Raw genomic sequence first — 1,086,811 nt, 5'->3', positions numbered from 1 at the left:
GAATTTGTAAATGTACATTGCGACGACGCTACCTTTGAGAAGTTCCTTAACTCCCTTATCCGACTGGTCACTGAGCCCAATCCACACTCCCGTCAGGCCATTTCAGTGTGGCTGCTGGCCGTGGTCAAACACTGCAGCAAACGCCCCGCTGTGCTTCGCAAGAAGGAGCTCCTGCAATTCGCATTCACCGAGCTTCTATCCGACGATAGTGGTATGTAAAACAACATTTTATACTCTTGAATGTATGGTCCGGATCTGAGCACAGCTGTATGCTAAGCTACCATAGATTCGGTTCGTTATTCTTTATTTTAACCTATTATTGCCTTTAATTGCAGAATTTGTGCAGGATGTTGCCTCGCGTGGCCTGGGACTAGTTTACACCCTTTCCGATGCGGGCAGTCAAACCGACTTGGCCAACTCGCTGCTGGATCAGCTTATTGGCGGCAAGCGGAAGGTGAATCAGGTCTCTGCCGATACCGAACTCTTTGCCGAAGGTATGCTGGGTAAGACCCCGACCGGCGGAAACATAACCACCTACAAGGAGCTGTGCTCCCTGGCCTCGGATCTCAACCAGCCGGACATGATCTATCAGTTCATGCAGCTGGCAAATCACAATGCAGCGTGGACCAGTAAGCTGGGAGCTGCTTTCGGACTGAAGACCCTCTCGGCCGAATCCAAGCAGAAGATGCAACCGTATTTGGGCAAAATTATCCCGCGTCTATATCGCTACAAGTACGATCCTACGCCCAAGATACAAAACTCGATGATTTCCATATGGGACACGATTGTCAGCGACTCCAAGGAGGTGACCGAGAAGTATTACTGGGATATCCTGCGCGAGCTGCTAGACAATCTAACCAGCAAGGAGTGGAGAGTGCGTATCGCCTGTTGTTTGGCCGTAAGGGATCTATTAAAGCGTCCCAATGGCCTAAAGCTTCGATCAGAGGAACTGGTGCGGCCCATTGGCAGTCCGAGCCGTGTCACGCCCGACGCCATGCAGGTGGACGAGGCGCCCGAACCGGAGCTAAAGGAACTCTGGTTTCAGCTCTTCCGTGTCATGGATGACATACACGAGGGTACTCGGGTCACTGCGCATGGCACGGCTTCATTCCTGGGCAAGCTCTGTGTGATCGCAGCCTCCTCGGACCATGGCAAGTCAGGCACAGCTGTCGCTGCCTCAATTCTGCCCTACCTTTTGGAGACGGGTGTAGGCCACAAAGTAGTCGAGATACGCAAAGTGAGCATTAAAACCATATCAGACATGATCGACTCCTCCGGTGCGCTCATAGCCCCGCACCTAGTTACTCTGATTCCCTGCCTGCTGCGCGCCACCGGGGAACTTGAAAACACAAAGCTATCCTATGTGTCCACACGTCTTGGCGCCGATAACGAGGCCCAGGAGGTGGTCGACACGTTGCGCGCCGAGGCAGCCAAGTCTCACCACACCATGGAGACGATCAGCAAGTGCGTGCGGTACATCGATTACCCAGTGCTAGAGCGCATGACTCCCGAAGTGCTCGAGCTAATGAAGTCCAGCGTGAATCTCGGCACCAAGATTGGATGTGCCCACTTTGTCTGCCTGGTGAGTCAGCCCAAAAGCTAGATGCACTGTTTCCCCGATTACATCGATTCTTACTCTGTTTTTTCAGATCAGTATCCGCTTGGGCAAGGAGATGACGCCCGTGGTGGGCAAATACCTACGCGCCTGCTTTGTGGGAATCCAGGATCGCAATGTTACTGTGCGGAAGTATAACGCTAGCGCGGTTGGTCATCTCCTGGGACTGGCTAAGGAATCGTCGATCAAGAACTTTTTTGCCAAATTGGATGAGCTGTACTTGGAGCAGCCCAACAACCGCTCGATCGCCCTGACCATACAGTCCATCAACAAGCGTCACCACGAACTGCTCAAGGACTACATGGACAGCATGCTCCCACTGATCTTCTTTGCCATGCACGAGGAGGCCACAGAGGAGTCGAAAGCCAATGTGGAGCTGTGGAAGGATCTATGGAACGACACTAGCCCCGGCGATGCGGGAATTCGTCTCAATTTGAACGTGATTATTCCCAAACTGGAATCGTCGCTAACCGACGCCAGCTGGTCACGCAAGGCGCAGGCGGCCAATGCCATCCAGACTATTGCCACCCGTCTGTGCAGCACCCTCGAGGAACCGGAGCGAGTCCGTCTCATCCGACTGCTGTTGAGTGGTCTACAGGGACGCACGTTCGAGGGAAAGGAGCGACTACTGCAGGCCCTGGCTGCTCTCTGCAAGGGACTGGACCGCAAGAACGAGATCTGTCCGAGCGTTATTGAGGCGGCAATGCGCGAGGCCCGCAAACGGGAGCCAGTTTACCGCACATTGGCCCTGGCTGCCCTGGGCGACATCTTGGATCAATTGGAGGCTGATCGCTTTGAAGATGTTTACGACATGATCTGGAATCTGCTGGAGAAGAAGGATCTCCGCGACCCCCAGTCGGATGATGAGGATGAGCCAAGCAAGGATCTAACGGCCGATGAGCGCAACAAGCGAGCGCAGACACTCAACAAACTGAAGGAGGTTGTCTGGGAGACGCTGGGTAAGTCGTGGCCGCGCCATTCGATCGAGACCCAGCACAGATATCAGCTCTTCTTCGCCGCGAACTGCACCAGCATCCTAAGCGAGAGCACGCGTCCGGTTCAGGTGAGTCTGCTCGCCGCCCTCACCAAGTACATCGAACGGCTGTACATCTTCGATGAGTCGGCCAAGATACCCGATCTCTCGCAGATCAATCAAGAGAAGAAGCTCAAGACAGAGACGCCAATCCTGCAGACGCGTGAGGCCATTGTGGGCAAGATTTGCAGCGATGTCCTGGCCGCAGTCTCTCTGGCCGCTGGTGTCCCGCACACGGGCCTCAAGAAGGAGGCCCTCAACATTGTTCTCATGCTCATCAAACGCCTCAGCATGGCAAAAGATCAGCAGCCGTTGTCCGTTATAAAGCAGAGCTTCGAATCGAATCTAACCAAGTTCCAGCGCGACTCGGCCCCCGAAATCCGTTGTCGTATCAAAGATATTGAGGATAAGCTCAGCCAGTTGGACAGTGTCAATTAGAACTAAGGATCGATCGATATAATTGTGGGTGAAAGAGAAAGATGCCAGCTCGGCGTAGCTTGGGGTTAAGTCTGGAAGTAAATCGTGGCTGAATTTAAAAGAGATTCTCCTTTTGGAGAAATATTTATCTTATATATGTGTCTGTGTATAAAGTATTCAAAATGTAAAGAAAATATACTTCGCTGTCGAGTAAACGATAATCCATATTTTGTGTGTCTGTTGATCCCTAACTACGGTCGCCACTTAAATTACCCAAGAAAACAAAGGCATTTCATCCAAATAAAACAATTCAATTCAAATATAACTTTTTCGAATTCAAAATAATACTTTCCCTTTTCCATACCCAAGTATCACAGCCACGCGGTGAAACATTGCAGTTAATTTATAGCTTATCCCTGTAAAATCGCAAATATATCTCATCCTTTGATTCCAGCATGAACGTTTTCGGATTGAAGCGTATCTGCGGCACCGTTTGCTCGCAGACCTCCACCCGGCACAGCCTCAGTATATGGGCCAGACCCAGTTTCAGCTGCAAAGACCCCAGACGACTGCCGATGCAGCCATGGGGGCCAGCTCCAAAAGGTATATAGGTCATGGGTATGATATCCTTGCTCCTGTCTGGATCAAATCGTTCGGGATCAAAGCGGTTGGGCTCGGGCCAATACTGGAATGGAAATGGAGGGAGAAGAAGGTGTGACGTGAGTTGAGCATGCGGGAGAGCTTCCCTCAGTTTTCAGCCGTACCTTTTCATCGCGGTGCAGTCCCAGGATGGAGATGTAGGCAGGCATCCCATTTGGAACCACAAAGTCCACGTGTGGCTGCAGGGAGAATCCATTGGGATCTGAGCTGGTACACTCCCTGTTGATGAAGGCAGCGGCTGGATATAGACGAAGTGCCTCCAGGCAGACCTTCCGAAGGAAAGGCAGGGTGACCAGCGTCTCATAGGTCAGGGTGGGAGCCAGTGAAAAGGCTTCTGCCAGCTCCTCTCTAAGACGCTTCTGCAGATCAGGTTGCTTGGCCAGCTCGTAGAGGGTGAAGCCCAGCAGAGCCGAGGAAGTCTCGAAACCAGCGAGCAAAATAATGCTCGCTTGAGAGGCGATGAAGTCCGGATGCTGGGCGTAGTGGCTGGAGGGTCGACTGCTCTGAAGATGCAGCAGCTGATCGATGAGATCGCCCTTGCTTCGCTCCCTAGGATGCCCGACTAAGCTTCGCATGAACTGTGCGTATTCCTCGCTGAACACCTTTGCCCGCAGCAGGTTCGTCCACTGGGGCAAGAAGAATATGCTCATGAAATCCAGGACCTTTCGAGGATCGGGGTCAAACAACTGCTTGGTCTTCTTCAGCAGCTGGGATTTGCCTCTGCGCAGTCCGCCCACATCCATGCTGTAGAAGAGGTTTCCCGTCACATCAGTGGTATATAGCTGACACATTTTACTCAGAGGTAGCATCCGCTCGGACCGGTCTCCGAGCTTCCTTTGCAGATATTGCTCCAGGTCGATCACCACTCTCATCATCAGAGGGTACATGGACTCGCGCATCCGGCCGCTGGTGAACAGCTGCGCCATCGACTGACGACTCTCCCTCCAGTTATGGTACTTGGCCAGCGGCAATGTCAGCGATCCCATGGGATCACCAGCAGCATCTGCCGCCTCATAGCGGTTCAGAAAGCTGTTGAAATGTTTGATCAGCACGAGGCGTATCAGCTCCGGATCGCGGACCATCAACGCTGGGGTCTGGAACAGGAAAAAACCCACTACTTTGGCCTGACCACCGCGCGGATCCGCATAGATGTTGTGAAATAGATCGCCAAAGGAGATTCGCAGCAGCAGCAACTTCCTGAGGTGTCCCAGTGGTGTCCACGCGGAGACGGGCAGGTGGACGATATTGTGACGCTCAAAGTAGCTATACCTTTGTCTCAGCCAGAGGTAAATGGAAAGGATGCCGAGCATCAGCAGCCACAATGAAACCATGATGACACTATCAATGAAAAATGATAAAATTTTCTTAAATCATTATCCGATCGAGTTGGTAGTTAGTTTGTTATATCCGCAGTATATCACATACATGCCTTAAACTGTTCAACTTTTATGTTCAATATGGCTGACCTTTTTCTGGGATCGCAATTATATTAATAAACAATAAGAGATCCCCCAGATTTGCGACGATACAACTAACCTTGCTCTTCCCCAAAAAAAAAACTTTACATAACTGGAACAAATAAGAGAATATAATCCAACCTGATCAGCATCACAAAAACTCATTCTTCGTCCATTCACAAACTCTGAGCTTCACAAACTCATTCATAACACAGGGCACCATCTTGATGAACCCCGCGCTGAGTTCCCGCTACCCAAGCAGCTTCAAAGGCAGCTTCCAAGGCAACTTCCAAGGCAGTTTAAACCCGTGCTGAGCTCGCTCACCGCTCGTCAGTAGCTAGAGTAATCTCTCAGGGAAAACATGGTACTTGGACTTCTCCTGCTCGTGGTCATCTTTTTGGCCACTATCTGCCTCCTCCTCCAGCAGCACTATGCCTACTGGCGACGTCGAGGAGTACGAGAACTGCGACCCCACTGGATATTGGGTAACCTGGCGGGACTGCTGAGCATGAGGGACAGTCCGGCGGATTTTATGGGACAGTTGTACAATCATCCGGATGCACTTAACCAGCCCTTTGTGGGCATACACGTGTTCCACCGCCCGGCTCTGCTGCTGCGCGATCCCGATCTGATCAAGCGGATCCTGATCAAGGACTTTGGCAAGTTTTCCAACAGATACTCGAACTCCGACTACAAGGGAGATCCGTTGGGATCGCAAAACATATTCTTCCTGAAAAATCCCGCCTGGAAGGAGGTGCGCTTCAAGCTGTCGCCCTTCTTTACCAGTAACAAGCTGAAGAGCATGTTTCCCCTCATCGTGGAGGTTGGCTCTAATCTGGACGCCTATCTGCGCGAGCAGCCGCTGCACAACGAACGGACCCGCTGCTTCGACCTGGAAGCCAAGGAGCTGTGCGCCCTATTTACCACGGACGTGATTGCCTCGGTGGCCTACGGGGTCCAGGCCAATAGCTTCACCCAGCCCAATGGCGAGTTCCGCAGGCACGGCCGAGCCGTCTTCGAGTTTAGCCTGAAGCGGGCGGCTGAGTTCACGCTGGTCTTCTTCCTGCCGCATCTGGTCCCGCTCTTTGGCTTCAAGGTGGTGCCTTCCCAGGCTACCCGGTTCCTGCGCAACACCATAAACTATGTAATGGCCGAGCGCGAACGGTCCCAGCAGACGCGAAACGATCTTATCGACATCCTCATCGAGTTCCGGCGCTCCACTCAACAGGCCAGGGCTGCCGGGGATCACGGCCAGTTTGTGTTCGAGGGCGACATCCTAGTGGCACAGGCGGTGCTCTTCTTTACCGCCGGCTTCGAGTCCTCCTCTTCCACGATGGCCTTTGCCATGTACGAGCTGGCCAAGGATGCCGATATCCAACTGCGTGTGAGGCATGAAATCAAGGAGGCTTTGATAGCCAGCGGTGGACAGGTGACCCTTCAGCTGATAGATTCCCTTGAGTACATGCAGATGGTCTTGCTAGAGGTTCTGCGCATGTATCCCCCGCTGCCGTTCCTGGACCGAGAGTGCACTGCCGAGGACGAGGATTACTCCCTGACGCCGTATCACGGGTTCCGCGTGCCCAAGGGAATGCCCATCTACATACCCTGTTATGCATTGCACATGGATCCTCAGGTGAGCTTTGTCAGCAAAGCAACTGTTCTTTATAGCTGATATTTTTCTTCGTTTTTAGTACTTTCCACAGCCGCGGAAATTCCAGCCGGAGCGCTTCTCCCCCGCCAATCGAAAACTTCAGACGCCCTACACCTACATGCCCTTTGGCCTGGGTCCGCATGGCTGCATCGGAGAGCGCTTTGGACTGCTACAGGCAAAGGTGGGGCTGGTAAATCTTATGCGCAACCACCAGGTAACCACATCGGAGCGCACTCCGCGGCGCATGAAACTTGATCCTAAGGCTATAATACTGCAGGCCCAGGGCGGGATACACTTGAGGCTCGTGCGCGATCCTTTGGGTATCTGATATATATAAATAGTATGTATGACTCACCTAGTTTTTTTTGGCTCCGGAGCAATGCAGCCAACAGCACCTGAATGAGAACTAAGTCCGAGATTCGCGTGTTCTGTCATTTAAAATTGAACTGGGAAGCCGAGACTGTCACATCTTGGAGTGCATTTTGATTGGGAAATTGCGTGTCTATCGGTGCAATAAGAAACGCATGCGGCTTGCCGGTTAAATCAGATGAGACTACACACATACGAGTATGTACACTCTCTCCACAATATAGAGATATCAATTCAATCTATCCTCCCTCTCTATAGGCTTTTTCATTCACTTATTCCCTGCTCTCAGCCGCCTCTATTTTCGTACTTCCTAATACTCGCCTAATCCCATCAACAATATAGCGTTTCGAAAACGTTTACAAGTGCATTCAACTAAATTTAGATTATATTTATTTATTGGTGGCGCAGTTTTCCATGTTTTCAAGTTCAACGCACAACCACACAAAGTGAGAGATTAAATGCAATTTGATAACTATATTATAATAATTTTGTTTTTCTACTAAAGGCAACTATAGGTCGCTTGTATCCCACGTGCGCCAATCAATAGCACAACATAACCATCTAACAGTTGATATGATTATATGAATTATGTATAATTAGCACACATCACATACCATTCTCTCTGTATATAAAAAATAAGTTCGTACTAGACAAAACTATACTTCGAGCCGATTTAGTGGACCCGAGCTGCACTCTCCTCATAGAGGCGATCGTTGACTATCTCCAGGTAAATGCCTGTCAGGGACTGCAGGACGAATCCCTTGGGATCGAATTTCATTTCCTTTATGGTGTCTGCACACATTTTAACCGAATGATTTTTGAGTATGTGTACCAGTCCTAGCTTGGTTTGCAGAAGCCCAATGCGGCTCCCAATGCAGTTGTGGGGACCGGATCCAAAGGGTTGATAGGCCATGGCCACAATGGATTTTCGGTTCTCTGGAGAAAAGCGCTCCGGATCGAACTGTTCAGGTTTTGGCCAGTACTGCATAAAAGAAAATACATCGAGTTTGCCTAATCACGGATTTATGTAGAACTTCATATTTAAAGTTACCTTCGGATCGTGCTGCAATCCGTAGATTGGTATGAAGACCGGTGTACCGTGCTCGAACGTAAAGTCATAGTAGGGCTTTAGGGACAGGTCCGGCTGGTCCTTGATGCTGTTGTATTCGCGGTCAAGGAACGGAAGCACTGGATACATGCGAAGCACCTCATCCACCACCATGGCAAGGTACTCGAGGGACTGAATCTTCTCGTAGGAGAGATTTCCGCCGCCCTCCACCAGAGCCTCGTTGATCTCCTGGCGCAAGCGGGTCTGCAGATGCGAATTTTTGGCCAGTTCATAGAGGGCGAAGGACATGGTTGAAGACGAGGTTTCAAAGCCGGCCGTAAAGAATACACCGGCCTGGGCTACCAGGAAATCAAAATTGCGGGCATAGTGTGGCTTGGTGGGCTCCTCGGCCGCTTCCTTGCGGAGGCCAACTAGGACATCGATTAAGTCGTTTCGAACGAAGCCGGTACGCTCTCGTTCCTCCATGACATGGCTTATCGTACTTCTCAAGAAATGAGCGAATTCCTGGGTGAAAAACTGTACACGCAGCAGCGACACCAGCTTTGGCAAGAAGAAAGCCACAAAAAAGTCCTTCGCGCGAGAGAGTGTAAAGTTGAACAGCTTGCGTCCATGGTTACGGAACTCCGCATTTGGATTCTGCAGACTGTTCGCACGAATGCCAAAGGCAATGGTGGCTATACTGTCCGTAGAGAACAGCGCACAGACTTCCTTGATTTCGGTGATATACTTCCCTGAATTGCTATTGCTCTGGATATGCTTCTTCAGATGTTCCTCTAGATCGTGAGCTATCTGCATGGAAAAGAGGACGAACTGAAATTGAACTGAATCTTACTTTTAAATACATGAGGTATTTACCTCCAGCATCAAGGTATACATTTGCTTAACCTTTCCACTGGTGAAAACCGGCGTCAACTTCGTTCGGATGTCTTTCCAGTGCGTGTCCCGCACAAAGAATAGATTGTTTGATCCAAGAGGATCGCCATGGGGATCACAACGACCGTATCGATTGTGGAATCGATTGAAGTCCTTGATCATCACTGACTTGATCAACTCCGGGTCGCGTATGATCAAGCAGGGCTTGTTGAGTGCATATACTCCCACCACAGCCTCGTCCTGCATCTTAGGATCGCTGTATATCTCCGACAGATGCAGCCCGAACGAGTTCTTAAGCTTGAAAGCGGGCTCTGTGTTTCCGATAATGGGTGTGGGTGGTATGTAGGGAATGCCTTTGCGCTGCCAGTAGCTATGGTTGCGCTGGAACCATATGTAAACGGCACTTAAAGCACCCACGATTAGGAAGAGAGCCTCGGTCAACGCCATCTTATTGCTAAAAATAATAACGATAATGTCAATCATTTATAATTCTGCTCTTAAGTACCAGGTTGTATGATACGAGTAGGTCAGTACTATTGTTAATCTTATCGCAGTCGTTTCCAAATGGTTGCTTGAGCCCCACGTCAAGTGTTTTGCTATACTTGTTTACTGCAGATTTAAATTAATTAAGTACTTTTCCAGGCATAGATATTTCTGATATCTATTCAGTCCTCAGTATATTTTATAGCACCATTCGGAAAGGACTTGCAAGTCATAATGTGTCTTCATTTTTGTATGGACTTGAATTTTTTAACAAAGTTAAACAGTCTTAAACTTTATTGAAATTAAAAAATCAACTGGTATCAACTTATACACTTATTGTTTTCCTATTTGAAACTGACCAAGTTGGCAACTTGTTTTTTCTCAGTCAAGTATTTTACAAAGTTTTTTGTAAGTCTACGCTTTTAACGAAACGACCGACAATTAAGGCTTTTCGCACAATACTCAACGCAAATTAGAATTGTGCTGCCATATTTATAGATGATTGTGATGATAGCGAGGAACGAGTATGTATGACTGACTGACTTTAAATATATTGCTCAAAAACAAACACAGACACTCGATGTCCGTGGAAATGGAACACTACCAGTACTTAATGGATGGGGCATAACACAATTTTCTGATTACAACCTGTAAAAGTATTGGGACCATTGTACATATTGATAAAATATATAATAAAGATATAGTGTAAGTGGCTTAGTGGCTAACAACAGCATCGATCAATTATTATATATTTAAATTATTGCATGCTTCGGTTTAATTAAATTCTACGCAGAGCCGGTTTTTGACTTTGATGGATTAATCAATGTCAGAGTGTGCATACGATAGTTAAGGCAGCGTCTTGAGAGCCACAATTGCAAAGTGTCTGGGCGATATGACAGGATCGAACAGATCAATCAGATAGCTGCGTTCGTATCCCAGCTCCTTCAGGTAAAGCAGGCGGTCTAGCAGAATGAGGCTCTCCAATACCGGAGCAAATGACATGCGTATGAGGTAGAACATGTCCAATAAGTGCTTGTCCAAGGCGAATTCCTGAAGTACGGATTGAAGCTCCGTAGTATCAATGGCTGCCAACCATGGAGCGTCCAATTTCCTGGCACATTTCTGTATATAGTCCTGGAAGTTGTCAAACTTACGCACTTTGCCCACCTGCAGTTCGTTCTTTAGGTGCGGAGCGTGCCGGCAAACTAAAACCTCCAGCAGGGCACGATAGTAGAGCGTTATATTGGGAAGTTCCTTGCCATTCAAAGTGCGTTCAATGGACTGAGCCGCCAGCATCCTGGCATTGCGGCCCAATCTGATCTGACGCTTGTGGAGATATTGACTAAGCGGAAATCCAAAGTCTGTTTGCATCTCCATCAACGCCTTATTCCCGAAGAACTCCTGCTGCGAGTACCTTTCCTTTAGCAAGTGGTAGCAGCAACCAATGTTGCACAGTATCTGGCAGTCGGGCTGAGCATGGAATACCTGTAGGCAGGTTGCAGCCAGATTTCCACAGGTGTGCAGACCCGTTAGGCATATGCTTAAATTACCCGCCGAAGAAGGTTTCGGGAAGTGCTCGGCTAGCAAATTACCAAAATTAGTTTCGGTGTTTATGAATCTTGCAGTCGTTTTGTAGTTTTCCAGAACGGGTATACTCTTTGCTGTATTTCTTGTTGGTGACTTTTTGCCGCGCCGTTTGGGTGTGATTCCTTGGCTCTGAAGTTCCGCGCGTTCTGTAAGTCCATTCCAGGCGCGCTAAATTAAAAAAAAAAAACAATATTTAAATTCAAATTTTCCCTCTTTACAGCACCGCTGAACGCGTATTTTCGAGCACTAATTAGCTTAAAATGTTATCGATAATTGATCTATATATATTTCATCCCTAATTCTGCTTCTTCACACCTTTTCCACGCGAAAACCCGGCATTTTTACAAGATTTTCTTCTTTTCACTCCAAAACCGTTCAATAATAAAACAAACACAATGTCTGCTGGCATGCCAATCAACCCCAAGCCATTTCTTAATGGGCTTACTGGGAAACCCGTGCTGGTGAAACTCAAATGGGGACAAGAATACAAAGGCTTTTTGGTCTCCGTGGACGGCTATATGAACATGCAATTGGCCAACACAGAGGAAGTCATCGAGGGTTCTGTCACCGGCAATCTGGGAGAGGTGCTGATACGTTGCAACAATGTGCTCTACATAAAGGGCATGGAGGATGACGACGAAGAGGGTGAAATGCGCGACTAGGAACCGCGCTGCAATCCAGCCGTGAGCCGTTCGCAGAGAAAGGAAACTCTACTCTACTTATATTAAGTGTATAAAACTAATGAAATAAAGACGTATTTATTTTGTAGTCGAGTGTTACCTGAAGTTTGCGATTACGGTTCAAAGCGTTTTCCGTGTTGGCCGCATTGGCATCGATGCCGAGCACACGATGCCCATATTGGAGCGCCATTCGAGAGGACAGATACCCTTTGCCATCACCGGCATCCACAATGAAGAAATCATGCTGATGTCCAGTGCTCTGTATCAAATTGTCGACCAGAGCGGCTGTAAGCTCTACCTGGTTATAGGATTACAAAGGACGGACATGAGTCTAGATTTAACCAAAAATGTTTACTTTGTCGTACCTCATGACACTTTTTGGCGCTCATGAATTCCCTGATGTTGAGCTGGGACGCCTTATCCTGCTCCGCTATAAGTTGGTCCACGGTTGTCAGTAGCTCTGGATGTTCAGACAAATGTTCGTGCTCTGCGTTCGTTAAAAAATTTTCCCATTCCGAAAATTCAGTGGTGGAACGCTTCTTCTCCCAAAAAAGATTCTCTATGGCCAGATCTAGATCTTTCTTGCTGTTGATCTCATTTCGCATTGCCTCTGGGAGAAACCTGGTCCAGTGCTGATCGGTTAGGTAGTTAACCATATGACAATTGAGGAAATCCCAATTTGGCTGGAGATATAACAGAAGCGCATCGAGGCGCTTTTCCAGCTGAGTTACACCTTTGGCCATTACGCTAGAAACTATAATCCTTGCGATTAGCAGGGGATGGTTCGGGAGAAGCTGTTCCTTTGGTACCCAAGAGGGCACGAAGGCGCCGATTAGTATTACGGATGGTTTCTACGGCTCCGATAATGTCCGCTTCAGGCTCGTTCTTCCGGGGAAATCCTTCAATGAGGGACCGCAGCTGGTCAAGAGTTCGTCGCACCCTCTCCGTATGGGGCAATTGTTGCTGAGCCACAACTTCACCCAGTATTCTGCCAAGTTCCTCGCCCAACTGAAGGCCCTGCGAGTAGCCCAATTTATAGCCCTCCTCGTTTCCCTGCGATTTACCGTCCTTCAAGCCTTCTTCGTAGCCAAGACGAGCGTGATTCTCTTCGGTGAGTACTATATCATCAAACAAATCGTTGATATCTCGTGACGGAGTGGACATCATAAAAGTTGCTAAATGCTCTGTAGCATTATTTATAAATTATATGTTTGTTGTTATTTTTATCGAACCATGTGAGATTTTTAAGTGTTGAAGAACGTCAGAGCGTAGTAAGGGTATTCGCGCCGCTTTTTATAGCGTATAAGTGGTCTATGGTGATGGGTGAAAAAACTGCTGGTGGTACCTCGGAACTGAATCAAACTACTTTCATTTGTATACCCTTGAAGGGTTATATTTTTGTATTTTATTAAAATTTAAAACTTTACTAATTTGCATGATTGCTCGGGCATTGCCAAAAATTAAATTTAAGAGGTAATTTGATGCTATTTTTTAAAGCCATGGAAGGCACATGAACCTGGTGCTAAGGCATATTCGTCTAGTTTAATTACGTCCACGCATCCACGTCCTCCTCAGAGTGCTCTTCCTCGCTTGATTGAGGGGATTTTTCCGACTCTACAGGTGGCGGTATAACCTTGGATAGCTGGTGCATTAGCGGATTACCAGCGGTAGGATCTCCGGGATTCTGACTGCCCGAGATTCCTTTACGTCTTAGCAGGAGCTTATTGTGGAGATCCGCCATAAGATCACCAGTGGCACTGGTTCCTGCTTTGGATCTCGTCGTGTCCACCACATCGAGGGGTGCAGCCGCAGCCGAGTGGAGACGTCCGCCAAGTGCTCCTCCAGCATTCCGTATGGCAGCCATAAGCTCTGATCGTGGGTCAGCGGGGAGGGGAGGAGGGGGTGGCATGATAAGGGGAGTTTCACGAGAAGGAGAAAGGGGTTTGATGGGACCTCGGGTAGGAAGGGGTGGATGCGTGACCACATTTGGAGGAGTCGGGGGTGGTGGTGGTGGTGGTGGAGGCGGTGGCGGTGGTGGCGTCGATACAGGAACTGATCCAACTGATCTTCGTACTGTCTTCTTATCTGGCACTGGTACGTGCGTTTGCGCTGCCAGAGCCTGCACTGTGATCTCCTGTTCCTCCAATCCGGGTAATTCTGGCAACTCTCCAAACTGCTGGGACGGAGCAATGGGCGTATTCTCTTCAACAGGCTCATATTGCAAGTCGTTGGCTATGCCAGGAAGGTCGGGCAAATCCAAGGGCACATCGATGGCTGGGGCAGCCAAAGCGGCTGGATTGTATCGCAAATCCCCGGCAGGAGTCGCCAACTTTGTGGTGCCATAAGCCAGTGAATGCGGAGCCGGGGCTAGTAGGTTCTCCGTCGTTACCTTGGCTTGGCTGGCTGTACGTCTTGTCCTCTGCGGGGGAAGAGAACGCTTCCAAGCATTCAAATCATCACCGTAAGCAAACTCGTTGGTGTTGAAACGCATCAATGATGGGACCGATTTTACGCCAGTCAAGGGAAGACCACCCAAGCCGGAAGTCCGATTAGTCATCTTTCTCTCGGCGACCAACGGGGCTTCATGTTCCTGCTCGGCTCGCACATGAAAGGAAATAGGATCATCATCTGCCACTGATGCCGACTCTTGCTGTCGACAGTGTGCATTTTCGTGATTCTCTTCCATTAGTTTGCCAGCCACCTGTGGAAAGGTGGAAGCAATGCTGACCAGCACGTCGCCGGCAGGAAATCGGGCCGGAGCGAATATTTGAATGGCTCGTTTGGACCCGACCAGTGCATCTATTTTCGCCTGCGCTCGCCTCACACGTCTGTTTATGTCCTGGACCTTGGCACCATTTCTTTCGAGTCTGGCATCAATCCGCTCGAAAATAGAATTTATTGTTTTGTGTAGGCAATCCAGAGACTGGGCTGCTTTGATTATAGTCGCCTCATGATGTAGATCTGTCGGTACTATCGCAACTTGGTAGGCGCTTTGTAGGTAGTTGTTGGCGTCCATTTTAGGATAAATAATACTTTAATAATTGAATTGCCATTTGCACTTCAATGATAAGCAATTTTCGACTATCGATTACCGCGGAACGTCCTATCACCCTACAAATATATTATCGGCCAAAAATATCGATATAGGTATGACGTTAGGAAACGCTGGACGAATTGCTGTTTGTTGGTTTGTAGAAAAAAAATTGTGTAATTTATTAAAGTCTCGGGCAATTCTAAATTAAACTCTTGTCTGATTAGGGGAATTCTGACCGCTGGTGGAGTATACGCTTTTGTGCTGTCCAAGCAATCCGTTGATAGCCGGCGTTACGAGAGCATGCGAGTGCGTGAACGCATGAGAAAAGCAAATCACGGCGACTACGACTCTTCCTCTTCTGAACGGCGTTTTGACTAAGGTCGAACATATTTAGTTAACCATCAATTAAAAGCAGCACGACAAAACGAACCATGGACATGTCCCAGATCAGCCCGGCCGACCAGGCCAAAGTACAGGTCATGCAAGAAATGGAAATTGAAATGATGTCCGATTTATATAACCGCATGACGACCGCATGCCACAAGAAGTGCATTCCACCGCGCTATTCGGAGTCGGAGTTGGGTGAGTGTTGCGAGAAATACGCTTGAGCTCTCTGGCTAAATATGGCCCGTGTTGTTGCAGGAAAGGGCGAGATGGTCTGCATCGACCGCTGTGTGGCTAAGTACCTGGACATTCATGAGCATATTGGCAAGAAGCTAACGGCCATGTCCATGCAGGACGCAGAGCTCATGAAGAATATGACTAGTTAATGCGTTGGCATACCAAACACCTGTCATATTGGCACCATTTCCTACATAACCAAATCGTATTGTTTCCTGTTCCCCTACCGGCTAGAGCCTGCATTTCAAGCGGTACGATATGTTAAAGGTCCATGTACAAACACACAAATCCAAACAATAAATAACACATTTATGCGTGCTGTGTAATACTGACAAGCTCATACTTCAAACTTCAAAAGGATGTGATATAACGCGACATCGCTGGCAGCATTACGCTCAAATCTTCAAGTCTATTCTCCAACGAGCTCTCGTCTGTGGTGTCCAGCTGGCTGGTTCGCGCGCTGTTAGCCCAGTCTGACGTCTCCGTATCATCAGCACCGGCCTGGTGGTCTTGATGCTGATCTCTATTTGAACATTCAGCGGCAAACTCATCGGCTGCATCCATTAGATGCTCCGGCAGTTCCATGTAGATGTTTGTTTGCCGCTGTAAAATCAAGTTAATCGATGTTCAGTTTGACCTTATAATTATTAACATACCACTGCAAGAACCTGCAAGTCCTGATGAAGACAGATTGGATTCCTTTTCAAGTTGAGCATTTCCAGAAAACGCAGCTCTTGCAATTGGAAGCGTGTAGGCAGTTCGTCGATTATGTTCTCGTTGAGGAATACGAACCGTAACTTATCCATCGCAACTAGCACTCCTGGGATCCGTTTGAGACGATTGCCTCTCAGATTGAGGTGCACCAAGCTGCCCAACAGTGCGAATGATAGGGGCACCTCGCGCAGCTGACAGCCTTCGGCCGTGAACCAGCGCAGTGATGCGAGGGATCCGACCGACGAGGGTAGCTTTGTCAGGCGATTTCCACGCACTCCCAGTATCTCGAGACGCTCGCAGTTTCCGATCTCCGACGGTAGTTCCAGGAGCCCTGTGTTGTTACACCAGAAGGTCTCCAACTGGGTTAGGTAGCCCAGTTCCGGGGGCAGGCGATGGATGTTGTTGCAGCTTATGTTGAGGGACTTCAGTTGCACTAGTTGACAGATGGCCAGTGGAAATTCATCCAGCTTGTTGTAATCCAAGGCCAAAACTTGCAACCGCACGAGATTGGTAATGGTGGAGGGAACCTGTAAGTTTGATAATCAGTACGGTACGTATTGTCACCTAAAGAGTTCAGCAGTTGTGTGCGGCACTTACCTTTGTTAGTTTGTTCTGATTCAGAAAAAGCTTCATCAAACTTTCGCATTTGCCAATTATTTCGGGTGCCTCAGAAATTTGGTAGTGGGAGAGATTCAACGAGAAGGCCTTTTTGATGATGGCATTCTCGCAGTTGGCCAGCACATAATTTTTGCGGAAGAACTTGAAAATCGTCTCCATTACGATACAAATTTATTTTTATCTTAATTTACAGCTATTTTTCAAAACATAATACTGCGTTAACGGTCTGATCGAAAACTCAAACGTAGTGTTCTTTTCGAATCTGCTTTCCTATTGTTTATAGCCAAATCTGAGGACTTGCAGCTCATGATTTTGAGTGTTTATTATATAACGTTTGCCAATTTCTATATACAAATGCATAAATAGCTACATATGTATGTACTGGTATGCACATTTATCGTACTAAAATTAAAAATTACATTGGCTCTCGAAAAGCATGCGCAAAATGATATTTGTGTATTTGTTCCCTTGTAAATATTCGATAGGTTGTTCCTGTATAGTTTGTTAAATGTGAATGGTATAAAGATATTGGAAGTGATGATCATGCATATGTATGTACATACGTCAGATCATATACTATGTAGTCTGACATCTGATTTCACCCATTCTCAAGTTCGGTTCTACTAATTGCCGCTAGATGGGCTCGCTCTCGCGCTCTCTCCCCTTCCGACGTAATTTAATTGCTTCATATATAAATAGATTTTCGCGAAAACTGCACTCAGTTCAAGCTGGGCGTTGTAACTGAAGCTGCTGCATCCACCATGAGATATTTCGTTGTCATCTGTATCGTTGTTGCTAGCATGCTGTTTGCCGGTAAGCTCTGGTGACCTCAGACTTAAAGTGATTGTTTTTTTATTATTCCGATTCCCACGCAGCGGTAAGTGCACAGACTAGTTATGACGGGAATGGCCCGCATCAGTTTGGCAGTCCGGAAAATGGAATTTACATACGCGGTCAGAATGAAGGACCCTACAATGTCCCAGGTGTGGGTGGCACATTCCAGAACTCGCCCTCAAGTGGAAGACATGCATACACAGATGAGAATGGAAATACCTATACTCACTTTCACTCCCAGTCGGGAGGATCAGCCGCAAAAGGTCTGAATTTGGCCATCCCCTCTGTATTGGTATTCATCTCGGTCATTCTTATGCGTTCATTTTAATTAATAACTGATGCTTAAATAAATATTCTCAACTACTCTATCCTACCCTCGTAACTATTTACAAGGTCTTACCATACAATGTATAGATGTGTCAGTTCATTCTGTATTGGCCAACGGAGTTGACTCTTTTTGAAGACGCTTGCCCAAAATTATCAGAAGAACTTTTATTTTACATATGCTTTAGATGCTATTAATAATATACCAATATAATGGCAGTATATACATGACTTCATAATAAAGGTCCACTAGGGTATTCAAGGTGCGAAGTGTTACGGTTAAAAAGTCGCGGTTTTCAATGTATCACAAACAGTGCTGGCTAACTCCGATAACGTTATCGATAGCTAGCCACTCTGTGTAGAAACGTGTAGCAAATGTGTAGTAAACATAGATTGAATTCATCAGTATATTTACGGTATATTTTGGTATATTTCTGAGAGTCTGTCGGTTTTAGCGATAAATCCGTCACACGGTGCCCATCAGAGTGACCGTTTACGGTTTTTTTAATACTTTTCGGTATTTTTTGAGGTCAAAATTCGACCGACGATATATTTACGGTATATCGGTATATAATGGTATATTTTGTCAATTACATCAATCTATTAAATTTCATTTTCGACTTTATATAGAAATGCAATAAGAGCAAGTGTTTAAAATTAACCAGCCAAGTATCAAATATATTCACTAATCGGATAAAACTATGTGGGCATGGCTAAATATTCTATCTAGCTAGTAATATATCACGGAATATAAAAATCGAGGAATATTTATCTTGAATTCGTCAGTATATTTACGGTATATTTTTTTAATGAGACGGTATATTTTGGTATATTTTTGAGGGTCATACCGTATACCTTATCGATGTTAGCATCGATGTTTCTCTAGCTCTATCACACGGTGCCCGTTCCCATTTGCTGTTTTGTTTTTGTTTTATTTTCATTGAAGGATATCTGAAATAATTATTATCAATTAATAATAATTAACACGCGGGATAGAAGTGTAAATATTTGACTTGTAAACCATATTCGTCTATCTGCATCTCAAGTTAATTGTATACGCGTCTCACCGTCTTCAGAAATAGCCAGCAACATGGATCAAATGCTAAGTCCAAACTTCTCGATTCCGAGCATTGGAACGCCAATGCATCAGATGGAGGCTGATCAACAGATTATAGCAAATCCCGTTTATCATCCTCCGGCAATACCACAGCCAGAACCTGCAATATCCGCCCCAGTACCAGTAGCGGGACAACAGCAGCAGCCAGATGCCAGCAACGCTACAACCGGCGGCAGTGGACTTTTTGGCCACGAACCGTCATTGCCCTTGGCCCACAAACAAATGCAGAGCTACCAACCCTCAGCGTCATATCAGCAACAGCAGCAGCAGCAGGGACAACCTGCCGGAGGCACTACACCGCAATCTCTAATGCAGCCACAGACTCCACAGAGCATGATGTCGCACATGATTCCCATGAGTGAGCGCAGTGCGTCAGGCGTGGGGGCAGGCGGAGATTCTCTCAGCAACATACACCAGACCATGGGTCCAGCAACCCCCATGACACCGGCAACGCCTGGCTCAGCAGACCCCGGAATTGTTCCTCAGCTTCAAAATATTGTGTCCACAGTGAATTTGTGCTGCAAGCTGGATCTGAAAAAGATTGCACTACATGCAAGAAACGCCGAGTACAACCCAAAACGTTTTGCTGCCGTCATCATGCGTATCCGTGAGCCTCGCACAACCGCTCTGATTTTCAGCTCCGGCAAAATGGTATGCACCGGCGCCAAAAGTGAAGACGACTCCAGACTGGCGGCGCGGAAATACGCTCGCATCATACAGAAGCTGGGATTCCCGGTAAGTACTAATCCCTTCACAATCTAGAGAACATTTCATAATGCTTTGCCTGCAGGCAAAATTCCTCGATTTCAAGATTCAAAACATGGTTGGCTCGTGCGATGTTAAGTTTCCAATAAGACTGGAGGGCCTGGTGCTGACGCATTGCAATTTCAGCAGCTACGAGCCTGAGCTCTTTCCAGGTCTGATCTATCGTATGGTGCGTCCGCGCATTGTGCTTCTCATCTTCGTTTCGGGGAAAGTGGTGTTGACGGGCGCAAAAGTCCGACAGGAGATCTACGATGCCTTCGACAAAATATTTCCCATATTGAAAAAGTTCAAAAAACAGTCATAACAAGGTTAAGAAATTATTAGTTCTGTAATGTATAGGGAAAATAGTTTTTCTAAGTTAATGTGTTTACTTCGCGCGTATCTCTAAATAAAACTAATTAGTTAGCTGTATGACGGGCCGGGCGTTTATTTTTCTTTTATGTTATGCACTTTCCGCAGAAATTTAGACAAAACTATGAATGTAGAGAGAAACCTAGAGGCACTGTGCCATGAGTGCGCCAACGTTCTCGAACTCGATCTTCTCTGTGATATTCTTCGTCTTAATTTTGTCGTCCTGCATGGCGACGACAATGATATCCTGGCCCTGATGCTTCCATCCGTTGCGCTTGATCCAGCTCTCCAGTGTCGAGTCCTCAATGCCGCCCAGAAGTTCTTTCAGCAAATCCTTCTTGATGGTCTGGAAGGTGATGCTCACAACATGGGAGACAAACTTTCGAATGGAATCATGGAAGCCGCTGATGTGGCGGAACATGGTACGGTTCACCTCGGCGCGCTGCCAGAACAGTGTGAAATCGGCACGCTCCAGTATATCTGCTAGATCGATAATGGTCTGAATGTTTTCGTCTTTCATCTGCTGCGGCAACAGCAGACACTTGGCCATCACGAAGTCCGTGTGTGGCAGATTTGTCAGCGATTTCAGCAGAATCGTGTAGGTGATCTCAAAGTTGAGCATGTGCGGATTGAACTGGTACAGCTTGAGAACGGCCAGGTTGGCCTCTAGGTCGTAGGTGTTATTCTTGGCCTGGTCCTGAATGTACGCCTCCAGAGTCTTCAAATGGTCGGGGTTGTAGCTGTGGCCAGAAAGCGAGGTTATGTGCATATGTTTATTTGTTGAACAAAACTCGGTGGCGGAGGACTAAGCTTACCGTTCAATGCATCCAAGCATCTCCTGTATTGTCTGGCTCTGGCCATTTTCCATCTTCACAAGGTGCGACATCTTTATACAGCCAAAATAGTATAGTTTACAGAATTCGCAAACTGACGTCGTGTTTTTTTAATGAACGCCGTCGAAAAAAGAATCCACCCTGCTTTACCAGAACTGGTATTAAATTGGGTGTTTTGCAGCACTGGCGAAATGTTCGATAGTTTTGCACTCCGATATTTACAGTTATCTACAGAAAATTTTAAGCAAAACGCGCAAAAAAACTCTTGTCATTTTAGTGGAAGTTTAATGATTTTAATACATAGTTAGAGTTAAGTTCTGTTCAAAGGAAGTATTGTTCCACTTTACTTATCATGGAAGTACATTTGGAAGTGCACGTGTCTGTGGAATCTACAGTTTTGTACAAAGGTATGTACACAATTGTATAAAAAATCTCGTCCCGTTAAATGTGTCCTGTTGGACTGGATTACTATGTCTTCGCCGGCTCTGTCTCACCAGCCGCAGTGGCCGCCAGTTGGGCCTGTCGTTGTTCCTCCTCCAGTTCCAAACGTTCCACCTTTTTGATCTTGCTCAGTTTCCCTAAGATTTGGGCGAATCTTTGTTAAAGTATGCTCTCAAAATATTAGACGGTAAATGACCACACTTACTTGCACATTTTAGCATAATAGTACCCCACCAGATGGACCAGCCCCAGCCCACGAAACAGAAGAGTACACAACAGAACTGCGACACTGCCACAATAATGTTGATTATGAAGGATCCGATTCGAGCCCGGGCACTGTCGTACTGCGAGAAACGTGGAATGCCCACACACAAGCAGAGGAGTCCCGACAGGAGTGTGCCTAAGAAATCATAGAAGCTTTAGAAGTCGTATATGTAGGAAATCGCACCTGTGGGAAACCCACCTAAGCCTGGAAAGACCACGTTGCAGAAGGCACAGAACCAAGCCAAATACAGCGGTAGCACAGGAATAGCTCCCTTCATTTTGGATGCGTGTTCCACGAGGTCGTTATGCAGCTTCCGGCGTGTGTCCTAAGTGCGGGAAATATAATTATGGAATGTTGTAACCATAGATCAAAGTGTATCATCACTTGCCTCACTGGGCGGCGGTGCTCTGATGCTCTGTCGGCGAGCATTCGATTCGCGACGCGGTTTCTTGCGACAGCAGAGCATCATTAGCCAGAAACGCTTGCAGCAGCCCCTTTAATGAAAATGGCAAGAGGTTCTTAGCTCCACATCAAGTATAGAGGTATAGTGTCTGTCAGACTTACTCTTTTGGTGTTGTAGCCGGAGCATCCGCAGCTGCCGATGTCATTGAGGCCTCGGACGCACCTTCCAGAACCGATGTATCAGTTGGCTTGATGCCAAGCTCTGGATCTTGATCCCGCCAGGAAACGGAGCTACCTTTCGGCTTGCTGCGGTTCCTCCGATATGGTATACAGAAGCAGCACTTCTTCAGCTCGGTTTCATTCCCCGTGTCGTCCACTTTGTTCACCGAGCGACAGCAAAAAACCTTGCTCAGACAGAGGCCGCATTTGCCCCCACGTTTTGGTCCCGTACTCATACTGGCCTCCTGCTTCACGCTTGGCGGTTCCGGCTTGTCCGTGTTCGCGGGCGGATGTTTCTTCCGGCAGCTCCGGCAGCAGCTCGACTTGAGCCAGTCCGTCACCTTTTTCTTCTTCGACTTGGTCTCATCAATCACTTGGACATTGGTGGCGGTTGTGGCACTACTGTTTGCACTCCATAGCACGGGCTGGTCCTCGGCTGAGGGGTTCCGTTCTCGTCGATAACAGCAGCGGGAGCATCGAGAGCGACGACAGGGCATGAACAATGAGGAACAACAGCGACACAATCCCTTCTTATTGGCATTTTTGTCCTTTTCTTCCAGGAACTCTTGGCTGCTGGTTCTGGTGGGAGAAGAGTAGATTGAAAATAGTCTCATAATAATTTTTAGTTGCTGGAAAGTAGCTCTTGTTCATGGTTTCCGCATGCCATCCTTGACTGGGACCAAGGACCGGATATAAGCTTTTATGGCTTCAGCAAGGCTTGGCAAGGTGCCAAGAGCCGGAAGTTCTGTATGATTGGAAAGTTGTTAGAAGAGCTGCGGAGCCAAAGTTCAAGTTTATGGGATAGTCCTGAATCACTTCCGCCCATCGCTTTACATATATAATCACAGTCGGAGCATTACCACTACTTTATGTGTATAAATTACTCGTATGGAAAACAGCAACATCTAATGGATGGATTATGTAGATTTAAGACTTTGTAATGTACTATTTTCTTGGCTCGTTCATTTGCTTATGAAAGCAGAGACTGTTTTTCTTCCTTAAAGAACCTTTTGTTCAGATTATTCGCTCACCAGAAATGTCAACTCAAAACATGAAAATCCCATTGAGACGCTTACACAATTTTTATAGGCCCAAAGCCCATAAAATGTATAGTCCGTATACTGTACTCATGTAAATGTACTTGTATGTATAGTATATGTATGTTTTTGGGGCTTCGAACGCCTTTAATTTCGTTGTGCACGAGCCAACGACCAAACGCAATTTGGAGGTCGGTAATTTATTTGACCCGCTCTGAGCGGCATGGATCCAATAAACTTCGAGTTGGAGTACTCGTGGAACAGTGACAACAATCGGAATGAAAGAAACTTTCTTGCCAGTTTTGTATTTAAATTAATCCACAAGGTCGTCGCTGGTGCGTTAACTACTCAAACCTATGCCATCTGATGGAGAACGATAAAATATAATAGGAATCCGGAAGCTAATGCTCGTTACCTAAAGAAATACTTATCGCCATCTATGAACGAATCCTGCGTCAGATCAACCGTATATATAACCGAATTTTTGCTCGTTTCGTTCAGCATTTTTGCAAATTATCTGAATTGTTTTCGGATTAATTGTTGGAAGTTCGCAGGCACAGCACTCTCTTTGGGTCTTTGGTACTTTGGTTCTTTTGGAAGATTCGGGAGTCGCCTCACGGGAGCTAGGCTGCGGTTAGCGCGATTGTCCGGCCGAAACTGATTTGTTATTGCGGCAAGAAACTTAAGTCGTGTTGCGAAAATACTTTTACCTCCGTGCGATATGCACGCTATACCATGCCCGTACGGTGGGGGTTCCCTAGAGTGGACAGCGTAGCCCATTTCTCCTAGCGAGTACATGGGGAAGGGTGCGCACTGTAATGGGTCGGTCACACGTTTTCTTGGGGTCTCGCATGGCTAGGGATGTACACAAACACACGCAAACACACGGACCCGCTCATATCGGTTGGCTGGAAAAACAATGCAGTGAAGGACATCGTTACCTTCGCCGACTGCGACCGACCTGACGACGGCGACGACGACGACGACAAGGCAGAGAACGGATTTCCTCAAAGGTGGTCGTCTGGTGTGGGCTCGTGGTCGTGGTCTAGCGTCTAGGGGAGGGACTCTACTCTAGTCGCTCCATAGACCCCACTTCGTGTTTGTATTCAAAATTTATTGACGCACTTATGAGTGGCTTGACGGACCTGTGCCCGCCCGAAACACCACGAGAAAGCCAGCGGCAGCGCCAGCCCACACGGCACTGTAAAGTGTTGTTGCTGCTGCTGTTGTTTGGGTGTTTCCTGTATGCAAATTGACGACTGGCCAGGCGCTGTAAGCCTTGGCGAGCTCTTTATGTGGAGACTCTACGGTCGGGGCAAAAAATTAGTACTCTCCGTTAGCCTTCCCGCCTAAAATGTCCACGTGAAGCAGGACAGATCGTTGTGGGGCTAGCCCATGAATAGTCATGCTTTTTTCATCAATATTAATCAGTTTTTCAAGAGTGTTTCCCTATTACTCACTTTGCCATGCCACCACTTCCCGCTGCGGAGCCGCCCTGTCCGTCTGGAGAGCGTCGCTTGGCGTCCACCTTGAAGTCCACTCCGCTCTCGGGCGTCGGCATCACATGGCCGCCCAGCTCCGACTCGGACACGTCCAGGACTGTGGGCAGGTCAGAGCTCTCGCACTCTACCTCGGGTACACTGGATATCGTTGCTCGCTCGTCCGGGTGCACTACCGAGACCGCGGCCTCTATGGGCTGTGTGGCCGTAAAAGGAGACTTTGCCTGCTCCGCCGAGCTCTGGGGAGCATTCCCACCATCCGCTGTCCCTGTCCGAGACTCAGAGTCGCCTGGCTTGGCCAGCATCGTGCCAGAGGTGGGTGTGGGAGTGGGAGGGCCATCTGCGGTCAGGCCCATGTCGTTCTCCAGAGTCTTCAGATCGGTGAGGTTCTCGCTGATGGTCTTGTGGATCTCATCGGTGGCCTCCGTGACGGTCTTTTGTATGTTTTCGAGCGTTTTCTGTGACTTTTCCAGAATGGCGGCAGGCAGACTCCCAGCATCATTGGACTTCATCAGAGAACCGTGGGTCGCTGCTTCTGGAATTTAATAGAATAAGATTAGTTCATTTATAAAAAAATCTTGTGTCTGGTGGCCCCTTAGACTGAATCTCACCTTCGTGTTCCTGAGCTAACTCTGGCACTGTTGCCACCTTTCGATTCAGCGGCGAATCCGCTCGGTTCTTCTGGCTAAGCATGCTCAGCCGGGAGCTCATCCGCACCAGCTTGGACATGTTCGCTCCTTGGCCTCTGCGTCCTGGAGTTGAGGGGACGGTCACCTCGCTGGTCACTGACGGAATGGCTTCGGCTGCCTGGAGCACCACGTTGCCCACCTGGGCAGCTAGTGGAGTCATGTTTGTTGGAGCATCTCCTCCATTGGCACCTTTTTCGTGAACAATCCCCTGGGCTTTGATGGTCGTGGGTGCAGGAGGTCTTTTGGCCTCCGTTGTCGCCGCTCCCGATGGCTTGGCTTTCATCTGCTGGGATTTGGTGCGCGGGGGCGCTGCTGGTTGTCCCTGTGCACTGCTCTTGGTTGCTGGCTTTCCTTTCTCGGCTTTCGCTTCCTTCGCTGCTGTGGATGATGGCGCTTTGGGGGCTGGCTTCTTCCCTGTTCCCTGTTCCCTTCTGACAACTGGAAGACGCTCCGCGGTTTTAACAGCCTTCACAGATTCTGTCCTGGACTTGGGTTTGGCACTTGCAGGTTGCTTGGATGTGGGCTTTGCCTTGGGGCTTCCCTTTGGCGGGACTTTGCCCGCTCTGGTGCCCTTGGGTGTCATCGCCGGTGTTCCCTTGGTTTTCTCGGGGGACTTTGAACGTTTCTTGGAGGAGGATGGCGGCGACTTGGACTCCATCTTTCCCGACTGTCGCGTGGGGATGCGGGAGCGGGAGTTGCGGCGCGACAATGTCTCCGGGATCTCTGCCTTCCCTCTAATGGACACGGACATCCGTCTTGCCGGTGTGATGGCCCCCGGACTTATGGACTTTCGACGCCCTAGCATGCCGCTGGTTGGACTCAATGATATGGACTTCCTGCGACTGGGCTGCGGTGTGGTTCCCCGTATGGTTCTGTTCCTGGCCATGGTGACGGGCGAGACGCTAGAGGATCGCAGCGAGGAGTTTATGCTCAGTCGGGAGTTGGCCCGCGAGTTGCTTCGGGAGTTGGCCTGCTCTCGTGCCTGTTCCATGCGAGAACTTGCCCTAGAGGGTGGGCCCTTGGACCCAGATCGCGATTCTCCGGGTCGCGCACTCTCCCGTGAGGGCGTCCTGCTGTGAACCATCGCCCGAGAGGGGGAGCGACTCGTGCTTGCCCGCGAGGTGCGCCCAGATGCGGTCGGAATCGTAGCCACAAAGTCCTTCGACGGCGAACTGGAACGAGACTCCACCCGGGATCCCGGACGACTGCGAATCGGAATGCGGGAGAGCGAGTCCCGACGTGTCGACACCTCGGACTGCGTGTCGACAGCGGCTGCACGGTGACCAATCAGCGAGGATTCATGGTGCCCAAACAGCGATGATGCCCGGTGCCCAATTATCGAGGATCCGTGGGTAGGACTCTGCCCTGAGCTGCTGTCCTTGTTCGGGGTGCCGAGAATCGGTGACAAACTGCTGGGCTTGGCGATCTTCCCATGCTTCCCATGCGGCGGTGGCTTCGGATCCCTCTGGTAGATGGACTGTCGTCGCGGGCTACGCCCGGGGATCGGCGCCTGCACCGACTTGCGACGCAGCCGGGATGCTGGCAGTGTTGCGAGCGATGGACGGCGGAAGCTGAAGTCCGAGGTGGTGGCGGTTATGCTGCTCAGGTTGGAGCTGCGTCGGTCCGAGGCTGTTTGCGTGGAGCTCCTTCGCTCGGGCGAGGTGGAACTGGAACGACGACGACCCTGGGCGTGGCCGGCGTCGAAGGATGCACGGGGACTCGGTGCCAGAGCCAGGTCGTCCAGGCTGCACCAGTTGGAGCGGGGCGGGATGTGGGCGAGCGCTTCCTCCCGGTTGATCACCTTCAGGAGTCCGCGCTGCTTTCGCGTGGGGTTGTGGTTTGGCTTCAGTGGGCGTGGCAGTGCGCCCGGCGGAAAGGCTGCCGCTTCCTTGCCCAGGTCCATGGTGGAGTAGTGCAGTCGCGGAATCGCGCTTCGATAGGGATCGGTTATCAGCGGCAGGCTCTCCATGCTCTTGATCCTTTGGCCATACGACATCTGCTGGGGACTACTGGGGGCCATGGACCTTCGTCGCTGCGCCCTCGGCGTGTAGGTGTCTATGGAGGAGGTGAGCGAGTCCCTCTGCTGGAGGATTCCCTTCGAGGGCGTCGCCAGCTTGCTGCGACTGTGCCGTCCACTCATGTTGAACTGCACCGAGGGCCGTGGCGAGTCATCGGTTGTGTGGAGTGGATGCGGCTGTGGCTGCGGCTGCTGCTGGCTGGGGTTCGCCGAGTGGGCCAGATATCCTGGCAGCTCCGGCAGGCGGGAGTCGCTGGGAGTCTTGCGACGCGGCAGGATCGGCGGCTTGGTGGCCATTGATGAGGTAGTCGATGTCGACTGTATGGAAGCGTGCCTCCTGGCGGCGGCTCTCCTGGCTGGGCTGTACGCCGGCGAGGTCTGCGGCGAGCGCACTGTGAGGATGGTAAATGCAGTCTTCTTGTGTGGCCGTGGCTGGTCCACGCTGGATGGGGATTAGCAGAGATTATAACTGGCCAGGAGAGGCAGAGAGTGTTGTTCCCACTTACCGATAGTCTCCGCCCACGGAGATTGAGTCCTTGATGATGATCGGGGACATTTCTCTCTTCATGGTGGGTGGACGTGAGCAGACGCTCTCCTCCGTGTCTCTGCGGTTACTCTGGTGGCAAGAAGGCGGCGGGTCAGCTGGTGGAGGCGACGGCGGGCTGTAGTCCTCAAGCAGCTGCCGCTCGCTGACCGCACTCATCCGTTCCAGCTGCTGCTCCAGGTAATGCTTCGGGGAGAGTATGACGTCCATGTCCTGCATCGGTGACTGCTTCTCCCCATCGGGGGCTACCCGCTCCTCGCCTCCGCTGCTGGAACTGTTCATGTCCTGGATCATCGTGGCCAGCGGTGAGAGCGGCACCTCCTCTTGCTTCATGGACATGATGTTTTTCGAGCTGGGCCGCAGCTTGGGGATGCGCGTGAACTCCGGAAAGTGCTGTGGAGCAGGTCGAAACCAGTCCCTGCCCGAGTAAGAGTCGCTCAGCAAGCTAAAACGGATAAAATACATAATCATTCATTGACTGATGGATGGGATTGGCTCTTACCCGTGGTGATGGTCATCTGAGGTCATGGTGGAGACACTCTGCTTGCCCGCCGTTCGACTGGGAGTCTGCGTTCGCTCCTCCTCCCGATCGAAGTCCAAGCGTGTCATGTACTGCGATTCCTCACTGGGGTTCGCCAAGTCGTACATATCCGGTTTATTAAGGATGTCGTCCGGGGCCAGGAGTCGATAGTTGGGAGAGCCCAGCTGTTCCGAGCTGGAGCCGCCGCTGGAATTGGGCAAGATCTGGATATCGGGCGGCTGCAGGTGCGGGATGAGCGATGCCCGGGGGGTTCTCGTGTAGGGAATATTCGAGAAGATCCTCTGCCTGACCCGAGCCTCGTTGCCCATCAGCGCATTGAGGGCCACAGCGGCCACTAGAGCATCCTCCTCCGAGCTGGGGATTTCCAGCGAAGAAGATCGTAACGTCTCAAAGGCCGCAGTCCCGAAGTATTCCTCCACCTGCGACGGCGGGGGCACGGGGTCCCCAAAGAGACTGCTATAAGGCTGGGAGTCCCGCTCCGAGCCCAGCTCCTGGACTGTGCTGGCCGTCGGCTGGCGGATGAAGCTCTGTGTGGATGTGTACGTCGAGGGGGCCATGGTCGTGTGGCCGTACGAGTGGGAGTGTGGGTGGGAATGGGTGTGGGTGTGGTAGCTGTAGTCAACCGGAATGATGGCCGGCTGAAACCTGTTGTTGGGATCGCTGCCTGTTGAGCCGGGTCGTGGATGGGTGTGGCTGGGGGCATGGGTGGTCGCTGGGGGGTGTGGTGTTCCGGCTGGCGTTGGCATCGGAGAGGGGGATGGCGATGATGATGAGTACGAGAGGGTCTGCTGCATGATTTGACATTGGTACGGTCGCTCGATCGATCCCTCTCTCGTCCACTATGAGTCCTTGTCCATTCTTCTGGCCATAGCAAAGGATTACGCAGGATTACTTTGCTATATTTGTTTGTCCTTCGCTTCGTTTCGTTCGGGTGCAACAGAACCAATGACGCCAAAAGCTGTTTATTCAAAGCAACAGAAATATTCAAAAAAAAAATCACTCGCACACAAACGTATGTACACGTATATGTGTATGTATTCTAGGGACAGACCAGACCTTCCGGCCATTGCAATGTCAGTGAGACGGGACGTACACGCGACGCGGGAGACCGTGGGCAACTGCCTCCCAACTTTCCGATTTGCACAGCCAAACTACGGGCATGGCGAAAACAGTAATTATTATTATTTGTACGAGTATTTTCTAATGCCATTTCTCTCCATTTCGATCCTATAAATAGCTGCGTGTGCCGCGCTGATAAACCCCATGCAATCGGAATACACCTGCTCCAGCAGCACATCTAACTCCAACTCCACAAGCCGTTAAGCCAACGCTAACGAGAGCAGAACTTGATGAGCGCTCAACAGTCTTCAGCCTTATGGATGGGAGATGCATGGTGTGGCATGGCTATGGTATGGCATTGGAACGGATTGGATTGCATGTTGCAAATTGCCGCATTAGTGACTGCACTTGAGGAGTGCATCGCTCGAAGATGTTTGGGGCTGGCTGCCCGACACCAACTATCAGCTGAACATGATGTTTTAATTGCTCTCTCTCTCTCTCTCTCTCTGTCTCTCCTACTGTTTCCATTCAGATACTCCGAGTATTGGATGGGACTGGGGTACGCAAATAGTAGTTATATTTTGCGGCATGACGTAGGCCGCTTGAGGATTGCGGTATTGCGGAACCGAACCGTAGGGACGTGGGGAGGGATGGCAGGTGTGAATGAGTGCCTTTCTTCGCATTGATTTTCCTTTGCCTAATATTTAACCTACATTTTATGGGGCGCTACTCGAATTTCGGTGACACACTTTGGCTCGCAGGAAGTGACTAGACCGGTGTGCTGTGTTATGGCCATGACGCGTGCCGGGCCCGGACCCGGGCCTGTGCCTGTGCCTGTACGTTGGTTTTTCGCAAATTTTTCTTCTCTTCTAAACACTTTTCTGGATTACAGGCACTTTTCCTGCATCTCATTACGGCTGGGGTCACACTTTAAGAACCGTTTTTAATTGGAGTCCCCTCGAGGAAATTGGTATTGGTATACGGTAAGTGATGCCCAGCCTTATGTAATTGTTATTTAAATTAGTTTCAATTGTGCACGAGAGTAACTCTAATACAGTACATTACACAGAAAAGCCGCGAAAAATGAACATTGGAAACGGAGAGCGAGAGCGATAGAGCCCACGATGGGACGTTGGCACTGACTGAAATGGAACTGCCTCCACGGCGACGCGGCGCGGTAAGTGAGCAAAGAAACCTTCAAGAGAAATATTGCCTACACTTCAAATTCAAACAAAGCACAACACCAGGGGAAGCGCCACTATAATAATACTAGTAGTGTGCACACGCAGACACGCTGAGATACTGCTACAAAAGAAACAACCAAGAACACTGTTTTGCAGATGTCGACTATTTGATACCCACTTATATGACAATTTTCTATGAACATTCAACAAACGCTGTGAGATGTGGCTTCCATATCCTTAAAAAGGCAATAATTCTACGAATTTGTTAATTCATACACACTCTCCTGCCTGTCCATCATCACTTGCACGAATACAATACACTCCCCGAGTACAGGGTGTAAAAAGAAAAGCAATCGGGGGAGGGGAGCCCGCCAGCCAGTGCTGCCAATTCGCCGCACTATTTCGCCGCACGGCGGGGCGCTGCAATGTCCGTAGATTCTCTCCGGCCGTGTTTGCATGTTTGTTCATCTGCTTTCTGCTGCTTAGACAACTTTTGATTGTTTCCCAGCGCTGGCTGTGACACCTGTTGGCATGTCTCTGGCACGCGATGTCCTTACACACACATATACAAAATATATCCATATATGTAGGTCTTATATTTTTTTTGATACGCTTGCACACACTTCCCGACTTCCCGTCCTTAAATCATATATTTTGGATGCTCCCACTGCCGGGGATCTTCACGGGTCTGCACGCACGTGAGACACCGCATGAGAGCCACTTCAAGCCACGAGACGGGGCTAGGATGTGGGATGTGGCAGCCAGGACATCGCCGAGCCGAGTACAGGCAGGGTAAAGTGCGGTTTTCCTTGGCTTTGGAATAGGGTCAAAACCGCAACAAATTTCCTTTTGCCTTGTGCAGCGGCAAAGAGTCAACAACACTTGGGCCTCCGGCTCTCCTATGCCACGGCGCACTGTTGCAACATCAAGACAACAGCAACAGCAGCAGAAAAAGCAAAAGCAACAGAAACAGAAACAACGCCTATACTCGTAAACCCTCTCACAAGACCCTCTTGGGTTCGGGCTGGGGGCTGACTTTTAAGTGGCAGTGACGGGGGAAAATCCTTGGCTAATGTCGTGATAGCCCCCGACTACCCCATGGCGACCGACTCCAGCAAAAAGTTGAGTTCGTTTCCCCAGACCAGAGTCCAAAGCCATAGGAATTCCTGGAGACATCTATGAGCTAACTTTGCCGTTGGATGGTTCGGCGTTGTTCCCTTTTCAAGATATTTCCCATTTAGATGGTTTAGTTTTCTTGTTTTTTTTCGAGTTAAGTTTCGGGTTGTCGATCGTTTCGAGGGGGATTTTGGATTGTTCGCGATTTATTGTACTTTAGCAATTTTTGAAAATATTCAAAAAATTAAATTGAACTCAAACGGAATACCCAAAAAATCAACGCGCATTGGCATCGATCCGATGCACTGCACTCGCCGTTCGTAGAAAAACTAATCCGCTAAAGGCAAATACCTTCTTATACGTGGGGCTATCGTCGTCCTGCGCTCTGGGGATGACCAGTCGAGGCGGCCGCCGAAGGAGTCGCCGACCGAGGACGACGATTGTCGAAGCCGCTGTTTGGGCGAACGTACACACGTACGGGTATACGTGGGTCAGTAAACCTACTTCCGGTTGACATAAATACGCCTTGGACATGAAAACTTGGCACTGGCGGCGCGCCGCAAGTTGTTTTTATTGTTTCAAAGTTTTTACCATGACTCAAGCCAAATGGACACCCATAGTCCCTTGGGAGCACAGCACACGACAATGGAGGAGAGGAGTGCAGATCTGGATTTCTGTTTGGGGAAATTGAATTCACGAAATCGTGTCTCCCCAGTGATGGGGCTTCCTATTGCTGCCTTCCTTCCTTCTTTCAAATGAGGAGGAACTCATCAGCTTGATCTGGGCTTGGCTCCTCGTAGGGGGACTAATCATCTCGGCCTTCTGCTGACCCTAATCAGCCATGCCAAACCCAAATGCAACCCGAGAAAGCGAAAAACCCTCTGACTGTGCTTTCACAATAATTCATATAATTTTAAACTGCACCTTTGCGCACAAAACACAAGGAGCGGCTAGTAATTTCGCTGCAATAAGATTTTCCCACGCGATATTTGACTTTGGTTTCTCCGCTTGTCAGTTCATCCCAGTGTGTCCCACACCTGTACTGTATAGAGGCACATCAATGCTTGACCCACATCGTGCCCCAAATTAATATCAATTGCTGGTCCGAGATTGCGTGTGCGAATATACAAATGTACGAATCCCCATGGGGATTGAAAGGCATTTAATTGTAATTGACTGTGACCGAGGATTACACAATGACTAAGTGGCAGTCAGTGGACGCACCTTGGGCGAAATTAAGTAATACTCGTAATTATTATTATGTGTATATACACATATAAATAGTTCTACGCACAACAAATAAAGGTCACAGTTTACTAGGGCACCGGGAATTCCGTGGGCCAATTGTTTGGCCTATTTGGAGGCTAAGGCTAACCAAATGAAGTTTTCGGTAATTGGTTATTAGCTCCCCGTATTTATTGGAAGCTTTTGAGCTGAGATGGCTTGTGTACAGATACATTTTAAAGTAGGAACAATTCCAAATGCTGAAGGTAGCTTCGACTATTGCCGCTTCATACCAATCCTGCATAAATCTCCCTCTCAATAAACATATACAATAGTTTAAAGTTGATCTTGGCCGCCTTGATGCGATGCGCATCGTTGGGCACAGTAAAACCGTCGAACCAGTTGAGCGGAAACCATCGCTTTCAGCTCGAGTAATCATAACTCTTCGATTAGATTTTAAATTAGCAAAGGTTCACAGCTCAGAGGTTCAGCTTAAAATCCAGCATGGTCTTTATTTTGCAATTGTTGTATTGTGATTACTTAGAGCTAGAGTACATATTAATGTATCAATAATTTAAAAGCGCATTCACTTAGATACTATTCAAATATTGTCATAGTCTTCGTCTAATTCGAAAATGGTTTCAGTTGGGGTCGTTGATGCCACAGTGGCCTTTGGAATGATGGGAGCGCTGCTCTTTCCAGCCGTTCCAGCTGCTACAATATTCGTCAGATCGATATTGATAACTGGAGCCGCAATGTCAAAATTGAAGGCGGAGTTGGCATCTGCCTCTGCCTCTGGCGTGCACAGGTTGGTGGTCGGCATCTGCACGTTGCTATAATCGATTTTGACTATTGGTTTATTGAGTTCATAGCTGCAGATCGGAGCAGGTATGGCAGTGTCGTGCGACTGTTTCTTATGGTAGGAGTTTTGGTTGGGCGGTCTGCCCCGCGGTGTGTAGGACGGAGTTGATTCCGAGCGAGCCAACTTGGCGGGCACGTGTCCCATCTGAAGCTGGTGCGTGTGTGCCACAGAAGGCACACTTACCGATGGGATGTGTGTGGGTGGGGGGTACTGCTGCTGCTGCTGCTGACGCTTCAGGCCGGTGCCATTCAAGCTCATTGAGCGCATGTAGGGGCCGATAGCGGATCCGCCTCCATTCGGCAATGACCGCATAGATGTGGATGGCAGGCTAAGATCGTATGGCGTATCTGAGTCCGGATATTGCTCTGGTGAGCTGTCATCGTTGTAGGAGCTTGCCTCCTCGGCCACACTGATGTCTGGTATATTTCTGACGAGCTCCTTCAGGAAATCGAATCGCTGCTCCGACATGATGCACTGCTTCATATGCGAAGTGGACAGTGTCTTGGCATTGCGCGAATTCGTTATACGCATCGTCTTCGTTAGCAGCGACTCCACGAATAGCTCTAGCGTCCGGGAAATGATAACGGGTACCGCCTGTGCAACCTTACCAATCTCCTCATCGCTCTGCATGATCTTCTTGATGCGACCCTGCGGAGTAAAATATTAAAATCGAGTCAACGATAAATCACACCGGGCTCGTGCTGCTCTGCCGCTGCGCCCACAACACGGAGCCTCTGATTATGTGAGTATGTATGTATGTACACATGCATAAAAACTGATAACCATTGTCGGTTCACGCCAGAGCCGAAAATATTGACCACTTCCGCTTCGTCCGTACTCACCGCTGGGAAGCGCGCGTTGTATTTTTTCTTTTTCGATGGCATTTCGGGCTTTGTGAAGTAATATACCAAGTCCTAGCGAAATTAACAAATGTGTGTGTGTTTTTTACACAAGAACAGTTCCGTTTAGTGATGTAAAAACACATCGATGCATCGAGCATCGATGTTTTTTTGCCGATGTTTACCGATGTTGAGCGATGTATCGATGTTTTGCAAAACATTGATCGTTTAATTTCAAATCATTGCGTATTTGTCTTCTGTAAGCAGCAACACAGCAATGCCAAATAAAGTAAACATATTTGACTTAAATGAATCAAATTTACTATAGATGGTATACATTTGTTTAAATATGAAACTGCGAACGCCGTTAACATCATTCAAAGGCAACCCGTTGTGTGTTTGGGAATGTATGAAGAGTAGTGTTCAGTCACAGACATATACCTTAATAAATATTACAGAATATACAGTACAATCTCATACACAAATACTCATAAATACAATTTTCCATGTCACTTCATGTGAATGAATATGATGACACGAAAATTACATTAGCAACTAAGAATAGACAATTGCACTTGTAAACTCGAACCCACCAAAAAGGATGAAGCAAAAAACTATTTACTTTGTTGCTGCCAAGTACCTAAGTAAATGCACTGAAATGTAACCCCCGCACAGAGTAAGTGCACCCTATCTAAAAATACTCACATGGAGCCTGGCGTTCCTTCTCATACAACACCTTATATACACTGCTAGCTATATAAGGAGATGCATTTGTTCAATAAAACTCAGTATCAGAAACAGTACCACAACTGCCTATCACTAATTTTCCCATCGAAATCATCAGAGGCTGTCGCCGTGTCTTCAGATCCTCAAATGGGAAAGTTTTGAAACATCGGTCATACATCGATGCATCGAAGAATAAATCCGATGTATCAATCCAACATCGATGTTTGATTTTGACAACATCGATGGACATCGATATCGATGTCTTCATTAAAATTTACATCACTAAGTTCCCCGTTCCTTGGTGCCCAACAGTGTGACCGCGGATTTATTGACAAAATATACCAACATGCCCTCTGAAATATACCGAAAAATATCTAAAATATTTAGAACAAGTACACTGTTTTGTGACAGTCTGGCAATATTGCGCGAGTGCTCAGTGAATGGCAAGTGCCGCAAGAAGAACTGTGCTGCCAACTTTTCGACAGGATAAAGGCTGTTTTTGACTTGATGAAAAAGAAAAGAAGCTGAACGTTTTCTGAAAAAAAACGCGTAATTAATGCTTTTAACAATTTTTTTTAAAGTTATATTTAATATGTTTTTACAGTATTTCCATTAACCCTTCTAGCTCTACGGGATTAGTTTTAGATTCGAATTTGGACGACATAGTCGTACCAATCATGACTAGCTAATTATTGGACACTTCGTAGTCAACCTGTAGCCGTATATTTAAATAACAATTAGTAATATCCTTTCACTGACAATAAAAAATTACATTATTCATAGAATGGTGATGCCAGTTCATACACCGAACATGTCGCAAAGGAACTTTCTGGATTGGATCCCAGGGTCGTCGGCATTCGGCTAGCGCCGCGTCATCATGAGCCAGCCATGACGCCCATTCGTGCGTCGCCGAATCAAAAGCTGGGATAGCTTCGAGACGAGTAAGTGAATCAGTATACAATTGTGGACACATTTTAAAAATATTTCTTCTTTCACAGAGGACCTATGTATCGTAAGCTTCGCCACAAACGAAGTCGTATCCGATTTCGACCCGCCAGACGGGGTCCTATCAAAGTATCCCAGCCGGACAGAATCGTATCCCAGCAGGACAGAATCGCACCCCGTAGCATCCGAGTCTAACAAGCCATCGACAACAAGGACTTTGACTATGGCAACCAAGCGAGGGGCTACGCGGGCTACTACACTCTAGATATATATCGTTGTTGTTAGGTTTAAGGATATACGCGTTCATACATTTAGATAGTAGATACAAATTTTATCCACTTGTTTATTTATTTATACTAACGTATCCTATACTAAGCTAAGTTCTGATGAATAAAATGATTGAAAACTCATCCTTTCTGTCTTCTGTTTTGGGGACAATATCCCGGTTAAAAAAGGCGTGGCACGCCCAGATCGGTTCACAAATAGCGGAGAAAAATACATATTTTTCATTCGGGAAATTGTCCTTGATCCTTGATAAGGACTCCATCAAATCAGGGACATTTTTTCGACCACAGGAAGCCGTCGCACGCCTAAATCGGCCCACAAATAGCCGGAAAATCTAGATCTGTATGGTTCGTTTGTTGTAGTCCTTAGCGAAGGATCAAGGACAGATCTGATAGCAGAAGCTGGCGTACGTCGCGATCGGGCCACGAAGAAGGGGGAAACCAAGATATATGTGTCTGGAAAAAAAAACCTGAATCCTTGGTCCTTGATAAGGACTGCATTAGATCAAGGAACCTATTCCGAGTACGGGAAGCCGTCTCACGCCTAGATCGGGCCACAAATAACGGAGAAAACAACAAAAGTTGTTGTTGTCAATTGTTGTACAAAATTTGTTCTTGTTGTTGTACAACAACTTTCAAATGCCCAAAAACGGGAATTACAAATCTGGGATACCAGGCGAACAGAAATCAGCAGAAGGTCACTGGTTTTTTTTAACTTTTTATTTTTACCGCCATTTTTCAAATCTTGATTATACGTTATTTCATATTTTCTTTAGCCGCTCAAAATGGTGGAAAACGAGAATATGAAAAACAAACATATGAAAAATGGAAAAATAGAATTAAAAGGAATTTTAAAAAACCAGTGACCTTGCGCTGATTTCTGTTCGCCTGGTATTCCACATTTGAAATTCTAGACCAAAGAAAATATGAGAAAACGTTGCAAAATTTGGGGATTTAAAAAATGGCGGGAAAAATAATAAAATTAAAAAAACCAGTGACCTTCTGCTGATTTCTGTTCGCCTGGTATCCCAGATTTGTAATTCCCGTTTTTGGGCATTTGAAAGTTGTTGTACAACAACAAGAACAAATTTTGTACAACAATTGACAACAACAACTTTTGTTGTTTTCTCCGTTATTTGTGGCCCGATCTAGGCGTGAGACGGCTTCCCGTACTCGGAATAGGTTCCTTGATCTAATGCAGTCCTTATCAAGGACCAAGGATTCAGGTTTTTTTTTCCAGACACATATATCTTGGTTTCCCCCTTCTTCGTGGCCCGATCGCGACGTACGCCAGCTTCTGCTATCAGATCTGTCCTTGATCCTTCGCTAAGGACTACAACAAACGAACCATACAGATCTAGATTTTCCGGCTATTTGTGGGCCGATTTAGGCGTGCGACGGCTTCCTGTGGTCGAAAAAATGTCCCTGATTTGATGGAGTCCTTATCAAGGATCAAGGACAATTTCCCGAATGAAAAATATGTATTTTTCTCCGCTATTTGTGAACCGATCTGGGCGTGCCACGCCTTTTTTAACCGGGATATTGTCCCCAAAACAGAAGACAGAAAGGATGAGTTTTCAATCATTTTATTCATCAGAACTTAGCTTAGTATAGGGTACGTTAGTATAAATAAATAAACAAGTGGATAAAATGTGTATCTACTATCTAAATGTATGAACGCGTATATCCTTAAACCTAACAACAACGATATGTATCTAAAGTGTAGTAGCCCGCGTAGCCCCTCGCTTGGTTGCCATAGTCAAAGTCCTTGTTGTCGATGGCTTGTTAGACTCGGATGCTACGGGATGCGATTCTGTCCTGCTGGGATACGATTCTGTCCGGCTGGGATACTTTGATAGGACCCCGTCTGGCGGGTCGAAATCGGATACGACTTCGTTTGTGGCGAAGCTTACGATACATAGGTCCTCTGTGAAAGAAGAAATATTTTTAAATTGTGTCCACAATTACATACTGATTCACTTACTCGTCTCGAAGCTATCCCAGCTTTTGATTCGGCGATGCATGAATGGGCGTCATGGCTGGCTCATGATGACGCGGCGCTAGCCGAATGCCGACGACCCTGGGTTCCAATCCAGAAAGTTCCTTTGCGACATGTTCGGTGTATGAACTGACATCACCATTCTATGAATAATGTAATTTTTTATTGGCAGTGAAACGATATTACTAATTGTTATTTAAATATACGGCTATGGGTTGACTACGAAGTGTCCAATAATTAGCTAGACATGATTGGTACGACTATGTCGTCCATATTCAAATCTAAAACTAATCCCGTAGAGCTAGAAGGGTCAATGGAAATACTGTAAAGAAATATTAAATATTACTTGAAAAAAAATTGTTAAAAGCATTAATTACGCGCATCAAGCTAAAAACAGCCATTATCCTGTTGAGAGTTGGCAGCACTGTTCTTCTTGCGGCACTTGCCATTCACTGAGCACTCGCGTAATATTGCCAGACTGTCACAGAACAGTGTACTTGTTCTAAATATTTTAGATATTTTCCGGTATATTTCAGCGGGCATGTTGGTATATTTGGTCAATAAATCCGCGGTCACACTGTTGGGCACCAAGGAACGGAACTTAGTGATGTAAGTTTGAATGAAAACATCGATGTTGTCAAAATCAAACATCGATGTTGGATTGATACATCGGATTTATTCTTTATTACATTTCAGTGCATTTACTTAGGTACTTGGCAGCAACAAAGTTAATAGTTTTTTGCTTCATCCTTTTTGGTGGGTTCGAGTTTACAAGTGCAATTGTCTATTCTTAGTTGCTAATGTAATTTTCGTGTCATCATATTCATTCACATGAAGTGACATGGACAATTGTATTTATGAGTATTGTGTATGAGATTGTACTGTATATTCTGTAATATTAATAAGGTATATGTCTGTGACTGAACAGTACTCCTCATACCTTCCCAAACACACAACGGGTTGCCTTCGAATGATGTTAACGGCGTTCGCAGTATCATATTTAAACAAATGTATACCATCTATAATAAATTTGATTCATTTTAAGTCAAATATGTTTACTTTATTTGGCATTGCTGTGTTGCTGCTTACAGACGACAAATACGCAATTATTTGAAATTAAACGATCGATGTTTTGCAAAACATCGGTAGCAGCAAAAACATCGGAAAACATCAGTAAACATCGGCAGAAAAACAACGATGCTCGATGCATCGATGTTATTTTACATCACTAGCAAGAAGACACACATGTCATAAGAAATTTTAGTTTGCGTTTAAAATAGATGAAAATAGCTATATAGTTACATGTCTGCATCTCGCAAGAAGGATCCTTGCAAAGCGAACGCCTGCCGCATACAAGCCTGTTTGAACGGTACGTACCTGAAATGGTTTCCTTTGTTATTATGTAAGCTTGTGCCACTTATCAAGAATCGTCATTGCAGAAAACAATTACCAGGAGGATAAATGTGCTGACGTTCTCGAGGCTATGCGCCAATGTTGTCTAAAGTGGCATAAGGTATCGCTTTGTTGCAGTGGAATCGATTTGGAAAAACCATACTTAACAGAAGCATCCAAAGGTGCCGGCAAGTCGTGAGTTTTCGATGCGCTTGATGCTGTAAGTCACGCTAACTTTCATTACCAACAGAGAAAAATAATGTCCATACCGCAGTACAAGCCACCAAAAGACATTCAAGACTTGTTAGACAAAAAGGAGCAGCAGCAGCCACAACAACAACCTGGTCAGCGCCGTCGTACAGCCGTGCTGCCCAAGCGCACTTGGATACAGCGAAACCCGCGACTGTTTCAGATCAGTTTCCTGACGAGCTCGCTACTCATATTCTTCTCCAAGCCCATTTACGACGCGTTCATAGCAGATCCCTTGCCTCCCAGTGAGATTCGTGTGCCGCCGCACAAACGTTAACGTTGAGGAATGGAATCGGTGCGCAAAGCCAACCAACGTCTCCGCAACTACCCAATTCTGCTTACAAAGTGTGCCGACAAGGCCTCAGCATATGCAATTTGCGTGTCGCGCGACCTGAACGTGCAGCATAAGATCTGCGACGCCGAGTTTAAAGAATTTTTGAGCTGCATTCAAAAGAGCGCAATGGAGCTAAAAACAAAGTTGTAAACGAAGAGCAATAAACAAAATGTTACGAACGAAAGTGGCGAGTACCGGATGGCAACGATTTGGCCGTCAAATCCTGCATATTAGCTTTAGAACCCATCTGCTGATCTCCGCTCTAATTCGCCTTGTTCTGATCTGCTACGGACAAATACACGACAGTAAGTCTGCGGTGCCCTACACGGACATCGACTACAAAGTGGTCACTGATGGAGCCCGTCAAGTGCTGGCGGGAGATACTCCGTTTGCGAGGCACACCTATCGTTACAGCCCTATAATGGCATATCTTCAGACACTAAACATATTGGTACACCCGGCGTGCGGAAAACTACTCTACGCGACTTTCGATTTGCTCATTGCTACTCTTATTTATCACCTGGTGCACATGGAGATCAAGAGTCAGTACCAGAAGACCGTGCAGCATCTGCTCAGCAAGTTCAACAGGCCCCATGAACCAGACCAGTCCCTCGATGCGCTGGACGAACGAAGTCACCCAGAAAACATCGCTCGCGTCTCCGCATGCTGCTGGCTCTACAATCCGCTGACGGCAGTAATATCCACACGCGGGAGCGGAGACTGCTTTTCAAGCTTTTTTGTGATCTTGACCATCTATCTGCTGATTCGATCGGAACACAAATCGTCGCACAAGCATTGGCTCATCTTTGCCGCCGGACTGGCCCACGGACTAGTTATCCATTTACGACTATACCCTTTGCTATTTAGTCTGGCCTACTATCTGTCTTTGTCATCACGTCTAACGCGAACGCCGTTCGATTTCCTGCGCCAAATCATGCGCCCCAACAAGCAACAGTTCTGCCTGGTCCTAGGCACACTTCTCAGTCTAGTGGCCTTCACGTGGACTTTCTATTCACTCTATGGCTGGCAATACATCTACGAAGCCTACCTCTACCACTTTGTGCGCAAGGACTCACGTCACAACTTCTCACTGCAGTTCTTGCTTCAATATCTGGGCAGCGCGGCAACAGTTGAGGAATCTGCGTTGCTGACGAAGCTGCTGTTAGTAGCTCCGCAGTTTTGCCTCATTCTCTACCTGAGCTTGAGCTTTGGCCAGTTTCGTCAGACGCTGCCGTTTTGCATCTTCACCGTGGCCTTTGTAAGCGTTACCTACAACTCCGTGGTGACCTCACAATACTTCATCTGGTACTTGGCGATCCTGCCCCTGTGCCTGAACAACTTCAAACTCCTGTCGTGGAGCCGATCCATATTCCTGTTGGTCCTTTGGCTGCTGGCCCAGGCGCTGTGGCTGCTCCCCGCGTATCTGCTGGAGTTCAAAACCTGGAACAGCTTCAACTGGATTGGACTGCAGGGCGCAGTGTTTTTTGTAACAAACGGATACATACTAGAACAGCTACTGAGCCACTATGGGTTCACACAATTTAAGATTAGTTATAGGAAGTTGCTTTAACCAAGAAACAACCCATACTACAAGTATGTTTAAAGACGAGTTTTAATAAAGATGTAAAAAACAATCACAGCTCAGATATTTAAAGACAGTTTTGGTTCAGCTCTTTGTAATGCTCAAGTACTTTATGTAATTAAATAGTTTTTCCACTTCCTCACTGTGCATCTGATACACTTTATTTTGAACCCCATAGGCGTCACACTCTCCAATCATTTCCATTTCAAAAACATTCCCTTGCTTGTTCCACGAAGCATCGGAAAAGTGTTTCTGAACTCTGCGGTACAGTGATCCTGCACATATTGTGCCCACGCTGAATTGGTGGTCAATTTTGAAGTCTGCTTTATTCCTGTACATAGAATTCACTTTCTCAAAGTCGTTGCCTAGAGGCGTAGACGTCGACAGGAACATATGGTATAAGCGCTTCCGTTCGACTGGTTTTTTTACACACAGGAAACACAGCTTCTGTGTGTAGTCGACTTTGTACGGATCGCTTGGGGGCAGTGGTGGTGGAGAGCTACATTTCAACAGAATTCTACTTAGGATCGTTGGAAATGTTCTAGGGCTGATTTTGGGCTGTCCATGCCCTGCATCTTTAGCATCAGCCGTCTTCTTTTTCCCCCTAATGCGAGGAGTGTCTCGACGTCTCCCAGAAATATTCAGCACTGGACCTTGGGATGACTCAATTTGATCGATGGAGTCATTACTGGCACTGTTGTTTGTTTCGACTTCCATTGCTTTGGGTTTGTTGTTTACTACAATATATGCTTTATTTATGAATATCTGTGCAACAATTAGGCAATAAGCACTGAGGGCCAACCTTTTAAATGGTCGGGTTGTTTAGTGGTAGCTCGAAATCATACAAAATATTTCACAACAAAAAGAAGCTTTTAATGTTAGTGATGGGAATGGTGCTACTATATGGTGCTTTTTAACTTCATTTACGTGGAATGGCACTTATTTGAAGGCACATTAGGGCGGAAGTTTTAAAGCCAAAATTGTTGTCTTTTATAACTAAGCGTTACCTCACTCCTTGTTTCAAAACTCTATACAATTTAACATGATTTTCACAAGCGACCAATACAATATTATAATAAATTTATATACGATTTTGCTGCATAAATTCTCTGAAACTATTGACCTGGTTTCCACGGCATTTCAGACTCAATCACGCTGTCATTAATCCAGTGTTCTTCTAACTTCTTTGTCGTCAACCGTGAATCCTTCTATGATACTTCCTGGTTTGAAATTGTCTGGACCGAACTCATAACAAAGCTTCCCATTTTCTTGACTTATCTTGTTGCAAACCTTTCCACCAAATTTTCCTTTGCGGCTGGCAGTAGTAGTTTCTGTAAAAGTTTCTTGAAATACTGCTCAATGGTTTACTTTTGTAGCATTGGATATTATCTACCGACTAATTTCTGAGTGACGTTAGGTACATTCTAATGCGCATTAGAGGCCGCATATGTAAACAATAATAGGAAGCTAAAGGGCGATTTTGTATTAAACATTTATTTAGGTACATGCACTTAAAACACATCATATATAACGTATACAAATGTTTTACCGCTTACGATTTTCTAGCAAATAACGTAAATAATTATATATACGATTGTCTTGCTCATTTAAACAATCCATAACTATTTTTTGTACCTCTGGCCATCGCATTTTAGACTCAATCACTGATTCATTTACCCAGTGCTTTTTACTGATCCGATTCTTTACTAATAATGTAACACTTTTTGGGTCGAACGTTGGTCCCGATATGACATGCTGATGTCTAGAGTTCTGTAGACCGAATTCATAGTATTGTTTACCATTTTTCTCAACAACTGATCCCACAAATCTTTCGACTTTATCGTGATCAGCTCTAGTTGCCAGGTGAGGAGCATCTGGAAGTAGTAACTTCTGCAAACGGATCTGGAATTCTTCCTTAAATGTGTACTCGTTGTGCGTAAGACCGGTTACTCTTTCTGAAGGTTCGCTGGTCTCGTCCCCAATTGCCAAAACACTTGAATTCGACTCCATCCTGCGATCTGATAGTAAGTTGGTTAAGAATACTGTTCATATATGAAATCCTTACGCTTACCCGGCTGATTTGCAATAGCGTCTTCCTCCATTGAACGCGGGTTTTGTATATATTTACAAATGAAATTTCGAGCGTTTCACAATAAAAAGCTCACAACAAAATTTAATAGGGATGGTATACTTATCGCAAGCAGGCGAATGGCAAGCGAACATATGTTCGCAGCTTTATTTTGTGCGCACTTTGGCGGGCATTTGAAATTGATGAGGTCATCCTACCGGTTCCACACAACAAATATGCATATACATATTCATCGAGCAATTACTATTTCCCATATTTTGCGAAATAACGTGTTAAAAATGTTCACAACTTATCAGATGTCTGTTGGCAAACGACACAATAATGTTGTTTTAGATCCTCAAAAACAACAAACAAAGGTTCGTTCGGTTAATGATCTAAACAACAGATACAATTGTTTGGCATTGGTGATTTTTGCGCCGTTCCATCCGTGAGGGAGCGAGCGTCTGCCACCAGACGCGTGCTAGATAGCGGCTGCAGGTGTCTATGATAGGTCGTGGGGGGGTTTTTCTTTCGGTCGAACCATTTCATTATTCTTTCTGATAGTTTTGTGATGTAAGAGAGCTGCTGGAACCGCGGGCTATCTGATATTATAGAACACGTAGTAGCTGATATAGAATTGAGAAATTTGTACTTAATAATGTTTCGTTTCATTATTTTTTATTTCGACTTTGGCTTTTGTCGAGTGTGACTGAGATAACTCCAGAAAAGTCCCCGTTTACGGCCTTAAAATTGATGAACAGGCAAAATAAATCATTTAATAACTTTTCTAAAAAGATAATGGATTTGTCAACAACTGCACTCGGAAAAGTGCACCACAAAAAAGTACCAGTTGACGCAACCCCCTCGTATTATTGTGGTCCAACCCTTTTATTTATTATGCAGGGCATTTCAAGTGGCCTCGTCGATTGCCGCTATATGGCCCCATTGCGTTGCGGTGCTTTCCCCCCAATAAACAAACATTCGCACAAATGTTTACGCTAAATTTCATATTCGATCCGATGCTACGTCTGATACGCATTTTCAGGTTCTGCTCCGATCCGGCTCGCCGGGCGACTGAAATCGAAATGAAACGTTTAATCTGAACTTGAAACGCATAAATGAACAGCCGGTCTCGAAGCAGAGAGATCTGGAGAAGCGACTCGAAAGAGAGAGAGAGAGAGAGGGAGAGAGAATACTGAGCGCAAGCAAGCGGTAAATTGAACTTTGTCTGGAAATGTTAATTCATTTCTGGTGCGAATATTATTGCGAGTGGGAAGCGAATGCCTTCGATAAATATGCATGTACGAGTATGTACATATGTACATACATAGTAATGGAAGCTACAGTGAAACTATCTTGCCTGGCAACTAACACTTCGGACTATACTTACAAATGCATATCATATCATATGTACATAGATCGGAATCTTTCCCTGCGGACAACTTTATCGTCTAATCTAGGGCTATTACCTTTTGTCGTTCAGGTGTTCTAATTATGCGACTGTTGCTGACAAAATTTATGACCGATACTGGAATCAACAGACTTAACAAACGATAAGAGAAGTTGAAAAAAACCCCACACATTTTTGGTTGCGTTTTATCAGCTGATAGTCGCTAAAATTACTAAGCAATAGGTGTTTTTTCTATGCACCGCATAGAGCACAGGTAATATGAATAAGGTAATCATTTTCGTGAACCCATTCCAAAGCGTCCGCAGGTGAGTATTAATCACTTCCAATAGGTATTATAGACCTATCAGAGGGCTCCCCAAAAGACGAAGCACCCGAAATATGTATTGCCTTGATGATGCCTTCTAAGTGTTCTTCGAGTCAGCCATCGGGTGAAAATAAAAAAGCCCCGATACGGCTGCCAGAGACGATCGGGCCGGTATAAAAGCGGTCGTCGGGCACTGATATCGTTCAAAAGCCCACAAGCTAACATTCAGTCAACATCTGGCACCCAGTCGCGTCGCGAAAGTGAACTCAAATACAAAACAGCGGGAGTTCCCCTTGCGGAAGCAGACGTTACCCGATCATTATCAACGCGCATCGCTGAACGCTATTAGCAACAAAAAACACAATTGGATATTATAACCTTAACAAACCAAAGCCGGGGACCACCGTCCGATTGCTCATCACCTAGCAGCCATTTCCAGAGAGCCGTAGGCCGTGAGCGACCCGAACTGAGCACCACACAACCATACACACAGAGAGATATACGAGTAGAGAAAGAGAAAGAGACAGAGAATGAGCAACTGCTAACCGGACTACAGCAGCGGTGATTTTTGCCTGGGTGATTAGCAGTGGAAAGAAACGACGAAAACTGAGGTAATTCACACAAAATGGGCGTGCGTGTGATAGAGGCTGATTCGGCCAGTGATTCGTATGACGATGACGACTGCTCGAAGTGCAACAAAGAGCAGCATAAAGCACCGAATAAGCCCAAGAGTGGCAATGGCAAGAGGAGCCCTTCGCCACAAGAGGGTGCCAGCTATATCAGCAAGGATCTGGTGGGCAACTGCAAGGAGTACCGCATCGAAAATAATACCCGGGATTTGCGTATCATCGGCAATTGCAACCGGATAAGGATTGTCAGCAACACGGGCTATCTTCAGGTCATCGGCAACGCCACCAGATTGAAAATCCAGAGCAATAGTGGGTCCATCAAGTATACGGGGAATGACGGACGCATCTACTTGGGCAGTGATTCCCAGCAGCAGAGCGTCGACTACACAGGCTGCAACGGCCTCTTGAAGGTGGTGAAATCTCTGGATCTCGAAAGCAGCGGAAAGAAGCCCAGCAAGCGTACCCGCACCCCCAAATCCAAGGAGACGCCCAAGCAGACGCCATCGATGGGTATTGAGATCGACAGCAATCTCATGATCGTGAATGGCGTGGCCGGGAATATTGTGATCAAGAATGCCATCAATGTGAGCATATGAACCTAGGAGGAGAGGAGACAGGGAGCTGTCAAAGTCAACCTGGCCAAAGACTAATAATGTAATTGTTTCTTGCCTCTGTACTAAATGGTTCCTACCGACTGTAGTCATTAGTCTTATCTTATGCAACTTCCGACTGCTACAAACATAACACTCAGCATTGTAAAGTATTATACGCCAAGTAGTTAATGATTAAGTGCACATTGAATAGAGCTACTTTTATAGCCGTAGCATACCCCATAATGAAAAAAGATTTTGCTTCATTCCAAGAATGAATAATCTGATTAAATAAACTAAAATATGAATATAAAAAAAAAATTATACGAGTTCCCCTCTCTATTTTTCATTCCAACGAACGTTTCAAAGAAGCAGACAAGGATATTTTTGTTTCGGAAAAGTCCCCCAACCGATAGCATTGAAGCGCTGGGTAAACTTCCCAGCAACTGTGCAAATAATATAGTTTTCTTCGGCGGGGGCATTGCTCGTACTCTGTTATACTTAGTTGTCTTATTCCCATTCATAACTTCTTAGAATTAATATCTTACTCACTGCGATGCGAGGCTGATGTTTGTGGTTTTCAAGCAATCCCCCGCTCTTAATCTCAATGACCTATTTTCTTTGTCACTGGAAAAATCACCCCGTGTAAATAAGTACCTAAACACGTATGTATGTGATTTTATCAATATCAATATGATGATTATATAAATGAATTTCGCTCTTACTAAAATTTGCCCTTGGAAATTGAGTGCCGAATATCAATTCTGGGGGATTTTTTTTTACACAGGTGACAGCTGAATACAAAGCAACAAAGTGTAGTACCCGAAAAACTGTGTTTACCTTTTTAATGTGTGGACAGGTATGCGGTATAATATACACTGAATTGTTTTTGTTATACTATATTTAAAGTCTGCTTAATAAATATGGGGTTCCCAACGTACCAGATCTACCCATCGGACCTAACTTCCGCACTGACAACATCATTTCATTCCGGGCTTATCTACTGGTACTAATAGGCGGTATAAACAGGATACGATGCCTCAGTATATAAAGATAAAGCGTTTATATCATTCGCTTTTATGTGGGATTCTTTTTAGTGATTTATAACTCTTTTTAGAATCGTCCAAGAACATCCCTAAAATATTTAACAGTGGTGCAGAATTAAACGTATTCTTCGAGTTTCATTAAGATGATGCAGCCCTTCCTCTACTGAGGGATGATGCAATACAAAAGTAACTTAAACCACTTTCATATGTGGCTTTATCATTCGATACAGTAATACTCGGCGATATAAACAGAAACAGGTGAACAGAGGCAGCTGTAAAGCCCGAGTCCTCAGATGCACTTTTATAAAGAAACGATTTACACTCGATCTGGCTATATTTACCAGCCATATAGCTGGTGTGACGTGACTGTAAATAAAATAGGGTATTCGCAGCACGGCCTATGATTTTGCCATAATTTCTAAATAAATCAAACCCCATTACATCATTAAATTGGGCAAAAACCGGCACCATTAAGTAGGTCCTTCACCGTTTTGTCGAGATATAACGAACTGAACTTTTGCTTTTGCAAATAATTAAGATACATGTCTATTTCTGTATGGCCGATCTGTCTGACATGTCTTTTCGTGATCGGGACAGTCCTGCCAATCGATTGGATCCGCTATGCGCGGAATGCCTGTGTCTTATTTTACTCAGAAGAGCATTCCTGATATTTATTTTCCAAGGAAAATGATTGGCACTCTATACAAGAGTGCAACCGGGTTTAGGTAGGAGTTAGAATGTTGGCATACCGTTTCATTGATGTTAACATTTTGCAAACTACTTTCATTTGAATTCACCAGTTCACCAGAGGCAGGTTCCTCTACTGTATACTATTGTATCTAGATGATTTTGTGACTGAAAACCATGATTTTTATCAAATGCCAATCAAACTCGGCTACAGTATTGTTATTTTCAAAATAAAACGCCGATAGGTTCCGCTTATCGCACAAAAATACCGATAATTTTGTGAAGCTAACCTGTGCGTCGATAAGTAGAAATAAAAGTCGGCACATCTTATCTCGCGACGTGAAACAGCACAAAAATAGCGTAAACTATCTCCCAATTGATAATAGATGATAAAAAAAATCCACACAATAATAATTTCGCCAGTCTAAAAAATATTACCCACATATATATTATCGATGTATTGATATATATTTAGCATCTCTAATCTGCTCTCATCTTTAAGCAATACACAATACAACATTCTCGACGAAAACAACAAAAACTCAACAATTTTGCGACATTTAAAGAATAAAATCATGTTTGGGGCCACACAATCATCGAATCGCATGAACGATTTCGAGGTGGCATCGCCGCCCGACGACTCTGTTTCGGCATTGGAGTTCAGCCCAAGCACATTGCCTTCCAAAAACTTCCTGATTGCCGGCAGCTGGGACAGCAGCGTACGTTGTTGGGAGGTGGAACAGAATGGAGCAACAGTGCCAAAATCGATCAAATCAATGGGCGGACCAGTGCTCGATGTGTGCTGGTCTGACGATGGTACGAAAGTGTTTATGGCGTCCTGCGATAAGCAAGTAAAGCTCTGGGACTTGGGATCGGATCAAGTAATGCAAGTGGCGGCTCACGATGGGCCAGTAAAAACATGTCACATGGTAAAGGGGCCGAACTACACGTGTCTGATGACCGGATCCTGGGATAAAACATTGAAGGTAAGCCTCTGCCATTCCTTCAGCTCCAATACACTAAAACCTAATTCCTTTGTTAAATAGTTTTGGGATACCCGATCGCCCAACCCAATGATGGCAATTAACTTACCTGAACGCTGCTATTGTGCGGATGTGGAGTATCCCATGGCCGTTGTGGGCACTGCATCGCGGGGCCTAATCATATACTCGCTGCAGAACACTCCTAGCGAGTACAAGCGGCAGGAGAGTCCATTGAAATATCAGCATCGCACCATATCGATTTTTAGGGATAAGAAAAAAGAGCCCACTGGATACGCTTTGGGCAGTATTGAGGGTCGCGTGGCCATCCAATACGTGAATCCGGCTAATCCCAAAGATAACTTCACGTTCAAGTGTCATCGCTCCACAAGCAGCTCTGGCTTCCAGGACATTTACGCCGTAAACGACATAGCATTCCATCCGGTGCATGGCACTCTGGTCACAGTCGGCTCTGATGGCACATTCAGCTTCTGGGATAAGGACGCCCGTACTAAGCTCAAGTCTAGCGATGCCATGGATCAGTCTATAACCAAGTGCGGATTCAATTCGAATGGCCAAATATTCGCTTACGCGGTTGGATACGATTGGTCAAAGGGCCATGAGTACTTCAATCCAGGAAAGAAGCCACAAATTTTCTTGCGCTCGTGCTACGAGGAATTAAAGCCAAGGATCAATTGATTGGAGGCTTGTTTTAGTTTGGAGTTAATCGACAGTATGAACTGCGAATAAAATTAATTCAGAGTGTAACACATGTTTATTTAATTTCACTAATGGTGGCCTTTGTCGTCGTGACCGTGCCCATGGCCGCCCTGGCCCTTGCCAATGCCCAGACCGTACTCGACGGCGATGGTCGCAAGAAAGGCGCAAAAGCCAACGCCGAGACCGCGGAAGAGAAAGGCGTTCAGACGAGATCTGTGGGTGCCGAAGGCCTTCTTCTCGTAGCGCCAGGCTTCATTCCTAAAAGAATCCAAACAATTAATATCAAATAGGACAGCAAATACATCGCAATTGAATGCAATTACCTCAGCCATGGATCACTCAATCCCTGGCGAGCCAGAGCTTCTTTCACTTCCACCAGCTGTGGTACGTTTTCCACCTTGTAGATCGATGGATTTGGCACCTTGTAGGGTTCTCCGTGATGTCCGCCCATTGTTTGCTGTGCCTTTGCTGGAATTTAAACCAAATCAATTAGATTCTTCGTGTAATTTGCAAGTTTAACCTATCCCTGAACAATTACATAAGAATGTTTATGTTTTGAAAGTTCTTCGGCTTACTGGGCAAAATAAAATGAATAGGAATTAGGCACAAAAAGCTCTAAATGCAACTGTAACTGTAATAACACCCTTCCCCCTGTGAACTTCGGAGAAAATATCAGAAAAATAAAATTAATAAAGTACACACAGTTGTCTAGAGATGATCAATGTGACGATAGGGTTTCCTAGCTGACTTATCGATATATCGCAACAAGGGGCTAAGAAATGACAAAGAGTGTGCCCAAGATAGTGTCTATCGATATTTGAAAAAAGCGTTTGCTAGATTTAATTTTTCGAATATTTCTTTATTATTTAAACGTAAATCCGTAGAACATTTGTAATTTGTAAACGTGCTTAAGTGAAAATATACATGAATTATTTTTCATTTAATTCTCTAGTTACACAATAAGTAATAGTAATATTTGCAGGATTTATATATTAATAGCGATTCTTTTAATTAACTTATATATTGTGATTGTGGTTATTTTAATAGATGAACTCCTTCACTTTAAAACACTGTCACTACCATTGGAAAAAGGAAATCGGTTTAAAGCATATAATAGATACATTCTCGTATAACGAAATACTGTTCCTTACACTCTTGTTGGTTTGTCATTTTGCATTGTATTGTGAAAGCTAGTTACAAAAACGCATGATCCGCATGCCCCTTAATCACTCTTAAAATACAATACATATATAGGTGTATATTCATAAAGAATTCTCACAAACGGTTAAATCATATTCAGTTCTATCGAACACTTTTAAGCTTAATTCTGATCTGGAAATGCAGAAAGCACGAACATTCAATCAATCTATCAATCTATAAACATTTCATCTACTTTTGGAAGCGTTTTTTATGGTTTTTTTTTTTCATTTTTGTAGTGTGTTGGGTTCTTTGCTGGCAAATGCTTTAAAAAATCAAGGGGGACCAAATCTATTCCAATCTCTGCTCTGCTCTTAAGGTTATGCTTGGTTAAAGGTTAAAAGAGGTTCCATTCATTTTGGGGGGCTATATCTGGTTAAATAGGTTTCTTTTGAATCACATTTCGAATTTCTAAAGATTAGTTGATTTTGTTTTATAATTTAACACATGTTGCTACAACAATTTAGGTATTTTGAAATTAAATTGTACTTTTAACTTGTGTTCCTTTCTCCGCTCTAGTTTCCACTCCCTGTTTCTTTTCACTTCTTTTCCCCGAACTCTGTCTAGATCCTGTCCTCTGCCAGTATCTCGTTGAGCAGTCGATTGAGGCTGTCCAGGCCGGTGAGAAAGCCGCCGTCGGGTCCATGGTGAACGGGGGCCACGGGCGGAGTGGGTAGCATGCTGCCATTGCGTGGCACAAACGCTGTGTGAGCAAAGTCAATGAGGCGAACGTCCACAAAGCACTGCGAGTCGTCTGTGGGTGGCGCCGACATGTCCAGCGACTTGGAGCCATGCTGAAGCAGTGCAGAATTACGCTGTTGCGGCTCAATGCCACCGCTGTTGTTGTTCTCCCCCTCAGCACCGGCACCGGCACTCCCACTGCCACTGCCACTGGAACGACGCTCCAGTGAATCCAAGAGTATGCCTGCCATCATGGAGTTCGCAATGTTCTCACAGCTGCGCTGCGGGGCCGTCTTTGCGGGCGACGAGACGGTGGAGACGGGTGTCGAGGTGATCGTAGACTTTTTGGCCTCCCTGGAGTCGCAGTCATCGTGGGCAGCATAGTGTTCGTCGTCGTCTTTGCAGCGCAGACGCTTGACAGCTCCCTTTACCGATTTGAGGGACGAGGCGCTGGAGGAGGCGGGTGAAACCAGAGACCTGACGGTGCCGCCGTTGGAGACACTCGAGTTACCGGCAGTGTGTGGAGGAGAGGTTGGCTCAGTCCCGGTGCCTGCTGATGCCGCATCGAACGATTTGTAGCGCTTAAACATGGCCTCTGTGGATCCAATGACGCTGCCCTCATAGTCGGAACTGGCATCGTCAGAGCTGTTGTTGCCTGTGAAAGAAATGAACTGTTAAACATCTGGCAACATTGGAAGATTGTCTCATCCTTACATGTCTGTCGACCGCTGGCCACGGCCTTGATCTGCTCGGACAGGCCGGAGAAGTCATCGCTGCTGTTGCTGCTGTAGTTCATCCAGGAGTCACCGGAATGTGGCGATGAGGTGGCCACGTTGGGCAAAGCTGGCTCTGGATCCAGGAATACTGTCTCTTCGGAAATTGGAATGAATGCGGGTGCGGGCTGCACACTGCTGCTCTGACCCTTGGCGCCCGCCGATTTGGCAGCCGTGACGCCACAGCTGCGTGGCGGTGGCATAGCAGCCGGGTGCGCCTGCTCCTCATCCTCTTCCTCGTCGGCGGTGGTAATGATGGCCGACGACTGCTTGACCCCTCGGGCCGCTGCTTCCCCAAAACCGCGCTTGTGCAGATGGCGACGAGTGGCCAGATTCAGCAGACCGCTGGAATCGTTCGATGCATCAGCATCGTAATTGCAGGCATCTCCACCCGTGCTGCTATTGGTGGCCGAGGCATTGCCGCTGTCAGCAGCCACCAGGTGCAGGTCCTCATCCGTGTCATGGGACTCCAGTTCGTCGCCTGCCTCATTTCCCGCCTCGTCCTCGTCTTCGATGTCGTCATCATCTATGCTGTTCTCCGGATGATAGTCGAAGGCCGTTGTCGCGATGGTCGCCGACTTGGGGGCCTCCGGCCACTCATCCAGACTGATCGATGGAGGGTAGGCCATCGGATTCTCCTCGAAGCCCTCGTAGACAATGAGCAGGGAGCTGATGTGGACATGGGAAACATGGAAAGTAAGTCACAAAACTCTCGGGAAACCTGAGGAGTGCTCGATCTTACCAGGAGTAGAATCTGTAGCTGGACTGCTTCTCAATAACTCTGCGCATCTGGAGCAGTCGCTGCAGGATCTTGCGGATCACGCGGATCCTCAGCCGGAAGCCGTTGTAGAAGAAATCATGAAGGGCCTTCTTGAAGCCATCCTCTTTCAGTTCGCGGCCCCAGTACTTGTCCCGCTTGGCATACTGCTCGAGATCGGCCTGGTATGTCTGCATGCCGCAGAGTCGTACACCCAGGGAGCCCGATGTGCTGGCCGCGCACTTGGCCATCTGCTTGGAGCGCTTCTCCGCCGAGGCATCGTCCCCGTGCTGGCGGGTGCCCATCTTCAGGTCGAGAATGCAGGGATTGCGGAACTGCGAGGTGATGTTCTCGAGCATAAGGAAGTCTGCAAAGGCGAGGGGTTGAGTAACGATTCCCAAGACAGAGATGGAATACTCACATTGCTTGTTGGAGTTGTCAAGTTGGGAGATGCTCTTGATCACGTCGGCTGCGTTGCCGTTCTTGTGGACCTTCATTCTGTAAATGTATTCCCGTATAGCTGGTTCTCATTCATGGCTAATTGATTGATTGACTTACCTAAGCACTTCGTCCCGCTTCCTCTTGGAGGCGCTCATCTTGCGGACGGGCACGGCGGCCGCGTCATCCCGGAAACTGGGCGAGTATCGCTTGTCCAGCTTAATGCCTCCCATGCTGGTGGCTTGCATGACGCCTGGAATAGATATAGAGTCGGGACCGGGACGGCGATTAGTGGATTGTTGCTGAGCACAGGCGTCGCTTGATCTTGATCTTGTAGTTGTATGTAGTTTAGCATCGAATCGACACGACAGGACAGTGGGGTCGGGTTAGGAGTTACGTTAGGCGAATGTATTATATGGACGCGGAGGCAGCGGAGCAACAGCGGGCTGGCCCCTGACTTATGCAAAAAGTTATCCAAACGAACTAGCAGACAGATGGATAGAGTGGATCGACAGTGAAACAGACAAGGCCACATTCAAGTGAGCAAAACTCATCCTCAGACATTGATGGAATGATTTCTATTAAACATCAGACAAAAACAGCAGTGTTCCCACAGACATTCGTATGATTATGTATCGTAGTTGTAATAATAAAAAAAAGTTATAGCCAATCGTAGACCTAATCTAGGTCCAGTGAGTGCAAACAGTGAGAGACTTAACGAGCCAACGCAAGGACAGGTGCAGGAGGAGCAGGGGGAACAGGAGGCGGTATGGTACTCAAAAATGAATTTCATTCAAATTTCCCTTCGGTGGATGATGGTTTTTGGGTGCCCTAAACTTAAGAGTAAATTAACTTAAAGGAAATTGGAACATCTTAGCTAACATAATCGTATTGTAACTGGATTGTATCGTACTGTAGTTGTAATTGTAATTTTAAATTGTGGAGTGGTAATTAACATAGTATAGTAGGTATGTAAAATAGATAGTAGATAGAGAGTTTTATTCATACAAACCCTTTTCGGCCATTGTCTTGCTTTCGCTTTGGCTCGCTTGCATTTCTAATCGGCTGTGAGAGTCTCGGAGACGTGGAGGTCAGGAGACAGACAGAGCAGGGCCGATCGGATCGGTTAGGATCGGTAGGGAGACCGATACGAAGACGGAGACGGAGACAACGGAGACGACGGCGACGGCGACGGCTACGACAACAACGTTCGAGGGGAAGATGCAGGGGCGGCACGAGCACGAGCACGATGTGCGTTCTGAACAAACACATGAAATAAAACTCGATTTTGTTTGTTGCATTTCGGATAATAAATTGGAAAAATTGCAATTTGTTTTGGTTTTGTTTGTTTTTAAAGATATTACTCTCTCTCTCTCTCTCTCTCTCTCTCTCTCTCTCTCTCTCCGGTTCGGATCAGTTCGGTTCGGTTTGGTTCTGGTTCTGCTTGGATATTGCTTGGGTCAGCCAGCGGCAGATCTCGAGATCGGTTCTGTCAGTCAGGCACCTCGAACCTTTGGATAATACGAGCATAGAGCGTATGTTTATGTAGTGGCAAGGGGCCGACCCACGACCCCCGACCCAGTCACCTATAGAGTGCCCGAATCGAGGGTGTAGTGGCTGCTGGCCTTACTGGTTATTCATTCAATTTCAATTATTGTAGAATTTTTGCAATCAAAAATTGTAAAATTGTACAATCTGAATGGGGGATTTCACAGTTTGCAGGTGGTTTACTTTTACGTTACTTTACTTTTACTTTGGAGTGGCTTGTCTGGAGTTTTTTTTTTTTATTATTTTGCGACTTACCCGACTTGCTGTCTGTTTTTCGGTTACTAACTAAAAGGTTTTGGTTTTTTATCATAATATTCTCTGGTTCTGTGGTGGTTCTGGTTCTGGTACTGGTTCTGGCTTTGGCAGATACAACTTTTTTTTTTTCTCTTTTATTTTCGTATCTCGCTTTTCGTATTACAAATTCGTATTCGTTAAAGCTATGATTTAGCTACATATTTAGATGTATTTAAATGGTTCAGTCTTTTCGTCAGTTTTTCATTTCATTTTTTTTTTTCTTTTTTTGGTTTTCTTTTTTGTGCTCTGTTTTATTGTATTTCCATTTCAGTAAAAAAACTTACAGACTATGGATGTATCACATATTTGTTAGGTTTTTATATGTAAGAGAAAAAAGATACTTAAAATAAAAATGATATTCAAATGCGACTTTGGCTTTATCTAAGGACGATACAAGAGGATATAACGCATATTGTTTTCGTTTTCTTTTTGTTTGCTTTTTCATCGTTTTTTGCTTGCTTGTTTTGTTGTTGCGAGTTAGTACAGAAACAAAAGTTCGATATACATTCTACGATATATAGTATGTATGTATGTGTGTGTGTATAAGTGTGTGTGTATATAGCAAATTGGCGATTTCGAGACTCAAGACACATGACAAATCAATTGCTTGGCGCGATTCAAGCCGTATTCAGACTCGCTGTTCATTCATTCATTTTGTGATTCATTTACTGTTATTATTCGTTTTAATTTCGACTCGATTTCATGGATATACTACATATTGAGTAGAACGATTCGGTTAGTTGTTTCGAAACAAAAGATCAAATGAAGCGCTTCGATTGAATCGATAAGTTGGTAGTTCTTGAACGTGTGATCGCTGCGATCTGATCTGTGATCTGATCTGATTGGGGGGTGGCAATAAAGGCCGGTATCTTACCTTTGTATTTGGGCACAAACTTCAGTATGTCCTGCGGAATGTTCTGGTAGAAGTCCAACTCCCGCAAGTTCAGGGGCTTGATCACCGTCGACTGGTTGAGCAGCAACAGGCGAGTGTGTCCTCCGACCTGCAAGAAAGAAGCACCGAGTCCGACATTAAATACTAACATCCACTGATCCACTTTTCCAAATTGTGGCAATTTTTCAACTATTCCACCGTCCAGGCCCGCCCTGACGCGTGTGCCATAGCCATAACCGATGGAATCTTATCGCCTCCTACGTCATTTCTCGGTCTTAATCTGTGGAAGCTCAAGTGCTCGGACAGCGAAAGTGCGAAAAGTCCATTGGAGCCTCGAGCGAGTGCCGGAGCTTATTTCTCCATAAGCAGCGGGGAAACAGCACAAACAAAAATTCATATCGCTGCGATATGAACACTATCTCCAGATAAGGGGCAGAACGACTGAGATATCAGTCATCTGCAAATGTCATTTGTTTCTATTCATTGTCAGGAAAATCACATTTGGAATACGTCCCTACCCCATAGTGGCGAATGCCCGACAGTCTCCGGTAGAATCTCGCGGATACCGTCACCGGCGTCATGGAGGCGCTGCGGTTTCGCTTTGGGAAGTGGGGCGCCAAGCGCTCGAAATCGACCAGCAAGCAAGGAAGCAGGAACACCACCGCGGCCAGCAGCAGGTCCATCTCCCGGGCTACGAACGCATCACTAACTTCGTTAGCCAGGCGCAGGCGGACCACCAGGCACATAAAAGCCAAGTCCGTGGCCTTCGACCAAAACAATTACATGGTGGCTGGGGGCAAGGCGAAGAAGAGAATGTCTAACGCGAGACCGTCTAACGCGGATCAGGTCATCACAACAAAGCGAGGCATGACAGTTGTTGAGATGATCATGCCAATTAGGGACTCACTGGAGGGTAAATACAACTGTAACGCGCTGCACGAGGGCCGCAAGGTGCTTAATGAAAAAATGCGGGTCCACGTGGACACGCTATTCAACATGCTGTTCTCCGCTACGTCGCCCTTCTTCCAGAAATTCCACGAGAAGCGAAATTCGACGGACCTCAAGCTGGGCGAGTGGCGGAAGAATGCCGCAGGTCTGAACGAGCGCGTCATCACGGTCACCGTCGCCCTCAAGGGCAACGTCGGCCCCAAAGTGGCCAAGGTCACCGAGACGCAGACCCTGCGCGACTGCACCCGCCCCGGCCAGCTGTACTCCATCGATGCGACCAGCGTCAATGCGGATATTCCCTATGCGGACTCCTTCATGGTCGCCATGCACCTGTGCCTGCGCGGCACCCCCGAGGGGCACACCAAGATCCTGGTCCTGGCCCAAGTCAAGATCGTCAAGCCTGTGTGGGCGGTGGTCCAGTCGTTCATCGAAAAGCACACCTACGCCGGAGTCGAGGAGTTCTTTCAGTCCCTCTACAGTGCGCTGCTCAGGGATCAGAGGCGAACCACGACGCTGCCTGCCAGCGGTTCCACTTATTAGAGCGGACAGTTTCCAATAAATACACTTGCAGTTTGCACTAATCATAATCGTAACCGTTTGCGTTTCCTTGGAGGGGGTACTAACCTGATTGGAGAGCGGATGCAGCGCCACTTCATCTTCATTTTCGAGGGAATCCTTGCCGAGCAGAGAGGAGGCTTGCTTTGGCTTGCCGTCGACGGACGCCTCCGAGCTCTGCCTTAGCCACGATGGATGGCCCTTGGAGCCGCCGGATACCCCAGATACTCCGTCTGAAGCAGCGACTGTGTCCAGCAATGGCTGCTGCTGTAGCTGTCTGCTGATGTTGTTGTTGCTGCCACTTCCACTGCCACTGCCACTGCCACTGCCAGTGCTGCTGGAACTGCTGGTGTTGCTGTTGCTCACCGACAGCTGCTGGAGATTGGCGGTTACCAGGCTGCTGCTTGAGCTGGTGCAGGTGCTAGTGCTCCTTGGGTCAACAACATGGTGCTGCTGCAGCTGCTGCTGGGGAAGGTGCTGATGGTGATGGGGTGTTGTGGGAGAGACCGACGTTGCCGTGGAGCCTGGCTGCTGTAGGAAGTTGGAGCCGCTGGCGAACTGCAGCTGAGACTGCAACTGGCTTAGGCTGGTGGAGATTTGGGCAACCAGTTCCTGCTGCTGCTGCTGTTGCTGCTGTTGCTGCTGCTGCTGTTGCTGTTGCTGCTGTTGATGTAGATCACGTCCATGGATGCGCTGTTGCTGCTGTATATTTGGAACATGCTGCTGATATGACGACAAGTCAGAATCTCCCATGCCCCAATCCCCCAAGAAATATACCATTCCCTGCCGCGCGAATCAGTGTAACGAGCTCTGGTTCTTCTCCTTGTGGCTTCTGCTGCTGGTTTGCCCGCTCGACGCAGTTCACTCTGATGCGGCTTTGTTCTTCTGTCTGCAAATATAGATCATAAATTCCGTTACTAAATGGGCCATGTTCGCCGTAATCCCCATGGAATCACCCACAATCTGACCCGCTTGATCGGTTAATCGCTTTGATCGGGCACTGAACCGGTTCCGACACTGCCCCCGGGGGCCTCGGGCTCCCCAGCGACATCGGAACAAGTGCATTCTGACTGCCAGCAGGCGGTAAGCCGGGTTCAATGTCATTTCCGCCACGGAACACGCACGATCCGGAGAAACGAATGGTTCCGAGTCATGCCACACGCGATCACGGCATTTCTGTTCCGGTTACAATTCTGATGCAATTTGCGCGAGGGCATGCGACAGTTGCATGGAGATCTACTGGAAAGCCGTAGGGAACAAGGAACAATGGTCATGAACACCTCCCCACAGATCGAATAGCAAATCAGCTGAGAGATCATTCGCTCTGTGGATGACTGAATCATTCGATCCGAAGCACGCCTATCTCTCCGACAATAGCAATCAAATCGTTTAATGAAGCGTATTTATAATGGAATACAATTGGGATGCGCGAACGGGGGGACTGGGACGGGTAAGGGAACTCAATTTTTCAAGCGTGTGGCACGGGCATAGGTACGGAGCATCTGTAGATCGTTGATAGGATCGCAGACGCAATTGCGTTGCAGACAGGCTCCCACCACTCTCCACTCTCTCCCTCCATCTAATCGGAACTGCAGACGTCATAAAGATAACAAAATCTATCTTTCTCTCTCTGTCTGTGTTTCTGATGCATATTTGCCTGCAATTATTACCTGCACCGTGTTTACCTGGGGCGTCGGGGCCCAGACCTAAGCGGTATAGATAACTTAGATATGGCCACAGATCAGATAGTAACTACTGTGCGGAACGACCCTTCGCCCGACTTCTGGGAACCACAAAGCGATTAAAAACAACTGCGACTACGACTACGACGCCGGCCATTCTGTTAGGTTCAAGCGGCGATGATGAGGTTCATTAACTTGAGTGATTCATGCCGCTGCCGCTGGCGCTGCCGCTGGCGCTGCCGCTGGCGCTGCCGCTGCCGCTGGAGCTGCCGCCACCGACGGGCATTGTCTTGTCTACGCGAAAACAATACGGAGAAATATTATCGCTTTTCAAGAGCTAAGGCTACTACACAAGTTATTTTTAACGAAACCCTTAAAATAAATCATTTATTTACTTGTTTTTTTTTTTTCAATATTTACAGAGTTTCGGGGGAAAATGTCAGTCTAAAGACACACTCTCGCTCTCTCACAGAGCTACACTACTGGCCAAAGTAATAGGTACACGCTTATGAGCTTTCTTTCACGTCCTATAAAACTTTTCTAATAAAAATAATTAAATAATCTAATTTACTTTTAGTTTTCTAATCTACAATAGACTATACAAATATTTTATCATCATTATCAAAATTTTTACACTTTTTTCTTATAATTTATAATCTTTTACTAGTATCTAGTTGCATAATGTCGGCCAACATGTTTTTATACCCGAATTGGATCACAGGATCACTTATGCGATGTACCGGCTCAACGATATGCCAAGAAAAACAGCCTCAGACACCTATACACCGGCCTCCGTTCTTAACCATTTTCTTTGTGTACCGGAAGTCGAATTCTTTGCCTTTGGGTCGTTGTATACAGCTTCTGGAGTGATTATCAAAAAGATTTATTTTTGTTCCGTCTCTCAATAATATATTATTCCACTTTTAAGACCCATCTGTTCCAGACCATACCAAATGATTTTCAACGACTATTTGCCTCATCTTCAAATTTTATACTCGGAGTAAGGGAACTTTTCGGACTATACGTCCTGTTAAGTCTGTATATTGAAGTCTCCGATGAGCCATCAGACCTGATTTTTCTGTGACAATTTGAGCGTATATGGCCTTGGAAGACATGAACTGATCCTTTTTTGCAAGACTGATGATGCCTGTTGTTTGTAAAGATTTCTTCTTCCATCCTCGATTTTCAATAAGAACTTAGATCTTAAAGCATTCTGAACAAAAAATACCGAGCGTCCAAGACTTTTCGAAATTTCAAGGAGAATTTTCCTTTCTTTTTGAAGATTTATGGAAAACTTATTTTCTTCAGCAGTACGGCCTATTTTTTTTACCTCATGTACTTAAATATGAAAGAACTCAATAAAAACCAACAAGCCTTTGACCAAATCCTTATAAAATCCATTAAAATTTATAAATAACACCAGTGTATTTTATAAAGATGGTTCCACACTTTAATTTTTGTTTTAAATATTTGGCAAGACTGTAACCTTTCAAAATATAAACAATTGGCATCCATACATTTACAAAAATTCGAGCTATTCCATAACAAACTAGCACGACACCGATGTACTTTTTTTTTGGCCAGTAGTGTATTTTATGGCCAAGCTAATCGGGCAATTAATTGCATGCGATTAAAGATCGATATTGAAGATCAAGTCGAGGCAGCGCTATACAGATCAAGATGATTCAGCGTAATCTAACCTTATCAGAGAGCGGAAAAAACTGTGGGGAAATGGGAATGGAATGGCATGGAAAAATGGCAATCAAACAGAGCCAGAAATAAACAAAGGAAATAAAAAAGGAGGTGGAAATTCATGCATGTGTACTATATATTGCGACGCAAAAACTATGTGTAGAACTCCCCCAGTCAGTACCCCAGGGGATGCTCCACATTCTCAGCGTGTTGTGTGTAAATATGTACATGTATAGCGGTTGTACATATGTGCATGCATGTATATAAGGTGCCTGAAAGTGGGTCAACGCACAGACCTCGCAGACAAAGACCGACACTGAAACAGAGAGACCCAAAACAGCTGCAATTGCGACGCGGAGCCAGACAGAACAGCGCTCTATCGGAAGATATTGCTGCCCGAAAGCATATTTGCATGGCAAATCAGAGAAGGAAGTAGAACGGAGCCGATTATACATAGCCATCGATTATATAGCTATGACAACACAGCGAAACAATCCAGTTCCCCATTCCCCATTTACGAATTGATTAACTTTGAGGAAATTCCGCAACATTCTCAAAACGTAATGCGAATTAAGCTAGTGTATTCGAAAAGGTCTGGGCACTGAAAACAAAAATAAAATGTGCAAATTGAAAGCTAAACAAACAAGTAGTGATATCAATTAAAAAAACACATTCCCATGTTTTTGTTGACATTTCAGACACTAGACAACGATAGCCAGACAGACATTCAGTGTCGGTCGAAGAACATACTCGAACTCCCCTTGATTTGTTGGCAGCACAAAGAACAGGTAGAGAGAAATAGAAAACGAGATGGTTAAGAAAATTGTAAATGGTGTAGGAACTACGAATCGAGGCGAAGTCGTAAACCTGACCCGCATGCAAATGGGAGAATAAGCACAGAAAAGGAGGCCTGCCTGCCCAGATCTGAAGCGTAGCCCCCTCCCTCGGTCCCTCGGTGGGACCCGAACTCTGCCCCACTGTTCTGATAAGACAACGAAAGGCAGATTAAGCGGAATTCTGCGAACACTTGGCAACAACAAAAGAGCATTCAATGAGGAGCAATTCAAAACGAAAGCCCTGCGATTATAGCTTAAAGGGACTGGTGACTACGACTATGACTAAACGAGAGCTAGAGAGAGAGAGAGAGAGAGAGACAGAGGGAACAGCAACAACAGTTATCATTTGCGAGTGTCTCGTCTCGGCTGCTCGTCGGCAAAACGAAAGCTAAATCTTGCCACAAACAAAAGCGATAAAAACAATAGGCGGAGAGCCACTTGAAACCGGACAAGTACAATGGGTATTTTGTGCAACTTAAACGGCAATTAGTCATACACGTACGATCTACAGGAGCAATAGCAGTTTGAATGGAAAAATTTACCAGCTTTGGACGGGGATTTTATATACGAGTGTTTTTCGATTATACCATACCAGTTTTGGGGCAGGTTGATTATAATATTTCGCATATCAAAACAAAAAGCAGCTGTGAAGTCGATATCTAAGCGAATTACGTGCAAAAAATACGATGACGAGGAGGAAAGAGGCGGCCACTACGACACATCTCGCCAGCATACACGCACACATTCACACAAAAGCAGACGCAGAGATAAAACGTATTCAAAACAAAAGATTAACACAAAACAGATAGCCAAAAGACGGAGAAGAAGAAGCAGTCCAAAAACTCTGCCCCGAACGATGACGTCGCAAGCAGGGAGAGAGAGAGGAAGAGTCTCTCTAGCTATTTTTACAGTGCACATACACGAAAAAAAGTTAAATAAAATTCACACGCACACATACGACTCCCACAAATACACACACAATCGGGGCTAAAATTGCTAATCGTTTTTTGGCTGCGTTTCGTTGCAACAAATTTACCTTTTTCGAGACAACTCTGGTTGTCCCCAATGTCTTAGAATATTTTTCCAATTTCCAATTTGTTGGCTTGATTTTCATTCAGTTTGCATTTTTCACGGAGAAAATCTCTCACAAACACACACGCACACAAACACTTGCGTGGCTCTGGATATGTATACGGTTTTATGCTTCTCAATTAAATTTGATTTCTCACATGCGCGTTTCAGCTTAGTTTGCACTTATCACACACTTTTTCCACCACGATACTTTAGCGCGCACACGTCCGACTCGAACAACTGTAAAGTTTAAACAAAAGGCCCACAAAAATGATTTTTTTCCCTAGCCTTATGGTGACTACAGTGGCGAGACTTGCGCCAGAGCGAGAGCACGATAGATAGTCGCAGCACTTGTTTATCGGGGTTTTTCTGTGAGCGCAAGCGAGCAAGTTATCTGTGCAAGCCTCCCGATACTTTGGTGAGCAGAGAATATTAATGCGAGGGGAGGTTTTGATGCTCTCTTTCGTGATGCATTTGTGTGTTCCGAGTTAAGGTACGTGGGAATGCCGCACCTTGTATTATTATACTATGGCTGCGCAGCGCTCTCTCGCTCTTCCGCGTCCTACCAAGTTGGTAGTGTTGCCATTTAAGATTATTTTCAGCTAGATTTGGCTTATTTTAAAACCAAATTGAAATGCTTATATCTTGAAATCTAGTTTTTAAGCTTATACAAATTTAGGACAAAACAATTTTTGTTTTTGATTGTATTGTAATATTTGATCATTTTTATCGAGAAATCGAACATAAATCATATATCTTGGTCGTGTTTTGGTATATCATCCAATTTTGTGTATAAATGTATGTTAGTTATTCGTTGATAAGTTTCTGTCACACTACAGTATGCTCATGTTTGCACATTACATACAAAAAATTAATTTAAGAAGTGGTTACGCAATGTGCCAACTGACCCCACAAAATCGTACTGCTGCTTTTGTAAGGCAAAAATTGGGGCCATTTTCACTTTTTAGCTTATTCTAGCTTATTTTTTCACCAAACTAACTTATGGTGTCTCTCGAAAATTTGACAGCACTGCTACCAACAGCCAGCTCTTCCATAGTCTGGGAGTTCCCCCTCCCATGACATCAACCGCCTGTCATATCCAGGCGAACCAGATTTTCCATTGAGAAGCCAACACGCTCTTGGGCCACGTTAGGTGGTGACCCCTCTGACAAATCATCGCGGTGCACGCACCAGAGCCCCGGATTCCCTTGCAGAAATGGCCAATTTGTGGGTCAACATTTGGCAAAGGATTGCCAATCCAGACCCAATCTTTCCAGCCAGCTAGAGCGCTGTCCAAGATTCCGAGAAATAAATTCAATTGCAGACTAATTGTGACAGAAAACAATAAACAATAGGAAATCTCTTAGGCAAACTGTTTTTTCCGTTAATCTCCGGCCCATTGTTTGTCCAATAAAAAGTCCGCCGCAAATATTTGTTGACGGAAGCCACTGGGGGCCAAGAGCCGGGCGGGCAGCACCTCTCTGGCACCTCCCTGGTTTCCGGATACCTCTTACGGAACGCAGAACAGAGCGCCCTAATTAAATTACGGGGACGGCACCCAAAAAAACAACGTGAACAGCTGCTCTTGTTGACAAACGACTCGACGTTTGCCATTATCGTTCACATCTTATCGCAAAATATTCCATTAAACATCGGCAATCTATAGGCAGATCGGCCGGTAAGGAGTGGAGTGCGTCGAGGTGATATATTGATACTCATTGTCTGGAAGCTCTTGACAAGGAATCAGCTGTGGATCATGGGGCTTTCAGCCTTTCAAGTGTAGCGATCGATCGGTCGATACCATTAAGAACTTGAGCAATGACATCAGTTATCAAATTTTTCCATACAATTCCCCGTCCGTTTGACCGCGGAACCTAGCCCATCGCCATCGCAAATGTCGGGAAACGCTCGTACATCTACACCGCACCGTACCTCGTACGGGAATTGCAATTGGCTAAGGTTATTATCGAAAGTGTTTACGGGGAATGTCGTAGCTATAAAATAGAGAACACACAGCAGCGAATGAAAGGAAAATCATCGCGTGAGCTTCCGTGGCGTCGTCTCCATTTGGCACATACGAAAATAAAACTCAAAAGGTTTCATTCAGATTGGAAAATGGCAAAAGTGACGCAACACCCGGATATTTTGAACATCAAATACAAGCAGAATAGATTGCAACGAAAAGAGCAGACTTGTCGAGATACTCGTGTACTGTGTCATGCCCCACTCATAACCGATAAGAGCTACATATGATGGGCCCCATCCTCTAAGAGCCGCCTACAACCCATTCCCACCCAGTTTTCTAACTCGGCTCGGAGTGGTGTTGTCAGGCCCAATCCCAAAGACCCTGTGGCGCCCCCATAAATAATTTATTCCAAGCGCTTTATGCTCTGCCCATCTGGAGGAGGACGAGAAGGAGGATGGGAGGAGGCAAGGCCATTCATTGTCAAGGCTCTGGGCAAGTAAGTGGGCGCCACACCGCTTGACGCTTCCATTGTTCGTCGCGCTGCCATCCTTGACATTGACTTTGACTGCAGTCGAGCGAGGCCTGGCCCGACCTTCTCTCTTTGTGGAAGGCAATGCCTGCATATATGCGTTAGTTCCGTCCATAGGGCATCTAGAATGCAGGTCACACTGAAAGCCAGGCCTGGGCATGATCACGACGGACAAACAACAGTACAGTAGCTCTTCAGTAGATTATAACGTAGTTCCAGATTAAGTTTACCTCCTGCACGTGCCTCACTCATGCCTGGCCAAAACCTCATTCCTTACTTGATTACTGTGATCGCCTCACAGATTCTTGAATATTAGAATACTTAATTGACTGTGGAACGCTTTCAAATAATCCTATATGATTGTGGTCTCGGCCAATGTTTTTGGGCGGAATTGTCACTCGGCAAATATATGACTATTCCACATTTTACTTGTGTGTGTTGTCGCGGCCTGTTCCGCTCTTGGGTGGGGTAAATACGATTCAGATGCTTCCCGATGATGCCGGATTACTCATCCGGCAGGGGCTTCTAGTGGGCCAATTTGGCTGACAGGCGGCCGGCAGCTAGAAGCCAGCAAGGGAAGCTGTCACTCAGGCAGCATGTACTACTGATGATGATGTTGATGGTGTCAATCATTTTCAGAAACTTGTACGTTTGTAATAAGACTATGTGTAATTGGCGACAATCAAAACGGAAGCAGATATGTATCCTCGATTGGTGCTGGATGGGAGTCGACCTTGAGCTGGAGGCTGGCGCATCCGCATCCGCAACCGCTCTGCCGCGCCAAGGACACGCGCTGCACCTAAAACTTTTCCCATCATCGATTTTCCTGCCTCTGGGCGAGATAGCAAGGACATAGTGGCTGGTTTGTTTCTGTGGTTGGGCTTGCATTAGAGCCCACTCCTGCGGAATCGCAATTAGACGAAAAGCCATGCGTGCAAGAAGACAGTTTTCTTGGAGCCACAAGAACCAGCCACCACGTCACTCCACAGAAGTAATTCTCGATAAGCGCATGCAGATATATTCGTACCTTACATTCCTATCTACATAGACGAAGTTCCAGTCCGTGCCTGGCCGTCTGCTGCGTTATTGATAACTATTATTGAAAACACGCGCCCGGCGCTCGTGTGATTCCAGCTCAATTGGAAATACTCGGAGACATAAGTGCCACAACAGCTGCGTCAACAGCAGTTGGGCAATTGAAAATTTACAACGACAATCAAATGAGTTATTCATCATTTCTCCAGTTACCTATGATGAAACAGAGTTTGTCAGCTGATTTTCATTTGCCAGCGATCAAAACATTTGAGCTGAGTGGATGGAATGCCTTTCGATAGCAAATAACAGGCTCAAACAGGCTTCGATTAATGATCGATAAAAGTTAAGAAGCCACTCTCTGACATGGTTCGATGAAAGAAGGACAATAACTGAAACCATCACGCCTTCGATAGCAGAAATTTTTCGATTAATGGTCGATCAAAGCTGAAAAGCAAAAAAGAGACAGAACATGTTTCGATTTGATAAAAGATGATCACACAGAATGACTGTCTATGAGAATCTCCTCTCGCTCTCTTTCATTTCATAAGGATATAGAATTCAAATTGAGCCAGCACATTATACAATTCATCCGAAAGCATGCCAAAGGAATTATTTGAGTTTTGTGGCATGCCAAAAAGTGAATTTATTTAATTTCTTTTTAAATCAAGCATTTATATTTTAGGCAGTAAGTCGAAGACATACGTGTGTCATCACAGCATTAAGCATGTTCATACATACATATGTATAGTGTGGATTAACTATACTATGTGGGTACGAGACCATGTGCAGCAGGTAATGTAATTCTGAATCGGACACAGACAACGCGACCCGACCGTGACATTGAAGTCCGCATATAGAAAGGTAAGCAAAAAGGCATTTCATTCGTCGCTCGAGAAGCGAATTCCCCCAATGCTATAAATTTTACTTTTTCGTACTATGCCAGGCATTCGCCAATGGGCGGGAATCCGATTTATCTAGAATCGAGATGCTCTGAGTATCGACGGGTTCTCTTTTATTTTTTGTGGGAAAGACGAGACGTCACCGGTTACCGGAACAATGGCCACGAGCCCCCGCCGTGATCGCTGGCGCTCTGATGACCGAATCTTAGAATACGTTTCCGCGTTGACGGGTGGGTCTGACGGACGGGCGGCCAAGAGAAGGCGTTGCCCAAACAGACTGGCGCAAGGCGAGCCAAGGAATGTTTGCCCCTGACAAAGAAAAAGTTTGCCGGGAGCTTTTCATGGGCAATTCGAAAGAACGTGGTCACTGGCCACTGACCACGTACCACATGCCATCGGTGTTCCAAACGATTCGGCGGCTAGCACTGACCACGCCAAATTGTGGGTCGTGTCTCGTTACCAGCTGTTGCCATCTGACGGGGATGTGGGTTGTGGGATGTGGGCGGTGGGCGGTGGGCGGTGGGCTATGGGTGGGGAAAATATTTTGGCCCATTGCCAAATCAAAAATGCCGGCAAAATGATAAATGCCATCGCACCCTTCATGCCTGCCCCAGCGAAAAGAGTGAAAACCCTTTGGGAATTTCCCATTTACTCATCGATTTAGCGTACAACATGTAACAATAATCTTTTATCCGTATCGCTAACCCAGTTTATTGGGGATCCTTGGAGCCGTTTGTCTACGTTCAGGCAGCACACGCCAGAGAAAGTCATGACCAAACGAATGACCAATGTCAATGGCAGATGCTGAAGTCCGAGAAGAGCAAGAACCCTCTCAGAGATCAGTACGTGTGCCCCACATCAAAATATATGTGGACATGATTTTTTAAATAAAATTCGCTTTTTTCAAGCCTTGGTATCGGAAATGAACTGAAATTGCGCCGCAAGCAGAAAAAGAAAATCGGTCTCTCGCTATAAATATTGCCACGGTCCGTAGCCAGTCTATAATTGTACGAATTATATAAATATTTGAACGGCAAGAGCATTTGCACGGATTTATGTGTGTGCCTCCCGGCGACTGTGTACTCTTTGTACTGGCATTTGTCGCCGGAGGATATGGATATATAGATCAAGTTTAATTTAATGCCAAAGATAAGCGATAGAACGCTTACAGCAATCCAAAGGAACAGAATCGACGAAGTGGGAATTCCCTAACCTGGAAAGACGAACCGCACTTACATTTATGTCCACGAACAGGTTATCCAAGGGCATGTACCCCCTAACCGAAGTTCAATCAAACTCTTTCCACAAATGTGTCAAGAAATGAAAACAAAATGCGATGCGATGCGAAGTGTGAATTGCTAATTCGTGATGTTTCCAAAGCAAAACAAATGGAAGGCAGCCACTGGTCCGGGGATAGCAGAATGCCGTATACCCTATGTACTGTATCTACTCGTATCGGGTCTTGGCAGTCCCTTTTTATGCAGAGAAAGTCTCAGAGTTGATTGCTTACAATCTGAGGAAATGAAAGTGCAATGACTCACTCACTGGTCATGCCATCAAAGATTGAAGGGTAATCACCCACCAGTAATGACAACTTCAGTTTTAACGAGCCCCTTGTATGGGGTATTCCCATATAATTGCCATACAATTTATAAATATTAAACGAATAGTTATTCTGCTAACCAATTTGAAGGGAATTTCAAGCTATAGCACACAGCATCATAGCCCTACGAAAAAGAGTATCTGACTCCAAATACACGAATAATCGGAGCTAAGTATGGGTATTATTTGCAGAGAGTCAGACCACAAAAAGTAAACAATATTGTTATTCTTTTCAATTGCGTCAATGGGCAGATATCTTGGGCTAGGGCGGGGTGTAGGTAGACAACAAGTATTTGCCTGTCTTACTTGGCCCTGTCCGTCCGTCCGTCTGTGTGTTCATGGTCCGGTCTGATGTCTGGGCCACGCCAACACTGGGGGCAACAAATTGCATCGATCATAATCAGCTATAGGATCAGTAAACAGATCAGTGCGGCTCAGGCGTTATTCGCTTTCGGTTTCTTCCGGCAAACGGACGCTGAATACGTATTGTTTCTGTTGATTGTTTACTCTCAGTCGATTTAATGACACAAACTGAGAACTGTTAGCCCGGCAACAATGTTGGGAGAGGGCAGAGGGGTATGCTCTTTGAAGTGGATCTCCATCCTCAGATTTATTTCTGGGAAATGAGTTCTAGCCAATCAGCGGAATATTACGGGCATTATAAACAGGCGTCGCAGCTGAGAACCATAATTCAATCGAATAATAGTGGAATGTTTTCTCAGGCATTCGGACGATAAAAGTGTTCCATTGCGCGTTGGCTTTATAGAATTTCCCCAATTGCGTTCTAATTTCGCCCGTCTCTCGGCAGAAGGATTCGAAAAAGCTACAGTTACCGTTCACAGAAGGTGTGGCACGACATATGTATGTACATATGTATGTATGGTATGCACAATACATACCCGTAAATATCACTAAAAATTAAATATATTTTCTGTGAAATTTCTGCCGTAGCGTGACTAATGTCGCAGGTGACGTGACGTCGAGGGACCTCCGGTCCCCAGATTGGTTCGCCCATGGATGTATGAATTATTAATAGGACAAAAATGTGTGTGGATTCAAAATTCTTTGCAATTATTTCGATTCCCTCTCTCTCTGTCCCTACAGAGAGTCAAATCAATTAAATTTGATATAATTTGCCAACTGTTTTGCTTTTGTGGTTACAAAACAATTTCTATTCGAAATACTTGAGTTTTCAAATATGAAAGACCATTCTAGCGCTGCTCTGCCGGGCATAATCCACATAATTCCCCTTACTTTTTTGGTTCTGGGCCAAGTTTTCCCTCTGCCAGAGACGCTCCAAAGTTCAAGGACGCCTCCAGTCGAGGATGGCAGCAGCAACAACCGAATAATGGAGGAGTAGTTTCTGGGGAAATCAAATCTCATTTGCATAGATAGAAGCTTTGGCATGAGTCTAAGTTTAAGTTATTATCACGAACGAAGGTCGTCATCATCGAATAATCAATATTTACTCTTGCTTAATGCAGGCCAGGGGCTGGGCTTTTTCGCCAGAGGAAATTTATTGGAAAAGCGAAATATGTAGCAGCCGAGCAGCAGAGCAGCGGAGGCTATCTTATCACTCGACACTCGGCGGCGGGCTGGGCCGGGCTGCCATAAATAATCTGAACGAACAAAATGAATTGCCTGGAAGGCGATTTTCGCTGCCCGGGTGCTATTCCGATTTATGACATTCGCCAACTTATTTGCTAATTAATTATCAATTTTATATGACAGCAAGAGACTTGAGATTGCGGGGGGATAACCAATTAGTCGAGGAAATACATTATATTGTTGAAGTTTCGACCTAAACTTCGGAATTGTCGAGTGCTGTGCACTAGATGGCACATGGAGCGCCCCAAACGGAAAGCTGAACCCCCAATCTGCGACTTGGTTCCAGTTTCAATTGCCTCTCATCGGGTTGCATAGCTTTGCTTGATATGTTGTGCTAATTGCCGATACATCTACGACCCTACCAGAGCTGCCACAATCAGACACTGGCACGTGGCACGTGGCACTTTGGAATCAATATACCGTGGACCTTGACTTGATTGTGATTCTCTTTGGATCGGTTTTGTTTTGCTTCTGTCTGTTTGTTCCGGTTAAGGGAACAACAATCGAGCAAAACAAGACCAGACCCACCACAGCAACAGGAGGATTACAAGTTTAAGCAGAAATACTCTGACATTAACGGGTTGCGACCTGAAGAGACCACAGACTCGCGCAATAGTTCGACAATCGATGGGACAAGGAAAGACACACAAGTTTACACAAGTTTTTGTTATTTATTTGTTATGAGGTTTGATAAAACCACTTTCTTCTTATCCGTGTTCAATTAATGCCCAACAATGAAAACCAAAAGCCGACAAAGTTCTAGCCTAAAATGCCAGTCTGATATTCCCGGGAAAACAAAAAAATAATAATACAAATAAAACTAAAAACAAATCAACTGACACAGTCCCCAAAAATTACCTTTACATTCAGTTAGCTTTCATTCAGGAGGGTGGAATAAGTAGGATGGGACGGGACGGGATGGGATGGGATGGGATGGGATATGGAGAATATTTGAGGGATCGAGCTGCTTGCGTGCCTATTAAAATCGATAATTATAGTAAGCCTTCAAACGGAGGTGGGGAACTAGTTTTCATACAGGATCTATAAACCAGTATAGTGCCCATTCTGCGTACCCGGCATGTCACATATGTACATATGTATGTACATTCAATTCAGTTAACTTCGATAGATAGAGTGACCTTTGCACTCAAGTAGTTTGGGTCATACATTCAATTTGATCTCTTCAAGGATGTGGGATGTGGGATGGGATCGATATGTGGGCTGTGGGATCGTTTTGCTTACCTACACTTTTGTTTTCGCTCACAAAATTCGAGTAGTTGTGCTTAAGGGCTACCATACGATGTAAACAAGTTCTACGATAGAAATCTTGGATTGCAATATGTGTTTTTGTGTTTGTGTGTTTGTGTGTGGGGAAGGTTTGGTGTGGTGTGCTATATACTAGTACGACAACTAATTTGGATAGTACAAAAATATATATATATATGTATATGTATATATACGTATAGGCATATGCATAATCTATATGGTCTAGAGGCCGAGCAGACATTCGGACATGCCTACTGCGGCATACTCCGCGGGCTACGCCTGCGTCACAAAATAAACCTCGCCGGAGGATCCGACGACAACAGCATGTGTGTCCCCGGGGGCGCTGGTGCCGAGGCCCCCGGGGGCAGCGGCAATCATGTTGGACATGTCGGTGCCATTGCTAACGATGCTGACAGCGCCACTGAAGGCCGCATTGCTATTGCTGGTGGCGTCGCTTATCTGCGCCTCGCTGTGGTCCGTGCTCTCCACGTGCTGCTGGAGTCCGTCGATGCTGTCGTAGAGGGTGGAGCACTCCCCGCACTTGTAGAAGGGATCGATCACGTCGGGATGCTTGCGCTCCACGTGCCAGCGCAGGTTGGCGGCCGACGAGAAGTTCTTGCGGCAGTTGGAGACGCCGCAGCAGTAGGCCCGCTGTTGGTGCGTCTGCCGGTGCCGGTAGAGGATGGCCTTCGACTTGAACGTGCGATTGCAGATGGTGCAGATGGGGGTGTTGGTCTCGGCGTCGTGGGTCTTCATGTGCATGCGCAGCATGCCGGGACCCTTGAAGCTTTTCAGGCAGATCTGGCACTGCGGCTGCTTCTTGCAGTTGGCCCGAATCCAGTTGGTGTGCGAGTGCATGTGGTTTTGCAGTCCCTTGAACTGCCGGAACTCCGTGCTGCACAGGTGGCAGACGTACCGCCCCGAGCCCAGCGGGGAGGTGTGCTGTTTGATGAACTCCGTCACGAGATTGGCGTCGATCTCGTAGTTGTCGTCCGCCCCGGCAGCAGCTATGACGCTGGCAGTCTGGACCAGCTGTCGGGAATTGGCAGCCGCCAGCTTGCTGCTGATGGCAGGCGGACTGCTCTGATGATTGCACAGCTCCAATGTGACGGCGGTTGCCGATGTGGATGTGGACGTGGACTGGTTACCTCGCTTGGCCCGCTTGGGCGTGGGACTGGGGGAGCTGACGCTCAGGGTGGGGGTGCCCATGTTGTCGTCTGTCGTCGCCTGACTGAACTCGACCACGGCATTCTCCAGAGATATGCTTTGCAGCTCCATCCCCTCCATGTCGTCCTGATGGTGCTGGTGCAGCTCTACGTCATCCGCATCCATGAAGGCTTGCTCCATGTCCGCACTGGCCTCGCCATCTGCTGGTTCCAGGAAGGGTTGCTCGAGGTCCCCAGTGGTCTCGCCGTCTGGTGGCTCCATGATGGCGTAGTGCAGCTCATCGTCCATATCTCCGCTCAGATTATGCTGGTCCGCGTCGTCTGTGATGTATTCACAGTCGGGTGTTATGGTCTCGTCGGCCTCATCCATCAGGTCCTCTTCCTCCAGCTGGATTTCCTCTATGATAAATCTGTCCTCATCATCCTCGGTCTTCAAGTCGCTGTCTTCCAGCTGCTGCTGATCCAATTCATCGAAGTATTCGGGCTCCTGGCCTTCACTTTGGGTCAGGTCGTCGTCCATTAATACCTGATGCTGGTGGTCCTTCAGGAATTCCTGGTGCTGGTCTTCATCCAGGACGATCGTCTCGAACGATTGACCCTTGCTGTCGAGGCTTTCATAGACCTCTTCGAATTCCTCGTCTTCCACATCGCAGCCGTCTTCCAGGAGATGCACGTCGGCATCTGCCAGGGAGCCGGTTCCGTTGCCCATGTTCACCGGTGATGTGGTTGTGGTCACTGTTGTCACGCCCGTGGGCGCCATACTCCTCTGCGGCACCAACTGGACTAGCTGCAGCGTCTGCGTGCCGTTCGGCTGCTGGACTATCTGGAGGGTCTGTCCGTTGGGCGCCTGGAGGAGCTGTGGCAGGAACTGTGCTTGCTGGGCGCCCCCATTTCCGTTTGTCGTTCCGTGCGGCGCAGTGCTGATGATCTGCGCCAGCTGTGGGGCCACGATCTGGGCAGTTGTGATAAATTGACCATTGGGCAGCAGAATCTGCTGGGGCATCGTCCCGGCGGTTGTGGTCGAGAGCAGGTTGTGGGTGGGGGCTTGCTGGAGAGTTGGCAGTTGAATTTGCTGAAGTTGCTGCTGCAGCGTGGCTTGCTGTGGCGGTGGCGGGGCTGGTGCTGGCTCTGGCATGAGCTGCAGCTGGGCAGGAGGCGACGCTGCGGCTGACTCCAGGTGCCGCAGCTTGATCTGGCGCGACCCTTTCTTCAGCAATGGCTTCAGCTTGGGCTTGCTTTGGATGTGCTGTTGCTGGGCCATTTGCTGCTGGAACTGCTCCTCCAGTTGCTGCTGCTTGAGCTGCTTCTGCAGGAGCTTCTGCTGCTTGCGTTCCTGCTGCTGCTGGTTCTTCGCATTGGCCGACGACTGCTCCTCCATCGCCATGCGCATTGTGAGGCCTGTGATGTACTCGCGCAGCTCCTTGTCGCTGCGCTCGACGAGCGTCTTGAAGGCGTGATTCCGACTCACAGAGTGGACGCACTGAACACAGATCTTGTCGGGCCAGCCCTCGGTGGGCACTATTCGCACGCTGGTGCAGTCCATCAGCATCTCTGGAACCTTCTCGCTGAACAATGGACGCATTTCCTTTCGCTCAGATATGCAAAGGCGACAGATTTTGTCCAACTCCAGGGCTTTCTTGCGGTCCATCATTGATTGAGCGATTGAGTGTTCAGTAGGATTCTGCAAAAAAAGATCGATGTGAAAAAAGGCCTACAAGTTGAGCTAATCTTGAAAAAGAGGCACCGAGTACGGGTGCGCCGAGTGCGCCAGCCCAATCGCTTTTGTATTGTCCCTGGTCATTGTTATTGTCTGTACGCCTGTTTCCGCGCCAAATTTCATTAATTAAAAATGTAATCAATGGTCAGCTGCGAAATCAGCCTGCCGCTGTTAGGCAGCTGTTAGGAAACAACAGCACTGTTGAGAGCCGTTTCCTACTGGTCTGGTAGCCCTGCGGCCGCAACTGGGGCGAGACAGAGACAGCCATACTGTTATACACAATTTACCATCTTGGTGTTGGTGTGAGCGAAAAATCCTATTTTCAGGCACAAAAGCGAAACAAATACATAATCTTTGGTTTTGGGGCCCGAATTCAAGAAATATGAAGCAGCGCTTTCATTCACCTGCTACCGTACTCGATGCACACTTCACTGGAGATTTACACACGCGTAAATTGCTGTTCTTATGCACTTACCTGCGTTGTATTTATATAATTTGCGTAGCTCGCACCACATTCAATATAACAATTCCTCAAATATGGCCGCGTCACACAATTTCTGCATTAAGTTCACACATTTCTGTTTGTTTGTCTTTTTTGCACGCACAACACACCGATTTAAAAGAATGCCACACCAGAGGGTTATTCTGAGGCAAGTTAATCAAGCAACTAGATATCCAGGCAGGTATGGAATCTATACAAATTTAATGAATGAATTTCCTATTTCCCCAATCGCGGTGAAGGAGCTGTAAATGTCTCTGCGTTTGTCTTTCTCTGTGTGTAAGTGAGACGATAGGCGTGTTTGATTGCAGAGTTGCCAACTTGCTGATATAAAAAAGCACTAGCGGTAATATACCACTACACTTCAAGTAAAGGCAGTGAGATGATCCAGGTATAAAAACCCGCATGAAAAAAACGTTGAGCGAGAAAAATACAAATATGCTATTTTTAGACTTGTGGTCGATCTGGAATAATAAGTTGGTTAATCGGAATCGCACAAACTTATTGTTGTGTCGTGTTTTTTCAGACTAGATTGGTCTTGAAGTGCAGTGGAATACGACCAAAATTGCCGGTCAAAATATTATCTTTTGTGTAATTGAAAAACATTTCGTTTACCTTTCTTGCAATCCAAAAGCGGCAATGGCCTCCCTTCAGCAACCTTAAGCGGATCCCATGCCTTCTTCACATTTGATTTTCACCTGCCAATACAACTCACTCGAAAATTCGCGTTTTATTCACCGACCAACTAACACTCCTCTCCTCACTCACTCCCAGCAGCACAAATACAGTTAAATTATGATTGGGAAGGGAGGAATCTAGAGCAAAGGATTTGGCAGCTGGGTTGCCAACTAGTTCGGTTCAAGTGACATTGCAAAATAAATTCGGAAATTTGCTTAAATTACTATTAATTAATTCAGGCTGGTGGTGCGCTTGTGTTGGCCAGATCGTACTTCTGCCTTTTCTTGCTCTTTCTGCTCTGGGTGCGGACGATCATGTACACACCTATGATCACAGCCACGGCCACCAGAAGGCAGGTGACCACAAACCAGCTGTAGAAGCCCGGCTCATCCTCATCCTCTGTCGCGTTCTCCCATTCAGTAAAATTGGCCGCAGATCCGTTCAGACTGAGTCTGGATAGTTGGTGCTCCCGGAATAGCGAAGCCTTCACGAGATTGTTCGACTCGGGGGCCTCAAAGGCCGGCTCCGTGTTATCTATTCTAACAAAGGTGAGCCTGGCTCCGCTTATTGGCTGCCTGTAGCGCCGCAAACCGTTTCCATAGTACTCGTAGATGTCCGCACTAAACTCCCGGTGCTGATCCACCCACTGCCCAATCACCTGCACCTTCACTTCGCTCCTGGGATCCATGCTGCGGCCGAAGTAGGCCTTCTGCTCCACGTCCAGGCCGCCCACACCGTCAGCATCAAGCTCCAGGACGGAACCACGATGCTCGAACAACAGGGGGAGCTTTGTCAGGTGCTCATTCTGGTATATGCTGCTCGTGTTCAGGTGGATCTTCTCCACAAACGCATAGTTGATGCTGCCATAGATGGGCTTGCGCTCGCCGCTGGGATTCTTCAGCACGCTGTCGCCCAGATGCATCTTGTAGCTGTTGGTAATATTGCGCCAGGGCATATACGTAATGTTCCGCAATTGGTACATCAGAGGCTCCAGCTCAACCAGCACGTTTATGTTGTCCTCCAGGCCGTACTGCAAAATGAAAGGAAGTTGTTTAAAAGCGGATTGATCACGTCTGCTGGTGCAACTTACAAAGTTATCTCCGAATATCATGACCACACAGGTGAAGAGATTATCCGAGACGGCGTTGACTAGATCCGTGTGTCGGAAGTGGCACAGCTCCGTCTTCTCCCGCTCCACACTCGTTGCCTTGGCTATGTACGTGAGCCGCTCCTTGGGATTCAGTTCGGGGGCATAGAACTTGAGCATCATGGGGTAGGGCACCCAGGCCAGCACGGAGCTGCCATCGTTGCTGCATATTTCCGACTGCGGGCCACGGCCGCTCAGCTCTCCATTGTGCAGCTTAAAGAAGTGATGATTGTCCCTCTTGACCGTCGTGGAGCCGTGGTCTGTGCACATGGTATCGATGAAGCTCTCCTGAGGATTAGCAAGATAAAATGTTGAAGAGGAAACACTTGGGTTGGGTGCTCGTCAAAAAGTTCCCCTTATCTGCCCTGTGCGCATTATCTCCCTATCGTCAAGCTAATTCAATTTGGAATAGCAGGCCGCAGACGCTTGCGCCACTCGAATTTGGCTCGCGACGAATGATCTATTACTCATATTGGCATTGAAAGTGTCATTTAAGGATGTAGCTCCATCAAACCGGTTTCTACCAATGACTGATCGTTTGATTGATCAACTATTTATGGCAGGAATAGAGTGTGAAGCTCATATAAGCTCAGAGTGGTATGAAGAACCGATTACCTTCTTATACATGTATCTAAACCTAAACCTATAGTTCTGTTTTCATTTGCTACTCCCATGGGCTAAATGGTTCACCTTCTCTTTGGTCGTCAATGTTGTGGCCTTAATGTGGCACTTTAGATCCTTTTCAGTGGGTATGACCACATGGCGATCAATATCGGCGAGGAGCAAAGGCTGCGTCTCTATGCAGAAATGGGGGTGCTCCTCGAACGCCGTGCAAAGCGCCAGCAAGGTCACGAGTCCAATTATTGTTTGAATAAACATTTCCGCTGTTCCGTTGGCGAGAGTTCTTGGGACTCCTCCGTCGCGCAATCGATCGAAACGCTCTGTACGGCTGGCAAATCGTAACTAAATTTGCAATTTTAAATTGACAGCTATTCGATTGCCTATTCGAACGCAGCGCAGTCAACTTGACCGCAAAACAGCAGCAGCCCGATAAACGACGAGCCGATCGTCCGAATATAACCATATTTATCTATTGATGAAGGATTTGCCCGAGATTCACTACTACGATTTTTGGAGGTGCGAGAGTTGAACGCGATGCGCTGGCCATAGCCGAATCAAACGTCGAACGAAACACAATTGATTGGCGTCACACCAATGCCAATGAGTAAGGCCTGCCACGGCCCGACCGAAGGGGAGTTCATTTCCCAAACTTGGAGCCCACCGTCGGCGATAAGATAAACGTTAAGCGATGCAGGCATTCGTAGATATCTCCCATTAGGAGGAGGGGAAGTGTCTCTGGTGGCACATTCTATTTATGGCAATGGCTAACCCCTGAGAGGGCTTCACGATGGACAATACGCGTGCGCTTAATGCTAACCAGATTACACATGTGTTTAATAGAAAAAGTATACATCTTTTATAGCTTTGTACAGTTGAAATTGTTGAACAATATTCGGTTGCTTACAATTTACAGATTGGTTTCTCACAGATGGTTTTGTGAAGCAGATTTACGATTACAGTTGAGAGCTTCTTTAACGCTCTTTTTCTTATGCTTTGTATATTTTTCAAACACAACATTCTTTTAAATTTAACAGTCTACAAACTAGATTAAGGTTATTGAAGATTTGGATGTGCATTCCTGTTCGTTTCGTGCACGCTGCGACGAGAATGGGGAAATAAACGACGACACGACACAGGACGAGACGAGACAATGGGAGGAGGAGCAGGGTGGTGGGTAGCTATACTCAATCTAAGGATGGAGAAAAGACAAGCCTTATACGAACAGAATCTAAAGAATACGAGGTATTACCATCACTGCTGCCGTCGTCGAAGGCGACATCGAGACCGGCATCGGATAAGAGCTCCATATCGATATCGTCATCACCGTCACCATCGCCATCGCCATCATCGTCCTCCTCATCATCGTCATCAGAGTCGAGAAGATCGACTATATCAAATCCGTCATTATCTATATCATCCCCGTCATCATCGTTGCTCGAAGCGTTAAAATTGCGAAGCATCGGAAATTGCAGAAAATTCGGACCTAGAGCAAATGCTGAATAAGCGACAGACAGACTTGTTTGTAGTCCCGAATTCATGATATATAGAATTGTGGGAATGAGGACTCACTGTTTTCGGAACCCGTATCGGAGCCGTCCTCATCAGATTCGGGCACCTCCTCATCATCTTCCTGAAAGCATAGACATAATATTTAATTCAATATCATACGCCGCATAAGAGCTCTGAGATCGATGGCAGCGTTGACGCCGCCACCGCCAACTCCAACTCCGTTGCCATTGCCACCCAGTGTACGTGCTCGCCGTCGCACCCCAACAATTGAGCTGTTGGGTGCATGCCGGCGAGAAAGATTCGGACTTGCGTTCGAGACGGGACTGTCCCGGCGTGGCCGTGGGTTGTTCTCCAGTTCGTTGTTGGCACGGAGCAGTGAACTTTCTGGCGCACCGCCCTCGTCAGGTGGGCGCGACACATCATAAAACACACGAAGTAGAGCTTCGTCATCATTGTCAAAAGCGTGTGCGGCATGTGTAGGTGCCTCCGCGCTATTGCGTCCGCCCATCTCGTTGGCTAGATCCTTATACGCACGCACCTCTTCCGATCGCTCGCTCTTTTTCACGCCAACCGCATAGATCTTCACATAAGTCTCCTGCTTCGATTCGTAGCCACTGTAGTCCTCGACCACGGCAATCAGACTCCCGTTCGCACTGACGCTCAGGTCATTGATGTTCCGCTTCACGTCGATGGTGGCTATGCTCGAGTAGTCGTAGGCGTCAAGCACGTTGAAGCTCGTATCATAGGTGGTGGTATCCATGTCGTGGCTCCTGTCCGTTCCCAGGCTGGCCCCATAAATCACATGCATTGGCGAGAACGTCAAATGGCGTTGATCCAGAACTGGCACCGTCTGCAGCAGATGGAAAGTGCGCAGGTCCCACACCTCAGTGTTGGATATAATCTGTGGAAACGAAGCATGTGTCTCAGCATTAAAGCAGATGAGTGGGGTGAAGGTTGTTGCGCGATACGGTACCTCCAGGCAGTTTGGATGGAAGACTCCGGATATACTCTGATTGAATTTGTCAAACTTGTGGATCTCCTTGCCGGAACGCACATCCCAGAGCACACCATCTGAAGCAGAAGGACGAATCAATTATGAATTCAAACAAGGGGCGGCTGGCCATTGACATACCTGACAAAACCAGTTCGTCGGTGCGGCAAAGCGTGGCCCGGTTCTTAGTATACTGGTTGGGTATGGTGGGGGTGAAGGTGGACAGCTTGGAGCCCGTGTTGATGTCGAAGAGCGTGGCACACTGCAAAGAAATAGCGAGTCGAGTCGAGTCACGTTGGGAAAACACCACGGGAGAACCTTTAGCCGCACTCACCTCGTTCTGTGTACCCAAGAGGCGATCCTGCGAGGTCTGACTGAACTCGCAGTAGCCGACATCGGGTAGAGTCAGCTTCAACTTGAACTCGTTGTCCGCAATGGACCATAGGATGCTGGTGGGAGTGCGCCACAAGCTCGATGTGATGACCAGGTCCCCAGCTCGGTTGGCCTTGATCGCATCTATACTGAAGTTGTGACAGTTGGAGTAGAACTGCTCGACGCCGTCGTTCATGTTGAAGACCCGACCATCGCCCTGCTGGGTGCCCACGATGATGTACTTGCCCACGAGGTCGCAGCAGATGAACTCCAGATCCTCGTACTCAGCCGACCGAATGGTGCGCCAGGGAGAGAAGTGCGTGTGCACATACCGCCGGTCAAAGCGTCCCGTGGTGAAGCCTGCCTGGGTGCGGAAGTGTCGACTCGTCAGATTGTAGTTGGAGCTGAGCAGGCGGCTGGGCCTTGGATCGGGGCACTTGTGCGGCTCGTACAGATCAAACTGCGGGCAGGTCGTCACCGGGTTGTTGCACAGCGAGTGCTGGTTGGTTAGATACTCCGTCACGATCGTGTTGAGGGTCACCCGCTTCGGGTTTAGGGGAACCGAGGAGGCGAAGTCTTCCGGCAGACCGACAGCGCTACAGCCGGGCTCGGCAATTTGCTTCTGTATGGAGCGGCCCATAGAGCTGATGGAGCGCTCAGTCCTCCGTATCTTGATCGGCGTTTGGGCGGAGATGCTACTACAGTTGGGTATGCTGGCTGTGGAGGTGCTAGCCCCGCCGTAGGGCGAGTCCTCGTTATAACTCCGAATCATCTCGCCATTCGACATGATTGCCGCATTCACGTCCTGCATGCGGCTTCTCAGGCGACTCCTGGAAATGGAGCTGCCGCTGGAGAGAACTTTGTAGTCGAACGGCGACTGATGGAAACTCCTGGTGATGGGAGTCTGCAGCGGAAGCCCCACCTCGCGCTGCAGCATCTGGGCGGTCTCCGAGAGGCCCTTGCTCTCCAGGTGCTCGAAGATCAGCTGGTAGAGCTGCTGCTCGTTGTACTGGATGCGGGTCTGGGCAATCACGTTTGCCTTGTGCATGTTGGAGAGCGACGGATCCAGCGGATTGTTCAGCGCCTTGGTCTTGCCCGACACGCGCTCGAGCAGCTCGAGGGCGTACTTCTGGAAGATCACATGCTCGGCTCTCTTCTCCTGCAGAATGGGATCCCTCATCAGGCACTGCAGCTGCCCGCCGGCGAACAGGCGAAGCTTGCTGACGATCTGCCTGACGCGGTCTGATCTGGCCAGACCGGCCAGAGCTCGGCAGGCCATTCCTCTGATGCAGTCCGCATCTGTGATGGGGCCCTTGGTCTGAATCAGGGAGAGCAGGACCACAATCCCATTGTTGGAGCAGACCGACTCCCACACCTTCTCGATCAGCTCCTCGGCATACTTGTGGTTGGCCTTGTTCCTTTTAGAGGAGCTGCCAAACTTGATCAGGCTACTGCCGCTGTCCTTGCGTATGATCGGCGAGCAGACGCAGTGGCAGAGCACGGCCAGAGCCGACTTCAGCACCTCGGCGTCGGAGGTGATTTCTCCGGCTGCCGCTCCCAGCACCGAGCAGAAGCCCGAGGTGGTCGTCTTGTCCAGCATCTGTATGCGCTCGCACAGCACCACATAGACACGGGGAATCACACAGCACACGCTTAGCACATCCAATGCGGACCGAACCGTCTCCGAGCGGCCGCTGCTCATCCAGTCGTAGCTCAAGGCTATGATTCGCAGCAGCATTGAGATGCCGCCCAGCTTCATCAGCTGGTCCACGGGCTGCCAGTGGCCGCGGATCGATGTGTGCTCCTGGAGTGTGCGAATCTGCTCGTGCAACTGGTCGAAGGTGAGTTTGGCCGCCACAGTGGGGTTCTGGTTGAAGTAGTGCGCCGACGAGGGAGAGGTGGAGGTCGCATAGTGCTGCGACAGGAAGCTGTTGTACTTGAAGAAGAAATGCGCCTCCATATAGCGCTTGAGGGCCACGCACACGTGACGCACCATCTGGCGGGAGGCGCACTCCACATCATCGTTGATATCCGAATCGTTGTCGCTGTCATTCTGGCTGGGATCGAGTATCTTCAGCACGGATATCTGCAATATCACAACAGAATAGCTCAATCGGCCTCCATTTAGGAGTTCGTTCAAAGTGTCACTTACAACATTGTAGAGTTTACGGAGTCCATCCTGGGCATCGAACTCGTCCAGAATCACCTTGAACTGGAAGCTCAGGCTGAAGAACATGGTGGCATGGCACTTGGAGGAGTCGTGGCAGCGACCCAATATCCACAACGCGTAGCGCACCAGCTCCGAGATGAGGGGACGCTGCATGCTGCATATCCGCTCCATGGCATCCTCGCAGTACGCCAGATAGTAAATGGCAATGGACACGCCCGTGGTGGCCAGACTAGGGCGCGGTACTTTAAGCAGCAGCTAAATGGGACAATGATATGCCGCGACTATGAGATATTTTCCCAGAGTTTCCCCCCGCAGATTCACTTACCTCCAGGCCGCCGTGGGATATAAACTCCAGAGCAAATTTCTTGTGGCAAAGCAAGGAGGCCAAGTACTTGAGCACCTCGTAAGCGAGGCAAGTGTCGCGGCGATCCAGGTTCTCCAGATAGCCGAATATCAGCTGCATCACGTTGTTCTCGAAGGCCATGGCCAGGAATTCCTGGTACTCGCCGAGGCTGGTGAGGAACCGCATGATCAGCTTTTGGCTGGCATCGGCCGTTGGCGGGTGCAGCGGTATGTACATCCGCTTGTAGTAGCGCGACTGGGAGAAAGCATCGCGGCTGTTCTCGAAGAGAATCGACATGTTCGAGGCATCGCCATGGTTTGAGCTCGCAATGCCGCTTCCGTTGTGCTGTGGCGACTGCGGAGCCGACGCTCCGTTGCCGCAGGCCATCCAACAGAGCAGTCCGCCAGAGGCGCTGCTGTCGGCTGAATAGTTTAGCGCCGATGGGTGGTACGCTGAGGCGCTTTTGCTTATGGCTAGAAGCATGTGCAGGCGCTTGATCATCTTGGGTACCAGGCGCATGTTCTGATCGCGATAGTTGATCGCAAAGTCGCTGACCTCCATGGCCTCGGCAAGAAGTCCGGTGGCATAGCTCTGGAGCGGCTCGATGCTGTCCTCCGCCCAGCTGTAGATGCGATTGATGGTGCCATCGTCGTTGGCTGTCTGGAAGACGGCAGTTGTCTCCAGACCTGGCATAATCTCCAGGATGAGGCGGCACGCCAGGATGTTCAGCTCCAGGGAGCTGCGACTGATGGTCTGGCGACTGAAGTAGTTCTCCCGCAGATAGTCGTTTAGCAACTGTATGGGTACAAAACATGATTTAATTCGAAGCCAAATATTGGTTGACAGCTCTTCTCACCTTCCCCATGAACACATCTTTGCGGAAGAGCAACTTGAGGAGCAGCCCATACTGGCAGCTGGGATCGGCGCGATATGGATGCCTCGAGTCCAAGGGATCCGGATCCTTGCGCATGTAGGCGTCCTTTTCGCGCTCAAAAATCTCCGCCAGACTACAATTGGTTCATTAATTAGCCCATCAATTTATCATTCTTCATCGTCACTTCTCGCCTTACCTCTTCAGTGTGGGCACGGGATCGTAGCCACTTTGAGTCTGCTGCTGCTCCCAGCGGTCGATGATTTGCGTCAGCTCTTTCTTGGCGGACGAGCGCCTATCGGCGGCTGTGTCTTCTTCTTGATTGCCAAAGGCATCGTCGGCGGCGGGGCTGCTGTCGCTCTCATTTTCCTCAGCGGCTTCCGCATCACCACCGCTCATGGCATCCTCCTCTGCTCCTGCCTCTTCTGCGGATACCTCATCATCATTATCATCGTCGCTTTCGTATGCAATTGCCACAGCTTCGGCCATCGCTATGATGGCCTCTCTCTCGGCTTCCGCATCAACGTCCTCCTGCGCCGCCCCGGCCAGCGCCTCGTTACCGTTTTCACCGCCCTCTGACATCGTCAAAGTGGACAAAATGTGAAAATACGTTTAACGCGAACCAACAGATTCACAGCAGTCTCACGGTTGGTAAATAATTTAGTCAACTTGCGAAAATAAAGCGTGCGGCATACCACGCGCTCGAACCGATATATCGATGACTTGAGCAATCGATGCTGAAACCATGCAGCCCTGGTCGATAGGTGGGGAAACAATGAAGCCGGGTCGGGTCTGATTTTTGTTATTTTTTCGAATGTTTTTTTTTGTTGCACTTCGCACTTCCCCTTTGGCTTTGATAAATTTGCTGCGAAGAGAGTAGAAAAACGCATAATTAAAGTGCGAAGCCGGCTATTTGAGGCATTACTTTTGACAATATTATGCTTTCCAGCCAGCAAAACGGAACAACTGGATCGCCAACTGAACGTATGTATATACCTGTATGGTTTGTGCAGCTAGTTCCCAAAGTCTAATCTCACACAGCTATTGACATTAAACCAAAAGGTGCTGCCACATCGCAGTCGTCTGGCAGCCTGGTTTGATTTGTGACGACCGACCAGATCGAGAGAAAAACAAAAGCCTATTGTTTTGTTTTGGCGGTGCCATCGGCTTTATATTCATTTGTCAAATCAAAGTATAAAGTGCAGTTTATGTAATGGGTTTCCTGTACATTCTGGGATGGATATCCCTTGGTATCCAGATCACGTTCCTTACTCTGTCCATAGGTGAGCTGCTCGGTTTTGTGTGACGCCCATTGTTTTGTGTCGACGTCTGCAATGTTTTTCCAGTGGCAGGACTTTACTATTTAGCGGAGCTCGCGGAAGAGTACACGACACAGGCGCGGCGGTGCATTCTGTTCATGATCAGCTTCACAATCTTTGTGTACATCATGCTGATGATTTTCGAGGAGTTCCCCTGGAGCATGCTGCTGTGCGGCTTTGTGGCGCAGGGCTTCCACCTATCGATAATGGGGGGTTTTCCATTCATACGCCTGCTGTCTGTGCCCTTCCTGGGCTCCCTCGTCATGCTGGTGGTCAATCATTTCCTAGCATTTCAGTATTTCACCACCGTCTATGTGCCTTTCACTCAGGTGAGTGCCTTGGAGAGTTGGACTGAATTAAACGACTGATCACAATTATTGCTTTTAGGTGCTTGCCTACTTCACCGTATGCATGTGGATCGTGCCCTTCGCCCTGTTCGTCTCGCTCAGTGCCAACGACAGCGTCCTGCCCACGGTGAATGAGCAGAGCAGGCGGAGCCCGGACGTGGTCAGCAATTACTTCTCGCGGAACAAGAAGCAGGGGCTGCTCTCCCTTTTCAACTATATGAAGGAGCAGCTGCTCCCAGCGCGGAGCAAGAAGGCGTTTTAGAACTTACATATTCAGAGATGTGTGCAAATAGGAATGCAAATGATCTAGTATCTAGAGTAGTTCCTTTGATTATTTATTTTTTGTACCTATAAACCAGACAAGCGAGCAAGTATACATACGTAGATAAATGCAAGATGCACATTCCTTTATTAATGGCCAACATTTAATTTTAAACGAATCCCTGTGAAAATAGAAATATAGTACGAGATTTACTTGGACTGAGCCTTAACACTGCCATCGGCCATGCCGAAGTAGCACTTGTGGGCCATGTCAACGAAGAGTCCCGTCTCCAAGACGCCTGGGATCATGGTGATGGCGCGATTCACTTCATCCCAGTTGTACTCCCGCTTGCCAACGAACTTCCAGTCGAGCAGAAAATTGCCATTATCGGTTATAATGGGTCCAGCCTTTACCTTTGCCATGCGCAGTACGACCTCGCCACCAAACATGGCCTCGATCTGCAGCTTTATGGGAACTTGGGCCATGGGCGCAACCTCAATTGGAACGCCCTTGCACCATTGCTCGCCCAGATGCAACGATTTCTTCGTGTAGTCGGCCACCACAATGAACTTTTTGGCGCAGGAGGCAACAACCTTCTCCTGCAGCAGGCAGCCACCGCCGCCTTTGATCAATACCATATTCGAATCCACCTCGTCGGCCCCGTCGATGGCCACATCGATGATGGGATTGCGATCCACCGAGCCTAAGTTGAGATTGTAGTCCAAGATCAGATGCTGGGCCTGGTAGGACGAGGGCACACAGATCAGGTCCGTCAGCTCGCCATCCTTCCAGACACGCTCTGCAATGCGCTGAACCGCGTACACGACCGTCGAGCCGCTTCCAATCCCTAAAATTGTTGTGTCCTCCTTCACCCACTCGTCCACGGCCGTGCGTGCGGCCTTCTTTTTGGCCTCGTCCAATGAAATCTCGTCGCCCATGTTCCTTGTCTGTGCACCCAATAAAAGCTGCTGCGCGTTCAAAAAATGTTGATTGAAATGTGGTTGCGATAAACCCCGACGAAGTAAACCCAACAACATGTGGTGATGTTAGTGGTTTAAAAACTTCAATGTCAAATGTAGTGGGACGATATACCGATGAAACAACGAACTTAGCCTACTCAAGCCCTCGTTTTTTAAACAGAACGACAACTTGAGTTAAGCCGCGGAATATAATACTAATACTAATAATTACTCTTGTAGGTCCATCTTATTCTTCATCTTTAGATACAAATTACCACGACTATCTTTCACCCAAACTTTGCTAAAATTCTTCAAGGCATCATTTTCGTGGAGCGTATTTTAGTACCCACTGGTGGACAATGGGTTAAGCGTCTGTTATGCGCTTCACAGAAATGTTAGCTGTTCTTATTTGAAATTAGGCGCGATTTGTATTGTCATATATTAATTTTCAAGTTAATAACTATCATCTTGGACTGTTGAGAGAGATACTTCCTTGAGATACTGCGAGTAATCATAGGTAACCACCTTGGGGGCAAAGAAGCCACCGGAACCAGGACGACTCTTGTAAAAGATGCCTAGGCCGGCCAGAGGAACAGCCGGATGGGGCACAACCTCCTGCACATCAATGAAGGGCAAAGTGTTCTGGGACGCGTCTTTCACCTTGCTGGAGCTGAAAAAGTTCATACACTGATTCGATGTGGACAGCGGCAACGAGGGCTGATCTGCGGCAGTGGGCACATAAGCCTCTTTGACGATCAGCACTTGACGTGGCTTTTCGATGGTTTTCTCCGTGTTGCTGTTGTTCAACCAGACGCTGTTGCGCTTCGGTTCCACCAGGCGTCCAGTGGGGAAGTCGAAATAGCTGAACCGCACCTCCAGGTTGAGGTGCTTGTGCCAGACGCGAAAGCGGGCCCCAGTCACCACAAGGGAGCGGTTCGAGCCGGAAGTTATCTCGTCCAGGTCCATGGCGCGGCTGTCGACGGTGAGAGTGTGGTAGTCGTAGTCGTTGCGAACATCCACATCGTTAAGGTGGTATGAGTCCAGCGGTAGCCATTCTAGAGAGGACACATTGATTGCTCCACGAGGCAAGAGCTCGCCCTGCTGCAGCTGCAAGTGAAAGACGCGATTACTCTTCACGAAGCGCACACCTGTTACCACCTTGTTCTCCATGAAGTCCGACAGCGAGTCACGCAGGTTGAAGTAGCGATCAGAGAGAGGTCCCTGCTCGTCGCACAGGCAGAAGCAGTAGGAGCAGCGCCAGAGAATATAGTACCACAATGATGAGGCCGTTTTAGTGGCCGACTCGCATCTGCCGTTGGAGCTCTTCCTGCCGAGAGTCGCCCCATCATCAGATTGAATGTATTCATAGCGTCGCGAAGAGTTCCCCTCGGACGGGCAGATCTCCACATCCGAGTCCATGTCGCCGCAGTTATAGAGTCTTCCGTTGCAAGGCGTCTGCTTGCCGCAAAGCTCTTTGTCTCCCTTGTAGCAGCCATTGGAGCGAGTGTCCGGATAGTCGCCACAGGTACCCCAGCATCCCTGGTTCTCGCCCAAGTTGGCCTCGTTCTCCACGTAGCCCTGCAGGAGACGCGTAACCCGATCGTAGGTCTCCCCGGACACGTGCTTATCCTTTCCGGGATCACAGCGCCAGTAGACACGCCCGCTGCGAGCCATCACCTGACTAAGAACCTTCACGGAGGATTCCATACGCCGGGCGTAGTTATTGCGCATCAAAGCTACCTCCTGGGTGAAGTTGCCCTTCCCGAGCTCCCGCTGGATCATCCAGGAGAACTCCATCATACTGTAGGCCTTGAGCTCGGTGAGGGCTACACTTGTGTAGAGCTGAAATGGAAACTGCTGGGCGGAGTGTTTGGCCATGCACATCTGTCCCGGTGACTCCTCGTAGTTAAGCGTCAGTTGAGACAGCAGCGTGTTGACAAAGTCGGTCTTGTTGTCCGCCTGCCCCTCATCCTCAAATAGAACCGAATGTAGCAGCTCCAGCTGAATAGCCAACGAACTGGGGCCTGGGTCTACGTTCCACTCGGCAAATTTTAGAAGCGTGGCCGCCTCTAGAGCATGCTTATGCTGGACATAGTCTCTCAACTGTGCGTACCGCGTTTTTACGATTGTGGTGAGGTCTTTGACCAGATTCAGCTTGTGCTGTAGCTGGGATTGCTGGTGGAGCTCCTGGATCAAGGTTTCGATGGTCAGGGCAGTGCGAAGAGATTCCATTTGCTCCAAATTACGGATGTGGTCATCCACCGCCTCGATGCGGTTCATCAGTTGGCGCTGCTTGTCATGGGTGCCGGTGACCTTATCATCTAGAGACACATCACAGACCTTTAATATTGCGTTGGTCACATCTCTGATCATCTCTATTATATCCACGGCACTGTGAATCGCGCTGTGGGCGGGTGGGATCAATAGGATGGCAAACACCAAAAATAGCTTGAGTCGCATCGTATATTCGCTGTAGAAGTGTTGAAGTTATATGAAAATGAAGTTCTTCAGATTTCCGCTTACTCAGCCGTCGAAAATGTTTATGCAGTCAAGAAAAAAGAAATCCTTCGTTCAGCAGAAAAGCGAATTGGATTTGTCCGCGATCGGGACTGTAGTTTCGGCTTTGAATACAATTATTATACATATTTGAAAACTGCAAATCTGCACATATGTAATATACATAAATATCTTCATATGATCGCTGTCGGAAGAGCGCCGTGCTCAGTATTGCTTTTCATTTATGAGTTAATCCCTCTCTCACACGAGTACCGCAATGTGTCGTTCGCTCTGGCTCTCTCTTCGCTCAGAAAAGACAAGCGCTGGAAGGCAGCGTTGCCAGTTTAGCTTATTTAAGGCAGGATCCGTTCCACTTTACATGGCCTGTTATCCAAAATTGTAGCTAACATTCTCTTTGCAGCGATGTTTCAGCACTAAATGGTTTCCTGGGTGCACTCGTGCGATTCCATTAACAATGGGAATAGCAACAATACAAAACTATTTTTAAAGTTAAGCGCTGGCCACGATAAAGGCAGAAAATGGCAGCAAAAGGAATTGAAAGCATTTAGTTGTGACTTACTGCGGTACGGCGACGACGATGACCGAACGAAAGCCATAAAGGGGAATCCCCACAAAAGGCTGCTAGCCCCGTTGTTGCATTCTGGCTTATGTACGAGTGTGTCTGTATGTGTGTATGCCCGGAATATTTGAGGAAATTTAATACTTTTAGTGCACAAAGCAAAGCTGTTGGCATTGCCATTGCGATAAAGCTGAAAAGCAGCAGAGCACAATTACAAAGGTGATTGCAATTTCTCTCTTTCGTGGGGGGAGAAAAACGGAGAAGAGTTATCCCTGAGTGGGTGCAGCGAGGAAGAGGGAGAGAGAAAAGAATTTGTGTTAATGGATTTCACTTTTTAAGAAATAAATTACTATCTCAGGTCTGCAAAGAAGCCAGTGGCTAGCAAGAGGAAGAACCACCGCAAACAGATTTCCATCCAGCTTGCAAGATTTGATGGGATTTTGATTCATTAGCAAAGGAGCAGACCACATAGTCGGAAAGAAATCGAAAGATCTGCTTATGCACATGCGTTTTCCACCATTACTTCGCTGGAAATGGAGCTCTACTACATATGTACATACATATGTATATTTCGGCAAGTGTTCGTAGTTGCCCAAAGTAAACAGCAATTAAGCAAAACAGAAGCCCGACCGACAGCAAACAGTAATGAATACTCGTATATCAGGGGAAAAACAGCAAGTGCAAATTGTTAATTAAAGAAATGGCACTGTTAAATGCGCCCCATGTGGCATGTTCCGGGCCAACACCTGAACAGCCCACAGTCCTCGGCTGTGCCCAACAATTACGTGCTGAAAAAACAAAAATTTGGCAAAAACGAAGGGGCAAATGGACCTGCGACCCAGATGCAGCCCCACTGACATCCATTATGGCAGCCCCGCAGCAACTCAAATGGGGGAAAAAAAATTCATAGAGGCAGGCCAGGGCGGAATGGGGCTGGACAGGCACTCGCTGCTTCTTTTGTGAGAATTATGATTCTCTGGGCTGATGATGACAATGTCGGGAACTGCAACGAACGACTTTCCAATGGGTGCGATTTATAATTTGATTAGCGCATCGCTGAATGCACACGAAAACGAGGGAGCGGCCCTCGTATAATGCCGTCGAATCGCGCTCAAAAGTCAAACGGGAAGTGCAGCCGAGTGCACTCAGCGCGGGATGGAGACGAGAGCGGAAATCGGCACAGAATCTGAATCGGGCACCATTCTCGTCCTTATCCCTCATCTACTTAGAGGCCCAATGCAAAATGGAGCGGGCCATCACACTCCGTTGGCTGACAATGACAAATGATGATGGAGCAGAGGACCAGAGGACCAGAGGACATGCCTCGCTCCTTGGATAAAAAGTTCTCTCGCTTTTGGCTTTCAATTAATCCGGCCAAGTGGCGCTTTTATTGAGCCTAGGCCTTGTAGGCCCCTGATTATCAGTTGTGTTTTGTCCAACGGAGCGAGGATGCCAGAAAAAAACAGAGACAAATATCTGGGAAACTGCGAAAAAAGCCATTCACAAATCTCCACCGTTCTAAAGGGTTTTACCCGACCACAGGCACAGACACAAAGGCGGCCAAATTTGCCTGCCATTCATTAAACAATGAACAACAAATCCGAGCTGGGGGCGTGGCCGTGGAGCCTGCCTCCACATAGATAGATTAATGGCCGCAAACAAAGCCGACGAAATCAATTTATTATACGGCCGACAGTTGACCGCAGGAAAAACTGGGAAACCGAAACAAAAGCGGAAGGCTTGCGGGGAATATAACGAGCAAAATGGATTTAATTCTCCAGCAGGGAGGGTTCTCGGAAAGATTAGACTTAGAAATTTGGTATCCTTGGAGGGGATATCTGCAGAGCAAGCCTATAGCTTAACCTTGCGCAATCCATCGGGAGTGCAGCAGTTGTAAGTGTCATTGATACGACTCAGTCCCAGGCGAGACAGTTCCTCCTGCTTCCACTCGTACTCCTGGGCGAACAGCTCCTGCATTCGCTGGCGTCGCGTCTTGACGATCAACTGCACGGCGGTGCTCAGCTCCAGGCTCATGGGCTTTACCAGATCATTGATGATGGGATTGTTCGAGGAGATCAGCGACGAGTCGCGGCTGTTGAGCAGCGCAAGACTGTGCACGGAGGTAAGCGACGGATAAGCTGCCCAAATAATGGATAATCCCCTTAAGTCACTTACAAATCAGCAGGCATCTTTGTATTCCGGGTTTTAGCTGGCACTGGAACACGTTTACTCAATATCGAATCGATGAAATACTGTTGTACCCTGTCAGATAATCTTCCCTAAGCCTTCTTGAAGGGGTTTTTTTTTTCAAGTCTGCCAATCAATAAACCACTATCCAACAAATGGTGTAGAGGACTGACACTCGACCGCATTTAGCACTCTAGTGAAGGTCCAGCAAATGAGCTACTTAAGAGGAACAGCCACAGGATGGGGATAAGTGAATAAGCAGGTAAGATATAAGTGAGTCCAGGCCATAGAGAAATGTTAATGAAGAATGAAACGATACTAATAAACATTTACCCCGAAGTTGGGCTACACATTTCGCCTTTTAGGGAAGGAGCTAAAAGCCAGGCACAGCCTCAGTATCCGCTCTAGTAATCCCGAGAGTGGGGCGCACAAGGAGAAGATTGGAAAACGAAATCGTTGCTGGGCCACTTTTGGCACCGGCTACACTGAGACACTATCAAAGTCATGTTCGATGGGGGGAACAGTCAGGTGTGTAATTGCAATCCGAATTGGTCAAGTGTAACAATGTAAAGACGCCTCGCCTGGCCACACTCGGACTCGGAGGGGGGTTGGGGCGGTGCCACACGCCAGTTACCGTCTCACACCTGCTGCCATCCGGGGGAATCAATTTGATCCTTGAACTTATGCAGCCAGCAAACTGAAACTTGGCATCGCAATGCCTTCGATGGGGGGCACTGCAGCCGTTTTGGGGAACAAAATCAGATTGCAAATTGCAACTGAAAATGTCACGTGCATCGACACATTTTTTTGAGGCAACTGTGTCTCCCTGTCTCCCTGTGTTCCTTTGTCCCTCTTCCAAATCCGGGCCAGACCGAGCGGAGACCGAGCGGAGATGTCGTGACATTTGGTCGAGCACAACGCCCGTTTGGGCCCGACATGAAGAAAGGTTATTGCAATAGTCTCCGCCAAAGCAATCAATGGACGCCAGACATGAACTCCCGGGGTGCATGTGTTGGAGCGGATAGCACGGTAAGCACGGATATCACGGAGGGGCAGGACGAACACGGGCATGGGCACCTGCTCTCTTTGCTGCTGCTGCTGCTGCTGCTACTGCTGCTCTTGCTGTTGGTACACTCTTCGCACTGGGTGGCAGGCCCCATTCATTATGTTGACCACGCTGTCGCATTTTGCTACGTGACATTTTGCTAACTGCCCAGAAAATGGAGCGAATGCCGCTGCCGCACTTGGACCATTGTCATGGCATAGTCCACTCCAGCTGCGACTGCGGCTGCTCGTCAGGGATGGCAATGTCTCGATTACACAGCGGTCTGTCAATCCATCGTTCTCTATGGAAGTTGTTTGCAACGGCGATAAATGATCGATTTTCTATAGGTTATTTCGATGTCCCTTCCTCCATCATCTAATGGGTGCCATGGGCTTGGACTTGACTCAGAATCGTCTGTCCTTTTGGGTAGGTAAGTGTTCTCGTTCCCCGGTGATGTGTGCTGCTGAAATTGATCCAATTGCATTGCCATTACAATATACAAAGTTATGGCAATGTCTCTCCAGAGAATGGCGAATCACAGGCGGAACAGTGCAGAATCAGAGCGAAGAAGTTGCTCGGGATTTGTATCGGAATTGCAGTGGAGTCCGTTTCAAATTGCAAGTAAATAAAGCGTCTGGCAGACAGCAGAAACACCTCCCACGCCAGAGTTGAGTTATGGACGTGCTGGGAGCAGGAACCGAAGCGTACACAACACCCGGAACATGCTGGAGGCGGGAAGGGAAGGACCTTGGCAGAGGCGGGGCAAAGTAAATGTGCAAGCATTTATTTATGTGGCCTGCTGTGGTGCACTTTAAGGCGCTGCAATTGCCCTGATTCGGGACAATAGTACAAGTCCCGTTGTACAGGACACCAGGAGGACATCCAGTACAAATGACACTGGTAGTTTGGATCCCCGCAAAGAGTTTGTTGTGAGACTTTCAGTTTGCTTTACAAATTCTAATTTCAAATTGTTCGGAAAACACACAGAATGGCACTTTATCCATCTGCTCTTGAAGTTGCAAAGAAATGTGTGGCAAGCACTTTGGGCATTGGAGAAAACTGGCTAAAAGTTCAATTTTATGGTAAACTTTCGGGTCAAGTGAACACCAAACAAAGGACACGAAATGTATACTTAATAAGTACTCCCTACCCCACCAATCTATCAATTTATCAAGCGAATTGCTGTTGAATCAAGCCGAAACTTTATCCACCTGGTGGCAGGACCTGCAGGAGCCCGACACACCCGAACACGCATTTCAATTTTAATGAGCACTCGACAGAGAGAGAGAGAGAGAGGTCCTGCTCCTTTTTGGCCTAACTTTAATTAACAACAAAAGTCATGGTCCCTGCAAAACAGCAACAAAACGAGAGCTAAACCTGATGAAAAACCTTAATTTGTGGACAACGCTAGCGGAGCAACAAAAGAGATGACATAAAAAGACACATGAGACCAGAAGCGCATTTCGTATGGCAGTGGGCTTCCAAGGAGCGCACAAAAAGTCGCTACCAAGTAGTTTCACTTCCTTTTTTCGTCTTTTGGTCCTTTTCCCCATGCTGCATGCGCGTGCGTGTGTGTGTGTGTGTGTGGCACGTCCCTGGCCATCAACAAGGGGTTTTTTTTGTTTTTTTTTTCTTTTGGAGGATGGAAGTTTCTGCAGTTGGCGTTAAAAAAGCGGAAAATCGCAGCACATTTTTGCTTTTTAATTAAGCCCTCAATTTTTTATGTTCCATTCGAAAGCGACATGCCGTGATTCCACCTCCTCCGCGGCCCCACCATTCCCACTCGAGGCAGAGGAGGAGGGCATAGCTTACTTTTTCAAAGTGCAACAGAAACTGGAATTGTTAATATGCGGGACTGCGTTCTGGAGGGCAGAGCCATAAGAGAGAGAGAGAGAGAGAGAATGACGAATTTGACAAATTTCACACTGAAGGAGGCCCTAATTAAATGGCTCTCGCTTAGCCTTCTTTCAGGGTCTCTTTTTTGTTCTTGAAAAAATACAATTAAAGAAGAAAACTTTCACGCAAGTCTAATTTCAGTTCTATCTTTTTTTTTCGGTGAACTTTGCCCCTGCCATGGCAAAATTAGGAAAGGCTTTTACAGGTTCTTATACACAAATGTCCGACTACTGATCGGTGATCACTGATCATGCCTGAGCCGCTCCAATCGTTCGTTGCAAGAGAGCGCCAACTGACGGCATGGCCATAAATGAAGACGTCTGCCCCGGAGTGCGTTCAGTACGGTGAACATTATTGGAACGTGAAGAACAGACTGCGAACAGTGGAGAGTACATATATGTATACGTGATCGCAGGTAGAATTTTGAGCGGCGTCAACGTTGTGATTATTTGAAGCTGCTGACAGAGGGCGATCGTTGAACTGGGACGTGACTGCAGTCGACCGAAAAACCGGTAACCGGGGTACCAGAGCACTCAGGTCGAATGTCTAATACGGTTTTAAGGCCCGAATGAACCAGCATGTGCCACTTTTGGGGCAGAAGCCCAGCAAAGACATGTATTGAATCTGGAAGAAACTAAAGACCCAATCCTCGTCTTCAGGATCTGTGCCGTCTAGACCGGACAGCTCCCTGCGCAATGCGATCTTATAAGAGGCTACGCGAATCTCTTTGTGGGCAGGCACTTGGAGCCCAGTCTCCACCAGCTCATCCGGCTCATCAAACAGCGCAGCAACAAAATCTCCAGGTGCACGTGCAAGAAGATTCTGCCATCGTCGCATTCTTTCGTCTTCAAATGTACGGGTTTCGATAGCTCCAAGCCCTCTAGTCCCATCAGGTTGGCGCACACACTTTCCCTCTGGGCGATTCCGTACATGGTCAGGGAGAATTCCTCCGTGCAGAAGCTTCGAATGCGCTTCCAGTCTATGCGACGCACTGCCTCCAGCATCGCGAGGGTTGCCTGACACGTTCCCTTCAGGAATTCCTCCGCGCTGAAGTCCGGCCCGAGGAGGTAGCGCTCCTGGAGGTATAGCCGAGCCAGGTTCAGGTGGTCCTTGAGCTGGCTCACCTTTACAGGTGGCTCGTGGCTAAACTGTCGGCAGCACGGGGCCGGGGTTGGGGTAAATGGTTGCTTCCCTGCAACAATAATTTTGGTGGGGGCACGCAGAACATTTAGGAACATTTGGGGACAATTATTAAAGACTATATCAGTGGGAAACCTGTATGTAAGTATGTTTGACTGACTGTATGTTCTCCCAGTTTCATTGCCACAGCATGCTCGGATCTACATCCATTTACTGCCTCCTTTTACTGCTGATGCCTTCTGCCAGCCTGGCTGTCTACGATCACTATCGCCTGCCCACCGCCATGGAGCCACAGCACTATGATATACGCATCCTGACCCACCTGAACGCCACCGACCTGCGCTTCGAGGGGGCTGTGAGGATCGATCTGTTTGTCCTCCAGCCCACCAGAAACATCACGTTGCATGCCCGGAATTTGCGGATAGACAAGTCTGGCATTTCGCTTAGTGGTGGAGGGGAGAGGCAGTGCCTCTCCGGCATGGATATCGAGCTGAATGAGGTGTACGACTACTACACGCTGCACCTGTGTCGGGATCTGGAGTTGGGTCAGACCTACCAGCTGACGATGCACTTTGAATCGTCGCTGAATGCAACAGAATCGGGCTACTACAACAGCTCCTACACGGACGCGGCATCCCAAGACAAACAGTGAGTATTGCGGCTCTTTGACAAACGATGGCCGGTTTCCTGATCACACGTTTCATTCATTAGTTACTTGGCAGTCACACAGTTCTCTCCGACGTTTGCCCGCCAGGCGTTTCCCTGCTTCGATGAACCCCCATGGAAGGCCACTTTTAACGTGACCCTGGGCTACCACAAACGCTACACGGGCCTCAGCAACATGCCGATCCTTCAGTGCCGACAGCAGTAAGTATACGATCATACTGATCCACTAAGCCTCTCTCTTCTTTTCATCGTCTCAGTGAAAGCCTCCTTGACTATGTCTGGTGCGAGCACGAACAACTGTCGAGGACATCCACCTACCTGGTGGCCTTTGCGGTCCACGATCTGACCAACGCGGCCACCGTGCAGAGCGACACCAAGAACAGGGTGATCTTCCGCAATTGGTTGCAGCCCAAGGCGGTGGATCAGGCCAACTTCTCCATCGCCATGGCCCCAAGAGTTATCGGCTACTTTGAGGATCTCTTTCAACTGGACTTTCCGCTGAGAAAGATCGACCAGCTGGCAGCGCCCACCCACAGGTTCTCGGCCATGGAGAACTGGGGACTGGTCACCTTCAAAGAGGCCAGGTTCGTGCACAGCCCGAATGATCTGCAGGTGGCAAGGGATGGCAAGGCCAAGACGTTGGCCCACGAGTATGCGCATCAGTGGTTCGGCAACCTCGTGACCATGAAATGGTGGAACGATCTCTGGCTGAAGGAGGGCCCATCCACGTACTTTGCCTATCTGGCCCTGGATGCCGTGCAGACCGATTGGGGTTGCAGCGAGCGATTTATCGGCGAGGACTTGGAACGTTTCTTTCTTCAGGATTCGGCCAGCTCGGCGCGCGCCATTTCTCGAGAGGTGAAGGATCCTGCGCAGATCCTCGGGCAGTTCTCAGAGTACGTCTATGAGAAGGGCGCCCTGATCATGCGCATGCTGCACAAGATGATCGGCGAGGAGGCCTTCTTGCTGGCCATTCGCTCCTATCTCTCCGTACATTCCTTCGGGAATGTGGAGCAGGCTCATCTGTGGCAGTCCATGCAGGCGGCAGCCGTGGAGGAGAAGGTGCTACCCCCTGACTTCAATCTTGGTCGAGCCATGGACTCGTGGACGCTGCAGGGGGGCTATCCACTGGTCACCGCTGTTCGGGACTACGAAACGGGAAGTGTGAGCCTCAATCAAACGAGATTTTACCTGGAGAAAGGCCTGAGGGAAGGCGCCGCCACAGGCAACTGCTGGTGGGTGCCGCTGAGTTTGGTCTCCCAAAACCATCCCGACTTTGAGCGTACTCGTCCCCAGTCTTGGCTGGAGTGTCCCACCTCTGCACACACAGTGGAACTACCCCTCAGTACAGCACGCAATGAGTGGTTCATTCTGAATCCCCAGGTCAGTGTCATCTATCGGGTGAACTATGACGAGCACAACTGGAGGATGATCATCAGTACTCTGGCGGATGATCCAAGCTTTGGGGGCATTCCCATGTACAACAGAGTCCAGCTAATGGATGATCTGATGGCCTTGGGTGCGGTAAAACTCCTCAGCTACGACTGGGCCTTCGACCTTTTCGAGTATCTGCAGAGAGAGGAGGAGTTCCTGCCCTGGAAGAGAGGTCTGGGCCTCTTAGACCGCCTTGGAACGTTATTGAGTGGTCGGCAGGCAACAGAGTTCAAGGTAGGCTCGAAGGTGGTCCTTTTAGGACTTTATTCTATCACCCTTTCTTCCAGGTTTACATGGCAAAGCTCCTCACAGCGCCGTATAGCCGCCTGCCCAAGCTGGGCACCATCACGAGTATGTCCTCGACCATCAGGGAGGTGTCCTTAATGCGGCAGATCTACGCTCAGGCCTGTCGCTACCGCGTGGACGACTGCGTGCCCCAGGCCAGGCAGGCCTTTTTGCGAGATTCAAATGGTTTCCTGGAGCTTCCCGCCGACTTGCAGGAGGTGGCCTACTGCACCGCCATCGAGCAGGGCGGCGAAGCGGACTTCCAGCATGTGATGCAGCTCTTCAGGAACTCGACGAACGCCCCCCAGCAGGGAATCTATGCGTCTGCTCTTGGATGCAGCCGCAACATCAGTCTGCTTGGGGAGTTCCTCGACTACACGCTCCAGTCCGAGATGGAAGAAGTCAGCGATTGCTACATGCTGGCCGTGAAGACCGCACTGACACGTGAGCACGTGGCCATCGAGGCGGCCGACCACATTCTGTCCCACGCCAAAAGACTCACGTAAGTTGGGGGTAAATTAAGCCCAAAGAAAACCGAATAATTGATGACTTTTTCACAGCGAAAAGTTCAAGAAAAGGCAGCTGACGAGCCTCCTGCAGACCCTGGCTGGAAATCTGCACAGACCCGAAGATTCGGCAAGACTGAAGGAGCAATTGAAGGACCTGAAGCAGTTCGAGGAGCCCCTCCAGAAAGCCCTCGATATGGTCAAGGTGAACCAGCAATGGCAAAGGGATTGCTCCGGCGATTTCAGCCAGGCTCTGGGGAGGCATATCTAAGAACCATACACAGCCCATGTCCAATAAACGGGGAAATCCCCCCCTTTCGCAAGTTCTCGAAGGAACGAACGGAGTCCCAGCCAAATGTCGACACGCGTCAAGTCAGTCTCAGGCTCAGGGCTGTCAGGGCCCCCTTGTTCTTGGTATTAATTAAGGCAATGGTGATGAAATCTTGGAACTAGCATTGAAAGGAGGAGCTGGCCCCACGGGCTGTCAGAAACGGGTCCTGTCCCGGCTTTGACTTGTAAATTGCTTGACACGGGACACACACCGACACTATCCATCTCTCCACCTCTCCAGTCCCTGGACACCGCCTCGGAACACAAACAGACGTTCTGGCATTTGACGTTTACACGGGTACGTCATAACATGTCCTGCCCTGTCCTCCCCCCATGGGTGGAAATCGGAATCGAAATGGAGATGGCAGTGCCAGTGGGCACTGGATCAGGAGATGAACAATGGGAAAAAGTTGTCCCCGCCATTTACTTATCCCTTTTGTTTGGCTTGGAGCTACTCCGAGCTGCTGTCATCTCTGCTCCATCGACGGCAGCCAATTAGTGAAATTAATCGTTTGCAATTGATGTGCCAAAGGGATAAATGGATGGCACTGGCAACAGGAGACGAGACTTAGGGCATCAATCAGTTGAAAGTATCTGTCAGCTTCCACTATTATGAGGGCATTGTGCAATCTTGTATCAATTACACATCACAATGCATTTGACAACGGATCCCGGCTACTACTGCGAGTATAAGCAGGCAATTAGGAACAATTGACTGAACTAAATGGATATAGATTGACATTGAAGGGATTCCTGCCTAAAGAGATAATTGTAGATTGGGTAATCCTAGAGGAGTCCTACTGCTTTCGCTTTAAAGCAAATGCCTTCGAGTACTCATTGGAAAACCATTGATGATGAAACCACAAAGAGAATCGTTGGTCATACATACATATGTAAGCCAATAAAGGTTCGAGTATATGTACAGAGTACACAGCACATGAATATGTGTACATAGTTTCTTCATTGCATTCATAAATGCAAATGAAAAGTGGCGCTGTCCTGTCAGATAAATTAACGCTATTAATGCTTGTTAAAAGCGGTTATTAAATTAATTAAATGTGATGTCAGCTGGACGTGAGTGCGCTCTGTGGCCCAGTGTACGAGCGGGAGTACGGCTCTGAGCACACACGGATGCGAGTACGGACACGGACTATTGTATTTTAAATATTTATGCTGGACATTGGCATTTTAGCGCTACTTTTTGCTTATTTATTTATCACAAATTAATTGAATTGGAGCGTCGCGAGCGTCGCGAGCGTCGCGAGCGGAGTGGCAGCTTAATATCGTTCAACTGTCAAATTAGTTGCCACAGGCACCAGACATCAGACATCAGACATCCATGAAATTGTTATGGAAATAGCCGTCGAAAACGGTCAAAAACCACATCCAAGTCGGGCACAGACCACCCAAGGACATTTCTAGCTGCCCTACTCCTTTGGAGCTCCCATTAACAATCGATATATTTTCATTGGCCCCAGCCCCAGCCTTGGAAGGGGTCATGCAAGCAATTTGTGGGCAAAGTTTTATGTTTGTCTGTTGCCCCAAGGGCAGGAGGAGCTTGAGTGCAGGAGACAGAAGACAGAAGACAGGATTGCAGCTCCTTCGATCCCCCGACTTGCCTGCAGTTTGTGGCTCCTTCCGATGCTGGCTGCAGCTTAGCATAAAATCAAATTACGATGCTTAATTAATATGCATTCAGTGTCGGGGCCAGAACAAGGATCAAATTATGTAATAGCCGCATTAAAATTGAATTTCTCGAATGCGTGCCTCGTGGATAGTTGTAGCTCCCTCCATCTATATCTATATCTATATGTGTGTGTGGGTGGAATTGTATTTCTGTGCACGTGGCACGAATGCAGGCACCACCATCATAACATGGAGAGCATTAGTCCATTGGAAAATGGTCTAATTATCCGTAATTGAATACGACATGGTTAGTCGTTAGTCGGTAGTCGGTAGTCGGCAGTCGGTTGCCCCCCGCCCTGCTCTCTAAGTGGAAGCAATTATTTGTCTGTAGCTTCGATTGCAATTCAATTCAAGTGTTTAGATTATCAATTCCTTCCGTCGATTGTCGATTACGCCGTGCGGTCCTAGTGGCAATCAGTGTTCAAGCAATCGTTGCTCCATAATCCCCAGCAAGTGCCAGTGCACTCCGTCTTATTGATACTTAGTTTTCGATGATATCAGAAATGAGAGTTTTCGGTTTTCATCTGCTATATAAGCGTATTAACAGAGTATCCCTACAGTTATCTGGGATCAAGCTTTAAACAGCTGTTTGCATGCAGCATCATAAATCTTCATGAATATGGAGGCCCTGGATGTCTCTGGATGACTTTCCAGGGACTTGAAATATATTTCAATTACGAGCAGAGCTCCTGGCATTCCTGGCATTCCTGGCACTTTCTGCTTGCCTGCCATTCGATCGGATGTCGATGCTTTTTATTGTCTAACTTGTGTAAGTATTACATTTTGTGTATGCCATAAATTAGGGCATAAGAGGCAATGGTTGGGAAAATGTTCTTTGTTCATTGTTTTAATATCGACAAGAGAAAATAAATTCATTAAAAACTTTTTGGCCAATGCAAAAATCCCTTTTATTGACTTTTCAGTTGCGTGTGGGTTTTATGAGGGGGGGGGAATATGCAAATATTTATGTACGAGTATTTTGGCTAAAACTGCATGTTTCGACCGAATCGATTTGCTGACCAAATGAGTACATCTCTCTCTCTCTGCTTTCCACCGGCCTTTTTCCCTTTATCATAATCAGAATGGAAAACTTTGCCTTACTTTTACATTTATTGCTTCCTGCCCAGGCAGCCCTTTTGCCTGGCTGCAGTTTTCTTTGAATTTTATGAAAAAGAAATAGAACGTGAAAACTATTTCTTGTTTTCCACTTTTCCTGCTGCTTCTGCTCCCTGTGCTCCCTTGGCTCCCTGTGCTCCCTGTGCTGGTGCCGCCAGGCAAGGAGACATTCAAGAAAGTTCTCAGGAATGGCCACAGAAGTAGATGCTATGCTGCACCACCAGAGGCGGGGGACCAGAAACCCAAAAACTTCCACTTGTCCGGCGATTGGGCAGTGGGCAGAGGGCAGAGGAGGAGGCTGCAACTGCCAGGATTTCCAGAGAGATGGCAACTTACAAATTTAGATTACGAGCGAACACAATTGCCACACATGTTTGCACAAATGCTGGCAAGATTGTTTAATTTCGTTTAATTAAATTGCAAATATTTTATTGTTGCAACAGCATTTTCCCCTTGTAGACCTTAAATTTTCTGTGGCAACATATGCACCACCCCATGCCCCGACCACTACCACTGCCACTGCCATTGCCACTGCCACTACCACAGCTGCTGTTGCAGTTGCAATTGCCCTGGGTGTGTGTGTGTTTGGACTTTAAAGAGTTTTCTCACAGATAAAACGTGGCATTTAAAACAGTTTTCAGGCTGCTTGTTAAAGTTGAATTTTGAAAGGCTTTGCCACGGTTGAATGGGTTCGAATCGATTGCGATTTGGGGGGATATATTCAAGGGTTGGGATATCGAGAGCCCAAGTCCAAAGATGTCCAAGAATTTCGGAGGTAGGTCCAATAGAAGTAAAATGAAGGACAAAAGGGAGGATGCCCGCAGGAATTTGATCCACTCGAGTGATTAATAACAGTACTGTTATGGTTATGGTTATGGTTATGGCTAATTCCCACTAAATCGATAAGCAATCATCGAAATGGCACTCCTCGACACCTCTATAAATATTGAGAGTGTCAGGCACTTGATGCTAATGCAAATTCAGTCCGCTGCCAGCCATGTCCGTAACCCCATGCCTCAATAATTCACTTGACCACCTCAACGAGCACTTGATTGGCTCCGCTCCGAGTGGGGCACTGATGGGGGGGGGGGGGGTGGCTGGAATAGCAGAGTCATCTCCCTGGCACGACCTTGGCAGTGCAAAACAAATCCCCCCGGCATCGAGTTTGGATGGAGGTAGATGGCCTCCCTCCTCCCCCCTCTTCCTTGTTGAGTTTCTCCGCCTCTTTCTTCGTGCTTCTTTTAAGTGCCCCTTGTAGTTGTTGCCGTTGTCGTTATTTGTGTTTGCTCTGGCTTCTCTGGCAACAGAACAGAACCAAAAAAGAAAAACACTTTTAGCACGCATCGAGGAGGAAAACCAATAGAGCAGTACAGACCAGACCCCAAAGAGCCATCCAATACATCCCATCTGCCCATCTACCTATCGAACCTTCGTGGTATCTTCTGGCATGGCCTCTAAGGAACTGTCCTGCTCACAATTCGATCACCATATAGGATTACTATTTCTGCTTGCAACATGTTCTGGTAATTACCCATTCCCTCCCTCTGTGTGGAGTGTGGGGGTGGCACTACTTCCACACTCTTCCCATATTCCCATGAATCCGTCATGACTCATGACAACTCATCAAATTTTAAAGCATATTTACGGGCGGCTGCTCATTATTTTGATGCGCTTTGGCAAATGGATGGCCCAAATGGCTGGGTGGTTGGCAGTGGGAGAGTCGGAGTGCCGGAGAATAACATGAAAACTGGAACTGTGTTGCACACACACGAATACAAGGACGAGTACGAGTACGAGTATATGCAAATTAAACAGACCGCTTTTATTCGCCGGCACATTCTGACATCAAATTTGATTGTCTGCACTGTGCTCCCATCCCATCCCATCCCATCCCATCCCATGTATAGTCCCATTCTCTCCATCATTCTATTCCATCCATCCACGGCTTTCCCACAGCCGTATTCAAGCCGAAGTCCCAACCTCTAAGCGAAATCCATACGTGAATGCATATGCATGAAACGGCATTATTTCGATGCTGCAAACAATAGAGGGAAAGATCCGAATCTCTGCTGCCTGGCACCTTCCTGTTCCTACTCCTGGTGCTGCTCCTCCTCCTGCTGGGACATGGACAAAACAACGCGTCATCCTGCCATTGTGCTAAACGCAACGGGTGGTCCACAACCCCATCTCCCCCAGGATGCCTGGGGGGGCGGAGCGGAGTGGAGGATTTGGCCACAATTCATGCGGCTGCATTTGCCTAAGCGCCAAATATTAATGACGATGCGACGGCGTTGACGAAGTCTGAAATATCATCTTTGAATGCGACGTCGGGTGTTGATTTTAATGAGGGACGGACAGACAGACAGAAGCACCAGGGATCTTAGGGAGGAGTATGCCGATGGGGACACGACAGGCGACAGGCGACAGGCGACAGCCGACAGGCGACACGGTAATGCAACCAATTTTTCTTTCTAGTCCTCAAAATTAGGGGTGTTTATTATTTTTGATTGCCGGCACGCGTCTCGTCTGACAATAATAAAGGACGGCGAAAAATAGCCCCTGGAAGGGCTGAAGTGTCCCATTGTTGGGCTTCAAATTGATAGCGCGTGTGCAAATTTCTTGCCTTTTCTTCCTGTGGTACCCTGCCCCCGCCGAGGGTATACTGAAACGGAATAAAGGACGCTGCAAGTAGCCGAAATGCTCTGATGATTGTATCGAAGGGTATCCAAGGTCTCGACCCTTGGCCATCTACGTTCCCTGTCGTTTTTATTGCCTTTGTTTTGTAGGCCTTCGAGGGCTTTGTTTATTGCCTAATGACTCATTTCTTGTCTGCAGAGCCAGTCTTTTGTTTCGCTCACAGACACCTCCTCGCGGAAGCGGACAAGTTGCTGGTGTGAAAAGCCAAACAAACACGCAGCAAATTATTTGGGACCCTGAAAAGCGAACGAGGAGCAAGGGACAGGGAGAGTGCGACTGCGACTGGGTGCATTGTCTGAGAGTGCCCCGAGTATCTGGCCAAATGGCACGTTCTGATTTCTTTCGAGTGGAGTCAGAGCTGACGGTGGAAGTGGACTTCAGTCGACGCATTCACAGATGCTTGCACTCGCAATTAGCGCAAATCATGCGATGCCTGATGGGGCTCTTGGGGCCCCTCAATTTAACACATGTTCTCCGTCCATCTCAGGCAGTGGAGTCAAGAGCACCGCAACGGGACTAATTTCCAAAGATAAACAGATAAACATTGGGAGCGTATCAGGGTGCAAAGTAAAGGCTACTTGGATTTTTAGTTCCCAAGATCCCAAGGGTTCCAGATCCGCGAGTTGATCAAGAATTCCTCAACGAATGAAATCTGTCTGGCCTGGAACTCTACGATTCATATCTGCATCCAGTCTTCCTTGGAGTTTCGCAAATTAAAATTTCGTATGCAAAGATTACGACTCCTTTTTTCTTGGACTCTTTCGTTGTTCTCCTCACATGCCCGGAACCACTCGACTATACGGCTCTTAATGCCTTTTTTCTACTCTTGAGTGTATTACTCTCTCTTTCGCCCATTGTTTGTTTACTTCTTCGTCTTCATCTTCATCTTCATTTTCTCGTGCCTTCTGCTGGGTACCGTAAAGCATTCTTATCGCTGCTGGTAGCATTTCCGTTCCTTCTTACTCGTGCATTTTTCATTTCCGGCTCAGCGTCGCGGCACTTCCCTTCATTTTTCACACATTCAGAGCAGCACCCCAACCCGAGCCCCACCGGCACCCCACCCTTCGCTAAGCAGGGGCTACCCATATATTTCGCATTTATATTATTTCGCAATGTTTATTTCACTCGGAGAACTCTCTCTCTGGGAGGCCTCTGTGTGGGTCTCCCTTCCTGACACTCTCGCTTAAGCCTTTAAGGAATTGACTGTCCGAGTGGGCTTCCCTTTTTCGTCTGCGATGAAACTTAAAGATTAAAGTGCTGGCCATTTCCCTGCGGAGCCGCTGTCCGGTGTCCGATGTCCCCGTCCGTTACATTGCCATTACGGGTATGATTGTCGTGTGGAAAATATTGTCTGGTCGACAATTTTAGGGAACATTTCAGCCGCAGACAACGACCACGACATCGGGAATGGGAATGAAAATGATGCCATTGTCATTAGAGTAGCAGGCCTTCTCGACCAGAAATCTACAACTCCAATCGGACCCGGACCCGGACCCTGACTCTGGCTCTGGCTCCGTTTCCGTCTCTGCCACTGACTATGGCATGGGGCCCATGGCAGCTAAAAGGCAATTCCAGAAATTACTATTTGCATTATTTTCACGACAATGCCACGGCCAATTCATGGCAAATAGAACGGAAACGATTCCGGTGTACTCGTACAAGTGAAAGAAAATCTGGGGAGCAGCTGCTACAATTGACGGCGTCTGGGGAAAGATGAAAATTGATTTTAATGCCAGAAATTATGTTATTTGCGCATGTTATGGACACACCCGTACAGGAAGTGGCAGGACAAGAGCACCGCACAATAAAGGAAGCAAATAAAGGCCCAAAGAACTCGGGGAAGTGCTTGGCAGCCCACATGCCACCACCCCACCCCAGACCATAATAATTATGATTATGAACTCGACTAAATTACAAACGACTTACGTGTGAATGCGTCGAGCAATCATCTCATGAGGGAGACCCTCCCTGGGACTCGCAGATAACGGGGATGCTGGAGTCCTGGAGTTATCGATTGTTAATGGGAATTTGATAAGTCGAAATGATTGGCCGGCAATTGGAGGAAGTACATTGTATATATTGTGGGGATACAGTGATTATAAGAAATCCTTGGCTCTAGGCTAAGAGGAGTATTAATTTTTGGCCTTTACTGCACTTCTAAGTACCTCCCAGATCATATCGCTTACTTGCTTTGTCAACAACAATTTATTTGGCCAATTCCCTGGCCAAACAATCGCCCAGTTTGATGCAATTAAGGGAAATGCATAAAAAATAAGAAGGAGAAAGCCCAGTCGCCGAGGAGAGAACTTTTCCTGGCCGCATCATAAAAGCGACTGGCACAATCTGCTACGTCTTCAGTTCTCGGAGAACCCCCCCCCCCCCCCTCCCCTTCCAGGAGTGGAGTGGAGTCGTGCAGAAGAACTTTGCAACTTTCCGACATCCAATTGCATTGGTCGCTGGCTCTGTGTTTAATTTGTGTGATTTATTTGTTCAGCCTGTGGGCCAACTTTTTGACTTTGCTTGCCTTAATTTTTATTTCCTCTTTTTTTTTGGCTTTTACTTATCTGGCCGAATGACGACGATGACTTTTGATTTCTTGGCAGAAAGAGTCAGAGTCAGAGATGGAGCTGGAGCAGGAGGATTGGCTGTAGAAGTGGCTGGAGCTGGGGAATCGGTGGCGTTCTATGCGTTTTCCTGATTCCGGGCCATAAATCAAAAGAAAACTTTGTCACTTGAGCTTTTTGACTTGTGAAAGTTGTGGCTCCTCTCGCTCCTGTCGCGCTGTCTCCCTCGCTCTCGTTCTCGCCGCTGCACTCGATTCTGTGTGCTGTATGCTGGCTCTCGCTCTAATCGATTTCAAGTTTATGTTGCCGAAACAATAACAATAAAAATTGACAATGCCGAGGCGACGGTGACGGCGACAGGGACGGCGACGGCGGCTCATAAAATTTTATTACAAAAAGGAAACGAACGCCATTGACATACGTAAACTGATTCGCGCCTCTCTCTGGGGGGAAGCCCCCGAGCACGATTCCGAATGCCAAATGCGAAATCAATGTCGTGGTTCCTTTCCCCAGTCCCCCAGTCCCCCACCGCCCCTATCCGCATTTCTGTTTTCGTCCTGCTGCCAGTACCCCATTTCGCCGGTCCTGCTCCATTTATTCTATTTGCATGTTGCATTGTTATACCCTCCCCAAGCGAGGGCTGTGTTGGCTTTGGTCTAAGGGTTCGGCACTGATCGACTCGGTAAATACTGAATACTTGCATGGGTCCGTTTCCTGGACAAATCCTGCCTGGCCAGGCACCAAGCGTACAGTCGCCTCCGAAGGGTATCTCAACTTCGTTTTGAGTAAAACTAATGTAATTTTTTGCTGCCGCTGCCGCACATGATTTGCCTTTCACCCAAGCGGCAGGAGACAGAGAGCATGCCCCAGTCGCGGCTTCAGTCAGGGCTCCAGCTCAAGACCCACTGGCTGCCCTGTTGCCACTCGCCTTCGTTCCAGCCGCAGGGCACATTGCTCCAAAAATGTCAAAGTGCCGCCGCTGACACCGCTGGGCCTTTGTGGCCAGAGACGTGGGAGGTGGGGGAGGGGGGGCTGAGAGGCAGGACAAGGGCGCGAGGATGTTTAACATGTGCGAAGCGGGGCTGGCAGAGGTGTACGTGTGTGCATGTGTGCATGTGTGTGCTTGGCTGTGACACCCGCGAGAAATGCCTCGCATTTTTTCCTCTATTTTTGACCCACTTTGCTTTGTCGTCAGCAATGTTGTCTCCTGCTGCTGCTGCTGCTGCTGCTCCTGATCCCACTGCCGTCTGCCGAATCCTCTGCTTTCGCAGCTCCATCTGCTGTCCCAGACCCTGCCTCCATGTCGCATGTGTCACTCGGCAAGCATTCAAATTGGGCTTCTCCGTGCCCCACATATGGCCATGCCGGTTCCCCTTTGTGCAGTATTTTCATAAATTGAATTGGCCATGTCAAAAATGAAGGGCTTGCAACAGAAGCAGCAGCTACGGGAATTTCTGCATTCAAATTTTTGTCCAAAAATTATTTTAGCTAAAAGTTTTTGCTAGCCAGGATTAGGACTGCCTTCTCTTTGGGGGTGGTGTCCGGTCTTGACCCCGAGCCCGGGCTGGGGCATGGCTCGTCTCTATAATGATATTATTATGCATTCGGGACAAGGCGAATCCGGCGACTAGACTCTGCCACTTGCCACTGGCCGCATCCTCCAGCATGTGTGTCAGTTGGGTGGCTGGGGGGCTGGGTGGAGGGGCCCTTGAAGTGGGCCCTAAAAGTGATGGGGCCCGGACAGCTCCCCGACACATGGCACTTGAGTAAATTTGCATAATAGAAATTAAAATGGATTTTAACATTTCTGTTTTCTGTTCTGGATTATGGGCCGCGTGTGGGGGCACAAATGGAGGCTTAAACATCTGCGAATGGTTTGGCGACATATTCTCTGGGTCCTGGGTTCATCAGGAGCCTGCTGGAAGATAACATATGCTAATCGCAGCCAGATGCTCTGAGCTCTTGCTTAAAGACAAGCGCAGTATTGCTCCTTTGAATTTGTCGATGCATCTGAAGCGAATGCTCATTGGCAGCAGCTGTTGCCAACTATTTTTCACTCAATTACCAAAACTCTTGCCAAATAAACTGTTGGAGTTTCCCCCCCCCCCCCCCCCCCCATTTTTGAGTTGCGCCTCTCCGGCCTCTTCTTTTGATGGCTCGCGTGACCTACTCCCCGAAGTTGCTCCTCTCGAAATTGGGTCTCATTTGCGTAGGCAAGAAAACTTTCCCCATACCCCATACCCATCTCCGTCGTCTCCAGCTGGGGGCCCACTGCTGCTCCAGTTTTTCTGCGGCATGCCGAGGCATAAAGTGGCATTAAAGCAAGTTTTAAGTAAAGCAAAAGGGACAGACACACAGCACATACCCTCTCGAATATGTGGAAATTCCTGCTTAAATACTTTGATTTGGAATGAAACAGAGATAGAGATAGAGCGGTAGAGGGAGAGAGATGGAGTGGGAGTGGCAGTGGCAGTGGCAGTGGCATGTTGCAGCCATGGAGAATGCCAGGCTGGCCAATAGAAACGAAAGGACAGGACAGGCCAGGCCAGGCCAGGACCCTGCTCAGTGGCAAAGATATTTGCTTCAACTTTAACATGTTGTCCTTTCGAATTTTTAGCAATATTTGCTGCAGCTCTTGGCCTTGCAACATTTTGTGGCAGCATATTTCCACCGCTTGGACACTGGCCAAAAGTCCAAAGCCCAGCAGAGAAATATGTAGAATAAATATGCTTCCAAATTGTTTTGTCATACGTGCGGTCGAGTGTGGCAGGGGCAGGGGCAGGGGCAGGGGCAGGAGTGTGCCCCCCTCCCCATGTGTGTCAGCAGTTGCTCGATTTTTGTGTCCGCTCATTGTTGCTGCTTCTGTGTCCGACAATGGCCGGACATCCCTTCTCCTTGAGCGGGTCTATCATTACAGCTGGTTGGACCCCAAAGAACCCAAAAGCCGACTGTTCCCCTCAAAACGTGAATTGTGCTTAACCTTGAACTTCAAAGCTGACCAGCCCTGACCTGAATCGACCCCGCCCTCAATTGCCGTACGGCCAGGACTCCTCCGAGTTGCTGATTTTTCACATGCCTCATGGTCTGTGCCGCTGATGCTGTGCGCCGCTTTTCACAGCCAATTTCAGGCCGTAAATTAGTTTTATGTTACTCGATTTTGCTTTTATTAAATTACCTTTTCATGATTACTTGCAAACTTCGTTTGGAAAAATGCCTGCCAACGGAAATAGCCAGCGAGGCGCTGGGACGGCGCTGCGGACGCCAAGGACGGCTGGCCGCGTCCTTCTATCATTTTACACCATTTTATAATTTCTGTTTTTGCTCCATGGACGCCTCCCCACCGCCACCGCCACCGCCACCGCCACCGCCACCGCCACTCCCCCTTCCGCCGAGAGCGCTGGGTCGTAGACCTAATAAAGACCCCATCCCATCCCCACCCACAGGTTGGTTAATTATCTTTGGTGTAATTTAGTGGCTGGCGAAAAAGGCTTTCCATTTTAATTTATTTGACCACTGAAAGGATTAGATTAGATGCCCTGATAAATGGCCGCCATCTCATCGCTAGTTAAAGAGCAAAATTGTTCACTCAATTCGGCGGCCCGCTAATTTGGTTAGTTCCAGCCCCATCCCCCCATCCCCCCATCCCCCCACCACCACGGGGGACTCTTCCAACGAAAGTTTCTCTCAAGACTGATTATCATATTTTCTGCTTGAAAAGTTGTATATTCCGGGCAGGGTGAAAGGTTGAAATCGAGTTTTGAAAGGAAAAGAACATTTTCGGATGCTAAATGGTGCTATGAGCTTAAAGGAATTCCGTTTTGTGGGGGCTTGCAAACATATTCTTATGGAGGGGGTTCCTTCGGACAGTCACAGGCTTGTGTTAGGCTTAGAAACGATCAGGAAATCCTTTTCGTTCGATCAATGATGGTTTTCATCTATATTTTCCATTAGTTATTTATGGAAAGGAAGGAAAATCTTTTAAAATGAAAATTTAAAGGAGAAATATCTTATTTATAGCCTTGTACATCTCTCAAGTATTCCTCAGGCCAATCCCTCGGATATGTCCTATATATTAGCTCCCAAAAAGCACCCCCCGATCTCACCAAAGCGGAGAGTATGCTCCTACCCAAAAAAGGGACTACGATTGACGATGCGATGTGTCGCAGGCATTCATCATGCATTAGCAAAATTGAATTCAAAGCGATTCATAAGTAAATGCCATGGGGATGCGGATACACACCGACACGCGAGCAGATACAGAAAGAACAAGTGTATGTGTAAATGTATGGGTATAAATCAACTGCGGCAGCAGCAGCAGCAGCAGCATCCATTCCACCGAAATGCGAAATCCGACTGCTGACAAGTGTCACTGGGAGATGCTATGACAAAGTGTCAAAAGAATGTTTGACATGTGACTGTCTCTCTCTCCCTCTCTCCCTCTCTCCCTCTCTCTCTCGCGCTGCCTGTGTCCCGTGTGTAGCCTGTCCAAATGTACATTTCTCATATCTTCTCATTTCTGTGCGGAACCTTCTCTACTGCTGTCTCTTCATTTTTTTGTGCTGGGCTTTCATATTGCCGCTTTTTGTGCAACTCCTCCTGCTCTTTCTTATACAGGGACTACTATCGCCCGATTCCAATGAGATGCGGGCCCAGGTACCAGCACGTATGGAGGCTTCTTTCTGACAGCCTCACACGTTTCTCGTTTTGTTGGGTTTGATGTGTGAGGAGGGCACAGGGCCCCGTGATCCCGTGGCGATCCTTTTAGCACCTGCCCATAGGCCCGAGGTGTATAATTTCATCTGTCAACTGATTGAGTGTGGCGGGAATTCGTATTTGCTGATTTGCCCCACGGCTCGGGGTAGGGGTAGGGGTAGGGGTAGGGGTAGGGGTTGGGGTGTTATCTAGAAACCTCTGACAATGCTGGTAGAAAGGGAAATTGCATCATCGCTGGCTCGCCTGGGTCGCCTGGGAAAACAGGTTCCAGACGTCTCTCAGACAACCAGCTATCAATGAATCGACAGGTTTAAGAGGAATCCCATGTTGGAGCCCAAGTAATTCCTGCGTTTTTTAACCACCGCTTTGGTTCTCCCTCTCCGTTCGGATGTGCTCTCCAATTGTCTGTTATACTCGTGTTGCATGCATAATTTTCAATTGGTGGAGCAGGAACAGGAGGAGCAGGAGCAGCAGCCTGGTAACTCGATTTTAATTGGAGCTACTCGCGCCTTAAGCCCGCTTTGCATATCGTGGCTTCCCTTTGCGGTGCAGTGTCGTCGTCACTTACCCATACAGAGCGATGCGTTTAAGTGCGTGCCAAAGGTCAGCCCCAGGCACGGACCCTCTCCCAGTCATCCCCCCTGCAGCCGCAAGTGGGTCAGTCGTTAGAGCTCGGTTGTAATTGCCATGCGATAAGCAGGAATTTGCCCCATGCCCTACGCTCCAATGCCGTCCACGTAAGACTGAAAAGGTGTTGCCGTAAGATATGATGGCTAACAGCTGCGCCACGCTCTTTATGGAATCCGAGTTAACAGGTAAAGAGAGCGATTGCCTTCGTGCATTGAAAGCTAGCAGCAGGGGAATGTGGAAGTCAAGTTAGCAGGAGGGGAAGCAAAAGCTAACAGCAGGCAAGGCCAACGAATGGTGGAACTCAAGTTTGCGGGATATAGGAATTGTGTTAACAGGGGATTTTATTGTACCTCTGTTAAGCGTTGACTTGTTGACTGTTGAGCCATGCCCACCTCTACTCCTAAATACTAGTCAATGAGTAATGATGGTGGATCCTCCTCTCAGAGCAATGCCTCCACAGTAACCCAGCGCAAGGCTTTCTATGAAACAAAGTTGCATCACAAAAGCTAGATAGATGCCAGAATACCATCTGAAAGGGTATATTTGTATAAACAACAAAATAATATGCAAACTACATATATTTCTGATGGCTGCCCCAAAACTAACAGAGCGCCTAAAATAACTGGCGTCAGCGGTTGACCGATGAAATTTTTGGGCGTAAAATCGGAAAATCTCTGTGGGATGCCTTGCGGCGAGGGGACGGGAGTTGGAGGTCCATCCAATGTTTGCTTCAATACATTTATATTTGCGCCTGTCTTCCGTCTGAAAAAGGGACTGTTGACATTGGGCCTGAATTAGATTAACTTCTGTGGGGGGGAGCGAAGGGGGAGGAATAACTTTCCCGGGGGAAAGGCGGCCTGTGGTCCAGACATGCGCCCACATTCATTATGATAAATGCCGGACAACTTGGAGCACTTGAATAATTAACTATGCGACGAATATGTTTGCCGGAATAACCCTGAATTGGGGCCGTCTCTCGCATCGCAGTAGCCCTGACTTTGGGTGTCCAGGACGAATCTCACAGTCACTTACAATATTCGGAATTGAAATTGAAAATCGGTAGCAACGAAGAGATGTTTCACGGGCTTATACGTAGCGTCAGCCCACTGGCCAAGCCGCGCAAGCCGCTGATGTGCCACCCGATCATCGAGAAACGCTTCGGCATGATGCCGAACAGCTTAAGGAACTCGAGCAAAATGATTGTGAAGGGTACTTTTGTGCCGCACTTGAAGCTCGAGTACAGTCCCCTGAGCTACTGCCTGAGCAAGCTCCAGCTGTGGAGGCTGCGCTGGTACTGGGACCACGACTTCCGGCAGGACGCCTTCCTGGAGCAGACCAAGGCGCTGGCGGTCAAAATGTCGGACATGGGGAAACTGCGGGACCAGCCCGAGATGGTCGACGAGTTCTACACTTCGAATGTGACCTACCAAATGGCCAGGGAGGCCAGCAAGCTGCCCCACGAGTGCTGCGCGGATCTGATGCGTTTCCGCCCGGAGGACATCAAGAAGGCGGTGCCCATAAACGTGGACCTGTGCAACGTATTCGGGCTGCGCTATGCAGTCGTAGATGTGGCTATGCTGGGCCTCCGACATGTGGCCGACTGTGAGTCGAAGGCGGATCTGGACGCCATGAAGCAGGCTCTGATCCAGGTGGATTCCCACTTCGAGAAGCAGCTGTCCAAGCCCGATCACAGTCTGCCGCACGTGTTCGTCGAGCTCTTCATGCGCTTCCGCCGCAACTATTCGACGCCCCACTTGATGTCCGCCGAGGAGCTAATCTCCGATTCGAGCCCCTGGGTCGTCACCACATATAACATACGCAAATTCAATGTTTTCACTGAAAAATAATACTTCCACACTAAAAGTTTAACCGAACGTTCATGAGAACTAGTTCCGGCAGTCAGAGCAACCCTGTGCTGCAGCGTTGCCAACTCATTCGATTTCAGAGTGACGCCGTGAGCTTGATTAGTTTCATACTGCCTTTCAATTCTTATTGCTTTATTTTCACCGAAAAAAAATGTCGAACCGCAACCGTATCCGCAACCGTAACCCGGAGCCTTTTCCGGAGAGCAATGCCTGCAAGGCCATCATCAGAAAGCTGTTCTCCCGCCAATACAAGAAACTGGCCTGGATATTCTACGAGCCGATAGATGCACCATATTTGGGCCTGCACGACTACCACAATATTGTCAAGAAGCCCATGGATCTGAGCTCGATCAGGACTCGCTGCCAGGCCGGACTGTACGCGAATGTCGATGAATTTGTGCGGGACGTGCGCCTGATGTTCGACAACACGTATCTCTACACGACGCCAGACCATTTGTGCCACCAAATGGCCAAGAAACTGCAGGCCATCTTTGAGGCTATGTTTTCCGAGATCGCTTCCACTGACAGGAGCGACACCAAAACCAAGAATGCCGTGAGCAGCATGTTTCCGAGCGCCACGATCCCTGGCGCACCAGTTAATCCGCATGAGGATGGGGGCGTTAAAATGACTAGGGCCCGTCGACAACAGCTCCAGAGCCGTTCGGCGAATGAGGCTGCCGTGCGTCCATGGACTGCCAAGGAGAATAATCATCTTGGCGACAGGCTCAAGAATCTCAGGGGTGAAGTCCTGCACAGGGTTATTCTCATAATCAAGGAAATGGAGAACATCCCGATCATCAACGGCGGCATGCAGTTCAACTTGGAAAGCCTGAAGGCGCAGACGAAGTGCACCATTGTGAGGTACTTGGCCAGCAAGGGTCATAGTTCCGGCCGTCGCACCCGTTCCAAGATCTACCTATAGACTAGTTGTAAATGAAGCCCGAGCCGGGGAATAAAGATTTATTTGTTTTTCTTATCGCCAAATTTCCGGCGGTCTATGTGCTCCCCGTTCCAGGGCTTGACCCGCAACAGATCCTTGTGATTGGAGGCCATGTAGGCGTAGAAGGTCTTCCGCGGCGGTCCGCCCGGACAGAGGTAGTTCCCCATGGCATACCAGCAGGCGGTCATCTGCTCCAAGTACGCATTGTTCAGCCGCGTGAAGTACGCCTTCCTTACTCGATCCGCCTGCAGATGAGATGGGATGAGATGTGCGATAAGTGCGCTCGCATAGTTACCTCTGCCATGGTCTGTTTGTGGTAAGCATAGTTCTGCCTAGATTCGGGCATAGTGGTTAAGCCCATTTTGTCCGGCCTGGGAGGATGGCTCTGCAGCCTCGAGACCATCTCGAAGACCTCCAACGATTCGTTGAGGTTGTCCTGCAGCTCGCGCCAAGAGTAGACCTTGCCGTAACGCCGCTTGATCCACTGCCGGAGCACGGGAATCTTGTGGGAGTCCGGCAGGGTGGCCAGCACAAAGCGGTGGCTCTTCTTCAGCTCTCTCATGCCGTCGGCTCCATGTCGTAGTGCAACACCTCGGGACTGGGGGAGTGTTTCGATTTCGCCCGTTCATTGCGATCCATTTCGGCCCTCTTGATGGCCGCCTTCTTTGTCCAGATGGCCTTGGCACAGCGCACCACAGCATCCACGATTTCCACCTTGTGATCCACGTGACTGCGGGTGCTGTGATCGCTCGATTCGTCCAAGGATTCTGTGGTTTCAGACGAGGGAAAAGTGGAATCTTTCGAGGCTGGGTACTGCTGTCTGTTCGGCTCCTCATTCTTCAGCTCTGGCAGCAGCTTTTTGAAGGGTTGTACGAATGGGCACGTTTCGCCAGTCATTTCCTCGTTCTGCGATTTCTCGAGTGCCTTTACAATCGACTTTGTGATGATTTTCGCCAGGTCGTAGGGCTTTGGTTGGCCCGACTGCAGCACCCGATGGTACCGGAAATTGTACGGCAAGTGGTCGCCAGGTGCTCGGAAGAAGCTCTTCCTGGTGTGCTTGATGGTGCTGTAGAACTTGCAGCCAGAGGGCTTCACTGGCTTGGCCCGGGGCAGGGCCATGTGCTTGATCTTTTTCCCATCCAAGAGAAAGCTGATGTGCGACTTGGGTGCCTCCGAGTGGCCCTCGCAATCGTCCACCTCGATTGGGTTCTTCGGCACCGGCTCCAGGTTGAAGTCGATTTTGTCCATGTGCAGGCCACCGCCGGCCAACCTGAAGGACACCTCCTCCGTCTCTGGGGGATCGCTGTTGAGTCCACCACCGCTCAACCGCCTACCCGTGAATGCCTCAGTGGTGGCTTTTCGCCTTCTGGCCAGGCTTGGGCCAGGCTATCTTCACGAGCGCCTCCTGGCACACCACACAGCTGTCGTCTTTGAGGGCCAGCGCTTTCAGCTGATCAGTGCGAATGGCCTGGTAGTACCGCTCCAAGGACGCTTCGATGTCGTACTCCAGCTGGTCGATGATGCGCTTCCTCCGCACCCTGCTGTTCGGCAGCCTGGGGTCCGCCACCTCCAGGCAACGGTCCCGCGCCTTCACGGTGAGCTCATCCTTGAGCTGCTGAGCCTGTTCGAGCATCGCCTGGTGGTACGAGTACAGTCCCCTGAGCTACTGCCTGAGCAAGCTCCAGCTGTGGAGGCTGCGCTGGTACTGGGACCACGACTTCCGGCAGGACGCCTTCCTGGAGCAGACCAAGGCGCTGGCGGTCAAAATGTCGGACTGCGGGACCAGCCCGAGGTGGTCGACGAGTTCTACACTTCGAATGTGACCTACCAAATGGCCAGGGAGGCCAGCAAGCTGCCCCACGAGTGCTGCGCGGATCTGATGCGTTTCCGCCCGGAGGACATCAAGAAGGCGGTGCCCATAAACGTGGACCTGTGCAACGTATTCGGGCTGCGCTATGCAGTCGTAGATGTGGCTATGCTGGGCCTCCGACATGTGGCCGACTGTGAGTCGAAGGCGGATCTGGACGCCATGAAGCAGGCTCTGATCCAGGTGGATTCCCACTTCGAGAAGCAGCTGTCCAAGCCCGATCACAGTCTGCCGCACGTGTTCGTCGAGCTCTTCATGCGCTTCCGCCGCAACTATTCGACGCCCCACTTGATGTCCGCCGAGGAGCTAATCTCCGATTCGAGCCCCTGGGTCGTCACCACATATAACATACGCAAATTCAATGTTTTCACTGAAAAATAATACTTCCACACTAAAAGTTTAACCGAACGTTCATGAGAACTAGTTCCGGCAGTCAGAGCAACCCTGTGCTGCAGCGTTGCCAACTCATTCGATTTCAGAGTGACGCCGTGAGCTTGATTAGTTTCATACTGCCTTTCAATTCTTATTGCTTTATTTTCACCGAAAAAAAATGTCGAACCGCAACCGTATCCGCAACCGTAACCCGGAGCCTTTTCCGGAGAGCAATGCCTGCAAGGCCATCATCAGAAAGCTGTTCTCCCGCCAATACAAGAAACTGGCCTGGATATTCTACGAGCCGATAGATGCACCATATTTGGGCCTGCACGACTACCACAATATTGTCAAGAAGCCCATGGATCTGAGCTCGATCAGGACTCGCTGCCAGGCCGGACTGTACGCGAATGTCGATGAATTTGTGCGGGACGTGCGCCTGATGTTCGACAACACGTATCTCTACACTACGCCAGACCATTTGTGCCACCAAATGGCCAAGAAACTGCAGGCCATCTTTGAGGCTATGTTTTCCGAGATCGCTTCCACTGACAGGAGCGACACCAAAACCAAGAATGCCGTGAGCGGCACGATCCCTGGCGCACCAGTTAATTCGCATGAGGATGGGGGCGTTAAAATGACTAGGGCCCGTCGACAACAGCTCCAGAGCCGTTCGGCGAATGAGGCTGCCGTGCGTCCATGGACTGCCAAGGAGAATAATCATCTTGGCGACAGGCTCAAGAATCTCAGGGGTGAAGTCCTGCACAGGGTTATTCTCATAATCAAGGAAATGGAGAACATCCCGATCATCAACGGCGGCATGCAGTTCAACTTGGAAAGCCTGAAGGCGCAGACGAAGTGCACCATTGTGAGGTACTTGGCCAGCAAGGGTCATAGTTCCGGCCGTCGCACCCGTTCCAAGATCTACCTATAGACTAGTTGTAAATGAAGCCCGAGCCGGGGAATAAAGATTTATTTGTTTTTCTTATCGCCAAATTTCCGGCGGTCTATGTGCTCCCCGTTCCAGGGCTTGACCCGCAACAGATCCTTGTGATTGGAGGCCATGTAGGCGTAGAAGGTCTTCCGCGGCGGTCCGCCCGGACAGAGGTAGTTCCCCATGGCATACCAGCAGGCGGTCATCTGCTCCAAGTACGCATTGTTCAGCCGCGTGAAGTACGCCTTCCTTACTCGATCCGCCTGCAGATGAGATGGGATGAGATGTGCGATAAGTGCGCTCGCATAGTTACCTCTGCCATGGTCTGTTTGTGGTAAGCATAGTTCTGCCTAGATTCGGGCATAGTGGTTAAGCCCATTTTGTCCGGCCTGGGAGGATGGCTCTGCAGCCTCGAGACCATCTCGAAGACCTCCAACGATTCGTTGAGGTTGTCCTGCAGCTCGCGCCAAGAGTAGACCTTGCCGTAACGCCGCTTGATCCACTGCCGGAGCACGGGAATCTTGTGGGAGTCCGGCAGGGTGGCCAGCACAAAGCGGTGGCTCTTCTTCAGCTCTCTCATGCCGTCGGCTCCATGTCGTAGTGCAACACCTCGGGACTGGGGGAGTGTTTCGATTTCGCCCGTTCATTGCGATCCATTTCGGCCCTCTTGATGGCCGCCTTCTTTGTCCAGATGGCCTTGGCACAGCGCACCACAGCATCCACGATTTCCACCTTGTGATCCACGTGACTGCGGGTGCTGTGATCGCTTGATTCGTCCAAGGATTCTGTGGTTTCAGACGAGGGAAAAGTGGAATCTTTCGAGGCTGGGTACTGCTGTCTGTTCGGCTCCTCATTCTTCAGCTCTGGCAGCAGCTTTTTGAAGGGTTGTACGAATGGGCACGTTTCGCCAGTCATTTCCTCGTTCTGCGATTTCTCGAGTGCCTTTACAATCGACTTTGTGATGATTTTCGCCAGGTCGTAGGGCTTTGGTTGGCCCGACTGCAGCACCCGATGGTACCGGAAATTGTACGGCAAGTGGTCGCCAGGTGCTCGGAAGAAGCTCTTCCTGGTGTGCTTGATGGTGCTGTAGAACTTGCAGCCAGAGGGCTTCACTGGCTTGGCCCGGGGCAGGGCCATGTGCTTGATCTTTTTCCCATCCAAGAGAAAGCTGATGTGCGACTTGGGTGCCTCCGAGTGGCCCTCGCAATCGTCCACCTCGATTGGGTTCTTCGGCACCGGCTCCAGGTTGAAGTCGATTTTGTCCATGTGCAGGCCACCGCCGGCCAACCTGAAGGACACCTCCTCCGTCTCTGGGGGATCGCTGTTGAGTCCACCACCGCTCAACCGCCTACCCGTGAATGCCTCAGTGGTGGCTTCTCGCCTTCTGGCCAGGCTTGGGCCAGGCTATCTTCACGAGCGCCTCCTGGCACACCACACAGCTGTCGTCTTTGAGGGCCAGCGCTTTCAGCTGATCGGTGCGAATGGCCTGGTAGTACCGCTCCAAGGACGCTTCGATGTCGTACTCCAGCTGGTCGATGATGCGCTTCCTCCGCACCCTGCTGTTCGGCAGCCTGGGGTCCGCCATCTCCAGGCAACGGTCCCGCGCCTTCACGGTGAGCTCATCCTTGAGCTGCTGAGCCTGTTCGAGCATCGCCTGGTGGTACGAGTACAGTCCCCTGAGCTACTGCCTGAGCAAGCTCCAGCTGTGCAGGCTGCGCTGGTACTGGGACCACGACTTCCGGCAGGACGCCTTCCTGGAGCAGACCAAGGCGCTGGCGGTCAAAATGTCGGACATGGGGAAACTGCGGGACCAGCCCGAGATGGTCGACGAGTTCTACACTTCGAATGTGACCTACCAAATGGCCAGGGAGGCCAGCAAGCTGCCCCACGAGTGCTGCGCGGATCTGATGCGTTTCCGCCCGGAGGACATCAAGAAGGCGGTGCCCATAAACGTGGACCTGTGCAACGTATTCGGGCTGCGCTATGCAGTCGTAGATGTGGCCATGCTGGGCCTCCGACATGTGGCCGACTGTGAGTCGAAGGCGGATCTGGACGCCATGAAGCAGGCTCTGATCCAGGTGGATTCCCACTTCGAGAAGCAGCTGTCCAAGCCCGATCACAGTCTGCCGCACGTGTTCGTCGAGCTCTTCATGCGCTTCCGCCGCAACTATTCGACGCCCCACTTGATGTCCGCCGAGGAGCTAATCTCCGATTCGAGCCCCTGGGTCGTCACCACATATAACATACGCAAATTCAATGTTTTCACTGAAAAATAATACTTCCACAGTCAGAGCAACCCTGTGCTGCAGCGTTGCCAACTCATTCGATTTCAGAGTGACGTCGTGAGCTTGATTAGTTTCAAACTGCCTTTCAATTCTTATTGCTTTATTTTCACCGAAAAAAAATGTCGAACCGCAACCGTAACCCGGAGCCTTTTCCGGAGAGCAAAGCCTGCAAGGCCATCATCAGAAAGCTGTTCTCCCGCCAATACAAGAAACTGGCCTGGATATTCTACGAGCCGATAGATGCACCATATTTGGGCCTGCACGACTACCACAATATTGTCAAGAAGCCCATGGATCTGAGCTCGATCAGGACTCGCTGCCAGGCCGGACTGTACGCGAATGTCGATGAATTTGTGCGGGACGTGCGCCTGATGTTCGACAACACGTATCTCTACACTACGCCAGACCATTTGTGCCACCAAATGGCCAAGAAACTGCAGGCCATCTTTGAGGCTATGTTTTCCGAGATCGCTTCCACTGACAGGAGCGACACCAAAACCAAGAATGCCGTGAGCAGCATGTTTCCGAGCGCCACGATCCCTGGCGCACCAGTTAATCCGCATGAGGATGGGGGCGTTAAAATGACTAGGGCCCGTCGACAACAGCTCCAGAGCCGTTCGTCGAATGAGGCTGCCGTGCGTCCATGGACTGCCAAGGAGAATAATCATCTTGGCGACAGGCTCAAGAAGCTCAGGGGTGAAGTCCTGCACAGGGTTATTCACATAATCAAGGAGATGGAGAACATCCCGATCATCAAGGGCGGCATGGAGTTCAACTTGGAAAGCCTGAAGACCCAGACGAAGTGCACCATTGTGAGGTACTTGGCCAGCAAGGGTCATAGTTCCGGCCGTCGCACCCGTTCCAAGATCTACCTATAGACTAGTTGTAAATGAAGCCCGAGCCGGAGAATAAAGATTTATTTGTTTTTCTTATCGCCAAATTTCCGGCGGTCTATGTGCTCCCCGTTCCAGGGCTTGACCCGCAACAGATCCTTGTGATTGGAGGCCATGTAGGCGTAGAAGGTCTTCCGCGGCGGTCCGCCCGGACAGAGGTAGTTCCCCATGGCATACCAGCAGGCGGTCATCTGCTCCAAGTACGCATTGTTCAGCCGCGTGAAGTACGCCTTCCTTACTCGATCCGCCTGCAGATGAGATGGGATGAGATGTGCGATAAGTGCGCTCGCATAGTTACCTCTGCCATGGTCTGTTTGTGGTAAGCATAGTTCTGCCTAGATTCGGGCATAGTGGTTAAGCCCATTTTGTCCGGCCTGGGAGGATGGCTCTGCAGCCTTGAGACCATCTCGAAGACCTCCAACGATTCGTTGAGGTTGTCCTGCAGCTCGCGCCAAGAGTAGACCTTGCCGTAACGCCGCTTGATCCACTGCCGGAGCACGGGAATCTTGTGGGAGTCCGGCAGGGTGGCCAGCACAAAGCGGTGGCTCTTCTTCAGCTCTCTCATGCCGTCGGACAGCATGCGATCCATGAGCTCGTCATCATCTGGATTAAAGTGCTCCATGTCGTAGTGCAACACCTCGGGACTGGGGGAGTGTTTCGATTTCTCCCGTTCATTGCGATCCATTTCGGCCCTCTTGATGGCCGCCTTCTTTGTCCAGATGGCCTTGGCACAGCGCACCACAGCATCCACGATTTCCACCTTGTGATCCACGTGACTGCGGGTGCTGTGATCGCTTGATTCGTCCAAGGATTCTGTGGTTTCAGACGAGGGAAAAGTGGAATCTTTCGAGGCTGGGTACTGCTGTCTGTTCGGCTCCTCATTCTTCAGCTCTGGCAGCAGCTTTTTGAAGGGTTGTACGAATGGGCACGTTTCGCCAGTCATTTCCTCGTTCTGCGATTTCTCGAGTGCCTTTACAATCGACTTTGTGATGATTTTCGCCAGGTCGTAGGGCTTTGGTTGGCCCGACTGCAGCACCCGATGGTACCGGAAATTGTACGGCAAGTGGTCGCCAGGTGCTCGGAAGAAGCTCTTCCTGGTGTGCTTGATGGTGCTGTAGAACTTGCAGCCAGAGGGCTTCACTGGCTTGGCCCGGGGCAGGGCCATGTGCTTGATCTTTTTCCCATCCAAGAGAAAGCTGATGTGCGACTTGGGTGCCTCCGAGTGGCCCTCGCAATCGTCCACCTCGATTGGGTTCTTCGGCACCGGCTCCAGGTTGAAGTCGATTTTGTCCATGTGCAGGCCACCGCCGGCCAACCTGAAGGACACCTCCTCCGTCTCTGGGGGATCGCTGTTGAGTCCACCACCGCTCAACCGCCTACCCGTGAATGCCTCTGTGGTGGCCGTGTGCGCCATGGGGCAGTGCTCTCCCACCAGAGCCCTTCCCGCCTTCTGGCCAGGCTTGGGCCAGGCTATCTTCACGAGCGCCTCCTGGCACACCACACAGCTGTCGTCTTTGAGGGCCAGCACTTTCAGCTGATCGGTGCGATTGGCCTGGTAGTACCGCTCCAAGGACGCTTCGATGTCGTACTCCAGCTGGTCGATGATGCGCTTCCTCCGCACCCTGCTGTTCGGCAGCCTGGGGTCCGCCATCTCCAGGCAACGGTCCCGCGCCTTCACGGTGAGCTCATCCTTGAGCTGCTGAGCCTGTTCGAGCATCGCCTGGTGGTACGTGCAGAGGACGGGCTCCTTGAACATCGGCTGCTGCTTGGCCTTCTCGTAGGCCAGTTTCGACTCTTCATTGGTGTCCGCCTGGCTTGACAGCTCCATCAGCTGGAGGTACTTGTCGATGGTCTCGTCGAGGGTGCGCTTGACTACACGCTTCCCCGGATCGAGCTTGTAGACGGAAAACCAGTGGGGATCGCGCGACTTTCCGTAGTCGGGCTGACAACCCCGCGCCCAAAAGGGAAAATTGACCACAAGCTTGGGCTCTTCCTTTGGGGCGTAGCACGTGGGATTGGACACAGGCCGCCGCAAGCGCTGGCTGTACGGATTTCTGGCGTATTTCTTGGTGGCCTTCGACCTTTTGATCAGTGCAGCGGTGGAATTCTTGGGCTGCTTTACCGAATCTGGGTTCATCCGCTGCAGATACTGGGCATCCAGGCGACTCAGCTGCGGCGGTGGCAGGATCCGGTCCAGCTCTTTGAGCGTGGGCAGCAGATCAATCTTGGATATGGCGACCATGAGCAGCTTTTCGTTGATGCTGTAGACGCCGTCCTTGTGGCGTGTCTTGTAGTATCCCTCGAGGACGAAGAAGAGGAAGGCCAGATCGTTGCCCCGACTGAGCCGCACCATGGCGAGGATCTTCCGCATGCCGATCACCGGATGGACGCCGAGCATCTTCAGGCACTTCTCCACCCGGAAGCCGGTCCCCTGCTCAAAGTCGTCCTGCAGTCCGTCGGAGATGCCGCCAATGGCCGCCAGCTGGTACTCGGAAATGCCAGTGTACCACTTGGCAAAATCGAGCTTCTTAAAGAATTCATTCAGTCTCTTCTGATCGCTACTCATTTCCACACAATAATTTTCTTTACTTTTAATTTAAATCCTGTGAAAGCTAACCAAAATACGGATGATTTTTAGACTGGAACTATGGGAACCCTTGATTTTGTATAAAAGGGTCTCTATATGGCCTAGAAATGGGTTACTCTGAATAAAACTTCAAACAAAAATAAACAACAAAAAAAATTGTTTGTTGGGCACCCAAAATTTTCTCATATTCACTCATTGCGTTAAATGTAATTGGCGGTTCCTCCCATATCAAAGAACACTCTGAATGTTGTGTCCCATCCAAGATGCACGGCTACATGTGGAGATGCCCGGCGGGCAATGGCAATGAGCCCCAGAATCCCCCCCAATGTATGTGCCGTTCCGATGCCCAGGCTATGCAGATGGCCCACCGCATCGAGGAGTGTGTGCCCGGTCCTAATTTCTTCTGTATGCGGTTCGGGAACTGCGGCTTAGTGCATCCCCAATGTACCCCGTGCATGTGCCTATGCGGCTGCCAGGGGGAAGGCGGTGGACAGTGGCCGCAGAATCCAGAAGTCGGCCAGTCGGCCCCGAAGAAGAGAAGGTGCCGGAGGAGAGGCAATCGGCAAAGCAGAGAAAGTTACAGCTGCCCCTGCCAAAATGCCTTCACCCAGACAGACATATCCTACGATCCTGAAATATGCTCCGTGGACTCGGGGTCCCAAACGCCCGAAGACGAAGATGGGTCTGAGTACACGGCCGTCACCGACATATTCGGGGAGGAGAAGGCGCTAACGCACCGCACAGGCGAAACGGAGTACATAAATACCGTTCACATGACGGTGACCAAGTACCCGGAGGACGGTTCCAAGCCGGTGGTGGAAACGAAGACGATCAAGAAGACTCAGTCTCTTAACATGTTGGGCGATGTTGACGCAGAAACCATAGAGACCCTGCAATCTCTGTCGGAAACGACCAGAACGACGACGATCAAGAACACTCAGTCTCTTAACATGTTGGGCGATGTTGACGCAGAAACCATAGAGACCGTGCAATCTCTGTCCGATTTGAGTTATTCGGTAGAATCTGGCGAGCATATTACATACAATCCTCAAAGTGATCAAAGAGATCAAAGATACCAGTCGGAGGATCGTCAGTTGTCAAGTTATCGAACCCACGAGTCCAGCGATCCCCAAAGTGCTAGAAGAAACGAATCAAGGGATCTTCAGAGCGATCGAAGAAGCGTATCAAGTGATAGAAAACGCGAGTCACAGGATCGTGAATCGACCAGTGGTCGAACCCGCGAGTCAAAGGATCATCAAAGAGATCAAAGATACCAATTAGAGGACTCTCAAAGACACCAGCCAAAGGATACTCCAAGAGATCGAAGATACTCAGAAGCAGAGGACCCTAGGAGACACGAGCCACAGGATCATCAATCGTCAAGTAATCGAGTCGACCCACAAAGTGATCGAAGAAGCGTATCAAGTGATCGAAAACGAGAGTCACAGGATCGTCGATCGTCCAGGAGTCGAATCCGCGAGTCAAGTGATCGTCAAAGAGATCAAAGATACCAATTAGAGGACTCTCAAAGACACCAGCCAACGGATACTCAAAGAGATCAAAGATACCAATCAGAGAACCATCAGAGACACGAGCCACAGGATCATCAATCGTCAAGGGATCGAAAACGCGAGTCACAGGATAGTCGATCGTCCAGAAGTCGAACCCGCGAGTCAATCGGTCGTCCAAGTGATCGTCCAAGTGATCGTCCAAGTGATCGAAGATCGTCCAACGAACCCCCAAGCAGCTACCGAGATGGCCTCACACCGAACATCAACAATGTAAGATCGGAAGATAGTCGAAAAATCAGCGAGCGATCGGCGATGCGACCAGCGCGATCGATTTCAGCATCTGAACCCAGTGCCAGTGGACATCATTTCAAGTCGGAGCCCAATGTCGTTGTGTACCAGAAGACTGTCAAGGCGGATAACCAAATTCGACTTGATTCGGCGGCCAGCAGAAATACGGATGTGATGTTCGAGAATGTCTCTAAAATGGACCACAAGAATAATATGGCCTCGGCTGGCGGTCCGTCGTTTGCTTCTACGGCAAGGTCGTTTGTCAATGACAAACAATTGCTCAGGCCTGGAGAAAGTACTGACCAAAATGATTATGATAATGTGTCCATGCTGCAAGTAAGGACGGTCTACAGGTCGGAGACGGAAGAAAAATTACTCGATTCGGACGGCAAGGAGATGGTTATCGATGTTCATGAGGAGATAACCGATGAGATAAGAATAAGATCCCCAGAGCTAGAGACAGAGCTAGAGACAGACTTAGAGACAGAGCTAGAGACAGAGCTAGAGCCAGAGCTAGAGCCAGAGCCAGAGAAGAAAAAGGTTTCCCCAAGGACCGACTCGAAGAACAAATATCCCTCAGGCGCCATTATCGAACATATGATCAAAAAGGGGTATGACCGCGTCCAGCCATGCGGCTGCAACTGTTGCACCCCCCGCTGCTATCCCTGCGATTACTGTTGTGGAGGGTTCTGCTACTCGAACTGCTGCGGCTACTGCATGAATCCCTGTTGTCCCTAAGACTCATCAATGAAAACCTCCCATAGCCCAAGCCATCCAGTACTTCAATAGCCCAAACCAACATATTAGTTCCATAATCTGTTAGCTTCCCCAATGAATAAAGCACCCAACAAACAACGAAATCAACAGAAATATTTGCTCCTTTGGGCTTGGGTTTATTCCTTTGCCAAGTGGAAATCCTGGTAAAATAATTTGCGGTCAATCTAGCCACAGGATCGTTAATGATGCAGACGATTAGCACAGTCCCTAGTCCTGGACCCAGCACTCTACCAAATGAGATTTGGCTCCGAACTGCAGCTTATGGTCTTTTGAAATGCAATAGATTGGCCACTTGAGTGCCTTAGGCCAGGGCAATAAAGATAATTACCATTTCGAATAGAATTATAATATTCTGATGGCCGGAATATCTGAAGATACTTCGCTGAAGTTGTTGTAGGGCGGCCGGCTTTCGCTTCGATTTAACAGAGACATTATTCTCGTATCACATCTGCAAGCAGGTAAATATTCTGTCTCTTGACCATTTCCTAGGTTTGTCAGTTTGGAGGAAATTGAATATTTTATTTACGGATATTAAATGCCTTAGTTCTTTGGCATCTATGGCATATTTCGTTCTGCCCCCCCCCCAGAGCTTCGGCGACGGCTCTGTCTGGCTTGAGAGTTTATCAACGAAATGTTTGCCATTTAATTTTTGTTGACCCTTCGATTGGCCGGTTTACGAATAATTTAGCCATTTGCGCCAAAGCAAACAAAACAAAATCCAGAGCCTGGATGTTCGCTCACCAACGGATGTTCACTTTAGGCCACTAAAAGTTTCTTTCTTTCCTTTTTTTTACCTCAACCTCTACCACTGCCTGTGCCTTGGGGCGGCCGTCATTTTATTTCGTTTCATGTTTTATTCACCACTTCCGCCGGAAATAGACATACGAGAGTGTGTGTGTGTGTGCTGCACAGACAGGACAAACGATGAAACCGAGAGAGAGAGAGGAGTCTGGATAGATGGACGACTGATGGACAGATGGACGGATGGATAGATGGTTGGCTGTTTGGCTGGGATAGATTTTTGGTAGAAGACCAGAGACCAACAAAGTAGAAACGCTTTTCGCAAACAAATCCCACATAAATGCTCAATTTATAACAGACCGGAAGTTAAACTTAATCAAGCGTACTTTCTGGCTTATTGTTTAGTTTTGCCCTCCTTTCCCCGTACCCACACTCTTTCCCGTATTTACTTAACATATTTTATTGCAATACTTTGCTCTCTCTCTGGGGTGACCGGGGCTGGGTCGGGCCAGGGCCAGGGCCGGGGCCGGGCCCGGTGTCCGCACCGCTCTGCCGGTGGGATTACATGGGGATTTTGTGTGCCCAAATACTCTGGAATACTCGACTCGCATTTCCATTTCGGCATCAACTCGATTCACAGCAAATCCCTCGGTGCTTTTCCACTTGTTCTCGACCATTCTTCTGCATTTATTCATTCAGTTGCTTTATTGTTGTCCTTTCGTTGCGTTACGTTTCATTTCATATTTCGTTTGATAAATCTCCGGCATGAAACATAGATGGTTTTAGGATTTGTATCCTCTGAATAGTTAAAGAGTTTTCCCGGCATCCATACAGATGGAAATGCTTTCATTGAGGATTAAAAAAGGGGGGTTTTGGAGAGAGAACCATCTCCATTCTATTATCAGTGACATTTTGAGGCAACTAATATCAGTTCCTGCGTTGACAAATATTTTATGAGCTGGCACTCCACTCAATTATCCCTATGAAATTTGCATCAGTCGTCGAGCAATTAAATTGATTTGAATTAAGTTTATAGACACGTCTGTCTGTGGGCAGGAATGCCGCATATTTGAGCTTAATGTGGCATGTGGCATGTGGAATGGGGCGTGTCTGGTGGCATGTCTCCTCCGGATCCCTATTGTTTGTTTATCCTTCAGATGAGCGCCAATCGCACACGCCACTCGTAAGACAAACAATCAAAGGAAGAGGGCGGGGCAGGGCAGGGCAGGGCAGGACAGGGCAGGGCGAGGCGTTGGATGCGTTTCGCATTTGCTAATGCACTCGATAATTGCATGATGTGCCCTGCATCAATGTCTGCTAAATTCCTGCGGGATGCCACCCGAGGAGGTCCCACGTGGAGTCGATTCCCTTCCATGTTGGCGCAATTAGGACTCATTGTTGCTGTCAATATGAGAAATTAGATCTGTCAAGGTTTATGAAATACAAACAATGGTTACCTAAGGGTTACCTAATTGCATTGCGGCCGAGGTTTCCCTGCTCTCCGACTAGCCTTTGACTGTCGCGTCATTTGGAAAATAGGGCTCTGATTTAAGCGATATGTTTCGGCTAACATCTAAGAAAGTTTGATCAAAATTCAACAATGGAAACATGAGGCTCCCGATGAATCTGAGACTCGACCTTCCGCTGATGCGCCGGATATGTCCTCGGGTATACCAGGGCAGTCCGCCAGCGCCCCCTGGCCAGGTGAGGAGAGCGATCCGTGTGCTGGGGACGCAAGCCCCGGCCAAGGCGCGCCAGACGTACGTGAATCCGGTGCCCGATCTGCAGAGGAGCAACGAGACGAATCACCTCAGCATACAGGTGGACGTTGTGCGCGGCGTGGAGACGCCGGGGGAGGTGTCTCTGCCGGCCCTGATCTACTTCTACGGCCCGTGGAGTCTGTTGGTCAGCAAGCTGAGCCTGCTGAAGCTGAAAATTCTGCGCGACTGGGCCTTCTCGGAGGCCAAGTTCGTGGAGAACTCCAGCCATGGGGCGCTCATCATCACCGACTTCATCCGGCGCAAGCGGGCGCGCAATGTCGAGAGGTGCTCCACGCCCATGGGGTACAAGCAGATCAGCCACGACCTGATAGACGGCACCCACGACTGGCGGCTGCAAATGATGCGCTTCGAGCGCCGTCACATCCATCGCGTCATTCCGCTGAAGGTGCAGCTGCTGCAGCACTACGGCCACAAGTTCGCCTTCATCGACGTGGTCTACGTGGCGCTGCGTCGCAGCAACGACTTCAGCTCGTCCAAGGATCTCGAGGAGGTGAACAGTCTGATGCGGCAGAATGCCAACAACTCGTCGCTGGTCGCGGCCCATCCGCTCATCTTTGCCGAGATCTTTGTGCGCTTCCGGCGGGACTACTCCGTCAAACCTACGCGAATGGGCAACGTGCGGGAGAACAGTCGCTGCATGGGCCAGTGGCTGGTGTCCACCTACAAGATTCTGCAGTTCGACCTTATCGACCATCATCCCCAGTTTAATATTCCACTGACTGGTGGGCACACCGTCACTCCTCTGGTTACTCAATAAAACAGTTTGATCGGAGAAGGGCTCCACTTGAAGGAGGACTGCCTTCCGGGAAGCTCTGCTGAAGACGGGTGTCATAATCTGCCACGATAATGAGGCTTATCCTAAGCGGATGCACTCGAGAGTTCAAGGGGAAGTCCTGTCTGTTGTTTCCTTTTTCACCTTTGGCAGTCCTTTGGGGAGCTCTACCTCTACCTCCTCTCCTCTTGGCTTCGCTTGCAACTCATGAATACCTAATGCGAGTGGCAGTCTGGGCGGCATGGAAAACTGCTGAGCATCTGATAGCCCCTGGGGATATTGAAATATTTCTCACTCAAAATTTGTCATAATTTACCCAATTAATATTCGCCCGAAGATTCATGTCCCAACTAATGCCGCAATCACTATTTTTCAACTCGTTTCTGCACATTTCTTCCAAGTATTCCCATCCCGGATTCCCCCACGCTGTTCTGTTCCGCTGTTCCGCTTATCGGAACACGTTCTGGCGTGCACTGCAGCCTGTCAATAAGTAGAATTTAGTATGCGCGTGAGTCCAGGCCAGCAGAAGACTTGGACGTGGACTTTTGTGGGTGCCACCGCCACTGCCACCGTCTTGCATTGAAATTTAAAGCGTGCAAGTTTATGCTTTTAATTTTCCGCTCAATAAAATCCTGTGGCTTTCGCCTGCACAAATTACACTGTTGGGAGCCATTGCCTTCCACCACTTACCCTCATTACGATGCAATAATGAATTTCAGCAACATTTGCTGCAAGGTTATTGTCCCTTAATCAAAAGGGGGGGCCATGGAGACTGCTGGTTCCTCCAAGGACTTTGATAATCGTGAAATGAATCTCTCTTGGGGGAGCATATAATTTTCACTTTTTAATATAAATTGCCCAGACTTTTACACATTTTTCACTCTCCTTGCCCCGTCTGCTGAGCTCCTCCCCCGTCGATATTCAAGTCGAGACCAATCTAGTCTTTGGGACGGGCACAACAAAACTGTTGTGTCAGTGGAAAACGTTTTTACACTCCGCTCTGAGTGATAGTTATTTTCGTTTGAAATGTAACAACAATTACTGCGGAGCGTGTTGGCTGCAAGACTTGAAATTATTTTCAAAATTGCCCTGTCACGTAAGCGGCGAAAACAAAGGCGGCAGCAAGCCACCTCCTAGTTAAAACTTTCCTGACACAAACAAAACCCAACAAGGATGTGCGAGCCGAGGCAACGAACCACGAACTTGGGACACACTTTCCGAAGAGTCCAGCGAATGGCCAGCTAGAGGAGATGCCCGTGGCAAGGACCTGCTGCAATGACAATTTCGTTTTCAACTCGAGATTCGGGACACTGACCGCCGCTGTAATGGGCAACAAAACAAATGACGACGCCATTGACAGGACACGGGCGGAGGGCCAGAGCCAGAGCCACTCTCCAAAGGAAGAAGGATTCGCATGCCGATGACAATGACTTTTTAAATTGTTTCACAAAAGTGTCCGTTTTGGTCAGAAAGTTTAAGTTCGTCGCACCAGCTGCTCCTCCAAATAAATGAGGAAAGATTCTTTCTTCTTTCACAGAGAAAGTGCGATTCCACTTGGTTAACATCATCATTATCGTTATCATTATCATTATCAACAGCGACACGATTACACGGCGACGTTACGTGATAATGAGTATGAACAGGCGAAATCAGACTTTATGACTTTATTCGAGTCCCGCCTCGTCCCATCCCTCTCCATTACCACTATCGCTGGCAAGCAAGCGAATGTTTGACTGTCTGGCTGCCTGGCACCCCCACGCGACACTTCTGCAGGTGTGGCAGCCACACCACAGACTCCGACTCCGCGACTCCATCTCCAGCACAGCATTGACTGCTGGGCGGTTACCCGCCCATCACCTGTGTCTGTGTCGTGTCCGCTAAAGTGCATTTGATGCTGCCGCCATCAGGTACCAGGTTCCAGGTCCAGGCTACGACATCACTGCAGACACAATTAAATAGACATTCGCTGGCTTTGATAGCGCCATTTGGCTGGGTTGGCACCCAAATGGATAGCTCCCCAGCGAGCAATTTGTGGAGCCCTAGAGGAGGTTGACTCTAGCACTCATACTCATAGTGGATCCAGTGGATCCAGACCCCGTATCCCTATCCCTGGCATACACTCGTGTGTATGCATATCTTATCTGTAAGGCAAACACATTTTTCATGCTTCTTGTTTGTTGAAATTTTAGCTGGAAACTAATTTCCCAAGTCGTCATGCAACTCGACTCAATTTGAATTGATAAAGTGCATTTGAATGCCAGAAGTAAACAATTTGGGATGCAAATTGGGGGAAGCAGCATGCGAGTGCGAGATAGCGAGGGTTGCTCCAGCCATAGAGGGGCATCTCAATCGGATATGCGAGACACAACTGATGTTTCACGGATTTATTTGAGTTTCAGTCACAATTCTTAAAAGAAAAGTTACCTGCCCCATCTACCCCCTGGTGAGAACTTTATAATTACACCCCGCTGAGAGCATCCTATCCTCCGCATGCAATGGAGCAGCATCCATAAGGGAGTCCTCCATGCCCCCCCCCATACACCCACCCACCCACTCACCCATCAATGCGTATGCATAAAACTTTTGCCGCACTTCCTTCTGGGATAAGTATGGAAAATATTTAAAAGAAAAGTTTCGACTTGGAAAAACACTCGAACAGCTGACGACAAACGAAGGGAGGAGAAGCAGGAGGAGGAGGAGGAGGAGGAGCGGAAGGGAGCTGGCGCCAGACTCTGGAGGAAATAATTTTCAATTTTCTCGTTAAAAACATTGCAAACATTTCAGTATTCTCCTTTCTTTTCTTCTTTTTTTTATTTTTTTTATTAGAAGAAGTGCGAGCGCTTTTCAAAAACTGCAACGTTTTGAAACATTTTTTAATGAGCACTTCAGCGGCATGTGGACGGAGAAGAAAATTATTTTACTTTTTCCACTCGCTCTGGGGCCGATGAAAAATTACTTTCATTTTAATTAGGAACTGCCTCAAAGAGCAAAGTGCAAAAAGACGAAAAATTAAATTAAAAACACTTTCGTGCATTTAAGCAAATAAAGAGAGCGAACACGGACACACACACCCACACACACACACACACCTTCGCACAGAGGAAAAGCGCGGATGCATGCGGCAGGCATGTGTGTGGGTGGGATTTTCCCTGTGTGCTGCTTGTTTTTTTTGTGTGTGTGTTTTCCCCGTGTACGTGCCGAGCGGAGTTTTATTTTTTAATTAAGCTGTTTACATTTAGTCGTAATGTCCTTGCCGCGTCCCTTTATACGTATACGTACGGGTATGGGTCGTGGGAGCATAGGTGCCAAGAGTAGTTTGTTCTCCCTCTGTGTTCTGTGTTCTGTGCTCTGTGCTCTGTTCTTCCAGCGACTAAGAAAAACAGCAGCCGCACCTTTGTGGGTCAAGTGAGCAGCCGGGCTCTTGCGGCTGTCGGCGCCACAATTAAAAATGTGCAAACTTGCATTATTAAAAAGAATTTCGCGACACTTCTTGGCCAAGCGAAACTGACCCGGCCCAAAAGCGGAGACACATAAAATAAAACCCGAAGGACAGCGATGAAATCTGGCCTTTGGTTTGCACCAACAAAAAAAAAAAAACAGGCAATTAATGGCTCACATTTTCGGAATCCACAAAGTAAATTGGAAACCATTCGACGGCCATTGGCAACCACAGCCATGCGATTTTAATACATTTAAAAACAACTTGATTAATTGGTGGACATGAAACCAAACCAAGCGAAACGAAATGAAAATCGACCTAATTTGAGCGCTAAAAGTTTCGCATCCCTTGGCAAAAATAGAGAGTAAAAAAAAAAGAATTAATTAAAGGAGGGAAAAGTCAATTAATTGCAACGTTTTTGGTTCATTAATGCAATTCGCATATTTTCAGGGATGTTGCCTATGGGGCACAAACAAACACACACACAGACACACAAAATTCAATTAATTAAAATTTTTTTCTGTACCCGTAATTGGCTTCAGGTGCAACAGTGGCTGGTACGAATGAATTTACAACCTCCGCCACTGGCAAAACATGTGCCTCGCGGGCATCGATCAAGGGTCGCTATGGAAATCCTCATTGAAGGCCCATTGCATAGCCCCAATGCCCCCAAAGTGAAAGTGTTCTAGCTCTAACAGATAAATGTTTTAAAATAAAAACATGACCTCCGACCAATAGACCATTGCCAGTGCATGTAAAACTGTACTCGGCTTCCTTTCAGCATCTGGGTGGGTGCCTCCTACTTATCGTGATGTATGAATGCTCTCCATTGATTTCCACATCACGCTGTGAAATGCGGCAAGCGACGATCTGTAATTGAGGCAGCTAGAAGCTTCTGATTAGTGCCGCATGGCTTGCATTGGTGCGCGCTCCTCATCAGCAATGGACAAAGGGCCTGGCCATGTGGCCGAAACAGATTCCCGCGCTTTGTGCAGGAAATTGGCAAAAAGCCTTGGCCAACCAGTGCGTAGGCAAAGCGGCCACGCATCGCTTGCAACGGCAGGAGCAGAAGCAGGAGCAGAAGCAGCCGGGTTGGGGGCAGGCAGACACATTAGCAGTTCCTCTGGTCATTACGACTTTTGTGCTATTTGCCATGGCACACATCCCTCTCTTGTTCAGGTGCGTGCCTGGTGCGTCTCCTGTCGTGTTTGGCCAACAATCAAAGCACATTTTCCATTGTTTGCCGTCGAATGGCAATGCGGCAGCACGTTCCGCTCCGCTCTGCTCCGTTCCGTTTCAGCTACTAATCCTACCAACTTCTCTTGCCTTCTTGCAGAACATGTCGAACTGGACAAAGGAAAGGCAGACCAGATACTGGGTAATTCCATGGTTAAGGGGCGGTGCATCGAGTACAAAGACATTAAGCGGGGGCCAGGTGCCCAGTTCTCTGAAGCCAATAGATCGACGAAACGAGGTGTCAAAAGCATTACGACCATTTCTTTGTGGTAGATCAATCATCAAAATTTACGAGAACCGGTGGTCCCAAAGTGTGTTGGCCATAAAATGGTCCCGGTAGGCGGGGAAACTAATTAGACGGATATCAAATACGGATTAATGGCTTTCCAAGTGCCATAAAATCGAAGGCGCAACAATTAGCCGAGGCGGGCATAGGATATGTGCCAGCGGCAGTGGAATGCGAGCGAATATGTTGTGTCAACCATTAAAACCGAATCCGGAGTCTGGTATCTGGGGGTCCTTCACTGCGGGAGAGTCGTTGCAATGCAAAGTAAAGTCGTTAAAACCTACAAAAGTTGTCTGCTGATGGAAAAGTTTTCCCTCGCTGAAGCTGAAGGACGGATAACTTTGTTTTATGACTGTACATTGGGCGTAGAATTACTTTCCATTTAAAAAATTTTAATCTAGCCCATAAATAAGCAGCCATTTCATTAGATCCGCATCCTCATGTGTTGCCAAGACACTCGTCTCCGTGACGGACAAAGTTTTTAATCTAATGCATCATCATCGTAAAAATCGTAGACTCTGTTGTTGGCTGTTGGCTGTTGCCTGTTGGCTGTGAAAATAGTTGCCCCTGCTTGTGTTTGAGTTTGATTCTCGAGGATTGCCGCCGCGGACTGGCTGGCCGACTTTGATTCTCGAGGATTGCCGCCGCGGACTGGCTGTCAGACCGACACAACTTGACCCCATAAGCAACTGGGGCGCAAAAGTTTTTAAGTTTTCGTTCTGCAGCCCAAACTTTGAACTTTGCCGGGGACCAGGTTCAGGTTCAGGCCCCGGGTCCAGAGCTAATCCGTTTTGCTGGGCTTTTTCAATTAAAATTAATTAAATGCAGAGCGCGCGCGCGGTCGCAAATGTCAAAACAGTTTTCGCGGAGACACGGGCACCGTCAATTAGGTGCCCTGTCAAATTCCGCGTACGGCTTTGAGAGGTCTGGGACAGGTCCGCGACAGATGATGAACAGCTCGATGGAAGGACGTGGTGCATGACAAAAGTTTTCCCCTCAATGCTGGAGGGGGTGCTGGCTCCTTGGGCCGCCTTAAGCAGAGCTTAAAAGTTGTCCTCCTTGAGAGCAGGCAGTAAGCAGTAAAACAACGGATTTGAAGGATTTTAAAACAATAATACCAAACGGCGGCAGTGGAATAAAATGTATGCCGTAAAACGGTTTTGTTCTCTTTTATTTTCGTAATGCAAAAAGCTTAAGAAAATTTGTAAGATTCGGAAACATTCTCAGATGTATTCTGCAGCATGCTTACAAAATGGTTTAGTTTTTATTTCAGAGCTGCCACTTTAAGCACCCTTTGCACGACGAACCCCCCTCCCTGATTATGACTCGAAATTAAATTTAATCCTAATCTGCTCCCCCGCATCGCGGGCACAATTTCCACTCAACAAACTCAAGTTTGTTGCTCCTGCGCGCCAGGAGGGGGCTGGGCGTCATCTTAGTCATTAAAACAGGTTTCGCGCTAAACTCTCAAGTAAATTTCCCCGGCACTCCACTGGCGGGCAGCTAGCTGCTTTAGTTGCCCTCTAATAAACTGGCAACGGGTATTTTTAACAAGTTGTTGCCAGAGTGCACAGCACTGAAACTGGGCTGTAATTAACGAGGAACAGATGATGGCAGAGAGGAGCCGGTGCGGCCCCCCTACCATTGCCAGAGTCTGGGCTAGAACAGATTTTGCATATCAGATTGCTGCTGCCGGCTCCAGTTTGGACCCTGCCTTGTGATTTAATAATCAGCGCAGGCAGCACAAACTATCCAGAACCAACAAACAGAAGGGCAGTTTCGGGGGAACTCCGAAATGGGGAGCACTCTTTCAGGGGAGATTATTCCGCTGTTAGCATTGGGACATGCATGTGCATTCATGAAGGTCTCTAGCCTCCGCTGGTAGATCTTGTGGTCTGGTGTTGCAGCTTCCCTCGAAAGGGTATCCCTTATCCCGTTCCCCCTCCTCCTGCCATTTAAAAGAGCAGAGAATAGAAAACTGCAGGCGCGAATGGAGCCGCGTGCAAAAATGAATTGTGCGAGACGATGCTGCGCTGCGGTGGCAACTCCGAGGCCGAGGCCGAGTCCGAGGCCACTTGCAGCTGGCAATTTGCATAAATTTAGACCAGTGACACATGGCAGTGGAACAGAGATAGAGAGAGAGTGGCGCAGAGCGAGAAAGAAAGCATTGGAAATACTTTGCAAAGGTATCCAGACCCCACACCCGATCTGGGGGACTCAAACAGTTTAGCAAACATTTCCAATTGGCGTTTAATTAGCGGCTAATCCGCTTGCCACAGCCTGGGCACTGGGCAGTAGGTAGTAGGTGTGGGGGCGTGGCGTGGCTGCTTTCTCTTTTTCTCCTCAGTCCGCTTTTGGGTTGATTTGCGAGTCTCCACAGGTGCCAATGCCGTTCCTGATGTGGATGCTGGGCGGAGATGGAGCTCTGGACGGGTAAAAGTCCAATTAAAATGTCGTGTATCTCTGTGGTGGCGCCACGCTGCAGTTGGACTCCCACGCGGAGTCCAATGCCAATGCCTCTGCTCCCTGTGTGAAATGGTAATGTGATTGGCCTTGCCACTGCTGATTGCGCATTAGAGCGGAACATTCAGCGGAATCGGAATAGATGAGGACTTGAACTACTCGCACAAAACGGATACGGATGTCGATCGGATTGGATTGCTGTGGTGGGGGGAAATACTCTACTCTAGAAACCTTTGAATCTCCCATATCCTTGGGATTTCAGTCTTCGAAAATCATTTCCAATACACATATTTTCCCCATATCTATTAGTTTTGATAAAAATTATTTCGTTTACATTCCACATCTATGGCACTGGAGGGAATATGCGGCGTCGATCGATGGCCCTTCATGCGGCGCTTCGACCATTTGCAGACCGAGTGGCAGAAGGAGCTGGTGCGGGAAGCCACCAGCAACTTTGAGAATCCCTACGCCCTGATGGCGCCACCATTCGAAGATGTAAGAGCGCGAGGCAACCAATCCAGAAGACTGACTAATCCATTCCCTGTCCTTCCAGCCGGTGGAGAATTTACCCAAAATTCTGGCCCACTGTGGGGTTAAGATGGACTTTGCCCACGGCACAACCACCCTGGGATTCAAGTACCAGGGCGGGGTGGTGCTCTGCGCGGACTCGAGGGCCACTTCGGGACAGTACATCGGATCGCAGACGATGAAGAAGATCGTCGAGCTGAACGACTACATGCTGGGGACCCTGGCCGGCGGAGCGGCCGACTGTGTCTACTGGGACCGAGTGCTGGCCCGGGACAGTCGGCTGCACGAGCTGCGCTTCAAGCGGCGCCTCTCCGTGGACGCGGCGGCGCGGATGATCGTCAACATCTCCGCCGAATACAAGGGCATGGGCCTGGTCATGGGCATGATGCTGGCCGGCTACGACGACGAGGGCCCCAAGCTAATCTACGTGGACTCGGAGGGGATGCGCTGCCACGGCAATGTCTTTGCGGTGGGTAGCGGCTCGCCCTACGCCCTGGGCGTCCTGGACACGGGGCACCGCTTCACAATGACCGACCAGGAGGCCTTCGATCTGGCCAGGCGTGCCATCTACCATGCCACCAGCAAGGACGCCTACTCGGGCGGAATTGTCCGGCTGTACCACATCAACGAGAAGGGCTGGCGCAACGTGTCCAATACGGACTGCTCGGAGCTCTACAATGTCTACTGCAAGGATGATCACACGTGCGATGATGCCGGGCTGGGTGATGCGGGCTGCTGTATCCACGAAACTCCCTGTGCGAGTGGCTGCCAGCGACAGAAGGAGGTGCCGCAGAACGAGGTCTCGGTGCAGGTGGCAGCCGTCACCCAAGAGGGAAACTAAGCCCATATTTTCCTGTGTACGAGAGCCTTTGTGTATTCCTGATTCTGGATACTTGATTAGATTACCCCATACATGTGTATAGATGGTATTGTTGTTGGTGGTTCTGCGGATGTTGTCTGTTCTCCGAATCCAGTTTCTGTTCCGCCATCAAATGCATGAAGTCATTTCAAAGTTGCTCCTTTAGGCAGGATGTTGCCCCCTCCCCGCCTTCGCACGAGCAACTTTCGCTCGCTAAAGCAACTTTTTCTATAAATCAAAATAATAACTTCTAAGCTCCGAATGACTTCCCCTAAATGGGCGTTCCACACACAGACACACACACACCCATAGATAGACACACACAGATACAGTGCTAGAGCGAGAGAGAGAGAGAGAGTGAACGAAATGTTGCACTCTGTGTCTTTCGGTTGTCATCAACAAATGTTGCAGATGCTAAAAGCAGAAGGACTCTGGTGTGCCCCACCGGAAAGGGCGCCACCGCAGACATTAGCAGGCGTATGGGGGGTGGGGGGTGGGGGGGTAGGTGTCCCCCTGGACGGAAGCATGCGATAAATTTAATAAATTACAAACCAAATCCGCAAATTTGTTGAATTCCAAAAAATATAAACCAAAAAGGCGCCAAATTACTCTCAAAGAGGGAGAGGAGAGAGAAGAGCGAGCGAGAGAGACGGATAGTGGGGTGGCGAAATGGTGGCCACATTTGCACGGCGCTCGGCGCTCGGCGAACATGTGAGCGTCACCAAATGCTGCAGCACGTGTTTGGAGCAGCAGAAGGAGCCGTGGTGGCCACATGAAAAAGGAGGGCCAGCAGCTGAAGAGCCACCAAGGGAAGGACGAGCACGAGGATAAGAACGAGGCGGAGGAGCAGTCGGCCCGGCCAGAAGGCGGTTGTGGGAAAAAGTTTTACTGTAAATTGCTTTTAATCTAATGAACGTCGCCAGCAGCAGCAGCAGTATGGCGGGGACAGGCAGGAATAGTCAGGATAGTGAGGATAGTGGGGATAGTGGGGGGGCAAGGTGACCCCAAAGGCACCGAGACTCATTTTTCCTCTGTGGTGTCATTAGAAAATTACTTAAAGCCAAAGTCGTGCGGCGGCCCATGCAGAGAACTGTGCGAATGCTCTCTGAATTTATAGAGCATTCAACATGGGGACTAGTGGATGGTGAAACCATCGATTACAACGGGATTACTTTTGGATACCCTTTAAAAAGAGGACTATCTATGGGCACGTGTTGATAACTGCCGTTTCTATACCATTCTACACTACTATTTCTCTCTCTCCTTTCTCTCTAAAAATTTGCATTAAATAATATTGTACACACAATGCAAAAATTTGTATTTTCCAGCGTTGTTGGCATATTAATTGCCGCTATTACTTTCCACTAAATTAGCCATTAAAACAGAAATTATATGTCTATCCATCGGCCCAACCATCGAACTGTGGTACTCCCTACTCCATCTTCTAAAATGTACCTTCCACCTAACCGGCTCGCCAGCGATAACAAAACAGCAAAAAACTATAATTTAAATTAATTTGCAAAACAACAAGTGCAATTACAGCAGCAACAACAAATTACAGCACCTGCCCTGCTGATTCACAGAGAGAGAAAAGTGTCACGATCACAGGCAACAAATTCAATGCAAAAATTACATTGAAAATTGGAACATAATGAGCTCATGGGCCCACAGCGACACCTCACATTCCTAGAAGTAGCTTTATGAAGGTGTTTCTTTCAGTGTATCCCAGCGATTGTTGGCGCTGATTTTACGTGTGTTTCTGTTGCCATTCCACTTTTGTCAACGAGCTCAAATTCAATGAAATTTCACACTTTGTCGTTAAAAGCGCGCCGCCAACCAAAGGTAGGCCCAAAGAGTCACGGGGGGGTGTACGGGGGCATGGGGCAGGGCCGTTAACTGTCGGGGCATAAGGATGGAAATATGCAAATGGATTTTGCCAAGCGAATGGAACGCCGGTGCCGGAGGGATCCCAGAGAGGTGCAACGGCCGTCAGAGTCTGCCAGAGTGTTTGACAAGCAAGCGTGACTGTTGCGGCGGGAGCGTCGAGGAGATGCAACTGCTGTTGTTGCATGTACGATGATGATGATGATGATGTTGCTGCTGCAGCTGCTGCGGCTGCTGGCACGGCACGGCGGCAACACTTGGCCAAGGCATCGCTCATGACAGAAGAAGCGGCTGAGGCTGAGGCTGGGGCTGGGGCAGGGATGCCCAGGGACACACTTGGCCACGACACCGCCCATAGAGAGGCATGCTTATGAGACAACGGATGTGGCAGCAGCGTTGCCGGCTCTGGCATTTTCATTAACACAGAGTCGCGGCAATGTGGCAGAAGAAAGATGACAACGGCAACAAGCAAAACAGCAGCAGAGGCAGCATCAGAAACAAATTCAAATGCTGTGCCAGCATCAGCAGCAGCCTTATTAGGAGCAACACGCAACAGCAACAGCAACAGCAACGTGCTACGGGTAACATCTTTTCCGCCATGCGGCTGCCAGAGGAGTTCCAGCGTCAACTGCACTTCCAATTTATCAGCTCTGGGCCTTAACCACTCCCAGCAACATGGGCAACAGCCAAGCACAGATTGCATTGCCATTTATTGCCATCTTTAGTCGCAAATTTACTGAACTTCATGCAAACTTGTTTGCCGTCGAGGAACCAACAAAAAGCAATTGTGGAAATAGGTTATCAAAAGCTGGTCAATCGTTGAACCGTCGATGCCAGCAGGATCCGGGACTTGGAGGATGGCAAAGCCGTGGGTTTAATATGGGAATCGATTAAATATAAGTGCATTATCAAATGCTTCAGAAGCCAAGCCTAAAGTTAAAAACTGTGCATCGAAATACATATAAAGAATTTAGTAGAACCTATTCCATAGTATTCAACAGAAGGGTGAGGATTCCATAGCACTGGTGCAGTATCTAAGAGGATAGATATGAAGGTAGTTTTATTACGAGGACTTCCAGTTCTTCAACCAAACTCACGGCCATGTAGTTTATCATATTGAAGGCAGGAAAGGGAGTGGCTCTCATTATCAGCGGTTTGTGGGATCGCATAATTACAACGCGAAGATCCTTATGGACTGCCTTCGAAGCAATATTCGGGTCGTAAGCCTCGTAGGCAGCCTTGGCCACTTCCAGCGACTCCTGCGACATCACATCACCGAATTTCGTCCACATCGACAGATGACCCAAGGCCAAAATCATTAGAACTATAAACTGGCCTGCCACCTTGGGGTCGTTCCTGGCCATCATTGCCTCGAAGACCGACAGGGAGACCAGCAAGAAGTTGACGATCATTTGCATGATTAAAGGACCGTGGAATACCTCATTGCATCGATCCACCAGACTGAAATAGGGACATCTATAGTAGAGGTCAATTGTATCACTTATTCGTACCTGATAATCTTCTGATGATATTTGACCAGACGATTGATCTCCCATCGCAGTAGATCCTCGTCTCCATCGCAGAACTGGTGGAGATGCCGAAGTTCAACGCACAGGACACTCAACGCAGTTGTCAGCTGGGAATAAATGGCCACCGACATCCCTTCGACGGAGATGAGCCACATGAGAAAGTAGGCAGAGTCGAAAGTTTGGGACAAGTAGATGAGAATGTGCGTGAACGGATGCTTCGAAGGATCATGCCAGTGAAACGGAAAGGCTGCATGGAACGGCAGCGACAGTTCTGTCCAGAGGGGCGTGGTAACCAGTAGCAGGACGAAGACTACCATGAAAGCCACCCAAATTATTTGCATTCCGATGACAATCAGATAATGCAAGCGTTTTGCCGATCGCACTCCTGCAGCCGCCGGACCCGCTCTCTCCAAACGGTAGCACTCCTCGAGGCCATCGATTACCTCGTCCACGTTATCGGCATACAGCAGGAAATATATCAGCTTGAAATATATGAAAAACGTCTGAAAATAAATAACTTTGAGAAGTTCTGTTTTTAAACAGAAAAGACTCCGTTCACACCGCTATTATGAACGCGAGATCCCGACCCCATTCCACAATGTCGTCCAGGGATTCGAAAATGGCATAAGTCACTGAGCCGAAAAATATCGTCGCCTTAATCATAACAAACAGATGCCAGTTCCTACGACCGAGTCGGCTACTTTCTTCGGAGTTCGGGTAATATCCAATAGCTCTACAAAGAGATTATCAGACCTACATCATCATAATGACATTTTATACAGACTTTAGCTGATCTCGGTTTAGGTATGGCACTGTGTGCTCGGGACACTTATCCGGCCTCCGATAAACCATCCTGATCGCGATATACGGCTTCAAGAAACTCTTTCCGTTATCGCTCAGACTGAATCCGACCCGTTCGACCATCTTCAAGTCCGTAGAACCGTACAGTACTAGTTGTTCCCAATGAATGCGACTTTGAAGGCGTACAGATACGAGTACGTTTGATAATTGGCTATGGCAGGGGCCTGGCGAGAATTTCACAGCTGCTTCTTAGGGCGGTGGTCCGACCAGTCTGGAGAAATTAACTTCCAAAGACCTTTGCAATTATTGGCGAAAAGGAATGCCCTGGCAAGCAAGAAACTGAAGATGTTTTAATGCCCGAAGGAAGCGTTTCCGACCCCGTAAAGTATATATATTCTTGATCAGCGTTAATAGCCGAGTCGATATAGCCATATCTGTCTGTCCGTCCGTCCTATAGGAGCTGGAGCAACCAAATTTTGAATCCAGAATCCTGTCATATCACATTAAATAATTTGTTTTCAAAATTATGCCACGCCCCCACGTAAATCTGAGTCATGTACAATTTTAAAGATACAAAAAACGGAGAATCATAGATAATGACCAGATCTACCAGGATGCTAAATCTGAATCAGATCGGATCATTATAGCCGAAAAGAACAAATGAATTTTCAGTGGCTTACTTGTTCTCTCTCTCTCATACACTCTTCCTACTGCAGTGTGCGCCCCCTGGCGAAGTGAAGCGAGATAAATGGCTGGTGTCTGCGCTTTAATCGTTGATAAGTGCCTTGTAAAATTTTCCACTAATATTGCTGATACAATATGGAATTTAACCCAAGTATACCCGTGTGAAGTCCGCATTCAAGGGTATATGCCCTACGTCACGGTAAAGTTAGCTTCCTTCCAGGTTATATTATTCAATATTTAATTTATAAATTACTTTACTTCAAAGTGTACAAGTGTGAAAGAACAATGTGTGTGATATGAGTGTCCATTTAACTCTACGATTGGAACAAACAGCCTAGCGATTATTGGGCTCGGCGGCAGTGCCATATGTAAAATTTCCTTCATTGTCTTGGGCCGTTCTAGTTGGCATTGCTAAGGAAAATTTCCACACCTTCGGGAGGTGTTTTCAAGGGCGTACCCAGGACTTCTCAATGGGGGGTTTTGTTCGTTTCTCTTAAACTGGGTTGTCACCAGTTCGATACAGAAAAAACATACCAAAAACATACATATATCTTTAGCAATCACTGATTTATGATAACTCGTTGTTCATGGCCAAGTCTTCAATCTTCTTAACCAATTAAATAAGCGTCCCACAGTAGCATTTGTCCTCCAAGTAGGGATTTGACTTTGCAACCACAATCCGAACACTCGAACTATCGACTCGAGCGGCCATGTGCCCTGCAGAGACTTCCTCACATCTAAGCGGATCTTTTCGTATCGTTTCTTTTTTTTGGAGATAATTCCTAGCAGTCCATCGGGACTCGCAGTCGGCAGTCCAACTTGGAAAGCCCATTGGTACACCCATATTTTCAAGAGGTCCTTGTGCCAACAGCCATAAAATGCAGCCTCGTTCGATTAAAATTTTTCGAGGGAACCGATTTAGTTGATATCAATCCACTATCGACCAAAAGAAAAGCAAAGATTGCCAGAGAGGGGTATGTTTAATGTGGGAATCGGTGATACACATACGAGCATAAGTGAAATTTAAGCTTGTTTAGAAGTGCAAGATTATTCTAGTCCAAAGTATTCAGCAGAAGCGTGAGGATTCCATAGCACTGGTTGAGTATCTGGAAGAATAGTTATGATGCACTCAGTGCTACCATTCAAGTGTTCTTCCATTAAACTCACGGCCTTGTAGTTAGTCATATTAAAAGTGGGAAAGGGAGTAGCTCTCATGATCAATGGTTCCTGGGCACGCATAATTATAAAGCGAATATTCCAATAGATTTTCTTGGACCCAACACTTGAGTCGTAGGCATCGTATGCAGCCTCGGCCACTTCCAGCGACTCCTGCGACATCATGTCCCCGAATTTCGTCCACATCGACAGGTGACCCAAGGCCAAGATCATTAGAAGTATGAACTGGCCTGCCACCTTGGGGTCGTGCCTGGCCATCATTGCCTCGAAGACCGACAGGGAGACCAGCAAGAAGTTGACGATCATTTGCATGATTAAAGGACCGTGGAATACCTCATTGCATCGATCCACAAGTCTGAAAAAGGGATACTTTAGTGGACGTACAACCCAGGTGTTGCACAGATCCTACCTGATTATCTTCTGATGATATTTGACCAGACGATGGATCTCCCATCGCAGCAGATCCTCGTCTCCATCGCAGAACTGGTGGAGGTGCCGAAGCTCAACGCACAGGACACTCAACGCAGTCGTCAGCTGGGAGTAAATGGACACGGACATGCACTCGGTAACGGTCAGCCACGTGAGGTAGTACAGAATGTCGAAAGATTGTGATAAGTAGATGAGAATGTGTATTCTCGGATGCCTCAAAGGATCGTGCAAGTGAAACGGATAGGCTGCATGGAACGGCAGCTCCTGTTGTGTCAAAAATGGCGTCGAAATTAATAGCACTATAAAAATGATCATGGAAACCACCCAAATTATTTGCATTCCGATGACAATCAGATAATGCAAGCGTTTTGCCGATCGCACTCCTGCAGCGGCCGGGCCCGCTCTCTCCCAACGGTAGCACTCCTCGAGGCCGTCGATTACCTCGTCCACGTTATCGGCATACAGCAGGAAATATATCAGCTTGAAGTATATGAAAAACGACTGAAAATAAAGAATTTTGAGAAGTTATGTTTGTAAACAGAAAAGACTGAGTGCGAACCGCTATTATGAAGGCGAGATCCCGTCCCAATTCCACAATGTCGTCCAGGGATTCAGAAGCGGCGTATAATATTGAGCTGAAAAATATGGTACCCTTGACCAAAAGAAACACATGAAAGAACCTCTGGCCAGGCAGGCTGTTTTGCGTAGAGTTCGGGTAGTATCCCGTGCTTCTGTAATCAGAATCTGGTTAGCATTATGTACAAGATACAGATTTTATACGGACATAAGCTGTTCTCGGTTTAGGTATGGCACTGTGTGCTCGGGACACTTCCCCGGGGTCCTATAAACCCTCCTGAACGGGGCATACGGCTTCATGAATCCCTTCCATTTCTTGCTCAGACGAAATCCGACTCGTTCGCCAGATGGTTCGACCATCTTCAAGTCCGTAAAAACCGTACCGTACTGGCTGTGCAGAATGAATGAGCGACGAAAGGGGCTTCTTGGAGGACGTCAAGGTACGCCCGCTAGAGGGCCATTAAAAATGTTCCCTCTCGCAATTGATTGGCGAGAATTTCACAGCTGCTTGTTAGGGTCTCCAGGGAAAAATACCTCCGAATGCTCTTTAAAAATACAATTATTGGCATACTTGCACGTGTTCCTCTCCACTTAATGATTGGAATAATGAGTCAAGTGATTATCGAGCTCGGAACATTGAAAGGCACACATACTCGTACACACACACTTCTCTTTGAATGTCTGTGTCTCTGCCTTTGGTAGGGGATATGCAACCAAACCGAATTTGTGGGATTGTTAATTTAATCATTTTTTGCGGTATATTTTTCTACAATTTTGGCTTTGAAAACTCGGGAAAAGTCGAAATAAATTCTTTAGGACCAGATGTATTATATCTTAAGATATGAGAAAAAAAAGAGGCACTACCTCTGAGAAAAAACGGAAAAAATTATCAAACATTTTGAAGGCCCCAAATCGATCATAAAAAGTCAAGTGGGTTCACAGTAGGTACATATGTGGTGTTGCATAGTGTTCCCAAATTTGCATCTAAATGCATACGATGTCATGATGTAAACCCAAGATCAGCTGTAGCCCCACAAGTGATGTACATCGCTGCCCTAGCCTCGGCTCACAACGTTCCCTTCCCGCTCGATTGGTATGAGTTTTACATAACTGGAAAATTTCCATTTCGCATTTTTCTTACGCTCTGGATATCTGGGAAAATTTCAATATCTGAAGAAAATTCATCGGGAAATAATATAATCCTTTGGTGAAATATCCAATATATAAAGAAGTGCCTTTGGTGCATTCACTACCAAGGGGCGAACCACACCCTGAGCACTAAACCACAGCGAATAAGCATTTGATCGACTGAAAGTCAGTGCGCAATATGTACATACATAGGATTCACTTTAGGATTGGAGCAACAAGAATAGCGATTATTATGCTCGGCGGCAGTACCATATGTTATGTGCAATTTGCTTCATTGTCTTGGGACGTTTCGATACACTATCGACCAAAAGAAGAGCAAAGATTACCAGGGAGGGGTGTGTTTAATGTGGGAATCGGTGATAGACATACGAGCATAAGTGAAATATAAGCTTGTTCAGAAGTGCAAGATTATTCTAGTCCAAAGTATTCAGCAGAAGCGTGAGGATTCCATAGCACTGGTTGAGTATCTGGAAGAATAGTTATGAGGGTGCTACCAGAGCTACCATTCAAGTGTTCTTCCATTAAACTCACGGCCTTGTAGTTAATCATATTAAAAGTGGGAAAGGGAGTAGCTCTCATGATCAATGGTTCCTGGGCACGCAACATTATAAGGCGAATATTGCCATCGATTTTCTTGGACCCAACACTTGGGTCGTAGGCATCGTATGCAGCCTCGGCCACTTCCAGCGACTCCTGCGACATCATGTCCCCGAATTTCGTCCACATCGACAGGTGACCCAATGCCAAGATCATTAGAAGTATGAACTGGCCTGCCACCTTGGGATCGTGCCTGGCCATCATTGCCTCGAAGACCGACAGGGAGACCAGCAAGAAGTTGACGATCATTTGCATGATTAAAGGACCGTGGAATACCTCATTGCTTCGATCCACCAGACTGAAATAGGGACATCAAAATAGTAGACATCAATTGTCTCACTTATTCGTACCTGATAATCTTCTGATGAGATTTGACCAGACGATTGATCTCCCATCGCAGCAGAGCCTCGTCTCCATCGCAGATCTGGTGGAGTTGCCGAAGCTCAACGCACAGGACAGTCAATCCAGTCGTTAGCTGCGAATAAATACTGATCGATAACCCTTCGGTAGAGACGAGCCCCGTAAGGAAGTACAGAATGCTCCAAGAATGTGATATGTATATGAGGATGTGTGTCACGGGGTGCTTTGATGAATCGTGTAAGTGGAAAGGGTAGGAAACATGCAACGGAAGGTCCTGCTGTGTCCAGAGGGGCGTGGTAACCAATAGCAGGACGAAGACGACCATGGAAACCGCCCAAATTATTTGCATCCCGATGACAATCAGATAATGCAAGCGTTTTGCCGATCGCACTCCTGCAGCCGCCGGACCCGCTCTCTCCCAATGGTAGCACTCCTCGAGGCCATCGATTACCTCGTCCACGTTATCGGCATACAGCAGGAAATATATAAACTTGAAATAGATAAAAAACGACTGAAAATAATGAAGTCTTAAAAGTTTTGTTTTTAAACAGAAAAGTCTAAGTGCGAACCGCTATTATGAATGCGAGATCTCGACCCCATTCCACAAGGTCGTCCAGGGACTCGAATATTCCATAGCATTGGGAGCAGAAAAACATCGTTATCTGAGAGAAAATAAACAGAAACCAGGTCCTGCGGCCGGGAATCCGTTTTTCCTCCGAGTTCGGGTAGTATCCCATGGCTCTAAAAAGCGAATCTGGTTATCATTATGTACAAAATACCGTCTTAATATCGACTTTAGCTGTGCTCGGCACTGGTGTGGCACTGTGTGCTCGGGACTCTCATCCGGACTCCTATAAACCGTCACGACTGTCATGTAAACCTTCATGAAGCTCTTCCATTTCTCGCCCAGGCCAAGTCCGACCCGTTCTCTAGGCAGTTCGACCATCTGTAAGTCCGTGCAAACCGTACCGTACTAGCCGTGGAGACCGAATGCCACTCTGCAGGCAGACATTGCCTTTCACAGGCGTCAAGTATTGTATAAGACAATGTATTCGGATGGGAATGTGCCCTCTGGCGAGAATTTGCCAGCTGCTCCTTGGTGCCGGGGAATAATAACTTTAAATGGGCTTTGGTTTTGTAATTATTGGCGAATAATCCGCTTAAGGATTGCAGAAATGAGCTAAGGCTCGGCGGCAGTGCCCTGTGAAGAATTTTCCTTTAGTGTCTTGGCCGGTTTTCGTTCTAGTTTGCCGGCCAGGCTGTCATTTAAAGGCAAGTCCTCATTAATTTCAATAATTTCAAATCAAATTAAAATTTTATCAAAGGTCTCAATTGAAAGATTCTTGAGAGGGGGTGACTAGATTCCGCAAAAACAAAGACCCTTCTATCCTTCTCCCTTAGCCCGTTTAGTCCTTTTCTTGGCAATTGCATTTCATGTAGCGACAAGAGCTCATCGCAGGCATTTTTGTGCAAATCCTAGCGATTTCAATGAATAATATTATTAATGGATGTAGCCAGGGGGCGGCAAGAGTGGAACGAGAGAGTAGAGTCCTTGGTTGTCAGCGCGGGAGGCACATGACAGTCGCGTTGACAGCCAACAAGAATGGCAAGGAAGAGGACAGCTGTGGAACGACTTCTCCGAGCTCAGAGCCAAGTAAGCCGTACTCTCATTCCCCATTTCCCATTTCCCATGGACCATGGACCGTGGAATCCCCCTCGCGACACACTTCATTCATTTTCTTTTCAATTTCAATTCCCGTCAAGACTGCAGTACCTCCTCCTCCAACATATTACGCCTCCATCAGCAGCGTCATCATCTTTGCAATGGAGCTGCACAGCCACCCATCCACCCATCCACCCATCGTCCGGTAATGAAATTTTACCCATTGTCTTCCCGTTTGGCTCTTTGGCAATTTTCAGATTTCTCTTTGCCAGCGATTCTGGAACTGACAATCGGTTGGGATATCGCTGGCACTTCAGGGAAATGACCGAGAGAGATTGTCGAGAGAGAGAGAGATAATAGCGAATAGATCCTGGATCCCCTTTGGAAAATCTTCCCGGAGTCCCAAGATTTTGCATCCCAGAACGACCCGACAGAATACGAGTGCTTATGCCTCTCTCTCTCTCGCTCTGCTCAATATAAATATCTTTTATGTTCATCGGCTTGTCAACATTGTCATCGTCAACGTCTCGTCCTGCTCTTCCTCCTCATTGTCGTCATCCCTCGCTCCTCCCTGGCATTCATTACAATTGTGCCATAAGAAGATTGGGCACTACTGAGAGGGGGGGCTGGGGCTGGGGCTGGGGCTTGGTAGGGTACTCCAAGGGAACGCTGCACTCTATTATTATTCATAGCAAGTAATTTGTTATCTGTGCTATGGCTCTGGTTCTGGGAATCGTTTTCATTGTTTTTGGCTTTTGGATATTTAATGAAATTGCACTTTTGCATGTGTCGCAATCTGTGGAAAATGTAGGTCAGATTTACATTACACACACAAATTTATTTTAGTTTTCAAAACATTCGACGACATAAGCTCATTTGTACATAGAATTTCCCCGCCCCTCATTTCTCGCTGTTTAATTTATGCAAAACTCGACCCTGTCAAGGTGGAATGGCCATATTTTAGGTATTCAAAAGCATACAGCACACAATTCTGCCCCAAAAGCAGACTAGAGGCCAACAAAACAACATATACCACAAATGTATATGTTTAATGTATATTTATTCCCTATATCTATGTGTAATAACTGGCATATTGTATGCAAATGAATAGACTTTTGCCAGAGGCAAGGCCATTCATCCACCGCCACCAGCCACAAAGGGAACGAAACAGCACACAGAGAACAACAGTTGCTTCAATTAGAAAGACAATAAGTTATAATGGACATAATGCCTGCAAATATGCGAGGGAAAATCAAATGAAAAGCTGCAAATATTCGTATAATCAGCTTAATTGGCACTGAAGCCCAGCAGGATAAGCCTCGGAAAAGTGCTACACGGAAGGTAGAAATATTTTCAAATATTTTCCAGGAATTACAATCATTGAAAACTTTTATTTTAGCTCTCAAACTAATCTCGTATTTAGCAAAAGTTGCCGGGATGAAAACGTACATATATTCAACTTTCATAAAATATGCAGTAGAAAAATAGCTTAACGGGCTTTCGGCTTAAAGAACTTTATTAATTAAAAGCATTATTTACTTTGGCAGGCAACCAGGCCAGGCCTCAATTAAAAAAGCTACAAAATTCCGATTTCAATTGAATAATCGAACAACGCAAGTTCCGTGAAGGCCAGGTCAAAGGGCAGCAATTAAACATGTACAGAGTAGACAACTCTGGCAAAACAAGAGCCCAGATGAAGGCTCTAATGTGGTGGAGACCCCTGGCAGTGGCTCCACGCGGCAGTCTCTTGGGACTTGAACCAGGTTTAGTTTAATTGAATGTCAACCGAGCAGGCACGTGGCAGCAGCTGCCTCTGCCGTCGTACATCCCAAATATCCTTGAATCAGTCCCGGCTTCCGTGTCTCTATGTATCTCCATCTCATCTCCCCTGTGGAATATTTATAGAGCTCTAAATGCACTCCCACACACGCACACATATCCCCATCGATGGGGCCGTGAATGGAAGCACTTCAATGAAATTTATGTAACACAAAAGCGAAATATATTGTTACATACCTTCCAAATGGGGGAAGGGCACAGGGCAGAGGGCAGACTGGCAGAGAGACATGCAAAGCATATGGGAAATATAATAAAGAACTATTTATACAACGACTAAAGGCATCGACTGGTGCATGGGGTATATGCAGAAGAGATCAATAAAGGGTGCAGAAGGCGGGACCGAACCCAGGATATCCCACGATACAACAATAATACTGTACTTGTATATAGGAAAGGAATCTTCATTTGTCTGCAATGCGAGGTATTTTCAGGTCGTTTCCTTTCACGGCACTCTCTCCATCTGGCGCTTGCTCATTTGCCAGGGCTGGCGAATCGACATGCGATACGGGCACGCTCCTGAAGTCTCCCCAGGGATGGGGCCCAGGGCAGGATGGGGCTGGCCCGTGTGTGTGTTTGTGTGTTTGTGCTCCAGGTACATAAACTGCAACAAATTTCATACTATTGAGTGGTTTTTGAGTGCATTTGAAATAAATGTTATCAATGAAGTTGCATACTTTATGGCCCGCAATCCGCAACCTCCACCTCCACCACCTCCACCTCCCCCACCAGAACAGACCCAAACTCCCAATGGGGAAAACAAAAAAACCCAGAGAGGACGAGGGAGACCATACGGTATGGGGTCGAATAAAATGAAACGTTTTAAAGTTAAGTGCAGTCCGGAGAGAGCCCAGACGGCCAGTGACTGAGTGTTTCAATTTGTTTGATGGAAAACCAATTGTAGACACGAGCTCCCAGCCCAACTATCGACCATCGGCCATCGAATATCGTATGTCCATGCTGTTGTTCATCTTGAAATTCATTTAAAAGCATCCTTCAATTCCTGCCCCTCTACGCCACCCATTAAAGGACCATCTACCATGGAGACTGCATTTTGTCAATTTCCGATACCGGACTCTGGCGATTGAATAAAGTTGAGTTTTTTAATTAAAACAAAAAGCAAATAGAAACCAAACATCAAGTGAATTCCACTCTCTGGCAGGCAGCCGACATCAGGCATCGAATAAATCACAAAAGAGAGAGCTAAATGCCCAGAAAAAAACCCCTCAACGGGCCAAGTTGGTGTGAAAACATTTTGTTGTCCAACAGAACAAAAACAACAAAATAGAAATAGAACAGAAACGAAACCGACTAAAGCTCAACCAGAATCCGAATCCGTATCGGAGCTCGAATCAGAATCAGAACCAGAATCAGAACCAGAACCAGAGGCACAACCAGAATCCGGGGCTTTGCAACAAAACCCCGATTCCCCTCGTTATAACCATTCCCATTTCGTTCCCCGACCCGACCCGACCCGACCCAACCCTACACCATTCCCCTTTTCCATTTTCAGTGCAACACTTTTGTTTGTTGATTGAAATGCCGTTTTAGTCCTGATGTTTCGGGACTTTTTGTTGTTGCTGTACTTTTTTTTCGTGCTCGTTCGATTTCATTTATCGATTTCGTTCCTTTGTTCTGTTGCTCCTCTTGTTTATAAATAAATGATTAAATTTTAAAGTAAAACAGCACGGAAGTTTGCAGACCCTTCAAGAGAGTACAGTTATTCAGCAAAGAACCAACCGCATCCGATTGGAACTGGATCGTAACTTGGGTGTGGTTCACTCCGCCATTGATGACCTCCACTATGGGAGGGCCAACGTTTTGAACATAGTTGTCGTTGTCCATCTCAATGTGGCCCATATTCTTAGCGTTTTCCGCCTGCAATAGTAAAATGGTTCTCAGACCTTGGATTTTTTGCTTTTAAGACTTCAAAGAATTCATTGCGTACCTGCTACATTCTGCTCGAAGTCGAAGCGGTCTCTTCCTTGGGTCTTTCACCCTCAATCTCCCCTTGAAGGTGCATGACGGTTGATCTTTTCTTATGTTTTGAGTATCCACGACCACAAATGCCACGACACTCTCAGAGAGCCACAGAATGTGCCTCGGCGACGTCATAAAAGTACGAGAGGTGCCAGTTCTTTGTCTTGGATCACCATTGCTCCTAAATAATGATCGAGTTTATCTTTTTTTTTATTTTATAGCTCAGCCACAGAGTATTCCCCAACGAGATCGACATAAAACGAGGCGGAAAATTGAAGTTTTATACCCGGTATTCAATCAGTAATCATTTGAGCCAATGATTTTTGTAATTTGTAGACGATTTGATTTTTTTGCTGTTAAAGAAATTGCAAAAAAATCGGTCGAACTGTTTGGGAGATTTTTATATATTAGATTTGATCTGTTTCCAAATTTCTTTACTTTTTTTTTGTTATATCTGTATCTTTTTTTTCTATTCTTACAACACCAGCCTTTTTTAATGCGCTCCTTCCCTGAGAGGCCACACACTGCACGACGAAGAGTGTAAGAGAGAGAGAGAGAGAGAGAGAATGACTAAACGCGTGGAAGGCTTTGCTTAACCACTGCAATTTCATTTGTTCCTTCTGGCTATAATAATGATCCGATCCTATACAGATTCGGTAATCTGCTAGACATGGTCATGCTCTATGATTCTGCGTATTAGGTTTTCTTGTATCTTCGATGCTAATCAAAAATATGGGGTCGTAAGCGCTTCCTTCTGGGCGTAACACACATCCAGGTTCACCCAAAAGTCTAATATACCCATATATTCTTCGAGAACCGTTGAGAACTCATGCCCAGCGTATCAGTTTGTTCGGAACGGAACCTAAATTCTTTCAGAAATAAAGCCTTCCTTCCTGAATAATAGAAAACAACTCTCTGTCTCTTGAGGTCGGTGTCCATATACCCCTCTTCAAGGGTATTCAAATGCGTGAAAAATGCAAATACAAAGGGAGGTCTCTCTCCATCTATTCTCCTCTCGGCTTCGTTAGTTGGGAAATTGAAAATTGCACAGAAAAGTGAAACGTATTTCCCATTCAATGGGACGTCATGTCATGATTTTATTAAAGGCTAAAACAGAAATGCGATTGAGGTAATTGATGCCCACTGGTTGAGCACTCTAACAGCCGGATCCTGACACCTGACTTTCGTTTATGTAGCGGGGAAAAAGAGAGAGAAAAATATTGTGCAGATAACAATATATATTATAACTGACGGGCAGAGGATTGCATCTGCCAAACAGTCATTTGGGTTAATAAAAGGAAGCCAATGTGAGGATTTCGATTTCGAAACAAAATTCCTTTATGGCTTCCTTGTTTATCCGCTATTTTTTCCATAACTACCGCTCTTTCAGTCGGGGAATTTCCACTTCCCCATTGTGGGACAACAACAAAAGTGGGAACCATTAATAGCTCTTGAAGGAGCACTCCTAACAGGCATTTGTCGATCCAAGCAGATAACTGGGGCAAACTCAATTAAGTGATGCCCCCAAGGCGCGGTGTCCACTTTTTGCCACTGCAACCGCCGTGGGGCAACTTAATTGAAGGCAATTATGCGCTTATCAATGCCTCGCCTGTCCCTCTCCCCGTCCCCCTCACTCCCTCTCGTACGACTGTGTCTATCACTCGGCAATAATTAAAATGTTTTCTGCCAAGCAAAAAGTGGTAGAACCACAACGCATGAATAAGCACCGCCAAGAGTCAAAGTGAGGCCAATTAAGAGACTCGAATCGAATCGACTCCACCTGTGGCTAGTGGCTGGTGGCTGGTGGCTGGTGGCTGCTGCCTGCTGCTGCAGGGAGACAAAAAAGCATTAAATCAATTCCGTTGTCAGTCGGCCGCCTGTTCAGTGGATCCCCAGCAAGAAGAAAAAAAGCAAAAGAAACGCTGGACAAACCAAAACCCAAGGCCCAGCCATCAGATGGATGGCATGCATCGCTGGCCAGCTCCTGCCCCGAGGAGTCCGAGCTCTTGTCAGGGCGATTTCAGCAATTTAACACAGCGAGACGCCAAGAAATTTCAGCAATTCACCCGACAATGAGAAACGCGTCGAGGTTACGCTCAATCAATCTCGCCAAGCGACAAATGTCCGTCTTCTGTCTGCTGTCTCCCCACTAGAACTGGGGGGGCGGAACACCTGGACAGACGACCGAGGCGCACCGGGAGCACCGGGAGCCCGGGAGCACCGGCAGCACCTGGATGTCGCATCGCTTATGGCTTCATTCATTTCATTTAGCAGCCCATGTCCCATGTCCATGCCCCCTTGATTTATTCATGATAATTACTTCATTTGCTTGCCGTAATTAAGTGACGACTTTTTCGGGGGAATATTCAAGACGAGCGGAAGCGAAAAGTTTGTATCGAAAGCTTTTAGTGTCTGTGCCCTAGCAGACCGTAGTGCCCCTCTTGGCACTCCATTAGCCGTCTCCTTAGAGCTCTCTCCCCCACCGGATGGTCTCCATCTCCTCCATTCGCGGCCTTCATCTCCGCCCAGCTAATTCGCAAAGAAAGTAATTAAGCCAACTTCTTTTGGCTGCACTTCCGATTTGATTCTGATGCGCTTTTAGCCAGTCGGACATCGTTCAGGGCTTTTCGCGCATCACTCGGACACGGGCATTGACTGACATCGGACGGACTGTCATCTAATTAGGATACCATTGGCGGGGCCTCTTCACACTCCTTTTCGCCTCCTTGCAACCACCTGATTACTTTGCGTCTCTCTAATACCGACTCCCTGCCCCCTGTAAGCCATTGTTGCAGCTTCCACCTTCCTCTCAGCGGCTCCAATCCCCATCTAATTAAAACTCGTTTAACAACAATTTCAATTGCGCTCGACGGGATGGTAGGGTGCGGAGTGGTTCATGAACCTGTTGCCAAGACTCCCTGCTGAAATCGCCTCCTCTCCATCCGCTATCCTCCCATCAAGCACCATTGAGAAGCTTTTTTTATCCGTTCGTGCAACGTAACAAGGTTTCCATTACTCCATTTCTCTCCCCCTGCTGCTCACCCTGCTGCTCCTCCTGCTGCTCCCCCTGCTGCTCACCCTGCTGCTCACCCTGCTGCTCCTCCTGCTGCTCCTCCTCCTGCTTTTTGCTGATTGTGTAATTTTAATGTAATTCCCTTTTATTGTTTTTTATTCCACTCTCTTTGTCTCTCTCCCTCTCTGCGCTCTGCTCTGTTCTCCTTCTGTGTGTGTCTGACATTAATTGCAAGTGAAAAACTGTTGGCGGGGAAAACACAATAAATTATAATCGCAAAAGTTTTCTTTTTTTCTGATTGTTTTATATGCAGCCTTTATTGATTCGATTTGGGGGAAAGGCGAGAGGGAGGGGGAACACACTAAGCACCTACAAGCAAGAGGCCATAAATCAATTAAATCGGTTTGAGGAGCGGAATGAGGCCCTCACCCACCCACCCATCGACCCATCCACAAGAAGCAATTAAAGTTTTTCAAGGGCCATCCGCAACTGCAATTATGATTCAACGAGTCTATCCCTTTGGCTCTTCCCCTCCCCCCCCCAACCGAGCCCCCAAATACACCCCAAACCAAAGAAGACAAAAGGTAATTGAGGCTGGTCTCAGGGCCATGGACTGCAGAGTACGGAACGGAACCCTTCTGGCGTCTGGCACAAATCTGCATTACAATGATAATTTATGGCCCAGTATTTTGGGGGGCCGGTTACCAGGTGTGGGTGGCGGAGTCTGTGCCACGTCTGTGGGCGGAAGGAGTTCAACGGAGGCAGTCCTGTGCCACGTCTGTGGGAGGAGGCAAGTCCTGTGCCATGTCTGTAGGAGGAGGCAATCCCTGTGCCATGTCTGTGGGAGGAGGCAAGTCCTGTGCCATGTCTGTGGGAGGAGGCAAGTCCTGTGCCATGTCTGAGGAAGGCAGGAAGGTCATGTCAGGCCTTCTTCACGTGCATTGCCCTGGAGAATGCTGTACGTAATTCCCATTTGAACTTGAAGTCTTTTTCCAGAGATCTCATCAATGGAACACACATTCCGGAGCCCAGGCCGACAGGCAGCCAAAATACACGGCAAAGTGAAATATATTTAGTAATCGCATTACGACAGGCGCAAAGGAGCGACCCGATGGAGTCTGCACCCAGAACCAGAGGCAGGCACAGACACAGACGCAGAGAAATAGAGACAGAGGCAGCAACGGGAGGAGGAACGGGGGGGAGGGGGGCGAACACACATTTTATGTGATGTCTAGGATCGCTTTTCCTCTCTCCGAGGCAAGGGCAAGGATACCGAAGCCAAACAAAACTGCAGACAAACAGGAGAGGCACGGACACGAAAATGTCGAGTTCATCAAAAAGGGATTTCGAAATACAAATGAATTTTCAGCACCCCACCCCACCCCTCCCTCTCGCCACAAATAGGCACCCACAGAGGCAATGAATGCCACTCCCTCGGTGGTGCAAGGTGGGGGTCCAATCAGTCCAAAAATGAAACACTTGCGTCTGTGTGTCGGGAGGTGTCGGCACTCTCTCGCCAAAAACAGAGGAGAAAAAAAAACATGAGCAGAGAAAAGCAAAGAGAAGATTCCGGGTGGAAGAGTGGGAGTGCGGGGAGTGCGGGTGTGCGGGTGGGTGAAAAAACTTTTGCTTACTCTGCGAGAAATGCCAATCAACCCTTTCTTTCTTTCCATCTTTGGCGCCCCTCCTGGCTGCCACCACATCACATTGCCATGCGGAATGTGGAGCAGGGGCTTGGGGGAAACGACTGTCAACAGCAGCATACTTCCGGAGGGTGGGAAGGCCGTAAAATGTCGACTCATTTGTATCTGCTACTCAGATCCCGTTTCATATACCCTCTACAGAGGGTAAACCGAAGAAAAGCACAAGCAGAATGGATCCAACGGGTCGTCTTTCGCTCTGCCAAAGGGTATCCCCAGCCTCGATACCCATCCCTTTTCTTGTGAGCTTCTAGTTGCTTCTGGTTGTTGTCATTTTCCAAATCATTTCAGCGATTCAGTTGGGAAACTTTTCAAACGTTTAACTAGCCTGCAGAACCCACTCCACGACGCCTGCCACAGCAGGACCTACCCCAAAAAGGAAGCAAAAAGCGTGGCATGCCAACAGGCGCTGGAGCTGAAATGATGGAAACGGAGTGAAGTGGAATGGCCATGGAGAGGGTATCCAATGGTTTCGCCATAAAAGGGTGGGACGGGGGGGAAATGGCAGCGAACGCGAAAGTAAAAGGCAGCGACGCGGATTTAAAAGTTTAAATAACTTTTATGTATCTCATTACTCAGAAGTGACAAGGCACCGCGACACCCCAGCACCCCCCAAGCAGCCCCAACCAGTGGCCAAAGGGAGACACTGAGACAGTGAGAGCTTTGAGAATAATCACAATGAAATCGCATAATTCAATTACAAGCCTCGTTAAGCCGGCTCAAGCGATTTTGTCACACTATGCCCCACGGAACTAAAGAAATGAAACACAAAACAAAAGGGGGAACGAAACAGCGACAGAGAGAACAAGTTGCTGCAAAAGATAGTGATTTGTGCAGGGCTTATGCCTAACTATTATCGGCTGTATCGATGGATGAGCTGGGGAATCAGCTGGGGTTCGATAAGCGGCTTTGACAAGGGTTCTTCCCCTATTGTATTGCAGGCATTCAATGGAAATGAAACACAAAATGGAAAACAAACTGGTTTAAATGGAACACAAGGGAACTGGGATTAGTGTGCAAAGAAATCGCAGTTAATTTCCCATCTCTCAATTTTTTGTAGAGTCTTCTCTTCTCTTCTTTTTTGCTTTCAAATCATTTGACTTTCTCTCCGCTCATTGTTACCAGCTTTCCCCTAATTGGGCTTCCAGATGGACTCGTTCCCTCATCAGCAATTAGCAAAGATTGCAAAGCTTTTAGTTGCACTTTCAATTGTGGCATTGCGTTCTGGGGGTGGGGGGGGGGGGGGGGGGAAATACACCGCAAGCACCCCCATTACTACCTACCCCATTACTGGACTTTCCTTCTTTCTTTTTGCACCTTTGGCATTTGATTTCCTTCCGTCATCGCTTTACCTGTCGGTGGAGTGTCGCTGGGGGTCTGGCGCTCGTTTAGCATTTTCTAGTTTTTCTTTTAATGAAAAACTAAATGCTTTCCCTTCCAACTGTTGGCTTTTCCCTGTTTCAGCACTTTTCTTCTCACCGAGAGCCTCTAATTTTCAGTTCTGCAAGGTCCCCCTTGCAGTTCCATCTCCCACCATCTTCTGGGACCCCCATAGACCCCCCATATTCATAGACCACCCCCCAAAATGTCATTATCAATGGAAGCGTTTGACTTGTCTGAATCATTTCCCCTGCACTTTGTTTCGACTCCATTTCTCTACTTTTCTCAGCTTCTTTACCTTTTTTCTCTCCCTTTCTCAGCTCCTTAACCGTTTTTCTCTCCCTTTCTCAGCTCCTTAACCGTTTTTCTCCACTTTTCTCAGCTTCTTGACTTCTTTTCTCTTGTGTTTCAGCTTCTTTGCAGCTCTCCCTCTTGTTTTCCAGCTTCTTTACTGCTTTTCTCTTATTTTTCAGCTTCTTTACCACTTTACTCTCTCCTCCTTTGTCACCTTCTTTGCGCCTTTTGTACCATACTTTTTCTGTAAGAGTATTTTTTTGTGATGTGTAAATAGCAGTTGCTGCTCGGCTTCTCCGGGGGTACTCCATGGGGTTGCTTTCCCTTCGAAGGGGAAGACCATTTAACATTGCAGCGCGTTTCATTTTCGTCGCGTTTCGTTTGCTTTCATTACATGAACTTTCGTTCCCCCCCCCCCCCCCCCCCCCCCCACCCCACGTTTCAGGGCCACGACCCGAACCCATGCTGACCCCGGAACCAGGAACCCGCAGCGACCTGACCGCCACCGTCACCGACTCCCAGCCGACCCATGGGTGATTGTGACCAAGTTAACGAAGTAAGGGAATCCCCCAGAGGGAATTGTAATATTAACCAACCAGGCAGCGAGGCGTCGGCGCCAGTGCTCATTCATTATGGAGTCTACGTCCTCCCTCTCCCCCTCTGTTTCCCCCTCTGCCCCAGCACTTTCCTTTTCGATGCGAGAAATGCGCATAAAATTGTATCTGTCTATTTTTAAATACGAATCCTGCAACGGAATGCTTTCACTTTCGCTTTCCGTTTTGTTTGATTCCTAAGACAATTTCCGGTTTGTTGACTCTTTCGCTCTTTTTGTGTCCCTTTTGCTCTTGTTTGTTGTCTTTTATGGTTTCTTATTTAAAAGCCATAAAATTCAGCACATGTCTTCAATTTGTGCGTCTCGGCTGTCAAATTGGGCATTTCCTCTGGGACGAAGAGAGGCCAGAAGGACCAAAAAGGAGACGAAATGGAAACGGAAGCTTTGCGTAAAGTTTTGCGGCCCATAAAAACGTTGCTATTGCTGCCCAAAAAATCAACTGGCGGCAGGCGCCGAGGGACCACGAACGGACAGGATCGTGAGGGTTGATTGCCCTGTCAATCCTGATTTGAGTGTGTTACTTAGGAGAAAGTTTCTAGGACATTATCTATTATCGCGATGCACGGGATGTCCGTTTTTGTGGGTGGTATTTATGGAGATACTATCATTGGGGGGCTTTTTGTTGTGAAAAGTAATAGATTGAGATGTGAAAACTATGAAAACTTACTCTCTACATGGTATTGTTCACTGGTGTTCCATTCCACCATTCCGCCATATCATTGGGGGGCTTTTTGTTGTGCAAAGTAATAGATTGAGATGTAGAACTTCGTCTCGCCATTGGATTATTCACTGGCGTTCCATTCCACCATTCCGCCATATAATTGGGTTTCTTTTTGTTGTGCAAAGTAATAGATTGAGATGTGAAAACTATGAAAACTTACTCTCTCCATGGGATTATGCACTTGTGTTCCATTCCACCATTCCGCCATATAATGGGTTACGTTTTTGTTGTGAAAAGTTATAGATTGAGATGTGAAACTTAGGCTCTCGATTGGATTGCTCCATTCCATCATTTGCATGTTCCATTTCATTGTTTCATTAAAGGTTGCGCTTGCAGTACATGCCATGCCATTAAAAACCTCTCAGTTGAATGCACTTTATGCGGCCACGCCCCAAAAAAAGCGAACTATACTTTCCAGGGCAAAGGGATGGGACGGGATGGGAAGGGGAGGGGTAATCGGGAGGGTATATGCAAATTTTTCATTAGTTGAAGGAGAGAAGCCTCGACAACGACCACGACTACGACGTCCATGTGGAGTGCCCCTTGGGCCTTCCTTTTTGTGGCTCTCCTCCTTCTCATTGCGATGATTGTGCGATTTTTTAATCAAATCGTCGGCCGATTATGGAGGGACCCCGCAACCGCGTGGCTGGAATGTTGAAACTATAATTCCGTGATGTGCAAAACCCAAAGAGTGCGGCGGCTAGGGTGGGGCGTGGGGCATGGGGCGTGGGGCTTGGGGGGTCAGCAATTTGTTCGCTAAAACAAACTTGCGCTAAAAAAGAGCTCAATTTAACACATTTCATATGTAAATACCTCAAAGTACAGCAACAAAAGTTGGTTTCCCAATGGAGTGGCTCTCCCTTGCCCACTCCCTTCCCTGCCCCCCCCCCCCCCCCCCCCCCCCCCCCCTCCCTGTCAGTAAATTACCACAACACGCAAGGCCCCATGCCCAGGTTCCAGGTTCGAGGTTCCAGGTCCCCGGTGCCAGGTCCCAGACGAGTGCAAACTCGTTCGAACCAGGCCATAATAATCGCCTTTAATAAATTATCGGCTTGCGCGGCGCGAAAAACGCGAGGAGCTCAAACAAGCCCAAAGGGAGTGGAGTGGAGTGGAGTGGAGTGAAGTGGCCGACGACGAGGAGGAGGAGGAGGAGCAGGAGGAGGAGTAGGGCTGCCACAGCAGGCATCACTCAGCGGCCAACAATGCAGAAAACGGGAGCATGTCCCCTACCATACGATACGATATCCATACCCAAGGCCCCTCGTCGAAAGGGAACCCTTTTCGCACTCAGGCGATGGCCGACATTTAAATTGCTTTGCTGCATGTGGCAGCCAGCCCCTGCCACCACTGCCATGCCACCTCCTCTCTGCTTAAGTTGCGTGAAGTTTCAATTCCTGGCACTGGCATTGGCTCTGGCTTCCTGGGAGCGGGCTTCAATGGGGGGCAATTGCTGTAATGAAGTGCTTGAATGCCAATCAGCGGCGCCCTGGCCAGGACATGGGTTAACCTTAACCCATGGTGCCCAAGCCCATGCCCATGCCCAGGCCCTTCCCTGCTGCTGCTGCAATTTTGTCATAATTTTTGATAAGTTGTTAACAAAAAGGTTGCCAAATTGTTGAGTAAATAAAACTTGAAGTTGATGCCTTCGACCTGGTCACGTAAGCGTCGTATAAAAATCGACATGCTCCAGCTCCAGCCCCATCCCTGCCGCTCCTCCTCCCTCGGGCACATAATTGCTGTGCGTTCACGTAGTTGTAAATTTATGAGGTGATTTTTCATAAAAACGTTTTCCCCCAGCACTCAGCACATACTCGTACATATAATATTACGCGCTGTCCAAATTAATTTATGAATTATTTTCTTTAAAATACCAAGAATAAACAACATGGAAGCGAGAGCAATTAACTCCACTTGCAGGGGTCCCCAATGGCGCCTCCAGGCACCACCACTCCGCCACACCACCATCCATCGTATGCCCGCCTGGCCACACTAAATTCGCAACAGTTTTTAATAGTCAAGTGTTGAGAATTGAGCGACGGGGTGTTGACTGATTTATACACGATAATGGGCTGCCTGGCCCCGGGGCCATGTGCGGAGGCCTCTAATTGCCTGTTTCTGTTGGCTTATGTCAAATATGTGGCCGAAAAAAGGTGTTTACGGGTGGATCGGGTGCTTTTACTCGAATAATGTTGGTCGCTAGACTTTTCGGCTTATATTTGTAGGGTGTTATTCGATTCTAGGATCCCACAAAGAGGGCTATCCTTAAACGTATACCAAGCCTTGACTGATCCCCCTTTTTGCAATCATCCAATATTCCCCCCTCTGCTCTTGTCGGATTGGTTTCACTTCATTTGCGGCACTAAATTGCAGCGTAACTCATTTTATCTTCGTGTAATCAATGTGCAAATTACATCTTGGCTAAAAGATTGACGCAGACCGAAGCACCAAGGAGGAGAACGTCCATCCAGCAGCGGTTCGATTTGCTGTGTCAATCAAAGAGAACTTCACTTGACCTCCATTTAAATCATTGACGAGAACGGGCCATGCCATCCGTGTCCGTTGATGGCGTCTGTCGAAGCCAGAGCCAGAGGCAAAGGCAGAGCCACAGCCCCGGACTAAACGAGACAGATGGCAACGGAAAGCTACATCGAGTGTCCAATGGCCAATGGCCAGTGTCCAGTGTCCAGTGCCAGAGAGGAAACGCAAACGCAAACGCAAACGCATTGCAAACGTAATCAAGTAATCAAAAGTCCAAATCACGGCTGTGACAGACCCAAATAATTTGCAATGTGGCCAGAGGAACGCAAGGCAGGCAGAGAGTCCGACAGAGTCCGATTCGGAGTCCGATTCAAATACAGGGTACATGATGTACAGATGGGTAGATGGATAGGGAGTGGGGGGTGGGGGGGAATGTGCATTGCGTGCTATCCTCATGTGACAGGCAGAGACATGCAAAGATGGCACTTAACGAAAGCAGTCAACCGACAACTGATTGAATGGCAACAAACCAGCAAACACTCGGATGGGGCATATCTTGTCCTACACTGCTAAATGCGGATACAGACGATGAACACGTGGACTTAAGTGTGCAACGATATTAGCAGAGGCCCAGGCCAGACACTGGTATCGGAATCAGAGACAAATGCCGAACTCTGACTCATTGAAAGCCCCATGCCTTAACTAAAGGTACGTCTTGCTAGCTTTATAAGTCAAACGGAAATGCATTTGACATTTAAAGCGTCAAAGGTTGAAAGGCAAAGGCTTGAGAATGGGGCATCAGTGTGTGGTGGAAGGAGAACCTTAAATGGGATCATTTCAGTCTACAAATAACATGAATAGTTGTAGTCTTTGAATGAATCGATTTTACTAACGATTTGCATATGCCAGCTCCTCCCCATTCAACAGATTTCTCATCCGATTCGTATCAATTTTTCAATAAACTGCCAATGAGGCGGCCCCCCCTCGCTGTGAACCCCCTTGACCTTGCCGCTGGCCAAATACTTTCAACTTGTAAGGAGATCAGGGCACGTAGGTCCAGGAAGGACCGCTTCTGCAATAGTCAGCAAAACTATTCGTCAAGTCGTGCGGCGAAGGTTCGTTCGTCCGGCATTTTTATGGCTCCTGTTGTTGTTGTTGTAGTTGCTCCTCGAATTGGCGGACGTGACGTTGATTTGCTGGCAACGCCTTAAAGGTGACACTTCCCAAGGATAAAGCAAACAAGACGGACCAGGGACTCCCTCCTGCTGCAGCAGACAGACAGACAGACAGACAGAAGGATGTCATAAAATGTCGCAAGATTTGCCTGGACTGGTGGCAGCTTTTGGCTGGCTTCGATTTCCCACCACTCGGGAGGCAGCTGTCACGGCCATTTAGCTGCTTAGCGCCGCAAAATCACTGCAAATCCTTGACTAAACCGAGACTCTAGGCAGGACCTCCCAGTCCCCAAACTAATTGCAAATGCAGCCAGCTGAGACTGCAGCAGACGGCGCACGTGAGGCGCATTGGCCCTGGTCCTGGTCCATCGATTTGTGGCCAAAACGGAGTTGGCTGGCACGTCCCACACGGATCGCATCATTTGTGCAGCGTTTTTCGTTTTTCTGTTGACTTTTTGTATAGCCATCCGTGATATGCAAAGAACGGGGCAGACAAGTCCCAGGATTAGGGTCGAAACCCGCAGAAAGTCAGACTAATTTGAAGACCCTTGACCCCCGCCCCGTGGGGGGGGGTGTGGCTGTGTGAGCGGGTCTCTGCGGAAATTCGACTTTAATTTTAAACCTTTTGACATTGGCCCCCGTTGAACTTTGCCTTTTTGGCGCCTGGTCTCTTTTCCCCTTGTCGGACTTTTAAATGCCTTTATTCGGGAATTTCGTTCTCTTTTTGGTGTTGTTTTTTGTGGGTTATCAGCCCTCAGGTGCTAATGAATTCATAATGGAAACGGGCACTGGAACAGGCCATAAATTATGGACCAAGGGGCAACGTAGATGTATTTTTAAGATTCAACAGCAAAAACTGAGAAAAGAAAAGAAAGGAAAGGAAACGGCAGCATACTGAATAATTTCCTTGGGGGGGGCGAAGGAAGTGGGGGATTTCTTAACTGGGTTCACCATGAATGGGGCTTAAAGATGGCTAGATTCCATGGAATTAACAGCGATATTTGATCCACTCCAGATGAGAATCTGTCTATCTGTCATCTCCAGCCCTATCATGTCCTCTCTTCATTTAGTTGTCCTTCGGCTAGTACATATGCTAATCCATCGATTAATTGACATTTGATTATTAATTTCGATTCGAAACTGATGCAAAATGACTCTAACCCAATCATCGGCATTCGTTTATGTGCATCTGTCTAACCATCGAATGCCCGGCCATGCATCTACGAGCAGATGCTTCTAGTCACGTATGTATCTGGGCCAATGTAAATGTCAATTGGTTATGGATGTTGGCCATCGCAGGCGGCCCCGAAGCCGTTTCGAATCTTTTATTAATTGAATGAGGGGCAAAACTGCATTTACTAACTGGGCTTAAATCAAATAACTGTACAAATCTATCTATTTATGTGTGTATGTGTATATGTGTGTATGGTGTTCTCGCGCGCACCGCAAAAACCAATTTGATTGGGAAATAAAATTCGAAATAAAATAAACAAAAACTTGGCCAAGGACCAACGAAGAAGCTATGAAATGTTCGCTCTCTCTCTCTCTCTCGCTCCTTCATGCACTGACAAATCCCAATCCCCGTATGGGCAGATGCTGATGCAGCCAGAGCCAGAGCCAGAGCCAGAGCTGGACCTGAAGCTGACTCTGAGACTGAGGCCGATGCTAAAGCTGATCCTGAGATTGTGTTGTAACAAGTTAATTGAATTTGCACTCAGCCAAGCGTCATGCATGGGCTTAGAGCAGGCAGCAGACGGGCGGGCCCCAGGGGGAGTGGAGGGTAGCTGCATCCACCGATACAACCGATACAACCCGATGCTTATTTTATGGCCGACTCTAATGGAGGACTCGGCTCTGATTCCGGCTTCTCTACATACTTCGCTGGGCATTTGGCTGCCTGCAGTCTGTCTGGCTGCAACATTTACTGCCTTCGTCCTTCTGCCGTCTGCCCTGCTGCACTGCTGCCGTCTCTCTAGGTTTTCCAATTTTTGTGATTTGCACAGATTTCTGCTTGACAACCTCCTTGCCAGTCTGTTCTCGGCTCTTATTCTCTGAGCATCCTGGGTTATTTTGTTGCATCTCCATCTCTCTCATTCGTCCCTGATTATCGTTCTCCTTCAGTTCGGTGTGTGCAGCATTGTCGAAGGTGAAGCCTGCACTTGCAAGTGCATTAAGAGCATATGAACAATGGCTGCTCCTCCTTCTCCTCCTCCCCCTCATTCGCCTGCAGAACCTTTGCCGTTGATCCTGACAGACAAATTACTTGCCTGAAGGAAGCCAGAGATTCTGATGGCGAAGCACCACTATAGGTTGTACGTTGCAGGCATGTTACGAGTACGAGTATGTAGGTCGTGGCAGGGCAGTGAGCGCCAGAGGAGCCTGCTTTTAGCAGATTAGTTTCCATCATCTTAACATCCCTAATTAATGAGGGGCGCCTTTGTTTGGCAGCTCTGTTTTTAGGTGTTAAATCAAAGACTTTGCCCCGGCTGCCGGCTGCCTAATAAGCCTGGAGTCGTCTCCTCAAAGCTCCTCCAAGGTGTACAATTCCCACCTACACACCCACATCTCCCTTTTGTAATGAGAGTAAAAAGATTGCCTTCTCGTACACGGTACTCAAAGGGTAGATGGTTTATAATATATTTCACTCGCTAGAGGTGTTTTTAACAACTCCCAAATGGGATTACTCAATTTCCGTCATCTGAAGCAGTTGTCAAATTATAAAAAGTACACAATATACCAAAAATACACCCAAAAACATAATACATATACCAAAAATTGTAGAATTAAGTTCTTAACTTTTCTAAACTCGAGACAAAAAGCGCACAGAAGAACAATGATGATTTTTAATTAGAAAGTGCCTATAAAATATCACAAAATACTAAATATACGAAAAATACTACAACTAAATACTAAACTTGTGAAGTTTTAAGGCACAATTCAGGTTAAGCCATAAACATACTAAAAAAGAATACAAAAAAATACTGCTAATCATAGAAAAAAAATATTAAATATACGAAAAAATACTTCAACTAAATGGTAAACTTCTGGCACAAATCACACAAGAGGTTAAGCCGTCAAAATACTTAAAAATACTACCAAGTGCTAAATTTGTGGAATCTTAAGGCACAAATCAGACAAAAGGTTTAGCCATAAAAATACTTAAAAGACAACCAAAAACTACTTCATATTATATACCAAAAAATATTTAATATACGAAAAATACTTAAACTAAATCCTAAAGGCACAAATCAGAGAAAAAATACTAATATACTACTAATTATAAACCAAAAATATTAAATATACGAAAAAATACTAGCACTAAACGCTAAACTTCTGGAATCTTAAGGTACAAATCAGAGAAAAGATTGAGCCATCAGAATACTAAAATATACTACATATTTTATAACACAAATTTTAAATATTCGAAAAAATACTACATCTAAATGCTAAGCTTCTGGAATCTGGAAACATTCTGTCTGAATGCGCCTTAAAAATACCGAATATACTTAAAATACCCCCCTTTTTGAATACTAAAGTTCATATGGCTATTAAATAGCACCCAATTATGTGGCCGGAAGTTGAGAATTTTTGAGGACTTTTCTCGGAAATGATGTCCCATCAAAGGTTTTCTTACGCCCACCATCACCGGGGAAGAAGGGTATATTCCCGTAGTATTCACTGTATAGACACTCGAACAGAAGTTTTTCTTGTTTTGTTCTGCTTTGTGCAGCTTGGAAAACAAATGAGAGTGTCTAAAAAAAATCTAGAACCGATTAAAATGTTGATTTTAATTCTAAAGCATCCGAGTATTTCCCCCAAAAAAAGTCTCGCCATGAAATACAAATCAAAAGCAATCAAAAATAATCAAATATAATATTAATTCATACAGACTTTTGTAGCACACGTTCATTAGCGAAATTGGCACTTAATTAAGCTTCAAAAATGTAATATCCGTGTGCCGAACAAATGCAACATCAACACTCCATCGGCACTCCATTCCATTGATGAATGGCGTTTCCTCAATTATTTTATGAGGTTCGAGGGCTAATATTAGTAATAATAGCCGCAACACTCGCAATAATAATCATAATGAGTGTTAACAATAAATTCCAAAATTTTAGTTTAAAATTAAAGCGAAATGGGAATGCAAATGCAAAAAGCGATGCCGAAAGTTTGTAAAACTAATTTCCTGCCGAATGATTGCGGGGAAGGTCGGGCGGGAAATGTCAAAAATGTTTTTGACAAGTCCAATTTTCAGCATTTTCAACATTTTCAACATTTTCATCGTAATTAACTTCTGGGAAAGCCAATTAGCGACCGCACACACACAAACAAACTAATTCCTAATTTGTGGACATACAATGCGACTCTGCACACCCTTCAGACATTCCATTTATACATATACACATATATATATATATATGTACAGTGTTTAGTATATTTCTATTGTATATACATATTTATTTATGGCATCCCGGGGCCCCTGTTCAGAAGTCTGCTCACGAAGTGCCAACATATCGTAAATAATGGAGTAAAGTGCATTTTGCATAATAATTACAGTGTAAATATTTAAAAACAGGAGCGGACTTCTCTCCACTCCACTTAGGTGTTCCATGGGGGTCACGGATGAAAAATTAGAAGGAAAACCAGGAAATGCCCCAACAGCCTGGCAGATACAGATACCTTCAGGGCTCCGCTCCTGTTGCCACGGCGAGGCGTCACCAAGTGGCTAAAACAGGGGGGAACGTGGAGCGTGTGGCGTGAGTGATGGAGCGCGTCACATCGACAGCGTCAGCGTCAGCGTCAGCGTCACCGGCAGGCAACTGGTAACTGGCAGTCGGATGGGATGTTGACGATGGCATGCTGGTCGTATCGGATGGGATGCCAATGGGAATGGGAGAATGGCTGACATTACACTTGTCAACGGGTGTAATTGCGTTTACGATGACTCTCCACCGCCATCTCATGCTGCTCCTTGTTAGTGGAGCCAATGATGACGACTACGACCACGACTACGGGTGTGATGAAGTGCTTCTACCCGTGGCAGTGGCTATGGCTGTGTCAAATGCCATTGACTTGAAGCACAATACACAATAATTGCCAAGTGACGGCAGTTTAGGAGGGGCTGGCGGCGCATCAATAACGAGTGCTCCAGCACTCCAGCACTCCAACACTCCCTCCTCCAGTGCCCCCCATTAACAATCCACCAAGTCGAGACCTCTCTGGCTCTCTGCCACGGTGGAAGCCCAAATCACACCCATTTATCAGGCCAGAAGCGAGACACAACGTTGGAAGGAGAGACGGCTAATTGCAGTTCATGCGAAAAACATCGTTAATCAACTCATTGACAGTTTGTTATTTGTTAAACAAAGCTAATGACTTAATGGCATAAATGGTGTGGCAACTGCACCGCCGCCACGACACCGCCATGGCCAAAAGGATATGGCCAAAGACAGCCATCGCAGGAGTTGGGCTGACACGACAGCTCACGGGCACGGGCACTAGCCTCCCAGTGCCTCCTCCCGTCTTTATGTAGATACACCAACAATAAAATGACAAGCCAGAGGTAAAATTAATTGTTCTGGGGCGTCCCCGGGATGGCTGGGAGCCAAGTGGCGCCGCGTGGAGCCCAACCATGTGGGCGAGGCCAATAGCCCGATCACGCTCTACCCTTGGGAGAGAGAAAGGCGAGGAGTGGCATCGCCTACTGGCGTTCACAGAAAAAACCCAAAAGTTCCCTTAAATTTCAACAGTTTTTCCCGATCATGGGAGGCCGTACGTGTGGGGCCTGTCGTTGGTATTGGCCCCGGAACTCCGAAATCCTCAGTCGTAGGCAGTTCATCGTAAGATTCAGATCTCTAGAAAAAAAAAACTACAAAAATTATAAAAAGTAAATTTTATTTCTTATCCAAATTTTTCTGTGAAAATTCTTTTGGTTTTTTAATTTGCTTTTGAAGGAAAAAAGTTCGTTTTAAAATTTTCAAAATGAATTTTTGTTCGGTTCCATACGAAGCGGATTTTGGCATGAGTGAGGCCAATAAGGTACGGTTGCCACCACGCGAGTTGCCACCGCGAGTTGCCACCGCGAGTTGCCACCGCGAGTTGCAAGTGTCGAGAGTGTAACAGTGCTGACCGTCTTCTTCCATCTCCGTTGCAGATGATGAACATGTCCGCTCAAATGGGCATGCAACAGAATGGCCCCCAGGGCCAAGGCCAAGGACAGGGACAGGGCTGCATGCCACCCGGTGGCATGCCCATGTCGATGGCGCAGATGGACATGAACCAGCCCCAGCTGCAGATGCCGCCGATGACCACCGGCCAGATGTCCTATCCGATGCAGGGCAGCGGCATGCAGTCCCTGCCCCTGGGTATGATGCCGGCGGGCAACGGGATGACGCCGCTGGGCACCATGTCCTCGAACCTGCCCATTGGTGCGGTGACACCGCTGAGCAGCATGACCATGCTGCCAATGATGGGCAATTCGATGGGTTCGATCGATGCCCCCGGCGTGAACGCGGTCATATCGGATCTCCAGCCCATGTCCGGCATGCAGCAGATGGGTGGCATGCCCCAGATGGGTGGCATGCCCCAGATGGGGGCCATGCCCCAGATGTCGCCGATGTCGCAGATGTCGCAGATGTCGCAGATGCCGGCAATGCAGCAGTTCACCCAAATGCCGCAGATGCAGCACCAGGGACGTCTCACTGGCGGGGGCGGCGGCGGTGGTAGCCCTGGCACCTGGGGCTGCAGCCACGGCAACGGCCAGCCTATGAGCAACAATATCTGGCAGTACGGCGGTAGTCCCTCCCAGCAGCAGCAGCAGCACCACCAGCAGCAGCACCACCAGCAGCAGCAGCAGCAGATGCAACAGCAACAGCAGCAGCAGCAGCAGCAGGCCCACCAGAACCAGCAGCGGATGAGGTCGCACTACGAAATGATGAACAACAACTACCGGGATGTGCGCAATGGCCTAAAGTGAGTCCCCCTCCCCAATCCCATTTCCCAATTTCCCATTTCCCCATGAATCTAAATATTTTCTTCGACATTTCTTTGACACATTTTCCACAGCTCGCCTGCCATGCTTTCGCTTCGTGACAACAAGGGCAATTCATTCAATTCGAGTGAGTTTTAAACGCTGACATCTTGGCCTACTTTAGTTATCCCTTCCTCCTTTCTCATTCCCTTTTTTTTTCAGGCAAAAATCTGAACAAGGTCTGGCGTTGATGAAACTTTGATTTGCTATCCAATCATTCAGCTCAATCGTTTTCGTTATATTTTCGATTGATTGGATCATCTTAGATGCAACCTGTCTTGTACAGTCCCCTCCGCAAGCATTAACAACAACAACAACAACAACAACATAAAACAACAACAACATAAAGGACAGCAACAACAACAACAACAACAACAACAACAACAACAACAAGAACCACAAAACCACATAGCAATGGATCCAGCACACGCATGTATCTAAAACAACAATGCATTGGAATAAATGGTTTATATGTCTTGATCATCACAACCGCAGGCTGTTTTCCATTCCATTCGGGGCTTTCCTTTGGCGACTTTAAACGCATTGATTTATGGCATTCAGGCATCAAAATTGGCAACAGAAAACGCCCTGGTGGAGGGGGAGGGGGGGGGGGGGGGAAGGAAACGAAACGAATCAGCGCAAAAGACGATAAAAAATTTATGCTGACCGCATGATGAACGCATAAAAAATGTTGCCAACTTATGGCCCAAAATGCAATAGCCCTGCCAGGCCCCTGCCAGGCCCCTCCTGCCCGTTCCCCCCTTCCCCCTGCTGGCTGTATAAACAATGGCTTTATCGAGCCACTGGCATCAGTTGGTTGTGGCTTTCCTTTCCCTGCACCCAGCACCCCGCACCCCGCACCCATGGAGCATGGAGCATGGAGCCCGAGCACTGAAGTCGTTAGATTCTGGCAGCCAGGCGAAGGTGTGAATATTTTATGTGGCACTATTTTGATACCATAAATCTTTTAGTAGTTGATTCTGGAAAAGTTTTTGCGTTCCACCGCATTTCGTTTTGTGGTTTCATTTCGTTTCATTTCATTTCATTTTCGTGCAAATTGCAATCCCAGTGTTGGACAGAAACTCCCTTTGATGTGGCAAGACTGTACTTCTGTGAAAGGGCTTAATCTAATTGTATTTTCGATTAATACTTGGAATTTTCTGTCTACAAAGAATTGTTTTTCTGTGATTGCTGGGCTTTCCAATATATCACATTACCGAGCTGCCTTCCCCCCGCCATTCAGGGCAGTCCTTGCTCTCCGGATGCGCCCACAAAATTTGTTTTGGTCTGCAGCAAGCGAAAACATTTTACATTTTTGCAGAAGGGGCATCATTAAAATTAAAAGATGCAAAAATAGACGTAAACCCCAAGCCACAAAAACAGACCGACAGACGGGCAGATGGACAGACAGACAGTTGAATGGACGTTGAATGCTCGCCGAATGGACATTGGGAAAAGTTTTGCCGCAAGAAGCAGGACGGCTGAAGACCGAAGCGCACAGGACAATGAGCCCGTTGGGGGAGGACGAGAAGTTGTCCGGGAAAGTTTTATGTGTGCTGCGGACGGGGGCGGGTGGCGGGGGGCTACAGCAATGCACAAAATTTTATTCATGACGGAAGCAATACTCAAATTTCGTCTATTAATATCTTGGCAAAGGGATGAGTACGAGGACGAGGAGGAGGACTCCAAACCAACTGTCAGGGTCCCTGGCCGGCTCCAACTTCCAGGGACTATGTCGGAGGAGCGAGCACCCAGCCCCAGCCCCAGTCCCAGCCCCAGCATCTGTCCAACTGTCAGTCCAACTGTCTGTTGGTCTAACTGACACACACACACACACACACACACAAACCCCGTTCTAAACAAATGCGCATACAGATGTGGTCACGGGGGGGGAGGGAGGCCGGATGAGAGTGTTTTCGTGCTTTAGTGGGGTACAGTCGCCCCCCCTGGGTGCACATTGCCAACATAACCTCAAATTGCATTCCTAATTCCTTTTATACGCCACGCCAAGACCCATATTCCAGGGCATTCCTACGTCCCACATCCCATACATCCTTTGCCCTGGGGAACAGTTTCTGCAAAATATGCAATTTACGCTTGAAAGGTTGCCCCAACACATCCCCCACGCTCGCACTCGTTTGTTGTACAATAACCAATTTCTTAGTTTATTCTTTTATTTTGCGGGCAAAACTTTTTGTTGTAGACACATCCGTCATATTATGGTCCAACACCGGAAACGAGCAGAAAGAACAACTCATGCAGTGCGTCTCTCCATGTCTCCATCTCTCCATCAGTCCATCAGTTAGGTGACTGGCCAGAAACACTTTTCACTTGCAGTTATTAGCCCGGTAAAATATGCTAAACACCTGTGCACATTTTCCGAATATTAGGCATGTTTTTCGCATGAAAAGCCAGAAGATTAGGTGCCAGAAAAGCATGCGGGTAATGCAATTCCCATGAAGACTGCAAATACGAGTAGGGCTTGGAGCATTTTAGCACTTTTCCTGTGGTATTTTGTGGTATTTCCCGTAAAACTAAATGATTTCAGCATTTCGTTTAGTAGTTTCTTATATTTTTTTCTCTATTACGAGCTATGTTCCACAAAGATTAATTCTATATTCCCCATTTTCGGTATAAAAAAATGTACCTTCAGATGCACTAGATGGAATTTCCACTGTATATATATGTTTCTATATCGTAAGCTCTTAAAGTTGTAATCTGGGGCATGATGCAATTATACAAGGTGGTCTCGTCGGCAAAAGTTAGTCCCTTAACGTATGCTAGCAATAAGTGCGAGTGAAGGGCACATAGTATAGTGAGTGTGAGTGAGACGGCATATGTTGATGTTGATTAACCCTTAACAGGCCCGTGGGGCTTAAAATTTTAAAATAAAATGATTTTACTGATATATGAATTTTTAAATTTTATGCAGCCATTAAAAATTTGTCTTCAACATTTTTAGTTATATTAAAATTTTCTTTTACATAATATATAAAGATTACTTCTAATTCTGTGGTATTTTTTTTATATGCTTTCTATAATTTTGTTGTTGTCGGGACATAAGGGCTAAGAATATATCAAAAAATTCGTCCGTGAACAACCTTCATCATCAACAAGCAAGCATGCACTGACGATAAGGGACAACACGAACGAACTTCGGCTCCCGACGAGACCACCTTGTATAATTGCATCATGATCTGGGGTATTTTATCTATTTCTCAAAGTATTTTCTAGTATTTTGCAGTATATATTGTATTTTCTCCTCAACTAGATAGATAATGTGAATGAACGGGTATCGAAAGCCAGGATGAATAAAAATCCAAAGCTAACAAAAAAATGCATTTAATTCAATGAAAAATCTGAGACACCTTTCAATCAATATTTAGTACTCATTGCGGTGGGCATTTAGTATTTTAAATATATTTTTCCAACATTTTTCCCTTTCTGCTAACGATCCACTAACAATACTTTAAAAAAAAACAGGCCAGAATGAGTAAAAATCCACTTTCCTAGCCGTAGTTTAAATAAAAACTAATCGAAAATTAATTCAATTAAAAACCTTAGACAATCCTCTACCGCAATTAAAATACTTCGCCTCGTTTGAGGGATTATTTAGAGGTATTTACAATGCATTTAGCATTTGCCAAAGAACCTATGAATAACCCAAGAGGCCTTGGGTTTATAAATATCAATTAAAATTGATAAATGCACATGTGAACGGAGAATCGATTAGTGTGTCAGACGTCAAGAAATAGTGTTGTGTTTGGTAACCTCACAAAAGACAAACTTGTGGCATCTACATGTACTTCATGTGGCATGTACCGCACTCTCCGCCTGCCGTTCCTCTTCGTGGGGCGAGTAATGCAATGAACATGAGTTTTAACTTGTCGTTTGTTGCACTGTCACTCCTGCCCATATTGACAGCGGGGGGAGAGTCCTTCTCTATTTAGGAATATGCCTCTTCCTCTCTCCCTCTCTCTGCTCTGCCTCTGTGAGGCCAAGTTTTTGCCTTGTTTTGGAATTTTTCGACTGCTTTTCGGATTGTTAGGCGCCCCAATAGTTCCCTGTAGACCCCGTGATCCTGTCTCTCGCTCTGCTCTTCTCTATTCTGTTCTGCTCTGCTCTGTTCTGTTCTGTTCTGAATGTTGGCCAACTTTTTGAAACTGTGCCAACTTTTGGCTTGTTTTTGCTGATAACTTCATCATCGTCATGACGTCCTCTCGTCATTCTCATTCAAGTGGAACCCAAGCCGAGCAAAAACACAACAAAAAAACACACAGACAAGAAAACAAGAAAACAAAAACCAAGACAACAACGAAACAAAGAAAATGAAAACTCGTTGGGCAAATGTTTTGTCATGATTTTTCCTCTACTCCTTGGCCTTTATGGACTCGTCTGTCTGTCAATGAAAAGACCTGCTCTGCTGCAATTCGATTGTCGTTCGAGTATGCACATCACTTGGCCCAGATTATCGAACAGAAGAGTTCTGAAGTCCACACGGACTGGCAGGATGGCAGGATGGCAGAATGAGCGCTCTGATCCGATGCGATGCCATGGCTAATGGGTTTTTGTTTTGCACATTTTGGAGCCTTTGAGTAATTAAATTTATGGATGCATAAAATTTCAACCTGTTCGCTGGCTCTCTCTCGCTCTCTCTCTGGCCTGTTCAAATGTTTGACTTTTTTGACCACGTCCCCCGTCTGTGGGTCCGTGTGTGTGTGACCCCTCCTGTCGGTCGGTTTGGTCATTCAATGAGCTTACATTTGCCTGTTTGCTGCCTGCCTGCTGCCCGCCTGGCTGCCTGCTTTGCTGGCTATTAATTTCGAGTGGTTCGAGTGCTGGTTCCGGACTCACATTCGGGACGGGACCCATGTGTACACATGTTTGGGCTTGTAAAAATGTCATGTTAATTTGTGGACTGTGCGACCGAAATGGAGCACCACAGAGTGCGAGAGAGAGAGAGTGAGAGAGAGAGAGCATGCAAATAAATGTCTCGCACATGCCACCCATCCGGAAAAGAGACAGCAATAACACCCACGCATTTGGTCAGCCAGCTAGCGAGAGGGGGAGGAGCGGGAGAGGGAGCATGGCTTTGGAGACGGGGCTTTTTTTGCAGATTTATGAGTGAATCTGATAAGTGCTGCCAATAAATTTTCGGACAACAATTTACAATGTTCATTTCATGTTCCCTGTGCGTTTTCCTTACATTTCGTTCAGCGACTCAACATGGAAATGGGACTGGCCGTGCCACTTGGTGGGGGGGGGGGCAATGTATTTTGGGCTATTTTATGGCCATTTACTGAAGAACTCGTGCAGATCTGGTACGCCCTGAGGCCTCAAGGATCCAGGGCTGGTTTTTGGGCAACGATGAAAGATTAAAGACTCAAAAAAGAACTCGCTTTGAAAGGAAAAGGCAGTAAAAGGCTTATATTTCCATCAGCAAATTTCGCTAGATGGCAATACTTTTTTTTGGGTGTAGATCAAGCGAGAACAGAGAATAGATATCATCTTTCAGAGTTTATACACATTAAAACCAATATAAATAAATTATTATATTATATTAAATTATAAAAATATATAATGTATAATATATGTATATAAAATATAATATAATATAGCATAATATAATATAATATAATATATAAATGCATGATTTGTAGTTGGAAAGCCGCTGCTTTCACGATATACAGTTTGAGCAGCACTAAAACCCTCCTCAAAGATTTTTCTGCTTCATAAAAAATCCGAAAAATCCATGAATTTTCCTATGATTTTGTAAATCGACCATGATGCCTGGAAAGAAGCTCCCGGAAAGCATACACAGCCTTTACCTTTATAAGACACACACCCCAATCTACTGTCTCCATCTGTATTCATTTTGTAATCTCTCTAATTATTCAATTGAAGACTTGCACTCAAGGACTCACCGCAAAGGATTGCCGCAACTGTTCGCCAAATGAACAATGCCTCATGTGCAACATAATCACACAAGTCCTGCGGCAGAAGCAACGAAAGCAACAGCAGCAGCAGCAGCAACAAAATTTCAACAATGGCATAAAGCCACAGAGAAATCAGTGAATTATACAACATTTAAGCAAACATAAGAGGACGAGGACGGAGTACAAGTTCTTGTCGAATGTAGAGAGATGTATAGAAATCTGAGCAGAATTAAGTTAGGACCATGCCCTGCCCCTGCCCCTGCCCCTGCCCCCTGCCCCGTCAAAAAACACAATGACGATGACTCCGATTCCGACTCCGACTCCAACGAGAAGCAGAAGTTGGCCAAAAACTTTACACATCTGTAGATGTGTGTGTGGAGGGGCAGCAGGGGCAACAGGGGGGGGGGGGAGGCCCGGAAGAAAGGAACTATCGCAGCAGAAGTGAAATAAAGTTGAATGTAAGCAAACAAGTTGAGCCAACAAACCAAGTCTCTAATTGTATTTGTGTGCTCGTGTGTGCGTGTGCGTGTGTGCGTGTGTGCGTGTGTGCGTGTGTGTGTGCAGGCGCCGAGGGCGTGGCATTGTGTTTTATGCGGCCAAACGGAACGCACCACTTTTGGGTACACTTCGGACTGCTGAAGAGAGCAGGCGGTGGAAAATATGATGAAGCCAAGCAAAACGGAAGAATTGAGAGACGAGACTCCTTGAGACCCAGCACAGGGCCAGGACCACCACCAGGACGCGTTTCCGATTGCTAGTCCAATGTCCAACAAGACGTGAAATGCAACTTTTTCGGCACAACGCTCGAGCACAAAAGGAGCACCAGAGGAGCGCCAGAGGAGCACCAGAGAAGCACCAGAGGAGCACCAAAGGAGTACCAGAGGAGCCGCCTCCCCATGGAGCTTACAAAAAGCCGAGCAAATGTACAAAAGACAAACAAGGAGTGCAGTGCCGAAAGGATAAACAAGATATGTAAACTACAATGCGAATCCGCACGAATCCCGTATATCCTTGCCACAGAAACCGGTCACGGCACTCACTTGCTGGCAAACTGCAGCCCAAATTTGTGGTACACTGCACGCTGGCACTGCTCGGGAATCCTGGGCTGGATCCCCCGACGGCGAAGATGTTGCATTCACAAAAGCAGGAGACGATGAAAGCACTCCACAAATACACAAAAAAAGAGCGATTGATGGGACAGAGAGTGTTCCGACTTGAATATATCCTCGACTGATCCAAGGACTTCTCTCTTCAGTCAGCCGTGGATAGCATATAACCCGTGTACTCCTGCACAACTCCAGGGTATTTCAAATGACGGAAATATGGCAACAGTTTGCCATTATGTGCTGCCACAAGGTAGTGAGATAGAGAGACGAAGAGAGTGAGCCGCTGGCACAATCGAAGGAGAAAGAAAGAACACGAGTACATTTGTTTATGCGCTCCGGCAAGATGTAAGATTCAGACCCCACCAGAACCGCCTCCCCAGTAGGCAAGCGTTGAAATGGAACAAATGAACCAAGTCGAGAATTGCCAACTGCACACTGGAGTCGGAGGAGCCACAGTGCCACAGTGCCACAGCAAAAGCAAAAGCAACAACAAGATGGCGAGATGGTTCCCATCCAAACAAATGATGCCACAAGAAAAGTTAAACTTGTAAATTCAAATTTCACATTTGTCTGGAATTCGCAATTACACTTCGGCAACAACAATGAAATATGTCCGCATGCTGTACGGTACACCTGCCCCGAGCGGGGGCATGCCTAACCCCCACCCCACCTCGCATTTCATGGCTCATTGTTTGGCTTGGCAAATGGAGGGAGTTAGAGAGGGCCTCCTAAAGCATATTGTAATAATCCAAATGAAATTAAATGTACCGTAAACATTTCGAGTTTCGAGTTACGAGCGAGCCAGACACAGAGAGAGATTCGGCTGGTTGTAGGAGCCCACAGGAGGAGGAGGAGGAGCAGCTTCTGACACAGCAGGAGGATGAAACCAGAAGCCCCTTCAGGAGGCAACACAGCAGCAACAGCAGCAGGTGCAGGCCTTGCCCCAAAACAGCGAGACAATAACATTTTCGGAATTCGTATCCGAAACCAAATGCACGGCTGGCGAATGCACGGCGGAATGGCGGCCAACGGTAGATGGGGGCAAAATCGCCGGCATAATGGTGCACTCTGCAAGAACATACTTTGGTGGAATTAGGCAAACATCGAAGGAGGGTGTGGGTGGGGTTTCCATTGCTGGGATTGGCAGGCATTCCATTAATGGAACATCGGCTCTTGAAGCTGCTTTAAAAGGAGTACCCTTTGAAGGCATAATTCTGAAATGCTGGCTTACTGCTCCTCTTGGTGGAGGCATCATCAGCGAGCCACAAACATTACCGCATCGTAAATCACCAATAACTATATTTCAATCAGTTCGTGTGGATCCCCCACAGACACGAGGCCAAGCCATTCAATTGATAGCCGCTTTTTACCGATGGTAAAGGACCATTAAATTAGCAAAAGAAATAAAGCGAACAACGAATGCGATCGATCGACTTAAGTAAAAGCCGGCCGGCCGACAAAATTGCACATTTTACAAGTTTACGAACCACTAAGGAGAGCCACAGCCACAGCCACAGCCAGAGGATCCCCCTCTTCAGAAGGAGATGCAGGTGGAGGTGGGGTACACCTTTTGGGGAATTTATTTCTAAAACAACTCTATCGCGATCACCGGGCGACGGCAAAGCGGCCCATAAAGCCCACGATTTATTGGCCAAGTCGGCAACAATTTGACAAGCAAATTGCTATAATTTCTGGACATTCCCCAGGCTCTGTTTGTGTGGACATGCAACCAGACGTGGAGCATGGACCAGTGAATTTCTTCGCGCTTTTATCTGTGGAAATTTATGTAAGCGATAAAGCCCCAACGACTACTGGAGCCAGGACAGGCCCCAAGGCTGTTATGTGGCTGCCATCTAATTGCTGGCCATTGCCATGGACCCTGGCTCCCCCCGGATGGATCGCAATCGTCCGTTAAATTGCCATAATTTCGTTAGCTTTACGAGCTGCCAGGGAATCATCTCCTTCTCCCTTTGCCGCACAAAACAGATCTACATATTTCGCATTAGGCTTAAACACTGTCTCTTGCCCACTGATCCATCCGTAATACGTGCATATATTTGGCGATCATTGCGGTTCGGTTATTAAATCGCCATTAATCGCCGGTGTGGTCCACGGAATCAGAGATCATGAAACCAGAAAGATCATAAATCCCCCAGAAAGAACGCAAACAAAAAATGGCAATCATCATTAAAAAAATGCAAGGAGAGCATAAAAAATCAGTAGAGAAACGAGAAAAAGGCACCGGCAAAGCGTGAGGGGTAAGGAAAGAGGGGTAGGGGGAGCTACGCAGCGATGAGCAAATGTTCCGTTCTCCTCTTCTCCTTCACATCCATCGCTCTCTTTCACTCCCTCTTCTTTTCGCTGCCCTTTTCGACGAGTCATAAAGACACTGGGACGAAAAAGTCTGCGCACAGGTCTGTCGTAAAAATTAAAAGAAAATCACAATTTTCTGGTCTCAATTTTGATGGCAAATTTTGAGCTAATTGTTGCTTTTTTTTGTCCATGTTTCGGTGGAAAGGGGTGCCTGTGGGTGGGGAGGGGTACCCGTTTTAATGGCACTTCGAAAGCCGTTAATCCCGAAAAGCCAATTTAATGGTTCATGGAACTGAATCAGGCCGAATGTTGATCTGATTCATAAATTTTAGGTTAGACGCGGAACCAGAAGCAGAAGGAAAAATGAGAACGATGAGTAGTAGAGAGAGAAGTAGAAGTAGAAAGAGAAGTAGTAGTAGATGTAGAAGTAGAAAGAGATGCAGAAGTAGTCGAGGAGGGGAGTTGTAGTGCTGGCAATGTTGAAATTTTACAATGTGGTCCACAAACTCTCTTTTCGGTTATTATTTTACTCAGCACTACTCTCATATTTTATGAGAGAAAGAGAGAGAGAAGAAGCGTTAAATAAGCCCCAAAAAGGTCACGCTTTTTCACACTAAGAACCAGTGTCGAAAGTATCGAAAGTATCTCTTTTCGCATTCTTTTCAGATCTTATTTTGAGCTCTCTCTCATTAAACAGGGCCTCAAAGCGCTCTCCCTAGTGCTGAGCGTAACATAAGCCCCGAAAAGAGAGATTTGCGGGCCACCCTGCATAATTTCAGCTTTCCCACACTAAAAATCAGTATCGATAGTATCGAAAGTATCGATGCACTATCGATACACGCTGCCCAGCCGGTGTCCAGCGGGTGTTTAGCAACACTGTGAATGTGAAGCTCTCTGAAAAAGTTTTTCTGGTGAAAATTGTTCGATTTCTAACTAAGGGAGGACTAAGGACTAAGGGAGATAAAAGTATGCGCTTCCTATCGGTAAGTGGGAACAGGCGTATGCCCTCGAGCATGAATAGAAACTAACAACTGTGCCGCCCCCGAAGCTGAACATCAAAGACTGCCTCGGCTGCAGCGATTTGAGAGTGTCGTTCCCCCAATCGAACAGCGTGCACGTGCTGCTGTACAAGCCGATGGGGCAGGAGCAGGCCCGCGACACCGTCAATGTGGCCGTGACGCCTGTGGCACAGGCCATACAGCTGCTGTGCACTCGGACCTTTCCGGACGCCGAGAGCTTGGAGCGGCTGCCGCTGCTGAAGGTGGGACGCGGCAGCGTTTCCCTGCGCTTCCAGGTGTTGCAGCCCACACCCTCGGAGGAGGACAGCGACAGCGACAGCGACTTGGACCTGGAGCCGTCCACATCGGCGCAGGCAAGAGTGCGTCTCGAGGAGCGGAAGAAACGCCACGAGGCGGCACGTAATCCCAAGAAAATCTTCGTAATCGAAAAGGAGGTGATGGTCGAGCGGCGATTCGACGATCCCCAGAGTCTGGACTGGGTCACCTTTACGGTGAACGGTGGCGAGATCCTCAAATGGCAGCTGGACGAGTTCCACGCTCAGTTCTTCGAGGATCCGCAGTACTCGTCCATCCATCTGTGGGATCTGCAGCACAGGTGCGCCGGCAATTGGCTGCAGATCATCCGGGCGGACGGCAATGGCTACAAAAACTTTCAGTGGGTCTCGCATCTGCTAAAATCATTTGCTTTTAGGGGTTTGCTACATTTCGCGATTCATTCCAGGACCCCGGGCAATCCGTTTGAGATCTTTGCCAAGCTCTTCGTTCGCAAGGAGCTGGGTGAGGAGGATTTGGTGTGCAAATTGGCCGAATCCTGTATTACCGTCAACGAGGCCGTACTCCGCTCGGAGCGTCTGTTCGTGATGCAGGTGTTCAACCATGTGCGCCGCATATTCGAGTACATCACCATGAAGCAGTACACGGTGTGGTTCCTGGTGCCCGGCGCCCAGGGCCCTCAAAGTCTGACCGAAGAGGTATATGCGACCTCTCTGTTTTCCACATGTTTTTCATTGCGTTTTCCTCCGGCAGGATCTCCACTTCGATTTGCGTAATGTGCGCACTTCCATCCGTATTGCTGGCGACAACAGGAACATCTTCTGGACCCAGTCCGATCACAATATCCAGGACTTGCTGATGGTCTCCTTCCAGTTGGCCCTGAGCAGCATTGCCAAGCAATCGGTGCTGATTATCAGCCATTTGGATAAGGTTTGTACTGTGTGCCTTTGAGTCTACGTTTCTCTTGATCCCCCCCCGTCCTGTATCTTATAGTTAGCTGATTTCGTGACCTGGCAGTTTGTCACGGCTTCCTACATGAACAAAATCTATGCCCGTGGACCCACAGATTCGGTAAGATCCCCAGCAGTCGCCCATTCCCGACTTTGGTTTCCTTTAATGTACATTCTGTTACAGAAATGGGTCTGCAAGCGCTACTTGCAACGCATCGTCGAAATGGCCCAGGCCAACTGCATCATTGTCCTCATCGAGTATCCCAGCTTCCTGAGCTTTCTCTTCGACGAGCGGCATGTGATCAAGTGTAAGAGGCAGCCGGACAAAGAATCCTGGGACGTTAAAGTTGCCTCCGCCGAATCGTCCGAGTCCCGCTTGGAAATCCTTAATTCCGCGCTAGGCAGTGTCGCGCCCGCCACCCCTCAAGAATAAGGCATCTATCAAGCGCTCATCCAATTTTAGTTTTACAAATATTTCCTTTGCTCCTCCATTGTTCCATTGCTCGTTTTGTAATTACGCAGCCGCCGCCGCCGCCGCCGCCGCTGCCGCTCACGGAACAACAACAGGAGCTGAATTCTTCAGCTCCATTTCAATTAGGGTTTTGCCGGCTGTCAGTTTGAATGCCACACAGCCAGCAAGCCATCGCCATCACCATCACTGCAACTGCATCTGCAACTACAACTACAACTAAAATGGCTGTCAGGCCCTTAGGCCCTTTTAGACGAAGCCGAAGGAAACAGAACATTTTTTTTTTTTTAGAATTAAAGATATTCAAGATTTGGCATTCAATAAGTGCCTTGGTGGGGCCAAATCTTACATATATAACATATTCCATTCATTCAAAAATAATATCAGAGAACAAGAGATGGATCCCATTTATTTCGAAAAAATACACACTTTTTTTTTTATTGTATCAAGATGAATTGATAAAAAATGGGAAAAAAATACACTATTGAATTGATAATAAAATAAAGCGAGCGAAGGAAATAATCATTAAAAAATCATTAAAATTTCACAAGGAAAACAAAAAAAATAGAATTGGAAAAAATTCTTTCTTTACAAATACATTTTTTTGTTTATATCCAAATAAAATTGATCCACAAAAATTATGGAAAAATATCAGAAAGAAAATGCACTGTTAAGTAACTGAAAAATAAAGCGAGTGAAACAAATAATCTTTAAAAATTCGAGTCTAAAATTAAATCAATGTGCCAAGAGTTTAAGCCACAAAGAAAAATTATAATAACCACAAATAATATCAAAGAACAACAACAAGAAGAATGAATGAATGTGAGATTATGGCAAACAAGTCTCTCTATATTAATTTTTATATTTTTTATTTATCCAATTAAAATTGATCCACAAAAATTATGGAAAAATATCTGAGAGAAAATTCACTCATAATTAATTGAAAAATATGGCTGGCAAAAACCCTCTAGCTGAACCCTCCACGAGGGTGCCGGCTGGGCAATGGACACTGCATTATCCCGGGCGAGGATAATGCACTGTCGCTTGCCCTGCCCGGGGTAATGCAGTGTCTAAGCGAGGGCTATGGTCCATCGTCTTCCCGATCTAAAGTCGGGGGAACTGAACCAAGGCCATGGCTAGAGGTGCCTGGCGGCCAGGCATAAAACGCTAGGGGGTGGTCCCCCCGAAAAACATTAACCGGTATGGACCTTCGGGCCAAATATGGAGGCAGATAAGGAGCAAGTACGGGTTGGGATGTCAACCCAAACGTCGGTCGAAAGCGTGACTGCTACCACCGGCAGGGACGGGGAGGAGCAATCCTCTCTGCGTGTCGCCAGCGGTCACACCTCGGGCATGGCGGGAGCAGGTCATGTCAGTTGTAATACTACTGCCACTAAAACGACGCTCGGACCTGGAGAGCGTGCTATCCATTAGCAAGACCGAAGAGGAAAGCCTTCTCCGCTCGCCGGAACCAGGTACCAGCTCCCTGCGTAGGGAAGGGCCGAGGCGTTCCAGGGAGGGGATGAAGGCAAAAGCTCAGTATAAGGCGGCCCTCAAGTTACTGAGCCGGCTCCGGGGCAAGGCGGATATCTCCCAAGAGGAGAAGTCCAAGCTAGCCTGGGCTGAGCAACGGGTACAGGAGGGCCGCGAACACTACGCGCAGTTGCCCCAGATGAAGGCAACAAACGGTGGATTCGCCAACAAGGTGGAGGAGATGTTCGCCACCAAGAGGCAACGCTCGATCGAGAGTGCTGCCAAAGACACTCCGGCGAGCAAGCGGCAACGCGGGCCCAAGGTGGCCACCCCCCAGCCGAAGACGAGGAAGCCGAGACAGAAGGCCATGAGCGAGGTGTCCAAGAGACATCTCATTGTGGCCTTGATCGACCGCAGCGACGAGAACGGGAAGATGACGGCGGCGCAGTGGAAGTTAGTCCACGCGCAGCTCGTCGAGGCACTGTTCTCGCGAATGGAGGAGGACCCTAGCGCTGCCATGCCCACGTTCGATGGAGCGGGATGGCTGAACGGGGTCAAAATCCTCAAGTGTAGCGACGACCCAACGCGGCAGTGGCTGGTGCAGAAGGTGCCCCTACTGGAAGCTCTGTGGGAGGGGGCCAAGGAGGTGGTAGACAGGGAGCTGATCCCGTCCATACCAAAGGCGAAGGTGCTCTTCCCCATTGGTGTCCAGGGGGAGCGAGCACTGAAGCTGCTGCAGAGGCAAAATCCGGACGTGCCAACGGCTGACTGGAAGGTTCTGCATGCCGGTAGCCCACTACCCAACGAGGGGGCCAGCACGTGATCCTCCAGATCAGCAAGGAGGCGGAGGACATCCTGTATCCCAAGTTCGGGAAGATGGCGTGGGGCGTAGGTAGCGTATACCTACGGCTGAAAAAGCGCCACCCCGAGGACAAAGATGCGCACACCCTCCAGGCAGGCGAGGTCGAGAAGGACCTAGGTCAGGAGACCATAGTGGAGGCCGCCCAGGGTCTTGCGCTGGATGACTCGGAGGAGGAGGAGGACGGTGACCTGACAATCATAGTCAACCCGTCGTGCGAGGTTGAGTTAGCCACCCATGACACTAAGGGTGCTGCAACTCAATCTTCATAAAAGCAAGGTAGCGTCGGCGGAGCTCCTCATTGCCATGGAGCAAGGGCCCGCCGACATAGCTCTAGTCCAGGAGCCGTGGATTGCGTCAGGCAACTCTGTGGCCGGACTAAAGTCCTCAAATTACAGCATTCTCTACTCAACATCGGTAAGCAAGCACAGAACAGCCGTACTCGTACGGAAGGGAATCCATGCTCATCTTATGTCTCATTACAGCACGGATGACCTGACGGTGGTGATGCTGGAGAGCGAGGAAAAGCGCCTAATGGCAGCTTCCTGCTACATGGCACACGACAGGCCCGCCCCACCGGAAGAACTTAGGAGTCTGGTGACAGAAGCCGGCTCCAAAAATCTCCAACTCCTCATCGGTGCAGACGCCAACGCCCATCACAATGTGTGGGGAAGCCCTGACATCAACGATAGAGGTGAGTCACTCCTAGACTTTATCTTATCCACTAACATAGACGTACCAAACGTGGGGGAGGAACACACCTTCGTGGGTCCCACCTCGTCAAACGTGCTAGACCTAACTCTTGTCACGGGAAAGAGTACCTTGGTATCTGACTGGAGAGTCCTCGAAAGACCATCCTTCTCAGACAATAAGTACATTCAGTTCAAGTGCGAATTCAAACACTTTTCGAAGATAACAGTCTATAGAAACCCCCGGAACACAAACTGGGTAAAGTTTAAAAAGACAGTTACTTCGAAGCTCGCGAATCCGGGCTCAGTGAAATCCGCGGAGGATATGGAGAAGTCCCTAAAGACCCTATCCAACGAGTTACTGAACGCCTACCATGCATCGTGCAAACCCTCGAGAACGAAGAGGAGGTCCAAGCCACTCTGGTGGAACCGAGATCTCTCTCTCCAAAGGAACAACCTCAAGGAATTCTTCAAGATCGCCAAACAAGCGAACGAAGAGATTGTCAATGAGGAATATAAAATCCTACTTAGGAGCTACAAGAAGGAAATACGTAAGGCACAAAGGAACTCGTGGAGAAACTTCTGCTCCAACATTGAGAAAGTGCCCGAAACCGCTAGGCTCCGGAAGCTGCTTTCAAAGCAGCCCACAGTACAGAGCCAACTAAAACTAGACAACGGACAGTGGACAGAGGGCAGTAAAGAAGCCCTAACAGCACTAATGGAGGCGCACTTCCCTGGATGCACCGAGGTCACTGACGCCAAGGAGCATCAGGACCTACCAACTGAGGAACAGCACCCCCCAATAGGTCTGTTAACCACTAAGAGAATCCACTGGGCCATAGACTCCTTCGCGGGCATAAAAGCACCAGGACTGGACGGGATATTCCCAGCCATGATGCAGTTGACCAAAGAGGTTATCACCCCATGGCTCTTCGCAATATACTCAGCATGCCTAAGTACGGGCTATATCCCCATCCAATGGAGAACCTCGAGAGCTGTCTTCCTCCCTAAGGCAGGAAAGTGCAGCCACGTGAGTCCCAAGGATTACAGACCGATAAGCCTTACCTCCTTTTTACTAAAAACACTAGAAAAGCTGTTGGATTTACACATCAGGAATGAGGTAGGGGGACTGATGTCAACAAACCAACACGCCTACACCAAGGGGAAATCAGTGGAGACGGCACTACACTCGCTAGTAGCCACCATCGAGAGCGCCCTTCACAACAAAAAGTATGCTTTGGGAGCATTTGTGGACATCTCAGGAGCATTCAACAACGTGGCCACAACCGCAATAACAAGTCGCCTAGAAGCGAATAACATACACCCTGCAATCAACGTCTGGATCAAAAACCTCCTAAGTTGTAGACGGGTGCAATCGGAGTGGGGCACTGCTTCCATGGTAAAGGGGGCACACAGAGGCACACCTCAAGGTGGAGTCCTGTCGCCACTACTGTGGAATTTGGTGGTCGACGACCTCATTAAGAGATTTGAAAGGAAGGCCCCAAAAATAACAGCTTATGCAGACGACATAAGCATACTTATTACGGGTGTATGTCCATCGACCCTCAGCTCCATAATGGAACGTACACTCAGGGAGATACGTGAGTGGGCGGAAGAGGCAGGACTCAGTATCAACGCGGACAAGACGGACCTCATCCTCTTTACCAAGAGGTACAAGGTACCGATATGAACCCCCCCGAAAATTGACCAAACTAGGCTGACTCCAAAATCACAGGTGAAATACCTAGGCACAGTACTGGACAGCAAGCTGGCATGGAGGCCCAATGTAGTGGAAAGGGTGAAGAAGGCTACCATTGCGCTTTATGCATCCAAGAAGATGCTCAGCAGCACATAGGGCCTGTCACCTGCTCTAATGCACTGGATCTACATCTCGGTGGTGCGACCAACTCTGCTGTATGGAGCCTTAGTGTGGTGGCAGGCTACTGAAAAGAAGACATACCATAAGCTTATGGAAAAGACTCAGCGACAGGCTCTGCTCTGTATTACAGGGGCGCTGAGGTCAACCCCAACAAAAGCACTCGAAACTGTACTCGGAATCGACCCCCTGGACATTCACGCTCGCCTGATTGCGGGAAAGGCAGCACAACGCCTTATAGCATCAGGAAACCTATCGATACAAGGATACGGGCACAGTTCAATTGGCAGGGACATGACCAGATCAACTGATTACATGACCCCCAAACTTGCCTTGACGTCAAAACAACCACATCTTTGGGACCTGAAGACTGGAAAATTGGAAGGGACCAAGCTGAGCACCTCAATATATACACAGACGGCTCCAAGATGGACGGAGGAGTAGGAGCGGGCCTATACTGTACAGACCCTGAGATAAGGCTGTCGTATAAGCTACCGGACCAATGCAGCATATTCCAGGCAGAAGTTTTTGCCATCGGGAAAGCAGCGGAGGTCGCTCTCCTCACAGAACGAGCACACGATGCGGTCAACCTATTCGTCGACAGCCAAGCGGCGATAAGATCCATGCAGTCGTCCGCGGTCAGTTCCAGAAGTGTCTTGGCGAGCAGGGAGGCATTAGACATCCTAAGCACGACAAAGACAGTGCGGATCTATTGGGTTCCCAGCCACCAGGGCATCGAAGGAAACGAAGCGGCGGACGTACTAGCTAAGGAAGGCGTCGGGCTGGAGAATAGGAGAACCGAGAACGTGCCTGTCTCCCTTAGAACGCTGCAATGCGAACTAGAGAAGCAGGCTAGAACACAGACTGATAGCAGGTGGAACAGTACCACCACCTGCAGAACCTCGAAGATAATGTGCAAGGAACGCAACGAGAAACTTAGCCACTACCTACTGCACCTACCACGAAAGGACTGTAGATTGCTAGTGGGAATACTTACAGGTCACTGTCTGGCTGCTGCACATGCAGCTAAGCTAGGCATCACCAACAGAGACAGTTGTAGGAAATGTGATGAACCTGGGGCTATCGAAACCCTGGAACATCTCATCTGCTACTGTCCGGCTCTCTCAAGGGCAAGGAGGAGATACCTGGGCGCCCCAGTGCTGGCATCACTGGAAGATGCCTCTAAAAGGACGCCACAGGAACTGCTGGCCTATGCTAAAAACACCTCGATTCTCGGGGACTTTAAAACCACCTAAACACTCCCGCGACGGTTCATACACCCCCCCTATCCGGATAACTAAGGGCCAGATTGGCCTATGCGTGGCCCCGCTGGGGGCCGTCCGGGTTAACCTAACCTAACCTAATTGAAAAATAAAGCGAATGAAACAAATAATCATTTCAAAATTCGAATCTCAACTCAAATCAATGTTCTATGAATTTATTCCACAAAGAAAACGCAAGAAAAATAAATATCAGAGAACAACAAGAAGAATGAAATAATGTGAGATTATAAGAAACAATTTTTTATAGATAAACATTTTTTTTTTTTGTATATCAATATAAAATTGATAAAAAATTTATATCTGAACACAAATCTACTTATAATTAATTGAATAAAGAATGAATGCGAGATTATTGGAAAAAAATTTTTCACACTAATAACCAGTGTCGAAAGTATCGAAAGTATCTCTTTTCGCACTCTTTTCGGATCTTATTTTGAGCTCTCTCTCATTAAACATGGCCTCAAAGCGCTCTCCCTAGTGCTGAGCGTAATATAAGCCCCAAAAAGAGAGAGCGGGCCACCTTGCATAATTTCAGCTTTCCCACACTAAAAATCAGTATCGATAGTATCGAAAGTATCGATGCACTATCGATACACGCTGCCCAGCCGGTGTCCAGCGGGTGATTAGCAACACTGTGAATGTGAAGCTCTCTGAAAAAGTTTTTCTGGTGAATATTGTTCGATTTCTAACTAAGGGAGGACTAAGGACTAAGGGAAATAAAAGTATGCACTTTCTATCGGTAAGTGGGAACAGGCGTATGCCCTCGAGCATGAATAGAAACTAACAACTGTGCCGCCCCCGAAGCTGAACATCAAAGACTGCCTCGGCTGCAGCGATGTGAGCGTGTCGTTCCCCCAATCGAACAGCGTGCATGTGCTGCTGTACAAGCCGATGGGGCAGGAGCAGGCCCGCGACACCGTCAATGTGGCCGTGACGCCTGTGGCACAGGCCATACAGCTGCTGTGCACTCGGACCTTTCCGGACGCCGAGAGCTTGGAGCGGCTGCCGCTGCTGGAGGTGGGACGCGGCAGCGTTTCCCTGCGCTTCCAGGTGTTGCAGCCCACACCCTCGGAGGAGGACAGCGACAGCGACAGCGACTTGGACCTGGAGCCGTCCACATCGGCGCAGGCAAGAGTGCGTCTCGAGGAGCGGAAGAGACGCCACGAGGCGGCACGTAATCCCAAGAAAATTATCGTAGTCGAAACGGAGGTGATGGTCGAGCGGCGATTCGACGATCCCCAGAGTCTGGACTGGGTCACCTTTACGGTGAACGGTGGCGAGATCCTCAAATGGCAGCTGGACGAGTTCCACGCTCAGTTCTTCGAGGATCCCCAGTACTCGTCCATCCATCTGTGGGATCTGCATCACAGATGCGCCGGCAATTGGCTGCAGATCATCCGGGCGGACGGCAATGGCTACAAAAACTTTCAGTGGGTCTCGCATCTGCTAAAATCATTTGCTTTTAGGGGTTTGCTACATTTCGCGATTCATTCCAGGACCCCGGGCAATCCGTTTGAGATCTTTGCCAAGCTCTTCGTTCGCAAGGAGCTGGATGGGGAGGATTTGGTGTGCAAATTGGCCGAATCCTGTATTACCGGCAACAAGGCCGTACTCCGATCGGAGCGTCTGTTCGTGATGCAGGTGTTCAACCATGTGCGCCGCATATTCGAGTACATCACCATGAAGCAGTACACGGTGTGGTTCCTGGTGTCCGGCGCCCAGGGCCCTCAAAGTCTGACCGAAGAGGTATATGCGACCTCTCTGTTTTCCACATGTTTTTCATTGCGTTTTCCTCCGGCAGGATCTCGACTTCGATTTGCGTAATGTGCGCACTTCCATCCGTATTGCTGGCGACAACAGGAACATCTTCTGGAGCCAGTCCGATCACAATGTCCAGAACTTGCTGATGGTCTCCTTCCAGTTGGCCCTGAGCAGCATTGCCAAGCAATCGGTGCTGATTATCAGCCATTTGGATAAGGTTTGCACTGTGTGCCTTTGAGTCTACGTTTCTCTTGATCCCCCCCTCCACCCGTCCTGTATCTTATAGATAGCTGATTTCGTGACCTGGCAGATTATCACGGCTTCCTACATGAACGACATCGATGCCCGTGGACCCACAGATTCGGTAAGATCCCCAGCAGTCGCCCATTCCCGACTTTGGTTTCCTTTAATGTACATTCTGTTTCAGAAATGGGTCTGCATGCGCTACTTGCAACGCATCGTCGAAATGGCCCAGGCCAACTGCATCATTGTCCTCATCGAGTATCCCAGCTTCCTGAGCATTCTCTCCGACGAGCGGCATGTGATCAAGTGTGAGAAGCAGCCGGACAAAGAATCCTGGGACGTTAAAGTTGCGTCCGCCGAATCGTCCGAGTCCCGCTTGGAAATCCTTAAGAATGCCATCGATTTCGCGCTAGGCAGTGTCGCGCCCGCCACCCCTCAAGAATAAGGTATCTATCAAGCGCTCATCCAATTTTAGTTTTACAAATATTTCCTTTGCTCCTCCATTGTTCCATTGCTCGTTTTGTAATTACGCAGCCGCCGCCGCCGCCGCCGCCGCTGCCGCTCACGGAACAACAACAGGAGCTGCATTCTTCAGCTCCATTTCAATTAGGGTTTTGCCGGCTGTCAGTTTGAATGCCACACAGCCAGCAAGCCATCGCCATCACCATCACTGCAACTGCATCTGCAACTACAACTACAACTAAAATGGCTGTCAGGCCCTTAGGCCCTTTTAGACGAAGCCGAAGGAAACAGAACATTTTTTTTTTTTAGAATTAAAGATATTCAAGATTTGGCATTCAATAAGTGCCTTGGTGGGGCCAAATCTTACATACATAACATATTCCATTCATTCAAAAATAATATTAGAGAACAAGAGATGGATCCCATTTATTTCGAAAAAATACACACTTTTTTTTTTATTGTATCAAGATGAATTGATAAAAAATGGGAAAAAAATACACTATTGAATTGATAACAAAATAAAGCGAGCGAAGGAAATAATCATTAAAAAATTAGAATCTCATTTAAAAAAAATGTGCCAAGAATTTATTTCACAAGGAAAACAAAAAAAATAAAATTGGAAAAAATTCGTTCTTTACAAATACATTTTTTTGTTTATATCCAAATAAAATTGATCCACAAAAATTATGGAAAAATATCAGAAAGAAAATGCACTGTTAAGTAACTGAAAAATAAAGCGAGTGAAACAAATAATCTTTAAAAATTCGAGTCTAAAATTAAATCAATGTGCCAAGAGTTTAAGCCACAAAGAAAAATAATAATAACCACAAATAATATCAAAGAACAACAACAAGAAGAATGAATGAATGTGAGATTATGGGAAACAAGTCTCTCTATATTAATTTTTATATTTTTTATTTATCCAATTAAAATTGATCCACAAAAATTATGGAAAAATATCTGAGAGAAAATTCACTCATAATTAATTGAAAAATATGGCTGGCAAAAACCCTCTAGCTGAACCCTCCACGAGGGTGCCGGCTGGGCAATGGACACTGCATTATCCCGGGCGAGGATAATGCACTGTCGCTTGCCCTGCCCGGGGTAATGCAGTGTCTAAGCGAGGGCTATGGTCCATCGTCTTCCCGATCTAAAGTCGGGGGAACTGAACCAAGGCCATGGCTAGAGGTGCCTGGCGGCCAGGCATAAAACGCTAGGGGGTGGTCCCCCCGAAAAACATTAACCGGTATGGACCTTCGGGCCAAATATGGAGGCAGATAAGGAGCAAGTACGGGTTGGGATGTCAACCCAAACGTCGGTCGAAAGCGTGACTGCTACCACCGGCAGGGACGGGGAGGAGCAATCCTCTCTGCGTGTCGCCAGCGGTCACACCTCGGGCATGGCGGGAGCAGGTCATGTCAGTTGTAATACTACTGCCACTAAAACGACGCTCGGACCTGGAGAGCGTGCTATCCATTAGCAAGACCGAAGAGGAAAGCCTTCTCCGCTCGCCGGAACCAGGTACCAGCTCCCTGCGTAGGGAAGGGCCGAAGCGTTCCAGGGAGGGGATGAAGGCAAAAGCTCAGTATAAGGCGGCCCTCAAGTTACTGAGCCGGCTCCGGGGCAAGGCGGATATCTCCCAAGAGGAGAAGTCCAAGCTAGCCTGGGCTGAGCAACGGGTACAGGAGGGCCGCGAACACTACGCGCAGTTGCCCCAGATGAAGGCAACAAACGGTGGATTCGCCAACAAGGTGGAGGAGATGTTCGCCACCAAGAGGCAACGCTCGATCGAGAGTGCTGCCAAAGACACTCCGGCGAGCAAGCGGGCCCACGGTGGTCACCCCCCAGCCGAAGACGAGGAAGCCGAGACAGAAGGCCATGAGCGAGGTGTCCAAGAGACATCTCATTGTGGCCTTGATCGACCGCAGCGACGAGAACGGGAAGATGACGGCGGCGCAGTGGAAGTTAGTCCACGCGCAGCTCGTCGAGGCACTGTTCTCGCGAATGGAGGAGGACCCTAGCGCTGCCATGCCCACGTTCGATGGAGCGGGATGGCTGAACGGAAGGTTCTGCATGCCGGTAGCCCACTACCCAACGAGGGGGGCCAGCACGTGATCCTCCAGATCAGCAAGGAGGCGGAGGACATCCTGTATCCCAAGTTCGGGAAGATGGCGTGGGGCGTAGGTAGCGTATACCTACGGCTGAAAAAGCGCCACCCCGAGGACAAAGATGCGCACACCCTCCAGGCAGGCGAGGTCGAGAAGGACCTAGGTCTGGAGACCATAGTGGAGGCCGCCCAGGGTCTTGCGCTGGATGACTCGGAGGAGGAGGAGGACGGTGACCTGACAATCATAGTCATCCCGTCGTGCGAGGTTGAGTTAGCCACCCATGACACTAAGGGTGCTGCAACTCAATCTTCATAAAAGGAAGGTAGCGTCGGCGGAGCTCCTCATTGCCATGGAGCAAGGGCCCGCCGACATAGCTCTAGTCCAGGAGCCGTGGATTGCGTCAGGCAACTCTGTGGCCGGACTAAAGTCCTCATATTACAGCATTCTCTACTCAACATCGGTAAGCAGGAACAGAACAGCCGTACTCGTACGGAAGGGAATCCATGCTCATCTTATGTCTCATTACAGCACGGATGACCTGACGGTGGTGATGCTGGAGAGCGAGGAAAAGCGCCTAATGGCAGCTTCCTGCTACATGGCACACGACAGGCCCGCCCCACCGGAAGAACTTAGGAGTCTGGTGACAGAAGCCGGCTCCAAAAATCTCCAACTCCTCATCGGTGCAGACGCCAACGCCCATCACAATGTGTGGGGAAGCCCTGACATCAACGATAGAGGTGAGTCACTCCTAGACTTTATCTTATCCACTAACATAGACGTACCAAACGTGGGGGAGGAACACACCTTCGTGGGTCCCACCTCGTCAAACGTGCTAGACCTAACTCTTGTCACGGGAAAGAGTACCTTGGTATCTGACTGGAGAGTCCTCGAAAGACCATCCTTCTCAGACAATAAGTACATTCAGTTCAAGTGCGAATTCAAACACTTTTCGAAGATAACAGTCTATAGAAACCCCCGGAACACAAACTGGGTAAAGTTTAAAAAGACAGTTACTCCGAAGCTCGCGAATCCGGGCTCAGTGAAATCCGCGGAGGATATAGAGAAGTCCCTAAAGACCCTAACCAACGAGTAACTGAACGCCTACCATGCATCGTGCAAACCCTCGAGAACGAAGAGGAGGTCCAAGCCACTCTGGTGGAACCGAGATCTCTCTCTCCAAAGGAACAACCTCAAGGAATTCTTCAAGATCGCCAAACAAGCGAACGAAGAGATTGTCAATGAGGAATATAAAATCCTACTTAGGAGCTACAAGAAGGAAATACGTAAGGCACAAAGGAACTCGTGGAGAAACTTCTGCTCCAACATTGAGAAAGTGCCCGAAGCCGCTAGGCTCCGGAAGCTGCTTTCAAAGCAGCCCACAGTACAGAGCCAACTAAAACTAGACAACGGACAATGGACAGAGGGCAGTAAAGAAGCCCTAACAGCACTAATGGAGGCGCACTTCCCTGGATGCACCGAGGTCACTGACGCCAAGGAGCATCAGGACCTACCAACTGAGGAACAGCACCCCCCAATAGGTCTGTTAACCACTAAGAGAATCCACTGGGCCATAGACTCCTTCGCGGGCATAAAAGCACCAGGACTGGACGGGATATTCCCAGCCATGATGCAGTTGACCAAAGAGGTTATCACCCCATGGCTCTTCGCAATATACTCAGCATGCCTAAGTACGGGCTATATCCCCATCCAATGGAGAACTTCGAGAGTTGTCTTCCTCCCTAAGGCAGGAAAGTGCAGCCACGTGAGTCCCAAGGATTACAGACCGATAAGCCTTACCTCCTTTTTACTAAAAACACTAGAAAAGCTGTTGGATTTACACATCAGGAATGAGGTAGGGGGACTGATGTCAACAAACCAACACGCCTACACCAAGTGGAAATCAGTGGAGACGGCACTACACTCGCTAGTAGCCACCATCGAGAGCGCCCTTCACAACAAAAAGTATGCTTTGGGAGCATTTGTGGGCATCTCAGGAGCATTCAACAACGTGGCCACAACCGCAATAACAAGTCGCCTAGAAGCGAATAACATACACCCTGCAATCAACGTCTGGATCAAAAACCTCCTAAGTTGTAGACGGGTGCAATCGGAGTGGGGCACTGCTTCCATGGTAAAGGGGGCACACAGAGGCACACCTCAAGGTGGAGTCCTGTCGCCACTACTGTGGAATTTGGTGGTCGACGACCTCATTAAGAGATTTGAAAGGAAGGCCCCAAAAATAACAGCTTATGCAGACGACATAAGCATACTTATTACGGGTGTATGTCCATCGACCCTCAGCTCCATAATGGAACGTACACTCAGGGAGATACGTGAGTGGGCGGAAGAGGCAGGACTCAGTATCAACGCGGACAAGACGGACCTCATCCTCTTTACCAAGAGGTACAAGGTACCGATATGGACCCCCCCGAAAATTGACCAAACTAGGCTGACTCCAAAATCACAGGTGAAATACCTAGGCACAGTACTGGACAGCAAGCTGGCATGGAGGCCCAATGTAGTGGAAAGGGTGAAGAAGGCTACCATTGCGCTTTATGCATCCAAGAAGATGCTCAGCAGCACATGGGGCCTGTCACCTGCTCTAATGCACTGGATCTACATCTCGGTGGTGCGACCAACTCTGCTGTATGGAGCCTTAGTGTGGTGGCAGGCTACTGAAAAGAAGACATACCATAAGCTTATGGAAAAGACTCAGCGACAGGCTCTGCTCTGTATTACAGGGGCGCTGAGGTCAACCCCAACAAAAGCACTTGAAACTGTACTCGGAATCGACCCCCTGGACATTCACGCTCGCCTGATTGCGGGAAAGGCAGCACAACGCCTTATAGCATCAGGAAACCTATCGATACAAGGATACGGGCACAGTTCAATTGGCAGGGACATGACCAGATCAACTGATTACATGACCCCCTAAACTTGCCTTGACGTCAAAACAACCACATCTTTGGGACCTGAAGACTGGAAAATTGGAAGGGACCAAGCTGAGCACCTCAATATATACACAGACGGCTCCAAGATGGACGGAGGAGTAGGAGCGGGCCTATACTGTACAGACCCTGAGATAAGGCTGTCGTATAAGCTACCGGACCAATTCAGCATATTCCAGGCAGAAGTTTTTGCCATCGGGAAAGCAGCGGAGGTCGCTCTCCTCACAGAACGAGCACACGATGCGGTCAACCTATTCGTTGACAGCCAAGCGGCGATAAGATCCATGCAGTCGTCCGCGGTCAGTTCCAGAAGTGTCTTGGCGAGCAGGGAGGCATTAGACATCCTAAGCACGACAAAGACAGTGCGGATCTATTGGGTTCCCAGCCACCAGGGCATCGAAGGAAACGAAGCGGCGGACGTACTAGCTAAGGAAGGCGTCGGGCTGGAGAATAGGAGAACCGAGAACGTGCCTGTCTCCCTTAGAACGCTGCAATGCGAACTAGAGAAGCAGGCTAGAACACAGACTGATAGCAGGTGGAACAGTACCACCACCTGCAGAACCTCGAAGATAATGTGCAAGGAACGCAACGAGAAACTTAGCCACTACCTACTGCACCTACCACGAAAGGACTGTAGATTGCTAGTGGGAATACTTACAGGTCACTGTCTGGCTGCTGCACATGCAGCTAAGCTAGGCATCACCAACAGAGACAGTTGTAGGAAATGTGATGAACCTGGGGCTATCGAAACCCTGGAACATCTCATCTGCTACTGTCCGGCTCTCTCAAGGGCAAGGAGGAGATACCTGGGCGCCCCAGTGCTGGCATCACTGGAAGATGCCTCTAAAAGGACGCCACAGGAACTGCTGGCCTATGCTAAAAACACCTCGATTCTCGGGGACTTTAAAACCACCTAAACACTCCCGCGACGGTTCATACACCCCCCCTATCCGGATAACTAAGGGCCAGATTGGCCTATGCGTGGCCCCGCTGGGGGCCGTCCGGGTTAACCTAACCTAACCTAATTGAAAAACGAGGGGGAACGTTGTGAGTTGCTGCGTACACCGCAACTCTACAGTTATACCCGATACTAAGTCAGTATGGCTCTCCTGCGGCAGACGCCGCTAATATTGAACCACACGACAAAGAGTGCGTGCGAGAGAGACAGAAAATCAGTCTGAGCGTGACGTCGGGCGCTGCGTGGCCACTGCAAATTGATTTCTTGCTTTTGGCTACAAAAATGATCCGATCTGATCCAGATTCAGCAATCTGATAGATATAGTCATTATCTATGATTCGGCGTTTTTAGTTTTCTCGAATGTGCAATATTGTGGATGCAACAGATTTTCGTTCTTTGTGGGGGCGGAAGGGGGTGGGGCGAAATTCTGAGATATACGTTTTATAGTGAGATCTAACAGAAGTGCGGATACCAAATTTGGTTACTCTAGCCTTAATAGTCTCTGAGATTTGTGGATGCCCCAGATTTTCGTCCTTTGCGGGGGCGGAAGGGGGTGTGGCGAAATTTGGACACGAAACGGTCAAGGTCAGATATCACAGGAGTGTGGATACCAAATTTGGTTGCTCTGGCTCTTATAGGTTCTGAGATCCTTGAACTCATATTTTGCAATTGGCAAAGCCGACCCTGAAACCTGTGTGTTAGAGAGAGACAGAGCGAGAAAGAATGAAATTGTTTTCTTGATTCTGGCTATAATAATTATACGATCTGGTTGAAAATCTGGCTGAACACTCTAGAACATATAGTCATCCTCTACGATTCTGCGTTTCTAGCTTTATCGTATCTTTAAAAATGTAGATGCCACAGATTTTCGTCCTTTGTGGGGGCGGAAATGGGCGGGGCGAAGTTTTGAAATATTTTTGTAGCAGTGACATATCACAGAAGTCTGGATCCAAAACATCGTTGCTCTAGCTCTTATAGTCTTTGAGCACTAGGCGCTGAAGGGGACGGACGGACGGACGGACGGACGGACGGACGGACGGACGGACAGACGGACAGACAGACAGGGCTCAATCGACTCGGCTATTGATGCTGATCAAGAATATATATACTTTATGGGGTCGGAAACGATTCCTTCTGGACGTTACACACATCCACTTTTACCACAAATCTAATATACCCCAATACTCATTTTGAGTATCGGGTATAAAAATGGAAAAAAAATACACTATTGAATTGATAACAAAATAAAGCGAGCGAAGGAAATAATCATTAAAAAATCATTAAAATTTCACAAGGAAAACAAAAAAAATAAAATTGGAAAAAATTCTTTCTTTACAAATACATTTTTTTGTTTATATCCAAAAAAAATTGATCCACAAAAATTATGGAAAAATATCAGAAAGAAAATGCACTGTTAAGTAACTGAAAAATAAAGCGAGTGAAACAAATAATCTTTAAAAATTCGAGTCTAAAATTAAATCAATGTGCCAAGAGTTTAAGCCACAAAGAAAAATAATAATAACCACAAATAATATCAAAGAACAACAACATGAAGAATGAATGAATGTGCGATTATGGGAAACAAGTCTCTCTATATTAATTTTTATATTTTTTATTTATCCAATTAAAATTGATCCACAAAAATTATGGAAAAATATCTGAGAGAAAATTCACTCATAATTAATTGAAAAATATGGCTGGCAAAAACCCTCTAGCTGAACCCTCCACGAGGGTGCCGGCTGGGCAATGGACACTGCATTATCCCGGGCGAGGATAATGCACTGTCGCTTGCCCTGCCCGGGGTAATGCAGTGTCTAAGCGAGGGCTATGGTCCATCGTCTTCCCGATCTAAAGTCGGGGGAACTGAACCAAGGCCATGGCTAGAGGTGCCTGGCGGCCAGGCATAAAACGCTAGGGGTGGTCCCCCGAAAAACATTAACCGGTATGGACCTTCGGGACAAATATGGAGGCAGATAAGGAGCAAGCACGGGTTGGGATGTCAACCCAAACGTCGGTCGAAAGCGTGACTGCTACCACCGGCAGGGACGGGGAGGAGCAATCCTCTCTGCGTGTCGCCAGCGGTCACACCTCGGGCATGGCCGGAGCAGGTCATGTCAGTTGTAATACTACTGCCACTAAAACGACGCTCGGACCTGGAGAGCGTGCTATCCATTAGCAAGACCGAAGAGGAAAGCCTTCTCCGCTCGCCGGAACCAGGTACCAGCTCCCTGCGTAGGGAAGGGCCGAAGCGTTCCAGGGAGGGGATGAAGGCAAAAGCTCAGTATAAGGCGGCCCTCAAGTTACTGAGCCGGCTCCGGGGCAAGGCGGATATCTCCCAAGAGGAGAAGTCCAAGCTAGCCTGGGCTGAGCAACGGGTACAGGAGGGCCGCGAACACTACGCGCAGTTGCCCCAGATGAAGGCAACAAACGGTGGATTCGCCAACAAGGTGGAGGAGATGTTCGCCACCAAGAGGCAACGCTCGATCGAGAGTGCTGCCAAAGACACTCCGGCGAGCAAGCGGGCCCACGGTGGTCACCCCCCAGCCGAAGACGAGGAAGCCGAGACAGAAGGCCATGAGCGAGGTGTCCAAGAGACATCTCATTGTGGCCTTGATCGACCGCAGCGACGAGAACGGGAAGATGACGGCGGCGCAGTGGAAGTTAGTCCACGCGCAGCTCGTCGAGGCACTGTTCTCGCGAATGGAGGAGGACCCTAGCGCTGCCATGCCCACGTTCGATGGAGCGGGATGGCTGAACGGAAGGTTCTGCATGCCGGTAGCCCACTACCCAACGAGGGGGGCCAGCACGTGATCCTCCAGATCAGCAAGGAGGCGGAGGACATCCTGTATCCCAAGTTCGGGAAGATGGCGTGGGGCGTAGGTAGCGTATACCTACGGTTGAAAAAGCGCCACCCCGAGGACAAAGATGCGCACACCCTCCAGGCAGGCGAGGTCGAGAAGGACCTAGGTCTGGAGACCATAGTGGAGGCCGCCCAGGGTCTTGCGCTGGATGACTCGGAGGAGGAGGAGGACGGTGACCTGACAATCATAGTCATCCCGTCGTGCGAGGTTGAGTTAGCCACCCATGACACTAAGGGTGCTGCAACTCAATCTTCATAAAAGGAAGGTAGCGTCGGCGGAGCTCCTCATTGCCATGGAGCAAGGGCCCGCCGACATAGCTCTAGTCCAGGAGCCGTGGATTGCGTCAGGCAACTCTGTGGCCGGACTAAAGTCCTCAAATTACAGCATTCTCTACTCAACATCGGTAAGCAGGAACAGAACAGCCGTACTCGTACGGAAGGGAATCCATGCTCATCTTATGTCTCATTACAGCACGGATGACCTGACGGTGGTGATGCTGGAGAGCGAGGAAAAGCGCCTAATGGCAGCTTCCTGCTACATGGCACACGACAGGCCCGCCCCACCGGAAGAACTTAGGAGTCTGGTGACAGAAGCCGGCTCCAAAAATCTCCAACTCCTCATCGGTGCAGATGCCAACGCCCATCACAATGTGTGGGGAAGCCCTGACATCAACGATAGAGGTGAGTCACTCCTAGACTTTATCTTATCCACTAACTTAGACGTAGCAAACGTGGGGGAGGAACACACCTTCGTGGGTCCCACCTCGTCAAACGTGCTAGACCTAACTCTTGTCACGGGAAAGAGTACCTTGGTATCTGACTGGAGAGTCCTCGAAAGACCATCCTTCTCAGACAATAAGTACATTCAGTTCAAGTGCGAATTCAAACACTTTTCGAAGATAACAGTCTATAGAAACCCCCGGAACACAAACTGGGTAAAGTTTAAAAAGACAGTTACTTCGAAGCTCGCGAATCCGGGCTCAGTGAAATCCGCGGAGGATATAGAGAAGTCCCTAAAGACCCTATCCAGCGAGTTACTGAACGCCTACCATGCATCGTGCAAACCCTCGAGAACGAAGAGGAGGTCCAAGCCACTCTGGTGGAACCGAGATCTCTCTCTCCAAAGGAACAACCTCAAGGAATTCTTCAAGATCGCCAAACAAGCGAACGAAGAGATTGTCAATGAGGAATATAAAATCCTACTTAGGAGCTACAAGAAGGAAATACGTTAGGCACAAAGGAACTCGTGGAGAAACTTCTGCTCCAACATTGAGAACGTGCCCGAAACCGCTAGGCTCCGGAAGCTGCTTTCAAAGCAGCCCACAGTACAGAGCCAACTAAAACTAGACAACGGACAGTGGACAGAGGGCAGTAAAGAAGCCCTAACAGCACTAATGGAGGCGCACTTCCCTGGATGCACCGAGGTCACTGACGCCAAGGAGCATCAGGACCTAGCAACTGAGGAACAGCACCCCCCAATAGGTCTGTTAACCACTAAGAGAATCCACTGGGCCATAGACTCCTTCGCGGGCATAAAAGCACCAGGACTGGACGGGATATTCCCAGCCATGATGCAGTTGACCAAAGAGGTTATCACCCCATGGCTCTTCGCAATATACTCAGCATGCCTAAGTTCGGGCTATATCCCAATCCAATGGAGAACCTCGAGAGTTGTCTTCCTCCCTAAGGCAGGAAAGTGCAGCCACGTGAGTCCCAAGGATTACAGACCGATAAGCCTTACCTCCTTTTTACTAAAAACACTAGAAAAGCTGTTGGATTTACACATCAGGAATGAGGTAGGGGGACTGATGTCAACAAACCAACACGCCTACACCAAGGGGAAATCAGTGGAGACGGCACTACACTCGCTAGTAGCCACCATCGAGAGCGCCCTTCACAACAAAAAGTATGCTTTGGGAGCATTTGTGGACATCTCAGGAGCATTCAACAACGTGGCCACAACCGCAATAACAAGTCGCCTAGAAGCGAATAACATACACCCTGCAATCAACGTCTGGATCAAAAACCTCCTAAGTTGTTGACGGGTGCAATCGGAGTGGGGCACTGCTTCCATGGTAAAGGGGGCACACAGAGGCACACCTCAAGGTGGAGTCCTGTCGCCACTACTGTGGAATTTGGTGGTCGACGACCTCATTAAGAGATTTGAAAGGAAGGCCCCAAAAATAACAGCTTATGTATGTCCATCGACCCTCAGCTCCATAATGGAACGTACACTCAGGGAGATACGTGAGTGGGCGGAAGAGGCAGGACTCAGTATCAACGCGGACAAGACGGACCTCATCCTCTTTACCAAGAGGTACAAGGTACCGATATGGAACCCCCCGAAAATTGACCAAACTAGGCTGACTCCAAAATCACAGGTGAAATACCTAGGCACAGTACTGGACAGCAAGCTGGCATGGAGGCCCAATGTAGTGGAAAGGGTGAAGAAGGCTACCATTGCGCTTTATGCATCCAAGAAGATGCTCAGCAGCACATAGGGCCTGTCACCTGCTCTAATGCACTGGATCTACATCTCGGTGGTGCGACCAACTCTGCTGTATGGAGCCTTAGTGTGGTGGCAGGCTACTGAAAAGAAGACATACCATAAGCTTATGGAAAAGACTCAGCGACAGGCTCTGCTCTGTATTACAGGGGCGCTGAGGTCAACCCCAACAAAAGCACTCGAAACTGTACTCGGAATCGACCCCCTGGACATTCACGCTCGCCTGATTGCGGGAAAGGCAGCACAACGCCTTATAGCATCAGGAAACCTATCGATACAAGGATACGGGCACAGTTCAATTGGCAGGGACATGACCAGATCAACTGATTACGTGACCCCCCAAACTTGCCTTGACGTCAAAACAACCACATCTTTGGGACCTGAAGACTGGAAAATTGGAAGGGACCAAGCTGAGCACCTCAATATATACACAGACGGCTCCAAGATGGACGGAGGAGTAGGAGCGGGCCTATACTGTACAGACCCTGAGATAAGGCTGTCGTATAAGCTACCGGACCAATGCAGCATATTCCAGGCAGAAGTTTTTGCCATCGGGAAAGCAGCGGAGGTCGCTCTCCTCACAGAACGAGCACACGATGCGGTCAACCTATTCGTCGACAGCCAAGCGGCGATAAGATCCATGCAGTCGTCCGCGGTCAGTTCCAGAAGTGTCTTGGCGAGCAGGGAGGCATTAGACATCCTAAGCACGACAAAGACAGTGCGGATCTATTGGGTTCCCAGCCACCAGGGCATCGAAGGAAACGAAGCGGCGGACGTACTAGCTAAGGAAGGCGTCGGGCTGGAGAATAGGAGAACCGAGAACGTGCCTGTCTCCCTTAGAACGCTGCAATGCGAACTAGAGAAGCAGGCTAGAACACAGACTGATAGCAGGTGGAACAGTACCACCACCTGCAGAACCTCGAAGATAATGTGCAAGGAACGCAACGAGAAACTTAGCCACTACCTACTGCACCTACCACGAAAGGACTGTAGATTGCTAGTGGGAATACTTACAGGTCACTGTCTGGCTGCTGCACATGCAGCTAAGCTAGGCATCACCAACAGAGACAGTTGTAGGAAATGTGATGAGCCTGGGGCTATCGAAACCCTGGAACATCTCATCTGCTACTGTCCGGCTCTCTCAAGGGCAAGGAGGAGATACCTGGGCGCCCCAGTGCTGGCATCACTGGAAGATGCCTCCAAAAGGACGCCACAGGAACTGCTGGCCTATGCTAAAAACACCTCGATTCTCGGGGACTTTAAAACCACCTAAACACTCCCGCGACGGTTCATACACCCCCTCTATCCGGATAACTAAGGGCCAGATTGGCCTATGCGTGGCCCCGCTGAGGGTCGTCCGGGTTAACCTAACCTAACCTAATTGAAAAATAAAGCGAATGAAACAAATAATCATTTCAAAATTCGAATCTCAACTCAAATCAATGTTCTAAGAATTTATTCCACAAAGAAAACGCAAGAAAAATAAATATCAGAGAACAACAAGAAGAATGAAATAATGTGAGATTATAAGAAACAATTTTTTATAGATAAACATTTTTTTTTTTGTATATCAATATAAAATTGATATAAAATTTATATCTGAACACAAATCTACTTATAATTAATTGAATAAAGAATGAATGCGAAATTATTGGAAAAAAATTTTTCACACTAATAACCAGTGTCGAAAGTATCGAAAGTATCTCTTTTCGCACTCTTTTCGGATCTTATTTTGAGCTCTCTCTCATTAAACATGGCCTCAAAGCGCTCTCCCTAGTGCTGAGCGTAACATAAGCCCCAAAAAGAGAGATTTGCGGGCCACCCTGCATAATTTCAGCTTTCCCACACTAAAAATCAGTATCGATAGTATCGAAAGTGTCGATGCACTATCGATACACGCTGCCCAGCCGGTGTCCGGCGGGTGATTAGCAACACTGTGAATGTGAAGCTCTCTGAAAAAGTTTTTCTGGTGAAAATTGTTCGATTTCTGCGAACAAAAAAGAAAACAAGGACGAGACTAAGGGAGATAAAAGTATGCGCTTCCTATCGGTAAGTGGGAACAGGCGTATGCCCTCGAGCATGAATAGAAACTAACAACTGTGCCGCCCCCGAAGCTGAACATCAAAGACTGCCTCGGCTGCAGCGATTTGAGAGTGTCGTTCCCCCAATCGAACAGCGTGCACGTGCTGCTGTACAAGCCGATGGGGCAGGAGCAGGCCCGCGACACCGTCAATGTGGCCGTGACGCCTGTGGCACAGGCCATACAGCTGCTGTGCACTCGGACCTTTCCGGACGCCGAGAGCTTGGAGCGGCTGCCGCTGCTGAAGGTGGGACGCGGCAGCGTTTCCCTGCGCTTCCAGGTGTTGCAGCCCACACCCTCGGAGGAGGACAGCGACAGCGACAGCGACTTGGACCTGGAGCCGTCCACATCGGCGCAGGCAAGAGTGCGTCTCGAGGAGCGGAAGAGACGCCACGAGGCGGCACGTAATCCCAAGAAAATTATCGTAGTCGAAACGGAGGTGATGGTCGAGCGGCGATTCGACGATCCCCAGAGTCTGGACTGGGTCACCTTTACGGCGAACGGTGGCGAGATCCTCAAATGGCAGCTGGACGAGTTCCACGCTCAGTTGTTCGAGGATCCCCAGTACTCGTCCATCCATCTGTGGGATCTGCATCACAGATGCGCCGGCAATTGGCTGCAGATCATCCGGGCGGACGGCAATGGCTACAAAAACTTTCAGTGGGTCTCGCATCTGCTAAAATCATTTGCTTTTAGGGGTTTGCTACAATTCGCGATTCGTTCCAGGACCCCGGGCAATCCGTTTGAGATCTTTGCCAAGCTCTTCGTTCGCAAGGAGCTGGATGGGGAGGATTTGGTGTGCAAATTGGCCGAATCCTGTATTACCGGCCACAAGGCCGTACTCCGCTCGGAGCGTCTGTTCGTGATGCAGGCGTTCAACCATGTGCGCCGCATATTCGAGTACATCACCATGAAGCAGTACACGGTGTGGTTCCTGGTGTCCGGCGCCCAGGGCCCTCAAAGTCTGACCGAAGAGGTATATGCGACCTCTCTGTTTTCCACATGTTTTTCATTGCGTTTTCCTCCGGCAGGATCTCGACTTCGATTTGCGTAATGTGCGCACTTCCATCCGTATTGCTGGCGACAACAGGAACATCTTCTGGAGCCAGTCCGATCACAATGTCCAGAACTTGCTGATGGTCTCCTTCCAGTTGGCCCTGAGCAGCATTGCCAAGCAATCGGTGCTGATTATCAGCCATTTGGATAAGGTTTGCACTGTGTGCCTTTGAGTCTACGTTTCTCTTGATCCCCCCCTCCACCCGTCCTGTATCTTATAGATAGCTGATTTCGTGACCTGGCAGATTATCACGGCTTCCTACATGAACGACATCGATGCCCGTGGACCCACAGATTCGGTAAGATCCCCAGCAGTCGCCCATTCCCGACTTTGGTTTCCTTTAATGTACATTCTGTTTCAGAAATGGGTCTGCATGCGCTACTTGCAACGCATCGTCGAAATGGCCCAGGCCAACTGCATCATTGTCCTCATCGAGTATCCCAGCTTCCTGAGCATTCTCTCCGACGAGCGGCATGTGATCAAGTGTGAGAAGCAGCCGGACAAAGAATCCTGGGACGTTAAAGTTGCGTCCGCCGAATCGTCCGAGTCCCGCTTGGAAATCCTTAAGAATGCCATCGATTTCGCGCTAGGCAGTGTCGCGCCCGCCACCCCTCAAGAATAAGGCATCTATCAAGCGCTCATCCAATTTTAGTTTTACAAATATTTCCTTTGCTCCTCCATTGTTCCATTGCTCGTTTTGTAATTACGCAGCCGCCGCCGCCGCTGCCGCTCACGGAACAACAACAGGAGCTCCATTCTTCAGCTCCATTTCAATTAGGGTTTTGCCGGCTGTCAGTTTGAATGCCACACAGCCAGCAAGCCGATAGAAAGCGCATATTTTTATCTCCCTTAGTCTCGTCCTTGTTTTCTTTTTTTTTCGCAGAAATCGAACAATTTTCACCAAAGGCACGCGTCATTTGCTGGCGAAATGAATTTTACGTAAACCTAAAAGCATTTTAAGCCAAATATTTTCATAAAATAGTTAACATTGTTAGGCCCTTTTAGACGAAGCCGAAGGAAACAGAACACTTTTTTTTTGTAGAATTATATATATAGATATATATATATAGACTTATATATATATATGTATATATATATATATAGATATTCAAGATTTGGCATTCAATAAGTGCCTTGGTGGGGCCAAATCTTACATATATAACATATTCCATTCATTCAAAAATAATATCAGAGAAGAAGAGATGGATCCCATTTATTTCGAAAAAATACACACTTTTTTTTTTATTGTATCAAGATGAATTGATAAAAAATGGAAAAAAAATACACTATTGAATTGAAAACAAAATAAAGCGAGCGAAGGAAATAATCATTAAAAAATCATTAAAATTTCACAAGGAAAACAAAAAAAATAATATTGGAAAAAATTCTTTCTTTACAAATACATTTTTTTGTTTATATCCAAATAAAATTGATCCACAAAAATTATGGAAAAATATCAGAAAGAAAATGCACTGTTAAGTAACTGAAAAATAAAGCGAGTGAAACAAATAATCTTTAAAAATTCGAGTCTAAAATTAAATCAATGTGCCAAGAGTTTAAGCCACAAAGAAAAATAATAATAACCACAAATAATATCAAAGAACAACAACAAGAAGAATGAATGAATGTGAGATTATGGGAAACAAGTCTCTCTATATTAATTTTTATATTTTTTATTTATCCAATTAAAATTGATCCACAAAAATTATGGAAAAATATCTGAGAGAAAATTCACTCATAATTAATTGAAAAATATGGCTGGCAAAAACCCTCTAGCTGAACCCTCCACGAGGGTGCCGGCTGGGCAATGGACACTGCATTATCCCGGGCGAGGATAATGCACTGTCGCTTGCCCTGCCCGGGGTAATGCAGTGTCTAAGCGAGGGCTATGGTCCATCGTCTTCCCGATCTAAAGTCGGGGGAACTGAACCAAGGCCATGGCTAGAGGTGCCTGGCGGCCAGGCATAAAACGCTAGGGGTGGTCCCCCGAAAAACATTAACCGGTATGGACCTTCGGGCCAAATATGGAGGCAGATAAGGAGCAAGTACGGGTTGGGATGTCAACCCAAACGTCGGTCGAAAGCGTGACTGCTACCACCGGCAGGGACGGGGAGGAGCAATCCTCTCTGCGTGTCGCCAGCGGTCACACCTCGGGCATGGCGGGAGAAGGTCATGTCAGTTGTAATACTACTGCCACTAAAACGACGCTCGGACCTGGAGAGCGTGCTATCCATTAGCAAGACCGAAGAGGAAAGCCTTCTCCGCTCGCTGGAACCAGGTACCAGCTCCCTGCGTAGGGAAGGGCCGAGGCGTTCCAGGGAGGGGATGAAGGCAAAAGCTCAGTATAAGGCGGCCCTCAAGTTACTGAGCCGGCTCCGGGCAAGGCGGATATCTCCCAAGAGGAGAAGTCCAAGCTAGCCTGGGCTGAGCAACGGGTACAAGAGGGCCGCGAACACTACGCGCAGTTGCCCCAGATGAAGGCAACAAACGGTGGATTCGCCAACAAGGTGGAGGAGATGTTGGCCACCAAGAGGCAACGCTCGATCGAGAGTGCTGCCAAAGACACTCCGGCGAGCAAGCGGCAACGCGGGCCCAAGGTGGCCACCCCCCAGCCGAAGACGAGGAAGCCGAGACAGAAGGCCATGAGCGAGGTGTCCAAGAGACATCTCATTGTGGCCTTGATCGACCGCAGCGACGAGAACGGGAAGATGACGGCGGCGCAGTGGAAGTTAGTCCACGCGCAGCTCGTCGAGGCACTGTTCTCGCTAATGGAGGAGGACCCTAGCGCTGCCATGCCCACGTTCGATGGAGCGGGATGGCTGAACGGGGTCAAAATCCTCAAGTGTAACGACGACCCAACGCGGCAGTGGCTGGTGCAGAAGGTGCCCCTACTGGAAGCTCTGTGGGAGGGGGCCAAGCTGGAGGTGGTAGACAGGGAGCTGATCCCGTCCATACCAAAGGCGAAGGTGCTCTTCCCCATTGCTGTCCAGGGGGAGCGAGCACTGAAGCTGCTGCAGAGGCAAAATCCGGACGTGCCAACGGCTGACTGGAAGGTTCTGCATGCCGGTAGCCCACTACCCAACGAGGGGGCCAGCACGTGATCCTCCAGATCAGCAAGGAGGCGGAGGACATCCTGTATCCCAAGTTCGGGAAGATGGCGTGGGGCGTAGGTAGCGTATACCTACGGCTGAAAAAGCGCCACCCCGAGGACAAAGATGCGCACACCCTCCAGGCAGGCGAGGTCGAGAAGGACCTAGGTCAGGAGACCATAGTGGAGGCCGCCCAGGGTCTTGCGCTGGACGACTCGGAGGAGGAGGAGGACGGTGACGGTGACCTGACAATCATAGTCAACCCGTCGTGCGAGGTTGAGTTAGCCACCCATGACACTAAGGGTGCTGCAACTCAATCTTCATAAAAGCAAGGTAGCGTCGGCGGAGCTCCTCATTGCCATGGAGCAAGGGCCCGCCGACATAGCTTTAGTCCAGGAGCCGTGGATTGCGTCAGGCAACTCTGTGGCCGGACTAAAGTCCTCAAATTACAGCCTTCTCTACTCAATATCGGTAAGCAGGAACAGAACCGCCGTACTCGTACGGAAGGGAATCCATGCTCATCTTATGTCTCATTACAGCACGGATGACCTGACGGTGGTGATGCTGGAGAGCGAGGAAAAGCGCCTAATGGCAGCTTCCTGCTACATGGCACACGACAGGCCCGCCCCACCGGAAGAACTTAGGAGTCTGGTGACAGAAGCCGGCTCCAAAAATCTCCAACTCCTCATCGGTGCAGATGCCAACGCCCATCACAATGTGTGGGGAAGCCCTGACATCAACGATAGAGGTGAGTCACTCCTAGACTTTATCTTATCCACTAACTTAGACGTAGCAAACGTGGGGAAGGAACACACCTTCGTGGGTCCCACCTCGTCAAACGTGCTAGACCTAAATCTTGTCACGGGAAAGAGTACCTTGGTATCTGACTGGAGAGTCCTCGAAAGACCATCCTTCTCAGACCATAAGTACATTCAGTTCAAGTGCGAATTCAAACACTTTTCGAAGATAACAGTCTATAGAAACCCCCGGAACACAAACTGGGTAAAGTTTAAAAAGACAGTTACTCCGAAGCTCGCGAATCCGGGCTCAGTGAAATCCGCGGAGGATATAGAGAAGTCCCTAAAGACCCTAACCAACGAGTAACTGAACGCCTACCATGCATCGTGCAAACCCTCGAGAACGAAGAGGAGGTCCAAGCCACTCTGGTGGAACCGAGATCTCTCTCTCCAAAGGAACAACCTCAAGGAATTCTTCAAGATCGCCAAACAAGCGAACGAAGAGATTGTCAATGAGGAATATAAAATCCTACTTAGGAGCTACAAGAAGGAAATACGTAAGGCACAAAGGAACTCGTGGAGAAACTTCTGCCCCAACATTGAGAAAGTGCCCGAAACCGCTAGGCTCCGGAAGCTGCTTTCAAAGCAGCCCACAGTACAGAGCCAACTAAAACTAGACAACGGACAGTGGACAGAGGGCAGTAAAGAAGCCCTAACAGCACTAATGGAGGCGCACTTCCCTGGATGCACCGAGGTCACTGACGCCAAGGAGCATCAGGACCTAGCAACTGAAGAACAGCACCCCCCAATAGGTCTGTTAACCACTAAGAGAATCCACTGGGCCATAGACTCCTTCGCGGGCATAAAAGCACCAGGACTGGACGGGATATTCCCAGCCATGATGCAGTTGACCAAAGAGGTTATCACCCCATGGCTCTTCGCAATATACTCAGCATGCCTAAGTTCGGGCTATATCCCAATCCAATGGAGAACCTCGAGAGTTGTCTTCCTCCCTAAGGCAGGAAAGTGCAGCCACGTGAGTCCCAAGGATTACAGACCGATAAGCCTTACCTCCTTTTTACTAAAAACACTAGAAAAGCTGTTGGATTTACACATCAGGAATGAGGTAGGGGGACTGATGTCAACAAACCAACACGCCTACACCAAGGGGAAATCAGTGGAGACGGCACTACACTCGCTAGTAGCCACCATCGAGAGCGCCCTTCACAACAAAAAGTATGCTTTGGGAGCATTTGTGGACATCTCAGGAGCATTCAACAACGTGGCCACAACCGCAATAACAAGTCGCCTAGAAGCGAATAACATACACCCTGCAATCAACGTCTGGATCAAAAACCTCCTAAGTTGTTGACGGGTGCAATCGGAGTGGGGCACTGCTTCCATGGTAAAGGGGGCACACAGAGGCACACCTCAAGGTGGAGTCCTGTCGCCACTACTGTGGAATTTGGTGGTCGACGACCTCATTAAGAGATTTGAAAGGAAGGCCCCAAAAATAACAGCTTATGTATGTCCATCGACCCTCAGCTCCATAATGGAACGTACACTCAGGGAGATACGTGAGTGGGCGGAAGAGGCAGGACTCAGTATCAACGCGGACAAGACGGACCTCATCCTCTTTACCAAGAGGTACAAGGTACCGATATGGAACCCCCCGAAAATTGACCAAACTAGGCTGACTCCAAAATCACAGGTGAAATACCTAGGCACAGTACTGGACAGCAAGCTGGCATGGAGGCCCAATGTAGTGGAAAGGGTGAAGAAGGCTACCATTGCGCTTTATGCATCCAAGAAGATGCTCAGCAGCACATAGGGCCTGTCACCTGCTCTAATGCACTGGATCTACATCTCGGTGGTGCGACCAACTCTGCTGTATGGAGCCTTAGTGTGGTGGCAGGCTACTGAAAAGAAGACATACCATAAGCTTATGGAAAAGACTCAGCGACAGGCTCTGCTCTGTATTACAGGGGCGCTGAGGTCAACCCCAACAAAAGCACTCGAAACTGTACTCGGAATCGACCCCCTGGACATTCACGCTCGCCTGATTGCGGGAAAGGCAGCACAACGCCTTATAGCATCAGGAAACCTATCGATACAAGGATACGGGCACAGTTCAATTGGCAGGGACATGACCAGATCAACTGATTACATGACCCCCAAACTTGCCTTGACGTCAAAACAACCACATCTTTGGGACCTGAAGACTGGAAAATTGGAAGGGACCAAGCTGAGCACCTCAATATATACACAGACGGCTCCAAGATGGACGGAGGAGTAGGAGCGGGCCTATACTGTACAGACCCTGAGATAAGGCTGTCGTATAAGCTACCGGACCAATGCAGCATATTCCAGGCAGAAGTTTTTGCCATCGGGAAAGCAGCGGAGGTCGCTCTCCTCACAGAACGAGCACACGATGCGGTCAACCTATTCGTCGACAGCCAAGCGGCGATAAGATCCATGCAGTCGTCCGCGGTCAGTTCCAGAAGTGTCTTGGCGAGCAGGGACATTAGACATCCTAAGCACGACAAAGACAGTGCGGATCTATTGGGTTCCCAGCCAACGGGGCATCGAAGGAAACGAAGCGGCGGACGTACTAGCTAAGGAAGGCGTCGGGCTGGAGAATAGGAGAACCGAGAACGTGCCTGTCTCCCTTAGAACGCTGCAATGCGAACTAGAGAAGCAGGCTAGAACACAGACTGATAGCAGGTGGAACAGTACCACCACCTGCAGAACCTCGAAGATAATGTGCAGGGAACGCAACGAGAAACTTAGCCACTACCTACTGCACCTACCACGAAAGGACTGTAGATTGCTAGTGGGAATACTTACAGGTCACTGTCTGGCTGCTGCACATGCAGCTAAGCTAGGCATCACCAACAGAGACAGTTGTAGGAAATGTGATGAACCTGGGGCTATCGAAACCCTGGAACATCTCATCTGCTACTGTCCGGCTCTCTCAAGGGCAAGGAGGAGATACCTGGGCGCCCCAGTGCTGGCATCACTGGAAGATGCCTCCAAAAGGACGCCACAGGAACTGCTGGCCTATGCTAAAAACACCTCGATTCTCGGGTACTTTAAAACCACCTAAACACTCCCGCGACGGTTCATACACCCCCTCTATCCGGATAACTAAGGGCCAGATTGGCCTATGCGTGGCCCCGCTGAGGGTCGTCCGGGTTAACCTAACCTAACCTAATTGAAAAATAAAGCGAATGAAACAAATAATCATTTCAAAATTCGAATCTCAACTCAAATCAATGTTCTAAGAATTTATTCCACAAAGAAAACGCAAGAAAAATAAATATCAGAGAACAACAAGAAGAATGAAATAATGTGAGATTATAAGAAACAATTTTTTATAGATAAACATTTTTTTTTTTGTATATCAATATAAAATTGATATAAAATTTATATCTGAACACAAATCTACTTATAATTAATTGAATAAAGAATGAATGCGAAATTATTGGAAAAAAATTGTTCACACTAATAACCAGTGTCGAAAGTATCGAAAGTATCTCTTTTCGCACTCTTTTCGGATCTTATTTTGAGCTCTCTCTCATTAAACATGGCCTCAAAGCGCTCTCCCTAGTGCTGAGCGTAACATAAGCCCCAAAAAGAGAGATTTGCGGGCCACCCTGCATAATTTCAGCTTTCCCACACTAAAAATCAGTATCGATAGTATCGAAAGTGTCGATGCACTATCGATACACGCTGCCCAGCCGGTGTCCAGCGGGTGATTAGCAACACTGTGAATGTGAAGCTCTCTGAAAAAGTTTTTCTGGTGAAAATTGTTCGATTTCTGCGAACAAAAAAGAAAACAAGGACGAGACTAAGGGAGATAAAAGTATGCGCTTCCTATCGGTAAGTGGGAACAGGCGTATGCCCTCGAGCATGAATAGAAACTAACAACTGTGCCGCCCCCGAAGCTGAACATCAAAGACTGCCTCGGCTGCAGCGATGTGAGCGTGTCGTTCCCCCAATCGAACAGCGTGCATGTGCTGCTGTACAAGCCAATGAGGCAGGAGCAGGCCCGCGACACCGTCAATGTGGCCGTGACGCCTGTGGCACAGGCCATACAGCTGCTGTGCACTCGGATCTTTCCGGACGCCGAGAGCTTGGAGCGGCTGCCGCTGCTGGAGGTGGGACGCGGCAGCGTTTCCCTGCGCTTCCAGGTGTTGCAGCCCACACCCTCGGAGGAGGACAGCGACAGCGACAGCGACTGGGACCTGGAGCCGTCCACATCGGCGCACGCAAGAGTGCGTCTCGAGGAGCGGAAGAGACGCCACGAGGCGGCACGTAATCCCAAGAAAATTATCGTAGTCGAAACGGAGGTGATGGTCGAGCGGCGATTCGACGATCCCCAGAGTCTGGACTGGGTCACCTTTACGGCGAACGGTGGCGAGATCCTCAAATGGCAGCTGGACGAGTTCCACGCTCAGTTCTTCGAGGATCCCCAGTACTCGTCCATCCATTTGTGGGATCTGCAGCACAGGTGCGCCGGCAATTGGCTGCAGATCATCCGGGCGGACGGCAATGGCTACAAAAACTTTCAGTGGGTCTCGCATCTGCTAAAATCATTTGCTTTTAGGGGTTTGCTACATTTCGCGATTCATTCCAGGACCCCGGGCAATCCGTTTGAGATCTTTGCCAAGCTCTTCGTTCGCAAGGAGCTGGATGGGGAGGATTTGGTGTGCAAATTGGCCGAATCCTGTATTACCGGCCACAAGGCCGTACTCCGCTCGGAGCGTCTGTTCGTGATGCAGGCGTTCAACCATGTGCGCCGCATATTCGAGTACATCACCATGAAGCAGTACACGGTGTGGTTCCTGGTGCCCGGCGCCCAGGGCCCTCAAAGTCTGACCGAAGAGGTATATGCGACCTCTCTGTTTTCCACATGTTTTTCATTGCGTTTTCCTCCGGCAGGATCTCGACTTCGATTTGCGTAATGTGCGCACTTCCATCCGTATTGCTGGCGACAACAGGAACATCTTCTGGAGCCAGTCCGATCACAATGTCCAGAACTTGCTGATGGTCTCCTTCCAGTTGGCCCTGAGCAGCATTGCCAAGCAATCGGTGCTGATTATCAGCCATTTGGATAAGGTTTGCACTGTGTGCCTTTGAGTCTACGTTTCTCTTGATCCCCCCTCCACCCGTCCTGTATCTTATAGATAGCTGATTTCGTGACCTGGCAGATTATCACGGCTTCCTACATGAACGACATCGATGCCCGTGGACCCACAGATTCGGTAAGATCCCCAGCAGTCGCCCATTCCCGACTTTGGTTTCCTTTAATGTACATTCTGTTCCAGAAATGGGTCTGCATGCGCTACTTGCAACGCATCGTCGAAATGGCCCAGGCCAACTGCATCATTGTCCTCATCGAGTATCCCAGCTTCCTGAGCATTCTCTCCGACGAGCGGCATGTGATCAAGTGTGAGAAGCAGCCGGACAAAGAATCCTGGGACGTTAAAGTTGCGTCCGCCGAATCGTCCGAGTCCCGCTTGGAAATCCTTAAGAATGCCATCGATTTCGCGCTAGGCAGTGTCGCGCCCGCCACCCCTCAAGAATAAGGCATCTATCAAGCGCTCATCCAATTTTAGTTTTACAAATATTTCCTTTGCTCCTCCATTGTTCCATTGCTCGTTTTGTAATTACGCAGCCGCCGCCGCCGCCGCCGCTACCGCTCACGGAACAACAACAGGAGCTCCATTCTTCAGCTCCATTTCAATTAGGGTTTTGCCGGCTGTCAGTTTGAATCCCACACAGCCAGCAAGCCGATAGAAAGCGCATATTTTTATCTCCCTTAGTCTCGTCCTTGTTTTCTTTTTTTTTCGCAGAAATCGAACAATTTTCACCAAAGGCACGCGTCATTTGCTGGCGAAATGCATTTTACGTAAACCTAAAAGCATTTTAAGCCAAATATTTTCATAAAATAGTTAACATTGTTAGGCCCTTTTAGACGAAGCCGAAGGAAACAGAACACTTTTTTTTTGTAGAATTATATATATAGATATATATATATAGACTTATATATATATATGTATATATATATATATATAGATATTCAAGATTTGGCATTCAATAAGTGCCTTGGTGGGGCCAAATCTTACATATATAACATATTCCATTCATTCAAAAATAATATCAGAGAACAAGAGATGGATCCCATTTATTTCGAAAAAATACACACTTTTTTTTTTATTGTATCAAGATGAATTGATAAAAAATGGAAAAAAAATACACTATTGAATTCAAAACAAAATAAAGCGAGCGAAGGAAATAATCATTAAAAAATCATTAAAATTTCACAAGGAAAACAAAAAAAAATATAATTGGAAAAAATTCTTTCTTTACAAATACATTTTTTTGTTTATATCCAAATAAAATTGATCCACAAAAATTATGGAAAAATATCAGAAAGAAAATGCACTGTTAAGTAACTGAAAAATAAAGCGAGTGAAACAAATAATCTTTAAAAATTCGAGTCTAAAATTAAATCAATGTGCCAAGAGTTTAAGCCACAAAGAAAAATAATAATAACCACAAATAATATCAAAGAACAACAACATGAAGAATGAATGAATGTGCGATTATGGGAAACAAGTCTCTCTATATTAATTTTTATATTTTTTATTTATCCAATTAAAATTGATCCACAAAAATTATGGAAAAATATCTGAGAGAAAATTCACTCATAATTAATTGAAAAATATGGCTGGCAAAAACCCTCTAGCTGAACCCTCCACGAGGGTGCCGGCTGGGCAATGGACACTGCATTATCCCGGGCGAGGATAATGCACTGTCGCTTGCCCTGCCCGGGGTAATGCAGTGTCTAAGCGAGGGCTATGGTCCATCGTCTTCCCGATCTAAAGTCGGGGGAACTGAACCAAGGCCATGGCTAGAGGTGCCTGGCGGCCAGGCATAAAACGCTAGGGGGTGGTCCCCCCGAAAAACATTAACCGGTATGGACCTTCGGGACAAATATGGAGGCAGATAAGGAGCAAGCACGGGTTGGGATGTCAACCCAAACGTCGGTCGAAAGCGTGACTGCTACCACCGGCAGGGACGGGGAGGAGCAATCCTCTCTGCGTGTCGCCAGCGGTCACACCTCGGGCATGGCCGGAGCAGGTCATGTCAGTTGTAATACTACTGCCACTAAAACGACGCTCGGACCTGGAGAGCGTGCTATCCATTAGCAAGACCGAAGAGGAAAGCCTTCTCCGCTCGCCGGAACCAGGTACCAGCTCCCTGCGTAGGGAAGGGCCGAAGCGTTCCAGGGAGGGGATGAAGGCAAAAGCTCAGTATAAGGCGGCCCTCAAGTTACTGAGCCGGCTCCGGGGCAAGGCGGATATCTCCCAAGAGGAGAAGTCCAAGCTAGCCTGGGCTGAGCAACGGGTACAGGAGGGCCGCGAACACTACGCGCAGTTGCCCCAGATGAAGGCAACAAACGGTGGATTCGCCAACAAGGTGGAGGAGATGTTCGCCACCAAGAGGCAACGCTCGATCGAGAGTGCTGCCAAAGACACTCCGGCGAGCAAGCGGCAACGCGGGCCCAAGGTGGCCACCCCCCAGCCGAAGACGAGGAAGCCGAGACAGAAGGCCATGAGCGAGGTGTCCAAGAGACATCTCATTGTGGCCTTGATCGACCGCAGCGACGAGAACGGGAAGATGACGGCGGCGCAGTGGAAGTTAGTCCACGCGCAGCTCGTCGAGGCACTGTTCTCGCGAATGGAGGAGGACCCTAGCGCTGCCATGCCCACGTTCGATGGAGCGGGATGGCTGAACGGGGTCAAAATCCTCAAGTGTAACGACGACCCAACGCGGCAGTGGCTGGTGCAGAAGGTGCCCCTACTGGAAGCTCTGTGGGAGGGGGCCAAGCTGGAGGTGGTAGACAGGGAGCTGATCCCGTCCATACCAAAGGCGAAGGTGCACTTCCCCATTGCTGTCCAGGGGGAGCGAGCACTGAAGCTGCTGCAGAGGCAAAATCCGGACGTGCCAACGGCTGACTGGAAGGTTCTGCATGCCGGTAGCCCACTACCCAACGAGGGGGCCAGCACGTGATCCTCCAGATCAGCAAGGAGTTGGAGGACATCCTGTATCCCAAGTTCGGGAAGATGGCGTGGGGCGTAGGTAGCGTATACCTACGGCTGAAAAAGCGCCACCCCGAGGACAAAGATGCGCACACCCTCCAGGCAGGCGAGGTCGAGAAGGACCTAGGTCAGGAGACCATAGTGGAGGCCGCCCAGGGTCTTGCGCTGGACGACTCGGAGGAGGAGGAGAACGGTGACGGCGACCTTACAATCATAGTCAACCCGTCGTGCGAGGTTGAGTTAGCCACCCATGACACTAAGGGTGCTGCAACTCAATCTTCATAAAAGCAAGGTAGCGTCGGCGGAGCTCCTCATTGCCATGGAGCAAGGGCCCGCCGACATAGCTTTAGTCCAGGAGCCGTGGATTGCGTCAGGCAACTCTGTGGCCGGACTAAAGTCCTCAAATTACAGCCTTCTCTACTCAATATCGGTAAGCAGGAACAGAACCGCCGTACTCGTACGGAAGGGAATCCATGCTCATCTTATGTCTCATTACAGCACGGATGACCTGACGGTGGTGATGCTGGAGAGCGAGGAAAAGCGCCTAATGGCAGCTTCCTGCTACATGGCACACGACAGGCCCGCCCCACCGGAAGAACTTAGGAGTCTGGTGACAGAAGCCGGCTCCAAAAATCTCCAACTCCTCATCGGTGCAGACGCCAACGCCCATCACAATGTGTGGGGAAGCCCTGACATCAACGATAGAGGTGAGTCACTCCTAGACTTTATCTTATCCACTAACTTAGACGTAGCAAACGTGGGGAAGGAACACACCTTCGTGGGTCCCACCTCGTCAAACGTGCTAGACCTAAATCTTGTCACGGGAAAGAGTACCTTGGTATCTGACTGGAGAGTCCTCGAAAGACCATCCTTCTCAGACCATAAGTACATTCAGTTCAAGTGCGAATTCAAACACTTTTCGAAGATAACAGTCTATAGAAACCCCCGGAACACAAACTGGGTAAAGTTTAAAAAGACAGTTACTCCGAAGCTCGCGAATCCGGGCTCAGTGAAATCCGCGGAGGATATAGAGAAGTCCCTAAAGACCCTAACCAACGAGTAACTGAACGCCTACCATGCATCGTGCAAACCCTCGAGAACGAAGAGGAGGTCCAAGCCACTCTGGTGGAACCGAGATCTCTCTCTCCAAAGGAACAACCTCAATTAATTCTTCAAGATCGCCAAACAAGCGAACGAAGAGATTGTCAATGAGGAATATAAAATCCTACTTAGGAGCTACAAGAAGGAAATACGTAAGGCACAAAGGAACTCGTGGAGAAACTTCTGCTCCAACATTGAGAAAGTGCCCGAAACCGCTAGGCTCCGGAAGCTGCTTTCAAAGCAGCCCACAGTACAGAGCCAACTAAAACTAGACAACGGACAGTGGACAGAGGGCAGTAAAGAAGCCCTAACAGCACTAATGGAGGCGCACTTCCCTGGATGCACCGAGGTCACTGACGCCAAGGAGCATCAGGACCTAGCAACTGAGGAACAGCACCCCCCAATAGGTCTGTTAACCACTAAGAGAATCCACTGGGCCATAGACTCCTTCGCGGGCATAAAAGCACCAGGACTGGACGGGATATTCCCAGCCATGATGCAGTTGACCAAAGAGGTTATCACCCCATGGCTCTTCGCAATATACTCAGCATGCCTAAGTTCGGGCTATATCCCAATCCAATGGAGAACCTCGAGAGTTGTCTTCCTCCCTAAGGCAGGAAAGTGCAGCCACGTGAGTCCCAAGGATTACTGACCGATAAGCCTTACCTCCTTTTTACTAAAAACACTAGAAAAGCTGTTGGATTTACACATCAGGAATGAGGTAGGGGGACTGATGTCAACAAACCAACACGCCTACACCAAGGGGAAATCAGTGGAGACGGCACTACACTCGCTAGTAGCCACCATCGAGAGCGCCCTTCACAACAAAAAGTATGCTTTGGGAGCATTTGTGGACATCTCAGGAGCATTCAACAACGTGGCCACAACCGCAATAACAAGTCGCCTAGAAGCGAATAACATACACCCTGCAATCAACGTCTGGATCAAAAACCTCCTAAGTTGTAGACGGGTGCAATCGGAGTGGTACTGCTTCCATGGTAAAGGGGGCACACAGAGGCACACCTCAAGGTGGAGTCCTGTCGCCACTACTGTGGAATTTGGTGGTCGACGACCTCATTAAGAGATTTGAAAGGAAGGCCCCAAAAATAACAGCTTATGCAGACGACATAAGCATACTTATTACGGGTGTATGTCCATCGACCTTTAGCTCCATAATGGAACGTACACTCAGGGAGATACGTGAGTGGGCGGAAGAGGCAGGACTCAGTATCAACGCGGACAAGACGGACCTCATCCTCTTTACCAAGAGGTACAAGGTACCGATATGGAACCCCCCGAAAATTGACCAAACTAGGCTGACTCCAAAATCACAGGTGAAATACCTAGGCACAGTACTGGACAGCAAGCTGGCATGGAGGCCCAATGTAGTGGAAAGGGTGAAGAAGGCTACCATTGCGCTTTATGCATCCAAGAAGATGCTCAGCAGCACATGGGGCCTGTCACCTGCTCTAATGCACTGGATCTACATCTCGGTGGTGCGACCAACTCTGCTGTATGGAGCCTTAGTGTGGTGGCAGGCTACTGAAAAGAAGACATACCATAAGCTTATGGAAAAGACTCAGCGACAGGCTCTGCTCTGTATTACAGGGGCGCTGAGGTCAACCCCAACAAAAGCACTCGAAACTGTACTCGGAATCGACCCCCTGGACATTCACGCTCGCCTGATTGCGGGAAAGGCAGCACAACGCCTTATAGCATCAGGAAACCTATCGATACAAGGATACGGGCACAGTTCAATTGGCAGGGACATGACCAGATCAACTGATTACGTGACCCCCCAAACTTGCCTTGACGTCAAAACAACCACATCTTTGGGACCTGAAGACTGGAAAATTGGAAGGGACCAAGCTGAGCACCTCAATATATACACAGACGGCTCCAAGATGGACGGAGGAGTAGGAGCGGGCCTATACTGTACAGACCCTGAGATAAGGCTGTCGTATAAGCTACCGGACCAATGCAGCATATTCCAGGCAGAAGTTTTTGCCATCGGGAAAGCAGCGGAGGTCGCTCTCCTCACAGAACGAGCACACGATGCGGTCAACCTATTCGTCGACAGCCAAGCGGCGATAAGATCCATGCAGTCGTCCGCGGTCAGTTCCAGAAGTGTCTTGGCGAGCAGGGACATTAGACATCCTAAGCACGACAAAGACAGTGCGGATCTATTGGGTTCCCAGCCAACGGGGCATCGAAGGAAACGAAGCGGCGGACGTACTAGCTAAGGAAGGCGTCGGGCTGGAGAATAGGAGAACCGAGAACGTGCCTGTCTCCCTTAGAACGCTGCAATGCGAACTAGAGAAGCAGGCTAGAACACAGACTGATAGCAGGTGGAACAGTACCACCACCTGCAGAACCTCGAAGATAATGTGCAAGGAACGCAACGAGAAACTTAGCCACTACCTACTGCACCTACCACGAAAGGACTGTAGATTGCTAGTGGGAATACTTACAGGTCACTGTCTGGCTGCTGCACATGCAGCTAAGCTAGGCATCACCAACAGAGACAGTTGTAGGAAATGTGATGAACCTGGGGCTATCGAAACCCTGGAACATCTCATCTGCTACTGTCCGGCTCTCTCAAGGGCAAGGAGGAGATACCTGGGCGCCCCAGTGCTGGCATCACTGGAAGATGCCTCCAAAAGGACGCCACAGGAACTGCTGGCCTATGCTAAAAACACCTCGATTCTCGGGGACTTTAAAACCACCTAAACACTCCCGCGACGGTTCATACACCCCCCCTATCCGGATAACTAAGGGCCAGATTGGCCTATGCGTGGCCCCGCTGAGGGCCGTCCGGGTTAACCTAACCTAACCTAATTGAAAAATAAAGCGAATGAAACAAATAATCATTTCAAAATTCGAATCTCAGCTCAAATCAATGTTCTAAGAATTTATTCCACAAAGAAAACGCAAGAAAAATAAATATCAGAGAACAACAAGAAGAATAAAATAATGTGAGATTATGAGAAACAATTTTTTATAGATAAACATTTTTTTTTTTTTGTATATCAATATAAAATTGATAAAAAATTTATATCTGAACACAAATCTACTTATAATTAATTGAATAAAAAATGAATGCGACATTATTGGAAAAAAATTGTTCACACTAATAACCAGTGTCGAAAGTATCGAAAGTATCTCTTTTCGCACTCTTTTCGGATCTTATTTTGAGCTCTCTCTCATTAAACATGGCCTCAAAGCGCTCTCCCTAGTGCTGAGCGTAACATAAGCCCCAAAAAGAGAGATTTGCGGGCCACCCTGCATAATTTCAGCTTTCCCACACTAAAAATCAGTATCGATAGTATCGAAAGTGTCGATGCACTATCGATACACGCTGCCCAGCCGGTGTCCAGCGGGTGATTAGCAACACTGTGAATGTGAAGCTCTCTGAAAATGTTTTTCTGGTGAAAATTGTTCGATTTCTGCGAACAAAAAAGAAAACAAGGACGAGACTAAGGGAGATAAAAGTATGCGCTTCCTATCGGTAAGTGGGAACAGGCGTATGCCCTCGAGCATGAATAGAAACTAACAACTGTGCCGCCCCCGAAGCTGAACATCAAAGACTGCCTCGGCTGCAGCGATGTGAGCGTGTCGTTCCCCCAATCGAACAGCGTGCATGTGCTGCTGTACAAGCCGATGGGGCAGGAGCAGGCCCGCGACACCGTCAATGTGGCCGTGACGCCTGTGGCACAGGCCATACAGCTGCTGTGCACTCGGACCTTTCCGGACGCCGAGAGCTTGGAGCGGCTGCCGCTGCTGGAGGTGGGACGCGGCAGCGTTTCCCTGCGCTTCCAGGTGTTGCAGCCCACACCCTCGGAGGAGGACAGCGACAGCGACAGCGACTTGGACCTGGAGCCGTCCACATCGGCGCAGGCAAGAGTGCGTCTCGAGGAGCGGAAGAGACGCCACGAGGCGGCACGTAATCCCAAGAAAATTATCGTAGTCGAAACGGAGGTGATGGTCGAGCGGCGATTCGACGATCCCCAGAGTCTGGACTGGGTCACCTTTACGGCGAACGGTGGCGAGATCCTCAAATGGCAGCTGGACGAGTTCCACGCTCAGTTGTTCGAGGATCCCCAGTACTCGTCCATCCATCTGTGGGATCTGCATCACAGATGCGCCGGCAATTGGCTGCAGATCATCCGGGCGGACGGCAATGGCTACAAAAACTTTCAGTGGGTCTCGCATCTGCTAAAATCATTTGCTTTTAGGGGTTTGCTACAATTCGCGATTCGTTCCAGGACCCCGGGCAATCCGTTTGAGATCTTTGCCAAGCTCTTCGTTCGCAAGGAGCTGGATGGGGAGGATTTGGTGTGCAAATTGGCCGAATCCTGTATTACCGTCAACGAGGCCGTACTCCGCTCGGAGCGTCTGTTCGTGATGCAGGTGTTCAACCATGTGCGCCGCATATTCGAGTACATCACCATGAAGCAGTACACGGTGTGGTTCCTGGTGCCCGGCGCCCAGGGCCCTCAAAGTCTGACCGAAGAGGTATATGCGACCTCTCTGTTTTCCACATGTTTTTCATTGCGTTTTCCTCCGGCAGGATCTCGACTTCGATTTGCGTAATGTGCGCACTTCCATCCGTATTGCTGGCGACAACAGGAACATCTTCTGGAGCCAGTCCGATCACAATGTCCAGAACTTGCTGATGGTCTCCTTCCAGTTGGCCCTGAGCAGCATTGCCAAGCAATCGGTGCTGATTATCAGCCATTTGGATAAGGTTTGCACTGTGTGCCTTTGAGTCTACGTTTCTCTTGATCCCCCTCCACCCGTCCTGTATCTTATAGATAGCTGATTTCGTGACCTGGCAGATTATCACGGCTTCCTACATGAACGACATCGATGCCCGTGGACCCACAGATTCGGTAAGATCCCCAGCAGTCGCCCATTCCCGACTTTGGTTTCCTTTAATGTACATTCTGTTCCAGAAATGGGTCTGCATGCGCTACTTGCAACGCATCGTCGAAATGGCCCAGGCCAACTGCATCATTGTCCTCATCGAGTATCCCAGCTTCCTGAGCATTCTCTCCGACGAGCGGCATGTGATCAAGTGTGAGAAGCAGCCGGACAAAGAATCCTGGGACGTTAAAGTTGCGTCCGCCGAATCGTCCGAGTCCCGCTTGGAAATCCTTAAGAATGCCATCGATTTCGCGCTAGGCAGTGTCGCGCCCGCCACCCCTCAAGAATAAGGCATCTATGAAGCGCTCATCCAATTTTAGTTTTACAAATATTTCCTTTGCTCCTCCATTGTTCCATTGCTCGTTTTGTAATTACGCAGCCGCCGCCGCCGCCGCCGCTACCGCTCACGGAACAACAACAGGAGCTCCATTCTTCAGCTCCATTTCAATTAGGGTTTTGCCGGCTGTCAGTTTGAATGCCACACAGCCAGCAAGCCGATAGAAAGCGCATATTTTTATCTCCCTTAGTCTCGTCCTTGTTTTCTTTTTTTTTCGCAGAAATCGAACAATTTTCACCAAAGGCACGCGTCATTTGCTGGCGAAATGCATTTTACGTAAACCTAAAAGCATTTTAAGCCAAATATTTTCATAAAATAGTTAACATTGTTAGGCCCTTTTAGACGAAGCCGAAGGAAACAGAACACTTTTTTTTTGTAGAATTATATATATAGATATATATATATAGACTTATATATATATATGTATATATATATATATATAGATATTCAAGATTTGGCATTCAATAAGTGCCTTGGTGGGGCCAAATCTTACATATATAACATATTCCATTCATTCAAAAATAATATCAGAGAACAAGAGATGGATCCCATTTATTTCGAAAAAATACACACTTTTTTTTTTATTGTATCAAGATGAATTGATAAAAAATGGAAAAAAAATACACTATTGAATTGATAACAAAATAAAGCGAGCGAAGGAAATAATCATTAAAAAATCATTAAAATTTCACAAGGAAAACAAAAAATAATAAAATTGGAAAAAATTCTTTCTTTACAAATACATTTTTTTGTTTATATCCAAATAAAATTGATCCACAAAAATTATGGAAAAATATCAGAAAGAAAATGCACTGTTAAGTAACTGAAAAATAAAGCGAATGAAACAAATAATCTTTAAAAATTCGAGTCTAAAATTAAATCAATGTGCCAAGAGTTTAAGCCACAAAGAAAAATAATAATAACCACAAATAATATCAAAGAACAACAACAAGAAGAATGAATGAATGTGAGATTATGGGAAACAAGTCTCTCTATATTAATTTTTATATTTTTTATTTATCCAATTAAAATTGATCCACAAAAATTATGGAAAAATATCTGAGAGAAAATTCACTCATAATTAATTGAAAAATAAAGCGAATGAAACAAATAATCATTTCAAAATTCGAAACTCAAGTCAAATTAATGTTCTAAGAATTTATTCCACAAAGAAAACACGAGAAAAATAAATATCAGAGAACAACAAGAAGAATAAAATAATGTGAGATTATGAGAAACAATTTTTTATAGATAAACATTTTTTTTTTTTGTATATCAATATAAAATTGATAAAAAATTTATATCTGAACAAAAATCTACTTATAATTAATTGAATAAAGAATGAACGCGAGATTATTGGAAAAAATTCTTTTAAAATTTTTTTTGTATATCAATATAAGTTTGATTTAAAAAAAATGTATGCAAAAATAAAGCGTGTTTTTGTGTTTTTTTTTTATACTTTAGGGATAGGTTTATTTTTGATAATAGATATTGTTGTTTGCTATTACTTTTAGAGCAACTTGTACAACAGTCAACAGTCAGGAAAAATTATGTTGATTAAAAAAAAAAAGAAGCGTGTTATTCAGGTTGAAGAATTTGGAGAGGGATATTATTTGGTTCAATTATCTGTTCAGGTTTCTAGGGTAGAGGTCCTCTTAGATCATCCCGTTGGGCAGGTCGACTGGGTGTATTCTCAAATGTTATGCTAACGGAAAAGTAAGTTAATTTTTAGTTAATTTTAATTTAACACATTTAACGCACACACTTTTGGTGCTACCTTTTGATAGAGAAATTAGTTTCTCTTTAGCCTGCGGCTCCACGGCTCCACGGCTCCACGGCTGATGCAGTTTATGCAATTTATTAGTGGAGAAACTGTGGCCGCAGGGTCAAGCGGGCAGCTGTTCGTCTACGCGGATGATCATACGAGTAAATATGTATGTGCAGAAAATGCATTAGCCTTGGGGCGACACCGATGCCGTCTAGACAGGTTTCAGCCACACGATGCGTGCCACATTTCGCACCCCGGCCAGAAGATCGCTTGCCACGGCACTCAGGCAAATGACAGGCGCCCACCCCCCCCTACCGGCCCAAAAGAGCTCCTGTCATCTGTTAATTGCGCAAGGAAATATGTACGTGTAAATGTTGTGAATATTATTTTGGGTAGTCTCTAATGGAGGAGCTTAATGGAGGGTAGCCGTATATTGAGTAAGTACTTTTCGATGAGTAGAACACCTGCGTGTGTGGCTCTGTAGGGTATCTTACAGTCCGAAGGTTCCAGTCTCCTGCCGGTTTTGGAAATGGAAACCCAAGAGCAGCAGAGAGTGAAAACCAAGTGTAAAAGATGTCTAATGAAAAATGAAGTGCAGAAGCGAGAAATGTTATATTTTACATGAACTGAAAATTGGTTTCTGTCGTGAACTGTCTTTCGATGGAACAGTCAAAGGCAGGAAAAACTCAAATAAATGCAAATTTTAATGGCAAATGAAAAGCCAAAAGACTCTATGAAGTATATAGACTCTTATTTGTATAATTTGATGTTGATTTTGCAGTTTCCTTTGATGAGCAAACCGAAAAAGGGGGAAACTGTTGAATGGAGTAAATTATAAATTAATTGGCGGTCCAGGACGCCTGCAACTCCTCTTTTCGTGGCCATTATCGGCGTTTATAGTTATCCAAAAGTCGACTACGGCAGCGGACATATTGGGCCATCTTTTTACCGACCTTTGACCTTATCTCCCCTACCCCTTAACACTTTCGCGGTGGCCGCTCTGGCAGCAAAAAAGCAACGAGTATTTAAAACTCGTTTCAACTAAATATTTAAACAGTTTATTATGCTGGGGGGGGGGGGGGGGCTGGGGTTCCTGCCACATACACAAACAGGGACACACATGTGGGCGTGGCATGCTGCACCCGCACTGGTGCCCCAAACCGCGCCTCTTGTTCGCTGGTTTTGTAAAATGGCGCGTGCAAAAATGTGCTTCCAAAAGGAAATTTAAATTTGAATTAATTATGAAGCCCCGCCTGTCCTGCGTCCTGCGTCCTGCGTCCTGGCAGCTCTTGCAATTTGTTGTTGTCATTGTGGTTCTGCGGGTGTCTATGGACACACACACACACACACACACACACAGAGAGCAGGTCCTGTGGGGTCCCTGGTTGCGGGGGCGTGCGAGCGTGTGTGTGCCTTGATGTGGCATTTGTTGCATTTACCAAATAACAAATAACAGCACTTAGCCGCCCCCCCCAATGAGGTAGAGGGGCGACCCTTAGTGGGTCAAAGTTTCTCCTGAATTTCTGCTGAAATGTTTTTCAATAATTATTTAGCCCAAAAAACAAGGGAATTAACAATCAACGTGTCGGAAAATATGAAAATTAGCAGGAAATAAAGAACCAGTGAATCCATCATTCAAGCAATTCCATTTGTATGGCAACACATATTAACCCTAACCAACCCCATATTAGCCCTTACCGATATTAACCCTAACCGATCCCGATATTATACTGCGATAAGTTTTATGCGATATTATTCTGCGATATGATACTGCGATAAGTCTGAGGCGATGATTTCGACGATCGACAAGAAGAGAGAAAAGACGTGAAATAAAGAAGTTAATAAAAACTAAACGAAGAACTGCGCCACATATTCAAAGTTCTTCCGAGAAGCACTCCACGAATCTCGAAAACATTTCCGATCTGAAATTATTTCCCATATGAAGGGGGAGTTGGGCGTGATGGGCGGTCGGCGGTGGGCGGTGGGCGGTGGGCGGTACAGGTGAAATCATCCATTCAAGTGTCATTAATTAGTCGGGGGTGAAGCGACACCAGAAACAACAATCGATGGTGTCCGCAGGACAAACAACAGTATCCACTAGATGAAGCTTAAATTGATGGGACCAGAGGGGGGATGTGTGTGTAGGTGGAGTAGCGGAGAGTTTCAGCATTTGCGTTTAATTACAAAATATTCCAAAGCGAAGGGAGGATGTGCATTCTATGGAAATCGATTGGATCGGAGCCTATAGCATGCAGCAGGAGAAGGGGGAGGGGGGGTGGGGCAGAATTGGCGGATTCACGCCCACGTCAGTGGCAATGATCCAGTGCAATGGACAGAGGCCGTTGACGTTGCTAACCCAATTAAACTGTCGCCCGGCCACACCAGACGACGAGAGAGATGCCTCATCCGTACGCCCCCCCACCACCACCACCACACACCCCCTCCCTCCGCACACCCCCTTTCAGCCTACTGATTGAAGAAGCAACTGTTTGACCAGGGCTCTGCCCTGTCCCCTCTCCCTTTCTCCCACTGCTCGGCTCCGTCCGGTTCTTTGGTCTGGCACTTTGCCCAAATAAACCGCAAACCGCCCACCCCGTTTTTCACGCGGCTTCAATAGCAATTTGGTGAAATTCCTTTTTAATTTCAACCGCAGTTCCGCCTCCAACACCAACCGCTTGACGCCATTGAATTTTGAGCCTAGAGATGGCACCGTGATGGACGGAATGGAATGGATTGGGCCTAGAGATGGCTGCGGTCTGTTCTTTAAGTAAGATATTTAGGGGCATATTATATCAATATTTTACTCACAATTATTGGCTGGGGAATACGAGTGCGTGTATGGATTGCACTGTGAAGAAAACTCACCTGAAATAAGAAATAAAAGAAAGAAAATACTAGCAAAGGTAAGTCCTTATTAAATTAAAAGCATTTAAGGTCTACGATCTATGAGAATATTCTTAAATATTTAACTTTAAAAGGGTTCTTAAAGGTTCTTAGAGGTTCCCAGAGGTTCTTCTTCTCGCTGGCTATCCTTAATCGGATTCCTAATCGAATCCCTAATAGATTGAATCGAATCGAATGTTTTGTTTTAGTTATCGCCTGCCAGCGCCTGCTGCCTGTCCTTGTGGCAGGACAGGACAATTTTCAGCGCCATAAACGGCTTAAATTTCATTAGCATCACAGGCTAGACATCGTAGAGAAGCCAACAAAAAGCTAGACATCATCGAGAGCCCAACAAAAAGCGTCGAAAAGAAGAGGGAAAATCTCCCAAAAAAAACAGATGAAAATCCCTCCGACACGATGTGCGGCAGACTTTCCCTCTCTCCCCGTGTCTGAGCCCAAATCAAATTTTGTGCTTAATGTTTGCGAACAAAAGAGAGGCGTCACAGAGGCGAGGCGTGGCTCGTTGTTTGAGTTGAAAGAAAACAAAATTTAAGCAAAATTCCGCTCAAAAATTGTAATTGTCTTGTCTTCTCTCTCATATTTGTGATGTGTAAATATGCGAAAAATTGTTTTTCTCACATTTTCTTCTGTTGATTTTGGGATCGGGGGTCCTCCAGTGTTTGGAGCCTTGTTTTTTGTTGAACTTCTTCAAAGTTGGCCCAAACCAAGTCCATGTTTCGTGCATTTCATTTGTGTTTATGCAATTATCTTTCTGTTAACGAAGGAAAATGGAGTGAAAATTCTGTTAGAAAAGGGAAAATTGCCTTTCCTTTGCCCCAAAAAATTATTTGCACAATTGAACAAACTCTCGGTTCATTTTGTTTGGCTTCGTTTTGCTTAGGAATATACATACATATATTTTTTTAAATTAGTTTTTTGTTTTTGCAAGTAATTGATTTTCCACTGTGTGTGTGATTTTCCCTTTAAGGTAAACAGCACCAAAAAGTCAATAAATATTTTCATTTTGTTATCACACGGATAAATGCTTTGCTTTGCCAAATGTTTTGCAAAATATTCAGGATTTCAGCGATTATGTCAATATGGGGATTATGGTGGCCGATATATGTCCGTCTCTGCACCGAAGCAATAGATACTCTAGAGTATCCGTTTTCACCCTTAAATTGTAACTTTTTTGTCCATTTTACACCCGTTTTTAAGTCCGTCTGCGAGCATTTAGCGAGCCTTTTGTCGTCGCTGATCTTTGGATCTAATCTATAATCATTCCTCCCATGGCAATACATTGTATGGTAGAGAATCCACAAAATCATCCAGAAATTTTGGAATTATGGAAGGGTTTTTGCTCCAGGAATCTGCTCGGAATCATGATACCCTCTTTAAGGGCACTCCCTAGACAAAATGTTTAAACAAAAGCTCACACGCACACACACACAAATTCGAGTTTCATAAATACTTAAATTTCCACTAGATTTGCCAATGTGGAAAAAGCAAAATTTCAATTATCATTAGCTGGCAAATGTTTTTCTCTTTTCTGGCATTCAACAATAATACTATAATATTTATAAAGTGTAAATAAGATCGGACTGAATTATGATGTACATTTGGGAATTTAATTATCAAAGGTTTTTTTTCTTTCCGAATAAACAGTGCAATAATTGCCATAAAAAACGGGCACAAATGGAGGAAAATGAGCCATTACAAAGCCCGCAGCCAATTGGCAATTAAAAAAATAACAATTACAGCCAAATGAGTTAAATAAGTTTAGCGTAAAATTGAACAAAAACAAAAACAAAACGAGGGGGAACGTTGTGAGTTGCTGCGGACACCGCAACTCTACAGTTATACCCGATACTAAGTCAGTATGGCTCTCCTCCGGCAGACGCTGCTAATATTAAACGACACGACAAAGAGTGCGTGCGAGAGAGACAGAAAATCAGTCTGAGCGTGACGTCGGTGGCTGCGTAGCCACTGCAAATTGATTTGTTCCTATTGGCTATAAAAATGATCTGATCTGATCCAGATTCAGCAATCTCATAGATATGGTCATTATCTATGATTCTGCGTTTTTAGTTTTCTCGAATATGCAATATTGTGGATGCAACAGATTTTCGTTCTTTGTGTAGGCGGAAGGGGGTGGGGCGAAATTCTGAGATATACGTTTTATAGTAAGATCTAACAGAAGTGCGGATACCAAATTTGGTTACTCTAGCCTTAATAGTCTCTGAGATTTTTGAATATCCCCAGATTTTCATCCTTTGCGGGGGCGGAAGGGGGTGTGGCGAAATTTTGAAACAAACTCGTCTTGGTCCGATATATAAGGAGTGTGGATACCAAATTTGGTTGCTCTAGCTTTTATAGTCTCTGAGATCTAGGCGCTAATGTTTTACTCTAAGCAAAGCCGCCTATGCTACGTGTGTGTTAGAGAGAGACAGGGCGAGAAAAAATGAAATTGTTTTCTTGATGCTGGCTATAATAATAATACGATCCAATTCAGATTCTGGTCATTCTCTACAATTCTACGTTTTTGGTTTTCTCATATCTTTAAAATTGTGGATGCCACAGATTTTCGTCCTTTGTGGGGGCGGAAGTGGGCGGGGCGAAGTTTTGAAATGTTTTGAAAACATATCACAGAAGTCTGGATCCAAAACATCGTTGCTCTAGCTCTTATAGTCTTTGAGCACTAGGCACTGAAGGGGACGGACGGACGGACGGACAGACAGACATGGCTCAATCGACTCGGCTATTGATGCTGATCAAGAATAAATATACTTTATGGGGTCGGAAACGCTTCCTTCTGCACGTTACACACTTCAATTTTCACCACAAATCTAATATACCCCAATACTCATTTTGAGTATCTGAGTATCGGGTATACAAATAAACAGTGGCAGCACACTTGCCTTAAACAAAAAATGGTCTAAAATTTGTCGTCAAAAACTATTGAAAGCGACCATGTTTGCTGTTTTGAATATTTGGTTACTAAACCATTCTCGTACCCTGGAAGTTCCTTAGCCTTTCAGTTGAATGTCTTCCGAATTTTGTCATAATTTTGGTGGCACATCAATCGCTGTGGGGTGCGCCACCCCTTTTGTTGGCGAAGTTGGGGCCCAATGGGTTTCGGCAGCATTGCATTGATGGATGCCCAAGCGTATAATTAGCTAATAAGCTTATGAGTAATAGAGGTGTTGGTGTTCGGAATGGGGGGAGTAGCTGCCTCCGTGCCATAACACAACAATTTCTGCGACCAATGGGGCCTGGGCGACCGTGGCCCGTCTTGGGGGTCAAACTCTTTCTGCCGCATTCTCATTGGGCGTCTATATATAAGCTGGTTGGGGTGCTGAATGGGGTGGCCAGCGGACGGATGCCAATCCAGCAGAGTTGGGTCCTTCTCCTCCAATGTGTCTCGGCATATATTCGTGGCGAAAGATGCATTTATGGATGCTCAAGCGTGTAATTAACTAATAAGCTAATTAGGCGGTTGGGCAGAAGGAGTTGCTGCTTCCGTCCGATAATAATTCGAATTATTTTCAATTGTACAACTATAGCGGCTCATCCTCCTCCCGGCTGTGTTATCACAAGGCGGCAGCATCTGCCCTTTTCAGAGCCCCATCCACCTTAGGTCAGCCTCCCACAGCCTACAGCCTACAGCTTACAGCCACTGCGAATGCAGCAGGAAACAAAAGGATATCTGCAGGAGTTGCACCCATCCGCTGGCCAGCGATGGGGTATAAATAGATGCCCACCAATAAGGACAGGAAGCAGTTTCAAATTAAACTCCGAGGTTTCAAGACGTTCCACATGCACTCGTAACACTCCGTGGCATCTGTAATGCAGTGATTCAAAGTACATAAATATCGACTGATAAAACATTTAGTCGAGTGTCACACCTACACAAGAGAACGGAAAACCTACAGCTTGAACCTAGTAGTTTTTTTGGATGGTCGCACGCTGTCGGCTTATTTTTGGGTATCTATCCATCCTGGAACCGACAGAAAAGCCTCTGGGGCCAATCATCTTTACCGGTTTCTGATTCTAGTACACTCCCCGGACAAATATCTTCTTAAATATAAGTATAATATATAAGTATGTGGAAAGCCCATAGCTAGACTCCAAGAGCTCTTTCCTGATTCTCCTCAGAGGTAAATGTTTGTCCATTCCTTTGACCGGGATCCAGGGAAGATGCTTCTGGCGCCAACTATCATCACGGGCTTCCCCCCGCTCCCTAAGTGAACTGAAATCTCAAATCTCAATCTTAAAGTTACACCAAGGCCAGGGCTTAGTTTGCTCCATCAAAAGCGCTGTGCTCTAATATTAAGATATTTCGAAGGCCAGGTGTTTAAGCAGCCAAACCGACCTTTAAACAAGAAATCAGAGGTGTGGAAAGCCCATAGAGCCCACGAGCTTTTCCTGATTCCCCTTAAAGGCAAATGTTTGTCTATTCCTTTGAGTGGGATTCAGCGAATACGCTTCTGGCGCCAACTCTCCTCAAGGGCTTTCCCTAAGCCTCCCTAAGCGAACTGAAATCTCAAATCGATTAAAGTTACACCAAAGGATCTTCATACAGGTATGTACCCGCGAAAGGGCTTTGCTCTAACATTAAGATATTTCGAAGGCCAGGTGTTCAAGCAGCCATCCGACCGGTGCACTTCAATTTGTTTTCCTACGTTTCTGGCCATGTTTTGGCCACATTCTGTATACAATCTGCATTTTTAGGTATTATTATTATTCAAGTTGAAATGTATTCTGTAAATGGAAGAAACCCACCTTTGGGCCTGTTTAACCATAGAAACCCCTCCCCTCAAGTCCTGCAACTAGTGCTAGAATCTCTTCCTTTGTTGCTCTCTCTTTTGCCGTTGAGGCTGAAAGATGAACATCAGAAATTAGAAGCTTTCGGCGAGACATTCATTCCAACGGCCTCGCAGCGGAAAAGTTCAGAGGCAGAGAATAGACGCTGGCTAATGGGAGGAGATAGCGAGTGTGTGGGCATGGCGCCTGCCTTCAGGCGTCGCGCGCGCCTCGCTGGAGCATCCTTTGTTTGTAATTAATTTCAATATAGCGAGGCATTACACGAGAAACTCGGTAAATTTCAAAGTATGCTCCGAAAGCCAATAAACTCTGGCCCACGTACACACAGAAAGACACACCAACACACACACACACACACCGCACTTCATGTATGTACACACAGTGGAAAATACATTGTGAATATTGCACGCGAGACGACGCGTGAGATGAAAGAAAATTGTTAAATTTAAAGCTCAAACAAGGATCGCAAGACCAGGCGAGAGAAAGAGGGAGAGGGGGGAGCGAGTACAGGGTATCTCTGCAGGTGGCTTAGCCCCCCCCCCCCTCCCCCCTCTCGCACTCTTGAGACCCGACTAGCGGCGGGTATTACTTTGCCCATAAAAGTACTAAAATTATGTTGACTGAAAAACAGCAGCCATGGGTTCGAGCCCTCCTTGAAAGGGGGGGGGGGGGGGGGGGGGGGGGGGGGGGGGGGGGGGGGGGGGGCTGCCATCCTATTCGTATTTTCGCCATTTTAGCTAAAATATCTGCACGTTTTGTACGGTATTTCTATGCTAGAAAAAGAGAGAGGAAGGGGCAGGAAAAGGTAAAGGTATGGCAGGTGGCTGTTCATTTTATTGAAAATTCCCCTATACGAATATTGGGCCGGGAATTGCTTGCAACAGATACAAAACTAGAAAAAAAAAGAAAAAAAAGTGAAGGCAGTCCTGAAGAGGTTATTATTTAACACTGAAATCAACCAGAAAATGTCTACATAATAAAAAATAAATACCTAGAGGAGAAATGTCATAGTTTTTTCCATGGCTTCGATTCTTCAGATATTTTCATGGAGAATATGCGTCAAGGATCGCCTGGGACATTCGCCTTGAGATGGCACCTCTCTGAGGGCCACATCATGGATGTCTAAGCAGGAGGCTTCAGCTCGGATTTCATCTTTGGTTGGGCCAAGGGACACACCCACTTGGATGCCTTGAAAAGGCCAGAGATACTTGATTGAAACAGAAACAGACGCACCGTAAACAGCACAGAACCACACATGAAATATTAATGGATATATCAGTTGTCGTTCTATCCATCTGAAGGCAGAATAATGCTGCTCCTTTACCTTAGAGTTTCGTCTTTGGGCGTTCAGCATTCTGTCACAGAATCCGACTGATTGAAATATGGCACTCGATTTTGCATGCAGCTTTGGGTCCTGTTCCCGTTTCTGTGTCCCTGTGTGCCAGGAACCACAACAATTAGCCAACAGTCGACTAATGCTCATAATGAGCTTGCATGCGATTAATTTTCCACATGAGCAGTTGATTTTCGCACAGAAGCAGGCAAGAAGCAAGAGGCACGAGGCACCATCTCCATCTCAAGTCTCCGCCAAAGAGAGGCGGGCAGGAAGAGAGAGAGAGCTTCATAAATCATATTGCATTGTCATAGAGGGGGTGGGGGGGAGTGGCACCCGGCACTTTGCAGAAGTCTAATCTTCTGCGGAGAATTAGGAGGTGGCAATCGTTGCAGCATGCCCCTGCCTCTGCCTCTGCCACTGCAACAGCCCACTCTATTCCTTGGCCATAGCTATAGCTTTGCCTCTGCATATCAGAGACTCACGTCAGATGTCACTAATCTAAATTTATGCAAATTGCCAACTGTCTGACTTTGGCTCACATGCGATTGCTGCCACACAGCCATACAGCCACCATGCCACTGCCACTGTTGCCTGCAGCGAGAGACACACAGAGAGACAGAGAGAGAGAGGGCGAGGGAGAGCTCTTTGCAACAGTTGTAAAAATGCAGCTAAATTCAAATTTGACATGCAGCGGATTCAGAGTTGGAGACTCCTCCAGCAGCAGTCGTTGTCGGAGGTGCATTTGCAGCATTTTCCGCTGAGTCTCTAGTCTCTTTTTCGCTGTATCTTTTGGTCTTGCTCTCTTCATTCATTTGGGATGCAGAGCAGGCTCTTATTAAATTAAAAACGAAGGCGTTTAAGTGCCGCCCCGGAGCTACCAAGCCAAGAATTCAGACTCAATCTGATATGCAAAACATTTTTGAAATAACTCAGCCGTTAACAGTGGAGTGTGGCACGGCTTGGAGGCTTGGACTGTGCGGCAGCGAGTGTGCCAGTGTGGAGCAACAGCATCACGAACTCAACTCAGAACTTCTCTCAGGCTTAGCCAAATTAATTGAAAAAGTTACACGCATCGGTGGATTCTTCTGGCAGTCAGGCAGGCAGGCCGTAGAGTAGCCAAAGGATTCGCCGGTTGAAAGGGAAACGCCATTCGATGGCCATTTCGATTATGTTTCAGTTCTCTTCGGGTATATTTAAGCTTTCAAAATGGCTTTAACTGCTTTAAACTCAATCAAAAACCCAGTGAACGCTTTTAGCCCCCTTTTAACTTTAAAATTCATTCATTTTTTTAAATCAAACTCAAACTAAAATTCCGCAAAATAAACTCCCGGTTAAACAGGCGATTTCCAGTTTGATTTCGGTTGCGAGAATGCCCCAAATTCTAGTGTCTGCCACTGGCTGGCTGGTGCACATTGCCTTTCGGTTTCATTATCGCGGAAAACGGCACGCGATGTCTAGTTTTTTTTTGTTTTTTTTTCTCGGAGTAGGAGCCATAGCCAGCTGCCAGCAGCTCTACCATTTACAAGTCGGCGCGTTTGTAATCGCTTCAGTGGCCCCCTCTCTCTCTCTCTTGTGCCCCCATATGGAAAGCGACAAAGTGTGAAATTTCAGTGAGCACAAACACAGGGAGAGACGGAAAGAGACGGAGAGAGACGGAGAGAGGGGAAAGGTAATCACACACGTGTGGAGCAGTGGCAGATCTCAGGTGAGCAGCTGGGGCGCTGCTCCGTGTTTGCATAAGCTGCCCAAATACGAGAGAACCTGCCGCTCCAAAGGCAATGAACCAAAGGGCAATGGAACTAATTAAAACAGAGAAAACCTTTGCGCTGGATTAAAGAGGAGGCCCCCGTCAAGGCAGTCCCCCAAAAGGAGTCCAATATAGCTAATGGATACATTTACAATCGTGGGGCTTTGCAGCAACAGTTTTAGTAGCCAAAAAATAAACGCAGATTGAAATAACCCGAAGCCGGGCCCGAGCCCAAGACAATGGTCCGGGCGGTTCGGCCTGGCGCTCGTGCACAAGCGGGCATCATGTTCGATCAAGCGTTCGGAACGAGCAAAAACGAACGCTCAGAAGCGATCGTGTACGATTAGCTTCGTTCGTTTCGAGCTGGGTGCAAGCCAATCGATTCATGTTGCTGAAACGTATTGTTGGTTGGACACATGTTCGGGTTTGTCTAAAATGTTGCAGCCCCCTGATCAACATTCAAATGCAGCTCCTACTCTGTCCCCCTGCCCCTCCGCCGCCCTGCCGCCTTGGCCCCAACTACGCGAAAGCTGTAACAATTTTGAAGCAATAATTTATTCAGCTAAATCCTTTTGCCGCCACGAGCCACAAAAAACAGAAATTCTGGGGGGGAAAGAGCGACGAAGCAGCGAAAATAAATTAAATGGAAATCATTTGTCTTGCTCAACAAAATATTACGCAAATGGGAGCCAAAATGGGAGCTCCAACGGGTTGGAGGTGGGCGGTGGAGGAGGAAGACCCAACAAGTGGAAAATTTGCATAAAGAAATAATATTCATTGCGTGGCAAAAGGAGGGGAAGGCGAAAGAGATTTTCAGCATGTCAAAAATGTCCTTGACGGACTCCAAAGTGGATGAAATGATTCGCTGGATTATGTGGAGTTTTTGCTGGACTTAGAGATGCTTTAAGGACGCCTCCAAGTATGCAACAATTCACTTAACCATTTATCTGTGCACACAAAATCCCTGCCACGCCACTCTTCACTCCATTCCAGGGCCACGCCCATCGCTTCCCGCCCAAAGAGATACATCAACAAGAACAACAAGCAGCCAGGAACGGTCGAAACTATCTGAGAATCTCAGTGTGGCAGAGGGGTGGGTCGAGGGGGGCGATTAACAAGATTAAAAGCGCCATTAAATGCTTTGATTCGGCTACAAGCGAAAGACCACGCAAGACCGCAGATACGCAAATGTGGGGACGTGTGTGTATCCCACAGATACAAAGATATGTGGGATACACTCAAAGGCAGAAGAGGCAGAGCACACCCTATAATTTATCCCCGTATCCGCCTCCAGTTCTCCAGAGGTTCGTGGCCGAAACTTGTTCTGTTGCCAGTCCTCTAGGAAAGGAACACATGTTTGTGGCCAAATGTCGAACGGCTAGAATGCTGTGTATCTGCCGGATACACCCAGCCTGCTCGGAATGCCATCTGTGCTGCTTGGTTCTCTTCTGTTTTGTTGGTTAAGACGTAAATTACGCCGAAAATTTGGCTGTTAAGTAGTTTAGCGCCAGAGGCCAGTACCAGATACGAATGTATCTCAAAGTTCCACCCATACCGTGTGCGTGTGTGTGCTGGCATGTTACTGCCTTGATTGATTTAGGTCTTGGGTTTAGGCCTTGATCCCCCATTGGCCAAAAGTGCAAATCAGTTTTGGTTTTTATTTCAGCCACAAACTAAATTATATATCAGAGAGCAGAAAGGAGGGGAAAAGATTGGGGCATCGAAAAGATACCTTTTCCCCCAGCAAAAAACCTTCATTGAATGCAGATCAGGAAGAAAACAATAATAATTTGTGGGTCAAAGGAAAATTGCATTCGATTCCGAGGCCGAGGCTTAACCTTTTTAATCCTCAAATTAAATTTTCAACAAAATGTTTTCCGCACACAATTTCCATTGTTTTTTGGGAAACAATCGGAGTTTCTATGGCCAACAATTTTAATTGTTAATACACACAACAATTGCTCTTGGCATTTGGAATTTTCCAATTTTCCAAATGCAATATGCAACATGCAACATGCAGCATGCGATATGCGATACGCACGTTGAAGAGTTCAAAAGGTGAAAAATATTTTTAAACTGAAATCCTGGAAATCCAATTTCGAATGCAAGGCAAACAATGCCCACACAAATGACTAGATGGCTATCCAGTGCGTAACAGTGCGTTACGGTAGTGTAAGGCGCGCTAGGGGCAAAATCGAAAGCCAGTTTTCCTCCCAGTCGCCACAGAATTTCTTGCAACTCTTTTTCTTCCATAAATTACACTCGTGAAACGCACTGTTTCGAAAAACAAATATCATATAATTGTTTAAGTATAATTTATGGCGATTTTCATAACAATTGCCGTAGTTTAGCATTAAATGAAATTAAACGAAAGAGAAGCAGCACAAGAGAGAGGGGAGGGGAGAGAGGGGATAGAAGGGGTAAATGAGTGCAGGGTGCCGCAGTGGAAGCCAAATTGCATTTACAGCAAAAGGGCCGCCGCCACGGCCGCCCCATAAATGCGCAAAAATAATTCTATGGCAGGATTGCAGCGGCGTTAAGTTGCAACGAAGAGCAGGGCACCCCCCTGCTTGCCACAAGGCAGTGCCGGGTGGCAGGCAGCAACTAATTTAAATTGAAATTAAAATTGATTGTTTTTTAAACACGCCGCACAGCCAACGCGGCACGTAGGCTGGCCAAGAGGGGACGGGGACGGGGTGGCTGGTGCCACAGAGTGCGGCCAAAGAGTGCGGCCAAAAGGGTGGGTGGCTGCAAGGACTGGCCCAAGTGGGTGACGTGCGTGCCAGACCAAAGCGACAACAGCGGCCACGGCTGGCTATGGGCTTTTTGCCACGTCATTTGCAACAATGGGTGGCAGGCGGCAGAACAATGGAGCGAAAGGAGCGAAAATGTTCAACAAGCAAACAAATTCGTTAACAAATGTTCAAAATTACAGCAGCAGCAGAAACGGAAACAAATACAACAAAAATTCAAACAAAAGCGCAACAAAAATAGCAATTTTTGGACAAAAAAAAAAAAACAAAAGATTAAGGGAGTGAATGAATGGATCGATAGTTGGAGAACGACTGTAGATATATCCTAGAAGTCGCTAGAGATTAGATAGGGCTATAATCTGATGTGATATTGCATCCCACATTCTAGCAACTGCTGTGGAAATCCTATCTAGATATAACCGAGGGAAAGGGCATCCCCACAGCCTGCATCCCATGTACCTCCTGGGCTGCTGCGAGGCCAGAGATCCAGCCTCCCTCTACTTCTAGACACAGCGCGTGCCGTCACACAATCTTTTCGGTGTATCTCTGTCTCTATCTTTCTTGCCTTGCTATCTGCCACACACTCTTGGCATCTCTCCCCCGCCCCCACCGCCCCCAGCGCATACTGGTGGAGTCTCCAGGCCGTCCCTGCCGCACTTTATGCATCCACTCAATTTTATTGCGTGCCTGCCGTCGCTTTTGCTACCCTTTTTTATAGAGTGGGTATATTGAAGCAGCATGAACCAAAGAAGGAAGAATTTTTCGCTAGAAAAAAACAAACCAAAATTCAAGAACAAAACTTTGAATCTTTTAAAGGGTATCCAATGCCTCTCCTTTCCCCCCCCCCCCCCCCCCCATGTATTCTTGTTGGTTATTGTTGCTAATTTGTTGTTGTGCATGGCCAAAATTGAATTTTGCAGCTGCCTCCGATGCCGCATAGTGCCGCACGTGCACCACACACACACACACAGAGAGCACCAATAGCCACCAATCCTTCTCCCCACCGCCATAAGCCATGTATAATTGCCGTCCACTAATATGGCCCGGGCTCTCACTCTACCTCTCCCTCTACCTTTCTCCGTCTCGCTCTGTTGTGTTGGGTAGCTTTGGCCACTGCTGCGGCAATTAACTGACTTGATGATGGTGCTGCCTGCTTTTGTTGGCCGTTTTTTCTGCTGTGTTTAGCAACTAATTTGGCTAAATGTTGCAGCAGCAGTCCAAAACCTATCCTCTATACAAATTTCCTATTTATTTCCCCCGCTAATTGACGGCGGACAGAACGTGCCGCCGTGGCACAACAAAGCGATCAAAGGCCTGTACAAATTATCGATAAAAATCAGCTTTTTAAACTACAAAAGTGGGTGGCAAAAAGGGGGGGGGGGGGGGGTGGTGGGGTGCACTCTACCGACAGCTAAGTGGAAAAGTTATTTCTCCCTTTCAACGTTAATTTGTTGGCTCCTTTCTCTATCGTTCGCTCAACTTTGGGGAGTCGCGTCAATAGTTTTTCCTTCATTTTTTTTTAATAATTAAAATTGCGCCAAAGCAATTAATTTTACATTTTGAAAGGTACTCCACACATATCACCCCCACCCCCACCCCCACCGCACCGCACCCCCCATTGCATCTGCGGTTAGAAAATATGAGACATGGCGGGGCGGGGCAACCCGCAATATCGTCTGGCAAAATGTCACTTGTGAAAATTTAAAACCACCGCAAGCCCTGCAGTCATTGGGGTGGAGGGGGAGGGGGTGATGCCCCAATGGGTGGCATGTATAATTGTGGGTGTACTGGCGCGCAATGGGGCGTATACTCGATGTTGGCAAAAGGCGAAACTTAATTAATTTGAGTAACTTGGCAGTGGTCCGATCTGGTCCTGGTCCTGGTCCTGGTCCTGCTCCTGCCACCTCCTCCTCTGTTCATCTTCGTGGAACTCTGGGTGTGGCATGAATTCTTAATAACTGCCCCCACTGCCCCTCCACAAAAAAAAAAAGAAGAAGCAGAGAAAGAGCAGGAACCCTTCTTCATTTTAATAAAAGGGTTGCAGAGGCAAAAGAAATTACTGAAAACTGACTATGTCAACATAATTAACTTTCAAGTGGGAGACAGAGACAGAGCCAGAGAGAGAGAGAGAGCAATAGAAGGGAAAGGGAGGGCAGTTGGGGGTCCATAAAAAACATTGCACATATGGATTCATTTTCGCCTGCCAAAAAAACATCCAAAAGGTGACCAAAAAAGGCTGCTGGCTAAAAAAAACTGTTGCACATGGCGTCGAGTGTTTCTCATAATTAATTTTAATGGGTTTTTTAGCGCCTCTCCGAGTGGGTTCCCCTGCCCCGCCCCCGCCACCGTCCCCACTGGAGTCGTGGGTCAGCGAAAGCCACTCTTGAAGGACTCCTCTAATTGCCCAAACTTTTGGCAAACGGAATCCGGAATCCGGAATCGGAAATCTGGTTGCTGGCTGCTGCTGCTGGTGGCCCCAAATTACGGTAACCTTTTCCCCCCTGCTTTTTCTGACACTCACGTGAGTGCGAGTGAGTGCGGGTGAGTGCATTCATCAGCCATTCATGACAGCTGCAGTTTCTTCATTCGACAGCATAAACATTTTAAGCATTTGCAACTTAATTAAAGTCATTTATTGATACAACAAAAAATCAAAAAGAATATAAAAAATAAAGGATTTAAAAAAAAAATTATTTTTCACCTAATTAAATTTTTAAAATACTTTCCAATAGCAAAATCGAACAGATCAATATTTAAACTAAATACGTGGTTTTTAAATGCAAAAAATAATATTAAAAATTAAATATAATTTAGATTGATTTAAATTTAAATTTATTGAAATTTTTCTAAAAAGAAAATACTTCAAAATAAATCTATTATATTAAATTTGTAGGAAATATATTTAAATTAAATATGTTAACATTTTATTTAAATATGAAATATATTTAATTTATTTAAATTAAATATGTAAACATTTTATTTAGATATGAAATATATAATAAATAAATAAATAAATTTAAATATAAAACATATTCAGATAAAATATTTGCATTTTATTGTAATACATTATGAAAATAATATCAATTTTAATTTTTTCCCTCTCGGCCCCAAATGAATGCCATAAATATTTAAATCTAAGTGAAAATATTACCATTTTAGGGATTATTTTCTCTGCCATAAATTGTGGGGCCTCGTACTGTTCTCTTTGTCTCTCGTCTGGAGATGAACGAGCACCAATTATGCTTTTCTCAAACTTTTCGATTGGCCATTTTCTCCCAAAAAAATATAAAAGAGAAAACCAAACTTTAAGCCAAACTAAAACCCAAAATTTAAGCAGAGATACATGTCTTCTAAATGGAACGTCATGCGGCTAGATGAGGAGCCACATGTGTCGGTCTGGAGCTTGGCCCCCAAATCTGACTCGCACTCGGACTGCCACTCTGGCCGAGGGAGGAGTCCACTTGGTCGAGGGAGTGGACGGAAGCCTCCTGGAAGCCTGTGTGGAGCGGAGAGCTCTCTATCTATCTGCAGTTAATGTGCAATAAAATAAATGGGGAGACTGACAGCTCACTCGGTCAGCCCAGGAGCTCCCGGACAGCAGGGCAGCCACGCCACAGGCCAGAGGGGGGCTCCAAGGGATCCAAGGAGTAGAATGTTGACGACGATGACTTTTAAATTGTTTTATTGAGGTGCCAGCCAGTGTTTTGCCAGTCAGAAAGTTTAGCAAGTACCGAAATAAATGAGAGAGAGAGAGAGCTCGGAAGTCCATTTTCTGGGGGCATTACAAAGCTGCCATTTACTGCTGTCCGCATGGTCTGTGTGTGTGTGTGTGTGTGTGTGTGTGTGGCATACAAAGTCAAATTTACTTGCACTATTCGACAAAACTGAGGCTGCTTTTGGGCTCGATGGTGACATCTTTAATGCATTTCCTGTGGCACAGTGTTCCTCCCCCCCACCTCCCTCCACCCCCCTCTGGCCAGAGTTTTGTGCTCTGTCACCGAACTGGCGTTCAACTTTTGCCACATGCTCGCATAAGTAGCATCTGCCCCCGTCCAATCCCCAATATTGCTCTGGCTGACAAGTCCGCACAAAAATGCTCATAAAATGTCGCCCAGGACATCGGGCAGGCCAGGATGGAGGACTAGGACTCGGACTCTAAGCCCCTGTCAGTGGGTATTACCAGCTCAGAGCTCACAGGAGGCAGAGGACGGAGTGGCACAGTGGCAGGGACCTCGCCTAGTTGCAACATCATCATCATGGCCTCGGGTATGCAGCAGCAGCAGCAGCAGCAGCTCGAACTCTGAAGCAATTTACGTGTTGGAAAGTTAATGCTGTGTCGCAGATTAAAACCAAAACATGCGAACGGAACGGAACGGCACCTGGCAACAGGCAACAGCCAAGGTGGAAGAGAGTCTTTCCGGTTCGAAAAAAGCTGCGTGGCCGTGTGTCATATTAGCACAACAGATTTAACAGAATCGACCCTTTGGTCGACAGTGACAGCGACAGGAAGGAAGCACAAAGTTCCGATTGGCAGCGCAAAGGATGCTCAGAGCTAATGCAGGGGCCAGGGTGGAGAAGGTGAGGTCAGAACCTCCTGAACCCTCAAAGAGACTATACCTTGCACCACCCGCTTCATTGGCATTGGTTCTAGTGGCAAATGGTCGTGCCCATCCACGTGCTTCCACATCCATCCATCGAGTTTATGTATATAGAAAAACACAATTAAATATTTAGACCTGGGGCATTTCAATTACACGGCCCTGTTTACAAATAGAACTCAAACTCCGACTCAGACTCTAACCAACGAGCGAATGAAACGCAAACCGAAACTGAAACTGAAACAAACAAAAATCGAAATCGATTTGCATGGTGGAGGGGTGGGGTGGGGAGGGAGGGGTGTTCGTGGTCGCGGGAATATTCATTCATTGAGTAGAATTTTTCCAATTAAATTTACAAATTTTTCATCAGTTTTAAGGCAGACAAAGAGACAGAGAGACAGACATCCGCGCAGATTGGTTTCTATCTTTTATTGGCTTAGAGGCAGCCGCCGTCCCCCGCCCCCGCCCCCTCCACGATCCAATAGGAAATGGTTATTGAAATTGTTTCAAACATTTTACGCCTTCGCCAAAGGAGGAGGAGGAGGTCATTGCCATGGGCGTGGGTCGCCGCCCACTGTTTTCGTATCTTATTGGCAGCCTCAACTTTTGTCACGTGTCAATATGGACATGGCCCCCCAGGAGCAGGGGCAGGAGGAGGAGCAGGGGCAGGGGCAGCAGCAGCACGAGAAGAAGCTCATTTAAATTTTAATTTGTATTGGCTTCGAATCCTAGAGAGTGGAGCCTCCTCCAGCCATGACTTTTGTTCCAGCAAGACAAAGTTTTTCGAGGGGGGGTGGGGGAGGGGGTGGGGGGCATTGACAGTTGCTTTTGCTTTGCGTAAAACTTTCTACGGAATTCCCATTATATTTCAAAAGCGTTTCCAGTTGACTTTTTGGCCAGTGCCGATGCCGGTGCCGGTTTGAGCTTTGATTGAATAACTGAATGATTTTCACCAACCGAATAGAGAGAGGGGGATGGGGATGGGGTGGGAGAGAGTTGAAAGTTTGGCCTAATGAAATTCTATGATAGCATTGGGAAAAGAGCAAAGGATGTCAAATGGGGAAATCGTACGGAAATTGTAGAATATTTTGTGGAGACCTTTACTCATGGATTGCAATTATAATGTTGCAAGGAGAACCGTAAGGTCATAGTATTATAAAGGGGGTTCCTTTTATCTATTTTTCGTTTCTACCGAAATAAATGAGAGAGAGAGAGAGCTCGGAAGTCCATTTTCTGGGGGCATTACAAAGCTGCCATTTACTGCTGTATCGTTTCCTTCTCGTTTCTTCATCATTCCTTCATCGTTTCTACCTCATTTCTACATTGTTGTTTCCTCATTTCTTCATCGTTTCTTCCTCGTTTATGTACCCTATTTTCCTCGTTTCTTCACACTTTCTTCCTCGTTTCTCTATCGTTTCTTCATCGTTTTTTCATTATTTCTTCATCGTTCCTTTCTCGTTTCTTTTTATTTTCTTCATCGTTTCTCTATCGTTTCTTCATCGTTGCTTCATAATTTTTTCATTGTTTCTTCCATGTTTTTTCATCGTTTCTTCCGCGCTTTCTTTACCCTTTTTTCATAATTTCTTCATCTTTTCTTCATCGTTTATGTATCGTAACTTCATAGTTTCTTCAACGTTCCTTCTTCGTTCCTTCATAATTTTTTCATCGTTTCTTCCATGTTTTTTCATAGTTTTTTCCTCGTTTCTTTACCCTTTTTCCCCCGTTTCTTCATACTTTCTTCATCGTTTCTGTATCGTTTTTTCATCGTTTCTTCCACGTTTTTTTTTTCTTTTCTTCCACGCTTTCTAATCGTTTCTTTCTCGTTTGATTTACCAATTTCTCCACACTCTCCGTATCCTCGTTTCTGTCTTATAGTTTCCCAAAAACCTCCCAAAACCTTTTCCCTTATATACCTTGCCTCCACTCCCCTTAAGCGAATAGCCCACATCAGTGCTGAGATTTCATGCTGAATAAAAGGCCACAAAACTGTCACACACACACACACACACACACACTCGAGTATGTCGCATTTTTCGTTCTTTTTTTTGTGTGAAAAAAGTGAAACCAAGAAATAAAAGAACCAGACAAAATCTTTAATCGATTTATGAATTGTTCAACATGTCCAGAGCGACGTGCAAAGAGGAAAAAGGAACAGAAAAAAGGGGAAAAGGGGGGCGGGGGAAATACCCTTGCATTGCCCGGCCAGAGAGAGTCCACAAGAAATGCCCAAGACAATGCCAGAAATCTCGAAGGGGAAGAGTTTTCTTTTCTATTATTTGATATATTATTTTCCTTTCTCGACACTTATCCCCTTTAGTCATATATACCCTTTGTTTCCACCAAGTACAGGGTATCGCGCAAAAGTATTGACTGCATTGAGTGATGCCCAGCATCGGCAAACAATGAACCAATTTCATTTAAATCGCATAAATTCAAATAAATAACAGCGAGCCATCGTCGACACAGAAACACGCAAAAAAGATACCTCAAAGGGGGGAGAATCGGCAGAGAGAGAGAGGGTCGAGAGGGGGGCCACTCGAGATGAACCCCAGCCGCGTTCCGGGCAGGAGGCAGGAGGCGGCGCAGGCACACACAAAAGATTTAATAAAATATGACACACAGAGAAAACATACAGAGAGCAAACATAAAAATCAATAAACAATAAAGTTGATTTATGCGTCAAAGTGTCAATTGGCAGTAGCACCGGCAACCCCCGGCCCCCGGCGCCCGGCGCCCGTCCCACCGATTCGCATGTGGCATCCATGGCGTATACGTAATTGCATTTGGCAGTCGACTGGCAGGCAGCGCTTTTGTAGTCGAGAGCGTGGCCTGAAACGCATTTAAGTGCTTCATTCAATATTCTCCAATTCTCTCTCTCGCTCTATCTCTCTCTCTGTCTCTCTCTAACCCCGGTTTTTCTCCTTTGGAAATTTTAAACATTTTATTTCGAAATATTTTCGCTCATTCAATGAATGATGGAAAAATATGCTTTTGATTTTATTCCCGTTGACCGGAATTTATTGTTGCAGCTCGTGTTGCAGTTGCAGAGCTTTGACAGGGGACGGGGGGGGACAGTGGGGACAGTGGGGACAGTAGGGACTCCACAATTCATCTGTCAACCAAATCAATTTTGTGGCTTCAGCCATTTATCTTTGTTAGCGCTCAATTGACGGGGCAGCAGCCGCCGAGGCAGCTGTGGCGCAGAGTCTCTCCACTGTGCCGCATCCCGCGTCTCGTGTGCCGCAGCGATTGGGCGATTGATTTCGATTGGGAGCAGCGACTAATTGAGCAGAAAACCCCGCACTCGCCCCCCTTACCACTCCCCCCCGGGTGTAATGATTGCCATTTAATTGGGTTTCGCCAGCTTTTGTTTGCGCGCAAATTTGCACCGAAATATGAATAAATATTTGATGGGCACGAATATTAGTTGCAAAATGGATTAAAAATTCCAGAGCTAAATGATTGATGAAAGCATAATCCATTCAAGTATTTTCCACATGCAACATGTTGCATAACCGAACATCCTCTAAGCGTTGCATCGCCATGTGGCTTCCTTGTTGGTCCGGTGTCCACGTAATCAGCTCAAAAGAGATTATCTAGGTGCGGGCTCGGGCTCGGGCTGTGGCTCTCTCTATGGTCTCTCCTTGCCTGCCACAGTTGCAATTCATCAACTCAAATCAGAAGAGACACAGACGCCACCCACTGCGGCCACAAGTCAACGAGGTGATTTGCATGCAGCCAAGAGCCCGAGGGTGCGGATTAGAGGCGACACTGATTGGGCCGCAGTCTTGCCGTTAGAGTTGTAAGCGTGATGCACGAGGCACGAGGCACGCACTGCGCACGGATCTGAGTGCCTCAAGTGGTAATCAAACACTCTGTAGACCAAAAGTTATCCACCAGCTGCCAAATACTGCAAATACTTTTAAAAAAGCACTCTACTCCCTTTCAGCCTTAAAAACTGCGTACCCCCCTCCCCCCACTCATGGGGTAGCCCCCCCCTGCCCCACACTCATGGGGTATCCGCATGCGTTACGCAAATTGAATTTGTTGACTGAAAATTTATGCAACGTCGCGTCGTCGTCGTCGTCTGCGAAAGGAGCAACAAAAGTGGGGCAGGAGGGCGGAAGGGGGGGGTGTACAGCCAAGGGCCAGTGCAACACAATATACTTGGCCCCCCCACCGATACGTACATATATCGCGGGGCAGAGTTGCATTCGAAATGCATGTAAAAACTGCCAAATGCGGACAAAAGGGGGGCGGCCAGGGGAGGCTGTGGAGCATCTCGCCTGGATGGAGGGAAAGAGAGAGAGAGGGAGAAATTTATGCTTTGTTTTGCCCTGCCGAAACATGGAACATCAATTCTCGTTAACTTTTCATGCACGACTGGCCCGATGGCACACGGAATACATACCATTCCAGGCCATCCCATTCCGTACCAAGCCATGCCTTACGCCGAATGCATTCCGATTCGATTCGATTCGATCAGATTCTTTGCATAGCCATCGGACCCTCCAAACGGAAAACAAACCAAAAACCAAGTGAAAACCATTGCATACTGAAAGATGTATCTACAATCTTTTGGTGATGCGGGGGCGAGGGGGGGGGGTACCCCATACCCTTTAAATGTTTAATAAGTGTCCTGTGGCTAACGCTTCTGTCCGAAATACACGGCCACGCATATTAATGCTATGAAACAGAGTAAAAATATAATCACAAAGCAGCAATATTTTCGATTTTGGCACCAACAACAGCCGGGCTCTGCGGAGTCCAGGGAGGAGTCCGTCGAGGGCTCCACAATCATTTTGTTGCTAGAAAATATTAGAAATTACAAGCGATATTGATTCGCAATTTGTTCGATTGATAATTACATGCCTGACATTTGACACTTGCCTGTGTCTACGGGAGTGTTCCAGGTACAGTTGTGCTCCCAGCTTCGATCGAAAAACTTTCATCATGTTTCCATTGATTTCCACTAGCCGTCCTTCGTTTCTTTTGCTTTCATTTGCAGCCTGGTCTTTCGATTCATTTTGTCTATAAAACCCGGGGTTTTGCGACCTGTACCGTTTTTTTTTTTGTACCAATCTGGATTTTTAAGAAAGATAATACTTGATTAAAATAATAATTTCAATTTTTAAAAAAATCTCTCAATCTTACAGAGCCAATCGGCCGTCTCTTCGATGATAATATTCCACCACGATCGGTCCAGGGTTGCATTCTTGGCCGTTGCGTTCGGGTTCTGCCAAACCTCCTTCTTCGCCCTCGGATTCCTTTGCTGCAAGTATCGACATTGTAAAGATATACATAGATCAAGATATATCCAGTCTCTGACTAAAGTCAGACTAAATTTTGTTTGATGTTTATGTCCATGAAAACCTTCCATTTCCTTTTGGTTTTTCCTGGCTACAGTTGTGTTCTTTGTTCAATGTTACCTGGATTTTCATTTGGAATCTTTTGTGGCCTTAGTTTTTGCCCCACAATTGACTTTTCCGACTCATTGGCTAACCTCAATCCTCCAATCGTAAGCCTCTTTCATCATGGGAGCAAATGAATCAATTGTTTGCCGTCTTCGCCTCCGACTTTACACACAATTGAGCTTTGGACATGGCCGACATAAACCACACGAATTCCTTTTATTAACTTGGCCAGTGAAAAGCCCATCTATTTTACGCACATTTCCAATTCTCTGCCACTCGAATGTAAATATGCAAAGCACCCACCAGGAGGGTGTCCTGACCTTCGGTGACAACAAAGAGCACAACGTTGGCCATTTAATAAAAATGTAAATTAACTTATCAATTACAATGCCCCCAAAACAAAAACACAACAAATAAACTGCATGGCCATGAAGGCGGCTACGGAAACTCCGGCGGATGTCTAGGCTTCTCCAGGAAGGCAGGACAGCTGTGCGGCCACGAATTTCGTATGCTCTTTGCTCTTTGCCACTTTACAACTATCTTTTCTTGGCTCAGAATATCACTCACTTAGGACTTGGTTCTTATTGAAATATTTCTCATAGTTGCGGCGCCTTAAATCAGCTGTTTTGGCGATGGAACGCACTATCGATAGAATCTTACAATTCAATCGTTCAAAATTAAACACAAACCAAAATTCTTTTGATTTAACATAATTTATATTGAAAAACCCATGATATTGCCTCATCCACTAAGAAAAAGCCCTTCATTTGATGCCCGAATAACCAGATTTTCCTTCAAAGAGAGCCCTTTTCCACACTCTCAAAAGCAACCCTGAGCAAAATAGAATCTCCGATTTCAAGTATTTTTTTTCCCAATCGAAAGATGTTCTAGAACTATCGATAGCCAGCCATCGATATTGTTTCACAAGCTTCCAAGTGGCCATCTTCTTTTTCCATTTTTTCTGCATATAAATTTATTAAGAAAAAAAGCCCAAGAAAATGATTAAACCCAAGGATGATGAACCCGATATTGATTGGTCCCAGCTGGCCTTGGATCTGTTGCTGTACGATACGGTGGAAAGGAACATCACTGTGAGCCCGGAACTGGCCAAAGAATTGCTGAACATGTCCCTTGGTAAGTGAACCATTGCGCGGAGAGGCAAACTCTCTTGAACGACTCTCGTGTTGTGTTGCAGGTGATGCCATGGATGCGGTCCACGGGGCCCTGGCGGTGGCAAAAGCCTGCAACCGCAAGCACATCCTCAAGGCGGATCTGAGAATGTTCAATTACATCTATAGCCGGGAGAGCGACAGTACGAGCAGCCCTTCCACGCGAGGCCTGTGACTGTCAGACCTTTTGCTTCGCAAGGCCTGTGACTGTCAGACCTTTTTCATCGCGACGCCAGTGACTGTAAGACCGAGGCCTGTGATTCTACAACCTTTTACTGGATCTACTTTTAAGGCCCAAAACTGATTAAAACCAGGATTTTAATTCATCTCTCGTCTTTCGAATGATCATCGTGCAGAAAGTGTGAAATTTTTTGGGCTAAAAGATATTCGTAAAACAATTCTTAGAGGTCCCAATATCGTAATAACCTTTCTGTTAGGGTACACAAAAAATGTCTGCCCTCCACGGACTCAAGGTCCAATCTTGTGGCCACTCTCTCCCCCTCCCCCTCTTTCCCCCCGGCAACGTAACGTTTTTCTTATGCAAATTTCCCCCCAGCAATAAAATATTCCTGGCTCATAATTTTTATTTCCGTTATTCGAGTTTCAAGATTGTATTGCATCCCCATGGCCATCCAATCCAGCGTCTTTTGGGAAATTTGCCTTGCTAATATGGCCAAGACAGGAGGTGGTGAGGGGCAAGTGTCTGCCAGGCTGTCTGGCGGCGGCCGGGAAAATAGGTTCCTGGTCCATCCAGATACAGTTACCGTCTCCAAGGGGACGCCATTGTGACGCCTTAAATGACGCAAGTTACGACTGTCACATCGGATAATGTCTTAATTGGCCGGCCAGCGTGGAGGCTTCACTGTAAATGGGGATATGGGGGTGGGGGCTTGGGGGCACAAACGAGATCAACCCTTTCTCTCCTTTCGAATGGCTGTCCATTTTCGTGTCTGTTGTTGGGGCAACTCTACACTTTTGACAGCACCTTGCCACGAGGCAGAGCGAGAGATTTACACATCACTCGAGCGAGCAGCAGCCACCCACAAGCTGATACAGCGACCCCACCTGCCCCCCCCTGCCGTCTTCTTGAAGCTCCTCTTTCTGCTGCCAGAATCGGCTTCTCCTTATGCCTTCTATGGCCGGAGAATCTCCCTCTCGTGCCGCCAGAACCTCCCCCTTTCTTTCACCCACAGAAACTCCTTCTCTTTTTGCCTCATCGGCCACAGAATTGAAGCATCACAACGAGTGTGTTCCAGGCATAATCAGAGGCGAGGCCACTGAAAATGCAGCATAGAGGAGTACATAAGGGGGAGTCCAGGCCGGTTGTCGGCAGTCGGTAGTCGGCTAGCCATGATGACCACGATGATGATGATGGGTTTTGGGCCTGGTCATGCAAGGGGCATGCATTCACACCCGTTCCAAGGGGCCGACGAAAAAAGGCCTTTTCCAGCAAGTCAGACAAATTATGACCACGATTTCAGAGCTGGCTTTCAACGATTGCCGGCCGCTCCTACAGGAGAGTGCTTGCTGCAGAGAGCTCCTAGTGCCTGCTGCTGCTGCTGGAGCCATACGATAAGCATTTGCGTGATTAATGAAATTTGATGCCAAGTCACAGGCTCTCTCCCCCCACCCTGGAGTACCCCACGAGCCCCAGCCAGGCCTCCAGTCCATTCCCAGGGTCCCGCTTTCAGCTCTGACTGGGAAAAAGAGTTGCCAAAAGGCCAACTGCGGAGGTCTTTCCATAAATAAACAATTAGGTCTACCAGTTCCAGTTCCACACCACAATTGGTGTGGGGGGGGGGGAGTAGCGCCCGCCCAATTAGAACACGTAAGCGAGCACGCTTTGCCCATTTGAATTTATATTGAAATTTAATTTAATTAATAGAGCGACTCGCGAGAAGGAGAGTCCAAGACTCGGCCAATCAGCCGCCCACTCACCCACTCACCCACCCACCAGGTGTTTGGCGTCTCCCCCCTCCCTCTGTTATCGCAGCGGGAAGTGTCGAAACAGTCAACTCAATAACTGTTTATTTTAGTTGGCACATTTCCAATTTCGGTTTGGCCCATGTTTGTCGTTGAGTCACCCGTTGAGCAGGGCAACGGGGGGGGCAACGGGGGGGCAAGAGTTTGAGGCTGATTTGCTCTACATACACACACACACACACACACACATGCATACTCGTTTTGTGGAGCTCTTCAACGCTTTTCCGCTGGTCACGCAGTTTATTTTCATTGTTTTTGCATGAATTTTCCATCTCAATTGGCGGTTTTGCCTCAATTTTTCCTAGAAAGTTTTTTAGAGCAAAGAGAGAGCATAAACCAAGATAAATATACAGGGAATCATTGATTGTTTTCCATGGAAATATATATTTATTGCCCAAAAGTACTTTATTTTGTGGATTACAAAGCCTTTGAGCGGTAGTTCCAGCCTAAAAACCCACTACTTTGATAGATCTCCTTCCAATTTCCACTTTTCTGTTACATTTCTGGTCTCCAAAGTGGTTCTGTTTCGTAAAAGATGTTCCCCAAAATTGTATAGTTCTTCAATTGAAGAAAGTATCTTTCTTAGATGTGATTTTAGTGCCTTTAAAAATCTTATAACGCATAAAAATAATTTTCATGGGCTTTGCTTTAAAGCTCCTTCTATGGAAATCATCTTAAGATCCCTAAGATCATGTTCTTATGTTCAAAGATTACATTTCCCCTCCCCTTTGTGGATAGTTCCATTCATAGTTGCAGCTTCCTGCAGGCTTCCTGCAGGTCCCTTCCAAGTGGCAGATCTTTTCCTATGCAAATTTTTGTCTTTGACTTTTCCTTCCATTCACTTTCCAATGGATTCGTTTCGATCTCCGCCCACACACCAGTGGCTGGCAATCCATTCTGTACGCCCATTTGCTACCGTTTAGCCAGATTGATTTTGGGGCCAGCCGCTGCACGGCTGCATGTTGCACGACTCCGCTCCGATCATTTCTCTAACCCGCCCACCGATGCACCAATGCAGCAGTGCACAAAGTTCCCATCAATCAATTTCGAGAGACCAAAGCCGCCCATTCCTGGAGTGGTTTGAAGGCGGTTTAGGCCTCCTCCTTCGCCTCCTGCCACCGCCACCGCTACCGCTTTTAGGTTGTAAAAATTGTTTCGGCATCATTTTTCATATCCACAACCAGAAAAACAAAACAAAAAAAAAAAAAGGGAAAGAGCCAAAACAAGAGAGGACGAGTGCTGTGTCGGAAAACAATATCCAGTCGAGAGGCATCCAAACAGCGGGTGCCTCCATACAGAGCTCCTAAAATGCCAGTTGGGGTACGTGATCGTTGCATTTCGTTCTGGCTTTTGTTTGTGCTGCCATCGACACCACTACCAGTGGGGGCCACCCTCCCCCCTCTACCGACCCTGTTTGCTCTTGGCCATGAAGCGCGAGAGATAGAGAGAAGGTTTTTCGACGGTGTAGCGCGAATTTGTTGCAATTTCTCATTGTCAGCGAACGCGTTCGCCGGTAAATTTTGATTAAACGCTCCACGGGAATTCACTTTGGCTTGCACTTTGTTTTTGCCAACCGCCAAGGAGAGGCAATGGGGGGGGGGGGGGAGGAGGGTATGGAATGGAGCACCCATTACCCAGTTGGTGGCCAAACTCTTTTCATTTGAATTTTGATAAATGGAGCCCGTTGCAAAGCGATATGTTATGCAATTTAGTGATTCGAAATATTGAAAAGATAGTTAAATATTTGTACAACTCTCTCCCCCTCTCTCTCTGGTAATAAATGGATCTGTGTCTGGGTCTATCTGTGAAGTTCATGACTCAACCATTGTCGTGGGAACGAGAAAGGTCTGGTATCGAAGCACACGTCCCATCCTGCTGCCACTCTTTCCACAAGATTAAATCGATTGCTTGGCCCCTTAATAAACCTGATTAAAAGACAACTGCCCGCGAAGAACGACTACAAATTGAGGGCTCTGCCAACAAACAAGCTGTAATAATAATTTCGTGCCAATTAATCAGCGTTAAAGGCCCTGGCGGCAGGAATTTCGATTTCAATGCAACTTCTTTCAACAGAAACATCTCCAAGGCCACGTCACAGCGGCTCAAACGAGGCCAGGCCATGACTTCCATTTGGGAAAGGGACAGGCTGCCCAGCAGGCAGAACCGGAAGCTGCCCCCAAGAGGCCTACTGTGGCCCCTCTCTGACGACCTGCGGACCTGGCAAGCGCTACATCAATGATTGCCCATAAAGGAGGTGAAAGATCTAATGGATCTGAAGAAAGGACTTTTCCAAGATGATCTTCGAGAGAAAAACCAGAAGGCCTTACATTCTTTATACTTGACCGAAAAGTATTCAGCCTTGGGTTTAATGATTCGCTTGACATTTCTGAGGGTCTCCACCGCTCCACCGCTCCACCGCTCGAGGGCTTTTCGTTTTGTTTTCATTCGAGAACCATTGACTCGTTCGGTTCTTGTTTTCTTTAACCTTTTTTTTAAAGCTTTTGTAAATACAGACAGACATACCTCTTTTCGGATTGTCTTCCGATTGCCAGCTTAATTGCTTCGCTGTGGGTCTGTCTGTCTGTCTGTCTGTCGGTCCGAGAGGCTCCCTTCAGAGATGGCCGTAGGTGGTCCATAACAAGCTAATGAAATGCGAATTCAGCATTGAATGTGGGCCCAACAGAACGAGTGAGTCGGGCAACTGTCAAAAATCAACCTGAGGCACAGGGCCAATAAAGAACACAAAAAGCCAGCAAAAAATAAAGAAGAAGAAAAATGAAAAGAAGAAGAAAAATAAACATAAACGTCATGCAAATCGTATGGTAATTGCTGTCATCGCTGGCCCTTGGCTGGCTGGCTCTCTCGAGTGTTTTGTAAATGCCAGAAAAAATTAAATTCCAGACATGCATACAACAATAAATACGGGGAAGGGGCCACAGGAGGGGGCGGGGGGCTGTCTGTCTGTCAGAAGCAAAGCCACAGCAAATGACATTGTTCCACACTTTGGTCTGACAATCGAAAGGATTTTGCACTTGGATCTTGATGGATTAGCCCTCAATTCAGGTGTTAAATGAAGGATCTATCAAAGATTAAAGAGACCACAATTTTGGGATCTCTGGGCTGCAGTTTTAGAGTCGGTAGCATCCACATGGCGGCACATGAGCCGCTCCTTCAGCCACGGGCCGTCTGCATCTCTGCTCTGAAGCAGACGCTGGACGCTGCCTGCATAGACCTCTGTGGGAGATGGTCTAAAGATGGTCTCTCTCTCTCCACACCGAGACTTCTCTTGGCCCGCTTGTGCCTATTCCAACAAGTCGCTGAGCCCGACACTGAAGAGCACGGAATCCAATCCATAAAATCAGCCAGAAAAAAAGCCTTTCTGCCGATGAATGCTGCGGTGGCAGGGTACTCTTAGAAGGCTGGTCTGGCATGGCTCATGGGTCAAAGCTCACCAAACTTATAGGATGCCAAAGATTAAGATTCCACCGAAAAAACCAACGAAAAAAGAGAGCTTTATCGCCGCACAGGAAGAAACTGTGATGCCATCGATAATTAAAACCAAATACAATATTTATTAATTTCGAAACAAAGTTTTTCAAATATTTACCATAAAACCAAATAATTTTCGAGTATTTTTCCCAAAGGAGCACTTTTGTTGGATTTCTCCAGGTATCGATAGCTCCAAGGCATAAACCAACACTGCCGGCAAAGCAAACGTTGCTCAGCACTGTCACTTTCTTATTTTTTGTGCTTGCCATAAGGAAATTTCTGCAGCAAAGTGCACGGCACTCCACCACATTCTTTTTTTTTTTTGAGGTAAGATGATCCGAGCTCCGATTTGGCTAATTAAAACATCGATTACAAGACTGCGCGTTTAATTAATGGATGCTCTCTGCGGCGCTGCATTTGTGTGGACTTCTGGTCTTGATTCTCTGCAAACTGGTTGCGCGTCTAAGAGTCTATTTTTAGGGCCACGTGCAGCCTCCCATCCAATGCAAGGCAGTTGTGCGAACCGCGCAATCATCGTGGCCAACATTACGAGAGCATCATCATCGAGTCGTTGGCGCTGGTGACAGACAGCCTCGGGCTGCCAATATCGCTTACGGCCAGCGTCGCGACCATGATGGCCCGGCCGGAACCAGTGACACGTTTTTTCACGTTAATCTGCTCAGCCATAGGCGCATCAACAACACTCAACACTCGAGTCGGGGTCGTTTTTGGTGGGAGGGGCCTTGGGTATCGCTTACACACACAAACACTCCCTCTACCTCCCTCTCTGTCCCCCTCCCCTCCTGTGGCTAATTGGATTTTAAATTTGAATATTCTTTACAGCTCATTTGCCCGGAGACCTTTCCACTTGATCGCCTTGGAAAAACACTCTTGAAAGATGGCATAGTAAGCAAACAGCAGATCCGATACCACAGATTGAAACCTCGAAATTCTTTGTTTTCGCAGCCCTGGAGACATCAGCCTGGTGGGCATCACCAGCAACAAAGGCATCACCATCGCCATGCGATCCGAGGAGTTTTTTGTGTACCATTTGGGGGCTCACATTTAGTAAGAGACCGTAGCCAAGTCCTTTTCACAGACTTCCTCCTTTACCTCCTTCCCTTTTGCCTTGCAGTTGCTGTGCCTACGATAAGGTATTCGTTCGGAAAATCATGTCCGGGGTCAGAAAACAGTTGGCGGCCAAATATCTGGACCAGGACCAAAAGATACCCGTCAGGAAGGCCCAGCAGCTGCTGTGGCAGAAGTATCCAGCGATTGTCAGTGCTCCGGTGCTTTTCGCTGGCCACGACTACGACACCAACAGACAGTACCTGTTTGCCCCCCAGAAGGATGGAATCGTGACGAACAACCGCTTCGCTGCCTGTGGCAGTGGCAGGGCCCTGGAGCAGGCCAGGAAGTGGGTGGCAACCAAGTGGTATCGCGATCAGAGTCTCATGGAGTCCCAGCAGATGGCCCAGATGGTGCTCAAGAACTGGGATTCACCTCAAAAGCCCTTCAAGGATGTGATCGTGCTGTACAGACGCCTGGAGGATGCTCCCACGGACTCCGATGAGTAGCCAAAGTGAAAATAAATGAAGCAAGGCCCTTTATGCCTTCCTTTCCATGTAATTAGCCACATTTCTTGGCCCTATTTTCCGCTGAAACAGCAATAAATAGATTGGGTATCCTTCTCCTTGCCTCCGCCAATGATTTATACTCCACGGAGTGGCCGCTTGGATAATTAATAATGATTAAAAGAGCTGGCGCTCCAGCCCCATCAACAGGCGGGGTGAGGTGCGGGTTGTGTACTCCCCCACCATCTTGCCAGCACGAGGCATCCAGCTGCGCTTTGGATTAACCTGAATTTGTATGTTGTGCGGCATTTGAATAATTTCATATTGGAGGAGCATCGGGGCAGCTCTGGGGATCAGCTCGGATCTATGTCCCTCGTTTTCTGTGCGCTGTGCGTGACCAGGTTCTCTCTCTTTCTATCTTTTGGAATGGAGGAGGAGTCGCCTCTGCCCCAACCCCTGCTCCTGCCCCTGCCTGGTGTGTGGTCCCTTCTTGTGTGGCATTATGGAGGAGCTCTGCTCTGCTCTGTTCCAGTCATGACAGTTGCTAATTGATTTCCACGTAGATTGGACCTTCAGTTAATCGCTTCTTCTGTGGATCTTCCACTATCCAGCGAGGAGCAGGCCATGCAATCTTCAAGATAGATCTGCAATCAGGGGTTTAATTGAGATTGGGAGAGCATTTAAATATAGATTTGCCTGCTTTAGAGATGGTTCCCATATTGAAAGATGTTAGATCCATTCTCCTTTCCTTTATCCCATTTGAAACCTCCTTCTGAATGTGAACTTTATCTGCCTTTTCGCATCTGTTGCCGGCGGAAGGAGAAACCAACGAATATTTTGGCTCCAGTCTGAGCTTCTCTGTTGATAAGCAAATATCGCCTGTGGCATGTATCCCCCTGCCACACACAGTCCCTGCCACAATCCAAAACTGCAATCTTTGCCAAAAAAAAAATAAATAAAAAAATAAAATGTAAAAGTGTCAATGCCAAGGCGATAACCGAAGGACGAAGAGGAAATCGAACATCAAATATTCGCAATAAATTAAATGCGGCAAGTTCCGAGAAGGTGCCACATTGCTCTACTCTCTCCCTCTCCCCCTCTCTCTGCCTCTGTGGCGGTTTTCAATAATATTTCGCTTTCAATCTGCTGAAAGCTGAGAAGATATTTCTCTCTGGGCTGTGGGGCACATCTGAATACGAAATCGTTGGTGTCCCTGCTGCTACCTTGTGATATCTTACTTTCCCCTACCTTTTGCATGCCCCTGCCACACCAAAAAAAAAAAAAAAAAAAAAAAAATGCAGACAGTGTCAACCTTTCGGCGGCTCGTGGTGAAATATATTTATGTGCATGCAAGTTGCAAGGTGTGACAACAGCAAAATTTATCTGCGGCATCGTTCCAGCAGCAGCAGCAGCAGCAGCGCTTCTTCCCCTCTTGGGTGGGGAGGGTTGGGTCTGGCTACTGCAACTGGATTTATATGCGAATGGAGTCAGGGATTGCCATCTTAATGCGACATTAACTCCACGGAATCTGTATCTGTATCTGCAAGTGTGTATCTGCATCTGTATCTGTTGTTGTTGCTGCATCTCTATTTGTATGTGCCACAGGTCGTACGATGTCCATTATGCATACAAATGGGCCCGGGTTTATGGGTATTATCTATGGTACGTAAATCTCCCACCTGCTGCACAGATAAATCTCATTGAGAACATCCTACAATCTGAACTTTAATCTATCTTTAATATGCTCCCCAATTGAAGGGATATCGATATGTGTATGTGTATATGTTTTTGTTTAAGCTTAAAGTCAGGGACCTTTAACCCTTGCACTGCGACTGCTGTGTTGGCTTTTGTTCCCTTCTTCCGTGTGTGGCAGAGTCGTTGCTGCATAATTATTTATTGTTGCCGCTTCTGTTGTTGCCGTTGCATTGGCAGCTTTAATGAAATTGGAAAGGCAACATAAAGTAATTATTTTTAATTAATTTATAAATGCAGCAACATCAAAAATGGCAAAAAGGGATATGGACTGAGAAACAGAAAGAGAGATGAAACAGAGCGTAAGAGTTCGTACGAGATACATAGATTATCCGCTGGAGCAGTGAACCGTGTATAAAGCTCTCTCTCTCTCCCTCCCTCTATCTGTATCTATTGATACCCTATTTGCAATAGCGATTCCTGGATCTGCAAGGACATGCAACAGTCATGCCTGTAAATACCCCAAAATCCCAGTATCTGTATCGCTGTACTATATTCCATATCTTTAATCGAATCTATAGATATTCAAGAGTATCTCCGCCTTCGACCTGTGCATAAAATCCTTCATTCTTTGGTTTTTTTTATGGGTTTTATTTTTTATATTTAATTTCAGTTTTATATTAATTTTTTTTGTGGCTATTCATGTGTGTGTTGCATGCAACAAGCGGCACGAAGTGTCGCTGACAGCCATGTCATCAGCACTTTGAGGCAGTTATCCCACACACACACACACACACACACACATGCACAGGGGAAGGAGAGGTTATTGCCACGCCCCCTTATACGTACACATCTAGGGGCGTGTGCAATGGCTGCAATTTCATTAAAATTTACTGCGGACTGCAACTGCAAAAGCGACAAAAAAGTGTTGCGGTCAATTAACGTCAACAGCGCAGCGCGTTGTTGCCCCATGCCTCATGGAACATGCCGCCATGCGTGCCATACCTTCTATCTCCTGCCACAGCCGTTCCCCCCCTCACCATCGTGCTCTGCTCATTAACATCCTCGCGATTTTATATGAAAACTTTTGGGTGTTTTATTGTTGTTGCCGGCGTAAATAAATAAATAAATTTCATTGACATATGCTCAGATAAATAATAGAGCGCGCTTTAAATTATTGCCCTGTGGCAGGGTCAGGATAAATGGGCAGCAGAGATACTGCCACACAGTATCCATCGCTGTGGCGTGTGAATTATGATCCGAGACACAACGGGGCGACCACAGAGTGCGGCCCAGAGGCCCCATAACAATGAGCGAAGGATCCAGAGTCCATGCCGCGACGATGGCGATCATTTTTAATTTTTCTCTCAACAAAAGCTTCCACAGATAAATGTTGCAGGGCCACAAAGGCTGCACAGTACAAAGGGGGTACAAAGATAGTTTTTTGGCTTGCAACGAGGCTTCTGATAAGACCTGATACACTGGGATGGTGGGACAATATTAGAAGCCTGGCAAAATTACAATCTAACCAATTTCAAGCCCTACAAAAATAAATCCTAAAACATATGACCTAGGTGGATCCATTGTCTAGATATATCTGGGTTTAATTTTAGACTCTTAATCCACAAATAGCTCAAACCTGAAATGATATCGTGTGCGAAGCAAGGCTCAATTATGCCCCAAAATGATGGGGTTTAATTTCGAAGTAATATTGAGAATTTTTAAAGTCTTGATTAAACAGAAATCTAACCAGTGTCTGGCATATTTCGTGGGAAGTTTCAAGTTTTAGTACAGATCTTGGATGACATTGTCATAAAAAAGCATTAAAATGTTATACAGATCTTTTAGGATTATCAACGTGTGCCATTTATAAAGTTTTCTATACATATTCTTGGATAAACTAAAGATTTCTACATCGTTAGGACTTGTTTTGGGTAGATTTGATTGGATTCCCTTTAAGGAATTTAAGAAATCCCATCTTTTCATACAACTTGTGCCTTAAAACTCTTTTAACAGACATCTGTTTTATTCTATATTTATCTATATTTCGTATTTATTATCTATTATTTTATCTATAAATATTATTCTATATTTTATGTAAATATATTTAGAAAATATTTGCCCAAAAACCAATCAACGAAACCAAATAAATGCTTACCAAAATGTATCTTTTCTCCGAAAATCTGTACGCAGTTCAAATGTTCTTTGAAGTCAGCCTCCCACCTCCCCCTGGATGGACGTTCGTCTCGTGTTTTGCGTGACCCTCAGAGTGGAGAAGGAACAAGAACCCAATCAAATGCAATGGCTGTCTGGATGGTTGTCTGGTTCCTCCATTTAATTGATAAACTTTCTCACTAAACTAATTTCCAAGACGAGAGTGAATTCCCTCAATCAGAGATTTAATTAAGGCTCCCTTCTTCCATCGGAAGCCAAACAAAATTTTCGCCTAAAATCGAACAAAGTGGCCGGAAGGAGGGAGGGAGAGAGTGAGATGCGTGTGTGTGCCGCTGGTCCCAAAAAAAAAATCAGTACTTATTCCCCATACATAAGAATGGGGCGGGGCGGTACGGGGCGTGTGGCACTAACAATAACAAAAAGCTGTCTCGAAAAACGAGAGGAAATTGCACTAACAGAACCGCAAATTAGTTTCGCTTTTCGCCCCTCCAATGGGAATGGGAATGGGAGTCCGAGTCCGAGTCGCAGTTGGAGCCTGTTCCTGTGGCAAGATCTGGCTACCCGAAACGCACAATGCCCCAAAGCGAGGTTGAATAAATATGAAATATTTTCATACTCGCGCACTCCATCCCAAAGAGCCCGAAGGCGTCTTTCCTGGAACTCCAACAACAATCACCCCCATGACACGCAGCAGTGGCTGCCATTGGCTTTGGTTCTGGTTCTTGCAGCGGGAGTGTGGGGCTCTGGATCGGCGTCTGGCTGCGGTCCCTCGTGTGGACCCTTCTCCTCTTCACAAATTGACGCGAGCCGCGCTCCAAAATTGCCATCAACGTTGTCATCGTTGTCGGTTGTTGTCGCTTGTTGCATCTGCATCTGGGCATCTGGGCATCTGGGCATCGGCATCGTCATCTCTGCACTGCACTCCATATCCAGAAGTGCGCGCACACACAGACTCTTGAGGGAAGAAGGAAAGAGATGCCAAAGATGAGATAAACCCTGGGCCCTGGGCCCTGGCCCTTTGCTTTTTCTTGTTCATAAATTATAATTTTATGATCACGAACATATTCGTGGAATATTCACTGTCGTTGCACAGAGTTGTCTCCATTGTCGCTCCGATCTGTGGCTCTGCGGCTCTGCTGCTCCCAGAGGCGTTAAATTTTAAAGTGTCTGGGCAGAGAGGTTTGTGGCCCTGGAAATTGGCTTCACTTCATTCTGGTTCTTTCAAGCAGCTAGAAAGAGTGTCATCGTTTGTGTTTACACTAATTGAAGAAACTCTCCTCCACGCCACATCACATACCCCATTCCATGGCCATGGCCTGCTTCCAGTTTTCCCTCCTTTTTGTTTTTGCGGATCGTTAAAATTCTTTATCGCCTGGGGCTTGGTTCGGTTCTAGGCCTGAAATTAGTTTGTTTTAGCTTTAGCCGACATTGAATAGAGGCGGTGCCGCTTTTTACGATTTTATTGAAGGTCGTAAATCAATTAACTCTCCAGCTCTTGGCAGAGATATTGCCTTATTTATGTTTATGTATCCCTTGTAATTATACCGACTGGAAAGCGCACAAATGGAACAACAAATATTCCAAAATTCCACTGAAAAAAGGGCTGCCACTTGGTCGGAAGCAAAGGTACTGGAGTTGCCGGACTGCGGGAAAGATCAATGGGAGATTGGATTTTTTAGCCATAAATCAAATCCGGGGTTGGAAATACTTGCATATCTCTAAAGTCAAAATTAACAATATTTTCCACCACTTTAAACATTAGAAAATAAACAAATAATTGTTTGGGGATCTAAAAGATACGCAAATATCAAGAAATTTAACTCCTTTTACGAATGTAAACAACAAATGAAAACATACCAAAATCATAGAGAAATATTTTAGTTTATTTTCCCCTTTCCAGCCGAAAAGTAAGACATTCAGACCACTTTTCACTCATCGCTTCTTCGATGGGCAAATATTTACACAAAATTCGTCATCAAAATCGATATTTTCTGTTCGGTTTTCAATTGGTTTCCATTTTCCCATATTTGTATTTATTTGGCAAAAATATTTTGTTGCCTAGCCTATCGATATTTCGAGTATTCTTTTGGTATTTTGTGGCGCCGCGAGAAAGCCCGCGCATTCTATCGATCGTCGGGCCTGCAGTTCCATTGCAAAAAATTCTTTCTTCCGTTGCGGCTGCGGCGTAATTCTCATTTGGAAAACGAGTTTAATTAGAGTTTGTTTTTTCTGTGTGGTGTGTGGTGTGTGTGCTGTGGTGTGGCCCCGCATAATTAACTTTATGCATGCAACAAAGTGAAATTTAATAGCGCAACATTCTCCCTCTCTCTCTCTCTCTCTCTCTCTCTCTCTCTCTCTCTCTCTCTCTCTCTCTCTCTCTCTCTCTCTCTCTCTGGTTGTTTGTGTCGCGTTCCGAGTCCGGTATTTCTCTGAGCATAATTACGAGCCAAGCCGAGCCCGAGCAGCGTTCCTCGGGCAACTGGAAGCCAACCAAATGAATTTATTGTGAAGCCCACGAGGAGCAGAGAACTGCAGCTGGTGAGTGTTTCTCTCTCCCTCTAATCGATCTACGAATTCTTGGAAAACTTAACCCCCCCTCTGTCACCCTTGTGACGGTTTCAGAGACAGTGATGTAATTTGCCAAAAACATGAGCCAAAAAGCAACGACACTGAGAAATTATCTTTGCTCTTGCCGGATCGTAGGAAGGAGGGTGGGTAGGGGGGGGGGGGGGGGGGGGGGGGGGGGGGGGGGGGGGGATGTCTTTGAAATCTTATTTTCTAGAAATTCGAGTTGAAAGTAAATTAGCAGAGAGAAAGCGCGCGTCAAAATTAGAGTTAACCGAGAAGTTTGGCAGCAGAAAAAGAGTTGACAGAAAAGTTTGCAGCAAAAGAGGGAGTGATGGGGAGTGCGACGGGGTAGGGGGGCGGCCCTAATTGGACTGGTGCTCACACAAAATGCAATTATTTCTCTCTGTGTATACTACCATTGTGCGAGTGCATTTTGGTAAAGTTTTCCCCGGGTAATGGATGATTTCCCAGTGATTTCAAGAGGTTCTCCCCCCCGCCCGCCCCTCTCCCTCTTCGATTTGTTCACACTTTCCTCAAGTGCAGACCGCAAGCACTTGTTGGGCACCTCTACCTCTCCCCTCCTCTTCAGAGAAGGTGTTAGTTCCCCTGCTTTTCATGCCTCTTGCGGTTCATATTTGCTTTTTTTTTTTTTTTTGGGCTTAAATATTGTTTTAAAAATTGTTGAAAAATCTGAGCAGAAGAAGCAGGGCAAAGCAGGTCTGGGAAATTAATTAAAAACGCCCACATTTCAGCGATAAATCAGGGACGTTGCAAGAACCGCAAAAAACGGGGCATAAACGACAGCGGCAACAGCAGGCGGCGGCACAAAACACCAGCACACCAGCACACCAACACACCAACACACACATGACTCAGATCCTTGCGGGCTATAGCCCTCGCCCTCCCACACACCTCCCCACCTCCCCCCTACACCGAATCGCGACCCTTGGCCGCGTGTTTGCTTAAGTGCCACTAATAATCCATTGTTGGCTTTTGTCCTTGCCGCTCGCTGCTGTTGTTGCAGCTGCTGTTGCCTCAGACAGACTCCAAACGACTCCCCCCCCGCCCGTCCCCGCCCCATCCTTTTACCGCTCTTATGGTCTGGCCACAGCAATCGAACGCAGCGAAAACCAAAAGAAATTGCATGTTTAACAACCGAACAACAACAAACAGAAACAACAACAACGCAATCACGAAACGAAGGTTAGTGCCGCAGCATTTGATACCCTCGAAAATGATATTCAGATAAAATTTAGCTCGACTTTGAGTGGGTTTTTGCACCTATTTTTCCATGATTTATTCCATGATTTAGTCATCAGTTATACAAAATCCTATATCCTCTTAAGGGCCGTGGCTAATCTTTTGCCTTCGATCCAAACGTCTCTTTAAACCATGCTACCCTCCACGAAAAAGGTTGCATACGAAACGCTCAAGAACTTTTAAAAACAAAAGTTTTTGAGTACCAAAACAGCTTTGCGGGTTGTGTGTGTGTGTGTGTGCCCACTTTTGCCTCTCCTTTCGCTTGTTATTTTTTTTTCCAAGTGCATAAAATGTTGAGATTTATTTATGTTTCAGTTTAGCTTTTCGTTATATTTAATGTTTCTCCATATTTCGCCGCTGCACTGAGAGAAAAAAAGGACACCCCACAAAAAGGTGATATATTCCATAAATTTTAAACACAAGATACAAATATTAATGAATATTTGAACTTTATTTTCGGCAACTGCATTTTGGGTCCGCAGCCACGCCCTTGGGGCCCGGCGAAATGTGTTTTAAATTTACAAAAAAGTTATTATTTTGGTTGAAGTATTTTCGATTTATGCAGATTTTCTTAAATACTGGCAGGGCAGGGAATGGGCAGTGAGAGGCCGAGAATGTAATAAATATTTGGCGCCAAGTGCGCAATTTATTAGCGACAGGCGAAAGCAGCAGGCAGCAGCGCAAAATATAACTGTAATTGTCCGTCTCTTTGTCTGTCGCTCAAACCCCTGCCTCGTGCGTGTTTGTGTGTGTGTGTGTATTGCCACGATCATCGATTGAACGAGCGAGATGAAGCGAGAGGGCGAGAAGCGAATGGAATCAAGCGAGCGAGAAGAAGCGAGAGGGCGAGAAGCGAATGGAATGAAGCGAGCGAGAAGAAGCGAGAGGGCGAGAAGCGAATGAAATCAAGTGGCAGAAGAAACGAGATGGCAATAGGATGAGAAGTATGCGATCAAAGCGTGACAAAAAGGCAAAAAGGAAAGACGATAATAGAAACCACAGGAGGAGAGTGTAAAGAACGAAGAGTAGGGGAGCTACGTTTTTGCGACGGCAAAAGAAGTGCAAAGCAAAGGAAGAATAGAGAGATGGAGAGTGAGAGAGAGAGAGCTGTATTTAGGTTCTCTTCTTGTCAGTATTTTTCTTCTATAACCTCTTTGTCGCGTGATGCAAACCAAAAGATTCGATATTCAAATATCTACATATGAATTAATTAAATCATCAATAAATCGAATACCTAACGGCAGATCATTGATTGGTGGTCTTAAATAAATAAAATATAATATGAAAAACCCTTATAACTTATATCGATCACTTACCATATTGTGTTGGGTTTAATCCATAAAAATCACAAATATTTATGGATTTAACCTACAACCTGGAAAGATGTTTAAATTGTACTTAAATCAGGTATCTAAAATATATTTGCATGCTTAAATTGTGATTTAAGTTGAATAGATTTGAATTTAAGTTGATATTTCATAGATTTAATATCTCTAGATTGCCCACGACTCATTTGATATCAATATAAACATATTTCCTAGGTATTTAGGGTCTTAGCCGTTGATTCATGGTTCCGCTCAACTTCAAAACACTTGCAACTGCAGCTCCACTTTCCCATTTGCAACTGCAACCCCGACTCCCACTGCAAGTCTTGTGTAATATTCGTGCAACGATCAATCCGATCTGACCAGGCCTTTTAAATGTTGTGCTAAATGCCGCTTAATTTACTTGTGGCTTGTTAGCTTTCAAAATTATGGGACAACTCGACTTAAATTGGGTCTTGGGGTCCCGCGCCCAGGGAGGTCTTTGAGCCGCGGGGCCAAGCGCAGCGATAAATATTCAAGTGTAAATGGATACGTTAAGAGAGGAGAGAGAGGGGGGGGGGAGTCTAGGCCAAGCTATGGACTAATAAAGGACAGATAGACAGACGGAGAGAGTGAGTGAGACCTGGCCAGGCGATGCCATGCCGCCGACGCTTTATTAGTCGAGACTTTCTTGTTGTTGTCTGCTTCGTGTGGCGTTATGGCTGTAGGAGCGCGCGCCGCAAATGCGTTGCCATAAATTTAAAGCTTTTGGCCCGAGTCCACAGCCCCACAGCCCCCACCCATTGCCCCCAGTCCGAGGCGAATCCGAGAATGTGTCTATGAAGACATTTACCGGCGGCGACGGCGGCACGGCGGCTCCTCCACTAATGAAGATCAACGAGTCGGTGGCAGGCGATTGTCTAGAGCTGGAACCCGGCATTGGAGGAGGTCTGGCGCGCATTTCTATGCACATCGCGCAAATATTTCATAAATTTCATTCAATTTTATTAAACACAAGAAATATGAGCTGCTCTGTGTGTGTGGGGCGGCCCCCAAGAGAAGGTTACAAATCCCGGGGCCACCGGAAATCCTCTCATTACGCCAGAATTGTAATTAATCTTTTCAGGGGAAAAATTAAAAGAAAAGCGATTCGAAAGGGGGAAATTGGGTAAATGGCAGATGGAAACCGTTGGAGGATACACCTGTTACATCAAGGCTCTTCGTCGCTCTTGCAACATTTTTTTTTGATCCGGTTTTGGGGCTCGACAAAGGGTTCAGCCCGGGATCCCTTCAATTTGTTGTGTGTTTGTGCTGGTAAATATTTGCAAATGAGTTTGAAATTAAGCCGCTTTCCCGGATTGTCTAATTAATTTTTTACCCTTTGAGACGGAAAAAAAAACAGAATTTTTGCATGGTCTTTGGGTTTTTTGGGGTAATTTTTCTATAGATTATAAAGATCCGGCTAGTGTCCCAGGATTCTGTCTTCTTTTGTGGCCACAACCTGGGAGAAAGGTGCAAAAATACCCCAGATACCCAGAGGTTCCTAGAAATTCATCGAAAAACCTAATACTATAGCTTAGACTTCCGTAAGAAGGCGAAGAGAAGCTCCTGCAGTACTCCAAAGGGATCATTTAGGGTATTCGCACAAGCGCCTTTGCCTAGCCGCTTAGTATCTCTTGTATCCGCTTATTTTTTATTTATGGGCCCCAGACTAGAGACCCAACATTTGCCAGCTGACATTTTTAGAAATGGACAACAAATCCCGACAGCCAGAAGAAGCCAGCGTCCTGTCTGACGCCGAGATTGAAGTCTAGGACACTGGACTCCAGCTCCAGCTCCAGAGGCAGTTCCCTTCCAATCCGAACGGAAAAAAGCGTACATAAATTTTTATAATTTCCCTTTTTTTTCCTCGCTGCCGCCTGCCTGTCAGAGTCGCGTCAAGGAGTGGCATGGAATGGAATTGGAATGGAAAGAAGCTGGTGGGACAGCCAGCTGTGTCTCTTCTGTTTCCCTTCTCATAATCCTGCTGCTGGACGTTTTCCTTCATTTTCTTTCGTTGGGGGAGTGGCGCGGGCGTGTGGCGGCAACCTTAAGCTGCGCGCGGGCGACACTTGAGTGGCGCCATCCAGCGGCAGTGGCAGTGGCAGTGGCAGTGGCAGTGGCAGTGCCAGCGTGTTGCATAACTTGCGTTTCATTATAATCAGATTATCCCTTTTCGCTTGTGTACATGTAACTGTCTTAGCGTCTCTATGCTCCCCCTCCTCCCCCCATGGGGCGGGGGGCATGGCATATTTCCATCTTCGGATCGGAAGTGCAACAGCTGTTTCGTGTTTTCTTTATTTAAATTATTTATTTCTCCTTTCGAAGGGGGGCATCTGCCTGCCCCGCTTTGGGGAACATTTCAGGGATTATTTGCACTGGGATTTGGGTCTTATTCGAGTCGAGCAAATAATTGGGAAAGAGAGATAACGATGCGATGCATATACTCGATAATAAGGGTTGCTTGAAGCTCTTACTGGTTGATAGCTTAAATCGTTTTCGATTATTTATCGATAAATAAACTGTTTCCGGCGTTTCTGCTCAACCAAAAGACCGTTTCCGACCGTATTTAATGGCTCAATGTCTTAAAGATCTGGTTTTTACAGCTTATTTTATGCTTTTCTTATCGATAGCTTGCCTTTATCGATTGTTTTCATTCATTTCTGGGTGAGATGCGATGCCTTGGAGTTCTATTAGTAGAATATATTTCAAAGGGCATGGCAGATTGCCTATACTGGATGGTAGCTTTTTGAAGTTCTTATTGGATAACAATTTAAATTGGTTTCGATTATTAATCGATAAATTAAATATTTGTATCGTATCTGCTTAACTCAAAGCCTTATTTAATGGCTCAATGTCTTAAAGATCTGGTTTTTAAAACCTATTTCATGCTTCTCTAATCGATACCTTGCCTTTATCGATTGTTTTCATTCATTTCCGACCTGCCACAACGTGTTAAGTCTCACATCTTTTATTAGATTCCAAGTTCGGGGCTGCTCCAGATGCAATCAGTGCTCGGACATGACTTTTCCATGTTTTCCAGTGCTTCACCCAAGCTTTCACTCGGAAAGCCAACACCTGCATATTTTGTGGCATAAATTCCCAGCTCTTACAACATTTTAATTGTATTTCTAATTCGGATCTGAGCGAGAGACCACCTACCTCCAAAGTAAACATCCAAAAACCATTTAACGTGTGTTCGAATTATGCAAAAATGTGTTAGGCACGACGAGAAAACATTAAATGGCATACACATTTGTTGAAATATTTATATGCGTGTTATTTTCTTCAATGTGTTTCCAATCATTTTGAATATGTTTAAATGGATTGGGTCACGTCAAGGCCAAGCCCCCTCGAGCTGCTCCAAGCCCTGAAGCCCAAGCCGCAAGCCCAAAAAAGCCCTCATATGGCCATGTTTTGAAAATCAATTAGAGCCAAATGACAAATGTAACGACACCGGCAACAGCAACAGCATCAGGCAACAAGATCAAATCGTGTAATATGCCTCATTACGACATCATTTTGTACAGAAATATTTTGTGTATTTGTTGCACTCTCCCGCAGCCTTCTTCTCTCCCAATCTCTCCCAAAAAGGTGTGGTGGAAAGCTCTGTATTAAAGCGCTAGAAAGAGATAGAAAACGTTTGACATGGATGGTCCTCGAAAGAGAGCATCTAGGGTGACGACATGCAAGGGCATGCAAGTCATTTGCAATTGTCGCCCTCGTAGATTATTATGTGGCAAGTTTCTTTGTATAAAAACGAGAGATAATTCCTCATGCTTTACAGAGAATAGCCCCATCAAATATTATCAGAATACCAGGATAATTTAGCATAATTTTCGTACACCGTCCAAATATTATACGAGTATATAAAAAAATACCCGGCTTAGAAGAATTCTCATTATTTTCGAGAAAAAACATTGGCTTTATTCAAACTATATTAAAAGAAATTCTTTGGCGAAAGCCCCTTCCCTGCCAATAGGCTTGAGGCTAGCGTTGTCGACGCTTATGGTCGGGATCATAGTTGACGACATCGAAGGTGAGGATCTTATAGAAGGATACCGACCAGTCGGTATCGCCCGAGCGCGGCACGATGCGGCCCGTTGGGGTCAGCGGCGCTGTGGCCGGATTCTGTGTAGATCTAGCCAGCGCATCAGGTGGTTGTTGGGGCACGAGACTCTTGGAGAGGGCCGCCATAGGCGACTGCGCCATGTGATCCTTTGTCTCAAAGTTGCGCCTGGCATCCTCGGTGTAGTCGCGCTGGAAGCGTATGAAGATCTCGGCAAAGACAATGCGATGCGGCACCGAGACGACATCGCGGGGTGTCCCCAGCTCCCTGTCCATCCGGCGGATGAGCTCGTTCACCTCCACCACCTCCGAGACGGAGTCAAAGTCCTTGGTGTTCCGCAGCCCCACAAAGAGCACATCGATGAAGGCATACCTGCGGCCGAAGCTCTGGCGGCGGGCCACCTTCGTGGGAATGGCGCGACGCAGGTGCTCCCTCTGGAAGCGGATCAACTGCAGCCGGTTGTCGTTGCGGGAGAGCAGCATGTCGCGGGTGATCTGCTGCAAGCCCACCGGCGTGGTGTACGTGCTCATCTTCTCGGGGCTCTGCTGCCGTATGATGTCCGTCACGACGATGGCCGCCTGCTTGGAGCCCTCGATGAATTCCGATTCATTGAATTCCGGATCCCACAGCCACTGGAGCTTCCACAGGTTGCATTTCGTCACCAGATACTTCCACGGATTGTGCTGATACACCAGCCGCGGGATGGCCTTCTTTCGCTGCTCGTGCTCCGCATGCTGGCGGTCCCAGTTGTGCAGGACCCGGTGCGGCACCGCACCCGAGCCGGACGGATATCCGCTCTTCAGACACACATGGCCACAGTTACGTATAATTCTGGTGAACATCTTCTGGGTATTTTGTTCTGCAATTTTAAATGTGTGCGCCCCCAATCCAGTGAAAGTGGCACACGGAACTTTTCAAATGATTTCCGTAATTTTAATTTGAAGTTTCCGACAGCTTTTTGTAGAGTATATCTATCGAGCAAATGTGAAAATGAATTCAAAGCCCACCAACACAGAGATCGATCTCCGCCTCCTCCTCCTTTGTTATTTGTTATTTTTTTTTATTTTGATTTCTTATTTATTTATTTACTATTTATGTAAGATATTATTTAGAGTATTGTTTATTCGTATTATTATCGCGGTGGCCTGGTACATATGTGTGCTTACAAAAGTTCTTAATGTTACGGCTTATTTCTGCTGATTTTCTGCTGCTGCTTGAGTCACGTCCGTATGCTGCTGTTCTCTCCTTTTCACTGCTGTTGCTGCTAATCAGCTGTTCCTCTGCTGCTGTTATTACTGCTGTTGCTTATCTCCGCTACCCCCTCAATAGGCCAGCTGGCCCACTCCTTCTTACACTCGGTCATCCTGATTAGTCATCAGTCCCTGATGACCATGCGTCCTCGTTTTCTACAGAGAAGCTCCATAGTTTCATGTTATCATTGCTTGTATTGGTCGTATTGCTTGGTCCTTCGACGTCTGCTGCCTTCCGAACATTATAGCGTCCGCCTCGTTTCACGTTGGTTATTTCGTATGGTCCTAAGAATTCGCTGGCCATCTTTCTTCCGGTTACAAATTGTGTTCTACGGATGGCTACGAGATCTCCGACCTTGTATCCGTATTCGCATTTCCGCTTTTTATCGAATTGTTCCTTGTATCTGTCCTGGGCCTGCTGAATATTTTCTTTTGCCTCTTGTCGCATCTTTTGCCTCTCGTCTTCAAAATTATCAACCATCTCTTTTTCTATTAGCTGAAGTATGTCGCTATCCGGTCCACAACGCATTTTTACCCCGATCATCAGCTCAAATGGACAACGCTTTGTAGACACATGAACAGTGCTGTTAATAGCCCTCTGAACTCGCGGTACGAACTTATACCATCTTCCAGATTCCTCCGACGACAATTTATCAACCATTGCGTAGATGTACTTGTACTGCTTTGAAGTAGCATCCATAGGCCCAAGGTGATCCGCGTGTATAGTATACAGCGGCTGTGATCCTTTGTCAATTTGATGCAGAAATCCCTCTTTTTTGCCAAGCTTTTTGTTGTAGATTATACATTTCATACAGTTTCCTATGATCTGCATTACTTTTCCTTCCAGATGTGGAATCCAATAGCTCTGCTGTACGGTATGCATTGTTTTTTGAGCGGCAAAGTGTCCTGCGTTGTGAGCGTCGGTTATTATTTATTTTTCTAATGATTTCGGTATTGCCAGCAAGTCCGTGCCTTGCACCACTTTGTATACGAGACCAGCTTTCAACTTAAAGTTGTCATATGGTTTACTTTTCAAAATTTCGGAAACTGCTTTGATCATCGTATCCTCCTGCTGGGCTTTCTTAATTCTTGCTGTGACTTCCGAAGATACCATCATGACATCAATTGGGTACCTACTCAGGCAATCCACATGCTTCAGCCGTTCTCCTGGTCTGTGTTCCACTTCAAAGTCGTAGTCCTGCAAGTACAGGACCCATTGGGCTACCTCCCGCGGAACGTCCTTCTTGCTTAACGTTTGCTTGAAAGCAGCGCAATCCGTTACGAGCTTAAAGTTGGTTCCAAGTATGTACTGACGAAATTTTTTGCACGCTAGGAAAATTGCTTTGGCTTCCTGTATATAGCTATGCTGTCGTGCTTCAGACTCCGAGGTTTTCTTACTCCAGAATAAGATCGGATGCAATTGTCCTTCGTGCCATTGTAACAACGCCGCTGCAAACTCGTCCTTTGACGCATCAGTGTGTATCTCGGTTTTTGCATTCCTGCGATAAAGTTTCAAGACCGGCTCTTTCACCAATGCTTCCTTTAATGTAGCAAACGCCTGCTCCTCCTCCAGACTCATTTTAAATGGGACATCTTTTCGCAGCAGATTGGTCAGTGGTTTGGCGATTAGCGAATAGTTTCTTATGAATTTACGGAAAAACCCAGTTAATCCTAAAAACGACTGCACAGCCTTTATGTTTTTCGGCATCGGGAACTTGCTGACGGCTTTGGTTTTCTCCAATCCAGGCTTGATTTCACCTCCTCCAACTTGATGACCCAAAAATGTAATGGTCGACTGCAGAAATCGGCACTTCTTCCACTTCATCTTCAGCCCGTATTCAGCTGCTGCATCAAAAACCTTCTTCAGCTTTCCCAGGCATTCGTCGGCGGTTTCAGCGTGTATAACGATATCGTCCATGTGCAGGTCAAGAATGTTTTCATTTATAAGGTTTTGAAATACAAAACTTATAAAACGGATGAAAACTGCTGGCGAATTGCAAAAACCGAAAGGCGCACGGTTGAACTCAAAGAGGCCTTCCTTCGTTATGAACGCCGTATATTTTTTGCTGCTTTCTTCCACAGGAACGTGGAAAAACCCATTTTCTAAGTCCATGATGGTGAACACCTTAGCATTTTCCAGTTTTTCCAGCACCTCTTCAACGATTGGAACGGGAAAGCAATCTTTCAAGACCATCTTGTTCAACTGACGATAGTCCACGCAGACCCGGCTGCTCCCATCCTTTTTCTTGACAATTCGACAGTCCGACTGGCGAAATTTGATGATGAGCGTCGTATTATCCCAGCGTTGGCCCATTCATCGATCTGCTGCTTGACAACGTCGGCTTCGCTGATGGCCACTCGACTTGGCGAATGTCGAAACGGCGCTATTTTCTTGTCCGGTACGATCTTCAGCATGATCGGACTTCAGTGTGTCTGCTTCTTTTCAGTAAAGTCCTGAATCATTGATTGTGAATTTGCGCACTGCATAAACGCTCACACTCGAACTCCTGTAAAAGTTGCTGACGCAATTGGCCGTACTCATACACTGCTGTGGACTCGAGAAAAAGAGCGGCTGTACCTGTCATTTTTGCTCGGGCTTGCACGTATTTTTGTTTGTCATTTAGTCCGTATGCTTCAGCGTTTAGCTCGAAGTTAATGAACCACTGCTGTACCGACATACATATTTTCTCCGTTGAATTCTGGAATAATTTTGGCAAAATTTTCCACTACCAGCTTTGCATCATTTTTCTTGTCTATTTCATCAGCATTTACATATTTTCATCGAGAGCAGTTGAACCAGCTGTTGGAGCGTCTGTGTGTTTTCTTCTAGGAGTGTTGACCTCATCGCTTCCTCGTTCGCGTTTTGCTGGCGATTGATCCTGTTTTCTTCTGATCCACTTGGGCCTTCGTTTTGCTGCATATTCCCGGCTGGTGGTTCACTTGTATTTTACATTATAATTCTACTGCGCAATACTCTTGTGGGCAGCCGGCTTGAAACAACCCTTTTTTCTCGGTTCTTCTTTTCACCCACTCGCTGTCTCGCTTCCTCTGCTTGCGGCTTCTGAGAGTCTAATGCGCAGTTTTTTTTGCACCGAATTTTTGCTTTTCCGTCTCGCTTCGTCTGCTGCCGGCTTCTGAGACATGAGACACACAATTTTTGATTTTTTCCACTTTACACAGGCAGTACGCGACTGGTTGAGCCCCCAAATGTAAGATATTATTTAAAGTATTGTTTATTCGTATTATTATCGCGGTGGCCTGGTATGTGTGCTTACAAAAGTTCTTAATGTTACGGCTTATTTCTGCTGATTTTCTGCTGCTGCTTGAGTCACGTCCGTATGCTGCTGTTCTCTCCTTTTCACTGCTGTTGCTGCTAATCAGCTGTTCCTCTGCTGCTGTTATTACTTCTGTTGCTTATCTCCGCTGCCCCCTCAATAGGCCAGCTGGCCCACTCCTTCTTACATTTATTCTAATTTTGTATTTATAATTTTTTAGTTTTGTTAATATTTTGTTTTGTTTACTTATTTTTTTATTTTTATTTATTGATTTTTCGTTATTTATTTATGTTATTATATATTTTTTTTTATTCATTTCTTACTTATTTATTTACTATTTTTTGTTGTTTATTTATTTATTTCTTTTTATTTATTGATTTTTCATTATTTAATTATGTTATTTTTATTCATTGTTTATTTATGTTATTTTTAATTTTTAAACATTTTTTTTTAAGTTTTAAAAAAATTATCGTTGAATAGAATAAACACCAAAGATATTTCCAAGGAATTACTTAAGTTTCGAATAATTAAGTTGGTTTAACGATTGTCCACTCAAACATATTGATTGTCCATACAACATTTTAATTGTATTTCCAGTTCGGATCTGAGCGAGAGACCACCTACATACCTCCAAAGTAAACATCCAAAAACAATTTAACGTGTGTTCGAATTATGCAAAAATGTGTTAGGCACGACGAGAAAACATTAAATGGCATGTGTTCTTCAATGTGTTTCCAATCATTTTGAATATGTTTAAATGGATTGGGTCACGTCAAGGCCAAGCCCCCTCGAGCTGCTCCAAGCCCTGAAGCCCAAGCCGCAAGCCCAAAAAAGCCCTCATATGGCCATGTTTTGAAAATCAATTAGAGCCAAATGACAAATGTAACGACACCGGCAACAGCAACAGCATCAGGCAACAAGATCAAATCGTGTAATATGCCTCATTACAACATCATTTTGTACAGAAATATTTTGTGTATTTGTTGCACTCTCCCGCAGCCTTCTTCTCTCCCAATCCCCCAAAAGAGGTGTGGACTTTGGTTAAACGCTGTGTTTCGTGGCTTAAGGAAAGCTCTGTATTAAAGGTTTAGTTTGGGATCATATCTAATATGTATTCTTCATATCACTCGCTCAATCTCCATGCAAAAACAATTTTGCATAGTTTTCTCCATCTCCATCTCGCTCTTCGCCAGCGAGTCGGCTGTCCCTTCGACTCTCCGAGAGTCAAGCGCTAGAAAGAGATAGCAAACGTTTGACATGGATGGTCCTCGAAAGAGATCATCTGTGGTGACGACATGCAGGGGCATGCAAGGCACTTGCATAGATTATCATGTGGCAAGTTTCTTTGTATAAAAACGAGAGATAATTCCTCATGCTTTACAGAGAATAGCCCCATCAAATATTATCAGAATACCAGGATAATTTAGCATAATTTTCGTACACCGTCCAAATATTATACGAGTATATAAAAAAATACCCGGCTTAGAAGAATTCTCATTATTTTCGAGAAAAAACATTGGCTTTATTCAAACTATATTAAAAGAAATTCTTTGGCGAAAGCCCCTTCCCTGCCAATAGGCTTGAGGCTAGCGTTGTCGACGCTTATGGTCGGGATCATAGTTGAGGACATCGAAGGTGATAATCTTATAGAAGGATACCGACCAGTCGGTATCGCCCGAGCGCGGCACGATGCGGCCCGTTGGGGTCAGCGGCGCTGTGGCCGGATTCTGTGTAGATCTAGCCAGCGCATCAGGTGGTTGTTGGGGCACGAGACTCTTGGAGAGGGCCGCCATGGGCGACTGCGCCATGTGATCCTTTGTCTCAAAGTTTCGCCTGGCATCCTCGGTGTAGTCGCGCTGGAAGCGTATGAAGATCTCGGCAAAGACAATGCGATGCGGCACCGAGACGACATCGCGGGGTGTCCCCAGCTCCCTGTCCATGAGCTCCTTCACCTCCACCACCTCCGAGACGGAGTCAAAGTCTCTGGTGTTCCGCAGCCCCACAAAGAGCACATCGATGAAGGCATACCTGCGGCCGAAGCTCTGGCGGCGGGCCACCTTTATAAAAATGGCGCGACGCAGGTGCTCCCTCTGGAAGCGGATCAACTGCAGCCGGTTGTCGTTGCGGGAGAGCAGCATGTCGCGGGTGATCTGCTGCAAGCCCACCGGCGTGGTGTACGTGCTCATCTTCTCGGGGCTCTGCTGCCGTATGATGTCCGTCACGACGATGGCCGCCTGCTTGGAGCCCTCGATGAATTCCGATTCATTGAATTCCGGATCCCACAGCCACTGGAGCTTCCACAGGTTGCATTTCGTCACCAGATACTTCCACGGATTGTGCTGATACACCAGCCGCGGGATGGCCTTCTTTCGCTGCTCGTGCTCCGCATGCTGGCGGTCCCAGTTGTGCAGGACCCGGTGCGGCACCGCACCCGAGCCGGACGGATATCCGCTCTTCAGACAAACATGGCCACAGTTACGTATAATTCTGGTGAACATCTTCTGGGTATTTTGTTCTGCAATTTTAAATGTGTGCGCCCCCAATCCAGTGAAAGTGGCACACGGAACTTTTCAAATGATTTCCGTAATTTTAATTTGAAGTTTCCGACAGCTTTTTGTAGAGTATATCTATCGAGAAAATGTGAAAATGAATTCAAAGCCCACCCACACAGAGATCGATCTCCGCCTCCTCCTCCTCCTCCTCCTCCTCATTCCCCCTCCCTCTCCCCCCATCCGCCAGCAGTTCCCAGGTAGCCGTCAAGCAGCTGCAAATCACATGTGAAGATCATAAAACATTATTCCACCGATACATAAATTATATTCGAACGAATGAATGCGTGAGTGTGTGAGGGCTGTGTGGGCATTGGGGCTTTTCGACAAGTGGCTGGCCCTTGGCCCCTTGGACCCTTGGACCCTGGGCCACTCTCACGCATACGCAAACGACATAAAAATGAACGGACGGACGGTTGTGGGGGGGAAAATGTACGCACGAGTATAAAGAAATGAAAAACCACGAATGCAATTGTTGTGCCGCCTTTCCGCCGACTGAAGCGAAGCTCTCCGCCGGGAAGATGTGTATTTAAATGGCGCGGCGAATTTAATTATGTGTAAAGGCATTTAATGGAAAATTAAACACCAGTTAAAATCAGACAAAGGCCTACCAACAGCCAGGCGGAAATGTTGGTAATAAAATGGTGAAGAAAATGTTTCTCCAATGAGAAAAAGTACATAATCGAAATGTACGGCATTTTTATAATGTATTTATTTTATTTATTTATTTGTTATATTTTTTTTATTCATTTCTTATTTATTTATTTACTTTTTATTTCTCATTTTTTATTATTTATTATTTTTTTTAATTTTGTTAATATTTTTTTTGTTTATTTATTTATGGATTTTTCGTTATTTATTTATGTTATTATTTTTATATATTTATTATATTTATGTTATTATTTGTATATATTTATTATATTTATGTTATTATATGTATATATTTTTTATTAATTTCTTATTTATTTATTTACTATTTAATTTTAATTTTTTATTATTTATTTTTTTTGGTCGGTTATTTATTTATTTCTTTTTATTTATTGATTTTTCATTATTTAATTATGTTATTTTTATTCATTATTTATTTATGTTATTTTTATTTGTAATTTTGATTTAGTATTTTTTTTTTAAGTTTTTAAATAGTTATCGTTGAATCGAATAAACACCAAAGATATTTCAATGGAATTACTTAAGTTTCGAATAATTAAGTTGAACGATTGTCCATTCAAAATCAATGCACATTCTTTGAAAACATTGAATTCTGGAATACATTTAAGATATTTAAGTGTGGAATCCTATGGTAAAAATATAAATATATTTTTTTTGGGTATTTATTTGGTATTTCCAACATTTCCTTACTGGTGTATACGCACCCAAATACTGAACTGAGACAAAAAAAAGAGAAGAGACTCGCAATGCATATAAAATGTATACCAAAGACTCGGCCACTCCAAGCTCCAACCTCCAGTATTTCTAACGTTTTTGGCTTACGAATTCGATTCACACAAACCGAGAGATACCCCAAGGGAGGGAGGGAGAGAAAGAGGGAAGGAGGGAAGGAGGATCCCTCCCAGAGTTGACACAAAATGCGTGGTCGGCATCGGGCATCGGCATCGGCATCGGGCATCTGCAGCAGCGTCATCGTCAATCGTTGTCGCCATGACAGCGCAAAACAGTTTCCCCCCGCCCCCCCCACCCCACCACCAGAGAAAGAGAGAGAGACAGAGATAAGCATCTTTTATGGACCGCCGCATTACAACTGTAACAATAGAATGTCCGGCAGGCAGGGGGGGGGGGGGTAGGGGGAAAAATAAATTTAAATTCAAATGAAAAATAAGTAATTCATTTCGATGCGGTCTCCGAAGAGAAAGAGAGAGAGAGATAAGCAGGGAGATAGAGACAGAGAAAGAGACAGCGAAAGAGACGCTGGGTGGTGGTGGTGGTCGTTTATCTTGTTGCTCATTAAATCATTCATCTGTCAATCATTCTCTCATTCCATCAACAATCGGTTGCGGTTGTCACGGTCTTGAGATGCTCTTCTCCTTTCGCTTCTTTTTCCCCCTTCTAGCCCTTCTCTCTCTGTCTGCCATAATTATGCGTATCTTTTCTTTAATTTAATGAGCTAGCAGCCAAAACGGTAAAAGTTCTACAATTCAATCTTGAATGATGGATTAGAATCTCTCTCTCTCTCTCTCTCTCTCTCTCTGCCCCTTTGTCTCTCTCTCTCTCGACACACATTCTTATGCAATGCATATTCATGCAGTGTATCTGGTAGATACGAGTACTCTCGGTGTGTACATTCCACATAGCTTTTGTCTTTTGTCGATCGTTTTGAATTTCACACAAAGACCCCCCAACCCCGCCCCCGCCCCTCGTTAGCATAAGCACAAGAGTATCTGGTGCGGTGGATTTCCATACGAGAGCATACATATATTCGTATCTTTTGGATATGCCCCTGCCATAGCCTGTCGTACCTGTCAGTCGATTCAGGTTAAATCAATCATACAAAAGACTTCGAAACGGAGACCTGTCAACACGGTTCATTGTTTGCGGCATTTAAACCCACCCCCCCTTCCCCCCGCCCCCTCTCCCGCATGTGGCATGTGGCATGAGGCATGGGGCATGCTATCCTGTCCCCAGGCCAAGCCATGGCTTGTAAATTTATGCGCGCGTATCCCACAGATACTTCGTGCAGTTATTTGCATTTTTTGCTATTGTCTTTGGCCACATACTACACATGTATCTCATAGATACAGATACCCTCTCGTACGTATTCATACGGGTGGTCATTTAGCATATTTTCCCTGATATTGAGATTTATTGACAAGATTGAAACGTGGCCGATACGACGCTTTGTCGGCACCACCGCACAATCTGGTGTGCTGCCTCCTCCCACCCACGCGGACAGCGGATGTGTTGCCTGCCTTCTTTTGGGGTGCCCCATTATGTCAAAATGTTGTCTCAACTTTGGAATTAATTGAGTTTTTCCCATCCTCCCCCCCGCACCCGCACCCGAAAATATTGGATTACATTAGGCGCCCGTTTAGGAAATTTGACCACAAAAAAAAAAGAACCAAAGAGGTGCTTGCCCAAGAGAGGGGTGGGGTGGGGTGGGGTGCCTGCTTAGCCTAGAGGGGGGTCGGGTGGGGTGCCTGCTTAGCCTAGAGAGGGGTCGGGGTGGCCAAGAGAGCGTGCCATTGGAACAATGCCAAGTGCACGGAATGGTAGGAAATCTATAGGTAGGCGCGGAATGTGGTCGCGTCATTGAAATGCGATACAGTCACCAAGGAAGGACAGGCACAGGTGTGGAGGAGGGGGCACAATGATCGTGAGGAATTGCTCATGATTTCCCTGTACACTTCTAGGGTTTCCACAAGCCGGGCCGGCCGGCCTGTCATTTCCATGTCGCTTTTGCGGTGTTTCTTTAGCCCTGGCGCGCAATTTGTCTGGCAAATCGATCATCGCCACTGGCGGCGGAAACACATCGAGACCCAAGCGAAACGATCCGGTTGAAGTCCGAGGTCAGGTCTTCCTTCCACTTTGATTGACTCGTAATTGAATACTTTCACGAATTCTCTCTCATCATCAGATCCTTTGACTGTGATTGCCCTTCCACGTGAGTCACTTGGAATTCCAGCTCCACCCGCCCCATCCATCTATCGTTTTGTTTCGTTCGACACCTAAAACTGTCAGCGCAGAGTCGATCACGTGATTTGCCTACCATATTGCCACTTGGCCAGGGAACCTGTCAGGCCCTGACAGCTTCTCCTCCACTTGTCGCCGCCTGTGCGGCGTTGGCGTTGGCGATGGCGATGGAGCTGTCGCCCGTCTTCCAAGAACTGTCTGCGGACCTTGCACCCCATCCGAAACGAATCGAACTCCATGAGAAACTGGCCAATTGTCTTTATTTATGGGCCTAGATTCGACGTTCACTCTTCACCGATTCAGTTTGCGTGCCACTCATCAAGTGCCACCCAAAAACAACGGGGCAGGAGACCCCCCCAAAGTCCAAGAGAAAATTACTGAATCTGGAATACTCTTCTTTTTCTCACATGGAAATTTCCCTCATCGAAAATGCCTTAAACTGATCGTAACAGCCCTCATACCCTCTCTTTGTGCACATTTATAGGGTATATCCATGGCTGGACTTGTGGGCGGTCAACTTGGGCTACGAGTCTATAATGCCAATGCGATCCCCCCCCCCGCACCCTCTCTCTCTCCCACGTCATTAAGACATCTTCTTGGGCCATAATTCACCCCAGAGCGGGGCGGATTTTCCAACTGCATTACCCACTAACCCAGATAGAGCGGGAGAGAGAGCAAAGACATCAAAGCAGACCCAAAATAAGCAAAGTTCAGCCAACAGAGGCCTTTTCCAGTGGGGGTTTCCAGGTTTTTGCTTTTTTCAAAGTAAGTCGCACAATCATGAACAATATATAAGAGTATATAAGAGTATATAAGTACTACTATGTCTACCCAAGTGAGAGAGCGAATAAAAACTAAAATGCTCAACACAAAAGGTATATTCCAGGGAGGGTAAGGCCCAAAGGCAATACAAATCGTAACGCCATACAAATGTTTTGTAATTAGAGCTGTCTTCAGAGCTGGCTTCGGAGATGGCTTCAGAGGTGGCTCCAGAGCTGGCTCCAGAGCTGGATCCAGAGCTGGCTCCAGAGCTGGCCCCAGAGCTGACTTCAGAGCTGGATCCAGAGCTGGCTTCAGAGCTGGCTTCAGAAATGGCTCCAGGCTCTATTGAAATTTTGCTCAAAAGCCCGAGAGAGAGAGCGCTCAAGAGCCAGCCGCTCACAGTCAATCATAAAAGGATTTTCAAAGAAGAAAACATTTCATAAACATGTCTTAGGATCTACATGTAGATCTGTCTTTCACCTCAAACCGGGTGGACTTAGTCTCTTCCAAAATACCTCGCTGCCTATGACCATTGAAATGTATGGGCGTTACTCATCTTACTGGTGCCTAGAGCGATGGTTGGAGATGCGCAGAGGCCTTACCCTTCCCTTAGCGTACCCTGCCAGGCCCTTCCGCGCCTCGCGACCACAAGAGGAAGATGCAAACAAAGCCCAGAAATGTCAGAGTGAGCGCGCCCCGACAGTAGCAAAAAAAAACCAACAAAAAATAATAAAATAAAAAAAAAAGAAACGGAATATGTCATAAAGAGAGAGATATGGTCGGCGTCAATATTGACACAAGCAAGGCGGTGTGTGAGCGAAGAGGTGGGGGAGGGGGATAACTGTGCAAAGCTCTGTTGACTTGCAAACAGCCTAAAAGCGGCGAAGGAGAGGGAGACAGAGAGAGAGAAGAGAAGTAAAGACATTTATTCACCTGCAAAAGCAACAACAACAAAAGAGTTGTCGCTTCTCCACTCTCTGGCTCTCATCATCCGGAACATCATCATCATCATAGCTGAAGGTAATTTCCATTGTTGTGCAGGCAATGCCGCAGGGGAATCTGTAAATAACATTTTAGATGTCCTTCATGTGCGGGGTATATGCGATTCGAGTGGCAACAACTTCCTTGGAATGAGCCGAGGTCTTCGTTGAAAGTACCCCCTGGAAAGTACTCCCTTATATCTTAGAGACACAGAGAGAGAGAGCTCCGTCTCGAGGCAGAGCCAAATATGCTACTCGATGGAAGGTGGAAGGCCCGTTCTTATCCTCAGTACTCTCTTTTTATACTCCTTAGAGCCTCTATAGAAGTCTCGATTGGTAGTTGTTCCCCGTTTGGATGATTCCGCCATGCTTCCCAGAAGATCCTGGAGATAGTCCACATTTTCTTGCTAAATATTCTGTCCGCAATAATTGTGACAAAAATAGTTCTGTGCGCCCTCCCCCCAATGCTGTTTCCCCGAAAAACCATACCCTATTTTTTTTCGTTTATCTCTCCGAAAATGCTTTCCCAGAACTTTACTGGCGCATTGTTGGGCTAATATCGAAATGGATGGCCGGGGCAACAAATAGCCAAATGCCAACCTGTTCATTTGCTCCCTTTATATGTCCCTTGACATTTGTGCCCCGTTTGAATATGGAATCCACTGGAATCGTACGTGTGGCACCCCATCCCATCCCTCCCTTGGGAGTCCCTCCCCCCGCTAGTGGGAGTGGCTTTCGGGTTAACCAAAGGGAAATTGTGCTACTTATTTACACCGCAAAAAAACAAGGGAAAAATTCCAAAATTTCTTTTATCGTTGGATAAATATTTACGAGTATGTTCTCGAAGTGGGGGGGGGGGGGGGGGGGGGGGGCGACACGGCCCCAGAGAGGGTTATCCCTTGTTGTGTGGGGTATTCCTTCTCTTGAATTTAAAAGCTCCTAATGTTGCCCCCTAAATCTTTGTTAAATTATTCAATTTATTATGTTTTTTTTTGGGTAAAAATTACATTATTTTCCACATTTCCACAGATCGACAGGTAGTACGTATTTCGATGTATAAATGTGGCAATCTGTTTGTAATTGCGCTAATTGCAATAAATTATTCAGGGCTTTTACTTGTTATCTCAATGCCACACAGTCCTGTGAGTGTCCCTCCCTCTCTTCCTCTTTAAACGTGAGCTGACAAAATGTCGAACAAAATATCCGCAGGATATTCGCTTGAAACTTTCGCAATTTATTTGCACATGTATTTTTTGGAGGCTGGTGGAGGGGCATGCCTGTGTAAATACAGTATATATATGTATATCCACATGAGGATAAATATCCATAGAGAGAAGTGATACAGATACAGATACAGACAATTGTTTATTAATAATGGAAGCCTGGCATACGAATATTCGCCATATATTGACTTTGGCATTGTATGAAAACAGGAAAGAGCAGAGGATATAGGGAACAGATACAGATACAGCGAGAGATACGGGATGGAGCTACAGATACAAATATGAATCCTGGGTAACAGAGACACTGCCTCTGGCTACAGCGGGGGCGTCGCAGAGTCGCAGAGTGGAAAAGAGACAAATAATTTAATATTAAATTTCCCTTTTGTCAGAGCCGTCATCGGAATTAATCAGGCTTTTAATACGACTAAGGAGAATGTCCCTCCTCCTCCTCCTCCTCCTCCTCCTCCTCTCATTGTGAGAGAAAAAGAGTGAAACGTTATGAACAATTTTAATTTCGTTAAGTGCTCGAGTGCCTCGCAATGTTTTCGAAATGGAGAATACTTAAGCCTCCCCCGACCCCTCCCCTCCTCTACCCAGCCCACCCCCCGCCACTCGACAGACAGACGGGAGGGAATAATCCCGCCAGGACTTCCGGCCTCCTTTCACTTATTTTTGTGCTACTCTCCACTCTCCCCCTTTACCACATTCCTCTACTTTAAACACACTTCTCCCATCCAATAATCTTCCTTGTCTCTCCTCCAATAATCCTCCTTGTCTCTCCACCAATAATCTTCCTTGTCTTCCCTTTAATAATCTCTATTGTCTCTGTCCACCATTTATTATAATTTAATATTTTTCATGTTTCTATCATTTTATCGGAACTAATAGAAGGGAAGGGGTCTCTTTTCCTGTAAATATTATTATGGAGGGGTAGAAGAGCGTGGGTTAATTTCTAGAAATTTCCTCCGAGCTTCCCCCTTCCTCCCCTTCCCCCCACATTCAAAGCCGATACGATAACGATTATTTAATCAAGAAGTATCTTCCTCTGCACTCTCCCCACCCCCTGTCTCTCCCATTCAGCAGCTGTGCATCTCGTTCCCACACGTGACCCATTTGCCATTAGCCCCTGACTTTAGCACCAATATATCTTTTTTGGAAAAGTTGCTCTCTATCTCTCTCTCTCTCTCTCTCTCTCCCTGTCTCTCTGTCTGTGTTTGGGGCTTTGGGGTTTGTTTTAAGAACAATAGTTACTCTAACTTAACCTCATTTAAATACGAGTTGTTTTGTTGTGTGTTCTCTCTCTCTCTCTCGCTCTTTCAGTGGCACTTGCTCTTCTCTCCTCAAGCCTTGTTCTCTCGTCTTCCCTCGACCGTGTGCTGCTCCCTTTTTCGGGAATCTCCTTGTTTCTTCTTACCAATTGCATCAGCATGCATAAAGCTCCTCCAAGCACACAATACACCTCTTGCAGGAGCGAGCGAGAGGGAAGAGAGAGCCCTTGGAGAGGCAGCCCTTGGTGTGGGTGTGGGTGTGGGGGCAGAGAGAAAAGGCAACGGTTGCATTTTGTATTCAAGTACAACGAAAATTGTTGTAAATTAGTAAAAATGTACACACATTCAAGAGGTAGCTGCAAGAGCAAGGGGGACCCAAAAGGTGTGCACTGTGCATGGTGGAGGGGTGGGAGGGGGGGAGAGCAAGATAAGCAGACTGCCGGCAGAATGAAGAGCCAAGAGCCAAGAGCCAAGAGGCTGCTGCTGCTCTGCTCTGCTCTGCTCTGCTCTGCTCTGCTGCTCTTCCAACGCAATTAAGCGTCGACCGAGCAGACGAACAGCCAGAACATACCTACATATGTATGTACATGAGTGCAAAAGAGAGAGAGAGAGAGAGAGATAGAGAGAGGGAGAGTTAAGTGAAAGGGCCTCGCTCGCTCTCCCCCTTTTTGGGCGGCTGTTAAGCTTCTCCATTGTTTGCATTAAAGCAGAAACAGCAGCTGACCCCCGGAGAAACCCTTCAGCGAGAGAGAGAGGGCTCTCTTCCACCCTCTTCCTTCCTCTTTTTAGTGGAACAAAAACAAAGGGTATACAAGGGCTATATGCTTGAGAGTATGCGATGCAGTCTTCACCATCAATCGGTCAACTTTTACCATCAATCGATCAATTATTTACATGGGAAATTTATAATAAAATATAATTGATATGGGAAATATATAATAAAATTAAATATCTATGAAAATATATATAATAAATATATCTATAGAAAATATGTAATAAAATAAATAAAATAAAATATGAAAATATATATAATAAATATAATATCTATGGGAAATATGTAATAAAATATAATATCTATGGTAAATATATAATAAAATAAAATATCTATGAAAATAAATATATAGTAAATATAATATCTATGGGAAATATATCATAATATATAATCTCTATAAGAAATATATTATAAACTATAATATCTATGGAAAATATGTAATAAAATATAATATCTATGGGAAAGATATTATAAAATATAATATCTATGAAAATATATATAATAAATATAATATCTATGAAAATATATGTAATAAATATTATATCTATGGGAAAGATATTATAAAATATAATATCTATGGAAAATATGTAAGAAAATAAAATATCTGAAAATATATATAATAAATGGGAAATATTATATCATAAAATATTATAAAATATAATATCTATAAGAAATAAATTATAAAATATAATAGTATCTATGGGAAATGTATAATTTTAAGGCGGTTTTCCATGAATCCGAAAGAATTTTCTTCCCTTTCTTTCCCTTTCTACCCTTTCTGCAGCTTTAATCGAATGTTAAAACCCTTTTATATTTTGCCCTATATTTTGCCGTATTTTTTCCAAAAGATAGAGTATCACAAACATCGGTATGGCTCTCCCTCTCGCTCTGAATCTTCCACTTGCACTTGAGCAACTGCTGCCTGCCTCTGCCTGCCGCTTGCCTCTGCCTGCCGCTTGCTGTGGCCTCTGCCGCCTGCCTGCCGCTGGCTGTGGCTTCTGCTGCTGCTTCCAAAAAGGCTTTCGGTAACTTAGTTTCCGTCGCTTTTTACAATCTTATGTTTGCATTATTTTACCTCAGCGAAACGACGACGACTGCTGCTGAGGCAACTCTACAAGTGGGTTGTCAAGCAGCTACCAAAAACAGTTCTTGTTATTGTTGTTTTTGTTGCTGTAAAATGCTTCCCGTGTTCCCAGAAATAATAACAGCAAGAATTTTGTGTTGTTGTAGCTGCCAGTGGACTTTGTTTGATAAATATTTTTTCTTGTGGTTTTATTTCGTTCCATTTTTAAGCCCCAAATGTTGTAGTAATTCAAAAGAAAAAGCAGAAAGGAAATAATTGAAGCAGGGAAAGAAAAACCATCCATGGAATATTCTGAAAGTATTATCTTCATATTTTTTTGAACAGAAGATTCTGCCTCCATCCAAGAGCTTTTCTTCTGGGCATCTTTGGGTTTTATTTATATGCTAAACGAGGCATTAACTGAAAGATCTTCGGTTATGGCTATGATCGCATGTTTTATGGCATTTCTCACACAAAAAAAATCCAGGCTTAAAGCTCATCGGAAGATCTTTGAATCTTAAGCCGTTTTATGTGCTTCTTTTCTTGCCTTTTTCCCCACTCTCTCTGTCTCTGTCTCCCTCTCTTATCTGGGTTTTTTTATGAAAAACGAAAGTGTATCTGTATCTTCTCTTTTTTATCTGTTTGCGATAATCTCTTGACCCGAGATTTGGTGCCTTCGTCGTAAGCTGTTTTTTTTTTTTTTTTTCTTTTTTTCGGGCCAAAAGCAAAATGCGTGGTCGATTTATGGCCTGGGATTTATGGACTGATCGCCATATAAAAAACACCCGCCCACCCGACCACAAAGGTGTTGAGGCATTCATTACGTAATCTGGAAGATTAAAACGCGGTTTTATTCGTATTTTGGCAATATCTCTCTAAAGATACTTAAACTTTAGACGAAAATCCATCTGTTTATACAATTTAAAGCAGTTTTGGTTGAAATATTTATGGGTATATTCTTTGGAGACGTTTATCAGCTGTTTTGGGGCCAGTTTTTGGGTTTGTATCGATCGAAATACCCCGAAAATGAAAGAAAAACCATCTGTGATTCTATTTCCCGACATTTCATGGAATTATTGATTCGCAAACTCCTTCTATTCATCAATTTTAAAGATGTTACTTCATACCGAAACGTAATCGCATTATTTTGGAGCAAATCTCTGCTGTTTTTTGTTGATAAATCTATAGAAATACGCATCCACCCGATTTATATACACGATAATTGCCCAATTCTCAGAAATATCAAAAGATCTTGCCACATAAAACTCCAATTTGTTATTTACGATCCATTTACAAAATCTAACTTTTTTTTAAAACTATTTTCCAACAGAAAGTGAAGGAAAACTGAAGCTGTTTTCCCATTTATTACTTACTTTGGCTAATCCCCAAAAAATGTTTCCCATATCTTGAGTCCTGCAGGGGTCCTAGCCGTCCCCCTCTGCCGTATTCCATGGCCATAACAATTTTCCGCTCAGCATCAAAATTTGATGCGATTTTAATTTTTGTGCCCGGACAGGGGCCATTTTCCAATTTGATGGCCCCGCCCCACTCTATGTTCCTCTCTCTGTCTCTCACCTGCGGATGGTTCGTGTGCAATCCATAAAATGGCATAAGGGCAAATAAATATTTGAAATAGTCATAAATATTCGTTGATTATATGGGCCGAATGGGTGGGGGGTCAGAGACCAAAAGGAAGACCTTTTAATTAAGGCAATAAAACGGAAATCGACCACGTAACCCAAGGAAAACATAAACTTTACATTAAATCCACTTAATGTTCGAACAAAGTGCCGTGAATGTCTTCTTTATCGCCACGTGCCACAGGGCGGAGAGCACGTTGATTCCACGTTCGTGTCCCTGTCATGGCAACCAATGTGGCACTGCGGCACGGGGCAAGGCATTAGAGTGGGGCATAGAGCAGCAGCGACCTATCAGAAAGGCAGCCTGGGCGCCTTGCCTCCTTCTCTCCTGCTCACCCGCTGAATGACTGGCTAACCTCTGACCCGTCGCTGGTCTTTGCCTTCACTCATATTTGATTTTTATTAGCCTCCATCCGGAGAGAGCATTCTGGTGGCGCCTTTGGCGCTCTGCCACTTTTTTGTCGCTCCATCTTCAGCTGCCAGGATGTGCCTCTCCTCTCGGCCATCATCATTTGGCTCATCATCAGGTGCTGCCTGCCTGCCTGCCTGTCTTTCTGGCCATAAAAACATTTAGACCCCGAAGGTTGTCCACCGTCCACCGTCCGCCGTCCGCCGTCCGCAATGTTGATGTAAGTATAAATTAAATATTTCGTGCATTAACGCTCGAGTGTTTATTTTTGCCTCAGGGACAGACAGAAACACTGCGGTGGCAGGGGCATGGGCAGGGGCAGGGCCAGTGGCAGTGGCAGGGGGGAAAACTAATTAAATTAGCAATGTCGAATGTCGATTTTAATCCCCGCTCCATTCCATTCGTACTCGTGTTTTTCCCATGAATTATTCACCGGCCAACAAGAGTGACAAAAAACCCTGCTGTGGCAGTGTGCCACAAGGACATTCTGCAAACTGCAATCGTCCCCACTCCCATTCCCATTTCCATTCCCATCCATCCATCTAGTCCTCTATTCGAGTCATTGGATGCAACGTTGGCCCCCCCCCTGGCTTGCTGCCTGTCTGGTGTCTGCCCCCTCTGACTTTTCATGACCCAATGACACTCTGACTAATTGAAAACTGTCAAATTGCAACTCAAAATGCTTGCTGGCGCACCTTCCCCTTCCCCCCGACTCATCTTTGGTGTCTTTTCTTAATTGAATTAACTCATTAGCCGTAAATATCTGTAAATCTGTAAATCTATCTATCTATCTTTCTATCTGTCTGTCTGTTTGGTTGTACCTACCTCAAAATATTTCCGGTTTTTGGTCAAAATCTCATTGGGCACACACACAAAATGCCGTGGGGCACTGCTCCTCAGTTTCCAGGGATTTATCAACGAAATTTTGCATTGAGGTTAACAGTTATTTAATTTATTTGAAATCTCTGCCCAAAATCCAGCAGCAATTTGTGCATTCTGACAGAGAGGAGAGGTAGAGAGTGCGACAGATGGAATATCTTTTGGGTTTATTTGTGAATTCAGTTAAAAATCGTAATTAATAGCTAAAAAAATGTTGTTCCAGCTGTCAGGCGATGGCAATTTGAGTGAAATTAAGATTAGCCAAAGCTGAAAATGGTGGCAAAATCACTTGACGTCGGGCCAGGTCAAACCGATGGACTGATAGATTAGCTTCTGGATGGAACGAAAGAAGATATAAATAGAAATAAATCCTCTAAAATGATTACAAAATATTTAAAAAAAATTAGTCATTAATTATTAATCTATACCGGCCTAAAATTATAGGAAAACACTACCTGGAATGTAATGTTCATTAAGAAATTAAAGAAATATACATATATAAACCTAGCATATGACATTTCATGCCACATATAGAAATATTATCCAGAGTATTCCATCGAAAATTCCCTAGATCCACACTTTTTGAAAGGTCAACTCTTCATTAGGAAATTTCCATTAGATTTAATGAATCCCGAACCAAAATAAATCATCGTATTTGACATTTAAAGCCACAAAAAGCAATAAATTCTGAAAGATTTGATCGAAAAACCACAAGATACTTCTTTGGGGAGGGGGGGTGACAGTTTGGAATACTTTTTCACACAATTTTCACTACATTTCAAAAGCACAAATTGAAAGCTTGTTCGCATCTGAGTGATTACAGGGTATAAACCAAAAACCCCCGAAATCCACTTGACATTTCATCAGGCAATAAACGTGCATTTTCCCCATAGAAAAACATGAAAATCTGTTTTCTGTTTCGCATTTTTTTTATTTATGGGCTCCTTCTTTTGATTGCCATTTGTGGATTGGATCGCTCTCTCTCTGTCTCCCTCTGCTCTGATTGAGAGTCCTCCATTCAGTGTGTGTGTGTGTGTGGAGAGAGGGGTGCTGGCCCATAACTGATGATGATGATTCCATTTGCGGTTTGAATAATTTTCATAATTTAAATAACAGCCGAAGACAGACAGACAGACGGATAGTCACTCATTCAGTCGGAGGATTGGCGCCAGGACCAGGACTACCCCTAGTTCATCCTTGGCGAAAGAGAGCGAGAGAGAGTGAGTGAGAAATGATAAATGGTGCAACGACTTGTTACGCATAAATTTTTGGGGCAAACAAGTGGAAGGATTGCTGGTGTGCGTGCGTGTGTGTGTGTGTGTGTGACTTTGACGTCTTCCCGGCCACTTTTCGGCAAACGCGTAGTCCACACAATATTTCATTTACATTTACATATTTTCACTCAATTTTCATATTTTCGCACACACACAGGACACAGGCGGAGGTGTGGCAGGGGATGGGGCGCGCGGGCCTACGTTTCCTGTGCCTTTTGTTTCCATTTTATGGTAATCCCCCCACCCCCCGTCCTCCACTGGATGCCCACACACACACACACATAGTCGAGCCCTCAAGTGTTCGTCCTCGTCCTCGCATTTCGTATGTCAGCATTTTAAATAGGCTTTTCATGTTCGAATTTTATTGTATTTTTTACGCCTTTGCATTTGCTGCGCTCTGCTCTCCCCCACATGTGGCAGTGGCAAGTGGCATTGCCATGGCCGTAGGCTACATTAAATTCCGCAACTTGTATGCAAAAGTAAGGCCACCCAATCCCCCACCCCCACCCCCACCCCTGTCGCTGCCGTTGCTCTTTGGCCTTTGACTTTATTAAATACAAATATTTTCACTGCGGGGGACAATTGTTTGGCCTCTCTGTGTGGCTCCATCTCTTTCGCTGAATCTCTCTCTGGCTCTCACTTCCTTTCATCCTCTCCCTCTCTCCCTCCTTTCTCTGTGCAGATCTTAGTCCTTATGACCGTCGCAGCCCTTGAGCAAAGTCTGTGAAAGTCAAGGACAACATTTGATGTACAGTTTCTTATGGGGGGGGGGGGGGGGGGGGGGGGGGGGGGGGGGGGGGGGGGGGCAAAAGGCAAGTAGATAAAGGAGTTTTTCCTGGTTGCAGGTTTCCAAATTTAGCCCCCAAATATCTCACACAGACAATGTATCTTTAAACGAGGAATTTCCCTTGAAAGTCAGGCAGAAAGAGTCTAGTTCTTTCCTCTAGAAACTATTTTGTATTATTTATTTATATTTTTCGTGAAGTGCATCCAAAGTTCGTTGCTATTCGTGGGCCGTCGCTTCGCTGTTTGCATTTAAAATAAATAATAAAATGCCCAAAGGCTTGAACCAAAATCCAACCATTGCGTTGCAGCGGCAGAGACAATCCACAGGATCCACAATCACAACAAATACAAATACACACTTGGACTCCCTCTCTCTCTTTCGCACTTTAACGCCCTCCACATTCCGCTCCACTTAACCCCTCTGCTTTTCTCGTTCTCAGACACTCGAAAAATATTGCACACAAATAACAGCACAACATTCCATTGGCTGGTAGTCGCCTCTCGCATACCCTACAATGAGACGAGCATCTTGCATTTTGTATATATATTTTAATCAGAATTTATCTTATTATTGTTATTATTAAATTTTATAATACAAATTTAAGAATATTTTTATTATTATGTTTATAATACAAATAAAAGATTTTGTTTATGTTTTAAAATTTGTATTATTAAAAATTAAATAATATTTTTATTAAAAAATGTTATAATGCAAATTTAAAATGAAATTTTTTTTTTTTTAATTAGAATACAAATTGAGGAATATTTTTAGTTAAAATTTAGAATAAAAATTAAAGCATATTTTAATAAAAAAATAAAATAAAAAATTAGGGAATATTTTTATTAAAAATTTAGAATAAAAATTAATGAATATTTTTATTTTTTCAGAATAAAATTAAGGAATATTTTTATTATATATGTATTTTTTGTAAACAAAATTAAAAACAAATTTATTTCACAAAAATGTATAATAAAATTAACCTCTTAAAAAAAAATTTGCAGAAGTTTGATTTTTATAAACCTGTCCTTTTTCTATTTTTATTTTTAAGAAACTCTTATTTGCGATCTCTGTTTTTAATAGTTTAAAGATGATTCTTAGATGTCATTCAACTTTGAAATTTTGATGACGGTAACGAATGTTGGGACTTGTTGGATTTCGGGGACAATTTTCCTGCCTGTGTTGCAAACATCTCCACAGAAATGATACAACTCTTTTTCCAGGGTATCACTGGATCCAGGCATGTCCAAATGCAGGGCAGAAATCGGCGTGGCGTTGGCGTGTATTTCCATTCGTCATGAAAACATTTTGCAATAATTTTTGCCTCTCATTCGAACAGCAGTTCCCTGTCCTTGGCCCTTTGTCGCCCTCTCTCGGCACGGCTTATCTCCACTCTCCCGTATGCGGACAGTCAGGCGGCGTGGCTGAGAGGTTAACTGGTGACAAAAGGCACCAGGAGAGAGCGAGAGAGTGCCGAAAAGGGGTGTGTGGACGTTATGTTTGCTTTTTTGTTGATTTTTCTTTGTGGAACCCCCCCCTTCGCTGCAGCGCTGCCACAATAAACTTTGCCTCCGGGCAGCGCAATCCGCAACCGCACCCGCTGCCACTTCATCCTTCCTGAGGACTTCAATCCTTTAACTCGATTTCGAGCACTCCTTCCCTGAAGCACTTTTGCCCACACCTTGGCCATAGCTGATTTGTTGGTCAGCGTTCAAGGATTTCTTCAAGTGCAGTGCCTTGCGGTGGCCGTTCCTGTTCTGCGGGCTGCGGGTTTAAAGGGCACTTCAGTTGACTTCAGTTTCCCCAGCTCCCAGCCTGATTTCCTTCAACTATCGTAGAGATATGGCGACTATCGAATAGGTAGAACAGGGCCTGCTCACAGAGGCTTTCGATTCCCTTTTCCATTGATCCGAAAATGTCACATCGTTAATGGCTCTGGAAATCCGAAAAACCGAAAAACCAAGCGAAAAAAGATGTGTGTCCTCTCTCCGTGCCGTCCATTTCCACTTCCACTTATCCCTACCCCCCAGTGGTAGCGTTTCCTCTTCTCTTTGTCCCTGGTGTTGCAGAGAGAGAGAGAGAGAGGGAGGGAGACTGGAGATATGATCGGAATTGGCACTCGGACAGTGAAATTTGTGCCTAATTTGAGACCTCAGCGGGAGGCACCGCACCTCCTGTGCCACACACATCCACATCCGCATAGACAACAAGCTCCTTTTATGGCACATCCTATTACCCGCTCTGCCGCTCTGCCGGTCTCCCGTTCATTGCACGACCCTCATTTGATGCCATGTAACATCTAAACAAAAGATTAGCTGCACTCACCAGAGGGACAGGGAGGGACGAGGAGGGACTGCCGCCGCCGCACAATGGAAATGACACGAACTGCAGTCAACGGCAGCGGCATAGAAGAGGGACGACATGTTGCACGCGCTTAATGGCAGCCAGGCAAACGAGGCAAAGAGCAATGCCGCAACGCTGCCGCCGCTGCTGCTGCAAACTGGACAAAAAAAAAACAATTGCCAACAGACGTGGAAAACGTGACCAACGAATTTTACGCACAATTTCACTTTGTGCGAAGTGGTTACCCCCTCCCCCCTTTGACAGAGAACCTTTGACAATCTCTGTCTCCCTCTCTCTCTCTGGCGGTCTCTATTCTTTCCACATTTATGGTTTGGCCTGGGCCCCCGCCGATCCTATCCTTCATATCCATTTGGGAAATCCAATTAGCCATTCGACGTCGACTCTGTGTGGCCCGTTGGACCAGGAAGCGACGATGGAGGGACTTCCTTTCGATCAGCATATGGATGAATCATTCGTGCACCTTTGGCTTTGATTTATGCAACACTTTTCCGTCCATCGTTGCGCTTTTCTGTGGAAGGGATTGGCACTTCCTTTCCTTTGCAGCGATTGTCGATAATTGCCTTCGGTCATCCGCAAAATGGAAAAACAAAAACCTGACCAAGAAAGGGGTCTGGGGGGACGGGCAGAAGGCATGGAAGTCGCTTCCCATCTCCAAGATTCACCCAACATTTCTTAAATATTAAACACTTTTAAAGTCTCCAAGAACTATCCAAAATCCGAGAGAAAAAGTAACTTTGAAGGATATATCTTTCATCTGCCCCTGCCCCAGACCAACACATGTTTCCCATTAGCCAATAGAAGACAAGAAAATGAAAATAAAAAGAGAAAAAGAAAAGTTTCACTTGTCCGTCCGTCCATCCGACCATCCGACCATCCGTTGGGGTCTCGTCTCACATTTCAGACAATGAGATGTTGCTTTTGTGTGTCTCTTGATGTTGCTGATGCTGTGGCCGTTGTTGCTGGAGTTTTTGTTGTTAATGATGATGTTGACACAACTTGTTAACAGAATAATTTATGCGACACCGACTGTCGCACTGCCGCACTGCCGCACTGGCAGGACTGTCACCGGCCCGGCCACCGGCCCTGGTCGAATGCCTTAAAACTTGGCGGCAGGGGAATCTATTGCATATTTAATGTTGCCACACGGCTAGAATGGCATTATATCCTACGTTCCCGGATACGCGTGCTGAAACTGGAGATCAAATTAAGCGCCAGAGCCCCCAAACCCCACCAGAGCCAGAGCCAGATGGACGACTGCCAGCAGACTTTCCGGGCAGTGTTTCCTTTTTTTTTTCTTTCTATCATTTGTCAATGTCGCCTCTTCGCCGATTTTTAGGAAAGCTACAGATTCATGGAGAGACATACTATAGTGCCCCCCTCCTCCCCCCTTTGAGCCACCTCGGATTCCAGAGAGTGTAAAAAATGATAAACGCATTCGCTTATGATGTGTAGAGCCATCATAAATCATACTCTGGCGAGTGTGGTACTGCCACACGGAGGCACTGAAGCACTGAAGCACTGAGGCCACACTGCCGCAAATTTGTGCCTTGGCCAAGAGATCATGAGGTCACACAGCAGCTAGATAGATATTCCTGTTGTACTCGGTGCAGAGGTTGCCACGCGACAGCGTTTAGACAAACAAGTGTCGCTTTTTCGGATGATGGACAGACTGGAGACTGGAGACTGGAGACCGGAGACAAGAGTCCTGTCCAGTCCAGTCCTGTCCAGTCCAGTCCACTCCGCACAGGAGAAACTATCTGCCACACAGACCCTGATGCATGTGCCTGTCTGTTGGCGTTTCCAGGTCAAAGTGGAAGTTCTTTAGCTGAGTGAAAGGGAAAATGTGAGTGAAATTTGATGGATGGCTAGCCCCGCAGCAGCAGTAGAGAGAGACAGAGAGAGACAAAGATCAAACTATTGCAATTTTCTTTGAACTTTAAGAAAGATTTTTTGGGTTTTATTCCTAATCCTTTCAAAGATTTGGTTATATTTACTTAAAGCTTTCGCTAAGCATTTCCAGAAAAATTAAGAAAACTGCAGCGTTGGAGCCCCCCATCGATTCGGTGGGATTCAGGACTCGCTTCGTTCATTATGAATACGGTGTGGATTCATGGAGGGCTCAAAAAAGCTAAAAACTTACTGAATATCTACAATATTTTTGACGTAAATTCTTTACCAAATTCCGTGGTAATAAAATTAAAAAATTCTACCATTAGCCGTGATTCCGTCCAAGCATCTGGGAATTTGTTTAGGATGGCTAAAGCGTCTTTTTGGAAAACATTTTATATCAAGAATCATTTTTCTTACGGGAAAACCTGTCAATAAAAATACCAATAATGGTATTATTATAATACTATAATATATATATATTATAATACCAATAATACTAAAAAGAATACCGAAAAAGTAAACCTTAGCTTTGTTTTAAACAAATTTTCAGATAAAAGTTAATGAAATATATAAATATATATAAAAACGGAAATCTGTTTTTGTTTTTGTTATTTTTATTGTATTTGAATTTTCTTTCAATGCTTTAATTATCTCTACAATTTGAAAAATAATTTAAAAGGATTTCTTGCCACTAAGGATAAGTATTTCTTGCCCCAAGTATCTTATAGAAATATCTTCCCTCAGACCTTAATCTTTATCCCTCAGAATTTCATTTGAGCCCCTAATTAAATTTCTAGAAGAAAAAAAAAATAAAAAATAGTTCCGTTTTGTGGCACAATCGATGGAAATGTCGTCTCAAAAAGGGCGGCTGGGGGTTGGCGAGGGGGGGCTTCTAATAATGTGTTCAGCATGTCACTGAAAAGGGAGGGGGTGCTAAGCTTAAAGTAAACAATGGAAGGGTCAATCCTCCTATTCCTTCTCCCACTCCTTGGCCACCCCCTGATCGGCCGCCACTTATGAAATTGAATGCAAACAAAACGAGTGTTCGACTCGTTGACACTGCTCGTATCGCCACCCCCCATCTCCCCCTGCCATTCTGCATAGCCCCTCCCCCCCTGCCCCCACCGCCTAGCCGTCTGGTATATCGGAGGGGCGCCAGGCAGGCAATTAACGTTGCGATTGTCATAAATTTCACAGCACAACCAATGCACAGAGAGATTATTAAACATTCATTAAATAAATTACACCAGAAAATGCATAAATTCTGAATTGATTTTGAATGCAAGCCCCGTCCCCCCCCTTTCCCCGAAGGCGGAACAAAAGCTAGGGGAATCTGGATGGGCGGCGGGGAAAGGGGAAAGGGGAATGAGGAATGGCCATGGGGCGGAAAAACATAAACATAAATTCCTGCAGTTCAGGGCAAAGCGAGTCTTGCATTGAAATCAATTTCAGAAAAGCGTTCAAGGGTTAAGTCTTGGTCAGTGAAGGGGGGGTGTGGGGGCTGAAGCATTCTAGGGTTAAGTTTAAGACACCAGAAGGGAAGAGGGGTGAAAGACACAGCAAATAAATTTTGTAAATGCAACAAAACTTCGGAGGCGAGACACTGAAGTGGAAAACCCCCAACCAGGGAGGGTGAGGGGCATGTACAGATTTTATGGCATTTGTGGCTTGTCGTCGGACAGGGGTTGCAGCAGCAGTTGCAGCAGAATGTAGCTCTAAGCAAAGCATAACAAGCAAATCGAATAGTTATTGCGGCAGCCATCAAAAGGGGGCAAAGAGAAAGCGATAGAGAGAGAGAAAATCTCTTAATCTCTGAGATTTTTGCTTTGTATTTGAAAAGATAATAGATAATTGATAATACTAACATCAAGGGGAATGCTTTTGACTTTCGAAAGCCTTAAGGAAACGAAAGTGCACGCCCAAGACTATTGTTGAACAAATGAACATTTAGAATGTTGGATCTTCTATCGACCAAGGGCCTTGGAGGCGCTGCTTTAGATGTGATTCGATTACAGCCAACTGCAGCTCTGAAAATCATTAGAAATTCCCTTTTTCCACCCACCAAACGAGAAGGACAGACAGCAAGCAAGTATCTATTCCGAAAAGGCGGAGAGGGAGAGCGCGAGAGTCAGTATTTTTCGTTGGTATTAATTCGGAAACAAAAAAACAAGAAGCACCAAGTGAATGTCAACGTCCTCGCCCACGTCCTCCCACTGTCCTGCCCACTCCTCGCTCCCCCCATAAAAAAAAAAAAAGCCAGACCCAACAGAGTTTATATAAATATATATATACACATATATATAGTGTAGTATATATGTATAAATATTTGATGGCATTGCTGACAATTTATGATGCAAATTCCTCACCCAAAAACTCAAGAATGACAGAGGATGCGACACACACACAGTTGCACGGGGTGGGGGGGTGGGGGTGTAGGGACGACAAATTGTCGAGAAATTGCATAAAAATACAAAAGAAAGAGAGAGAGAGCGAGAGAAAAAAAGAAACTGCACACACAAATTGTAATGCTGAAAAATCTGTAATCTCAAGTAGTTGCGGGTGCACTCGAAAGATATTTATGGATGGTGGGGGGTACCAGGGGACAAGGAATCATACAAAAACAAATAAAACGGGACTGAAGCAATGCAAAAACATGAAAAGATCCTGCGGTTTTTTGGATTCGAAGATGCAATACCCTAGGAAGTGCATTCAAAGCTGGGACAAAAATATCAGGGATTCTTGAAGTATTACAATTTTCCGGAAATAATAAACAGAATTTTTCAAAAAATTATAAAGAATTAAGAATTATATTTAATTAAAAAAGTTATTTAAAAATATTTAATGAATTAAATACAAAATAATTAAATTTTTGTATTTTCGAAACTAATAAAAAATAAATAATTTTTTTATTTTAATAATAATTGTTTAAAAATTTATTTAATAATTTTCAATCATAGAAAAAATATATATTTTTATTTTAAAAATTAGTAGAATGATTTGTTTTATTTTTTTTTTATTTTAAAAATTATTAGAATGATTTATTTTATTTTTTATTTTCAAAATCGTTAAAAAAGAATTTATTTTTTATTTAAAAAACTAATAAAAATTCATAATTTTTATATTTTACTTGTTTTAATTATAAACAAATAATAAAGTCTTTTGATCTAATAATTATTAAAAGGTAATAGATTTTTTTTCAAAATTTTAAAAAGTTTATAAATTGTAAAGCCTTGGTCTTATTATTATTTTATTAATGTATATTTATATTTATAATATATTTTCCCCCAAAAATAGCAATAATTATTGTGCCTAAAGGAGGTCCCTTATACATATGCTGCTTCTTTCCCGCTCTCTTCCTGCCATTCCGCCACATACCCATTTACAGGGTAGCCAAAAAATCAGCTTAAATGCAGGCCAACGGCCACAAAAATTGCATGCAAAAATATTCAGTGTGTGTTATTTTTATTCCCCCCCCCCCCCCCCACATTTATGGGTTTTTGTTTTTGTTTTTATGTATTTTTGTTTTTCTGTTGATGCATCAGAAAATAAATTGAAATATTTCTCTGTTGACAAAAGCAAACGGAGAGCCACAGTTTTTGTTGTTTTAGATGTTTTTTTGTTGCTGCTGCCTGCTGCCATTCGATGATTTATTTAATTTACTAAAACTAACACAAAATATTTGATTGGAGTGGAACAGAACAGAACAGAACAGAATACTCTACGCATTTGATAATAAAATCACGTTCACGCGCTTACGGCCACAAATCAATTGGTGGCTAGTGTTCCCTCCCCTCCCCTCTCTAACGAGTGGGTAACCACCAAAAAGTGAATCAAACCTAAACTTGATTATACAAAATTATTCCTATTTTTTTTCCCATACGACACACGGTCGAATCTTTTTTGGGGACCCAAATTCGTGGAACTCTCTCCCTCTCACTCGTTCATTTTTCACCCCACAAATCAGGGTTTTTAGCCAGCCTCGGGGTTCGTCGGTCAATATCAATCTGTCCCCACAGATTCATTTTGGGACTGTCCGTTCCGTTATGTTCTGTCAATCCCTTTCAACGTGTGCGGTCACATTATCCCCTGCCCCTGCCCCTGCCCCTGCCCCATCCTGACCCATTTATACCCTCCATTCCCCCCCTTATCCTGTGCCCTTTTCCTGTTTAATATGCCACATCATTTCAGCAACGAAAACAAACTGTTTTTGTAGCATAATATTTATGGGCATTCAAAATAAATAAATATTTCCCCACCGCCACGAATTTTTGCAATTTTCAATAGTGGCTGTGGCGCCATCTGTTGGTCAACCGCAACAAAGAGTAGGTCTATATTCCAGGGGCGGTTGGGGGGGGGGGGGGTATATCATTAATGGCACTGAAATACGAGCCATTCAGTCGCCATGAAGTGTGATTCGTGCGAAACGAATGAATCATAGAAATCCTGTCGAGGGTGGATTGGCTGATGGATTGACAGGGGGAGGGGGGGAATGTGTGGCGCTTGATCGCATTTCAACAGATGCAGAATTATATTATATAAACGTATATTAAGGGAATTTAAGGAATTTTCTATACAAAAACATATTTTACAAACGAAAGTGTCAAAATTCCTGCAGAATTCCAGAAATATCTCACAATAGTCAGGAAAATATTTAAGCAAAGTAGTTTCAAAGGGATTTGGTAATCTATAGATTGGCCCTGGCATGGACATACATAAAATATAGCTTTTTTAATATTTTTTTTTCATGGGAAAATTCAATCAACAATGTTACTTACTTTCTTTTAAAGATATATTTAATTTCTTCAAATTGTTCAGAAAGATCTGCTGTAAGAAAGGGGATTCTTATATTAAATATATCCAATAAGAACTAAATATATAATCTCCTTCTATATGTATGAATAGTATGTAAAATCCCATAGGAAAATTTTGTAATAGAGCCAAAAAATTCTTTAAACCCAAGAATCAGATATCGATGCATTTATTCCCATAAAATATTTCAACTTTGGCCTTTGGAAATAGCTCTGGAAAGCTATGGTCACACTTATTCTCAGTGAAAGGTATTTTCAAACTCTTTTAGTGTTGCAAAACTTTCTCCTGCGGTTCGAAGAGAAAGTGCTTGCTCAAAACACTTTCTCTCTAGTGCTGTACAACTTTTCCCAACACTGATCGAGAGAGTTTTTTGCATATACTTTTTCTTTATTATTTTTATTGTTATTTTTGCTGTTTATTATAATTTGTAATATTATTTTTATATATTATAATTTGTATTTGTATTTCTTATTTATATTTATTATTATTATTTATTATTATTTTCTATTATTTTTATTTGTTATTATAATTTATTATTTTTGTTTATTATTTATTATTTTTATTTAATTTTTACTATTATTTTTATTTTATTTTTCCTTTTTGAACTGATTTTCCCTTTCGGTCAAAAACCCCCAACAATCTGCCGCACAATCTGTTATGAATTTTTATTGAGCTGTTGAGAAAAAATAATTTATCGCCCTCGCTGATGGGATGGCTTGTTGCATTCCTCAAATGATGAGAACCGATCGAAAAACGTTCAGAATATTTTTTTTGGGGCATGTGGCTGTAGTAGGGTTACCTCATCATCAGCCTTATGGAATCGAATGGAAGGTGGAAGGTGGAAGGAGGTGGGAGAGCATTCACTGCCTGAATTTAAATGGACAAATTAATTGCGTTTGTCAGTGTCTGCGTGGTGTCTGTGTGTGTGGACAGGTTCTGGCCATTGGCCAACAAAAAGGGCCAGCCAAAATCCAACAAATGAACAACAAATTAATTGGTTTTTGGACACTGGCGATGAAATATATTTAATTTGGAGACTTAATGCCGGACAGAGATTGCATTTGCATGAAGAAGATCCTCCCCGTAGATCGTCTCTGTGTGTGTGTGCGCCATCAAATAACCATTAAACGGTAGACCATTATCCTGAAAGGATCGCAGGCCATTTATCCGTTGAATGGTGATTGAGTATCGCCTTGAGGGACATAAATTATCGCACGGAGGGTGCCTGCCTGGTGGAAGGTAGACAACAACAAAAATCTATAAAGAATTCCCCGATCGATCCCCACTTCATTATGCCAGATCCTGCTTTGGGTTGACAGTTTTATTGTGTCGCCTTTATGGGAATTAATTGAGTCGCTCGAATCGGAGGATCCCAAATGAAGTTGTGTCTTTCCATGGAATGTCGCTGGTGCTCTCCCTTCTGCGCCCCCCTGGGGCAAGATGGACCACACATTGCGACAACCAACATTCGTTCTTTCTCTCTAATAAATTGGCTATTTTCGTGCCACGCCTGCGGGTGAGAGCCGATTGCCAATTAATTATAATTGATTAGCGGATATTAAATGGAATTATGAAAACGATGAAGCGATGAAAACGATGATGAAACACTAATGATGATGATTATTCGATCGAAAAGCACCCGCAGATACGTTTCGGGGATATGCATAGATATTTCCATACCAAAAAAAAAAAGACTTAATTGTCGCCTAAATTGGTCAAAGGTATTTCTTAATCGATTTTCTAGAGAAAAATACCTTAGATTTGGGTTTTAATTAACCCTGCCGGTGCACCTGCCCCCTGCCGCTGTCAGCTACAACTCTAGGGGGCGGCCTGCCCGGTCAGCACTTCGCAACCCTGTCTCCCTGTCTATGGGGGAAAGTGCCAATCATTGTGAAAGCTGTCAACGCGAAAAAATTAACAAGGAAAGTGAACTCTTGCGCTGTTTTAGGAGTAAGACTTTCATCGTTTTTCCCGCACGTATTTCCCCCTTAAAAACAACCCGTGTGTTTTCCAGCGAGAGAGATATCAATGGGTGGTGATCGGAAAATGGAAAAGCGCCTCTCGCACCGCTATCGAAGTGGCAGCAAATCCGGCTACACACGTCCCCGATCCATGAGTCGTTCCCGCTCTAAAGATCGCTCCCGCTCCCACTACCGTTCCCGTTCCCGTTCCCGCTCCCGCTCCCGTTCGCGTGGCACCCGTTCGAGTGGCATGGACAGAAAATCCCTTCGCCGCCACGGCCCCAGCCTGTGGGATGTGCCGCCCAAGGGCTATGCCCACGTGACGCCCATGCAGTACAAGGCCATGCAGGCCAGTGGCCAGATCACGGCGCGCATCCAGTCGGACACGCAGCCGACGGCGGACACGGCGGCCATTGCGATGGTGACGCGCCAGGCGCGTCGCCTCTACGTGGGCAACATACCGTTCGGCGTCACCAAGGACGACATCATGGCCTTCTTCAACCAGCAGTTCCTGCTGCTCGGCGACGACTGCGGCGGCCAGCTCTCCCTCGACGGGAAGGCGGTGCTGTCCTGCCAGGCGAATCTCGAGAAGAACTTCGCCTTCATCGAGTTCCGTTCGATGCGGGAGGCCACCCAGGCGACCAAATTCGATGGCATCTCGTTCCGTGGCCAGGTGCTGAAGATCCGACGGCCCCACGACTACCATTCGGTGGGTTCCATTGGCGCTGCCGCTGGCGCTGGCAGCATCCCAGTTGCCGTCGGAGGCAGTCCTTCATCGGTGGCCGCCAAGGCCCGGTCGTCCTCAGCGGACACTGGGACCCTGGGCAGCCAGGCGATCTCCAATGTCGTTCCGGACTCGCCGAACAAGCTCTACATGGGGGGCCTGCCCACGTGCCTGAACGAGAAGCAGATCAAGGAGCTGCTGCTGTCGTTCGGCCAGCTGCGGGGCTTCAATCTGGTCAAGGACCCGAGCACAACGCTCAGCAAGGGGTACGCCTTCTTCGAGTACGTCGATTCAATGCTCACGGAACAGGTGATGGCCAACCTGAACGGCATGCAGCTCGGGGACCGCCGTCTGGTCGTCCAGCGCTCGATACCCAGCGGCCGGCACGCGGGCACCCAGAAGATCCCCATCCAAGTGCCCGGCCTGGTGGCCACATCCCTCACGGGCTCCACGTCGGGCCTGAACAATGCCACTCAGGTGCTGTGCCTCCTCAATATGGTGCTGCCGGAGGAGCTGCTGGACAACGAGGAGTACGAGGACATTCGCAACGACATCGAGCAGGAGTGCAGAAAGTACGGCAAGGTTCTTAGCCTCAAGATACCACGCCCCCAAGCCAGTGGTTGGAAAGGGGAAGGAGGAGGAGGAGGAGGCGGGGGAGGGGACTCTGCCACTCACCCCAAGGGCTGCGGCAGGGTGTACGTCCACTTCGGGACCATCGAGGACAGCGAGAGGACTCTGGGCGCCCTGAGTGGCCGCAAGTTCAGCGGCCGCATTGTCATTGGTTCCTTCTTCGATCGCGACAAGTATTTGTCGGAGGATTTTTAATGAATTTCCATTGGATTTCCATTTTGAATGCAATTTTTGATCTCAAATAAAGGCTACGGTTCGGCTATGTTCGGTTTGGGGTACGATTTGTGTAATTCAAGGCCTTAATTCCATTCCCATTCCAGTCTTTTCTGCCTTTCTACAGATAAATAAACAAGTTGCCGTAATCTGAAAAGCCTTTAGACCTGTCAGAAATCGTGGTATCTGTGCGAATGTTCGTATCTTTTGCGCTGAAAGTCATGCTTTAAGGGATTTAATCCCCTCAGAGACGATACCAGAGATAAGTCCATACCCCTCTCTCTCTTTCGCTGTGAGCACTCTCCCCTCTCTTTCGCTGTGAGCACTCTCCCCTCTCTTTCGCTGAGAACTCTCATCTGCTGCCCAAGAAATCGCTTCAAAAATATCTCTGGAAGGATACGCCTTTCGTTTTGGGATTCAATTAGGGAAACCGACTTAACGCTGCAATCCTTAAAGCTCTGGGGAGTCACCGCCGCCGCCTCCTTCTGGGCCCGGCTTTTGCTTAATTAAAATTTTAAACCTTGCGCCTTATCGCGTTGGCATTTCTCACAGCAGATTCACACCTACCCAAAGCCCCTCGCCGCCGCCCTCCTCTGCCTCTGCCTTCGATTGGTACCTGAAACCTGAAACTCCAAAGTCAATCTCATTACGGAGTTAAGATCCCACAGAGCCTGGACCCAGGGCCGCCTTCTTCAATGGCAGAAGCTTCTTCATCGTCTTCTTATCTCTCGCTGAACGGCGGTTGCATTTTTCTCAGGTTTCAGACAGACAGACGGACAGACAGACAGAGAGGAGTGCCTTCCGATGTATGTACAATGTACCCTTTGAGGGTTTCTCTTATCTTTTAGCTTTTGGTCATTTGCCGGACACCCGACAGGCGATCATCAATAATGAAATGCTTGCCACAGCCACAGTCCCGGTGGAGAGGAACAACAAACGATTTATCTCAGTGGAGAAACGACTAAACGCTTTATCGAAAGGTACCTCGCCTCGCTCCTCGCTCCTCTCTCCTCTCTCCCTCTCAAATCAATTCAACGCCTTTGGATAATGTCATTTACCAGAGGAGAGGCTGCCACACCACCTCCCCTCCCCTCTAGCTCTAGAAAGAAAAAAAACTTCTTTCGATGCCGCTCTGTCGCTCCGGCTGTCCCATGAAAATCAATGCCCTGCTGCTGCTGCTGCCTCCTCGATGGGTAATTAATAAACGCCCATAAAGATACAGCGGATACAATAAAAATTCCATCGATGGATCAGAGCGAGAGAGAGAGAACCCTGAGAGAGAGAGAGAAGAAAAAGGGTTTCTTTTGATTTTTGTTTGTAAATTTTTATGATCTGTGCCACACAAAAGCGGGGGATTAACTGGATTGAGTGCCCATTCGTCCAGATTCAACATCTTCTATTCCCCCTCCCTTCTCCCCCTCCTGCATCTTCTGGTCAAACAACTTCTCTTTCGATTTGTATCCGAGGTTAGGGTTTAGGGCCCTACCCCCTGCCCCCCGCCCCCCTCGGGATATGTTAGGTAATCGAAATTAAGAAATCAAATCCACAGTTGAGTGAACTCCTCTCTCTGTCTCTCTCTCTATCCGTCCCTTTCCTTTGCTTTGGGGTTACCATTCTCTATGCATTTTTAATTGCATTTCACATCATTTCATTTGATTTCATTTGAATATGATGTAGTAGATAATTATATGGGCAGGCTACCGCCCCGAGGCAACGCCTTCCTCCTCCTCCTCCTCCTCCTCCTCCTCCTCCTCCTCCTCCTCCTCCTCCTCCTCCTCCTCCTCCTCCTCCTCCTCCTCCTCCTCCTCCTCCTCGATGATGTCTCTATTTAAGAGCCCCAGAAGCTTGTTCTCTCCTTATCCATATCCATCAATTGATTTGTGGAAGCCATCTCTGAGAAAGGGTTAGGAGAAGCGGGAGGGAGCGCTATCCGAACTTTAATTAGTAAAATCTTTAGGTGTTTTCCCGGCCCCCACTAATGATAGTTTAGGTGCAGAAGCCGCCTATAAATTGGCCAGAGATCTTGTTCTTCGATTTCTATCGCCCTCTAATGATATCTAGATACAAAATTTGTTCTTCCGCTAATGATATCCCAGAGATATGCATCTGGAAATCTCCCACAATTTGTACACAACTTTTAATGAAGATCTATCCATGAATATATTGGAGATTAAAGACCAACAAAAAATCCTAATGAACTTTATTCAAATACGAGCTCTGCAAAATTTCAATCTTTAAAAACGGGTAAAAAAAACGTTCCGTTGGATGAGCGGGGAATTTCGGGTTTAATTAATAAAACAGAACCCCCCCTCGGGCTACACACACTTCCAAGAACCTGTTGCTTCGCATTTTTATAGCCCAAAATTGAAATCACATTTTCGCATCACAAAATAAAAGAAACAACAACAAAAAAGGCACATGTAAAATACACAAATATTATTCTGCAATTCATGGGAAATTTCGTCTATACCCTCAAGGATGTATTTTTCTTTTGGTATCTACATGATATAGTCATCCCATTCGGAACCAAATTGAAAAATAAATACTATAAACTTATGATTCCGTTATTTGAGAAAACAAAAGAGTTTTCTCGCACAAAGACTGTGTTTATTTATTTTAACTAAATTTTTTTATTTTAATTAATTTTATTTATTTTAATGAAATTACTTTATTTTAATTCATTGTATTTATTATACTTTTATTTATTACACTTACTAATTATTAACATTTTTATTTCATATTAATTTACCTTTTATTTAATTATATATATTTTTTTAATTATCTTTATTTGTATTTAATTTTATTTTTTTTTTAATTTTTTTTTTTTTATTTAATTTGGTTTTATTTGATTTATTTTTATTTTTTTACTTATGTTTTTAATTTAATATATTTTAATTTTATTTTATTTAATTTTATTTATTTTAATTAATTTCATTTATTTTAATTACATTTGTTTATTTTAATTAATTTTATTTATTATCACTAACTAATTATTAAAATTTGTATTTCATATTATTTTACCTTTTATTTTTTTAATTACATATATTTATTTTTGCTTAATATTTCTTTTTTATTCATTTTATTATTTTTATTTAATTTTTCTTTAAATTTGTTTTATTTATTTATATTTTTTTTTATTTGTAATTTTTAATTTTATTATATTTAATATTTTTATATTTATTTTAATCTTATTTTATTAGTGATACGTTTATGTAAAAAATGAATATAAAATATAGATAATTTGTTTCCGCAAGAGCGCCAAGATATTCCCCCAAAAATAATTCTCTATGGCATAGCTCGAAAGATACGTTCGTCCTTCCTCTAATAATCATAACACCCACACACTGCGAAGGAAAAGGGTATGCAAAAACAAATTTCCGCCAAAAATTTCAACTCAATTTAATGTGAAAAAACAGGGTTTTAGGGTTTTAAGGGGGTTAGGACTGTGTGGGGGGGTGGGGTATGCCACTCTTCCTTCCTTCCTTCTTCTCCAATTTCACTGTTCCGCGTCGCTACGTTAATGGCAGTGCAATTAATTCGAGCAAATCGTCTGTGAACCCTTTTTATGGCCTCTAAGAGCATGCCCCACGCCCCCGTCCACCACCACTGGTTCACACAGCCACCACAGTCTTTGTCTTTCTCTGTCTCTATCACTACGTACTGCTGTCTCTTTCTCAAATACAAATTCATTAAACAACATCAATCCCGCTTACCATTCGTCGCCCATCCATCCGCTGAAGAAAGAGCTTTGTTTCGCTTTAAAAACTTTTTTTAAATATAAATTAAAATTAACAAAAAAAAAATCTAAATAAAATAAAGTGTTGAAAATGTGTCAAGGTTAGTTGAAAAAAATAATAAGTGTAGAAAGCTGGTAGAATAGTAAATTGGTAGCCAGATCGTTTGAGCCGACGAACGAGTTGCGTATTACCCATAAGTGAAAGGATACAATCGCATGGAAAGCCTCTGTGCGCCTCACATGCATAGTATATGTAATGTAGATGCCAAATATTCCAATATTATGAGCCAAAACACAACCAGTGGTAGTTGAAACAGTTTTTCTAGTAGTTCATTCCGTTCAAGTATTTTCTCTGGCTGCTAGTTCCAATTGAAAGACACTCTTTTCTATTCATTTCAGCCTTGGCAATGCCCGTTTAATTTATTATCCTCCTTTAAGGGCCCTTAACCCGTGAACTGGTTCTCAATGCATTGAAAGAGCGATAGAAAAGAACCTCAACCCATTAGCGGGATCCGTAGCTCGATTGAACACATTGTTAGATGATTATTCCACTGATCCATTACACAGGCCATTTGTCTTGGCCAAGGAGTCGCCCTTTCGCCTCTCGAGACAATTCTCGAACAAATCCCGGTTCGAAGAACCCATTTCAGGCAGGAGGCACCCTACAGCGGGAACAAAAGGTAAACGAAAGATGGAAAACGAGAGAGAGGCAGGGAAAACTGTGTCCAACTGAATGGAGTTTTTTCCGAGCAGCGAACGCGAAATAACCTGCGACCTGCGACCCGTGAGCGCATTTAATGAGGGTCATAAAATCAAGCGCCAGGCCTGGAAAAACCAGAACCAGAAGCAGATGAACCCAATCCAACTCCAGACAGAAAAAAGTGTGCAACCCGAACAGAATTCTGGGCTCAGGGCGCGTAACAGGTGCGATGTCTGTCTGGCGATGAAATTCGAATGCAGATTATGGCTAGGTAGCCGAAAAAGGACACATTAAGGACGACATTTCTGTTAGAGTTTTACCAGTTTTCCGGCTTTGATATTCCGCCAGAGAACCCAGAGCGCACTCATTGAATCGTTTGTGTTTTTTTGGGAATTAGAGCCTCAAGATTTCGAGATTTCTTTTGTGTTGTGTATTCCTATGCAAATGCCTGGGCGTGTCAACTTCTGACCCCAAAGTAAGGCATAATCCAAGAAAATACAAAAAAAAAAACAAAACAAAAAAACCCTCCTGGAACCCAGAAGCAGCGGACGGACGGATGGACGGACGGATGATGCGGCGGCACAACAATAGGTGGGAGAGAGAGAGAGATGGAAATGCAGAGAGAAAAAAACACACACAATTTAAGCTGCCTGAAATGCTCGACTTTCGACTCCCCTCCCCTACCCTCCCCGCCCCTCTACTCCGCCACAATCCAAACTAAATGTCTGACTTAATTTTGTTGTTCTACTGTCGAGGCGGGCAACTCAGGAGTCAGGACTCGGCACTCAAACTGTTCCACTCTTATGCACTGAGAGAAAGTAGATCGAGGATTATATTCAGATGGAATGGTATTTATTTCACATTTAAATGGCTTATAAAATTATAGAATAATCAGGGAATTAGACTTTATTTTGTATGGCCTAAAATATAATTCTTATTTAATTTAAACAGGGAATTTATGCACCAAATTGTTGCATTTTAAATATTTATTTTATGAAATTTTTGTTCAATTGATAATCTTTTGATTTCAGGCCAGAGATACGATGCCTGGCTGTCCTCTTCTGATCTTATCCTTGCATTCTCTCATATTTCTTTTGTCATTTGCTGCGTTGCCTCTTCCCTCCACAGAGTTCTTGTATATCTCCATTCGCCCATCTATAGAAATGTATATTTTTGTGTATAGTTCGTTGACCTTTCCACCGTCTATTCAGGGGTGTAGCCTCCCCCTGCCCTCAAAAAAATCCTGTTTTGTGCCGTGTAATGGACCCATCCGCCTGCCCACTGATGAATGACCGCCTGCCCTGACGTGCCGTGCCGCGCTGCTGTGTGCCCCATCATGGGGCGTCATTCTCCTCTATTCTCTGTTCAGTGAGCATTTGTCCACCACTCTCTCTCCCTGGACCCTTAATTCTGTCCACAATTCAACTTCAACTTTTTGATACGATACTCATCTGAATTTGCATTATTTTCTCTCTCTCTCACTCTCTCTCTCTCTCGCTCTCTCTGTCTCCTGCCGACTGCTGTTTACGTTGATTCTGATTTTAATCTTTCAACTACGCTGTGATGCTGCCACTGCCACTGCCACTGTTTTTGCATCTTCTTTTCTTTATTTAGTTTTAATTTTGAATACCCTCTGTATATACCCTATATTCAATATCAAAGATTTTCGGAGTAGGAGCCAAAAAGAAAGTGAACAAATTTTGTGTGTGGTGTCCACAATTTTTAAATACATCTCCCAGGGATAAAAGTTGATTATCTAAGCCTGTAGAACCTCTAATTTGTCCCCAAAGCGAACCCAAACAATGGGTATCTTAAAGTCCACTCTATTAAAGGCTCTCTTCTACTCTGCTACCTGTGCCCTCATGCCCTCATGCTCTCATGCTCTCATGCTCTCTGTCCAGGTGAACAGGTTCCTCTTCCTTTTGTTTGGTCCTCTGCACTTCTTCTGCCTTCTACTTGCACTCATTCATTCGCATTCGCATTCGCATGGCATTCTCCTGCACAAAAAAGTATCCTAATTGGTATTAAAATGTGATGTTACGCCGAGTATCTTTTGCCATTTCTCCCTTGAAAGGTAAAACAAAGAAAGAATCCGATCTCTCTGATCTTATCGCTGACCGAACGAGAGATACTTTGGCCAGATTTTCCGATTAAATAAAGAGAGCACTCACTCGCTTTTATCTGCTCCACAGAATTAAATGTTTTCAATGTTTCTGTTTCCATAATTTTTTTGCATTTATTTTTTTATATACAAAGTATAATCTTCTTTTTACAGAATTAATTCCCCAGTTCTTTGGCAGGGGATTACTTATAAATATAGCACTTTTTCCAGTAATTAAATTGATGGCCTTACATTTTCTGCCATTTGCTGCCATTAAAATTTAATCACAAATTGTTTAATACTTGATAAAATCTTTGAATCAGTTTTTCCTTGGTTCTGTTTTGGGGTTTTGGGCTTTGGGGTCTGCGGCTTGTGGTTTCCGTTGAGCGTTTCATTGATTGATGTTCTGTAGGTCAGTTTTGAAGGTTTTTGCTGGCTCTCTTTTCTGATATTTCATTCGCTCTCTTGTGGATCGCTTTAGTCCAAAATTTAACATTTACTTTGGAAATTTACTCAGAAATTTAACAGTTGGGTTCCATTCGATGGTTTCCCCTTTCTGTTAGCGGAACAGCCAGAGAGCGGAGAGCGTACAAATAACAAGCGAGAGAGCGACTTTTGTTTGTGGAACCCATTTGGAATGTGTGCCCAAAAGACCCCCCAATACCGATTCAATCGAAAACCATTTAAATAGGAATTACAGAATATATATCCCAAATTCTCATACATTTCTAGACCATCGAAAAATAATTTGGAATTTTATCAGCGACTCCGAGTCGTTAACAGCACAAATGCGCATGCGCACGCGCTCTCTCTCTCTCTCTCTCATTCGTTCCACACCGCAATGGCATCCACAATCCACAATCCACAAAAACGTTGCATTGATTCGTGCCTCGGAGCACGATTCATGAGTTCAGTCATTCAAACGTTTGCGGTACTTTAAAGCGGTGCGAAGCGCGCGAGAGTTCCGTTCCGTCGTGCCCGAAAACAGCGTCAAAGTCGTCATCGTCGTCGTTGGCGTCGTTCGTTCCGTGCATCGTCGGTGTTTCGTTGCAAGAAAACTGTGGCATAGATTTGCATGTGAATGAGAAAACCATAGATTGACCCCAGAGCACAATTTAAGTTCCATTTAAGGCCCAGTTTCTGATTGACGGTTAAGCGGCAGCTTCGTTGTCCGCCACCTCCTCCACGTCGTCGTCGTCGGTGCCATCGTGTTGCGCCTCCGCGTTCGTCGCGTCGCTCCGTTTGTTCTTCGTGAAGAAAAACAAAAAACCATTTTTTTTTGCGGCACTGCCGTGTTGTGACCCTGCTCCTTGCTGTTCCAAGTGGCGGATGGCTGTGGCTGCAGGCTGAGTGTCAGTGTTTCAAACAGAAAAAAAAACAGAGAGTCGCTACAGTCCCCCTTGGGGCATGCCACAGTGCCCAGGATCAACCAGGATTACAGAAAAGGATTAAATAACAAAGTAATTTGCATACACCCCCCCCACAAACCTCCACAACCACAAAACTAAGCATTAATTTATGTATGAAACCCAGAGCCCAGACCCTGCCCCAAGGATCCCTGCCTCTCGGCCCGGAGCGGATGTCCGCTCATGTCCATGTTGCGAGTCAATGAAATTTTTAATTGTGCACGCGTGTCCAGGGAGAGTCCCTCTCCTGATTAACCCCAAGCCCCAGTCCACCCCCTCACACCTCCAGGAGGCAGGGGTACCGCCTGTCGTGTCCAGTGGGGGTCCGCCCCCGGCCTCATGTTCATGTTTCTCGCATATTTGTCATGCGTTTGGTTCAACGGATGATATGTTGGCCAGTTTCCTGCTGCTGCTGCCTCCTCCTCCTGTGGGCAAGGGACCCCCCAGCAAAGTGCAACCCCTGAACCGAGCCGACCTTTGGTTTGTGGGCGAAATATGGAAAATAATTACGAAAAAAATTACATATAAAAGGAAGTGAAAACTCCACCAAGGGGGAGTATCAGGAATATCCATTGCTCTAGTACATACCTTTCTTTCAGATATTCCCCGAAGAGATTTCCTTCAAGCTTCACATGGAATAAAATTCCATTCCATAATAAACTCTTACTTTAAAGAGGATTTTTTTATAAATTTGAACGAAAACATTAAAAAAAAAAGAAAAATGGGGCATCCGCAAAACCCATTGTAGAACTTAAGAAAGGAAATCTTAAACATAAACCCATTCGGTATCGCCCTCTATAAATGGAATCGTTCCTCTCCCCACCCCACTCCTCTCTCTCTCTCGCTCTACTCCTGGCTAACTTTATTCACCAGAAAGCGGTTTTCTGCTCTTGTTCCAGCCCTTAAGCTCTTCCCAAATCTCGAACTTATTTTCAATTATCATGTCGTCTTCCCTTCAGTTCTCCCCCCTCCCCCCATCACGACTGCACTTGAACTCTGCTACCGACGCTGTACCTATCGCTATCCCCCTCCTGCCAGAACTATCGCCAGCGAGCGACGCCAATTGAACCACTTGTCCACGTTCTCCCACTCCCACTCCCGCTACCAGGGTGCCGGGGTGACTCTCACTCTCCCACTTCCCCACTCCATGACGGGTCCTGCTTGCTCTCTCGTTATGTCGTTGCGGTCAGCGGTCGGTGGGAGGGGGGACGCCGCGTGCCCGTGCTTCCCTTTTGTGTGGATTGTGTTTGTGTTCTCTCTCTCTCTCTCTCTCTCTCTCGTTTTATTTTATTTTATTTTGGTTTGCACGCAAAAAGGAGACAGAGAACTGGTCTCATGCGTGTGTCAAAGAGCAGAGAGGGGGTTGGGGCAGGGGGCGCACAGGCAGAGGCAGTGACTGAAGCAGCCGGGCAGGAGGTGGAGAGAAGCCACCACATTGACCTCGCGCCTGCCGCCTGCAGCGTTAATTTATAATTTACTCTCTCCGCCTAGAACCCAACCCCCGTCCCACCGTCCTCCCTTCCCCCCCTTGCTGCCTTGAGCTTCCACTTTTATTATTATTATTATTATTTCCTTTGCCACCCCTCCCGCGACAACAACAACAGCCACAAAAGGCCAGCTCCAACGTCTCCTCCTCCACCAACCTCTCCTCCTCTTCCTCCTCTTCCTCCTCCCCTGCTGCTCCTGCTCTGGGAGCCATCGTCAACTTTTTGCCACTTTTGAATTTTTTACATTTGCCGACGGGTCCGTCCGGGTCCGTCCGGGTCGCCCCCTGCTACCCTGTGCGCAGAGCGGCTACGAAGCAGGAAGAACCTTCGATCGCATCAGAATCGATAGAATCGATTCTTCATGGCTCTGTTGAAGGCTGCGATGGGCTGGGGCTCTCTGCAAGGGTATCAAAAGTTGCAGCAGCATTCGTGCCTTCCTTATTTTCACTGTTGCGATGCCCGTCCCTTCATTTAGTCCAAAAGGACCAGGACCAGGAGAGGGGAGTCCCATTTACCCACCAAAAAAAAAAAACACCTCCCACACTCTACCATTCCAAATCCCCTTTGTTGTTGCCTTTTCAACTACTGTGTTTTTTTTTGCCTTGACATTTGTTGTTTTTGCGGAGTTTTTGCTTTTGTTAGCTTCTGTTTTTAGTGCCTTAATTTTGTGTTGTTTTTTTTCCCACTGTCTCTCTGTTAGTGTGTGTATGTGTGCGTCTGCCTTTGTGTATGTGTGTTTTTCCCTCTCTCTGTCGTTTTTCTTTCCTTTTTTTTGCTTTCTGCTTTTTTAAATATTTGTGACTTTTGGCCTCGCGACTGTTGCTCATCCTCGTTCTCTTTCCTTACTCCTCTCTCCCTCTCCCTCTCTCTGTTCCTTTTACTTGCCGTTTAACGCGTTTCGGTTTGTTTTTTTGTCCGTTTGTTGTTTTAATTAATTTGTAAATTTACTCGAAAAGATTAAAAGCAAAAGAGAAGCAAATTAGCCTGCGACCCCAGCAGGAGTTCTCCTGCCCCTTCGCCTCGTTGCCGCTAACGAATGCAGATGTATGACAGATGTCAGATGGAGAAGGCGGAAAAGGAGAGGGAATTTCTATAGGGACATGGGCTTTGAAAAATAGAGACCCAGTAGGTCTTCCCCTGAAACTTCCATCAGACATTGATCATCAATCTCTAATCCAAAACAAAACTGAGCCCACAAATATTTCCAATCGAAGCACAAACATTCCTTCTAGACAGTCGATCAAATTTCCCTGCGAATCTCCGCTTACACAAGCAGATCCCCCCCCCCCCCCCCCCCTCGTCACAGCAAAGTCAGACATTACTTTTGCAAAAGAAATTTATTTGCAGCTGTTTTTTGTTTCTAAGTATTTAACTTTTGGATTTCTCAACCGCAATTGAGGCAAAAACTTTGTCATTCTCGGATTTGTGTCTGGAATATTGAGAAATGTGTGGCAACGATTCAGTAAAGGGGGGAGGGAGGAAATAAACAAAAACAAAAACCAAAAAACTCCCAAATGTGCAATTAAAAAATTTTACAGTCATAACTTTTTATTATGGAGCATAATTCCGACTTTTTTATGGAGCACAGCCCTGAAACCTGAAACCTTCAACGAGGAGCTCCTCGTTTCAGTGTTTAATTCCGTTTTCCGTTTTTCGTCCTGTTTTCTGCCCCCCCCACAAATAAATTTTCTTCCCTTTTGGCACGCAATTTTTCCCCACTCGAAATTGGCTTCGACTCGTTTCTGCTGCGATTTCGTAGGAGCAAAATATATACATATATAGAAATAATTGCATTATAGCCCACACCCGACGCCGACGCCGACTTTAATGCGTTTGCGTTTCATCAGATTTTTTGTTTGTTGGTTTTTCGGTTTCAATTTCGGTAGTTTTTGGGGTTTTTCTAATTTTAGATTTTATTGCGACACGATTTCTGGTTTTTATTGCAGCCAAATGTCGGACACGTGGATGGAGTACACCTGTACACTAGACGGTAGTTTTTTTAGGATGCATCTTAATTGGAATTTTGTTTGGGTCTAAAATGTAGAACGCGTGCGGGGTCTGGATTAAATTTCCTTTTTTTATGGAATAGAAATCTGATCAAACAAAAAATATCTGAGCTCGAAAATGTCCTTAAAGTGAGTCAAAACATAGAGAGAAAGGGAGATATACAGTGGTGCTCATACACTTAAGCCACAAGAACTACACCAAGAATTTAAACGAAAATCAAGAAAAGTTTTTATTTTACAGCTCCAATTTGTTGTCTCAAATTAGTTCTATAAGTCAGTGTTCTAATACAACAACAACCAAGTTATGAAAATATATATATTAAAAAATCGGAAACCATCTCCAAAATGTTCTGCTCATATACTTAAGCCACCTGGAAAAAAATGGTTAAAAAAGTTAAAATTTGCTCAGTATTCCTAGTATTTTTAATAAAACTACTTTAATATTGAGTAGGATGACCTTTCTGCTTAAGAAAAGTGGATCAACGCTTTGGTATTGAATCTACAGTGCGAACTGTTGAGGGGTGATTTTCTTCCATTCTTCCTGTAAAATTCGGCACAAATCCTTTTAATTGCTGTTTTTTTTTTGGGCAACGACTTGGTTTAGAATTCCTCACAAGTTCTCTTTACGGAACTCTGCGGAGGCCATTACAAAACATTGATGTTTGGGCTGTTGTCCTGTTAAAATATCCAGGCAAGTGGCAAATTATCGGCATGTTCCTCAGAATATCTCTCTACATTTCGGCGTTCATAATGGCTTGAATCTTTACCAGATATATGATCTGTGATCCCGGAATCCATGAATTGTGGTCACATTTCTTCTTTGGGAAGCCTTCAAATGTGTCCATCTTCAATCTCCTCCCAGTTTTTCCTCTACAAAACTCCGCCTTTCCTTTCGTAATCCTCTGCAGTTCTTTTCCTGGGGCTTTTGTATAAACAACTAAGTTGAGTGCCACGTTAGCCCCCTCTCCCCCCCTCTGTGGCGCCGCTAGAACACCCACGCACCCCTTTTGTGGCTCCCTGCAGAGGGGAGCGGCGACGGCGACGGCGACTAGGCGTGAATTATGACCTATTGAGACCTCAAACAAGGCCCCAGCCAAGACCTAACAACAACTCGCTTTCACACACACACACACACACACACACAGGACGCTCTCCCTGTAGCCCTGCCCCTCCCCTCCCCCTGCCCCCCCTGGGCTGTCGACAATCTTTTACTTTATGACTTTATTCTGTCCTCGTTTTATGCATTTTTTATGCCGCTCCGTTGCGGTTTTCTCACTTTGTTGGTCGACAAATCCACTTTTACCCCTTTGGCAGGCACCGTCCTCCTCCTTCCCCTCCCCCTTAATATACCCCACATTCCACCCCTGGCGTCTTTGTTTCTGCATTATTTATGCATTATTCAGTGGAAGAGACAATTATTGGACGTCCAATGGGTGTGTGGCTTAATGTCTGTTGCAACATGTGGCAGGAAGACGGGTAGGAGGGGGCCACGTTAAGTAGATGCAATGGCAGTGGATTAGGAACTGTTGAACCAGGATATGATCTATGGATCTCTGGTTAAAAAATGGCATCTCTTGATCCCCCCTTGTGTCCTGCCGTCTTGTTTAGGCCTTCCCGTGGCCCATTTTGTATTAGTTGTGGCCTGTCGGTAGGGCTGCTGGTCAACAGTTGGGGAGCAGCAAAAAGGGGGGAACAGCAGAAGGGGGGAACAGCAGAAGGGGGGAGCAAAAGGGGGGTGAATGATGAGGGAGGCGGTTTTTGCGTGCGTTTTTGTCTTCTTTGTGAGGCAACAGCAGCAGCTCCTCCTCTAACGATGAAAAAATGTTTTTGCCCTGTGCGTGTCCCAGAGCCTGCTCTCTGTTGTGCTCTCCTCTCCCCTTGCATACCCCCTCCCCCGCCCGTATGCACGTATGTATGCGTGGCCTCGCTTAGGAGCCCCGCAAACGCACACAAAAACTCAAAAGTAAAAAAAGAAAAGGAAAAAAAAAAATGTTGTTTTGGTTAAAGTTAATCCCCATTAAGGGGGCGGCAAGGTGGGTGTGGCCGTCAGCAGGTGGTCCTTCGGGGAGGGGTTGGCTGCAGCGACACTCAATGGCACTTTCCATTATGGCCATAAAGTGCCCTGCTGGCTGGCTGGCTGGCTGGCCCTTTGCTCCAAAAGTGGTCTATGTCTGCGCTGTCTCCTCCACCCTCCCCCCTCCCCCTCTTCTGGGCTTACGCAATGTTTTTTCGCCCTCCAGAGAGGAGGAGAGACTCTCCCCAATTAAGATCGCGTGCCAAGCTTAGTAAGCTTAACTAACTCTAGATTTTAGTGGAGTGAAATTTACATTTGTCGCCGGACAGCCGGACAGCTCCCAGGGAGCGAGCGAGTGGGAAGGACAGATATCACAGGAATATCTGGCTATATACTAAATATAGCCTCTGATTCACTGAAACTATCAGTGCTCTCATTGGGCGGGGGGAGGAATGAAACAAAAAAGGATTACACACATATAATATATGAAAATTATAATTTTTTGGAATTTGCATTTTGAAATTAATGTTGGCTAAAAGGAAAAAACTTACAGTTCAATGGGCTGGAAATATTTGTTCGGTGGAAAAATTCATTTTTTTTTTAAATGATTCTGATTAATTTCATAAATTAAACGAAATATAAATGCATACAAAATTAAAAAATGTAGAACAATAGTTTTGCTCCAACAGTGGAAAATTGTAAAACGAAAATGTTTTCATTTACATTTTGACATAAATATAAAAATATTTGATTTAAATCAATTTCAATAAATAATAATTTAAATATTTTAAAAAAATTAATAATTTAAACAATTAAATATTTAAAATAAAGTATATATAAAACATTAAAATATTTTTAAACAAAATTTAATTAATTAAAAAACAAAAAAAATAAATGCAAAAAAATTAAATATGTATTTCGCTATTAAAATAAATATATTTCAGTTTTAAATATATTTCACATTTAAAAGACAAATATTTTACATTAATAATAAATGTTTTTCATATTTAAAATAAATATATCTAATACATAAAATTCTCGTTTCATATATAAATTGACTTGATTTCTTATTTCGATTAAATATTTTCATTATTATCGTTTAAATATATATTTTTAAAATATGAATAAATATATTAATTTAATAATATTAGTAGTATTTATTTTCAAGCGGCTTCTATTTATTGGTAGTTGTCTCAAATGAGAGAGCTTTGCAATGAATGAAAAAGTTACACGTTAAAAAATTCGCAACAACTTTTTGTAAAACTTTTCCTTAAGATAAGATGGGAAAATCATTATTTTGTGAAGTTTGACTTTTATGGTAATTAAAAAGGCTAATAAAAAGCATGGAATAAAAATATGCAAAGATAAAGTGCGAAGAAATCCAATTAAATTTGCGGCAAAGCCAATTAACGGGACAGGTGTCTGCCGCGGGGGAGGGGCAGAAGACCTGCCGTCAACCGTCAGCTGTGCAAATACACAGATACATCTGCATAAACGCATAGACCGCCAATTAACGCACACAGAGAGAGAGAGAGAGAGAGAGAGAGAGAGAGAAATGTAGAGAAAAGGGACTACAGAGAGACGCTTCCTATCGTTCTTGCCACCCCCCCACCCCTCTGTCCCTGCTCTCTTTTAACCAAAAGAAAACGCGCCGCATCAAAGTAAACTTCACACCCGCCCTCTTCCACTCTCCCCCCTCCCTTCCATCACTTTGGGCCAATGAAACATGCCTTAACCCTTGCCTGTGCTGCTGTGGCGCTATGCTCCCAATGCCTGAAAGGGAAAGCCATGCACCCAGCCTCTCCCCCTCCCCCTCCACCACCACCACCACCTCCCTCCATTCTCTCTGGCGGCACATTTGAAAATAATTTTCCCGGCATTTGTTATCCCTATGAAATGTGCCAAGGATATGTGTGGCAAAGGGCCGACTGGGACTGGGACTTCCTCTGTGGCTGTGGCTGTATTTTCCCCCTCTCTCTCTCTCACTCTCTCTCTGTGTGTGTGTGTATAGATGTGTCTGTGTTCGTGTTCCTGATGCGCCTTTTGACTCGTTACGCGGCACTGTTCTGCTTTGCTCCGCTCGACAAATATCCCACGAGTTTATCGGCTTCTGTACTGATTTTACCCTGGAAAAAGATGCGAATGCGCGGGAAAGGTATATGCGGCAAGGGATATCTTCGATCTTCAGAGATCAGAGATTCATGGAAGAGTGGCTGCTTCGAAGCTGTTTAGTTTGTGGATACCCCTTATTCATTTTTCTCCCTTTTTTAATCGACTAAAATCCATCTTTATCTGAGCTTCTTTTAGTGTTTTTTTGTATCATCGAAAATCCAGTAAAAGTAGTAAAAAAATAATGGGCTTTCCTTTCAAATTATATGCCCCATTATTTAAAAAAAAATTTATGTATATTTATATAAAATATATATAGGTTGAAAGGCGGCAAAAATTATCATTAAAAAGAAATAAATAATTAAATTAATTATGGATATTTTTTTTTAATGTTTATTTATTTATTTATGTTTATTTTTAATAATATTCAACATTCAAAAATCATGAAAAAATTATGATGATTTATGGGATATTTTTATTTTTTACACGGTACCCGCTATTCTCCATTCCTCTGCCATTAAACCTTTTTACACCTTTTTTCTTTTGTTATTTTTTTAACAACATTAAAAAAAGAAGAAGAATGGGAAAAAGTAAACAAAATCCAGGTTTGTGGTGGGGGCGGGGGTTCCATTAAATAAACAATTTTTTGTCATAGATACAGGATCCCATTTATGTATATGTATCTATTGCATAGAGGTGCAGATGCAGATACATATAGAGGCGTACCCACACGCAAGGGGGGGGGGAGCAAAATTGTTGACATTGAAATTTTACGAGCTTTGGGAAAGGCAGTGTGCCTTTTCCATTTTCCATGCCATACACAGGGGAATCCGTTTACAGCCATATCCAGGCATGCCTCTTCTTTTTTTTGTTTTTTTTTTGTTTTTGACTTTTAATTAAAACAAAACAAAAATCGTAAATGAAAATGAAAAATGTACGGAACAAATGTGAGAGGGAAAACCGGTTTTGTTTTCCTGGCGGTCGGAAAATTGACTTGATTTTATTTGCTTTTGATATTTATTAAGTGAAATAAAAATATGTATATTCATGAAAATATGCCCTAAAGAGTGTCCAAATATTTTGGGAAAATTGTGTGTATGCCACACCCCCATCCAACGGCCCCAGAGATATGCCAGTTTTCCATTCGACAGAATTTTGTAATTGAAGAGTTTTCCCAGCAGGTGAAAGTCAGAGAACAATGCAGCCAATTTCCAATTAGCAGGAAAAACAAAAGAAAACCTGCTGCAGTTTACATCAAATTTAAGAGGAAAAAGGATTGTATTGTACTTTACCTTTAAGGAAAATTTGTGGAGGAAATCAAATATTAAATTCCATTATTTAAATTAGCGACGCCCCCATGGCCACTTCTTGAGGGAAATGTTAAGTTTTCCAGCGAAAAGATGGTGGGAAGAACTCTGTGCTTCAAAGGGAAATTCTCAAGTGGAAGGAAAATAAAGAAGCGAGAAATGAGATTCGTTTGCTGCAGAGAAAGCACAGAGAGAGAGAGAGGGGGGTGTCTGGTGGGTGGCGGGGTACAGAAATAGAAGTAACATTCTATTATTAACAATGCCGTCTCACGTTCCGGGCAGGCTGCAAGGAGGTTCTTGCCACTTCATAAGCAACGTTGGGCGGCAAGGGAAAGCAAGAGCAGGGGCAGTGGCTGGGGCTGTGGCTGGGGCATGGTGGACAAGGACCATGGCTGACAATGAGAAGAGCAACATGAAACAATGGCTGCAACAATGGATGACTGCGACAGTCAGGGGAGGAGGGAGGGACGATGGGAGGGAACGCTACGACGATGTCATCATCTTCAACAAAGTGTTAACATCTTTTTGTCCATTCATTGTGTGGGTGGGTTTTCCAGGAGTCCATCCATCTGCTGCTGCTGGAGGTCCTTGCAGCAGCCAACAATCCTTGACTAACGCTATTCGTCCTTTTTAATTAATTTCACTTACTGCAGTCTTTGTCATTCCCCTCCTCCCCCCATCCCCTGTCTGCCACTCAATCTCTGCCTCGATTCACTTCTGTCAATGTGGCAGGGTGCCTCCCCCCCTTCCCCCTCAATGGCACTTCACGTGGAGTTCTGCTTCTTTTTAAAGTTTTTCTTCATAAATTTATAAGCGTCACGTTGTTGGCAGTCGCACATACACATCTACCACCTGCTTACCGCACACGTGCCTCAACCTGTGTGCCCCAGATAGACACAAGACAGACAGGACACACACCTCTCTCTCTCTCTCTCTCTCTCTCTCTCTCTCTCAGGAAGCAAAATGAAGAGATCAGAGAGTGTGCTGTGGTGCGGTGTAGGAGACGACGACACAGATACAGATACAGATACAAAAGAAAAGACAAGAGACAGCAAATCACTTATGCAAATTGGCTAAGAATTTCCACGCTTTTGCAGACAGACGGAGCAGGGGGAGGCCCCCCCCCCCACCCCCCTGGAATATTCAAAGGAGGAAAATCAATTGAAAAGTAGCGCAAAACTCGGAGAACAGACTTTTGTGGAACCTTTTTCCCCCCATAAATCTGTATCCCTGTTTTTCTCTGCTCCTTAAAGAGTTTGCCACGTGGCCGGATTAAAGCAGGGAAAGCAGTACGAAATGATTCATAACTCTGCCGGAGATTATCTGGGGCACACTTTCACACCTCTTCCTTTCGTTCCAGATAAGCCACACACACACAGACACACACACAGCCCCAGTACCCCCCATAAGATATATCTTATCTGTGGGGGTATGCTTTCCCCCCCCCATCCTCCCCTCTCCACCTGGCAACAATTACTCGTTATTCGTTCACACCTGCAGTGCACTCCACTCCACAGTCCGTGCGGCCATTACTTCGTTTCCCCAAAAATTAAATAACCTTCTGAACTCGAGAATTCCGGGTGCTCCACGTTGCTCCTCTCTCCTCTCATAAGTTATGGGTCTCTCCTTCACCTCCTGTGTGTGTGTGTGTGTGTGTGTGCGTGTGTGGGTGTGCAAATTAGATTTTCCCAAACAACAGGTTTCCATTATTGTTTCCCACTCTCTCGCTCTCTGGGATCTCCTGCCAGCCGCCTCCCATTCATCGGGCAGCGCCTTCTGAATTTTCTATCCCAATTCCATTCCGTTTCGTTTGCATTAATTTCGTTTGACATAATACATAAATATTAATTTATATTTTCTTTTATGTTTCGTTCCACAATTTTCCATTTAATTATTTTCTATTCCATTTAACCTATTTATAACTGTATATTCCCAATACCATATTCCATTCCATTCCCTTGTTGTTTCAGTGTTCCGTTTCACTATTTTCCCTATCGTTATGTGCCTTCAATTAGCTTATTTTCCATTATATTACTCATTTTGTTCCATTCCACTTCGTTCCATTCCATTCCTCGCCTCTAAATTGGAGTCCTGTTATGTTTTGGGGTCGCAGGGCCGGCTCCCATGGCTCCCACGGCTCGAATCTCGAATCTCGAGTCTCGAGTGGCAGCAATAGGCACAGCATAAATAAGCAGGCAACCTGCGCTGTCCGCCTCCTGCCACTCAGGTGGCAACATGCTGCATGAAGGACGGAGGACGGGCGAGGATGGGTGGTGGCAGGTGGCAGGAGTTGCCACTCGTCACTCACCCGTTTCGCCATTTGCCATTCATGCGTCGTGCTCGTGCTCGTCCTCGTCCTCGTCCTGGTCTCTCAGACATCATTCATACAAATGTCTGAGCCTCCTTCTACGACTACTCGTTTCGCCTGTGCTGCTCCGCTCGTGTTCTGCCACTCCTCCTGCCCCTCCTCGTCCTACTCTTGGCTTTTATTATTTATGTTACTCATTCGACTCGTATCCTGCTTGTTGATTGCTTTGCCTACACGTGTAGTTTGCTCCTCTGTTACGCAGTGGCTAGAATGTCTGCTTTTCCATGCTTTTCCTTGCTTTCCCTTATTTACCAATTCTTGTGGCTCCTTCTTCAGTGGCCTCTTCACTCCGCTCTTCCTCTGAGGGGAGTGGCTGGTGGAGGGATCTGCCACGTCTCGCGTAATATTATGAATGGCAGCTCATGCATTGTATCCACTTTATGCCACTGCCTGCTGCCCGCCCCCCCTGCCACTCCTGGCACTGCTTCTGCTGCTCCTATGGAAATATAAAGAAATTTGTGGCCGCCCTCTCACCTTTAACACGCCTTCTAGGGGCTCAACGAAGGGGGGCGTAAAAGTGTCAATGTGCACCCCCCTCTGCCCCCCCTGCCCCTCTTTGTGTTTATATTAGAAGAATAGCCTGTAGGAACCCCTCCACTCCACCGCTTTTGGCCAAAAACAAAATGCGTTCAAGAAAACCGGTAGAGTGGAGGGAAAAATAAAGTAGAGCACATAAAAGTAACACATGAGAGAAAAACGAGAGGGAAAGTGCTTGTCGGAGGGTGAATGGGGGGGGGGGGGGGGGGGGCAGAGAAGTTTCCCAGGGAGGGGGTGGGGTGGGGCCAGGACATGCAGGAAGAGTGATATTACTTAAATCTTTTGCATTTACCTTGGAATTAAGTTGGATATTTCATACCTCAAAGCGAGACAGAGAGAGAGGGAGAGGGAGAGTGAGAGAGGGAGAGAGAGAGAGAGAGAGGGAGAGCCTGGATCTCTATTGTGTGACTGACAGGCCGACGACTTCGTGCCGCCCCTGACTTTTACTTTTACTTAATCCCCACCTCCCCCACCCCACCTACTTTGGGCTAATAATAAATTGAGGTCAATTTGTTTTGGCTGAATTGTTGAAAGGTTGACAACAAATGTACTCCATATTCCATTTCATTCCATTCCATTCCTGCAAACAACAAATTCTCGCACTTTATTTGTTTCCCTTCCTCTCTCTCCCTCTTCTTGCCCAAATTCTTGTTAAATATATAAAATATTTATGCACTTATTATTTACACCGTCATCGAGTTTTTGGTGCCCCTTGAAACCCTGCTCTGCCCAGCCTTTGGTCGAGGCTCTACTGTACTCTATCCGTGATATGGCCCAGGGGCCAAGGCTGTTCCCTGCGGTTCCTTAAATATGCATTTAAATATTGCATTCCCCATTAAAACGGGGCGGTGGAGGTGGAGGGTATACATCAGGACAGAGGGGAGGGTAGGAGGGAAGGATATGGCAAGGAATACGATTCCAAACGATTCCTGCGTATCGAAGGATCTTTTCTGCTTCAAATACACACGTGTGTGTTTTTCTTCTCAGTTGCCAAAAGGGCTAAAAGGAAGGGGGTCCTAACTGCGGAACAATTACACTCCAAGGAGTAATTCCAACCGAAATGTATTCAATTGATTTTATTTTGAAAGTCCTTTAAAATAAAAAACTAATTAAAGTTTTGTTACAGTAATATTTTGATATATATATGTATATTTTATATATATTTTAGATATTCTTTTATCCGATTATATTTCACTTTGATTTGATTTATTTGCCTTATATTTAAAGCACTAATCACAAAAATATTTTAGTGCTATAATTTAATTATGTTTGCAAATGGATTTTCAATATTAAACATTTTTTTAATCGTGATTGATTTATTTTTTTATTGCAATATAACGTTTAAATTTATTTAATTTTAATTTTTAATTCAAAAAAAATACATCAAAAATAAGTAAATAAATAAAAAAGTAAATGATAAAGAACAAAATAAATAAATACATCAAAAATAATTAAATAAATAAATAATAAATGATAAAGAACAAAATAAATACATAAAAAATAATTAAATAAATAAATAATAGATGATAAAGAACAAAATAAATAAATACAAACACTAATAAATAAATATGTACATAAAAAATAGTAAATAAATTAAACATATATATATCTAATTTAATATGTTATTTTACTGTCATTTTATAGTTTATTTAATTTTGAATTATTTATTTTTAATTTATTTAATTTTCAATTATTTAATTTAATACTTAATTTATTAATGATTTATTTATTTTTTATGTATTTATTTATGGATATTTGTATTAATTTTTTTTGGTATCATTGATTATTTATTTATTTTTTATGTATTTATTTATTATTTAATAATTTTTTATGTATTTTTGTATTTACTTATTTATTATGTATTTATTTGGGATTCGATTTTCTTCCATTTTCAATTGGAATTGGAATTACTTCACACAACTTCAACAAAACATAGAATCCACACACATTCCCACATCCATCTCCATCTCCTTCTACCCCCCCATCCTCCCACTGTTCCCGCCTCTCAATTGCATTTCGCATTTGAAATTCTGACGATTCTGGCATGAAAATTCCACTTTGTAATTAAGGAAACTTGATTGAACACGTTCCCGAATGTGTCCGTGTATGTGTCCGTATGTATGTGTATGTAGATGGAGATGCAGATTTCCCCCAAGCATTTCCCCGAATCTGCTCCACTTGATGCACTTTACACCACCAAAATATATATATGGATCGTTGGAGAGGGCGAAGAGGCGAGTCCCCTCTCGTCCTCTCGTCCCTGATTCAATTTGCAATTCGAATATGTTTGCTACATCATGTGGCATGTTCTGTTCCCCTTTGGTTGCATAAATGAAAACTAATTCGTGAAAATGTTTTTCTTGTTTCCCCCCCCCATTTTCCTTTCAGTGGCGTATGTCAGCGAATGGTGGAAAAAATCGAATCCGTATTGAAAAGCCGAGCAAATCCGTGGGGAAAAGATGAGTAAAACAAGCGAAAATAACAACACGAACACAGAACAGCGGACAGCGGATCCTCCATTGGGAAACAACTTATGAGAAACACTGGAAAAACACTGGGAAAACCCTCCCCCCAGAAAAACATAAAAACTGATTGAAAAACCAAACGAAAAGAAAGAAAAGCGAAAGTGCAAATAAAAGACAACAGTTAAAAGGTAATAAAAAAAAGGAGTACAACAGCAAAGTTTGGAAACTGGAAAAATACACCTGGAAAATGGATAGGGATAGTTTTTCCTCTGTTCTTACGGGCCAACGGCAAGCGCCGCTGGCCCTCCTCCTGGCTGTGGCCACTGCCGCTCTGATGCTCTTCCAGGATGCGGTCGAGGCCGAACAGCATCCGGCAACCGCCGATGAAGGTAAGTGCTGTCCCTTTCTTCTCTTTCTATTTTTGTTAGCCTCCCAAAAGTTCTCCTAAATGTACAGTTGCTCTCGCGGTAGCAGCTCAAGTGGAAAAAGAGAAAATAGAAATGAAACCACTATGGGATACCCTGTAAAGGGGCTTCCATCTCCAAAAGACAGTTAGAAAATCACCCAAAGAACGTATCATTTAGATTCCGAGTGTATAATCGATAGATAAAGATAAAGATAAAGATAAAGATCATACAATAATTATTTATAGATCTACAAAGTTTGATTCCCGGAACTTATCGCCTTTATTACGAATATAATGATACCAAAAAGAGGTGTAGAATAAACCCAGAAATAATAAATAAATAAATAATAATAAAATATGAAAATATTTGATTTAATAATATTTAATATTTCATGTTTGAAATAAATATTTTATTAAATTAAATATTTTCACATTTCGGTTAAATTTATTTCCTTGATTTATTCTATTCTTTATATTTTAGTCTTTGGTCTTTATTTAGTCTTATATTTAGTCTTTATTATATATTTTAGAAGATATAAAATATGAAATTATTTGATTTAATAATATTTAATATTTCATGTTTAAAATAAATATTTGATTAAATTAAATATTTTCATATTTCGTTTAAATTTATTACCTTGATTTATTCTATTCTTTATATTTTAGTCTTTAGTCTTTATTATATATTTTAGAAGATTTAAAATATGAAAATATTTGATTTAATAATATTTAATATTTCATGTTTAAAATGAATATTTGATTAAATTAAATATTTTCATATTTCGTTTAAATTTATTACCTTGATTTATTCTATTCTTTATATTTTAGTATTTATTATATATTTTAGAAGATTTAAAATATGACAATTTTGATTTAATAATATTTAATATTTCGTGTTTAAAATAAATATTTATTTAAATTAAATATTTTCACATTTCGGTTAAATTTATTTCCTTGATTTATTCTATTCTTTATATTTTATTCCCTTTATTTTTTCTTTATATATTTCCTACAGCTTGAATTTTTTATATTTATTTTTAAGTATTTTATATTTATTTTCATGTTATTTATGTTTAAATCTATTTAATCTATTTATTTGAAATATGGCTATAGAGAACAAACCCCTTTGCTCGAAAATTACTGGGTATAAAAAAATAAAAACAACAAAAAGAAGAACAAAACTAATTTTGAAATTGCGTGAAAACCTCAATTGAAATATAAACAGCAGCATTAACCGTAACCGCACAAAAATGAGCGGTCGAAAATATTTTGAATTTAATGCAGGGTTGTTGCAACAAAAACAACAGCAGAAGCCACAGCAACAGCAACAAAAACAACAATAATTTAGATATTAACACTTTGGCATGCAAGGGGCATGGAGGTGGTGGGGGGTAGGGGTCTCGATTCTCCAGACTCGGAATTCCAATTAAAGAATTTAATGAAATGAATTTTCATTCGAAACTAAAGGATCAAATATACCACACGAGGGGTTTTATAATTACATTTCATGGACGTTCAAAAGGGGAAATTAGAGAACACATCAGCAAGGGTTTTGTTGTTTCGTTTGTCCCCAAAACCCCGAACCGAACCTCAAGCTATGATTGTGTTTAGTTTTTTTTTTTTACCATTAGAGTTTACCTAATGGAAGGCGTAACCTCTCCAGGGCCAAACATTAACATCTGGCATCCGAAAACTCAAACACATTCGTTCTCCGTCATTCATTCGCTCAGTGATTCCAGGGTTAATTGCAAAGGGAAATGGAAAATAGAAAACAGAAAAACAGAAAAACAGACAGAAATGTTGTTTTCATTTTTTGACTCGGGATGTAATTGAAAACAGGAAAACAGTAAAGGGAAAAGGTTCAAATGTCACTGCTGCTGATGGAAAACCTTGAGAAATGGTTGGAGCACTGGCAACGATAGAAGAGTGACTAAAACTAGTTAATCGAAGACCTTAAAATATCACTAATAAATATGCATATATGTATGTTTTTTTTATAAATAAATACGTTTTATCAAAATAAGAAATAAGTATATTGTTCGTGTAAAACATCCCCTTTAAAAATCTCATAAAAATTGTAGTTCTGCCCATAAAATTGCAGCATGTGGTAATGATGTCACAGTTGAGGGAACTCCCTCTCGCCTCGTCACCCCTCGTCACACCATCCCCCCCCCTCCTCATCGAACAACCAATCATCATTATTGTCATCGTCATCAGAGGGGTGTCGCACAGCCCGAAAATGTGATTTAAATTCGATTATTCTCAATTATTTTGTTAGATTCAATTCATTTTCAGTTTTCGCGGAGTCACTATCCTCCCTCTATCCTCTATCCTATATCCTATACATATATAGAGAAAACAGTTTTTCTGTTCTAATTTTGGTTCATGTTTTTATTGGTTCACTTGAGTGGTTTTCGGTCTCCGCCGTGACTCCCCCGACGGAGAGCAACGCGACGTTGCATTTGTTTGATTGAAATTGATTTTGTCCGCCTGCTGCGGCGGGAGGGGTATGGGCTGGGATCTGTCCCCCCTCCCCGTCCCAAAGGCAGAGCCAGAGTCCGGAGTCCGTATCTAACAGTATTTTCAAGTACTTCTGCCTGTTACGCTCCACTCCCCCACCCTCCCCCCTCTACGCTCACTTGACTCTGTAATAAAGATTAAATTCTCTCAGTGGGAGAATCGAGTATGGCAGGACTGTTCGGTCTCTCATTGGCTCTCATTGAGGGGCAGAGGCAAGGAGTGGGGGGGGGGAAGTCTCTTGCTCGCTAAGTGCTTTCAGATGCTGTTGCCGCCGCTGTTGCCTGTTCTAAGGGTAATCCTCTTTGTAATCCGCCCTCGAAAGTACATCCATTGGGGGGGGAATGGGAATGGGAATGCCAATCCATAAGATTTGACTTATTTATAACACCATTTCGAATGATTACAATCTCAATTGTAAAAGATAGAATGCACTTGTTCCCCCAAGAGGCTCTCCCACACACACACAAAAACTATTCCACCATTCCCTCCCTCTGTCTCCTTTTTCTCCGCTACTGTTCAAAAGAAAAAAGGTCAAAGGGTCCTTAACGAGGTCCTTACATACATATATCTAATCAAATATTCAACGGATAAACGGCAGACCGTGATTTCATGGCTGCGATAAGCAAATATCTGCCATTCCACCAACAAATTACTTGTTAACAAGTGCATTTTAATGTTCCAACGTTTTTGGCCAAATTGTGGCAGTGGCAGTGCCATGTGTGTGTGTGTGTGTGTGCCACAGGGGTTGCCATACCATCGAGTGGCCACAACTGGCATTCATGTGTGAGGCTTATGGCATGAACAAAGCAAAAAAAAAAAAAAAAAAAACCATAACCATCTAAAAACAAGCCTACAAATGACCCAACGCCCCTCCCTCGCTCCCTCGCTGTTGGCCAATTGGCATGGAAAATTGTGAAATGGTTTTTGTGCTTTGTGGCCCTTTCTCCTGCCACCTGCAGCACTGCCACTGCCACAGCTGCCTCTGCCTCTGCCTCTGCCTTTGGCTCAATTTCTATGTAATTTGAACATGCAAACCGTTTGATGGCGCGACTTTTGGCCAAAACAATGCGCTAGTTGCGGCAGCTAGTGAGCGAGGGTGGCTAATACATCTGCTAGATCTATGGATTATAATTATTCCAGGAAAAAATAAGTATATTCCAGAATTAAAAAATTAATTAATAATTAAATTGTTTAAAAAACATATAAATATATAAATTATTTGTATTCACCTTAAAATTCTATAAAAATAATTACGAAACTCCAAAATGTTCCAGGAGTGGCAGACTACCATCGTTTCAATGGGATTTTCAAACAGCAAAAAAATTAAACATTTTCACAAATTTCATATATGTAAAAATGAAGACTTTTCGAGGTTTTCACATAGAAGAAAACTCAATGAAAACCGTTTGACATTTCCCGTCGCCTCGAATCAATTCAATTTGATTCGTTTTGATTTTCCGTCTAATTTGAAAATAATCAAAATCCATTGAAATTTTCCACCCAGATTAAAGTGTTAAAAAAGTTAAAAAAGTGGTTAAAAAAAACATATAAATATTAAAATAATACAAATAAATCCCCTTAAAATTCTATAAAAATAATTACGAAACTCCAAAATGTTCCAGGAGTGGCAGACTACCATCGTTTCAATGGGATTTTCAAACAGCAAAAAAATTAAACATTTTCACAAATTTCATATATGTAAAAATTAAGACTTTTCGAGGTTTTCCCATAGAAGAAAACTTAATGAAAACCGTTTGACATTTCCCGTCGCCTCGGAATTAATTCAATTTGATTTGTTTTGATTTTCCGTTTAATTTGAAAATAATACAAAATACATTCAATTTTTCCACCCATTCAAGATTAAAGTGTTAATTTTCTAATTTCAAATCTAATTGAATGTCGAAATTTCCCAATTTTCAATTGAACGAACAGGGGGGCGGGGGTGGAAGTGATATGAATGCAAAGAAAGGTCAAAAAGTGCTTTGAATAAATTATAATCCCTAAAAGAAAAAACCAGAAAAAAAACGTAAAAAGATGTTGTCGAGGGGATGAGGAGGGGGGGGGGGGGGGGAATCGGGAAGAGGTCTACCGGTCGTTCGGTCGCAGATGTTTTGACGCAGAAATAATCCATTAATTCAATAAATGTATTTCTGGGGATTTTTGTCTGTTTCCCTTCCCTTTCCTCCCTCCCCCATCCACTCAGCACTCCACTCTTTTTTTTTTTGTTTTTGTTTTGTTTGAAAGTCAAATATTTGCACAATAATTTGTGGAAAAATGTAGAAATGCTGGTGTTATAGGAGCCGACCCCGCATTCGTATCTATAGCCGTATCCCTGATCCGTGGGGGCAGCATCTGTTGATGAAATCAAAACCAATGCCCAAAAAAACACCCCCCGCCCCCACCCCCTCCCCTGTCAGGAGAGATGAGGCTAAGCGTTCGGGCAAATACTGGTACGGTACGAGTCCTTTTTCCTATCATTCGGAAAACATCCTACGATGGCCCGCTGCTCATTTTAATCTTTGATTTTTCCCCGAATATATTGGCATGACGCCGACGGAGGGAGGGGGGCAGGGAGGCTAAGCACACAAACATGGAAGCTGCAGGAAAAACATGGAAAATACTTGAAAAATTACTCACCCGCAACGCGGAAGAGCACGGCAGCAGTTGGGATAGAATGAATGAAAATGTGTGCGGAAAAACCAGGCAAAACACAAACACACATACATTTTTAAGCAAATACACATATGCACCGCCGCCGCAGCAGGCAGCAGCAGGCAGCAGGCAGCAGTGGCATCAACAGGGGGCAACAGAAGGCGAGGTGGCAGGCAGCAAAGGCCACAGAAGGCACGAATCAATGGGCTCAAAATATTAAACCGTTCGAGTTTCCCCCCCCGCCCGCACACATGGCAAACAAGGGGGGGGGGGGGGGGGCACGTCCATGTCGAGGTCCACTCGTCCTGCATTCTGTGGATGCTGATTCCGATTTTTACTCGAGATTTTTCCTGTTTTATGTGGCTGTGGCGGCCGCCTTTTCGATTTGTAAATTGGCACTCAATGAATCAATGAATTTCGCTTCGCTTCGATTTCGTTTTAGTTTTTATTCTCCTCTGCGGCCGCAATTGAGAGCGAGGGTAGAGTGAAAAGTTCTAGCAAAAGAGAGAGGCAGAGGGAGAGCGATGTTTGAGTGGATTTTCTGTCCACTCTTCTGCCCAAATCCTTCCATTAAATTCATAATTTTTTCCAGTTTGTCTATTTCCCTGCTCTGAGCCATCTCCAACTTTTCTTTCCGCCCTTTTCCTCATATGCTTTTGGCCTCATTTTCATCACTTTTGACGTTGTAAGCCGTCTGGCCCGCACCGTACCCCACATTCGATCTCGAACCGAATGGATGCTCTCATATTTTGTTTTTGTGGAGATTTTTCAGCGGATTTTTTCCCCTGTAATGTACTTGACCCAGTCCTTTGGGGGGGGGGACTAGTCTCTGTGGTGCATGCCACTCACACTAGTCTCTGCGGCCTGCCTCGCAGACCTTCTGCCACAATAAACTGCTAAAAGTGCAGTCGCCGTGTGTCTCTCGGTCTCCATCTGGGCCTTCGGGTTGTCTGTAGCCCTGACTGTGGATTTGAGAGAAGTGTCCTTTCGTCCTTTTTTTTTTTGTTCAGGGTTGGGGGTGCGGTATGTTTGTGTGTGTGCGCGCCTCTGTGGCATGCTCCATTTATGCGCTGATATACGAAATTATGCTGAAATCACGTTCCCACACAGCAGGGAATGCAAGGAGAAGGGGGTTCCACCACACACACAGCAGGACGGCAGGACGGCAGGAAAAAGAGTGGGGAGGGGGCAAACACAGAAGGGGAGGAGAGCCCTAGAAGTGCGAGTGGGTTAGTGGATAAGAGCTTCACTTTCCGCGCTCTGCTGCATGGGAAAATCTCTGGCAAAGGAGCTCTAAAGAAAAGTGCTTCCTGCATAAGCGATTTTCCGCCTTCCCACATTCTCTCTCTCTCTCTCTCTCTCTCTCTCGCCCTTTCCTTTGATGTTTTTTCCTTGTTTATTTTATACATATGTATATATTATTATTTTCTGGTATTTTTAACCATTTTCATTGTTTTTCCAGCATGGACATGGCCAAGAAAAATCCCTAGTTTCCTTTCCTTTAACTTTGTGGAAAAACAATAATAATCCCTTGATCGATAGCCCTCCCTCTTGTGTTATTTTTTTTGGTAATTTAGGAAAATTATGTGTCATGAAAATCCAAATCGGGAAATGGAAAACTAATTGGATACACACAGTGGGAAACACTTCAATAAATTTTTAGTGCCTTGGCGGGGGTGGTTATTGGTGGGAATCTTTAAGAAGAACATGAAAATATCCTGCAAATAGAGGAGAAATTTATCAGAGATATTCATAGAAATAGCCGAATGATTAAAAAGAGAAATCACTTTCTTCAGCTAAAAACCTAGGAATTGAGCTTCTTTTATTTATAAATATAAACATATATGATAGAAGAATGGTATTCTTGGGGATAGGTAATACAATATATCTAAGGAATATAAAGTTTAAGGATCTCTCATGAGAGATCACAGAATGTGAGAGGGCAAGCCATTCAAATGGCAAATAAATAAAGATTTATTCTTGAAATGTGATAAAATTGTTTGAAGGTTAATATCATCCTCTCTTCTCCCTTCCCAATGAAACACAAAACCAATCGCATTAAAGCGTTGAATTTGATCTAAAATCAATTGGTGAATCTTTATGGATGCCATGCCTCTTCAAAGAGCTCTAAAGAGCTAGAGAGAGAGAGAGAGAGATTCGGAGTCACGTGTCCCCGCATTTCCATCACAATGGTAGCTGTGAATGTGAATGTGAATGTGAGTACCATTCATATCCATTCCCCATCCATTCCATCCATCTATCGAATGATGAGGCCAATCAGTAGACAATTTTATTGCTGTGCCACAATTTCTCTTGGCCTGTCGTTTGGAGTCACTTATGTTCTACCTTCGTTTTGGGCCCAATGATAAATGGTGGGCGTGCTGGTGGAAATCACCAGAGAAATCACCTCTCTGTCTCTCTCTTGCTCCCCACTCTGGGTGAGGGGGAATGACATGGCAAGTGACATGGCCAAAAATCAAATCATTGTCGAGAGTCCTTCGCCGAATCGCTTTTCTCTCAAAATTAACTCGAAAAAAGGAAAAAGGATGCTCTCGAAATAATGGAGATTTATCAATCGCATTATCCAGCCATCAATCTTGTCGAGAAAACTGATAGATGAGCCATTATCTGACAAATTATCTGTCAGAGAAACAGAGCGACACAGATGGAGAGCAAGAGAGAGAGAGTATGATGAGAGAGAGAGAGAGAGAGAGAGAGAGAGCGCACGTGTGTTGGATGAGGTTTACAAATTAGAGACATTTCCTACCCATAAATATGCTCGGTTTTTCCCCAAGGCGATTGATGGGTGGTCTCTAAACAATAAGACTGCTGCTTCCTTTCTCTATCTCTCTGTCTCTCTTTCTCCCCTCCTCCCTCTCTTCATTTATCTCCCGCTTTTGAAGAGTGCATTTTATGAGACGCCAAGCATGAATATGCTTGAATATTCATGAATAACGCTTGACAATATACGAATAATTTACAAATTAGTTGCGCTCCCCCCCTGTCCACTGTCCCCTGTCCCGTGTCCTATCTTTGCCCTGCCCCGCCCCCACCGCCTTAATTTGTTAATGAAGTTATCAACGATTCAAGCTAGTTTTCCGGCCCCCCCTCTCCACAGTTTTCCCCAGTTTTCATTTGCATATCTGCGTTGCCGTTGCCGTCGCCGTCGCCGTTGCAGAGAGACGTTGTTTATGGATCTTTATAATCTGCTTTTATAGTTTGTTTACTTAATTTTTTGTGTTGCTTTTTTGACATTTTGCTCCAAATTAAAAGAAAAAAACCCCGAGACTAAGGCAATATTTTACTAGAAGGAAAGGGAGAGGGAGTTGGGCAGCCACTGGGTGGGGGAGTGGTGGCAGACAGGCGCTGACGTATAAATATACCGCCCCCCCCCCCTCCCCCATCTAGCTCCAAAAGCAACAAAAATTAAAACGAAAAAAAACTTTGGAGCGGAAGTGGCTGTGCGCCGCCAAAAATGGGAGGGAGATGAAAAACCCGAATGCAATAAAAACAAAAATAATAATACGAACCAAAAAGAACAAACAAAAAATTGTGATATTGCTGTTCCAGTTTTTCTAGCGGTTCGAGGAGGAAAATATAAAAGTGAAATGGTGAAAATCCAGCAAAAATATGCACATGAAATTTAGTTTCAATTCCACATAAATCGGTAGGGCTTAAAGCTGTCAACGAGCCAGAGAGATAGAGAGAGGAGGAGGGGGAGGTGGGAGCCTTGAAAATTGCAAAAGGAATTGGCTAGGAGAAAAAGAGAGAGAGAGAGAGAGCGTGTGACAAAGTGTACATATATATATGGGACGAGGTGTTCCAAGAGAGTGCTCTCTCAATAGTTGTTTTGGGAGAAAAATTCTGGCTGGATTTTTAAAATATTGTATGGAAAATGTATGGAACTACGTACATACGTGTGCCAGGAAAAGCTTTTTCTTCATCCAGTTTCGCTTCACTTTTTGCGATGTGTGGCAACAAAATTGTCTTCGTTGTATAACAATGTATTACACCTGAAAAAATGGGAAAAAATCGTTTTTGCATAAAACTTTGTATAAAAATATACATATTCAACAAAAATAAAACAAAATTGTGTGAAACTATTTACATTTTTCGCTTTCGCTTTCGTTTTGGGAAATATGCAGCCTTGCTCCTTTTTGCTCTACTGATCCTCCTTCTTTCCCTTCACTACACTTTTTCCACTTTTTTCGGCTTTGCTTCTCATTCTTTCACTTGTATACTGCTTTCTTTTGCGACGCTTTTCTTCCTTCTCACATATTTCGCTTTCATATACACTCGAAAAAAATTTGGTGAAATTTGATTTTATATAACACTGTATAACACTCGACAAAAAGGTAAAAATGTTTATAATATTCATTTACTGATATTCCAGTATTGCTTTTTCTAGTTCCTACTGTTTTACCATCTCTTCAATTGCACTTGTACTGCACTTCACTTGCACTGCACTTCACTTGCACTTCACTTCTCCCACCCTTGCTTCCTCTCTCATTTTATGCTGCTTCCTTTTCCTTCGCTTTGCTTCCATGATGGCCATATCGCTTTCATATGCATAACACTCGAAAAAAATTGTGCGAAATTTGATTTTATGCAATATTTTGTGTAACATTATATAAAACGCGAAAAAAAAACGTAGAAATTGTTTATATTTTTCATTTCTTGGAATTCGTTACTCATTTTCCAGCCTTGCTTTGTCCAGTTCCTACTGCTCTTCCATCACTTCACTTGCACTGCACTTCACTTGCACTTGCACTGCACTTCACTTCACTTCACCACTGCTTTTCATACTGCTTCCTCTTTCCGCTTTCCTTTTTGCACACACATTTCAGGCTATCTGCGGCTCCGTTCACTTTTTGCGCTCCATCTCTGCATTCCCTCCTTTTTGATCTGCTGCTGATTTGAAAACATTATTATAGGATTATTAATCACTTATATGCAAAAAAGCATTCGCATTATTGATTTAATTGCGCAAATAATTTATTCCGTGTACTGGCCAGGCGTCACAGCTTAAAGCATACAGCAGCTAAGGGCGTCACAGCTTAAAACGTACAGAGGGCAAGCAACTTTTCTTTTGTTTAACGAGAAATGCCGTCGGCGAAAATGTTTCTAATATTTTGTGCAATATTTATTGCATTTTTCTAAAGTTTTCCTTTTTTCACCTTTTTTGCACCAACACTCGCGTGACCGAACCGACCGCTGCCCTCTGAGATTTTTTTTCGCGAACTGAGCGTGAGGCGTCGGCGCTCTGCTTTTAAAAGAATCGGCTCACCTGATCGACTTCCAAAAAGAGCGACTTGTGGAGAGAGTGGGAGTAGCAAGTGCAGAGCACTCATTTACCTATGTTGTCAATCAATTGTTTTAACAGAGCTGTAACGTAAATGTAAATGCTCTGTTTATGTTAATTAATTAATTATATGTGTAAAATCATTAACATTTGCCTTTATTAACAATTAGCAATTATAAAATATTTAAATTACTTGGTAAGTGAATGATCTTTTTGTGTTTGACTGCCAAACTTTTTCTCCCACTCTCCACTCTCCCTTTCTCTACCATTGCTCTCTTCAGAAGTAACTCTTATTGGAATATCATTACGAACGCCGGCAGCAGCAGAGCAGAGATTCGTGGAAGCAGGTGGAAGTGAGGAAATAGGAAGCAAGGCAGCCAGAAATGCATGTGAAAGAAGAACTAGAAAGATGGAGTGTAAAAAAAACAAGCAGGAAAAGCAAATTTAATGCGCGTGACAGTTCGGGGGTGGCTTTGGGCTCAGGGCCTTGGCTTTATTATTATTTCTTTGATGCTGACAAGTGCCGCCCGCTCCCCCGCTCTCTCAACAACAGCAACTGTTGTGGATGATGTTTCTGTGTTTGCTATTTTGTTCTTTTGTGGATCGCGTGGTAGTTGTTTCTCTTGGATTCTGGATGCTGTTTTGACTTTTGCTGTTGCGTTCCCCCGTGCTCTCTCGGGCGTACGCCGCCCATTCATGGGGCCCCTAAGTGGCTGAAATGTTTTTGTGCGACATAATTAATGATCAACAAATTCCCCTGACATTTTGCTTTCATTTGAAGTTGACGCACGCACACAGCGAAAACCGGGAAAACTGAAACCAAAAGTTAAAACTGTCCAAACACGCATACCACGCCCCCGCCTCTCCCCCACACTCCACACTCCTGCTGCCTATTGATCATGAACCACTACATACATATATACATACATACATCCCTCAAGTCATGATCCACTGCGCTGCGGCTGCCGCTGCTGCGTTCCAGGGAATTCCCATTCCTATGCTGCGCTCTCTCTGGTGGCTGCTCTCCTCTCCGCCTCCCGTCTCCCGTCTACTGTTTCGACAGTGAAATGATTTTGAGTAATTTATTTTATAGTCGCGCTGAAGTATTTATTATTTGGAAAAGCGCCGAACAATGCCATGATTAATTTTGTGCTCGCTGCCCCTCACTGCGCGCGTGGATGTGGAGCAAGTGGAAGACCGCACTCCCTCTATTCTGTTCCCCCCCTTCCCAGCTCCCCTCTCCTCTGACAAACTAATCCCTTGGAAATTCCTTGCGGCCACGTCTCTCCCCCGCTCGTTGTCTTCCTTGGTGTGCCATTGATTGCCGAAAATTTGTGGGTTGCGTCTGCTGCTGCTTCTCTTCGCCAGCTGGTATCGGGTATCACGATTTTGAGCAAATGTTTGGCACCGCAGAGAAGAAAGGGTATTGGTATATTTGAACCGTTGCCTGCCATGCAATACCTCTGCTGCTCTCCTGCTCTCCCGCTCTTGTACTCCCACTCTGTTTTGCATTTTTTGTGTGAGTCTCTCTCTTGTAGCTGCGCGTTATTTATTCGATTTGATTTCTCCATCGTTCCTCTCCTTCCAGGCAAAACATATTGCGGCAAAGTGGCCTTTGTATCGGAGCTACTCCTCCCCCTCCCCCTATCCATATCATCCAGTTCTTTTTCGTCCTGCCTTTGGGCTATAATTCAGAATCAATCGTTATGGTTTTGGCAGCTTGCAAATTTTTGCTTTATTATATCATATTAATTTTATGAGTCTTGTTTTTCCTAAACCAAGACCCCCCCACCTTCCTTACTCCCCCTACCACGTGTTTGGTATCGTTTTCTCGTTGGTTTATTGCATTTAAAAGATATTTTTCATATCCCATGTAGCCTCATATTGGGGCATGCCCCATAGCAGCACCACAGAAAAGGAAAGGAAAACAAAGGAAACGAGAAAAAGTTTGCTAAATTTCCTAAAGTCATGCAAACATTTTTTACATATATCGATTTTTTCGCCTCAGAAGAGAATGAAGCCCGCACGGGGGAAAGGCACAGGGAGGCCTTGGTGTGGAGGAGGGTGGGCCAGGACTTGTTATGACAGGCTCAAATTGGGTGCTATCAAAATTATATATTATTTTGCATAATATCTTCTTTGGCTTCGGAGTGGAGTATATCTAGGATAGGTAATTTGATGCGGCATGAATTTCGTGTGGCACAACGATTAGGCTGCCACAGAGCCGCCCCCCTCTCTCCGATGGTTGCACTTCTCTTAAAGCGAATTTAAGTGATGGAAACTTTTTTGGCCCAAGAAGCGGCAGCACTTAAGCACTCCGATAGTCTCCGATAGAGCTTTGTCAGAGGTGAGAGAGCGGGTGGGAGTGCGACTGGCAGTGGATTGGGAGAGCGCGAATGGAAGTATTAGTGGGAGAGCAAGGCAGCAATGGGAGTGCGAGTGGGAGAAGAGCAAAAGAGAGTGCCTGATGGAACAATGCAGTTGTTCTTGGTGGCCCGTCTCCTAATGCAGTCTGAAAGCTTCTCCTTTTGGCAGGGCGCGACCGAGTGCACGAAGTAAAGGCTCCGTCTGCTTCGTGAAAGAGAGGCGAAGGCGGCAGTGATAATAATTCCATTTTGACTTTCTGAGTCTTTGGCTCTTTGAGTGTTTGAACAACAAAAGAGAGCCAGAGCACTTCCTTGCCGTAGAGAGCGAGAGAGCGAGACAGACATTTATGACCCTCCCCATAAACACGTGTAAATCCCTTTCATTATGGAAAAGTCACGATTTCCCGTGTCAATATCGTAAAAAGGAAAGGCAAGAACTACAACTGAAACTAAAACCTGGGAAAAACTGGGAACACTTACCAAAGGGCACACACGGCCACAAACCATAGCATAACCATTCCGTGCATTCCGCCCGACGTTTTACCGACATTTCGACTTCTTCGAACATTCCCTTGGATCTTCATTGAGCAATAAAATCGAAATCTAATTGTTGCTCCCACATAATGGAAAGGTCTGGGATTCCTCTATCTATCCGTCGAGATATCTCTTGTATCTGTCCCGAATATCCGACCTCCCCCACCCCCCTCCCCATTCGGTGCACTCGATTACCCCCGAGGAACGATCTAATCACTTTGAGTGATGGCTTAGGTGAAGGCGACTCCGTCTACGACAACGACAACGACTACGGGTATCTGCATCTGTTGTATCCATCCGTGTCCGAGTCCGGTTATCTATCGCCGTGTGCGTGCGTGTTCTGTTTGCATTTCCACAAATGTCAACAAAGGCGAATGCACTCTGACGTTCTACGAGTGGACTGGACAAGAGGTAGAGGGGAGACGGGATACACCTCAAGGGGGCGCTGCATTTGATGGACAGCGAAGCGAATGCGATAAGTGCAACCGTCTCCAACTCCCACTCCACCTCCGCCTCCTTTCAATTTCTAATTCACTTTCGGGTTAGGTGCATGCCACTGCCTAGGCCCCCCCCTTTACTGGGGGTGGAGCACCCATTACCGTAGCCAAGTAATCCATCATAAAATTAGTTTTGCTGCCACAAATGCAAAGAGTGGGAGATTTTTCAACCAAGATTATGGGAAAAACGTTAAGCCACTCGTCGGGGAAGTGTTTGTTATAAATAATATAACTATATTAGCCCGAGGGCGGGGGGCGGGGGCGCTGAGGAGTCAGGGTTACATAAATATTAATATAGAGAAATATTTAAGGTACCTGTAAGGTTATGCTTTTGGGCAGGCAATGGACGGCCGTCGTGTGGCGGATAGATGATGTGGGTCGGACACGCCATCGAAGCGGCAGGTGAGGGAGGAATTTCGAAGGGAAGTTCTAGAAAAGACTGATTGGGGGATAAAATAGAGCGAGGGAACTTCTCAGACGTCTAAAGTTGGTCAAAATTACAGGGTCTTACTTGAAAATCACTTAAACGAGCTTAATCGACGGTTTTTTCGATAGTATATGATCATTTTAGGGGCACTTTATCAGAACTTCAACATTCATAAAGTATTTTATAATAATTCGTACCATTTTCTGTAGGAAATTCTATTAAAAAAGGCTCCAAAAAGAGACCCTCAAGGGAACACCAGGCACAGACAGAGACAGAGACAAAGATAGGGAGAGCTAATCTAATGAAAATCTAATGAAATTACTCAGAAACAGAGACGTTAATGGCCATATTTTCCATATTTTACAACTTCCTGTGACGAAGAAATAACAAAAGAACTTTATTAGGCAGGCAAAAAGGCAGTTAGGGGCAGAGTGGGAGTGGGAGTGGGATGGATATCGAAAAAGAACATTATGGAAGCTGTCCGGGGCTAATTTCGGACTTAATTTAGGTGAGCCTGTCACAGCCCCCCTACCATACCCCCACACTCTGGGGCCAAAGGCAATCGGCAATCGTATTATTGGCATTATGACTACCTCTCCGCCCCCCATCCCACATTAATATACTCCATGCCCCAACATGGGGCAACATCAGCAGCAGAGGCAACAGCAATTTCAACTTCCGCCTACGACATTTTGATGGAGGCGCCTAAAATTCAACAAAAGCCGCCTGCAGGAAATATTAAAGCACAAATCGACGACAACGACAACGACTAAAGCTGTTGACTTGACCAGCAGGGGCTGAGGAGGGGGCGTGGCGCTAGCCATACTTGAGTCGGGTCATAAATGGACGGTCGCTCGCAAATTGTCATTGGTCACGTGCAGATAGAGAGGGGTGTGGGGGGGAAGAGCCAGTGCCCAAGAGACAAGCGTCAGGCGGTGCGGCGGGGTAACTGGTGGGAGGCAGGGACAGAGACTTTGTTGCTGTTGTTATATTGGAAAATATAGAAATAAAGGGAACACAAAAAGAAACGACACAAAGGAAGTAAATGCTTAGCAAATCGAAGCATTTAATACCCTTGCAGATTGAGAGATACTATGGGATCTGTACGATCTGCGGGATATATGTTAGGGATACGATGCAGAAATTCATGAATATGCATTTTATGTTACTCCGAAATTACTCCGAAAATTACTAAATTACTCAGAATTTCCGAAAGTACTCCGAGGTTTCCGAAATTTCACCTTATAATGTCCGAATGTACTCCGAAATTACTTCGAATTTCCAAAATTACACCTTATTAACTCCGAATATACTCCGAAATTACTCCGAAAGGAGAAATTAATATTTCTAGCATTAGATTATGTTTTCTTCAGATACAATATATATTTTTATTACAAAGATTGGATTTTTTACCAACCATTCCAGCTATACGATATAGAAAAGCTTCTATGCAACGTATAAAACATTTCAAGATCCCTGAAACGATTTAGCCCGATATCCTTAAAATTAAAACCTTTATTGGCAAAAAACTTTGCTCAAAATCGTAATACCCATACCCCAAAAAAGGGTATCCAATATCAAAGAAAAAACATTTTACGACAATTGCCGTTGCTGTTGCTGTTGCTGTACTTTTTGTAGCCACTGTTGTGGAAATTGTTGTTGCTACTGTTGCTGATGGCGTCATTTGAGTCATTGGCAATTTGTCGTCGTCAATTGTTAGCCGAATTGCCGTTTGCCGCTGTCGCCCATCGTTCAGGTGTTGGCCAGGGTCTCCGGCTGTCAGAGCCAGCTCTGCTCTTAGTGAAGAATTGACACACACGCCCGCCACATTTCATTCCATTTATAGATATTGTTGTGCGAGTAGTTCTGCCGCCTCCCTGCTGTTCGAAAGAAAGCATAAACATTTCGGATTTGATTTATTTACTGATGTATAGGCGAGCGTTTTTCTTCGTTTTTTTTCTTCATTCTATTATGCCATTGTTTGGCGCCAGGAAGAAAGCTTCAAAGATGCAGCCCACTGTGTGCTTTCTCCCAGAGCGAGACGCCCCCCCTGCGGCGTCGAACAACAAATGATCTGAATAATTACCTCATCGACATGCAGCTTGGGCATCGCTTGAGGCGATTGTCAAAATATTTTCACAGTTGCAGGCAAAACAAATAAATAAATCAATAACTTCGGAAGGAGATCGATGGCTCGCGTTGGATGCAAATGCAGGGATGACGGATGGACTGGATAATTGTTTGGGTTGGGGGCCGGGCCACTTGGCCTGTTGTTTGTTTTCACAAATCTTCTAAATGAGCTCTCCGAATGGTTGTGCACCCGGGGGGCATGCAACTGGGCTTAATGTGGGTGCGGGGATGGGGCAGAAAATGCAATGGAATTCGGAGTGGGATTCGTATTTCAAGGAAAGAGTTTAAGTGCATTTCGGTTGTGGGTTGAGTAAATATACAAGGAAATATATTCTAAGTTACTCCGAATTTACTCCGAAATTACTCCGAAATTGATCGGATATATTTCCGAAAGCTTGCCGTATTATAATGCTTCAATATATTTGAGTAGCAAAGACATTTGCACAATTTACTCCGAATATCATATAAATAGTGGCTAGAAAGGTCTTAAGATCTACTCCGAATCTATGATTATTACTCTAAAATTCTCCTAAAACTGAAGAACACCCTGGAATTACACACAATATGCTTGGAATCCTCCAAATTCTACTCCGAACCCACTCCTTAATCACTTTTATTCCTTCGAATTGTCAAAATCGAATGGATTTCATCTGGAAGATAACTCCCTCAACAACTTCAAAGATTGAACATTTTATAGAGAATTTCCAAGAACATCGAATGCACTCCGACCCATTGGGCATATGACATATGATTCCCATGTTCCACGAACTTGAATGAAATTTTCGTTGGTTCATAAATTGAGTCCCCGGCCGCCGAGGACTGCAAGAGCCTCGTATCTCTCTCTCTCTCGCTGTGTTTTTGACAGGGAAAAAACGGGAGGGGCGAGAAACAAGCAAACAACTTGGTCATATCATGTTGACGCCCACATTAAGTGGCACAATTATGAGGCGACAACATCGGGGCCACGGAACGAACAACGAACATCTTGCCACGTCGCTTCGTTGCTTCGTTGGTTTCTGGCCAGGCGGTCGCTTGCCTCAATGCGATGTTCCGCTTAATTATAGAATACATGAGCCGGGAAATTTGTTGCATGCACCATTAGCAGCCAAATGTCCATCAGTCAGCCAACAGATCCAACGAAATTTGTCAAAATATTTCCCCGCCAATAAAAATAGAAATCAGAACGGCACTTAAATGCACTTCCCCAGCCAATGGCCCTCTCCTCCCTCTATCTGTCAGAGTCGACGGCGGCGATCATTCAATCAATATCAATCCATCCAATTCGGAGCGTGTGACAATAAATCTCTTGGGAGGGTCAGAGAGGAGCCAAAAAATCAAACAGATCGAAATAGATCACAGCATTCTGATTCAGAATCGATTGCAAAAGTTCAGCGTCATTTGTTGTGCGTCTGTGAACATTTGTTCGGATGATTGCAATTAGTAATTGAACTCTTTCTCTATAGCGAAGGGGGTGATCCATTTGTATCTGTAACTCATTTCGTTGCTCGTCGCCTAATCGCTTTGATCTGTTGACCCAAATCCAAATCGAAATTCCATTTTCATTTTCATTGCGGTGCCATAACAAATTGCATTTGGGGCCCTCAATGAATTATATCATTCATCCGATTACCAATTGCTTCGCGTCGCGTCGGTTTGGGGCTTTATTTTTTTTCTTTTTCTGTGGCGCCTCTCGAAGCCCTCTCGGGGGCCAAGGGCCCTTAATTTGTTTAAGTGTGTTTATGCATATCGCTGGAGGAGGATTGCGATTGCCTAATGGCAAATGTTACTTATGGCTCGGAAATCCGGAAACGCTAACGAACGGGGCAGCGAGGAGTGAGTGGCAGGAACGATCGACATTTTGGGGCATGCCTGGTCTGGGGGTTTCTCATTAAGAAATTCTTGTAATTGTATTGGGCGAGAAACCGCTTATGGGATATTTATGGTTAATCCAATACCATGTCCAATTGCAGGCACACATGTCGAGGCTGTTCCTTCGGATCTAATTTATACTAATATTTATTACTAGCTCTCTATGCTTTCTTGTTTCTACGCTTCGCATTTCATTCCCTTCTAGATATATTCCTGTTACTTCTTTCCATTCCCATTTAAATGTTGGTATAATTCCATTCGGATCACTGTTTCATTGCCATTAAATTGCCTACTGATTATATTTCTACTTTTTTTCAATTTCATTATCGTATCATTGTTGTTTTATTCCCATTCCATTCCCATTTTATACGCATTCTATTCTGATTTTCTTCCCATTTCATTCCCATCTCAATATATGCCTGTTCTTTCCTTCCATTCCCATTTCAATGTTGTCCATTCGTATCCCTGTTTCATTTCCATTGAATTCCCTTCTCGTTAAGTTTCTGTTGCATTCCAACTTTTGTTTCTTTATCATTATTGTATTATTCCAATTCCATTCCCAATTTACATGCTTTCCATTCATATTTTCTTTCCATTTCATTCCCTTTTCAATATTCCCATTGCATTCCAATTCATTTACTATTCCCTTAAACTCTCATTCCGTGCCCTATTCACATTTTAATCCCACTCTACATCCATTTCCCTTCAACAACAACAATTTCAATCCATTTATGTGCCATTCAGTCCATCATTTAATTTACATTAATTAGCTTAAAAAGCCACCATTTCCTATATCCTCTATTTGCCAGATGCCACATATCCCCAAATCGGGTAATAATTTACCCGTCAATCATTAAAAAGTCCCCCCCATTAAAGGAATAAAAATGCATTAAAATAATTGAATTTCGTTGCCAAAAGAGCGGGAAAGAGAGCGCCAGAAAAGGAAGAAGGTTCCACAAGAGCGGGGAGAGCGGAGCAGCTAATCTAGATAAAGTATTGATTAATATTTTGGAAAGGCATTCATTCAACATAAACGTTCATGGGAGCGGAGTGGCTGGCATGCCACATATAGGCACGTACGACAACGCCCTGCTGTTGGTGTTGCAATACGAAATATGGAAAATATAATTTGTATAATTACAATGCCTTTTGGTAGTACCAAATACACATACCAATCGCTCCACGACACCCAGAAAGAGGCAACACCCTGAAGTGGAATGGTGGAAGAGCAGCCAGCGTGAGGTCTCCATGGACGTGTCACGCGCCCATCTCCAGAGGGGGGCTGCACAACTAATTGAAGCTCCAGGTTCCCCCCCCCGCGCTCCCCTGGGCCGAGAGGCACGCACAGCGCCGTGCCATCGCATGGCATGCCATCGATGTTGATGGCTGTGGAGGCGCCACTCGCTGTGAGGTGACACTGCTACGACGTTGTCTGCGATGATGATGTCTCCATGTTGGAATCCGCACAATGCGACTGTTGTCGTCTCCAACAAACCCTTTCAGCGACGACTGTGGGGCTCTTATCATCAAAGGGAAATCAAGCTGTCAGTCAATTTATAGTTTTGTCCGTACACAAAGGTACACGGAGCAAGAGAAGGGGGGTCCAGGGTCAGGTCAGAGTTCACATATTTCAATTAAGTGAAGCCACAACCCCCGAAAACAACACGATAATAGCACATCCAAAAGTCCAGAGAAAGAGGGGATGCTCCACATTAAAAATATATACTTTATTTGTAGATATACGTGCTTGTACCATTTGCTAATATCTATATACATTTTCGTATCTTTTTGCAGGACCCCTATCGGAGGTACTCACTGCCGTGGGCTCGGAGGTGGCGCTACCCTGCGATCTGCTGCCGGGGACAATGATTGCGGACAAGGTCCAATTGGTCATCTGGTATCGTCAGGGCAATGTGAAGCCCATCTATACGTAAGTAGAAGACTTAAGAGAACATCTTAAGAGTTCATCTATTAGGAAGTAGAAAATGTAGGAGTGAAAAATGAATGAATCTCTGGCTTCCCTTGTGAATCTTAATTATACCTTCGCCATGGAATAGACTTTACAATTTCCCTCCCTGTATGTACTTTTATCCAAGAAATAAGCTTCAAAATTCCCCTCCCCGCCGGCCCCCCAAATCTCTTTTAAAATATGCCCCAAATCCCCTTTACTCAATTTCAAGAATTTGAAACACCTTCCCTGTCGGCTCCCCCATGAGATTATTGCACAGTAACACCCCTCTAAAGTGTCAGCTAAATGAATTTCACTTAATATTTTGTTTAGCCAAATACCCAGAAGGAATACGGTTTCGATTCCATTGGGAATTTCAGCCAATTATGAATCGAACGTCTCAGTATTGGATGTAGAGAGGGGCAGAGGTCTCATTATAAATTCTATTAACGTGAGGCATTTATGTTGAATTTGACGATATAAACATTATTTACACAGAAGAACCTACCTACGTGCACCGATGGAAGGGGGGCGAGGGGTGTGGGCTCTCTATACTCGTTCCCCCCCCCCCCCCCCTCCCCCCTTAACCTGGTTCCTAAACAATTTTTAACAAGCTCATCATCAGGGAAGGGAAACGAAAAAGCGAAGAAAATACTCGGTATTTTGTAAGGCAGTGGGCCAGGAAATGTCACAAGGTTGGTGGGCTGAGGGACTGGGGGGGGGTGAAAGGTGATTGTGGGAGAGGGTGAACATGTGAGTGAGTGATGGTATAGGGTGCACAGGCGAAAGGTTAGGGGGTGTGGCAGGAGGCACACAGAATTGGTAGATAGGTAACATTACATATAGCCACTGACTGGCTGACTGGCTGATTGGCAGCGCAGCAATTCGGTTCAAAGGTCGCTCGTTGGCAACTCACTTTTTATATTATTTTTGTGTGTGCTTCCCTTTGCCATTTTCCAGGAAAAGCCAACAAGGCAGAGAGCTTCAACGAAGAAAGCAGACAGATGCGCAATAGACCAGAAATTGATTTTTTTTGTATTTTATTTTCCATTCAATTTATTTCTTTTTTTCTTTGAATGAGTCGCGAGCTTCTAGATGCTTTGAATACCCTTAAAGATGCAGCTTTTCTCTGACAGAATTTTCTAGAATTTTTCCTCGAAAAATCGTTCCTCTTTTGCCTAATAAACACTTGGACTCACAGACAATGCCCTCTTTAAAGGGTATGTACCGAAAAATCGATGGAGGTCGTCAAGTCAAAGTGTCAATGCGCACGCTGGAGGATGTGCATTCATGTGGTCCACAGTGCGACCTCGCTGGCGGCGATTGCAATTACCACAGCCAGTCGAACGTGAGAGGGAAATGGTGGAAAAATGTGCGGCGTTGGGTGGGGAGGTAGCGGTAGCCGCTTTCAGCTTTTATGACGGCATAAAGTTGGGGTTTATGCAGATATCTCCACCTCTCGGTTTGTATACTTTCCACCCGCCCGCATTTCTTTATTGTTTTCCATCAATTTTAATTTGCTTTTTCTACACTTCATAAATTTTCTTCTCTTTCTGTTTCTGTGTCTGTTGTGGTTCTCTTTGCGTGCTGGAAATTTCAATATGGCCAAAAACGCTCTGGCAAAAGGTCGAGAGATTAATTGCATGAGAAATTTGTTTTCCAATTGCCATGGATAACCCATGGGATAACCTTTCGCCTCTTGTCTTTTGCCCCTCATGCAGCAAGGTATGCTTTCTTCTCTCTCTCTCTCTCTCTCGCTCCCACTTCTTGGAACATAATTTAATTATCTTTAAAATCCATTAGCAAATATCCCATCCATCTTGTGCCACTTAATCCCGTGTTCCATTGTTGTCTTTGGCTTTTCGAGTGCATTTCTCAATGTTTTTTTGTGGGCTCCAATGATAAATCATCCCGAGAGAGCCCAGAAATGGGGGACCCCGTGATCTGATCTATTCAAAATGTGAGATAATCTGTGGCGATAATCGTGTAAAGTTTTCACAACTGAACTTTAACTGGATTCTCTTTTTTTTAAAGAACAGATTTTTCCCATTACTCAGTGCGAGGGAATTTCAGAGAGAATTTAAAATGTTTCCATGTGGATGGATTTTTATCACCCAAAAGTCACCAAACGAAATTTTAATGCTAAAGCAACTTAAAGCCACAAAAAAACACCCAACGAAAGCAAAAAAACAACAACAACAACATTTAATTCTCGTGGAAAACAAAGTGAAACAAAAAGTATACAAATGGACATATAAAAAAAAAATGAGAATCCGCTTAAGCCGCAAGGCGAAACAGAACAGAACAAGCGCTAAATTGATCAATTAATTTATCGAATTACAAAACGGAAAATGGAAAATGGAAAAGTGCACTTCTACAGACTTTACGCAATGGCATTAACTATCGGGAAAAAGCAAAATAATTTCCCATGTTTTCACTCAAAGGTTTAAATCCAACCAGAAATAAAGTTTCTTCCAATTAACTCGGAAAATGGTCAACAAAAGTGCTGAAAAAATGAACAAAATAAAGAAGAAATGGGGATAGTCCGACTAAAGGATACCCTGTTTATTGTGATGGCTATAGCTTCAGAAAATATGATGAAATAGATAGTTTGGTTGACATTTATGAAGAGTTTCTTCTTGATTCTTACTCAAAAATTATTTTAATTACGGAAGGGACCACTCCCTCCCTTTCGGGTCTTATTCATACTCTTGAACTGAACACCCAACCAATCACAACGAAGCCAGCTGTTGACTGAGCAAAAATAAGTCCCGAAAAGAGAGCGCGTTGCGTGAGTGGATTTTTTGCCTTTCTCGATTGCCATCCACAAAGACAATACACCCCCACGTTCTGTACACCCAATGGGTATACAAAAATGTATAAAAAAAGAGAATGAAAACCAATTTAGATGTGACCATTTAAAAATTCTAAAAAAAAGTCAGGGAATAAAAAAAAAAACGAAAGCCAAATGGAAATCAAAAGTTCTGTAAATGCATTTAACGATTTAGCTGGCAGATAGAGGGGAGCCTTGGGGGCTCCGTTGACATTTAATGCGGCACTTTGTCAAAATGCATAGAACACAGAGGGCCATAAAACAAAAAAAACGCCCGACTTGGCCATAACAATAAAAACAAAGTTGTCTTTCGGCGGCCATTGGCTGCACTGTATCTGGTCTCTGGAAATACGTATGTAGTTGTTGTCGGCCCCAAGGCGAAAGCTAATTAAGTATTCTATTTTTAGTGGATACCCTGGATTTGACACACATTTCACTGGTTGTCCGTCGCTGTCTCCTCAATTGTTTGAACAATAAAATCAATGAACCAATGGCCCAATGGCCCAACACAATTTTGGCCCGGCCCTTGGAGAACGCAAGGTGTGTTTTTGTCTAAAACGTGTCAAAAGGGCTCTTTTATTGGGGAACTCAATTTTATGTTCAATTAATTGTCGGAGCATGGCGATAGAAGGTTTATTTGAGGGAAGGGAGGAGGCCTTGAGAGGGAATGTTAACAAAGAAATTTATACTGCAATTTATTGGGGTTTTCTTTGCTGAACGATTTGGCCGTTACTCATTCTCCTTTGCACATCATTCCTTGGTTCTATCAGTGATTGGCGAAGCTCTCTTCATTCAATAAATATATTCACTCCTTGTCATAGTTCTCTTAGGTTCTGTCTATGTTTTCCTAGGGTTTTCTCTAGGAACTTCTTTGAGTTAATTTTGAAGATAGATTCCAAGACTCTCCATAGTCCTGCAGTTGTTTTCTTTCCTTCCACTGGTTCTGCATTTGATTAAATTATGTGTTTCCCTTAATTCCGCAGCTTTGATGCCCGCGGACGACCCCTGCATCAGGCCATACCCTGGGCTGATGACACGGTGTTCAACAAGAAGGCCCACTTCCACTACGACACAAATCCGCCCGCACTGCGCATCAAGAATATCCAGACTGTGGACGCGGGTCTCTACAAGTGCCGCGTGGACTTTCACAAGTCACCAACACGGAATTGGCGCATCAATGTGACAGTTCTAGGTGGGTACCCCCGTCCTCTCCCCCCTCCTCAGGAGTGGCATAACTAACTGACATCTTCCCCAATGTAGTGCCACCCACACAGCTAACGATACTGGATCATCACGGGGCCGAGATACGCGACCAGACAGCGGGGCCCTACCTCGAGGGCGATAGCATCGACTTGACGTGTCTGTCGAGCGGTGGAGTGCCACCGCCGAGGGTCTCGTGGTGGCGCGAACATGCCCTCATCGACGACTCCTTTCAGGTGCTGCCCGACGGCTCGGTGCGCAATGTCCTGCGCCTGAAGAACATCCAGCGGAAGGATCTATTGACGGTAAGTGACCTCTTCGGGTCAACTGGCCTTTGTTGCTGGCGGCCTACTCCGAATATCGTAAGCCATATTTACGGCTCTCGCTCTGAATGGAACAAAGCCTTCATTCTCGGCTAGCACAATGCTCTCTCCTGGTCCCAGAGCACCGCTGGCCATTTATTTTCGGTGTGCCACAATGAAAAGCGGCCACCATTAACGACAGCGGTCCGTGTGGCAAGCGGGACCGCCACGACCGCACAATGACTAATAGAAATCAAATGCAACTGCCTGCATTCCCTGGGTGGCTTGTGGTTGCCCTCTCTCTCCTCTCTCCGCTCTGTGTTCTGTTTGGTTCTGTTGATTCTAAGCGGATTTCCCTCGGGGTCCATGTAATGAACATTATTGTTGTGCCGCACTAATCCCACCATTCAGATGCGCTTGCTCCTGCCCCGACCATACATCCAGTAGGCCTGCCCACCATCTTTTGTGTCCAGGGATTGGAATCACTTGAATGCTGGTCATGTAATACCAAAAGTTATTGGCTTAAACCTCGGACGGTTGAATGGACACTGTGAAGAGGTGGAATATCACGAGACATAAAGATAAGTGGAGCATAGAGATGACAAATTCGAATGTATTCTAGTGGCTAAAACCCATTAAAAAAAATCTTAAAACCAGAGAAAATCTATCAATGAACTGAAAACAGTTGGAATATTGATGGACGATGATTGAGTGATGCTGTTTTGGAAATTAAAAGTGGAATAACCTCGGTGAAATATCTTCAAATGAATGTTATAAGTGGAGTATCGTTAATAGAACAATGATATGCTAGTACCGTCATGCATATCTATAAAATGGTAATTAAAGCATAACAATTTGAAAACACTGTATAAACGAACCATAAATCAATTATTAACCATCAAATTTGATTGCTTTCGATTGGGAGTCAATCGATTCAAATGGAAAACAGACAACGCAAGAACCGTTCGAGATTAATAAACACCTAGAGAGGCACTTTGATGACCCTCTGGACCCCCTACCTGCCCCAATACGACTACCCTGACTATCGTACATATTGTGTAACCAAATGGAAATTAATGACCTTATTTTCCAATCGAGAAACGAGACTTGTGCTGCCCCAAAAGTTATGCAAATATTTTGATGGCTCGACAACGTTACAATTTTCGGTTTTGGCCCAATAAACTGGCCGAAATGTATATGGGCCCAAAGAGTATCGGGTTACGGGCAACCACTAATATCCAGAAAATACTCGTAGCTGGAGATGGTCGTACATTTACCAACCGTTTGTACCATTTGAACTCTTTGGTCTCAATTTCTGTGTGTCTGGCCGCAGAGAGAGAGAGAGAGAGAGAGGGAGCTTGGGGCATAATTGATTAGTCTTGGCGAGTGGTCGTGTTGCAGTAATTAGAAATAAATGTTAAGCAGCTTGATTTATCATCTCCTGATCTGTTTTATGGAATATTGTTACTACTAATTGGCAATCATTGCAATAATGTCTGTATAAATCATTGAATTCTCCCTTCAGATGTACACCTGCCAGGCCACCAATGGGCATGTGGTGCCGGCCCTCTCGAAGAAAGTAATCCTCGACTTGAATCGTAAGTTGTGTACTCTTTAAATATAATTCCATTCCTCTTCTTTTTTGGGGCTTGCCAGAGCAGGACAGTTCAAGGACAGTCAGAGGGTGGCTTGGGTGTGGGCGAGTGGGCGTGACATTTCGCATGGAAATTAATGTAATTAAAGTTTTGTGAGGACGCGCAAGGACTCACCTTACATTCATGCACATTTATGGTTATGCGGGCGACGTAGAGGTCTCGCATGATAATCGTATTGTGGGTCCCATGGCGGTTGCGGCCAATGATGGGCATAATAAAATGTGTGTCATAAATAATGAACATTTCCATAAAGGTCGCCCATATGCGCAGATGCGGCGGAAACGAGAAGCCTTGGAATATGCAGATGAATTTTGTGGGCTCTGCTGTCCTTGTGGGGCCATAACTGAATATCGTAAACTTAATCACTCGCCCGATGGCAGACCAATAGCCCAGGGGCTGCATAAAACTAATAGAATCATGTGGTGGTAACCTCTTCTAACTTTAAATATTCTCCTTTCATAGTTCCTCCGCTCAATCTGCTGCTGCAGGGTCTCAATCATGCAGTGGTGGCTGGCACTCGCACCCACGTCACCTGCACTGCCATCGGTGCTCGTCCACCGCCGCACATCATTTGGTCGAAGGCTGGACAGATCCTAAAAGGAGCCACGCAATCTGTAAGTCATCTTCATCATCATCGCTCAGATGATTCCGATAATTATGTGGAACTCTCCGCTTAGACCTCTGCTGATGGGAATACCACAATTTCGGAGCTAATGCTTATACCCGTACCGGAGGACAATGAACGGCAGGTGGTCTGCTCCATCTCCCTGAGTGCGGGCATTACGTCGCAGCAGCTCCAAGAGGGTCACACCACGGTGATGACCACGCTGGGCAATGGCAACACGGGTCTCTACCTCAAGGACTCGCGCATGCTGAACGTGACACGTACGTAGAGGTCATCAGTGCAGTAGAGGGCCCTTTGTATGCTCATTTCTCGAACATTTGCAGATGCACCCATTGTCAACCTGAATCTGGGAGCTCCTCTGGATCCGAATAATCTGCTTAAGGGATCGGATGTCTATTTGGAGTGCGATGTGAAGGCCAATCCGGCGATAACGCGTGTGGAGTGGTATCACAGTGTGAGTAGAAGATACATCTTCGTAGATCCATAGTTGAATATCGTAGATTAGGCGAAGAAAAATTAGAGCGATATCGTAAGTGAAGTGGGGAATTGCTACATGTGTATCGTAAACCGAATATCGTTACTAGAATAGAGTAAAGTTAATATCGTAGAATCAGTATCGAAAAGTTAATTGAATATCGTAAATTTATTTTAGATGTAAAAAATACAAATACGAAATTAAAAGGGAAATTGAATATCGTATGCCGAATATCGTAAATTCAATATCGTAGTTTAATAAAATAAATTTAAAATCGTAGAGCCTGTATCGAAAAGTGCATTTAACATGATTAAATAAAATTGAATATCGTAAATGAAATATTGTAAATTCAATAACGTACATAAATTGAGCATCGTAAGCCGAATATCGTAAATGCAATATCGTAAATTGAATCACGTAGAATGAACATCGTTAAGTTAATTGAATATCGAACATTTCTACTCGAAATATAAAAAACACATCCCACAACATTAACGTTATCCTTTATTCTCTCTTTTGACCTCTGACCCCGCCCGCACACTCCGCCGTCACACAGGACAAGCAACTGCACTCGTCGCGCGGGATAATCATCTCCAACCAGACGCTGGTGCTGCAGGGCATCTCAAAGTCCTCGCACGGCCAGTACTTCTGTCGGGCCAGCAACCTCCAGGGCAGCGTGTCCAGCAACGAGGTTTACTTGGACGTGAAGTGTAAGTACCACACTGCCACTCTCTGTACTCTCTCCACTCCACTCCACACCACCTCTCACTCTAACCTAACTTGACTTAACTTCAACCTGCACTTCTGTTTCGCCCTCCCACAATCTCCCTCTCTCCCTCCACCTCGTAGATCCACCCGTGTGCAAGTCGGACTCCACGATTATACGTGCAGCACTCAAGCAGACAATCAACATCACCTGCGAGGTGGACGCGAATCCACTCGATAATCTAAATTACAAGTGGCACTTCAACAACTCGCTGGAGAGTCTCATCGAGCTGCCGCAGCTCGGACCGGTCCTGCTGTCGCTGAAATCGCCTTCCGGCTCCGGACCTGGCTCCGGCTCGGACCTGGGCGGATATTATCAGCGCAGCAAGAGGAAGCACACACACGGACTGCAACGGGGACTGCTGCATGGCCGGCACGGACGCACGGCCAGCATTGTGGACATGTCGGCCGTTCGCTTCGAGGACGAGGACTATCCGGCGGTGGGGCACGAGATGGACGGCTATCAGGACTATGGCGAGGAGACGCCCTACACGCAAATGGTCTACTCCAACATGGTGCACAAGAACCATGTGGAGAACAAACAGCCCCAGCGGAAACAGCTGCCCCAGCTGCAAGGCCAGTCGTCGAGTGGCCCTGGAGGCAGCAGCGACTCCCACAGCCCTGGCCATCACGCATCCAGCTCTGCCTCGTCCGCCTCCATCCAAATGATGGAGCGCAAGCGGCTGGCCGCACTGCACAAGCAGCAGCATCATCGCCAGGCCATGACCATGCCCACCACAACTACGGCGCCCCCGCTGAACAACGTGTACAGCTACCACGTGGAGAGCTACGAGAGCTTCGGCGCCATTTCCTGCGTGGCCAGCAGCCCGATGGGCCACAGCCAGCCCTGCTGGTACCACATCCAGCCGGCAGGTGAGTTACCTGCCTGCCACTCGTGCAGCGGTTCGTAGTGGAAAGATAAAGGAAAAACCGGAACGGAAAGGCGGGTGGCCTCGGTGGCTGAAACTTTGGATACCCTGGAAGAACTACCGTTCGAATGGGAGCTATGTGGAGTAGCGACTCAGCTTTGATTGAGATTTAAAGGGACACCTATCGTTCCTCTTTGGGAGCCATTATAAGCCATGACTTCTAGATCTATCTTGCCATAGACATGGTGCACCTTTCTGCATCAATCAGAGGGTATCGGAAAGAAGAAAACATATTTAAAAATATTTAATTAATTTCCCATTGAGAGGCACATAACAAAATACCAACGCAACAGCAAACATGTTTACTCAATACGGGTTGTGGCTGTACTGGGCGGTCTGGGGTGGGGCATGCCTCGTTCTCTGGTCAGTAGATAATTGTTGCACGTAGCACGTAGCCTCACTCGTGAGGTGAGTGAATCTCTGCTTGTTATTTACATTTGGCCCACAGACTACTACTCCGCGGCACGGCATGGCACGGCGCACGGCATGGCATGGCCGTGTGGCAATTTAACGCGTTGCAATGTCGTCTCGCACGTTGCAGCATCCGCGGACAGTCCGTGCGGGGCCCGTTCATGTGAATGTCCCTGACAGCAATAAAAGCCATGTTTACCAACGCCATCTGCATGTTTGCTTCCCCTTTCGCGATTGCTGCTGCTGCTGCTGCTGCCTCTGTGTTGCACTATTGCTGCACCGTTGCAGCAAACTGCAATCTGCGCTCGGCGATAATCTGATAATCAAATGCAATAAATTGCCAGCGCACATCATTTATTTATAAAACCACCGCTGGCCATGGCCTGAAAACTAGGGAGAATTTCGGTTTTTGCGACAGCGCAGGTTGAAGGGAAAACATGAATTTCCATTTCAGGGAAACTGTCCACCTGAGGGTCAGGCACCATTTCTCGCTCTCAGCGAACGGTTGGCTGTATTAAAAGGTTTTTTGAAGCTCCATTAAAGAAATATCCTCTGCAGGATGATACAAAATGAAAGAATAAAAGATCATAGACATATTTTCATAACGAAAACAACTTCGGAAAGCTTTGGAGTCTCAAATATTTAGAGGATATGGGAATGAAGAGTATATGGAGTCCTTGGGAACCAATTTATCAAGGAAATATAATCATAACTAACACCTTCCATCGCTCTTTTCTCTTTCATAGACCTACCCGAACCGGTGAAGAACTGCACGGCCTTCAATGCCACTGCCAACTCCTTGCAAATCCAGTGCACACCCGGCTACGATGGCGGCATACCGCAGTACTTCCATGTGCAGATCTACGACGAACTGAATCGCCAGATACTCTACAACGCCTCGTACAAGTATCCGGAGTTCACGGTGAAGCGTTTGCCGAGCGATTCCGTGTTTGTCATTCGAGTGACGGCCGTGAACGCGCAGGGGCCCAGCAAGGTGGCCCACCGATTGAGGGGCCGGACGCTTTCAGCGCCTTTGTTGCGAACAGGTGAGTGTCGGTCGGGTGTCGCCACGTTGCCACATGGCCCGCTGTTGCATTGTTTTTTCAACGTGCGCTTTTTGTCATTCAATTTTTCACAATTTCCCCGTATCTGTTTTCTGTTTTCCGTTTTTCCTGTCCATGCCGCAGCCTCATCGACGGCGGTGCTAGTACAATTGACGCCGCTTCTGGGCGCCTTAGTTGGCGTCATCGCCACGTTGATTCTGGTCGCCATTTGTGTGGTGATCTTTATCAAATTCCGCAGCAAGCGAGGTCGCCGGCACGGCAATGGCGGGGATGCCACCACCACCGAGGCGGACAAGGGCAGCGCCGAGCCGCTATCCCGCAATATGGGTAGCCATTCCAGCCTGGAGGACAAAAATCCGGATGTGGTGCCGCAGGAGGCGACAAGCGAGGATGAGTTCCACCAGGAGGAGAAGGCCTTCGACCGATTGAATATGGAATCACAGCGAATTTTGTATACGCCACCGACGCGCATTAACACCGCCTCGCCGCCGCCACCATCGCTGTCGCCCACCTTCGGGAAGCAGGTGAGAATTCAAATGGGATTCAATTGTTTGGGGATTCCTCTATTCCCTACCGCTCAATCCGCTTCTCGTTTGCATATGGTGGAAGCAGAAGGGGTTTAAAGGGAGGTGGGGCCTCCTGCTAGGGTTAGAAGTTGAGTTAGTTCGAGATCTAGTATCTGTGTTAGGAAATAGATTTGCTGAAGTAAGTGTCATATGTATGTAGATATGCTTAAATACGTAGTTAAGCAGCCGTCTTGACATGACAACTACATAATGACATGTTATGAAAATAATGCAGCATACTTTCAGGCGACCATATAGAAACGTACAGAATTGAGAGTTGGAGATGTCTACCGCCTCCTGAACGGAATTTTCATTCCGTCCGTATAGAATATTCGCCTAACTTTTTCGCCCAGAACTATTACAAGAACAAAACGAACTCTAACCCTTAATCAACGCCTCTCTCCCACCACAGAGTACAAAAAACTTGCCTCCAATTTCCCTAATGAAAGGGTTTGTTTTGCATGTAACGAAACTTATTATTACGCATTAGAGACACTTGACCAAATTGATTTAGGGCTAAGAAAGAGAACCACAAGCCAAAGGGAAAACTTGAAAGGATTTTCTAGTGGAATAAGCCTTTTGATTCGTGCTTGAATACTTCAGAGAACAGGAGCAAAATAAAGAAGACTGATACTAGAGTAAGAACTCCTCTTCCATTGAAGTTTCCCCATCAATAGATCCAGAAGTACCCAAACGTTTGATCAAAAATCTGCAGGGTATTTAAAGCTTCGTTCTGCCACGATCCCTGATTCTCATTCATGTTTCCAATTAGCCGAAATAAATTACACAAATTAGTTTCTTTGTTTTTCCCACACCACCCCTAACAAAGTTGCTGTTGACCCACCACAGTCCCACCACCCCATCAGTCCACTGCAGTACTCTGGAAATTTTTGTATCATTGTCTGGTTTTCCAGGGAGGAGGAAACCATCAAATTTTGATGAGGCAAATGTTTTTGTGTGTCCACTCGCCAGCAAAAGTTGAAAAATGTTTGGCTTTTGTTCAGCTTTTCATGTTTTTCCCTGTTGTTTTCCCCAACTCTCTCTCTCTCGAATGCTTAACAAGCTCATTAGAAGTTGTTGGTGTTTGTGGGTCACTTTCGAAACTTTTCGATCAGAATTTTTGCCGCATGAATGTATGTACTATCAAAGTTTTATTTTTTAATTATTCGGCAGCAGCACTTTGTTCTTATGTTTAATAATTACTAAACACTCTATCAACTCTTTCCCTCCTCTTGTATCCCCTCCCCCCGCAGTACGGTGAACTGTCGCTAACAACGAACCCCGCCTTCAGCCTGTACAACACCCCGCAACGTGCCCCGGCCGCCCAGCGTCCCGTCTACACCGCCCCGCCGCCGCTGCTCTCCACCCGCACCCCGCCGAATATCTACACCCGTATTCCGGGCCGGGGAGTCGGCGGTGGTGGTGGCATGCCCGGAGGAGTGGGTGCCACCAGCTATCATCTGCCGGCCTATGAGACGCGCACCTCTCCCACCTCGCCCTACGGCTCCACGACCACTTGCACCATGCCCCTGCTCGGCGGCCAGTCCAACGGTTCGCTGCAGACCAACAGCAGCGGCGGCGGCGGCGGCGGCGCTGGCGTGGGCGGGGCGAGTGCCTGCAACACGCTGCCCCATCCGGGCAGCCTCCACACGAGCGGCATCTCGGCGGCGCTGACCAGCTCGGTGACCAGCGGCAACATCACCATCGGCGCCGCCCAATCGCTGCTGACGTCGCCCCGCTCCCAGACCGCCTACACCACGCTGGGTGGTGGTGTGGCACCTGCAGTGTGCGTGCAGTCGCCACTGCTGCTGGCCGGCGGGGGGAACTACGAGACGGTGAGCTCCTGAGAGTTACCCAAAGAGGACATCAAATGTCAGATAGTCTGCATAGGGGGGAGCAGTACGTGCACCACCACAGCGCTGGGCGCCGAGCGCACCACCATCGTCTAAGAGGAGCAGCAGCAGCAGCAGCAGCAGGAGGAGGAGTGGAGGAGGAATTGTGGCGAGGAGGTAACTGCATCCCAAAAATCTGTATTATAGGAATAAAACTGCCGCTGGCGTGGGTTTCGCTTTAAATAAAAAAAAAAAATAAATAAGAAATCTCTTTCGAAAGCGAAACGAACAAAACTCTTACAAGACTTTCCGACTTCAAGCAGCAAAACCCCGTATAAGAAAGAACTCTATATAGTTATAGGATACACTATATATATATATGTTCTGGATATAGCAGTGTTTAGCCCCGACCTAAGAAAAAAGAAGCATTTACATACGAGTAATATATGCATAAGTTACTTCTGTACCATAGAAATGAATGTTTGATGCGGCCCACTTCCTTTACCAAATGTGGGGTTAGGCCCGAACGATCTTTGTGCGCAAATACTTCAGTGAACAAAAGAGCTATGCTTGTGAAAATACACGACACGACCCGAAACCCGAACAGAACACAAAAAACTAGTTTAAACTTCAACTAAGATACGAGATACGAGTATAGCGAAATCGTAAATAGATAAGGTGTGTATATAAAGCGTATATGTGTAATTAGGCTAGGAAGCAGGTCAGCTAATACTTAAACTAGCCACTAAAACGTAGCCTAAACTCAATTGAACTTAGTTAGTCACATTGCGAATCTACGAAAAGACTATCCCCCCTGAATATATTATAATAAAATTACAGAATTTAATGGCATATCTCTATATAAATATAATACATAAATAGCACAAAAAAAAACCACAACAGCGGAGGAGACCACATTAAAGGAATCTAAAAATAGGGGCAAACTAGATACATATGTTTGAAAGATACAGCACCATATGATAGTATAGTATGGTACATATGTTTATGTGCATCGAATCATCGTCATATTTTGTTAAATGTGAAATGAAATTTTATAAAAATCTGTTGTCGAACAAAAACCTTTATCAAGTCTATATAGGATATGAATATGAATATATATATGTATGTATGCATGATCGATCTGTATGTATCCATAGCCGGACTGTGCGCAAACTAAAGTTCAATGTGTCTCCACTACAACCACCACCTGCCCCGAAAACAATTTTCAAATTTTCAACTCTATCTAGCGCTCTATCCGTAAGATCTTTCTATATACATATGTATGTATCCCACCCCCCCTCTCAACATGCAAAGTGCTGCTTCAATGACAAAATCAAATTGAATTGTGACTCGAATTATAAATTGGAAAAAAAATAAAACAAAATAAAAAAAAAATAAATTAAATTTTTTTTGTAGATTTAGAAGCTAAGAATATTCGACTCCATATAATATATATTTTCATAATCCTACATCTAGTTTGAGTAAAATTAACCCTTGATTTGTAAGAAAGAATGATATTTATTTTGTGTTTGAGCATGATTATATTTGTGTTAGCTCCCTGCCCCCTTAATGTAAAGCAAATAAAAGTTTAATATAAAAAAAAAACAAAATGTGAGCTGAAAACCAACTGGAAAATGAATAAAGAACATTTATGAACAAAATGTGTATCAAAGCAGCAGAAATTTGTTTAATTATTTAGGGAAAAAAAGAGAGTTCATGTAACTCTTTGCCAATGAGGCTTTGAGGCTCTTCCCAGATTTAGTTGGAAATAATTTTCATAATTTACTGGAGGGGAAAAGATAGAAAGAGGAGCCTTAACAACCGGACCACAGGACATGAGTTCGTGTACGCATATTTGTCCTTTTGGCAGGACACGCAACACACTTTTGGAATTAATTAACGCAATCCCCCCCCCCCCCAGACGAAGTCCAAACTGAACTTGCAACATATGTGTGTGAGTGTGCGTGTGTGTGTGTGTGAGTGTGCGTGTGGCTGGGTGGGGCGGATGGATGGATATATGTTTGTTGTGTCCACATCCTGCGGCGAAACTTGTCACAGACTAATTTCGTGTCTCAGCTCATAAATTGTTATTAATGAGCCTTCGCCCCCCACATGAGGCGCCACACACTCATTCTTTTCGCGTATGTTTAACATTTTGTTTTGGTTCGGTTCGTTACGTTCTCTGACAGTTACAAAGCGGCAAGTATATGGGTAATTTGAGCAGGACACCAGAGTCCTGTGGCTCTGCCGACATGAACATGGGAATGATGAGTGGTCTGCTCCCCAGAGAGACTTTGACACATTTCGTTGTAGGCATAAATTGAATGTATAATTTGTGTGTTCCTTGTTTTGTGGGATCTATCTAGTAACGGTGATCTCTATATAACCAACTCCTTGTTAGGCCCAGATCCAACAGAGCCTCCTGGCAGCGTCAGTTTTCGGCAGGAGTAAGCTCTTGGCAATACTTTTCTCTACATATTTTACGATGAAAAGTATCACTTTCCCATGAAAAATCGGTTAGTTTTTGATCGATTATTGAGTAATCAACGGGATCCAGGCCTTGGGCGTGCTCTCAATCGTTTTCATGAATTTTCACTGTCAATGCCAAAGATTCAATTGCTGATGACGTAAATTACAATGATTTGTTGCCACTTACGCTTTCCGTTCGAGTGTAATTATATTTGTGTGATTCCGCTTTGCCGACACTTTCGTTTAACGCCATTAACAAAGCTCTTTGCTTGTCACCAGACCTGACCCACACACAAACCGACAAACAATCAAGATCTCATTACTGCCTGTCCCTCCGTCCGCCAGTCCGTGGACCCTTGTCAGGGTTGTTGTCTGTGCAAACGAACATTCATTGAGCCGAACAATGCTAATCCATTCGATATGGCATGCCCGGATTAGCTACCACATCCGCATATTGCAGAACTTGTTCTCTGAAAATTCGATCTTCGATTGGGTATAAAAGCCCTGGCCTTTCTGGGGAATGGCATCAGTCAACGCACTTCCTCCAATCTTTGAGAACGTTCGTCCAACACAAACCCAAAACAAATATCAACATGAAGGTGAGTCAGCCTTACAGTTGGGCCTGTTTCAGGAGGATATTTGCAAGAGATTTCTAATCTCATTCATCATTTTGTTCTGTTTAGTTCCTCATCTGCTTGGCTCTCTTCATCGCCGCCGCCCAGGCTCATGTTGTGGCTCCCGCTGTGGCCACCTATGCGGCTGCTCCGGCCCTGACCTACGCCGCAGCCCCAGGCCTGGCCTATGCCGCTCCGGTGACCACCTACTCCGCCGCCTATCCACGTGCCTACTCCGCCTACGCTCCTTCGGTCTACTCCTCCGCATATCTGGGATCGCCCTCAGTCTATTCGGCCTACGCCGCACCCGTCACCACCTATGCCGCTGGCCCCGCTGTGGTCTCCACCTTGCTGAAGAAGTAAGCGCTTTGGATCGATCAAATGAAATGGAATTATGCCAAGGATTTGTGAAATTAAATGAAGTTGAAAGCTAACCCATAAATGTTGGAAAATAATCTTAAATGTGGGGGAATCAGTAGGGGACAATAGATCTCTCAACTATTTTTCCATGGATGGAGAAGAAGATTGGAACTTGGAACCACATCGGACTTTTAATAGTTTACTTCTTTAATCAGTGGACTTTCATTAGAGTATTTTCAAGGTCCTAGAAGTCTTTATTAAGGACTCGTGTCGCAACACACACAACTTCCATGGCCACTCACAGACCTCCTGCTGTTGTGCCTGGCCATATCCTGGCCCACTTTTCATGCCTGCACCTGGCTGTCCTGCAGCTGTCTCCGGCTAACTGCTTACGGTTAATTCGTTTCCATAAATAATTTATTTAAACTCGGCTTAGACGCCCGGCAAGCGGCCCGGCTCGTGCTCCGGCATCCGCCTGCCCGTTAATGTTATGCAAATGAATTATGACTGCCACAGCACAGCCACGTGCCACACACACGTGAGGAGGCAGCCGTCATTGTCGTCGCATAAACCTCAGCATAAGTACCACATACACTTGTACATGGAGCCTGATAGGGGACAAAGTGCTTGGCTAGGCATCTCGGTTCTCAGCGAAGTAATCGCCCAAGTAAATTTATTGATTGCTTCATAATGCACCTATCGTCTGCGGGTAAAAGTATTCCCCCCTTTTTGATCAACTTCCGGCAAACGATTATGCGCAACAACAAAAGTTTTCCTCGCTACATTTCCGGTGAAAAACTTTAGCCTAAATCACTTAGACCGCTCTGTCTTGAGGTCTCTGCTCCTGCCGCCGCCCTCCCCCCGAAAAACAAGTGTCGGCAAGTCGAAAAATCACACAGTGCAGGGGCTGGTTTGAGTGGGTGGCAAAAACTTTAGAAAGTTTGCAGTCAGCAACAAATAGCAGCAAGAGCAACAGTCAACAGTTGCGAAATCTCGATATGATTCCATTTATGGTAAGCGTTCTGTCAGAAGAGGGCCCGAGACCCAGCCTGGCCCAGACTCGGGCTGTGTTTAGATCTGACTTCTGACAGAAGATTTTAAATAATTAATCAACGTTTTACCACTGTTTTGCCAAGTAAATATTTAATTAACCATTTTGGCAATGACAGTTTCAAAAATGTGTACGCACAGACAAATGTATTTGTGGGTAGGATCCAAAAATCTTCCTTCTCTCGTTTTGCTTCAGGCATAAATTATGCAAAAGTCAACAGAGAAAATAGAAATTTTCCTTCGGGTCGAATGGAAATAGATGGAATTGTGATTAAATTATGAATGAAAAAACCTGTCGGCAATTAAGTGACCAAAACAAATCGACTAAAGTGAAAGATTTTGTGTCTAAATTTTATTGGAAAACAAACAAAGAATTATGGCTAAGAACAGTCAGAGGGACGATGATTTTCCGCCCAGCTGCACTTCGGGGGAGACTCTAGACATCAAGGACGTGACATTCCTGAATGGAATCATCAGTACAGCTCTTGCAGTCCCACTTGAGACGCTGCCAAATACCCGGGGAGATGTTTAATATGCACTTCACTTTCCAACAAAGGCTTAATTACAATGGAACAACAAAACATGAATGCAAACATACAATGTACAATATGCCCATCAAATGTACGACTACTCGGCCCGTACATATGTACACATCAAATAGCTTTCAATGGAAATGGTGGCAATGGAAAAGGGAAATGAATATCGGATTATTTCTGCTTACAGAAACAGCTTTCCTCTCTGTCGCCTCTCGACTGTTGTTTGCTGTTCGGTTCACTTCTTGGCTCCGCTCCTACTGGCAATTCCATTTGAATCGACGCATCCTTCGCTGAAGCACGAGTATCCTGTAGTTACAGCGGGGCGCGGGGCAAGGGTCCCTTGTCAAGACATCGATTCCGTTGGCATTATTATTTCATATTTCTTGGCTCTGTCAATGGGGGAAATGAGAACAATTGCCATGGCAGCGCCGACAATTGCCTTATGCCCGGCAACAAAGGGCACAAGCTCCGATCTGATTGATAATTCGCATCAGATAAATGGCTTGCCGGTGCTCCGTTTGAGTTAACAATGCTATTGAGAGGAGAAATCAGTGATTTGAGTATGCAATCGCACGTTGAATACGGTTTTTTATTTTTTAATACTTTGTTGGTAATGTTTCATATTTCCACAAGACGTGCAACTGTTCCCACTAAAAAGAAAAGTATAGTTTTTCATCGCTATTCCCCCTGTTCTCACTTTTCATAATTTTAATAATATAAAACTGTTACCACAAAAACTGATCCCACAAAAACTATTCCCACAACAATTGTATTCACAAAAACTGTTCTCGGAAAAACACTATATTCTTTACAGCGCTATTACATCTGTTCTCACTCTTCGTGTTCTCACAAAATCTGTTTTAAATTCAAAACTTATTCGAAATTTTGAATATATTTTGGTTATTATTTTATTCGAAGTTTACTCGCTTTTATCTCCTGCCTCCTGTACAGTTTTCTTATGCCAAGCTCTGCTAATTTTTAGGCTAATCCGTTGTCACTGCCCTCAGAAAACTGTTCTCACTTTTTGTATATACGTATGAAGAATTTTTCTCCATCTTCCATGCATTATTCGACCCGAATTACTATTTCATGATAGAAATATATTTATAAAATGGAAAAGTTTTGTTTTCTTTTTTAAATTAATAAAACATTCAGCCGGTTTGAGCACACTTTACTGTGCAAACAAACTAAAATTAACTAAAAATTTTGTGGGGGGATGGGAACAGAAGCGGTAGCAGTAGAAACATTAAGCAAACAGCCGAAAAGTATGCTTCAACTTTGGGCATTACATAAATTCCGCACACACACTCAGGCGCACAGGCACACAGAAGCACATAAACACACCATAAGGAAGAGCAGGAAAAGCAGGAAAAGCACATTTAAGCTTAGTTAGAAGAGAGGGACAGAGAGAGAGCGAAAGCAAGTTGTAGGAAAGGATGGAGGGAGGCCAGCAAACAACGATAACATTTATCACGAAGACACTTAAGGCTGGCTAAAAGGGGAGGGGGGAGAAATGGAGGAGGAGCGACAGAGACAGCCATGAGGTTTGTTAAATCAATTTGATAAACTGTCAATAATGAGAAATAATTTAATGCGTAGAGCCAGACTCCAGGTCTAACCAACAACCCCCGACCCACGCCCCGCCACCCACTCTCGTGGCAGAGAAAAGGCAAGCTAGGAAACAGATTTATTCCGACTGTTCGTCATAAGCAATTATGAGGAGCTTGAGCGGCCTTCTGCCACTCATCCGCACTCCGCCCACTGGCGGCTCCGCTCCTATTAGCACTTGGACAAGTTGAGACAAATTTTTGGTTGCTTGGACAAGCGAAAGCCGAGATTTATCAAAGATATCATTGGGATGGACCAGTCAACAGCCAACAATAACGAAAAGTGTCAACAGAAGCTGGAAAAGTGCGAGACGGATGGAGGAGTGGGCCAAGAGCAGGCAAAAGGAATAGCACCACCTAGATAACAATGCCAAAAATGGCTTCGAAGCTGCCTTAAATGGTGGGACAAGTGGTAGGAGCGGGAGCGAGAGCGGGAGCGAGAGCGGGAGTCGACTGAATGGTGACGACAATGACGATGTCTGTGCGTGCGTGCCCCAAATCCTTTTGTGCGGGCTGTTGGAAACGACCTTCATAAAACAAACACGCCGATAATGAGAGAACAGTCGTGGCTTCTCCCACAAGAGATGGGGGAATTCGGGCTCCCCCTTTCGGTGCCAGTCCCCGACCCGTGCCAACATTTTGGCTGCCACTGCCACGGACTCCTCAGGCGTCCATTCCCTTTGAGAGTGCAACTAACTATGCGATAATCGGCATTTGATTTGCTGCCAGCGAAAACTTTTCTCAAGAGTTCCTCCGATTGGGAAGCCACCTCTGGCCTGTGACGAAGGGTTACCAAAGGCCTTCATCAAATCGATTCGGTTTGATGAAATTTTAGAGATTCACAAAGACTGAAAGTCTGCGCAAAGGGAATGGTAATGATGTGTGCCACCGTCAATGGGATACGGAGGATTACATTTAAAGTTTGTTGTAAGAGAAGGCGCTTAAGAGGCTTATAAAGTTCCACTGGATGATTCTGAGTGCTGTCAAATTTATGTCAAAGTTCCAACCAGGAACTTTAGGACTCTTTGGGTATTCAACTAGTGAAAGGAGAATACTTATTAAGCTGGATAGATAGTCTTTAAAGGAGAGCCTCAGCTATGATGGCTTTGTGTGTAAGCTGCTGTCTTCATTTTCCAATTTTCCGGAATGCTTTCAATACAGATCCCTAATCGAAAGCCCGAGTTAAATACAGGAAAAAATCCACAAAGAATGTAAAGTGGAGAAGGGCAGAAGTAAGACAACAAATGTGTCTATTTTCGTATGTACTCGTATGTAAATTCCTTTACTTTGATGCCTTGGCAGTCTTCTGGCATTGCCTCCTCCCATGATATGTCTGTAGAGCTTCGGATATGGTTGGGGCAGCCGCACAGATATCTGTTTACATTCAGCTTTGCTCCGCTTTGCACTCGACTTTAATCAAATAATTTTTACCTTTTTTTAGGAGGGGGTATGCCCAACTCTTGTTTTGCTTTTGCCTTTGCAACATTAAGCCAGTTAAAGAGCGGAAGTCATGTTAGCTCCGGCCTGCCACGCCTGTCTGCCAGCCCCTGCTGACTTCCTGCCCCGCACCCGGCTACCTGCCACCTGCTGACTGCTCCATGGCTCCCTGGCTCCAACTGGTAAATTTGCATAAAAGATGCTTTTCACTTTTCCAGCAAAAGAAATGAAAACTCTTCCAGCAAATATCTCAGGTCTGCTTCCCTTTCGCCTCCCCCCCCTTCTAACGGCTGAAGAAGTGAAATATTATTCAGAGCAACAAGGAAGCGAAACGACGAAATGAAAAACTGAGAGAAATTGTAAACTAAACAAAAAAAAGATGGGAAACAGCAACACATGGAATTTTCCTCTTTTTTGGTTGGGTTTTTTCTTTTCTGTTTTGCTGCTGTCGTGTGGAATTAACTTAACGGAAACGGAAATGGAAAATGGAAATGGAAGCTGCTGCTGCGCACGGCCATATGGCCGGTGCCCAAAAGATGATCGCCGACAGCTGTTGCACTTCTTCTCGCTTCCTTTATTGTGGTTTTCCCCCTTTTGGCAATAATCCTTCGCCCGTGGCTCTTCTAATCATGCTCTTTAGGGCCCTGCTAATTATCCAATGAGAGCAGGGTGTTTTGTTGGACTTCAGATTCCGACTCTCTCTGGTGGCGACGCGGCCTCGACCTGAGCACCTGCCAATAGTTGCAGCAGTAAATGAACAGAGCTGGAGGGAAGAAAGGTAGTAGTTATCAAGGCAGCTCCTCGTTTCGTTTTGGCTCACTTATAATGCTGAGCAGCACCCAGGTCAAGGTGGCAATGATCATCATCAAGTTGTTGTGGGCCCTTTCCTCCTCTGATGCTACAGATATTGGAATGTAAATTGCTTTTGTGGCGGAACTCATTCGTGTCGATGACTACTACCTGCAAGATCTGTGAGACTTTCATTGCTGGCCATCGAACTGGAACGCTTTGCTGTTCCCTCGAACCGTTCGTTGAGGACTGGGCCACTTCCACCCATTCAAGTCCACTTTATTCCAACGTGCAGCCCCGAACAGCTGTCTTTCTATCTATCGTTTAACATTTGTGTGATTTTATCATTAATTGTGGCTTGGAAATTAGCTGTTTCTCTTTGAGTCATTGGAATTCGTATAATCAATTAATGGCCAGCTTTTGGTAAAGGTGGAATTCAAAGATACACATCTTCAGTGCCGTTTAGTAGTAAAAGTAATTAGTAATAGACACCCTCTAGCTCCATTTCAGAGCTTACTTGAGGGATCTCCCTTCTGAATGCCTCTCCTTTATCATTGCTTCAAGCTGTCAAACTTTCTTCCACACTTTATTCACTTTCAATTGCATGTACCGCATTAATTTCATTCGGTTTTCTATTTATACCAACTCTTACCTCATTCGGGGCGTCTGCTGGCCTCTTATTGCCGCCCCCAGCTCGCCTGCCTGCCTGCCTGCCTGCCTCACCTTGCCCAATTGTATCTGTTATTGGAGGCGTTGCTGTTTATCATTTGCCGCATTGCATGACTCCCGCTCGTATATCAATATCGGTCGGGTTGCCATTGACACGCCGAAATAAAGAGGAACAGGAGAACCACTAATAAAAGAAGACTTGCATTTATGGCCAAAACAAACAAATATTATTGACAAAATTATGGCGGTGCGGCAGCCAAAACTACGAGCAAATACAAAGTACATAAAATATTGTTGTAAAAAGTTCGCATTTTGTTGCATACTTCGAGTTTTGGTGGCATGCTTCGTGACTCGTCGGAGGCCCCCCCTAATAGATTTCGACAACCATCCGTTGCGGTTCGAGTATGGAATCCGTGCTCTCCTGTCGGGCTCTTCCGCCTTCGACATGACACCCGGATCCGCCGGATACGATTTGTGTTTGCCTCTTGTGGCACGAGGGAGGGGAGAGGACAGGAGATGGCACTGTCTGTTTAAAGTAGCTTATTGTTTCTTTAGAAGCCTGAAGTTCTGCTAATTGTAAACACAGTACAGACTTAATTCAAAAAGAAAGCGCTTTTCACATGGAGAGCTTCCTCCGCCACACATCATCATACATATTCATCAACATAATTAGTGAATGACTCCCCGTTTTCCCCTCGTTTATCTCCCTCTGGCTGTCTATCGCTTCTTGCCTTTGAGGAGCTCTCTTAGCCGGAAAAAGTGAAGCATTTCAGCATGCGAGCCAAGTCAAAGGAAGGCCCCATCAGGCTTCAGTTAAAAGAAAGCCACATAAATGCCTTCCTTGTCATTATTCTGATGCCGTTTCCCTTTCAATGAATGATGAATGGCTGATGTCTTGCTGTCTCCTTTTCACTCCAGCACTCCTGTGTTTGTGTGTGCGTGTGCCTCTGTGTAATCCCTGACGTAACTAAATTATATGTTTAAGCTGGCAATGGCTGAATGGGCCAGGACGTTGGGGGATTGGCCAAAACGAGTGGAAAAAGGGCACACATATGCATAACTTCGTGCCATATGGTTTCATAACCCTCTACTGCGGTGGCCCCATCATCCCATTGCGTGCATTAGGATTAGGGATGCGACACTGCAACAACTGCTGGCGGATTATCCCAGCACTGGCAGCGTCATCATGCATAGGAGAAAGGCTTTCCCCTTCCCCATCAGCTCGGTTCACTAGGAACGTGCTGACACCTTACACAAAATACTAGTAACCAAAAGTTGGCGCTGCACTGCGCTGCCCTGTCTTTGCCAAATACCGAGTCGAGTACTCGTACTTGCTTGGCTGTCAAATCAGAATTTATTTTGGCAATGCATTCGATTTGCCAATTTGGACCAGTACCAGTGGCAGTCCACGGCCAGTGGCAGGTGTTCCCCAGCGGAGTGGGGCTGGGGCCAGCACATGGCACGTGAGCGGTGGCCACAAATAGATATATACCCGTCGATGTACCGAAATTGTGTTGAAGCTTTTTCGGAGTTGAGCATAAAGTGTTTTATTTGATCTAAAAAAGTTGCAAGTACATCAACACCGAGTTTGGAACTTGGAACAAAGAAAGAACTAAGTGACTAGAGTACTAGTCTTCGCATGACTTTATAGAAATCTAAAATTTTGATAAGGAATAGCCAAAAAAGTAAACGATAAGTAAACGATAGTTAATCAACGATAAACAGTAACGATAACAAGCTGAAAGCACCACTAAAACGCGGAATCCAGCTTAAACAGGAATTAAACAAAGATTAAAATGGTTTCTAGGAAAGAAAATCCTCTTAAAATCCCCCGAATTTGCAAAAAAAATATAAAATACATAAATTTAATCCACTGAACCTTAAACTCGATGGCTATCCATGAAGAAATTACAGAAAGCCCCCAAACTACATAAATAGCGGACGCATTCGAGCGGCAATGCAACAATTTTTAATTACCATTTAGGCGCTTCAACGAGTATCACGAAAAAAAGATACCAAAGAATAAAGAGATGTACGGATGGAGGGGAAGCAGAGGGAAAATTGCTGGCAGCACTTTGGTCTCGACTTTTTCTTCATTTTCTTGCCAGCATTTAAAAAAATTAAAAACCAAACAGAAACGAACAAAATAAAGAATGAAGCGGGTGGGGAGGGGTGGGGAGGGGAGGGATAACGGCATGGAAATTAAGTCAATGTCCTGCGGGTTCCATTGCGTTGTGGATAAATGTAATTAACCTTCAGGATCAGAATCATTGAGTTGGGTCTCCGTCTACCCATCGCCGCACCCATGAGCGACAGGCGAACAGATGGGGCGACAATGATACTGAGATGGACCAAATCTTGATTATTTCGTGTAAATGATGGGTTAACATATTCCCGCCATCGCTCGAAGAGGAGATCCTATCACTAGCCCACAGAACAGGCCCACATAAATGAGCAGACAGTACGAGTGAGATTTACTCCGTGTCTTGAGCTATTCATCACTTTAAATAGACCACGAACCACATCGTTAGGGCAGTCGCCTTGCAAATTAATTACAATCGAAGCGGAAGGTGCAAAACTCAAGGGAACTCTGCACAAATGTGGGAACGAACGGTCCGGGGCGGGACGGGACGGGACGGGACGGGGCGTTGAGCAAACACACACAAGGAGCACAGCCAAGGAGGCAGGAACCCAAAATCGGATGGCAAAAGCTATCCGAATTGGCCAACAATGGAAGCATTTCTGTAATTACCTTTGGTCACACACACACACACACAGATACACAGATACAACCACAGACACACATTCAAACACTCTCAGATAAAGACGGTCACACACACATAATTAACTCGATAATGAGGACAAAACCAGTAGCCGTGTAGCCGTGTGTAGTCAAAGCCAGCAATACCCAGACCCAGACTCAAGCCCGGAACCCCGCCCAAGTTGTCGCAAATGTATGTAATGGTGTGTTACAGTTGTTGTTACTGCGGTTTGCCCGAGGGCTGGGTATGGGTTAGGGAGAGGACAGGCATGTTTAGGGATATATGTATACCATATACCCCCATCTCTATTAGGTTTTGTTTGCCACGATAATGACTTCCGCTTCGACAGAGCCGAGAATGACACAACCGGAATTTGTAATTGCTTCTGAGCGTTTCCCATTCTGGATCTCAATTTCCACTTGCCTTTGATTTTTAGCCAAAGGAAAAAAGCCACTCCATTCACACTCTGGAATGTGGTCCCAAACGTTGCAGCCCTACAAGGAATGTTTCGCCTTAAAATTTATACGCATTTGACCCAAATGTCATTGTGTAACTACAGGGTAAAGAAAATTCCAAGAGTGAACAAAAGGTGTGAAAAACTATGCAGTAGAGCCCGGGAGAGGCGGCAGGCACCGATAAAGACTTGTAAAGTGCGGACACTACAAAGTGTCTGTTATGCTAATACCCCCAATAGTCGCAACAGGGGAGAAGGCAGGATTGATATTTAGTGGTTGCAGTAATTGTTGGAGCCCATTTGCAATCGCATATAACTTTGAAAAGTGCGAATAGCTAATGAAACAAATGGTAAAGCGGAAACTACATTCCAATACCAAACGACCCCAGAAAACTCTCCTCAATCCCCACGAACCTCTGATCATTTCTTATGATTTCTTAGTATTTCATTACCAGCCGAAATATAACAATTCCAGAGAGATTTCCGCCAGGGGATAGGCTTAAATATTTCATGATTAGCAGCAATTGAAAAGCACATTACCCAAGGAAGGCTAATTCCTCGAGAGATGGCCTGGGCACAGCCAACCCGGCTCCACATCTATCGCATTTTACATTCCAATTTGCCATTTGCCAGCCCGGCCACGGGGCCTGGGAGAGCGAACAGAGTGGTGAACCCCGTTTGATTGCGGTAAAATGCTAATTAACAGAGCGTTGGACTCGCTCTGCTCCAGTTTTCCGTGGAAAACTTTAACCCACTGACAAATGACTGAGACCCTGGGGACGATTGAGAGAAGTTGCGCGTTGAACTAAGCGCCGACTTAAGCGCCTTTCTTTAAAGTCTTGTATCGGACAAATCTTTAGCGTGGCCTAAATATTAATGGCCGCATTACGTATACGCCGCGAGAGCCCATGAGCCGACTTGCCCAGGGAATAGCGAAGGCCTTAAATTTATATCAAAATATATATATATATTAAATATTCTCTTGCAGCACAGTCGGCGCACTTTGCTTTAATATTTATAGCAATGTCCCTGGAGTGCCGAACGGCTTTTGTGTGTGCCATCTATTTGTGAAATTTAAGCACGAAAAAGGTTCGCATACCAAATGCCTTGGTCCAAGGAGCGGGTTATCTGCCAGCCCCGATTTGGGAGCTGGCTCTAAACTTGCCAGCTCTATGGGGATTTGGTTTTTTGTAATTTTTGTAGTGCTTCCCGTCGTACCCCAAGGATCCAGCTTTATCAATTGGCTGTAGATGGAACTAATCAAGATTTGTATATAAGAGAGGATTAGTTTTATTATTTTTGGAAAGTAAATACAGCTCCTGCTCTCTATACAGGCTTTCTAGCCTACAAAAGCCGCCATTGCTCTGATCAAATTAATTACATCCTTTGCACATATTTCTAGCCCTCACGGCTCACTCGAATTTAGATGGTATTGATTAGACACACACACACACATCCATGTGGCCCTCCCCCCCCCCTCTTAAACTCAATTGCAGTTGCAACAACAAGCCGCAGTTCGATGTGGCAGGAGCGAGCGAAAGCGGCTTGGGATATTTCATAGTAGCAATGCATAAGTGACACTTGTCAAAACACATTTTCCACACCACCCTGTCCCGCCTGTGGTGGTGCCACAACACCCCCAATTTTCCCCCGCTTGCTTTTCCTTTGGCCAAAGGCAAAAAAAGCATATTTCAAGAGCGGCACTTCATGTGCGTCAAACAGAAAGTCGGAACGGGATGGAGAGACACACACGCACACACACACACACACACACACACACACACACAGTGGAGCACAGATTAAAAGAGGAAAAGAGAGGAGCATACAGCCATATACCATCCTCGTCCTCGTCCTCATCATCAAAAGCAAAACGAACCGAACAGCAAACGGCGAACGGCGAACAGTGAACAGAAAAAGTGCTCAAGTCGAAAGCCCTCGAGTTGTTTTGCAACATTTGAACACGTCAAGTTTTTTAAGGTCAACATGTCGCTGGCAGGCAGGCCAGACATGGCTAACACACAGCCAGGAGCTGCCGCGGGCATTTGAGTGGTGGCGGGGGGGGGGGGCGGGGACGGGCGTGATGAGTGGGCAATAATAGTTGGTCCAACATGTGAGTGGCCTTTTGCATATGTCGCCCATCCAGGCGATTGTCTAGTTTTTAAGCACTGTTTTGCTCTTTCTATTACCCAATCTATTATTATTTCTATATTTTTCTTTCTTTGAGTATGAATTATGGCCTAAGGATAGCACTTCTCATTGATATCCCGCCCCCCCAACCCAGACTCGCTCTTAACCTAAATCCTTACCGTGCTTAACTGAAGTTGAAATATAGCCTAAATCCCACCTAAGAACTCGTTTCTGTCTTGATATCAAAGTCTTGTGAGGACCAAGCGCCACAGGCTCTCGCTGCTCTCTGAAACGTTTATTGTTACTTAGCTTTGGGGCAGATCCAGGGCTGCCCCTTGGCTCTTTGGATGCCTTGTTTACTCTTTAGATGTTCACAGCTTGCTTTAAGCACACATCCATCCATACACACATATGTTCGTTTGTTTATGTGTGGGTGGTCTACTCTCATGTTGGAAAGCAGTTTTTTGCAAAATTGTCTCAAAAAGAATGTTAGACAAACCGCTTTGTTGGCAACAATTTGGGTTAAAACTTAAGTGTTTTGCTTCAAGTTGAGGCCATGCCACCAGCCAGCCCCAATTTCAACCCTTAACGCCCAACCGAGCCCCAAACCCAACCTCGAACCCCCAACCCATTCCCGAACCATGGCATCTCCTTAAATTTCGTTGGCAGTGCACTGCTTTGCGATGGCTTAAACCCCAAAACCCACAAGAGAAGAGGGAATGCTCGCAAGGAAAACTAGAAAAAACGAACAAAGTTGGAAACGTGAAATGTTTTTGTGCTTTTCCCTTTCATGCATTCCCAAGGCAAAGTGCAGAGGCAGAAGCACCACCACAAGCAGCATCAGAAGTGGAAGCACAACCAGAAGGCGAATGAGAAGCCCAAGGAGACGGTAAATTGTCCTTTTAACTTCTTTCCCAGCTGCTCCGCACAAATTTCAGTAACTGCAGACTCCTCCGCACTTTCACTTTCCCGCACAGCAGCTTAAGGAGACAATGGGGCCGAGAGTATCTCCGGGCTTCCTCATTAGACCAACTAAAAATAATTAACATCCATTACCCAGATGAAAACTTTAACAGGATTCCCCCAACCCATTTCTTGGCACCAGAACATGCATGAGCTTGGGCATGCATCGGGGCTAATTTGATTGAAAGTTTCTGATCAAGTTTGTTGCTGCCGAGGAGTCGAGTACGAGTACGAGTCTACCGCAGTCCGAGGCCACATCAAAGCGCACCCAAGCAGGCAAAAGTTGATGCAAATATACGAGTATCCCCCCGCAGCAAAACCATGCCCAAACCCACACTGAATCCCAACCCAGACCAGGACCAATCCATTCAAATGTAAGCACGGAGAGGGTCCCTGTCTCCTCTCGCAGATAAATTTGTTTGTTCACATTTTCGGGGCTGCATTATTGGATATCTGGGCTCCAACTTAACTAATTTTAAAGTTTTCCAAATGAGAGATCTCTGTGTATGCGTGTGGCAAGTTCTGCAAAAGTTTAGAGCGCAACTGATTTGGCTTGGGCCCTGTCTTCGTCGTCCTCCTTCGGCTGCTGCTGCTGCTTCTTCATGGAATTAGTTGCAATTCTCAGCATCTGGGGAAAATTTTACATATACTCGGCGACAAAGAGAGCGAGAGAGATAGAGAGAGAGAGAGAAAGGGAGCAGGAAATTGTCTACAGCTGCTTGCGGTGGGGCATCATCATCAGGGATGACACTTTAAAGTTTACAAGAATTTTCCGAAGCAAGTTCACGGCTTGGTTAACAATTTGTAAGCAATTCCTAATGAAATTTCCAGTAATTGTTATTAGAGTTAAATATTGCACGCTTCCACTAGCAAATCATTCTCATGCACCAACGGAGGTGCTTTCAAATCATATACCTTTGTATTTTGTGTCAAACGTCACATATAAAATAAGCTTAGAAACATCAGATTTCCAACGGCATATTAAAGTAAAGATCCTAGATTTTTAAAGATTTTTATTCTTTTTATCCTGATTTAGTACGACTGCAAAATGGAATACTTTAAACGCATTTCTTCAATGCTGTCTTATTGGTAAGTTTTGCACCAATTACACGTTTCAAGTCATAGTAATCTCAATGGCTTTTGCAGCCTAGATTACATACTGTTCAACGGCTGGCTGGCAGTTTTCGGGAACAAGCTGGAAGACCACCACAAACGTTCGAATTGCAATAAAAGGCACTGCAAGAACTGCCGGGTACTGCGTGTAGTGAAGAGGATTAAGAGGGCCAAGTTCCATGTCATTTTGACAATTCTGACCATCTCGCATAAGACTCTGTGCAAGGCCCTTATGGAGGCTCGTCTTCGGGGCGTTCATGTGCACATCGCAACGCCCAAGCAGATGCTCTCGGCCCGGGACCTGGTGATAAAGCAACTCATGATGTATATCCACTCCAAAGATCACAGTGAGGTTCCCATCATCAAGTGCGCCTTTCTCGACGGCAATCGGCTCATTTTGCGTATGGATGACGAATTTCTATTGATCATGCAGCGCCTGCTGATGCATGAGAGTTTATTCAGTTATTTTTGGTACTTTGGGTATCTGTGGCATGGTGAATACTTCGAAAATATGGATATACCGTCTGCAGCTTAATTTGTGATCAAAGAAATACAACCAAAGATGCTTCCTCCAGGGAACAATTAAATTGAATGAAACTAGAGTCAAATCTCTGTAGAGCATTTCAACTTCGTTAGTCCCCATCCGCCCACCTGATTTCTCTACTCTTCTGTGCTTTATTGCAGTCAAAAGTTGTTCGCAGTTCTTGCGCGTAGTTCGCTGTTTTTCTCGCTGTTCTCACTGGACCTGTTACACATGGTGTCAGGGAATATTGCCAGTTAACCAAGTTAACAAATCCACCCCAAACGGTTTTGTTTCCTTCGTTCGGCGGTTCTTCTTGGCCCGGTTTCACGTTGTTGATTACACTTTGGTCGGTCATAAATTTGTATCAGGTGGAGTGAGGACAGAACGAAACTCAGACAGAAAGTTTGGCCAGGAAAATTCCAGTTTACTCAACCCCTGGGTCTGCAGCCGTACACAAAGAGTGAAGGCGTAGAAGCGGAAGGGCGATTGGGCAATTGAGACTTGGAAGGCAGAAGACACTAGATTCGCTACACTTTATTGAATTTACATTAGCTGCTTGAAATACAAAGCGATACGAAATATAAAACAGCATCAAGGGGGTTTCCGAAACCTTCGGAACTGAATTGGGACTTACCGGCACTCAAACGAGGCTCCCATTGTTCTGGAGTTTTCAAAAGAGGACAGCTAATCCATTAAAACACTTTTTACACGTTTATTTATTAACAGAGTTTGTGTTTATGATTGGAAATATTGTGTTCAAGGCAACTAAATGATGTAGAGGCTTTGGATTCAGTTTCTCCATCGACCAAAGTCTGCCCCCACCTGGCATTGTCCTCTAGCACCAGCCCCTGACAGGCAGACCAATTTTATGGTTTGCATTTTTGGGGTGCTGGGTCGTAAACTCTTTGCGGGATGGGGTTCGAGTTGTGGCCCCATTTGATATATGGACATTGCTTCGCTACGGGCTAGTACTTTTCCAATTTGATTTGGGAACGGTCGTGGCGCTAACCCTTCTCCGCATGTGTCATAAACTCAGGGGGAACCTTTCAATATTTACACAAGCGTATACAAGGCTTCCCCGCACCCCTACCACAAATAAAAAGCTGACACAGGCTCCCCTTTCGTTTCGTTTCGTTTCGTCTAGACATCTCGTCTGATTGGTCCACAATTAAACCCAAGCGAGGAATCCGTTTCCAGGCTGCCTGCTGCCTGTGGATTGAATTAGGGATCAAACAACAAGTTGTCCCCGTGGCATGGCCTCGATTTCAGTCAGGTGGAAAAACTAATTTACAGCTAAACCTTTAAGGACCCAAACCACAGGACAACCTTCGGGTGGAGTCGAGTCTGCAAAGTTTTGGCCCAATCGATGGCTTGGAAAACCTCAGCGACTTTGGTAATGTGAGTGCAATTATAGTAGACGCTCGGTGCACAAGTGACTTTGCGGCGAGCCAACACAAATGTGGGCACATCCTTGGGTATCAGTTACTGGGTCAGCAAACAGCATCATGAGGGAGCAGACCATAAATCTCATGGCAGCCGCAGTCGCTCGTCGCACTACTACTGCAATCAGGAGCGAAATCCCAATCTGAATCAGAAATCAGCAAGCAGTGCCAACTTGTCAGGGCCAATAGATAGATAGTGGGAAACTGGAAATGGCGTCAAGGGCGCCATAAATGAGAATTTCCGTTTCATTTCCGCATTTGTGTGTGGCGGCAGCCCATCTGTGTGCCCCTCTATGTGTGTGTGTGTGTGTGTGGTTCATTTGTGGCGCATAATGAGCAGGGTTTGTATGCCTGCCTCGTGCCCCACAGAAAATGTCCCGCCATTATGTAGGTTATATTGATTTTCATTTAAAGCAGCTCTCGGACCACCTCCTAATGGCATTTTCGGTTTGCCAGCCAAAATGTTGGAAAATTTATGGCAACTTGACCTCGGGCCTTTGCCACTGCCACTGCCACTGCCTCCGTCATTGCTTCCTCTCTCTTACGGTTGCCTTTTCCCCATTTGTCAGCATTAGAACACAATTAGAGCCGAAAATGATGCAGTCAAGGGCAGCTCTACGGGGCTATAGAAATGTGGCTGGAAATATGGGTCATATTGATTTGCCTCAGCTGTAGAGAGAGCCTCGTGGAGCCCCATACAATTCAATTAAATGCAGCTTTAGAGGAACTAAAAGTGGGATTGGGGGGCCATTTATTAGATCCCAAGAAAGTCAGGCAAACAGGATACACATCCAGAAGGAGACGGACATATTTGCATCGTAAATCGCGATAAGCGTGTTGATACAGCGAAAAATGCCAGCCCAGCCGCCTCAATGGAGCCACCGCACAATGGAGGCCAAGATTTATATGAAAATAATCGTTCGTGTCCATAAATTATGGCCAATCTTCATGAAAGGAGACCGATTTTCCTAACAGGCCTTGTGATGTCTGTCAATTTCAATAGCCCTGTGAGACAATCAACACTAAATTCAGTTATAGAACATACAACTATTCATGGAAACAGTATAGAACAGTAATTAGGTACAGAAAACACATTACGGGAGGAACTAAGAAACTTACAAACATGTTCTGGGACAGGCATCGGAAGCAAATCGGCACGCGGAGGCATACGGACGGCATGCCGGTCTCGGGAAGCTCGTAAGCACAGCCAACTCATTGGAATCAACTATATCTTTTACTATTCAAGGGTGGAAGACAATGAGACCGAGTTAATAGAGGAGGGTACCTCAGGCACACAACTGCTACTGCCAACGCTGTCGCGGTAAGGAGGTTCTTGAATAGGTCATAGAGCGTATGACACTTCCTTGAGATTGCCCGCAGGACCGCGATGCTGTTGCTCGACTACACTCATTTCAAGTCTGCACGGACCATCCAGCGACACTGGCGAGGTTTCTTCAGTCGCAAAACACTGAAAAAACGCAACAAGGCAGCCATTACCATTCAGCGTTGGTGGCGAGGCTTTGCAGTGCGAAAGAGCTACTTCAAGACCGTGGAGAAGATGCTGCAGAATCGGCTCGAGATGCACTACACCAAGGCGGCCACCAAGATTCAGGCTTTGTTCCGCGGCTGGTGGATCCGTCACACGGTCCACGATATGCAAAGCCTGCGGCATATGCAAATCTGTGCGGCCGAGGAACTACTCAACTGTGTGGCCTTCAAGCTGCACCATTTGCTGCGCACCTACTCGATACCCGGCGTCTACTCGCTAAAGAACACAACGTGAGTACAGATCCGGTGTGTAGATCGCTTCCGAAACTCTGTCTCCTTCCACAGGTGTTTGTCGCGAGTGGAGAAGCTGCTGGTGAGTCTCAATTTTCGTTTCCACAACGGTCGGGTGCGATCGTACATGGCCAAACGGAGCGCTGATGCCCAGGCGGAGCGGGATAACTTCCGGAATAACAGACACCTGACGGGAGTTCCGTACAAAGGTCCCAACTTTCAGAGTCTCTGTCCGCCGCATTGCGAGGAGGCGTTGCGCCTGAGCAAGGACATGGACCGACGAATGTACAAGATCATTGAGATGTACGACAAGGCACAGAGGTATTCCCACGCCCAAAAGTTCCACAAAAAAAAAGCCGGAAGTGAGTCAATCGGTATCATGAATTAATTTCTTTATTGTAGAAGTATCCCTTTTCGTTTGCAGATAAGCGTCTCAAGGTCTTGCAGGAGAAATTGAAGTTACTCGAGAAGAACAAGCGGGACTTCTGTGGCGATGTCATTGCTAGCATGCGTCGCTGGAAGATATTGGGCGGCAAGCGGCTTTCAGTGGACAGTAATATCTTCCAGAAGCCCGAGAATCTGGAGAAGTTCCTCCACGAAATATCCGACCTTCTCGAAGAGATCGATAGCACGCCTTGCCATTGCAAAACACCCTCTCTAGACGAGATGGTTTGCCACTAAACGCGGCTTGGGTGGCCGAAAGACTTAGGATACCCCAAACAATTTCAAAACAACATATTATAAAATTTAAATATAAAGAGCTTTATAAGCATGGAAAATATATCGGCCAAAGTTGTTTTTTCACAGCATTATCCAGGATTTCTTCACGAATTTGTTCCGTTAGGCGAATATGGCTCTAAAGCAATCAACTAAACAGGGAATGGAATCATTAAATATTGTACTTTTGAGTATGTTAGGAAATACTAACCAAATATATTGCCAAAGAAGCGAAGGAGCACTGATGGAAATGCCGGCCTATCGGGATTGATCAGTCGCTCAGTCATTTCATCTAATTGGAAGATTAATTTCTCTGTTAAGTTTCTACTGAGAGAACTGTCAGTGTGCCTCCTTACCAAGATTCTCGCAATCCAAACGCTCATTGTTCATGTTAAGATTGTTTTCCCCGCCAATGGGTGGCGGTACGGTTTCGGCATCCCGAGCATCTGGATCTGCCATTTTGCTGCACTTTGAATTTAGCTCTCAAAATATTGTTACAAAATACAAAGAATTTTGTTGATTTTTTATTTACTAGAAAATTTGAACAGTCCCGTCTCGTTGAGGTGGATATAATGACTGAATGGGAATGAAAGTAGACGTAATTTTCCTAAGCCTATTTGGATTTACTAAATCTTTTTTTAACATTTACTACGTCACAAGCCCGTTAGGCAATGAACCATCTGGAGACGTAAATTTGTATTTTTTTTTTCAGCAATGCCAAGAAGTGACTGTACCAAAGACCTCTTCAAAGCATATATTTGTCTATGTGTAGGGCTGTCTCTTCCATAAGCTTCACCTCTGGCACAGATGCGAATTACGAGCTTTGGCCACGATTTATGCTGAAAACTTTTCAGTACACGAAAAACATGTAAATCCTGAAAAGAAAAGACAAATGTGAGTGCGCTGTAAGGAGGTTTTCTTTATTTTTCTCAGTGGCTTGTCCCTGAACAGGCATAAATTAAAAGGCCAGTTGCTGTTGCTTTTAATTAGACACTAAGACTTGGAATTCTATACGTGTGTATGCCAGGGACTGCCCAAATAATTCTCTGGCCAGGACATCAAAACAGAGCCCCTACACAATCACAGACACAGCAGGAGACTTTGGTAATTGTATTGCCGCCTCGTCATCATCATCATCATCATCGCAATCATCAGCCTCCTCAGATATGCAATTAGTGGACAAACGAAAAATGTGTCCTGGTCAGGTCCTGTCATCGTCGCCGTGGGACAAATACATACATACAAACTCGTATTCGGATTTATCAGAATATACCAACGAAATTAACCATATTCATCAAGCGTACAACTAAATGCAGCATTTTTGGCCGCTAATGACGAGACGTTGTCGTCGCCTTGAATGATACACTCGTCCTGCCACGTTGCCCCAGGCTCTTTATCACTCGGTTAATTACTTATGCTGACTCCCCCTCTCCCTTTTCTGAACTGTGCCTCTGGATCCTTGGGGCTCCTTCCCGTCCAGCGAATTTGGTTTAGCGTGCGGCTGTCATGTCAGCTCTCTCGCCCGACATGTTTCCCATGGCATAATTATAATGAAGCTCGTTGCTAGCCAGCAGGTAAGATGTCAGTTTCGTTCTTGACTTAAATCTGTAGTATTTTCCCCAAGAGTTTTTCCCACTGACCAACTAACTGGCGGCAACATCTCCGAACTGGTTGAAATCTGCTGAAGAGCACAGAAATCAAAATTAAATGTGGAAAACTGGCAAAACAGAAAACTGCTGACAAGATAAACTTTTTTCAGAGTAAATAGTTTTCCTTGAATAAAAATATATATATGTTTACTACTTTGGAGGTTGTTTCCCTTGCATGAGGTCCATAGATTCAAAGGCATTCCCCACATACTCCATTAAGTTCATATTTAGTACTCCAGTCAGCAGCAAAAGGTTTTCAATCTCATCAATTAGTATTCACTGTTCCGCAGTCATAAATTCCACATTCTTAAATTCAACAGCAGCTCAAACTTTTAATACGCGCCCCGCTATGAAACTATAAGATATATAAAACAAAGACTAAAATGCCGGTAAAATAAAAAAAAAAAAACAAATTTACCAAAAAAAAAATAATAGTTCTACATTGTACATTAAGCTTATTAAAAACTTTGCCAACAAAACTGCACAAACAATTTCCCCAAACTCAAAAAGCGACGAAGAAAGTTTTCAATTTTTTGCCTCTGTTTTCTGTTTTTCAGCTGTGTGCAAGGAGGCTTTTGGCAAATCACAAGCTGATTTGAGGGCCTTGTGGGGAGGGCAGAGAATGCTATAAGCCATTGCAATGATGTAACCAAACGGAAATGGATTGGCCAAAACAAAAGTTGCATGGCCAACAAATTCACTTTCTGCTCAGTTTTAATGCATTGTGTTCGGCTCTTCGGGCCACAAAATCCCTTCTTTTTTCCGCTACTTAATTAAATGTGTTAAGAGTAAAGTTGGCTTAAAAACGGACCAAAACTTTCGGCCGGCCAAGATAGTTTTGACAGCTTTCGAGGAGGTTCTTTTTTTGCAGTCGTACGAGGGACACTGGGGTGGAGGCGGTTAAAGCTGACATTCAGCGTCAGCTTTGCATAACTTATAAACAGTTTCGTTTTCGTCTTTATTTTGTTGGTAAAATGTAGTGAAAAGTGGAGGCTTTTCCATGGTCCATTTAATGGTTTGCCTTCTAATGAGGTTACTTGGGGGCGTTTGCCAATGTCGTGTGTCTATTGCAGGACCCTTTTCATGGACGAACTCGTACGTGAGTGGGTGTGTGGGTGTGTGGCTAAAGCCACAAAACATGCCGTCTCGTCTCGTCTTCAATGTTTCCTTTCAAATTAATTAGAAGTTTGCGGTGGGGCCAAAGGCAATGTGGAAAAGTTGTATCTGCCTCTTCATGGACAACGTCAACATCATCTTTGATGGCAACCGACTAGTCCGCAAAATGGTTTCTGGCCAACAATGAAATCTGAGTTGTAATTGCCGGCACACAAGCTAAACATATAATTAACTAAATAATGAGATGAGCAAAGAGATGTCCTTCGGGATTTTCGTGTTCTCTGCTATTTGGCTGCTGTTAACGGCATCTGTAATTGCCTTTGATATGCTCCTCCGGAACACTTGTTCGAGTCAACCATTTTCAATTAATGTTGGCAAAATGCTGGGGGAAGCGACAGCCCACACACAGACACTGGTACAACACCCACTCCCCTGTTGACTTTTGTTGAGCGGTGTAAAAGTTTTTTAATTTATTGGCCATAAATTCAACAACATTTTGCCATCATTGGCACCTGCCCTAAACAACGAACGTGGAGGAGAAAACATGGGAACAATATTTTTTTTTCTTTCTAGATTGGATTTTACAAAAGTTAATTACTCATGCAAACCCAAGGGACAGTTTTGTTTGGTGGCTAAAAACAGTTTTATGACAGTGCCTGATGGACAGCTCTCTGGCGCAGACAGTATAAAGAGCTAAGGGTAAATAGATTATAGATTGGTTTTCCAATTCCACATGAACAAGGAAACACTTTAAAATCTACGAAAAAATTCCTTTTTAATGCTGCTAGTGCGGCGGAAGTAAGCCCTAAAACATAATCCTCTTATCCCAAAAAGGTTTTTTAGCAAATAATTATTTATAAGACTTTCAAAAATTATAACAAAAAGGCAAACTAAACAAGGCCTTAGGTGGGAATCATAAGAAACCGAGGTTGAAGGAGCTTATAGAGCCAAACAGAAGTAGTATAAGAGAAAAAGGCAGAGCATCTGGGGAGGAGAAGACAAAGAGCAACCGATTAACATTTATTGGTTCTGAACTTTAATTTGCCTTTTTGGCAGAGATCTCAGCTTAGGTTTCAGTTTCGGCTTCGGACTCACCTCGCTGCCCTTTTGGCCGTTTGACATTCGAACTGTTGTTAGATTTATGGGATTGCCTGCGTCGATTAGTTGGTCGTAAATCTTCACCGTTTGCTTATGGTTAGCATCGTGGCCGTTTAGCTGATTTGCCTGGTGACCCCGACATGTGCGTGTGCTTGGGTGTGTGGGCGCATGGATACGCATTGTCCGGCCGGGTTATCTTTCATCTGTTTTGCTAAACCCTGCTCCCGGTCCTGCTCCTACAGCAGCTTACAAATTTACGAGTCATGCCTGGAATATTTGTTCCACCAACCCTGTTTCGTTCTCCATCATTGCACCATTAACAGTTTAACTCATTTTAAATGAAATCTACGTTGAGCGAAATATAAACATCTGAATAGCAGCCAGAGAGGGAAAAACAGTGAAAGAAAGTGAGGTGGAGCTACTGCAGGGCTCCTAATTTGCAAAGTTTTTCCGCTGGCTGAACTTTAACCCTGCCGCAGGTGTTAAAAATGATTTGCGAAATGTAAAACTTTTCGTTATAAATTCGAAGCCATATATAACTAGCAAAAAAAAAAACACCACGTTTCGCCAAAGAAGTTAAAATTGCTTAAGTTTTATATACATTTTTGTTGTTTATTTTGTTGCTGTGAAATATGCAAAAAGTTAAACTAAATTCAAGGGAATCGCCCTGCTCCAAATTGTATTTTGTAGTTTTTAAGGGACTGCTCAAATGATATGCATAAATATATCAAATTAGTAAGAGATTAAAGGGAAAGTAGTTACTAACAACGTTAAAAAGAAATATGATTTAACTAAACTTTGCGATGGATAATCTATTTGTATTTATATTGACCGAATTTTCTGCTTTTCAAACGATATCTTACATTGTAAGACTCTCTGTTGATTCCTTCTGTGGTTTGAATAAATGACCTACCATTCATTCCACCAAATTCTATAAGTATTCGTGCTTACACAAGCGAAAAGAGATTTGACCACTTGACGTTCGCTTTGGGGAAACAGATCAAGCAAACGGTAGGGATATAAAAGAACCATAACCCAACAAAGACGTGCTAAAAATAACGAATGAATGACCGTTTCTTTGACACAGAAATGGATAATTTTGGAAAATTTCTAACAAAAAGCCACACAGATCCCATGCAAAATATTTACATTATTCCTGGGAGTCCCTTTCGCCGTTCGGCATAAATCTTATCTGTCGGGGACCACGTGTCCGCGTTCCACATGACTGTGAATGTGCGAACGCCCACATGATGGCATAGATAAATTTAGTGCCCAAAATATTTAAAGTCTATTTGTTAGAGCAAAAACAAAGGTAAAACCAGCAAAAAAAAGAGCACACACGGCGAATGCTCTCACACAACCGCAGTGCCACCTGCGCGATGAGCACGAAAAAGACTGGTGAAAAAAGGATAGTAAATTTTACTTGCGACTATAAGATACCCCCTTTAATCGGGGGAGGGCGGGGCGCTATGCTGGAGAGTGTGTGCCGCCTTAAGCTATCACAGAGTGTTCTTTAATACTCTCTACGTTAGCTTTCCTTTTATTCAGCACGAATACAATGTACCCAAAATACTAAACGAGTACAGGGCATCAAAAGAAGCTCACTCTTCCATAGATGACGGCGGTGGCAGGGGGCGGGGAGAGCAAACCTCAAAAGCCCCACCAACAATTTAACAACTGACTTCATGGGAACTAAGCAAACATGCAAACGCATGCACGTGGCTACAAAAGAGGAAAGGTAAAGCAAAGAGCTAACAAGTGACTGTGCGCCAGTCGCGTATCCGACCATAAGATACCCGCTACTCGAATTAGATAAAACCTTTTACTGAATAGTACTTATAGGCATATTTTCTAGATATTATGGTCCCCCTATTATACAAGTACCCCTTTATTCCGCCTGTTACATACATCCCGAAGAGTCAAGCAGGCTCTGCTCCTCTATGAGGTAGGTACCTTGTATACAAAAACGAGGGGAACGTTGTAAGTTGCTGCGGCGACCGCAACTCTACATTTATACCCGATACTTAGTCAGTATGGCTCTCCTCCGGCAGACGCCGCTAATATTAAACAAAGACAAAGTGTGAAAATCTGATAGATATGGTCATTCTCTATGATTGTGCGTTTTCTCGTATCTTCAATATTGTGGATGTAACAGATTTTCGTCCTTTGTGGGGCCGGAAGGGGGTTAGGCGAAATTTTGAAATATACGTTTACTATTGAGATCTAACAGGAGCGTGAATACCAAATTTGGTTGCTCTAGCTTTTATAGTCTCTGAGATCTAGGAACTGACTTTTTGCAATAGGCAAAACCGACCATGAAACCTGTGTGTTAGAGAGAGACAGAGCGAGAGAGAATGAAATTGTTTTCTTGATTTTGCCTGCAGTCTAGAAGATATAGTCATTCTCTACGATTCTGCGTCTGGATACAAAATGTCGTTGCTCTAACTCTTATAGCCTATGAGCACTAGGCGCTCATAGGGACGGACATACGGACGGACGGACAGACAGACCTGGCTCAATCGACTCGGTTATTGATGCTGATCAAGAATATATACATATACTTTATGGGGTCGGAAACGCTTCATTCTGGACGTTACACACATCCATTTTCACCACAAATCTAATATACCCCTCTACTCATTTTGAGTATCAGGTAAAAAAAGAGCACAGTGCTGCTTTTCATTCTTTGTGCTTTGTGCTTTGTGCTTTTGCTGCTGTTCATTTCTCTTTCTCTCCTTTCATATGTACATTGTGCCTTTGGTGTTTTTTTTTTGTATTAAACAATTTATATTTTGCAGTAATATGTTTGCTCATTCAAACATTTAGCGAATTGAACAATTTCCAAAGAGCAGGGCGGGGTAATGGGTTAAAGAGTTGTCTGTGGCTTTGATTGATTAACATTTGCTTAGCTCAATATGCAAATGGAGCTGTCCGAGCCGTGCAATTGGACCGCTATGAAAACAGTGCCTGCAAAAAGTTAGTGGATGAAATACTTTGTGCACAGTGCGAAGCCAAAGAGGCAGCTACAATCGGATTAATGGAACTCTGCTTATATAAAATTGTAACATTATGATCCGTTTGACATCGACGCGTACCACTTCTTTTTTCTCAGTGTGTCATACCAAAATGTATTTTTCAGGTTCTCTCTGGCGCGCACACAAAAAACAGGCATATTTATCCTCTCATGCAGTATTGACATTTTCCCTGGCTCAGGTCGAAGATTAACTGCAGACACTGTCGCCAAACCATTTCCAGGCGGTTCCGCTCTACGGCCATATGCACGGCACGTATTCGAATTTGAATTATGGGTGCTGTGCACACACACACACATGCCACACGTCAGACGATGTCGGAGAGGGAAAAAAATAAATAGATACATATACGGACAAATCCCGACACATTCGCCCCCTCCGCCATCAGCGCACACAGTCATTCGTTTCAAGTGTCGCGGCTAAGAAATCCGCTTTGTGGAATCCTCCTTTTGCACAGATATACAAATTAGACAGACACGGCCACGCCCACTAATCATGGAGCTAAGGCGTGCGTCAAGGCGGAAATTGCGAGCCGATTAAATTGGCAATCAACTGAAAAGGCATCAGCAGAGAGGGGGAGCAGTGCTCCAGCAGTGCTCCAGTGCTCTCTCATCTTTTCTGCCAGCAAAATGGCATAATTACATGTAACTAGCCGAAAAAGTTTACATTTATGAGCCAGGCGGCTGTTACCTGGATATTTCCACCGTTTAGGGTGGCGTGTGGGACTAAGCCATCAACATCAACCAAGCGGGAGCTATTTATGTCGCCATCAACGTTGCGGAAAAAAGGCGGCCCACAGAGAAGCAGGAAAGAAAGAGACGGCAAAAGCAGGAAAGGATGAGTGAGATTGAGAGCGGAGAAAGGGTGGGGGACTGGAGGTGAGTTTTGGAAACCAAATGGCTGCGTTGACACAGTTTCCCTGGTCCCCCAGCTGGGTTCTGAATACCGACTCCCTGCTTTATGCAAAATTTATGACTAAAAACTGGCGGTGAAGTCCTTGAAACGATAGAATGGAGAAAGTAGTGAGACTTTCTGGAGACGTTTTGAAAAATGGTCAAGATTTTACAGAGAAGTTGCAAAAGTGTTGAATGAGTAAAGGAGTAAATATAGAAATAAATAAATACATGAAGGGCTCTCAATGACCACAGAGCAATCAGAGGAGTAACCAGACCCAGAACCAATTTAAGTTCTTTGTGGTTACGTCTCTCTGTCTGTCTGTTAGTCTCTTACTCCTGAGAAGGAGGATGAACAGAAAAAGTAGCAATTGAAGATGACCTTTTCGCACTTTGACCGGTCCTGCCAACTGCCACAAAGTACGGGTACGAGAGGCAGAGCTGGCTCTGTGATTGAAATTGACCTCGAGAGTCCCGACTCGCCTACTCGTTTGCCCCCAGCTCCCAGCTAACGGACAGACCGACGGTGGAACGGCAGAGCTCATCCAGACACCATCTGGGCATATTTTAATTACCATTTAGGCAAACATTAAAAAAACCAGAGAGAGAGAGCAACCAAAAAGAACATTAAAAGCATACTGCAGAGGCCCCGCCTTTCCTGCCCACTGCCCTGATCCTTGACCCTGGCCTGTCTGCTTTCAACTTCCCCTCACAAATGGGGGAATGCGGCAAATGTTGTCGGAATATTAATTCGACTTTGGTCCATATTTAAGCAGCTTAATGAACTCGAATCGTGGAGAAAGAGACTACAGTTGCAAGAAACGAACTTAATTCGCCTCAAAGACTATTCCCAATCAATAGGGGGATTGGGGCAGGTAAAGCAGAGAAAACAAAACTTTTTTAGTGCCGCATCTCTTTCGCTTTCCGTTTCTCTCCCTTGATATTTGTTTATTCTTTGAACTTCTCCAATTAAAAGTAAATATTGTGAGTGCTTTATCTCGATTTCAGTCGGGCCAGGCCCAAGCGAAGCCCCAACCCGTCAATGCCATGACGTGCCCGTGCAGTCTCAGGACACAGTTCTACTACCCGTTTGCATAGTTGGCCGTGTATCCACCTCCTCGACCAACTTTCTGCCATCGGACGACCGAGGACTCCTCCTCGCTTGCATTCCGCACGCAATCGGGCCATAGCCAAGGCTTCGTCATTTCCACTCTGTGAAGCTTTCGCTTTGTATCCGCATCTGTATCTGATTTCCACTTGAATCCAGCCAACTCCTCCGGCTACAACTTTTGGCCGAAACTTTGCATTGCGCGTAATTTAATGCCTTTCAAAGCGGCGACGAGACCCCAAACAGCATGCCTTCTATCTCTCCAGAACAGAGCGTTATTTTCCTCCTTCTGGAGTAGCAGCGAGGTGGCTTTACTTCAATTTGGTGGAAGTATTTAGACGTACATAAGTCCTGCAAAATGGTAAACTTCTAAGGAAAAAGGTTGCTCTGACTGTGTGGAGTTTTTATATACGAATATCCTTCGATTTCGGTATACTAACAGGGCCATGCAGCTTGCTCTACTTCCAGCTAATTGGGTTATCTCAAGGAAATGGAAGTTATTTTAAAGTTGAAGCAAAGTGAGAGTGAAAACATTGGCTAAGCAAAAGTTTAGCTACTATTTCAGCATATCATCCGCACAGACACTTGCACAATTCCCGCACAGACACTCGGAATCACGTTTACAGCTAGCAAAAATATGGAATAATTTTATTTACGCCTCAACTTTGTAGCCACAAAATCATATGAGTAACTGCCACGTAAAGCAGGAAGGAAGGTGGGGAAGAGAGCCGTCGCCGTGAGGTGCAGAAACTGGAGAAGCATAAAAACTCGTGGCAAAAACTTTTATGTGCGTATCCCAGAGACGATTCCAGACAACTGCCGGAATTAAGTTTACCTTATTTGGCAGCACAAAAAAAGAGGCAGAAAACTCCAGCGGGAACGAAATAATAAAAACTGAAATTAATGCTGAATGGGAAATATTTCCGTATATGCATCTATTCCTTCCCTCCAGTGAGCTCTGCCTCGATTTGCTCCAGGGACTTGCCCTTGGTTTCGGGCACAAAGAAGATGACAAATAGCATGCCTATAATGCAGCACACACAATATACGGAAAAGGCGCCATAGCTATTGATCAGAGCTGAGGGAGAACACATTATACAAAAGATGTAATGCCAAACTTGTGATTGAACAAAACTCACAGATCATGTCCATATACGTTTTGGTGACTATGAAAGTGCACAGCCAGTTGAAAGCGGTGGCCACAGAGGCAGCCGGAGCACGGACACTGGCCGGCATTATCTCGCCCATCATTAGCCAGGGAATGGGTCCGAAGCCCACGGAGAAGCCCAGCACATAAAAACCGGCGGCCACCAGCGGCAGCCATCCCACACCCGAGAGATCCCAGTCCTTGTGCTTGCCAAAAAAGAATATGGCCAGCGTGAACAGGGTGATAATCATGGTCGTGTCGGAGATGTATAGCAGGACCTGGATACCAGCAGACAGATTAAAGCAGATCACGTATCTAGGATCTCACCTTGCGTCCCACTCGATCGATGACAGCGGTGGCTATTAGAGTGGCCACAAAGTTGACCACGCCCACAATGACCGTGGCAATGGCCGGCTTAATGGTGGAGCCGGCGTCCAAAAAGATCTGATGGGTGTAGAAGATCACCACATTGATGCCGCTCATCTGCTGGAACAGCATCAGGCCGAGGGATATAAGAATGGGCTTACGGTTGCGCTTCTTGAACATGTCCCCATACGTGCTCTTGGCATTGGCCGTCTCGCCCTGTGTGCTGGCCAGCTCCTTCATCTCTGCCTCGACATCGCCGGTCTTGCCACGCAGCCAGGCGAGCGACTTTTGGGCCTTCTCGGTCTTGCCGCGCGACAAAAGGTAGCGCGGTGTCTCCGGCACGAACAGGGTCAGAATGATAAAGGGAATGCAGAAAATGGCCCCAGCGAAGGCCAGTAAGTACCAGTTGAGAAAGGAACCAAAGGCGTAGCAGAGCAACAGGCCCCCGTTGCCCAGCAGGGTGGGCATTAATCCCAGGGTCCCGCGCACATTCGGATGCAACGTCTCGCCCAGGTAGACGGGCAGGACCAAGGTGGCCAGGCCCACGGCCAGACCGCAGAACACGCGACCAGCCAGCACCATGCCGATAGCTGTGGCAAAGCCGATCAGCAGCCAGCCGATAATGAACGGAGGAGCCGTGATCATAATTGTCCACTTCCTGCCAATATACATGATCAGTAGGCCGCCGAGAATGCCGCCCACAAGACAGGCCAGTGGCATAAGGCCACCCACCCAGGACTCTTCCTGTGATGTGATCGAGAACTTGCCATCATCGCCCTTCATGGAGGGCAAGGCCGGAGAGGTGTAAGCACCGCAGAAGCCCGTGCAGAAGGAGCACAAGGACACGGACACGGCCACGAGCAGCTGCAGAAGAAGACTGATAAGGTTTCCCAGAAAATGTATTATCGAAGAGGCGCATACCTGTGTCCATGTAAAGTAGTTTGGATTTTCTTCCTTGGCATTTTCCTTGGGCGGCATGTTGTAAGTCTGTCCAGTGTGTGTGTTTTAATACGACGACTGTGTATATACGAGTTAACACTTATCTGTCGGGATTTGAAAGGAGTGATTTAAATTTCTTTGAAAGTATATCCAAGAAAATAAATAAATAAATAATAAAATAAATAATTCCCTATAAAAGAACATAGTATTTCCGATCGTGAAATAGTCCCTCAGTTTTACCACAAGAGAAATACAGCTTAAGATATGGCCAGCAAAAGGCGCTACTAAATTTCTGAACCCCTCTGATGGTGCTATTTAAAGTGTTGCCGGCCATTTCCATTGCGACGGCCCACTTGAATGCAACAACCTTGGTCCACACCATTCGCATCCAGGGACGAATTTCCATTGTTTTGTCTCCTCGCCATTGTTTTTAGCCCGGGCCCTGGTTTGGCCTTTGCCTCGGCGGCAGCTCATTAAAAATTCCATTTTCATTTTGCCCATCATCCATTTTGATTTCATAGTCGAGTGGATGGCGCTGGGTGGGCTTGGATTGGATTGGGTGGGACTCGTACTCGTTTTTGTAGTATTTGGGATTGCGTTGGGAGCCAGGACCATGAACTACGGTTACCAGACGGCCGACTGAGCGTCGCACACAATTTTCAAGTGTTTACTTTCTTGCACATTGATTTCGTTGAAACTTTCACTATGGCTTTCGCCCATTTTTGTACTTTAAAGCTGGCAATTTGATATTTTATTTATATTTCTCTTAGCCCCCTCTCTGGTAGCTCCTCTTGCCACAGAGAACTTTTCAACGCCAGCGTAATTAAAAAATAAATACGGGAATTATGAACATTTTCCGGCATCAGCTCAATATATATTTCGCCGCAAACATGAATGAACCGAAACCCATGAATCCGCATGGATCCGGATGGGCCAACGAATTGGCCGCAGTGGATGAGGCCTACCTACGTAGTGCTGGAGGGTGGATGGTGGCTGAAACAGTTGCCACAGTTAATTATTTGCCCGACCAGTTTGGCGAACGTGACGTATACGTAATTTTTCGCCCCACGCCCGGTTCGCTGATGAATTGTTTGCCCAGCACTCAATCAATATATGCATACCATACATGTAGATGTGTGCCTTCATATTTGCTCTCGTTTATCCATAAATATATTCATTCACTTTTAAGGTCAACAAAGTTAACGCTTCGTTCCTCATGGGTTTTGAAAGCACAGAACCGCTAAAATTGTACTTTAAACTTGAATGAGAGGACAACTATACAATGAGGCAGCATATTTCTTTCTATCTATGCATACTGCCGAATCATAGGTGCTTTAGTCTTTATAATCAATTCAATAATAAAATCTCTCGGATTAATACACTTTCCAGACTATAAGATGGCCGATAAGATATCGACATGCATCATTGGATCTGGCAATTGGGCCACGACCATAGCCCGAAATGTGGGCAGGAATGTGGCCGCAATGGCCAACACAATGGAGCCGAAGGTCTACATGTATGTGTACGAGGAAATGGTTGACGGTCGAAAGCTTACCGAAATCATCAATACAACCCACATCAATGTAAAGTACATGCCGGACTTTGTGTTGCCTGAAAATATTGTAAGCGAATCGATCCATTAGAGTCTTCGTCCAGCACAGTGTAGCACTGATTTTCAGGTGGCTGTGGATGATATTGTGACTGCTGCCAGGGACTCCGACATCCTGATATTTGCCATACCCCCGACCTTCGTCAGCAGCTGCTGCAAGACCCTGTTGGGCAAGGTAAAGCCCACGGCCCATGCCGTCTCCCTGATCAAAGGATTCGAGCGGGGAGACGATGGACAGATCATACTGATCTCTCAGATTATCATGCGACAGCTGAAGGTTTCATGCTCCGTTATGGTGGGTTGCAATTTGGCCCACGAGTTGGCCAATGATAACTTTGCCGAGGGCACTGTGGGTTGTCGTGATCAGAAGTACTACCGCGTGCTTCGGGACATCTTCAAGTCGGAAACATTCCGAGTGGTGGTCACCGAAGATGCTGACTGCGTGGAGATCTGTTCTACTCTAAGGGTAAATATCTGTGCTAACTCAATTTGCTCTGACGTTGAACTATCACGAAGAACATCATTGCCTTTGCTGCCGGCTGCTCTGATGGCATGGAACTGAACGAGAACACCAAGGCGGGCATTATTCGTAGGGGTTTCCTGGAGATGCTGCAGTTTGTGGATGTCTTCTATCCGGGCTGCCGCATGGGCACCTTCTTTGAGGCCTGCGGCATATCCGATTTGGTCACCAGCTGTTATGGCAAGCGGTTTCTTTATACAGATCCATAAGTCCAGTTTAGGAATTGTTCTTTTTAGCCAATCGTAATCGGAAGCTGGCCGAGGCCTTTGTAAAGACTGGGAAGCCTCTGTGCGAACTGGAGCATATACTCATATCAGGCCATGAGCCCTTGGGTCCAGTCACTGCCGAACTGGTTCACATTTTACTCAAGAAAAAAGGATTGGTGGACAAGTGCGCTCGAGAGACTTTTACTGGCATTTTCTGATACGTTACCTCTTTTTGTTTTTTACAGATTTCCACTGTTTACAACGGTCTATAAAATCTGCATGGGAGATCTACCGCTTACACGCCTCGTGGAGGCCTTGTGTAATGCCAGCGAGGACATGTAAGGCCTTCATTCCTATTGGTATCACAGGAAAATCTAACTTTTTTCGTTGCAGCTTCCATCCGCAACACACTTTCCAGCTTTGAAGGCTGGTCCCCAGTTTAAAATAAATCAGAACCGAACAGAACAGAACAGAACAGAACAGAACAGAAAAACAGCAATTTGGTTTATTCTTTTTATTATTCTGTGAAATGGGGCATATAAAGCCTTGGTTATATTTGCCCGGCAAGTCCCGGCAAACGCAGGACTCAATATTCAAACAAAGCCCCTCGACATCTGCATTGTATTGTGCGTCTTTTCCTTCTGCAGTTCAAGTGTTCCTTTGCGGAGAGTGCACTCCATTGAATGCACCAACGCTCCGAGCACTTGTTGGACTGTTCTGATGACTCGAACAACGGAAATCACTTCAACCAGGCGCTTGGTGGGGGCTTTGTGTGGTTCCTGACTGAATGGGACGGAAAGCCGCATTGCTTTCTTATTGTTTCTCGTTTCTCTACTATACAACATACACTAGTTGTTCCATTCTTCGTCTCGATATGGTATTGTACTGCAGTTGAAGTACTCCCCAATCGAAATTGAGGAAATGGGAGCATCCACTGGAGGACTTGTCAAGCCTCCCTCCTCAAAACTGAACCTCAAAACCCTCCGGACAGGGTTCAATCAACTACATCACGATCTCCTTTTGAATTTGAATCAAACTATCATACAGAATTCTGTTGAGAGTTCAGTTCGTATTCATTCACAAAAGAGAGACGAGAGCTACAACCAGTAACAAAATTTGAGTTTTTGCTTTTTCTCCGATTTTTGATCGAATTTAAATCAATCTATCATAGCGTTCAGTGCTAAAGGGAGTCTTTTAAAAATGTTATCAAATATTTTACTGAAGGTCGCTGCTGTGATTTTTTTTTCCATCGTTTTGGACATTATCGATCAGGAAAATGAAAGCGTACTTGGGGCAAGCATGAGCAAAGTCAATAATATTCTGGATGAGACTATATACTACTTTTGGGAGGATCTGCGTCCAAAGCCACAGGAGAATTGGTTCCAGCGCTACATCGTTCGTAACTTTCAAATGCTGTTCTAAAAGGAACTCAAATCAATTCGCAAATTCCCGAAAAACCAACAATGAGTATTACACAAGGCCGATTAAATCAAACCAAAGCGTGATGCACAACTCAAAAAAGTCATCGTATATATCCCCAAATTAATCCACTGTTCGATGGTTATTTAATAAATTATTTACGCAATTCATTTAGTTTCTAGCATTTCCGATTTCTGGCGGCATAATTAAATGAAAATGAAAATGGCAAAGGGCTTAACGCTTGGGCTGATTGAATGTAAGGGGGGATCATGTAAGGGGATTAGTTGGAATGTCAAAATTGCTCTATTTGATTATACCACCAAATACCATTTAATCCATTCTGATGGCTAACTATTTTATTTGATTAGAATGTTGTCAGTCCTGGCTATGATACTTTTTTTTGGAATGATGCATCATATATAACTTAATAATAAAATAAAAAGAGGCTCATAGATGGAGGGCTAAAAACGCAGAAATCCCCAAAACTATTAGCCGCCTTACACAGCACTGTATTTTTGCTGAATTTCTGACTTTCGTTCAGAGGGAATTATATATCTCACAAGTCAAATTTTAATTTAAACCCACTGAACATTTTCTGCGGTTAAAATAATATGCCAACAGCAATTAAAATGTGTCACATTATGCGAAGCCACTGAATGTTCAAATGTACCATTTCAATGCAAAAGCAATTTTGTCCAGATTTATTTGAAATTTAATTTTTTTGTAAAATCCTGCAAATATTCCACCATTCCAATTGCTTTATTATTAGTTCGTTTTGCATTTTCAGTTTAGGCGGACACGGTGCAAATATGGAGCTTACGTGCGGCAGATGCAAGTCCAAAATTGGTAGCTAAAAATGGAAATGAAAATTCCACAACTGTCTGGCGGAAGAGGGCCGGTACGGGCCTGTACGCCGCTGGCTAAACAAATATGCCATTCCATGGGGGAAGGCAAATAGAACTGGCCCGGGGTGCAGTGCAGTCAGTCGGACATGGAAAACCGATGAAAATTTGCATATCAGGCGGCAGCCAGTGGTACTACTCGTACTTTATTTGCCCAATTCTTGTTGCATTTTTGGTTGGGGATTGGGCTTAAAGCCCTTTGGCTCGTTCTTCGCTCTTCGCTCTTCGTTCTTCGTTCGTTTTTGCTGATAATTACACGGTAAATTTGCCAAAATGTGACGCCAAATAGCAAACAAGATGCCAGTGAAGACTGAAACAAGTTGCACGTATCTGTGCGCTACGCACACAGGCAGTAACGTAACCGTAACAGATACGAGTACTCGCACGCTTTGTGCCACAGTTACACCTTTCCCGAAATGAGAGAGAGGGAGACAGAGAGAGAGAGAGAGAGAGGGAATAGAAAGAGCGATGTGCAAGCACTTCAAAAAATAAATAACAATTTGGTACGTTACACACGTCTCGGCTTATGCAAACGTATCTGTGTCTTGTTCCCTCTCTATTTCTACTATATACGTGTGGGTGTGTGTGTGTGTGTGTGTGTGCCTAAAAGAATACTTCATTTCATTTCGTGTTGAACATGGCCAAAAGCCACCCCACCCACTGGGCAAACACCACCGAGAAATGGCAGCAGTGGTGGCGCTTTGTTGATTTGGTTATTGTGGCTGCCAGTTGTCTTGTTTGCCCTCAAATTGAACAAATAGCTAAAACAATCTCGGTAGAGAAGGCTCCACCACTTACCATATTTCCTGCCTTACACATGTATTTGCTGTTGTTTTACCAGGTCTTAAGTTATAGAATGTCCTAATCAGCCTTGAGTCTTTGGTCACTTTATCGGGAACTTAATTGAACAGGGCCATCCGGACACTGCGGATCCGTGGGTGAATCACGAAAAAAGAACATTGAAGGTGAAGAAGGAGTATACCAAACTCTAGAAGCTTTAATCGAATCTAATCATACACTATCCTATGATCCTCACTCAAGTACTCCAACAACTCTGTTTAGTAGAAACTAAAAACATTTTCGTTTCATCAGTAGTCACTCGAAATGTTTGTCGTATCCGTTTTTACATATTATATTCGAAGCACCTCCATTCCTAAAAATTTAAGTGTCCCATAGTTTTAGTCAAATTCGCAGTCGCATAAATTGTTGTTGTAGAAACCAAAACCAAGCCAAAAATATCGTGTTTCGTTGTGCATCTGCGGCTATATGGATCTGCTCTCGATAACGCAGAAAGTGCTCATACGCCGCACGGATGGACGGGTCCAGCTGGCGAGTATCATCAAGCTGGATGGCGGGCCCAATAGCTCCGTGACCGTGGAATGGCCCGAGGGCGATTGCACGCGTGGCAAGGAGATTACGCTGTCCCAGATCATTGAAATGAATCCGCAAATTTTCGCGGTACAGCGAAGAGGGAGCGTGGCAGGAATGGCCTCCATTCCACCCAGAGCCTCCACACTGAGCGCCAGTAAAATGGTGAACACCCTGATGCAACGTCTGCCGGCTGGCAATGCACCCTACACATTGCGGCGCCTGAAGGTGGGCAGTGCCGCGCCCAGGCAGCGGTCGGCCAGCCGGCAGGAGCGGCATCAGCAGAGGGACGTTCTCGGTGGATCTGATCGGTGCGACTCCAACTGGGACACTGCCAGGATGATCCGCTTTTATCGGATGCAGATGGAGTGCCGACCGCTGGAGAACATGGGCTTGCCGGGCCCCCTGAAGAGGCACGGTATTATGGTGTGTGTGCGGAAGCGCCCCCTCAACCGGCAGGAGCTGGCCGAGCACGAGCTGGACGTGATCACCATGCCCCGGGCGGATATGCTGGTGGCGCACGCGCCGCGCCGGCACGTGAACCTTGTGCGATTCCTTGAGAACCACAACTTCCGCTTCGACTATACCTTCGACGAGGCCTGCTCGAACGCCACCGTCTACAATTATACTACCCGTCCCCTGATCCGGCACATATTTGATGGCGGAATGGCCACGTGCTTCGCTTACGGGCAGACCGGGAGCGGCAAGACGCACACAATGGGAGGAGAATTCACGGGAAAGCAGCAGAACGTGATGGACGGCATCTATGCGATGGCGGCCAACGATGTCTTCAGCACTTTGGCGGAGCCGGCGAACGCCGGCCTAGGACTGAGGGTGACCTGCAGCTTTTACGAGATCTACGGATCGCGGATCTACGACCTCTTGACTCCGGGCAGAGCGCAGTTGCGCGTCCTCGAGGATAGCCACCAGCAGATCCAGGTGGTGGGTCTCACCGAAAGGCCAGCGCGCTGCACCACCGATGTCCTGTTACTCCTGGAGCAGGGCAACTGTGCCCGCACCTCAGGCCATACCTCGGCCAACTGCAAGTCTTCTCGCTCCCATGCCATTTTCCAGATTATTCTGCGAACCGCGAACACGTACCGTCTCCATGGAAAGCTCTCGCTGATCGATCTGGCCGGAAACGAGCGGGGGGCGGACAACTCCAGTTCCGATCGAAGGACACGCCTGGAAGGCGCCGAGATCAACAAGTCCCTGCTGGTACTGAAGGAGTGCATCCGGGCTCTGGGTCGTCAAGCGGGCCACATTCCATTCCGCGGCTGCAAGCTCACCCAGGTGCTGCGCGACTCCTTCATCGGAAAGAAGGTAAAGACCTGCATGATAGCGACGATCTCGCCGGGTCTGCGCTGCGTGGAGCACACACTGAACACCCTCCGATATGCGGATCGCGTCAAGGAGCTTACGGCACATACTATGTCCCCAAAGCGTTTCTGTCGGTCCACTTCCGTGGTAGCAGCCCCGTCCGTATCGGGAAGCAGCCTGGTTGAAACCAATTCCCTTCCGGATATCATCAGTCCAACCCAGACTTCACAATCCCTGACCAACTTGCAATGGTTCGTCTCCTCCACATCCCTACCGGTCGTGGAAAACCACTCGAACAGAACGACCAGAACCCGTCGATCTTTGGAAATGGACACTCTGACCTACTGCTCAAATCCGAACGAGAACAGAAGACCCGAACGGGAGCAGTTTAATCCTCCCAATTTACATAAGCCCGTACCGCAGATGTGCTCACGGCATTCGGAGGTGAGCTCAAGACATTCGGAGATGAGCTCAAGGCATTCGGAGATGAACTCGAGGCATGCGGAGATGAACTCAAGGCATGCGGAGGTGAACTCAAGGCATTCGGAGGTGAACTCAAGACATTCGGAGGTGAGCTCACGGCATTCGGAGGTGAACTCAAGACATTCGGAGGTGAGCTCACGACATTCGGAGGGGAACTCACGGAGCACGGAGGGGAACTCACGACACACGGAGGGGAACTCACGAAACACGGAGGTGTTCCAAGATGCCTCGCTGCTGCTGTCCAAAGCCTTGGACCTGGTAAAAAGATCCCGTGAGAACGAGTTCTAAATCATGATTTCTACAACACACACATTATCTACTATATAAAATAAGTCTTGGATCTAAATAAAAAGAATCAGAGGAAGTAAAATCTTTTAGCTAGTTCAAAACGTGGACATTCATTCACCATTCGAACAGCTTTACCTATTACCTTAAAGCAGACTCCGTATTACCCACACTGCTGGCCTCATTCCTAGTTCATTTGTGTGCCAACCTGTGCGCCTGGGCTTAGGCCCTCAGCCTATACTCAAAACATTTCCATCTCTAGACTGTGGCCCGTTTTCCCATGCCCAACTCGAACTAAGAGCAAATATTTTCCGCATAGTTGCGTACTAAGCCAAAAACTTACTTCTTTCTTTCAGTTTTTCTCTTGGCTTTTTTTTCTGCGTACTGCTGGGAGGAGACGGGAAGTGGCGTGGCTCCTTTGACAGCTGTCAATATACAATATTGGGGATTATGATGGTGCAAAGACACGTCTTACGACAAAGCTTTGTGTCAATATATTAAATTATGGCTTACGGCGGCTTTGCCCTAACTCCCAGCTCCCTCTCTCCCTCTCCCACTTTCACTTTCACTCTCTGGTTCTTTTTATCTTTATCTGGCTTGACTTTTTGGCTTTTTTTCGCGTAAATCCCCTCCATAAATGCCCAAGGCAGAATAAATATGGTTGAAGCAGGCAAATTTTATGTTATTCCAAAACGTTTCACATTAATTGAAATCGAACTAAGAAGAGTATCAGTATTAACCAGGAATTTCATTTCAAATCGAAATCGAAGCTAAGAGCTCCACTTAAACCTCACTTGAAATATATTACGAGTAATTAAAAGGGAAATTAATATTGTGGCTCGAATGTTTGCCGTCTTCTACGGCTGTCAACGATTTAATGTTTGCCATTTCATGTTCAAGTCCCTGCCGTCACCCGCGTCGTTAATCAAAAGCGTCTTTAATCTTATGTCAAGTAATGTAAATAAACAATTACGAGCATTTATGTGTGCACACTTGCCCTCGCACCCACACGGCACACCACCTGGCACACACAAGAGCACAAATTTTGCGGCTTAAAGTTAATTCGTTTCCCAAGTGTTTACCTAACCTGGCATTAAACCAGCTAGTGAGATGCACCCGCACGGTTCCCCCGCGCCTTCATATCCATCCTTTCTAATATGCCATTAGCATTGCTACCTAAATAAGTAAGTGAGTAAATTTGATAGGCACATGAACACATACATACATACATACTATGTACATATGTACACCGACAAGAAAGGAGACAGAGCAAACAAAACCGGAAGGCAGCGCGTACGGAATCAGTCAAGTGCAAACATTTCAATTTTGAAGAAACTGATAAGTCGCATTAATGTAAACTTAACGTTGGATAAACAAATTTCTAAAGAGCGACCGATACGACCCCCGAAAAGGAACGAAACACATCAAACACATTTCTTGATTGAAAGCTGAAAGCAGTCTTCAGACGCTGGCATCGTTCCCCCGCCAAGCCCCCGCCGCCCTCCTATATATCGATTACTTTGCGTCTAATGCACTTTGCAACTCCAGGACTCCAACAAGAAGAGCTCCCTCTCTATCAAATGGTTCAACTTTAGCCGAAAGTCCTTGCCACGAAAGTGTTTTGGATAAAACTTTGCTCGTGGCGTGGCAGCGCAGCCCCAAAGAAAGAAATATAATACTCGTAGCAGAGATTCAGCTGGCGAGTAGGTGGAAATCTAGATGCTCCGCTAGTGGGCGAAATATCAATGAGCTAGTATAGCAAAAGCATATCCCACCAATGGTACATTCGTTATACTTTAAAATACCTCAAAAGACCTCCACTTAGAGCTTGATTTCCATGTGGTAATCGTGTAAACCGATCACATATGCATGTACGTTATTCCAACAAATAAAAATGTGATCGAATGAGTGGTTTAAGCAGTCCTTTGGCACTTCCCTTCCACTTCCGCCAATCCCTCATTTTGCTGGATGCATGTTGGCAATGATAATTGTCCTGCTCGGACTTTGTCGTTGTCATTGTCCGGCCAATAAATTGTTGGCAGCTGCATGTTTGTTAAGCCCCACCCGAGGGCCCCCAATAAGCCATGTCGGTTGCGTTTGCCTACAGGCTATTGGTTGAGTGGGCAGCGGATACTGGACAACACTGAGTCGTGTCCGTATCCTGTCTGGTGCTGTCCCTTCTGTCGACGCTTCAACTGTTGTGCCAGGCCTGGGGCGAGTTATTTATGTTGCGAATTACGGGCTCAGTTAAAATAATTCTCCTTCGAAGCGAGCAAATAAATAAGATCTGCCATCTTTTCGAATGCAAACCGATTACGGCATGCATTTGCAGCAGTTTTAAATTTGAATTAAAATTTCCATAACTTGCTGAGCCACAAAGGCCTCGCTTAAAGCCTCTTACAATAATTGAAATGTCCTTATTTAAGCTCTCCCAGTGACCGCTTCCGCCTTCGCCTCCTCATCGTCCCTTAATCCAGGGCAGGCCCAGACGGCAAGAGCCGTCGTCCAGCTGAGTCGGCAAGGGGCGTTGCCTTTTGTCTTAACCCAAATTGTTCGCCATTAAGCCGTCAAGTGCTAAACATGCAAGCGATTCTCAATTCAGTTCTCCTTCTCTCGCCTCGCCTCGCCTTTCCTTGCCCCAGCTCTCTTTTTCTCCCATTCTCCATTCGCGTGCCACCGTATGGAAAACGTCAGAGAGAAATTTGCAAAGATAAAAACGAACTTTGCATATTTACAAACACTGTCAGACGTAGGTTAAAGTCCATTAAAAAATGGTGTGAGATGAACAGGGCAACAAGAGGGACCAAGTGTGCAGGGAAGGGAAAGGGTTTCATTTCAATTTTCACTTGCCCACCTTTTCAATGCCCTCAGAGAGGGTATAGAGGCAAGTTTATCCAATGGGCTGCAAGCAGTTTGGGTTCCTTACTAGACTTCAAAACACTGAAGAAGCTAACAATCTGGGGCTATACTTTTCGAAGCTATTCGAAGGAATATTTTAATAGAAAAATATGTTTCAAAATGCAGTGGAAGGATTTTCTCAGATGAGAGACTCTTTACTCATTTCTTTCTTATAGAATATAAGCTTTTACCATCCTTTAAATAACGAAATTCAATTTGTTTCATTTTGATATCCTTGAGCATCCTAGAGTACATCCTTAGATATCAAACAAGCGTATATTCTTGATCTGATTATATGGCAATGGCCATCCTGTATGAGGACATTATCATTCCTCTGGCCACACAGCAGAGTGGAAATGTGTGAAAAATGAGAAACGAAAGAGCAGCAAACTGTGACTGCCGAGCCACGGGGCATGGAATGCCTGCAACAGCCACTATAGTCGCATACTCGTATCGCCCCGAAGAACTTGACAAACATCAAGTTGGCTGCACTGCCACATGTCCTTGCAAGCCACGGTACATGTACATACATGTCTGTGCATGCGTGCGCGCTGCGCTGGTGTGCTTGTGTTTGTCACGCTAACCTCAAAATTGCCGCCAACAATTTAACAAGCAGACGTTGTGTGAAAAATATGTCAAACAGAAGGCGAAGGCGGTGGCGGTGGCGATGGCGGTGGCATTTCGTTCTTCTCTTTTTTGGCCAGCTTTCATACGAAAATTGCGTTAGCACACAACACACACACCCACACACAGAGACACACGAGGACGAGAGGACACTCAGACATGTCCCCATAGTCGAATTACTAACATAAAAAGTGGCTAACACACACACACACACACACACACAGACGCATACAGAAACGCCGACACCCACATGCCAGGGCAGGGCAAACATTTTCCCAGCCACGTTTTGAATTATGCATGTCTGCCACACATGACTCGGAATCCCTCGCTCCACTTGTCTCTCCTCTCTCTTTTCGCCTCGTTCTGGGCCACGAAGAAAAATATACATATTCACCAAAAAATAAAATTACAAAATATGCAAACGGTTGAAGGCACAAACTATTCGTGGCACCAGCTCCAGGAGTTGAACCAGAATGCGGCTCAGCGAAGCAGGAAGGATGTGTTTGGATATTATGGTTCCCCCAACCTCATAATGACTGAATTCAGTGTCGAGCAGCATTTAAGTGTTCCTGAATTCCCATTTCCAGACTCCTTTTCTGCATCCGAATCCGAGTCCACCTTTGATTACTCATGTGTCCAGAGGTCCAGAGGTAAGCGGATCATGGAGCCTACTATGGGCACAAATAAAGCCTAAAAGGAAGCTAATTTCAAAGTCAACTAGGAGCACAGCTTATCAAGAGTCTCTCGAACTGAAAATCTCATTTGCCTGGCATCATTAATGGGACCTAAATGAGGAAGTAGGTCCAAGGAAATGAATTTTCCAACAGACCAAGGACCCTGTAATACGACCAAGTGCATAAATGATTCAAATAGGTTCCCAATCAATAGACAGTGCGGCTGTAACAAGCCCATTATGTCACATTCAACTGCCTGAGTCCGCCGCCAGTTGCAAATACACTCCTTCACAGAGTGGGAGGACAGGGCAGTGAAAAAGCAGCAGTCAGAAAACAGTAATTAAATGGAAAACGCACTCGAAAAGCCAGCCGAGTCAAGGCACTCCTCTCCTGGCTTTGGGGCACAATCGCGTGACTTCGAGGCCGACCCTCGCGCACTCACCAAATACCCACACAAACAGCTGTACTCGAGTGCTGCTCAAGTATGAATTTTTGTATACGAGTATATTCTTGTACTTGTACATGATTTCTTTTTATAATTTTAATTTGCGACAACCTTGGCTCAAACGATGGCCTTGAGAGGGTCCTGGGCCTGGAGCTCAAGTTAATTTCGACTTTCTTGTTTGCTGTTGAATAATAAATTCGGTTATTGATTTCTTCCTGAAAAATGAGCACACAAAATAAGCCAGAAAATTAAACTCAAACCGGAACCGGATGATGGGATGATGGAACGATTGGATGACGACGCCCACAGACTGTGAAAGTTTATGGAGTCGTTTGGGGTGCTACAAATGTACTGCTCATCTGGGGGCCGCTAGAGTAAAGTTGTTTGGTTTACTTTATGATCTTGGCACTTGTTGTTTTCACTCCCAAAGAACAACATAATTTTGGCCAGTCAACAATCAACTGCTGGCCACCGCCTTCCCCTTCAAAGGGATATTCATGTGTCAGTTGAAAGCGGATGAAGGAAAAGTGTTGGCAGGAAGGAAAACTTCTTGTCCGTTTGTCAAAATGTAATAAAGTGCAAACAGCAGCAAAAAATAATGTGAACACATAAAAATAACCAAAAGTTTTTCCTCTTTATACCAACACACACACACACACACACACGTACACATGTATGGGGGTGTTGGCTCTCTCCAGACCTATTGTTTTATTATTGTTCACCCTTTTTGGATGGTACGAGTTAGAAGGGGATGACTACTTGAACTTGGCATTGACATGGCGTGGACAGCACAAGTCCATGGGGGAAACTCTGTCTTATCCACGGAAGAGCATACAACTTTTCCTTCCGCCCTACTGACCGCCCCCCCCACTCTTGTCTTGTCAAAGTCTACAAAGTCCCCTCAAGCACAAGCACAATTCAAGCCATTATTATATGTTTAATTAAGCCAAAAGTTTTGTATCAGATTCGGCTTAGGGATACATCTGGGATAGGGTGGCGGATATAAATGCTGTTAAAAAAATGACTGTCTACGGTAAACAGACGCTAAGTGTCCGTAATAGGCATCTTTTTCCGGATATCTATATTTTTTTTTCGAACATCACACTCGAGAGGTAATAAATCGCGGACTCTTAGGCTCCTTTGACATGGACATCTGATCTAATCCTTAAAAGACAATTATTTCTACTACACTCTCTCACTGGCAAATTTTTGTTAAATTTTCCACCAAACTATGTATTTCCCCAGCAACTCAATTGGGGCTTTAATTTGGGCTTTAATTTTTTCCACGCCCTTCTAGACATACGCTTTGGTAATGGTGGGCGTGGCAGTGCATGGCTGCCGGCACTCGGCACCACAGATATATAATATATACGATACAACGCCAGACAAAAAGTATATTTCCTCAATTGATTTTGATTGTTTTTGCCCCCGGGGGAAGGACACGCAAAAAGGCTAAAAGGCACCGAAAATTGTATTGATTTATTTGTCGTGCTTTTGTCTCTCTTTGGGGAAATCTGAAACATTCAAATATCGTATCTTTTAACTTTAGTTTCGCTATTTTATTGGTGCGGAGCGGCCGCCAAGTTCAAAACTAAATATTTTTCCACCAAAAAGTTATCCATTTTCCATTTTATTTCATTTCATTTTCCACTGACGGTGGTCTTTTTCACCACGAAATGAGAAAACAAAGAGGAGGCAAACTTTTGCGGATATCATGACTACAAGATACCTCTGGTTCTCAGGCCCAGGATATCCAGCTGTTGCGGGCCACGCGAATGCAATATACCCCTCTATTCCCCATATAGGGGGCATAACAATTTCACTCAGAGCCGAATGGAGGCAAGTGGGTTGGAAAAGGTTAACAGCAACTTATGCAAATGCCTTATGCAACGGAGGATCTCCCCCAATTCACGCAGTCCCCCACGCACCGCTTCTATCCTTTATAGTTTTCCCATTCTCCCTCAGAGAAAGAGAGAAGCCAAGTCAAATAGAAGGGAAAAATAAAGCGAACTTTTTGTTAGTTTGGTTTAAGTACCGTGGAAATGGTTGAAGGAGACTTTTGGTGGGGCCCGAGGTCAGTTCTGCATGACTCTCCTCTCGGGCTGCCCTTTGTTTCCAGGGAAATACACACAGAATGGCGTTTTAGTTGGTTCAAATAACTCAAATGGCAGCAGACGAAGAGGAGCAAAATATTTCCCTCATTTGCATTTTACAAGAACTTTTCCCAACGGCTGTTAAATGGTAAGGGGATGGTTCTTTGGGTATGGGAAAAGATTGCCAACAGTTAACCACACATTCCTTAATCTTCCATCTGCTGCAATGAATCTTTGCCGCCCCCCACTCTCCACTGCCCTTGGCTCTTTTGAATGCGAGAGGCGGGCCAATTTGTGGCCACTAATTCGGCATCTGAATAGTCACTTGAAAATGAGAAAGAAAGGGAAGTCTTTCGGGGAGAAGTGGAGACCAAAGAGAGGCAGACGAAGAACAGGAGAAGTGTACTCGTACTTTGGTAGACTTTTAACGATGTCATTGCAATAAACTTGAGGCTTCTCAACCTCAAACTTCTTCGCATTCCTTTGCCTACACTCCCCCCCCCCCTTCCGCCCCGTTCCACCATTTTCCAGACAACCATCCCACCCGCATTTCCTTTATCAATTACGCGAACATTTTTTTAATGATTTCGACTGCAGTTTTGTTTGGTTTGGGTCCAGCAGAAATCTCCGTTTCGTTTCGTTTCGTTCCGTTCCGTTGGCTTGATTTTCTTTCCTTTCTTTCGTGCTTTTGCGCTTTTCTTTTGCTGACAAGTGCACATTTTTCTTGGCTCTAACCAGCCCCCGTCTCGCCTCTGCCGATACCAAGAAAAGCGCAAACTTTATGCAGAAGCACAGGACTCAAAGAAGTAAAAATAAAACTTTGAAGAAACAGGAAGCGGAAGAGGAATAAATATTTGTATTTTTTTTCCATATAGAAGAAGTTGGAAGAATGCACTTTTTTGCTGTAAAATCTTCCCCGCCAGTTTTTCCCCTATTCCTTTCTTTATTGGTTCGTCAAGTAACTTACTTGAAGTTGAGAATTTTCCTAATAATTAGTTGGCAAATATTATTAATTATCTTCGTTTCTCTGATAATTTAAGGATAAACCCCCCCGGTATTCCTTTAAAGAGGATTTCTTTTGGAATCTCTTGAAGTTCCCTTTTGTCTAGAAAACTTTCGACTGTGTGTTTAGAGCCATGAGCTCTGTTTCCTTTGATGAAGTCTTTCTATGAATCCTTTTCTGTTTTCCCCCAATTGCTTTCTGTTTTCTCTCTTCTCCCCCCAATTTCATTCGCTTTTACGTTTATGTTCTAGTTTTTTCTCAAAGTCCTCACGGGGCTTATCGCATGGCGATGATCTGATATGATAAATCCTACCTCAAATATGAAACGTATTCAGGCTGGAGGTCTGTGCGCAGAGTCTGACTTGAATACACATTGGTTGACTGTTAGTCTGTGTGACTGTATGCTCGTGTGGGTGTATTCGTGTGTGTGTGTGTACAGTATGGCTACTGTAGGCTTGTGTGTATGTATGGATGTATAACTTGTTGCAAATGCTTATCAATTAATACAAATCATTGCCTACTTTTCTGCGTGTTGGCTTCGTCCGCATTGCCCGGCCTTCCTCGAGGGAGTTTTTCTCCTTGGGTGTGTGAATACTCTAATTGAAAAAGGGTATAATGGCGTAAGAATAGTCCGTTACAGACATTTCCTTTCAAAATTTAAGACCTTTGACTATCCCAATCGTGACCTTGGGTTATTGAAAACATTCCCAACTATGTTGGAGGTAAGCTTATCCAGAAGTATACTAGTACTTCTGACAGGGTATAGTCCGAATCGGTTAGTGTCTTCTTCCTTCATTAACCATTCCCTCTACATTTGGAATTCTTATTTATGGTGAGCATTTGGCTTAATCCACCATCATTTATACCAATTTGCGGCCAAATAGTTGCCACATGTGAGCCATCTGGGAGGCGCTTAGGCAGCGAGGAGGCGGCCTCTGAGGACCAGAAACAGAGCTTAAGCAACAGTCGGTGGTATTTGATGAGGCGCCGGCTCTGAAGTGGAGCTGTCAGTGATTTATTCCGAGATATTTACTGATTTCCATCTAAGGACTCCTTTCAGTGCCGCCCAAAAGGTATGTCAACAGAACTTGATACATTTTCCACTCATCTTTAATGCGAGTATATCCCTTTAAAACGTTTACTCATCTTTCATTGATGAATTTGACTTTTAGCCTGATTGCTTTTCAATTAAGGCAAGCGGAAAAAACAATAATTCAACTCATAAATCATATAGCAGCGAAACAAACGTGAGGAATTTAATACTTTTGCCCATTACATTATTTACATATTAAATAATTTCCGATTGTAAACTGTTGGCAAACACCAAATACCTAAAACACACAAAGGCCATAAATTATGCTCCGAAATTAAACATTGCCGCATAACTGCATATCACACCACGTTTCGATATAGATAGTACTTTCCCACAGCCTCATGGCTAATCGAAATTAGTAATGGTAATCGTATCAAAGGAAAAAGTGATTGGAAAACAATTAGCCAAACTATTAAAATCACCACATTTCATTTAAGCAGTTTATTTTGTAGTAAAAAATGCTACAGCAGGTAGATAAAGTATCCAAGTGCTCAAAAGATACTGAAAAAAGCTGGGTCAACCTATTCCGCTTGGCATTCAAGTACTTCGAAGTATTTCCACCAAGTATTTGTGGCCCCATAGTTGTTTTTGTTGTAGATGTAGACCGTGCCGTGAAAGAAAGCTGACAAAAGATACGCTAAACAAAAGACGAGCCGAAACGTTAAAGGCTGAAGGAAAAAATACACTTTAAATTTCCGTGGCGGTTCTGAAATGCAAATAAAGCGGCAGGGAAAGTGCTTAAAGGACTTTCAGCAACTAATTCACTTGGAGGGGTCGTAAAAAGGGGAAATGGAATAAATTAATAAGGCGCACACACACACAAAAACACCAGAGCTGACCAGCTGTTGCCCGGACTTGAGACCTTCCAGGCATTTCCTTTCCTTTCCTTTCCGAGTGTCCCACTTGGTGTCCGGAGGCGTAATTAATAAAGTTATTACCAGGAGCAAAGGGACCAGGACCAGGACCAGGACCGTACTGGATACAGGATACAGCTTACATGTGGACACCATTAACTTGTAATTATGGTCGACTCACGCTTCCCGGTTCCCTCAAAGGCCTGCTGGATGTGGGGTCCGAGTGTATTACCAAACTTATTAGTGCCAGTGGTTTTTCGGCTATTGGCAACTGCATTCGGCGCTCCAAAACTCACACACGGACGAGAAGTGATTGCAATTTGTCAGAGCGTGCACTTAATGGCAAACTATGTTGGGCTGTTCATGGAAACGTTTTCGATGGGAAAACTCTTGGGTTTCTACATAATTTTCATATTTTTCCGAGAAGATTCCGAGAAAATATAAAAAATGGAATCAAGAAAAGGGTAAGAGACCCTTTTTACTTCTTCCATCTTCCAACATGGACTAAGAAGAAGCTCAAGGTAACCAGTTCACTGAATGCAAAGGAATCTATTAATGATGGACTCCCATTTGGAAAATACATATATTCCAACACGGAATCAATAAGTTTATTCAAATTTTATATACTGGCTCCATCAATGTCTGAGAAGCCAATGCCAGAACGCCCCGCCACGAAATTGTATTCCAATAGCAGTCCAATGGTCATATTACTCGTGCAAGGGATCCCTCCCACAGAAACACCCGCAGGCCTTGCCATACTAGACAGAATATTCGAATGTTTTTGCTGTTGAAAGCAATGGAGCTACCCACACAAGGACCCACGCAAAAACACGGATATGCACATGTGCCTCGTAACAAGCCTACGCGAGAGCCAAATGTTGGCTGACAAGCTAATCGAGCTTATTGAAAAATGATTGCATACTTTTCGGCGACACCAAACAGAACCACAAAGTGGAATGAGGCGCACCGCACACCCATCTGCAGAGACAGACAGAAGCTACATATATCTGCTATAATGATTTATTCTGCCACATTCCATTTATTGCACATAATTCGTGGTAAGCTCCCACTACCCTGCGCACAGGACCGGGCCGAGCCCCCTGGGGCATACATTTATCTTAGCATTTGGTGAATAATCGAATACAATTTTTTAGTGTCGCTTAAATAATATTTATTTACAGTGAGCGTCAAAAGTATAGCATGGCACGTAGTTCACCTAGCCCAAAGCCGACACCTAGCCCGCCCCCATCAAAGTGCTAATGTGAACGGTAGCGGGGTGTTGCCGCACAGAGAGGCAAGCCAGGGGCCAGGGCAGACTTGTCGTTAACATATTGTGGCATATTTATTTTCTTTCATGCCGTCGACATTCACGTTGCACGTCAAATTCGCCAAGCTAGTCGACACAGGAAAAAAATCCCCCCAGAGGAAGAGAGAGGGGAATAGGGAGAAAAAGAGAACGAATGAGAGGAAAAGGAAGGAAAACAGTCGAAGTAAACGAATTCCTTTCGTACGTGCCTGACATTTCATTGTTTTCGTTGCGGAAGAGAGAGCTCCGTTGGAATGTGGTGCCAGGAGAGGACAGAGCCAAAAGGCAGGTGGGCATGGGCGGAGGAGAGGCAGGAGAGTGGAGGGAAAGTGCGGATCGGAGGTGGATTCCGGATGGCGGGACCCACGCACCATCATTGCCGGAGCAACCTTCAAATGTCGCCTCCAAACTGTCTCGATGTCGATACAAGTTTCTATATTGTTGCTGTTCTTTGCAGTTTCCGATACCCTAACCGACGGTGAGGTACACTCGCATTTGATTGTTTCTGAACCTATGGAAAGGTCTGAAGAAGTTCCAAATGATAGAAGATCTAGAATAGCTTCTATCGTAACCACATGTTTTCGTTCTACAAGAGACGAGTACTAGAGTGCGAGCTGTCTATAGCCCACCCAGAGATCGTTGCAAGTTTCTTCTTCCATTAAAGATCAACTAATTTCCAGTAAGGGTATGCAAACATTAAGGAATTTACCATTCAACCCTAGAATTCCGACGCCTTTCTCCATATACGAGTATATGTTTCTTGTGTTAGTGCGCTTCAATGTGTGCTAGTATGCTACTCAATGTGTGCGTGTGTATCCGTGTGTATGCTCTACGTCGCTATCGCAATGTGGCATGTCAATTTATTTGTCAAAGAGAAAAATAAGGCAGGTAAAAGTGTAAGCAGAGCAAAGGAGAAATAGCAATAGCCAAAACATAAAACCGTCAAAGATACGAGACGATGACGAGGCTGGAGAAAGGGGAAGAAGCGACAGAGGCAGAAGAAAAAGACGAAGGCACAGAAGGAGGTAGAAAACAATGACAGCCTCAAGTTAGTTGTATCCCATTGAGGTGCTGTACGAGTATGTGTGAGTGTGTCTCTGCGTATCTATGTTCATGTATGTATTTGTGTGGGAGTCTATGCTTCGTTATGTCTGTGCGGCAACTTTAAGCACTCGGGGGCGATGCCTGGCAGCAAAGGTAATCGATATTTATAGTTATGGAAATCGCAACCAGGCTGCCCAGAGAAAAACATGGCAAGTGAGGACGAAAGGCAACAGAATAGAGTGAAACGGGAGCCAGAGAGAATGAGAAACGAAAGAGAATGTTGCGGGAAATCGACCATTGGTTGAACATCACGTTTGTCCCAAGATAAGAAATAATATCGTACGTTGCCATGAAAATTTACACACTTTCACCCATAAACTGTTGCCTGTTACCTTCCCTCTAGCTCTTTCTCTCTCTCTCTCTCTCTCTCTCTCTTGGTATTTCCATCTCTGAAATACTTTTTAAAGCACAGCTTAAATCCAATACACAATACACTCGTATGGCTGAGATACAGATGGAGGAAGAGTGTGGTTGTGCCCTGAAATTAATTGTGGGAGCAAAAGTTGTGGCATGTCATAAACATGTTAGACAGTTCTATTAATAGCTTTGCTCGGGATATACACAGTAGATACACTCGTATATCTGCAAGTGAGACATAAAACAGAATAATTGACGCTTAACCTTCAGTGAGCTCAACAAACGAAGGAGGTGTCTGTGATGAACCCCTCTCGAAAGAATACATATTTCCAACAACTTTTGATGCCTGTCAAGAGAAGCATCCGAGGGTAACGACCAATGGGTATAGCTTTTACGGAAGGAAATAGTAGAGGAGGAGAGAGAGCTTAGGTCTACTCAACTTGAAGTACAACTCTTCCTACATATTCTCCTCTATATTCATTCCACTAGCGACAACTTATTGGCACTCCGTTTATTTGAATCATTTTCCGTTCCATTGAGTGGATCTCTCAGTGAACAGTCTCCCTAAACGCATTTTTCCTTTCCCTCATACTTCTCTACACTATTGACAGCTTATTAAATTGATTTCATTTGGGACTTGGCAAACATGTCATGCTGCATCGTCATCATCAGCAGGAGCATCATCATCAGAAGCATCATTAGAAGCATCGTCAGGAGCATCGTCAGGAGAAGAATCAGCCAGTAGCAGAGCACGAACCAGTTTTGTCTTCACAAAGGCTCCCACGAATAGGAGCCAAGCCCCATCCTGCCACCACACTCCTGTCAAGCAGTTGTTGACTTTTTATTGCGTGTCTCCCCATATGCCCACACTACCCATCCAACATCCTCATCCCCCCCCCCCCCTCCCCCCCCCCCCCCCCCCCCCCCCCCCCCCCCCCCCCCCCCCCCCCCCCCCCCTCCTCGGCTGCGTGTGTGAGGGAGCCCCAAGTTAAGTGCTCATAAAATATTTGTAAATGTTTGAGCTGAAGCCAGAGAACGGGAGAAGAAAAACTAACCGAGAACATTTTAAAGCATACTTATGAGCCCCGTCGACTCGGGGGCCTGTCAATTTTCCTCAATCCTAATTCTGTCAATTAGGGCCTTCTAAATTGTTAAGTACTTCCCCCCATGCCGTTCCCCGAAAAACAATGATCCCATGAGCCGGCACAAAACTCACTTTCAAAACCAACTTGGCCACAAAAACCGTAAAATTGTTTCTCGTTTTTATTCATTCTGGCTCATGGTTGAGGTGGTGTGTGGTGCGTGTGTGCTGGTTGGTATATAAGCAATATTTATATGATATATATACTCGTACTCGCAGAGCGGGGAAAGCTCTAGAGCAGAACTTTTACTTTTTTGGGGCAAAGTTTTAAACAAATTCATTAGCCCGAAAGAGCACATCATCTATTTTTTTGGTCTCCTGTCAAATGTCACATCACAAAAGTTGCGCCCCAAAGGAAATAGTTAGAAATGTGCATCAAAGAGTGGGTCGATTATTGTTTCGAGTGTGTATGGTACGGGAGTGGAAATTGGGTTCATATTGGAGGATATTACAGATTGAAAACCAACTATCAGGGAGGGGGAAAACTTTGTGGATAAACTGGAATTAAAATATAAGGACTCTAAACTAAAATTATAATCTACTCTAGGTTCTGCGTTTGATTCTGCTCAAGAACTACTCTGAACCGCACATAAAATTGAAATCGGAGCAAATCTTCCAACACAAGCACCGCTGCCAATCAAATATTCGATGACCTACGGTCAATCGCACTGTCCAAAAAAACGAGCTGACAACTGCAGAAGATTGCCTCTAATAAGCTTCCCATTACGCTAACCCTGTTGACACAGAAACCCATCAGAGCAAACCCTAGGCCAATGCAATTCCAGGGCCATCACCTGCTGCTGCTCCTGGCTGGCTGGCCGGATTGAAGGATCTGCTCGAGCTTGTGCCCGGTCCACAACTATTCAATCGGTACGCCAGACAAGCAAATTTCGTTAAAATCCCATCATAAAAACACACGAAACGCTCCACAAATCCAAATACTGTAAAAATACAACATTTGGGTCACTTTTCTTTTCTCCTCGTTTATGTTTTTTTCACTATACCAGTACTTTTTTTTGGTCCATCGTTGGATTTTGGTCTCAGTTTATTTTATGGCAGCTTTCAAAGTTTTTACTCATTGCCATGGCTGTCGAGACTCGAAGCGTTTCGGGATGGAAGGGTATGGAAAGGGATGGGACAGCTGGAGCCAGAAGCAAGTCTCTGCGAGGAGTTTCAGCTCTTGAGGTGGCAATAAAATAAATGGCAGCACTTTCGGTTTTACACACACACACACAGACCCGTACCCATCTCTTCCCGAAACCTCGAAAAAAAGGCAATTTGGAAAGGTAGAAACGTGGAAAAGCGGAGCCTGCAATGGCCATATATCAAAAGGCGAAAGAGTAAAGCACATAAAACCAGCAGAACTAAACGAACGTGAGATGTAGAGAGATCGGACAGACCCTGAGAGCAAGGTTGGAGTTGGGAGTTGGGAGATTTGAGATGGAGAGAGATTTGCTGGCAAGTTGGTTAGCGGCAAATATTTGTGGTATTTTCAGCTGGCCACTGAGTGGTTTATGACTTGTCCGCTGGCCTCCGCTGCTCGGCTGCCAAATCAGACCCCACTCTGGGATATTTTGCACAAGCTTTTCACCTTGGGTGGGACGTTCAGGTGAAACGCTTAAGATGAATGCTCCAGCTCCATTGTTCAGAGTGTATTGACAATGTTGTTTAGTCAGTGAAAAGCGGGGCAAGGAGAAAATGTAATTTCTGAAAGGATTACCGAAAGCTTTAAAGCAAAGCCCAGCGAAAGAGGACTCTAAAGAAGCTGGTGACATGAAAAATGAATTGCAAGCCACCAAAAAAAAAAAAAAAAAGCAAGTTTTCATTTTCCCAAGCACACAGACACACACACGTGTGGAGTCATCGTCTCGCCAGCGTAAAAATATGTGAAAAATGAACGGAAATGCCGCAACGACAAGGCGGAAATGAAAAATGCACACATGTATGTACGTATGGCTGTGTGCATGAATGAATGCCAGGAAAATGGCGGCCGCAACACCCGACGAACTCAAATCAAAAAGCAATGCGAAAGAGGGTGCGAAGCCAAGTCAGTCAATGGGAAAGTCAGCCCCGAAAGTACATTGTAATTAATGATGAGGCAGAAAACGAATAATCGAGAATCCGCTCCCCAAAAAGATGGCATTTAAATGTGAATATATAATAGCATATGGCAAAAGGGAAGGGAAGGAAGGAAGTAAATAAGACTCTTCCGAAAAGACCCAAAACCATGTCGAAGCACTTTAAGTCACTCACAGAAAACCCACATACTCGTACACATGAGCGGAGACAAGCCTCGAGGCATTGGCTCTTTGCTACACCTTCCACTCAAGTCAATGGCCAGCAGAACATTTTCAACGTTTTCCGCATTCAATTTAATTGAAAATCCATGTTCACACATAGTTTATGGCTAAACAAAGCCGATTACATTAATTTCACACCACCACAAACCATACGGCAAGGTCAGAGCTCAAACACAATGGGTTCCGAGCGACAAAAGGGTGCCAATCCAATCCCCAGGCAAGACTGACAGACAAAGTGGCCCGGAAACTTGTTGAGAGAATGCGATTCGAAGGCAGACCCGGGCAGACATCCGCCCACACATACACAGACACTCGAAAGCCACTCAGTCAGGTGTTAAAACTAATTTACGACAATTTGACCAACAAACAACAAAAGTTTCCAGAAGGACCAGGAATAGAAAGAGTTGTCCGAGTGCTCCGCATATTTCACACGATTCCTGAAAAGGGTCCACAGAGCCACATCCTTCACACTGACCACAAAAGCATCGCAAATCGAACAGAAGCCATGTCCGGACAAGAACTCGAGGACAACTCGAGCCCAAGTCCAACCACAACTTGATCCCATTTTTGGCTGTGAATTTTACTTACTGCCAACAGCTTTTGCTTTTCCCCACAAAATATATGGACTTGAATCAGCTCTATAGCTTTCGTTTTTCTATAGGAAAGGAAGAGATGTTTGTGGGGGTTTTTAAAAGGGAAATTAATCAGGCACACACACAGAGGGATTAGGTCCACAAAAATTATACAACAAGAAGTGCAATTCATTCAGCTGGATTCTCGCGAGTCATTTTTTGATAATTAGCATGTAATTAAAGCAGACACGCCCCCAGGGGCGTCTCTAGTGCTCGTAGTAGGGTATCGGTAGGGTGTCGGCTAATGATGATGAAGTAACAGTAACAGCTAATGCATATAAAATTGCGCAAATACGAGAATCGTTAACAGTGTTTTGAAGTCGGAACTTTTTGGTCGAATTCACAAAACCCACTGAAAACTTCCAGTACGTGTATGTGCCTACATTTCTAAAATACCCATTTAAAGGTAATTCTACTCAAAGCAAAAGCAAACTCTTCAATAACCTCCCAAGCAAAAGCTCTAATCTCGAGTCAATGATTAACTAACGAAATCTATCCCCATTCCCATTCCCATTCCTATGCCGATGCCCATTCCCATATTCATTCATTTACCTGGCCCTAATGAATTACCAAACCCAATTCAAACATTGCAAAGGAAAAAAAAGAGGGACCATCTCAGAAGAGAAGAGAAGGAGCCTTGGCAAAGGCAAATGGAAAGTCATTATGATACACATTTGGCCTAATGAGATTTTTTTATGGTGATGCCGGGGGGAAAACCATCAGCAGAAGGGATAGCCACACGCAAACGTCTTCTTAATTATTCACAATGAACGAATATGCCTGGAAGGTGAGAAGAGTAGACATTTTGACACCTTTATAGCTCAATAAATTGGACCAGAGGCAAAGAACTAAGAACCTCTGGCACGCCAGTTCATTAGAAACTCACACGGGAGACTTTGATATCGCTCTTGATTACATTCAGAGCCACTCAAGACGTCGAAGCCACTCGAACCCACAGAGCGGTGGAAGCTCGAGGGAGAGAGCCCCAGCCGACTAACCTGATGGCACGTAAAGTTTACAGTTACCAAAGCTTTGGACTCGTTAGTGCCTGAATAGTACTAAAAGCAACGACCAGACGGAGGTCCCGCCACTGCATCCACCTAGACAGGGGATTCGGGTCGGGTAGCATGCCATTAGTGGGTAGGTATCCTTGGCTCCCGCCATCGTAGTAGTCCCCGTCGATGTCGACGTCTGCTTATGAATAATGTTTTAATTTTCAGCCAGGCGAATTTGCCAACGTTCTTCCTTGGCTCTCGGTCGTTCTTCGTCCTTCATTCTTGGCGAGGCGAGGGGACCCTCGGCACGCAATTGCATGTCAAGTGCATATGATTCCCGCACATAGTCTACTGCCAGTCCCCTCTACGCGACTGCTTACTGCCGACTAATATGCGAAAATTATGGGTTGTAATGTAAGAGGCACTTTTGCTTCATTTTTTTTAATGACATCCAACAAACGCGACATGTTTCTTTACCCACACAAGCGGGACATGCTTCCTTGCCACCCAAAAACGCTGATGTAAATGTGGTTGTCCCTCACCCTCAACAACCCATATGAGGATGTGAATGTAGAGGCGGCTGATGGTGATTAGATGGTAGTTTGGAGCACCAGCGCGAGGACAAACATTAGAAACTGTCGTCATTTATATTAATTAATGGCGTCTGCACTTGAGTTGCAGGGAATACGAGTATCTACAACTTTCGAGATGACTTCGGCAACTTTAAACGAATGTCAGAAGCTAGAGTAGCAGCAAACTTTGATGAATGTCAAGAAGAAACCAGAAACTTGCGGCAAAAATGTCATAACTGTATACTCATTGAACTTATAATGCCTGATAAAGGCTAAAATTTCTAGTTAGACGGGTCTATAGCCTAGGTTCAATGATTAAAATTGTATCTGTCCATCATCTGTATCTCGCATCATGTTGCAATGTTTGCTGGCATAAAAACGGAACAATCCTTAATCTACTGATGTATACATTCTCATTAGGTCCCCAGCGAGGACCTGTCCTCTACATTTTCCCATGTCATGCGATGGCTGACGCTCCCCGCAAGTATGCAACACTTTTTGGTCGAGTGCTGCATTGGATTTCCATGCAATCAGAAACCATTTTGAATCCGCATCCGTTTCCTGTTTTTGCATGACGGTCGCATTTGTGAGATGCGAGCGTGTATGGTTTTTTTGGAATTTGATTTGTCGGCTAAATTCACAACATTTTTGACACCCGCCATGCGCGAAATTGCATTGTTGTTGCAGTTGCCGTTGCCACATTTTTTCCTCTGCTGCCATTTGACAGCATGACAAATGCAAAACTATAAAAATTCATTTGAATTTCCCAGCATAGAGATGTGACCATAATAAATTGAATTTAAAGACACAGTTGGGGCATGTTTTTGGTGGTATTTAAAGCAAGAGCTGAGCATCCTTGCATTTTGTGGTTGGGTGGCCTTTGGCACTTTGGCACAACTCTTGAGACATCGCTGACATCAGCCACAGATGGCGACCTGAGGGGCTTCCTCTCGCTTTCTTACGCTGTGTTTAATATGCACTTCAAAACGGGGAGTGACGAGGCCACGTCGAAGTTTCAGTTTCAGTTATGTATGCTTTTCAGTGGGTTATACCTATACCTCCCTGCCAAGCTGCTTGACTGCTGCTTCTGCGGGCTTTTCACTAAAAATAAGTGTTGAGCAAACAATCTACGGGCATAGAATTTCGCTGGTGCAACGTCAGCAGCCTCATCCTTATCCTCCCTCTCATCCTCGATGTCATCTTTGTGCTCTCGAAACAGGGCCATGTTTGTCAAGCTATGAACTATGGAATCCAACTGCAAACAAGAATGCAGCACAAGATGTTTAACACTTTCCACAGACGTTCGCCCAGGGGTAGGTCATGTGGCTACGCAGCACAGTCCATCTACAGTTCACGAAGAGCCATGAGGGGGGAGTATAATGGAACCTATGGACAAATTGTTTTTGAATGAAATTGTTTTAGAACTGAATGTCGGAGTCACCATTTGTGAAGAGGGGCATCAAGACGACAATTACCAAAGAGGGGGCTCACCATTCAGATAATATCACTATCCTGATAGTTTGGACTCCCCCGAACCATCGGCGCTGATAAGTTCCCCCATTTGCCCACCTATTCGTGGCACAAACTCATTCAACAAATTGACCGATTCTAGATAGTCTCCTTTCATCGCTTTCCCTAATGCATCACAGGCAAAGTTACAGTTACTTTTTAGTGTTTCACAATGCCAGACCTGGTCAAATGGTGTGTGCGCATGAGCTACCTGTATGGCCGTGTAACCGGTACGCTCAACTTTGAGATCGATTTAAGGACGGGTAGAACGCGGGTCACAAAGAAAACCACCATCTATTCCGCGTTGGCACACTTGTGCTTGATAACTATCCTGGCGTACCATCTTTGGCAAACCAAACCAATGTCTGACCTATTGGCAAATGCCAATGCGCTGCATGAAAATGTCTTCATGATCGTCGCTTGCATGCGCGTCTCATGTGCTTTGGCGGCCATAGCCGGTCGCTGGTATCATCGCCGCCGATATATGGGACTAATCAGCTCCTTTCGCCGTTTGTACCTGAAGAACACCGAGGTGATGCAGCACTGTCGCCGTGGCTTCGTCTCTAAATGCTTTATAGCCACCGTGGCCGAGAGTTTGCAGTTTCTGATGGCCGTTTTCGCGGTGTGGGATCGCCTAACCTTCTCTTTGCTCATTGGCACCTGGAGTGTCATGACCGTGACCGCGGTCATGAATGTAATAATTACGCAGTATTACTTTGCCCTGGGGAATGCCCGGGGCCACTACAAACTGCTCAATCGGGATCTTCGAGAGGTGCTCGCCGAGGCTCGGTCCCTTGGACCCAAGCGAAAGCGTCAGAACGGGGTCTTTATCACAAAATGCTGTTTCCTGGCCGATCGAGTGGATGAAATCGCGCAAACCCAATCCGAATTGCAGGCGCTGATCGAGCGCATGTCGCGGATCTATGAACTGCAGGTGCTATGCCTGTTCTGCACCTATTATCTGACCACCGTGGGAAACGCCTACTTGTTGTTTAGCATCTACAAGTACAATAACATGACACAGGGTTTGTCGAAGCTTGGCTTGCTGGCGGGTGCTATTTTCTTAGTATTTTACTATGCCGATTACTTACTAAACTCGTACAATCTTTTCTACCTGCTGGAAGCCCATCAGGAGATGCACAAGCTTCTTGAGCAGCGAAACCTCTTACCGTGGGTTCTGGATGAGCGACTGGAGTCAGCCGTAAGTCCTGCCAATATTCCTGGCACTAACCACCCTGCCCTGACCTTCATTTGCTTTCAGTTTGATAGCCTCGAGCTGAGCCTGGCCCGCAATCCATTAAATCTAGACTGTTTTGGCCTATTTAAGTTGGATCGTTTCTCTGCATTTGACGTGGGTAATTCTTTACTAATCAACTCCGTACTTCTAATACAATATGATATGCAGAATTATTGAATAAACCACTTGTGTGCCCGCTGATGTAATTTGTCGTGAGCCAATTAGCCTGCCCTGCTCCCACAGGTCATATCATATTGATTGGATTGCCTGCCAGGGCACCTCAACTGTGACTCCTCCATCGAGTCCCCTTTAGTTGTGCGGTATGGCTGACTTCGTTTGGATTATTCAACGCTTTGTCTACCTCTATGGTCGATTGGTAGGAGTGGTTAACTTTACAGTGGACTGGCGAACAGGCCGAGCGATGATCACCCGCTGGGCCACGATCCAGGCGGCGGTACAAAATATCTGCCTGATCGGTCTGCTGACGTTCCAGCTCCTTCACGGCGATACGTTACTATTTACCTTTAAACACGCCAGATACCTGCACGAGTACGTGTTCCTGATGGTGACTGCGGTGCGCCATTGGGCAGTTCTGCTCACGTTGGTCAGTCGATGGCGATACCGTGGGGACATCGTACTCATTTGGAACCGATTATTCCGTGCGACTCAGCAAAGGCCTGATGAGATACCTCTATATCGTCGAAGGCTTATTTTGAAGTTTATATTCGCCGTCCTGTCAGACAATCTTCATATGGTATTGGACCTGAGCGCGCTCCGCCAGAAATTCAGTCTGGAACTGGCCCTGAAGCTGATAGTCTGGTACATGTTCACAACCATATTCAATATGATCGTGGCCCAGTATTACCTGGCCATGCTGCAAGTCAATGTGAACTATACACTGATCAAGCGGGATCTCCGTGAACTGCTGAAGGAGACCCAGGCCCTCTGTGGGAGCACCAACCGTCGGGGCGGCGTGTTTGTTACCAAATGCTGCGCCCTGTCCGATCGGCTGGATAGGATAGCGGAGACACAGTCAAAGCTGCAGGCACTGGTCGACGGCATGTCGAAGATATTCCAGATACAGAGCTTCAGCATGACCATCGTCTACTACCTCTCCACCATCGGCACCATTTACTTCGCCTTCTGCACGATCAAGTACAGCTCCACCGGACTGGGCGCCTCAAACTGGGGACTGCTGCTGATCGTCCTCTCCACCACATTCTTCTACGCGGACAACTTTGTCACCATCAATATTGGATTTATTATCATGGATTCCAATCCAGAGCTGATGAAAATACTTGAAGAGCGAACGCTACTATGCGAGGAACTGGATGAACGCTTGAAGAGCTCGGTGGGTTTTGGTTTCTTTTTCTTATCCGAAATCACCTTTGAAGTGTACTTTTCCCATTGCAGTTTGAGAGCTTTCAACTGCAGTTGGCACGAAATCCACTGGAGTTCTATGTAATGGGTCTCTTTAAGATTGATCGCGGCCGCATTATGTCCATGGCAAACTCTCTTATAACCCATTCCATTATATTGATACAATGGGAATTGCAGAACAATTAAACCTAGCTAAAATCAAAACGAATAAAGAGAGCTTGTTGCGAACAATGTCAGACAGGGGGAGGCCCGAGTGTCCACCTACAGGTTGGGCATTTTATCTGCATCTGAGAGAGTGCTTGTACCAATGGAATGTGTAATTGTGGCCAAGCAAAACCGATAATGGCCGTTTCATGCACTGCCCGTGGGGATATCGCACTCGCAGTTGTGGGTAATGGAAATTGGCTGGCCGGGATTCCTTTGTATCGCCAATTGCCAGGCATTTATAAGCCTGGAAACTTCGACACGACAAGAACGATTCGAACGACAGTGACAAATCCACTGACAGCGGCAATGCTTTGCCGCAAGACGAGCAAAATAAACGAGCTTCGATTCAATTTGCCCTCGCAGCCCCATCCGCTTAGCATAAGTCGCAATTTAATCCGTCTCCCGACAGCCGGGGCACAATATGCATTGCCAACACCCGGACAGACAGACAGACAGACAGACAGATAGTCAGATAAATGGAGCAACGGATGGAACTAGAGACATTTTAGCATAATGCATTGCCAGTTGCTGCTGCTGTTGCTGTTGCTGCTACTCCTCTCGAAGCTCGACAGCTAAAACTAACAGCATCGGCGAGGAAACACTTGAAGTAGGAGTGGGAGTGGAAATGGAAATGGAAATGGGAAGGATGGTTAAGTTAACAATGAAACATTCTTAGCATCAATGGAGTTTATCGATTGGACAAGAATCAAATTGCCATATTGAATGCACAGAAGATGGCTGTGGCAATTGAAGTACATGCTTACATACGCGTAGATACTATCTTTTGCTTTACTCTGTCCAATATACAGATCTGTAGCAGTGCACACTTTTTGTGGATCCAGAGAACCTAGCACCCTGTTAGGCTATAAAATCCACATCTAAGGACTGCTCAGATGTGGTCTCTTGTGCAGATAATTTCGGGGGAGAAAAAAATAACATTTTCGCGGCTCAGAGAAATCTGTACCCTGCCACAGCTAACACAATTCTCGGCTAACCATAACTTACGAAATATGCAAAGGAGGAGAGGCTCAAAAATGCATAGGAAATCCCAAAGCAGCAGAGCAGAGAGACAGCGGCAGCAGCGGAGGCACGGAAAAAATGAAAATTAAATTGAATTTTCAAACGCCACGCTCATAAATCCAAATGCCAAGGCGAACGGAAATGCAGCCGAAAAAGAAAATTTTTTGTAGTTTACTTTTGCCGCAGGCTCCTCAACAGCTACAACAGCAGCGAAATTGTGCTCAAACATACTCGGAATCATAAATATTTGATTTTCTTACATTTTTACAACATCTCTGCGAATGCCTGTCTGGAAGCTGAATCTGTGGCCTGGCACCCGGGACCCGGGGAAAATTGATAAGTTTTCAATGATTACGCTTCGAGATTGATATAATTTGTGTGCAATTTCGCAGCAATTGGCAAATGTCGCGTACGTGAGCCAAAGGATGACATTTCGTTTGGCTTGAGACGAACTAAATTGAAAATCAGAATTGAACTGGGAAACATTTAGCTTTCCGCGTAAATATTAGATATCAGTACCACTGTATATCAGCCTACCACACCTCCAAATCAAAAAGCCTTCACTCAGGGCTCTTAGAACTAAAGAAAGGCCACATAACTTTCGTAAGGGCTTTAATAAGGTGGCTCATGGCTAGTTCTTAATCTGTAATGATGTGCTCTCTGAGGTAAGTAAGGGCTGGGTTTCGAGCTTACATGCAGATGTTCTCACATGTGTGCGGGGTCTCGTAAACACTCTTTATGGACTTTAAAATTTATGTTTTGTGTACACTCTGCTGGTTGGATGCTTTCCTCGTACAGTAATCGTATGTATTTGTGGATATGTTGCGGTCTTTTTGGTTTTTGGCGTGCGAACTGCATTTTATGAATTTTTTATGGCTTTTAATGTACACACACCTGGCGCCATCTAACGCTCACATCGGGCGGCCCAACGACACTCGGGCGCATGGACATTCCGGACAGGACGGTGGTACGCAGGGCCATAAAAAGAAACAAGAACATATAGGTGGAGAACAACACACCTTTTATATGGTCGCCCATAAAGCGGTGCGCCCCGAAATCTGCTCACGCTTCTGGACCGTATTTCATCTCGACCTGGTCTAATCCATCGCCGTGTGGCTTTTCGCCAAGGAATCCATGGAATCCTCGCATGAAATACGAGGTATCCCAAGGATCGCAGCAAAAACTTTTCCCTTGATTTATCTCTTTCACTCTCTGTGGAACTTCAGGCCATGAGAGCACACCCACTCATTAATTTTTGGGCCTGCATCAGAGGCGGTTATTGTGCGAGTACTTGTACGAGTATGGATGCTTTCATTCTGGACGGAGCTCGGAGTGAATTTTAAAATAATGAGCATGTCTGCCTCTGTCCACCACAACTGCTAAAGATTGCGATTTATTAATGTGACAGCTGCAGCTTCAATGCAGTTCTGAAGTGCAACTCAGGCGTGGGACAGGATAGGACGGAGTCCGGGAAAAAGATAAGTACAATTCCACTTATATTTCCATGGGATACTCTTTATATACAAGAGTATTCATTGATATACGGATAAGTAGAGCGGCTTGGTCAGAACAAAATTTGAGGAGTCTCTTCAAATCGTTTTTCCTTTTCTGACGTTAAACTATGGCTTTTCTAAAGAACTCTCTTTTCTTCATAAGAAAAGACTTATTTCCCTTTAAGACTCGTACAAACCCTTCAAAAAAGATACATATTTGTGAGTTGCTCTTATGGTAATGTCATTTCAAGGCATTGTATCGACACTCCTCCACACAAAACTTGGCCCAAATTGTATCGAATAGAAAGCTAGGAGGCCTTACAGCCGACATGTTTGACAAGGACAACAGTGACATCCACTAATGGGCGCAGAGAGGGAGAGAGGAACGGATTCACTTTCGTTTTTTTTGTTTTCAATTTCCCTTCGATTCCATTTGCCGAACTCCGTCTCGTCTGTCCTTGTGATAAGGCACTGGAAGCTCTAATTGCATCTGATTGCAGTGACAGTTTTTCCTACCAACTGACAGCTGCAGAAGACGGATGCGGAGGAGGATACATATATAAGGATGGGTAGCCCGTTCTGTCCTTGCTCTGAGTACCCGTACATCCGTTTCGCATCCGTTGATTTTCGATTCGCGTAATTCCTTTCTTGCTTGTTTGCTTGGAAGCACTGCACAGTGCAGTGCTCATCCGGGTAAAATCGTGAGTGAAATTTAAATGGCGCTGACTGTGCAGCTCACTGAGCGACAACTGTACAACGATAATACAATACAGCGGAGTGCTCGATTGAAAATGTTCAATCAACAAAATGTCATTCCTCACGAACAAACTGTCGACAGCGATTCGCAAGGAATTATTCAAATTTGATGAGAGTTATAATATCTCTCTCTCTCTCTCTCTCTCTCTTAATATCTCATTAAGAACGGCTGCAACATTACATTATGGAACATATTGCGCAAGCGGTCTGCAATGGTGATAATTAAGCCCATCCTTTTTACCCTCTTACCTTACACCTTAGACCCCCTCCGTTCCCATCCAATTAGAGTCGTACGAAGTAATCCATTTCTCAGTTTTCCATAAATTCAGACCGAAAGGTAGAGCACGTTCGGATTATAATGCAGAGGGGGGCATGTGGTATGGTGTGTGGTGCGGTAACTACATTTTGTGGTATTTTTCGTGTTCTGTGGTTGGCTTTTTGATCCCTCTCTCCATCTATTTCTCTATTCCCGCGCACAAAGTACATACGTATGTAAATTTGTATGAACTTCCTGATGAGCGAACGGAGATACGAATTGGCAAGGAATGTGCCTCAGCGGCATCCATTAGGTCAAACGCCCCAGACAGAAAATACTAATTAAAATGCATTAACAATTGTCATGCCATTTCGGAGCCATTAATCTGTTTCAATCTCAACTGGATAAATATTAAATGGAGGCTTCTTCGATAAGTGAGTGAAGTGTGGACGAGAGACCAGAAAAAACGCAAATGTTTGGCATAAAAAATGCATGAATTATGCAAACCATTTAGAAGGGAAACAAGAAGGAAAAATCGAAAATTCCTCAACATTTTTTCCCTATTCAAAGCTTTAAAAAATTGATGCCACTCGGCCAAAAAGCCCGAGAACTGACCCAACTTCCTTGCTCGGCATACGTCTATGTATCTCTATGTCTGTCTTTGTGTAAGTGTCTAAATGGACATCTGACCGGGAGTGCGGCCTGGAGGAGCCCGAAACTCTCTCAACATGGCTTTTAAAACTCGGCCCTGCCCCCTGCCACCCTAAGCCACTGGCTACAGGGGTGGTGGTATAAAATATTCATGCGTTTTATATGGTGGCAAAGAGAACGAGTCGAAGGCTAGGAAAGGAGAAAGTGTACAATACCAGGCCTATGTCATATTAAAAGTCAAGAAGCTTTTGCGTGCCGTAATTAATGTAAATCCCCCTTTACTTTGCTATACCCTTACTCCGTGCCCGTGCCATATCCCCTAACCGACCGAATGGCAGCCTGAGAGTGACAAGTTGGTTGAAAAGCTTGTAACGGGCAAACACATTCATTAGCCATAAACTATTTTCTGCCTCAGTTGAGAGGCCACTCCTCTAACAGTGAGATCAGTATTTTTATAATACTATAAGAACCAAAAACAGAGCAACCTATCACCTAAGCAGTAACCAATCCTCAGATAGAAATTCTATGAATCCTGGAAACGTGTTCCCCAATCAAAGACCATTGATTATAATCAGAGCAGTACTCGCTACTAGGTATCACCATAGTCCATACCATTTTCCTGGTATTCACTGTTGCTCTTTGGGCATGCCCATCGCCTGGGCGCCTGTCAACCTTCTTCTGCTCGTATATGCACCCTGTAATTGATTTTCTGTTTACGCAATGGCCCAAAAAATTGGGCGTGGTCGGGGGCGAATGTGTAGAAGGCGTGGCAAATCAGGCAAAAGTTACGCCTGCCTGATGCTTCCGGTTCATTCTTGTTATTATATTTCATTTGCCGTCAACTGTTGTGCTGCCTGATACCTACATTCGTGGACTTCCCAAGAAAATCTAAGAAACAAAGCCATATTTGATTGATACCCCGTAAAATCCGTAATTATTTCATTAGTGGAACAAATTATGGGATTGGGATTGATATACTTTGAATACTTTAGCTTTATATATTTCCCGATGAATTATATCAGTATTTTCAGTCGCTTTTCTTCATCCCAACAGGACCGGCTATCTTTGACCCTCTAATGGGTAGCACAAAAGTTTTCATACTGTAACTTTTGTGATATTTCTGCTGGGCGGAAAGGCAGAGAGTCGAGACTGAGCCTCAGAGAGAGCGACTGCTCCAGAGGGGCAGGAAGTCCGACGGAGCGGGGCACATGCCAACACTTGTTTTCTGTTAAGTGATTTAGGCAAAACTTTTGCACCCCTCGTAGCTCTTTCCGAAGCAACTCCCCTGCTCCATCCGCAGCTCCAGCCCCATCCCCCTTTCGGATACCGTCAGAAAGCGTGTGCCATTCGTGTCTGGCATTTCGGGCTTAGACGACACCCTTGACACAGACGAGGGACAGAGACCGGGACCGGGACTGAGACTGGGATGCATGTAGGTCTTGCTATTCCAATGGCTGGTTCTGCGGTTCCGGTTCGCCGTTCGGTTTGGTAATATTCTGAAATACATCGGAAATGTTTTACAAAACTTTCGCGAAGGGGGCAACAAAAAGAACAACATTTTAAACTGTTGCCACATAATCGCCGTCAAGTGAAATTCATTTTCTCGACAAACAACATGAACTTCAAAGGAACTTTGGCAAATCTCCACCACTCTGAGCTGCTCAAAGGAAATTGAAATTGTTAAGTGTGTGCGGGAAACTAGGAGAGCTGTCGATCTGGCTTAGCGATTCCCATTGACGATGTATGTACATCTGATGTGTAGCTTGTGATTGCCTCAAAATGTTGCATACTCCAATCATATTCATGCCATAGCCATAGCAGCATAGTTATCACATAATAATCGACATTACCTGAGCTCATCCTGGCCCCTCCTGAGAGCCTGACAAGTTTAGTTACTTTCCCGCTATCTGACAACATTAAAACTGTCTCCTCAAATTCCGACTTGCCAGAAGAATTTCCGCGGCACAAAGTTTGCCCGGGTAACCATATTACATGGATAACACCCGCAGAACACCAGCACCACGCGAGAAATGCTTCGTGACAAAGAATTCCAACGAAAGGCGAAAGAATAAAGTAGTAGAGTAGAGCAGGGCAATGCAGGAACCCGAAAGGGGAGCGAAGAAAAACGTTTGCGGGATACAGTAAACCGTAGCGAGTAGAGAAAACTTTGAAGTTTTATTAAAAATACACGCCGCAACATTCCTCAAGAACTTTTGGCACACGAAAACGTGAGATAATTTAGAAGAAACGAACCGAACGAGGCTGAGTCCTGCTCCTGCAGCAGGTGAGGAAAATAGCCGAAAACCGGCAGCGAAGTGTCAAGTAGTTTGGATAAACTTTTGTGACAGCTCAATTTGGAAGGGAAAATGTAAGTCAGCATTTTCTCCAAGGATGCCCACAATATTAGAATATTAATAGCGAGCTTATGCCTGGCCGACTAATGAGCAGGAGCCTGGATTTTGATAGTTACCAGCAGGTCTATAAGAAAGCCTTGATGTGGGTTGTATGTCAAGAAAATGGTGGATTAAAGTCATAAAGTTTAGGGAAACCGATAGAAATATTGAATCTAGAGAGGACATACATATGTCGAAATGTAAAGCCAGCTGTAACCAATATTTATATCGAACATACATGGCTATCGATAATCAGAGGCAAACCCATTGATTGACAGAAACACATATCCTGCTGGAGACACCTTGCAAGGTAAAGACAAACACAGCTGAACAGTCCGAAGGATCCGGAGACATGCACTTAGCCAAGCAATGCCATCCTCCTTCCGACTGTCATCATGATGGGTTCCTTGCACTCGCCTCGGGCATATGGTAGGAGAAAATTAACAGCATGTTGTGGTTATGGAAATTAGCTCTGGAAAGATGACAAACATTGTGCGTGCCAAGATTTATGCCCTGATGTTGCACAAACTACTTCAGATGCACATCCTGCGCTACTGAATGAGAGCACCGAAACCGAAACCGAGCCCGAGCCCGAAACTGGAGCAACGCCACAACACATGGCCGGTGCCTGTGTTGACAGCCAGGACAATGGAAGGGAACTGTGTGGACAAGCCCTCCGGCTAATTGGTATTTATTGCTACTTAAATGCCCAAAACTTGTTGCTACTTTTCACCTCGTATTTCAAACAGTTTTCCAGATACTACATACACCACCGATGCACCGGCAACGCCCCCAAAATGTCGGATACGCAATGGAAGAGAGCGAAAGGCAAGACACATCGGCCAATGGTAGATCCGAGGCTATAATTAGGCGCAGTCGGAAAGAGAGCAAAGATCTTGCTGACATATGTTTCGTATTCTTAAGATCTTGGGATCGTTGGATCGTTGGATCGTTCAGCGAGGCCACGCAAGGCGAGCGCACACTCTTTCGATTTTGAGGCTAATTTCAGTGGGCACACGACTTTGGCACGGTTTAGTATCGTCGCGACAATTATCGTAATTAACTCGTTTATGTGTTGTGTGCTAATCCAATTACCAAGTTCGCGCAGGATGCCCCCAATCTTGGCGAGCGCAAATAAAGGAAATTAATTCAATCATCGTTCAATTGGCTCTGACAAATGAAGAATTCAATTTGACTCTCAAATTCAATTGAATGACCCCCAATCTCGATACGCGATTAGTCGAAAGTATTTCTGCACATTGATTGAAAAGTGAAAGTCGAAAAGAAAAGTGAAAGTGAGCCATGCTGAACTATCAGCCACAGTTACACTCTCTGCCCGTCGGCAATGCCAGCAATTTCTACTACGGCCCGACGGGATCACATCCCCTAGCAGCCGCCGGCGAGTCCTATCCATCGCATCCGTCGCACAATCTCGATGCCGAGCAAAAACTACACGATCGCGACGGCACTGCCAGGGACCTGGAAAAAATGCATCGCTTCTCGGTGGACAATCTCATCGAACTGAAGCACGATGTCTATGCCAAGGGCAAGCTTTCCATGGAAATCAGTAACAATTATGGTGAGCTGAAGTTCCATTTCTCCAACCACACGGAAACAAAACATATTTAAGGAGGCTGACTTTAAGGCAATAGATAGTTGATTTTCGTTAAACTTTAAGTGGACCCCATTTGATACAATTCGCTAATGTTATCATCTACTCGTATGTATGTGTATGTGGCGAAAGGAATGCCTAATGCAGAAGGTGTTTGCCACAGAAATCCGGTTAGATATACGCAGGTAATTTGTGAGGTTTATCGTGAGTGTTCGTGAGCCGTATTCATAAATGATAAATTCATTTGCGAAACGAGCTAAGAGCTAAGAAGCTCTGACTTTATGACATTAACCGCACAAGTGTATGCACTTAGCCACATATTATAGATATGTATATGTATCTTTATAGATACTCGTACTACTTGAATGTGTGCTGCGCTGTGCTGTGCTGTGCGTGCTGTGTGGACCACTCATGGATGACAATTAGGTGCCAGATGTAGGCGACATTTGTTCACCGCTTCGCAATGCCATCTTTATGCACTTTTTCAGTTTCGTACTCGTACACCTCCATGCAACCCACAATCAAAACTGTCAACATATTGCTGCCTGTTGTCATATTCCGCATGATATACTATGAAAACCTATGCCATGGTTCTTGTAGAACAATTTGTAACCAGTTCTCATAAACTTTGCCCGTTCTTTCCCCTCCCTTCGTGGATGGTGTTCTCTTTCTTTTTTTGTGGCAGAGGAAACATTTCCGAGCCGACAACACTTCAACATTGTCAACATGACAAAACGTAATCAAAGCTGACATGATATTCCCTCAGTGGCCGCATGCCTTTGAAGCGATCCGAGGACGGACCCGGGCACGGGTAGGCTCTGTTCCCTCCCCTCCCCTCCCCGAGTCGACGGCAGCCGACGGCCACGACTATAATTTCCAAGTGGAGCATATAAAACGCCAGTCCCGTCCCGATGTACCGATGTAACCATTCCCAGACGGAGCAGGCACCCAGCTTCTGTTCGCTCTGCGTTTATTTTCGTCGCTCCATTGGATTTTAACATGCCGTTCTCATCCCTAGTTCAGTACGTACCCCTCTCTCTCACTCTACGTAGTATATCTCCCAGTGAAATCTGATTGAGGTTTCCCTTTCGATTTGTTGGTTTTTTATTAAGCTGCAACTGTTTTTTATCGCTCGTTGGCAATTCAAACTAAAGATCTTCCTCCCATCGCTCACACTCCCCGGGGAGATGGTTTGTGGAGCGGTGCATTCATCTCTGGGTTGTTTTCTCCTATTTGGTTTGGTTCGTTGGAGTACTCCAAGCTGATCTACGATGCATTCCCAACTTTGTGGACAGCTTTGCTGACAAATTGAGACAAATGTCGTGGGTAGGAGCAGTACTCTGGATGTTGATGGGGACAGTCATGGCGGTGGGCCACCCTGAAGCAAGAACAAGCCCTGCCTGACTACGAAATGGATATTGAGATAGATTTTCAGAGAGTGTTTAGATTTTAGGGATCTATGACCAATGGAAAAACAAACAATAAGGAATTCTAGTCTGAAAACTCGAATTATAAGAATTATCATTTAATTAGCACTCTCAGAATATGTATAGTATATTTCAATCATCAAACTGAAAGATAAACGGCAGATGAATAGCTTCATTATGTACAGCTTATCTGTTTTGTTCTCTATGTCAGATGATTATTCTTTTGAGGAATATGAACCATTTCTGTGAAAAGTCATGCTAGACGCTTGCATCGTGTGGCGGCGCCTTCCCCATTAATAACCAGAATAGAAATTTTCAAATGAAAGAGAATGAGAATGATATTTCGTAAAACGATTTCCACAAGAAGGAAAATTCAATGGAAAATCAATTAACGGCAGCTAGAGAGCTCGCTTACGACCGCTTAATGTCACAATTTCACTTTAATTAATAGATCGTAAATTTGTTAGCTCTTGTTTGTTGGATTGTCGGGCCGGGGACCAACGTGGAAATTAGTATACAGCTGTCCACCGATGTCGTCAAAAGATATTTTATGGTTCATGCCATTTGTTTATGACCCCCACATCTTTCTCCATCCCTCCATCTCAGCTATGGCTATCCCCAATTCCCAATGCCCGACCCCAGCCAAAGGATCAAACGGAATGCAAAATTTTATGTGTTCTCGACAACCCATAAAAGTAACGAAATTTCTTAGCTGGGGCTGCCAAATTAATTGATATCCGTCGGCACTCATCGATTATTTACGAGGCGCCCCTGCGTTCGTCCGTCCGTTAGACGGATTTTGCATTCACCTCCAGCCAAAACCCAAAACTAAAACAGAAAATTCTCCTTTTGATGGCTTCTTAATTGCCCCCCTTCCGTTGCAGGCGGCGGTGGCGGTCCCAGTGGCTGCACCAGCAATCTCTCGACGGGACACTCGAGGAAACCGCGACGGAATCGCACAACCTTCAGCTCCGCCCAGCTGACGGCCCTGGAGAAGGTGTTCGAGAGAACCCACTATCCGGATGCGTTTGTACGCGAAGAGCTGGCCACCAAGGTGCATTTAAGCGAGGCACGAGTGCAGGTGAGAGAAACCGGAGGTCTAAGATGAGGTAACTTTCTAGCTTTTTAAAGGTTTGAGAAATGCTATGGAAAGTGTTTAAGTGATTAATTTAAAGAGAAATGTTATGGATAGCGTTGACTGGCGCTCATTTGAGACCTCTTCTAATAAAACCTTTAACGCCTGCTTCTAGGTTTGGTTTCAGAATCGCCGTGCAAAGTTTCGCCGCAACGAACGAAGCGTGGGCGCCCGTCCACTGCTGGACACCGCATCCCAACTGGTGCCAGCGCCCCTCAGCAATACCATGCACAAATATGCAAACATGAGCCACCCACCGCCACCGCCCCCGCCCGGGGCATATGCCCTGAACTTTGCACCGCTAGAGCTGCGCTCTTGCCAGAACTACACGAACTGCTATGCGGGATTCGGGACGAATCCCTCCAACGGCAACGGCATGTGCTCCTTCTTTGGGGCCACCAACTATTGTGTGGCAGCCAACTATGCCAAGAATGCTTATCCGCCGCTTTGATGACAGCAACGACGATGCCCACCACGGCGATGGCGATGGCGATGGCGATGAGGACCGCAATCTTTTAATGGGCCCCGTGGGGTTACTACGTCCACTCACATGTGTGTATTTCAATTAGCTAAATTGTATTAAAGTTGAAAAATGTATTACAAATTAACATACATATTTACCTACCTGACTAATATTTATATTTCTACGATACTAAATGAGATGTGACAAACTGAAGAGAACTAAAATATATAACAGCTTCTAAGAGAATCTTCGTTGATGTTTTAATTGGATAATACTTTAAGTAAATCAGTTTAATTTTATAAATCTTTAGAAGGCGTATTGTATTTCGTTTAAGCTTTTAATGCCTTGCGTCAATTGTGGCAATTAAAGACCACTTTTGAGTTAATTATTAGGCAATTATATGTCGATGGTTGCCGTCTCTAATTTCCAAGCATAAAGACTATACGTACTACTTATTTATCTTGCATTAATCTTGAATCGGTTATTGTTTGTAAATCGCATCTGATTCAAGTTTAAAGCACTTCCCTTTAATTCAAGGCTACACTTTGACTCGTCTTGAAGCCCCATCCTTTGTGCACTTTGGATGGAATTCATCATCCTGTTGAGCTACAGGCAATTTGCTCCTACTCAATATGCAAAAGTTTTCCATTTATTAAACTGTCAGTGGCGTATGAAATTGACATGGCTTATTTAATTATTTACTTAGTAATATGATTTAATTAAAAATGTATATCCACAGATACACGCAGACACACGCACAAAACCGAGACCGAGAGCAGCTCAAGGGTTATGTTCGTGTGTGTATGTTTGTGATTTTTCACCCGCATGTGTTAATTTGTATAATAAAACTTAATTAAAGTCAAAACAAATAAGCAGACGAGGAGCAACAGAGATACCACACACACACGCACAAACACAAAGGGCGAGGGAGAGGGTCGGAAAAACTTTGTGGAAAAGCCACAAACGTTAGCAAAGGCGTAGCCGCAATCAGAGTAGATTAAGATTGCGGCCAAGTCGGTCTTTCAACGCAATTAAAAAAGACAGATTGGCAGTAGAAATACAATAAAATACTATAGAATGAATGTGCATTGCATTGTGTAGCTCAAGGATCCAAGGAAAAAAGCTGAAACCGAACGCATTCCGAAAATTTTTCGATGGAGGAAAACACACAAAAGGACATCCAAAGTCAGAGTGGTGGGAGATTCCATCCATCCTAGGCGGCCAGTGGGAGATCCCCATCCACATCCATTGCTGCTAGATGGAAAAGGTTAACAAGTATGTAATATATTTAAATGCAAATAAAAATTCCTCTTTTATCCGCAGGCCAAACATGACAGAGCCAAACAAGCCGGGAGCGGTGAACAACAGTGGAAAATGCAAATTAACATTCGGAATGTGGAATCGTTCCTGCTACTAATTTGCATAAAGCGATGGGGAACGGCACTCAGAGCGTAAAACATTTTTACAATATTTACCAAATTGCAATAATGTTGGAGGAGCAGAGCAGGAAGAGCTGAAATAGCAGGAACAGGACCGATGGAAAAATGCGTTTTGTCCTTCTGCGATGCGGCAAATTGTTGCCGAGAACGACGACATTTGCTGACAGGCAAACATGTTGCAGAAGTGCTCTTCTTCACAAAAGAGAAATACAAATTTATGGAGCAACACACACAGAACGCACAGAAGACAGGAGCACACACACCCAGTGGAGTAGCGTCCTGTCAAATCAAATGGCAAACGGAAATGCCAGAGCAAACAAGGTCCTTATGTGAGGAATGGCTGGAGAGTTATGTGAATGTCTGTTCAGCCTCAAAAATATGGCATTCATTGCATATAGCACTCACCTGGAGGACCAATTCCGAATAGCTTGGCGTTGGACAGTTGATGTGCATGGGTCAAGGTAATATTTCAAAGAAACCTAAATTGGATAGACCTAAGCCTTCTGGCAGTAATATATTTCTGAATTTCTTTTCTTGGAAGTTCCAAAATATCTTTCATTGACCAAAACTCACCTTTATGGTGGATATTCCAAGTAATCCTCCGCTTATTACCTACCTAATAATATTTCAATATCAACATATAAACATAATTCCCCTACAATGCCACGCGTTGGAATCTCCTGTGTCGAGCTCTATAATTAGGTAATAATTTTTGCCCCTGTTAAAAAGCAATTATTTATAAGGAGACTAATGAATGAGGGCTCCGCACAGATGCTTCTACACGCATCCGATGGTGGGGTCCCCCCCCCCCAAAAATGTGGCACACATGACAAGGGCAACATTGTCAGATGAAAGGGAACTGCGATGCGATGCGATCGTTGACATGGGGCCAGAGACGAAGGAAGAGAAGATCGCACTGACAGCTTCTTAAGTTCCAAGCCGACACAGGAAAAGATTTGTGTACTGACAGCATCTTTAGTTTTGAGTACTGTCAAAATATGTCACAATTTGATGGATACATTTCATGGGGCATTTAAAAAGGGGGAAATTTATTTCATTCTTAGTGCCAATGTGAAACTACAAGTATCAGAAAGATGAACGAAACAATTAATACTAGAATATTTGAGCTAGGCGCCAAACCACAGTTTAGAACCGATACGATATGTTTCAAAACCAACTCTATATTGGCGTAGTACAAGGCCGAAGATCTGTTTGGACCCAATTTTGAGCCTGTACAATGTTCGGCCAGCTCGTTCACCAATCCGAAGGTATAGTTGAGACAAATCAGATGACTGTATTCCATTGTGATTATCCATGTATTGTCATTTCTACCGACGCATTCGAATTCGTGCATTCCCTTAATTTTTAGTGTTTTACAGACACCGATATCCGTACTGCGAAAGATAGCCAGAAAGTCGGAGTCGGATTGAAATAGCGAATAGGGGTCATCAGGATCAACCAGAAAGCCTCCATATCGGATCGTTGCGTCCGTGGGATAGTTGGCATTGCAGACTAAGTGCCACACGACGGTGAGGATATGACTGCAACGAGAAGTAATGGCGTCATGTTTTGTAACTACAGTCGGATCTTTTAATTTTGGAAAACACATTTTATGATTATCTACGTAGAATTTTATTTAAGTTTTTGAGCGGAGAGTCAAGTAAGAAATTATATTCTTCTGACTAAAAACGACCAGTTATTGATCTGAAAAAAATATCCGAAACCTGCGCCTATCATACGCGTAAAAGCTCTCCATGATCTACCACAAATTCATAGGATTCTAGTCGTATTTATTCCACATTTCAGTGTAGAAAATGTTATTCACATCAATGTGCTAATTTCAGAACGTCTAAACGTCTAAAAGGGTAAAAATCAATAAATTGTTCTTACAATAGAAAACAGGTTTTTCAACCTGAAAGGCAATTCCAACCACAGAAACCCTCTATTATCAAAACATCTTCAAACTTTCCAAGATGTCGAATTGGAATGGAATAAAACAGAATTTGAGTATACCAAGGTCAGGTTATTGGCTTTACTACAAATATTTTAAATATGAATCACATTGTTGAATTAAAAGTAAATTATGTTTGAATACAATCGAAGGTGTTAATTGGATTTCAGATGCTACAAATCAATTATAATTATTATCGATTTCAATTCTAATTGTATCATGTGTGAATCCCACTAAAAATCCACTCCGAAAAGTGGTTTTCAGAAGAAAGAACACAATTTCAAGTATAAATGACAGACGATGACATTTTCGAGTAGATGAAACAGAAAACAGCGTCCAAAGTATGAGAATACAAAATACGGCTAGATTTAATATTTTATTTTGTAAAAAGGAAACACGTAAACATTGAATATTTTCGCATAAAAATACCATTATACAGGCTAGACAATCCATTTAAAGGGATGTCGCTGTCCGAATCGAAACATCAGATGCCAAGAGCGATTCGAATAGAAATGCGATTAATGACCGGCTCGATTAGCATAATGTATAATAAATACGATACAAAGCCTGTGTGACTAAGCCGAAAAACAAAGCCAGATGAAATTTTATACATATAATTATAACAGACAATATATCGTATTTTTATACCCGATACTCAAAATGAGTATTGGGGTATATTAGATTTGTGGTAAAAGTGGATGTGTGTAACGTCCAAAAGGAATCGTTTCCGACCCCATAAAGTATATATATTCTTGATCAGCATCAATAGCCGAGTCGATTGAGCCATGTCTGTCCGTCTGTCCGTCTGTCCGTCCGTCCGTCTGTCCGTCCGTCCGTCTGTCCGTCCCCTTCAGCGCCTAGTGCTCAAAGACTATAAGAGCGAGAGCAACGATGTTTTGGATATGTCACTGCTACAAGAATATTTCAAAACTTTGCCCCGCCCACTTCCGCCCCCACAAAGGGCGAAAATCTGTGGCATCCACAATTTCGACGATACGAGAAAACTAAAAACGCAGAATCGTAGAAGATGACTATATCTTCTAGAGTGCAAAATCTGAACCGGATCGTATAATTATTATAGCCAGAATCAAGAAAACAATTTAATTTTTTCTCACCCTGTCTCTCTCTAACACACACGTAGCATAGCCGGCTTTTCTTAGAGTAAAACATTAGCGCCTAGATCTCAGAGACTATAAAAGCTAGAGCAACCAAATTTGGTATCCACACTCCTAATATATCCGAGACGAGTTTGTTTCAAAATTTCGCCACACCCCCTTCTGCCCCCGCAAAGGATGAAAATCTGGGGCATCCACAAATCTCAGAGACTATTAAGGCTAGAGTAACCAAATTTGGTATCCGCACTTCTGTTAGATCTCACTATAAAACGTATATCTCAGAATTTCGGCCCACCCCCTTCCGCCCCCACAAAGGACGAAAATCTGTGGCATCCACATTTTTAAAGATACGATAAAACCAAAAACGCAGAATCGTAGAGGATAACTATATGCTCTAGAGTGTAAAATCTCAACCAGATCGTATAATTATTATAGCCAGAATCAAGAAAACAATTTCATTCTTTCTCGCTCTGTTTCATGTACGAAAATCTGGGGCATCCACAAATCTCAGAGACTATTAAGGCTAGAGTAACCAAATTTGGTATCCGCACTCCTGTTAGATCTCACTATAAAACGTATATCTCAAAATTTCGCCCCACCCCCTTCCGCCCCCACAAAGGACGAAAATCTGTTGCATCCACAATATTGAGGATACGAGAAAACTAAAAACGCAGAATCATAGATAATGATCATATATATCAGATTGCTGAATCTGGATCAGATCAGATCATTTTTATAGCCAATAGGAACAAATCAATTTGCAGTGGCTACGCAGCCACCGACGTCACGCTCAGACTGATTTTCTGTCTCTCTCTTTGTCGTGTCGTTTAATATTAGCTGCGTCTGCCGGAGGAGAGCCATACTGACTTAGTATTGGGTATAACTGTAGAGTTGCGGTGTCCGCAGCAACTCACAACGTTCCCCCTCGTTGTATTTTATTTTATGCTAATACGCGAACTGCAGAAGTGATTCCCAAAATCCCACAATAAAACGCGTGAGTGTCGTTTCTGTTTTGCCCCGCTCTCGAAAAGGTTAGACCACAAAACGGGTCCAATCACAGTGCCCGGGGGGATTGATTACGCGCGCGCAAAGTTTGCCAAATCATATTTTGTTTTCGTTTTCGGCCAGCGATTTGTCGACTGACGATCTCACACATCTGTCGCCTCTCGGCCAATCTCTCTGTCAGTCTCCAGAACCAGCCAAGCGGGTTGTTGAACCAAAAATCCGTTTATATAATAGGCCGTACGGCTCGGAGCCAACGACAGTTTCCAACGAAAAGATCTAAGCTAAACAAGCAAAATGAAAGCAGCCATCGTGTTCGTTGTTGTTATATTCGCGCTCCTCAGTGTCCTGGAGGCGGTGCCGGCTCCTCAGTTCGGCTACGGTGGCTTTCCTGGCGGTTATGGAGGCTACGGAGGCTACGGAGGCGGCTATCCTGGCGGCTATGGAGGCTTCGGCGGAGGATATCCCGGCTATGGTGGTGGCTTCTATCCACGACGCGGCTTCGGCGGCGGTGGTTTCGGAGGTGCCAGTGCCTCAGCATCGTCATCCGCATCGGCCGGCGGCGGCGGCTTCTACGGCTAAACAGCTTTTTTACCTTTAAAGCCTAATCAAATTATTATTTATCATTAAAAGCCATTCCTGTGACTCCAAAGATACTGTTGTGTTATTTCTATACTTTAAATCTTAAAATCGCAGAAAATCCCCCTATGAATCGGTGTCAACTTTTTAGTGAACTTTTTTTCATTTAGACCAATTGAAGAATGGCTAAAAACTTTCACTTTGCCAAGTTCCAGATTCAAATCTCTCGAGCTGTGCCAAACATTCGACTGAACGACAAGTAAATCCCTGCAGCATCCCTTTCTCGGTTTCAATATCTACTCGTGCCTCTTTCAATCTGAAGTATGCCTCCGTGGCCCTGAATGTGCATTGAACTTGGTGCAACGACTTTGCGGCATCATTAAAAAGTTTGGGCTGCCATCTTGAGGAGAGCTGTGCTTGAGCTGAGCTGACTTTTGGTCGCCAAACACGTCCATTGGACGCACACATCTCGAGGATGTGGCCTTCATATTGTTATTTTTCCAATTGATGTCCTCCTGCACCGAAAAGGAGAGAGACAGATAAGGAGCGGCAGAGAGAGTGCCATAGTGGTAGAGAGAGAAATGGCGGAGAAGCCGAGAAAAGCTGAATAGCAGAAGCTGCTTTTCCCTCAAAGTTTCATTGATGGCCAGGGCTTTGGCTGGGACTGGAACTGGGTCTGGGTCTGGCCCGCCACTAGCCATTCAATGTCGCGGCTCTGGCATTGATGTTCATGACGTGGTGGCACCCATTGTGCTGTGTCGCCTCTCCGTTGCACAATGCCCTGCGCCTTCTCTGGCCTCTATTCAAGTGGCTCGTATGCAAGCCATTGGCTGCGGACTGAAGCCAGGGACTGGGGACTGGGGACTGGCGACTGGCGACTCGGGCATTCAAAAGCATAATATAATAACGTGTTTATGTCCTTTCAGCAATTTGATGATGGCCGGATCCTTAACGCTGGCCGAGGCTGTGCAATGGAAAAGCAAGAGTAATGATGGCCTGGTCAGGATATGTGTCCGGCAGTTGTGTGAGTAATGACACGGCTGGTATATCTCCCATAAATAAGAGTTTTTAGTGAAGAAACCTTCAAGTTCTGTGAGAAAATGTACAGTCACAAAGAACTTCCCAGACATTTCCTGGCAATTCTTGTAGAGCTCAGTTATTTGAACCAATTTGACAGCTCTTTTGAACCCAGGGACATGCACGGAATACTCAATCGGAATTCATAAGCGATTGAAATGATTTCTCGCAAAATCAAACAATTTTCTAATACCTCCCAATACGCCTGCTCGCATTGACAATGGCAAATCAAAGATTCTTTTGGCAACACGCAAAGGGCGGCACCGACTGCGCGCCCTGGGATGCGAATGAAGTGCAAAATGTTCGCCTAAAATATGTCAATCGGAATGTAAATCATTGCGTAATTTGCATTTGCATTTTGAGCAGATCTGCTTCAATTGAATTGCCACTGCCACTCACTCAGCCCCTGTTCGCCCCTTCCTCTGTCCCTGTGCCTGTCCCTCTGCCTGTCCCTCTGCCTGTCCCTCTGCCTGTCCGACAGTCGTTCGATTGTTTCTGTTGCTGGCAACACGTGAGTTATGGCGATGATTTTGACAATTGTCGGAGCGGCGGGACACGCCCACCTACCCTGCCCGTCGCGACGGGGGAACGGGCAGCAACCGCATCCGTTACGTGCATGTTTGTGGCTCGCTTCGGGAAACCGAAACTGCGCTGGCATAATAAATCTTGCCTCTTGTTACCCAATATAATTGTGTTGACGTGTCTCGATGCCAATTCAAATCATGTTAATATCTCCACCAATCAGATTGCGCTAAGCAATGAACGGGTTTGTTTGCAAGATAATTAATCAGTTCGTTATGAACAGATTTAATAGTAAATCCCTAAGAAAGGATTGCATTTACGTACCATACGTACGATATATGTAGCATGATTGTCCTTTTCTTTTACCATTGAAAACTCGAAGAAAATTGAATTGGGTCACCAGTTTCACACAGAATTGAATCCACATGTATATGCATACAATCGCTTAAGCCGTTTATTTTTAAAATCAGATTTGGTTTATAAACCGATTGCAAAGGGAAATTGCATAACTCGGCTATAAATTGTATAGACAGCAGTGAAGCAGCGCTGGGCGAAACTTCGATACACGTTTCGCAGGGCGAAAGGAATTAGATTTGCATTCAGCGTTTTGTAAAAACCAAATTTATTGCGAAAATTATGTTTTGATTTATTTTATTTCATTTTATTTACGAGTATGCCCTCGAAGCCCGCCCTGGCACTCACCTGCTGCCAGCTCCAGCAGAAGCTCAACTAAGTTGTGCACGGGTGCCAGAGAGGAGGGGAGAGGGTTTCCGTGTTTATGACACAACTTTCATCACGTACGAGTACGTAGAGCAGATGTGCATACGCCAAAAAGTATGTGTGCAACAGCAGAACGTGATTTCGTTTTAAATTCATCTCTGAGTGCTGTCAAAGCAGAATTTATTTGCTGAACGCATTCATTTGGAAATTATCGAGCAGGAAATTATCGGCTCCTGTAGCGTCGCACATTTTGCTCTGACTGTCGGTTGTTGTTCAAATTTTGGCCCCAAGCGGTTCAAACGTGAGCATAAGAATACGTTAAAACAACAGTATCTTGGCCAGGGGAAAACCATTTAGAGGGTTGCCTGCTGGGAGATTGCAGTAAAACTATTTGCTATAATATTTAAATTGAGATTAGCCATTTGTGCTCCGAGAGTCCGCAAATCGATTCGAAGTTATACCTATAACTAAAATAATGTTCCTAGTCCTGAGGTATCGAATAGGACATGTTCTTATGCTTCTAAAAGTTTTCCAATCGCTGGGTTTATGACTTGAATTACTTTTCCTCTTTGCCGGACATCATCAGATGGTACTGCAGGAGCAACGTTGAGTTGCCTAAGATACATGCCATCATGTTAAGCCAATGTTTTCGATTGGCTGGGAAGAGACCGCAAATCTTCAAATGAACTAAGCTGAAGTATCGAATAGGACGTGTCACAGCGCCAAAGTTCAACTGACTTTCTTTTGCTGTGGTAATATACATATATACATACTGAACTAAATTGCCATTAGCGGCACCTAAATCTGGAACCCTATCAAGAAATTAAGCAATGAGTGCAACGATCTTTTTTATTTATGATTTGTATTGCTTTTCTTCTCATTTTCCGGACTTCATCAGATGGTACTGCAGGAGCAGTATGGAGTTGCCTAGGATAAAGCCCATCATGTCAAGCCACTGTTTCCGATTGGATGGGAACAGACCGCAAATCTTCAAATTAACATTCATGCTGTTTTGGTAGATCACATACGCACATAGCTGGAAATTAAATGGAACTTTAGGAGGTAATTTCTAGGTTGTCTGGATGAGTGCTTTGAAGTACCTCGTTGGACATGACGCCCTCGCTAGCCGTGTCCTTTGACATGCTCTGATACTGAGTCACCAAATCGCATATATAGTCGTTCATAAAAAAGTCCATTGTCCGTATGGTATAGAGAATAACGCTAAAGTATTTAGCTAATAATGGCGCCGATTCATTAAGAGAGTAAATAATTCCAATGTAGCCATTGATGACACTGAATGTAATATAGTCGAAACGGGAGGCTAACATCTGGCGACCGTAGATCCTGTTTATCTTGTGCGCTGTCTGGCTGAGGCTGGCGTGAAGAGACCATAGACTTCGCAGCTCCTCCGCGTATCTAGATGTTAGCGGCGAGCGTGTGGAGATGAGCTCCTCCAGTTGCTGGTTCACGAAATCATATCCTCGAGCAACTTGCCAGAACGACACAAAGTAGAAGTGTGTTGTGGCAATCAATATGTTGTAGCCATTGTTAATTAGAATGGCGCTGAGCATCATGGAAAAGGTGAATTCATCGGTGTACAGGAATGTTCCTAAAACATAGCACAGACTCAGATACGAAGTAGTCAAGGTCTTTATATAGAAGAGCCTCCGAAGCTTCGAGTTCATCTTCTTTTCAGCTCGGCCCATCTCGCGGTTCAATTTCACAACCAAATGGTGTAGCTCCATCAGTATGCTGTCCCGATGACAGCGCGAGATCAGTGTTTGGACAATGACCACGTAGTTCACCGCATAAAGGAGGAAAGGAGTTATCCACATGAATCGCGGCAGCCACGTATACACCCAAGCAAATTTAGCCACCACCACAAAAGCCACCGGCAGCATTGTCACCGTGATGACGTTAACGATCAGCGTGTACATTCTGGTTAGACGTGTTTGAACACATCTATCATCGACCACCCTGTACGATGTCAAACCAATGATTACGGCGAACCATTGGAAGATATCTAGCAGCAATAATCTCCCCATTTCCTGTCCAGAATAAACTGTTCTGTTTGGAGCTTCTCGTGCAACTAAATGGCTGCACTTCCCTCCAGTAGTGTTTTTTAGCTAATTTAGCAACAATTAGCTAATTGTAGTTATCTTTGAAGCAGTTATCTTTGCCGATAAGCAGCACATTAAAAAGTGAACTTCAGAAATATAAGGTTAAAGCCAAACTTGTGCACCCTTTTCCAGAAAGGGTAGTGGTTGAATCGATAAAAACAAACAGATTAGCACTTTATGGCTTTGTTTACCAAGCAAATGTGGACCAGACCATTTTACAACCCCACAATCAGGTAATTGTGGTATCCACCCACATTAGAAAGCTTAAAATCTGCCTATCCCCAATTTTCAATTAAGAAAAACTATATTTTATAAAATTCTCTCTACATAAAGGAGGATTTCAAGCAATAGTATTATAGATGAGAGCATCTGCCACAGGAATGCCATCTCCTGTCGATTAATTCCTCATCACCAGGTGAAACTGTAGGAGCATTATATAGTAATACAAAATGCTACTAATCGTTTCGAACCATAGACTTCGATTCTCTTGATAGAGACCACATGTCCGAAGCTGTAGCTTGGAGCTGCTAACATAGGTCACATAGGAGTTGATCTGCGGTAAACAACTCTCAATTAATATGTAAGTGAAATCAATTCGAACTATTGTCAGCTAACCTCTTGCGACCAGCACCTCTCGCTCCAGGATGCTTTGGTGAGCTCTGGTATCGCATGACCAAGTCGCTCATGTGGTCGATCAATACGTGACGGAACCAATGACTACCCATACAAAATTCGTGTCGGCGTCGAAGGTAAAAAAAAGAGCTGCACCTCCTTTAGAGCTCTGTCCCGAAAACCGCGCGATAATACCGTATATAATATGACCGCATACGCGACCAGGTATCGCACATGGAAGGTAATCAAAATAAGTTTTGGGAAGGAATGAGATCCCCGAAAACCATTCCGTGACTCCCAAAGAAGTGCTGGAGTTAGCACGAGGGTTGCGATATTCACGACCAGTGCATAACATCTCGAGAAACATGTCTGCTTAAAGATTGAGCCTACCATCCGATTCGAAGTTATGCCTATAGCCAGCGCGTATCCGAAATATATTTGCACCAACAAATGAGACATGACCGGATGCTCTGTCCGCCAGAGTCGAAGCTCAACTGAATTCCATTTGCTTAGTTAATGAACTAAAATAAAGTGCTCGATGGCAGGCCTAGTGGTGATGCGGAGTGGATTCGTATCTGGAACCTTTTCGATGAAATTAATCAATGAGTGGAACGATGGAATCGTGCATTATTAGTATTTTTATTGATTGTGTTGCTTAGCGGACATCATCAAATGGTACTGAAGAAGCATTACGGAGTGGCATAGAATAGCCCCCATCATGTTAAGCCACTGTTTTCGATTGGCTGGGAAGAGGCCGCAAATCTTCAAATTAAGATTCATGCTGTTTTGGTAGATCACAAACGAACTTAGCTGGAAATGGAATGGAAGCTTAGGAGGTAGTTTCTAGGTGGTCTAGATGAGTGCTTTGAAGTACCTCTTTGGACATGACGCCCTCGCTAGCGGTGTGCTTCGGCATGCTCTGGTACTGAGCCACCATATCGCATATATAGTCGGTCATGAAAAAGTCCACCGTCCGTATCAAATAGAGAAGACCTTCATAACATTTTTCAAATAAATTAATGGGTTCCCTGCTCGAGTACATCAGACCAAGGTAGCCATTGATGACAGTGAATGTAATATAGTCGAAACGGGAGGCTAACATCTGGCGACCATAGATCCTGTTTATTTTGTGCGCTGTCTGGCTGAGGCTGGCGTGAAGAGACCATAGACTTCGCAGCTCCTCAGCGTAACCAGATGTTAGCGGCGAGCGTGTGGAGATGAGCTCCTCCAGTTGCTGGTTCACGAAATCATATCCTCGAGCAACTTGCCAGAACGACACAAAGTAGAAGTGTGTTGTGGCAATCAAGATGTTGTATCCATTGTTAATTAGAAAGGCGCTGAGCATCATGGAAAAAGTGAGTTCGTCGCTGAGTAGGAATGTTCCCAGAACATAGCACAGACTCAGATACGACGTAGTCAAGGTCTTTATATAGAAGAGCCTCCGAAGCTTCGAGTTCATCTTCTTTTCAGCTCGGCCCATCTCGCGGTTCAATTTCACAACCAAATGGTGTAGCTCCATCAGTATGCTGTCCCGATGACAGCGCGAGATCAGTGTTTGGACAATGACCACGTAGTTCACCGCATAAAGGACGAAAGGAGTTATCCACATGAATCGCGGCAGCCAAACAGCCACGTAAAAATAGTTAACCATCGACATAAGAGCCACCGGCAGCATTGTCACAGTGATGACGTTGAGGATCAGAGTGTAAGCCTTGGCTATTCGTGTTTGAATAAATCTATCATCGACCAGCCTGTATGAGGTCAAACCGATGAGAACGGCGAACAATTGGAAGATGTCCTGAATCAAGAGTATCCCCATTGTCCTGTCCCTCTTGAACTGTTCTCGTTGGGCCTTCTCGTGCAACTGAATTGCTAGAATTCTTTTAATTCGTGTGTGTAACATCGGAACAATTAGCTAATTATGGTATTGAAAATTCCAAGATTCCGATACACAGCACATTATAAATTGATCACTTCCACACATATGAAAATAAAAAAAAGGTAAGGGTAGTTGTTCATTCGATCAAAAACAAACAGATTAGCACTTTATGGTTTTGTTTACCAAGCAAATGTGGACCAGACCATTTGACAACCCTACAGTCAGGTAATTGTGGTATCCACCAACATTAGAAAGCTTAAAATCTGCTTATCCCCAATTTTCAATTAAGAAAAACTATATTTTATAAAATTCTCTCTACATAAAGGAGGATTTCAAGCAATAGTATTATAGATGAGAGCATCTGCCACAGGAATGCCATCTCCTGTCGATTAATTCCTCATCACCAGGTGAAACTGTAGGAGCATTATATAGTAATACAAAATGCTACTAATCGTTTCGAACCATAGACTTCGATTCTCTTGATAGAGACCACATGTCCGAAGCTGTAGCTTGGAGCTGCTAACATAGGTCACATAGGAGTTGATCTGCGGTAAACAACTCTCAATTAATATGTAAGTGAAATCAATTCGAACTATTGTCAGCTAACCTCTTGCGACCAGCACCTCTCGCTCCAGGCATGCTTTGGTGAGCTCTGGTATCGCATGACCAAGTCGCTCATGTGGTCGATCAAATAAGAGTCCACGCATCGGATCCAATACGTGACGGAACCAATGACTACCCATACAAAATTCGTATCGGCGTCGAAGGTAAAAAACGTTCCCCAGTAGGCATTGATCACACCGTAAATAAAGTTATCGAAGCGGTTTGCCAGCATCTGAAGGCCATATATCTTGTTGACCCTTATCGCTGTTCTGGTTAATGCAGCATGAAGCGACCAAATGTTTTGTAGTTTCTCAAAATCAACGGGAGTGGATGCCATGATATCGTCCAACCGTTGGTTGACTAAGTCATAGCCACTTGCAATGTGCCACAGTGCCAAAAAGTAGCCCATGGGGACGATCTCTAGGATGTTGAGGGCATTGCCTAGAAATATAATTTTAGCTATTGTCTTCCAATTAATTTCCGGGCCAGAGTAAGAGTGGAATATCCATATAGTCAAGCACATGTAAATCGCCATGAAGAACTTCAGGTAGAGGGGCAGCAGGAGGGATCGTGTGAGCCTCTGCCTTCCATTACGCTTTTCCTCGTGCATTAACTTGATGAGAAGGGGCTGCACTTCCTTTAGGGCTCTGTCCCGAAAACCGCGCGATAATACCGTATATAATATGACCGCATACGCGACCAGGTATCGCACATGGAAGGTAATCAAAATAAGTTTTGGGAAGGAATGAGATCCCCGAAAACCATTCCGTGACTCCCAAAGAAGTGCTGGAGTTAGCACGAGGGTTGCGATATTCACGACCAGTGCATAACATCTCGAGAAACATGTCTGCTTAAAGATTGAGCCTACCATCCGATTCGAAGTTATGCCTATAGCCAGCGCGTATCCGAAATATATTTGCACCAACAAATGAGACATGACCGGATGCTCTGTCCGCCAGAGTCGAAGCTCAACTGAATTCCATTTGCTTAGTTAATGAACTAAAATAAAGTGCTCGATGGCAGGCCTAGTGGTGATGCGGAGTGGATTCGTATCTGGAACCTTTTCGATGAAATTAATCAATGAGTGGAACGATGGAATCGTGCATTATTAGTATTTTTATTGATTGTGTTGCTTAGCGGACATCATCAAATGGTACTGAAGAAGCATTACGGAGTGGCATAGAATAGCCCCCATCATGTTAAGCCACTGTTTTCGATTGGCTGGGAAGAGGCCGCAAATCTTCAAATTAAGATTCATGCTGTTTTGGTAGATCACAAACGAACTTAGCTGGAAATGGAATGGAAGCTTAGGAGGTAGTTTCTAGGTGGTCTAGATGAGTGCTTTGAAGTACCTCTTTGGACATGACGCCCTCGCTAGCGGTGTGCTTCGGCATGCTCTGGTACTGAGCCACCAAATCGCATATATAGTCGGTCATGAAAAAGTCCACCGTCCGTATCCAATAGAGAAGACCTCCATAACATTTTGCGAATAAAGTCGTGGGTTCACTGCCCGTGTAAATCGTAGCAATATAGCCATTGATGACAGTGAATATAATATAGTCGAAACGGGATGTTAACATCTGACGACCGTAGATCCTGTTTATCTTGTGCGCTGTAAGGCTGAGACTGGCGTGAAGAGACCATAGACTTCGCAGCTCCTCCGCGTATTTAAATGTTAGCGGCGAGCGTGTGGAGATGAGCTCCTCCAGTTGCTGGTTCACGAAATCATATCCTCGAGCAACTTGCCAGAACGACACAAAGTAGAAGTGTGTTGTGGCAATCAAGATGTTGTATCCATTGTTAATTAGAAAGGCGCTGAGCATCATGGAAAAAGTGAGTTCGTCGCTGAATAGGAATGTTCCCAGAACATAGCACAGACTCAGATACGACGTAGTCAAGGTCTTTATATAGAAGAGCCTCCGAAGCTTCGAGTTCATCTTCTTTTCAGCTCGGCCCATCTCGCGGTTCAATTTCACAACCAAATGGTGTAGCTCCATCAGTATGCTGTCCCGATGACAGCGCGAGATCAGTGTTTGGACAATGACCACGTAGTTCACCGCATAAAGGACGAAAGGAGTTATCCACATGAATCGCGGCAGCCAAACAGCCACGTAATACAATTTAACAGCCGACATAAGAGCCACCGGCAGCATTGTCACCGTGATGACGTTGAGGATCAGAGTGTAAGCCTTGGCTATTCGTGTTTGAATAAATCTATCATCGACCAGCCTGTAAGAGGTCAAACCGATGAGAACGGCGAACCATTGGAAGATGTCCAGCATCAAAAGTATCCCCATTGTCCTGTCCTTCTTGAACTGTTGTCGTTGGGCCTTCTCGTGCAACTGAATTCCTTCAATTCATGTGTTTAATATCGGAACAATTTGCTAATTATGGTATTGAAAATTCCAAGATTCCGATACACAGCACATTATAAATTGATCACTTCCACACATATGAAGGTAAAAAAAAAGGTAAGGGTAGTAGTTCAATCGCTCAAAAACAATCAGATTAGCACTTTATGGCTTTGTTTACCAAGCAAATGTGGTCCCTTTTACCCCCTACAGGTATGTATATTCAGGTAATTGCCATGTCCGCCACCATTAGAAAGCTAAAATGAAAACTTACCTGTTGTGCATATATATTTGATGGCTGGAGAATCCGAACATCAGTCGAATCAGGACGCCCGTCAAGTCTACATCACGCAATGGATAGTTCTCTGACGTATCTGACAGTAAATCCCGCAAGTTTAGTGCTGATTGTTTTGGTCATCTCTCTTCTGGATTACATGTTTAATTGTTGGTCTGAACTCAATCGAAACACTGCAATTGGTACAAATTATAAAACCAGCGTCAACAGGTGTCTGGCAAGCAGTTCACTTTTCGATAGGACATGGGACGCCGAGACTCCAAATGGACGCATCTGCGGGTTGAGACACCTTCAACTGCGCCATCGTGTCAAACTGATGGCAGGAGTTAAGCGGCGGCTCGACCAGGACTTCTAACACATAATAAAATTAATGTACACGTAAAATAGGTTTAAGAAATTATCATCTCCACAATAAAATTGTACAAGTTTACCTCCAAGACTTTGTTTCCATCGAATTGGCGCCGCAGCCGGTGCTCGCCTCTAACATCGTGATTCATCGCACAGCTCTGCAATCGATATTCTTCAACGTCAGTGCTACCAGATAGCTTGCTTTTTTACGAAGGTGGCAGCGCTAAGAGAACAGCTGTTGCAGGTCGCGTTTTAATGTTAAAATATTTTTTAAAAACACATTTATTGCCAATCCGTCCGATGTCCTTCTTTTCCCACGTGATGAACCCCATAACGGGTGAGAACTCATGGCAGAAGCGCGAGGACGACTACGATTACCATCAGGAGGTGGCCAATGCCGGCTTCGGCGACATGCTGCACGACTGGGAGAGGAATCAGAAGTATTTCGCGGCTCTAAGGAAAACCATAAAGGGAATGCGTGCCGCAGGAAGGGAAGTACATGTCCTGGACATTGGCACCGGGACCGGCATACTCTCAATGATGGCCTTAAAAGCTGGGGCGGACTCCGTCACGGCCTGCGAGGCATTTCTGCCCATGGCAAATTGTGCTGCCAAGATATTCTCCGACAATGGAGTCGCCGACAAGGTCCAGCTGATTCGAAAACGCTCAGCAGACATCAAAATTGGTGCGGACTTAGATATGCCACAGCGAGCGAATCTCCTGGTAGCTGAGCTGCTGGACACAGAGCTGATTGGCGAGGGCGCCATCAGCATCTACAATCATGCCCATGCCGAGCTGCTCACCGACGACGCTCTGTGCATACCGGCCCGCGCCAGGTGCTACGCCCAGGTGGCTCAGTCGCCGCTGGCCTCGCAATGGAACAGCCTAAAGATTCTCCCAAATCTGGATGGTGAAGCCTTGCTCCGTCCGCCAGAAAAGTTGAAGAGCTGCAAGGGAGAGGCTGCTCTTCATGATGTTCAGCTCTCGCAGCTGGCGTCCGGCACCTTTCGCCTGCTGACAGAGCCCATCGAGATCTTCCAGCTCGATTTTCAGCGTAAAGAAAAGAGAGAGAAGCAGAGGGAGAAACTGGTGCAGCTGCAGTCGAGTCAGCCGGGTGCCGCGGAGCTGGTGTTCTACTGGTGGGACATACAACTGGACGATCAAGGGGAAATCCTGCTCAGCTGTGCTCCGTACTGGGCCCATCCGGAGCTCAAAGAGTTGTCTGCCAGCAAGGAAGAACGCTTACCTGTGGCCAATGTAGTGCCCTGGCGGGATCACTGGATGCAGGCCATATATTACGTGCCCAAACCGCCGCAGTTGGCCACTGCTGGTCAGGACTTCTACTTGAGCTGCCACCACGATGAGTACTCGCTCTGGTTCGATGCTATGCTGGAGGCTCCGGCCAAAACCGTGCGTCGGCATACCTGCTCCTGTGACCTGCACATGACCTACTCCCGCAGCAGAATCGGCCAGCTAAATCAGGCCATACGCAACAAACGTTACCTGCGATACCTGGAGGCGACCATAGTGCCAAAACAATCGAACGTCCTGGTCCTAGGAAATGGCTGTATGCTAGGGCTGGCTAGCGCGGCCCTTGGGGCAGCCTCGGTTCAGCTTCACGAGCCACATCGATTCTCACGCCGTCTGATCGACTCAATTGTGCAGCACAACGAATTGAAGAATGTTAAGTATGTCGAGGACGTTGAGCAACTGGAGGACACTGAATTGGTCGCTCTGAGCCATGTCTTTGCTGAACCCTACTTTCTCAATGCTATTCTGCCTTGGGATAACTTTTACTTTGGCACATTGCTGATGAAACTAAAGGATAAACTACCGGAGAAAGTGGAGATTTCGCCATGTGAGGCGAGAATATTTGCCCTGCCCGTGGAGTTCTTGGATTTGCACAAGATTCGTGCTCCTGTTGGGAGCTGCGAAGGGTTCGATCTACGTCTCTTTGATGAAATGGTCGAGGTAAGTGTGATTTTGATGCATTTTGCTGACTCCCGTGAGGCTTTTACGAATTGCATTACTTACAGAGATCCGCTGAACAGGCAGTGTCCCTGGTGGAGTCGCAACCATTGTGGGAGTATCCTAGTCGCGCGCTAGCCGAGCCCCAGCATCTTCTCAGCGTTGACTTTGCCAACTTCAATGTCGAGCACCATCTCCAGGGAAGCATAGAGCTGACGCAGTAAGTCTTAACAATTTTAATCTCTGGCTGTAATCAGCTCATGATCTATGTATATATTCTTTTTCCAGATCGGGTGTCTGCAATGGAATCGCCCTTTGGGTGGACTGGCATTTGGATAAGACCAACAATCCCAAGTCCATCGTAAGCACCGGCCCCAGCGAAGCAGTAGTTCCAGGCGAGTTTGTCAAGTGGGATATGTTTGTGCGCCAGGGCGTGCACTTTCCAAGGAAACCCACCGACCTTTCCGGCCGTGTGGCGTGGAGTATAGACTTCAAGCCATTGCTGGGCCAGCTGGACTTTGGCTTTTCACAAGAAAAGAGATGAACTGCGCATTCAAATGTTCATTAATTCACATAAATTTTGACAATTAAACAAAGAATTAAACTGGGAAACAGAAAACTTTGAAACGACGAATATCAGCTTAACATTTTATGTCTTTGGAATCTCATCCTCCATGCGCGTGAGCACAATGTTCCTGTCTGTCTGGGCACTCGGATTGGCGATCTTCAGGCCAAACTCGCCACCCTTGAGACGTTGGCGCAAGTCGAGGGCCCGTATGTCAGTCATCAAGGAATGTTGCTTGTTTTCCAGATCCACATCGATCTTCTGGGCATGCTCCTCCATGAGGTTGTAGTTGGCCTTGCTTTCCTCAATCTTGGCAATCAGACGACGCCGGATCTCGCGGAGCTTCTCCACCTCCACACAGAGCATCTCGTGAGCCTGGTCCATGCACAGCTCCATGCCCGAGCGTTGGGCACGATTCTCCAGCCGTGTTTCGGCCAACTTCAATCCGTCGGACTTGTCACGCAACGCCTGCTCCAGCGTCTTGATCTCACAAACCGCCTGCTCCATTTCGTCCTTCATTTTCATCTTCTGCCACTCGAGTTCGTTGCGTGCGCGCTGGGTCTCGAAGATGCGCTTGCGAATGGTGTGCTCGGCTCGCTCCTGCTGCGACTGGAGCATGTTGCGGGCCTTCTCACGGCACACGAACAAAGCCTCACGAATGGCATAAGTGTCGGCCAGCTCATTCTCCGCCAGCTGCTTCATGTTCTTCACATGCTCCAACCAGGTCTCGTAGGAACACGAGCTACAAAGAATCACCATCTCACAGTGGTTCACAAAAATCGTACGATTGAGGGGCTACTCACTTCATTGGATTCCTGGTGGGATCCGGCTTGTAAGATATGTTCGCGGCGTTGCGGTCCAAAGCCAATTGTGAATTGTCTAGCTCGACTGCCTCCAGTTTGTTGTCGATCTCCATGCCGATCTTGAATCGCACCTCCTCCAGGCGAGTCAGCTTCTCCCAAGCCTTCTGGCAGCGGTCGGCCAGCAATCGTTGATTGTTCTCCAAAATGGCCAGCTCGTTCTTGATCTCCGTGTCGGCCTCATCGTAGGTCATCTCAGAGCCAAGACGGCCATCACGCATGGTCAGGCACTCGGCAATGACCGATATGGGACCAGTCAGCGTCTCCAGCTCGCGTTCGGTTGCATTTTTCTCCTCCTGGAGCAGGTAAATCTCGCGCTCAATACGCTCAAATGTCTTCGATATGATGTCGCGCCAACGATTCAGCTCGGATATACTGAAACAGAGACAGCAGTCAAACTTGGCCCGTAGAACTACAACCCCTTCTCACCGGTCTGTTAGGCTCTCATTGGTCTCATAGTTGGCCCAGTCGCCTTCGATCCTGGTCTCGTTCCGCAACGAACGCGATGCGTGGCGTATGGCGAAGGCGTCCGATCGACGGGCATCTGCAACATTCCGCAGCTGGCTAACGCGAGCATGCCAATCCGTCAGCGAGATATGCTGCAGCGGCTTCTCCATTGTGACCACCGAATGGAAAGCCATGATGATATAAAATGTACGAAAATGTTAAACGAAAAAAATATTTATTTTTGCTCTCAACAGGAACGCTTCAGAACTTTGACTGAATTAAAGGTACGAGAATTTTCACATCGATTGAACAAAGTTTGAAGTTTGTTTGGTTAAAGAACACTAGATCTCCAAGGTGCTGGGTCATTGTCAAGGACTACTCTGTTTTGTATGGAAATGTTGGAGGGCATTAGCATTGACATAGTAACCACATATGAAACAATTATGTGAGGTTTTGCCGTAGAATGAGTACTACAGTTGATTAATTAGCATCAGAATCTTAACGGATATTCATTTATATTATGTATATACTTAAATATACATTTTTAAACTTTGAGCGAAGATATGGCAGTCTTTTTAAAAGTGCGACCGTAATGCCGAAAGGGTGGCAGCACTATTTTTCAATCAACATTTCGTCTGGTTTTTTGTTGAACATTTCGTTTAAGCCGTGTTTTAGACTAAAAACTGTAAATGAGAGTACTTAATAGTAATTAATCTTGTACAAAATTTATTCATCAATCGTATAAAATGATGTGGGCATGGCTAAGTAGAACATTTAGCTAGTAATATTGGGCGGAATATCAAAATTGAACAATAGGAACAACTATCCACTTTCGTTGTTTTTTGTTTGACCTTTTTCGATAAAACCTTTTTTTAGGCAAAATCTAATAAAAGCATATGTTTAAAAGAAGCCAGTCAAGTAGAAAATATATCAATTAATCGGATAAAATTATGTGGGCAGCGCTGAGGGTTCTATCTAGCTAGTAATATCAAATCGAATATCATAATCGAGGAACATGGTTTCCCATCCTTGACGGAGAACAATTAACCCATTGTAAACCAAGGAGGTATTTTAATATTCCACCGAAAATAATAAAAATTTAATCATTTTAACGCAGTTCAGGTGAAAGATATCGTGGGTTTTTGTATGCAAAGATGAAGGATATGATGAACATAAGAGTTATTACTATTATAATTATTATTTGTATCATTTTTCGCGGTTTAACTCGAGCTGTTATCCAATTTAAATAAAGGGGGCTTAAGTGGGCCAAGTTCGTTTTTTATCGCCATATGAGACCGTATTCAGTACGACCGTACACTCACACGTGTTTTCTTTCTTGTGTTGGTACAGCGTTTTGCTGGCCGCGTGTTTCTCAGACAATTCAATTTTCGCTTAAGTTGTATTAAAGAGTTGAACTACAACGTTTAAAAATGGGAAAACCAGGTGAGGAAAGCGAAAACTGCCATGAACAAATGAAGGCAGTCTCTGAAACCGAGAAAAACATAGAACTTAACCTCCTAATGAGTGTGAATATTGATAAAATGATGTACTGGTGTCTTCCTACAGGTTTCAGTCCACGCGGTGGTGGTGAAGGCAGAGGAGGAGGCGGAGGTTTCCGTGGGCGCGGCGGTGGCGGCGAGGGACGAGGTGGCGGAGGATTCCGCGGCCGTGGCGGGGGTGATCGCGGTGGCAGCCGCGGAGGTTTTGGAGGACGCGGCGGTGGAGATCGCGGAGGCTTTGGTGGACGCGGCGGTGGAGACCGCGGTGGCGGACGTGGTCGCGGAGGATTTGGAGGACGCGGCGGTGGCGATCGCGGTCGTGGAGGGCGAGGAGCCGGTCGTGGAGGCGGAGCCGGCGGGTTCAAGGGTGGAAAAACAGTCACAATCGAGCCACATCGTCACGAAGGAGTCTTCATTGCACGCGGCAAGGAAGATGCTCTGGTCACCCGCAACTTTGTGCCTGGATCCGAAGTCTACGGAGAGAAGCGCATTTCTGTCGAGGTTAGTTTTCGCATCACACTTCCAGTAGACTAGAGTTCTGCTGATGATGATGTTGTGCAGGGGTACAGAACATGGCATTATGTGGTCATGAGCGGCCCTTGCGTTCACCAGGAGCTGTGTGCACTTCAGGTACACGTGAAGCAGCTTCAGGTGCGCTTGGGTCGCTTAGAACAATGCACAACTGAGGCAAAATCTCTCAGCACCCAATAGATACAAATATCCATCTATGTCCAGCGTTTCACACAATTTTCTTGCTTCCTTCACAGACCGGTGGCGAGAAGATTGAGTACCGTGTGTGGAATCCCTTCCGTTCCAAGCTGGCAGCTGCCATTCTGGGTGGCGTGGAGAAGATTCACATGCCCCCTGGCTCGAAGGTCTTGTATCTGGGCGCCGCCTCTGGTACCACAGTTTCCCATGTGTCGGATGTAGTGGGGCCCGAGGGTCTCGTCTATGCCGTGGAGTTCTCACATCGCTCGGGTCGCGATCTGATAAATGTGGCCAAGAAACGCACCAACATCATACCCATCATCGAAGACGCTCGCCATCCCCACAAATACCGCATGCTGGTAGGCATGGTCGACACCATCTTCGCAGACGTCGCCCAGCCCGATCAGGGCCGTATTGTGGCCCTTAATGCACAGCACTTCCTTAAGAACGGAGGACACTTTGTCATCTCGATTAAGGCATCCTGCATTGATTCGACGGCGCAGCCTGAGGCGGTATTTGCCGCCGAGGTCAAGAAGATGCAGACGGACAAACTGAAGCCACAGGAACAGCTCACGCTGGAGCCGTACGAACGTGATCACGCTGTCGTCGTGGGCGTCTACCGACCACCGGGCAAGCAGTGAACAGTGTTCAGGGGCGAATGTGGATAGATTTTAGGTTATAACTTCTTTTAATACAGACGTTTTGTATTAAGTTTCTTCTTATTAAATATAAACCATAGTTGTAAAGATAAATCAAAATGCAAACTATTTTTGTAGCAGACGTACAAATACATAAAAGAATACAAGCCACAAAACCAGACTCGTTTCAAGGCCACAGAATGATTTAATTGAGGTCGTTTAAAGTTATAATAAAAGAAGAAAATGTTATTAAAAAATAAAGAAAAAGTGGAGAAAAAAAGAACGTCAGTGAACTGCCGCTGCGGACAGGATTCGAACCTGTGCGGGTAGAACCCAATGGATTTCAAGTCCATCTCCTTAACCACTCGGACACCGCAGCTGACTTATGACAGCGTGCCAGAATTGCTTCTTGGGGCTGGGTGCACAAACGCGCTACCTGTGGGATATTCTTGCAGATGTTTCAGCTCGAGCTTAGCATATATCTGGAAATAGACCAAATGAACCTATTATTAAATTAATTCAAATAAAAGAAAAGTAATTTTTTGTGTTACAAAAGAGTACATTTTTCACATGTTGAGTTAAAAAAAACTACTCTTTTGCTAGCCCTGGTACTTAAAACCGAATCCAAAACTAGTTCACGGCTAGTTTGGTTTATCTCCGCCGCTTCTTAGTTAATGTTTTTGCCTAACGTTCCTCACAGGAGGCGCTTTACGGCGCCTATCAAGTGGCACATTTGACACGAAAATGAAATGTGCTGCGGTGTCCGAGTGGTTAAGGAGATGGACTTGAAATCCATTGGGTTCTACCCGCACAGGTTCGAATCCTGTCCGCAGCGGGATATAAGAATTCTTTTTTTTTTTATAGTTGCATAATTTATCTGTTTATTTACTTTATTTAGCCGTTTTGCGGCGATCTCAAAAGATAATATAGATAATAGAATTTTTTGTTACGACTTTTATCGCAGCCTACGTATTCCGCTTGCATTCCGGTGTGGATACCATTGCGGGGGGATCGCAGCCAAATATATGTTTCAAGATTATACCTTGGGAAACGCACATAGATAATCGGATGTAGGACAATTGTTTTTGTTAAACGTTAGATCTTAGAAACTAAAGTAAAATCATAATCGCATTGATTGTTGAATATCTGTTTAAATGTATATCACCGATTCGTCAGCCTTAAGGGGCTTACAACTTGGCGCGCTTGGGGACGCCAATGGCCTCGAGTACGCCACAGGTCTCCAGATGATGGAACAAGGTCTGCAGATACTCATCCCGATGCTTCATGTAGTGGGCCGCGTGCTGGGAACGTTCCCAGCACTTGAATGTGACCTTTACGTTGGCCCTCTCCCAGTTCTCGCGGACAGCCTGATTCGATGAAGGTGGGCCAATCGGATCGTTGTCAGAGACGAAGAACAGCGCCGGGGCCTTGAGCAGGGTGGAGTGGAACATTTGGCTGGAGCGCATATAATGAATCGTGGCCTGGTTGTGGAATGTCTTCATATGGTAAAGGGTGTAGTTCCTCAGGGCGCTCTGCATGCGTTCGTTCTTGGGAAAGATGGACTTGGGCACGCCTACTGGAATCTCTGTAATGTCGGCAGCACTGTCCCAAATCTGGCAAACGAAGCGCTCCAGGATACTGCCATAGCGATCCATATCGCGCGACATCTGCAGCATAATCTCGCCCAACTGGTATGCTCCAACGGAGAAGCCATGCATGACGATCGGTTCATACGATGCGTTGTTCTCGAGAAACTTGAGAGTCTCGGCGGCCACCACCTTGAATTTGCAATCGAATGTTTTAGTGACTAATTGTGATTGTTGGCACAGGTGGTAGTTGAATGGTTATAGATTTTCTAACCTGAGTTCCCTTAACGGGCCACAACAGCTGCCAAGGCGTAATGTGCACCACCATCACATCGAAGCCCATTTCAGTGTAGATCTGGGCATATTTCTTCAGATGTTTCTGCTTGGCCATCAGCCAGGCCATCATCAGAACCAGCGGATTTCCAGTCGGGTTCTTAAACGCAAGCGTCTTAGGATCCACTTCAATATTCGTTTTGTTGCTGGTATAGAGAGTCATGTTCTTGGTAATATCTTGGGAAGATATATACCGGCGATTGGTCAACGGTGCCATGGCGCTCTGAAAACACACGGTATAGATAGTAGTCGGATATATTTTCCCAATGGTTGTTATGGGGTAATCTATGTATTTAGTTTTTAAACCATAGTTTGGATAGGTCCAGTTGTTGGTTCAATCAATGCCCGATTAGATAGGAAATATAATATAGGAGTGGACAGCGTGGCCTGATCGGTTAGAATCTCATCGAGTGATTAGATTGGGCATGGAGTGGGATTGGGTAATGTACCTATATATATCCATGCAAATTTGATAAAGCTAAAAAATCTGACCTTGATTATGCCACTTTACACGGGATAATAAGACCCAGTTATTGATAAATCGCAGAGCCTACTCGTATTTACAGAAACTGCAACCGGTACTGGCGGAGTGGTAAGATTAGATGAGATACAGATTACATCGAGCGTTTATGTCTGGTTATATAGCTAAGGGACAGGCACTTCAAAATCGAACGTTACACTTGAATGATAATAATTATATCCAATAATGGATTTTTCGTAATTTATGATGCAACCGATAATTATCTCTGCATTCGCCGTGTCATTTTCGTATTAATGATTATTACCGAGTTATCTGGAGCTGCCGTTACCAAGCGTCAATTTCCCGCTAATGCTGAATACTAAATGAAAGGGGAGCGAAGGTTTGGCTTATGTTTTCGACTCAGGGTTCTTTTTTTCCGGTGGCTAAGACCTCTAAACCGACTGATAGCACCTGTGTCTGAAGATAGGCAGGCAAACCTGACGATAAGGAGTTGCAATTTAGATTAATGGAATAATTCCCAACTGCGCTAGTTTCCGCTTTCAGTACCAAGAACGAACAGGCGAAGAAGAATGTCACATAATTTAAGCAGCAAACGGAATATCAGAGAATTGGGGAGGAGGACAAAGAGAGAGACTTTCGCTTTGGTTTGACATTTTGAACTTGAACTTTCGGTTCACGGCCACTCACACGTTTCAGACGTCGATAGACCTTAAGTAATACCACCACTAATACGACCAATAATGTAATTCCAATTAGGAAATCCATTATGGCAACGAAGATGCCCAGGGCAGCAGGTGCAACGACGGACTAAGCGACACGATATATCCAGTGGTCCGATCGTGGATAGCTTAGTGGAATTCAGCGGAGCTTACTTCCAATGGAAAATAGATATTCTTTTGTGCTTGTGTGTGAGGAGAGTCCCCGTGTGTGTACATATTAGGGATCAGAGTGGCGGTTTGTGGCGTCGGCTTGAATTACATTGCGGCAGCACTGGAAAGGGTAGACGTAGAATGGTTCGACTAGAAAATACCCAAATACTACTGGTAGATTCGGGTCCATATTTGTATATAGGAGCTTATTGTAGAGCCTTTATATTGAATCTTCGCAAGAATCAGTCGGCTCTTTTAGATGTCTTCTGGTATTGAAATACTTATTAGTCAAGAACCCAATATACCCCTGTGTCCATTAAATTCCAGGTATAATCAACATGCGCCTTGGAACTCATGAGAGTGCCACACGCTTTGGGGGCTCTGGGCGAAAGCTTGGCATTGAGCGCCATTATGATGTGTGTATATCATGGAAAAAGCTGCCACTGCTGCTGCTGGCCCCAATTGAGCGTGCTTGATCGAAGCTTGCTGGGCTAGGGTGGTTCCAAGAGTACTCCCAAGGATACGATACGGATTCCAGCACAACATTTAGTAAATCGACATTCTCCAATGGCCATCATTTTCCAGTTACTTCAAGCGTTAAATGGTCCTCAACAAATTGCAGGCAATTAAAAACCCAATAAAATATATGTATATATGTATACCACCTAATCGGTATACAAAATCAGAGAAAGAAGTATAGAGGGAGAGAGCAATCATATACACGGTTCAAAGTACAGAGGAAATCAATTCATGCATGCAAATTCAAAAATGAAAAGAAGAAAACAGAACAGAAGCAACACGAAGGAACCCACACAATTATAAGGCAGAAGCAAGTTCATAGGCAATAGTAGGGTGGGGTTATTGGGGCAATTACAGGTTAAATTTCAATTAAAAGTCAACAAGATGAAAAATATAATGGAATATGTAATGTAATGCTTACATGTGCCACCTGCGGCCCGCCGGTGCTCAAGCTCGAGAAATTGCGAGATAGCGGCCGTTGGATCTCCCGGTACTCGGCCATCGGTCGCAGCAGACCGGTGGATATGGCGCCCCCACTGAAGAAATTGTCCGCGTAGACATTCTCGTACGGGACAGCGCCAGCGCTGCGGCTATTTTGTGCTGTACATGAGGCAGGCGAATGGCGGTTCGGGATGGGGACAGACAAATAAATATGTACATATAAATAAACGTGAGTTGAATGGTTTCATCTTCAAATAGAGCAGCATTCTACATTCAAACATTTACCACCAAAGGAAAGGCCCACAGCTAACGTTGCGGCTGTCCGGCCGGCAGCGAACGGTAGACTTATCGATTTTTTTGCTGCAGTTGCGTAAAATGCAGTGCGAAGGAAGTGCGCAGCCATGGCCGTGGAGTGAGAGAGGGATCAGATCAGATCGGTGTGAACGACTTGCACAAGAAGCGGTTGGACAGAAACTGCAAAAACAGGCACATTCAGATTTGTATTCATTTTAATTCCTTTATGCATTTGTATGTGTAGTCTGAATGAATACCCTTACGAGGGGCAACATAGTTTTGTAAAGCACAATGAAAGGCAGCTTCATCCAGGTAATAGCAATAACGCACATTTATCTATAGTCTTTTGTTCTCAACGAGGCAGCTTCAACATCAAATTTAAGCGGAACACATCGCTATTATCAATGTATTTAACTATTTAAATCTCCGAAACGGTAAGGGTATACCCGCGTCGGTCCACCGAAATTTTCGGTCATGCATTTTCGTATTCATGTTGGAGAGCCACAGACAATACACAGATACAGCGGGCTAATGCACACGAAACGAACTTTGTACCCTGCGCATTTGCGGCTGGCTGGCTGCAGACGGGTTTCAATTTATAAATTGATAAAAATTTCGTTTGTGCCCAACGACGAGATGCGTGTCTTGAACGTTCCTCTTCGAGAAAGTACACTTAAGAACGTTCGTGGGCGTTTGCATGTTTGGAAAATTGATGAACATTAACAGCCAGAATCGATCGCGGTGCCACTTACGCCTGCAGACGAGCTCTCCGTGTTTACTTTGTTTAAACTAAAATATTTTTTAGGTTTATTCAATTCCGCATCAGCAGTGTGGCCGATCAAAACGAACTTAACCCTCTTAAACCCCCTGTATAACAACTTGAGTTAAGCCGCGAAAAATGATACAAGTAATAATTATAATAGTAATAACTCTTGTAGGTCCATCTTATCCTTCAACCTTGCATACAAAAACCCACGATATCTTGCACCTTAACTGCGCTGAAGTTATTATTAAATTTTTATTATTTTCGGTGGGATATTAAAATACCCCCTTGGTCTACAATGGGTTAATCATGAACCGTCAAGGATGGGAGACCATATTCCTCGATTATGATATTCGATTTGATATTACTAGCTAGATAGAACGCTCAGCCCTGCCCACATAATTTAATCCGATTAAGTGACCTATTTTCTACTTGATTGGCTTATTTTAAACATATGCTTTTATTGGATTTTGCCTAAAAAAAGGTTTTAGCGAAAAAGGTCAAACAAAAAACAACGAAAGTGGATAGTTGTTCCTATTGTTCAATTTTGATATTCCGTCCAATATTACTAGCTATGTATATAGAACATTTAGCCATGCCCACATCATTTTATACGATTGGTGAATAAATTTTGTTCAAGATTAACTACTTTTAAGTACACCCATTTACTGTAATTTGTCTAAAACACGGTTTAAACGAAAATGTTCAACAAAAAAACAGACGAAATGTTGTCAAGTCAATGTTGCTGGTATTTGAAGACTCATTTTTTGTCAACCGTTAATATTATATAAAGATACTAGGAAAATTTTAACTTTTTTAACCATTTTTTTCCTCCAAGCTGCTTTCAAGCGTAATTAATAAAGACCTTGTCTTTGATTGCATTTTTTTTACCTATTCCTGCATTTCATTAATATCTTGTATATACATATGTACATATATCCTGATCCCTGTACCATCATTGTTGTGAACCGGTTATTGCCAAATTGATCTTCCGTCGAATATTACTAGCTAGTATAGATCTCTCAGCTTTGCCCACTTAATTTTATTCCATTAATGAATCAATTTTCTACTTGACTGGCACTTTCAAATGCTTTCAAACTGGCGTTTTTTTTATAAAATAAGGTTAAAACTAAATACGTTAACTTAAAAATATTTTTTACATGGTGCAGATCTAGCGGCCATCTGTTGTCAATTACACCAACTAATCAATTTAATTTTTTTATTTTTACATGAATTCTACATCTAATTACACTAAAATGTACATGAGTTTTATATAAATCTCACTGGTCACACTATGCGCGGGCAATTTAAGTGGAGCGCGGGATTGAAATCTTGCAACCCAATAAGTCTATGTTCCCCGACAAATACCATCGGAATTATATTTCTCTGATAATCTTATATCTTATATCAATATTTCCAATATATATATATCTATCTCGTTGGGGTTCCTTAAAGATTTTCAAGGCCAACAGACAAATGGGTCTAGACTATGAGTGTTACATTAAATGTTGGTCATGTGAAGTTAACAGTTATCTCCCCTATCACAGATAATGGGATCACACTCACTGATCCGAGCTGGCAAATCAATTGCTGCAATCACTTAATCCCCATTTTAAGCGTATCTCTAGCCCTAAAAAAATTCCGTGCACATTTTATAGCTTCGAACTCGGCAAGCAGTTGGCTAGGGAAGGCGGAACCGGGAACATGGGGAAAAATACTTGTAAGCAGAATTTGAATAAAGCTTTTGTCTTCTTTCAAGCACGCGATATGAACAAGGGCAGTGCTATATATGCCAGTATGTACATACATATGTACACATAAGCGAGAATATATACATAGTTGGCTGACAAGAATCCGAGTGTGTTTGAGTCGCGCCAACACAATTTTTATATGAGTCCCAGTTATGGAGTAGATCCCACGGCAAGCCGCTGCCATTACCAAGACACGTGCACTGGAATTTCGACCAAAATCCCCCATTGAGCTGCTCTCCTGAAAGTGCTCGAGATAATGAAGTAAATCCATTAAGAAGCAATTTAGGGAGAGTTATTTATACGGAATCAGAGATCTTATCAAACACTTGCCAGTGCCAAATCATAATAAAACTTTTAACAGCTCTTTTAACAGGCCACTGCTATCAGCAAGAACAGTTGCCATTTCGTGTGACTCCTTGTTTCGGCCATCAGCCGATCGTATTTTGCTCAAATCTCAGAGGCTGAGTCGGAGACAGAAATGCGTGATTATCGGGCGACTCAATGTGAGTCGACAGTTTTGCCTTTGTTGGTTTTAAGGTTAGGAAGCTACTCCAATGATGAAATTGCTCCACCCGGCTGCCCTCTCCACGCTCCATAGTTTGGGCCTGGGGCTTTACGTCATCGGAGAGGGCTGGCATTCGACTCCGTTCGCAGAAAAACAGCAATATCATTTTGTGAATCGTTTTTGCCCCGAACATTAGTCGCCTCCACCGAGCCACTCATACAATCGTAAATAAAGGCGAAGCAGCCAGAGCAGCCGGAGCGGAGCACATGGTTATCACGTGAACGTTGCGCCGAGTGCCCGACTCGAGTGCCGTCGTGTGCGGGAAACGTGATCAAAGATCAAGAGAGACACAAAGAGAGAGAGAGCTCTGTTGGAGAGCACATAACTGTATGTGTGTGTTGGATTGGGGCCTGCCTGTGTGCAAAAAGTCAAGCTGCAAAATGGCAACAAAAATTAACACAGTGCGGCGCCGCCTCGAACATTGTTGTTTTCTCTCTCTCTCTCTGTAGCTTCCCCCTTTCTCTCACTCTCTCCCTCCCATCGATTTGTGCTCTCTATTCTTCTCTCTTTGCCGCTTGTGGTTGGGGCCTGTGTGCCCCAGCGGAGGTTATCGCGTTAATCATTTCGCACTGTTAACGCAAATACTCAATGCTGTTTGTTGTTTTTCCACAAATGATATTTATACATATTCACCTCGTCTGCTCGTCCGCCCCGTGTTTCACGACACTCCTCCGTCAAACTAAATCAAATATGATAATGAATACTTAATTACCATTTCACAACGAACTCCATTCTTGTTTCCAACCATTCTGGCCAGTCATGGAAACATACCTATGTATGTATTGCGAATATGATCTTTGGATCTTCCTAGAAAACACTTCGGAATCCATCTCTTGTACGCCAAAATTATGTCACAGTTGGGGGATGATAAATCAGAGCGCCTCTGCAATGATAAAACTTACACAATCCCATGAAAAGTACTTATATACTTATACCTTTTTTTTATGATATACCAAATCTTTCACTAGATAAGATTCTGCAGTCGCAGTGCGACCCGCGCACGCAGATTTGTCGAGTGACTCAAGGCAATCTTTTTCAACGGGATACGGGTGCAGGCCTGGGGGTAACCTCCGGCGGAAATGGCTCTTCCTGAGCGATGATCACACCTTGTCCAAATGAAGACGTTCTATTCTTAGTGGCCGCAATTAAAACAGAATTATACGCGGAAAATATACATTTTTAGTGTCGCATCTTCCTCTTTGACTGTTTGCCAAGTGTCTGACCCAGAGACAGAAACAGAAACAGACCCCAGCATCACATCGGGGGTGTTAATAAAGTGCCCCGCCCACAGCCCTGTACACCCACAACGATTCCCAGAGTTCGATAAAGTTTCCAGTGCTGACGCCATGATAATTGCCCTTCGATCGATCCACAATGCGGACAATTGGAGCTGATTGGACGAAATTCAATAATGTCTCCCGATGGTAACTCAAATATGCCTTTGAAATTCACACAATTCCTCCCTGTAATGAGACGTTTGCCCAAAACGCTTAGACAGCACAAATATAAATTTCAATATATTTTCCAATTTGAATGCGCCACAATCGGCGGGCGAGCGAGCGAACTGCGGATACTCTTTTCAATTGGTTTTTATTGGGTGATGAATAGAACAGATGCAGATCAAGTGGACAATCAGTAAACAATAGCATATGCGGTGTTATATGGGAGGGATAGTTGGATAACCATTAGTGCTGGTATATCTTGGGAAAAAGCTGGATGCAAGCTGCATCCCTACGTAGATATACCCTCCCAGATAGGGTCGAATCAGATGCAAATCATAGACACACATTTGCCGACCGTATTAAAAGGTTGTTGGCGCCAACACACCTCAAACAATGTCCGTGCGGGGACATCATGATTAACAGCGGAAAAAACCGCAGGCCAAAGGAGCCGAAATCGTATTCTGGCCAAAACGGGTGACAGCTACACCCTTGCACGGAACACAATTAGCCCTGTTTAGAGCGTTTTTGTTTGGTTACACCTGGCGTATACGTAACGACACGCATCTGACTGATAGACAGCTCGACTGATGTTTGTGTGGCTTGTAAGAACGGAATGCATTTTAATTAGACTAAAACTGAGCTCGAAACGGAAAAGGGTGAGCCATATGGCAGAATACCCTCCCGCATGCCGCTCCTCCTCTCCCGCAGTGCACTGACGTCAAGCGGACTGGCGGGAGATCGCTCGACTGTTTGCCATTTGTCAGATGATAAGGCTTGTTAGTGTAACAGATTCGCATTCGCAATCACATCCATCCATCCATCAGGGCAGGAGGCACTGGCACTTTTGAAGTGGGCGTGTCGCCTGATTAGATTGCCATCGCCGGGAATACTCTACAATATTCTCTAAATTTAGTCCAGTCATAAATCCGAAAGTCGCTCGAATCATTTATAGAAACTGTCCGATTCGTGGTGATGGTTAATTCTTTAGCTGAAGATCCAGCATGATAAGCCGGTTATTGAATGGATTGGATTGTGCCACGGGACTGGGCTAATCGAGTGGGGTCCCACACTCGATAAGAAACGTCTCGAGATTTGCCAGAACTCATTATTTACGGAACGGACAGTGGATCGCCGTGAACGTGCCTCCAAACGTGTGTGCCATGTGCCAAAATTGATTTGGTATTGGAATCGAAGACGAAATCAGAACGGGAATCGGGAATCGGGTGGGGCCTTATCAAACTCCGTCTGTCGTCAGTGCCCACTGACAGAGCCCCACTCCTGGCTCCACCCTCCTCTCTGTACCACCCCACCTATGCGTTTGTCGAAATCAGAATGAATTTGCAGTGTCCCGAGCGACCGACGGCGGACCCGCCTCGGCTCATTTACTTAGGCGCGAATCAAAGTCTGAAATGTGCCCCGAAAAACTGATAAGGCATAAATAATTTGTTTAAAACATTTTATTTTCACCAATTATAATTGATAACCAGCGGTTGAGCGAGAGAGAGAGAGAAGCGAACGACAAAAGAAAAGATAGGGAAACCCAATGACAAGTAAAATAATTAAGGAAAATTTTCGCTATAAAACGGAGATTTTCGGATAGCAGAAGCTGTCATATTGAAATGAACATTGCATTGATCAACGGTGATGCTTTTATGTAAGTTAATAAACCCGACAGGCACGCCATCGATCACACTCCGCATTGTAATGGATCGTCTAGAGTCTCGAGGCTTTATGTCATTTTTTAGAACAGAGAGCGGGAACGGAACGGAGAGAGATCTTGGATGAGGAACTCAGCAACAGAGTTGAGATGGGTATTGAGATGAGGTTGATCTAGGCTTATCAATGGAAACAATGACCTCGACTGGTGTTTCATTACCCTTATCATCAGGCCCACAGTCATCAGACATCTACATTTAGGTGTATAGTACGAGTACGGCTATGATCTCCAGCAAGGATTCCATTTCATTCATGCTCACGCCCAGCCTAGTAACTGGTAGATACCAGATCTAACTGCATCTCTAGCTCTCAGACAAAAAGAGACAAAGAGAGACACAGACGCCAGAAACATCTCAACTTACTGCAAGAGAGAGTGCATCCGAACACTGTGACTAATTTTACACCACCAAAATGCCCGAGTATATGTTAAAGAAACAATCGAATACTGAGAAACCAACAAGAGGAAAGTGGAAGAGCAGGAGGAGGATGAGGATGAAAAGGTGCGGTGGCGCGGAGACCAGATGAATAGCAGGCAAAAAGTGCACTGATAACCGAACACTCTACTGTCCATGTGTTGGTGTTGTTTACATACTCCTATATGTATGCATGCCGGTTCCACCAGAGAGAAATCCACACCAGCACTAGTGCCAATCGCAGAGAGAATGAGATAGTGGTGTGGTGTGGTGTGTGTGTGTGTGTGCGTGTTGGTTATTTGCCAGCGTGTTCATTTTTACTGATAGCAGCGCCGCACGAAAACGGAATGGAATTCACGCGATACAGATACACATGCTTACACTCTGGCTCTCACTGCCCTGCCTCTATCTCGATCTCTCTCTCTCTCTCTCTCCGCCTCCTCGCACTCTGTCCACCAAGAGAGTGCTCGGCTCGGGTCTCTGCTCTGGCCCGCTGTCCGGCAGCGTTTCGATCATATTTATAAAAGAATCGACCGCCGTGAGTTATTCAAGCAGTCGCAATCCGCACCGTTCGCCAGAACGTTCAAAAGATACCTACCTCCTCCTAGGGATCCAACGCGTGCTCCGTTATATACAGTCGTGGAAACAGCTCCGAAAGAGAGAGTATACTCGCGTCTAAATAAAATTCAAATAAAATAAGCACACATGTGTATTCCAACTTCATGACGGAACCGGAACACGTTGTGTGATATATCAAAAAAAAAAAAAAGAATACTACAAAAATTCCAGTGAGAACGTTCCAATTGAGGTTTCATTTTTTTTTGAAAAATACTAGTATTTCTCAACCCGCGTCGCACACATGACCACCGCTCTGACAATGGTGAAAACAGGAGGTAAATACGCCAACGGTAAGTGCAATCCAACGATGCAGATCCCATCGCCATTCCTATTTCCACTGAGATCTCCAAGCACGTGTCTTATATAAGTCGCTCGTGTGGCGGGCCTGGGGCCTGGCGCCTGGCATGTTCCGAGCTCGGACAGCGGCCTGTTGCCGGAAATTGCTTAATTAGTTCTCTAACAGACGTGGAGATACTCGTACTCAATCCCACACGATCTGATCGCTGTCGTGTTCGCTCCAAATAAGTTGCGGATTGCCATTTCCAGATACATTTCTATCTCTCGACTGCAGATGACTGGAAGCGTCGTTGCCCGCGTTGAGTTCAGATATAATTATGCAGTACGAGTATATATTTATATTGCATATACAGTCAGATATACATAGACGACCTCCACTGCAGCGATCGACTGCAACCGCCATCCTTCGCACAAAGAATCCGAGCACTTCCCTCTCATTTCGCTCAACTCTAAAATATAATAATAAATATTATAAAAATGTCGGATTTTTCCTCATTAAGTATTTACTATTTTTTTTTTGGTTACGCTGCCAAACAAAATCGAATCACATTTTAGCACTGTCGGGTGATAAAAATAAACAAAAACGGAATGAAAAACCTTAAACGAAACGAAATGGAAAGAAATGAAAATAGAGGGGAAACTTAACGAGCGACAGTATTTAGTATTTCTTTTGATTTTATTCTGAACTTTAAATAGATCTACATAGAGTGACAAGACGGGGGACCTGGGGAGCAGTGGCTCTTTAGTCAGCTGATAAGCTAATCCCAAAGACAAATTGACAGTTGTAAAGCGATTTCGAAAGAGCACGGTCTTTGCACGCTCTTTTCGTGTGAGAGAACAAACCGACCGTTGGCAGTGGGGGAGTGAAGTAGGGCCAGAGCTGTAACTAGTGATTATCTTATCGACTTAGGGGACTTGTGCCCACTACACCCCAGTACACCCCTATGGAAAGCTCGGTGGCGTTCCAGTTTTATCGGAGTACAGCTCATTGTCGGTTATCAATACAGCACACTTGACTTCGTTGTTGTTCTTTTTGTTTTGTTTTTGTATTTCTTGCTGTTGCGTTGGGTCCTCCGATTGTCCCACTAACGGACGCCTAGGTACAGTCAGCCTCGGCCGAATGGCAATGAATCAAAATATACCAGACTATACTATATACCCCTAATGGCATCCAATAAACACTCAAAGCAGAAACTCTTTTTTTTTATAGAAGCTCATAAATGTTGATTGATTTGGTGTCGTTTTTTTTGGGTGCCGCAGAAAATTTAACTTTGGAGAATCAGAATTCGAATCAGAGGACAAACCAGACAAAAGTTCTGTATCTTAGCCATAAATTTGCTTGGCTCGGCAGGCGGAGCCGCCTGCAGAAAGTATTCCGCAAATAAATTCAAAAACGTGTCAGATAAAGCGTTTTCAGTGTTGCTCCTCACACGACCCGACTTGTCCACGAGTCATCGGTGCGTCCGGCACGAGAAGCTGATTCAGTTCCATAAACAGAGAGCAGAGAGAGAGGGAGTCATGAGGGAGCGGCAGCAGCAAGAGCGAGCGTGTGCGGGAGTGTTCTCGATCGGGCAGACCCCAAAGTACATACATACATACATACATATGTATTATGTACATATGTTTGTGCGTTTCGGACGTCATCGAACAATCATCCATCCGAATGGGGAAAATTATTTGGAAGAACAAGCAATTATTAGTTTGGACTTGAAGCTGGCTCCGAATCGGCATCGGACTGGACTGGAGTTCCAACTGGAGTTCAATAGACCCAAACGCCTTGTAAGGCCGCGTTGCAAGGTTGCCTGTTGCACTGTTGCAAAATGTGTGCGGTTCGGTGCGGTGCGGCCCGGCGTTTGTTTAAGCCATTTATGGTGGCTTAGAGTCGGGTTTAAAAATAGCCTACAAAAATCCGCGTAAGGTAGCGCAAGCAACCAATAAATAAACTACCAAATCATGTTTTCTCTGGGATGCGGCGGCATAGGTGTACGTTTGGTCACGTGAAGATCGGGCGACTGCCGTTCGGCCTCAAACAGGTAGTGTGACAAGGCAGCCGCAGAGATACGCAGAGTGTTGCGCTTTGGGCCACATGTACAGCACCGTACAGCAGATTCATGTTACTCGTATGTTGCATTTTATACGCTTACAACGACACGCATGCTTCGCACTCGCCCAGGTCTCGTCTCTTAATATTCGCAGCCAACGCTGTTCATAGTGGGCGTGTGTACATGTGTGTGTGTGTGGGTCTGTGCGAGCGAGAGTGAGCGTGTCTGTGCGTGCACGAACAAGATTTTGACATAGTCAAAGTCTTTTATAAATAAACGCGCCCCACATACTTACATGGCTACCAGTTTTGGGAGCAGCAAAGAGAACCGCAGCTAAAAGAGTGAGGCGTCTATTGATAAGAGCATAGCCACACACGTTTTCACCTGTTGAGGGAGAGAGTGGGAGATTGGAAGATTGGGAGAGTGAGCGTCTGCGCAGGCGCATGTGCTTAATCAGAGCGAAGTTCATCCCATTCATCATTCCTTCCAGGGTATGTGTACCTTTAGCTAATCTCAAATCCAACACTTTTCTTTTGCAGAGAAATTCTTCGGCGTGAGGCATGTTCAATGCATCCTCTGCTTCTTCTGCCTGGCGATGTGCTACGCCTGGCGGGTGAACCTCAGCGTGGCTCTGGTGGCCATGACCGAGCCGCAGTCTAGGAATGCCACTGAGAATGAAACTGCCACCGCTCCGCCAGACGACGATAGCGACGATTTTGACCTATTCGATGCTGAGGTAAGACCCGGGAACCAGCCAAGTCCGACACTCGCTTACCCTCCCACTTCCGCCTGCAGTACTATCATTTCACCGAAAGCCAGAAGTCGTACATGCTTAGCAGCTTCTTCTGGGGCTACATCGTCACCCAGGTGCCTGGCGGTTACATTGCCCAGCGGTATGGGGCCAAGATGCTGCTGCTCGCTGGTCTGGCAGCCGCCGGAATCCTGACCATCATCTCACCGCTCTCCCTCAAACTCGGCGGCTGGACGGCTCTGTGTGCGGTTCGCTTCACGATGGGTCTTACCCAGGGCGCAGTGCACCCGGCCACGCATGCCCTGCTCTCCAAGTGGTCGCCGGCCAACGAACGTGGCATGCTGGGAACCATCTGCTATTCGGGCGCACAATTCGGAACGGTGGTGATGCTGGCCACGAGTGGATTCATTGCCGACTCCTTCATGGGATGGCCGAGTATCTTCTACTTGGGTGGAGCCTGCGGCTTCGTGTGGATTGTCTTCTGGTACGTGTTCTCGTCCAGCACACCGGAGGAGCACCGCTTCATCTCGCCGGAGGAGCTCAAGTTTATCGAGGAGTCGCGCAGCGATGGTAAGATGCAGTCGGCAGATAACCTGGCGCCGACTCCCTGGATACCCATCTTCACCTCGATGCCGTTCCTATCGCTGCTGGTGGTGCACTGCACGCACATGTTCGGCTTCTGGACGCTGCTCACCCAGATCCCCAGCTACATGAAGAACATCTATGGCATTGACATCAAGGAGAGCGCTCTGCTCTCCTCCCTGCCCTACGCTGTGATGCTGCTGCTCAGCTTCTTCTTCGTTTGGCTGTCCAAGGTGCTGCAGAGGAACAAGTCGTTGTCGCTGTCCTTCAACCGCAAGTTCTTCAACAGCATCGGCCATTGGATACCCATGTGCTCACTCATTGCCCTGGGCTACGTGCCGAAGGAGGATAACCTACTGGCCGTGGTCCTGCTTACCCTCACCGTGGGCATCAGCGCTGCCACCTACCTGGGCTTCCAGGTAAACCACATCGATCTGTCGCCCAACTATGCCGGCACCCTGATGGGCCTCACAAATGGGGCGGCCAACATCATGAGCGGCATCGCCCCTCTTGTTGTCGGTCAGATCGTCCAAGATCCGGTAAGTGTAGACTTTGCAGATGTTCCTGGAGTTTCTTGCTAACTCTGATATCTTCCACAGAAAAATGTAAATGACTGGCGTCTGGTGTTCTTCCTGGCCGCCGCCGCCTACTTCATCGGCAACCTTCTCTTCGTGGTCTTTGGACGAACGGAGGTCCAGTGGTGGGACTCGCCAGAGCAGACGGTGGACGATGTGGAGCAGGGAGTGCCACTGTCGCCGAATGGCCAAGACAAGCGCTAAGTCTGGATAACCACCACATGATAGGGGCATGGCATGATAAAGTCATAGCTGTTGTTTCATAGTTTTTAGTCGTAGTCAATTAGTTAGGAACAAGACCATAATGACGATCGCGTGCTTCCATTAGCGATATTATACGATAATTGTTTAGTTCTAAGGCGGCGTAAATTATTGTTTGCAGTATTTTTCCATAATGTACATAATCTAAAGCTAAAATCCAATTATACTTGCAACACGAGAAAAAGTTCAGTGTAAATAGGGAAGTAGCCCAGAACATAGTTGTATTTGCTGCTAAAAACAAACTCTAGTAATTGTTATGTTTAGTATTTAAGCTAGGAATAAACTTGAAACCAACTTGTGATGCACGAAAAGTGAACTAAAAAGGCAAAAAAAATCAATGAAGACATTCAAAGCCATTTAATAAAACAGCTCAAGTCGAAGCTGAAAAAAAAAGTCAAATCGTACCGAAATTAATGTTGTTACATTTAAACACTGAATCGAATTTGAATTGGGCGCCTCACTGTTGATTATCGATAGATGAGCAAAGTGTGACCGTTGAAGCCACGGTATATCGGTATGTAATGTCAATTTCATCAATCTATTAAATTTCATTTTCAAAGTATATAGAAATCCAATAAAAGCAAGTGTTTAAAATAAACTAGTAAAGTAGAAAATAGGTTAATTAATCGGATAAAATTATGTGGGCAGGGCTGAGAGTTCTATCTACCTAGTAATATTCGCCGGAATATCATAATCGAGGAATAAGGTTTCCAATCCTTGACGGAGCACGATTAACCCATTTTAAGCCAACGGGGTATTTGAATAATACACCGAAAATAATGCAAATTTAATCATTTTAGCGCAGTTCAGGTAAAAGATATCGTGGGGTTTTGTATGCAAAGATGAAGGATAGGATGAACATAAAAGTTATTACTATTATAATTATTATTTGTATAATTTTTCGCGGTTGTTATCGAAATTTAAATAAAGGGGGCTTAAGTGGGCCAAGTATATTTATCAGTGATTATCAGCAGTTTTATTTACATATTAGACGCTCTTGAGGGCGCCTTTACTTTTCCTCCCTCCATCACTAGCATAACATCTATTAACTTGGGTACGTGGATAGAATTGGACCCGCAATATGGTACTCGGCTGCTCCCCTTGCTGCAGTCGGACTGGCTACCAGCAAATAGGGAACACAGGCAAGTGTTTGCCGTCCCCTTTGTTTGAATCTGTTTTCTCTTACGTTGCAGATATTTTCAGGGCCGCGATTCGGAGTGCGACATCTGCAATGCATTCTGGTCTTCTTTGGCCTGGCCGTGGCCTATTCCTTGCGCGTTAACCTCTCCGTGGCGATTGTGGCCATGACGGATCGCAATGCCAGCAACCCGGACTTTCCTGTAAGCATAGCCATGCATTAGATGCTCATTCGATAATATACATAATCCATTATTTTGATTTGCAGGAGTTCGAGTGGAACGAGAGCGTCAAGTCCTACCTGCTGAGCAGCTTCTTTTGGGGTTACGTCGTCACACAGGTACCAGGTGGCTATCTCTCGGCCATCTATGGTGCCAAGTATATGCTCTTCTTTGGAGTGCTTGTATGTTCCTGCCTCGCCCTGCTGACGCCCTTTTGCGCCATTACGGGCGGCTGGAAGACCGTAGTCGTTCTGCGTGCTATTCAGGGTCTCTGCCAGGGCGTAATTTTCCCCTCAACGCACACGTTCCTCTCGAAATGGGCGCCAACCGAAGAGCGCGGCCGACTGGTCGGCTATTGTTATTCGGGCTCACAGTTCGGCACGGTGGTAATGCTCTCGGTGAGCGGTTATATTGCGTCTTCCTCGCTGGGCTGGCCCAGCATCTTCTATGTTCCTGGCTGTGTGGGCATTTTGTGGTCGGGTGTGTGGTACTTCTACTGCTCAAGCACTCCGGCCCAGCATCCATCGATAACGCCGGCTGAGCGTCGCTACATCGAATCGTCTAACCAGGCACGTCGTCCATCGGATGTAGGACGCGAGATGACGCCACGTCCGCACACGCCCTGGCGACGCATTCTTACCTCAGGACCGTTTCTGGTGCTCGTGCTGGCTCATTGTGCCAACAACTGGGGCTTCTGGACGCTGCTCACAGAGATTCCCACATTTATGAAGAGCGTCCTGGGCATGGACATCAAGAGCAACGGCCCGCTGTCGGCTCTACCCTACTTCGCCATGATACTGCTCACGTGCGTGTTCATTTGGCTGTCGGATGCAATGAAGCAACGTGGCACAGTCATTCCACTGGGTTTCTCCCGGAAGTTCTTCAATACGCTGGGCATGTGGCTGCCCATGCTCGCTCTGATCGGTCTGGGCTACATCACCGAGGGCGAGTCCAATGTCCGTCTGGCCATTAGCTTGCTCACCACGGCAGTGGCTACCAATTCGGCTACATATTTAGGCTTCCACGTCAATCACATCGATCTATCGCCCAACTTTGCTGGTACTCTGATGGGCATCACGAACTGTGCAGCCAACTTTATGAGCATTCTGGCGCCGCTGATTGTGGGATTGATTGTCTGGGATGAGGTGAGTGGCTGGTACTTTTGCATTTATTAGATTTCACATGTGCAAGTGTCATATCTCTCTTTCAGACGAATCCCGCGCAATGGCGAATCGTTTTCTTCTTCACCGCTTTCGTTTACTTTATGGGTAATCTGCTCTTCATGGTCTTCGGTCGGACCGGTGTCCAAGAATGGAACACTCCAACAACTAGAACGCCAACGGCCACATCTACTGAAGAGGGAGAAGCCTTTGATGGGGATCGGGCGCCGCTTATCGAGGCTTGAAAGCGGAGATGGGTCGAGCACGGAGTTGGGGATTGGTTGTAAATTGTGAAACTTTTGTACCTTAAAGGGGAAGTGCATTCCATGGAATTGATTGATCGCAATTAGCATCGTACTACTAGCTATACACATGACTATATTATATACACAAGGATATACTCTATTTATGTACAGAACATATACAAATCCTAACAAATATCTCGCTTAGATTTTCGTTGTTTTATTTTATTGGTATCTGTATTTGTATTTGTTAGTACACAATATTGTATGGTACAAGACTTATGCTGGCTATGTGCTATCCTGACATTATTCGCTAACTCTAAGATCTATGTACTAAATTCTCTAAACGGGAATACGATATATCCGGGAAACACTCCTTTGACAACACTCGCAAGGATGAGCAGGATAAGCTTATAGAAATTCTTTGATAGGAATATATAATATCATTCCAAAGCGTCTTCAGCTAAATATTCATCTTATCCAAGAACTTCTACAGCCTTCGAACCAGTCCTAGTCACTGCGAATGGGCATAGGGTGAATCCATCCATCAAACCCTCGATCTGCTTATCCTTATGAACATATTTGTATTTAAAGCTAGTTAATTACATCTGGATACGGCTTGTGCGCTTCTGCGGGCTGAGGATGAGGAGCTGTGCTGACTAGCGCCGCCCCTTAAGGTGGCGGCCGCCTGTCCACCCTCACTCGCCCCGGCCCCAGGCTTTACCTGTGCGTATTCCGTTTGCCCTTATGTACATGCAGAGTCCATGTCCACCATGCTCTGCCGGAGGAGTGCTCAGCTCAGTGCAGTTTGTGGTTGGCGGGCAGATCCTCGGACCTTATGCAGCGTCCGCGATAGCAGATCTCTGTCTCGGAGGTGACTTTGGTCGATGTGGATGTGGCATAAACCACATGCTCCATGAGGTCCTTGTGGAAGTTATCTTTGCTACCCTCCGAAGCACCTTCTGTTGCTGTGGTGGTGGTGGCTGTCAGCTCATCGTCCGCTGGTGAGAGAGTGGTTTTGTCCGTGGACGTGGCTGGAGTAGTGCTGCGCTTGATGCTCGTGTACTCCTGGCGACGCTTACCCACGGCAGCCAGGGCAGCGTTCACCGTCTCGTCCTCGCTCTCTTCGATGGCAAACAAATCGTGCAGCTGCTTCTTCACCTCTGAGAAGATGCTGGGCTGCGTCTCCAGGTCGCCATCCCCATCCCCATCCACATCCACATCCGCCGCGGTATCCATGCGACGCGTGGCACTTTCCAGCGTCTCCATTGGCAGCGTCGATGCCATTGTTGCCTCCTCCAAGGCTCTGGCGGTGGTCACCTCATACTCCTCTGGCGTCGTGGGCGAGGCCGCCGTGGTGGTGACTATCGCTTCTGCTGTCTCAGCCTCGGTGGCTGCTGGTGTCAGCGGGGTGGTGGTCTTCGGCTGCTGCTCCTCCTTCTCGCTGGCCGCCTGCAGGGCATTGTAGAGCTGAGGTCCCAGATTCTGGGACTCGGCCGTCTCGAAGTTTTCGCCATTTTCCGATCCACTAGTCACGCGGCTCTTCTTCCACTTGCCACGCCTATTCAGCCTGCCAATGGTGCTGCTGGTGTTGGGTGACTCTGTGGCCAGTTCCTCTGGCACCTTGCCCATCACTTCCTCGAGCAGTTCAGCAAAGGATTTCTCTGGTCTGTAAGGAAATGGAATAAGTAACTGAATGGCAGCCAAAGGGCATTGAAATCTCACTTCAGGTTCGGCGCCTTTAGGGTGGTGGTGCGTTGCACGGCTGATCCAGCCAGATCCGCAGCTACGTTGAACTCGTACGTCTCGGGCTGCGCTGTGGGTCCCACAGTCACGATCTCTGGCTCGTTCTCGAAGTTGTGCGCCTCTGTCTTGTACTTGGGATTCAGTGGCTTGAAACTGTTGGTGTTGGCATTGGCATTGTTGTTGCTGTTGGAAGTCTCCGAGGATGGCGACCACTGGGACTCTTGGCCCTCCAGCTGGAATGGCTGCTTATAGCGACGACGCTGGGTGATGGTTGTCTGCTAGAGATTCAACCTTAGATTTGACGCTAAAATGGAAAGCATTTCTCACTCACCTCCTTTTCTTTGGGCTCTTGATTGTAGCGGCTCAGCTTGCGGAGATTTGTCCTCTGGGTTGCTGCTTCCTGGACTTCCTCTTCGGGGGCCGCAGTGGAGGAGGCAGGGTGTCCTGGACGACGCTGACGTTGTCGCACCTTGACCACACGACGAGGCGGCAGGCGAGTGCGAATCTGAAAATAGCAGCACAGACATAGAGAGAGTTCTTCTGGAGAAATCTTGTTTCGAATTTCTTACGGAAGGACGCTCTTCCGAGGGCGTGGTGCTGGTGACTGGCGGCTCTGTTGTGGTGGTAGTCCTCACCCTGGGATAGTTTCGGCGCACGAACGGCGAGCGACGTGTTGTGGTCGTGGGCGCTGCCTCTGTGGTTGTCGTGGTGCTGGTCGTAGTTGTCGAGGGCGTTGTGGTAGCCAGCGTGGTGATAATGGGACTCACTTCATTGCGAACAATGGCCTCGGTGGGTGTGAGATCCTCCTGATTGGGGAAGTAGCCGGGCCCGTAGTTGTCCTTGGAGAACTCCTGGTAATGCTGGGCGATCTGCATGGGCTCCAGCAGGCTGGACGGGAATCCTGAACCCTGAACGCTGGCGCTGTCGATGCTGTTGCTGGGCGTCACCGTGTACACCTGCTGTGACTCCGAAGCCGGGCCCTCGGTGGTGGCCTGGAAGTCGTACGAACTGGGAATGGCTGTGGGGCTTGTGGGTCGGCGCGAGGGGGCGGAGGAGGAGCCCTTGAACACCGGATAGTTCTGCTTGAGCACGTCACGTTGGTAGTCGAGATCCTGGTCTTCGCGTTGGCCGTTCTTTGATCCCTTCCTGGTCTTCACCTTCAGCGACTGGCGCTCCTCGGTGGTGGGCCTGTAGCGGATGCGATTTGGATTCCGAATGAGGGGATTCCGGGCGCTGGTTGGTCGCCGGGTGGGGATTGGTGCAGAGTCGTCTCCCTGGTCTCCGCCGCCGCCCGTGGTGGAGGCGGTTCCGGCTGCAGTGCCTCGGTTACCGTATGGTCGACGGATGCGATGCGGCACCTTTCCGCTTGACTCGGACTCGGAGTACGACACGGAGGAGGTGGTCACCACCTTGGAAACGGCTGGCTTGCGGGTGCGCAGCAGGGGACGGCGGGTGGGTCGCGTTTCCGGCTCGGGTTCACTCTGTGGCGTGATGGTTGTTCCTGGCTGGAGTTTGTCTTTCTCCTGGAGATTATTGACCAATCCGGGAATGTCGGGCGTCAAGGCCGGCAGCTCCGACGGCACATGGTAGGGGTTCGGCTCGTAATCCACGTTGCTGTTATCCAGAATCTCGTTCTGCACTTGGTTGAAGCTGGGCCTGTGATTCAGCGGCGCCTGCGCCTGCTCTTGGTCCACTTGGTAGCCCACATCCGAGGTGGTAACCGGCACTGCTGCGGGCGTATAGATGTTCACGCGATGCTTGCTCTTGACCCTCTGCGTCGTAGGCACCTCGTAGTCGGGTGCGCTGGGCGTGTACTGAACCTGTTCGAAGGCGGGCGGAATCGTAGTGAGCGGACGCTGGCGGAAGGCATCTTGCTGCCGGAAGTACTGCTTCATGCGATGCTCTTCTTCCACTGTGGTGGCCGTCGGCGGTCGCGTGGTCAGACGGGGCTGCTGTTCCTGGACGACGGGCTGCAGGTACTCGGGATACAGGTGGCCACTGGAGCCGGGGAATTCCACCTGCGGCCGGGTGCTGTACGTAAAGAGGGGCTGGGTGGGCGCCGCCTCTGTGGAAGTCGTTGAGGTTGTGGTCGATGTTGTGCTGGTGGATGTAGAGCTGGTAGTGGTGGGCTTGCTGGTTAGCGACTTAAAGAAGTCATCGCCTCCGATCTGATTGAGCGTGTCGAAGGGGTTCTGCGTCTTGGTGGGTGGACGGTAGATAGGCTGCTGATGCTGCTGCTGCTGCTGCTGATGATGCTGATGCTCCACCTGAACGTTCTGGGGTCGCTTCTTCTTGTGGCGCTCCTGCTTGGCGGGAATCTTCGGAGAGCTCACCTCCTGGATGCCGTCCTGTACGTAATAGTAGCTGAACTTGTTCCCGCGTACAGGTGCACCCGATGCACCCTGTGACTGCGACTGCAACGGGGCCTGTGCCTGTGCCTGGGTTGTGGTCTCGAAGGGATTCCGCGTGCTGCTCACGGCTGCATAGGGACGCTGCTGACGCTGTGGCGGTGCCTGAGTCTGCACCGAAACAGAGTCCTTGGCGCGGTTGACCACAATGGAACCCACGTGCGGCTCGGGCAGGAGGATCTTGTTGAATCCATTCGGTGTACGATAGCTGAGCGGTGCCACAAAGAAGGAGACATCGCTGAGGTCGCGGCTCTGCGCCAGTTGCGACAAATACGGAAGGTCAAACTTCACATAGCCATCGGGAATGGGCATTCCTGCGGGTCCCACAAAGATCTCCGGCGTCTGTTTCGTTGGGGAATCGATCACGGAAATGCTGTGGGCACTGCGCAGGGCAGCCACCACATCCGACTGCGATGGCCGGGAGCTGGAGCGCAGCAGGAACATCGCCAGCGGGGGCTGGTGAGCCTTCGGCTTGGGCTTGGCGGTGGAGTACTGCGTCTGTGCCTGCGGCTGTGGCTGCGGCTGTGGCTGCGGCTGGGACTGGCCAAAGCTCTGGAAGATGCTATGCGGCTGGCTGGTGGTGGTGCTCGGTCGAGAGGTGGTTCCTGCGCTGAAGAAGTCGCTGCCCACGTTGGGATCCTGGGTGTAGAACTGGTTGATCTGGTAGGGATTCACGGCAGGAAGTCCTGGATTCACATTGAACTTGTTAACCTCAAAGTTGGAGTTGGAAGATCCTGGCCTGGAGCCCGACTGCTGTCGCTGCTGGTTGTACAGGGTGTCGTAGGGCACGTACAGCAGCTGGACCTCCTGCTGCCGACCTCCACTCGAGGCTGGAGCGGACGAGGGCGCCGGCTTGTTCAACCCAAAGATCGACTCTGGCTCGGGATCGAGGGGAAAGACCTGGGGGGTCACGCTCTGCAGCGATGGCTGCGTCGGCTTCGCATGAGACTTTGGCGGCAGGATGTCCTGGATGTAGTTTTGCTGCCGGAGGGGCTTGTTCAGGGTCTGTGCCAGTGGCTTCTGCGGCAGGGTATGGAACTCGGAGCCGAAGGGCTGCGCCTGCTGCTGGCCAAACAGTGAGGGAGGACTGAACAGCGAAGATGGGGCCTGAAGACCGCCTCCAAAGGTGTGCTGGATCTGATAGCCCGTCTGCAGAGTGGGCGGCGACTGGGCCTGTCCCCCCTCGTTACTGTGGAAGGGCATCTCAAACTTGAAGAACGACTGCGATGTGGGCTCCTGGCCGGAGTTCGTCTTCAGCGATGACGGTGGTCCCTGTCGCAGGGGCAGGGCCTGTCCCTGTCCATTCGAGTACCTTGGAAACTGGTACGAAAAATCAAACTGCGATCCGGGGGATACTCCTGGCTTGTTCAGGTCCCCGAAACGGGCGCTGGGTGGAAACGTCTGCGAGTAGGTCAGCACACGACCGTTGCCGGAACGATCCTTTCCGCCGCTTCCGTCCAGCGGCTGGGCGAGTGGTATCCAATCCAGAGAATCCGTGTCGGAGGTGGGAGCATCCTCGAGCTGCCGCGACCACTTGTCCGATGTTTCCTGGGCCCGGACAACGGTGGCAGCTGTGGCCAATAGGCACAGCCAAGTGGCGGTAAGTTGCATGCCTTGCTTCATAGCTTATATGCCTAATCGGAGAGAGATAATTGTGAATCAGACGAGATGAGATGCTATCAAACTGTGTTAGATCTAAGACTCCAATTCCAGTCGCTAAGAACCATCTAATCCGAAAGAATGAAACCCTACCAAAAGGTCAGTTATGGGTTCTTTTATCACTACGAATCTGGAACGCCCAATTAACAAAAAAAACTCCCACTAAGAACAGGTTACAAATCGCGGATTGTATTTTAGCCAAGAAAAGGTCACCAATTGCAGGTTGCAGCTGTGCCGATTCCAAAAGCAAAATCTCCATGCATTTTTAATGAGAGCTTTTCTCATGGCTGGGACCCAGCAGAGGGAGCAGGGACTGTGGACTCTGGACCAGTCGAGCAAGGTCAGTGGGCGTTGGGAGCAGCGCAGCTGCAGTGGCACCCTTAATTCAGATCAATTTGCATACTTAACAATCGCCATAAGCCCGGCTCAGGCTCTGGCCAAGTGAAAGGTTTCTTTTCTGGTCGTTTTGGTTGTCTGGCTCTGGGATCAGTAAATCAACAGATAATTGCTGGCTGTGGAGTCTTGGACTATTGCTGTCTGTGTCGCTGCAGCGGTGTGGCAAGTGTAACTGTAAGTGCAACTGGTCGGCAAGCGGTCGGCCATAACTGCCGGTCTGCCATCCAGCCAGCCAGCCATAATTGTGCACTTGTCTTCATTTGGCCAACGCGAGAAATTGCAATACTTAAAATGAAACGGCAGTCGAGCCAGAGAGGGGACACTCCTCCAAATGCAATGCCTCATTGAATAGCCATGATCCATGATCAATGGAGATTTCCTTATTTCGAAATCATTTTGCATACGGAATATCGAATACGGCAGACGGCATATGTCTGGGCCGGGACTAATTGCATCATCACCTTCCCCACCGCCATTATCTTCTATCCTCAATCTCCTATCCTCTATCCTCTATCCTCGGAGTATTATTGTCAAGGAGTGGACGAAGATTCGCTCATGCACGAGTATGTATATGAAAACGAAAGTGAGTCGCCATAGAGTGACCAAACCTGACCAACGATCCGCTGCCACTGCCACTACCATTGGCAGTTGCTTAAGTGAGTAACTGCGGCTCCACTCTGATCACCGATCACCGATCCCCGAGCACTTTCGTTTTCACTTTTCCAATGAATTAATCGCACATACTCCGAGTGCTAGCCCCTGGTTTCTTGCTGCTCTCTTAACGGATGCCAGGCTCAAACTGTGCGCGTTCCAGCCACATAAAATGGGTTAAACGAAAGCAAAAACAACTGCAAAAAGTGATGCGAAATATCGTAACAGCAACAAAAACGGAACTTGCAACGCTGCCGCTCCCGCTCCTGCTGCTGCAAGTCTGTTGAGGGGGCACAGGTCTATACAGGTGGCACAGTGAAAGAAGAAAGTTCATTGCATCGGAGTCCCTCGTCGTTCCGGGGTGGGGAGATGACAGCAAAATAATAGAAATTAGACACACTTGCGGTCAATATTTCGGACTGCGCTCCAAAAACCAGTTATCAACAAAAAGATACACAAAGAAAGATACAACGAGCGGGAACGTTGTGAGTTGCTGCGGACACCGCAACTCTACAGTTATACCCGATACTAAGTCAGTATGGCTCTCCTCCGGCAGACGCCGCTTATATTAAACGACACGATAAAGAGAGAGACAGAAAATCAGTCTGAGCGTGACGTCGGTGGCTGCGTAGCCACTGCAAATTGATTTGTTCCTATTGGCTATAAAAATGATCTGATCTGATCCAGATTCAGCAATCTCATAGATATGGTCATTATCTATGATTCTGCGTTTTTAGTTTTCTCGAATATGCAATATTGTGGATGCAACAGATTTTCGTTCTTTGTGTGGGCGGAAGCGGGTGGGGCGAAATTCTGAGATATACGTTTTATAGTAAGATCTAACAGAAGTGCGGATACCAAATTTGGTTACTCTAGCCTTAATAGTCTCTGAGATTTGTGGATGCCCCAGATTTTCGTACATGAAACAGAGCGAGAAAGAATGAAATTGTTTTCTTGATTCTGGCTATAATAATTATACGATCTGGTTGAGATTTTACACTCTAGAGCATATAGTCATCCTCTACGATTCTGCGTTTTTGGTTTTATCGTATCTTTAAAAATGTGGATGCCACAGATTTTCGTCCTTTGTGGGGGCGGAAGGGGGTGGGGCGAAATTCTGAGATAAAAGTTTTATAGTGAGATCTAACAGAAGTGCGGATACCAAATTTGGTTACTCTAGCCTTAATAGTCTCTGAGATTTGTGGATGCCCCAGATTTTCGTACATGAAACAGAGCGAGAAAGAATGAAATTGTTTTCTTGATTCTGGCTATAATAATTATACGATCTGGTTGAGATTTTACACTCTAGAACACATAGTCATCCACTACGATTCTGCGTTTTTGGTTTTATCTTATCTTTAAAAATGTGGATGCCACAGATTTTCGTCTTTTGTGGGGGCGGAAGTGGGCGGGGCGAAGTTTTGAAATATTTTTGTAGCAGTGACATATCACAGAAGTCTGGATCCAAAACATCGTTGCTCTAGCTCTTATAGTCTTTGAGCACTAGGCGCTAAAGGGGACGGACGGACGGACGGACGGACGGACGGACGGTCGGACAGACGGACAGACAGACAGACAGGGCTCAATCGACTCGGCTATTGATGCTGATCAAGAATATATATACTTTATGGGGTCGGAAGCGATTCCTTCTGGACGTTACACACATCCACTTTTACCACAAATCTAATATACCCCAATACTCATTTTGAGTATCGGGTATAAAAACTCATGGTCACACCTCAGTGAGTCGCAAAAGAGCAAAAGAGAGAGAGAGAGAGAGAGAGCACGCTAGTCGGGGCGGAGAAAGAGACAGGGGCAGTGCACTTGAAAACCATTGCTGCTGCCGCTGCTGGCTGCTCTTTTCATTGAAAGTGAAATGTGACAATGCCCTCTGGTAGGAGATACATACAGACGTAGACACATAAAGGGGTACGAGTCCGATCTGGAGCTGGTAATTTCCCTTTCATTTTGAAGCAGACATCTGGCAGTACATCGAAGCGGACTTTCGTTCGGATTCGGGCGGCAGGGAACCCACAGATTAATGGTATTTCGGGCTGGTTTTATCACTGACCAGAGACCACAGACCAAAGCCGGATGCTAGCACCGAAAAAAGGCCTGGGTCTAAGCGGATTACAAGTGCCGCCGGTTAAGATCGTTAAGCTCGTTAAGATCGTTAGTATCTGGTCCGGGTTCAATCAGTTCCTAGGGATTAGCTTGGAATCCGACTCCCTCTCTGTAACTGTCTCTGGCATTGACATTGTTTCATCGCTTTGCTGATCATTTGGGTGTGATTTAATTGGATTACCCGACTCGCTGTCTGGCTGCCTGTCTAACAGCGGGGCCGCACCCACTGAACACTGAACAGTGCACAGTGAACACCCACTGAGCCGGAAGGTCATTCCATTGTAAACTTACCATAAACAGCAGCAACAACAGTGTTGAGAGGTAGCTGCAAAATATGCAAAAAATAATATGGAATTAGTTTGATAGTGGGATAATTAAAAGAGTAGTTGCTAGGGCAATAGATCTTCCGTGATGGGGTCAAGAGCCCGAGGAGGGCTACCAGGTGGGAAGTTGAAAAGGGTTACATTGCTTCGTATGTTGCAATGCCATCTACAGATACATTTGTATCTGCGAGTGGGACTTGGTCTGTTGTTGTTTCTAGAGCTGCTTTTAATTGCAGTTGGAGGCTGCAACGGCCACGCTCCGATGACCGCAGAAAACACCACACACACACAAGTACACACCCACTTGTACTCTCCACTCACTTTTTGGCAACGCCTGCGGATCTGCGGATCTGTGAAACTCTGAGATACTAAGACCCGAGGCTGCAGCTGAATTATTAGAGCACAGCACAGCGCAGTAAAAAGAAACCCAAACCCAAACCCAAGCCCAGAGCTAGACCCAGAGCCAAGAGGAATGTGCGTGACCTGAACAGTTCAATTGTAATTGTGTGACTCAGTGTGGTGTGCCGCCAGTGCCACGGACTGCCAATATTTCACAGAAATCTTTGCGCAACTGCAACGCACTGCCACGAATTGATGTCAAGCCAACACACGACTCAGGTTGAGTCGAGTCGAGTCTATCCTACTTGAAAGCAACAATACCAAATGAATTTCACAAGCCGCACATTAAATATTGAGTGATTGTATCTCTGCCAAATCTCAGACAAATCAGCCGCCATCACTCAGATACAGTTTTCAGACTCCGGTCCAGATACTGACTGATTGTATCGCTGCGCTGCCAAATCTCAGCTGCAGATACAGTTTTAGAGACCCCGAGAGTCAATTAGTTTTTCGAGCAGCAGCTAACGATGAGCCGCCATCAAAATTGATGGCGACGCATAAATTATGCCACAGCAAATGCAGAGCCAATGAACTTTGAATCGCGGGGCAGAAAGAAATGAAACGAAAGCGACAATGAAATGCAGTTTTTGTCGACTGGCATTCAAAATTGGCTCTCGGGGGGCGTGTCACCTATTACGGCGCGATTGTTAGGCCTGTCGGAAAGAGTCAGAGCACCAGAAAACGACATAGGAAAATGCCCATTTGTGGCTCTGCTAATTCCTAACATTTTATGCCGCAGCGACCCCGAAGAAGAAATGTTTGAAATTATTAAACGAAATGTAAATTTCACGCAGCCAACGGCGACGAAAGAAATGAAAATGGAAATAAAACTAAAAACAACAAACTTTCATTTCTCGCGCTCACTGCTTTCCAAATGAGGTAAGAGCCCATACCCGATACCGATACCGGTGTGGAGGTGGAGGTGGAATTGGAGATAGAGTTGGAGGGCAGCCCCAGCCCCAGCACCAGCACCTGTTCGGCAAGCCAAGACATACCTCGGGGCCGCCTCTTGCGTAATCCCAAGAATTTATGCCCAGGCATTTGAAAGCGAAAGTATTTCTTCGTCAAATTCAATTTGGCATGCAAGGGGGTGGCGGATTGCGAGGCACAAACCGGATGTGTTGTTGTCGAGGGAGGGGGGGGCTCTTAATGGGGCTACACGTTAAACAGTTAAAATTGTTTTAAATTTTTATCACTCAACGGAATCGAATGACAACAATAACGACATTGCGGATGGCGCAAAAGATGCGCTCAGCTAATTACAAAACTTTTGTTTCCAAATGCTCCGCAGTGAATCCAGTGAAGCCATTGAGACAGGGAGCCAGTGAGCCAGAGATAACTGCGGCCCCAAACAATGTGACAATTTCGAAAGAGCTACTTACTCTATATAGGCATACATATACGCCGCAGAATATATGTACATATATGTACACGAGTAGGTGCATATATGAAAAACCATAAAGCAAGCTCTGACAAAACAAAGGCGCAGAGCGGGAGCCAGCTGAAGAAAGCAAAAGTTGGCCCAAGACAGAAGCTGAAGAAATACCCCGTACTAGTGCAGGCAAATGCATGTGGCCTGGGTCGGATCAGGTCTGGCCTGTCGAGGCGGCACACCATTCTGGGCCCCCAGACCTACTACTTACTAGATGTGATGCAATCCAACGAGTGTCTGTACATATCCACATAAACCGCCGTCTAAACGCAGCCAAGAGATACATATGCACAGATGAACATTAGCAATCAATCCACATCCGTGACCAAGACAAGAGTGTGAGAAAAAATTCAGTAGGCCAAGACACTTCAACTTGTCTGGTCTCTGGCGTCGGAGGCCTGGTCTAGAAAAGCGGCAAACAAAACGCAAAGGCCCCAGCAAATGGGGCTGACTAATCAACTGCTGCATCTCGGAGACCCACTGCGACTGCAACTGCAACTGCCACAGCTCACGACTTGGATGCAGCGGGCCAGGCCATAAAAACCTGGACTGAAATTGAATTTTATGTTGTTGCTTCTACATTGATCTGATATTGGCAGTAATTATTCACATTTGGTACACGGATCGTGTCAAAATCTACCATTATGTGTATTACTAAAATCCAAATGGGGATAATGGCCAACTAAAGTTATTATTAACTCTAAACATCAAATGAAATGTCGGTGTAAGAACATGTACTTCATTTTAGAATTCAGACATTTAGTGGATAAACTATAAACTGAAACTATAGCTGGGATGTAACTAGTCTTTATATGTATAATATAGTCTGAAAACTCAGTAAATTCAATAAACCAGTTGGATAAGTGGTTTTTAAGTAACAAACATTAATTAAATGGAAACACTAAGCTTTTCTTTAAGGTGTGTTTGAACCACTTAGTAAACAATTTAGGAACCCTATACTATGGTATACCATTTCCATATCGAATATATTACCCAATTTATGACCTTCCTAGGGCTCAATAACTCAATTCCAAACTCTTCATTAAGTTCTGCCACGCACTGCGGCAGACGAAAGAAAGCGAAAAGCGAACTAATGAAGCAAGTTTGCGTCCTAAGTCTTTTGTTTAGCCAGAGCGAGAAAGTCGTAATCCCAAGGCAGTCCGAGTGGAGGCTCAGCGCTTGACAAATTGAACGTTTTGCGGTTGAGTAATTGAAAGACAAAAAAATACAGACAGGCGGACGGATTGATAGATGGACGGACGGGTAGGCCACACACACAGGCAGCCAAGCAGGCAGGCTGGGGCCTGGCACGTGCTGAACCTTGGAAGCTTCTGCGGCTACGCAAAGACATTCGCACGTTTCACTTTCATTGGTTTCAACAGTCCCCCGATTGGGGATGGGGATGGGTATGTGTATGGGGGATGAGGTGTAACAGAGGAGTAGAGGAGAAGTGGCAAATATACACATCAAGCGCCACATTAAGACACGACAATAAAGAAAAAGTGAGTCTGAGCGGTATTATATTTTCTTGACACTTTCGCGAGTTTTGTTTTCTCTCCCTCTCTCTCTCTCTCTCTACTTCTGCATCTCTTTTATTGGCACTGGCATTGGCCGATGAGGCGGCTACGTGATTTCAGTTTGCTGCCAAAGGCTATGATGGCCATGTGGCTGAGGATGTCTCTGTGGAAGCGCGGGGCAGCCAATTGGCCGGCCGGCGGGCATCGCCGCCTGCGTTTATTGTAATTAGAAAGTATTTAATTTCGAAAACGCCGCCAGTTCGCATATAAAAATGTGTATACACACATAAATATAATATATCAAAAAAAAATAAAAAATAAACGTGAACCTGTGGGTATGTTCATTTCCCCTCTCTCTCGCTAACTGTGTGTTTGCTTTTTCGAGTACCCTCAAATGACAAACATCAGTAGAAGCATCCACAAATAAGTGAAGACATTAGTTCCGTTAAGATCGGATGGCATCAGAGATCGGGGAAAGAAATGCCTGCCTTGAGCATCGCACATACATGCATGCATATGTAAATGGGTCCGATAAACAAGACTTTTCTTGTCGAAAATAAAAGTTTCACCTGGTGAAAATTGGGTTAATGAAGTGGAAGATGGAAAAGCATCAAACCCCGAACCCGAACCCGAACCCAAGACATTTGTATGTGGCCCCCAAAGAATAGACATGGACCGCAGTGGGACAGGGCAGGGGTCTCACGCCTTATCTACTCGTAAATGAGGAAGAATGGCCATAAAACTTGACTCGACTTGTCTCATCTCGTCTCGTCTCTCTCTAGAGGATGGACAGACAGATAGCTGGATGGCTGGATGGATGGTTGGATGGTTGGAGCAGACCATAACTCTTTGGGCAAACAAATTGCATGCCAGTTAACTAGAGAAGTGAGCAAAAACAAAATGAAATTTCCAAATAATTAGAGCATGAAAAAATAAACAGCAATATTGCCGACACATGTGTGCAGCTTCTGTGTAGAGAGTGAGAAAAAAAAAAATTTCTATTTGCCTTTTTTGGCAGTTAGACGTGCCCCGTCCTGTCCCGCCCCGCCCCGTACTTGGCCACTTACCGCTCTCCTTCCTGCAGTCAGCGGGCAGCGCTTTGTGGTGTCTTCTCTTTCACTTTGCCAAAAACTCAATTACTGCTTTAATTTTTGACTAATTTGCAGATTAGCAGCAGATCCCGATTCGCTGCAGCTTGAATTTCACTTTGAACAAACACTTGTGATGGCAGCCGTGGGGCACGGAATGGTGTCCAGGCAGGAAGCGCACGCACTTTCAGTTAGCGGAGGAGCCGTGCAAATGTCGTTGGCACCACTGTGGCTCTACTGGACACTCGAGTTACAGTTAAAGTTAAAGTTAGAGTTCGGTTTCAGTTAGAGTTCGAGTTAAGTTTTTGCCGGATAGGAGCTGGAGCTGCGCCGCGTCTGCATCGTTCGCATGCCGTTAACAGACTGAAGAAATGAAAAGCGTCTCTGGCCAAAGTAAGTAAGAGTGGTTCGTTGGTTCGTTGCTGGTTTTCTTTCGAGCAGCGGAGGCGACGCCGGCAGCGCAGCCAACTGCTGCGTCAGCGTCAGCGTCAACCACAATACGCTTAAAGTGGCTTTTACAAACATTTTTGTAGCTGTAGCTGTAGCTTTTGGTCTGGGCCAGGCCAGGCCAGGCCAGGCCAGCAAACTGTAGCAAGCCAATATGTGGTCTGGCCGTGTCTGGTGCCGCTCTGGGGTCCAACCAGCACCACTTGCCTGGCTCGCTGCCACCACCGATCTCTCAAAAGATCCACCCATGATTTGTGAATTTGTGGTGGATAATCAAAACTAACGGAGGCCCCCAGAAGGCACCTAAATGCAAATCAGTTGAGCTCTGCTCGGCCATAAATGTCGTCTGGCCGCCATTCAACATGTTTCTAGTACTAGTATTTCTCGTTGCAGTGCTCTGTTGTTCCTTTTAGTGTGCCAGTTTTGCAATTTGCTGTGACAAGTTTTTGTGCTGCTTGCAAGTTGCAACCGATCCGCGCTCATGATTCAGTAGGCATATCGGCAGCTACAATTCCATAATTCTGACTCATTGCCATATGGCTATGATCCGTGCATCAAGCTTTAATTGGCTTTCAGACTCCACTCCACTCCACTCCGCACACTCAAGGTCGTCGTCATCGTCGTTGTAGTTGATTTCGTTGTTACACTAGATTCCATTATGAGTTTAATTGAATTGTTTGTTTGGTGTGTTTCGATGGGGTAGGGTAGGGCAGCAGCAGACTCTGGAATGAAGTCGAGTTTGTAAACCGATTTGGTGTGGAAATTGATTAAATACCGGAGCAACATCAAATGTACAGAATCCATGATTTTCATATTGCAGCACATGTCTGGGCGTCCTTCGGCGGAGGCTATTGAAAAGATAAAGCAAATGACAAACAGAATCTATTATTTTTCCTATGGGGCCTTTAATTGTTGTCTCTTTAAGTCTGCTATCGATAATCAATAAGGAGCGATATCATTTACCAAACTAAAACATAAATAGCTGACCTGAACGTTATTTAGTGCCCCAAAGCTATTTATAGTCTTTGCTTAAAACTTATTGAAAGGTATAACTAAACCATTGACCTGTGGCTTGTGTTGTGTGTTTTCGATTATGGAATGAACACAGTTATGACCAGGCCAGCATTTCAAAACTAAGTGTATCCACGCGTCGTTGGCAAAGGCTCGCGACTCGCACTGGCCCTCTGACGGTCTGCAAGAATGTGGCCTTAAAAGGGGCCTTTGCTGAAGATATTTCTATCAAGCAATTAAAATATTCTCATTCCCAGCGGCGCATAATTTCCGCTAAGCAAACAATTGTCTAAGTGAGACGTTTATGGATCGTGGAAATTGAGTTAATTAGCATAACAGCTCACAGAGCGAAACATTCATTCATCGGCGGCGGGCCATTATCCATTAGGTAACCCAAACAAGAGGCGACTTTGTCTTTCTGTCCGTCTGCCTGCTAGTTTATTTGCTTTTTTCAATTTGCAATTTGCAATTGAGAGTGCATTGACAGCCTCGCATGGCAGCGGCATCAGCAGTAGGAGAAGGAGTTGGAGCCACAGCGGCTGTGGCAGTGGCAGTGGCAGTTTGAGCAGCTTCACCACAAATCCAATCAGTCAACTTGTCATAAAGCCTCACCTGCCCCACGGGTAGGCGTGAGTTATGTGCGGGCTGCGATGACGTATGAGGAAGGTTTTCACTTTTCAGCCTGAGTTATGTGATGAAGTCTTTGGCCATCAAACCCCGGCCTGGAGAGCATTCAACCGTGACCAGCCCAGCTCCAACATCCGCTGGCTGACAGCTTCTTTGGCGGGGGAGCGACTAGAACAAAGCACTTTCACTTCTAAAGTCTCACGAGAATCAATCGGAATCAATTGCATCGAATCGGTAAAGAACAATTAGAGTTAACCTTTTCACAGGTGGCGTGTCTCTCCGCCGCGATCCCACACGCCCAAGGCGATGCCAAATGGCAAATGTAACATTAACAGCAATAATAGCAATAACAGCCACAGTGATTCGACCTTCAGCCCCGCTTATGAATGGCTTTTCCCAGGCCCTCTGCTTGTTTTTCCATACGTATGCGGAAAAGAGTAACGAGATTTGCATAAAATTCGAGTCAATCGCTTTAACTGTGGCCAAAGTGTTCCCACAGCGCCAAGTAGATCAACTTAATTGCGTCTGTACGTGTCTCTCTATTTTTTTTCGGCATAATTTAACCTTATTAATGGTAGAATCTTTGTGGAGCAGCAGGAGGACGGGCATTGGCGGTTGTGTGTTGGAATGGCAGTTGAGCAGCAGCTGGAGGAGCGCTGGCTGATGCAACATTGACAAGAAGACATAAATATCGAGCATTATGCAATCCAGTGCACTCGCCAGGCGAGATTTGGCCAAAGGCGGGAGGCCAACAGGAGGAACAGAGAAAGAGGCTGATGTCGAGAGACATTTATCGATGCGTCGACGCATCGAGAGTCAAATGCAGTTTAAGCGCACGAAACTAAGACAACTTTTTGTTGCTGCCTCCGGGTGATGCCCAAAATGCCTGCCGCTGCTGCTGCTTGGCCATAAAACGCTTCCTGCTCCCGCTGCATCTCAGTGCAGTGCAATGGTCAAAATGTGGTCGAAATCTAAACTGGATTGTCGTCAGTGCAGTCCCCTCCCCCCCGACCCCCTCCAGAGGAGAGCAGCCTCTTGGTGCCTTTGTGCGCCCCAGCAGTTTCCTTCCTTGTGTGTGGATTTGGGTTAGCTAAACATTTATCTGCCGCTCGAGCTGTTGGTTTTTATGCTGATGCTGATGATGGTAACGAGGGCACGGGGAAGAGTCTCGGAGAGTGCAGGGTATATTGACTTTGAGGGGTGGTACGTGGAAAGACCACAAGTGCCTTGTAGAGATGGAACTTTAACGAAGGCTCTGTAGGAGAACAAGGAGATCCCGCTACTTCTTCTTGTTTTTGTTCATCACTGAAAGAGTATCCAACATTTCATCTGCCTTAAGATCTTCCACCTTCCATTTCTTTCTCTTCACTCTGCAATTAATATTTTGTAATAGTGACCAAAAAAAAAAAAACAAATCCCCAAGCAGAAACAACAAAAACAAAAACAAGGCGAGTGGGAAAAATTACGGCAAAAAAACATTGGCTTTAAACGGTCACATGGAATGTGTGTTTTGTCGGGCAGCGAATAATTTTACCACTTTCAAAAATGATTTTTCAATTTCACTGCAGCGGATCGAAACTATAGGCCACGGTGTCGGCAAATGGGGCCTAAGTGAAGAGATAGCAACGTTTATACATATGTGCTTATGTATGTATTGATGCATAATAATTATGCATGCGGCGTATTAAAAAGCGCGAACCTTAGAAACGATTCAGAAACCGAAAGAAAACAAATTGAATCCCATTGAAACAGACAGCGGGGAGGAGCGGCTATAATTTCACTTTCCTTTCCTTTCGTTTTGTTTCGTTTCGATTCCCAAAATGGGCCTGCAGTGACTCCGACTGCATTTCAATTTTCCATGTGATGTGCGCGGGTCTCTTATTATTTTGGTTAGTTTTTCATTTTCATATGGCTTTGGAGTGGTCTCTTCAGCTGGCATGTTAATGTAGGTCCAAACGAGAGCGGACGGTGGAGAGCGAAAGCCCAGAGTCAGTTACAGCGATAATTCAGGGAAATAATTAAAACTCCATGAAAGCGATTATCGGCCAACAGTTTCACTGCCAAAATTTCTTTGGTTAATGTAATTTCAATTACGTGCTGGCCGGAAATGAAGCGAAAATGAAACGAAATCGAGTGCTCAGCCGAAAATGTCAGTAGTCGATCACGATGACACAATCAATCGCTGGCAAATAATTGTGTTCCGTTCCGTTCCTCCTCGAAGTGTTCACTGAGTCACGGATCTACGTTGTGGCATGCAGATAGCTGCAACTTGACACGGCCGCCGGTGCCGAGCCAATTGCGTGCAGAGAGTTCAGCGGGGTTCAAGAAACCTTCCGTCCGACAAGCCCATATTGTGGCTGGGTACAGTGCGTTTGGGTATTGTAAGTCTATGGAATCTAAACCAAAAGGCCTACGGAAGGTGCAGAGAAAAGTGTTTCTTGTTGAAAGAATATTGGATTTTCAAGCAGAGCCTTAGATTATCCACCAGGAAATGATACAAGTTATCGATAAAGCAATAAACGCTTACTTTTCGAGTTAGTTATCGAATCAGTTACCCAACAATAATCAGATCTAATTTTAATTGTTTTGTGGCTTATGTCTGCCATTAAATTGTACCTAGTCATGTGGCATTTCCTTACAATAGTTTTATAGTTTCGAAGCGCACTGTAAAGTGTGTTAATAATGCAATTTTTGCGAGCAAGTAAAATTCAATTTCAAGTTGAATTATTTCAGCGGCTTCAAGTGCATGCTATTTTTGTGGGTGCGCTGTTGGCTCTGAGTGAAATCTGTGTGTGTTTTGACATGGAAATTAGTGGCAACAACAACTGCGCGGAGAAATGCTTAATGTCTGCCTAATGAGCTTGGTACACCGCTGCGTATACTTGATGTATACATCCACGAATGCCACAAAACATGAATGGACAGACGGACAGTGCCAAGCCCATCTCTGGGGTCCAAAGACACTCCACTTCATGCTTGTAATTTCTGCGCTTTAATGCTTCACTTACGAGTACTTGTGGATGGCTGCTTCTTCTGGTGGCTTTGGCTTTTCGAGTTGTAAGCTGTACTCGTGAATTGTTTCATAGAGACTCCCGCTCTCACCGGGTCATTGTTGTTCATATTCGTGTTAATCATACGCTGAATTGCACTTTATGGCGTTAGATAAGGTGTTTGCCATTGCCTTGTGCCGTCACTTTGACAATTGACAAGCCGAACGGTTGATACTCGCTTATGTAAGGGAGCGTTGGCCAGAGATGATGTCCCCTATTTCAATTTGGCGTCATTGTTGCGGTCGGTCCCAATTCGTTCCACTCCCCAAAATGATATTCACTTAACCAGGCCAGCCGGCGGCTCCAGCCCACATGAGCAGACGCTCTGTCCCAGATAAATCACAGAAATCATCTGTGGTGGGAGATCCGATCTACCTCGGCGCTACCTCTCTTGCCATCAGCGGGTTCTCCTCGGGGTGAAATCGAGTCTGGTTTTCGGGCTGTTTTCTTTTGATAAAGCATAACGATGTTGGCGCTGACGCTGACGACGACGCAGGCGCTGACAGCGAAGTCCGGATTGCATAAGATCCAGGCCACGACAGGCGGGCCGCAAATTGGTCGAGATTTTTGCGAAACGCAGCCCGAGCCGAGCAGTTGCAATTTCATGCATGCCGATTTTTATGTGAAGAAAAACAACAACAATAAAATCAGCAGAAACAGCAGCAAAGGCAACAACAACCAGCCTTATGACCATTGTACAATTTGGGTGAAAAAGATATCTTCGCGAATTGAAGCTCGAGTTGTGATAAAAATAGCCCAAGAAAACAAAATGCAAAACATCAAATTGTTCACTGTGGGATCAAGTACAAGTATTGGCAATGCTCGAAGGCAAAAGAGTAGTGCGAAAGTACCAATTAAAGAAATCGAGTGAATTATGAAAGACGAATCCAATACACCCTCCCAGCACTGGATCATTTGTTTCCTTTGGGTGTAAGGAGGTACATTTAAGGATAAATTCTTCAAAAGCTCTTAGTTCATATAATTGACTGTAAAGAATTTCTTGGTAATAAGTGAGATAGAAGATCTCTAAAAGTAGGTACCTTAAGTGAAATACTATTCCAAACTCGCAGTTTGTAAGTTTTAAGACTCTTTTGTGAGAGGGCAAACTAAAAACAATAGTTTTGAAACTTTGCGTGCGAATTAAGTTATGCACGATACTTCACGCAATTGCAGCGATTCCCGAATTGTCGTTCAATTCAACCAATGCAAAAGGTGGCCGGTGGCCGGTGACGAAAGTTCGTTTCGGGGAATGCACACAGGCAGAGTAGACGTAAACAAAATTCAAGAACAGCCGAAAAAGCGTTTTGCAATAAATTACAACACAGAAAAAGCTTACAGTTTTAGAGGAACTGTGACCAGCTGACACACCCACTCTGTGCGCTGGCCGGACCATCCCCCCAGAAACGTTGAAGGTCAACGAAAGTAAACGAAATGGAAAGTTTTAATCGCCTCTATGCTGATAAACAAAACAGCGGCACGTGTCGCCCATAAGAACATATGTACATATATTATATTATAGCAAACCGATGGAATGGCATATGACCAGAGTAAACCCGAAGAGCTTTTGCCGGCAGCACTGGAATACAAGCGCTTGCCAAGCGAGAAATAAGTATTAATAGAGAGAGGGAGAGTCGCCTCAGCTTTGATCTAGCAGAGTTGTCGGGTGGCCAACAGTACGTGTTTTCCATGGAATCGCCTGTTCAGATGGAGAACTTTCGAACGATTCGACAACCCATTCGCCGCTGCTGGAACGACGTTGAATTACGTGACTCGATGGCGGCGACGCTGCGGGCGACCAGAACAGTCTGCTTTTGGTGGTCCGATCGTTCGCAGGTTTAGTTAGTTACCTTATAGACAGATTTTTTGTGCTACAGGTGGGTGAGATTCTGCGGAGAGGAAGCTTCGACCGATTACATAACATTTTCACTCCACTCCTCCAGCCATGTCGCTTCGTGTGGTATCCTCCCCTTCCCTGCTCAATGCCTGGAGCCAGACTCTGGTGCGTGCCATGTCCACCCAGGGCGGCAGCAAGAACATCGGCTTCGTGGGTCTCGGCAACATGGGTGCCAACATGGCAAGCAATCTGATCAAGGCCGGCCACAAGCTGAATGTGTTCGATATCTCGAAGTCAGCCTGCGATGGACTGGCGGCCAAGGGAGCCACCGTCTACGCCAAGACCTCGGAGCTGGCCCAGAACTCTGACTTTGTCATCACAATGCTGCCCAACAACGCCATTGTGGACAAATCGTACGAGGAGATGACTGCCGATGGCGTCAACAAGGACACCATCTTCATCGACTCCTCCACCATTGCCCCGGAGCTGGTGAAGACTCTGCAGAAGCGCATCAGCGCCAAGGGAGCCCGTTTCATCGATGCCCCCGTCTCTGGAGGAGTTCCCGGCGCCGAACAGGCCACCCTCACCTTCATGGTGGGCGGTACCGATGCCGAGTACAACGCAGTCAAAGCTGTGCTGGAGTGCATGGGCAAGCGCATCACCCACTGCGGCGTCTACGGTATGGGACAGGCCGCCAAGCTGTGCAACAACATGATGCTCGCTATCTCTATGATTGGCGTGTCCGAGGCGATGAATCTGGCCGTGCGCCAGGGCCTCGATGCCAAGGTTTTCGCCGAGATCATCAACTCCTCCACTGGCCGCTGCTGGGCCTCTGAGATCTACAACCCCGTGCCCGGCATTTGCCCCACGGCTCCTGCCAACAAGGACTATGCCGGAGGTTTCTCCTCCGCCCTGATCACCAAGGATCTGGGTCTGGCCTCTGGAGTGGCCAACAGCTCGAACACACCGATTCCACTGGGTTCGCTGGCCCACAAGATCTACACCTCGCTGTGCACCCAGGGTCTGGGAAACAAGGACTTCTCCGTGGTGTACGACCAAATGAAGAAGGAGAAGTTCAGCGTTTAAGTTACTTAAGAGACTTTAACTGATAGCGAAGTTGAATCCGTATCCAACACAAACCAGTCCTGCATTTAGCACTAAGTTAGTGCGGTCTTAGGGCTTCCCTATTTCCAATTACGACTGTGCAATTACTTTTTCTGTTTATCCGCGTACATATATATTAAAGATGTATTCGTTTATCGTATTGTATGGAAAACTTCTCTTCGATTGCGTAACCGCAGGCCTGGGGGCTGGGGGTTGTGGGCTGGTCTGGCGATCGTCTGTCGAGTGGAATCCCGAGTGCTGATAAGACTCGTCAAACAGCTATGGGATTAATATTTATTGCCATATTTCAAGACCCCAGCAAATAAAATTTACGAACGAAACCTTATCACTGCTTCCACATGGCGACTGCTTTTGCATTGATAAAGCTTTTCAAGTAAACAGAGCAAAACAAAAAAGTTCGATAGATAAAAGGTGAATTACTATAATTAATGCCGAGAAATATTAACTGCGTAGCATAAAAGCTCTTAGTTTTAGAGACATTGGCCTTGGACAAGTTGACACACCCACTCGGGAGGCCCAGCACCCGTCTGAACGCCTCCGCTAACGAAAGTCAATGAAGAGAGCGATATGTTGTCCTATATGAGCATCTACTTTTCTTTGTGTGTGACGAAATTCGTGTTCAGAAGAACTTCCAAGATTAAAATTAAAGACTAACTACGCACTCCAAGAAATAAACTATACCAAACATCTGGACGGCGATCAGACCATAAAAGCTTTTGGCGGCAGCTCTGTATTGCCAGCGCGTGTTGAGAGAGAGTGAGAGAGCTTGATAGAATGAACACTGTTGTCGAAGCTTAAAATGCTCTCTCAGGTCATTGGATTTCATTCTTTAATAATACGTCTCTCCAAGCTCCGTTCATCCCACTGCAATGTTAAAGTAAATCTGTAGAACTACAGGAGAAATCAACAGAGAAACAACAGAATGGAGAGCAAAGCGAACGAAAGCTTTTTTTTAACAGTTTGAGAAGTATTTGGCTAGCTTCAAACAGCTTTACAATTTCATAAGAACTTTTTATATTTTGAGCGAAATCCAAAAATATGTTTTATTATTTTTGCCGTCGAGATGTTGTATACATATATTGAAAAAAAATAACAAACTTAACTTAGGTGCTAATTAATTAATCAATTAATTGAGTTTGGTATGTTGTATGTATGTATATAAAAACGTTTGTTCTTGCTCTTTCTGCGGGGTATAAAATAGTTTGACTATCTAAAATGTATCAAATCGATCGATCGGAGTGGATTATAATTGCAATTAGTTGTAATTGTTACACAAATATCGTGTTTATGGCTGGGTCGGGGCGGGGCCTTAACGAGCTGATTATCCTAGACATATTATTATTAGGTAGGAATTCATATAAATATTAAAAAATGTTTTGAACAATTTGCTTCGAGTGAAATAATTACAATTAATTTAATAAGGTCTTGTTTAGGTATGTATATAAAAGGTATTTGTAAAGGTATATCAAGAAGAAGCATCCTTAAACGAGTCGAGTGCAATTGATTTCTAAATGGATTCGAGGGAGATTGGAGTGCGGGAAGGATCCTCCTTCCGTCAGGGGTTAAGTCACATAAGTAAGTAAGCCTAAGTTGCAAAATTCTTGGAAAATATCACAAATCGAAATACGAGTACACAATAAATAATTTGGATTCGCGCAAAAGGAATCTGGTTGTTAGCATTCTGAGTTTTTCTTGGTAATTATTCGAATATATATGTATCTTTTAAAGAGAGAGTGAGAGAGTTAGGGGTTACCTTAGGTACTTTGAATATCTTCTATTTGTTTTTGTGTCTATACAATATCTTTCTGTGTAAATAGTTTCAGTTTCCTATATATATATTCATATTCATATAATGCTAAGAAAATAAGTGAAGCGAACTTTGTGCTGCTTAATTGAGTCAAGTTTTAGTTGCGTTGAGTGTACTAGTTTAGTGGATGGGATGTCTGTCTCAGTGTGGAACTTTGTGTCTTGGTGCTGCCCTCTCCTTAACTAACTAACGAACTCTACTAACTTTGGTGTCTAATTACTTTCGCCGTGGCTCAGACTGAGGCTCTTGCCCTGGCCAAACTTCTGCTTCAGTTGGTTGGTATTGGCCCGGAAGCGCTGCATCAGCTGCTGCCTGCCGCCTCCTCCAATCATCGCGCTGGACTGCAACGGCGCCACCATCGCCATTGCCGCATCAGCGCTGGTTATAGACTATGAGCCCTTGAGCTTTTTCTTTGGATTGCTGCGGGTCTGATCGGTGGGCGCCGAGGGTGGCAGCTCTCGATATTGATTCTGTTGTGGATTTGTCATTATGTTATTGGAAATTCAGATAATCTCTAGTTACTCACAATCTCCTCGTTGTCGGGCACACGGGACAGGAAATCCAGGAGCTCGTTGTTCGGTATAGTGTTGGGCCGCAGCAGGCGACGCGAGAACTTCATTAGGCCCCAGAAGAGCAGGAGCCAGCGCAGCGGCACAAAATGAAGCACCAGAATGGCGCCCAGAAGCAGAACGACGGCCAGCCAGGTCAACTCGGGGACGGAAAAGTTGAATGTGCTTCATACGGAGAAATCAGAGTTTATACCGATTGCGTATATAATAGGGTGGAAGTACTAACTTGATGGTGCTCTCAGCCAGGGAGGCCAGATAGCCAATGGTGTTCTGTACGGTTTGGGAGACTTCTTGAATGGCCTGGAGTCGCTCCTTAATGGACTTTTTCTCCTCCTTCTCCTTGTCATCTTCGTCGTCCTCGTCGTACTCGTAGTCATAGTGCCCCGCAGAGGGGTCTGTCGTGCCCGTGATCATGCGAATCAGCCACTTTCTAAAGGGAAAAACCAATGAATTTGGTATACTTTGGTATAGAAGAAACATCCACTCACTTGAGTATAATGAGCAGTAGAACCAAAGGAACTGTCTCCAGATCGCCATAGACACAGCCCACAATCCAAAAGACAAAGGCTATGCTGGAACGCACAGGAGATTCCCATTCAAAGCAGCTCCTAGATCAGAAGAAAGGGACTAATTAGAAGAGCAGTTTTGATTGGGGAAACTCCCACTCACTGCACATAGCGGGCTGCATCCAGGATGTCCATAATGATCTCCTTGAGACGGTTGACATTGCGCAGGAAGAGCTGGCGCTTAAACTTGGCCTCCTGCTGTATGAGCTTCTCCTCTTTTGGCTGGAGAGCGCGGCAAACGGCTCGGATTTCGCTCCAGACGACAGTCAGCTCCAGCTGGATTTGGGGGGAGTTTCCTTTGGCTCGGACGCAGAGATTCTTGTCCTTCAGAGTGTACCAGCGCTTGACGCCGCTCTTGATGCGCAGCAGTGGAATGACGAGCTTGCCCAGGAACTCGACGCGATGATCGCGATCCTCGTCGAAGACTGTGATCTCTAGAACCTGTGTGATGTCTTTGACATTGCTGGGGAAGAGTATTGAATGAATTGGAGACCAGGATGGAGAAACGATTGCTCTTACAAGGTGAAGATCTTGTTCCAGTTTGGCGTAAGGGTCTTGTACTCCGTCTGAGTCTGCAGTCGGGCATTTCCCAGTTCGAGGACGCAAAAGGGATCCGACTTGCCGCCAATGTCCGCAGCTGCCAGGCCCGTGGCCCCAAAAACCTTCACGGTGAGATGACCCACATCCCTCAGGTTCTGCAGGCAGCGTAGGAAGCGATAACGATCTCTTAGCAGCTGGGACTCGCGCGGATCCTCCTTGAACGCCTTTAGGTCACTGATCGTCTCCAAGGCAGTGGTTCCGCTAATGGTGAGCATCAGGTGCACTTCGCCGGGGCAATCCTCCAGCGGCTTCCATATCCCGTGCGTTGTCTCGCGCTGGAACACGCTCAAGTCGATGACGGCCTTGCCGTATAGGGTGTTCCGATTCCAGAGGGCCAGCTCCAGGTTCTGGTCCTCGTCAAACAGGTGCAGATCGAACTGTTCCAGCCAGCGCTCCGTCCAGGAAGACTTGCTCTTGTACTTCTCGTTGCCCAATCTATGTCCGAGGGGAAGATCTCTGTTTAAGGGAGGTGTGTTACTTCAAAGCAGATCGCACTCACCTGAACCTGAAGTGCGACTCGATCAGCTTACTGCCGTCTTCGGCCAGCGGCAGATCTTTGGCCTTCACCAGCAGAATGGTGACCACTGAGCTCCAGATCTGCGACTTCAGACGCTTCGATGACTCGGCCAGTTTGGAGTTGCGCTGAAAGTGCTGCAACAATCCAACCGATTAGCTTTCAATTGGGACACCGATCCCCACTCCCTTTCCCCTCCTCCCCACTCCAAATAGGCACCTCCATCAGGTCGTCGCAGCCCTGCTCCAGTTGTTCACACAGCTCCTCATGCTGCCGCCTCACATGCTTGAGCAGCATGCGCGGTGCCCGCTTGCATCCAGGCCAATTGCTGCCCAGCATTACCCACAAGTCCACACACCAAAGTACAGAAAACCGAAAAGGGAAAACACAAAACAGAAGACCGAAAAACAAAAAACAAAACTTAAAGCCCAGCTTTGCTTTCGACGCTCAAGCAGTGACTAAAGGCAGTGGCAAAGGTCTTGGGCTCGAGTCAGAGCGATTGCGAGGCAGATACCCTAATAGCTTAAAAGGTATGCTAGCTAGACGGAGCTTAAGAGCATATCTATAGAAGTCTGAGGATATAACTCTGCCCAACATCTCAATCTACTCTACCCACAAACTCTATCTACCATTATCAAAATATTATCCCCTGATCTGCATAGGGTATCAACGCTTCTATTCTCACTTTGTTTTCGCGTCTGCCATTGTGTTTTCCCACTTTGTCATATGTTTACTTTGAAATCGCCTTCATTACCTCCCCAGATAACATGCAATGGCAATTGTCAGCGCTCATGCTGGAGCTTTGTTGAGCCGAAGCCGATGCAGCGATCGGCGCTTTGTGTGCCGCTCTGCTCTCCCGTACTGCACAAGTCACGATGAGTGTGTCAATGGTGGAGTGGAGAGGGGGGACAGCCGCTCACGGGGTAGATTCGGGCTAGTCAGTTCGGGTATTTAGTTCCGCTCTCGGCTCAGTCGAGTAGCAGAGATAAAGCTCCATAAATATTTGCATTAGTCCGGGCCTCTCACTCCGAACCCGGACCTATGTATGTAGGTCTATTAATTTCAGTTTGAGTTGAGTCATAAATAACTTTGTCGGTGGGCGGGGGCTAAGGGGTAACCGAATATGAATGCTTATAAATAAACGTCTTCACACACAATCCAGAAGAGAGTCAAAGTTGGGACTGTGGGTGGGTGCCGAGGGGCAATTAAGAGTGCCGCCACACAAAAGGTATCGAGGAAATCGCCTTGTTGAAAGGAAAAGGAAAACCACCGAGAGAACGGCTGATTGATGGCCCAGTCAAACGTTTCCGAACTCTCGACACTGGAATGGAATAGAGGGATTTATGAGTGCCACTCACCATTTCCTTGTCTTCCTGGCTACGCGGCCAGAGAGTCAAATTGATGAGTATCTCGCCCATGGCCCGCTCCCCGTGGCCGGCCGTGTCGCACAGCTGCAGGTGGATGTCCTCGGCCTTTCCCAGCTCCAGTTGGGTGAGATCCAGCTTGGCCGAGCCCATGAAATCGTCCTGCAAGCCCCAATCGTAGTCAAAGACCTAAACGCCGGACGGAAGGGATACAGGGCCAAGGCGGAAATTGATTTCGATTAGTACGAAAGAGCTTCAGATTTTTGAGGGTAGTGCCAAATTGATTTGGTGTTCGGATTATCCCAATGCCAGAAATTCTCTAAGGGACTATAAATTCCCATTACGGACATGAAGTTGAATCAAATAGGAAATTATTAAGAAATAAGAAAGGAAGCTTGAGGATGTAATTGATTTGATTTGCAGCGGCCGCAAGTCAATGGGGAATTTATACATTATTTAAAAATAGCTAATTGTAATCTTTTAATTTAGTAAGAGATTCATTTATGGTTTAACGGTTTAATTGGAACAACAACTTAAACAAAAAGAGACATTGCTGTTTCTGGCAGCGGTGGGATTCGAACCCACGCCTCCGAGGAGACTGGTGCCTTAAACCAGCGCCTTAGACCGCTCGGCCACGCTACCCTGATGAAAATCATTTCTTGGCTATAATGGACAAATTATGGAACCGCGCCATATCTATTTAAATAACCAAAAATCAGCTAAGTGATACATACATATATGTATATATCATGCCTATATTTCCCGTGTGAAAATGTTTGTGAAACTGTTGGGGCTACGCGTTGGATGTCTCACCTTCACGATAATCGGCTGAAAGGGGTCCTCGACGGGAACAATGAACACCTCGTCCCACACGGGATTTAGGTCGCGGTGTATGGTGCGCGACTTGTGCAGCAGTCGACCGCCAACCTTGAACTTTACATAAGGATCACTCAGTCCTGTCGCAGGGCGAAAGACAAAGGAAAATTAATGTTGCAGCAGCTGGTGCAGCGTGCCAAGTGCTTGATTAAACATGAAGAGAGGGTGTTACACTCGAAGAAATGATTCTGTATCATGGAAATTACCCAACAGAGAACTTTCATACTACTTAAACACTAAAAACTCTCTGAAGTGTACAAAAATGATCAGAAATATTTCTTCGAGTCTAGAGCAGTAGGGGAGAGGGTCTTGATGCGGGATGTTGGCTGGAGCGTCACTAGGGTTCTGTCCGCTCACCATTCTTGTCCATGGCCACCAGGTCGCTGCCGGATTTGAGATGGACGCGCAGCTGAAAGAAGACGAATTGACGTAATTGAGCTTCCCGCTTGCGACGCAGTTCTTCGGCCTGCCAATCGACAATCGGTAATCGGTAAGCGATCGACGATCGATGATCGAAGATCGATGACAGTTGCAGAGGTTAGAGATGTGCAGCAGAGCAAGACGTAGAAGAAGCGAAAATGGAAATTGCAGATTTTCCGAGTTAGTGCCAGAGTTTGGACAAAACAAAAACTAAACCAAAGGAAAGCCAATCGAAAGCGAGAGTAAACAAGCCGGAATCAGAAGCCGCCATCACTCACCTGCAGGGCCTCCAGCTGCTGCTGCGGAGTCAGCTCCACGGGACTGCAGGCGGCGCCGTTGGCGTTTTCGGGCTGCTCGTCAATGCGGCCCTCCATGGAGCCGCCAAAACGCTGGATGACTTGCGCCATCTTGGCCGTGGCTCGGAACTCGCGGGCCAGCGGCGAACCGCCGATAGTTGTGGCCCGGTGACGGGGACTTTGCGTCACGGAGCTGCTCTCCGAGCTGTAGTCCGCCGCATAGTCCGTGCTCTCCTCGAGGAAGTCGCTCGGCGACTTGCGCCCGAGGCGGTCTTTGCTCTTGGTGCGGCTCCAGCGGTGCCGCAGATTGTTGAAGAATCCGTGCGTCTTCTGCAGCACGCCCACGCCACTGGCCACGCCCCCACCCCCAACCAGCTGCTGGGAAACGGCGCTCTTGGCCCGCTTGGGCGATATGTGCGGCGACTCGTTGCTGTGGCAGTCGTGTCCGTTCAACTCCGAGGCGGACTTGCTCAGATGCTTCCCCAGGCGCTGCTGCAGCTGCGGCGATCCGTGTGGTGAGATGTGACGTGGCGGCGTGGCACTGGCATCGTTACTTGTGGCAGCCGCCAGTCGACTGCTGCCAGGTTGTGGCTGGAGGTGCTGCTCCGGATCCTGCTCCGCTGGCTGCTCCTCGACAAGGTCAACGTAGTGGATGCGTGCTGGGTGGGAGTGAAGGATAAGTGTTATTTTAGCAGGCACGCAACTTTGGCAATCGATTAAACAACAATCGAGCGACCGGTGATAAGCAATCGAACCGAACAGGCCACACATGCCACACCAACTGACTGACTGAGAAGAGGGGCAGAGGTTCTTCCGGTGCCTCCCCTCCATTTATGTATGTGCCACCCATGACATCATTTTGCTTAGGCGATTGTCTCAATTATAAAATATACTTTCAGCGAAACGATACATTCCATTTGTCGATGCTGTGAGCGGAGCAAGTGAGAGCGAGATGCTGGCCAAGACGTGACACGACTGTAGATTTTGGATTCGAATTCAGATTCCGCGACCCTTTTTAACACCCCATCTGTTTGTTTTTTTTGATAAACATCTCTCCATAGAGAGCATTCTCTGAACCCAAAAGTGTGTTCCTTCATTCTTAATGTATCTTTTCTTGGATCGTTCACGCATTCATCTCTAGCCCCCCCCACACACACACACTGCCACACACACATACATTTGGACAGGCAGTTGGCACATCTCAGGCACCGAAAATAAATGGAAGACTTCTCTCCGCTCCACGGGCATCCATCTCTCAGTGTATTTCTTTATCTCTCTATTCCCTTGCGCTTTTACCTGGTACTGGCACTATTTTATTTATTCTGTGGCACAGCGCGAAAGCTGCTTGCTTCTTGGAGGACTTCTTCAGGCTTAGATGCAGCGGTTGCATGGCATGGACTCGGGGCAACTCAGATGAATAAGTGATTGGTTGCACTTCTGGATTGCCTTTGGCACTGGCTGTTGTCTGATTAAATCCACAGTTAGAGAAGTTAAGTTAAGTCAGTGATTAAACTAGTTTTATAACACTCGAAATTTGAGCACTTTCTCTATGGCACCATGATTAAGATGGAACTTTTACTGAATATTTTCACGACCTCCAGGGCATTGTACGTGCGGCTGGAAGCGGGGCGAGACCGAGCGAACTGCACTGTAGCAGTGCCCCTAGAAGACTACTTCGGTTTCAGGCTCGGTTGCTGCCTCTGTTTGTGCCACTGTTTTGCGGCGCTTTTCCTCCCCCTTTCCCCCTTTTTGCGAACTGAAACTTTTGCTCTCCTTTGGCATTTGTTATTGTTAACGATGGGGCACACGGACATGGTTTTTGCTACATTGCAGATGAGAGTGTGTGTGTGTGTGTGGCATTGAATGGAGAGGGTGGTGGGTCGTTGAGTGGGTGGTTATGCGGGCTGAGGCGGCGGCTTTGCCTTTTTGCATTATTAATGCTCTGCGATGCTGGCGCGTTGATGCTGCATCTTGTTTTATTTCCCTTCAGATCCCGCACAAATTGGAAAAGCATCCCAACGATGGCGTCATAAAATGCAAATGTATGTGTCACTATAACCATGTTTAAGTGTCTGCGTGTGTGTGTGTGTGTGTGTTTGTAGGTGGGTTAAGCCGCAAAGCTTTACGCGGCCCAAAAAAAGAGCTTTGGATTTGGGTTGTATGTTCTCTTATTTTTTTCTGGCACGTTTATGGAAAGCATTTTATGCACTTTTACTTTAATGAATGAAATGGAATGGATTGCATATACTGTGCCAGAGGGAGACAGCCATAAAGAGGGGGAGATCTCCTTTGGGCTTAAACAACTGCCAAGGACGCAAGGACCTTTTGCCGCTGGCTCTTGTGCAACCCAACGATCCCCTTGCATATCATTTTAATTAATTTAATGTAAGTCCGAGTCCGGATCTGAAAAGTGCAGATGGCCAACCACAATCCCCCCTCCCACACTACGCTGTGGCAAGGTGTGGCCAATTACCACACGCAAAGAAGTACAAGTATAGTAATTCTGATTGTTTGGGGGCGGCTGGCCCCCGGGCACGACATGACTGGCACATAATACCCGCAGGAGCACTTAAGTATTGCATATTTGCCAGCCATCAATTTCCCCACACACCTCACATATGTTTCATCAAGTTTTTGTTAGTCCTCCCATTCCGCAGTCCTTGAACAAAAGTTGGGCTGTGCCTAATAGTTGGGATGGCAGTGTGGCTGATTGTGTACGTGAAAAGTGTTGCATACTTCTCGGCGGCCGCTACTTCTGCAGCCTTCTCTCTCGCTCTTGCTTCTGTGTTTCCTCTTACTATCAAATAAATTCACTTTAAGTTTTCCTTTGCCGCTCTTTCTTGGAAATGCAATTAGCCAACTTTCGTCTTTTGTCCTCCAAAACTTTTAGACCATAAACGTGCCAGTGCTCAAAAATTATCACACATACGCCATGTTGCCATTAGCAAGTGCCTAAGAAACGCCTCTTAGTTGTCCTAATGATGCCAGTGACGGGCACGTGCATACGATACGAGTAGAACGCCTTTTAATGGCCAAAGTAATGAAATTGTATGTCCTTTATGGGGGATTGGTGTATGGGGGCTCGCTGTGCAAAGGGCAGTAATATCTTTAATGCCATATCATGCACGATTCGATAGAGAAAATTGGTCAGGCTAATCGCGTAATACTAAAGGCAACATCGGGCATCAATTATGGAACACACGAGCCGAACTGTGTTTTATACCACAGAACTTTAGTCAATAAATCAAGCTCGAGGCCAATCATCAATTATTTAGACATGGGTCAGCAAGTGTCATATACTGCTGGCACAGTCTTTCTATCTATATGACCTCCTCTCTCTCTCTCTGCGCTCACCTGTTGACATTCTTGCTGTTCTATTTCCGTGCGGCAAGCAAAAGTGTGTCTTACCTCTCTTTCTACCGCCACCTGGATCTCTCTTTCACTCTCTTTGTAGCCCTTTTGTGTGCCTCAAGTCTGTTGCCTGCTGTTTGCTTTATTGGCCCTTTTGCAATGTGACGACATTGCTGGCGGCTGGCTTTACACTCCCATTTCCCCGTCCAAGCCACTGAAATTGGCGCCATGCTGGTTGTCGTCGTCTGGCCCCCCCGCCGTCAGGCGGAGCCTTGCCTCTGTAGCTGCTAGCGTGGCCCGACTGTAGTTTGCTGTGCGTCCGATTATCATGTTTACTCAACACGCAACGAGCCGCAACCGAACGCAAGAGTGTCCGACCTTATCACAGCGCCTATGCCTAATCGTTTGTCGTGGTTTCGGCTCTAGCTCCACGAGGACTTCTGCATATGCCCACGAGGTGAGAATAAACAATTTCATTGTATTCCCATGCTTGTGTTTAACCAACAAAGAAACGATTATTCAGCTGCGACCCAGACGGGTACACGGGCACACCATATGGATCAGTCGTTCATAATTAACACATGTCGATGCCTGGGCCATCGCGTCTCGAGATGCTGTCGGATAAACGCCCCACACTAAACATCTAAAGGAAATTCGAAATTGTTGCCCCCAACAGGTTTCTGGCTAAATGATTTTCTTTCGATATTGCATATTTCATGAAAATACTTTTTCACATACTATAAGCAAGATACATATATACATACATACATCTTTGTGTGCGTGTTTCTCCCCAGCTGCCGAGTGTGGATGTTGTTTTCTGTTTACTGGCTTCCTTACTGAATTATGCATGTATTATTCATGCAAATTTTCAGACCATTTTGTGTCCTTCAAGCGCTTGAAAATGCAGGAAAATTGCAGGACTATAGCCTGGAGAGGGGGGTGGATAATATGGCTATCCAAAATGATGGATATTTCTCATTTTGGCAGCCCATAAATGCTGGCTTCAGACTGCTCTTCCAGTAACTGTCGGACTAACGATGAAATTAAATGGAATTACGCTTACTTGCTGATGACCAGGCTTACGCTGATGCCTCATAAGAGACTGTAAAGCAGGGATTACTCGCTGTATGTGTGTGTGCTTTGGCGGGAGGTTAACGCGGTGGCCTGTTTGGCTGGGTGGTAATAAGAGGGCCACAATAATGTGCTGCCCCGAAGCTTTCGTTTTAATTAACTGGGTTACCTTTCGGCCGGAGCCGCGCTCTTTTTGGGGTCAAGTAATTACAGCATGCTAGCAAACAACAGCAGGGATATAGGGAGGGGGCTGACACCGAGTGTTGCAGCAAGTGGAAACTGTCACTGCAGTTGGAAATGCGTTCTGCCGTGTCCCTGCCAAAAGTCGTACATTCAAAAACTCTGCCCTAACTTCATTCCCAGTTGCCTTTGGCGCAGTTTTCCCATTCAAGTTATTGCAGTTTTGCAGTTCTATATAAATACAAGCATTTAATGTTTGGCAACTTGCAGATGGGCGGCTGCCATTTCAATCAAGAAATATAGAAGAACACACATAAACAGAAACAGTGGGACACGGCCACAGGGCGGTAGACATCTCTTGGCCCGCAATTGTGATAGTGGTCTGCTGTCATAGCCAAGATGTTGATTTGTCAAATGGCAGCACAAATAAGGGTGAAATTAGAATGGGGGGAGGGTGAGGCAGCATTGGAGGAGAGCGTGAAATGAGCGCCAAGCGATAATTAAAAAATATATCAGGCCAAATAGCACGCGACATCTAGACAGAACAGAAGCAGAGCAAGCAATGTGTTGGCCATTCATTTAGCCATGCCAACTGCCATCTAGTGCTCTGCTATGTCTATGTGTGTGTGCGTTTCTATTTATATGTACATACATTTATGCACATGTATGTGTGTTTATATTTGTGAAAACCGGAAGCGCAGCGGCATGCAAAGACGCCATAACCGCCATGACGAACAGCAGCAGTAAGCAAGGCGAATATCCGCGCGGAACCTGTGCGTGTGCGGGGGTCAGAGGCTATTCGTCCTGGGCCAAACCGTTGGCTGACATGGCGCCAAAATCATTCCGAGGGCTGACAGAAAACTAAAGCAAATGTGTACGCAAAAATATTCCACGTACAGGAAAAACCATAATCAAGGTCAGGTCTCTTGGGAAAGCAATCGCAATCTAAGTATTTACCTTAACAGCTCCCTTGGGCGGGCAGTAACAGTGTGCGGGCGGCATATTCCCTGTATTTAAGTATCGATACATGTAACCATGGAGAATGTCTTTGTATCTCAGGGATACCATTAGTTGCGGTCATCAAAGTCGAATGTTTCAAAGCGCACCTAGATCTTCGCCAGTGGCCAGTTTTTTTAAGTCACAAACTATGGCCCCCCACCCTTCTTTAGATGCCATCTCCCGGCAACAGAGGATGAGCTTTCCCTGTGGTTCGTTTAAGCATAATGTAGCTTTATTAACCCTTTTCCTTCCACAGCAAGAACGTCTCAATTCCTCAATCCCCCCTCGGGTGTGGGGAAGAATTTATGCGCAAACTAATTTAGACAAAGCCGCACTCAGGCCGCATAAAAATAGCACGGGCAAATTGGGCCCGTGTTGCCACAAAAACCGCTCCGCTCAGCAGTTGGAGTGGCGCCTCAGCAGCAGCAGCAGCAGCAGCACTGGGGCAGCATCAAAGGGAGTCACGTTGGGGGCCCAAAGGATTGTGTACGTGTGTTTGTATGTGTGTGGGGTCTATGAAGTGGAGCTGCTTAAAAATATACACAACCGCAGCTGCCATGGCTGCCAGCAGTCGAAAACCTGGTATTCCCACTTCCTCTAGGGCCAGGTGACAATTCTGCAGCACTGCTTGCCCACTGCCCACTGCCCTCCACCTCTCCACTGTGGCCAAATGATGGCTTATCAATAGGTAAAGCAACACTTACACATCCTGTCACATCCGTGCCAGAGCTCTCTGGCTGGGAGAGGGAGTGGAGTGTACCAGTGTCAGTGCGACTGTGCTTGGCGGTGTTCTGTGTGTGTGAGGTCACCAAGACGAATGCATTAAAATTTTGGTGCCAGAGACGTCCCGTCCTCCGCTGCTCGCTGGCGCTTCAGGTTTCTCATCGCATTTCGGGCTTTCATTGGTTTGTTCCTGCTCCGCTTTCTCCCTCTCCTCCCTCTCCTGCTTTTCAATTGTACCGCCTGGTTATGCTTTCAGAGCTATATTCATTTGCGGTTTTGGTCAAATTTGCTTCTAGAACACTGCACTGCACTCGATTAAACCTTTTTTAAAAAAAAAACACGCAACATAAATGGTGCGCGCGGGGGCTGCGAGCTCGTTCCAGGACTCTGCGTACGGAACGGGTAAACGTATTTGCTTTCATTGAATGGCGCGTCCGCGACGACGTTGCTCCATCCGAACTCGTGGAGAGTTTTTGCGCAAGTGGGGCTTTTGGTCTCTGGCGGCAAAAAGAGAAAAAAGAAAAAAAAGAGAAAAACTTTTCGAGCTTTTTCAATTTACATTACATTTACATTTTACATGACACATAACACTTGGCATGTGTTCTACATCTGAACTTTTCTCTTGTTCGCAGCCGGACAGGCAGGTAAATTCTAATTTGTGTAAAGAAAGCCAAATGAAAGCGATTTAAGGCGCTGATCTTCCAACAGGGCAATAACATCACCTACGCTTGTGGGAGGCATGCTAATTACAAGCTCTCAGCCTCGAACATCTCCATGAACTGCTACAACACTTACATGCAGCACCCCAGGCCTGAGAAGGAGCGTTACAGGGATCGTCAGCTACGCGACCCGCTCCAGTAGCAACAGCAGGGCTGTTTGAGCTTTCTGCTGAGCGCCTGTGTGAGTATTTTGTGGGGAGGGACCGAGAGGAACTGAGGTAATTTTCAATAATTCCATAATACAATTTATTAGCTAAATGCATGCTGAAAAGCTATCGCTGGGCCCTCTCAACAACATTAAACGCATAACTCCCACCAGCAATATGCCAGCGAAATCGTATGGAGAGAGAGAGAGAGCATGGTAGACAGATAACGCGAATCAGCTTGAGCCGAACACGAAGCCGAAGATGGGCTGATCCAAGTATTTTATATAGGGTGATGGATTGTCGCCGGGAAGTCACAAACATACACTCAAACTAATCATATTGCAAACCATTAGGAGAGCACTCTCGCACCTTTTATTAACATACCGTCGGCTTACCAGCTTCGGCCGGTGCCAGTGACAGCACACGCGATTCCAGCACCGCTGCTCAATCACTCGGGAGTTTCTCAGCCGCATGGATCGTGTGCTCGTTGGCCATCAGATTGAATGCAGATTTTGAAAGTGTTCTGTAAAGTTCTTATTGTGTTGTAAATCAATTACATCTCCAATTAAAAATCAACCATTTTGTGAATACTGAAGACTTGCGGCTGGCTCGAAAGTCTTTTCCATCCTACAACGAGAAAAAACCGTTCAAAAGGGACTTCAAGAGCGGAGGAGGAAAAAAAGACCGGTAAGTAGAGGCATGCTTTAGTCGGCCCGTGCGCTTTGTCTGCTGTTTCTCCGTGCGCCATTGCATGAAAACTACCGTTATCAGTGTGTAGGCGGGGTCAACGTCGCAGTTAGTTTTTGCGCCTTGCACTTTATACTTTTGCTGCAGTTCTTCGCCCTATCTCTTACTTCCTCCTCCTACTTCTCCTGCTTCTCTCTGCTCCTTCTTGTTCGGTACATCTTTCGAAACGTTACACTGTACAGCACAGTTCTGGACCTTACGTACGTGTGTTCTGAGCATGTGTGCTTTTTGCATTTCGATAAACTTTGATCCCACGAAACAAATTTTTGATAATTTTATTATTTTTGCTGTTTGATTGTACTTTCGCGTACTTTCTGGGCGATGCAATAAGCGCTATAAATATAAAATAAAGCAATGTGCTGCTTGTGTAACTGTATTTTATAGACCAGACTTCTTCCATATGCAAATGAACACGAAGACTTACTATAAATGATTGGACACAATGGAAACTACAATCAAAGTAATGCAATTAATATAAGCTGAACTTTAAGATATTGTTTAGACCATGGGAGTACTGGGAGACCTCCTCTAGAGCATCATACATACATACATACATATGTGTATGCAATAACTGATAACCTTCCTCCAGCCCATTATCAGAACTACTCATAACCTCCCACACCATGATTTCGAAACATCTCCGCAAACATGTCTCACGGCCGCAGTCGATGCTACGAACTATTCTCAGCGATTCCGTCTGCTTCCAAGCGGAATCGTACAAAGTTCAGATGTTCTAATTTTATATTACTTAATTTGTTTTGATTTGTATTATTTTGTTCTTACCTTTTTGTTGCTTTTGGTAATTTTTTGTCGTTAGTCATTGCGGTGGAAGGCATAAAGTACTCGCAATATACAAAGCTCTAATATAAGTTTCGCCAGGCAGCAGCAACAAAAAATACAAAAGCGGGGCTCAAAAGTGGAAAAGTGCGATGTGCCGATCTGGAGCGATAAGCGGATCCACTTTCAGGTCCACCGACAGACGACAGACAGTTCCCGGTTCTGGGCAACTATCCCAAGTCTATGAGAAGTCCGGTATTCGGGTTGCTCGTCTGGTAATCACGCGGAACGATAGCGATCTCAGGACCCGACATGTACCTTAACGATCCTAAAGTAATTAGCGAAAATCTGTTGCGCAATAAAATGTAATATACGGCAGAATATAATCAGAAAACAAAAATTAAAAGTAAAAGTAAAATGAAATGAAATCAAATGTCTATTAATCACACACAGTCGCAGCATGAACATGGCGCAGGAGACAGAGGCAGTAGCGGGAGTCAAGGGTCAGCCCCGAGACCATATCGAGGAGGATGAAGTCAGCGAACTGCACCGGACACGCAGCTTTTACGACGGAGTGCGAGAGCAGGCCGAGCGCTTTGCTAGCACGCGCTTGGGTCAGTTCATAATCGAACGCGGGGATCGTGCGCTTCGGATGATCGAGGACACGGCCAAGTGGAGTCTGCCGCAGGGTAAGAAACAACACCTACTGGTAGACATCCCTAATAGCTTTTCGAAAATTAATAATTCGCAGAAAAATCTGCTGATCCCTTGCAACGCCCTCTGCCCTGGGGTCCGTTCCTCTTTCTGATCATTATGCTGCGCCTCACGCGCATGTGGTTGTCGCTGGGCGCATTGATGATCGGCAACAGCCCCATCTCCCCCTCCGACTTGGTCTACTTCATTCAGACCAGGCGCCGCAAGTTACGAGCCATTCGAGTGCATGGTCTAAAGGTGATGCGGCAGCGCCAGCAGGAAGTATCCTACGGCAGTGGCAAGGGCTTGACCCATAAGCTCACCCAGTGGTTTTCCCGGGCTATGTGCCGCCCTGGCGTACAGAAGGCCAACAGCGGGCGACTCTTCCAGGTGCGCAACATGGAGCAGGTGAGTCCTTGAGTCATTCCCGATTAAGAAGTGGAGGAAGTAAGTGCCATCTCCATCCGCAGACTACACAAACCAGTCCGGCTGTGATGAAGCGTCCGCGTGAGGATGAGACGAACACTGATCCTGAAACCGACCACAACCTTACCATCGACCAAATGCTGGCCAAATACGCCCTGGAGAACTCGGAAGATGACTCTGACTTCGTGCCCAATCCCGATGAGGAGGAGGAAAGCAGCGACGGCACCAGCTCCGAGTCTAACACCAGCGAGGAGATCAGCAGCGATGAGGCAAATGATATTGCCGATCAGGTATGATATCACATTAGCCATTGACTAGTCGACGTTCCTCCTTTAATTTTTATTCTTCCCAGGCCACACGAAAGCCCCCAGCTTTGGTGGTGGAAAACGGTGTACACAAGGCAGAACCCAACGAGAGAAAAGACAAGGAGATGGAGATGGCAAAGGAAAATGACAAGGGGAAGCTGAGCGCCACGACAACCAGCAACGGCGGCCACGACAAGGAGCAGGCGGAAGTTGGTAATGGACATTAAACTGTTATTAAGACGCTCGTGCGTAGCCCCCTAAGCCTAGGTTAACACCAGTATCGAATATCGATTAAGCGTAGATGAAACTGAACTTGAAACGTTGTCATGAAATACAATACAATAACGATACCAATACACAATATACTCCCGAGATCGATTCAGTCATTGCTAGTGCCAGATCTAAGGGGATCTCCCAGTGGATCTTGGCCATATCCATCGTCCATCAATCCATCCATCCATCCATCCAGCCATCTGTCATTCCGTCCAGTTTTGCAGTATACGAAAATTCCAAATTTACCTTAAGAGTTTTGTGAGTTTGGCTTTGACCTTCCGTTAGCTTCTTGATTCCCTGACCTTGTATCTCTCTCTCTCTCTTTCTCTTTCTGTTCGTCTATGAATGATTTTTACAGCAGGTGGTGCCAGGCTGGAGGAGGACAAGTGGAAGTCCTCGCCGGGACACATGAGTGCTGCCATGACGAAAATCCAATCCTACAACAGCACGGCAGCTGCAGGTAACTCACGAGATATTCGCTCCCACTCGATCGCAGTTGAAACCGAGTTGATCGAGTGCTCCCAATTAACATTTTAACGTTAGTATTCTGTCTCTGCTTCTGTTACTCCGTGCATGTGTTCAAAACCAACAGCCGGCACTGAAGCAGCAGCCCCATGCGTACCCGAACCTGAACCTGAAACCGAATCCGAATCCGAATCCGATCCCACACCTGATCCTCAATCCCAATCCCACGATGAGTCAGACGATGACGGCAGCAGCACGAGCAGCAGCAAAACTGGATGCACAGTCTACCGAAGGGAGACCACATTCGAAGAGACCCAGCCAGATACCCAAACCGAACAGACCAGTGAAGTTGCTGCCAAACTAACTACCCAAGTATCCAACTATCCCACAATCGACACACTAACACCAGCCACCTCCTCCGAAGATATATTCTATAGTCCAATTGGTTTGTCCCTACAAATGTTCCACCAGTCATGCATGCTGCTAGTCCTTCTCTATATACATATCTGTGTATAATCATGTTGACTGTAAATATTTTGTCCCATTACAGGATCACCAACCCTATTTAATACCAGTCTGGGGACTCAGGCTCTGCTGAAGAGTGTGAGCATTCAATCTGTCTTGGGTAAGCAGTAAGTTATCTTCTACGTATCCCCTAACTAACCTGTTTCTTTGATCAGCACACTCCACTCCCACCTTGGAACTGGAAGATGTGGCCTCTGAAGCACCCTCCCATCAGCCTGAACCCGAGATAGCCCCATCGCAGCAGAAGCAGCCAAATCAGCAACAGCAACAGCAGCAGCAGCAGCAGCAGCGACAAAACAACTATTCCCACCAACGCTATCGCGGACGCAACAGACGCTAAGCGATAATGCATTCTATCTATCTATATATCTATATACATTTCCTTACTTTTTTACTTTACATTCCCATATTGTTAGTGAATATCGTACTGCGAGTAAATCTCTGAACTCAATCGACAGTCTGTACTTATCACAAGGATTAATGAACACCTTCGGCGGGAAAGAACTTGAAGCGGATGTCGCCGCAGGGCGACAGGATGATGGTGCTCTCGTACTGGAGGGGAGTGTTGGGCAGCCAGCTGACGTGGTAACGACGCAGAAGACGCACCAGTAGGGTCTCTATCTCCAGCTCCGCGATGCGCTTGCCGATGCAGGTGCGCGGTCCAAACCCGAAGGGCAGGTACACAAACGGATTGCGGGTTCTGGCTTCCGGACAGGCCAGGGCATCGCCAGCTATGTCTGCCTTGAGCCAACGCTCGGGTATGAAGTCCGCACTCCGGGCAAAGTACTCATCGCTGTTGGATAGCTCCATGACGCCCATTAGGACGCCAGTGCCTCGGGGCACCTGATAACCGGAGAGCACCAGATCTTTGGTTGTGATGCGGAAGTTTCCAGGTGTGATTGACGTGATGCGTAGTCCCTCCTTGATGCAGGCTCGCAGATAAGGCATGTTCTTGGTGCTCTCATCGGTCAGCGAGCCCTTGGAGTCGGGCAGAATGTGGAGAAGTTCTCGGCGCAGCTGCGATTGTTTTGAGGGATTGCATGCCAAGTGATAGAGAATCGTTACAAAGGCAGAAGAGGTCTGGAATGATTCGAACTTTGTCATTGAGAGATCTTTACAGAGAGTATCATCCCACAAACCGTATCGATTCCGGCCATCAACATATCCATGGCCATCACTACGGCCACCTGCTTGTTAAGTCCCAACAACTGTTCCAAGACGCATTTGTTCTTGCGGCCGTCATCGATCTCAAAGCGTTGAATGGCCTCTTCGATGTAGTTGGTGGTGATCTCAGTTATGTCGTCGTAGGTCTTAAGGAACCGGTTGAAGCCCCGCGTCTTGTAGTAGGGCCAGATCGAGGGTTGCACATCGTACTGGAAGCTGTAGTTGAAGAAGTCGCTCATGTGCTTGGCCAAGCGAGCGGCGTTCGGATCCGGCTGATCGCTGAGCAGACCCATGCGTGTGTTTAAGGCCACAAAGCTGATGGACTCAAAGGCCCAATTCTTCAGCTGACCATGGAAGTCAGCCAGGAGCAAGTGGGTTTCCGGATCCCTCTGACTCTCCAGTCTGGAAAGTGTATAACCACGTAAGATACTTTATCTTTTTTGGGAGACTCGTCGTACTTATCTATGAACTCCTTCGCTATCTGATCAAGCTGCGGCAGATTCTGCCTGACGTTCTGAACCTTCATGAGCACAGGATTCACCTTGTTGCGGATGTCTGCCCAGTCCTTGCCCTGTCTGGAATTGGGTACTGCGGAGGTAATCTTCAAGTCTACTGGACTTCATTCAGACTCACTCTGATACCAGACCACCAATGCCTCCAAACACATCCGGTCGCTTCACCTTGCGGTAGTAGCTGAAGCTTTCCAGGCCGATGCGTATGGGCCAAACGCCCTCGTTGCGGTAGGTCAACTCAAAGTCCTCTGGATTATATGTGAAGACTACATCTGGTTTGCCCATCAAGCCCGGCAAGCGATAGATATCCCCGTACATCTCTCGTAGGCGACGGTTCATTTGAATGAGGTTTGTGTTGTGCAGTTTGCCTGGGGGAATAATCGCTCATAGGGTAACGGAATAAATGGAATTTTTTCAGTCTTACCGCCTGGCAAAAAGTAGGATAGCATGCGCCAACCATTGGGTCCGGGCAGTTCCCCATAGGACATCGCCTTCTGCCATCTCTCATCTGTGCGCGGTGGGGACTTATCCAGCAGTTCCAAGTGGGTCTGTTCGTAAGAAAAGTTTCATTTTGTGTTTGTAAACAATTACCGCTCTCTGAAAGCTCGCCAAACTTTCGCTCTCATTCTGCATCTATCAGCCTATCTCGCTCGCTCACCCACTCACCTGCTGACCAAGCGTCCCACCCAGTGACAGGTCTCTGGCATTAAACAGCTGATGGGCTGCACTTTGGCGCCGCACTGTTTTCATAGTGTTTTTCCACATCACTAGTCAGACACATTAAGCGAATCAAACTAGTTGTTATTATTTATAGTGCAATAATAAAGAGATATGGAAATTGAAATAAAACGAGGAGCAACCGCCAGCCAACAAGCAAAAATTGAAACTGAATCACAGGCCAAACGACGAGCATGATATTAGACTTAGATTGAGCTTTCTCTCTGTCGACTTGTTTGCACTAGTGAAAGCTTTTCATACCCAATAATCGTAAAAGCAGCGGGTATATACGTTTAAAGAATGCCAACCGTTCTGTGAGCTTAAAATTAAAATTCTGCTCGAGCCCCTACTTGAGCGTAAAGCGGTGCATACTATGGAATCAACTAATCAAATGTATAATAGATGTATGTATGTACATTTATGACATGAGAGCTTATACACTGCTTCCCTTGTCAGCTTTGCTGCGAATTAGTGTTCGTAGCCGTCTCTGGACACGACTCCCGGCTATCAGTCGAAGAACTGAGACACAAAAGCCTTCTATATCTGTTTTTGCAGTTAGTTAGTTGAAAGTCATATAAATATTACTGACATAAATCTCATAGTTGACTGAGTTATGAAATTTTATAAAAACTTCCATACAAAATAATATATTGGGAACACACAAAAATACCCAATCTAGGGAGGCTCTGAGCCTGAACGTGATCCAAAATTTGTTTAGGTCGTTCGCAAAACCCAGGGCTTAGTTCATTCTAGTATTTCTCTCCGTACAATACACACCTATAGCTCAGCGAAATAAAATTGTAAAGTTTTAGTTTTTTTTAATATTTTTCGAATCAGTACACAGATTTTTTTCATTTTCAAAATATTTGGCAGTCCTCCGTTTTTTGTGTCGGTTTTTTGTTTCGTAAACTTTGTTTTGTAATAATGTCTGATACCGAAAATTCATCGATGTCATCGGAAAGCGAGGCGCTTGACTTGGCTCTCCCAGGTTCGAATGGGATGCGATCGGCTGCCGCTATTCGAAATTACATGCGTGGATCCAAACAGCGGTTTGGGCCCGCGCACAAGAGAAAAGCTGTGCTGAACCTGGGAGCGCAGCGGTTGCGCCGGATGTCTCCAGAGCACGGAGCCCGGTCCCGTAAAGTACGTTCTTTGCATCGAAATCTACCCGTCATCTAATGCAACAGCTCCTCTTTTGATCTCTACAGCCAACGTCTATGTTCTTGCCTATGGAAGCGACTAGTGACTCTGACCTGGAGCCCTCGTATGACGGTGGATGTGGCGTGAAGCCGAAGAGACGTATAAGCTCTAAGCGCAAGCCCAAAGGCTCATGTGGCAAGAGCCACAGCAAGCGCTCGAGGTCCTTAAGTGGCAAACGCAGGCGCCGGAGGTCTGCGGCTTCTAAGAAGTCCAAGCGCGATGCCAGGCATGGCTGCGGCAAGAAGCCCAAGAAAGCCAGGAAACCCAAGAGGCCCGTTTGCTAGACAAAGACCGCATAAAAAAGAAAACAGCAAGAACCGAAACAAAACCATCGCGCGAAAGTTACAACAGAGCTTGGAATGCCCCACCCCCAGCCACCTACGAGCAACCCATCCTCAGCGCCTGCGGGTTATGATTCCAGGTGCCCATATATCCATCGAGGGATAACGAGGAGTCGCTAGAGAGCATCGTGCAGCAGGAGCATGCATTTGACTTCCATTCCGATCCGGAGGCCGCGCATGCCGTGCTGCTCAAAACACACTGTCCGATCACCATTATACCTTCGGAGCCCTGTCTTCAAGAGCGTGTAAACATGCCCATTGTGAGTAGATGAGACGAAGAAGAGACCTCTCCGGATAGAAGGTGCACAATTAATTTTGTTTAGTTTTCCCGTAGCATTGTCGCCTGGAGGCCGCCGTCCAGCATACGGCCATCACTCTGCTCTCTCGATCGAAGAGTATTCCTGCAATGCTATTCTGGTGGCAGCTTGTATCTTCCACATTCGGCTGGTGCTGCTACGTGCACGATCATGTGCGGGAGTGGGAAAAGTATCCGGAAAATGTGCGGATCATTGAGCTGGTAGAGGCCGAGTTCCTCAAACGAATTGTCGATTGGGTGGCGGTGCTGGATGGTGGGGATATTTCCGATAAAAAAAAAAAATATTACATCAAATAAATCCATAAAAATGCATGAATATCGTAGTCTAGATTCTTTGTTTATTAGTGTGCCGAAATCCATCTCCCGCTCGAAATCTTAGCGGTCGAGATCCAAGCGCTCATTATTTCTGTTAAGTGAATATATGTAATTCGCGTCGATCGATGTGGAGCCAGGGCCGCGAGTTCTCAGGCACCAGATTAGTCTCCGGCATTTCACTTTCATTTTGGAAGGAATTTTGCAGTCGATAAGCTATCGAACTACTGGTTGATTACATTCATTGCATGAATTGGTTGCGCCTTTGCATATAGAAATTGACTGTGGCTGTCAAAAAATGGAAATGGAACTCCTTAACTGGATATCGTGTCCGATAAAATATAGATATAAATATAGATAAAATATTTAAAATATAGAATAACGACATCTACCTTTACTGTTACATCGTCTTACATTTAATGTAATCAGAAAACTTGTCAAATTGGGCGGCTAAAATGACAACGGAAGTTGTAACTTGTTCTGATCTTACCATAAGATAAGCCAGACTATCTCTTACGAAATCCTTAAAACTCTTCCGTTTTGTTTGAATTTCATTTATTTATTGCATGCGGTAAAATGTTCCATAGCTTAAAATGTGGATTTTTTGTTGGTTTTCTTACAGTTGTTTTGTTGAATTCTTTTTTTTTTTGATTTGTTTTGTTTTGTTAATACTTTTTGTATGTATGTACATTGAAAGTTTGAATAAGTTGCAAAGAGTTGAGTTACAGTTAGAGTTAGAGTTAAAGTTAAAGAAATAGAGTTGATTTTTAAGGTACATTATAGTTTTGAGTTTTGCACGTTCAATTTAAGTAGACAATACATCAATAATATTAATATATCAATATCAATGGAGGATCTAGAGTTGAGTTAAACGTTTGATATGTATTTGGTATTTGCAATTGGCGTAGTTCAAGTTTAAGTTCGAGGACAAAATGTAACTACAAATTGCTCTTAAGTTATACTCGTATTCACGATATATACTATATATATATATATATTTAATTTTTTTTACTATAACTAATATACTTTGAAAATGGAAATGGTTGAGATTCCCATTCAGTTTCTGGTTAATGTTGTCTTCTCTGTATAAAAATATAAACAAATTAGAAATGTTCGTTGTCTTTGCTATAATATTGGGGTTTGCTTGGTTTTTCAGAATCGAGTGTAAATAATTCGTAACAAACAAATGAGAGTAAAACATTCTGCGGAGGACCTTCAGTCTTGCTTTGATTTGATATTGCTTGGTTGGTTTCATTCCTTTCGTGGTTCCTTTGTCATTGAGAGATCAGCATGGGGTACATTTACATATCGTATATAAGAAAATGTCTGTAAAAACAAGGCTTATACATCTCATAGTCTATTTCCTGTTTAGTACTGTTATTAAGCGCTAGTCGAGTTCTGTGCTGAAGATCCCTAAAAACCGGTACACGAACCAAAGGGGGAGGTACCTCTATTCATATGTAGTATATGTATGTGTGTATATCTGGGTTATAAAAGGAAAGTGGATCACCATCGAGAGTGTTATCCTAAGTAGTTCACACTGAGTTTGATATGCATTACGAAATTTTTAGACTTTAGCTAAACCGCCGATATGTATGTGTATATTATAGGATTATCTATAGGTAGAGTTCGCTCGTTAGGAATAAAAAATAATCTGGCTAAAAATGCATTAAAAAACTATCTGTAATAAACTTACGCACTATGTGGGTGCAGTTTACTCATCTGTAAAGATATCTCTATACTTTTTTCCTTTGGTTTTTGGTTTAGGCAGTGCAACATTAATCTAGGATAAGGGCATAGGTATGTATGTATTCTGCTAAAAGTTTGTCTAAGACGATTCCAATGACACATCGCACGCTAAGAACTAGGTCAAAATCTAAATCATTTACAATAAAATTGATGCTCAACCTACAGGCTAAGATACATATGTATGTATGTATATAATAATATATCTGAATATATGTATATTTGTTGTGTATATTTGCGCTGACGATTGCAGCTGATATGTTTCGATTTCATGGTTGGTTTAGCTACCGATATGTATCATGACGTAGAAATGGCATTATGTATATGTCTACCTGTCGAGCATACTATATGTATATAGTACTGTACTCTATATACATAGATATATAGATGATATGTTTAGGTTTGTGGTTGTTTTCATATGCACACATTTAATTCAGCCGACTGTTAGTCTAAATACATTTTTAATTTCCTCAAAGTGGGGCCTTCCTACCTCCACTGGCTGCTTGTCTCACCTCATCTCTCAAATTGCCTCACCCTCTCTCTCTCTCTCGTTCTCGTTCTCTTTCGGTTGCAATCATTTTCAATTTGTCTATGCTTATATGCTATAAAATCACATTTAGTTGCTTAATTAATTTTTATGCTCTCAGACACTCGTACACACACACACAATCGCATGTGGCAGAGAGAGAGGTGCTGGCACACATCCACTCCACACATAAACGGACGTACAAAACGTGTAACCTTCGAACATCATGTATAGTATGTAGATATTGCTTTTATTTCGCTATATAGACGCTGTGTATATGGGATTCAGATATGTGATTCTGAGGGACTATATACGAGTAGTTGCACCATTCACATTTTCATGGCCTGCTGCACATCGAAATGCGTACAGTACACTATATTTCCAGTGTTTTTTCCCTTCTTGTTCTTTTTCTCATTTCCTTTCTCTAGTGCGAAGGCAAATTTGCATGCGTGGGGCCGATGGGGAGGCAGAGCGGGACGGTAGCTGGTGGGTTACGGGAAATGGGAATGCAATTTTTCAATACGCGCGCATAATTGAACTGTCAGAGCTGCTGGATGGGTGTGTGGCTGGGTGGCTGGGTGGCTGGGTGGCTTGATGGCTGCATGCTAGGCTCCGCAAGTGAGGACCCGGCCAGGCAGAAATGTTTCGCGAAACTCCGCAAAATATACAACGGGTAAACTTTGCCTCCTTTTTTTCCTGATGCCGCTGCCGCTTCTGCTCCCCGGTAATTAAAATTGCTGCACCAGAGGTCCAAAGGATTGACCGCTGGCTGGCAGATTTATTTGCTGGGATCGGATGGGATGGTGATGATGCACTTCGCACTGCACTCAAAGGTGGAGTCCCTCAGTCCATGTTTCTCAGTTAGGAATTCTTCAGCGCCTACTCCTCGGGCCAGCCGAGATCCTCGCCCACCAGCTCGTAGAAGCGTTGGTTGTATTCGGCAAAGAATCTGCGCAGCCTGGAGACCACCACCGGGTCCACATGCGGATGCTTTCGGCCCTTGGTCTCGCGCAGGCAGCGATCTCCATTGTCGTAGCGCAGGCAGTAGAATCCCTTGGTCTCGTTAAAGTAGAAGTGCTCGCTCTTCACACGATGCTCAATGCCTGGGTAAGATAAAAGCATTCAAATAGAATCCCAGGGAATACATATGTGAGGTCTACTCACCCAAGAACGCCTCGATGCGCCTCAGCTGGGAGACCGGGTCCTCGATGAGGCGATCCCCGTTGACCACCAGCAGCTGTTCGCGCGGAAACACCTCCAGCCAGCGGTGCAGATGGACATGGTACATGGATATGCTGAGCGGTCGATAAGCCTCGTTAACGGTGCCATTGGGAAATATGGCCAGCTCCTCAAAGGACCTGCAAAGTGGTGGGAAAGGGGGTGTGATTTAAATTTTACTCTCAGGCAAAGCAAAAGAGAAGAATGGCAAATTGAATCGCCAACAGCTGCAAATGAGCAGTCTTGCCTCGGTCTACACTCCATTTTCCCCAGTTAAACAGAGTCCTGCCCCACCCCAGCCCCTGCCCCAGTCTCTTTATCTCCGCCAAAAAGTGAGGCCGCAAGAAGCAACTTTCCACTGCAGAGCGACAGGGATGGAGTGAGCCAAGGACAAGAGTCGTCGCATTTTGGGCAACTTTCATTTGCAGTTTGCATTTCATTTGCATGCCAAGCAGCCCCGAGAATGGTGCGAAGATGGGACTGGGTGAGGGACTGCGTCTGAGCCTGCGACTGGGTTCACTTCACTTACTTGGCTGCCAGTTGGGCGGCACTTGCCATCGGCGATGGTGTTGTCGTGGTTATCGTTCCGCCAGCTCCAACTCCAGCTCCTGCCGGCCGCCTGCCGGCGACGCTTAACTTTGTCTTTGTCTCCTTGGCGCCCGCCCCACTGCCACCGACCAGGGCATTGTCATAGCCATGGGCCGCCTGCAGCTTAGCATACAGCAGCGACTGTGATGGCATCTTGGGAGGCTGGGCGGCTGCCGCGGAGGCGCCACTGCCGGAGCTCTCCCGCTCGGCCAGCGGCAGGATGGCAGTGGCCGCATGGCTGCGCAGCTGGGTGTAGTCCGAGATGGCCCTGGTCACTGGCTCGCGGACAATCAGCAGCAGCTTGATGCTCGCGTTCATGGCCCGCACTCGTTCCGGCACCTGCAATGGAAATTTAACATAATGAGTTTAGAGGCAATGCTCAATGGAAGGAACTAATTAAAACAGAGAGGCTTTTTTCGTAAGCAAAGCGGGAGGCTCTGCCTCTGGCCCAATCAGGGCATATACTCTGCCTGTCCTTCGGTCTATCTCTTGGCCAACTATTTTCACAATTTAAAAGTCGCAATCTAAATGAAGCTCTTCTCAGGCTTTTTTTAACGTTTGCAGTATAGTACGGGTACTAGAAGGCCTTTAATATGCTGCATAGTGTAGCAGGCTGCCGTCCTGGGCGCCCCCCTGCTGCTGCACTTCCGCAACCAGTGTACTGTGAACAATTTAATTAAGCCGGAAAATATTGCCGTACAATAAAAGGCGGGCAGGCAAGGCGGCATGGCCCAGCCCCAGGAGCAGGCCGTCACCCTCCCTTGAAGTCCTTGAATCTGCCACGATGAGCGTTGAGTATAAATAGCCTCCCAAATGGGCGAAACGAGCCGAGTAAATAAACTTAATCAATTTCAATAAAAGCCTCCTGCCCCACTGCCACCATCACGGGCCGTGCAACAAGTTCCGAACTTGCTGTCGCTCTTTCAGAATAATTCACGCTGATGAACCATTTACAGTCTCCTCTGGTGGGAATTTTGTATTCCCTTTAAACTTTAATGTGGGGAAAATGCATTTGGAGCGACCCACAAACGAAAAGCGCACGGAAAATGTCATATGGCAATGCGTGCCCTGCTGCTCCTGGGGAGGAGGTTCTGGCAGGTTCTGGCTGAGGCCAAAGCACGCCCCGAGAAATATATTATTTATGGCGTGGGACGGAGGTAAGGAGGCATCTGCCGACGAGAAGCGGAGGATAATTTGATATATTCCGCAGAGTTTTCAAGGGAAAAGAGCATTAGCTGACGGGCCCCAGATGCAGATGCAAATGCATCCGCTCTCAATCAATATTAATAACAGCATTAATGAAGATTTATCCAACGCACCGTACTCTTTGGCACTTGCCACGTGCAACCTGATGCTGCTGCATAACAAATTGAAATGGTGCATCAACCGACGGACGCGCACGGTAGTAAAAAGGAAAATTGAAACGGAACTCTGGATAAAATATTGCCCTGCCCGGGCCCTGTCCCCCCACTTTCCACTACCACCGTTGGAGTGCTCTCTGCAAGTGACACATGCAACTTCCGGCTCGTAGCGAAATTGCATCAGACAAACCCAATTTTGTGACACTCTGCGGGCACAGCAGCAACAGAGGCAGCAGCGGAAGCAGGAACAACAAAAACTATAATAAAAGTTGGCCAAAGAGCGATTCCACTTGGGCGTTAGACGAAGCCGTTTGCCAAATGAATTTCCGCACTGGGGCCCCGACATGGGCACGGAAATTGGCTGGGACATGGTCGAGCGTTTCATTTTAATTTGATAGATGGATGGACGGACAGACACATCCATCGGGGCGGTGAGGGAGCACTAGGAAAAGGTGAGTGTAAAGGGACAGCGCTGGCAGGCAGTTAATTAATAATTACGGTCGGACGACTGTTAGGCCCGGATCCAATGCAACACACACCTAATTGGCAATTAGAGATCAAAGGGACTCCGCTTCGAAAGAGGAACCCCAGAGAAGGGGAGGGCACTCACCTCTGGCGAGACAAAGTAACTGGGACTCTTCTCGATGGTTATCTGTCCTCGGAAGGAGTGCGGCATCTTCTTGCGATACCACTCCAGGCCCTTCAGATAGTTCTCGTCCCGATCGAAGAAGTGCACTTCGCCGCCGGCCTTCTGGATGCGCGGATGCAGATACAGCATCTCCAGCAGAGCCCTCGTCCCGCACTTTCGCACACCAATTATGAGGGCCTGGGTCCATCCGGAAGCGGAAATCGAATGAAATGTACATGAACATACAAATGCCATTGGCAGCAATTAGTACGAGACACACAGAGGCAAGAGATTTGGTACTCACCTGCGGCAGACGCCGACTCGTTTTGGGAAAGTGCACCCGACTGGAGGGAAAGACCATGGGATGGCTAAGCTGATTCGCGTTGGGCACTGGCTTCACAAAAGCAGGCAAATGATTGGATGACGATGAGAAGGAGGAGAAGGAGGAGGAGGAGGAGGAACCACTTGCAGCTGAAGATCTGGACAGGGCTGATGCGGAGGCGGAGGCTGCCAGCGAGAGGCGATGCCTTTCGTGCACTGCCTGAGCGGCTTGGATGTTGTACACGGCACTGTCGTAGAGCACGTGGAATGTTAGGAACAGCGAGATCAGCATGACCGTGAGGAAGACGACGGCCAGCTTTGGACGGGAGACGCCCACCACCAGGATGCAGTCCGTGTGCGAGGCATCAGGTCCCGCCGGTCGCATCGCCGATTTCGGTAGCCATCTGTAAGCGAAACGAAAGTGATTTTTGATTTAGTTTTCCATCAGACCAAGTCCTTCCCATCGCCTACTCTGTGTCGCCCGGTAATTAGATTGCCATTCCATCGCTGCTGAGTAATTAACGTTGGGGCACAGCTAACACGAAACCCATCCTCTCTCTCTACCTGTCCCTTCCCCCTCGGGCGTTGCGAAATTAGCAAGACGACACTTTGCCGTGTTCTGGCACTCGTCCTCAGCCGCAGCCCCATTCACGTTCACGTTCTCGTCCTCGTCCACGTCCGGCAGCGCTTAAGCGAATTCCATTATAAACGTTTCCGCTTAGACCGCAACAAACACTGGCAGCATTATTATGAGCAGCATACTGCCGACACATCAGGCGGAAGGAGCCAGCAGAAGGAGTAGCCGAGAGGCCACGCAGCAGGAGCACTAGGCGTATACGTAACGTTGCCTAATGGATGACTTCATTTGCAGCATGCCGCAGCCGGTGCAAGAGAACCAGAATGCAGGGTGCAGGGGCATTAGCAGGTGACAGAAGGAGCTGCTGCTGTTGCTGCTGGGGCTGCTGGTGCCGTCAGTCTGCAGCTAAGTGCATTTTCATAGACAAGAGGTGTGCAGGGCTGGTGGAGGGAAAGGGCTAGGCAGTGTATGGCAACAGGCAGGACCCCACCACACGCCCCTCTATCACCACTTGTTCGAGTTTCGCATGCGACACCTCGTTAAAAGTAACGACACACTGTGCCACAGGCCCGCAAGGAGTCGAGTCGAGTCGAGTCACTTCACTCGACGGCACCGTTTGTGGCGCACATTGCAACCTCAGAGCGAGACCAACTGACTTCTTCCACAGCTCTCCTCTCCACACTCTCTGCCAGCAGTTTTTTCCTCCCGGCGTCTTGTCGACCTGCTTTAAGTCCGCCATTTCTTCATGCCCTGTTGTTTTTTCCCCAGTAGCAGCAGAAAGGGGGCCGACAGTGGCAGCAGTCGTCGGGACTGCGACTGGCCTCGTTTCACGCCCCATAGGGCTTGGGCCGCTTGCCACTTGACTGCGATCTGCATAAACGCAGCTGCCCCCCTCCCCGCCCCTTTCTGCTGCAGCTGATGCCACTGCTGTCACACGCTTTGTGGGGCTGTGGCAGGCTTTAAGCTTAAGCGTTGAGCTTTAAAGGCAACGCCGGCTCTGTTCCCACTAATCCTGACAAATCTGGCAAAAGTCTGCTTTCTTTTTGCCTTTCTCCTGTGCGTTAAGCGCTCTTCCGGCGCTCCATTTGTCCCTCTTTCGCTGGGCATTTGGCCTTCTTTTCGTTCCCTCCCTGTTAAGCTCGTTGGGCAAATATTTATAATATGTATTCTGATTCATTTTTCCTTGGGAAAGCGTCGGAAGCATGAAAATCGAATCGAGCAAATGTTGTCCCGTTAAAGTTAATGCAATTTTCATTTGGCGCTCTTAAAATGTAAATTTTATTAAACCATCCAGACGTGACACGCTGTACACTCTGCCCCCTTTCCGCCACACCGCAATACCCCAAGGGAGGGGGACAGTTTGACCTTTTTTTGATGTTCTCTGTGTTTTCCACTCCTTATCGGAAAAAACCGAATCGAACCCCAGCCCACGCCTTCGCCCCCGCCACCGCCCCAAAAGGGAGACCCTAAATGATTTGTTGGCTCTACTCGTACTCACAGGATGTCCAGCGGCAATTTGACGGAGCAATCGCGCAGTGTCGCCTGGTGAGGATTCGTGTGCTGATGAGGATGCTGATGCTGTGGATGCGAGTTCTGCTGCTGCTGCTGGTGCTGCTGCGGATGCTGTCTCTGGTGGTATTGCTGTGGGTGGTTGCCACCCCCGACGCCGTAGTGCTGATGGTGGTGGGGATGCTGCAGCAACTGCTGGTACTCGTGGTGGCCCTGCCCCTGCTGATGCCCATCCTGCCGTGGCAGATGCTGTGGCTGCTGCTGCTGCTGCTGAAGGGATTGCTGCTCGTTGCTGCTGCTGCCCGCACGTCTTTTGGCCGCAGTCATCAGTGAGGCAGCGGTGTACCGGGAGTACGTTCAATGGAGCCCAAATGATAGCCGCTCTTGGCTGTAAATGCAGCAACTAATTGGCCAGTGCCGGCGCTCCACTCAATTGCAGCGGACAAGCAGCATGCAGCAAGGATGCGGGCATGGATTTATGGCCCACCCGCCGCCACGCCTCTTGGGCTATCGCCCTACTTGGACTCTTCTCCTCTCGGACTCTCTCTCGCTAGCTCGTGTTCTGGCTTGTTTTGCTCTTTAATTAAATTCCAGCAGATTGCCGGAGAATTTGTAATCGGAGTTTCGCCTGTTACTCGCTCACTCGGTCACCGAAGCGAGGCATTGACTGGGCGACACATAGGGCCTCATTTCCGTCAGGACGCACAAAGGGGTGCGGTCCCATCACCACCATCATCAACTTTAACATCCCTTGGACAACATCCAGGTTTGACCTTATTGTTGTTCCGTAATTAGATTTGTTGTTGTTGCCGTTGTCCTTGGTTCGATCCGGCGTCGGTTCTGGCAACTTTTTCGCCCACTTTTGTGTTTCTGCTGCAAAGGCAGCTGCAGCCGAAGTATCTCCCGGCTGTGCTTTTGTATCTTTTGTTGCTTTTGTTGCTGGACGCCATTGTCTGTTCTCCAAAAAAAAAAGCGTATTCCACGAGCTTCAAGTCAACTGCAAAGCAAAACAAGAGAGAGATACAGGAGAAATTGATTACAAAAGTCAAGGTAGTACGAGGTAGCGAAATCAATTTGATTTGCATAAAATTCTAATTAGAGCACGATCGATTTGGTTCAACAAATTAGGGGATATGCAAGCCACAGTCTTTCAAACGCTGCGGATCATGGATCAGGGGCCTTGGAGAAGCGAAAAACAAATCGTATAGAGAGTGAAAGTGAAACTTCCTTTTGGCAAATAAATGGTCTTATATTTGATCATTTATTGTATAGATTACGTACACTAAAGATATCAAAAGGTAGAGTAAAGGTAGATAGAAACAAATGACAATCCTTGAGGTCATAAAATACTTTGATCTTTTTCTGGCAAGAAGCTCCCTCAAAAGTCGAATTATCTCTTCGATAATTTAGTTGAATTCCCAAAATGAATCCGACCTGACCTAAGGATAGACTACGGCTGCTACTCCCTTCCATCCAATGGGCGATTACCATTTCCAAATTAGAAAGTCAAATCGGTAGAATGTGTGTCTGTTCTGTGTCTGTGTCTGTGTCTGAGAGTTTGATTCGGTTGAGGCCTAGTTGACAGGCTTGGGGGGAATATTTAATCAGTTCTCTGTAGTTTAGTGTAGCGGTTCCGGCGCCCCATTCCAGTTTCGGACGTACGGGCTATAAAAAGCAGCGTTCGGTGGATAGAGCTGGATAGTGTTACGCTTTGGTTAACGGCTCCACCATGAACTCCAGCACAATTTTGGATATTTTCCGGACATTGCCAGCGGGTAAAAAACCGAGGATTTTGTCGAGTGTGGCAGTGGCAGCAGCCCTTTCATCTCATACGCCCCCCCTATACTCCGCAGATCCGGTGAAGCTGACACTGTTCAGCAGCCCGCTCCCGGCTCTGCTGATCGTCGTGGGATATCTGATCTTTGTGCTCAAGCTGGGCCGTGACTTCATGGCCCAGAGGAAGCCGTTCAATGTACGGCGAGTGATGCTGGTGTACAACCTCTGCCAGATCCTGATGAACGCCGTGATGTTCGGCTGTGTAGGTTAGTCCAGGGCCAGTGCTCAGACACATCTAACCCGTCTCCATGCCCTCCCTCAGGGTTTCTACTTCATCCTGATCCGGCGAGTGTACGATCTGCGATGCATGGAAATGCTTCCACTGGACCATCCCGAGAAGCACTTCGAGCGCCTGGTCGTCTACGCGTACTGGCTGAACAAGGTGCTCGACCTGGCGGACACCGTGTTCTTTGTGCTGCGCAAGAGCTACAAGCAGATCACCGTACTCCATGTCTACCACCACGCCCTGATGGTCCTGGGTCCGCCCGTCGTCTTCTACCTCTTCGGGGCCGGGGGCCAGCTCTGCATGATGGGCTTCCTCAATACCCTCGTCCATGTGGTGATGTACGCCTACTACTATGTGGCGGCCCAGTACCCGCAGATCAAGGGCAAGCTGTGGTGGAAGCAGTACATCACCAAGCTGCAGATGCTGCAGTTCGCCATTCTGTTCGTGCAGGCCACGCTGGTGCTGTGCCTCAATCCGGGCTGCAACTTCCCCCTCAGCCTGCAGTACCTCCAGCTGGCGGTCTCCACCTCGATGATGATCATGTTCGGGAACTTCTACTATCAGACCTACATCAGGGCAAAGAGCAAACAGCATTAATTACCAATAAAGTACAGCCCGTTCTGTTGGGTTCGCCCTTCCTCGTTGAGTCTGAAACTTAAAGTCTTGATCCAGCTCTAGTTCTAGCGCTAGTTCTGTTCTATGTTCTCTCTATGTTTTCTTCTCTCTCCCTGAAATGTGGGACAGAGAGCGCAGTTCAAAGATTTGAATAATACATTATTTGATTCGATTAATTCCACAAATGCAGGTCCGAATACATTTCAGTGTCTTTGAACAGTCAATAGGTGCCGTTCGGCCGACAATCAACGCTAGCGATGACGCTCGGTATTTTCGATATACCTCAAGGAGGTGCGAGACCCTTTATGTGCTAATCCGATAGTGCTTTTGTGGGCCAGATTCTCTAATCTCCGCTTGAAAACCAATCCACAGACCCAAATCCCATCCTCCTGGCCGGTTCGCCATGGCCGATGATCATCATTCTGGCGGCCTATCTGCTCTTTGTCCTCAAGCTGGGAAGGATATACATGAGAAACCGCAAGCCATACGACCTGAGGCGGGTGCTGATGGTCTATAATCTCGGCCAGGTGATCTACAATGGCCTCTACTTCGGAATTGTGAGTACCGACTGATGGGTGCCGCGGATCAGTGGATTGATTGTACTTTCCTTTCGCCTTAGGTCTTCTACTACCTGTTCATCGAGGGAATCTGCAATCTGCGCTGCATGGAGAGCTTCCCGCCCGACCATAGGTACCGGCAGCTGGAGCGGGTGGTGCACACCGCATACCTCGTGAACAAGGTGGTGGATCTGATGGACACCGTGTTCTTTGTGCTGCGAAAGAGCTACAAGCAGGTCACCTTCCTGCACATCTACCACCACGTGTTCATGGCCTTCGGGGGCTATGCGGTGACCCGAATCTACGGCACCGGGGGCCACTTCAACTCCGTCGGCCTGCTCAACACGGTCGTGCACACGGTCATGTACTTCTACTACTTCCTGTCCTCGCAGTATCCCGGCGTGAAGGCCAACATCTGGTGGAAGAAGTACATCACGTTGACGCAGCTTGTCCAGTTTGTGCTGCTCTTCAGTTACTCCTTCTACGTGCGATTCCTATCGCCCAACTGCCCCATTCCGCACAGCCTGCTCTACCTGAACATGTTCCAGGGCATCGTCTTCATGTATCTGTTCGGCAAGTTCTACATCCAGGCGTATGTCCGGCCTCCTCCTGTCCAGCCCGAGTCCCAATCCCAGTCCCTGTCTCAGTCCCAGTCCCTGCCCCAGTCCATGCAGAAGCAGAAGCTGTCGTAACCAGCTCAATATGGCCGCGAATATACCCTGTTCATTACAGCAATATATGCGCATATCGATCAGCCAATCCCATGCGCATGCAACTAGCAACGACCCCATATGGATAGATTTCTGGACTTTCGAACATTTTGCGGAATAAATAAAACTATGCTAATGGCAAATGCCATATGCTATTATCCCAACATGTATTCATTATTTTCTTTGGAATAGGACATCTTATTATCTGATCCCATAGGATCGTATTCCTATGCCCGTTAAAGCGATCTAGACACTAGATATTTGTGCTACAATATTTACCATTTAGAAAGAGAATAAAACGCACGTGTTTCACTCTCTTGCGGTATTCGAATGTCTCGTAGTTTCTGGCATATAGTACAATGAAGCGATCTAGTAAATGTATCGATGTAGACGCAGAAACACCATGGGTCTAGACGTTGTACCGTCTTCATTCTGGGCAAATAATCTAAACTGAATCAGAAAAGGGTTCTACAATTGCATGGAGATGTCCAACATTCCATTTCATTGAGATCTCCGTATCTACCGGTCTTCCCCAATGGGTTCTTGGTAAGTGAATATTTCTCTATAGAACTGAATATCTTTACCGAGCATAAGCTCAAAGTATCTGTAGATATTTGTACATATACTCGTACGATACACATCATATCCCCCATTGCTCATCAACTTTGTAAAAGGCAAAGATGCGAACGGTTATCCGGTGAGTGCGCCGTAAAGCAAAGCCGTTTAAGCATCGACAGAGTGGAAAACTGGATGCCGGAAAAACAACTTGGGGCAATCAGCCATACTCCTTGCCTTTGCACGCATCTCCACGGCTCCCTCTCCACCTCCAATGACCCGGTGTATGTGTGTTGTTTTTGCTCGTTTGTTAGCACGTTGAAAAAGCTTCCCTTGATAAGCATAAGAAATGGAGGCAAGGAAAGGAAACTAGCTAGCTGCAACAGTGTGTCTGTGTCTGTATCCGTATCTGTATCTGTATCTGTGTGTTTTGTGCAACGAGTGAATGCACATAACAAGCTTCTATCATATCGTATCCCGAACCATCCTCCTCCCTCCCCCGAAAGATGGAGTCGCCATAACTGTAGCTAAAGTCCGTGCGGCACGAGTCAAACTTAAGCCGAAAATTTGCCGTGCCATACGTACGTACAGATCTGTTGGGGGTGTATCCCCCCACATAAGACCCTTTGTGTGGCAACCAAGATTCACTTGAAGCAACTGCATTTACTGCCTGGGAAAAACGAAAACAATTGCCGCAAATATGGCAAATGGCAATTGAAAAACAAAAGTCTCTCACTGGATCCGTTTGCTGGCTGCTTTCACACTTGCAACGATGCCGCATGCCAGAGACAGCAGAAACAGCAGAGAGACCCTAGCACAAAAGGCCACTGAAGACAAGGACATGACAGGAAAAACACTGTAAAAGAAAGCGCAGAAGGTCGGAGAAAATGCAGCAGCAGTAAAAAGAAAAAATAACGCACAAAATTGGCTGTGAAATGAACAACGAGACGACGTCTCACTTTTGTGCTTTTGTTGAAAGGGAAAAATTAAGGGCGGTGTCAAGGGGAAATAGAAATAGGGCATGGCCCGGAGAGGACAGAGGTAAAGGAATCTGATGCCGTCAAAGGCAAATGCAAATCTCGGCTTAAACCCTCAAGAAAGAGAAGGAAAAAGCTAGAGAAAGTTCGTAATTCCTTCGGTTAATGCTACGACAGACACTGAGACACAATTTCCAATCAATTTCACATGCAAATGAGCCATGGAAGCACCTCAGTTGTTTTAAAGCCCGAAACATACATTCTGTCATCTCTAAACATGTAAATAAATTGTGTTTAATTACGAATGGTCTTCCATTCCGACTCACTGAACAAACAATATGGTATACACGCATGCAGACAGGCAGACGGACAGCCGGACCGATAGACAGACAGACAGACAGACACTAAAGATATCAGAAATGATGTGGCAAAAGGCCAAGGATTCAAGGAGTAGTGGCATACCCAGAAGGGACACGGGGACTGAGTGCCTGGCAAGTTTCCCATAATTTACACTTTATCGAACAACAACAAGCCACATGCATAATATATGGCTCCACCCTGCTCCCCAATGGCAGCTTCTCCTGCATGAAAGGGAGCCGAAGCTCTCCCACTGACTGGCGTTTGAGGTCACCAGCAGGGGGTAACCGTAACATCCTGTAAGTTCCCTCTTTCTCCCTCTCTCTCTCTTGTATGCAAAGCGGACGTCAATCAGAGCTGCCACAACTGCATTCTACATGATGTTGCACGTCGAAGCCAGAAGGGAATGTCAAATCCTGAGCACCTGTTAACCCACATATTTGTTGTTTGATCCGTGCGAACCCGGCAAGCAATTTACATTTTGGATTCCACCTCAAAAGCCTTACCATCCATAAAAGAATCGGGCAAATGGCGCATCTATGGGATGTGTGGCATCTCCGCTTCGTTTCGGTCGGTCGTTTGGGGAATATGGCACAATAAAATTTTAATTCCTAACGATTGATGGTTGCCCCGGTACCTCCAATACGGACAGGACTCTGTGTATTGCAGCACGCATCAATGGATGCCCAGGGATGCTCCAGGTCCTGCACAGGGATCCATTCAATACATTAAATTTTATAACCCAGCTAATTTGCATATGTAAGAGTGTATACACAGGCGGGGATACGATATGTGTGTGTGTGTTGATTGGATTTATTTGACTTTCACGGAGGACAGCCATAGAGCACGGGACGGGCGTGTGTGAGGGAGCGAGGCGACTCTAAGTGCCTGACATTTGCTAAATGGCAAAAGCACACCGCCTCCCTGCCTCCCCGCCTCCTTGCCGCCTGCCACCCCATAGCACCGACTGTTGTTGGGGCTACTCGTAACATTTTCCCCCCATTTAGGGCAAACCGAAAATTGCACTCGCCTCGTTAGTACCTGAATGGGAAGTGTAATTACGAGCAATAACCAGACCCACAACCACCCCCCCACCACACATCAAGCCATAACCTTAGTCTTTCCAATCGAATCGAGCGGCTATAACCTTTAAATTTCGGCCTATACCGACCGACCTTGGCCACAAACACACATTTTGATGTGGCCTTTATAATGGCTATAAGTGCATTAATGATTTACGGCTCAACAGTTCTGTATTGTTGCTATTTCTGTGCTGAATCAAGTTTCTGTTAAATATTTACAGCAATCAGAAATTCCCACAACTAGTTTTGTGTGGCGATTTTTGCAGGAGGAATAATCTATTATCCCCTTTTGAGATCCTATTTTCACCTTGTGCCAGTTTTTTCTCCTGCTTGCTATTTATATCCCAATTTTAAGTTGTAGTCTCATGTTAAACAGTCATTAAATAACCGAAACTCCCCAAACATATATGTTACGCTTAAAATGCTTTACTTTTTACACAATTTACCAAATTATCTGTATCTATATCTATATCGCTCTCCAACTACAAATTACTGCAGTTCATTTGACTCTGGCAAATTGTATATTCAAATGTTGAGTACACATGGTAAATGTACGATTGCCCGACATGAAATGTGGGTCATACTCATGCACAAAAAATGTGCATCCACTGACTAAACAAACCCGTTGGATAAATATTCACCGGCCATAAACAAACAATCAGAACTGTCAGAAGGGGGCTACAGTGCGTGTATAATTAAAAGTATCCATTGAATGGCGGCTTAAAGTCCATAGATATCCACGATGAAGCTGAATCCCTTGTTCCGCTGGCTCTTGAAGTGGATCTTTGCGTAGGTGGTCTGGGGGCCGCCTGCCTGCAGATAGGCATAGCCGCCCTGCCCGTCGCGGACCTGGTCGGTGATCACGATTTGGGTGATGGTTCGGGCCAGTTTGTGCTTTTGACAACAAGTTGCAATTAATCTCTGGGCAGATCCCAAGGGGATAGTCGTGGTACAACTCACATTTTGATTGAAGATTAAATCCCTTGTGACAACTCTCAAAAACGAGGACTTCTCGGTGATGATATCGCGCCGCAGATGCATGTCCCGGAAGGAGCGTGATCCCCATGTGACACTATGGCTGGGACCACGTCCCGCCGCTTGGCAGAGGGCTGTCACGGATATTAGCACCAGAAATATGTAAACCCTCATATCGGAATCTTCCCTAGAGTATGGGGAACAGATCAGCAGATTCGGGTATTTTATAGGTAGTAACGTAGTTCTAAAAATATCCCACTATTGTCTCCGAGCAGCTGTACAGGCGGTGCAAAGAAAAGACCTCGATTCAACCTTTTTCCCATTCAAAAGAATTGTATGAACCTTTCCCTGCGTTCCACCTCGATGACTTCTCTCTCTAGAAATACTTTCTCAAAGACCTCTCCATTCGAGAGAAGGCTTGAGACTTTTGTTTCGCCTCGGGTTTCGGTTTCAGCCGCCATTCCGGCCGGGTCTCTTCTTGCGGTTGGCTGCTTTAAATACCGCTGGGTGCTGCGCCGTGTGGGTGTCTGGTTACGCTCCTCTCGCAGGCAGCGTAAAGCTTTAAGGCAAATATTTATTTAATTTTAACATCCCACGGCCCTGTTTCGGCCCTGTGCACAGATCCAATTTACTCAAGTACAAAGAGCCGACTCGAGCAGACCCTGTCGCGTATATTGTTGAAAATTTTATTGTGCAAACATGACTACGTCAGTGCGATTGTCTCTCTCTCTCTCTCTCTCTCTCTCTCTCTATGTGTGTGTGCGTGTATCTACGATATGTATGTGGGTGTGTGTATGTTTTATGGTTGCCACGTTGGTTTTTCTCATTTGTGTGCACAAACAAACGCACAGAGAAACAGCAACAGCACAAACAAAATGGCCAAGCAACCGTTCCGTTGTTAAGTGCCTCTCTCTCTCCCTTTCTCTCTCTGTCTAGCTAGCTGTGTTTTGGTGTTTACCACAAAAAAATATACAAATAAAAAGGCGATTCATTGGCAAACAAATCAGCAAAAATGTGAATTCGGGCGAACAATAAACTACAGCTGTAGGCGGCAATAAATATTTTCTGCTTTTTTTTGGAGGGGTGGGGGTATAGGCTTTTTTTAATAAAACATATCTTTCGCTTTCTTCAACAATCCTTTTCTTAAATGTGTAAATATTCATTCCACATAAGGGTTTCCTTAGTTTTCTTTGCTAAAAAGACCCTGATAGAACCCCCTGTATGTACTAGTGGATAAGCTCTACGCTCTAGCCATATTTACTATTCATCATCATATATTTGTATTAAGCTTTTATGTTTTTTTAAGCTACTTCACTTTTCATACGAAAATATCATTAAACTCTTTTCTGTATACTGTTTTTGGTGGAAATTGAATGCCTGGAATGGATGCGCACTAATTTAATTAAAACCGATCCACTACATCATGTAAATGGCGAAAAACATTGTGTTTACTGTCCGTCCCGTCTAACATATTGTTTTTATCATTTTTCATGTACATGAGATCCCTGAAAGTTGCTGAATTGTCGCGTTGTGGGGCAGCACTTGAAGCTGAAAGCGCTTTAAATAATTTTAATTAAAACAAATGGCACTCGAAATAAAACACGCACATCAAACAGCCAGAGGGGGCGGTTCATGGGAGGTTCCTGGTGGGTGGATTGGTGGCTGAATGGAACAGACATAGCGTGTAATTACGTCCGACGTATAGCGAAGCGAGGCACAGCGAGGGAGGGAGGGTCCTTGTTTGTGTTGGAATCAAGTGGTGGTGGTGCTGCTGCTGCTGTTGACAGTGCACGGCGGCAACATCAGAGGCCACGGCAGCGACATTCGCACTACGCCACTACGCACAGCCCTCATTGTGGTGGCAGCCAACAGGGCGGGGAAGAGCAGAGCAGAGCAGAGCAGAGCAGAGAGACACATAGATCCCTGGCACCGTGCTCTTCATTCGTGACAAGTTGGAGAGAAAGCAAACATGAAGGGCGACGGACGCAGAAGCGAACAGCAGACAAACTTCCCAACAACTTCATTTTCGGTGTTTTCGAGTGTTCTGACATGCCTTGTTCCTAGAGTTCAAAGGGTATATTGGGCGCAGAAACTATTTGCAACGAGCAGGACGAAGCATTCGCCAGCGGATCTTTGTGTCTGCATAGGCACCGTGATCTAAGAGGCAATGAAAGCTAAACGATCCACCAATATCCGACGCCATGGAGTCTTTGAGAATTATAGATCATTTTCAAATTATAGGGTATCCCGTAGTCGCACTACACAGCTTTAGGCTTCTTCCAATGGCTGCTGTTGAAAGTGTTGGTGGTTTCTCGCTGGTGTTGGTGCAGTTGATATTGTCAGAGTGGGTGTCACTGTTCTCGTGGCACGGTTCATGCTTGAATCATGCCTCCAGCTTACAACACAATCAAAGGACCCAGACCCAGAACCAGACATTAACCATACCGCTTAACCCTTATTCCTTCTACGGCAGAAAGCAGAAACCCCATTGCAATTAGACTATAGAGCTTTCCAGGGGCCAAAAGGGGGGATGGAAGGTCCCCAAAATTACATTTAATCATTGTTATTTTAGGCACTCTGACCCCGTCCGCTCGGGCAGAGTGTTTCGCTGGCCTTTTACCCGCCCTGCCTCATCCCCGGCTGACACAAAAGCCAAACAACAAATCCACGTTTATATATACACAATATATCCTGGGTGGCATGCTCGTAAGTACATTTGATAAAAAGCCACTTAGTGTGGCATTCTGGACTTAGCCAAAGCCCAGCGAAATCTCCACCAAAATATCTTCCACACTCTCATCCATAACCCATTTAGGAGCTGCTTCTGTGGGATGGATTGGTGGTGCTGCTGCTGCTGTTGCTGCTGCCAGAGCGCTTAACACTTTGGGCTTGCCACACTTTTTGACAATATCAAACTTGAGTGGCACACAGCTGACAGCAGAAGAGGGGGACAGTGGTGGCAGTGACTCGGGCGGCAAATAAATAACGTTTAAAGCGTAAATATGGTAAACGACATTAACGGGCGGCGCCCTCAAGTGTCAGTTGTCGGCTGTCAAAGCCACAAGAGGCCATGGGCACCCACCCACACACACACACACACACAAACACCCACTCTCTTTCACCCCTCGTTCCCACCACAGTTTGCCAAATTTTGAGAACATTTACATTATGATTTTCCTGCATTACAAAATAATTCTGCCAACATTTTTAAATATATTTCTAGAAGTTTCTAGCTTTTATTTATAATATTAACAGCAGAATAGCACAATAGATTTCTCAAAGAATGGCTGGTTTACTTCAAGTCATAAATTCAGTGGCAAATATTTACTCATTTCCTTTTAAATTTGAGGATCAAAACTTTCTCTGACTCGTGCCTCTTCTTGGAGCTGAAGTGACAATGAAATTTTCTAATTTTTCCCAATTTTCTACTCTCGTGCCATTTAGAAAATTCCTTGGAATATGTTTCTCCTAATTTGATTACAGCCAAATAAAGTGCAACAGCTTCGTCCTTCAATGAGTTGTGACCATGGAAAATAATAATAAAATGTTAGAGCAACGACCATTCTCTCAGTGTACTAGTAGTATGTGTGGCTCTTCCTTTTCCCCCTGATCCACAAAGTGACAATGAGATTGCGCATACGCCGCTTGGCCCCAAGATGTTCCACTCGCAATTACGCTGCAGAAATGTCGAGCATTATTAGAACGACACTTGTTGAAGGGCAAGGGGATGGGGATGGGGATGGGGATGGGGATGGGGACGGCGATGGGGATGGCTATAGCGGAAAATCCTCAGCTGTCAGCTTCCATTGAGGTTCGGTTCTCCAAAGCTGCCAAAGACATTTTCAATGAATGCGAATTCCATTTCGGGCCGGGAATCACAGAGCTATAAAATTATTTCTTGGCATGCAAATTGCATTTCGAGGGGGGGGGGGGGGGTAACGTTGCATTTCCTTTTGGCTGCGCTGTCAACAGCGGATTGCAGATAAGCCCCAACCAAATGGATTTTCATGGATTTCCCCCAGCCAAGTTTCCTTCCAGTTTGGCGGACAACGAGAAATACTTTTCATATTTAATTGCAACGAGGGGGCACGAGCACCCCTGAAAGAACATGTGGCCAAATGCCGGTGCCAAAGTGCAGGCCAAGTGCCACAGAAAATTACATCAAAGGAATGAAAATTTGCCAACTCGCAATTGAAATTTGTTTGCCAACTCTAACACGAAGACGAGCACGGTCTTGGGGGCCATGGGGGTCGTGGTTCTTGGGCATGTGGTGGCTTTGGGGCTGTTGCCCTCAAAAGTTTGTCGAAATTAGACGTGGCAGGCAAGTAATGGAGACACCCGAAAGGAAATGCTTATTATTTGCATAAGCTCCACACACACAAAGCCCCCGACAAGTGACAGGACAAACGAACGGGCCGAAAGAAATGCAAATTGTGCCGGAAAATTTAAATGTCAGTCAACAATTCAGTTGTTAAACTCGCATTACAAACAGAGACAGGGACAGGCACAGGCACGGGCACAAGAGGTGGCACATGCTCTGGCTTTGGTTATACTGTTGCCAGGGACTGTGTCGATCTCAGGGCTCTGTTTTAGATGCTGCGCTTAATCGAAAAGCGTGCGTGCCAGATAGAGTGAGTGGGGGGCCGACTAGCTTATCATCTCTGCAAAGAAAATAAAAGAAAATAAGAGCAGGGAAAACTTTCCTCACACACTGCCAGAGAACTTTTCACTTTTGTTTCGGTTTTCGGGATTTTCTTTGCAGCAGCTTTCGGCTCTGCCATTCGATGTCAATTTAAAGTTTTTGCGTTCTCTCGGTTCGGATCGGATCGGGTGTGCCGAAATAAAAGTTTTTTGTGTGCCACAAGTTTGGGGCAATTGTGCGAATCCTTTCGGCCGCTGTGCCGCTGCAGCATGCAGCATAATCGATTCGCATCTTGCCTTTTTCATTTTAATAACTTTTTCACGAGTCCCGACCGGCAGTGCAACAATTACGTGCAGCAAGTGCAATAGCAGCAAACAACTAACAAGCCAACAAACCAACAAACAGCCAACAAACAAGCGCCAGCCATCGACAACAATGGCAACAAAGGATGGCCATAAAACTGCGCCATACAGCGGTAGAGGAAGCTGGGCACAAAACTGCAAACTGGGTTAAACACTTGGCCAGAGCTTCCGCCAGAGTTTCCACCTGAGCTTCTTCCCTTGACATTTCGCCGGAGTGCAACTTTGTTGCTGCTCCGCGATGCATTCAAGTGGCATGTTGCCTTGGCTCGGCCATAATTGAGGCACGCGCTAAGCGCGCCGCAGCGGCGGGGGCAATGCGAAATCATTTCTGGTCGAAAACCCCTTCGGAATGCAGGCTATGGTTGGATCCAATTACTAGGTGCCACGTAGTCGAGCCATAGCACATTTTGTGCAATTATTGCTGCAACTTCCACTCACCCAGAAGTTAATTTCCGCTTGGGCGCCGCAGCTGCAACGAGAGAATGCGAATGGAGAATAGTTTATAATTAATATTAACGCATTTTCGTTTCAATAATGAATGGAGCTAATTTATTTACAACATGCCAACCGCAAGCGCGGGCTGGGAACCCCCTTCTCCCTGGTGGGCTGGAGGCCGTGTCGGAGCAGCATTTGGGGGCAGCGTAGGGACACGGTTTTTGTGTGGCAGGTGGCAGGGCAAAAGTTTCATTTTGTCAGAGCTGTGGCAGCCAACGCGTTTTAATTCAATTGAGAATGATTAAAAATTAATTCCAAATTAAATGTAAGCTCAATGAAATTGTAGTTAAAAATTGGAAACAGCAATGGGGCGGAAGAGCGGGGAGGCTGAGAGAGAAAGAGAGACATATTATTGACATGACGTGACAAAAAGGGAGAAAGAGAGAAAGAGAGTGCGAAAACGCAGGGTAAAAGTTGATTGGATGGCAAATGTCGAAACTTAAACGAAAGAACACACAATCACGCACACGCACACCACCACATACGCGTGTGTGTGTGTGTGTGTGTGTGTGGAAGCGGAAACGGAAGTTGTTACAAAGTCTGTTGAAATCAATTTAAAAAGTAAACTTGTTACGTAGAAAAACCGAAACAAGAGAAACCGAAACGGAAAAAGCAAAGAGGAGCCAGGAAAAATGGGAAAACTAATTGCACAGGGCACACTTTTTTGCTTGCTAATGGGCCTGCAAACGAGCTTCAAGTTTTCCCTCCTCCTATTGATTCCTACACACACACACACACACACACACACACACACACACACGGGCGCTCCATTTTGTGGCACCATGAAAGTTTTTGCCTCATTTCGCTGGCCCTCATTGTTTTTGCACTCTCGAAAATCTGCGTGTGGCAGGGGCACGGCACAGCCCTTTTGCAGCTGCAATTAAAGTTAGTTGAGGACCGCTCCACCCCACCCCGCACACCCCACAGCCCACCTAACAACTACCACCAGTGCTATACTGCACTTTAATTAACCCAACTCCAGGACTCCATTCTGCAGGACTGCATTCTCCTTTCCCAGCTAATGGCAATTTATGGGCGATAATTTATGGTCTAAATACATAAAAACAAGTGAGAAAAAAGGGGAACAAAGGAGCGAACAAGGGAATGCCAGTACATACTCTTTAATGGTAAAAGCTTCACTTAATGCAGATCGATTTTCTCTACAAAGAGAGGGAACTTTTGTCAACAATAGCCTGATCCTGCCTTTCCAAACTCAAAAGGAATTTGGAAACACACAAAAATACCCAGTCAATGGAGTCTCTGAGTTTTCACTTGAACAAAAATTGTTTGGTCGAAAGCAAGGCCAGGCCTCAGTTCAGTGTAAGTTTGTTATTCATACGAGAAACATCTAGCTACAAATCCAAATTGTTAAGTTTTTTGTGAGCTTCCATTTATAACTTCTAGATTTTTCCCAAATTTGTTGTTAATTCTTTTGAGATACAATGTCAGTGTCCAGGGTAAATTCGAGCAATGAATCCGATTTACGCACTCAATTCGCTTCCTCAATCGAATTGGAAGTCGACAATGCAAAGCCCTCATCGGAAACCGAATTGGGGAGCAGCGACGTCGATGTCGCCCTCCCAGATTCGTCCAGAAGGAGCTCCGCTGCCGCGTTTTTAAATTACATGCGGGAATGTAAGCGCCGGTTTGGATCCAAGCACCTTGGGCAGGGGTTTGCAAATGCCGCGACGCAGCGTTGGAGGGCGATGTCCCCAGAGCACCGAGCCCGGTACCGACGGGTGAGTTCCTTGTGCATCTAAGTCCACCAATGAGTGCAGCAACTCCTTTGTGGTCCCAACAGTCCGAATATCGATCTGCCAGCTCCATTAAGCCAAGCAAGAGCAGTGAAAAGAAGGCATTATGCAGCACGGGAGCTCTTTCAGTGGTTCATTCGGGTTTCTCCCTGGACGAGGTGGACTCTGGCATGAAACGCAAAAGTAAGCGCAGCTGCGGAAAGTCTAAGCGAAAGAAGTCGGCTTGTGGCAAGCGCAGACGCAGGAAGTCCGCTTGCAAGAAACGCAAGAGCCGCAAGTCTAAGAAAAGCTGCTCAAAGCCACGCCGCCGCAAGTCCCGCAAGGCGAAGTGCAAGAAGGGTGATGATCCCCACTAAGGAGGTATTGGACCAGAGAGAAATTACTGTAAATTCGCACAACGAGCGGGGAAACCTCCAACCTGTCTCAATTTGGAACTGAAGAAGCGGTACCTGGGACAAAGTCGCGAGCGATGATCCGCGATTCTCAACCCATGTCGCTGCCCAGCCAAGAAAAGGAGCTTCAAAGCTTGGAAGGCCCCCAACCACCTATTCGGGACACATCGACGTCTTACCACCCACCAATAAATGTGTGTTCTTAAACTACTCTAATTTCTGTATCAGTTCGTGAAATTGTCCAAGAAGTTACCATCGCATCTAATCATCTCCATAATGATAATAAATTGGCATAAAAACTATTCCAAAAAGTGCCAGAAATAACATATAAGCAACAGCTTGCTAAGTTTTCTCCGGAATATTTCGATTGACTTTCCGTTGGACCGATTATTCGGATGGTAGCTACTATAAGGATGTCTGCACAATAAAGTATATTTTTAATAATGCAGAAAATCAACCTTTTGCTTTCTGTTGCCGCTGTTCCATAAAGCGTACCGCTGCCGTGTGACTAATATTATTTTATTTGGCTTGGGTCTAAGCGGTTACTGGTTTTATTCAGGTTTCCCTGGACGTCTGGCAACAAAAAAGGGAAGATATCCAGATCTCCCAATTTGACGACTCCGAACTTCTTTTTGTGGGGTTATTTGAAAAGCAAAGTTCACGCCAGCAAACCATAGAAGAGCTCAAGGAAAACATTGGTGCCATACCTCCCGAGGATCTCCAAAAAGTATTTGAAGAATCTGCCAAAAGATCATGTTTTATTGTTACCAAGAAATGTGACCACTTGATTGATACTGTGCTTAAAAATGATTCTGAATTAACTATAAAGGACCAAACTATATAAAAATACCTCTTGTTGTAAATCGGTTGTTCGATATTTTCACAGCGCAATAAAAGATGGCGCATCCTGCATATATTTTTTTGTACAGATATCTTATGTGTTTATTGCATCTCCACTTTTAAGTAAGAGACTAACCAGAAGGTATCAGAAGGTATTCGTATTCTAATTTATTGTTATTTATTTCATCTTTTCTCTGCAGTAGGCTGTGTCTGCAAAGTTGGGAGTACCGGTGGGAGGCGAGCTGTGCTTGATTTTTTGGTAATTGTCCTAGTATCTCATCCTTGACGAGTTTGATGTGCAAGTCTCTGTGGAGAGACCTTGGTGCCTGAGTGATGGTTCTCAGGATTCTGGACTGTGCTCGCTGGACAGTGTCGAATTTTCTTTATAGGAGGACTTTATAGTCCCAGCTTAGGGGAGAGTGACGGCTTATTAGCCAGTGGAAGTGACTTGCTTTAACTGTGCGAAGAGTCTTCTTGGCTTCTATGGGCTGGCGCCAGGTGAACGCCTGTCCAGATGGACGCCCAGGTATATTTAGCACGACGCGTGCCTTGTTTAGTACCAAAGAAGGACAGCTGTGTTTGTTAAGAGTAAAAGCAACATGCTTTAATTTATATTCGTTGTCGCCATCTCTCAGCAGCTAGTAGATGGAGGACTAGTTGTGCCGGTGCCTTCACTGGGCATCTGGAGTAAGCAAACGTTGAGGTTGTTACCTGGTTATGTTTAGGTATATCCGTCATGCACAAGGCGTAGAGGATTGGTCAGCAGCTTTGTGATTCCGTACATAAGTCCGTCTAGCCAGACTCGGAGAAATGCTTGTCCTACGTTTTCGAATAGTGCCGTGCAGTAATCCCGCTGTTCAAATGCAGTACGCACCTCTGACGTGATGCGGTTGACCTGCTCAATCGTTAAGTGCTTTTCTCGAAAGCCGCATTGATGCGATGGTACTATGTTGGTACAATGCGCTTATGTGCATTTTTCAAATAGCTTTGAAGGACATGTGAGCAGGTTAATTGGTCTGTACGACGATGGCTGTCTTTTAGCTTTTACTTCTCCCAGCTTAGATATTGAAAGGACTTTGAAGAGCCTTGAAATTGGAAAAATGTCCATAAATATTCCTAAAAAATACCCAGTCAATGGAGTCTCTGAGTTTTCACTTGAACAAAAATTGTTTGGTCGAAAGCAAGGCCAGGCCTCAGTTCAGTGTAAGTTTGTTATTCATACGAGAAACATCTAGCTACAAATCCAAATTGTTAAGTTTTTTGTGAGCTTCCATTTATAACTTCTAGATTTTTCCCAAATTTGTTGTTAATTCTTTTGAGATACAATGTCAGTGTCCAGTGTAAATTCGAGCAATGAATTCACTTCCTCAATCGAATTGGAAGTCGACAATGCACAGCCCTCATCGGAAACCGAATTGGGGAGCAGCGACGTCGATGTCGCCCTCCCAGATTCGTCCAGAAGGAGCTCCGCTGTCGCGTTTTTAAATTACATGCGGGAATGTAAGCGCCGGTTTGGATCCAAGCACCTTGGGCAGGGGTTTGCAAATGCCGCGACGCAGCGTTGGAGGGCGATGTCCCCAGAGCACCGAGCCCGGTACCGACGGGTGAGTTCCTTGTGCATCTAAGTCCACCAATGAGTGCAGCAACTCTTTTGTGGTCCCAACAGTCCGGATATCGATCAGCCAGCTCAATAGCTCCGAGTGAGCAAAGCAAGAGCAGCCTGCTCTGCAGGAAAGTGAGGTCATTATACAGCACGGGATCTCTTTCAGTGGTTCCTTCGGGTTTCTCCCTGGACGAGGTGGACTGTGGCATGAAACGCAAAAGTAAGCGCAGCTGCGGAAAGTCTAAGCGAAAGAAGTCGGCTTGTGGCAAGCGCAGACGCAGGAAGTCCGCTTGCAAGAAACGCAAGAGCCGCAAGTCTAAGAAAAGCTGCTCAAAGCCACGCCGCCGCAAGTCCCGCAAGGCGAAGTGCAAGAAGGGTGATGATCCCCACTAAGGAGGTATTGGACCAGAGAGAAATTACTGTAAATTCGCACAACGTGCGGGGAAACCTCCAACCTGTCTCAATTTGGAACTGAAGAAGCGGTACCTGGGACAAAGTCGCGAGCGATGATCCGCGATTCTCAACCCATGTCGCTGCCCAGCCAAGAAAAGGAGCTTCAAAGCTTGGAAGGCCCCCAACCACCTATTCGGGACACATCGACGTCTTACCACCCACCAATAAATGTGTGTTCTTAAACTACTCTAATTTCTGTATCAGTTCGTGAAATTGTCCAAGAAGTTACCATCGCATCTAATCATCTCCATAATGATAATAAATTGGCATAAAAACTATTCCAAAAAGTGCCAGAAATAACATATAAGCAACAGCTTGCTAAGTTTTCTCCGGAATATTTCGATTGACTTTCCGTTGGACCGATTATTCGGATGGTAGCTACTATAAGGATGTCTGCACAATAAAGTATATTTTTAATAATGCAGAAAATCAACCTTTTGCTTTCTGTTGCCGCTGTTCCATAAAGCGTACCGCTGCCGTGTGACTAATATTATTTTATTTGGCTTGGGTCTAAGCGGTTACTGGTTTTATTCAGGTTTCCCTGGACGTCTGGCAACAAAAAAGGGAAGATATCCAGATCTCCCAATTTGACGACTCCGAACTTCTTTTTGTGGGGTTATTTGAAAAGCAAAGTTCACGCCAGCAAACCATAGAAGAGCTCAAGGAAAACATTGGTGCCATACCTCCCGAGGATCTCCAAAAAGTATTTGAAGAATCTGCCAAAAGATCATGTTTTATTGTTACCAAGAAATGTGACCACTTGATTGATACTGTGCTTAAAAATGATTCTGAATTAACTATAAAGGACCAAACTATATAAAAATACCTCTTGTTGTAAATCGGTTGTTCGATATTTTCACAGCGCAATAAAAGATGGCGCATCCTGCATATATTTTTTTGTACAGATATCTTATGTGTTTATTGCATCTCCACTTTTAAGTAAGAGACTAACCAGAAGGTATCAGAAGGTATTCGTATTCTAATTTATTGTTATTTATTTCATCTTTTCTCTGCAGTAGGCTGTGTCTGCAAAGTTGGGAGTACCGGTGGGAGGCGAGCTGTGCTTGATTTTTTGGTAATTGTCCTAGTATCTCATCCTTGACGAGTTTGATGTGCAAGTCTCTGTGGAGAGACCTTGGTGCCTGAGTGATGGTTCTCAGGATTCTGGACTGTGCTCGCTGGACAGTGTCGAATTTTCTTTATAGGAGGACTTTATAGTCCCAGCTTAGGGGAGAGTGACGGCTTATTAGCCAGTGGAAGTGACTTGCCTTAGCTGTGCGAAGAGTCTTCTTGGCTTCTATGGGCTGGCGCCAGGTGAACGCCTGTCCAGATGGACGCCCAGGTATATTTAGCACGACGCGTGCCTTGTTTAGTACCAAAGAAGGACAGCTGTGTTTGTTAAGAGTAAAAGCAACATGCTTTAATTTATATTCGTTGTCGCCATCTCTCAGCAGCTAGTAGATGGAGGACTAGTTGTGCCGGTGCCTTCACTGGGCATCTGGAGTAAGCAAACGTTGAGGTTGTTACCTGGTTATGTTTAGGTATATCCGTCATGCACAAGGCGTAGAGGATTGGTCAGCAGCTTTGTGATTCCGTACATAAGTCCGTCTAGCCAGACTCGGAGAAATGCTTGTCCTACGTTTTCGAATAGTGCCGTGCAGTAATCCCGCTGTTCAAATGCAGTACGCACCTCTGACGTGATGCGGTTGACCTGCTCAATCGTTAAGTGCTTTTCTCGAAAGCCGCATTGATGCGATGGTACTATGTTGGTACAATGCGCTTATGTGCATTTTTCAAATAGCTTTGAAGGACATGTGAGCAGGTTAATTGGTCTGTACGACGATGGCTGTCTTTTAGCTTTTACTTCTCCCAGCTTAGATATTGAAAGGACTTTGAAGAGCCTTGAAATTGGAAAAATGTCCATAAATATTCCTAAAAAATACCCAGTCAATGGAGTCTCTGAGTTTTCACTTCAACCAAATTTGTTGGGTCGAAAGCAAGGCCAGGCCTCAGTTCAGTGTAAGTTTGTTATTCATACGAGAAACATCTAGCTACAAATCCAAATTGTTAAGTTTTTTGTGAGCTTCCATTTATAACTTCTAGATTTTTCCCAAATTTGTTGTTAATTCTTTTGAGATACAATGTCAGTGTCCAGTGTAAATTCGAGCAATGAATTCACTTCCTCAATCGAATTGGAAGTCGACAATGCACAGCCCTCATCGGAAACCGAATTGGGGAGCAGCGACGTCGATGTCGCCCTCCCAGATTCGTCCAGAAGGAGCTCCGCTGTCGCGTTTTTAAATTACATGCGGGAATGTAAGCGCCGGTTTGGATCCAAGCACCTTGGGCAGGGGTTTGCAAATGCCGCGACGCAGCGTTGGAGGGCGATGTCCCCAGAGCACCGAGCCCGGTACCGACGGGTGAGTTCCTTGTGCATCTAAGTCCACCAATGAGTGCAGCAACTCTTTTGTGGTCCCAACAGTCCGGATATCGATCAGCCAGCTCAATAGCTCCGAGTGAGCAAAGCAAGAGCAGCCTGCTCTGCAGGAAAGTGAAGTCATTATACAGCACGGGATCTCTTTCAGTGGTTCCTTCGGGTTTCTCCCTGGACGAGGTGGACTGTGGCATGAAACGCAAAAGTAAGCGCAGCTGCGGAAAGTCTAAGCGAAAGAAGTCGGCTTGTGGCAAGCGCAGACGCAGGAAGTCCGCTTGCAAGAAACGCAAGAGCCGCAAGTCTAAGAAAAGCTGCTCAAAGCCACGCCGCCGCAAGTCCCGCAAGGCGAAGTGCAAGAAGGGTGATGATCCCCACTAAGGAGGTATTGGACCAGAGAGAAATTACTGTAAATTCGCACAACGTGCGGGGAAACCTCCAACCTGTCTCAATTTGGAACTGAAGAAGCGGTACCTGGGACTAAGTCGCGAGCGATGATCCGCGATTCTCAACCCATGTCGCTGCCCAGCCAAGAAAAGGAGCTTTAAAGCTTGGAAGGCCCCCAAACACCAATAAATGTGTGTTTTCTTAAACTACTCTAATTTCTGTATCAGTTCGTGAAATTGTCCAAGAAGTTACCATCGCATCTAATCATCTCCATAATGATAATAAATTGGCATAAAAACTATTCCAAAAAGTGCCAGAAATAACATATAAGCAACAGCTTGCTAAGTTTTCTCCGGAATATTTCGATTGACTTTCCGTTGGACCGATTATTCGGATGGTAGCTACTATAAGGATGTCTGCACAATAAAGTTTATTTTTAATAATTCAGAAAATCAACCTTTTGCTTTCTGTTGCCGCTGTTCCATAAAGCGTACCGCTGCCGTGTGACTAATATTATTTAATTTGGCTTGGGTCTAAGCGGTTACTGGTTTTATTCAGGTTTCCCTGGACGTCTGGCAACAAAAAAGGGAAGATATCCAGATCTCCCAATTTGACGACTCCGAACTTCTTTTTGTGGGGTTATTTGAAAAGCAAAGTTCACGCCAGCAAACCATAGAAGAGCTCAAGGAAAACATTGGTGCCATACCTCCCGAGGATCTCCAAAAAGTATTTGAAGAATCTGCCAAAAGATAATGTTTTATTGTGTCCAAGAAATGTGACCACTTGATTGATACTGTGCTTAAAAATGATTCTGAATTAATTATAAAGGACCAAACTATATAAAAATACCTCTTGTTGTAAATCGGTTGTTCGATATTTTCACAGCGCAATAAAAGATGGCGCATCCTGCATATATTTTTTTGTACAGATATCTTATGTGTTTATTGCATCTCCACTTTTAAGTAAGAGACTAACCAGAAGGTATCAGAAGGTATTCGTATTCTAATTAATTGTTATTTATTTCATCTTTTCTCTGCAGTAGGCTGTGTCTGCAAAGTTGGGAGTACCGGTGGGAGGCGAGCTGTGCTTGATTTTTTGGTTATTGTCCTAGTATCTCATCCTTGACGAGTTTGATGTGCAAGTCTCTGTGGAGAGACCTTGGTGCCTGAGTGATGGTTCTCAGGATTCTGGACTGTGCTCGAATTTTCTTTATAGGAGGACTTTATAGTCCCAGCTTAGGGGAGAGTGACGGCTTATTAGCCAGTGGAAGTGACTTGCTTTAACTGTGCGAAGAGTCTTCTTGGCTTCTATGGGCTGGCGCCAGGTGAACGCCTGTCCAGATGGACGCCCAGGTATATTTAGCACGACGCGTGCCTTGTTTAGTACCAAAGAAGGACAGCTGTGTTTGTTAAGAGTAAAAGCAACATGCTTTAATTTATATTCGTTGTCGCCATCTCTCAGCAGCTAGTAGATGGAGGACTAGTTGTGCCGGTGCCTTCACTGGGCATCTGGTGTCATCAGCAAACGTTGAGGTTGTTACCTGGTTATGTTTAGGTATATCCGTCATGCACAAGGCGTAGAGGATTGGTCAGCAGCTTTGTGATTCCGTACATAAGTCCGTCTAGCCAGACTCGGAGAAATGCTTGTCCTACGTTTTCGAATAGTGCCGTGCAGTAATCCCGCTGTTCAAATGCAGTACGCACCTCTGACGTGATGCGGTTGACCTGCTCAATCGTTAAGTGCTTTTCTCGAAAGCCGCATTGATGCGATGGTACTATGTTGGTACAATGCGCTTATGTGCATTTTTCAAATAGCTTTGAAGGACATGTGAGCAGGTTAATTGGTCTGTACGACGATGGCTGTCTTTTAGCTTTTACTTCTCCCAGCTTAGATATTGAAAGGACTTTGAAGAGCCTTGAAATTGGAAAAATGTCCATAAATATTCCTAAAAAATACCCAGTCAATGGAGTCTCTGAGTTTTCACTTCAACCAAATTTGTTGGGTCGAAAGCAAGGCCAGGCCTCAGTTCAGTGTAAGTTTGTTATTCATACGAGAAACATCTAGCTACAAATCCAAATTGTTAAGTTTTTTGTGAGCTTCCATTTATAACTTCTAGATTTTTCCCAAATTTGTTGTTAATTCTTTTGAGATACAATGTCAGTGTCCAGTGTAAATTCGAGCAATGAATTCACTTCCTCAATCGAATTGGAAGTCGACAATGCACAGCCCTCATCGGAAACCGAATTGGGGAGCAGCGACGTCGATGTCGCCCTCCCAGATTCGTCCAGAAGGAGCTCCGCTGTCGCGTTTTTAAATTACATGCGGGAATGTAAGCGCCGGTTTGGATCCAAGCACCTTGGGCAGGGGTTTGCAAATGCCGCGACGCAGCGTTGGAGGGCGATGTCCCCAGAGCACCGAGCCCGGTACCGACGGGTGAGTTCCTTGTGCATCTAAGTCCACCAATGAGTGCAGCAACTCTTTTGTGGTCCCAACAGTCCGGATATCGATCAGCCAGCTCAATAGCTCCGAGTGAGCAAAGCAAGAGCAGCCTGCTCTGCAGGAAAGTGAGGTCATTATACAGCACGGGATCTCTTTCAGTGGTTCCTTCGGGTTTCTCCCTGGACGAGGTGGACTGTGGCATGAAACGCAAAAGTAAGCGCAGCTGCGGAAAGTCTAAGCGAAAGAAGTCGGCTTGTGGCAAGCGCAGACGCAGGAAGTCCGCTTGCAAGAAACGCAAGAGCCGCAAGTCTAAGAAAAGCTGCTCAAAGCCACGCCGCCGCAAGTCCCGCAAGGCGAAGTGCAAGAAGGGTGATGATCCCCACTAAGGAGGTATTGGACCAGAGAGAAATTACTGTAAATTCGCACAACGTGCGGGGAAACCTCCAACCTGTCTCAATTTGGAACTGAAGAAGCGGTACCTGGGACAAAGTCGCGAGCGATGATCCGCGATTCTCAACCCATGTCGCTGCCCAGCCAAGAAAAGGAGCTTCAAAGCTTGGAAGGCCCCCAACCACCTATTCGGGACACATCGACGTCTTACCACCCACCAATAAATGTGTGTTTTCTTAAACTACTCTAATTTCTGTATCAGTTCGTGAAATTGTCCAAGAAGTTACCATCGCATCTAATCATCTCCATAATGATAATAAATTGGCATAAAAACTATTCCAAAAAGTGCCAGAAATAACATATAAGCAACAGCTTGCTAAGTTTTCTCCGGAATATTTCGATTGACTTTCCGTTGGACCGATTATTCGGATTGTAGCTACTATAAGGATGTCTGCACAATAAAGTTTATTTTTAATAATTCAGAAAATCAACCTTTTGCTTTCTGTTGCCGCTGTTCCATAAAGCGTACCGCTGCCGTGTGACTAATATTATTTAATTTGGCTTGGGTCTAAGCGGTTACTGGTTTTATTCAGGTTTCCCTGGACGTCTGGCAACAAAAAAGGGAAGATATCCAGATCTCCCAATTTGACGACTCCGAACTTCTTTTTGTGGGGTTATTTGAAAAGCAAAGTTCACGCCAGCAAACCATAGAAGAGCTCAAGGAAAACATTGGTGCCATACCTCCCGAGGATCTCCAAAAAGTATTTGAAGAATCTGCCAAAAGATAATGTTTTATTGTGTCCAAGAAATGTGACCACTTGATTGATACTGTGCTTAAAAATGATTCTGAATTAACTATAAAGGACCAAACTATATAAAAATACCTCTTGTTGTAAATCGGTTGTTCGATATTTTCACAGCGCAATAAAAGATGGCGCATCCTGCATATATTTTTTTGTACAGATATCTTATGTGTTTATTGCATCTCCACTTTTAAGTAAGAGACTAACCAGAAGGTATCAGAAGGTATTCGTATTCTAATTTATTGTTATTTATTTCATCTTTTCTTTGCAAAGTTGGGAGTACCGGTGGGAGGCGAGCTGTGCTTGATTTTTTGGTTATTGTCCTAGTATCTCATCCTTGACGAGTTTGATGTGCAAGTCTCTGTGGAGAGACCTTGGTGCCTGAGTGATGGTTCTCAGGATTCTGGACTGTGCTCGCTGGACAGTGTCGAATTTTCTTTATAGGAGGACTTTATAGTCCCAGCTTAGGGGAGAGTGACGGCTTATTAGCCAGTGGAAGTGACTTGCTTTAACTGTGCGAAGAGTCTTCTTGGCTTCTATGGGCTGGCGCCAGGTGAACGCCTGTCCAGATGGACGCCCAGGTATATTTAGCACGACGCGTGCCTTGTTTAGTACCAAAGAAGGACAGCTGTGTTTGTTAAGAGTAAAAGCAACATGCTTTAATTTATATTCGTTGTCGCCATCTCTCAGCAGCTAGTAGATGGAGGACTAGTTGTGCCGGTGCCTTCACTGGGCATCTGGTGTCATCAGCAAACGTTGAGGTTGTTACCTGGTTATGTTTAGGTATATCCGTCATGCACAAGGCGTAGAGGATTGGTCAGCAGCTTTGTGATTCCGTACATAAGTCCGTCTAGCCAGACTCGGAGAAATGCTTGTCCTACGTTTTCGAATAGTGCCGTGCAGTAATCCCGCTGTTCAAATGCAGTACGCACCTCTGACGTGATGCGGTTGACCTGCTCAATCGTTAAGTGCTTTTCTCGAAAGCCGCATTGATGCGATGGTACTATGTTGGTACAATGCGCTTATGTGCATTTTTCAAATAGCTTTGAAGGACATGTGAGCAGGTTAATTGGTCTGTACGACGATGGCTGTCTTTTAGCTTTTACTTCTCCCAGCTTAGATATTGAAAGGACTTTGAAGAGCCTTGAAATTGGAAAAATGTCCATAAATATTCCTAAAAAAATACCCAGTCAATGGAGTCTCTGAGTTTTCACTTGAACAAAAATTGTTTGGTCGAAAGCAAGGCCAGGCCTCAGTTCAGTGTAAGTTTGTTATTCATACGAGAAACATCTAGCTACAAATCCAAATTGTTAAGTTTTTTGTGAGCCTCCATTTATAACTTCTAGATTTTTCCCAAATTTGTTGTTAATTCTTTTGAGATACAATGTCAGTGTCCAGGGTAAATTCGAGCAATGAATCCGTTTTACGCACTCAATTCGCTTCCTCAATCGAATTGGAAGTCGACAATGCAAAGCCCTCATCGGAAACCGAATTGGGGAGCAGCGACGTCGATGTCGCCCTCCCAGATTCGTCCAGAAGGAGCTCCGCTGTCGCGTTTTTAAATTACATGCGGGAATGTAAGCGCCGGTTTGGATCCAAGCACCTTGGGCAGGGGTTTGCAAATGCCGCGACGCAGCGTTGGAGGGCGATGTCCCCAGAGCACCGAGCCCGGTACCGACGGGTGAGTTCCTTGTGCATCTAAGTCCACCAATGAGTGCAGCAACTCTTTTGTGGTCCCAACAGTCCGGATATCGATCAGCCAGCTCAATAGCTCCGAGTGAGCAAAGCAAGAGCAGCCTGCTCTGCAGGAAAGTGAGGTCATTATACAGCACGGGATCTCTTTCAGTGGTTCCTTCGGGTTTCTCCCTGGACGAGGTGGACTGTGGCATGAAACGCAAAAGTAAGCGCAGCTGCGGAAAGTCTAAGCGAAAGAAGTCGGCTTGTGGCAAGCGCAGACGCAGGAAGTCCGCTTGCAAGAAACGCAAGAGCCGCAAGTCTAAGAAAAGCTGCTCAAAGCCACGCCGCCGCAAGTCCCGCAAGGCGAAGTGCAAGAAGGGTGATGATCCCCACTAAGGAGGTATTGGACCAGAGAGAAATTACTGTAAATTCGCACAACGTGCGGGGAAACCTCCAACCTGTCTCAATTTGGAACTGAAGAAGCGGTACCTGGGACAAAGTCGCGAGCGATGATCCGCGATTCTCAACCCATGTCGCTGCCCAGCCAAGAAAAGGAGCTTCAAAGCTTGGAAGGCCCCCAACCACCTATTCGGGACACATCGACGTCTTACCACCCACCAATAAATGTGTGTTTTCTTAAACTACTCTAATTTCTGTTTCAATTTAGTCCGATACGGGAAATTGTCCAAGAAGTTACCAACGCATTGGGTGCGATTATTTCCAGAAGGATCGCAGGGGCCCTAGAGGATGAATAGTCTCGGAGAACTAGGCTTCAAACAAGAGGCATGAACTGTTGACTGTTGATGCTGATCAATACTATATATACTTTATGGAGTCGGAAACCCTTCATTCTGGCTGTAACATGCACGTCCACAAATCTAATATATCCCTAAACTCTTCGAGTACCGGCTATAAAAGGAAAACATTGTCCAAACGGATTTTAAATATTAATTTATTAGAGTAACGTATTCCATCGGCCAAATCACTTTTTGAAGCATGCAGAATCTGCAACCGGAATGGAATGGGAAATGCATGAAATCCGAATGCAGATTGCAATCTGGTAATCAATGGGAATTTAGAGAACTGAAATCGATTTCGCTTGCAGCTGACTAAAGCCCCTCCGTCAAAGCGTATCGGGAATGCAGAAAAAAGGGGAATCCATTTGCATTCGACTTAATTACTAGTGAGTGCTGGTGCGGTAGCCTGCCGCATCTAAACCCACGAATAGGCCGCCACAGTGCAGGCAATCAGCACTATCAAAGGCATTTAATTGCCATAAATCTGGAAAAGTTGTTAAAAACCCATTTAAAATTGTCACCAAAATGGAACGCTCAACTGCTGGCTCACTGGCATTTATCCAACTATCTGCCAGCCGCCATCCGCTTCTCTCCACTGCACACCACTCATCCTCTGGCGGATTCCACTCCTCCATCCAATCTACGTCTTGGTTGAGCTAAGGAGCTTGGCCTGTAACTGGCAGCATGTTTCCTGCTTCCTGCTCCTTGCTTCTGTTCTTCTGTTCTCCTGTTGAGCTTCAGTTTCAGGCTGCACTCGCAATTGCAGTGGCTTTCGTGCTGGGATGTTAATTAGAAAACTCTTGAAAATTATTAAAAACTTTCCGCGTTGTCAGACAGACAGGAACAAAGACAGAGAGGTGGATACAGTGAGAGAGTAATAACCCAAAGAGCTGCCAACTTAGTGGGAAATTTCGTGAGAGAGCTTTGCTAGTAGATGTTTGTTGATGACTTTATGAAATATCTTTTGCTTTGAGAAGAAATTGGTGGCGTGTACGTAGTGGCGGAGAAACTCTATAAGAACTCTGGGGTTAAAATTCATTTATTAACTTTGCTTAAATGCTGAAATTCGAAGAAAATCTAGAGGAAGATAGTCGAACCAGAGGGGACGATTGTGGACGATTAATTGCGACAACAGGTTTATGCATCTGTGGTTTCGTTATACTATCTGTGGCTTATTTTAATCTTAAGTCGCAACGTAAGAGGCTTCCGCATTTCACAACTCGCTAATCCCTCCAGCCCTTGCAATGAGAAATGTCCCATTCAACGCGACCAATGAACATGATATCTCTAATAGATCTCATCTCAAGTGTCTGTCTCAGTCTCGGTCTGGCTGGCATCTGTGCATCGCTCACTTAGCGCCTTTTATTAGTGCCAATTAAGAATGATTCCGAGCTGTTTTCGAGATGAGATTACAGCCCCTGTCCGCCACGAACCAGATAAGCGATCAGCGAAGAATCTGTGGCGAGTGGGTTTGACATTGTCGCACTGCTCTGGAAGTATCCACGTATCCGAGCATCTCGACTGTGATTAGTAAGTCGCGCCACCTCAAGGCGCACAGTTCACGCGAAACGAATCTGAATATGGAGGTCACGAAGGCTACGAAACCAACGGAGCAGTGGGACAATGGCCTGGAGTTCCTTTTCTCGTGCATCTCCCTGTCCGTGGGCTTGGGCAACATCTGGCGGTTCCCGTACATTGCCTTCCAGAACGGCGGCGGCACCTTCGTCATTCCGTATCTGATTGCCCTGCTGGTGATTGGCCGTCCCGTGTATTATCTGGAGATAGCCTTGGGCCAGTTCACTGGCCGCGGAGTGGTCAAGGCCTTCGATATGGCACCCCTGCTCAAGGGCGTGGCAGTGGGACAGGTGCTGGCCACGGGGGCCTCGATTACCTACTACTCGAGCATCATGGCCCTGACCCTGAGGTTTCTGGTGGCCTCCTTGGGCTCGGAGCTGCCCTGGAGTCGGTGCTGGGAGAAGTGGGGCAGTGATTGCCATGATGGAAGCATCGTCAATGCCACGGGAAAGATGTCCCCCGCCCAGCTGTACTTTGAGTGAGTCCCACGAGGATTCTTTAAGTATGGGAGGTAACCCTTTCTTCTTCTTCAGACGTGAGATACTCCACGAGGTCCCCAACATTGACAATGGCCTGGGCATGCCGAACTTGGATCTGATCGGATGTCTGGCCGTGTCCTGGCTCATCATTGAAGCAGTGCTGATACGCGGCATCAAGAGCAGTGGCAAGGCCGCCTACTTCCTGGGCGTCTTTCCCTATGTGGTGCTCCTTGTCCTTCTGTTCAGAGCTGTAACCCTCCCCGGGGCCATGGATGGCATCATTTACTTCTTCAAGCCGCAGTGGCGGCAGCTGCTCGATCCACTGGTGTGGTATGCGGCCGTCACACAGGTCTTCTTCTCGCTGGCCATCTGCTTCGGGACCGTGATCACCTATGCCAGCTACAACAACTTTAACAGGAATGTCTACAAGTGAGTTGTCCCCTAGAGGAGTCCCCGATGCATGGCCTAACCCAGGCTCTATCGTCTCTCCTCCAGGGACATCGTGATCATCACCACCATGGACTCTTGCTCCTCGATCATCGCCGGCTGCATTACCTTTGGTATTTTGGGGAATCTGGCCAAGGAGACGGGAATCACAGATATTGGCAGCGTTGTGAAGGGCGGGGCCGGTCTGGCCTTCATCTCGTATCCGGAGGCTATTGCCCGGTTCGAGTATGTGCCACAGGTAAGGTATCGCGAGCTGCCTGCCCCTTGGGCGCCCTAAAGCACAACTACCTAAAGATGTTCGCGGTCCTCTTCTTCCTCATGCTCTTTGTCCTAGGCATTGGCAGCACCGTGGGCATGGGCACCTGCATCCTGCGCGTCGTCCGGGATCACTTTGGGCCACGTACGACGCCCACATGGGCTCTGGCCAGCTGTCTGACGGTCGTGGGTTTCGGCGTGAGCATCGTTTACATGACGCCGGGCGGGCAATTCATTCTCAATCTGGTGGACTTCTATGGCGTGTCGTTTACAGCCCTGATCCTGGCCATTGGCGAGCTGGTGGCCGTTGCCTGGGTCTATGGTGAGTCCCCTACCGCCTCTCCACTCATACGAGTCCTTTGAGTGGCTGCTGGTCTCTTTCTAAGCACGTATCCTCTTAGGCGTCCATCGCTTCTGTGCGGACATCAAGTTCATGATGGGCATCGAGACGGGCTGGTACTGGCGCCTCTGCTGGCTGTTCATCACGCCGGGCCTGATGGCCGCTGTCCTCTTCTACATGCTGCTCGACATGTCGCCCCTCACATATAAGGGCGTGGCCTATCCCGCTTTAGCTCATGGTAAGGAAGGAGACCCAGCTCCTTCTCCTCCTCTCTCTTTCTCTCTCTCTGACTCACTGCTCTCCTTTTCCCCCTCAGTTTTCGGCTGGTTCTTGGCCGCATTGGGCCTGGTCCAGTTACCAGGCTGGGCATGCTATGCCCTCTACAAGCAACGCCACCGCCCCGGCAGCTTCTTGCAGGTAGGTTGCGGTCTCGTCCGCTCGTGCAGCCCTCCTCATAACCCTAATATTTGCTCTGTAGAAGCTACGTGCCGCCTGCCAGCCAACGGACACTTGGGGACCAGCCAATGCACAGATGGATGTCAGCAGCTAGAAAATGGGGTTTCTCCATTGCCTCACGCTGCGTATACGTAATGCCATAAAGTATGGTATAAATAAAAATAGTTTTAAACAAAAAACAATGAGAGCTTAGGAGTTTTAGGAATCCAGGCAGGATGCAGCTGCTAATCCTGCTGCTGGTGCTGCAAGCACTTTTAATTACCTCAGGGCATGGCTCCAGTGGGGCTGCAAATGGGGCGCGGCTGTTGCAATATGTACCACAAATATGTAGTTGTGTGTGTGCTTAATGTTTGTGTTTGACTGTTTTGGAATGCCAGACATGTCAGCAATGCAGAACTGCGCAAATACTAAACGGAAACAACAGAAATAAAGTTGAAAGATGCGGGTCGAAGCTCTCAATACCCTGGTAAATGAAAACATGCAAAAATAGAGATCGTTTTCGGGTGCAATTGTTGCTCAGACAATGAATACGCACAAACTGGTATAAGAGATTCGTATCTATTGGATCCTCGATACCCAAAGTCAATAGCCGCCTGGACGGAAGGCGGAAAAGATGAAATGGTGATGGAGTAAGCTGAAGAGCGTGCTTAAATAAAACATTCTGTCAACTGTTGTTCCACATTTTCATTTGGCGTGGTCCACACATAAGAGTCGGGAGGTGGGGAGTTGGGGAGTTGGGGAGGTCGGGCTGCATAGAGTGGTAAGGGGAGCAGCTCGGTGGAGTGGCAAAGGGGTCGCAAATCAAAATGGCTGGCATGTGACAAAGTTGAAAAGTAAATATGCAGCGGAATGGAAAAAAACACGGAGAGTGCTACACTGTTTCCACTTCCTTCCTATAGTTTCCTCTCTACTCTGCTCTCCTCTCCTCTTTCGTTTTCATTTTACTACTCTATTTTACTCTCTCTGCTCGTTGGGCAGCCTTCCTCTCGTCTCTTAGGTTGTCTGTTGCACTGCTTTTTTCCCCATCCTGTGACAGCGCATTTATTTACATGTACGCGAATTTATGTGTGAGTGTGTGACTGTGTGCGTGTGAGTTGTCAAAAAAAAGTGACAGTGTTAAATTTCGGTTCATCCCCTAACCACATAGGCCCTCCCCTGCCCCACCGAACAGAAATTGAAGTGTATGTTGACTTTGACTGACGTGTCGTTAGCGCTGAAGAGCTTTTTTTTGTATTTAAGGGCGCGGGGCAACACTTTGCGTGTGTGTGGCATACAGACATACAGACATGTCACAGAGACAAACAACTTTCTTTCACGTCCTTTCGTTGTTCGTTCTTTTAACGATGCGCGTAAATCTTGACATACTTTCGCCGCTAGATGAGCAGCAGCTGCGAAGGTGGAAAGGGGGTGGTAGGGCGAATGGTGAGTGATGGGGCAAGGGTCACTCACACATTCCACGACCATTATTAGGCATGTCCTATCCCACACTGTGGTACCCACGAACAGCCGTCAGTCACGATTGTGAACGCTGCAAAGTAGACTACACTGTTGGTGCAGCTGCAACCACACACACACACACACGGACGCACACACACGGGCACTTAAGTATCTGGCCACACGCTGGCCAAGCGAATGCAAATCTTCCCCTGAAGTGGGATCCAGATAATCCTCATCAGCCGCATCATCATCATGAAATCCCAACTTCAGTTAGACACCAAAGGAGCACTCGGCCACATGGCTGAAAGCTATTTTTTCCAACTCTCCTGCAAACACACAGATACCCCCATCCAGCAGATACTCACTCACACACTCACACACATGTGCACACAACATACATATGACGGAAGCAGCTGCCAGCCAGCCACCCACCCAGCCAGCTCGTAGTTCTGCTGCATGCTCCATGCACACTCTTGACGCAAGCTTCAAGAGCATTTCTCTGGATCTGGCCCTAGAACGCCATCGCTCCATCCCATGTCGGATGCTATAAGCTCTTCCTCATAATAAATATGAGCTGAAATAGAGGAACATGCGCTTCCCTCTGGCATGTCGCACCTGTCAGCGGCATGGCATCCCTTGCGGTTCTTATAGTAAAAGTTGTTTCCTCTTTTATCTATTCACTTAATATCAACCATCGGCCAGAGCAACGGCAATAACAGCGTGTATATGATCAAATAAAACATCCCAGTCGCAATCGATGACTTAAACTGTTTATCATGGTCCTCCTGCTCCTTTCGATGGCTTGTACGGCCAGCCTGGCGTATACTTAGTGCGTCGCAATGCTGCCACAAGTTGTGCACTTTCCCAGGCCCTGGGCCTGCGTTGACACTTGACTGAAACTTAATTGTGTTAAACATGAGGTAAAAAAAATACGGAACCATGTAGAAATTCATGGTTACCCAACATTAGGCCCCAAATTGTGTGCCCCCCGCCATCCCGTCAACAACTAATTGGAGCGAACATAGGGTCGATTATTTTGTGGTTCTCTGAGGCAATTAGGTAAATGAATCGATAGACTACCCCTAGACCCACCCGCCGTCTAGACAGCATAAATTTACTTATTTATATCTGAATATTTCGTGGAATGGTGGGTGTGCCGTGGGTGTATCTCAAATTACTGATTCATCTTGAGCCATTGTCTTGGGTAATTTATGTCATTTACCAGCATTTGCTGCTTATCAAAGTCACAATAAATTAAAAGTGAAATGATCTGCCCCTCAGTCAGATCTCCACTCTGGCTGTACTCCACTCCACCCACTGCCTCCCGTCTTGCAAAGCCAATTACGCTTATTACATAATTCAGCAGCAGCGGGGCATCCATGGGGGCCATCCATGAGGCAAGGCAGTAGCCCACGCATCCAACAGATGGGAAAAATTTGCAAGATATGGAGAAGGTGGAAAGAGAGAGACAACCACAAGGAGACAAGGAAAGGTAGTGCGGAGAGAGTGGGTGCTGCTATCATAAAGGAAAGTCAAGTCAAACAATTAAGAAGACCCCGTCGATGGACTAAAAGCCTTAAGAGTCCTGTTACCCCCTCTCCCCCAACCAATCTGGCAGAGTCCTTCCTCTGGCCACTCCCAGACACTCCCAGGTTGGGTCCAGGCCAGTGCCTACAAAAATGTGTCTGTTGGCCCGAATTTCAGGTTTCATTAGCACTTTTCAAGGCAATGTGTGGTCCGTACGTGTGTGTGTGTGTGCAAAGGAGTTCGGGCTGCTATCAGAATGTAGGAGAAAGGAGGAAGGAGGCCGCAGAGGAGCCTACTATCCAGCTGACAACCTAATACGAATGTCGAAACAATATTTTCCATGTCTGCTAATGTGTTGGATCCGGGATACATACACACGTATACGTATGTACATATATGTATGTGCGTGCCACAAAGATAGACAGAGACAGCAACAGCGACAGAGAATGAGCAGAAGGAGAGACTGTGGCGAGAAACTGGAATCCTATTAAGAAGTTTTCTATCGCAAATTAAAATCTAAATACGCAAACAAAATGATGGTGACGTCTGCGCCACGGGTTGGCCACGGCGTAGCGGCAGCCACCATTCAACCGAAAAGAAAGCACATCTACACGGCGAGAAAATACAGCGATTCGGCTAAAATTTCACGCAGAGAGCAGACATTCAGAGAATCAGGCATTGAGAGGGTCTTTATAAACATCGAATATGGATATACATATGTGGGAATTGTTTTATATTTGATAAATTTATATATTTATATTAGCCTCTCGGGGTTTTCAACCAATTTCACTTGCCAAGCATTTTATAACCTTTTTCCTCTTGCCTCTAGAAAAAGGCAGAGTTTTTTGTAGAATTTCTCACCGTGACTCGCCAGCAAAGACATCAAGAAAATAAGTATTAGCCAGCATAAAGGTATTCACAAAACGGCAGACAACATCCCTTCTCTCTCTCTCTCTCTCTCGCTTTTACCCCTCTAATCCAGAGCCACGCCTCGTATTTCTCTTTTATTTGTGCGCTGTCTGCTTACAGTTTGAATTATAAGCTAGCGAAAATTTAATAAAGGCTGCTCCCCCGAGCACCGCCTTAGAGACAGAGACAAAGAGGGAGAGCGCAGCGAATGGGCCAGTGGGCCTGTGGGCTGGGGCAAGGACAACAGCAGAGACGCCGCCCACTGTCTGCCGCACCTCCACGGCAGCAAAAAAAAAAAAAGCAGAAGAAAAAGACTGACTATGACAATGTCAAAGAGTTTGCTGCACGCAACGGAGGCGTGGCAGGTGGCCTGCGACAACAAGAGCAGCAACAACAATTGTTTTGGAAAAGTTCTGGCCTGGCAAATGGCAAAACTTTTCCCAGCGCTGCCCGCCCCCTGGTCTCTGCCTTTCCATTTTAGTATTTTGTTTTGTCCTTGCAACAACTTTAAGCCTTTATTAAATTGTGTGTCCAAAGTCAACAGCGGCAACAGAGGCAACAACAATGGCGGAAACGGACACAGAAACAGAAAGAGTCGGCATAGACAGAGACAGAGACAGAAGCGACAGCAACCAGAATTGACAGCAAAACAAACGATTGTCATTGTCAAGTGTGTGCGTCAACCTTTGAACCCGTCCCATTTCTGTGTCGAAGAAACACCACTTCCTAGGCAGCCACCCGCCCCACGCGCCCCCTGTGGAAAATAGATGTCAAGCAGTTTTCCCTCCTGTCGACCGTCAACCCTCCCTCGGTCCACACTTTAGTCAGTCGGTTTAAATTGAATTGTTAATTCGGCACAAAAACCTTTTCCCTTTTCGCCTTTGTCTCTCTCTCTCTCTCTCTCTCTGTCTCTGTCCCTTCGATTCTCTTGCCACCTCTTCGATTCTTACTGTGTGCGTCGCTGGCTCGCTTGGTCCCTTTCTTTGATTCCCATCAATGCGATTTGCGTCGGGCCCCGTCGACTTTTCAAGGGGGTAAAAATATATATTTATGTTGAACCCTTTTTTGTGGCAGCCTTTGTTTTTTTTGCTTTTGTTGCGTTATGCAAACATTCGACTGCCTGTGACAACGCCACAGGAAGCATCCGCCGTCCCTGCTGCCCTCCCTCCTCCTGTAGACCCCATTGTCAATGGCAGATACACCATACACCTGCACTGGATGGCGGCTAAAGTGCCTGTCCATGGTTGTGGTACTCGATGCCATTATCTTTTTGTTCTTCCGATATTTGCATATTCCGCACTGCCAAAGCCCTGCTCCCGTTCCCGTTCCCGTTCTGTAGTCGAATCCTGCAACAGTTTCGCCTCCAACAATCCGCATTGTTTGCTTTCCGCTGCTCGGTTCACAGGACTCTCACCGGCCATACCCTTCTCCACGTACCATTCCACCTTTCATTGTCTCAATTGTTGCCAGAGCATAAATCAAGCGCAAAGCACAAATATTTTTCAAGTGACAACAAATATATAATGACGGAGCACCTGAATGGATGATGGTCGCTGGAACTGTGGCTCTTTGTTGACTCTAACCACCGCAGTCCTCCCGTCGTGGTTGCGCTGCCACAACAGCTGCAGTTGGTATACTCTAACTGGTATCGGGGCTATCTATCTAATGAGGAGGAGATCTAATGACTAATTGGAAGTTCCGGAAGGACTTCCTTATAGAATCATGCCTAATTATCCAATATCAACCATATGCTAAGTAGAAAGAGATCCCTTTGCGAACGAACCAGACATTCAGGTTTTATGCTGGTCGAAAGCGAACCACTCCTTCAGGTTTCACGGCATGCACTGCTTTAGGACACCAAATCGAACCAAAGCTTCAGGTTTGGGCAATAAACTGCTTGCAGGTAAAACGAACCAAAGCTTCAGGTTTCATCAGCGCACTGCTTGATCGGTTGCTTTTCAAGGGCAAAGAATGGAACAAACGTTCAGGTTTGAGTTTAATGTACTGCTTGACGGATCATTTGCTTCTGCTGCTCGATGCTGGTTTGTATTTGTCATCTTTGGTGAATTTATCGTACATTTTCGATACTTTTCAGCAGAGCATCTGATCTTCGGTTGCCCCGCTCGATTTCCAGCCAGTGTAGTGCTCCACTTTCCGGCATTGCGACGCTGTGGCTTGCGCTTTGCTGATTTCGTTTTGATTACGGCAAATTGTTTTTAGTTGCCTGCGCCCTGCGGGTCCTTCCTTTCATTCTGCTCCTTTCGTTTCCTTTCCGTTTTGTGATTTGTTTTGTGGCCAAGTTTATATTGCGGCATTTGTGCAGTTTCCGCGACTCCGTTGATTTGCATTTATAGCTGCGGTAATCACGGGTCAAGTCCCAAATTAGATTTACCCAAACTCCAACCTCCGCCATCCTGCCAGAGGCATGTCCCAAGGCCTGACCTTAGCTCAAAGGTAAGCATTGACAAAAGTTCTCGGCAAAATGAGAATTGCGTGCGGACCAGCCCCGGACCGCATTAAATATTGATGGATTCTTCTGTTTGTAGAGTAATTTCAGTAGCTTAATGCAATATGAATGACACCCAAATATCCCCTACAAAAATCCATCAAATTATATGCGAGGGCGGATGATGATTCCTGGGAGGGGCAAGAGGCGGCCTCTAGGATCATTAGCCGGAGCAAACAGGGAAAACTTTGTTTCCAATTTAGTTTCGGTTTCGTTAATGCATTTTTCCGCAACTCTTTCGCTGGTTTTCGGTTCTATTTTTAGTTTGCCCTCTTTCCCAGCCAAAGGCGTTAATTAACAAGTTTTCCGATGCACAACTTTTTAATGAAATTAATGTCCCCGCCGGCAGGGTTAGTACGGTTAGCATCCCTTTGCGCCCGCAAGTGTGCAAGAGTGCAACTTCAAATTCAACTGCAGGCCGCAGACATGCCACTGAGACGCTTCTAATGAGCACTGGAACTGGAACGGGGGAAAGGGATAGGACTCTTTCTAGTTGGAGCCCTGGGATGCAAGGAACCATTAGTTTCTGGGCGTGGCCTTAACGGCGATCGACTCTTGATAACGTTAATAATGCGTAACGGCTCTGCATTTATGTCATGTTATGTTCCAAGGCCAAGCCACCAGCCGCCAGCCTCGACCGGGCTAACACGCACACATGCCACGCCACTCCCGAAAGGCGCCACCCTGCCACACACACGTGGCTGGAGTTTGGCCGCGTTTCGATTAAACAAACCTCCTCAAATATGCATTGACATTGAGGCAAAGGCAAGAGAAAGGTTGCTGGTGCTTGTGGAGGGTTCGAGGTGGGGGGGGCGAGTCATGTGGAAAGGGGTGCATACACAATGATACAATGCAGCCAGCCAGGACATCCGGTGTCGCTTCTGCAGCGCACAAAGCATGTCTCTCTGAAAGGCTATAAAAGAGGATATATCACTCCCCGGTTCTATTCAGAAGCAAGACGTTTGTCAGCGAATGCCATGTCAGGAGTGCCCAAATAAGTACAGTCACTATGCAATAGATAATATTTTAGTATCTCCATGCGTTGTAGATGTTTTCACACCCAAACTGCAATTTTTTCCAAACAAATCAAAACTTGTTCCATCACTGAACGATTTAAAGCTTTAAAAGTACAGCCACCGATAGAGTATTATCTTAAAGAACGGGTTATATAGATGTTTACCCCTCCAATTTATTGAAGTACAGTCAGAACAAAACATCTTCGAGCTGCTGATGCTTCCAGTTGCACAACCTTACGGCCCGAATGGAGTAGGCGGAAGAGAACGAATAAAGGAAAGCGAAAGGATTGCATAAGCCGGGCAGGGACATAGGACACCTTCAGGTATATATATATAGAATATATTTACATCGAATCACGTAATGAAGAAAGGAAACAGAGTTTCGGCTGACGACAGCTTTTCGTCACTGTGGAAAATGTCAAAGCCACGCATGCAACATTCCCGACACTAAACTGACGCTCAAGGATAAGCAATCGCACACCAACACACACAGACAGCCCTCACAGCCCGTGTGCGTGTGTATCTGTGTTTGCAGTTGCTTGCGTAACGTAAAAATAGCCTTGAACTGCAGCCGTGCGCTTTCAATGGATTTGCATGCCACCCACACCCACACCAACACTCACATCCACATCCATTCCATTCGCTCGGCTGCTCCCAAACGGCGCTCAAGGTCACGCGATGCCTACAACCACAAATGGGACGACAGCTGCGAGGTTGCCTCTCCCCGCATTGCAATTACATAAAGCTCCCGCCGTGGCAAATGTCATCCCAGATCCTTCTAATTGCCACTTGAGCTGCAGCAACTGTGAGAATGCCACAGCTCCGAAACTATGCACCACAATTGCATTAGCGGCCAGAGAATCTCATGGAAAGTTGGGTCCTGTTCATACAACATGCGAACAATAAAAAAGAGAGAGAGCAAGAGAGAGGGCAAAAGAAAAACAAAATGAAACGCGAACAGCGGATTTCGAGTTGAAATCGAGGCGAAAATGGTCAGCGCCAGCTGGCTAGAGGGTCGCTCTGACTGTTGGGGCGGCGGTAGCAGCTAGAGGTTCGGTCTACGGGTGCGGGGGAAATCTGGTAATAGCTGTTAATATCATTAATTCCCATTTTCCACGATTTGGAAGTTGGGGAAATCTGAATGAGAGACCCTAATGAATATTTATATTTATTTATTTGCCTTGGCAATGGCTTCGGGCTTCGGCTAGGGCTGTGGCAGCCCTCGGTAGTCGTGAAAACGTGCAACCGGCTCTGGCGCTGGCCATTTAATGTCCCTTCCGCTGACTCCCGCTTTCGTCCCACTTTTGGCTAGCTCTCCTTTCTGGCTTATTCCTGGCATATCCTTGCCATTTGGTTATGCTGGCAGCTCTTTCATTTTGCTTTTGGCTCTGCCATCGCCTGCGTCTCCATCTCCGCCTTCTCCGACATCGTCATCGTGTGCAAGTTGGCCATAAAAATGGAGTAACATTTATGACCCACATCAGACGGCACACACACACACACACACACAGAGAGGCGGTTGAGGGAGAGAGGGGAAACCCTCTGTGTGGATATGGATGAGCATTAGGAAGCCCAGGGACAGGGCCAAGGGTTGGTGGGGCTTTTGGGGATGGCGCCTGCAAGCGCAACATTCACGGGGATATTTTATTTTACTGCTATTCCATTTGGCATTTCTCGCACTCCCCCTCATCTCTCTCTCCCGCTATTTCTGCTCTGCTGTCCTTTTGTTATTGCTCCTTTCGGCATTTCGCCATTTCGCCGTTTCGACATTTACTTTTCGACTCGCAGCTCGTATCTTTGAGCAGGTTGAGTCCACCTACCCATTCCTCATTCCCAGTCCTCTTCCCACGCTATTCGCTGCGCTTTCAACCTATTCTTCTTCCACTCTGTCCGCCACTAACCCTTCATTTCAACGAAACCGTTTTTCAAGGTTAAGTATGCGTATCAGATTTTTCGCCATTGCCTTTGCAAGGATTTCCGGTACACTTACCCTTTTGTCTGCCTTTGAGCCTTCGAGTGTGGTGTGCCGCGTACTGCTGTTTGTCCATCGACACATGTCGATGCCTCCTCAAGATGCTGCTGGTGTTGCACCGCCTCCTCCTCCTCCTCCTCCTCGTCGCACACTGACCCACTTTGATTTGTTTTGCGTGTTTATCTTTGTTCAGGCTGGCACTGCCACTGCTGCTCCTGCTGCTGCTGCTGGAGCTACATCGTCGGCGGCTGCTTTGGCCGCCTGTTTACGTTGCATGCCTTTGCCCTGCTTCTCTTAGTCTTAGTTCCGCCCCCCCTTCACTGTTTGTGTTTTAGTATGACCGACTTTTGGAAACAGCCAAAGAAGCACGCACACACAGTCTCAGTCACTCACTAGCACAGAGGACTCGGCCATCAGCAGCAGCAGAGGAATTCAGTCCAAGAATGTGATTCCCTCAGCTGGAAAGTAGGCAATGCAAAATGTACGAGGATTTATTTCAGCTCCTTTGCCGCGTTCCTATGCACTTTGGTTGCGTTCCCTCCCTCGCCTTTTCGGTGGCTAATTCCGTTACTTTCACTTTGTTAGGCTTTCGCCGATTGTCCGTGTGCGTGTGTGTCTCGTAGTGTTTGTGCTGGAGACACACGTGTGCGATTCGTGTGCGTGTGTATCTTCGCGTCGTCAGTTTACAGCATTGATTTTTCCTCCAGAAAGAAAGAAGACTCCACTTTAATTTCGCCACAATTTGATTCGATTTGAAATCTTTTTTTCCCAATTGCTTGTGCACCGTTTCACGTGGATTTTGAAGCACTTTTCGATTCGTTTTGCTTTAGTTCGAGTTTTGCGCGCGCGTGCTCCAACATTTTGCCCGCTCGATTTGTGTACAGGTGTGTATGTGCGCGTATATGTTTGTGTGCTTAGCAGTGTAATATACTATATAAGAGAACAGCCTGGCAGCAAAAAAAAACCCGGCAGACGGAGCGTACGTCCGCTCGCCTCGACACTTCGCACACTTCTGAAGGCAGCAAAGAGCCGCAAACGGTTATTTATGGGAGTAACTCTCGGGCGCCGCTCTCTGCTGTAAGCTCACTGTAAGCCCCCACTCACGGCTCTCTCTCTCTCTCTCTTTTCAAACAACAAGCGGCGCCAGAATGTCTACGCATAAATAATACGCACTCCAAAGCTATGCTACGAGGAAGAGGGGAGGCAAGGAAGAGCAAGTAAAACTCTCATCTCCATGCAAAGTAAGCTTCAGCAGGCAGGTGTTGGGAGAAAACGATGGGCCACAACAACCATGGCAAGCATCTTCCAATACATGAGATCTTTAACCAGTAGTGAAGCCATGCATATGAGTGAAACTCATATAGAAGCGCGTATATAAACAACTATTGTTTATGTTACACATTCCTCTTGAACAGCATCATGATCCGCACAAACTGCTGATCAAGCATTTCCCCAAAACGCAGACAGAACCCAAACGCACCCAAACTGAGGCTAAGGGTCTCTTCCACTCGCACTAATAAGATGCATGGGAGAACTCTCGGCTAAGCTTCAAAAAGATTCCAATAAATACTCTTGAATGAGAACTCAGATTAAACAGTCCAACTCTCAGCGTTACAAACCATTTTTGATTTTTAGGGCATCAAGTAGAGCTAGAGCAGAGAAGGAGACTCGAGAGACTTGAATCTGAAATCGGTTTAAGTCATAGAATATTATTTAATTTCCACAATTATAATACTTTCATCTCGTTTAACTTTTAATCTTTCTTTCATTCTGTTACTTCCAGTCGGATATGCCCGGCATCTCCTCCACATGCATACGTCATCATAACGGTAAACAAAACTAGCATGAAAGATATTCCCATGGAGCCCATGGAGCTTTGGCTCGTTGTTGTTGCTGCTCGAACATGCGCAGTCTCCTACGCTCTCTCTCTCTCTCTCTCTCTCTTTGGTCACTGCGCAGCTTCGTTGATTGCTCTTACATTTCCTTTCCTCTGTTGTGGCCGCTGCTCTTGCATTCGAAGCACGTGAAATTTTGTGTTTACTTTTTAATTTTCTTCTATTTCTCAGCCTTAGCCTCTGCTGTCGTCGCTGTTGCTTTTGCCTCTGCTGCTCCTGCTCTGCTCTCCCCCTCATGCCCTTTGTTGTTCTTTATCGCATGTGGGCTTTTGTTTTCCTTTTACGTTTCTTCTTTTGTGTTGTTTTGTTTTGTTTCATTCATACCATGCTTTTTGGGGTGGGGTTGGTTGTGGGTCAAACTATGCAAACTACTTCCCTTTTGCGATCGACACTGGGATTGCAGTATGTGTGTGCTTTTGGGCTAGCATCTAGCTGTGTGTGTGTGTGTGTGTGTGTGTGCCAGAGAGAGATTTGTATGGAAATTGGCGCAAAATATGCCCCAAAACCCAGTTCAAGTCCCCAGTCGGTTATAGTGTGCTGCGGTGCCTTTTATGCTGCATTCAGATTCACAGAGAAGCTGCATGCCCGTACATATGCTCACGGAGCAAACGAGGCGCATTCCGGTTTCCCCTTTCGCCAGCATTCCCTACACTGAGAGAATGACTGAAAGAGTGCTTCCTCAAAGGTAGATCAAACGTTTCGAAAGTACCAAAACTCACTTTACTGTTGGGACTTTGAGGAGCAACAGATCGATTTGTGTACAGCACACTTTCAGGGCGAATCTGGATGAGGGAACATCAGAAATTTGTGTCGGTTATAGCATTTTGCATGTTTGTTTGGGTACTGTTAAATAATGCATGCTGATTGTCATGTGGCCTCGAGGATGCCATAAGCATGGCAGCAGCCATCATATTCGATTTTGTGCATATTTGTAGCTTGTAGTTTCGTATGGCTGGCATGTCCAAAAATGAGAAGAACCGCCAACGGATGGGATGCAAACGATGTCCGAGGGTATGGCCATCGATATTCAGGATTTATCTGTGCTCCGTTCCGTTGCATTCTGGTCTGATCTCTCCCTTTAATAGTTCCCCCTTGGGCCTGGTCAAAATCAACAACAGGCACAGCAACAACAAGAACAACAATAGGAATTTTGATTTTGCACAAACGAAGGACAGAATAAATAAGATGGGGGGAACACACACACAGCAACGGTAACACTCAAGGCCCCTCTGTTCCGTCTGCTGCTAGACTGGAACTACGAGTATTTCCATGAGTAATTGCCACCGTGCACGCTCTCCTGTCTGTGATCCGGCCCACCCACAAGCACTATCCACCTGCACCACTATCACCATCAGCTGTATTTGTTGTCAGTTTCAGAAGGGATTTTCATTTAGCCAGAAAATCCCTAGACCCAACCCCAAGCCCAGGGCCAAGCTGCAGCGCTCAGGTAAACTGCTTTTTTCGTGTGGAATGGCGGTTGCCGTGCATGTGGATGCAACTCCCTGTTGCTGCCCCTCCACAATGTCCATGCCAGACACATCTGTTAGCTGAGGTATGGCAATGTGTACGCACGCGGCGGACTTTGCTTTCATCAGCATCACAGGACTAATGACACTTGGAAGCTGGACAGGACACCAAAAAATCCCAAACCATTTAGAGAGAGAGAGAGTAAGTTTTGGAATTGTAAACCAGCTCGAGTCCCTAGATTATCTGGGGAAAGAGCGCCAAAACACGTCATGAGAGCGAACAAACACGCACATTAGGCCATCAATTTCAGCTGGCTGTTTAGGTTATTTCTGTCCACAATCAATGACTGGATGCCACGGATTACCGCGCGTGCATCGAACCGGAAAAATAACTTGTCCCCTGGCCCCTTGGGCGGTTCTAAATTTACCACAAATATGGTGATTATTGGACCATAAGCCCTTTCATTCTCCAGCTGGGAATCGAGTTTATCTGTTTTTATATGTCTGCGGTTTCGATTGATGTGGGTAAACAGCAAAACCACAGATTGTAATGAACTCATTTCAGTCCGGTACAGGAAGGTAACTGTAATTACTATATATGCATATGCCGAAATTCTCATCTAATTGTTTGCTAATCCGGTGGAAATTATCGGATTTATGGTTAGAAATACGAACAAAATGGCGCCGAGAGTATGTAATTAAAAAATATAATTTTGACAAAGCCGTTGGCACATTCATTCCACCAAATCAGACAAAAATTTCACCAAAGAATCCACCAGGTCTCTAGCACGTAATTCGGGGACTTTCAGCTCTCCCTCCATCTCCATTTCACTTCGGGCTTTCTCTCTCTCGAGGGCGAAATTAATGTCAATTTTTATGCTTGATTTATGGCATTGCATTTGTTCTTGAGGGAACCGCGCTTGGCCTCGCTTCATTTGAATTCAATTGCTGGCCAAGATGCCAGAGCGCTGATTTTGTCGCAGGAAGTGTCGGTCGGGGCAGGTCGAGAGTGGTACGTGACCCGGTAGCCTCAATGGAGCAGCCTCAGCCGCCCAAAGATACAGCTGCCAAAGGGCAATAAAAAATTTACAACGCCAACAGAGAGCAAGCAATGGATAGGGGGCGATGGCGATGCCGATGGGGATGGGAATGGGGATGGGGATAGGGATATGGGATGGCAGCCACACTTAACATTTTACAGGCGGGATTCAGGAGGGTGGGCTGTAAAAGCAGCTCTGAGCTGTAGCTGTCCATCAGTTGACACGGCCAAAGGATGTGGCATCCACCAAGAGTTCTGCCACTGTCTTCTTTGAGCTGCATTTGCATCGTTGCCCGCCTATCCGAGCGCTCTCCTCTCCTCCGCCCCGCCCAAACACCTGCGGCAGCACTTGGGCGTTATTAAAGCACCCCCTGGCGGCTGGCAGCGAAAGCGGGTGATTGGCAGGGGGAGGGAGGAGGAGAATCAGCAGGAGCAAAAGCGTCAGGAATTTTGGGCTGAAAGGCCGGAAGCTTTTTGCGTGCAGATTTATGGCATGCCCCAAACCAATGTTCAGCGGGGAATACCACTAGTATACACACATACATACATACATACACATCTATATAGAGCTATGTGCAGACGTACTTATACGAGTGTATGCTTTGGTTTATTTTCCGCTCTTTTTATGTTGCAAGTGCACTTAAATTGCATTTGGCTCTGGCAGCTGATAAAACTGTCGACACTTGACAATATTATCGCCGACTTTAAAGTGCTCCAAGTACTCCAATGGATATCTCGAATAAGCTGTCTTGTTTATAAGTCTTGTCGGTGTAGAACTCAGATCTGGAACAATCAAGTCGAGGTCCTGGAACTAATAAAGCCTTTTGAAAACGATAATTATCCCTTTGATAATTAAGCTCTCACGTTCCGATAAACAAAACAGAGCTGAATAATCGTGATACGATTTATATCCATAAATGGTTGAAATACTTCCAACGAAAATTTTTTCAAGTGGCAGTAAAGCATCGTGTAAAATCGTGTATTTTTTCTTTTCTCCTTCTAAAATGATCCCCCCCTACCCCCCTCCCTGATACGCCCTCCCCTTTGACCCAACATGGCTTAAAGTTATGTGTGTTATGGCTCTCCACTTGTTTGCCTTTCATTTGCTGTCCACTCACGCAGCCTCACTTGACGGCCACTTGCCAGTAATCTCTGACAAGCAAAGCAGCTCCATGCCAACATGGTACCATGGTATATGGACCAGCCGGGAGCCCCCATCCACCCAATGCCGTGCACATAATCCGTTTAAAATGAGCGCTGGCTGTGCTCCAATTTACGGTGCTCCTGTCTTCCGAGTGCACTGAAATTAATTTAACGACTTGGCGCACTTCAAAACTGCACAAACGGACGGAGGGCAGAGAGTGGAGGCGAAGGAGGAGGCGGAGGAGGAGGTGCTGAATGGGGCAAGCTATAAGGGAAAAAGGCAGAAGGACGACGACGACAATGGTAACTTGACCTTGACACGTTCGACGTTTCACGCCTGTCCGTCCGTCCCACTGCCACGTGTCTTCCTTTCCATCTACGTCGCCGTCCCGTCTGCATCGCCGTGTCCCGTGAATTTTATTCTCATTTTTGTGTGACTTTCTCCGGGCTTACGTGAATTCAATTTTCAGTTTGATGAAGCAAAGTTCCCGCTACACGTGTGTTCGGATTACGATATCCTTGGGCCTGCAGGTATGCAGCGGCATGCCCCGAATCGAAAGAACATGATGGAGGCAATCGTGTGATTTTCGCAATCTGCACACAACTTGAAATTAAATTCCAGACGAGATAGGACCGAGCCTAAGCTCCAACTTTTTTCCGAAAGGTCAAAATGTTAATGTATTTGAAATGAGCCAAAAGCAGCCGCAAAAGGTACGTGTGGTGGGGGGGGGGGGTGTAGGGTCTGGTCTCCGGGAGAAATGCTCCGAAACTCTGATGCGAGATACAGCACAGAAACTTTCTCCGCACCGCCTGTCTGCCCGCCAGCCAGGAATGGAAGTGGCAAAACTTGTCCATGTTCATTCAACTTGACACGACCGCCAGCGGGTAGACCCTCTTCCCCCCGGCCCACAGAAAAAAGAGAAAGTAAATGAAACAAGAAAGTAAGGAAAGAAAGTGGAAGCCAAAGCTTTGGATACCCTTGCAAAAGGACTGGTACTATGGCAGAAAATATGCAGAAAAGTAGTCCAAATCGGAAGCCTACCTATAGCGCCTATAGCGTTTCCACAGAAAGGACAATAGCAAAAAAGGTGGACAAATTAAACAATGTATACCCTCAGATAGGGCACAACAATCTGTCTGCAATGGTCTGTGGGGCCTCTTACAAGTGGCCGAAGGACGCACATGCCGAACTCCTGGCCAGGGGCATGGAATGTCTAATGTGATTTGCCACACGCATACATACATACATACCTACCTATCAGACTAACAGCAGCCGCGGCAGAGTTTTTCTTATGAAGGCAAGAACCAGGAGGCTTCAAAAGCTCAAGTAAAAATATAATAAACCTCATGGTTCAACGTTTCGACTTTATTCACGAGGGACACAGCTGCACACGATTATTAGTCCTGATTGGGATCCAATCATTACAGAAACTGCAAGTTTGTTCCTTAATTATATAGGCCTATACTCTTCAGTACCGGGTACAAAACAGTCCATCAATATGTTTACCCATGCAGGCTTTCCACGTGCAAGTTATTTTCTTATTATCTTCGAATAATGTAGAATATTAGGTCAGGAAAATGGGAATTTCGATTTAGAAAACGCATTGCAAGAATTCAGTAAGCAAAAGACACAAAGTTGCAAAACCAATGGTCCCCAATTCTTATTATGCGTGAAATGCGTGGGAAGAGTTACACATTTGTCAGGGAAATGCATTGAGCTTGCAGGGTGGCAGGAAAGGCGATTGATGTAGCCCAGTGTTCAAGGAGATGGTATAAATACAGACATTTTGCCATGTCGACTCCCAGTCAAGGGCTAGACGCATACAAGCACCATCGAAACGCAATGCTGTTTAATTTGTTGAAAGAGCCACTTCCGTGGAATCTTATGTCCTCGCCAGAGGCGTTCAAGTACCTTGAGTACGCCATGATCTTAATGGGATGGACACCGCCAAAAGAAGGATGGAAACCCTTCAGAATAATAATGACGATTGTCATTAGTTTTTGGTGGATTCTCTACGTTCCAATCGGAGTCTTCATCACATTTTTCTTGGAGTTGAAAACCTTATCTCCAAGTGAAGCCCTGTCAGTGCTGCAGGTCGGAATCAACGCAGGGGGGTTTCCTTTGAAGATGGTTATCATGAGACTCAATATGTGGCGCTACCACAAGATCAAGGAGCTCCTTGGCCGCATGGACAAGCGTTGCATCAACATCACGGAGCGCTGGGTGGCACGATGCAACATTGCATATCTCATCTACCAGTTTATGTACACCGCCTACACGCTATCGACTTTTTTCACGGCAATCTTTTAGGGAGTCGTGCCATTTTACCTCTACAATCCATTCATTGATTGGCGCGAGAGCACACTGAATCTTTGGATAGCTTCAGTGCTGGAATTAATACCCATGAACGGCATAGTTAGCCAAACATATATGATGGATGTGTTTCCCCTTCTGTACGGTCTGATTCTACGGTGCCACATAAAGCTCCTCAGGCAGAGAATCGAGAACCTTTGCTCGGACCCTCGTAAGAGTGATGATGAAAACAATGAGGATCTTATGTTTTGTATTAAGGATCACAAACTTATTCTTGAGTATAAATTTAAGGTAAATCAATTGAATTCTTAAGTGATTGCCCTCTGAATTCCCCAATAGATACGTCTCTGTGATGCGTCCTGTGATCGAAACTATCATCTTTGTGCAATTCCTGCTTATCGGTCTGCTCCTGGGGATAACCATGCTCAATCTATTCTTCTTTGCCGACTTCTGGGCAAAGTTGGCTATAGCGGCGTATATAAATGGCCTGATTATTCAGACATTTCCCTTCTGCTTCACCTGTGACCTCTTGAAGGATGACTGTGAGTCCTTGGCCTTGGCCATATTTCACTCCAACTGGAGGAGCTCAAGTCGCAGATATAAATCTTCGTTAATTTACTTCCTGCACCATGCTCAGATGCCGATCTCTTTCACCGCCGGATCTATATTCCCCATTGGCTTGAACACCAACATCACCGTAAGGAAATGAGATACTTAATAATTCTTCGACTGTGATTGACTCTAAATTTCCTTTACAGGTTGCCAAGCTGGCCTTTTCGGTGGTTACATTTGTTCAGCAGTTGAATATAGCTGACAAACTTAGGAAGGAATAGGGTAACAAAAAATGAAATACGAATATTTATCAATTATATCAAATATCAATACAATATATCTATCAAATATCAGAAACAACATGTTGTTGTTACCGCAAAAAGGAATAGACTCGAGACTTTCCTCATACCCAGTATTCACTCAGTATATATTCTTATGATTTATTTAACGCTTAAGCAATATGGACGGACTGATAGTCGGACAGACAGCCGTGGCTATCAATAATTTATATACTTTATGGCTTCATTCTGGTTGATCCTACATCTACACAAACCTAATAAACCCCTATATTCTGTGAGTACCGGGTATAAAAAGAACGAGGGGGAACGTTGTGAGTTGCTGCGGACACCGCAACTCTACATTTATACCCGATACTTAGCAGACGCCGCTTATATTAAATGACACGACGAAATGACGGGCGAAAGTGGGCGGGGCAAAGTTTTGAAATATACTTGTAGCAGTGACATATCACAGAAGTCCGGATATAAAACGTCGTTGCTCTAGCTCTTATAGTCTTTGAGCACTAGGCGCTGATAGGGACGGACAGACGGACGGACGGACAGACGGACGGACAGACAGACAGGGCTCAATCGACTCGGCTATTGATGCTGATCAAGAATATATATACTTTATGGGGTCGGAAACGATTCCTTCTGGACGTTACACACATCCATTTTCACCACAAATCTAATATACCCCAATACTCATTTTGAGTATCGGGTATAAAAACTTCATAAGGTTCCACGTTTCTACTTTATTCAACAGAGACACAGAGGGGGACATAGAGATTGAGCTGCACACGGTTATTAGCCCTGATTCGGATCCAATATGCACAGCATTGTCACGGGATCTGTTACACAATCTGAAAGTTAGTTCTTTTATTATAATTATTCTCCGACGTACACTTGGATTACCCGCCTCCAGCTACAGCGCCAGTCCAGACAGCCAGCATCAGTGCCAGAACGATAAGGAGAGAAATTTTCATGTTGTACATGTCGTCGCCGAGATTCCACAACAAATGATCTGTTCTTATCAGTAGAATGAAAACAAAATATTTCCAGCGGTGATCGAGGGCAATAATATTTGAGTCGAGTGCGCTAGTCCAGATCTCCCCAGTCCCCTGAAATTACTCGCACGCTCTCTTCATTTTAATAAGAAACGAAACACAAGAGGGAACAATCTCAAGACCGCTACCAGGCTGTACCCTGTCTTAATTTAGCTTGATCTCGTGTTCTAGGCTAGTGCTCACCACTAAAACAAAAGTTACAGTTCGTTCTTCCAGAAGAAAATTCATTAGCAATTGGGACCTATGTTGCAGTGCGTTTGTGTGCGTAGGCAGCAAGCAAAATTGAAAAAAATGGTTATGGTATTGGTGCCGATCGCTGTTACACGAAGTGTCCTTGAGCACCGTCTTTTCCTGGGCCCCTTTTTCTTGTTCCCTATTTATTGATAGGGCCGTGCCGACCCCTGTTCTAAATAGAATTATGAAATTATTCTACTTACATGCTGCTATTTGCCAAAACATCCACGTTTATTCAACGACGAGAAACCACTTAGTTTCGAACCCGTCATCACATGAAAGACCAATTAAACACAATAACTCCCTGGTAGATAGAGCTAAAAACCAGCTCCCAATAATATTTATGCAGCGTAAACATATTCACCTTTTGTCTTAGTATACAACCACTAACCATACAGTATATAGATGTGCCAGTTCATACAACGAAAGCGTCACACACTGGCTAGCGCGTTGCGTACCCCAGAATGACGTCATCATGAGAGAGAGAGAGCGCAGAGAGAACATCTTTGCATGTGTTAGTACACACGCAATATGTTTCGACAAAAATATGTGATTGTATGCTTTTTCAGATTTTTTGAACTCTCTCAGGTCTGGTTCTGTTTTGCCACCAGCATGTTTTAGTGTATGGGTGCACATGCATTCTCACGTACTTTGCGTGTGTGTGTTTAGTATTGCTGGCCGCTAGAACTGAAATTTGAGTTTGGTTCTTGTCTTGGGTCTTTTGATGAGCTGACCTACCGCCACAAAATAAATGAAGAATGGGCAGGGGGTGGGGGTATGGTACACTAGGGCGCGGGAAATGAAATAAAAGCTGTTATTTTTTTTATTTATACCACAAAATATAAAATATTACAATAATATAATTACACATTTATTTCCTTATATCGTCCATCGTACATCGTCCATGATGCAATTATACAAGGTGGTCTCGTCGGGAGCCGAAGTTCGTTCGTGTTGTCCCTTATCGTCAGTGCATGCTTGCTGTTGATGATGAAGGTTGTTCACGGACGATTTTTTTGATATCTTCTTAACCCTTATGTCCCGACAGCAAAAAAATTACATATTGCATATTATATAAATAGCATATAAAAAAAATATCACAGAATTATAAGTAATATTTATATATTATGCAAAAGAAAATTTTAATATAACTAAAAATGTTTAAGACAAATTTTTAATAGCTGCATAAAATTTAAAAATTCATATATCAGTAAAATCATTTTATTTTAAAATTTTAAGCCCCACGGGCCTGTTAAGGGTTAATCAACATCAACATATGCCGTCTCACTCACACTCACTATACTATGTGCCTTTCATTCGCACTTATTGCTAGCATACGTTAAGGGACTGACTTTTGCCGACGAGACAACCTTGTATAATTGCATCATGATACAACAGATGTAGATATCGAGTAACCGGGTATCGACATCGAGTAGGCTATATTCTGAATTGTCATTTGGAATCCTTCATTTTAATTTGTCGTTTCAACGAAAGTGGTTCCTGCTCCTCAAAAAATTGTGCAAGAAGAAAAACAATCAACATGTAAGAAAAAGTGCGCATTAATTAATTGTATTTTCCCATTTATTTGAATTTATTGAAAAGCTAAGCAAATTTTCTTCCCATCGAATCAGAACTCAGAGCCACACAAAACACAATTCGCAAACAGTTTTCAAGTGCCAAAATCAGTAAAAAGAAGAACGGTCATCGAAACAGATTCAAAGCCACAAATAACAAATTGGTTGAAACCCCAAGCAAAGTTCCTTCCCATCGAATCAAAATCAGAACTCAGAGCCACACAAAACACAATTCGCAAACATTTTTCAAGTGTCAAAATCAATTTCAATTGCAAAACACACAACAGAAAGAAGAACAGCCAGAACCATCGAAGATTTTCTAATCAAATTCCATTCTAACACAAAATCAAGGTCTCATTTGGAATACTATGGGAGCAACCGCAGCTCGGGCTTACGTCGCCGTTCGCGCTCGCGTTCTCACTCGCAATCCCGCTCCATATCGCCTTCAGGAGCACGCAACCGCTCTAAGCGCCAGTCAAAGGACCGTCAGGTATTTGAATGCGATGCGTATGAATTATTCTTGATATTTTTTCACGTGCGTATTTCATAGATTGGAGGATCCTCGGAACGTCCCAAGACAAGCCGCTGCATTGGTGTCTTCGGCTTGAGTACCAATACTTCCCAGGAGAAGGTGCGCGACCTTTTCAGCAAATACGGCCCCATTGAGCGCATTCAAATGATTATAGATGCCCAGGTAAGTTCGGTTAAAAGTGCACACCCCCTAAGTTGCCAGACTCCATCACTAATTTTTTTTTTTTTTTTTTTTTTGCTCAGAGTGTTCTTTACTGATATCAGGGATGAATCACTGTCACATTTTGATCATATTGAATTAGGCGAATCGTACCTTAATATATACTCCGTGGCGGTGAGGATCCGCAATTGCTGTAGCTGAAGTAAAACCCGAAAGCTGCCAACATTGGCTGGTAACTGGCAATAGAATTTGGATGCCAATAGTCTTTCCTTAGCATTTAGTTGTCTCAGGAGTTGGTCCAGTTCGTTCCTGGCCACAGATCCCTGCTGCGTAATTCCGCATTGTGTTTCTATGGCCTTGCAAACCAGCGGAAAGCAGTTGCTAATAGTAGAGAAATTTCTGTTTAGCATAATTAACATTTAAAGAAACTCCCGCCACCCTGGAAAGACCCTCAGAAAAATGAATATAATGGCGGAACAGCTTTAAGGGTTTGCTGTCCTGTCCGGTTGGATGTCTGGCTAGATCAAAATAGGTAACAATTGTGAGTGCTTGCTAAACAAGCATAGCAAACCACTAAAGGCTTCTTTCCACATCTTCACACATTTCCATGTTTGTCCACATTGTTTTTCTTATTTATCTAATCCCTCGCTTTCACAGACCCATCGCTCGCGTGGTTTCTGCTTTATTTATTTTCAAAATGTCGCCGACGCCCGTGTCGCTAAGGATTCCTGCTGCGGCATTGAGATTGACAACCGTCGCATACGCGTTGACTTTTCAATAACCCAACGTGCCCGCACTCCTACTCCTGGAGTCTACATGGGACGTTCGTCTCGGTACGTACTATTTGCACTAGTCTAGGGGTTCCACATTAAACACATTTCCTGCAGCAACCAGTATGGTCGCTCCGGCTCACCGTGTGGTTCTCGATATCGCGACTACGGTTCTTCAACAACTAAGGACTCTCGTCGCTATCGTGACTACCGCAACGAACGCAGCGACCGCGAATACCGCAACGAACGTGCAAACCGCTATTATCCGAAGAAGTCTAGTCGCAGTCGTTATGTACGCAGTCGCAGCGTTTCACGTTATCGTTCGCGTTCGCCGGTGCGCAAGTGTAAGTGCATAATCAGCTGAAGAGGATCTCAGAGATGGACAAATAAACATTTTTTTCTTCATTCCAGACCGCACCTCATCGCGTTATGAGTAATTCCTGTACAAAACGCGCCAATTGCCAAAACCATGCTCATCGTCAAGGCCCATCTGTATTGTTTTTATTTTTTGGGCCTTAGCAAACAAGACGAGCACACTTGACTGAATTTTAACAAAACACTGGCAAAATAATCGCATCTTATGGCTTTGGGGAGCAATTCACAAATTTATAACTCATACATCATCTAAACTTTTAATCTGTTGACTTCGTTGTTGCTGTTGAAAAACGTAGTTTGTAAAAATCGAGAATTAACACGATTACATAATAGAAATCTGGCACCAAAAGCGGGCTGTAGATGCCACACACTCATTGTGATATGTAGTTTAAGCAGCAGCAACAGCCTGATAATAATAATAAAATTAACACACTAACAATCATCCATATTAGAATTAACTTTTATCGTAACCATTCTAAGTGTGCAAGTACAAAATATTTGCTTATTTTAAGGAATTGCCGCTTTGTGAAGGTATAAGCTACTGTTCTCTTAATTTTAACGCTTTTATTCTGTTTCCATCGTCTCTTTAAGCACTCGCTGGTCTATTTTAAGGCTTTATGCGATTATTATTTTTGTGTAAATATTTAGCCACTACTGAAGGTCTGATTTTCTCGATTAACCAACCAATAATGTTATCCATACTTTGCCCACAAGTACTCGCTGGCCGATGTCGAGGGCACCGCATGCTAACTAACTCACTAACCATTAGCTTGTGTCTTGCAAGTGACTGCGAGTGTATGTTATACATATAGATGTAAATATTTGTATTTGAATGCAAACAAATTAAATAAATAAGGATTTCAAGCAAGTCCTCATGTTACTTATGCATTGGGATTAATGGCTGCTGCTGCGGCGGCGGCTGACGTGGAGGCCTCCGAGCCGACTCCTGTAGCCTGGGCGGCGCGCGAAGCCTTGTAGGCCACCTCCAGAGTCTGTTGTATTACTAGCATATCGCTCTATGCTGCGCGCCCAGTTCTCAACGTCGCCCAGCTCTTTCAAAGCGCCGCTAAAGTTGTCTATCAGCTGCAACCATTGATGGGTCTGCTTGGCAAAGTTCGTGGCCCCCACATGCAGCTGCTTAGCCTCGGCATCCAAGCGCTTCTGGTTCAAGTATGCCTGGGCCACACCCACGTTTAGATGGTCCACCAAGGACTGTGTAAGTTCGTTGGACGCTTCGATTGCCTCCTTCCTTCGCACCTCTGCGTGTATTACATTATAATCACTTACGCAGCTCGACAATCAAATGACTACAGACCTTGCTCTTGTTTTCGCTTTACCTGCTCTTTATGATGCTCCTTAACCATAGAAGTCAACATTTTTCCTTAAGTTTATTTTTTTTTTTTTTTTTTTTTTTTTAGGGTTTAAGTTACCAAGCCACCCGTGAGTAGCGTGGGATTATTTGGCCGCCCGCCTTTTGAAGGTGGAAATTGTCAAGTCAAAGAATAGAAGATGTTGGAGTACTGTTTATAGCTTAACATCAATTTCGTCGATGAAGTCAATTAGTGTTTGGTACACGCTGATGTTTTCTTTTTCAAAGAATTTGTAAATATCATATTTTCTTATAGATGGGAAGTTTTGCCTTGTTGTGTTGTACCAGTGGTACAGTAATACTAACCATACAGTATATAGATGTGCCAGTTCATACAACGAAAGCGTCACACACTGGCTAGTAGTGTTGTGTTGCTCATGAGTGAGTGAACAAAAAAGAGTTGTTCACTTAAGTGAGCAACTGAACATGTTCCTTCCAAGCTGTTCTTTTTTGTTCACTTGTTCTTTTTTGCTCACTTGTTCTTTGTTGGTCACTTGTTCTCTACTCACTTTTTGCGCAATTTTGCTCCTCAAACGGCATTTTGCGTTCTGGCAGTTGTTGCTCATATTTGCTTTTACTTCACACTTTTTGTATTACCGGCAAAACTGTTTATTCTTTTGAAAATTCAGTATGTCGCTCAATTCAAAGTATATTCGATACTTCGAAAGTATAGTGAAATAGTAAAAACTGAGCAATCTAAGTGAGCAATGAGCAACTGAGCAATCAGGTGAACAAGTGAGCAATATGAGTGAGTTGACTCACTTACTAAAAAAGAACAAGTGAACATGTTCCCCAAAATGAGCAATGTTTACCCAACACTAATTCTAATATATATTCTACACATTGGCTACACATTTGCTACATAATGGAAGGAAAAAGAGGAAGTGGACAACAGGCAACACGGTCCAGAAAATGCAACGCATGCAAGTGAATTTCACCCCATTTGCCCAATGTACCTTGCCGATTTTGTCTTCCTCACACGCGAGGTCCATACCTCTTTCTATAGCCCATTACGACTCATGTTTTCGTTCGATTATGAGCGTCTGACTTCAGAAATATACCGAAATTTAAAATATACCGTAAAAATATACCAATAATAAAATTTTGTTTATTTATAAACGAGGGGAAACGTTGTGAGCCGTGGCTAGGACCGGGGCTTTACATATATACCCGACACTTAGTCAGTGTGGTTCCCCTCTCTTGTAGTCTCTGAGATCTAGGCGCTCATCGGGACGGACAGACAAACATGGCTCAATCGACTCGTCTATTGGCTGATCAAGAATATATGTGTATACCTTATGGGGTCGGAAACGGTTTCTTCTGGGAGTAATAATATATAATTTTGAAGCATGAATTTAAGGAACAAAACCACAAACATCGGGACACGAGATTTTTATAATATGCTAGGGAGCAAGCCCCCTGCGCACACGCTAAAGTATCAGGACCATGACGACCCAAATCTTATTTATGTAATAGAGAGATATATGTAGCTTAGAAATTTAGCACTCAATATGTACAAAAATTTGTATCCAGATTGTCGTACCCTATTCGCAGACATTGTCGGAATTATATTCCATAGTAGGTGGAAAGCCCCATGCGCTTTTTATATACATTTTGGGCTAAGAAGGAATGAATTGCATGCCTGTTAAGGTTGAGCATATAGACATAAATGTACATACATACATATGTATATATTGTTGTGAAATATATGATTACAATCAATTTGAATTGCACAAGTATGTGTAGGTATTAATTGTAATCATTTTGTGGTGACTGTATTAAATTATTCTAGACTGCTCTTTTTCGTGTAAACTACGAGACACTGGAACAACTGTTCAAACAAGTTATACAAAGTTTAATATTGGATGCATACACAAATGATCAACGAAAAAAGTAAATTGAACGGTCAGGAATGAGTAGCGTATAGACTCAGAAGGCTATAAAGGATCTCCAAAGATAAGAAACTCCAAAAATGTTTGGGTAATTACTTGTTTATAGATTGAAGATATGCGGTATTGGATTGCGAACAAATTTAGCAGTCTCTTTTCATACCAGGTACTCAAAAAGTGCAGGGGTTCGAGGCTCGAAGGCAGTACATCGTTATGTGCATATGTATATTATAAGCTTGATTCTGATCAATAAGCGAATATTTTTAGGATGCATACGGAGTACCGGCTTACACACATACATACATTCGGAATATATATTTCGAGAACCCCTTGTTAACACTTATCATATTATTTTTGCACACATTACGTTTTTATGCAGCGATAAGATCACAAAACGCTGGAGTATATTTACATGAACTCTAAAACAAGCAGCAGTTATAAAAAAAAACTCTACACTAATAGGCTGTTTACACTAGGGCTGCGTCATGCGTCTTTGCGTCTGGTCAAAGATATAGGGCGCATTCACCAGCACAACTTGCTAAGCTGATGATTAGATGAAAAAGCAAAAAGCAATGGATACTACGTTAACGCTAACAATTAATTATTAACCAATTGATGTTGCATAGTGTAATCAACACTATCGTATGATAGTGTGAAAGAGGCGGTCCAAACTGTTGTAAATTAAATGCTGCAGGGTTTCCTGCGGCACATGTGTGTTGTTGGTGATGCCCAGTCCGACAGTGAGAGTGACCGACAGTTGTATGCACCTGCGCCCCCACATTTCCTCCGACCCCTCGATGGCTGGGAACTCCACAGAGCTGTAGTACCCCCTGCTTGCCAAGACATATCTGGTGGATACAAACACCTAGTCCGGCCATTTAGTTATGTAGGAGACGTCGACGGCAGAGCCCGTTTCCGGTGTTCCAGGGGATAAGCAAGTAAAATTTTCAATAGGCAAGATGAATATCGCATATCGGTGCTGTTCTAATGGTTGTTTGCGTTTTATTTTGAATTGCACTTGCTTATTCCAAACTACAGCAACCACTCATAAAAGTTTTACAATTTTTTTGTGTATTTTCTGGTTTTCGTTCGAATCGTTTTCAATTTTAGTTTACAATATGCGTTAAAACTGCTGTACTTTTGTGTATAAACATCTCAAAACGCTTTTACTTTTCCAAATGGATTGCTATTATCGTATCTTATTTGTTTATTTTTTAACGAATTTTATAGTCAAGTTTTTGTCATTGCACAAGCTTTTTCTTTCAGTGTGATTCCATATTTTTCTACAAGCTTTTTCTTTGTTGTTTAATTTTACTAACAATTGCACAACTCCGCTTGGTTTACACACACATAAACAAAAATACATTAAAATACCTAAAATATTTTGTATAGATAGTACTCGTATTATCGATTTAATAAGAAATCATCGGTTTACGCTTAAAACTTCGCTTAAGCATTTTTCTTTTTTTTAGATAAATTTAACTAATTAAAACTAGAATGACTCATTTTTTAACGCCGCGGAAAAAGCGCGAAACATCTGCATTTCTAGTTATGCCAAAAAATTGCACTAAGAAGTAAAAAAAAAAAAAAAAAATTTGCTGCAAAATTTGATTAAATTGGGGTTTGCCCTCGAACTTTGAGGTCAGTGCAGCAATAATTCATTTTCATAATTGGCTCGGAAATTGTTTAACTCGGCCAGGCAACGCGACAGAGAACCAATTCAAGATTCTTTCTACATTCTACATTGGTGCGTTTCTTTGCGGTTGCTGGTGGTAAACTTATGAAAAGAAACTAAAATTCAGCATATAAACATATGTAGTTCGTTGTGAAATCATTCTATCTAGCTCCATTATGGAATTGTTTAGGTATATACTTTCATATCATTCGTTTGCTTGAGAAATTACGTTTAAAGGAACAAGAGTCATGCCAAAGATAGTGCAGAGATGCGGCTCCGAGGTCTTTCGTTCATTCATTCAATCATTACTAAAACATAATGTATGCACATGTATATCGCTGCTCGCTTATGTAGATAAAGTTAAATTATATCAGATCAGATCGAACAGAGCCCACATCAAGGCATGCCATATCCCATTTTTTAAGCTTTTCTTCTTTGCATTTTTCTTTTTTGTTTTTTGTTTTTCTTTTTTGTTGTTTGTTTTTTTGGTCTGTTGATTTCGTTCTATTACGAGTACAATATTGTTAGTTAGCTTCTCTTATGACGCTTTTCTGAATTGGCTTCTGCTGTTTGAGCTCGTCGATCGTTTCTGTTGTGGTTGTAGTTGGAGTTGGAGTTACTCTAGGTAAAGTTTATATAACAGGAATGCATGACTAATATACATATCTATATATAAGAAACGTTCTACAAGTAGCTAGGACATACATCCATACACACAAATTATATGGTATTAGTTATAGGCATCTGGGTGCTAAATCTTTTTTGAATATGTATGGAGTGGAGGGAAGGGGAGTGGGAAAGCTGGATGAGCAGTCGCGGAGTAGGAGGGAGGGAGGACATTTCTTCCGATTTGTGCTAACAAAAAGCCGGACAAACATTCTTACATTTCCTTGCTAACAGCGCAAGTCTTATAAATTCTTCAAAACTCTCACAGAAAACTTCAGAAGTAATAGGCGGAACAAAAAATACAAAAAAAAATGTATAGATATCTATATACATATACATTCATATGTAGTTATAGGTATAGGTGTAGGTATAGGTAAATAGGTATAGATATATAGGTATTTCGGGAAGGCGGGCAAACAAGAAACGGAACCGGCACACGTCCTGGGTCCCTGGCTTAGGACTTTTTCACATTGTGCTTGCTAACTAGGGCCTGCAATTTGTGCAGCTGACTAAGTAGATTGGCATTGGTCTCCTCCAGCGACTCGAGGCGCTTCTTATAGTCGTGATTCTCAGTGACAAGAATTTCCACGCGCCTCTCCAGCTGGAGAGCCACTAAGGACGTCATTCACATCGAAGCTCCTAATGAAAGCAGTAGAGTGTGCCCCTTACATATGATATATACGATTATGGTTCAAGAAATGTGATAAAATAAAAAATTAATAAAGAATAATGATGTTTGAATTAAATTCTTATTGGCAAAAGGGTAACTGTAACCGTATTTACTGTTCTGCCTACACGAAATACATGGGGTTCGTTTTCAGGAACTCTGGAACAATCAACCGCTTTGCGTATTCCTCCTTTGGAGTGCGGAACTTGGTGCAGCTGTAAGAGAAGCAGTCAAGATATGTACCGTCAGAACGAATATACGTAACAATAAGAACATTAATATCGCACCCAGTGAGATAGACACGTCCACGTGCCGCAGCCAAATGTGCCAAATATGCCGGAGCCGGATAAGACACTGCGCGGTTGCAACGGGGAAACATGTGACACAGATTGTATGTTAATTGCTGCAGTAAGTCTATATCCAAGTTGCCCGTATTCTCAATCACATTGTAACGCGTCGGCTTGGCCGTCCCCTGAATCGACTGATGGCTGACCATGAAGAACTGCATCTCATTGGGATGGACAATGGTGCGATCGACGACCGTTCCCGGATCTACATTGTTAAACTTGTTGTATTGCGATGGAGTTCCGTTCGGAAAGAAGCGTGTATGATGCCGCTTAACTACGATGACGCAGCAAATCTTGGGATTAATGCGCATCTGATAGGAGACGAAGGGAGATTAGCGATCGAAAATGATGAGGCTTCGGGAGGCAAGACTTCAACTTATCTCGCTGCAGGCCGCAGAAATTCCCCTCAACTCTTCATTCTTGATCTTGGGAAACTGACCATCGCTCACGCCATCACGATAATAGACAATGTGCTCGGGATAGGATTTCCGGAACTGATGATAGACACGCAAGTGCTCAAGAGTTATCGACTCCATGTCCTCTATCTCCTCCAAGGTCGAGCGTTGCAAGCGATATTGCATGTTATATGAAGCCCCGAATGGATCATGGGAGGCGGCACAACCCACCACACTGGGGATCTCACGCTGATCTGGCGATGGATGAGTTACATCAGCACCCAAGAACATCGCATTCTTTAGCAGACAGCGGGGGTCATCCTTTAGCTTATGATTGATACCGTTTAGCTTGGAATTGACCTTAAGCATAATGTTGCCAATACACTGCAGGTTACATTTACGCAGGACTGTGTTCTCCTTGATGCATTGTGTGAGAATTCCATGCTCCAGCTCAGTCTTTTGCTTCACGACATCATAAATGTCGGACCCGGAATTTGGTATAATAACGAACACCAAATCAAATTTATTTTTTTTTAAATCAAGGAAATGAGAATCCAGTTCACGCTCATCCCTGTAATTCCGTATCTCGGCGTTGGCATTCAGGCACACATTGACGGTGCCACTCAGCTGAATTATCTGCAAAGAAAATTAGTCAGGATCTGAGTGAAATTCTGCTTCCAGCCGAGCACAACTTACCATGCCCTGAAAATCGAACACACTCATGTAGTGAATCTTACCGTAGAGTATAGCCCATTTATGTAGCTTTGGCTTGGGGTCATAGAATTGCATGCGATCCATGCGCCACGAACCGTTCCTCACTGAAGCCAAATTGTTATTCTTATACTCAACCTGAGGCGCATTGAGGGTGCGTGTATTCACCACAATGAAGTCGTTTTCCAAGCGAATGCCAAAGTGGCTGATGGTCGGATCTAAGTTGTGTTTGAAATATTCGAGCAAGTGGATGATCTTGGCCTTCCTCTCGTTGGTGGAAGTGGCAGCATACTTAATCATGGCCGCCACCTGATTAGCTCCATCCTTGCGCTGCAATGCGATGTAAAGAAATCAAATCAGGAAATTATTTGCAGTGAAAGGAACTTGTTGAACTCACATTCAGGGCCTGCCCATCCTCAATGCGACATAGTTCGATAGGCAAATAAATGTTTTTCAACGGCGGCCCAACATGCAAGCAGAGCAGGTTCGGATACTTTAAATTATATTTCCGAGACCGGAAGTACTCTGCAACGGTCGTTTGCTTCCCATCCAGCTCAAATTTCTGACTGCTAGCGGGAAACTTGGAAAGCCCGTTGACTCTGAAGACGCGAGGGGCACTGGCAAAACAGGCAGGCGGATCGTATACTATATTCATGCCTTTTAGGAATGATTCGATATCGTAACGCCTGTAGTCAAGATTTGTGCTTTTCTCAATTTTCTGGCGCTGATACTGCTCTAAATATTCAATGATCGTCATGGCCTTCGGAAAGGACTTGTGCGATTTGTCCACATTAACAAACGGACGATCGCCAAGCACGAATGCTTGATAGAGTCCAACTAGAGCTTCGTAGCCGTCGTTCAGATCAAAGGCTTGACCGGGCTCTGACCTTTTGAAGAACGAGCGACCGGCGCGTATGGCGGTGTTATGACAGGGGGCCGCCAACACAACCTCCAGACACTGCAAGGCTCTCATGGGCTTGTCATATATCTTATTCTTCATATAGCTGCAAAAATGGAAAAATGGGAAATTGCATTATGCCGATTCTCTGCCGACACATTTGGTTCAATATAACGGTTCACTCACTTTCTCAGCGAGTTCAGATCGACCTCCGAGTCCTCTGTCTCCTTGAGTTCCAGAGTATAAGTCAGAGTACGGCCGTGGCGATCTAATATCTGGACGGCAAGAAAGCAATATTCACTTCAAAGGTTCCTCAAGCTCGGCGAAATACACAACAGCACTTACTTTCACTTCTTGGCCCTGGGAGCTGCATTTTAGCTTCACAGCTGAGTAGGCCGATGCACGTCCATCAAATGCGGCAATCGCACCGCCCAAGTGTTCAACTCTGTACTGATCAAAAGCCTGACGATAGAACTTCTTAGGACGCTCTGGCGTGATCTTCACATCGTAGTGGTAGGCCACAGCTGGCATTTTGTCCAAGTTAACGTCGAGGTAATTGACAGATACTTGACCTGGTTTTCCCAAAGTTCCACGCTTCATGGTGCCTGCTGGGAGAGGCGGCAGAGCCGCGCCACCCTGCTTTTGGGGTGGTCCTCTCTGTTGTCCGCCTCCTTGCTGCTGCGGACCTCTCTGTTGTCCGTCTCCTTGCTGCTGCGGTCCTCTCTCTTGTCCGCCTCCTTGCTTCTGCGGTCCTCTCTGTTGACTGCTTCCTGGCTGCCGCGGTCCCTTTTGTTGTCCGCCCCAGCCTTGCCCGGCCTGAGAGCGCTGCTGGTGACTGTCCTGTGTTCGCCATCCTCCCTGCTGTAGTTGGGACCCAGAAGCGGCGGAGCTTGTGGATGGAGTGGGAGTGGCTGGGGGTCTAGCGGGTTGAGTGGGTCTGTTCTGAGCACCCGGTGCACCAGCAGCTGCTCATAATTTTAGTGGAAAACAAGAAAAATATTAAAATCTAGTGTTTTCCACTAAACAAAGGAGTGAAATCTTTCGTGCACATGTCAGCCCACACCAAATTGATTTCATCAGAGGCTCGGCGAATTTCGTGATTCCCCCGTATGTATGTACATATGTATTTACAATGCTTATCGGAGGAATGGACGTTACATATTATATATACATATGTATGTACATACAACATATACATACAGAAGATGCTAGAAGATTTTTTGTAGTACATTTGTAGTGCATTTCACTTACCTTGTTGTTGTTGTGGCTGTGCTGCAGGGGGCACAGGCTTCTCAGCCTCCTTATATTCTAAGATTTTAATTAAATACGATGGAGTAAGTAACATTACCTAAATAATGCAATTTTTAGTATTCTTACTATTTTTCCTTCCCATGTCTGAGACTTTCTGATGCGTGAAAAAGCAACTAACTGATTGCAACTGATTGCGTATTGCTGCACTATAATGCAGTTAAACAGGTTCTGTTCGTTCCGGTTTCAAGTCACACCGAAAATCAATGAAATTAATCCCAATTAATTATTCGTGCAGTGCTACCAAAAAACAAATTTTCATAACGAATTTATCAAAAATTATAAACAATATTGAACAATGTACGCAGTGACGGATTTATCGATACAACAGATTTTACATTCTAAATTAGTGTTGTGTTGCTAATGAGTGAGTGAACAAAAAAGTGTTGTTCACTTAAGTGAGCAACTAAACATGTTCCTTCCAAGCTGTTCTTTTTTGTTCACTTGTTCTTTTTTGCTCACTTGTTCTTTGTTGGTCACTTGTTCTCTACTCACTTTTTGCGCAATTTTGCTCCTCAAACGGCATTTTGCGTTCTGGCAGTTGTTGCTCATATTTGCTTTTACTTCACACTTTTTGTATTACCGGCAAAACTGTTTATTCTTTTGAAAATTCAGTATGTCGCTCAATTCAAAGTATATTCGATACTTCGAAAGTATAGTGAAATAGTAAAAACTGAGCAATCTAAGTGAGCAATGAGCGACTGAGCAATCAGGTGAACAAGTGAGCAATATGAGTGAGTTGACTCACTTACTAAAAAAGAACAAGTGAACATGTTCCCCAAAATGAGCAATGTTTACCCAACACTACTGGCTAGCGCGTTCAGTACCCCAGAGTGACGTCATCATGAGAGAGAGAGCGCAGAGAGAACATCTTTGCATGTGTTAGTGCACACGCAATATTTTTCGACAAAAATATGTGATTGTATGCTTTTTCAGATTTTTTGAACTCTCTCAGGTCTGGTTCTGTTTTGCCACGAGCATGTTTTAGTGTATGGGTGCACATGCATTCTCACGTACTTTGCGTGTGTGTGTTTAGTATTGCTGGCCGCTAGAACTGAAATTTGAGTTTGGTTCTTGTCTTGGGTCTTTTGATGAGCTGACCTACCGCCACAAAATAAATGAAGAATGGGCAGGGGGTGGGGGTATGGTACACTAGGGCGCGGGAAATGAAATAAAAGCTGTTATTTTTTTTATTTATACCACAAAATATAAAATATTACAATAATATAATTACACATTTATTTCCTTATATCGTCCATCGTACATCGTCCATGATGCAATTATACAAGGTGGTCTCGTCGGGAGCCGAAGTTCGTTCGTGTTGTCCCTTATCGTCAGTGCATGCTTGCTGTTGATGATGAAGGTTGTTCACGGACGATTTTTTTGATATATTCTTAACCCTTATGTCCGACAGCAAAAAATTACATATTGCATATTATATAAATAGCATATAAAAAAAATATCACAGAATTATAAGTAATATTTATATATTATGCAAAAGAAAATTTTAATATAACTAAAAATGTTGAAGACAAATTTTTAATGGCTACATAAAATTTAAAAATTCATATATCAGTAAAATCATTTTATTTTAAAATTTTAAGCCCCACGGGCCTGTTAAGGGTTAATCAACATCAACATATGCCGTCTCACTCACACTCACTATACTATGTGCCTTTCATTCGCACTTATTGCTAGCATACGTTAAGGGACTGACTTTTGCCGACGAGACCACCTTGTATAATTGCATCATGATACAACAGATGTAGATATCGAGTAACCGGGTATCGACATCGAGTAGGCTATATTCTGAATTGTCATTTGGAATCCTTCATTTTAATTTGTCGTTTCAACGAAAGTGGTTCCTGCTCCTCAAAAAATTGTGCAAGAAGAAAAACAATCAACATGTAAGAAAAAGTGCGCATTAATTAATTGTATTTTCCAACAGGCCATTTATTTGAATTTATTGAAAAGCTAAGCAAATTTTCTTCCCATCGAATCAGAGCTCAGAGCCACACAAAACACAATTCGCAAACATTTTTCAAGTGTCAAAATCAATTTCAATTGCAAAACACACAACAGAAAGAAGAACAGCCAGAACCATCGAAGATTTTCTAATCAAATTCCATTCTAACACAAAATCAAGGTCTCATTTGGAATACTATGGGAGCAACCGCAGCTCGGGCTTACGTCGCCGTTCGCGCTCGCGTTCTCACTCGCAATCCCGCTCCATACCGCCTTCAGGAGCACGCAACCGCTCTAGGCGCCAGTCAAAGGACCGTCAGGTATTTGAATGCGATGCGTATGAATTATTCTTGATATTTTTTCACGTGCCTATTTCATAGATTGGAGGATCCTCGGAACGTCCCAAGACAAGCCGCTGCATTGGTGTCTTCGGCTTGAGTACCAATACTTCCCAGGAGAAGGTGCGCGACCTTTTCAGCAAATACGGCCCCATTGAGCGCATTCAAATGATTATAGATGCCCAGGTAAGTTCGGTTAAAAGTGCACACCCCCTAAGTTGCCAGACTCCACCACTAATTTTTATACCCGATACTCAAAATGAGTATTGGGGTATATTAGATTTGTGGTAAAAGTGGATGTGTGTAACGTCCAGAAGGAATCGTTTCCGACCCCATAAAGTATATATATTCTGGATCAGCATCAATAGCCGAGTCGATTGAGCCCTGTCTGTCTGTCCGTCTGTCCGTCTGTCCGTCCCCTTCAGCGCCTAGTGCTCAAAGACTATAAGAGCTAGAGCAACGATGTTTTGGATCCAGACTTCTGTGATATGTCACTGCTACAAAAATATTTCAAAACTTCGCCCCGCCCACTTCCGCCCCCACAAAGGACGAAAATCTGTGGCATCCACAATTTTAAAGATATGAGAAAACCAAAAACGTAGAGTTGTAGAGAATGACCATATCTTTAAGACTGCGGAATCTGAATTGGATCGTATTATTATTATAGCCAGCATCAAGAAAACAATTTCATTTTTTCTCGCCCTGTCTCTCTCTAACACACACGTAGCATAGGCGGCTTTGCTTAGAGTAAAACATTAGCGCCTAGATCTCAGAGACTACAAAAGCTAGAGCAACCAAATTTGGTATCCACACTCCTAATATATCGGACCGAGACGAGTTTGTTTCAAAATTTCGCCACACACCCTTCCGCCCCCGCAAAGGACGAAAATCTGGGGATATTCAAAAATCTCAGAGACTATTAAGGCTAGAGTAACCAAATTTGGTATCCGCACTCCTGTTAGATCTTACTATAAAACGTGTATCTCAAAATTTCGCCCCACCCCCTTCCGCCCACACAAAGGACGAAAATCTGTTGCATCCTCAATATTGCACATTCGAGAAAACTAAAAACGCAGAATCATAGATAATGACCATATCTATCAGATTGCTGAATCTGGATCAGATCAGATTATTTTTATAGCCAATAGGAACAAATCAATTTGCAGTGGCTACGCAGCGCCCGACGTCACGCTCAGACTGATTTTCTGTCTCTCTCGCACGCACTCCTTGTCGTGTCGTTTAATATTAGCGGCGTCTGCCGGAGGAGAGCCATACTGACTTAGTATCGGGTATAACTGTAGAGTTGCGGTGTCCGCAGCAACTCACAACGTTCCCCCTCGTTCGTAATGTTTTTGAAAAAATTAATAAATACCCTTTAAAAACGTGTTCTTGCTATAAAAACTTTCTTGCTATATTAATAATGAATCAATCTATGCAAAAAAAATGTTTTCATATAAATCGGTAAGTTGGTTCAAAAGATATAGCGGTTTGACTTTTGAAAATTGTTGAACCTATTCAGTTGAGCGGCACTGTATGTATTTACGTATACATTGTATGCAGTTACATATATGAACATTCTTAAGGTATATCCTCTATTTATAAAGTCGATAACCGACGGCGTTTACATAATTTTTATAATTTATAATCAAACTGTTTAAAATAAGGAAATAAATGTGTAATTATATTACAAAAAAAAAAAAAAATTAACTTACGGAAACTTGACTTTTATGGTTAAGGAGCATCATAAGGAGCAGGTGAAGCGAAAACAAGAGCAAGGTCTGTAGTCATTTGATTGTCGAGCTGCGTAAGTGATTATAATGTAATACACGCAGAGGTGCGAAGGAAGGAGGCAATCGAAGCGTCCAACGAACTTACACAGTCCTTGGTGGACCATCTAAACGTGGGTGTGGCCCAGGCATACTTGAACCAGAAGCGCTTGGATGCCGAGGCTAAGCAGCTGCATGTGGGGGCCACGAACTTTGCCAAGCAGACCCATCAATGGTTGCAGCTGATAGACAACTTTAGCGGCGCTTTGAAAGAGCTGGGCGACGTTGAGAACTGGGCGCGCAGCATAGAGCGATATGCTAGTAATACAACAGACTCTGGAGGTGGCCTACAAGGCTTCGCGCGCCGCCCAGGCTACAGGAGTCGGCTCGGAGGCCTCCACGTCAGCCGCCGCCGCAGCAGCAGCCATTAATCCCAATCCATAAGTAACATGAGGACTTGCTTGAAATCCTTATTTATTTAATTTGTTTGCATTCAAATACAAATATTTACATCTATATGTATAACATACACTCGCAGTCACTTGCAAGACACAAGCTAATGGTTAGTGAGTTAGTTAGCATGCGGTGCCCTCGACATCGGCCAGCGAGTACTTGTGGGCAAAGTATGGATAACATTATTGGTTGGTTAATCGAGAAAATCAGACCTTCAGTAGTGGCTAAATATTTACACAAAAATAATAATCGCATAAAGCCTTAAAATAGACCAGCGAGTGCTTAAAGAGACGATGGAAACAGAATAAAAGCGTTAAAATTAAGAGAACAGTAGCTTATACCTTCACAAAGCGGCAATTCCTTAAAATAAGCAAATATTTTGTACTTGCACACTTAGAATGGTTACGATAAAAGTTAATTCTAATATGGATGATTGTTAGTGTGTTAATTTTATTATTATTATCAGGCTGTTGCTGCTGCTTAAACTACATATCACAATGAGTGTGTGGCATCTACAGCCCGCTTTTGGTGCCAGATTTCTATTATGTAATCGTGTTAATTCTCGATTTTTACAAACTACGTTTTTCAACAGCAACAACGAAGTCAACAGATTAAAAGTTTAGATGATGTACGAGTTATAAATTTGTGAATTGCTCCCCAAAGCCATAAGATGCGATTATTTTGCCAGTGTTTTGTTAAAATTCAGTCAAGTGTGCTCGTCTTGTTTGCTAAGGCCCAAAAAATAAAAACAATACAGATGGGCCTTGACGATGAGCATGGTTTTGGCAATTGGCGCGTTTTGTACAGGAATTACTCATAACGCGATGAGGTGCGGTCTGGAATGAAGAAAAAAATGTTTATTTGTCCATCTCTGAGATCCTCTTCAGCTGATTATGCACTTACACTTGCGCACCGGCGAACGCGAACGATAACGTGAAACGCTGCGACTGCGTACATAACGACTGCGACTAGACTTCTTCGGATAATAGCGGTTTGCACGTTCGTTGCGGTATTCGCGGTCGCTGCGTTCGTTGCGGTAGTCACGATAGCGACGAGAGTCCTTAGTTGTTGAAGAACCGTAGTCGCGATATCGAGAACCACACGGTGAGCCGGAGCGACCATACTGGTTGCTGCAGGAAATGTGTTTAATGTGGAACCCCTAGACTAGTGCAAATAGTACGTACCGAGACGAACGTCCCATGTAGACTCCAGGAGTAGGAGTGCGGGCACGTTGGGTTATTGAAAAGTCAACGCGTATGCGACGGTTGTCAATCTCAATGCCGCAGCAGGAATCCTTAGCGACACGGGCGTCGGCGACATTTTGAAAATAAATAAAGCAGAAACCACGCGAGCGATGGGTCTGTGAAAGCGAGGGATTAGATAAATAAGAAAAACAATGTGGACAAACATGGAAATGTGTGAAGATGTGGAAAGAAGCCTTTAGTGGTTTGCTATGCTTGTTTAGCAAGCACTCACAATTGTTACCTATTTTGATCTAGCCAGACATCCAACCGGACAGGACAGCAAACCCTTAAAGCTGTTCCGCCATTATATTCATTTTTCTGAGGGTCTTTCCAGGGTGGCGGGAGTTTCTTTAAATGTTAATTATGCTAAACAGAAATTTCTCTACTATTAGCAACTGCTTTCCGCTGGTTTGCAAGGCCATAGAAACACAATGCGGAATTACGCAGCAGGGATCTGTGGCCAGGTACGAACTGGACCAACTCCTGAGACAACTAAATGCTAAGGAAAGACTATTGGCATCCAAATTCTATTGCCAGTTACCAGCCAATGTTCGCAGCTTTCGGGTTTTACTTCAGCTACAGCAATTGCGGATCCTCACCGCCACGGAGTATATATTAAGGTACGATTCGCCTAATTCAATATGATCAAAATGTGACAGTGATTCATCCCTGATATCAGTAAAGAACACTCTGAGCAAAAAAAAAAAAAAAAAAAACGAGGGGGAACGTTGTGAGTTGCTGCGGACACCGCAACTCTACGGTTATACCCGATACTAAGTCAGTATGGCTCTCCTCCGGCAGACGCCGCTAATATTAAACGACACGACAAAGAGTGCGTGCGAGAGAGACAGAAAATCAGTCTGAGCGTGACGTCGGGCGCTGCGTAGCCACTGCAAATTGATTTGTTCCTATTGGCTATAAAATTGATCTGATCTGATCCAGATTCAGCAATCTGATAGATATGGTCATTATCTATGATTCTGCGTTTTTAGTTTTCTCGAATGTGCAATATTGAGGATGCAACAGATTTTCGTCCTTTGTGTGAGCGGAAGGGGGTGGGGCGAAATTTTGAGATACACGTTTTATAGTAAGATCTAACAGGAGTGCGGATACCAAATTTGGTTACTCTAGCCTTAATAGTCTCTGAGATTTTTGAATATCCCCAGATTTTCGTCCTTTGCGGGGGCGGAAGGGTGTGTGGCGAAATTTTGAAACAAACTCGTCTCGGTCCGATATATTAAGAGTGTGGATACCAAATTTGGTTGCTCTAGCTTTTGTAGTCTCTGAGATCTAGGCGCTAATGTTTTACTCTAAGCAAAGCCGCCTATGCTACGTGTGTGTTAGAGAGAGACAGGGCGAGAAAAAATGAAATTGTTTTCTTGATGCTGGCTATAATAATAATACGATCCAATTCAGATTCCGCAGTCTTAAAGATATGGTCATTCTCTACAACTCTACGTTTTTGGTTTTCTCATATCTTTAAAATTGTGGATGCCACAGATTTTCGTCCTTTGTGGGGGCGGAAGTGGGCGGGGCGAAGTTTTGAAATATTTTTGTAGCAGTGACATATCACAGAAGTCTGGATCCAAAACATCGTTGCTCTAGCTCTTATAGTCTTTGAGCACTAGGCGCTGAAGAGGACGGACAGACGGACAGACAGACAGGGCTCAATCGACTCGGCTATTGATGCTGATCCAGAATATATATACTTTATGGGGTCGGAAACGATTCCTTCTGGACGTTACACACATCCACTTTTACCACAAATCTAATATACCCCAATACTCATTTTGAGTATCGGGTATAAAAATTAGTGGTGGAGTCTGGCAACTTAGGGGGTGTGCACTTTTAACCGAACTTACCTGGGCATCTATAATCATTTGAATGCGCTCAATGGGGCCGTATTTGCTGAAAAGGTCGCGCACCTTCTCCTGGGAAGTATTGGTACTCAAGCCGAAGACACCAATGCAGCGGCTTGTCTTGGGACGTTCCGATGATCCTCCAATCTATGAAATAGGCACGTGAAAAAATATCAAGAATAATTCATACGCATCGCATTCAAATACCTGACGGTCCTTTGACTGGCGCTTAGAGCGGTTGCGTGCTCCTGAAGGCGATATGGAGCGGGATTGCGAGTGAGAACGCGAGCGCGAACGGCGACGTAAGCCCGAGCTGCGGTTGCTCCCATAGTATTCCAAATGAGACCTTGATTTTGTGTTAGAATGGAATTTGATTAGAAAATCTTCGATGGTTCTGGCTGTTCTTCTTTCTGTTGTGTGTTTTGCAATTGAAATTGATTTTGACACTTGAAAAATGTTTGCGAATTGTGTTTTGTGTGGCTCTGAGCTCTGATTCGATGGGAAGAAAATTTGCTTAGCTTTTCAATAAATTCAAATAAATGGCCTGTTGGAAAATACAATTAATTAATGCGCACTTTTTCTTACATGTTGATTGTTTTTCTTCTTGCACAATTTTTTGAGGAGCAGGAACCACTTTCGTTGAAACGACAAATTAAAATGAAGGATTCCAAATGACAATTCAGAATATAGCCTACTCGATGTCGATACCCGGTTACTCGATATCTACATCTGTTGTATCATGATGCAATTATACAAGGTGGTCTCATCGGCAAAAGTCAGTCCCTTAACGTATGCTAGCAATAAGTGCGAATGAAAGGCACATAGTATAGTGAGTGTGAGTGAGACGGCATATGTTGATGTTGATTAACCCTTAACAGGCCCGTGGGGCTTAAAATTTTAAAATAAAATGATTTTACTGATATATTAATATTTAAATTTTATGCAGCCATTAAAAATTTGTCTTCAACATTTTTAGTTATATTAAAATTTTCTTTTGCATAATATATAAATATTACTTATAATTCTGTGATATTTTTTTTATATGCTATTTATATAATATGCAATATGTAATTTTTTGCTGTCGGGACATAAGGGTTAAGAATATATCAAAAAAATCGTCCGTGAACAACCTTCATCAACAGCAAGCATGCACTGACGATAAGGGACAACACGAACGAACTTCGGCTCCCGACGAGACCACCTTGTATAATTGCATCATGAGTGATACAACGCAATTGAAACAGTCGGCAGTCACGCGCCGATAAGGCCGATAAAGCCGATAATGTCGATTTCGATACGTGCAATCAGCTGATATGAAGAATGGAGCGCTAGCCAACACTGGACTTGCGTTATTCCACTTTTCTGCGCACGACAACAAAAAAAGCGAACTTTAATAAATAAAATTAGTTTATGAGCAAACTAAATTACACGCTACACAATGAGTGAGAGCAACGCCAGTCCATTTGACATGGACAGCTCCAGCTTCGATGGCGAAAAATATCTGGAGAGGCTCCTGAAGGTGAGCCATCTGTTTAGCGGATTGGTCCAACCCTACATTACCATATTTTAGGACTGTTCCCTGAGACAAATCATGGACACGGAGGCGGCTATTGTGAAGGACACCCAGACCCTGCACTCGGACATGCAGACGCTGGTGTATGAGAACTACAACAAGTTCATCTCAGCCACTGACACGATACGAAAAATGAAGGATGACTTCAAGCAGATGGAGTCGGACGTGAACCTTCTGATGACAAAGATGCAGTCAATCACCACGTTCAGCGAACAGATCACGGGCACGCTGCAGGGCACACGCTCCCAGCTGTGCCGTCTCTCCGAGAAGCACTCTCTGCTGAAGCGTCTCCAGTTTCTGTCCACACTGCCAGGCAAGCTCAAGGGCCTGATCGAGGAGCAGAACTACGCTCAGGCGGTGCAGGACTACCTCCACGCCCAGAAGGTGTTTGCCCAATACGGCAGACAGCCCTCCTTTGATGGTATTCAAAAGGACTGCGATGCCATCATGGCTGACCTGAAAGAGACGCTGCGCCAGGACTTTCAGCGGGCCGGTAACACGGCCCAGTCGTTGACGGAGATCGGGGAGCTGCTCCTGCAACTGGACGAGAAAACCTCGGACCTGGCCAGCGAGATGCTCACCTGTGCCGGCAAGCGTCTCCACGAACTGATAGTTATGCTGCAGGACCAAACCGAGCGGGATATGCTGGAGTTCGTGGACATGGGTATCGATGGCTTCCTCAACGACCTGGCCCTGGTGGTGACGTCCTACTTTGATATGTTTGTGGCTAAGCACTACGAGCAAGAGCGGTAAATCAAGGCCATAAATTCCCACTGCTCCGAACATAATCATCTGTGATCCCTTGCAGCGACGACTTTCAGGAATATGCTTTGCTCGAGCTGAATATCTTCCTTAACCAAAACATCGACAAGTATCTGACACTAGTTCAGGATCGCGTCGAGTCGGATATTGGCTATGGCGACACCCAGGTCATGCTTCGGGCCTTGGACCGCCTGCATCGACGTCTCCAGGCCATGCGCAACATCTGCAGAGGACTGAAGGTACAGCGCAATACGGTGGACATCATAATTGGTGCCGCCCACCAGCTGTGTGACGCCCACGCCAAGAACCTGAAGGATCACTTCGCGGATAGCCTAAGCGCTGTGCGTCTTTCTCTGGTGTCGGCAAAGAGTGATGCGGCCACCGGCCTGAACCTGTCGGATCTCATCAGCAACCTGTACGTGGCCATGGTGGAGAAGATTAAGGGTGTGCTCCAGGACTTGCTTATCTTTCTGCGCACCGATTGGTCCTTCAACATCAAGGCCGAGCACAAGGGCGCCCTGTGTGTGGAGGGCATTCGGGAAAACCTTCTAATTGGCTTCCTGCGCCACATCTCCAAGGTGATGTGCGGCTTCGGTGATGCTTCCAGCTCCAGTCCGCCGAATCTACTCCTAGTACTGTCCAAAACCTGCCTAGAACTGGAGCTGCAAGGCGTCCACATACTGGTAAGCAGCCCTCAATCGATGCCCTGGCTTATAATCGCCTCTTCCCTTTACAGATTTCACTGGTAGATGACCTCTACGAAATCGACTCGGAGAATAGTGCTACGCTCACCCACGAGACTGAAATCTGTGCGGAGATGCGGGAGACGGCCCATGCCCTACTTGACGCGTACGTTCGCCTCCAAGGGGCAAACATCTCCCAGATGCTACGCAAGAGCGTCGAAACCCGTGACTGGCTCAACTGCCTCGAACCGCGTTCCGTGCGGGCGGTTATGAAGCGAGTGGTGGAGGAGCTAGGCAGCATCGAGACGGTGGTGGCCAGTCTGTACGAGGGGACGGGGAACGCAACAGGCTTTCGCACCACGGCCAGCAGCGACTCCAGCCGCAAGACCTACTTCAGCAACTTCACGGCCTCGAAGCCGCAGTATCGCTCCAATTGGTCCAACTACACGCCCTCGCAGCTCGAGTCTAGCTATGTGTCCAACATACACCGCCTGTTCTCGGAGCGAGTGGACATCTTCACATCGGTGGAATTCACCAAAGCTTCCATTGTGATGGGCATCATTAAGATTGGCCTTAAAGTGAGTGCTCCAATCGGGCTTTGCAGCTTTTAATCAATGAATCCCTTGCAGACGCTGCTGGAATGCGTGCGTCTGAGGACGTTCAGCAAGTATGGACTGCAGCAGATCCAAGTGGATGCCCACTACCTGCAGATGAACCTCTGGCGCTTTGTCAGCGATGAGAAGTGAGTCCGTCCTGAGTCACAGATTAGAGCCTTTATATATCTCCTCCGTACAGCCTGGTCAACTTTTTGCTGGACGAACTTCTGGGCTCGGCCGTCCAACGCTGCCTGGAATCGGTGCTGATGGAGCCCAATGCTGTGGAAATCATTTGCGAGCGCGGTTAGTACCAGTATTAGCCAATTATCAAGAACATTCAATTTCAAATCTCCGTCTATTTTGTTACTCGCTGCTAGCTTAAGGATCTTACAAATAAACTTATACAGAATTCCAACAGACAAACAGATCGGATCGATCTTTCACTCTGCCGCTTGCGGACTAAGGCACAGGGTGAACTCAATGCCCTCGGCCTTGAGCTCCTCCTCGGTGGCGGTGAGCAGAATATTTTGTGTTTCGCTCTCGCCCCCGTCGCCTTCCGTAGAGATTGTGATAATGTGGGTCACAGGATCAGGCCCAGGCCCATCGACGGCGGTGGCCATTCGGCTCTCGGTGCGGGCCTTGCGCGCCTCCTCGAACTCCTTGGGATGAGCCTTCTTGCGATGGGTGTGCTTGTTGGCATTCGAGTTGAATGTCTTGGGGCAGTGGGGACACTTGTAGAGCACCTCCCCCGTATGCATGGCCATGTGCTCCTTGAGGGTGATGGCCTTCTTGAAGGCCTTGTTGCACACACTGCACTCATGCTTTCGATCCGCCAAATGCACATAACGCTGGTGACTCAGCATGGCGCTCCGATTGGGTGACACCTTGCCACACACCTTGCATGTGCGCACTTCTTCCGAGGATCCTTTGTGCCGACGCACATGCTTCTTCAGGCTATGCCTGTTCTTGTGCCACGATCCACAGATGTCACACTGTACCTTCGGCTCTGAGACACCGGAGTGTTCTAGTTGATGGCGCTTAAAGGCCGCTCTTCCGCGTATCACCTGAGCGCAGATGTCGCACATTGTGCCATAGTTACTGTGGACCATTTTCACGTGAGTACTGAGCAGAGAGTTATTGGGAAACCTGTAAGCATGGTAGAAATGAAATTAGATTAGGGATAACCGAGTGCTTAACTAACAACTAACCGTCTGTCGCAGATGCCACACGGTATAGTGCGTTCCTTGTGGATGATTCGATGCTGTTCCAGCAAATACTGCTTTGTGTAGCGCTTGGGACACTGCTCGCACATGAAGACCTTCACATCGTCCGGCTGGTGCTTCAGCAGCTCGTGATTGCGCAGGCACTGCTTGTCCGCAAAAGTCTTGTCGCACTCCGTGCACCTATAATCACATGATTTGTTAATAAGGATCCTCTTTTGGGTGTGAGAAATTTCAAATTGCTGGCCTCCACTTTACCACTCACTTGAACTTTTCGGGATCTGTGTGTCGGTCAATGTGGTCCGTCAGAGCGGAGCGCTTGTAGAACTTCTTGTGGCAGCAGATGGCATACCCCTTGCGGTGGTGCACCTGCAGCATGTGCTTGCAGAGCAACAGGAAGGTCGCGTGGCCCTGGTGGCAGATGTCGCAGGTCAGACGCATGTGGCCAGCGATCTTCTGGTCGATATCCAGCATGGACTTTTTATAGTCCACGTAACGTTTGGCTTTCATTGAATGTTGCTCGGATTTGCGACTTCGCATTCGTCGCTTGGCGACGGTAGCTGAAGTGTTCACCGGTTTGGATTCGCTGTCTGTGACTTCTAGAGATTCCGCATCTGCTGCCAAGGATTCTAGATCTTCTCCTAAGAGCTCCATATTTGCTGCCTGATGCGATTTTATTCTGGCTGTCGAGCGCGTTTCCCGACGTTCTTCTACAGCAATGAGTGGCACATTCTTGAAATCCACTTCCTCTTGCTTCTCCATTGCCTGCTGGTCATCAGTATCCTGCGGACACAGTACCTGGCTAAGGAACTGCTCATTGCTGAAGGAGGCATCGCTATCGCAGTCCTGATGACCCACGTCCAATTCCTGCTGGAAAAGCAGCTCCTCCGCCCCATCAGACAACGGATGCGGCTTCTCCGGCTCATCAAGTAAATGGCTTAGCTCTTCCTTCCCATCAGGCAACTGGGGCGGCTCCTCTGCCTCATCAGGAAACTGATTTGGCTCCTCCCCAATCTCTGGCTGTACGCTGTTAGACTTTTCCCCCACATTGAGGGAGAAGCGTTCGGTGAGCAGCCGGTGCGCCTTCTCCACGGCCACAAAGAACTCGTGGAATTGGCTCACTTGGTTCCAGCAACCCACGCAAAGCACCGTCGATATGGGATCATCGTTTTTTGGCTGCAAATTTTGACAAATAATGCAATTAAACTTTACACTCGAACTCTGCACAGAATAAAATGCACCTCAAACCAAAAGTATTTGCCCAGCACTGTGGCCACATTCAATGTAACGCCAATGCTCTCGAAGATCTGGATGGTGTCCGTGTCGCTGACGCTGTTTAGGCACAATCGGCAAATCATCCTTTCAGCTTAATGCAGCTTAATTAATTCAAAAAAACTCCAATAATCTATTTGTTTGTTAAATTTTTTGTAGAGATGTGAAAAAGGATGCAAAATCATCGATGACACTATCGAAGCCTTCGATATTTCCATTTTGATTTAACATCGATTACAAAAATCGCAAAAACATTGATATATAGAAAGTCATCGGTTGCTTTTCCATCTCTATGGGCATGATGCAATTATACAAGGTGGTCTCGTCGGCAAAAGTTAGTCCCTTAACGTATGCTAGCAATAAGTGCGAGTGAAGGGCACATAGTATAGTGAGTGTGAGTGAGACGGTATATGTTGATGTTGATTAACCCTTAACAGGCCCGTGGGTTTTAAAATTTTAAAATAAAATGATTTTACTGATATATTAATATTTAAATTTTATGCAGCCTTTAATAATTTTTCTTCAACATTTTTAGTTATATTAAAATGTTCTTTTACATAATATATAAAGATTACTTCTAATTCTGTGGTATTTTTTTTATATGCTTTTTATAATTTTGTTGTGTTCGGGACATAAGGGTTAAGAATATATCAAAAAAATCGTCCGTGAACAACCTTCATCATCAACAGCAAGCATGCACTGACGATAAGGGACAACACGAACGAACTTCGGCTCCCGACGAGACCACCTTGTATAATTGCATCATGCTCTATGGGTACACAAAGAGAAGGCGCAAAACTTTAAAAGCAAAGGTGCAGCAGCCGTCGACGCAGCGAACAGAACGCAAGAAGTGTTGCAGGCAACAAGAAGAGCACAAAAACAAGTAACTGCAGTTTCTTCACCTTGAGAAGATATCAGAAGCAAAATGACGGACGAGTTCATAAGCAGGAGCTTTATTACTGGCGATTCAACGGACGTAGCTGGTGGTGCAACGGTTGGATCGCGGTAGGGTACATTGTCGCATTAATTTCTTATTCTTCACAATGATTCGATCTAATCTTATCGCTGATATGACAGTCTATTGACACTATGGATTTTTGCAGTAGTACCCGAAAGCGTGTGGCGCGCTATGCCAGGGAGTACAATATGAATCATAAGAATCGGGGATTGGCCCTAATATTCAATCATGAGTTTTTCAAGATACCCACGCTGCAGACTCGCTTGGGCACCAACGTGGACGCGGAGGAGCTAAGCAAGACTTTCAAGAAATTAGGTTTCGATGTCACGGTGCACAAGGACTGCAAGTGGCAGAAGATACGCGAAAATGTGGAGAAGGCAGCCGCGCAGGACCACACCGACAATGACTGCCTGGCCATTGCCATCTTGTCACACGGCGAGCATGGCTGCATTTATGCCAACGACATTCAGTACAAGCTGGACCTAATCCTCCACTATTTCACTGCCAAGATGTGCCCCACGCTAGCGGGCAAGCCGAAGCTCTTTTTCATACAAGCCTGCCAAGGTTATCTCGTGGACGGGGGTATGATGTTGAATAAGTGCCAGACTGAAACTGATGGGGACTCGTCTATGAGCTACAAAATACCCGTCCATGCAGACTTCCTCATCTCCTACTCGACGATTCCAGGTATGGATGAACATCTAACGTTATTTAGATATTTACTTACTGAACATGCGATTGCAGGCTACACTTCCTGGCGTAATATAAACAACGGCTCGTGGTACATCCAGGCACTTATCGAGGAGCTGAACAGCAATGGCAAGACGGACGACCTGCTCACAATGCTCACTTTTGTCAGTCAGCGCGTGGCCATCGACTTTGAGTCGAACATGCCGGACAACCCAATAAACGATCGTCAGAAGCAGATACCGTGCTTCACCTCCATGCTTACGCGCATGCTGCACTTCGGCTACAAATAGTGTTGTGTAGCTCATGAGTGAGTGAACAAAAAAGAGTTGTTCACTTAAGTGAGCAACTGAACATGTTCCTTCCAAGCTGTTCTTTTTTGTTCACTTGTTCTTTTTTGCTCACTTGTTCTTTGTTGGTCACTTGTTCTCTACTCACTTTTTGCGCAATTTTGCTCCTCAAACGGCATTTTGCGTTCTGGCAGTTGTTGCTCATATTTGCTTTTACTTCACACTTTTTGTATTACCGGCAAAACTGTTTATTCTTTTGAAAATTCAGTATGTCGCTCAATTCAAAGTATATTCGATACTTCGAAAGTATAGTGAAATAGTAAAAACTGAGCAATCTAAGTGAGCAATGAGCATAATATATATTCTACACATTGGCTACACATTTGCTACATAATGGAAGGAAAAAGAGGAAGTGGACAACAGGCAACACGGTCCAGAAAATGCAACGCATGCAAGTGAATTTCACCCCATTTGCCCAATGTACCTTGCCGATTTTGTCTTCACAGTATGTTGTCCTCACACGCGAGGTGAGTTCATACGAATCTTGCAATTTGTCTTGGCAGTTTTTTTCCTGTTGTCCATACCTCTTTCTATAGCCCATTACGACTCATGTTTTCGTTCGACCTCAGAAATATACCGAAATTTAAAATATACCGTACAAATATACCAATAATAAAATTTTGTTTATTTATAAACGAGGGGAAACGTTGTGAGCCGTGGCTAGGGCCGGGGCTTTACATATATACCCGACACTTAGTCAGTGTGGTTCCCCTCTCTTGTAGTCTCTGAGATCTAGGCGCTCATCGGGACGGACAGACAAACATGGCTCAATCGACTCGTCTATTGGCTGATCAAGAATATATGTGTATACCTTATGGGGTCGAAAACGGTTTCTTCTGGGAGTAATAATATATAATTTTGAAGCATGAATTTAAGGAACAGAACCACAAACATCGGGACACGAGATTTTTATAATATGCTAGGGAGCAAGCCCCCTGCGCACACGCTAAAATATCAGGACCATGACGACCCAAATCTTATTTATGTAATAGAGAGATATATGTAGCTTAGAAATTTAGCACTCAATATGTACAAAAATTTGTATCCAGATTGTCGTACCCTATTCGCAGACATTGTCGGAATTATATTCCATAGTAGGTGGCAAGCCCCATGCGCTTTTTATATACATTTTGGGCTAAGAAGGAATGAATTGCATGCCTGTTAAGGTTGAGCATATAGACATAAATGTACATACATACATATGTATATATTGTTGTGAAATATATGATTACAATCAATTTGAATTGCACAAGTATGTGTAGGTATTAATTGTAATCATTTTGTGGTGACTGTATTAAATTATTCTAGACTGCTCTTTTTCGTGTAAACTACGAGACACTGGAACAACTGTTCAAACAAGTTATACAAAGTTTAATATTGGATGCATACACAAATGATCAACGAAAAAAGTAAATTGAACGGTCAGGAATGAGTAGCGTATAGACTCAGAAGGCTATAAAGGATCTCCAAAGATAAGAAACTCCAAAAATGTTTGGGTAATTACTTGTTTATAGATTGAAGATATGCGGTATTGGATTGCGAACAAATTTAGCAGTCTCTTTTCATACCAGGTACTCAAAAAGTGCAGGGGTTCGAGGCTCGAAGGCAGTACATCGTTATGTGCATATGTATATTATAAGCTTGATTCTGATCAATAAGCGAATATTTTTAGGATGCATACGGAGTACCGGCTTACACACATACATACATTCGGAATATATATTTCGAGAACCCCTTGTTAACACTTATCATATTATTTTTGCACACATTACGTTTTTATGCAGCGATAAGATCACAAAACGCTGGAGTATATTTACATGAACTCTAAAACAAGCAGCAGTTATAAAAAAAAATTCTACACTAATAGGCTGTTTACACTAGGGCTGCGTCATGCGTCTTTGCGTCTGGTCAAAGATATAGGGCGCATTCACCAGCACAACTTGCTAAGCTGATGATTAGATGAAAAAGCAAAAAGCAATGGATACTACGTTAACGCTAACAATTAATTATTAACCAATTGATGTTGCATAGTGTAATCAACACTATCGTATGATAGTGTGAAAGAGGCGGTCCAAACTGTTGTAAATTAAATGCTGCAGGGTTTCCTGCGGCACATGTGTGTTGTTGGTGATGCCCAGTCCGACAGTGAGAGTGACCGACAGTTGTATGCACCTGCGCCCCCACATTTCCTCCGACCCCTCGATGGCTGGGAACTCCACAGAGCTGTAGTACCCCCTGCTTGCCAAGACATATCTGGTGGATACAAACACCTAGTCCGGCCATTTAGTTATGTAGGAGACGTCGACGGCAGAGCCCGTTTCCGGTGTTCCAGGGGATAAGCAAGTAAAATTTTCAATAGGCAAGATGAATATCGCATATCGGTGCTGTTCTAATGGTTGTTTGCGTTTTATTTTGAATTGCACTTGCTTATTCCAAACTACAGCAACCACTCATAAAAGTTTTAAAATTTTTTTGTGTATTTTCTGGTTTTCGTTCGAATCGTTTTCAATTTTAGTTTACAATATGCGTTAAAACTGCTGTACTTTTGTGTATAAACATCTCAAAACGCTTTTACTTTTCCAAATGGATTGCTATTATCGTATCTTATTTGTTTATTTTTTAACGAATTTTATAGTCAAGTTTTTGTCATTGCACAAGCTTTTTCTTTCAGTGTGATTCCATATTTTTCTACAAGCTTTTTCTTTGTTGTTTAATTTTACTAACAATTGCACAACTCCGCTTGGTTTACACACACATAAACAAAAATACATTAAAATACCTAAAATATTTTGTATAGATAGTACTCGTATTATCGATTTAATAAGAAATCATCGGTTTACGCTTAAAACTTCGCTTAAGCATTTTTCTTTTTTTTAGATAAATTCAACTAATTTAAACTAGAATGACTCATTTTTTAACGCCGCGGAAAAAGCGCGAAACATCTGCATTTCTAGTTATGCCAAAAAATTGCACTAAGATGTAAAAAAAAAAAAAATAATAATTGCTGCAAAATTTGATTAAATTGGGGTTTGCCCTCGAACTTTGAGGTCAGTGCAGCGGCGTCTTATAATATTAAACTTAACAAACAATAATTCATTTTCATAATTGGCTCGGAAATTGTTTAACTCGGCCAGGCAACGCGACAGAGAACCAATTCAAGATTCTTTCTACATTCTACATTGGTGCGTTTCTTTGCGGTTGCTGGTGGTAAACTTATGAAAAGAAACTAAAATTCAGCATATAAACATATGTAGTTCGTTGTGAAATCATTCTATCTAGCTCCATTATGGAATTGTTTAGGTATATACTTTCGTATCATTCGTTTGCTTGAGAAATTACGTTTAAAGGAACAAGAGTCATGCCAAAGATAGTGCAGAGATGCGGCTCCGAGGTCTTTCGTTCATTCATTCAATCATTACTAAAACATAATGTATGCACATGTATATCGCTGCTCGCTTATGTAGATAAAGTTAAATTATATCAGATCAGATCGAACAGAGCCCACATCAAGGCATGCCATATCCCATTTTTTAAGCTTTTCTTCTTTGCATTTTTATACCCGATACTCAAAATGAGTATTGGGGTATATTAGATTTGTGGTAAAAGTGGATGTGTGTAACGTCCAGAAGGAATCGTTTCCGACCCCATAAAGTATATATATTCTTGATCAGCATCAATAGCCGAGTCGATTGAGCCCTGTCTGTCTGTCCGTCTGTCCGTCCGTCCGTCCGTCCGTCCGTCCGTCCGTCCATCCGTCCCCTTCAGCGCCTAGTGCTCAAAGACTATAAGAGCTAGAGCAACGATGTTTTGGATCCAGACTTCTGTGATATGTCACTGCTACAAAAATATTTCAAAACTTCGCCCCGCCCACTTCCGCCCCCACAAAGGACGAAAATCTGTGGCATCCACATTTTTAAAGATACGATAAAACCAAAAACGCAGAATCGGTGAGGATGACCATATCTTCTACAGTGCAAAATCTGAACCAGATCGTATAATGATTATAGCCAGAATCAAGAAAACAATTTCATTCTTTCTCGCTCTGTCTCTCTCTAACACACAGGTTTCATGGTCGGTTTTGTCAATTGCAAAATATGAGTTCAAGGATCTCAGAACCTATAAGAGCCAGAGCAACCAAATTTGGTATCCACACTCCTGTGATATCGGACCTTGACCGTTTCGTGTCCAAATTTCGCCACACCCCCTTCCGCCCCCGCAAAGGACGAAAATCGGGGGCATCCACAAATCTCAGAGACTATTAAGGCTAGAGTAACCAAATTTGGTATCCGCACTTCTGTTAGATCTCACTATAAAACGTATATCTCAGAATTTCGCCCCACCCCCTTCCGCCCCCACAAAGAACGAAAATCTGTTGCATCCACAATATTGCAGATTCGAGAAAACTAAAAATGCAGAATCATAGATAATGACCATATCTATCAGATTGCTGAATCTGGATCAGATCGGATCATTTTTGTAGCCAAAAGCAAGAAATCAATTTTCAGTGGCTACGCAGCGCCCGACGTCACGCTCAGACTGATTTTCTGTCTCTCTCGCACGCACTCTTTGTCGTGTGGTTCAATATTAGCGGCGTCTGCCGCAGGAGAGCCATACTGACTTAGTATCGGGTATAACTGTAGATCTGCGGTGTCCGCAGCAACTCACAACGTTCCCCCTCGTTCTTTTTGTTTTTTGTTTTTCTTTTTTGCTGTTTGTTTTTTTGGTCTGTTGATTTCGTTCTATTACGAGTACAATATTGTTAGTTAGCTTCTCTTATGACGCTTTTCTGAATTGGCTTCTGCTGTTTGAGCTCGTCGATCGTTTCTGTTGTGGTTGTAGTTGGAGTTGGAGTTACTCTAGGTAAAGTTTATATAACAGGAATGCATGACTAATATACATATCTATATATAAGAAACGTTCTACAAGTAGCTAGGACATACATCCATACACACAAATTATATGGTATTAGTTATAGGCATCTGGGTGCTAAATCTTTTTTGAATATGTATGGAGTGGAGGGAAGGGGAGTGGGAAAGCTGGATGAGCAGTCGCGGAGTAGGAGGGAGGGAGGACATTTCTTCCGATTTGTGCTAACAAAAAGCCGGACAAACATTCTTACATTTCCTTGCTAACAGCGCAAGTCTTATAAATTCTTCAAAACTCTCACAGAAAACTTCAGAAGTAATAGGCGGAACAAAAAATACAAAAAAAAATGTATAGATATCTATATACATATACATTCATATGTAGTTATAGGTATAGGTGTAGGTATAGGTAAATAGGTATAGATATATAGGTATTTCGGGAAGGCGGGCAAACAAGAAACGGAACCGGCACACGTCCTGGGTCCCTGGCTTAGGACTTTTTTACATTGTGCTTGCTAACTAGGGCCTGCAATTTGTGCAGCTGACTAAGTAGATTGGCATTGGTCTCCTCCAGCGACTCGAGGCGCTTCTTATAGTCGTGATTCTCAGTGACAAGAATTTCCACGCGCCTCTCCAGCTGGAGAGCCACTAAAGACGTCATTCACATCGAAGCTCCTAATGAAAGCAGTAGAGTGTGCCCCTTACATATGATATATACGATTATGGTTCAAGAAATGTGATAAAATAAAAAATTAATAAAGAATAATGATGTTTGAATTAAATTCTTATTGGCAAAAGGGTAACTGTAACCGTATTTACTGTTCTGCCTACACGAAATACATGGGGTTCGTTTTCAGGAACTCTGGAACAATCAACCGCTTTGCGTATTCCTCCTTTGGAGTGCGGAACTTGGTGCAGCTGTAAGAGAAGCAGTCAAGATATGTACCGTCAGAACGAATATACGTAACAATAATAACATTAATATCGCACCCAGTGAGATAGACACGTCCACGTGCCGCAGCCAAATGTGCCAAATATGCCGGAGCCGGATAAGACACTGCGCGGTTGCAACGGGGAAACATGTGACAAAGATTGTATGTTAATTGCTGCAGTAAGTCTATATTCAAGTTGCCCGTATTCTCAATCACATTGTAACGCGTCGGCTTGGCCGTCCCCTGAATCGACTGATGGCTGACCATGAAGAACTGCATCTCATTGGGATGGACAATGGTGCGATCGACGACCGTTCCCGGATCTACATTGTTAAACTTGTTGTATTGCGATGGAGTTCCGTTCGGAAAGAAGCGTGTATGATGCCGCTTAACTACGATGACGCAGCAAATCTTGGGATTAATGCGCATCTGATAGGAGACGAAGGGAGATTAGCGATCGAAAATGATGAGGCTTCGGGAGGCAAGACTTCAACTTACCTCGCTGCAGGCCGCAGAAATTCCCCTCAACTCTTCATTCTTGATCTTGGGAAACTGACCATCGCTCACGCCATCACGATAATAGACAATGTGCTCGGGATAGGATTTCCGGAACTGATGATAGACACGCAAGTGCTCAAGAGTTATCGACTCCATGTCCTCTATCTCCTCCAAGGTCGAGCGTTGCAAGCGATATTGCATGTTATATGAAGCCCCGAATGGATCATGGGAGGCGGCACAACCCACCACACTGGGGATCTCACGCTGATCTGGCGATGGATGAGTTACATCAGCACCCAAGAACATCGCATTCTTTAGCAGACAGCGGGGGTCATCCTTTAGCTTATGATTGATACCGTTTAGCTTGGAATTGACCTTAAGCATAATGTTGCCAATACACTGCAGGTTACATTTACGCAGGACTGTGTTCTCCTTGATGCATTGTGTGAGAATTCCATGCTCCAGCTCAGTCTTTTGCTTCACGACATCATAAACGGACCCGGAATTTGGTATAATAACGAACACCAAATCAAATTTATTTTTTTTTAAATCAAGGAAATGAGAATCCAGTTCACGCTCATCCCTGTAATTCCGTATCTCGGCGTTGGCATTCAGGCACACATTGACGGTGCCACTCAGCTGAATTATCTGCAAAGAAAATTAGTCAGGATCTGAGTGAAATTCTGCTTCCAGCCGAGCACAACTTACCATGCCCTGAAAATCGAACACACTCATGTAGTGAATCTTACCGTAGAGTATAGCCCATTTATGTAGCTTTGGCTTGGGGTCATAGAATTGCATGCGATCCATGCGCCACGAACCGTTCCTCACTGAAGCCAAATTGTTATTCTTATACTCAACCTGAGGCGCATTGAGGGTGCGTGTATTCACCACAATGAAGTCGTTTTCCAAGCGAATGCCAAAGTGGCTGATGGTCGGATCTAAGTTGTGTTTGAAATATTCGAGCAAGTGGATGATCTTGGCCTTCCTCTCGTTGGTGGAAGTGGCAGCATACTTAATCATGGCCGCCACCTGATTAGCTCCATCCTTGCGCTGCAATGCGATGTAAAGAAATCAAATCAGGAAATTATTTGCAGTGAAAGGAACTTGTTGAACTCACATTCAGGGCCTGCCCATCCTCAATGCGACATAGTTCGATAGGCAAATAAATGTTTTTCAACGGCGGCCCAACATGCAAGCAGAGCAGGTTCGGATACTTTAAATTATATTTCCGAGACCGGACGTACTCTTCAACGGTCGTTTGCTTCCCATCCAGCTCAAATTTCTGACTGCTAGCGGGAAACTTGGAAAGCCCGTTGACTCTGAAGACGCGAGGGGCACTGGCAAAACAGGCAGGCGGATCGTATACTATATTCATGCCCTTTAGGAATGATTCGATATCGTAACGCCTGTAGTCAAGATTTGTGCTTTTCTCAATTTTCTGGCGCTGATACTGCTCTAAATATTCAATGATCGTCATGGCCTTCGGAAAGGACTTGTGCGATATGTCCACATTAACAAACGGACGATCGCCAAACACGAATGCTTGATAGAGTCCAACTAGAGCTTCGTAGCCGTCGTTCAGATCAAAGGCTTGACCGGGCTCTGACCTTTTGAAGAACGAGCGACCGGCGCGTATGGCGGTGTTATGACAGGGGGCCGCCAACACAACCTCCAGACACTGCAAGGCTCTCATGGGCTTGTCATATATCTTATTCTTCATATAGCTGCAAAAATGGAAAAATGGGAAATTGCATTATGCCGATTCTCTGCCGACACATTTGGTTCAATATAACGGTTCACTCACTTTCTCAGCGAGTTCAGATCGACCTCCGAGTCCTCTGTCTCCTTGAGTTCCAGAGTATAAGTCAGAGTACGGCCGTGGCGATCTAATATCTGGACGGCAAGAAAGCAATATTCACTTCAAAGGTTCCTCAAGCTCGGCGAAATACACAACAGCACTTACTTTCACTTCTTGGCCCTGGGAGCTGCATTTTAGCTTCACAGCTGAGTAGGCCGATGCACGTCCATCAAATGCGGCAATCGCACCGCCCAAGTGTTCAACTCTGTACTGATCAAAAGCCTGACGATAGAACTTCTTAGGACGCTCTGGCGTGACTGAACATGTTCCTTCCAAGCTGTTCTTTTTTGTTCACTTGTTCTTTTTTGCTCACTTGTTCTTTGTTGGTCACTTGTTCTCTACTCACTTTTTGCGCAATTTTGCTCCTCAAAGGGCATTTTGCGTTCTGGCAGTTGTTGCTCATATTTGCTTTTACTTCACACTTTTTGTATTACCGGCAAAACTGTTTATTCTTTTGAAAATTCAGTATGTCGCTCAATTCAAAGTATATTCGATACTTCGAAAGTATAGTGAAATAGTAAAAACTGAGCAATCTAAGTGAGCAATGAGCAACTGAGCAATCAGGTGAACAAGTGAGCAATATGAGTGAGTTGACTCACTTACTAAAAAAGAACAAGTGAACATGTTCCCCAAAATGAGCAATGTTTACCCAACACTAGCTACAAACCAAACAGAACGGAATAAGCCCTCGCGCACAATATAGCTGAAAGAGAAGTCGATGAAAGCGTTGAAGCATAACTTACAAATTTTTACAAATTGGCATATATTTTAAGTAAATTTGATCTGAAATGATCTAAAATTATAAGCATTTTAAAGAGATATTAATGCATAACATTTATCAGCAATTCGCATCAATAAATTGCCTTAACTTTTGCCAAAATCTGAGTTTGAAATCTGATCGCCGCGAAAACCTTTTATATTTTTTTCCCATGCGAACGCCTTGGCTTTTTGAAAACAATCTCGAAAACGATTGTACGATTGTTTTCCAGCTGGAATTTCTGGAAGCCATCAGAAAAATCATTATTTATATCATTTGAGTAAAAGAAAATACTAGGAAATGTATGACATTTATGCAAGCCAAGCAAAATTAATTTTGTATGTTTCGAAGAATTGGTAATTTATTTAAGATAAAGTTGAACAATTTATGTAATTTGATAATCGTATATAACTACATGATTTCGTGTTTATTTTGTATTTTTGTTTCTGTTTTCTTCTAAACTCTTCTCCTATCGGTTTAAATTAATTAGTTATATTTAAAATCACAGCAGTCTTTCTTGAAAAAAAAAGGTTACATTTCTCAATGTTTTGGGGGATGTCTAATAATATATGTTATGACGCTTTTGGGGGCACGACGTCACACTCTCTAATCGTAGGATCGGTTAACAAACGAACAAACTTGAATTCTTTACTACAGAAGTTATAAAAATTGTTTAAATTTTAAACGGAATCGAGAGCTTATCGCATAATGCATAACATTTAGAGGATAGAGAACTAACTACACATTTTGTAAAATATCCATACATACATACATATATATTGCATATGGATAAAGATGTACGTATCTTTGTTGAACTAAACGCTTTTTACGCTTACGAATTGCACAAGAATTGAACTTAAAATTAATGGATATACGCATATAGTATCTATATATCGCTAGATCTACGTATCTATATTATATTTATAGCTAGTACGAACATTTGTTGCTTTTGTATGAACATTGTTGCTACTGGAATGCATTTTACTTGCTCTTGTCGTCGGTTTTTTTAAGAACTTCTCGCCATTCCTATACTTGAAATACACATATCGTTCTAAAATATGTGCATAAATTCTATAATTTCTATAATGTTGTATGGTTTGAAGGGTGGGGAGGGGATATTCTCGAATATTTTACCAGGTTCTATCTAAGAATCAGGTTAAATAGCAATACAAAAAGTGTATATTTGATATTCATTGATTTTGATTATGCTACTACATCTAGAAGATCTGAAATGGGGTTTAAATTTGAATCTAAATTTGAATTTCATAATAAAAATGTAGCTAGAGACGTATGTATTTACATAATAGAATTATACTCGTCTGAATTGCTCAAGTCCTTCACACACATACTAGGATAAACATGCATATTGTTATAGATATATCGTACATATCGGCTTTAATCACAGCTACGCAGAGTTTAGGCAAGGCGAGTAGTCATTTAGTAGGTAGCTAGGGAGGGGAAGAGACAGGGTACACCCATTGAGGGGCTCAGCCGGCCACCTGTTGCATGGTGATCGTGCTGATCAGCTGCTGGCAGATCTTGCCGTACTCAAATTGGTCGCCTGAGATGCGACGCAGCTTGATGCCTTTGCCGGCTCCCTGATGGTCCCGGCTGCGTCCCTCGCACACCTGCAGCTCGATCTGCAGGCCGCCGGAGTACTCTAGGCTGAGATTGGTGGTGGGCTCGCTATAGCCAGAGGCGGAGGCCAGGGGTTGTCCTGAAGGCTCGCAGGCCGTATTCGAGCTGGAGGCATTCGAGGCGCTGCTGTAACGCGACTCGGCCCCGCTGTCTTCCGAACTGATACTGCCCTTGTGCAGAACAAACCCCTTGGGCGGCATGGTCGAGTCGATCGTCTGCTTCACCATCTCCAGGATGCGGGTGGAGTCCAGGTTGGAGCACTCGTGCGGCAGCGGCACCTCGTAGCACATCTCATCCGACATCCGTCGCGAGTCGCACATCGAGTCCGGTGTGAGGTGGCCACACTCCGTGTGGTCTCCCATCTCGGAATGTGAGTCTGACTTGAAGCCCGAGCTGGCCGACGGCTCCTGGCAGGGCGAAAGATTATTCGAGTCATTGCTGAGGGAATCGTCAGAAAACCCCAGCGACTTGTCGCTCCCCCGCCGACACTGAGCCTCGGTCTGGGAGGTGGAACTAGTGGCCGTCACGTGGTTGCTGCTGGGTTCGCAGTCCAGGCTCGCCTTGCGTCCGATTCCACGCGTTATGGAGGGCATATCACTGTGGGGTTCTGTAATGATCAACCCCTGAAAGAAAGGTAAGGAGATTAATGCATTAATTCATCCATGAGACTTATTAAGGGGATCTTCAACGCACCTGCAGTGACATGACGGGCGTGTGTTGTTCCAAAGAGTCCTCGCTATCGCGACTATTATCCGATGAGAGGGCCACCAAGGTGATCTCGCTCCCCTGGACATCGGTTAGGCAGATCTGCGGCGTGATCCCGCCAGTGCAGCCGGCATAGGGCATTCCGGTCGTGATCGTGTGACACATCTGACCGTTGCCGTTCTCCTCCTGGATGATGCACAGATTGGGCGAGGCAGGGGGCGTGGGCACCACACGCACTGGCTGCGCCGGCGACAGATTCAACGGCTTCAGGTCATAGTACACTGCCGTAGTGCAGGGTATAAACCAGTTGGGCGTGGCATAGTCCGACGGTTGCTCGCCGTGGACTCCGCCGCAGACATCCATGGACAGATCCAGCGGCTGATTGGCAGCTGCAGCAGCAGCCGCTCCTTCGCTTGCCGCCGATGTGCCGCGTGTAATGGAGCCACCGCCACTGCCGCTGCCTGTGGTCAGAACCGAGATACCCTTGGTGATCTGATGCATCGGCGAAGAGGGTCCCCCAGCACTGCACACAGGCGATAGCACCGCGGGCACACAGGGCAGGTAGGGATTGGGCGAGCAGCTGCCGCTGAAGCTGCTGTTGCTGTACACGGGCGACTGGCAGCCGCTGCTCGAGTTGGAATTGCTGGCCCCCAGGTTGATGCTGCTGAACTGTCCCACCAGTTGGTGCTGGTGCTGCGGCTGCAGCGGCAGTGTCATGGCCGTCGGGTACTGGGGATAGCCGCCCATCGGCTGCCCGAACATCTGTTTGGCGGAGGTTAGCGAGGCATTCAGCACTGCGGCGTGGGGAAGGCTAATCGGGGATACGCTGAAGCTGTGCATGGGCTGGAACTGTTGCTGCTGCAGCTGCTGGTGGTGCAGGAGGTGGCTCTGGTCCAGATGACCGCCACTGACAGCCGCCCCGCTGGCATGGACATGGGCCGAGAGACCCAGCAGTGGCGCCAGATCGAGAGGCACCACATGCGATGAGATTATCTTGTTGGCGATTTCGTAGCTCACACGCTGCTCCTTGACCAGGCGATCCAGTGCCGGCAGCAGTGCCTTGATCGCATCCGGCGGAATGGCAATGTCATGGCCACGTCGCAGAGCCAGCTGGAGGCCCATTCCTGGCTTCCCATGTATGGGGGAACCTATGGGGAAACGAATTCGTCAGCATCTCAAATCTATGTGCAATCTGGACGGGGGGGGGGAGCTCAAAGCTGGGGGCGAATTTTGTTCTCTTTCTCTTTCTTACCTGGCAGACTGATCGAATTTTCTAAAAGCGGCGGACTGGGTGCAACCAAAAAGTTTCTCTGTGCAATACCTTTCTGCAGGGATTGGCATTCCTGGAGCGGTCCCTGGAACTGGCTCTTCGATCCCTCTGAGGCCCGCCGCACCGGACTGTAGCGTCCTATTGTCGCTAAATGGCAAGCGCAGCAGCAATGGAATGGGATACAAGACAAGAAAAAAGGGAAACAAATCATGAGCCACACGAAATAACATCCAGACGTATTTTAACTCCTTTCTTGGTTCGGTATCCTGGCCGGCAAAAACGGAAATGAAATCATAAGACTTACCACCCTCCTGCACGGTGGGCAGCTTCGAGTGGACAACGCGATGGATGCGACGATTATTGGCTGCAACCAGGGGCACAGAACCACCAGCCGATGCCACCAGCGGCAGGGAGTGCGGCGGGGACACGCCCTTGGCCATGGCCAGGCCGACTCCGTAGGTGCCATTCGGCGGGGACTGACTGAGAGATTTGAGTGTGGGCGGTAGATAGTCGCGATTCATGCGAGACTCGACCTCGCGTATTAGCTCGGGATGAATCACTATCGATTGATCGGCGTGTGGGGTTTTTGTTTTTTTTGGGTGGTGGGGGATCAGTCAAGCAGCGACAGCAGGAGCAGGAGCAGCAGCAGCGAAGGCAGCAGTGTGTTGTTGTGCAGTGCAGTAGCAGGCGACACAAAATTCAAATCAAATGCAACGAAACCAAAAATTGTTCACATAAAACGAAAGGTTGAAAGAAAAAAAAAATATTGAACCATAAAATTAATAAAATTATAATAATGGAATTAATAAAATATACGAAATAAGATAAAATTAAGCAGATCCTATGGAGCCATGCAGCTACCTCTTTGAAGCTTTTTTTTTAGTTTTTAATGGAGCTTCTGGTCAGGTTGTACATATTAATTGAGTACTTGAAGAAGAATCACAATGCTTCCACTACAAAAGCTCTTATAATACATTCGTTATGAAGCCTCTCAGCTTATGATTAAAGTTCCATCGTACGCCTGCATTTAAAGCTTCTCAAACTCTTAGTTTCTATTCAAATCTGTTCTCCCATGACTACACAACGCCATTTACGCACCTGGCGGCCGCTCGGTCACCGTAAGCAGACCCGTTCGGCGTTGTCGCATGTTTGAGGCGGATGCTGGGGCCTGGGAGGAACCTGGCCCCGTACCGGGTCCATGCGTCACAGAGAGATCATCAGTGCAGCCCACGGTATGGCGCTTGACACCGCCACGCTTCTGCATGTAGCTGTGTGTGGGATAAGAGACAACTCGTAATTAGATATCATAAATCAGGGAAAGGGGTGGCCGCAACGCACCTTTGGAGCTCCTCGTTGCAGTCACCCGCGTTGCCGTCAGGGCAGCAGTGCATTTGAGCCATTTGAGCCGCTGCTTGCTCGTTGAGCGGCGACAGCTCCTGAGGGATACCGGGATCTGGCCCACAGTTGGGATTGATATAGTAGCCGGCCGTGTCCATTTGCTGGCCCTGGGCTGGACCACCAACAGTGCCACTGGCAGGGTAGTAGATGTGCAGATTGGCCCCGCCATCCGAGGCGCGACGTCCAAAGGAACCTACAAGGATGGAGCACGTGCGGTGTCAAGGTGGCGAGGATATTCAAAACAAAGTGGGAGGACTTACTGGCACCCATTACAACGGGTGGCTTCAAAAGATGCTGATCCTTGATGGTAAGGTTGTGCAGCGGCTGGTTCTGCAGCATGGGCAGATTCATGGGATAATAGGGCACGGCCTGAGCGGGATTATTGCATTGCGGAGGGCACTTAAAGTCGATGGGCGGCACGTGTGGATTGGCCAGGGCCTGCTCGTGGGCCACATCGCCTGGACCCACGGTATGGCGTCGTGTATTGGCCCCGTTCACGACTGTGTTGGCACACAAATGATGCTGGTTTACAGGAGGCTGCAGGATATAGGCAATCGTGAATTAGTAAACCAATAGAACGCCTTTGGACCATTGATAAACCCACCTCATTGGACCGCGCCAGGCATTCGAGTTCAAAGTCGCCGAACTTCTCCAGATCCACGGCCACATCGGTCCAGCCAAAGCCCAGAGCCGAGCTGGAGGAGGCGTTCGCACTGCTCAGCGGACTGAGGCGCTCGAGGGATTCCTGCTTGATAGGCTCGGCCGACCGGTCCACCACGCCTGTCGTGATGCTCGTCTTGCGGGACCTCGAGTAGGCGAGGCTGGCGTGGTGCTGCAGTCTTTGGTTTTCGCGTCGCTTCTGCTGCAGCCTGTCCTGCAGCAGATTGTATATGGCATAGATGTTGTCGAAGCGCTGCTCGTGCACCGACTGGGCGATCATGTCCGCGGTCAGGCCGGGCAGCTGCAGCATGTGCGTCATAACCACCGAGTCCAGCTGCGGCGGCGAGGAGTCGACCACGCTGCTCAGCGACGAGCTCGATGCGGAGTTGGACATGGAGCCTCCGGCAAAGGGAAGCGCTGTGCCCTCGCAGCCTTCACGTTCCTCCTCATGCAGCTCGGACTGCCACTCGCTGAGCCACCGGTGCTTGATGATCTGCCTGATGGTGTAGCGCCGGTCCGGCTCAACCACCAGCATGTTGCGGATGAGGTGCTCGCATTCTGCAAAGAACAACAGAGGGTCAGCTATGGCCATATGTTTCTGGGTCTGCTATCTCACCCTGGGACATGAAGAAGGGTATGCGGAACTTTCCCAGCACCACCCGACTCTTTAGCTCCAGAATGGTCTTCCCATCGAAGGGCAGGGCACCGCAGACCAGGGCGTACAGAACAACGCCCAGACTCCAGATGTCCGACTTGGGTCCGTCGTACTCGAGCCCCTGGAACACCTCGGGGGCGGCATAGGGCGGGGATCCGCACCAGGTTCGCAGTGTGGCCCCCTCCTCGAAGTGATTGCTGAACCCAAAGTCCGCGAGCTGCAACGCCACGGAATGAGTAAACCAATCAAGGGTACGAAAAGCACCTGGGGATTCACTCACCTTGATGTTCATGTCCTTGTCGAGCAGCACATTCTCGGCCTTGAGATCGCGATGCACCACCCCGCGGAGATGGCAATAGTGGACCGCCGAGATGAGCTGCGTGAAGACGCGAGCCGCCTCCGGCTCCTTCATCCGTCCATTGGCCACAAGATGGTCAAAGATCTCCCCATTGGGCGCATACTCAGTCACCAGGTAGATCATCGACTGCGACTCCATCACCTCGTACAGACGCGTGATGTGCGGATGCCGCAGGGACTTCAGTATGGAGATCTCCCGGAACGTCTTGCTCAAATACTCCTCGTTGAGGCATGTCTTGTCAATGATCTTTATGGCCACCTGCAAGGAAACACCAGAGGGCAAACATAGTGAACAATCCAACAAGTCAATTGTTCCGTTGTGCCTTTATTCCTTCGATCTTTGTTGAATGTTTGCTGTTTTTTGTTTGTGTTTGTTTGTCGTTCGACTCGTGCGAGCGAAGGTGAACGAACGTTGTCGGAGAGCACAGAAGAAAGCGCAAAGAGAGCGCACGCACTGCAGAGAGGCAGCAGCATCGAAATCTAAGATGTGTGGGTTGCCAGCCGAAAATTAGGTGGAGGAGTTGGAACAAAAACGCTGCTCGCTCGAATGATGAACAGTGGGAATGCTGCCATTGTTGGTGGATCAAATCACAAGGAGATCTAACTTCTTAAATAAGATTTAACCGTATTCACTTGCATATTTCTAAGCTTCTAAGCCTCTAAAAAATATAGTTGTTGATTGTTGACTAAAAACACATTCAAGGCCTTTAGAAACACCACCAAAAACAGCTTACATCGTTGGGTTTACCCAATGTTTAATAAAATAAACACAATAAAATGAAGAATTATGGTTTTTCTTTGGTAAATATCAAATGAAGAAAAACTGCTTGCCATTAGTCCCACTGTGCGTCGACCAACGGCGGCCAGGGGCTTGGCGGGGGGCTGTTCAGGTTCAGGTGGTTAGGCGGCCGCACAGTCTGCGGCAACAGCAGAGCACCCCATACATGGTGCGCGTGTTCGGGGACCGGTACGTCTGTGCGTGTGTGTGTGTGTGTGTTTTGGTGCTGCCGCAGCAGAGTGGGAGGCAGAGAGGCAGAGCACAGCAACGGCCGACCAGACAAAACATTCTTTGCTCACGACTGACGCCGTCGCTGTTGCTGTTTATTTGCTTTTGTGTATTCGCAAAACATTTCAAAAATTTAACACAATGTTAAATAATTAACAACAAATGTGAGCGCAGGCTCTCTCAATACTTCCGAGTCTTGTGCTCTTGATCTTCAAGCAAATCCGCCAGAGAGGTCCCTGGCCAAGGCATCACCTCATCTCAATAAACCTTGCTTTGGCTCTCTCTCTCTCTCGCTCTATGGCTCTCTGTCTCTCTTGTAATCTTCTTCTTTGTCACGCTCTTCGGCTCAATGACAATGGCAGAATCGGCAGCAGGCAAGGCAGCAGCATCATCATCATCATGAGGCACCGGTTTTTGTTTCTTCTCAACTTTAAAACAAATTCGTTTTTTTAATTCCGTTTCCTCTCCGCAGTTTGTATTTTTGTTAATATATTTTCTGCTTCATGCCGTGCCGTTCAATGCCGAACACTTTCAATCAAATACCAAGCAATACATCAAATTGAATCAAAATTTATAGACAATTTCGCTCGTTGCAAAGTTTTTCGACTTTGAACTTGAGACAAGTGCAGGAAACTGCATTGATAGGTTCGTTGCTCATTTAATAATTGAAAATTCTTTTGTGCAACGCGTCGTATGCGTACCGTAAAGGGCAGCAACAGAGGCAGAGCCAGTGGTGGGTGGGGGGGCAGAGCGAGATGTGTTTGACACCTTACATAATTGCATGAAAAACAGACGAAAAAAACAAACTGATACGAAACTGATTTAACGCCCTCCACAAATATTCCGGTGCCACGTGAGCAGTGCCTCAAGTTGAACTTCAGTTCCTACTGGGCTGGGGTGGGGTGGGGGCATGGGCGAAGAGAAATGCCACATTGCCACGTGCCGTTTGACCTTTCGTTTCGTCGCAGGCAAACGCGATGAACCTTAAGCCTTCGCTCGCAAATGAGACATTTCGAAATAATCGCAGCTACAACAACCACACGACAACGACAACGACATACCCAATGTCGCCTCCATTTCGGAATCCTTCAGCTGAAGGCAAAATATCGCCTCAAAAGGTTCTTTGGTTCTATTGATTTCAAGGAAAAGCCAATGCAAGCCCAGCCAAGGTCTGAAACGTTGATTACGACCGTCGACGTCGACCGACACTAAAAGGAATAAAGGCCATGAATTGTTCGCCAAATCCTGAGTTCCAAAGAATTAGCTTGCTAAATATTTAACTCGAAATCCGAAACAATAACTAAGAAAGCTTACAGTATGCTCCTGCATATTCGATTCCTCACAATTCAAATAAGTAATTTCTCTATAATTGCATTTCCGAATGCAAGTTTATCGAGGTTTACGCATGTGCGTTTTCCTTTGAATGCTTTTATCAATCTTGTGCATTTATTAATCATAATTTGTATAAAACATTCTTTCTCGCGATAAATCGGGAGATCGGGGACTGCCTATAGGCTGCCCCTCCATATGAATTTATTCTCCCGCTCCAACTGCTGGTACTCCTCTCGCAGAGTCTGCAGTTCCTTCGAGTTCTTCGCACTCAAACGCTCCAGCTGGCCGTTCAGGCCGATGATTCGCTCTCTCAGGGCGTTGACCGTGAACATGCTGAGTCGCTCCGGCCGGAAGACGTCCTCCTTCATGGTGGTCACAAAGTGCCACATGTCCTGCTCCTCGTTGCGCTTGGCGGAGCGGTAGACCTGCATTTTCTCGTCCAGCTCGAACTGCAGGCGCTCAATCTCGTTGATCAGGCTGGCTAGGGCTGTGGTGGAGGAGCTGCCTGGCCTCTGGTCACCATTGCCTTCGGAGCTGGGCTCGTCGTCTGGGCTATCCTGGAAATGGCTGGCATTCAGCCTGACTTGATGGCACTCGAGGTACTTTTGCTGCGCCTTGAGGCGCGTCAGTTCACACATAATCGCCGTGGGGGTCGCCTTCGGGGTCCTGGCTGGGGCTGGGGCTGGGGCTGGGGCCGAGGCTATGGCTTTGGTTTGGGTTCTCTTTCGGAGGGGCTTCTCGGGAGGCTTCGCCTTGGGTGTGGGTGGCTTTCCATTGGGCTGCTCGTCCATTGTGAAAAGTGCATTGGCATTGTCCATCATGGGGCTTCGCTGGCATGTGACTGCCACAAAATGTTGCACAACGTTTGGGCGGGTCCTTGCAACTTCTGCAGTCTAGCGCTTATTGTTGCTGTTTACACGCGGTAATCAAACGTGTTGCCAGCGCACCCGCCACCCGCCATACCACACCCCACCCCTTCCCCACAAAGGCTCTGACTCAATCTCCCCTGTTGTACGCCCCCGTCCCTCCACTCCACGTGTTTAATCGATATGCGACCTCCTTTTCGCACTACCTATCTATTCTTCAGGCTGCTGCAATTGTTACTCTCTCACTCGCTCACCGCTCCTGCTCCTCCGCCTCTTCTCTGCTGCTCCCCTGCTCCAGAGGTCAATAGACTTTATGTGGCTTTGGTGTGATTTTAAAATTTTCCAATGGCACAATGGAAATGGAAAAATCGATTATTATATTCACAATTTACCCCCCGGCATGGCCTACTTAATTGCAAATGAAAATGGGTTAAGGGGCGGGGCGTTTGAGCTTTCAGAAAACAGTTTTTTGATTGGAATAGGGACCTTACAGATGGTAAAATCCATCAATTGAATGCCATTGGAAGTCAGAAGCTGCGAAGTAATCGGTTGAAATCCAAAAGGAAATGAATCGTTTCTATGGGATATCACTTTTCTATCCGATATCCGATAAATATGTACATTCTTTGGCAGTTAAACAGAGGAATAATATAAACAGAAAATAGGATTAATTATGTGCATCATAATAAAATTATTCAAGGTTGTGCGCAATCGCAACGCGCTCTCTTTTCGGGTCTTATTTTGCTCAGAACAGCAACAAAAAACTTCGCTCTTCTCTCCCACATCAAACATGGCGTCGCAGCGCTCTCAGTTGTGCTGAGCGTAAAATAAGACCCGAAAAGAGAGTTTGTGGACCACCTTGCATAATCTTCTCTGGCAAAGGGTCTCTCAAACGAAAGAACAGGCCTACAGGCCTACAGGCTGCTGCAGAGAGGGAGTGAAGAACAAACAGTCTGATCATCGGAGACAAGCAGCTCAAGAGAGAGTGAGTAAACACACGTGACTGATTCGGCGATTCCTCTTTGGTGGGGGTTTCTTTTATGTTTTTGTTGCTGCTGCTTCTGGTGACAAAACAAATGCGAAAAGAAGAAGCAGTTGATAACATTTTCGGCTATCATAATGCCAGTGTGTGTTTTTGAAAACAGCAACAAAACGCAGACAAAAATGGGGGCAAGACAGAGTGGGTAAGAGAGAGAGAGAGAGAGAGAGAGAGAGCGAGCGAGCGACATTGGCGGCCTTAGATTTAGTGCGCATGATTTTTGGGTTTTGTAAATACTGAACAACAAAAATCAAGCATAGAAAAACAACCACAGACAGAGACAGACAGGCTAAAAGCGAATAACAAAAAGCCGCGAAAGAGTTAATGAAAAGGTAAATAAAGATTGTTAAGCGATTGCTCTTCTCGCTCGCCCGTTCGCCCGCACGCCCTCTCTCTGTCTCTGTCTGACGCGTGTTAGATGTTCAAACATGTTTTTTCGGTCTGCTGGCCAAAGAGTCAACGCTCAGCGGATCAGACGACAGACAACGACGACGGCAGCTTAAATATTAAATATTTACCCATAGCGAAAGATCAATCAGCAGCCCAAAAAGAGAGGAGGGAGAGAGTGCGCTGCATGACTGCTCTCCTAATTGCAACAATTGGGGCATTAAAACCGGTGCCAAGGCAGCCGCCGATTCCGACCGATAATTCAATTAAATTAAACTAATACCCAATTAAATAACAATCAAATTTAATCAGAAACGACACGTGAAAGCGATTAAAGACGAGAGAAAATTCTCCTGGGCTCTCAAAACAAAGGGAAGCTTGTCGATCCCTTCCTGGGCGTATTCAGGATTCGTAATGATGAAATCATTTAAACTAGTTTATCGAACGCTTTGTGGTTCTTTCGGATTACTTGAGTGTACATAGTACGTATGTGCATGTCGATGCATGTGCTGGTTTGATCTTTTGTCATTTTTCATTGATTGTAGTAAATTATTGGCAAATACGCTTAAGGCAGATAAGCCATGCATACACATGTATAAATAATTTTCCCACTGATTGGCAATGCAAAAAATAAGATAAGTAAACCGTGGACCGTGGACCGTGGACCTTGAAGCTGTCGAACAGCTGTTTTCGAATCGAAAGAAAGTTCTTTGGCAAGTGGTAATTGTTTGGCTGTCGACCACATATCCAGTGATAATTGTTAAGATCGATACGGATAGGCACGTGTTCGGTGCAGATTCCACAACGTTGGCAATTATGCAAAACGAAATCAATTTCGTTTGTTTGTCTTTTAAATTTTCATTCGCACCCCTCGCACCCATCATCTGGTGGTCTTTCTGCCGCCCTCGCTCTGTACAGTGTCGCGTTTATTGATCCAAGAGCTTCGCAGTGTTGATACCCTGTATTGCTGTATGAGAGAGCGAGCACGATGGATTATTTGCCTGCTTCAGTATTGGAAAAAGGTATCTTAAAGGTGGCATTCCTTTGTGGATTGTGTGTGTGTGTGTGTGTGTCTGTTTCGGTTGACAGTCCCAATTATCAGGCGTCACAGCTGTTGCTGTTAGCACCCACCACATGGAAAGGTGACTCAATATGGTTAACAAACAGACTGGAAGCGGACTTCTGCTTTAGAACTGAATTTCGGAAGGGATCATTCGGGGGAATCATCAGCTTCGATTAAGTTTATGGCAGGAAATTCTCAAAAAAAAAGAAGAAGATTAATATAAAAGCTGTAAGCGATTCGTAAACGCAAATGACAAATCGCAAAAAGAAAACAAAGGGAACAAACGGCGAAATTCAATTACTTCCTGAAGAGACAGAACAGAGTTATTTGAGATGGGGAGCTTGGGGGAGGAGCGTCCCCCAAAATAAAGTTAAAGCAAAGGCAAAAAGCAAAATCGACGGAAGGAGATGGCAACGCAGAACGATACACATTCGAAAAGCGCCTTACAAATGCGATTCCAATTAGCATCTGTCGATGCTGCTACCTCCCCCCATACCCCATACCCCATACCCCACACCCCACACTCCACACCAATACCGCCAGCCCAACGCCCCCTGAGCAGAACCCAGCGACATTGTCAATTGAAAGCAAACAACAACCCAAACAATCGAAAAAGCAACCGAAAGCCGAAACGAAACTCCCGATTGTCAATAAGTTGTGTAAATAATTGCTCTACACATATTCACGCGGCAATAAACAATATAATCAAAGAGTAATCACCAAAATCAATTTCATTCAGCAGAATACGCAATCAGAAATCATCCACAGAAGCTCGGAAACTGTGGACTGGGGATGGAATGAAGTGAAAATCATCGATAACTGAAGTTATTCGATAATTAATCAGAGGCAGTGATGATTCTGATCTAGATCGATACCAAACTAAGGGAAAATCTTAAGCGAAAGTCTTAAACGTATTCCAGATTCGCACTCACCTTTGTCTTGGTCACAATGTTTGTGGCCAGCTTCACGACAGCGAAGTTTCCCTTTCCGATGGTCTTCTCCAGCTCATAGTAGCCGACGCGCAGCAGCTTGTCCACGGATATCTTGCTGGTCGATGGCACTTTGTAGTTTTGTGGCGTGGACACTGGTACTGGTGCGGCTGCTTGTGTCGGTGTGGAGGCCATCGCTAAGACTGGCTTTCTCTCGCTGTGTTGCGTTGTGGCGCGGTGCTCGGATTTGGTGGGGATCAGCGGATTAGCGGCACTCGATCCCGCTTCCGTAATTGGCTGTCGTGTCGTCCACGCAGGAAATTCACTTAAACTGCATTTTCTTTTGTAGTCGCTTTGGACATGGAGTCGGTGCTGTCACATTCAATGCCTGCTGGCGGCGCTCTCACACAGATACACATAAGCACACACACAAAAAATACGGACGCGGGTCGGGGGAGAGAGCAGCAGCGCCGCCAGCAACAACAAGAACAGAGACACTAAATTCTCTCTTTTCTTTTTGGCTTCCGCACAATCTAATTGCTGCTGCTGCTGCTGCGGCTGCTCCAACGGATGCTCACCAGTGGGCAATGGGCCATGCCCCTTCAGTGTGGGCGGGGGGGCACGTGTTGCAGGTACACACTTTTTTCTTATTTGTTGATATTTAATTGAATTTGTTTATCCAATTATTTTTTGTATCCTCTTTGCTTTAATGTTTTTTTTTATAATTGAATTTTATTGCACTTTATTTTTCGCACAAAATTGCTTTTCACATTTCGTTGCACTCTATCGCCTTCGGTCAGGAGAGGGAAAGGGGGGGAAAAGAGAAAACATAATTTCAATTAAGAGGTAATACACATTTCTACGCCTAACCTTGGTATATGTATGTTTTTCTTTTATCAGCTACAAGTGGATGTGTGTGTGTGTGTGTTTGTGTGCGTGCTTGGAGTAAGGCAAACACCAAAGATAGTAAAATGAAAACAAGTACGATCGCTACAGCTGTGCTATCAGCTATCAGATGCCCTCTCAACAGATTTGGAGAACTAAATGATTATAAAACGTTATATTTAGAGTTTACCCTCTCAAAAGCATCGGGGGATGATGGCAGCGTTTCTTTATGAACTCTCTTAAACGAAATATACCCTCCGCCTCTACGTTTACAGGGTATAAACAGAGCACGAGCGCACCGTTATCTGTCCCTACAGAAATCTCAAAGAAAACAAAAGTCAATCCCATGAAATATTCTTCTTCTGCCACTACGCTCCCAGCAGCGATTACTTTTGGCGAGCAGTGTAAAAACCAACTACAGAGGTAGAAGAGGAGGGAAAAGCAGAAACCAGTGTCTATGGCTGGTTTTTCTGTAAGCCGATCGCCAGGCGAAGAAGAGTCTTGGCGAGAAGGAGAGCGAGAGCACGCTTAATGGGTTAATGTACACCATCAAGGTCGTACGGGGACCAGACTCATGCGCATTCTACATACATACATACCACATAATCGCAAAGGAGGGAGAGAAAACCCGACAGAAGTACTCAAAAATACTTATTAAAATCAATTTAGAGCAAAAAGCCACTGAGAAAGAGGAAGACAGCCACCGTGATCAAACATTAACCAAACACACAAACGCAAACACACTTACACACGCACGAACGCCAGACACAAGCACTCAAACACTCTTAATAGGCATAAACAAATGCCGTTGCTTCTTCTTATTCTCATATTTTGTGGGTGCGAAAAGAGCAACGGCAGCTGGACAACAATGCATATATCGCATCTCATCATTCATCTCACTCCTGCACAGACACACATCCACAGATCACACCCAATTGGCACTTTTTGTTGGCCTCTTCTAGCAGAAAGTTTTGGGTGCTGCTCTTCTTGTTTATTAGCATAAATCACTCGTTAAAAGATGAAAGGCACTAAACAGTTCTAGAAATGACAAGCTCAAGAGATAGGATTGCAAATTACCGAACGGATGCGGCCACACATTAACCGTAACCCGTAACTGTAGCAGTCAAAAGTCAAAGCTGAATGAACTTCCAAAATGGAAGCGAAACTGGAGCTAAAGCTGGGGCATCCATTCCAGCCATCTCTTCTCTTCCAACGCACACGCGGCACAGAGAGACTTTCTGACCGAAGCCAGCGAGAGAGAGAGAAAAAGAGAGCGACGGCACACTTTGAGAGTTGCTTCTGGTGGGATGGTAAAAGACGTCACCGGGTTAAAGGTGCGAGTGGAAAGAGGCCTCTCAAGTGGGTCGTGGGATAGGACAATGCACTGGAGTTTACCTAATAATCTGTCCCGCACTGTAGTGTATTCTGCGTATCTATAAATTCGTGAGCTGATAACTCGCCGCTCGTGGACGGCCTGCCCTCATCTACCAACAACAAAAAGCGAAAATAATTTTAAAAAGCGACAAGTAAAATACATAAATGAGCCATCAAGCAGAGAGAGAAGGAAGAACGCACGAGAAACAACAACAAATGCTAGAGAACAGAGGCTTGGATCAAGATGTATTGAAATGGGGTGGTGTATTCCCAGAGAGCTCTCGCAAGTTGCCTATTTGTTTTCAGTGTCGTTACACAGAAGCGAGAGTGAGAGATCGAAAAGCACCTTATGCAAATACACCTTGGCTTGAACTTACACAGCAGCCCAGCGCCAGACAGACAGCAACGTAAGAGTGGGGGGCGCCAACGACAGAGAAAAGCAAACCAAGCGAGAGGCAGGCACCCCATCGATTGCCAAAAGCTAGACAGAGACAGAGGATGAAACTCGGTAGTTTCTTTGTGTGCACGAGTGTTTTAGCGGGGGCGCAGCAACAGTTTCATAGGGCAGGGACGTGACAGGTAGGGTAGCCCTGTGCACGGTGCTGAGTGAGAGGGGGTCAAGAAGTCAAGGAAATATGCCAGAAAACAACAGAAAAAATTACAATATGAAAAGGAATGATGACAATTACACACCAATACGAGGGCACACACGCGCGCAGTGGATGGGGCAAAAACGAAGCGAAAACTTGTCGAGGTCGAGCATATTCACACACAGACACAGTGAAGCAACCATCACATGAATACATATGTACACGCAAACACACAAGAACTCATGGGGCCAAAAAAAAGCACCTGCAATTGATAATGGGGCGATATGGTAAAAGCCAAGCAACTAAAGCGCAAGGTGTCCAATTAGAGCATTCAACATATCAATTGGCCTGTTTTACATTTTTTCTGGAGGTGGAGTTGCCATGACGTTAACACAACAGAGCGTACGCTCCCATACACAAACATACACACAGAAGTCCCAAGCATCGGAAAACGTCACTACTTCCAAAGTGGAGAAAATCGTACGCGCAGCTTTAGATTTTCATGACGCAGGTAAAACTTGCCGCAATACACATAATTGCCATTCATGAATATGTCTCGGCTTCCGCACCTCGTTTTCTAGAGGTGAGAGCGTGACACACACAGATTAAGTCACATGCGTCAATCCATTGAATTGTGCGTAAAGTTGTAATGTGTAAGTTTTACAGATACTCTTCCGATCGTGTCACGCGTTCATCTCGCTGGGGTAATTGCTACCAACACAAATTCACACACACACGCACAAAAAAAAGAAAAAAAAAAAACACTAGCGCAGGGAACATGGAACATGTAAAACTGTGGTTGTTGTTGTTCTGCCTCTTTCTTTCTCTAGCCTCCTCCAACAACAATCACAAAAGCTGCTCAAATACAAAAAGCACACTTATAAATTTATTTAATCTCCGCCAAGCCACTCCGTTTCGTTTCGTTTCATATGCTAGGCTTCCCGCTTACACGATTTCTACATTTTATTTTACTTTATTTTCATTTGTCGCTGCTTCTGCGTCGGCTGCTGCTGCTGGCAAGATTTCTTTTCACGTCGACTTTAATATATTATTTCTCTTATCACTGGTGCTTTTGTCGCTGCCTTTTGGCTCATTTCTTGTTGTAGTTGTCGCCTGCTCTGAACTTGTACGCGTGGGCGTAGTATGCGCCTCGTATTTTTGCATCAACACATATATTATATATTATTAAGTGGCGATTGCCTTTCGGCTATTGGAATTTTTTCATGCTGCTTAAAACGATTCTTTCTTCGACTTTGGAGCAACGGCAACGGTGGAGCACACCTGCTCACAAAAAAAAAACAACTAGGGATGCTAGATATTGGTGTGTCAATTTATCGATATATATTGTCGGCTGATAATATACCTGGTGGAACTATCGAAAAAAATAATATATATTGTTGAAGGATATATGAACATGATACATGATATTTGGATTTAGAAGGAAGTCAACATTATTTTTCTATTGGTTTACGTGTTCAAATCGACTTTTGATTCTGCTGATCAATGCACAGAGAAGCTCTAAAAAAATATCGGTATTTTTATGCGATAAGTTTAACTTATCGGCGTTTTATTTTGAAAACAGCAATGCTGTACCCGAGCAACAATCAAACTAGCATTTTTTTGCAATAATTAATTATGATGGAGTCTGAAAGTTTGTTCACTGAATTCTTTGAAAACATCGATAACATCTGGCGGGAGTGGGACACTACTTGTTGATACTACAAAAATACCAAAGCGCGTTAAACCTATCGTTTTACAGCACTAACATCAACTTGGAACTAAAATCGAAATTTTAAATTGGGATGCAATTTATCCACTTAAATGGTTTTGGGTTTAGTTAAAAAAAAAACGGATTTCTTATTTTTCTTTCGAAACATTTTTCGCCGCATTTCTAACGGTCACTGCGTTCCCTGCGCAGACTGGAATAAGCACAGCGTCCGGAGAGGAGTCAAGAGTTGTGCTGGAATCCTGGAAGTGCGTTAGTAATGAATGAAACTTCCAATTGGCCTACTGACATCCTGAATGAAAAGATGCCGGGAATTCTACTACAGCAGAGCGAGAAAGAGGGGATAGATAGGGATGCAAAAGGAATGGAGAGGGGCCATTCATGTGGAGTCGCGTGACGTCAGTTAAAAGTTTTCCGTGCGTCTTTGGGGAGGCTGCGCGTGTCCGTGCTTAGGTGGGCGTTAGTTATGGGGAGGTTTATTTTATTTCTCTGTCATTCCCATACTAATTATGCTTCAAAATTTGTTCAAGTAGCAACATTTCATAGCAAAACTACAAAAATTAGCCAACAAAAAAATATCAAAATCCATAGTCATATTCCAGACTTCAGAATGGTGAGGCGCAAGGCTGTTGGCGTAGGGAGGCAGTTTTCTCTGACCGCTTACCAGCACCTGCCGTCACAGGGGGGTTGCTTTCGTGCCCCCTCGCAGCGGTCTCTTCTGGTCCCATCGATGGCCGAGTACTGGCAGAACATGTGCAACAAGCTGTCGGGCGCCCTGCCCCGCATGGCCATGCTGGTGCCACCGGAACCGAGCAGTCGCCGGCTGACCCGGCTGCGTCGCCAAATGATGTGGTCTCCTAAGGAGATTGTGTATGTGCCACACTCCAAAGGCATGGGCATGGTTCAGGACAGCTATGTGAGGCAGCAGCACCAGCAAGCACAGATTCAGCAGCTGTCCCGCCAGCAGCCTTATCCGCCTACGTGGGGCAGATCCCAGTGGCAGGGACCTCCTCCTGCTTGGGGACACTACCACAGCAGTAGAACCATGGCCCAGCAGCGTCAAAAGTCAGTCAACTCTCCGAACTTCAGCGCGTGTCCTGCCAGCCAGACGGAGGCCCCTGTGTGCGATTTCGAGTCGGAGGCATCTCGTTTCGCAGCGACCGCCTCTCGAATAGAAATGCAGCAAAAGGAGCTGCACGAGAAGCAGTTGCAGCTGCAGAAGCTGCAGGAGAGCCACTTCTCGCCCCAGCCGTCACAGGTGATTGTCCCCGTGGCTATACTAAAAAAGCCGGCGCGTCCGGACGGGGGCCAGAGTTCACATACCGAGCTCCATCTCAAGAACGCGAAGCGGGTGGAAGCAATGGATGGCAAGCTTCACGAGAGGGTGATGGCTCCTAGCAATCCCAAGCCGTTGGATACGCCGCGTCGGAGGTGGACTAGCAGCCAAGAACCACAGAGGGATCCCCATCAGGAGCATTATTCCAAAGAATATCAGCGGAAGCATCATCTAGAACATCCAGCAAAGACAATGAAGGTGCCACAGCAACAGCAGAGTGCTGGTACCTTTAATTTCGGGAAATTCGTCAGCAATTTTACAGATGGCTATGATCGGAGCCCAGTTTCCCAAGGCACGGCACCAACACACAAGTCCAAGAAAAGCTCCACGCTATGCTCCAATGCAGGGTCTGCAAGGCGACGACCCCCAGAGTGGCCCAAGGTGGATAGAATCTTGCGTCGAGCAGAGCCAGAGACGTCCAAGCGGGGGAGAAAGCGGTCGTCCAAAATATTGCCTGACCACCAAGTCGACCAGCTGGACTCCGTCAGCAGCACCAGCACCCTCACCGCAGTGATGAGCAGTGAATCGCTCAGGACTCCACAATCCTGCCTTGAGAATGCCAGGCAAAGGAGGGAGCACTCCAAGACCCCATTTCTGGCTGTGGAGAATGACAGGCGAGGCAAAATACTCCCTAAGACTCCACACCAAAGTCAGACCTCCATAAAGACCGAACAGGAGGAAAACTCGGCAAGAGAAAGGCAAGGCCCTAGCCTGGATGTTTATGCAAGAACATTCGAAAAAGCACCACTGGAAGAACAGCCTGATTCGACGAGCAAGAAAAGCCGTATCCGGACGGTGAACATCAACCAACTCCTGCAAAACCAGGAGCACCAGGACGGCAATGCCGTGTGGGAGTCCCTTGTGCAGCTGGTGGATCAAATGTGTGATCCCCTGGAGGATGAGGAGGAGCAGCAGGAGAATGAGGCATCCGAAGAGAATCGTCTAAATGCGGGTTTCGGTACCGATCGCCGCCCGAATAAGAAAAGGAAGCAGTACTCCGTCTATCTGATGGTCAACTCTGACGTGGACGAAGAAGACGACAGCTTGCCGAAGCAGCAACCGGACTCACCCGTTATCCTGCCTGAGAGCCACATCCACAACCAGATCTCGTATGAGAACCACAACCACAACCCAATTTTGAATGAGAGGCACATCCTGAACCATCCTGAGATCAGGCAAGATGATTACGCCAATCAATGCTACAGGTTCTTTCAGGAGGAGCAACGTAGGCCTAGCCACCGGAAACGGAAACGGCGATCGGGCAGCCGCATCAAAGAGCTGGCCTACCCATATCCCATACCACCCCCGGGCCAAACTCTGCGCCGACCCCTGCACTGGCCCAAGCCGGACATGTCCAGGCCCCAGACTCGACAACAGTGCACGCGGTCGATATCCAAGCCGCCGGCGAAGAAACGGCTCCATCGGTCCATTAGCGCGGTCCATGAGGCCCAGCGTCTCCACCGAGTATGGGAAAAGGTGCCGCTGGTCAACCCAAATTGCATGATGTATCCCATGATGAAGAGTACAAGGCGACGCTACTATTAAGATATGCTGCGATCAGGACCAGCAGTATCCTTTCTTCATTGTGTATCGTTTTGTATTATAGAAAAACTATATTTGTCCTTTTGTAATGTCCAAGACAGACCATAGACAAAGTCCAAGTCATAGATTTGTATCTCATCCCTGGGACAAAACTGTGCCTTAGGCTTTTTGTCTATGACCTGATCCTGGAGGTGATTCCAGAAATAGATAGTGAATAAAGCCATCTTTGGCCCAAAGTTTAAAGTATACTCCAAAAGTAAATAAACCTAAAGCAACTATTACATGGAGCAGATAAGCTATCCTTTTTCTGCCAGTTGGGAGAGAATACTCGTTCATTTTCGTTCACTTTACACAGTACAGATCTTCTAAATTCACAGTCCCTTAAAATTGGATAATGAGCGGGTTTTTGCAGCAAGCAGCAACCGGAAGACGGCAGACGCTGAGGCAATGATACTCTTGGGGCGCCACTCCATCTCCCAATAGCTGCCAGAACGAATCCGGGCATATCTCAGCATTTCGACATCCAGTAGCAGCAAAACGTAAGCAATGGCATCTAAGCACGACCTCGTTGATCACTGCTCCAGCCTGTTGGAACTGTCCTGGAACTTGGGCCATCAGCCCCGCGTTGAAGGCGGAAATAACGATAACTGCCAGGGACACTGCTACCATGGGCCCCCACAATTCCATCCGCATGTGGAGCACAATTACTACAATCCCACGTTTAACGCAAACAACGATCTGCGACCTTGTAATGGCTGCAAGAATACCAAGGCAAGGAAATCATCTCCACCCAAGGCTAAGAACAGGGTCAGAAGCAGATGCAGACCGCCCAATGATCTGCGACCCAAGTTTCCTGTAAACGTTAACTGTCCTTTCTACGATAATTCGTCGGACATGAGGCTTGGTCCAACACATGCGCGAGAACCACCTACAGAGACAGACGACATGGTTTGTGATACGACTCCGACTAGAGACGGAGAGCCGAACAATCTGAGAACTTGCGCTTGCCACAACTATGCCGCGCCAGGGGAGGCAGCTCCTACTTTTAGAGAGGATAATGACAGGATGGGAAGAAGAGAGCCCCCATTCCCTTCTACGGCAAGAGGCGGCCTAAGCAAATGCCAGGCTTGCAACGTGGAAGGTAAGTCTTTCCATTAGTTGGAGTATCCATCCCCAGATCAGAGACACTTCAGAGAATCATCCCACAGAGGTCGACTCGAGTACGGGGATCAGGTGCGGATACGGCCAACGCCATGACCCCCTCTACTTTGATCCCCTCAGCTACAATTCTGGGGGGAACAGGAGAAGGAGTAAAGCTACCAAAACCATCTGTGTCCCTCCCCCGTCATACCCTGAATGCCCGGCCCAGAAGAAGCCCCGGAAGCGCCAATACCCCGATAAGACAGTCCAATATCGGGATACCCGCAGTGATGGGGCTGCCTGCGTCTCTACCTGCCCCGGCCGTGTGCGATGTTCCAGTCGTGGTAGGGATAACCGTCCTCTGGGACGAATAGCAATACGGGTCAAATGCCCATCCGGCAGTCGCTCACGGCGCCCGTTTGCAGTACGCTCCCGTTGCCCGTTGGAGCCCAAAGTCTGCACTCCAAAGTCCCCAAAGAAATCTTCCGCACGCTGCTCAAAAAAGCGTCAGACGGACTACATTGCTCAGAGGCCATGTAAGAAGGTAATCAGGAGGAATCCCTTTGCCGTATGCCGGGACAGCTCTCAAATAGATGACATTCTGCCCCACGAGGAGTATCTGGATAAATACGAGCGAAACTGGAAACATAGGGGCAATTCATGTGCAGGGAATAGGGGCACACACGGGAGGAATACCAATGCCGGGCAAAATCGATACTCTGAAATGCAGGAATACCGCGATAATCGCGGCTATCCAGGCGGGACTTATCCAAGTAAATGTCCGAACTACCCCTCCGACGAGACGATGGTGGAGCAGCAGCAGAAGTACCAATGCTATCGCTCTCCAGAGGAAGGGGCATGTTCACGGCGCCACACGTCCAAGAAGAGACCCAAGAAAAGGGCCATTGCAGGTCCCTGCTGCCGAATCTGCGGCCAATGCGGATTTATGCCGACGAATCCACGAGGGTGCATCGGCCTGATCTGCCGGGTGAAATCCAAGCGATCGACTGCCGGGAGTGGCGCAAAGGAAAAACTAATCATTCTGCCGCATTCCCAAACGGTAAGCGCCAAACACTGTAAGCTTCCTTCGGAACCAGCTATTATCTTCCGGTTTTTGCCACTAGAACAAGTTAACGACCATCTACAGGTCGTTGGAACCGCCACTTCCTAGGCGCCGAGTGTGCCGTTCCCGCACCAAGTCCTGCAAGAGCAGCTATTTTCCGGAAGCTCCAAACATCTGCCGCCTCCGCGTTCGCTATGTTGACCCTGAGCCCAAACGTTGCCAAGGGGGGAGAAATGGATCAGTGGGAGAAATCAGAAATCGCGTCAGACCCCGCGGAACATCCGTTGCAGAGGCGCCTTCTGTGACGCCTCAAAGGCATGCCTCCATCCCAAGACAAAGTGAGTTCCGTCCAGATCCATAATTGAATTTTTGTCAGCTTCAGTTTTCTCCGCAGCTTCTGCATCGGCCCGACACGCGCCCTCCGTTCACAGACATTCGAATCAGGGACGAAGTGGAGCTGCTAGTCCAAGTCGCTTGCATCCCAACCAATCGACGACCAGACGCTTCCCTCAACAGCCGCAGGCCCGACCCTCAGGGCAGCCGCAGGCCCAGGCACAGCACCGACATTCCCAGAAGCCGCAGGCACAGGCACGATACTCTCAGCAGCATCGGGAACATCTCAGTCCAAATAACCTTGAAGGCCGAATGCTTACCGCTTCAGTAAACCAATCACTACCCAGTATCGTACGTCCGATTCCAGTTAATCCCAGATCAGCGCCGTCCCGATCGTTCACACCGAGAATATCAAGCCCACAGCGACTCCAAGCGCCAGCGAATCAAACAGGAGAAGAGAAGCCACGTCCTAGCAGATCACAAAATCAAGGGCAAAGCCCCACCAGAACACAGCATCAAGGAACAGGTCCCACAAGGCCACCAAATGAGAATCGAGGGGCCACCAGGCCACACCATCAAGAGCCCGGTCCTACGAGGCCACAAAATCAAGGACGAAGCCCCGACAGGTCGCAACATCCAGAGGCAGGTCCCGCTAGGCCACAAAATGAAAACAGAGGCGCAACCAGACCGCAGAATCAGGAGCCAGGTCCCTCGAAGCCGGCAAATAAGGATCGTCGTTACAGCAAGACCCACCATTCGAGTCCAAGGCAGCCGTCAACACCATCATCAGCCCATGATCTTGGTCGCGAGAGTAGGGGACCAGCTGCCTTCTATCGCGGCAGCTTTCTGAGAGTCCGCGAATCGCAGGAGCACTTGAATGAAAGCAGCCGCGGCCCCGTGTATCGAAGGGAACCGATTAGCCATTCGCGTGGCAGCACCCGACCCGGAGTGCTGTTGAATCCGGACTCGCAGTCGGTGCTGGAAACGAGGACGTGGCCGAGAATGATGCAAGGCTACCATGGTTACCTCTTCGGTGGCCCCAACATCAAGAGTCCGGGCGGTTGGAGCTGGCGCAGGATGCTGGGTAGCTATCTGAAGAGGAGAAGTTCCAAAATCTAGGAGTGCCGGGAGCTACACTTCAAACGAGACTGCCGAAAAAAAAATGGAACTTTTTGGAAACGACAAAACTATGGGCCACTCCTGGGACTTTCTGAACCCGCGCAATGAAGAAGTCGACGAAAGCACACAGACGGACTCCTCCGCGCAGGTCGTCGACAGCTCTTCAGATGATCCACGGTCATCGGCAGGGAACGAAGCCACACCGCTCAGAAAGGGCTGCCTCAAAGGGAGCCCTCCCGAGTCCGGCAACGAGCGCATCTTTGTGCTGCGGAACTGCAATCAGTGCCAGGACTACACCGTGGCTCCTTGCGGCAGGTGCAAGTGTCCCCTCAAGAATGCTCCCTGCAATGGGAATTGCAAAGGCACGGACGAGGCTACCGGAAGCTGTCCTAGGCACCAGCGGTCGACGGATGAAGCAGAGCCGCGTCGTAAGGGAGGCACCTGTCCGCTGTGCCAGAATGAGGGCAGTGATGGGATATCTGGCGGATTGTGCAGGGAGTGCAACAACAGGATCCATGACGCCATGGGGCAATACTTTCTCCAGCGATCGGAGAGCACACCGTACTATCAGGCACCGCCCCCGCAGTCGCAGCATTCAGCCCCGGCATATGGATTTCCCTCGTATCCATATTCAGTTGCCACATTGCCACTGCCTCTTCCTCCGGTGCAACAGGCATGGAAACTTCGCAAGTCTGCTGCGCGAAAGCCATCGAAAGATACCTGTGGCTGTCCGCCCCCTCAGGCTCCACAACAACGTAAACGGCCTTCACTGCAGTCTGGACAGCTGGCGTCACAACAGACTTCACAACAAGGACCACAACAGACTCCACAACAAGGATCACAACATGGGCCACAACAGGGGTCACAACAGGCTGGACAATGGCAACCGATCCCCAACGGCCAGCCATGGTCGCCGCAGCAGCCGCAGCAGCAGCAGCAGCCGCAGCAGCAGCAGCAGCCGATACAGCAATTATTAGGAGACCCCAATGGGGGCCAGCCCGTAAACATCATTGTGCTGCAGGACTGCGACAATAATGCGCTCATCGATCAGCTAACCACGGCCATCAGCCGGAGCGGGGGGCAGGGGCATGCCAATCTTCAGCCACCGCCAAACGAACAGGACGCGGTACAGCCAGGATACAGCAACTACAGCTACAATAATCCGCTCAGCGGCTACATTGACTACGAGGTCGTGGACTTCAATCGAGGCAGCCAGATTCAGTACAGTAGGAATATGGACTACGATGATGGCTATGACAACGATGGTGAGTGACACTGCCAGAAATCTACCAAGGATTCGACCCCTACTCTCTGTCTCTCTCTCTCTGCTTTTAGGGTATATGGATAGGTATCTGCAGAGCCGCAGCTCATGCGACATAACCTCCTGTGTAGCCAAGAACCCACCCACGACCTGCGCTTGTAACTCCGGCTCCTGCACCTGTAAGTCCTGTCCCAAGGAGTGTAAGTCAGACGGCGGGAAAACGGAGAATAAATCCTGCAGCTGCGCCTGCAACTGCTCTGCCTGCGAGTGCAAGGTCCAAGAGACAGAGTGTGACCCCACCTGCGGGGGCAAGTGCGCCAGCAAGTGTGAGAAAAAATGTGATCTGTGCGAGCTCCTTGCCAAGGCCCTGGAGATCTTCATTACCCTCTCCGAACCGAAGAAGAAAAAAAAGCCGCACAGGCCATACTCCAAGAAGAAGGGAGCCTCCAATGCGGACTACATAAAGTTAAGGAAGAACAAAAACCGCAAGAGAGTAGCCTCCGGCTCCAGCACCCAGGTGGTGAATGAACTCCTGAAAGATGACTTCGGAATGGGCCACAACAGGACCAGGTCCAGCATGCGCTCTACCTATCACTCCGTCAGGCCGACCCCCTTGCATAGCGGAATGCCAAGCCCGCCACCATCCCATATGAACACCCCCGTTGAGAGCGCTCACGAATTATTACATCAGAAGTCGTCCATTTATCGCCATCACCACGAGAAGGACCATGAATACGATACGGACCATTTCTTCCTCCCCAACTGCGAGAAGAATCGCTGCAAGCACGACTGCCAGGGCAAGTGCAGCCAGCCGCCCCACAGCTGTCGCAAGGGCTGCAAGAGCCACTGCAGAGCTCACTGCCATAAGCAGGGCGGCGGGGATGCCGCCCACAAGAGGTCCGATCTCCAAGGGGGCTCCAGGCAATCCCGTTGCTTCCAGTGCAATGAAGGAAAGTCCTTGTACAGCGGACGTGCCTGGCAGGAGGTGGACATGAATGATAGAGACTTTTCAAGACCCAGAAACGGCGAAAACAAACCAAAGAAAAACGGAGCGGGCTGTGGCGGATGTGCTGGCGGCAGCCCGGCGATAGTGCGTCGTAGTAGTGCTGGCGGTGTCCGGCACAAGAACGGACTACTGGGCCTCAGTCCCATCGCCCATTACCGCCCGGGGATGCTCAAGTTCCCTGTCAACTACCTACTCACCGGCTCCGATACCCGACGGAGTCTGGTGCGCACGGCCGCCGGTGTGACGCTCCATCAGACACCCTACGTGGACCTCACCGAGGCGACGAAGAAGCAGCTTCCCAGCAGAAGGAAACACAGAAAGAGATCGACGAGCAGTCGTCCGGCAGCGAAGAAGTGGCAGACAGTTCCAATGCTCGCTCCGGGAAAATATGCATTATCCGGGATCAAGAACCGTGACGGATAACCCCAGCTCGATCCAATAATGCATAATTTCCTTCACACGCGCAGTGGCTTATAGTTTTATCATCAAAATTTTTGAATATTTTCGACCATTTCCCTTTCGGATCCCTCATATTGGCAATAAACCGGCGAAATTCCAACTAATTCAAGGGGTCTTCCTGCTTCCGGCTTCCGGGGTCCGGCGTCCTGCGTCCGGCTTCCATCGTCCGCCTTTCGCCTCTCGATGTTGTTTCCGCTTCCTGTGGCCCAGATTAGCCTCAAGCCGCTTGGAGCGCGGCGCAAATCAAAAGGGACACACAATTGACGCCGCAGGCGTTTTCTCATCGACTCGCACCAAAAGTCACTAATCACCGAAAATATTTTGGGGAGTTGTACCTGTCCTGCCTGTGCTGCCCGACCCGGGGACGTGAGCGGACAATGAGGGACTCTGGATCGCTTCCTGCGCTGCTGCTGCATTTCACACTGAATTGAAACGAGACTCTAATTTGGTTTCCCCTCCTGCTGCTGCTGCCACTGGCTCCTGGCCACATGTCCTGCAGAGGGAGAGGGACAGAGCAGAGGCTGAGGGACAAGCGGAAAATGTTAATTGCTGTGCACGCACTTTTCCTCGCACACAGCAGGACATCCTTTTCCTTGTTTTTGTGTTGTGTTGGTGCCTCTGTTTGTGTACAGAGAACGCGCCTTTCCTTTGCTTCCGCTCATCAGCAGCAGCAGCAGCAGCCGCAGCAGCAACAGATGATTCCCGTCCGGGGTCCTGGCCAGGCTCTTAATCCCATGTGTTGTGTACCAAGGCATGGAAGGTTTCTTTCTTTTGGGCAGGAAATGCAATTGTCTGGCCTCAAATATTTGCCAAAAATGCACCGAGCCATCCAACGGATGCGAGCATTTACGGTACGTCGATTGTATCTACGTATTGTTCTAATTGTGTTTGCCCAAATGTATCTGTCAGTTGTTTAGTTTGCATGATAAAGGCATTTGCGGATTTTGTTTGTCGTTTGACCTATCTATTTGTCTGCTTCTAGATTATGTATGTCAGATGCATCTGTCGGATGCGAGAGTTTATCGCAGGATCTATTGAATATAAATGTTTCTGTCGGATACGATCATCTGATATATTTGGATTCTTTTCTGCATAATGATATCTATAGATAGATATTCCTATATCAATCAGAAATCTTTCTATTCAGATTTCAACCATCTTTCAGCTTCCGTTTCCCTTGGCATATCATTAAGTATATAAATACCCTCAAGTAATCCCTTATTTTCGTAACTCCCTCCACTCACTTCCGTGCCCACCTACAATCCCACAATCCCAGAGCAGATCTGTATAAGTAGTTTAACTAACAAAAAGCCGTCGCCTCATTTGAGATTTCCCTCCAGAGACAATTCAGTGAGCTTTACTCCGTGCCACGCTCTTGTGGCATGCTGTGGCATGGTGTGGTGTTTGTTCTGGGGCATGTTTTGTGGGTTTACTTTACTTTACTTTACTACTGTGCTGCTGCCCCTGAATGCCTGGAATGGATGGTGCACAAACCATTTACGTGACACGTTTTGTAAGTTCTCATTGTTGCCGTTAATCAGATTCACGGAGTATTTCTTCACCGTCGTCGTCGTCGTCGTCGTCGTCGTTCTCTTTATGTACTTTCATTGTTATCACTGGGAAATGCCTTAATCCGAATTTATGAAACGAAAGCGGAAGTCTGCTCTGCGGCTTGTTGTTTCTATTGTCTTCTCCGCTCCGGTGATCGGCTCTGCCCCCGTCCCTTTGGTATTCCCATCTTCTGCTGTATGCTGTGTGGCATTTCTGATGCGATCTTTACGAGCGCCTCTAGTTTTTTCCAGCTTTTTATTTACGGTTACTTCATTTGGGGTTTTATCATTATTTTTTCTGATTGATTTGGGCGTTTTGCGGCACAGCGAATGAGACAGAGAGAGAAAGAGAGAATAATACGATTTCAACGGAGAGAAAACTCGGGAAAGATCGACAGCTGTTCCGCCTACCGGCAGACAAAATTCTACGAAGAGGGAAAACGCTGAAAACTTTATGACGGAAGATGCCACACAATCTGTTTATTGATTTATAGTCTGGGGAAAGTGCCAATAAAACGCCGGGCACGAACCAGAAGCTGCCTAGGATTATTTGTAGTGCCAGTACATATGTAGAGAGCGGGGAAATCCCCCGAATGCGATCGTAAAATTTACTTCGCTGCACCACCACCACCAGCATCACTCCGTCTGTCTCTTTGGTCCTCCTTTGTATATTTTTGTTGATCTTTAATGACTTTGGGGTACGTGAAACATGTCCAGAGGAAATTTCGAAAATATGTAAATATGTACCTCTGGCTCGTAAATCGTTTAGTCTACTTCGAGGGGCTGCTTCGATGCTCTATAAATAGTTGGCGACACCAACCCCCGAAGATGGTGGCATGGTATCCAAAAGTAGACGGATATATTTGGGAATTTGATATATTTCCAAGGCACACGCTGCCTCCGATCCCTAGCCCTTATCCCAAAGAGTTCTCCAGCTGCAATATCTCCGCCATGCCATCCGCCAGATGTAAGTGTAAATTAACCATCGCCTCCGATCGTTCCTCGGGCCGGGGACTACTTCCTTCACTCCGAGACTCTATTTATGCGCAAACACGAACGTAATTGAAAACCAACAAAACTAAGCAAATAGTTTTCCTTTGGGCAATTATCATACGAACGAACACACACGAAATACCTCACAGAGTCACGTACGAGGTCCGTTCTGGGGCCTAAGTAAACATCCTCTCTTTCCTTATTTTGGCAATGCAATGCTCATTGCACATCCTGTCCGAGGCGATTCTTATCGAGATTCCTGGCCAGACAATAGAAATATTGGATGCGTGGCAGCTGCTAGGCTTCGTATGTGGACAGGATGAGCCAGGGATTATGAGTAGCTGCATGTGTATCTGGGTTTGTCCTCTGCCTGGAAGCACTCCTAAGCGGATTGGACGCCATTCCACAGCATAGCCCAGCGATTAGAATTGATTAGAGTGACGCCGAAATCAATTAGCTAAAAAAAGGAGCACACGCGGGAAAAATTTAATCGATTTTCCCAAAAATCGACAGCTGCTGATAAACAATAAATTATGTAGATGCATGTCAGATAGAAATGGGACACCGCCTCAAAGTGAAGGCGAGTGCAGTGGCTTTTGAGGTCGCTAGGTTATCTGGAGCTTCTGCGAACTCGATTTTATTGGTTCTGAGAATAGATTTCGCATCAACCATCATCTTCCATCAGTATCATTTCGATTCTTCCGCGATGAAGTACGCAGTGACTTTGATTCTGGTTCTAGCGGCATGCCACATTGTTGGAGCCCTGCGATTTCTCGAACGTCGTTGCAGTTCAAAGTCGCGACGCCATCGCCGACTTATGGGAGGAGTTGATGCCGAACTATTTTCGACACCATGGATGGCATATCTGCATCGAAATGGGAAGTTTATTTGCGGCGGATCCCTCATCACCTATCGTTTGTATTTCTTTTTGTGAATATTTGATTGAAGCTTGAATTCATGCATTCATTGATTTCAGGCTTCGTTCTCACTGCTGCACATTGTAGAAAGTTTGACGAGCAAATGTAAATAAAATCTTTTTGAAGCACACACAGATAATAGATACTTTATGCCTACAGAGTGGTGCGACTGGGCGAATACGATGCCAGAACGCAGATAGATTGCAGAGATCGAGGATGCGCACTTCCCTTTGAAGACCATGAAGTCGAGTCCTTTCATTCGCATCCCTCCTACACGACGATCAAGCACTTCGATATAGCTCTCCTTAAACTCAAGACGAAGGTGGTAGAGCAAGGTATTACCAATATAGTATATCCAATATCATAGATTGATAAGCATCTTTGTTCTAGACAACATCACACCGATCTGTCTGCTGTTGGACACCACGGACACATGGCAGCGTTATGTAGATTCCATTGCAAGATTTTCTGTGGCAGGCTGGGGCATGACCGAAGCGGGGTCGCTTAGCGACGTTCTCAAGACGGCAAAAGTCACGCAGGTTGACCGGTTAACCTGCCTGGCAGACTTTGGTTTTGAAATCGATCAGAGTCACATCTGTGCCGGGGATCCCGCTCGCCATACGTGCTACGGAGACTCCGGCGGCCCATTGTTTGCAACAGTAACCCATGATTCTGTGCCCTACAACGTTCAGTTCGGGATTGTCAGCTACGGAGAGAACCCTTGCCAAGGCGTGGGTGTATTCACAAATGTTAAAAGCTATATTCCATGGATCGAACATACCATAAACATGGCAAACACTGTAGCATAAGAGACATATTGATGTTACATTTTGGTAGTGAAATATATCAACTACAGATGCATGCTTGTCATATGTATGTCGACATTATGAGCCAGGGACTAAGAGAGAAGCTGCATGTGTATCTGGGTTTGTCCTCTGCCAGGAAGGATTGGCCGCCATTGCACAGCATCGCCTAGCAATTAGAATTTATAAGAACAACATCAAAATCAATTAGGTAAAAAAGGAGCACACGCAGGAAAAACTCAATCTATTTTCCCAAAAATCGACAACTGCAGATAGACAGGAAATTATGTAGATGCATGTCTGATGGAAATGGGACACCGCCTCAAAGTGAAGGCGAGTGCAGTGACTTTTGAGGTGCCTAGGTTATCTGGAGCTTCTGCGAACTCGACTTTATAGGTTCTGAGAATAGATTCGCAAAACGAGCCTATGTTTTCGCATCATCCATCAGCTTCCATCAGTATCATTTCGATTCTACCGCGATGAAGTACGCAGTGACTTTGATTCTGGTTCTAGCGGCATGCCACATTGTGGGAGCCCTGCGATTTCTCGAACGTCGTTGCACCTCAAAGTCGCGACACCGTCGCCGACTTATAGGAGGAGTTGATGCCAAACTATTTTCGACACCATGGATGGCATATCTGCATCGAAATGGGAATTTTATTTGCGGCGGATCCCTCATCACCTATCGTATGTATCGTATCGTATAATTGATTGAAGCTTAAATTCATCCATTCATTGATTTCAGGCTTCGTTCTCACTGCTGCGCATTGTAGAAAGTTTGAGGAGAAAATGTAAATACAATCTTTTTGAAGCACACACAGATAATAGATACTTTAAACGCATTTCTTCTGACTACAGAGTGGTGCGACTGGGCGAATACGATGTCGATACACAGATAGATTGCAGAGATCGAGGATGCGCACTTCCCTTTGAAGACCATGAAGTCGAGTCCTTTTATTCGCATCCTTCCTTCACGACGCTCAAGCACTTTGATATAGCTCTCGTTAAACTCAAGACAAGGGTGGTAGAGCAAAGTAATACCACCGAAAACATATGTAAATCCCATATCATACATTGATAAGCATGTTTCCTGTAGACAACATCACACCGATCTGTCTGCTGTTGGACACCACGGATACATGGCAGCGCTATGTAGATTCCATTCAACAGTTTTCGGTGGCCGGCTGGGGCTGGACCGAAGCGGGTTCTTTTAGCCACGTTCTCAAGACTGCGAATGTCACGCAGGTCGACCAGTTCACCTGCCTGGCTGACTTTGGTTTTGAAGTCGATCAGAGTCACATCTGTGCAGGGGATCCCGCTCGCCATACGTGCTACGGAGACTCTGGCGGCCAATTGTTTGCAACAATAAGCCAAGATTTGGTGGACTACAACGTTCAGTTCGGGATTGTCAGCTACGGAGAGAACCCTTGCCAAGGCGTGGGTGTATTCACGAATGTTAAAAGCTATATTCCATGGATCGAACATACCATAAACATGGCAAACACTGTAGCATAAGAAATAGATTGATGTTACATTTTGGTAGTGAAAAATATCAACTACAGATGCATGCTTGTCATCTGTTAGGCATCGTATGTGAACAGGATGAGCCAGGGATTAAGAGTAGCTGCATGTGTATCTGGGTTTTTCCTCTGCCTGTAGTCAACCCTAAGCGGATTGGACGCCATCGCACAGCATTGCATCGCAATTAGAAATGATTAGAGCGACGCCGAAATCAATTAGGTAAAAAAGGAGCACACGCAGGAAAAACTCAATTTATTTGCCGAGAGATCGACAACTGCTGATAAACAAGCCATTAGATACACTTGAGATCGCAACAGGACACCACTTCAAAGGTGGAACATCTGCGCTGCAATTTGAGTGCAGGACCATCCTGAGGTGCCTTTCCTCACGTACATATACGCGTGCCCGACGTGGGCGTTATCCTGGAACTCGATCGATTGGATGGCATTTCCAAAGAAGTACTGTCGTAACCCGAGTCATCATCTCACTTCACGCTTTGGCCTATGACATGCGAGGAGCCAAAGGATTCAGTATGAAAGAAGGAGGGCATACACGCACTTGACAGCCACTCACATGTCTGGCCACAGACCATATGCTACGATATGCTACGATCTGCTCCGATCCTCAGAGGACCTCGCCTTGGCATGCGAGTCAGACCGCTTCGATCCTGCGGCTGTCACTCCGAAAAGAGAGAGGAAGCCCTAAGGTCTGGAATCATTTACATTGAAATGCTTTCAATGCGAGGCAGGAAAAAGGATTTCCTGTAATTACTGGGAGTCCATGGATGCGCTGGATATACTCGTGTGTATGCTCGTTGGCTGCGTAATTAGTCAGCGGGGAAAATTCTACAAAAATTAATGAATCAGTGAGTGAATGAATGAATGCATTATTAATATGTGGAAGTGCTATGTACACAGTGCACGCTCGAAAGAAGTACTACCCTTGGGTGGAAAGAAGCAACGGAAAGAGGGAAGTGCCTTACTTTTTTAACAGAGGAGATGACTTTACGTTGAGTCAGAGATAGTCCCAATGATATAGTTGAGGCATAGTTGAGAGTAGTTTCCAGTAGTTTTCCACCAACCCCTTGTCTAAATAAGTTCGCTTTAGCGAGTGCTCACTTTTCCATACCATGTACACATGTTTCGGTTTTGGTAACGAAGTGTGAAATGATAAATTGATGGAAAATGGTAATGGAAATTTGAATAAATTGGGTGACAAGTTAAAGGTCCACCACGTTGAGTTTTCCTCTAATGGGGAAATGGTATTTGAAGTTGAAATCTAATGAACACCCGATGACAGCCGCTCAGGGTTGGAACATGAAAGGGATAATCCATGGGGGTTTCACACTGAATTTCCATGTTGAATCGCTCTTCTATAAAGTCGCTTAATCTCTAAACAAAAACCATCGAATCCAGCAGAAGTTAGCCCACATTTCCCATCCTGTTGGCCCTTTTCGATCTCTGAAACCTTTTCATTGACCTCAGAGATGTTGACTCAATCAGCTTAACAGTCGGAGCCAGAAATGCGGGTCGGGCATCGTACTGCCAGATACAAACGATCTACAAATATGTCCACAGCTGGCGGGCCAAAACAGCTGAGAGACAAAGAGAGAGAGAGCGAGAGAGAGCAAGCCCACAGTGAGCGCACGAGAGGGAGGTCTATTGTGCGCACAGAGAGAGCGAGAGAGAGAGACGAGCCGAGCCGAGGCAACAAAACTCGCTGCACAGACACGATCGCTATCAGTCGAAAACGTTGAGTGCGCGCGAACAGACCGCAGATACAGATACACCAAAGCACGAGCGCATTACTCATCCGTCAGATACGAAGATACTCGTAGTCGAACACACAGCATTGCAGTTTGCAAACTGGATTTACCACCCAAAAACCAAAAGCCACAAATCGTGTTAAGTGAAAAACGAAGCAAATTGCAGCAGCAGCAGCAAACAACAACAAAAACTTTCAAAACTCGAGCCAAAGCGAAATAGAAAAAGTAGTTCAAAGCGTGAAAAATACGTTACATGCTGCAAAAATTGTGAAACGTATCCGAGAGATACAAAAGAGACAGACAGAGAGAGGGAGAGAGAGAGCGCTTGAAGCGAAAGCCAAGACCAGCGACAAAAAGTGCAATTTCTAAAAATATAATATACATATCAAACATATAGTTAATAATTCCAAGCAGGAAGCTTCCATCAACAAAAGAGATAGCTCGTAAAAACATAAACAAATCGGAAGTTCCACTATCGAAGCGGATTGCCAAAACAAACTATTGTTGGATTAACATTCGTTCATTTTCCGATCAAGGTAAGTCGGTTTACATATTTTCGAGCGAAGTCAGGCTTCGTTTATGGCCCTCGTTAGCACTCCAACCAACCAAAAAAATACCCAAAAATCGATTTGAAGGTTCAATCCATTAGCCAGCATTTTGTTGGTGGGTCCGACTGTTTTTTTTTTTTTGTGTCTTTGTCTAATTGACCTCTAAAGATGTGCTCCAAAGTGTTGCCAGCTTAGGCCTGACAGATATATTCAAAGTCTGTAGAGTTCATGGAAAGATTATAGTAGTTCAAAAATTTTAAGGTCAGCACTAAAGGTGCTGGAACAAGCTGAAATCTTTTTAAGGAATAAACCCATGTTAAATATTAATTTCTGGTAAAACACAGCTTTCTTTTGGCTGAAAAAATCTACCCCTAATGAATATTTCAAAGATCTTAAAGTCTATGTGAAAGATTTCTTTGAAGTGCAGCTGCAAACATCTCAAGATAATGAAGATTTAGTACAAGTTAAGAACCATCTTAAAGGTTTACTCAAAGTTAAGCGGCTTTAGTCTTTATTTCAAGCCAAAACATTTGTAGTAGAACAGCAGAAATCTCTCTCCTAAGAACGCTATAGAGAAAGAGAATGGAGAGAACCGCAACGGTGCAAACACCACTACCACTGCCCCACACACACACACACACGCACACGCACACAAAGCGACACTTAAAATACCAAGACGGCAGCTGCAAAAAAGAAATTTTTGTGGCCAAGTCGATAAAGATGCATTCAGCTCGATTGTTAGCCTCCCTCCGCTGTGGTCTGGTCTGCTCTGTTCTGTTCTGTGGCTCTCCTGCAGGGCTCCGTTCTGTTCTGCTTCTCCTCCTTATTGAATGCGCGCGCATGCGCAAAGGATATGCGCAGAGGGATGGAGATGGAGACCTACAATGAAAGGGAGGGTGAGCAGCACACACACACACACACAAATTCTGTGTAATCTTTGCAGCTGCAGGACAGACCGAATGTGCACCTGGTCCCGCAGTCCGCAGTCCGCAGTCCGGAGTCCGCAAAGCGCCTTAATTAATTTCCCCCAGCTGACTCACCTCCAGCTCCAGTCCCGAAAGGAAATGACAAACCGCTGACCGACTTGAACGCCTTCTGCTCTATTGGCGTCTTATCAGTCTTCACCTCCGGGGGGCCAACTTCCTGCTGCATGCCTCACTACACCTTGACACGTGCCTCCCTCCCCTTGATTTAGTCGTACTCTCCCACTGAACAACTTAAAAGACTCCGAGAGGCTATTCCGAGATGCATTTGGCGCCATTTGGCTGTACACGCGGCTGTATTTTTCTGAACGCATCAGCGACAACAAGACCGAAAGTCGTCACACATCCGTCCATCACGACAGCGACAGCGCTGTGGGGCTGCAGCACTGATGGGGAAATGATGAATGGGGGACAAGCGACGGCGACTGTCAGTGTGCAGACGTCGGGCAGACGGCGATCCCGATTCCGCCGCCAGACGCAGCCGCCTCGATGGCGTTACATGATTTGTAATATCAGCAAACATACGTCACACCAGCAACAGCAACAGCAACGGCAGCAGCAACAGCCACGGCAACAGCAACAGCCACGGCAACAGCAACAGCAACATGTGCATAAATGGAATCCGGTTCGGTTGCTTGAGTGCGACTGCGGCTGGCAAAAATGTTTATTTTTAAAATAATATTCAGCAGATTATCATCTGTCGTCTGGTGTTTTTGCATCGCTTGTACTCCGATGAATGGACGAGTTTATTGCCTTGAAATCTAGCCAAGAAAATAGACAAAACCATTTTGCGTTTGCATGTTTAATCATGTTTACAGCATTTACACGAATTGTAAACAAAATGATAATTATCTGACAAGAGATGTAAACTTTTCTATTGAAATGCAATTTTATTCGACAATTAGAGAGCAGCACTGAGGATCCCAAAGACTAGGAAAACTTAAATTTAAATTTAAATTTCTATTTAATTTGAATTTAAATGAAAAAGGAAGGTCTTTTTGAAGATGATAAACGTGTAAATAATAAGCGAATTATGTCAGCTTCCAAGATAAATGTACCAAGAATCTGTTTTTGAGAAAGCGGAAATGCGAGATGTGGGAGCGGATGAAGGAAAAGGAGATTGCCATGGGATGGGACCCGTCGTAAACACCCGCCGACAGAACAGAACAGAGCAGAGCAGAGCAGACAAGACACAAGCCGACACGAAAATACACATACAACACTCGTACATACATATTTGTGGATAGCAAATTACGCACTTAAAGTGCTCGCCAAAATGACAGGAAACGCGTCATTTTTACGAACTTCAAATTACGATTTTTTACGTTTCGTTTGTCTTTTGCACACTCAAAGACGGCATGTCTCCAGGTCCCAATTGTGTGTGTGTGTGTGTGTGTGTGTATGTTTGCGTGGTTGTTTGTTTAGTAGCTGCCACTAAGTAGCTACGAAAGACAGGGACAGGCAGAGACAGAGCTAATGGTGCAAAGTGCAAACATACAAAAAGACTGACAGAGCGAGAGAACGCCCTTTAGGCTATGAGTATATTTCGTGAATGTAATTAAAACTGGCGCAAGTATCGCACATTTCCTCATTTATCTGCACTTGTGTACGTGTGTGTGTGTCAGTATTTCCTTGGAAAAAACAGACAGAGAGAGAGAGAGAAAGACGAACAGGGTGCGAGGGTAAGCTGCATCCTGTGTGCGCAGGCGGAGGCGGATATGCGAGCATTGCACAGACGATTCATTCCACTTCCTGTCATTGACTTTGTCAACGGACAAAGCGAACACCAAATAGTAACAGAAAACCATTTCCCCTGCCCTGCCTTCTAACCCCAACAAGACAACGACGAAGCGTGAAAATGCGACGCGTGCTCAACACGAGTTCTGTTCTCGATCAGGCGAATGTCATTGCCACGGTGCTGCTACTGCTGTTCCTGCCACAACGAATCAATCACTCTGTGGGTGAACGACATTCTCGTGCTCGAATCACGAAACGGAAGCCCCGCCGACATTTGGCATTTGATGAGGAATAATCGTAGTCATCGTCGTCTCACCTACAAGCTTTTCACACGCTTTTCCTTTGACTTCTCCGACCCGAATCGTGGCAGTGGCAACTCAAATTTCCTTCCAGCGCTGTGCGGAAATGCCCCATCACTTTTCATCTCAACAATTTGAATTCGAAATCGCCTGAAGTTCGGCAATAGTTTGAATCATTCTCCTGCGGGGGGCTACGATCTCCCACCTCTCCGTATCTTCTAATGCTTTCCCTTGGAATAGTTTATGGCATTCGCTCTAGTGAGTCACCATTCGGTTGATAAGCGTGGGTCGTAATGGGGGCTTTTGGTGGAACATTAGTCCCATCTTAGGGTTCGATTGGGAGCTCATTCATTTCGGGTCCAGCACAAACGATCACACATTCATTGCCCATCCCAAAGCGATGTGTGTGGTGGTTCCGACAACTCTTTCCATATTCTGTTGATTCAGCAGCTCATTTGTTTGCCCCATAGCCCATGCTATCCAGAATTTCGTGGGAAATGTAGCGCCCTTCCAGTGCCACTGCCGCTGGCAACGGACTGTGTAATTAAAACTGATTCCCTCAACGGCGAGGCGACTCCTTTACGCACTTCCTTGGACGGAAGCTCGCATGGGTATTCCGGAAAACTATTAAAAGGTTCGCCCCGGCGCTGGCCCCGCTTCCTCTGTCCTCTAACTGTTCCCCAGTCAGAGGAGCCCTTAAATCTCGGCGCTCGGAGCTGGGCCGCCGGCTTCCGCTCTCTTGGCTTCCCTTCCCCTTCCCCTTCCCAATCCCGTTCTCATTCCCATTGCCATTTCCACTTCCATTCGCATTCGCATTGACACCTTTTATGCCGTCCGTCGGCGGATGTTCCCTTGCCGATTCAAAATCGGTCTTTGTTTTGCTCGCCTCTTTCGCAGCTGCCAATTGGGAGGGTAATTATTTCCGCTCTTCCTCCGTCCCCGCCGCCGTTCCGTTCCGTTCCATTCCGTTCTGTCTACGGTCTGTTGGCAATCGCAATCGCAGTCGTTCTCTGCCTGCGTTTCTATGTCAGATCCGTCCGCCTCTCCCGCCCCCCGGTCCGCTCTCTGTCAGCAGAATGTGACCGCTGATCGATATGACAGCAGCGCTGGGTAATCATTATTCAGCGCTTCCTTTCGCGTGCGACCCGACGCCTCGATGCGGATGACGCCCATTTCTGCCATCCGCCAACAAGGTCAGATTTAATAACAAAATATCATTTCATACAGAGAGAGAGACAGCCAGAGAAGAAGAGAAAGAGCGAGAGGGAGCGAGAGAGAGAGAGAGAGAACTAACAAAGTTCTTCCATTGCGAACTTTGGATACTGTAAGTGGAGTGGCGAATGAGTAAACACCCATGACTAACTTGCGGATGAGTATTATTCGACTCCCTGTAATCCTGGAGCAAAAGGGTATACTACCTTCGGGCGGGAGGGTGTGTGTTGACAGGCCTATAGAACCTATGGATCTCAGGGATATCAGTTGTAGATACAATTATATTCCGTTCTATGAAAGAGCACACAGATATCAAATCAGCTCAGAGGGTATCTCCTAGTCGTCGCTGCATCTCATCCATTGATTCGTTTTATGCGTGTTAGTATTTGTATTTATATTTTCGCTGCCGTTGCGATTAAAACAATTGCCAGCTCGTGAAAGCATTTCCGTCACCCAGCCCAGCCCCATGTGCACTAACCCCCTTTCCGCTGCCAGGCCCCGCCCAACTCCCCTTCCGCCAGGGGCTCCCGCCCCTTGAGCGACAAGTGAGTCACCGCCATTAATCGCAAAAATGCCTCTCTTTCTTTCACTTGCAGACAAGAACGCGACCCACAATCACCATGCAAGTGGAGGCCAGCTATCCAAAGTATGCCGGACGTGTCCCGCCCCTGGATCTATCCCAGGTGAACGCCGCCCAGGAGCTGTGGGCCGTGGGCAGTGGGACGCCAACAACGCCATCGTCCAAGCGTCACCAACACCACCACCATCCCTACCACCACGTGCTGGACAAGTGTCGCGGCGGCGTGTCGCTGCTGAGCTCCGACGACCACAACAACAACCGATTGACCATGACGGGATCGGGTGACGACATCATGATGAGCCCCACGACCAGCCTGCCGCACCCCATGGGATCGGATGGCCTGCCGCTGGATCCCCGCGACTGGACGCGGGCCGACGTGTGGAAGTGGCTGATCAACATGGCCGTCTCCGAGGGCCTGGAGGTGACGCCCGAGCTGCCACAGAAGTTCCCCATGAACGGCAAGGCGCTCTGCCTGATGAGCCTCGACATGTACCTGTGCCGGGTGCCCGTCGGGGGCAAGATGCTCTACCGGGACTTCCGCGTGCGCCTGGCCCGCGCCATGGCCGTGCTCTCCTAGGGGACCTCAACCCACCCGTACCGAGGTCCTTCACCTTCTCACTGGTTGTACATACTCTAGGGTTCGCTTAGGCTAGTTTTAGTTCAGTTAGTTGTAATGACTAGTCGCTAGTGCTCTCGTTGATTAAGTCTTAGCCATTAAATCTGCATTTCGATGTTGTCAAAGAAGCTCTGGCTCTTGCTTTGGCTCTGGTTCTCTTCTTTTATTTAAGTTGAATCTGGAGCGGAAGTGGAGCTCAAATGCTGTCCTATTAGTTGATTAAGTTCGCATCTGATGAAAATATAAAATGAAATTTTATAAATGAAAACGTGGCTTGGCTTTGGATCTGTAATTGGAGATGGAATGGAACTATAAAAGTTTCAAGTATGAGATGAAATTGAAGATATATAAATGAATTTCTGTGTACCCAACTAAGAAAACTAAGGATCGAATTTCCACTCTCAAATATAGATTGAATATCTATACATATAATCCCTACATGTATGACGCTGAAACATGAGAAATCATGTGGCAGAATGTACTTAAATAAATTTGTAGATATGTAAAAAGCCTTAGAAGGGAATGCTTTGTAGATTCTTTGGCATTTAAATTCTTGGTAGGCATATTAAATATATAGTCGTTATAGTCGAATATCCACTGCTGCATTCAAGTTCTTTTAGTCTTTTAGTCTTTTAGTCTCTGAGGCCACTCACTCGCTGTGAATTTTAGAATAAATGTGGTTTATTTTGGTCTCTGATCTCTGTCTCCTCTCCTGTCCAACGGAACACTTACCAGGCGATACCAAATTCCTAAAAGAAGAGATCTTCTGTGCTTTATGTTCTGTTTATGTCTTTCCCAATTCCCCCAGCAAGCCCGCGCATTGACAAGTGAAATACGTTTGCCCAATTAGCACATCATTAACATTAACTTTGGGACGGGGATCGAAAGGGGGAAAAGTGCCCCCACACACTCACACAGAGGTACAGACACACACAGACAAGTGCAATAAACTCTTTGTTATTGCTGGCCAGAAGTTAATGCCAACATTTGTTTAGGCCTAGGCCATACATAGATCAGATCACCACGAAAGTGTTTATTTTCTGAAGACCCTGTTTTCCGTGTGTGTGATTAATGGTGGATGGACTGGGCGGGGGAAATGGAGTCACTTCATAGCAAATAGAGGGGGAATGGAAAGAGGTAGCTGAGAGATCTGTCATCTATCTAACCATTCAACCATTCATCTGGTTTTTAGAACCATGATTCCCATTTTAGCCCCCATTTCAGTAGCAACACAGCATTTGCAAAAAACAGAAACCAAACAGTGGAAAAATTATGACAATAACGGATAACGATAATCAGCATCGGTAGTCAAATAGAACCCGGATGGATAGATAGAAAGATATATACATGCATAGCGATAGAGAGGGAATGAGAGAGATAGAGAGAGAGAGAGAGAGAATTCAAAGCGCTCCATCCGCCCGTGCATCCGCTCATTTCATTTGGGTTTTTCTTTTTGTATTGTGTGTCTTCTATGAATGAACAGACACACAGATGCATAGACAGACGCACAGATACATAGATCCATAGATACTCAGATACAGATACGTGGTTCACGTTGCTCTTCCTGCTACTGCTGCTGCTGCTGCTGCTGCTGCCGTTGACGCGCTCCATGTGGCGCATTGTCGCTCGATTTTTTGTAAGTTTGCATTTAGTGCAGTTTGGCTCTGTTTTCGGGAGCATCCGGGATGTAGTTAAAGGCAAAGGAAGTGAGACAAATGAGCCCCGACCTCAGCAGTCCGGACCCAGACCCAGACACAGAGCCGAACTGTTCAGCCGCTTACCTTGTAAAACAGATGTCGCAACCTGACACATGCCACAAAAGAAGAGGCACAGGGCAACGGGCATGGGCATGGGCATGGGCAACTTCTGGGCATGTCCAGCAGCTGACGCTTCAGAGGAATCTGCGGCCAGGAAGGGACACCAACCAGGAATTTCAACTGAATTTGTAACAGTTGTAACTTCATTTCAGTTGAATCCACAACTGAGGGGTGAACCCTGAGCTGGAGGCTGGAGGCTGGAGGCTGGAGCAACCGAAGTCGTCCTTCTGCAGGTAAATAGGATGAGGCACATGTGGATTCAGAGGCAGCGACAGAAGGGGATGTGTAGCGGTTCCCGGAGGCTCCTGTCCCAATGCGGCCAGCCACAAAGACTACTATCTTCGATGTCAAATTATGATCAATCATTCGCCCCACTCCGCCCCGTAATCAAATATTGATTCATAATCTCTCTATCTTTCTGTGGCCGACGCCAGGGGCAGGGCAGGGGCGAATAGTCCAAGCAAAACAAACCGGCAAATCAAATAAATCATATAAAGACCGGGAAAATTGAGGAAATGCCGCTTATGTAAAGTAGAATATCCGCTGACAGACGACGACTGGCGATCGGCGATCGGCGACCGGCGACCGGCGACCCGAGCGACCCAAAGCCGACGAACGGAAGGCGAGGTGCGAAAACAATAAAACACGGACGGAACGGAAGTGGACGCGGAAGCGGACGGAAGCGAACGGAGAGCGGAGAGCGGAGGTGACGGTTCCGTCGATAGCTCTGCGGCTTTCTCAACCGCACGCTGCACATACAACGGTTCCAGCTACCGGGCTTCAGCTTCTGCTTCTGGCATGCCCTGCCATGCCCAGTGCCCTGCCTTTTGTGGCCTTTGCCAATTTGTCGAAATGCTTTTCCGCTTTTCCGGCTTGTTGTCTTGCGGCTTCCCGTAATTGAATTTCGTTTCGAAGGAAATGACTAAACCAAAAATCTTTCACTCTCCTCAAGTGCTATGACTCGAGGGAGGCCCCAACTTATCAAATGGGCTGGGGTTCGATTGTGCAATTGAAACACTCCAGAGCAACGGAAAGAACTTTGGCTTCGTTCTCTTTTTTTTTTTGTATTTTTTAATTAGTTCATTGGCTGCAGTGGCAGGGCGCGATATTTCCCACGAAAGTCTGGATACCATGGGCTATGGGGTAAACAAATGAACCACTGAATCAACAAAATATGGAAAGAGTTTCCAGAGCCACACACAATGCCTTGGGTTGGGTATCGGTCTGGGGGAACGGGGGAATGGGGGAATGCCACTTGTTGTTGGTTGTCTGGGGAGTTGGATTTCTGGTTTGTTGTTTGTTTGTTTGCTCTGTATCCGAATAGGAATGCTAAACATGTTGGTGGATCAACATTAGAATGAACCCTGCACCGGAGCAGGTTGAATTCGAGCTCTAAGATGGGACTAATGCGCCACCAAAAGCCCCCATTACGACCCACGCTTATCAACCGAATGGTGACTCACTAGAGCGGATGCCATAAACTATTCCAAGCGACACCATTAGAAGATACGTAGAGGTAGGAGACCGAAGCCCCCAGCAGGAGAATGACCCATAAGGAATACCTCCAGCTATTGCCGAACTTCAGGCGGTCCACAGCAGGCGAACCATAATTGTGCTTCGTCTACGAAATTCATTATTTCGAATTCAATTTCAATTCCAAGAGGTTTTGGGGATAGGGAGCCATGGCGGAGCCCACCCATGAGGCACACATCTTGGCAACTTCCGCCCAGCGTTAGGAGGCAGTGGAACCTTGGCACTCTGTGATGGCAGCGAATTCAAGAGCACTTGAGGTTCCGCGCATTGGATTTCTGCGTTTGCGTTTTGTTATTTCGGGGGCCTCCACGACTTGGTTCTCACTCCCACGCTCTGAAAACTCGGCTTTGGTCATGAGAGTAGGAAAAGCTGTGTGAAAAGTGTATTTCTTGTTTTGTTTTTTGAGGGAAATGCCGAGAGGGCAGAGGCGGAGACAAAGACAAAACTGTCATTGCCAGCAGACCCACACACAGATACAGATACATACATAAAGAGATACGGATACATGGGAGAATGTTGTGCATGGAGAGTGTGGTCTGATTGCCACACACTAGAAGAAGTTCATGGGAACGAACTTTGCGGCCACTCAGCCGTAAGTCAAGTGTGAAGGGGAGAGAGGGCCTGTGCCCTCTCCTCCTCCATGAGAATGGAATGGAAAGAGCAGGGATGGTATGGGATTACAGCGTGGGCCCCAAACAAGTGCAGCCATCTAATAGAGTTCTGCTTTGTAGAAGATATCGTAGTACCACAAGCCATCCCTCCCATGAATGCGACAATTAAAGAGTTCCTCCATTCATGAAACTGCATTCACACCCGCTCCCCTCCCTCTTCTCCGGCAGCCCATACATTCCTGCTTATTTCCCCCCAATCCCCATCCCAATCTCAACTCCAATTACTTACTTATGCAAGGCAACGCATAGCTGTGTGGGCGTGTCATCACTTTCAATTTTGTGGCCAATTTGAGTGACACTTTCTGCCTGTTTGTCACGCCGCTTGCGTAGCCCCAGGCATGGAGGACAGTGGCGTGGTAGGGGCAGCAGGCTAGCTGCCAAGGAAACCTAGAAGAAGCCACTTTGTGTCTGGTCGTTGTCTGCAACGGCGTCTGCCTCGCTTCCGTTTCCTGCGCATAAATTTTAATGAGAAGAGCAGGTTCTCCCCCAGTCCATTCGCCACCCTCTTCCTGCTCCTCCAATCAAAATGCTATCAATTAAAGATACCAGAGGGGGGGAAAAAAAACAGCAAAAAACCCTTTGAGAGTCGATTTCAATGTCTCTTACCTTGACTTTCGAGAGGGGCCTGCACATGTACAAAGTCACGGCTATGTTGGCCAACCATTAACCAGTTTGGCCGAAAGGAGAAAACAAAAGAAAAGTCGAGGCAACAGCCAAATGGTTGGATGAGGCTTTTACTGGCTTTCCCAACCATGAAATTCGCGAAAAAAAACACGCGAGGAGGAATGTGGGGTGAAGCGAAATTGCTCGACAGGTGTTTACCCTATGCGGATTAGTAAGTCTGTGTGTGGGATCAAACAGAGCTTTAATACAATTTTCTTAAAGCTTAAATACCGTAGGACAGATTTCCTAAAAGATGCACGTAGAGTGCACGCGAGGGCTACTTTCTTGTGGAGAATTAGAAGTAAGAAGGTCAAGAAGTAACTTGTAATAATTGTGAATTGACTGACTTGATTTGACTTCCTTCCTACTCCTGCAACCCAATATACCCGAAGGAAGTCTAGGACTCTCACTGGGGGACTCTCTCTGTGGCGCTGTCTCTCTACGATTATGCTGGCCGGCCAGTGGCCACACACACACACATTGCCTCTTACTGCCTTCAGCTGGCAATCGAAACTAGTTTTTCAGGTTCGGCGCACGGCCAGGCCAGCGACCATTCTCGGCTGATAACAACAATTGCATTGCTGTGGCAGCAGCGACGTGGTGGCGCATGCGCACAAGCCTTGCGCATACTTTGGCTTCTTGGGTGCACAGACCTCCTGCTCCGCACCGCCCGTCTTGTGTTCGCTCTTAAGAAACATTTGCGGAATTTTAATTGCGCAAAAAATCGAGAAGCAGACGGCAATTGCAACCGATGCCAGGGTAGGGGGATGGGACATGACGTTGAATGATGGCTTGAAGAGGTTAGGCGGGAGGCGGGAGGCAGGAAGAAGGAGGGGAAGGAGCTGGCCGAGTGAGAAGTGAGAACATATCGCGTGATTGTGATAGATATAATGGCGATGGAGCAGAGCTGGGAGCAGATCATGGGCCCGATAGCATAACCATAACCATAATACGGGGACGTCTGCAATGCCCAACTCTAGCACATTCACCAGCCACGCCTTGGGATCGCTGATTGCGACGAGAACAAGATGATGATGATCATGATGATAATGATAATGATGGGTATGGCAAACAAAAACCAACGGAGCAGAGCAGAACAGCACATTCCAGAGGGATCAGGGGAGAGTATATCTTACACGCTGCTCGAATTATAAGTCGTCGACATTTTGTACTTGCCACAGAGATACGTACATACTCGTACTCCGAGTAGAAGCGCACACAGAAAAATGAGCCAGCATAAATAAACCAAAGCGAAATAGAATAGACATTTGTATCTGTTTTTGTGTCTTCCACTCCCCACGGCCTCCCCCTTTTGGGGTGGTGGTGTAATTGAAGTTGCAGAAAGAAAACCAAAACAGAATAAGAAAAGTATCTTGAGGTCTTCGCGTGGCCAGTGGAGCGCGAGGCATGGCGGCATACGGAAGCCATAAGCTGCAAGAGATTTCTCTTTGGCCCCTGCTCGTGTTTCGGCACTTCTGCTGGCTGTTGAACCCGCCGCACCACTGGAGCGTGATCTGACCTGGCTCTGGATCTGGCTCCCAGGCAGTCATCCAGTCTGCGGACAAATCACTTGCCTCGCCTTGCCCCAAAACGTGCTCAAGGATGCGATCAATAATCAATCGCCATGCGCAAAGAGGAGATGCGAAACGACAACGAAGAGGAAACCGACAAGAAATCGACCAAAATTACAGGAAGCAAAAGCACTTGCCGAAATGACCGAAAATCATTCAATTACGCCCAGAAGCGGACGGGCGACAGCTGGCCCTGCATAAATAATGGGCGGGTCCTTCCCAATAATTACGCAACGAGGCCGGATTAAGCGGAATTCAATAAGGTCAGCCGAAAATGCGGAGATTTATGAGAGGAAGCGAGGGCCCAGCAAGGCACCGTGAATGAGGTCAACCCTGAAGGTGTTTTATTAGACTTACTCACTCGCCAGCAACATTTAAACTCAACTTTGGCGGCAAAATGTTGGTCATTTTTCAGCACTAGAACGTGGCTTGTGCTGCCAAGCAATTGTTGCATGGGCCGCACTTATTTAGAGATGGCGCAAAAATAAAGACGGAAAAAGGCGTTTTTCACACTGGCGCTTCCACGGTTTAAAACTTACACATTTCCCCGTCAGGTATCGCTTTTGATATTTACATAAAAATGTAGTTAATATGTAGCACTTGTGTAGTTTTCGTGTATTTGTCATGTACAAACATTAATTATTAAAAATACTTCGGACCTTTTTTGTTTAAACTTTATTTTACAAACAATCCATCAAAGATAATAACTTAAAATTAGCCAGTCTTATTGGAAAGTAATTCATCAATAAGATAAAATTATATATTTAGGACTGAGGGTCCTATTTGCTCAGTAATATTCAATCGAATACCAAATTCGGGGAATATGGCCTCCAATCCTTGACGGAGAACAATTAACCCATTGTAAGCCAATGGGGTATTTTAATGATCCACCGAATTAATAAAAAATTAATAATCATTTTAGCGCAGTTCAGGGGACAGATATCGTCATCTTTTTTAATCCAAAGATGATGGACAAGAGTAATTATTATTTTTATGATTATTTGCATTATTTTCGGCGGTTTAACTCAAGTTGTTATCCAGTTTAAAGAAAGGGGTCTTAATGGGCTTTTCGAATCGTCGATAACTCCAGTATAAACAAAGAAAGAATTTACTTAAATAAAATTGAGATACGTTCAAGGTTCGGCAAGCCAATGAGTATCAACTTAATACAAACCCTGAACACGACTCTGCAGACCATCGCAACACAAGTGGAGGTATTCGCTGGCGTTGCCCTGAAAGCAGCCGTCAACGTTCGCAGGGAGCTGGAGAGTCTGACCGAGGACTGGCACTGGCAGAACAGCCTAATCGAGTTTACCGACTTGCAGGCCACGTTGCTGAAGGTATTGCTGGTGCTGTTGGCGGGAACGTGTATCTTGAACGCCGGGTCCTGGTCAGTCTACGGCGAAGTCATCACCGAGAAATTTGTCAGGCCAAGTATGAAAGAACCAACTAAATTTTGACACATAGATAATCTTCTTGGCTACGCTTAAGGTACGCTCAAGGAAATCGAAGAGCTTAAATTGTCTGTGGCCAAATTGAAGTTGCCCAAGGAACACTCTCCCCGAATATAGACATGTCGAAGATCAAGAAGTTCTTTTCGAAGAAGAAGGCGGAGGCGGCGGCGTTTAAAGTATGTTCCATCAAGCCCATTAAGAAACCTCCTAACAGAAAATGATTTACTCTCCAGGTTAAACTAATGGGCAGCTCGATGGGCGAAGGCCACAAATTAAACACCCCCAAGCAGGAGGCACCTTCGAGTAGCAACTCTCGGGGTCGTAAGTACGAGGCTTATGTCCCTCCCAAGCGCAACGAGCTGAGCAATGAGGCCCGTGCCGCAGCGAATGCCGCACTCTCGCGCATCGACAAGAAGACCTCACGGGAGTTCAACACCTCACTGTCGGCAGTCAAGGCTCAGGCCAAGCGAGAACTCGAGGCAGAGCGTCGGCAGAAGGAAGGAGCGTCTGCCAATGTAGAGGTGTCTGCATCCACAGCCAGCACCTTATCCGGCGGGGACAACAAGAACATGGCGTGTGAAGGTGTCTTCTTCCGCTGCCCTATGGTCAGCGATGAGGTTCTACCGAAGAAGGATTGGAAGGTAAAGATCAGGGAGTTCCTATACCAGCAGTTGGAGGAAGGAGATCGCGGTCTAACAGCTTGCCTGATCATCCACAATTGCAATGTGAAGGAGAAGGCTGACGACTGCATAGCAACTCTGGTTCGGTATCTGGAGAACCTCATCACGAACCCGACCGATGAAAAGTTCTTGAAAATACGCATGTCGAACAAGATCTTCAGCGAGAAAGTGCGTTACGTGGAGGGTGCATTGGATGTTTTGTATGCTGCTGGTTTTAGTGAGGTCAAAATCGACGATGAGCCATTCCTCCTCTGGACCAGGGAACAGACTGAACAAGATCTGGACTTGCCCACCCTTGTTGATGGTCTGAAAAACTCAGAGTGCATTCCCCTGGAGCTGGACCGCAACTTGAAAGTGCTGTTGCCATCACAGGCACGACGCGTTGTTCTACCCAATGATTTCTATCGCCTCTCCCCAGAGGAGATCAAGAAGGAGCAGCAACTGCGCTCCGAAGCTATCAAACAGGCCCATATGCTGAGGACGAAGGCCATGCGGGAACGCGAGGAGCAGCGCACTTTGCGCATGTACCGCTACGCACTGGTTAGGGTAAAATTTCCCAATGGCCTCGTCATACAAGTGAGTGATTAAGATGATGAAATCGAGTGAACGGCTAATGCAATCTCATGTATCGTTTCCAGGGAACTTTTTATGTGTACGAGAAAATTTCGGATGTATTTGAATTCGTGCAATCTTGCCTGGCCGATGAGTCACTTGAATTTAATCTAGTGGCCAACAGCGAGGGCAAGCTCGGTGAAGAAGACATGGATAAGACCTTATTCGACTGCAAGTGAGTGCTCTTGTTCCATTTTGTCACTTACATGGTGAAATAATTAAAATATACTTGTATTTCAGACTCATTCCTAATTCTCTGCTGTTGTTCTGCCCCGAAACTTCCTCATCCGATGGGAATGCAGGGGACGTCAACTACCTGAAGGAGGAGCTCTTCATGCTGGTTCAGTCCATGTAGAAACATCGTCTTCAATTGATCATTAAGCGGCAGATTTTGAGTTTTACACTAACTTATATACTTTATCAAGCTCTTGTTATTTATTGCTTTCAAATGTATTATTCAAAGTCAAATATAGGCACACTTTCAAATGAACCGCCCTTGCAAGACTTATTCCAACAGCTGTTTTTGGTATCTTTCGGCTTCCCAGTATTTTTTTGTGGTATTTTCAGCCGAGTTGCTTACAGTCACACTAAGTGCAAAAATAAACAACAAAATTGCAGCTAACAAATAAAAATTAGCCAAAATCATGGTAAAAATGAGCTTTAACAACAAATTGTGAACAAATAGTTAGTGTGTACAAATCAGCTAACCCTTTGGTGCTATGTAAATGTAAGTATTTTTCTCTTAAAAGTCAAATTATAACGAGCAACAAAAAGAGCGGGCCTGGCCATGCTCTCCAACTGTTTTTTTATTACCCATTTATGAATCTTTAATGATGGCCTAACGAGACGAATTGTTGGGTGGTAGCTGCTGGCAAGCAATAAATAATCTTTAAATAGCCGCAAAAGAGATATTCCGGCTAGCTGCATAGGAATGAATCCCAATCCCTTTATTCACATGCGGCGGTCTCTGGTGTGGTGGATGTTATGATGTGATGAGTGGAAGCAAATATTGTAATTTACAGCTGTGGACATGCACATTATCGAATTATTGGTCCCACATTCCGTGTGTGTCTGTAATTTGTGCTGCATGAACTGCTAATTAGGAACTGCCCATCGCCCCCTATGATGATGAAGGGCTGTCACAGTCGAGTCGTGCTACTGTTGAGCAAACCAGTTTCCCCTGTACTCGGGATGTGGGTGAGAGTTGCAACTGCAGCGGAAGTTGGGGCAGAGCAAGAGCTGGATCTGCAGTAGTGGCAGCAGGGGCACTGGGCCTCCACAAAACAAACAAACAGTTGAATTTAATGAACCAATTTTGCAGTGTCTATCAGAGCGGCATCAGAAACGGTAATCCACAGAGCAGCCAGGAGGAGATGCAGTAAAAGTAGGACTCGGAGGCGGCCGAAGAGTGCACCATTACTAAGCAACCGCCAGAGACTCCAGGCCATTCGGTGTAAATCTCGCTTGATCTTGGGAAAAAGTAAATAGAAAAGCACCAAAATCAAAACTTAATGAATCTTTGCCCGGGCCCAGGCCCAGGGCTTAAATTAAGCCCAGCCATCGCGCCAAATCGAAACTTGACTCGACACGCAGGCAGCCGGTCTAGGAGGGGGCTGGCGGAGGCAGGATAGAGGCCCCAATAGTCAAGCAAAGCCATCGCATAAATTGGCCTGCGCCGAGCCAAAAGATTTCATTGTTCCCCATTGCTTATTATGGCCCGGGATCGGATCTAGGCCTTCATTAAACGGCTGGGGCAGCAACTGTAGCTGTAGCTGTGGATGTGGATGTGGATGTGGTATGGACTGGGCCTGTGTCTGTGTCTGTGTATGGGTCTGGCTCTTGTCCGGGGAGCGAGTGCGTGAGATATGCATTATTTATCTAGCGAAATTTTTCTCATTGCTTGGGCAACTTATTGCTGGAGGAGCTGGATCCACCGGCCACTTCCTGGTTGCCTGGCCACAGCTGCATCATAGCTACATCCAGCCATGATAGCGAAATTCCCAAAATGATACGAATAGTTTGTTTCTGTCGGGCGATAGAGAGAGGGAGAAATATTTGGGACATCTTTAGCCTTACCCGGGGGCTTGGAGGCTGTAACCTGCAACCTGCAACCTGCACGTGCCTGGCTCCGCTCCGCACCACTCCGCTCCGGGCCTGACCTGCTGTGGCCGTGGCCAGGGCCTGCCTGATTGAACGATTGAAAGATCATCACCCGAGAAGCGATCCCGAGAGAGACTGCGAGCAGGATAATGATGATGATGAGGTGCAAATTGCTGCTGCCATGAAATTGCAAATCAACTTTCTGACTCCCGATTGCATTTCATTCTAAATTGTTTACTCAACCCAGCAGCCACATCTCAGGCTCCATCTCTCGGCTTCAGCTCCAGCTTCAGCTTCAGCAGCGTTTGTAAAAATTGCAAATCGAATTTGCCAATTGCTGGGATGCCTCTCCGCTGGCTGATTTGTTTCTGTGGTTGCCACGAACCACAACCACACACAACAGAAACTCCAACTACAATTTCGAGCACGCCCTTTAACAAGCATTTAGCTTGGGCCGACAAGCTCGTGACCCGCCGTCTCGCTCCCAGCCCCAGTCCCAGTCTCAGTCTCAGTCCCAGCACAAGAGTCAGAGCCAGAGCCACAGCCAGAAAGAACCCTCCCAATCTGCTGGCAAGTTTATGACTGAGCTCGAAATTGAAGTTGAAATCGGTTAGCGGTGGGTTCCCTTTTCCATTTGTTTTTTATCGCTCCACGCAAGCGCCCTGCATTTACATATTTTTGCCTGCATTTGAACTCTGATCTGGTGGCCAGGGGAAGCCGATCCGATCCGATCCAAACCGAACCGTACCTGAACGGGATCCATAACAGAAACAGAAACAGCCCCAGAACTAGCAGTAGTGGCTGTGGAATCACGAGGCAGCTGTGCACCAAACGGAAATACTTCCCCTGTGACGAAGAAAAGCAAACAACAAACAACTATAATTAAGGCTTTTTGCTTTAATTAACACTTTTGAACTCGAGCAATGGCTGTTTATAGGAACAGAAAAGGGAAGTGTCTTCTGAAACTCGAAGATGCGATACACTTTCAACAAATACGATGATCTTTAGGGGAGAACACTTCCTGATCGTTTAGGAACAGTGAAAAGAATCAGTAATGGAATGGAAAGAGTAGAAATACTATTCTAAACATTAAAAGTTATGGTTTTTAGAATGGATCAATCAATAGGCTTCCATCCCCACCGATCTCTTATTCACGTTACCCTTTCCTCAAGTGTATCATAATTTGCAATCCAATAAGAACTTCCGGTCCATTCGGCGAATGTTTTATGAATGAAAATCTTGTCGCATCCAGCACCCGCTCCCGCAACCCGACCTCTGTCCATCGCTGGCGATCGTCACGCTCATTGCCAATTAGTGCAATCAACTGGAAGCAGCGATGGATGGATAGGGTGCCATGGGGTTGGGTTTGCTCAGGCCTCGGCCTAGACAATTGCTATGGAAATCTTACAGAGTTCACAAAACATGATAAGATTAATTGACTGGGTCTCCCTTCGATCAAGGAACTTCCCCTCTTAGATTTGTGAGCTTACAAGTGGTATACAACCTAGAACGGTATATGATATGATATGTAGAAGAACAGAGACTAAAGCAAGTTCTTTAGAGTGGGGTTTATCAAAGGAAGTAATACGTAAAAGTATCTAGGAAACCTCTTTCAACCACGGGAATAGTACGTATTGATTGATGCCCGACTCGCGGTTTCACTGATTAGAGTTTACTGTTGTTGGAGTGCTCCCAAATTCCAGAAGCCTGCCCACCGCTCGTTTAAAGTGTTCCAGTGAATGCAGTTCATTTATTTCGAAAGCCAAGTGGGGATTTAATAAACTATCTATCTATCTATCGATTGGCTTACCCAACCCCCTAATCGCAACCCTCCCCCCTGTCAGCCGACTCTCCTAAACTCTCCATTTGATATAACAGCGTGCAGTCAATTTCAAATACATTTGCAATTTGTCAAATTTTGGTAGCCGTTGCCAAGATAAATTAATTTCGGCATCGATTTGATCGCTTGTCTCTGGTCATTTTGCATGGACCATGGACCAGCTGCTGGATGGGGGGATTCTCAGAGGGGGGAGGTGGAGGAGGAGGAGGAGGAGAGACCATGTTAGCCACAAGCCAACATGGCTTTGCTCATTGTAAATGTGCTTTAATGACCACCGGTCAGCAAATCTCATTTTTTGTCGTCGCTTGGACGCCAAGAGACCGCATGCTGGCTCACACACACAAGCAGTGTGAGAGAGAGAGAGAGCTATAGAGCGTTCGAAAGAGAGAGAAAGATAGTCGGGTTTGGCAAACATCTCTTGTACCTGCAAACGTTCATCCCCGCCCCCTGTCCACCTCCCTGGCCAAAATAATGACCAGTGTCCACATGCTGCAAAATTAGACATATTTTCTTCTTACTTGGGGGCATCGCAGCATCCCTCAGCTTACCCCACTACCGCCTCCAACCCACCATCACTCTTTGTGTGGCTCCTTCGGTTCACCTTTTGCATTTTCAACACCAAAAAGTTTTACATTCGGATTTTCCGCAACTGCCAAGAAAAATGACATTACAAATTGGGGGACATTTGTCTAATTAAATCCCTGCCTGCTCCAATAACGAGAGCTTAGATTACAATCTCACAGCGGTGCGTAATGGCTTTTGTGCTTGCAGGGGGAGGGATGGTGGGGAAACCGGATGGGAGGTTGCAATTTGTGGGAAATTGATAGAACGGCAGAGAGAGCCAGTTAGAGATTCCGGGTAAAGGATTGCTCCAGTTTGATGCGTACTATTCCGAGATCCTATTAGTGTAATCCAGTTAGGGAAACCAAGAAAACACTTTAAGAAACTTCATGATTTTCATGAACTATCAAATGTTCGAGTTAATAAAACCATATAAGAATATCTTCCTGAAATGCAGTAAAAGAATAACTAATTGATTACTGAATTGTCATATTTCATTATAAGTAGTTTCAGAATGGTTAACCAAAATGATTTCATCAATAATTCGCACTAATTTGATATATTTCAGAGATAGTAACCCTTAAAACTAGCGCCATCTGAACACCCTATGTCCCTTTTTATCCACTATTTCTATAGAGACCCTCAAGTGTCCAGCATATGAGTGGCACTCAAGATAGGGGCAAGCACTAGCTGCATTTGTTGTACATAAAACGCTGGCCACTGACCAATTAGAGGAGCAACCGAGTCCAGCCAACGGAGGCGAGTGACCACCAGCTGCAACAACAAACGGGGACACGAGCAACAGTGGACCTGCATGTAATAGAATTAAACTAAAATCAAATAATCATCAGACGGCTTTCACTCAATCCCCACTCGAGACTCGACTCGGACTGCTTCGCACTTGCACTCCACTCAAGTGGGGTTGACTCGACTCCTCCACTCAACTGATAAGAACACGTGTTGCTTCATTCGCCATCTCGGTCGCACCGCCTGGTGCTGGGGCCCTGCGGGGCCCCAAGGAGTTGCCAGAGAATGCGGGCCCCAAAACAAACTCAAAAGAGCCGAAGCCGAAGCCAAAGCGAAAAACACGATGTGGCAACCACGACACGAGACCACATCGTCGTCGTCGCATCGCTGCAGCGTCGCAACGGGGTCCAATTAGGTGGCCGGCAGCAAATCATGCGCTCTCTGTCTCGCCTCAACAGGCTGTCCTAAGGCCCCGGCGCTGGCGCTGCTCTCCTCTGTTTCGCCTCTGACGACGCCCGTCCACTCGAGTCTTCGACTTCGACTTGGACTCGGGCTCAGACCCCATCTCAGTTTCAGTCTCATTCTCAAGTCCGGTTTTTCAGGGGAACGACGTACAGCGCGTACCGCTTCGCGCTATTTTCAGTGCAGTTTTTGGTGTGTGTTCCCCTTTAGAAAAAGATATCTCGAGAGTGTATTTATGAGAAAACTACAATAAAACACGCACAACAAAAAAAAAAGGAGAAATTAAATAACACAAAAATAATTCCACTCTAAAAACAAAAGCCAAAAGTAGCCGACGGCCAAGTGAATATTGTGTGGGAATATTAACAATTTGAGAAAAAAATATCAACGCAAGATCCGAATTCCAAGTGCAGTGAACGATTACGATTCAGTGTAAGTTCTTTAAAAGATAACACACTCTTCCCATAGAACACCATCCCCCAGAAATGGCCACAGACCCCTTCCTCCCAATATAGCAACTAAAACGAAAGTGAGTTGAGAGTCTATTGCCGTCCTTGTTCTTGTCCATTCTATGATCTGATTTCGAAAACACTCTGCTCTGTAGCGCGTCTAAAAAAGTCATCCTTCTTATCGCACGGAGGAATGCTCGGAGATCGTTAAAATTTATGTGCTGCTTGAGGAACCGAACAGAACTGATCTGAACAGAACTGAACAGATCCGAGCAGCGCGGCGAACTGATAAGAAAATGATTATTCTTTAGAAATATGTGCATATCAGAAATCTATATTCTATATTCTGATGAATACCCATTCAGCAGGGGAGGCAGCAATCGCTGGCTGCCCCCGGCCGGGGGCTTTCCCATCTTATCTGCGGCGATTTTCTTTCCCAAGTGCCTCGAAATTAATAACTTTAGTCGAAAGAGTTGGCAGAAAGCACAGAGAGCGTTGGCACAGCGAAATCATGTTCGAGTGATTAAATTAATTAATGATATAGACACTGCGCAATAGTGTCCACGCAACCGAAGGCCGCAGAAGGAGGATCCGCCGTCTGCCGCCTGCAGTCTGCAGTCTGTGGGTCCTGCAGCGAGCAACGCCACATGATGCGGATCGGTGGATCGTTGGATCGGTGGATCGGTCGATGGTTCTGCAGAGGCGAGCAGATCGTTGTCTTAACTTGTCGTACACGATGTCTTATACGTGTAGCAACAATTTATTTCTTTGGTCAATGCATCGATCCCAACGAATCGAAGATCATGGCAGCGCTTGGGTCTGTGCTGGTCTGGGTCTCGGGCTCTTTTACTATCCTTGGCGATCAATCAAGCCCTGCTGGAAGATGATCAATATTAGCCGGTCTAAAAATAATATGAGCCCTGGACTATCTTTATCGTTGATTGAGAATCGCTGGAAGGAGGGAGGATTCGATTGCTTGTGGCAGATGAAATTTTAAATTTATAAAACTGATAATAGCGAACTTTATTCGCCTTTGTTTTGGTTTTTTCGTACAAATGAAATGTATATAATCATGTATAGTATATCAAAACTGATAATTCCCGTGTGCATATATGTATACAGTCGCAGTATGAGTCAGTTCTGTCAGATCTGTTGGGTCTCTGTAGAGTCCGGGGCTGTCTGAACATCGCATTCGGCTTGGCTTTTTGGTCGGTTAGGATTTTACGACTTGTGTAATTAGTTTTTCTTTCGAAGATCTTTTATGGCGCTTACAGACCAGACGTCTATCTCTTGCCACATCCAACTCTCTCTCTTTGCGCCATTTTACATCCCAAAAACAAGAAGATGTCATTAAAAATTAGAGTAACTGTTTTTTCCCCCACTAATATGTGTGTCCAAAGTGCTAATTGAAGGCAACTCCGGCTCTGACTCCGACTCTCACAGCAGCCAGCCAGAGCGTCGGCTGAGGCTGAGACTCAAGCTGCCTCTTCATCCAAGTCAAGGGTTAAAGTTCTCTTAGTTTTGTGTGTGATTTTGTTAATAGTCAGGCGAAAGATGGAGGAGATGGAGATACAGATGGATCCACAGATGGGGCTGTGGCTGTTGCTGTTGCTGTGGCTGGCTCTGACTGACGACAAGTGCCTACACCTCTTTCGAGTAAACTGTCAAAGTGTAGACTCTGTTGCCCAACCATGTTTACAGCCGTCGATGCTGAATTAATTAAACTAACTCTGGGAGGCACTGCACTGGCTCTGTTTTAGAGGGTTATAGGGGGCCCCCACTGACTGACAGACAGCTGCTGTGGGGAGGGGGAATGCACCTCAATTTGTACGTGTACTCTTTGAAATTGGTCAGTGTAACCTGAGGACAATGACTTGGACCGACCGGCCAGTACTGGCCCTGTCTTTGGCCCTGGCCTCTCTCGTCAGTTGTCCCTATGCACAAGCACAAGAAAAGGACATAATTGCTGCCATAGATTCTCGGGAGGAGTTGAAAGGTTGCAGCCACAGAAAAGACCTTCGCAGAGGACTTGAGCCACAGGGGAATCCTACGAGGGAGGAGCCACACACAGTGGAGTTGTGTGTGCAGTAGCTTGGAAATGCCGTGTTCACTAATCTATTTCAATTTCATAGCCATCTCATTTGCCCAGCATTTTAATTTCCTCCTGCGGCTCCGCTCCTCCGTTGGTAGGGGAGGTCAGAGATGTTCTAAAGCTTCCGAGCGCTCCCATCCCCATCCCCAATCCCAAGCACATTGTGGGTCTGTCTATTGATTGGAATATTCATTGAATAGTTTTTAAGCTGATTTATATGCTATTGTGGCAGCTTGTGTGTGTGGCTGCTGTCGATTTAATAAATATTTAATTTCAACTCTGCCTGTCTGACTCCTGGTGCTGCTACTCCTGCTCCTGCTCCTGCTGCTGCTCCTGCCCCTGCCCCCGGTTGGCTCTTAAATCCACACATAAAAGATTCAATCAACGGAAAGGGGACTGAGAGGAGTCCAAGGAGCAGCCGGTGCCAGCCGGATGATGATGTTGCTGGTGGCTTCATTCAGGTATTAATAATAATAACGAACAACGAATGGATTATTCTGAGCTGCTGAGACATCGTAATTTGCAAAATGTGCAATCGCTTCCTATAAATCAAGGCAGAGACACACACACACACACATACACACAGAGAGAGAGAGAGAGAGAGAGCTCTCTGCGGAAATCTATTCAGATCCCATCAGAGAGAAGGGGGGAGGGAACCTCCGAGCCCGACCGATGAATGCCAAACTATATATATATAAATATTTCACCTGGCCGAATCATAAAAGTTCTTTTGTCAGACTCCATCGCCTTGTGCACCCAATAGCAAGCCAAAGAGAGCTGCAGCGACGTCAACTGCTATCAATCTTAGGTGAAATGGAGCTGCGTCCGTCCGCCAGCCATTAGATGATCCCAAACCCAGTCACAGCATACCGTGTGCTCCAGCCAAGCCAAGCCAGCCAGCCAGGCCGTGCCATGCCATCCAATCCCAGCCAGTTCCAGGCCCGCCGCTCAAAGGAAAGCGCCCGTCGCAATAGATCGCACATTGCAGATAGAGGCGTGCCTGCCACTCCAACTCCACAGCATCGTGGAGGGATTAGTCCATAGCGAAGGATGAATACTCTATGGAAAACTATATGATGGCTATTCGAAGTAGAGTATTCCATTGCTAAATGGTTCCTAGTACCGAATACTTGATCATACATTAATCTTCAAGATGTGAGAACTTTGATCATAGTAGCTGCTAGCACAGATTGAAGAGGAGACAGTTTCAGGTGCTCGAATCTTCTTGAAAATGGAGACCTCAGGCTCTCCACAAGTCCCATTCTAACCCACCCATTGTAGGGTATACAAAAGGCAAAGCCAAACAATGCGCTGCAATTTCTGGCCACAAAGGATGAACGCAGCGCGTATGCGGAGCAGTGTGGAGTCGGATCGGAGCCGGGCTCCGAGCAGAGTCGGGGACAGAGACGGAGCTGCGGCTGGAGCTGGAGTCGCACATTCGGCGAGCGCCTTCAGCAGTTGTTATAAATTATAGTGCCGCATGCGGAATGAATGCCCAAGATCAAACCGGTGGGCACACACGCGCACGCGGGCGGGTGGAAGGCGGCAGTGGGGGTGGGGAGCAGGGCCGATTGGGCGGCTGGGCGGCTATAAAAACAAACCTCCGCCCCCGCACGTAGCCAGTTCTGGCTGTGGCTCGTTGCCTGTTGCGCGGTGCCAGTGCCAGTGCCACAAAATATTTAACAGTGTACCGCTATAAAATTTGGTATTCCAAGACGGGACCAAGATGCCGCCACCACCACCAGCACAGCCGCTGCCTTGCTCCGGCGTTGCAGTGGTGCAGCGGTGCAGCGATGCAGTGGTTATACTGCCATTACCATTACCACGTTGTAGGCATGTTGTAAATGCCAGCCGATTGCTGTGGACTTTTGTCGTTTCTGGCTGTTGTTTGTGGCAGTTGCTCTGTTTGTGTGTGTGTGTTTGTGTGTGTCTTTTGGCCATAAAAACAGAAATGAGCCCACAGAAAACATGGCGAATTGCGCTAGCTGAAATTCTCCACTGTCGGCGCATCAGACACCCCACCACAGTGGATAATTTTTTGGCTCTAACTCTCAAGAAATTGGGTTTAGGGAAAATTTGAATCATACAAAATATTTTAGTAAGATCGGTCGTCAGTGAAAAGGAAGGTCCTTACGGTTATGATTTGTTAAAAATTCTATAAGCTCCATATAAATTTATTTTAGAAAAGAGTTACTGTGGCAGCCTCCTTGAAATTTCCACTTAAGCACTTTCAATCTGTTACTGATTCAAGAGTCTTTTGACAATTCAAAAATTGTCTTGAAATCGTTGTACAGCAACTATTTAAATTCTTGTATTATTTTATATTAGCCTTAAATTTAATAAATAAAATAAATAAATTCTTTTATGGCTTGTTCTTGTTACCCACTGCTTCTATTATTCCGATATATTCTTCGATAAGCGACTCAAGAAGATGCAAAAACAAATTACATGTCGCTTGCGTGACTATAGTCTCGCCACTAGGGTGTAGTTGTTTATTGGACTGCTCTCAAATTCAGAAAGCGCTCCCACCCCCAAATTAGATTGTACCAGTGTCATGGCTCCATCGATGCTGATTCAGCGTAAAAATCTAATGTCGATTCCGATATATTCCGGCTCTATATAATATCGGCTGATTCAGCTCCCATAAGTAAAAAAATGATATATGTATCAAAAGTCTCAGCGCACTTTTCACAGAAATCAACATTGGATTAAGGGTTAATTTCGCAGCTCGACTAGTGGGCTCGTAAAAGTCAAACAAGTTTAACGCAGAGTAACTCAGACTTTGGCTTTTCACAAATGCAATGCCCCGCCGACTGCGAGTTTATTTGATGAGCGAGAGGCGCAACTGTAGGCCGACACAGCCCACGCGGTGCCGGAGGAGAGGACAAACAAAGTGCCGCAGTTGTCAAGCTTCAGAGGCGGAGGCAGAGGCAGAGGCACCGTAAACAGAAACAACTACTCGTACTAAAGAAAGATACCCGTCTCCGTCTCCGACTCTGACTTTGGCTCTGGCTCTGTGCTATGCTAATTACTGGACATGACGGCAGCGCAACGCTTTTGGAATCCCATCCCATCCATGTGAACAAAAGGCGCAAACGTTTACGCACACTCCAAGTCGCAGTCGAAGTTTCAGTCACAGTCGCAGTCCGGACTCGCATTTGCATTTGCATAAGCAGCCATAAAAACAAAACAAAAATAGGGGAAAACGAACAGTAAGAGGAACAGTCGGAGGCAGAGTCGGAGGCAACTTAGCAGATACTACACGACAGCAACAGCCGATCCGGGGACTCTGCTATGGGACCTACGACTCAGTGAGAATTCCCCTTTCTTGGTGTCTGTGCTGTGTCTCTTTGGTGTGAAGAGAAATTTCCTTTTTGGTGGGATCTGTGAATTATTTCAATGTGAACCTTAAGGATCATTAAATGGTTAATATGCATGTCCTGGCTGTTGTAATAGCTAACCCCGTGATATGGGAACTACCCAGATCTTAGATCTTATTCAATACAAGTATGTAGAGATCAAGTCATTGTCAGTGGGGAACGCTTCTTTTTCTCTTAGACTCTCTTGATATATCAAAGGATTGTTTGCTGTGTAGTTCTTCTTCTTCGATCATTATTCTCCTCAAAGTTCTTTACCGTTTCCACCATCTGACACTCCGTCAAATGATTGACAGCAAAGTAGTTCCAGTTATTTCTCTGGATTTCTAATTGAATGAGGCGATGACAGTACGTGTATAATGAACCCCACTATATGCGGCCGCCAGCATCATTAATCATTAACTGGATGAAATGGAATTATGCGAAGAACAGGAGAGAAGCGGAGAAGTGGAAGCAGAATGGAATTGCTGATTTGAAAACACCGAACCGCAGGGAGCACGACGAGCCGAGCAGCAATTCTAATTAGAGCTATTCAACAGATCTCCAACTTCAGACTCGGTCTTTGGTCATCTCTGGTCTCTGGACCATATACGAGTATGCCATCTACCGCTGGATGGAGACTGGTCTAGACCCAGAAAAAAGTAATACAACACGACAAAACATGGCCGTAAAAATGTCAACTTCCATTCGGTTTGTTTCTTCTGGCTGATTTTGGCATCCCAAAACGTTGTAACCGCCAGAGAGGAACACGAATCCGACTGGGGATCGGGGACAGGGGACCAGGGTCTGGAGATCCCATCCCTCTCTCGCGATGTAAACTTTCGTTTTTTGCTTTTTGTGACCATTTTTGGGGAGGTGAGGCCCGTAAGAGGGGTGATGTGAAGGAGCGCTGAAGGTAGCCCACAGACTCACGATATTTGCGTGCCAGAGCGAAATTGTGTGGAAGTCAATTGGCAGTCACGTTCAGTTGCCCTGGACCTGGTCCACAGCCAAACTTCCTCTCCATTCGGGCCAAATTAAATTGTCAGTACAGGCAAGAGAAGCCATTGGCAATGGCAATGGCTGTGGCTGTGGCTGTATCTGTGGCTGAAGGAACAACTAGCCTCATAGAGTTATCTTTCGATTAACAAACGATTGAAATTAATTTTCCAATATTTCCGCATCCCCCGTCGATATTTTATGGCCATGAAATGTGTGGAAAACAATGACAACTGCAACAACTGCCACAATTGGAGTCACAACCACAGCAGCAGCAGCAGCAGCAGCAGCAGCAGCCACAGCCACTGACAGCAACAACAGCAACTGGAGGAGGACCAAACGAAAATCACGAACCCGGAAGAGGGCTTTAACGTCGGAGGAGGCTTCAGTTATACCCAGATCCAACTGTCTCCCGCTCCCTGTACCTCTTCTGTGTCACATGTTGCTGTTGCTTGCTGCTTGTTGCTTGTTGCTGTTGCCGTTTGCCGTAGCTTTACTGCCTGCAATTTCTTCATTTTGGCCGCCCACCGAAGCCGAAATTTCTGTTGAAGATCAACCCAGAACCGGTCGTCATTGTTGCTGTTATCATACCCTTTTAGAGGGCATTTTATCTCTGGCCAGCAGCTTCGCCCGTAACCTTTTAGATCTGGATTACTCTAACAGATCCCTCGAAGGGAAATAGCGGTTCTGTTAATGTAAAACCAACTCATATTTAACCGAAATCTGCAAGAAATCCACTGTAGGCTTCTTGATCCGTTTATTGTATCATTGCCTTCCGCAATCCTTTTAAATTATACCAAAATCGGCCCCGTATATCCCATGGAAAGAGCATCCAATGCTTTGGCTTGCGAGATCTTGGCTTCATTTCTTGTTTTCGTGCTGAAATTTGTTCGCGCTTGTTGACAATTGTGTCGTGTAAGGGCTGCCCTCGACCGGCCGACGACCGACTGCCAAAAGAATTTGAAATGTGCAGCAAGCGTGTTGCAGCCAGAAATGGACAGCAACCGCAACGAAGAGACAAAGACCTGGACATGGACACTTTAGAGTCGAGCCAACGGCAGCCAAACGATGGACTCCAGGGTGTAAATTACATTACAAGAAGAGCCGAGCAGCCGAGACGAGTTTCTTTGACTGGTAGTGTCTCTCTGCCCGTTCAAAGTGGAAGCTGCAGCAGCCAGTTGCACTCGTCAAAATTGCCATCAATCATTCTGCCGCTGCCGCTGTTGCTGGCCCCAAGAATGCCGGACAAGTAGAAAAATGGAACCTGTTTGGCCTGGCACTGGCTATCAGTGTTAAATCTACAAGATCATTTTCCCTACAAACCCATAATTTGTGATTGTTACACGGCCTGTAGCGAACCGAACCAAACCGTAACGAGGTCCGAGAGCCAGTCGTTCTCTTAATAGACTCGTCGCCAGCCTAATGAATTGAAACGTTTCTGATGGCCTTGTTGGCCACGTCTACGTCCACGTCCACGTCGCAGGCTGCCATCGATCACATCACTGTGGGGACTGCACTTTGGTTCTGTTCTGGTTCCCCCCAGCAATACATATATTCTCTTCGCTGACGAACCACGAGAGTAGTACCTCCATCAGTCCTTCAGGTTTTTGGGCCTATCAATTGGAGAGAATCTCGCACGATGTGACTGAATGACTGACTGGCAAGACCGCCCGTAAAGCCAGAGTCAGCGAATAGTTTTAGGTCTTTTGATTGGTAATCAGTAGGGAAACTCGGTCATCCGCAGTCTCACCTATATAGTAGAGTGATCTCCTTTGAGATCTTCTGGCTCCACAAACCATTTCCATTCTCGTTCGTTCTCCTTTGGCTTCGGTTAGTAGAGAGCTCTGTTGCTGGGGCTGTTGTGTCTGTGCCTTTGCCTTTGCCTGTGCCTGCGCCTATCGCCAACTGTCATCATTTTCAAATTATTTCTCGTTGAATATCTAATCAAGATTCATGCATGATCGCGGCTAAATTGCTTCCAGGCAAGACCAAGACACATAGACGGCCACAGCATAACAATTGCCGGTGGACGGTACGGGGGACCCTGAACCTGGTCCTGGTTTGGTTTTGTTTTTGGTTTTAGTTTTGGTTCTGTTCCAGGTCTAGGGTCTAGGCAATCCAACATCCACCAGGGAACGGGCACAACATTTGCACAGAGGAGGCTGCTCGCTTCTCCAGCCTTTTGCTGTTTGATTTTTCCTTTTTCCACCAACTTTTCCATTGTTTTCCGCCCCGAGCAGGTTAATAGTGTTGTTTTCTGGCTGCGGATTTCAAAAGCCTTTTATTTTGTATTTTTTTTGGGTAGGAAGACAACAACGAATTCTGCATCAGAAATTAGCTACGACAATTGTTCGAGACAACTTTTCGCCCATGTAATCGCTTATGTCTCTCGGCTGTGCATTTGTTGATTCAGTGATACTCGTACCCGTACCCGTACTCGTACTCGTATATGGGCATACTCGTACTTGAACTTTAGCTTTGTCTTTATTTTACTTAATTGAAACTAGCCAGACCCTGTAGACTCTGTAGGTAAATAATTCAATTACACACGAGGCTCTGACTCAGATCGAATCCCCCGCCATTCCGTGCCCCATTCCCCATGCCCAAGGAGAATGCAGTTGCAGTGAGGCGCGTAGCCACAGGGTGCCTCTGGGCTCGTCCAAGTATTATTAAATTATATGAAATTCGTTGTTCATTTGGTGGTTAATTCGCTGTCGCTGTCGCTGTCGTTGCCACTTAATTGTTATTAACTTTCGTGTGACATCTGTGACTTCTTCCAGCGCCGCTCCACTAAGTGTTTGCCTCAATTGACGCCCATGTGGGGTGGTGTCGTATCACTCGTAAATTGATGACCCAAAATGGCCTTCTAATTGTTTTATTAGATTTCCACAGGCCACGAGCCAGCAGCATCAAGTCGCTGTTTTGTTCTTGCCGGAATGAATCCCTTTTTGGGGCAACGCCTCTGCCCTGGCCAGAGAACCAATTTCAGGGAGTCCATTGTTGCACGCACCAGCACGGCCGAAAGGGAGAAAATCGAATCAGCAGATATACAAACACTCAGCCGCAGGGCCCCAGACTTTTGACATTTTTATTTGTGTGCCAAAGAACTTGTAAAATTTACGAGCCAACGAAGGGCGACGGGGTGTGATCGAGGAAGGATTGGTGGAGGAGCACCACAGTAACCATATTTTTTAGCACCGCCGCATGAAATTATTATCAAACATGCAAATCTTCTCCTCCTGCTCGGTGCTCTTGCTCTGTGTGGTTGCGGGCATCGTAAATTGATTTTTATGCTGCTTCTGTTGTAGTCCGAGATGGTCAGAGCCTTTTCCTTTGCCTCTGCGTCTGCCCCTGCCCATCCCTAGTAGTAGTAGGAGTCCATTCTTCCGTTGGGTTCTCAGTCAAAATATTCTGTTTCACATCATTCCATTCTACATTTTGTTCTGTCTGCCGTTGCAGTCGCCTGCTACTTGTCTTGTTGAAGACAAACGCCGCCAAGTAATTGAAATTGAAGACCGGCCAAAGCTCGGGAGGAACAGGAGAGAGTGAAAGAGAGAGAGAGAGAGAGAGAGATAGAGACAGCGGAGCCAGGATGGTCCTAGTGCTGAATGGCGTGCTGCAGGATGATTGCCCGATGGACACCAACAGCCTGTTCCTGCAGCATCCCGTCTACCGAGATTATGCCCAGCAGTTGCACTCGATACAGGCCAAGTCTGTGGGTCCCGTGGGTCTGCTCTATGTCGGGCAGCGGGAGCTAGCCGCCTCTGCCCCGCACGACAAGAACGTCAACATCATTGGCGCCGACGATGCCACAACCTGTATTATTGTTGTCGTGAGGCACTCGGGTAAGTTGCACCCATAAATTGGCTTCGTTTGCCTCGATAACCCTGCTTACCTTCGCATCTGCCCTAACGCATCTCATTCCATTGCAGGATCTGGGGCCGTGGCTTTGGCCCACTTTGATGGAAGCGGTGTGGACGAGGCTGTCTGCACCATGGTCTCCCGGGTGCAGGAGCTGGCCCTTGGCTATCCCGAAGGACGCATCGAGTTGCAGCTGATTGGTGGCTATCGGGACTCGAAGGGTTACGGCGAGGATGTCTTCTATAGCATTATGCGTGAGTGGCAGTGGCAGCAGCAGCAGGTGGCAGGCTCTAAATGCAAGCTTCTTCCAGAATCATTCCACAATCATCACCTCGAGATCGATTTGACGCAGGCCTGCGTGGGCGAGCTGAATACCATGCTGCGCGGCGAGATCAATTGCCCCATCATTTATGGCGTGGGCGTGAACATCAAGACTGGTGAGATCTTTCCGGCCAGCTTCCCAGACCGAGGCCCCGACCGGGAGCTGCGCGATGCTCGCATCTTCATGGGTGCGCAGTCGGTAAGCGATTCGAATCGGAATACAAAATCGCCACGGAGTTGTCACCTGACGAACACTACAACTACTCTCCTCCACTGGCATTTCAGGTTCTGGATGTGTACGACTCCACGCTGGGAATGCTGCGCATCGGCCCCTTCAACTATGATCCGCTGCGCGGCGCCGACTTGTGGCTATCCCAGACGGATGAGTTTCTGCTGCAGCATTTGTCCTCCAGCCCCGATGTGGAGCCGCCACACTTTGCGCCCCAGGTGCGTGCTTGCGTGTGTTGCCCCCCGCAGGGAGTGAGGCGATCTAATTGCTTTACTCATTTCATTTCAGACGCGTGCCACCATCAAATTCATACAGGAGAACCAGTTTCCCGCTGTCACCGTCTTCAGGGACAATCGACCGCGCTACTTTCGGCGCGACGATGGCACGGGGTGCTGGGCTCTGGTTAGATATTAAAGCTTAATTTAGTGTTTAGTTGTTACGCAAGTAGTTGAAAGAAACGTCATGGACAGTTGCCAATGGCAGATGTCAATGTATAAATTGGTGCATGTGTTAATCGTCGTTACCATTTGCAGTGCCACCCCACACCCCTGCTACCCTTCGCATATAATTTCCACTTGATTGTGGTTCTGCTCTACTCCCGCTTACTTTTGTTTGAATTTAATCGTTGAGTTAATTGTATTTGGCTGTAATTATAATCGATACTGATAATCCATGCAGCACAGCACCCAATTATTTATAACTCAATTAGATTAGCAATTGCGATGAGTGCCGACATTGCTTGTTGTATGTATCTCAAATAATCTCTCTCTTCAATTAGATTCAAGAGTGAGTTCGGATGTGAGGACCCTTTGGGACGCGCCTTAGTAATGGATCTGAACGTAAAAACGAAAAATGATAATATAATTTGTGTATATGCTGCATAGTACTATATGCATGTGACCACAATTAACAAATCTTATTAATATTTAAAAGAGATTCTTAGCAAAATATATACAAACTACACATACACAAAAAATGTTAACGAAACAATTTCAAATGCAATCATTTTTAGTTGTAACTGTAAACTGTAATCAAACGTGTAAGAAATATAGAAATGGCTTGGCTATAAATACATACATACACCACGAAAGTAAATAATTGGTTTTCATTGAATAATTGGAATTAATGCAGGATTCATTTTGTGACTTGCTTGAATATGAATTTAAACTGCCAGTTGGTATTGTCGCGAAAAGTGGATGGTCACACTGACTGGTGACAAGTATGTAGTATTTTTTCTTGGGAGTTGAGAGCTGTGGCAAAAGGGTGACCGTTTACAGTATTTTTTAGGTCAAAATTGAACCGGCGGTATATTTACGGTATATCGGTATATAATGGTATATTTTGTAAATTTCATCAATCTATTAGATTTCATTTTCAACGGTATATAGAAATCCCATAAAAACAAGTATTTAGAATAGGTCAGTCAAGTGGAAAATAGATTCATTAATTGTATAAAACTATGTGCGCATAGCTGGGCGTTCTTTCTAGCTAGTAATATTCCACGGAATATCAAAAACGAGGAATATGTAAAATAGAAGTCAGTATATTTGCGGTGTATTTTCTAAATGAGACGGTATATTTTGGTATATTTCTGAGGGTTGGACGGTATATTTTAAATCCGCGGTCATGTGGCAACCCTGTCGGTCGTCGTTGTCGAGTGGAAAAGTTGGTTGATAATTTCTTTTTGATTTACTATTTCGCGTTGATTAATTGCTTTTTTCTAATGATATAACTACAACGAATCACACTAAACATAGTTTGCGCTTGCAGAGCAGGCATTTTACGAGGACTAAAAGAAATTCAAAAGACTGAAACCATTCAATCGCTGCAGCTGTACACATACGTGAACGGGTGTGCATCGCGATTTCTAATCACTCGCAAGAGACTTTCTTCCACACTAAGCAGCCAGAAGAGCGCCAGCGCCCGCGAACCGCAAAGCAACAGTAACCGCAGCCATACATATACGGAAAACTGTTAAACCCTAAACGCCGTCCAATTAAATAACCAGAGCAGCAGACTTGCTATATTAACTTCCAAAGAGAGAGAAGTGGCGGTCGGCATAGGGCAGGGCGTTATTTCATAGTTTCGCTTTGGACAACGACGACGACAAGACGTAAGTTTATTGTTAACAACAGTTTCTTTTTTTGCATATATTTGCCGAAAAATTGGCGACTCACACACACGCACAGCTGAACACATAGTTAGGTTTTAGAGCTGCCAAGCCGTGCCAAATTTGACATAACGGTGCATTCCCTTCATGTTTTCTATAAAAGCATACTTTTTGCAAACTTGTGACTGTGTGCAAACACACACATATTAAAAAATTGTTTAACTCAGCTGCATTTCTTGAAACTATCTTTTCAAGCGAACAAAACCAACAGAAGCCACAATGAACGGGCAGCCATTTTTTTGCGGAGGCCGCAGCTCGATATTGAACCTGCACATTACGCATCTCGATCACGTTGGCCCCTATCTGAAGGTCTATGGCCAGATCAATCGCGATGCTGCATTATTGATTACCAAACGCATTGAGAATGTGCTGCCTACATGCTTTGCCATCGAGCCCACATGGTCCATTGAGCGGGTGCAGGCCCTGCTCACCCCCGGCACAGTGTGCGTGTTGAAGCAGTCAAACGGGGCAGCTCCCGGGGACACGGAGTACATGCGAGTGCGTGTGTTGAGCGTCACTCCGGATGGAAACAATCGTATGCACGTCGAGATAGAGTATCTCGATTACGGTTTCAGACGAACTGTGAGCAGCCACGACGTGAGTACCACCGATCGACCAGAACCGCTCCGAGTATCAGCAGAATATCTAACGTGTGTTCTCTCTTTTCCAGTTAATGTTCCTTAAGCAGCCGAAGCTTCTTCTGAACATCCCCGTTCTCTGCTCACAGTACATTGTGCTCGGCATTTGCGCCGAATGGGACAGGAGTGACCTGGAAACTGTGCATCAATTGATTGTCAACCAGACCGTGCAGCTTACCAGCCATCCCACCCAGATCTGTGGCCAGTCCTTTGCCAGTGTGCGCTGGAAGGACTTCGATTTGACTGAGTTTCTGGTGCAACAGAAACAAATTGGGGCTCCGGTGGCCACTCAACTGATGCTCGATCACTGCAAGAAGCTGTGGAGGGATGCTCCACGGTCGCCAGTTACGGAGTACAACAACAACAACATAATAAGTTCGAGCAGTGCCTTTAAAACTCCCACGGATGTGGCACGTGAGCAGCTGGCTGCTCAGCGTTCTCTGTCCGCTCGCTTAGAGATGCAACGCGTCGTTTCCGCGACCCCCTTGAGTGTGCTGAATCCAGCCGCCGCTGACTACTCTCCCAAGCAGCAGCAACCTTTAGCAAATTTGGTAACGACTTAAAGATTATTCCCCCAATCTCCGATCTGAATATATTCACGACCTTTGCAGACAAATGTGATGGCGCCGCTTGGCCAGATGCCACCTCAATCCCTGGCCAATACTCAAAAGCCCAACTATGAGGCGACCCATTCCTTTAACGATTCGTATGTGCCCAAAGTCGACGCCAAACAGCAGGTCTATAATTATTATAATGTTCGTATGAACAAGCCGGCGCCCAAGGCCGTGATGCTGCAGCCGTTTATGCAGGCACAAAACCCGACAGGCAGCTACGCCCCGATGGCTTATGCACCGGCACGCTTCACACCACCACCGCCACAGGCGAGTGTACAGCGGCCATCAACACAGCAGCGCACCATTCCGGCCTTCAGGACCACCAGCCTGACACTGGGCCTGACCTATGATGTGCACGTAAGCTATGTGGAGAACGGACCGCATCTGTTCTGGGTGCAGCTGAAGAGCGCCGCCAAAGAGCTGGATGCCATGATGGAGCAGATTGAGCGGATGCGACTGCAGCCGTTACCCCAATCACCTGATGTGGGCTCTGCCTGCGTGGCACGCTTCTCTCAGGATGGCAATTTCTATCGTGCCTTGGTCAGCTCCATCAAGGAGCAGCGCTTCCGGGTTGTCTACGTGGACTACGGAAACTCGGAAGTGCTGCCATCGAAAGATGTCTACCAAATACCCACGGAGCTGCTGCAGATCAAGCCATTTGCCTACCGCTTTGCCCTGGCCGGAATCAAGGAGATCGAACCCATTGACGAGAGCATGAAGCAGATCTTCAAGAACTCGGCTCTGTATAAGGACTTCCAATTGACGGTGCAGCCGCCTGAGAGTGTGGGCTCGATGCAGACCTGTCATCTCTTAGACAGCTTTAGAGTGAGTCGGCGCGAATGAGTGTGCCATTTCAATGAACCACAACTAACGTTAAGGAGTTTCTCCATTTCAGGGCTGGAATATACTGGCAGAGCTGAAGCAGCAGAAGAGCTCGCTCCAGGAATACGAGAAGGCGGACCATCTGGTAAACGACGACGAGGTGGAAATCCGCTATATTGACTCGCCCAGCAAATTCTATGTGCAGAAGGTGGCCAACATCGCGCAGTTTCAAGTGCTGATGGATAATATGTTCACGTACTACAACATCAACCAGAAGGTACCCGACAAACTCACCCTGGGTGCCCCCTGCATCGTCAAATGCGATCAGGAGTGGTATCGTGCAGAGATCCTGCGTGTCGATGACTCTGTAATTGTGCGGCATGTGGACTTTGGCTACGAGCAGACGGTGAAGCGCCATCTGATCGGGCACATTGCCAAGGAGCATCTGAAGATGCCCCGCCAGGCTATCAAGTGCTGCCTGAAGGGCTTCGAGCAAAGCGAGCTGGGCCAGGATATAATCACCGTCCAGTTCGAAATGCTGGCCGAAGAGTCGAACATCCGACGTCGCACCTTCAATGTGCGCGTCTTTCGCATCGAGCCAGACGGCCTGAATGTTGTGAATCTTCTCGCCAAGAACTTGAACGTCATGAAGAAGCTGTACAAGCTGTCCATGCCCTTTGAGAAGTACCTTTCGCTGGAGAAGGGTCAATTCAATGGCAATACCACGCGGGCCGAGTCTGTGGTCTCCTCCGAATTGGACAAGGACCTAATTCTCAACTCCACCAGTATCGTGGAGAGCGAGGAACGCCAACAGCAGCAGCAGCAGAAACAGCCATTGCCACAACTACTGCAGCAGCAGCAGCAGCAGACAGTCCGAGGCAAGAGCTCCAGTGACTGGGACAAACGCAGCTCAACGTCGGCCAACTCGAAGGAAAGCAAGCATCCCCAGCAGCTGCAGAAAATCGAGCGTAACTTGGACTCAAACTTTGACAGCCAGAGCACAGGCAGCCACAACAGTGCCGGAAGTTCGCCACGCAAGGGCAGCCGACAGAACGGACGCAGTCAGACACAGTCGCCGCGGCTGCTGAATGGAAACTCAGAGGCAAATAAAAACAGGTGAGTAGGTGCTTGGTTTTCATGTCGTCGGCGCATTATTAATTCGGTGCGACTTTGGCAGACGCTTCAGCAACAGTCAGTCGCCGCGCAAGGAGCAACAGTCATCGCATCAGCAACGTAATCAGCCCAATCAGCGTTCACAGAATGCCCCCCAGGGCTTTGCACAGAATCCTCAAAGACAGAAATCCACTTTGGATGGCGGCAGCATCTCCTCCAAGCGCTCCAGCGGCATGGAGAGTGGCGCGAGTTCTGCCAGCGAATCGGCAGTGGCCGGCAAGTCTGAAAACTATGTGCTCCTGAACAGGGCATACTCCCTGCAGGACATGAAAACCACTGGAAAGGAGGCCGTCAGCTTGTCCTGGTGGGTATCGCCATTCCAGTTTTATGTTGTGACAAAGTCGGCGGCAGCCAAATACGACGGTCTGCTGCGCGAAATGAGACAATTCTATCGTCAAAAGTCACACCAGCCACTCCAGTTGAAGGTCGGCTCCACGGTGGTGGTGCGTCAGCGCAGAGACAATGCCATCCTCCGGGGCACGGTCACCGCTTGCAACCATATGATGCGCAAGTATCGTGTCTTCTGCGTGGACACGGGCAGCCTGATCACCGTCACCTCCGAGGATGTCTGGCAGCTGGAGCAGCGGTTCGCCAAAGCCCCCTGCCTGGTCCATCGCTGCAGTTTCCATAGCGTGGTGACCAACTACGATAACTTGTACATTGTGGATCGCATGGAGAAGTTTGTGCCGGTCAATGCCAGAGTCGAGTGCGAGTTCTTGTCCAAGCAGCAGATCAGCAACTCAAACACCAGCTGCTCCTACACCGTCAACATGTATGTCAATGGCTCTTCGCTGAGGGATACGCTGGTCAAGGAGAAGTTCCTCACCGAAGTGGCGCCAGGTAGGGACTACTTTTTCCCCGTCAAGTGCTACTGAACCTTCCTCTCCGATTCCTCTCTATTGCAGAGGTGCGTGTGAGTCTGCTGGCTGGTCAGCAGGTGCGCGGAAAGTTTACCTCCGTTCGGGATATGACCAACTTCAAGATACAGCTGGACTACTGCCACGATGTGAGTTTCCTCTGCAGTTACGATGATACCAAGTTCGTCAAGTCAAACCCCGATATGGCCAGGCGCTTCAGGGAGTACTACGAGGGCAAATCCTATGCCTTAAATGTGAAGCACGTCTGTGAGAACAATATGTAAATTGTGGCCAATCAATTGTCGAGTCAGGATCTAACCTATTCCATTCTTTTGTGCAGTATTCATCTGCGCCCCGTAATGCCGCTGTTCAAGGAAGACCGCAAATCCTTCGTCTGCAGCTATCCCGTGGTTCTCAGCAGCTTCAAGGCGCTAGTTGTCTACGCTGCCAAGCCATACCGCGTGTTTGTACAGCCCCTGGCCATCGAATCGGCTATGCAGACGCTGCTCGACGAAATGTACGAGTTTTACGAGGCCAAAGGCAAGTAATCCCCATAAAGAACTCGAACAAAAGCCCTCAACTTTGGCCCTTCTCTCTAGGTGACTCGCTAATCAAGTTCAATCAGGGGCAGATCTGTGCCGCCCGGGGATCGGATGGGAACTGGTATAGAGCACGCATTGTGGCCAACGATTTGAATGCGCCTCGCACTGAGGTGTTCTACGTTGATTACGGCAACACGGAGGAGCTGAATCGCCAGGATATCAAGGCATTGGACGACAGATTCTATGCGAACCCCAGTGGATTCGCTGTAGAGATCAATTTACCCCTGGGCCGACCGAGCAATGAGGCAAAACTAAAGAGCCGTCTTGCAGAGTTGCTGGAGGAGCAGGTGGTCACCATTCAGCCAATTGAGGTTCGCCGCAATCACCTCATTGGCAATGTCATCACGGGCGACAATCAGAACGTGTCGGAGCGGCTGAAGGCAGAACAACTTGTGGCCTCCCATCTGGATCTGGACTACATGCGCAAGCAGTTGGATAAGGGCAAGAGTCCCACCTACGAGTACATCGAAACCGTGGACCTGACCATGGACGATGAGGAGGACAAGCGCAGCAAGGAGAGCCGCAGCAAGTCAAGCTCGGCAAATGCCTCGCCAAAGGCCAAAAAGTCACAAAACGACAAAGAGCCAAGGAAGAAGGAGCCGTCTGCAGCCGTGCCTCCCGTTCCTGTGGCTCAAATTGTAGCAGTTGCAGTGGCAGAACCATCCAAGCCAAGCTCCCCGGAACCAGCTCCATCTACAAGCAGCGCAAAGGAGCCAGTCAATACGATCGTGCAGGCCGAGGAGCCGCCACAGCCGGCTGCACAGCCAGAGGAGGACCCCTACAAGAGTATGGAAACGGTTGTGCTCAGCCATTGCGACAATCCTGCCCACTTCTTTGTGCATCCCGTCGATCAGCTGGAGAAGCTGAATCGTATGCAGGAGAACCTGCAGATTGTGTCGCCCTCGCTGCCACCGCTGGAGAATGTCGTCGACGGAACCGATTGCGTTTCCCTCTACTCCGTCGATAAGTGCTGGTATCGCGCCAAGATCCTTGATGCCGAGCTAATGGTCCTGCGGTTCATAGATTTCGGTAACACGGATTGCGTCTCGGATACCGCGGACATAAAGCAGAGCATGTTTGGCCACATGGATCCTTTCTGCTTGCCCTGTGCCCTGCCCATTGCCCCCAAGAACACACATTGGGTGGATGCGGCGAATGGTATATTCAACGAGTCCTACTCCAAGATACTGCGCTACGAGTATCTCTCCCGGGGAGACCTCAAGACGATAAGCTATGTTCGGCTGTACATCGATGACGAGGACGTGGCCAAGAAGCTGATTGCCGACGGCTACGCCAAGCCCCTCGAGTATGTGGCCAGCGGCTGCACTTGCTACATCTCGCACGTGAACGCCATCCGTGACTTCTACATCCAGCTGGAGCGCGACTCGAAGGCCCTGGAGCTGATCGAGATGTATTTGCGCGACAATGCGAAGACCCTCGAGCCCCTGGAGCGCTTCGAGAAGGGAGCCATCGTTGCAGCTCTCTTCGAGGACGATGAGCTGTGGTATCGTGCCGAGCTGCTCAAGCAGCTGCCCGACTCCCGCTACGAAGTGCTGTTCATTGACTACGGCAACACCTCGACCACCACCAAGTGCCTGAAGGTCTCCGAGGAGATCGCCAAACTGCCCAGCCTCTCCAAGAAGTGTTCGCTGCAGCTGCCCTTGACGCACACTGCCTGGTCCCAGGAGGCTGAAGCCAAGTTTGCCGAGCTCACCGGCGAGGGGGAGCTGGTCTTCACTACGCAGCTGCTGAAGCCAGGCGCGGATCATGTCACCATCAATCTGATGCTCGACGAGGAGAACATCATTGACCGTCTGCTACCGCTGTGCCCGAAAAGGGAGCCAACCAGTATGGAATTCCTGGCAAGTTATAGTTCCGGTTCTGCTGCCACAACCAAAGCCACCATCACCCAAGTGAAAAGCGCTTCCCAAATATACCTGCAGTTGGCCGAGAAGCATGCCCTGGCAGATAGCATCTGCACAAAGCTCAACGCGGGCAAATTGCAGCCAAAGAAGGACAAGGGACACTTGGGCGAACTGTGCGTGGTTCAGTGTAAAGATGATAAGGAATTCTATCGCGGTCGAATCCTGGAACTGCTGGACAACAAGTATCGCGTCTTCCTAATCGACTTTGGCATGGTTATAGAGGTCGATGCGCTGTACGAGACGCCCGATGAGTTCATCACGATTCCGCCCCTGGCCGAGGTGTATAGCCTCGAGCCTTGCGCCGACTTTGAAAAGAACAAATCCTTGACCACAGAATCTCTGCACGATCTCTTGGAAAGCTGCGATGGTGTTGTGGTGGCAGAGATACTCGACAAGACAGCCAGTCCGCCTATTGTCCGGTTGACTATCAAAGACAAGAACGGAATGAACATTTTCGAGCAGCTGCAAAAGCTCGTGGAGGCGAAGCTGAAACGCATCCAGAAGGAGAACGAGAACTCCGAGTGCATCATCTCGCACGGCCACTCGCCCAGGAGCTTCTACGTTCAGTTGAAGAGAAACTCGCAGGTTCTGGATCTGGTTGTGAGGTCGTTGCAGGGCCTAGACAAAGTTAAACTGAAGAGTCTGGATGTTGCGGCGGAGACGGCGATGGCAGTGGCATACTCGGAGGAGGATACCTGCTATTATCGATGCTTGATCAAGTCCGTACTGAAAGAAGACGAATTTGTGGTGTTCCTCGTTGACTACGGCATTACTATGGCAGCCACGGAGGTCTTCCAACTTCCCCGGGAGCTGGTCGATGTGCCGCCGCTGGCCCTGCACTGCCAGCTGAGTGAGATACCTGAGGATGTGCCCGATCCCAAGCTGGAAGAGGCATTCGCCGCCCTGCTGGAGCAGCACTTTGGCGAGGTCTACGAGATAACCACACAGCCGAACGAGGACGATACAAAGCCCCATTTGGCCAAGCTGCGCATCAACTATAAGGACTTTGCCCAGGAGCTAACCAACACAGTGGCCGGGGTACAGAAACCGCTCCAGGTGGAGCTGCACAACTGCGTTGTCGTGCAGTACGATGATCCCACCTCCTTCTACGTGCAAATGGAGGTGGATGTGCCGGCCCTGGAGCAGATGACCGACAAGCTGCTCGACACAGAACAGGAGTTGCCCGCCTTCACCGACCTGAAAGTGGGAGCCGTGTGCGTGGCCCAGTTTCCCGAGGACGAGGTCTTCTATCGTGCCCAAATCGTCAAGGTCCTGGACGAGGGCAAGTGCGAGGTGCACTTCATCGACTTTGGCAACAACACGGTCACCGACAAGTTCCGCCAGCTGCCCGAGGAACTGGCAAAGCCGCCGCGCTACAGCAAGCACTGCGAGCTGGAGAGCGCCACCATTGCCAAGTGCAATGTGGCCGATCTGCAGAGCTTCATCGACACTCGCTTCTCCGAGACATTCCAGGTGGAGATTCTGGCCACCAAGGGCCAAGTCGCCGACAGCTGCACCCATGTCGTAAGGCTGTTCTACCAGAGCACCAGCATCAGCGAGAAGCTCCGTCTGCAGGAGTGTCAGTGAGCCCCAGTCGGACGTTGTCCGACTGTGCTAAAGCATCCGATCTAATGCAATGTATTAACTGATTTAGATGAACGAGTCCAACTTATTCAATTAGAGGGAGAGCTCACGATTTTGTTTAGCCAAGAAGCTTCATTGATTTTTCATGGAAAACCAAAATGAATGCTAATTTTGTTTCAAATATTTGAATATGAATCAACCAACAACACATAAAAAAGTTATCCAACAAAAAACGAAAGAAAACGAACAAAAAAAAAAACGAAAAAAACCCTCAGAAAACGTATAAAAACAAACGAAAAATGTTTAAAAAAACTGAAAAAAAAATTGAAATTTAGAAACAATTTGAACTAACGAAAGAATGTTAGCCGCATGGTGAATGCAGAACGATTTAATTTAAATTGCTCAACCTTGTGTAAACACATTTTACATTATCAACGAAAGGGGAATTGGAGTGGAGCAGGGAGAAGGATACTCCCCTGGGAATTATTTATTTTGTTTTCCTTTAAAAATCTATTTTAACCCCAAATTGTGGGACTTTACTTTATTCTTTACTCAATTAACCAACTGAAGAATCGCCTGATTTCATTTCCGAATATTGCTTTTGGATTATACTTTTCATCTATTAAAATGATAGCATCATGAAAATCGAAGACTAAAAAAATCTACTGGTAACCAGAGTAAACAAAAAAAAAAAAATACAAAACTAATGGAATGTGGGTTTATGTATTAAAACCTTTAATCACATGTCATATTTTTCTACCATTTCTTTTCCATGTTGTGAACAAACAAATATTAAAAGCAAGAAAATAAATCGCGATTGAAAGCAATAGTGTTGGTGCATTACCTGTGTATTTCTTACCTGCCCTGATCTCTCAGGTAGCAATTGGCGGTTTGGCAGGGAGGTTTGGTTCTAGTTCCAGATGGGATTTGTGGTTCCATGGAAATGCATTTGTGGAATATCAGTGCGTTTTTCACATGTCCCGATCATGCGGCCAAGACATCAGCCTGTCAGAGGGAGTCGCGCCTTGATAAGAACGGAATTATGGTAAGGTGTCTGTCTGCAACCATTTATGACATGGCTTAAGCTCTTATTTTCGTTATCATTCATCAAGATACCGAGTATCGTATATGAAATATGACTACTATGTATATATTTCCTGCTGGCCAACGTGGATGCTTCATTAAGAAAGGGGTCCCTCCTCCCGTTTTAGCGATGCGATTAGCGTTTTAATGCTAATTGGATGAGTGGCGGGCCAAAACCACAAATATGTACGTATCAACAGAATATACAACAATAATATCAGGCTGTCAAAGCCCCGAAAACATTTCAATCAGCGTTATCAGAAAACGCATTCAGAAGGAGAGAGAGAGACCGAGAGAGGGAGAGAGTGATCACTGCTCTCTTGAGTTTTCCCGTGCATTACGGTCTCTGTGTGCGTGCTTTATCAGAGTTTTCGCTGTGGCTCGTGTGCTCGTCCCGCCGTACTGTTCTCGGTTCTGTTCTCGGTTCTCTTCGCTGCGATCGTTTCAATTCCATGTCTGCGGTTGAATTGAACGGTTCCGGTTGACTCTGGTGCTCCGTAACGGTCGCTACGATATCTTTTTTTCCCACTCTCTTGTCACCAAGTAAATAATATCATATTTTGTGCTAATTGAAAATCATCACAAATTAAACGAAACGAAATCTGTGTACAAAAACTGATTATGTGTGGAAAGATACAGCAATGAGTGAACTGAAACAATGATCCTGCTCAAGGATAATCCTCGAACGCATTAAATGGGATTACTATACCTCAAAAATTGGATTACCTAAACTGTAAGAAAAGTAAGTAAGAACCGTATAGTACTTAGGTTCCTGTACATTTGTGTTGTGTTCCACTCGTAATGGAGGTCTGGCTACGGGTTATCATTTACTACTACAGCAACTACATAATAGTGTTCGGCTCTCGTAGATTGCACAACAGCTGCGCCAAGCACTTGGGGTACACTAGATTTTCTAATCAGGAAACTTAGCATTGACACAGCAACAGAGTAGACCCGGCTCTGCTTTTTCTGAGTTCCACGAAGAGAGTCCGTCTCCCAGGCAGCATAATGCCATAGAACCGCAGTTAAATTGGTTTCAATTAAGGGGAGAATAAGCAGATTACGCTGGGGAGACTGCAGACTCCACACAGAAAGAAATGCTCTAGAGAGAACCAAGAGTGCTGCTGTTTATACAGTCATTAACTCTCTATAGCACAAAGACCAAAAACACCTGCTTATCAACAAGGGGAATCTTTACAATCAGAGTTCTACAAACAGAAAGAGGTAGAATATCAGTTGATGAACCTGGTGCTTACAGACCGCCCTCTTATAAACAATAAATTGTAGAACAAAACTATGTAATCTGGCAATTAAACAATGTGTTCCAGGAACTACTTCCTATGAGCAAGGCAAGTCCAGTATCAACAAAAACTTGAGCCCATCTTCTACCTTCCCTTAAGGTAAGACGATCTTTGCCTTTAGAATCCGAAACCCCGCCCAAAGTGCCCTCGCAGTAGCCAGCTACTGGGAGAGTTACTGCCCTCCACTTGCATAGGGCTCCGCTCCACTCAACTTTCAATAGGCGATGGAACGGCATGGACTGTTTTGTTTCTGTTCGTATCGGTATTTTCCGTCTCGGGCGAATGTTGTCTTGATTGTATTTAATTGAAATAAATGAACAACGCTCTTTTTTATTGCTCCACCATTCTTGTGGCTGTTGTTTTTGTTGTTGGTGCCGTTTCAATTAAGTCTTATTTTTTGTTGTTCTTGGCATCGCTGTTATAATTTGGAAAGACCTTTACAGCCAAGTCAGCCGATAAGAGGAGCACGTCAAGTGCTCCGATAAGATTCACTTTTTATTCCGCCAGTACACTTATTACTCAATGCTCTTTCCGGAGAACGCAGGTGGTAACAGAGCAAGTTTGAGTACTCCGGACATGCCACACATTCGGATGATGTTTCATCACAGAATCAGGGAAAAGTCCAAACAGATAAATCTTTATCGCTGGCCTGAGAAATGAGAATAAATCTTCGCCCCTCCGGCACACACCTGTTGAGGGGAGGACGGCGGCGCCCTGCAGAGAGATATAGAAGCGTCTGAACAGAGATATAGATATGCCATATACATATGTATCATCGTGCGACGCCCACAATGTGTGACAGGGACTATCAGAAGAGCACATAAATCCATTCACAAATGTTTAGAATGTTATTAAAATATTTGAGACTAATTTCGAGTGTTTTCGTGCCTCCCATTTTTTAGGGAATTCTCGATTTCTTGTTGCCTTCGTTATTCCCATAATCGCTTGGGCATCGTGCTCTAAGCAGATAAATAATTTTCCCGGTTTCATATTTATCAAACGAGCATCGGGACAGGCTGCAATCCGTTGGCCGACAGTTGTCGGGAGGTGGAAGCTGTCTTGGACCGATCCGATCCGATACGTAACCCATTTCTGCCACCCCATTCGCATTTCCTATTGTTTGTCTGCTGTTTGTGGCAGCAGCCCCTTGATTGAGCCTAATATATAAATAAATATGGGAACAAATGCGGCCAAAGTGGAAAGCATAAATTCTGACCCACACCAAATACAACAATGCTAGCCGTAGCCGTAGCCGTAGGGCTAGGGATTCATTCAGATGCGTTGATTAAAGGGGGAGACCTCTTTTATGGCGTATGCCTGGAGTGAAGTGGATCTCCATTTGCTGCCCCTAGATCATCGTTGGCATTAGCCCTTTTTATGGCCAATTCCTTTGAATTTGAATTCGATTTCGAGCCCCCCACAAGAATGTGATATTAAAAACCGACACGGAAAAGTAAGGGCATAAAAGTTGTTGGATTTGAGTCCATCCCATTCCATCGCCTGTGCCATAAGTTTGCAGTTGGCTCCCACTGTTTATATCTGTATCTTCCTCTTGCCGCTGGTGCTGTTGTATCTTTTGGGGTTTCTTTCTGCTTAATTTTAATTTAAATATATGAAATATATTTATAGCCATTGTTGCGGTTGCTGTCAGTCCCAAAAAGTGTGGAAATAGCTTCAATATTTCTGTTCATATTTTCAGCTTCTTCTTTTTGGCGATTCGACGGGCTCTAATGACAGAGGTACCCCCCGCACTCGCACACTCGCGCACTGGGTGGGAAAAGTGTGCCTCCAAATGGCGGAGCAGCAGACTTTCGGTCAGCACTGCTCGGAGCCATATTGCTCTCAAGTGGAGCGCAAGAATTTTTGGTCAAAGGCCAACACCCAAGTCATCAAACGAAAAATGGGAAATTATGACTGTCTTGAACTATATGTGGCCCATGAATCATTGTTAAAGAGTGGTGAACACCCTTAGTATGACCCAACACAATCTAACTAACTTTAAAATTGATTGGCCTGCCTTTGTTTCCTTCTGTAAATGGCGAAAACACCCCGATCTTATCGGCCAGATGGAGCTTTGTTGGCTTACTTCTGCCACTTGGTGATTTGCCAATATAAATGGATGGATAACATGGTCATTCATCATTTATTGGCCTGAACAAAGTGAACTTCAAGTGAAGGCTTATGGCTTTTGCAAACGTTGACAGACCTTCGGTTTTCCATGTAATACTACTCCCAGCTCCAGCTGAAGCAGCGCAATTAGCCCGAATGTCACAAGGCGCCGCCTTCCGACCCTCGACAGCCTCAGCCCCAGCCTCAGTCTCTGCCTCAGTCCCTGCAAAATTACAATACTCAAGACATTGCTCATAAGGCTCGGATATCATTTCAAATTTTCACAAAGTAAATCACGCAACTGCAAGTGATACGGGGCCCGATGGATGGCTGGAGTTGGGGTCCGAAACGTGCGATTTTCCAAGTGCATTTCAATGGGGCGTGACAGAAACATCCACAATGGGCCGAATGCTCATTCCGAGTGGGCTTACATGCCCAGATCATATCATAGTTTAGCCATATATTTGGGCATACATCACGCTACGCCGATTCTGTTCTGGCCATTAATCAATTATTGTTTGCCACTTTTCCTTTTGGCAAATTAAAGGCAAGTGCCGCGGATCGGATGGTTGTGGTTGTTTTTGTGGCTGTGTGATGTTGTTTCCGACACATTATGGCCTGGGCATAAAAGCATTCTAATGGAATGTCTATATGATTTATGGTTACCCTTGTTCTGTTTGATGTTGAATTAAAAGATATAGACGCACGAATATACACTGTACACCCCCATGATAAGATACAAGAAAATAGACACCGCAGGCACGTTCCGAAGACTCTTCCAGCTCTGATGTATCTATCTATGGCCGTGTGAGTCAGTTCTAATTTCGAATTGGCTAACATGATTACAGTTTTCAGCTGTTTCCGCCGCCGAATGCGGAATCATCTTTTGTCCCAGCTGCAATCGAGCTTGAATGCAGGCCCCCAAAACGACACTGATTGCAGGCCTGGCCGTGGCGTATACGTAATATCCATATCACACATACGGCGGGAGACAGCAGCTGACCTACGCCTCAGATCTGTGCTTTGTTCTGCTGCTGTATCCACGTATCTGTGGGTGGGTGGCTTACATTTGTCAGGTGCGGGAGATGCGCTTGATTGAATGCTTTCAGTCCCCCAACCAAACGAAACTAATCCAAACCCAAAAGCAAACACCAACCCAGACCCAGACCCCCGGTACGGCAATGATCTTGTAATTTGTTAATTCGAAAATAAACGCTTTGACGCGCCCAAGTCCGATTGTATATTCGTTTTCGCATTGGGATGAATTTACTGTTTTAGTTTCAATCAAGAAAATAAACAAGTTAGCGCCGAGATCTATAAATGGAATGGGCCATAGGCAATGGTTCATGAGGGAGGCTAGGAAGTGACCTCTTTAATGGCTCCAGTTCCGATCGATCTATATACAAACGTTCTTCCTTTTGCAGAGCATGGAACTGCACTGGCTGCTGCCGCTGATCGTCTGCCTTTATAGTCTGAGGGCCCTGCCTCTGCCGGCTTCCGGATTCGTCATTCAGGATGAGCGGAAGTGCAAGTACGCGCGGATCGAGAAACTGCTGCGCATCCGCTGCTACGACATGGACCTCAAAGAGGTACCCCAGAACCTCAAGACCTCGGTGGAGGTGAGTAACAGTCTCTCGGGGGTCAATCGGACTACGATCCGTAACTTAATTCGTCATCGGCATCGACCTCGCTTCGGTACCCCGCCCATTTAGCCTCAATTGAGCTTAATTAAAGCATAAAGAAGTTGGGGCTGCGCAAACATAACTATATTATACAGATGCTTCTGCATATAGTATATGTATCCATGGGAACATCCCTAGCTCCCGTTCCATCTAGATTCCCATTCCGATTCCCATTCATAACTTTCGACTATGATTAAATGATTTGACAATTTGTGTAGGTTCTGGATCTATCGTACAATCGCATTAGGAAGCTGAAAAGTGGCTCGTTCCAGAGGTACACAGACATCAGGTTTCTGATGCTCTATGAGAATATGATCTTATCGGTGGAGCCGGGCACCTTCGAGCCGCTCACCTCGCTCCAGGTAACAACGCCATCCAATTAATCAGCGAAATGCCATTACCACCGATATCTCCTATTGATCTCAGGAAGTGGATCTCTCAAATAATGGACTCACTACGATTCCCATGGAGCTGTTCACACTGCCCAAGCTGAGAAATCTTTATATAGACAGCAACGAACTGACACATCTGGGTCTGGAGACGCTGCAGAAGCCCATCACTGCTCCCCTGGAGTATCTAAACGTGGCCAATTGTGAGCTGCAAGACCTCCCCGATCTGGGCGTACTGCCAAGTGAGTCAACCAGAGTCCCCCAATACAGCATACGAAATAGCAACCCAATTATTCTCTCTGCAGAACTTTGGCAGCTCAACGCCTCCATGAATCCTTTGACCAACTTCCAAATCGACGGCCTGGCCAACATGTGTCATCTGCGGGTCATAGATCTGGCCAAGACGCAGCTCAGTCCGTGCAGCTGCCAGCAAGTCACCAATCACATCATGATGCTCGGCGCCAATCCAAAGTTCGTCCCCGTTTGCATGGGTAAGGCGGTGCAGCTGCAGTCGCAGTCGCAGCTGCTAATTTTGGCACATGACCAACTTCTATTTCACATATTCATTTCCATTTTCAGAGGCTCTCAGCATAGACGCGTGTCCACTGCCCTACAATCGGACGATACACTCGGAGACATTCCGCAGTTGCCTGTCGACTGTGGACCTGGCCGTGTCGCGTAGCCTGTGGCTCTTTGCGGCCGGCTGCTTTGGCGGTGTCTGTTTTGTGCTACTGAGTGAGTAGATAGGGAAAGTCAATCGAGAGTGAATCTAATTCTAATGCCATCCTCTTGTTTCCGTACAGTTGTTATCTGGTGCGTGAGCAGGTGCCGCAAAAAACGGGCCAAGCGACGGATGAGCCAGGCCCAAAAGCGAAAGCCTTTCGTGATCTCGCCCAGAAATGCCACTAACCGTCAGCCGGAGGACGAGCCTCTTCACTGTGATACTGCCAGACCCTAGCACAATAGTTCATTAGTTAGTTAGCTAGTTTAAGTGGCCAGTTATTTATTACACCTAGCCTATAGGGTAGTTATAGGACCGTAGAAAACAGACTACTCATCGAATTGCCATGAAACGAAAAACCAAAAACCACCAAAACACACACATATCTAAGAAAAGTGCCTTGCTCAAATGCCACCAAAGTAGTTTTTAGATATTATTAATAACATAGAACATTTAAACTTTCAAAAGAAACGACTTTTTGTAACAAGCGATAAAACAAATTTGAATAACCAGGGCTGCAAAAGTATTTTTCTTAACGAACGTAGCGCCACCTGGCGTATTTTTGTTGCAACAAAACAGTGCTGGTAAATGCCGTTTGATTTATTTATTTAATTAACAATTAACTGCTAACTGAGGGTTAATATATTAACAATAAAGAGAAATATAGGAGGTTATAATAATTATTACATAGAACTCTAAAGGGTTCATGCTGAGGTAAGTATGACCTATATTAGGCTAAGCACAGTGAGCAGGTCTGAAAGGAACAGAAAAGTAAATCTGTCCCAGAACAATATTTACTCCAATAACAGATATACCAAGACGTACAGGGTTTTAGCGACATACGGGTCGTCAAAAATAAAGACTATTGAACACCAGACAGATTTAAACTTCATGTAATTGAAAGTGGAATGAACAGCAACGGACCTTAATGCCTCCCTGTAAGACTGTGGTTATATTGATGGACAGCTATCGTCGAGGCATGATTCCATTGTTTGTAGGTGAGAAGCAGGCGTTTCAATCGGCTTGGGTTGCAAGAGGATTTTGGTGTTGTTGTTGTTCGGGATTTTCCGCTCATCAACTGTTTTCGATTTTAAATGTGCGCGCTCAAAAAACAGTGCTGGTAAGTGCTCTTAGCTGAGCACCAATCGTGATTTTCTTTTGCTGTGATATTCGCACATATTCGCTCTCTCCTCTCCACCAGCCGGTCCAGAAATGTACATATAGCCGGCGTGTCACAGCCAAGAGCCAAAGAAGAAGCAGAAATGAAATCCAAGCGAGTGTAATGCTAAATAAATTTTCTCTTGGCGCCTTCCTCTTCAACTGGCGGCGAACGCACCCTCCCTCTTCTCATGCTCGCACACACACACACTTTTGCGAACAGATCTCCCGCCGGCTTTTGCGGTTGCCTTCTGCCTGCCGTCGGCTGCGTCCCCCGTTTTCATCGGTACATAGCATTTATTGCCCACCGCAGCGCCACGGCCGTTTCATTCTCTCGCCATCGCTCGCCCCAAACGGAACGCAAACGCTCCCCCTAGTTCGACTCTGACTCGCTCTCGGCCGCCGTGTGAAAGCTTAACGGGCACGCCCCACCCACCCCGTACAGAAGAATAAAGGACTCGCCGCCGCGTGTGCTTTAATTTAACGAATTTAAACAAAAAGAAAACCTAACAAAATGAGCCGTAAGTTTCAAAATGCACTACTCCCCCGCAATCGTTGATTCGGACGCAGAGTGCAGCAGCCACCAGCAAAAGGCAAATGCGAATAAAGAAAAGAAAAAGTGTGTGTGTGTGTGTGTTTATATGCATGGCATGGCTGCAGCTCCAACTCAAACTCCAACTTCAGAAGGAACCTGCCCCAAGTGGATGCTCCTTGCTCTTTCCTGCACTTGTTTTTATTAATTCCACAAACTACCGTTAAGCCTCGCCCCGCTGCAACTCTCAAATTTCATAACATTTCGCTTGGAAGAATTCGATTTAGCTAAAAATTTTAGTTTTGAAAACTTTGTTACTTTTGTGCGTGCGTTCCTTTTCAACATGATCTGCTGGGCTCTGAGCCGGTGTGTTGATGTGCTCTGAAGTCGTCAGTCACGTCACTCACATGCAAATGGATCCAAACACTTGTGGAGGCGAGGCTCCACCAAAAGTTAGTTTTGGATGTCGAAAATCCTCATTTTATTGATAAAATGATATAATTGATGGATGTAAATATTAGAGATTAGAGTGGCAAAAAGTCGATAGCAAAAACGTGCAACGAGATCGATAACGAGTCTTTTTTTGTTTTGTTTTCATTTTTTTCTTCCACCGCTTTCGCGGATTCGCACACACACGTAACTTCACGTTACATTCACATTTACTTTACTTTACATTTTACATACATACACGTCAGTTTGCGACATGACCTTAATTTGACCCCGCGTTGCAACAAGCCAAAATGACCTTGATTTGACCTGCGTCTCGACACGATTTTTTTTAATTAAATTTTTTTTTAATTTAATCAAACCAATCATTTAATTGATTTTTATCACATATTCTTATCAAAACACGCTTTGTTTATACTTTTTTGGACAACAAACAAGATAATACTCGAATTACGCTAGATTTTTAAAAATTATTATTAATTAATTAATTAATTATAAATTAATATATTTGATCGATTAATGCTAGCCACCTTGTCTTGCTCAGACTCCTTGTATGTTTTCATATTTTTTCCAGTATTTTTAGAAGCGGTCTGTATAGAATTCCGATCCGTTTGATATCAAATCTCAATTTTTTCACAGTTTTTTACATAAACTGCTGACAACTGATAAGCGTTATGTTATGGCAGGCAGGGGAAGGTAGAGAGAGAGAGAGAGAGGAAGAGAAAGAGAGACCAAAAGAGAGAAGCGCTTGACAGTTATGCTTTGAGAAGGAGAGGGGATGGGGGGCTAAGGGGATTTGTTGTGACTTGATTGTCGCCGCATATTGATTTTTTGTTGCTCCACTTTTAGCTCTGCTTTCTGCTCTCTGACCCAGTAGCGCCAGGCAGCATCAAATCAGCTTTATCAGCGTAATTTCCGCATCTCTCACATCCCAAATCCAAATCAAAATCCCATTGAGATTCGCCTTGGCATGTTTGAAGATGCACTAAACACACTATATATGCACATGATCCTATAAGTCTATATATATTCATTTCATAGATGTTTTTCTATTTATAACGCTGTTATACATATTTATCGCTCGGAATTATGGCTGGCGACAGGCGCTAACAAGTTTTGTTCGCTCGAAAATATCTATATGTATTTAATTCTCGAAAAATCTTTTCACACGAAAATGAAACATTCCTTGTTTCGGACCAAAAGCCGCCCACTATATACATATTCCCCAAATTTCCACGATCCATAAAATCTGCATGAGTTTATGCCCGCATTAATCATCGGCCTCTGCAGCTGTGTGTGTCTGGGTTTTTGCCCATGGGGGACTTAATAGGATAGGGATCTCCAGCAGAAGCAGGCCACCGCTGAGGTGCCTGTACCACTGCATCGCTACCAGCAGATGCCGCAGGGGCTGAAGATGACTATGAGGCTGTTGTTGTCGCGCTACAATTTCATTTCATTTCACATTTACCCGGCTATTTTTAGTGGTCTGTCTGCTCTTTCGGCAACGGCGGACACACAGATACATTCGCCGTCTAGCAGATACACACCTCATCCATGTGTTCCCGCAGAACTTGTTTCTCGCCTTGCACTCGCCAATTTGTGCGTTGGTGTCGCCTCGCCGGTCGCCCATCCCATCCCTCATTCTTCGTTCCACATTCCCCCACTGCACCCCATGTGGCATTTCTGTGGATTGGCAAACGGGTTTCGGGGCTGGGATGTGTGGGCATGGGAATGGGCGGAGCAGGTCTGGGCCCCTCAAGGCCTCGGGTCTGTCATTCACATAATTTCCGACACCATTCATGATGAGCCTTTCCCCAATCTGATAGGTGATACCCCCCATCATGCCCCAATGAGCACTCGCTCAACCTAGACCTAGACTCAGAAGGCGGCCCTTTCACGCTCTCGCTTTTGACGGGTCGTTTATCAGCTTTATTGTGCTACTGTCATACGTACTACTGCGCATGATAAAAGAGCGCAGACACTCGCAGGGTCTGTTGGAAGAGAGAGCGAGCTTCCGGCAAGAGCGAAGCTTAAGCTTTCTACACTGGAAACAATTAGCTGTCAAAGAACGTGCTAATTTATATACGAGTATTTCTAAGTTTATGTTTAAGCATATTTTTAAGGAAAATGTCGCGTCGCCATTCCGTTTGACAGGTTTCAACATTCTCAACAGTTGTGGAGGTCTAAATTTAGACCAAGTGTTGTTTATTTTATTTTATCTAAATCGCCCGATTTATGGGGCGGAGTGAAATTCCTTTTGATCGTTTTCTCTTATTGTCTTGTGAATCTTTTTTGTCATTGTGTTTTTTTCGTATCTGGTAAGTCAGAAGTTATTAAAAACCATTCTCGTTTCGGCCCAGAGTAAATGATTTCATTTTTATTTTAGGCACTACGAATCATGAGAAAAGAAAGCATAAGCCCCACACTTGTACACATACACACACCGCACACACACACGCACACACAAGCAAACACATAAGTTGTATATAGAAGAAGATATAGATGGAGGGCCAGGCAGAAACCACGATCGAACCTCATCACCAGCTGCTGCTCAAAAGCAAACGAATGCAATGTTATCCAACCGTATCCGTATCCGCATCTGCATCCTCATCCGTGTCCGCATCCGTACCCGTACCCGTACCCGTACGGATGTGTGTCCGTAGCAGCGAGAAGGTAGTTTTTGTAATCCATCCACTTTTTGTACTCCACGCTTTCACCGCTCCTTTCAAGTGCGCTTCTAAATCCAATGAATACAGAACTCTCTAATCTAATCTGACACTTAACCCCACTAAAGTTAGTCCAACCAAATGTACAAAGATTATATATACTACATCACTGATATACATACATATGTACATATATGTATATCTACAAATGATCTCTGATTTTGTAGCACTTGATACCAAACAATAATGTTCGAAATTCAACTTGTCAATAATCAAAATTGGAAATAAAACTATAATTAATTTGTATCTCTATTTTAACTCTAATGAATTTTTAATTTTCAACACAACAAGAATGCATGGATTAATTGCCATTAATTTTAACATCATTTCTGAGGGGTAACCAGGAGAAATGGAAGGTACTCCAGGAGAACAAGAAGTTGGGGAATGAATAATCCTTAACTAACCAAACCGGAAGAGATCAACTAGTTGATCAACCCCACAAACCCACAGATTTGTAAAAATATACCGAAAATCTAACCGTAGAAACTAATTCCACAACAAGTGAGGAAGGGAATATATCTAGGAAACCGCATATTCGCCAGCTCCCCACACTGATGTACATCTCGGAGATAAATTATCATATATTATATTCTATCTATAGCTTTCGCCCAACTAAACGCCAACTACGCAAAATTCTAATTGCTCGTCCAACGTTGCCGTTGCCGATGCGCCTGAAATATGTTCTGCTCGATTTTCGCCAATTCTTTATGATTTGTTCTATAGGTCTTTGCTTTTTATTTTGCGCTTTACAGTTGTTGCTTCTCTAACAAAAGCAAATGAAAATTCGCTGCATGTGGATGCCGCGTGCCCCGCCCACTGCTGACGCAGATTGGGATTCGCACACGTCCGCAGATACCATACATATCTATCTGAATGGGATCTCTGTGCTTTTCCATATGGCAAAAGAATGCTTATTTATTTATAATCTATACCGTGGATGCTCTCCGTTGTTTTATTTGCCGAATCCGAAATATGCAAACCGCTAAAAAATGAAGCTGCTGCTCTGAAACGTGCCTTGTAACTGCAATCGTGGCAATATTTACACATGTATCTCCCTCCAAGCCGGCTATCCGTATCTAAAACATTTCCATTCGATTCGTCCCTCTCCTCCACAGAGTTCGCTTGGGTGACGCTGACGACAAATGACACGTACTCCCTGGGTGCCCTGGTGCTGGCCCACTCCCTGAAGCGGGCCGGGACCGCCCACCAGCTGGCCGTGCTGGTGACGCCCACCGTGTCGGAGGCGATGCGCGACAGACTTAAGGACGTGTACAATGTTGTACAAGAGGTGAATGTGCTGGACTCACAGGATGCGGCGAACTTGGCCCTGCTCTCCCGCCCGGAACTGGGCGTGACGTTCACAAAGCTGCACTGCTGGCGTCTGGTGCAGTTCGAGAAGTGCGTCTTCCTCGATGCAGATACCTTGGTAAGATCCACAGTCTACTCCTAGTGCTGCTCCTTAACAGTCTCCTCTTCGCTGAAGGTCCTGCAAAATGTCGATGAGCTCTTCGAGCGCGAGGAACTCTCGGCTGCTCCGGATGTCAGCTGGCCCGATTGCTTCAACTCCGGCGTGTTCGTGTTCAGACCCAGCCTGGATACCTTCGGCAAGATCACAGAGTTCGCCATAAAGAACGGCAGCTTCGACGGCGGTGACCAGGGCCTGCTGAATCAGTTCTTCGCGGACTGGGCGACGGCGGACATCAAGAAGCATTTGCCATTCGTATACAATGTGACGGCCTATGCCTCCTACTGCTATCTGCCCGCCTTCAAGCAGTAAGTCGACCATCCCAACCCCTTCCCGTGGGACTAGTGGCTAATCCTTCGCCGTTCCTCCTTGCAGGTTCAGAGATAAGATTAAGATTTTGCATTTCGCCGGCAAGCTCAAGCCCTGGCTGATCCAGTTCAACTCTGAGACGAAGACGGCCGCCGTGTCCTCGGACTATGCCCACGCCCAGGACCTGATTCAGCTCTGGTGGAACATCTTCTGTGATACTGTGATCCAGTCCCTGTCCAGCGAAATGGTAAGCGATCTCTATGGACTCTCTTTATCTGCATATCTGGATACTCCCCGCCGCGCTCGTTCGATTTCCAGCCTCCTTGCTCCGACTCTACGTATCTTATCTCTTGTTTGAAATGTATCAAATGATAACAAAAACCCAAAGCTAACACCAGAATTTGTATTGTTCTAACCCAATGTATTGCCCCCACCCCACTTTGCTTCGTATCTCAATCCGCTAACCGCAAGAAAACGCAAGGAACTGTTGCTAGTGATAAGCCCGACGCAGCCCAAGCAGTCCAGGGGTTCAATCCAGAGGTAAGAAGATCTGTAATAGCCGATAGCACTCCTCACCCACAAGATTCGTAGATCTGTAGAGCCCCCAAAGAGCACAAATCCAAGTGTAAATATCAATTATCTCTTTATTTACTTTGCCAATATTTATTTATTGATACATCTCTATCTATTCACGAAGCATTGTAAATAACCCGCCAAATATTTCTCAGATTCGATCTATTATTTGCTATTTCTTGCCGATAGCTGACCTCGTTTTCCTCTCTATATCATCTCTCGTTCCTCCTTTGTTCCACTTTAAAGATCTGTTGTATGTATGTCTTTTCTTTGGTTTGGGGTTTACTTTCGGTTTTCGATTTTCGATTTTCTGTTGATTTTCATTCAATTAGCAGCTACGCCCCAGAGTAACCTCTTTTTTAGACAGACAGACAGACTCGCGAATTGAATTTCTTTTCACATATTGCATATATTTTTTTGTAATATTTGTCCCACTGTTCTATCTGTGTGTGTGTGTGTGTAATTGTCTTAGTGTGCTCTTTTCGTTTCTGTTTTTCTAATTTGCATCAATTTGGCCGAAAGCCAGGGAAATGTTTCGGTCTACGCCATCGATAGATGGAAATGATTCAGGGATGGGTGGGTGCCAGAAATCTCTCTTGAATCATTATAGATCCTCCTATATCCCATCCACACACACACCCACACACACCACACACAAGCATACACACGCACACAGTTTTTTTTTTGTTGTTTTCCTTTCACTCTTTCTTTTCCCTTGTGTCTGTGACTGTGACTGTGTCTGTGTCTGTGTATTTCCCTTGTGTTTGTTTTCTTTATTTTTGCAAATTGATTTACTTTTCATTTACTTTTATTTTCCAACTCTTACTTTCCTATGTTTTGCGCATTCTGTAAATTCTGTAAATTGCCATAAATAATACCCGGATCGCTATACTCTATAAACCCGTATCGTATCTCTAACATCGCATTCGCCAGTGGCTTTGCTTAAACCTAAGGCACTTGCAAGGCCGCTCCGAGGCGGACCACCGGCCATCGGATGGGCAGCACGAGTACTACCAGCAGCAGCAGCAGCTGCACCACCTGTTGCACGTCCGCGAGTTCCGCGATCCTTGGGCAGATTACTACGAGAATCTGGAGCGGAGGCAAGAGAGCCCAGAGCCGGAGCATGAGAGTCACCATAGCGACCATGAGCAGGACAATGAGCATGCAAACGATGACGAGTGGACAGCCCCCGACGCATGCCCACAACCAGAACCACCGTCACCACCCACCACTCCTACTCCTACACCCACTGCCAGCACTGCCTTTGGCAATGATAATGCCAATCCGAATGGCTATGCAACTGCCGAGAAGCTCACGTCCAAGGATGTGAATTCCAATGAACTGAATGCACACCCAATCCCACCAGAACATGCCAAGCCCTCGCCCACTGCCACTGCCACAGCCACAACCACTGCCACGCCCTCGCCTCATCATTCCGCGCGTAGTCAGAGAGTAAGAAAGAGTTCGAAAAAAGAGCAGCCAGAAGTCGCAGCCGGAGTGCAGCCTGAGGTAAAGGCAATCAATCTCTCTGGCCTCCGACCCGAACCCGCACCCGCACCTGAACACCCTCCAAACACCAAACACCAATCTCCAGACCCCTGCATTGGATAGTGGTGTCCTAGTGCCTGTCCTAGTGCTAGTGCTAGTGATAATGTAATCTCATGGTTTCGTGCTGACCAGTCACTGTTTTGCATACGAATTGTCATTGTCATTGTCATTGTCCTGCGTCCTTTTCCCACCGTCCTTTGTCCATTGTTAGCTATTGAATGGCTCATGTGGTGGCTGTCCTCCGCCTGGGGATGAGTGCATCTGTTGATTTATTAGTTTGCACTCGCCCGGTTGAACGTGAACAGCAATTCATACGGCCGCCATCGTCATCATCATCAGTAGAAGGAGTAGAAGCCATCTCATCCTTGTGTTGCATGCCATTTCCAGCTCTCTCCCTCTCGTATCGCCTCCATTCCGCATAGTAATCTACCACAAGGTCGCCCGGACATGAGTTGCAACCGTAAGCAGCAGCAGCAGCAGCAGAAACAGCAGCAGCAGGAGCCGCACCCGCAATGCATCATGATTTATGCCTCGAGTAGCATTCTGTTGTCATATTAATCATACGTCCTGTGTACCGTAGAGTGTCCCCAACTAACATTTCAATGTTGTCGCCTGGCTAATAAATGTTTAATTTGTAACCGCACACAATGCATGTATGCCCCAGCACTCCAGCAACCCCCCCACCCCTTGAACACCTACCCGCCCAACCGAAAATAGTTTTAGAGCCCCCACTCACCTTCCATTGCCTACTTTCAGGCTGGTCTGGCTGGAGCCCTGTCGCAGCTGCAGATCGGTGTGCAGCGGTCGCCCGAACAGGAGGCCTACGAGAGTCTGATGCGGCGCCAGTGCTGGGAGTCGGGACAGATCGACTACTCGGGCGCCGACTCGTTCGACAACATCTGGAAGAAGATCTCGCAGACGCTGGACAAGAAGCCCGAGCCGGAGACCGACCAAACCGGTAGTTCATCATAGACACAACACAATAAAATAGAATCGAACCTACACGTAGAACAGAACAGAACAAAACACAGCAGAAGAAACGCATAAACCGTTCGTTTTTCGTCGTTTTGTTGCCACTTTTTTGTTACGCACACAATCAAACACACACAGAGATACCCCCTCACCACACACACACACACACACACACACACTTAAAGAGAGGCAGCGACAGCGGCAGAGTGCTGTCAATTTCAAGGACCAAAACTCTAATTGAAATTTAAGGTTTCATGAGCATGCTGAAGCGCCCTTCTGTGCCAAAAATGTTGTCGAGCGAATACTTCCGAGTGTCATAAATGCAATTTTTATTTGCTCCCCACCAACACACGCACACACACACACACACACACCCACAACCACAACCACTCACACTCAAACACGCTCCTCGTGGCAGCAGGCAGGCCATCTTGTTAGGGAAAGTGAGGCGGAAAAAATGAAAAATACGCACAGAAATTTTAATTAAGTTTTCAAATTAAACTTTTTTCACTCACTCGTGTGGCTGCTGCTCTCGACAGCAGCCATGTGGCACTTGGCACAGTTGCCACCTCTCTGCATCAGCTCCCACACATACACATAAACACGCCCACAAAACTTGGCCCCGCCACAAACTTTTACACTTCATTGTATTTTAATTGAAAATGTTGTACTTTTGCCAGTACTCGTACTCGCACTCGTACACGTACTCGTACTCGTACTCGTACGTGTGTTTACCGATTTATGGCGATGACTGTTCATCTGCATCCACAAATTCATTGGAGCATAAATACTCTCTCCAGCAGCCCTCTCCCACTCCACGTGTTCCCTATCCCCCTAAACATATGTAGATAGATATGTTTTCAATATGAATAAAAATCAAGCAAAAGTGTGTATAAATAAATCTAGAATAAAATAAATCTCCAAAACTGAACTCTTGTGGCAGTTGTGTCTCTGTCTGTATCTGTATCTGTATCTGTATCTTTGTGTGTGTGCCTTGCCCCGTCAACCCCTTCCATTGCCACATCTTCAGATGTTTGTTTCGAGTGTTTTTTTTTTGCAGTGGAATGCTAATATATTTTCTATCTACATATATATATATATACTCGTACCATTTATGTTATAATTTACTTTGGAATATTGTCTTAATATTTATTCAAGAACCACAAAGAAACCCCAACCACAAAAACTACAACACAAACACCTTGTGACATTTGTGAAATTCTGTTTTTAAATGTGCATTTTTATTTTAGTCCTAAGTTGTATCCCTTCGTCAGTCAGTCAGACAGTCAGTCGATCAGTCAATCAATCGGTTCGCAACTGAGAGTTTATTTTTCTGCATTTGTCACTTTTCAGTTGTTTACTTTTAAGCCTTTGGGAAGTGCACCACTGCACCACATCCATCTATGCCACCAACCATCCATCCATCCACCATAGAATCTTAGCTGTAAGAGCCAGCACCTCATCAATTCCATGCGCCACCATCCACTCTCATTGCATCTCACTGTCGCTGTAGATAAATCACATGAAAATGATATCGAATGTCGCCCTAACACTAACCACATTTTCCAGATAACGATACTGACACAGATAATGATAGCGATAATGCTAACACACTAAGCTTAAATCAATTGATAATCGAAACCGCAATCAAACTGGTGCAGCATCCAACTGAACCGCAAAGGACCTCCGACAAGCCTCAAGGGAAGCCCAGCCCTCGTCCTGGTCTGCAGCCGGTGCCTGTGCCGGTGCCAGAGCCGCAGCCGGAGCCTGACCAACCGCCTCGCCCCAGTCCCCGCACAAAAGCCGCAACTAACAAACTTGCAACTAACGCTGAGAGACCTGCTTCCGGCTCGGTCACTGTTTCCACACAGCATCCTCAGCCACAGATGCGACAACAGCCACAGTCCCAGGCCAGGGCCCAGGCCCAGCCCCAGCCCCAGCCGCAGCCACAGCCACAGGCATCCCAGACAGCAGAGACGTCGAGCCAGCAGCACATCACCATGCAGCAACAGCCGGGGAACAGTGGCAGCTCCAGTAACAAGGCCAGCCGCCAGCGGGCGGTGCGTAAGTTTAAATAGCAATTACTGAACCTGCTGATGCACTACAGCTGCCTGCCACACCTGGCGTGTCGGCCCAGGCGGTTGCAACTGCATTTGGATCCCGAGCCCCAACCCGTGCACGTCTAAGCAGGAAACAGAGCTGAGAGAGGCCCCACCCCAACGAACAGGAACGAATAACTAAATGGAATTGAATCGAATCGAATGGAATGCTGTGTAAATCGCTTACTAACCGCCAGGCTGCCTTAAGGAGGAAACCAATTGCAATATCGTAGACTCACCTAGGAAAACTTAGTGATAGGAAAACTAATAATAGACGTAAGGCCTCAAGTGCTGCGGATACGCAGATGCAGCGAAACTAACCCTAACACTAGACACGACTATTAACCCCCACCACACACACACGCTCGATGTTAGGAATGGAATGAATGAATCAATGGTTGCGTAGACACTACACCCAGACACTGGTCCACACCCACTAATCCATCCACATGAAACCCCCATCACAGAGCAACTGACTTCCGCGGACATCCAGGATGGTAAGGTGGAGTTCGACAGGGCGACTGGCGCCAGCACCCAGTACAAGCTGATCGAGGGCGGATACGAGATGATCACCACCACGCCCCAGCCGAATGGTACCGTGAAGACGCAGGTGCGGACCTTCTGGGACCCCAAGCCGGTCAGCCAGGAGGACCTGTTGAAGGAGCAGCAAAACAAGAAGCTCATCCAGAAGCGGCTGGGCAAGGAGATCCGCATCGACGAACGCACCACGATGCTGACCCGCGCCATCGAGGGCGGCTACGAGGAAGTGTACACCACCATCAACGAGGACGGCACCAGGAGCATGCGCACCAAGACCTTCTACGATTCAGTGCCCACGGAGGTGAATGAGAACACCACCACGAAGGTGAACAAGAGCAAGAAGAACGTGACCCGCAAGTCGTCGGTGGACTCAACCGACTCCACGGAGTCCTCTCGCCGCGTCGTCCAGAAGGTGCAGCAGCAGCAGAAGAACGTGGTGCAGAACTCCAGCGACCAGCAGTCCAACTACCGCGAGGACACAACCATCGAGAGGCGTGTCTCCGTGACTCAGAACATCGAGATCACGGAGAACAACCGCACGGTGCGCAAGAACTCGCTGCAGGAGCAGAACATCAAGGCCATTACCTCCTCCACCTCCTCAAGCGACAAGAAGCAGAAGAAGAAGCCCAAGTCCTCGGCCCCACCACCGCCGGCGGACTTTGTGCAGAACGACAGCACGACCGTGGCCTCCAAGCGCGTGCCCGGCGGCGTGGAGTACACCTATAACACGCAGCTGGAGTCCGGAAAGACCATCACTACATCGAAGACCGTCTACGAGGAAGAGGAAGTGGAGCTGACCGAGGAGGAGATCAGGCAGTACAAGAAGACGCTCAAGGATGCCGAGAAGCACAAGAACGTGACCTCCACCAAGAAGCTCAAGTCCGAGTCGGGCACCAAGAAGATTGTGCCCTCAGAGAATCCCGGGGATGTCACCACCGTTGAGACGATCAAGATCGAGGGCGGCACCGAGTACCACTACACCACCGTCACCGCTGAGGGCATCGTTAAGAAGGCCGTAAAGACGGTGTTCGATCCCGTGCCTAGTGCTAAATTGAATCCCGATGACACCGACGAAGAGGAGATCATCGAGGAGTACGAGGAGGAGATCATCGAGCCCGGAGAGAAGAATGTCAAGACCATCGAGACGGTCCGGCAGTTGCCCACCAAGTTCGAAGGTACATCCCTAATCCAGATTAATCCCTAATCCAGAGAAAATCTCATATTCTTCTTTCTTTGACAGAGGAAGTAACCATCACCCACGAGAAGAAAGAGAAGAAGGTAAAGAAGTCCATGGTCATAAGCCATTAGAGATCGCGCACAAACACAAACACGAACACAATACACACCCACACCCACACTTACACAAAGATGCTTCTGTATGATCCCTAACCCAAGGCTGCTCCGATCGAAGCCCCGACCAGATCCCTCGATCCCATGATCCCAAGCTAATTCTCGTGACATATTTCAGCATCCGGTTCAGTTAGTTGGGAGCGGTCTTTGTACGCTTCTCGCCAGCTTCCTTCTCAATTATTTAGCCAGCCATCTGTTGCCCTAGAAATGTATTACGAAATTATTATTATTCAAAATTTACTATTAATTTAATAATTGCGAAATATCTAACATAATTGTAATCCCGTCTGTTTCTAAAAATAAAATAAAACAAGTTTTGGTTCCAATTAGTTGCGCTTGGCCTTCTTCCTTGGCTCCCTCTTCGATTTGGAGCTGCGGCACAGACAGCAGAGGGCCACGATGGGCAGGAGAACGATGGCCAGGGCCAGGGCTACGATGTCCAGGAGGTAGAACTGGTACCAGGGCAGCTCCACGCCAGAGGCCACCAGATGCGGGGCTCCGCGATGCTCGATCACGTACTCGATCCAGTACATGGCAGTGTCCATTGCACTCAAGGGGCGATCCCTGAAGACTCGCGAGGCCTGTTGCATTTTGGTTCTATACTTGGGGTTCTGGAGGAGTTCGGTGAGCGAGGATCGCAGCTGATCCTCGGAGACAGTGCGATAGTCCAGGCCCAGCGCATAGCCGGCCTGTTTGCCTTGATTGATGTTCAGATGCTGATCGCAATAGACGGGCATTCCCAGCATCGGGACCCCATTGTAAACTGCTTCCTGCGTGCCGAAGAGTCCGCCGTGGGCGATGAAGACCTTGACATTGGGATGTGCTAGGATATCCCCCTGCGGCAACCAGTTCTGCACCTTCACGTTGGCCGGCAGATTGGGCAGCGACTCATCCTCGAACTTCCACAGAACCCGCTGCTTGAGGCTTCCGAAGACGTCGAGGAAGATCTTTAGCTTCTCGGGCGGGAGATCGGCACTGCGAACCTGGGAACCTAGTCGGAGATCGAAGCAGAACCATCAGCTTGAGCTCCTGAAAATGATTGCACCGCCCACTTACCCAGACTGAAGTAGATGGCTCCGTCGGTGGCCCCATCGAGGAACTGCTGCAGATGCTGGGGCAACGGTTTTGGGGGCTGAATGTGCAGTCCCCCCACGGGAATCATGTTGAAGGAGGTGGGTCTGGTCGTGGTCAGCGGCATGTAGTTGTTCAGCAGGATGGCGGATATGTTCCGCTCCAGTTCCTTGATGGTCGGAACCCTGTCCAGCAGTCGGGAGAAGTGCTTCCTCAGAATCGCATCGTGCTTGGGATAGTAGGAGAACTCCCTGATGAGATCTTCGGTTCCAGAGATGGCCACATTCCCGATGCGCTCCCACAGCGTCATGCGGTCCGTGTAGGGCATGAAAGCATGGGGCACATAGGACCAGGGCGAGACGATGCCCGCCAGCTGGCTGAGGTAGTTGGCGTACCCGAAGGTCGAGACGGTGATCATGGGGATCTGATAGAGATGCCCCAGAATGAGGGCGCCCTCGTTATAGAACTGCTCCGCCAGCAGCAGATCGTACTTCCCGACTTTGTCCTTGGCATTCACTATCTCCTGTATCTCCGGCTGGTCGAAGGCAAAGTCCGTGCTGTGGGCACCCATCACCGTCATCAGCCTGACGAACGTCAGGTTTGGCACATCGGTCATCTCCAAAATGGTACTGGTTTTGGTCATCTCCTTAACTATATGATAAGAGCACTATTATTGCTGTTCATGCCCATGTTGGGTCGGGTCGACCTACTTTCTGGCCAGAAATCGTACTGCGCAATCAGCACCTCCTTGTAGTTCGGTCCCAGGTTCTCCTTCGCTAGGGAGAAAGGCGTGATAAAGGTGACTTCGTGTCCGCGTTTCACCAGCTCCCGAACAATGGCGTTCGTCATCATGAAGTGGCTTTTTCCGGGAAAGAAGAAGGCCGCCAGGATGCGGGACCCCTCGCCCAGGTCCAACTGCTGAAGAGCTACCAGCGTGAGGAGCAGGATACATTTCAGTTTCTGGAAAGGAGAGCACAAGTGCCACAGTTTAGGTGTAATTCAGCAAAGTCAATGACCTACTTAAAGGTAACTACTCGTATAGTTTGCTTAGCACTAGATGGGTTAACAAGCATCATTATCTTATCTGTTAACCGCATCTGTAGGTCGGAAAGTGCCACTGATAGCCCGCCTATTTCCAATTTTTGGTGGGCTACTGATAAAGACAAAGCACCTGCCAACCACCGAAACTTTCCCCAGACAGCACAACAAGTTTATATTGTTGTTTACAACCCTCTCGGAGATTCGAAATTGACCGTTCTGGTGAAATAGTTTGCAAAAGACTTGAAAGATCTTTCAGTGGTTCCAAACAACAAACCATTTTGAGTTCCCGGGCCTGTACACTGTATCAACAATCCACAGCCGATTCACTCGGCGATTCTCCGAAGACTGAGAACGTGTTCTGGATGGGCTGGTTGGGGCTGACCACTAGGGATGGTAATCAGTTTAGGGCTCATCTACTGTAACACTAGTTTATTTTTTCGTGCTGCGTGTCACGGAGACAGGCTGTGGAGCCCTGTGCTCGTCTCTAGACGAATCCGATCTCTGTTCGTGCGGCAAACGATCGGTTTAATTGATGAGTAACAAAAAACTATTATAACAGACTGATGGAAAGATTCGAGATGTCATATTTCAAATTTATTAATAATGCTCTACTCTTTCAGTGTGTCTTGGATTTTCTGTGCTGCTTGTCGCTCCCCATCAGCAGGCGGATGGCAAGAAGGGCGGCCAACAGAGCGGCCAAGGCGATGGACACCACAAAGGCAATCACGTCCAGCAGATAGAACTGGAACCAGTTGAGATCCAAGCCTGCGGATCGCATGTGTGGTGCTCCCCTGTGGCGGATGACGTACTCGATCCAATAGACGGCGCTCTTGCGCGGCTCCTGGGGGCGATCCCGGAAAATGCTCGAAACGCGCTGAATGTTCTCCTTGTAGGTGGCATTGTGGATCAGCTGCAGCAGGGAGTGCTCAAGGACCTCACTTGTGATCGACTGAAAGTGCAGGCTAATGGCATAGCCGCCCAGCACGGCTTTGTTCATGTTTAGATGCTGTCAGTGGAAAGATGAAGATTAGCCATGATTTAGCCACTTCGGGGGCAAGTCCCTACCTGATCGCAGTAGAAGGGGATGCCCAGCATGGGCACGGCGTAGTGCACTCCTTCCTGGGTGCCAAACAGCCCCCCGTGGGTGATGAACACCTTCACCTGGGGATGGGCCAAGATGTCCGCCTGCGGCAGCCATTTGCGGACCATCACGTTGGACGGCAGCTGGCGGAGGCTTTCGTCCTCGAACTTCCACAGCACTCGCTGCTTCAGAGAGCCAAATACCTGTAGAAACAGCTGCAGCATCTCCTGGGGCATATCCTTGCTCTGGACGTTGCTGCCCAGGCTGAAGAAGATGGCCCCCTCGCTGGCTCCATCCAAGAACGCTTGCATGTCCGCGGGCAGGGCCTTGGGGGGATAGATGTGCATCCCGCCCACGGGCACCATGGCGTCTACAGTGGGGCGGGCCGTGGTCAGCGGTGCGTGACTGTTGAGCAGCATCAGAGAAATCTCCCGCTCCATCTGCCTGACCTTTGGCACATCGCCTGCAAGCACAGACAAATTGGTTTCCCATTTCTCATATACTGGAACCTCCACTCACCCAGGACGGGGCCAAAGAACTCCCTCGATACGGCATCCATTTTGGGGAAGTAGCTGAGTAGGCGGTCCAGGTCCTCGTAGAGCGAGGCGTACGAATTCTTAACCCGCTCCAGGAAGCTCATGCGATCGGTGAACGGCATGAAGCCGTGCGGCACAAAGGACCAGGGCGTGATCAGACCCATCATCTGGCTCATGTGGTTCTCGTAGCCTAGCGTGCTGGTCGTGACCACGGGTATCTTGTAGATGCGTGAAAGGGCCAGGAATGCCTCCTGGTAGAACTGCTCGGCCAGCAGGAGATCGAAGACTCCTTCCGTCTTCTTGGCATGAATCACGGCCTGAACCTTGGGCTGCCGGAGGGCGTGCTCGGTGGTTTTCAGCCCGATGATCTCCAGCATCTTCAGGAAATCATAGTTTGTCATGCGCGTCAGCTCGAACAAGTGCTGGGCTCCAAAGCTCAGCTTGACTGCGGACAGATGAGGGATAGAAATAGCAGGATGATGGGCGATGGGCGAATCTGCACTTACCGTCGTGCCAGAAGTCGTAGACGGGCTCTATCAGAATCTCCGTGTAGTTGCTGCCCAGCTGCTCCTTCTCCAGCGAAAAGGCGGTGATCATGGTCACCTGGTGGCCGCTCTCGACGAGCTCCCTCATCAGGGCCGTGTGCATCATGAAATGCGACTTTCCTGCCACCCAAAATATGGAGTCAATAAGCAGTTACTCCTTCGGTATTTGGCTTACCTGGAAATGCATAGACTGCCAGTATCTTGGCTCCCTCCACAGGCCTGGGCTGCGGGTGGAGAGCCAGCAGCAAACAGCAGAGCAACACAAATTGCATCGCTTATATTCGAATGGGAATTTGTCTATTAATTGGCTGTGGAAGGCTGTCGTCGTTTAAGTGCAAGCGTTTGTTAGACACTAATTGTTTACTTCTGATAAGACTCAGTAATCTTCTCCAACATACTCGAATTGCCGCACGACCTGCAAGGCTTGTAGTACCTCTGTTTATTATAATAGGTAATCTCTACTTAATGAGCGATGATTATAGACACTCTGTTCGTATCAGCGGGCTTAATTCATGTGTTGTGTTGCGTGCTTGCAAAGAGCAAATCTGAGGCGGACTGATGTTTTTGACCGTTTCACGAATTAGCTATGCGAAAGTCTGAGCGACGACTGAGTCTGCGATCCGAATCGATTGTGGCTGATGTCCCGACTGCTCTACGAAACGGGTTTCGTTCGGGTATAAAAGATACGTATGCCTGCGGCAATCAATTTATTCTCAACTCTTATTTTCTTAATATTATCCGGGTTCCTATTGTGTCTATTAGGGGGAGGCAGCGCTTTGAAACACAGTAATAAATCACTTGGAATAAGATGTCTACGTCGATTAATATTGGCATGCGAAATACTTGTCAAAAACAATCTCATCTACATATTTCACATCACAAAATATTTATAAAAAAATGCAAATTATAATTAAAAATAAAAATTAACAACAAATACAAAGTCTGGATACTAGACAGGGCCTTCGCCGATCTGGCCCAATTTCACTGTGCAAATAATTAAAATACTGGGTTTTTCTCCTGTATTATCCTGTATATTCCTGGATTCCTGTATCCAGATTTTGATGACGATCAACAGTCTGGACTTCCCTGATCCTGGGGAAGTTGATTCTTGGTCGACATAGTCCTAGTTGGCCGAGATATGGGCCATTAAAGAAAATACTGGTTATATTATCCGTTCAGCCTGAAAGTATGCAATAATTTCTAACTAAATCCGCTGAAAGATATGTTCTTGTGGCATACTCTTGGCCGCCTCCTGCAGAATGAACATCGAGTTTCGAACGTTTAAAATAATAAATTTCATCTGCCCATAAAATATACAACACATTCCACATATGCATGTAAGCTTGCTCAATCGTTTTATTTTCAATATTCAAACGTATTTGCATTCCAATCTGTGTGTTTGATGTTTCTTGCTGTTAATGCTAATTAGGCAACCGTTAAATGTAGTATTAAATATTGTATATGTTAAGATAAGCTACATTAATTAATTTGTATATCTATAATGCGATTACGCGACAACGAATCAGTTTTATGTAATTTACATCGGCATTTAGTATTCGATAAAAATGGATTAAATTAAACTTCTCTTTACAAAAATCACATTCGATTCGTTATATGCTCGTACTCGTATTCGTTATCCTCCTTGTGGTTATCTACGTTATCTACGTTATCTATGCAAAATGTTGCTCTTTTTGTGCGAACTTTGTTCAAGTCCAATTAAATGTTTAAGTACTAGCTTGATATACATATGCAATTGGGCAACTGCTTCGGATCCTACCCAAGGACGAAGATGAAACATTTTGTGTGTGTGGCAAGAAATTTTATGAGTTTCCATTTCCATTTTCAATTTGAACTTTATGGAGAAAGTTCTGGTGGCCAGGCTAGCGGGCGGCTGTGGCGGCTGTGGAGGCTGGGGGCGACCATTAGTCTAGGCCTTAAAGCTAAAGGAGGGGTGTGGCGCGGGAGCGGCGGGCTTAAGTGAATTTCAATTTGCTGTTGTACGTATGCAGGGTGGGAGGGCGCCAAAGCCGGGCTAATTGGGGCCAGTCGTCGTGATAAATAGTCGTCGGCGGAGATTGGAGATTGGTGCTGGAATGGGACTGCAGTCGGTGGCAAATGTTGCACGAACACACACATGGACCATGCCATATGGATGACCATATGGCTGAGTGGTTGCTCCTTCTTCTCCTTCTCCTTCTCGTTCTCCTTATCGTTCGTTTCCTCTTAATCTTCTCCTCATCCTTTGTGTTGCTTTTCCCAAACAAAAAAGTTAACAAAAAGAAACATGGAGCTCTGATAAATAATTCCCCAGCTGACTCTCTGCGGTGGCACGTGCTCAGAATCGGTGCCGCTGATGCGCTGCTGCTCCCCTAGATGTACTTGGAGATGTAGCGCTTCTGTATGAGTCGGCCAGCCTTGCGCTTCAATATGGTGAAGCGTATTAACTGCTAATCGCCGTAGTGCGGCGACTGCGGCGGCACACGTGGGTACAGCTGTGGATGGGGCGGGAGATAAGTTGCTTTCATAATCTCGGGGTCTTTATCCATTTGTACTTACACCCAGGAGGTTGCGTGGCACGTATCCCTCCTCGCCACTGGCATTCCGGGCCCACCACCACTCGTTCTCCGCATCGTCGCCCTTCCGCAACACGATCAGGGGCTCGTTGACGCGGAAGGAGAGCTCGTCCCCGTTCTGGGCCTCGTAGGAGAACACGGCATAGACGTCGCCGTTGTGCAGGATGCCCAGCTTCTCCTGGATGCCTGCAAGGTAAAGGGAGTTACGTCTGCTGCGTGGACAACCATTTGCAGCCTGTTGCTTACTGTACAGATACTCCGAGCATCCATCGAAGCCCTCCTCATCCTCCTCGCACTTCTCCGCCGGCGTCTCGTGGTCGGACAGGGTCGAGGCAAACAGGCAGGCTCCGCTCTCCACCAGGAACTTGACCATCGACAGGTTGTTGCAGCTGGCCGCACAGTGCAGCGGCGTCCAGCCATCCGAGTCCTGGGCATTCACGTCGCAACCAAACTCCACCAGAAACCTGAACAGATGAAGGACGACAGATTAATAGGGGGACCAGCAGGCGGCGGGTGAAGGTTTCCACTTACTTGACGATATCAAAGTGCCCGGCACAGATGGCGTTGTGCAGTGCGGTGATTCCCTCGTCGTTGGCCGCACTGGGATTGGCCACCTGCATTGCGGTCTTCTTCACCAGCTCCAGCTCGCCCTCAAGGCTGGCGTCCAGCAGCAGGGCCAACGGATCGAAGCTCACGCGTCGTCCCAGCTTCGGCTTGCCTCCCGTCCGCTCCTTGATGTTGCTGGTGGTTGCGGTGGGGGGCGTGGTTACAGGTGTCTCCTGCTCCTCCTTCGTGGGGGCAACACGATCCGGCTCATCCACACTGGACTCGCTGCTGGGCGAGTGCGGGGGCGAGGGGTCGGGCGATGATTTGGCCGCTTCCGGTGGCGGTCTGGCTGGCTCCGACTTCCGCTGGGACTGCAGCTGCTGATGCTGCTGCTGCAGCGGCTGCTTGGGCTGGCCGGCGCTGCTCCCCGTCGCCGTCTGGCTGGACTTGAGGCGCGGCTGCTCGAACAGCGGCTGCTTGCGGATGGTCAGGGGCTTGGCCTTGATGGGCAGGTTGTCGTTGATGTTCAGCGACTGCAGACCGAAGGTGGCCTGCACCTGTTGTGCCTGGTGTGCCGGTGCTTGCCCTTGCCCTTGCCCGTGCCCCTGGGACTTGGCCATGGTCGGGGGAGGGGCGGCAGTCGAGCTGGAACTCGCCTCCGCTGGGGACGACGATGACTGCTCCGTGGGCGACATCTTGCTGGGCTTGGGTGGCAGGGCCGGGCGTGGATCCGCCAGCACCACATTGGGCGCCACGCGGTTCACCTTCGGACTGTAGGTGATCATCTTCGGAATGGAGCTGCCACTGCCACTGCCACTGCTGGTGCTGCCGCTCACCGACGTTGGAGCCACGCTGCTGAGGGGCTTGCGGGGCGGCACGGCGAGGTTGGTGACCTGCACCAGGAGCGGCTTGGCGGCATTGGACACGGCCAGGGCCACCGACTTGCTGATGGCACCGAGGGGCATGCTGTGCACCGTCAACTGCTGCTGGTTGCTGCGCTCCGAGAGCGTCTCGCTCGTCACCGCGATCTCGTTCTTCTTCTGCTGCTGCTGCTGCTGCTGCTGGCTCTGCTGGTGTCCCGTGTCCCCCTGGGTGTCCCTGGTGGCCTGCTGGTTGAGTTTGTTGATCAGCGCCGAGGCGGAGCTGGTGCTTCCACTGCTGGAGATGCTCTTCGGTATTTTGCTGGCATTCGCTGGGGCAGGAGGGGCTTCTGTGGTGGCAGTGGATGCTGCTGCTTCGGCCGCAGCTTGTGCTTGCGCTTGAGCAGCTGCAGCGGCGGCAGCGGCTGCTGCCTCCCTGTCCCGCTTCTTGGGACCAACCTCCGCATAGATGTGCGTGGTGCTGTCCATGGCCTCCGTTTGGGCCTGCTTCCGCAGCTCTGCCCCCGTCTTAACTGGGGCTGGCGCTGCAGTCAGCAGCTTCTTGGCCAGCTTCGACTCATCGCTTTCGCTGCTGGAGCTGGCGCCAGCCACGGACACTGCCACGGGCACGGGCACGGGCACTGACACTGACACTGGCACGGAACCCCCAAAGAACCCCCCACCGGTGCCCTGGCCCATTTTCATCTTCATGTGGGTGAGGTCCTGGATGAGCTGGTTCTGCTGGTTGGTGTTGGCCGTGGCCGCTGCGTGCTTCAGCATACTACCGCCGCTCAGATAGCTGGCGGTGCTCGTGATGGTGGACTTCTGGGGCGTGTGGATGAAGGGCTCGACAGCGGCCACATTGCCGCGGGCTCGGCCAGCGGCGGCAGCGGCCGCGGCAGCAGCCAGCTGATTGACCTGCTTCTGCAGCAGCTGCTGCTTGAGGGCTGCGACTCCGCCGTGCTTGACGGACAGGCTCGCAACGGGCCCAGGGGCATGATTCGGCTGCTGGTGTTTCTGCTGCTGTGGATGCTGCTGCTTCTGCTGTTGCTGTTGCTGCTGTTGCTGTTGTTGCTGCTGTTGCTGTTGCAACTGTTGATGCTGCTGCTGGTGCTGTTGCAGATGCTGTTGCTGCTGGTGATGGGTGTTCGCCTGCTTTTTGCGCTGGAGGCGCGTCTGCAGCTCGTAGATGCGCTGATCCACGGACCGTAGCTCCGCCTGGCGCTGCTGCAGGGCCTCGCGTTGCATGTGCAGCCGGGCGTCCTGTTGCAGGGACAACTGATTGCGATACTGCGGAAAAAGAGCAGCGAAATGAGCTCTGTTTCGGCTCGAATCTCATCCAATACTCACCATCAGCTCCCTGCGTAGTTTCTCCAGCTCGCGGGATGCCTGCGGGGGCAGGGCCTGTCCGACGCCATTGCCCGTCGTGGCCGCCAGCAGATTCACCGGACAGCGCCGGTCCCGCCTCAGCTCCTCCAGCTGCCGCGTCAGGGCCTCCACTTTGGCCACGGCCAGGCTCAGTTCCTTCTCCTTCTCGCTGAACAGGGCCCGAATCGAGTCCAGGTCGTTGCCTGAATGGAAAGCCGTAAACGTTTTGGGGCTGTTAAAGGATGGTTCTCTCGAATCAACGTATCCCTTCCCCCTGCTAATCCTTAACTATTTTATAATCGCTTGCCGCCGCCTGTTATCCTTTTGGGGCCTCTGTTCGCTGTCTAAACTAATTAGAGCCACAACTGGGCGAAACCTCATTAACATAGTGCTCATGTGTGCCACGGTGTGTGCCTCTGTGTGTGCCTCTGTGTGTGTGCCTCTTTGTGTGTGCCTCTTTGTGTGGTGTGTGCTTGTGGGCTCATGCCAATGCCAACATCTTCTTGGCCATGCTCGAGAGGCGTTGCTGTGCGGCCCTGCCGCTCCCACTGGCAATCATAAAGGACAACAAAGTGGCACACATACATAAATTAAATGCCGCACACACACGCGACCCAGGACAGAGTGAATCGGAGTGGAGTGGTGGAGTGGTGGAGTGGCACCTACTGGATGGGTGAAAGACGTTGCATGCCGCCACTCAACACGGTCGCCCCCTGGCTGATATTCGAATGATATTTCACCCCTTTTCGGTGGATTACTCACTGAGCGTCACGTTGTAGGTCTTCTGCAAGTCCACTTGGCCCCGCAGGGCGCGTAGGCGCCGCAGCTTGGACTCCTGCGCCTCCACGCGCTCCCTCAGGCGTCGCAGGCGCTCCCCCTCCGCACTGGCGACGGCACTGCGCACCTCCTGGGACTTGAGGAAGCGCAGCCGCTGCTCCTTGGTGGCCAGCAGCTGGTGCTGGCTGTCGATTTGCTGCTGCTGTCTCAAGGCCATCGCCCTCAGTTCGGCTGACGTCAGCCTGCTGGGCACCTGAAATCAGAGATCATAGATTAAAGATCAGAGCTGTGGCACCATGTGGCAAATGAAATTCACACAATTTATAATCGAGCGGGGCGGCCGCAAAAGTAAAACCAAAACTGAATGTTGTCAACGCCCTTGTAGGCCATAAATCAAGTTATGCTTTAAGCTAATTTTCGGCTTTTTATTGGATTTGGGCCTCCACTCTAGGCCCGGGTCACTCTTTGGTCCTTTGGTCCTTGGCGAATACTCACGTTCACGTTGGCTTTCATTTTGGGCTCGCTGGTCACCACCCGCGTGGGGCTGGGGGCGCCGCTCTTGCCCGTCGGCCTTGGGCCGGGCATCAGGGATACGGGCGGCATCTTAGGCAGATTCCCGGACACGGGCCGACACACGCAGGTCAGCATTCTTGATGGTTTTTCTGTCTTGATTTTCACTTCTCCGAATTTGATTTATTGCAATTTTTCGTTGCGATTTTTCCCCGGTTTATATTACAGTTTTTACTTTCGTTTCTTTCGCTTCTTTCGCTTCTGGCTTTTACTTGGAAATTGCATTCACAGCAGTCCTTGACTGCACGGCAGGGGGCCAACAAAAAAAGGGAACGTGTACGGGTGGGTGTACGTGGGTGTTGGTGTTTCATTTATTGTTCAAGTAAATTTATAACGATGGGGTGGACCCACTTCTACAGCCCCCAAAACCCTCGCGTAGGGCCTTGCTTGGCGCCCATCGTCGTACACGTTAATGGATTTTCAATTCAGTGCCTGATTGAAAGCATACTTTGTACGGCACTGTATGTATGTACGGCACTGTGTTTACAGAGCCACCAGTGTGTTGTCGTTGTTGGGTTGTCATTGGCAACAGGGGCAGACCCGGGCAGTGCCGTGCCCACCCGTGCCGTGTCCCAAACAGCCGTGACAATAACAGTGCTCGACATGCAATGCATAGACGGGGAGGAGGAGGAGGAGGAGAAGGAGGAGGCGGAGTAGTAGGGGGCCCCCAGTTAAAGTCATAGTTTGCGTGTGCTTAATCGCTGGCACTTGGCCATTACATAAACCACTCGAGAGAGCAGAGAGAGAGTGCCAGAAACCAAGAGATCTCTAGCCCTGCAGCTAAAACAGACAATAAAGCGCCAGGATGAGTGCTAGCCATGTCCATGACGAGGTCCTTGTCCATGTCCCTCGACGAGTGTCGAGGCATCTGTCCACTTCCATGACCCACAACTCGTTTCGATGGGCACGGAGTACGGAGTACGGAGTACAATTGGCTTTCGGACGCCCCGTCATCAGCGTCCACTGTTGATGATGGCGCTGATGGGGATAATGCGCAGGGGGAGGGGGAGGCGCCTGCCATGGATTGCCTTGGACAAAGGACATACAATTTTTAAGCTCAAAAGCTGATCAGGGATACAGAGGCGGAGAAAGACTAATGCTCTCTCGCCCGCCCCCCACCTCCACCCCCCCGCCCACTGCCACTTTGGAATTTATTGCCCCTTTTTGTGCTTTGCGTTGCACTAAAGCAAAGGGCAACTAGTGCCCCCGAAATGTATCCCAAAGATGCATCCGATGGCAGATCCAACAGCCTGCAGAGTCGGATCCATTCTTTGAAACTTGGCGACTTCATTTGTGAGATATCCATTGGGAGCCTTCAAGTCAAGGCTTCGGCATAAAACTTATTTATGAACTCCCCAACTTTCGGGCAACTATTTCAGGCAAAAGCTGCTCGCATAGTTGGTCCTTCGTTAATGAATTAATCCACTTGCCGCTAACGATGCCATCTGTGGAAATATTTGCTCAAAAAAAAAGTCAACTTTCCAGAACGCGTGGGGGGGCGGGGGGGCGGGGTGGCTGAACAGAAACTTGTCGAATGTGCATTGGGACCACAGAATGTCGAAAACCAAAGGAGGTGCCTGCTGCCTGGCGCCATGAATGTATCCATCCAGGACGAAGGACGAGGACAACATTTTCAGGGAATATTTTCCAATTAACAAAGTTTGTCATAATAACTCGCCAGCGATGGAATCTTCAGCATGTAGCGAGCAATGTGGTTCAGCTCCCACTCTCCTCCCACCGAAACCATGCAGCCCCCCTCCATGCCCCCTCTATACCCTTTCTATTTAGATTTTTGCAGCCATTTGTGGAGCTGCCAGGGAGCTAAGCAGCTCCAGCAGGACCTCCACGACCTTCTATTGGAATTTCAAGCATTTTCGCTGGCGCAACAAAGGAAAAAAATGGGGGTAAATGCGGGGTAAAAGGGGGTAAAAGAGGGGCAAAAACGAAACTATTTATGTTGCAGAAGAGTGCTGGCAGGGGGGTGCGGGTGGGTGGCAGCCAATATAATTGTACATTGAAAGATATCCGGGGGAGGCGTGGCGCGTTTCCATTGTACTTCGAAGATTTCTGTTGCTTCCTGCCTCCTGCTTCCTGCCTCTTGCTGCTGCTGCCCCTGCCCCTGGTGTTGTGGCGGAGCAACAAGCGTATTATTGATTTTAGCCTTTTTTTTTTGTACTGGTTGTCGAGGGGCGGCAGTGGCAAGAAATCGTCCTGCGGACAACGGACATTGCGTGCGGGCACGTTTATTGCTAATTTTTTCTTCGTCTTTTTTTTTTTTGCTTTGTTCCACTTTGTCGGTGGCGCCTCCTTCCGCTCCATCCGCTCCTGCTCTGGCTTTTTCTGCCTCTCCCTCCGCCTCTTTGTAGCTGCTTTTTTCCCATGGCCATGGCTCTTGGACTTTGGTCCTTTGGCCGTGTCCTTGCTGCACATTTTCAAATCGATTACAAACAGGATATGCACTGCGGAAGCCTGTTTGATGGCAGTGGCTGCCACACACAACGATTAGAAAGGGAGGCCTGGCCCCCCCGTCCACCCATCCGTCCCCCCCGGCCAGTCCGTCCACTCGCCGTCATGGCCACACATCCTGTTTCTGATCCTGTCACGGATTGGATTGCCCTGCGCCGCCATCGCCATTGCCATCACCATCGCCATCGCCTTTTGTGGCCATTTTGTATTTTAATTAATTCCTGAAAGTTTTGCCTACGAGAATGTCCGCAACTTTGGCAATTTGTGTGCAGCGATGAGAGACGAGGGGGCGACGAGGATGCTGGCGACAACGGTACAAGGACACACCTGCAGTCCCACACACACACAGGACACACACACACATGTACGCGCCTGATGGTAAGTGCGACAAGGATCCTTCTGCTTTTGCTGGCCAAAAATCAAGCCCCACTTTCGTGATACAGTTACTGGAGCAGACATTAGTGGCACTCTCTGCGGGTCCTGCCACACCACAGCACACCACACCACACAGCAGGACGACTGCCTCCGTCAAACGGCTTGTTCCAAGTGGTTTCAGTTGCGAGTGGCTTTTGGTTCTGCAAAAAGTTTTGCACCACTCATGTCCGGACAGCGGCAGGAGGACGCGGAGGTGCTGTGGCCAAGGGGCAGGGTCTCCCCACAACAAAATGCGGCTCAAGTCGTCGCTCACGCGAGGCTCCACTCTTCTCACTCTGGTGGCGTCTCCGCTGATTTGCGGGCGGTGTGGGGAAACATTTTGACGTTCTGCTGTTGTCCGGCAGAATGATGTCTGTATGTCTGGATACTGCGGCGGTCTGCCGCTGTCGCTGCCTCTGCCGCTGCCTCTGCTGCTGCGGTTGCGGTTCCCTGACTTTCGGTTCGTTTTTGGGTCTTTGGTTTCCGGGCAGGAAGGAGGGGGGGAGCGGGGGAGCGGGGGAGCAGCCTCACGCACTGTAATACCCATTGACCCTCATTGAGAAAGAGAGCAAAAGCAAGGGGGAGAGCGGGAGCGAGAGCGAGGGAGTGCCAGCGTCCGTGTCGAGTTGTTTTTTTTTTGTGCTTCTGCCGTTTGGTGGCAAATGCTTAACACTCAACAAAGTTGAGAGTTGAAGCAATTTTCCGCAAGAGTAATTAAAGCAGACGGCGGGGGGGGAACACCAGGACACCCCTCTCTGACCTGTTTCAAATGACCGAAAACTACGTAATCCGCAGAGGAGAAAAAAAAAACGCGTACGTTCAAGGTCGGGCAATTGAATACGAAATCGATAGGGGTATTCGAGGAGAGGATGCTCTTTAAGGCGGAAGGACCAGAAGGACCAGAAGGCGGCACAACAGGACGACCTTGCAAAGGAGGCACCAAAAATACCGCCACAATTGAAAGAATGGCCTCGAAAAATAATAATAAATAAATTTTTGAAAAATATCGAGAATATCCAATCAAATATTTATTCACTCCCCTTCCTGCTCTCCCCTCCTCGCTTCCTGTCCCTAAAGCTGTTGCAAAATGCACAAAACAATTCAAAAAAAAAAACGGGGGGGCTGAAAATTGCAATGGTTTTTGGGGTGAAGCATAAATTACTGCCCCATGGGCTGCCCTCCTGCTCTCCGGCGGCATGAAATATTCAACATTTTCATTGAATTGCCTCGATGCCTAATAAATACAATCAGCTTATTGGCATTGAGAGTAATTTGCGTTTATTAAGTGTGGCACTGGAAAAAATGCCACTCAAAAAGGCGGGAGGCAGCTACGTGTGTGTGTGGCAAGGTGGGTGTCGGGGAGTGGGGCCGAGTGGGGCTAAATGGAGTGTTCTATTAATTCGGTTAATTGGAGATTGTCGCGTTTAATGGACCCCACTGTTTGGCAAATTTAATTGTATTTGCAAATTGAATTTTAAATTTAAATTCCTCCGTCCCCCTCCGCCCCCCTGCTCAATAATAATCGATGAGAAAATCATGCAATAAATAAATAAAAAGCCAAATTGAAACATCAAATTTACACGCTTGCCGGGCTCTCCGCTTTTTTATGGAATTGATTTAATGCAGGCATAAAAAAAGCAGGCAAAAACAAACAAAATAAAGGAATAACAGAATAAATAAATAAGAGATGGAAGAGCGGATTAAGAGTGAAGGAGGGGAGGTGGAGCCATGGGGAGAGAGCATTAAAAATGTACGCTCATTTTTTAAGGCGCTGATTATGGCCGGAATGGTCAGCGCCAACCCATCCCCCCCCCCCCCCCCCCCCCCCGCCCCTCGTCTCTGCGCAAATTGTGGCCATAATTCAGAGAATTAAATTTAAATTTTCACCGCAACAAAACAAAGTATTTCCAGTGGCAAAAGTAACCAGGGACGACGCTCCCTTTGACCGGCTGCCAAATAATAGTTCAATTTCTCAGGGCATCAATTATTCAGGGGACGCCACCCCACCACCACCACCCACCCCCCACCCCCCACCATTCTGGGCATAGTTTGCTTCCTTCCTTCGGGCGGGTCGGGACGGGCCTATTAGCCTCCATTTTTAAGTGGGGCCCGGCCTGTGCTGTGCTCCGCTGCCTGCCATTGAAATGACTTTTAAAACTTTTTACTGTTGTAATTATTATAAATAAATGAAGCGCAATTTGGTGGCAGTCTGCCGGCCCCACCTCTCCAACGTCTCTCTGTCCACCCCCCCCCCCCCACTCGTTGTTCAAATGTCCTTCCGAGTCCTGAGTCCTGTGTCTGTTTTGTTATTAACTTGAATGACGACCCACAAAAATTTGCTCATTTCCAGAGCTGTCCTGGGGAGGCGAAGGCTTTCCGGCGAAAGGCTGGTGGCTGGACACATGTCTCTGCCACACACACACACATGGACCCCCCCCCCCCCCCCCACACCACACCACCGCCTAGCAATTATTAAAATGTCCTTCATCAGATGTTGACATTTATGTGCCCCAAAGCAGAATAATACGAGTGTGCAATAATATTTATATTTCTCGATTTTATTTATTGGGTGTGGAAGGGGGGAGGGGAGGAGAAGGTGTAGAGGGGGGTGGGGGCATAACGAGCCAAACAGATTTTCATTTTGCATAAATTAAGCAACATTTAATGGTCGACGGATTACGCATATTTCTCTCACTCTATCCACGCTCTACCTCTCTCCCTCTCTCTCTCCCTCTCTCCTGCTCGCTTCATCTCTTTCTGTCTCGCTTTATTATACCCGATACTCAAAATGAGTATTGGGGTATATTAGATTTGTGGTAAAAGTGGATGTGTGTAACGTCCAGAAGGAATCGTTTCCGACCCCATAAAGTATATATATTCTTGATCAGCATCAATAGCCGAGTCGATTGAGCCCTGTCTGTCTGTCCGTCCCCTTCAGCGCCTAGTGCTCAAAGACTATAAGAGCTAGAGCAACGATGTTTTGGATCCAGACTTCTGTGATATGTCACTGCTACAAAAATATTTCAAAACTTCGCCCCGCCCACTTCCGCCCCCACAAAGGACGAAAATCTGTGTCATCCACATTTTTAAAGATACGATAAAACCAAAAACGCAGAATCGGTGAGGATGACTATATGTTCTAGAGTGTAAAATCTCAACCAGATCGTATAATTATTATAGCCAGAATCAAAAAAACAATTTCATTCTTTCTCGCTCTGTCTCTCTCTAACACACAGGTTTCATGGTCGGTTTTGCCAATTGCAAAATATGAGTTCAAGGATCTCAGAACCTATAAGAGTCAGAGCAACCAAATTTGGTATCCACACTCCTGTGATATCGGACCTTGACCGTTTCGTGTCCAAATTTCGCCACACCCCCTTCCGCCCCCGCAAAGGACGAAAATCTGGGGCATCCACAAATTTATTTATTTATTTATTTATTAAATTAACAAATTATCTGTTAATAATGGTACTTAGTTACTAAAGGCAGAAAAAGATAAGTTAAAAGTTAGCTAAATTTAAATGATTATAAATATTGCATGCAATTAGTTTAAGAGACAGTTCAGGGGATAGGGTTAGACAGAGGGAGTTATAATTATGGCATAAAACCCTAAAAGGTTCATGATCAGCATAATTAGACCTACATATGGGTAGACGGATAGGCCTAAAAGTACGGGTAGGTCTGGATGGAACGGCCAAGTCAATCTGACCCAAGAGAGTTTGGGAGTCAACAGTCCCAAGAAGGAGCTTGTGCACGAACATTACGCCATTGCATATTCTGCGATGGTGCAACGACGGCAGGTCAATAAGATTTAGCCTAGACCGGTAGGGTGGCAAGATTCTACCCGAGTCCCAGTTAAAGTTCCGAAGGGCAAAAATTAAAAATTGCTTTTGCACGGATTCAATAACAGCCTGCTGCTCTTTATACTGCGGGCTCCACACACAAGAACAATACTCCAATATAGGACGTACTAACGAGATGTACAGTTGTTTCGTAACGTACGGGTCGTCAAACTCCTTGGACCAACGCTTGATGAACGCTAAAACACCCTTAGCTTTATTTACAGTTGCAGCTATATGGGTGTTGAAACACATCTTATGATCAAAAAGGACTCCGAGGTCATTTGAACTCGAAATTCGCTCAAGGACATGATTTCCTAGAACATATGAGACAAAATGAGGAGCGCGACGGTAAAATGTCATAAGTTTGCATTTGGAAAGGTTCAGAAAAAGAAGATTAGTTGAACACCACAATAGTAGTTCACTTAGATCAAGTTGAAGGCGTGTGTGCAAATACCAATCAGAGTAAGAAAGACAGATTTTGACATCATCAGCATACATTAGTGTAGTAGAGTATGTTATAACTTGAGGAAGGTCGTTCACAAATAAAATAAACAGAAGCGGGCCCAGATGACTTCCCTGTGGCACACCTGAAGTAACATTAACAGTATTTGACAACACGTTAGAAAACAAAACACGTTGAGTACGGTTAGAGAGATAGGACAAAATCCAATCTAGAAGATTCGTTGGGAACCCTAATAAGGAGAGCTTTTGAATAAGCAGAGCATGGTTCACAGAATCGAATGCCTTGCTGAAGTCCGTAAAAACTACATCCGTCTGCAAACCAATTTGAAAACCACGGTGGATTAGGTTAGAAAACTCAAGAAGGTTAGTCGATGTTGAACGATGTCTGAAAAAACCGTGTTGCGACGGAGATATCAAGCTGCAACAAAGATGTTGCAGTTGCCGGGTGACCAGGAACTCAAGAAGCTTCGGGATCTCAGAGACTATTAAGGCTAGAGTTACCAAATTTGGTATCCGCACTTCTGTTAGATCTCACTATAAAACGTATATCTCAGAATTTCGACCCACCCCCTTCCGCCCCCACAAAGGACGAAAATCTGTTGCATCCACAATATTGCATATTCGAGAAAACTAAAAACGCAGAATCATAGATAATGACCGTATCTATCAGATGGCTGAGTCTGGATCAGATCGAATCATTTTTGTAGCCAAAAGCAAGAAATCAATTTGCAGTGGCCACGCAGCGCCCGACGACAAGCTCAGACTGATTTTCTGTCTCTCTCTTTGTCGTGTCGTTTAATATTAGCGGCGTCTGCCGGAGGAGAGCCATACTGACTTAGTATCGGGTATAACTGTAGAGTTGCGGTCTCCGCAGCAACTCACAACGTTCCCCCTCGTTTTCTATATTTTTGTTAATTAAATCGAAAAGTTTCAGATTTGCCATCTCTTTGCAGGAGCCGGGCTTTGATGACTTTTCATTGAATTACGCTTTTCCGCATTCCATTTCCCTGACAAACACATAAATAGAGACAGGGAGAGGGGGCGAGTGGGAGGGAGAGGGAGAAAGAAGTCATAGATGCCACAAAGCTGAGCGGCAGCAAAGTTATAAAAGCTACATTTTCCATTTTCCATTTCCCATCGAGGCAATCGTTGCAGCAAACCAAAATTTGTGGCAAATGTTTCTTGCATTCGCATGACCTTGAACGAGGGGGGGGGGAGGAGGCGGGCGTATGCTAATTACTGGGCCCATCTCCACTCCCGCTCCAGCTCTCTCCGTGTGGCGGGAGGGGGGGGGGATACAAGTATGTGTGTGTGTGTGTGTGTGTCTGCCGTCAAACAATCAGAAAACATGATATGCCACCGCACAACACACACAACATCGTGGCTGCTGTTGCAAGCGTTTTAATTGGAGCCACAACGAACATGCCGAGGAGGGGGAGGGGCAGATTGGGGGCAGGTCTGGAGGCTGGCAGGGAACTCTTTTGGTGGCAACAGCAACACAGTATCTTTTACTGTAGTTTGAAATCAATCAATACTCGTTTTGGGACCCGCAGGCCCTCATCTAGACAGTCCCTCGCTCCTGGTTCCCCTCTGCCCCCGCCCCCCCTCCCCCTTTCGACTAACTGTTTAATACTTATTTAATCAGGTTAATGTAGTTAAATCAGCTTAAGCAAATATTCGCCAACTCCCCGAAGCAGCGGCCTGCCGTCTAACACAATGGAGTCCCGATAGGGCCTTGAAGCCATCTCTGCCCCCCTCTGGCCGTCCTCTTTCTTGCCACACACACACACAGACACACTGGACGACTAATACAGATGAAAAGGGCATTTATTACAAAAGACCAAAGCGAGAAAAGTTTTCCATCGACGAAGAGCATCAGAGATTTGCGACATCGGCTGGAGGCAGGAGGCAGGGGAGAGGGGAGAGGCGTGTGGGACCGAGCCTGGATATCATTAATATTAAGTAATCGTGAAGGATAGGATGGAGCTGCTCTCTGGCGTGTAATACGTACTGATGCCGCACCTCAGTGTCCACTCCCAGGCCCTTGCCCCATGCCCCACTCCCCCACTCCTCTGCTGCACGACAACCTGTGTGGCATTTGCCATGGAAGTTCATGAACCCGCCGCAGCCGCCTGCTGCTCATTGACCAAGAGTTAGCCGTGAGTGTTGACTGAGGTCGTAAATTCCCATTCTGCCCCCCATTCTGCCCCCCATTCTCCCCATCCCCCCACTGCCTCAGTTATGAACTGCCGTTCGGGGACAATGGGGCGTGGCTAGGCCGTGACTCGACGCCCACTTTCAATGTCTCACAATGGACAGATTAGTGAAGAGTGCTCGGAGCAGTGCAAATGGAGAGCAACAGATCCCAGCGACTGGGGGAGACGACAGAAGTAATCCCCCCAGGATGCACAGGCAGGCAAGGAGTGAAGCGGGGCACACTAATGTTGCATGATGGAAATCTGTGGTCCAGCAATGGGATTTCATGATTGGACAAGTTCGAGGACAAAGGAAAAGGCCAAGATCTGTGATGTAATTCAATTAGGAAAGGGAAAAGCGAATGGATATAGGAATTGTCATACGATAAGTGGATGATAATACAGCATGGGTACTCGCACGAGACAGAGGGACAAGAATGGACAGATAAATCGGATTATTAGAGGATCAAAACAATAGAAATCCCTCGGAACTGATAGAATTTTTATCTGTTATCGATACATCGGATTCTAAAGCATTTATCGAACGATTGGTCATCGAACAGTTATCGATACATCGTTTAGTGGAATGCGATACAGACGACTCCATTACGCTGCATCCATCTTTGATCCAGGATAATCTTTTCACGCCCTCCCCCTTGGACTGTCGGGGAAAGGCTTTCCATCTCTCCGCCTGACGACCCTTCTGGGAAATTTACCTGGGCCCCTAATAGGCTTTTCTTATAGCTGAAGCCGCCCGCAAAAAATGGGTTGAATTTACGACCGAAAGATAATGTTGGGCCCCAAAAAGAAAAAAAAGGAAGAAAAGCCAGCGAATGTGGCAGGCATTTAGCCTAATTTCTGGCACCTTACCCGCACTCGGGAGGAGCCCCATGCCCCCCTGCCCCCTGTCCCCTGCCCCCTGCCCCCTGCCCACTGCCGCATGCCACTCTCGTGTATCCCTTGACCGAAATGCAAATTAAATCAGCTTTTCGGGGGCTCACATTCCTAGAAGCTTTAATTGCACATTAAGCTTAATTAACAAATTCATGGAAGGGGAGACACGCTGGATGTGTGGATGTGTGGATGTGCTGGCCATGGCCAAGAGCATCACGATGATGGCCCGCAAACTTTGGGATGCTCCTCCTCTTCAGGGCGGCGGCGGAAGGGTGCCGGCGGAGTCGTAATAGTTTTTACACATTTGATTAAAATGTAGTCCTGTCGGTCCTGTCGGTCCTCTTGGTCCTGTCTTTTCTGCTTAAATCGAGTTTGTGGCAGCTTAGCCGGACCCTTGGACACACGCACGGATGTTGCACACTTAACAAATTAAAGTGCCACAAACTATTTGTGACAGAACTGGGGCTTCCCGTCCAGGCGGAGGCGGGAGCCTTGGGCATCTGACATCTTCATTACAATTTGGGCTCCGAGTTGTAAATGGGATTAAGCCGCACAGACTCATAATTCAAGGGGCACAACGAGAGAGAGAGAGAGGGTGAGAGGGAGGGCGGTTGCAGTTGCAGTTACGTGAACTACTTCATCCGCACCGTATCAACCCTGCTGCCCTCCACCTCCCCTCTGTTCCGCTCCACTCCTAACAAACAAAAGCCGCCTGGCCTTGGCTTTAGCCACCAACCCCTCGCTGCCACCCACGAGGCAAAGAAAGCGTCTAGAGGGGCGTGCAACGGGGCGTATGAGCGTTAAATAAGTATCTGCGGCCAGGCGGCGCTCATTAAGCGAATTCAGGGCAGACAGGAATGGCGGAATGGAGGGAGGGGCGGGGGCAATGGCAGGTGGCACACTACTGGGAGCAGTCACCTTTTTTCCCCGACAGTAGGCGGTGGGCGGGGCGATAGGCGCCACTTCAGGTTGATGTTGCAAGATGCAACAAATCCGCACAAATTGCACAAATCGCAGCGGGAGATCAATGTAGAGGGGGAGGAGTAAAACGAAGGCAGAGAAGGGTGGGAAGGGGAGAAGGGGCTGCCGTCATGCGACATTATTGATTTAAATGTCATAAACACCCAAAAGTAGCACACACACAGAGATAGAGAGAGAGAGAGAGAGAGAAAGAGACACGGAGAATGAGACACATCGAAACACGGCAAGTGGCACATCCGAAAGATACTTTGAATGCTCTTTGAGATAGCCCGCAGCGGAAGCTAAAAGCCAAGAAAAACAAACACGATCCCTGCCCAGCCACCTGTGTGCCCCTCCCCCTCCTCCTCCCCCTCCTTCTCCTCCTCCAGCGCCTCCGCCGTGGTCGTGTGAGTGTGTTTGGGTCTCACATTAATGTCACTCTGTGTGTAGTTGTGTGTGTGTAATATGCCACACACGTAGACAACTATTAACTAAAAGAGACACACACACACACACATCTTATAGGCGCTACTGATGGCAGGGCAGGCCTGGAGTGTAGGGCCACAGTGGCCTCCCTTGTCATTTGTAACAGATGCGAGGGCCAGCCACACAATTGACTCCGCCAGTTGCCCCGCTCCCTCCCCCCCGACAAGTAATTGGAGAAACAGTCAGCGGGTCTGGCTGCCGGCTGTCGACTGTCACCCAAAAAAAAAACAACCGCCAAATGTTAAACGTTCAAGGGTTCCCCCTCTCTCTCTCTCATCCTTATTTTTCCTTTTTTTTTTTGGCGTAATTGCGGCCACAGATAAGCACTTTATTACCGATTCACTGGCTTTTATCGCATTTTAATAACTCACGATACAAAAATGCGCCAAAAATTCGAGGGAGGCCTCACAAGAACACGCCGTTACGTTTCGTTAAGTTACGTTACGTTACGTTACGTAAAATCTGGCGCTAGATTTGCGTTGCTTTCACCGCAAACTGTCGAACTGTCGCGTCCGCCAGCCAATGCACAACTGAAATGGAAACCGAAAAGCAGCAGCAGCAGCAGTGACGGTGGCAGCAGCAGCAACACCAAAGAACGCAGAGACAGCAGCAGCGCCAGCAGCAGAAGCAGAATTGCCGCTGCTTCGAATGTCCAAACCGAACGAAACGAACCAGCGCTAACGAAGTTCGGTTGGCGGCAAACGAAGCCGAAGCCGAGGCCAAGGAACGAAGTGCGACCATCATATCGCGAAGGCAGAGCCGAGCTGTGTGGTGGGTGGTGGGTGGCGGCTGGTTATGCGTTAGTCATGGGTCGTCGTGAGTTTCGGCACGACTTGCATTCGCACCAGACGAAAGTGCGTGCCGTGCTATATCGCCCCGTCCCGCTCCATCGCCTGAGAGACAATGCACGCAGCGTGCCTCTGCCGTATGTGGGAATAGAATGCAAATAATGTCCCTCGTCTGTTATTATCACGCCCATAACGATGTTATAAATGCACGTACAAATATATTTAAATTCGAAATGCTTGTGGCAGCTGCAGCTGCACTTCTCAAAATTGAAACACTTCTTAATTGAATTTCAGTCCAAGTATTAGCATTCCTAATGGCATTGCGTTGGCCCCCGCTCGAGGCCTTGGAATCCCACTGTGCCCGCCTCGGCAGCGCAGCGCATCGCATGGTTTGACTTGTCATTCCGCTGTCCAAATTAGCCGCCATAATACCTCTTTCAGCCGGGTTAGGCAGTCTTTTTTTCTCTCATTATGCGTGGGTGCGTTCTGGCCGTATGTGTGTGCAGCAAATCATTGCCGACTTTTGTGCGCAAATATTTACGACAACTGGCAGCTGCTGCTGCCTGCTTCCCCTTGCCCCGAGATACAAAAGGCACACAAAAAACGTCTAACGACGACAACAACCTGTCACGCCAGCTGAGGTACGGGTACGGACACGGAGACGGGCATCCATTGAGGACTGCCTCCTAACAATGTGTACCCTCCTGCAGAGACAGAGGCGGGCAGCAGGCGGCAGGCAGCAGGCAGGTCAGCAGGAGCTCCACATGACCTGACACTGGCAGTTAAACAGAGGACCACGGTAATGGCCTCTAAACAAAAGGCGTGCTTGTTGGTTTTTTTTCCTTTTGGCCAACAGCGTGCTCCCATTGTACAGCCACATGTACATACGTGTGTGTGTTTTTTTTTTTTTTTTTTTTTTTTTTTGTTGTTGTTGTGTGACTACAGGAAAGCTTCATGCCGACTCAGCCGAAGCCGAAGTGAGGGACTCTAACCGCTCTAAAACCAACCACACCTATCCCGGATCCCGGCGGTACTGTCGCGAGATATTACTTCGCCGGGGGGAGATGCCCGTAGGGCTCTTCTCTTAATAATCTCCTTTATCCTTTATCTCCTTGCATTGCGTGCTCTTTCTTCGCGACGCAGTTTGGTAGCCATAGTTACGGCCATGAGTCTAATCGAGGCCCAGTTTCCTTCCGACTCCAGCAGGCATTCTGCCAGGTTTGACACCTCTGGCATTCTTCCAAGCTTGTTGCTTAGATCCTCTCGTTCTTGCCGAAATCTTGGACATTCGAAGAAGCAGTGCTCTGCGTCTTCGATGACCCCTGCGCAGACCACGCAGAAGGGGTCGTCCTCGTGCTTAAACCTATGCAGGTAGGCTTTAAAGCAACCGTGTCCTGTCAGCAGTTGTGTCAGGTGATACTCCACTTGTCCATGGCTACGGTTCAGCCAACTCTTCAGGTCTGGGATTAGCCTATGGGTCCATCGCCCTTTGCTGCTGTTATCCCACGAATCTTGCCATTGCAGGATTGTGCGCTTCCTTAAGGCACCTCTGGTGTCCTGGTCCGTAGTCCCCAGGGTTCGCTGTGCCCTGATTCCTGCGGCTTCTCTTGCCAGCAGATGGATGGGAATCATTCCTGCGACCACAAGTGCGGCGTCTTGGGATACCGTTCTGAATGCGCAACACACCCTCAGGGCACACAGCCTCTGGACTGCGTTGCATTCTCGGGCATATGTTTTATGCTTCATTGCATCAACCCATATTGGTGCAGCGTACATTAGCGTTGAGCCAACTACGCTCGCTAGTAGCTTTCGCCTTGGCTGTTTCGGGCCTCCGGTGTTGGCCATGATGCGGGATAGGGCCACTGCCGTCTTTCCTGCCTTGCTGCTTGCATACGCCATGTGATGCTTGAAGCTGAGTCTGTGGTCAATCATGACCCCCAGGTACTTCAGGCTTGGACTGGAGCTAATAGTGCAGTCTCCTACTCGGATCGTGGCCGTCTCCACTACTTTCCTGCTGCTTATGAGCACCGCCTCCGTTTTGTGGGTGGCTAATGAGAGATCCCTCCCTGATAGCCATGTTCTGGCTCTCTCTACCGCGTCGTTGCAGATTTCTTCCGCCGCTTCTTTCTGTTTTGCCACTACGACTATTGCTATGTCGTCGGCAAAGCCTATCACCGTGGCGCCCATTGGCATATCCATCTTGAGGATTCCATCATACATGATGTTCCACAGCAGCGGGCCGAGGACCGATCCTTGGGGAACTCCTCCAGTGATTTGGTGCTCACGTGTCCCTTTATCCGTCTCATATATGAGCACTCGGTCTCTTAGGTAGTCCGCGATGATATTCTGCAGATACGGCGGTATTTGAAAGTTTCTCAATTCTTCTAGTATGTGATCCCAATTGGCAGAGTTGAATGCATTTTGGACATCGAGTGTTGCCACTATGCAATACTCTTTGGTCCCGTACATCCATCGGGTGCCATCGATAGCTCGCTTTGCTATCTCACATACCTCGCCGATTGCGTCCACCGTGGACCTGCCTTTGCGAAACCCGTGCTGTCTCGGTGAGAGCTGACGCGTTACTGCCTTCTCCAGCCTGGTGTGGATTATGCGCTCGAGGATCTTACCCACTGTGTCGAGCATGCAGAGTGGTCTATAGGATGATGGCTCCTCGGTTGGCTTGTTCCCCTTGGGTAAGAGGACTAGCCGCTGTCGCTTCCATGGTCTGGGGAAGGTCCCTTCGGACATGCACGCATTGAATAAATCCACGTACATTTGTGGATTGGTCTCAATAGCCGTGCGGAGAACGGCATTTGGGACCCCATCAGGTCCTGGTGCTTTGCCGTTCTTGATCCGTTGTAGAGCTTCGAGGACTTCTGCTCCCGTGGTGGCTTCTATTTCAGGTGGCGGTATTCTATCCATCACCCTCTGGGCTGCCACTTTCTCTGGAAATAGGGTTTCTACTATGTTAACCAGCAGATCTGCACACATTGGCGGCGGGGGACTGAACACTCGCAGTCTCTTCATTACCAGCCTGTATGCGTAGCCCCAAGGGTTCGCATCTGCGTCATCGCAGAGCTTTTCGAAGCATTTGCGCTTGGCATCCTTGATCTGCCTCTTCAAGCAGCGTCTGCTTTCCTTATATTCTCCTTGGAGCCTCTCGAATTCCGGGGAACCTCTCGAACGCTGGTATAGTCGTCTTTTCCGCTGGCACTCCTGCCTGGCGCTACCTATTGCAGCGTTCCACCAATACGTTGGCCTGCGGTTGTTCAGGCTTCTTCTTTTCCTTAGCATGGAGGCATCACATGCTTCCAGCGTATGTATAGCCAGTTGGCGTGCTCTCTCGTCAGCCGTACCGTTGGTCTCATAGTCCTCAAACATGGCCCGGACCATATCCGGCTCTAGCGTTTCGGTCTTATAACCGATCTGCTTACCAATGAACGGGTTAGGTGCGCCCGTTTCCTGGATTTCACATATGAGGGCTTGGTGGTCACTCCCGGTGTATAAGCCACTAACTTCCCACGTTGTCCTGCGGCTGAGGCTGCTGCTCACGAACGTAAGGTCTATTATAGACCCCGTTCCAGCTCTGCCGAACGTCTGCTGTGTGCCTGTGTTCAGCAGTACGGCATCCAACGTCGCAAAGCATTCTAAGAGCGCCTGTCCCCTTGGGTTCGTTCTCGGGCATCCCCACTCCGTCGCCCAAGCGTTGAAATCGCCGGCTATGAGCGTAGGGTGTTTCTCCCGCGCATCTTCAGCAATCCTTTCCAGTGCCTGCGTCGCCTGCTGTAGGCTGAGGCTCGGGGGCAGGTAGCAGCTATATATGTGCACTCCATTTATCCGGGCTCTGGCGAATCCGTCTCCGACGTATGTTTGCAGTAGTTGCTGTGTGGGACTCGCACAGCTCCATATCGCTGCCTTCTTGCTCGAGTCAGCAATCCACTCTCCCGAGTTGCGATTCCGGTATTGCTCGCTTATGACTGCTACATCAATACGGTGCTCCCTTATGGTCTGGTCCAGCAGCTGCTGTGCCATCTCGCAGTGGTTGAGGTTTAGTTGGATGATTTTCATCTATCCTTCATTTGCTGCATCGCCTTTTGGTACTGCGGGCACCTCGAACTCGTCGTTTGGTGCTTCGGGTCCTTCACCCGGTGGCGCTTGCAAAGAATGCAACTTGGTTCGTCTTTGCAATCTTTGGCCTGGTGGTCGGCTCCTGCGCAATTGTAGCAGCACTTCGTGAAGTCTTGGCTGCTCTTACAATTAGGCGCGATGTGGCCAAATTCCATGCACTTGTAGCATCTTCGGGGAGTTGACTTGGGTCGTATTCTGCAATACCCCCACCCCAGGCGAATTCTTCCTTTCTCCAGGAGGGGCTTTGCTATAGCCGGTGGAACTTTCAGAGTCAGGGTCTGCGTGCTCCTATAGGCTGGTCTGATGGAGATGGCTGCGGCCTCGCAGATTTCCACCCCAGCCTGCGCTTTGAGTTCCGCTAGGACTTCCTCTTGGGTGGACACTTCGTCTATGTCCCTTACCTCCAAGATGACAGTTTCGGTAAGACTCCTTACTTCAACCGTGCTTCCTAGCGCTTCCTTGACTGCTGCCTGCATCTCGTGGGTTCTCGGGTCCGCCGATTTTTCCAGCATCAGCAACAGCTCTCCTTTTGCCGTGCGTCGCACCCCTTGCACCGATTGCCCTAGCTTTTTAAGACTTGGCTCTGTCTTGACCTTCCTTAGGATGTCTGCATATGAGACAGTGCTGGTGGCGGCGATGACTATTGCATCGCTGCGTGGCGGTCTTGGTCGTTGCTGCTGCTTTGGCTTTGGCCTTTGCCTAGCTACGACCTTCACCCACCCCACATCTCGATCCTTTGGGGCGTCCTCCGGTCCCTTGCGAGCTACGGCGTCCCTCATTTGGCCTTCCTGCGGTTTCTTCTCCGTTTTTTTTGACTTTTTGGGTCCATGTTTTGGCTTCTTCGGCCTTGGGGACGGGACGTGTGTGTGTGTGTGTGTGTGTGTGTGTGCCTGTATGTGGGGGTACATTTGTCTTTTTGCAAATTAATTTATAAACGCAATTGACATTGAGCCGAAATGTAAATATGCCACTGCGAATGGCAATGGCATATGATGCTCCCGCTCTCCCCCCTGCCACTCCCCTCTGCCACTCCCCCCTGCCACTCCCCTCTGCCTCTTGCATTAAAAATTCAAGTCCCACTCGGAGTCGCATCTGTTCCACCCCGCTCACTGCTCACTGCTCACTGCTCACTGCTCTCTGTGTCTGTGTGCTCTGCCCCTGGCCTGTCCTGGCATTCATCTGTGTTTTTCCTTCGAGCAGCAACAAAATGTTGCGAAATGCCAAGCTGACGTTGCACTTAAGAAAATGGGCCAACACAAATATGGCTGAGGGTCTGGGACATCCTGCGGCTGTTCGTCCTTCGTCTAGGGACGCCACGCCACACCATAGATTCGTCTAGTAATTGGCAATATGCGATATGAGCCGCCCGCAGCAGTAGGCAACGCTTGCCACATGGGCCAAGAGACAGACAGAGAGAGAGAGAGAGAGAGCTTCAAGGTTATAATTGATTAAATTGCTAATTGGGGAAATGGATGGAGATGGCATAATGGTCAGATCATGAAGATGCATCTGTGGACAAGTGGAGCCCCAAAACGTGGTTTCCTCTGTCTCGGGGCTACCCACAGGAAATTAATAGTTTAATGATAGATTGAATAGGGACTTCCCTCCCCCTCTCCCCCCTGCAAAAGAGGGTGAGATTTCCACACAAAGCCGCACCTCCCCAGCACCTCGCAAAAAGGTCCTTTCAAAGAGAGTGAGAGAGAGAGAGAAGAGGGTATTGTAAATTCCATTCCGCTTTAAACTTTCCTAAACGGTTATTAACTTTGCAATGTGTTTGCCTGCCTCATGCCGCCTTCCCCCTGTATCCTATGTCCCGCCCCCGCAGAACGTAGCAACTTTATTACTGAAATACAGTCATAGCCGTTCGTATGTTTACACCACAAAAATGTTACGGCCAAAGATGGCTATAAAGTGGCACAAAACAACAGCAACAACGACTTACAAACTGATTTGCAATTTTATAAAGAGCTTTGCCTGCACACAGGGCGCCCTGAAAGGTGGGCAGAGGGGAGGGGCATGCACCAAAGGCAACGACAACGACAACGACAACGACAACGAAACAAAAGACAAACAAAAAGTTTTTTTTTGTTGTCCGGGAAATCCTCTGCTCATCATCGGCAGGAGACAGACTTGACTTGACTGTGAAATATTTTTGGCCTATTTCTCTACCGCTCTCTCTGTCTCTCCCTCTGTGACCTTTTTGGGCCAAGCAAAAACTGTAAAACTCATTTACATAACAATTACTCGCCGCGACGATGGTCTGACAAACGCTCGACATCGTTTGGACCTTCTCCTTGGCCAACACAGCCACAGCCACTCCTCTGGTCTCCAACTGAACACAAAACTCCTCTTTGAAGTCCAACACCACCCCCCGTCCCCCCCACCACACATCGCACATCGCACCACCCAACTATTGTTTGTCGTTGCTTTGGAGATCGGATCCTCTCTCCCTCTCCCCCCTTTCTGCCCATCTCTGTTGCCTCTCCTTCATTATGCCCTCTCTTTCGGTCTCTCTCTCCCCCCCCCTCCTGCCACTCTTGGGCGACGCCACCTGCCGCCACTTGCGGGACTGACATTTTATTTAGATTGCTTTGCATTTCCAACTTTATCTCTCGCTCTCTCCCTCTCTCTCATTTTAACAAGCGCCAACTGCGTGCAACTACACAAAAAACACTCTTGCAACATCAGTGGCCAGACCCAACCCTTCTGTGGCACCCCCCTCCTCCCTCCCTTCTGTGGCCCCCAATACGGCCCACCACTTCACTTTCATTATGTGTCCGTTGCATTGTCGTGACTTTTTCGCATACAAATGCACTCGTACATGGATTTTAATGCTTGTGGATGCGATTCCGGTAGATTATGGGGCTCCGAGGTGGATACGGTCTGTGTCTGGGGGGGGGGAATGGCTTGTGCTTGAAGGACACGTGTGTGATATGCTGCCACTTGACTCTAAATTAATCCACCGACCGTGTAGTACCCCACTGATTAGCCAAAGCACTTACAATTTCATCCAAAGTGTTCGTCGGCTCCTTCATACCATGTCGTTGGAGACTCTCATCCAATCTGCGGATAAAGAAGAAGGCAAACAAATGTTGAGAGAGGGCGAAACAAACAAATAATCATTAGATATAGATATGCCTCAGAAGGGGGAGGCAGGTACATCCCCCCCGTGACAGTGTGCGTGTGTTTTTTACAGAAAACAAACACAATTTAAATTTTGCATTTTCAACAAATTTTTGTTTGGCTTCCTTCTGGTTTTTGGCTTTGGTTTTCTCCCTTTGAAGGGGGGTATCAGTATTTTGGGGAGTGTTTCATACAAGAGATCCCCAACGTTAATGGTTCTACATATATCCTCCATCTAGCCATCTTTTTCGTCTTTTTCTAAACATTTTTAAGGGCTAATTATACTCCATTCCTTTCCGCTTTTCAAATCAAAGACTTCACTCTTGAGGCTTCTTTTTTGTTGCTTAAAGAGGCCTTTTTCAATACTCTTCCTTAAAGTTGAAGCCTGCTGGTGATATCTTTCTTTATCTGCCCATTCATTCAGTATTCAGTATTTCTATAAAGAATTATAGGTTTTCCTTAAACTTGTCAAAGCGTGTTCCAATCGTCGCTCCATGGAGGAGGGAACCTTCTATAGAATTGGACCCAAAAGGAAATCCCTCTGTCTCCCTGTGGTTGCGGCTGCTAACAAAGCAAACCCACAGAGACCACCCACACACACACACCCCCCACACACACACACACGCACACGCATACATGTGTGGGTCCCATACAAAAGGCAGCCTTATCAATTTCAAGCATTTTTGCCGTAAAAATATTAACAAAATAAACGAAAATTATTTGGCCTTGCTTTATGAAATGAAATGAGAGATTCCCCCCAGACCCCCTACACAGAGGCAGTAATACACTCTTTTTATTTGACTTATTTAGTTCCACAAAGAGAGAAAGGGAGACGAAGAGATAGAGAGAGAGAGAGCCGGGAGAAGTTCATTCTTATTAAAATGAGGACACACACAGTGCCAGTGGCAGTGGCAGGCAGTCCCTGTTCTAGACCCTATATCATTTGCATTTCCCCCCCCACCCCCCCTACCCCACCCCACCCCATCCTACTTCCTTCCTAGACATTTGGTGTGCTGTTCCATTCCATTCCGTTCTGTTTTTTTAAGTTGATTGCCACATAAATTTCATGTAATCTAATAAAATTTGAATTGTCGTCGTCGTGTCGCCCCCTCTACGTCCCAATACCCTCCCTGACGTAGACGTAGTCGCAACTTTGAACCGCCGATAAGCTAATCGAATTAATTCAACTTAGAAAAACTTTGTGGCAAACGAATTTGCAACAAATTAATGTTATTTCATGGCTGCTTAAACCTGACACTGCGGCGGCATCCACTCCTCCTTGTGGCAACTTCAACTTCACTTCAAAGTAATTCATTTCTGATTGGAAGTTTCCTGTCAGCAATTTCGCTTTCTTTCCTCCCCCCGCCCCGCCCCTGCGCCACTCGCCGGCCTTTCACTTTCCACTTTTCATGCATGTGTGTGTGTGTGTGTGTGTGTGTGTGTGTGTGTGTGTGTGTGGGGAAAAACTTTACAGCCAGGCTTCCTCCCCCCTCCCCCTCCCTGGCTGAGCGGTGGGCAGGCATTTATGGATTTGTGTGGAACAAGTTATTCGGGATGTTGCACATACAACAAATAAACTACAGCCTGGCAGCGGGCAGGTAGTGGGGGGGGATACATTTTTCCCAGTTTGTTGGCTGGAAATCTCAGGAGGCAATCCCCATGGCCCTTATGTTGATATCCTGATAATATTACCCGCACTTTGTTGCTCCTCGGAGCACCGCCAGGGATGCAATCTAATCTCTCTCCCCTCCCCCTCTCTTGCTCCAAAAGTTACTCTTCGGTCGAACGAAAGTTCTGTCTATTGCTTAAAGGCATTTGATTGATTTTTTGCTCGTCCTCCCCTCCGCTCCCCTCCGCTCCGTTTAGAGATTGAGTTTGCGAGGCAAATACTTCAGTGGCACAGTGGCATAGTGTGGTGGCTGCCACAGCGGGGGAGTGGAGGGCAGAAGCATGCCATTCACTTGGCAATTTACTCGAATGCAGTTTGCATGTTTGATGACAGCTCCAAACGCTACGGCATTCCTTTTGTATCGCCACCCACAAAATACTATAAAAAACACCACGCCCTCTACACCTCTACACCTCTCTCCCTCGCCCTCGCCCTCTTTCTGACACCTTCGTGCCACTAACGGCGCCATAAACAGAACGTGGCCGTGCCAGACGTGTCAAATGCACAAAAATCCATATCCCTGGAGAGGGGCGGCAAAAGTTAAAGCCAATGGCCTTCAATCATCTACCATTTGTTCGAAACATATCCAAATATATATTCCAACAATTAGGCGACTAATTTTCACCGACCAAAAGCCAAATACACATCAATTATGAATAATTATTGCACAGAAAATCTGCGCAAATATTTACCATAAAAATACCAAGGCCAGCCATCAATGGGCCCCACAAAAGCCGAGATTTCAATGGAATGATTGACCGGATTGGCCATCGCTTCCGTAGCCGTAGAGAGATTCGCATGTAAATCCCCAGGATATCCACGGACGGGGCAAATCAATGGAAATTCTCATTAAATTCGTAATTTACAATTGTTTTAATTATTTGTCCCGGGATTGGGGATTGGGGGAATCCGATCCGCTCTGCTCCGCTCCAGTAAACAATTTCCGATCCGATTCGATGGGGGATATGGGAATAAATGGGGAAATCTACTCGTAAGCCGCACTGCGGTGTTTATTATTATTCGTGCAGTTTATTTTCTCTGTGGGTTTCCAATTTCGGTTTCAGTTTCGCATTTCCATGGGTCCCCTCCCATGGGGGCGTCGGTGGATCCGTTGCATCACGTTTTAGCCCGAATTGGCGCCAAAGTGAATGCCATTTTAATGGAAATTAATGTTAAACATCAAAATGTGTGGAAATTTGAATGGGAAAATGTTTTCCCTGCTGTTGCCTTTGTTATTGTTCCATTATTGTTGTTTTGGGGATGTTTTCCCCTCCCCTTGCCACCACCCAAAGTTTGCCCCATAGACGATGGCAAACACGGTGCATATCCAGCCCCCCCGGGGGGTGAGAGTGTGTGTGTTTGTATGCACAACAGGAGCTTGAAATCAACACCTGCCGGCAGTAAACTAATTAACATGGTTGTGGCAGTGCATTCGCTCGAAAACCCGCTCGGAGTTCGAGGCAGAGATATCGAAGATATTGAGGTTCCCTCCTTGTTGTGTCCAGGCCATGTCTGACATAAATGCAGGCATCCCAAGCAGAGCCGCAACCATCTTATGGCTGTTTGGCTTAGAGCCTGATTACGCGCTCTCTTGCCCAGGCTTGGAGCCAACATGGGCCATCCCTGGGTCTCATCCATCTGCTGCCCAGCGAGGTTGGCAGACAGCCCCCCAAAGCGAGCACCCAGTGGGTGTTGTGCCACTCCCCTGCCACCGGCTGTTGTTGGTCCCTCCCTCTAGCGCGGAAGTGGCAAAGCGACCATCTTTTCCGCTTTCCAGAGAGAGTGGCTCGAAGGCCAGCTGTTCAAACAGACAAAAGTCAGGTGCTGTCCATCTTGGCTGGTTCGATCAACAGGAGATTCTTTGTGTGTATCCTCCAGATGGTGGATGGCACTGGGAGAGCAGTGTGGGGCGTGTGGGGGCCAATCAGTGGCGGTAGCCCACACAAAAGCACGTTCGATGCACTCGACCGATAAAACTACTTACCCACTCAGAGATAAAACAGTATCTGCCACTGCCAGGCATCTGTATCTAACAGTTGTATCTATCTCTGGTATCTGGTATCTGGTTATCTGCTGCCTTACGCTTGGACAAACAACAATACAGAGTTTGCAACGCTCTGCGGTTCATCGCAATTATTTGCGTGTTGAGCGGGCGGTAAATGCAAAACAAAGGCATGTTTTGTGGCTGTGGCATGCCACCACACACACACTCTTCCATATGGATTGGTAATTATCTCGAAAGTGGAAACGATTTGTGCTTGGGGCTCCGTCGGGGTCCCAACAGAGAAGGGCAGGGGGTGACGTGGTGTCAGGCGGGGTCATAAATCAATATGCCCATTGACAGACTTGTCAATGAATCGGCGGATGATTGAATGAGCCATATGCTCAGAACATCCGCCAGCACTCTCCCTCTCCCTCTCCCTCCCTGTCTCTTGCTTTCCGCCCATCACGGCGTATACGCAACGCTTGGCTTACCTCGAAGAAGGTCACCGTTAAGTGGCACCCGCACCCCCTCCCTTAACGCTTTTCTGTTTCAACGCTTTTCCAGCTTTTCTTCTGAACAATTTTTGTGGCACTTTGTTCAATTACTCCCGACTCCAGCCATCGATTTGCTTTATTAAAAAAACAACAAAAAAAGAACACCCAACGATGCCTGGCCTGTCATCGGGCGGAGGGGGTGGGGGAGGGGCACGGGGAGGCTCATTTCGTTGGGCCAGCAAATCCAGCGGAAAAACATTTTCAATTTAATTAAGCAAAAACAAAACCAGCAAAAATGTTGTTCCTTTTTTTTTGGTTAAACTTTTTATGTACTTAGGGGGTGGTAACGGTGGGGGGGGGGGACAGAATGATGATGGGTTGCTGAAATGATGATTGTTGCCCCAGAAATGTGGCCGGCAATCTGCAAATAATTATGCAAAAATTCTGCGCCAAATGAAATTAAATTCTTGCAATGTTTTCATAGGGAAAATGAGGGAAAATAGTGGTGGCACGGACTTGCCTCGAGAGAGGGAAAATCAATCTGTGTTGTGTGGCAGTGGCAGCCACACAGCAACAAAAACCACATACAAGTATATATGTAATTTTGTAATTTGTGGCTGAATTTGCTAGAGAAAATATTGATATATTTTCTTGGTTCAAATTCAATTAAAATGCAGCAAAATTCAATAAAAATACAAATTATAGATACTCGGACAGGGAAATGAGATTCGTATGGAAGGCTTGTCTTTACGGAAAAACGGAATCAATAAGAAGGTCTTTAAAGAGGTCTTCCTTCTTTGATGTATATTTTATACACTTTAAGGATAGTTTATTCCCGTCTTTCCCGCTGATTTCCTGCTTAATTCCTCCTCCTGGCTGAACGACGGTGAATTATCATCCTCTGTAATGGGCTTGTCACTAAATGGCGCACACTGGAAATAGTCAAGGAGATAAGTAGACGTAGACCCACCTCAAAAGGACGCACCCACAATCCTGGCATTAGCTGACAATAAAATATGTAAATGGCTGCCGAAATAAATCGCAGCCACTTCTGACACGACAGACGTTTAAATGGTGGTTGGGTAGAGGGGCCAAAGCGGGAGGAGGTAGATATAGTTAGTGGGGGGGGGAAACCCAAGCGACATTTTCGTAATGCGAAAAGGTAACAGACGGAAATCCATCAGTCCATAACGATAAAGCCCCGTTGTGTGTATATATTTTCCCCAACCCGCCACTGCCACACACACACACACACGCAAAACTACCGCCCAAGCCCCCGATCCTCCCCCCCCCCATGCCACAACGAATGATGAGTTGCGATTACACACATAAATACGCAATTCGCTTAAGTACGCAACGGGAGAGAGAGAGAGAGGGAGAGGAAAAACCGAGCGGGTTGGCAGTGGCGCTTCCGTTGACTCCCCTCCTCCCCTTCACACACGCATAAATATTTGCAATTCAATGTACAAGAGAGACAGAGAGAAAGAGAGAGAGAGAGGGCAGAGAGAGAGAGAGCAAGGCAGTGACACACACACACACACACACAGTGGTAGAAACAACAATGGGAATTGATGAAGCGTGAAGGATTCTGGAGGCAATTTTCCAGAAGAGGATTCCGCTTGCATATCATCACCCTGCACACGCACACGCCCACGCACACGCCCACCGCCCACACCCCCCTCGTACAGATTAGCCACCAGTGAGTGCCAGGGGGCAGGGGCAAAGGTTGAGTTTGGGGGCTTTAGGTCGGACACACAATGGTATCAAATGTGAACATCACTGAACGCACTCTATAAGGGGGCACAGAGGGGCACACACACACACACACACACACACACACTGAACCTAAACGGATTTAATGTCCTTTCCTTCCGCTTGCCATGGTCAACCCACGCTCTTCCTCTCCCTCTCCCGTTCGAGGGATTTTAATTTAAAATTACAATTTAATTTTTATGATATTTAAATTGCCCGCTCAATAATTGATAACGATGCGCAATCACGATTCAATGAGCAGGGAATTGCTCCCTGTCCGAGGGGGGGGCGGTGTGGTGGCCCTTAGAGGCCATACAAAAACCATATATTCGCATGTGTTTAATTATTCAAAGGCTTTAAGTAGGGCTTTAACTTATGGACCCAAAGATGTCCCTTAAATCTGTGCAACTCTCTGCGTTTTTGGGGAACAAAAGTTTTGTTTATTCCTGAACATCAAAGTCTATACCGTTGAGGGCTCTTCAATTCTACTAAAAAGTTGCAAACTCCTCAAAGACTCCTCCTCAGACTGCGGCAGGATTGATAAAAGGATAGAAAGGATCCACTCTGGCTGAGCAGGCGATGGCCTGTGTAGATTTTTGGAAAAACAAACAATTCTATAGTTTTCCAAAGTTCATCGAAACTCTCGTTTCACTTCATTTCCTGCCAAACGCACAAACGTAAAAGGTTCAAAGGTTCAACCAAAAATGGCGTAAAATAATAATAAAAATGCCAAAAGTTGAACCAAAAATAAAAAAAAAAAGGAAAAACAAATTCAATTGCGGCAAAATAACAAAAATTGCTTTGTCAGGGCTAAAATGGGCTTCCCCCAAAAAGGGGGGCGCCCGGTGGTAGGCGTGGCTGTAAGCGAAAACTCTTTTGTAAGCGTATGAGCCGTGTCACGGGATAATCCAACAACAACAGAACTTTGATTCCGAATTCGAAGAGCAAGACAGAGAGAAAAGAGAGAGAGGGAGAGAGATTTGCATGGCTAGAGGCGGACAGACTGCAGCTGGAGGGGGGCGGGGCGGGGCGGGGTGGTGTAGGACGGATGTGTGTGTCAAATAAACATATTTGGCCCACATTCCCCCCCTGGATACCCCCTTGGTTGGCTTGAAGGGAAGGCATAAAATATCTGCAAAGCGCATTTAAGCCGCGCGCCACACAATAAAAATAAATAAAAGGGAAAAGACGAACAAAAAAGCTACGAAACCAAAAGGTGGAAAAGGCGCCGCCGGAAGAAAGGGGCAGTGGGTGGCAGACAGGTAAATGAGGCGGAGGGCCAGGCCAGGCGAGTGGCGGGGGACATAATAATAATAAATATTCAGTTCAGTTTAAGTTTTTTGGGTACTCTCTATTCGAGAATACCCTGTAGGATTATAGAGGGGGGTGGTGGGCTTTTAGCTGCATTTTTTCTGTATATTATTCCCAGGCATTAGGCACTACAGGGTACTCTTGCAGTCGATTAGCTCCCTTTCATTTTGTAGGAGAAGCGCATGAATGGAACTGCGATATGAATGGATAAAAAGCAAACTAAAGCAGGGCGAAAAACGCTTCGACTGCCCCCACATGTGAGATGTGGGTGGAAATGGAAATTGAGATGGAAACTGCAGCCAGCGAATCTGTGGCTGTGTGGCTCTGTGTAGGAGGCAGACGATGAAACAGAGAACAGAGCACAAAGAAGGTGAAAGTGAATAAGGGTGCAGATGGGGCAGATGGGGCAGATGGGGCCGGGGATGAGGCTTGAGCAGGTTTGGGGCAAGTAAGTAAACCAAATCCGAATGAACAGGGATTTGCATTCATAAAATATATCGCATGCGAGCAGAGCATTCTTTCTCCCTCTCCCTCTCTCTCTCTCTCTCTCATTCTCTCTCTCAGGTACAGGCTAGTCACAAATGGAGGTCATGATGCGTGCATGTGTGTGTGTGTGTGTGACCCTCTGTGTGTGTGTGTTTGTGGAAATTATGCAAATCGCAAGCATGAAAAACAAATATTAAACTTTTCATGGAAGAAAAAAAAGATTCAAAAATTAAATAAAAATTTTACAAAAGACATAAAAACCAAACGGTTGCCTTCACACACACACACACACACACATGGGTGGCCTTAAAGGGGGCTTGGAGGGCGGGGGTTGGGTTGCATGACAATCAGGCAGCCACAAAATGCGGGAAATGGATCCACTGTTTGAGGCAAGAGATACGAGAGGAGGAATACATATATCTAGCCGAGTCCCGCGTAATGATTGTACTTACAGATGTATGCATGACCTCCCATTACCCCTCAACCCCAGTTCCGGGCCTCCCCTCTCTCACTCCTGCCACAAAAGTTGGCAACTCAAACAAGAAGTGAGGGCGCCGGCTTTCGGGAATGGAAGACTTTGATACCCTTGAAGGTCCTTCCCTGTATGGCAGGTACCATACGATATAGTTGTACGATTTGTGGCAGATGTGGTGATTCGAGACTGGAGGACTATGGGAATATGCAGATCCGTCCACACAAAACAAACAGAAATTCGAGACTCGGTTTATTTTTTGTAAAATGCGTGCGTGGACAATAGTCTGCCTCCCTTCGGGGGGAGTGCTGGCCGAGGGGCGGTAGTTTTTGGGGAGAGCTGTAACCGAGACGTGGTCTGAGGGGCTTCGGAGGGCAGCGGTTGGGGTGCTCTGGGTGCGGCTGTCTGCACGTGCGGCTGTGCTTGTGTGCTCCCAAGAGCAACTAGTTGTGGGCCAGGCCCAAACCCAATTCATTTCGTTGTGGCCAAAAAAAACAAGACTGGGAGCGGACGAGAGGCAAAAATATGTGTAAACACGCAGCTTGTTTGTGCCCCCCCACATACCCCGCTGCCCTCTGGAGTCACCACTTTCCCACTTCCCACTTCCCCTCTCCCTCTCTCTCTCTCTCTGTGGGGGGACAAGCCGCGTTAAATAAAATCTCGCACGCTTCGTTTGGATATGAGAAAACAAGCTCCCTCTAGCCCCCCCCCCCCCCCCCCCCCCCCCCCCCCCCCCCTTTCTGCCTCCCCATCTCTTTCGGTGCCGCTTCAGTGAAATGCCAAACAAATTCAGAAAAAAAGTTGGAAAAAAAGGTTTGTCAACATTCGTTTCTGGCGGCCAGAGACATGTTTTTAAAACTCAAATTGTGGGCGGTTGCACGTGCCACGCCTCGCACACAACAGAGTTTCGTTTTAGTTGGATTTTCCAGTGTGAAATTTCCATTTCCACGAAGGATTGAAGCCTCAGCATGTGCCGACGGATGCAGATGTTTTGAAAGAAACTTGGAAAGGCAATTATTTTGTTAAATTTTTCATTAAAAGCTGTGAGAAATTGTAGAAGACGAATTCCAATATCCAAAAAAGAAATGAGTTCCTTTCGAAGTTTCCAGAAGAGAAATATGAAGAGTTAAAGAATTTCTATACCTTAAAGTAGGGGTCCACACACGTGTGGGATCCACTAATTTCATTCTCTCAAAGCCCCAACAATACGACTAAATTGCCTGTCAATCAACTCGAGAGTTCATTAAACGTGCCTCTCTCTCTCTCTCACTCTCCAAGCGCCGCTTTTGACGTCATAAACGGTGCACACGCACTCACTCGCACCAAAACGGAGAGTGATAAATGTTTGAAACAAAAGTGTTACTGACCTCACATTACATGTAAAAAACGTGCAGGTTTCCCCCTCAGCCTTACTCCTTCTTTTTTTCGGGGGTCCAAGCGCCACCGAGAAGGACAGAGATGGAGGAAGAGAGAGAGATGGCAGCAGAGGCTTAAGTAAAGGGAAAGGAGAACCACACACACACACAATCTCACACATACACTCTTTCAGGCTGGGCTCAAAGTTCGTCGTTTGTCCGCTTTGGTGGCTTCACTTTTCACACTTTTCGTTTTCGTTGTGTGCCTCTCTTGGAATTTCTAAACAAACAAAAGCAACAGAAACCCAAAAGAGAGAACAAGAGAGAGAGAGAGATAGGCTGACTATGGGTGCATTCCAGGTGCTGCCAACGCAAACCGAAGCAGCGGCGGCAGCAGCAGCGATCGCTGGAATGCAGGCACCAACAACAACAACAACAGCAACGTCACAGGTTTGCATTTACAGCAACAAAAACTTGCCATGTTGCTTTTTTACAGCAAGGTTGAAGGAAGGGCGAGGAGTGGGGGTGCGGGACCGAACATGTTTAAGCGCGATAGTTAGAGAGGGAGAGGGAGAGGTAGAGAGGAGACACAGACAGTTGCCGACTGGCTTTTCAATTGGAAATGGAGTGTGCGAGGGGTGGGGGAAGGCGGAATGGAGTGGGGAATGACCACTGGGGAGAGCTGTGTGCGCTGCTGTCTGTCGTCTGTGTGTGGGTTTTTGGGGATGCTTTTGTGTGTTCGGGATTGTTGAAATGCTAAACCGGAATGTGGCTCATTCAGTGAAAAGACCATAATAACGATCATCATCATGAAGTTGGATGATGATCAGCAGCATCGAAAGCCAAGTTTGGGGCAGCATCGTCGACGACGTCGTAACTTGAGGCCGGCAATCTATGCGCTGTGGTTGTTGTTGTTTCTCTCTTTGCCAGTGACTGTCTCTCTCTCTCTCTCTCCCTCTCTCTGGTAGTTGTTGTTGCTTGTTTTTCTGGTTTTGGCATTCATTCGCGCTCAATTGCGCCAGATTTGCGTTTTTTTTTATGCTGCTGCTGCCGATCGAGTCCACGCTTCATTTCAGGCAAGCTCTGGTTGTTGTTGTTGTTGTTGTTATTGCTGTGGCAGGCAACGCTCCCAACCAAAAATGTCGCCAATGGATCAGAGCAGAAGTCAGAGAGGATGGGAGAGGGAGGTTGGGAGGGAAGAGCACTTCAGAGAGAACAGTGGGGTGTGGGCAAGAGAGTCTAGAGCACTGAGTGCTGCACAGCGTGTACAGTTGCAGCATCAAATTGGAGACCAGGTTGCCAGTTCTCCTGCTGCTGCTGCTCCTTCTCCTGCCCCACCTCCTTCCTCCGGCTCTTCTGTCTCTTCCCAAGAAAATTCCCACAGAGCCAAAGACAGGCGGCGGAGCAGGCGGGGTCGCTTGGGTAATGGCGTGTGGAAAAAGAATCACGTTTATACCGTTTTGTACTGATTTTTTTCCTCTTCCCCATCATCATCATCACTTTCTGCCTCTTCTTTCACCTTCTCCGCCACAACTCCTCTTTCTCTTCTTGTCATGGTTTTTCAAGTGCAATTTCTGTTGTTGTGCATTTATTTCACACACACACACACACACAGAGAGAGCAATACCCAAGCACATACACACGCGTTCATTAAATATTTTCGTTGTTGAATAATTTTCCCGAAAAAAAAACTTCAAGTTCGCCCTCACCTTGTCTGCACCTTGCGCTGCTCCAATGATTTTAGCTGTTGTTGCTGCTTGAAGTTGCTGCTGGTGCTGCTGTTTAATTGCACTTTTAAGTGAATTAATCACCTTTCATGCTGCCTCTTTTGTTGCTCCCTCTTTTGATGGCCTTTTGTATCACGCAACTACTATTTTGCATACACTCTTTTTCAACGGGGGTTTTGCCTTTCTTTCATTCAATTCCCAGAGCTGCTTCTTTTTTTTGCTTTTGTAATTAATTGAATACACACACACACACACTAAGAAACGCGCGCGTAGAAGAGAGGGTACGCACACACACACACACGGAGAGATACACCTGGAACAAACGCGCGCACTCGGATTATTCTTCGGAAAAAACGTCGGTCGACAGGTAAGAAGCCGCGTGAGCAACTGAGACACCGACTCTGGCCATGGCTTCGCTTTGGGCCACGATCGCGTCAATCTGTACAGCGTATGTATGGCGGTCTCTTTCTGGCAGCGGCATGTAGCAGACGTCTCTTTTGCACCTGCGCAATTGTGCCTTGGTAATTGACCAGAAATACGTTACAAAGCACCGTTTGAATTTTACCTGTGACGCGCTCTATAGTTAAAGAGAGTAGTGTAGTCAAAAAGAGAGGGAGAGAAAAAAACTGGGAGAGTTGGGAGAGTAAAAGAGCGAGGAAGTTGGTTGGGAGAGCAGGGTGAGCGCTGTTTACCTGTCGCCGCCAGCTCTCTTTACCGCTGCCGTTGCTCTGTCCAGACGAAATTAGCTGCTACCGACCAGACAATTATCCGAGTGATTGTCGGTGTGTGGGTGTCTGTGTGGGAGTGTTGCCATGGTGCATTTGTTTGCACAAAAAAGCTAACTGCAGCCATGACATTAAGAAACACTGCCATACACTCCCTAATTTTGCAAGCATTATTTTCAGCCGCCGCAGAAGATTTTGTTTTGACTGAACAAATTCAAAGAAATTATACATTTGCGGCTATGTAGCTTCGCTTTTAAAGCAGTAGATGGCGCCAATAATTCCTAGAGTGCCGCCCTCTAGCAGCAGTTTAGGGAAGCTCTACACAGATGGAGCGTCACTGTAAAATGTAGTATACATTATTAATTATAGGCGCGAAGTTCAAATTCCGATTTTCTGAGCTGTGTAAAATAACCTGGGCAAAACGATAAATGCAGTGCACATTTTCAGCATTTCCTTGCTTATATTGTATGAAAGCTATTAGTTGCGGATACATTCGCATGTATTATCAGATAAGGCCGGAGCATTTATCGTATTTTTATCCTTGTATTGTATTCATTATATAGTAATCGGAATAATAGCCCAAAATTCGTCTGTGCTAATATGGGCCGACTTGGGCGACAAGGCTCCCTGTGTTGTTGATGACAGCAACAACAAATTACAACAAGCGATCTGGGGGCGATAGGAGGTAGCTCTATGGCCATAAAAATCGTTAAACGGCAAACGGTTAAGCCCCGAAACTTGAAACACGAATGGAACCCCGTTCAGGTCAAAGCAAACTCACTTCATAATCATCATCGCCACTCAGCTCCTGCTTAATTCCTTTTTCCGCCTCTAGAAAGTTGCATAAATCTGTGAAATTACCCAAACACTCGAGGAGCTTAACGCAGTCGGTTGGAAATTGCTGAAAATTTTCACGGGGTGGTGTGGTGCGAATGGGGTGGCAGGCGAGGGAGGAAAAGTTAACCGCAAAGCGAAAATTTTCGGCAACGAAGAAAGCGTCGTAAAAACCATTTAACAACCGAATAAGCAACCGCAAAAACAGAATGACAACGTCTGGCTCTTCCACCTACACTTCTCCACTCTACGCCCTCTTTAGTCCCCGCCCCCTTGGTCCACTTCTTCGCAACGGAAATGAAGCCGACGAAGCGGCTGAAACAAAAACGCGAGAAATCCTAAGGCCGAAACGAATCCGGCAATACCTCTGGCTGATCGGGGGGCTATATTTTGCTTGATGGATTCCGAAGGGTGTACTTCCTGCCCCAAAGGAGGGAGTAGGGGAATCGGAGTATGGGTATCCGTCTCGCCATTTTGTCTCTGTGGACTTTTGCGCTCACACCAAAAGCCAACGGCTTTTTCATGGCCTATCAACGAACGTCTAATGCCGGCAATTAAAATAAACGGCAACAAAGCAAAATCCTGCCTAAGGCAAGGCCAGGCTTCCTCTTCCTCTCCTCCAAGAGATGCCAGGATCGCAGAGAGAGTCCTCGCCGAGGGGGCGTCTTGCCAACGCCTTCAAGCTGCTAGAAAATGTGCGTTTAATGAAATTTTTATTCAATCAGAGCACAGAGCACTTTTATGGCAGCACAGACACTGGCTGAAAGGGGAAATGACTCAACGCGGGATGCCTGAGAGGGGGAACCGTAGGAACCTGTTGAGTCGAGTTTATGATAAAGTGGCCTCTTTCCCTGGCACTGCTCTGGCCAATGGCTGTGTGCAAAGTGTTTTGCTTTTACAGCCTCAATTTATCTTCCACTCTCGGCTCCACGAAACGCGTCGAGTGGTGCCATGGAGGGATTTGGCTTGCGCCAGTTGATGTTTGTTCAGTTTTGGGTCATAGAAATTGAAAGAGTTAAAGGATATAGACAGATGGCAGTGCAGACGGCGAGGCTCCAACGTTTAAAGAGTGGCAGATTTAATTTGGCTAAGAATTTCTTAAGGACTTACACCATTCCATCAATCCTGAGTTCTAATAAGCCGATTTGCTGAGGGATATCGTAAATAGTCGTAGCTCTAAATATTCCGACCAGGTTCTTAGGCAAAACCTTCTGCTCCACATAATCCAACCAATATCCCATATACGAGCATGTATGTATCTGCCTTTAAAACCACATTCATTTGGTAGTGAATGTAGGGAAAACAAACTCATGAATATCATTAGCAGTATACGTAGTCTTAGTAGGCGTAGCCTCCTCCACTTATACGGGCCCCTTAGTGGAACTAGAGTATCTTTCCTAAGCCCCCAGGCCGCCTGTAATTAAGCGTTTGCGGCGTGAAAAGAGACTCAAAGGAAACCAGGAACACCGCAGCCGGCAGTTGAAGAAAGCGAAGGCCCTCCCATCCTCCTGGGCGGACAGGTGTCCGCATTTCATTTGCATAGATTAGACAGATTAGGGCGGCAGCTTGGATTCCCTGGGCCGGTGGCCACCAAAAATTGTACGCCACTCGATCCAACACATTTTTTGCTTAATTAAAAAGTTTTTCAAAATTAATTTACATAAATTTCATTTGTGCTGAAATCCGTGCAAATGAATTTCCTTTTAATTGAGCAACACCTGAGGGTCCTTTTGGCCTGCCTTGCAGACAGCAGCAACAATTGGGCAAAAGCTTAGCGCCCAAAAAAAACTGAAACAGAGCTTTAAGTCGGCGGAAAAACCTTTTTGGCGGGCTACCCCAGTGGTTTCCCCCTTTTTCCTTCTGCCAAATATTGATCGGATTGGTGAAAAGGCGGCAAACCGCACCAGGGTGGGGGACGCTGGGCGGTGAAAGGTGAGCGGTGAAAGGTAAGCGGTGAGTGGGTGCGCCGCTGTCTATCCAAATTTAAGTTTTTTTTTGCCCGTGGCCCGAGCCCCATGTGGGTCAAGCAAATCAATTGACAGCAGAACCGAACTTGAGCGAGGACAACGCCAATCTTTGTGTGTGTGTGTATGCGAGAGTATCTGTGTGCCGTCACCTGGTTTGCTTCTATAAATAAATCATTGCTTATGATAATATGCCACACACAGACACACAAAGAAACTGACACACAAATGCTGATTAGATACAGGACGAACGGCAGAAGGAGCAACAGCAACAACAGCCACAAAACACTTCAAGTCCCAGACAGCATTTGACTTAGTCAAGGATACTTCGGGCCCATACGCTTCTGACTTTTGCACCCTCTCTTTTGAGGCCCTTATACTCGGCAAGTGATCCACCAAAATGCAATAAGCTGAACATTGGAGACCAACAGACCTAGAGGAGGCTAAGGATATGCGCGCTGTAGGTCCTAGTGCTGGGCATCTGGTAGTCGACCCCAACATTCGTGATGCTCCGACGCTGTCACTCTCTCCCGCTGCTCGTTCCATCATCATAAAACTTGGCATATTGTAGCGTCACCGAAGAGGGGAAAAAACCGTGTATTTTGAAAGCGTTACGTTACGTTTGGGCCATGTCCCATGACGTGGGGGGGTTGTTTGCATTGAGCGAGGGATTGTTTGCGGACCCCGACAGTTTTTCGGGGGGACCGAAGATTAATTGCATTTTGCAGTTGTTGCAAAATCACGAGTTGCTGTTGCGCGTTGCATTTGCCAAATGGGCTTGGCCATTGATGTAATTACCAATCGAAATGAGGAAGGAGACTGTTAAAGGTGCAAAGAAACTAGTTAAAACGAAAATAGGTCAGAGGTCAGCTGAAATGAGCTAATGGAATGCATATAACTATCTAATAGACTCCTTTTGAATGTTTTTTAGTCTTTAAATGGTTCTGGAATCGCAATTCCCTGCCAAACCATTCGAAAAATCAAGAACTATAAAGTACATAATGTAGTATGTGAGGATCCGTCTCCAGATGTGTCTCTTGAGCGGACACCTTTCGTGTGGCACCTACTAGAACCGAGAGGAGGAGGTTTTGAATTCAAAGAGAATTTTCTTGAGATTATTTTCCCCCCCAGTGTTCACACTCAGTTGCAATCTTCTCATGTGAATAATAAGCACACTCAATGCAAAACCATTCATCAGCAGAAGATGCGCATATCTTGCAGATAGATTCACTTTCGAATATACATACTTAGTGGCCACATAGCACATGAGCAATGGGTAAAACCCTCCATTCATTTGAACGGATCGACACATTAATAAAATGCCAAAATGATGCTCGTCACAAGTTCTAGATATTGTGGGCGGCTGCTGTCAGCAGTGGGGCTCATAAAATCGGGTCATATAGAACGGACAATGAGAACGGAATGGGGAAACACTACCATAAACAACAAAACACAAAAGACCAAGAGAGAGGGAGAGAGGGAGAGTGAAACAGCAGCGAAACAAAGGAAACAGAAAAACACAGAGAGGGAGGATAACTTTGGGTAAGGGAGCATTTAATACCCCTTCTAGTCAGAGCTAATGATATAGTGATTCGATGAAACCCCAAAAAAAAAGGCTATCTACAAGTTTTTCTCATAAATATTTGAGTTTTACCGACTTTTCTAAGGCAGATTTAGGAAATCTATAAATCTAAGCCGACTGCCTGGAAAAGGAAGATTCTGTGCCAAATTAAAGGACTTTGTAGGATATTTCCACACAGATTTACAGATAGCTATTTATTAATAGACACTTTTGATCCTGTTCAGAACTTTGGAGCACAACTAAAATAACTAACTCTTTGGAAATAGGGTACATCTGTTACAAGGCACAAAAACGGAATGCAATCCCCAAAGCGCCTTCTATTGCCTCCCACAAAACGCCCTCCCACCCTCTCTCTATCTCTCTCGCTCTCTCTCTCTTGCCTTTTTCTGCTCCATTGAGGCTGGGCAGTGGGAAACGAAACGAAAGGAAATGAACTCAACAAACACACAACGGGGGGGAGGGGGAGGATAGGGAGAGACACTAAAGATAAACAAGGCAAAGTCGTAAAGAAAAAATACAAACAAATCAAATGGCCAGAAAGCAGGCCAGAGAGAGAGAGAGAGCAAAGTGCACGTAAAAGCTCTCAGTGACGTTGCAGAGCTTTTCCGTGTCGTCACAGGCGAAAGCACCGCAACGAAAGCCGAAAGGAAAACATTACGCCGACACGATTCGAATCGAATCAAACACTCGACGGCTCTGCTCTGGCACGGATCGGACGGGAAAACAGCGCCACATTTCCGCGAAACGGCAAGAGTTTGACGAGAATTTGGTTTTTGGAAAACGTTAGATTTTGGAAAACCCCCCTCCCCACCAAAAAAAAACAAGTAGAAAATTTAACTATAGAAAAACCCTTATACATGTTTGCAGACCCGTTAATAAATTCAAAATACAACCAGTGGAAAATATCTTAAAGAATTAGTACTGTGTGTTCTATAAATAACCAACAAAATACATGCATATGAGAGAAAGAAAGTGAACAAGTGCAAAAATTATCTCATTATCGAAGTATATATGGATAGATATTGTATCTAGTCTGGTATCTACATACATATATAAAAAGTGTGCCGCCCTTTTTTTATACAAATTATCGATCAAATACATAAGTTCCCCGACGTCAGAGCCATATCGCGAGAGCATAAACTCTTCTAATTGTGGGGTTTATTGTTTTGCGATTGCTCGGATGGATGTTCCCATAATATTGACCAAAAAGCGAGGACGTTGCCATTTGCGGCTCATTAAAGGACAAGGACGCCGGTGGAGGTGTTGACTGGGGAAAGAAAGGTATGTTTTGATTAGTTTAATCGCCTAATTGCAGTGTCGTGACCCATAAAGATACTACAGAACATGATGTATGAACCGCAGGCCCTTAAAGGAGTAATTCCTTCATCGCCCGCGGGTCTCGTGTGCCTTGGCACTTTCCCCGATTTGTTTACTGTAACCCCACCTTTGGCGGCCCAATTCCCAATTCCATTTCCTTTCATTATCATGTGGATGGGGGATGGATAATCATTCGAAATCGCTTCTTTCTCGCTACTCATCGTAAAAGGAGCAGAAATCACTCATTCGCCCCAGTAGCCGGGACCGGGATCTCTCGCATTGCCCAATGCCTGGGCATTAAATATGCAGTGCTGGTAAGTCGTCAGCCTCCTAACGTTTATGGCACTGTATCCGTATTCCCCGATGGGTCGGGTCCCCGCGCGAAACGGCCTCGTTTTGGCAATGGATTATTTGAGAGCGAATTCTTTAGGGTGCCATAAAGCATTCGTTGGGTTCTCTGCGGGAAATGGGTAAATAACAATCAATTCGGGGAATGTAACAAAGGATAAATGGATCTCAAAAATGCAGAGCAAACCTATAAAACTAAGAACAATTTAATCAAAAGTCACCCTTCGATGATCTTTCAAAAGAGGGGAACACATTTAGGTACATAAATTCCCCAAAATCCAAAGGCGAAGAATTAATAGGGAGCCCTTAAGAAATATTTAAGAAGTTTCTTGCTAATTTCTGAAAAAATAATGAAGGTAGTGATTAAATTTAAATGCTCATTACCATAACAATGCCATCTGCAATTCCCAGTAAAAATATACAACGGCGTATGACATTTCGCGCTCGAACCATTATGGCAAGACCAAATCAGATAATATCAAATGGCTTTCCACTGGCAATCAGCAAAAATAAGCAAAAAATCGGACAAAGGGAACCAGTCATTGCTGGCAATCGGGGGAGGAGCGATACAAATCGCCACAGCAATTCCCCAGCGATCTGGTGCCTAATCAGGAGAGGACATGCCACAGACAGACAATGGGAATCCCCTCTAACAACACTCCATTCCACCCACAAGAACCACAGCATTGTAAATGGAAATGGAAATGGAAATGGGGAAAATGCTTTTACTGCAGGGCGGCACTTGGTTTTCAATTCACTGATTTTTCCGACCCTACAGCTCCCGCTCTCTCTCTATCTATCTGTCCCTGCAATTGTTTTCCTGTTTGCCAATTAAACTAAAATGTCTCGTGGTGTCTGGGCCCGGCTGACACGCGACTGTTTGACCACGCCTCCCCCACGCACACTCTAGCATGCACCCTCTATATGTATGTATGTATAGCAGACCAGACAAGGGGGGGGGAGGAATGCTCCTGTGCTCCTAAGGCAAATCAAATTCCCAGAAAATTCTATTCGAGTTTTGGAAGTCGGTGGAAATGTAGTTGGAGTAGCTTCAAGGCTTTCGAGCGAAATGGATTGGCCAGATTGCCTTTGTGATGCATCCAACGAAAATTCTTAATTCAATTAAAATCTGCAACGACCAGAAGGAGGACCACCAGGAGACAAGGCTTAAAAGCCTCTTCCCGGCTGTTGGCTGTACCTGAAAACTGTCAAGAGAAGAGTTGTGGGATGCAGTGCAGCGGGAGAAGGGGATGGGATGAACAAAAGCAGACTAGGACCAGGATGAGCAGGAGGAGAAGGAGGAGGGGTAGAGCCCAGAGCGAAGGGGCTCCGCCATGACAAAAGGTTGAGCCCGGTCTGGCCAGGTCGCGCCACCAGGTACCCCACCACTTAGCCCCAAAAATTTGTTGTAGTTGACACTGTCGACCCCCGGCAACCGACTGGGGGCGCGTAGAACACGACAAGCCTCGTGTTCTGTTCCTTTGAACCAACAATGTTTGGCCAGGAGAGAGGACAGGGACCGGGCAGAACGTGACAGAGCCCACTGCCAGTGACAATTGGTGCTGGAGCGTGGACTAGATGGCAGTGGAGTTGTGTGGATGGTACTGTACTGTATGGGAGTCAAGTGGAGCACATTTCCGGTGCCCCAAGCACTCCGCACACTAGACAGAACTAACGAAAATATTTATGCATACACTTAAAGGGCTTCCAGCAGTCCGAGCCGTGCCGAAACTCAAAACGAAACCCAAACCGCAACCGAAACCCACGGACAAACTTGGTCAAATGCAAATACATTCACTGTTGGCACAACTTTGCAGTCATTTGTCAATTACCCAATTTCCACTGCACTGGTACATTTCGGGCACAGCTCTGTTTGCTGAACTCTTCAGATCGAAATCCCTTCCTTTGAAAATAGTTTCAACTGTCTGGGTCCCAAATTTCCATCGAAACAGAAGCACAGGAATGGCAGAAGGAAGATATAAGGTTTCATTCGGGCATTAAGGAGTTGGGTTGGCATCGTGAAGAGGTAATGGCTGGAAAAAATTAACCGTATCGCAGCCTACTCGGTAATAAATATCCTCTTTTCCCCTCTTTTAATTATATTCAAGTCAATTTCCCTCACTTAACAGCTCACTTAACTGCCAGATCTACAAAAAGAAAAGCCAATCCCAGCAGCAGAAAAACCAATTCCCGGATTCCCGAACAAAATCGAACAAAGCCCGGAACGAGTATGTGAAATCAAATGCAGGCCAATTAGAGAGTGGAGCCAGAGGGGGAGGACCACCAGCTTAAGGACAAAGGAAAATCGTAAATTCCCTCAATTTATTTTGAGGCCCAACTGGCGCTCCCAGAGAGACATATGTACATAGAATGCTATACAGTATATAGTCGAATGCCACAGGACATTCCTTCGATAGTTAATTATGATGTGGCACAATGGGGCACAGAGGCAGTCACACATCAAAGCGGAATGCAGGGGAATGGATGCGGCGGAGGCGGAGGAATGACAGCATTAGCTAAATGAAGTGAATTTTTGTGTAAACATCTGCGCCCGGAGGCTCTGCCGCTCGACTCTCCTCGACTTTGCGTTGATTTGAATCTAAATTGAGAATAAGAGGCGATTGAGCGGCCCCCAATGTATGGCACTGGGGCTAAACAGCCGCCAAAGGTGGCAATACAGAGATAGAGAGAGACAGCAGATACACCCACCCACCCGCATATGTATGTGTCATAATCATCGTAAGAGACGTGAAGTTTAAACTAAACAGACAGCCATTTCTCCAGCCAAAAGGAAAGAGGACGACATTGGCGGCAGCAAGGGGGAGATTGGGGGAGACTGGAAAAGACAGAGAAAACATTAAGCCCCATAATCTGCCCTTGAGCTCGGTTTTGTGCAACGATTTGGAAAATCTTTCACAAAAATAAATTCCACAACAGATTTGCCACGTTCTGGCTGTCTCCTCCAGCCCCTGGCTCCACCTTCCTTATGGCAAGCATATTATCATCGATTTATTGAACATTAGATAGACAAACAAAGTCCAGGGGATCTTTTCAGCACGCAAATGAATATTTTTTTCATATTAATTCCACGATAAATTATGGCAAACATATGGAAAATCTAAGACACTTGTCGAGTGATTTTCCCCAAAGATCAACTAAAATCCTATAAAATATATATAGTATATGTTGATTGTTGATCTGCCCCAACAAGCGGATTTCATCATGGGTCTCACAAATATTTAAAAACATTTTCTCTATACAAATTCCTGAGACGCTGAGTGTCGTTTGTCTGAGAAAAATGCTAGATAATTTATTTAATCATTTGAATTTGTTTTCATTCGAGAACAGAAAAGAGAAAAACAAAACACCACGATAGCCAATTTCGTGTTTACCCTACAAAATGATGTCCCATTATATGTTATGGCTGCCTCGAAGACAACGTGGCGTATGCGTAATAAAAATCTGTCATTTTCATTTAGAGCTCATTTACGTTGACACGCCGCTCAGATTGTTGTGGGGCGGTAAAACAGGATGATTATGATGGGAACTACAACGAGAACTTTGGGCAGCAAGTGCTCCCACCGGAAATGGGGAAAAGGGGAGCCAGATATGTGCGAGTATGCATAACCCTGACCTTAAGGCCACCTGTGGGCCCCAAACATTAATTTTCGTACAGCAACAGGTGTGTGCGGCGGCTGTCAGGCGGTCATGAAAATATACAAATGGCCAAGCAGATGATGTTCAAAGGGAAACCTTAAACAAACGACTTCCACATCCAATCACAGCCAACGATGTCATCGCGATGGGCTTGGATATGGGGGCAGGAACATGTCCATGGACACCGGTACACGGTCAAGGACATGTTCAAAGGCAGCCGCTGGCACAGCAAACAAACTGAAAACACATTGAAGGCGGGGCCGAGGCCCCAGGTCAGATTTAACAAAACATGAGACTAAAACGACTCCTGAGCCAATGCTTTAACTTTAAGCAGAAAGAAGATTACATTATTTTAAATTATTTTCCATACGTTTCAATGGTAGCTATAGTTTTTGGTTAGCTGAGTTTTGAACATTCCATAGAAACAGCACTTGGCGGACACCGAGCTGAAGAGGTCCGAGCTCCATGCTCTGTCCCTTTAAATCAATTCCAACTGCAGTCTCCCCATTCAAAGGCCTCTTCTCCCGTGCCCACTCAATGCTTCAACTTGTTTCCCCCATTCAGGTGACATTCAAGCATTGAATACACGGCCTCTCCGTCCGTTCCCTGTCATGCAGGCTCCATTCAGGGGCCATCAGGCCATACATGCGGTATCTGTTGACACTTTATCGGATCTTTTTTTAGTTGCGCCTGTGTCCCCGTGTGGGGCGGGGCTTATCGTTAACCCATGGTCGGGAACGCACTTTAGGCCACATTTCTCCGATAGATAGCTTAAGTTGCCTGTAACCGGGCACAGCTGTCATCATCTGCGGACATGGACGGGACGGGAGCACAGCCAATGGGTGGCGTGATTAGCCGGCTTTCCGATGGAAAACAAAAGCTGTGACAAAAATTCAAGCAAAAACATTCGAGTTGGCGTCAAATTTATGTTAATAACTAGCAACAGGCGCGGCACCAATGATAACGCAGTGGAAATTGGGGGAAAATTGTGGGAAAAACTTCACCATATACGCATGAGGCCATAAAACGGAACGACCTCTGGCTGTCTCTTTAGATATAGTAGTACTTGCTCCATAAAAATACCTGTGAACATTAATTGCAATGTCCAATGCCAACATGCCACTGGATTCCTTCTCCTCGCCTGTTGGTGTGTGCGTGTAGGTCCTGTGGCCAATTAGTAGGAAACCGCAAGTAAACACACACTCACACAGGGATCTAGGTATCCTTGGATTGCTGCCGCTGCTGCCGCTGCTGCTGCTGCTGCTGATGATTCTGTTGTTAGTAAAAGCCCTGCGGCATGAATTGAATGCAAACAAGGCGAGGCAGGACAGGCCTCAGACCCGGAGAGACGACGAAGAGGACCAGGAGCAGGACCAGGACCACGACGACTTCATCATCATGTGGCATGAAGCTTCATGCACGACTGGATGGGTCAGCAGTACCCTTTTTTTTTGGGTGGATTTTCCTCCTCGTCTCTAGTCTGCATCGGTTAACAAAACGGTGGCAAATCAAGCGTGAAGTCGCATGGAAAGTTTGCCTTTTCCTTTCCCCAAGGATCCTGGCTTGACTTTAAGCGGGTTCGAGTCAAAGTAGGGGAAGGATTTCTGCGTAATCAGTCGTTTTCGGGGAGTGGACTTCATCTGGGGTGGGCTGGGCGCGTTCCCAGCTCTCATATGAAGCCTCTTTTTGTCATTCAACTTGGAAAACTCTCAGGGCCAAGTCTTTTCTGCCAGTGCAGCTCAGGCTGCCGTCGCATATGGTGCCGGTGCCGGGTGAAACATTTTTCCAGTTTATGTATTTATTCTTCTTTTCGCATTATTTACTTTCGAGGGGGTCTTGGCCCGATTCCTTTGTTTCGGGCAGAAGGAGCGCCGTTCGCCTCTTAACCCTTTCGTAAGAGGAATCCTTCCGGGTTTCAAGGGTGTCAACGGCTGTGGGAAAATAATGCGCGTTTATTAATTATTTATCCTTCCATTCAAAAAAGTTAATTACGCTCCAGTGATGGATCGAAAGCCCTGCAAAGACAACTAGAGGGAACTGCAAGTTCTTCACGTCATCGGCAGGCGGCAACCCAGGAAACTCGTTTAAAACTTGCACTTAAGTGCCCACAGAGAGGGCGGAGGGAGCGCAGGAAGGGGCTAGATTAGATTATGCCACAAATGCCGCAGGGGCAGGCCGGAGGTGGGAGCAAATGATGCATGTCTAAGTGGCGCGCAGGAAGTCTAAATGGATTACGAATATGTTTTGATTGGCCCGATGCCCTGCCGTCCCACCACCGTCGTCTCTAGTCCGACCTTCTGGCAAATTCAAATTCAATTTCATTTTCCTTCAAAGCTGTGGCTTAGGGACCGCCAAGAGTTGATTTTGATTCGCCCACGCGATGCCAAGGGACTCAATGCTCATCCGCATTCTGCTTCTCTTCCTTGTCCCCATGCAAATAGAAATTGGTGTCAATTAGGGACTGCAGTCACTCCTGCGGAATGGGTAGAAGTGGAGCATCTTGAAGGAGTCACCTCCATCCCCAGGAGATGCCAGCCGTAAGTTGCCACACTTGCAGCATTCCAGATCAAAGTTTATTTACGTTTCGAATGGGGAAATCATTTCTTAGTGGAAGATCAAAATGGGGATGATGCAAGGGCTAAATAAAAGTATTTTTAGTTTATGAGAACTACATGGATAGCCCCAACATCGAGTGGTTCAAGAGGTGGAAGAGTTCGGAGCCCATCAGATGATTATGAAAGCGCATTATGTGGGATGGTTAAAGTAACGACAATCCTTTCGAAAAGGTATCTCTTATCGTTATACCCTGTGTTTCATGTTACACATACTCGTATATCACTGCCAGATTATCCCTTGCCCCAATCCGAATCCAAATCGAATTCCCAAGCGGTTGAACCCCTTTGATGGATTTTAGATTTGTTTGTGGCAATTTGTTGGGCACCACGTCCACTGCAAAGGCGAGTGGGATTTTGTTTGGACGGCTATGGCGATGGCGATGGCTGACCCACTTTCCATGAGACGAAAATAACACACTCTGCTGCTGCTGCTGTCGGTGGCCAGAAAACAGAGAAATCTCGATGTTTTAATGGCCAGCAGCGGAGCTGGCGAAATGAAATGAAAAATCACATAGCAAATTATGTTGCATGTTGTTACAAATACTCGTACCGTACATATATCTCTGTATTTCTGTAGTCAGTGCCACTTTTGCTTTTTCGGTTTCGGTTTTTTGGGTTATTTCTGTAAAAGAGCAACAACATTTGTCACGAGCGAGAAACTATTTGAGAAATGTGTACTTTTGATTTGAATGATTTATTTAAATGTTTTGTTCATTTGTTTTTGCGCTTTCCACCGTTTATTTGCAGAGCACCACAAACAAATCAAACAAAAATCACCACAAAACCAACCACAACCATCCAAATCTCAGATTATGAGACATGCAACAGCAAAAAAATAAACATCAAGAACATCAGAACATCAGACCATCAAGAACAAGCAGAACCACAGCACGAACCACCACGAAATGCTTAGAGCACGAAAATAGAAAATTCTAGATTTGGCAAATTAGGATTTCATTTCACGAAAGCGATTCGAGGCGAAGCAAAGAGACAGCCTCACACGGAATTTCCCCAGAGAAAAGCCACCGGGGAGGCACGAACAATAGCCACAAAACGCCAAGATGGTGGACGACATCTCCCCCATGCACCATCGCATGCAGAAGAAGACGCGCAGCGCCTCCATTTGCGCCACGGGGGCCAGCATTGAGACGGTCATCCATGGCCTGCCCTCCGCCTCCGGCAGTGCCACGCCGGAGGGCGGCACGCCCGGCTACCGCCGACGCCGGCCGGCCACACGCTCCCAGAGCGCTCGCATCACCTCGGGTGCCAGATCGGTGAGTACACGACCAGTAGTCGTAGATATATCTAGCCATACATTTGTAGTTCTTTTATATACATACATATATCCATAGAGTATGTAAATTTAGCATTTGCTTCTGCCTGTCACTTGCTTCTGTTGTTTGCAGAATGTCTGCGCCGCATAGGACATGAATTGATTTTATATTTAAACAAATATTTAAGTAGCTGCACGTTTCGCACTTCACGTCTAAGTATATGTACAGGGCATTGTCGTCTTGTCCTCGAATCGCGGCAAGCAGCACAGGAAAGATGTCTCGTCGAAAATTAAGAATATATTCCCAGTCGCAGCCACACAAGAATCTTTGCTATTGGCTCTACAGATATGGATGGAATGGAATCATTTCTTGGAAAATAAAAAGAGTTACGACCTTAAGATACAAACAATTTAATGAAACTCATTGAACCGCATTCTGGAGTAAAGTATTTTTAACTAAAGTGTTCGCCCCCTGACCTTTGGGGCTGTGCAACAACAGAACATGTTATGTTAGGTGCAACGAGAAGTGGGTGGAGTGATTCCCCCGAAAGATGTTACATGTTAAGGGTTAGAGTGTGATTGTTGTTGGCCAGCCCATACTCCTTATACAGTAATATGTTAATGAGTGGTGTTGTCAAGTATTAGGATTGACTGAGGGCATTATGCACTTGATTGACCAGTTGGCGAGTGTGACGCTCACTGATCAACTGCCTCTCGAACTTGGCACTCAGGGGATCGGACGTCGGGTTGCCAGACTCTGGTGGAACGTCAGGATTGGGGGCCACCTCAGTGTCCTGGGTAACCGACGGAGGGTTTTCCGCGGACTCTCTCATCTGAGAGGCCCTGAGTGTCATCCTGCTCAGTCGTTGTTCACAACGTGCGCGCTTTGCTTGTTCCATGGCCTCCTTTTTCATGGCTGCATTCTCGATGTTGGTGTACACACGGGTCTCCGGACACTTGGGCGGCATGCGGAGACACTGGCAGTAGCTGAGATTGTACAAGAAGTACTCCTCAAAGTCCTCGTTGGGTTTCAGTAGCTTCTGGTACTCTTCCAGGCTCTCCAGATCCATGGGATCCAGTTGACGGGCGGCGCAGTCCAGCTTCAGATGCAAGCTGAAAAAATAGTTGAACAACTCGTCCACCAGCTCGATGAAGAACATGATGGGCTTGTGAAAGGCATCGCCCTGGATGAAGGGCGTCTGGTCCTCGAGATTCAGTTTCTTGCGCTCGCGCCTGAAGGCCAGGACATACGAACGCAAGGTTACAATTTGCCGCCACAGGCTCTTGTTGGAGCTGACGATGACCTGGTAGTGTATGTAGTACTTCTGGATAGTTTCCTCCTTCGGCTCCACGGCATACAGCTGCGTGCACTTGCAGTCCGCGTCCGCCTCCATGGCGATCTTGTACCGCTGGATGAGCTCCCACAGCGTCGAGGCCGCTATTGCCTGCAGCTCCATCTCCTTCTTGAAAGTATCGAAGGTGAGGCGATACTTCTTCTCCGCCGAGAGCAAAACACTCAACACTGTTCCCTCCAAGCTCTCATCCATTACGACCAGCTTGTGGAGAGCAACTTGGACGGTGCTCTCGGTGGTTGTCAAGTGCGAACCCGCACCCTGAATCACCGGAATGGTTACATGCCGAGCCTTATTGTTATTTTTGCAATCCATTTTTGTTTGCTATACTTATGGGGTCTGTTCTATATGTTTGTCTATTCGAGTAGTTGACGACTGAACAGTTTGATGTTATATTCAATCGTTCCTTATCCTAGGGCTCCTTCCTACTGACGACTCCATGTGCTCGACATCTCCACATTTCAGGCGAGTGTCGACAGCTAGCGCAAGTGTGAATTGAATTATATCGTGGCCAAATTCAATTTCTGTTGCTGCCAGACAAAAGACACCGCCGCGTGGCATACGTTGCGTATGAGTGGCGCGGAGCAGACGTCCCTTCTTGGCGCTGGTTCCCGGTCCTGCCTCTGGTCCCTGGCATTATTAGTAAGCAAACGAGGCAACAAAAAGCAACGCTTGTGCAATGTGTGTCTGTGCCACCATCGCATCAAAGTCTGTGTCGCTTCTGATGCGCCCCAAGCTGGTAATTTATATAGAAAAAGTTTACAAGTCAGCGATGATGCTGCTGCCACACATGCTCCACGCTTTCAGCTTCTGCTCCAGCTCCTGCCTCAACTGCTGGTTGCTGGCTGCTGGCTGCTCCTGCAACTGTTCTGATGATGCTCCTGTTCCTGCCACAACTTACGCGGCATGGCATGAAGGCGTTCCCCTGTTTACTGTGGGTGTGGCTGTAATGAGTTCGCAGCTAAAGAAAAAAAGCAAAGACCTCGAGCCAAAATGACTTTTGTTTATGAAGAAAAGAACGCACACACAGAACCCAGAGAGAGAGAGAGAGAGAGAGAGAGAGAGAGAGAGAGGGAGAGAGAAATGAAAGCTATTCTACAGACGAAAAAGGAACAACTTTTGAGCTCTGTCGATGCTGATAATTTGGGAGCGAATCGCAATGCATAGTACTCGCTTTTCATCGGCAGACGGACAAAGTTAAATGAGAAGATAAAGCGACAACAAACTAAAACTCAAACAGAGCTTTTTTCGTTGTTCAGCGAATTTGCTATGAACTTTGAAGGGAACAATCCGTATTAAACTAATAGTCCAACGAAGATAACAAAAGAACTCAGCCAAGCGGATGAGCCCCACACAGGAACGCAAATATTTTGCTTAAAAATAACTTTTCGCTTACAAAAGATCGTCCGCAATTTGCCAATGGAAAATATTCAACAGAGAAAATGCACCCAAAGATATATATTGATCAAAATAGCCCAATAAAAGCCACAGCAAATTACCATTAATATTCGATAAAAGAAGATGTTGAGCTTCTTCAGCAGAGAAGTGCGAGAAGAGCGAAATCAAGACTAAATGCAAGGGCAGGCAGGCCGAAGTGCACGTGCCCTAATGCAAGCGAGGCTTCGATAAGAGCGCGACCGATCAGGAGAGCGAAAGCGAAGCATAGAAAGAACGACGCGAGATGAAGACAAGAGAGAGCGGCTGCATAGGCTGCTGCCGTGTGCGAATATATATGTAAATAGTACATATGTAGTACATATGCGGATGAGAATGTGGTGCAGTGGACAGTGAAAATAACTGGCTATGCTGGAGAATATTGTGCTGCGTTACCGTTGCTCCGTGCTCCGTTCGTGGAGAAATAAATGTGCCTAACGCGAGATCACTCCTACTTCCTACTTTTTAAAGATTCAGCTGGTATTTAATATATGTAGTTGGTATTTTTAGCCAGTGCGCACTGATGCTGGACACACAATATCTTCAAATGGCGGCAATTAAGAAAATAAATTATCAGTTCGCTTCCGAAGGACTAATTGGGGATTAAGCTAGGACAAATTGAAGACGAGACGGGCACACAGCAGGGCGAAACCGAATGAAGCCAGGAAGCAATTAATTTCCCCGAACGAGAAGGCGAGAAACCATCTGAGCGTGGACAAGCTGCATCCGGGTGGATCAGCAGACACCGACCACAAGATACACATATGTATGTACATACACACACTCCTCCTCGTCTTCGTCTTCGTCCTCGAGCTTATACTCGTATGTTTGCATGGCAGGGCAGTAATATTTGATTAAGCCAGAAAAGTAGACCATGCAGGGAAAGAAGAGCAATTACTGGTCACGACAGCCCCATGAAATGTAAGTGAAGTACATGTATGGTGGCATGCAGTCCGCGCCATGACCATAAAAAGCGCAAAGAGCGGCCACTAAATAAACAAGAAACGTTTACACTGACAGCTCGTCTAATGGCCCAGCCACCACCGCCGCCACCGCCGCCACCGCCACCACCAGCACCCTCTTGGCTGTGTGGATTTGGCGGCTTTTGCCAGCTCCGCCTGACTAAACTCTCGACGTGCCCCAAATCCAGGGCCACTTGACAGCCAGCGCCACGTAACAAACGCTTCCGGCATTTCAACGTTCCAGCGTACAAAGCGAAGGCAGGAAGGGGGGATACATGACGTGTAGGCCAAGGAAACCGGAAGCCGCTAACAAAGTTGGATATTTTGCATGCTGATATAAATATCGCCCACCCACCCACCGCACTGGACCACAAAGAAACAGAACCAAGAAGCTGGTCGAGCTGTCGGACAGGTGCTGAAATTAGTTTTCGCTCACACCCCGACAAGTGACACACTTCTGGAGGGCGGAGGGCGGAGGGCGGAGGGCGGAGGGCGGAGGACCGTTGTCAGCACGTTTCCGACCGCTGCCGTGGCAGTCAACGTGACAAGCCCTTGGACATTGCTTGAAGGATTTGGGATCCCCCACGCACATGCTGCGGCCGGGAAACTTTTGAGGCAAGCGAAACAAGTGCTCGGTTGATTGCAACTCGAGTGGCGTTGTACCGGACCACCCTCATTCAGAGCGTTTAACCTTGACATTTATGTGGGAGTCCCTTGAACGGATTTGATCACAGACCACATGCATAGTCGCCGCCAATCGTCGCTCCGAGGCTGTGCCAAGTGGCAAGTCAGCCGATAAATTATGGCATTTGCCAGCAAAGTGGTCTGAGGAGGGGGGGGGGGGGGCAAAGGCGTCGGAGGGCTCGGTGGCTGCGAGATGTTCTCTACAGAGGACAAGCAAATGCAATTTGATTTGTGTTGGGTAGACGAGAAGTGCAATTCAATTTCTCACTCACTCTGGCAAGGTCACATCTTGCTGCAGTCCATAGATCAAATGGATTGCCCTGGGTGGATGGATAGATGGTTTGATGGATAGACAGTTCTTTAACAAAGTTCCCTTTCGTCTTGCAGGTTCGCCAGCGCACCAAGGCCCAGCAGCAGCAGCAGCAACAGCAGCACACGCTCCAGGAGACGCGATCCTACTGCAACAGCGAGCCGCGTCTCAGCGAGACGGAGACGCCACCTCAGCGACGGAAGCTCTCGCAACGTCGGCCACAGCCACACGGTGAGAGGGCCACATATTTTGTGGTAGTTGTAGTCCCTTTAATGGCAAAATAGAGCCATCAAAAAGCTGTGCAACAAATTAGCCAAGTGCCGGGCTCCAATGTTTTTTATGCGGCATAAACTAAGCTCTCAGCCAAATTGCTCGCCGCACGGCGCTGGAAAATTGACCATAAATGGTTTAGTGGCCAACCTGCGGGTGGCCAAAGGACTTTAAGTTCGTTTAAGAGGCGCTAACGTGGCCAATTTTGGCCTACATCCACGGTTCAGTGCCAGCACCAGTACTTCCGCTATGACTAACATGCTTTCCAATAACATGAATTCGATTAGCGCTGCGGCCCGCCGCCTCTGGTCGGTCATTGAACCCAATTGTTGACCCAGTTTTTCCGAGCGGCGACTGAGCAACGTGTCCTCATGCTAAGTGCTCTCCGTTTGCTCTCGGCTCTCTGCCGACGCGAAAGCTGTTCCAAACTGCAAACTAAATGAATTAATTAGCCGCCAACCTTTAATGGAGTCGCAAGTTGAAAAAAGTTTTGCTTAATTTAATCTCCTTTTTACGATTGCAGGACACAGAAAATCGAACGCCTTCCTGGACGTGCCCACCATGAACATGCACCACCTGCGCGTCAACGATGACGACGAGGATGTGGACAGACTGCGCACATTCAGCGCATCCAAAGGAGGTGAGTGGAACCCAGGACCCCAATCCACAAAGGTCTCGGTGGACCATTTTATTAATTTCGAAATTGAAAGTCAACAAAAGCCTTGGGACCATGATGACTGGGATTACACATGATCCCAACAATGCGGACAGGGCATCTGGGATGGGCTCTTAAGGCTCAGGGAACAGGATATGCGTATGCCAGGAGGCATATAGTTTTGCTAGTTTTGCTCCCAGGCACGCAGCGTGGCAATCCTTATTGAAATCTTAAAAGGCTGTTACACAATCATGTTAAGGAGATATCAGTGGCACTAAATGCCACTCCAAATAGAATATGAATACCAGGAGGCACACATAAACACACCCCCCATACCACATGTGTAGTTTTCCCCATTATGGTGTGTCCCTGTGTGTGTGTGTTTTTCCTTTTTGCATGCCTTTTGTATTCTATATTTGTGTCACGTTGCTGTTACACATACGCACTGTGGCAGGATAGCTCTCTATCTACAGGGCCTAACGAAAGTCTAAGATTGTGCAAAGTTTGCTCTTAAAGGCAGGCACATTTCTTCTGAGCAAACTTTAAGTTTCAGTTTCCTTAGAAATGCTACCTACTCTTCCTCTTAGGGCACTCCCCTGAGAATTAGGTGAATTATTTAAAATAGTTTCCTTCAAAGGGTCAAGTAAGTTTGAAAATTTACTCAATTACTGAATAAATACAGTTATAGATGCACTTACTCTCCAATAAATTAGGTAATAGAATTATAACAGATATCAAACAAGTTATTTCCATAAAAGTTGTGGAATTGCTTTTAAATTCTGTCTGAGCTGAGCTGAGCTTTCGCTTAATAGTTCGTCCTATATCTACAGAGCCCATGGCCCACTCCTTCGAGTGTTTGCATGCACAAATGCATGGGGCAGACCCTAAGTACGTGTTTAAGCCCACCCCGACAGGCTCAGGATACGAACTGCCAGTGGCGAGTACGGAACACCGAGCGCAGGGCTCAGAATAGGGAACTGAGCAAGCACTTGAACAGACATGACAGCAAACAGACGACAAGTCCACGTTTTAGCTACAGAAGGTGTCATAACTTAGTCATGAGGCAGAGCCGAATCCCTGGGAGTTTCACGAGAGTAACGTTGGAAATATGATAGCTGAGGTGGGTGCAGAGGAAAGGGGCCATTCTTGGGGAAACCCATTTTGCATGCACGCCAAGAGAACGGCCATTGACATTGATCGTGGGTGGGCCTCTTCCTCTCCCTCGCCCCGGTGTGCATTGCCGTCAAAGAGTATCAGAGTTTCTCTCTGCTGGGTTGGTTTTTGCCCCATCTCCCCTCCCAGCTGTCACGGATGAGCAGGGACTGGAACTGAGACTGGGACTGGTACTGGCAAAAGACGGATACATTCTGAAACGCACTGCATATTAAAATTCAATGAAGTGTCTGTGTTTGCTCGGCTAAATTGCTTTCAAATACAAGCCAAATGCCTTGTAAGGGAAGCTGTCTTGTGGTTGTGTCATACCCGAGTCATGTGCGCTCATTTAATTAAAGTTAAAACGCTCGAGACGATGGGCCGCAGGAGAGAGGTTGTCGAAGATACCGGCTCTGGCCATCATCCATCAATTATGTTTACGGTTTGGACGAGTGGTAAATGCAAAGTGGAGAAGGCCCCGTCCAACAGACGGACATTGATTCTCTTCATGTTTGGACAGGCGATACCCCGACTGGGGTACGGATAGAGGGGAGTGTCCGTCCCCGATGGCAGCCAATGAAGCAGTACGAATGAAATGTTCATTAAAAACTTCCCACCCACCAGCCACATTTGGTCCTGTGTGAGGGTTTGCCCGCAAATTGAATCATAACTGAATAATGCAGCACGGAACGGATTAAGAACCAAATGTGTCTGATGCCAATTCCCGAATGGTTTTGCCCAAATGCTGAGCATTCGATTGTGTATTTATAGAAGTGAGAGTTTTTTTGTTTAGACAATTTATAACCTTGAAGACGGTTAATCATACACGAGTAGGTATTGTATGTATCCCAGCAGCATATGCTGCATATCGTGCCACACTAGCCCCACTCTAAATCAATCGACAAATAAAACGTTCGATTTATTTGCATAAGCGGTCATTCATTATTTAAACAAAGTGAGTTTCCCGGGCTAAGCAGGAGGTGGAGGCGTGTGGAACCAACATCAAAGAACAAGGAGAGTACAACATTCCCATGATGGATGCTAGAAGAAACGCTGAACATTACTGCACACATTAGTCAGCTGGAATTGTGGAATTATATCTAAAATCTAAAATATTGCAAATTAAATTATAGTCGGCTAAAAATAAATATGAACATTGCACAAATATTTGAGCGAAAAGTAAACTAAATCGCAATTTTTATTGCTGGCCGTTTGCACCTTTTCCAAACGAATTGTTTCCCTTCCCCTCCACCAAAAAATCTGTACAATATTTGGCCACCCAAAACAGTTTTATGGCTTTCCAATGATGACGGCTCGTCCAAACCGCAGAGATAGAAGCGAAAGAGAAGGGAAAATCAATTCAAAATTTCGCTCGTACGAATATGTAAATGTTTAGAATCATTTTGGCAATTAATTTGGCTATTTGCACAATTAACGACCGCAGATGAGCAACGAGTGAACGCCAGCGAATAGGGAATAGTGAAAGATTTCTGATGAAGATCTATATACATATTTCGTGTATATACTGACATATAACGGGTCGCGCCACGGCTGAACGCAATAAGGCAGGCCATAAATCTATTTATGACATTTCAAATGTACAATATACATTTACATAAACTGCCAGGCACAGATCTGATCCGAGCAGAACACAGCAGAACAACATACCGTATATAGATTGCTACCGATTGATACAAATACATACACATGTAGGTGGGTATCCCCTTAACCCATAGCCGTCTGGTCTGGGGGATTATAATTGACAATGACCGCAGGTTTTTGGCTTTTGGCATTCGTTGGGTAATACCTTTCCATAGGCATTGTCTGCGAGGGCACGAACATCGTATGGCTTAATGTTGAGATTACCGGGAATTTATTCGTCTGTAATGGGGAGGGAGTTGATTGAACCCAATGTACCCTTTCTCATTACACTTTTTACACATGGAATACCATATTTCAATCGGGATACAGTACAGTGCAATGCATAAGCGGATGTCTCGAGGCTTATCTGAACAGCTCGAACCTGTTCGTTCATGGGTTAAAGTATCCATTCGGCCTTGTTCCACACAAATTGAAATGTCTTTTTAATTGCTTTATTTTAAGGGAAATACAATTTTCACCCGACATTTCCGATAGATATTCTTTGTATATTCTTTGCTTTTGTAAATATTCGAATTTTGCTGCAGGAAATGTTTGGCTTTAATTTTAAATGTTCAATGAAAAATATAATCCCTAACTGGTGGCAGACAGAAACGTTCAGGGGGGGGGGGGGGGAGAGGGTTAACATGGCCACAGATGCGAAACACAAAAGACAGATTAACTATTGTTGATGCTGCCCTTGTGGCAGGAAGCTGTAATTTCTGCCTGGGCAACGTGGCGTATGCGCAACGTGGCATTGGCTTTGCACGCGCTGCACATACGCCCTGTCGTGCGCGACTCCGGCAGGTGAACTAACAATGGCGGGATATGCATTTGGAATACGAAATGGGTGACGTTTCGCCGCTTTTTTTGTCACATTTTGCTCTCGTTTCTCATTCTGATGTGCGACTCTCTGTCGTTTTCTCTTTGTCCTCTCGCCCGCATCAGGCATCATTAATCGCGGCGACTCGTTCCGACGTCGACGGTCGCGCAGTAACAGCCTGGCTCCGTCCAGCCCCATGCACGCCCGCAACGGTGTCGGCGGGCTGGGCGGCAACACGGGCGGCGGCAGCAGCCAGGGCCTGGGCTCCGGCTACAACGGCGGAGGCAGCAGCAGCAACGGATTCGGGCACGGACAGAACGCCCAGGAAAATCACCAGCCGGTGGAGTTCTATCGCGTGGAGATGCTTGGATCGGCGGGCGTGGGCAAGCAGGCCCTGGTCTCACAGTTCCGCACCTCGGACTGCATCAACGCCTACGATGGACCAGGTCAGTAGTCAGTAGGTCGATTACTCAATCGAAATCCAAGCTAAGTGAACGTTATCCCTTGCAGAGTGCGATGAGGGCGAACAGAACATCTCCATCATCTTGAATGGCACCGAGTCGGAGCTCAAGTTCCTCACTGGCAGCCCGGAGAGCAAGGTGAATAGTCATTTGTCAAACGGACAGAACACGCTCCCCACCCCCGTCCAACACGCACAGAGTCAACAGCTTTGGCCATTTGTGTTTTGTAATTGTCGGTGAATATTTCACCATTAACTCGGCTCCGACCGCAAACCGAGCAGGGATGTGCCCTGTGGCCTGTGGCTAAGGCTGTCACCTCCGACGGCAAGACAAATGAGCCCGTCCGGGCAGCTGAGATTTGCCTCAGAGTCGGTCCGAGAATGATTTGCCAACTGGACGAGCATAAACTGCACAAAGTGAATTAATTAGAAATGCAAAATGCAAAATGAGTTCGTGAATTCCGTGTAGACGAGAAGGAGCTTAAGCTTACTTGCCCCCAGGCTGCAAGAGGAAATTGTTAAACAAGTTAAAATAATACGTTTCAGTTTCGACCATTATGTACTCCCTACTCCATTTCTAACAGTCTTTGCCTGTTATATCGATTTGCACAAACACATCATACCCCTGTATACCTAGCACCTAGTAGGAACCCTTTCACGGAGTGCAGTTTCCGAGCTGCGGCTAGTTACGGACAAGTGCAGGGAATGCTGCAGGATGGTTATTTCGTTGAAATCATTTAGGGAATTCGTTTAAGGTCCTGCCGGCCAGCACCAGCAAATTTCTGAGCCCTTTCCAACGGCATGAAAAACAAGAAAAAGAGTCGAAAGAGCAGGCGAAATAGCAGCAAAGGGAAAGGCATAATATAAATACAATATGAGTGCGCGTCTGTGCAATCGAAATGCCAAATTGCTGGCCGAATGCCAAATGCCGACTCTGTCTGGGCTGCCGGCTGCCGGCGGGGCGGCTAACAATATAAATGAACGCGTTGATGATAATTATAATTGCTGATGACGATTGCCACGATGATGGTGATGGTGATTGCAATGTCGAGTCGTTGACAAAACAAAAGGAAGCGGACACAATTTATCCATTCTGGAATTCGAGAGGCCACAGTCGCCAGCGAATTAAAGGCGCCCCAAAGCCCGTGCATGGCTCCCAAAAGTTGGGTAAAAAACAAATAACAAATTGCTTGAGGTTTGACCTTAGACCCCACTCTTTACGGAAACATACTTCAAACGTATACGCCCCGTGGCAGCCGCCAGCGGCGAGGTGCAAAATGAACAAATGTCGGATGTGCCTGGCGTGGCTTTATGAGCCACAAACGGAAGCCAGGATGTTAGGCACCAGAGCGCCAAAAAGAAAGGAAACTCGCCAGCGTCATCAGGCCACAAAATATGGAGAGCTCCAGCAAGAAATATATTTCTATAAGAGAATGGGCCGCAGAACCATATTTCTTTTTTGTATTTTGACGCTGATTAAAAAGAGAGACCTAAACATATTGTAATTCGTTCTGCATAATACATAATCTTTGTTAGGGGAATTACGAGCAACTGGAGAAAGCCTTCCAAAGGATCGATAAAGAGGAATACGGAAAGTGATCTAGTGATGATCAGGAAGAAAGAGTAACAAGGATAAGGTACTACTACGAGAAATCTTCCTTGATTGAACATTCGATGAGACTTTCGATGCTGATTACCACATACCCTTAGGAGTACATATCAATGGGAATACCGAGGGCCTGATAAAACGGCAAAGACAGGCCCGGAGTGTGGGCCATCTCGCTGACCTGTTAATGTATGGGTCCTGATAAAATGAACATCATTAAAAGTCTGGGCGGCTTCTTTTTTGCCCTCAGCTTGTTACAGAGATGGCAAGTGGCCATAATTTTAATTTTTACGAGCATAAAATGCAAAAGTACGCAAACAAAAGCGAACAAGGAGCAAAAGGAGCAGCTGGAAAAGGAGGAGTCTCTCTCCGAGACGGCCTGCACTTGACGGGGCGCAGTTAAGAACTTTTAATTTCACTCCGGCTAACTGCAATAAAACACGGCATTAAATATTTTCAGCAGTCACGACCGGAATGGAAAGGCACCACAGCACGGCAGGGCGGGGCAGGGAAGAGGAGGGCAGGGAGGGCAGGGAGGGCTCTTAGAATGTTGTAAACTTGTTGAGTGCTGTGTTTTAATTTGGATTCACTGTCTTCTCCATTCGCTTTGCAGGACGAACTGGAAGAGGCGGATGCGTTTCTAGTGGTCTACTCTTGCATTGACAAGGAGTCCTTCACGAGGGCTAAGCAGATTCTATCGCGACTGCAGGACATGGACCTGCACCGCCACCGCCCCATCATTCTGGTGGCCAACAAAATTGATTTGGCCCGCTCACGCGCCGTCTCTGCGCAGGGTAAGTAGCAATTAGCCAAGGGCCAGGGGCCACGGACCACGGATCACAGCGATAGCGATTGCCATTGCATTCATTTGCATCGTCAATTAAGTGGCGTGACCGGGCATCATGGTTATGCATGGAGTGGCTCCTTTATGTCCTCATCCATGTCCTTGATTTGTGTGTTTCGCAGATGGCAAATGTCTGGCCTGTACGTTCGGAGCCAAGTTTATCGAGGTCTCGGTGGGCATCAATCACAATTGCGACGAGCTGCTGGCCGGGGCCCTCACCCAGATACGGCTCAAGAAGGACCAGAACATGCTGCAGGTATGTGTGGAAGGAGAATCTCTGCTTAGCGTCCCCCTTCCCCCACAAACCCCCCATTGATGGATAGAACTAGCTATATAGATCCAGTATCGGTTGCAGTAAAAGTTAGCTGGTTGGTTGTTCATCTGCTCCATCGACTACTTCTCTCCCCCAACTATCCCCAACTATCCTCCTCTCTGAGAGTTTGTTCTATGTAATACTTTGTATCTGTATGTAATCTATGTCCATCAACGATCGCTTTCGCAGCTGAATCCGAAAAAGTCAAAAGAAAAATCTAAAATAAAAGATAACAAGACCGTAGAGACTCTAGAAACTGATAAATTTCTGACTGATCTTAATGCCGACGATGGGGTAAGTAAAACAGAAGCTCCCCCTCCTCCGATCAGTTTCCCCCGTTTCAAGTCCAACTTCTGCCCCAACAAAACGCAATCAATGTCCTTCCACCCAACTCCTATTCTTCCCCCCATTTCAAGTAGAGCATGATATACATAGTATCTAGGTTGAAAACTCCCTGTGTCTATGTTTGTTTATGTGTGTATATATGAATATCCTTTCCTGCCCGTTCCTGATCTCTTGCCAAGAGCCACAAACAGCAGACAAGTTTTGCAAATTTGCCAACAAGGAAATGTGTCAAGTGTAAAACCTACGAGTATTCCGAGACAACCTAGACCACTGCCAAACTGGTGTGCTCTTGGGTTTGTTTGTTTGTTTTTTTGCAATATTTTATCTTGTGCCCTGAACCAAACCCCTGGCCAGCCAGAGTCCACACAAAGCACATGAAAAATGCAAAATTCAATTGGCGCCCGAAAAGGAATAATTCTGCAATGGCTGCCAAACCAAAAACCTTTCAATTGAGTGGCAAGAAAATGTAAAATATGTTCAGAAAGAGTCCCCTTGCTTGCCACTCCCCTTCCTTTCATAGTAATAAAGTTGAAATTGTATAACTAACATTTAATCGACTTACAGGGCCATCGGGACGGCAGCTCTCCGGCACATTGGTACAAGAGCCGCAGCGTGATGCTGGCCAGCATGAAGGCCCGACAGATGCTCACCTGGATACTGGGCAAGGAGGACTCCAAGTTCAAGCACTGCGAGAATCTGCAAGTGCTCTAAGCCCGAGGGAAAACCAAACAAAAATCGATGTTAGTCTATGTGTTAACTGTATCGATATATGAATATGTGTGTAATCCAAGCCCAAAGCAGAAGGCTTCAGCATCCAATATGTAAACAGGTTTCGATAGTTCGAAGCAGGCAAATCACCCTCTCTGTCCCGCCCCCTGCCTCTGACCAGATATAACCCACAATTCGCATTAGCAATTTACAATTTCCGATGCATAACCTAAGCCTGATAATCAAAAAATTAAATCAAATTTAATGCTAATCAAAATCAAAATCAAAGGACCGGCAATGGAGATAAAAGATTAACCACAGCAACTTAATGGAACCAAGCGAAGCAGCAACAAAAAACAACAAAATACTTACTACTTACACACTATATGTACTTAACTAGCAACTTTAGTAACTTTTCTAAGCTATGAGCATGTTAGAGGGGATATTTTTCAGAGCTGACTAGCAGAGATGTACTATTTACAAGGAGTACGTGAATACGATAAGGTAAAAGTGCTCCGCAAACCAAAATTTAAATAGCTATGAATGTTAAGCGAATGCTTTCTATAGGATTTGAGTTTCTACTTTTTAAGGGGAGTCTTACAGGGTCGCAATGAGCGCTTGAAATGATTATAAATATAATAATAACCATTTATGGGTGTCCATCATATATAGATATAGAATTCAATATTCTTTGTGTCTTCCTTAGTCAAATATGTGTGTGTTTGTAAGTATCTATGTGTTAGGGATTCAAATATGTATGTATGTATATCCTCCCTGAAAATGCATTGCAATGTATGGAATTTGAATGTCATCCACTGAGACAGTAAATCTTGTAAATGTGCTCGATGTGGAAGCATGGAGAAAAAAAAACTACAATAATAATATTACCATTACATAATGGAAGCTAAAGAGATCTGTGTGTGTGTGTAAATATGCTTAATCACGTGTGGATATTGGCATAGGTTCTACCATGTATAAAGTATAAACTATAATAAAGAAATATTTAAATGTTTAACAATATAAATTACCTAACTCTTTTATTTCTTATTTTAGATTTGTACAAAAATATAATGAAAATGAGGGAAACGAGGCTGTGTGAGAAAATGTCTAAACCTATATTATATATTAGAAATGAGCTTGTGAGGCTTATCCAAACTGCTGCTGAGTACTTCCGACTTGCTTGGCCACCTGCGACCGATAGCGGAAGAGCGGGCGGAACACATTTATTTCAGCCAGCTCCATGTCATCGGCCGCCTCCTCGTAGGCAAGCTCGTCCAGTGCTCTCCTCAGACGGGTCAGTGTCCGCTCATATCTGTACAGATTGTCGAGGGCTTCGCTGGATATGATGGCTTTGGTTTCCGCTTCTGTGGCAGCACTCAGTCTTTGAATCTGTTCTGTGGTGGTGAGGCGCTCTTGGGGATAGGCGTACACCATATTGAGAGCGGCAAAGCAGGCGATCAACCGAAAGATTTGCTGTTGGTGGGGTAAATCTCCGTTAGATCGATACGACTTGAAGGTTTACTCTGGCCCACTAACCTTATTCGACAGCATTTTGTGGGAGTTTTCTGCTCAGGGCTGGTGTAATCTGCTCTATTGCAATTGAACTGCTTTTAGCACGACTGTGGCTTGTAAAGTGTGGCCTCAGTGGACTTGGCATCGCAATTTATACAATTGGCAAAATGTTTTGCCCAGCTCAGTCTGTTCTGATTAGCACCTCGAGTGGTTCTAATTTATCGCCTCGATTTGCACATGTAAGGCTCGCTGCAGTGTGCCTGGGACAAATTAGCGAGTTGGCGTTGAAAATAAGAGCATTTTCCGCTCTGAATCGAAACCAGAGGAAGTCGGATCATGTGCACACGGGCAATTGTGTTTTCCTGAGCTGAGTTATTGTCAACAAAATCGCCACTGACTAATCCGGTCGCGTGTCTCATCGCATAATTAGCTCATGATCTCAGGAACAGTAATTCCCGGCATCCACGCTGGCCGTCCAATTGAAATAGCAAATAAAATGGCGTGCGGTGATTTCCAAATATTATAGAACGTGGCTCCTGCATCTAAAATCAATATTGTGGCGTCTTTTGGTAAATAGATTTGAAATGCTACAATAACGTTGAATTTCAAATACAAATGAGTAACTGAAAGATATTTTAGAATTGTATTTTATAGAAAGTGCTGGGTGATTGGCTCGATGTTGATACGTCGTCTCTTATAGAGTCCTTAGATTTATTGAAAATATCTAATATGATCACTAGGTGCAGCGCTATAGAATCAATTACCTTTGTATTAGCTAAATTAAACAACATAGGGTATAGTAGCTGCCGTACTAAAACAGGCAGCGATTTATCATGAGTGGTGGCTCTATTTTTTGCGTCAAAAATTTACAATTATACTCGTACAAATAATATACGGTTCTCGCGTTTCTCGCAAAGATTCACCTACGGCGATGTGTGGCAGGACACGCGGCTCTCACTAGGGACTGAGCCGACTGCCCCGAATGCCAAGCTCAGTAGCGAGTGCTTCTCCCAAGCTGGAGCCGGTTGCCGATTTCCATGTCTGTTCACAGTCCATGGTATCCTCGGATATCTTACGCCCCCTGAAACTCAACTTGGGGGGCTCCTTGAGTGACTCGTGGGAGCCTTGATGACGATACGATATACTGGTGGATCACCTGGGATTGTTCCAGTTGGACAGTGCTAGGTTGCGTTTAGAATTGATAACAGCCGCTCCCGGTACTTACCAAAAACAAGAGGCAGAATGTGCAAAAATGGACAGACGAAAATCGTATCGGGCACATTTTAGGAGATAATTAACAGGAAGTTTTAAACACTACGAATTTTGTGTTTTTCTTTTGATTTAAAATAACAATTACATTTAATAATTCGAGTCTATACTAATATATAGTATGAAGTAAATGGAGGGGCATGCTGAGCAAATGTTGCACATGAGTAGATTTTTTAAGTTTCAGTTCTTTCCTGAAACTGAAACATATTCGGTAGCTCTAGCTGGAAAGGGTCATCATTTCAAACAGCTGGATTGATTCATCATCAGAGCATTCAGTTTCCTTTCACGCCTTATACCAAGAACAATTTATATACATACGTACATATATACATTTGTAAATTGAAAGAATTTCTGTGTGGTATGGGTAACAAAATAAGTATTATTCGGCGAAAGTGTGCGGATCATATTGCTCAGAAATATATTTTTTCCATTCGATTCTTTATAATTGTAGCAGGTTGAGGCAGCAGCAATGTCCGGTGGGTGGTGGGGTGACAGATCGGGTGAAAGAGGGGGAAATCGGCTTAGTATTCATGGTAATCGCAAGTGCTCGCCCAACTGCGGAAATAATTTAAGAATTTGACTATTAAAGGAGGTCGCAGTCTGATCTAGACCTCATAGAATAAACACTGAAATAGATTATCCAGAATGCTGTTGGAAATCCGTCAAGTATACAAAGTGTTAGCCCTGAGGCGCTAAAGTTTTCATATCTGTATAACGCCAAGAATCCGTGAAATTTCGCTAAGCCTGTGATTGCCAATTTGAAATTAGGCGCCGATAGGCAGCCCTGTGAATCATTATAATCATGTAAAATGTAAATAAATTTAGAGAACTAGTGAATGAAATTGAACTTAACCGAACGAAGAAACAGACATAGAGCATTGCTATCAGGGTTTACGCTGTTTTTAATGGTATATTTAATCAATTTCGTAAAATTTATTTAATATATAGGTTACAGAAAGTTCCTTAAGCTCGTTTTTTCACTCCTGCTCCATGTAAATGAACCGGCTCCGAAGCCAGCAGAGAGTCGTGGTGATGCTAGCTTTTTTCGGTGAAAGTAGTTACCATGTAGAACAAATATACATTTTTTTCATGAGTATCTAAAATTAACCAATCCCGTGAGAATTGATTAACTGATTGGATGAAGCTATGTGCTTAGGGCTGGTGGTGCTAACTAGCTGGTAATATTCAACCGAATATCAAAATCGAGGAATATGATTTCCTATCTTATAATAAACAAAGAACGATTAACCCATTGTAGACCAGTGGGTATTAAAATACACTCCACAAAAATTATGAAATTTGAAGAACTTTAGCGCAGAAAGTTAACTTATTTACTTTTGTTGTAAACAAAGAGAAAAGATGGATATTCAAGGAACGTTTAAAACAGTATTATTTTTTTAGGCTTAGCTGAAGTTGTTCACCTGTTTATATAGAGGGGGACTAAGTGGGTTAAGTTATTTATTGTTATTGTTATTTTCTCATAATGTATACTTCAACTGTTTAATATTTGTTCAACGGTAAATATTAACGACAATTGTAAATGTTGAACGTGGCTTTATCAACCGATGTCAACTTGTTAGCTTTCAAATCTGTTCCGGGGCTGTCAACAAACCAACCGAAAATCTTCTACCGCATGTCGACGACCCACGGATACCCTCAAGTACGGAAGATAACAAAAACTATTGCTGCACGCGTATAAAGAACATCCATTGTGCAAGATAAATCTCTGCAGTTGCCAAGCGTACACATTCGCTTAGATATTAATGCTGCAGAAGATAATATACATATGTACTTGTACTTCGTAGAGTGTGTTATCTGTTAGAAACACAATAGACTGCGGGTCCGCAGAAAGACGCACAAATCGAACTCAAATTAGCAACGCTCAGAAATTCGCCAACTCAGCAAAGTTTGTATACCGAACGGAAACACATTTTATAATTGCGATACGAGCGACACACAGAATGACTCGGGGTGTCATTGTTTGAGCGATTGTTGGTGTGGTGGCCAAACGACGACGCAAACAAGAAAATCTATACATACACATGTACATATTTTCATATGTGGCTCCGTTTGCGATAAGTGTAATATAAAACTCGCTCTTCACCCGAAACTCTATGGGCTCCGGGAGAAACCACAAAGACAGCCGTGTCCAACCCACTCTACCTGCCGACAGTTGCCGTTGAGTCACCCAACTACCTGTTGATGCCCGCCAGCGATTGTTCGCTCTGTTCTTGTAGGTAGCATTTTAGAACGAAGAAATCACGTCGCTCTGTTCGCTGGACGTGTGCAGCTGCTTCTCCACACAACGCCTGTGCCAGTCGATGCGACCAAAACTGGGAGGCGGACGAACGCGTAAAATGAGCAACAACTACAACGACATACCCTTCGGCATACGGATAGTGCAGAAATTGTCGCGACAATGCTGCCCCCGCCTGCACGCCCGCCGAGATCTACTGTAAGTATGCTCCACTGTCCGAAGAGGAACAAGTATTCACAAGGATAATCTTTTCCAGCTACAAGGTATCAATTTTTGTGCTGACTTTTCTTGCCTATGCCTGCTATCACATGTGCCGAAAGCCGATTTCGGTGGTCAAATCGGTTCTCCAGGGAAACTGTTCCTCTGCGCTGGCAGCCCAGCTGCACGAAGGCCAGGACTGTGGCTATGCTCCTTTTGGTGAGTTTGTTGAATTGCATTTATGCCCGAATAACAAAAATTGATATCCATAGATGGACCCGATGCCACCAAACTGTTCGGCATGCTGGACTCGGCGTTTCTCTTCACTTATGCCATTGCCATGTTTGCGTCTGGTTTTGTGGCAGAGCGCGTTTCCCTGCGCTACTTTCTGTCAATGGGAATGATCCTCACTGGCATCTTCACGTACATGTTTGGCATTGCCCGCACTTCCAATATACACAGTCTCTGGTACTTTATCCTTATCCAGATCGGTGCCGGCATATTCCAGACAACGGGATGGCCAGGCGTGGTCACGCTGGTGGGTCGCTGGTTTGGCAAATCAAAGCGCGGCCTCATATTTGGCATCTGGAACAGTCACACGTCCATTGGCAACATATTGGGCACCTTAATAGCGGCGCATTATGTGGAAAGCGATTGGGCCATGTCCTTTGTGGTGCCTGGTATAGTCATTGGCGCCATTGGTTTTCTACTCTTCCTGTTTTTGGTGGATCAGCCGGAGATTGTGGGATGTTATCCGGACAGCATGCCGCACGAGCGTCGCGTTACCAACGACTCGGACGAGGAGCATGGCGACGAGGAGCAAGTGCGCCACAACGATGCCGTAAGTATTCCCTTTCGGCAATTATCCTGATCCAAGCGAGAACCAATGGCCTCCTCCGCATGTTCAGATAGTCCGAATACCCTATTTTTGGTGATTATACCCGATACTCAAAATGAGTATTGGGGTATATTAGATTTGTGGTAAAAGTGGATGTGTGTAACGTCCAGAAGGAATTGTTTCCGACCCCATAAAGTATATATATTCCTGATAAGCATCAATAGCCGAGTCGATTGAGCCCTGTCTGTCTGTCCGTCTGTCCGTCCCCTTCAACGCCTAGTGCTCAAAGACTATAAGAGCTAGAGCAACGATGTTTTGGATCCAGACTTCTGTGATATGTCACTGCTACAAAAATATTTCAAAACTTCGCCCCGCCCACTTCCGCCCCCACAAAGAACGAAAATCTGTGGCATCCACATTTTTAAAGATACGATAAAACCAAAAACGCAGAATCGTAGAGGATGACTATATGTTCTAGAGTGTAAAATCTCAACCAGATCGTATAATTATTATAGCCAGAATCAAGAAAACAATTTCATTCTTTCTCGCTCTGTCTCTCTCTAACACACAGGTTTCATGGTCGGTTTTGCCAATTGCAAAATATGAGTTCAAGGATCTCAGAACCTATAAGAGTCAGAGCAACCAAATTTGGTATCCACACTCCTGTGATATCGGACCTTGACCGTTTCGTGTCCAAATTTCGCCACACCCCCTTCCGCCCCCGCAAAGGACGAAAACCTGGGGCATCCACAAATCTCAGAGACTATTAAGGCTAGAGTAACCAAATTTGGTATCCGCACTTCTGTTAGATCTCACTATAAAACGTATATCTCAGAATTTCGCCCCACCTCCTTCCGCCCCCACAAAGGACGAAAATCTGTTGCATCCACAATATTGCACATTCGAGAAAACTAAAAACGCAGAATCATAGATAATGACCATATCTATCAGATGGCTGAGCCTGGATCAGATCGGATCATTTTTGTAGCCAAAAGCAAGAAATCAATTTGCAGTGGCCACGCAGCGCCCGACGACAAGCTCAGACTGATTTTCTGTCTCTCTCTTTGTCGTGTCGTTTAATATTAGCGGCGTCTGCCGGAGGAGAGCCATACTGACTTAGTATCGGGTATAACTGTAGAGTTGCGGTCTCCGCAGCAACTCACAACGTTCCCCCTCGTTTCAATTTCTTAAGTGTATCCATGTTCGCGTGTTTGCTCGGCTGTAGTTGGTAGTCATGCCTGGGTATGGCACTTCGGAAACCGTAAGTGCATGATTCAGTGTTTACTTTCCCTATTGGCTTCTGTAATATTTGCGCGCTTTGACCCACGAATATCCACGAATCAATCAATAATCGAATCTTTCCTACTCTTGCAGGAAATCAGCTACAGATCGACGCCAACGGAACGCACACCAATCTTGGCTCGTTCCCAGTCGCAGAACCATCAGAGGGAGCACGGAGCTGGTCGTCCCATCAGCCTCATCGATGCTCTATATATACCCGGCGTTGCGGAGTTCTCGTTATGTTTGTTCTTCACCAAGCTGGTCAGCTATACATTCATGTACTGGCTGCCCTTGTACATACAGTCTTCCAGTGAGTATAAATACTGTCCCCAAACAATAGAAACGTTAATTAATATGCATTTACGATGGCAGGCACATTGGGTCCCACTCTGTCCGCAGATCTGTCTACGCTCTTTGATGTGGGTGGCATTTTCGGGGCCATAGCTGCGGGCTACTTATCCGATCTGACTGGAATGTCGGCCACCATCTGCATGGGCATGCTCTTCATAGCTTCGCCCATTGTAAGTATCTTCATAAACAACCCTATTCAGTCGAGTATTGAGATTAATTTCCATTTCCATTCAGCTGCTGATGTATCAACAGTACGGCACATTGTCAGTGTCCATCAGTGTGCTGCTGCTAATTGTGGTCGGCATCTTTGTGAACGGCCCGTATGCATTGATCACGACCTCGGTGAGTGCAGAGCGGGGCCAGGACAGCTCCTTGGAGGGCAATGCCAACGCTCTGGCCACTGTGACGGCCATCATCGATGGCACTGGCTCGATTGGTGCAGCTGTGGGGCCCCTGCTGGCCGGCCTGATCTCCACCACTGGCTGGCAAAATGTCTTTTACATGCTCATCATAGCCGACATCCTTGCCATGCTGTTGCTGAGTCGACTGGTCGTCAAAGAGTTCGCCTCGCTGCGGAGATCACCGACACGCATTCGCATCGAATAACAGGCGGCGGACCTCGAGCCGATTGATGTAGTCTGACCTTATTAATTAGATATTTTGATAACCGTTTTGTGTACATAGTGCATTGTATTCATAAAGAAGTGTATTGTTTCCATTCGAGAGCGTACGAGTATCAGAGCCGAACTGATTCTAGTTTTATCCTACCCATTATACTAGTACATGTCGTATATCACTAATGTTATTTTAAATGTATTCGTTCAACAGGCCGGAATGTTAACCATTATCCTAAGCCATCTTTCAAGTTTACACTTTTGATATATTGCGTACAAATACTATATACTACATATACGATATATATATTTATATATTTTGTAATCTTGTGTGTGCGTGTGTCAGAGTCTCTTCGTTTTAAGTGCCGAACTATCATTAGTAATAGCGTAATTATACTGCTATGTAAATACAGTTTATCCGTACACTTTTCGTACATCAATAAAACCGGAAGGACCGTCCGCCCCTCACGGCAGTCCAATTTCTGAACGCTATGTCTCTTTCTGGTCACTGCCGGACGGACTCGCTGTTTGATTGAGTTCCTGTTTTGCCTGAAAGAACATATGCTCATTCGACCAATGATTCATCGACTTCTGTGAGAGAACCATCTTTGTTCCTGCGGACGTAGCTTTCAGCGGCAATCCTCTTCAGGTACTTCACGGTGGCAGCATCGTTTTGACTGAAGAGCTTGAGCAGGGCCCCCCCGGGACGCTGTAGAAGCTTGTGTGGTGCCCCAAATTCAACAATCTGTCCAGCATCCATAACCAGGACGCTGTCGTTGTCCATCACCGTATGCAGTCTGTGGGCAATGGTTAGGACTGTGCACTGGGCAAACTTTGTCTGAATGGTCTCTTTAATCAAGCCATCCGTCCTAAGGAGGGCAAACGGAATAAAAGTTAGTTATGTTAACAGGGTCACATCTGAAAACAAGCTTACTCGCTGTCCACATTGGCCGTTGCCTCATCCATAACGAGAACCCGATTCTGTCGGAGTATAGCACGGGCCAGGCACACCAGCTGCCTCTGACCCATGCTGAAATTGGAGCCACCATCCTGCATGCGACAGGCCAGACCTCCATCCAGACTGGACACATATTTATTCAGCTTCACGTCCTCCAAGGCACTCCACATCGCCGCGTCGCTCTTCTCGCCGAACGGATCGAGGTTGAAGCGCAGAGTGCCCGAGAACAGAACGGGATCTTGGGGTATAATGGATATGCGGCTGCGTAGATCATGTAGACCCAACTGGGCAATGTCCTGTCCATCGATCTCTATGCTGCCCTCATTAACAGCCAGACGAAACAGGGCCTGAATTTGTTGAATTGCATTTATGCCCGAATAACAAAAATTGATATCCATAGATGGACCCGATGCCACCAAACTGTTCGGCATGCTGGACTCGGCGTTTCTCTTCACTTATGCCATTGCCATGTTTGCGTCTGGTTTTGTGGCAGAGCGCGTTTCCCTGCGCTACTTTCTGTCAATGGGAATGATCCTCACTGGCATCTTCACGTACATGTTTGGCATTGTACGCTGGTTTGGCAAATCAAAGCGCGGCCTCATATTTGGCATCTGGAACAGTCACACGTCCATTGGCAACATATTGGGCACCTTAATAGCGGCGCATTATGTGGAAAGCGATTGGGCCATGTCCTTTGTGGTGCCTGGTATAGTCATTGGCGCCATTGGTTTTCTACTCTTCCTGTTTTTGGTGGATCAGCCGGAGATTGTGGGATGTTATCCGGACAGCATGCCGCACGAGCGTCGCGTTACCAACGACTCGGACGAGGAGCATGGCGACGAGGAGCAAGTGCGCCACAACGATGCCGTAAGTATTCCCTTTCGGCAATTATCCTGATCCAAGCGAGAACCAATGGCCTCCTCCGCATGTTCAGATAGTCCGAATACCCTATTTTTGGTGATTATACCCGATACTCAAAATGAGTATTGGGGTATATTAGATTTGTGGTAAAAGTGGATGTGTGTAACGTCCAGAAGGAATCGTTTCCGACCCCATAAAGTGTATATATTCCTGATCAGAATCGTAGAGGATGACTATATGTTCTAGAGTGTAAAATCTCAACCAGATCGTATAATTATTATAGCCAGAATCAAGAAAACAATTTCATTCTTTCTCGCTCTGTCTCTCTCTAACACACAGGTTTCATGGTCGGTTTTGCCAATTGCAAAATATGAGTTCAAGGATCTCAGAACCTATAAGAGTCAGAGCAACCAAATTTGGTATCCACACTCCTGTGATATCGGACCTTGACCGTTTCGTGTCCAAATTTCGCCACACCCCCTTCCGCCCCCGCAAAGGACGAAAACCTGGGGCATCCACAAATCTCAGAGACTATTAAGGCTAGAGTAACCAAATTTGGTATCCGCACTTCTGTTAGATCTCACTATAAAACGTATATCTCAGAATTTCGCCCCACCTCCTTCCGCCCCCACAAAGGACGAAAATCTGTTGCATCCACAATATTGCACATTCGAGAAAACTAAAAACGCAGAATCATAGATAATGACCATATCTATCAGATGGCTGAGCCTGGATCAGATCGGATCATTTTTGTAGCCAAAAGCAAGAAATCAATTTGCAGTGGCCACGCAGCGCCCGACGACAAGCTCAGACTGATTTTCTGTCTCTCTCTTTGTCGTGTCGTTTAATATTAGCGGCGTCTGCCGGAGGAGAGCCATACTGACTTAGTATCGGGTATAACTGTAGAGTTGCGGTCTCCGCAGCAACTCACAACGTTCCCCCTCGTTTCAATTTCTTAAGTGTATCCATGTTCGCGTGTTTGCTCGGCTGTAGTTGGTAGTCATGCCTGGGTATGGCACTTCGGAAACCGTAAGTGCATGATTCAGTGTTTACTTTCCCTATTGGCTTCTGTAATATTTGCGCGCTTTGACCCACGAATATCCACGAATCAATCAATAATCGAATCTTTCCTACTCTTGCAGGAAATCAGCTACAGATCGACGCCAACGGAACGCACACCAATCTTGACTCGTTCCCAGTCGCAGAACCATCAGAGGGAGCACGGAGCTGGTCGTCCCATCAGCCTCATCGATGCTCTATATATACCCGGCGTTGCGGAGTTCTCGTTATGTTTGTTCTTCACCAAGCTGGTCAGCTATACATTCATGTACTGGCTGCCCTTGTACATACAGTCTTCCAGTGAGTATAAATACTGTCCCCAAACAATAGAAACGTTAATTAATATGCATTTACGATGGCAGGCACATTGGGTCCCACTCTGTCCGCAGATCTGTCTACGCTCTTTGATGTGGGTGGCATTTTCGGGGCCATAGCTGCGGGCTACTTATCCGATCTGACTGGAATGTCGGCCACCATCTGCATGGGCATGCTCTTCATAGCTTCGCCCATTGTAAGTATCTTCATAAACAACCCTATTCAGTCGAGTATTGAGATTAATTTCCATTTCCATTCAGCTGCTGATGTATCAACAGTACGGCACATTGTCAATGTCCATCAGTGTGCTGCTGCTAATTGTGGTCGGCATCTTTGTGAACGGCCCGTATGCATTGATCACGACCTCGGTGAGTGCAGAGCGGGGCCAGGACAGCTCCTTGGAGGGCAATGCCAACGCTCTGGCCACTGTGACGGCCATCATCGATGGCACTGGCTCGATTGGTGCAGCTGTGGGGCCCCTGCTGGCCGGCCTGATCTCCACCACTGGCTGGCAAAATGTCTTTTACATGCTCATCATAGCCGACATCCTTGCCATGCTGTTGCTGAGTCGACTGGTCGTCAAAGAGTTCGCCTCGCTGCGGAGATCACCGACACGCATTCGCATCGAATAACAGGCGGCGGACCTCGAGCCGATTGATGTAGTCTGACCTTATTAATTAGATATTTTGATAACCGTTTTGTGTACATAGTGCATTGTATTCATAAAGAAGTGTATTGTTTCCATTCGAGAGCGTACGAGTATCAGAGCCGAACTGATTCTAGTTTTATCCTACCCATTATACTAGTACATGTCGTATATCACTAATGTTATTTTAAATGTATTCGTTCAACAGGCCGGAATGTTAACCATTATCCTAAGCCATCTTTCAAGTTTACACTTTTGATATATTGCGTACAAATACTATATACTACATATACGATATATATATTTATATATTTTGTAATCTTGTGTGTGCGTGTGTCAGAGTCTCTTCGTTTTAAGTGCCGAACTATCATTAGTAATAGCGGAATTATACTGCTATGTAAATACAGTTTATCCGTACACTTTTCGTACATCAATAAAACCGGAAGGACCGTCCGCCCCTCACGGCAGTCCAATTTCTGAACGCTATGTCTCTTTCTGGTCACTGCCGGACGGACTCGCTGTTTGATTGAGTTCCTGTTTTGCCTGAAAGAACATATGCTCATTCGACCAATGATTCATCGACTTCTGTGAGAGAACCATCTTTGTTCCTGCGGACGTAGCTTTCAGCGGCAATCCTCTTCAGGTACTTCACGGTGGCAGCATCGTTTTGACTGAAGAGCTTGAGCAGGGCCCCCCGGGACGCTGTAGAAGCTTGTGTGGTGCCCCAAATTCAACAATCTGTCCAGCATCCATAACCAGGACGCTGTCGTTGTCCATCACCGTATGCAGTCTGTGGGCAATGGTTAGGACTGTGCACTGGGCAAACTTTGTCTGAATGGTCTCTTTAATCAAGCCATCCGTCCTAAGGAGGGCAAACGGAATAAAAGTTAGTTATGTTAACAGGGTCACATCTGAAAACAAGCTTACTCGCTGTCCACATTGGCCGTTGCCTCATCCATAACGAGAACCCGATTCTGTCGGAGTATAGCACGGGCCAGGCACACCAGCTGCCTCTGACCCATGCTGAAATTGGAGCAACCATCCTGCATGCGAAAGGCCAGACCTCCATACAGACTGGACACATATTTCTTCAGCTTCACGTCCTCCAAGGCACTCCACATCGCCGCGTCGCTCTTCTCGCCGAACGGATCGAGGTTGAAGCGCAGAGTGCCCGAGAACAGAACGGGATCTTGGGGTATAATGGATATGCGGCTGCGTAGATCATGTAGACCCAACTGGGCAATGTCCTGTCCATCGATCTCTATGCTGCCCTCATTAACAGCCAGACGAAACAGGGCCTGAATTTGTTGAATTGCATTTATGCCCGAATAACAAAAATTGATATCCATAGATGGACCCGATGCCACCAAACTGTTCGGCATGCTGGACTCGGCGTTTCTCTTCACTTATGCCATTGCCATGTTTGCGTCTGGTTTTGTGGCAGAGCGCGTTTCCCTGCGCTACTTTCTGTCAATGGGAATGATCCTCACTGGCATCTTCACGTACATGTTTGGCATTGCCCGCACTTCCAATATACACAGTCTCTGGTACTTTATCCTTATCCAGATCGGTGCCGGCATATTCCAGACAACGGGATGGCCAGGCGTGGTCACGCTGGTGGGTCGCTGGTTTGGCAAATCAAAGCGCGGCCTCATATTTGGCATCTGGAACAGTCACACGTCCATTGGCAACATATTGGGCACCTTAATAGCGGCGCATTATGTGGAAAGCGATTGGGCCATGTCCTTTGTGGTGCCTGGTATAGTCATTGGCGCCATTGGTTTTCTACTCTTCCTGTTTTTGGTGGATCAGCCGGAGATTGTGGGATGTTATCCGGACAGCATGCCGCACGAGCGTCGCGTTACCAACGACTCGGACGAGGAGCATGGCGACGAGGAGCAAGTGCGCCACAACGATGCCGTAAGTATTCCCTTTCGGCAATTATCCTGATCCAAGCGAGAACCAATGGCCTCCTCCGCATGTTCAGATAGTCCGAATACCCTATTTTTGGTGATTATACCCGATACTCAAAATGAGTATTGGGGTATATTAGATTTGTGGTAAAAGTGGATGTGTGTAACGTCCAGAAGGAATCGTTTCCGACCCCATAAAGTATATATATTCCTGATCAGCATCAATAGCCGAGTCGATTGAGCCCTGTCTGTCTGTCCGTCTGTCCGTCCCCTTCAGCGCCTAGTTCTCAAAGACTATAAGAGCTAGAGCAACGATGTTTTGGATCCAGACTTCTGTGATATGTCACTGCTACAAAAATATTTCAAAACTTCGCCCCGCCCACTTCCGCCCCCACAAAGGACGAAAATCTGTGGCATCCACATTTTTAAAGATACGATAAAACCAAAAACGCAGAATCGTAGAGGATGACTATATGTTCTAGAGTGTAAAATCTCAACCAGATCGTATAATTATTATAGCCAGAATCAAGAAAACAATTTCATTCTTTCTCGCTCTGTCTCTCTCTAACACACAGGTTTCATGGTCGGTTTTGCCAATTGCAAAATATGAGTTCAAGGATCTCAGAACCTATAAGAGTCAGAGCAACCAAATTTGGTATCCACACTCCTGTGATATCGGACCTTGACCGTTTCGTGTCCAAATTTCGCCACACCCCCTTCCGCCCCCGCAAAGGACGAAAATCTGGGGCATCCACAAATCTCAGAGACTATTAAGGCTAGAGTAACCAAATTTGGTATACGCACTTCTGTTAGATCTCACTATAAAACGTATATCTCAGAACTTCGCCCCACCCCCTTCCGCCCCCACAAAGGACGAAAATCTGTTGCATCCACAATATTGCACATTTGAGAAAACTAAAAACGCAGAATCATAGATAATGACCATATCTATCAGATGGCTGAGTCTGGATCAGATCGAATCATTTTTGTAGCCAAAAGCAAGAAATCAATTTGCAGTGGCCACGCAGCGCCCGACGACAAGCTCAGACTGATTTTCTGTCTCTCTCTTTGTCGTGTCGTTTAATATTAGCGGCGTCTGCCAGAGGAGAGCCATACTGACTTAGTATCGGGTATAACTGTAGAGTTGCGGTCTCCGCAGCAACTCACAACGTTCCCCCTCGTTTTAATTTCTTAAGTGTATCCATGTTCGCGTGTTTGCTCGGCTGTAGTTGGTAGTCATGCCTGGGTATGGCACTTCGGAAACCGTAAGTGCATGATTCAGTGTTTACTTTCCCTATCGGTTTCTGTAATATTTGCGCGCTTTGACCTACGAATATCCACGAATCAATCAATAATCGAATCTTTCCTACTCTTGCAGGAAATCAGCTACAGATCGACGCCAACGGAACGCACACCAATCTTGGCTCGTTCCCAGTCGCAGAACCATCAGAGGGAGCACGGAGCTGGTCGTCCCATCAGCCTCATCGATGCTCTATATATACCCGGCGTTGCGGAGTTCTCGTTATGTTTGTTCTTCACCAAGCTGGTCAGCTATACATTCATGTACTGGCTGCCCTTGTACATACAGTCTTCCAGTGAGTATAAATACTGTCCCCAAACAATAGAAACGTTAATTAATATGCATTTACGATGGCAGGCACATTGGGTCCCACTCTGTCCGCAGATCTGTCTACGCTCTTTGATGTGGGTGGCATTTTCGGGGCCATAGCTGCGGGCTACTTATCCGATCTGACTGGAATGTCGGCCACCATCTGCATGGGCATGCTCTTCATAGCTTCGCCCATTGTAAGTATCTTCATAAACAACCCTATTCAGTCGAGTATTGAGATTAATTTCCATTTCCATTCAGCTGCTGATGTATCAACAGTACGGCACATTGTCAGTGTCCATCAGTGTGCTGCTGCTAATTGTGGTCGGCATCTTTGTGAACGGCCCGTATGCATTGATCACGACCTCGGTGAGTGCAGAGCGGGGCCAGGACAGCTCCTTGGAGGGCAATGCCAACGCTCTGGCCACTGTGACGGCCATCATCGATGGCACAGGCTCGATTGGTGCAGCTGTGGGGCCCCTGCTGGCCGGCCTGATCTCCACCACTGGCTGGCAAAATGTCTTTTACATGCTCATCATAGCCGACATCCTTGCCATGCTGTTGCTGAGTCGACTGGTCGTCAAAGAGTTCGCCTCGCTGCGGAGATCACCGACACGCATTCGCATCGAATAACAGGCGGCGGACCTCGAGCCGATTGATGTAGTCTGACCTTATTAATTAGATATTTTGATAACCGTTTTGTGTACATAGTGCATTGTATTCATAAAGAAGTGTATTGTTTCCATTCGAGAGCGTACGAGTATCAGAGCCGAACTGATTCTAGTTTTATCCTACCCATTATACTAGTACATGTCGTATATCACTAATGTTATTTTAAATGTATTCGTTCAACAGGCCGGAATGTTAACCATTATCCTAAGCCATCTTTCAAGTTTACACTTTTGATATATTGCGTACAAATACTATATACTACATATACGATATATATATTTATATATTTTGTAATCTTGTGTGTGCGTGTGTCAGAGTCTCTTCGTTTTAAGTGCCGAACTATCATTAGTAATAGCGGAATTATACTGCTATGTAAATACAGTTTATCCGTACACTTTTCGTACATCAATAAAACCGGAAGGACCGTCCGCCCCTCACGGCAGTCCAATTTCTGAACGCTATGTCTCTTTCTGGTCACTGCCGGACGGACTCGCTGTTTGATTGAGTTCCGGTTTTGCCTGAAAGAACATATGCTCATTCGACCAATGATTCATCGACTTCTGTGAGAGAACCATCTTTGTTCCTGCGGACGTAGCTTTCAGCGGCAATCCTCTTCAGGTACTTCACGGTGGCAGCATCGTTTTGACTGACGAGCTTGAGCAGGGCCCCCCCGGGACGCTGTAGAAGCTTGTGTGGTGCCCCAAATTCAACAATCTGTCCAGCATCCATAACCAGGACGCTGTCGTTGTCCATCACCGTATGCAGTCTGTGGGCAATGGTTAGGACTGTGCACTGGGCAAACTTTGTCTGAATGGTCTCTTTAATCAAGCCATCCGTCCTAAGGAGGGCAAACGGAATAAAAGTTAGTTATGTTAACAGGGTCACATCTGAAAACAAGCTTACTCGCTGTCCACATTGGCCGTTGCCTCATCCATAACGAGAACCCGATTCTGTCGGAGTATAGCACGGGCCAGGCACACCAGCTGCCTCTGACCCATGCTGAAATTGGAGCCACCATCCTGCATGCGACAGGCCAGACCTCCATCCAGACTGGACACATATTTATTCAGCTTCACGTCCTCCAAGGCACTCCACATCGCCGCGTCGCTCTTCTCGCCGAACGGATCGAGGTTGAAGCGCAGAGTGCCCGAGAACAGAACGGGATCTTGGGGTATAATGGATATGCGGCTGCGTAGATCATGTAGACCCAACTGGGCAATGTCCTGTCCATCGATCTCTATGCTGCCCTCATTAACAGCCAGACGAAACAGGGCCTGAATTTGTTGAATTGCATTTATGCCCGAATAACAAAAATTGATATCCATAGATGGACCCGATGCCACCAAACTGTTCGGCATGCTGGACTCGGCGTTTCTCTTCACTTATGCCATTGCCATGTTTGCGTCTGGTTTTTTGGCAGAGCGCGTTTCCCTGCGCTACTTTCTGTCAATGGTAATGATCCTCACTGGCATCTTCACGTACATGTTTGGCATTGCCCGCACTTCCAATATACACAGTCTCTGGTACTTTATCCTTATCCAGATCGGTGCCGGCATATTCCAGACAACGGGATGGCCAGGCGTGGTCACGCTGGTGGGTCGCTGGTTTGGCAAATCAAAGCGCGGCCTCATATTTGGCATCTGGAACAGTCACACGTCCATTGGCAACATATTGGGCACCTTAATAGCGGCGCATTATGTGGAAAGCGATTGGGCCATGTCCTTTGTGGTGCCTGGTATAGTCATTGGCGCCGTTGGTTTTCTACTCTTCCTGTTTTTGGTGGATCAGCCGGAGATTGTGGGATGTTATCCGGACAGCATGCCGCACGAGCGTCGCGTTACCAACGACTCGGACGAGGAGCATGGCGACGAGGAGCAAGTGCGCCACAACGATGCCGTAAGTATTCCCTTTCGGCAATTATCCTGATCCAAGCGAGAACCAATGGCCTCCTCCGCATGTTCAGATAGTCCGAATACCCTATTTTTGGTGATTATACCCGATACTCAAAATGAGTATTGGGTATATTAGATTTGTGGTAAAAGTGGATGTGTGTAACGTCCAGAAGGAATCGTTTCCGACCCCCATAAAGTATATATATTCCTGATCAGCATCAATAGCCGAGTCGATTGAGCCCTGTCTGTCTGTCCGTCTGTCCGTCCCCTTCAGCGCCTAGTGCTCAAAGACTATAAGAGCTAGAGCAATGATGTTTTGGATCCAGACTTCTGTGATATGTCACTGCTACAAAAATATTTCAAAACTTCGCCCCGCCCACTTCCGCCCCCACAAAGGACGAAAATCTGTGGCATCCACATTTTTAAAGATACGATAAAACCAAAAACGCAGAATCGTAGAGGATGACTATATGTTCTAGAGTGTAAAATCTCAACCAGATCGTATAATTATTATAGCCAGAATCAAGAAAACAATTTCATTCTTTCTCGCTCTGTCTCTCTCTAACACACAGGTTTCATGGTCGGTTTTGCCAATTGCAAAATATGAGTTCAAGGATCTCAGAACCTATAAGAGTCGGAGCAACCAAATTTGGTATCCACACTCCTGTGATATCGGACCTTGACCGTTTCGTGTCCAAATTTCGCCACACCCCCTTCCGCCCCCGCAAAGGACGAAAATCTGGGGCATCCACAAATCTCAGAGACTATTAAGGCTAGAGTAACCAAATTTGGTATACGCACTTCTGTTAGATCTCACTATAAAACGTATATCTCAGAATTTTGACCCACCCCCTTCCGCCCCCACAAAGGACGAAAATCTGTTGCATCCACAATATTGCATATTCGAGAAAACTAAAAACGCAGAATCATAGATAATGACCGTATCTATCAGATGGCTAAGTCTGGATCAGATCGAATCATTTTTGTAGCCAAAAGCAAGAAATCAATTTGCAGTGGCCACGCAGCGCCCGACGACAAGCTCAGACTGATTTTCTGTCTCTCTCTTTGTCGTGTCGTTTAATATTAGCGGCGTCTGCCGGAGGAGAGCCATACTGACTTAGTATCGGGTATAACTGTAGAGTTGCGGTCTCCGCAGCAACTCACAACGTTCCCCCTCGTTTTAATTTCTTAAGTGTATCCATGTTCGCGTGTTTGCTCGGCTGTAGTTGGTAGTCATGCCTGGGTATGGCACTTCGGAAACCGTAAGTGCATGATTCAGTGTTTACTTTCCCTATTGGCTTCTGTAATATTTGCGCGCTTTGACCCACGAATATCCACGAATCAATCAATAATCGAATCTTTCCTACTCTTGCAGGAAATCAGCTACAGATCGACGCCAACGGAAAGCACACCAATCTTGGCTCGTTCCCAGTCGCAGAACCATCAGAGGGAGCACGGAGCTGGTCGTCCCATCAGCCTCATCGATGCTCTATATATACCCGGCGTTGCGGAGTTCTCGTTATGTTTGTTCTTCACCAAGCTGGTCAGCTATACATTCATGTACTGGCTGCCCTTGTACATACAGTCTTCCAGTGAGTATAAATACTGTCCCCAAACAATAGAAACGTTAATTAATATGCATTTACGATGGCAGGCACATTGGGTCCCACTCTGTCCGCAGATCTGTCTACGCTCTTTGATGTGGGTGGCATTTTCGGGGCCATAGCTGCGGGCTACTTATCCGATCTGACTGGAATGTCGGCCACCATCTGCATGGGCATGCTCTTCATAGCTTCGCCCATTGTAAGTATCTTCATAAACAACCCTATTCAGTCGAGTATTGAGATTAATTTCCATTTCCATTCAGCTGCTGATGTATCAACAGTACGGCACATTGTCAGTGTCCATCAGTGTGCTGCTGCTAATTGTGGTCGGCATCTTTGTGAACGGCCCGTATGCATTGATCACGACCTCGGTGAGTGCAGAGCGGGGCCAGGACAGCTCCTTGGAGGGCAATGCCAACGCTCTGGCCACTGTGACGGCCATCATCGATGGCACTGGCTCGATTGGTGCAGCTGTGGGGCCCCTGCTGGCCGGCCTGATCTCCACCACTGGCTGGCAAAATGTCTTTTACATGCTCATCATAGCCGACATCCTTGCCATGCTGTTGCTGAGTCGACTGGTCGTCAAAGAGTTCGCCTCGCTGCGGAGATCACCGACACGCATTCGCATCGGATAACAGGCGGCGGACCTCGAGCCGATTGATGTAGTCTGACCTTATTAATTAGATATTTTGATAACCGTTTTGTGTACATAGTGCATTGTATTCATAAAGAAGTGTATTGTTTCCATTCGAGAGCGTACGAGTATCAGAGCCGAACTGATTCTAGTTTTATCCTACCCATTATACTAGTACATGTCGTATATCACTAATGTTATTTTAAATGTATTCGTTCAACAGGCCGGAATGTTAACCATTATCCTAAGCCATCTTTCAAGTTTACACTTTTGATATATTGCGTACAAATACTATATACTACATATACGATATATATATTTATATATTTTGTAATCTTGTGTGTGCGTGTGTCAGAGTCTCTTCGTTTTAAGTGCCGAACTATCATTGCTAATAGCGTAATTATACTGCTATGTAAATACAGTTTATCCGTACACTTTTCGTACATCAATAAAACCGGAAGGACCGTCCGCCCCTCACGGCAGTCCAATTTCTGAACGCTATGTCTCTTTCTGGTCACTGCCGGACGGACTCGCTGTTTGATTGAGTTCCTGTTTTGCCTGAAAGAACATATGCTCATTCGACCAATGATTCATCGACTTCTGTGAGAGAACCATCTTTGTTCCTGCGGACGTAGCTTTCAGCGGCAATCCTCTTCAGGTACTTCACGGTGGCAGCATCGTTTTGACTGACGAGCTTGAGCAGGGCCCCCCCGGGACGCTGTAGAAGCTTGTGTGGTGCCCCAAATTCAACAATCTGTCCAGCATCCATAACCAGGACGCTGTCGTTGTCCATCACCGTATGCAGTCTGTGGGCAATGGTTAGGACTGTGCACTGGGCAAACTTTGTCTGAATGGTCTCTTGGATCAAGCCATCCGTCCTAAGGAGGGCAAACGGAATAAAAGTTAGTTATGTTAACAGGGTCACATCTGAAAACAAGCTTACTCGCTGTCCACATTGGCCGTTGCCTCATCCATAACGAGAACCCGATTCTGTCGGAGTATAGCACGGGCCAGGCACACCAGCTGCCTCTGACCCATGCTGAAATTGGAGCCACCATCCTGCATGCGACAGGCCAGACCTCCATCCAGACTGGACACATATTTATTTAGCTTCACGTCCTCCAAGGCACTCCACATCGCCGCGTCGCTCTTCTCGCCGAACGGATCGAGGTTGAAGCGCAGAGTGCCCGAGAACAGAACGGGATCTTGGGGTATAATGGATATGCGGCTGCGTAGATCATGTAGACCCAACTGGGCAATGTCCTGTCCATCGATCTCTATGCTGCCCTCATTAACAGCCAGACGAAACAGGGCCTGAATGATGGAGGACTTTCCCGCTCCTGTGCGTCCCACAATGCCGATCTTCTCCATGGGCTGCGATTCAAAGTTCAGGCCTCGAAGTATGTCCTCGTCTTCTGGGGCGTAACGCATGCGCAGATCGCGGAAACGAAGATGGCCCGCCTGTGGCCATTCCGCCGGAAGCTTCACACTCGCAGGCGTCTCCAGTGGGGGCTCCGATGGCATCTGTGCATACTCCAGCACCCGCTCCACGCTAGTCATGTTGTTCTCCATCTCCGCCGTCTGCCGCATGCCCCACTGGCACATAATCACTAGGGTCATGGACTGAGTGATGGCCAGGCCCACATCGCCACTGTAGAACTTCTGGTTAATCACCAAAAAACTGAAGGTGACGGCCAGGATGTAGACCACACAGATGAGATCCGTCCAGAAGGAAAAGGCCCGATTGGCGCTTACGTAGAGGAACAGGGCCGAGGAGTTTGTGTCCTGGTGACCATAGAAGGTCTGCTCCAGCTGCGGCATGGCGTCCATCGATCGTATGGTGGTATGGCCATGGAACGTTTGATTCGTATGGGAGTAGATGGGACTCCGAGCTGGATTGGCAGAGGAAAAGAATCATGAGTTAGTGGGAATCGATCCGTAGTCCAATATCGACTTACTCATACTCTCGATGCGTTTCAGGCTGCGACTGGCTCCTATGTAGAGGGCCCGGCAGAGATAAAGGAGCAGCGCCATCACGGCAGCAGGGATGAGCAGCCAATAGTTGGCAATGGCCACAATCACCAGAACGGCCACCACATCCACTAAGAACTGCAGAGAATCCATCATGGCCTGCGGCAGGGTCACATCCACACTCTGTATGTCGCTGGAGAATCGATTGAGCACGCGACCTGAGGGATTCACATTAAAGAAGTGCATCCAGGCCCGTATTATTCCCTGGTAGAGCTGATCGTGCAGCCGCAAGGAGATGCGTAAGCACATGAAGAAGAATCCAAAGGTGCGGAGCAGATACAGGGCGAGTGTGCACAGCAGCAGCACCGTGTACCATGTGACCATTTTGGTACGCGTAGCGTCGTACTCGTCCACGGAGTCGTAGGTGCGATCCTCCTCCCAAGTGGCCCAGCGCGAGATGAAGATATCCATGGCCGCCTGGCAGCCGCGAGCGAGTATGAACATGGCCAGCACCAGGCACACGAGGAACGGAGCGCCGAGGGCCCGGAAGTACGACTTGTACGTTTCGTAGCTCACGGCACCCTGAAGCTGACGCTCGGCATGCGCATCCTCATCGTGTTCGGTGCTCGGGTCATCTTCCTTGCTCTTGGTCGACATCTTCGAGGTCCTGTCCACCTGGCTGAGCACTCGCTTCACCTGCTGTTTGTCCGCCTCGATGGCTTCCAGATCGAGGGCTGCATGATGGCTGATCACATCCTTTAGCTGATCGTAGCTGCCCTGCTGCGTGAGAGCGCCCGACTCCAGCAGGAGGAGGTGGTCTACATGCTTGAGCAGCTGCACATGGTGGGTGACCAGGATGCGCATCTTTCCACTGAGCAGCCGATTGAAGCACTTGTCCATCAGCAGCTTCCCCACTTGGGCATCCACTGCGGCCAGGGGATCGTCGAAGAGGTAGATGTCCGCCTGACGATAGACAGTCCTTGCCAGGGCAATCCTAGCCTTCTGTCCTCCACTCAGGCTGATGCCACGCTCCCCCACAACGGTGGCATCTCCACGGGGCAGCAGCTCCAGGTCACGCTCCAACTGGCAGGCATGGATCACCGAACGATAGCGCTGCTCGTCGTAAGACTCTACAAAGAGGATGTTCTCGCGGATGCTGCCCTGGAAAACCCACGGCTGCTGGGCGGCATAACTGATCCGTCCGTGGATCTCCACCCGTCCCTCCATTAGCTCGATTTCGCCGAGAATGGCGTGGAGGAGAGTGCTCTTGCCTGATCCCACGTTGCCGACGATGCCCACAAACTGATCAGACGTGGCATCGAAGGTAATGCCGTGGATATGTGGCCTCCGACGTTGTTTGGTGCTGGGCTTTTCCCAACTGGCGCTCACATTCTTAAAGCTAAGGGATTTCACCTCGCTCTTTACGCAATGCAGACGACCTCTCTTCAATGGTTTATCCTTCTCCGACTGCATCTCCAGCTGCAGTCCGGGATTGTCCTGGCAGCAGCCCTCCTCCGTGGGCTTCTCGGTCTGTTGCAGAAAGTCCACCACGCGGTTAGCACTCACCAGAGTCTGGGCCCAGGTGGTAATGGCCATGGGCCAATAGTGGAGCAGGGAATCGTTCAGTAGACTGTAGTAGGATGAGAGTATGAACACCTTCTTGGCGGTGACGACGTCGCCCACATAGACATAGGCAATGAGGCTGAGGAAGAGCGATATTTTCGATATCATGTTGGTGCACTGCAGTGCCGCGTAGATGCTCATCGATCCCCGAATAGCCTTCACCTCCAACTGCCTCACGGCGGCAATCAATCTGCCGAATGACTTCTCCCAGGCATACATCTTGATCACCTGAATGGCGCTGATGATCTCGTTCATCAACTGGACGCGCTCATCCCGATGTTTGGCCGACTGCGATCGGAAGTGAGCGGCTGCCTTGGCCGCCCAAGCCTGGAGGGGAATCAAGACCACAATGAAGGCAATGCCAATGAGGGATGTCCAGCCAATTTGGCGGTACATAATGTACCCAAAGATACAGGCCTCCACGGGTCCCTTCCACAGATCGTGAAAGAAGTAGAAGGTAAGATCGAACTGCGACAGATCGATGGACATCACGGAGATGGCCTGGGAGCCCAGCCCCTCACCACTGCTGGCCGAGGCGCGCAGGCACTTCCTGTAGACGAGGCCGGCGCAGGCCAGGCGTATCCGTGTACCCACGGCGAACACGTAGAACATGAAGGGGTGAAAGACCAAGGAGGTGATTAGCGAGCACAGAACGATTCCCATGGCATACAAATAGGCGCTCTCCTTGCTGATGGTCGTCTGTCCCTGGGCAAAATACGAGATTAGGCCGCCCAGCAGCAAAGGCTGAAAGGAACTGCAAAGAAGTATCCCTGTAAAAGCAATATTTTTTTATAATTTTATATAACTCACTGTATGGCTATCTCCAGCGCTGAGTAGAGCACACAAATGGGCACAAACTGCCAGAAATATACACGGAAGATCAGGCTCATAAGGCTGGGGCTTTTCTTCCGCGACTCCTGCTCCCAGTGGGGCTGCAGATGCCTGGTCAGTGATTCACTGTCGAAGCTGGGCAGATGCTCGTACAACTCGTTGGCATCCAACTGCTCGCGTCTTCCCTTGGTGAACACATTGCCCATCCACCTGAGAAAGGAGTAGGCGAAAGGCACACTCATGAGTTGATACGATATGTCATATGCTAGGGCAATATCTAATCTATTTATCTTCGATGGGGGACTTAAGGATGACAGACACTGAGCCCTAACAATACTACGTGCCTATCTACGGGCCATCATAAGCCTAGGAAATGCGTATGTAATGCTATTTGTAATATATTAAGAATTCTTTAAGATCGGACAACAAATCTGCGGCACAATTTTGGGGGCACTGATATATAATCCACTCGGTTGGTTATTATCGCTACTGGCCATCCCAAATATCTTATTTATTCAGTCACTATACCACTTGAGAGCTTATCAAAAACACACAACTTCTGCTATCACAACAAGTAAATCACACGATCCACGCGTTCACTGGTTGACCATGGCCATGTATATGATTGGCTGGCAGATAAAATATTCGTTGTTTCCGACTAGGGATTTACACTTTCCCACAGAACACAGAACAAAAAGAGAGACAGCACGGAAACTCACAGGAATAACCATTTGGATATGATGTTTGCTTTGAGGAAGGGATTTGGCTCCCGTTTAAGGTTCGTCTGCTTGGAGGCATCCATTGCTCAGAACGGTTGACGGACTACAAGTGAACCACTTCTGGCCATGACAGCTCTTTTAAGTGCTCCCAGACTGTGTCGGGAGCTGTGACGTCAGTCTGCTGAATGTTGGCCCGAGGAGCCACCATCTTATATTATAAGCTTTTGCACTAGGCACAACATGCGACAAGCGATAAAGTAGTCAACCACTTGGCCAGTTCTCCGGCCGCCGGCTAGCTCTTTGATAGTCGTAGATTGATAGTGACTAAGACGTAATCGATGGTTAAGTTGGCCTGCGCTTTTGATGGGGGCCATTGCTGTAGTCTGCAGTCGTTTTTAGCTTCCTCTATAAATCTTCGGGGGATTCTGTGAGAAAACTGGATAAATGCTTTTATGCGCCTTTGTTTTGGCCCACGGTGTGATAAAACCAGCTATCATAGCCCCAAACGTGGCCTTTATGATGGAGCATTTCCAGCGGGACACACACAATATGTATGGAGTGGATGGAGGGGGCGCTGCATCCTTATCTTATCGAGCACAATTATTATGCTACTACTATCATTTTTGGGGCCAGACACGAAACTTGATGTTTGGCCAGCAGTTCAATAGACCCAGATAAGACCAGATTGGTTTTTCATTCATGACTAAAATTTTTATGATCTTCAATTAAGAACAAAGGGAATAGATACACAGAGCGTTCCACAGGCCACAGGGGATAAGGCACACGAGTGGTTAATACGGACTTGGAATGCTAAATGCACACAAATTAAATAGGCTGCAACGAATACTTGTAATTTACGATATATATACAGACAATTTGGATAAACTCTAGGGCAAATTGTGGAGATCGTGCAGCGTGTAGAGCTGTTCCGTGCGGTCGTAGGCCCTCCGGGTGTTCGCCAGCATTTCCGGCAGCTTCGCAATCGCACTTTGCACATCCTGGCAGACGCGAGTGAGCAAATCCCCACGAGATGGCATCGCATACATGGCCAGGCGGGCGCCCTTTCGTATTAAAAATGCATGATGCTTACCAAGAGTGTCGTCATAGGCCGTTCTGCACACGTTAGCAGTCTTCTCGTCGTTCGGCAGGTCTTGCAGGCGCTTCAGAAACTCGTAGAAAAACTCTAAGATAAGGGAACAAAGACAATCAGCAAAGGTGCCAAATGTTTACAGCAACAAAAGCTGTCCAACCAACCAAGGCCACGATGGAGACGCAGTAGAGTGCGGCTACCCGACACATAGCCTTTTTTCGTCAGCAGATTAGCGTCCCTCTCATAAACCAGCATTGCTTTAAAGGTCTCGAAATTTTTCTGCTCTTCGGTATCAGTCTTCCGTAGCGCGTAGAGAACGTCTATTTTGCTGCGAACATCACTGCTCACGAAACCAAAGATGCTGCCCATCAGCTGAAAGAACCTGCAATCATCCCAATAAAGGTAAAAGTGGATGGTTTAAGGACCTCCCGGCTATGCTTACCTCATAATTTCTTCGTAGGCCGCCAGATAGGCATCCAAGAGGACGTCATCTTCTTCCAGGAGACTGCTGGCGAACAGCTCGGCCACCTTTTCAATATCGAAGCATTCTGCTGTCTCCTTAGCGGTATTGAGAGATTCCTCCGTGTCATTTTCAGACAGAGTAGGGTTTGGTTCATTAAATTCAGACATTTTAAACAGTTTTTTTTTATTGCAGCTTGATCAGTGTGACCGCGGTATCGATAAAATATACCGCCAGACTCTCAGAAATATACCACTAACCATACAGTATATAGATGTGCCAGTTCATACAACGAAAGCGTCACACACTGGCTAGCGCGTTCAGTACCCCAGAGTGACGTCATCATGAGAGAGAGAGAGCGCAGAGAGAACATCTTTGCATTTGTTAGTACACACGCAATATGTTTCGACAAAAATATGTGATTGTATGCTTTTTCAGATTTTTTGAACTCTCTCAGGTCTGGTTCTGTTTTGCCACCAGCATGTTTTAGTGGTTTTATGGGTGCACATGCATTCTCACGTACTTTGCGTGTGTGTGTTTAGTATTGCTGGCCGCTAGAACTGAAATTTGAGTTTGGTTCTTGTTTTGGGTCTTTTGATGAGCTGACCTACCGCCACAAAATAAATGAAGAATGGGCAGGGGGTGGGGGTATGGTACACTAGGGCGCGGGAAATGAAATAAAAGCTGTTATTTGTTTGATTTATACCACAAAATATAAAATATTACAATAATATAATTACACATTTATTTCCTTATATCGTCCATCGTACATCGTCCATGATGCAATTATACAAGGTGGTCTCGTCGGGAGCCGAAGTTCGTTCGTGTTGTCCCTTATCGTCAGTGCATGCTTGCTGTTGGTTGTTCACGGACGATTTTTTTGATATATTCTTAACCCTTATGTCCGACAGCAAAAAAATTACATATTGCATATTATATAAATAGCATATAAAAAAAATATCACAGAATTATAAGTAATATTTATATATCATGCAAAAGAAAATTTTAATATAACTAAAAATGTTGAAGACAAATTTTTAATGGCTGCATAAAATTTAAATATTAATATATCAGTAAAATCATTTTATTTTAAGATTTTAAGCCCCACGGGCCTGTTAAGGGTTAATCAACATCAACATATGCCGTCTCACTCACACTCACTATACTATGTGCCTTTCATTCGCACTTATTGCTAGCATACGTTAAGGGACTGACTTTTGCCGACGAGACCACCTTGCATCATGATACAACAGATGTAGATATCGAGTAACCGGGTATCGACATCGAGTAGGCTATATTCTGAATTGTCATTTGGAATCCTTCATTTTAATTTGTCGTTTCAACGAAAGTGGTTCCTGCTCCTCAAAAAATTGTGCAAGAAGAAAAACAATCAACATGTAAGAAAAAGTGCGCATTAATTAATTGTATTTTCCAACAGGCCATTTATTTGAATTTATTGAAAAGCTAAGCAAATTTTCTTCCCATCGAATCAGAACTCAGAGCCACACAAAACACAATTCGCAAACAGTTTTCAAGTGCCAAAATCAGTAAAAAGAAGAACGGTCATCGAAACAGATTCAAAGCCACAAATAACAAATTGGTTGAAACCCCAAGCAAAGTTCCTTCCCATCGAATCAAAATCAGAACTCAGAGCCACACAAAACACAATTCGCAAACATTTTTCAAGTGTCAAAATCAATTTCAATTGCAAAACACACAACAGAAAGAAGAACAGCCAGAACCATCGAAGATTTTCTAATCAAATTCCATTCTAACACAAAATCAAGGTCTCATTTGGAATACTATGGGAGCAACCGCAGCTCGGGCTTACGTCGCCGTTCGCGCTCGCGTTCTCACTCGCAATCCCGCTCCATACCGCCTTCAGGAGCACGCAACCGCTCTAGGCGCCAGTCAAAGGACCGTCAGGTACTTGAATGCGATGCGTATGAATTATTCTTGATATTTTTTCACGTGCGTATTTCATAGATTGGAGGATCCTCGGAACGTCCCAAGACAAACCGCTGCATTGGTGTCTTCGGCTTGAGTACCAATACTTCCCAGGAGAAGGTGCGCGACCTTTTCAGCAAATACGGCCCCATTGAGCGCATTCAAATGATTATAGATGCCCAGGTAAGTTCGGTTAAAAGTGCACACCCCCTAAGTTGCCAGACTCCACCACTAATTTTTTTTTTTTTTTTTTTTTTGCTCAGAGTGTTCTATACTGATATCAGGGATGAATCACTGTCACATTTTGATCATATTGAATTAGGCGAATCGTACCTTAATATATACTCCGTGGCGGTGAGGATCCGCAATTGCTGTAGCTGAAGTAAAACCCGAAAGCTGCCAACATTGGCTGGTAACTGGCAATAGAATTTGGATGCCAATAGCCTTTCCTTAGCATTTAGTTGTCTCAGGAGTTGGTCCAGTTCGTACCTGGCCACAGGTCCCTGCTGCGTAATTCCGCATTGTGTTTCTATGGTCTTGCAAACCAGCGGAAAGCAGTTGCTAATAGTAGAGAAATTTCTGTTTAGCATAATTAACATTTAAAGAAACTCCCGCCACCCTGGAAAGACCCTCAGAAAAATGAATATAATGGCGGAACAGCTTTAATGGTTTGCTGTCCTGTCCGGTTGGATGTCTGGCTAGATCAAAATAGGTAACAATTGTGAGTGCTTGCTAAACAAACATAGCAAACCACTAAAGGCTTCTTTCCACATCTTCACACATTTCCATGTTTGTCCACATTGTTTTTCTTATTTATCTAATCCCTCGCTTTCACAGACCCATCGCTCGCGTGGTTTCTGCTTTATTTATTTTCAAAATGTCGCCGACGCCCGTGTCGCTAAGGATTCCTGCTGCGGCATTGAGATTGACAACCGTCGCATACGCGTTGACTTTTCAATAACCCAACGTGCCCGCACTCCTACTCCTGGAGTCTACATGGGACGTTCGTCTCGGTACGTACTATTTGCACTAGTCTAGGGGTTCCACATTAAACACATTTCCTGCAGCAACCAGTATGGTCGCTCCGGCTCACCGTGTGGTTCTCGATATCGCGACTACGGTTCTTCAACAACTAAGGACTCTCGTCGCTATCGTGACTACCGCAACGAACGCAGCGACCGCGAATACCGCAACGAACGTGCAAACCGCTATTATCCGAAGAAGTCTAGTCGCAGTCGTTGTGTACGCAGTCGCAGCGTTTCACGTTATCGTTCGCGTTCGCCGGTGCGCAAGTGTAAGTGCATAATCAGCTGAAGAGGATCTCAGAGATGGACAAATAAACATTTTTTTCTTCATTCCAGACCGCACCTCATCGCGTTATGAGTAATTCCTGTACAAAACGCGCCAATTGCCAAAACCATGCTCATCGTCAAGGCCCATCTGTATTGTTTTTATTTTTTGGGCCTTAGCAAACAAGACGAGCACACTTGACTGAATTTTAACAAAACACTGGCAAAATAATCGCATCTTATGGCTTTGGGGAGCAATTGACAAATTTATAACTCATACATCATCTAAACTTTTAATCTGTTGACTTCGTTGTTGCTGTTGAAAAACGTAGCTTGTAAAAATCGAGAATTAACACGATTACATAATAGAAATCTGGCACCAAAAGCGGGCTGTAGGTGCCACACACTCATTGTGATATGTAGTTTAAGCAGCAGCAACAGCCTGATAATAATAATACAATTAACACACTAACAATCATCCATATTAGAATTAACTTTTATCGTAACCATTCTAAGTGTGCAAGTACAAAATATTTGCTTATTTTAAGGAATTGCCGCTTTGTGAAGGTATAAGCTACTGTTCTCTTAATTTTAACGCTTTTATTCTGTTTCCATCGTCTCTTTAAGCACTCGCTGGTCTATTTTAAGGCTTTATGCGATTATTATTTTTGTGTAAATATTTAGCCACTACTGAAGGTCTGATTTTCTCGATTAACCAACCAATAATGTTATCCATACTTTGCCCACAAGTACTCGCTGGCCGATGTCGAGGGCACCGCATGCTAACTAACTCACTAACCATTAGCTTGTGTCTTGCAAGTGACTGCGAGTGTATGTTATACATATAGATGTAAATATTTGTATTTGAATGCAAACAAATTAAATAAACGAGGGGGAACGTTGTGAGTTGCTGCGGACACCGCAACTCTACAGTTATACCCGATACTAAGTCAGTATGGCTCTCCTCCGGCAGACGCCGCTAATATTAAACGACACGACAAAGAGAGAGACAGAAAATCAGTCTGAGCTTGTCGTCGGGCGCTGCGTGGCCACTGCAAATTGATTTCTTGCTTTTGGCTACAAAAATGATCCGATCTGATCCAGACTCAGCCATCTGATAGATATGGTCATTATCTATGATTCTGCGTTTTTAGTTTTCTCGAATGTGCAATATTGTGGATGCAACAGATTTTCGTCTTTTGTGGGGGCGGAAGGGGGTGGGGCGAAATTCTGAGATATACGTTTTATAGTGAGATCTAACAGAAGTGCGGATACCAAATTTGGTTACTCTAGCCTTAATAGTCTCTGAGATTTGTGGATGCCCCAGGTTTTCGTCCTTTGCGGGGGCGGAAGGGGGTGTGGCGAAATTTGGACATGAAACGGTCAAGGTCCGATATCACAGGAGTGTGGATACCAAATTTGGTTGCTCTGACTCTTATAGGTTCTGAGATCCTTGAACTCATATTTTGCAATTGGCAAAACCGACCATGAAACCTGTGTTTAGAGAGAGACAGAGCGAGAAAGAATGAAATTGTTTTCTTGATTCTGGCTATAATAATTATACGATCTGGTTGAGATCTTACATTCTAATACATATAGTCATCCTCTACGATTCTGCGTTTTATCGTATCTTTAAAAATGTTGATGCCACAGATTTTCGTCCTTTGTGGGGGCGAAAGTGGGCGGGGCGAAGTTTTGAAATATTTTTGTAGCAGTGACATATCACAGAAGTCTGGATCCAAAACATCGTTGCTCTAGCTCTTATAGTCTTTGAGCACTAGGCGCTGAAGGGGACGGACGGACGGACGGACGGACGGACGGACGGACGGACGGACGGACGGACGGACAGACGGACAGACAGACAGGGCTCAATCGACTCGGCTATTGATGCTAATCAAGAATATATATACTTTATGGGGTCGGAAACGATTCCTTCTGGACGTTACACACATCCACTTTTACCACAAATCTAATATACCCCAATACTCATTTTGAGTATCGGGTATAAAAACGAGTACAGGCTTTCAGATCTTTTTCTATTTGAACTTGCACATTGAAAAGAGAGCTTTCTTTTTCTATTCGTGAAATAGAGAGAGAGAGAGATAGTTAGAGAGTGTGCCCCCAAAGTATATTAACACGAGGTGAGGCGTGTTTAGTATTGCTGGCCGCTAGAACTGAAATTTGAGTTTGGTTCTTGTCTTGGGTCTTTTGATGAGCTGACCTACCGCCACAAAATAAATGAAGAATGGGCAGGGGGTGGGGGTATGGTACACTAGGGCGCGGGAAATGAAATAAAAGCTGTTATTTGTTTGATTTATACCACAAAATATAAAATATTACAGTAATGCGAGGGGGAACGTTGTGAGTTGCTGCGGAGACCGCAACTCTACAGTTATACCCGATACTAAGTCAGTATGGCTCTCCTCCGGCAGACGCCGCTAATATTGAACGACACGACAAAGACTGCGTGCGAGAGAGACAGAAAATCAGTCTGAGCGTGACGTCGGGCGCTGCGTAGCCACTGCAAATTGATTTGTTCCCTTTGGCTATAAAAATTATCTGATCTGATCTACATTCAGCATCTGATAGATATGGTCGTTACCTATGATTCTGCGTTTTTAGTTTTCTCGAATGTGCAATATTGTGGATGCAACAGATTTTCGTCCTTTGTGTGGGCGGAAGGGGGTGGGGCGAAATTTTGAGATACACGTTTTATAGTAAGATCTAACAGCAGTGCGGATAACAAATTTGGTTACTCTAGCCTTAATAGTCTCTGAGATTTTTGAATATCCCCAGATTTTCGTCCTTTGCGGGGGCGGAAGGGGGTGTGGCGAAATTTTGAAACAAACTCGTCTCGGTCCGATATATTAGGAGTGTGGATACCAAATTTGGTTGCTCTAGCTTTTGTAGTCTCTGAGATCTAGGCGCTAATGTTTTACTCTAAGCAAAGCCGCCTATGCTACGTGTGTGTTAGAGAGAGACAGGGCGAGAAAAAATGAAATTGTTTTCTTGAATCTGGCTATAATAATAATACGATCCAATTCAGATTCCGCAGTCTTAAAGATAAGGTCATTCTCTACAATTCTACGTTTTTGGTTTTCTCATATCTTTAAAATTGTGGATGCCACAGATTTTCGTCCTTTATGGGGGCGGAAGTGGGCGGGGCGAAGTTTGGAAATATTTTTGTAGCAGTGACATATCACAGAAGTCTGGATCCAAAACATCGTTGCTCTAGCTCTTATAGTCTTTGAGCACTAGGCGCTGAAGGGGACGGACAGACTGACAGACAGACAGGGCTCAATCGACTCGGCTATTGATGCTGATCCGGAATATATATACTTTATGGGGTCGGAAACGATTCCTTCTGGACGTTACACACATCCACTTTTACCACAAATCTAATATACCCCAATACTCATTTTGAGTATCGGGTATAAATATATATACATATACTTAAATAGGTTAGGTTAGGTTAAGGCGGTAGCCGGGAGGGGGGTATACATATACAGTATATACAAGAATATTTCAAAACTTCGCCCCGCCCACTTCCGCCCCCACAAAGGACGAAAATCTGTGGCATCCACAATTTTAAAGATACGAGAAAACCAAAAACGCAGAATCATAGATAACGACCATATATATCCGATTGCTGAATCTGGATCAGATCATATAACTTTTGTAGCCAAAAGGAACAAATCAATTTGCACTGGCTACGCAGCGCGCGACGTCACGCTCAGACTGATTTTCTGTCTCTCTCGCACGCACTCTTTGTCGTGTCGTTTAATATTAGCGGCGTCTGCCGGAGGAGAGCCATACTGACTTAGTATCGGGTATAACTGTAGAGTTGCGGTGTCCGCAGCAACTCACAACGTTCCCCCTCGTTTGTAATGTTTTTGAAAAAATTAATAAATAGCCTTTAAAAACGTGTTCTGGAAACTTTCTTGCTATATTAATAATGAATCAATCTATGCAAAAAAAATTATTTCATATAAATCGGTAAGTTGGTTCAAAAGATATAGCGGTTTGACTTTTGAAAATTGTTGAACCTATTCAGTTGAGCGGCACTGTATGTATTTACGTATACATTGTATGTAGTTACATATATGAACATTCTTAAGGTATATCCTCTATTTATAAAGTCGAGAACCGACGGCGTTTACATAATTTTTATAATTTATAATCAAACTGTTTAAAATAAGGAAATAAATGTGTAATTATATTATTGTTATATTTTATATTTTGTGGTATAAATCAAACAAATAACAGCTTTTATTTCATTTCCCGCGCCCTAGTGTACCATACCCCCACCCCCTGCCCATTCTTCATTTATTTTGTGGCGGTAGGTCAGCTCATCAAAAGACCCAAGACAAGAACCAAACTCAAATTTCAGTTCTAGCGGCCAGCAATACTAAACACACACACGCAAAGTACGTGAGAATGCATGTGCACCCACCCATACACTAAAACATGCTGGTGGCAAAACAGAACCAGACCTGAGAGAGTTCAAAAAATCTGAAAAAGCATACAATCACATATTTTTGTCGAAACATATTGCGTGTGTACTAACAAATGCAAAGATGTTCTCTCTGCGCTCTCTCTCTCATGATGACGTCACTCTGGGGTACTGAACGCGCTAGCCAGTGTGTGACGCTTTCGTTGTATGAACTGGCACATCTCTATACTGTATGGTTAGTGATAACATGCAACGCATGCGAGGTAAAATCCACCCCGTTCGCTCAATACACCTTGAAGACAAAATCGGCTTTTTTACTTCAAGGTATATTGTCTTCACATGCGAGGTGAGGTTCGTACGAACATTGCAATTTGCCTGTTGTACATACACCTTTCTTTAGCCCATTCATGAACTAAGTAAACCGATGAAAAAACGAACTTACCCCTTTTAGCCCCATCAATTTAAACAGGCAAACAACTTGAGTAAAACCGCGAAAATGATAATGTTACTAAGTTCTTCTTGTAGATCCACCCTATCCTTCTTCTTTATTTACAAAAAAACGCCGAAAGTAAAAAAAAGACAGGTGAAAGATACAACTGAAAGGCGCTAAACTTATATTTAACCCCCTCTTTTTAAATAGGTGAACAGCTTAAGTAAACCTGTGGAAATAATTATGTTTTTAAGTTCTTCTTATGGATCCATCCTCTCCATCCTCTTTACTACAAAAAACAACGATAGAAAAAAAACGGGTAAAATATACATGTATTTTAATACATGATCGGAAATCATATTTCCGATTTTGATATTTGACCCTCAGCCCTTAACATATGATTTTATCCGATTGATGAATCGACTTTCTATAACATTGGGTAATTTCAGTGGCTCCATTTTATTTCATTTTCCTCTATGTAGGGTATGTGTATTGTATATTCCATCAGCATCAAGGTAATTTCAAGTATTCTGTTAAAGAGTAAAAGCGTTAAAAGCGATACCATCGATGCCAGCTGTTAGTTAACAGTGGAAAACCTTGAAAACACGATAAAGCAGAGAACAGGAAAGGGCAAAAGGGGACTTCCCCCTACCGTTGAACAACTCTCTGCCTTTACAAGTACAAAGGTCAGTATGAATTCTTTGAAAGGTCCAATTAAAGTGTCGCCCTTCTAATACTCATCCACAATATCTTATCTTATCAATTCTTATAGGTTTATTGATATCTCATATTATCGTTTGAAATCACATCTACTTCCTTAGTAGTAACCTATTGCTACACATACAGTAGAGCATCAAGTAAAGTACCTTATGCTACATTTGCATATTATTTATTTTTGTATACGCAGGGCTCAAACAGCCAGAAAATTCAATGTTCGAGTCGACATACATATGTATGTATGTACATACATACATATGTATGTCTGTCTCAGAGACTATAAGAGCTAAAGCTCGTTCCGCCCCCCAAAGGGCGAAATCTATGCATCAACAACTTTGAAGATTCGAGAAAACTGAGAGCGCAGAATCCTAGAGAACTGCCATATCTACCGGATTGCCGACTCTGGATTAGATGGGATCATTTTTATAGCCAGAAAGATCACATGAAACTGGACTACGCCCACCACGCGCTTACTCATTCTCTCCCTCTCTCTCTTTCTCTCTTTCTCACACACACTTCCAGTGACTGCAGTGACTCCTCTTAATGGTTTGTTGCTGTATACAATGCTTTATATAACAATATGTACATACATACATACATATGTACATATATGTGTATAACTTCTTATTAGTTTGGAGTTTGTCTGCACTTACATATTCTGCTATAATAGGCATTTTTTGTATGTCTACATACATGTACATATACATATGTACATATGTACATATACCCTAATTTTTCTAAAGTATTTTCAAGTTACTTAAATACTGTCGTTGACTTCATCTCCTGTTTTTTTTTTTAACTATTTCGAACACCAAGAATGTCCTACATGACATTTTGTTAAAAACATCTCATCAATTTTATAAGATTTCCTTTCTTAAGGGTATTTCTTTTTTAACATTAACATGCTCTCCTAATTGTTAACTAACAGCTGGCATCGATGGTATTCCTACCTTATTATCTATTATTTGTAATATTATTTGTAATGAAATCAAGAAAATAAACGATATATTAAAGATTAACAGTAGATATTTCAATTACAAATTGCTTGGCCACCTCCATTTGTGGTACAGTTCGGTGTATAATCCCACCGTAACTCATTCCATATATAATTCAGTTTGTTCACTTGTATACCCTCATTATTTGAAAGAGTACTTTTACTGACTGTTAGCTGTTAGTTAACAGTGAGAACAGAGAACATTAATTTTAAAAAGGGACTTTCCGTCATCTTTCATTCGGTTTCCAGCCTTTTCTGCGAGCAGTCGATGTGACTTGTAACTTGTGACTTGATTCTTGCTTCTGTTCTCCGACGTTAATTCTATAATTAATCATGAATTTTCACCAAGCACTGGACCGTATTTTGCAAAAATTGCTTGATGACGAGGGTCAGCGCTCCAAGTACACAGAGGATGCTGTAGAAATCCAAAACCATGTGATTGAGAAGCTAAAGTTGGCAGACGATAATTTTCGTAAGGCTTTTGATGGCCTAAGTCTTGGAGGTAGGTTATGGGGCTAGCGGAAACCTTTCTGAGTTTTGTAAGCCAAATGAGTATTCATTGCTTTCTTTTAGGGAGCTACTTGGATAGGGTGAAGTTGAATACTCCTGATGAATTTGATTTGCATATGAAGCTGAAATTTCCATTCCTAATCATCCCGACGAATAACAAGAAGGGATTCGTATTCTTGCGTGCACATGTCTACAATCATCCTATCGTAGACGGCAATTACATAAATCGAAAGAATCTTCAAGTTTGGTTAAGAAAAGCTTTCGATGAGGTGTTCAAATCAAATGTAAAAGTTCGTTGCAAGTCTGGAGAGGTATATGACGTAATGTACACGTCCAAGGGCTACGGATGTGCCCACACCATTGAAGCTGAGGGGAAGAAGCGGACCATATAGTTCGATTTTGTGCCAGCATTCGAGTTCGCTGGGGCTCAGTGGCCGCTTTCCACTTACAGCAAACACCAAAATTTACGTAGTTTCCCATGGTTCGCTGTACCGCAACGGAAACCTGGATCAAGTGACGAGAAAATCTTTATCGTATGTGCCCCGCATTGGGAACGCGAGATAACGCAGAATTTGTATAACTTCAAAAATGTGCTGCGCCTGATGAAGGGATTGCGCGACGCTCACAAGACCGATTTTCCCCATCTATCAAGCTATATGATGAAAACTGTCTTGCTGCATGAACTGGGAAATGTTAGCTGGACAATGGATTTGCCAAACCTCTTTATTAAGATGTGGAACTGTTTGGTAGTTTGTCTACAAAATGGAAAACTGGAATTCTATTGGGCGGCAGGACATAACATTTTTGATCGTATGCAGCCTGACCAGCTCAAAAAATGTCGCGAATCAGCTGAGTACCTATTGGCGAAACTTCAGAAAATTAGATCAAGTGACTCCGGTCAAATGCTCGCTGAACTTTTCCAGGTGTAATAAGTTTTGTAATCAAGCTGATTCTTACTTATGTATTTTCTCCAATGGTAAATCTAGAATTAATCATGAGTTTTGCCCTAGAACGGCAGAAAATTTTCTATAAATTGTATGCTTTCATTTCCTATTTTTTATTGTAACGCTTTGAACAGACGAGAAAAAAAGTTCGTATTTTTCAAATAAATTCATATATTCACAGGAAATGCTTGTGTTCTGTTTTTTTCAAGGAAAGTTGAGAGTACGGGCTTCTAATGGTGCTTTTAGCATTTGAAAATCAGTTAATGGATACCCAGAATTGGCTAAGGAGAATTTGTAAGCTCAGCAAAAATGAAAATTATTGCTTACGAGCATTTGCAGACTTAAAAAACGAGTACAGGCTTTCAGATCTTTTTCTATTCGAACTTGCACATTGAAAAGAGATCTTTCTTTTTCTATTCGTGAAATAGAGAGAGAGAGAGATAGTTAGAGAGTGTGCCCCCAAAGTATATTAACACGAGGTGAGGCGTGTTTAGTATTGCTGGCCGCTAGAACTGAAATTTGAGTTTGGTTCTTGTTTTGGGTCTTTTGATGGACTGACCTACCGCCACAAAATAAATGAAGAATGGGCAGGGGGTGGGGTATGGTACACTAGGGCGCGGGAAATGAAATAAAAGCTGTTATTTGTTTGATTTATACCACAAAATATAAAATATTACAATAATATAATTACACATTTATTTCCTTATTTTAAACAGGTTTATTATAAATTATAAAAATTATGCAAACGCCGTCGGTTCTCGACTTTTTTGTTTATTATAACTAAAACAATGATGTATCTAAATATACAATATAAGAAAAAATATATATATACTTAAATAAATATGCATAAATATAAATGGAATTGGTTTTACATATATTTCAAATCAATTGTCAATCGCGCTCTTTCCGACGGGAATCTGCAAAGCAAAAATTTAGATGCCGGTCGCACCTTGAATACTCTCATGGACAATACCCATAAATTTTCTAATTCAATTATAAAGACAACATTAAGACAACAGTAATTTTGAAAACACTCATGCAATATACGAATGTAATAAACTTTAATATTTATGTACATATGTATGTATACAAGAATATTTCAAAACTTCGCCCCGCCCACTTCCGCCCCCACAAAGGACGAAAATCTGTGGCATCCACAATTTTAAAGATACGAGAAAACCAAAAACGCAGAATCATAGATAACGACCATATCTATCCGATTGCTGAATCTGGATCAGATCATATAATTGTTATAGCCAAAAGGAACAAATCAATTTGCACTGGCTACGCAGCGCGCGACGTCACGCTCAGACTGATTTTCTGTCTCTCTCGCACGCACTCTTTGTCGTGTCGTTTAATATTAGCGGCGTCTGCCGGAGGAGAGCCATACTGACTTAGTATCGGGTATAACTGTAGAGTTGCGGTGTCCGCAGCAACTCACAACGTTCCCCCTCGTTTGTAATGTTTTTGAAAAAATTAATAAATAGCCTTTAAAAACGTGTTCTGGAAACTTTCTTGCTATATTAATAATGAATCAATCTATGCAAAAAAAATTATTTCATATAAATCGGTAAGTTGGTTCAAAAGATATAGCGGTTTGACTTTTGAAAATTGTTGAACCTATTCAGTTGAGCGGCACTGTATGTATTTACGTATACATTGTATGTAGTTACATATATGAACATTCTTAAGGTATATCCTCTATTTATAAAGTCGAGAACCGACGGCGTTTACATAATTTTTATAATTTATAATCAAACTGTTTAAAATAAGGAAATAAATGTGTAATTATATTATTGTTATATTTTATATTTTGTGGTATAAATCAAACAAATAACAGCTTTTATTTCATTTCCCGCGCCCTAGTGTACCATACCCCCACCCCCTGCCCATTCTTCATTTATTTTGTGGCGGTAGGTCAGCTCATCAAAAGACCCAAGACAAGAACCAAACTCAAATTTCAGTTCTAGCGGCCAGCAATACTAAACACACACACGCAAAGTACGTGAGAATGCATGTGCACCCACCCATACACTAAAACATGCTGGTGGCAAAACAGAACCAGACCTGAGAGAGTTCAAAAAATCTGAAAAAGCATACAATCACATATTTTTGTCGAAACATATTGCGTGTGTACTAACAAATGCAAAGATGTTCTCTCTGCGCTCTCTCTCTCATGATGACGTCACTCTGGGGTACTGAACGCGCTAGCCAGTGTGTGACGCTTTCGTTGTATGAACTGGCACATCTCTATACTGTATGGTTAGTGATAACATGCAACGCATGCGAGGTAAAATCCACCCCGTTCGCTCAATACACCTTGAAGACAAAATCGGCTTTTTTACTTCAAGGTATATTGTCTTCATATGCGAGGTGAGGTTCGTACGAACATTGCAATTTGCCTGTTGTACATACACCTTTCTTTAGCCCATTCATGAACTAAGTAAACCGATGAAAAAACGAACTTACCCCTTTTAGCCCCATCAATTTAAACAGGCAAACAACTTGAGTAAAACCGCGAAAATGATAATGTTACTTAGTTCTTCTTGTAGATCCACCCTATCCTTCTTCTTTATTTACAAAAAAACGCCGAAAGTAAAAAAAAGACAGGTGAAAGATACAACTGAAAGGCGCTAAACTTATATTTAACCCCCTCTTTTTAAATAGGTGAACAGCTTAAGTAAACCTGTGGAAATAATTATGTTTTTAAGTTCTTCTTATGGATCCATCCTCTCCATCCTCTTTACTACAAAAAACAACGATAGAAAAAAAACGGGTAAAATATACATGTATTTTAATACATGATCGGAAATCATATTTCCGATTTTGATATTTGACCCTCAGCCCTTAACATATGATTTTATCCGATTGATGAATCGACTTTCTATAACATTGGGTAATTTCAGTGGCTCCATTTTATTTCATTTTCCTCTATGTAGGGTATGTGTATTGTATATTCCATCAGCATCAAGGTAATTTCAAGTATTCTGTTAAAGAGTAAAAGCGTTAAAAGCGATACCATCGATGCCAGCTGTTAGTTAACAGTGGAAAACCTTGAAAACACGATAAAGCAGAGAACAGGAAAGGGCAAAAGGGGACTTCCCCCTACCGTTGAACAACTCTCTGCCTTTACAAGTACAAAGGTCAGTATGAATTCTTTGAAAGGTCCAATTAAAGTGTCGCCCTTCTAATACTCATCCACAATATCTTATCTTATCAATTCTTATAGGTTTATTGATATCTCATATTATCGTTTGAAATCACATCTACTTCCTTAGTAGTAACCTATTGCTACACATACAGTAGAGCATCAAGTAAAGTACCTTATGCTACATTTGCATATTATTTATTTTTGTATACGCAGGGCTCAAACAGCCAGAAAATTCAATGTTCGAGTCGACATACATATGTATGTATGTACATACATATGTATGTCTGTCTCAGAGACTATAAGAGCTAAAGCTCGTTCCGCCCCCCAAAGGGCGAAATCTATGCATCAACAACTTTGAAGATTCGAGAAAACTGAGAGCGCAGAATCCTAGAGAACTGCCATATCTACCGGATTGCCGACTCTGGATTAGATGGGATCATTTTTATAGCCAGAAAGATCACATGAAACTGGACTACGCCCACCACGCGCTTACTCATTCTCTCCCTCTCTCTCTTTCTCTCTTTCTCACACACACTTCCAGTGACTGCAGTGACTCCTCTTAATGGTTTGTTGCTGTATACAATGCTTTATATAACAATATGTACATACATACATACATATGTACATATATGTTCATAACTTCTTATTAGTTTGGAGTTTGTCTGCACTTACATATTCTGCTATAATAGGCATTTTTTGTATGTCTACATACATGTACATATACATATGTACATATACCCTAATTTTTCTAAAGTATTTTCAAGTTACTTAAATACTGTCGTTGACTTCATCTCCTGTTTTTTTTTTTTAACTATTTCGAACACCAAGAATGTCCTACATGACATTTTGTTAAAAACATCTCATCAATTTTATAAGATTTCCTTTCTTAAGGGTATTTCTTTTTTAACATTAACATGCTCTCCTAATTGTTAACTAACAGCTGGCATCGATGGTATTCCTACCTTATTATCTATTATTTGTAATATTATTTGTAATGAAATCAAGAAAATAAACGATATATTAAAGATTAACAGTAGATATTTCAATTACAAATTGCTTGGCCACCTCCATTTGTGGTACAGTTCGGTGTATAATTCCACCGTAACTCATTCCATATATAATTCAGTTTGTTCACTTGTATATACCCTCATTATTTGAAAGAGTACTTTTACTGACTGTTAGCTGTGAGTTAACAGTGAGAACAGAGAACATTAATTTTAAAAAGGGACTTTCCGTCATCTTTCATTCGGTTTCCAGCCTTTTCTGCGAGCAGTCGATGTGACTTGTGACTTGATTCTTGCTTCTGTTCTCCGACGTTAAATCTATAATTAATCATGAACTTTCACCAAGCACTGGACCGTATTTTGCAAAAATTGCTTGATGACGAGGGTCAGCGCTCCAAGTACACAGAGGATGCTGTAGAAAACCAAAACCATGTGATTGAGAAGCTAAAGTTGGCAGACGATAATTTTCGTAAGGCATTTGATGGCCTAAGTCTTGGAGGTAGGTTATGGGGCTAGCGGAAACCTTTCTGAGTTTGGTAAGCCAAATGAGTATTCATTGCTTTCTTTTAGGGAGCTACTTGGATAGGGTGAAGTTGAATACTCCTGATGAATTTGATTTGCATATGAAGCTGAAATTTCCATTCCTAATCATCCCGACGAATAACGAGAAGGGATTCGTATTCTTGCGTGCACATGTCTACAATCATCCTATCGTAGACGGCAATTACATAAATCGAAAGAATCTTCAAGTTTGGTTAAGAAAAGCTTTCGATGAGGTGTTCAAATCAAATGTAAAAGTTCGTTGGGCTACGGATGTGCCCACACCATTGAAGCTGAGGGGAAGAAGCGGACCATATAGTTCGATTTTGTGCCAGCATTCGAGTTCGCTGGGGCTCAGTGGCCGCTTTCCACTTACAGCAAACACCAAAATTTACGTAGTTTCCCATGGTTCGCTGTACCGCAACGGAAACCTGGATCAAGTGACGAGAAAATCTTTATCGTATGTGCCCCGCATTGGGAACGCGAGATAACGCAGAATTTGTATAACTTCAAAAATGTGCTGCGCCTGATGAAGGGATTGCGCGACGCTCACAAGACCGATTTTCCCCATCTATCAAGCTATATGATGAAAACTGTCTTGCTGCATGAACTGGGAAATGTTAGCTGGACAATGGATTTGCCAAACCTCTTTATTAAGATGTGGAACTGTTTGGTAGTTTGTCTACAAAATGGAAAACTGGAATTCTATTGGGCGGCAGGACTTAACATTTTTGATCGTATGCAGCCTGACCAGCTCAAAAAATGTCGCGAATCAGCTGAGTACCTATTGGCGAAACTTCAGAAAATTAGATCAAGTGACTCCGGTCAAATGCTCGCTGAACTTTTCCAGGTGTAATAAGTTTTGTAATCAAGCTGATTCTTACTTATGTATTTTCTCCAATGGTAAATCTAGAATTAATCATGAGTTTTGCCCTAGAACGGCAGAAAATTTTCTATAAATTGTATGCTTTCATTTCCTTTTTTTTATTGTAACGCTTTGAACAGACGAGAAAAAAAGTTCGTATATTTCAAATAAATTCATATATTCACAGGAAATGCTTGTGTTCTGTTTTTTTCAAGGAAAGTTGAGAGTACGGGCTTCTAATGGTGCTTTTAGCATTTGAAAATCAGTTAATGGATACCCAGAATTGGCTAAGGAGAATTTGTAAGCTCAGCAAAAATGAAAATTATTGCTTACGAGCATTTGCAGACTTAAAAAACGAGTACAGGCTTTCATCTCTTTTAAAAGCTGTTATTTGTCTGATTTATACCACAAAATATAAAATATTACAATAATATAATTACACATTTATTTCCTTATTTTAAACAGGTTTATTATAAATTATAAAAATTATGCAAACGCCGTCGGTTCTCGACTTTTTTGTTTATTATAACTAAAACAATGATGTATCTAAATATACAATATAAGAAAAAATATATATATACTTAAATAAATATGCATAAATATAAATGGAATTGGTTTTACATATATTTCAAATCAATTGTCAATCGCGCTCTTTCCGACGGGAATCTGCAAAGCAAAAATTTAGATGCCGGTCGCACCTTGAATACTCTCATGGACAATACCCATAAATTTTCTAATTCAATTATAAAGACAACATTAAGACAACAGTAATTTTGAAAACACTCATGCAATATACGAATGTAATAAACTTTAATATTTATGTACATATGTATGTACATAAGATATTTTATATATACAGTATATACAAGAATATTTCAAAACTTCGCCCCGCCCACTTCCGCCCCCACAAAGGACGAAAATCTGTGGCATCCACAATTTTAAAGATACGAGAAAACCAAAAACGCAGAATCATAGATAACGACCATATCTATCCGATTGCTGAATCTGGATCAGATCATATAATTGTTATAGCCAAAAGGAACAAATCAATTTGCACTGGCTACGCAGCGCGCGACGTCACGCTCAGACTGATTTTCTGTCTCTCTTTGTCGTGTCGTTTAATATTAGCGGCGTCTGCCGAAGGAGAGCCATACTGACTTAGTATCGGGTATAACTGTAGAGTTGCGGTGTCCGCAGCAACTCACAACGTTCCCCCTCGTTTGTAATGTTTTTGAAAAAATTAATAAATAGCCTTTAAAAACGTGTTCTGGAAACTTTCTTGCTATATTAATAATGAATCAATCTATGCAAAAAAAATTATTTCATATAAATCGGTAAGTTGGTTCAAAAGATATAGCGGTTTGACTTTTGAAAATTGTTGAACCTATTCAGTTGAGCGGCACTGTATGTATTTACGTATACATTGTATGTAGTTACATATATGAACATTCTTAAGGTATATCCTCTATTTATAAAGTCGAGAACCGACGGCGTTTACATAATTTTTATAATTTATAATCAAACTGTTTAAAATAAGGAAATAAATGTGTAATTATATTATTGTTATATTTTATATTTTGTGGTATAAATCAAACAAATAACAGCTTTTATTTCATTTCCCGCGCCCTAGTGTACCATACCCCCACCCCCTGCCCATTCTTCATTTATTTTGTGGCGGTAGGTCAGCTCATCAAAAGACCCAAGACAAGAACCAAACTCAAATTTCAGTTCTAGCGGCCAGCAATACTAAACACACACACGCAAAGTACGTGAGAATGCATGTGCACCCACCCATACACTAAAACATGCTGGTGGCAAAACAGAACCAGACCTGAGAGAGTTCAAAAAATCTGAAAAAGCATACAATCACATATTTTTGTCGAAACATATTGCGTGTGTACTAACAAATGCAAAGATGTTCTCTCTGCGCTCTCTCTCTCATGATGACGTCACTCTGGGGTACTGAACGCGCTAGCCAGTGTGTGACGCTTTCGTTGTATGAACTGGCACATCTCTATACTGTATGGTTAGTGATAACATGCAACGCATGCGAGGTAAAATCCACCCCGTTCGCTCAATACACCTTGAAGACAAAATCGGCTTTTTTATTTCAAGGTATATTGTCTTCACATGCGAGGTGAGGTTCGTACGAACATTGCAATTTGCCTGTTGAACATACACCTTTCTTTAGCCCATTCATGAACTAAGTAAACCGATGAAAAAACGAACTTACCCCTTTTAGCCCCATCAATTTAAACAGGCAAACAACTTGAGTAAAACCGCGAAAATGATAATGTTACTTAGTTCTTCTTGTAGATCCACCCTATCCTTCTTCTTTATTTACAAAAAAACGCCGAAAGTAAAAAAAAGACAGGTGAAAGATACAACTGAAAGGCGCTAAACTTATATTTAACCCCCTCTTTTTAAATAGGTGAACAGCTTAAGTAAACCTGTGGAAATAATTATGTTTTTAAGTTCTTCTTATGGATCCATCCTCTCCATCCTCTTTACTACAAAAAACAACGATAGAAAAAAAACGGGTAAAATATACATGTATTTTAATACATGATCGGAAATCATATTTCCGATTTTGATATTTGACCCTCAGCCCTTAACATATGATTTTATCCGATTGATGAATCGACTTTCTATAACATTGGGTAATTTCAGTGGCTCCATTTTATTTCATTTTCCTCTATGTAGGGTATGTGTATTGTATATTCCATCAGCATCAAGGTAATTTCAAGTATTCTGTTAAAGAGTAAAAGCGTTAAAAGCGATACCATCGATGCCAGCTGTTAGTTAACAGTGGAAAACCTTGAAAACACGATAAAGCAGAGAACAGGAAAGGGCAAAAGGGGACTTCCCCCTACCGTTGAACAACTCTCTGCCTTTACAAGTACAAAGGTCAGTATGAATTCTTTGAAAGGTCCAATTAAAGTGTCGCCCTTCTAATACTCATCCACAATATCTTATCTTATCAATTCTTATAGGTTTATTGATATCTCATATTATCGTTTGAAATCACATCTACTTCCTTAGTAGTAACCTATTGCTACACATACAGTAGAGCATCAAGTAAAGTACCTTATGCTACATTTGCATATTATTTATTTTTGTATACGCAGGGCTCAAACAGCCAGAAAATTCAATGTTCGAGTCGACATACATATGTATGTATGTATGGAGTTTGTCTGCACTTACATATTCTGCTATAATAGGCATTTTTTGTATGTCTACATACATGTACATATACATATGTACATATGTACATATACCCTAATTTTTCTAAAGTATTTTCAAGTTACTTAAATACTGTCGTTGACTTCATCTCCTGTTTTTTTTTTTAACTATTTCGAACACCAAGAATGTCCTACATGACATTTTGTTAAAAACATCTCATCAATTTTATAAGATTTCCTTTCTTAAGGGTATTTCTTTTTTAACATTAACATGCTCTCCTAATTGTTAACTAACAGCTGGCATCGATGGTATTCCTACCTTATTATCTATTATTTGTAATATTATTTGTAATGAAATCAAGAAAATAAACGATATATTAAAGATTAACAGTAGATATTTCAATTACAAATTGCTTGGCCACCTCCATTTGTGGTACAGTTCGGTGTATAATTCCACCGTAACTCATTCCATATATAATTCAGTTTGTTCACTTGTATATACCCTCATTATTTGAAAGAGTACTTTTACTGACTGTTAGCTGTGAGTTAACAGTGAGAACAGAGAACATTAATTTTAAAAAGGGACTTTCCGTCATCTTTCATTCGGTTTCCAGCCTTTTCTGCGAGCAGTCGATGTGACTTGTGACTTGATTCTTGCTTCTGTTCTCCGACGTTAAATCTATAATTAATCATGAACTTTCACCAAGCACTGGACCGTATTTTGCAAAAATTGCTTGATGACGAGGGTCAGCGCTCCAAGTACACAGAGGATGCTGTAGAAAACCAAAACCATGTGATTGAGAAGCTAAAGTTGGCAGACGATAATTTTCGTAAGGCATTTGATGGCCTAAGTCTTGGAGGTAGGTTATGGGGCTAGCGGAAACCTTTCTGAGTTTGGTAAGCCAAATGAGTATTCATTGCTTTCTTTTAGGGAGCTACTTGGATAGGGTGAAGTTGAATACTCCTGATGAATTTGATTTGCATATGAAGCTGAAATTTCCATTCCTAATCATCCCGACGAATAACGAGAAGGGATTCGTATTCTTGCGTGCACATGTCTACAATCATCCTATCGTAGACGGCAATTACATAAATCGAAAGAATCTTCAAGTTTGGTTAAGAAAAGCTTTCGATGAGGTGTTCAAATCAAATGTAAAAGTTCGTTGGGCTACGGATGTGCCCACACCATTGAAGCTGAGGGGAAGAAGCGGACCATATAGTTCGATTTTGTGCCAGCATTCGAGTTCGCTGGGGCTCAGTGGCCGCTTTCCACTTACAGCAAACACCAAAATTTACGTAGTTTCCCATGGTTCGCTGTACCGCAACGGAAACCTGGATCAAGTGACGAGAAAATCTTTATCGTATGTGCCCCGCATTGGGAACGCGAGATAACGCAGAATTTGTATAACTTCAAAAATGTGCTGCGCCTGATGAAGGGATTGCGCGACGCTCACAAGACCGATTTTCCCCATCTATCAAGCTATATGATGAAAACTGTCTTGCTGCATGAACTGGGAAATGTTAGCTGGACAATGGATTTGCCAAACCTCTTTATTAAGATGTGGAACTGTTTGGTAGTTTGTCTACAAAATGGAAAACTGGAATTCTATTGGGCGGCAGGACTTAACATTTTTGATCGTATGCAGCCTGACCAGCTCAAAAAATGTCGCGAATCAGCTGAGTACCTATTGGCGAAACTTCAGAAAATTAGATCAAGTGACTCCGGTCAAATGCTCGCTGAACTTTTCCAGGTGTAATAAGTTTTGTAATCAAGCTGATTCTTACTTATGTATTTTCTCCAATGGCAAATCTAGAATTAATCATGAGTTTTGCCGTAGAACGGCAGAAAATTTTCTATAAATTGTATGCTTTCATTTCCTATTTTTTATTGTAACGCTTTGAACAGACGAGAAAAAAAGTTCGTATTTTTCAAATAAATTCATATATTCACAGGAAATGCTTGTGTTCTGTTTTTTTCAAGGAAAGTTGAGAGTACGGGCTTCTAATGGTGCTTTTAGCATTTGAAAATCAGTTAATGGATACCCAGAATTGGCTAAGGAGAATTTGTAAGCTCAGCAAAAATGAAAATTATTGCTTACGAGCATTTGCAGACTTAAAAAACGAGTACAGGCTTTCAGATCTTTTTCTATTCGAACTTGCACATTGAAAAGAGATCTTTCTTTTTCTATTCGTGAAATAGAGAGAGAGAGAGATAGTTAGAGAGTGTGCCCCCAAAGTATATTAACACGAGGTGAGGCGTGTTTAGTATTGCTGGCCGCTAGAACTGAAATTTGAGTTTGGTTCTTGTTTTGGGTCTTTTGATGGACTGACCTACCGCCACAAAATAAATGAAGAATGGGCAGGGGGTGGGGGTATGGTACACTAGGGCGCGGGAAATGAAATAAAAGCTGTTATTTGTTTGATTTATACCACAAAATATAAAATATTACAATAATATAATTACACATTTATTTCCTTATTTTAAACAGGTTTATTATAAATTATAAAAATTATGCAAACGCCGTCGGTTCTCGACTTTTTTGTTTATTATAACTAAAACAATGATGTATCTAAATATACAATATAAGAAAAAATATATATATACTTAAATAAATATGCATAAATATAAATTGAATTGGTTTTACATATATTTCAAATCAATTGTCAATCGCGCTCTTTCCGACGGGAATCTGCAAAGCAAAAATTTAGATGCCGGTCGCACCTTGAATACTCTCATGGACAATACCCATAAATTTTCTAATTCAATTATAAAGACAACATTAAGACAACAGTAATTTTGAAAACACTCATGCAATATACGAATGTAATAAACTTTAATATTTATGTACATATGTATGTACATAAGATATTTTATATATACAGTATATACAAGAATATTTCAAAACTTCGCCCCGCCCACTTCCGCCCCCACAAAGGACGAAAATCTGTGGCATCCACAATTTTAAAGATACGAGAAAACCAAAAACGCAGAATCATAGATAACGACCATATCTATCCGATTGCTGAATCTGGATCAGATCATATAATTGTTATAGCCAAAAGGAACAAATCAATTTGCACTGGCTACGCAGCGCGCGACGTCACGCTCAGACTGATTTTCTGTCTCTCTTTGTCGTGTCGTTTAATATTAGCGGCGTCTGCCGAAGGAGAGCCATACTGACTTAGTATCGGGTATAACTGTAGAGTTGCGGTGTCCGCAGCAACTCACAACGTTCCCCCTCGTTTGTAATGTTTTTGAAAAAATTAATAAATAGCCTTTAAAAACGTGTTCTGGAAACTTTCTTGCTATATTAATAATGAATCAATCTATGCAAAAAAAATTATTTCATATAAATCGGTAAGTTGGTTCAAAAGATATAGCGGTTTGACTTTTGAAAATTGTTGAACCTATTCAGTTGAGCGGCACTGTATGTATTTACGTATACATTGTATGTAGTTACATATATGAACATTCTTAAGGTATATCCTCTATTTATAAAGTCGAGAACCGACGGCGTTTACATAATTTTTATAATTTATAATCAAACTGTTTAAAATAAGGAAATAAATGTGTAATTATATTATTGTTATATTTTATATTTTGTGGTATAAATCAAACAAATAACAGCTTTTATTTCATTTCCCGCGCCCTAGTGTACCATACCCCCACCCCCTGCCCATTCTTCATTTATTTTGTGGCGGTAGGTCAGCTCATCAAAAGACCCAAGACAAGAACCAAACTCAAATTTCAGTTCTAGCGGCCAGCAATACTAAACACACACACGCAAAGTACGTGAGAATGCATGTGCACCCACCCATACACTAAAACATGCTGGTGGCAAAACAGAACCAGACCTGAGAGAGTTCAAAAAATCTGAAAAAGCATACAATCACATATTTTTGTCGAAACATATTGCGTGTGTACTAACAAATGCAAAGATGTTCTCTCTGCGCTCTCTCTCTCATGATGACGTCACTCTGGGGTACTGAACGCGCTAGCCAGTGTGTGACGCTTTCGTTGTATGAACTGGCACATCTCTATACTGTATGGTTAGTGATAACATGCAACGCATGCGAGGTAAAATCCACCCCGTTCGCTCAATACACCTTGAAGACAAAATCGGCTTTTTTATTTCAAGGTATATTGTCTTCACATGCGAGGTGAGGTTCGTACGAACATTGCAATTTGCCTGTTGAACATACACCTTTCTTTAGCCCATTCATGAACTAAGTAAACCGATGAAAAAACGAACTTACCCCTTTTAGCCCCATCAATTTAAACAGGCAAACAACTTGAGTAAAACCGCGAAAATGATAATGTTACTTAGTTCTTCTTGTAGATCCACCCTATCCTTCTTCTTTATTTACAAAAAAACGCCGAAAGTAAAAAAAAGACAGGTGAAAGATACAACTGAAAGGCGCTAAACTTATATTTAACCCCCTCTTTTTAAATAGGTGAACAGCTTAAGTAAACCTGTGGAAATAATTATGTTTTTAAGTTCTTCTTATGGATCCATCCTCTCCATCCTCTTTACTACAAAAAACAACGATAGAAAAAAAACGGGTAAAATATACATGTATTTTAATACATGATCGGAAATCATATTTCCGATTTTGATATTTGACCCTCAGCCCTTAACATATGATTTTATCCGATTGATGAATCGACTTTCTATAACATTGGGTAATTTCAGTGGCTCCATTTTATTTCATTTTCCTCTATGTAGGGTATGTGTATTGTATATTCCATCAGCATCAAGGTAATTTCAAGTATTCTGTTAAAGAGTAAAAGCGTTAAAAGCGATACCATCGATGCCAGCTGTTAGTTAACAGTGGAAAACCTTGAAAACACGATAAAGCAGAGAACAGGAAAGGGCAAAAGGGGACTTCCCCCTACCGTTGAACAACTCTCTGCCTTTACAAGTACAAAGGTCAGTATGAATTCTTTGAAAGGTCCAATTAAAGTGTCGCCCTTCTAATACTCATCCACAATATCTTATCTTATCAATTCTTATAGGTTTATTGATATCTCATATTATCGTTTGAAATCACATCTACTTCCTTAGTAGTAACCTATTGCTACACATACAGTAGAGCATCAAGTAAAGTACCTTATGCTACATTTGCATATTATTTATTTTTGTATACGCAGGGCTCAAACAGCCAGAAAATTCAATGTTCGAGTCGACATACATATGTATGTATGTACATACATATGTATGTCTGTCTCAGAGACTATAAGAGCTAAAGCTCGTTCCGCCCCCCAAAGGGCGAAATCTATGCATCAACAACTTTGAAGATTCGAGAAAACTGAGAGCGCAGAATCCTAGAGAACTGCCATATCTACCGGATTGCCGACATTGGATTAGATGGGATCATTTTTATAGCCAGAAAGATCACATGAAACTGGACTACGCCCACCACGCGCTTACTCATTCTCTCCCTCTCTCTCGTTCTCTCTTTCTCACACACACTTCCAGTGACTGCAGTGACTCCTCTTAATGGTTTGTTGCTGTATACAATGCTTTATATAACAATATGTACATACATACATACATATGTACATATATGTGTATAACTTCTTATTAGTTTGGAGTTTGTCTGCACTTACATATTCTGCTATAATAGGCATTTTTTGTATGTCTACATACATGTACATATACATATGTACATATGTACATATACCCTAATTTTTCTAAAGTATTTTCAAGTTACTTAAATACTGTCGTTGACTTCATCTCCTGTTTTTTTTTTTAACTATTTCGAACACCAAGAATGTCCTACATGACATTTTGTTAAAAACATCTCATCAATTTTATAAGATTTCCTTTCTTAAGGGTATTTCTTTTTTAACATTAACATGCTCTCCTAATTGTTAACTAACAGCTGGCATCGATGGTATTCCTACCTTATTATCTATTATTTGTAATATTATTTGTAATGAAATCAAGAAAATAAACGATATATTAAAGATTAACAGTAGATATTTCAATTACAAATTGCTTGGCCACCTCCATTTGTGGTAAAATTCGGTGTATAATCCCACCGTAACTCATTCCATATATAATTCAGTTTGTTCACTTGTATACCCTCATTATTTGAAAGAGTACTTTTACTGACTGTTAGCTGTTAGTTAACAGTGAGAACAGAGAACATTAATTTTAAAAAGGGACTTTCCGTCATCTTTCATTCGGTTTCCAGCCTTTTCTGCGAGCAGTCGATGTGACTTGTAACTTGTGACTTGATTCTTGCTTCTGTTCTCCGACGTTAATTCTATAATTAATCATGAATTTTCACCAAGCACTGGACCGTATTTTGCAAAAATTGCTTGATGACGAGGGTCAGCGCTCCAAGTACACAGAGGATGCTGTAGAAATCCAAAACCATGTGATTGAGAAGCTAAAGTTGGCAGACGATAATTTTCGTAAGGCTTTTGATGGCCTAAGTCTTGGAGGTAGGTTATGGGGCTAGCGGAAACCTTTCTGAGTTTTGTAAGCCAAATGAGTATTCATTGCTTTCTTTTAGGGAGCTACTTGGATAGGGTGAAGTTGAATACTCCTGATGAATTTGATTTGCATATGAAGCTGAAATTTCCATTCCTAATCATCCCGACGAATAACAAGAAGGGATTCGTATTCTTGCGTGCACATGTCTACAATCATCCTATCGTAGACGGCAATTACATAAATCGAAAGAATCTTCAAGTTTGGTTAAGAAAAGCTTTCGATGAGGTGTTCAAATCAAATGTAAAAGTTCGTTGCAAGTCTGGAGAGGTATATGACGTAATGTACACGTCCAAGGGCTACGGATGTGCCCACACCATTGAAGCTGAGGGGAAGAAGCGGACCATATAGTTCGATTTTGTGCCAGCATTCGAGTTCGCTGGGGCTCAGTGGCCGCTTTCCACTTACAGCAAACACCAAAATTTACGTAGTTTCCCATGGTTCGCTGTACCGCAACGGAAACCTGGATCAAGTGACGAGAAAATCTTTATCGTATGTGCCCCGCATTGGGAACGCGAGATAACGCAGAATTTGTATAACTTCAAAAATGTGCTGCGCCTGATGAAGGGATTGCGCGACGCTCACAAGACCGATTTTCCCCATCTATCAAGCTATATGATGAAAACTGTCTTGCTGCATGAACTGGGAAATGTTAGCTGGACAATGGATTTGCCAAACCTCTTTATTAAGATGTGGAACTGTTTGGTAGTTTGTCTACAAAATGGAAAACTGGAATTCTATTGGGCGGCAGGACTTAACATTTTTGATCGTATGCAGCCTGACCAGCTCAAAAAATGTCGCGAATCAGCTGAGTACCTATTGGCGAAACTTCAGAAAATTAGATCAAGTGACTCCGGTCAAATGCTCGCTGAACTTTTCCAGGTGTAATAAGTTTTGTAATCAAGCTGATTCTTACTTATGTATTTTCTCCAATGGCAAATCTAGAATTAATCATGAGTTTTGCCGTAGAACGGCAGAAAATTTTCTATAAATTGTATGCTTTCATTTCCTATTTTTTATTGTAACGCTTTGAACAGACGAGAAAAAAAGTTCGTATTTTTCAAATAAATTCATATATTCACAGGAAATGCTTGTGTTCTGTTTTTTTCAAGGAAAGTTGAGAGTACGGGCTTCTAATGGTGCTTTTAGCATTTGAAAATCAGTTAATGGATACCCAGAATTGGCTAAGGAGAATTTGTAAGCTCAGCAAAAATGAAAATTATTGCTTACGAGCATTTGCAGACTTAAAAAACGAGTACAGGCTTTCAGATCTTTTTCTATTCGAACTTGCACATTGAAAAGAGATCTTTCTTTTTCTATTCGTGAAATAGAGAGAGAGAGAGATAGTTAGAGAGTGTGCCCCCAAAGTATATTAACACGAGGTGAGGCGTGTTTAGTATTGCTGGCCGCTAGAACTGAAATTTGAGTTTGGTTCTTGTTTTGGGTCTTTTGATGGACTGACCTACCGCCACAAAATAAATGAAGAATGGGCAGGGGGTGGGGGTATGGTACACTAGGGCGCGGGAAATGAAATAAAAGCTGTTATTTGTTTGATTTATACCACAAAATATAAAATATTACAATAATATAATTACACATTTATTTCCTTATTTTAAACAGGTTTATTATAAATTATAAAAATTATGCAAACGCCGTCGGTTCTCGACTTTTTTGTTTATTATAACTAAAACAATGATGTATCTAAATATACAATATAAGAAAAAATATATATATATATACTTAAATAAATATGCATAAATATAAATGGAATTGGTTTTACATATATTTCAAATCAATTGTCAATCGCGCTCTTTCCGACGGGAATCTGCAAAGCAAAAATTTAGATGCCGGTCGCACCTTGAATACTCTCATGGACAATACCCATAAATTTTCTAATTCAATTATAAAGACAACATTAAGACAACAGTAATTTTGAAAACACTCATGCAATATACGAATGTAATAAACTTTAATATTTATGTACATATGTATGTATACAAGAATATTTCAAAACTTCGCCCCGCCCACTTCCGCCCCCACAAAGGACGAAAATCTGTGGCATCCACAATTTTAAAGATACGAGAAAACCAAAAACGCAGAATCATAGATAACGACCATATCTATCCGATTGCTGAATCTGGATCAGATCATATAATTGTTATAGCCAAAAGGAACAAATCAATTTGCACTGGCTACGCAGCGCGCGACGTCACGCTCAGACTGATTTTCTGTCTCTCTCGCACGCACTCTTTGTCGTGTCGTTTAATATTAGCGGCGTCTGCCGAAGGAGAGCCATACTGACTTAGTATCGGGTATAACTGTAGAGTTGCGGTGTCCGCAGCAACTCACAACGTTCCCCCTCGTTTGTAATGTTTTTGAAAAAATTAATAAATAGCCTTTAAAAACGTGTTCTGGAAACTTTCTTGCTATATTAATAATGAATCAATCTATGCAAAAAAAATTATTTCATATAAATCGGTAAGTTGGTTCAAAAGATATAGCGGTTTGACTTTTGAAAATTGTTGAACCTATTCAGTTGAGCGGCACTGTATGTATTTACGTATACATTGTATGTAGTTACATATATGAACATTCTTAAGGTATATCCTCTATTTATAAAGTCGAGAACCGACGGCGTTTACATAATTTTTATAATTTATAATCAAACTGTTTAAAATAAGGAAATAAATGTGTAATTATATTATTGTTATATTTTATATTTTGTGGTATAAATCAAACAAATAACAGCTTTTATTTCATTTCCCGCGCCCTAGTGTACCATACCCCCACCCCCTGCCCATTCTTCATTTATTTTGTGGCGGTAGGTCAGCTCATCAAAAGACCCAAGACAAGAACCAAACTCAAATTTCAGTTCTAGCGGCCAGCAATACTAAACACACACACGCAAAGTACGTGAGAATGCATGTGCACCCACCCATACACTAAAACATGCTGGTGGCAAAACAGAACCAGACCTGAGAGAGTTCAAAAAATCTGAAAAAGCATACAATCACATATTTTTGTCGAAACATATTGCGTGTGTACTAACAAATGCAAAGATGTTCTCTCTGCGCTCTCTCTCTCATGATGACGTCACTCTGGGGTACTGAACGCGCTAGCCAGTGTGTGACGCTTTCGTTGTATGAACTGGCACATCTCTATACTGTATGGTTAGTGATAACATGCAACGCATGCGAGGTAAAATCCACCCCGTTCGCTCAATACACCTTGAAGACAAAATCGGCTTTTTTACTTCAAGGTATATTGTCTTCACATGCGAGGTGAGGTTCGTACGAACATTGCAATTTGCCTGTTGAACATACACCTTTCTTTAGCCCATTCATGAACTAAGTAAACCGATGAAAAAACGAACTTACCCCTTTTAGCCCCATCAATTTAAACAGGCAAACAACTTGAGTAAAACCGCGAAAATGATAATGTTACTTAGTTCTTCTTGTAGATCCACCCTATCCTTCTTCTTTATTTACAAAAAAACGCCGAAAGTAAAAAAAAGACAGGTGAAAGATACAACTGAAAGGCGCTAAACTTATATTTAACCCCCTCTTTTTAAATAGGTGAACAGCTTAAGTAAACCTGTGGAAATAATTATGTTTTTAAGTTCTTCTTATGGATCCATCCTCTCCATCCTCTTTACTACAAAAAACAACGATAGAAAAAAAACGGGTAAAATATACATGTATTTTAATACATGATCGGAAATCATATTTCCGATTTTGATATTTGACCCTCAGCCCTTAACATATGATTTTATCCGATTGATGAATCGACTTTCTATAACATTGGGTAATTTCAGTGGCTCCATTTTATTTCATTTTCCTCTATGTAGGGTATGTGTATTGTATATTCCATCAGCATCAAGGTAATTTCAAGTATTCTGTTAAAGAGTAAAAGCGTTAAAAGCGATAGATGGGATCATTTTTATAGCCAGAAAGATCACATGAAACTGGACTACGCCCACCACGCGCTTACTCATTCTCTCCCTCTCTCTCTTTCTCTCTTTCTCACACACACTTCCAGTGACTGCAGTGACTCCTCTTAATGGTTTGTTGCTGTATACAATGCTTTATATAACAATATGTACATACATACATACATATGTACATATATGTGTATAACTTCTTATTAGTTTGGAGTTTGTCTGCACTTACATATTCTGCTATAATAGGCATTTTTTGTATGTCTACATACATGTACATATACATATGTACATATGTACATATGTACATATACCCTAATTTTTCTAAAGTATTTTCAAGTTACTTAAATACTGTCGTTGACTTCATCTCCTGTTTTTTTTTTTTAACTATTTCGAACACCAAGAATGTCCTACATGACATTTTGTTAAAAACATCTCATCAATTTTATAAGATTTCCTTTCTTAAGGGTATTTCTTTTTTAACATTAACATGCTCTCCTAATTGTTAACTAACAGCTGGCATCGATGGTATTCCTACCTTATTATCTATTATTTGTAATATTATTTGTAATGAAATCAAGAAAATAAACGATATATTAAAGATTAACAGTAGATATTTCAATTACAAATTGCTTGGCCACCTCCATTTGTGGTACAATTCGGTGTATAATTCCACCGTAACTCATTCCATATATAATTCAGTTTGTTCACTTGTATATACCCTCATTATTTGAAAGAGTACTTTTACTGACTGTTAGCTGTGAGTTAACAGTGAGAACAGAGAACATTAATTTTAAAAAGGGACTTTCCGTCATCTTTCATTCGGTTTCCAGCCTTTTCTGCGAGCAGTCGATGTGACTTGTGACTTGATTCTTGCTTCTGTTCTCCGACGTTAAATCTATAATTAATCATGAACTTTCACCAAGCACTGGACCGTATTTTGCAAAAATTGCTTGATGACGAGGGTCAGCGCTCCAAGTACACAGAGGATGCTGTAGAAAACCAAAACCATGTGATTGAGAAGCTAAAGTTGGCAGACGATAATTTTCGTAAGGCATTTGATGGCCTAAGTCTTGGAGGTAGGTTATGGGGCTAGCGGAAACCTTTCTGAGTTTGGTAAGCCAAATGAGTATTCATTGCTTTCTTTTAGGGAGCTACTTGGATAGGGTGAAGTTGAATACTCCTGATGAATTTGATTTGCATATGAAGCTGAAATTTCCATTCCTAATCATCCCGACGAATAACGAGAAGGGATTCGTATTCTTGCGTGCACATGTCTACAATCATCCTATCGTAGACGGCAATTACATAAATCGAAAGAATCTTCAAGTTTGGTTAAGAAAAGCTTTCGATGAGGTGTTCAAATCAAATGTAAAAGTTCGTTGGGCTACGGATGTGCCCACACCATTGAAGCTGAGGGGAAGAAGCGGACCATATAGTTCGATTTTGTGCCAGCATTCGAGTTCGCTGGGGCTCAGTGGCCGCTTTCCACTTACAGCAAACACCAAAATTTACGTAGTTTCCCATGGTTCGCTGTACCGCAACGGAAACCTGGATCAAGTGACGAGAAAATCTTTATCGTATGTGCCCCGCATTGGGAACGCGAGATAACGCAGAATTTGTATAACTTCAAAAATGTGCTGCGCCTGATGAAGGGATTGCGCGACGCTCACAAGACCGATTTTCCCCATCTATCAAGCTATATGATGAAAACTGTCTTGCTGCATGAACTGGGAAATGTTAGCTGGACAATGGATTTGCCAAACCTCTTTATTAAGATGTGGAACTGTTTGGTAGTTTGTCTACAAAATGGAAAACTGGAATTCTATTGGGCGGCAGGACTTAACATTTTTGATCGTATGCAGCCTGACCAGCTCAAAAAATGTCGCGAATCAGCTGAGTACCTATTGGCGAAACTTCAGAAAATTAGATCAAGTGACTCCGGTCAAATGCTCGCTGAACTTTTCCAGGTGTAATAAGTTTTGTAATCAAGCTGATTCTTACTTATGTATTTTCTCCAATGGTAAATCTAGAATTAATCATGAGTTTTGCCCTAGAACGGCAGAAAATGTTCTATAAATTGTATGCTTTCATTTCCTATTTTTTATTGTAACGCTTTGAACAGACGAGAAAAAAAGTTCGTATTTTGAAATAAATTCATATATTCACAGGAAATGCTTGTGTTCTGTTTTTTTCAAGGAAAGTTGAGAGTACGGGCTTCTAATGGTGCTTTTAGCATTTGAAAATCAGTTAATGGATACCCAGAATTGGCTAAGGAGAATTTGTAAGCTCAGCAAAAATAAAAATTATTGCTTACGAGCATTTGCAGACTTAAAAAACGAGTACAGGCTTTCAGATCTTTTTCTATTCGAACTTGCACATTGAAAAGAGATCTTTCTTTTTCTATTCGTGAAATAGAGAGAGAGAGAGATAGTTAGAGAGTGTGCCCCCAAAGTATATTAACACGAGGTGAGGCGTGTTTAGCATTGCTGGCCGCTAGAACTGAAATTTGAGTTTGGTTCTTGTCTTGGGTCTTTTGATGGACTGACCTACCGCCACAAAATAAATGAAGAATGGGCAGGGGGTGGGGGTATGGTACACTAGGGCGCGGGAAATGAAATAAAAGCTGTTATTTGTCTGATTTATACCACAAAATATAAAATATTACAATAATATAATTACACATTTATTTCCTTATTTTAAACAGGTTTATTATAAATTATAAAAATTATGCAAACGCCGTCGGTTCTCGACTTTTTTGTTTATTATAACTAAAACAATGATGTATCTAAATATACAATATAAGAAAAAATATATATATATATACTTAAATAAATATGCATAAATATAAATGGAATTGGTTTTACATATATTTCAAATCAATTGTCAATCGCGCTCTTTCCGACGGGAATCTGCAAAGCAAAAATTTAGATGCCGGTCGCACCTTGTATACTCTCATGGACAATACCCATAAATTTTCTAATTCAATTATAAAGACAACATTAAGACAACAGTAATTTTGAAAACACTCATGCAATATACGAATGTAATAAACTTTAATATTTATGTACATATGTATGTACATAAGATATTTTATATATACAGTATATACAAGAATATTTCAAAACTTCGCCCCGCCCACTTCCGCCCCCACAAAGGACGAAAATCTGTGGCATCCACAATTTTAAAGATACGAGAAAACCAAAAACGCAGAATCATAGATAACGACCATATATATCCGATTGCTGAATCTGGATCAGATCATATAACTTTTGTAGCCAAAAGGAACAAATCAATTTGCACTGGCTACGCAGCGCGCGACGTCACGCTCAGACTGATTTTCTGTCTCTCTCGCACGCACTCTTTGTCGTGTCGTTTAATATTAGCGGCGTCTGCCGGAGGAGAGCCATACTGACTTAGTATCGGGTATAACTGTAGAGTTGCGGTGTCCGCAGCAACTCACAACGTTCCCCCTCGTTTGTAATGTTTTTGAAAAAATTAATAAATAGCCTTTAAAAACGTGTTCTGGAAACTTTCTTGCTATATTAATAATGAATCAATCTATGCAAAAAAAATTATTTCATATAAATCGGTAAGTTGGTTCAAAAGATATAGCGGTTTGACTTTTGAAAATTGTTGAACCTATTCAGTTGAGCGGCACTGTATGTATTTACGTATACATTGTATGTAGTTACATGTATGAACATTCTTAAGGTATATCCTCTATTTATAAGGTCGAGAACCGACGGCGTTTACATAATTTTTATAATTTATAATCAAACTGTTTAAAATAAGGAAATAAATGTGTAATTATATTATTGTTATATTTTATATTTTGTGGTATAAATCAAACAAATAACAGCTTTTATTTCATTTCCCGCGCCCTAGTGTACCATACCCCCACCCCCTGCCCATTCTTCATTTATTTTGTGGCGGTAGGTCAGCTCATCAAAAGACCCAAGACAAGAACCAAACTCAAATTTCAGTTCTAGCGGCCAGCAATACTAAACACACACACGCAAAGTACGTGAGAATGCATGTGCACCCACCCATACACTAAAACATGCTGGTGGCATAACAGAACCAGACCTGAGAGAGTTCAAAAAATCTGAAAAAGCATACAAGCACATATTTTTGTCGAAACATATTGCGTGTGTACTAACAAATGCAAAGATGTTCTCTCTGCGCTCTCTCTCTCATGATGACGTCACTCTGGGGTACTGAACGCGCTAGCCAGTGTGTGACGCTTTCGTTGTATGAACTGGCACATCTATATACTGTATGGTTAGTGGTCTTACTTTAAAAATATACCGTAAATATACTGACGAGCTCAAGTTCTATTATACATATTCCTCAATTTTGATATTCTGTCGAATATTCCCAGCTATATAGAATATTTAGCCATGCCCACATAGTTTTAAAGGATTAATGAATCAATGACTGGCCTATTCTTAGTACTTGCTTTTATTGGATTTCTATATACCGTTGAACATTAAATTGAATAGTTTGATGAAATTGACACAAGTATTTTTAAGACCTGGTCACAATATACGGAAATTCAAATTCCAGAATCTTTGCATTTAATTTATATTTATTTGTATATAAGCTACGGAAAAATTACGTTTATGCCGATGAGAGATTACCGCTGCCGCTGCCAGCGCCTTTCTTCGTAGGACGATACGCGATGACATATCGCTGGGCTACGGGCAGAGGCTCCGCATAGCCGTTCATATAGGACGAGTCCTCGAAGAGAACATCATACTCTTCTGTGGCAGTCGCAGGCAGGCGGTGGACAATGGCTTTGTAGAAACAGGTTGTTTGTGGATACAACGCCATCACTACAGTGTCCTTGGGAAACAGAGCGTGACCATCAGTCTCAGGATTGGCACGCATCAGGGGCAGCGGAATAACTTTCCTTTTGCTAAGAACATGGCGATCCTTTTGCTCTTCATCAATGTCAATCACATCGTACTTATTTTGGCGATGCAAAAACTGAACCACCTCCGCCAGTATCCAGTTCTCCTCTTCATCGATGCCCTTTGCCAAAGCGGCTACGTTGTCGCCCACCTTTCGGGAAAAAAACAGACAATAAGACTATAAAACATTCCATTCCCTTCTCAATAAAGGACTGACTCACCTTGGCCACGTAGTTTCCCTCGGCTGGAATTGCTCCACACAAGGCTGGAGCCCGTTCGCCTGGTTTGCTCACAAACAAAGGCAAAGTTTGGGCAGAGAGCTGCACCATTTTCATGAGTGCTCCTCGACGAATGGCTTCTTTGTTGCCAGCATTCCGAGCTGTGTGAAGGCGTGATTTAGAACCAGAAACATGGTATCATATTCGCTTGAACTCACCCTGAATGCGACGTTCGTTGCGAATGCTCCGAATCTCGTGGATTTTGGCTAGAGCTGCTCTTATGGTGGCCTCCTCCTGCGAGGTCTCCAACATGCTGGCCTTCAGCAGGGGTTTCACCTTTGCATTGTTTGTCTGAAGGGAACGTACAAGAGTTGAGATGGAGTTCTCTGCCCGGCGGCGCTCCTCATCAACAATGTGAATCTGTTGTTGAATATCTTTTAGGCGATCCTACGGGAGATGCATCAAGTTAATTTTATTACTTTCTGTCATTATCTTGGCTTACCTGAATCTGCTGAGCTGCACTCTCTGCAGTTAGTGGCATTTTGTTAATAATTTTTATTTTCAATTGTCAATTTTTGTAAACAAACAAAAAGTATCGTCTGAAACGCGTCGATGCGTAACTATCGCATGCCAAAATATCGATGTAGCATTTATATTATTGTTGGCGGCAAAATCTTCTGGTCCTAGTCAATCTGATAAAATTATATATTTAGGGTTGAGGTTTCTATCTAGTTAGGATAGATCTGCACTAAGAAATTACATACATGGCCATTTTCCGCCCTTAAACACAAGCTGTTATCCTATTTAAATAAAGGAGGCTTAAGTGGGCTAAGGGTCGGACCGTATATTTCTTCTCGACAAATCCGCGGTCACACTATTCCGTTTCTTTTCCGCTGAAGTGTCAAAAACGTAGGTTGCAACAGAAATTGTGTCAATAATAAATCCGGAAAAGCGTTGATTTTCGCAATAAATCGACCAGATCTGGGAGTGATAATGTGTTTCCCTTGCCTTGAAGTATTTGTAATGTGGAATATTTTTTGTTTTCATGCTCCGCTAACCCCTGGATGCTCGGATATTTGCGTTGGAAACATAGTTTGAGATGGCCAAGTCAAAGAATCACACAAACCACAACCAGAACAAGAAGGCCCATCGCAATGGCATCAAGCGCCCTATGCGTAAGCGCCACGAGTCTACCATGGGCGTAAGTAAACAGAATTGGTTTATTTTATATGCGAGCACATATCCTAACCCGGCTTATCTTTTTGAACAGATGGATGTCAAGTTCCTGATCAACCAGCGGTACGCACGCAAAGGTAACCTGTCCCGCGAGGAGTCGGTGAAGAAATACAACGAACGCATCGCCTCGCAGCAGGGCAAGCCCAAGCCCATTACTTTGTAGATTCCAGACAACATCCGGTCTTGGTTAGAAGAGAGCCTGTTGTTTAATTAAAGGAAATCAATTTAACGTATGCGCCAACATGTTTTTCGTGGCCAAGTTGATAGTTAATAGTAAATGCTCAAGACTTTGTGGAATGGGATATGTTCCAAGTCCGCCTGATACTGGCGTCTGTAGTCCCAGAGGTACTGGTCAATCACAACAGAATTCACGTTGTCGGGAGAGATTTCTGGATGGTCTTCCTTCAAGGTTTTCATCACCTCATCCCTGACCTGCTCGATTATGTATATCGATGCTCCGCGTATCTCCACCTCCATTGGATCTCCGTTCTCAAGAATTGTATCCGATTTGAGCACCTCTAGCAATTCCGGCGTGTACTGCAAGCTGCCGAAGTGCACCAGCACCTGTGGAATACGGTAGTCTGCGAACATGGTGATCTGATCGATGTCGTGGAAAAAGCCCAGACCCTTGCCCCTGTAACAGGACCAGATATCGCCGACAAGTATCTGAGCCCGTTTCAGGATCGAAACGCGGTTTCCCGCAAAGTCTGCCTGGTCCCGGAAGCACGGGAATTCCTCGACAATCAGCTCTAGCAGACGCACAGCCGATTTGTCGGCTGCCTTGATCACATTCTCGAAGCGGCCATCGTACTTCTTTAGCAGGCTGTTGCCCACTTCATGGAGACAGTCGAGCCGTTTCTGGATCAGCGGTATCTTGGTCTCGCCGTCGTCCGATCGGAATATATGTTCCACCGTCTTCATGTCGATTTCCGAGTAGAACTTGGCATTCGTCACATTTAAGCCGTCAGCGATGGCCCTTTTAATGGCTGCACAGAGGGCAAAGTATCCCGTGTAGCCATCAACCTTGTATTTGGTATAGTTATCTATGAAAAGATTAGTCAGATTAGGTTGGAGATCATTTCATGTGATGCCAAAATTACGCACTCGGTGTCCAGAAGCAAAAGTTCAGGGTATCCAAGACAAAAACCCAGTCGGCGGCTCCTGAATATGCTTCAGGCTTGCTATCGTCCGGATTTGGATGCAGCTCATGCTGCGAAAAGTTCTCCACTCCTATGCGCTTGCTCTGGAGGCCGTCCAGAATCTCCTTGGACAGCTTTTCGATGCCTTCAGGCAGCACTCGAACGTGCTTGGCATGCCGCACGATGTGAGCTCCAGATTCTCGTGGGCTTAGGCTTTTGCTTACCATCTTGATATTCCTTATAAACCTTGAAAGTATCTTTAAAATCAGCGAAGAGATTGCCGGCAAATCGTAGTGCGGGTTTAAACTAGATCGTTATCGGATTTATCTATTTTGACTTTTTCACACAGTGTGACCGCGGATTTATCAGTCTGACCCTCAGAAATATACCGAAACATACCGTCTCATTTTCAAAATATACCGTAAATATACTGACGAATTCAAGTTCTATTTTACATATTTCTCGTTTTTGATATTCCGTCGAATATTACCAGCTATATAGAACATTAAGCCGTGCCCACATAATTTTAGCCCATTGATGAATAAATTTTCTACACAATTGGTTAGTTTTTAGTCCTTGCTTTTATTGTATTTTGACTAAAACAGGGTTTAAACAAAATAGTTAAACAAAAAAAACAGTCGCAATGTTGCTAGTATTTGAAGACATGATATCGTGTATAGGGCTTTGGGCGCCCTATTTCTTTAATTTTATATGTAGATCAAACGCAATTTATTAAGACCTTTTCTCAAATTGATATGTTTTTGACTTATTCATGTGTATTATTAGTATCTTGTATATATTTATCTCGATCCTGATACCTACTGAGCCTTGGAAGACAAACATTTTCTCAATTCTATAACATCCATTTCCCCCAGGGTATGTTTGCATGGATTGCATACCACCTCATTTTCAAAATATACCGTAAATATACTGACGAATTCAAGTTCTATTTTACATATTCCTCGTTTTTGATATTCCATTGAATATTACTAGCTAGATAGAACATTTAGCCATGCCCACATAATTCTGTCCGAATAATGAACCTATTTTCTAATTGACTGGTTTATTTTTAACACTTGCATTGCATTTTGCGTAAAAAGAGGTTTTAGCGAAAACGGTCAAACAAAAAAAACGAAAATAGTTATTCCGTTGAACAGTGTTGGCTAAGACCTTTAGCTCTGACTTTCATAGCTGCCCAACACTTACATTCAATTTTTTTTGTATAAAAAACAAGCCAGCAGCAGCTGACGTCGGTGTCGCGATATAATGTCCCAAAAAACGAATTAAATGGCTTAAGCTGGTTACAAAACCAAAGAAAGCATCCTGTGAGATTGTGTAATACTCCCTGTCCATCTGTATGTCAAGTATTTACTAACCAAAAAGTGCGAATTCGTTATCAAAACACACACAAAAGTCGTGCTGTGAAGGAGTCGTTTTTAAGCAAATTAGTTTCTCTTCGTGACACCTTGTTTAACCTAATATAAGTTTGTGAATGCATTGAAAAGTATACGAAAATATCACTCGCAGACGTACTATTTCAACACCCAAAAAGTTCTTTGTGCTGTGAACAAATATTTTATCGACGTTTCAGTTTGCCATCAACACACACAGACACAGACACTCCTCTGCACGCGTTCATTACATACACAAACGTACATATGTAAGGGCGCTGAAGATACAGATACACGTGCGCTCAGCTGTGCCCCCCACCCAAATGACGCCTGTTTTCATTCAAGTCTGATCCTGCACAAATCGCGACACTTTGAGACTGAGAAACAACGACACACTGCTCTGCAACGAGATTCATTCAACAGGTGAGCCCGAGTACCCCTACATTGCGTGGACTGAGCATAAGTAAGAATCCCTCAAAGATGTCCAGCATTTGCCGTAATGGTTATAAATAATATTTCGTATAATTTCGTTTGTAGACACCAGAATTCTGGTAATTATCATAGCTGTAGTGTGCTGTCGCCCAAAGTGCTAATTAATTTGCACACTCCTACTGAGATCTGTAGAATCATTCAGTCAGACTCTTAATTAGTTCGCTAGAATACATATGTATATCCCGTTTGGTATTGTTCTTGACTATAGTATACATATTCGAATATGTGCATATGTATGTGTATAATAAGTAGTTTACATAAATATATTTAAAGACCTAGAACTTGCAGAATCATCTACTGTATACCCACACAGACTCGTATTTATTTTTATAATATTCTCGGGTCTATTCCAATATGTGTTTTCTTCTAGTTTTTGTCACTATTCGCCAATTAAATGTCTTTAGACAGGAAGTAGTTCTTTTCCTTTATCCACTATAGCATTCTTACTTGCTTTATTTGTAATCTGTCATAATTGAAGAGTATATTAATATCGTAGTGCTCTGCAGTAAGACATTCTTTATCTCTCCCGTTATCGTGCACTTCACCCGAAAGGCTGGCAGTAAGCTTGACACTCGAATCCAAGCAATCGAAATATAATATCTTTCAGTGCATTGCGTTCTCGATCATCATTAAGTTGCCGCTCGTCACTTATTGAATGCTCATCAGCTGTCAAGTGTTAATTTGTGCCGATTATATTCGTATCTATAATTTTTCCATGCCAAGCAATGGACTCCAAATCTGTAAAGGTAATTGAAATCTTCTAATTCACTGTATCACAAATCGACGCTAATTTGCCTGATAAACGATGTCAAATCAGACGCTTCTTGCCAATGATTGAACGCCATCGCCTGGGCCTCAGTTTGTTTTCATATCGGGTCGTTACCTGACGCAGAATCTTGGCCAGTAAAATCCAAGCTAAGCTTCAAAATTTCATTGAAAAGCATTGTAAAGTGTACAACATGGTGGAGAGTGTTCCGGTCTACTCCATTTCGCATTTCATGGAAATGCGTCCGATAGGGCCATCAAATGACGAGGGCCGCATATCTAAAGAACAAGTGAGTGAAATGATGCAAAAGGAGAACTTAGATTCCAAGGTGCTCTAAAGAGAATGATCACCATTCAGATCTCCGAAGACGCATTCTCAAGGAAGCATATTCCACTAAATATCACAATCGTATAGAATACGAGTTGTTAACTCGGTGAACACTCTGTTATTAGATTCCATTTGTGTATATTCCTCCAGAAAGCGTATGAAACACTTCGGCATGCCCAAACACAGCCTTGTCTTAGTTTTTGTTTCCATTTTGACATTACCCTACATTCCCGCATCACGTGTCTGTCTGTGCACACCCACACACACACACACACCCACTCAAGTTCCCACGAACACACGCACACGTTGTTAATAAACGGTATTATTTTGGGTTGCAATTTCTCATTTTATCAAAAACAAAATAAAAAAACAAAAAGTGAAGGAAAGCCACGAGAGAGGGCGAGAGAGCGCGAAAGAGAGTGTGTGCGAAAGTTGTTGCTGTTGTTGCTGTTGTTTCTCTCTTTCTGCGCCATCGGTTACAGTTAGTTTTCCAGCAGAGTGCGCCGCGTGCGCTCCACTCACCGACTAATCGCCGCTTTTATATTCCAGATAGATTATAGTCGGGCAATTTGCATTTCTCTAAAGCTAAACAATATACTACGTGTTTACCTATACACATACCCGTAATCCGTAATCACAGACGAATCAGAATCGTTCCGGGGAGATGCTCCTCAGTGCTGTGGTGTCTCTGTCTCCGTCTGGGCGGCCCCAAAACGGGAAACGATAGTCGCGAGTAAATATTTGGCCCGGGGCTTAAGTCCAGTGACACGCTGTAAACTGATAATAAAAGTGTACTAAAAGAGTTACACACTCCACTCCCGTGGTATTGGAGGTGGTTCCAGGTTGCCAATAGAGAGAGAGAGAGAGAGAAAGAGCCGGAATGAAGCGCACACCCAAATTGCACGAGGTGGGGCGGGCCTACTCGGAGATGTCGCCCCTCAATCCGGGCTCTCCGCCTGCACCGGTGGCCAGTACCAGCGGCTATGGAAGCATTTTTCCCTTCGGCCTGCTGCGCGGCTCCTTCGGTCGCGGCGGTAATGCTGCGGTTCAGGTGGGTTCTGCCAGACGACAAAGTAAAGCTTAATCGCCCTGTCATCCGTTCTATATGGTATATGGGGGAGACTGACTGCTTATCGGGTTTCCCACTACAGATGTATGTACTGTACTACATATTGCCTGAAATGAGATTGTTTTACCGATAAGTAAGCAGACGGCGGGACATATGGTTAGTATGGTGTGGTATGGTTTTGTTCTTTATATTTTATCGTGACGATTAGTTAAGGCGCCTCGAATCGTACATACCCTTCAACATACGTCATACCTTTACATGACATATATTTTTTAAATCTTTATGGCATGCAGCCCTAAAGTATGCAACGCTAAAAAGTGTTGTACTTTGGGCGCTCGAAATGGCGGCAATTCAAAAGCAGCAGAAAAACGAAACCCATCACGCGATCAATGATACAGGGAGAGGCTTTTCCGTTGTGCGCTCTATTTTCTGTGGGATGCATTTATCTGTCTATCTAAATCTAGATATTCCTATCAGATACAGTAACTTTTGAAATTCCATTCATATTCTGTTCATCCCTTCCGGTTTCAGTCCGATTCTATTTGTCTTTCTGGGAGGAAACGAAATTAAGAAAAGGTAATTAACAGCACCATACTTTTCCATTGTCTTTGTTTATTAGGAAGCAGCCACAGCCGTAATATCTTTGCGTGGTGTTCCTTTTAGTATCCGCGGCTTATCTGAATAGGTTTATCGGTGCTGTTTGCTCAATTAATGAAAACTAAATAGAATAAGGCGGATCGGAACGTTTGGTGGGCCAGAGGCAACATTTATATATGATGCTACCCCATTCGGGGCGCCGACAGTTCATTGAAGGCGCCTTTGCCAAGCAGTCGATGCGCAGCTTCGGAAATTAATAATCTGCATACATATATACATATCTCTTCAATCGATATCGAAATCGGCCTTCAAAACGGAACTAAACGGCGAAAGTTTGGCGAAAATGTTCAAGGCCCGCTTAAAGACGAGTCCCAGCGGCGGGGGTGAGGTGTGTCTTCTATCTATCTATCTATCTATCTGTTATTTATATCTGTTGTATGACAATTAAGAAAGCAAGTAAGAACTTTATAGTCGTGCTGGCGCCCTCCATTATCTGTCTAAAACGAGCTGACAGCCCCTGACATGTGACAGAGAAAGCCCCAGGAGAATTAATGAATCAATCTCTGTTAGAAATGTTATCAATACTATGTCCATTCTTTGTGTTATAGGAAATGCTTATGCACAGAATAGATCCATACAGAAAGTGTGTGCAAGTGGAAAAAAACCAGAAAATAGCGGAATCTAGATATAGGAATCTTGCATCCGTCAATCAATTTGGATTCATTAAGAGGCAATGACTCTCAATGTTGCTTTTGTTGTTGTTGTTGCTCCCCCAATCAATAGCATTTCAGACGTTCTTCGATCGAAATCAATTGGAAGCTAAAAACTGCTTTAGAACGCAAAGCTTTAGATAATTAAATATGTGATGATGTACTAACCATCGTAGATGCACACAGATACATCCCAGGATACATCCCCCGATGAGATAAGCACCCCCATTAATTTCAACATCTTCGAGTGTCGTACAGCGAAAACCTACCGTCATGGGGAAAGATGGGAGGGCACACAAGCCCCCAAAAAAGAAGGCCGCAACGATGTTGAGTGGAATCGAAGAAGTACCAGCTCCAGAGGCAGTCCTAACTCCAACGACAGGGGGTGGAAGGGCAAGGGGAACCAGCCCCCATCCCCCGGCTAGTGGTGGGACCATTGCGGCTTTGGTGAGCGGCCTGCACCACTCGGGGGCACGTGACATCCAGTCGCTGCACCAGCCACTGCTCGAATGCGAGGAGCGGGCCCTGGCCATCAAGCAACACCTCAGAGGGCATCGGGGCCCTGGCACTGAGGCGTCGCCCCACGAGTCCATGCCGCGATTTATAGTCGATATCGAGGAGGAGCCATCGGAGTCGTCGCAGAGTATTGGAGGGCAGGAACACCAGGATCAGGAACACGCAGAGCAAGATCATAGTGGCGGTGGCTCTGGCGGTGGCGGTGGCGGTGGTGGTGCCGGCGCGACCTCCTCTCGACGCTTCAGTCACTTCAATCTGGCCCTGCGTCGTTTCTCCCACATCCATGTCCATGTAAATGCACACCAACGATCCTTGCATTCTTGTTCTCCTTGTTGTTCTTGTCACGTTTGTTGCTCTGCTGCTTTGGCCCTAGCCCCCAACCCCCAACCCCTAACGTTAACCGTAACCCACAACCCCGAACCACGCACTTACACCCATGGTATCCCCGCATAATAAGCAGAATATGCAGAGAAAGAGAGAGAGAAATGTTCCCCGAGGAAAACCAGTATACAATCGGATCTAAAAATAAACTTCTTGTTGCTTGCTGCTGGCTGCTGGCTGCTTGCTGCAGCTTATGGCTTTACTAAAACGAATGAAGAGGCCACTAATGCTGCAAGAATGGTCTGTTCTTCGTTTCTTCAGCCTTTGTTCTGCCTCTGTTCTGGCTTCAAGTGGCTGGCTTTCCTTTCCTTTCCTGGGAAGTGTCAGTGGCTCGTGAGGCTGATTACGAGTGTTGGCTGCCTCTTGACTGGAGGGCCCATTAAGTGACACGCGATTCTATTGTCGGTCGAGTCCAAAATAAACCAACTCAATCGCTCATTGAGTGTCTCCCCGATATCAGAGACTGTCCATCTCTGTCGCGATTCTCAAGTGTCGCGAATGAGTGCTCTGTGGGGGGGAAGAAGTTTCATTAGCCTAATGGAAGCCATAAACATATAAAGAACATCGATGTAATTACACGTGCATTTCACTCGAATGCGGATGGTTGGTCATCGGTTGGCCTTCTGAGAGCATAAATTAAAGTGAAACTCTTTATGCAAGGCAGCGGCTCTTGGACTCTTGAGACTTAGACCACAAACAAAACCAGCCACTGACCAGTCCGCTGGCTGGTCAATCAGTTGTGGTGCAACGCTCGTGGCAGCAACAGCGGCAGCACCAGCTGCGGGTCAACAAAATAATAATACCAAAATTGGCAAACAAGTTCCTCTAAGTGCGAGTGCGAGTGCGAGTGGTTTTTCTGGCCAATTATATGCGACACGAAACGGCATTTCCATAGAGCGTGGAGCGTGGAGCGTGGAGCACACCTACCGACTGCCACCCCATGGCTGATTACAGTGGGACGGAGATGACTACTTTTGCGTGCAAACCCCATTCTCACAGCAGCGACGGCAGTGGATGATAAGCGACCCCCCACCACACATCACGCGTCAGACGGGACCCGACCAGGGAGCTACTAAGGCGGCACTACGGAACAGTTTCTGCATTCGACTCGCTTCGCATTCCCCAAGAAACGCTCAAGAAAACCTAAACGCTCGCGCCGCACAGCATCGCAGAAGCACGGAAGCACGGGAGCACTGGAGCACGGGAATTAATTAATTGCCAATTAATGAAGCGGCAAAAAGAGAAAGAAGAATATTTGCTTATTAATATTATGCACATACCGTACCCGTATGCACTTGGTGGAGCACTCGATGCCAGTTCTCGCGAGTGATTCTGTTACTGTTTTTTTCCTTCTCAATTGTGTGATTTATGTGATACTGTGACAAATGAAGAGCAGAATTTCCATGTTTGTGCAGTCGCTGGTTTTATCAGCTTGACGCAGCACGTACCGTCGTACCGTCTCCGCTCGTACACCGCGACCAAACAAAACAGAGCTAATTAATCAAATAGAGACAAATTCAAGAGCAAATTTAATTGCTAGATACAGCAAAAGAGCAATCATGAAACTATCCAAAAGCTTCGATGAGTTGATCTTGAGCGCCTCGCGGCTGAGCCTCAATAATCTGCGATCGCCAGGCAAGAAGAAATCTAAAAATGTAAAGTATACTCGTACTCAAACAGTAAATAATTCCCATAGATTAAAGAGCATATTGGTTGGGATGCATTCTGCAATTTGGTTAAAAATTTCCCAGCAAAAGGAATTCAATTGAACCTACAACAAAAAATACAAATATTTTAATAATTTAATAAACTTTAAACCACTTTAATAAAATAATTATGATCCATAATGAAAGAAGTACAAAAATATGGGATATCATAAAAGCAGAATGGATTCTGTGTGTATTCCTGACAATACGATGCTTAATAGATCTTTGAGAATACCTATCACAGATTTCCCATTAATCAATAACAAATTAGAACACTTTTAATGGGTATCTGGTCTAATATTTACCCAATCGTCTGTCTGGCTACGCATTTGCTATGCCCGAATGCATTTTAACACCTTCTCTCGACTGTAACTGAAAACTAAACCACAATCAAGGCAAATCTCAAGCTAAAAATGAGAGACTCTACAGAACACCCCATGTGCCATACTCGCACATATTTGTTTAATCGAACATTTCACCTTTCATTGCGATTGAAAGAGATGTTGACAAAAATAAGGAATGAAATGAAGTGAAATAAATTAATTTGAAGCCACTGCAGTGCGTGAGTGGTGGTGAATGGCATTTGTTCAAATAGCAAATACGACAATCTGTGGCATTATCACACTACCTGTCCAGATCTACGCCTAAATGGGCTATCTGTTTGCGGCGGGGCTTATGGGATCAAACGATGTCTAGGGACTCACGTAGACGCCCTCACCTTCGCCTATCCGCGTATCATCACGGATAAAGGTTGTGTGTTTTTTGGGTTTGCGAAAAAGGGTTTACCCAAAAGTTATTTATAAACACCCTCATGCTGAGATATTTTTATACAGTCGCACCACAGACACCACGACACACTTTCATTGGAATACTGATTTCATGGAGAACTGTAAATTTCGCACTGGATTCTTTTTATAACCGTAATTTATTGAGGGCCAAAAAATTACCAACCGAGTGAATCATGGCCTTTTTTGGATGATTTTAACCAATCAACAACATTACTTATGTTTTAAAAAACTCTGCTGGGCCCCTCCCCCCCTCCAAACTCCTTTCACATGATGCGGCACATTGAATGCTGCAAAATAGGATGCCATGCATGGGTTTTGTGTCTTGGGTGTTGTTGTTCCCCCAAGTTTGGTTCTTGTTTGGTTTGAGCATGTAATAAGTTGAAGAAATCCTGAATTAATACCGAGGATTACTAAAGACTCCTCTAGGGATTGATGTGTTCTCGCTTTCCCCCAAAACAGTTCTACATATAACACCCGAATAACCCGAAGCCAATTGATTTCCTGCATGATGTTCGTTTCAGTTCGATTCTAATTGATATCCCCACATCGATGCCAATCGTAATCCTTAGTAACACATTCTCTATTTCATATGCAGAACATAAATCGCTACGGAGAATCCATGGGTTCGCTGGGACATCGCGCCTTGCTGCAGTTCATCGATAATAATGATATCTCCGGGCTGCGCGCCATCCTTGACAGCCGGCATCTAAACATCGATGATCGGGATGAGGTCAGACAGAGTCCTTGGGAGTTCTAGTCTTCCCAGAGTATTCATTTATTCCATCCTTTGCAGAATGCCACCACCGTGCTGATGGTTGTGGCCGGACGGGGTCTCACAGCATTCGTTCGGGAATTCCTGGCACGCGGCGCCGATGTCCAGGCCGAGGATCTGGACAACTGGACCGCTCTGCTGTGTGCCTCCCGCAATGGGCACTTTGATGTCGTCCAACTTCTACTGGATCATGGCGCTGAGGTCGAGCATCGCGATATGGTAAGAAATAACCTTCCAGTCGGCAAACAGAGCCAGCTAATACTCGAATACTTTCCTCAGGGTGGCTGGACGAGTCTGATGTGGGCCGCCTATCGGGGGCACACGGAACTGGTGCGGCTGCTGCTGGAAAAGGGGGCCGATGGCAATGCGCATGGCAACTACCACTTGGGGGCCCTGCTCTGGGCGGCGGGACGGGGTTTCAAGGACATTGTGGAGCTACTGGTGCAGTGCGGTGCCAAGGTGAATGTCGGCGACAAGTACGGAACGACAGCCCTCGTCTGGGCCTGTCGACGGGGCAACGTGGAGATCGTGGACACTCTGCTGAAGGCCGGTGCCAATGTGGACACTGCTGGGATGTACTCATGGACTCCACTGTTGGTGGCAGCTGCCGGTGGACACACGGACTGCGTGAGTTCCATTCTGGAGAAGAAGCCGAATGTGAATGCTCTGGATAAGGATGGAATGACGGCCCTGTGCATCGCCAGTCGTGAGGGATTCCAGGATATTGCTGCCTCCCTGATAGCAGCCGGCGCTTACATCAATATCCAGGATCGTGGGGCGGACACGCCCCTCATTCACGCCGTAAAGGCCGGTCATCGCACCGTTGTGGAGGCGCTGCTGAAGAAGCACGCAGACGTGGATATCCAGGGCAAGGACCGCAAGACGGCCATCTACACGGCCGTGGAGAAGGGCCACATCCAGATCGTGAAGCTGCTGCTATCCACGAACCCCGACCTGGAGTCGTCCACCAAAGACGGCGACACACCGCTCATGCGGGCCGTGCGCAATCGCAATCTGGAGATAGTCCACATGCTGCTCGACCGCAAGGCCAAGGTGATGGCCGCCGATAAGCGCGGCGACACCTGTCTGCACATAGCCATGCGGGCGCGCAGCAAGGCAATAGTGGAGGCGCTCCTGCGCAATCCCAAGCACAGCCAGCTCCTGTATCGGGCGAACAAGGCGGGCGAGACGCCCTACAACATCGACACCCTGCACCAGAAGACGATACTCGGCCAGGTGTTTGGGGCCAGGCGTCTCAACACCAACGAGGACTCCGAGGGCATGCTGGGCTACGAGCTGTACTCCTCCGCCCTGGCAGATGTGCTCAGCGAGCCCACGCTGACGACGCCCATCACCGTCGGACTCTACGCCAAGTGGGGCAGCGGCAAGAGTTTCCTGCTCAACAAACTGCGCGACGAGATGAACAACTTTGCCAAACAGTGGGCCGAGCCGCCGGCCAAGACCAGCGGCCTCCTGTTCATCGTGTGTCTGCACGTGGCGTTGCTCATCGGCACCATTGTCGGGCTGAGCACCTGGTCGACGGTCTGCGGCGTGTCATCTGCCGCAGCCTTCATGCTGGTGGCCTACCTGTTGCTGGCGGCTGTGAAATACTGCAACTACCAGATGGACATGCTCTGGGCCTATTCCGTGCAGCATGGTCTGGAGAAGCGAATGACACGGCTGCGCCTCATCCTGCAGGTGGCATTCTGCCACCCGCCTGGCCCCCAGTCCGATTCCCAAGCCAAGCCGGTGCGCTTCCACTTTGCGGAGGCCAACAGTGCATCGCCGACGGGCGACGGAGCCGTGGCCCACATGCTGGCGGCCCTTCTGGGTGCCTTGGAGTCACACTACGGCTGGCTGGCCACCCGCCTGTACCGCGCCTTCCGCCCCAAGTGCCTCAAGGCGGACGTGGGCTGGCGCTGGCGGCGCATGTGCTGCATTCCCATTGTCGTAATCTTCGAACTGGCGCTGGTCACCCTGGTAACTGGCATCTCCCTAATCGTGGCCTACTTCACGTACGCCAATGCCAAGGAGCGGGAGCAGATCCAGGTGGTGCTCTATGTGGTGGCCGCCATCCTGGGCACCCTCATCTGCACGCACCTGCATGTTCTGGCCAAGGTATGCGTCGCCCTGTTCACCTCCCACATCCGGCAGCTGAAGCGAGCGGTGCGCACCAGCGAAACGGCACCCCTGACGATGCTCGGCGCCGAGGTTGCGGTGATGACGGACATGGTCAAGTGCCTGGACTCGTTCACCAATCAGCAGAGCCGGCTGGTGGGCGTGATCGATGCCCTCGACTCATGCGACACGGAACGCATCCTCACCCTGCTGAACGCCGTCCAGACGCTGCTCTCCACGCCGAACCGTCCCTTTGTGCTGCTCATTTCGGTGGATCCCCATGTGATTGCCAAGGCGGCGGAGGCCAACAGTCGACGCCTGTTCACCGAGGGTGGCATCGGGGGCCACGACTTCCTGCGGAACCTGGTCCATCTGCCCGTCTACTTGCAAAACTCCGGGCTGCGCAAGGTGCAGCGAGCCCAGATGACCGCCCTGCTGTTCAAACGGAGTGGCGGCGGCGGTGAGTACCAGAACGACGATGGACCCACCCTGGGGCACTCTGTATCCGCGCGACGTCTGTCCAATGCCTCGGAGATAGTTTCGAGCCAGGAGAAACTGCGTGGGCCGGCACGACCAGGCGGGGCCAAGAAGCTGCGCCTCTCCGAGTCGGTGGCCAGCTCGACGGGCTCCAATCTGCATCGCCTGGGTCAAAATCCCCAGGGTGTGCTCGACCTCTCGCGGATAGTGCTCACCGATGACTACTTCAGTGACGTGAATCCGCGCAGCATCCGGCGGCTGATGAACGTCATCTACATCACGGTGCGGCTGCTGAAGGCCTTCCAGATTGACTTTAGCTGGTACCGTCTCAGCTCCTGGATCAACCTGACGGAACAGTGGCCCCTGAGGGCCAGCATGATAGTGCTCCATCACGACCAGTTCATGGACACCAATGCGGATGAGAATGTCTCCCTGCAGAGCGTATACGAGAAGTGAGATATGGTTCGTACTGTGAATCTTTCGCTTACTTACATCTCTCTCATCCATAGACTGCGGCCCAAGCTTGCGTATTTGCGAGAGGCTGCACCGCTTCTGGAGCTGGATCGGGATGAGCGGAAGCTGGATGCCTTCCTGCAGCTCCACAAATCGGACTTGCTTGTGGCAGACTTGCGCATCTTTCTGCCCTTCACCATCAATTTGGATCCGTATTTAAGGAAGGTTCTGAAGGGTAAGTGGCGGGCAATGAAAGCTAGTCCTGAATCCATACAAACTGAAGTAAATCTCTCTTACAGAGGATCAGCAGACGATTGAGGATGAGAGCTCGCTTGTAATCCAAAACAGACCGAGCGTATACAACCAAATGCGTCAACAGCCAGCGCCCACCACATATGTGCCTTCGCCACAGCCACAGCCCTATCCGCCCTACCAAGTGTTCCAGAACGATTTTGTGCCCAACGAGATGCGATCGAGGAACCTCAGCTCAAGTACGGAGCCCGTATCGCCGCTGATTGCCTCGCCAAGCGATTCCTTTGGCGTGAGTGTTTGAGGAGATGATCTTCAAATGGAAATGAGACCCTAATAACCACCTTTAAATTGTATACAGGAGGACATATTGCTGACGCGTCTCACGGATCTGACAGTGGAGGGTGTCATCAGCCTGCTAGAGCGCATTGATGACATGAAGCCGGCCATGACGAAGCTGGCGCCGGTGCTCCGTGATAATGCCATCAATGGACGCGTACTAAAGCACTGCGATATGCCAGATCTCAAATCGGTAGACAGAGCCGCTTCAAACTGTAATCCTTCCCCAGTTTCATGGCTAATTTCTTGCAGGTGCTGGGCCTGAGCTTTGGCCACTGGGAGCTGTTTCGCCTGCTGATCACAACGCTGAGGGAATGCGAGCGACAGCCGAGGAAGCAGAATCGCGCACTGCCGCAGGTCGCCGCTGTGGAGGCGCCGCCAGTTACTGTTCCCATGATCAAGGACGTGACGGATGCCCTGGTGCCGCCGCGCGAGTCCTTGTCGCGCAAGAACTCGGTCAGTCACATGGAGAAGCAGGTAAGAGGAGGGCCCACGGCAGAGCTGCAGAAGTGCAGGACATCTGTGATTGACCATTGATGTGCCGCGATTCGCTCTAACTCATGTGCTTTGATCTATTCTTATTCCGACCATTCTCTAACTAACCAAAAACGAAATGCAGTCTAAAGTGCACGACTACGAGTATCTCCAGGTAATGCAGACACCACGACACCACAGACTGATTCCAAATTCAATCAAAGCTTGCCTCCATGACACTCTCCAAATGCAACTAAAGCGGCTGCTATGTATCTTCCACTAAAGCCTCTCTCTGCTTGTCCACAGGTCACACTGGAGGAGCAAATGATTTGCGGCACTTTGCAAACGCTCAACGAGGAGGCGTACGAGGACGTGGCCAGCAGTGAGCGACCCAGTCCCACAGGTGAGATGTTAGCTACAGCCTCACAACTGCAATTGGCACCCATACGCGAGTCCTCCGAGTTCGGCTCGCCCTCCGACGAGCTGAAGCTGACTAGCATCCTGCAGCACCATGCCAAGACTCAGAACAACAACAACACGCACGCGGTGCCGGGCTCGTACTTGCATGCCGATTACAATCGCAGCGCCAGCTCCCATTCCCTACAGAGTCTGGGCGCTGGTGGTGGCAATGGGGGCAACGGTAACGGTAACGAGTATTGCGGTAGCACCTTCGATCTTATGCATGTAGAATCTGTCGGTGGCGGTATCAATGAGATGCATCGTGCTGCGGCACGACAAATCTCGATTAGCAGCGAGCGGCTAACCGAACCCAGCTCTCTGCCCCTGCCCCTGGTGGTGGTTATACCCAATGGCTCCTCGGGGGAGCAGCACTACGACGACACAAAGCTGTGAGATGTCCAGTCTTTGCCGTCGTCTGAAACTGAAACTATGTAAAGTGCATGTGAAGTATTACGGGAACTGGGATTGCGGGCTTTCTAACTTAACCTATAGTCTGACAATGGGCAAAACCATTTTAAAATTGGACCAATTGTCAATGAATCCTGTAAGTGACCAAAGCAGACCAAACCAAAAACCAAACCATATATCATCTGGAACATTCTTTTATGCCTTGTTTGATTTACTTTTACTTTGGCTTGGCTTCGATCTGGACAGTATTATCGTATTATCTATCTAAATCTATCTAAAGTACTAAAATTTTAGTTGTGCGACGATTACTAATTCATTCCAATTGTTATATTCAAAAGACGATTAGTTTAGTTTGATTAATTATTGGCCACAAGACATTTAAAATTGTGAACAATCAACCCTCCACCCACACACCACACACCACACACCACACATGGCAAGAACTCCAGTCTAACATAAAACATGAACATCTAACAACTAACCCTAACTAAGCCTACCCCCCACGGAAACACCCCTTCCCCACCCAAGAAGAAAGTATCAATCAAATAAATGATAATCTTATGAACAACTCTCTACCACTTGCATTTTATTCAGCTTTACCCATTCTCTCCGTAACTGTGTGTTTGTTTATTTATCGCCCTTTTAACCTCTTTGTTCAGTTTGATGTTCGATGTTAAAAATAAGAACTATTTGTTGGTGTGCTGGTGAACCCATTGGGTGGCTCTGCAGCTGCCACAGCGTGTGGCAGTGGTTCCCTATTACCCTGATAAACCATCCGTACCTTACCCTATCCGTATGATCTTTTAGAGCATGACACACCCACTGGTTGTGGGCCAGCAATGACGACTGCATTGCTTACCTCAGCCTCGGCCATGTACACGCATCAGCAGCAGCAGCAGCAGCAGGCGCAGCCTTCGGGTCGCAATGCTATACTGAAGCAGCAGGGGAGTGTCAAGGGCGACAAGCGGGTATCGATTCAACAAACATCGAGCAGTAATCATAACAACAACAACAACAACAACAATAATGCCAAGTCAGCAACGAATGTTGAATATATCTCCGAAGGAGCAGGAAGCAAAGTGCGACTAACCGCAAAGCCGCCAGCAGGTAAAGATCGATCAATCGATAAAGTATAAGTTTTTTCCAAAATAATCTACTTAATGTTGTATTTAAGGACCCCGGCCAGCCTCGCTGATCATCACCAGGTCCGATTCCAGCTCACAGTTCCAGCTGCTACGCTCCTCCTCAGTGGACTATGACGACGTGGAGGCCCAAGAGCACCGCACTACGATCCGGACGACACTGCTAGAGCAACAGGAGGAGGATGAAGCGGCACCGTTCGTGTTTACAGCGCGCAAATGATACAATCTGATAGCCAGATGGCAGCCAAGCTTATTTACACAATTTAGATATAGGGCCAGTCTTAAATAAGCTAACTAACTAGCTAATTACTGAAAGAGTTTGCAGTTGGAACTCGAGAGTTGTGGTTCCCCAAAATAGAATGTAATCTAGCAAAAGACAATTGTTTGCATTAGTTCTTGTTATATTTGTGTGTTTATGTGTATTTATTAATTGTAAACTGATGGAAGAGTAGGATAAATGTGTAATGAGAATCTGCATATGGAATACATAAAGTGCTACAGTGTTATATATTTTTGGTTTCTATATGTACGAACTACGAATTATACAAACAATGAAAAGAGAATCAATATACATAGTGTGTTTTTTCATTTGTGTGAACGAAACTCGCGCTTGTTATCCAGAGCAGGTTGAAGGGCTTGGTAGAGTATGCAGGCATGCGCGGGGCTTGGCAGTGTTCGGCAGAGCTCTTGCAAAGAAAACATCACATTCATTTGGGGCGTCGTCAAAAAGGTCATGTCGAAGTCCGGTTCCTGCCAGAAGGCACCTCTCGGCTGTCCCTCCAGTTTTGCCTGAGTGCCGACGCTGTGCGTGTGGGGCCTGAAGTCAGTTTGGGTCGAGGCATTTATGTAAAGGGCCGCAGAATCGAATTCCTCCGGTTCGGAAAATGGTGAATTGAAAAGCTGTTCCTGTTTTAGTTTCAGTATGCGCTGGTTTGGCTGTGCCTTGAGCTGAGCCTGTTTTAGATGATCCACATCGTAGGCCAGTATCCGGAGCAGATCCCTGGTGCTATCGGGCAACGCTTCCATCCCCCATTTAGCCAAATCAATCCTGGTTCCCGGCGCCGAATTGAACTCATAAACCACATTGTAGTTGTTGCATATCGGCGAGGGATTCTCGAAGGCTTCTTTACTCATGAAGGACTCGCTCTTAGGCACTTTGTGTATAGTGTCCACCATAAGGAACTCCTCTTCCTGATCGTCCAATTTTTTCCGCTCGAACAGTTCGAGCACTTGCTTGGCCCGACTCTCGGCTAAGTTGCCCTTTTCTCGTTTTGTCAGCTTTTGTGGTGATGGCTCTGGATTGGCCGTCTCTGCAACGGCCTCATTCTGCTCCTGCTGGCACAACTTCTCGCGATTTACGACTTTGATGTGCCTCTCGTCGTCTCGAACATAAATCCACTCAAACTCCGAATCTGAATCCACTGCGGACGTCGGCGCTTGTTTTATTGTGGCGATGCGCGGCAGGACATTTAATGTTACTCTCACCCTAAGATCACGCTTGCCTTCGACTTCAGTTTGATTATCTTCGCGTAGACGTTTAATAGCCATTTGCTTATGCTCCTGATGGCGTCTTTTTTCGCTTTGATGATCCTCGCGTAGTCGTTTACTTTCCCTTTCATTATCCTCATAGTGGCGTCTATTGTCTCGTGGGTTAGCGTCATGATCGCCTCTTTTGAGCCTGTGATTATCCTCGCGTGGACGCTTGTCCCTTGGTTTATCCTCGTGTTGATGTCTGTTATACCTATGACTGTCGTCGTGGTGGCGTCTATCGTCTCTTGGATTGTGTTCGTGATGGCGTCTATCGTCCCTTGGATTGTGTTCGTGGTGGCGTCTCCTGTCCCGTTGATGCTCTTCGCTTGTGCGTTTATTGTCCCGTGAGGTGCGCTTGTTTTCCTTTTGATTATTATCGACCGGACTGTTACTTTGAGTCCGTTTTTCAGCAACACTTTCCTCAGATTCACCCCTCTTGTGCTTTCGCTTCTTCTTCTTACGCTCATCTGGCTCCTCTTTGAACTGATCCAACTCTTCCAACGCCTTCTGAGTCGCTTCGCGGCACGCTTCAAGTTCTTCCAGGTTGTCCGTTGAGTCTGGCGTAGCTGGTTGGGGCGGTTCCAAGTCCATGTTGTTAATTTCATCCCTGTTGCTGAAACCACTTGGAATGCCCGACAAGCCATGTTCGTCTAACTCCAATTTTTGAATTATATCGTTTTCGCGGAGACCATCGAATAGTTCGTCGATTATTGCTGTAACAGTAGCAAAATCGACTTCAGCAGCTGCCGGTTCTGCCTTGACAACTGGAACCTCAGGCTCAGCCATGACAACGGGAGCCTCAGGCTGTGCCTTGACAAGAGGTTCCTCCGGCTCTTCGGTGGCATTAGTTGGACTATTTGGTTTTGTCAGTTCACTTCGCGGAGTACGAGGAAAAGATAGGATCTCGACATCGTCGTGGTCGCTTTCCCATCCATGGCCACTGCAACCGGTCGAGAAATCAGTGGGGTCCGGAGAATAAGGGATTCCAACTGTGCGTAGCGGCGTCTCGTCGTTCTCGTCGAGTCGCCGTAGCCGTAGCGGCGTGGTCTCGTTCTCGCCGAGTTTGGCATTATCTTCTGCTTTTATTTCAACTTTTACCTCAGTTTCGTTCATATTTCTACAAAATTTTGAATCACATCACAGAAAAGAAGTGTGACCGTCCAATCCTCAGAAATATACCAAAATATACCGTCTCATTTTAAAAGTCGTAAATATACCAATAAAAAAACGAACTTAGCCCTCTTAAGCCCCCTCTTTTTAAACAGTTCAACGACTCAAGGTAAATGGCGGAAAATATTACTGATATGATTCCTCTGAGCTACAAAATAACACCCCGATATTTTTCAGCTGAACTGCGCTAAAATAATTCAATTTTCAATATTTTCGGTGGAATATTAAAATACAACCTTGGTCTACAATAGGTTAATGGTTCTCCGTCAAGGATTGGAGACCATATTCCTCGATTTTGATATTCCGTTGAATATTATTAGCTAGATAGAACCTTCAGCCCTGCCCACATAATTTTATTCGATTAATGAATCATTACAAGATTGGCTAATTTTAAGTTATTATCTTTATTGCGTTCCTTATAAAATAAGGTTTAAGCTAAAAGAATTCCTAATAATTAATTTTTGTACATGACAACTACACGCAATCTACAGAAGTACTACATATTAACTACATTTTTATGTAACATGACACAGGAGAAAATGTTTAGGTTTTGAAAATTGTTTTACAGTGTTTTTTCATATAATGCCCGTGGAAGCAGTGTGAAAAACTGTGAAAACTTTGATGGCAAACGGATCAGGAATTCTATACAGACCGCGTTTTAAAAAATACTGGAAAAAAATATGAAAAGTATACGAATATACAAGGAGTCTGAACTAGACAAGGTGTCTAACAAATATAGGCATAAATAAACGAATTTTAAAAACTCTGGCGTAATTCGAGTAAAATGTATTCTGACAATTCTATCACTTAATGCTAACTATTGGCTAAGTTGTTTTGTTGTCCAAAAAAGTATAAACACATTCATGCGCGTACCTGTAAACCAGTGCTGCCATTTTAGCTTATTTTAATTTTTATCATTTTTATCGAGAAATCGGACAAAACTCATATTTGTTGTTCGTATTTCGGTATATAATGCAATTTTGTGTATGGTAATTTTTCGTTGATAAGTTTCGGGCACACTACCTGTTTGCACATAAACAATGCCGAAAGTGTGTTATAAGCAAAATTTCCGCGATTTGTGGTTAAATGTTGACGAATTTAAGGAGTGACTACACAAAGTACCAACTGACCTGACCCCACAGAAGCGTACTGCTGCCTTTGTAAGGCAACAATTCGGGCCAAGTTGTGCGAGTTACGGCAGCATGCGTTGACTAAAAAACACATTGCGTCCATTTTAAAATTGGACCAATTGTCAATGAATCCTGTAAGTGACCAAAGCAGACCAAACCAAAAACCAAACCATATATCATCTGGATCATTCTTTTATGCCTTGTTTGATTTACTTTTATTTTGGCTTGGCTTCGATCTGGACAGTATTATCGTATTATCTATCTATATCTATCTAAAGTACTAAAATTTGAGTTGTGCGACGATTACTAATTCATTCCAATTGTTTAGTTTGATTAATTATTGGCCACAAGACATTTAAAATTGTGAACAACCAACCCTCCACCCACACACCACACACCACACACCACACATGGCAAGAACTCCAGTCTAACATAAAACATGAACATCTAACAACTAACCCTAACTAAGCCTACCCCCCACGGAGACACCCCTTCCCCACCCAAGAAGAAAGTATCAATCAAATAAATGATAATCTTATGAACAACTCTCTACCACTTGCATTTTATTCAGCTTTACCCATTCTCTCCGTAACTGTGTGTTTGTTTATTTATCGCCCTTTTAACCTCTTTGTTCAGTTTGATGTTCGATGTTAAAAATAAGAACTATTTGTTGGTGTGCTGGTGAACCCATTGGGTGGCTCTGCAGCTGCCACAGCGTGTGGCAGTGGTTCCCTATTACCCTGATAAACCATCCGTACCTTACCCTATCCGTATGATCTTTTAGAGCATGACACACCCACTGATTGTGGGCCAGCAATGACGACTGCATTGCTTACCTCAGCCTCGGCCATGTACACGCATCAGCAGCAGCAGCAGCAGCAGGCGCAGCCTTCGGGTCGCAATTCTATACTGAAGCAGCAGGGGAGTGTCAAGGGCGACAAGCGGGTATCGATTCAACAAACATCGAGCAGTAATCATAACAACAACAACAACAACAACAACAACAATAATGCCAAGTCAGCAACGAATGTTGAATATATCTCCGAAGGAGCAGGAAGCAAAGTGCGACTAACCGCAAAGCCGCCAGCAGGTAAAGATCGATCAATCGATAAAGTATAAGTTTTTTCCAAAATAATCTACTTAATGTTGTATTTAAGGACCCCGGCCAGCCTCGCTGATCATCACCAGGTCCGATTCCAACTCACAGTTCCAGCTGCTACGCTCCTCCTCAGTGGACTATGACGACGTAGAGGCCCAAGAGCACCGCACTACGATCCGGACGACACTGCTAGAGCAACAGGAGGAGGATGAAGCGGCACCGTTCGTGTTTACAGCGCGCAAATGATACAATCTGATAACCAGATGGCAGCCAAGCTTATTTACACAATTTAGATATAGGGCCAGTCTTAAATAATCTAACTAACTAGCTAATTACTGAAAGAGTTTGCAGTTGGAACTCGAGAGTTGTGGTTCCCCAAAATAGAATGTAATCTATCAAAAGACAATTGTTTGCATTAGTTCTTGTTATACCCGATACTCAAAATGAGTATTTGGGTGTATTAGATTTGTGGTAAAAGTGGATGTGTGTAACGTCCAGAAGGAATCGTTTCCGACCCCATAAAGTATATATATTCTTGATCAGCATCAATAGCCGAGTCGATTGAGCCCTGTCTGTCTGTCCGTCCGTCCGTCTGTCCGTCCCCTTCAGCGCCTAGTGCTCAAAGACTATAAGAGCGAGAGCAACGATGTTTTGAATCCAGACTTCTGTGATATGTCACTCCTACAAGAATATTTGCCCCGCCCACTTCCGCCCCCACAAAGGGCGAAAATCTTTGGCATCCACAATTTCGACGATACGAGAAAACTAAAAACGCAGAATCGTAGAAGATGACTATATCTTCTAGAGTGCAAAATCTGAACCAGATCGTATAATTATTATAGCCAGAATCAAGAAAACAATTTCATTCTTTCTCGCTCTGTCTCTCTCTAACACACAGGTTTCATGGTCGGTTTTGCCATTTGCAAAATATGAGTTCAAGGATCTCAGAACCTATAAGAGCCAGAGCAACCAAATTTGGTATCCACACTCCTGTGATATCGGACCTTGACCGTTTCGTGTCCAAATTTCGCCACACCCCTTCCGCCCCCGCAAAGGACGAAAATCTGGGGCATCCACAAATCTCAGAGACTTTTAAGGCTAGAGTAACCAAATTTGGTATCCGTACTTCTGTTAGATCTCACTATAAAACGTATATCTCAGAATTTCGCCCCATTTCATAGATAATGACCATATCTATCAGATGGCTGAATCTGGATCAGATCGGATCATTTTTGTAGCCAAAAGCAAGAAATCAATTTGCAGTGGCCACGCAGCGCCCGACGACAAGCTCAGACTGATTTTCTGTCTCTCTCTTTGTCGTGTCGTTTAATATTAGCGGCGTCTGCCGGAGGAGAGCCATACTGACTTAGTATCGGGTATAACTGTAGAGTTGCGGTGTCCGCAGCAACTCACAACGTTCCCCCTCGTTATATTTGTGTGTTTATGTGTATTTATTAATTGTAAACTGATGGATGAGTAGGATAAATGTGTAATGAGAATCTGCATATGGAATACATAAAGTGCTACAGTGTTATATATTTTTGGTTTCTATATGTACGAACTACGAATTATACAAACAATGAAAAGAGAATCAATATACATAGTGTGTTTTTTCATTTGTGTGAACGAAACTCGCGCTTGTTATCCAGAGCAGGTTGAAGGGCTTGGTAGAGTATGCAGGCATGCGCGGGGCTTGGCAGTGTTCGGCAGAGCTCTTGCAAAGAAAACATCACATTCATTTGGGGCGTCGTCAAAAAGGTCATGTCGAAGTCCGGTTCCTGCCAGAAGGCACCTCTCGGCTGTCCCTCCAGTTTTGCCTGAGTGCCGACGCTGTGCGTGTGGGGCCTGAAGTCAGTTTGGGTCGAGGCATTTATGTAAAGGGCCGCAGAATCGAATTCCTCCGGTTCGGAAAATGGTGAATTGAAAAGCTGTTCCTGTTTTAGTTTCAGTATGCGCTGGTTTGGCTGTGCCTTGAGCTGAGCCTGTTTTAGATGATCCACATCGTAGGCCAGTATCCGGAGCAGATCCCTGGTGCTATCGGGCAACGCTTCCATCCCCCATTTAGCCAAATCAATCCTGGTTCCCGGCGCCGAATTGAACTCATAAACCACATTGTAGTTGTTGCATATCGGCGAGGGATTCTCGAAGGCTTCTTTACTCATGAAGGACTCGCTCTTAGGCACTTTGTGTATAGTGTCCACCATAAGGAACTCCTCTTCCTGATCGTCCAATTTTTTCCGCTCGAACAGTTCGAGCACTTGCTTGGCCCAACTCTCGGCTAAGTTGCCATTTTCTCGTTTTGTCAGCTTTTGTGGTGATGGCTCTGGATTGGCCGTCTCTGCAACGGCCTCATTCTGCTCCTGCTGGCACAACTTCTCGCGATTTACGACTTTGATGTGCCTCTCGTCGTCTCGAACATAAATCCACTCAAACTCCGAATCTGAATCCACTGCGGACGTCGGCGCTTGTTTTATTGTGGCGATGCGCGGCAGGACATTTAATGTTACTCTCACCCTAAGATCACGCTTGCCTTTGACTTCAGTTTGATTATCTTCGCGTAGACGTTTAATAGCCATTTGCTTATGCTCCTGATGGCGTCTTTTTTCGCTTTGATGATCCTCGCGTAGTCGTTTACTTTCCCTTTCATTATCCTCATAGTGGCGTCTATTGTCTCGTGGGTTAGCGTCATGATCGCCTCTTTTGAGCCTGTGATTATCCTCGCGTGGACGCTTGTCCCTTGGTTTATCCTCGTGTTGATGTCTGTTATACCTATGACTGTCGTCGTGGTGGCGTCTATCGTCTCTTGGATTGTGTTCGTGATGGCGTCTATCGTCCCTTGGATTGTGTTCGTGGTGGCGTCTCCTGTCCCGTTGATGCTCTTCGCTTGTGCGTTTATTGTCCCGTGAGGTGCGCTTGTTTTCCTTTTGATTATCATCGACCGGACTGTTACTTTGAGTCCGTTTTTCAGCAACACTTTCCTCAGATTCACCCCTCTTGTGCTTTCGCTTCTTCTTCTTACGCTCATCTGGCTCCTCTTTGAACTGATCCAACTCTTCCAACGCCTTCTGAGTCGCTTCGCGGCACGCTTCAAGTTCTTCCAGGTTGTCCGTTGAGTCTGGCGTAGCTGGTTGGGGCGGTTCCAAGTCCATGTTGTTAATTTCATCCCTGTTGCTGAAACCACTTGGAATGCCCGACAAGCCATGTTCGTCTAACTCCAATTTTTGAATTATATCGAATAGTTCGTCGATTATTGCTGTAACAGTAGCAAAATCGACTTCAGCAGCTGCCGGTTCTGCCTTGACAACTGGAACCTCAGGCTCAGCCATGACAACGGGAGCCTCAGGCTGTGCCTTGACAAGAGGTTCCTCCGGCTCTTCGGTGGCATTAGTTGGACTATTTGGTTTTGTCAGTTCACTTCGCGGAGTACGAGGAAAAGATAGGATCTCGACATCGTCGTGGTCGCTTTCCCATCCATGGCCACTGCAACCGGTCGAGAAATCAGTGGGGTCCGGAGAATGAGGGATTCCAACTGTGCGTAGCGCGTCTCGTCGTTCTCGTCGAGTCGCCGTAGCCGTAGCGGCGTGGTCTCGTTCTCGCCGAGTTTGGCATTATCTTCTGCTTTTATTTCAACTTTTACCTCAGTTTCGTTCATATTTCTACAAAATTTTGAATCACATCACAGAAAACCGTCCAATCCTCAGAAATATACCAAAATATACCGTCTCATTTTAAAAGTCGTAAATATACCGATGAAAAAACGAACTTAGCCCTCTTAAGCCCCCTCTTTTTAAACAGTTCAACGACTCAAGGTAAATGGCGGAAAATATTACTGATATGATTCCTCTGAGCTACAAAATAACACCCCGATATTTTTCAGCTTAACTGCGCTAAAATAATTCAATTTTCAATATTTTCGGTGGAATATTAAAATACAACCTTGGTCTACAATAGGTTAATGGTTCTCCGTCAAGGATTGGAGACCATATTCCTCGATTTTGATATTCCGTTGAATATTATTAGCTAGATAGAACCTTCAGCCCTGCCCACATAATTTTATTCGATTAATGAATCATTAGAAGATTGGCTAATTTTAAGTTATTATCTTTATTGCGTTCCTTATAAAATAAGGTTTAAGCTAAAAGAATTCCTAATAATTAATTTTTGTACATGACAACTACACGCAATCTACAGAAGTACTACATATTAACTACATTTTTATGTAACATGACACAGGAGAAAATGTTTAGGTTTTGAAAATTGTTTGACAGTGTTTTTTCATATAATGCCCGTGGAAGCAGTGTGAAAAACTGTGAAAACTTTGATGGCAAACGGATCAGGAATTCTATACAGACCGCGTTTTAAAAAATACTGGAAAAAAATATGAAAAGTATACGAATATACAAGGAGTCTGAACTAGACAAGGTGGCTAACAAATATAGGCATAAATAAACTAATTTTAAAAACTCTGGCGTAATTCGAGTAAAATGTATTCTGACAATGCTATCACTTAATGCTAACTATTGGCTAAGTTGTTTTGTTGTCCAAAAAAGTATAAACACATTCATGCGCGTACCTGTAAACCAGTGCTGCCATTTTAGCTTATTTTAATTTTTATCATTTTTATCGAGAAATCGGACAAAACTCATATTTGTTGTTCGTATTTCGGTATATAATGCAATTTTGTGTATGGTAATTTTTCGTTGATAAGTTTCGGGCACACTACCTGTTTGCACATAAACAATGCCGAAAGTGTGTTATAAGCAAAATTTCCGCGATTTGTGGTTAAATGTTGACGAATTTAAGGAGTGACTACACAAAGTACCAACTGACCTGACCCCACAGAAGCGTACTGCTGCCTTTGTAAGGCAACAATTCGGGCCAAGTTGTGCGAGTTACGGCAGCATGCGTTGACTAAAAAACACATTGCGTCCATTTTAAAATTGGACCAATTGTCAATGAATCCTGTAAGTGACCAAAGCAGACCAAACCAAAAACCAAACCATATATCATCTGGATCATTCTTTTATGCCTTGTTTGATTTACTTTTATTTTGGCTTGGCTTCGATCTGGACAGTATTATCGTATTATCTATCTATATCTATCTAAAGTACTAAAATTTGAGTTGTGCGACGATTACTAATTCATTCCAATTGTTATATTCGAAAGACGATTAGTTTAGTTTGATTAATTATTGGCCACAAGACATTTAAAATTGTGAACAACCAACCCTCCACCCACACACCACACACCACACACCACACATGGCAAGAACTCCAGTCTAACATAACATGTTTTCATGAACATCTAACAACTAACCCTAACTAAGCCTACCCCCCACGGAGACACCCCTTCCCCACCCAAGAAGAAAGTATCAATCAAATAAATGATAATCTTATGAACAACTCTCAACCACTTGCATTTTATTCAGCTTTACCCATTCTCTCCGTAACTGTGTGTTTGTTTATTTATCGCCCTTTTAACCTCTTTGTTCAGTTTGATGTTCGATGTTAAAAATAAGAACTATTTGTTGGTGTGCTGGTGAACCCATTGGGTGGCTCTGCAGCTGCCACAGCGTGTGGCAGTGGTTCCCTATTACCCTGATAAACCATCCGTACCTTACCCTATCCGTATGATCTTTTAGAGCATGACACACCCACTGGTTGTGCGCCAGCAATGACGACTGCATTGCTTACCTCAGCCTCGGCCATGTACACGCATCAGCAGCAGCAGCAGCAGCAGGCGCAGCCTTCGGGTCGCAATTCTATACTGAAGCAGCAGGGGAGTGTCAAGGGCGACAAGCGGGTATCGATTCAACAAACATCGAGCAGTAATCATAACAACAACAACAACAACAACAATAATGCCAAGTCAGCAACGAATGTTGAATATATCTCCGAAGGAGCAGGAAGCAAAGTGCGACTAACCGCAAAGCCGCCAGCAGGTAAAGATCGATCAATCGATAAAGTATAAGTTTTTTCCAAAATAATCTACTTAATGTTGTATTTAAGGACCCCGGCCAGCCTCGCTGATCATCACCAGGTCCGATTCCAACTCACAGTTCCAGCTGCTACGCTCCTCCTCAGTGGACTATGACGACGTAGAGGCCCAAGAGCACCGCACTACGATCCGGACGACACTGCTAGAGCAACAGGAGGAGGATGAAGCGTTCGTGCTTACAGCGCGCAAATGATACAATCTGATAGCCAGATGGCAGCCAAGCTTATTTACACAATTTAGATATAGGGCCAGTCTTAAATAAGCTAACTAACTAGCTAATTACTGAAAGAGTTTGCAGCTGGAACTCGAGAGTTGTGGTTCCCCAAAATAGAATGTAATCTAGCAAAAGACAATTGTTTGCATTAGTTCTTGTTATACCCGATACTCAAAATGAGTATTTGGGTATATTAGATTTGTGGTAAAAGTGGATGTGTGTAACGTCCAGAAGGAATCGTTTCCGACCCCATAAAGTATATATATTCTTGATCAGCATCAATAGCCGAGTCGATTGAGCCCTGTCTGTCTGTCCGTCCGTCCGTCTGTCCGTCCCCTTCAGCGCCTAGTGCTCAAAGACTATAAGAGCGAGAGCAACGATGTTTTGAATCCAGACTTCTGTGATATGTCACTCCTACAAGAATATTTGCCCCGCCCACTTCCGCCCCCACAAAGGGCGAAAATCTTTGGCATCCACAATTTCGACGATACGAGAAAACTAAAAACGCAGAATCGTAGAAGATGACTATATCTTCTAGAGTGCAAAATCTGAACCAGATCGTATAATTATTATAGCCAGAATCAAGAAAACAATTTCATTCTTTCTCGCTCTGTCTCTCTCTAACACACAGGTTTCATGGTCGGTTTTGCCAATTGCAAAATATGAGTTCAAGGATCTCAGAACCTATAAGAGCCAGAGCAACCAAATTTGGTATCCACACTCCTGTGATATCGGACCTTGACCGTTTCGTGTCCAAATTTCGCCACACCCCTTCCGCCCCGCAAAGGACGAAAATCTGGGGCATCCACAAATCTCAGAGACTTTTAAGGCTAGAGTAACCAAATTTGGTACCCGCACTTCTGTTAGATCTCACTATAAAACGTATATCTCAGAATTTCGCCCCACCCCCTTCCGCCCCCACAAAGGACGAAAATCTGTTGCATCCACAATATTGCACATTCGAGAAAACAAAAAACGCAGAATCATAGATAATGACCATATCTATCAGGTGGCTCAATCTGGATCAGATCGGATCATTTTTGTAGCCAAAAGCAAGAAATCAATTTGCAGTGGCCACGCAGCGCCCGACGACAAGCTCAGACTGATTTTCTGTCTCTCTCTTTGTCGTGTCGTTTAATATTAGCGGCGTCTGCCGGAGGAGAGCCATACTGACTTAGTATCGGGTATAACTGTAGAGTTGCGGTGTCCGCAGCAACTCACAACGTTCCCCCTCGTTATATTTGTGTGTTTACGTTCGCTTCTAGCTCTTGCTTAAGCCGGTTGTGTTTTTTTCTTGCTCCCGCATTCTCCGCCCTTTGCCTAAATATCATACAACATTGTTGTGTCTTTGTTTTGATTTATTATCGCATCTCTTTAATTTGATTCTACTTTGTGTTAACCACCAGTGTTTTGTTTGTAAACAAGTGTTTAATATAAATTCAATATTGCAACGTAACACATCGGACTCGTGCAGGCAATTTGTTATTGTTTTTTGCCCAGTCTGCTTTTCGTTATCGCTTCTTCGGTGTGCACTGTTCTCGCGCATCAGCGTTTGCATCGCCCACACTCTCTCGTGAGCATACGCGGGCTTCTCGCATTGTTGCTCTCACTCTCTCTGGATTGCCTACACTCTCCCTCTCTGTGGACTTTTCTTTTGTGTCTCTGCTTTGGTGAGTTTACTGCTCGTTTTCTGCACTTCGTTGGATCATCTGCTTTGAATTATTGCCGCTGCAGCTGATTGTCTGGCTCGCTCTGCTGTCTGCTCTCCTACTTTACCTGCGATCTCACTCCGTTCTCTTATTATTCGTGCACAGTGATTCTACTGCTGTCAATAATGGCAATCGTTTGTAGTGCAAAGAAATGTGAATTCGGTGGTGTTATCATTGGTGATTCATTTCTTAGCTGCTGGCTGTGCGACAATTTTGCCCACATAAAATGTGCTGGTGGTGGAAATTTTGGCCGGCTGAATGATCTGATCTCGAAACGCATGGGCCTGTCTTGGTCATGTCTGGCTTGTCGGGAGATTGAGGCCGAAATGCGCACATTTATGAGACAGACTCGAACTGGGTTTCTGGATGTCCGGAAACAATTTGTGGCTCTCAACGAGAAATTTCTTGCCCTTGAATCACAGTTTCTTGGGCTCAAACTCTTGAGCGAATCGCCTAGACGGAAAATTCCGCATAATGATACCAATCTCTTGCAACCTAATCCGATTGGTACGCCTGCCTCCCACCTTCATCCATCGGAAGCATTTCCGTGTAGGCATGCCACGCCGTTGTCTGTAAATCCGCCAACGGTGGCTCCGGAGTTCTTTACACCGAGCAATGTGCTTCCTTCGAGCACCCAACTCCCCAACAGCATCAATCCCATCCCTGCAGTTTCTGTGGCCGTCACTTCTGACGCGGTGAGTGCTCCTATTGCGGGTGTGCTGGTTGCTGACGACGTCTTGCCAATTCCTGCTCCAATTCCTGCTCCAATTCCTGCTGCAATTCCTACTCCAATTCCTGCTACAGCCATTGCTGCCAATTCCTCTGCCCTTGTACCGAGATCTCTTTTAGGTGTGGCTCCACCATCTCGATCTCGCTCGGGACTTCAACTTAAAGCAGTGGTCCCTCGGAAAGCAATATTTGTTTCTCGTCTTATTCCTGAGGCTACAACGGAGGATGTTAAACAACATCTTGCCACTAAACTTAACACTTCGCCTGTTGATATAGTTGTGACTAAATTTTCATTTAAACATAAGCGCAACATATCATCATTTAAAATTCTTCTCCCTGATTCTTTACTATCCTGTTCTCTAGAACCGTCAATATGGCCTGAGCATACAATTGTGCATGAGTTCCTTCTCAAAGATTCGAACTCGAATCCAAGAATTACCGAACATGCTCCAAAAAACTGATGTACTATTTTTCCATGCACTATCAGAACGTTCGCAGTTTGCTGGGAAAGTTGCGTCAAATTCATACTAATAGCGCGTCCTTTGATTTCGATGCCATCGCGTTTACCGAAACCTGGCTTAACTCCTCTGTCAATGATCACGAAATTTTCATTGATAGTTACACTATTTATAGAATGGACCGCCCATCTTTTGCAGGTGGGGTTCTGATTGCAGTTAAATCTGTTTTCTCATCTGAGTTATTCCCATTCAATAACATTCATGGAATTGAATTTTTTGCAGTCAAAGTTCGTGTTGGCTCCGCATTTTTCTATTTAACCTGCTCTTACATTCCTCCCAGGTCTGATGCTGAGCTTTACTTACACCACCTTTCAGCAATTAATAATGTTGTTTCTACATTAGGGTGCAATGATCGAATTATTGTCATGGGGGACTTTAACCTCCCATTTCTTTCTTGGCTGCCTTGTAATGACGCTAACCTGTTGTTTCCCAATTGCCATAATGACTTTATCAATGGGCTAACGGATATTTCCCTTGTCCAAATTAATGCCGTTAAAAACATTAGGGACAGACTTCTTGACCTCGTTTTTGTTAACGATGGTTCTCTTGCTACTGTATCTAGAGCAAGCCCAATATCTCTCCCTGAAGATCCTTACCATCCAACTTTGTTGATATCACTGGAGTGTACACAATCTGGAGGTGCTGACAGTTCCATGGCTCCTTGTCACATAAAGTGTTTTCGCAAAACAAACTTTATTGATTTAGATCTACATCTCTCGCGTGTTGATTGGTCGTTTCTTTATTCATTACCGAACATAGATGCAACTGTTAACTCGTTTTATAGTTCTATTTACTCCGCCCTTAATACGTTTGTTCCAGATATCACTGTACCTGTATCGTCCAAGCCTCCCTGGTTCTCCAAGTGTTTGTCATACTTAAAAAATAATAAATCCCGGCTCTATAAAAAGTACCAGAAGTCGGGCTCCACGTTGGCCTTAGCTCTATACTCCTCCGCTCGCTCTCTGTTCCTTGCCGTCAATAGTCAGTGTTATAATCATTACCTTTCACAATGTAGTAGTAATTTTCGTAGTGATCCTAAAAAATTCTATTCGTTCGTTAATTCTAAGCGCAAGTCAAACGTTTTTCCTCCGTCCCTTCATTACCAGAACAAAACAGAAGCTTCTGCTGTTGGTATTGCAAATTTATTCGCTAACTTTTTCCAAACAACGTACTCGTCTCATATTTACAACGCATCCACTCCGTATCCGTACCAGCTACCTCAAGCTAACAGTATTTTTCTGCCCTTTTTCGAGGAAAGCGTTGTTCTTGAAGGTTTGTCATCTATGGACATATCGTTTTCTGCGGGTCCAGATAAGGTACCAAGTTGCATCTTAAAACACTGTGCCCAGTCCCTTTGCAAACCCTTGACCTTTCTCTTCAACCTCTCCTTGGCACAGTCTTGTCTCCCAGTAATTTGGAATGAGTCCTACATCATTCCGCTTCACAAAAAAGGTTCAAGATCAAACATTGAAAACTATCGTGGTATCGCAAAGCTTTCCGCCATCCCGAAGCTTCTTGAGTTCCTGGTCACCCGGCAACTGCAACATCTTTGTTGCAGCTTGATATCTCCGTCGCAACACGGTTTTTTCAGATATCGTTCAACATCGACTAACCTTCTTGAGTTTTCTAACCTAATCCACCGTGGTTTTCAAATTGGTTTGCAGACGGATGTAGTTTTTACGGACTTCAGCAAGGCATTCGATTCTGTGAACCATGCTCTGCTTATTCAAAAGCTCTCCTTATTAGGGTTCCCAACGAATCTTCTAGATTGGATTTTGTCCTATCTCTCTAACCGTACTCAACGTGTTTTGTTTTCTAACGTGTTGTCAAATACTGTTAATGTTACTTCAGGTGTGCCACAGGGAAGTCATCTGGGCCCGCTTCTGTTTATTTTATTTGTGAACGACCTTCCTCAAGTTATAACATACTCTACTACACTAATGTATGCTGATGATGTCAAAATCTGTCTTTCTTACTCTGATTGGTATTTGCACACACGCCTTCAACTTGATCTAAGTGAACTACTATTGTGGTGTTCAACTAATCTTCTTTTTCTGAACCTTTCCAAATGCAAACTTATGACATTTTACCGTCGCGCTCCTCATTTTGTCTCATATGTTCTAGGAAATCATGTCCTTGAGCGAATTTCGAGTTCAAATGACCTCGGAGTCCTTTTTGATCATAAGATGTGTTTCAACACCCATATAGCTGCAACTGTAAATAAAGCTAAGGGTGTTTTAGCGTTCATCAAGCGTTGGTCCAAGGAGTTTGACGACCCGTACGTTACGAAACAATTGTACATCCCGTTAGTACGTCCTATATTGGAGTATTGTTCTTGTGTGTGGAGCCCGCAGTATAAAGAGCAGCAGGCTGTTATTGAATCCGTGCAAAAGCAATTTTTAATTTTTGCCCTTCGGAACTTTAACTGGGACTCGGGTAGAATCTTGCCACCCTACCGGTCTAGGCTAAATCTTATTGACCTGCCGTCGTTGCACCATCGCAGAATATGCAATGGCGTAATGTTCGTGCACAAGCTCCTTCTTGGGACTGTTGACTCCCAAACTCTCTTGGGTCAGATTGACTTGGCCGTTCCATCCAGACCTACCCGTACTTTTAGGCCTATCCGTCTACCCATATGTAGGTCTAATTATGCTGATCATGAACCTTTTAGGGTTTTATGCCATAATTATAACTCCCTCTGTCTAACCCTATCCCCTGAACTGTCTCTTAAACTAATTGCATGCAATATTTATAATCATTTAAATTTAGCTAACTTTTAACTTATCTTTTTCTGCCTTTAGTAACTAAGTACCATTATTAACAGATAATTTGTTAATTTAATAAATAAATAAATATTAATTGTAAACTGATGGATGAGTAGGATAAATGTGTAATGAGAATCTGCATATGGAATACATAAAGTGCTACAGTGTTATATATTTTTGGTTTCTATATGTACGAACTACGAATTATACAAACAATGAAAAGAGAATCAATATACATAGTGTGTTTTTTCATTTGTGTGAACGAAACTCGCGCTTGTTATCCAGAGCAGGTTGAAGGGCTTGGTAGAGTATGCAGGCATGCGCGGGGCTTGGCAGTGTTCGGCAGAGCTCTTGCAAAGAAAACATCACATTCATTTGGGGCGTCGTCAAAAAGGTCATGTCGAAGTCCGGTTCCTGCCAGAAGGCACCTCTCGGCTGTCCCTCCAGTTTTGCCTGAGTGCCGACGCTGTGCGTGTGGGGCCTGAAGTCAGTTTGGGTCGAGGCATTTATGTAAAGGGCCGCAGAATCGAATTCCTCCGGTTCGGAAAATGGTGAATTGAAAAGCTGTTCCTGTTTTAGTTTCAGTATGCGCTGGTTTGGCTGTGCCTTGAGCTGAGCCTGTTTTAGATGATCCACATCGTAGGCCAGTATCCGGAGCAGATCCCTGGTGCTATCGGGCAACGCTTCCATCCCCCATTTAGCCAAATCAATCCTGGTTCCCGGCGCCGAATTGAACTCATAAACCACATTGTAGTTGTTGCATATCGGCGAGGGATTCTCGAAGGCTTCTTTACTCATGAAGGACTCGCTCTTAGGCACTTTGTGTACAGTGTCCACCATAAGGAACTCCTCTTCCTGATCGTCCAATTTTTTCCGCTCGAACAGTTCGAGCACGTGCTTGGCCCGACTCTCGGCTAAGTTGCCCTTTTCTCGTTTTGTCAGCTTTTGTGGTGATGGCTCTGGATTGGCCGTCTCTGCAACGGCCTCACTCTGCTCCTGCTGGCACAACTTCTCGCGATTTACGACTTTGATGTGCCTCTCGTCGTCTCGAACATAAATCCACTCAAACTCCGAATCTGAATCCACTGCGGACGTCGGCGCTTGTTTTATTGTGGCGATGCGCGGCAGGACATTTAATGTTACTCTCACCCTAAGATCACGCTTGCCTTCGACTTCAGTTTGATTATCTTCGCGTAGACGTTTAATAGCCATTTGCTTATGCTCCTGATGGCGTCTTTTTTCGCTTTGATGATCCTCGCGTAGTCGTTTACTTTCCCTTTTATTATCCTCATAGTGGCGTCTATTGTCTCGTGGGTTAGCGTCATGATCGCCTCTTTTGAGCCTGTGATTATCCTCGCGTGGACGCTTGTCCCTTGGTTTATCCTCGTGTTGATGTCTGTTATACCTATGACTGTCGTCGTGGTGGCGTCTATCGTCTCTTGGATTGTGTTCGTGATGGCGTCTATCGTCCCTTGGATTGTGTTCGTGGTGGCGTCTCCTGTCCCGTTGATGCTCTTCGCTTGTGCGTTTATTGTCCCGTGAGGTGCGCTTGTTTTCCTTTTGATTATCATCGACCGGACTGTTACTTTGAGTCCGTTTTTCAGCAACACTTTCCTCAGATTCACCCCTCTTGTGCTTTCGCTTCTTCTTCTTACGCTCATCTGGCTCCTCTTTGAACTGATCCAACTCTTCCAACGCCTTCTGAGTCGCTTCGCGGCACGCTTCAAGTTCTTCCAGGTTGTCCGTTGAGTCTGGCGTAGCTGGTTGGGGCGGTTCCAAGTCCATGTTGTTAATTTCATCCCTGTTGCTGAAACCACTTGGAATGCCCGACAAGCCATGTTCGTCTAACTCCAATTTTTGAATTATATCGAATAGTTCGTCGATTATTGCTGTAACAGTAGCAAAATCGACTTCAGCAGCTGCCGGTTCTGCCTTGACAACTGAAACCTCAGGCTCAGCCATGACAACGGGAGCCTCAGGCTGTGCCTTGACAAGAGGTTCCTCCGGCTCTTCGGTGGCATTAGTTGGACTATTTGGTTTTGTCAGTTCACTTCGCGGAGTACGAGGAAAAGATAGGATCTCGACATCGTCGTGGTCGCTTTCCCATCCATGGCCACTGCAACCGGTCGAGAAATCAGTGGGGTCCGGAGAATGAGGGATTCCAACTGTGCGTAGCGGCGTCTCGTCGTTCTCGTCGAGTCGCCGTAGCCGTAGCGGCGTGGTCTCGTTCTCGCCGAGTTTGGCATTATCTTCTGCTTTTATTTCAACTTTTACCTCAGTTTCGTTCATATTTCTACAAAATTTTGAATCACATCACAGAAAACCGTCCAATCCTCAGAAATATACCAAAATATACCGTCTCATTTTAAAAGTCGTAAATATACCGATGAAAAAACGAACTTAGCCCTCTTAAGCCCCCTCTTTTTAAACAGTTCAACGACTCAAGGTAAATGACGGAAAATATTACTGATATGATTCCTCTGAGCTACAAAATAACACCCCGATATTTTTCAGCTGAACTGCGCTAAAATAATTCAATTTTCAATATTTTCGGTGGAATATTAAAATACAACCTTGGTCTACAATAGGTTAATGGTTCTCCGTCAAGGATTGGAGACCATATTCCTCGATTTTGATATTCCGTTGAATATTATTAGCTAGATAGAACTTTCAGCCCTGCCCACATAATTTTATTCGATTAATGAATCATTACAAGATTGGCTAATTTTAAGTTATTATCTTTATTGCGTTCCTTATAAAATAAGGTTTAAGCTAAAAGAATTCCTAATAATTAATTTTTGTACATGACAACTACACGCAATCTACAGAAGTACTACATATTAACTACATTTTTATGTAACATGACACAGGAGAAAATGTTTAGGTTTTGAAAATTGTTTGACAGTGTTTTTTCATATAATGCCCGTGGAAGCAGTGTGAAAAACTGTGAAAACTTTGATGGCAAACGGATCAGGAATTCTATACAGACCGCGTTTTAAAAAATACTGGAAAAAAATATGAAAAGTATACGAATATACAAGGAGTCTGAACTAGACAAGGTGGCTAACAAATATAGGCATAAATAAACTAATTTTAAAAACTCTGGCGTAATTCGAGTAAAATGTATTCTGACAATGCTATCACTTAATGCTAACTATTGGCTAAGTTGTTTTGTTGTCCAAAAAAGTATAAACACATTCATGCGCGTACCTGTAAACCAGTGCTGCCATTTTAGCTTATTTTAATTTTTATCATTTTTATCGAGAAATCGGACAAAACTCATATTTGTTGTTCGTATTTCGGTATATACTGCAATTTTGTGTATGGTAATTTTTCGTTGATAAGTTTCGGGCACACTACCTGTTTGCACATAAACAATGCCGAAAGTGTGTTATAAGCAAAATTTCCGCGATTTGTGGTTAAATGTTGACGAATTTAAGGAGTGACTACACAAAGTACCAACTGACCTGACCCCACAGAAGCGTACTGCTGCCTTTGTAAGGCAACAATTCGGGCCAAGTTGTGCGAGTTACGGCAGCATGCGTTGACTAAAAAACACATTGCGTCCATTTTAAAATTGGACCAATTGTCAATGAATTCTGTAAGTGACCAAAGCAGACCAAACCAAAAACCAAACCATATATCATCTGGATCATTCTTTTATGCCTTGTTTGATTTACTTTTATTTTGGCTTGGCTTCGATCTGGACAGTATTATCGTATTATCTATCTATATCTATCTAAAGTACTAAAATTTGAGTTGTGCGACGATTACTAATTCATTCCAATTGTTATATTCGAAAGACGATTAGTTTAGTTTGATTAATTATTGGCCACAAGACATTTAAAATTGTGAACAACCAACCCTCCACCCACACACCACACACCACACACCACACATGGCAAGAACTCCAGTCTAACATAAAACATGAACATCTAACAACTAACCCTAACTAAGCCTACCCCCCACGGAGACACCCCTTCCCCACCCAAGAAGAAAGTGTCAATCAAATAAATGATAATCTTATGAACAACTCTCAACCACTTGCATTTTATTCAGCTTTACCCATTCTCTCCGTAACTGTGTGTTTGTTTATTTATCGCCCTTTTAACCTCTTTGTTCAGTTTGATGTTCGATGTTAAAAATAAGAACTATTTGTTGGTGTGCTGGTGAACCCATTGGGTGGCTCTGCAGCTGCCACAGCGTGTGGCAGTGGTTCCCTATTACCCTGATAAACCATCCGTACCTTACCCTATCCGTATGATCTTTTAGAGCATGACACACCCACTGGTTGTGGGCCAGCAATGACGACTGCATTGCTTACCTCAGCCTCGGCCATGTACACGCATCAGCAGCAGCAGCAGCAGCAGGCGCAGCCTTCGGGTCGCAATTCTATACTGAAGCAGCAGGGGAGTGTCAAGGGCGACAAGCGGGTATCGATTCAACAAACATCGAGCAGTAATCATAACAACAACAACAACAACAACAATAATGCCAAGTCAGCAACGAATGTTGAATATATCTCCGAAGGAGCAGGAAGCAAAGTGCGACTAACCGCAAAGCCGCCAGCAGGTAAAGATCGATCAATCGATAAAGTATAAGTTTTTTCCAAAATAATCTACTTAATGTTGTATTTAAGGACCCCGGCCAGCCTCGCTGATCATCACCAGGTCCGATTCCAGCTCACAGTTCCAGCTGCTACGCTCCTCCTCAGTGGACTATGACGACGTGGAGGCCCAAGAGCACCGCACTACGATCCGGACGACACTGCTAGAGCAACAGGAGGAGGATGAAGCGGCACCGTTCGTGTTTACAGCGCGCAAATGATACAATCTGATAGCCAGATGGCAGCCAAGCTTATTTACACAATTTAGATATAGGGCCAGTCTTAAATAAGCTAACTAACTAGCTAATTACTGAAAGAGTTTGCAGCTGGAACTCGAGAGTTGTGGTTCCCCAAAATACAATGTAATCTAGCAAAAGACAATTGTTTGCATTAGAACTTGTTATACCCGATACTCAAAATGAGTATTGGGGCATATTAGATTTGTGGTAAAAGTGGATGTGTGTAACGTCCAGAAGGAATCGTTTCCGACCCCATAAAGTATATATATTCTTGATCAGCATCAATAGCCGAGTCGATTGAGCCCTGTCTGTCTGTCCGTCTGTCCGTCCGTCCGTCTGTCTGTCTGTCCGTCCCCTTCAGCGCCTAGTGCTCAAAGACTATAAGAGCGAGAGCAACGATGTTTTGGATCCAGACTTCTGTGATATGTCACTCCTACAAGAATATTTCAAAACTTTGCCCCGCCCACTTCCGCCCCCACAAAAGGCAAAAATCTTTGGCATCCACAATTTCGACGATACGAGAAAACTAAAAACGCAGAATCGTAGAAGATGACTATATCTTCTAGAGTGCAAAATCTGAACCAGATCGTATAATTATTATAGCCAGAATCAAGAAAACAATTTCATTCTTTCTCGCTCTGTCTCTCTCTAACACACAGGTTTCATGGTCGGTTTTGCCAATTGCAAAATATGAGTTCAAGGATCTCAGAACCTATAAGAGCCAGAGCAACCAAATTTGGTATCCACACTCCTGTGATATCGGACCTTGACCGTTTCGTGTCCAAATTTCGCCACACCCCCTTCCGCCCCCCAAAGGACGAAAATCTGGGGCATCCACAAATCTCAGAGACTTTTAAGGCTAGAGTAACCAAATTTGGTACCCGCACTTCTGTTAGATCTCACTATAAAACGTATATCTCAGAATTTCGCCCCACCCCCTTCCGCCCCCACAAAGGACGAAAATCTGTTGCATCCACAATATTGCACATTCGAGAAAACAAAAAACGCAGAATCATAGATAATGACCATATCTATCAGATGGCTCAATCTGGATCAGATCGGATCATTTTTGTAGCCAAAAGCAAGAAATCAATTTGCAGTGGCCACGCAGCGCCCGCCGACAAGCTCAGACTGATTTTCTGTCTCTCTCTTTGTCGTGTCGTTTAATATTAGCGGCGTCTGCCGGAGGAGAGCCATACTGACTTAGTATCGGGTATAACTGTAGAGTTGCGGTGTCCGCAGCAACTCACAACGTTCCCCCTCGTTATATTTGTGTGTTTATGTGTATTTATTAATTGTAAACTGATGGATGAGTAGGATAAATGTGTAATGAGAATCTGCATATGGAATACATAAAGTGCTACAGTGTTATATATTTTTGGTTTCTATATGTACGAACTACGAATTATACAAACAATGAAAAGAGAATCAATATACATAGTGTGTTTTTTCATTTGTGTGAACGAAACTCGCGCTTGTTATCCAGAGCAGGTTGAAGGGCTTGGTAGAGTATGCAGGCATGCGCGGGGCTTGGCAGTGTTCGGCAGAGCTCTTGCAAAGAAAACATCACATTCATTTGGGGCGTCGTCAAAAAGGTCATGTCGAAGTCCGGTTCCTGCCAGAAGGCACCTCTCGGCTGTCCCTCCAGTTTTGCCTGAGTGCCGACGCTGTGCGTGTGGGGCCTGAAGTCAGTTTGGGTCGAGGCATTTATGTAAAGGGCCGCAGAATCGAATTCCTCCGGTTCGGAAAATGGTGAATTGAAAAGCTGTTCCTGTTTTAGTTTCAGTATGCGCTGGTTTGGCTGTGCCTTGAGCTGAGCCTGTTTTAGATGATCCACATCGTAGGCCAGTATCCGGAGCAGATCCCTGGTGCTATCGGGCAACGCTTCCATCCCCCATTTAGCCAAATCAATCCTGGTTCCCGGCGCCGAATTGAACTCATAAACCACATTGTAGTTGTTGCATATCGGCGAGGGATTCTCGAAGGCTTCTTTACTCATGAAGGACTCGCTCTTAGGCACTTTGTGTATAGTGTCCACCATAAGGAACTCCTCTTCCTGATCGTCCAATTTTTTCCGCTCGAACAGTTCGAGCACTTGCTTGGCCCAACTCTCGGCTAAGTTGCCATTTTCTCGTTTTGTCAGCTTTTGTGGTGATGGCTCTGGATTGGCCGTCTCTGCAACGGCCTCATTCTGCTCCTGCTGGCACAACTTCTCGCGATTTACGACTTTGATGTGCCTCTCGTCGTCTCGAACATAAATCCACTCAAACTCCGAATCTGAATCCACTGCGGACGTCGGCGCTTGTTTTATTGTGGCGATGCGCGGCAGGACATTTAATGTTACTCTCACCCTAAGATCACGCTTGCCTTCGACTTCAGTTTGATTATCTTCGCGTAGACGTTTAATAGCCATTTGCTTATGCTCCTGATGGCGTCTTTTTTCGCTTTGATGATCCTCGCGTAGTCGTTTACTTTCCCTTTCATTATCCTCATAGTGGCGTCTATTGTCTCGTGGGTTAGCGTCATGATCGCCTCTTTTGAGCCTGTGATTATCCTCGCGTGGACGCTTGTCCCTTGGTTTATCCTCGTGTTGATGTCTGTTATACCTATGACTGTCGTCGTGGTGGCGTCTATCGTCTCTTGGATTGTGTTCGTGATGGCGTCTATCGTCCCTTGGATTGTGTTCGTGGTGGCGTCTCCTGTCCCGTTGATGCTCTTCGCTTGTGCGTTTATTGTCCCGTGAGGTGCGCTTGTTTTCCTTTTGATTATCATCGACCGGACTGTTACTTTGAGTCCGTTTTTCAGCAACACTTTCCTCAGATTCACCCCTCTTGTGCTTTCGCTTCTTCTTCTTACGCTCATCTGGCTCCTCTTTGAACTGATCCAACTCTTCCAACGCCTTCTGAGTCGCTTCGCGGCACGCTTCAAGTTCTTCCAGGTTGTCCGTTGAGTCTGGCGTAGCTGGTTGGGGCGGTTCCAAGTCCATGTTGTTAATTTCATCCCTGTTGCTGAAACCACTTGGAATGCCCGACAAGCCATGTTCGTCTAACTCCAATTTTTGAATTATATCGAATAGTTCGTCGATTATTGCTGTAACAGTAGCAAAATCGACTTCAGCAGCTGCCGGTTCTGCCTTGACAACTGGAACCTCAGGCTCAGCCATGACAACGGGAGCCTCAGGCTGTGCCTTGACAAGACTATTTGGTTTTGTCAGTTCACTTCGCGGAGTACGAGGAAAAGATAGGATCTCGACATCGTCGTGGTCGCTTTCCCATCCATGGCCACTGCAACCGGTCGAGAAATCAGTGGGGTCCGGAGAATGAGGGATTCCAACTGTGCGTAGCGGCGTCTCGTCGTTCTCGTCGAGTCGCCGTAGCCGTAGCGGCGTGGTCTCGTTCTCGCCGAGTTTGGCATTATCTTCTGCTTTTATTTCAACTTTTACCTCAGTTTCGTTCATATTTCTACAAAATTTTGAATCACATCACAGAAAACCGTCCAATTTTCAGAAATATACCAAAATATACCGTCTCATTTTAAAAGTCGTAAATATACCGATGAAAAAACGAACTTAGCCCTCTTAAGCCCCCTCTTTTTAAACAGTTCAACGACTCAAGGTAAATGGCGGAAAATATTACTGATATGATTCCTCTGAGCTACAAAATAACACCCCGATATTTTTCAGCTTAACTGCGCTAAAATAATTCAATTTTCAATATTTTCGGTGGAATATTAAAATACAACCTTGGTCTACAATAGGTTAATGGTTCTCCGTCAAGGATTGGAGACCATATTCCTCGATTTTGATATTCCGTTGAATATTATTAGCTAGATAGAACCTTCAGCCCTGCCCACATAATTTTATTCGATTAATGAATCATTACAAGATTGGCTAATTTTAAGTTATTATCTTTATTGCGTTCCTTATAAAATAAGGTTTAAGCTAAAAGAATTCCTAATAATTAATGTTTGTACATGACAACTACACGCAATCTACAGAAGTACTACATATTAACTACATTTTTATGTAACATGACACAGGAGAAAATGTTTAGGTTTTGAAAATTGTTTGACAGTGTTTTTTCATATAATGCCCGTGGAAGCAGTGAAAACTGCAATGATGGCAATCGGATCAGGAATTCTATACAGACCGCGTTTTAAAAAATACTGGAAAATATGAAAAGTATACGAATATACAAGGAGTCTGAACTAGACAAGGTGGCTAACAAATATAGGCATAAATAAACGAATTTTAAAAACTCTGGCGTAATTCGAGTAAAATGTATTCTGACAATTCTATCACTTAATGCTAACTATTGGCTAAGTTGTTTTGTTGTCCAAAAAAGTATAAACACATTCATGCGCGTACCTGTAAACCAGTGCTGCCATTTTAGCTTATTTTAATTTTTATCATTTTTATCGAGAAATCGGACAAAACTCATATTTGTTGTTCGTATTTCGGTATATAATGCAATTTTGTGTATGGTAATTTTTCGTTGATAAGTTTCGGGCACACTACCTGTTTGCACATAAACAATGCCGAAAGTGTGTTATAAGCAAAATTTCCGCGATTTGTGGTTAAATGTTGACGAATTTAAGGAGTGACTACACAAAGTACCAACTGACCTGACCCCACAGAAGCGTACTGCTGCCTTTGTAAGGCAACAATTCGGGCCAAGTTGTGCGAGTTACGGCAGCATGCGTTGACTAAAAAACACATTGCGTCCATTTTAAAATTGGACCAATTGTCAATGAATCCTGTAAGTGACCAAAGCAGACCAAACCAAAAACCAAACCATATATCATCTGGATCATTCTTTTATGCCTTGTTTGATTTACTTTTATTTTGGCTTGGCTTCGATCTGGACAGTATTATCGTATTATCTATCTATATCTATCTAAAGTACTAAAATTTGAGTTGTGCGACGATTACTAATTCATTCCAATTGTTATATTCGAAAGACGATTAGTTTAGTTTCATTAATTATTGGCCACAAGACATTTAAAATTGTGAACAACCAACCCTCCACCCACACACCACACATGGCAAGAACTCCAGTCTAACATAAAACATGAACATCTAACAACTAACCCTAACTAAGCCTACCCCCACGGAGACACCCCTTCCCCACCCAAGAAGAAAGTATCAATCAAATAAATGATAATCTTATGAACAACTCTCTACCACTTGCATTTTATTCAGCTTTACCCATTCTCTCCGTAACTGTGTGTTTGTTTATTTATCGCCCTTTTAACCTCTTTGTTCAGTTTGATGTTCGATGTTAAAAATAAGAACTATTTGTTGGTGTGCTGGTGAACCCATTGGGTGGCTCTGCAGCTGCCACAGCGTGTGGCAGTGGTTCCCTATTACCCTGATAAACCATCCGTACCTTACCCTATCCGTATGATCTTTTAGAGCATGACACACCCACTGGTTGTGGGCCAGCAATGACGACTGCATTGCTTACCTCAGCCTCGGCCATGTACACGCATCAGCAGCAGCAGCAGCAGCAGCAGGCGCAGCCTTCGGGTCGCAATTCTATACTGAAGCAGCAGGGGAGTGTCAAGGGCGACAAGCGGGTATCGATTCAACAAACATCGAGCAGTAATCATAACAACAACAACAACAACAACAATAATGCCAAGTCAGCAACGAATGTTGAATATATCTCCGAAGGAGCAGGAAGCAAAGTGCGACTAACCGCAAAGCCGCCAGCAGGTAAAGATCGATCAATCGATAAAGTATAAGTTTTTTCCAAAATAATCTACTTAATGTTGTATTTAAGAACCCCGGCCAGCCTCGCTGATCATCACCAGGTCCGATTCCAACTCACAGTTCCAGCTGCTACGCTCCTCCTCAGTGGACTATGACGACGTGGAGGCCCAAGAGCACCGCACTACGATCCGGACGACACTGCTAGAGCAACAGGAGGAGGATGAAGCGGCACCGTTCGTGTTTACAGCGCGCAAATGATACAATCTGATAGCCAGATGGCAGCCAAGCTTATTTACACAATTTAGATATAGGGCCAGTCTTAAATAAGCTAACTAACTAGCTAATTACTGAAAGAGTTTGCAGCTGGAACTCGAGAGTTGTGGTTCCCCAAAATAGAATGTAATCTAGCAAAAGACAATTGTTTGCATTATAACTTGTTATACCCGATACTCAGAATGAGTATTGGGGCATATTAGATTTGTGGTAAAAGTGGATGTGTGTAACGTCCAGAAGGAATCGTTTCCGACCCCATAAAGTATATATATTCTTGATCAGCATCAATAGCCGAGTCGGTTGAGCCCTGTCTGTCTGTCCGTCTGTCCGTCCGTCCGTCTGTCCGTCTGTCCGTCCCCTTCAGCGCCTAGTGCTCAAAGACTATAAGAGCGAGAGCAACGATGTTTTGGATCCAGACTTCTGTGATATGTCACTCCTACAAGAATATTTCAAAACTTTTCCCCGCCCACTTCCGCCCCCACAAAGGGCGAAAATCTTTGGCATCCACAATCTCGACGATACGAGAAAACTAAAAACGCAGAATCGTAGAAGATGACTATATCTTCTAGAGTGCAAAATCTGAACCAGATCGTATAATTATTATAGCCAGAATCAAGAAAACAATTTCATTCTTTCTCGCTCTGTCTCTCTCTAACACACAGGTTTCATGGTCGGTTTTGCCAATTGCAAAATATGAGTTCAAGGATCTCAGAACCTATAAGAGCCAGAGCAACCAAATTTGGTATCCACACTCCTGTGATATCGGACCTTGACCGTTTCGTGTCCAAATTTCGCCACACCCCCTTCCGCCCCCGCAAAGGACGAAAATCTGGGGCATCCACAAATCTCAGAGACTTTTAAGGCTAGAGTAACCAAATTTGGTATCCGTACTTCTGTTAGATCTCACTATAAAACGTATATCTCAGAATTTCGCCCCATTTCATAGATAATGACCATATCTATCAGATGGCTGAATCTGGATCAGATCGGATCATTTTTGTAGCCAAAAGCAAGAAATCAATTTGCAGTGGCCACGCAGCGCCCGACGACAAGCTCAGACTGATTTTCTGTCTCTCTCTTTGTCGTGTCGTTTAATATTAGCGGCGTCTGCCGGAGGAGAGCCATACTGACTTAGTATCGGGTATAACTGTAGAGTTGCGGTGTCCGCAGCAACTCACAACGTTCCCCCTCGTTATATTTGTGTGTTTATGTGTATTTATTAATTGTAAACTGATGGATGAGTAGGATAAATGTGTAATGAGAATCTGCATATGGAATACATAAAGTGCTACAGTGTTATATATTTTTGGTTTCTATATGTACGAACTACGAATTATACAAACAATGAAAAGAGAATCAATATACATAGTGTGTTTTTTCATTTGTGTGAACGAAACTCGCGCTTGTTATCCAGAGCAGGTTGAAGGGCTTGGTAGAGTATGCAGGCATGCGCGGGGCTTGGCAGTGTTCGGCAGAGCTCTTGCAAAGAAAACATCACATTCATTTGGGGCGTCGTCAAAAAGGTCATGTCGAAGTCCGGTTCCTGCCAGAAGGCACCTCTCGGCTGTCCCTCCAGTTTTGCCTGAGTGCCGACGCTGTGCGTGTGGGGCCTGAAGTCAGTTTGGGTCGAGGCATTTATGTAAAGGGCCGCAGAATCGAATTCCTCCGGTTCGGAAAATGGTGAATTGAAAAGCTGTTCCTGTTTTAGTTTCAGTATGCGCTGGTTTGGCTGTGCCTTGAGCTGAGCCTGTTTTAGATGATCCACATCGTAGGCCAGTATCCGGAGCAGATCCCTGGTGCTATCGGGCAACGCTTCCATCCCCCATTTAGCCAAATCAATCCTGGTTCCCGGCGCCGAATTGAACTCATAAACCACATTGTAGTTGTTGCATATCGGCGAGGGATTCTCGAAGGCTTCTTTACTCATGAAGGACTCGCTCTTAGGCACTTTGTGTATAGTGTCCACCATAAGGAACTCCTCTTCCTGATCGTCCAATTTTTTCCGCTCGAACAGTTCGAGCACTTGCTTGGCCCGACTCTCGGCTAAGTTGCCCTTTTCTCGTTTTGTCAGCTTTTGTGGTGATGGCTCTGGATTGGCCGTCTCTGCAACGGCCTCATTCTGCTCCTGCTGGCACAACTTCTCGCGATTTGTCACGTGCAACCACGATGTAGGCGATATGGTCCTCTCAGCTTGAAGCGGCACGCTGTCAATTTTCCGGCTACTGGCTCGTCGGCCACGAGTGTGGTGTTCTTGTTTATTTGCTCCTAAGCTGAGGCCTACCCTATTATTATTCTACATTTAATGCGTGTCAATAAGCCATATGAAACCGGACGGAAAGCACAACACCTAAAACGAAAGACAATAACTGCACTGGTGAACGGACAACGAAAAGAATTCCTCAGCTGTTCATGAGGAGTGATGTTCGCCCACCCTACCTTGGTCTTGCTGTGCCCGATACCACATAATTTGTTACAAGACCCCTTATATTATGCGAGACCTACAGGGGCTTGCTGCAGGAGATCAAACACTATTTCTTCTACTCAGACATTATAAACGTTTATTTATTTCTAATGACTAAAATTAGTGATCCCCAGTAATTTAATGTTCTCATTTGCCCTTCCCGAGTATTGGCTACGACTTAATTTTAAATAATTTGCGTAAAGTACTGTAAATAAATAAGAAGCTTAGGCTAGATATGAGAGAGAACAGATGATTTGAATAGGAGTGAAAAGAAAAGAAATGTAAGAAAATTTTATGTGAGCAATTGCTGGCATAGCGATCCACCAAAAGAGAAGGTGTAATGTACGAGAGGCGTAGGGAAAAGAATCAAGAGGTGACTTTCTGATGCCCTCTCTTTTCAACCCACTAATTGGGTGCGCTCCCGTGGCGAACTTTCATATTTTTATATATTTTTCGAACTTTCATATACATATTTTATTTATTCAATTGAACGACTTACAGGAACCTCCATCGACGAAGCGCTTCCGATTTGGGCCCCTGAAAAGTATAAAAAAAGAACACACACAATTCGCACACACAAAAAAATTGAGATGACGACCGAGTGGCTCAGGCAGATCGAGTTAATTTTAACGGTGATTGCCTGTCTCTTTTCTTCCCGTCCCTCACGCCGCCTTACATTCCTCTGCGCTCAGTCTTGCATTCCTATGTGCAGATTAGCGGCGCTTATCGGACACCGGTATGTGGGGGCTCGCCCGCAGCGCAAAGTTAGGTGGAGAGAGATAGATAGGGATAGAGAGCTAAAGAAGCCTAAATGAGAGGGAGAATAAAATAACTCGGGTATTGATGCTTAGAGCATCTGACTACGATCCGTTATTTGTTTCTCATATTTGATTCTTTTTTTTTTTTTTTTTATTGTTATTTTGGGCGGGGCTGGCCTTCTATGAGAAATTTTCTAACTCGATCTGCCACTATTTGTCGCCACTGAAGAACACTTTTTTTTCTTTGCCTCCTCCCATGCGCACGGGGTATGGACGCATACGCGGAGCGATGAACAAGCCGACGCGGCTGCCGTCTGCCGGGCACTAGTTGGCCTCTCCTCTCTGGCTCGCCGAACTGCTCCAAGGCGACGACCCAAAGCTCCGGCGAATTTCTACGAATTTCAGCTGGCGGTCGTGGAAGACGAGCCTCCTCCAATTTAAGACCTATGGAAATTTGCACCCACAGAACACCTTTATACTCTTTCGCTAGGCTGTCTTTTTTTTTATTCCACAACTTACCCAAACGGGTGACCCGTCGAAAGGGTGTATCGAAGAGGTTTCACTAATCACCGTCTCACTTCCTGGCTACTTTTCACTAGTTATTGTATTTATATGGTTTTTCTCTTTTTTCTTTCTTTGAATATTCAACTACGGCTGACACTATAGAGGACACTTGGAGAACAAAATCCAATGCTGTCGACCAGGCTTGGAATCCCGCAATGGCGTCCAATGCCATCTATTTATAGCCGTTTATCTTGTTCGACTTCGACTTCGAACTCGCTCTCCTTTCGACGAGGAAGTCTGACCTGGCTCTGACCCACTCTTTGATCCCAGGCCCTCTTTGCCGACTGTTAAAGAGAGTTTGTCTTGCCTCTCGTTAGACGGTGCCTAATTTTCGGCGGACCCCAAAAACCCTAGGCCTCCTCACAGCAGCTACAAGCCTCACCGTACAACTCCCCCCTGCCAAGATCAGACTTGGGGTGCAGAAGGCTCACAAGGATGAACCGCTTGTAGCTGTTATTGGCGGATATCTTTCCCGTGGTATTTCCCAATGCTTCGGCCCTGCAAATCTTCCAACTCATAAAGCGAATTTCCTAGCTTTCTCCGAACTCTAGCCTTTACGAAGGCGTGCCCAAGCTTAGCGTTGTATCCAGCTTGGAAGTTGCTTTGTTTAAAATTCCTTCTATAAACTTCCTGCCCAACCTGGTATACTATCTCTCTTGATCTTAGATTATACTGCTTTTCATTACGTGCATTTTGCTTATCCATTACTTCACGTGCTTTCTTCCTGACCAACTCCAAGGAATCCTCTCTTGTAAAAGCTGCCGCCCTGTCTTCCAACATCTCTAGTGATCTCAGCAGAGAGTAAGTGCCACCAGAAGTGATCATCTGCTGACCAAACACCATGTAGTATGGCGTAGCGCCTACTCCCGAGTGGATGGACGATCTCAGCGCGCAACAAATGCTGCTTAAATTCTCGTCCCAATCTTTTTGATCCGGACGCACATACGCTCTGATGGCGGCAATCACTGAGCGATTGACTCTCTCGGAGGCATTTGCCTGTGGCGCGTGTACCGCTGTCAAGGTATGTGAGATACGGTGGCTTTTTAAAAGGCTTTGGAATTTTTCAGCCCTGAATTGGGATCCATTGTCGGACACTATGGTTTCGGGCACCCCGAAAGTATGAAAGAGATCCTCCCGCAAGTATTTGATAATTACATCAGCTGTCAGCTTCTTAACGGCTTTGAGGAAAACAAATTTAGAATAATGGTCTAACACGATAAAAATAGCGACGTGACCACTTCGTGACCTAGGATATGGACCAAGAAAATCAATGTATAGTCGCTGAAAGAATCTTTGTGATTCGGCCGGCTTTCCCATGGGTGGCCGCAAGGTAAAGTTGGGCGCCTTTGTGGTCTTACACTCACTGCAATTGTTCACATAAGCTTTGACATCGTTAACCAATCCTGGCCAAAAGTAGTACCTACGGACGCGCTCCAAGGTCTTGTGAATACCCCCATGCGAGGCTAACGGATCATCATGTGACTGTTTTAAGATCTCGCCGATCAATTCCTTAGGCACCCATAATTTCCAAGCAAACGAGTCATGAAGTAAGTCGCCATTCGCATGCTCAGCTCTCCGGTAAACTAAGTTGTCGACCACTTTTACGTCTGGCAATCGTTCCTGGTTGCTCTTTACCCGCTGCACCAATTCAAGATACCCTACCGCTCTGAAGTGAGGAGAATCTAGATCCACCAGGAGCCCATTACTCTTGTCTATTGCTGCGATCTCATCCTGGTGAACCCTTGACAATGCATCTGGGACTATGTTCTGGGTTCCCCTTCGGTGCTCGATGCTAAATCGGAAACCTTGCAATTTTAGTGCCCATCGAGCTAACCTCGAGTGCAGATCATTTTGGGACATCAACCACTTCAGTGAGGCATGATCCGTTATCACGGTGAATTGATGACCTTCGACATAAGCTCTGAACTTTTTAATGCACACTAAGGCCGCCAGGCACTCTAGCTCGGTCACTGTATAATTGCGCTGGGCTTTATTCAGCTTTTTAGACACGAAAGCTATCGGCATCTCATCCCCTTCTTCCGTCTTTTGGACCCTACTCCCGTATTGCTCGCGTCGCAATGTATATAGAAGGGCTTTCCAAAGTCAGGACTTCTTAAAACTGGCGCCTTGCACAGCGTTTCTTTCAATTTTTCAAAGGCCTCTATTCCATCCTGGGACATGACGAATTTTTTTTTTTGTTTTAGCAAGTCTGTTAGAGGGGCGGATAGTGAAGCAAAATCATGTATAAATTTCCTATACCACCCGGCCATTCCAAGGAAGCTCCTTAGGGCTCGGAGAGTTCTTGGGAGTGGAAACTTAGTAATGGCGGAAATCTTTTCCGGGTCTGTTTTAATGCCGCCTTCGCCAATTACGTGACCTAGATATTTTACGGATCTCCTACAGAATCTGCTCTTCTCTATATTTATGGTCAGCCCTGCGTGACGAATGTGTTCTGCCACCGAACGCAGTACCTCAAGATGCGAGGGAAATGTGTCTGAAATGACCAGCAGGTCATCTAAGTAGACAAAAACTTGATTTCGGAGAGCGGCGGGTATTACCTTATCCATGAGTCTGGACATGGTTTGTGAGGCGTTGCATAAACCAAACGGCATGACCTTGTATTGGTACAACGGCCTCCCTGGTATGGTGAACGCAGTCTTGTCTCTCGACGCCACCTCCAAAGGTATTTGCCAAAATGCATCTTTCAAGTCCAGGCTAGTTACATATTCTGCCTTGGGCAATCTACTCAAGATGCCATCAATCTGGGGCAACGGGTACGCATCTTTTTCTGTCACCGCGTTTACTTTTCGACTGTCCAGACAAAGACGAGCTTTCCCAGGCTTTTGGACCAGTACCACCGGAGAAGACCAAGCGCTTCCTGACTCCTCAATCACCCCTAATCTCAGCATCCTATCAACTTCCCCGTACAGCAATTTCTCAACAGCCGGTGAGACTGAGAAATGTCTCTGCTTTACGGGCTTCGCATCCCCCACATCGATGGTATGACAAAGCATATCTGTTCTTCCCAGACCCGACACAGCGAAGGATGGAAATAGGGAAATAACCTGGTTCAACGCCGCCTCCTGAGCAGACGTAAGTGTATGAACATCAGAACTCTCGCAAATTTCGGAAATCTTCCATTCGGACGGTAATAATTCAAAAAGGGACCAAAAATCAATACCTAAATATAAATCTTGACTTAAATTAGGAATTATGAATAGCTCTATGTTTTTAGACTCCCCACGGTACTCTATCTTAGTTGTTAACTTTCCTACTATTTGATGCTTCTTTCCATCAGCCGTAAAAGCATTGGACGACACCAATTTAAATGGTTTCTTACTGCATACTACCTCCTTTGCCAATTGACCACCCACGCAACTCATTCCGGCGCCGGTATCTAGCAATCCTACTACGGTTCTATCCAGTAACTTGACTTCGGCATAAGGCCTCTTATCTCCCTCCTTTTTCCTTATCTCATTAATACATTTGAGAGAATTAAAATGGGCCTTGATCCTACGTGCATTTCTAGTTAGTCTCCTTGACTTAACAATTTCCACTGGAGGTTCTAACTTCTTACCCTCTATCAACTTCATATGCCATCCCACTATCGGTGGTTCCGCCTCCCCAAAATCCCGAGAAGGCTCTCCTTGCGTTTCGCCACTTGCTACATCTAGTCCTGTTTCGCCGACCCCCTCTGCGGAACACTGGTCAGCCGACGAGACTCTGCCGTGTTCTCCTTGGTGTTTTTTTGACATTTTTTTGCAAGATGGCTTATACGTGTTTGGCGCTCCGCAGCCAAAGCAGAATATTTTCCGTTTAGCTACGCAGTCGTGGTAACGGTGCCCTTCTTTTCGACAATTCCAACACACCAAGGATAAAGCTGCTATCTCCTCCCCAAACTCCGATTCCGAGAATTCTTCCGCATCCTCTCCCAAGGCTTCGTCCACTAGCTCCGAGATTTGCTTTCGAAATGGAGCAGGTTTTTGATAGCCATGAGTCCGACGCACCTCTTCCATAAAACATTCTCGCCTCCGACATATATCCCGTAGTGCTTCTATTGAGTCTATTTTTTGATTCAGGATTTCATGTTGTATTTCCGGCCGCAAGTTTCGGCGAACGATCTCGACCAAAGTTTTATGAGAAAGAGGCTGCTCTAACCTGTCAGTGAGCTTTTGGATTGCGTCAAAAAATACCTCGAAAGTCTCTTTTTCTCTTTGTTTCCTATCGCGAATCATCTGTCTAATGTCTACGTCCGTCCGGGAATCTCTGAACTGCTTCCTCAACGCTTCACACAGATCCATCCACCGCACTGAGCCAGCTGTCTTGTGATACCTCCAATAAAAATCAGATGCTTTCCCTTCAAACAGAGTGTTTACATTGCTGCACAACAGCATAAAGTTCCCTTCCAACGTTTGATGGGTAAGGGCCTCTACTCGGTATATAAATGAATCCACGCTTATGGAGTCTGAGGCTCCCGAAAAGCGAAGCTTCCAATTATTCATTATATGACCCACCTTGTCAGGTCTCTGAGCTAAATCAGATGCTGCTGATCTAGAGAGCGAAGTCCGGAGTGGAGGTGTGTAAACTGCGCCCTGGTTCCCCTCGGGAATTTCTAGCAATTGATCCAAAGAAGCGTTCATATTCAGGCTCCCTACTGACGGCTGCGGAATTTGCGCATTAGAAGCTAGACGAGCTTCTACAGTGGTACTTATCATTTGAGACATCTTCTCCGTCAGGTGGATAAGTAATTCATTCTGCATACCCCTAATAGCCGCCCTGATCTCCCTAGACACTTGATTTGAATTAGCCGCTTGATTTGAAGTAGACGCTTGACTTGAAATAGACGCTTGACCCTCCGACTCTGCTTGGGATTGCTTACTGCCTCCCGCGAGAACTGACTTTGTCTGCTGTCTAGTCTTGCCAGGCACCAGAGGAGGCTGACCAGCCGTTGGGGCACTACAAACCGCATTGCAAACTGGACAGGTTGTTTGTGTCTTAAGGTATGTTCGCATGCATGTTTTATGGAATTCATGCTGACAAGGAGTTCTATAAACATCTTCGGGGGCCATTGTGACTTTGCACAGCCTGCAACAGATTGCTGAGGCGCTTGCCCCTTCATCATCAGACCGATCCAAGCCCATCTTTCTTCTTATAGGTGTTTACTAAAAAAACTATCTGCTTAACTCGTAAAGGTTATGTATGTTTTCTTATATATATGTAATAAGGAAATTTAAAAGTGAAATGAAATTTGAATATTAATTAAACAAAAAACTTTCAACTCAACAGTTTCAAATAAAAAAATAATACAAAAAAATTCTAATGGTTTGATCTCCCAGCTAGCCTGGCTCCCTGCAGAGCCTCTCTTAATTGTCCGAATTATTTCACCAAGTACAGCTAAAGAGGAAAATACTTTCTGGCAAGTTAGAACACCTAGGCCGTGGGCAGTGGTAATTCTAAATTCTGCGCACCTGCGTCCAACAGCGCTTATAGAAGCAGTGATCCAAACTGCCAAACAAAGATAAGACAAAGCAAACTGAGGCACTTAATGAAATGATCCGTGGTCAGGAGTGCACTTAAGCTAAATGCATCACCAGTGAATCCAAGACGGTTCAGTTTTCCCTTGGTCCCTCAGGCATAAAGTTGAGTAGCACTTACAGCGCAGACTGAAATGACATGGACAACAGATAGCTTCTTAAAGCTATTCTAGTAGTATTCCTATTAATCACGACAATCAGGCTATTTGTACAGAAATAAGTCAAACTCACTCAGAACCCTTAGAATCGTGGCCCGGAAACATACCCTGGGGCTTAGTTTTCTATCGGTGTTCCAAAGATCCGTAAGAGAACTGAATGAAAGCGGAAATGATTTGCGTTTCTTTGTCTTCAATAAAGACATCGAACAGTCGATGGAAGGAAAATTTTAAAAGTGAAGGTTTGTTTTAGGTCATTGTTCGTGAACCACACCCCTAAGTACAAATTGTAATAATTCCCACCTAACAGTGTGGCCCCACGTTGGGCGCCAAAAATAATAATAAATGTCACGTGCAACCACGATGTAGGCGAGATGGTCCTCTCAGCTTGAAGCGGCACGCTGTCAATTTTCCGGCTACTGGCTCGTCGGCCACGAGTGTGGTGTTCTTGTTTATTTGCTCCTAAGCTGAGGCCTACCCTATTATTATTCTACATTTAATGCGTGTCAATAAGCCATATGAAACCGGACGGAAAGCACAACACCTAAAACGAAAGACAATAACTGCACTGGTGAACGGACAACGAAAAGAATTCCTCAGCTGTTCATGAGGAGTGATGTTCGCCCACCCTACCTTGGTCTTGCTGTGCCCGATACCACATAATTTGTTACAAGACCCCTTATATTATGCGAGACCTACAGGGGCTTGCTGCAGGAGATCAAACACTATTTCTTCTACTCAGACATTATAAACGTTTATTTATTTCTAATGACTAAAATTAGTGATCCCCAGTAATTTAATGTTCTCATTTGCCCTTCCCGAGTATTGGCTACGACTTAATTTTAAATAATTTGCGTAAAGTACTGTAAATAAATAAGAAGCTTAGGCTAGATATGAGAGAGAACAGATGATTTGAATAGGAGTGAAAAGAAAAGAAATGTAAGAAAATTTTATGTGAGCAATTGCTGGCATAGCGATCCACCAAAAGAGAAGGTGTAATGTACGAGAGGCGTAGGGAAAAGAATCAAGAGGTGACTTTCTGATGCCCTCTCTTTTCAACCCACTAATTGGGTGCGCTCCCGTGGCGAACTTTCATATTTTTATATATTTTTCGAACTTTCATATACATATTTTATTTATTCAATTGAACGACTTACAGGAACCTCCATCGATGAAGCGCTTCCGATTTGGGCCCCTGAAAAGTATAAAAAAAGAACACACACAATTCGCACACACAAAAAAATTGAGATGACGACCGAGTGGCTCAGGCAGATCGAGTTAATTTTAACGGTGATTGCCTGTCTCTTTTCTTCCCGTCCCTCACGCCGCCTTACATTCCTCTGCGCTCAGTCTTGCATTCCTATGTGCAGATTAGCGGCGCTTATCGGACACCGGTATGTGGGGGCTCGCCCGCAGCGCAAAGTTAGGTGGAGAGAGATAGATAGGGATAGAGAGCTAAAGAAGCCTAAATGAGAGGGAGAATAAAATAACTCGGGTATTGATGCTTAGAGCATCTGACTACGATCCGTTATTTGTTTCTCATATTTGATTCTTTTTTTTTTTTTTTTTATTGTTATTTTGGGCGGGGCTGGCCTTCTATGAGAAATTTTCTAACTCGATCTGCCACTATTTGTCGCCACTGAAGAACACTTTTTTTTCTTTGCCTCCTCCCATGCGCACGGGGTATGGACGCATACGCGGAGCGATGAACAAGCCGACGCGGCTGCCGTCTGCCGGGCACTAGTTGGCCTCTCCTCTCTGGCTCGCCGAACTGCTCCAAGGCGACGACCCAAAGCTCCGGCGAATTTCTACGAATTTCAGCTGGCGGTCGTGGAAGACGAGCCTCCTCCAATTTAAGACCTATGGAAATTTGCACCCACAGAACACCTTTATACTCTTTCGCTAGGCTGTCTTTTTTTTTATTCCACAACTTACCCAAACGGGTGACCCGTCGAAAGGGTGTATCGAAGAGGTTTCACTAATCACCGTCTCACTTCCTGGCTACTTTTCACTAGTTATTGTATTTATATGGTTTTTCTCTTTTTTCTTTCTTTGAATATTCAACTACGGCTGACACTATAGAGGACACTTGGAGAACAAAATCCAATGCTGTCGACCAGGCTTGGAATCCCGCAATGGCGTCCAATGCCATCTATTTATAGCCGTTTATCTTGTCCGACTTCGACTTCGAACTCGCTCTCCTTTCGACGAGGAAGTCTGACCTGGCTCTGACCCACTCTTTGATCCCAGGCCCTCTTTGCCGACTGTTAAAGAGAGTTTGTCTTGCCTCTCGTTAGACGGTGCCTAATTTTCGGCGGACCCCAAAAACCCTAGGCCTCCTCACAGCAGCTACAAGCCTCACCGTACAGATTTACGACTTTGATGTGCCTCTCGTCGTCTCGAACATAAATCCACTCAAACTCCGAATCTGAATCCACTGCGGACGTCGGCGCTTGTTTTATTGTGGCGATGCGCGGCAGGACATTTAATGTTACTCTCACCCTAAGATCACGCTTGCCTTCGACTTCAGTTTGATTATCTTCGCGTAGACGTTTAATAGCCATTTGCTTATGCTCCTGATGGCGTCTTTTTTCCCTTTCATTATCCTCATAGTGGCGTCTATTGTCTCGTGGGTTAGCGTCATGATCGCCTCTTTTGAGCCTGTGATTATCCTCGCGTGGACGCTTGTCCCTTGGTTTATCCTCGTGTTGATGTCTGTTATACCTATGACTGTCGTCGTGGTGGCGTCTATCGTCTCTTGGATTGTGTTCGTGATGGCGTCTATCGTCCCTTGGATTGTGTTCGTGGTGGCGTCTCCTGTCCCGTTGATGCTCTTCGCTTGTGCGTTTATTGTCCCGTGAGGTGCGCTTGTTTTCCTTTTGATTATCATCGACCGGACTGTTACTTTGAGTCCGTTTTTCAGCAACACTTTCCTCAGATTCACCCCTCTTGTGCTTTCGCTTCTTCTTCTTACGCTCATCTGGCTCCTCTTTGAACTGATCCAACTCTTCCAACGCCTTCTGAGTCGCTTCGCGGCACGCTTCAAGTTCTTCCAGGTTGTCCGTTGAGTCTGGCGTAGCTGGTTGGGGCGGTTCCAAGTCCATGTTGTTAATTTCATCCCTGTTGCTGAAACCACTTGGAATGCCCGACAAGCCATGTTCGTCTAACTCCAATTTTTGAATTATATCGAATAGTTCGTCGATTATTGCTGTAACAGTAGCAAAATCGACTTCAGCAGCTGCCGGTTCTGCCTTGACAACTGGAACCTCAGGCTCAGCCATGACAACGGGAGTCTCAGGCTGTGCCTTGACAAGAGGTTCCTCCGGCTCTTCGGTGGCATTAGTTGGACTATTTGGTTTTGTCAGTTCACTTCGCGGAGTACGAGGAAAAGATAGGATCTCGACATCGTCGTGGTCGCTTTCCCATCCATGGCCACTGCAACCGGTCGAGAAATCAGTGGGGCCCGGAGAATGAGGGATTCCAACTGTGCGTAGCGGCGTCTCGTCGTTCTCGTCGAGTCGCCGTAGCCGTAGCGGCGTGGTCTCGTTCTCGCCGAGTTTGGCATTATCTTCTGCTTTTATTTCAACTTTTACCTCAGTTTCGTTCATATTTCTACAAAATTTTGAATCACATCACAGAAAACCGTCCAATCCTCAGAAATATACCAAAATATACCGTCTCATTTTAAAAGTCGTAAATATACCGATGAAAAAACGAACTTAGCCCTCTTAAGCCCCCTCTTTTTAAACAGTTCAACGACTCAAGGTAAATGGCGGAAAATATTACTGATATGATTCCTCTGAGCTACAAAATAACACCCCGATATTTTTCAGCTTAACTGCGCTAAAATAATTCAATTTTCAATATTTTCGGTGGAATATTAAAATACAACCTTGGTCTACAATAGGTTAATGGTTCTCCGTCAAGGATTGGAGACCATATTCCTCGATTTTGATATTCCGTTGAATATTATTAGCTAGATAGAACCTTCAGCCCTGCCCACATAATTTTATTCGATTAATGAATCATTACAAGATTGGCTAATTTTAAGTTATTATCTTTATTGCGTTCCTTATAAAATAAGGTTTAAGCTAAAAGAATTCCTAATAATTAATGTTTGTACATGACAACTACACGCAATCTACAGAAGTACTACATATTAACTACATTTTTATGTAACATGACACAGGAGAAAATGTTTAGGTTTTGAAAATTGTTTGACAGTGTTTTTTCATATAATGCCCGTGGAAGCAGTGTGAAAAACTGTGAAAACTTTGATGGCAAACGGATCAGGAATTCTATACAGACCGCGTTTTAAAAAATACTGGAAAATATGAAAAGTATACGAATATACAAGGAGTCTGAACTAGACAAGGTGGCTAACAAATATAGGCATAAATAAACGAATTTTAAAAACTCTGGCGTAATTCGAGTAAAATGTATTCTGACAATTCTATCACTTAATGCTAACTATTGGCTAAGTTGTTTTGTTGTCCAAAAAAGTATAAACACATTCATGCGCGTACCTGTAAACCAGTGCTGCCATTTTAGCTTATTTTAATTTTTATCATTTTTATCGAGAAATCGGACAAAACTCATATTTGTTGTTCGTATTTCGGTATATAATGCAATTTTGTGTATGGTAATTTTTCGTTGATAAGTTTCGGGCACACTACCTGTTTGCACATAAACAATGCCGAAAGTGTGTTATAAGCAAAATTTCCGCGATTTGTGGTTAAATGTTGACGAATTTAAGGAGTGACTACACAAAGTACCAACTGACCTGACCCCACAGAAGCGTACTGCTGCCTTTGTAAGGCAACAATTCGGGCCAAGTTGTGCGAGTTACGGCAGCATGCGTTGACTAAAAAACACATTGCGTCCATTTTAAAATTGGACCAATTGTCAATGAATCCTGTAAGTGACCAAAGCAGACCAAACCAAAAACCAAACCATATATCATCTGGATCATTCTTTTATGCCTTGTTTGATTTACTTTTATTTTGGCTTGGCTTCGATCTGGACAGTATTATCGTATTATCTATCTATATCTATCTAAAGTACTAAAATTTGAGTTGTGCGACGATTACTAATTCATTCCAATTGTTATATTCGAAAGACGATTAGTTTAGTTTGATTAATTATTGGCCACAAGACATTTAAAATTGTGAACAACCAACCCTCCACCCACACACCACACACCACACATGGAAAGAACTCCAGTCTAACATAAAACATGAACATCTAACAACTAACCCTAACTAAGCCTACCCCCCACGGAGACACTACTTCCCCACCCAAGAAGAAAGTATCAATCAAATAAATGATAATCTTATGAACAACTCTTAACCACTTGCATTTTATTCAGCTTTACCCATTCTCTCCGTAACTGTGTGTTTGTTTATTTATCGCCCTTTTAACCTCTTTGTTCAGTTTGATGTTCGATGTTAAAAATAAGAACTATTTGTTGGTGTGCTGGTGAACCCATTGGGTGGCTCTGCAGCTGCCACAGCGTGTGGCAGTGGTTCCCTATTACCCTGATAAACCATCCGTACCTTACCCTATCCGTATGATCTTTTAGAGCATGACACACCCACTGGTTGTGGGCCAGCAATGACGACTGCATTGCTTACCTCAGCCTCGGCCATGTACACGCATCAGCAGCAGCAGCAGCAGCAGGCGCAGCCTTCGGGTCGCAATTCTATACTGAAGCAGCAGGGGAGTGTCAAGGGCGATAAGCGGGTATCGATTCAACAAACATCGAGCAGTAATCATAACAACAACAACAACAACAACAATAATGCCAAGTCAGCAAAGAATGTTGAATATATCTCCGAAGGAGCAGGAAGCAAAGTGCGACTAACCGCAAAGCCGCCAGAAGGTAAAGATCGATCAATCGATTAAGTATAAGTTTTTTCCAAAATAATCTACTTAATGTTGTATTTAAGGACCCCGGCCAGCCTCGCTGATCATCACCAGGTCCGATTCCAGCTCACAGTTCCAGCTGCTACGCTCCTCCTCAGTGGACTATGACGACGTGGAGGCCCAAGAGCACCGCACTACGATCCGGACGACACTGCTAGAGCAACAGGAGGAGGATGAAGCGGCACCGTTCGTGTTTACAGCGCGCAAATGATACAATCTGATAACCAGATGGCAGCCAAGCTTATTTACACAATTTAGATATAGGGCCAGTCTTAAATAATCTAACTAACTAGCTAATTACTGAAAGAGTTTGCAGTTGGAACTCGAGAGTTGTGGTTCCCCAAAATAGAATGTAATCTAGCAAAAGACAATTGTTTGCATTAGTTCTTGTTATACCCGATACTCAAAATGAGTATTGGGGTATATTAGATTTGTGGTAAAAGTGGATGTGTGTAACGTCCAGAAGGAATCGTTTCCGACCCCATAAAGTATATATATTCTTGATCAGCATCAATAGCCGAGTCGATTGAGCCCTGTCTGTCTGTCCGTCCGTCCGTCTGTCCGTCCCCTTCAGCGCCTAGTGCTCAAAGACTATAAGAGCGAGAGCAACGATGTTTTGAATCCAGACTTCTGTGATATGTCACTCCTACAAGAATATTTCAAAACTTTGCCCCGCCCACTTCCGCCCCCACAAAGGGCGAAAATCTTTGGCATCCACAATTTCGACGATACGAGAAAACTAAAAACGCAGAATCGTAGAAGATGACTATATCTTCTAGAGTGCAAAATCTGAACCAGATCGTATAATTATTATAGCCAGAATCAAGAAAACAATTTCATTCTTTCTCGCTCTGTCTCTCTCTAACACACAGGTTTCATGGTCGGTTTTGCCAATTGCAAAATATGAGTTCAAGGATCTCAGAACCTATAAGAGCCAGAGCAACCAAATTTGGTATCCACACTCCTGTGATATCGGACCTTGACCGTTTCGTGTCCAAATTTCGCCACACCCCCTTCCGCCCCCGCAAAGGACGAAAATCTGGGGCATCCACAAATCTCAGAGACTTTTAAGGCTAGAGTAATCAAATTTGGTATCCGTACTTCTGTTAGATCTCACTATAAAACGTATATCTCAGAATTTTGCCCCATTTCATAGATAATGACCATATCTATCAGATGGCTCAATCTGGATCAGATCGGATCATTTTTGTAGCCAAAAGCAAGAAATCAATTTGCAGTGGCCACGCAGCGCCCGACGACAAGCTCAGACTGATTTTCTGTCTCTCTCTTTGTCGTGTCGTTTAATATTAGCGGCGTCTGCCGGAGGAGAGCCATACTGACTTAGTATCGGGTATAACTGTAGAGTTGCGGTCTCCGCAGCAACTCACAACGTTCCCCCTCGTTATATTTGTGTGTTTATGTGTATTTATTAATTGTAAACTGATGGATGAGTAGGATAAATGTGTAATGAGAATCTGCATATGGAATACATAAAGTGCTACAGTGTTATATATTTTTGGTTTCTATATGTACGAACTACGAATTATACAAACAATGAAAAGAGAATCAATATACATAGTGTGTTTTTTCATTTGTGTGAACGAAACTCGCGCTTGTTATCCAGAGCAGGTTGAAGGGCTTGGTAGAGTATGCAGGCATGCGCGGGGCTTGGCAGTGTTCGGCAGAGCTCTTGCAAAGAAAACATCACATTCATTTGGGGCGTCGTCAAAAAGGTCATGTCGAAGTCCGGTTCCTGCCAGAAGGCACCTCTCGGCTGTCCCTCCAGTTTTGCCTGAGTGCCGACGCTGTGCGTGTGGGGCCTGAAGTCAGTTTGGGTCGAGGCATTTATGTAAAGGGCCGCAGAATCGAATTCCTCCGGTTCGGAAAATGGTGAATTGAAAAGCTGTTCCTGTTTTAGTTTCAGTATGCGCTGGTTTGGCTGTGCCTTGAGCTGAGCCTGTTTTAGATGATCCACATCGTAGGCCAGTATCCGGAGCAGATTCCTGGTGCTATCGGGCAACGCTTCCAGCCCCCATTTAGCCAAATCAATCCTGGTTCCCGGCGCCGAATTGAACTCATAAACCACATTGTAGTTGTTGCATATCGGCGAGGGATTCTCGAAGGCTTCTTTACTCATGAAGGACTCGCTCTTAGGCACTTTGTGTATAGTGTCCACCATAAGGAACTCCTCTTCCTGATCGTCCAATTTTTTCCGCTCGAACAGTTCGAGCACGTGCTTGGCCCGACTCTCGGCTAAGTTGCCCTTTTCTCGTTTTGTCAGCTTTTGTGGTGATGGCTCTGGATTGGCCGTCTCTGCAACGGCCTCATTCTGCTCCTGCTGGCACAACCTCTCGCGATTTACGACTTTGATGTGCCTCTCGTCGTCTCGAACATAAATCCACTCAAACTCCGAATCTGAATCCACTGCGGACGTCGGCGCTTGTTTTATTGTGGCGATGCGCGGCAGGACATTTAATGTTACTCTCACCCTAAGATCACGCTTGCCTTCGACTTCAGTTTGATTATCTTCGCGTAGACGTTTAATAGCCATTTGCTTATGCTCCTGATGGCGTCTTTTTTCGCTTTGATGATCCTCGCGTAGTCGTTTACTTTCCCTTTCATTATCCTCATAGTGGCGTCTATTGTCTCGTGGGTTAGCGTCATGATCGCCTCTTTTGAGCCTGTGATTATCCTCGCGTGGACGCTTGTCCCTTGGTTTATCCTCGTGTTGATGTCTGTTATACCTATGACTGTCGTCGTGGTGGCGTCTATCGTCTCTTGGATTGTGTTCGTGATGGCGTCTATCGTCCCTTGGATTGTGTTCGTGGTGGCGTCTCCTGTTGTAACGCTTGGATCAGCCGAGAGAGCTAGTTCGCAGCGCCATCTAGTGGTCGGCACCGTAATGGCCGTGGCAGAGCATACACCCTCTATGGGCTAGGTTTGGGAGGTCACGAAAAGGGGCATAGGAAAGGGTGATAGATTTAACAGCCCAGATTGTCAACTTTCTCTGGCATTTCCCTTGTTCTATGAGAGGGCCCGAAGGTTCTAGCATGTTGAGGGGCTTGGCTTCGGTCTCTTCCCGTTTTGGCGCTCGACCCGAGCATTCGTTTTCTTTTATCAGAAAAAAAAAATATATTTTTTATCTAAGTGCTTCAGAAACGAGAAAGTCTCGAGTTAATCCGGCGTTAGTTTTTCCAAGCTAGGTAAGATGGAGAAGGGGAGAAAGTAATTGGTCAAACTAGTTAGATGATTTCATCCACATAGGACCGGCTATTGGCGCAGTTTATACGGCAGAAGAGGAACGCCGTGTCGCCGCATTTTCATTACAATACCGACCCGGTTCAGCTTCACGGATCCAAAGACGCCGAGGCGTCGAGTAGATCGAGAGACCGAGGGACGCAAAAGAGGTCCAGAGGAGCAGCCGAAGCTGCGGGGGAAAATTTACAGGCCCAAGTACCCGGGCACCAACGACGCTAGCGGGAGTTGAGTGGTTTTTGGAAGAAAAAAAAACTCCATTTTCTGGTTGGAGAGCGAACCAAGGAAGGGCTACATAGCGCAGACTGAGCGCGATCAAGAACAGTCTGAGATTTCGAGGGGCGGCGCGAGTGGTCGTCGAAAACAGCCCGATTGCGGAAGGTCGGGAAGAGATCGGGAAGGCAGAAATTTGAAAAGAATTAATATGTGTATTGTCGAGTGTTTTATGTTAATTTAAATAATTTTTTTTTGTTAGTTTCTTTTTTGAGAAAGACATCGGCAGTCGGCAAGGGGCGGCGCGAACGAGAAAAAGAAAAGGGGCGAGAAAGTTTTTTTTATGTAATGAGTCGCTCAAAGTAAGTGTGGAGAGAGGAAAGTGGGGAATTTGTGAGTGAGTTTTTGTTGTGCTTTATGCCACTCCCTATCGGAGTTCTCGTTCCAGGTCCGATTCTCCTCCGGAAAGCGCTTTCGTCGGTGGACATGCGGATCTGCGGGTGAGTGTGAAAGAGAGATGTAAAAGACTCAACTCGAACGATTTGACTCGAGTCCCACTGAAAAAGTAAAGAGGAGAGGGACAAATACTTTATATGCTTCCCCCCTTACTGTTTCTATTTCTTCCCCCCTTTCGGTTTGGCCGTTGTTAATCTTTTTATATGTGAAATAATTATTCATTTTGTTTATCACTATTATTAAGTCATTTTGAAATTCCATCTATTTTATCTGTTTTATGCGTACCTATTTTTGGGTTAGGTTTAGTTTTAGTTTAGAAATTTGTTTATGTAGGGTTCAATAAATTTTATAATGTTCTAGAATATAGTTTTTGTTTGCCTTCGGCTAGCCAGATGCCCCTGAGAGCCCCATGAGAACGCAGAGGGGTCATTCCGTGAAAATTGCGACCTAGGGATGGCCAAGGAAGGGAGGGTCAATCCGCTTCAACGAGATCGGAGGCGAGGAAAAGCGTTCGGGAACAGGTAGAAGAAAGAGCCAATTATGTGTTCAGTCGAATTTTAGGTCCAAATTAACTCTCGTCGTAGCACGCACAGGTTATAACCTTGTAATAATGAGAATAGGCATTAAGTGAGAGGAGGGCAAGATCACCACCCCACCTAGCCGACGAGCCTCCCAGCCGGGAATATCTGCGTGCCCCCTTCTCTCACTCCCCGACACCTGCCAAGTTCGTTACAGTTATAAGTAATTATTAATTTCATTATTATAAAGTTAGTGGCGCCCAACAATGGGACCCAAAATAATTGGTAGAACCGCATCTCGATGTGGTCAACAATATCGCAGGAACACACATCAAAAACACTTTCGATTTTTCTGGCAAACTAGATACTATGTAGTGAGCTTGAGAAGAGAAGCATATACGTTGGTCCGCTTTTATTCTCAAACTACGGTTGCTGCAGCATCTGGGCCAGAATAACGAGCTTCACAGTCAGCTAAATTTTGCAAATCAGTCGCATAGGAGTTATTGTTGAGAAGTTGCTAGCAGCGATCGACAAGCCACGGCTGAAGACGTAGAGCTTAGTAGGCGATTAAATACCCTACAGTAATGGAGTCCGTAGCCCAACAAGTTAGACGTTTGGAAAAGCAGGGAAGAAGTCTTTAGATAAGTCTACCCTGACCACGGATAACAAGTTTTGGCAAAGACCCATCCACTTTCAGCAATAGTATGCGGCAGAGCTAGCCATCAAACGCTTGGAAAGACAGAACAATCTCTTTATAAAGAGTTTGCCTGGCCACGGGTGATGGAAAACCAGCATACCTGTCCGCAGAAGCAAGAGTGCGAAGGAGAGTAAAGAAGACGAAACTGATTAGCTTCGATTTACTCGCACTTTAGCTTGCAGTCGTTGTTTTTGTCTTGCGGATCGGCGCGCCAAAGCAACAAGACGTTTGGTTGTTGCGAGGGCTGATTAGCACGGCACAAGTAGCGGTAAATTATGTTTGTTCTTTCTTCTCACACCAGTTCCAATAAGATTTTTTTTTCAGGGGAACTAAGCTATGCTTGAAGGCAAATAAATGTTTTTGTATTTCTTTATATATTGCGGTTTTTACAAAATATTATTTTTTTATTTATAATTTGTTTTATGTTTTGTTTTCAACAATAAACGCGTCTCAATTCCTCAAGCGGCAAAAAAAAAAAAAAAAAAAGTGTCACAAACGAAGGTGTTAGGAGAGAACAAGGGTGATAAAACGCGGAACAGCTGGTTCAGTTGAGATAGGTCATTGACCGGCAGAGAGTTGTGAGCGCTGAAGAAGGAAAGGCTAGTTGAAGTACCGAAGGGAATTGAGCGGGTCAGCTGTTTTGAATCTCGAATCGTTAAATCTCGTTGATAGTGAGTGACAGAGTAAGCGGAAGTTAGCAGTTGGAGATAAAGGGAACGTATTAATAATGGAGGGAGAACCTGTAGATCCGTCCGTCTGCATTCTGTGTGGAGAAGAGTTTGGATCTCAGCAGTTATACAAGACCAGGTGTGGCCACGAATTTCATAAAGCTTGCATAGTGCCATATTCGAGGGAAAATGCCAAATGTCCTAGGTGTGGAAGAGTCACTTTTGACTTGCAAGGCGGCGCATCGGGCTCGGGCATGCAAACCGCCAAACAGCAGGCAGGAGGCAAAGAAAAAGCTTCAGGCACCCCAGCGGCGGGAGCACCCGTTAATAACCCAGGGTCGGCTCCAGTGGATAGCGGGAATATAGGGATCATGATTACCCAAGCAGTGCGGGCCATGCAAAACGACCTTTTATCCCAGTTGTCGGAGCAGATGGCGCAAATAATACAAACCAATGTCGCTGCTCATCTTCAACTGACTGGCCGAGATCATCATACTCGATACTTAGCTCAGGACCATAGTTCGCAGGGTCAGGAAGCAGGCGGAGGCCGAGAATCGACAGGATTTTTCAGAGAGGGCAGAGACACTCCTAGAAGTTTAGCTTCCGACCTGTCCCAAAGGCCGGACAAGGTCGTACACATTATGAATGGTTGGAAGCTACGATTTAGCGGGAATGCGGAAGGAATTAGCGTTGATAATTTTATCTATAGAGTAGAAGCTCTTACCCATTCAACGCTGGAAAGCAATTTCGCGGTGCTATGTAGCAACGCTAGCATCCTCTTTGACGGAAAGGCTCGTGAATTCTTTTGGAGGTTTCATAAGTCAGTGGTAGTTGTACGATGGGACTTGCTTTGTCAGGCATTAAGGAAACAGTTCCGAGACACTCGCACGGATGTGGACATTCGAGAAGCGATCAGGGACCGGAAGCAAAAAGAAAAGGAAGGGTTCGATGCTTTTTATGACGCCATAGTTCAGCTAATGGATAGTTTAGAGTCTCCCTTGTCAGAAAAGTCTGTGGTAGACATACTGCGAAGGAATTTGAGGCCCGAAGTAAGGCACGAGTTGCTCAATATAAACATAACTTCGGTTGGGGAGCTCAGGGAAATATGCAGACGAAGAGAGAGTTTCCTGGATGACGTGAGACGGAATTATGGTTATCAAAAGAGTGTCCCTTTCCGTAGGCAAGTGGCTGAGTTGGTGGAGGAGCACATGTCTGATAACGCAACGGAGTTTTCCGAAGGGGAGGGCGAAGGCGAAATAGGAGCGTTGGCCTTGGTATGTTGGAACTGCCATAAGGAAGGACATCGGTACCAGGATTGCGAATTCAAACGCAAGATCTTTTGCTATGGGTGTGGCATTCCAAACATTTACAAACCAGCTTGTGAAAAATGTCAGAAAAAAAACGGCAGGGCGAGCACACAGCCTCGTCAGCTTCAAAGTGTGCGTCGCCAAAAATCCGCGAACCCAGACGCCAGCCAGTAGAAAAGCAACACCAGGCAGTTATAGATACAACCATTCCAGTCCAGTCCGTCAGTAGTGTAGCAACAAATTTATGGCACAATTTCATTAATTCTCATTCAGATGCAGAGGCTGCAGAAACACTGTTCCGTCGTAAATCCAATTCAAGACACTCCAAACGGATGAGATCATTTTGGAAGGCAGCTATATCAATAAATGCGATTAGGTACAAAGAGCTAGATAAACGTCCGTACGCAGAGGTAAACATTTTTGAGCGGCCAGTGCTTGGGTTGTTAGATACGGGGGCAGCGATGAGTGTAGTTGGTGGGAATTTGGCTAAACAAATAATCACCAGTAGGATTCCATTTAAACGGGGAATCTCAGTTGCTCATACTGCAGATGGCAAGCGGCAGGAGGTTCTGGGGCGATTGAGAACTCCAGTCACCTATGATAAGGTTGTAAAGGACTTGGAACTACATATCATTCCGTCGCTTAGCCAGGACTTATATCTAGGAATCGATTTTTGGTCCACGTTCAATTTATTACCTCCGGAGATGCAGGTAGCAGAAATTTGTCAGGAATCGCATGAACTAACTCTAAGCCAGAAAGAGGATTTGCAGAAGGTTGTGTCGGGATTTCCATCCTTTGCAGTCTCTGGTTTGGGTAGAACATCGGTTTTGTCTCACTCGATCGATGCAGGAGATGCCAAGCCCGTAAAACAACGGCATTTTCCCGTGTCACCAGCAGTGGAGAAATTGCTGTATTCTGAAGTGGACAGGATGCTCAAATTAGGAGTTATTGAGGAATCTGATAGCGCCTGGTCCTCCCCAGTTGTGCTAGTCCAGAAACCGGGAAAGGTTAGACTTTGCCTAGACAGCCGGAAGGTCAATGCCGTTACACGAAAGGATGCCTATCCGTTGCCGCAAATAGACGGTATACTAAGTCGCCTCCCCAGAGCAATGTTCATCTCAAGTCTGGATCTCAAGGATGCTTATTGGCAGATACCCTTGGATCCGGAGTCTCGGGACAAAACTGCTTTCACAATTCCGGGTAAACCTCTATATCAGTTCAAGGTCATGCCGTTCGGTCTCACCAACGCGTCGCAAACCATGACCAGATTGATGGACAAGGTGATCCCGGCGGAACTTCGCAATGAAGTCTTCGTCTACTTGGATGACTTGTTAATCGTTTCCGATAGCTTTGAGTCGCATCTAAAGGTATTGAGAGTTGTAGCGCAGCATGTTCGATTGGCCGGATTAACGCTTAACGTGGAAAAGAGCAAATTCTGTATGCGTTCGGTGAAGTATCTTGGTCATATCGTCGGGGAGGGTGTCATTCGAACGGATCCCGGGAAAATTTCGGCCATGATGGACTTTCCAGTACCGAACTCTCTGAAAGCCTTACGGAGATTCCTTGGAATGGTTGGAGGGTATCGTAAATTTATAGCAAATTTTGCGTCGATAGCTTCCCCTCTCACTGACTTGCTGAAACCTAAGTGCAGATTTGTCATGACACCAGAAGGACGTACAGCGTTCGAGGAACTTAAAAAATGGTTGTGCTCTGCGCCAGTTCTTCGCAGTCCGGATTTCAACCAGCCGTTCTTTGTGCATTGCGATGCCAGCAAATCAGGAGTTGGAGGCGTCTTGGTTCAAAAGACTCCAGAGGGAGACGAATTTCCGATAGCTTTTGTGTCGAAAAAACTTAATAAGGCGCAAAGAAATTATTCTGTGACCGAGCAAGAGTGTCTGGCGGCAATCGTTTGCATCAACCGTTTCAGAGCCTACATTGAAGGGCATGATTTTACGGTTATCACCGATCATGCATCTCTGAAATGGCTCATGACTCAGACGGATCTACATTCGCGGCTAGCCCGATGGGCATTAAAGTTACAGGGCTTTAACTTCAAAATTGAACACCGGAGTGGTCGTTTAAATGTTGTACCCGATGCCTTGTCCAGAGTCAATGAAGAAGATTTGGCGGCCGTGGATGTTGGTTATGGTCAAGCAGTTGATCTCGAGTCCCCAGCTTTTAAGTCCGCCGAGTATGTAGAACTGGCAAGCAGAATAAAAGCCAATGACGTTAACCTGCCGGATCTGAGGGTGGTCGAAGGTCTTGTGTACAGGAAGTGTGATTTCGCCACAGGGAGTACTCTTCATGATAATTTTATCTGGAAGTTATGGATCCCACAGAGTCTTATTCCAGAGGTATTAGCCAATGCTCACGACCATCCCTTAGCATCGCATGGGGGAGTTCATAAGACTTTAGAGCGAGTGCGACAGTTTCTCTATTGGCCAAGTTTAGTCAAAGATGTAAAAGCATATGTACTCGCGTGCGACACGTGCAAATCTACTAAAGCACCGAACTCTGTCCATCGACCCCCGATGGGAGTGGCACCTGAGTCGCAGAGGTTTTTCCAAAAGCTATACGTCGACTTTCTAGGCCCGTATCCACGCTCAAAAAGCGGGAACATTGGTATATTTATAGTGTTAGATCACTATTCAAAGTTCGTCTTTCTGAAAGCTGTTAAAAAACTAACGGCTGATCTTGTGATCAAGTATCTGCAGCAAGATCTGTTTCATACTTTTGGCTTTCCGGAGATCATTGTATCGGACAATGGCTCTCAATTTAAGTCGGAAGTTTTCCAGAAGTTTCTCAAGGCGCACAAGATATCACATACGGCCACAGCAGTATACTCTCCGCAGTCGAATGCGTCAGAGCGAGTAAACCGGTCGGTAATTGCCGCCATTCGCTCATACGTGAGGGCAGATCAGAAAAATTGGGACGAGGAGCTGAGCAGTATCTGTTGCGCATTGCGAACCGCGGTCCATTCCAGCCTCGGAACTTCGCCGTATTATATGGTATTTGGGCAACAGTTCGTTAGCTCCGGGGAAACATACAAAATTCTGAGAGCTCTTCGATTGTTGGAGGATAAAGCCCTAGTGTTTTCCAAGGAGGATTCGTTAGAGTTGGTACGTAGCAAGGCTTTAACGATAATGGAGAAGCAAAGGGCGAAAAACGAACGGATTTACAATTTGAGATCAAGGGAGATTTCGTATCAAGTGGGCCAAGAGGTGTTCAGAAAGAACTTCAAGCAGAGTAACTTCCTGGCTGGCTATAGTGCCAAACTGGGCCCAGCATATGTGAAGGCCAGAATACGCAAGAAAATAGGGAATGCTTACTATGAATTAGAGGATCTGCAAGGACGGTCTATTGGTCGATACCACGCAAAAGACTTAAAACAATAGCTGATCCGCGCAGTTTGGGATCCGACTTGTGTGATACCACTAAGTCAGATCTTCGGCGGGGGGTATTTGTAACGCTTGGATCAGCCGAGAGAGCTAGTTCGCAGCGCCATCTAGTGGTCGGCACCGTAATGGCCGTGGCAGAGCATACACCCTCTATGGGCTAGGTTTGGGAGGTCACGAAAAGGGGCATAGGAAAGGGTGATAGATTTAACAGCCCAGATTGTCAACTTTCTCTGGCATTTCCCTTGTTCTATGAGAGGGCCCGAAGGTTCTAGCATGTTGAGGGGCTTGGCTTCGGTCTCTTCCCGTTTTGGCGCTCGACCCGAGCATTCGTTTTCTTTTATCAGAAAAAAAAAATATATTTTTTATCTAAGTGCTTCAGAAACGAGAAAGTCTCGAGTTAATCCGGCGTTAGTTTTTCCAAGCTAGGTAAGATGGAGAAGGGAGAAAGTAATTGGTCAAACTAGTTAGATGATTTCATCCACATAGGACCGGCTATTGGCGCAGTTTATACGGCAGAAGAGGAACGCCGTGTCGCCGCATTTTCATTACAATACCGACCCGGTTCAGCTTCACGGATCCAAAGACGCCGAGGCGTCGAGTAGATCGAGAGACCGAGGGACGCAAAAGAGGTCCAGAGGAGCAGCCGAAGCTGCGGGGGAAAATTTACAGGCCCAAGTACCCGGGCACCAACGACGCTAGCGGGAGTTGAGTGGTTTTTGGAAGAAAAAAAAACTCCATTTTCTGGTTGGAGAGCGAGCCAAGGAAGGGCTACATAGCGCAGACTGAGCGCGATCAAGAACAGTCTGAGATTTCGAGGGGCGGCGCGAGTGGTCGTCGAAAACAGCCCGATTGCGGAAGGTCGGGAAGAGATCGGGAAGGCAGAAATTTGAAAAGAATTAATATGTGTATTGTCGAGTGTTTTATGTTAATTTAAATAATTTTTTTTTGTTAGTTTCTTTTTTGAGAAAGACATCGGCAGTCGGCAAGGGGCGGCGCGAACGAGAAAAAGAAAAGGGGCGAGAAAGTTTTTTTTATGTAATGAGTCGCTCAAAGTAAGTGTGGAGAGAGGAAAGTGGGGAATTTGTGAGTGAGTTTTTGTTGTGCTTTATGCCACTCCCTATCGGAGTTCTCGTTCCAGGTCCGATTCTCCTCCGGAAAGCGCTTTCGTCGGTGGACATGCGGATCTGCGGGTGAGTGTGAAAGAGAGATGTAAAAGACTCAACTCGAACGATTTGACTCGAGTCCCACTGAAAAAGTAAAGAGGAGAGGGACAAATACTTTATATGCTTCCCCCCTTACTGTTTCTATTTCTTCCCCCCTTTCGGTTTGGCCGTTGTTAATCTTTTTATATGTGAAATAATTATTCATTTTGTTTATCACTATTATTAAGTCATTTTGAAATTCCATCTATTTTATCTGTTTTATGCGTACCTATTTTTGGGTTAGGTTTAGTTTTAGTTTAGAAATTTGTTTATGTAGGGTTCAATAAATTTTATAATGTTCTAGAATATAGTTTTTGTTTGCCTTCGGCTAGCCAGATGCCCCTGAGAGCCCCATGAGAACGCAGAGGGGTCATTCCGTGAAAATTGCGACCTAGGGATGGCCAAGGAAGGGAGGGTCAATCCGCTTCAACGAGATCGGAGGCGAGGAAAAGCGTTCGGGAACAGGTAGAAGAAAGAGCCAATTATGTGTTCAGTCGAATTTTAGGTCCAAATTAACTCTCGTCGTAGCACGCACAGGTTATAACCTTGTAATAATGAGAATAGGCATTAAGTGAGAGGAGGGCAAGATCACCACCCCACCTAGCCGACGAGCCTCCCAGCCGGGAATATCTGCGTGCCCCCTTCTCTCACTCCCCGACACCTGCCAAGTTCGTTACACTGTCCCGTTGATGCTCTTCGCTTGTGCGTTTATTGTCCCGTGAGGTGCGCTTGTTTTCCTTTTGATTATCATCGACCGGACTGTTACTTTGAGTCCGTTTTTCAGCAACACTTTCCTCAGATTCACCCCTCTTGTGCTTTCGCTTCTTCTTCTTACGCTCATCTGGCTCCTCTTTGAACTGATCCAACTCTTCCAACGCCTTCTGAGTCGCTTCGCGGCACGCTTCAAGTTCTTCCAGGTTGTCCGTTGAGTCTGGCGTAGCTGGTTGGGGCGGTTCCAATTCCATGTTGTTAATTTCATCCCTGTTGCTGAAACCACTTGGAATGCCCGACAAGCCATGTTCGTCTAACTCCAATTTTTGAATTATATCGAATAGTTCGTCGATTATTGCTGTAACAGTAGCAAAATCGACTTCAGCAGCTGCCGGTTCTGCCTTGACAACTGGAACCTCAGGCTCAGCCATGACAACGGGAGCCTCAGGCTGTGCCTTGACAAGAGGTTCCTCCGGCTCTTCGGTGGCATTAGTTGGACTATTTGGTTTTGTCAGTTCACTTCGCGGAGTACGAGGAAAAGATAGGATCTCGACATCGTCGTGGTCGCTTTCCCATCCATGGCCACTGCAACCGGTCGAGAAATCAGTGGGGCCCGGAGAATGAGGGATTCCAACTGTGCGTAGCGGCGTCTCGTCGTTCTCGTCGAGTCGCCGTAGCCGTAGCGGCGTGGTCTCGTTCTCGCCGAGTTTGGCATTATCTTCTGCTTTTATTTCAACTTTTACCTCAGTTTCGTTCATATTTCTACAAAATTTTGAATCACATCACAGAAAACCGTCCAATTTTCAGAAATATACCAAAATATACCGTCTCATTTTAAAAGTCGTAAATATACCGATGAAAAAACGAACTTAGCCCTCTTAAGTCCCCTCTTTTTAAACAGTTCAACGACTCAAGGTAAATGGCGGAAAATATTACTGATATGATTCCTCTGAGCTACAAAATAACACCCCGATATTTTTCAGCTGAACTGCGCTAAAATAATTCAATTTTCAATATTTTCGGTGGAATATTAAAATACAACCTTGGTCTACAATAGGTTAATGGTTCTCCGTCAAGGATTGGAGACCATATTCCTCGATTTTGATATTCCGTTGAATATTATTAGCTAGATAGAACCTTCAGCCCTGCCCACATAATTTTATTCGATTAATGAATCATTACAAGATTGGCTAATTTTAAGTTATTATCTTTATTGCGTTCCTTATAAAATAAGGTTTAAGCTAAAAGAATTCCTAATAATTAATTTTTGTACATGACAACTACACGCAATCTACAGAAGTACTACATATTAACTACATTTTTATGTAACATGACACAGGAGAAAATGTTTAGGTTTTGAAAATTGTTTGACAGTGTTTTTTCATATAATGCCCGTGGAAGCAGTGTGAAAAACTGTGAAAACTTTGATGGCAATCGGATCAGGAATTCTATACAGACCGCGTTTTAAAAAATACTGGAAAATATGAAAAGTATACGAATATACAAGGAGTCTGAACTAGACAAGGTGGCTAACAAATATAGGCATAAATAAACGAATTTTAAAAACTCTGGCGTAATTCGAGTAAAATGTATTCTGACAATTCTATCACTTAATGCTAACTATTGGCTAAGTTGTTTTGTTGTCCAAAAAAGTATAAACACATTCATGCGCGTACCTGTAAACCAGTGCTGCCATTTTAGCTTATTTTAATTTTTATCATTTTTATCGAGAAATCGGACAAAACTCATATTTGTTGTTCGTATTTCGGTATATAATGCAATTTTGTGTATGGTAATTTTTCGTTGATAAGTTTCGGGCACACTACCTGTTTGCACATAAACAATGCCGAAAGTGTGTTATAAGCAAAATTTCCGCGATTTGTGGTTAAATGTTGACGAATTTAAGGAGTGACTACACAAAGTACCAACTGACCTGACCCCACAGAAGCGTACTGCTGCCTTTGTAAGGCAACAATTCGGGCCAAGTTGTGCGAGTTACGGCAGCATGCGTTGACTAAAAAACACATTGCGTCCATTTTAAAATTGGACCAATTGTCAATGAATCCTGTAAGTGACCAAAGCAGACCAAACCAAAAACCAAACCATATATCATCTGGATCATTCTTTTATGCCTTGTTTGATTTACTTTTATTTTGGCTTGGCTTCGATCTGGACAGTATTATCGTATTATCTATCTATATCTATCTAAAGTACTAAAATTTGAGTTGTGCGACGATTACTAATTCATTCCAATTGTTATATTCGAAAGACGATTAGTTTAGTTTGATTAATTATTGGCCACAAGACATTTAAAATTGTGAACAACCAACCCTCCACCCACACACCACACACCACACATGGCAAGAACTCCAGTCTAACATAAAACATGAACATCTAACAACTAACCCTAACTAAGCCTACCCCCCACGGAGACACCCCTTCCCCACCCAAGAAGAAAGTGTCAATCAAATAAATGATAATCTTATGAACAACTCTCAACCACTTGCATTTTATTCAGCTTTACCCATTCTCTCCGTAACTGTGTGTTTGTTTATTTATCGCCCTTTTAACCTCTTTGTTCAGTTTGATGTTCGATGTTAAAAATAAGAACTATTTGTTGGTGTGCTGGTGAACCCATTGGGTGGCTCTGCAGCTGCCACAGCGTGTGGCAGTGGTTCCCTATTACCCTGATAAACCATCCGTACCTTACCCTATCCGTATGATCTTTTAGAGCATGACACACCCACTGGTTGTGGGCCGACTGCATTGCTTACCTCAGCCTCGGCCATGTACACGCATCAGCAGCAGCAGCAGCAGCAGGCGCAGCCTTCGGGTCGCAATTCTATACTGAAGCAGCAGGGGAGTGTCAAGGGCGATAAGCGGGTATCGATTCAACAAACATCGAGCAGTAATCATAACAACAACAACAACAATAATGCCAAGTCAGCAACGAATGTTGAATATATCTCCGAAGGAGCAGGAAGCAAAGTGCGACTAACCGCAAAGCCGCCAGAAGGTAAAGATCGATCAATCGATTAAGTATAAGTTTTTTCCAAAATAATCTACTTAATGTTGTATTTAAGGACCCCGGCCAGCCTCGCTGATCATCACCAGGTCCGATTCCAGCTCACAGTTCCAGCTGCTACGCTCCTCCTCAGTGGACTATGACGACGTGGAGGCCCAAGAGCACCGCACTACGATCCGGACGACACTGCTAGAGCAACAGGAGGAGGATGAAGCGGCACCGTTCGTGTTTACAGCGCGCAAATGATACAATCTGATAACCAGATGGCAGCCAAGCTTATTTACACAATTTAGATATAGGGCCAGTCTTAAATAATCTAACTAACTAGCTAATTACTGAAAGAGTTTGCAGTTGGAACTCGAGAGTTGTGGTTCCCCAAAATAGAATGTAATCTAGCAAAAGACAATTGTTTGCATTAGTTCTTGTTATACCCGATACTCAAAATGAGTATTGGGGTATATTAGATTTGTGGTAAAAGTGGATGTGTGTAACGTCCAGAAGGAATCGTTTCCGACCCCATAAAGTATATATATTCTTGATCAGCATCAATAGCCGAGTCGATTGAGCCCTGTCTGTCTGTCCGTCCGTCCGTCTGTCCGTCCCCTTCAGCGCCTAGTGCTCAAAGACTATAAGAGCGAGAGCAACGATGTTTTGAATCCAGACTTCTGTGATATGTCACTCCTACAAGAATATTTCAAAACTTTGCCCCGCCCACTTCCGCCCCCACAAAGGGCGAAAATCTTTGGCATCCACAATTTCGACGATACGAGAAAACTAAAAACGCAGAATCGTAGAAGATGACTATATCTTCTAGAGTGCAAAATCTGAACCAGATCGTATAATTATTATAGCCAGAATCAAGAAAACAATTTCATTCTTTCTCGCTCTGTCTCTCTCTAACACACAGGTTTCATGGTCGGTTTTGCCAATTGCAAAATATGAGTTCAAGGATCTCAGAACCTATAAGAGCCAGAGCAACCAAATTTGGTATCCACACTCCTGTGATATCGGACCTTGACCGTTTCGTGTCCAAATTTCGTCACACCCCCTTCCGCCCCCGCAAAGGACGAAAATCTGGGGCATCCACAAATCTCAGAGACTTTTAAGGCTAGATTAATCAAATTTGGTATCCGTACTTCTGTTAGATCTCACTATAAAACGTATATCTCAGAATTTCGCCCCATTTCATAGATAATGACCATATCTATCAGATGGCTCAATCTGGATCAGATCGGATCATTTTTGTAGCCAAAAGCAAGAAATCAATTTGCAGTGGCCACGCAGCGCCCGACGACAAGCTCAGACTGATTTTCTGTCTCTCTCTTTGTCGTGTCGTTTAATATTAGCGGCGTCTGCCGGAGGAGAGCCATACTGACTTAGTATCGGGTATAACTGTAGAGTTGCGGTCTCCGCAGCAACTCACAACGTTCCCCCTCGTTATATTTGTGTGTTTATGTGTATTTATTAATTGTAAACTGATGGATGAGTAGGATAAATGTGTAATGAGAATCTGCATATGGAATACATAAAGTGCTACAGTGTTATATATTTTTGGTTTCTATATGTACGAACTACGAATTATACAAACAATGAAAAGAGAATCAATATACATAGTGTGTTTTTTCATTTGTGTGAACGAAACTCGCGCTTGTTATCCAGAGCAGGTTGAAGGGCTTGGTAGAGTATGCAGGCATGCGCGGGGCTTGGCAGTGTTCGGCAGAGCTCTTGCAAAGAAAACATCACATTCATTTGGGGCGTCGTCAAAAAGGTCATGTCGAAGTCCGGTTCCTGCCAGAAGGCACCTCTCGGCTGTCCCTCCAGTTTTGCCTGAGTGCCGACGCTGTGCGTGTGGGGCCTGAAGTCAGTTTGGGTCGAGGCATTTATGTAAAGGGCCGCAGAATCGAATTCCTCCGGTTCGGAAAATGGTGAATTGAAAAGCTGTTCCTGTTTTAGTTTCAGTATGCGCTGGTTTGGCTGTGCCTTGAGCTGAGCCTGTTTTAGATGATCCACATCGTAGGCCAGTATCCGGAGCAGATTCCTGGTGCTATCGGGCAACGCTTCCAGCCCCCATTTAGCCAAATCAATCCTGGTTCCCGGCGCCGAATTGAACTCATAAACCACATTGTAGTTGTTGCATATCGGCGAGGGATTCTCGAAGGCTTCTTTACTCATGAAGGACTCGCTCTTAGGCACTTTGTGTATAGTGTCCACCATAAGGAACTCCTCTTCCTGATCGTCCAATTTTTTCCGCTCGAACAGTTCGAGCACTTGCTTGGCCCGACTCTCGGCTAAGTTGCCATTTTCTCGTTTTGTCAGCTTTTGTGGTGATGGCTCTGGATTGGCCGTCTCTGCAACGGCCTCATTCTGCTCCTGCTGGCACAACTTCTCGCGATTTACGACTTTGATGTGCCTCTCGTCGTCTCGAACATAAATCCACTCAAACTCCGAATCTGAATCCACTGCGGACGTCGGCGCTTGTTTTATTGTGGCGATGCGCGGCAGGACATTTAATGTTACTCTCACCCTAAGATCACGCTTGCCTTCGACTTCAGTTTGATTATCTTCGCGTAGACGTTTAATAGCCATTTGCTTATGCTCCTGATGGCGTCTTTTTTCGCTTTGATGATCCTCGCGTAGTCGTTTACTTTCCCTTTCATTATCCTCATAGTGGCGTCTATTGTCTCGTGGGTTACCGTCATGATCGCCTCTTTTGAGCCTGTGATTATCCTCGCGTGGACGCTTGTCCCTTGGTTTATCCTCGTGTTGATGTCTGTTATACCTATGACTGTCGTCGTGGTGGCGTCTATCGTCTCTTGGATTGTGTTCGTGATGGCGTCTATCGTCCCTTGGATTGTGTTCGTGGTGGCGTCTCCTGTCCCGTTGATGCTCTTCGCTTGTGCGTTTATTGTCCCGTGAGGTGCGCTTGTTTTCCTTTTGATTATCATCGACCGGACTGTTACTTTGAGTCCGTTTTTCAGCAACACTTTCCTCAGATTCACCCCTCTTGTGCTTTCGCTTCTTCTTCTTACGCTCATCTGGCTCCTCTTTGAACTGATCCAACTCTTCCAACGCCTTCTGAGTCGCTTCGCGGCACGCTTCAAGTTCTTCCAGGTTGTCCGTTGAGTCTGGCGTAGCTGGTTGGGGCGGTTCCAAGTCCATGTTGTTAATTTCATCCCTGTTGCTGAAACCACTTGGAATGCCCGACAAGCCATGTTCGTCTAACTCCAATTTTTGAATTATATCGAATAGTTCGTCGATTATTGCTGTAACAGTAGCAAAATCGACTTCAGCAGCTGCCGGTTCTGCCTTGACAACTGGAACCTCAGGCTCAGCCATGACAACGGGAGCCTCAGGCTGTGCCTTGACAAGAGGTTCCTCCGGCTCTTCGGTGGCATTAGTTGGACTATTTGGTTTTGTCAGTTCACTTCGCGGAGTACGAGGAAAAGATAGGATCTCGACATCGTCGTGGTCGCTTTCCCATCCATGGCCACTGCAACCGGTCGAGAAATCAGTGGGGCCCGGAGAATGAGGGATTCCAACTGTGCGTAGCGGCGTCTCGTCGTTCTCGTCGAGTCGCCGTAGCCGTAGCGGCGTGGTCTCGTTCTCGCCGAGTTTGGCATTATCTTCTGCTTTTATTTCAACTTTTACCTCAGTTTCGTTCATATTTCTACAAAATTTTGAATCACATCACAGAAAACCGTCCAATCCTCAGAAATATACCAAAATATACCGTCTCATTTTAAAAGTCGTAAATATACCGATGAAAAAACGAACTTAGCCCTCTTAAGTCCCCTCTTTTTAAACAGTTCAACGACTCAAGGTAAATGGCGGAAAATATTACTGATATGATTCCTCTGAGCTACAAAATAACACCCCGATATTTTTCAGCTGAACTGCGCTAAAATAATTCAATTTTCAATATTTTCGGTGGAATATTAAAAAAAAACCTTGGTCTACAATAGGTTAATGGTTCTCCGTCAAGGATTGAAGACCATATTCCTCGATTTTGATATTCCGTTGAATATTATTAGCTAGATAGAACCTTCAGCCCTGCCCACATAATTTTATTCGATTAATGAATCATTACAAGATTGGCTAATTTTAAGTTATTATCTTTATTGCGTTCCTTATAAAATAAGGTTTAAGCTAAAAGAATTCCTAATAATTAATTTTTGTACATGACAACTACACGCAATCTACAGAAGTACTACATATTAACTACATTTTTATGTAACATGACACAGGAGAAAATGTTTAGGTTTTGAAAATTGTTTGACAGTGTTTTTTCATATAATGCCCGTGGAAGCAGTGTGAAAAACTGTGAAAACTTTGATGGCACACGGATCAGGAATTCTATACAGACCGCGTTTTAAAAAATACTGGAAAAAAATATGAAAAGTATACGAATATACAAGGAGTCTGAACTAGACAAGGTGGCTAACAAATATAGGCATAAATAAACTAATTTTAAAAACTCTGGCGTAATTCGAGTAAAATGTATTCTGACAATGCTATCACTTAATGCTAACTATTGGATAAGTTGTTTTGTTGTCCAAAAAAGTATAAACACATTCATGCGCGTACCTGTAAACCAGTGCTGCCATTTTAGCTTATTTTAATTTTTATCATTTTTATCGAGAAATCGGACAAAACTCATATTTGTTGTTCGTATTTCGGTATATAATTTTTCGTTGATAAGTTTCGGGCACACTACCTGTTTGCACATAAACAATGCCGAAAGTGTGTTATAAGCAAAATTTCCGCGATTTGTGGTTAAATGTTGACGAATTTAAGGAGTGACTACACAAAGTACCAACTGACCTGACCCCACAGAAGCGTACTGCTGCCTTTGTAAGGCAACAATTCGGGCCAAGTTGTGCGAGTTACGGCAGCATGATTTGATTAAAAAACACATTGCGTCCATTTTAAAATTGGACCAATTGTCAATGAATCCTGTAAGTGACCAAAGCAGACCAAACCAAAAACCAAACCATATATCATCTGGATCATTCTTTTATGCCTTGTTTGATTTACTTTTATTTTGGCTTGGCTTCGATCTGGACAGTATTATCGTATTATCTATCTATATCTATCTAAAGTACTAAAATTTGAGTTGTGCGACGATTACTAATTCATTCCAATTGTTATATTCGAAAGACGATTAGTTTAGTTTGATTAATTATTGGCCACAAGACATTTAAAATTGTGAACAACCAACCCTCCACCCACACACCACACACCACACATGGCAAGAACTCCAGTCTAACATAAAACATGAACATCTAACAACTAACCCTAACTAAGCCTACCCCCCACAGAGACACCCCTTCCCCACCCAAGAAGAAAGTATCAATCAAATAAATGATAATCTTATGAACAACTCTCTACCACTTGCATTTTATTCAGCTTTACCCATTCTCTCCGTAACTGTGTGTTTGTTTATTTATCGCCCTTTTAACCTCTTTGTTCAGTTTGATGTTCGATGTTAAAAATAAGAACTATTTGTTGGTGTGCTGGTGAACCCATTGGGTGGCTCTGCAGCTGCCACAGCGTGTGGCAGTGGTTCCCTATTACCCTGATAAACCATCCGTACCTTACCCTATCCGTATGATCTTTTAGAGCATGACACACCCACTGGTTGTGGGCCGACTGCATTGCTTACCTCAGCCTCGGCCATGTACACGCATCAGCAGCAGCAGCAGCAGCAGGCGCAGCCTTCGGGTCGCAATTCTATACTGAAGCAGCAGGGGAGTCTCAAGGGCGACAAGCGGGTATCGATTCAACAAACATCGAGCAGTAATCATAACAACAACAACAACAACAACAACAACAATAATGCCAAGTCAGCAACGAATGTTGAATATATCTCCGAAGGAGCAGGAAGCAAAGTGCGACTAACCGCAAAGCCGCCAGCAGGTAAAGATCGATCAATCGATTAAGTATAAGTTTTTTCCAAAATAATCTACTTAATGTTGTATTTAAGGACTCCGGCCAGCCTCGCTGATCATCACCAGGTCCGATTCCAGCTCACAGTTCCAGCTGCTACGCTCCTCCTCAGTGGACTATGACGACGTGGAGGCCCAAGAGCACCGGACTACGATCCGGACGACACTGCTAGAGCAACAGGAGGAGGATGAAGCGGCACCGTTCGTGTTTACAGCGCGCAAATGATACAATCTGATAGCCAGATGGCAGCCAAGCTTATTTACACAATTTAGATATAGGGCGAGTCTTAAATAAGCTAACTAACTAGCTAATTACTGAAAGAGTTTGCAGCTGGAACTCGAGAGTTGTGGTTCCCCAAAATAGAATGTAATCTAGCAAAAGACAATTGTTTGCATTAGAACTTGTTATACCCGATACTCAAAATGAGTATTGGGGCATATTAGATTTGTGGTAAAAGTGGATGTGTGTAACGTCCAGAAGGAATCGTTTCCGACCCCATAAAGTATATATATTCTTGATCAGCATCAATAGCCGAGTCGATTGAGCCCTGTCTGTCTGTCCGTCTGTCCGTCCCCTTCAGCGCCTAGTGCTCAAAGACTATAAGAGCGAGAGCAACGATGTTTTGGATCCAGACTTCTGTGATATGTCACTCCTACAAGAATATTCAAAACTTTGCCCCGCCCACTTCCGCCCCCACAAAGGGCGAAAATCTTTGGCATCCACAATTTCGACGATACGAGAAAACTAAAAACGCAGAATCGTAGAAGATGACTATATCTTCTAGAGTGCAAAATCTGAACCAGATCGTATAATTATTATAGCCAGAATCAAGAAAACAATTTCATTCTTTCTCGCTCTGTCTCTCTCTAACACACAGGTTTCATGGTCGGTTTTGCCAATTGCAAAATATGAGTTCAAGGATCTCAGAACCTATAAGAGCCAGAGCAACCAAATTTGGTATCCACACTCCTGTGATATCGGACCTTGACCGTTTCGTGTCCAAATTTCGCCACACCCCCTTCCGCCCCGCAAAGGACGAAAATCTGGGGCATCCACAAATCTCAGAGACTATTAAGGCTAGAGTAACCAAATTTGGTATCCGCACTTCTGTTAGATCTCACTATAAAACGTATATCTCAGAATTTCGCCCCACCCCCTTCCGCCCCCACAAAGGACGAAAATCTGTTGCATCCACAATATTGCACATTCGAGAAAACAAAAAACGCAGAATCATAGATAATGACCATATCTATCAGATGGCTCAATCTGGATCAGATCGGATCATTTTTGTAGCCAAAAGCAAGAAATCAATTTGCAGTGGCCACGCAGCGCCCGATGACAAGCTCAGACTGATTTTCTGTCTCTCTCTTTGTCGTGTCGTTTAATATTAGCGGCGTCTGCCGGAGGAGAGCCATACTGACTTAGTATCGGGTATAACTGTAGAGTTGCGGTGTCCGCAGCAACTCACAACGTTCCCCCTCGTTATATTTGTGTGTTTATGTGTATTTATTAATTGTAAACTGATGGATGAGTAGGATAAATGTGTAATGAGAATCTGCATATGGAATACATAAAGTGCTACAGTGTTATATATTTTTGGTTTCTATATGTACGAACTACGAATTATACAAACAATGAAAAGAGAATCAATATACATAGTGTGTTTTTTCATTTGTGTGAACGAAACTCGCGCTTGTTATCCAGAGCAGGTTGAAGGGCTTGGTAGAGTATGCAGGCATGCGCGGGGCTTGGCAGTGTTCGGCAGAGCTCTTGCAAAGAAAACATCACATTCATTTGGGGCGTCGTCAAAAAGGTCATGTCGAAGTCCGGTTCCTGCCAGAAGGCACCTCTCGGCTGTCCCTCCAGTTTTGCCTGAGTGCCGACGCTGTGCGTGTGGGGCCTGAAGTCAGTTTGGGTCGAGGCATTTATGTAAAGGGCCGCAGAATCGAATTCCTCCGGTTCGGAAAATGGTGAATTGAAAAGCTGTTCCTGTTTTAGTTTCAGTATGCGCTGGTTTGGCTGTGCCTTGAGCTGAGCCTGTTTTAGATGATCCACATCGTAGGCCAGTATCCGGAGCAGATCCCTGGTGCTATCGGGCAACGCTTCCATCCCCCATTTAGCCAAATCAATCCTGGTTCCCGGCGCCGAATTGAACTCATAAACCACATTGTAGTTGTTGCATATCGGCGAGGGATTCTCGAAGGCTTCTTTACTCATGAAGGACTCGCTCTTAGGCACTTTGTGTATAGTGTCCACCATAAGGAACTCCTCTTCCTGATCGTCCAATTTTTTCTGCTCGAACAGTTCGAGCACTTGCTTGGCCCGACTCTCGGCTAAGTTGCCCTTTTCTCGTTTTGTCAGCTTTTGTGGTGATGGCTCTGGATTGGCCGTCTCTGCAACGGCCTCATTCTGCTCCTGCTGGCACAACTTCTCGCGATTTACGACTTTGATGTGCCTCTCGTCGTCTCGAACATAAATCCACTCAAACTCCGAATCTGAATCCACTGCGGACGTCGGCGCTTGTTTTATTGTTGCGATGCGCGGCAGGACATTTAATGTTACTCTCACCCTAAGATCACGCTTGCCTTCGACTTCAGTTTGATTATCTTCGCGTAGACGTTTAATAGCCATTTGCTTATGCTCCTGATGGCGTCTTTTTTCGCTTTGATGATCCTCGCGTAGTCGTTTACTTTCCCTTTCATTATCCTCATAGTGGCGTCTATTGTCTCGTGGGTTACCGTCATGATCGCCTCTTTTGAGCCTGTGATTATCCTCGCGTGGACGCTTGTCCCTTGGTTTATCCTCGTGTTGATGTCTGTTATACCTATGACTGTCGTCGTGGTGGCGTCTATCGTCTCTTGGATTGTGTTCGTGATGGCGTCTATCGTCCCTTGGATTGTGTTCGTGGTGGCGTCTCCTGTCCCGTTGATGCTCTTCGCTTGTGCGTTTATTGTCCCGTGAGGTGCGCTTGTTTTCCTTTTGATTATCATCGACCGGACTGTTACTTTGAGTCCGTTTTTCAGCAACACTTTCCTCAGATTCACCCCTCTTGTGCTTTCGCTTCTTCTTCTTACGCTCATCTGGCTCCTCTTTGAACTGATCCAACTCTTCCAACGCCTTCTGAGTCGCTTCGCGGCACGCTTCAAGTTCTTCCAGGTTGTCCGTTGAGTCTGGCGTAGCTGGTTGGGGCGGTTCCAAGTCCATGTTGTTAATTTCATCCCTGTTGCTGAAACCACTTGGAATGCCCGACAAGCCATGTTCGTCTAACTCCAATTTTTGAATTATATCGAATAGTTCGTCGATTATTGCTGTAACAGTAGCAAAATCGACTTCAGCAGCTGCCGGTTCTGCCTTGACAACTGGAACCTCAGGCTCAGCCATGACAACGGGAGCCTCAGGCTGTGCCTTGACAAGAGGTTCCTCCGGCTCTTCGGTGGCATTAGTTGGACTATTTGGTTTTGTCAGTTCACTTCGCGGAGTACGAGGAAAAGATAGGATCTCGACATCGTCGTGGTCGCTTTCCCATCCATGGCCACTGCAACCGGTCGAGAAATCAGTGGGGTCCGGAGAATGAGGGATTCCAACTGTGCGTAGCGGCGTCTCGTCGTTCTCGTCGAGTCGCCGTAGGCGTAGCGGCGTGGTCTCGTTCTCGCCGAGTTTGGCATTATCTTCTGCTTTTATCTCAACTTTTGAATCACATCAAAGAAAACCGTCCAATCCTCAGAAATATACCAAAATATACCGTCTCATTTTAAAAGTCGTAAATATACCGATGAAAAAACGAACTTAGCCCTCTTAAGCCCCCTCTTTTTAAACAGTTCAACGACTCAAGGTAAATGGCGGAAAATATTACTGATATGATTCCTCTGAGCTACAAAATAACACCCCGATATTTTTCAGCTGAACTGCGCTAAAATAATTCAATTTTCAATATTTTCGGTGGAATATTAAAATACAACCTTGGTCTACAATAGGTTAATGGTTCTCCGTCAAGGATTGGAGACCATATTCCTCGATTTTGATATTCCGTTGAATATTATTAGCTAGATAGAACCTTCAGCCCTGCCCACATAATTTTATTCGATTAATGAATCATTACAAGATTGGCTAATTTTAAGTTATTATCTTTATTGCGTTCCTTATAAAATAAGGTTTAAGCTAAAAGAATTCCTAATAATTAATGTTTGTACATGACAACTACACGCAATCTACAGAAGTACTACATATTAACTACATTTTTATGTAACATGACACAGGAGAAAATGTTTAGGTTTTGAAAATTGTTTGACAGTGTTTTTTCATATAATGCCCGTGGAAGCAGTGTGAAAAACTGTGAAAACTTTGATGGCAATCGGATCAGGAATTCTATACAGACCGCGTTTTAAAAAATACTGGAAAATATGAAAAGTATACGAATATACAAGGAGTCTGAACTAGACAAGGTGGCTAACAAATATAGGCATAAATAAACTAATTTTAAAAACTCTGGCGTAATTCGAGTAAAATGTATTCTGACAATGCTATCACTTAATGCTAACTATTGGCTAAGTTGTTTTGTTGTCCAAAAAAGTATAAACACATTCATGCGCGTACCTGTAAACCAGTGCTGCCATTTTAGCTTATTTTAATTTTTATCATTTTTATCGAGAAATCGGACAAAACTCATATTTGTTGTTCGTATTTCGGTATATAATGCAATTTTGTGTATGGTAATTTTTCGTTGATAAGTTTCGGGCACACTACCTGTTTGCACATAAACAATGCCGAAAGTGTGTTATAAGCAAAATTTCCGCGATTTGTGGTTAAATGTTGACGAATTTAAGGAGTGACTACACAAAGTACCAACTGACCTGACCCTACAGAAGCGTACTGCTGCCTTTGTAAGGCAACAATTCGGGCCAAGTTGTGCGAGTTACGGCAGCATGATTTGACTAAAAAACACATTGCGTCCATTTTAAAATTGGACCAATTGTCAATGAATCCTGTAAGTGACCAAAGCAGACCAAACCAAAAACCAAACCATATATCATCTGGATCATTCTTTTATGCCTTGTTTGATTTACTTTTATTTTGGCTTGGCTTCGATCTGGACAGTATTATCGTATTATCTATCTATATCTATCTAAAGTACTAAAATTTGAGTTGTGCGACGATTACTAATTCATTCCAATTGTTATATTCGAAAGACGATTAGTTTAGTTTGATTAATTATTGGCCACAAGACATTTAAAATTGTGAACAACCAACCCTCCACCCACACACCACACACCACACATGGCAAGAACTCCAGTCTAACATAAAACATGAACATCTAACAACTAACCCTAACTAAGCCTACCCCCCACAGAGACACCCCTTCCCCACCCAAGAAGAAAGTATCAATCAAATAAATGATAATCTTATGAACAACTCTCTACCACTTGCATTTTATTCAGCTTTACCCATTCTCTCCGTAACTGTGTGTTTGTTTATTTATCGCCCTTTTAACCTCTTTGTTCAGTTTGATGTTCGATGTTAAAAATAAGAACTATTTGTTGGTGTGCTGGTGAACCCATTGGGTGGCTCTGCAGCTGCCACAGCGTGTGGCAGTGGTTCCCTATTACCCTGATAAACCATCCGTACCTTACCCTATCCGTATGATCTTTTAGAGCATGACACACCCACTGGTTGTGGGCCGACTGCATTGCTTACCTCAGCCTCGGCCATGTACACGCATCAGCAGCAGCAGCAGCAGCAGGCGCAGCCTTCGGGTCGCAATTCTATACTGAAGCAGCAGGGGAGTCTCAAGGGCGACAAGCGGGTATCGATTCAACAAACATCGAGCAGTAATCATAACAACAACAACAACAACAACAACAATAAGGCCAAGTCAGCAACGAATGTTGAATATATCTCCGAAGGAGCAGGAAGCAAAGTGCGACTAACCGCAAAGCCGCCAGCAGGTAAAGATCGATCAATCGATTAAGTATAAGTTTTTTCCAAAATAATCTACTTAATGTTGTATTTAAGGACTCCGGCCAGCCTCGCTGATCATCACCAGGTCCGATTCCAGCTCACAGTTCCAGCTGCTACGCTCCTCCTCAGTGGACTATGACGACGTGGAGGCCCAAGAGCACCGGACTACGATCCGGACGACACTGCTAGAGCAACAGGAGGAGGATGAAGCGGCACCGTTCGTGTTTACAGCGCGCAAATGATACAATCTGATAGCCAGATGGCAGCCAAGCTTATTTACACAATTTAGATATAGGGCCAGTCTTAAATAAGCTAACTAACTAGCTAATTACTGAAAGAGTTTGCAGCTGGAACTCGAGAGTTGTGGTTCCCCAAAATAGAATGTAATCTAGCAAAAGACAATTGTTTGCATTAGAACTTGTTATACCCGATACTCAAAATGAGTATTGGGGCATATTAGATTTGTGGTAAAAGTGGATGTGTGTAACGTCCAGAAGGAATCGTTTCCGACCCCATAAAGTATATATATTCTTGATCAGCATCAATAGCCGAGTCGATTGAGCCCTGTCTGTCTGTCCGTCTGTCCGTCCCCTTCAGCGCCTAGTGCTCAAAGACTATAAGAGCGAGAGCAACGATGTTTTGGATCCAGACTTCTGTGATATGTCACTCCTACAAGAATATTCAAAACTTTGCCCCGCCCACTTCCGCCCCCACAAAGGGCGAAAATCTTTGGCATCCACAATTTCGACGATACGAGAAAACTAAAAACGCAGAATCGTAGAAGATGACTATATCTTCTAGAGTGCAAAATCTGAACCAGATCGTATAATTATTATAGCCAGAATCAAGAAAACAATTTCATTCTTTCTCGCTCTGTCTCTCTCTAACACACAGGTTTCATGGTCGGTTTTGCCAATTGCAAAATATGAGTTCAAGGATCTCAGAACCTATAAGAGCCAGAGCAACCAAATTTGGTATCCACACTCCTGTGATATCGGACCTTGACCGTTTCGTGTCCAAATTTCGCCACACCCCCTTCCGCCCCCGCAAAGGACGAAAATCTGGGGCATCCACAAATCTCAGAGACTATTAAGGCTAGAGTAACCAAATTTGGTATCCGCACTTCTGTTAGATCTCACTATAAAACGTATATCTCAGAATTTCGCCCCACCCCCTTCCGCCCCCACAAAGGACGAAAATCTGTTGCATCCACAATATTGCACATTCGAGAAAACAAAAAACGCAGAATCATAGATAATGACCATATCTATCAGATGGCTCAATCTGGATCAGATCGGATCATTTTTGTAGCCAAAAGCAAGAAATCAATTTGCAGTGGCCACGCAGCGCCCGATGACAAGCTCAGACTGATTTTCTGTCTCTCTCTTTGTCGTGTCGTTTAATATTAGCGGCGTCTGCCGGAGGAGAGCCATACTGACTTAGTATCGGGTATAACTGTAGAGTTGCGGTGTCCGCAGCAACTCACAACGTTCCCCCTCGTTATATTTGTGTGTTTATGTGTATTTATTAATTGTAAACTGATGGATGAGTAGGATAAATGTGTAATGAGAATCTGCATATGGAATACATAAAGTGCTACAGTGTTATATATTTTTGGTTTCTATATGTACGAACTACGAATTATACAAACAATGAAAAGAGAATCAATATACATAGTGTGTTTTTTCATTTGTGTGAACGAAACTCGCGCTTGTTATCCAGAGCAGGTTGAAGGGCTTGGTAGAGTATGCAGGCATGCGCGGGGCTTGGCAGTGTTCGGCAGAGCTCTTGCAAAGAAAACATCACATTCATTTGGGGCGTCGTCAAAAAGGTCATGTCGAAGTCCGGTTCCTGCCAGAAGGCACCTCTCGGCTGTCCCTCCAGTTTTGCCTGAGTGCCGACGCTGTGCGTGTGGGGCCTGAAGTCAGTTTGGGTCGAGGCATTTATGTAAAGGGCCGCAGAATCGAATTCCTCCGGTTCGGAAAATGGTGAATTGAAAAGCTGTTCCTGTTTTAGTTTCAGTATGCGCTGGTTTGGCTGTGCCTTGAGCTGAGCCTGTTTTAGATGATCCACATCGTAGGCCAGTATCCGGAGCAGATCCCTGGTGCTATCGGGCAACGCTTCCATCCCCCATTTAGCCAAATCAATCCTGGTTCCCGGCGCCGAATTGAACTCATAAACCACATTGTAGTTGTTGCATATCGGCGAGGGATTCTCGAAGGCTTCTTTACTCATGAAGGACTCGCTCTTAGGCACTTTGTGTATAGTGTCCACCATAAGGAACTCCTCTTCCTGATCGTCCAATTTTTTCTGCTCGAACAGTTCGAGCACTTGCTTGGCCCGACTCTCGGCTAAGTTGCCCTTTTCTCGTTTTGTCAGCTTTTGTGGTGATGGCTCTGGATTGGCCGTCTCTGCAACGGCCTCATTCTGCTCCTGCTGGCACAACTTCTCGCGATTTACGACTTTGATGTGCCTCTCGTCGTCTCGAACATAAATCCACTCAAACTCCGAATCTGAATCCACTGCGGACGTCGGCGCTTGTTTTATTGTTGCGATGCGCGGCAGGACATTTAATGTTACTCTCACCCTAAGATCACGCTTGCCTTCGACTTCAGTTTGATTATCTTCGCGTAGACGTTTAATAGCCATTTGCTTATGCTCCTGATGGCGTCTTTTTTCGCTTTGATGATCCTCGCGTAGTCGTTTACTTTCCCTTTCATTATCCTCATAGTGGCGTCTATTGTCTCGTGGGTTAGCGTCATGATCGCCTCTTTTGAGCCTGTGATTATCCTCGCGTGGACGCTTGTCCCTTGGTTTATCCTCGTGTTGATGTCTGTTATACCTATGACTGTCGTCGTGGTGGCGTCTATCGTCTCTTGGATTGTGTTCGTGATGGCGTCTATCGTCCCTTGGATTGTGTTCGTGGTGGCGTCTCCTGTCCCGTTGATGCTCTTCGCTTGTGCGTTTATTGTCCCGTGAGGTGCGCTTGTTTTCCTTTTGATTATCATCGACCGGACTGTTACTTTGAGTCCGTTTTTCAGCAACACTTTCCTCAGATTCACCCCTCTTGTGCTTTCGCTTCTTCTTCTTACGCTCATCTGGCTCCTCTTTGAACTGATCCAACTCTTCCAACGCCTTCTGAGTCGCTTCGCGGCACGCTTCAAGTTCTTCCAGGTTGTCCGTTGAGTCTGGCGTAGCTGGTTGGGGCGGTTCCAAGTCCATGTTGTTAATTTCATCCCTGTTGCTGAAACCACTTGGAATGCCCGACAAGCCATGTTCGTCTAACTCCAATTTTTGAATTATATCGAATAGTTCGTCGATTATTGCTGTAACAGTAGCAAAATCGACTTCAGCAGCTGCCGGTTCTGCCTTGACAACTGGAACCTCAGGCTCAGCCATGACAACGGGAGCCTCAGGCTGTGCCTTGACAAGAGGTTCCTCCGGCTCTTCGGTGGCATTAGTTGGACTATTTGGTTTTGTCAGTTCACTTCGCGGAGTACGAGGAAAAGATAGGATCTCGACATCGTCGTGGTCGCTTTCCCATCCATGGCCACTGCAACCGGTCGAGAAATCAGTGGGGTCCGGAGAATGAGGGATTCCAACTGTGCGTAGCGGCGTCTCGTCGTTCTCGTCGAGTCGCCGTAGGCGTAGCGGCGTGGTCTCGTTCTCGCCGAGTTTGGCATTATCTTCTGCTTTTATCTCAACTTTTGAATCACATCAAAGAAAACCGTCCAATCCTCAGAAATATACCAAAATATACCGTCTCATTTTAAAAGTCGTAAATATACCGATGAAAAAACGAACTTAGCCCTCTTAAGCCCCCTCTTTTTAAACAGTTCAACGACTCAAGGTAAATGGCGGAAAATATTACTGATATGATTCCTCTGAGCTACAAAATAACACCCCGATATTTTTCAGCTTAACTGCGCTAAAATAATTCAATTTTCAATATTTTCGGTGGAATATTAAAATACAACCTTGGTCTACAATAGGTTAATGGTTCTCCGTCAAGGATTGGAGACCATATTCCTCGATTTTGATATTCCGTTGAATATTATTAGCTAGATAGAACCTTCAGCCCTGCCCACATAATTTTATTCGATTAATGAATCATTAGAAGATTGGCTAATTTTAAGTTATTATCTTTATTGCGTTCCTTATAAAATAAGGTTTAAGCTAAAAGAATTCCTAATAATTAATGTTTGTACATGACAACTACACGCAATCTACAGAAGTACTACATATTAACTACATTTTTATGTAACATGACACAGGAGAAAATGTTTAGGTTTTGAAAATTGTTTGACAGTGTTTTTTCATATAATGCCCGTGGAAGCAGTGTGAAAAACTGTGAAAACTTTGATGGCAATCGGATCAGGAATTCTATACAGACCGCGTTTTAAAAAATACTGGAAAATATGAAAAGTATACGAATATACAAGGAGTCTGAACTAGACAAGGTGGCTAACAAATATAGGCATAAATAAACTAATTTTAAAAACTCTGGCGTAATTCGAGTAAAATGTATTCTGACAATGCTATCACTTAATGCTAACTATTGGCTAAGTTGTTTTGTTGTCCAAAAAAGTATAAACACATTCATGCGCGTACCTGTAAACCAGTGCTGCCATTTTAGCTTATTTTAATTTTTATCATTTTTATCGAGAAATCGGACAAAACTCATATTTGTTGTTCGTATTTCGGTATATAATGCAATTTTGTGTATGGTAATTTTTCGTTGATAAGTTTCGGGCACACTACCTGTTTGCACATAAACAATGCCGAAAGTGTGTTATAAGCAAAATTTCCGCGATTTGTGGTTAAATGTTGACGAATTTAAGGAGTGACTACACAAAGTACCAACTGACCTGACCCTACAGAAGCGTACTGCTGCCTTTGTAAGGCAACAATTCGGGCCAAGTTGTGCGAGTTACGGCAGCATGATTTGACTAAAAAACACATTGCGTCCATTTTAAAATTGGACCAATTGTCAATGAATCCTGTAAGTGACCAAAGCAGACCAAACCAAAAACCAAACCATATATCATCTGGATCATTCTTTTATGCCTTGTTTGATTTACTTTTATTTTGGCTTGGCTTCGATCTGGACAGTATTATCGTATTATCTATCTATATCTATCTAAAGTACTAAAATTTGAGTTGTGCGACGATTACTAATTCATTCCAATTGTTATATTCGAAAGACGATTAGTTTAGTTTGATTAATTATTGGCCACAAGACATTTAAAATTGTGAACAACCAACCCTCCACCCACACACCACACACCACACATGGCAAGAACTCCAGTCCAACATAAAACATGAACATCTAACAACTAACCCTAACTAAGCCTACCCCCCACAGAGACACCCCTTCCCCACCCAAGAAGAAAGTATCAATCAAATAAATGATAATCTTATGAACAACTCTCTACCACTTGCATTTTATTCAGCTTTACCCATTCTCTCCGTAACTGTGTGTTTGTTTATTTATCGCCCTTTTAACCTCTTTGTTCAGTTTGATGTTCGATGTTAAAAATAAGAACTATTTGTTGGTGTGCTGGTGAACCCATTGGGTGGCTCTGCAGCTGCCACAGCGTGTGGCAGTGGTTCCCTATTACCCTGATAAACCATCCGTACCTTACCCTATCCGTATGATCTTTTAGAGCATGACACACCCACTGGTTGTGGGCCGACTGCATTGCTTACCTCAGCCTCGGCCATGTACACGCATCAGCAGCAGCAGCAGCAGCAGGCGCAGCCTTCGGGTCGCAATTCTATACTGAAGCAGCAGGGGAGTCTCAAGGGCGACAAGCGGGTATCGATTCAACAAACATCGAGCAGTAATCATAACAACAACAACAACAACAACAACAATAATGCCAAGTCAGCAACGAATGTTGAATATATCTCCGAAGGAGCAGGAAGCAAAGTGCGACTAACCGCAAAGCCGCCAGCAGGTAAAGATCGATCAATCGATTAAGTATAAGTTTTTTCCAAAATAATCTACTTAATGTTGTATTTAAGGACTCCGGCCAGCCTCGCTGATCATCACCAGGTCCGATTCCAGCTCACAGTTCCAGCTGCTACGCTCCTCCTCAGTGGACTATGACGACGTGGAGGCCCAAGAGCACCGGACTACGATCCGGACGACACTGCTAGAGCAACAGGAGGAGGATGAAGCGGCACCGTTCGTGTTTACAGCGCGCAAATGATACAATCTGATAGCCAGATGGCAGCCAAGCTTATTTACACAATTTAGATATAGGGCCAGTCTTAAATAAGCTAACTAACTAGCTAATTACTGAAAGAGTTTGCAGCTGGAACTCGAGAGTTGTGGTTCCCCAAAATAGAATGTAATCTAGCAAAAGACAATTGTTTGCATTAGAACTTGTTATACCCGATACTCAAAATGAGTATTGGGGCATATTAGATTTGTGGTAAAAGTGGATGTGTGTAACGTCCAGAAGGAATCGTTTCCGACCCCATAAAGTATATATATTCTTGATCAGCATCAATAGCCGAGTCGATTGAGCCCTGTCTGTCTGTCCGTCTGTCCGTCCCCTTCAGCGCCTAGTGCTCAAAGACTATAAGAGCGAGAGCAACGATGTTTTGGATCCAGACTTCTGTGATATGTCACTCCTACAAGAATATTCAAAACTTTGCCCCGCCCACTTCCGCCCCCACAAAGGGCGAAAATCTTTGGCATCCACAATTTCGACGATACGAGAAAACTAAAAACGCAGAATCGTAGAAGATGACTATATCTTCTAGAGTGCAAAATCTGAACCAGATCGTATAATTATTATAGCCAGAATCAAGAAAACAATTTCATTCTTTCTCGCTCTGTCTCTCTCTAACACACAGGTTTCATGGTCGGTTTTGCCAATTGCAAAATATGAGTTCAAGGATCTCAGAACCTATAAGAGCCAGAGCAACCAAATTTGGTATCCACACTCCTGTGATATCGGACCTTGACCGTTTCGTGTCCAAATTTCGCCACACCCCCTTCCGCCCCCGCAAAGGACGAAAATCTGGGGCATCCACAAATCTCAGAGACTATTAAGGCTAGAGTAACCAAATTTGGTATCCGCACTTCTGTTAGATCTCACTATAAAACGTATATCTCAGAATTTCGCCCCACCCCCTTCCGCCCCCACAAAGGACGAAAATCTGTTGCATCCACAATATTGCACATTCGAGAAAACAAAAAACGCAGAATCATAGATAATGACCATATCTATCAGATGGCTCAATCTGGATCAGATCGGATCATTTTTGTAGCCAAAAGCAAGAAATCAATTTGCAGTGGCCACGCAGCGCCCGATGACAAGCTCAGACTGATTTTCTGTCTCTCTCTTTGTCGTGTCGTTTAATATTAGCGGCGTCTGCCGGAGGAGAGCCATACTGACTTAGTATCGGGTATAACTGTAGAGTTGCGGTGTCCGCAGCAACTCACAACGTTCCCCCTCGTTATATTTGTGTGTTTATGTGTATTTATTAATTGTAAACTGATGGATGAGTAGGATAAATGTGTAATGAGAATCTGCATATGGAATACATAAAGTGCTACAGTGTTATATATTTTTGGTTTCTATATGTACGAACTACGAATTATACAAACAATGAAAAGAGAATCAATATACATAGTGTGTTTTTTCATTTGTGTGAACGAAACTCGCGCTTGTTATCCAGAGCAGGTTGAAGGGCTTGGTAGAGTATGCAGGCATGCGCGGGGCTTGGCAGTGTTCGGCAGAGCTCTTGCAAAGAAAACATCACATTCATTTGGGGCGTCGTCAAAAAGGTCATGTCGAAGTCCGGTTCCTGCCAGAAGGCACCTCTCGGCTGTCCCTCCAGTTTTGCCTGAGTGCCGACGCTGTGCGTGTGGGGCCTGAAATCAGTTTGGGTCGAGGCATTTATGTAAAGGGCCGCAGAATCCAATTCCTCCGGTTCGGAAAATGGTGAATTGAAAAGCTGTTCCTGTTTTAGTTTCAGTATGCGCTGGTTTGGCTGTGCCTTGAGCTGAGCCTGTTTTAGATGATCCACATCGTAGGCCAGTATCCGGAGCAGATCCCTGGTGCTATCGGGCAACGCTTCCATCCCCCATTTAACCAAATCAATCCTGGTTCCCGGCGCCGAATTGAACTCATAAACCACATTGTAGTTGTTGCATATCGGCGAGGGATTCTCGAAGGCTTCTTTACTCATGAAGGACTCGCTCTTAGGCACTTTGTGTATAGTGTCCACCATAAGGAACTCCTCTTCCTGATCGTCCAATTTTTTCCGCTCGAACAGTTCGAGCACTTGCTTGGCCCGACTCTCGGCTAAGTTGCCCTTTTCTCGTTTTGTCAGCTTTTGTGGTGATGGCTCTGGATTGGCCGTCTCTGCAACGGCCTCATTCTGCGCCTGCTGGCACAACTTCTCGCGATTTACGACTTTGATGTGCCTCTCGTCGTCTCGAACATAAATCCACTCAAACTCCGAATCTGAATCCACTGCGGACGTCGGCGCTTGTTTTATTGTGGCAATGCGCGGCAGGACATTTAATGTTGCTCTCACCCTAAGATCACGCTTGCCTTCGACTTCAGTTTGATTATCTTCGCGTAGACGTTTAATAGCCATTTGCTTATGCTCCTGATGGCGTCTTTTTTCGCTTTGATGATCCTCGCGTAGTCGTTTACTTTCCCTTTCATTATCCTCATAGTGGCGTCTATTGTCTCGTGGGTTAGCGTCATGATCGCCTCTTTTGAGCCTGTGATTATCCTCGCGTGGACGCTTGTCCCTTGGTTTTTCCTCGTGTTGATGTCTGTTATACCTATGACTGTCGTCGTGGTGGTCTATCGTCTCTTGGATTGTGTTCGTGATGGCGTCTATCGTCTCTTGGATTGTGTTCGTGATGGCGTCTATCGTCCCTTGGATTGTGTTCGTGGTGGCGTCTATCGTCTCTTGGATTGTGTTCGTGATGGCGTCTATCGTCTCTTGGATTGTGTTCGTGGTGGCGTCTATCGTCTCTTGGATTGTGTTCGTGATGGCGTCTATCGTCTCTTGGATTGTGTTCGTGATGGCGTCTATCGTCTCTTGGATTGTGTTCGTGATGGCGTCTATCGTCTCTTGGATTGTGTTCGTGATGGCGTCTATCGTCCCTTGGATTGTGTTCGTGGTGGCGTCTCCTGTCCCGTTGATGCTCTTCGCTTGTGCGTTTATTGTCCCGTGAGGTGCGCTTGTTTTCCTTTTGATTATCATCGACCGTACTGTTACTTTGAGTCCGTTTTTCAGCAACACTTTCCTCAGATTCACCCCTCTTGTGCTTTCGCTTCTTCTTCTTACGCTCATCTGGCACCTCTTTGAACTTATCCAACTCTTCCAACGCCTTCTGAGTCGCTTCGCGGCACGCTTCAAGTTCTTCCCGGTTGTCCGTTGAGTCTGGCGTAGCTGGTTGGGGCGGTTCCAAGTCCATGTTGTTCTTTTCATCCCTGTTGCTGAAACCACTTGGAATGCCCGACAAGCCATGTTCGTCTAACTCCAATTTTTGAACTATATCGTTTTCGCGGAGACCATCGAATAGTTCGTCGATTATTGCTGTAACAGTAGCAAAATCGACTTCAGCAGCTGCCAGTTCTGCCTTGACAACTGGAACCTCAGGCTCAGCCATGACAACGGGAGCCTCAGGCTGTGCCTTGACAAGACTATTTGGTTTTGTCAGTTCACTTCGCGGAGTACGAGGAAAAGATAGGATCTCGACATCGTCGTGGTCGCTTTCCCTTCCATGGCCACTGCAACCGGTCGAGAAATCAGTGGGGTCCGGAGAATGAGGGATTCCAACTGTGCGTAGCGGCGTCTCGTCGTTCTCGTCGAGTCGCCGTAGCCGTAGCGGCGTGGTCTCGTTCTCGCCGAGTTTGGCATTATCTTCTGCTTTTATTTCAACTTTTACCTCAGTTTCGTTCATATTTCTACAACATTTTGAATCACATCACAGAAAACCGTCCAATCCTCAGAAATATACCAAAATATACCGTCTCATTTTAAAAGTCGTAAATATACCGATGAAAAAACGAACTTAGCCCTCTTAAGCCCCCTCTTTTTAAACAGTTCAACGACTCAAGGTAAATGGCGGAAAATATTACTGATATGATTCCTCTGAGCTACAAAATAACACCCCGATATTTTTCAGCTGAACTGCGCTAAAATAATTCAATTTTCAATATTTTCGGTGGAATATTAAAATACAACCTTGGTCTACAATAGGTTAATGGTTCTCCGTCAAGGATTGGAGACCATATTCCTCGATTTTGATATTCCGTTGAATATTATTAGCTAGATAGAACCTTCAGCCCTGCCCACATAATTTTATTCGATTAATGAATCATTAGAAGATTGGCTAATTTTAAGTTATTATCTTTATTGCGTTCCTTATAAAATAAGGTTTAAGCTAAAAGAATTCCTAATAATTAATTTTTGTACATGACAACTACACGCAATCTACAGAAGTACTACATATTAACTACATTTTTATGTAACATGACACAGGAGAAAATGTTTAGGTTTTGAAAATTGTTTGACAGTGTTTTTTCATATAATGCCCGTGAAAGCAGTGTGAAAAACTGTGAAAACATTAATGGCAAACGGATCAGGAATTCTATACAGACCGCGTTTTAAAAAATACTGGAAAACAATATGAAAAGTATACGAATATACAAGGAGTCTGAACTAGACAAGGTGGCTAACAAATATTGGCATAAATAAACGAATTTTAAAAACTCTGGCGTAATTCGAGTAAAATGTATTCTGACAATTCTATCACTTAATGCTAACTATTGGCTAAGTTGTTTTGTTGTCCAAAAAAGTTGTCCAAAAAGCGCGTACCTGTAAACCAGTGCTGCCATTTTAGCTTATTTTAATTTTTATCATTTTTATCGAGAAATCGGACAAAACTCATATTTGTTGTTCGTATTTCGGTATATAATTTTTCGTTGATAAGTTTCGGGCACACTACCTGTTTGCACATAAACAATGCCGAAAGTGTGTTATAAGCAAAATTTCCGCGATTTGTGGTTAAATGTTGACGAATTTAAGGAGTGACTACACAAAGTACCAACTGACCTGACCCCACAGAAGCGTACTGCTGCCTTTGTAAGGCAACAATTCGGGCCAAGTTGTGCGAGTTACGGCAGCATGCGTTGACTAAAAAACACATTGCGTCCATTTTAAAATTGGACCAATTGTCAATGAATCCTGTAAGTGACCAAAGCAGACCAAACCAAAAACCAAACCATATATCATCTGGATCATTCTTTTATGCCTTGTTTGATTTACTTTTATTTTGGCTTGGCTTCGATCTGGACAGTATTATCGTATTATCTATCTATATCTATCTAAAGTACTAAAATTTGAGTTGTGCGACGATTACTAATTCATTCCAATTGTTATATTCGAAAGACGATTAGTTTAGTTTGATTAATTATTGGCCACAAGACATTTAAAATTGTGAACAACCAACCCTCCACCCACACACCACACACCACACATGGAAAGAACTCCAGTCTAACATAAAACATGAACATCTAACAACTAACCCTAACTAAGCCTACCCCCCACGGAGACACTACTTCCCCACCCAAGAAGAAAGTATCAATCAAATAAATGATAATCTTATGAACAACTCTCTACCACTTGCATTTTATTCAGCTTTACCCATTCTCTCCGTAACTGTGTGTTTGTTTATTTATCGCCCTTTTAACCTCTTTGTTCAGTTTGATGTTCGATGTTAAAAATAAGAACTATTTGTTGGTGTGCTGGTGAACCCATTGGGTGGCTCTGCAGCTGCCACAGCGTGTGGCAGTGGTTCCCTATTAACCTGATAAACCATCCGTACCTTACCCTATCCGTATGATCTTTTAGAGCATGACACACCCACTGGTTGTGGGCCAGCAATGACGACTGCATTGCTTACCTCAGCCTCGGCCATGTACACGCATCAGCAGCAGCAGCAGCAGCAGGCGCAGCCTTCGGGTCGCAATTCTATACTGAAGCAGCAGGGGAGTGTCAAGGGCGATAAGCGGGTATCGATTCAACAAACATCGAGCAGTAATCATAACAACAACAACAACAACAACAATAATGCCAAGTCAGCAACGAATGTTGAATATATCTCCGAAGGAGCAGGAAGCAAAGTGCGACTAACCGCAAAGCCGCCAGCAGGTAAAGATCGATCAATCGATAAAGTATAAGTTTTTTCCAAAATAATCTACTTAATGTTGTATTTAAGGACCCCGGCCAGCCTCGCTGATCATCACCAGGTCCGATTCCAACTCACAGTTCCAGCTGCTACGCTCCTCCTCAGTGGACAATGACGACGTGGAGGCCCAAGAGCACCGGACTACGATCCGGACGACACTGTTAGAGCAACAGGAGGAGGATGAAGCGGCACCGTTCGTGTTTACAGCGCGCAAATGATACAATCTGATAACCAGATGGCAGCCAAGCTTATTTACACAATTTAGATATAGGGCCAGTCTTAAATAAGCTAACTAACTAGCTAATTACTGAAAGAGTTTGCAGCTGGAACTCGAGAGTTGTGGTTCCCCAAAATAGAATGTAATCTAGCAAAAGACAATTGTTTGCATTAGAACTTGTTATACCCGATACTCAAAATGAGTATTGGGGCATATTAGATTTGTGGTAAAAGTGGATGTGTGTAACGTCCAGAAGGAATCGTTTCCGACCCCATAAAGTATATATATTCTTGATCAGCATCAATAGCCGAGTCGATTGAGCCCTGTCTGTCTGTCCGTCTGTCCGTCCCCTTCAGCGCCTAGTGCTCAAAGACTATAAGAGCGAGAGCAACGATGTTTTGGATCCAGACTTCTGTGATATGTCACTCCTACAAGAATATTTCAAAACTTTGCCCCGCCCACTTCCGCCCCCACAAAGGGCGAAAATCTTTGGCATCCACAATTTCGACGATACGAGAAAACTAAAAACGCAGAATCGTAGAAGATGACTATATCTTCTAGAGTGCAAAATCTGAACCAGATCGTATAATTATTATAGCCAGAATCAAGAAAACAATTTCATTCTTTCTCGCTCTGTCTCTCTCTAACACACAGGTTTCATGGTCGGTTTTGCCAATTGCAAAATATGAGTTCAAGGATCTCAGAACCTATAAGAGCCAGAGCAACCAAATTTGGTATCCACACTCCTGTGATATCGGACCTTGACCGTTTCGTGTCCAAATTTCGCCACACCCCCTTCCGCCCCCGCAAAGGACGAAAATCTGGGGCATCCACAAATCTCAGAGACTATTAAGGCTAGAGTAACCAAATTTGGTATCCGCACTTCTGTTAGATCTCACTATAAAACGTATATCTCAGAATTTCGCCCCACCCCCTTCCGCCCCCACAAAGGACGAAAATCTGTTGCATCCACAATATTGCACATTCGAGAAAACAAAAAACGCAGAATCATAGATAATGACCATATCTATCAGATGGCTCAATCTGGATCAGATCGGATCATTTTTGTAGCCAAAAGCAAGAAATCAATTTGCAGTGGCCACGCAGCGCCCGATGACAAGCTCAGACTGATTTTCTGTCTCTCTCTTTGTCGTGTCGTTTAATATTAGCGGCGTCTGCCGGAGGAGAGCCATACTGACTTAGTATCGGGTATAACTGTAGAGTTGCGGTGTCCGCAGCAACTCACAACGTTCCCCCTCGTTATATTTGTGTGTTTATGTGTATTTATTAATTGTAAACTGATGGATGAGTAGGATAAATGTGTAATGAGAATCTGCATATGGAATACATAAAGTGCTACAGTGTTATATATTTTTGGTTTCTATATGTACGAACTACGAATTATACAAACAATGAAAAGAGAATCAATATACATAGTGTGTTTTTTCATTTGTGTGAACGAAACTCGCGCTTGTTATCCAGAGCAGGTTGAAGGGCTTGGTAGAGTATGCAGGCATGCGCGGGGCTTGGCAGTGTTCGGCAGAGCTCTTGCAAAGAAAACATCACATTCATTTGGGGCGTCGTCAAAAAGGTCCTGTCGAAGTCCGGTTCCTGCCAGAAGGCACCTCTCGGCTGTCCCTCCAGTTTTGCCTGAGTGCCGACGCTGTGCGTGTGGGGCCTGAAATCAGTTTGGGTCGAGGCATTTATGTAAAGGGCCGCAGAATCCAATTCCTCCGGTTCGGAAAATGGTGAATTGAAAAGCTGTTCCTGTTTTAGTTTCAGTATGCGCTGGTTTGGCTGTGCCTTGAGCTGAGCCTGTTTTAGATGATCCACATCGTAGGCCAGTATCCGGAGCAGATCCCTGGTGCTATCGGGCAACGCTTCCATCCCCCATTTAACCAAATCAATCCTGGTTCCCGGCGCCGAATTGAACTCATAAACCACATTGTAGTTGTTGCATATCGGCGAGGGATTCTCGAAGGCTTCTTTACTCATGAAGGACTCGCTCTTAGGCACTTTGTGTATAGTGTCCACCATAAGGAACTCCTCTTCCTGATCGTCCAATTTTTTCCGCTCGAACAGTTCGAGCACTTGCTTGGCCCGACTCTCGGCTAAGTTGCCCTTTTCTCGTTTTGTCAGCTTTTGTGGTGATGGCTCTGGATTGGCCGTCTCTGCAACGGCCTCATTCTGCGCCTGCTGGCACAACTTCTCGCGATTTACGACTTTGATGTGCCTCTCGTCGTCTCGAACATAAATCCACTCAAACTCCGAATCTGAATCCACTGCGGACGTCGGCGCTTGTTTTATTGTGGCAATGCGCGGCAGGACATTTAATGTTGCTCTCACCCTAAGATCACGCTTGCCTTCGACTTCAGTTTGATTATCTTCGCGTAGACGTTTAATAGCCATTTGCTTATGCTCCTGATGGCGTCTTTTTTCGCTTTGATGATCCTCGCGTAGTCGTTTACTTTCCCTTTCATTATCCTCATAGTGGCGTCTATTGTCTCGTGGGTTAGCGTCATGATCGCATCTTTTGAGCCTGTGATTATCCTCGCGTGGACGCTTGTCCCTTGGTTTTTCCTCGTGTTGATGTCTGTTATACCTATGACTGTCGTCGTGGTGGTCTATCGTCTCTTGGATTGTGTTCGTGATGGCGTCTATCGTCTCTTGGATTGTGTTCGTGATGGCGTCTATCGTCCCTTGGATTGTGTTCGTGGTGGCGTCTATCGTCTCTTGGATTGTGTTCGTGATGGCGTCTATCGTCTCTTGGATTGTGTTCGTGGTGGCGTCTATCGTCTCTTGGATTGTGTTCGTGATGGCGTCTATCGTCTCTTGGATTGTGTTCGTGATGGCGTCTATCGTCTCTTGGATTGTGTTCGTGATGGCGTCTATCGTCTCTTGGATTGTGTTCGTGATGGCGTCTATCGTCCCTTGGATTGTGTTCGTGGTGGCGTCTCCTGTCCCGTTGATGCTCTTCGCTTGTGCGTTTATTGTCCCGTGAGGTGCGCTTGTTTTCCTTTTGATTATCATCGACCGTACTGTTACTTTGAGTCCGTTTTTCAGCAACACTTTCCTCAGATTCACCCCTCTTGTGCTTTCGCTTCTTCTTCTTACGCTCATCTGGCACCTCTTTGAACTTATCCAACTCTTCCAACGCCTTCTGAGTCGCTTCGCGGCACGCTTCAAGTTCTTCCCGGTTGTCCGTTGAGTCTGGCGTAGCTGGTTGGGGCGGTTCCAAGTCCATGTTGTTCTTTTCATCCCTGTTGCTGAAACCACTTGGAATGCCCGACAAGCCATGTTCGTCTAACTCCAATTTTTGAACTATATCGTTTTCGCGGAGACCATCGAATAGTTCGTCGATTATTGCTGTAACAGTAGCAAAATCGACTTCAGCAGCTGCCAGTTCTGCCTTGACAACTGGAACCTCAGGCTCAGCCATGACAACGGGAGCCTCAGGCTGTGCCTTGACAAGACTATTTGGTTTTGTCAGTTCACTTCGCGGAGTACGAGGAAAAGATAGGATCTCGACATCGTCGTGGTCGCTTTCCCTTCCATGGCCACTGCAACCGGTCGAGAAATCAGTGGGGTCCGGAGAATGAGGGATTCCAACTGTGCGTAGCGGCGTCTCGTCGTTCTCGTCGAGTCGCCGTAGCCGTAGCGGCGTGGTCTCGTTCTCGCCGAGTTTGGCATTATCTTCTGCTTTTATTTCAACTTTTACCTCAGTTTCGTTCATATTTCTACAACATTTTGAATCACATCACAGAAAACCGTCCAATCCTCAGAAATATACCAAAATATACCGTCTCATTTTAAAAGTCGTAAATATACCGATGAAAAAACGAACTTAGCCCTCTTAAGCCCCCTCTTTTTAAACAGTTCAACGACTCAAGGTAAATGGCGGAAAATATTACTGATATGATTCCTCTGAGCTACAAAATAACACCCCGATATTTTTCAGCTGAACTGCGCTAAAATAATTCAATTTTCAATATTTTCGGTGGAATATTAAAATACAACCTTGGTCTACAATAGGTTAATGGTTCTCCGTCAAGGATTGGAGACCATATTCCTCGATTTTGATATTCCGTTGAATATTATTAGCTAGATAGAACCTTCAGCCCTGCCCACATAATTTTATTCGATTAATGAATCATTAGAAGATTGGCTAATTTTAAGTTATTATCTTTATTGCGTTCCTTATAAAATAAGGTTTAAGCTAAAAGAATTCCTAATAATTAATTTTTGTACATGACAACTACACGCAATCTACAGAAGTACTACATATTAACTACATTTTTATGTAACATGACACAGGAGAAAATGTTTAGGTTTTGAAAATTGTTTGACAGTGTTTTTTCATATAATGCCCGTGGAAGCAGTGTGAAAAACTGTGAAAACATTGATGGCAAACGGATCAGGAATTCTATACAGACCGCGTTTTAAAAAATACTGGAAAACAATATGAAAAGTATACGAATATACAAGGAGTCTGAACTAGACAAGGTGGCTAACAAATATTGGCATAAATAAACGAATTTTAAAAACTCTGGCGTAATTCGAGTAAAATGTATTCTGACAATTCTATCACTTAATGCTAACTATTGGCTAAGTTGTTTTGTTGTCCAAAAAAGTTGTCCAAAAAGCGCGTACCTGTAAACCAGTGCTGCCATTTTAGCTTATTTTAATTTTTATCATTTTTATCGAGAAATCGGACAAAACTCATATTTGTTGTTCGTATTTCGGTATATAATGCAATTTTGTGTATGGTAATTTTTCGTTGATAAGTTTCGGGCACACTACCTGTTTGCACATAAACAATGCCGAAAGTGTGTTATAAGCAAAATTTCCGCGATTTGTGGTTAAATGTTGACGAATTTAAGGAGTGACTACACAAAGTACCAACTGACCTGACCCCACAGAAGCGTACTGCTGCCTTTGTAAGGCAACAATTCGGGCCAAGTTGTGCGAGTTACGGCAGCATGCGTTGACTAAAAAACACATTGCGTCCATTTTAAAATTGGACCAATTGTCAATGAATCCTGTAAGTGACCAAAGCAGACCAAACCAAAAACCAAACCATATATCATCTGGATCATTCTTTTATGCCTTGTTTGATTTACTTTTATTTTGGCTTGGCTTCGATCTGGACAGTATTATCGTATTATCTATCTATATCTATCTAAAGTACTAAAATTTGAGTTGTGCGACGATTACTAATTCATTCCAATTGTTATATTCGAAAGACGATTAGTTTAGTTTGATTAATTATTGGCCACAAGACATTTAAAATTGTGAACAACCAACCCTCCACCCACACACCACACACCACACATGGAAAGAACTCCAGTCTAACATAAAACATGAACATCTAACAACTAACCCTAACTAAGCCTACCCCCCACGGAGACACTACTTCCCCACCCAAGAAGAAAGTATCAATCAAATAAATGATAATCTTATGAACAACTCTCTACCACTTGCATTTTATTCAGCTTTACCCATTCTCTCCGTAACTGTGTGTTTGTTTATTTATCGCCCTTTTAACCTCTTTGTTCAGTTTGATGTTCGATGTTAAAAATAAGAACTATTTGTTGGTGTGCTGGTGAACCCATTGGGTGGCTCTGCAGCTGCCACAGCGTGTGGCAGTAGTTCCCTATTACCCTGATAAACCATCCGTACCTTACCCTATCCGTATGATCTTTTAGAGCATGACACACCCACTGGTTGTGGGCCAGCAATGACGACTGCATTGCTTACCTCAGCCTCGGCCATGTACACGCATCAGCAGCAGCAGCAGCAGCAGGCGCAGCCTTCGGGTCGCAATTCTATACTGAAGCAGCAGGGGAGTGTCAAGGGCGATAAGCGGGTATCGATTCAACAAACATCGAGCAGTAATCATAACAACAACAACAACAACAACAATAATGCCAAGTCAGCAACGAATGTTGAATATATCTCCGAAGGAGCAGGAAGCAAAGTGCGACTAACCGCAAAGCCGCCAGCAGGTAAAGATCGATCAATCGATAAAGTATAAGTTTTTTCCAAAATAATCTACTTAATGTTGTATTTAAGGACCCCGGCCAGCCTCGCTGATCATCACCAGGTCCGATTCCAACTCACAGTTCCAGCTGCTACGCTCCTCCTCAGTGGACAATGACGACGTGGAGGCCCAAGAGCACCGGACTACGATCCGGACGACACTGTTAGAGCAACAGGAGGAGGATGAAGCGGCACCGTTCGTGTTTACAGCGCGCAAATGATACAATCTGATAACCAGATGGCAGCCAAGCTTATTTACACAATTTAGATATAGGGCCAGTCTTAAATAAGCTAACTAACTAGCTAATTACTGAAAGAGTTTGCAGCTGGAACTCGAGAGTTGTGGTTCCCCAAAATAGAATGTAATCTAGCAAAAGACAATTGTTTGCATTAGTTCTTGTTATACCCGATACTCAAAATGAGTATGGTAAAAGTGGATGTGTGTAACGTCCAGAAGGAATCGTTTCCGACCCCATAAAGTATATATATTCTTGATCAGCATCAATAGCCGAGTCGATTGAGCCCTGTCTGTCTGTCCGTCTGTCCGTCCGTCCGTCTGTCCCTCTGTCCGTCCCCTTCAGCGCCTAGTGCTCAAAGACTATAAGAGCGAGAGCAACGATGTTTTGGATCCAGACTTCTGTGATATGTCACTCCTACAAGAATATTTCAAAACTTTGCCCCGCCCACTTCCGCCCCCACAAAGGGCGAAAATCTTTGGCATCCACAATTTCGACGATACGAGAAAACTAAAAACGCAGAATCGTAGAAGATGACTATATCTTCTAGAGTGCAAAATCTGAACCAGATCGTATAATTATTATAGCCAGAATCAAGAAAACAATTTCATTCTTTCTCGCTCTGTCTCTCTCTAACACACAGGTTTCATGGTCGGTTTTGCCAATTGCAAAATATGAGTTCAAGGATCTCAGAACCTATAAGAGCCAGAGCAACCAAATTTGGTATCCACACTCCTGTGATATCGGACCTTGACCGTTTCGTGTCCAAATTTCGCCACACCCCCTTCCGCCCCCGCAAAGGACGAAAATCTGGGGCATCCACAAATCTCAGAGACTATTAAGGCTAGAGTAACCAAATTTGGTATCCGCACTTCTGTTAGATCTCACTATAAAACGTATTTCTCAGAATTTCGCCCCACCCCCTTCCGCCCCCACAAAGGACGAAAATCTGTTGCATCCACAATATTGCACATTCGAGAAAACAAAAAACGCAGAATCATAGATAATGACCATATCTATCAGATGGCTGAATCTGGATCAGATCGGATCATTTTTGTAGCCAAAAGCAAGAAATCAATTTGCAGTGGCCACGCAGCGCCCGACGACAAGCTCAGACTGATTTTCTGTCTCTCTCTTTGTCGTGTCGTTTAATATTAGCGGCGTCTGCCGGAGGAGAGCCATACTGACTTAGTATCGGGTATAACTGTAGAGTTGCGGTGTCCGCAGCAACTCACAACGTTCCCCCTCGTTATATTTGTGTGTTTATGTGTATTTATTAATTGTAAACTGATGGATGAGTAGGATAAATGTGTAATGAGAATCTGCATATGGAATACATAAAGTGCTACAGTGTTATATATTTTTGGTTTCTATATGTACGAACTACGAATTATACAAACAATGAAAAGAGAATCAATATACATAGTGTGTTTTTTCATTTGTGTGAACGAAACTCGCGCTTGTTATCCAGAGCAGGTTGAAGGGCTTGGTAGAGTATGCAGGCATGCGCGGGGCTTGGCAGTGTTCGGCAGAGCTCTTGCAAAGAAAACATCACATTCATTTGGGGCGTCGTCAAAAAGGTCATGTCGAAGTCCGGTTCCTGCCAGAAGGCACCTCTCGGCTGTCCCTCCAGTTTTGCCTGAGTGCCGACGCTGTGCGTGTGGGGCCTGAAGTCAGTTTGGGTCGAGGCATTTATGTAAAGGGCCGCATAATCGAATTCCTCCGGTTCGGAAAATGGTGAATTGAAAAGCTGTTCCTGTTTTAGTTTCAGTATGCGCTGGTTTGGCTGTGCCTTGAGCTGAGCCTGTTTTAGATGATCCACATCGTAGGCCAGTATCCGGAGCAGATCCCTGGTGCTATCGGGCAACGCTTCCAGCCCCCATTTAGCCAAATCAATCCTGGTTCCCGGCGCCGAATTGAACTCATAAACCACATTGTAGTTGTTGCATATCGGCGAGGGATTCTCGAAGGCTTCTTTACTCATGAAGGACTCGCTCTTAGGCACTTTGTGTATAGTGTCCACCATAAGGAACTCCTCTTCCTGATCGTCCAATTTTTTCCGCTCGAACAGTTCGAGCACTTGCTTGGCCCGACTCTCGGCTAAGTTGCCCTTTTCTCGTTTTGTCAGCTTTTGTGGTGATGGCTCTGGATTGGCCGTCTCTGCAACGGCCTCATTCTGCTCCTGCTGGCACAACTTCTCGCGATTTACGACTTTGATGTGCCTCTCGTCGTCTCGAACATAAATCCACTCAAACTCCGAATCTGAATCCACTGCGGACGTCGGCGCTTGTTTTATTGTGGCGATGCGCGGCAGGACATTTAATGTTACTCTCACCCTAAGATCACGCTTGCCTTCGACTTCAGTTTGATTATCTTCGCGTAGACGTTTAATAGCCATTTGCTTATGCTCCTGATGGCGTCTTTTTTCGCTTTGATGATCCTCGCGTAGTCGTTTACTTTCCCTTTCATTATCCTCATAGTGGCGTCTATTGTCTCGTGGGTTACCGTCATGATCGCCTCTTTTGAGCCTGTGATTATCCTCGCGTGGACGCTTGTCCCTTGGTTTTTCCTCGTGTTGATGTCTGTTATACCTATGACTGTCGTCGTGGTGGCGTCTATCGTCTCTTAGATTGTGTTCGTGATGGCGTCTATCGTCTCTTGGATTGTGTTCGTGATGGCGTCTATCGTCTCTTGGATTGTGTTCGTGGTGGCGTCTATCGTCCCTTGGATTGTGTTCGTGGTGGCGTCTATCGTCTCTTGGATTGTGTTCGTGATGGCGTCTATCGTCTCTTGGATTGTGTTCGTGATGGCGTCTATCGTCTCTTGGATTGTGTTCGTGATGGCGTCTATCGTCTCTTGGATTGTGTTCGTGATGGCGTCTATCGTCCCTTGGATTGTGTTCGTGGTGGCGTCTCCTGTCCCGTTGATGCTCTTCGCTTGTGCGTTTATTGTCCCGTGAGGTGCGCTTGTTTTCCTTTTGATTATCATCGACCGGACTGTTACTTTGAGTCCGTTTTTCAGCAACACTTTCCTCAGATTCACCCCTCTTGTGCTTTCGCTTCTTCTTCTTACGCTCATCTGGCACCTCTTTGAACTTATCCAACTCTTCCAACGCCTTCTGAGCCGCTTCGCGGCACGCTTCAAGTTCTTCCCGGTTGTCCGTTGAGTCTGGCGTAGCTGGTTGGGGCGGTTCCAAGTCCATGTTGTTCTTTTCATCCCTGTTGCTGAAACCACTTGGAATGCCCGACAAGCCATGTTCGTCTAACTCCAGTTTTTGAATTATATCGTTTTCGCGGAGACCATCGAATAGTTCGTCGATTATTGCTGTAACAGTAGCAAAATCGACTTCAGCAGCTGCCGGTTCTGCCTTGACAACTGGAACCTCAGGCTCAGCCATGACAACGGGAGCCTCAGGCTGTGCCTTGACAAGACTATTTGGTTTTGTCAGTTCACTTCGCGGAGTACGAGGAAAAGATAGGATCTCGACATCGTCGTGGTCGCTTTCCCATCCATGGCCACTGCAGCCGGTCGAGAAATCAGTGGGGTCCGGAGAATGAGGGATTCCAACTGTGCGTAGCGGCGTCTCGTCGTTCTCGTCGAGTCGCCGTAGCCGTAGCGGCGTGGTCTCGTTCTCGCCGAGTTTGGCATTATCTTCTGCTTTTATTTCAACTTTTACCTCAGTTTCGTTCATATTTCTACAAAATTTTGAATCACATCACAGAAAACCGTCCAATCCTCAGAAATATACCAAAATATACCGTCTCATTTTAAAAGTCGTAAATATACCGATGAAAAAACGAACTTAGCCCTCTTAAGTCCCCTCTTTTTAAACAGTTCAACGACTCAAGGTAAATGGCGGAAAATATTACTGATATGATTCCTCTGAGCTACAAAATAACACCCCGATATTTTTCAGCTGAACTGCGCTAAAATAATTCAATTTTCAATATTTTCGGTGGAATATTAAAATACAACCTTGGTCTACAATAGGTTAATGGTTCTCCGTCAAGGATTGGAGACCATATTCCTCGATTTTGATATTCCGTTGAATATTATTAGCTAGATAGAACCTTCAGCCCTGCCCACATAATTTTATTCGATTAATGAATCATTACAAGATTGGCTAATTTTAAGTTATTATCTTTATTGCGTTCCTTATAAAATAAGGTTTAAGCTAAAAGAATTCCTAATAATTAATTTTTGTACATGACAACTACACGCAATCTACAGAAGTACTACATATTAACTACATTTTTATGTAACATGACACAGGAGAAAATGTTTAGGTTTTGAAAATTGTTTGACAGTGTTTTTTCATATAATGCCCGTGGAAGCAGTGTGAAAAACTGTGAAAACATTGATGGCAAACGGATCAGGAATTCTATACAGACCGCGTTTTAAAAAATACTGGAAAACAATATGAAAAGTATACGAATATACAAGGAGTCTGAACTAGACAAGGTGGCTAACAAATATTGGCATAAATAAACGAATTTTAAAAACTCTGGCGTAATTCGAGTAAAATGTATTCTGACAATTCTATCACTTAATGCTAACTATTGGCTAAGTTGTTTTGTTGTCCAAAAAAGTTGTCCATAAAGCGCGTACCTGTAAACCAGTGCTGCCATTTTAGCTTATTTTAATTTTTATCATTTTTATCGAGAAATCGGACAAAACTCATATTTGTTGTTCGTATTTCGGTATATAATGCAATTTTGCGTTGATAAGTTTCGGGCACACTACCTGCTTGCACATAAACAATGCCGAAAGTGTGTTATAAGCAAAATTTCCGCGATTTGTGGTTAAATGTTGACGAATTTAAGGAGTGACTACACAAAGTACCAACTGACCTGACCCCACAGAAGCGTACTGCTGCCTTTGTAAGGCAACAATTCGGGCCAAGTTGTGCGAGTTACGGCAGCATGCGTTGACTAAAAAACACATTGCGTCCATTTTAAAATTGGACCAATTGTCAATGAATCCTGTAAGTGACCAAAGCAGACCAAACCAAAAACCAAACCATATATCATCTGGATCATTCTTTTATGCCTTGTTTGATTTACTTTTATTTTGGCTTGGCTTCGATCTGGACAGTATTATCGTATTATCTATCTATATCTATCTAAAGTACTAAAATTTGAGTTGTGCGACGATTACTAATTCATTCCAATTGTTATATTCGAAAGACGATTAGTTTAGTTTGATTAATTATTGGCCACAAGACATTTAAAATTGTGAACAACCAACCCTCCACCCACACACCACACACCACACACCACACACCACACATGGCAAGAACTCCAGTCTAACATAAAACATGAACATCTAACAACTAACCCTAACTAAGCCTACCCCCCACAGAGACACCCCTTCCCCACCCAAGAAGAAAGTATCAATCAAATAAATGATAATCTTATGAACAACTCTCTACCACTTGCATTTTATTCAGCTTTACCCATTCTCTCCGTAACTGTGTGTTTGTTTATTTATCGCCCTTTTAACCTCTTTGTTCAGTTTGATGTTCGATGTTAAAAATAAGAACTATTTGTTGGTGTGCTGGTGAACCCATTGGGTGGCTCTGCAGCTGCCACAGCGTGTGGTAGTGGTTCCCTATTACCCTGATAAACCATCCGTACCTTACCCTATCCGTATGATCTTTTAGAGCATGACACACCCACTGGTTGTGGGCCAGCAATGACGACTGCATTGCTTACCTCAGCCTCGGCCATGTACACGCATCAGCAGCAGCAGCAGCAGCAGGCGCAGCCTTCGGGTCGCAATGCTATACTGAAGCAGCAGGGGAGTGTCAAGGGCGACAAGCGGGTATCGATTCAACAAACATCGAGCAGTAATCATAACAACAACAACAACAACAACAATAATGCCAAGTCAGCAACGAATGTTGAATATATCTCCGAAGGAGCAGGAAGCAAAGTGCGACTAACCGCAAAGCCGCCAGCAGGTAAAGATCGATCAATCGATAAAGTATAAATTTTTTCCAAAATAATCTACTTAATGTTGTATTTAAGGACCCCGGCCAGCCTCGCTGATCATCACCAGGTCCGATTCCAACTCACAGTTCCAGCTGCTACGCTCCTCCTCAGTGGACTATGACGACGTGGAGGCCCAAGAGCACCGGACTACGATCCGGACGACACTGCTAGAGCAACAGGAGGAGGATGAAGCGGCACCGTTCGTGTTTACAGCGCGCAAATGATACAATCTGATAACCAGATGGCAGCCAAGCTTATTTACACAATTTAGATATAGGGCGTCTTAAATAAGCTAACTAACTAGCTAATTACTGAAAGAGTTTGCAGCTGGAACTCGAGAGTTGTGGTTCCCCAAAATATAATGTAATCTAGCAAAAGACAATTGTTTGCATTAGTTCTTGTTATACCCGATACTCAAAATGAGTATTGGGGTATATTAGATTTGTGGTAAAAGTGGATGTGTGTAACGTCCAGAAGGAATCGTTTCCGACCCCATAAAGTATATATATTCTTGATCAGCATCAATAGCCGAGTCGATTGAGCCCTGTCTGTCTGTCCGTCTGTCCGTCCGTCCGTCTGTCCGTCTGTCCGTCCCCTTCAGCGCCTAGTGCTCAAAGACTATAAGAGCGAGAGCAACGATGTTTTGGATCCAGACTTCTGTGATATGTCACTCCTACAAGAATATTTCAAAACTTTGCCCCGCCCACTTCCGCCCCCACAAAGGGCGAAAATCTTTGGCATCCACAATTTCGACGATACGAGAAAACTAAAAACGCAGAATCGTAGAAGATGACTATATCTTCTAGAGTGCAAAATCTGAACCAGATCGTATAATTATTATAGCCAGAATCAAGAAAACAATTTCATTCTTTCTCGCTCTGTCTCTCTCTAACACACAGGTTTCATGGTCGGTTTTGCCAATTGCAAAATATGAGTTCAAGGATCTCAGAACCTATAAGAGCCAGAGCAACCAAATTTGGTATCCACACTCCTGTGATATCGGACCTTGACCGTTTCGTGTCCAAATTTCGCCACACCCCCTTCCGCCCCCGCAAAGGACGAAAATCTGGGGCATCCACAAATCTCAGAGACTATTAAGGCTAGAGTAACCAAATTTGGTATTTGCACTTCTGTTAGATCTCACTACAAAACGTATATCTCAGAATTTCGCCCCACCCCCTTCCGCCCCCACAAAGGACGAAAATCTGTTGCATCCACAATATTGCACATTCGAGAAAACAAAAAACGCAGAATCATAGATAATGACCATATCTATCAGATGGCTCAATCTGGATCAGATCGGATCATTTTTGTAGTCAAAAGCAAGAAATCAATTTGCAGTAGCCACGCAGCGCCCGACGACAAGCTCAGACTGATTTTCTGTCTCTCTCTTTGTCGTGTCGTTTAATATTAGCGGCGTCTGCCGGAGGAGAGCCATACTGACTTAGTATCGGGTATAACTGTAGAGTTGCGGTGTCCGCAGCAACTCACAACGTTCCCCCTCGTTATATTTGTGTGTTTATGTGTATTTATTAATTGTAAACTAATGGATGAGTAGGATAAATGTGTAATGAGAATCTGCATATGGAATACATAAAGTGCTACAGTGTTATATATTTTTGGTTTCTATATGTACGAACTACGAATTATACAAACAATGAAAAGAGAATCAATATACATAGTGTGTTTTTTCATTTGTGTGAACGAAACTCGCGCTTGTTATCCAGAGCAGGTTGAAGGGCTTGGTAGAGTATGCAGGCATGCGCGGGGCTTGGCAGTGTTCGGCAGAGCTCTTGCAAAGAAAACATCACATTCATTTGGGGCGTCGTCAAAAAGGTCATGTCGAAGTCCGGTTCCTGCCAGAAGGCACCTCTCGGCTGTCCCTCCAGTTTTGCCTGAGTGCCGACGCTGTGCGTGTGGGGCCTGAAGTCAGTTTGGGTCGAGGCATTTATGTAAAGGGCCGCATAATCGAATTCCTCCGGTTCGGAAAATGGTGAATTGAAAAGCTGTTCCTGTTTTAGTTTCAGTATGCGCTGGTTTGGCTGTGCCTTGAGCTGAGCCTGTTTTAGATGATCCACATCGTAGGCCAGTATCCGGAGCAGATCCCTGGTGCTATCGGGCAACGCTTCCAGCCCCCATTTAGCCAAATCAATCCTGGTTCCCGGCGCCGAATTGAACTCATAAACCACATTGTAGTTGTTGCATATCGGCGAGGGATTCTCGAAGGCTTCTTTACTCATGAAGGACTCGCTCTTAGGCACTTTGTGTATAGTGTCCACCATAAGGAACTCCTCTTCCTGATCGTCCAATTTTTTCCGCTCGAACAGTTCGAGCACTTGCTTGGCCCGACTCTCGGCTAAGTTGCCCTTTTCTCGTTTTGTCAGCTTTTGTGGTGATGGCTCTGGATTGGCCGTCTCTGCAACGGCCTCATTCTGCGCCTGCTGGCACAACTTCTCGCGATTTACGACTTTGATGTGCCTCTCGTCGTCTCGAACATAAATCCACTCAAACTCCGAATCTGAATCCACTGCGGACGTCGGCGCTTGTTTTATTGTGGCGATGCGCGGCAGGACATTTAATGTTGCTCTCACCCTAAGATCACGCTTGCCTTCGACTTCAGTTTGATTATCTTCGCGTAGACGTTTAATAGCCATTTGCTTATGCTCCTGATGGCGTCTTTTTTCGCTTTGATGATCCTCGCGTAGTCGTTTACTTTCCCTTTCATTATCCTCATAGTGGCGTCTATTGTCTCGTGGGTTAGCGTCATGATCGCCTCTTTTGAGCCTGTGATTATCCTCGCGTGGACGCTTGTCCCTTGGTTTTTCCTCGTGTTGATGTCTGTTATACCTATGACTGTCGTCGTGGTGGCGTCTATCGTCTCTTGGATTGTGTTCGTGATGGCGTCTATCGTCTCTTGGATTGTGTTCGTGGTGGCGTCTATCGTCTCTTGGATTGTGTTCGTGATGGCGTCTATCGTCTCTTGGATTGTGTTCGTGATGGCGTCTATCGTCTCTTGGATTGTGTTCGTGATGGCGTCTATCGTCTCTTGGATTGTGTTCGTGATGGCGTCTATCGTTTCTTGGATTGTGTTCGTGATGGCGTCTATCGTCCCTTGGATTGTGTTCGTGGTGGCGTCTCCTGTCCCGTTGATGCTCTTCGCTTGTGCGTTTATTGTCCCGTGAGGTGCGCTTGTTTTCCTTTTGATTATCATCGACCGTACTGTTACTTTGAGTCCGTTTTTCAGCAACACTTTCCTCAGATTCACCCCTCTTGTGCTTTCGCTTCTTCTTCTTACGCTCATCTGGCACCTCTTTGAACTTATCCAACTCTTCCAACGCCTTCTGAGTCGCTTCGCGGCACGCTTCAAGTTCTTCCCGGTTGTCCGTTGAGTCTGGCGTAGCTGGTTGGGGCGGTTCCAAGTCCATGTTGTTCTTTTCATCCCTGTTGCTGAAACCACTTGGAATGCCCGACAAGCCATGTTCGTCTAACTCCAATTTTTGAATTATATCGTTTTCGCGGAGACCATCGAATAGTTCGTCGATTATTGCTGTAACAGTAGCAAAATCGACTTCAGCAGCTGCCAGTTCTGCCTTGACAACTGGAACCTCAGGCTCAGCCATGACAACGGGAGCCTCAGGCTGTGCCTTGACAAGACTATTTGGTTTTGTCAGTTCACTTCGCGGAGTACGAGGAAAAGATAGGATCTCGACATCGTCGTGGTCGCTTTCCCTTCCATGGCCACTGCAACCGGTCGAGAAATCAGTGGGGTCCGGAGAATGAGGGATTCCAACTGTGCGTAGCGGCGTCTCGTCGTTCTCGTCGAGTCGCCGTAGCCGTAGCGGCGTGGTCTCGTTCTCGCCGAGTTTGGCATTATCTTCTGCTTTTATTTCAACTTTTACCTCAGTTTCGTTCATATTTCTACAAAATTTTGAATCACATCACAGAAAACCGTCCAATCCTCAGAAATATACCAAAATATACCGTCTCATTTTAAAAGTCGTAAATATACCGATGAAAAAACGAACTTAGCCCTCTTAAGCCCCCTCTTTTTAAACAGTTCAACGACTCAAGGTAAATGGCGGAAAATATTACTGATATGATTCCTCTGAGCTACAAAATAACACCCCGATATTTTTCAGCTGAACTGCGCTAAAATAATTCAATTTTCAATATTTTCGGTGGAATATTAAAATACAACCTTGGTCTACAATAGGTTAATGGTTCTCCGTCAAGGATTGGAGACCATATTCCTCGATTTTGATATTCCGTTGAATATTATTAGCTAGATAGAACCTTCAGCCCTGCCCACATAATTTTATTCGATTAATGAATCATTACAAGATTGGCTAATTTTAAGTTATTATCTTTATTGCGTTCCTTATAAAATAAGGTTTAAGCTAAAAGAATTCCTAATAATTAATGTTTGTACATGACAACTACACGCAATCTACAGAAGTACTACATATTAACTACATTTTTATGTAACATGACACAGGAGAAAATGGTTAGGTTTTGAAAATTGTTTGACAGTGTTTTTTCATATAATGCCCGTGGAAGCAGTGTGAAAAACTGTGAAAACTTTGATGGCAAACGGATCAGGAATTCTATACAGACCGCGTTTTAAAAAATACTGGAAAAAAATATGAAAAGTATACGAATATACAAGGAGTCTGAACTAGACAAGGTGGCTAACAAATATAGGCATAAATAAACTAATTTTAAAAACTCTGGCGTAATTCGAGTAAAATGTATTCTGACAATTCTATCACTTAATGCTAACTATTGGCTAAGTTGTTTTGTTGTCCAAAAAAGTATAAACACATTCATGCGCGTACCTGTAAACCAGTGCTGCCATTTTAGCTTATTTTAATTTTTATCATTTTTATCGAAAAATCGGACAAAACTCATATTTGTTGTTCGTATTTCGGTATATAATGCAATTTTGTGTATGGTAATTTTTCGTTGATAAGTTTCGGGCACACTACCTGTTTGCACATAAACAATGCCGAAAGTGTGTTATAAGCAAAATTTCCGCGATTTGTGGTTAAATGTTGACGAATTTAAGGAGTGACTACACAAAGTACCAACTGACCTGACCCCACAGAAACGTACTGCTGCCTTTGTAAGGCAACAATTCGGGCCAAGTTGTGCGAGTTACGGCAGCATGCGTTGACTAAAAAACACATTGCGTCCATTTTAAAATTGGACCAATTGTCAATGAATCCTGTAAGTGACCAAAGCAGACCAAACCAAAAACCAAACCATATATCATCTGGATCATTCTTTTATGCCTTGTTTGATTTACTTTTATTTTGGCTTGGCTTCGATCTGGACAGTATTATCGTATTATCTATCTATATCTATCTAAAGTACTAAAATTTGAGTTGTGCGACGATTACTAATTCATTCCAATTGTTATATTCGAAAGACGATTAGTTTAGTTTGATTAATTATTGGCCACAAGACATTTAAAATTGTGAACAACCAACCCTCCACCCACACACCACACACCACACACCACACATGGCAAGAACTCCAGTCTAACATAAAACATGAACATCTAACAACTAACCCTAACTAAGCCTACCCCCCACGGAGACACCCCTTCCCCACCCAAGAAGAAAGTATCAATCAAATAAATGATAATCTTATGAAAGACTCTCTACCACTTGCATTTTATTCAGCTTTACCCATTCTCTCCGTAACTGTGTGTTTGTTTATTTATCGCCCTTTTAACCTCTTTGTTCAGTTTGATGTTCGATGTTAAAAATAAGAACTATTTGTTGGTGTGCTGGTGAACCCATTGGGTGGCTCTGCAGCTGCCACAGCGTGTGGCAGTGGTTCCCTATTAACCTGATAAACCATCCGTACCTTACCCTATCCGTATGATCTTTTAGAGCATGACACACCCACTGGTTGTGGGCCAGCAATGACGACTGCATTGCTTACCTCAGCCTCGGCCATGTACACGCATCAGCAGCAGCAGCAGCAGCAGGCGCAGCCTTCGGGTCGCAATTCTATACTGAAGCAGCAGGGGAGTGTCAAGGGCGATAAGCGGGTATCGATTCAACAAACATCGAGCAGTAATCATAACAACAACAACAACAACAACAATAATGCCAAGTCAGCAACGAATGTTGAATATATCTCCGAAGGAGCAGGAAGCAAAGTGCGACTAACCGCAAAGCCGCCAGCAGGTAAAGATCGATCAATCGATAAAGTATAAGTTTTTTCCAAAATAATCTACTTAATGTTGTATTTAAGGACCCCGGCCAGCCTCGCTGATCATCACCAGGTCCGATTCCAACTCACAGTTCCAGCTGCTACGCTCCTCCTCAGTGGACTATGACGACGTGGAGGCCCAAGAGCACCGGACTACGATCCGGACGACACTGCTAGAGCAACAGGAGGAGGATGAAGCGGCACCGTTCGTGTTTACAGCGCGCAAATGATACAATCTGATAACCAGATGGCAGCCAAGCTTATTTACACAATTTAGATATAGGGCGTCTTAAATAAGCTAACTAACTAGCTAATTACTGAAAGAGTTTGCAGCTGGAACTCGAGAGTTGTGGTTCCCCAAAATATAATGTAATCTAGCAAAAGACAATTGTTTGCATTAGTTCTTGTTATACCCGATACTCAAAATGAGTATTGGGGTATATTAGATTTGTGGTAAAAGTGGATGTGTGTAACGTCCAGAAGGAATCGTTTCCGACCCCATAAAGTATATATATTCTTGATCAGCATCAATAGCCGAGTCGATTGAGCCCTGTCTGTCTGTCCGTCTGTCCGTCTGTCCGTCTGTCCGTCCCCTTCAGCGCCTAGTGCTCAAAGACTATAAGAGCGAGAGCAACGATGTTTTGGATCCAGACTTCTGTGATATGTCACTCCTACAGGAATATTTCAAAACTTTGCCCCGCCCACTTCCGCCCCCACAAAGGGCGAAAATCTTTGGCATCCACAATTTCGACGATACGAGAAAACTAAAAACGCAGAATCGTAGAAGATGACTATATCTTCTAGAGTGCAAAATCTGAACCAGATCGTATAATTATTATAGCCAGAATCAAGAAAACAATTTCATTCTTTCTCGCTCTGTCTCTCTCTAACACACAGGTTTCATGGTCGGTTTTGCCAATTGCAAAATATGAGTTCAAGGATCTCAGAACCTATAAGAGCCAGAGCAACCAAATTTGGTATCCACACTCCTGTGATATCGGACCTTGACCGTTTCGTGTCCAAATTTCGCCACACCCCCTTCCGCCCCCGCAAAGGACGAAAATCTGGGGCATCCACAAATCTCAGAGACTATTAAGGCTAGAGTAACCAAATTTGGTATCCGCACTTCTGTTAGATCTCACTATAAAACGTATTTCTCAGAATTTCGCCCCACCCCCTTCCGCCCCCACAAAGGACGAAAATCTGTTGCATCCACAATATTGCACATTCGAGAAAACAAAAAACGCAGAATCATAGATAATGACCATATCTATCAGATGGCTCAATCTGGATCAGATCGGATCATTTTTGTAGTCAAAAGCAAGAAATCAATTTGCAGTAGCCACGCAGCGCCCGACGACAAGCTCAGACTGATTTTCTGTCTCTCTCTTTGTCGTGTCGTTTAATATTAGCGGCGTCTGCCGGAGAAGAGCCATACTGACTTAGTATCGGGTATAACTGTAGAGTTGCGGTGTCCGCAGCAACTCACAACGTTCCCCCTCGTTATATTTGTGTGTTTATGTGTATTTATTAATTGTAAACTAATGGATGAGTAGGATAAATGTGTAATGAGAATCTGCATATGGAATACATAAAGTGCTACAGTGTTATATATTTTTGGTTTCTATATGTACGAACTACGAATTATACAAACAATGAAAAGAGAATCAATATACATAGTGTGTTTTTTCATTTGTGTGAACGAAACTCGCGCTTGTTATCCAGAGCAGGTTGAAGGGCTTGGTAGAGTATGCAGGCATGCGCGGGGCTTGGCAGTGTTCGGCAGAGCTCTTGCAAAGAAAACATCACATTCATTTGGGGCGTCGTCAAAAAGGTCATGTCGAAGTCCGGTTCCTGCCAGAAGGCACCTCTCGGCTGTCCCTCCAGTTTTGCCTGAGTGCCGACGCTGTGCGTGTGGGGCCTGAAGTCAGTTTGGGTCGAGGCATTTATGTAAAGGGCCGCATAATCGAATTCCTCCGGTTCGGAAAATGGTGAATTGAAAAGCTGTTCCTGTTTTAGTTTCAGTATGCGCTGGTTTGGCTGTGCCTTGAGCTGAGCCTGTTTTAGATGATCCACATCGTAGGCCAGTATCCGGAGCAGATCCCTGGTGCTATCGGGCAACGCTTCCAGCCCCCATTTAGCCAAATCAATCCTGGTTCCCGGCGCCGAATTGAACTCATAAACCACATTGTAGTTGTTGCATATCGGCGAGGGATTCTCGAAGGCTTCTTTACTCATGAAGGACTCGCTCTTAGGCACTTTGTGTATAGTGTCCACCATAAGGAACTCCTCTTCCTGATCGTCCAATTTTTTCCGCTCGAACAGTTCGAGCACTTGCTTGGCCCGACTCTCGGCTAAGTTGCCCTTTTCTCGTTTTGTCAGCTTTTGTGGTGATGGCTCTGGATTGGCCGTCTCTGCAACGGCCTCATTCTGCTCCTGCTGGCACAACTTCTCGCGATTTACGACTTTGATGTGCCTCTCGTCGTCTCGAACATAAATCCACTCAAACTCCGAATCTGAATCCACTGCGGACGTCGGCGCTTGTTTTATTGTGGCGATGCGCGGCAGGACATTTAATGTTACTCTCACCCTAAGATCACGCTTGCCTTCGACTTCAGTTTGATTATCTTCGCGTAGACGTTTAATAGCCATTTGCTTATGCTCCTGATGGCGTCTCTTTTCGCTTTGATGATCCTCGCGTTGTCGTTTACTTTCCCTTTCATTATCCTCATAGTGGCGTCTATTGTCTCGTGGGTTAGCGTCATGATCGCCTCTTTTGAGCCTGTGATTATCCTCGCGTGGACGCTTGTCCCTTGGTTTTTCCTCGTGTTGATGTCTGTTATACCTATGACTGTCGTCGTGGTGGCGTCTATCGTCTCTTGGATTGTGTTCGTGATGGCGTCTATCGTCTCTTGGATTGTGTTCGTGGTGGCGTCTATCGTCTCTTGGATTGTGTTCGTGATGGCGTCTATCGTCTCTTGGATTGTGTTCGTGATGGCGTCTATCGTCTCTTGGATTGTGTTCGTGATGGCGTCTATCGTTTCTTGGATTGTGTTCGTGATGGCGTCTATCGTCCCTTGGATTGTGTTCGTGGTGGCGTCTCCTGTCCCGTTGATGCTCTTCGCTTGTGCGTTTATTGTCCCGTGAGGTGCGCTTGTTTTCCTTTTGATTATCATCGACCGTACTGTTACTTTGAGTCCGTTTTTCAGCAACACTTTCCTCAGATTCACCCCTCTTGTGCTTTCGCTTCTTCTTCTTACGCTCATCTGGCACCTCTTTGAACTTATCCAACTCTTCCAACGCCTTCTGAGTCGCTTCGCGGCACGCTTCAAGTTCTTCCCGGTTGTCCGTTGAGTCTGGCGTAGCTGGTTGGGGCGGTTCCAAGTCCATGTTGTTCTTTTCATCCCTGTTGCTGAAACCACTTGGAATGCCCGACAAGCCATGTTCGTCTAACTCCAATTTTTGAATTATATCGTTTTCGCGGAGACCATCGAATAGTTCGTCGATTATTGCTGTAACAGTAGCAAAATCGACTTCAGCAGCTGCCAGTTCTGCCTTGACAACTGGAACCTCAGGCTCAGCCATGACAACGGGAGCCTCAGGCTGTGCCTTGACAAGACTATTTGGTTTTGTCAGTTCACTTCGCGGAGTACGAGGAAAAGATAGGATCTCGACATCGTCGTGGTCGCTTTCCCTTCCATGGCCACTGCAACCGGTCGAGAAATCAGTGGGGTCCGGAGAATGAGGGATTCCAACTGTGCGTAGCGGCGTCTCGTCGTTCTCGTCGAGTCGCCGTAGCCGTAGCGGCGTGGTCTCGTTCTCGCCGAGTTTGGCATTATCTTCTGCTTTTATTTCAACTTTTACCTCAGTTTCGTTCATATTTCTACAAAATTTTGAATCACATCACAGAAAACCGTCCAATCCTCAGAAATATACCAAAATATACCGTCTCATTTTAAAAGTCGTAAATATACCGATGAAAAAACGAACTTAGCCCTCTTAAGCCCCCTCTTTTTAAACAGTTCAACGACTCAAGGTAAATGGCGGAAAATATTACTGATATGATTCCTCTGAGCTACAAAATAACACCCCGATATTTTTCAGCTGAACTGCGCTAAAATAATTCAATTTTCAATATTTTCGGTGGAATATTAAAATACAACCTTGGTCTACAATAGGTTAATGGTTCTCCGTCAAGGATTGGAGACCATATTCCTCGATTTTGATATTCCGTTGAATATTATTAGCTAGATAGAACCTTCAGCCCTGCCCACATAATTTTATTCGATTAATGAATCATTACAAGATTGGCTAATTTTAAGTTATTATCTTTATTGCGTTCCTTATAAAATAAGGTTTAAGCTAAAAGAATTCCTAATAATTAATGTTTGTACATGACAACTACACGCAATCTACAGAAGTACTACATATTAACTACATTTTTATGTAACATGACACAGGAGAAAATGGTTAGGTTTTGAAAATTGTTTGACAGTGTTTTTTCATATAATGCCCGTGGAAGCAGTGTGAAAAACTGTGAAAACTTTGATGGCAAACGGATCAGGAATTCTATACAGACCGCGTTTTAAAAAATACTGGAAAAAAATATGAAAAGTATACGAATATACAAGGAGTCTGAACTAGACAAGGTGGCTAACAAATATAGGCATAAATAAACTAATTTTAAAAACTCTGGCGTAATTCGAGTAAAATGTATTCTGACAATGCTATCACTTAATGCTAACTATTGGCTAAGTTGTTTTGTTGTCCAAAAAAGTATAAACACATTCATGCGCGTACCTGTAAACCAGTGCTGCCATTTTAGCTTATTTTAATTTTTATCATTTTTATCGAGAAATCGGACAAAACTCATATTTGTTGTTCGTATTTCGGTATATAATTTTTCGTTGATAAGTTTCGGGCACACTACCTGTTTGCACATAAACAATGCCGAAAGTGTGTTATAAGCAAAATTTCCGCGATTTGTGGTTAAATGTTGACGAATTTAAGGAGTGACTACACAAAGTACCAACTGACCTGACCCCACAGAAGCGTACTGCTGCCTTTGTAAGGCAACAATTCGGGCCAAGTTGTGCGAGTTACGGCAGCATGCGTTGACTCAAAAACACATTGCGTCCATTTTAAAATTGGACCAATTGTCAATGAATCCTGTAAGTGACCAAAGCAGACCAAACCAAAAACCAAACCATATATCATCTGGATCATTCTTTTATGCCTTGTTTGATTTACTTTTATTTTGGCTTGGCTTCGATCTGGACAGTATTATCGTATTATCTATCTATATCTATCTAAGGTACTAAAATTTGAGTTGTGCGACGATTACTAATTCATTCCAATTGTTATATTCGAAAGACGATTAGTTTAGTTTGATTAATTATTGGCCACAAGACATTTAAAATTGTGAACAACCAACCCTCCACCCACACACCACACACCACACATGGCAAGAACTCCAGTCTAACATAAAACATGAACATCTAACAACTAACCCTAACTAAGCCTACCCCCCACAGAGACACCCCTTCCCCACCCAAGAAGAAAGTATCAATCAAATAAATGATAATCTTATGAACAACTCTCTACCACTTGCATTTAATTCAGCTTTACCCATTCTCTCCGTAACTGTGTGTTTGTTTATTTATCGCCCTTTTAACCTCTTTGTTCAGTTTGATGTTCGATGTTAAAAATAAGAACTATTTGTTGGTGTGCTGGTGAACCCATTGGGTGGCTCTGCAGCTGCCACAGCGTGTGGCAGTGGTTCCCTATTACCCTGATAAACCATCCGTACCTTACCCTATCCGTATGATCTTTTAGAGCATGACACACCCACTGGTTGTGGGCCAGCAATGACGACTGCATTGCTTACCTCAGCCTCGGCCATGTACACGCATCAGCAGCAGCAGCAGCAGCAGGCGCAGCCTTCGGGTCGCAATTCTATACTGAAGCAGCAGGGGAGTGTCAAGGGCGACAAGCGGGTATCGATTCAACAAACATCGAGCAGTAATCATAACAACAACAACAACAACAATAATGCCAAGTCAGCAACGAATGTTGAATATATCTCCGAAGGAGCAGGAAGCAAAGTGCGACTAACCGCAAAGCCGCCAGCAGGTAAAGATCGATCAATCGATAAAGTATAAGTTTTTTCCACAATTTATTTATTTTATTTACACAATTTAGATATAGGGCCAGTCTTAAATAAGCTAACTAACTAGCTAATTACTGAAAGAGTTTGCAGCTGGAACTCGAGAGTTGTGGTTCCCCAAAATAGAATGTAATCTAGCAAAAGACAATTGTTTGCATTAGTTCTTGTTATACCCGATACTCAAAATGAGTATGGTAAAAGTGGATGTGTGTAACGTCCAGAAGGAATCGTTTCCGACCCCATAAAGTATATATATTCTTGATCAGCATCAATAGCCGAGTCGATTGAGCCCTGTCTGTCTGTCCGTCTGTCCGTCCGTCCGTCTGTCCGTCCCCTTCAGCGCCTAGTGCTCAAAGACTATAAGAGCGAGAGCAACGATGTTTTGGATCCAGACTTCTGTGATATGTCACTCCTACAAGAATATTTCAAAACTTTGCCCCGTCCACTTCCGCCCCCACAAAGGGCGAAAATCTTTGGCATCCACAATTTCGACGATACGAGAAAACTAAAAACGCAGAATCGTAGAAGATGACTATATCTTCTAGAGTGCAAAATCTGAACCAGATCGTATAATTATTATAGCCAGAATCAAGAAAACAATTTCATTCTTTCTCGCTCTGTCTCTCTCTAACACACAGGTTTCATGGTCGGATTTGCCAATTGCAAAATATGAGTTCAAGGATCTCAGAACCTATAAGAGCCAGAGCAACCAAATTTGGTATCCACACTCCTGTGATATCGGACCTTGACCGTTTCGTGTCCAAATTTCGCCACACCCCTTTCCGCCCCCGCAAAGGACGAAAATCTGGGGCATCCACAAATCTCAGAGACTTTTAAGGCTAGAGTAACCAAATTTGGTATCCGCACTTCTGTTATATCTCACTATAAAACGTATATCTCAGAATTTCGCCCCACCCCCTTCCGCCCCCACAAAGGACGAAAATCTGTTGCATCCACAATATTGCACATTCGAGAAAACAAAAAACGCAGAATCATAGATAATGACCATATCTATCAGATGGCTCAATCTGGATCAGATCGGATCATTTTTGTAGTCAAAAGCAAGAAATCAATTTGCAGTAGCCACGCAGCGCCCGACGACAAGCTCAGACTGATTTTCTGTCTCTCTCTTTGTCGTGTCGTTTAATATTAGCGGCGTCTGCCGGAGGAGAGCCATACTGACTTAGTATCGGGTATAACTGTAGAGTTGCGGTCTCCGCAGCAACTCACAACGTTCCCCCTCGTTATATTTGTGTGTTTATGTGTATTTATTAATTGTAAACTGATGGATGAGTAGGATAAATGTGTAATGAGAATCTGCATATGGAATACATAAAGTGCTACAGTGTTATATATTTTTGGTTTCTATATGTACGAACTACGAATTATACAAACAATGAAAAGAGAATCAATATACATAGTGTGTTTTTTCATTTGTGTGAACGAAACTCGCGCTTGTTATCCAGAGCAGGTTGAAGGGCTTGGTAGAGTATGCAGGCATGCGCGGGGCTTGGCAGTGTTCGGCAGAGCTCTTGCAAAGAAAACATCACATTCATTTGGGGCGTCGTCAAAAAGGTCATGTCGAAGTCCGGTTCCTGCCAGAAGGCACCTCTCGGCTGTCCCTCCAGTTTTGCCTGAGTGCCGACGCTGTGCGTGTGGGGCCTGAAGTCAGTTTGGGTCGAGGCATTTATGTAAAGGGCCGCAGAATCGAATTCCTCCGGTTCGGAAAATGGTGAATTGAAAAGCTGTTCCTGTTTTAGTTTCAGTATGCGCTGGTTTGGCTGTGCCTTGAGCTGAGCCTGTTTTAGATGATCCACATCGTAGGCCAGTATCCGGAGCAGATCCCTGGTGCTATCGGGCAACGCTTCCATCCCCCATTTAGCCAAATCAATCCTGGTTCCCGGCGCCGAATTGAACTCATAAACCACATTGTAGTTGTTGCATATCGGCGAGGGATTCTCGAAGGCTTCTTTACTCATGAAGGACTCGCTCTTAGGCACTTTGTGTATAGTGTCCACCATAAGGAACTCCTCTTCCTGATCGTCCAATTTTTTCCGCTCGAACAGTTCGAGCACTTGCTTGGCCCGACTCTCGGCTAAGTTGCCCTTTTCTCGTTTTGTCAGCTTTTGTGGTGATGGCTCTGGATTGGCCGTCTCTGCAACGGCCTCATTCTGCTCCTGCTGGCACAACTTCTCGCGATTTACGACTTTGATGTGCCTCTCGTCGTCTCGAACATAAATCCACTCAAACTCCGAATCTGAATCCACTGCGGACGTCGGCGCTTGTTTTATTGTGGCGATGCGCGGCAGGACATTTAATGTTGCTCTCACCCTAAGATCACGCTTGCCTTCGACTTCAGTTTGATTATCTTCGCGTAGACGTTTAATAGCCATTTGCTTATGCTCCTGATGGCGTCTCTTTTCGCTTTGATGATCCTCGCGTTGTCGTTTACTTTCCCTTTCATTATCCTCATAGTGGCGTCTATTGTCTCGTGGGTTAGCGTCATGATCGCCTCTTTTGAGCCTGTGATTATCCTCGCGTGGACGCTTGTCCCTTGGTTTTTCCTCGTGTTGATGTCTGTTATACCTATGACTGTCGTCGTGGTGGCGTCTATCGTCTCTTGGATTGTGTTCGTGATGGCGTCTATCGTCTCTTGGATTGTGTTCGTGGTGGCGTCTATCGTCTCTTGGATTGTGTTCGTGATGGCGTCTATCGTCTCTTGGATTGTGTTCGTGATGGCGTCTATCGTCTCTTGGATTGTGTTCGTGATGGCGTCTATCGTTTCTTGGATTGTGTTCGTGATGGCGTCTATCGTCCCTTGGATTGTGTTCGTGGTGGCGTCTCCTGTCCCGTTGATGCTCTTCGCTTGTGCGTTTATTGTCCCGTGAGGTGCGCTTGTTTTCCTTTTGATTATCATCGACCGTACTGTTACTTTGAGTCCGTTTTTCAGCAACACTTTCCTCAGATTCACCCCTCTTGTGCTTTCGCTTCTTCTTCTTACGCTCATCTGGCACCTCTTTGAACTTATCCAACTCTTCCAACGCCTTCTGAGTCGCTTCGCGGCACGCTTCAAGTTCTTCCCGGTTGTCCGTTGAGTCTGGCGTAGCTGGTTGGGGCGGTTCCAAGTCCATGTTGTTCTTTTCATCCCTGTTGCTGAAACCACTTGGAATGCCCGACAAGCCATGTTCGTCTAACTCCAATTTTTGAATTATATCGTTTTCGCGGAGACCATCGAATAGTTCGTCGATTATTGCTGTAACAGTAGCAAAATCGACTTCAGCAGCTGCCAGTTCTGCCTTGACAACTGGAACCTCAGGCTCAGCCATGACAACGGGAGCCTCAGGCTGTGCCTTGACAAGACTATTTGGTTTTGTCAGTTCACTTCGCGGAGTACGAGGAAAAGATAGGATCTCGACATCGTCGTGGTCGCTTTCCCTTCCATGGCCACTGCAACCGGTCGAGAAATCAGTGGGGTCCGGAGAATGAGGGATTCCAACTGTGCGTAGCGGCGTCTCGTCGTTCTCGTCGAGTCGCCGTAGCCGTAGCGGCGTGGTCTCGTTCTCGCCGAGTTTGGCATTATCTTCTGCTTTTATTTCAACTTTTACCTCAGTTTCGTTCATATTTCTACAAAATTTTGAATCACATCACAGAAAACCGTCCAATCCTCAGAAATATACCAAAATATACCGTCTCATTTTAAAAGTCGTAAATATACCGATGAAAAAACGAACTTAGCCCTCTTAAGCCCCCTCTTTTTAAACAGTTCAACGACTCAAGGTAAATGGCGGAAAATATTACTGATATGATTCCTCTGAGCTACAAAATAACACCCCGATATTTTTCAGCTGAACTGCGCTAAAATAATTCAATTTTCAATATTTTCGGTGGAATATTAAAATACAACCTTGGTCTACAATAGGTTAATGGTTCTCCGTCAAGGATTGAAGACCATATTCCTCGATTTTGATATTCCGTTGAATATTATTAGCTAGATAGAACCTTCAGCCCTGCCCACATAATTTTATTCGATTAATGAATCATTACAAGATTGGCTAATTTTAAGTTATTATCTTTATTGCGTTCCTTATAAAATAAGGTTTAAGCTAAAAGAATTCCTAATAATTAATGTTTGTACATGACAACTACACGCAATCTACAGAAGTACTACATATTAACTACATTTTTATGTAACATGACACAGGAGAAAATGGTTAGGTTTTGAAAATTGTTTGACTGTGTTTTTTCATATAATGCCCGTGGAAGCAGTGTGAAAAACTGTGAAAACTTTGATGGCAAACGGATCAGGAATTCTATACAGACCGCGTTTTAAAAAATACTGGAAAAAAATATGAAAAGTATACGAATATACAAGGAGTCTGAACTAGACAAGGTGGCTAACAAATATTGGCATAAATAAACGAATTTTAAAAACTCTGGCGTAATTCGAGTAAAATGTATTCTGACAATGCTATCACTTAATGCTAACTATTGGCTAAGTTGTTTTGTTGTCCAAAAAAGTATAAACACATTCATGCGCGTACCTGTAAACCAGTGCTGCCATTTTAGCTTATTTTAATTTTTATCATTTTTATCGAGAAATCGGACAAAACTCATATTTGTTGTTCGTATTTCGGTATATAATGCAATTTTGTGTATGGTAATTTTTCGTTGATAAGTTTCGGGCAAACTACCTGGTTGCACATAAACAATGCCGAAAGTGTGTTATAAGCAAAATTTCCGCGATTTGTGGTTAAATGTTGACGAATTTAAGGAGTGACTACACAAAGTACCAACTGACCTGACCCCACAGAAGCGTACTGCTGCCTTTGTAAGGCAACAATTCGGGCCAAGTTGTGCGAGTTACGTCCAATGCAAGCATGGCACAAAGTAGCAAAATACCTTTTATAAGGAAGTCATCAAAAACAGAGGAGCAGGAGGTATGATAGCACAATGATACACATTCAGCTTAATTTTCGACTTCCTCATAATATTGAAGTTCTACAAAAAATTGATATTTTTGCCGTTGACAGTACATTGACAGTTGCTACATGAAAATAAAACGCCTGAAAAAATAATTTCTTTATTGGAACACTTAAAATATCAAAGTATTGATGAGATCGTATCCCAATTTGGAAAAATTCATTTAATCAATTGGGAAAAAAAGGAAAACACTATAGACTTTTGGTCAGAAGTTACAAGGATGCTGGCCAAAACAAAACTTTGTTCCAGTCCCACCTGACCGATAGGTGGCCAGGGCTGAGGGCGACGCGCCATCTAGCGGAAGTCCAGGGAGGCTCGATGGTGTATTGGGACATCGGGGGGAGCTGGAGCCGTTACTGGGGATATAAGGAAGAGAATAGGATTAGTTATATGTATTAGTAAGGGAAAAAGGGATAAATAGGAGTGAAAATATTAGAAAACGTGGATTGGATTATGGAAATCGTGGAGCGTGGACGGAGTAACGTCGAAATTTGAAATTTTGTGCTTAAAACAGAAAGTTTGAAGTGAGTACAGAAAAAGCGGGCGATAAAATAGGTTGTCATGCAGAAAATTTTACTAACAGCCGGCAAGGAATATAGCCACCAGAACCGGGCCAGAAGGTTTCCTGGAGAGGAACACTGGAGTTCGAGAAAGTCGACTGCAGAGAAGAAGACTGCCCAACGTGAACCTGAGTGAGTTCGTTCCAGTTGCGCGTGTGTGAGCCAAGTAGCGCGGGACGTGTGAAGGGGGAGGGTGAAAGAGGACGATTTAGCTGCCAGGGCGATTCTAGCCACACCGCACGATCGTTGCATCGCCTTCCAGTGCGTGCCACACGTTTGGTCTCATTCACCAAGTAAAAACCCCGAAACCCTATTCACACACACACACACGCGCACACGTATACACGGACCTATATAAATTTAGGGCTGACCGGCCACGGCCAGCGATCGCCCACGTCGTTTGAACTTAAAGAAAAAAAACATAATCCGCACTCCAAACACCGTTCCACATTAAATGTTATTTTGTTCCGTGTGTTGTCCTTTATTCAGTATTTAGTATTAGCGTAAACCGTTTAACGTAAAATCTTGGCCATTAAAAAAAATATGTAAAAACACCAACACCTTTCACGAACCTAAATCTGCGATCAGCTGTTCAGTTCCAGAAGATTAACCCTTAGTGGGTGACGCGGGGGTCCCATCAGTCCGCCGTATTTGGTCGAGCGATTTGTGGAAAAATATTGTTTATTGTTTATGTCCCGGGGACCCTTAACAAGATCTCTTGGTAGGTTAAGTCTCCGTAGGGGCCCGAGTTAAATTAACTCCCGTAAAACTGGATCCACTCATCTACACATATTCCATTACGTACGGGTGAGGGTATCCCTGTTGGTTGAACGAAATTTCAGCAGTTATTTCCTTGTTTGCCTTTGTGTCGAACGTTTTGGTGTTTCTTAGTGGTTAGTGATAATTTTGAGTATAGCTATTTATTAATGAGAAAGATGAAATTGTCAATTTATAATTATTAAAGCTTGGATTTATAATGAAGCATGATGCCGTAAATTTAAAATAGAGGGAGGACGCGTGGCGTAAGCCATGGATTAGGCCAGCCGTTACCGTTCCAGCAGAGGGTGGCCAAAATGAACGTTGTGTTTGGTCACAGGTAGGGCGGGCGCGCGAAGTGATAACACCCAAGCTTCACCCACTTGATAGCCGTCTGTTTATGATTTTATTTGTCTTTAGGTTGTTGTTAGTTTTGATGTCCCGAGAAGTAGTATGTCTCCTTTTTTGTCTACATTTGGCGGGCAAGGGGAACTACCCAGCCCTGGGGTCGACAGCTAGCCGGCATTGCCCTCTGGGAAACAAGCCAAGTGTAACAACTTTCGAGCAGCTGGCGTTATTTGCTGTGTATATTCTGTCGCTGCCATGGTCAAATGCTGCAGTTGAAAGAGTATTTAGTCAAATGAATATTGTAAAAACCAAATTGCGTAATCAAATGTGTATTAAAAGTTTGAACGCAATATTAACCATAAGGTTTGTTTTTGAAATGTTAAATTATTTAATGTATACTAAGTATATTCTTTTGAATGTTATAGATATGGACTGCGACGTCATGGCAAATGTTGCCATAACTACAAACTTCCTACCAAATACATTTCTTTAATAACATCATCCGTCAAATATTCGAAATTTTATAGTGGAGTGGATGAAATCATTTCATTTCTTTGATTAAAAATGTTCAATTATATCTTATTTTGATGTGTTTTTATGGTTAGCTTATTTTTAAGCTTATTTTTTGTAATTTTTAGCTTATTCTAGCTTATTTTTTCTTGAATCTAGCTTATGGTGGCTCTCAAAATCTGGCAGCACTGCTGTAAACATTGACGACCAGCTGTTTTTTGTTTATCTCGCTATCTCGTTCTATCTTTCTCTTCTCCCAAAGGTCACCTTGAGCCTACTAAAATCGAATCAGAGCTGACGGTTTGTTGGTAAAGTAAAAGTTCTGTCTGTCGTTTTTCATTACAACGCACGCACAAAAGTAACAAAGTTTTCAAAATTAAAATTTGTATTAAATCGAATTCAAGCGGAATATACATAGTAAAATAAATATACATTTATATAGATAAACAAATTTCCCAAGTGTGACTGCTTCTAATAGTGTCAAGAGCAATCTCGTCAGTTTAACAATTCAGCAGAGAGAGTGCTGTTAAACTCGTACTTTGTTTAATCTCTTCGATATAGTGAGATTGAAGATCCAAGAAATATAATGATGCCATCTACCGGCGAAAATTGTGCACTTGAATTCCTTGACCCACATCCCCATGCAAACATGCATACGCACATACGTATACATTCGTGCAAATGTGTGTGTATATGCATGTTTGAGTTAAAAATAATATTATTCCCTGACCCCCTATTAAAATTTCAATGTTGATAAGGCTGCGATTCGCCAATACCTTTAATTGAGTTCTAGTAGAACCGAACACGTAGGCGCCACATGTCAATAATGCAATGATCCAATCATCCCACACCCATGGGCGTAGGCTTTGCATTTAGATTCCCTCCAGTACAGCTCCATTGAATGGCCCCTGCCGCAGACGCCCCACTAGATCATGATTATAAAATGTTTTCCTCATGCTTGATTAGAGATTACACATCGGTGGTGTTGCTAACATTCCTTGGCGCTTCAGTAGCGCTGACGGCGGCCGGCGTCAAACACGAGTAAAAAACATTGCCAAAAAATTCAATTTGCAGCAGCATCTGCGGGTTCTTCGTTGTGATAATGGTGTTAGAAGGGTTCTGCAGGAGCGTCCTGCGCTATGTGTACGCACTGCTCCAGTTCTTGATGCGCTATCATGCCTTTCGCTGGCTCGTCGATTTAGTGGATTTGCAAGCGGTTGATAAGGTACATCGCGAGAATGCTCTGTTACAACAAAGAGGAGAAGAAGAACAACCCGGGGAACCAGAAGAAGAAGAGAAAGTACAGCGACAGAAGCAGCAGCAGCAACAGCGGCAGAATGAAGCAACAGTTGTCGCCGGCAAAACAACGAAAACAAAACCTGAATCAGTCGCGATTAGTGCAATGGGAAATGCAGGCAGTGCTTCTATTCGTGAGCCCGTATCAAATCGAACCACCCGCCACAGTGAGGTATTATCGCTAATTCGGATTGTAATTGGCTGCTGCACTCACTCACTACCCCGTGTGCATCCCATAACTATGTGTGTCCTATCTAATCTGGGTGCTCTGCTGGAAACGAGCATAGACCCAGTCTGAGGTCCAGTTCCAGTCGCCAATAAAAGGCACTACCTGCTCCCATCGATGCTGCAGTCTGTGCCGTGTGCTCCTTGTGTGTTAGTTACAGTTACTAAAAGTGTGCCCCGACTAATTAAACAGATTCTATTGCAAAATTCTACTTGCACTGTGGTGGTGTTTTAACAAATTGCCTTTGTGTGTGCGTCACCGATTACAATTTACATACATATGTACATACATAGTCATATACAGTAGCTTCATAAAGGTGATAAGCCTAGTAGATTATATAATGCTTGCTTCCTGATTCCCGTAGATGAGTACCATGGGCGAAGATACGGAATCGCACAGCATACCCATAAGTGAAGGACAGAACGCTGAGCATGTGCTGTACCGCCTGAAGCGTGGCACCCGGCTGGACGTGCACCCGGACGCCTCGTTGCTGGGAAAGAAGATCGTCCTGTACACCAACTATCCCGCCGAGGGACAGAAGTTCGTGCGCACCGACTACCGTGTGCTGGGATGGCAGCTGAAGAATGGCAAACAGATCACGACTGTCATGCATCCGGAGGCTCATGTGGTGGACACGGATATCCACAGTCAGCTGCAGCTGAAACTGTCCGGAACGTATCACTTCTACTTCCGCTATGTTGAGCGGTAAGCCCACTAGTGGATATTCCACTATCCATAAGCCATTATCCATCCGAAATTCATTTTAAATTCTCTTTGTTAACAGAGCAGACACCGGAAGTGCAGGAGCCGATGGGGCTCTCTATGTCCAGGTGGAGCCCACCCTGCATGTGGGGCCGCCGGGGGCACAAAAGACAATACCTCTGAATTCGGTGCGCTGCCAGACGGTGCTGACCAAGCTCCTGGGACCGCTCAGCAGCTGGGAGCCAAAGTTGCGCGTGGCCAAGGAGGCCGGCTACAATGTGATTCACTTTACACCCATCCAGGAGCTGGGCGGCTCGCGCTCCGCCTACTCGCTGCGGGATCAGCTGAAAGTCAACCCAAGCTTCTCCAGCAAGAAGGGCGACAAGGTTACCTTCCAGGACGTGGAGAAGATCATCAAGAAGTGTCGCCAGGAGTGGGGCGTAAGGAAATACATTATCCTCAAATGTGCTTCACCTCCATCTCAGTCTGGGCTCTTGTCCGTTTCAGGTGGCCTCCATCTGCGACATTGTGCTGAATCACACGGCCAACGAGTCGGAATGGCTGCTCCAGCATCCGGATGCCACCTACTCGTGCGCCTCGTGTCCGTACCTGCGGCCAGCCTTCCTGCTGGACGCCGCCCTGGCCCAGTGCGGAGCCGACATCGCTGCCGGCAGCCTGGAGCATGTGGGCGTGCCTCTGGTTATCGATCAGGAGTGCCATTTGGAAGCTTTAAAGTACCAGTTGCATAACGCCTACCTATCCAAGGTCAATATACACGAGCTGTATCAGTGCGACGTGATGCAGTATGTGAACAACTTCATGAACCAGGTGCGTACTCGCGAACCGCCCAAGAACGTGGCCAACGAGTCGCGTTTCCAGGAGATCCAGCTGATACAGGACCCGGCATATCGACGCTTGGGTAGCACCATCAATTTCGAGCTGGCGCTGGAGATCTTTAATGCTTTCCATGGCGATTGTTTCGATGAGGAGTCACGCTTCCGCAAGTGCGCCGAGACCCTGCGCCACCACCTGGACGGCCTCAACGATCGCGTGCGGGCCGAGATCCAAGGCTATCTGAACTACGCCGTCGACAATTGCCTGGCCGGCATCCGATACGAGCGAGTTCAGGGCGACGGTCCCAGAGTGCGCGAGATATCAGAGAAGCACTCTGTCTTCATGACCTACTTCACCCACACGGGCACCCTGGGCAAGACGCTGCCCGAGATCGAGGCCGATATGTACACCAAGCCGGGCGAATTCTTTATGGCCCACAACGGCTGGGTCATGGGCTCTAGCGATCCATTGCTTGACTTTGCCGAGGAGCAGCCGGGACGTGCCAATGTCTACCTCAAGCGAGAGCTCATTGCCTGGGGCGACAGCGTGAAGCTCCGTTTTGGCAAGCGGCCAGAGGATAGCCCCTACCTGTGGAAGCACATGACCGAGTATGTGGAGACGACGGCCCGCATATTCGACGGAGTCCGGCTGGACAACTGCCACTCGACGCCGCTGCACGTGGCTGAGTACCTGCTGGACGCGGCGCGGAAGATCAACCCCGAACTGTATGTGGTGGCCGAGCTGTTCACCAACTCCGATGGCACCGACAATGTGTTCGTCAATCGCCTGGGCATCACATCCCTAATTCGCGAGGCCCTTTCGGCCTGGGACTCGCACGAGCAGGGACGTCTGGTCTATCGGTATGGCGGTGCGCCTGTCGGTGGCTTCTATCCGAATCCCACGCGTCATGAGGCGTCCAGCGTTGCACACGCCCTGTTCATGGACCTCACCCACGACAATCCATCGGCCGTGGAAAAGCGCTCCGTCTACGATCTGCTGCCCTCGTCTGCTCTGGTCTCCATGGCCTGCTGTGCCACCGGCAGCAATCGTGGCTACGACGAATTGGTTCCACATCATGTGAGCATCATAATAGGAAGGAGTATAAGTGCTTGAATTATAGAATTTAATCATCTCTTCTGCAGATCCATGTCGTGGACGAACAGCGTTTATACCAGGAATGGGGCAAGGGAGTGGACTCCAAGTCCGGCATTATGGGAGCTAAGCGAGCGCTGAATCTGCTGCACGGACAGCTGGCCGAAGAGGGATTTACTCAGGTGTATGTGGACCAAATGGACCCCAATGTGGTGGCTGTCACCCGGCATTCCCCGATCACCCATCAGTCGGTCATTCTGGTGGCTCACACGGCCTTCGGGTATCCGAATCCGAATGCCGGACCTACCGGCATCGGACCGTTGCGCTTTGACGGCGTTCTGGACGAGATCATCCTGGAGGCCAGCCTGACCATGAAGAGCGACAAGCCCTTCGATCGTCCCGCTCCCTTTAAGAAGGATCCAAATGTGTTGAACGGCTTCACCCAGTTCGAACTGAGCCTGCAGGAGCACATCCCGCTCAGCAAGTCGACCGTCTTTCAGACCCATGCCAATGTCGATGGCAACAACACGGTGCTGAACTTTGTCAACCTTCGGCCTGGCACAGTGGTAGCCATTCGAGTGTCTATGCATCCCGGACCCCGCATCAGCTTCGACAGGCTGCAGAAGCTGACAAATGCCTTGCGCCTGGGATCGGGCGCTGAATGGTCAGAGCTGCAGGGGATCGTATCCAAACTGGATTTGGTGGCGCTGAGTGCCGCCCTCTTTCAATGTGACGACGAGGAACGTGCCCAAGGCACAGGTGGGTCTGCCTACGATATACCCAACTTTGGCCGCATTGTCTACTGTGGCCTCCAGGGCTTTGTGTCACTGCTTACGGAGATATCGCCACACAATGATCTGGGCCACCCGCTGTGCACTAATTTACGCGACGGCAACTGGATGATGGGTAACTATAGACTATAGAGACACGCAAACGAATAGGATTCGTTCGATTAATATTTATTTCCCTTTAGATTACATGGCCGATCGCCTGACCAACTTCGAGGATTTAAAGCCGCTCTCCGTCTGGCTGAAGGCCGCCTTCGAGCCTCTGAAGAATATACCACGCTACCTCATTCCCTGCTATTTCGATGCCATTGTCAGCGGGGTCTACAACGTGCTCCTCAATCAGGTCAACGAACTGATGCCAGAGTATGTCTGACCCGACTATCGATTTGTGTCTCTTGTCAATATTACTTTATTATATCAACAGTTTCATTAAGAACGGCCACAGTTTCACTCAGTCCCTGGCCCTCTCCACGTTGCAGTTCCTTTCCGTCTGCAAGTCCGCCAATCTGCCAGGCTTCAGTCATGCCATCAATCCACCAAAGCCACCGAAACAATGTGTTACACTCTCTGCTGGCCTGCCGCATTTCTCCACTGGTAAGACTTCACCTACTCCTGGCCACCTACTCCTGTGTGCCCATGGATCTCACATCCTCTCGCATAATCTCCACAGGTTACATGCGCTGCTGGGGCCGTGATACCTTCATCGCCCTGCGTGGATCGATGTTCCTGACTGGGCGTTTCAACGAAGCTCGATACATCATTATTGGATTCGGCCAGACCCTGAGGCATGGTCTCATACCCAATCTCTTGGACAGCGGGAGCAAGCCGCGCTACAACTGCCGCGATGCCGTCTGGTGGTGGATGTACTCCATCAGGCAATACGTGGAGGAGGCTCCCAAGGGAAGCGAGATACTGAAGGACAAGGTGTCGCGCCTCTTTCCCTACGACGATGCCGATGCACATGCCCCAGGGGCCTTCGATCAGCTGCTCATCGATGTGATGCAGGAAGCGCTGCAGGTGCATTTCCAGGGACTGCAATATCGCGAACGTAACGCGGGCCATGAGATAGATGAGCATATGGTAGACCAGGGATTCAACAATCACATTGGAGTGCATCCGGAAACTGGCTTTGTGTTTGGCGGAAACAACTTTAATGCCGGCACGTGGATGGACAAGATGGGCTCGTCGCAGAAGGCCGGCAACAAGGGGCGGCCGAGCACCCCACGCGATGGATCCGCTGTGGAGTTGATTGGCCTCCAATATTCTGTATTGCGCTTCATGCAGGGCCTGGCCGAAAAGGAGGCCATTCCGTACACGGGTGTGGATCGCAAGGGGCCGTCAGGTGAGTTGACAAAGTGGACCTACAAGGAGTGGGCAGATCGCATCAAGGACAACTTCGATCGCCATTTCTTTGTCCCGGAGTCAGAGACATGTTCCTTGGCAAATAAGAGGTTCATCTACAAGGACAGCTACGGCGCCACCCAAAGCTGGACAGACTATCAGCTCCGTTGTAACTTCCCCATCACACTGACCGTCGCCTCGGAGCTGTGCAATCCGCAGAACGCCTGGCGTGCTCTGGAGCTGGCCAAGCAGTACCTGCTTGGACCACTGGGCATGAAGACACTGGATCCCGAGGACTGGAACTACAGGGCTAACTATGATAACTCCAACGACTCGACGGATTGCACCGTTGCCCATGGGTCCAACTACCACCAGGGACCAGAGTGGGTATGGCCCATTGGCTTCTACCTGCGGGCCCGTCTCATCTTCGCCAAGAAGTGCGGCCATCTAGATGAAACCATTGCTGAGACCTGGGCCATTTTGCGGGCCCATCTCCGTGAGATGCAGACCTCCCACTGGCGTGGCCTGCCCGAGCTGACCAACGACAATGGCTCCTACTGCGGCGACTCCTGCCGCACCCAGGCCTGGAGCGTGGCCGCCATTCTCGAGGTTCTCTACGATCTGCACGCCCTAGGAGCGGACGTAGCTTAGAGCTCTCTAAACGTCAAACCACTCTACCTGCAAGCACATATGCATACTCATACTCAAGCTGTTAGTTGCTACCAAAACTGTTATTAGTGTTACATTTGATAATTATACGCGAGAATTCAGAATGTCGCGAGATTCGTTACCAGATCCCGAGTGTGGCGGATCGTCCTTTGCTATATCTCCATTCTATTAAAGTTTAAACTGTTTTTAATCTATGACTTGGAGTTCACTTGCTTGACGTGTTAGGATTAGGAGAAGTAGCTGTCCCGGCACACTCGCATGCAGGAAACCTGGGGCGGATCGATGAGGCCGCTGTTGTTCCGCGGAAGGTCGCGATTATGATATAACTGCCAGATAATCCCTGACTGCCTTAGCCTTGGAGACGGCTCTGCTATATCTGGCATCATGGGCTTCACAGGAGATTCTGCCATCATAAACTTCGCAGTAGGTTCTGGGATTATGGGATTGGCAGGAGGTTCTGGCATGATGAGCTTCGCAGGTGCCTCTGACATCATGGCCAACGCAGGAGGATCGGACATCTTGGGGCCGGCAGGAAGCTCTGGCACACTGTCTTCCACAAGTGGCTCTGCGAGTTGGCTTTTGATTGGGCCTTCTTCAAGCTGAAAAGTAGCCTTTGCCGTGTCAATATATTCCATTTTAGGGTGCCGTGCCAGGTAGGTACTCACCTTGATGCATTTTCCCAACACTCGGTATGCTGCGCACTGGGTCAGTTCATAGGCTTTTTGCAGCACAAGTCGCTGGACAAAATCCAAGACTATAGACATTTTGGAGGGACAAATTTGGGCTATTTCGGTGAAAAAATTTGGACAGCAACTGACTGACAAATTAGGCAAAGCAATCTGACTTTCCTTTTCTAATTTTGTATTTGTTTAAGGCTTCCACTGCTGGCTCTACACTTTTCTCTTACAAACTAAATAAATATGTTAAAAGTTTATGTACATAAAGCTTTCTGTAACTTTTACGAGTCTACGCTACGTATGATGCGGGGTTTGGGTTCTGTTTGGACTGAGTTCGTAGGATTCGTTCACAGGGGTGGTGGTGGTCTCTTCGTCTTCATCTTTGATGGACTTGAGATCGCGTCCTATGCTTTCCAATTGCAAATGTAAGCCTGCGGCAGCCAGATTGCTGTTCAACTCGTTTAGCTTTGGCTGGCGGAGACAGTTCTCGTTCTCGGCCACTTCCCGTTTGATTCTGGCCAGAGGCTGATCTGTCGGCTCGCTGGGCGACCTCAGATTCAGCAGCTCGCGGCGTATGGCCTCCACATTATCATCGATGTTGGGCTTGTGGAGCACAGAGTCGTTGGCTGAGGTATTGTTTGCCTTTGGCTGAGTCGCATTCAGCAGCAGGGCGGCCAGTGGAATAGGTAATCGTTTAATCAGAGCTGCTGTGTCGACGCTGGTGTTCTTGAGCAGTTCCCCCGTCTTGTAGGAGAGAGGCTCGAAGACACCAGCATGCGCCTCCTTCTCGTCGCGCTGATGAGTATTTTCCGTCAGAATTTCGATTAACGAAGCCTTAGGCTTGGGTTCCCTGGTAATAATTGCATCTTTCTTTGATTCCCTAATGGTCTTATCGTCATCCGGCACTTTCTGCATATCAGGGGATTGGTGGCCAAGAGGCTTCTGTTTGGCCAGCTCTTCATTCAGCTCATCAACGGTTTGTTCCAGCAACTTCTTAGTCTCTTTCAGTTCATTCTGCGTCTTGAGCAGTTCGTCGGCGTTTGCTTTGCTTTCTTTTTGCTCCTCTGCCGCAACATCCTCCTCCTTCTTGATGGCGGCTCCGTCTATCGTATTACTCGCTGACAATTTTGTCGGCTCCTTATTGGTCGCTAGCGCTGGGTGCCTTTCAACGACAATAGAAGGATTTTCCTTGAGCTTTACAGCTGTCAAGTTTTTGGGAATACTTATATCCGGCTTTGGGTCGGGTGGGTTCAATACTTCTTCTTCCGGAAACTTTTTAGAATCAGTCAAGACTTCTTCATTTTCGTGAGCTACGTGGGCCTCATCAATGGGCAGTGGGGGCATCGGTGGGTTGTCTGAGGAAGCGCTAAGGACAGCTTTTGGCTTCTCGATTATCTTCTCTCCAATGGTGTCCCTTATTGGATCCGATTTCTGAGCTTCCAGTTTTTCCAACAACAAGCTCTTCTCATTTTCGTTTGGATTCTTGGCCAAATGCTTTGGTAACTCGTCAACAGCCAGCGGCGCTAGGGGCGTCACCATTTGAACGACATTAAGCTCTGGGCCCGAGCTTTTCTCATCAATGGCATTCAAATTGGCATAGGTGCCCAATATCATCAGGAGGAATCCGCTTACAAAAATAAATTGTGCCAGTGTGCGTTCCATCGACTCCTTTTTGATGATTTTGCGGAAACTAGAAGCGGGAAACATAATGCATATGGCCACGCCAATGGTGGAGCCGACCAAGCCAATGATCAGCTCAACGGACGGTATAACCAGCGCCACGCAGAGCGAGAACACAACGATAAAAATCGTAATGAGGCGAAATCGTTGTTCCGGTATGTAACTGCTGCTCTCCGTATGACCCTGTAAGCACAATAATGATAAATGATTGGTCTGCTTAAGCAAATATAGCCTTACTTTTCGATAGAGTAACGAGTAGATGCTGGCCCTGCACGGAAATATGACCAAGGGAAAGCTGAAAGCAATAGACAGCACAAAGCCAATTTTGATAATGTCGCTGCCAAAGGAGGGTGACAAGTTTACCAAGATGTTACCTGCATATAGAACGGGAATAAATCGAGATATTTACTCAAAAGTCTGTATGTCTTACCCGAAAAGGTGTGAGTGCAGAAGGCCACATAGCCAAAGAAGCCGACGGCAATGTAAACAAGCGTACAGATCCAAGTGGCGTTGCGGACGACGCCGTTTAGCTTATCAAGACTCTGGTTATTGATACTCTCGAAGACCTCAAAAAGCTGCCTTCAGGTTGAACAAATATTTAACGATATTCATACACAAATATTGAACAATAAACGTACATTTGGCAGGATAGCGCCATGCTGAATATAGGCAGGCATTGTAGAACGCCAGCCGGCTCCCAGTAGACAACTTTCTGAGTCCAGTCATTCGCCGATATGTGGCTCTCCGCTTCTAGCACGATCTTCAGCATAAGGCAGACGTAAAAGCCAATGGAAGCGGTGCACACGGCCGACAAGCTATCCACGTTCCGCAGCATGCCCAGTGGGACAATGCAGACCACGGTCACCACTATCATGACCAGAGATCGCAGGTGCATGTGGTCCGCCACATTCAGAGTGAACAGCTTGGCAATTATCTGTGGGCCGAGATCTCCGACCACAACGAAATATGTGATGCACGTCCCAATTAGATACCCGATGATACACAGCTCGACCAGCAATTTGCCGGAAGCGCCAAAAGCGTGAAGGCCGAGCAGCTCGAAACTCTTGCGACGTGTCAGAAGTGAGGTTTTTATCAAGTAGTGGCAGCACACACGGGTTATGACGTTACTCAGCACCAGGAGAATGATGGAGAGCACGATGCCGCACTTCTGGAAACAGAAAGGCATCGCTAAGATCCCAACACCAATGATGCTGTTGGCCAGCGTCATGACGTGAGCCGAGTGTGATAACATTTTATGGAGCTCAGCCGTTAAGTTTAGCCGGAGGCGCGTCACTTTCCCCTTGATGATGAGGCAACCGAGCCAAGCTGAGATGTTGGCCTATTTCTAGAACTGGTTTTGCTGGCAGCTTGACTCCGCAGCTCTGACTGCGTATGCAAAAAAAGAGCAATCGTCAGATAGTTAGATACACCCACACATCGTTTGGATGTATGAAGGTGGGTTGTATTGATAAGCACCTACGTGTGGCAATCAGATAACAGTGCTGGCGTCGTACCAAGTAATAGATATGAGTTAATTAAGTGCACTTGTGTAAGCAAAACTATAAGCAAAATAATCCCGCGGAGAGGTCGCGACGGCGGCGGCGACGATGGTAGAGGCGGAGGTGCTTACATTGAGCAAGTGCGTGTTGTTCACAAAACATTGGTTATTAATACACAGACGGTCATAGCAGCGAAAGGCTAGTCGCAGTTTTGAGCATTTTTACGGCCGCTTCACAGTTTTAAAACATATTTTTGGTAACGTCATCATTGTTTTTGTTTATAGGGATGAGCGATTTTTACAATAGTTAGTTTAGCATAACAGCACGATATGTACTTAAAAGCGCACAGCGCTTTACAGCACAAATAGTGGAATGCCGGTGGCAGCACTGCTTTATATATACAGGTATGGAAGTTCTAACTAGCTAGTAATATCAAATCGAATATCAGAATTGAGGAATAGTTTCAAATCCATGACGGAGAAAGATTAGTCCATTGTAGACCAGGGGGTATTTGAATACCTTAAGATAAATTAATAAAATAAAGCACATATTAGTTCTTCTTACCGCACAAAAACACCGATATGTTTTCTGTATCGATAAAACTAGCAAATAGAATCATAAGAAGCGGCTTAACGATCTAACAGCTTGAAAAAACAAATAAAAACAAATAAAATAAAAAACAAATTCAGCAAAGAAGTTCCGTTGATTATTTATCCCGCAAGAATATCCATATTCTAGTAAACTCTTCGCCAGCACAAAATAATATCCCCCAATATATAATAAACAACAAATATATCGATATATTCATGCAATATATTTCTCATCCCTAGTTCCCTCTTTCCGTTCACGTCACTTTCAACGTCAAGATGGCCGATGTAATATTTTGCAGAAAAATCCAAATAAATATTAGGCATCCGTGGACGAATTGACTTAAATTGTGTGCTATACGTTCACTGCAATATTCCGCGCACGGGTGCTAATATTATTTTGGCGTTTTTCGGCTTAGTTTTGCCACAAAACGGAACCGAACTAACTGTTGTGTTTATTCTCTCGTTCATTCTACCAAACAGCAAGTCGATGACACTCTTAAGAAGAAGCGTACCTTCAAGAAGTTCACCTACCGCGGTGTGGACTTGGACCAACTGTTGGACATGCCCAAGTGAGTATTCCACTGCAAATGGATGTGCGGCTACTAAGGTTCATTTTCGTTTCGTGTGCAGCAACCAGCTGGTGGAGCTGATGCACAGCCGTGCCCGCAGGCGTTTCTCCCGCGGTCTGAAGCGCAAGCCCATGGCTCTGATCAAGAAGCTGCGCAAGGCCAAGAAGGAGGCGCCCCCAAATGAGAAGCCCGAGATCGTCAAGACCCACTTGAGGAACATGATCATTGTCCCCGAGATGACCGGCTCTATCATTGGCGTGTACAACGGCAAGGACTTCGGCCAGGTAAGCCGGTGTCAACTGACTAGGTGTTACCAGATTGACTAATATGGTATAATATTTTATATTCACAGGTTGAGGTTAAGCCTGAGATGATCGGCCACTATTTGGGCGAATTCGCGCTGACCTACAAGCCCGTCAAGCACGGTAGACCCGGTATTGGTGCCACCCACAGCTCCCGTTTTATTCCTCTCAAGTAAGCACTGCCAGTTTTGGTTTGGCTGCTTTCTTTTGGATTTTCATGCGAAATAAAGGAAACGTACTTCTATAAGAACTCTGTTGCGTTTCTATGCAGCCGGACCGGTGAATCCAGAAAGTAAACGAGAACAAGAAACGTTAAGAAATGTACATTATCTATTTATTGGAACTTGTTAATCAGTTGCTATATGCATGCACAGAGTGATATACCGCCACACTAGGCTGGATCACAGCTATCTGCGCAGCCGCCGGGCGATGTTGTTGCTGCTGCTGCTGGTGACCGCAGCGCGGTCGTACGCCGTGTCTTTCATGTGGGAATCGTCCAGTTGCTGATGCTGAGGATTCCTAGGGCTCCTGCTCATCTCACTAACGTCGGCCGATCCGTAGGCACTGTCTTTAACTTGAGAAGCATATGGAACATTAGATAACATTAGATGGAAACTGCACAGCTCTGAAAGTTCGGCAAGGATGATTGGAGGCGATTAGTAAGGCCAGCGGGAGTCATCGCCTAAAGAAGGAACTGTCATTGGGGGCATAGGCAGTTGTCTGGAAATGCTGGGTCAGCTGCTGCAGGCTACTGCTCTGGTTATTGCTGCCGAAAGCGGGGTAAGCAGCGGTGGCGATGGAGGATTTAAGAATGCTCCTGGTCGAGCTGCGGGTGCCTACGGCGATGGAGTTCTTGGCAGCGGGGGTTGGACGGTTGTTATTCGCCGGACTGGACGGAGACGCGTTCACATCGAATGTGGTTAGCAGGAGGCCGCTGCTCTGCGTGCGATTTAGGAAGCCATCGCTGCGCGGTATTCTCGGATCAGCCTCACCTAGTCGATTTAGCTCCGTCTCCATGGAGGTGTACATGGTCAGGTTGCTGGCTAGCAGATCCTGCCTGGAGCCCAGTGTCATCAGGCTGTCTGCATTGTTCAGAGTGGAGGCCGTGCTATAGTTGGAGGGACTGGCGGACTTGGAATATTGCATGGCCACTTGGCCCATTTCGCTGGGACCCTGCTGCAGGGCCCCCGTGCGTGGATCGAAGTGTTTCTGTGTGGCGTCTTTCAAGGTGCTCTTGACCTCCTTGGGGATCTGTTCCTGCGTCTGTTTGCGCAGCGAGGATATGTGGCCGGGCAGCGGCTCGCGTGATATGGATGATGAGGGCGATGCGGAGTTTGTCTCCTCATTCTCCTCCTGGAACGAGAGATATTAAAAGAAATGATATATGCTATGGCATGGTATGAAAAATATGGTGCCTCTTTACCTCATCCTCCTCTGTGATGATGGACGACTCTATCCAGTCTTTGATGCGATTCTTCTTCTGCTGGCGATCGACATTCGTCTCGATCCCGCAGTCGGCCAATGTGTAGAGCAGTCGGTTCTTCTCATCGGGGCTGCTGTGAAAGGAGTACATGGATGGGCACAGCTCATCCGTTTCATACTCGGCCATATCCTTCTTTGCCGACTTGGCCAGCCAGCGATCGTCGAGGAACTTTGTTACATCGGCCAGACTCTTGGGGCGGTTCGACATTCGCGCGAAGAACCGCTTAAACATGCGCTGTGCATTGGAGGTGAGCAGCTTGAACAGTCGAGGCGTGCGCCGCAGCGGCATCATCATGAGGCCCCCCTGCCAGGCCAAGTACCGCACATAGCGGGGATCATCCGAGGCTGCCTTCTGCCAGGGCAGGCACCCGGTCAAGCAGACAAAGATCACGATTCCAAACTGCCAAACATCATGGCTAGGATCGGCTCTGAAAGGAAGAGGAGTCTCAGCTAAGAGGGATTGGATCTTGGGAGTCTCTACACCATAATTACTTGTAGCTGCCTTCGGGCTTTATTTCTAATACTTCAGGGGGACTGTAGGGCAGCCACTCGTTCCGCCGCTCCACGCTGGCGCCCGTCGGGAAGGACTCTCCGAAATCACACAACTTTATGCGCTGAAAGTCCGCGCGATAGATGAGCACATTATCCAACTTGATGTCCCGATGCACAATGTCTCTACGAAGAAAAGTAATCTCAGTATCAGATAGCTCATCGGTGGAATAGGGCGACACTCACTTTGAATGCATGTAGTCTATGGCGGAGGCCAACTGCTTGGCCACGCGCTTGCTGTACACCTCGCCCACGCCCGTATCCGTCACATTCGATGTGAGATCCCCTAAAAGTAGAGCATATATGTTCATATGGGAACCTCACTTTGATAATTTGTTGGCTCATACCTAGAGGCGCATATTCCTGGGTGAATACATAGAAACCGGCCGTCTCAAATGCCACATCGTAGGTGGTCACAATATGCCGATGCACACCCAAATGGAGTCCGTAGTGAAACTCCCGATAGAAGTCGCGCAGCGTCACATATGGTTTGGGTACCGCCTTGAGTACCATTTCTGTCTGGGATCCGCGGTGCTCCACCAGAAGTATCTTGCCGAACCATCCTTCACCCACAATTTGTATTATATCAAACTCGTCCACAAGCTGGATCTATACATAGAAATCGAATTAAAATAGCTATAATTTGTATATATATATTAAATTCAGAGAATAGTTATGTTGATATAAAGAGCGGATACATCGGAAATCGATTTGGAATGGAAAGTTTTGGTCTATTGCTGAACTTTGGCCAGACGTTCCAGTTCCTCCATTCTTCTGGGAATTACTATAGGAATCTGGCTTCTATCAACATGTGTCTTCTCTGAAATGCAACTGAGTCACAAACGAAAACATCTCCATGTAAATTCTCAGTTTAGACCAACCTCAACTACGAATACATCTGCGAAACTATATTTATAAGTGTATGTGCCCATACCTAGACCCATTAAACATTACTGTATTCGCGACCGAGACGATGCCATGCGATGCATATTGCTGTTTGTGTTTAATGATCAGAAATCTAATCGTTAACATGGCATTTTCCCTGTTGTGTTGTAGACGATTTCCCGGGGAAGAGATTATTGGCAATTGGCCAATCATAACGATCAACGGCGAACTGGGCCAGGTCGAACTCTTAATACCTTTCTATATCTATTTGTTTATTTGGGTAGATATCACAGTATAATAATGGCTAATAAGATGTTCGTAAATCACACAGATAAACATATGAAAATATAATTGCTAGAACATTCAACATTGATGATGGATGATGGATGGTGGATACTTGGACTTACCTTCTCCAACTCGAACTCCCGGATCTTGTGAATGTTTCCGCGTGGCTTCTTTGACATTTTGTCTGTTTACATAGGATGTTTTGGGTTGAAAAAATTGTCTCGAGCCAAGTTGTCTCACTTCACATCACTTCACTTGCTGCTTGGATTATCCCTGATTCAATTTGAATTCTAGCGATTCGGAGCTTTATCCACGAAAAGACAACAAAAGCGGTCCGTCCACGCATATATTTATGTACATATGTGTATCTAAAGGGGTATGTACTCTTATGTATTTACATTTTGTAAATATTTATAGCGACAGCCGCAGAAACAGCGCCAAAGGAAAACATTTCTATATCTGTTGGATTCCTCCTTTATACGCGCTAGTAGTACTCGTATCCGTATTTATGTGCGTTGTCCGCCGCTTCTGTCTACAGCCAAAGTAAATTACGAGATGAATTGTTCAGTTTGCTGCGTTTTACTTCCTGGTCTGGTAGGGCCTGACCAGCACTTTGTAAACGTTTCGTGAATGGACTTTCGGGAAGGGGACGGACTGCTGCTGCAATTGTGGTAGTGGAAATTCACCAAACAATAATCTCCGACACACTATGAATGTAGTAGATACATACATATGTATAAGTATATGTATCTATCTAGATATGTATCCGCACACAATACGGAATTTCAGATCTCTCGCCCCGACAAGATTTTAGAACCAGGCCGCCTTCTGTTCTCCTCCCAGCGATCTCTACAGTCACTCACTCGATCACTCACTCACTCTCCCGGCTTCGGTGTTCCGTTTTGATGTTTGCTTTCTCTTTGATTTTCCGCTTTATGCATAATATCAACAGCTAAATTAAAAATAATGCTCGCCTCTCCCTCTTATATAAAAACCTTTGCGAAAGTATATGAATTTTCAGCCCAAAAGAATTCGGGTCAAATGTAACAAACGCAGCGAGCTCTATCTACACGCGACTCTAAAAGGAATGCCACTTGGGGGCGCCTCGAACGTGTTAACTTTGGAGTCCATATGCACCCAGATAGGACCGTATGTATGTATATTTAATGTTGCACTGTTGTCTCCGCGTATGCTTCTGCATCCGACATAGACGATAGTCCGTTGCCAACTGCTCTCTGAATTGAATTGAATTTAAAATAAGATATTCTGAGCGCTGTACACGAGCGTTTTCGAAACACATATATGTAGGAATCCAAATGTTTTCGAAATACATATGTTTGAGAGACAGACACGGAGAGAACAGAAGAATGTGAGAGCTCGTTCAATGCCGTTGCACAAGAAGAAAGTTTTAACAGGGGCAGGCGCTGTTCAAAGTAACAGTAATTTGATAGACATGTTCAGAAAATATATCTTGTGGTGTTTCCTTTATACGAGGAATCCCGTAAAGTACTACTTAAAGTAAAGTAACTGAAAAGGAAGTCTTAGAAGGTGATTTAAAGGATTTATTTTAATTTATGGCAGTACACTCACATATAATGTGCTATATTGTCTCCCAAAGTGTCCACTCAGGCGCACCTTGTGAAGGGGGCAGAATAATTAACATAAATAAAAGATGTTTAGTATATGTATGTATATTTAAATGTTACTTGTAATTTAATGTGATTCTAGAATATGTATTCTAGCATCCTCGCCTAACATGCCGCTGTTAAGAGCTAACAGAGAAGCATCCTCGCTTAACAGACAGCACGAAACGAATTCACGCTCCCATACAAAAATCGCAGAACAATACAGTGGAGGCGCTATGTACACACACACGCATATATCCGTGCACAGCCGTAGGGCGTAGTGGTATGCGTAAGGCAACTCTAATTGGTCACTTCCGTTCCGGTTCCGACAACGTTTCCTTGGCGCATGCGACATTCGTTCGCTTTTCAACTTCTCCAGCGCTTTGGCTGCGCTTGACACACACACACCCAGGGCTGCCCCACTGCTGTGTATGTGTGTGTGTGTTGTGTGTTTGAGAAGAGGGCACGGAGAATGCAGCAGCAGCAGCAGCAGCAACACCACCAGCCAACGGTTAACCACTTGTCGCGCGGGCCCTATAAAAGCAGCTGCTGGCCAGCAGCCTCTTGCACACATTCGAATGTCACCGAAAGCGCCACAACTCCGGACAACTTCTGGTCGCGACTCGCTTTGAATTTTCCAACAGCCCTCAATCGCACCCGTTCCATGGACATCTAAGAAGAATTCCCAGCCAGAACTATCCCAGCCAATGAATGTGAAGTGATTTTTTGAGTTTGAGCTTGTGGCATTATCTGTGGAGCTTCTTGAACAGTATTTCCGATATTTTTTAAAGTTATCACGGATTCCTCTACCATGGATTGGTGCAGCTGTACGATTTGAGTGTGATAAATATAGGGTAAGTTATGCAAAAGTGTTAAACAATTTACTATACGGAAGTTTTGTGAAATAAATTCGTGGTTTTTCTGATGTAAGAATTTTAACAAGTGCATTCATTCAACGTTCTAGAAAGTGATCTAGAAATTACCTTACCGTAGCATTATCAGTACAATTTGAATTGGAATCGTATTAAGTTGAGCTCTTGAATAACTAGAATAACTGGAAATGAACTGAATAAATTATTGTAACGCTATCTGATTGTGGGATTACATACCACAGCTGCTAATCTGCTTACAACATGCTTCAGATGTGTGTAACGGCCTCAACTAAAGCTAAGAATCAGAACTAATTGTTGTTTCCCTTTAATAAAAAAGATTTCCAGCAGTGGCCACTGGGTACGCATGCAGCCTTCCGCTTAATTTGATCAAAAGTCTGACCAATTAAAGTCGTAGGGGAGGAACCAAGTGGATCGGCTTAATTGTTTGAACTGTCTGTGGTTTTATTGCATCTGATGCCAGCTTCCGAGAGTGTGACCCGCACAGGCACACGCTCTCTGTGCGAGATTTGCGGCTCTGGTGCTGCGGCTGGTCAAGTGTTTGTTTGGGCATGCCACCTGTCGTATACGTAATACGAGTATGAGTAGGCCAACGAGTTTGAGCTCTTCAAGGGCTAGGTGAGAGCACATGTCGTTGGCAAACAGGTTTCGAGTGGTGCGGACACCCACTCATGCGGACACGCAAACAAATATCCAAATATCCAAACCATGCATTCCTGAAGAGCAGATGAAGATGAGAGCCAGAGTTCGGCTTAAAGAGGAGTAATATTTTTGGGCTATGTTTTGCAGGATTCGCAGTGCGGCGGCGGGAACAACAGCGTCGTCGACATCGAGACGTTTTGGGTCAAGGATACGACGGGATATATAGTTGCAGATGTCACCAACGGGACATGTATCGAAGACGCCCACGCCACACGATAACGATAACAATAGCATCAGCGACGAGCGCGAGGAATGGAGCGGCAAGGTGGATTTTTTATTATCGGTTATTGGATTCGCCGTCGATTTAGCAAACGTCTGGAGATTTCCCTATTTGTGCTACAAAAATGGAGGTGGTAAGTATCTATTCCATCCATTTATTCCATCATTTTCTCCGATCTCCTTTGGCTATAAATGATATCTGCACTTCTGGCCTTCTGACCTTCTGGCCGAGGCCAATTAGGGAATAAAGACATTGCGTAAATTGCTCATGCTGAGTGAAAATAATTTATATGGCTTTACACATCATTGAGCGCCCCACGGAACCCAACACTTTCCGCTGCCACTTCCACTCCCACTCCCATCGCCATTTCTGCCCCCCTCTGGCCTTGTTAACACTTTGTCAAAGTGGTGCGAAGTGCTGTCAGAGTGGGCTGTGGCATGGGGAGGTGGTAGCGTATAAGAGCGCACTTCCTTTGTCAAATTGCATGGAGGGGGATTGTGGTAAAGGACTTATACACATTCAGTTCCTTTTGCCTGATCCTCGTCGTCAACACCATCATTCAAAACAATTCCAAAAGTTAAGTGCTTTTGTATGACAACTAAATCTGGCAGTCATAATCGCATTTGGCCTCCTTACCCTCTCTCAGTCATATTCGTACATTCGCGCACTGCCCTCCGCCTCTCCATATCCAGGCAATATGTCAGTCGTCCCCTCATATGTGGAGTGCTATGCTCTCTAGGCTTTTGTTGTTGGGGCACTCACACGCGCCGCATTGTAGGAAATTCATGTGCGAAACATGTCTCCATCTCCACTTTCCTTTCCTCTGATTGCGGCACTTTCCCGTTGATGCGATAAGAATGGATGGGCTTTCGTCCCTTTTCATATAGTTATTACTATTTTATGAATTTTTTTCTGGGGTCTCCCCATCGTGCTTCCTTTAAAATCATAATAATAAATTGTTATATTTATACGCTTCATTGCGTTCAATCAGTGGCAGCTTTCACTTAAGACCCGTTTAATGTCCCTTGCCTCATGGTCGTTGCCACAGCCACCGACTCGCTCAGGTTGCGATTATTACCACAGCTTAGTGAGTATTATTTATTCTCTTTCCATTCTCTTACTTGCAATCCCAATAAAGCTGCAGCGACAGTGGCAGCAACAGGCTGTGCCAGCTTCCGTGTACTCGTAGATGATTTTCCTGGGGAAAGTCAAGGGGCCAGCAGTGGCTTAGGAACGCTCAGCCTTTTGCAACTGTGGATGAAAACTCTAACAATTTCTTTTAAATGTTTAATAGTGGCAATCCATGGAAGTAGAATAAAATAGAATATAGAATATTCAACAATTTTCCATAAATACTTTTCTTTGGGGTACGAAAATTGATTTCCCATATATTCGATACATATAAAATCCATACAAATTTGATAGTTAGGATAAATAAATAAGGACTTTTCTCATCAAACTTGTTCAAAATTTGTGGTAGTCATGGTCAAAGGTTTAGGCCAGATAAATTGTCCATCATTTTATGAAGAAATTGAAAAACTTGCCCAAAATGTAACCCGAAAAGTTTGATAAACTTTAAATTGTACTCAAAACCTGACCAGCAGGTCTTGCCCCATGGAAATCTATTCAGCTTCGATTAGGATATGGGCTCGGAATCGAATTAGGGGCACTACACTTGTACCTAGGAGTATTTCTGCCAGTGTCCTTGTCGAGCTGTTGGAAATGGGGAAATGCACTTGAAGCGGCGGAAATTATGGCTTCAACAACAGAGCATTGGCCCGTCACAGATGACTTGCCTTTATTTTAGAACTTTTTTTATTTTACATAGTTGACACGACGGAAGTTAGGTTCGATGCTGGCACCGGGCCTTTGCAGAGCCACCCATCCGCCCATATATATGTGTATATCAATATTTCAGTATGTACGTATATATATCAGCATAGATGTATATAATAACCGTAGACGACGTTGTCGGCCACTTTGCCTGCTAATAGACATAATCAAATAATAAAGACATCATCCCCTGTCACTCGACAAAGTATCGATGGCACTCTACCAATTGTCAGGGCCCTGCGATGGGGCAGGGTCTGGGGGTTGGGTGATAGGGCGATGGGACGAGTCAATGGGGTTGCCGGAGGTGACGGAGATGGCTGCACGAGACAGCCAAGCCGTGCTATTCTCCTCCCACTGCCCCGGATGCTGTTAATGTTTTTAAAATGTCCTTAGAGTGGCACTTGTAAAACAATTTGATTTTGTGTATGAACGAACACCCACCCATAAAAGCATGGGTCCATGGAAATACAAGTGTGTGTGTAGCATTGTATGTAGCGCAGCAGAAGGGCGAACAATGGAGAGGCTGTGACACGGGTCAGTCTCTATATGTGCGGGTTATGCAATCATTATCATAAAAAACGTTGTCACATCAAAGTTGCAAGTGCCGGAGAGGGAGAGGGGTCGAGTGTTACCACATTTGGGGAGCTATCGATGATGGTACACCCACCTGTCAGTCGAACCAGTTTTGATATTTCTTGGGCAGCGATGATTAAGACTTTGACTTTAAGATTTCCTATTCAGTATTTGATAGCTCGAACTATCTCTTTTCAGGCGCTTTTCTTGTGCCCTATGGCATTATGCTGGTGGTCGGAGGCATACCGCTGTTCTACATGGAGCTGGCACTTGGCCAGCACATCCGTAAGGGGGCCATCACCTGCTGGGGTCGCGTAGTACCGCTCCTCAAAGGTAAGTCCAGGGATAACGCACGGAGGAATCCTTGGAATCATCACAAATATGCTTTCAGGAATCGGTTATGCGGTCGTGCTGATCGCGTTCTATGTGGACTTCTACTACAATGTGATCATTGCCTGGTCGTTGCGTTTCTTTTTTGCATCCTTCACCAGCAGCTTGCCCTGGACATCTTGCAATAACGTTTGGAATACTCCAAACTGCAGACCGGTAAGGATAAGGATAACCTCTTAAACACAACATTTTTATGGGTACATCTCAAAACCGTTCCTTTCCGTTAGTTTGAGAGCCAAAATACTTCACGCGTTCCGCTGATAGGAAATGTCAGTGACTTTTCTGCCTTGAACAATGAGAGCCTGCTCTACGGCAACGAGTCTTATGCCAATGGTTCGCTCACGAGTCTGGAGACAGTGCCAGTGCCAGGGAACCACCATGACGGCTTTCATTCCGCCGCCTCTGAGTACTTCAAGTGAGTAGTGGTCCCCAGTTAAATGATAAATTTAATTTATAATCTCCGGCATCTCTTCACTCTCAGCCGCTACATACTGGAGCTGAATCAGAGCGAGGGCATCCACGACCTGGGCGCCATTAAGTGGGACATGGCCCTGTGCCTGTTGATTGTCTATCTAATCTGCTACTTCTCTCTGTGGAAGGGCATCAGCACGTCGGGCAAGGTTGTGTGGTTTACGGCCCTGTTCCCCTACGTGGTGCTGCTCATCCTTCTGATCAGGGGTCTTACCCTCCCTGGATCGTTCCTGGGCATTCAGTACTATCTCACGCCCAACTTCAGTGCCATCTACAAGGCTGAGGTGTGGGTCGATGCTGCCACTCAGGTGTTTTTCTCCTTGGGCCCTGGTTTTGGGGTGCTGTTGGCTTATGCCTCCTATAACAAGTACCATAATAATGTGTACAAGTAAGTTAAACTTCGAATGGGGATAAGTGGTATCCATTTACAAATACTATTCCTTATTCTTCCACAGAGATGCTTTGCTAACTAGTTTCATCAACTCGGCCACCAGTTTCATTGCCGGGTTTGTGATATTCTCCGTTTTGGGTTACATGGCCCATACTCTCGGCGTACGGATCGAGGATGTGGCCACTGAGGGTCCTGGCCTGGTGTTCGTCGTCTACCCGGCGGCCATTGCTACCATGCCGGCTAGCACTTTCTGGGCTCTGATATTCTTCATGATGCTGCTTACGCTGGGACTCGATAGTTCGGTAAGAAAATTCCCTAAATACAGCCTGTCTAGTGGTAACGTCTTCTCTCACAGTTTGGTGGATCGGAGGCCATTATCACCGCTCTGAGCGATGAGTTCCCCAAGATACGGAAGAACCGTGAACTGTTCGTGGCCGGTCTGTTCTCGCTGTACTTTGTGGTAGGACTGGCCAGCTGCACCCAAGGCGGCTTCTACTTTTTCCATCTCCTGGACCGCTATGCCGCTGGCTACTCGATTCTGGTGGCCGTGTTCTTTGAGGCGATCGCTGTGTCCTGGATCTATGGCACCAACCGTTTCAGCGAGGACATACGCGACATGATTGGCTTCCCCCCGGGCAGATACTGGCAGGTTTGCTGGCGCTTTGTGGCGCCCATCTTTCTGCTGTTCATCACGGTTTACGGGCTCATGGGCTACGAGCCGCTGACTTATGGCGACTATGTCTATCCCAGTTGGGCCAACGCGCTGGGCTGGTGCATAGCAGGCTCCTCGGTGATCATGATTCCAGCAGTGGCCATATTCAAGCTGCTTACCACGCCGGGCAGCCTGCGGCAGCGCCTGACTATACTTACCACGCCGTGGCGTGACCAGCAGTCGATGGCAATGGTGCTGAACGGGGTCACCACCGAGGTGACCCTGGTGCGACTTACCGACACGGACACTGCCAAGGAACCGGTTGACGTCTGAGTTAGGCCCATGGCCCGTTTTCAAGTTTACTACGTCTAGACTTGGGAATTTACCAACAACTCCTGTTCACGTACTTTGTTGCATTGCGGAGATAGGAGGAGAGAGGATCCCCCCCACAACCAAGTTAGGATTTTTTTTCATCGTTAGTCAATGGTCGGTGCTAGAGGCATAGCTCTAGGTTGCCAGTTGCAAATTTCGCATACAACGTACTTAGGTTTCGGAACCACAAAACGAAAAAGGAAAGCAAAAGCAAAAACAGAAGCTGCTCCAAACCATAAGTGTTATGTTAAGAGTAGCTTGTAATTTGTATGGCTAATGCCAGTTATAAGTATATACATATATATACAATGCTGTGTAGATAATACCAATACCAATACGAAAAGCACGCCAAACTGTCGTCTAACCAAATCCCTCAAGATATTAGAAATTGTGCGAGAAATCAAAGTCCTGCACCAATGCCAAGGGAATTAAAGACACGATCCTTGCTCAGCTCTCAGCAGATTGGGCACAAGATCTGTACATACACAAACAGTAGATGATGTAAAAGCTTTAAACACATTAGAGGATCTCTCATCGAACTGAAGCATACGCTGCCACAGTGGAACCACAAAATCCCTTCAAACAGCCATGAAGGGATTTTGCGTTGATTGATTTCCAGTAGTCCCCATTGAAGTACCCCAAGAACTACGATTGGTCGTTTAAAGCAGCCATTTTAAACCATCAATTGGAAGTTATACCATCCCCAAGTCAGTGTTCAGTTCTGTATATAGACTTTTGATATGTTATTGGTTTGTTTTAAAGATTCTTCACACTGAAGCAGAACCGACAGCCATTGGTTTTGCTTCAATTTGTTGAAATAAATTATTAAACTTTCAGTTACCGAAATAACTGAATCGTGTTTCCAGTTCTGGGTGGGTTATTTATACGACCTCTATGGGTTCACGAAAGATATCAACTTTGCGGAGTGTGAAAATATCTTTATCATAATAATGCCCCCATTAAAGCATTCAAGAACCGCTTCTAGTTTAGATATTAGGGGCTTTTATTTCAATTTGAATGCATTTCATTTGTTGTATAATTAATTAATTTAGTAACGCGTGAAATTAAATAGGTAACCGTAACAGAACCAACTAAATGGTTGCTTTATGGATGACATGTATCAAGCAGCGCAGTTCTCGCTAAAAATCCAACTCTTTCTCTGAGAATTGAGGCAATAAGGTAAATATTATCGTTTATAAATGTATGCATGTATGTATGTGTGATGTATGATTGGTATTCCATACAGCACTATTCAAGCCTTTGCATTAAAAATATATGCGTACGATTAGTTGTGGATAAGAGATATCTGGGTCTCCCTAGTACGAGTAATTGATATTGACGGTATTTTGCGGTGTAATGCGGATTACGTATGTTGGTCGGGTTTGGTTTACATAAGTTATGGGATAATGTGCACCTATTTTGATATTGTTTGATTTTGCTGTTCTTTACGTTGATACTTCAGTTATGGCATAGTTTGTGTGGATGATATAGATCGGATTCTAACCCAGTGGAGCTAAGCATATGTATGTACAATAAATACTTTTGATTCTGATTATTCAGACTCGACTGTGGTCTTGATCGGATATATATATATATATTTGCGGTATACATACATACAATACATAGAATCTATTCTGCTGCATCGATTACTCTTATGTGTATTGATGCGGCTGAGAGTGTTTTGTGCTCGTCGATGATTCGCTAACTAATTCGTAAATATATCGTATCTGTTGTGCAATAACGCTTAAAATCATTACATGTATGTATATGCGTAAGCAACGTATAGTTCCATTACAATCTTCCCGCCGAAAGACACTTTCTGAATTGACAAATGCGCTAAGTGAGTGTCGGATGGATTCACTTAGCTGGCTTTTGAATAGATGTACTCGTAATCGTATTCGTATTCGTATTTGTATTCGTATAACAGTTATAAAATCTACATATGTAATTCGTATTACTGTCTGTGCATTGAGATTTGTTCGGTGGATGTTATATATTGTATATTATACATATATTGTATACATATATATTATGATATCTGCTATTACTTATTGTTTTGTAGAAAATAACACTCAATCAATTGTTAAAGCATTGGTTTGTTTTTCGAAAATTAAATTTTCATTTAGAGCGCACATAAAAATTGAATTTCTTTCGATTTCGATTCGATTTCTTTAGAATTTTTGAAAAGTATTTCTAGAGATACATACATATCAATTACGGAATAAAGCCTTTGAGGCTGTATTGAGAACCTTCTTTAAAGAAAGAAGGTGACGCGAGGGTTTCGGAATTGCGCAAAAAGTTTAAATGCATATTATTGAAAAGGTTCCTATCTATCATTGCATAATTATCTAAGAACCTGCGCCACCTTCCCCTTCACCTCATTCCAAGCTCGAATCCAGGTGGCTTCCTTTCATATCTCCAAGGTTCTGACAATCTCTGGGTGACTTATTAGGTAATTAATTCAACTATAAAGGCTAGATATAGAAACAATCGCTGGTAAATAATATCAATTTCTATTCAATTGTCAAGTATGAAGTCTACGTAATAGGAAAAATGCCTAAAGTAATTGCCTTATGTATGCTTAAAAGTTACTGTAATGCACCAAGAGATTTCACTTTCAGTTTTATCAGCGCTATAAGTACGAGTATATCCATAATCATATCAATATCCAATCAACACCTTTACGCGTACTTGTTTATAAGAAGTACAGTCCGACATTGTGTATATGATACTTAGTCCAACACTCATATTCGAATCATTTGCTATGCACTTTACGAATATATATCCTTGTGAATTATCTTTTGTTCCATGATTAAGCATTTTAGGTCTGCTGAATTGAGCTCAAGAATGCCGGATCCACTGAAGCCACTTTGGCTGTGAGGAACGCATGCATGCAGAAAAGCAGACTCTGCAGGACTTGACACTCCAACTCCTGTGAAAGATCAGGATAAGATGTGTTCGATTGTGGTTCAAGAGTAGACCTCACCTTGGTTTCGATTGCTCGACTATCGTGATCCTGAAAGTGAAGCTTCAACTTGGACTTGCCATCGTCACTGGAGCCCCTCAATTGGGAGAACTTGTAGTGCCAGACCACAGCGGATTCGGCGCCCTCGGTGAGAGAGAATCCGGCCTGCCAGTCCAGGGTTAGTCCGCCGCTCTTTCCATGATGCGACACCGCAAAGGTCTTACGCTAAAGTAGAGATTAAAGATATGGCTAATGGAAACTAGAGAATTCTGGGGTATACGTACACCCAATTTGATAACACTGGTCACGATGGCCGCATTCCAGCTGTTCTCAATGCGCAGCAACTCCTGGCGGGTCTCCACGCTCAGATACCGAGGCTCGTGACCCGAACTCTGCAGTAGAAAGCAGTGCTGGCGACTGTCTACGGTCTCGGACTCCTTGACAATGCGAAACATGGTCTGATACACCTTGTAGACCACCAAAGCCTTAGTGATCCCAGCCACATTCAACTGGAATTCGGGGAGCGTTAACATATATAATGATATAAGGTATAGTAGGTACTCACTGGTGGGGTTTCGAACAGCATCACTTCGGTGCCCTTTAGCAATAAAAATCTGGGCTTATAGCTCTGCCAGGATATATTGTTGTTGATGACGCCCTCGTTCACCCAACCCATGTACTCGATGCGCTCTCCCACCGCAAAGTTTCGATTGTACAGCTTCATCTGTAGATTGGAGGCAAAGTTTGGAGTAGGCTTATTGGGGGGTTTCTAGCGGCACTCACCTGTAGATGCGTTAGGCCTACCACATTGTCGGTGATCAACTTGAGCCATTGACTGAGGATGGCCAATTCATCGCAGTGAATGACCCCCGTGGTGATCCCGTTCAGCCCACGCACTTCGAAGGCATTGGGTCGCAGTTTGTCGGTTCCGTAAATGTATCTCGTTACGTAGGCCATCATCAGGGGTACTGCCACAACATCAGTCCAGCGCTTCTCCGGTTCGGAGCAAATGGACATGGGACGACTGCAGCTGCGGCTGATTGTTCCACTGTTGACGGATGATTTGTAGCCCTCGTCTGCCTTTAGTTCGGCACAGGTGGCATCGTTGTCAGAGTCAGGTGTATCTTTGGTTACTTAATAAATAGATTAAACATTTAGTATAGATCTTAACAGATCAGTTCTTTCGACTTACATTGCTTCTGTAGAAAGGGCGTTGCGGCTCGATAGTGCTTCACTGTTAGGACGACAATATCCCCGGCATTTCTCAATATATTGACAGCATCGTCATGCGGACAGGCCGTGATATATTCCCCGTTCACCTTGATGATGGCATCGCCCACGAACAGCTGGCCCGTGATGTCCGCCGCCTGATCCTTGTAGATCCGCGATATCAATATCGGTAGCTTGTGCTCCGCTCCTCCTTTTATGCTCAGCCCTAGGCCACTCTGCTTCTGGCGCGTAATCTGGACCATTCGTTCCTGTACGTATGAAATAGATATTGTTTAGTCCTATTCTTTCCATGGCTGCCTGTCATCTCACCTTTGATTCCATTGGCGGTCCATTCGGATGGCAACTGCTTGGCGTTACGATTTCTAGCTTTTGGAGCGAAAGCAGCTCCATTGTGAGGTTAAGACGAAGTGGTTCCGGTCTGCTTTTGCCATCGCTGACATGGACCATGCCAGTGCGTACCTATGAGGAATTTATATATGTCAATAAATGGATCTTAACGGGTAATAGCTTTGGCATACCTTAAGGTTTTGATCGAGCTTTTCTTCTATTGGCGTAGCCATTGTATCAGAGAGCTTCATATTTTCTAAAGTAAATCAAGGCAAAGAAAATTAAATAAACTGGTAAGTCTTTCGTTTGAGAAGCACACAAGAATAAAAAAAAACAGCTTCCTTCTCAGAAATGTATATTATTGCGAAGCGAAATGAAAGCCCGGACCAAAGGACGGGTCATGGGTCAGTAAATTGGCAAAGCTGGCATCAAAAAGCTTGTCTGCGTAGAGCTATGATGGTTATTATTAGATACGATAGCCAACAACAGACGGCCAATCAACATGCCCCAGTAAACAGGCGATTCTTGTTGTTGAGTGGCCATGGCAATGGGGGTTGCAAGAAGTGTAATCAAATTGTTGGCTCTTTATCGATTGGACATCCACATGCAACCGAAGCATTTCAATGCCTCTTAAATTACACTGCCACCACTCTACACCACATATGAATGTAGACTGATAGTTCAAGGTGAACAATGCAATTGCGTTAATTAAATTACACTTGCAATTAGAATCAATTAGGCGCAGTCAACCGCCCAGCAGTACTGGGAAATCTCTCTCGGCACGAAATGATCCCAAGACAGATATTCAATAGAAATACCCACCTATGAACAGAAATAGTACAATGTATATTTGGAGAAAGCATTGGGCCAGCATATGTTTTCCATTAGGAGTGGAAAACAAATATGCAACCGGAAAACCATGATATGAGTGAAAACACATTGAAGTGGGCCCCCCGCCTGCTGCTGCTGAGTGCCGAAGTGTGGCCACAACTGTTCGTCAGGAATGGGAAACCGAAATAGGTATTGCGGATAACCAACCACTTGTGCTCCGCAAATAGGGATTGTGGGCGAGGGTGGCTGCCCAAGACATGTACAGATGGTGCATGCCACAGTTTGATTTCAACATCAATGATTTCTGAGGAGCAATACCCATCAATCCATGTGCAGCGGATTGATTTCGTTTACAATGATTGGGGTAGATACGGTCCGTATCTTGTTAAGAGCTAAAGCAATGATAGAGATGCTATTCGTTTGGCTTTGCTAATTGCTAAGACTTCCAGAAATAATACAATTAGGCAGCTGTCGAGAGATGATTCCATGAGAAAGCAAGTATTATACATATATACTCTTTAAGGTCTCAAATCAATCCATGTGCATCATGCGCTTCAAGTCAAGTGTCATGGTATTGAATAAATTGTCAGACAGCAGACCTACATGAACTCACAGTCCCTTCCCCAATCCCCACACATATGCCTGTTGTCCGGGGCTACCTTTGATTATGGCTAAATTACGTGTGTGCCTCGGCATGCGTGCTTGCAAACCGTAAAACAGCAAAGTTGGGCACAAGTCAAACCACCAGGAAAGGGACTGTCAAAGAGGGACTCCGAGAGAGCGAGAGAGAGAAAGAGTTATGTCCTTTTCGAACCAAACAAGCGAACATGTTCGCTCGTGTCTCGAGAATCAGCTGTGCTTTGAAAAGAGCAGCAGGAGGCGAAACCTTTCGGGCGCTGTTTGCCTGAAGTTTCAGCGATTGAACTTTTTGCAGCAGCAGCAGTAAAAGAAACACACGCACATGAACCTACACACAGACACATGCATACATATGTACAATACGAGTGTGTGTATGTACATATATATTCGATACTTTTCGCCAGAGGGAAAATGTTCATTATTATTTAATGTTTGCTAAACATTTTCCCAGCCCGCCCTCAATCGAGGTAGCGTCGTTCGGGGTCCCAAGGGATTAGGACCTCTATATATTGACAGAAGTAGTTACACTTACATATATCTATTTATTTATCGTTGTTGTTGTGGTTGCTGTTAGTTTTGGCGTGGCTAAAACGTTTTTTTATCAAATGCAGCTTGTACACACGCGTTCCGAGAAATCGCGTTTTGAATTGGGTCACATTTTCGTTGAAGTTGCACAAGTCTCGCACTGTGCGATTCAATTCTGATGTTTGATTTCTAGACGTGGCCTGAACCCGTTTGTGGCCTGGCCGCACGATTTGTCCAAATCGGAACTCATAAAAGTATGCTAAATTTCCGTTGTTTGTCACAGTTTTGCCCACTTCACCAGAAATGTATATGCACTGGGTATACACGGGGTGTGCGGGTGGGGGGAGTACGTGGGTCGCCGCTGCCCTCCTGCGTTCGAAAGCACAACGTTCCCAAAGGCTGTACGGTAGCGAACTGAGAGCACGGTACGACTCCGCTATAAACATGTTGAAAGCGGGACGGAACTTTCTCTCGTCCCCACCAGCTCCAAAGCACAGAAGCTTTGTGCAGCCTTGTGCAGGCCCCCATACGTTGGAGTCGCGGCTCCCGAGCGGAGGGCTTTGTGCTTGCTCGGTCACGTCCGAGAGTTTCACCATTGGGGTAGGTAATTCGAAATTTCGATATAGAAAGGAAAGCTTAATGAAAAGAGCTTTCTGGCAAAAGTCGGAATTTTGGTAGGTGGCGCAGTCGTGGAATGAAATGGTTAGTTCTATCAGAAAACACCGCATTTAATGGTGGCGACACTATATTGTAAGTACTATAATGTTAGATTATTGTAATACCATACCCATCAAAAATGTTTGAAATACGCGGTATATATTTCGAGAGAGGCCTCAAAGACAATTTCTGATGAGCCTTGGAATAGAAAAATCAACAAATCAGGGATTATCGTATATCTCCATCTAAACACTGTTTCAGAGTTTATTTCGTCTTCAGATGTTTTGCAAACAGGAAATCCCCCACCGTACATTTTTGGCAAACAGTTTGGATCACTATATCATATTGAATCCATTTAAAATGGGTGAATGAGCAGAAAAGGTTTAGATCTACGTGTATGGGCACAAAGAAAGCGGCATCTTCCGAAATTCGGGTAAATACTTGAGTTAAACAGCCTTTCTAAAGATATTTATTGAGCTGTTGCTCTACCTGTAGGTAATTCCGGCCATATACCGACCATCTTGAGCCGTATTTCATGTTCGAGCTGGCCGAAATGCTCGTTAAATGTTAATTAGAACGCTGAATCAGCTGCGTTAGCTCATTAAAAGTTTGACTTACCCATTTTCGTTGTTATTGTTAGCCAGAATGGGGCCACACCAGGCCCCGGCAGGCCAGGCGTGGACCAGCACCGACCTTTGGCTCCCCTTGGCTCAGTGATAAGCTCGTGGAACAAACGGCATTCGAATACAATGGGTGGGGGCAAAGTTAATTAACGTATTAGCCCAGGTAGCGACCCATGGCTCATTCTCTGGCAGATGCCCCATTCAGCCCATCAACAACAGGAGAGAAATCTGGCTAATACCAGGAGGGAACGTGCGCCTGATTCCTTCACTTTCTCGATTTGCATTCGTCCTTGAGGCTGAGTGCAAAATCGCCTCAGGGCCAAGTGAGATACAGATACTACTATACGTTTCACCCGACACAATTGAAACATTACAATGCAAATGTAATCCTTTGGACGTGGCCAGGCCTGCTGCAACACGAACCCGGTTATCTTGGGGCCATGTCCCTGGCTATTTCTGCAGTCCTGAAAAGTTTATTGCGGTGCTGGGATGTCGAGAAGAGGTCACACAATGGCAGAGAGTGCACACTGTTTGGGGAGATGAGATGGGGCAGGTGCATTGGATCAAGCTAGTCCCCCACTTGTCGCTGCCACTCATCGCAATCAGTCGGGATTTAAGACATTGGTGGCGACTCTAACAAAAGTGGCCATAGGAAAAGTAACAGCAACATTGTCGACATTATTGACAAAAGTTTTCCGTTTGTTTTCGGTACCACCTCTCTCTCTGTCTCTCTGTCTCTCTGTCACTCTGGCTGTGGCTAAGGGAAATCCCTCTCTTTCACTTTGACTGAGGAAAAGCCCTCGATTTCTCTGTGACTGAGGAAAACACTCTACCCCCTCCACATCCCTGTGGCTAAGGAAAACCATGAGCAGGAAGGAGCGAGCACATTTTTGTTAGCTGATTGAAATTAGTTGATGCATAAAAAAGTTTGTTTGCCAACAATTTCGTTCGAAAATATTTCGGCTCTAAAGTAAAATTATGACTGCTTTGCATATTTTTCGGTTACCAATGTAAAACTTTAGACCCGAACCCAACTTATTGGCATTGGCAAATGTCGGGAATTTATGGCCTGTGCAAATGTTGGTTTACCATCACCATCGCCATCGCCATCTCCGTTTCCATCACCGCCAAGTGCCACACTGCAGGATGGATGGCCGTGGCCCCAGCTCCGACTGGATTGGGGTCTCTACTTATGCGGATTCCTATAATTGCATTAGCCGATTCCCCTGTTGATTCTGGTTGAAGTGATTACATTGTTGGTGCGACTGCCAGGAGAAGAGGCATTCTTTAAGCAGAGAAGAGAAGCGAAGCATCGTGTAATTGAATAATTATGTTATTCTGTGGCTCGATGAACCTGACAGATTTCTGTCTGACAGCTGCCACGACATCAAGCTCGCATCTCAAAGATACAGGCTTCCGTGTCTGCTAGAAAGTGTGGCTGTGTGCGAGTGCCTCAAGGATACACAAGGATGCTCTGTGCAGCAACACAAAAATTTAATTAAGCCTGATGGCTGGTTCCTGGCACCTCCGGTACATTAGGAAATCAATTGAGTTAGAGACCACGACGGAGACGGACAACAGTGTCGGTTCGGAAGCTACATATTTCCATTTTCATATAGGGGGGGAATGCATCATGCATGTATTCCGATTGATTGGATAGTTGTCACCTGCAGGATTATCCATTTTAATGCAGTTTCACGCACTGCTTCCTGCAGAGCTGAGCTGAGCTGAGCCAGCAAACAAATCACACAAACAAGCAGAATCGGAATGGGCAGGACTCCAAGGAGGAGGCTGCGAGTGCACCAACTGGGGATGCAGACCACGCATGCCACACGCCAGGCGACAATTTCCGTTATTTCTGCCGAGCTTTCCCTCCAGGATTTTTTCCCAGCCCCAGCCCCAGAATCACGGCACGGAAAATGCTTTCAATTTAGCAACGAGCACGATTCGGTCGAATGCATGGCAATCAAAATGCGGTTAGTTGCGTGTGGCAGCAGCAACGGCAGTAGGAATGGGGGGGCGGAGCATGGGGCTGCCACAACAACCGTGGTAACAACGCTGACAACACAGCGACAACATTCGGATGGGGGGGAAAAAAATGACAATTGTCAACAATTTTAATTTTCATATGCACGCAACAAGAGCCACAGGAAAAGCAACAAGGATTAACATACCCCCAAAAGCCAATGGAGGCACAATCCACTCGCAGTTTGTTTGCATTTGTATTGCTAATAAAGAGTGGACAGCAGCACGCCCACCGCGGCCCAGTCCGGCCCCAACAGACAGTGGCGGGATGACATATTGGGTGCTCCGCCTGCCACACAGCAGCGGTGTGGTGTGGGTAGATTGCAGGGCCAACAGCGGTTGCAAAATGCGTTTTGTATTCACAGTTGCGGTCCAACTATTAGCTGTGGTCGATGCGCCCCATCGCGTTTAGTGTGTTTGTACAATGTACATATATTGGCAATAACTGCACTAATAACGGTCAAAATATTACTATCGTAATGCATCATCATAGTCCATAGGGCTCCTCTTACAGTAGGCTGTACACGTGAATGCATCACCAGAAACTAGAAAACTTCCTTAAGTACATTGATTTACGATCCATGGCTGTAGTAGTTGCTATAAAAACGATATTATTACACCCCGTGCATCCATCATCCATTGATTTACGCACTCTGAACTGCTAAATAGCATTTTGGGCTTCAGCTCGGGACCGGGCAAAGCTTATAAATTAATTAAAAAATCAGTATAAATACATAAATCAATTACCCTCCTCAATAGGAGTCTCGCCTGCGATACCCCCTCCCTCTGTCCATCTGTAAGGCTGCACTCTTCAGCGGCAGCTTTGGCGCCGGGCAATTACTTTGCCGGGAGCCCCACAGGCCGCAGCGAGAACGGTGAAGGGGCCCAGGGACTATGAAGAAGAAGGATGCGAAGGACTGAAGCGATAAAAACGGCAACATGGCGTTCAAAGTGCACAAAATGGCGGTAATTCGCGCTTTGTTGCTGCGCGGCCAGAACGCTTCAATGAGTGGGTGGCGGTGTGGCGGTGTGGCGACTGCACAACTACAAATACAGCTACAGCATAAACTACAACTACGACCATAACCACAAGAGTAAAGGAAACGGGAATGACAGAGTCCTTTTCAGCGTCGGAGGTTCAGATACCCTAGAAAATGTATTTCTACTGCTGCTCATTTAAGTACATATTTACATAGAAAAGTTTAGCATCAAATGTCTGATTGAATTATCTTCAGAAACACAGAAGTTTCTCCCACAAAGACTCTTTTTTCAATAGACAGGTTCTATTTGATCTATGCTAAGGAACAATTCGATACTATGAGAAGGGTAATCAACCCAAGAGAGAGCAAGGAAAAGGCAAACAAGAAGGCTGCTAATAGGAGCGCGGGCGATGCAAGCGCTGCACTTGCCGAAGAAAATATATTGTTCAGCTTAATTTCCTCTCCCCAGCATACCCCACAGCCAGTGCATCCTCTGATTTTCTTTGCTGGGCTAAGTTTTCGCTGGTCCCCCGCTTTTGCTGGGCCAAAGAGCGTGGAAGAAAAGCGTGAATTGTTCAGAAAATGTGATGCAAGGATGTCTTTTCCTCGCTCTCCTCCGCCACTCTTCCCCGCTGCGGTATGTCATTAATGATTTCCTTTCAGGCGGCCAATGCAATTAGGTACTTTTGCCTCATTGCCCGTAACACTGATGGAGGGTGTGACCAGGAGCCAGGAGTTAGTTAAAGTTAGCATAAAGTTCCCCCTATTGTCTGGGATTCCATCATTATCTGCCATAAGTTCCCTCATAACTTTCCCCACGAATTATTACGCTACAGATAGCAGGGTACAGAACACAATTTCATTAAATATTGCTAATCAAATAATGTTACCAAAGGGACCTATGTATGCCCTGCTACCAGTTGCAAACATTAACCACACATGCAACTAAAACTTCAGCAACAGATAGAACTTTTTCCACTGGCCCGTAAAGTGCGTGTGGTGTGTGTCTGGCAAATGGAAAAGTAACTTTTTTCCACGAGACCATCAAAATTATGAAGTACAATATGTTGAGCTGTGGTGTGGCATCCTTTTGAGTGATCTTGTTGGCCACCGCACTCGGACATCGACCTGAGTGCCGACCACTTGCTGCATTCGTAATGAAAGAGGTACACCGAAAGCCACTCCAGCATCCTGGAGTTTTGCTGGGTTTTGGATTATGTATTATTCGTGTGCTGAAGTGCTCCATTCTCTGTTCATCCTAGGATCTTGAAGCTCCTGGCTCCGATAGATATTTTTTAACACCTACTTGCCAGCTAGCACTGCCTCCTCCAAAAACACACAACGTTTCTGGATCTCTTCTGAGTTAGCATCCTCTCAATTTTTCAATTACTTGGGCCTCTGCAAAAGTAATGACCGAAACTGAGGCAGAAACAGAAACAGAACAGAAACAGTAACGCCAACTGGCAGCTGGCAAATGGAACATTTTGTGCTTAATTTCATTTCCGTTTAGGTGCCGTTGCCGTTGCCGTTCCGAATGCCATTCCGTTGGAGGAGAGGCAGCGAAGGAGAGAAGTCCAGGGTCCATCGTCCGTACTGCGCAACAATGAAGCGCTTGGGTAACGGTAAATTTCATTTTAAAAGCATTTTCATTTACATTTTGTCCATTTGATTTTGCCATTGAAATTTCGAGAGCGAGAAACTTCTCTCCGTGCAGCCCGGCAGCAGAGGTAGGAATTTTATTGTTTTACCATTATTACAGGTGTGCCTGCGCCAGTGGATGTATGGGAATGTATCCTGGGGTCTGTGTGTGTGTGTGTGTGTGTGCGTGTGATTCCCCTAAAAACAGCTTTACGACCCAAACGTTGAGCACTGTGCCCCGACACCGACACCGACACCGGACCGTGATGGAGCCCAACAGCCGGAATGGAGCTGGCCTCACTAATCCGTTTGGATTTTTAGTGGCGGCCAAATTTTAACGACGCATCTTTGGAATTTGTTTAAGAAATCTATAAGAGAGCAGCACATTTCGTTATTGCTACTGCTCCAGCTCCAGCTCCTGCCCCTGCCCCATGCCGTGGGCTTCCCTGCTCTCCTCCTTTGTGATGTTTCACATTGTCTGGATTTGGGGCTGCTCCTGGGTGCAGGCATTGTTTGTTTTTCCTTGGCTTCCTCTTGTTTGTTGCCTCCTCCATGGGGTTTTTATGCGCGACGCTGGTTGAACGCTTCGCTGCTTTGATTTGCCTTGCTTAGCCCCGGCCCCGGACCCGGCCCTCTAACTCCACTGATTCCACTCTGACCCCTCTCTGACCTTTATCTTGGCCCGGGCCAGTTCCTTGGCCAGGCCTGGACAGGACACAACAGAACAGTGGCAGTGGCAGTGGCTGTGAAAGAGGCAGCCCACTCGTGCGCACTTCGTGCTACAAAGCAACAAATCGAGTTTGCGAATAAATGAAATTACTTTTCGGTCTAATGACCATCATCTGCTGATTTTATTAGATTTGTTTCCCTTTGCTCTGTGTTTGTTTACTGCTTCTGCTGCTGTTTCTCCATGCTTGTTCCTGTTTCTTTTGCTGCTGCTGCTGCTGCTGGTGGTGCTCCTGCATCATCGAGCTGCCTGGCAAACCTGACTAACTGGGGAGCAAACTTTAAATGACTTTTGTGCCCAATCGCTGTAAGCAAAATGTTTGATAAGATGACGAGTATCCAGGAGTGGTGGTATCCCACTGTCATATGACAGAGAAATTTCTTTGGGGGTCAGGTGAGTGGGAGGCACCTGTCTAAAAGAAATCGTAAGCATCTCTCAAATGGTTGAGTTGTGGCCATTTTGGTTTGGCTTTAGTTCTAGACCAGGTTCTAGGCATTTACGATGGGTGTCTGTCAGATTAACAGAAATTGTTTCGCAATAAAAGGATTCTTTAAAAACCGAAGCACAAGAAAACTCAATTGCAGCAACAACAAGCTTCGGCACTTCGATATCAGACCGAAGCTACCAGGCGATCAGCATTTGTAAGGAAGCTACTGTAAATCAGTGACGGCCACTTATTGAACTACATGCCTATACACACACACACACACATTTGTAAATGTCAGTTGCATTTCAATGATAATCTTCTATGTTATTGGTGTGCCGATCTCTACAGCGCGCTGTTAATCCCATTGTGGCGATGTTCTCTGTACATTAGACCTGCTGTTAAGTAACATGAATGTTGCCGCCTAACATTTCTGATCGCCTGATACCGTGGGCCGCATTTTGTGTGGGTTTCTTTTAGTTCTGCGGTTTGTTGCTTTAATAATAGTGAAGTGAATGAAGCCGGAAGGAAGGGCAAGAAAAATTCTATCGTCAGCAGAGCGTTTCCCAAATTGAAGGGAAGTGAGATATATGGGCACAACAGCTCCTTAGAGGCAAGAAACCACAGTGGAGAGGTCCTCCTACTCAGTTCTTGGGTCAATAGGGGACAAACAATTTGTTGCACCTACTGTTCACTCAAGAGAGCTTTCACTGTACCAGAGGCAATATAGGACTCATCGTCAAAACATGCCTGCCAAGTTTTCGCTTTGTGCCTCCCATATTTCCCGCTTGCCATTTGAATACGGATTGCCCTTTCCTCCTGCTCCAGGTGGTGGGTTCTTCCTGGCACCTGTTGTTATTGTGCGCTGTGCTCCCTCGTTTCTTGGGCCTTTCTCGCCTTTTCGCCCCTTGAGCTGACATTTCATTTTTATGAAACATCTTATTTTTCTAATTTGCAACAGCAGGTGTCGCCATTTTCTGCAATTTTCTGTTTATATGAGAAAGGAGCTTCCTACTCTCCTTCGCCGCCTTCTCCTTCTTCTTTGGGGTGCGCTTACCCACAAAATTTTCCGCTTTTCCCCTGCTGTTTTTCATTGGCTGGAGCGGGTGTAAATTCAGTTTACTGTAAAATTTAATAGAAAGTGAATTTTTTTCACCAAGAATATGGGGATAAGCACGGGGGCATGTGTGGATGTGTGCAAATTGGGGTCTTTTGTTTATAGTGTTTCACATGTTTGCATATAAAGTGAAAATTCTTGTAAAGCATGCTGTAAAAATACGTTTAATAAGCTACAAGATGGCTACGGCTACGGCAACGGCTACCCCTCGCACAGTACTTTGTCGAATGTGTGTGTGTGTGTGTGTGGGGGTAGATTGTGGGAGAGAGGAATCCTAACCGTCCTGGCGTCTTTATTAATTCATAAAACGACAAAACGCCAGGTGTCGCTGACGGTATGTCTGAGCGCCCACAGAGGGATTTTTATGCTTTTAAAAGTCTAAGAAAGAAATTTTGGAAGTTTCTCCCAAATTACCAATAAAAACAATACCAGAGAAACAAAAACACAAACAACGGAGCCACTTGCATATGTATGCAGGCAGAGATATTCCCCAAGACTCTCTCTCGTGGCTGGAAACGTACCTAGTATAATTCGTTATCTCTGGGGCGTATCAAAATCACGCTTGATTAACTTTCTCGAGCCATTTAACAAATAAGCAATAAAATCCGTGCATTTCCTTAGTCCGTGTCCAAGGCCCCATCCCCGTCCACAGCCAAGCAGCCACATGCTCCACAGTGTATCCTGTGTATCTGGTACCCCCGGACAGCCTTTTCCGTGTTGTCTTGAGCAAATTGCCCTTTTGTCTTCAAATGAGACGTTTATGTTTTTTAATTTTTTTCTTGTTCTCGGGTAATGGCCAATGTCAATGGGTTCAGAAAAGGGCAATCGGTGGATCAGATTCAGTCAGATGGGGGCGAGTGCTGTGCAGGAGCTCTGTCAAGAACAGACTTGAGACTGTTACCATGGGGACCTGGTATCAATGAAGGAATCGATAAGGTTTATCTGTGACTATTATTGTTGAATTCTGATGTCTTGCATCGACTAAGAACTGATTGGGCATTCGATCATCAAGTATTGAATTTAATTCCTAATTAAATCCCTATGGATTCCGCAAATATCCGGACCTCATGCATTTCGCCCTCACAATCAGGACTTCAAATACAAAATCTGGGCATGCATACCATAGCAGTCGGAAGCAGGTGAAGGGAAAGCACAAATCCCAAAATTAGCATTAGCTAATCAAGGTAACCAAATGGCAGTCAGGCAGCGGGAGGGACGGCGGGCGGGAAATCTTTAAACAAATATTACTTTGTGTGCATTTGTGCGTAAGTGCAAGGGTCCAGCCGGAGGCACCCAGAGGCTATTTGCCCGAGTATAATGTATAATCAAGATGTATGCCATTTGACATTCGAAGGCAAAATTAAATTCCACTGCACATCGTTGTTGGCAGACCAGACCCATCCGCACGGACGGACCACAACAGAAAGGGAAGGGAGAGCACACAAGCCACATTTACCAACATTTGGCAACTGCAGTTACGCTGCTTCCAGTCAAATACGATTCATCGTTCACGTACTAGAGCAGGAGCCAGCAGGAGCCAGCAGGAGCCAGGATGTACCTGGAGATGGAGCTGCCACTGCAGCTGAACCCTGAACCCGAGACCAATTAAATATTGAGAGAAACATTTGCCATTTCGTGCTCCGTTTGTAATTAGCCGTAACGTGCTGCTCCTGATGCAGGAGCAACGGATAAATACATACATACATACATATGTACTTACCTTCAAGATTTTAGGTAAATAACGTATGCTATGACCGAGAATGTATGGTAAAGTCAGCGTCATAATGCTATTTACCAAATGCCATTGATTGGCACCCCTCACCACCTGACTTCAAAGCAATTTTCTTGTCACTCCAACCAAAATGTAAATGTTTTATAGTCAACATAATCACATCGAACATCAAAGGACCCAAATCCGCACAGCTGCCAGCCCGGGCAACCGACAATCAATCGAATTGGGGAAAATCAGGCAATATTTATACGAATGTGCGAGGACGGCATTCAATTGGAAATCATATTTTGATTTGGCAGGTAAGTTGGCTGAAGCGAGTTAAGTTGTAAATTATGAAGGGGGAATTGAATTCCCATTGGGAGGTGGGGTCCCAGGGAATTGGGAAACGTTTATGGATGAAACACCGTATATATAGGAGTAAGCGATCAACATAAGATTCGTGGCAAAGCATGTCCTTTAAATGATCAGTTTCAGCTTCGACCTCATCAATCTACAGATAAATCCAGGTTGTGGCAAAGCTGGCTACGTGGAATTGTAATCGAAAGGAAGTTAGAACAGAATTTATTTGCCGGGAACTAGATTTAAATATTCGTGCATACTCGCATTAACAACCATTGATGTTTCAAGCCAAATTATACCATTGTGTAGTGTGCGATTGATTGAGATTGATTCCGAAGTCAGACTAGGATTCGGAGCAGGCCAGCTGGTACAGAAACTGGATGACAGTTCGAGTGGGGCGTCCGGTCATCTGGTTCTTCAGCAGGTAGGGCAGTGGGTTGGTTGCGGTGAGCATGCCTGTGCCACGGTTGTCCAGATGGGCCCAGTCGACGCAGGGGACGAGGCTGCGAAGAATGGCGGCGGCCAGGCAGGAGGAGGCCGGTCCACGGCCGGCGTTGCTCAGGTCATAGGTGATGTTCTTGGTGACGATCTGGTGGTAGTACTTGAAGAGCGGGAAGCGCCAGACGCGATCCCCAGTGATTCCACCAGCCTTGCGGAACTGCTTGTGGACAAAGTTCGACGTAGTCCACAGCCCAGTAGCCGCTCCGCCGAGCGCGTAGTTTACACCTTGGGCCACCGTGCCTATGTCGATGATCATTTTGGGCTTGTGCGCGGACTGGCCGTAGAGCAGGGGATCGGCCATCACCACAACAGGGGCCTTTCCCACATCCTTGACGCCCATGGTGATGCCATTCAGCAGGCTCACCACATCGCCGCACTTGACCGCCATGCCGGAGGGCATGTGCTCGCAGAGTGGGATGATCGCCGAGATGTTCATCGGCAGCGAGAGGGCGGAAGCGGCGCGGAGCACGCCCACACATACGGCAGCTCCAGCCATTGCGCCGCGGTACTGGTCCATTCCCGTCTTACTCTTCAGGCAGAGCCCGCCGCTGTTGAAGGTCAGGCCCAGGCCCAACAACAGCACGGACTTCTCTTCGGGAGCGGTGCCGCAGTATGAGCACTCGAGCAACAGGGGGGGCTCGCAGGAGCCCTTGGCGATCATCAAGAAGGAATTGAGCTTCATGTCCTCAATCCAGTCCATGGATCGCACCTCCACAGTGACGCCGCAGGGGCACAGAGCATCGACGGCGGCCTGGGCGAACACGGACGGGGTCATCATGTTCGCCGGCGTGTCGGACAGGCGACGGGCCAGGTTCTGGGACTCGGCCTTGAACAGGCCCCGGGTCCAGGCCTCGCGGTCCCCCTTACCGTACATTTCCAGCTTGGGGGTCCGCGTTCGGTTCTTCTTCCGCTTGTTCATGTTGAAGCGCCAAACGGCCAGCGAGGCGCCCTCGGCGGCCTGCTCCGGATAGCCCATGCTATCCACATGCACCTCGCGCATTCCCTGCAACTGCAGGGCGCGGGCGCCAGCGCCGGCGGCCACACGGACATTCTCCATGCCCAGATCCAACTCCTCCTCCTCGTTGAAGGCAGCATCGTAGTCACCGACACCCACGACGGCAATGGCCTGGTAATCGCCGTCCATGCCGCTGAACAGCAGGCCCTTGCCCGGGCTCCCGTCCATGTTTCGTTCACGGATCCACTGCATTACCTTACCGCCCACAGAGTCGTCCAGGGTGACGGCATTCTCCGTGGTCTTTGGCGGCTTGTCCGAATCCCTCTTGTAGACACCCACAACCACGCCCTTGGGCTTCTTGCACTTGGTGGCATAGGCTCGAAGGCAGTGCGAAACCTCCCGGAAGGCTCGCCTGTGGGCGAGCAGCCGGCTGGCCGAACGCACCAGAAGTAGATCCCTAAAGGCTGGCATTCTCGATTTAAAGGAACTAATTTACAAAACGGAACCAAATATAAATATGAAACGTATGATTTTGCTGACTAGAAATTTAGCTGGTTGCCGCAACGGTCTTTACGCGATACGAAGAATTTACAATAAAATTTGTTGTGCTTATACAAGTTGTGTTCCGTTGAACAGTCTCTACTGAATAGTTTTTTGGGCTATTTTGAAGCCTGAAATCTAAAGCACCATCTGCTTGGATCAGGCATAAAACAAATCATGTCTGTATCATTTTTTGGAGATAGTTGCATACAACAGTAGAAGCCTACTTAGAATCTTTAACCAGTCCTTACATGCCTGTAGGACAACGAAATCCCCTCAAAGATCCTCCACCTACGATGGTCTTGTTCAGAATTTATAATTCCTTTCGCGAGGGCGCACCACTATAATCGTATAATAATGACAAAAAGGAAAGAATAATGTTGAAAACAAACAAAACGAGGGGGAACGTTGTGAGTTGCTGCGGAGACCGCAACTCTACAGTTATACCCGATAATAAGTCAGTATGGCTCTCCTCCGGCAGACGCCGCTAATATTAAACGACACGACAAAGAGAGAGACAGAAAATCAGTCTGAGCTTGTCGTCGGGCGCTGCGTGGCCACTGCAAATTGATTTCTTGCTTTTGGCTACAAAAATGATCCGATCTGATCCAGATTCAGCCATCTGATAGATATGGTCATTATCTATGATTCTGCGTTTTTAGTTTTCTCGAATGTGCAATATTGTGGATGCAACAGATTTTCGTCCTTTGTGGGGGCGGAAGGGGGTGGTGCGAAATTTTGAGATATACGTTTTATAGTGAGATCTAACAGAAGTGCGGATACCAAATTTGGTTACTCTAGCCTTAATAGTCTCTAAGATTTGTGGATGCCCCAGATTTTCGTCCTTTGCGGGGGCGGAAGGGGGTGTGGCGAAATTTGGACACGAAACGGTCAAGGTCCGATATCACAGGAGTGTGGATACCAAATTTGGTTGCTCTAGCTTTTATGGGTTCTGAGATCCTTGAACTCATATTTTGCAATTGGCAAAACCGACCATGAAACCTGTGTGTTAGAGAGAGACAGAGCGAGAAAGAATGAAATTGTTTTCTTGATTCTGGCTATAATAATTATACGATCTGGTTGAGAGATTTTACACTCTAGAACATATAGTCATCCTCTACGACTCTGCGTTTTTGGTTTTCTCGTATCTTTAAAAATGTGGATGCCACAGATTTTCGTCCTTTGTGGGGGCGGAAGTGGGCGGGGCGAAGTTTTGAAATATTTTTGTAGCAGTGACATATCACAGAAGTCGGGATCCAAAACATCGTTGCTCTAGCTCTTATAGTCTTTGAGCACTAGGCGCTGAAGGGGACGGACAGACGGACGGACGGACAGACGGACAGACGGACAGACAGACAGGGCTCAATCGACTCGGCTATTGATGCTGATCAAGAATATATATACTTTATGGGTCGGAAACGATTCCTTCTGGACGTTACACACATCCACTTTTACCACAAATCTAATATACCCCAATACTCATTTTGAGTATCGGGTATAAAAATCATATGAATTCCAATTAAGCAGTCAACGGACAGGGTCCGGAAGCTGGGCCCGGCCTGGCCAAGTGCACAGCGATAATGGCGGCGAATGGAAATAATTAATTTTCCAAACCAGTGGGCCATCGCTAATTAAGCTTAATTTTTGGTGTTGCATAACTAATTAAGGTGGGAACAGCGCAGCCGTACGAGGAGCAGCAGCAGCAGCAGCATCAGCCGGGATACTGGCATTCGAATTATGTAAAATTGTTGCACTTTAATTCCATTTTGTCTGCGGGCAGACAATCTGTAATTGAAAAGTATGCTCTTGCTTATCTTGCGAGTATTTGAATATGGAATTCAATTTAGTGTCGCATAAGCGCTGGAATATGCAAATCCGTCCGGGGCCAGCTCTCCTCAGACGAATGTTTGCCTTCTGGCTTTGGGCAAGGTGACCGAAAAGGTTATGTGTGTTGGTAGGTGTGGCTGGCCGAAAACCAAATTGGAAATTTGCTTATTTCTCGCCTTTGCGCTTGACCTGACCCAAAGGGGGCGAGCCAGGCGCACGGACAAACTTTGTCCACAGGTCCAGCCACCCGTGCACACAGATGAAAGGATAGTGCCAGATAATGTTAGTTTTGTCCTTCGGCCTGCTTCCTGCCGAATGTTGAATGTTGTAAAATATTTGCCCAATAGTGAACAGTGACTTGGGATTAACATTTGTCTATGCGCATTCGTCTGGAATTATGCAATGTGTTCGTAGATAAGGAAAATTCCAATGGAAAGCATCCGCATCTGATGATTGCTATTTGCCTGTCAGGGATTGCCCAGCCGCCCCATTCAGTCATTTAAATTAAATAACATTTTGAAAGAGCGGTTGCTCTTTGCCTCTCTCAGAGTACCTTTCTTCCAGTCTAGATCCTTAACAGTACCTTCCTTAAGTAATAAATTCTTCATGCTATAATTTTTGATAATTTTTTTTATTAAAATGTATTTTTATTACAACTAAACGCTTAAGAACTAAAGATTTTGTTGCGAATTACCTTAAGTACATTATGTCTGAATACATTTTTAAGAGACTACAAATCAAAAATTCGTATCTTATTTTGTTTCTGTGGGCAAGATGGGAAAACCAAAAAGGCATAAAATTTAATGTAATCCAAGGTTTTTGCGAGTGCAATCAATGGTATTATGTATGTATGTATTTTGTAATATTTTGTAAGCTATGGACTGATTCGATGCAATTTGAGTTCTGAGTATTCTGATGCGCATGAGGCGAAGTATTGCTTGTGGTTTCGAGGCTTAAGTAGAGATATTTCCTATAACTTTCGATTCGGCGTGTTTACAACTTTTAAGTTTAAATATTGTTTATTTTCGATTGCTATTATTGTGATTATGCAATTAGGCAGCTCATAAATTTATCAAAACTTAACATCACATTGCTTCTTCGATTACATTAGAGGTTGCTTTCCACATGCGTTTGAAAATTCTGTACCTGCACTAAGTCGATCGATTATGGTTATACGAGTACGAGTGCGAGTAATGCTTAAAAATGCTCAATGCTCAATGCTCCGTTTTGTGCGTATGCGCGGCAATTGTTTGTAGCTAACTATGGGCTGTATTTGTGTATTTTTTGTATGTTTTATGTTTAATTTATATTAAATGCGGCGTGTGGTTTGTGGGTTTTGCTGACAAAATGCACTCATTGGAAGTTGATACGAGTAATACCCTCTATAGTCTAAGTCTAAGTCGAATGCATTGTAAATGCCTTTGTAAATGCATAATTTATTAGGAAGTGTTTTTCATGTTTGTATTCATTTCTGAAGAGAATATGTCTATGATGATGTTGATGATACGGCGAAGGTCCTTGTGTTGTAAGTGTGTTGCGTGTGCGTGTGTGCGTGGCATAATTTAATCCTCTCCGGCTGCGGCGGCATTCGATTTACTAAAACTGTTTGGACGATGTGCTCGATGGCGGCATATTGAGAATGAAACTCTCCTCACGATATCAGACATTGGGCTTGCGGAAGATCTCATTCGGATGCTGGTTGCTGCTAAAGTTCTGGCGCGTTGAGCATTGCTGTTGTGGACGGAACAAAGGTAAATGTATAATTAAATGCGTGGCTTTGTCATGGATACACGTATTGATTTGTTATTGCCCCCATTAGGTGAAAAGATGGGGCAGACCCTAAGTGATTGCATTTTAATTACATTTCCAATGCATCTCCCACCCAAGAAGGCAATTATCATGCATTTGGGTCACACACCCGACACCACAGGGCACCACAGGTGGGGTGGTGGATAATAATAACTTAACTACCTTACACCATTTTCTGATTCTTCCCTCATTTTTCTGATTTGACGTCGCTTGGACATGGCCCGAGGGCTATTAAAATAATTGCCACAGAAATCATTTATTATGGCATGTGTCTGCCTCGGACCATAAACCTGTCGCCCGGCGGTAGGGTGCCTCATTATCACTTACCGCTTGCTTCTTTTCCCAGGACTTCATGGCCGTCTTGTACTTTTCGAACTCGTGGCACCAATCCGAGTAGATTTTCTGATAGTCATTGCTCTTGTTCGGCGGAGTGCATCTGTTCGAAACGGGGGGTGGAACCACGGAAATGCGATTATAATGAGCGCATAATTACGGAAATGCCCTACTCACCTGTGGGCATCCACTGTGATGTTGTAGCTGCACAGCAGGGAGCCACCCAAATGGCAGTCGTAGCGGCCGCCATCGGCCTCGTTCACGGACACCACAACCAATCCCCGTTCCGTCGTCTCGATGTACTTTGTGGGCGAATAATGGATCTCATAGCTGGAAGGCAGTCGGCATTTTGGTCATCAAGTCTTTAATTAAGCCCCCAATAAATCCCAAGCCTTACCGTCCCTTATCCTTGGAGTGATGGTACCAGGTCACCTGCTCGTTCTTCAGTACCTCGGGGATTTTGACAAAGCATCCCAGATGCACGCTCTGGCCGTAGGTCACCACAATCTTCTTCTTTAGGACACTCGAGTCGCAAATGTCGCTCGTCTCATTGGCCACGTCCTGCGGTGGCACAGGGGGGAGGGAAGGAAATCACATGTCATTTGATTTGTGGCACACTCCGCCGCACCTCGCTTCACCGCACTCACCTGCAACAGATCCAGCTCGTAGGGACGGCACGTATTGGCCTCCTTGTCCCAGCCGCAGTACGGATCACGGACACACCGGAAGCAATTGTCGTAACGACGATTGCACATGGCCAAATCGATTTGCTTGATGCGGTGATCGGTGCCGATGTAGAGGCTCTTACGTGTCTGGCTGATTTCCATCACCTGAATGGCCTCGTTGGGGGCCACCTCAAAAATGTCCAGCAGCTTCGAGAGCGACTCCCCGTTCCGGTAGTACTGCACGATTTTGTAAATGCGACCCAGATTGGTGCCCACATAGTACACAATGTATTCCTGGTTCAGTATATCGATTTTTATTCTGCAAAAAGACGTTTTAATACGTCGAAAATATATGTTACATGCGAGTGTACTCGTGCACGCTGGTAAGTAACTTTTTAAGCAGCTTATTTACTTTATGCACCCCCCCAAAAAAGTGACTCCTCCACTGGGGCATCCTTGATGCATTTAAATAAAATTTACTTTAATTATTAACTGAATTTTACACGTTCTGAAAAAAGCTTTGAACTTGTATTTGTATTTGTACGAGTAGCAAAGCTGAGGATAACTTTGGCGCTGAAAGAGCTGGGTATCCAGTGGAAGTGCCTTAAAATTGTCTCTTTCTCCATATATTTATGTCTATTTTTATACCCGATACTCAAAATGAGTATTGGGGTATATTAGATTTGTGGTAAAAGTGGATGTGTGTAACGTCCAGAAGGAATCGTTTCCGACCCCATAAAGTATATATATTCTTGATCAGCATCAATAGCCGAGTCGATTGAGCCCTGTCTGTCTGTCCGTCTGTCCGTCCGTCTGTCCGTCCGTCCGTCCGTCCGTCTGTCCGTCCCCTTCAGCGCCTAGTGCTCAAAGACTATAAGAGCGAGAGCAACGATGTTTTGGATCCAGACTTCTGTGATATGTCACTGCTACAAAAATATTTCAAAACTTCGCCCCGCCCACTTCCGCCCCCACAAAGGACGAAAATCTGTGGCATCCACATTTTTAAAGATACGATAAAACCAAAAACGCAGAGTCGTAGAGAATGACCATATCTTTTAGACTGCAGAATCTGAATTGGATCGTATTATTATTATAGCCAGCATCAAGAAAACAATTTCATGCTTTCTCGCTCTGTCTCTCTCTAACACACAGGTTTCATGGTCGGTTTTGCCAATTGCAAAATATGAGTTCAAGGATCTCAGAACCTATAAGAGCCAGAGCAACCAAATTTGGTATCCACACTCCTGTGATATCGGACCTTGACCGTTTCGTGTCCAAATTTCGCCACACCCCCTTCCGCCCCCGCAAAGGACGAAAATCTGGGGCATCCACAAATCTCAGAGACTATTAAGGCTAGAGTAACCAAATTTGGTATCCGCACTTCTGTTAGATCTCACTATAAAACGTATATCTCAAAATTTCGCCCCACCTCCTTCCGCCCCCACAAAGGACGAAAATCTGTTGCATCCACAATATTGCACATTCGAGAAAACTAAAAACGCAGAATCATAGATAATGACCATATCTATCAGATGGCTGAATCTGGATCAGATCGGATCATTTTTGTAGCCAAAAGCAAGAAATCAATTTGCAGTGGGCACGCAGCGCCCGACGACAAGCTCAGACTGATTTTCTGTCTCTCTCTTTGTCGTGTCGTTTAATATTAGCGGCGTCTGCCGGAGGAGAGCCATACTGACTTAGTATCGGGTATAACTGTAGAGTTGCGGTCTCCGCAGCAACTCACAACGTTCCCCCTCGTTTTTTCAGAGATAGTGCTTCTTTTTTCACATAATTTTAGTTTTATTGAACTTTGCGATTCTGAACAGCTGATTAATGCAGCTATAAATCCTACCCGAACACTTTGTGGCTTAAGCGTATCGCTTGGAAAATATTAAGCTTTCAAATTTGTTGTGGTATTTGTTACCGAAATTTTTACTTTGAAAACTGTTCTTATTGTTTTTATAAAATATAGAAAATTCTTAAGAAATTAAACAGGGAATTATTTTGTCAATGAATTCTTTCATAGCCATCGAATGTGGGTACCTATACGTAATTTTGTTAATCTGATCTGGTAATCATTTAATTTATAGAACATTTGTATTTAAGGAGGCTCTATTTTTCTTATTTCTCAGCGACCTATTTGACTCCAAACACATCCCAGCACATCCCTGGGTCTGAAACCCCACCTGAAACTCGTATGAATATTTCTGGCGTTACTCACTTGTCGACGACGAGCTTGGTGAAGACCAAATCCCTTTTATAATAGACTGGATTGTTGTGCTCGTGATTTACGGCCTTGTCCATGAGCGGGTGGGATCTGATGAAATTCAGTACAGTGTCTGGCAGATTTGATGTATCGTTGACGCAGGTACCGGGCCTGGGCTCGGGGACACGTGAATTGAGGACCGGCAGCCATGCGGAATTCGATGAGGATTGCTCCTTGAATTTACCTGTGCAAAAAAACAAAAAAAAAAAACAATTGTACAATCACATATACTGGGATATGGGGAGGGGAGGAGGGGGCCCCGGGGGCTCTTCTGCAATTGAAGATTTAAATCTACGACGAGCAAAGGTGTCAGCTGTGCCCCGCTTGCCACTAAGCTGTCAGTGGAGGCGGTGGAGCCACCAATAATCCATTCAAATGGATTTTCTAATGCGATTTATGTTGCGCACATGGCAAGAGGATCCACACACGGTGGGGGAACGGGGGGCACCCCGAGACTCGACTCGAGTCGATTCGAGTCCACTGAAATTACAAAACACTCAACGAGGAGGGAAGTGGATTCGCAGTCGGAGCAGAGGAGCAGAGGAGGGGAAGGACATATGAAACAAATGTGTAGATTGCAAAATAAAATTTGCCAATAAGTTGCATTTGTCGTTTCCCATTTCCATTCTCGAATGGAATCCCCCCTTGGGGTGGCAGGAAAACGGACAATGGAGAAAATTGCACGTCAATGCAGGGCGAAACGTTGACAGGATCGCCATGGCCATCGCCGTCGCCGTCGCTCCCCACAGATAAACACATTTCCAGATAACCAAATCCGGATCCGGATTCCGTTTCGAGAGAGCTTACCGTTGAAGGCAGCTTGAATCTCGTTAATGTGAAAACTGCAGACGGCCGATCCAATCAGGCCATTGGTGCTGGTCGTGAAGGTGGCGTAGAAGCGGGTCTTGTCCGACGGCAGCTGGTACACCGACTGGATCTCGTTGAAGTAGAAGGGGAACTCCCCGGAGATGCTGCAGTTGAGGCGCGCCTTCAGATACGTGGCCCAGTTGTGGGCCAGCAGATTCTTGCCGCCGACATCCTTCTTGCAGACACGGGCGATGCGCGAGTACACGGCCTTGCCACAGTTGATGTACTCCACGGCCGTTTCCCGGAAAAAGAAGTACACGTAGTCGCCAATGTCGAAGGATCCCACAAAATTGGGTTCTGCAAAGGATGGCAAAGGAAACGGAAAAGATTGTTAGAGAAAGATTTAGATGGGATCTGTTTCAATAGTTTTATCGGTCTTTAAGCCATTGAAACCATTAAAACATAGTTTTTTAATCGATATAAACCATATAATTGATAGTTTTCACTTAACTATCGATTACTTTCGATTATTTGTTAATTTTATAAGATTTATTATGATTTTAAATGGGAATATCTATAATAAGCGATAGCTATCGATGACTTATCTATTATACAAATTTAAACATAGTTTTTTGATCGATATAAACCATATAATTGATCATTTTCACTTAACTATCGATTACTTTCGATTATTTGTTAATTTTATGAGATTTTTTATAATTTTCAATGGGAATATCGATAATAATTGATGGCTATCAATAAATTATCTCTTCAGACCATTGAAACATAGTTTTTTGATCGATATAAACAATATCATTGATAGTTCTCACTTAATTATCGATCACTATTGATTATTTGTTAATTTTATGAGATTTATTATTATTTTAAATGGGAATATCTATAATAATTGATGGCTATCGATAAATTATCTCTTCAGACCATTGAAACATAGTTTTTTGATCGATATAAACCATATAATTGATAATTTTCACTTAATTATCGATTACTTTCGATTATTTGTTAATTTTATGAGAACTATTATTATTTTTTAAAGGGAATATCGATAAATTATGTCTTCAAACCATTGAAATATAGTTTTTTGATCAATATAAACAATATCATTGATAGTTCTCACTTATTTTCAATACTAAATCCTAAAGCAAATTCCCATTTGACATCGAAATGTTAAATATTCATTGGAATAATAACAGCGTCTCTAAAAAGAGGAGTGATTAGTGAAATACTTACTGTCCAGCCATTTGGAATCGTACTTCAAGGTCCTCTTAAACTTGTACTCCAATCGCTTGGCCGATGTGTTGTACAGGTCTGTGCGGAAGATGACGGTGTCCGCCTTGGTGAACTCCGCGTTGGTGCCCGAGTACTGCAGACAAAGATGGATGGATGCAACTCTCGATTTTCAGACAATATCCACCCACTTACCAGACCCGGCAGACCGCCAGGATTGCCGTTCTCCACATAAATGGCCGTTGAGTTGTCCAACGGATCGTAGGGACACTTGGCAATGCCCAGGCCCACGCCAATCACATACTCCGAGCGCGGCAAATGAGTTAAATTTGACTGCGGGGCAGATATACATGTTTAAAGAAAGGAAATAAGTGAAAGTGTGTGTGCAGAAGATGGCCTTTGGATTAGATAGAGGCTTTATCTATGCCTGAATGGGGGCTGCACTCTATCGCAGATTGCTCTGCTGGAGGAGCAACTGTTGATTGCCATCTAAAGTCAACTGTCGGTGGCAATCTTTGGCCATTCAGTCAACGGCTTCCACTCATGGCTCATGAATGGTTGGGGAATTGCTCTTGGCTTTGGGCTTCTTCTATCCATCCAACCAGCCATTGACTGCGTGTGTGTCTGTGTGTGTGTGTGTGTGTGTGCAACTTACATAGATAACGTAATCCTTGGGATTGTGGGCATTGGTGCCGCACACATAGAGCCTATCGCCCTGCTCCATCGACTGTATGACGCGCACGTGATTTTTGCAATCGAAAACCTGCAAAAAGATATCGATTATAGTAACTCGTGGAAGGATATAGCGACAGGGGCAGGGCAAGGAGTAAACCTGTAGAGATATCCCCTCAAAGGAATTGACAATGTTGTGGGAGGATGTGGGGGGGTTGTGGGGGAGGATTTTCAATTTATTGTGCCGTGGCATCATCTGTTTTGGCACACAATCGCAGCAATGTCAAAATTGTTGCAGCCCCGTGCGTGAGTGCAGCGAATTTTGTGGCAAGAACGGAGCACAAATTGCAATAGCACGCGTCGCTGCCGAAGCTAAATCAATTGGCAACAATGCAGCCCGAATGGGGACACCAGAGGAGCCAGAAGAGGCACAAGGGGCAGCCAGCAGCGGCAACAATGGCAAGTGGCATCCCTGCAGAAATTACTGCCACACAGAGAGGTGGAGAGCGAGCAGAGCAGAGCAGCTTTATGATGACTTAAGCAGGATCCCCATGTGTGTGTGTGTGTGTGTGCGTTGCATGCAACTTGCTGCTGCTGCTTCTGCTGCTGGCACTCCTGGCACTGCCACGACTAACTGGAAATTGATTTCAAATGAAAGGATTTGCTGTCACATTATAAACGAGTTGCAACAGCAGCAGCAGAGTCCGCCCCCACGTTGCAAGTCGATGGGATTTCTCCCTCGGGTTCGAACGAGAAAATCGAGTTACTGCAACATATCTCCACACGGGTATGTGATTTCTCTAATGCATCTCAATAGTTTTTTTGCTCAGAACTATCGTGGGGGAAGGGCGACTACTGTTATCGACTACTGGCACAGTTCTTAGCCGATTATTGATTGAAATATAATATTTATTTGAATAGTTAGTCATTTTGTACTAGATATTCCTCTGGCAGTGGCCTTCATTCGATTGCACATTAAATTGGGTTCTATGACCGATCACCACTTAGATAACTCAAACGATAGTTGATAACTCAAGAATATTCCAGGCCGGTATCCATTTTGATAACACGAAATAGGGACCATAAGATGGTCTAACTATTTCTTATGGAACTTTGATACAATTTAAGCGCAGAGGACTTCAATATACCATAGGATACGATACAATATAAAACTGTAAAACACTTCTTGGGCAAATATCAGCATATCTCCGAAGGGAAAAAAGAACATCTCTTCTTTACTACTCCCCAAACTTAAAGCTAATGAAATTACACTTGTTTTCAGCTTTCGTAGGGGACTTTAAAGGGAAAATCTTGGTATCTAAAAGTAAATACACACCTGACTCTTGCCCTTGGAGACACAGCTGACCACATCATCGCGTGTGGGCTCCAGATTGATCACGTCGCGCTGTAATAGAGATAATATAGAGATAAATATATGTAGATGATCAGCAAGTTCTAGGACCACAGAAATGTGGCTCAATCGAAGGACATTAACCATTAGTTAAGAGCTCACGTTCAATCAATTCAAAAATTCAATTTCCCCTCAAAATGAATGAAAAAATATGTACAAGGTATATTGCTGTGCCACATGTGGCATAAACTACAACTAGCACCAGTCCGTGGCACCTTTACAAATGCTTTCAACTAAATTTATGTATAAATCACGTAATGTTCCCCACCGCCCCCCTCTCCCCCGCCGCCACAGTACACACTCACGAAATATTTTCACGCACCAGCCTCCCAGAGCCTCCCCTCAGAGCGCCCAAGCAAGGCGTGGCGCCCCCCTTAAGAGGCAGGCAGTCGCAACAGAGCGTTCATATAAAACCAAAATCATGTATTATTTAGTTGAATTTGCATTTGGCGCATAAAGCAGGAGAGAGGCAGCACCACCAATGGAGCCATGGCTGGGGAGGAGGAACAGGTGCCGGCACGGGCAGAGGAGCAGGAGCAGGAGCTGGAGTCCAAAGCAGCAACAGGAGAGCCCTCGCGTATAGGCCAAAACAACGACCAAATGATGCCCAGGGCGAAGGGTATTCGCACTCAACCGCATAAAATATATTGACGTATCCGCAGGAGTCTCCTACTCCGCCTCCTGGAATATATAACCTCTTAGAGTTTTACGATTACGAAATGGAGCATCCCAGTCAGGTGTGGCCCCGTCGCTGGCTCATAAAACAAACTTCTTCAAGCCATAAATTCATAAACAGCCCCAAAAAACCGGCACATACGCGAGCGTGTGCCACTTCCTGTAATCGAATTGCCACGGAGAATGTTGTGGCAAGTTCTCTCTCTCTCTGCAGGTCTTAGATTTTGACGCATAAACCTGTGCAGAAACCTGGGAGTACGCCAGCGACAGGGAGGACAGGGAGGACCCTGAGAGGCACATAAGCCATGGACAAGAGTGCATATTAAATATGTTTTTTGGTCCCTTTTTTTTGGGTTGTAACTAAAATAAACATGCTGGTTGTGGCGCTGGGGGAATCGAAGATTTGTGAGGATGTCCGGGCTCCAAGTGCGCCTAAAAGGCTGCTAAGCCTGTGCATTGTGTTGACAGCGTTTAGATGTGACGCTTTATGGCCACAAAAGGCACCCGAAACGGAAGCTTAGCGGCCGTTTGGAAACTATGGAAATACACACACACACACACACAAACACAGCTTTATTCAGAGGTAAACACACAGATACAGATACAAACAGGACTACCGTAGAGTGGCGTATAATGAATTTTTAACAAGAGCTGCCGCAAAGGCGCAGACCGAAAGCCGTGTTGTTGTTGTTTTTGCCTAAAAGCTTGCCCCGATTCTGGTTTTAACCCCACCCCCGCACCCCGCACCCCGCACCACCGCCCACGCTCCAACCGACTGTCACAATAGATTTGTGGCTTGACCCCCGGAACCGGCAGCCACCTTTGGGAGCAGCCCCACCCCCACAGCCACTACTCTAGGATTATAATATTCTCCACCGATTATTCGTCTGCAAAAGGAAAGCACAAAAGTTGGTACTCACATCGCAGTAGGACGAGGAGATGTTCTGCAAGTTCAAACGGAATACTCGATCCCTGGAAATAGACAAAAATACGTACAAAAATATGAGAAAAATGAGAAAAATTTGTTAATTCAGAGCTGGAAAAGCATCCCCCCCATCGGTGATTTCCAAAATGGAAAAACCATCAATGTGCCGATAGGTTTATCGATTGTTTTTGGGAATACAGTGCGTTTCTGTGCTGTAAAACGGAGTTTGAACCATCGAAAGGGTTTTACGTAGTTTTTATATACAAAAAATCGAAAAATATGCGTTAACCGATTGTTTTTCACGATTTTTTTTACTTAATTTCGATGACTGGAACATATTTTGAGTGATTTTGATACAATACCATCTCACTATGGCATAATAACTCTATAAATCGATAAAAGTTGATTAAATTAAGGAACTTCAATAACAATTTTAGCTCTAAATCACAAAAGAAGATCGATAATTAATCGATAATTCGAAAATTCAACTATTTGGCCTTCAAGCCCACAAAAACGCACTGTAATCTGTAACTTCCAATGGATTTTCTAGAAAAATACTTACATGGCGCCCACATAAAGCGAATCTCGATCCTCATTCATGTGAAATGTGCGATAGTACAGTCGGCCGCATGTGAACTCCCTTACATGATCTGCAATAGAGGGAGAGAGAGAGAGAGAGGGGGATGAGAAAAATTGGAAAACATTTTCGTCAAGTAAATTCAATATTTGCCCAAGAAATTTTCCTTAAGTGAAACGAGGAGCAGCAGGGACAGCACACAGAGGGGAGGGGGGCGGCTGGAGATAGTGTCAACAAAGTTTTCATTCCGGGCAAAATACTCCAAGAAGGACCGGAGAGAGAGGGTCAGGACCACAGACAAAACATTGCCAGAGAGTGGGAGAGGGGGAGGCGAGGGGGGTACAAATATTGGACTTCCATAGATATCGCATTTCAATCAAATGACATTTTTGGATAACATTTTCATCTACTGTTTATTTGGACTCAAGTTTTTTCCGCAGCCCATAAGGGGGTCCTTGGACTCTGCCCCTCCACCCCAAGGAGGGGACTCCCCACCGCCATTAATTATAAGTATTGTACGAGTATTATGTTAATTTCAATGACGTCGCTTTGTCTGCAAATTGTTTGTGAGGGGCAGGGGCAGAGGCAGGGGCAGGCAGGATGTGTGTGTGTGTGTGTGTGTCTGTCTGAAATGCTGAGCAAACAATTCTTTAATTAAACTAATTTATATTTGCCATCCCCCCCATCGATTGGCTGTCACTCATCGGGGCTCTCAATTAATTTCTGCTCATGAAACGAAACGAAACGAAACGAGATGAGATGTCTTCGGGTAAAGTGTCAAATGTCTGTGGAAGGAATATGGATGACCTGCTACAACAAAGCGCACACATTCTCCGCCGGACAATGGCCAAAAGTATGACAGGAGAGGTCACAAAAGAGCCAAAGACCACCGAAGCCCCACTCATCCGATTTATGCACTCATTCTCATGCTGCTCCTCCGCTCTCAACAATGGAATATGTAAATACCGAAAGGAAAGCCCCAACCCCAACCCCAACTCGAAAACCCGTCCGCAGGCAGCCCGGGAAACAGAACTGTAGCTATTTTTGATTTCCGATTTTCCAGTGAATATTTTCGTGTGTGTGTGGCATAAACAGAGAAAAGGCGGCAGGGCGGCCGGGCGGCCGGGCGGCCGGGCAGGGAAAGGGAACAACTACAATAGAAGTACAGTCGCCGGAACAAGTCCCCGTGCGTGTATGTGCATGTTTGTGCATGTCCTTGCCAAACAGGAAGTCGACTTGTGCACGCTTGAAATGCTTTTGTACATATTTTTATTCTACTGAAAAATGCCCGTCGAAGTTTTCCATTTCCACTCCTCACCGGCTGGTTTTTGGCCCAAACTTTTGTGGCAGATTTAAAGGAGGGCCATCTTTAAGGACGAAACACACACACAGACAAAAACAACACCATAAACTATATGGAATATCCGCTGTTATATGATTTTGGAGCCCCGCAAATAATTGCCCGCAATTTGGGATTCAGACTTTCGGTAATCCACAAGTCAATTCGGGGCATTTATAGGGGGCCATATGTAGGTCCTTGGGGGGGATGGGGATGTTCAATCCCTGCCCTGGCTTATGGAGTCGTTCGGGCCATTGCCACTGCCAATTGTCATCGGCAGCCAGTAAAAACATATTGCCACAATTTCATGACTGGATTAAGCCCATAAAAATATGCTAAATATTAACATAAAATTGATGGCCCCCAATGATACGCTTCTCGGGGTATTTTATGTGTCCAAAGATTCCGGGGAAAGGGGCAAAGCGGAGAGGGTTGTACAAATTCCAAGATTACATCCGGATTCAATGTGTTTTCAACAGACATATGTACATTCCATGGCTAGGAATTAAAGAACAATCTACCTTCTGGCATCCTTAGCGTAATTCCTGCCCTCCAAAATGGCCCTCAATCTCTCTATTGACGTAATCCTAGTGCCCTTCGATCTAGATATATGTTTGTTTTCCATTGATTTTGACCCTCCTTAGACACCTAGGACCTAATCGTAATTTCTGAATAGGTTTTCAAACGATCCATTGTTCCTGTTCCTTAAGGAATATCTCCCTATTATGCCAGGGTCCTTCTGTTCAAAGACACAAGCAATAAATGGTGCCGATTGTCAGCTAGTAATGAATCAAGTCTAAGAACAGAGCCCCCTCTGTATATATTTGTAGCTCCATTGTTTCTTTAAGTGTAAGCCCCTCTGAGAGAGGAAAAAGCGCCTGTTAAAATCCTTTCAAAATTTCCCCATTTACCCGTCAAAGTCCTCAGCTTTATTTGGTTTTAATCCAGACTCCAATCAAAATCAAATTCCATTTACGAGCTGCCTTTGCGCAAAAAAAATAAAAAAAATAAAAAAATAAAAATAAATTACGCCAAATTTTATATTCCACTTCTCTGTTTTTTTTCTGCTGTTTTTTTCTTTGTGTGGGGCGAGTGCTTATGGGCGTATAAGCATTTATGACTCTCAAACCTCGAGACTCGCGACTCGAGACGACTCTCCGCATATCCCATATCCCATCTCCCATATATGTCAATAATTTTTATGCTCTTCATAAATATGCGTTTTACGAGCAGAGGCAACCATGCCCCCAGCCCCCTCCACGGGGGCCGTCAAATCAATTTCTTCAATGGAGAAAATGACATTTTCCCCAAAACAAAAACGAAAAACGTTATTATCAAATCAAATGGAGAGACAGTGGGAGCAGTGGGAGCTGCTGGGTTTTGCTCGAATTGCAATGAACATATTGTAAATTTAATGTCCTGCCACCCGCTCAAGCCAATGGGTGGACTGTGCCCCCAGGGGCAGAAACCGCCCGTCAGGTGCAGGCACAGGCACAGGGACAGGGACAGGCCAGGGTCCCTTGGCATGACATTATTCACCTTTGAAATGTCAGCAGCCCTTTTGGCCCCAAAAGATGACAGCCACTCGAAGGGTTTCTGTGTGGCATCAAACGAGGGGCCATCAGAGGATAAAGAGAGCCACACAAACGAGTCTATGTAAATGTGGCATCAAATGAGGCTGGGTATTGCAGAAGGAGCATCAAATGTGTGCCTGCAGGCTGCAGTTCCTTGCTGCTGCCACATGAAACATTCCTTTAAATTTCCCTTTTTTTGCTTTTGTATAAATCTTGGTTTTTTTCTTTAAACAATTCTTAACAAATGCTATTCGGTTATGGAACGAGTTACCTTTCAATATTAAAAATATTAGTAGAGCAACGCAATTTAGGGAGAAATTAGAAAAACACTTGACAAACTCTTAAAAAAAAATATAATAATAAAATAAAATAAAAGATAAAATAAAATAAAAAAAAGATAAAATGAAATAAAAAAAAGATAAAATAAAATAAAATAAAGATAAAATAAAATAAAATAAAAAAGATAAAATAAAATAAAATAAAAAAGATAAAATAAAATAAAATAAAAACTAATAAATAACTAAAAATAAATTTAAAAATAAGTATAAAATAAAAAAAAAAAATAATAACAAAAACAAATAAATAACTAACGAGGGGGAACGTTGTGAGTTGCTGCGGAGACCGCAACTCTACAGTTATACCCGATAATAAGTCAGTATGGCTCTCCTCCGGCAGACGCCGCTAATATTAAACGACACGACAAAGAGAGAGACAGAAAATCAGTCTGAGCTTGTCGTCGGGCGCTGCGTGGCCACTGCAAATTGATTTCTTGCTTTTGGCTACAAAAATGATCCGATCTGATCCAGATTGAGCCATCTGATAGATATGGTCATTATCTATGATTCTGCGTTTTTTGTTTTCTCGAATGTGCAATATTGTGGATGCAACAGATTTTCGTCCTTTGTGGGGGCGGAAGGGGGTGGGGCGAAATTCTGAGATATACGTTTTGTAGTGAGATCTAACAGAAGTGCGGATACCAAATTTGGTTACTCTAGCCTTAAAAGTCTCTGAGATTTGTGGATGCCCCAGATTTTCGTCCTTTGCGGGGGCGGAAGGGGGTGTGGCGAAATTTGGACACGAAACGGTCAAGGTCCGATATCACAGGAGTGTGGATACCAAATTTGGTTGCTCTGGCTCTTATAGGTTCTGAGATCCTTGAACTCATATTTTGCAATTGACAAAACCGACCATGAAACCTGTGTGTTAGAGAGAGACAGAGCGAGAAAGAATGAAATTGTTTTCTTGATTCTGGCTATAATAATTATACGATCTGGTTCAGATTTTGCACTCTAGAAGATATAGTCATCTTCTACGATTCTGCGTTTTTAGTTTTCTCGTATCGTCGAAATTGTGGATGCCACAGATTTTCGCCCTTTGTGGGGGCGGAAGTGGGCGGGGCAAAGTTTTGAAATATTCTTGTAGGAGTGACATATCACAGAAGTCTGGATCCAAAACATCGTTGCTCTAGCTCTTATAGTCTTTGAGCACTAGGCGCTGAAGGGGACGGACAGACGGACGGACGGACGGACCGACAGACGGACAGACAGACAGGGCTCAATCGACTCGGCTATTGATGCTGATCAGGAATATATATACTTTATGGGGTCGGAAACGATTCCTTCTGGACGTTACACACATCCACTTTTACCACAAATCTAATAAACCCCAATACTCATTTTGAGTATCGGGTATAAAAACATAAATAATTTTCTATTAAGCAAAATAAGTCTAGACTTCGTGGAAGCCTAACAAGATTGTGGTGGGAATTAGAAACAAAATGAATATATTTCCGTATCATTCCAAATTCGATGAATTAATGTTTTTACAGGAACTGTTGGTGTTTTAAACACTCCAAATTCACTTGGTATGCAGTTGTTGTATTTATTTGTATTTTCAATGTGAAATTCCTTCGAAAATCTTGTGAATTATTGGCAAATGTTGCCTTAAATATTTGGTTTGGGCAATAAATAAATCCTGCCAACAATTTCCCTAGCATTTCACGTCTCTCCCTTCCTGCTAATTATAGGAACTTGTGGTTTCCCCTTCCTGCCACCAAGGACGACACACCTTCAAAGCACTCGAAAAGCCTGTGCGTCTAGACGTCTACACCTGTGTGCCCCAAGCTTCTGCCGCCACAGACGAGGCAAAAGCTCACCCAAAAGTGGTTGCCATTTCATTTGCACACAACGCAACAATTCCCATCTCCCCCCCTTCCAGCCACCCGTTCGAGGGGTCGTCTCTTCAGCGCATATGCCTGGTGAATATACTTATTGTCAGCACTGTACTATGCCTGGCCCCAAGACTTGGGCTTTGGCTTCGGCTTGGGCTTTAGCTCGTTGGCTTTAATTTTCACTGCAGTGGCAGGCGGAGGCGCCTCCAGCTGGTGTGGCAAAATATTTTCAACTCAATTTAGTTCACTTTATTGCAGCAGTGGCAGTGGCATGGCTGTGGCTGTGGCAAGAGTTCATTTTGTGTTGCCAACAAAAAAAAAAAAAGGAGCCCCCCCCGCCCCTCGCACTGCACTCGTAAAAAAGCATCAAAAGAACAGTCAAAACAGCACTAGACAGGACATAAGAGGACCCAAAAAAACAACAGCAACAGCCAGAGGTGCAGCAGGATGCCAGCATGCCCCCAAAAACGAGGCAACAAAATGCGGATGCGGTAAATGTTTCACTTTTGGGTGTGCGAGGGGCGGGAGGGGCGGGAGGTGCGGTGTGGTGCCGGTGCAGAGTGCTGCAGAGTGGGTTTTAGTGCAACTCCATTTGATGATCTGCTCTCCCAGTGCGAGTGTGCGGTGCGGCAGGGCATGTGGGGCATAAACGGTTCCCATTTTAATGCCCACCATAGAACTATGGTTTCGTTTTTGTTTCACAGATACTTTAATGAAAGATACACGCAGCCACACATGGCCTGTATGGCGGCCCAAAAGCACCATAGATTCCATCATAGAAAAATGTTTGAGTGGCAGCCACAGCAAACAGATTGGGGGCATAAATGATCGCAACAAATAATAATAAATGCTTCGGTTCAACAAATGCAGAGCCATTATCAGGCACACGACATGCAAAGGTTGCCTTTTCGCTTGTGTGCCCCCAAAGAACAAGAGGTAGCACCGAGTGGTAGCCACACAATGTGCAACATTTTTGGTCCGAGTCTGCAGTTGGCAAAAGGGAAGAGAATGCAAATTATGGTCTTTAGAATTAAGTTAAGACTTTAGTCAATTAGGGACACACAGAGGGAGAGCGTGTGTGCGTGCGTGCGTGTGTGGCAGACACAGGTTGCACGAAAACTTAATTAAATTTCATCTTAAAATTGATGCATAAATGGAAATTAACATTAGTCGCGTTTGTTTGTGTCAATTTTCAAAGTGATTGAATTAGTGCGAGGAAAACGACAAAATCTGTGGCATAACTGCATTTACGGTTGATTGATGGCATTCTGCCACACACATTCTGCCTGCTAATTGCTTTTGCCACACTCTCTCTATCGGCTTCCTCCCTTCCCCTCGAATCCCCCCCCCCCCCCGCGCGATAAGTGCGACTTCCTCTTCTTTAATCAGCAGCAAAAGCGGAGCAGGCGACCCCCGGACTCCCGGGCTCTTATCGAATCGAATGTTATATAACTTGTGTTTGCAACATTCGGCGAAGATTGCGGCGGCAAGTAGTGGACAAAGTTGCATGCAACTAAGGGAGAGAAAAGTCCAAAGTGGAACGTGATTTTTCTTCCGTTTGAAGCTCAACTAAAACTTGGCAACAGACTCGTGGCTCTTTAAGCATACTTTTAATGATGTTGCCACCTGCCACTATCTCTCTGTGCCACTGACACAGCAGCGTTATTAAGCCACACCCCCGTCATTGTTGGTAGGTGTCGACAGGCCATTGCGTTGCATTGAAATTCAATTTCGTTTCCAACTTTTCCATTGTGGAAAAAGAGCTTCGCTTCGATAACATGATTTGGGAGGGCCTGCAGGCACAGTTTTCAGCTTGCACAGCTTCCAGCCTCCTCGGGGCATGGCAAATCCCAGAGCCAGGACCAGAGCCAGGACCAGAGCCAGGACCAGAGCCAGGACCACGACCAGGTGCAGGCGCAGAAGCACGCCTTTCGTTGTTCATTACAGCAAACGGGTGGAGTGAAACTGTGAAAGAACTTTTGACATCGGCTGCCTGATGATGTGATGCATGCCCCTGGTCCAAACACACACACACACACACACACACACACACAGAGAGCACTCGGGGGCCGCTCATTGGCCTCCCCAACGCCATTTGGATTATCGCTTTTGTTCGCCTCGAATGTGGGTCACCAGAGCGCCGACAGCGACTACAGTTTAACAAGCACAGCAAACGGCAGGCCGTGTTATAACGGAGGATCTTTGTTAAAAAACCTGTACGGGTTTGTGTGGCAGGGATTGGATGGGTTGGGTTTGGCAGTCAGGGGGCGATTATGGGTTCGTTTTGAATGTGGGGTTTCCCCAACTCTACGATAACACGCCGCTTGTCAAACTACAGTTTTACACTGATGACAGCAGTGCATTTTCAACTGGATTTCGGAACAAAAGGGTATCCAAAAGGTATCCCTATCAAAAAGGGCGACTTTTTTGTTTACTTAAACCTTTAATAGTTCATAATTTAATAAAAAATACTCCATAGTTTAATAAATGATAAGCCAACGCACTGTTTCCAGTGACTGCTAGACCATATCGGAGCGGCGTTAGTTCTTTTTCACCACCTCTTAGGCCCTGCAGTTTGAACAGAACTGGACAGCTCTGTTTCTACCTGCCGATCGAACGAGTCAATTCTTGGACTGGCCTCCGCAATGAAGTCATTCACACATCATTCCAAACAGCAGGCGGCGACCAGCGAGCATTGTACGCCAGAGAAAGGAGATGAAGAAAGAGATAAGAATCAGAAAAAGAAGCGAGCACCAGTAGAAGGGGAAGGGGAAGGAGGGGGACGCAACAGACAATGGCATATAAAAATAGAATCAAGCGAAAATAAGTGGGAAGAGGAGTGGCCGCAAAAGAAACATCTGTCAAGCCGCTGACTCAACAAATGAAGTGGCGGCAGAGAGAGAGAGAGAGGGAGGGAGAGAGAAAGAGAGAGGGAGATGTGTGGGAAAGGGATGCCGCAGGAGGATAGGAAATACTGCACCAGATACACAGGCGATGATCCTCAAGCTCCCATAAATTAAATGACCTCAAAAAAAATAACAACAACTCTAAAATGTCAACCATAAATCCCCCACAGTAGATTTGGAAAATTTATATTTTGTTTTTTTTCTTCTTTGGATTTAAATGAAATTAATTGCATTTCCTCTTTTGGGGAATAAATACGAAATTTATGTGCGTTCTTTAATGCAGCGGAGGGAAGGGGGAACAGCGTTTGAGCGCTTCTCTATGCGCCGCACGTTTCCTTTGGGGCAAGTGCTTAGCTATTGAGTTTACAGTGCAACATGCGGCAAGGACCAAAGTTGTTGTCGGCACGTGAAGTTTTATGCTGCACCCATACAGTGCCTCAAGAAGGAGCAAGGCGAGGCGTCCCTGACCAGCATTCTGAAACGTGAACTATTAGAAAATGTTTACGGGTCTATGGTCGGTCCGATGGCCATGCAACAAGAACTTGTTTGCCGCACAAAATGGGATTTAAATATTTTATACAACATTTTATCTCTCTCCCCTCCCCCCTCTCTCTCTCTCTCTATACACTCTTTAAGCTTTTCGTCTACAATGTTAGGATTTATTTGTTTCATGTGCAAGTTTCTCTACAAAATTCCATTAAAATCGTACAATCCGATCTGTTGGAGGGTACCACACTGTTCTCTATTGCTCTTCTCCCATTTCTCTCCCTCTCTCTCTCTTTGACACTTTGCTCCATTCTTTGTATAGCTATGAGAAATGGCCAATACAGTGTAGGTGCAGCATAAGTGATGCATAATACCTGGACCCCCACCCCCCCACAAAACACTCGACGGCCTCTCAGGGACTCCTCCCTTCCCCTCTTTAAGCATTTCCTTTCCCCATATTTGATGTTTCTTTTGCTTTATGCGGAATTCATTGAACTCTGGCTGGAAGTTTTCAATCAAACAACCTCAAAATGATAAATTCATTTTACCAACGATTATTAAGCAAAACCAAACATGTTTCTGCCTCAGAACATGCCACAGACCAGACACAATAACAAAAAATAATAGACCAGAGACCGGAGACCGGAGAACAGCTTTAGATTTCTCATGGCTGAAATTTGAATAAATTTTAATGACTTAATGACTCAATAAACTGGCCAAGCTTCAATCTAGAGAAGAGCAAAGCTTGTGGCCAATGGCTTGGTGGATTTTGACTTTAAAATTATTAATATTCATTTGGGTAGAGCATCAAGGAGTCAATAATGGTACATACATATATCAAGCAGGGACTTATCTGTGCGGGATTATGGGGAGGCATATGCTTAAAATATGATTACATTATTGGTATTTGTTTAAATACGAAATATGCATATCAATGGCAGGCCCAGCCACTCGCAATGACACAAACCATTCGAATAATATCCAACATCGAAGGCATTAATATGCAAATTATGAATAATACGAGCACAAAAAAAAAAAACACAACAAAGGGACAACAAATGCAAAAACAGTAGTTGCATGCGTATTGCAATCGAATGGAAGAGAAATTCAATAAATAACAAAAATACAAAGAACATGCGCGAGAATATTATGGCAAATAAATTACAAATTGTTTTTGCCGGCGAAAATTGAAAAATAATATTTGTAACTGTTCAGAAAAAACGGCCCGTATCTGTACATGAAATTAATGTTTTTCGGCCCCACAGAGAAGGGAGTGCCGCAGGCCATAGGCATCGCCAGGCCATCTGAAACCTTGAATATTTCACCCTATCCTCTTGAGATCAGACGAAAGGGTAGCTGTACTTCGGTGTGACGAGCAGGGGGATCGATTGTTTACCTCTGTTGTGCTTCCCGTGGCCGTTCGGCTGATCGTTGCCGGCGCAGCAGGGACGCTCGTAGTAGAAATTCCAGGTGTTCTCGTAGTCGGCGGCCGTCTCGCTCACACTGCTGGTCAGCAGTGCCGCCAGGAGTGGGGTCAGCAGCAGGAGTGGCAGCATGGCTCTCCACCCGGCAAACCTCAATTGGATTATTGGGTAGTGGGAGCGGGACAGCAAGGAGGGCTGGCCTCTGCTTGTTGATTTTACCGTTAGTGCGCGCAGGAGAGCAGCCGAAAAAAGCGACTGGCGTTTTTATGCGAATAACTGTTAACACACTGAGGTTGTATTATTTTTACACACTTTTGCGGCAATTTCGGTGAAATTGATTTCACTGCCGATGCGGCAGGCGGCGGGCGGCAGACGGCTTTAGCGGGGGATCGCAAATGGATTTTAAAACGAATTTCTGGCTGCCATGCTTCAGGCGAGAGGGGTGAGAGGTGTGCGAATTTCGTTGGGATTAATTATGTATACACTGCACTCTCACACATGCAAAGTAATGCATTTTTACAGTTTGTCGCGCGGCGGGCGATGTGTGTATTCAATTTTCAATTCGAATCGACAATTGATCGAATATGTTCATGAAGCTCAGGCGAAACAGCAACAGAAACTGGTTTATGCCCACGCAGGGAAAAAGGAGAAAGAAGATTCCCAAAACAAAACGAGAGAGAATTCCTCAACTCACGCTTCTTTGCCGTATGTGGGAGCGGGAGAGCGATACAAGAAACACCAGAGGGAAACGGTAAACAAGAACGCGTCGAGACAATGGTTTATTAAAATTGCAATAAAAAAAGGTGTTCCCCTGTGTTCTGCCCAAACTTTGTTTAATTAATGATTAATCTGCACATATTACTCCACGTATTGTTCAGCGAGAGACTGAGGGTCTGTGGCAGGTCAGATTTGCATTCACTTGCACTCGCACGCACACAAACACAGAAGTACCATCGCCTATTCGTGTGTAACGCTATGTTACATGGCACCAACAATGCCAGAGATACACACTTGAGTTTCGTTTGATGAAATGTGAATTGAATATTGGACACGACACACACCAACGAGCGATTGAGAACTATTGAACTTTTATTAACAAAATGAATTTTTGGGAGTACCGTGTGCACGAATTAGATTTCAATGTAACAAAAAAAGAGCGGATATAAAGCAAAAGAAGACGACGCGGTAAGCCTGTACTTTAACAGTGGTCTGTTGCTTCGTTTTGTACCAAAAATTACAGCGAACCAACACCGTCATGTTAAGCGAGATCACATTTAACAGTGAGAAATGCGCTAGCGCGAAGTATAAGACCCTAACGCGTTCAAGCGCCGATCGAAAGCATTTATCGGGAGCGTATTCAGCAAAAAGTTCAGTTATGGTATGCCGCCGGTGTTTTGCGTTTACCGAATTGTTTTCAACTTTTTGTTGTTGTGCTGAAAATGTGATGTTTATTAGTTATGCCGCCATCAAGGGCCCAGCCCGCCGACGGCTGCTGTTGTTGACAATTTTGGAAATGGTCAAACATTTTCGTAGCTTTCCACTTCGGAAATTACAGCGAACCAACGCAGTTATGTTAAGCGAGATCACATTTAACAGTGAGAAATGCGCTAGTGCGAAGTAGAAAACCATAACGCGTTCAATCGCCGATCGAAAGCATTTATCGGGAGCGTATTCAGCAAAAAGTTCAGTTATGTGGTGCCGCCGGTGTTTTTTTTTTTTCAATTTTTTGTTTCTGTTCTGAAATTGTGATGTTTATTAGTTTTGCCACCGACAAGGGCCCTGCCCGCCGACGGCTTCTGTTGTTGACAATTTTGGAAATGGCCAAACATTTGCTTAGCTAAGCAAGGCTCGCAGCCAGGTAAGTGCGCAGACAGATAGACATTTCTTCCCCCTGGGCGGCAATTAAACCCAGTTTGACAGTCTCTGGGTGCACTTGGGACTTGGGTGTTTGTTGCAGACACTGTCGTCTGTTTCCGTGTCTGCGCTTGTGGCAGAATACCAAAATATTTAATTAAAAAGCAAGTCGGTTATGTTTCCATTCGAAATGTGCTCTCTTCTTTCGTCTCTCTCTCCCAGCACAGCCGGGATATTTGCAATTGTCAATGGCTGCTGGATTGGGGCTGGAGGCAGGTCGGGGTCTTGTGTGCGAAACCTGTGTCTCTTCTCTACTTGCCATTGTCTGTTGTCTGTCTCTAGCCCCCTCTCTCTCACTGTGTTTGCCTGCTAATGAGTTTTCACAGCAGTCCGACCCCCTCGACACCACCCCTGTCCCCAGAATCAAGCACTTGCAGCGTGTTTGTTTCTCGTTCCATGATACTGTTGAAAATTTTGACACATGTTGAGCCCACACACACACACACACTCTCCCAAATTTTCGCCATCCAAGGTATATCGAAAAAAGGTAAGACTCTAGCCCAGGATCTGTTTTTGTCACACAGCAAGAGACAATATTTGTTTTGCTATTTTGTTATGCGTGCCTTACCTTTGGGAAAATAAACCCTGGCTCATACTCCACTCCCACACACACACTGGCCCACATGCTCTCGTGTTGTTGTCTCTGCTTTTGTAGTTGCTTTGATGTTTTCGTTTATTTTTGTATTTTTTTTGGTTGGTATAGGATAGCCTTTCAAGTGCAGCATCAGCAGCAGGAGCGGCAACGTTGTCATTGTCGTTTGTTTTCGCAAACGTTTCTTTCACACAATGTCAACTTTCAACAAAAGACTTTAATTAAGTCCTTAATGACAGCTTAATTTAGCGCACTTTGCACAGCGCGTATGCTTTGACACGTACACAAACAATGGCACAGCACACACACGCACACACGCACGCACGCACACACTGGTTGTCCCGCTCTAACAAATATCGCGTCTCCTTTACATTGTTGTGTTTAGTTTTTCTTGTTCTCCGTCTCTCCCCTCCCCCTCCCACGGAGCATAATTGCAATGTTTTTTTAATACTTAAAGCTTTTCTGAGAGAGCGAGAAAACTGGCGGGAGCACAAAAGGTATGTTAAATATGAGGTCAGGCAGCCCAAGGGCCTGGAGAGACGAGTGTGTCGTAGAGCGTGGGAAAACCCTGAAACGAAATGCTTAAATAGCATTTTGATTATGCCAAATAAAACATGAAAACTTGTTTAACCGCAAACATTGTTGTTATTGGTCCTTTTGGCCCTGTCAGCAGCCAACCAGCCAACCAGCCAACAACTTTCCATGCATTATATACAAAAAGTTGGACAAATAACCAGCACAAACAACAACTACAACTACAACTACAACTACAACTATAGTGCAAAAAGCGATAAAAACCATTTGTTGTGCTGTCCGTTGGCCTGTTGTTGTGCTCGCTCGCCTTTGTTGTGTGCAAGTTGGCTTACTCAAGTTACTTCCACAAAGATTTCAATGCACTTTTCTCCTCGCCGCCCAAGGGGGCGGCGGGATCTGCAAGGCAAGAACCAGTGCCACTGACCAACAACAAGAGGGATTTGACTTCTGGAAACTGTCAGAGCAAGCAAATGGCACTAAATATTAAGTTTGCCGTTGAAACTTGACCGAAAAAAAAAAAGTAAACTGTCGTCCAGGCAACATTTTCCACGAACAGCCCCAGGAGTCGAAGCTTTCGATACCCTTGGAGATCCGAAGGGACCTGGGGGCTACGAAACATCTGCTCAAGTGCATTACATCCTCCGAAAGGGTAGTGCCAACAATCTAGGACCGAAAACTTGGCCGGCCAGAACTAATGAAAGCTTTTCTACAAGTGCCACAAACATAGAGAATAGTGTGTGCGTGTGTGTGCGTTTGTGTGCGTGTGTGTTGTGTGGCTAAAAGTTTTTGCCTTTTGGCTCTCGACCGCAGAATTTCTCATGAGTTTGGGGCAGCGGCAGCGGCGGCGGCTCCACTTGTTTCAAGTTCAATTAATTTTAAGTGCGGCACCAATTGTGTGTGTTGCACATTGTTGTGCCTGTGTTCCTGTGTTCCTAGCTCCTTTGTTTTGTTTGCTTCCATTTTTTTCGAAATGAAACTTTTTGCCCGGCACGCAACGTCAGCGCCTGTGTTTATGCCATAAATAATGCAGCATATTTTGCATAATGACAAGCTCTAGCAAAAAACCACAAAAGCAGTGTAATAATTGCATGTATTTGCATTGCATACTAGATGACCCGCACCCCCCCGTTGGGCGAAGGGGTGGAGTGGTAATGGGAAACGAAACTGTACTTGAAGAGCTCCTCAAAGTCAAAGCAGTTGTGCCTCATGCATGGGCCTACAGACAAGCAGTGCATCTTGAATGACACAGATTTGTGGTGTCGCGACGCCTGTCACAGCAGCCAGCTTAAGAAGCAATGCGATAACAATAACAAAAAAAGTCACAAAATTCCCAAGAGAAACGTCAGCACACACACACACACAACTGTACTCGGTGGATAAGCAAATCTTGTCTAGCCAGAAAAAGCGAGGGAGGAGAAAGACAGACAGAGAGACAGAGAGAGAGAGAGAGAGTCAGACTTCAGACTAGTCAGGAAGTCGTCGTCGTCGACGTCGACGTCGGAGGGTTGGCAGAGCATCAAACGTCTAACTCGTCTGCAAACAAAACTTGAGTACAGTTGACTCTTTTCCCCCGCCCCTCCTTTCGCCTTTCCACTTTCTGGGTCTTTCTCAGTCTCTGTGTTTGCGGAGCATAATTAAAAAAGCATTTTCGAGCTAGGGATAGAGTGGAATACCAACTACTTTCGGATTTATATTGTGTCACTCAATGGGAACGACCGGCGACTGGGACTCTGGAAATGCAAATGCGAATGCAGCAGACGGTGTAAAATTCGTTGCATTTGCAATTTGGAGGAACAAAGCGGAACACGAATGCGAAAGCCTTCGCAGCAGAAACCTTTTGACTGCATGCAACAGACTAGAAGAAGAAGTGCAGCGGCCAGGACACCAATGTAAAACGCTTTAAAGCGTGTCTGCCACCCACCCCTGACCCCTTGCCACACGCCGAAATGTCACTCGCAAAATTCGATCAAAAAGGTGTATAATTTCCCAAAGATAGCGCTACATTACGATAATAATTGTGGGTGATATTAGAGGTCTTTATAGTGCTTGCTTTTCCGGAATGTACCCTGCAACTTTAAAAGTACCAGGCATGGAGAAAAAAGTCGGAATAATTTGATCGTTTAGCTGCGGCGGAGACCACAGCAAAGCTTTCGGTTCTGATGGGTCCGGAAACCGCAGGGAAAGCCGCATGTCATCAGAGGACTGAAACCCGGGCTGAAACTTTGGCCTGTGCCTTTCTCTGGGCTTCCCTCTGCCTGGCCTTCTCTTTGTTAACATCAGAAACAGAATCGAAACCCACAACAAATAACAGACCCCCATAGGTCATTCGAAGGGGTGTCCTGTTCTACGCACCGAAGGCATAAATCAGGGGAAACGAAGAAGAATTTTAATTCCAACTGTCAAACTCTCGGCATCACAGAAAAGCTGAGGCCTGTCCATGCCACAACGTTGCCGGGCTGCAGGTTGCAACATGCCCATAGATGGATGGGTTTTATGCCGTTGATTGCCTCTTGTTTGTCACAGATTTGAGAAATTCTCTGGAGCAGGAACCGAAACAGGAGCCACCCGGAGGAGTCCTTGTCAACGTTAAAGTCGGGATAATTGAATTTTGCATGCAGCGTGCATCGTGCAGCGTGCATCATGTAGCATGTAGCTTGGAGCAACAGCAACTGGAAAATGTCAGATTAATAATTTATCAGTGTCGCAAGTTTATTGAAATAGATTTCCGCTCTTGCAAGACATTTGCATTTCCTGTTTCCGTTATGCCATTGTGGCATGGTTGCTGTTGCTGTCGCTGTCGCTCTGCTGCTGCTGCTGCTGCTGCTGCTGCTGCTGATGTTGCATGTTGCATGTATGGTTGCATTTATGCAAATATACTCAAGTTTATTATATTTTCCACATCATGCTGTTGGGCATGGCCACTGGCCACGCCCTAATTGATTGTGCTGTCTTCCAGCTATCCCTCTCCCTCTCCCTAACCCTCTCTCTCTCTCTCTCTCTCTCACTAGCTTCATTTATGTAATTCCCCTTTCATTATGTCGGATTTAACTCGAAAGTTCAACATTTCTCGAGAATTGAATTTAGTTTTGAAATATTTGCATATTTGAGATGCTCTCGAAAGGATAACCAGAACCATTGACCATTGTCTGTGCTACCAAAACCGGCATTCCCCATTCCCCAAGCCCCAAGCCCCCTCATGCCTCATTATGAGAAAAGACGGAAGTCTGAAAATTATGAAATGACTTTTGGGGGGCGGGTAGTAGAGCCTCCATATTCCTTTCAGACTTTCAGGCATTATTAATTGCACAAACACAAATACGAAGTGCAAACAGAGAGATTCCCGACTTGAATCGAAAGTCGCAGACGCAGAACTCAAGGAGCAGCAGGAGCAGCGACTGTTATTGTTACTCCTGTCTGACTGTTCCTTTGTACAAACAATGGATTGCTCCCTTTGTTGTCCAATCATTAAGTAAGTAGGCTTACTAAGTTGCAGCAGAGGCGCTCTAGGGGTAGGGGCTCTGATTCTTTGTTACAAATTAAGCGCATTAAAATACAATATTCGATGCGGGTGGGAGAGCAGACAGTGTATGAAACAAAAGCAGTTTTCTTCCAAGATGCTCACACTGCTTCGCAACATCAGAAATGAAGGAGAATCAGCATAAACCCTCAGCATAAAATAATGATGCAAATATTCGCACTGCACTGCTTCACACAACTTATGCACTAATTGATAAGAGTGGAAACAATTGAATATTGATGGCAAACATTATTTTACTGCATTTCTAACGGCTATCTGCTATACCACTGCTTGACAACGGGTGAAACGGAACGAGTGTGAAAGCATGGCTAAGGTAAAGCAGGAATAAAGCAGAAGTAAAGCAGGTGCAAAGCACAAGTAAAGCATGAGTCAAGCAGGAGTCAAGCAGAAGTAAAGCAGAAGCTGCCTGCTCTCGATGGTCAAGTGCAAATAAGCAGTAGATGGGGCTGCCTGTTAAGTATTATCAATTTACAGCAACCTGATTTGCAGTCACACGGATTGCTGCCGAGTAAAAGAAGGCAACTCTGCTGGACTATTGGCCACTTGACGGTGAACAGAAGCTCTTTTTGCACCATGCCTCAATGCATTCAACGAGCGTACATCTGTGTGTATCTATGGGATGTGTGTACCTACATACTTCATATAATTTGAACGATTTTCAGCTTCAGTTTTCAAGTCTTTCAGTTGAAGTTGGAGTTGAAATTGGGATTGCCACTTGGGAGCGTATATCCGAATGCCATATGCCACATGCCACATGCCACATGCCACATGCAATTGACGTGCTAAGTAACTGTGTGTCGCTCCTCTGGGCAGCCCCTTCCTACGCCCCACCCGGTGTACGTGTCTCCGGCTCATTTGCCTCTCGTCTCTCCGCTTTTTGCGCTACTCTAATTCTGCATCCGCACATCTTTCTTCTGCCTCCCCATTGCTGTCTCTCAACCGAACAGACATGCAGATACAGATACAGCTACAGCGTAGCGTTGTTGTTTGTTCTGGTGTTGATTCCCAAAAGTATTTTGTATGTTCTATTGTTGCTCTGCCCGAGCTTCTTGCCTAACAATTTCCATCAAACTGTCTGGTTGGTGGCTGGGAGGGGAGGGGATCCTCCTCTTGAACTGTTTGCCAGCTTTTTCTCTTTGTTTATTTGCTGTATTTGTTGCCAGGACACGACTGAAAAGAGAGTGCACTCGTGCACAGGCCACACACTACTCTCGGATCCAAGAGCCTCATTATCGTACTATGAATAATTATGAGACCCAGCAATTATCAGGCCACGGGTCCTCAGCCGCAAGGTATTTCCCCAAAAGTTCAAATTGGAATCGGTTCTCTTTGAAGTGTTGGAACCAGGAACAGGAACCGGGAACAGGAACCAGGAACCAGGAACGCCAAAAGTTGTTCTTTCTTGTTGCTACAGGAATTTCCTTCTGCCTGCGGGCATTACTCAAATGACTCATTAAATCTTTGCCTTTTTTTTTTTTATGGGATATTTTGGGAAAAACACTTTGGCTCTATGCAAAAACCGCGCGACGCTTTCAATTTATTTCCCAACACGGGACAGATGTCAGCTCTGGGAGGGGGGGGGCTGGGCACCAGGGGTAGGAGTGGTGCGGTTATGGTTCACTCTTCCAGGATGGTCCAGGGGAATTTCCGTGCCATAATAAAACGCTCACTAACACAATTAAACGGGCTTTGCAGGGGGTAAAAAATGAATGTTAAGCAAACATGACAAGGCTTTTAAGTTTATGGAGCTCCAGCTTCAGCTCCAGCTCCAGCCTCTGTTCCTGCTCTTCTGGCTGGTCCATGGGGTTGACTAACATTCTGTTCTCTGCGGTGGCAGGGGGGGGAGGGGAACGGGGGGTAAAACCGGTGCACTTACTGTCACTTTTCATATGCAAAGCGCTTTACGTCTGGCCCTAATTTAATAATATGTAACATTCTGCCCCCCTTGCATCCCCCCCGTCACCCCCCCAGGGCTACAAAGTGCCCAATTAGAGGAGTCTGGCATGTCTGAAATGAGGAGCTGTGCTACCCCCCCTGCATGTGTCTTTCCCTCTGGCAGGGCCATTTCTTTTTTTACAGTCACTGCATTTTGCAATAAATATCCCAAAATTGCGAATGCCAAACACACACACACACACACACACACACGGGGGGTTTGAAAGCGATTTGGCAAGCATTTTTTGGCTTTTTGCGGAAGTTTGGGCGAAAAATCGTTGACAAGCGACAAAACACTTGACAGCGTCAGCAGAGCAGAGCAGCACCCCCCACCCACCACCCCCCACCCACCCACAAAAAAAAGGAGTGAGAGAGGATTGAACAGGGTGACATGGAGAGGAGCATTAGAAACTACCAGAAACAAAACAGAGATTTCCACAAATAAAATCACAGCTTCGAACGAAAAACAAAACAAATTTTATGGCTGATCAAATGGGAAATACCCTGGAAAGAGTTATAAATGAAATGCTTAGTTTTTTTAGCACGATTTGTCGAATATTTGTTTGTCTTTCCGCGCGTAATGCGACAACGCACCTCGGTTGGAAGGAGAGCTGTGTAACAGGCTTGGGCCTGGTGTGGCATGGACTAGTTGGTGGTGGTCCAATAATAGACTATTAATACTTCTACAAAGCTTTTCTTGGGGAATACAAAAATTGATTTTTTTTTTTAATTTAAAAATTTCCAAAAAGGGGGTTTTTTATTTGCGGATCTATAAAACAAATCTACCCCATGCGCCAGGGTGTGGCACACGTTTGTGCCACAGGCGAACCTGAGTGCAAAAAAAGACAGAGAGAGAGAAGAAAAGTAAAGAGCAAAGCGAGGAGGTGGACGCCAAAAGAAGCAACAAAAATGTGTAAATGTGCAATCAAATGAAAGAAAACCAATAATCGAAAAATGCCAATGCAGCGTGCATACAAAGAAGGGGGAAAGGGGGAAAGGGGGGGGTGGAAGCTGGAAGCTGGGGAATTATTGGCTCCGTTGCAGGAGGGGTGGGGGCGTGCGGTGTAAAATGCACTAAAAAAAAAACATGAAATTGAAAAAAAAAATAATGAAAATTCGAATGTGTGAGCGGCACATGGATGTCAGGTGTCTCTTGCTCTGCCACCCCCCACCACCCTACCACCCTCCCTCCCTCTCTCTCTCTCTTTCCCTCTCCATATCTCTGCAGAACCAAAGAATTTACAGCTATAAATTGTTGTCGCACTGGAAGTAAAGGAATAGACAAAAAATAAAGCTCGACAAAGGGATGCCCGCCACTCTACGCCCTTCTATGGAAAACCTGTAACCATTAGAGTCCCCCCCAAAAGTACCAGATATACCTTTCCTCTGTACGAGTACGATTACAGGGTACAAGCGGAGTGTATCCGTGGACTCTATAGACGACATGGTTGCGGTTGCCCCTCGGGGGGGGGGGGGAATAATTGTGCACACAATAAATCAACTTGAGGAGCGGCAAATGGCAAACAAAAGGATTTTTTCAATTTGCGCACCAAAACACACACAAAATAAATGATAATGGCTCGAAGAGAGAACTATTGTTGTTTGGGGTGGGGCGGGGGTGGGGGCCGGAAGCCGGAAGCCAAAATGTCAAAATGCAAAATATTAATCATCATTATTTCAATCAACATTTATTAACATGGACTTTGCATTAGCACATAATGTATTTCTGACCTTTTGTCAACCCCCCCAAAACACAGAGAGGCTGTGCCATCCTTCGGTCCTTCACACACACATAAAGGGAAACCACATTTTCAATGCCTCTGCTGCCTGCCACAAGGCCTGTCGAGAGGTCGTGGCCCATGCCGTTTGTCTTTTCCACAGAAAGGGACGATGCGATGGACAGTGTGTGTCCTGTGTCTCCAACCCCTAAAAAGGGGCACCCCAAACCCCACTTGGGCCCCCACTTGGAGTCATTTCAAACTCGATTTCAGTCATTTGTCTTTTGTCATATTAATAATTCCCTTTTATTATTGCCACCATGATAATAAGCTGTCTGCTACGGGCACTCATTCGTCCCCCCCTCCCTCTCTTCCTGTGAATATCGTAATCATCGCAAACATTTTCCATTATCCCCTCGTCAAAAGCCCCCCCCCGTTCACCGTCCCCCGTGCAAAAGGTGCGCTTTGGTTCACCTTTTTTTTCCCCCGTTCTCCTCATTAATAATAATATAACGGAACACGATACGGACGGAATCATTCTCTCCGGCGTCGCGGGGTCCTTCTCCGCTCAAGTGCCGTTGCATTGTCCAACCTCCGGCTCTCTCTCTCTCTCTGGCTCTCTCTTCTGATTGCGCTCTTCAAGTCATTAATTTTCATTTGTTTTTCTTTTTTGAGGACTCCGCGGCCCCCCTTTCGTAATAGATCATTAATAAAAGAGGAATAAAAAATACCACAAGTGGCCGAATGGCAGGGGGAAAGTAATATTAATGCAGTCAAGCGGGTTATTCACTAATTTGATAGATAACCGCAAGAGTTAAGGGCCCAAATGCACAAAGAAAGCGCTCCCCTAAAGAAAGTTTTAATTAAAAGTGTGAAGGGCATGCGGAGAGAGAGGGAGAGAAAGTTCTCGAGTGTGTGTGTGGCCTTTGATTCGATTAGCCAGGACACTCGACACAGGAACAAGGCTGCTTTCATTCAAATCAAAACCACAGGACCACAAAATATTATCAAGTGCCTGCGGGAGACGAGGGCCAAGGACGGCGGGCTTTCTCTAACTTGATTTGCAATTATTATTGTTTAACAAGAAGCATAAGCCGACACTTATCCCTCACACACACGCACGCTGGAGCTGCTGGATCCTTGAGCTGCTGCCTCTCTTCAGTCAGATACAGATACAGATACAGATACACACTCGTACGGAATCTCAGACAATTGTTGCTTTTACTGGAAGCAAAACCCATAAATCCAATGACAGAGCCAGCATCCTGGTGCCCAGGACCAATGTCATCTTATTTTAGGCAAATGATAAATTGACAAATTTATTTGGGTCACAGCCAGGGCACATTCATCATCATTTGCAGGGGATTTTCCATCCATCGGGCCACAGGGAAAATTGAAAATTTTCCATTTTTATTCCATCCAGCATTGTTTTCGGGGGTATCCTCGATTTCCAAGGATGTTTGGGACACAGAGCAGGAGGTGAGGAGAGTGCAAGGTGAGGCGCCCCCTGCAAGGCGATGGCTGTTCCATTGCCCACAAAAATTGTATAGGGTTTTAATAGGTACCACCGTAGTCGTATGACCTGCTGTCTACTTATAATGGAGTGGCCGCTCTGGCCAACTGACGGGCACTTTTGGCCAAATTCTAATGCAGTTATAATGAGCTTTAAGCTGGTCCATGATTTGGGTTGATATCCCGAAATGTAGCTTGAGGTCTTCTTGAGACATTTGCATAATTAAAATTGATGTTCCTCCGCCCTCTCGAAGGTATTTCCAGCCATTGTTTATTTAGAAACCGTGCAAGTAGTTTGCCCCCCACACACTGAGGCACGCATAGATTTGTTCCTGTGGCTTAGAAATATACGCCTTAAGGACTTACCCGGCGATAGCTCCTCGGTCATGGCACGTATCTGTCGCGTGGAGAGCGCCAGCAGGAGGCAGGCGCCCAGCAGCAGGTATTCTGCAACCATTTTGATCGTGGACTGTGGATCGAGCCCAATTGGAAGTAGATACGCCTCCCTCTTGAAGAGCAGTCTGAAATGAAACATAATATGATATTAATAATGTATCCAAAGTTTTATTAGGCTCTAAGTCTCCACTGTGCTACGGGGATATATTGTGCGCAATTTGCCAGCGAAATCATTAAGATTTTGCAGCCATCGAGGGCCGGGTGGGTCTCCGGCTCTGACGCCCATTATTCACTGGGGCGGGGCGGGGCGGGGCGGTAGCGCCGCAAAGTATGCAACGTCATGCGGTATGCTGAAGGATCTCCACTGCCGTGGCGTGGGCGAGGGCGAGAGAGTGCTCCGATGGCTGATGGCTGATGGGGGAGGCTGTGGGTGGCGGAGCCCTGAGCCGCACGTCAAACACATTCATCACGAGTGCCAGAGTGCCAGAGTGACAGATGGTAAATGCGCGCGGGCCTACAGCCTCGTTTGTTCATGGCCTCTGGCCTACAGCCAGCCAGCCAGCCAGGCAGCCAGTCCTGTCCTGCTCTCTGGTCCAAAAAGAACAAATGGAAATTTTTCCAATTATTGCAGACAGCAGCAGCAGCGGCAGCAGAAGGACGCCAAAAAGGAACATTCAACGCTTTAAAGTGTGACAATTCTCATATTTCATACATGTGCCCAGGTCTCAATGCCGCCTGCCACATGCCACATGCCGCATGCCTCCAGATTCTGATTTATCAATAACTAATTGCAGAATTTTGAGTGACGCCTCGCTCAAGCGTCGCCCGTCGCCAGTTGATCAAAAACCCATTCTGTCAGCATCACATGGCCACGAATCCAATATAAAGCGCCCGATGCACGGCACTACACTCGAAAGTAGTAGCGTAATGTGTGTGTGGAGCGTAGGGCTGGTCACATCTGCGGCTGACATGATTTTGGCATTAAAACGAAAGTCATATTTCGGGCGGAGCGCCTTTTTCCTCGACTTTTCGATTATTTTTTGATAAATTTTACTTTTATTTTGGACTGACGGGCAGCTGTTGAATAATTACCCACACAGGCAGTACATAGAGCGGGGGTACAGTGCGCGGCATAGCCATAAGACGGGTTTTGGGGTAGGATAATGTTTGTACAGGAATTTCAGGAATTTTCAATGAAAACTAATCAGAAATCATCATTGGAATAGGTTTTAATCATTTATGGAACATGTTTCGGATGTTATTTAACTCCGATTTTTTTATTGCTGAATTATCGTTATTTTTATCGGTTTTTTTTTCGTTTTTTATCGTTTATTGAAGTAAACGAGGGGGAACGTTGTGAGTTGCTGCGGAGACCGCAACTCTACAGTTATACCCGATACTAAGTCAGTATGGCTCTCCTCCGGCAGACGCCGCTAATATTAAACGACACGACAAAGAGAGAGACAGAAAATCAGTCTGAGATTGTCGTCGGGCGCTGCGTGGCCACTGCAAATTGATTTCTTGCTTTTGGCTACAAAAATGATCCGATCTGATCCAGATTGAGCCATCTGATAGATATGGTCATTATCTATGATTCTGCGTTTTTTGTTTTCTCGAATGTGCAATATTGTGGATGCAACAGATTTTCGTCCTTTGTGTAGGCGGAAGGGGGTGGGGCGAAATTTTGAGAAATACGTTTTATAGTGAGATCTAACAGGAGTGCGGATACTAAATTTGGTTACTCTAGCGTTAATAGTCTTTGAGATTTGTGAATATCCCCAGATTTTCGTCCTTTGCGGGGGCGGAAGGGGGTGTGGCGAAATTTTGAAACAAACTCGTCTCGGTACGATATATTAGGAGTCTGGATACCAAATTTGGTTGCTCTAGCTTTTATAGTCTCTGAGATCTAGGCGCTAATGTTTTACTCTAAGCAAAGCCGCCTATGCTACGTGTGTGTTAGAGAGAGACAGGGCGAGAAAAAATGATATTGTTTTCTTGATGCTGGCTATAATAATAATAATACGATCCAATTCAGACTCTGCAGTCTAAAAGATATGGTCGTTCTCTACGATTCTGCGTTTTTGGTTTTCTCATATCTTTAAAATTGTGGATGCCACAGATTTTCGTCCTTTGTGGGGGCGGAAGTGGGCGGGGCGAAGTTTTGAAATATTTTTTTAGCAGTGACATATCACAGAAGTCTGGATACAAAACATCGTTGCTCTAGCTCTTATAGTCTTTGAGCACTAGGCGCTGAAGGGGACGGACAGACGGACAGACGGACGGACGGGCAGACGGACAGACAGGGCTCAATCGACTCGGCTATTGATGCTGATCAAGAATATATATACTTTATGGGGTCGGAAACGATTCCTTCTGGACGTTACACACATCCATTTTCACCACAAATCTAATATACCCCAATACTCATTTTGAGTATCGGGTATAAAAAGAACCATAAATGCAATAATCGTTTAAAAGGTGCATTTGATAAGCTATCGATAAATAGCAAACCTATCGGAGAAAAACCTCATCCCAAGGCGTGAATTATCTGATAGATACTCGTTTATTGAAGCTATATCTGAAGTTATGCAATTCCGATTTTTGTATTTGCTGATTTATCGTTATCGGAGAAGTTATCGGAGGAGTTATCGGAGACGTTATGGTCTTAAATTGAAGATATTGAAGTACAAAAGCTAACCATAATTGCAATAATCGTTTAAAGGTTGCATTTGATAAGCTATCGATAAATAGCAATCCTATCGGAAGGAAAACCTCATCCCAAGGCGTGAAATATGTGATAGATATTTGCATATTTCACGCATTTGGATGCCTATGGCCGTTCCTCTTCAGCATGTACATACACACACGAAACGCACTGTAGCACTGGTGGCCATATGGCAGCATATGACCCAAGACGCGGGGCTCCCATCAACACTTTCAATTTCAAAAGGAAACTTTTGGGATCCACGCCGCAAGCCCTGAAAGGGGTTAGGGGGCGTGTGTGGGCGGTGGGTGGTGGGTGGAGGGTGGAGGGTGGCCTGTTAACCGCGCGGGTATTTACACTAAGTCTAATGAAATGTTTAACAAGCACTTTGCTCTGCGCAAATCCCAATGACCCATAATATTAGCATAAAATCACTTGGCAAAGCCAAAAAGGGAGTAGAACCTACCCAGCCCCATCCCCCCCACTACCCCAGGCCCTCTCTCATTCTCCTCATAAATAAGTAGTTCTCGGTGTGTGCTGTGTGGCACGGAGCTACTTGCTAGTCCGCTTGTGTGGCATGACTGGGCCTTGGAGCGGGAAAATTTTCATTTAAATTGCACACTTTAAAAGTTGCTCCTCCAAAAGGGGGAGCCAAGTCCTATGCCTGGCCTATGCCCCATGCCCAATACATGTATATATATTTCTATGCTCTGCCATTACGCTGCATATAAATTTTGATGTTGGTCCAATGTTTTATTTGTTTCTGGCGCAACCGAAAATAAATTACATTAAAATTCTAAGCCATCAACCGGCGAACGGCAGCAGCAGCCTGGAAATTTATTTTTCCGCATTATCCGCAGAAGGTTGGAGGGGGTTTCCATCTGGCTTCTATCCGCCGGGAAAGTTGGACCTCAATTAGTAGATTTTATTTTGCGGTCTCGGGGAATTTCGATGAGTTGCACTACGTTTTTTTCCCCCATTAAGCGAAGCGAAATATGTGTAATTTATGGGCTAGTTTCACGAGCTTAGATCTCTAATTGGTTTTAACATGTTTCGGACTTGTTTGGGGGCAAGGAGAGTGCTATAGTCGAAAAAGTCAGATGCCTGCTAGGATCCCTATTTCCTCAGACAATTGAGCATCTGTTCATCTTGTGTTCTGTGTTCTATAACTATGCGAATACGTCTATCCTATGAATATGGAGTAGCCTTAAATATCTAGTAGATTGGTGGGATTCTAGCAGCTTCAAGAATTCCATTTGGATTGTGTTTTATGCTCAGTCCTTGATGAAATTCGATAGGCTTTTCATTTCCCTAGAAGGCTATGTTCTGCTCTATAACATATGTCCCTTAACTCTACATCTCTTATGCCTAAGTACCTCCCTCCTCCTTCATCACATGCCACATTTTGCACAGGTATTCCTTTGACGCTGCTTTCGCCTTGGGATCTCAAACACAGAGTCACATGTTTGTATACACACACAGACACACACACACTCATAGCTACAATCACACACACACTCATAGCTACAATCACACCCATATATCCTGCATTTAAAGCCACAGAAATCCCCCACGAATCGAAAACTTACCGACAACTCAATGGGTTTTAGGCCTCAGATGAAGTTTTTGTTCAATTAACGATTGAATTTTAAGTTTTTGGCGTTGGGGAAAAAAAAATGTAAACACAGATATTGACAAACACTGGGGGTTACACCACACACACACACCCACACACGCGCACTCGTCGCAGGACTACGCTGCGGAATTACTGGACGTTGAACCACTTAAAAGCATTGCTGCGAACACGTTCTCCGTTCTGTGGCTAATTGTTTAAATAACACTTGAGTTTTAAGCGAATTAATGCTGCGAAAAAACAAAAATACACCAAAAATGTACAGATGCACAAAAAACTCACTGACAGGACGACAGGCGCGCTCTCTCTCTCGCCGCAGTGTTTCGTTTCCCACGAATGCGCTCTCTCCCGGCGTTCCGTTACCACTTTGTTCCTATGGGAGCTGTCAAAGTGACAGCTGAAGCGTTGCCAGAGCGCAGAAGCAGGCACAAAAGAGGACTCTGTTGCGTTTCGTTTCCATTTCGTTTCCATTTCGTCTTTCAGGGGTTGTTCGCTCACCCTCCCTCCCTCCGTTTCAGTGCTGGGAGAGAGACAGAAATGACAATTACCTGGAGAATTGGCATTAGCCCATTTTCGTTGCGTTATAAATTGCGTTTGTCACTTGGCAGGCACCCTGGATGTGGGGGGGGGGGGGGGGGGGTGCAGGAGAGCCCCGTTCGATTCCAAGGATCCCTAACCCAGCAATTACATTTTACTTTCGTGCGTCTGCTGGAATGGAATTAATTTTCGATTTTATTGTCAGTTTGATGATGATGCTGCTCCTTGGTCCTTGGTCCTTGGTCCTTGAAGCTCTGATTTAATTGAAAATGCATGAATATGCAATTTTCACTGGCTGTAAATCGAACTTTTTCCCCTGGGTCACACAGTTGGCCCTACGTTTTTCCACCCCCGAACCCCATTTGATCATTCGATTCAAAAAGTATCACACATCAGATATATATTTATATCCCCAACAAAATATATATATTTTTGTATCAGAGAGATGGTTTTTTGGAAGAAGATAGCCAGCTGCATTACGAAGGGCGTTGGGGGGCAGCAGAACGGCGGTGCCAGTGGCCCGACCAGGGCCCCCAAGCAGCAGCTGATGAACATGGCGGACATCCTGCAGCGTGTGCCGCCCAACCAGCTGCCACAGTTCCAGATGTTCAAGAGGCGTAACGAAGAGTACAGAAGGTGAGCTATAGACACAGCGATAGGTGGCCATCCTTGTGTAACCGCCAATCCCCGATAGGCGCGTCAACAAGTATCCCGACTCTATGCCGAAAATCGACTGGGATTACTATCGGAAGAGTGTGCGGCCAGAGTTCGTGGATTGGGTGAGCCAGTTCGAGCAGAAGTACGACAAGCTGGACACCCTGTTCGTCAATCGGCACGCGATGATCAGCAACCGGCGGTACTTCGAGGAGGTCAACAAGGAGGCGGAGGAGATGCAGCGGGAGATCTGCGAGTACAAGGAGGAGTCGGACAAGCGCATCGGCGAGCTCAACAAGCAGCTGGACATCCTCAAGGCCATGATGCCGTACGAGGAGATGACCATGGAGGAGTTCTGCCAGCAGCGGCCCCACTTGGCCCCCGATTTCATCAACAAGCCCACGTTCTGGCCGCACAAACCCGAGGAGCAGACGCCGGGACCCTCGGACCCGACGGCCGTGCATCCGGAGGAGCCGGAAGAACCGCCAAAGGCACCGCCTAAGCCGCCTGCTGCTGCACCACCGCCCACTGCTGCTGCCAAGCCGAAGGACACCACACCGGAGCCGCAGAAACCTACAGAAATAAGTGCATGCCCCAAGAAGGAAGAAACCTCCAAGGCCGTGGAAGAAATGACAGAGAAAGCCGCCGAGACGGCCAAAGAGTTGGCCATAAAGATGCAGCAGCTACTCCAGATCGCCGTGGCAAAGATCTCACAGATGGTGAAACAGGTTCACGAGGCGGCAGCGGCCGCCAGAGCCGCCAAGGCGGCCAAGCCGAAGCCACAAGAAGCTGGAGAGGCGACAAAAGGATCCGCACTGGCCAAGCCCAGGCCCAAGTCGAAGGAGATCGCAGAGGAGGACGACGATCACTACAATCGGAGGGAGCACTCGCCGAACATTTGCACACAGACCATCATTCGGCGCGAGGAAGCCGAGCAGAATCCCGAGGTGAAGGCCAAGCATGTGAATCTCAGCATCGAAGGGGACGAAGAGGAGGACGATTGGCCCGAGGAGAAGCGCAAGAAGTGCGAGGATTTGGAATGCAAGCGCAAGTCCAAGGGGCGGCAGGACGCCCACGAGGACGAGGACGAAGACGAGGACATGCCATGCAAGGAGCAGAAAAAAGAAGAGGCTTCCTGTCGGCAGCGCGAGAAAGAGGAATCCCTGGAGAAGGACTGCGAGGAGCGCCAGAAATGCGAGGCCGAGGAATCGGAGCGCCAATGTGAAACAGAATCAAAGGCAAAGAAGCAAGAAAAGATACAATTCGAAGATGCAGCCAAGGCCGATTTCGCCGTTTCGATTTCCACCTGTGAGCCGGTTCAGAAAACCAGCAAAACCGACAAAAAGGGGACAAAGGATCCGTGCAAGCCGCAGGAGAAAGCCTCCCTAAACCCATTGCCAGAAGGGCCCAGCTCTCAACTAAAGATGGGCCTGAAGGACATGGAGATATTCAGCTCCGATCAGAGTCCAAAGGAGGCGCCGCAGATTGGAGATGCCAACGAGGCAGATGCCCCTGCAGGTCCCCAACGACTAAAGGACTCTACAATCACATATCCCCGCCTGGAGATATTGCCAAAATCAAAGAAAACCCAGCCCAAACCACAGGCAGCAAAGGTCGAGAAGGTAACCTCAGACGATGCGGCCAAACGGGTGTTCGACATGGCTACGGATGCCGCCTCGATGCTCAGCGAAGCCACCATTTCCGACGAGGAGGCCGAGAAGCTCAAGTGCCACCGCATCGAGACCCTGGAGGCCGCCTACCGCTCCGCCCACAAGCAGGCGAATCGCGCCCTGGTCGAGGCCTTCAAGGCCGTGGACGCGGCCAAGAAGTTGGCCAAGAGATCTCGCAGCTCCAGCGAATCGCAGTTCCGCGATCACAACGCCCAGGCCATGGCCGAGAAGCACGCCCTGCTGGCCAAGTTGCTGGCCAAACGTGCGGTGGCCCTGAAGCAGGAAATCTCCAAGGTCCTCGAGAAACTCAAGAACAAAGACTGATCCAGCTTATTCCCCAATTTATACCATGTTTTGTTTTTTGATGTTTAGTTCTTATTAAATTTTCTGCAGCATTTCCCTTTCGTTTCGTTTCGTTTCGTTTTGTTCATCAAATGCTAATTTTCCCCAACATTTTGCTTCATACACGATGCGATACCCTCTTTCTGGGTTGCTGCTGAAAACTTTTCTATTTCGAATTAGCCAACAAAATGTGCTCCTGTGTGTGTGTGCGTGTGTGGCATTCGTAGATTGCATAATTATGCAAATTTTTGTTGCTTTTTATACCCTCTAGTTGTGGCAGAGGGCGGGTATACTGGGTTTCATGGTTCGAGGGTGTTTCGGCGTTTGCTTGAGGTACATAATTTTTTTTTAAATTTTTCATTAAATAAAACGCAAATCTGAAAAGTGTAAAAATATATTAACGACATACATATATTTTTTATTAACGAAGTTTAATCAAATAAAAATGGTATAGGAAAAAAATCGCCACTATACAAAAAAGATGTGAAAAATTCGCTTTTTTAATTTGTTATATTTTTAAATGTACATTTTTTAATTAAATAAAATTAATTTATAATAATCAAAGAAAATTTTTTTAGAAAAAAAAACGCACCTATTTTTTAATATTTTAAGTTTACCTTTTTTTAATTATATAAAATGTAAATCTGAAAAAAGTACAATAATATTAGCGACATATATATTTTTAATTAACAAAAGACTAGTTTAACCAAAAAAAAATTTTATAGAAAGAAAAACGCCCCCATATAAAAAAATATACAAAATATTCGCTTTTTTTCATTTTTTAATTAAATAACATGTAAATCTGAAAAAATGCCATAATATGCGACATAAATATATTTTTAAATAACGAAGGACTAGTTTAATAAACTAAAAATTTTTTTATGAAAAAAAATGCCCATATATAAAAATGTTTACTAAAAATTCGATTTTTAATTAAAAACTTATTGAAATTAAATAGATTTCATAGAAATCTGCACTTCCTGGGGGATATCAATCCTAATGGCATTTATGAATCAGGGACCGTAATCCTTATAAGTTATATAATGATTAACATTGAAGAAAAACGTGAAAAATTCTAAAATTAAAAAATCATGGCGGCAAAAATTAAGATTTTCGTGTAAATTATATTTTTCTACCCTAGAAAACCTGGACAGATAATTTAACCAAATAATATCCTCATCCAATTTCTTCGACACCCATTTATTTTTATTTTTTATAAATTATCCAAATTTATTTCTGTGATTGTTGCACTAACAGTAACAGAGATATAATTTTATAATCAAAAATATAAAATACAATCCTAATTATAATAAAATAATAATCTTACAAAAAAGTCCTATATAATAATTAAAAAATAAAAATAAATAAAAAAAAATAACAATTATTATTTACGGTGCCTGATTCTAATTAGTTTAAATATGAAACCCATTAATAAATTACCTTTGTAGAAAATATATTTAATCTAAATAGGTAAATAAAATATATTATATTTTATAAAATATTTTTAGAACAAATATTTGTTAAAACGTACGTGAAAACACTTTCTCCTTATAATTATCGGTGGAGATTTTTCAATTCCCATTGGGGCTACTCTTCCCCAGGACTTGCCTGCCCCAAGCAGAGGGTAAGCGGCAGTCGGGACACTCAAAAATGCGCACCTAAAGCGTTTCTCTGTTTTGGTCTTTGGATTTTAAAAGTAGCCATCCGAAGAGTGCTGCCTGCCTTTCGCAATCAAACACAAAACATTTGCATAATTAGTGTGTGCGTATGCGTATGTGTGTGTTCGTGTGTGTGTGTCTGTGTGTGTGTGAGTGTGCGTTTTTTGGGTGCGTGCCTAATTCCCGTTTGATAGTTTCCCCATAAGCTTTGGGCCTTAAAACATTCCTTTTGTTCACCGAATATTGAAAATCCCCGCTAATGTGCAGACATTGTAAATATTTCCCCTAAAATCCGGCTCTTATTTATGTGTATTCATTTATATATATTTGTAAACTCTAGCAGCCGTATAAATTCAATTTGAAAGCCTCGCAGCGTCCTTTTGTCCTGGTCCCAGGACCCTTTGTGGAGCCCCTTCATTGTGTGGAGTACACAGACCAAACACCTTATCGCTTAATCGATTACGCAGGTGACAAAAGCACCATGCCAAGGGTCTAATGTATCCTTTGGGGACACCTTTTGCCCAGCGGAATTTGCATATTTATTTGGAATATTTGAAACTGATTTCGGGCCCTTCGGACGCGGAGTCGATTAAGCCTGAAAGGATTATTCATGAGCTACAAAGTGCCGGCGAAGACAACATGGCTTTAAGCCCCGAAATCCCGAATTGGCCATTTGGCAGCAGTCTGCTTTTCCGCTTCAAATTTTCTTTGATAGTTTTCATATGCGCCCCTTCTGGCTCCTCCCCTTGCGGAAATATAAAATATTGCGCTTATGTTTATTGTTTTCTTACCCCCCTCCATACCCCCTGCCCCTCCCAGATATAGATACAGATACTGTCGCTGGCAATAGATTCTTTTTGGCAAGTGCCTGGCGCTGGCATTGAGCCAAACATAATTAAAATGTGACCCCGCCGCGCCGCTGAAAACTCAAAGCAAATACGATGTTTCTTTGGTTGTTTTTTATGGCCATGTGTGGGCTTTAGCTTGGCTTTTAATAGCCAGCCCAACGGCCAGGAGTTGGCCTAATTAGCGGCATTTAACTAGGCCTCGTGCTCGGGGCCGACGTGATTCCACCTAGGAGGACCTCCAGGGCACACCGCGGACAGTGAAAATGTAAATTTTCACAGCATGGAAGCAACAGCGCGAGTGGGAGCCCAAGAGCTTGATTACTCGAGTCCCGGGAAGTCCCTGGCTCCAGAGCTCCTCCATTTGCCTGGTCCTGGCGCGTGTCCCCACAAACACAAACACACACAGGCGCACACACACACACACACACACACACACACACTTAACGACGTAGTTAGCGTTAGTTAACGTATGTACGTGATATCGTTAAGTTTCGGTATAACGTTACCCGTAGACCACGCGGCGCCCTGCGGCATAATAAGTGTCTTATTAGTTATGCCAAAGGAGGAGCCAAAGGAGGAGTCTCCCTCCCCTGGACACACACACTCACACGCATTCGGTGGAGACACTTTGCACCCAAAATACAATGCTCGTTCTCCTAGGATTCGGATTCGGATACGGATACGGATTCAGGCTTTGTCTTTCCTTACGGCCTGCCAGTGGCCGCAAAATTCTGTTTGCTTAGGAGATGGCTCTCTCCTCTGTGCCAACTGTTGCCTTGAATTTCAATTTGGTTTTTTTTGCTGGGGCAATGCCTCTCCTCATATCCCCTCATTTGTTGTGGAGCATTCGCTTCAATTAGCAAGCCTCTGCTGCCACTCGTACCACCGCCAATTATTGCCCATCGATGGGCCCTGACACTGAGGGGCATCTTCTAGCTACACGTAGAATTTCAGGCAATGAAAAGTCTATCGTTATCGTTATCGTTGCTTTTCTTTGACAATCTAAATTCTGTAGATTTTTTTGCCTTAGAAATTTCTTGAAATTCGTTGCTTTCTCGCCATAAACCAACGCTGGAAAACGCCTCGTTTCTTTGCTCAACCTTCGGCGGAAAAGGCAACGTTTAAGAAAAGCAAAAGCAGAGTTTTCTCGAAAGCAGGTCCTAAAATAACAAACAAACTGAAAATCTATTTCCACAGTTGGAAAGAAGATAAAATTAACGGCCGTCTGTCGGAAGAGCGAAATGAAAATTAAATTCCAAACAGCCGTTGGGCCTTTCGCTGGACAGGCTTTTGGGGCGGGGGATGGTTGGTGCGGGGGGTGGGTTGCTGTCCAGGTAATCGGCAACGTGTAGTATTTACTTTTAGCGCTGCTTGTTTATTTTTTAATTTCCTTCCAATTAAGCAACAAACAAGAGAAAGCGAAACTGAGACTCGAGACTCGGAGGCAGGGACTCGAAGGCAGGGACTCGAAGGCAGGGACTCGGAGGCAGGGACTCGAAGGCTGTGGAGGGGGCACACGAAACACATAAAACAGAAAACAGAAAAGAAAATTAAATCAATTCGCTGAAACCCAAAAACATGCTGGAAAATTCATTAAAAAGCGGTCGCTTTTACTTCGTTTTTCTGGGATTTTTATTTGCGGTTGCCACTGGCGATGGAAGATATAGTAAACCGATTATATCTGGAGAATAAGGTGAGGGTTTTTGGCATACAAAACAGCCAGAAATATCCCTTGTCACGTGCACATCACTAGCTCCTTTGAGGACTCGACGGTGTCCTTGGGCAGAAGGCCATTACCTATGCAAAACATGTGCGCATAAATAAAGAATGTGCCTCAACAAACGCATGATGTGGCACGTCCGTTGGCGGCTTGTGGCCTTCTTTGCTTGCAGCAATTAGCAACTGTACCGAAATTCCTTCTAGAGGCATTAATTAGGCCTCGGGACGAGCACTTAGAGGACTATAAACTCGTATATTCTTTCAGGAGACCAAGAACTAACAGAGAATTTCAGGGAATAGGTATCGTTGGGGGTAAAACGGGGGGTCCTTCATCAGGCAGAAGGACAGTCGCAGGCCAACTGGTACAGGAACTGGATGAGAGTGCGTGTGGGCCGGCCGCTCATGCGATTCTTGAGGAGGTACGGGGGCACCCCGTCCTTGGCCAGCATCCCCGTGCCGTGGGTGTCGAGATGCACCCAGTCGCTGCATGGCACCATCTCGTGGAGGACGGCGGCCGCCAGGCAGGACGATGCCGGTCCCCGGCCCTTGTTGCACATGTCGACGGTGCCGAATTTCGTGACCAGATCCTTGAAGTACTGCCACAGGGGGAGGCGCCACAGACGGTCGCCCGTGGAGCCGCCGGCCTTCTGGAATTGCTTCCACAGAAACGAGTTGTTGGTCCACACTCCGGTGGCAGAGCCACCCAGTCCGCTGGTCACGCCCCGCGCCAGCGTTCCGACATCGACGACGAGCCGCGGCTTGAACGCCGCCTGGCCGTAGAGCAGGGGATCGGCCAGCATCACGGTCCCGGCGACATCGGGGTCCATGACGCGCATCGTGCGGCCGTTGAGCAGAGTGACCACATCGCCCGGTCGCACGGCCATGCCCGAGGGCAGATTCTCGCAGAGCGGCAGCACCGCCGACAGGTTGATGGGCAGCGACAGGGCGGAGGCGGCCCGAATGGTGGCCACCACCAGGGCGGCGCCGGACACGCCGCCGCGGTACTCGTCCATGCCCGTCTTCGGCTTCAGGCAGAGGCCGCCGCTGTGGAAGGTCAGGCCCTTGCCGACCAGCAGGACGGGCTTGTCCTCGGGCGCGGTGCCACAGTAGCTGATCTCCAGGAGGAGCGGCGGCTCGCAGGAGCCCTTGGCGATGGTCAGGAAGGAGCCGAGGTTCTTGTCCTCGATCCAGTTCATGGTGCGCACCTCCACGGTCACGCCGCAGGGGCACAGGGCGTCGACGGTGGCCTGCGCGAAGATCGACGGCGTCATCTGGTTGGCCGGCGTGTCGGACAGGCGACGGGCCAGGTTCTGCGACTCGGCCTTGAACAGGCCCCGCGTCCAGCCCTCCGTGTCCGAGGACTGGTACAGCTCCAGCTTCGGGATGTGGGTGCGATTGCGCTTGCGACGGTTGATGTTGTACCGCCAGACGGCCAGGGCCGCGCCCTCGGCCGCCTGCTCCGCATAGCCCATGGCATCCACGTGGACCTCGCTGCAGCCCTGCAGCTGCAGGGCCCGGGCGCCGACGGCCGTGCACACGCGCACATTCTCCATGCCCTCGTCGATGACCTCCTCGTGGTTGTAGCCGGCCCCCTCTCTGCCCAGCCCCACCAACGCCAGGCAGTTGTACTCCTCGCCGACGTTGTGGTACAGTCGTCCCTTCCCCAGCTCCCCCTTGAGGCCCGACTTGCGCACCAGATCGGCCAGCATTCCGTGGCCCAGGCGATCGAACTCTTCGCCGCCCGTCGACAGCTTCGGCTTGCCGCTGTCCTGCTCGTACAGGCCCACGACGACGCCCCGCATGTCCTCGCACTTGAAGCGCACCTGCTGGTAGCGCAGGCTCCGCGGCACGGCCCCCCGCAATCGGAGGACTCCCAGCGTCGAGCGACCCCAACCGGCGAACAATGGCAAGCGCGACATTCGGCGAATTTGGAAAACGTTTCGATTACGAATCGGAAAAATATTCTTTGTAAAAAATTATGAGAACACAAATTTGGACGTGTGTGTATGTTGTGTGCGAGTATCAAAGTGTGAACAGACAGCACTTTTGCTCCACTAACAGCAATTTCCAATGGACTACGATTGGAAAAAACAAACGGCAGCGTGTGTTTCAGCATTTCTCTGAAATTTGTGCTTTCCAGCGCTGCCCAATGTGTTCTTCCATGCGTTGGGCAGCTGCGTCGGTCCCAGGTCTTTAGGGAGGGCCTGAACGTACAAGGACAAAGTGTACAGTCTCTGTAGAGGCGGAAAAGTCGCTCCCAACAATAAACGCTGCTTGCAAATCGATACTGGAGACAGAGACCAAAGCCTGGAGCCGATTTTCGGTGCAAGTTTGGGTGAAAATATCCCTTGTCATGCCCAAGACATGCATTTTGTTCATGGAAACAATTACTGCTATTTATGGTCATTTATTTGTATTTTTTTAAATATTTTTTATTTACAGATTGCTTGCAAATCGATGCTGGAGACAGAGACCAAAGCCTGGAGCCGATTTTCGATGCAAGTTTGGGTGAAAATAACCCTTGTCATGCCCAAGACATGCATTTTGTTCGGGGAAACAATTACTGCTATTTATTGTCGTTTATTTGTATTTTTTTAAATATTTTTTATTTACAGATTGCTGGCAAATCGATTCTGGAGACAGAGACCAAAGCCTGGAGCCGATTTTCGATGCAAGTTTGGGTGAAAATAACCCTTGTCATGCCCAAGACATGCATTTTGTTCGGGGTAACAATTACTGCTATTTATTGTCGTTTATTTGTATTTTTTTATACCCGATACTCAAAATGAGTATTGGGGTATATTAGATTTGTGGTAAAAGTGGATGTGTGTAACGTCCAGAAGGAATCGTTTCCGACCCCATAAAGTATATATATTCTTGATCAGCATCAATAGCCGAGTCGATTGAGCCCTGTCTGTCTGTCCGTCTGTCCGTCCGTCCGTCCGTCCGTCCGTCCGTCTGTCCGTCCCCTTCAGCGCCTAGTGCTCAAAGACTATAAGAGCTAGAGCAACGATGTTTTGGATCCCGACTTCTGTGATATGTCACTGCTACAAAAATATTTCAAAACTTCGCCCCGCCCACTTCCGCCCCCACAAAGGACGAAAATCTGTGGCATCTACATTTTTAAAGATACGATAAAACCAAAAACGCAGAATCGTAGAGGATGACTATATGTTCTAGAGTGTAAAATCTCAACCAGATCGTATAATTATTATAGCCAGAATCAAGAAAACAATTTCATTCTTTCTCGCTCTGTCTCTCTCTAACACACAGGTTTCATGGTCGGTTTTGCCAATTGCAAAATATGAGTTCAAGGATCTCAGAACCAATAAGAGTCAGAGCAACCAAATTTGGTATCCACACTCCTGTGATATCGGACCTTGACCGTTTCGTGTCCAAATTTCGCCACACCCCCTTCCGCCCCCGCAAAGGACGAAAATCTGGGGCATCCACAAATCTCAGAGACTATTAAGGCTAGAGTAACCAAATTTGGTATCCGCACTTCTGTTAGATCTCACTATAAAACGTATATCTCAGAATTTCGCCCCACCCCCTTCCGCCCGCACAAAAGACGAAAATCTGTTGCATCCACAATATTGCACATTCGAGAAAACAAAAAACGCAGAATCATAGATAATGACCATATCTATCAGATGGCTGAATCTGGATCAGATCGGATCATTTTTGTAGCCAAAAGCAAGAAATCAATTTGCAGTGGCCACGCAGCGCCCGACGACAAGCTCAGACTGATTTTCTGTCTCTCTCTTTGTCGTGTCGTTTAATATTAGCGGCGTCTGCCGGAGGAGAGCCATACTGACTTATTATCGGGTATAACTGTAGAGTTGCGGTCTCCGCAGCAACTCACAACGTTCCACCTCGTTTTTAATATTTTTTATTTACAGATTTATTTGGCTTATGGGCCTATTAGATCTCGCATGGACCTATTCGCGGCGCATAGGCCATTCCATGGCCGCGCATTTCATAGTCCTCCCATGCTTTCCACCGAATCATCGATGACACTTAGAGGCTTGCCATAGCCACCGATAACCGATAACCGGCAACGATTGCATTGAAAATTGCTGGCAATTAAGGAACTTTCACAGGACACAAGTATGGCCGCACTTAAAACTTTGTGTCGTGATTAAATTTGCAATTATCGAGCCACGGCAACGGGCGGGGCAACAACAAGTGCACTTGCCACCATGTTGCATAATGAAAAAGTGAATTGCCGAGGGAATCTCGTGCAGGGGAGGAGGTGGGGTGGAGGAGAGGAGCAGCGGAGGAGTGTATAAAAATTGCAACCCAGCCGCAGACGAAACACGTAAAAGCAATAAAGCAATAAATTGCCCAATTTGAAGCACTATTGTAGCCAATAATTTGCACAGCCACTTGGCCACTTGGCCCCCGACTATGGGCCATGGCTGCATACAAGCCTGTTGGCCAGAATCCCATCCGCCGTCCGCCAGCCTCCATCCGCCATCCGCCATCCGCCAGCCTCCATCCGCCGCCCGCCACGCACCACACATATAATTTTCAACAAAAATATTCACATTTGTCAATGTCGCGTGATTGATGTGGTCGAACGCATTTCCGCCGTGCAGACAGGAGTCCCAGTGAGAGAGAGACAGACGCGTAAAAAACAGCCAACACACAGATACACACACACACATGCAAAAGCGTGCAATAAGTAGGCGCCACACAACGTTTTTTGTGCGTGTGCGAGTGAATGTACAAGAAGGATGCCTGTATGCCCCAGAAGGATGCCTGGTGTCCTGGTGTCCTGGCGACATTACGCGATTTTACGCATGATTTCAAATTAATGACAGCGACGCCTGGCAGCACCCCACCCACCCCCTCCCCCTTCCAGCCACACACCTTTAAGAGCAACCTTTAAAAATGCCCGCGCTTTTGCAGGATGTTTAATTTCCTAAATGCATAAATCTCTGCTAATACGCAACGAAACATCGAAACAACAACAATAGCAGCGGAAAGCCTAAATCTAAGCGCCATCTAAGCCAACAGTTTTTCGATACCCTGGACCAGAGAGAAGACCCGGGCTTGTTTCCCTCTGCCATCTATAGAAACCCCCAGGAAAATCCCCATCCAAGCAACTGCGCGCTCCTCTAGGGTATACAACATTTCGGTCAGAGTTCTGGTGTGCCTTCCACATCCGAAAATCATAAACAAACTTCAAACGACATTGTCCGTGCGGATGGGGGGGGGGCACAATGGGGCCAAAAAGGTAGGCAAAAAATGGTATTTGCAGCTTATTACGCACGGCTACCAATGGTCCTGGCAATGGGCCTGGAAATGTCCCGGGTAACCGCAGTAATTCAGCATCATATGTGGCCGGGCCGTCGTGCGGCAGCTTTTGGACCAAATGGCCTGTGTGGGTGGCCTATCATTGGGCACACACCCACCCACAGACATCTAACGCTTTCGTTTCCATTTCCGTCTCGAAGGGCCGTTTCGTGGGGAAGGAGTGAAAGATCTAGCCCCGGAACATTGCCGATTGTACAGGCAAATATATAGCCTAGCCCCATGGCTAACAATCCCAAACTAAAGGTCGTAGTGGACTCTAAGGGTACCATCCTCAGACTGGCCTTCACACGCGATCTTCTGCACAGATGTGACTCTGATCACTGCCTCAAAGGCAAAGTCTGTCAGGCAGGTGTTTCGGTCGATCTTGAGAACGAGGCTAAGTAAGTCCAGGCCCCATTCTGCCACAGAAAACTGTTCAATGGAATCTGCAAAGCGCTGCCAACAGCACACAGAACGGTGTAGTGTGGCCTGAATGAAAGATGGGGTTATAGGAGAGGGAGATTCTCATTTGTAATACTTTTTTGCACCACATTTACTCGGGAGTTTAAGGAAACCCGACGAAATGGTCTTCAAATGGCAGGCAGGGCCCTGGTTTTCTGTGTCCTGGCATCCTATCCTATATGTTATCTCTGTGTGAGTCCAATATTTAGTAAATGAATGAAACAATCAATGAAATGGCTTTAGAAACCCAAACGATAGGCGATAAGTGATCTCCGTCGCCTATAAATCTCTCATTTCTTTGCAGATATGCCAGCCATCCCACCCACAATCCGAAGGTCAATGTGCAGCGAGTTTCTAGAAGTTGGAACCTTCCCTGCGATCCAATGACGGGGCATGCTTCGGGCTTGATCGCGCGGCAATCGAAAGGAGACTCAAGCAAGCTGCTTTTAAATGAACGATGATGAGGTCAAGAGGTCACTTTCTTGGAATTAGCTCTTATGCCATGCTCCGTTTTCAGATTAATTTCTGTTTTGTGGCTGAAAACCCCAAAGCTAATGCTGCCCAGACGTTTGGGGAAAGAGTAAGCTCTTGTTTAAAGGATTTATTTTGCTCATTTGCTCATTAATTTTATATTTCTATGCTGTCTGAAAGATGTTTCTCGGTTTAGGACTGGGTCACCTGCAGAACCGCCTGTATCCACGGCATGTAGGCCAGGACATTCGTGAAGACACTCACGCCATTGCAGGGCTTCCTGCCGAAGCTCACGATCCCGAATTGAATGTAACGGGGCTGCCCATCGTACAGCACGGTGGCGCCCAGCGGGCCACCAGAGTCCCCCACGCAGGCAAAACTTCGGAAATCCCCGGCACAGATGTGCGTGTGATCGATGCGGTAGCCGTACCGGGCGCAGGTGTATCGATCGATTTGGGTCAAGTTGGCGGTCTGCAGGACGGAGGCCCGCTGTCCGCCCCACATCACGCCCCATCCGGTGAGAGTGTACTCCCGAAGGCTGTCCATCCGTTGCTGCACTGTCGTGTCCAGCAGAATGCAGATGGGTCGGATGTTGGCTGAAAGAAGAGAGAGGGGTTTCGGTATAGAGATCCAGAAAGAGTAAAGGGGGACTCCCACCTGTGTAGGCCACACTCTGTTGCATTTGCAGCAGAGCAATATCGTAGTAATCCACCGACGTGTACGATGCATGCTTGTAGATGTTTACGACGAAGTGATCCGTGGGCGGTGGGGCACACTCTCCCTGCCTGCAATCCTCTACCGTCCTGGTATCGTACTCTCCCAACCGCACGATTCTGCAGGCGACAGAATGTTCAGAATGTATCTGGGCAGTGTCTCTGGGGAATACCTACATGCGCGAGTTCGGTTGAATGCAGTGCGAGGCGGTGAGCACGAAGCGGTGATTGATGAGCGATCCGCCGCATACGAATTGTCCATTTGCGTACAGGTGCGCCATCCACGGAGTGGTTCCCAGTGCTGCATCCTCGCCGCCGGCCACCATGGCCTGCATAACGCTCGTGACACCGCAGTCCTCTTCGAGGAGCTGTCCGTATACGCTGCCACATCCTCCAAGGAGCAGCCAAGCCACCAGAGATACCAGAGCCATCATTGCCGCGTTCTTTACCTTCGAAGCAAACAAAAGTGAATGCTGGATGGAGGCGCCTCTGTTCTCCTCAATGGCTTTTTTTTGCACCAGAGACTTGCATATATTTGCCCTGAAAAACCCGAGATTAAGTTTTAAGATGGGCCACGAAATTTAATCGAATGTTTTGTGGGTCAGGGGAGGTCACAGCCCCCAAGATAGGGGCCTGCCTCAGTCAGACATTCTCTGGCGACTCGTAAATTACTTCAGACTCCATAAATCACGCAATAGAATTCTAATTTTTGGGGCCAGACACCAGAGCATGTGGGAGATGAAATCAATCATTGTTTTTAATGCACAAATGGGGAGCAATTACAGTCAGCTTTTGGGGCCAGACAAAAGAATGTATCGCTTGATTTATGCCCGTTGCCCCTTGCGGAATACTGGGAACAGCAGCTAGACTGTTCCCAACGCATTGGTGAAAGCAAAAGTAATAGTTTTCGATCTTTCGGCCATCAATTAGCACCTGCCCTGCTTTTCGCCGGCACTGAAAGCCAGACACGGCACTGTATAAAAGCCTCTGGCGGCCAGAGACGGCTTCAAAGTCAATCTTCAAGTACCCGACAATGGCTTGCCTTGGCCACGCTCCGATAGCTGTATTTTTGCTAGCTGTAGTCTTCAGTTGTGCCACCGAGTCTTGGGCGGACTTACGCGGAGATCTGCGGGATTTCGTGGCGATTGCGCCGCGTCGACGCATCGGCTACATAGCCGCCAGATACTATATCTTCGATCCGAGATTCCGCCAGGCAGTGGGTTTTGTGCGCAGCGACGAGTTCCTGGAGACCTGGCAGGCGGTGCGTGCCGCGCCCGAGGTGGCAGCCCTCATCGATTACCTCAACGAGTACGGATCGGGCTACGATGTGACCAGCCTCGTGGACAGCCTCCCCCAGCGACTGCGGGCCTATCAGCTGTCGCGCACTGTGCCCGTAGAGATGATGCTGCACCGCGATCTTACCACATTCCTACGCGAAGCGGTCCAAACCCTGCCGCGGGCCAAGGTCTACGCCCTGATCTCCCAGAAGGTGCGGCAGGGCGGGGACTTTGCCAAGTTCTACAAGGCCCTGAGGGACAAGCAGTTCAAGATTCTTGTGGACAGAGCAAGGGTATGACTTCAGAAAGGTGTTTCCTTCGAAGACCAACGAAAGACTAAATTCTTTGCATTCCAGAATTCAGCGGACCTGCAAGCGCCACTGAAAAGACTGCACCAAAAGAACATCAATGTCGATGAGATGCTTCAAATATTGTTCGAAATCATCAACTGGGGGCCGCAGAATCCATAGATCTAATCGAAATGTATTTTAATTATAGTTTTTCTTTGTAGTTTTGAGTGTTTTTCCACTGGGTATTGGATCCAGGGGGTATACGTCGAAGCTGCATGGTTGAAGATGATCTGAAGGGCTGAAAGAGTGGACAGCCTTCTCAGAATACTCCCCTAGATCTCTTTCAACAGAAAAGAAGTCAAGAACCTGGAAATACTCGGAGGAATACCCAGAAAAGAACAGTCAATGTTTTGGGATCAAAAGGTTATCGTTTTCCCCACCAAAAAAATTCTTGATTTGTGGAATACCATTATCTTTCATGGAATCGTGGCATTGCTCGAACCTTTGACCGAGTGGTCGAGTGAATGTTTAGCCGGAGATACTCCGCCGCCCCACTTTCGATGGATTTCCCCCCTCCAAAGCCCTACCATCCTCAGGTTTTACCTATAGAGCGTGCCGTGCCGCTACAATGTGGAAAATCAGCAAGAGGGCAAATTCCTCTATGGCAACACGCACAATATGCACTCATTAGTGCGGCATGGAGTGGTGGTGCAGTGGCAAGTGTGCGGGGGGTGAAGACAGAAAATCCTCATTGATTTGGATCTCCCTGTGTCCCATTGAGGAGAAGATGGGCGAGGACTCTCCCTCTCTCTCGCTGTGGCGCCTGAAAAGTCACTCTGTCTCCGTGTTAAATGCCAGCCATGGAGGCGGCCACATGCAGCATGCAACATGAATGATTTTATTCAGTGCTCTGCCGCTCTGCATCTCTGGAGCTCTGGAGCTCCCTCTGTAGCATAATTTGTCGACATCGACATAGTTTTTATGGCTGGCAGTGGCGCTTGCCGCCGGTTTATTTGCCACAAAATACGACCATATAAGCGTTGCCAAGTTTATTTTGGAAAGAAGCAAATTGCTGTCACTGTCACTGTTGCTGAATGTGCAACAAAAGTTGTTGCACTTGCAACGCCCACATGGAGACAGAGTCAAGCCAAGCCGATCCGTGCCCCACCCACATCATTTTGGTGCAATTTTTTGGCTGACGCTGATGCCGCAGAGGCAAAGGCAGAGGCGGCGAATGGGAACACGTTGCCTCAGCTGGTGGCATGCAACTGTTTGCTGTTTCTCCATTTTGCTTGACATTAATTTTATGGCATGTTTTTGTTGCTGTTGCCGCTGCCGCTGCCGCTGCCGCTGGCGCTGCCGCGCGCTTAAATTGTCGCATTTGTCTTGCCGCTGACTGGGGCTCCTGCTGCTGCTGCTGCTGCTGCTGCTGCAGCGTGTGGCATAAAGTTTTGTGTAATCCTTTCAATTTGTTGCATACTTTTAGGCGGAAATTAAAATAACAAGCGCAACGTGGTGGCTGGCTTTCTGCTTCGCCTGGTTTTAGTTTTTGGCTCCACGAAGTTGTGTCGTACACGTGTTCTACATCCATGCCACACACACACACACACACACACAGAGCGTGTGGCAGTGCAACAGAGTTCATCAATTAGTAACTTAGACAATGTTGCTCAGGTTTCGTGTTTCGGGGTCTTTTCTTTAGATTTCAGATTTCTCCCACTCCTGCTCCACTCCTGCTCCCATTCCTGCTCCTCCTTACGGCTGGTAAGGACTCATACTGCTGGCAATTTATGCTACGAATGGATTCTGTAATGAATTTTGCAAAATAGTTAAATTGAATTCCATGCTGCTGCCGGCTGCTGCCGGCTCCATCCACAACAGATGCCCTTGTTATTCCAACTCCATGCCCTTCCAGCTTTTCAGGCAACTCGTTTTCCATCTGCTGCTGCTGTTGTTGTCATTTGGCATCAAGTAAAAGTAAATAATTGCTGCTTAAAATGCTTGTCAGGAGACGATACCATGTTCGGGCACTCCCTCCTACCTCCTACCTTCTACCGTATTTTGTTTTCATGCTTGGCCCAGCACCGAGCCCTTTGGCCATTTCTTTGCTTTTTTTTGTGGGCTGGGGGTGGCCTGAATTTTGAGTGGCAGCAGTACGAGTAGTCCATCTATTCTTTTTGATACCCTGCATTCTTGTAGAAGGACAAGGGTGTGCACATTGATGTGGCCTTCCATCATCGCTGCTCCATGACATTCCCTACGTCATAAGCCCGTATCCTACTCCTATTCTACCACTCCTAGAGATGCTGCCCAATCGCTGGGTATATCCTAGTTGGATTGTCCCTTTTGTCCTTTTTTCGGTTCTATTCGGTTGCAGACTCGTTACCGCCTTAACTGCAATATCGGTTACAGAACTCAGGGACCCAGAACTCTAGAGCTCTTCTCTATTTCAAAGTTGCTGCTGCTGCTGCTGCCGCCTTTGGCTGTTTTCTTCACTCCTTCAGCCGGCACTCGTTTCTCCTCTCCCCATCTCCATCTCTGGTACCTCCTTTCCTTCTGCTGGTTATATTTCGACCAGATTGTCTGTATTTGCGGTTTGTGCGTACGTGACATGGATGCTCCTTTGCCGCCATAGATGGATGGATCGGCTCGCCAGCGTTTGGGAGTTCGGCAGGCGGACACGGGATGACTGCTTGCTTAACAATTAGTTTTAAAATGCCAGTTGCTGCTGCTGCTGCTGCTGCTGCTTCTGCTGCAGGCCATATTCTGGTATCACTCAGAGATGCCTTGTAATCCGTACTTGCTTCTCATACTCATTAGAGCGCTGCTACTCCACCAGGGACGGATGGCTACCAGATCGAAGGGGAGAAATAGACTGAGTGAGAGGGAGGCAAAAATCAACAACAACAAACACAACAACAATCAATGTTGTCCCGTAATCAATTAACGATTTAACGTTCCGTTCGTCGTCTCTGGTCAATCTGTCTCTCTCCCTCTCCCCATCTCACCATCACCATCTCTCTCTCTGTCTCTGTCTATCTCTGTGTGCCCTGTCAGCATTTGGCGCCACCTCCGCCATCAGAAGTTCTGTTTGTGTGTGTGTGTGTGTGTGTGTGTGCATGAACACGTCATTGGGGCAGCGTATTTTTTTGGGAAGGGGAAGGGGAAGGGTTGCAGTCATTTCCAGGGCTGGCTCTTCACTCATCGATTGCTCCATCATTTTATCAATCATTGCGAGTGATGGCAGCCCTGTTTGGCTAAGGATAATCTGCAAATCGGCTCGATTTTTAATCGAATCAACTCTGGCAACTCTGGCAGCCCTGTTTCTGGTGTACAAGTATTTTGTTCTGCGGGGGAGGG

At 45.8% G+C, this 1,086,811-nt stretch overlaps 170 protein-coding genes, 9 long non-coding RNA genes, 3 other non-coding genes and 3 pseudogenes across 251 annotated transcripts in view; 108 read left to right on the top strand and 77 right to left on the bottom strand.

The window, feature by feature from the left end:
• The window catches only part of LOC108159098 (proteasome-associated protein ECM29 homolog), a 6,623-nt gene extending 3,331 nt beyond the window's left edge, over nucleotides 1-3,292 (top strand). Inside the window, exons 7-9 of the mRNA XM_017292069.2 lie at nucleotides 1-211; nucleotides 336-1,582; nucleotides 1,650-3,292. The exon at nucleotides 1-211 is cut by the window's left edge and continues 431 nt beyond it. Of these exons, the coding sequence (XP_017147558.1) occupies nucleotides 1-211; nucleotides 336-1,582; nucleotides 1,650-3,086 (2,895 nt within the window). The 3' untranslated portion in view covers nucleotides 3,087-3,292. The remainder of the gene's footprint in view (nucleotides 212-335; nucleotides 1,583-1,649) is intronic.
• Nucleotides 3,293-3,374: 82 nt separating this feature from the next.
• LOC108159099 (probable cytochrome P450 6t3) lies at nucleotides 3,375-7,286 on the bottom strand. The gene is made up of 3 exons (XM_017292070.2): nucleotides 7,189-7,286; nucleotides 3,830-5,063; nucleotides 3,375-3,750 (listed from the first exon to the last, which is right to left on the bottom strand). Exons 1-3 carry the CDS (start codon nucleotides 7,266-7,268, stop codon nucleotides 3,469-3,471), a joined length of 1,596 nt encoding a protein of 531 aa, XP_017147559.1. The 5' UTR covers nucleotides 7,269-7,286; the 3' UTR covers nucleotides 3,375-3,468.
• Nucleotides 5,062-7,872, top strand: LOC108159102 (probable cytochrome P450 6g2). Of its 2 annotated transcripts, XR_004472482.1 has the most exons (3): nucleotides 5,062-6,815; nucleotides 6,874-7,400; nucleotides 7,461-7,872. XR_004472482.1 is itself a non-coding variant. In XM_017292072.2 (2 exons), exons 1-2 carry the CDS (start codon nucleotides 5,544-5,546, stop codon nucleotides 7,159-7,161), a joined length of 1,560 nt encoding a protein of 519 aa, XP_017147561.1. In that variant the 5' UTR covers nucleotides 5,062-5,543; the 3' UTR covers nucleotides 7,162-7,872. The 2 variants fall into 2 exon arrangements, 1 of the variants encoding a protein (XP_017147561.1); XM_017292072.2 differs by having other exon boundaries at nucleotides 6,874-7,872.
• On the bottom strand, nucleotides 7,775-10,115 carry LOC108159100 (cytochrome P450 6g1). The gene is made up of 4 exons (XM_017292071.2): nucleotides 9,987-10,115; nucleotides 9,127-9,598; nucleotides 8,254-9,060; nucleotides 7,775-8,184 (listed from the first exon to the last, which is right to left on the bottom strand). The coding sequence occupies exons 2-4, from the start codon at nucleotides 9,589-9,591 to the stop codon at nucleotides 7,876-7,878; spliced, it is 1,581 nt and encodes a 526-aa protein (XP_017147560.1). The 5' UTR covers nucleotides 9,592-9,598; nucleotides 9,987-10,115; the 3' UTR covers nucleotides 7,775-7,875.
• Nucleotides 10,116-10,156: 41 nt separating this feature from the next.
• On the bottom strand, nucleotides 10,157-12,656 carry LOC108159103 (methyltransferase-like protein 25). Of its 2 annotated transcripts, none has more exons than XM_017292073.2 (3): nucleotides 12,260-12,656; nucleotides 11,995-12,192; nucleotides 10,157-11,382 (listed from the first exon to the last, which is right to left on the bottom strand). In XM_017292073.2, exons 1-3 carry the CDS (start codon nucleotides 12,635-12,637, stop codon nucleotides 10,474-10,476), a joined length of 1,485 nt encoding a protein of 494 aa, XP_017147562.1. In that variant the 5' UTR covers nucleotides 12,638-12,656; the 3' UTR covers nucleotides 10,157-10,473. The 2 variants fall into 2 exon arrangements, with proteins under 2 accessions (XP_017147562.1, XP_017147564.1); XM_017292075.2 differs by having other exon boundaries at nucleotides 11,995-12,153.
• LOC108159105 (small nuclear ribonucleoprotein F) lies at nucleotides 11,507-11,990 on the top strand. Its single transcript, XM_017292078.2, has one exon. The coding sequence runs from the start codon at nucleotides 11,610-11,612 to the stop codon at nucleotides 11,874-11,876; it is 267 nt and encodes an 88-aa protein (XP_017147567.1). The 5' UTR covers nucleotides 11,507-11,609; the 3' UTR covers nucleotides 11,877-11,990.
• On the bottom strand, nucleotides 12,620-13,142 carry LOC108159104 (protein LTO1 homolog). The gene has a single exon (XM_017292077.2). It carries the CDS (start codon nucleotides 13,059-13,061, stop codon nucleotides 12,642-12,644), a length of 420 nt encoding a protein of 139 aa, XP_017147566.1. The 5' UTR covers nucleotides 13,062-13,142; the 3' UTR covers nucleotides 12,620-12,641.
• A 118-nt stretch (nucleotides 13,143-13,260) lies between these two features.
• LOC108160376 (WASH complex subunit 1) lies at nucleotides 13,261-14,933 on the bottom strand. The gene has a single exon (XM_017294354.2). The coding sequence runs from the start codon at nucleotides 14,908-14,910 to the stop codon at nucleotides 13,441-13,443; it is 1,470 nt and encodes a 489-aa protein (XP_017149843.1). The 5' UTR covers nucleotides 14,911-14,933; the 3' UTR covers nucleotides 13,261-13,440.
• A 61-nt stretch (nucleotides 14,934-14,994) lies between these two features.
• Nucleotides 14,995-15,393, top strand: LOC117188136. The gene is made up of 2 exons (XM_033391494.1): nucleotides 14,995-15,081; nucleotides 15,153-15,393. Exons 1-2 carry the CDS (start codon nucleotides 15,044-15,046, stop codon nucleotides 15,304-15,306), a joined length of 192 nt encoding a protein of 63 aa, XP_033247385.1. The 5' UTR covers nucleotides 14,995-15,043; the 3' UTR covers nucleotides 15,307-15,393.
• LOC117188135 (mitochondrial import inner membrane translocase subunit Tim10) lies at nucleotides 15,360-15,881 on the top strand. The gene is made up of 2 exons (XM_033391492.1): nucleotides 15,360-15,510; nucleotides 15,571-15,881. The coding sequence occupies exons 1-2, from the start codon at nucleotides 15,360-15,362 to the stop codon at nucleotides 15,696-15,698; spliced, it is 279 nt and encodes a 92-aa protein (XP_033247383.1). The 3' UTR covers nucleotides 15,699-15,881.
• Nucleotides 15,842-17,390, bottom strand: LOC117188134 (plant intracellular Ras-group-related LRR protein 7-like). The gene is made up of 3 exons (XM_033391491.1): nucleotides 16,861-17,390; nucleotides 16,206-16,790; nucleotides 15,842-16,152 (listed from the first exon to the last, which is right to left on the bottom strand). The coding sequence occupies exons 1-3, from the start codon at nucleotides 17,038-17,040 to the stop codon at nucleotides 15,901-15,903; spliced, it is 1,017 nt and encodes a 338-aa protein (XP_033247382.1). The 5' UTR covers nucleotides 17,041-17,390; the 3' UTR covers nucleotides 15,842-15,900.
• Nucleotides 17,391-17,549: 159 nt separating this feature from the next.
• Nucleotides 17,550-18,083, top strand: LOC108160378 (immune-induced peptides). The gene is made up of 2 exons (XM_017294356.2): nucleotides 17,550-17,694; nucleotides 17,757-18,083. The coding sequence occupies exons 1-2, from the start codon at nucleotides 17,643-17,645 to the stop codon at nucleotides 18,041-18,043; spliced, it is 339 nt and encodes a 112-aa protein (XP_017149845.1). The 5' UTR covers nucleotides 17,550-17,642; the 3' UTR covers nucleotides 18,044-18,083.
• Nucleotides 18,084-18,921: 838 nt separating this feature from the next.
• Nucleotides 18,922-20,332, top strand: LOC108159937 (TATA-box-binding protein). 2 transcript variants are annotated; one of them, XM_017293591.2, is made up of 3 exons: nucleotides 18,922-19,039; nucleotides 19,116-19,891; nucleotides 19,947-20,332. In XM_017293591.2, exons 2-3 carry the CDS (start codon nucleotides 19,130-19,132, stop codon nucleotides 20,223-20,225), a joined length of 1,041 nt encoding a protein of 346 aa, XP_017149080.1. In that variant the 5' UTR covers nucleotides 18,922-19,039; nucleotides 19,116-19,129; the 3' UTR covers nucleotides 20,226-20,332. The 2 variants fall into 2 exon arrangements, with proteins under 2 accessions (XP_017149080.1, XP_033247380.1); XM_033391489.1 differs by having other exon boundaries at nucleotides 18,922-19,891.
• Nucleotides 20,324-21,247, bottom strand: LOC108159939 (eukaryotic translation initiation factor 3 subunit K). Its single transcript, XM_017293593.2, has 2 exons — nucleotides 21,088-21,247; nucleotides 20,324-21,012 (listed from the first exon to the last, which is right to left on the bottom strand). Exons 1-2 carry the CDS (start codon nucleotides 21,156-21,158, stop codon nucleotides 20,415-20,417), a joined length of 669 nt encoding a protein of 222 aa, XP_017149082.1. The 5' UTR covers nucleotides 21,159-21,247; the 3' UTR covers nucleotides 20,324-20,414.
• A 57-nt stretch (nucleotides 21,248-21,304) lies between these two features.
• LOC108159942 lies at nucleotides 21,305-37,124 on the top strand. 6 transcript variants are annotated; one of them, XR_001775376.2, is made up of 8 exons: nucleotides 21,305-21,512; nucleotides 29,997-30,168; nucleotides 30,351-30,475; nucleotides 30,580-30,654; nucleotides 30,711-30,801; nucleotides 30,888-30,995; nucleotides 36,553-36,710; nucleotides 36,768-37,124. It is a non-coding gene; the product is annotated as an uncharacterized LOC108159942 (long non-coding RNA). The 6 variants fall into 6 exon arrangements; XR_001775374.2 differs by adding an exon at nucleotides 29,803-29,930 and having other exon boundaries at nucleotides 30,351-30,654; XR_001775377.2 differs by having other exon boundaries at nucleotides 30,351-30,654; nucleotides 30,893-30,995.
• LOC108159940 (protein stum) lies at nucleotides 21,507-29,807 on the bottom strand. 2 transcript variants are annotated; one of them, XM_017293594.2, is made up of 9 exons: nucleotides 28,721-29,807; nucleotides 28,181-28,663; nucleotides 25,580-28,116; nucleotides 24,930-25,503; nucleotides 22,376-23,011; nucleotides 22,200-22,305; nucleotides 22,010-22,136; nucleotides 21,752-21,946; nucleotides 21,507-21,683 (listed from the first exon to the last, which is right to left on the bottom strand). In XM_017293594.2, exons 1-9 carry the CDS (start codon nucleotides 29,551-29,553, stop codon nucleotides 21,574-21,576), a joined length of 5,601 nt encoding a protein of 1,866 aa, XP_017149083.1. In that variant the 5' UTR covers nucleotides 29,554-29,807; the 3' UTR covers nucleotides 21,507-21,573. The 2 variants fall into 2 exon arrangements, with proteins under 2 accessions (XP_017149083.1, XP_017149084.1); XM_017293595.2 differs by lacking the exons at nucleotides 24,930-25,503; nucleotides 25,580-28,116; nucleotides 28,181-28,663; nucleotides 28,721-29,807 and adding an exon at nucleotides 23,885-24,114.
• LOC108159938 (dr1-associated corepressor) lies at nucleotides 33,829-35,186 on the bottom strand. Its single transcript, XM_017293592.2, has 2 exons — nucleotides 35,047-35,186; nucleotides 33,829-34,852 (listed from the first exon to the last, which is right to left on the bottom strand). The coding sequence occupies exons 1-2, from the start codon at nucleotides 35,086-35,088 to the stop codon at nucleotides 33,944-33,946; spliced, it is 951 nt and encodes a 316-aa protein (XP_017149081.1). The 5' UTR covers nucleotides 35,089-35,186; the 3' UTR covers nucleotides 33,829-33,943.
• Nucleotides 37,125-38,568: 1,444 nt separating the features above from the next.
• Nucleotides 38,569-39,272, bottom strand: LOC117187944. The gene is made up of 2 exons (XR_004472396.1): nucleotides 38,983-39,272; nucleotides 38,569-38,925 (listed from the first exon to the last, which is right to left on the bottom strand). It is a non-coding gene; the product is annotated as an uncharacterized LOC117187944 (long non-coding RNA).
• A 932-nt stretch (nucleotides 39,273-40,204) lies between these two features.
• On the top strand, nucleotides 40,205-40,941 carry LOC108160157. 2 transcript variants are annotated; one of them, XM_033390938.1, is made up of 3 exons: nucleotides 40,205-40,366; nucleotides 40,437-40,584; nucleotides 40,640-40,941. In XM_033390938.1, exon 3 carries the CDS (start codon nucleotides 40,649-40,651, stop codon nucleotides 40,913-40,915), a length of 267 nt encoding a protein of 88 aa, XP_033246829.1. In that variant the 5' UTR covers nucleotides 40,205-40,366; nucleotides 40,437-40,584; nucleotides 40,640-40,648; the 3' UTR covers nucleotides 40,916-40,941. The 2 variants fall into 2 exon arrangements, with proteins under 2 accessions (XP_033246829.1, XP_033246830.1); XM_033390939.1 differs by having other exon boundaries at nucleotides 40,423-40,584.
• On the top strand, nucleotides 40,899-41,156 carry LOC117187943. Its single transcript, XM_033390940.1, has one exon. The coding sequence runs from the start codon at nucleotides 40,925-40,927 to the stop codon at nucleotides 41,120-41,122; it is 198 nt and encodes a 65-aa protein (XP_033246831.1). The 5' UTR covers nucleotides 40,899-40,924; the 3' UTR covers nucleotides 41,123-41,156.
• Nucleotides 41,118-42,692, top strand: LOC117187940 (GPI mannosyltransferase 1-like). Its single transcript, XM_033390936.1, has one exon. It carries the CDS (start codon nucleotides 41,142-41,144, stop codon nucleotides 42,540-42,542), a length of 1,401 nt encoding a protein of 466 aa, XP_033246827.1. The 5' UTR covers nucleotides 41,118-41,141; the 3' UTR covers nucleotides 42,543-42,692.
• A 1,338-nt stretch (nucleotides 42,693-44,030) lies between these two features.
• Nucleotides 44,031-45,068, bottom strand: LOC108160160. The gene is made up of 2 exons (XR_004472395.1): nucleotides 44,626-45,068; nucleotides 44,031-44,572 (listed from the first exon to the last, which is right to left on the bottom strand). It is a non-coding gene; the product is annotated as an uncharacterized LOC108160160 (long non-coding RNA).
• Nucleotides 45,069-46,525: 1,457 nt separating this feature from the next.
• Nucleotides 46,526-47,861, top strand: LOC117187942. The gene has a single exon (XM_033390937.1). The coding sequence runs from the start codon at nucleotides 46,963-46,965 to the stop codon at nucleotides 47,560-47,562; it is 600 nt and encodes a 199-aa protein (XP_033246828.1). The 5' UTR covers nucleotides 46,526-46,962; the 3' UTR covers nucleotides 47,563-47,861.
• Nucleotides 47,862-49,761: 1,900 nt separating this feature from the next.
• Nucleotides 49,762-51,037, top strand: LOC108160486 (mRNA export factor). Its single transcript, XM_017294508.2, has 2 exons — nucleotides 49,762-50,275; nucleotides 50,336-51,037. Exons 1-2 carry the CDS (start codon nucleotides 49,865-49,867, stop codon nucleotides 50,966-50,968), a joined length of 1,044 nt encoding a protein of 347 aa, XP_017149997.1. The 5' UTR covers nucleotides 49,762-49,864; the 3' UTR covers nucleotides 50,969-51,037.
• LOC108160487 (NADH dehydrogenase [ubiquinone] 1 beta subcomplex subunit 3) lies at nucleotides 50,961-51,780 on the bottom strand. Of its 2 annotated transcripts, none has more exons than XM_017294509.2 (3): nucleotides 51,692-51,780; nucleotides 51,313-51,457; nucleotides 50,961-51,247 (listed from the first exon to the last, which is right to left on the bottom strand). In XM_017294509.2, the coding sequence occupies exons 2-3, from the start codon at nucleotides 51,438-51,440 to the stop codon at nucleotides 51,058-51,060; spliced, it is 318 nt and encodes a 105-aa protein (XP_017149998.1). In that variant the 5' UTR covers nucleotides 51,441-51,457; nucleotides 51,692-51,780; the 3' UTR covers nucleotides 50,961-51,057. The 2 variants fall into 2 exon arrangements, with proteins under 2 accessions (XP_017149998.1, XP_017149999.1); XM_017294510.2 differs by lacking the exon at nucleotides 51,692-51,780 and adding an exon at nucleotides 51,565-51,661.
• Nucleotides 51,781-52,227: 447 nt separating this feature from the next.
• LOC117187939 lies at nucleotides 52,228-64,669 on the bottom strand. 2 transcript variants are annotated; one of them, XM_033390934.1, is made up of 8 exons: nucleotides 64,319-64,669; nucleotides 59,142-59,961; nucleotides 57,552-57,678; nucleotides 54,956-55,088; nucleotides 54,819-54,895; nucleotides 54,383-54,764; nucleotides 53,582-54,309; nucleotides 52,228-53,522 (listed from the first exon to the last, which is right to left on the bottom strand). In XM_033390934.1, exons 2-8 carry the CDS (start codon nucleotides 59,850-59,852, stop codon nucleotides 52,750-52,752), a joined length of 2,931 nt encoding a protein of 976 aa, XP_033246825.1. In that variant the 5' UTR covers nucleotides 59,853-59,961; nucleotides 64,319-64,669; the 3' UTR covers nucleotides 52,228-52,749. The 2 variants fall into 2 exon arrangements, with proteins under 2 accessions (XP_033246825.1, XP_033246826.1); XM_033390935.1 differs by lacking the exons at nucleotides 57,552-57,678; nucleotides 59,142-59,961; nucleotides 64,319-64,669 and adding an exon at nucleotides 55,848-56,191.
• LOC108159761 (protein Aster-B) lies at nucleotides 57,741-59,110 on the top strand. The gene has a single exon (XM_017293319.2). The coding sequence runs from the start codon at nucleotides 58,149-58,151 to the stop codon at nucleotides 59,055-59,057; it is 909 nt and encodes a 302-aa protein (XP_017148808.1). The 5' UTR covers nucleotides 57,741-58,148; the 3' UTR covers nucleotides 59,058-59,110.
• A 6,114-nt stretch (nucleotides 64,670-70,783) lies between the features above and the next one.
• On the top strand, nucleotides 70,784-72,906 carry LOC117187945. Its single transcript, XR_004472397.1, has 2 exons — nucleotides 70,784-71,266; nucleotides 71,336-72,906. It is a non-coding gene; the product is annotated as an uncharacterized LOC117187945 (long non-coding RNA).
• LOC108158987 lies at nucleotides 72,873-76,908 on the bottom strand. 2 transcript variants are annotated; one of them, XM_017291833.2, is made up of 2 exons: nucleotides 76,617-76,908; nucleotides 72,873-76,105 (listed from the first exon to the last, which is right to left on the bottom strand). In XM_017291833.2, the coding sequence occupies exon 2, from the start codon at nucleotides 76,073-76,075 to the stop codon at nucleotides 73,532-73,534; it is 2,544 nt and encodes an 847-aa protein (XP_017147322.1). In that variant the 5' UTR covers nucleotides 76,076-76,105; nucleotides 76,617-76,908; the 3' UTR covers nucleotides 72,873-73,531. The 2 variants fall into 2 exon arrangements, with proteins under 2 accessions (XP_017147322.1, XP_017147321.2); XM_017291832.2 differs by lacking the exon at nucleotides 76,617-76,908 and adding an exon at nucleotides 76,169-76,258.
• A 443-nt stretch (nucleotides 76,909-77,351) lies between these two features.
• On the bottom strand, nucleotides 77,352-79,629 carry LOC108158989. The gene is made up of 3 exons (XM_017291836.2): nucleotides 79,156-79,629; nucleotides 78,409-78,753; nucleotides 77,352-78,348 (listed from the first exon to the last, which is right to left on the bottom strand). The coding sequence occupies exons 1-3, from the start codon at nucleotides 79,342-79,344 to the stop codon at nucleotides 77,554-77,556; spliced, it is 1,329 nt and encodes a 442-aa protein (XP_017147325.1). The 5' UTR covers nucleotides 79,345-79,629; the 3' UTR covers nucleotides 77,352-77,553.
• A 263-nt stretch (nucleotides 79,630-79,892) lies between these two features.
• Nucleotides 79,893-86,107, bottom strand: LOC108158986 (protein mahjong). Of its 2 annotated transcripts, none has more exons than XM_017291830.2 (11): nucleotides 85,542-86,107; nucleotides 85,328-85,478; nucleotides 84,454-85,266; nucleotides 84,111-84,383; nucleotides 81,921-84,044; nucleotides 81,728-81,848; nucleotides 81,569-81,666; nucleotides 81,134-81,496; nucleotides 80,656-80,716; nucleotides 80,336-80,581; nucleotides 79,893-80,275 (listed from the first exon to the last, which is right to left on the bottom strand). In XM_017291830.2, the coding sequence occupies exons 1-11, from the start codon at nucleotides 85,922-85,924 to the stop codon at nucleotides 80,271-80,273; spliced, it is 4,638 nt and encodes a 1,545-aa protein (XP_017147319.1). In that variant the 5' UTR covers nucleotides 85,925-86,107; the 3' UTR covers nucleotides 79,893-80,270. The 2 variants fall into 2 exon arrangements, with proteins under 2 accessions (XP_017147319.1, XP_017147320.1); XM_017291831.2 differs by having other exon boundaries at nucleotides 80,336-80,569.
• A 428-nt stretch (nucleotides 86,108-86,535) lies between these two features.
• Nucleotides 86,536-87,488, top strand: LOC108158991 (protein TEX261). Its single transcript, XM_017291838.2, has 3 exons — nucleotides 86,536-86,625; nucleotides 86,689-86,990; nucleotides 87,049-87,488. Exons 1-3 carry the CDS (start codon nucleotides 86,556-86,558, stop codon nucleotides 87,268-87,270), a joined length of 594 nt encoding a protein of 197 aa, XP_017147327.1. The 5' UTR covers nucleotides 86,536-86,555; the 3' UTR covers nucleotides 87,271-87,488.
• On the bottom strand, nucleotides 87,387-88,365 carry LOC108158990 (ribose-5-phosphate isomerase). The gene has a single exon (XM_017291837.2). The coding sequence runs from the start codon at nucleotides 88,305-88,307 to the stop codon at nucleotides 87,480-87,482; it is 828 nt and encodes a 275-aa protein (XP_017147326.1). The 5' UTR covers nucleotides 88,308-88,365; the 3' UTR covers nucleotides 87,387-87,479.
• An 86-nt stretch (nucleotides 88,366-88,451) lies between these two features.
• LOC108158988 lies at nucleotides 88,452-90,885 on the bottom strand. Its single transcript, XM_017291835.2, has 2 exons — nucleotides 90,753-90,885; nucleotides 88,452-90,699 (listed from the first exon to the last, which is right to left on the bottom strand). The coding sequence occupies exon 2, from the start codon at nucleotides 90,687-90,689 to the stop codon at nucleotides 88,683-88,685; it is 2,007 nt and encodes a 668-aa protein (XP_017147324.1). The 5' UTR covers nucleotides 90,690-90,699; nucleotides 90,753-90,885; the 3' UTR covers nucleotides 88,452-88,682.
• Nucleotides 90,886-92,907: 2,022 nt separating this feature from the next.
• Nucleotides 92,908-93,592, bottom strand: LOC108160942. Its single transcript, XM_017295231.2, has 2 exons — nucleotides 93,481-93,592; nucleotides 92,908-93,415 (listed from the first exon to the last, which is right to left on the bottom strand). Exons 1-2 carry the CDS (start codon nucleotides 93,492-93,494, stop codon nucleotides 93,157-93,159), a joined length of 273 nt encoding a protein of 90 aa, XP_017150720.1. The 5' UTR covers nucleotides 93,495-93,592; the 3' UTR covers nucleotides 92,908-93,156.
• Nucleotides 93,593-96,751: 3,159 nt separating this feature from the next.
• Nucleotides 96,752-100,820, top strand: LOC108160562 (aminopeptidase N). 2 transcript variants are annotated; one of them, XM_017294638.2, is made up of 6 exons: nucleotides 96,752-96,848; nucleotides 97,749-98,221; nucleotides 98,285-98,440; nucleotides 98,497-99,907; nucleotides 99,961-100,460; nucleotides 100,519-100,820. In XM_017294638.2, the coding sequence occupies exons 2-6, from the start codon at nucleotides 97,764-97,766 to the stop codon at nucleotides 100,733-100,735; spliced, it is 2,742 nt and encodes a 913-aa protein (XP_017150127.1). In that variant the 5' UTR covers nucleotides 96,752-96,848; nucleotides 97,749-97,763; the 3' UTR covers nucleotides 100,736-100,820. The 2 variants fall into 2 exon arrangements, with proteins under 2 accessions (XP_017150127.1, XP_017150128.1); XM_017294639.2 differs by having other exon boundaries at nucleotides 96,767-96,945.
• A 14,367-nt stretch (nucleotides 100,821-115,187) lies between these two features.
• On the top strand, nucleotides 115,188-119,291 carry LOC108157963. The gene is made up of 2 exons (XM_033391484.1): nucleotides 115,188-115,594; nucleotides 118,801-119,291. Exons 1-2 carry the CDS (start codon nucleotides 115,274-115,276, stop codon nucleotides 119,251-119,253), a joined length of 774 nt encoding a protein of 257 aa, XP_033247375.1. The 5' UTR covers nucleotides 115,188-115,273; the 3' UTR covers nucleotides 119,254-119,291.
• On the bottom strand, nucleotides 116,998-117,638 carry LOC117188132. Its single transcript, XM_033391485.1, has 2 exons — nucleotides 117,301-117,638; nucleotides 116,998-117,250 (listed from the first exon to the last, which is right to left on the bottom strand). The coding sequence occupies exons 1-2, from the start codon at nucleotides 117,565-117,567 to the stop codon at nucleotides 117,026-117,028; spliced, it is 492 nt and encodes a 163-aa protein (XP_033247376.1). The 5' UTR covers nucleotides 117,568-117,638; the 3' UTR covers nucleotides 116,998-117,025.
• Nucleotides 119,292-119,422: 131 nt separating the features above from the next.
• LOC117187803 (bromodomain testis-specific protein-like) lies at nucleotides 119,423-120,178 on the top strand. The gene has a single exon (XM_033390655.1). It carries the CDS (start codon nucleotides 119,423-119,425, stop codon nucleotides 120,176-120,178), a length of 756 nt encoding a protein of 251 aa, XP_033246546.1.
• Nucleotides 120,179-120,188: 10 nt separating this feature from the next.
• On the bottom strand, nucleotides 120,189-120,829 carry LOC117188133. The gene is made up of 2 exons (XM_033391486.1): nucleotides 120,492-120,829; nucleotides 120,189-120,441 (listed from the first exon to the last, which is right to left on the bottom strand). Exons 1-2 carry the CDS (start codon nucleotides 120,756-120,758, stop codon nucleotides 120,217-120,219), a joined length of 492 nt encoding a protein of 163 aa, XP_033247377.1. The 5' UTR covers nucleotides 120,759-120,829; the 3' UTR covers nucleotides 120,189-120,216.
• A 1,133-nt stretch (nucleotides 120,830-121,962) lies between these two features.
• Nucleotides 121,963-122,454, top strand: LOC117187802. Its single transcript, XM_033390653.1, has one exon. The coding sequence runs from the start codon at nucleotides 121,963-121,965 to the stop codon at nucleotides 122,452-122,454; it is 492 nt and encodes a 163-aa protein (XP_033246544.1).
• A 28-nt stretch (nucleotides 122,455-122,482) lies between these two features.
• Nucleotides 122,483-123,364, top strand: LOC108160695 (bromodomain testis-specific protein). The gene has a single exon (XM_017294846.2). It carries the CDS (start codon nucleotides 122,583-122,585, stop codon nucleotides 123,339-123,341), a length of 759 nt encoding a protein of 252 aa, XP_017150335.2. The 5' UTR covers nucleotides 122,483-122,582; the 3' UTR covers nucleotides 123,342-123,364.
• On the bottom strand, nucleotides 123,354-126,023 carry LOC117188131. Its single transcript, XM_033391483.1, has 2 exons — nucleotides 123,655-126,023; nucleotides 123,354-123,604 (listed from the first exon to the last, which is right to left on the bottom strand). Exons 1-2 carry the CDS (start codon nucleotides 125,920-125,922, stop codon nucleotides 123,380-123,382), a joined length of 2,493 nt encoding a protein of 830 aa, XP_033247374.1. The 5' UTR covers nucleotides 125,923-126,023; the 3' UTR covers nucleotides 123,354-123,379.
• A 36-nt stretch (nucleotides 126,024-126,059) lies between these two features.
• On the top strand, nucleotides 126,060-128,602 carry LOC108160694 (zinc finger CCCH domain-containing protein 13-like). The gene is made up of 2 exons (XM_017294845.2): nucleotides 126,060-126,799; nucleotides 126,896-128,602. The coding sequence occupies exons 1-2, from the start codon at nucleotides 126,207-126,209 to the stop codon at nucleotides 128,478-128,480; spliced, it is 2,178 nt and encodes a 725-aa protein (XP_017150334.1). The 5' UTR covers nucleotides 126,060-126,206; the 3' UTR covers nucleotides 128,481-128,602.
• Nucleotides 128,603-130,789: 2,187 nt separating this feature from the next.
• On the top strand, nucleotides 130,790-131,819 carry LOC117188514. The gene has a single exon (XM_033392515.1). It carries the CDS (start codon nucleotides 130,869-130,871, stop codon nucleotides 131,796-131,798), a length of 930 nt encoding a protein of 309 aa, XP_033248406.1. The 5' UTR covers nucleotides 130,790-130,868; the 3' UTR covers nucleotides 131,799-131,819.
• Nucleotides 131,820-139,491: 7,672 nt separating this feature from the next.
• On the top strand, nucleotides 139,492-140,683 carry LOC117185719 (proteasome subunit beta type-5-like). The gene is made up of 2 exons (XM_017295314.2): nucleotides 139,492-139,732; nucleotides 139,791-140,683. The coding sequence occupies exons 1-2, from the start codon at nucleotides 139,583-139,585 to the stop codon at nucleotides 140,604-140,606; spliced, it is 966 nt and encodes a 321-aa protein (XP_017150803.1). The 5' UTR covers nucleotides 139,492-139,582; the 3' UTR covers nucleotides 140,607-140,683.
• A 2,859-nt stretch (nucleotides 140,684-143,542) lies between these two features.
• On the bottom strand, nucleotides 143,543-144,889 carry LOC108157964 (putative odorant receptor 65c). Its single transcript, XM_033390652.1, has 4 exons — nucleotides 144,822-144,889; nucleotides 144,599-144,770; nucleotides 144,020-144,540; nucleotides 143,543-143,969 (listed from the first exon to the last, which is right to left on the bottom strand). Exons 1-4 carry the CDS (start codon nucleotides 144,887-144,889, stop codon nucleotides 143,543-143,545), a joined length of 1,188 nt encoding a protein of 395 aa, XP_033246543.1.
• Nucleotides 144,890-146,483: 1,594 nt separating this feature from the next.
• LOC108159182 (odorant receptor 65a-like) lies at nucleotides 146,484-148,367 on the bottom strand. Its single transcript, XM_017292232.2, has 5 exons — nucleotides 147,912-148,367; nucleotides 147,687-147,858; nucleotides 147,108-147,628; nucleotides 146,690-147,053; nucleotides 146,484-146,628 (listed from the first exon to the last, which is right to left on the bottom strand). Exons 1-5 carry the CDS (start codon nucleotides 148,061-148,063, stop codon nucleotides 146,575-146,577), a joined length of 1,263 nt encoding a protein of 420 aa, XP_017147721.1. The 5' UTR covers nucleotides 148,064-148,367; the 3' UTR covers nucleotides 146,484-146,574.
• A 271-nt stretch (nucleotides 148,368-148,638) lies between these two features.
• On the bottom strand, nucleotides 148,639-152,122 carry LOC108159183 (putative odorant receptor 65c). Its single transcript, XM_033391178.1, has 4 exons — nucleotides 150,379-152,122; nucleotides 149,800-150,320; nucleotides 149,384-149,747; nucleotides 148,639-149,319 (listed from the first exon to the last, which is right to left on the bottom strand). The coding sequence occupies exons 1-4, from the start codon at nucleotides 150,544-150,546 to the stop codon at nucleotides 149,266-149,268; spliced, it is 1,107 nt and encodes a 368-aa protein (XP_033247069.1). The 5' UTR covers nucleotides 150,547-152,122; the 3' UTR covers nucleotides 148,639-149,265.
• Nucleotides 152,123-172,501: 20,379 nt separating this feature from the next.
• LOC108159184 (neurogenic protein mastermind) lies at nucleotides 172,502-174,184 on the top strand. 2 transcript variants are annotated; one of them, XM_017292237.2, is made up of 5 exons: nucleotides 172,502-172,704; nucleotides 172,820-173,254; nucleotides 173,309-173,637; nucleotides 173,731-173,783; nucleotides 173,858-174,184. In XM_017292237.2, exons 1-5 carry the CDS (start codon nucleotides 172,648-172,650, stop codon nucleotides 173,884-173,886), a joined length of 903 nt encoding a protein of 300 aa, XP_017147726.1. In that variant the 5' UTR covers nucleotides 172,502-172,647; the 3' UTR covers nucleotides 173,887-174,184. The 2 variants fall into 2 exon arrangements, with proteins under 2 accessions (XP_017147726.1, XP_017147725.1); XM_017292236.2 differs by having other exon boundaries at nucleotides 172,504-172,704; nucleotides 172,820-173,637.
• A 9,739-nt stretch (nucleotides 174,185-183,923) lies between these two features.
• Nucleotides 183,924-185,756, top strand: LOC117188034 (protein ORD-like). The gene is made up of 6 exons (XM_033391177.1): nucleotides 183,924-184,033; nucleotides 184,099-184,724; nucleotides 184,791-185,040; nucleotides 185,096-185,272; nucleotides 185,336-185,413; nucleotides 185,477-185,756. The coding sequence occupies exons 1-6, from the start codon at nucleotides 184,019-184,021 to the stop codon at nucleotides 185,723-185,725; spliced, it is 1,395 nt and encodes a 464-aa protein (XP_033247068.1). The 5' UTR covers nucleotides 183,924-184,018; the 3' UTR covers nucleotides 185,726-185,756.
• Nucleotides 185,757-192,574: 6,818 nt separating this feature from the next.
• LOC117188033 (protein ORD-like) lies at nucleotides 192,575-194,901 on the top strand. The gene is made up of 7 exons (XM_033391176.1): nucleotides 192,575-192,680; nucleotides 192,746-193,371; nucleotides 193,438-193,687; nucleotides 193,743-193,919; nucleotides 193,989-194,066; nucleotides 194,130-194,391; nucleotides 194,480-194,901. The coding sequence occupies exons 1-6, from the start codon at nucleotides 192,666-192,668 to the stop codon at nucleotides 194,388-194,390; spliced, it is 1,407 nt and encodes a 468-aa protein (XP_033247067.1). The 5' UTR covers nucleotides 192,575-192,665; the 3' UTR covers nucleotide 194,391; nucleotides 194,480-194,901.
• Nucleotides 194,902-207,711: 12,810 nt separating this feature from the next.
• Nucleotides 207,712-210,228, top strand: LOC108159181 (protein ORD). Its single transcript, XM_033391174.1, has 6 exons — nucleotides 207,712-207,836; nucleotides 207,902-208,527; nucleotides 208,594-208,843; nucleotides 208,899-209,075; nucleotides 209,145-209,222; nucleotides 209,286-210,228. The coding sequence occupies exons 1-6, from the start codon at nucleotides 207,822-207,824 to the stop codon at nucleotides 209,544-209,546; spliced, it is 1,407 nt and encodes a 468-aa protein (XP_033247065.1). The 5' UTR covers nucleotides 207,712-207,821; the 3' UTR covers nucleotides 209,547-210,228.
• A 6,276-nt stretch (nucleotides 210,229-216,504) lies between these two features.
• Nucleotides 216,505-219,339, top strand: LOC117188032 (protein ORD-like). The gene is made up of 6 exons (XM_033391175.1): nucleotides 216,505-216,632; nucleotides 216,698-217,323; nucleotides 217,390-217,639; nucleotides 217,695-217,871; nucleotides 217,940-218,017; nucleotides 218,081-219,339. Exons 1-6 carry the CDS (start codon nucleotides 216,618-216,620, stop codon nucleotides 218,339-218,341), a joined length of 1,407 nt encoding a protein of 468 aa, XP_033247066.1. The 5' UTR covers nucleotides 216,505-216,617; the 3' UTR covers nucleotides 218,342-219,339.
• Nucleotides 219,340-225,362: 6,023 nt separating this feature from the next.
• LOC117188031 (protein ORD-like) lies at nucleotides 225,363-227,860 on the top strand. Its single transcript, XM_033391173.1, has 6 exons — nucleotides 225,363-225,470; nucleotides 225,536-226,161; nucleotides 226,228-226,477; nucleotides 226,533-226,709; nucleotides 226,777-226,854; nucleotides 226,918-227,860. The coding sequence occupies exons 1-6, from the start codon at nucleotides 225,456-225,458 to the stop codon at nucleotides 227,176-227,178; spliced, it is 1,407 nt and encodes a 468-aa protein (XP_033247064.1). The 5' UTR covers nucleotides 225,363-225,455; the 3' UTR covers nucleotides 227,179-227,860.
• A 23,835-nt stretch (nucleotides 227,861-251,695) lies between these two features.
• Nucleotides 251,696-341,277, bottom strand: LOC117187737. 2 transcript variants are annotated; one of them, XR_004472336.1, is made up of 6 exons: nucleotides 340,157-341,277; nucleotides 339,962-340,061; nucleotides 269,775-269,833; nucleotides 252,289-252,406; nucleotides 252,003-252,216; nucleotides 251,696-251,942 (listed from the first exon to the last, which is right to left on the bottom strand). It is a non-coding gene; the product is annotated as an uncharacterized LOC117187737 (long non-coding RNA). The 2 variants fall into 2 exon arrangements; XR_004472337.1 differs by lacking the exon at nucleotides 269,775-269,833 and having other exon boundaries at nucleotides 251,697-251,942.
• LOC108159185 lies at nucleotides 259,390-260,881 on the top strand. The gene is made up of 4 exons (XM_017292239.2): nucleotides 259,390-259,516; nucleotides 260,033-260,095; nucleotides 260,156-260,257; nucleotides 260,325-260,881. Exons 2-4 carry the CDS (start codon nucleotides 260,088-260,090, stop codon nucleotides 260,764-260,766), a joined length of 552 nt encoding a protein of 183 aa, XP_017147728.1. The 5' UTR covers nucleotides 259,390-259,516; nucleotides 260,033-260,087; the 3' UTR covers nucleotides 260,767-260,881.
• On the bottom strand, nucleotides 264,559-266,267 carry LOC117187738. The gene is made up of 4 exons (XR_004472338.1): nucleotides 266,086-266,267; nucleotides 265,928-266,026; nucleotides 265,692-265,859; nucleotides 264,559-265,584 (listed from the first exon to the last, which is right to left on the bottom strand). It is a non-coding gene; the product is annotated as an uncharacterized LOC117187738 (long non-coding RNA).
• LOC117187735 lies at nucleotides 273,702-274,881 on the bottom strand. Its single transcript, XM_033390531.1, has one exon. The coding sequence runs from the start codon at nucleotides 274,710-274,712 to the stop codon at nucleotides 273,792-273,794; it is 921 nt and encodes a 306-aa protein (XP_033246422.1). The 5' UTR covers nucleotides 274,713-274,881; the 3' UTR covers nucleotides 273,702-273,791.
• Nucleotides 279,887-281,039, bottom strand: LOC117187736. Its single transcript, XM_033390532.1, has one exon. The coding sequence runs from the start codon at nucleotides 280,891-280,893 to the stop codon at nucleotides 279,982-279,984; it is 912 nt and encodes a 303-aa protein (XP_033246423.1). The 5' UTR covers nucleotides 280,894-281,039; the 3' UTR covers nucleotides 279,887-279,981.
• Nucleotides 306,560-308,351, top strand: LOC108159180 (splicing factor U2AF 50 kDa subunit). Its single transcript, XM_017292229.2, has 2 exons — nucleotides 306,560-306,656; nucleotides 306,721-308,351. The coding sequence occupies exons 1-2, from the start codon at nucleotides 306,575-306,577 to the stop codon at nucleotides 308,214-308,216; spliced, it is 1,578 nt and encodes a 525-aa protein (XP_017147718.1). The 5' UTR covers nucleotides 306,560-306,574; the 3' UTR covers nucleotides 308,217-308,351.
• Nucleotides 315,697-365,453, top strand: LOC108159179. Its single transcript, XM_017292228.2, has 14 exons — nucleotides 315,697-316,231; nucleotides 330,394-330,859; nucleotides 350,968-351,103; nucleotides 354,938-355,146; nucleotides 355,215-355,459; nucleotides 356,982-357,054; nucleotides 357,574-357,725; nucleotides 357,789-357,996; nucleotides 358,060-358,190; nucleotides 358,768-358,921; nucleotides 359,061-359,849; nucleotides 361,063-361,362; nucleotides 361,504-361,904; nucleotides 363,200-365,453. Exons 2-14 carry the CDS (start codon nucleotides 330,718-330,720, stop codon nucleotides 363,791-363,793), a joined length of 3,534 nt encoding a protein of 1,177 aa, XP_017147717.1. The 5' UTR covers nucleotides 315,697-316,231; nucleotides 330,394-330,717; the 3' UTR covers nucleotides 363,794-365,453.
• Nucleotides 365,454-366,743: 1,290 nt separating this feature from the next.
• Nucleotides 366,744-367,303, top strand: LOC108158298 (cuticle protein 16.5). Its single transcript, XM_017290538.2, has 2 exons — nucleotides 366,744-366,846; nucleotides 366,931-367,303. The coding sequence occupies exons 1-2, from the start codon at nucleotides 366,841-366,843 to the stop codon at nucleotides 367,222-367,224; spliced, it is 300 nt and encodes a 99-aa protein (XP_017146027.2). The 5' UTR covers nucleotides 366,744-366,840; the 3' UTR covers nucleotides 367,225-367,303.
• Nucleotides 367,304-372,249: 4,946 nt separating this feature from the next.
• Nucleotides 372,250-372,908, bottom strand: LOC108158382. Its single transcript, XM_017290635.2, has 3 exons — nucleotides 372,812-372,908; nucleotides 372,672-372,749; nucleotides 372,250-372,614 (listed from the first exon to the last, which is right to left on the bottom strand). The coding sequence occupies exons 1-3, from the start codon at nucleotides 372,906-372,908 to the stop codon at nucleotides 372,499-372,501; spliced, it is 291 nt and encodes a 96-aa protein (XP_017146124.1). The 3' UTR covers nucleotides 372,250-372,498.
• A 7,644-nt stretch (nucleotides 372,909-380,552) lies between these two features.
• On the top strand, nucleotides 380,553-381,325 carry LOC108158325. 2 transcript variants are annotated; one of them, XM_033391833.1, is made up of 2 exons: nucleotides 380,553-380,704; nucleotides 380,767-381,325. In XM_033391833.1, exon 2 carries the CDS (start codon nucleotides 380,961-380,963, stop codon nucleotides 381,261-381,263), a length of 303 nt encoding a protein of 100 aa, XP_033247724.1. In that variant the 5' UTR covers nucleotides 380,553-380,704; nucleotides 380,767-380,960; the 3' UTR covers nucleotides 381,264-381,325. The 2 variants fall into 2 exon arrangements, with proteins under 2 accessions (XP_033247724.1, XP_017146055.1); XM_017290566.2 differs by having other exon boundaries at nucleotides 380,554-380,704; nucleotides 380,762-381,325.
• A 2,361-nt stretch (nucleotides 381,326-383,686) lies between these two features.
• On the top strand, nucleotides 383,687-385,251 carry LOC108159382. The gene is made up of 5 exons (XM_017292613.2): nucleotides 383,687-383,890; nucleotides 383,940-384,014; nucleotides 384,074-384,472; nucleotides 384,527-384,834; nucleotides 384,897-385,251. Exons 1-5 carry the CDS (start codon nucleotides 383,817-383,819, stop codon nucleotides 385,151-385,153), a joined length of 1,113 nt encoding a protein of 370 aa, XP_017148102.1. The 5' UTR covers nucleotides 383,687-383,816; the 3' UTR covers nucleotides 385,154-385,251.
• Nucleotides 385,219-455,050, bottom strand: LOC108159380 (facilitated trehalose transporter Tret1-like). 8 transcript variants are annotated; one of them, XR_004472342.1, is made up of 6 exons: nucleotides 454,524-454,969; nucleotides 396,520-396,641; nucleotides 395,560-396,462; nucleotides 385,546-386,064; nucleotides 385,401-385,481; nucleotides 385,219-385,341 (listed from the first exon to the last, which is right to left on the bottom strand). XR_004472342.1 is itself a non-coding variant. In XM_033390553.1 (6 exons), the coding sequence occupies exons 3-6, from the start codon at nucleotides 396,574-396,576 to the stop codon at nucleotides 395,021-395,023; spliced, it is 1,389 nt and encodes a 462-aa protein (XP_033246444.1). In that variant the 5' UTR covers nucleotides 396,577-396,641; nucleotides 454,524-454,895; nucleotides 454,976-455,050; the 3' UTR covers nucleotides 394,705-395,020. The 8 variants fall into 8 exon arrangements, 6 of the variants coding, with proteins under 6 accessions (XP_033246444.1, XP_033246445.1, XP_017148097.1 ...); XR_004472341.1 differs by lacking the exons at nucleotides 385,219-385,341; nucleotides 385,401-385,481; nucleotides 385,546-386,064 and adding exons at nucleotides 394,705-394,835; nucleotides 394,921-395,163; nucleotides 395,225-395,510; XM_033390553.1 differs by lacking the exons at nucleotides 385,219-385,341; nucleotides 385,401-385,481; nucleotides 385,546-386,064 and adding exons at nucleotides 394,705-395,163; nucleotides 395,225-395,510; nucleotides 454,976-455,050 and having other exon boundaries at nucleotides 454,524-454,895.
• LOC117187751 (glycerol-3-phosphate dehydrogenase [NAD(+)], cytoplasmic) lies at nucleotides 397,873-400,465 on the top strand. The gene is made up of 6 exons (XM_033390559.1): nucleotides 397,873-398,159; nucleotides 398,217-398,612; nucleotides 398,663-398,846; nucleotides 398,903-399,056; nucleotides 399,118-399,210; nucleotides 399,266-400,465. The coding sequence occupies exons 1-6, from the start codon at nucleotides 397,935-397,937 to the stop codon at nucleotides 399,294-399,296; spliced, it is 1,083 nt and encodes a 360-aa protein (XP_033246450.1). The 5' UTR covers nucleotides 397,873-397,934; the 3' UTR covers nucleotides 399,297-400,465.
• LOC108159378 (kinesin-like protein Klp59C) lies at nucleotides 402,277-404,743 on the top strand. Its single transcript, XM_017292606.2, has one exon. The coding sequence runs from the start codon at nucleotides 402,460-402,462 to the stop codon at nucleotides 404,650-404,652; it is 2,193 nt and encodes a 730-aa protein (XP_017148095.1). The 5' UTR covers nucleotides 402,277-402,459; the 3' UTR covers nucleotides 404,653-404,743.
• LOC108157966 (putative gustatory receptor 59d) lies at nucleotides 424,422-425,663 on the top strand. The gene is made up of 2 exons (XM_017290112.1): nucleotides 424,422-425,450; nucleotides 425,511-425,663. Exons 1-2 carry the CDS (start codon nucleotides 424,422-424,424, stop codon nucleotides 425,661-425,663), a joined length of 1,182 nt encoding a protein of 393 aa, XP_017145601.1.
• LOC108157967 (putative gustatory receptor 59c) lies at nucleotides 425,809-427,073 on the top strand. Its single transcript, XM_017290113.2, has 2 exons — nucleotides 425,809-426,837; nucleotides 426,900-427,073. The coding sequence occupies exons 1-2, from the start codon at nucleotides 425,809-425,811 to the stop codon at nucleotides 427,050-427,052; spliced, it is 1,182 nt and encodes a 393-aa protein (XP_017145602.1). The 3' UTR covers nucleotides 427,053-427,073.
• On the top strand, nucleotides 433,897-438,508 carry LOC108159386 (paired mesoderm homeobox protein 2). Its single transcript, XM_017292617.2, has 4 exons — nucleotides 433,897-434,329; nucleotides 434,392-435,221; nucleotides 437,566-437,762; nucleotides 437,932-438,508. Exons 2-4 carry the CDS (start codon nucleotides 434,945-434,947, stop codon nucleotides 438,265-438,267), a joined length of 810 nt encoding a protein of 269 aa, XP_017148106.1. The 5' UTR covers nucleotides 433,897-434,329; nucleotides 434,392-434,944; the 3' UTR covers nucleotides 438,268-438,508.
• On the bottom strand, nucleotides 440,735-441,489 carry LOC108159387. Of its 4 annotated transcripts, none has more exons than XR_004472343.1 (2): nucleotides 441,326-441,451; nucleotides 440,735-441,259 (listed from the first exon to the last, which is right to left on the bottom strand). XR_004472343.1 is itself a non-coding variant. In XM_017292619.2 (2 exons), exons 1-2 carry the CDS (start codon nucleotides 441,472-441,474, stop codon nucleotides 440,779-440,781), a joined length of 513 nt encoding a protein of 170 aa, XP_017148108.1. In that variant the 5' UTR covers nucleotides 441,475-441,489; the 3' UTR covers nucleotides 440,735-440,778. The 4 variants fall into 4 exon arrangements, 2 of the variants coding, with proteins under 2 accessions (XP_017148108.1, XP_017148109.1); XR_004472344.1 differs by having other exon boundaries at nucleotides 441,343-441,451; XM_017292619.2 differs by having other exon boundaries at nucleotides 441,443-441,489.
• Nucleotides 444,036-444,438, top strand: LOC108159389 (neuropeptide-like protein 31). The gene has a single exon (XM_017292622.2). It carries the CDS (start codon nucleotides 444,084-444,086, stop codon nucleotides 444,366-444,368), a length of 285 nt encoding a protein of 94 aa, XP_017148111.1. The 5' UTR covers nucleotides 444,036-444,083; the 3' UTR covers nucleotides 444,369-444,438.
• Nucleotides 446,897-447,849, top strand: LOC108159388. 2 transcript variants are annotated; one of them, XR_004472345.1, is made up of 3 exons: nucleotides 446,897-446,985; nucleotides 447,271-447,436; nucleotides 447,583-447,671. It is a non-coding gene; the product is annotated as an uncharacterized LOC108159388 (long non-coding RNA). The 2 variants fall into 2 exon arrangements; XR_001775322.2 differs by lacking the exon at nucleotides 446,897-446,985 and adding an exon at nucleotides 447,758-447,849 and having other exon boundaries at nucleotides 447,014-447,436; nucleotides 447,583-447,699.
• Nucleotides 447,525-448,781, bottom strand: LOC108159383 (putative gustatory receptor 59b). Its single transcript, XM_017292614.2, has 2 exons — nucleotides 447,785-448,781; nucleotides 447,525-447,720 (listed from the first exon to the last, which is right to left on the bottom strand). Exons 1-2 carry the CDS (start codon nucleotides 448,727-448,729, stop codon nucleotides 447,562-447,564), a joined length of 1,104 nt encoding a protein of 367 aa, XP_017148103.1. The 5' UTR covers nucleotides 448,730-448,781; the 3' UTR covers nucleotides 447,525-447,561.
• Nucleotides 450,246-451,235, bottom strand: LOC108157969 (putative gustatory receptor 59b). Its single transcript, XM_017290114.1, has one exon. The coding sequence runs from the start codon at nucleotides 451,233-451,235 to the stop codon at nucleotides 450,246-450,248; it is 990 nt and encodes a 329-aa protein (XP_017145603.1).
• Nucleotides 451,338-452,983, bottom strand: LOC117187750 (putative gustatory receptor 59b). The gene is made up of 2 exons (XM_033390558.1): nucleotides 451,903-452,983; nucleotides 451,338-451,840 (listed from the first exon to the last, which is right to left on the bottom strand). The coding sequence occupies exons 1-2, from the start codon at nucleotides 452,833-452,835 to the stop codon at nucleotides 451,685-451,687; spliced, it is 1,089 nt and encodes a 362-aa protein (XP_033246449.1). The 5' UTR covers nucleotides 452,836-452,983; the 3' UTR covers nucleotides 451,338-451,684.
• Nucleotides 455,051-455,095: 45 nt separating the features above from the next.
• Nucleotides 455,096-457,490, top strand: LOC108159379 (protein arginine N-methyltransferase 7). Its single transcript, XM_017292607.2, has 3 exons — nucleotides 455,096-456,863; nucleotides 456,929-457,080; nucleotides 457,149-457,490. The coding sequence occupies exons 1-3, from the start codon at nucleotides 455,148-455,150 to the stop codon at nucleotides 457,402-457,404; spliced, it is 2,124 nt and encodes a 707-aa protein (XP_017148096.1). The 5' UTR covers nucleotides 455,096-455,147; the 3' UTR covers nucleotides 457,405-457,490.
• Nucleotides 457,407-459,072, bottom strand: LOC108159381 (tektin-B1). The gene is made up of 3 exons (XM_017292612.2): nucleotides 458,715-459,072; nucleotides 458,229-458,660; nucleotides 457,407-458,167 (listed from the first exon to the last, which is right to left on the bottom strand). The coding sequence occupies exons 1-3, from the start codon at nucleotides 458,924-458,926 to the stop codon at nucleotides 457,510-457,512; spliced, it is 1,302 nt and encodes a 433-aa protein (XP_017148101.1). The 5' UTR covers nucleotides 458,927-459,072; the 3' UTR covers nucleotides 457,407-457,509.
• Nucleotides 459,073-460,049: 977 nt separating this feature from the next.
• LOC108160162 (rRNA 2'-O-methyltransferase fibrillarin) lies at nucleotides 460,050-461,751 on the top strand. The gene is made up of 3 exons (XM_017293981.2): nucleotides 460,050-460,175; nucleotides 460,299-460,732; nucleotides 460,999-461,751. Exons 1-3 carry the CDS (start codon nucleotides 460,163-460,165, stop codon nucleotides 461,578-461,580), a joined length of 1,029 nt encoding a protein of 342 aa, XP_017149470.1. The 5' UTR covers nucleotides 460,050-460,162; the 3' UTR covers nucleotides 461,581-461,751.
• A 123-nt stretch (nucleotides 461,752-461,874) lies between these two features.
• On the bottom strand, nucleotides 461,875-461,956 carry Trnas-uga. The gene has a single exon. It is a non-coding gene; the product is annotated as a tRNA-Ser (tRNA).
• Nucleotides 461,957-462,330: 374 nt separating this feature from the next.
• Trnas-uga lies at nucleotides 462,331-462,412 on the top strand. Its single transcript has one exon. It is a non-coding gene; the product is annotated as a tRNA-Ser (tRNA).
• A 37-nt stretch (nucleotides 462,413-462,449) lies between these two features.
• Nucleotides 462,450-466,955, bottom strand: LOC117185720 (transmembrane protein 53). Its single transcript, XM_017293979.2, has 5 exons — nucleotides 466,853-466,955; nucleotides 466,092-466,280; nucleotides 465,787-465,965; nucleotides 463,438-463,719; nucleotides 462,450-463,355 (listed from the first exon to the last, which is right to left on the bottom strand). Exons 2-5 carry the CDS (start codon nucleotides 466,207-466,209, stop codon nucleotides 462,765-462,767), a joined length of 1,170 nt encoding a protein of 389 aa, XP_017149468.1. The 5' UTR covers nucleotides 466,210-466,280; nucleotides 466,853-466,955; the 3' UTR covers nucleotides 462,450-462,764.
• Nucleotides 466,956-473,290: 6,335 nt separating this feature from the next.
• LOC108159929 (putative inorganic phosphate cotransporter) lies at nucleotides 473,291-478,286 on the top strand. Its single transcript, XM_017293575.2, has 4 exons — nucleotides 473,291-473,658; nucleotides 476,247-476,443; nucleotides 476,503-477,579; nucleotides 477,640-478,286. Exons 1-4 carry the CDS (start codon nucleotides 473,610-473,612, stop codon nucleotides 477,817-477,819), a joined length of 1,503 nt encoding a protein of 500 aa, XP_017149064.1. The 5' UTR covers nucleotides 473,291-473,609; the 3' UTR covers nucleotides 477,820-478,286.
• Nucleotides 478,287-478,851: 565 nt separating this feature from the next.
• Nucleotides 478,852-480,843, top strand: LOC108159930 (putative inorganic phosphate cotransporter). Its single transcript, XM_017293576.2, has 4 exons — nucleotides 478,852-479,018; nucleotides 479,080-479,216; nucleotides 479,282-480,379; nucleotides 480,445-480,843. Exons 1-4 carry the CDS (start codon nucleotides 478,958-478,960, stop codon nucleotides 480,637-480,639), a joined length of 1,491 nt encoding a protein of 496 aa, XP_017149065.1. The 5' UTR covers nucleotides 478,852-478,957; the 3' UTR covers nucleotides 480,640-480,843.
• On the bottom strand, nucleotides 480,753-494,709 carry LOC108159927 (mucin-5AC). 2 transcript variants are annotated; one of them, XM_017293572.2, is made up of 6 exons: nucleotides 494,359-494,709; nucleotides 489,912-489,945; nucleotides 482,952-486,424; nucleotides 482,714-482,887; nucleotides 482,362-482,660; nucleotides 480,753-482,305 (listed from the first exon to the last, which is right to left on the bottom strand). In XM_017293572.2, exons 3-6 carry the CDS (start codon nucleotides 486,411-486,413, stop codon nucleotides 481,435-481,437), a joined length of 4,806 nt encoding a protein of 1,601 aa, XP_017149061.1. In that variant the 5' UTR covers nucleotides 486,414-486,424; nucleotides 489,912-489,945; nucleotides 494,359-494,709; the 3' UTR covers nucleotides 480,753-481,434. The 2 variants fall into 2 exon arrangements, with proteins under 2 accessions (XP_017149061.1, XP_017149063.1); XM_017293574.2 differs by having other exon boundaries at nucleotides 482,362-482,657.
• Nucleotides 494,710-501,279: 6,570 nt separating this feature from the next.
• Nucleotides 501,280-502,617, top strand: LOC108160705 (probable 3-hydroxyisobutyrate dehydrogenase, mitochondrial). Its single transcript, XM_017294875.1, has 2 exons — nucleotides 501,280-501,388; nucleotides 501,455-502,617. Exon 2 carries the CDS (start codon nucleotides 501,457-501,459, stop codon nucleotides 502,432-502,434), a length of 978 nt encoding a protein of 325 aa, XP_017150364.1. The 5' UTR covers nucleotides 501,280-501,388; nucleotides 501,455-501,456; the 3' UTR covers nucleotides 502,435-502,617.
• An 897-nt stretch (nucleotides 502,618-503,514) lies between these two features.
• Nucleotides 503,515-511,047, bottom strand: LOC108160604 (multiple C2 and transmembrane domain-containing protein). Of its 4 annotated transcripts, none has more exons than XM_017294708.2 (12): nucleotides 510,782-511,047; nucleotides 509,468-510,144; nucleotides 509,127-509,235; nucleotides 508,707-508,849; nucleotides 507,888-508,082; nucleotides 506,515-506,666; nucleotides 505,935-506,450; nucleotides 505,519-505,878; nucleotides 505,338-505,457; nucleotides 505,076-505,279; nucleotides 504,807-505,014; nucleotides 503,515-504,750 (listed from the first exon to the last, which is right to left on the bottom strand). In XM_017294708.2, the coding sequence occupies exons 1-12, from the start codon at nucleotides 510,873-510,875 to the stop codon at nucleotides 504,670-504,672; spliced, it is 2,859 nt and encodes a 952-aa protein (XP_017150197.1). In that variant the 5' UTR covers nucleotides 510,876-511,047; the 3' UTR covers nucleotides 503,515-504,669. The 4 variants fall into 4 exon arrangements, with proteins under 4 accessions (XP_017150197.1, XP_017150198.1, XP_017150199.1 ...); XM_017294709.2 differs by having other exon boundaries at nucleotides 509,127-509,178; nucleotides 510,782-511,046; XM_017294710.2 differs by lacking the exons at nucleotides 508,707-508,849; nucleotides 509,468-510,144; nucleotides 510,782-511,047 and having other exon boundaries at nucleotides 509,127-509,144.
• Nucleotides 508,454-508,535, bottom strand: Trnal-aag. The gene has a single exon. It is a non-coding gene; the product is annotated as a tRNA-Leu (tRNA).
• A 6,056-nt stretch (nucleotides 511,048-517,103) lies between the features above and the next one.
• Nucleotides 517,104-521,336, top strand: LOC108160262 (RNA polymerase II degradation factor 1). Of its 8 annotated transcripts, none has more exons than XM_017294131.2 (9): nucleotides 517,104-517,361; nucleotides 518,652-518,887; nucleotides 518,950-519,299; nucleotides 519,362-519,607; nucleotides 519,670-519,835; nucleotides 520,257-520,355; nucleotides 520,488-520,805; nucleotides 520,911-520,985; nucleotides 521,041-521,336. In XM_017294131.2, exons 2-9 carry the CDS (start codon nucleotides 518,659-518,661, stop codon nucleotides 521,223-521,225), a joined length of 1,668 nt encoding a protein of 555 aa, XP_017149620.1. In that variant the 5' UTR covers nucleotides 517,104-517,361; nucleotides 518,652-518,658; the 3' UTR covers nucleotides 521,226-521,336. The 8 variants fall into 8 exon arrangements, with proteins under 8 accessions (XP_017149620.1, XP_017149622.1, XP_017149619.1 ...); XM_017294133.2 differs by having other exon boundaries at nucleotides 520,254-520,355; nucleotides 520,488-520,703; XM_017294130.2 differs by having other exon boundaries at nucleotides 520,254-520,355.
• Nucleotides 521,253-523,764, bottom strand: LOC108160263 (probable cytochrome P450 12b2, mitochondrial). The gene is made up of 6 exons (XM_017294137.2): nucleotides 523,228-523,764; nucleotides 522,986-523,109; nucleotides 522,683-522,929; nucleotides 522,508-522,624; nucleotides 522,025-522,451; nucleotides 521,253-521,965 (listed from the first exon to the last, which is right to left on the bottom strand). Exons 1-6 carry the CDS (start codon nucleotides 523,324-523,326, stop codon nucleotides 521,363-521,365), a joined length of 1,617 nt encoding a protein of 538 aa, XP_017149626.1. The 5' UTR covers nucleotides 523,327-523,764; the 3' UTR covers nucleotides 521,253-521,362.
• Nucleotides 523,765-524,023: 259 nt separating this feature from the next.
• LOC117185722 lies at nucleotides 524,024-525,453 on the top strand. 2 transcript variants are annotated; one of them, XM_033390353.1, is made up of 3 exons: nucleotides 524,024-524,421; nucleotides 524,487-525,079; nucleotides 525,154-525,453. In XM_033390353.1, exons 2-3 carry the CDS (start codon nucleotides 525,071-525,073, stop codon nucleotides 525,430-525,432), a joined length of 288 nt encoding a protein of 95 aa, XP_033246244.1. In that variant the 5' UTR covers nucleotides 524,024-524,421; nucleotides 524,487-525,070; the 3' UTR covers nucleotides 525,433-525,453. The 2 variants fall into 2 exon arrangements, with proteins under 2 accessions (XP_033246244.1, XP_017149627.1); XM_017294138.2 differs by having other exon boundaries at nucleotides 524,027-524,421; nucleotides 525,143-525,451.
• A 531-nt stretch (nucleotides 525,454-525,984) lies between these two features.
• LOC108160214 (homeotic protein female sterile) lies at nucleotides 525,985-575,193 on the bottom strand. 3 transcript variants are annotated; one of them, XM_017294062.2, is made up of 8 exons: nucleotides 574,214-575,193; nucleotides 547,254-547,284; nucleotides 533,911-534,918; nucleotides 531,819-532,239; nucleotides 531,497-531,712; nucleotides 529,467-529,864; nucleotides 528,884-529,077; nucleotides 525,985-528,822 (listed from the first exon to the last, which is right to left on the bottom strand). In XM_017294062.2, exons 3-8 carry the CDS (start codon nucleotides 534,246-534,248, stop codon nucleotides 528,599-528,601), a joined length of 1,791 nt encoding a protein of 596 aa, XP_017149551.1. In that variant the 5' UTR covers nucleotides 534,249-534,918; nucleotides 547,254-547,284; nucleotides 574,214-575,193; the 3' UTR covers nucleotides 525,985-528,598. The 3 variants fall into 3 exon arrangements, with proteins under 3 accessions (XP_017149551.1, XP_033246237.1, XP_017149552.1); XM_033390346.1 differs by lacking the exon at nucleotides 531,497-531,712; XM_017294063.2 differs by lacking the exon at nucleotides 547,254-547,284.
• Nucleotides 535,529-536,643, top strand: LOC108160218 (elongation of very long chain fatty acids protein F). The gene is made up of 3 exons (XM_017294068.2): nucleotides 535,529-535,696; nucleotides 535,775-535,959; nucleotides 536,020-536,643. Exons 1-3 carry the CDS (start codon nucleotides 535,651-535,653, stop codon nucleotides 536,578-536,580), a joined length of 792 nt encoding a protein of 263 aa, XP_017149557.1. The 5' UTR covers nucleotides 535,529-535,650; the 3' UTR covers nucleotides 536,581-536,643.
• Nucleotides 536,794-538,035, top strand: LOC108160217 (elongation of very long chain fatty acids protein F). Its single transcript, XM_017294067.2, has 3 exons — nucleotides 536,794-536,889; nucleotides 536,971-537,155; nucleotides 537,218-538,035. Exons 1-3 carry the CDS (start codon nucleotides 536,856-536,858, stop codon nucleotides 537,845-537,847), a joined length of 849 nt encoding a protein of 282 aa, XP_017149556.1. The 5' UTR covers nucleotides 536,794-536,855; the 3' UTR covers nucleotides 537,848-538,035.
• LOC117187680 (probable salivary secreted peptide) lies at nucleotides 541,502-542,020 on the bottom strand. The gene is made up of 2 exons (XM_033390354.1): nucleotides 541,797-542,020; nucleotides 541,502-541,730 (listed from the first exon to the last, which is right to left on the bottom strand). Exons 1-2 carry the CDS (start codon nucleotides 541,983-541,985, stop codon nucleotides 541,557-541,559), a joined length of 363 nt encoding a protein of 120 aa, XP_033246245.1. The 5' UTR covers nucleotides 541,986-542,020; the 3' UTR covers nucleotides 541,502-541,556.
• LOC108160221 (histone-like protein 18C) lies at nucleotides 548,616-549,782 on the top strand. The gene is made up of 2 exons (XM_017294070.2): nucleotides 548,616-549,049; nucleotides 549,112-549,782. Exons 1-2 carry the CDS (start codon nucleotides 548,753-548,755, stop codon nucleotides 549,418-549,420), a joined length of 606 nt encoding a protein of 201 aa, XP_017149559.1. The 5' UTR covers nucleotides 548,616-548,752; the 3' UTR covers nucleotides 549,421-549,782.
• Nucleotides 551,484-552,654, top strand: LOC117187679 (histone-like protein 18C). Its single transcript, XM_033390352.1, has 2 exons — nucleotides 551,484-551,900; nucleotides 551,963-552,654. Exons 1-2 carry the CDS (start codon nucleotides 551,622-551,624, stop codon nucleotides 552,290-552,292), a joined length of 609 nt encoding a protein of 202 aa, XP_033246243.1. The 5' UTR covers nucleotides 551,484-551,621; the 3' UTR covers nucleotides 552,293-552,654.
• LOC117187677 (histone-like protein 18C) lies at nucleotides 554,357-555,495 on the top strand. Its single transcript, XM_033390350.1, has 2 exons — nucleotides 554,357-554,772; nucleotides 554,835-555,495. Exons 1-2 carry the CDS (start codon nucleotides 554,494-554,496, stop codon nucleotides 555,162-555,164), a joined length of 609 nt encoding a protein of 202 aa, XP_033246241.1. The 5' UTR covers nucleotides 554,357-554,493; the 3' UTR covers nucleotides 555,165-555,495.
• On the top strand, nucleotides 557,187-558,359 carry LOC117187678 (histone-like protein 18C). Its single transcript, XM_033390351.1, has 2 exons — nucleotides 557,187-557,603; nucleotides 557,666-558,359. Exons 1-2 carry the CDS (start codon nucleotides 557,325-557,327, stop codon nucleotides 557,993-557,995), a joined length of 609 nt encoding a protein of 202 aa, XP_033246242.1. The 5' UTR covers nucleotides 557,187-557,324; the 3' UTR covers nucleotides 557,996-558,359.
• LOC108160220 (histone-like protein 18C) lies at nucleotides 560,104-561,127 on the top strand. The gene is made up of 2 exons (XM_017294069.2): nucleotides 560,104-560,483; nucleotides 560,546-561,127. Exons 1-2 carry the CDS (start codon nucleotides 560,187-560,189, stop codon nucleotides 560,873-560,875), a joined length of 627 nt encoding a protein of 208 aa, XP_017149558.2. The 5' UTR covers nucleotides 560,104-560,186; the 3' UTR covers nucleotides 560,876-561,127.
• Nucleotides 561,773-565,501, top strand: LOC108160215 (sodium-dependent nutrient amino acid transporter 1). Of its 2 annotated transcripts, XM_017294064.2 has the most exons (7): nucleotides 561,780-563,329; nucleotides 563,385-563,759; nucleotides 563,826-564,015; nucleotides 564,072-564,354; nucleotides 564,434-564,610; nucleotides 564,689-564,789; nucleotides 564,851-565,501. In XM_017294064.2, the coding sequence occupies exons 1-7, from the start codon at nucleotides 562,857-562,859 to the stop codon at nucleotides 564,920-564,922; spliced, it is 1,671 nt and encodes a 556-aa protein (XP_017149553.1). In that variant the 5' UTR covers nucleotides 561,780-562,856; the 3' UTR covers nucleotides 564,923-565,501. The 2 variants fall into 2 exon arrangements, with proteins under 2 accessions (XP_017149554.1, XP_017149553.1); XM_017294065.2 differs by lacking the exons at nucleotides 564,434-564,610; nucleotides 564,689-564,789; nucleotides 564,851-565,501 and having other exon boundaries at nucleotides 561,773-563,329; nucleotides 564,112-564,308.
• A 6,182-nt stretch (nucleotides 575,194-581,375) lies between the features above and the next one.
• Nucleotides 581,376-583,003, top strand: LOC108160216 (annotated as a pseudogene).
• A 2,595-nt stretch (nucleotides 583,004-585,598) lies between these two features.
• Nucleotides 585,599-588,035, top strand: LOC117188282 (transformer-2 sex-determining protein-like). 2 transcript variants are annotated; one of them, XM_033391856.1, is made up of 6 exons: nucleotides 585,616-585,725; nucleotides 586,109-586,247; nucleotides 586,308-586,451; nucleotides 587,106-587,281; nucleotides 587,336-587,562; nucleotides 587,630-588,035. In XM_033391856.1, coding segments are annotated over exons 1-6 (714 nt in total). In that variant the 5' UTR covers nucleotides 585,616-585,723; the 3' UTR covers nucleotides 587,656-588,035. The 2 variants fall into 2 exon arrangements, with proteins under 2 accessions (XP_033247748.1, XP_033247747.1); XM_033391857.1 differs by lacking the exons at nucleotides 587,106-587,281; nucleotides 587,336-587,562; nucleotides 587,630-588,035 and adding an exon at nucleotides 586,532-586,619 and having other exon boundaries at nucleotides 585,599-585,725.
• On the bottom strand, nucleotides 588,036-588,886 carry LOC117188283 (annotated as a pseudogene).
• Nucleotides 588,887-593,922: 5,036 nt separating this feature from the next.
• LOC117188198 (protein argonaute-2-like) lies at nucleotides 593,923-596,873 on the bottom strand. Its single transcript, XM_033391679.1, has 7 exons — nucleotides 596,556-596,873; nucleotides 596,397-596,485; nucleotides 595,710-596,316; nucleotides 595,298-595,642; nucleotides 594,587-595,237; nucleotides 594,147-594,517; nucleotides 593,923-594,074 (listed from the first exon to the last, which is right to left on the bottom strand). The coding sequence occupies exons 1-7, from the start codon at nucleotides 596,808-596,810 to the stop codon at nucleotides 593,984-593,986; spliced, it is 2,409 nt and encodes an 802-aa protein (XP_033247570.1). The 5' UTR covers nucleotides 596,811-596,873; the 3' UTR covers nucleotides 593,923-593,983.
• A 2,406-nt stretch (nucleotides 596,874-599,279) lies between these two features.
• On the top strand, nucleotides 599,280-600,055 carry LOC117187800 (transformer-2 sex-determining protein-like; the record flags this gene model as incomplete). Its single annotated transcript, XM_033390651.1, has 3 exons — nucleotides 599,280-599,425; nucleotides 599,665-599,803; nucleotides 599,864-600,055. Coding segments are annotated over exons 1-3 (333 nt in total), but the record flags the coding sequence as incomplete, so codon positions are not given.
• A 1,480-nt stretch (nucleotides 600,056-601,535) lies between these two features.
• On the top strand, nucleotides 601,536-602,470 carry LOC108160301 (annotated as a pseudogene).
• LOC117188201 (transformer-2 sex-determining protein-like) lies at nucleotides 602,471-605,838 on the bottom strand. Its single transcript, XM_033391685.1, has 6 exons — nucleotides 605,729-605,838; nucleotides 605,351-605,489; nucleotides 605,147-605,290; nucleotides 603,225-603,400; nucleotides 602,944-603,170; nucleotides 602,471-602,876 (listed from the first exon to the last, which is right to left on the bottom strand). Coding segments are annotated over exons 1-6 (714 nt in total). The 5' UTR covers nucleotides 605,731-605,838; the 3' UTR covers nucleotides 602,471-602,850.
• Nucleotides 605,839-606,474: 636 nt separating this feature from the next.
• On the top strand, nucleotides 606,475-609,180 carry LOC108159901 (vacuolar protein sorting-associated protein 51 homolog). The gene is made up of 6 exons (XM_017293524.2): nucleotides 606,475-606,662; nucleotides 606,714-607,465; nucleotides 607,525-608,161; nucleotides 608,215-608,739; nucleotides 608,791-608,903; nucleotides 608,957-609,180. The coding sequence occupies exons 1-6, from the start codon at nucleotides 606,582-606,584 to the stop codon at nucleotides 609,063-609,065; spliced, it is 2,217 nt and encodes a 738-aa protein (XP_017149013.1). The 5' UTR covers nucleotides 606,475-606,581; the 3' UTR covers nucleotides 609,066-609,180.
• On the bottom strand, nucleotides 609,094-613,024 carry LOC117188199 (transcription factor grauzone-like). The gene is made up of 5 exons (XM_033391680.1): nucleotides 612,935-613,024; nucleotides 611,219-611,353; nucleotides 610,243-611,153; nucleotides 609,966-610,160; nucleotides 609,094-609,903 (listed from the first exon to the last, which is right to left on the bottom strand). The coding sequence occupies exons 2-5, from the start codon at nucleotides 611,333-611,335 to the stop codon at nucleotides 609,198-609,200; spliced, it is 1,929 nt and encodes a 642-aa protein (XP_033247571.1). The 5' UTR covers nucleotides 611,336-611,353; nucleotides 612,935-613,024; the 3' UTR covers nucleotides 609,094-609,197.
• On the top strand, nucleotides 611,978-613,205 carry LOC117188200 (caspase-1-like). Of its 2 annotated transcripts, none has more exons than XM_033391684.1 (3): nucleotides 611,978-612,254; nucleotides 612,356-612,894; nucleotides 612,952-613,205. In XM_033391684.1, exons 1-3 carry the CDS (start codon nucleotides 612,175-612,177, stop codon nucleotides 613,185-613,187), a joined length of 855 nt encoding a protein of 284 aa, XP_033247575.1. In that variant the 5' UTR covers nucleotides 611,978-612,174; the 3' UTR covers nucleotides 613,188-613,205. The 2 variants fall into 2 exon arrangements, with proteins under 2 accessions (XP_033247575.1, XP_033247574.1); XM_033391683.1 differs by having other exon boundaries at nucleotides 611,979-612,254; nucleotides 612,353-612,894.
• Nucleotides 613,206-618,875: 5,670 nt separating this feature from the next.
• Nucleotides 618,876-621,675, bottom strand: LOC108151034 (protein argonaute-2). Of its 2 annotated transcripts, XM_033391681.1 has the most exons (7): nucleotides 621,506-621,675; nucleotides 621,347-621,435; nucleotides 620,660-621,266; nucleotides 620,248-620,592; nucleotides 619,540-620,187; nucleotides 619,100-619,470; nucleotides 618,876-619,027 (listed from the first exon to the last, which is right to left on the bottom strand). In XM_033391681.1, exons 3-7 carry the CDS (start codon nucleotides 621,260-621,262, stop codon nucleotides 618,937-618,939), a joined length of 2,058 nt encoding a protein of 685 aa, XP_033247572.1. In that variant the 5' UTR covers nucleotides 621,263-621,266; nucleotides 621,347-621,435; nucleotides 621,506-621,675; the 3' UTR covers nucleotides 618,876-618,936. The 2 variants fall into 2 exon arrangements, with proteins under 2 accessions (XP_033247572.1, XP_033247573.1); XM_033391682.1 differs by lacking the exons at nucleotides 620,660-621,266; nucleotides 621,347-621,435; nucleotides 621,506-621,675 and having other exon boundaries at nucleotides 620,289-620,427.
• Nucleotides 621,676-622,491: 816 nt separating this feature from the next.
• On the bottom strand, nucleotides 622,492-639,616 carry LOC108159356. 3 transcript variants are annotated; one of them, XM_017292578.2, is made up of 12 exons: nucleotides 639,284-639,616; nucleotides 635,466-636,252; nucleotides 628,764-629,099; nucleotides 628,445-628,700; nucleotides 627,773-628,386; nucleotides 627,429-627,705; nucleotides 627,109-627,361; nucleotides 626,869-627,038; nucleotides 626,075-626,329; nucleotides 625,753-625,917; nucleotides 624,489-625,648; nucleotides 622,492-624,418 (listed from the first exon to the last, which is right to left on the bottom strand). In XM_017292578.2, the coding sequence occupies exons 2-12, from the start codon at nucleotides 635,655-635,657 to the stop codon at nucleotides 623,645-623,647; spliced, it is 4,452 nt and encodes a 1,483-aa protein (XP_017148067.1). In that variant the 5' UTR covers nucleotides 635,658-636,252; nucleotides 639,284-639,616; the 3' UTR covers nucleotides 622,492-623,644. The 3 variants fall into 3 exon arrangements, with proteins under 3 accessions (XP_017148067.1, XP_017148068.1, XP_033247569.1); XM_017292579.2 differs by lacking the exon at nucleotides 639,284-639,616 and having other exon boundaries at nucleotides 625,753-625,908; XM_033391678.1 differs by lacking the exons at nucleotides 626,075-626,329; nucleotides 639,284-639,616 and having other exon boundaries at nucleotides 625,753-625,908.
• Nucleotides 631,253-632,612, bottom strand: LOC108159357. The gene has a single exon (XM_017292580.2). The coding sequence runs from the start codon at nucleotides 631,997-631,999 to the stop codon at nucleotides 631,355-631,357; it is 645 nt and encodes a 214-aa protein (XP_017148069.1). The 5' UTR covers nucleotides 632,000-632,612; the 3' UTR covers nucleotides 631,253-631,354.
• Nucleotides 639,617-640,767: 1,151 nt separating the features above from the next.
• On the top strand, nucleotides 640,768-642,918 carry LOC117187799. Its single transcript, XM_033390650.1, has one exon. The coding sequence runs from the start codon at nucleotides 640,768-640,770 to the stop codon at nucleotides 642,916-642,918; it is 2,151 nt and encodes a 716-aa protein (XP_033246541.1).
• A 315-nt stretch (nucleotides 642,919-643,233) lies between these two features.
• On the top strand, nucleotides 643,234-646,587 carry LOC108159358. The gene is made up of 4 exons (XM_017292581.2): nucleotides 643,234-644,056; nucleotides 644,124-645,115; nucleotides 645,180-645,456; nucleotides 645,513-646,587. Exons 1-4 carry the CDS (start codon nucleotides 643,462-643,464, stop codon nucleotides 646,568-646,570), a joined length of 2,922 nt encoding a protein of 973 aa, XP_017148070.1. The 5' UTR covers nucleotides 643,234-643,461; the 3' UTR covers nucleotides 646,571-646,587.
• Nucleotides 646,588-646,591: 4 nt separating this feature from the next.
• Nucleotides 646,592-649,400, top strand: LOC108159359. Its single transcript, XM_017292582.2, has 2 exons — nucleotides 646,592-647,835; nucleotides 647,906-649,400. The coding sequence occupies exons 1-2, from the start codon at nucleotides 646,614-646,616 to the stop codon at nucleotides 649,258-649,260; spliced, it is 2,577 nt and encodes an 858-aa protein (XP_017148071.1). The 5' UTR covers nucleotides 646,592-646,613; the 3' UTR covers nucleotides 649,261-649,400.
• A 3,119-nt stretch (nucleotides 649,401-652,519) lies between these two features.
• On the top strand, nucleotides 652,520-655,120 carry LOC108159361 (serine protease grass-like). 4 transcript variants are annotated; one of them, XM_033391452.1, is made up of 7 exons: nucleotides 652,663-652,753; nucleotides 652,816-652,861; nucleotides 652,916-653,091; nucleotides 653,147-654,246; nucleotides 654,305-654,350; nucleotides 654,418-654,593; nucleotides 654,656-655,120. In XM_033391452.1, exons 4-7 carry the CDS (start codon nucleotides 654,039-654,041, stop codon nucleotides 655,072-655,074), a joined length of 849 nt encoding a protein of 282 aa, XP_033247343.1. In that variant the 5' UTR covers nucleotides 652,663-652,753; nucleotides 652,816-652,861; nucleotides 652,916-653,091; nucleotides 653,147-654,038; the 3' UTR covers nucleotides 655,075-655,120. The 4 variants fall into 4 exon arrangements, with proteins under 4 accessions (XP_017148074.1, XP_017148075.1, XP_033247343.1 ...); XM_017292588.2 differs by lacking the exon at nucleotides 652,816-652,861 and having other exon boundaries at nucleotides 652,668-652,753; XM_017292585.1 differs by lacking the exons at nucleotides 654,305-654,350; nucleotides 654,418-654,593; nucleotides 654,656-655,120 and having other exon boundaries at nucleotides 652,520-652,753; nucleotides 653,147-653,617.
• A 1,684-nt stretch (nucleotides 655,121-656,804) lies between these two features.
• Nucleotides 656,805-663,088, top strand: LOC108159364. Its single transcript, XM_017292589.2, has 2 exons — nucleotides 656,805-657,381; nucleotides 662,221-663,088. Exon 2 carries the CDS (start codon nucleotides 662,245-662,247, stop codon nucleotides 662,779-662,781), a length of 537 nt encoding a protein of 178 aa, XP_017148078.1. The 5' UTR covers nucleotides 656,805-657,381; nucleotides 662,221-662,244; the 3' UTR covers nucleotides 662,782-663,088.
• A 7,053-nt stretch (nucleotides 663,089-670,141) lies between these two features.
• On the top strand, nucleotides 670,142-670,662 carry LOC108158488. Its single transcript, XM_017290796.2, has 2 exons — nucleotides 670,142-670,509; nucleotides 670,567-670,662. Exons 1-2 carry the CDS (start codon nucleotides 670,227-670,229, stop codon nucleotides 670,644-670,646), a joined length of 363 nt encoding a protein of 120 aa, XP_017146285.1. The 5' UTR covers nucleotides 670,142-670,226; the 3' UTR covers nucleotides 670,647-670,662.
• LOC108158483 (UBX domain-containing protein 6) lies at nucleotides 670,619-672,311 on the top strand. The gene is made up of 4 exons (XM_017290790.1): nucleotides 670,619-670,705; nucleotides 670,763-671,785; nucleotides 671,848-671,996; nucleotides 672,062-672,311. Exons 1-4 carry the CDS (start codon nucleotides 670,649-670,651, stop codon nucleotides 672,174-672,176), a joined length of 1,344 nt encoding a protein of 447 aa, XP_017146279.1. The 5' UTR covers nucleotides 670,619-670,648; the 3' UTR covers nucleotides 672,177-672,311.
• A 5,329-nt stretch (nucleotides 672,312-677,640) lies between these two features.
• Nucleotides 677,641-689,933, top strand: LOC108158486 (protein N-terminal asparagine amidohydrolase). The gene is made up of 7 exons (XM_033391065.1): nucleotides 677,641-677,963; nucleotides 687,887-688,272; nucleotides 688,360-688,542; nucleotides 688,600-688,808; nucleotides 688,895-689,056; nucleotides 689,127-689,240; nucleotides 689,617-689,933. Exons 2-7 carry the CDS (start codon nucleotides 688,020-688,022, stop codon nucleotides 689,626-689,628), a joined length of 933 nt encoding a protein of 310 aa, XP_033246956.1. The 5' UTR covers nucleotides 677,641-677,963; nucleotides 687,887-688,019; the 3' UTR covers nucleotides 689,629-689,933.
• Nucleotides 689,934-690,464: 531 nt separating this feature from the next.
• On the top strand, nucleotides 690,465-700,052 carry LOC108158479 (maternal protein tudor). Its single transcript, XM_017290784.2, has 9 exons — nucleotides 690,465-690,951; nucleotides 691,204-691,605; nucleotides 691,679-692,197; nucleotides 692,258-693,085; nucleotides 693,156-694,198; nucleotides 694,260-695,095; nucleotides 695,161-695,392; nucleotides 695,453-695,652; nucleotides 695,712-700,052. The coding sequence occupies exons 2-9, from the start codon at nucleotides 691,228-691,230 to the stop codon at nucleotides 699,224-699,226; spliced, it is 7,551 nt and encodes a 2,516-aa protein (XP_017146273.1). The 5' UTR covers nucleotides 690,465-690,951; nucleotides 691,204-691,227; the 3' UTR covers nucleotides 699,227-700,052.
• A 687-nt stretch (nucleotides 700,053-700,739) lies between these two features.
• On the top strand, nucleotides 700,740-707,188 carry LOC117188122 (asporin). Of its 2 annotated transcripts, none has more exons than XM_033391470.1 (7): nucleotides 700,740-701,039; nucleotides 705,141-705,335; nucleotides 705,617-705,760; nucleotides 705,825-706,029; nucleotides 706,093-706,278; nucleotides 706,367-706,522; nucleotides 706,591-707,188. In XM_033391470.1, the coding sequence occupies exons 2-7, from the start codon at nucleotides 705,144-705,146 to the stop codon at nucleotides 706,743-706,745; spliced, it is 1,038 nt and encodes a 345-aa protein (XP_033247361.1). In that variant the 5' UTR covers nucleotides 700,740-701,039; nucleotides 705,141-705,143; the 3' UTR covers nucleotides 706,746-707,188. The 2 variants fall into 2 exon arrangements, with proteins under 2 accessions (XP_033247361.1, XP_033247360.1); XM_033391469.1 differs by having other exon boundaries at nucleotides 700,741-701,048.
• Nucleotides 707,189-708,096: 908 nt separating this feature from the next.
• LOC117188123 (glycogenin-1) lies at nucleotides 708,097-717,470 on the top strand. The gene is made up of 5 exons (XM_033391471.1): nucleotides 708,097-708,187; nucleotides 712,487-712,797; nucleotides 712,855-713,144; nucleotides 713,212-713,392; nucleotides 716,023-717,470. The coding sequence occupies exons 1-5, from the start codon at nucleotides 708,181-708,183 to the stop codon at nucleotides 716,236-716,238; spliced, it is 1,005 nt and encodes a 334-aa protein (XP_033247362.1). The 5' UTR covers nucleotides 708,097-708,180; the 3' UTR covers nucleotides 716,239-717,470.
• On the top strand, nucleotides 708,097-720,199 carry LOC108158484. Its single transcript, XM_017290792.2, has 3 exons — nucleotides 708,097-708,187; nucleotides 718,805-720,052; nucleotides 720,118-720,199. Exons 1-3 carry the CDS (start codon nucleotides 708,181-708,183, stop codon nucleotides 720,183-720,185), a joined length of 1,323 nt encoding a protein of 440 aa, XP_017146281.1. The 5' UTR covers nucleotides 708,097-708,180; the 3' UTR covers nucleotides 720,186-720,199.
• A 136-nt stretch (nucleotides 720,200-720,335) lies between these two features.
• Nucleotides 720,336-722,698, bottom strand: LOC108158482 (UDP-glucuronosyltransferase 2C1). Its single transcript, XM_017290789.2, has 4 exons — nucleotides 722,614-722,698; nucleotides 722,009-722,258; nucleotides 721,284-721,949; nucleotides 720,336-721,218 (listed from the first exon to the last, which is right to left on the bottom strand). Exons 1-4 carry the CDS (start codon nucleotides 722,614-722,616, stop codon nucleotides 720,554-720,556), a joined length of 1,584 nt encoding a protein of 527 aa, XP_017146278.1. The 5' UTR covers nucleotides 722,617-722,698; the 3' UTR covers nucleotides 720,336-720,553.
• Nucleotides 722,699-722,911: 213 nt separating this feature from the next.
• LOC108158481 (UDP-glucuronosyltransferase 2B13) lies at nucleotides 722,912-725,142 on the bottom strand. The gene is made up of 5 exons (XM_017290788.2): nucleotides 724,677-725,142; nucleotides 724,463-724,621; nucleotides 723,940-724,401; nucleotides 723,405-723,883; nucleotides 722,912-723,345 (listed from the first exon to the last, which is right to left on the bottom strand). Exons 1-5 carry the CDS (start codon nucleotides 724,771-724,773, stop codon nucleotides 722,956-722,958), a joined length of 1,587 nt encoding a protein of 528 aa, XP_017146277.1. The 5' UTR covers nucleotides 724,774-725,142; the 3' UTR covers nucleotides 722,912-722,955.
• A 689-nt stretch (nucleotides 725,143-725,831) lies between these two features.
• Nucleotides 725,832-762,622, bottom strand: LOC108159844 (apoptosis-stimulating of p53 protein 2). Of its 2 annotated transcripts, XM_033391008.1 has the most exons (8): nucleotides 762,186-762,622; nucleotides 750,833-750,893; nucleotides 730,611-730,878; nucleotides 729,831-730,051; nucleotides 727,606-729,770; nucleotides 727,321-727,538; nucleotides 727,058-727,260; nucleotides 725,832-726,993 (listed from the first exon to the last, which is right to left on the bottom strand). In XM_033391008.1, the coding sequence occupies exons 2-8, from the start codon at nucleotides 750,863-750,865 to the stop codon at nucleotides 726,949-726,951; spliced, it is 3,153 nt and encodes a 1,050-aa protein (XP_033246899.1). In that variant the 5' UTR covers nucleotides 750,866-750,893; nucleotides 762,186-762,622; the 3' UTR covers nucleotides 725,832-726,948. The 2 variants fall into 2 exon arrangements, with proteins under 2 accessions (XP_033246899.1, XP_033246898.1); XM_033391007.1 differs by lacking the exons at nucleotides 750,833-750,893; nucleotides 762,186-762,622 and adding an exon at nucleotides 731,121-731,436.
• A 5,360-nt stretch (nucleotides 762,623-767,982) lies between these two features.
• On the top strand, nucleotides 767,983-791,098 carry LOC108160721 (GTP-binding protein RAD). 3 transcript variants are annotated; one of them, XM_017294897.2, is made up of 11 exons: nucleotides 767,994-768,090; nucleotides 768,176-768,589; nucleotides 775,993-776,519; nucleotides 781,338-781,491; nucleotides 782,054-782,170; nucleotides 785,924-786,244; nucleotides 786,309-786,397; nucleotides 788,478-788,658; nucleotides 788,831-788,964; nucleotides 789,211-789,315; nucleotides 789,931-791,098. In XM_017294897.2, exons 3-11 carry the CDS (start codon nucleotides 776,307-776,309, stop codon nucleotides 790,075-790,077), a joined length of 1,461 nt encoding a protein of 486 aa, XP_017150386.1. In that variant the 5' UTR covers nucleotides 767,994-768,090; nucleotides 768,176-768,589; nucleotides 775,993-776,306; the 3' UTR covers nucleotides 790,078-791,098. The 3 variants fall into 3 exon arrangements, with proteins under 3 accessions (XP_033248181.1, XP_017150387.1, XP_017150386.1); XM_033392290.1 differs by lacking the exon at nucleotides 775,993-776,519 and having other exon boundaries at nucleotides 767,983-768,589; XM_017294898.2 differs by lacking the exon at nucleotides 789,211-789,315 and having other exon boundaries at nucleotides 767,984-768,589.
• LOC108160722 lies at nucleotides 776,914-778,297 on the bottom strand. The gene has a single exon (XM_017294899.2). The coding sequence runs from the start codon at nucleotides 778,183-778,185 to the stop codon at nucleotides 777,160-777,162; it is 1,026 nt and encodes a 341-aa protein (XP_017150388.1). The 5' UTR covers nucleotides 778,186-778,297; the 3' UTR covers nucleotides 776,914-777,159.
• Nucleotides 791,085-792,183, bottom strand: LOC108160723. The gene is made up of 2 exons (XM_017294900.2): nucleotides 791,611-792,183; nucleotides 791,085-791,547 (listed from the first exon to the last, which is right to left on the bottom strand). Exons 1-2 carry the CDS (start codon nucleotides 791,623-791,625, stop codon nucleotides 791,221-791,223), a joined length of 342 nt encoding a protein of 113 aa, XP_017150389.1. The 5' UTR covers nucleotides 791,626-792,183; the 3' UTR covers nucleotides 791,085-791,220.
• Nucleotides 792,184-794,284: 2,101 nt separating this feature from the next.
• LOC108157971 (glucose-6-phosphate exchanger SLC37A2) lies at nucleotides 794,285-798,886 on the top strand. Its single transcript, XM_033392289.1, has 7 exons — nucleotides 794,285-794,372; nucleotides 794,436-795,310; nucleotides 795,369-795,529; nucleotides 795,583-796,151; nucleotides 797,523-797,739; nucleotides 797,802-797,950; nucleotides 798,015-798,886. Exons 2-7 carry the CDS (start codon nucleotides 795,177-795,179, stop codon nucleotides 798,384-798,386), a joined length of 1,602 nt encoding a protein of 533 aa, XP_033248180.1. The 5' UTR covers nucleotides 794,285-794,372; nucleotides 794,436-795,176; the 3' UTR covers nucleotides 798,387-798,886.
• A 715-nt stretch (nucleotides 798,887-799,601) lies between these two features.
• LOC117187797 (glucose-6-phosphate exchanger SLC37A2-like) lies at nucleotides 799,602-802,719 on the top strand. The gene is made up of 5 exons (XM_033390648.1): nucleotides 799,602-799,626; nucleotides 799,753-800,219; nucleotides 801,356-801,572; nucleotides 801,635-801,783; nucleotides 801,848-802,719. Exons 1-5 carry the CDS (start codon nucleotides 799,602-799,604, stop codon nucleotides 802,217-802,219), a joined length of 1,230 nt encoding a protein of 409 aa, XP_033246539.1. The 3' UTR covers nucleotides 802,220-802,719.
• An 849-nt stretch (nucleotides 802,720-803,568) lies between these two features.
• On the top strand, nucleotides 803,569-806,888 carry LOC117188423 (glucose-6-phosphate exchanger SLC37A2-like). Its single transcript, XM_033392291.1, has 4 exons — nucleotides 803,569-804,153; nucleotides 805,525-805,741; nucleotides 805,804-805,952; nucleotides 806,017-806,888. The coding sequence occupies exons 1-4, from the start codon at nucleotides 803,614-803,616 to the stop codon at nucleotides 806,386-806,388; spliced, it is 1,278 nt and encodes a 425-aa protein (XP_033248182.1). The 5' UTR covers nucleotides 803,569-803,613; the 3' UTR covers nucleotides 806,389-806,888.
• Nucleotides 806,889-807,738: 850 nt separating this feature from the next.
• On the top strand, nucleotides 807,739-811,053 carry LOC117187795 (glucose-6-phosphate exchanger SLC37A2-like; the record flags this gene model as incomplete). The annotated part of the gene is made up of 4 exons (XM_033390647.1): nucleotides 807,739-808,323; nucleotides 809,695-809,911; nucleotides 809,974-810,122; nucleotides 810,187-811,053. Coding segments are annotated over 4 exons (1,323 nt in total), but the record flags the coding sequence as incomplete, so codon positions are not given.
• On the bottom strand, nucleotides 810,641-816,877 carry LOC108159642 (probable multidrug resistance-associated protein lethal(2)03659). Of its 2 annotated transcripts, none has more exons than XM_033392288.1 (5): nucleotides 816,792-816,877; nucleotides 814,962-815,192; nucleotides 812,516-814,905; nucleotides 811,501-812,449; nucleotides 810,641-811,435 (listed from the first exon to the last, which is right to left on the bottom strand). In XM_033392288.1, exons 2-5 carry the CDS (start codon nucleotides 815,186-815,188, stop codon nucleotides 811,132-811,134), a joined length of 3,870 nt encoding a protein of 1,289 aa, XP_033248179.1. In that variant the 5' UTR covers nucleotides 815,189-815,192; nucleotides 816,792-816,877; the 3' UTR covers nucleotides 810,641-811,131. The 2 variants fall into 2 exon arrangements, with proteins under 2 accessions (XP_033248179.1, XP_033248178.1); XM_033392287.1 differs by lacking the exon at nucleotides 816,792-816,877 and adding an exon at nucleotides 815,702-815,820.
• LOC108159643 (ceramide-1-phosphate transfer protein) lies at nucleotides 816,391-817,463 on the bottom strand. Its single transcript, XM_017293111.2, has 3 exons — nucleotides 817,234-817,463; nucleotides 816,956-817,173; nucleotides 816,391-816,884 (listed from the first exon to the last, which is right to left on the bottom strand). Exons 1-3 carry the CDS (start codon nucleotides 817,419-817,421, stop codon nucleotides 816,589-816,591), a joined length of 702 nt encoding a protein of 233 aa, XP_017148600.1. The 5' UTR covers nucleotides 817,422-817,463; the 3' UTR covers nucleotides 816,391-816,588.
• A 1,075-nt stretch (nucleotides 817,464-818,538) lies between these two features.
• On the top strand, nucleotides 818,539-820,780 carry LOC117188312 (transformer-2 sex-determining protein-like). Its single transcript, XM_033391957.1, has 6 exons — nucleotides 818,539-818,648; nucleotides 819,039-819,177; nucleotides 819,238-819,381; nucleotides 820,036-820,211; nucleotides 820,266-820,492; nucleotides 820,560-820,780. Coding segments are annotated over exons 1-6 (714 nt in total). The 5' UTR covers nucleotides 818,539-818,646; the 3' UTR covers nucleotides 820,586-820,780.
• A 6,611-nt stretch (nucleotides 820,781-827,391) lies between these two features.
• Nucleotides 827,392-828,677, top strand: LOC108158168. The gene is made up of 2 exons (XM_017290388.2): nucleotides 827,392-827,583; nucleotides 827,655-828,677. The coding sequence occupies exons 1-2, from the start codon at nucleotides 827,415-827,417 to the stop codon at nucleotides 827,981-827,983; spliced, it is 498 nt and encodes a 165-aa protein (XP_017145877.1). The 5' UTR covers nucleotides 827,392-827,414; the 3' UTR covers nucleotides 827,984-828,677.
• A 4,270-nt stretch (nucleotides 828,678-832,947) lies between these two features.
• On the top strand, nucleotides 832,948-834,193 carry LOC117188477. The gene is made up of 2 exons (XM_033392396.1): nucleotides 832,948-833,189; nucleotides 833,261-834,193. Exons 1-2 carry the CDS (start codon nucleotides 833,021-833,023, stop codon nucleotides 833,719-833,721), a joined length of 630 nt encoding a protein of 209 aa, XP_033248287.1. The 5' UTR covers nucleotides 832,948-833,020; the 3' UTR covers nucleotides 833,722-834,193.
• A 3,708-nt stretch (nucleotides 834,194-837,901) lies between these two features.
• LOC117188324 lies at nucleotides 837,902-844,711 on the top strand. The gene is made up of 3 exons (XM_033391980.1): nucleotides 837,902-838,137; nucleotides 838,209-838,422; nucleotides 844,017-844,711. Exons 1-3 carry the CDS (start codon nucleotides 837,969-837,971, stop codon nucleotides 844,129-844,131), a joined length of 498 nt encoding a protein of 165 aa, XP_033247871.1. The 5' UTR covers nucleotides 837,902-837,968; the 3' UTR covers nucleotides 844,132-844,711.
• A 3,843-nt stretch (nucleotides 844,712-848,554) lies between these two features.
• Nucleotides 848,555-849,783, top strand: LOC117188475. The gene is made up of 2 exons (XM_033392395.1): nucleotides 848,555-848,796; nucleotides 848,868-849,783. Exons 1-2 carry the CDS (start codon nucleotides 848,628-848,630, stop codon nucleotides 849,326-849,328), a joined length of 630 nt encoding a protein of 209 aa, XP_033248286.1. The 5' UTR covers nucleotides 848,555-848,627; the 3' UTR covers nucleotides 849,329-849,783.
• Nucleotides 849,784-852,274: 2,491 nt separating this feature from the next.
• Nucleotides 852,275-853,487, bottom strand: LOC108159031 (SAGA-associated factor 29). Its single transcript, XM_017291951.2, has 4 exons — nucleotides 853,354-853,487; nucleotides 853,070-853,298; nucleotides 852,855-853,012; nucleotides 852,275-852,784 (listed from the first exon to the last, which is right to left on the bottom strand). The coding sequence occupies exons 1-4, from the start codon at nucleotides 853,390-853,392 to the stop codon at nucleotides 852,341-852,343; spliced, it is 870 nt and encodes a 289-aa protein (XP_017147440.1). The 5' UTR covers nucleotides 853,393-853,487; the 3' UTR covers nucleotides 852,275-852,340.
• Nucleotides 853,488-853,672: 185 nt separating this feature from the next.
• On the top strand, nucleotides 853,673-854,320 carry LOC108159033 (60S ribosomal protein L29). Its single transcript, XM_017291954.2, has 3 exons — nucleotides 853,673-853,760; nucleotides 853,945-854,052; nucleotides 854,122-854,320. Exons 2-3 carry the CDS (start codon nucleotides 853,951-853,953, stop codon nucleotides 854,248-854,250), a joined length of 231 nt encoding a protein of 76 aa, XP_017147443.1. The 5' UTR covers nucleotides 853,673-853,760; nucleotides 853,945-853,950; the 3' UTR covers nucleotides 854,251-854,320.
• LOC108159030 (queuosine salvage protein) lies at nucleotides 854,271-855,583 on the bottom strand. Its single transcript, XM_017291950.2, has 2 exons — nucleotides 855,192-855,583; nucleotides 854,271-855,130 (listed from the first exon to the last, which is right to left on the bottom strand). Exons 1-2 carry the CDS (start codon nucleotides 855,451-855,453, stop codon nucleotides 854,355-854,357), a joined length of 1,038 nt encoding a protein of 345 aa, XP_017147439.1. The 5' UTR covers nucleotides 855,454-855,583; the 3' UTR covers nucleotides 854,271-854,354.
• A 3,106-nt stretch (nucleotides 855,584-858,689) lies between these two features.
• On the top strand, nucleotides 858,690-869,723 carry LOC117185962 (kinase D-interacting substrate of 220 kDa). Of its 2 annotated transcripts, none has more exons than XM_033390564.1 (9): nucleotides 858,690-859,253; nucleotides 864,565-864,699; nucleotides 864,763-864,960; nucleotides 865,021-867,788; nucleotides 867,846-868,024; nucleotides 868,089-868,330; nucleotides 868,400-868,570; nucleotides 868,630-868,854; nucleotides 869,158-869,723. In XM_033390564.1, exons 1-9 carry the CDS (start codon nucleotides 859,083-859,085, stop codon nucleotides 869,701-869,703), a joined length of 4,635 nt encoding a protein of 1,544 aa, XP_033246455.1. In that variant the 5' UTR covers nucleotides 858,690-859,082; the 3' UTR covers nucleotides 869,704-869,723. The 2 variants fall into 2 exon arrangements, with proteins under 2 accessions (XP_033246455.1, XP_033246456.1); XM_033390565.1 differs by lacking the exon at nucleotides 858,690-859,253 and adding an exon at nucleotides 860,119-860,256.
• A 45-nt stretch (nucleotides 869,724-869,768) lies between these two features.
• Nucleotides 869,769-871,423, top strand: LOC117187758 (myb-like protein AA). Its single transcript, XM_033390571.1, has 3 exons — nucleotides 869,769-869,854; nucleotides 870,526-870,825; nucleotides 870,893-871,423. Exons 2-3 carry the CDS (start codon nucleotides 870,558-870,560, stop codon nucleotides 871,078-871,080), a joined length of 456 nt encoding a protein of 151 aa, XP_033246462.1. The 5' UTR covers nucleotides 869,769-869,854; nucleotides 870,526-870,557; the 3' UTR covers nucleotides 871,081-871,423.
• A 22-nt stretch (nucleotides 871,424-871,445) lies between these two features.
• On the bottom strand, nucleotides 871,446-873,503 carry LOC117187793 (protein panoramix-like). Its single transcript, XM_033390642.1, has one exon. It carries the CDS (start codon nucleotides 873,501-873,503, stop codon nucleotides 871,446-871,448), a length of 2,058 nt encoding a protein of 685 aa, XP_033246533.1.
• A 1,046-nt stretch (nucleotides 873,504-874,549) lies between these two features.
• On the top strand, nucleotides 874,550-882,139 carry LOC117187756 (probable serine/threonine-protein kinase DDB_G0291918). 2 transcript variants are annotated; one of them, XM_033390569.1, is made up of 4 exons: nucleotides 874,550-874,824; nucleotides 875,475-875,780; nucleotides 875,848-876,052; nucleotides 881,997-882,139. In XM_033390569.1, the coding sequence occupies exons 2-3, from the start codon at nucleotides 875,507-875,509 to the stop codon at nucleotides 876,033-876,035; spliced, it is 462 nt and encodes a 153-aa protein (XP_033246460.1). In that variant the 5' UTR covers nucleotides 874,550-874,824; nucleotides 875,475-875,506; the 3' UTR covers nucleotides 876,036-876,052; nucleotides 881,997-882,139. The 2 variants fall into 2 exon arrangements, with proteins under 2 accessions (XP_033246460.1, XP_033246458.1); XM_033390567.1 differs by lacking the exon at nucleotides 881,997-882,139 and having other exon boundaries at nucleotides 874,552-874,824; nucleotides 875,848-876,195.
• Nucleotides 877,403-879,441, bottom strand: LOC117187792 (protein panoramix-like). Its single transcript, XM_033390641.1, has 2 exons — nucleotides 879,320-879,441; nucleotides 877,403-879,269 (listed from the first exon to the last, which is right to left on the bottom strand). The coding sequence occupies exons 1-2, from the start codon at nucleotides 879,439-879,441 to the stop codon at nucleotides 877,403-877,405; spliced, it is 1,989 nt and encodes a 662-aa protein (XP_033246532.1).
• LOC117187759 (myb-like protein AA) lies at nucleotides 880,482-892,708 on the top strand. Of its 2 annotated transcripts, none has more exons than XM_033390573.1 (3): nucleotides 880,482-880,753; nucleotides 881,431-881,730; nucleotides 881,798-882,139. In XM_033390573.1, exons 2-3 carry the CDS (start codon nucleotides 881,463-881,465, stop codon nucleotides 881,977-881,979), a joined length of 450 nt encoding a protein of 149 aa, XP_033246464.1. In that variant the 5' UTR covers nucleotides 880,482-880,753; nucleotides 881,431-881,462; the 3' UTR covers nucleotides 881,980-882,139. The 2 variants fall into 2 exon arrangements, with proteins under 2 accessions (XP_033246464.1, XP_033246463.1); XM_033390572.1 differs by lacking the exons at nucleotides 881,431-881,730; nucleotides 881,798-882,139 and adding exons at nucleotides 891,994-892,293; nucleotides 892,361-892,708 and having other exon boundaries at nucleotides 880,489-880,753.
• On the bottom strand, nucleotides 887,971-890,010 carry LOC117187791 (protein panoramix-like). The gene has a single exon (XM_033390640.1). The coding sequence runs from the start codon at nucleotides 890,008-890,010 to the stop codon at nucleotides 887,971-887,973; it is 2,040 nt and encodes a 679-aa protein (XP_033246531.1).
• A 1,308-nt stretch (nucleotides 892,709-894,016) lies between the features above and the next one.
• LOC117187790 (protein panoramix-like) lies at nucleotides 894,017-896,023 on the bottom strand. Its single transcript, XM_033390639.1, has one exon. The coding sequence runs from the start codon at nucleotides 896,021-896,023 to the stop codon at nucleotides 894,017-894,019; it is 2,007 nt and encodes a 668-aa protein (XP_033246530.1).
• Nucleotides 896,024-897,047: 1,024 nt separating this feature from the next.
• On the top strand, nucleotides 897,048-898,697 carry LOC117187757 (myb-like protein AA). Its single transcript, XM_033390570.1, has 3 exons — nucleotides 897,048-897,323; nucleotides 897,980-898,282; nucleotides 898,350-898,697. Exons 2-3 carry the CDS (start codon nucleotides 898,012-898,014, stop codon nucleotides 898,535-898,537), a joined length of 459 nt encoding a protein of 152 aa, XP_033246461.1. The 5' UTR covers nucleotides 897,048-897,323; nucleotides 897,980-898,011; the 3' UTR covers nucleotides 898,538-898,697.
• A 1,136-nt stretch (nucleotides 898,698-899,833) lies between these two features.
• LOC117187755 (protein panoramix-like) lies at nucleotides 899,834-911,686 on the bottom strand. The gene is made up of 2 exons (XM_033390566.1): nucleotides 910,396-911,686; nucleotides 899,834-900,700 (listed from the first exon to the last, which is right to left on the bottom strand). The coding sequence occupies exons 1-2, from the start codon at nucleotides 911,630-911,632 to the stop codon at nucleotides 899,931-899,933; spliced, it is 2,007 nt and encodes a 668-aa protein (XP_033246457.1). The 5' UTR covers nucleotides 911,633-911,686; the 3' UTR covers nucleotides 899,834-899,930.
• LOC117187762 lies at nucleotides 908,015-910,389 on the bottom strand. Of its 3 annotated transcripts, none has more exons than XR_004472348.1 (3): nucleotides 909,960-910,389; nucleotides 909,640-909,884; nucleotides 908,015-908,568 (listed from the first exon to the last, which is right to left on the bottom strand). It is a non-coding gene; the product is annotated as an uncharacterized LOC117187762 (long non-coding RNA). The 3 variants fall into 3 exon arrangements; XR_004472349.1 differs by lacking the exon at nucleotides 908,015-908,568 and adding an exon at nucleotides 909,200-909,219; XR_004472347.1 differs by lacking the exon at nucleotides 908,015-908,568 and having other exon boundaries at nucleotides 909,566-909,884.
• Nucleotides 911,687-912,663: 977 nt separating the features above from the next.
• LOC117187760 (myb-like protein AA) lies at nucleotides 912,664-914,320 on the top strand. Its single transcript, XM_033390574.1, has 3 exons — nucleotides 912,664-912,941; nucleotides 913,606-913,905; nucleotides 913,973-914,320. The coding sequence occupies exons 2-3, from the start codon at nucleotides 913,638-913,640 to the stop codon at nucleotides 914,158-914,160; spliced, it is 456 nt and encodes a 151-aa protein (XP_033246465.1). The 5' UTR covers nucleotides 912,664-912,941; nucleotides 913,606-913,637; the 3' UTR covers nucleotides 914,161-914,320.
• A 1,217-nt stretch (nucleotides 914,321-915,537) lies between these two features.
• On the bottom strand, nucleotides 915,538-927,132 carry LOC117187788 (protein panoramix-like). The gene is made up of 2 exons (XM_033390635.1): nucleotides 926,341-927,132; nucleotides 915,538-916,797 (listed from the first exon to the last, which is right to left on the bottom strand). Exons 1-2 carry the CDS (start codon nucleotides 927,130-927,132, stop codon nucleotides 915,538-915,540), a joined length of 2,052 nt encoding a protein of 683 aa, XP_033246526.1.
• Nucleotides 927,133-928,162: 1,030 nt separating this feature from the next.
• On the top strand, nucleotides 928,163-929,805 carry LOC117187761. The gene is made up of 3 exons (XM_033390575.1): nucleotides 928,163-928,441; nucleotides 929,106-929,390; nucleotides 929,458-929,805. The coding sequence occupies exons 2-3, from the start codon at nucleotides 929,162-929,164 to the stop codon at nucleotides 929,643-929,645; spliced, it is 417 nt and encodes a 138-aa protein (XP_033246466.1). The 5' UTR covers nucleotides 928,163-928,441; nucleotides 929,106-929,161; the 3' UTR covers nucleotides 929,646-929,805.
• Nucleotides 929,806-930,925: 1,120 nt separating this feature from the next.
• Nucleotides 930,926-951,266, bottom strand: LOC117188436 (protein panoramix-like). The gene is made up of 2 exons (XM_033392319.1): nucleotides 950,994-951,266; nucleotides 930,926-932,809 (listed from the first exon to the last, which is right to left on the bottom strand). Exons 1-2 carry the CDS (start codon nucleotides 951,244-951,246, stop codon nucleotides 931,023-931,025), a joined length of 2,040 nt encoding a protein of 679 aa, XP_033248210.1. The 5' UTR covers nucleotides 951,247-951,266; the 3' UTR covers nucleotides 930,926-931,022.
• Nucleotides 934,088-935,730, top strand: LOC117188441 (dual specificity mitogen-activated protein kinase kinase 1-like). Its single transcript, XM_033392325.1, has 3 exons — nucleotides 934,088-934,354; nucleotides 935,019-935,315; nucleotides 935,383-935,730. Exons 2-3 carry the CDS (start codon nucleotides 935,075-935,077, stop codon nucleotides 935,568-935,570), a joined length of 429 nt encoding a protein of 142 aa, XP_033248216.1. The 5' UTR covers nucleotides 934,088-934,354; nucleotides 935,019-935,074; the 3' UTR covers nucleotides 935,571-935,730.
• On the top strand, nucleotides 940,044-941,702 carry LOC117188443 (myb-like protein AA). Its single transcript, XM_033392327.1, has 3 exons — nucleotides 940,044-940,329; nucleotides 940,994-941,287; nucleotides 941,355-941,702. Exons 2-3 carry the CDS (start codon nucleotides 941,050-941,052, stop codon nucleotides 941,540-941,542), a joined length of 426 nt encoding a protein of 141 aa, XP_033248218.1. The 5' UTR covers nucleotides 940,044-940,329; nucleotides 940,994-941,049; the 3' UTR covers nucleotides 941,543-941,702.
• On the bottom strand, nucleotides 942,890-963,772 carry LOC117188435 (protein panoramix-like). Of its 2 annotated transcripts, none has more exons than XM_033392318.1 (2): nucleotides 963,311-963,772; nucleotides 942,890-944,603 (listed from the first exon to the last, which is right to left on the bottom strand). In XM_033392318.1, the coding sequence occupies exons 1-2, from the start codon at nucleotides 963,716-963,718 to the stop codon at nucleotides 942,987-942,989; spliced, it is 2,025 nt and encodes a 674-aa protein (XP_033248209.1). In that variant the 5' UTR covers nucleotides 963,719-963,772; the 3' UTR covers nucleotides 942,890-942,986. The 2 variants fall into 2 exon arrangements, with proteins under 2 accessions (XP_033248209.1, XP_033248208.1); XM_033392317.1 differs by having other exon boundaries at nucleotides 942,890-944,999; nucleotides 963,692-963,733.
• LOC117188442 (myb-like protein AA) lies at nucleotides 946,022-947,675 on the top strand. The gene is made up of 3 exons (XM_033392326.1): nucleotides 946,022-946,302; nucleotides 946,967-947,260; nucleotides 947,328-947,675. The coding sequence occupies exons 2-3, from the start codon at nucleotides 947,023-947,025 to the stop codon at nucleotides 947,513-947,515; spliced, it is 426 nt and encodes a 141-aa protein (XP_033248217.1). The 5' UTR covers nucleotides 946,022-946,302; nucleotides 946,967-947,022; the 3' UTR covers nucleotides 947,516-947,675.
• On the top strand, nucleotides 952,274-953,913 carry LOC117188439 (myb-like protein P). The gene is made up of 3 exons (XM_033392322.1): nucleotides 952,274-952,534; nucleotides 953,199-953,498; nucleotides 953,566-953,913. The coding sequence occupies exons 2-3, from the start codon at nucleotides 953,231-953,233 to the stop codon at nucleotides 953,751-953,753; spliced, it is 456 nt and encodes a 151-aa protein (XP_033248213.1). The 5' UTR covers nucleotides 952,274-952,534; nucleotides 953,199-953,230; the 3' UTR covers nucleotides 953,754-953,913.
• On the top strand, nucleotides 958,525-960,172 carry LOC117188438 (myb-like protein P). The gene is made up of 3 exons (XM_033392321.1): nucleotides 958,525-958,793; nucleotides 959,458-959,757; nucleotides 959,825-960,172. The coding sequence occupies exons 2-3, from the start codon at nucleotides 959,490-959,492 to the stop codon at nucleotides 960,010-960,012; spliced, it is 456 nt and encodes a 151-aa protein (XP_033248212.1). The 5' UTR covers nucleotides 958,525-958,793; nucleotides 959,458-959,489; the 3' UTR covers nucleotides 960,013-960,172.
• A 984-nt stretch (nucleotides 963,773-964,756) lies between the features above and the next one.
• LOC117188440 (myb-like protein AA) lies at nucleotides 964,757-966,402 on the top strand. Its single transcript, XM_033392323.1, has 3 exons — nucleotides 964,757-965,011; nucleotides 965,690-965,989; nucleotides 966,057-966,402. The coding sequence occupies exons 2-3, from the start codon at nucleotides 965,722-965,724 to the stop codon at nucleotides 966,242-966,244; spliced, it is 456 nt and encodes a 151-aa protein (XP_033248214.1). The 5' UTR covers nucleotides 964,757-965,011; nucleotides 965,690-965,721; the 3' UTR covers nucleotides 966,245-966,402.
• Nucleotides 966,403-967,610: 1,208 nt separating this feature from the next.
• Nucleotides 967,611-982,086, bottom strand: LOC117188434 (trichohyalin-like). The gene is made up of 3 exons (XM_033392316.1): nucleotides 981,012-982,086; nucleotides 975,105-975,170; nucleotides 967,611-968,950 (listed from the first exon to the last, which is right to left on the bottom strand). The coding sequence occupies exons 1-3, from the start codon at nucleotides 982,026-982,028 to the stop codon at nucleotides 967,712-967,714; spliced, it is 2,322 nt and encodes a 773-aa protein (XP_033248207.1). The 5' UTR covers nucleotides 982,029-982,086; the 3' UTR covers nucleotides 967,611-967,711.
• LOC108158166 (myb-like protein AA) lies at nucleotides 970,982-972,630 on the top strand. Its single transcript, XM_033392324.1, has 3 exons — nucleotides 970,982-971,246; nucleotides 971,918-972,217; nucleotides 972,285-972,630. Exons 2-3 carry the CDS (start codon nucleotides 971,950-971,952, stop codon nucleotides 972,470-972,472), a joined length of 456 nt encoding a protein of 151 aa, XP_033248215.1. The 5' UTR covers nucleotides 970,982-971,246; nucleotides 971,918-971,949; the 3' UTR covers nucleotides 972,473-972,630.
• On the top strand, nucleotides 977,146-978,373 carry LOC117188444. Its single transcript, XR_004472584.1, has 2 exons — nucleotides 977,146-977,413; nucleotides 978,078-978,373. It is a non-coding gene; the product is annotated as an uncharacterized LOC117188444 (long non-coding RNA).
• Nucleotides 982,087-986,613: 4,527 nt separating the features above from the next.
• Nucleotides 986,614-992,704, top strand: LOC108159067 (glycogen debranching enzyme). Of its 2 annotated transcripts, none has more exons than XM_033392314.1 (8): nucleotides 986,614-986,787; nucleotides 987,449-987,789; nucleotides 987,869-988,226; nucleotides 988,294-989,697; nucleotides 989,763-990,618; nucleotides 990,686-990,863; nucleotides 990,925-991,094; nucleotides 991,171-992,704. In XM_033392314.1, exons 1-8 carry the CDS (start codon nucleotides 986,665-986,667, stop codon nucleotides 992,490-992,492), a joined length of 4,752 nt encoding a protein of 1,583 aa, XP_033248205.1. In that variant the 5' UTR covers nucleotides 986,614-986,664; the 3' UTR covers nucleotides 992,493-992,704. The 2 variants fall into 2 exon arrangements, with proteins under 2 accessions (XP_033248205.1, XP_017147502.2); XM_017292013.2 differs by lacking the exon at nucleotides 986,614-986,787 and adding an exon at nucleotides 986,834-987,030.
• Nucleotides 992,554-996,656, bottom strand: LOC108159068 (putative sodium-coupled neutral amino acid transporter 10). 3 transcript variants are annotated; one of them, XM_017292015.2, is made up of 6 exons: nucleotides 996,344-996,656; nucleotides 995,506-996,253; nucleotides 995,298-995,446; nucleotides 995,105-995,241; nucleotides 993,176-995,050; nucleotides 992,554-993,109 (listed from the first exon to the last, which is right to left on the bottom strand). In XM_017292015.2, exons 2-5 carry the CDS (start codon nucleotides 996,117-996,119, stop codon nucleotides 993,482-993,484), a joined length of 2,469 nt encoding a protein of 822 aa, XP_017147504.1. In that variant the 5' UTR covers nucleotides 996,120-996,253; nucleotides 996,344-996,656; the 3' UTR covers nucleotides 992,554-993,109; nucleotides 993,176-993,481. The 3 variants fall into 3 exon arrangements, with proteins under 3 accessions (XP_017147504.1, XP_017147503.1, XP_033248206.1); XM_017292014.2 differs by having other exon boundaries at nucleotides 996,348-996,656; XM_033392315.1 differs by having other exon boundaries at nucleotides 995,506-996,656.
• A 476-nt stretch (nucleotides 996,657-997,132) lies between these two features.
• Nucleotides 997,133-998,077, top strand: LOC108159073 (40S ribosomal protein S15). Its single transcript, XM_017292023.2, has 4 exons — nucleotides 997,133-997,241; nucleotides 997,437-997,525; nucleotides 997,587-997,809; nucleotides 997,878-998,077. The coding sequence occupies exons 1-4, from the start codon at nucleotides 997,233-997,235 to the stop codon at nucleotides 998,001-998,003; spliced, it is 447 nt and encodes a 148-aa protein (XP_017147512.1). The 5' UTR covers nucleotides 997,133-997,232; the 3' UTR covers nucleotides 998,004-998,077.
• Nucleotides 998,028-1,002,254, bottom strand: LOC108159071 (serine/threonine-protein kinase SBK1). 3 transcript variants are annotated; one of them, XM_017292020.2, is made up of 7 exons: nucleotides 1,001,151-1,002,254; nucleotides 1,000,206-1,000,467; nucleotides 1,000,045-1,000,144; nucleotides 999,802-999,984; nucleotides 999,251-999,737; nucleotides 998,820-999,180; nucleotides 998,028-998,452 (listed from the first exon to the last, which is right to left on the bottom strand). In XM_017292020.2, exons 1-7 carry the CDS (start codon nucleotides 1,001,205-1,001,207, stop codon nucleotides 998,235-998,237), a joined length of 1,668 nt encoding a protein of 555 aa, XP_017147509.1. In that variant the 5' UTR covers nucleotides 1,001,208-1,002,254; the 3' UTR covers nucleotides 998,028-998,234. The 3 variants fall into 3 exon arrangements, with proteins under 3 accessions (XP_017147509.1, XP_017147508.1, XP_017147506.1); XM_017292019.2 differs by having other exon boundaries at nucleotides 998,028-998,401; XM_017292017.2 differs by having other exon boundaries at nucleotides 998,408-999,180.
• Nucleotides 1,002,255-1,003,145: 891 nt separating this feature from the next.
• On the top strand, nucleotides 1,003,146-1,009,996 carry LOC108159069 (sodium-dependent dopamine transporter). The gene is made up of 8 exons (XM_017292016.2): nucleotides 1,003,146-1,003,507; nucleotides 1,004,333-1,004,598; nucleotides 1,007,070-1,007,204; nucleotides 1,007,263-1,007,417; nucleotides 1,007,489-1,007,676; nucleotides 1,007,743-1,008,120; nucleotides 1,008,188-1,008,425; nucleotides 1,008,479-1,009,996. The coding sequence occupies exons 2-8, from the start codon at nucleotides 1,004,418-1,004,420 to the stop codon at nucleotides 1,009,106-1,009,108; spliced, it is 1,905 nt and encodes a 634-aa protein (XP_017147505.1). The 5' UTR covers nucleotides 1,003,146-1,003,507; nucleotides 1,004,333-1,004,417; the 3' UTR covers nucleotides 1,009,109-1,009,996.
• A 130-nt stretch (nucleotides 1,009,997-1,010,126) lies between these two features.
• Nucleotides 1,010,127-1,016,082, bottom strand: LOC117188437 (gamma-1-syntrophin). The gene is made up of 9 exons (XM_033392320.1): nucleotides 1,015,672-1,016,082; nucleotides 1,013,861-1,013,925; nucleotides 1,013,652-1,013,801; nucleotides 1,013,305-1,013,590; nucleotides 1,012,896-1,013,245; nucleotides 1,012,678-1,012,836; nucleotides 1,012,397-1,012,621; nucleotides 1,012,134-1,012,337; nucleotides 1,010,127-1,012,079 (listed from the first exon to the last, which is right to left on the bottom strand). The coding sequence occupies exons 2-9, from the start codon at nucleotides 1,013,918-1,013,920 to the stop codon at nucleotides 1,011,969-1,011,971; spliced, it is 1,545 nt and encodes a 514-aa protein (XP_033248211.1). The 5' UTR covers nucleotides 1,013,921-1,013,925; nucleotides 1,015,672-1,016,082; the 3' UTR covers nucleotides 1,010,127-1,011,968.
• A 10,069-nt stretch (nucleotides 1,016,083-1,026,151) lies between these two features.
• LOC117188425 (cytosol aminopeptidase) lies at nucleotides 1,026,152-1,028,056 on the bottom strand. Its single transcript, XM_033392295.1, has one exon. It carries the CDS (start codon nucleotides 1,027,851-1,027,853, stop codon nucleotides 1,026,270-1,026,272), a length of 1,584 nt encoding a protein of 527 aa, XP_033248186.1. The 5' UTR covers nucleotides 1,027,854-1,028,056; the 3' UTR covers nucleotides 1,026,152-1,026,269.
• A 2,404-nt stretch (nucleotides 1,028,057-1,030,460) lies between these two features.
• LOC108159392 (semaphorin-2A) lies at nucleotides 1,030,461-1,067,790 on the bottom strand. 2 transcript variants are annotated; one of them, XM_017292627.2, is made up of 15 exons: nucleotides 1,067,466-1,067,790; nucleotides 1,063,143-1,063,297; nucleotides 1,041,120-1,041,207; nucleotides 1,040,553-1,040,604; nucleotides 1,038,883-1,038,951; nucleotides 1,037,530-1,037,637; nucleotides 1,037,070-1,037,207; nucleotides 1,036,878-1,037,010; nucleotides 1,035,630-1,035,986; nucleotides 1,034,778-1,035,006; nucleotides 1,032,539-1,032,875; nucleotides 1,032,289-1,032,452; nucleotides 1,032,069-1,032,221; nucleotides 1,031,886-1,031,994; nucleotides 1,030,461-1,031,480 (listed from the first exon to the last, which is right to left on the bottom strand). In XM_017292627.2, exons 2-15 carry the CDS (start codon nucleotides 1,063,231-1,063,233, stop codon nucleotides 1,031,409-1,031,411), a joined length of 2,100 nt encoding a protein of 699 aa, XP_017148116.1. In that variant the 5' UTR covers nucleotides 1,063,234-1,063,297; nucleotides 1,067,466-1,067,790; the 3' UTR covers nucleotides 1,030,461-1,031,408. The 2 variants fall into 2 exon arrangements, with proteins under 2 accessions (XP_017148116.1, XP_017148115.1); XM_017292626.2 differs by lacking the exons at nucleotides 1,063,143-1,063,297; nucleotides 1,067,466-1,067,790 and adding exons at nucleotides 1,051,006-1,051,460; nucleotides 1,052,152-1,052,246.
• A 619-nt stretch (nucleotides 1,067,791-1,068,409) lies between these two features.
• Nucleotides 1,068,410-1,070,767, top strand: LOC108159393 (axoneme-associated protein mst101(2)). Its single transcript, XM_017292628.2, has 2 exons — nucleotides 1,068,410-1,068,682; nucleotides 1,068,741-1,070,767. The coding sequence occupies exons 1-2, from the start codon at nucleotides 1,068,492-1,068,494 to the stop codon at nucleotides 1,070,692-1,070,694; spliced, it is 2,145 nt and encodes a 714-aa protein (XP_017148117.1). The 5' UTR covers nucleotides 1,068,410-1,068,491; the 3' UTR covers nucleotides 1,070,695-1,070,767.
• A 4,403-nt stretch (nucleotides 1,070,768-1,075,170) lies between these two features.
• LOC108159394 (cytosol aminopeptidase) lies at nucleotides 1,075,171-1,076,984 on the bottom strand. The gene has a single exon (XM_017292629.2). It carries the CDS (start codon nucleotides 1,076,854-1,076,856, stop codon nucleotides 1,075,270-1,075,272), a length of 1,587 nt encoding a protein of 528 aa, XP_017148118.1. The 5' UTR covers nucleotides 1,076,857-1,076,984; the 3' UTR covers nucleotides 1,075,171-1,075,269.
• A 4,302-nt stretch (nucleotides 1,076,985-1,081,286) lies between these two features.
• Nucleotides 1,081,287-1,082,339, bottom strand: LOC117187772 (serine protease grass-like). The gene is made up of 3 exons (XM_033390590.1): nucleotides 1,082,062-1,082,339; nucleotides 1,081,829-1,082,004; nucleotides 1,081,287-1,081,767 (listed from the first exon to the last, which is right to left on the bottom strand). The coding sequence occupies exons 1-3, from the start codon at nucleotides 1,082,316-1,082,318 to the stop codon at nucleotides 1,081,364-1,081,366; spliced, it is 837 nt and encodes a 278-aa protein (XP_033246481.1). The 5' UTR covers nucleotides 1,082,319-1,082,339; the 3' UTR covers nucleotides 1,081,287-1,081,363.
• A 115-nt stretch (nucleotides 1,082,340-1,082,454) lies between these two features.
• Nucleotides 1,082,455-1,083,671, top strand: LOC108159396. Its single transcript, XM_017292631.2, has 2 exons — nucleotides 1,082,455-1,083,454; nucleotides 1,083,518-1,083,671. Exons 1-2 carry the CDS (start codon nucleotides 1,082,918-1,082,920, stop codon nucleotides 1,083,629-1,083,631), a joined length of 651 nt encoding a protein of 216 aa, XP_017148120.1. The 5' UTR covers nucleotides 1,082,455-1,082,917; the 3' UTR covers nucleotides 1,083,632-1,083,671.
• The last annotated feature ends 3,140 nt before the right edge of the window (nucleotides 1,083,672-1,086,811 follow it).

This window comes from Drosophila miranda, chromosome 3 (genome assembly GCF_003369915.1).
Source record: "Drosophila miranda strain MSH22 chromosome 3, D.miranda_PacBio2.1, whole genome shotgun sequence".
In the NCBI taxonomy this organism is placed as follows: Eukaryota; Metazoa; Arthropoda; class Insecta; order Diptera; family Drosophilidae; genus Drosophila; species Drosophila miranda.
The sequence above is the reverse complement of the archived record's forward strand: the minus strand, read 5'-3'. Positions and strand labels throughout refer to the sequence as shown.

Excerpts from the sequence above, each read along its gene's own strand:
- LOC108159102 (XM_017292072.2), top strand. The coding sequence starts at position 5,544 with ATGGTACTTGGACTTCTCCTGCTCGTGGTCATCTTTTTGGCCACTATC. Across the intron at positions 6,816-6,873 it reads CATTGCACATGGATCCTCAG|TACTTTCCACAGCCGCGGAA; the intron begins GTGAGCTTTGTC and ends CTTCGTTTTTAG.
- LOC108159099 (XM_017292070.2), bottom strand. The coding sequence starts at position 7,268 with ATGACAGAACACGCGAATCTCGGACTTAGTTCTCATTCAGGTGCTGTT. Across the intron at positions 5,064-7,188 it reads CCGGAGCCAAAAAAAACTAG|TGTCATCATGGTTTCATTGT; the intron begins GTGAGTCATACA and ends TTTCATTGATAG. Across the intron at positions 3,751-3,829 it reads GACTGCACCGCGATGAAAAG|TATTGGCCCGAGCCCAACCG; the intron begins GTACGGCTGAAA and ends TTTCCATTCCAG.
- LOC108159100 (XM_017292071.2), bottom strand. The coding sequence starts at position 9,591 with ATGGCGTTGACCGAGGCTCTCTTCCTAATCGTGGGTGCTTTAAGTGCC. Across the intron at positions 9,061-9,126 it reads TGTATACCTTGATGCTGGAG|ATAGCTCACGATCTAGAGGA; the intron begins GTAAATACCTCA and ends TTTTCCATGCAG. Across the intron at positions 8,185-8,253 it reads GATTGCAGCACGATCCGAAG|TACTGGCCAAAACCTGAACA; the intron begins GTAACTTTAAAT and ends TCTTTTATGCAG.
- LOC108159105 (XM_017292078.2), top strand. The coding sequence starts at position 11,610 with ATGTCTGCTGGCATGCCAATCAACCCCAAGCCATTTCTTAATGGGCTT.
- LOC108159103 (XM_017292073.2), bottom strand. The coding sequence starts at position 12,637 with ATGGCCAAAGGTGTAACTCAGCTGGAAAAGCGCCTCGATGCGCTTCTG. Across the intron at positions 12,193-12,259 it reads GCGCCAAAAAGTGTCATGAG|GTAGAGCTTACAGCCGCTCT; the intron begins GTACGACAAAGT and ends TCCTATAACCAG. Across the intron at positions 11,383-11,994 it reads ACCGTAATCGCAAACTTCAG|CGCGCCTGGAATGGACTTAC; the intron begins GTAACACTCGAC and ends TTTTTAATTTAG.
- LOC108159104 (XM_017292077.2), bottom strand. The coding sequence starts at position 13,061 with ATGATGTCCACTCCGTCACGAGATATCAACGATTTGTTTGATGATATA.
- LOC108160376 (XM_017294354.2), bottom strand. The coding sequence starts at position 14,910 with ATGGACGCCAACAACTACCTACAAAGCGCCTACCAAGTTGCGATAGTA.
- LOC117188136 (XM_033391494.1), top strand. The coding sequence starts at position 15,044 with ATGACGTTAGGAAACGCTGGACGAATTGCTGTTTGTTG. Across the intron at positions 15,082-15,152 it reads GGACGAATTGCTGTTTGTTG|GGGAATTCTGACCGCTGGTG; the intron begins GTTTGTAGAAAA and ends TTGTCTGATTAG.
- LOC117188135 (XM_033391492.1), top strand. The coding sequence starts at position 15,360 with ATGGACATGTCCCAGATCAGCCCGGCCGACCAGGCCAAAGTACAGGTC. Across the intron at positions 15,511-15,570 it reads CTATTCGGAGTCGGAGTTGG|GAAAGGGCGAGATGGTCTGC; the intron begins GTGAGTGTTGCG and ends GTGTTGTTGCAG.
- LOC117188134 (XM_033391491.1), bottom strand. The coding sequence starts at position 17,040 with ATGGAGACGATTTTCAAGTTCTTCCGCAAAAATTATGTGCTGGCCAAC. Across the intron at positions 16,791-16,860 it reads ATCAGAACAAACTAACAAAG|GTTCCCTCCACCATTACCAA; the intron begins GTAAGTGCCGCA and ends TCAAACTTACAG. Across the intron at positions 16,153-16,205 it reads ACTTGCAGGTTCTTGCAGTG|CGGCAAACAAACATCTACAT; the intron begins GTATGTTAATAA and ends TTGATTTTACAG.
- LOC108160378 (XM_017294356.2), top strand. The coding sequence starts at position 17,643 with ATGAGATATTTCGTTGTCATCTGTATCGTTGTTGCTAGCATGCTGTTT. Across the intron at positions 17,695-17,756 it reads TGCTAGCATGCTGTTTGCCG|CGGTAAGTGCACAGACTAGT; the intron begins GTAAGCTCTGGT and ends ATTCCCACGCAG.
- LOC108159937 (XM_017293591.2), top strand. The coding sequence starts at position 19,130 with ATGGATCAAATGCTAAGTCCAAACTTCTCGATTCCGAGCATTGGAACG. Across the intron at positions 19,892-19,946 it reads TACAGAAGCTGGGATTCCCG|GCAAAATTCCTCGATTTCAA; the intron begins GTAAGTACTAAT and ends CTTTGCCTGCAG.
- LOC108159939 (XM_017293593.2), bottom strand. The coding sequence starts at position 21,158 with ATGTCGCACCTTGTGAAGATGGAAAATGGCCAGAGCCAGACAATACAG. Across the intron at positions 21,013-21,087 it reads ATGCTTGGATGCATTGAACG|CTACAACCCCGACCATTTGA; the intron begins GTAAGCTTAGTC and ends TTCTGGCCACAG.
- LOC108159940 (XM_017293594.2), bottom strand. The coding sequence starts at position 29,553 with ATGCAGCAGACCCTCTCGTACTCATCATCATCGCCATCCCCCTCTCCG. Across the intron at positions 21,947-22,009 it reads CGTGGTCTTTCCAGGCTTAG|GCACACTCCTGTCGGGACTC; the intron begins GTGGGTTTCCCA and ends ATGATTTCTTAG. Across the intron at positions 21,684-21,751 it reads TATTATGCTAAAATGTGCAA|GGAAACTGAGCAAGATCAAA; the intron begins GTAAGTGTGGTC and ends CCCAAATCTTAG.
- LOC108159938 (XM_017293592.2), bottom strand. The coding sequence starts at position 35,088 with ATGCCATCGAAAAAGAAAAAATACAACGCGCGCTTCCCAGCG. Across the intron at positions 34,853-35,046 it reads ACAACGCGCGCTTCCCAGCG|GGTCGCATCAAGAAGATCAT; the intron begins GTGAGTACGGAC and ends TTTACTCCGCAG.
- LOC108160157 (XM_033390938.1), top strand. The coding sequence starts at position 40,649 with ATGTCCATACCGCAGTACAAGCCACCAAAAGACATTCAAGACTTGTTA.
- LOC117187943 (XM_033390940.1), top strand. The coding sequence starts at position 40,925 with ATGGAATCGGTGCGCAAAGCCAACCAACGTCTCCGCAACTACCCAATT.
- LOC117187940 (XM_033390936.1), top strand. The coding sequence starts at position 41,142 with ATGTTACGAACGAAAGTGGCGAGTACCGGATGGCAACGATTTGGCCGT.
- LOC117187942 (XM_033390937.1), top strand. The coding sequence starts at position 46,963 with ATGGGCGTGCGTGTGATAGAGGCTGATTCGGCCAGTGATTCGTATGAC.
- LOC108160486 (XM_017294508.2), top strand. The coding sequence starts at position 49,865 with ATGTTTGGGGCCACACAATCATCGAATCGCATGAACGATTTCGAGGTG. Across the intron at positions 50,276-50,335 it reads CCTGGGATAAAACATTGAAG|TTTTGGGATACCCGATCGCC; the intron begins GTAAGCCTCTGC and ends TTTGTTAAATAG.
- LOC108160487 (XM_017294509.2), bottom strand. The coding sequence starts at position 51,440 with ATGGGCGGACATCACGGAGAACCCTACAAGGTGCCAAATCCATCGATC. Across the intron at positions 51,248-51,312 it reads TTGAGTGATCCATGGCTGAG|GAATGAAGCCTGGCGCTACG; the intron begins GTAATTGCATTC and ends GGATTCTTTTAG.
- LOC108159761 (XM_017293319.2), top strand. The coding sequence starts at position 58,149 with ATGGAGGCGCTGCGGTTTCGCTTTGGGAAGTGGGGCGCCAAGCGCTCG.
- LOC117187939 (XM_033390934.1), bottom strand. The coding sequence starts at position 59,852 with ATGGTATATTTCTTGGGGGATTGGGGCATGGGAGATTCTGACTTGTCG. Across the intron at positions 57,679-59,141 it reads TGCATCCGCTCTCCAATCAG|GTCGGAGGACACACTCGCCT; the intron begins GTTAGTACCCCC and ends TCTTTCTTGCAG. Across the intron at positions 55,089-57,551 it reads GTTTGTGCCCAAATACAAAG|GCGTCATGCAAGCCACCAGC; the intron begins GTAAGATACCGG and ends TATCTATTCCAG.
- LOC108158987 (XM_017291832.2), bottom strand. The coding sequence starts at position 76,225 with ATGACCAGGGACAATACAAAAGCGATTGGGCTGGCGCACTCGGCGCAC. Across the intron at positions 76,106-76,168 it reads ACTCGGCGCACCCGTACTCG|AATCCTACTGAACACTCAAT; the intron begins GTGCCTCTTTTT and ends CTTTTTTTGCAG.
- LOC108158989 (XM_017291836.2), bottom strand. The coding sequence starts at position 79,344 with ATGTTTATTCAAACAATAATTGGACTCGTGACCTTGCTGGCGCTTTGC. Across the intron at positions 78,754-79,155 it reads CATTGACGACCAAAGAGAAG|GAGAGCTTCATCGATACCAT; the intron begins GTGAACCATTTA and ends GCTAATCCTCAG. Across the intron at positions 78,349-78,408 it reads TGATATTCGGAGATAACTTT|TACGGCCTGGAGGACAACAT; the intron begins GTAAGTTGCACC and ends TTCATTTTGCAG.
- LOC108158986 (XM_017291830.2), bottom strand. The coding sequence starts at position 85,924 with ATGTCAGAGGGCGGTGAAAACGGTAACGAGGCGCTGGCCGGGGCGGCG. Across the intron at positions 85,267-85,327 it reads AAGATGTGTTCATGGGGAAG|TTGCTAAACGACTATCTGCG; the intron begins GTGAGAAGAGCT and ends GTACCCATACAG. Across the intron at positions 81,849-81,920 it reads TCTTGGGTACACAGAACGAG|TGTGCCACGCTCTTCGACAT; the intron begins GTGAGTGCGGCT and ends ATTTCTTTGCAG.
- LOC108158991 (XM_017291838.2), top strand. The coding sequence starts at position 86,556 with ATGGGTTTCCTGTACATTCTGGGATGGATATCCCTTGGTATCCAGATC. Across the intron at positions 86,626-86,688 it reads GTTCCTTACTCTGTCCATAG|TGGCAGGACTTTACTATTTA; the intron begins GTGAGCTGCTCG and ends ATGTTTTTCCAG. Across the intron at positions 86,991-87,048 it reads TCTATGTGCCTTTCACTCAG|GTGCTTGCCTACTTCACCGT; the intron begins GTGAGTGCCTTG and ends TATTGCTTTTAG.
- LOC108158990 (XM_017291837.2), bottom strand. The coding sequence starts at position 88,307 with ATGTTGTTGGGTTTACTTCGTCGGGGTTTATCGCAACCACATTTCAAT.
- LOC108158988 (XM_017291835.2), bottom strand. The coding sequence starts at position 90,689 with ATGCGACTCAAGCTATTTTTGGTGTTTGCCATCCTATTGATCCCACCC.
- LOC108160562 (XM_017294638.2), top strand. The coding sequence starts at position 97,764 with ATGCTCGGATCTACATCCATTTACTGCCTCCTTTTACTGCTGATGCCT. Across the intron at positions 98,222-98,284 it reads GCGGCATCCCAAGACAAACA|TTACTTGGCAGTCACACAGT; the intron begins GTGAGTATTGCG and ends TTCATTCATTAG. Across the intron at positions 99,908-99,960 it reads GGCAGGCAACAGAGTTCAAG|GTTTACATGGCAAAGCTCCT; the intron begins GTAGGCTCGAAG and ends CCTTTCTTCCAG.
- LOC108157963 (XM_033391484.1), top strand. The coding sequence starts at position 115,274 with ATGTTTCACGGGCTTATACGTAGCGTCAGCCCACTGGCCAAGCCGCGC. Across the intron at positions 115,595-118,800 it reads TGCGGGACCAGCCCGAGATG|GTCGACGAGTTCTACACTTC; the intron begins GTCGACGAGTTC and ends CAGCCCGAGGTG.
- LOC117188132 (XM_033391485.1), bottom strand. The coding sequence starts at position 117,567 with ATGAGAGAGCTGAAGAAGAGCCACCGCTTTGTGCTGGCCACCCTGCCG. Across the intron at positions 117,251-117,300 it reads ACAAACAGACCATGGCAGAG|GCGGATCGAGTAAGGAAGGC; the intron begins GTAACTATGCGA and ends TCTCATCTGCAG.
- LOC117187803 (XM_033390655.1), top strand. The coding sequence starts at position 119,423 with ATGTCGAACCGCAACCGTATCCGCAACCGTAACCCGGAGCCTTTTCCG.
- LOC117188133 (XM_033391486.1), bottom strand. The coding sequence starts at position 120,758 with ATGAGAGAGCTGAAGAAGAGCCACCGCTTTGTGCTGGCCACCCTGCCG. Across the intron at positions 120,442-120,491 it reads ACAAACAGACCATGGCAGAG|GCGGATCGAGTAAGGAAGGC; the intron begins GTAACTATGCGA and ends TCTCATCTGCAG.
- LOC117187802 (XM_033390653.1), top strand. The coding sequence starts at position 121,963 with ATGTCGGACATGGGGAAACTGCGGGACCAGCCCGAGATGGTCGACGAG.
- LOC108160695 (XM_017294846.2), top strand. The coding sequence starts at position 122,583 with ATGTCGAACCGCAACCGTAACCCGGAGCCTTTTCCGGAGAGCAAAGCC.
- LOC117188131 (XM_033391483.1), bottom strand. The coding sequence starts at position 125,922 with ATGAGTAGCGATCAGAAGAGACTGAATGAATTCTTTAAGAAGCTCGAT. Across the intron at positions 123,605-123,654 it reads ACAAACAGACCATGGCAGAG|GCGGATCGAGTAAGGAAGGC; the intron begins GTAACTATGCGA and ends TCTCATCTGCAG.
- LOC108160694 (XM_017294845.2), top strand. The coding sequence starts at position 126,207 with ATGCACGGCTACATGTGGAGATGCCCGGCGGGCAATGGCAATGAGCCC. Across the intron at positions 126,800-126,895 it reads AAGACTCAGTCTCTTAACAT|GTTGGGCGATGTTGACGCAG; the intron begins GTTGGGCGATGT and ends GTCTCTTAACAT.
- LOC117188514 (XM_033392515.1), top strand. The coding sequence starts at position 130,869 with ATGAGGCTCCCGATGAATCTGAGACTCGACCTTCCGCTGATGCGCCGG.
- LOC117185719 (XM_017295314.2), top strand. The coding sequence starts at position 139,583 with ATGGCACTGGAGGGAATATGCGGCGTCGATCGATGGCCCTTCATGCGG. Across the intron at positions 139,733-139,790 it reads TGGCGCCACCATTCGAAGAT|CCGGTGGAGAATTTACCCAA; the intron begins GTAAGAGCGCGA and ends CTGTCCTTCCAG.
- LOC108157964 (XM_033390652.1), bottom strand. The coding sequence starts at position 144,889 with ATGGTTTATCGGAGGCCGGATAAGTGTCCCGAGCACACAGTGCCATAC. Across the intron at positions 144,771-144,821 it reads CTAAACCGAGATCAGCTAAA|AGCTATTGGATATTACCCGA; the intron begins GTCTGTATAAAA and ends ATCTCTTTGTAG. Across the intron at positions 144,541-144,598 it reads ATCTCGCGTTCATAATAGCG|ACGTTTTTCATATATTTCAA; the intron begins GTGTGAACGGAG and ends ATTTATTTTCAG.
- LOC108159182 (XM_017292232.2), bottom strand. The coding sequence starts at position 148,063 with ATGGTCGAACCATCTGGCGAACGAGTCGGATTTCGTCTGAGCAAGAAA. Across the intron at positions 147,629-147,686 it reads ATCTCGCCTTCATAATAGCG|TCGTTTTTCATATACTTCAA; the intron begins GTTCGCACTCAG and ends CTTTATTTTCAG. Across the intron at positions 146,629-146,689 it reads ATATGACTAACTACAAGGCC|ATACTCAACCAGTGCTATGG; the intron begins GTGAGTTTAATG and ends CTATTCTTCCAG.
- LOC108159183 (XM_033391178.1), bottom strand. The coding sequence starts at position 150,546 with ATGGGATACTACCCGAACTCGGAGGAAAAACGGATTCCCGGCCGCAGG. Across the intron at positions 150,321-150,378 it reads ATCTCGCATTCATAATAGCG|TCGTTTTTTATCTATTTCAA; the intron begins GTTCGCACTTAG and ends CATTATTTTCAG. Across the intron at positions 149,748-149,799 it reads TCTCATCAGAAGATTATCAG|TCTGGTGGATCGAAGCAATG; the intron begins GTACGAATAAGT and ends TCCCTATTTCAG.
- LOC108159184 (XM_017292236.2), top strand. The coding sequence starts at position 172,648 with ATGAATTTTTGTTCGGTTCCATACGAAGCGGATTTTGGCATGAGTGAG. Across the intron at positions 173,638-173,730 it reads GATGTGCGCAATGGCCTAAA|CTCGCCTGCCATGCTTTCGC; the intron begins GTGAGTCCCCCT and ends CATTTTCCACAG. Across the intron at positions 173,784-173,857 it reads GGGCAATTCATTCAATTCGA|GCAAAAATCTGAACAAGGTC; the intron begins GTGAGTTTTAAA and ends TTTTTTTTTCAG.
- LOC117188034 (XM_033391177.1), top strand. Across the intron at positions 184,725-184,790 it reads AATGGCTACAAAAACTTTCA|GACCCCGGGCAATCCGTTTG; the intron begins GTGGGTCTCGCA and ends GATTCATTCCAG. Across the intron at positions 185,273-185,335 it reads TTATCAGCCATTTGGATAAG|TTAGCTGATTTCGTGACCTG; the intron begins GTTTGTACTGTG and ends TGTATCTTATAG.
- LOC117188033 (XM_033391176.1), top strand. Across the intron at positions 193,688-193,742 it reads CTCAAAGTCTGACCGAAGAG|GATCTCGACTTCGATTTGCG; the intron begins GTATATGCGACC and ends TTCCTCCGGCAG. Across the intron at positions 193,920-193,988 it reads TTATCAGCCATTTGGATAAG|ATAGCTGATTTCGTGACCTG; the intron begins GTTTGCACTGTG and ends TGTATCTTATAG.
- LOC108159181 (XM_033391174.1), top strand. Across the intron at positions 208,844-208,898 it reads CTCAAAGTCTGACCGAAGAG|GATCTCGACTTCGATTTGCG; the intron begins GTATATGCGACC and ends TTCCTCCGGCAG. Across the intron at positions 209,076-209,144 it reads TTATCAGCCATTTGGATAAG|ATAGCTGATTTCGTGACCTG; the intron begins GTTTGCACTGTG and ends TGTATCTTATAG.
- LOC117188032 (XM_033391175.1), top strand. Across the intron at positions 217,640-217,694 it reads CTCAAAGTCTGACCGAAGAG|GATCTCGACTTCGATTTGCG; the intron begins GTATATGCGACC and ends TTCCTCCGGCAG. Across the intron at positions 217,872-217,939 it reads TTATCAGCCATTTGGATAAG|ATAGCTGATTTCGTGACCTG; the intron begins GTTTGCACTGTG and ends TGTATCTTATAG.
- LOC117188031 (XM_033391173.1), top strand. Across the intron at positions 226,478-226,532 it reads CTCAAAGTCTGACCGAAGAG|GATCTCGACTTCGATTTGCG; the intron begins GTATATGCGACC and ends TTCCTCCGGCAG. Across the intron at positions 226,855-226,917 it reads CCCGTGGACCCACAGATTCG|AAATGGGTCTGCATGCGCTA; the intron begins GTAAGATCCCCA and ends ATTCTGTTCCAG.
- LOC108159185 (XM_017292239.2), top strand. Across the intron at positions 260,258-260,324 it reads CATTTGGGGGCTCACATTTA|TTGCTGTGCCTACGATAAGG; the intron begins GTAAGAGACCGT and ends TTTGCCTTGCAG.
- LOC117187735 (XM_033390531.1), bottom strand. The coding sequence starts at position 274,712 with ATGTTCACCAGAATTATACGTAACTGTGGCCATGTGTGTCTGAAGAGC.
- LOC117187736 (XM_033390532.1), bottom strand. The coding sequence starts at position 280,893 with ATGTTCACCAGAATTATACGTAACTGTGGCCATGTTTGTCTGAAGAGC.
- LOC108159180 (XM_017292229.2), top strand. The coding sequence starts at position 306,575 with ATGGGGGAAAGTGCCAATCATTGTGAAAGCTGTCAACGCGAAAAAATT. Across the intron at positions 306,657-306,720 it reads ACTCTTGCGCTGTTTTAGGA|CGAGAGAGATATCAATGGGT; the intron begins GTAAGACTTTCA and ends TGTGTTTTCCAG.
- LOC108159179 (XM_017292228.2), top strand. The coding sequence starts at position 330,718 with ATGGATAGGGATAGTTTTTCCTCTGTTCTTACGGGCCAACGGCAAGCG. Across the intron at positions 355,147-355,214 it reads CATCAATGTGACAGTTCTAG|TGCCACCCACACAGCTAACG; the intron begins GTGGGTACCCCC and ends TCCCCAATGTAG. Across the intron at positions 361,363-361,503 it reads AGCGCCTTTGTTGCGAACAG|CCTCATCGACGGCGGTGCTA; the intron begins GTGAGTGTCGGT and ends TCCATGCCGCAG.
- LOC108158382 (XM_017290635.2), bottom strand. The coding sequence starts at position 372,908 with ATGGGTGGAAGTGGCCCAGTCCTCAACGAACGGTTCGAGGGAACAGCA. Across the intron at positions 372,750-372,811 it reads AAGTCTCACAGATCTTGCAG|CATCAGAGGAGGAAAGGGCC; the intron begins GTAGTAGTCATC and ends CAATATCTGTAG. Across the intron at positions 372,615-372,671 it reads GGTGCTGCTCAGCATTATAA|CTCTGTTCATTTACTGCTGC; the intron begins GTGAGCCAAAAC and ends TCTTCCCTCCAG.
- LOC108158325 (XM_017290566.2), top strand. The coding sequence starts at position 380,664 with ATGGAATACTTTAAACGCATTTCTTCAATGCTGTCTTATTG. Across the intron at positions 380,705-380,761 it reads TCTTCAATGCTGTCTTATTG|CCTAGATTACATACTGTTCA; the intron begins GTAAGTTTTGCA and ends TGGCTTTTGCAG.
- LOC108159382 (XM_017292613.2), top strand. The coding sequence starts at position 383,817 with ATGTTCTGGGACAGGCATCGGAAGCAAATCGGCACGCGGAGGCATACG. Across the intron at positions 384,473-384,526 it reads TACTCGCTAAAGAACACAAC|GTGTTTGTCGCGAGTGGAGA; the intron begins GTGAGTACAGAT and ends CTCCTTCCACAG. Across the intron at positions 384,835-384,896 it reads CCACAAAAAAAAAGCCGGAA|ATAAGCGTCTCAAGGTCTTG; the intron begins GTGAGTCAATCG and ends TTTCGTTTGCAG.
- LOC108159380 (XM_033390553.1), bottom strand. The coding sequence starts at position 396,576 with ATGCCGCCCAAGGAAAATGCCAAGGAAGAAAATCCAAACTACTTTACA. Across the intron at positions 395,511-395,559 it reads TCGATCGAGTGGGACGCAAG|GTCCTGCTATACATCTCCGA; the intron begins GTGAGATCCTAG and ends GCTGGTATCCAG. Across the intron at positions 395,164-395,224 it reads AACGTATATGGACATGATCT|CTCTGATCAATAGCTATGGC; the intron begins GTGAGTTTTGTT and ends GTTCTCCCTCAG.
- LOC117187751 (XM_033390559.1), top strand. The coding sequence starts at position 397,935 with ATGGCCGATAAGATATCGACATGCATCATTGGATCTGGCAATTGGGCC. Across the intron at positions 398,160-398,216 it reads TTGTGTTGCCTGAAAATATT|GTGGCTGTGGATGATATTGT; the intron begins GTAAGCGAATCG and ends ACTGATTTTCAG. Across the intron at positions 398,847-398,902 it reads TTTGGTCACCAGCTGTTATG|CCAATCGTAATCGGAAGCTG; the intron begins GCAAGCGGTTTC and ends TGTTCTTTTTAG.
- LOC108159378 (XM_017292606.2), top strand. The coding sequence starts at position 402,460 with ATGGATCTGCTCTCGATAACGCAGAAAGTGCTCATACGCCGCACGGAT.
- LOC108157966 (XM_017290112.1), top strand. The coding sequence starts at position 424,422 with ATGCCAGACCTGGTCAAATGGTGTGTGCGCATGAGCTACCTGTATGGC. Across the intron at positions 425,451-425,510 it reads ATGAGCGACTGGAGTCAGCC|TTTGATAGCCTCGAGCTGAG; the intron begins GTAAGTCCTGCC and ends ATTTGCTTTCAG.
- LOC108157967 (XM_017290113.2), top strand. The coding sequence starts at position 425,809 with ATGGCTGACTTCGTTTGGATTATTCAACGCTTTGTCTACCTCTATGGT. Across the intron at positions 426,838-426,899 it reads ATGAACGCTTGAAGAGCTCG|TTTGAGAGCTTTCAACTGCA; the intron begins GTGGGTTTTGGT and ends TTCCCATTGCAG.
- LOC108159386 (XM_017292617.2), top strand. The coding sequence starts at position 434,945 with ATGCTGAACTATCAGCCACAGTTACACTCTCTGCCCGTCGGCAATGCC. Across the intron at positions 435,222-437,565 it reads GGAAATCAGTAACAATTATG|GCGGCGGTGGCGGTCCCAGT; the intron begins GTGAGCTGAAGT and ends CTTCCGTTGCAG. Across the intron at positions 437,763-437,931 it reads TAAGCGAGGCACGAGTGCAG|GTTTGGTTTCAGAATCGCCG; the intron begins GTGAGAGAAACC and ends GCCTGCTTCTAG.
- LOC108159387 (XM_017292619.2), bottom strand. The coding sequence starts at position 441,474 with ATGGAGAGCTTTTACGCGTATGATAGGCGCAG. Across the intron at positions 441,260-441,442 it reads TACGCGTATGATAGGCGCAG|TCATATCCTCACCGTCGTGT; the intron begins GTTTCGGATATT and ends TTCTCGTTGCAG.
- LOC108159389 (XM_017292622.2), top strand. The coding sequence starts at position 444,084 with ATGAAAGCAGCCATCGTGTTCGTTGTTGTTATATTCGCGCTCCTCAGT.
- LOC108159383 (XM_017292614.2), bottom strand. The coding sequence starts at position 448,729 with ATGGGGAGATTATTGCTGCTAGATATCTTCCAATGGTTCGCCGTAATC. Across the intron at positions 447,721-447,784 it reads AGGGCGTCATGTCCAACGAG|CTATGTGCGTATGTGATCTA; the intron begins GTACTTCAAAGC and ends TTTAATTTCCAG.
- LOC108157969 (XM_017290114.1), bottom strand. The coding sequence starts at position 451,235 with ATGGGGATACTCTTGATTCAGGACATCTTCCAATTGTTCGCCGTTCTC.
- LOC117187750 (XM_033390558.1), bottom strand. The coding sequence starts at position 452,835 with ATGTCTCATTTGTTGGTGCAAATATATTTCGGATACGCGCTGGCTATA. Across the intron at positions 451,841-451,902 it reads AGAGGTGCTGGTCGCAAGAG|ATCAACTCCTATGTGACCTA; the intron begins GTTAGCTGACAA and ends TGTTTACCGCAG.
- LOC108159379 (XM_017292607.2), top strand. The coding sequence starts at position 455,148 with ATGTTAAAATATTTTTTAAAAACACATTTATTGCCAATCCGTCCGATG. Across the intron at positions 456,864-456,928 it reads TCTTTGATGAAATGGTCGAG|AGATCCGCTGAACAGGCAGT; the intron begins GTAAGTGTGATT and ends CATTACTTACAG. Across the intron at positions 457,081-457,148 it reads GGAAGCATAGAGCTGACGCA|ATCGGGTGTCTGCAATGGAA; the intron begins GTAAGTCTTAAC and ends TTCTTTTTCCAG.
- LOC108159381 (XM_017292612.2), bottom strand. The coding sequence starts at position 458,926 with ATGGCTTTCCATTCGGTGGTCACAATGGAGAAGCCGCTGCAGCATATC. Across the intron at positions 458,661-458,714 it reads AATGAGAGCCTAACAGACCG|TATATCCGAGCTGAATCGTT; the intron begins GTGAGAAGGGGT and ends TCTCTGTTTCAG. Across the intron at positions 458,168-458,228 it reads CCCACCAGGAATCCAATGAA|CTCGTGTTCCTACGAGACCT; the intron begins GTGAGTAGCCCC and ends GATTCTTTGTAG.
- LOC108160162 (XM_017293981.2), top strand. Across the intron at positions 460,733-460,998 it reads AGAAGCGCATTTCTGTCGAG|ACCGGTGGCGAGAAGATTGA; the intron begins GTTAGTTTTCGC and ends CTTCCTTCACAG.
- LOC117185720 (XM_017293979.2), bottom strand. The coding sequence starts at position 466,209 with ATGGCTGCGCACTTCCTTCGCACTGCATTTTACGCAACTGCAGCAAAA. Across the intron at positions 465,966-466,091 it reads TGTGGGCCTTTCCTTTGGTG|CACAAAATAGCCGCAGCGCT; the intron begins GTAAATGTTTGA and ends CCTCATGTACAG. Across the intron at positions 463,720-465,786 it reads GCGGGCCGCAGGTGGCACAT|AGCGCCATGGCACCGTTGAC; the intron begins GTAAGCATTACA and ends GTGTGTTTTCAG.
- LOC108159929 (XM_017293575.2), top strand. The coding sequence starts at position 473,610 with ATGACCACCGCTCTGACAATGGTGAAAACAGGAGGTAAATACGCCAAC. Across the intron at positions 476,444-476,502 it reads TTGACCTATTCGATGCTGAG|TACTATCATTTCACCGAAAG; the intron begins GTAAGACCCGGG and ends TTCCGCCTGCAG. Across the intron at positions 477,580-477,639 it reads GTCAGATCGTCCAAGATCCG|AAAAATGTAAATGACTGGCG; the intron begins GTAAGTGTAGAC and ends TATCTTCCACAG.
- LOC108159930 (XM_017293576.2), top strand. The coding sequence starts at position 478,958 with ATGGTACTCGGCTGCTCCCCTTGCTGCAGTCGGACTGGCTACCAGCAA. Across the intron at positions 479,217-479,281 it reads CCAGCAACCCGGACTTTCCT|GAGTTCGAGTGGAACGAGAG; the intron begins GTAAGCATAGCC and ends TTTGATTTGCAG. Across the intron at positions 480,380-480,444 it reads GATTGATTGTCTGGGATGAG|ACGAATCCCGCGCAATGGCG; the intron begins GTGAGTGGCTGG and ends TCTCTCTTTCAG.
- LOC108159927 (XM_017293572.2), bottom strand. The coding sequence starts at position 486,413 with ATGAAGCAAGGCATGCAACTTACCGCCACTTGGCTGTGCCTATTGGCC. Across the intron at positions 482,888-482,951 it reads CCTCGGAAGAGCGTCCTTCC|ATTCGCACTCGCCTGCCGCC; the intron begins GTAAGAAATTCG and ends TGCTATTTTCAG. Across the intron at positions 482,661-482,713 it reads AAGAGCCCAAAGAAAAGGAG|CAGACAACCATCACCCAGCG; the intron begins GTGAGTGAGAAA and ends TTGAATCTCTAG.
- LOC108160705 (XM_017294875.1), top strand. The coding sequence starts at position 501,457 with ATGTCGCTTCGTGTGGTATCCTCCCCTTCCCTGCTCAATGCCTGGAGC.
- LOC108160604 (XM_017294708.2), bottom strand. The coding sequence starts at position 510,875 with ATGCAACCGCTGCATCTAAGCCTGAAGAAGTCCTCCAAGAAGCAAGCA. Across the intron at positions 510,145-510,781 it reads TAAAATAGTGCCAGTACCAG|CACGCATCCACTACGTTGAC; the intron begins GTAAAAGCGCAA and ends ACTCCCACCCAG. Across the intron at positions 508,083-508,706 it reads TTCAGCCGATTATCGTGAAG|GTCTTTGACTACGATTGGGG; the intron begins GTGAGACATCCA and ends TCCGGCGTTTAG.
- LOC108160262 (XM_017294130.2), top strand. The coding sequence starts at position 518,659 with ATGAACATGGCGCAGGAGACAGAGGCAGTAGCGGGAGTCAAGGGTCAG. Across the intron at positions 518,888-518,949 it reads CAAGTGGAGTCTGCCGCAGG|AAAAATCTGCTGATCCCTTG; the intron begins GTAAGAAACAAC and ends AATAATTCGCAG. Across the intron at positions 519,300-519,361 it reads AGGTGCGCAACATGGAGCAG|ACTACACAAACCAGTCCGGC; the intron begins GTGAGTCCTTGA and ends CTCCATCCGCAG.
- LOC108160263 (XM_017294137.2), bottom strand. The coding sequence starts at position 523,326 with ATGTGGAAAAACACTATGAAAACAGTGCGGCGCCAAAGTGCAGCCCAT. Across the intron at positions 522,452-522,507 it reads GCGAAGGAGTTCATAGATAA|ACTGGAGAGTCAGAGGGATC; the intron begins GTACGACGAGTC and ends TACACTTTCCAG. Across the intron at positions 521,966-522,024 it reads TGATGGCCGGAATCGATACG|ACCTCTTCTGCCTTTGTAAC; the intron begins GTTTGTGGGATG and ends GAATCATTCCAG.
- LOC117185722 (XM_017294138.2), top strand. The coding sequence starts at position 524,203 with ATGTCTGATACCGAAAATTCATCGATGTCATCGGAAAGCGAGGCGCTT. Across the intron at positions 524,422-524,486 it reads ACGGAGCCCGGTCCCGTAAA|CCAACGTCTATGTTCTTGCC; the intron begins GTACGTTCTTTG and ends TGATCTCTACAG.
- LOC108160214 (XM_017294062.2), bottom strand. The coding sequence starts at position 534,248 with ATGACTGCGGCCAAAAGACGTGCGGGCAGCAGCAGCAACGAGCAGCAA. Across the intron at positions 532,240-533,910 it reads AAATTGCCGCTGGACATCCT|ATGGCTACCGAAATCGGCGA; the intron begins GTGAGTACGAGT and ends TTTCGCTTACAG. Across the intron at positions 529,078-529,466 it reads GCCGCCCAACTGGCAGCCAA|GTCCTTTGAGGAGCTGGCCA; the intron begins GTAAGTGAAGTG and ends ACCACTTTGCAG.
- LOC108160218 (XM_017294068.2), top strand. The coding sequence starts at position 535,651 with ATGAACTCCAGCACAATTTTGGATATTTTCCGGACATTGCCAGCGG. Across the intron at positions 535,697-535,774 it reads TTTCCGGACATTGCCAGCGG|ATCCGGTGAAGCTGACACTG; the intron begins GTAAAAAACCGA and ends TATACTCCGCAG. Across the intron at positions 535,960-536,019 it reads ACGCCGTGATGTTCGGCTGT|GGTTTCTACTTCATCCTGAT; the intron begins GTAGGTTAGTCC and ends GCCCTCCCTCAG.
- LOC108160217 (XM_017294067.2), top strand. The coding sequence starts at position 536,856 with ATGACGCTCGGTATTTTCGATATACCTCAAGGAG. Across the intron at positions 536,890-536,970 it reads TTTCGATATACCTCAAGGAG|ACCCAAATCCCATCCTCCTG; the intron begins GTGCGAGACCCT and ends ACCAATCCACAG. Across the intron at positions 537,156-537,217 it reads ATGGCCTCTACTTCGGAATT|GTCTTCTACTACCTGTTCAT; the intron begins GTGAGTACCGAC and ends CTTTCGCCTTAG.
- LOC117187680 (XM_033390354.1), bottom strand. The coding sequence starts at position 541,985 with ATGAGGGTTTACATATTTCTGGTGCTAATATCCGTGACAGCCCTCTGC. Across the intron at positions 541,731-541,796 it reads ATTTAATCTTCAATCAAAAT|CACAAACTGGCCCGAACCAT; the intron begins GTGAGTTGTACC and ends TGTTGTCAAAAG.
- LOC108160221 (XM_017294070.2), top strand. The coding sequence starts at position 548,753 with ATGTCAGTGTCCAGGGTAAATTCGAGCAATGAATCCGATTTACGCACT. Across the intron at positions 549,050-549,111 it reads ACCGAGCCCGGTACCGACGG|TCCGAATATCGATCTGCCAG; the intron begins GTGAGTTCCTTG and ends TGGTCCCAACAG.
- LOC117187679 (XM_033390352.1), top strand. The coding sequence starts at position 551,622 with ATGTCAGTGTCCAGTGTAAATTCGAGCAATGAATTCACTTCCTCAATC. Across the intron at positions 551,901-551,962 it reads ACCGAGCCCGGTACCGACGG|TCCGGATATCGATCAGCCAG; the intron begins GTGAGTTCCTTG and ends TGGTCCCAACAG.
- LOC117187677 (XM_033390350.1), top strand. The coding sequence starts at position 554,494 with ATGTCAGTGTCCAGTGTAAATTCGAGCAATGAATTCACTTCCTCAATC. Across the intron at positions 554,773-554,834 it reads ACCGAGCCCGGTACCGACGG|TCCGGATATCGATCAGCCAG; the intron begins GTGAGTTCCTTG and ends TGGTCCCAACAG.
- LOC117187678 (XM_033390351.1), top strand. The coding sequence starts at position 557,325 with ATGTCAGTGTCCAGTGTAAATTCGAGCAATGAATTCACTTCCTCAATC. Across the intron at positions 557,604-557,665 it reads ACCGAGCCCGGTACCGACGG|TCCGGATATCGATCAGCCAG; the intron begins GTGAGTTCCTTG and ends TGGTCCCAACAG.
- LOC108160220 (XM_017294069.2), top strand. The coding sequence starts at position 560,187 with ATGTCAGTGTCCAGGGTAAATTCGAGCAATGAATCCGTTTTACGCACT. Across the intron at positions 560,484-560,545 it reads ACCGAGCCCGGTACCGACGG|TCCGGATATCGATCAGCCAG; the intron begins GTGAGTTCCTTG and ends TGGTCCCAACAG.
- LOC108160215 (XM_017294064.2), top strand. The coding sequence starts at position 562,857 with ATGGAGGTCACGAAGGCTACGAAACCAACGGAGCAGTGGGACAATGGC. Across the intron at positions 563,330-563,384 it reads CCCGCCCAGCTGTACTTTGA|ACGTGAGATACTCCACGAGG; the intron begins GTGAGTCCCACG and ends CTTCTTCTTCAG. Across the intron at positions 564,790-564,850 it reads GCCCCGGCAGCTTCTTGCAG|AAGCTACGTGCCGCCTGCCA; the intron begins GTAGGTTGCGGT and ends TTTGCTCTGTAG.
- LOC117188282 (XM_033391856.1), top strand. Across the intron at positions 586,248-586,307 it reads GCCAGTCAAAGGACCGTCAG|ATTGGAGGATCCTCGGAACG; the intron begins GTATTTGAATGC and ends CGTATTTCATAG. Across the intron at positions 587,563-587,629 it reads GCGTTCGCCGGTGCGCAAGT|ACCGCACCTCATCGCGTTAT; the intron begins GTAAGTGCATAA and ends TCTTCATTCCAG.
- LOC117188198 (XM_033391679.1), bottom strand. The coding sequence starts at position 596,810 with ATGAAGCGTGGAACTTTGGGAAAACCAGGTCAAGTATCTGTCAATTAC. Across the intron at positions 596,317-596,396 it reads GATCTGAACTCGCTGAGAAA|CTATATGAAGAATAAGATAT; the intron begins GTGAGTGAACCG and ends CCATTTTTGCAG. Across the intron at positions 595,643-595,709 it reads AGGATGGGCAGGCCCTGAAT|CGCAAGGATGGAGCTAATCA; the intron begins GTGAGTTCAACA and ends ATCGCATTGCAG.
- LOC117188201 (XM_033391685.1), bottom strand. Across the intron at positions 605,291-605,350 it reads GCCAGTCAAAGGACCGTCAG|ATTGGAGGATCATCGGAACG; the intron begins GTATTTGAATGC and ends CCTATTTCATAG. Across the intron at positions 603,401-605,146 it reads AAATGATTATAGATGCCCAG|ACCCATCGCTCGCGTGGTTT; the intron begins GTAAGTTCGGTT and ends TCGCTTTCACAG.
- LOC108159901 (XM_017293524.2), top strand. The coding sequence starts at position 606,582 with ATGAGTGAGAGCAACGCCAGTCCATTTGACATGGACAGCTCCAGCTTC. Across the intron at positions 608,162-608,214 it reads TGCAAGGCGTCCACATACTG|ATTTCACTGGTAGATGACCT; the intron begins GTAAGCAGCCCT and ends TTCCCTTTACAG. Across the intron at positions 608,904-608,956 it reads CGCTTTGTCAGCGATGAGAA|CCTGGTCAACTTTTTGCTGG; the intron begins GTGAGTCCGTCC and ends TCCTCCGTACAG.
- LOC117188199 (XM_033391680.1), bottom strand. The coding sequence starts at position 611,335 with ATGATTTGCCGATTGTGCCTAAACAGCGTCAGCGACACGGACACCATC. Across the intron at positions 611,154-611,218 it reads GCAAATACTTTTGGTTTGAG|CCAAAAAACGATGATCCCAT; the intron begins GTGCATTTTATT and ends CAAAATTTGCAG. Across the intron at positions 610,161-610,242 it reads ACAGATCCCGAAAAGTTCAA|GTGCACGGAGTGCGACAAGA; the intron begins GTGAGTGGTAAA and ends ATGTGATTATAG.
- LOC117188200 (XM_033391683.1), top strand. The coding sequence starts at position 612,175 with ATGACGGACGAGTTCATAAGCAGGAGCTTTATTACTGGCGATTCAACG. Across the intron at positions 612,255-612,352 it reads GGTGCAACGGTTGGATCGCG|TAGTACCCGAAAGCGTGTGG; the intron begins GTAGGGTACATT and ends GGATTTTTGCAG. Across the intron at positions 612,895-612,951 it reads CTCCTACTCGACGATTCCAG|GCTACACTTCCTGGCGTAAT; the intron begins GTATGGATGAAC and ends ATGCGATTGCAG.
- LOC108151034 (XM_033391681.1), bottom strand. The coding sequence starts at position 621,262 with ATGAAGAATAAGATATATGACAAGCCCATGAGAGCCTTGCAGTGTCTG. Across the intron at positions 620,593-620,659 it reads AGGATGGGCAGGCCCTGAAT|CGCAAGGATGGAGCTAATCA; the intron begins GTGAGTTCAACA and ends ATCGCATTGCAG. Across the intron at positions 619,028-619,099 it reads GGACGTGTCTATCTCACTGG|CTGCACCAAGTTCCGCACTC; the intron begins GTGCGATATTAA and ends CTTCTCTTACAG.
- LOC108159357 (XM_017292580.2), bottom strand. The coding sequence starts at position 631,999 with ATGATGGACAATGCCAATGCACTTTTCACAATGGACGAGCAGCCCAAT.
- LOC108159356 (XM_017292578.2), bottom strand. The coding sequence starts at position 635,657 with ATGGCCTCCACACCGACACAAGCAGCCGCACCAGTACCAGTGTCCACG. Across the intron at positions 627,039-627,108 it reads TGCAACGAGGAGCTCCAAAG|CTACATGCAGAAGCGTGGCG; the intron begins GTGCGTTGCGGC and ends TCCCACACACAG. Across the intron at positions 626,330-626,868 it reads GGTGACCGAGCGGCCGCCAG|TGATTCATCCCGAGCTAATA; the intron begins GTGCGTAAATGG and ends ATCAATCGATAG.
- LOC117187799 (XM_033390650.1), top strand. The coding sequence starts at position 640,768 with ATGGCCGAGTACTGGCAGAACATGTGCAACAAGCTGTCGGGCGCCCTG.
- LOC108159358 (XM_017292581.2), top strand. The coding sequence starts at position 643,462 with ATGGCATCTAAGCACGACCTCGTTGATCACTGCTCCAGCCTGTTGGAA. Across the intron at positions 644,057-644,123 it reads CCAGGCTTGCAACGTGGAAG|AGGTCGACTCGAGTACGGGG; the intron begins GTAAGTCTTTCC and ends ATCATCCCACAG. Across the intron at positions 645,457-645,512 it reads TGCCTCCATCCCAAGACAAA|CTTCTGCATCGGCCCGACAC; the intron begins GTGAGTTCCGTC and ends TTTTCTCCGCAG.
- LOC108159359 (XM_017292582.2), top strand. The coding sequence starts at position 646,614 with ATGGAACTTTTTGGAAACGACAAAACTATGGGCCACTCCTGGGACTTT. Across the intron at positions 647,836-647,905 it reads TGATGGCTATGACAACGATG|GGTATATGGATAGGTATCTG; the intron begins GTGAGTGACACT and ends CTCTGCTTTTAG.
- LOC108159361 (XM_033391452.1), top strand. The coding sequence starts at position 654,039 with ATGAAGTACGCAGTGACTTTGATTCTGGTTCTAGCGGCATGCCACATT. Across the intron at positions 654,247-654,304 it reads CGGATCCCTCATCACCTATC|GCTTCGTTCTCACTGCTGCG; the intron begins GTATGTATCGTA and ends CATTGATTTCAG. Across the intron at positions 654,351-654,417 it reads AGAAAGTTTGAGGAGAAAAT|AGTGGTGCGACTGGGCGAAT; the intron begins GTAAATACAATC and ends TTCTGACTACAG.
- LOC108159364 (XM_017292589.2), top strand. The coding sequence starts at position 662,245 with ATGCAAGTGGAGGCCAGCTATCCAAAGTATGCCGGACGTGTCCCGCCC.
- LOC108158488 (XM_017290796.2), top strand. The coding sequence starts at position 670,227 with ATGAGTATCAACTTAATACAAACCCTGAACACGACTCTGCAGACCATC. Across the intron at positions 670,510-670,566 it reads CGAGAAATTTGTCAGGCCAA|GTACGCTCAAGGAAATCGAA; the intron begins GTATGAAAGAAC and ends GCTACGCTTAAG.
- LOC108158483 (XM_017290790.1), top strand. The coding sequence starts at position 670,649 with ATGTCGAAGATCAAGAAGTTCTTTTCGAAGAAGAAGGCGGAGGCGGCG. Across the intron at positions 671,786-671,847 it reads CCAATGGCCTCGTCATACAA|GGAACTTTTTATGTGTACGA; the intron begins GTGAGTGATTAA and ends TATCGTTTCCAG. Across the intron at positions 671,997-672,061 it reads AAGACCTTATTCGACTGCAA|ACTCATTCCTAATTCTCTGC; the intron begins GTGAGTGCTCTT and ends CTTGTATTTCAG.
- LOC108158486 (XM_033391065.1), top strand. The coding sequence starts at position 688,020 with ATGGTCCTAGTGCTGAATGGCGTGCTGCAGGATGATTGCCCGATGGAC. Across the intron at positions 688,543-688,599 it reads TGTCTTCTATAGCATTATGC|AATCATTCCACAATCATCAC; the intron begins GTGAGTGGCAGT and ends AGCTTCTTCCAG. Across the intron at positions 689,057-689,126 it reads CGCCACACTTTGCGCCCCAG|ACGCGTGCCACCATCAAATT; the intron begins GTGCGTGCTTGC and ends ATTTCATTTCAG.
- LOC108158479 (XM_017290784.2), top strand. The coding sequence starts at position 691,228 with ATGAACGGGCAGCCATTTTTTTGCGGAGGCCGCAGCTCGATATTGAAC. Across the intron at positions 694,199-694,259 it reads TCAGAGGCAAATAAAAACAG|ACGCTTCAGCAACAGTCAGT; the intron begins GTGAGTAGGTGC and ends CGACTTTGGCAG. Across the intron at positions 695,096-695,160 it reads CCTCACCGAAGTGGCGCCAG|AGGTGCGTGTGAGTCTGCTG; the intron begins GTAGGGACTACT and ends TCTCTATTGCAG.
- LOC117188122 (XM_033391470.1), top strand. The coding sequence starts at position 705,144 with ATGGAACTGCACTGGCTGCTGCCGCTGATCGTCTGCCTTTATAGTCTG. Across the intron at positions 705,761-705,824 it reads AGCCGCTCACCTCGCTCCAG|GAAGTGGATCTCTCAAATAA; the intron begins GTAACAACGCCA and ends TATTGATCTCAG. Across the intron at positions 706,279-706,366 it reads GTTCGTCCCCGTTTGCATGG|AGGCTCTCAGCATAGACGCG; the intron begins GTAAGGCGGTGC and ends TTCCATTTTCAG.
- LOC108158484 (XM_017290792.2), top strand. Across the intron at positions 720,053-720,117 it reads GTTGCCCACCAAGTTCGAAG|AGGAAGTAACCATCACCCAC; the intron begins GTACATCCCTAA and ends TTTCTTTGACAG.
- LOC117188123 (XM_033391471.1), top strand. Across the intron at positions 712,798-712,854 it reads TCCTCGATGCAGATACCTTG|GTCCTGCAAAATGTCGATGA; the intron begins GTAAGATCCACA and ends TCTTCGCTGAAG. Across the intron at positions 713,145-713,211 it reads TATCTGCCCGCCTTCAAGCA|GTTCAGAGATAAGATTAAGA; the intron begins GTAAGTCGACCA and ends TCCTCCTTGCAG.
- LOC108158482 (XM_017290789.2), bottom strand. Across the intron at positions 721,950-722,008 it reads GTACGATTTCTGGCCAGAAA|TTAAGGAGATGACCAAAACC; the intron begins GTAGGTCGACCC and ends CTTATCATATAG. Across the intron at positions 721,219-721,283 it reads AGCCATCTACTTCAGTCTGG|GTTCCCAGGTTCGCAGTGCC; the intron begins GTAAGTGGGCGG and ends ATCTCCGACTAG.
- LOC108158481 (XM_017290788.2), bottom strand. The coding sequence starts at position 724,773 with ATGCAATTTGTGTTGCTCTGCTGTTTGCTGCTGGCTCTCCACCCGCAG. Across the intron at positions 724,622-724,676 it reads GGCAGTCTATGCATTTCCAG|GAAAGTCGCATTTCATGATG; the intron begins GTAAGCCAAATA and ends TTTGGGTGGCAG. Across the intron at positions 723,346-723,404 it reads TCCCCTTCTACTGCGATCAG|CATCTAAACATGAACAAAGC; the intron begins GTAGGGACTTGC and ends TTCCACTGACAG.
- LOC108159844 (XM_033391007.1), bottom strand. The coding sequence starts at position 731,273 with ATGCTGACCTGCGTGTGTCGGCCCGTGTCCGGGAATCTGCCTAAGATG. Across the intron at positions 730,879-731,120 it reads AAATGAAAGCCAACGTGAAC|GTGCCCAGCAGGCTGACGTC; the intron begins GTGAGTATTCGC and ends CTCTGATTTCAG. Across the intron at positions 727,261-727,320 it reads ATGCTCGGAGTATCTGTACA|GCATCCAGGAGAAGCTGGGC; the intron begins GTAAGCAACAGG and ends TTTACCTTGCAG.
- LOC108160721 (XM_017294897.2), top strand. The coding sequence starts at position 776,307 with ATGGTGGACGACATCTCCCCCATGCACCATCGCATGCAGAAGAAGACG. Across the intron at positions 776,520-781,337 it reads TCACCTCGGGTGCCAGATCG|GTTCGCCAGCGCACCAAGGC; the intron begins GTGAGTACACGA and ends TTCGTCTTGCAG. Across the intron at positions 788,965-789,210 it reads AGGACCAGAACATGCTGCAG|CTGAATCCGAAAAAGTCAAA; the intron begins GTATGTGTGGAA and ends TCGCTTTCGCAG.
- LOC108160722 (XM_017294899.2), bottom strand. The coding sequence starts at position 778,185 with ATGGATTGCAAAAATAACAATAAGGCTCGGCATGTAACCATTCCGGTG.
- LOC108157971 (XM_033392289.1), top strand. The coding sequence starts at position 795,177 with ATGCGACCAAAACTGGGAGGCGGACGAACGCGTAAAATGAGCAACAAC. Across the intron at positions 796,152-797,522 it reads AAGTGCGCCACAACGATGCC|GAAATCAGCTACAGATCGAC; the intron begins GTAAGTATTCCC and ends CTACTCTTGCAG. Across the intron at positions 797,740-797,801 it reads CTTGTACATACAGTCTTCCA|GCACATTGGGTCCCACTCTG; the intron begins GTGAGTATAAAT and ends TTACGATGGCAG.
- LOC117187797 (XM_033390648.1), top strand. The coding sequence starts at position 799,602 with ATGGATATGCGGCTGCGTAGATCAT. Across the intron at positions 799,627-799,752 it reads TATGCGGCTGCGTAGATCAT|ATGGACCCGATGCCACCAAA; the intron begins GTAGACCCAACT and ends TGATATCCATAG. Across the intron at positions 801,784-801,847 it reads TCTTCATAGCTTCGCCCATT|CTGCTGATGTATCAACAGTA; the intron begins GTAAGTATCTTC and ends ATTTCCATTCAG.
- LOC117188423 (XM_033392291.1), top strand. The coding sequence starts at position 803,614 with ATGCTGGACTCGGCGTTTCTCTTCACTTATGCCATTGCCATGTTTGCG. Across the intron at positions 804,154-805,524 it reads AAGTGCGCCACAACGATGCC|GAAATCAGCTACAGATCGAC; the intron begins GTAAGTATTCCC and ends CTACTCTTGCAG. Across the intron at positions 805,953-806,016 it reads TCTTCATAGCTTCGCCCATT|CTGCTGATGTATCAACAGTA; the intron begins GTAAGTATCTTC and ends ATTTCCATTCAG.
- LOC108159642 (XM_033392287.1), bottom strand. The coding sequence starts at position 815,784 with ATGGATGCCTCCAAGCAGACGAACCTTAAACGGGAGCCAAATCCCTTC. Across the intron at positions 814,906-814,961 it reads GCGCTGGAGATAGCCATACA|TTCCTTTCAGCCTTTGCTGC; the intron begins GTGAGTTATATA and ends ACTTCTTTGCAG. Across the intron at positions 812,450-812,515 it reads GAAACGCATCGAGAGTATGA|CTCGGAGTCCCATCTACTCC; the intron begins GTAAGTCGATAT and ends CTGCCAATCCAG.
- LOC108159643 (XM_017293111.2), bottom strand. The coding sequence starts at position 817,421 with ATGTCTGAATTTAATGAACCAAACCCTACTCTGTCTGAAAATGACACG. Across the intron at positions 817,174-817,233 it reads GCCTACGAAGAAATTATGAG|GTTCTTTCAGCTGATGGGCA; the intron begins GTAAGCATAGCC and ends GGATGATTGCAG. Across the intron at positions 816,885-816,955 it reads GCGTCTCCATCGTGGCCTTG|AGTTTTTCTACGAGTTTCTG; the intron begins GTTGGTTGGACA and ends CCCTTATCTTAG.
- LOC117188312 (XM_033391957.1), top strand. Across the intron at positions 819,382-820,035 it reads AAATGATTATAGATGCCCAG|ACCCATCGCTCGCGTGGTTT; the intron begins GTAAGTTCGGTT and ends TCGCTTTCACAG. Across the intron at positions 820,493-820,559 it reads GCGTTCGCCGGTGCGCAAGT|ACCGCACCTCATCGCGTTAT; the intron begins GTAAGTGCATAA and ends TCTTCATTCCAG.
- LOC108158168 (XM_017290388.2), top strand. The coding sequence starts at position 827,415 with ATGAATTTTCACCAAGCACTGGACCGTATTTTGCAAAAATTGCTTGAT. Across the intron at positions 827,584-827,654 it reads TGATGGCCTAAGTCTTGGAG|GGAGCTACTTGGATAGGGTG; the intron begins GTAGGTTATGGG and ends GCTTTCTTTTAG.
- LOC117188477 (XM_033392396.1), top strand. The coding sequence starts at position 833,021 with ATGAACTTTCACCAAGCACTGGACCGTATTTTGCAAAAATTGCTTGAT. Across the intron at positions 833,190-833,260 it reads TGATGGCCTAAGTCTTGGAG|GGAGCTACTTGGATAGGGTG; the intron begins GTAGGTTATGGG and ends GCTTTCTTTTAG.
- LOC117188324 (XM_033391980.1), top strand. The coding sequence starts at position 837,969 with ATGAACTTTCACCAAGCACTGGACCGTATTTTGCAAAAATTGCTTGAT. Across the intron at positions 838,138-838,208 it reads TGATGGCCTAAGTCTTGGAG|GGAGCTACTTGGATAGGGTG; the intron begins GTAGGTTATGGG and ends GCTTTCTTTTAG. Across the intron at positions 838,423-844,016 it reads GCTTTCGATGAGGTGTTCAA|ATCAAATGTAAAAGTTCGTT; the intron begins ATCAAATGTAAA and ends TGAGGTGTTCAA.
- LOC117188475 (XM_033392395.1), top strand. The coding sequence starts at position 848,628 with ATGAACTTTCACCAAGCACTGGACCGTATTTTGCAAAAATTGCTTGAT. Across the intron at positions 848,797-848,867 it reads TGATGGCCTAAGTCTTGGAG|GGAGCTACTTGGATAGGGTG; the intron begins GTAGGTTATGGG and ends GCTTTCTTTTAG.
- LOC108159031 (XM_017291951.2), bottom strand. The coding sequence starts at position 853,392 with ATGCCACTAACTGCAGAGAGTGCAGCTCAGCAGATTCAG. Across the intron at positions 853,299-853,353 it reads GTGCAGCTCAGCAGATTCAG|GATCGCCTAAAAGATATTCA; the intron begins GTAAGCCAAGAT and ends CATCTCCCGTAG. Across the intron at positions 852,785-852,854 it reads AGGGAAACTACGTGGCCAAG|GTGGGCGACAACGTAGCCGC; the intron begins GTGAGTCAGTCC and ends TTTTCCCGAAAG.
- LOC108159033 (XM_017291954.2), top strand. The coding sequence starts at position 853,951 with ATGGCCAAGTCAAAGAATCACACAAACCACAACCAGAACAAGAAGGCC. Across the intron at positions 854,053-854,121 it reads GCCACGAGTCTACCATGGGC|ATGGATGTCAAGTTCCTGAT; the intron begins GTAAGTAAACAG and ends CTTTTTGAACAG.
- LOC108159030 (XM_017291950.2), bottom strand. The coding sequence starts at position 855,453 with ATGGTAAGCAAAAGCCTAAGCCCACGAGAATCTGGAGCTCACATCGTG. Across the intron at positions 855,131-855,191 it reads CTTTTGCTTCTGGACACCGA|ATAACTATACCAAATACAAG; the intron begins GTGCGTAATTTT and ends ATCTTTTCATAG.
- LOC117185962 (XM_033390564.1), top strand. The coding sequence starts at position 859,083 with ATGAAGCGCACACCCAAATTGCACGAGGTGGGGCGGGCCTACTCGGAG. Across the intron at positions 864,700-864,762 it reads ACATCGATGATCGGGATGAG|AATGCCACCACCGTGCTGAT; the intron begins GTCAGACAGAGT and ends CATCCTTTGCAG. Across the intron at positions 868,855-869,157 it reads TCAGTCACATGGAGAAGCAG|GTCACACTGGAGGAGCAAAT; the intron begins GTAAGAGGAGGG and ends GCTTGTCCACAG.
- LOC117187758 (XM_033390571.1), top strand. The coding sequence starts at position 870,558 with ATGACGACTGCATTGCTTACCTCAGCCTCGGCCATGTACACGCATCAG. Across the intron at positions 870,826-870,892 it reads AACCGCAAAGCCGCCAGCAG|GACCCCGGCCAGCCTCGCTG; the intron begins GTAAAGATCGAT and ends GTTGTATTTAAG.
- LOC117187793 (XM_033390642.1), bottom strand. The coding sequence starts at position 873,503 with ATGAACGAAACTGAGGTAAAAGTTGAAATAAAAGCAGAAGATAATGCC.
- LOC117187756 (XM_033390569.1), top strand. The coding sequence starts at position 875,507 with ATGACGACTGCATTGCTTACCTCAGCCTCGGCCATGTACACGCATCAG. Across the intron at positions 875,781-875,847 it reads AACCGCAAAGCCGCCAGCAG|GACCCCGGCCAGCCTCGCTG; the intron begins GTAAAGATCGAT and ends GTTGTATTTAAG.
- LOC117187792 (XM_033390641.1), bottom strand. The coding sequence starts at position 879,441 with ATGAACGAAACTGAGGTAAAAGTTGAAATAAAAGCAGAAGATAATGCC. Across the intron at positions 879,270-879,319 it reads GACGAGACGCGCTACGCACA|TGGCCATGGATGGGAAAGCG; the intron begins GTTGGAATCCCT and ends GACCGGTTGCAG.
- LOC117187791 (XM_033390640.1), bottom strand. The coding sequence starts at position 890,010 with ATGAACGAAACTGAGGTAAAAGTTGAAATAAAAGCAGAAGATAATGCC.
- LOC117187759 (XM_033390572.1), top strand. The coding sequence starts at position 892,026 with ATGACGACTGCATTGCTTACCTCAGCCTCGGCCATGTACACGCATCAG. Across the intron at positions 892,294-892,360 it reads AACCGCAAAGCCGCCAGCAG|GACCCCGGCCAGCCTCGCTG; the intron begins GTAAAGATCGAT and ends GTTGTATTTAAG.
- LOC117187790 (XM_033390639.1), bottom strand. The coding sequence starts at position 896,023 with ATGAACGAAACTGAGGTAAAAGTTGAAATAAAAGCAGAAGATAATGCC.
- LOC117187757 (XM_033390570.1), top strand. The coding sequence starts at position 898,012 with ATGACGACTGCATTGCTTACCTCAGCCTCGGCCATGTACACGCATCAG. Across the intron at positions 898,283-898,349 it reads AACCGCAAAGCCGCCAGCAG|AACCCCGGCCAGCCTCGCTG; the intron begins GTAAAGATCGAT and ends GTTGTATTTAAG.
- LOC117187755 (XM_033390566.1), bottom strand. The coding sequence starts at position 911,632 with ATGAACGAAACTGAGGTAAAAGTTGAAATAAAAGCAGAAGATAATGCC. Across the intron at positions 900,701-910,395 it reads GAGGCACATCAAAGTCGTAA|ATCGCGAGAAGTTGTGCCAG; the intron begins ATCTGTACGGTG and ends TGCACGTGACAA.
- LOC117187760 (XM_033390574.1), top strand. The coding sequence starts at position 913,638 with ATGACGACTGCATTGCTTACCTCAGCCTCGGCCATGTACACGCATCAG. Across the intron at positions 913,906-913,972 it reads AACCGCAAAGCCGCCAGAAG|GACCCCGGCCAGCCTCGCTG; the intron begins GTAAAGATCGAT and ends GTTGTATTTAAG.
- LOC117187788 (XM_033390635.1), bottom strand. The coding sequence starts at position 927,132 with ATGAACGAAACTGAGGTAAAAGTTGAAATAAAAGCAGAAGATAATGCC. Across the intron at positions 916,798-926,340 it reads AAGAGCATCAACGGGACAGT|CGTTACAACAGGAGACGCCA; the intron begins GTAACGAACTTG and ends GGCTGATCCAAG.
- LOC117187761 (XM_033390575.1), top strand. The coding sequence starts at position 929,162 with ATGTACACGCATCAGCAGCAGCAGCAGCAGCAGGCGCAGCCTTCGGGT. Across the intron at positions 929,391-929,457 it reads AACCGCAAAGCCGCCAGAAG|GACCCCGGCCAGCCTCGCTG; the intron begins GTAAAGATCGAT and ends GTTGTATTTAAG.
- LOC117188441 (XM_033392325.1), top strand. The coding sequence starts at position 935,075 with ATGTACACGCATCAGCAGCAGCAGCAGCAGCAGGCGCAGCCTTCGGGT. Across the intron at positions 935,316-935,382 it reads AACCGCAAAGCCGCCAGCAG|GACTCCGGCCAGCCTCGCTG; the intron begins GTAAAGATCGAT and ends GTTGTATTTAAG.
- LOC117188443 (XM_033392327.1), top strand. The coding sequence starts at position 941,050 with ATGTACACGCATCAGCAGCAGCAGCAGCAGCAGGCGCAGCCTTCGGGT. Across the intron at positions 941,288-941,354 it reads AACCGCAAAGCCGCCAGCAG|GACTCCGGCCAGCCTCGCTG; the intron begins GTAAAGATCGAT and ends GTTGTATTTAAG.
- LOC117188442 (XM_033392326.1), top strand. The coding sequence starts at position 947,023 with ATGTACACGCATCAGCAGCAGCAGCAGCAGCAGGCGCAGCCTTCGGGT. Across the intron at positions 947,261-947,327 it reads AACCGCAAAGCCGCCAGCAG|GACTCCGGCCAGCCTCGCTG; the intron begins GTAAAGATCGAT and ends GTTGTATTTAAG.
- LOC117188436 (XM_033392319.1), bottom strand. The coding sequence starts at position 951,246 with ATGAACGAAACTGAGGTAAAAGTTGAAATAAAAGCAGAAGATAATGCC. Across the intron at positions 932,810-950,993 it reads GCGAAGTGAACTGACAAAAC|CAAATAGTCCAACTAATGCC; the intron begins CAAATAGTCTTG and ends AACTGACAAAAC.
- LOC117188439 (XM_033392322.1), top strand. The coding sequence starts at position 953,231 with ATGACGACTGCATTGCTTACCTCAGCCTCGGCCATGTACACGCATCAG. Across the intron at positions 953,499-953,565 it reads AACCGCAAAGCCGCCAGCAG|GACCCCGGCCAGCCTCGCTG; the intron begins GTAAAGATCGAT and ends GTTGTATTTAAG.
- LOC117188438 (XM_033392321.1), top strand. The coding sequence starts at position 959,490 with ATGACGACTGCATTGCTTACCTCAGCCTCGGCCATGTACACGCATCAG. Across the intron at positions 959,758-959,824 it reads AACCGCAAAGCCGCCAGCAG|GACCCCGGCCAGCCTCGCTG; the intron begins GTAAAGATCGAT and ends GTTGTATTTAAG.
- LOC117188435 (XM_033392317.1), bottom strand. The coding sequence starts at position 963,718 with ATGAACGAAACTGAGGTAAAAGTTGAA. Across the intron at positions 945,000-963,691 it reads AAACTGAGGTAAAAGTTGAA|ATAAAAGCAGAAGATAATGC; the intron begins ATAAAAGCAGAA and ends TCAAAAGTTGAG.
- LOC117188440 (XM_033392323.1), top strand. The coding sequence starts at position 965,722 with ATGACGACTGCATTGCTTACCTCAGCCTCGGCCATGTACACGCATCAG. Across the intron at positions 965,990-966,056 it reads AACCGCAAAGCCGCCAGCAG|GACCCCGGCCAGCCTCGCTG; the intron begins GTAAAGATCGAT and ends GTTGTATTTAAG.
- LOC108158166 (XM_033392324.1), top strand. The coding sequence starts at position 971,950 with ATGACGACTGCATTGCTTACCTCAGCCTCGGCCATGTACACGCATCAG. Across the intron at positions 972,218-972,284 it reads AACCGCAAAGCCGCCAGCAG|GACCCCGGCCAGCCTCGCTG; the intron begins GTAAAGATCGAT and ends GTTGTATTTAAG.
- LOC117188434 (XM_033392316.1), bottom strand. The coding sequence starts at position 982,028 with ATGAACGAAACTGAGGTAAAAGTTGAAATAAAAGCAGAAGATAATGCC. Across the intron at positions 975,171-981,011 it reads CAAGAGACGATAGACGCCAC|CACGAACACAATCCAAGAGA; the intron begins CACGACGACAGT and ends GATAGACGCCAC. Across the intron at positions 968,951-975,104 it reads CAAGAGACGATAGACGCCAC|CACGAACACAATCCAAGAGA; the intron begins CACGACGACAGT and ends GATAGACGCCAC.
- LOC108159067 (XM_033392314.1), top strand. The coding sequence starts at position 986,665 with ATGGTGTTAGAAGGGTTCTGCAGGAGCGTCCTGCGCTATGTGTACGCA. Across the intron at positions 986,788-987,448 it reads ATTTGCAAGCGGTTGATAAG|ATGAGTACCATGGGCGAAGA; the intron begins GTACATCGCGAG and ends TGATTCCCGTAG. Across the intron at positions 990,864-990,924 it reads GTCAACGAACTGATGCCAGA|TTTCATTAAGAACGGCCACA; the intron begins GTATGTCTGACC and ends TTATATCAACAG.
- LOC108159068 (XM_033392315.1), bottom strand. The coding sequence starts at position 996,119 with ATGTTATCACACTCGGCTCACGTCATGACGCTGGCCAACAGCATCATT. Across the intron at positions 995,242-995,297 it reads CTGCACTCACACCTTTTCGG|GTAACATCTTGGTAAACTTG; the intron begins GTAAGACATACA and ends TTCTATATGCAG. Across the intron at positions 995,051-995,104 it reads ACTCGTTACTCTATCGAAAA|GGTCATACGGAGAGCAGCAG; the intron begins GTAAGGCTATAT and ends TTGTGCTTACAG.
- LOC108159073 (XM_017292023.2), top strand. Across the intron at positions 997,526-997,586 it reads CAACTGTTGGACATGCCCAA|CAACCAGCTGGTGGAGCTGA; the intron begins GTGAGTATTCCA and ends TTTCGTGTGCAG. Across the intron at positions 997,810-997,877 it reads ACGGCAAGGACTTCGGCCAG|GTTGAGGTTAAGCCTGAGAT; the intron begins GTAAGCCGGTGT and ends TTATATTCACAG.
- LOC108159071 (XM_017292017.2), bottom strand. The coding sequence starts at position 1,001,207 with ATGTCAAAGAAGCCACGCGGAAACATTCACAAGATCCGGGAGTTCGAG. Across the intron at positions 1,000,468-1,001,150 it reads GGGAGTTCGAGTTGGAGAAG|ATCCAGCTTGTGGACGAGTT; the intron begins GTAAGTCCAAGT and ends TTCTATGTATAG. Across the intron at positions 999,181-999,250 it reads TCATCACAGAGGAGGATGAG|GAGGAGAATGAGGAGACAAA; the intron begins GTAAAGAGGCAC and ends CTCTCGTTCCAG.
- LOC108159069 (XM_017292016.2), top strand. The coding sequence starts at position 1,004,418 with ATGTCACCAACGGGACATGTATCGAAGACGCCCACGCCACACGATAAC. Across the intron at positions 1,007,418-1,007,488 it reads ATACTCCAAACTGCAGACCG|TTTGAGAGCCAAAATACTTC; the intron begins GTAAGGATAAGG and ends CCTTTCCGTTAG. Across the intron at positions 1,008,426-1,008,478 it reads CGCTGGGACTCGATAGTTCG|TTTGGTGGATCGGAGGCCAT; the intron begins GTAAGAAAATTC and ends CTTCTCTCACAG.
- LOC117188437 (XM_033392320.1), bottom strand. The coding sequence starts at position 1,013,920 with ATGAAGCTCTCTGATACAATGGCTACGCCAATAGAAGAAAAGCTCGAT. Across the intron at positions 1,012,338-1,012,396 it reads CCAGTGTTATCAAATTGGGT|CGTAAGACCTTTGCGGTGTC; the intron begins GTACGTATACCC and ends TCTCTACTTTAG. Across the intron at positions 1,012,080-1,012,133 it reads GTCGAGCAATCGAAACCAAG|GAGTTGGAGTGTCAAGTCCT; the intron begins GTGAGGTCTACT and ends GATCTTTCACAG.
- LOC117188425 (XM_033392295.1), bottom strand. The coding sequence starts at position 1,027,853 with ATGCCAGCCTTTAGGGATCTACTTCTGGTGCGTTCGGCCAGCCGGCTG.
- LOC108159392 (XM_017292626.2), bottom strand. The coding sequence starts at position 1,051,165 with ATGCTGCCACTCCTGCTGCTGACCCCACTCCTGGCGGCACTGCTGACC. Across the intron at positions 1,040,605-1,041,119 it reads TCGCTTTATGTGGGCGCCAT|GGATCGAGTATTCCGTTTGA; the intron begins GTAAGTATTTTT and ends GTCTATTTCCAG. Across the intron at positions 1,037,208-1,037,529 it reads CCAAGGATTACGTTATCTAT|TCAAATTTAACTCATTTGCC; the intron begins GTAAGTTGCACA and ends TCTGCCCCGCAG.
- LOC108159393 (XM_017292628.2), top strand. The coding sequence starts at position 1,068,492 with ATGGTTTTTTGGAAGAAGATAGCCAGCTGCATTACGAAGGGCGTTGGG. Across the intron at positions 1,068,683-1,068,740 it reads CGTAACGAAGAGTACAGAAG|GCGCGTCAACAAGTATCCCG; the intron begins GTGAGCTATAGA and ends AATCCCCGATAG.
- LOC108159394 (XM_017292629.2), bottom strand. The coding sequence starts at position 1,076,856 with ATGTCGCGCTTGCCATTGTTCGCCGGTTGGGGTCGCTCGACGCTGGGA.
- LOC117187772 (XM_033390590.1), bottom strand. The coding sequence starts at position 1,082,318 with ATGATGGCTCTGGTATCTCTGGTGGCTTGGCTGCTCCTTGGAGGATGT. Across the intron at positions 1,082,005-1,082,061 it reads ATTCAACCGAACTCGCGCAT|AATCGTGCGGTTGGGAGAGT; the intron begins GTAGGTATTCCC and ends TGTCGCCTGCAG. Across the intron at positions 1,081,768-1,081,828 it reads ACAGAGTGTGGCCTACACAG|CCAACATCCGACCCATCTGC; the intron begins GTGGGAGTCCCC and ends CTCTTCTTTCAG.
- LOC108159396 (XM_017292631.2), top strand. The coding sequence starts at position 1,082,918 with ATGGCTTGCCTTGGCCACGCTCCGATAGCTGTATTTTTGCTAGCTGTA. Across the intron at positions 1,083,455-1,083,517 it reads TTCTTGTGGACAGAGCAAGG|AATTCAGCGGACCTGCAAGC; the intron begins GTATGACTTCAG and ends TTTGCATTCCAG.